This window comes from Rhinatrema bivittatum, chromosome 1 (genome assembly GCF_901001135.1).
Source record: "Rhinatrema bivittatum chromosome 1, aRhiBiv1.1, whole genome shotgun sequence".
In the NCBI taxonomy this organism is placed as follows: Eukaryota; Metazoa; Chordata; class Amphibia; order Gymnophiona; family Rhinatrematidae; genus Rhinatrema; species Rhinatrema bivittatum.
The window spans coordinates 299,352,624-300,347,894 of NC_042615.1; the positions used below are offsets into that span (position 1 = coordinate 299,352,624).

The 995,271-nt window shown below is 42.5% G+C and overlaps 4 protein-coding genes and 2 long non-coding RNA genes across 20 annotated transcripts; 2 read left to right on the forward strand and 4 right to left on the reverse strand.

Annotated features, from left to right (window-relative positions):
* Nucleotides 1–63,972: 63,972 nt before the first annotated feature.
* Nucleotides 63,973–83,665, forward strand: GIMD1 (GIMAP family P-loop NTPase domain containing 1). Its single transcript, XM_029584824.1, has 2 exons — nucleotides 63,973–64,359; nucleotides 83,405–83,665. The coding sequence occupies exons 1-2, from the start codon at nucleotides 63,973–63,975 to the stop codon at nucleotides 83,663–83,665; spliced, it is 648 nt and encodes a 215-aa protein (XP_029440684.1).
* Nucleotides 83,666–91,674: 8,009 nt separating this feature from the next.
* On the reverse strand, nucleotides 91,675–253,213 carry AIMP1 (aminoacyl tRNA synthetase complex interacting multifunctional protein 1). Of its 6 annotated transcripts, XM_029596860.1 has the most exons (8): nucleotides 252,814–252,931; nucleotides 222,711–222,816; nucleotides 173,061–173,194; nucleotides 169,339–169,452; nucleotides 168,059–168,223; nucleotides 148,054–148,262; nucleotides 121,636–121,804; nucleotides 91,675–91,936 (listed from the first exon to the last, which is right to left on the reverse strand). In XM_029596860.1, the coding sequence occupies exons 3-8, from the start codon at nucleotides 173,167–173,169 to the stop codon at nucleotides 91,770–91,772; spliced, it is 933 nt and encodes a 310-aa protein (XP_029452720.1). In that variant the 5' UTR covers nucleotides 173,170–173,194; nucleotides 222,711–222,816; nucleotides 252,814–252,931; the 3' UTR covers nucleotides 91,675–91,769. The 6 variants fall into 6 exon arrangements, with proteins under 6 accessions (XP_029452720.1, XP_029452718.1, XP_029452716.1 ...); XM_029596858.1 differs by lacking the exons at nucleotides 222,711–222,816; nucleotides 252,814–252,931 and adding an exon at nucleotides 253,089–253,213; XM_029596856.1 differs by lacking the exon at nucleotides 222,711–222,816 and having other exon boundaries at nucleotides 252,814–252,942.
* Nucleotides 252,821–732,215, forward strand: TBCK (TBC1 domain containing kinase). 5 transcript variants are annotated; one of them, XM_029596823.1, is made up of 26 exons: nucleotides 252,821–252,955; nucleotides 256,969–257,201; nucleotides 260,927–260,999; nucleotides 327,916–328,030; nucleotides 344,019–344,092; nucleotides 351,359–351,500; nucleotides 352,261–352,321; nucleotides 352,407–352,468; nucleotides 357,676–357,737; nucleotides 366,059–366,213; nucleotides 382,711–382,849; nucleotides 384,250–384,349; nucleotides 401,143–401,192; nucleotides 401,699–401,828; nucleotides 405,249–405,347; nucleotides 418,607–418,669; nucleotides 419,906–420,032; nucleotides 420,534–420,584; nucleotides 421,764–421,847; nucleotides 469,568–469,653; nucleotides 503,416–503,452; nucleotides 507,326–507,487; nucleotides 523,759–523,934; nucleotides 638,833–639,008; nucleotides 660,182–660,338; nucleotides 726,477–732,215. In XM_029596823.1, exons 2-26 carry the CDS (start codon nucleotides 257,009–257,011, stop codon nucleotides 726,585–726,587), a joined length of 2,685 nt encoding a protein of 894 aa, XP_029452683.1. In that variant the 5' UTR covers nucleotides 252,821–252,955; nucleotides 256,969–257,008; the 3' UTR covers nucleotides 726,588–732,215. The 5 variants fall into 5 exon arrangements, with proteins under 5 accessions (XP_029452683.1, XP_029452678.1, XP_029452687.1 ...); XM_029596818.1 differs by lacking the exon at nucleotides 252,821–252,955 and adding an exon at nucleotides 253,156–253,293; XM_029596827.1 differs by lacking the exons at nucleotides 252,821–252,955; nucleotides 660,182–660,338 and having other exon boundaries at nucleotides 257,009–257,201; nucleotides 638,833–638,911.
* Nucleotides 732,216–754,149: 21,934 nt separating this feature from the next.
* LOC115088610 lies at nucleotides 754,150–786,483 on the reverse strand. The gene is made up of 2 exons (XR_003855809.1): nucleotides 782,516–786,483; nucleotides 754,150–755,096 (listed from the first exon to the last, which is right to left on the reverse strand). It is a non-coding gene; the product is annotated as an uncharacterized LOC115088610 (long non-coding RNA).
* A 33,302-nt stretch (nucleotides 786,484–819,785) lies between these two features.
* On the reverse strand, nucleotides 819,786–984,525 carry NPNT (nephronectin). 6 transcript variants are annotated; one of them, XM_029596875.1, is made up of 14 exons: nucleotides 984,107–984,525; nucleotides 981,044–981,144; nucleotides 966,125–966,175; nucleotides 919,559–919,651; nucleotides 911,175–911,267; nucleotides 904,431–904,550; nucleotides 900,887–901,006; nucleotides 898,211–898,345; nucleotides 896,281–896,403; nucleotides 887,635–888,093; nucleotides 829,010–829,102; nucleotides 828,215–828,313; nucleotides 823,689–823,945; nucleotides 819,786–821,138 (listed from the first exon to the last, which is right to left on the reverse strand). In XM_029596875.1, the coding sequence occupies exons 1-14, from the start codon at nucleotides 984,175–984,177 to the stop codon at nucleotides 821,043–821,045; spliced, it is 1,911 nt and encodes a 636-aa protein (XP_029452735.1). In that variant the 5' UTR covers nucleotides 984,178–984,525; the 3' UTR covers nucleotides 819,786–821,042. The 6 variants fall into 6 exon arrangements, with proteins under 6 accessions (XP_029452735.1, XP_029452738.1, XP_029452741.1 ...); XM_029596878.1 differs by lacking the exon at nucleotides 966,125–966,175 and having other exon boundaries at nucleotides 984,107–984,523; XM_029596881.1 differs by lacking the exon at nucleotides 911,175–911,267 and having other exon boundaries at nucleotides 984,107–984,519.
* LOC115088643 lies at nucleotides 933,307–935,251 on the reverse strand. The gene is made up of 2 exons (XR_003855811.1): nucleotides 934,926–935,251; nucleotides 933,307–933,716 (listed from the first exon to the last, which is right to left on the reverse strand). It is a non-coding gene; the product is annotated as an uncharacterized LOC115088643 (long non-coding RNA).
* Nucleotides 984,526–995,271: the final 10,746 nt, after the last annotated feature.

Sequence of the window (995,271 nt, forward strand, 5' to 3'; positions counted from 1 at the left end):
GCAAATGACTAATAGCCTCATCAACATGCATTTGCATGTGATGAGCACTATTTGTTTCGGGATAGGGGGTTTGGACACGCATTATGGACACGCTAAACCCCTTTTTACATTTACATTTTTGTTAGATTTATGAATTGCCTAACTCAAAGAAGGTCTAGGCAATGAGCATAGTAAAACATACATAATAATAAGTAACTAAACTGATAACATATCTTTAAAAAGCTAATAATAAGGGGTTGTGGTCGCGCGTCCAAAATGTGCGTCCATCCCGGTTTAAACAATGTGCTCAACTGTATCGGCCTGTTGTCAGGAAACAGATGAAGCAGGGGGGTAACAGCAAGAGCACCAGAAGAAGCCCACCAACATTCATTTGCAGTTTAGAGTGAATGCAAGAACGAGGAGGTAAACCGCAAGCAGGGATAATCATGGGTGTGAATCCAGAAGAAAGGGGGAAGAAAAATCGAATGGGGCAGAAAACAGACAAGAGACCTGGGAAAACCAAGAAGTGAAAGGGAAAGGGAGGGGCAATTGGAGGAGAGGGGTTGTGGTGCCACAGAGAAAACAGGCAAGAAAATGGATGTGAAAGAGGGGACTCAAAGAAGAAGGACCAGACATGTGATATATATTTTATACAGGAACGTCGGTATAGAAAAGTTAAAAATAAATAAATAAATAAATAAACAAATAAAATGGCAGCCCATCAAGTCTCTTTTCTCTTCCTTCTTTGGAAGAGCCAGCACCACAAGTTCCTGATGTCCGAGTCTTATGTCCCAGGTCCTGAGTACCCATGCCTCTGGAGCTTTCTTGCTTTTACCTGATCCGAGATTCCGGTTCCAAGTTCTGTGGTTTTAAAGACTGTTTCCTGTTCCGACTACAGAGGATCCAAGGGGTAACTTATCCTGACCTGTGTCTATGTCCAGAGCTTGCCCGCTCCTCTCATGATCTGTGACCAGCCATCCGACTGTGTAGGGCTCACAGAGGACAGTGTGGCCCGCGACCAGCCTACAGGCTGTGTAGGGCGCCTGAGGGACCTTGCTCGCCATGTCTTGATTCCTGTGTTCCAAGCTCCATGTCTTGTCTTCAGAGTCCTGAGCTCCACGTCTTGTGTCTGGACTTCCAAGCTCCACTCCCAGACAAGGCTTCGTCTCGCCACAAAGGCACACATCTCTGTCCCGCACAGGGGAGCGCCGCCTTGCACTCCCTTCCATCGCAGCGCAACAGTTTGCCATGGCCTCCCAAACATCTACTTCATTGCTCATGCTGTATCTCCCAAGAATTTCAGTTTAGTCCTTTTAGTAAGGTTTCTTATATATATATATATATTTCCTACAATCAAATTAGTGCACCACGCAAACCTCAGAGACCGGTCTTTTTCTACCGCAGGCCCTTCCATGTGGAACGCCATGCCTCCGGACCTCAGACTGGAGACTTGTCTAACAACTTTTAAAAAGAAACTAAAGACATGGCTGTTCAGCCAAGCCTTCCCCACTACAAACTCCATTGCCTGATCTAGAATTGTACACCACACATCTCTGTAAACAAAACTCTCCAAATTTTTCATGCATAATATCCATTAAAGAGAGGTTGGCCCCTTGCCCCCTCTTCTGTATATAGTATTTATTCTATTTTATTTCATTTTATTTATATATTTATTGCTCCGTTCACCCCTTCTTTATTTTCCTACTCCAAGTTAAGGCTTCCTTGTTATAATGTAACTGTATGCTCCGTATCTCTTGTTGATTGGTTAATTGTATATTCTGCTTAGTTCATTGTAAACCGAATTGATTTGATTTGTATCAAGAAAGTCGGTATATAAAAGCCTTAATAAATAAAATAAATAAATATACATATATAATACAAATGTATAGTTATGTTTCGAAAATAATATCACAATGTTTGATAAAAGTATCATCTGGGATATTTGGGAATAGATTGCAATTAAAATTAAAAAATACATACATTTATATAAATCAAAAGAAATCCATTAGTTAAAGGTAATCTCTGAAATGGAATGTTTCCCCTCACTATTCAACACACACCGAAGTAGACCTTGCACTCTCAATATGACCAAACAAATACAAGTGCAAGGATAGAGTAAGTTCCTGGATAAATTTTCAAATCAATTATTTATTCATGTTTCATCACGGCAACTCCTTATTCAAAATGCATTCCTTAAATGAAATCCCCCAACACGGTCCCGTGTTTCGCCTCCCGGCTGCCTCGGGGGGGGAATACATTCAACAATATCTGAAAGCGCAAACATATAAGACCAGGAACTGAAATTAGTACCTTATGCTCTTGGACGCCAATTGTCTGTAAGGTACTAATTTCAGTTCCTGGTCTTATATGTTTGCGCTTTCAGATATTGTTGAATGTATTCCCCCCCGAGGCAGCCGGGAGGCGAAACACGGGACCGTGTTGGGGGATTTCATTTAAGGAATGCATTTTGAATCAGGAGTTGCCGTGATGAAACATGAATAAATAATTGATTTGAAAATTTATCCAGGAACTTACTCTATCCTTGCACTTGTATTTGTTTGGTCCCCTCACTATTCACCATATAAACATATTTCAAATTGTTGTGTCATCTCAGTACCAGTGACACAAATTCCTTCCATTACCAGCCACTTTGTGAAGCAACACAAAACCCTACAAAAAAGACTCAGAACCTTTATAACCAACCAGCAATATCAAAGTAGCATTATTGTTTTGCTATGAATACAGCTGTCCTTGGCGACTGCCTAGGTTGCCTTAATTGTTAGACTGGTCCTGGGGACTTGATAAGGACAGTGAATTTCTAACCCATTATCAGATCTAATTTCTTGCAGCTGTAATGTTTTACAGGCATGGGCCGCATAACTGGGCAGGGGTCCTGGAGCCAGCTGAAATGGGGGTGGGGTGGGGAAGGGGAGGGAGCAATAGGATGATAAAGGGAATTTCAAAGTAGCTTAAGGGAGAGGAAGGGCAGCAAGGCACCCAGTCAGGAAAGGTAGCAGCGGGGGTCTTAAGGGAAGAACGAAGGGGCATGAGTTCATTAACATACAGACTGTGAGCAAGCATCAGCACCAACTGGGAAAGTGTGTCTAGGAGCCCGCCTAGGAGGCGACATGTGCTATCACCAGAGCTAGGACCTGGACAGCAAGGCAGCAGGAAAGGGAGCTGAGAAGAGACGAGTAGCCCAACGTACAAAGAGGTCTAGCAAAGCATCCACCCTTGTTGGGCTTCACAAGATCTGAGTTACCTATCTTCCTCTCCTCCCTCCCCGCCCCGGTGTAAGTTACTGGTTCTTTCACCATTGTTTTGTGCTTCTATGTGTTTCTTTCAATGTTTGTTTGTTTGTTTGTGTGTTTGTTTAAAATGTATCAATCACCTCACACTGGAGGCCTAGGCAATGTACAAAAAAATACATAAAATAGGCATATACATACATAAAATAATATAATATATATTATAATCAGGAACTCGGATGCCAGGCCAGAACAAGGTGCAGTGAAGTCCATGGAGGAGAAGCTCCCAGGAGGACTGGCTCCATACGAAGGACAAGATGGACTAACTCCTTGCCAAGGCAAGGATGGAATGGCTGAGAAGTCCTTTCGTAGGGCTGGAGAGGCAACTCCCTGGGAGGAGTTCAAGGAGGACCATGCCTGTGCTGTCCCTTTAAGTCCAGAAGGAAGATGCAGGCCCGCCCCTAAGAGCAGCAGGAAGAGGCAGAGCAGGACTAAGGACAGTGGCGTCCTGCCACTGTGGAGAGCAGAGGGAGTGTTACGACTGTCGCTGCCCGACGTTTCCACTCTGACTCATGTGTTATCCACTATGACACCTAGATCTCTTTCTTGGGTTGTAGCACCTAATATGGAACCCAACATTGTGTAATTAATAGCATGGGTTATTTTTCCCTATATGCATCACCTTGCACTTATCCACATTAAATTTCATCTCCATTTGGATGCCCAATTTTCCAGTCTCACAAGGTCTTCCTGCAATTTATCACAATCTACTTGTGATTTAACTACTCTGAACAATTTTGTATCATCTGCAAATTTGATTATCTCACTCATCGTATTTCTTTCCAGATCATTTATAAATATATTGAACAGTAAGGGTCCCAATACAGATCCCTGAGGCACTCCACTGTCCACTCCCTTCCACTGAGAAAATTGCCCATTTAATCCTACTCTCTGTTTCCTGTCTTTTAGCCAGTTTGCAATCCACGAAAGGACATCGCCACCTATCCCATGACTTTTTACTTTTCCTAGAAGCCTCTCATGAGGAACTTTGTCAAATGCCTTCTGAAAATCCAAGTATACTATATCTACCGGTTCACCTTTATCCACATGTTTATTACCTCCTTCAAAAAAGTGAAGCAGATTTGTGAGGCAAGACTTGCCCTGGGTAAAGCCATGCTGACTTTGTTCCATTAAACCATGTCTTTCTATATGTTCTGTGATTTTGATGTTTAGAACACTTTCCACTATTTTTCCTGGCACTGAAGTCAGGCTAACCAGTCTGTAGTTTCCCGGATCGCCCCTGGAGCCCTTTTTAAATATTGGGGTTATATTTGCTATCCTCCAGTCTTCAGGTAAAATGGATGATTTTAATGATAAGTTACAAATTTTTACTAATAGGTCTGAAATTTCATTTTTTAGTTCCTTCAGAACTCTGGGGTGTATACCATCCGGTCCAGGTGATTTACTACACTTCAGTTTGTCAATCAGGCCTACCACATCTTCTAGGTTCACCGTGATTTGATTCAGTCCATCTGAATCATTACCCATGAAAACCTTCTCCATTATGGGTACCTCCACAACATCCTCTTCAGTAAACACCGAAGCAAAGAAATCATTTAATCTTTCCGCGATGGCCTTATCTTCTCTAAGTGCCCCTTTAACCCCTCGATCATCTAACGGTCCAACTGACTCCCTCACAGGCTTTCTGCTTCGGATATATTTAAAAACGTTTTTACTGTGAGTTTTTGCCTCTACAGCCAACTTCTTTTCAAATTCTCTCTTAGCCTGTCTTATCAATGTCTTACATTTAACTTGCCAATGTTTATGCTTTATCCTATTTTCTTCTGTTGGATCCTTCTTCCAATTTTTGAATGAAGATCTTTTGGCTAAAATAGCTTCTTTCACCTCCCCTTTTAACCATGCTGGTAATTGTTTTGCCTTCTTTCCACCTTTCTTAATGTGTGGAATACATCTGGACTGTGCTTCTAGAATGGTATTTTTTAACAATGACCACGCCTCTTTGACATTTTTTACTTTTGTAGCTGCTCCTTTCAGTTTTTTTTCTAACAATTTTTCTCATTTTATCAAAGTTTCCCTTTTGAAAGTTTAGCACGAGAGCCTTGGATTTGCACACTGTTCCTTTTCCAGTCATTAAATCAAATTTGATCATATTATGATCACTATTGCCAAGCGGCCCCACCACCGTTACCTCTCTCACCAAGTCCTGTGCTCCACTGAGAATTAGATCTAAAATTGCTCCCTCTCTCGTCGGTTCCTGAACCAATTGCTCCATAAAGCTATCATTTATTCCATCCAGGAACGTTATCTCTCTAGCGTGACCCAATGATACATTTACCCAGTTTATATTGGGGTAATTGAAGTCTAACCAACCAAGCAGAAAATATGAAGCAGAGACGTCTTGCACATCAATCAAATCACAAAATCCCAGCATGCAAGAAACAGGTAACCAAGTCCATCAACAAACTTATAGTCAATATTTTATTAAGATGATGTTTTTAAACAACAATCATTCCTGGCAACTCCATAAATCTTCAAACATGCAAGTAAACAGTCCCCCGACACGGTCCGTGTTTCGCGGTAGCTGCATCGGGAGGGACCCACGATTAATGTTATCTATGGTATAAAGAACAATAAATGATGGACCTTATAGAAAGGGCTATTAAACTTATACAGGTTTTCAAAGAAACAACAAAAACATACCTTATATATTCATTGTGGAGCGCACCGGCTCGTACACCAAGTGAACAATTTAAAGAGGCAGTTTTGGCGCCAAAGACAGAAAATACCGCGAGAGACTCGCAACTAAACTCCTCCCCCACAGAAGTGTCAACTAAACAAGAACCATTCAATGTCTTTGTTAAGACCTTTTGGATGGACAGTAGATAATTTAAAGATCCACTTTTGTTCACGTCTACCCAGGATTTCAGAGTAGTCCCCTCCCCGAAACGGGGGTACCACCACCTCTAAAATTGAAAATTGTAGATCAGCAATGGTGTGATGATGTTGAACCCAATGTGTAACTAGGGGTTCGTCCATCCTGAGTAGACGGATGTTCGAGCAATGTTCTATGATTCGGGTCTTAACCATCCTAGATGTCTTACCCACATACAGTAGAGGGCACGGGCATTGGATGACATAAACCACGCCCCTCGTGGTGCAATCCGACCTATATCGGAGTTGGTGAAAAAGTCCAGTGTCAGGATGAGTAAAGGAATTTGACAGGGTGGTGTGACTACATACTGTGCAATGCCCACAGGGACCATGCTGGCCAGCGCCACTCTCCCTCAGTTGTCTATTAAAATTTGCGTGTCTGGACAGGGACAGACATTCAATTTTTTGTTTTCTTTGACTGGTTAAATTCCCTCAACCCACACATACAATTTAACTTCTGCATTCACGCTTCACAAATCGCGTTTCTTGATGTCACTATCTCTGTAGAACAGGACCGATACATTACTACACTGTTTAGGAAGGAAACTGACAGGAACACGCTTTTGGCATACTCCAGCTGTCATCCGAAACCCCTGAGAGACAACATTCCTACGGGACAATTTTTAAGATTAAAACGTCTGTGCTCTTCTAGGAGTGATTTTTTGAATCAATCCCAGGTGTTGTCTCAGCGGTTTTTGGACAGGGGTTATCCCATACGGGTGGTCAAAAAAGCTTTTAAAAGGGCGTTATACACTGACCGTGACTGGCTGTTCCTCCCCTCATCAGACAATGCAGGCCAATGCTTTAATTGTATTTTGCCTTTTTCTATTGCTAGTAAAGCTATTGCGGCTATGATCCGGAGACATTGGGAGAATCTATCCCTTTCATTGCTTTTTCAGGGACCACTGCGGTTCACATTTCGGAGAGGCAGCAATCTCCGGGACCAGTTAGTTCACGCAAATTTTAATAGACAACTGAGGGAGAGTGGCGCTGGCCAGCATGGTCCCTGTGGGCATTGCACAGTATGTAGTCACACCACCCTGTCAAATTCCTTTACTCATCCTGACACTGGACTTTTTCACCAACTCCGATATAGGTCGATTGCACCACGAGGGGCGTGGTTTATGTCATCCAATGCCCGTGCCCTCTACTGTATGTGGGTAAGACATCTAGGATGGTTAAGACCCGAATCATTGAACATTGCTCGAACATCCGTCTACTCAGGATGGACGAACCCCTAGTTACACATTGGGTTCAACATCATCACACCATTGCTGATCTACAATTTTCAATTTTAGAGGTGGTGGTACCCCCGTTTCGGGGAGGGGACTACTCTGAAATCCTGGGTAGACGTGAACAAAAGTGGATCTTTAAATTATCTACTGTCCATCCAAAAGGTCTTAACAAAGACATTGAATGGTTCTTGTTTAGTTGACACTTCTGTGGGGGAGGAGTTTAGTTGCGAGTCTCTCGCGGTATTTTCTGTCTTTGGCGCCAAAACTGCCTCTTTAAATTGTTCACTTGGTGTACGAGCCGGTGCGCTCCACGATGAATATATAAGGTATGTTTTTGTTGTTTCTTTGAAAACCTGTATAAGTTTAATAGCCCTTTCTATAAGGTCCATCATTTATTGTTCTTTATACCACAGATAACATTAATCGTGGGTCCCTCCCGATGCAGCTACCGCGAAACACGGACCGTGTCGGGGGACTGTTTACTTGCATGTTTGAAGATTTATGGAGTTGCCAGGAATGATTGTTGTTTAAAAACATCATCTTAATAAAAAATTGACTATAAGTTTGTTGATGGACTTGGTTACCTGTTTCTTGCACGCTGGGATTTTGGTAATTGAAGTCTCCCATTATTACTGCACTACCAATTTGGTTAGCTTCCCTAATTTCTCTTAGCATTTCACTGTCCATCTCACCATCTTGACCAGGTGGACAGTAGTATACCCTTATCACTGTAGTCTTCCCTGACACACAAGGGATTTCTACCCATAAAGATTCAATTTTGTATTTAGTCTCATGCAGGATGTTTATCCTGTTGGACTCTATGCCATCCCGGACATAAAGCGCCACACCTCCTCCCGAGTGCTCCTCTCTGTCATTGCGATATAATTTGTACCCCAGTATAGCACTGTCCCATTGGTTATCCTCTTTCCACCATGTCTCTGAGATGCCAATTAAGTCTATGTCATCATTTACTGCTATACATTCTAATTCTCCCATCTTATTTCTTAGACTTCTGGCATTAGCATACAAACATTTCAAAGTTTGTTTTTTGTTTGTATTTTTATTCTGCTTTTTAATTGATAGGGATAAGTTAGAATTTTTTAGCTCAGGTGAGTTTTTAGTTACAGGATTGTTCTAGGAGAAGAGATACTGGGGCCAACATGAATGTTGAGTCTAATTATAATATATCTCTATCTCTGGGGGTCTGAAAGTTAATTGGGGTACGCAAAATTGAAGGTTTGTTTATGATGACTATTTGTCTTGCATCAGCCTGGCGCACGCATGTTATAAAATCCAGGCTGGTGCGGGCAGGGGGGGTAGATTTGCCCAGTTTATGCTCAGCGATGAGATCGGGCCTCCCCCAATTCCTTCCCAGTCCGCTCCAATCAAGGAGCGGACTGGGAGGGAACTTTCCTACCCCCCTACCTACCCTCCCTCCCTTTTCCCCTCTCTTTCCCAACCCTTTTGAGGGTCCTACGTTTTTGTTGTTTTCTTGTTTTCAAACACGCCAGCTCCTGAGCTGTCGTAAGTTGCGCGCACCAACAGGCTGCCAGCACTCAATCCCCCGGCACAGAGGCTTCCAGCTCTGCCCCGCTCCACAGACCACCCCTCCCCACCCTGGGACCGCTCCTTGGAGGCCTGGCTCTTGTGCACGTAATCGGGGTTACGCACACAGCTGGGCCTCTTCTAAAATGCGCACAGCGCGCACAAGGCCCAGCCATGCGCATAACCCCTGTTTTCCCGGGATTAAAAAATCAGGCCTTATGGCATTAAATTGCCCATGTCCTTCTTTTGCAAAAGAATATCAAATATTTTGGAAAACCAACTAGAAAATTTAAATTAATTCCATTTAAAGGATGATTGAGCACTGATATGTTGCAGGGGGGTTATCGCAAACTCCTTGTTAAAATTTCATGAGAAAAACAAATACCATCTCAGCGAGTGGAGTAGGGCTGGTGTGGTACAAGCCCCTTGTTAAGAGGTTGATGGCATATCACTAGGGTAGAATCCTAATTAGCTCCAATGAATACCTTTCTCTCTATGAAGCTTTTGAAATGCAGCCTTGTTTAGGGCAACACAAGAGATCAATGGAATTAGTGTAGGCACAAGAATGACTCCATTACAATGTGGTGATGCAAATATATAGACATTTTCGCTGATATCTACCTTATAAATAAGATTATTTCTAGATAGCAGGAAACCACATATTTTAAAGTAATATTTCTAAAAACTATGAAAAAAAATATTTCCAGCAAATCAGTCTCCTACCTCCAACGCTCTTCTCCCCAAAACAGTCAGTCAGTCATTTGATGCCAGCTATTTTGTTTCCAATTTTATGTTAAATCACTAGAAGCAAAGTTTCCTCACAACTTTGTGCCTTTATTTTGTTCTATTATTATAAAGACTGAGCCCAAACATTTTCCTGGTTAAATCTCCATTACAAAAAGCTAGCAAAGAAAGTGCAACAACATAACAAATAGAATTCCAGTTGTTTATGATTTTAAGGTTTTATGGATTGATTCATGTTACTTAAACTGTACATCCCAATAGCATTTCCTGAAAATAGAGACATCTGATTGTCTGATGTAGCAATTTCTGCTGACCTATGGCTGTACAAATATTATGAATAAAACCTTAGTGATTGATTCTTTAGCTTCATTTGCTTGGAGAAGGCTTTTTCTCATCTTGTCCCATTCGGTTACGATCAGAGCCAAGCATAACCCGTGACCCCAGAGAAAGGCCCTAAACTTCTTCCCTTTTGGTACTCCCACTGCTGCAGTTGGGACTGCTGAGAACAGTTTTTAGGAAGTTCCAAAGGTTCACACTAAATCAGGTACATGAGGCTTAAAAAACAGAAATTTATGAGCTGACCATGGTATTACCATAGGTATTCCATAAATTTGATTCACATGCAATTATGTATTCCATCTGGGACTGGCTTCTCAGCACGAACCCATGGAAATTTGCTCTACGTGTACCTCTGGAAATCCATCTTCATTTCTTTTCCACATTGTTCTAGGTCAGATTGCTTTAGAATGCATGCAAAGGCTCGTCTGCATTTTGTCATTTCACAGGCTTGTGCCTGGCAGCAAGCCAGCAGGAGACAAAGATTTTCACTTCTAAATGATACCAGCTGATCATCTGCCTCCTTTGTTCAATGTAATCTATAAACACAAAAAGGGGTCATACCTATATTTGAAGTCTTAATGTTTGGTCCTTTACTGTTGCTTGTGCGTATTTCAGCTAAACTACATTGCTATAGATTTACAGATCTCACTTAAAGTAGTAGCTCAACATCATATTTACCAACCTAACATCACAGAAGATTATAATCCAGTCCTGGTTCTCTAGTATCTCAGTGCAGCTCAGACTTGTTATATTTATTTCCCATAAAACACTCAGCTTGTTATACTTATTTTCCATAGAAAGGCAGGAATACAGTGACTACAAGAGCGCATTAGCACAGGAGTTATGACACAGAGCTGGACCCTAATCTATACTTCTCGATTCATCTCATTCAGTGGGTCTCAATTGATGACACTCATCATCTAACCAGAGCATTTACTTCCAGAAATATCAATGATGTGACACTCTTCAACATCAGAAAGTCACAAAACTGTCACTCTTGGGGTGGATTGGTAGGTTGAAAGGGCTGAAATTTTCCAGTGAAAGTTGGAGTTAACTGTATCAAAACTGCATAGAGGCAAATTTTCAAAGCTATTTAGGAGGGCAAATACCTGGGTAAATTAGCCACCTGAAATCTGCCCTCCTTGGAGCAGTTAAAAAGTATGAGCAGGGGAGATGATGGACAAGTGGCAATCTGTGCCGCATTGCTGGCCTTGCTCTCCATTTCTTTTCCTATTGCTCCTGCTAATTATTTGAAATGGTGAAGAGGAAGGGTTAGCACTTGTGTGTTTCCCACAGAGGCAGCAAAGGCCTCCACCGTAGGCCTTTCAACCATTTTGTTCAATGTAGTGCTGGTCAATCTCTTATCTCCAAATCTGAGCTGCCTCGAGGGTGGACAGGAGAAGATGCATCACCATCCTCCCTGGCCCTTCATGTCTCCTTAAGCCTGGAGATTTGGAGGATGCCAGCAGGGCCATCGTCAGACTTGAATGGCCGGAGCAGACCCTTCGTAATTATGCCATTGCGACTCAACCATGGCTGGGGAATTTGTGTGTTAGCTTTTCCTGAAGACGTGGGGACACCATTATCAGTGAAAACATTCGTGGAAGCTAGGGGATCGGCTGAGATTGAAAAGGATAATTTACCAGTGGGGATAAGCAGCTGATGGAGATTCACAGCTACTTGTTGCTTTGGAACAAACCTAAGTATTTGCCCTGGGAGTTATTTAGATGTCAATTGAGGGCTTAGGGAAGAATCTATCTGCACAAATATCATTAATTTCCTCTAACTATCAAACTATTAATGGGAGACCTGTAGTTTGTGAAGAGTTTGGAGAAACGTTTAATACGGAGGGAACGGAGGCAGGCTGCGCGGCTCGGCGCGCACAGGCTGCCGATTTTGCGCAGCCTTGTGCGCGCCGACCCCGGATTTTATAAGATACGCATGGCTACGCGCGTATCTTATAAAATCTGGTGTACTTTTGTTCGCGCTGGTGGCGCGAACAAAAGTACACGCGCGCGTATGTTTTGAAGATCTACCTTAGCGAGTACCAATAGGACATGAGTACTTCCAGAGATATCAATGATGTGACACTCTTCAACATCAGTAAGTCACAAAACTGTCACTCCTGGGGTGGATTGGTAGGTTGAAATGTCTGAAAGTTTCCAATGAAAGTTGGAGTTAACTGTATCAAAACTGCATAGCGGCAAATTTTCAAAGCTATTTAGGAGGGCAAATACCTGGGTAAATTAGCCACCTGAAATCTGCCCTCCTCAGAGCAGTTAAAAAGTATGAGCAGGGGAGATGGTGGACAAGTGGCAATCAGTGCCGCGTTGCTGGCCTTGGAACTCATGTCCAAACTAATAATTCTGTTTTGGATAAAGATAATCCTTTTATACATCGGAAATTGGAGAACATTTTTATAGATAGGAAAGAATTTGTGATTAATAAACTTTCCTATGGATTTGATGTCCATAAGTGAAATGTTAAAAAAAATATCTAGTAGAGATACTTAAGATTCTACCAGGAATGCTGCCTCCCTTATCAACAGCTTTCCATTTGCCACCACCAACGGTAGCCCTGGATAGGGAGGAACAATATGAATGTAACATTTTTTTAGAATCATCCAGCGAAATGCATGTAAAATCAGCAACACTAACTATGAATATGGTATTGGCAAACAAGCAATCTGGCAGCAATAGAAACCACCGCCCCCCCCCCCTCAAAAAAAAAAAAATTGGAGCCTTAGAAGTTGTTAGAATGTTGCCTAAAGTGGTTTAAGTTTGAGATAGGGATATTTATCCATCTCTGAAGCTCTGACATAGCAGCCTTTTTCAAGAAATGTTTTTTTTCGATGATGGTGGGTTACATGTAAGTGATGTATGCGTGGGATGGCTTAAGCCTTTATGTGACAGAGAATAAGGTATTGGAACATGACCGAGTTTATCATGAAATTGTTTTTTTTTGACATAGAGATGAGTTATTTTACAAGTACAGGATTCCAGTTTTCCTGGATGTGTCATGTGCAACCCAAAAGAAACAGGACCGACAGATTGGGGCAATGGTTTTCCTTAAATAGCCTTCAAAATGATTAAATATTAGAATGCTAAATATCATTTTTTTAACCCAGTCAGCCTGCACTCTTCCTTAGTAGAAAACAGGCCTTGGGAGATAGCCCTCTTCTGCGGGACCTTCAAGAGGGACAGCCCCAGGATGACTGCTAGAGCCATCGTTCAAAATTGTTGACATTCGTTCCTTATAATATATTTTATTTTTTGGAAAGTTATAGTATCGGCATGTGTTTTTTTGTACATACTATACAAGATGTAATTCTTGAAACTTCTTTAAAGTGCAGAACATAAAGAAAGAATAATAAGCATATGTGGGGGTTCATAAAATGGATTCTTTCAGATGCAAAAAAAGGGCCATTCCTTTGCATATGTTCAGGTTAGGGAAATAAAGCAGTGAGTGTACTTGGTATTTTCGAAAACATATGCGTTATTTACCTTCTCCCACCACTGTCACCTGCACAAACAATAGGTGTAAAATCCCTGAGTGCTCTCAGTCTGTATACTTTATGCTAACTAATTTTCAAAGGGAAGCCACCTTTGAAAATTAGCTACAACAAACCCATTGTAACAGTACCTGCGCACTTTGCAACTATGCGGACTACTCAAAATTGCCCCCTGGGCTGGCCTGGCAACTCATTGGCAATGCCATGTAAAAGGTACCTGGTTCAGTTTCTGGATTGGGCCTTCCGCACCGCAAGGTCAACTGCGGCTGAGGATATAGCAGGGGCAGCGTTCACAGCCCCTGGGTGGGGGAAGGAATCATGATCTTCATTAAAGTTGTCAGATTCAGAGCCTATGATGCAAGTTTTGGAAGGAGCCCTATTGCCTGGCTCCTTGCCTCAGGACCATTGCTGCAATGACCAAAGTAGATATGGATCTATTAAACAGAAGAAAAATCCCTGGGTAGTTGCAATGAAAGACACGTGGCACTGGGATCCCAGCGCTGGTTCCAACAGAGCTATGAGAAAAAGGAAAAAGGAGGAATTACTGACTTTCATCTCCCCCCCCAAAAAAAAAAATTAAAAAAAATGTGTCCCCACAGCTTCTCTGTGAGTCTCTCTGTGGGCAGAGAAAGAAGAGTGGTCATTATAGAAAATCCAGCTCCCTCTTGCTGCTCTTGCATAAACAGTATTCTGACCCTCAAAAGAAGGTCAGGTATCTCCCAAGTAAATGCATGGGGAGGTTTGCTGCTATCTATCATCAGAAGACAAACAGCGGCAGCCAAAACAGCTTTTCAGGCAAGCAAGTCACATTGTCCAATACAAAACATAGGAAGGATGCCATACTCTGTCAAGCTGCCGCTGTGATAATTAGTTACACAATCCAGAAAAAAATATATATCCATGTTATTTTCTCATCACAGCCCAAGGAAAATTCAGTTTCATGGTTTTGTAATTTTACATGTGGAATGTCACGTTATCTTTTTTTCAAATTAACACATACAATATCTCATTTTTAGACCTGGTATAAATGAAGCATTCTTCCTTCATCCAGTGATATGCTGACAGTTTGCTATCAGGGGGCTCTTTATTAGTCCAGTGACAAGATTTAGGATTTTGCTGCCTCCAGGCACTGTTCGTGTTGTAGTCCCCTGCAGCCCATGGAGATTGGACAACAGGGAGCAGAAGGTCTAAGACACAAACTCACAGTTTGCTGCTGCAGTTCAGGGATTGGTTCTGTGGCAAAAATTAGAAAATTCTGAAGCAAAGTGGCAAACATTTCCATCTTTTAGATGACATTATAAAAATAAACTAGTTTTCCAGTCCTGCTTGTTGTATCTCTCTAATTTCTTTTCTTTTTATTGGGAGGAGAAAAGAGATCTCAAGTAAAAGTGGAGGGAGGACATCTCAGGCATGGAGGGAGGAGAAAGAGGAGAGGATGAGAGGTTCAGGAATGGGGAGAGTGTGAGAGGATTGGGGATAGGGAGAAGAGTGTGAGAAAAAAAGAGGACAAGCGATGGGGAGGATGGGAGATTGGGAAGAACAGGATTCTGAGACCAGGCAAGGGGAGGGAGAGAGAGGGAGGTTCTAGGATTGAGAAAGGGGAGGACAGAGTAGCAAGGGTTGGGGAGAGAGGTAGGAAGGAAGGGAGGTTCCAGGATATGGGGGACAGAATCTGAGATCAAAGGGGAGAAGATCCAAGTTGCAGTGGGGAGGGGGAGGGGGGTAGTGGGGAGGAGGGAAGTGTCCCTACTATGCTTTGGTCCTACTTCTCCCTTGCATCCCCTCTCTGACCTCCCACACAATCTGACATGTACACAAACAAACACACATGCCCAACGCCAATCCCTTCTCTCTCTCTCACACCCAGACACGGATCCCCTACTATTGTTCCCTTCATTCTCGCAGACATCTGCTCCCCTCCTCCCCTCCTCCCATCCCCCAACTTCCCCCTCACCTGCCAATGATCTCCACTCAGCCCCTTTTTAAGCTCCCCAAAACAATCCTCCTTTGCTGTATTTATTTATTTATTCAAAAACATTTCTACACTGCTTTCTCCATGGATTGTTCAATGTGGATTACAAGTAAAGTAACATATAATTTTCTTATTAAATAATTAATAATAAGCATTAGACACAATAAAACATTAACTAAAGCAAAATAAACAGACTTAAAACTGCATCTGAAAATATGTATAGTAAATAAAAACTCCTGAATACTACTAGGTAAAAAGAACACCACGCTGGAGCTCGGTCAGCATTTCCACCAGTACAGATATGATGACTACATTCTAACTCTTTAATACTGAGAAAATAAGGAGAATTCACAACTAGTCATGTGCCTGTTTAAAAAGATGTTGTCAAAGTTTTTTTTTAATCTTTTAAATTAGTGATGTCTCTTAAGGCATCTGGGATTTCATTCCAAATTTTGGGCCCAGTAACTGAGAAAGCACGATGTCTTGCTATTTTAAAGGTTGGAATTTCAAGTGAACATTTTTTGGGGGAACAAAGTTGTCTGGTGGGTTTATAAATAAGAAGAGATATATTTTTATTTATTTACTTAGCATTTTTATATACCAACATTTGATCTGAAATATCATGTCAGTTTACATTCAGGTACCGTAGGTATTTCCCTATCCTGAGAGGATATACAATCTAAGTTTTGTACCCGAGGCAATGGAGGGTAAAGTAACTTGCCCAATGTCACAAGGAGTGACAGCAGAACTAGAACCCTGGTCTCCTGGTTTGTAGCCCACTGCTCTAACCACTAGGCTACTCCTCCTCCCTATTTAACCAAATGGAAGACTCTTTATGTAGTAAATTAAAATTTAAGGGAGTATTTTATATTGGATTCTGAATGAGATGGTAAGCAGTGTAAAGAATACAACACCCTCAGTTTTGATCCGGTTAAAACTCTAGCTGCGTTTTTTTTCAATAAATTGAAGAGGACGGATTGAATATGTAGGTAAACCCAAGTATAAAGAGTTACAATAATCCAAGTTGTTCAGAATCAGAGCTTGTAATACAATGTGAAAGTCATGTGCTTCAAGTAGGGGCTTTAGATGTTTTAACAGATGCAGCTTATAAAAGGAAGATTTGACTACTGTGGAAATTTGACTATGCAGTGATAGATTTGTGTCCAGGATTACCCTAGGTTTCGAACTTTTTGAGCAATTGGAATAATCTCACCTTGAAAATTTAGGGAAGTTGGTAAATCAGGTGGTATTGTTTTATAGCCAGATAAAAGGATTACTTCAGTTTAAGGTTATGGTGAGAAAGCCAGCTTTAACTGAGTTAATAGATGACAAAAGTTAAAGTGTCAAGCCAGGGTGAATCTAAACCAACCCGCTCCTTCCCTTCTGTTCACTGAACGCTGCCTGGGAGGGGATGGAGCAGGAATAAGAGAGCTGTTCCTTGCTGAGGAGTTTCAGCACACTGAATGGCAGCAAATCTTCAGCTCCCCCGCAGATATTTGCAGCCCTAGGCCAGGCCTAGTGCGCCTATTGACCAATACTGGCCTGCTCTTGTAAATTCTGCTCAACACCATAAGATACTTGTTGTTTTAAAAAACTAATCAAGTCACATTCATCAATGCCTTGGAGACTTCTAGGCGATTTCACTCTGGTTGCCTTTTAATTAAGGTAACTCCTAATATTTTTCACACATAAGGAATCTAGACAACTAGTTAAGGAGTTAACCATCTAGAATGTCATGGATGAAAATTTCCCCTTCTGAGTGGCTAATCTAGGCCAGCGTATTTCAGTCCTAAGGTAGCAAATCAGTACTGCGTTGTGGCATATCAGTACCCATTCTGTATTCTCCACCTTAATCACTTGCTGGAAAAGTGAACTATAAAAATCCATAAACATATTTTACCTGATTTGTGGTTTCATTCCAGGCCCCTGCACCACCACAAAGTGGGGAAAATAGTTGATCCGGTTTCTGCCCAGAGCCATGGCAGCAGTAGCTTTGAGCATCAATGATCAGGAAGACTCAGTCCTCACTCAGGTTTCGCAGGGCTGTGTTGGAGCACTGTGGTATCCACAATTCAGTTCATACCACAGGCATTTAACTAGCTTCCAAATCCCCCCTCCCCCTCTCCTCAATCAGCTTTTCTCCATGTATACTGAATGCCCGCTTTACCTTGTCTCTTGCCGCCGCCTCACACTACTTAAAATATTGATATATGACTTGTAATTAGTTTTGCACTGTTACGTTTCTCCCGCTTTATTTCTTTGTATTAGTTATAAATTCAACTTACTTCTTCCTCTATTCCTTTCCTTTATGCACATTACATTCGCATCTCCCAGTTTGCTGCTCCCTGTTTTTTGTAACTGATTTCTCTACGTTGTTCCCCCTTCTTCGATGTAAACCGGCATGATGTCCCTGACGGATGTCGGTAAAGAAAAGCCCTAAATAAATAAATAAATGCACTGCTCTCATGGTTCTGGGAGAAGCGTGGGAGCAGCATGCAGCTCTTTTGGCCATGCAGGAGAAAGTGAGAAAACACATGAATGGAGGGAGGGAGTAATGTAAGGAGAGGCTCCTGGGGTGGGTCAAAAAATGAACTGGATGAATAAGGGGAGGACCTGGGGGCCTGGGTGAGGGCCTAAAAATTGAACAAGGGGAAAGAGAGATAATGGGTAGAATCAGAGCAGGGCCTAAAAAGTTAACCAGAGGGAGAGAGTAAGGAGAGAGAGTGATGAGGGCAGGGTGGAGTGAAAGAACATGAAGGTGAGCCACCATGGCTTAATTGTATTAATAATCTGAATGGCAAAGCATCCAGAAAAATGGATCATTTTCCAAATAAAAAATGTTTAGAAAATAGTCATTCATTCTATCTAAAAATACAAATGTAAGTGTGTAGTCTACTACTACAGAAAGTTCCAATAAGCACCTACAGGCTGAAGTTCCTAACATGCAAGTCTTATGTGAACCACCTACTAAAAAAAAAAACCAAAAAACTGTGAATGAGTCAGTATAGTGACACTTTTCTGAAATATGGTTTCATCAATTGTGCTAATGAAAACCAAGATCCAAAGCCTCAGTGCGTTATCTGCAGCCAGGTGCTTGCAAGCCAGAGTTTAAAATCGTTAAAGTTAAAAATACACTTACAAGCAAAACATAGGGAACTTGTTCACGAGCATCTTCAGTGTTTTCAAAGGAAGAAAGCAATGGGGCTTAAAGATATCAGTGCAACTTCTTAGTCAGTCAGCACACTGTGTGGCAAAAGAGAGAATAGCCTCAAATGTTTCTGAATTGTATTCTTCCTGCATGTCAGGATACAATGCACATAATTTTAAAGAGAATTCTGCAGAAAATAATGAGGCGTGGTGGTTGCCCTTTGTAATTCTTAGATGCCTCGTGCTGTTCATGCCACTGTTGTTTGTTTATTCATTTCAAAGTACTTATTCTCCACTTATAACAGTTCCGCCATGCAATGCATTTTGCTCCTCTTCAGGTTCATGCCACTGTTTCTCCTGCTTTAACTTTCTGTAACCCCTGTGATGGTTGAACCCGGATTAACAGTTCCAGAGGTCATATCTCACCCTTCTCTTAAAGGTGGAACCCTGTTATTATGCCGTTAAATATATTTTATAGGGTTTCCTGTGTGGGGTAGGGGGGAAGAAGATACCTTTCAAGGCGTTTAGCATTCTTAGTTCCAGTCCCAAGTTTATGACTTATACAGCAGTGATAATCTCAGCACAGATGAGCAATAAAATCACAACTCAGTGAAACACTTGAGAGTTTTGGATGGTTTCCAACCTTTCTCTTTACTGATAAGAGGTAATTGATGAAATAAAGTTCTTTACAGCTGATGTATTCTCTTTTAAATGCTTTTTAGTAAGTTTGTGACTTCCATCAGTCTTTTAATAATTCAGATGGTAAAGCCAACTGATGTAGTTCATAGTCTTTCTTAAGTTCTTGATGTTAAAGCAATTTATTTTACTTTGCAAGTTGATTTATATCTCCCCTCCCACTGGATATAGAGCAAGTTAATGGCTTCCCTCCCAAATGAAGAAACAAACACACAATTTTAATTTATTTTACACAGTTATTTTTATCTCCTACCTCCTTCTTTAGTTTTCTCCTATGAACGCCTCAGTTTCCTCATGGTACCTGACATGCACAAGTCCTTCTTCTCTCCTGTTCAGCATCGTGAAGATACCTGTAGCTCCTCTTTTCTTCATCTTTTGTTACCCCTCTATTGTCTCACCTACAAACTTAGGGCTGGATTCTCTAAAATCGCAGGCCTTTGAGAATCAAGCGGTACCGGGGGGCGGGGGGAAGGGCGAAGCGGGGGGCGGGCCTGCGAAAGCCGGCAGCGATCGCACCACCACCACGGTGTTATCGCTGCCGGCTTTCGCAAACCAATAGCGTCACCGTGAAAGGTGGTGCTATTGGGCCCGTTACTGGCGGCGAAAAGGGTTCTTACCTTTTCACCACCAGCGATGTCTCCGCCGCGTCCGCCCCAGTGCCGCCCCAACTCCTCCCCTTCCGGTGATGTCGCCGCCCCGACTCCGACCCGATCTAGGTATCGCACTTGAAAAGGGACTTTTCGCACATGATCCCGTTAGAAAATGACCCCCTTAGATTGTAAGCCCCCTGGGGATAGGGAAATATCTATGGTACCTGAATGTAATCCGCTTTGAAGTGCTGCAAAAAGTGGAATATAAATCTAAAATTAATTAATTAATTAAATAAATAAATAGATGTTCATGGCCCATTTGGGGTCCACTCCATCTCCTTTCTTCCCTCTCTCCTTCTTCCTCTCCTTAGGATGACTGGAAGTCATCCTTTCCTTGGATCTTGGTGACCTCAGATCTATCTTGCATGAAGTTACTACTATCACCTGGAAGAGGTTAAATTTAAATTAGCCGGACTGAATCCCAAGTAACTGAAAACTCCAAACGTAAATAAATTAATTCAAGAAGATAGTGGATTGGGAAGGTAGAAAGAAACTCACATCCAAATCAAATGCTCCATGGAGACAAAAGTTAATTCATAGAAAAATGAGTGAATAGCACAGGACATGCTGCCTCTGTCAAAACAAAAAGGGAATCCACAAGGTAAAATGATGCCTTGGCTCTAAGTGCTAGAGGGACATACCATTCACCAGTGTCCACATGGGAGAGCTACAAACCCACATTGTTATCTCTAGCTGTCTCCTGGCACCAATTGGTATATTCTTTTACCTAATTCTAGTAGGGGACTAACATGATTCCTACATCTCTATTGTGCCTTGGGGTCTTCCTGACACTATGCTGCTTTGAGAATCTATCGGTGCCTTGGGATATTTCCTGCCACTTTTGGTGCTTCATCTCCCCCCCTCCCCCCCCCCCCCCCCCAAATAACTCCTTGGGATGTTTATGCCACATTTGGTATTGCATTATACCTCTTTTAGAGTATTTGGGGCTTCATGCCACTGCTGTTGGTGGCCTTTACCACTGTTTTGGAGTGTTGGGTGTTCTTGCCACTCTTGCTGCTGCTTTGCTCCTCTCATGATCCCTTGGGGTGTAGCTGCTTCTCTTTGGGCTACCTTGTCCTGTAATGATGCCTTTGGCTATTCATGCCACTTTTGACACAGTCTTGGTGTCTTGAAGGGTACTTCCCTCTTCAGATGATGCATTTGTTGCACCGAGAGGTGGATCCTTGGCCTAGTGCAGGGTTGGTAGGCTCCCTGGTCGGACCCAGAAAGTGCCTTCCACTAGGAGGTGGAGCACAGGAGGAGACAGAGGCTAGCTGGAGCTTCACCACTAGCAACCCGGGGTTCCCTCGGGTTGAGCCCTTGGTTACCTGGGCCACCTGGTTTCTCTCAAGGAGATCGCAGGATCTCCTTGAGAGAGAGTTCAGGGGGGGTCCCCACCATGATCAAGGGTGCACGGGCAATGTTCAGACTTGGAGTTCGGGGTGCCAGAGCAGACCAGAAAAGAGTCTCTGAAAGTATGGCAAGGCTCAAGGGCAGAGTCAAGATAGCGTAGCCAGCCAAAGCAGGGTTCAATACCAGTGGTCAGTCCATGGACAGTCAAACAGGCAGAGGTCAGGTTCCAGGCAGCATGCAGACGTGGTCAAAGAAACAGGCAAAGATCAAATCCAGGTGGCAGTCAAATTTAATCAGTAGTCAGGCAGGCGAAGGTCAGGCTTGGAGAAGACGGCCAGCATGGTCAGGTAGGCAGAGGTCAGGTTTGGAGAAGACAGTCAGTGTGGTCAAGCAGGCGGAGGTCAGGCTTGGAGAAGATGGTCAGTGTGGTCAGGCAAGCGGAGGTCAGGCTTGGAGAAGACGGTCAGGCAGGCGGAGGTCAGTTCCAAGTAAGAAACACATGAAGTCTGTAAGTAGACACTGGAGCTAGGAAGCCATGGAAGCAACAAGGACTGAGAGAAATTGTTGCAAAGGCAAGCTCTGATTGCCAGAGCTTGCCTTAAATAGTTTCTGGTCGCTGATGTCCTTAGGTGGGGCCGACTCTCCCTGTGCACCATGGCCCCTTTAAATTTAAACAGGAAGCGCGCGCGCTCACCTAGAGGCCCTGAGGAAGGACATAGCCAGCGGTGGGATGTCTGCCTCATGGCAGGGCCGCGGAGATGTCAACCGTGGCGCCTCCAGTGCGCCAAGACCGCCGAGATTGAAGCAGCGCAGAAGCTGCTCCCTCTACACCGCAGAGGACCCGGCTCACGCTCTGGCGATGGTGGGAGGAAGAGGTAAGGATGGTCGATTGCGGGTCCCGCAGCCGGCCACCGCAACTGCTTTCCCACACGTTTCATTAGAACTGACTAGAAAACCTCAATTTTAGAGTCCCAAATAGGCTGCATTGCTTCATCTATTGACTTTAATTAGAAACAAATGAATGCATGAATAAACAAAATGAAATGTTTTGTTTGAAACAAGCAAAATGAATTATGGCGGCATACGAAACGAATTAACGAGCTGAAATGACATTTTTTTCTGAGCACATCCCTCTGTGTTCATGCACTGACTTGTTTTCTGTTTCCCAGTTGGTCCAGTCCAGTTGGGAACCCAATCCTATTCATTCAGAGTATTTCAGCCCTTATCCTAGCTGTGCTCCTCATTAGTTCGAATTTAGCTGTATAGTTCTCTTCCTGAGCCTTACACCAGCCTCTATTTTGGAATGTGACCTTGCCCTATTCTGATATTGTTCCTGTGCAACCGGTCCTGGATTGTGCCTCATGTATTCCTGTACCCCATTATAATGACTTGGTTTTGGACCCTTTGCCTGCCCTGAATTTTGCTTTTCCCTCTTTGAACTATCTCATTTGTTAAAAGCATTGTGATAATTGTTTAGCAACAAACAGTTCCTGCTTGCAGCCCACATTCCAGCTAGGAACCTCCAACTTGAGCCCTCATTCCTTATTCACTCGGGTCCAACTAAGGAGCCCTGATAATATCCCAGGAATAGCACTCGATAAATTCTAATCTATAATGACATTTGTAATAATTTGCTCCGCTCTCCCCTTGTATTTGTAATAATTCATCATATTCATTTAACCAAACTGAAATTGTAACCATCAGATATTTACCTTTAAGCAAACAATCCTTCTTATTCAAGTAGTAGCAGATTTATTCCAAGATAAAAAAAACCACATCATATAATAATAGAGTACATGTCCCCCCAAAGAAAGCTACTGATCAGACTTCTTTATTTGCCCAGTAATATTGTCCTGCTGCTCTGCTGCTTTGGGCTTCCAGTCCAATCAGAATCACTTTCTATTGGGCCACATTGCCATGAGTCTTTGTTTGCAACTATCTGGGATTTTTCACCCTATTTTGAAACACCCCCCCCCCCCCCCCCCAAGCCCAGCCATCACAATGTCAGTCTTTGGTCAAACAGCAGTTATCATAAAACCAAATATTAGAGAGAAATTCTGTAAAAACAATGTACTCCAAACAACAAGAAAAAGATATTTGGAATGTGCAAAAAGAGAAACCATTTTCGACTCTCTGTTAATGCCCTCTGTACCACCTACAGACACTTATTTGCTCAAAAACAGGCATATTTTTTATTCACCTCCAGCAACCACAAATATATTACTGCTGCTTCTGACCAATGTAGGTCTGGTTGAATGAAGCACGACTGCACCCCATGCTGCTCCCATTTTAAACTAAAGATAGATATTTAATTCCTATAAATCTCTATTATCATTTTCTACAGTCAGGCCAATACAATACAGTGCGCTCAGCTGAGGACACTGTTTAACCCGCAGTTGGATGTGTGTTTTGGATGCAGAATGCACATAGATCACCCCTTTTTGCACAACTAATGTGTGTGTGAAAACCAAAATACACTAGTGTTGTCAATGTTTATAAAAGAGCATGTATGCAAATGCAGGCTATTTATGCGTAGATATGATCTTTTTCTGCATGTAACCCCTTTGAAAATCTACTCATATATTTTACGAAGTTCCCAAACACGTTTGAGAAATCCATAAGAAAATTCATGGTTGAACAAATTAGTTCATCTTAGTGGCAAGGGCAGTCCACCTTGGCTGTCAGCCAGGAGGGGGGTGCCTTTGAGAGACTCCAACCTGAGGCCACTGGCAGAACGGCGATATCCAACGGGCGGCGAGTGGATTCTCACAAATCAGCAGATCCACACCGAATCTGACAAAATCCCCCAGCAAATGTGAAGAAAATGCAAAAATTCTGACAAACTCGTTAGCATAGCTTCATGCACAGTTGCACATAGACATCACCTCCCTAAAATAAATGTGAGGCCCTGCACCACCAGTCAAAGTCTAGGCCAGGAGAACATTAGATGGAGAAGAGGAAGGCAGAGGACGGAAGGGGGAATTTGCCAGCTCTCAGAATCTACTGGTGCTGTTTTCCCAAAGCCAAGGCAGCAGAGGCTGATAGCTGTCCAGCTCCCTCTCCCTTCCCCTGCTGACCTGTGTCAGGATTCCTGGGAGAGGAAGGAGGTCTCTCTCTGGAGACACCTGGGAAATCTCCGGGTGCCGGCCTTCCCCTCTTGTTCTCTGCAGGCTGCCTGGGAAAGTGGGGAAAACAGGAGGGAAGGGGCAGGATTAGGGAGTAAAGGAGCACTTATTAGGTCTGCTCTTCCCTGTCCGCTGGAACCTCACCCCCCCTTACCTCTTCTTCATTACAGGACAAAAGGGCAGGAGCAGGCATAGGGAGCAGTGACTTTGCTCTTTCCTGGGGGAAACAGCAGGCCAGAAACTTTATCTGATCAGGGACAAAATGGACCAGCTCCAAAGCCTGGGAATTGTCTTTGCCATGAACCCCACTGTAATATTTATTTTACTGTTATTATCACCATTTGCGGGGGGGGGAGGGGGGAGGGGTCATCCTTGCTTTAGCCACTTTATATATCACTTTGGCAACAAATGTACAAATAGTTATCTGACTCTGTCTGCACAAGCCTCAGTCTCACTCCCTTGCCTCCCATTTCTTGCTTGCTGCCCAGGAGGGGAAGGGCAGGAGCAGGAAGCAGAGAGCTGTTCTCTGCTGAGTTGCCCAGCAAGGAGAAGAGCCCAGGGATTAGAGAAAGGAGATAGTGCTGGAGCTGTGTTTTGGGGCAAGGGGGAACAGCGCTGGCAGTGGGATCATCCTCGCAGGGGGTGAAAGAGAGGAAAAGTGTGTGTGTGTGTGTGTGTGTGTGAGAGAGAGAGAGAGAGAGAGCATGGGTGCTCCCCTCTCTCCTCCACTCCCCTCCACTCTGAATCTCAGGGTGACCACAACTTGAAAAACGTAGCCCACTGATGGCCTGATTCTAGATATGCTAAATGACACCAGATGTGTGCAGCGCTTTTCATGTGTTAAACCCATGTCCTGCAGTATTTAGCATTTTGTGGCCTGGAGGGTGTGTTGTGTTCATGCACTGTAATGTTTGCTTCTCTTCCCAATACTTCCCTCCCCATGTCACCTGAAATTCACAATCCAAACTTGGGCTGTCTGCAACAAGGCCACCCCTCCCTCAGAACTCCTCAGGACCTAGGCCTCTCTGAACTGCTTCTCTTCCGCACCCCACAACCGGCAGGAAGAAGGTATTTATCTTTTGCTGTCTTGCTCATCACAGTCAAAATGGCACAAAATCAGCATTGCTTTGCTGTTTGACCTGCACGTGGACAAAGTATGAGGTTGCACCACGTGAGGTGGCATGCAGCTGGCATGATTTGGGCAGTACTGGGCAAGTCAGTAGGAGGTAAGCATGTCTGCCTATGGAAGGGATGGGGGATAAGGAAGGTCTTGGTGGGGAGGGTAGCTCAGGTAGGATTCCAGGAGTTCTGGGCAGCTTTGTTGTGGTGGGGGAGCAGCAGAAGTGTTGGGGGTCTGTGTGGACTTGTTCTTGCGTTGTAGGGGCAGGGGAGCAATCAGCATCTAGATGGCCTTTATTGCAATGGAGGAGTTGCCAAAGAGGTTAACACAGTGGTCCTGTGATGCAGAATCAGCACACTAGCATTTTCCCTACCACTGCCTCACCCCAGTGTCATCTTTATGACAATTACATGGCTATGAGAAATGCAATGAACTTTAGTGCATAGGGGGATATGAACTTAGAAACTCATTATCCTTATTTAAATAATTAACATGCATTGAATTTATTCCTGAGTCACATGGGCAGCAGCACATTTTCTGGTACACCAGCAACTTAAGCAGATACCCCATGCCCCTAGACATGCTTAAACCAGGCTGAAATTCATCTGCTTTAGGTTCAACTTCAAGTTTTCTGCCCATCATTACTCTACAAATTCTGAAAAGAATAAAGAGGGTCATGTGTAATGTAATACCAATGATAACGTATTGCACAAATAATGGGGCTAGCTGAAACTTCTCTGAAATACATAGGGCTGCTTGAGTCAGGCTTCTGTAGCATAGGATGTGATGATCTCTCGTTGCCAAAGTCAGTGAATAATCTTCTGCCAGAAATGTATGTTAAGTCCTGATTTTGGATGAATTGAGCCCATAAAGAATGTATCTCATCCTGTCCAGTTTTTAGGAATTAAATTAATAGATAATCTTCTCTGTTGGCAGGGATGCACCAATAGGTAGATTTTTAAAAGTCCTATGTGTGCCAAAGCCAGGAGATATATGTTCCTTTCTTGGGCCGGCGCACACAGCACGGATTTTAAAAGGCACGTGAGCATGCGCATATCTCCTGCTACATGCAAAAATCAAGAAATCAAAAAGGGGGCGGGGCGTAGGCGTTCCGGACCTGTAACCTGAAGTATGTGCGTAAGTATTTGCGCACACAAGTCCGCGCCAGGGTCCTCTACTGCATAACTTTACTTCTACTAATTAAAAAATCAGGGCTAGTCAGTGGGGTTTAAAGGGTCGGGGTAACAGGGTAAAATGGAGGCTATCTAACTAGGGGGGTTAGGAAGTCAGGTGCCTTTATCTGGGTGAACTGGAAACGGACTGGAGAAACTGGTAATTGCAGCGGCGCACGCATCTAGTAAAATCCCTCCACTTACGCGGTAGAGCTGGCATTTGCACACACAAGCATAAAAAATTGCACGCACATGTATGCACATTCAGAAGATTTTATATCATACGCGCATATAGGTGCGTAATTTATTAAATGGACATATCTGTTTGTGTGAGCCCCATACACGCATACATGTACGACTGTGCGGCTGTACCGTCTAATTGTGCAAGTATTGATCTTGTGCCATTGTCCTAATCCTAAATTACTCATTCTTTACAAGACACCTGGATTTATACAGCAGGGCTTTCTAAGACAATCTTGTTGGGTATCCATTGTATGCAAATTTATCTCATGAATATTTATTGTAGATATCCTGAAAATCCAACTGGCTATGGGATCAACAGTAGAGGTTGAAGAAGTCCTGCTGCATAATATTAGGTTTCTTACATCCTAATGTATTGTGGTATTTGTAGCTTGTATTTCTACCTTTTGAAATCAATGCTACATTTCCATAATACATCAAGATGGGGTTTTTAGAAAAATAGAACTGGCCTAAAATCTCTTTCCTTGAACTGGGTAATTTGACATGTCTAGTTGAGTTCAAATGTGGGTATGGATGGGAATGAGGATGGGGATTGGGGATTGGGGTAGTGATCAGGGACTGGAAAGGGAGAGATCCAGGGATGGATGATGAAAGATACTTTTGTGTGTGTGTGTGTGTGTGTGTGTGTGTGTGAGCCAACACCAGGGAGACTCAGTGTATGCAAATTTCTCTCCTGAAAACCCAACCAGCTCTGGGTTCCAAAGGAAAGATTTTGGAAGTTTTATTATATAGAAATGTTGAAAATAAAAATCTCTTTCCCTATTCATCTGTTTAGGAAGCATATAAATAAATATATATTGACTATATAACAGCCCAAAAAATTCTACTGTGCTCATTCCTGTTGTCAGTGAGGAAAATTAATGTCTACTTTTGGAAAGTTACCCCATGTACAACTCTCATTTCCCTTTCTTTGTATCCATTTGACATCTGACCATTTTGAATGTATATCAGAATTATTGAAAGCAGGATTTTTTTGAAATTTAAAATAATTGGATATGAACATTAAATGAAGAATGTAATGTGGCATGCAAAATTAATTGCATACCATAGCTGACTGGATGTTAGTTTGAAAGCATAGGAATAGGCTCATGGAATACTACGTATTGTGCCAAGGTCCTAAGTTATTATCAACCTCTTTCTGTCCACTGGCCCCCACATGATACTCTATGCATAATTGTTTTCAATCTCCCAGCCTATAATACATTTTCTCAACCTATCACACATTGACTGTTTCTCTACTTATTACACATTGACTAGTATTTTGAGCCTCCTTGAAGAAGCTTTTTTAGTGAAGCATGGCCCGTGTCGGAGGAAGCTCTATCTTAGGGGTAGATTTTCAAAAACGGCGCGTTCGTGTACTTTTGTTGGCGCTCCAGGCGCAAACAAAAGTACGCGGGATTTTAGTAGATACGCGCGTAGCCGTGCGTATCTACTAAAATCCTGGATCGGCGCGCGCAAGGCTGCCTATTCCGTGTAGCCGGCGTGCGCCGAGCCGCGCAGCCTGCCGCCGTTCCCTCCAAAATCCGAAATCGGAGCGGCCTCGGAGGGAATTCGCTAACGCCCTCCCCTCACCTTCCCCTCCCTTCCTCTACCTAACCCACCCCCCCGGCCCTGTCTAAACCCCCCTACCTTTATTGGGGGATTTACGCCTCCCAGAGGGAGAAGTAAATCCCCGCACGCCAGTGGGCCGCTGGCACGCCTAGACGCGACCCGGGGGCGGTTCCGGAGGGCGCGGCCACGCCCCCGGACTGCCCCGTGCTGAAAGCACGCCCCCGGGCCCGCCCCCGAAATGCCGCGTCCCGCCCCAAAAACGGCACACCGCTTGGCCCCACCCCCGCCACGCCCCCCTCAGAAAACCCCGGGACTTACGCGAGTCCCGGGGCTCTGCGCGCGCCGGCAGGCCTATGTAAAATAGGCCTGCCGGCGCGCAAGCCCTGCTCGCGTAAATCCGGGCGGATTTACGCGAGCAGGGCTCTAAAAATCCGCCCCTCAGTGTTTTTCTAGAATAGATGGAGGAAAGTAACTTGTTTTGTTATTTTTGCTTAATGGAGGAGTTTGTATATTTAAAATTCTTTTGGAACCAATCATATGTTGTTTTGATACACAGTTTGTTATGAGTAATGGATTTTAGGATTCTGTACACATATAGTGAAATATTCATATGCACAAGTGTTTATTTGGGGCCCCATGAATACGATTGTTGATTTCCCCCAAGTATTTATGCTGTTGAAGGGCGAGGTGGTGGGTGCATGTATGAAGGCACCTTTTTCACTTGTAAAAAAATTCTTTTGGGGTTTTAATTTGATCAGTATTTATGAAAGGTTGAGTGGGTAAATGTACATATATAGGATTTTTGGTGGGGAGGCGGATCTTTGGATTTCTTTGTTTTTTAATTAGATCTACTGTAACACGTTGGGTGAGTGACTTGGTCCTAAGAAAGCCTAAAATAAACTGAATTAGATGTGAGGGACCTTTGGTTTCCCCTTACTGAAGGAGTGCACTATTAAGCTGGGGAGTTCACTGAGGAAACAAGTGAGAGAGGTTTGGGTTTTGCTCCCGCATGTGGAAACATGCAGATGGTGTGTCCTAGCTGTTTATCATCCGACAGCACCTGCTATCCTCATGGATTTTTAGCTTGGAACCTGCGTTAACAGGTTGTTCTCTGTCTCTTGCTTTAATTTTTCCTAATGTATGGGAAAGAAATAAGGACGTTTTCCTATTTAGGAGCCAGCCTCCGATGAATCGTCTATCCAGCCTTTAAGCTTGTTTTTGGACTCTCTTAAGCCAATTTTTGAGCATTACCTGTGAGAATCTTGGTAACCCTTCACAGTGAATTGCAGCATCTTGTGTAAGGTTAGATCATGTGTAAGGGAAGATTCTGGTAGTCTTTTGTCTCTCCTCCAGAGATTTAAGCTGTCTGATGACACGATGCAGAGGAATTATATTTTTGCATTAACTGTTTTCACCATCTCCTCTATTTGGAGGCAAGGAAGTTTTATTCCACCCTTCCTGCTTCTTGCTTGATTTTTTTTTCTTTTTTGGGTTCTGTTGCGGTGGCCGACTGCGGAGCCTCACGGCCGGCCACACTCACCCTCCAAGCCGGTCCGGGCCTCCCATGCTGTCACCTCTCTCCAGCTTGGCTGGGAGCCAATCCTGCTGCCGCCACGCTGCTGGCCTCTGCTGCTGTTAGGCATGCACGCGGCTCTCAAACAGATTTAAAGGGGCCGCTGCGGGAAAACCGCCCGCAGCCCCGGATGTTGACACTCGGGTTCTACTTAAGGCAGCTCCTGCTGCCCCATCTTTGCCTCAGCAACAGGTCCCGCTCTGCTCAAAACTGCTGGTTGCTCCTGCTCCTGCTCCATGTGGTCCTGCTCCTGCTCCTTGCGCTCCTGTCCCTGTTCCGGCTCTTCATCCCCTCAGCTTGATCTTCTGGTTCTTGACTCAGCTCGTCCCTGGATTCTGCATTGTCTGCTGCCTGCCCTGATCACTTGCCTGCTCATCATTTCTCCTGCTAGCTGCCTGCCCTGACCTCTGGCCCATCCCTGGATTCTCCTGCTCACCGCCAGCCCCGACCTCTGGTATACCCGATCTTGCTTCTGCCTTCTGGCTTGTCTTCATCCGGAGACCTGCTCCTAAGTCCTGCCGGCCCTTGCACCCAAGGGCTTAATCTGCGGGGAATGAGGGCTGGTATAGGTGAAGGTCCGGTTGGGTCTCCACCACCTGTGTCCGCCTCCCGATGACAAGGACCTGTAGGAAGCCCTTCTTTAGGTAGCACCAACCTCGTCTCGGCCCAGGGGTCCACCTCTCTGCGTAGCCTGATCCCCTTTTGACTTTTTGTGCAAGAGAAGCTCTTAATAATCACAACTAAGGAGAATGCATAAGACTGGGAGACCCCAATCGGATTTCCACCCATGTGACCAGGACCAGCTGGGTATCCAGGAACGATATGGATTCAGGAAGTACTGTGTTTATGCTGTGACTGAGGGAACCCCTTCAGTAGGATTCCCGGTTAGCCGCTGAGTGAGCTTTGCTCAATTAAAACTACCATGGGAGCTCTACCCAGTTGCCTGAAACAAAAGGGCACCTACCTACAGAAAAATACACGTGTACCAGCAGTCAGATGTAATTTCAACCTTATGGACAAATGGACATTTATTTAATCATTGCCAAATCGGGAAACTTTATTTTAATAACCAGAGCCTGATCCTGTCTTTTTTGTCCCAGCATCTCACCTCTTTGGATGCAGCTGCTAATAACACACACTGGAAACAAAACATCATTGTCTGGGCCATAAACCAGAGCTTCTCCCCATAAAAAGAATCCAACACGGGATAGAGAGTCAAGCATGGGAGTTAATTGCTAGCTGGAGCAGCCCCAAAGAAAACAAATATATTTAAATATATTTGTGTACCCATGGGACTTAACCCCCAGCCCCGCCCAGTAAGGATTACATAAAAATAAGTAGCCTCTATGAAAAGTACCGGTACTCATATTTTAAAAGATGATTGAAATAGTCATGTTAATCCCCTTCCATTTTGGCTCGTGAACTGTCACCATTGCTGTTGTGACGAGTACTTACCTTAGTCCTAGTCTGCTGGAAATGTTTCAGCTGCTGACTGAAATTGTGGTTGCAGCTGGTGCATTCAAAATTTCTCACTAGGTTCCTGCTTCTGCCCCACTGCCATCATTGCAAATTTTTATATTTAATCCTTGTCCTAGATCCTTTTATCCTTCTTTCTGTCCTCCCACCCCCATCCCATATCAGTCTCAACCAACAGGCCCTGGAATGCTAATTGCAAGTATCTGTTCTGTCCTGCTCCTTGGGAGCTCGTCCCACCCTGCATTGTCCCTTTCCTCAGAGCAACTAACCGCTGGGATCCATCCAAGAGAAAAAAATGAGATGGGGGCGATGGCTGTGTTATGCACGTTTGCCCACTGAGGGGTAGCCATGGTGACTTTTTACACTGGTAATACAGACTGCTATCCCATCCTAACTTTGGTTACAATCCCCTCCCCACCCCCCACCCCTCCACACACACACACTGAGAGGACAGGCTATGAAAAAGTAGCACAGTCAAGCAGGCTGAAATCTGTAATCTCCAAAAGGTCCAGAGTCAGTCAATGGAATCTCTGTGACTCGGCTACTTTTTTCTTGACAACATTGTACAAGATTTTGGTATACTGGATTATCAGAGCACAGAAAAAGCAAAGAGACCAGGGGAGAGGTCTAATTAATGCAGAACATATTTATGCTTTTTGGATTCCAAAGATCCTCTATCTTATCATATTTAACTTTAAAGCCATTGCTTTATTTACATGTTTTTATAATATGGGTAAAGTCTAAAGAGAAGTCCTGTGAACCAAGGTAATTTAAATGAAGTAAAACACAACATTTCTGAAGGGACCAGAGACGTCCTCTACAGTCAAAATCGAGTACCTCCATTAATGACAGGAAACATTATCTCTCTTTTCCTAAAAAACAGGGAACTTCCAAGAAGGCACCACTTTCATCCTTTCAATAAATACGTTTTTTTTAATTTGCCAAATCAGGCTATTAAAATAATAAGAGAAATCTAATACAGCTTTAAATGGAAATTTATATACTACATTCTTTACAACAGCTGCTTTTATTCCATTTTAAATTAGTGAGGTCTTTGTGTTCAGTCTTTAGGGCTGACCTGCGGAGGTTGCCATTAGCCTTCTAGCACATGTTTCCGATTATTGAGTATCTGAGGCAACATTTCTCATGAGAGTGGGGGGGGGGGGGGAAAGACAGCAAGTTGTGGAAAATCTGTATATCTTCCAAAGTGGAGTTCAAGTCAATGTGATCTGCTTGAAGAACTAGAGTGGAAGGTCTCTACATGCTATTCCTCAGAACCCAAGTATTTGTGTATCCCCAATGTGACCATAGGCATGCCTTTCAACCTGCTGTGTTACTAATAGGTGAGACTTTTGGTAGTCACTATAAGAGTAATTGCAATATTTTAAATGAATGACAGCTTTGAAGCTAACAAATATAAAGGGTATGGTTGAAAGGGTAACTGTCTGTCATGCACCAGGAATCAAGATATTGTTTACTGAGTTTCTAGCCTTCAACATTAAGATGGTAACTTTGATACTCTTGTGCGGATGCACATGTGCACACATATGCCAGCTCACGCCAAAGGATACAGTCATTTTACAACATATGTGCGTATTTGCATGCATGGTATAAAATAGGCTGAACGTGCGTACATATGCGCACAATTTTATATGTACACGTGCATGTGCGCCCAAATGCCGTCTCTACTGTCTAAGTGGGGGAATTGTATAAGGGACGCATGCTGATGCCATTACTAGTTTTCCCAGTTCGTTCCCAGTTTGCCCAGCTAAGAGATAGGACTTCCAACTCCCCCCCTCCCCTGCCCCAGGTAATTAGCCTCCCTTTCCCCCTGTTAGCTCCAACACTTAAAACCCTGCTGACTAGCCTAGTTTTTTCATTTTATTACTTGCATGCCATCCACAGCAATAGTAATAAGTTATGCGATGGGGACCCCAGTGCGTGCTGGTGCACATTTCATTTTAAAATTCCGGAACGCCCATGTCCCGCCCTTGCCCAGACCATGCTCACGCCCTGCCCCTTTTTGGGCTTTCTCATTTGTGTCCCTACTGTGAAATTCGTGTGTACCTGGGCACCTTTTAAAATCTGCACAGCACACGCCAGCCGGACATACTTGTATATCTCCTGGCTTTGGTGCGCACCGGGCTTTTAAAATTCACCTATAAGATTCTTGTTATCAGCCTTTCAGGCCAGTGAAGAGACACAATAGCAGGACCTTGACTGGAGACCGCATCAAGGAAGCAGGATTACAGGCAGAGTACAGAGGAGGGCATAACAAGTAAGCAACAGGACAACACAGGCAGAAAGTAGACCATCCCTATCAGCAAGCCGGTACAGGAACTCTGTAATCAAGACAGGTCCAGCAGGTGTCTTCCATCTAGCCAGCACAGGAACTCTGTACAGAGGACCGGCCTGGCTTGTTTGGACAAGTCATCTTTGAGTTTAATATCTTTTACCCTTTACAACTTGGGGCCTCATGGGCCTTTTCCTCGCCTGGGCTGTTGGCTGGTTGGGGTGGCTTATCTTTGCTGGGCCTATCCCTGGGCCATCCTAAAAGCCGGGGACTGCTGTGCAGAGTGGGCTCCTGGGAGGATGGAGATGGCATGGGTGCAGACTCTGGCTATCGTTGAATTAGTTGCTGATGGAGGTGGAGATGGTGGTTAGTCCCGGCGTAAGGGCTGCTTTCTGCGCCTGCACAGCATTGGTGCGGGCAACCTGAGCCCTCCTCAACTGCACCAGCTCTGCACATATATGGTGCAGGTGGATCCCATGCCTCCTCTCAATGCAGTTGAGTGTGTCGCGGACAGTCCACTCTGGTGCTGCTGGTGATACAGGAACTGTGGTTGGAGATGAGTGAGGTGCCGTCTGTGGCACCAAAGCTGGCATGTCTGGGCTGATCTGTCTGAGTGTGCTGGTGACATGGCGTGCGGGAGGCAGGTGGGTACTGGCCGGTTTTGTCCCATGGCATCAAGCTGGAGAGGTTTTGGCTGTTGTCAAGTTGTAGGGTTGAGCCAAGGTGTGGCAGTAGCTGGTACTGTTCTAGTGGTGGCTGCTGCTGCTCCTCCTCCTTGCTCCGCTGGCTCTGAGCATCTACTTGTCCCTGGGGATTCATAGCTAGGACCGGGGGTTTCCTGAGTGAGAGCTGTGGAAACAAAGAAGAAGTCGTAAGTATGAATGCTAAGAAATGCACATGTACTGTTTGGCATAGGATGTGCACTTTGCATCAGTCCTTCATTATGAACATCTAATGCCAAAATATGTGGACATCTGTAGCAGACTTGAGATTTACAGGTGACGTGAACTTACTGGCCCCAACTCGCCTGGTGTTCAGGGCCTCATTCATCCCCTCAAAGATGTCTGGTCCCAGTCCTTCCATGGGCATGAGGACTATCGGCCAAGATGATCCTCCTCCTGTCTGGCGCCGGTTAGAGATGTGAATCGGAACTGGAATTGGCTCGGATTCTGGTTCCGATTCACATCGTGGTTTTTTTTTTGTCTGGCCCGATCGCGGTTTTGTTTATCGGCTGCGCCCGAGCCGATAAACAAAAAACCCACCCCGACCCTTTAAAACTAACCCCTTAGCTTCCCCCACCCTCCCGACCCCCCAAAAAACATTTTACAAGTACCTGGTGGTCCAGTGGGGGTCCCGGGAGAAATCTCCTGCTCCCGGGCCGTCGGCTGCCACTAATTAAAATGGTGCGGATGGCCCTTTGCCCTTACCATGTGACAGGGTATCCGTGCCATTGGCTGGCCCCTGTCACATGGTAAGGGAGCCATTGGCCGGCCCCTGTCACATGGTAAAAGCACCATTTTTAAAGATCTTTAAAAATGGCGCAGGCCATCCAGTGCTCCTACCATGTGACAGGGGCCGGCCAATAGCACAGATACCCTGCCACATGGTAAGGGCAAAGGGCCATCAGCGGCATTTTGATTAGTGGCAGCCAACGGCCCAGGAGCAGGAGGACGGCCCGGGAGCGGGAGATCGTTCCCGGGACCCCCACTGGACCACCAGGTACCTGTAAAAAATTTTTGGGGGGATCGGGAGGGTGGGGGAAGCTAATAGGTTAGTTTTAAAGGATCAGTGTGGGTTTAGGGGTTATTTTTGTGTGCCGTTTTTCCTGCCCTTCCCCAAAATAAGAGAACCCCCCATGATCAATATTGGGGGGTTTTCCTATCGTTTTGGGGGAGCCCCCGATTTCTGATGATTTTAAAAATATCAACGATATTTTCAATCGTCCGAAGCCCGATTCACATCCCTAGCGCTGGTACCTATTGCAGCTTGCCACCTTGTTTTTCAGCTGGGCCTTTACATCATGGTAGCAGTGGTCCACCTGCTCTCCAGTCCTTTTGATTCTACTGCACCGGATATGGCCTGGGCGATGGTGCGCCATATCTGGCCCTTGGCTGCCCTGGACATCTTCGCTGCATGGTTCCCAAACAGCATGTTGTAATGCTGAAGGACTCCAGCGATGAGCATCTCATTGTCCTCGATGCTGAACTTGTATGCGCAAAGACAAATCCGACCTGCTGCCAGATGAGCAGGTTGCCACTTCCATTTCCAGAGAAGTGGTGTCACTCTCCTGACTTTCCTTCCCATTCCCCGCCCCCCTCCCTTTCTCCTCCTCCTGCACCTGCCCTGCCAACTCCCCCTCCCCGCCCTCTCTGTCTCTCCCTAACCTGCCATCTTCCTCCTGCCACACTTGCCAGCCTATGCCCTTCCCTCTCTCACCTCCTCCTATCTCTACTCCTGTCCCTACTCCTACCACTCTTGCCCTCCTCCTCCCCTCCTCTCTCTCCACACCATCCTCCCTACCATTCTGCACTTCTACACCACTGCTTACCACTCCTCCTCTGCCACCACAGAAATACAAACTGACAAATGACAAACAAGCAAAAACTTCCACACACAGATAAAGACAAGAGACAAAGGTAAAGGTAAACAGATGCTAACACTAAACAACAGGACAACTCACTGAGAAATTGGTATGAACCTCCACTAAGTTCCTGAAAGAACTCTCCTCTTCTCTCTCTCTCCCATGCCTATCCTCAAAGAGATAGCTACAGGAAGGCAGTATATATTAACAAAGAAAAAAATGTGCCAGACTTAAAATGACACACGATGCATAAAATGATGTGCGGTGTGATAGTGCATTGCAATAAAGTATTACAAGCAGCGAAACTTACCTAGGTGATGTGTTATATCAGAAATTTCACTAACCAGGCACTCTTTTTTTTTTTTTTATCATGGACACTAGCATACTATATTTTTGCTTTATGTATAGCATTTTGATGAATCTAGGCCTAAGTTTGTACCAGAGGCAATGGAGGATAAAGTGTCTTGCCCAAGGTCACAAGGAGCAGCAGTGTTATTTGAACTCTGGCTTCTCTGGTTCATAGCCTGCTGCTGTAACCACTAGGCAACTCCTCAGTCTTGCAAGGTCCTCCTGCAATTTATCACAATATGCTTATGACTTAACAAGTCTAAATAATTTTGTCTCATCTGCAAATTTGATCACCTCACTTGTCATTCCTCTTTCCAAATCATGTATAAATATAGTAAAAAGCACTGATCCAAATACAGATTCCTAGAGCACTCTACTGTTTACTTTTCGCTTCTGAGAAAATTGACCATTTAATCCTACTCTCTGATTCCGATCTTTTAGCAAGTTTGCAAACCACAAAAGGACATTGCCTCTTATCCCATGACTTTTTTTAAATTTTCTTAGGAGTCTCTCATGGGGGACTTTGTCAAATGCCTTCTGAAAATCCAAATATATTAACTCTATTGGTCACCTTTGTTCACATGTTTATTAAGGCAAGATGTCCCTTGGGTAAATCCATAATTCCTGTGTTCCATCAAACCATGTCTATCTATATGTTTTGCAATTTTGTTTTTTAGAATAGTTTCCACAGTGTTTCCTGGCACTGAAGTCAGGCTCACTGGCAGGGCTGGTGCAAGGGTATTAAGCAACCTAGGTGAACCTGCTTTGCACCTGCACCCCTCCCCCCCATTCCAGGCCCAGGCTCCAGCAGCAACCTCATTCACTCAGACAGGCCCCCTATTACACACACTTAGGTTCCTTGTCTCATTCACACACACACACCCTTACACAGGCTCCCTTCCCTCTCTCTCACTTACACCATTACTGTCTCGTACACACAATTCCTCTCACTCACACACACACACACACACACACAGAGGTGCTGTTCATGGCCCGCCAAGTTTCTACTCCTCTTGGCCATGGATAGGCTCCACTTGCAGCTTACCAAGTCTCTACTCCTCTCAGCCATGAGTGGGATAGGCTCTGCTTGCAGCCCCATATGATTGCTCTTTGCCACCCCCTAATGGCTGACGCTCTAGGTGACTGCCTAATTCACCTATTGGGACACGCCAACCATGCTCACCAGTCTATAGTTTCCTGGATCAACCCCTGGAGTCCTTTTTAAATATCAGGGTTACATTGACCACCCTCCAGTCTTCAGGTACAATGGACGATTTTAATAATTACTAGCAATAGATCTGAAATTTCATTTTTTAGTTCTTTCAGAACCCTAGGATGTATACTATCTGGTCCAGGTAATTTGCTACTCTTCAGTTTGTCAGTCTAGCTTACTACATCTTCCAGATTCACCAGTGATTTGGTTCAATTCACTGAATCTTCACCCTTATAAACCATTTCCAGAACAGATATCTCTCCAACATCTTTATTAGTAAATACCGAAGAAAAGAATTGTTTAGTCTTTCTGCAATGGCCTTATCTTCCCTAAGTGCCCCTTTAATCCTTCTGTCATCTAACGGTCCAACTGACTCCCTCACAGGCTTCCTGCTTCTAATATATTTAGAAAAGATTTTATTATGTGTTTTTGCCTCTGTGGCCCATTTCTTTTCAAATTCACTCTTAGCCTGTCTTATCTATGTATTATATTTATCTTGCTAATGCTTATGCTTTTTCCTATTTTCTTCAGATTGATCCTGCTTCCAGTTTTTTGAAAGAATTTCTTTTTGTTAAATAGCTGCTTTCTCCTTGCCTTTAAACCATGCAACAGTCCTTTGGCCTTCCTTCCATCTTTTTTAATGTAAGGAATGCATCTGGACTGTACTTCTAGAATGGTATTGTTAAACAATGTCCATATCTGTGGATCTATGTAGCTGCACCTTTCAGTTTTTTTCTATTTTCCTTCTTTTATCAAAGTCTCCTTTTTGAAAGTTTAGTACCAGAGCTGTAGATTTACTTATTGTCCCCCTTCCAGTCATTAAGTCAAATTTGACCATGTTTTAATTACTGTTGCCAAGTGGCCCCACCACGATTACCTTTCATACTAAATCCTGCATTCCACTAAGAATTAGATCTAAAATGGCGCCCTCTCATGTCAGTTCTTGAACCAATTGTTCGATGAAGCAGTCATTTATTCCATCCAGGAATTTTATCTCTCTAACATGTCCTGATGTTACATTTACCCAGTCAATATTAGGGTAATTGAAATCTCCCATTATTACTGTTCTGCCAAATTTGTAGCTTCCCTAATATCTCTGATTATTTTGGCCAGGTAGTTGGTAGCATACTCTTATTGCTATACTCTTCCTCAACACATATGGGATTTCTACACATAAAGATTCTACTGTGCATTTAGTCTCCTGCAAGATCTTTATCCTGTTGGACTCTATGCCATCCTGAAAATAAAGTGCCACCCCCTCCCCATCACCACCACCAAGCTGAGCCACCCTATCACTGTGATTAAGGGCCTTATTTTCCAGACGGATCGCATGCGAAAAGTCCTTTATTGCATGCGATACCAAGATGGGGGTGGAGTCGGCCCTGGAAGAGGAGGAGTCGGGGCGTCACCGGGGCCAACTCCGCGAAGATGCCGCGGACGACAAAAAGGTAAGGCCCTTTTCGCATCCTAGTTCGCACCCAATAGCTACACCTTCTATGGTGGCGCTATTGGGTATGAAACCGGCAGCGCAGGACCGCCCCCCATTTCGGCCCCCACCCCTCATTACCTAAAGTATCGCAGGCCTGCGATACTTTAGAAAATGAGGCCCTTAATTTGTATCCTGGTTTAGCACTGTCCCATCGGTTATCCTCCTTCCACCAAGTCTCTGAGTTGCCAATTATATTTAATTCTTCATTAAGTGCTATGCATTCTAACGCTCCCATCCTACTTCTTAAAATTTCTGGCATTGGCATATAGACATTGGCGGATAGACAATTCAAAGTATGTTGTTTTTTTTGTATTAAGAACCTGATTATCAGTTGACACTGATAATTTGGAATCTTTTAACTCAGGTGGTTCTTTACTTATTGGCACATGAATTACTTTTGCTTTTATTGGAACCTCTCTGTGGGATGTCCTAACACTCCTGTTTCATTAGTATCTTTCAAAGATACCTCCCTCCTAACCATGTGCTGTTGAGTGACTGTCGACTTTCCTCTTTGTTCTAGATTAAATCTGCTCTATCTCCTTTTTCAAGGCTAGTGTAAGCAGCCTGATTCTATTCTGGTTAAGGTGGAGCCTGTCCTTTCAGAAAAGATTCCCAGTCCCTAAAAGGTTGCCCACTTCCTTACAAAACTGAATCCCTGTTCCCTACACCATCATTTCATCCAAGCATTGAAATTCCAGAACTCTGCCTGCCTCTAGGAACCTGTGCATGGAACAGGGAGCATTTCAAATGCTACTCTGGATGTTCTGGAGTTCAACTTTCAACCTAAAAGCCTCAATTTGGCTTCCAGATCTCCCTCCCACCCTGTCCTATGTTGAAAATTAAAAAAAAAAAAAACCTGGTTAGGAGTGGAAATTTACTTAATTATATTTTGTTGAATCTGAAAATCCCTCTGCAGGAGTGGATGAGTTATAGCCTTGTTCCTCTATGAATATTGTTCAGAAGATTGGCTGAAGGAAAAAAGGCAGCTGTAAAATATAGCTTTATGTTCACTTTGTTGCTGGTGTCTCTCTTTTTTAACTTATAGTCTCACTTACCTCAGTATTAAATTTTCTGATATATACTCTTCTAAGAGGTGGGCCCTTATGTAACTTATTCTTAAATGGATGAATTAGTCTCTGTATTGAATTTATTTCAATTTATAAATCACTTTCTTAAAACAATTCAAAGCAATATAGAACAATTAAAATACATATAAAGAGCCCAACCAAGAACATCATAAATCTTCTTTGTATTATGAAGCTCAAAGACATATCTAACTGAATAAAAAGTTCAAATATTTTAATAAAAATGAATTACCAATATTTTTAAATATTATTAATTGTTTTTGCTGGGAAGCAGCTGATTGAATATTGATTTATAACTGGTGTACACCAACCAGGAAGGAGACTTCAGGGTAGCAAAACAACATGATAGCATCCCTCTGGCTCTAGCCAAGAGCTTAAGGTACATATGGAGAGATATCTATTAGAAAAAAGGATGATAATGCCTCTGTACAGGCTGTTGATACTCCTTACTTAAAATATTATGTCCAGATTTGCAAACCATACCACCAATAGAATATAGATATATTGGAGATGGTCCAGAGAAAGTCTATCAAAATAATAACAACTGGGCAGACTGGATGGGCTAATTGACTTTTTTTTCTGTCATCAACTATGTTACTATGTAAAATTGTGCAGGGTCTACTACACCAAAAGCCATATTAGATGAGACATAAGGACCTAAATGGATGTACCTTAGAGCGGATGAGATGGAGGGATTTAATAACATTTGAATATCTCAAAGGTATAAATAATACACAAGAAACAAATGTTTTTCAGAAAAAGGAATGCTCTAGAACATGAGGCTCCAAGAAGGTAGATTCAGGAGCAAAATCAGTAAATGTTAGAAAGAGCGAAGGAATAAAAGTGGTCAGATTAGATGGGCTGTACAGTGTTTATCTATTACATGTTCTCTGTTTTCTCTGGCTGAACTTATCACATTTTAGTGATAGATCTTTATCAGGGGTTAAAAAAGCAAATGCAGAACTCTGAAGTGCTTGCCGTACTTTTGCTCCCTTATATCTTTCTTGCTATATTTCTCAACTCCGACTAGCTTATTTTCTTTACCACCTCTCTGTCTGTCTTATCTCAGACACAAAAAATGTATTGAAATTTGTGAGCAGTAGGGCTAATCATCAAGGCTTCAACTACCCTGGCTACTGTCCATTCATGCTTCCTGCAAACTTGTTCTAATTCAGGCCTTTTGTGTTTTCTTTTCTTTTTATCATGCGTCCAAAATGTATGCATATAGTTTTCTGAGCCACATCTCGGTTGTAAAATATCTGCCCACTCACTTCTCTCATTTCCTCTTTCACTTATCTATCTCCCTCATCCATATATCATGTCTTCCATAGGTTAATAAAATGAAACCAAATCATTTTCAGTTTGTAACATGAGCACAGTGTGGGCAGCCATGCTCTTTCAGTTCACAGATAATAAAATATCAGAGAGGCCAATGTTAATTTAAATTAACTCCCAGTTCTCTACTGCAAACCAGCTGGCGTCTAACTTGTGCTCAGTGTGCACATAGATAATATAACAATTACTTTCTTGGTATAAATAATATATTGGTAAATAGTGAAAAAGTCAGATTTTTCTCATTCTAGAGGAAATATCTTTTTAGCTCAATTTCTCCTTTTTAGCTCCATATCTCCTTCTAGAGGAAATATCTTTTTAGCTCAATTTTTTTCCACAAATATATCTATGAATCCCTGGCTGGAACAATGATGATTATGGCATGACATGGGTAGCAATCCTCAAAGAACTACACTGCAATAACTGCATATTGCATTAACTGCATGTCATTTTAGAGTATTAAGCTCTTACATTTTACCAGATTTGTATAAGAATATGCCTTATTGGGTCAGACTGAGGGTTCATCAAGCCGAGTATCCTGTCTCCAGCAGTGGCCAATCCAAGTTTCAAGTACCTACCAAATACCCAAACATTAAATAGATCCCATGCTACTTATGCTGGCAATAAGCAGTGGCTATTCACTTATAATTCTAATAATCTCCATTGTAAAGGTACTTAATAACCCCTCTTAAGTGCCTCCCAGAGTATACATTGAAGCGCCTCATAATGGGAAAAAAAACAAAAACTAATACACTCAAATAGATGTAATAGAGTTGCCTTAAAGGAGGCTAAACTATTTTACATTAGCCTCTGATCAAAGAACAATTTTAATGATTGTTCACAAATTACTAATAATAGGTCTGAAATTTCATTTTTTAGTTCTTTCAGAACTCTGGGGTATATACCATCTGGTTCAGTTGATTTGCTACTCCTCAGTTTGTCACCCTGACCTACTACATCTTCCACGTTCACCATGATTTGGTTCAGTTCATCCGATTCATCACCTTTGAAAACCATCTCCAGAACAGATATCTGCCCAACATCCTCGGAGAAGGTTTTCAGGGCTGATGATTCGGATGAACTGAATCAATTAATGGTGCAATACCTATATAAGAAGATACAATCTATGAAACAGACCGATGTGGCCACCATGAGCCGATCCTTCCATTTCAATGGTCTGGTATGTGCTTTGGTCACATAAATGAGTTTGACACTCTATAGCCTTCATCTGCTACTTAACATCTGATGCTTTTACTCTGTCACAAAGCACCAGAGCATCATTGCAGTCCCAATGGTACCTATCTGAAAGAGACTGAGGAGAAAGCACATAATGCAGTAATTACTGTGGTTTTAATTATTAATTTCTGTCATGTTCAATCTTCTCTCTGTTCTAAATACTGGAAGGAAATTAATCTGCAATCATTCATTCACTGGTTTCAGAATCTGGTATTTTAAAATGCAACCATTTTAACTATTAGAGGGGTTTAAATAAATCTTTGGATTTTTTTTGTTATCCAAGTAAACACATAAACTGCCAAGAAAACAGGTTTGATACACAGCATAAAATTGCTGGTAGGCTGACACCTTTGTTTGACATATTTAGTATAGACTGTAAGCAATAATCTTATGAAGCTGCTGACACAGTGATAACTGGAACACTTATATTGCTAAAAAATCACACTCAAGAGCCCCAAAGAAATCAATAACCTTGGAAAATAGGGTCCAGTACAAAGAGAATTTTTCCCAGAAAACTTCAAAAGAATTATAAAAATATAAATGTGTAGGACTTTTGTAGAAGCAACCAAATAATAAATCAAAGTTGCATTATTTATTTAAGGTCCATTATTATTATTATTATTTTTTGTTGTTGTTTTTTTACAATCCAATGCATTTCAAAAAAGAAGAAAGCTTGAAGTATCTTAAGTAGAACTTAGACTTCCCATGAGATGATCTTTTTGGACTGTTGATGATTGTTTGGTGTGGTAGAACTATTGATAAAGTTGATTAGTACCCCCTGATGCAGTCTATGACAAAACACGGCTCTGTGTCAAGGGTGAAGTTCAAGGACTGAGCTAAGGACTTTTTCAGTTGATTTTGGGCGTCTCTAAGTTCTACTTAAGATGTGCCATGCTTTCTTCTTTTTTTAAATGCAATGTATTATAAAAAAAAATATGTATATTAATAATGGACCTTAAGTAAATAATGCAACCTTAATTTATTATTTGGTTGTTTCTACAATGGTCCTACAAATTATTGTCTTTGCACTTTTATTGCTACCATTATTGCTGGTGTTACAATTTTGCAATGGATGTCACATAGATGATGTTACACACTTTGCTATTTCCTTGTTTTCATTCCTTTATTATTTAACACTAGTGGAAGTCCCATCAAAAATGATGGGCAAAATTGGCCGGTGTGTGTATAGAAAATGCCACAGCCATTGCCCCGGCCCGGCACTGTCTCTCAGGCTCATGTGGCATATGTGTGTATTTTTCCCAATGACAAAGTAGACACATTTACAAAGTGTATTCATTATTCACAGTGAGTAAATACACAAGTGCTGTTACACAGAGCACAGACATTTATCTTCAGAGAGACCCTACTCTATTACAAAAACATGTTTTATATGCAAACTGAAATTTACACATGTGGGAAATGCATAAAAGATGAAACTGATTGTAATTGTATTTTCCTTTAGGAACTGATTTACTAAGGGGTAAATTTTAAAAGCTTGGCTTGAGCCAAAGCCGGAAGATACACGCATCTCTCAGGCCAGTCATGCTGCACAGATTTGTAAAAAAACGTGAGTAAATGTTTTGCGAAAAAAGGGGCATGGGCGTGATCTGAGTGGAGTGTGGACATTCCTGGATTTTAGCATTAAAACAGCGCATAACTATTTACGTGCATAAGTGTGCACCAGGGTCCCTATCTGCTATGGATGGCATGTATAATAAATTTTGCGTAGGAGGTGGACCCTTGGACTGAGGTGGGATTGATGCTACCCACAGGAGAAGCCCTATGGGTCCCCACCGTTGGCAGGTGGAGCTGGCTGATTTACAGAGGTCGGCTGGAGCTTCACCAATACCAGCCCTTGTTCCCCGCATGTTGAGCCCTTGGGTATCGGGGCTGGCTGTACTTAGGTGGGCCTCCATCTGAGGTCTTCTAGGGATGTCAAGGGAGTCAGCCAGGGGCCATCAGCGGTGGTTGAATTTGATGATCCGGTCTGGACGAGGCAGAGTCCCAGAGACCCAGGCGCCAATGAGAACAGGAAACAGACAGAGGGCGCCCAAGTAAGAGCAGGCTGAAGCCTGAGAGGCCAAGTCCAGAGTAGGTTCAACAGTAGCGTTGTAGAGCAAGCTGAAGTCAGGGCAGGCGGCAGGCAAGGAAGAGTGGCAAGACAAGCACGGATCAAACCAGGAGTCAGATAGAGAATAGTCAGGCAAGGCAAAGGTTTTGACTTTACAAGTGGAGATCGATGTTTGCGAACGATTCAAGACGGAACAAAATAAGAGATCATACATTGCCCTATATGATCATCTTTTATCCTTAGTTTGTACACAACCATTGAACTCAAGAAGATTGATGTAAGCCCCTGAGGCAGCCGTTTTGAAACGGCGAAACTCGGCCAGAGTCGGGCTACCCTTGTGTCTCCACTTCAATAAAGGATTTAATTTTAGACTACAGGCATCTATTTTCTTCTTTTCATCGTAGTGGAGATCAAGCCAGGCATCAATCAGTAGCGTGGTCAGACGAAGCAGCAATCAAGCCAGGTATCAATCAGTAGTGCGGTCTGATGAAGCAGAGGTCAAGCCAGGTATCAATCAGCAGCGTGGTCAGACGAAGCAGAAGTCAAGTCGGGTATCAGTCAGTAGAGCTGTGCATTGTTTTTAGCTATAGAGTCGGGCGCTTCTTGGAAAACTTGGCGAAACAAACTGGAAAAAAAAACCCCACCCCAACCCTTCAAATTTACTTAATGACAACCCCCCACCACCATCTCGATTCCCCCCCCCCCCAAGACTAAAAGCCCTGGAGGTCCAGCGGGGTCCCGGGAGCGATCTCTCCCTCTCGGGCCATCGGCTGCCACTAATCAAAATGGTGCCAGTGGCCCTTTGCCCTTACCATGTGACAGGGGCTACCGGTGCCATTGGTCGGTCCCTGTCACACGGAAGGAGCAATGAATGGCCCGCGCATACCTAGGGAGGGGCGTGGTGCGAGATGGCGGTGTCTCCCTGTGGGCCATGTAGGGAGGCCCGCCGCAGAGCTGAGATATCCACGGAGGAGCTGGGAGTATGGGGAGTGGCCCGGACACAGAAGCGGCTGCCCACGGCCGCAAGAGAGGCATAACCAGGCACTGGATCAGGCAAATGGGGCTAAGTAGGCCCAACCGCAGGCCTACCCTATGCCCCCCTCTTGGAGGTCTGGGTTTGCCCGGATGGGCACGATGAAAGTGTAGGAGGAGGCTTTTGTCCAGAATGTTGCGCGCTGGTTCCCAAGAATTTTCTTCTGGGCCAAAGCCCTCCCACGAGAGGAGGTACTCCCACCGACGGCCCCTATGGCGGACATCAAGAACTTCTCAAACCTTATAGGTAGTATCAGACTCAGCAACCAGATGAGATGGTTCAGGTGCCTTGTGGGAAGGCCAAGAGAGGATCACCAGTTTCAATAAGGACACATGGAACGTGTTATGGATGCCAAGCGTCAGTGGTAAGCGTAGCTGATAAGTGACTGGTCCAATAAGACTAGTGACCGGAAAAGGTCCAATGTATCTGGGTGCAAATCTTTGGGAAGGTACTTTGAGATGAATGATCGTGTACTCAGCCAGACCTTCTGTCCAGGTAGAAATTCAGGAGCAAAATGTCAATGAGCATCCGTGGACTTCTTAGCCCGAGCCGCTGCCTGACGCAAATGAAGGTTTGTCTGGTTCCATAGAGCTTTAAGGGCATTGGCAGTGGTCTGAGCAGCTGGTGAGGGCACAGTCAGCGGGATAGGTAGTGGAGGCTGTGACTGCCTGCCATAGACAATGGTGAAAGGCAATACCCCAGTAGAAGCAGCTATGGGGGAGTTGTGGGAAAACTCCGCCCATGGGAGAAGTTCTGCCCAGTTGTCCTGCTGATCATTGATGTAGGCACATAAGAAGGCTTTTAGGGAGTGGTTCATTCATTCAGCTTGACTGTTTGCCTGTAGGTGGTAAGCAGTAGTGAGGCTGATGTTGATACTGAACTTGCTGCACAAGGCATGCCAATATCGAGCGACGAACTGGGATCCTCTGTCCGAAGCTATATCCTTGGGTAGGCCATGTAGGCAGAACACATGAAGAAAAAAGAGACGTGATAGTTCTGGAGTTGAAGGTAGGCCAGGCAGTAGTACAAAATGGGCCATTTTGGAGAACCTATCTATAATGACCCAAATGACTGTGTTCCCTTTTGACGGAAGTAAAGCCACAACATAATTCATGGAGAGTGCATCCATGGCTCCTCTGGAGCAGGAAGTGGTTGGAGAAGGCCCCAAGGTCAACCCACCGGGGGCTTCTGCTGGGCACATGTGTTGCAAGATTCAACATAGGCTTTGGTGTCAGTGATTATGGTAGGCCACCAAAAGAATTGCTGGAGAAGAGAGAGCGTTTGCGCCCATCCTGGGTGACCGGCAAATTTCGAATCATGTGCGCAACGGAGAACTCTCTCACGAAACCAGCGAGGAACAACAGTTTTCCTAGCCAGAACTGAATAAGTAGTTGATAAGCAGATCCATTAGGGATCAATGATATGACTAGGTTCTTCGGGAACATCTTCAGGTTCAAAGGAGCAAGACAGGGCATCTGCTCGGAGGTTCTTCTCCGCAGGGCAATACCAGAGTTCGAAGTTGAACCTGGAAAAGAAAAATGCCCAGTGGGCCTGGTGAGCATTAAGACACTGGGCATGACTCAGGTGTTCAAGGTTTTTGTGGTCTGTAAAAATTGTGAACTTATGTTGGGCACCCTCTAGCCAAGGGTGCCACTCCTCCAGAGCAAGCTTGACTGCAAGCAACTCCCGATCACCGATACTATAATTCTGTTCTGCGGGGGAGAACTTGTGGGAGAAAAAGGAACATGGAGTTAAGGTTCTCTGCATCGAGTGTTGGCTCAAAACCGCCCCAGCTCCTATTGCAGAGGCATCCACCTCGATTAGGAAGGGGCGATTTGGGTCCGGGTGTCGCAAACAAGGTCCAGTGAGGAAGGCATCTTTAAGACTTTGGAAAGCAGTTAGGGCCTCAGGGGACCAGTTCCGGGTGTCACTGCCTTTGTGGGTCATAGCCGTGAGAGAAGCTGCCAGTGTCGAGTAGTTAATGATGAAATGGCAATAATAATTTGTGAATCCTAGGAATCGCTGTAGTGCCCAGAAAGGCCCACTGGCTGGAGCCATTCTTGTATTCCTTTAAGTTTATCTGGGTCCATGGAAAACCCTCGCCGGGAAATGATATATCCTAAGAAGGATAGACTGGATTGTTCAAAGAGACATTTGTCTAACTTGGCAAAGAGATGATTCTCACAAAGATGTTGGAAGGCTGTGCAAATATCAGCACGGTGGGTAGATAAGTCCTTGGAAAAGACAAGGATGTCGTCAAGGTACACAATGACTTTGACGTACAGGAGGTCTCGGAATATTTAGTTGATCATTCGCTGAAATACAGCAGGGGTATTATATAGGCCGAAAGGCATTACCAGGTATTCATAATGCCCATCCCTAGTATTAAAAGCTGTTTTCCAGATGTCCTCAGGGCATATGCACAACAGGTTATAGGCTCCTCGTAAGTCTAGCTTATTAAAGATGGAAGCTCCTTGAAGGCAATCGAACAACTCAGAGATGAGAGGTAGAGGATACTTGTCTTTGCAAGTTATGGCGTTCAGGCGTTCAAGACAAGGCCTTAAGGACCCGTCCTTCTTCATGACAAAGAAAAATTCCACTCCAGCGGGAGAAGTCGAAGGTCAAATGAACCCTTTTCCCAGGTTCTCTCAGATATACTCTGTCATGGCACGAGTCTCAGGCTGTGACAATGGGTAGGTCCAGCCTCAAGGGGGGTGTTGTACCTGGTAAGAGTTCGATAGGGCAATCGAACTTACGGAGAGGCAGAAGGATGTTGGCCTTCTGCTTCGAGAAGACATCCTCAAAGTCTGCATATGGAGCCGGGATACCAGAGATAGTAGTCGCAAGAGAAACTGTAGGAGGTGTACTACCTTTTTCAGATAGGTCTGATGACAAGCTGGGCTCCACTTGGTGAACTGACGAGTTCCCCAGTCAAACTAGGGGGAGTGACACTGGAGCCAAGGTAATCCTAGAACCACCGGATGAATAGGTTTTTCTAAGACGAGGAGTTCCACCTCTTCTTCATGGAGAGCACTGGTGAGAAGATGGACTGACTCGGTCACCAAGGAGATTTGGCCGGGCAATGGCTCACCATAAATGGAGGCAATACATAAGGAAGTTTCCAGGGAACGGGTAGAGATACCTAGAAGTTGCACTATGTCCTTGAGAATAAAGTTCCCCCCTGCTCCAGAGTCTATCAGAGCAAGGACAGGGAAGGAACGAGAGTCCCATGTTAAGGTGACTGGTAGAGACAACTGAGGAGCCGGTGAAGAAGCACCCAAGTTTAGGGCCCCTACTGAACTTAGGCCCAGAAGTTTCCTGGATGGACTGGACAATTCTGGAGACGGTGACCTGGAGCCCCACAATAAAGGCATAGGCTCGAGAGCCTCCGCTGGAGGCGCTCCTCTAGAGACAAATGCCCACAGCCCAACTGCATAGGTTCTTCCGCTTTAGAGATAGGTGGAGTTTCACCGGAGGCGGGAACCATTGTGGGTGGTGAGTGGGAGCACTACATGGTGGGACATCTGGGTGTCCGAGACTCACGGTGGTGCTCTTGGAGGCGATGGTCGATGTGGACTGCCAAGTTGATAAGGTCCTCAAGGGAGGACGGGACCTCGCAGGCCACTAGTTTGTCTTTGAGCAAGGAAGATACTCCGTCCAGGTAGATAGCTCGGAGGCAATCTTCTTGCCAGGATAAATCTATAGCAAGAGTTCGGAATTCAATAGTGTAATCATACAAGGCCCATTGACCTTGCCGCAGATGAAGAAGGTTGGTGCTTCCCACAGCCTGCCATCCTAGATCATCAAAAGTCCGATGGAAGATAGCCAGAAAGCGAGATAGCTCTTGTAGGAGCAAGTCCGAATGCTCCCACAGAGGAGAAGCCCATGCCAACGCCTTACCCTTTAGTCGAGACAGGATGAAGGTAACCTTCGTGAGTTCATCTTGGAAGATGGAGAGCTGCAGAGCAAATTGCATGTAGCATTGGTTGATAAACCCTCGGCAGAGCTTGGAGTCCCCATTGAAACGGGGCAGAGCTGATAGGGCCAGCAGAGGCCTAGAAGGAGAGGAGGATGGCTGTTGGCTGGCTGGAGCCGGAAATAGGTGACCCGATTGGGTATCAAGCCGGGCGTGGAAATGCTCGATGGAGGAGGCCAGTGCCTCAAGGAACCGGTTGCTCTTGTACCTTGGAAGCCAGTCCTGGGATGGCCTGGAGGGCAGACAGCTCTGCCGAGTCCATGGCCTTGGCAACCTGTTGTGCAGGAGATGGATCCTTGGGCCGAGGTGGTTTGATGCTACCCGCAGGGCAAGCCCTACGGTTCCCCACCAGATATCAATCTGTAGCATGGTGATACGCAGCAGAGGTCAAGCCAGGTATCAATCAGTAGCATGGTCAGACAAAGCAGAGGTCAAGCCAGGTATCAGTCAGAGGTAGACAAGCAGGGTAGACACGGAACACAGGAGTAGGAACGGATACCAGGATCAGGAACAGGAATACGGTTGAAGCAGGAACAAATCAGGAACACCAAGGAAACACAGGAATGAGCAACTAAGCACATGACAAGCATGGAGACCTGTTGCCAAGGCAAGGAAGGACTGGCTGGCCATGGGGTGGTTTCCCGCCATGGCCCCTTTAAAAGCAGAGCAGAGGGGCATGGCGCGAGATGGCAGCGTCTCCCCGTGGATCACGGGGAGAGGCTCACCGCAGAGCTGAGACATCCATGGAGGAGCTGTGAACATGGGGAGCAGCTTGGACATGGAGGCAGCTGCCCACGGCCACAAGAGAGGCAGAACCAGGTGCTGGAGCAGGCAAATGGGGATAAGTGGGCCCGACCGCGGGCCCACCGCGGCCGGCACACACAACAATAAAAAAAATGAGGCCAGTTAGTGAGAATTGAAGGTTTATGGCTAAAAGGGTAAAAGGGAGGCAGGTTAATTAGGGGGTTTAGGTAGTCCTAGCTTTTACCTGGGCGAACTGGGAATGGCCTAGGAAACTGGTAATTGCATCGGCATGGGTATGTAATAAAATCCTCCCACTTACACGGTAGAGGTGACATTTGCACGCACATGCATGCGCCCATATAAAATTTGCATACACGTATGTGCATACTGCCAATTTTATAACATATGCGCATAGACACACACGTTATAAAATGGACACATCTCTGGACACGAGCAGACATACATGTGTACATATACGCCTGCGCAGATTTTTGAAAGTTACCATTTAAGGCTTATTCCCTGTTCTTACGGCTTGATTTAAAAAGCATTTACCCACTTAAAATTGGGTTTTACATCTGTAAATGCCCTTTACCTGTGTAAGTGGCCTTTTAAAAATTTCTACAGTATATGCCATAGAATTGTCCATAGAATTTACCCATGTAAGTGCACTTTATAAACGTAAATAGCATTTGAAAATTTCTACAGTAGTATGTTTCATTTACATGCGTAACTCCTTTGAAAATTCTCCTGCGAGCCTACAAGAAAAAAGGTTAGTAAATGAGGCCCTAAATTATGATTCCCAAGATACAATTTTGAGTAGGGCAGCAAGAAAAGAGCCTAAAGAACCAGAATCAAGCATCAAGTGGCCGGAAAGTCAGCATGAATAGGCATGTTTGAGCTTGACAGATAGAGCAACCGTCACAGAGACGATGAAGATTATATATGGTAATGCATGTGCAAATTGCCCTGAGAGTAAAGATTCCTCAGTCAGATTGAATTGGTGCAACAGATGACAGGGTGGTTTGGTTGGTGGGGGGAGGGAGGGAGGGAGGAAACACATCCCAGACCCAATGGAGAGAGGTTTAAAAGCATAGTTATGTAGGAAGCTTGATAGTTTCTCACAGATCATGCAACAGTCTTTATCTACTTCCAGTATTTTGGGGCTTATTGATCTTTACTTCATATACACATTTAACAAAGTTTGGACTGTTGACTTTAGAAAGACCACAGTAAAAAATAAAAATTAAAAAATGGGCAGGGGGACGGAGCAAATGTTACAGCCTTCCCCCCCATCCAAAGTAAAGTGCCCAAAATAAAAGTATCTTTTACTGAATAGGGGAGTACCACATCTCTGCCATTGCACTTAAGGCTGGATTTACTATAGGTTTTTTTTTCCCATTCCGTGTGTCAGGAGAGTGGATCTTTGTGCCGTGGCATGGTTGACGCAGCCTAGAAGGTGAATCCACTAGGCCCATGTCAATAGCTAGTGAACGCGCCATGGGTAGGACTGAACCGGAGCTTCACCTGTACCAGCCTTGTTCCCAGTAGGTTGAGCCCTTGAGTTCTAGGTGCCGGAAGGGCTTAGGCGATAGTCCCACAGGGCAAACAGAAAGAGAGAGTCCGAGGGCAAGCTGAGGTCAGGGCAGGCAGCAATCAGGAAATTTCTGGGTTCAGGCCGAAGATCGCAGCAGGTGGCGAGCAAAGCATAGTCCAGCTCCATAGCAATGGTCATGGCAGCAGGCAAGAGAGTGGGTCAGATCCGTGGCAAAGGTCAGATCTGAGTAGGCAAGCAGAGGCAAGGTAGGGCTGACGGAGCAGGCCAAGGCTGGTGAGGGAAAGGTAGACTGAACAAGGCAGGGCAAGCTGGATGAGGCAAGGTAGGAAGCAGGAACATGATGAGGCAATATGTACTGCACTGTAAGGCAGGAAACCCCTTGCTGAAATGCTGGACAGAAGTGCAGATGGGGTTTAAATAACCAGCCGCACTGTCATCAGGGGAGCACCGGTCTGGGTTTCTCAGCATGGGGCCTAGAAAAGGGTTCAGAAAGCACACGTATAGGGAAGGCACGTGCGACGGGTCAGGAACACGCTGGCAGTGTCCCTGCCATGAGGAGTTCCCGAAGGCATCCTGGAGTCTCAATGCTATTGAGGGTAGGCACAGCCAGTTGCAGGGCCTACCTGCAGCCAGCCCGAACGTTGTACCATGTCTATGGGGAAAAAAAAGCTTAGTAAATCAGCGATTTTTTTAAAAAGGTATTTACACATTATATATCAAAAGTCACATCATTCATTATTTAAATTAATACATTTGTTTTATACTATAGTCTCTATTTCTTCATCACAGTGTTCTCCACCTTCCCTTTGATTTTAGTATATCTGTCTCCTGAGCTTTTTTACATATTCTCATCAACTTTCCTGTTATGTCTCTTCTCCATCTCACTATACCCCCATCTGCCTCACTGACTTCTATTATCTCTCTCCCCTCTCTTCCTTGCCTTTCACATCTTACCCTCTGTGATCATCTCAACAATGTCCTAACCCAGAGGATCCCAGCCTTTTGGCTGTGTGAACCCTTCATCAACCTCCAACAAGTTTGTAAACCCTCAGTTTTTTTTATTTAATTACAAATGCGTATCCCGCTCTATTGTTATACTCCCCCCCCCCCAAGCCCATCCCCACAAGCCCCTCTCTCTCCTCCTCCCCAGTCTATATCCACCAGTCTTTTTCTCCCCACAACCAATGCCCACCATTCTTCTCCCCAACAGTGTCTCTCTTCCCCCCAGTATGATCCACTAGTGTTTTTCTCTCTTCCCCCAGACTGTTCTCACCAGTTTCTCTCTCCCCCATTCTGCCCCCACCAGTTTCTCTCTGTCTCACAGTCTGTCCCCACCAGTCTCTTTCTCCCTACCCAACATTGTCTCTCTCTTCCCCTCAGCCTCATCTCTTCCTCCCCACCCTAGGCTCACCACTCTCACCTCCTCCCCAGCCCCAGCACCACCATTAGTCTCTTTGCTGCTGCTGCTTCAGCCCACACAGCCACTGCCAATCCTGCTCTCATAGCAGCTGAAGAGATTGTGGTTTTTCCCCTTTCCTGCATCCTGCAGACCCTCTGCGATGGCCTCATACACCACAACTTGGGAACCTCTGTCCTAGCCCTTCATTTCTCCCTCTTTCTCAACTGCCTCCCAGCTCTCCATATTTCCTCCTCTGTCTCTCAATCCCCTTCTCAGCTTCTGTCTGCCCTGCTGTCTCCTTTCTCTGCCCTCTCCGTCTCCTCTTCAGTTTCTTATCCAGTTTTCACTCTGTAATCTTTCCACCTATATCTTTTATCCTCCAAAGTCCACACTCTTCCTCTTTTCCTTCCCACTCTCTCACACAAGGATTTCCTCTCCTCCTTTCTTTGTCTCCTTGTTCCTTCCAGGCCATATGCCATGTCTTCCCCACCTTTATTTCTTTCACCTCCGTTTCCCTACATGCTGGCTTCCTTCACACTCCATCTTTCCCTATCTTCCTTCCGCACATTCACTCCAGGGAAAAGTTCACCAAGGTAAACGATTAGGCAGCCAGAGAATTCCATAAAGATAATGTTGTTAGAGAATGGTTGTCCTAGGCAGCAGAGCCAAAAGAGGCACACCCCTAGATGCAGGGAGCAACCACATGGAAAAAAGCATTTCTCATGCTTTCAAAAGCTGCCCTACTCTCTTCAATCAGTTCTTTGCTGTGGATGAATACAGACCATAGTTAAACATAGAAACATGATTGCAGAAAAGGACTATATAGCATATCTAGCCTGTCCATCCACATAACTGATTAGCTCTACAACCCCTACAACCTCAGAGATCCTCTATGCTTGTCGCATGCTTTCTTGAATTCAGATACAGAGCTTGTCTCCGCCACCTTCGTTTGGAGGCTGTTTCATGCATCCACTATCCTTTCTGTAAAGAAATACTTCCTTAGATTACTCCTCAGTCTATCCCTTTTCTCTCTCATCCCCATGACTCCTTGTTACAGAGTCTCCTTTGCATAGAAAGAGACCCATCTCCTGTGCATTGATGTCTCTGAGGTATTTACATGTCTTGATCATATCTCCCCTATATTTATGTATTTATTTATTTATTTTAAACTTTTCTATACCGACGTTCATGTGCAAAAGAACATATCAGATTGGTTTACAGCGAACGAGAAACAGCATTGAACGAATGCATTACATTGAACAAGGGATAATTAAACTGGTATCAAAGGGTTGCAATGAGAAATAAGCATACTTAAGGGGTATAAAACATACTTAAAGGGTATAAAACATACTTTAAGAGAACAGATAACAATAAATTTAAATAACAAAAGGCATGAGATGACAAGAAATAAAAACAATATAAATTACAGGAAATTGCAGATAAATTTAAGTTTATTTATATTGTCTTTCTTCTAGTGTATACATATTTAGATTTTTAAATCTATTTCCAAACCCATAGCTGATATTATCAACCGATCTATTACCCTTGGTACTGTTCCAAACTCACTTAAACAAGCCACAGTAAAACCAATACTGAAGAAATTTAAACTTAACCCTGCCGAACTTGCTATCGCCCCATATGCAACCTACCCTTTATAGCAAAACTCCTCGAAAAAACAGTCAATCTGCAACTTACTGACTACCTAGAAAAGAATCACATAGTTTCCCATCCCAATACGGATTTCGTAACTATCACAGTATGGAGACCCTCCTCATCTCCTTAACAAATCACCTCCTCAAAGGCCTGGACAAAGGTCATTCATACATCCTGGCTTTACTAGATAACTCCGCAGCCTTTGATACTAGTATCAGCCACAAGATTCTAATTGAAAGACTCACAGAAATTGGCATTACTGGAATTCCCCTATTCTGGTTCAAATCCTACCTACACAACAGACAATACAACGTCAAAATAGGCAACAGTGAATCCAAGGCCATTGACCTATCATGAGGTGTTTCCCAAGGCTCCTCCTTATCTTCAACTCTATTCAACATATACTTACTCCCAACTCTGCCACCTCCTTTCTGAGCTTGATCTTCCCCATTTCATATATGTGGATGACATACAAATCCTCATACCTGTTACAGATACCCTACTCAAAGCCATTAGTTCATGGGAATTGGCCCTTATAACAATCAACAACTTCCTCACTAACCATAACCTTGTCCTCAATGCAACCAAAACCGAACTCGTGTTAATATCACTGCAACACATTATTAACAACCCCTCCATCCTCCTCACGCCTCAGTCTAGCATATCCTTCTCACAATATGTAAGAGGCCTTGGCATCACTTTGGACAACCAAATTAACTTTAAAAAATTTATTAACACTACACTCAAAGAATGCTACTTAAAACTCCATACTCTAAAAAAACCTAAAACCCCTTCTACACCTCAACGACTTCCATACCATACTCCAGTCTACCATTTTTTCAAAAATAGACTACTGCAATACCATCCTCCTTGGCCTCCCCAAAAGCACAACCTACCCCCTCCAAATGCTTCAAAATGCTGCTGCCAGGATCCTCAAAAGCACCCGCAAAAGTGACCACATCACTCCAATTCTCAAAGAACTTCACTGGCTCCTTGTATCACATCAGATACAATATAAAGTCCTTACTCTCATACACAAATCCCTAATCAATCAAAACATGCAATGGCTGAACGACGCCTTCATATTTCGCACCAATATAAGACCCACCAGAATGCAATACCTGGCAACACTACGCATACAATCTCCCAAAACCACACACCTCACCACCACGAAGCAACGTGCATTATCTATTGCTGGGCCTGGCTCTGTAACACTATGCCAACAGACCTGCGACAAGAACTCTGCCCTAAAAAGTTTAAACAAAAACTTAAGACATGGCTTTTTAAACAGGCCTACACTGAAATCCTGTTATTGACTCACTTCTCTCACCCTCTTAACCCTTTACTGTCTCTCTATTTCACCCCTCCTCTTCTCCCTGGATCATAATCTTCAATTTACCTCTACCTATTTAATCTCCTTCTCATATATCTAATCTAATTATAATTTCATTCTACACATTGCACACCTTTCCTACCTCGTCACGTTAAACCTAGGCAACTTCTTCCTAATTGTATTTATCTAATATCTCTGATACATTGTTAATGTATAACCAGGACTATTGTAGTTAATTTTTCTGTAACAAGTTACTATATTGTTTATTATCTCTGTTTCAAGCTATTATATTGTTTTAAAACTCAGTTCCCTGTAAAGCCCTGCTACGCTACTGTTATGTTCCATGTAAACCGATGTGATGTTCCCAACGAATGTCGGTCTAGAAAAATGTTAAATAAATAAATAAAATAAATAAATAATGAAGATCACTGACCATTTCAGTAGCCATCCTCTGGACTGACACCACCTGTTTATATCCTTTTGAAGGTGTGGTCTCTAGAACTGTACACAGTATTCCAAAAGAGAGTTCTCACCAGGCTCTTATACAGGGGCAATATCACCTCCATATTTCTGCTGACCATTCCATTCCCTATGCACCCAAGCATCTTTCTGTCTTTGGCTGCCTTGAGATCATCAGATATGATCACCCCTAGATCTCAATCTTCTTTCGTGCATAAAAACAAATTTCACTGCCTACACTGTAGCACTCTGATGGGTGTTTGCAGCCCAAATGCATGACTGCATTTTTTAGTTTTAATTCTTAGCTGCTACCCTCAAGCTTCACTAGATGTCTCCTCTGTTTTCCACACCTTCCTAGTTTTTTATATCATCTGCAAAGAAACAAACTTTTCCCAGCAGTCCTTTCACAATTTCACTTATGAAAATGTCAAAAAGAACTGGTCCAAGAACTAATCACTGTAATACCCCTCTCCTCACAGTGAACTCGGTTTACCACTACCCTTTGTTGCTTCCCATTCTACCACTTTTTAACCCAATCAACCACTTTAGAGCCCACACCAAAGGAGTTGGGTTTATTTATAAGTTGCCTACATGGAATTGTGTCTAAGGCCTTACTGAAATCAAGGACACTAGGCAATCTGGCACCTATGGCCAAGCGAGAAAGTGTGTCCTCACCCTGTACACAATACATGATAAAATGAATTGGGAGGCTACATCAAATGTTTGGGGTTTTTTTTATTTAAAGCATAACTCTTACTATTTATAATCTATAGATAGACAAGAGTGTGACCCTGATCCCAAAATTGTGACCCTTAAGTTTGTATGGATGCAACTCTTAATCTTTACCCAACTGATTAGCAATCAAGGAGTGTCTGCCTTTAATCCATGATGGTGCCCTTTTTGCTTCTATTGAATTATAGGATATTTTATTTTATTAAACTAATTAGATTCTAGATCTCATTAACAGCAAAGTAAACTCTCTCTGATACCAGGATAAACTTAGAACTTTTATAATAAACCCGCTGTACCATAATATTACTATTACCTAGGGTTCTCACAGCAATAACCATACCTATGAAAGGGCAGCCCTGAAAATATTACTACAGGCCCTAGAACACCAATACATCTCCTATTTGAAAATCAGAACAAACCAGACTGCTATAAATCCCTACAGAGACTTTACATGCTAACAGAATCTCTCACCTCAGTTGCACAAGCAGAACACAGACTGACCTTTGCCTAATACAATATAAGGAAAAAATATTAGAAACTGAACCATAGAGAAACTGAAAGGAAACCACAAGAAGCCAATCTATTACCCTTGGTACTGTTCCAAACTCACTTAAACAAGCGATATTTAGTGCATTTTGATAAATCCAGGCCAAAGGGAGGAAGAGTGTTTCAGTACCATGATTCCTATGAAATCCGTGTTGCTGTTTATCTAAGATATCACATTCCTCTAAGAATTCTTCCAATCTTGGAGTCCCAGCGCTCCCAAGTTCTCATCTCCCATCCCTAAGTTGCTGCTCTCTCCAAATCCCCATCCCATCCCGGTTCTTCCTCTGCTTTTCCCCAATTCCCCAATTTCTCCTTGCTTCCTCCCCCCCCCCCCCCCCCCCCCCCAGTCTCCCCCGTCCTCGAACTCCCACCTAGTCCATAAGTCCTATTCCTTTCCTGCTCTCTCTGCCCATCCCCCAGGAGTTTCATTAGTTGGCATCTCAAATCCAGTCCAGCTGCTCTACTGCTGGCAAGGCACCTCTTCCCTTCTCTGGGTGTAGCTGAAACCTGAGCTGTTTGAGCTATGTACCCTGTGCAGGCTGACGTTCCAATCATAAGGAGCTCCATAGTTCAAATGGCTCAGGTTTCAATGAAATGGGTCTGCAGGAGGAAAGACTGAGGGTGGGAAAGGGGACATGCACAGTCCTCCTGCACTGACGATTCTCGCTGTGGATCAGTCAGTCCTACCGTGGACCTGCGGCACTCTTTAGGCAGTGGCACCCCTGGCCAAGGCCACATTGGCTGTAATTAGCTACAGATCTGAGTATCACTTTTCCTGGGTGAAGTTAAGCTGGACCATGAGTGTAGGTGGCATCCTGTCTAGGTCTGGACCTGTGCTCCTGTGCTGTCAATGGGGCACAGAGAGGGGGCTGTTACAGAGGCAGATGAGAACCTCACAGCTAGTTTTCTTGCGGCCCTGTTAGGCTCACACCCTGTGCATCTATGGGGGCTGGCAGGATTTTAGGAGGTACTGGCCTCCACCCCTTTCACTGGCATCAGGCCTGTTGTAAAAAAGACTCTCCTGATGTGTGCAAAATATCCCTAAGTGTGCTATTGTCACGCTCTTCATTTTTACTCATGAAACTTGCTACAGAACATATTTCCTAAACTGCAACACAGCTGTGCACCATTCCAAAATGAATGAGTATTAAAGGTAGGAAAAAAGGGTTAAATATGTTTACATTATGGCAATAAAGCTTCAGATAGTTTGGGATGACAAAACCTCCAGTATTCTAAGGTCCATTAACAGAGGTGTTGATTAACTGAGTAACTGAACAGCTGTCAGATGACTATTAGGAAGAAAATTAAAGGTGAACGTGGCATTCCGGGTTGTAAATGATACTTGTAACACATTAACCTGGCTAGCGCCTCAGTAGTACCAGTCTTTGTGTGGTACCAATCGACTCCAGGTGAGTCTCAAAGGTCACGCTTTACTGTCTCATCTCACAAGCCTGAGGAGAGAAAGCTGGAAAGGTAAGCAGGGGGAGGCTTAAACGTGAAATAAGCAGAAACCTTGCTGGATGGCAAAGATTATTCGTAATGCAAATGGCATTAAGAGCAGGATGCAAAAGCGCTGCACTGCATCCCAAATCATTTTAGTCTCTTTGTGAGGATGATTGAGAACCCGTGAGGGCTCATGGACTCAGGCGATGCCTCCTGTTAGAAAACAGGAATCTACACAAGAGACGGTAAGAGCTAGCATTTCAATGTAGGAAGAAACTGAACATTGCAAGCAGAACGGAATCTAGATGGATAATTTTTAAGATGCCTTCTGAAGGAGAAATAGAAGACTACCTCTTATTTTCATCTAATGAAGGGGCAACACTTTTATATTGGGATTCACAGATTCTATGTATGGAGTCATGATGTCAAGCGTAGTCTGTTGGTAAAAGGCACTCACATGTCAAGAGGTGAGCCACTATTTCAGTAAGACAAAAGAACATATCTGGGTGGACTGAGGGTCAAGCACCTGATAACATCGCACAAACTGAAGATGACTCCAACAGTATTGAAAAATAAATGTAGTAAACAAAAAAAAACCAACCCTGAGAATATAATAAAATTTGTAGTTAAGAGGTTAATTTGATTCAAAGAATTTAATGTATATGCTGTGTTGCCCTGTGCGAGACAGGATACCTTTTCCACCTTGTCCAGCACTCAGTAAATCTAAAAGCTATAAAGTGCATCTGGAAGGAGGAGTTTATATCGGCAAGCAAATTAATTGAAACCAATTTTCGAAACCCTCCCTGTTTTTCTTGGTTTGGCTAGATAGCCTATCAAATTTAACATTAGGCTAGTCCTAAAGTATGTTTCCATGTAATCTGTCATCAGAAAATGTGAGTTTTATTTCAATCAAGTTTAATGCGAAAGAAAAAACATTTTTGTGTTAACCTGGTTAATCATTTCCATCTGTAAAAATATTTGTCTTAGCTGCACTGACAAGACTAATATTAACAAACAGTTCCATACATATTGCAAGACTGGTTCCTAAATCCAGATCCCTGACAAACATGGATTTGTTTACTGCATACCTTGTACCATGTATTATGGTACATCCATTCACTATATGTGTATAATTGCTTTCAAGGCATCCCTTTACCATGTATTATAGTTTCTTGTACATTGTCTTGCTATTTCGTGCATGATACCCTGCATTATATCTCTCTTCAAATCTATATTTAATTTGGTTTTTCTTATAGATGTTTATATGATACTCCATTATTAAGACCCTGTTATATTTACATTCTTATCCCATGTATCCTTGTTTCATTGTTTGCTATTATTCTATGTAAGGGCCACTCCCAACAGTTCTTAGTTGTATGTAAACCGATACGATGTGCAAACGGCTATCGGTATAGAAGAAATTCCAAATAAATAAAAAATAAATAAATAAGGCCTGACTACATTTGATTAACTAACGCTTTAGTCTTCGAGGTCTGCACATATATCCTTGCAATGCTTTTCAAAGCTGTTTTAGTCCTTATATTTTGATTTATTTTCTCTTATTAGCTACCTTTTTAAAGTAACTGCTATGCTATTTTTGCTGCATTTTGATATGAGCTGATCAGGAGTGATCTTAGAACAGTAATGGCGAACTCCAGTCCTCGAGTGCCACAAACAGGCCAAGTTTTCAGGATATCCATAATGAATATGCATGAGAAAGATTTGCATGCACTGCCTCCATTGTATGCAACTCTATCTCATACATATTCATTGTGGATATTCTGAAAACCTGGCCTGTTTGTGGCACTCAAGGACTGGAGTTTGCCATCACTGTCCTAGAACATGATTTAAGCTGCCCAATGAATGGCTTGGGATTCATTTCATTTCATTTCCTCAATTTCTAGTCCTGTTGCAAAGCACGAAGAATTGTTTACAAATGATCAAATAAGATGCAGTAATTAAAATACATTATACACAACTTAACATGCAACCACCACACAATAACTTAAGAACTATTGACATCTATTTATTTTATTTATATTCTGCTTTATATGCACTTAAAATCAGGGTAACCATAATAAAGACAGGCAAATTAAAGAAAGAATACTATTAATATGCTACTAAAGGTACACAGCACTGTACAGATGCACATAAGAGAATTCCTGTTCCATGGAGCTTACAATCCAGTCAAAGCTAACATTCGTGACAAGAGTCTATGGGAAATGCATGTGCTATAGAAAAGAAGTTAAGATTTAAAAGTGCATCAAAAAGGTGGGTTTTGAGACTGGATTTGAATATATTCAGAGTTGGAGCATGATGAACCAACTCAGGCAAATCTATCGATGCTGAGCTGCTCCGGGCTTTCTGTTATTTTATTTAAATTGCCTTTACAAAGGCACCCCATGCGCACCAAAACTGGGAGATATGCACACAAATTGGGCCGGTGCATGCTGAGAGGATAAAAACCACCCACGTACGTGCTTACTTGCTGCTTTGCCCACAAATGAAAAGGTCCAAAAAAGGGGCTGGCATGGGCGTGGTTTGGGAGGGCCATGGGCGTTCCTGGATTTCACATTGAAATCTGCACATAAATACTTAATGCACAAAGATGTGCACAGGGTCCCCTGCCGTATAACTTTACTTTTCTATGGAGGACGTGCAAGTTATAAATAAAGACAAATAGATAGATCGGCAGGGTTTTAAGGGTCAGGGGATAACAGGGGAGAAGGGAGTCTATTAAACTAAGGGGATTTGGAAGTCCTCTTCCTTACCTAGGTGAACTGGGAATGGCATTGGCGCACATTTCTTTTACAATTCCCCTGCTTATGTAGCAGAAGTGGCATTTTTGAGCACAGGTGCGCGTCCATATAAAATTGCACGCACATGTGCGCACAGTCAGGCTTTTTTATAACATGCGCATATACGTGCGTATGTTATAAAATGGCCATGTCCCTGGGCATGGATCGAATACACGCACATGTGCACCCGCATACCTATTTAAAAGTTACCGTCTTAGGGGCACATTTTTTAAATGTTGCTCACATTAAAAGGCCTATTATACACAAGTAACAAGGCTGCGCGTGAGAAACGCGTATTTTAGATGCAAATTACATGCGTATATGCGCATGTGCAAGAAAAAGAAAAAGGGTCAGAGTTAGGTTGCGTCAGGGACGTTCTGGGGTGGGTCCAACAGTTACGTGCTTAAATCTGTATTTTAAATATGGCAGCAGCAGCAGCACACTGTGGACTGTTAACCACAGCTATTTACTGCTGCTCAGGATGAGGTGTAAGTCTAAGAAATCTCTTTTTAGGAATAAAACGACAGCGGGTAAACTGGATTGGAGTGAAGGCTGAAGAACCAGAGGGGTCTGAATGACCTCGAAATAGACTGGAACAAACTCGTGGAATAACTGGTAAAACTGGGAATGTCCTTCACGCGGGTATGATTTATAATCCGCAGTCCACGTACCTGCGTGCGTTAAGGCCAACAAAATCCTAAGGAAGATGCGCGAATTACGATTGCTTGAGTAAATGCTTAAGTTTAGGAGCACACGTGCATGCGATGGGTGCGTTTTAAATCATATGCGTGCAGCTGCGCGCACGATTTGAAATCCCTGCGTATGTATGCCCGGGTACTTATCTGAAAGTTGCCGACCCCGTGCAGCTAAACAGTTGGCAACAATTAAAATTGAGAATATAGGCAATAACATTGCTTTCAACTTGGGTTTTGCTCATTCCCCACCCCACTCATTTAACACGTCTTACGTTTAACATGCAGGATCTGAGAGAGTAAGAGACGGAGATGTCCAAGGATAATGAGGTCACCATCAACCTCCTCCTACTGGGAAAGACGCAGAGTGGGAAGAGTGCAGTGGGGAACAGCCTCCTGGGAAGCTTTGAATTTGACAGTCACCTCTCCGCAGGCTCCGTGACCAAGGCATGCCGTGCCTGCCGCTGCCACATACCAAACTTTGGGCGCCGACTGGGCAAGGAGCTGTGCCTGCGGGTGCATGTAGTGGACACGCCGGGCTCGCCGCACAGCAGCCTGGGCAGGAAGGAGGTGACGAGGGCTATCAAAGAGGCCCTGTTGCGACACTTCCCGGAGGGACTCCACATGGCGCTGCTTATCCTGAGAGCCGACTCGCCACTCTGTGAGGAGGACAACTGCCACACAGTGCGGCTGGCCGAGGTAATGAAATGAGTAACAGCACCTGATAGCACTGGAAACAAAACCCTCCATTTATCCACAGAACGGGTACCTCACAGACAGCGGGAGGGCAGGGCAGGGCAGGGCAGGGCAGGGCACCCCCCCCCCCCCCACACAAACACACACACTACCCACCCAAGGTCCTTCAACTGTTCTCTGGAGAGATTACCCCCAAGGGGGAGAAAGAAATGCTTTCTCCATGCCTGTGCAGCCTTTGACCTTTCTACTGAGACTGCCCATAGTGAGCCAAATAGTGAAGGTGATTTCAGTGATGTGAACACACGTCCATTGGTAACAGGACAGAGAACACCCACTCATTTTACATAGGCCACTGTTTTAAATCCCCCCCGAGCTGAAACATATTTGAACTAGCAAATAGGGATGTGAATCGTTTTTTGACAATTTAAAAAAATCGTCCGATATTTTTTAAATCGTCAAAAATCGTTAGAGTGCGCGATACAATAGAAATTCCCCCGATTTATCGTGAAAAATCATTAATGGGTTAGTGTCCACTAACGGGAGTTATTTGGGGGGAGGGCGGGAAAACCGGCACACCAATACAACCCCTAAACCCACCTCGACCCTTTAAAACTAAACCCTTACCTTCCCCCACCCTCCCGAACCCCCCAAAACTTTTTACGAGTACCTGGTGGTCCAGTGGAAGCCCCGGGACCAATCTCCTGCTCTTGGGCCATCGGCGCCATTTTGGCTGCCACTAATAAAAATGGCGCCGATGGCCCGATAAAAAAAAAACCCACCGACCCTTTAAAAATGACCCCTTTGCTTCCCCCACCCTCCCGAACCCCCCCCCCCCAAAACCCTTTTAAAATTACCTGGTGGTCCAGTGGGGGCGCGGAGAGCAATCTCCCGCTCTCGGGCCGTCGGCTGCCACTAATCAAAATGGCGCCAATGGCCCTTTGCCCTTACCATGTGACAGGGTATCCGTGCCATTGGCAGGATCCTGTCACATGGTAGGAGCACTGGATGGCCGGCGCCATCTTGTGCTCCTACCATGTGACAGGGGCTGACCAATGGCACCGATAGCCCCTGTGACATAGTAAGGGCAAAGGCTATCAGCGCCATTTTGAATACTGGCAGCCGACGGTCCAAGTGCAGGAGGTCACTCCCGGATCCCCGCTGGACTTTTGGCAAGTCTTGTGGGGGTCAGGAGGGTTCCCCAAGACTTACCAAAAGCACTGGTGGTCCAGCGGGGGTCCGGGAGCGATCTCCTGCACTCGGGCCATCGGCTGCCAGTAGTCAAAATGGCGCAGATAGGCTTTGCCCTTATTATGTCACAGGGGCTACCGGTGCCATTGGTCAGCCCCTGTCACATGGTAGGAGCACAAGATGGCACCAGCCATCCAGTGCTCCTACCATGTGACAGGATCCGGCCAATGGCACGGATACCCTGTCACTTAGTAAGGGCAAAGGGCCATAGGCGCCATTTTGATTAGTGGCAGCCGACGGCCCTGGAGCGGGAGGATGGCCCAGAGCGGGAGATCGTGGGAGATCACTCCCGGGACCCCCACTGGACCACCAGGTACCTGTAAAAAGTTTTTTGGGGGGTCTGGAGGGTGGGGGAAGTTAAGGGCTACTTTTAAAGGGTCGGGGTGGGTTTAGGGGTTAATTTTGTGTGACATTTTTCCCTCCCTCCCCCAAAACGATAAGGGAACCCCCACGATCAATATCGTGGGGTTTTCCTATCATTTTGGGGGAGCTCCCGATTTCTGACGATTTTGAAAATATCGACGATATTTTCAATCGTCCGAAGCCCGATTCACATCCCTAATTGTGCAAGCTCTGGAGCTGTGGGTAACTTAGGAAGAGGAATGAAGTGAGCCATCTTTGAAAATCTATCTACCACCACCCAAATCACTTGATTACCAACAGATGGAAGCAAATCTACAATAAAATCTGTTGCAGCAGCTCACTGACTTTCTTGAACATATTGAGATAGTAATTCCGCACCAGTTTGGTTTCCGCCATTCCATGAGCACAGAACTTCTCCTTATTTCACTTGTAGACACTCTCAAATGTGGTCTCGATAATGGCCAGCAATTTCTATTGGTATATCTTGATATGTCATCGGTTTTTGACACTGTTGACCACGATATACTTCTTTTTCGTCTTCGCGAATGTGGCATCACACGCTCTGTTCTCCTGTGGTTCACCAATTATTTAGAAGGCCGTTCTCAATCTATCAGCTATAATGATCAGCTAACAGCAGCCACTCCTCTGAAATCTGGAGTCCCACAGGGCTCCACGCTTTCAGTGATGCTTTTCAATGTATATTTAGCTCCCATCATCAAGCTGCTAGCTAGCATTATGGTCGGGTTTAAAATCTACGCGGACGACATACAATTTTTCATTAAAATTCGAACCTCCTGGCAAGAAACACTTGAACATCTTCATCTTTGCTCTACAAGGATAAAAAAGTGGCTACATCAAAACAAACTCGCTCTCAAGTCTAAAAAAAAAAAAAAGATTTCTTGCTCATACATCGTCCACATTCTGAGCCTCAAAAAGATATCATTATGCTTGACAATCTTACATTTCCACTCATCAAACCCATTAAAAGTCTTGGCATATTGTTAGATGTCACTTTATCTTTTAAACCCCAGATTAAAGTTCTCATCAAAACTAGGTTTTTCAAATTACGTCTGATTTCCGGTTTACATCATTTGTTGTTCAACTCTGATTTTCATACCATCATTCAAGCCTTTCCACACCTAAATTATGTAACAATTTGTTTCTAGGTTTACATAAATCTTCATTACTACCACCACAGTTACTACTCAATTCTGCTGCTTGGCTAAAACGACATGAACACATTACACCTGTCTTGTCTTACTTAAAATGGTTATCAATTCCCGAGTGTGTTCAATATAAAATTGCAATGACGATCTACAAACTTCTCAGTCCAGACTCTCCTCCTTGGACCTCCTTCGAATCTATCAACCAACTCAGCAATTAAGATCTTCACAGCAAGGCTTACTTGACATCCCTTCTGTGAGGCATGCCATTTGTCTTCAACTTGAGAAACAGCTTTTTCTGTAGCTGCCTCCTCCATCTGGAATTCCTTACCTTTTGAGATCCGGATGCAAGAAAACTTAAAGAAATTCAGGTCTGCTTTAAAAAACTTCCTCCTACAATGTGCCTAAGGTGTTTGCTAAATATCTGATGATTGTAGTGTTATGTTATGTTTTGATGATGTCTGTATTTTATATTTGTTTTTTAATTAGTTTTAAGTTTGTGTATGTTCCACTGTAAATTGCCCAGGCCAAAAATTTTGTGTTAGATGATTAATACATTTTAATAAATTAAATTAAATTAAATATGAGTCCAAGGTGCTTTTGGTACTGGCAAAGTTTGCAAAAGACCCCAAGGGCACTCCAGTAAAGGTTTTTGCTGTGCACAAATTGGACAAGAATCCACATAGGATCGTGTGTCTCTCTCTATTGTTGGCCACCAGTAGTATTGACTTAATAATTTAAGAGTGCGTAGTCTGTGTTATGGTTGTGGACCCTTGGACCGGCTGAGACTGCAGATGTTGCACTGTGGGGACCCACAATGAGTGTCACAGCCGGGAGGTGGCGCTGACGAGAGACTCCGGAGAAGACTTCACCACTGGAAGTCCGAGGTCCCCCCAGGAGGAGCCCATAGGGACCCGGACCTCTTGGACTTAGGTGGGACCCTCTGCGACCAAGGATCCAGGAAGTGGTCAAAGAGATGGTCGATGAGGACAGTAGGGCCCAGGATGCTGGAAGAGTCTTCACCCTCGGAAGCCCACAGCTCCCCTGGAAGGATCCTGTGAGAGCCTGAGCTGCTGGGACTTAGGAGAATCCCCTGGGCCAGCAGGAACCTGATACCTGAAGAGGCGGAGTGAACAGAAGTCAGAGTCCAGGAACGAAGCAGGGTCAGAAGCCAGAAGTCCAAGCCAAAACCAGGAGCAGGAGAGAAGACGAAGTCAATGGATGAAGCCGGGTCGGAAGCCAGAAGTAGAAGAGACAATCCAAGATCCAACGCAGCAATTTGGCCTGCCAGGGGAACTGAGTGAACCTCGTTGCAAGGCGAGGCATGTCAGTGACTGCCGGGTTTAAATAACCCAGCAGCATCTGACATCAGTGGGAGGCTGGCCCTGAGTTTCCTGTGCTGGCCCCTTTAAGACTGAAGCCCCGGCACGGGCGCGAGCGGGCGCCTAGGGGGCGGGGCCAGCCGCGGATCATCAGTGGCATCTCCCTCGCAGGGAGAGCGCCACGGTAGACTGTGTTTCGGGCCTTTGGGGCCAAAGTGGAGGGACTCCCGCAGCCAGCCCAGGCCAGGAGGTGAGCAGAGGTCCCAGGGCACAGCCCAGGACCGTAACAGTACCCCCCCCTCCTACGCCCCCTTCCTGTAGGCCTGGGTTTACCTGGATCAGCCACGTGAAACTGGTGGAGAAGGTCCTTGTCCAAGATGTTGATGGCAGGCTCCCAGGAATTTTCATTGGGGCCATAACCTTCCCACGAGAGGAGGTACTCCCAATGTCTTAGGCGGAACCACACGTCCAATACCTCCTTAACTGATAAACAGTATCTTCTTGTGCCTCAGGAGTGGCTGGTACAGGCGTCTTCCTATGGAAGGGAGAGAGAACCAATGGCTTCAACAGGGAAACGTGGAAGACGTTGTGTACCCGGAGCGTGGCCGGGAGACAGAGACAGTAGGAAATTGCCCTTATCCTTTCCTTGTTAGCGAACAGGCCAATGTACTTCAGAGCCAGACACATCAAAGGAAGCCGCAAGCGGCGGTGTCTGGTGCTTAGCCACTCCTTCTCCCTGGGCAGAAATACCGGGGCTGGCCATCGTAGGCGGTCCGCAAATCTTTTCGCAATGACTACAGTGCGGAGAAGTTTCTCCTGAGTGGATTTCCAGACCTGTCGCAATTGTTGGGCTGTGATCTGTACAGCTGGTGATGGCACTTCCAAAGGTAATGGCAAAGGAGGTCAAAGACGTTTCCCATATACCGTGTAGAAGGGAGACCTACAGGTGGCGGAATGCTTGTGGTGGTTGTAAGGGAACTCTGCCCACGGGAGTAAGGCCACCCAGTCATTTTGTAGGGCTCCAACGAAGGACCGGAGGAACATCTTCAAAGTCCGGTTCATGTGTCCCACTTGGCTGTTAGCTTGGGGATGGAATGTGGTAGTGAAGTCTAGCTGGACCCCAAACATTTTACAGAACGCCCTCCAATACTTCGCCATAAATTGGGAGCCCCTGTCCGAGGCGATGTGTAGAGGGAGTCCATGAAGGCAAAAGATATAATGAGTAAACAGGTTCGCCAGTTCGGGTGCTGAGGGCAATTTAGCGAGGGGCATAAAGTGAGCCATCTTAGAGAACCTGTCTATTGTGACCCAGATCACCGTTTTCCCTTCAGAGGCAGATAAATCTACGATAAAATCCGTGGTAAGTGGGTCCACAGTTCAGTGGGGACAGGCAGAGGCTGAAGAAGACCCCAGGGACAACTGGTGGAGTCTTCTGTCAGGCACAGGTTGGGCAGGACCTGACGTAGAGACGGACATCCCTTTTAAACTAAGGCCACCAGTAGAACTCAGAGAGTAGCTCCTGGGTCCTAGCTACTCCCAGATGACCAGTGGTCAGGGAGTCATGGGCCCAAGAGAGGACCTTTTTTCGAAGTCGGAGAGGCACCACTGTCTTCCCCATTGGGACCACGTCAGAGGCCGCGAGGAGCACTTTGGCCAGATCATGGATGTACTGTGGTGGATTAGGGGTATCTTCCATCTCTGCTGTATGGGAAAGGGCGTCCACCTGGATGTTCTTGTCTGCTGGCCAGTAGCAGAGAAGGAAGTCGAAGCGGCTAAAGAAGAGAGACCACCGGGCCTGCCAGGGGTTAAGATGCTGGGCGCAGCATGGATATTCCAAGTTTTTGTGGTCCGTACACACAACCACCGGGTGCTGGGCCCCTTCCAACCACTGGCACCATTCTTCGAATGCTAGTTTGATGGCCAGCAACTCTTTATCCCCTATGCCGTAGTTCCTCTCTGTGGGTGAGAATCTGCGTGAAAAATAGGAGCAGGGCAGGGATTTACCCCCACTGGATAATTGACTTAGGACAGCCCCTGATGACTGTGTCTGAGGCGTCGACCTCCACGATGAACTAGCATTGAGGGTCTGGGTGCCAGAGGCATGTGTCCTGGAGGAAAGCGTCCTTCAATTCCTGGAAGGCTTGTAGGTCTGTCGCCAGCCAGTTCTTAGCGTCGGCCCCCTTTCTGGTGAGGGCCGTCAGCGGGGCTACCATCTGGGAATAGTGTGGGATAAATTGCTGGTAGAAATTGGCAAAACCAAGGAACCGCTGAAGCGCTTTGACTCCCACAGGCTGAGGCCAATTCTTGATGGCGGCGACCTTCTCTGGGTCTATATGGAACCCCGTGGAGGATACGATGTACCCCAGAAAGGGTAGTGATTCCTGTTCAAATTGGCATTTCTCCAATTTGGCATAAAGCCGATTCTCGCAGTTTCTGCAGTACTTGACGGACATCTCGGGGGTGCACCTCCAAGTCCTTGGAATATATTAACACGTCATCGAGGTAAACAATCACTGAGGTGTGCAGCATTTCCCTGAGTACCTCGTTCATGAGGTTCTGAAACACAGCCGGGGCATTGCAGAGGCCGAAGGGCATGACGAGATATTCGTAATGACCATCTCTTGTGTTGAATGTGGTCTTCCACTCATCACCGGGCTGAATTCTCACCAGATTATATGCCCCCCCCCGGAGATCCAACTTCGTGATGACCTCGGCTACCTGTAGCCAATCCAATAGTTCTGGGATCAAGGGTAGCGGGTAGCAGTTACGCTGCGTAATGCTGTTCAGGCCGGGGTAATAGATACAGGGTCGAAGGGACCCGTGCTTCTTACCTACGAAGAAGAACTCTGCTTTGGCCGGGGAGTTGGATAGTCTGATGAACCCTCAGTCCAAGTTCTCTTTGATATAGGCAGATATGGCCTGAGTCTCAGGGAGTGATAGCGGGTAGACCCTTCCTCGAGGTGGCGTGGTGCCAGGGATCAGGTTGATCGCACAATCGAAGGGCCAATGTACGATCCTTCTCCTTCGAAAATATGTCTCGGAAGGCATGGTTCTGGGGAGGTAGCGCTAGTGGAGTTGACATGAGTGGAACCAGCGGTCAAGGCCGGGCAGACAGACACTCATTAAAACAGTTTGGACCCCAGGATGTAATCTGGAGGGAGTCCCAACTGATCACGGGAGAGGGCTTCCGAAGCCAAGGCAGTCCTAACACGACTGGGTGTATGAATTTCTCCAGGATGAGGAACGTGATCTCCTCAACGTGTAGGAGGCCGGTGCATAGCGTTAGTGACTGAGTATGTATGGAAATGGTTCCAGGAAGTGGGGTTCCCTGGATCGAAGACACTCGTATGGGGGGTTCCTAGGATTGGATCCCAAGCTGGAGTTGCTGCACAGGTTCCTGAGAATAAAGTTCCCCCCGGCTCCGGAGTCTACCAGGGCTAGGGTGTTGAAGTTTCCGTCCGGGGAATCAGGGTTACTGGAATGGTACATGGGGAGGCAGAGGTGGTGTTACCTAGAGTTAACTCCCCGACTGACTCTTGGTCCGAGTGTTTCCCGGACGCTCGTGACAGCGGGCAAGGAAATGTCCCTTGCCCCCACAATATAAACACAGGCCCTGGGACCGGCGCCTTCTCCTCTCTTCTTGGGAGAGAGGAGAAGGTGCCGGGGAGGTTCCGAAGGCAGTTCCGAAGGCAGTTCTCGGGCAGCAAGTTCATCTTTTATTCTTGATGATAATCCCTCTAAGAAAATGCTGCGTAAACTGTTATCATGCCAGCTGAGCTCAGAAGCCAAAGTATGAAATTCCACTGCATAATCCATTAAAGGTTGGGAACCCTATCGAAGATGCAAAAGATCCGAGGACGCTGTAGACTGTCGACCTGGTTCGTCGAAAACTTGTCTGAAATTTTGTATGAAGGAAGTCAGATCTGCAAGAAGAGAATCTCCACGTTCCCACCGGGGGGAAGCCCACGCAAGAGCCTTCTCATCTAACAAGGACAAAATGAAGGTGGTCTTAACCTGATCCATGGGACATTGAGCAGATTGTAATGAGAAGTGCATAAAGCAGTGGTTTAAAAACCTACGACACTGCTTAGGATCTCCGGCGTACCTTGGAGGTGCTGGCAGATGAATTGGAACACCTTGAGAAAGTGAAGCCACTGGAGGTGTTATTGGAGCCGTCGGCATGAGAATAGAGTCTAATCGGTTTGCCAAGCATTCTACGGTTGCAGCCAGGACTTCCAAACATATCTGTTGCTGCTGAAGGTGTTGGGCCAAATCAGGAATGGCCTGAATACCACTCAAATCCACCTAGTCCATGGTCCTGGCAAATTGTTGAGATCATGGACCCTTTCTCCGTGAATTATCAATTTGTCTCAAAGGTAGAGCCCCTGAGAATTTGTCATCGGAAAGGCAGAGTCAACACTGGATCTGGAACAGGCTGGTTCTGAATCTGACAGAAGCTGGATCTGGACAAAGCTGGATCAGGACAAAACTGGAACTGGATGAAGCTGGAAAAAGATGGACCAAGCTGAAGCTGAAGCAGGACCACGCTGAAGCAGGAACAAGCTGAACCAAGCTGACGCTGAAGCAGGAACTAGCTGGACCAAGCTGACACTGAAGCAGGAACTGGCTTAACTAAGCTGACGCTGAACTAGGAACAAGCTGGACCAAGCTGACGCTGAAGCAGGAACAAGCTGGACCAAGCTGACGCTGAATCGGGAACCGGCTGAACTAAGCTGACGCTGAAGCAGGAACAAGCTGGACCTAAGAAAATCTGTAGCTGGAGCAAACTGGCAGACTTCGCTCACCATCAACTGTTGCCAGGACAAAGGAACAGCTGACGGTTACACTTTAAATAGGCTCCAATACAAGTTCTATGCCTCGAGCCTAAATCTCCAGCTACCGCCCCTTTAAGACGTCCGATGATGTCACTCATCTGCGTGTGTGCGTCCTGAAGGGGGGCATGCACCAACATTCCCAAAATGACGATCAGAGCCTTGTGATTGGCCTGCCCTCAGCGAGCAGCATGATCGACTCCCGAAGCAAAAAACAGATCCTGCTGACCCGCTGGAGCAGGTAGGAAGGTCCAGCCACGGCGAATCGTAGCAGGTTTTTCTAACAGGCCTAAGTCACAAGTATCTGACAAGTACCCAAACATTAAATAGGTCCCATGCTACTAATGCCAGCAACAAGCAGTGGCTAGTCCCTATTAATTGATAGCAGTTTATAGATGTCTCTTCCAGGAACCTTTTTAAACCCAGCTGCACTAGCTGCTTAACCACATTGTCTGGCAATGAATTCCAGAGCTTAATTCTGCATTGAGTGAAAAAGAATTTTCTCCAATTTGTTTTAAATGTGCTACTTGCTAACTTCATGCAATCCTTATATTATCCAAAAGAGTAAATAACCATTTTACATTTACCCATTCAAGTCCTTTCATGATTTTATAGATCTTTATCATATCCAGCATCAATTACCCACAGATCTCACTCTTCCTTTGTGCTTAGAAGAATTTCACCTCCAATACTGTACCTTTCCCTTGGGTTTTTGCATCCTAAATGCATTGCTCTGCATTTTTCAGCATTTAATCTTAACTGTCAGACCTTAGACCATTCCTTTTCTCTAGATCCCTCCTCATGTTTTCCACACTTTTCTGGCTGTCCACACTGTTACAGATTTTAGTATCATCAACAAAAAGACAAACCTTTTCTGACAACCATTCAAACCATTCAAACAAATGTTGAAAAGAACCGGTGAAAGACTGATCCTTGAGGCACACCATTAGTAAACCAATTCTGAAAAAAACCTCCATTTACCACTACCCTTTGCTGCCTCCCACTTAGCCAGTTTCTAACCCAGTCAGTCACTGTAGGATCCATACCAAGGGCGCACAATTTATTTATAAATCTGTGCAGAACCATGTCAAAGGTCTTGCTGAAATCCATGTATACCTCTTCTAGCACTCTCCCTTGATCCATCTCTCTAGTCACCCAATCAAAGAAATTGATCAGATTCATCTGACAAGATTTACTCTGGTAAAACCATGCTGCCTCTGATCTTGCAATCCATTGGATTCCAAAAATTGTACTCTCTTTTGTTTTAGCAGTGATTCCTTTAGTTTGCTCACCATAGAGGTCAGACTAATTGGCCTGTAGTTCCCAGCCTCCTCCACTTTTAAAAATAGGAACCACATCTGCCCTTTTCCAATCCTCAGGAACTACTCCAGACTCTAAGGAAAATTTGAAAAGGTCAGCCAGCGGAGCTGCCAGGACATCTCTAAGTACCCTCAGATGTATTTTGTCTGGCCCCATTGCCTTACCTACTTTAAGTTTAGTTAGCTCCTCATGACCACACTGTTCTGAAAATTAAGGTTTACCTCACTTCCAATCTTATTTGTGTTTGTTTTACATGGTCCTCTCCGGGCTCTTCCACAGTGAACAACGAACAGAAATGTTTTTTAAACAATTTTCTTTTTCCTCATCAGCGTCTACATATTCCTCTCCACCTTTGAGTCTCACAATACCACTTCTGCACTTCCTTCTATAACTAACATATCTAAAAAATTAAAAAGCCTTGTCCCCCTGTTTTATCATATTTTCTGTTTTTCTCCTATTTGAATTTTTGCATTCCTGACAACTTTCCCAGCTTGTCTTAATTTTTCTAGATATTGTCGCCTGTCTTTCTCTTTCTGCAATCTCTTGTAGTTTATAAATGCTAACCTTTTCTGCCTTACCTTTTCAGCTACTCCTTTAGAAAACCATAATGGTCTCTTTTTCTCTTTCCCTTTATTTACATTCCTAACAAAAAAGATTATTTGCCCTTATGATATCTACTTTTAGTTTGCCCTTCTACTTCCCCTAGATTTTCCCATCCAGCTAAATTACTCCTTGAGGTTATCTGCCATTTTGTGAAAGTTATTTTTTCTGAAGGCTAGGACCTTTGCCTTAGAATGAACCTTCATTTCTTGCATCCTAATTTTCATCCACTCCATCAGGTGGTCACTGGTTCTGAGATGATCATCCACTACGACATCATAAACACCGTCCCCGTTGGTAAGCACCAGGTCCCGTATTGCCCCCTCCTATGTGGATTCTGTTAGCAGTTGACAGAACAGTTCTCCTTGCCAGAGAATCCAAAATGTCAGTGCTTCTAGAAAATACTGCAGTTGGGATGTCCCAAACAACATCTGGAAGATTAAAATCCCCTAGCAGTAGCACCTCCCTTTTCACTGCAATCCTGTAAATATACTTCATTAAATCTCTATCTGTGATGGAGGTCTATACATTACCCCAGTATAAATAGATGTCCCATTCCCTCTTTCCAGATTAACCCACAGTGCCTCCTCCTTACCTCATAATCCCAGCAGTGCTGTTGCTTTAATGTTGTTCTTTATATATAATGCCACACCTCCTCCTTTCCTTCCTACCCAGTCCTTCCTGAATAGATTTTAGCCCGGTAGAGCTATATCCCAGTCATGGTTTTCCATGTACCAGGTCTCTGTGACAGCTTCTATGTCTACATCTGCTTCTTCCATGACTCCCTCTAGATCTGGGACTTTAGTGCACATAGCTTACCAAATATTGCCTTTATTCCCATATTTCCTATTTCTATATGAGTATTTAACATTATATTTACCTGAAGAGTTTTCTTCATCCTCACTTATTCTAGTTTAAAGCCCTCCTCAGTAGGTTTTATCATTCTGAGTTTATTTATTTTATTTATTTATTTAAAATAATTTACTGCCCTCGCCCTCCAATGGGCAGGGCGGGTTACAAATAAAACCAGTAATATTCAAGTCAAGGTAAAAGAAAATAAGGTCGAAAGACGCTGCGCCCCCTTCTCTGACAAGTGGATTCTGTCTCTGTTCAGCAATCTTGAAATATCATCCCTTGATCCAGGAAGCCAAAATGCTCAAATCGACCCCATCTACACAGCCATTCATTTATCTCCAGGATGCAAGCTTCCCTGTCTGGGCCTTTATCCTTAACTGGGAGGATTGAGAAAATAAAAATACCACCTGTGTACCCTATCTACTTTACCTCTCTCCCAGAGCCATGAAGTCACTGTTAATATGATCTGTGTGGTACCTTGCAGTATCATTCATGCTAGCTAAAGTAGATAAAAGAGATTGGGCTGGATGGGATACATCCAAGAATATGAAGGGAAATTTGAGAAGTTCTGGAGGACTGAAGACAGTAAATAGGAGGCGGGGATCTACAGGCCAGTTAGTCTAACATATGTGATGAGCAAATTAATGTAATTGCTGCTAAAACAGAGAATAGAACAATTCCTTAAATGCAATGAATTACAAGATCCAAGGCAGCATGGTTTTACCAGAGGTAGGTCTTGTCAGACAAATCTGATCAATTTCATTGACTGGGTGAGCAGAGAGTTAAATCAGGGTAGACCGCTAGAATTAGAGTACGTGGATTTCAGTAAGGCCTTTGATATAGTTCCACATAGGTGACTTATAAATAAACTGAGTGCCCTTGCGATGGGACCTAGGGTGACTGACTGAGTTAGAAGCTGGTTGAGTGGGAGGTGACAAAAGGTAGTGGCAAACTGAGTTCACTCTGAGGAGAGGGATTTTACTAGTGATGTGTTCCTGAGATTGGTCCTTAGGTTCTTTTCAATATTTTCATAAGCGGCACTGCAGAAAGATTGTCGGGAAGGTTTTGCTGAGGATACCAAACACTGTAACAAGATAAACACCCAGAAAGGTATGGAAAACATGAGTAAGGACTTAAAGCTCAAGGAATGGTCAAGAGTGTGGCAGCTAAGATTTAAGGCTAAAAACTGCTGAGTTATGCGTTTGGGCCACCAAAACCCAAGGAAGCAGTAGAGTATAGAAGATGAAAATACTTCTACATATGAAAGAAGAGTAAGATCTAGGGGAGATCTTAACTGATGATCTTAAGGGTGCCAAAAGATTGATGAGGCAATGGTAAAAGCCAGACAGATGCTTGGGTGCATAGAGAGAGGCTGGGCAGCAGAAAAAAGGAGGTGATATTGTCCCTGGTGAGATTTCATTTGGGATACTGCATACAATTCTGGAGATGCACCTTCTAAAGGATATAAACTGGTTGGAATCAGTCTAGAGAGTGGTTATTAAAATGGGCAGCAGTATATGGGAACAGACAAAGATCTAAACATGTATACCCTAGTGGAAAGGCAATATAGGGGAGATGTGATGGAAACAATTCTGGTCACCACATCTCAAAAAGGATATAGCTACACTGGAGAAAGTGCAGAGAAGGGCGACCAAAATGATAAGGGGCATGGAATAATTACCCTATGAGGAAAGGCTAAAAAAGTTGGGGCTGTTTAGTTTGGAGAAGAGACAATCGAGAGGCGATATGATAGAAGTCTACAAAATCATGAAAGGACTTGAACAAGTTAATGTAAATCAGTTATATACTCTCTCAAATAACAGAAGGACCAGGGGGCACTCCATGAAGTTAGCAAGTAGCTCATTTAAAACAAATCAAAGAAAATTCTTTTTCACTCAGCTGGAATTCATTGCCACAACAGTTAGTGTAACTGAGTTTAAAAAGGCTTGGATAAGATCCTAGAGGAAAAATCCATAAACTGATATTACGATAACTAATAAGCAATAGTAGCTTGTGATTTATCTAATGTTTGGGTACTTGTCAGGTACTTGTGACTTGGATTGGTGTCACGTTTCTCTGTTTCATTTTATTACATGTTTTAAACTAGAGCTACTCTAATCCCTATTTCTTAATACTACTACATAAAATTGGTTGATCTGACAGATCAGGCTAAGAGAAATGCTTTGTTTTTACCTGAGTCCTAGGACTGTCCAGGGTCACCCCCAAATCAGTGTCAAAGAGCACTGTTAAACTCATGTCTCAAGACTGTCCTCAAATCAAAGTCTGCTGGAATATAAATAAAATACGTACCTGTGAAAGTCTTTTGTAGTATTAATATATTCTATTACAGCAAGCATACACTAGATAGTGGTGTTTGTATTAGCCAAAGTATTGAGGATGCATACTTTGAGGGTTGTGCAGTGCTGATCATTTCTTTTGGAGAAGTTTTTACCAGCTCTCTTCCATTTGATGACTGTGAAGTGCTTTGTTATTATGTAAAAATTGAACAAGGGGTCCGCCAGGAGACCCCCCCCCCCCCCACTCCAGCACACCAGTGTATATGTCCCTCAACTTTTCCAATATTTAGCAGTATATGAGAAATGTGCAGAATGTAAGTGTGATTGTGGGAGCTGTGATGAAGTTTAAGAGAGGATGATAGAGGGGGGATTAGATTAGGATAAGAGAGAAAGTGTGCTTGTTGTAGATGAGATTCCAGTTCAGGGGTTGGCAAACTTTCTTGGCCTGGTGCCAACTGCTCCCAACGATTGTGCTATTAATTGACTTTGGTTGCAAAACTCCTGCCGACGCACCCTGCCTAACACTGCTCGATGGAAAATTACAGTTCTGCAAGGTGAGCAGAGATAGCCTGCGAGTTCGAAAATGCTCATGGTGACAGCATTTTGCAGCAAGCAGCATGCTGACTGAGGGGGTTTTGCATGCCATATTGACCCTTGCTTTGTTGGAGTATGCCAAAGCAATTTTTCAAATGCAGGTATAGTAATCCCCTGCAGAGCAAGCAATACTAGCCTTTAGAAATAACTCACATGTGAAACATTTGTCTACTATTGTCAGGGGGAAAGGGGTAAAAAATATTTTAGGTAGCGATATATGTTAAAAGCAAAGGAAATGGATTTGCTACAGTTAGCTTTCCTATTTTTTTTCCCACAAATGTGAGAGTTTTAAAATTACTGAACTTTCTCTAATAAGAAGTAATGGAAATGTGTGACGGAGGCAGTATTTGTGCCTGCACTTACCCCAGCTTGGAGAAACAGGAGATATAACTGAGTGTGAGGGGTTCCAGAGGCAAACAGGGATTTGTGAACAGAGTGGAGGAGGATATTGATGGAGCACCTACGGTGGCTCTTCCTCCCAAGCACCCCAAATATCTATTTTCAGGTTGAACCAAATATATATATATATATATATATATTGAGTCAAATGTCTGAGGAATATCTCCTTTTATGATATCTGCTATTCGGCAAATCCCCAGCATTTTCTGCTAAAGTTCTGGAAGCCAAAAAGAACGCGGGTAAATTGAGTTCTAGGGGGTTTGCATCCATATTTAAGGACTTGGAAGATAAAAAGAAAAAAATGAGCATTAAAGCACTTCGCCAGCACTCCACAGACTTAAAGCGACTGAGGACTCTGAAGGTACTTTACTATTTTTCCCTTGCTCATCAGCGGCGCGTTAGGCTGGTCTGCCTTTCTCTTTCTGGATTAGATGGGAAAACATACAGGTAGCTAGGTATGATCTTCAAAAAATCTCCCTTGGTGCCTTGTGCTCACCTGTTCAAAATGCGACACTATTTCAGCTATTTTTAAACAATGAAAAAACAGAGGGGAGACAGCTAAATGAAAAACACTGGGGACAAGCTCTAGAAAAGCAAGGCTTGGCCACTTCATTTTATGATTATAAAGTGTTGCTCAGAGTTGAGGTAATGGTTGGCTCTTTTGAAATATATTTTTTTCCTAAGATCCCAGATGCTATGATTTCATTAACCACAAATAAATGGGGCAAAGCAGCTGGTGGGGGCCCTGAGATGACTGCAGATTCTGAACAATGTTTGTAGTGGAACCAATTGTACCAGGAGCGCTCCAACCCTGATGCACTCAAAATCGCATCAGCTCTTGGTCGTTTATGAACATGCATCCTCTCATTAACGAGTAGCTTTTTGACCACAATACAGACTACTAAAGCATCAATACTATAAAACTACAAAAACAAATGTTATAATAATAATTCAGTTGGCAACTGGAATAGAAATTACATTCCTTTTTTTCCTTTTTGATTTTTATCTTATTCCTGAGCAGAAACAAGGACCTGACCTCTTCCAAAATGCCTTCCTCATTGTGGTCATTATAAACCTAGGCTAGTGGCAGGCATTTCCCCTCTGGTTTTCAGACTAACCAAACTGTTAGAATAAATGTATGCAAAGAACCTCGTTAATTTAATTTATCAGATTGTGAGACCTCTGGGCACAGGGAAATACCTACAGTGCCTGAATGTAATCCACTTCGAAGTGGCTGAAAGATGGCAAATAAATAAATAAATATTTTGGTTGTCTTTAAAAACCAGGCAGGAGTTGCCTATGCAATGTAGGTTGGGATGCTTCTGTGCTGATTCACTGCCAAGCAACTGTGTCAGAACAGTGAAGCTGTGGATTTTCTGAGGAAATCCGTGACTGTAAACCAGCAGGAGATTTCTGCTGTACGTGAATCTGTAGCTTTCCAACAGCCTGCATCGTATGGTCTCATACATCTAAGTATTGTGTAAAAAAAAAAAAAGCAAGTATAGATGAATCTAACTTGGATGCACACTTCAGAATCCCAACAGACATACAAATACTGCTTTACAACTGTAATTAATTGCAATTAATCAAACAATAATAAACAAGAGAACAAAAGAATAATTATTTTAATAAAACAGGGCAAAATGATATTTCAAGGAACGCAGGTAATTTTGTTGGCTTAACAAAATGTAACTATTTCTGCACATTCTTTAATTTAATATATTCTTTAGTAACCCTTTAGGAGCTATATCACAAATGGTTTTATCAAAAAGTTAACACCTATTCTTTACAGACTGCATTATAATCATGTACCATTGAAAGTATCCTCTAAAGCATCACCTTGTGCTTTTCTTCTTTAAATTATAATACATACTAATTTGCAAGACATGCACTGATTCTAACTTTTAACTTAAAAAAAAATGTTAACAACACTGTTCTGGCTGAACAGAACATTAGAAATGGAGGTGCAGGTATTGGTTTACATCTTTGGCTGATGCAGCTTGAGTATATTGCAAATTCAGCTTCACAATTACGGGATCAAACATCTATGACAGTGTTTACCAACCCTTTCTTGGAGGCACATCAAACCCATCAGGTTTTCAGTATATCCATCATGAATATGCATGAGATAGATTTGTATACCATGGGTCTCCAGGGTATGCAAATCTATCTCATGCATATTCATTGTGGCAATCCTGAAAACCTAGCTGGTTTGGAAACATTGATCTATGAAAATGAAGACCCTGGAAATTTTTTCTTTTACCTCTAAATTGTTGGGTGCAGATCTGTTGTTATCATAAGATCTCTATGCAAACTCCCAAGCAGCTAAAGGTAGGGTCACAACCATATACCTACATACAGTCTCTCTTCCTCCATCAATTTACACATAGATCTGCTCTTCCCATGTATTCATTTAAACTGTAAAGTTTCCAATACCATTAGCCAATCAAATAGCTCAAAAGGAAACATCCTGTACCAGAGCATACTGTAGGAAGATTTTAAAATTCACACACACAAACAAACAGGGGTCAGAATAGGGTGAGTCACAGGGGCCATGACCCTACCAAAATCTGGCTATTCCCACAGAATCACTGCGAGAGATGCAGGACCAGGTCGAGCAGGCAGCAGCTTTCTGGTGGCAAGGGGAGGAAGAGAGCGGCAGTGCTTCAGTTGAGTCTTCCACCTCTGCAGCTCAGGACCTGATTGCTGCTTTGTACCGCATGGGGCTCTGCACAGCCATGGGGTTCAAAGCAGCAGCTGGACCGAGGCAAAGTAGGAGGATGTGGCCTGAGGCACCACCGTATCCCTCCTGATTAGCGGGGGAGGAGGGAGGAAGGAGGAAGAGAGAGCAAAATGGGGAGGGGGCTGGGGAGACAGAGAGGGGTGGAGGCAAGTGAAAAGGGAAGGGCAGAGCACAGAGAGAAAGAAAAGGGCTGGGGTATGCCAGCAAGGGAAGAGAGAGAGGATCAGACACCTGTAGGGGCAGAGTGACAGAGACAGAGGGGGCAAAACTTGGTTGGCTTGGCCCCCCTCAACTATAAAGGTACTTCACTACCTATATAACTATCAAAGCAAATCATTTTATGAATCTTCCTTTACCTTTGTGCCCATCCTAGTAAAGAATGGATATGATCACATCAAACTTTCTGGCTTTAACCACCCACCTTCACCCCACAACATAACAGACTGCAACATTTGCTCACTAATGGCAAATACATTGGCCCCCAGAATCATTAATATTAACCAGCTGTGGTTTGGGGCAATGGGATTCTGTTACCATTCATTCCCTCTGGCACTATTCTTTCCATAAGAAGATAGGAACATGCCGTACTGGGTCAGACCAAGGGTCCATCAAGCCCAGCATCCTGTTTCCAACAGTGGCCAATCCAGGCCATAAGAACCTGGCAAGTACCCAAAAACAAAGTCTATCCCATGCTACTGTTGTTAGTAATACCGGTAGCAGTGGCTAAGTCAACTTAATTAATAGCAGGTAATAGACTTCTCAGACGAGAACTTATCCAAATCTGTTTTAAACCCCGCTACACTAACTGCACTAACCACATCCCCTGGCAACAAATTCCAGAGTTTAATTGTGCTTTGAGTGAAAAAGAACATTCTCCAATTAGTTTTAAATGTGCTACATACTAACTTCATGGAGTGCCTCCTAGTCCTATTATCTGAAAGAGTAAAATAACCGATTCACATTTACCCATTCTAGATCTCTCATGATTTAAAAGACTTCTATCATATCCCCCCTCAGCCGTCTCTTCTCCAAGCTGAACAGCTCTAACCTCTTTAGTCTTTCCTCATAGGGGAGCTGTTCCATTCCCCTTATCATTTTGGTCACCCTTCTCTGTAGCTTCTCCATTGCAACTATATCTTTTTTGAGATGCGTCAACCAGAATTGTACACAGTATTCAAGGTGCTGTCTCACCATGGAGCGATACAGAGGCATTATGACATTTTTGACAATTAGGCTTGCTTAATTCATACTTGCCGTATACATGAAGCCGCTGGGCTAGCACAAAACATAACTAGGTTTTCTTTCACTGCAGGATATCCTTGGTCCCAGCTGGAAGAAGTTCACAGCCATCATCTTCAGCCATGGCGATAAGGTGAGAGAGGCTGGATTTAAAGAAGAAGAGTACTTGCAAACTGCCTCAGGGGCACTGCATGCTTTGCTTGACTCTGTGCACCATCGTTACTTTTTCAAAGACTTTCAGGAAAATTCACTCCAACAAGAGAGAACAATAATCATGAATAGGATTATGGACTTCATAAGACAAAATGGTTATCAGGTACTTCAGTTTCAATAAACTGACATGAATTTACAGAAAAAGAACCCCCTTTTTTTTTTATTTCTTAGGAATACTCATCAATCCTCTGTTATGCTTTATACAAGAAAAAATTCACAAATAACTCTTCAATGTCTCTGAAAGGGATGTTCATCTCAGATTAATTCATTTTATATCCTATGCTTTTTTAATAAAAGCATCAATGAAACAAACTTTTGTAAAATATTCAGTGCAGATGAAAATCTGAAGTCACAGCAGCCCTGGATTAACCATTAAGCAAATTAAGCACATGGATAAGGCACCAAGGGAAGAGCGACAGAGTGAAGAAAATTTGCATTTTTTTTTTGTTGTCCCCCTAGTTATAAGCTTATATTGCTTATATTGCTTACTGCTATTTAGTGTTAAATACATTTCTTTAAAAACGTTTAATATAGTAGGGTCTGGCCTGGAAGAAAACTGAATTTTTAATCAATTTCACCTTCAGCACTTATTGAGTCTTAATGTCTTGTCAGTTAAGCAATGGAAGGGCTGAGGGATCAGCATTGTTGGGTTGTGCTTAGGGCATCAGTTGGTCTTAATCCGGCCCTGAGTCACAGGCATCTACCAATCACCTTTTGAGAGTCATCCTATATCGAAAGCTATAATAAAACTCATGGGCCCGGCGATGCGCACAAAACCCCGGCACGTGCGTATGTCCCGGGGCTTTGTGAAGGGGGCGGGACCAAGGCTTCCGGCACAGCGGCCGTGCTGGGGGATCGGGCGCCGGCAGCCGGACGGCGCACGCAAGTTACGCCTGCCAGAGGCAGGCATAATTTACAAAATAAAGGTGGTGGGGAGGTTTAGGTAGGGCTGGGGGGCGGGCCGAAGGAAAGTTCCCTCCGAGGCCGCTCCGATTTCAGAGCGGCCTCGGAGGGTACGGGGAAAGCCATCGGGGCTCCCCTAGGGCTCGGCGCGCAAGGTGCACTAGTGTGCACCCCCTTGTGCGCGCCGACCCTGGATTTTATAACATGCGCGTGCGGCTGCACGCGCATGTTTTAAAATCGGGCGTACATTTGTGCGCGCCGGGTAGCACGCACAAATGTAGGCCACGCGCGTAGGTCTAAAAATCCGGCCCTATATTATTATATTTACATGCACTATTGTGGTGCCAATCAGAAAACCCTGCTAAAAAGGAAAAAAAAAAAAGAAGACATTTGGAACCCATAACCCATATGTTATTAGGCTTATGGTGTGTTGGGTGTGGACTTGGCCCTGAAAAAGCCATGAGCAAACTGAATTATAATTACAATATAGTAAACTCCCATACCAAAACAGCACTAATTGCCAGCACTCAAACCTATGAGAAGGCAACACTATATATATTACACCAGGCCCTAAAACACCAATACACTTCCTATTAGGAAAAGAGAACAAGATAGACTGCTCTAGATCCCTACACTGAAACTACACGCTAGCAGAATACCTCACCTCAATCACACATATAGAACAGAGACACACACTTACCAAATATAGAATAAAGAGACCATAAATATAAACATAAACATGCAGACAAAAGCAATTGGAAACCCCAATAAGCCAGTCTCTGTATGCAGTGCAACAAAGGAAAAACAGAAATATGGCCATTCCTCATAAAACAATAAAATCAAGAACTATAAATCATCAATCAGAATAGTAAAACTATATTGATACAAAGAATAAATATTTCAAAACAGCTGACAAATAGAACATCCAATAATTAAAAATTCATAAAACATTACCAACCGCCAATAAATCTGACCCTAAAAAATACTTTAAAAACAAAAGTTTTATGTTCTGTGGTAAATTAGTTCAAGTATTCCCCGATGTATCAAGGAACACACAGATGAGAAGGAAACAATTTCTTTCAATGAAACAGAGAGTGTTGGCCCTAGGGGCCACATTTTTTCTTAAATTTCCCTGCAAGTGTATCATTACACTACAAAAAAATAAGTTTGTTTTCTTAGAGCCTTCTCATCTAGAAACCTTTCTTATAGATAAAGGTAGTTGAAGGCATTGTAATTAGCCTGAAAATGGATAGACTGTAAACTGGTTAAAATGATGAATCTCCTGAATTTCATAAGATATTATGATTTATTGTTTTGTTTTCTTAAAGGTAAGCTCCCCATTATGTGGACTTAATAATGGGAATGTATATAGATTTTATTTTTCTTTTTTGGTTTTGTAAACTGAAGATATGGTAACCTAGAATTCTTACTTTCTTTTCACTGAATAATGTATGAGAAACTTAATAAAGTATAAATTGAAAAAAAAAAATTACCAACCGCCAATAAAATATTTCAAAAGAGCAGATACACCAAATGGTACCCAATAATTAAAATAAATAAGGATTTTTAAAAAATCACCGGCTTTCCATACCTGGGGAACTTCTGATTTCCAGATGCCCTGAGGCTATCATGGATTAGCAGGGGGAGAGAAGGGGATTGTTGCAACACACACTCATAAGCATACTCTCTCTTCTCACATATACACAATATCAGTTCTACACATTCACACACTCTCACATGCTCAGTTACACATTATTGCTCTCTCTCATATATGCTCAATCACAAACACATTTCCTTTCTCACATGCTTAGTCACACACATGCCTATGTCACACTCACACATGCTCGCTTTCTCACATGCTTAGTCACATACTCACACATGCTTGCTTTCTATTAGTCACACACAATCACTCGCCCACATGCTGTCATACACATGCTGTCTCACATTCACACATGCTTGCTTTCTCACATGCTTAGTCACACATGCTGTCTCACACTCACACATGCTCGCTTTCTCACATGCTTAGTCTCACACACACGCTTGCTATTAGTCACACACAATCACTCGCTCACATGCTCAGTCATACACATTCACGCATATGCTCAATCACACTCACATCCTTTCTTTCTCATGAGTCATACACTCACACATGCTCGCTTACAGGCTCAAACACACACATGCTTGTTGCTCACATGCTTAGACACATACATGCTGTCACACACACATGCTCACTTACTCAGTTACACACACACATGTTTACTCGCTAATATGCTGTCAAAAGCACATGCTCACTCGCTCACATGCTGTCACACAAGTTCATTCATATGATCACACATACATGCTCACTTTTTCACATTAGTCACACACACATGCTCGCTGACACACTCAAACACACACACACGCTCCTTCACATGCTGTCACACACACATGCTTTCTCACTGGTTTCTCCCCTCTGGAAGCAAAAGAAGCAGCAACAGAAGTCTCTTCTTTCAACCCATCAGATTTTCTTTTATCTTTTAGCCTCGGCCCTCGGGGGGAGGGGGAGGGGGAGGGGGGGTTAGGAGGAGGGAAGGCCCATGGTGCTTCTTCCTGCCAGCCAGTCATATTGCTTCTCCTGCTCCTGACTACTGGGGGAGGCTAATGATGCTTTTTATGGCACCTTGGGCCGCACAGTGCTCTTCCTACTCCTGGCTGCCAGAGGGGAAGGGGGAGCCGATGCTTTTGTTTGTGGTGCCACACAGCTTTTCCTGCTCTAACTGAAGGGGGAAAGGACAACGATTCTTGCAGCCCCCATGGACGACACTGCTTCTAACTGCAGGGCAGAGCAGGGTTAGGAAAAGTGCCTGTGCAGGCTGACTACGATGGCCTCCAAAGATGGGACACCAGGAGCAGGTGCAGCAGCTCTTCATACCCCAGAGGGCAGAGGTCTAAAGGGATGGAGGATTTTCAGCCACATCGGCCATAGGCTAGCTGCGGCTCTGCTTGGCAGTATCCTCCAATCAGTGGGTTAAGTGCAGATCTCTTTCATGAAAAGATTGAGATAGAAAACTAACCAGCTTTCAAGGACAAGCATACAGCTGCCAAAATGTGTTGGACTTGTGACAAACAGTGAAACCTAGTGAGAGACCAAGCAGTGAAAGCTATGTGTTTGATTTTTCAATAAAAAGGTTTCTACATAAAAAGTGAGCAAGCAAGCGGGTCGGTCAGATGGGTGGGAGAAGAGCCTATTGTGCAAGGGCTTTAGTTAACAGGAGCCACAGGCTCTGCGGTAAGTTTGTTTGTGCGAGTACTGGATATTTGTGATGTTATAATGTGGAAGGTTTGCCATAAAGATTTCGAGTGTTTTTGGCAGGGTTTTATCATTCATTAAAATGTGCCTGGTAGAGGAGTTTGTTTTGCTGATGGTGAGATCTAGAATCTACTTAATTTCATATAATCAAAGCAGATAATGCAACAGAAGCAAAAAAAAAAGGCATGGCATCATCATGGCTCAAAGACACATTCCCTTTTCAAACTCTACTGCTCAGCAGGTAGAGATTACTAATCAGGTAGAAATTAAGAGCTAGTTCTGATAAAGAATTATATCCATAGGCAACTAATGGTCATATTTTTGGGTCTAGGATCTCACTTCCATAAACTTATAGGCTAGAAATAACAATAGTGTTATTTTTTAAATTTAAGAAAGACAAAAGGAGGTGAGTGAACCACACAATCAGAATGAAAACAGCAGGAGTGATACACAAAAAGACAGACCTTTTTGTGTACCACTCCTGTTTTCATGTTTTATATTTAAACCTCCTAACTCCAGAAACATTTAACAGAGTCTCAGTTTCCCAGCTCATGGTGTAGTGTATTATGTATATGTACAGGGTGAGGGTGCTTTTTTTTTTTTTTTCCACTTGGCCATAGTTGTCAAATGGCCTAGTTATGGGGGAAGTGGTGTCGTGGAGAAGAGTTGACCAAGCAAATGTGGCTTATGAGTCTTAGCTCTCATGGTCTTAGCACGTTGATGCCGCTGCTCCTGCTATTGCACCCATTGATTGCCTGACCCAGGCGGGTGATTCGCTCACTGCTGCAGGGTTTAATGTGACAAAAATTTTCTCTAATAAGCCATTTGCTATTACATTTTCTGCTACTTTCTATGAACATCCCTCTCTTGGCGGCTTCTGCTTTTGGTGCAGCCTGCCACGTGGTACTTGGCTTGTTGGACCCTCGCTATGGAGTCATGTGCCACTAGAGCTCCCTGCTGGCTGTTACTGTCCAGTTTCTGCTGCTGCCTGAAAGATGTCACCACTATAGGCAAGTCTTCCCCCCAACGCCCGGTTTGCTTGCTGCCATGAAGAAGCTCCACTGCCTCCAATGATCTGCTGTCCTACGAAGCAAAAGAAGTAGAGGATAGCATGCTTGCCATTTTTGGCCCATCACCTAGGCTCTGTCTCTCCGACATCTAGCTTCCTGTGCTGTTTTTAAACCCCTGCCACTCTTCTTTGTTCTGCTGGCTAGTCAGACGTGCCATGTGGTCCCATTATGATCTTGGTTTATTGTTCGGAGGTTGCTGTTGCGGCACATTCTATAAAAACCACAACATATGCATGAAAAAAACCCCAAGCATTCACAGCACTCATCTCATGACAAAATTATAAATGATTATATATTTGTGATCTGACTAGCACATAGACTCCTTTAAAGAGATGTATACCTTCAAAATAACATTTTCTGCCCAGCAATTATTCATTTTGTGCTGCTGGAACACATCAAAGGAAAATTAAAAAAAAAACTGGAGGAAATATTTACTATGGCCTCTACTCCATTAAATTCTGAGCTGTGCAAAAAACTTATTCAGAGGGTTATATCTGTATGGAACAGTGTGAAATAGCCCAAGCTGGCACAAATCTTTTTTCGCAGCCTGAGAAAAAAAAACTGCCAGAAATCAAATATCTCATATTTGGTCTATATGTAGCTCAGAAATTTTGCAGAAGAGTTTATTAGGAAATTAATTTTAATATTAATAGGATTCAAATATTTCATTAGAAAAATGTTGGTAAGTCAAACGATTTAGAATTAGTATTAAAATTGTGGCCATTGTAATATAAACAAAAAAGCCATATTTCATGAATTTCTAAAGTAAGTACAGAAAGGCCATACTAGATCAGGTTAGAAGTCTCAAACTTCCTGTGAACTAGCCACGGTCAGCAACCTGTCTCTGACCGTGGCTAGTTCACAAGTACCTGGAAGGATCCCAAAGAATAGTTACTCCCATTGATAAACAGTCTTTCCCAAATCTACATAGTTCATAATAAGTTTACGGACTTTTCTTCCAGGATCTTGTCTAAACTATTTTAAATTCAGCTATGAACTGCTTTCACCATATCCTCTGGCAACAAATTCCACAGTTTAAATGTTTATCTGATATGTTTTAAATGTGCTGCCTATTAGCTTCAAGGTGTATTCCCTAGCCCTGGTTCTTTTGGAAAGGGTTAATAACCGTTCCCGTTTACTCATTCCATGCAACTTACGATTTTATAGACCTCTGTCATATCTCCCCCTCAGTTATCTCTTCTTTAAGCTGAAGAACCCTAATTTGTTTAATCTTTCCTAGAGCTGTTCCATTCTCTTTATCATTTTGGTCACTTTTCTCTTACCTCTTCTAGATCAGATGTTTTCTGAACATGAATACTTCAAAAGCCATCTATACTAATTAAAAGTATGTTGGAAAAGAAAACTTTTTTTTCCCAACATTCAAACATCAAATGTGTTTTAGGAGCCAAATTGTTTATTTGATCCGTTTTAGATTCCAGATTTGCAGTAAGAAGACATTGTGAACATCTTTATAAGCTGCTGTCTTGACTGACAAAACAGTAAAACTTTTGATATGACACTGGTTTCATCCAAAATAATGAAATTCACTCTGCTATACTCTGAATTATTCGCATATGTTACTACCAGAAGGGCATTTTATACAGGTTTTATAACAATGCTTTGGTTACTAGGGAGGATAATTTTATAACTGTGCACAATCTGTACTTTCAACACACAGACTTTACTCGAATTTTCAAAGCAAACGTTTGTGCATAAGTTTGCTTTTAAAATTTGCAGATAATTGGCCTGATAATGCACAGGATAACTGGCAAAACGTTACACCTGTTTTTTGCAGGACATAATTTGTGGTTAAATTCACACTAAACTCCTTAAAATCAAAAAGTATGCACATAGGTTCCAACTGCATCCCACAAAATGCCTATCCACAGCTCGCGTAAAAGTATGTGCGACATCAGGTTATGCACATCATTTTGTGTGCTAGGGTTCAAATCTTGCTGTCACCGCTTGTGACCTTGGGCAAGTCACTTCACCCGCCATTGCCTAAGGTACAAATTTAGATTGTAAGCTCACCAGGATAGGGAAATACCTACAGTGCCTGAATGTGATCTGCTTTGAAAGGCGGAATATAAATCAAATGAACAGCTATATATGTGCATAAAAGATATTTGTATGCATGTAAATGGCTTGGAAAAGTCAGCCCCAAATGTACTCATTTTAGTAGGTGTATGTTGCTATGTTTTGTAAGTATTCTGGCTATTTTAGTCAACTCAGTGTGAAGCTCACTGGTACAGTCACACAAATAAAAAAAAAAAGGCATGTGTCTCATTGTACACAAGGTTCAGATCTTCAGAGGGATAGCTGTGTTAGTTTGGTGTAGCAAAAATACTAAGAGTCAGGTGGCACAATGTGGACTAACCAATGTATTAAGGCATGAGCCTTTGAGGATAGAGTCCACGTCATCAGATGGTTGGTCTATAAGGTGCCACCCGACTCGTTGTCATTACAGTACACAAAGTTCAAGGCCCTGTGAGTTTAGCCAGGACTGTGGTTCCTTTGGGTCTGCTCCCCACAAGTATGTGTATGAGAGTTCCGATAAAACCTATGCTTTAGATTCTCTAATGCGCTGCTTGATTTTGGTTTCCTAGTTGCACAATGTAATGTTTCACTTGCTGCTGATGCTCTTCACCTCAGTCTTTCTCTGAAAGCCACAGCCCAGGCTATCCTGACTGAAGACAAGGGAGCCCAAACTAAGAACCAAATCCAGATCTTCCAAGAAAAGCACAGACCCATTAAACTAGCCAATCTGACAAGTTAAATGAAAGGGACCAATCAATGTCTGAGCCAGAGAAACATTACAGAGTGAAGTGGGAGAGGGGCTTAATAAGAATGAACCACAGAGACTGCGAGGAAGATATGTCTCTCTCTCTTTATTGTGCTTGTTTTTATTTTCAACATAATCGATCTAAGACAGTTCCCCGCAATTCATCGCAGAGCAAACGGCTTTATTTAATTCCACTTCTGGACATGGTCTGTGCCTTGCAGACCCCTTTCCCTTCCACCTCAAATGGCACTCCTTTGTAGGTGGCAACACATTCATCATTGGTGTGGAGGTCAGTTTGGATCTGTTCCCATATTTTCTTCTTGGGATTCAGTTCTTTCTCAGGTTCCCCTGCAGAAAAATCAACTTTCAATTAACGGACAAAAAACAAACCAAGCACAATAAAAAAATATGAAAATACAAAAGAATCTGGATAGTTAAAATAAATTCCAACCATCAATTATCAAATGTCAAATCTTAAGGATGAGCTTTCAAGTGATCTGATTTTTCAAATTCGAGCTTGTAAACACAAACACATTTCAACAGTTTCACACAAATCACCATTCCCACAGCATACCACAAATTCACACAAGTACATGGAATATTCAATCTACAAATCGGGAAATGTGTTGATCCTCATCCGGTGGAAGAAATGCTCCAAAAAGAAATATGTGGCTGAGACTGACTAGGTCCTACAAACCAGGAGAAATCAATATGGATACACACCTTAAGGACGGTGCTTCCCCAAACCAGAATACTCTGTGTTAGTCCTTAAAAGGCAATTTTACAAATAGGAAAGGACAACATGGGAACTGAAATATATTCATCTATTCGAGTAATAAACCAAGAGACTGGAGCAATAGCTCATTATAGTAACTAACATTGTCTGCTCTCAGCTCCTACGAGGTGTTACCTTAGTGACCTGTTCACAATATTTCTAACACCTCCAGTAATTAAGCTTCCAATGATTGATTCCAATCGAATCTCCGCATCACACCTCCCAGAGACCTCTACTGTGGGAATTCCAATTGCACTACATACTCTAGATATAAACACACTGAGGTCCATATTCAGCCGCTGTGCAGCTCGACTAGTTATCTGGCTAACTAGTGCTGTATATTCAGTGGCATGGATATACTTGGCTATCTTAAAGTTAGCTGCATAAGGGCCCAAATTTTCATTTAGCCAGATAACTTCTCAGTCACATTTGAAGAGGAGACCTGTGTGGTCTCAAATGATCATGTACTAGAACATTTTTTTTTTTTTTGCTGGTGCTATAAAAGGTATTACCCACTTACAAACATTCTAAATAATCAATATGCATTTTAAAAATATCAAAATTATTTAGAGGTAATTTTGCATCATCACACGTTACACCAATTTTCAAAGCAGACTTACACCCATAAATGCACTTTGAAAATTATTCCACCAAATCTAACCACACACAATTACACATGCTAAAATGTATGCAGACATTTTTTAGGAAAATGTGAATGTATACTTTTTAAAATATAAAGTATGTATGTAAGTGCAAATCTCTCCCCGATTCTTCCCCCCAAAACACCGCTGTTCAGTCTAGGTAATCTTATGCATAAGCATAAATTTATCCACATATCAGGCAGGCAATTTTTAGAAAGCTCATTTCTGCAGGGAAAACACTTTTTTACCCACAGAAATATTTCTGAAAATTACTCCCCCTACTAGCAAGCTGTGTTCCTAACTACAGGTTACCTGGAACATTCAGAGTCCACAAAGGCTTAGAAGGTGAATACATTGTTTGGTTTTATTTCAAAAATGTTGTTCTTTAGGTATTTCTCATAGATTCCCCAGTACTCAAAACCACCAAATCTTATTTAAAATACTACAAATGATTTTGCCTATGCACTTGAAAAACTAGTGAGGTCCATTCAGACACAACCAACTTTGTTTTTCCATAAGGAGTTAAATTGCATAACACCTAGTTTTCCAATCAAACTTATACTTCTGGCTCCAGAGATAACTCAGTTTCTTGTTTTGTGAGTGACCTATAGGCCAAGGTGTGTTCAAAGTTCACCCTAACCTCAGGTTTGTTATGCTGTGCTTAGAAGCAAATTGTCTTTTTGCAGGATCAAAACCTTGTGTTTTTGACTCTAATCTCATCTGACCCTGTGTTATCACTTCCCTCTCAAATTTACATTATCACATCTCCTTGAGTGTTTAAACACATTGGAAGATATCAACAAAAGCTTCAGGATCACCTTCCTGATTCTAGGAAACCAAGACATCATCTCTTTGACCACTCAAAAAAGGTGTCACAAGTATGGGTAGCTTTGCCCCATTAGTAGATGCAAGTAAGGAGAAACAAGAAAGATGAGGAATTTATATAGAAAGATTATGATTTTAGCCACAATGAACATCACCTCAATAATGAGTACTTCTGATTGCTTCTATGCCATGTGTTAAAAGGGGATAATGTAGTCTGTTTCTGCCTGCACTTTCCAGGGAATGGGTGGGAATCCGTTCCTATTTCTGGCTTGGCAAAGCTGTGCCATGCAGTTCTTACTCCAGGGGGAATTCTGTGCTACTGCGGAGCGCAGAATTTCCCTCTTGCGCAGAATTTCCATTTTCTGCACAAAAATTCTAGTTTCTGCGCAGAATTTGGAGCAGGCCCCAGTATGCCACAAGCGGATTACATCTCGCTGCGGCTAAGATTGAGAAGACCTCACTGTGGTGCGAGTGGAGCCCATCCAGCTCATGGCAGATAAAGAGCAGGCTCTGGCATGGCATGCTGCATTGCGGTGAAAAAGAGAATGTCCTGGCATGCTGCAACACGGTGAAGAGGAAGGCGGCCCCGGCATGCCATGAACGGAGCGCATCCTATTCATGGTGAAGATGGTGCAGGTCCCGGTGTGCTGCGAGTGGACCCCATCTCGCTTGCAGTGAAGATGGAGAGGCAAGTCACGGCGTGCCATGAGCAGAGTAGACCCTGGTGAGAGTGTGTGTAGAGGTTGTGTGAGAGACTGCGAGGCTGTGTGTAGGGTGTGTGCGTGTGTGTGTGTGTGTGTGCACCAGAGGGAGGGAGTCTTTGTGAGGAGATTGTGAAGGAATGTGTATATGTGTAAGAGATTGAGAGCTGGTGTGCGTGAAAAATGGGAATGTGTGTCTGTGAGGGTTGGAGGGTGCTTGTTTGTGCGAGAAGGAGCCTGTGTGAAAGGGTGCATGTGTATATGTGTGTGTGTGTATGTGTGAGGGGGAGCCTGTGTGTAGGGGTATGTGAGAGAGAGATAGGTAACCTGTGTGAGGGTATATGCATGAGAGAGAAAGACAGCCTGTGTGAGGGGCTGTGAGTGTGCAAGAGAGAGAGAGGATGACTATATGAAGGGGTGTGTATGTGCACGAGAGAGAGGGAAGCCTGCGTATGAGAGAGAGGGGCAGTACTAAGAAAGGATTCAAACTCTTGGAGTGGAGAAAGAGTTGAAGGGTTTGAGCCTAGTGGGGGAAGGGGAAATATAGTGGATGGAGAAGAAGTTGGGGGCCCTGAGAAGGCAAAGTGAAAGGAGACTGGCCAGGGGAGCAGGGAGAGAGGGTGGAAGGGACATTCTTACAATGGGGCCGATGCAATACAGTGCACTCAGCCAAGCGCACTGTTTAACCCACTGTCGGACGCGGGTTAAGTAGGCGCTAATCCACCCCCTAATGCAATAGGGGGATTAGCGCCTATTTAACCCGCCTCTGACGCGGAATGAATGGGTTAGCGCTCATCACATGCAAATGCACGTGAATGAGGCTATTACTCAATCACTCCAAATGCAAAAAAATAATAAATGTGCGTCTCAGACGGAGCAGGCGTTAATAGCTGAAGGCACTGAAAAAAGTACAGAAAAGCAAAAAAACTGCTTTTCTGTACTTTTTTTTAAAGTAAAAAAGAAAAAAAACCCTCTTCCAGCCGCTTTGAAGACAGACGCTGATATGCTTGGTGTCGGTTTTCATAACCGGCTGACTGCAGTTATGAAAACCGATGCCGAGTTTATTGGTGTCGGTGTTCATAACCGGCAGACTGCCGGTAACCGCGGGGTCACATTGGCAAGGAGGCGCTAAGGTCACGACAAGCGACCCTAGCGCCTCCTTGCTAGCGCGACCCCCTAATTTGCGTATTGCATGGCACCTCCCTTGTGGGCGCCATGCGTGCATTAAGAAAGCGGGCGCTGAAAAGTCAGCACCCGTTTTCCACGAATAATATTGCATCAGCCCCAATGTACTTCAGGGAAATTTCTGCTCAAAATATTTAAAACTCTGCATTTTTAAGTAAAAACTTTTTTCTGTATTACATTTTAAATTAATTACTTAAAGATTATCATGTATATTGTGTTATTTTCACCAATATAAAGTATGCAGAATTTTCAATTTGTTTTGCATGGAATTCTCCCAGAAGTAAGTTCTACATACAGGCAACTGTCACCCAACAGCTGTACCTCATTTTGAAGCTTGATAAGACATTCTTGAATAAAGCTACTATGCTTTTGCTCCGAGCAGTGGATATTTGAAGGTATTTTGTCATACCCTTCTTTAACGTATTGCTTATGTTTGGGTGTATTATTTGCTCCTATTTTTTTGCTGTTTGCATTTCATTATGCCATTAGATTTTTTTTTTAAAGTTCAGAGAATCAAGAAAGTGGTGCTGCATATCTGCAGAAAAGATCAGACTATTTTTCATAGACGATAGTAATGATTCATCATTTGAGGGATAATTGCTCTTAACCTGAAGTTCACATTTCCCATGAAAGTTCATCCAGTGATGATGGGGAGGAGTTGGTGGTGCCAGCAACCAAGATGCAAATCCTCCAGTGGTACAGGGAGGAGACGTATCCTGCACATGGTAGAGGTAGACCTAGAGCTTCACAGTTCAAGAAACCACAGCCATCAGCCTCTTGAGAACATCCCAATGCTACCATCATGAAAGGGAAAATGACAGATTGTAGCGAAAACTCCAGGGCAGGAGTATAGCAAAATGGCAACCAAAGACATTGTGCATGAATAAGATGGGTCAACACAAGCAAGCTAGAGACGCAATCTCTCAAACTTTTGCCCTATTTATGCCTTTCAATATTGTGTCAATAACAGAGAAACAGAGACAGAGCATAAGTTCAGAAAGCTGAAGGAAAGTCATTCTGATAACAAAAGCATGGAAGGAGCTGGATAATACTGTACTGAAGGCATACAAAGGCCTCATCATTTTGATTGTCATTTTCCATGGAAGCCATGAAACCCTGAAAGAGTTGTGGTCTCCATGAACAGTGCATTCTTGTTTTTGTACCACAATGAGTCTGGAAAGATTCTAACAAATAGCATTGCACAAGCATTTTGATAAAAATGTTAGGCACGGAGAAAGGAGACCTGTTAACAAGTTTGCTGTCTGGACACTGTGGAGAAACTTAAAAAATAGTATGTGCCAAGGATGCACCTGACTGTGGACAAGCAATTGGCAGCTTTCAGGAGCTAATGTCCTTTTACAAAATATATGCACAGCAAACCTCAAAATATGGCCTCAAGAATTGTACCCTTTGAATGGGGATATCTACTAGGGCATACAAGCTGGAGATGAATCGTACAGTTAGGTAGCCATGTTGCGTTGGCTCTGGTACAAATCAGGAATGAATGCTGTGGGTCATAACTTTTTAACCAGCACAGGTCTAGCAGAAAAATAGCTAAGTAAAAATCTGACCTTCTTGGGTACCATCAGGAGTAATAGATGACATTCCAAAAGAAATGCAGCCTGATCCCAAAAGAGAAATTCTCATCCATCTCTGCTTTTGCTGGGGATCTCACTTTAGTTTCTTATGTCCCAGGAAGTTGTAAAGCAGTAATGTTCCTATCAACAATGCACTATACCATGACAGTAGTTAGAGAGAAAAGAAGACCACTTATTTTGAATTACAACAAAACCAAAGGTGGGATAGACCATTCGGACCACTTAGTACGTTAAGACAACTTGGAAAGGCAAATCAAACAGGTGGCCAATGACAATGCTTTTCAATTTGATTGCTGTTTGGATGAGAAATCCCACTCCTTGGAACAGCAGATTACCTCGAGAAAAAGAGCACCGGTACCTTACTCAGCTGGAAGAGCACTTGAGAAATGTACTGGTCAAACTAAGACTACAAAATACCAATTATCTGACCAGACCAAGAAGAACTGTACTGATCGCAATGAACTCCAAAATCTCAGTATTCACCACTGCACTGCTGAAGAAAAAAAAGGCACGCTGAGTTGTCTGTCCCATGGCAACAGACTGCAAATCATGAAGATGTTATGAGGACTGGAAAAGGTTTGTGTGTTGAGAGCACAGGATCCGGGAAACTATAGATCTTGGAATCTATTCTAAAGAACAAAATCATGGAACATATAGACATGGTTTAATGGGACACAGCCAGCATGGATTTACCCAAGAGAAGTCTTGCCTCACAAATCTGCTACAGTTTTTTTGAAGGGGTTAATAAACATGTGGATAAATGTGAGCTGGTAGATGTGGTGTATTTGGATTTTCAGAAGGCATTTGAAAAAGTTCCCCATGAGAGGCTTCTAAGAAAATTAAAAAGTCATGGGATAGGAGGCGATGTACTTTTGTGGATTGGAAACTGGTTAAAACACAGCAAGGATGAAATGGTCAGTTTTTTTTAGTGGAGAGCGGTAAATAGTGGAGTGCCTCAGGGATCTGTATTTGGTCTGGTGCTTTTTAATATCTTTATAAATGATCTGGAAAAGGAAATGGCGAGTGAAGTGATCAAATTTGCAGATGACACAAAATTATTCAGAGTAGTTAAATCACAAGCGGATAGTGATATACTGAAGGAGGATCCTGCGAGATTGGAAGATTGGGCATCCAAATGGCAGATGAAATTTAATATGGACAAGTGCAAAGTGATACGTATAGGGAAAAATAACCCATGCTGTATTTACATGAAGTTAGGTTTCATGTTAGAGTTACCATCCAGGAAAAAGATCTAGGCATCATAGTGGACATTCATTGAAACTGTCGGCTCAATGTGCTGCAGAGGTCAAAAAAGCAAACAGAATGTTAGGCATTATTAGGAAGGGAATGGCGAATAAAATGGAGAATATCTTAATGCCTTGTATCGCTTCTTGGTGAGACCACACTTTGAGTACTGTGTTTAATTCTCAAAAAAGATAGAGATGCACTGGAGAAGGTACAGAGAAAGGCGACTAAATGATAAAAAGGATGGAATGGCTCCCCTATGCGGAAAGGCTAAAGAGGTTAGGACTGTTCAGCCTGAAAAAGACACAGCTGAGGGAGGATGTGATGGAGATCTACAAAATCATGAGGGGACTAGAATGGGTAAATGTAAACCAATTATTTACTCTTTCAGATAATAGAAGGACTAGGGGGCACCCCAAGAAGTTAGCAAGTAGCTCATTTAAAACAAATTGGACAAAATTATTTTTTCACTCAGCGCACAATTAAGTTCTGGAATTCATTGTCAGAGGATGTGATTAAGGCAGTTAGCTTAGCTGAGTTTATAAAAGGTTTGGACAAGCTCCTGGAGAGGAAGTCCATAAAACTTTATTAGTCAAGTGGACACAGAGGTAGATTTTAAAAGTCACATGATGCATCCATGTGTGCGCAGTCCCCAGTGCGCACACATGGACGCGCCGATTTTATAACATGCGCATGTTGCCTCGTGTGTGTTATAAAATACAATACCCGTGCGTACATGCACACCCGATTTTATATCGGCGTGCGCATGTGTGGGCGGGTTGCAACTCGTGCGCACGAGAGGGAGTGATTAAAAAAAAAAAAGTGCGCTGATGCGAACGGCCTTTTCCCAGTTCCCTCCCAGTCTGCTCCAATTAAGGAGAGGACTGGAAGGGAACTTCCCTAACCTCTTACCTACTCTTCCTCCCTTTTCCCTTCTCCTCCCCGACCCCTAAAACCCCTCTTCCTACCTTTTTTTTTTTTAATTTTGGAATTTGCTTCATCTTATGAGATGAAGTAAGTTCCATGTGTCAGATGACTGCCGGCTTGCACTTCCCTGGGACAGGGCCTAATGGCCGCTGTCCTGGCTGGACCCTGCCCATTATACTGAGCCCGGCACCTCTGCGCGTATTGGGAGATAAGTGCGTGGCTGGGCTATTTTTAAAATGCGCTCAGCATGCGCACGGCCACGCACGTAACCCCCAGTTTTTGTGTGCGCCAGGCTTTTAAAATTTGGCCTTTAGGGAATAGCCACTGCTTATTACCAGCATTAGTAGCATGGGATCTACTTAATGTTTGGGTACATGGCAAGTACAGTTCTTGTATCCTGGATTGTCCATTGTTGTAAACAAGAAGCTGGGCTTGATAAATCCTCAGTATGACCCAGTACGGCAACTCATAATTTTAATTACCTTGAAATTCTGTTCCAGTTGTGTTCAATGAAAAAATGAATATATGAATCAATGAAAAGTTTAATCCTGACAAAAAGTTTACTTCCCTATGTTTATAAAAATAAAAATGTGTTTTTATGGTGGATAACAATAAAAATAGGGATAGGTATTCAAAAGCTAGCCGGTCATTTAAGTTAGGTGGATAGAGATACCTGGCTAACTTAGATGGGATATTCTGTAGCACGGCCCTGCTGCATATCCCCATAGAAATCGCTACTTAGATGGGTCAGTCTTATCCGTCTAAGTTTAGACCTGTTATTGAGCTGGTCTAACTTAGCCAAATAAGTTATTTGTCTAAGGCTGAATATTGTTACTTAGCCGGATAACTTATCTGGCTAAGTGGCACCGTCCTGATTTGTCCATTGCCCGCCCATAACTTATCCAGCTAACCAGGTAACTGACTTATCCGGCAATCTAGCAGCTGCTGAATATAACTGGATATTTAGCGGCTGCTAGACATCCGGATAATTCCTACCTATCTGGCGTCTGAATATTGACCTCATGATTTTTTAGAACATTTCTTTTTAATACATACAAAGTTTAATGTTAACAAAAAAAACATGTTTTTCCACAGTTATTTTGTACTATTTATTAGGTGTTTGGGTTGGGGTCCAAAAAATCCTAGAATAGCACCAAAGTTGATTTATACTATTTATTAGGTATTTGGGTTGGGGCCCAAAGGATCCTAGAATAGCAGCGAATGTTCCCCAAACAGTATTAACAGCTTCCATGCAATTAGGGTTAAAAGAAATTGCAGACAATTATTGGTCAAGGGTTTTTAAAAGGGCATTAAGTATCAGGAATCGCAGGCCTCAAACTTTATTTTTTTTTATTGCTTGATAAGCAGATGCAAAAACTAAAACCATTAGTTCTCTCGTTTACAAAGCATAAGTTATCCAGGGATGCAAACACATACAGAAGAGCATGACTGAAATAGAATAAATTAGATTTCTAACACAGAACTGAAAAGACAGTGAAGAACAGAAACATGTAGGACTTCCTCAAAAGGGTTTTCAATTTAAACCTGGACCTGAATCCCTTGTTTTGCAGTTGTTCCTAAAATGAAGTGATAAGATGACTGATCTGCACCAGAGCAGGCTCTTGCTTAATATGTTCTGGACCACAATGGGCCACATGTAATAAACATCTTCCCCATGGACAGAAATTCTACACTATCTCTTGCTCTATACTCTGTGATCTAATTATTTGCAGGGGCAACAGATTCCCTACGCCACAAATATCCCTTTGCAATGGAAAAACATACAGTTCTATCTTTGAATTTAATAGGAATGCAGATTCCCCCAAAGTAAAATAAGAACCTTTCCCTAGCTGTCGTTTTGCCAGAAAGGTTTTGGTTGGACTACTTGATTTGGGAATTTTTATATGTGCATGTCCCAACATTTCTTGATAGTACTTATAAGAAAAAATAAATAAAAATGATCCTCAGCTGAAAACTGTAATGGAGCCCATTTCTACTGTGGTTCAAAGTTCTTAAGTTTAACTCTTGAGTTAACAACCTATTCCTTTGTTGACTCTGGAACAATTTGCCCTCCACTCAACCATGCTCAGCCAGGGTACAGTGGGAATACTGATGAATACTGGCAAATAAAGAGAATAGTCTGAAATTGTAACTCCCTGTTACCTCCAAAATATTATTGAAAGAGAAATTAATAAGAAAAAGGTGAAGTAAAAAAAATATATGCATACACCTTCTGGATCTTGTTAAGAAATGGGTTCTGTGCTTTAGATTACTACTGGAACCATTTTTAAAGCTTTGAAAGAGCTCTGTGCTATGCATTGCTTTGTAACTTTCGGGGCAGCAATTCCTCTCCAATTTCAATCAAACAGCTCATTTAGAAGATACCTAGGAAGACATTTTTAACAAGGCACCCAACTGCAAAGGTATGAGCGCTCCTGAAAGCCCACACACGGCACCGTGATTTACAAACATGAGGCACTTATACACACTGAGGGGGTTATTTTTCGCATGCAATAGCAAGCGGGGGGGGGGGGGGGGGGGTCGGAGCCGGGGCAGCGAGGGGAGGAGTCAGGGCGGCGAGGAGGCAGACCCAGCGCTATCTTCGCTGGCGGCGATAAGGTAAGCCACGTTATCGCCGCCAGTAGCGCGCCCAATAGCACCACTTTTCACGGTGGTGCTATTGGGTGCGAAAGCCGGCAGCGATAACACCTTGGTGGTGCAATAGCTGCCGGCTTTCCCAGGCCCGCCCCCCCTTCGCCCCCCCCCCCCCCCCGTTACCGCTGGATTCACCATTCTATGTGAGAATGGAGAATCCAGGCCTGAATTTGAAAATTGGGTTGTTATCTGAGCAAATGTAAGCAAAGTGAAATATGGGGGAAGGGGATGGGGTGAGTGTGCACTTTACTGGGCATGTCACCGACATGTGTACCTTTTGACAATGTGAGTAAGGTATGTACGGACATCTAATACATGCCCACTAATGCTGCCCTCCCCAAAATGCCACTTTTTTATGCAGACAAGTTTGCGCTCGCTATGAAATAATATGTGTGCTTTCGGCAGCTGAAAACCCACTTACCTGAACATGACCGACTTATGAGGGTTAACTCTATTCTGCCTCCAAAACAAGTGACTAAGCCATCAAAAACATAACTACTAATGCATGGGGTGACTGCAATGGAAGAAGAAGATTTGGCCCATAGACTACTGAATCCCATGGGAAATTACAAAATGAAAAAAAAAAAAACCCAAAACCCCACAGTGTGTGTACATGTCAGAGGGGAGTCAATGAAGATGGACAGTGATGAACAGGGGCATGATGGAAGAGGGGAAGGAGATTCTAGGAATAGCACACAGTAGGGAATTCAAATATACAGAAAACGAGAATAAATATAAAGGAAAATATGGAACAGAGAGAGATGTCTGAAAACACAGAGGGACATTAAATGACTTGCGTGGGGGGGGGGGGGGGGGGCACTAACATGAGTTAATCCTGATTGACTCCAGGTTTCACAAGGCTGTTGCCAAACTACTCTCCTACACTGCCAGCCCTAACAAGAGTATGAGATGAAGCTTGCAGTACGATTGCTCCTTTGTGCCTGCCAAAACACCGAGCACACATCTGAACCTTGGACGGCAAGAAGCTTGATCATAGTTTGAGAAGCAGGTGCTAGGACTTGCGAAAGCAGAGATGTTGCTTGCTGGGCAGACTGGAAGGACCATTTGGTCCTTTTCTGCCGTCGTTGCTGTGTTTCTAAGTTGGTGAGGAACTCTCGTGGCACAGAAAGATCAGCAAGAGCGTTTGGTTCAAAGAACAAAAGTACTGTTAAAAAAAAATTAGACAACCCTATCATCAGAAGAAATCCTAGTGATGGAAAAAAAAAAAAAAAGAAAACCGGGCTGAACCGTGGCAGGCCCTACTGCAATTTGCCAATACCAGCAGCGGGTGTGGGCAACATGGAAAGCTGTCTTTCTTTTTCTTGGCCCTGGAGAGAATGAGGAGAAGCATGAGACAGGAAAAGGAGATAAATGGACATGAAAATCTGATGAGCAGAAGAAAAAAAATAAAGCTGTTTGTCAGCTAGCCCAGCACTTCACACAGCACGCCTCGGTAGCTCTGAACTTCCTCTGCAACTGCTTAATCATCTGCTCGAGCTCTGGCAATTTTCAGCCCCTAAGTCAGTATTTCAATCATAAATCTTTCAAAATATATTTCTGGTGGTTATGGATCATTTCCATTCTACTGCAAGTTGAGAAAGTTTTCATGCTATGGTTGCTACATCAGAGAGGCTGAGAATTTACTGGAAACTGTCTGCTTATTACATAAGACTGTCTAGTATGAACTCCTGTTGAGTCTTAATTATTAATAAATGTAATGTCTTAATGCAGTAACATTTTTATCTTTGGGTGCTATTAATATCAGTCCTGTCTATTTTTTTTTTTTTGGGGGGGGGGAGGCCTTATGTCCCTAAAAGTGTTGGAGCACAGCAAAGGCATACAATTTATAAATAAATAACTTAAAATGGGTCCAAATAATAGTTTTTAGTGATTGTTCTGGTGTCCATTCATTTTTGTGAGCAAAATTAGCAAGTGCTGTGCAGACTGGAGGACAACCATGGATCAGTGTATGAAGTGCTATTTTTAGTTTACAATTGAAATGCACTTACGTTTAATCAGCCTATCATCCATGGGATCTTACAGCAGATGAGGCAAGCCACTCACACTGCCCTACCAACAAAACCTAGAGGAGAGCAGGCTTCCTCAAGGGAAAGACACAAATCCAGGATTTCAAGATTACTTAAAATACATCAGGGAGGAGGGACCCGGTGAGAGGACGTACCCACATCTCTGGGCTGGTCGTGCAGAGAAGAGACTTCGCCCCTGAGCTGATATCAGCAACACGATTCTGCTCAAATAACAGCGTGCCTATGGTGCGCTGTCGTTGGCGCACAGCCCAAGACTCACGTCAAAGAGGCACGCCCCTTGTGAGCCCCTTGGAGAGCCTTGTGGGAGCCGTGTAAGCTGAGGACAGCCTGGAATATCGTTGATATTGTGAACATCTTTACCAGCACTGAACAAATTGTAAGTCTCAACGAATATGGGGAAAGAATGGAAGGGGAAGAATATTCTCCTTCCTAGTGCAGCGGCAGTTGCTTCTCTTGGACCCATAAGATTCTTGGGTTGTTTCTCCTATAACTTCATCTGTCTGGTAAGCTCTAGGAGGGATTTTAATTGAAATCTCCTCACTGTCAGCTCCGAACAATGATTATGAGTTGAGCCCCGAAAACTGGATCCCCCCATACCAATTATTTTTGTCGATCCTGTGAACTCTCATTTGTTTCAATGTGGTGACTGTGATGCTACAGGTGCAAATATGAGTAGCCAAATTGATGGGGTTGTACTTCAGCAGGAGGTGCTGGACTCTCCTCAACTCCCAACAGTACTTTAGAGTACTTTAGTTGGTGAGATTAATTTAACAACTGAGGAGAATGTCTCAAATAGATCTTGTCTCCCTTTCTGATCTTATTCCTGTGACTTTTCTGAGTTTACAAGCCGATAGGACTACAGTTAGAAGGAAGGTGACATTATAACATTTAGGAGGTTCCTTATATTGTATGGCGGGTATCTTACAGGGCTATGTGACGCAATTATGTAAATTTTCGTCAGATGCCTCAGTTAAGATAGAGGCTCAAGCTTCTTGTTTGGTTAATCACACCACCAAGTTAGATCTCCTCTCTACACTGTTAGCTGAATTACAGACTTCCAATGGATTCCTGACTAAAAATAACACATCTCTGTGTTTTAACCCGGAACTGTTTGAAAATGTTAATCGTTATAAGAATTTATGTTTTTTAAATTTTCCCAGGAGTAGAAGTATTTCACCTTATGAGATGGTTAAAAAATATTTCATTGAAAATTTAAAAATTTCATCTCAGAGGAAGTGACGTCAGACTCAGCATGTGGCCACCTGACTCTTCAGCTCCATGTGGCTGAGGAATAAAAGTGGTGAATTATTTAAGCACACGACCCTCCCAAACTATAATTTCACGTATAAAATTCCCGGGATGACGATGGATACCCGCCAGCGAACGGTTGATTTGGCTGAATTTTCTTACAGCGGCACCACCGCGCACACTAAACTGGCAGCCTCCGGGGAAGAGGAAGAAATAGCACAGGGTACTCCTGTAAGTACCGAGGCCCTAGCGGAAACAGGAGCAGAGGCCGGTCCAACATGGCAAGAATTTCAAACCTGGTTCAAGGACATTAAAACAGAAATTACTGCAGCTCTTAAAGTGGAAATCCAGGAAGCGATTGGGGACCTGCGCAAGGAGGTGGAAGACCTAGGAGACCGGGTTCAAGAATTGGAACAGGTTACAGAGGACCAGGCCTCTGCGATGACGCAGCAGTCAAAAGATATACAAACTTTAAAACAAACGACGGAGAATTTGGTCTCTAAATTAGAGGACTTGGAAAACAGGAACAGACAAAATAACCTCAGAATCAGAGGAGTGCCGGAAGAAGAGGGAACGACGGATTATGTTTTATTGGTTCAGGACATTTGCAAAGCCATATTGAATTCTAACCCCACCAAACTGTTTGACAAGGGGATCATGATAGACCATGCTCATCGTTCGCTGCGGAAGCCTAATAATAATCAACCTAGAGACATCATTGCAGGTCTGCACAATTACCCTAAAAAGGAGGCAATCATGAATAAGGCGAGATCATTGGGGAACATTTTGTGGAAAGGTGCAAATATACAAATTTACAACGATTTATCAGCTACAACTCTGCAGCAACGCAAAGCCATGAAATATATTACAGTGACGCTGAGGGCAGAAACTGTCTATCTTTTAACATCAGTGGCCATTCCAGTACTGCGAGATCCACCAACATGGCAGAAAAATTTCTTTGGCAGAAGGGCATCGAACTCAAGACACAATCTGATGCGGGGTTACCCACAGCGAATAAGGAGACTGCGCGTTGGCAGAGGGCTGGCAAAGGCAGCAAGCAGCTAAGGAGGCACTCTGGAAGTAGCACTCAGGATGGGAACAATAACATCTGAATTCGATGGAAGAACTCTCGCTACTGGTTTGGACTCTGATTAACTGAACAGGTTGTAGAGCCCGCTGGAACATTACTTGATATGAAAATCACCATGTTGGGCTGGTGCTGTTACAGCCCTCTTTAATTGCGGGTTTAGTTAATGTTGGGAGCCTGGGGTAGTCATGCAATGCTGCCTGGGAGGGTAGCAAGGGGGAGAATTGTGGTTTATGGTCTGATATACCACTTTATAAGCTTAGCATCATCTAAGCCTCATGGGGCGACTTCATTCCTTCCTTCCAGATAGGGTGAAGATGGATACACCTCACTATTGGTTGTGTATGGGGGGCTGGGAAGTTTATAGGGAAATGGCACAGGGGAGCTGGGCTAATGAGCACACACTTTATGGTAATCATCAGGCTGTAGAACTGACCTCAGGGTTATTGCTATATAGTATAATATATAGTATAATCAAACCCCTCCAAATGCTGCAAAACGCAGCTGCTAGAATCCTCACAAACTCCCACAGAATAGATCATATTACACCAATCCTTAGAGACCTCCACTGGCTTCCTATCTCTGCCAGAATACACCACAAGACCCTCACTATTATCCATAAAACACTTCATAACCAAAATACTCATTGGTTTAAAGACTCCCTGCACTATCACATTTCAAACAAACCGACCAGAGCGGCCTACAAAGGAAACCTATCACTACCCTCTCACAAACTCACTCGCCATATCTCCACTAAAGATCGCGCTTTTTCCATAGGGGGACCTACACTATGGAACTCAATGCCAGCAGAACTATGCCAAGAACACTGCACTAAAACTTTAAAAAAAACCCTAAAAACCTAGTTATTTAAAAGGGCCTATGTTTAGCAATTACCTCCTACCACCATTGCCCAATCATCTTTCTCCCTTCCCCCGCCAATGAAATCCACGGACACTTAGCTGTTTTGCCTTGAGTTAACCCCCTGAACTAGAGCTGCAACTTCAGAAACCTTGTAAATTAGTTATATGATTTTTTGTTAACCTTTCTATCTACCTGCGTGACCCTTTATCCTTCCACTTATCTCCCATCTTGTTCCTTCGCCGCCCTGTTTCATGTAACTTACTTTTCATTTTCTAATTCTTTTGTTATAACCCTGTTACATGTAAACCAATGTGATATGCAAATGAATGTCAGTATAAAAATGTTTTTAAATACATAAATAAAATAAATAAATATAATCTGCATCCCCAGAAGAGGCAATTGTTGTTTGAGGAAGCTAAGACACTTATTGCTTCTATATTTTTTTTATATAAGAGACTCATTTAATTAGAAAAGATGAGCGTCTCTTACGGGACAGGGAATATCCGCAAATCTTCCTGGCCTCAAATTCTGAGGAAAAGAAGAAAGGTGGAGTGGGTATTATGTTTTCCAAGGATTTACGAGTTGAAATTATGGCCTGTAGGAGGGATAAGGGAGGGTGCTATTTGGCCCTGGTGGCTCAATTAGATACCGTTCTAGTGACACTAATCAATGTCTATGCTCCAAACGTTAATCAGGGAAAATTCTTCGCACAAGTTGAACAATCATTAAGTGATTTTACTCAAAGTCAGGTATTGGTGGGAGGGGACTTTAATACCATTTTGAATCCCAGAGTGGATCATAGCAACCCACCTAGGGGTGGCCTAAAATAGCATAGACAACACTTAAAGGCTCTCATGGAAACATGGGGAGTGCATGATATATGGCGCCTCCAAAATCCTTCTGAGAGGGACTTTACTTTTTACTCCAGGGTCCACGGATCATATTCTCGCATTAATATGTGGTTAGGCAGTAAGCAGTGGTATGCAGGGTGCAAGAGGGCGAAGATCGGTTCTATAACGTGGTCGGACCATGCTCCCATCCTGGGTTCCTTTTGTCTGCAATCAGATGAGCATGGGATCAAGTATTGGAGACTGAACAACACATTGCTTTCGGATAAGCAGTTCAGTGAGGCCATACGAGAAGATATTAAGGAATATTTTCTTATTAACAATAATGGAGAAATGTCACCAGGCATAGTTTGAGACTGCTTTAAAGCAGTTATACGTGGAAAATTGATCGCTAAAGCAGTAGGGCACAAAAAGCAGTCCCAACAGTCCCGCATGGATTTGCTGAGGGATATAGACCAATTGGAAAAGAGCCATAAAGCACATGGGGGGAGGGAAAATTTTACGGGAGCTAGATAAGAAAAGAAATGAACTTCGAGTCATTCTGGATGGAGATATTCACAGTAAGCTGGATAGTTCCAGGAGCACTTATTTTGTCGAGGGAAACAAACCAGGAAAATTGTTAGCAAGGCAATTGAAACAACAGATATCCCAGAGTCATGTTTTAAAGATTAAGGATATCAAGGGGAAATATGTGATGGATAATACTAGCATACGGGACAGATTTGTCCAATTCTATCAAGAACTTTATACTAATGACCATCCTATCTCGGATGGTGACATTAATAATTATTTGATGGAGATCAAGATGCCTGCATTGACTGAAGAACAATTGAGAGCGCTAGATGGGCTGGTGTCACAAGGGGAGATATTTAATGCTATATCATCCCTTAAGCCCCACAAAGCCCCGGGTTTGGATGGCTTCTCCGGATTCTTCTATAAGAAGTATGGTAACCTGCTTATTCCACATTTGCAAAAGGTCTATAATGATTTATTAAAACAACCAGTTTTACCACCTTCCATGGACTTGGCCGGCATTACTGTATTACCGAAGCAGGGGAAGGACAAATCCCTCTGTGGTTCCTATAGGCCTATATCTCTCTTAAATTTAGTCTTAAAAATCTTAGCAAAAATATTGGCCATTCGATTGAATAAAGTACTCCCCTTATTGATACATAGCGACCAATTGGGCTTTATACCAGGGCGGCAGGCAGGGGAAAATATCCACAAAATTGTCAATTTAATGTGGAAGGCTTGCAAGACCAAGACCCCATCTGTATTAATGGCGGTAGATGCGGAGAAAGCCTTTGACAGGGTACACTGGGGCTTCTTGTTTTAGGTATTGCAAAAAGTGGGATTAGGGGAGAATTTTCAGACCTGGTTGAAAGCCATGTATACATCACCCAGGGCATGTATTAAGGTCAATGGCTCGTAGTCCACTATTTTCGATTGGGAGAGGCACCCGCCAGGGGTTCCCCCTTTCCCCTCTCCTTTTTGCTTTGTTCATGGAACCTTTGGCATCTATAATAAGGCACAATGCTGACATTAAGGGGATCTCAGTCAGGGCTTCTCAATATAAAATATCGTTATTTGTGGATGATATTCTTTTCTCAATTGCCCATTCGCAACTAATGTTGCCCATACTGGTGCAGGAACTCGACCGCTTCAGTGCTATATCGGGCTTTAAAGTCAACATGACCAAATCAGAAATTTTAAATGTCTCACTTACTGATGATCAGGCCCATTTTCCTTTTAAGTGGGCCTCCCACAGTATCAGATATTTAGGGATACAATTAGGGGCGGATTGGACGCAATTGTTTAAATTGAACTATCTCCCGTTGATGGCAAAACTGCTAAGGATCTGGATATGTGGTGCCCCTACACACTTTCATGGTTAGGGAGGGTGGCAGTTATTAAGGTGAATGTGCTCCCGAAGTGGCTATATCTGTTTCAGACTCTCCCAAACAGAAGTCCCAGCCAAATTTTTGAAATCCTTGCATACAAAGGTTTTTCATTTCATATGGTGGAAACGGCCACCTAGAGTGGCCAAGAAGATACTTTACCTACCCAAGAGACTAGGGGGATTGGCCATGCCCAATTTCTCACATTATTATAATGCGGCTCAGTTGAGGGTGGTAGTAGAATGGTCCTCCTGTACTTCCCAGAAACAGTGGATAAAAATCGAGCAAACAGAAGCTAGAGTCGCACCCTTATATAATAGGCTGTGGGGACTACCATTGAAAGACGAAACTTATCCGGTTTATAATCCCTTCACTTTGCTGACATTAAAAATCTGGAACAGATGTAAGCTAATCTTGACTAGGCCCAAAGCTGTATCACCACTTCTCCCTAAAGGTATATATAAAGGGGGTTACCTAGTAACCAATTTGGGTAATACATTCCACAAATGGGCTCAAAAAGGTATTTGGTGTTGTGGGCAATTGATAGAAGCTGATTATTATTAGAAAGGGAATGGGGAATAAAACGGAAAATGTCATGGTGAGACCGCACCTTGAATACCGGTCACCGCATCTAAAAAAAGATATAATTGCGATGGAGAAGGTACAGAGAAGGGCTACCAAAATGATAAGGGGAATGTAACAGCTCCCCTATGAGGAAAGACTAAAGAGGTTAGGACTTTTCAGCTTGGAGAAGAGACGGCCCAGGGGGGATATGATAGAGATGTTTAAAATCATGAGAGGTCTAGAATGGGTAGATGTGAATCGGTTATTTACTCTTTCGGATAATAGAAAGACTAGGGGGCACTCCATGAAGTTAGCATGTGGCACATTTAAAACTAATCGGAGAAAGTTCTTTTTTACTCAACGCACAATTAAACTCTGGAATTTGTTGCCAGAGGATGTGGTTAGTGCAGTTAGTATAGGTGTGTTTGAAAAATGATTGGATAAGTTCTTGGAGGAGAAGTCCATTACCTGCTATTAATTAAGTTGACTTAGAAAATAGCTACTGCTATTACTAGCAACGGTAACATGGAATAGACTTAGTTTTTGGGTACTTGCCAGGTTCTTATGGCCTGGATTGGCCACTGTTGGAAACAGGATGCTGGGCTTGATGGACCCTTGGTCTGACCCAGTATGGCATGTTCTTATGTTCTTTCGCTGACCTTCAATTGCAATATAATTTGCCCAACAATGATATTTTCATTATTTTAGGTACAACATTTTTTTAAGGATAGCTTTCTAAGGGATCAGGTGGTTCGTGGGATGACAGAATTTGAAAACTTGTGTTTTAAACCTGCTGTAACTAAGGGGCTCATTTCCAAGACGAATAATTGGCTGTGGCCTCGATCTAGCTCACCTAGTCCTCATCAGACGAAGTGGAAGAAAGACTGGGGAAGTAAGTGGTCTGAACAACAATGGACCCGCTGCTATATGAATGTAGCCAAAAGCACTATCTCGGCTAGCATTATTGAGACCAAATATAAACTGGTATACCGCTGGTATCTCACGCCTTTGAGATTAAGCAGAATGTACCCATCTCGAGATAAAAATGCTGGAGGAACTGTACATTGGAGGGATCATTTTCTCATGTATGGTGGTCATGCCCTAGGTTATTACCATTTTGGAGATGGATTGATAGAATGCTCACACAGGTGACTGATCTAACTGTTCCCTTTCCCTCTGCAATTTATTTGCTCTCTGCCTATCCTTCGACATGGCCAAATATGAGGATATTAGTTAACCATATTTTATGTGCAGCTAGGCAAGAAATTGCGGCCCACTGGTGTAAGGAACTTCTGCCTACTGCGGAGGCAGTCATGAAAAGGATCTGGTCGGTGCAGTACTGGTACTATTTGTTGGCCAAACAGAAAGACACTGTCGCCTATCACATCCAAATTTGGGAACCTTTCCTACGCTGGTATAAGACATTTTGAGGTTTGGAAAACATGTGCTGGCAAATCATATGGCTCTATGGTTGAAATCTTAGGGTACCCTTGACATTGGGATTCTTTGGGTGTTCATTGGTTTGAGATCATGAGGATACATTTGAAAGCTAGTTCTACAGTATCAAGAAAGGATTTATCAATAGCCCTAGTGTGTTTTGGGGAGGGGGACGTGGGATATATGGGGATAAAAATTGTTTTGGCTGGGCATGTTTATTGATAGAACGTATACTGAATATTGATAACCACTGATGTACAATGATGTTCTTTTTTATCATGTTTTAGTTGCAAATGCTATTGCCAATAAAAATTTAAATTAAAAAAAAAAATTTAATTTCAGAATATTCCTCCAGTGCATAAGGTGTACTAAGTTTCATCTCAAAAGCATTTTCTAATTACTCCTGAGGGATCTGCTGATATATTAATTTCCTCTCAAAAGCTGGATGTAATTGCCTTGTTAGAAACATCTCAAGAAGACATATTGGTCAGGGAGACCTTGGCAGTTACTTTTGCCCGTGACATGGATAGAGATCTTATTCTGAAACTTTGTTTTTTCAAGAATAGGTTCCTTTCCTTCTTAGGAGGCAGACTGAGCATTTTTCCTGATCTCTGCAGGCAAACACATCTGCAGAGGGAAAATGTTCTTATGTACAACTTTTTTTCTTATGTTTCCATGCAAATGTGTAGTAGTATATCAGGGGAACAAATTCATTTTCTATGACACAATGCAGTTGAAGTGAAAATGACAAATCGGTTTTTCATTTGTTATAGAGGTTTAAGGATACAAAATTATTGCTCTTGATCATGATCGTCTTTCCATTTCTGATCTTGAGGTTAAGTGTTGTAGAATTTGTCATTTAAGATTTTTATGTATAGTTATATTTCATTTTTTTCTCATATGTTTCTTTTTCTACAGCTTAACATTAACTACTATATAATGTTCACTTGATTAGCTAAACATTCTAATAAATAAAAGTTAAAAAAATAAAATTCACCAGGGAAAGAAAGATGATAAATGCAGGTTAAAAGAAATGGATTTGTGTTTCTTGTCTTAGCTTCCTTATTTGATTACCCTGGCTTTTCAACTAAAGAAGGCTCTACGAACCTACCAATATAGGGGAGAAAAGAAAGTGGGATGGATTTCAAACCTATACAGCTCAACTCTCGCATTTCTGTAATGTTATGATCTCTTTTTTGACCAAGATGATCAGTCACTCTGAGTGCCCAGGACTGATGATTGATGCATGCTCAGTTAAACATATGATGGCAGGCTTTTCAACTACTACATGGGTTATGCACAAATGCGCAAAGGCTGCATCCTCCTGGCCATGCACATCCAGACGGTAAAAAAAGTGGAAAAAAGTATGTAAGGAAGACCACGTCGCTGGGAGACAACAATCGAAGCTCCGTCCATGACACTGCCTGAGCCCTAGTGGAAATGAGCCCTAACCTGCTTAGGTAGTGGCTGCTCAGCATCTACATACACAGCCGTGATAACTTCCTTAATCCAATGGGCTATTGTAGCCTGCGATGCCGGCACACTCTGTTTACTCCCACCATGGAGCACGAATAGTCAGTCAGTCTTCCTAAGAGGTCTAGAAACCTCCAAATATCTCAAGAGATGTAAAGGAATATCGTCTGTTGCGACATTCCTCTACATCTCTTTCCCTATCCAGCATCATCAGGGAAATTGATTGATTCAAGTGAAAGTCTGAAACCACTTTTGGCAAAAAAGACAGAACAGTTCACAGCTGGACCACCCGCGGAGTCACTCTCAGGAACGGGTCCTGGCAAGAAAGAGCCTGCAGTTTGGAAACTCTAAGCACAGAACAAAATTACCACCAGAAAAAACTTCTTCAACGTAGGAAACATAGAAACATAGAAATGATGGCAGAAAAGGACCAAACGATCTATCCAGTCTGTCCAGCAAGCTTATGGTAGTAACTACTGTGCCATACAAGTCACCTTTATAATTATCAGTTTCTCAGCCCGTCAGAGTCAGGGCCCTTGTTGGTTGCTGTTTGAGTCCAATTCCCTGTTACCGCTTGCCATTGAAGCAGAGAGCAATGTTGGAGTTGCATCAAAAATATCAGGCTTATTGGTTAAGTGTAGTAACCACCACATCAGCAAGTTACCCCCATGCTTGTTTCTCAAGGAGAGTGTACACAGTTGGATGACGATCTCCTCTGGTAACTGAAGCCATATGGAACAGTCCTAAGACTGTGGACTCCACTGGGCAATCAGAGAGAGAATGCAGTGGCTTGCCCTTCAGCCATCCTGCACTAAGGCATCGATGCCCAGAGACTTTGGATCTTTTCTGTGACATCGCATTGCATGATGTTGCAAGCAAGTCTAGATATGATAGGCCCCAGTGGCCCATTAAGAGCTAGAATGCTTCTTCTGACAATTCCCATTCTCCTAGATCCAGACTCTGTCTGCTGAGAAAATTGGCTCTCATATTGTCTTTTCCCGCAATATGGGAAGCAGAGATCTCCTGGAGATGTACCTCTGTCCATTCCATGAGCTGGTCTATTTCCTGCAACGCTTGTTGACTCTTGGTGCCTCCCTGGTGACTGATGTAAGCCACTGTTATCGCATTGTCTGACATCGCTTGGACTGCTTGACCCTGCAAGTGATTGGAAAACCGCAAGCATGTGCTTCCAGATGACTGTTGCTCCAGAGTGACTCCTCTGCACTCCAGCGCCCCTGTGCTGTCAGTTTCTGACAGTAAGCCCCCAACCTTGGAGATTTGCATCCATTGTGAGCAGCTGCCAGCTCAGAGCCTGCAAGGAAACTCCCTTCCTCAGATGGTCTGCCTGCAACCACCATTTCAGTTGGATCATGATCTCCACCGGTAACTGAAGCCATATGGAATAGTCCTGAGACTGTGGACTCCACCGGCAATCAGAGTGTGCTGAAGAGGACGCATATGCACCCTTGCCCATGGAACCACCTCTAGGGTGACTGCCATCAAACCGAGCATTGGGAGGTAAGACCATACCGTTGGGTGAACTGCATCTATCGATAGTCGCACCTCAGCTATCAGCTTCTGAATGTGGATCTCTAGCAGAAAAACCCTGCCTTGCTTCCTGTCAAAATGAAAACTGAGATATTCCACTGTCTGGGACGGCTGTAAATTGCTTTTGACCAAGTCCACCGCTCAACCTAGCTCCTGCAGCAAGGAAACTACCTTGTGTGAGGCCTGAAGACTCTCTTCCAAGCTTTTGGCCCGAATTAGCGAGTCATCCAGGTACAGGTGGACCAGAATGCCATCCTTTTTCAACACTGCTGCTACCACCACCATGACCTTTGAGAAGGTTGTGGGAGTGGTGGCCAAACCAAAGGGGAATACTCAAAACTGACAATGTCGCTCCAAACAGCGAACTGCAGAAATCATTGATGCTCCAAACACATGAGAATATGGAGGTACGCCTCTGACAAATCCAAAGATGTAAGGAACTCCCCCTGACTGTACTGTCATTATCACTAAGTGTCCTGTTTTCATGCGGAACCGAATCACTTGTAAATGATGATAGACTCCCTTGAAGTTCAGGATGGGCCGAAAAGAACCCTCCTTCTTGGACACAATGAAATAAATGAAATAATGGGCCATATTTTCTTGCGATTTGGGCACTGGAATCACGGCCCGCAAGCTCAGGAGCCTTGACAACAGTCTCCACTGCCTGCCTCTTTTGAGGGGAGCTGCAGGGAGACTCCATGAAGACATCCTGAGGAACACTGAAAAATTCCAGAGTATAGCCATCCCTTATCACCTCCGAAACTCAGTAGTCTGATGTGATCCTGAACCACCTCCAATAAAACAGAGATAAACGACCCCCCTATTCTCCTGCTCTGGGTGGTGGGTCAGTATACATTCATCGAGGGGTTGGCAGTCACTACTACCCGAGCATGCGCCCTGTCTGGGCTGAAAGGATTGAGATCTATCCAAAGGTCTAGCCCTCTGCGAAGCCGCTCCTCTGTAGGATCAAAAATGTCTGAAACACCTAGTACGGCCTCTCGTGCTGAATGGACATGGCATCTGCTTCTTATCTTCTGGCAACCAAGGAACTTGAGACTCGCCCCTTTTAACCCTTTTTTTCCAACTCACTCCCAAATCAGAGTGATCCTTTAAAAGTCAATTTCATAAGATTAGACTTTGAAATTGCATTGGCTGACCAATTTTGCAGCCACTGCTGACGTCTGGCCACTATCACCAAAGCCACCCTTCTGGCAGAAGTATGGACCAGGTCTCAGCCCGCATCCTCCAAAAAGGCGGCTGCCGGTTCAATCACTGCCCTGGAATTCAAACCAGTCTCATCGACCTCCTGAAATAGAAGCAAAGAGGCGCGAGCCACCAGGGAGCAGCAAGAAACTATTTGCATATTCACTGCCACTGCTTCAAAGGTCTGCTTAAGAATAGCCTCAATTCTCCTATCCTGAGCATCTTTCAATGCCGCTCCTCCTTCTCCCGGAATGGTCATCTGCTTGGTGACGGAACACATCATCGCATCCACTTTTGGAAAACACAACTGCTCTCTCACCACCAGATCCAGAAGGTGCAGACCTTCAAAGGCTCATCCCCCTTTAAAATTAGCTTCCGGAGCACCCCATTCAAGATCAATCAACTCTTGAATAGCATCTATAACAGGGAAGAAACAAGATGCTTTACGCAAAGTAATCAAAATAGGATTTTTCTTTGGCTCAGACATGGGATCAATACCCAGTACTCCTAGTATCTTCAATGTCTGAGAGATTAGTGCTGGCAAATCATCTCTATGAAAGAAGCACAACATTGCTCTATAAGTTACTAACCCTGGAGGAATTTCTCTATCTTCCAGGGTGTAAGGAACTCCTTTCCTCATCCATGCCATCTGGGTCCCCTTCAGTGTGACCCGCAACAGGCTGAGATGCCTTCAGACGTTTAACCTCAGCACCAGCTTTGTGGGATTCCGCAATCTGTGATCCTGAACCTTCAAGTTTGACTGGCTCTGCTGAACATGCCTGTAGAAAGGACTGCAGTCCCTGAAAAAAATTCCACCCAAGAGAAGGCGGAATGATCCATACCAAAGCTAGGGGTCGCTGGTCTGGCGCCCACTGAGTTGCTCTCCCCTGCTGACAAACCAGTTAGGGGAGTTTCAGAACCAGGCAAAACGTCTGACAGTTCCCCCTCCGGCTTCCTTCCTGCAACCTGCTGGGAAGAGCCAGGCTCAGCAAAATCAGTTGGCAACAACTCGCCTTGAACTTCCAAGCAGTGCTGCCAAAGATTAGAGGGAATCCTTGGCTGTGATGCCCAAATATGGCAAGCTGTGCAAATCACAAGGCAATTAGGCTTGTTTGCTACTGGCACCATGGCAAAAAGGAAGCCCAGAGGCAGCACTCTCAACAACACAAGTGCTGAACAACTGTGAGTCCTACAGTGCATCCATATCCAGCAAGCCTGGACAGGATGCCCAAAAACGGACACTCAATTACAGGAACGCTTGTAGAACGCACACCCAAAACTTGGATATCCAACCTTGCGCTTCCAGATGGACACACAATCTAGACGCGCAGGTGCGAACAGACGTCAGTCACTGCTTTCGTTGGCGACTTGTGCAGAAAAAGCATGTGAACTTCATTGCGGCCTACAACATGGCATCCTATTGAAGCCTGAGAGCGGGGCCTAGCCCAAAGGATTGCTCAACCTGCCAAACTACCATGACTCCCTAAGTTCCCCATGGAGATGAGAACGCATGTCAGATCAGTGCGCCGAGGCTCGGAGACCAGAAACAGAAGAGGAGTCCCTAAATCTCGCTCTTCTTACTCTTTTTTTTTTTTTATAAACTCATTACCTGAATTCAACCCATCCCGGCCGAGTACAGTCGGTCTCCAGCAGTGGGGAGAGAGGGCTAATGCTTTCATGCCGCATTCGGCTTCCTGCACCCGCTAGCCTCTCAGCTGAAACTCTCCTGGCAGCTAAGTCCACATCAGAAACCAGATACTGGACTGAAGCACTCGACTGAGGGAGGGATCATCAGATATCACCCTCAGGAGAACTCAACTGAGGGAAGGACCATAAGGTATCACCTTAGGAGAAGGGGTACGTTTTAATCCTCTCTTTCTTTTCTTTCTTTTTTTTTAAAACAAGAAATCCCCAGTAGGAAGATACACATCCACTATCTGCTGGAGATGGAGAATGCTGGTGGGCTGATGTTAGAGCAGAACTATATATACCGTGACATCAGCTTTGCTCCGTCTCCATCTGCTGGTAGAGGTTCATAACCCACTGGGTGTGGATTAACCTATCTGAATGCTGAGAAATTAACTTTTTTCAGCAAGAGGTCTATCCTTGCAGTCTAAGTACTGTACATTTTAAACAACAGACTGATACTGTTCATAAGAACATAAGAACATGCCATACTGGGTCAGACCAAGGGTCCATCAAGCCCAGTATCATGTCTCCCACAGTGGCCAATCCAAGTCACAAGCACCTGCCAAGTACCCAAACATTAAATAGATCCCATGCTACTAATGCCAGCAACAAGCAGTGGCTATTACCTATTGAATAATAGCAATTTATGGACTTCTCCTCCAGGAACTTATGCAAACCTTTTTAAACCCAGCTACACTAACTGCCACATGTGTATACCATCTTTCATGTCTTTGTTTATTTTAGAATCTCCAAACTCAGATTCAGTTGAAATCTAGCCTCATTACCTTAACTATAATATAACATGTAAAGGTAAAGGTTTTTTGTGAGGTGGAAGGGGGAGAAAAGCAGGGATAGGACTAGTCCCTCAGTAGCAATGCCATGCTTGCATACAGGAGACATGTACTGAAGATTCTAGCCTGCTCACTGGGTTGGGAATGCTAAACACAGTAGCAGTCACAAAGAGGGAAGGAGTCTTTTGCCTTGCTCTGTAGAAACCATCTGTCCCTCATTTTTATTTGTTTTTAGTGGAGTAGGTGCCTAGTAGTTAGAGCAGTGGACTCAGAACCAGGGAAACCAGGGTTCAAATCCTACTGCTGCTCCAAGTGACTTTGGACCTCATCCTCATTCTGCATTGCCTCAGATACAAACTTAGGAGGTCATTTATTAAGCTGTGTTAGACATTAAAATAGTAAATGCCTTGAGGTAGCCTTGAGGTATTTTAAATACCATGCATTATTTTGCCCCCAACAATAATAAGATGTTAATGAGTGCTCTGCATGCAAATGTTATGCAAATACATGCAAGACAACTCATTAGTAGGCAATTTCATGGAAATAATGTGGCTTGCCTGAAAAATCGCAAGCCATGTTATTTTCATCAGAATTAGTTACAGCTCTGGAATTGTAGTTAACTTCCCCCGGGAGCATTGGGACATTAATGTGGGTCCTGACCAGGGCCGGAGCTTTTGTTAGGCAAACTAGACGATCACCTAGAGCGCCAACATTTTTGTGGCAGCAAAATCCTGCCAGTGTGAGGCATAGAGGGTTGCTGTGCTAGATCTAATACTACTAAAGAAGGGAGCTCTGTGCTAGAGCCACTGTTGCCAGTAGGAGGAAACACTGTGCTGTAGCTACCACCAATAGGTAAGTTCGGGAAGGGAAGCGCACAACTGAAGGTTTGCATAGGTTGCCAAATATTCTTGATTCAGCCCTGCTTCTGATGTTCTCAGGGCTGTCAGTTAAAGGGCCAGAGCAGCCTGAAGCCCCCCCATCACCCCAAGTGTAAAAACAAAAACCCTGCAGTCTGGAGAGACCCCCCCCCCCCAATACCTCTAGAAGTGGGCCCAATACCTGAAAAGTAACAAAGTTTTAAATAGCACAGCACTGGCCCTTCCTCTCTCAACTCCATCCCTTTATCTAAATTGCCCCTTGGCCTCTGACTCAGCCTCTCAACTCTAGCTTACTCCCCCAGACCCCTCGCAGTCATACATTTCTATAAATGGTTGGCTAGTGTGATTCGGAGCACCTCATAGGCTCCAGACTCTGCACCATCTTAGTAAAAATGGCACCAGCCAGCCACTTTCCAACTTATGCCTTTCATTCATCTGCTATACTTTCCCCAAAGAAACCTAAGCTTGGAGAGCTTGTCTTCAGGTCATGGTGAAGTTAAATGTTCCTGCACATTGTGTGCTCTCTCCAGGTAAGAAATGGGCGTAAGGTGACTGTATAAGCTGGTGGGACACCAGAAAATTTGCTGTTCACATGCGACTAATTATTTGAACATGAGGGATATTAGGCTTCTAAACTCATACCCCTCCATGCACAAAAGTGCATTAACTTTCTCACAACTACATGGCCAAGATAAAGTTAATGACACAATCAGTGCACTAGCCTTTCAAGCAACCTTTCACCCAACACAAGCAATCCATCTCAAGTCCTCTCCCCGAAATGGCTGCCCAGATCCGAGCTTTCCCTACCCCCATGAAACAACTACAAGTCTGCTCAGATGCCAACTCATTGCCCCAGCACTGACACCCTGCAGTGCCTTTTCCAAGGTCTGCTGGATCTTCTCCTCCTCCACTTCCTCCTTAAAAATTGCTGGTGTCAACACCAACTAGGAAGCAGGATGAGTGGCCACATCCTCTTTGGAACAGAGAAGTGGGTTGGTGGCAGACACTAGGACCAGTGGAGACGTTCGTGAATACCTGGCATGTCTCCTCGCCACAGGACCACTTAGGGGGAGTTTCTAGCAGGTGCTGGACATCCCCACTCTCAGTATCATCATCTGTTTTGGTCCCTGAAACCAACTTTTGTTGCCTGCCTCACATGTACTCTTGTCCCGGTCAGTGGACAAAGCCAAACTCGCCTCCTGTCCCCCACTGACTTTGGTTCTCTTTTACTGCAGAAGCCCTCTGCAACAGAGCAAAAAATAAAAAAATTGCACCCAAGTGCCTAAACTCCTCACAGCACTGTGACATCACTATTAGCCAACTCTTGCAAGAGAAAATACACATAAACTAGGAATGGTAAATCAAAGGGAGAACAAGAAATGGCTCCTACAGCACTTTGGCTAGTGTGATACTAGTAAATCAAAACTATGCAGGTTAAGTAAAGTCAAATTCTAAGCAAGCCAACAAAAGGTATTTAAGTTGAAAATGCATTTCATGTCACTGTGCTAGATCATATTGAGTTAGAGAATACTGAATTGTTTTGAGCTGCTAGGGCTTCCGTACTGCTCTGTATGTGTACCTTTCTGATTCTACCTGAGTTGAGTTGCTAGCTGCTTATAGCTTTGTTTACCTTTTTCAATAAAAGCAGTGCTTTTATTGCAAAAATAAAACCTCCTTGGCTTGTTTGTTTTTCTTTAGAAAGCACTCTTACCTAAACTATCTAGATCCTGAAACCATTTTTTTTTGGCAGCTCTTCCCCTTTAAATGAAACTTCAAAATCTGTTATCATCATTGCTCTACAGTGCCGACCCTTTTTGCATCTCTAACCCATCACAGAAGAAAGAGATGGAGGTCTTTTACAAGACCGTGACTTTTTCAAAGTACTGCTTTTCGTACTTACACACACTAGTACTGGTACTTACCAGAAAAACCTTGAAAAGTGATTCTGTCTCCTGGAACAGTGCCAGCAGGGGGATCCAAAATTTCCACTTTCTCTGGCGAGCTTGCGCACATCACCATAGCTTCAGACACCACACCTCTCATTTTTGCAGGCTTCAGGTTGCAGAGCAGCACTGCCATACGGCTCTGCATCTGCAAAAAATATTGCACAGCTTTGTGTCAGAATGCAAAAGGAGTTAAGCTGCACATTTTATGATTTAACAAACCATGGAAAACAATGGATGCAGTAAAAAAAAAAAAAAGTGTGTATATTTTTCTCTGTGCACAATGGGGTCGATGTAATACAGCGCGCAATAAGGGGATTAGCACCTCCACATCTCTTGTCCATCGCGTGGGGAAACTAATAGCACTCATCACATGCAAATGCATACTGATGAAGCTATTAGCTAATCACCCGAAATGCAAAAAAAAAAAAAAAATAATAATGTGTGTCTAAAACGCAGAGTTTTGCGCTCAGAAATTAACGCCTGCCTAGAGCAGGCGTTAATTTCTGAGCACTCCCAAAAGTTGTACAGAAAAGCAGAAAAAACTGCTTTTCTGTACATCCTCCTACTGAATATCGTTGCGATATTCAGTAGGAGGAAGGAAAACTTTTAAAAAGTTAAAAAAGGAAAAAGTAAAAAAAAACTGTGCCGGCAGACAGGTTAGGGAAACGGACCTTCAGTTAACAGAGTCCGTTTCCCAAACCCGTGGCTATGCACTGATTAGGAAAACAGTTGCCGATAAATCCAGCTTCTGTTTTCCTAACCGGTGGACGGCTGCTGACAGCCAACCTCTCATGGGCTCCCCGCTGTCAAGGAGGTGCTAGTGGGGCACAATCCCTCCTAGTGCCTCCTTGTCAACGCGACCCCTAATTTAAATATTGCATGGCACCCCCAGGAGAGGTGCCTGGGGGCGCGCTAGGAAAGCGGGTGCTGAATTCTCAGCACCCGCTTTCACCGTTCTTTTTTTTTTTTTTTTGCATTGGTCTCAGTGAGGGGGGGCAGACCAGATGCTGAACTCAAGACATTTCTTCACAAGAAAGAATCTACCGTAATTTTACAAAACATTTCATTATAATTTTGACTGAGCTCCAATGTAACTACATTTGAGCTCCAATGTAACTACATTTCCACAGCTTGTGAATCCTGGCTCCCACATCCTCTCCAGCACAAAGAACTAGATAAAACACAAAATATAGAAAACAGGTGGGTATCGATATAGTGCAAAAACAAACCACACTTTCCCTTCTGCTTCATACTGACATCTTATAAGCTGAGATCCAGATATGATGCCACTCGTCAAAGGCAAGCTTTGTCTGCAACTCAGCATCTTTTTTTTTTTTTCCAGGCGCTTGATGGGAGCGCAATCCCATTCGATCTCTATAAGATAACTGGGATATGACATCGAGGCCACTTAAACATTACGATGTTCAGACAAATTAGTTTTCTAGGGCTCCACCTAGTGTGCATTAGCTGAGATGATGATGAAAGATTGTTTTGGGAATATCTGGGATTATCATCAATTCATTAAAGGCCTGACTGACTAATGCTTTTCTCCCATGCATTCTCCTTGGGGGGAAAAAAATCTCAGTAAATCAGTCCCTAAAAGACTTAGAGGTCCATATTCAGCCACTGTACGACTTGGTTAGTTAACCGGATAAATTTATCTGGCTACTTTAGCCTACATAGTCAGTGGCATGGCTGCACCATTTAATATATCTGGCTACCTTAAAGTTAGGACAAGTCTACAGTATGACCAGACTTAGCCGGATAACTTATTTGGCTAACTCAACTTCTCCCGGTTACACCCCCTGAATGCCCCTAACTTATATGGCTAAATTCTAGCTTTCGAACTTATATCCAGTTAGAATTCAGCTGGTTGAATGTCTAAATATTCTGAGTTATCCAGCTAAAAGCTTTTAATATGGGCTGCCCAATGTCTTTATCACACAGTAACTGCAAGACTTATCTATGACTACTACTATTCCATAGTGCCATGTCTGGGGCAAATGTTGATAAGGGTACAGAAGAGCAGATTTTTAAAGGATAGATAAGTAAGAGGGTGGGCATGAAGGGTATACTGTGGTCCGTATCTTTAAAGTAAGGGCTTGGGCATGCCAAGTGGCAGATGCTATGCCTTGCCGTAGAGGACCTGGGTTAGATTCCTGGATCAGGCTTCTGCTCCCTGGGTCATTTGGGGACAGGAACGCTGTGGAAACAGCATTCACAGCCCAGATGGGGAAGAAGTCTCATCCATCACTGAGGCCTGTTACTGCAATGGCTGAGTTGAGAAGAGGGATATGAAAAGGGAATAAATCCCTGGGTAGTTGAAAATGAAGGCTCATGCGTCATAGCCCAAAGTCAGCTGATTCCAAATGAGCTGGAAGCCCAAAGCAGCAGTAGAAAACTGCTGGGGATACATGCGTAAATCATTGACAATTATTGGATTATTTCTTCATATGCACCTGTAGGCCAACAATGAAGCTGGGAAGTCTAATATGCAAGCTGATTTAGTTTCTGGAACACCCTCGGTAAAGGTGGACCCTTGGTGCTGTGATGTGGCTGGCACAGTCTAGCGAGTGAACCCACTAGGCCCACACCGACAGCTGACTGACGTGCCCTGTGGCAGGATCACCTGGAGCTTCGTCTATACCAGCCACTTCCCCTGCAGGTTGAGCCCTTGGGCTCTGGCGGCCAGAAGGACTTAGATGGGTCCTTAGGGCGATTCAGAGAGCGAGAGTCCAAGGCCATGCGAAAGTCAGGGCGGGCAACAGACAAGCCAGAAGTTGGGGCAGGCAACAAACAGAGAATCTGAGAAGACAAGCCAGAGATTGGGACAGGCAGCAGACAAGAAAGGTCAAGGTCCAAGGCAGGGGTCAGAATCCAGGAAGTCAGGCCAAAGAGAGACATAGACAAGGGCAAGGTTGGGAGAGGACTAGACTTGGCAGGACGGAACAGCAGAACAAGGCAAGGGATCAGGAGAAGGCAGGAACATGGTAACACAGAAATGCAGGACAAGAACAGGAACAGAAGAACAGAGACAAAGGCAAGGCAACACGCACTGAAGACCAAGGTACCCCAAGAGACCTGTTGCTGAGCTGTCTGATGCTATTCAGGAGGAGCCTTAAATAATGCAGGGTCTGTGATGTCATCGAAAGGCACCATGGCTGTCTTCCCACCATGGGCCCTTGAAGGGCAATGACGTCGGGTGTGCACATGCCTTAGGAGGAGCCAGAGAGTTGGCAGCATGGTGGCAGACTCTGCTGTGCTCAGGGGCATTCCAGCTGTGTGGGAGTTGGAGTCTGCCAGCGGGGTTGGGGTGAGTGTGGTGGCTTGTGGGGCTGTCCTGCAAATCACCAATCATAACAGTTTTGGCTGTGATCACACTATTGGAGATTTCCTGCTCTGCCAAGACTAATTGTGCTACCATATAAACAACTATTTCCAGCCTGCAGTAAAGGTCTCTAGTGATTTTCACTGCTAGTGACGCTATAATTTTTACTATGCTCACAGCTTCTGGTGTTCTGAGAAATTGCATCTATTTCTCCGAGGTGACCTTAGCTGTAGGGCCTGGTCTACTTGATGGAGTCTTATAGACAGATCTTTTTGATTGAGCAGCCTGGTCTGCTCAGATTGCTGGGATAGAATGTTTTTCAGATTGCTTAGACAATACTTGCTGAAAACAGCTTGAGTTAAAAAAAAATAAAAATGATGGTGGCCCTGGGACTGTGGGACCACCATCACTTGTCCCACCCCTTATGCTGTCCCTGGAGATTACAAAAAATATTTCATGAAAATTTTAAAGTCAGCTCAAGCCCTGCCCCACCCCTAATCATGTGATGGGGCAAAAGCTTGGCAGCACCATTTTGAAACATGGCCTCTACTGGGTCCGGAGTCTAGGGGGCGCTCCAGTCCCCCACTGCACCACCAGGGACAGAATTGTGAATTGGGGAGGGGTCCTGAGGGTAGGCTGGGGGTCCTGGCCTCCAGGGACAGGATTTGTTTATTGAACGGGAGGGGGTGGAGTGGGGCTTGCACCAACAAAATTTGCATGAACATTTTTTTAATCTACGGCTGCCTCCAGGGACGGAGGGGGTGAGGACAGGGTGTCTTGTGCAGACCCCTATGGTTTTTTCATTCTTTTCGAGGGGAGGAAGGTTTGACTTAGGGGCTATCAACCCCTTTAAGCCATGTCCTTGGAAGCATTGGGATGTGAATTAACATCCTGAAGCTCCCAGGGGAAGTTAGCTAAACGCTTGAGTTGAAGCTAACTCCATGTCAAAGCCGCGTTATTTCATTTGCATGGCTTTGATCAGTAAAGAGTGGTTTAGCATGCATCTGCATGTTAATTATCTCATTTACATATGCATGGCGCCAGGACTGAAATAATGCAAGTTATTTGAAATACCTTGCCTTAGCCCTGCATTAGGCTTTTTACCGTATGATAAACAAGGTTTAATACAGCTTTGTGAATGAGCCCCTAAGTTTTTACCTGAGGCAATAGAAGGGGAAGGTCATATGCAGTGGCAGCAGGATTTGAGCCTTGGCTTCTCTGATTTGCAGCCTGCTGCTTTGACCACTAGGCTGCTACTCCACTCCATGTGGAGGTCAGACGTTACTCCATGATCTGTTCACATTGGGGAAAACACTCCTGGATTAGCCTCTTGCTCAAATTTAATACTAGAGAAAATCCCAAAACTCCATTCACACAAATTTAATCCGGTACTAGTCACTTCTGGAAAAACTAGCCCAGGAGTGAAACTACTTTGGGTTTAGTGACTCTGGGTTTAATAAAGCATTTGCTTTCTATTGCTAGCACAAGTAACAGTGAGTTTGATGTGAATACACATTCATCACTGCATTAGCAGCACCTGCAAAGACAGTATTAAGAGTCCTCTGGGAATCTGCTGTGTCTTTTTTTTTTCCTAGATAGGTACCCAAACCAATTTACATAATTTATCATAAAAAATGCAATACATCAGCATATAGATTCCGTACTGGGTCTCTACTAAGAAGACTGCACCAGTGGTTTCCAGCTCCCCCATGTAGGTTGCTAGGTTGGTTCCTTCCTGTTCCTATAAAGGGAGAAACATCTAGAGAGGGTGAGGAGTTTTAGTAAAGCTTTTGAGGAGGAGGCAGGACGCTGCTATACTTGCTCCTGTTTTCTTTCCTTTTATGTTTTTTTGGGAAAGAAGACCCTTGGACTTTATAGGTCAAGGTTTGGGTTTAGAAAGAGTAGTGAAGGGGTTGGTTCTTCCCGATTTGACTGAGAATTTGCTTGGGTTTAGAAAGAGTAGTGAAGGGGTTGGTTCTTCCCGATTTGACTGAGAATTTGCTTTGTTTATTTTTGTAAAGTTCTTTTGAAGGAAGTTCTATCCACCCTTCCTTCGTTTTGGATTTTTTTGGGCTTAGTTTTGTTGTTACCTAAATCCCCCTTGCCAGAGGAATTTAGATTCCATCAGCTACAGGAAGTTGAAGGAGTCTAGGCCAGCCAGCCCTGTCCCTGCAGAAGAAGGAAGGAAAGAGAACAATGTGGCAACCCTTTTGGTGCTGATCACGTGAAATATCATCCAGATATTTTGGAGAGTAATTGGAAAGTGCCATCCATTAGGGAAGTGAGGAGGGTGATGAAACAGAAGAAATCTGAATTAAGGTATGAGAAATGGAGCTTTGAATTATGCCATCTTGACCAATTCAAGGAAGCTGGAATGGAAATTGGGATGGGATATGGAAAGAAAGATTAGATAATGCCATCCTTACAGAGTCACAGATTAATTGGAAGAGGAATATGTACTGGACTATATTGATATGTACATTGTCATTCACTTCAACTTTAAATCAACTATCTATAAAGTTACTCTGTGGAACATCATCAAAAGTCCAGCTTGCTTATAAGTGTGAATATTAAAGATTGCCTTCAACAGTAATCTCCCCCTGTCCCCCCCAAAAGGGAATCCTGGAAAGATAGTGGGCTTATGGAAGGTAATGGAGGTGAAGAGATCTTAAGCATTTGAAAACGATTTCAGCCCAGAGGTTACAAGCATAATATACAGTAACAAATATAATAATTCAAAATCCCTGAGTCTGATCTACTTCATCTCCAACACGCTCAACAATACAATAAAATTCACCAAATAGTTCAATACACAATAATACAATCCGATATTATCCTTTACAATAATAATCCAATTCAGTCTCTACCTTGCTACCCTAAAAGAGTAGGAAGAAACTCATGTGATTCAATGCCCTGCTCTATGCAGTTGACTTTTAAGAATCCCCCAAACCCATGACCCCTTTTGATTTGCAGCTTTAGGCGCAACCCAACTGGGATCAGCCTGCTTCGAGGGTGGTCCTCTTCTTCAAGGCAGCCACTGATGATGTCACAGAAGGGGGCAGAACACCAGCAGCAATGGGACTGGCCCAGCAGCAAGCAGCAGCAGGGACAGGAATCAGCTCAGCAATACCATCGGCGGAGGAGAGGTCAGCGATGGATGGACTTCCCTCTACCCATGCCCTCTAGTTGTGATTGAAGGCTCGTGGCAACAGAATCGCAACACTGGGTCTAACTGAAGTCTAACAAGGACTTGTAAGGTCTTTCTAGATTTATTACATGCAGGTTTACATTTACTGTGTGTGGTCTTGGGCCTGATGAGAAAATTCTGTTGGTGCTTCTGTTCTGGCCTTTTACACCATTTATAGAGCAAACAAGAATAAGGACAACCACATAAGATATGGCAACTAGAACTAGGCAAAAGCATGGCAAAACATTTTCTTGGGATGCAAACATGGGATCAGAATCGCATGCAGGGAGCACGATAAAACGTAAAGCAGTGATAAAGCACGGAGAGTGCTCAGAGAGCAAACAGCAAGTGCAGACATAAAAATAATAATAAAAAAAGCAACTACCTTTCATTCTGAAGTTGCATAAAAAGATAAATACAATATACAGAGACAATAAAGGAAGAGAGATCTATGAATACTACAGAAAGAAGCAACTACAGTCAAAAAAATGGGCAAACTGATAAAGAATCTAGATAATAAGAACTACTGCTTTAAGGATCTCAGCAGCCTTGTCCTTAGCAAAAACAATATTGGTGCGGAACAGATATGCAATTACCAGCTGTTTTTTTTCTCTATTGATGTTTTAGGTTGAACTTTTTTTACATGCATAAAAAAAACTAACAAATAAATAAATAAATTTATGCATATAAAATGGCTTGCTATAGAATTCCCAAGGATTGAGCGTTGTACCTGTGGACCCTTGGGTTAGGGTCAGGGAGGGGCCCTGCAAATTCCCACCATCAGCAGGCAGACCCAGGCGAAGCAGAGACCTGTTGGGACCTTCACTTATACCGGCTCACGTTCCCCTCGGGTTGAGCCTTTGGGTGCTGGGGCTGGCAGGACTTAGGTGGGGTCTCTGTTGATGGCAGAACAGAAGATCTGTAGTAGCTAGGTTTGTAGGCAGGTGTCAGTAGGGCATATCCGAGTTCAGAGGCAGTCAGTGGTCAGGCATATCCGGGGTCCAGGCAGTGGTCAGAGGCAGGCAGCAGTTGGATGTAACTAGGGTCCAAGCTGAGGTCAAAACCAGGTAGGGACGGATAGGCAGGGCGAGAGGGCAGGGACAAACACAAGCGGGCAGCCTGGAATGAAGACAGAAGACAAGCTGGGCGAAGACAGAAGACTGCAATGCATAAAGTAACATGCTCTTCTAGGAAGTAGCTGGATCTGTTCTTGAGGTGAGTTGCTTCCGGGGAGCTGCCCTTATATAGGGCTGCACTGATGATGTCATCACCAGGGGCCGCAGGGAATTTCCCGCCGTGGTCCCTTAAAATGGCAGAAAGTGGTGTGCAAATCTAGAGGGAGGCGCAGCACGTGTTGTTGGCGGTGTTCTTCTGGCAGTGTCTCGCTGTGTTGAGGAGCAGTGTCTTGCCGCATAGCTGGCTGATGGCGTTTGCTGCACCGGGGAGCAGCAACTGGCCTGGCTAGGGGAGGTAAGTGCAGCGGTTCACAGGAGCAGTCAGCGGACTGCCAAATGCAACAGTGTGCATGTAAAAGTATGCACCTAACCCAATTATGCATATATTTTTATTTCCACAAAGACAAGGGTTCTGAGGGCGGAATTTGGATTTACACATAATTTTTTTATTTTTAAAAGTATGCGCGTAAATTAGCATGTACAAGCTATGCCCTGCAAAAAAGCAGGAGTAACTTTGTGTGGGTGAGTTTCTGCGTAATTTCACACAATTCTCAAAGCGAACTTATGTGCTTTGAAAACTAGTGTAACATGTGTACAGCTGCCGCACATGTTACCAGCAATTTTATAAATGTGCCCCCCTTATGGCCCCTGTTAATTACATTTATATGGACTTTTAGAAGTGGCGTACCTAAAGTATTTGGCACCCTCCAAGGTTCACTTCTCCATCCCCTCTCCCTCACACAGGCTCCCTCTCTCTTTTGCACACACTTTCACACACCCATGCACACAGGCTCCTTCTCTCACACTCAAATACACACACCCTCACACAGACTTTCTCTTGCACACATACACTCTCACATAGACTCTCTCTAATGCACACACCCCTCTCATAGGCTCCATATCTCTTGGGTAAACATGCACTCGCATGGGCTTCTTCACTCACGCACCTCATACACTCCTGAACATAGGCTCTCTCTCACTCACACATGCCCCTTCACATGGGCTCTCTCTCACAGACAAACACACACCCTCACAAAATCTCTAGCTCACAAACACCCACACTCAGGCACATAGGCTCCAAATTACACATCCTTCCTGTGCCTGTCATTCTGCGCTCACTCACACTCATGGGCCGTGTTGATGTCAGCTGTTCATGGCCTCTCGGCCGTGACCCGCTCATGGCCCACTGGTGCCTCCCTTGCAGCCCACTGAGGCCTCCATCTTCAATCATGAGCGGGATGGTCTCCGCTCATGGACCATCAAAACTCCTTCCACTTCGGCTGCGAACGGAATGGGCTCTACTCGCTGCCCATTGAGCCCTCCGATTAACTTCGGCCATGAATGGGATGCATTCTGGGCGCGGCCAACTGGCATCTCCTTCCTCTTTTGCCACGAGTGGAATGGGATCTGCTCACTGCTGCCGGCCTCCCTCTTCTTCAGCTGTGAGCGGGATGGGCTTCGCTCGTACCCGCTGACCTTTCTCCCTCCTGGCACACCCTCCTGGCTGTCACTCAGGGTGGACTGCACCCCAGCATCCCCCTCCCAGTACGCCACTGCTTTTAAATCACTCTTCATTTCCCAATGTCTTGCCATTTCCCTCTTTTGCAGCCTTGAATCACCAACAGTCATCTATCTCTATAATCTGTTTCCCAGTGGTAGTTGTAGGGGTACAGATGAGCTACACTTAATGCTTCTCAAAGTGAGAGCTAAAGGGGATCACACAAAATACATTTTCCTCATACAAAAGAATGAAGGAAACAATCTTAAAACCTTATTCAGGATTAAACCTTAAATCATTTTGTCCTTCCTGGCCTGGGGACCTGGAAAAGATTACCTTTAGAAATTGTAATGTCCTCCAATTTCCTGCATTTTAAGAGAAAATTGTGGGTTCACTGTGCAGGCTTGTGAAATCATACGTATTGCGATTAAATATTAGATAAACAGTTCATGGTGAATTACACGAGTACTATTTTTTTGGTTGGGGTGTGTCTGTATATTTGGGGGGGGGGGGGAAGCCAATCTAACTCCCCTTTAGCAGCCTTCTTTTGAGTGGCTGACAGTATAACAACATCTCCTAACTAAACTTGACATTTTTATACCAAACAGTCCCATTTCCTCTCCAGCAGTTCCAAAGGTTGCTCCCTCCTGGTTTTCTGCAGGTACTTATATAATTTGTCTGCCATCTGCCTTTGCACGATTACATCATACTGCTTAAAATGAATTGAAAAATTTTTTTAAAGCCCTCCTTTCTCTTCAGCCCTCCCCCCCGACTTAATTTTTTGGCCTGCTGTTCTTTCTGGAAGAAGTTAAATCCTTTTGATTAATCCCAGCTTGAAACGCGATGGGAGCGGTCGAGCCGAGAAATTGTCTGTAATGTCGTTTCTTGTCTGATTTCTCACCAAAGGGCCAGATGTGCACGGGGGGTTTCTCCCATTTTGTGTCTATGGGGAAAATGCTTAGCAAGTATAACTGTTTCTGAAACATGCTAAAAAAAAAATTATTTTAAACTCCGTGTTCTGCTACATTCACAACCACCAGTAAAATTCAGTTCACCTCCAGGTGAGTGGGACTGCAAGGTACAAGCCAATATCGCCCCCTCTCTTGCCAAGGCATGTGTCACCCTCAGGACCAAATTCATTTTTGTTGCAGGGAGGGGAAGGTTTAGAAAAAAATTTTCAAAGCACAATTTTTTTTTTTTATTATTATTATTTATTCATGTTTACCTAGGCAATTCATGCATAAATGCCTATTTCAGCACAAGTGGGGTATGCTCAAGAGTAACATAAAAAAATATTTCTGGAATGGCAAGAGACAAAAACAGCAATGGGAATTCAAGAAAGCCTGGTCTAAGAATGGAGAATCCTTAGTTGCGAAGATGTGAGTCGAAAGCCAGAGATAAACTGAGGTCTATGGCAATGCAATTGAAAGTACATTTGGTAGACTAAATGGGTCTTCGGTTCAAATCTCATGTGGCTACCAGGCCACATTTGCCCATGAAGAAAATCTGTAGAACTGAAGCAGATTTTCAGAAATAATGCTCCAAGTTAAGGGGATTGTACGGAACTTAACATTGCAAGGGAAGGTGTATTCATCTACTTCTGCAATGCTCGTATCTCCCCTGAGCAATAAGTGATCTTATATTCTCTCTAACTATGCGGCGTACGGATTTCAGAAAACAGATGGAACAGTTTTCTGCCTCGGAGTTCTCTTAGACACTCTTTAAAATGAAAGTAGGGAAGTACAGTCATTTCTAGTAATAACCCTCCAGTTCAAGGGGATTACGGAAAAAAATAAATAAATAAGAAGGAAAGACTTGCCATCCACTTCTGAAACGTTGTGCCTACTTTCAGGCAAAAGATTATCACCCCCGTGCTGATGGTAATAGACTGAACTGGCCGTGTGTTGATATTGATCCTCTCCCTCCATGGCCTTTATGGCTCAGTGGTGGCTGCTTTGGTCTCTGATTTAAAGTACTACCATGGCTGAGCTGCCAAAGAGGACCCACCATATATTATTTTGGCCGTACCGGACGTTACTGGTTATAATGCATGATACATGCTGGTTTGCAGCCTTTGGGGGTTATCCTAAATTTTGGGGTAGAAAACCCAGGAGTACCTGTCCACTGGCTGGTTACTCCCATCAGAGCAGGCAGAGAATGAGGCCCGAGGACAGGAGGAAGAGTGAACTACGCTGCACCCCGCTGACAATCATGAGTAAAACATTAACAAAGGACCACCGCAGATGAAAGGGAGCAGTGTTTGCTGTGACATGGCATTTTCGGGCAGGCAGATGTTGGCAGAACATTGTTGCGCAATAAGCAAAGCACAGAGGGAGGTGGAAGGGTCCGAGCTAGTGCAGCGACAGGAACATATGCACATCCCCACAGACTGCGGCACATAATCTGTAAGGTGCCTCATGCGTGTTGTGTTGAAGTGCAGTGCAGTCCTCTCATGACGACCATTCTGGGCATCAGAAGGAAGCATTTCAGAGATCTAGGCCCTCCCCCCCATGCTCACACACACATACACACACACATTTAGGAAGAAAGCAAGAGCAACCACTAAATGGCATGCTTTTCAGCAAAAGTGACAAATTTTAAAAGGACACCATCAGGATTTACATCATGGGACAAAGAATTATTTGAAAAGGTGCATGATATTTCTACATTATTTTAACAGTTTTAGCAATGCCTTCTAATGTTTTGCTATGTTTTTTGCTGTTTTCTTCCTCCCCTTCCATTGCTTCTGATATTCAAGGCATTATATGGACCTGTTTTTATGCATGATAGTGCAGCGGTTGGTAAACCTTTTTGTGCTGGGGCCCCTTGACACAGCATTCAAATTTCCACTACTTGCTGCAGGCATCTCAGTATCCAGCAGGTTTAAGCGCCATCGTTAGCACCCAAGGAGCCTCTTCAATCAAATATCCCCCAGCCTTTACCCAAATCAGAAAAACCTTTAACCCAACAGGTACAAGGTGTTTTCCCAGCTAGCAGACCACCTCAGCTCAGTCACATACGCAGGCCATAAAGTATAAATAGTAAGGAATAGACAAAAAAACTGGACTGGAAACCACTAAAAGCCAGACTCAAATGCAGTGCAATAAATCAAAAACAGAAATATCACCACCCCTCATAAAACAAAGTGAAGAAATGTAAATCAATCACAACAGTGAGGAAACCCTACTAATAAAAAGCATATTTCCAAACAGATGACAAATAAGAAGAAGAATAAATAAACTTTAAACATTTCCCCAAAATCAAACTAATATTTCAAAACAGCAGATATATCAAACATCCACTAATTAAAACTAATAAGGATAACAAACATTTCCCCCTTTCCATACCTGGAAACCTTTCATTTCCAGTCACCCTGAGATTGTAGACACTCTTTCACAGGCACACACACGAGCCTCTTTCTGAGGGCCTTCTTCTCCTGCCCTCCTCGCCCTTTCCCATGTACATTACCTTTTGCACTCCTTCCTCAATGCTGCCTTCTCTATGGCCCCTTCCCAAGTACCTTCCCCTGCTTCCCCCCTCACCCCCCCCCCCCCCCCACCACTCATTGCACCTTTCCAAGTGCTCTCCCCTCCTGCCATCTCCCCATGGCCCCTTCCTGAGTTATTTTCCTTTGGTCCTCTTTCCCGCTTCTCCTTGCAGTCCCTTCCCTGGTTCTCTCCTCCTGTGGCCTCTTTCCAAATGCTATTCCTCCTGCCCTCCTCACCCTCAAGGCCCCTTCCCAAGTATCTTCCTCCTATGTTTTTTCCTTCCCTCCTACCCTCCCCATACAACCCCTTCCTAAGTGCTCCCCCTCCTACCCCTCTACCCCCTTTTGGCCCCTTCTTGAGTGCCTGTTTTACCTCCCTGTCTCCAGGTGCTGACTCGTTAATGGCCCTTGCCCTCCACCCCTCTCCATGGCTCTACTACTTATTGCTGCCTTTCTCCCTGTCAGGCCAGCAGGACAGCCAGCGCCCATGCTGCAGTGCTCAGACATGCTGCTCAGGGTTAAAACTCTTGCTTGCCTCGTCCTCCTGTCATGTGGAGCAGTAGCTAATAAAGATGCTAGTTGCATCATTCCTCCCCTTTCGCCTCTTGGCGTGGCCTCAGGAACCTCATTGGTGCCAATCATCTCCGCTCTTCCCTGCATCCTCTCCATGTCAGTTTGGGCATTTCATGGCAATCATCATCCCCGCTCTTCCTCGCCTCCTCTCTATGCTGGTTTGGGCTCCTCATGGCGGTGATCAATTGCATTTTTCCCTTCACCTTCTCTGCACAGGTTATGGGGTCTTCGAGATGGAGATCTTCCTCTCCTCTCAGCAAGGGATTGAGCAGTGGGATTAGCATCAGCAGCCTCAGAGCAGAGTTCCTCAGAGGGAAGGTCAGCCCGATTGTTTTCAGCAGCTATATTTTGAATGCCTCCCTTTCAGCAGACCCTCTGTGATATTTCATGAACATAAGAACATAAGAAATTGCCATGCTGGGTCAGACCAAGGGTCTATCAAGCCCAGCATCCTGTTTCCAACAGAGGCCAAAACCAGGCCACAAGAACCTGGCAATTACCCAAACACTATTTATTTATTTATTTATTTATTTATAGATTCTTCTATACCGAGGTACGTATAGTTATACATCACTTCGGTTTACAGGGAAACAATAATTAAGCAACAGGCTTTACAGATAACAGATATTGTAGCATAACAAATATCAGAACAGGTTTTACATTTAACAGTAACAGGTTTTATAAATAAAGATAATGGAATTAACTGTATTTAAGAAGATCCCATGCTACTAATGCAATTAATAGCAGTGGCTATTCCCTAAGTCAACTTGATTAATAGCAGTTAATGGACTTCTCTTCCAAGAACTTATCCAAATCTTTTTTGAATCCAGCTACACTAAGGGCCTCATTTTCTAAAGTATCACAGGCCTCAATACTTTAGGTAATGAGGGGCGGGGGGCCGAAACGGGGGGCGGTCCTGCGCTTGCCGGCAGCGATTGCACTGCCTATTTTGCACCCAATAGCGCCACCATAGAAGGTGTAGCTATTGGGCGCGAAATAGGACGCGAAAAGGCCCTTACCTTTTCGTCGTCCGCGGCATTTTCACGGAGTCGGCCCCAGTGACGCCCTGACTCCTCCTCTTCCGGGGCCGACTCCGCCCCCATTTTGGTATCGCATGCGATCCGTCTGGTAAATGACCCCCTAAGTGCACTAACCACATCCTCTGGCAACAAATTCCAGAGCTTTATTGTGCGTTGAGTGAAAAAGAATTTTCTCCAATTAGTCTTAAATGTGCTACTTGCTAACTTCATGGAATGCCCCATAGTCCTTCTATTATTCGAAAGTGTAAATAACCGAGTCACATCTACTCGTTCAAGACCTCTCATGATCTTAAAGACCTCTATCATATCCCCCTCAGCCGTCTTCTCCAGGCTGAACAGCCCTAACCTCTTCAGCCTTTCCTTATAGGGGACTCCAGGTTGGGAACCACTGCATTAAACAACTGGATAAGAAAGCATTTCCCAAAGCTTGCGACCTCAAACAGGAAGGCAAAAATCAGCGGACGGACAATGATCATAAAAAAGGGCCACTGCCTCTCCTCTTTTGGACCTTCACGTTGACCTGCAATTGGCAGCAGCAGTCCATGCAGGGTGTGTGAGCATTCACTGGCCCTGCTCCCTCCTTCTGCACAGGCTTCCTGTTGGATGGGAAATCTGTGCAGATGGCTGGGGCCTGTAAACATAGAGCAAAGCACAGATCCTGTGTTGACTGCTGCTGCTATCCCACTTTGGGTGAGTGTGTGTGTGGTGGTGGTGGTGGGGGGGGGGGGGCAGTGGAGGTCTGCCATAGTGTTCTGTTTGTCATCTGGACTCATGTAAATTAATGTATTAGAATGAGAGCAGATAGGGGACACACTAAGCTAAGATATACAAATGGAAGCCATAGATTGTTCCGCTGCATTTTGACCTGTTACTTCAGTTAACATAACAATGTTAGAGAAGGCAGACAGTGCAGCATTTTGGCTCACTGTGTCTAGCTTGCTGACACTCTTACTACAATCTGTTTAATTGGTTTGGTGCTATAATACAAACATGATCTACTATTGACCTTGATGCTAATGTTGTCTTGTTTGAGATTGTCTGGTTTGTTTAGAGAATTTGCTTGGCTCCCTTTGGAGTCCTTACTTCCGTTTTACATAAATTTGCCTCAGCTGATAACATGTCTATCATTCTCATATATTTTGCCAGCCTGCTGTTTTTTAAGCATATGCTGCCATCAGAGTTGCAGAGATTCAAGAAGCAGATCTCTAGATGTACAGATTATCTCCATTTACTAATCAGGCTGTGCACTGGACACGAAGCCTATTGATAATCTGCATGCAGGGCAAGTCTAACATGGTTTTCACGCATGCAAAATTGTGCATGCAAGTTGAAGACGCGAGAGGTTAACTTGAACTTTTACTGGCTCAAGAGATTATTGGAGCTTTTCCCTGCCAAAGCTCCGAAATTAAACTGCCCAATTTTATTAAACCCTACTTGCATGTAGTTACAGTAGATGTGCAATATCTTGCAAAATGGTTAAACAGGACCATTATAAATGAAAATCATCCAAGAAACTGCTCAACTCTGACTTCCTCTGATTCTCTGAATTAGCTCAGGGAAACTGAAAACCAAACTAATCAAAGTTTGCATAGATATATATTTTCAGGAAAGAGGCAGGCACAGCCCAAAGGAGTAGACTTCTAATCAGGCTTCACGATACAAACATTTCAAACACATGAAACAACTAATAGTATTAATAAAATCTTATGGCTCTTGTTGTAAAAAAATTTATGGACAGGTTTTTTATTTAGAAATAAGTGAAAAAACCCCAAGGTAAGATCTGTACATGCTGGGCGAGACTTCTAAAAAAAAAAAAAAAGTGCTACAGAGGAAAGGTGAAGCATGTGCTATGGTGCTGTATAGTTAACAATGCATGTGTGCTCGACGTGTGGCATGGAAAAACTGCCTCTCCAGTGGGTGCTACATGTCATGTCCATCTTATCTATATGCCCCCTCCGTGTTTCCCTGTTTATTGTAATCTGTTGCTGTAATAGGAATTCGTGTTTCCCTATCTTCATTGTAACCTGTTAACACCGTTGCAGTAGGCATTTAACTTTAAATAGGATGGCAATCTGCTTTCAGACCAGTAAAGGCAGAATATCAAATGTTTACGGAGAAATAAAATGCTCCTCTACCCAGGAAGAAATAAATTCTTAGGTGGTTAACTTTTCCTACAAAAACATCTCTCCTATGTGAGTAGTTTGTCCTTTCTTGAGACAATATATCAATCTCTTGTTTTTCTTATCACTGCAATTTTTACTACAACCACTAATGCTCTTCTACCTTTGACTTTCCCTCCTTGGAAATTGATTAGTAACATTCCTTTTGCCACCCTCGGATTTATAGGATATGAACTTCATGCTCACCTGCTATTAAGTTCACCTAGAGAATAGCCACTGCCATTAGCAATGGTTACATGGAATAGACTTAGTGTTTGGGTACTTGCCAGGTTCTTATGGCCTGGATTGGCCACTGTTGGAAACAGGATGCTGGGCTTGATGGACCCTTGGTCTGACCCAGTGTGGCATTTTCTTATGTTCTTATGTTCTCCCTCTTGTAGGCATTCCTGGCTGATATCACTATCTACCAGATGCATATTTAGGATTTTCAGAAAAGAAACGCAGCCAACACAAGTTACATATGGTCTTCTACCTTGTACTGAAACCCCAATGCCAACTCTTGACGCTAGAGTGTGCCGTATTACACATTACAGTCCTCACCCTCAAGGAAAATACGTTACTATTAAGTAAATATCGTATTACTGCTTAAATGTGATACATATGGGGGGCATGGCTTACAAGCCTTTGACAATCCTGCATTCATATTTGTCACTTAGTTGACCGTTATTTTACTGGTAATGGTGGGCAACTATAAAACATTCAATCATGAAAACGAAGAAATTTAAATGCTAGAAGCAAGGCTAAAGCTTTAAAACCATACTTAAAAAAAACAACAAAAAAACCTGTACTAATAAGTTCAGAGTCCATAAAAAGGCAGCAGGCTTTCAGCATGGGAAATTAAAGCCCTATGTTTACAAAACAGCAACAGCATGACCAGTCGAAGCTAGGGATGTGCAAATCTCTTTAAATTAAAATTCACCACCTGCTTTGACAAAATCATGAAAAATCCACAAGTCAATTAAATGAATCTCTGTTTAAAAAAAAAAAAAAAGTAAGCATTTGTGGCTAAATTTGCATAGGATTAGCTTCCTAATTTCCCTAGATCCACTGGTTTCTCCAGCATATTTGAGGAAAATCTGAAATTTCTGTTAATCTCTGTCCAGTTTGAGTTTGGCTTTGAATGTCTGCAGGTCCTAATAACGTACCTCAACCTTCTGGGGAAATACCTGAAGAGAATGTGAGGACAGGTCAGTTTGCCTGTCCATTCTGTCCAGGCATCGAGTGCTACTTTATGCCAGCTGCTGTGGTGCTATTAGTAATTTGGTTACTCCCAGCTTTTTCTGCGCCCGGGGCAGATATACAGAATTATGCTCCTACTCCCGCCCCACCTTTCACTTACCCCTGTCTGCTCTGATACAGCGCCTTCTCCTTTAGTCACAAAGGCACCGCGGTCTTTATAGAGCTGGCAGCCTCAGCAAAGTACCCCCTCTCCTTCTCAACTCTCCTACCCAGCATCCCCTTCTATCTCTTCCCCACCCCACGCTCAGAAATCCCTTTCTCTGTATCCTCCTTTCCACCCTCTCTAATCTATGCCATGAATCCTATTTCTTTCCCACACCTTGCTCTGCATCTCCCAGTGCCTAAGTCCACCTTTTTCACTTCTATTCCTTGCCATGAATCCCCCCCCCCTACCACTTGCCCTAGGTCTTCCTCTTTCTCCCCTCCCCACCTTTTATCCTCCCCCACCCTATAACCATCAATGGGAGTCACCTCTGCCCAGTAGAGCAGCAGCTCCTTCTCTCTTCTAGCCCCCCTCCCCAAATCTATCGCACAGCTTCAGTCCCTTCTGGGGCTCCCATATTTACCCCTTGCCAAGCAGTCGCCCACCTTCCTTCTCTCCTGCCTGTTACGCCTGTCAGGCTGCAATGCTGTAGATCTCTCTGCAGAGGCAGAGCCGCAATAGCTGAAGAAATTTAAATGAACCCATGAGGCAGCCCTTACCTTTCTCCCACAAAAGCTTATTCATTGCAGTATCCAGAAAACATGAGTGGTTGGGTGTCCCCCCACTCCAGATTTGGGAACCACTTTCCCAGGTCCTTCAGCCTTGTGCACCTTCCTCAATTCATTTTCAGGCTCACAGGCTTTCCTTGAGGTTTTATAATTAATCTCAACTCTCATTATGTCCGCACCACAACCCTTTCCAGAATAATACTATAAAATCACATAACTGGTCATCAGATTTTTTTAAATAATAAAAACTTTTGTTTTGCAAAATATGTATTTTAGAAATCATGTCACAATGTCTGATGAATATATGCTCTGTGATTTTTGGAAATAAACTGCAAAAATATAAAGATCCCAAGAAATACGTACGTGTATCAAATAAGAGGTCCTTATTCGGCTGCTGTGCAGCTCTGCTAGTTGGCTGGATACGTTTATATATAGCTGAATATGCCCAGCTATCTTAAATTAGCTGGATAAGTTTATTTGCTAACTCTAGGACAATTATATGGGACGACCAGAGTTAGCTGGGTAACTTATCTGGCTAACTCAGCTCCTCCCTGGAATACCCCTCACTTATCCGGCTAAATTCTAACCAGAAAAAAATAGTTAACCAGCTAGAATTTAGCCAGATAAGTGGCCACATTTTCATTTAGCTGGTTAACTTCTTAGTTATCTTGCTAAATGTGTTTGAACATGAACCTCTAAAAGATATTCATACCACATTGGTTGAAGTTAATCTCTGAAATGGCTGGCTAAAGCAGAGCTGAAATTTTTTCCCTTTACCATAGGAAAAACATTCAAGTTAAATTGTCACTTCAGTTACAATGAAACAAAGTCCCTCGCTTACCATGCACTTTGTGAAGAAACACAAAATCCTGCAAAAGGTCACTGATAACCTGTATAAGCAAGCCTGCCATACCAACACAGCATTAACTCCCAGAACTCAAACAGCAACAACTCTGCATGAAAAGGCAACACTGTAAATATTCCACCTGGGCCTAAAACACCAATACACCTTCCAGTGGGAAAACAGAACAAGCTGGACTACTTCGTACAGATCCCTACACAGAACCTACATACTAACAGAATACTTCATCTCCATCATACATATAGAACACAGACCTTCACCAAATGTAAATAAGGGATCACAAATTAGAAATATTCAGATAAAAACCTTAATTCTTTGTCTGCTATCCTCTCAAGTCCCCGGGGCGGACAAGAGAGGAGAAGGGACTGGGTTAGGGAGGATTCTTCTTTGCTTTGCACTGTGCTCTGTCTACTTCAGGCTCATATCCACCCCCATCCAATTTCTTGCATGCTGCCTGGGGGGGGGGGGGCTGGATTAGGAAGCTGAGGGCTGATCTCTGCTGCCTGAGCCAATACAGTCATCAGGGCACAGCTTTGTGTTATGCCCATAGACAAAAGCAGCCTTGCTGACGACACCTCCTTGGTCTTCACACCTGGGGCAGCTGACCCCCACCCCCCAAGAACTTTTTTTTTTTGTACACAACATATTTTCTAGCCCAGCAGTTTCCTCCTGCTACTCTGGGCTTCCAACTCAATCAACACAGGCTTTTATAGCGCTCTGGCCCCAGAACCCTTAATTTGTTACTGCATGGGGGTTTTTTCTCCCCTGTTTTATAACCCTTCCCTCACTCACTCACTACTAGCCCAGCTATTGCAGCGGTGGTCCTTCGCCACAGTCTGAGGCTCCTTCCGGAGCCTGGTACTTATGCATCCTGAGTCTGGCCAGCAGGTGTCACCACTGAGCATAGGTTGAGCCTCCTTATCCCAGCCAGGCTGAAACTGCTACCTCCCTAGTATCCCCAGCTCTGGCTGATGCAGGGAGCAGAAGCACAGCCCGGGAATGGAACTCAGGTCTTCTTCATGGCAGTGCACAGCAGTGCCACTGAGCCACTCGGACTACTAAATCTGTTCTCATTTAGTAGGAAGTCGATACTAAAAGTTTTTATGTGAGTAATTTTTTAATTAACTGCACAAAATTTCCCCACCACCAACCATATAAATTTTGTGTGCTCAGAATTTATCCAGACAAGAAGGAATGTTTCCTTTTTTTTGTCTGGAAGCAATAGAGGCTTTTCAAGGGCAGGGCTAAACTTTAGCCGGTGAGCACCCATATTGAGTGTTCACAGGCTAAAGCTGTGCACACAAGCGTGGTCAGAAAAGTCGCTATCCCAACTTCCTCTGCTTATTTCCAGCAGCAGTCTAACCCAGGTAGGTCCTACTGAATTTCAGTGAAACGTTATACGTGTACCTTTGCCCAGATATATTTGCCACTTACTGGCTCTTTGAATATTGAATTTTATGTTTACACAGCACTTTTCTCCAAGGCTCTAGTAAAAATTAACAAATTAAAAATAACCTGTAAAAAATTATGGGGGTCAATATTCAAAGGTATTTAGTTGGATAATTTGCAAATTATCTGGCTAAATGCCAACTTTTTGAATATTTGGGCATTCATCTGGCTAGAATTCAGCAGGATAAAAAAAAAAAAGAGAAATGTTCTGCAGCGGCCCTAAATTATTCGACTAACATCTCATTTTAAGATGTTTCGATAACTTTAGGCCTGCCTCAGAACAGCCCTAATGTTATCTGGCCTCATGTGTCTGGAGAACCTTAGACTTAACCAGCTATATTGAAAAAGAATATAGCTAGTTAATTAGCCATAAAGTTCAAGCAAATAAATAAATAGATAAATAAATCCCACGGGCCTAGTGGCCCCCAAAGCATAGATGCCCACCCAATATGTCACATGTGTGCCCTGCTGGGCCGAACATCTCCCCTAACCCTAAACTCCTTTAATAGCATTTAAAAAATAACAGTGGTAGGAGTCTGGGGCTAGCCTCTCCCCCTCTCCCTCCCTGTTATTACATACATTTTCAGTAATAACCTCTCCTCTGCCTTCCTTACCCCTCCTAGTACATTTCATAAACTGTTTCGTCTGCCAGAATCACAGTATGCTCCTACCTCAATACCAGCCAGTACGTACTTCTGACAACAGCACAAAGCGTCGGCCTTCCAGATGAGACAATTTTTGAAAGGTACTGGGAGGGTGGCAGGGTCAGCAGGGGAGACGGAGGAGGGTTTATTGCTGAAAACTTATGCTGGCCCTGAATCCCTACCACCTATTTTTTTAAAATGCTGTCAGAAGGGTTTGGGGAAGAGGGGTGCTGGGGAGGCTCGGGTTGGCAAAGCCCATGTGCGACTGTGAGCTAGAGGCCCTAATGTTCCCCTATTTACCTGTGCAGAACCAGGCTAGGCGCCTGGTCCTCAGAGAGTATGCTCTGTGGGCGGGATCCTGCGGGGGCAGGTGGAGCTCAGAGGGCGTAACCAGAGGCTGGAGAATAAGAGCTGGGATCCAGGTGGATATAACCAGACCAGACCAGGCCTAGGGCTCCAGGAGAAAGGCAGCTCCTGTACACAACTGTCCAAACACTGAGCTGAGACGAAGCTGAACTGTAAGTACTGAGGGAAGCAGAGAAGTAGCGAGAGTACACTGTTCTGAAGGGAAGACAGTCTACTATTGTGTATGTGTGAAGCTGTAATAAAGATATACTGTTTTAAGCAAGGCTGGAATCAGGCTAGTTTGTCTCCAGGCCTGTGGGAATCACCACTCGGTCCCACAGTGACATATTAGTTGGGTGTCTGTGCATTGGGCCCTCCTGGCCCGAGGGACATTTTTATTTTTTTGCTTGAATAGAAACTTCCCCTGCCAAACCTTTCATCAATCTAACATCGGATTTAAGCTCGGCTTTACAATCTTTAGCATCTAAGAATGAAATAATTATTAAGCCAGCTGATTAAAGGTGGCAGTGTCCTTGTTCAAGATCGTTTACTATATTCAAGAATTAATGACTCAGGTCTCAGACACTAAATACTATTGAATTTTGGATGATGATCCTACTTCACAATTACAAACTACAACTGCTAATCTAATTATGGAAGATAAAGCTCCATTCCTCACTAATAAAGAATGACAATTTCTGTATGTCACTCATCCCAGAATTCCAGTATTATATGGCATTCCTAAGGTGCACAAAACTCTGATAAATCCTCCATTAAGACCAATTATTTCAAGTAATGGATCAGCATTTGAACCTTTGGCTATATTTTTAGATACATTTCTATAACCATGTTAAGGAAATGCAGTCATATGTGCAAGGGCAGGCATATATTACATTATAAATGAGATAAGTGTCTTCGGTTTTCTAAGCTATTTTATAGCTATATAAATATATTTTTTATCAATGCTTAAACGTTTATGAGACCTATGATTATAATATTTAAGTGGGAATGTACTCACTCTGGGTGGCTATCTAACTTTCTGACAAGCCACAAATAAGTGAATTCAAAAACTATCCACCCATCTTATTTATGAGGTCTCATTAGCAATCAAATGATTAAGTTTCCTAAATATATGGCTTTTGATTTAGAAGTCAGGCACAAATATTTAAAATAATTTATGGTCATTCCAAAATGGTTTTGCGCAAAATGACTAATACAGGATTGAAATATATCAGAATGTGACACTCTAAAGTGACCTGCAGAACCTGAATGAAATCCACTTTGAAGTGCCAAAAAGCAGAATATAAATCAAATAACTAACTAACTAAATAAATAAATAAATACATACATTGGCATTGGAAGCTTATAATGGGACAAAAGTCATTCATCTGTGGTTCCCAGGATCTCTCAAGCATGCTTTTGGACTGTAAAGGGACCTTTGGTGTCATGGCCAAAACATGAATTAATAGTTTGTGCATCATCAAATCCAACCATTTTTTTCAAGATTTTGGAAACTGGGTACTCAAAAATCTAACATCATTAATTTTGATAGCTGTTTAGATTACAGAGCTTGATGGTTAAGATGGGGAGGCAAAGGTGGATCTCTCCTTTCCAACCCTAGTAGTCACTCTGCTAATGCCAATCTTTCCCCACCACTATCAACACGTCATCTTTCCCTTTGCTACACAAACCATCACCCCCATAGATAACTGGCTTTACTCTTTTCCCCTCCATTCACGCAGGCACTGGCATCTCTCCCCTCCCCTCCCCCTCACTCTGTAGATATACGTCCTTTCTTCTCGCCAGCCCTCCACCTTGCAGACACCAGCCTCTCTACTTCCACAACTCCTCAGCCTCCATACATGCTCCCCCACCTCCTCATAGACATTGGCCTCTCTCTGTCTTACTCCATTCTGTAAACAACTATATTTGCTTATCTCTTCTCACTCTGCCTGTCCTCTCTGACCTCTATAGGCACAGGTGTCTCTCCTCCCTCTCTCTCTTCATTCCATCCTGCAGACACTGGCCTTTCTTCTCCCCCCTTACCTTTTACAAACACCAGGCCTTTTTCTTTCCCATCCCCCAACCACTACTCTCCCTTTCAATCAACAAAGACTTCTCTCCGCCCCCTCCATCCTGTCAACACTGGCCTTTCACCTAACCTAGAGACATGGTCTATCTCTCTCCCCCAACTTTGCAGACACCAGCCCTCCATCTTCCTCCACTCTCCACAGACATTAGCCTCTTTCCACCCCCTACCTTTCAGACACCAAACTACGGGGCCGATGCAATAAGATGCGTGTGGAAAACAGGCACTCGTATTGAGCACCCGTTTCCCTAATTTGCCCTGGGCGCCCGATGCAGTATTTAAATGAGGAGCTGCGTAAAAAAAAACCACAGTCCCTAGTGCTTAAATGCATCGGGCGCCCTCAATTTCAACAGGTGCTTCATACGAGCGTCTGTTTTTATCCCACTTCTTCTGATCGATTTTGCTGAAGATGCCCATAGCTAAGCATCCCTTGCTCTGGACATCTAAATTGTGCATCCAGAAGAATTCTTTTGTTTTTAAATCAAGCCAATATACATTTATTTTTCAACACTGCAAGCAGCAAATTTATGTGTCAAAATGATACTAAGTAGGAGGAATCTCCGAGGACCGTATTTTTTAAATTTTATTATTTATTTATATTTTTAAATTTTTTATGAGCCCTTGACCCTTACACTGATTTTACACCACCTCCAGAGTTGAAGTTAAATTTGCTGTGTTACAAAATGTGCCTTGGGTGCCCAGCGATTTTCTGAATTGGAAGGTAACAGCTAATAGCCTCATCTACATGATATTTACATGTGATGGGCACCATCAGCTATGCATTTGTTTGGGCATATGTTTTGATGCAATAATCTCCTTATTGCATTGGGTGCTAGTCTAGTGCGTCCAAAATGCGCATTCAACCACATGTAAACCTGTGTGCTAGCCTGGGTGCACTTTATTGCATTGGCCCCTTTCTCTTCTTTCCATCTCAAAGGATATACTGGCCTTTCACTCTTTGCCCTCTACGAACACCAATCATTAAATTATATACTTGTAAAAGGTATTTCTCAGTGCAGTGAAAAATGATAATTACAGCACTATGAAATAGCACTGAAAAGACATTTAAAACTATCCAAGGCTGCTGAAATGCTAAAAAGTATGTAAGGGTCAGCACTGAATTTTGTTTCTGCCTGCTTTGCTCAATTTACAAGCAATCACATGACTTAAAATAAATCCTATCTATTAGCATATATGAGATAAAATTATAATGTCAACCAATTAGGACAATGTTATGTTAGCTAAGAAGCTAACTCATTGGTGTGCAAATTTGTGACCTATTTAACCTATTGTATTAATAAGAATCTGAGTCTGTATTGTCCTTAAATGTTCAGGTGACCTGTACACACCTGGGAAATCTCATTTCCTTGAATAAAGATTTTTCTTTTTAAGCTGCTGGTATTATACATTTCTTTCCAGTCCACAACAAATCAGAGACATGCTGTTCCAGAAAAGAAATGGAGCTTCCCACTGCTACCACTAAGGGAGCTGGACTGGAAAGTGGAGAAGTAGTCAATGTCAGCAGTGTATGGGGGGCATGAGGATGCTGGTTCCTATGATGGGGGACAGCAGAGAGGTTGTGCCCCACAATTCTGTGTAAAAAGAGGAATTATTGAGCAATTGCTGAGGAGGGTCCTTGGATTATATGTTACTTCCCCCTCCTTCTATACACAAATGTTCAACACCACTTACCCCTAAGCTTTCTCTTTCCACACAAGGGGAAGATGGTAAATTACCCACACTATGTGGACAGGACGTCATTTCAAACTACCCAATCACGTTTCTTCCTTTCAATTAGCAATCTTAATGCCACAAGTTTACTTTTCTCTATTTTTCTTTCTTGGATGGTTTCTCATCACTGCAACTTTCGGCTAACAGGATTTGGATTCACATCCCAATAAAAAGGGTAGTGGGAAAAGAATCATTTCAGCAACTGGAATGATACCATTAACTTATTTTACTATAGGACAAAGAATAAGGTTCACGAGGTAGTGAATTTCGCTCACTGCTAATCTTAAGATAGTTCAAATCCGAGGTGACTAGCTCTCCAGGTTAATGCCAAAAGGTTTTTCAATCATTCTGAATCTCAAATTTACATGAGTATAAAAGCAGTAAACTAGCAGGACTAAGAGCAACTGGATGAGTATGTGTGCAATATAAGAAAGGAGGCTGGTTAAATGTCATTACTCCATGTGCTAATGAATGGAATCAGTTGCTTTTAATTTGAATTTCAATGGATTGTTTTGATGTCATTTCTGATCACAAATTAACAGACCCTCCTAGCCAATATTTTTGCTCCACCCTGATTAATTATGGGAGAGGAAGACAACAACCTCCAGCCCCCAATAATAAATCAAAATCCCAACTATTTATTTTTCATCACAAAAGGGGAATATGTTATGACGAAGAGGGTTTCAGAGGGGGGCCTAGATACAAGTACTGCATATTATCACAAGCAAAAGCAGACAGAATGGAATAAGATGCCTGAAAAAAACCCTCAAAACCTGCACAGGCCTGTACATGCTGCATTAACATAACTTCTTTGATAGGTGCCAAGCACAACAGATGGCAGGGCCGGCAGCCCTACCTGCTCCAGAGGGACGTGTTTCACCAAGCCGCTGACGACGGTCCTCGGGGTCACCTCTCCGACATCAACCTCTTCTACATACAGAGAATCCGCATCAGGGTGCTTTTTGGCAGAGACTATGCAGCCCACACGAAGATCCAGACAGGAGACATCTACAGGCGTGGAGGAGCCTTCAGCTACAGCAGGCTGCTTCTTCTTCTCCTTCTCTCCTGCAGAAAAGAGCACCAACTTAGAAGAAGCCAAAAGATAGAAGCAGAAGTTTACGCGTGTGAAACTTTTTTTTTTTTTTTAATTTAGGAAACAGGTTGGTATGGACCAAATACACCATTCTCTTAGGACGAGTTCTGTTTGAGACATTGCTCCTGTAGTTTATTGTTCTGCATTAAGATAACAGTAGGAAATGAAGCAGACCTTTGTCAAAGTGTTTTGTTTTAAAGTTTTCGTCAGATTGCTCCTATCAAGTATGTTCTCTTTTAAAATATACATGGCAGATGGATTTGTGAGGGCCAAGGTCCCTCAAATCACAGCAAGTTGTGTGCCTGCTCCATTGCACTTCCAGTATTGTCCTCCTAAAATCTTCAGCTAGGACCCGAGAGCCAGAATGTCAGTTTAATCCCCTTCATAATCAAAACGCAGTGTCAAAACACAATTTGCAGTGAGTTGAGGAAACTGGCGCCAGATCAATCAGACACTGGGCCTGTTCCAAGTGCAGGAAACAAAGCTTTCTGCCTAGAATAGAAGTTAACTAACCACCCTGGTTTTCCTACACTAAAGAGAATGAGTTGGCTCCAAAACTGTTTGCATCCAAAAAACAGATAAACTGTAACTTAGATTAAAAGATTCTTTTTTTTTTTTTATACCAAGAAGCCATTGCCTTGACGCTCTGATGTATTCCAAGCTGAAACTGATTAGGATATCCTGTTGAGAAAATGTGTATAAAATTGCTGTATGAATCATAGTATATGAAGTCATGTCAGAAGTTCAATCTTTTCTCCTGTGCCAAGGCAATAATGTTATTTTCTTAGCTCATTTCTAATTAAAATGTTGCCAAAAATGCGTTCAACTTTCTAATTAATAAAGGCGGTAAAGTCTTCAGAGAATATAGGGTTAAAATCCACATTACCATGCGTATTCAACCCCAAAACTTTAAAAGAAAATTATTACTTACCTGCTAATTTTCGTTCCTGTAGTACCATGGATCAGTCCAGACAGTGGGTTATGTCCCCAATCCAGCAGATGGAGTCAGCCCAAAACTTCGAGGGGGCGTCACCTTAAGTACTACTACCCCCTCTGCAGGAGTTCAGTATCGAGTATATCAAAGCCCGAGTAAACAGAAACCCCCGCTTGGATCAAGTTGAAACAAGACGGCAACAATAAGCCGCTGAATGTTAACGTAGAAAACTGAAACCGACCCACCAACGAGTGGGCGGGCACGAACATAGCGTGTCAAACTCCAAGAGAAACGGTGAAAAGAACAGTGACAAAACTGGAAATACGTGAAACACAAACAGCAGTAAGGACACTACTGTAACGGGAGACACAGTTGAACAGAATCAGCATCCACATACAGCCGAGCAGAAATAGGACCTAGAACCCAAATGCGGTGGGCGTCTGGACTGATCCATGGTACTACAGGAACGAAAATTAGCAGGTAAGTAATAATTTTCTTTTCCCTGTACGTACCTGGATCAGTCCAGACAGTGGGATGTACCCAAGCTTCCCTAACCCGGGTGGGATCCTGCGAGGCCTGCTCGTAGGACCTGTTCGCCAAAATGTCCCTGGACGGACGAGGCGAGGTGTAGTCTGTAGTGTCTCGAGAACGTGTGCAACGACTTCCAGGTGGCCGCTCTACAGATTTCTTGTGAAGATACCGAGCGGCTCTCAGCCCAGGAGGCCGCCTGGGAGCGTGTGGAATGTGCTACTATGCCGGGTGGGGGAGTCCGCCCCACCCCAATATAGGAGGCAGCAATGCCGGCCTTCAGCCATCTGGCAATGGTCGTCTTCGAGGCCTGAGATCCCTTCCGGGGACCGGACCAAAGGACGAAGAGATGGTCAGAAGTCCGGAAATCATTCGTAGCCTCCAGGTAGAGCCTCAGAGTGCGCTTGACGTCAAGGAGACGAAGAGACCGCGGCTCCGACGAAGAGAACGATGGAAGTTCCACCGTCTGATTCACATGGAAAGTGGACACCACCTTCGGAAGGAAGGAGGGAACAGTGCGAAGTGAGACTCCCGAATCGGAGAACCGAAGATAAGGTTCTCTACACGACAGGGCCTGCAGCTCCGAAATACGCCGTGCGGAGCAGATGGCCACCAGGAACACAGCCTTGAGGGTGAGATCCTTGATTGTCGCATTCCGCAGCGGTTCAAACGGAGGTCCTGACATGGAACGCAGTACCAGATTGAGACTCCAAGAGGGACAAGGATCCCGCAGTGGGGGCCGCAAGTGTTTGACCCCCTTGAGAAAACGGGCGATGTCCGGGTGTCGCCACAGAGATCCTCCGTCGCGCAGGAGGGAGCCAAGAGCGGCCACTTGAACCCGAAGTGAGTTGTAAGCGAGCCCCTTGTCCACCCCTTCTTGTAGAAACTGGAGGATCTGAGGGACAGACGCCTCCGAAGGACTTGTGTTCAGGCTGGTACACCACAGCTCGAACACCTTCCAGACCCGCACATAGGCCACCGACGTCGAGGTCTTTCGGGAGCGCAGCAGCGTGGACACTACCGCCTCCGGGTATCCCCGTCGGCGGAGGCGACGCCTCTCAAAAGCCAGGCCGCAAGACAGAAGAGTTCGGCCTGGTCGAAAAATACTGGGCCCTGGTGGAGGAGGCGGGGAAGATGTCCCAGCCGGAGGGGTCCGTCGATTACCAGGTGAAGGAGGTCCGCAAACCAAGGTCGTCTCGGCCACTCTGGCGCGACGAAGATGACGGTCCCCCGATGAGCCTCTATCCGGCGTAGTAGCCTTCCCACCAGTGGCCACGGGGGGAACGCGTAGAGAAGCAGATCGGCCGGCCACGGGAGCGCGAGAGCATCGACGCCCTCCGCCCCCCGTTCTCTCCGGCGACTGAAGAAACGAGGCGCCTTGGTGTTTTGAGCGGATGCCATGAGATCCAGGTGGGGGGGGCCCCACCGCCGAACGATCAGCTGCATGGCCGCATCGGAGAGGGCCCACTCTCCGGGATCCAGAAACTGGCGACTGAGGAAATCCGCCTGGACGTTGTCCACGCCCGCTATGTGCGAGGCCGCCAGACGGGCCAGGTGTCGTTCCGCCCACTGCATCAGCATCGCCGCCTCTAGCGCGACCTGCGGACTGCGGGTGCCGCCCTGTCGGTTGATGTAGGCCACCGTGGTCGCGTTGTCCGACAGGATTCTGACTTCCCGATTCCGAAGGAGCGGCAGGAAGTGAAGCAGCGCCAGCCTGACCGCTCTGGTCTCCAGACGATTGATGGACCACGTCGACTCCTCCGCGGACCACGTCCCCTGCGTGGCGCTGCGGTCGCAGACTGCTCCCCAGCCTACGAGACTGGCGTCGGTGGTAACCACTACCCAATTTGGTAGCTCGAGGGACACGCCGCGAGCCAGATTCTCCGGGACCATCCACCAGTCCAAGCTGCTCCGTGCAACCTGTGGCAGCGGGAGTATCACCTGGTAGTCCTGCGAAAGTGGTTTCCAGCGGGATAGGAGTGCTCTCTGTAGCGGCCGGAGGTGCGCAAATGCCCAAGGAACCATGTCGATGGTGGAGCCCATCACCCCCAGGAGCTGTAGATAGTCCCAGGAGGTGGGAGCTGGTAATGCAGAAAACCGCTGTATGTGCTCCCGCAGGGAGTGCGCCTTGTCCTGTCGTAGAAAAACCGCCCCCAGACGGGTGTCGAAGGTCGCCCCCAAGAAATCCAAGCGCTGCGAAGGCACGAGGGAGCTCTTGGAGAAGTTCACCACCCAACCCAGGGACTGCAGGAACTCTATCACCCTGGCCACTGCCGCCTGGCCATGCCGAAAAGACTTCGCCCGTATGAGCCAGTCGTCCAAATAAGGATGAACTAGAATACCCTCCTTCCGAAGGGCAGCCGCCACAACTACCATGATCTTGGTGAAGGTGCGTGGGGCCGTTGCCAGGCCGAACGGAAGCGCCACAAACTGGAAATGTTGATCCAGAATCTTGAACCGTAGGAGCCGATGATGCTCCTGGCGAATGGGGATATGAAGGTAGGCCTCCGTCAAGTCCAAGGAGGCCAAGAACTCCCCTTGGTGTACCGCCGCGATCACCGAACGTAGCGTTTCCATGCGGAACCGGATCACCCTGAGGGACTTGTTGACTTCCTTCAGGTCCAGAATGGGGCGGAAGGAGCCGTCTTTCTTTGGTACTACGAAGTAGATGGAATAATGGCCCGAGCCCACCTCTCCGGAGGGTACGGGCACAATGGCGCCTATTTCCCACAGTCTGTCCAGCGTCGACTGCACCGCCCTTCGCTTGATGGCCGAGCCGCAGGGCGAGAAGATGAACCGACCCTTCGGAGCGCGGGCAAGTTCCAAAGCGTAGCCGCGTCCTATGGTGTCCAAGACCCACTGATCCGAGGTGATCCGCGCCCACTCCTCGTAGAAGAACGCCAGCCGCCCTCCAATCTTGGGGACGGCGGAGTGGGCGAGCTGAACATCATTGAGAGGACTTGGGTGAGGGTTGTCCCGCCGTGGAAGCGGGGCGCGCGGGGCGGCGCCCGCGAAAGGAGCGAGACCAGGGCTGAGACCTGGAGGCAGGGGGCCGAGCCGCCGCCGGCCTATAACTCCTATAGCGCCTTTGCGCTCTGGCTCTGGTCCTGGAGGACGAAAAAGCCCTGGTGGAGCGATATCTGTCTTCCGGCAGGCGATGGACCGCGTTTTCCCCCAGGGACTTGATGATCTGGTCCAGATCCTCGCCGAACAGGAACTTACCCCTGAATGGCAGGGAACCCAGACTAGACTTGGAGGACGTGTCCGCTGCCCAGTTGCGTAGCCATAGGAGTCGGCGTGCCGCCACCACCGAGGCCATGGAGCGGGCAAGGACCCGAAACAGATCGTAGGAAGCGTCCGCCCCGTATGCCACCGCGGCTTCCAGTCTATCCGCCTGGGCGGCTTCTTCGGGTGGCAACGCCTGGGACGTGAGCAATAGCTGCACCCAGAGAAGACTGGCTCGCTGGGCAAGCGAGCTGCACATCGCAGCCCGCAGCCCCACTGCAGAGACCTCGAAGACCCGCTTGAGGAAGACTTCCAACTTGCGATCCTGCGTATCCCTTAGCGCTGCTCCACCTGTCACCGGTATAGTCGTCCTCTTCGTGACCGCCGACACCGCGGAGTCCACTCTGGGTACCTTGATGAGATCCAGAAAATCTTCCGGCAGCGGATACAGCCTCTCCATGGCCCGGCTGCCCTTCAGCGCGGATTCCGGGGCATCCCATTCCCTGGTGAGAAGCTGCAGGAACGACTCGTGAATGGGAAAAGCCCGAGCCCTCGGGCGAAGGGCTGCCAAGCACCGGGTCTCCCTTCTTTGAGGAGGTGACTACAGCGGGCGCGACGGGGAGCTGGTGGATCCGGCGGAGGATCAAGGTCCAACCCCTGAATGATCTGTGGGATCAGGTCATCCAGCTCTTCCCGCTGGAAGAGACGTAGCGTGCGCGGATCCTCACCTTCTGAAGTGGAGTCCCCTTGACCCGCCGCCGCAGGGTCCGATCCAGGGGAAGCTGGTGCCGACCCAAGTCCCCCCGAACCCACCGGGAGCCGTGGTTGGCTGGGGGGCTGTGGGGCCCCCACGCCCGCCGGAGCGGGGGGGGCCGGATAGGAGGGCGAAGGTCGCGGTAGCTTGGATGGTGGCGGATCCGAGAGCGCAGCCAGGTCCTGCAGGTAAGCCGTATGCATCAGACGGATAAACTCCGGGGAAAACCCCGGTCTAGTCGGGGGGACCTCCGCGGGTGGGGGCCCCGGGGGACCCTGCCCCAGCGGGCCTTCCTCCGGGTCTGTCTCAGGTATTAATCTCGGGGGTGAGCCCTCCGAAGCTTCCTCGTCCCCCCGCGCTGCCTGGGCCCCTTCAGGGCGCAGCGAATGCAAGATGGCCGCCGTTCCCGCCAGGAATGGGGGAGGGGCCGGCCCGCGCCGCCCGGGCAAGGCTGTCATGGAGGACCGAAGAGTGAGGGACCGCGAAGAGCCTTCCCCCCCGGGGAGGCACCGCGCACAAATTCCCTCCCTTGAGACGCGCGATCCAGGCTCGCCGCAGGCCGAGCAACGCGCTGGCCTCGGCATCCGGAGCGCAAGGTTCGAAACAGTGCCCGACAGCCCAGAACGCCTGGAAACCCGGGGGGGGGGCCGCGCGACGGATCGCCGCTGCGGGGGGGCCCTGGTGGCCTGCGCTACCCGCCGAAGCGAAAAACGGCGCCGCGGGGGGGCCCTCCTGGCCGCACAACCCGCTGGAGACGATCAGCCCTCTCCCCGCTGCAGCCCACGAGGAGCCGCAAGATGGCCGCGGGAGAGGGTGAAGACGCTGGCAGGCCGGAGCACCGGCAGCCGCGTGCGACCTAGCTGTGACGAGAAGAGAGAAAAACAGCTCAAAACAAAGTCTCACTTACCCCGGAGCAGCAACGACTAGCGCCGGTAGAGAGGAAAGGGAGAGACAGAGAAGCAGAAGAAAGCCACGCCTCTCCAATTACTCAATTAAGTTTTTTTTTTTTTTTTTTTTTTTTTTTAAATACAACTTGATCCAAACAGTCTAACCAAACCTACAGAAAATAGAGCCCCAAACAAGGGACGCAAAAGAAATAGGTGATAGGCAATCGGGAGCAAGCCCAGATTTCACTACTCGCATCTGCTGGAGTCAGAAGATACTGAACTCCTGCAGAGGGGGTAGTAGTACTTAAGGTGACGCCCCCTCGAAGTTTTGGGCTGACTCCATCTGCTGGATTGGGGACATAACCCACTGTCTGGACTGATCCAGGTACGTACAGGGAACTTTGTGTTAAAGGCAGCATTAATGCAGAAGTATGTGGTAACGAGATTGGTGCTACATATAAATAAGCTGCTTTGCAACAATTTGGATATTAGTAGCTCACTTGGATTTTTTCACGCACTAATGGAGAAATCTGGGAGTATAATGTTTGTGCAAATTAAGCACCTGAGTTCTTGTTAACACTCTATTGTAAACAGGCCCCTTGGTTTTGGGCTGAATGAGATCCAATTTAAAAAGACTTGGACTGCTGACCTCAGACACATGTTTGAAGTATTTAAAAGTAGTATGGAAGTTAAATTCAACATTGTGTGCTCTCTGGGCCCTGAAAAAAAAACACATACCTCTTTCCACTCTGGCTATTCTTGCATTTCACCTCACAGAGGCATTCTTGGCCTACTTTGAATCAGTTCCAGGATGTACAAATTCAGACCAAACAGTTTGTTATCCCTCAAGTGTTCCTGTATAGTATCAGCAAAGGAGAAATTACTACTTACCTGATAATTTTCTTTCCTTTAGTGAAGGGTAGGTCAATCCCAACAAGTGGGTTATGCACCTCTGCTGGGAGATGGAGCAAAAGCTGATGTCACGGCTATATAGTCTCGCCATGACATCAGCCTGCCAGTGTTCTCTGGAAAAGCTAAACTGTGGACAAAACTGATTACACTTGAACATTATTAGCAACAGGCAAACATTCATGTTTCTTAACCAACAGGAACACTAAACTCAGCCAAAAGAAGGAATATATCTAGCAAACAAAGGGCTAGAGAAGGCACCAGTTATCAACGAAGAGCAGGAATAATATTCTGCATAGCTTGCTAACCACAAATTCAACCACCGGCAGCTGAGAGCGGGCCTAGGACTGACCTACCCTTCACTAAAGGAAAGAAAATGATCAGGTAAGTAGTAATTTCTCCTTCCTTACCGTTCAGGTAGGACAATCCCAATGAGTGGGATGTACCAAAGCTAATCTCGAAAAAGGGGGGGGGGGGGGGGGGGGAGGCTGTCGGCGGTTCAGTCAATACCACCCATGCAAACATGGCATCCTCCCTAGCCCAAACATCCATGCAGTAATACTTGGAGAAGGTTTGCAAAAATGACCATGTCACTGCTCAGCAAATTTCAGCGGGCAACAACAAAGTTCTGTCCACGATACCGCCCTTGTGGAACGCGGTCTGTTTCAGTAAGGCAACCTCAGTGGCCACATAGGCTGAAGAAATGACTTTCTTAACCTAGCGGGCAATCATTGCCCGCGTCGGTGGTGCTCCCTGCTTACTTCCTCCATGGAGCACAAACAAGTGATCAGACTTCCGAACAGTCTTAGTCATGTCCAAGTACCGCAGCAAATGAAGCTTGATGCCCAAGGAACGCAAAAGGCAATTCTCAGCTTCATCTCTGTCCCTGTCCAAGGCAGGCAGAGAAATGGACTATTTCAAATGAAAGTTCAAAACCACTTTGGGCAAAAAGGAGGGCACAGTCCGAAGTTATACCGCACCTGGAGTCATAGTGAGAAAAGGCTCACAGCAGGAAAAGCCTGCAGCTCTGAAACCAGACATGCCAAACACATTGCTACCAAAAAAACTGTCTTCAAGGTAAACAATTTTGACCGCTGCAAGGAAAGATCATGCAGCGGTCGAAAGGTTGGACCTGCCAAAAACATGAGGACCAAGTTAAGGTCCCACAGAGGCAATGGAAGCCACAATGGGGGGCAAAGATGCCCAACTCCCTGCAGAAAACGGGACACATCTGGATGGGAAGATAAAGGCCATCCATTGACTCTTCCTCTATAACAAGCCAGGGCTGCAGCTTGGACCTTCAAGGTATTAATGGCCAAATCCTTAAGCAAGCCATCTAGTAAAAGTTCTAAAATCAACAGAATATCTACCTTGAGTAGTTGAGTACTTCGTTCAGAACGCCAAGCCTCAAAAGACCCTCCAAACTCTAACATAGGCTAGAAAAGTAGAACATTTCCGGGTTTGAAGAAGAATGGAAATTACCACAGGCGAAAAACCCTGCTTCAACAATTGAGCCCTTTCAATGGCCAAACTGTAAGACAGAATCAACCCGGATCCTCGTCTGAGATGGTGGCCCGAGGGGACTGCCCACCAGAAGTCTCTGGAGATTGGCATACCATGTCCTTCAAGCCCAATCTGGAGCCACTAAAAGGACAATATTGGCTTGACTTGCAATCTTCTGAACCAGCCTGCTGATCAGAGGCCAGGATGGAAATGCATACAGAAAGGCGCCATGTAGCCACTCCTGAAAAAGAGCATTGATACATATCGCATTTGGGTCCCGCCTGTGACTGAAGAAGCATGGAACCTTTCATTGTTGAAGGTCGCAAACAGGTGTAGATTCACAGGGCCCCAGTGGTTAACCAGGAGCTGAAAGGCCTCGTCCACCAGTTCCCATTCTCCTGGGTCCAAGTTTCTCCTGCTGAGGAAATCGGCTCTGATATTGTCCTTTCCGGCAATGTGAGAGGCGGATATGCTTAGAAGATGCTGCTCTGCCCACACCATCAGTGCATCTATCTCCTCCGACACATGTTGACTCTTGGTTCCACCCTGATAATTGATGTAAGCCACTGTTGTCACATTCTCAGATATTATCCAGATTGCCTGAGACTCTAACTGTTCGGTGAACTGCAGCCATGCCAACCGTATGGCTCATGCCTCCAGTCTGTTGATGCTCCACTGCCACTCTGCTGCATTCCAATGCTTTTGCACCACCAGCACCTGACAGTGAGCCCCCAAACCCGAAGGCTTGCATCTGTTGTTACATGAGCACCAACCAATCCGGCATCATCAGAGAAATACCTTCCTGAGATGGTCTGCATGTAATCACCAGTCCAACTGGGATGTCACCTCTAATGGGGAAAAGCAGCTTCACCGCATAGTTATATGACTGCGGACTACATCGGGAGAGCAAGGCGAACTGAAGAGGGTGCATATGTGCCCTTGCCCAGGGAACCACTTCTAATGCGGCAGCCATCAACCCCAGGACCTCTAGATAAGACCACATGGTCAGACGAACAGACTTCCTCAGGGAAAGAACTTGCAGCATCAACGTGTGGATCTGAGACTCTGCAGAAACACTCTGCCCTGCCTTGTATCAAATCACACCTCGAGAAACTCCAGGGTCTGAGACGGCTGCAAATTGCTCTTGGCCAGATTCACCACCCAGCCTAGTTCCTGTAGCAAGGAAACCATCCTGCGGGAAGCACGAAGACTCTCCTCCAAACTCTTGGCTCAAATCAACCAGTCGTCCAGATAGGGGTGAACTAGAATGCCCTCTTTGTGAAGGGCTGCAGTTGCCACCACCATGATTCTTGGAAAAGGTCCTAGGCGCCATGGGCAGAACGAAATTCAAGGCCTGAAATTGGTAATAATGATCCTAGATAGCAAATTGGAGGAATGAATGATGTTCCTGCCAGATGGGAATATGCAGATACGCCTCCATCAAATCCAGAGACGTGAGGTATTCCCCTGTATGGGCAGCCATTATGACATAGTGCACCGTTTCAATCCTGAAATGCGTAAATTGTAGATGATGGTTGACACCCGTGAGATCCAGTATGGGCCAAAATGACCCTTCCTTCTTGGGCACGACATAATAAATGGAATATCGGCCCATATTTCACTGCAATTCAGTAATGGGAATCACCGCTTTCAGATTTAACAACCACTATAATGTTGTTTTCATGTCTACCCTCTTCTGAGGGAATTGCATGGAGAGATCATGAAGGGCATCTGTAGGAATGGGAAGAAATTCTAGAGCATACCCATTCTAAATCACTTTGAGAACCCATTGATACTAAGTAATCTGGACCCACCTGTGATAAAACAGAGACAGGCAACCACCTATCGTCTGCGTGCGCCGCTGTGCGCACAGCCCAGATATGTGTGCAGTTACGTGTGTGTTTTTACGGGCGCACTCAAGTTAGGTGCCTCGGGCCTCCGGCCTGCCCCGCGAGTACCGTTGGTCGAAGGGGGAAAATGGCGCTGACGACTCCGACCCCCCCGGGGGTCTCCAGATGTGTGGACCCTTGCACCGAATCGGGGTCTAGCCAAAGGAGGGCTGCTCAACCTGATTTTAAACCTCGATGGGAGGAAGATCGGTACGGCTATTTGAGCCTTGGAGACCGGAGACTTAAAAGTAAAAAAGTATCTTATTTTTTTTTTCAGCCATCTCAGTTATCTCATTTTCTAAGTAATAAGATTCCTCAGGGAAAAATACCTTTGATTCTAAGAGCTGTCTAATTTCTAAATAGGCATAGTAAGTTCTGCGTTATTTAAAGAGTAGGTGAGACAACATCTACCTGTCTGTCTCACCTACAGCTCCTCATTGGAAACCTGCATCGGAGCTCCCTATACCACCATTGTGGGACGGGTCTCCTCAGCCCAGGACCCAAGACTGTTGCAGGAATCTACACACTACCGCCACCTCTGGTGAACTCTACAAGCTGTACAATAAAAACTCTCTGTGTTTGTACATCTGAGTCTAGCCCGGTACTGCAGTTCCCCGCGGGGCTCCTCCCCGTGGGAGTGGCCATCACTGCAGCACCTAAGAATCCACCAAACACCTCAAAACCATAACAATGCCTTGATTTCCTGAGGTGGAATAAGAGGAAGCTTATTGAAATTAACGAACCGAAGATTTCTTCCTTTCACTGAATTCTCTACATTTCCAATTTGTTAGGCATCAGTAGATTTTCTTTTATTAGAAACTCTTGCAATAGTTTAATGTGCTCAATTCCTTGCTTAAGCGTGTCCCAGGTTCACTAGAGAACTCCAAATTTTGACCTTGACTCTCAAGATTAGAGTATTTTCAAGCTAAAGGATTCAGCTAGTGCAGTAATAGCAGATCCCAAATCTTCTATGGCTTCCCAAGTTGATTCCGAGGTAAACTGGGCTGGTCATATCAATGAGAGGTGTTTTGAAGTGGGTAACATTTCAACAGAGGAGCCAGTAAACTGTTTACGTCCTTCTTCAATAGCCGCTGACTTCTTGTGGCAGCGATGTCCCCAACGATACCAGCAGCTGCATCCATATCACCGCATTCTCTGCCTGGACCATTGTAGCATTGGTGACATCAGCCTCTGTCAACCCCAGCTGCGGGGTCAGGTCTTGAGCTGCAGTGGGATTCACTGGGGAGAAGGGGGGGTGGGAGGAGTTCTGTTGACCGAGGATAAAGATATCAGCAAGTCTGGGGAAGAGGCGAGTATAGCTCCTTCTCACTCTCTCTCCCATAACTCCACGTCTGATTTACTGGTCCCCTCCCGAACAACTTGGACATGCATGGGGCAGGCCAAGGGACGAACTAGAAGGTCTGCAGAGAAATTCCTCTCCTTTGCCCTCTTCTTCTGACCAACATGAGGTACTGCAAAGGCAGGAAAAATCAGCTGTAAGGCAGAAAAGGACACTCACACGCTGTTGAGTGCTAGGTTGGATAAACTCCTCCCCTCCGAGGTAATTTTTGAAAAACCCATTTACATGCAGAAATGTTTTTGAGATGTTTTTGAAAAAAACAATTGGCAAAAATGTTTAAGGGTAAAGTGTTTCCGAGGTCCGTCTTTACACAGGATGCCTAAATGAAGAGTGTGAGAAGCCATAAATTCATTTGAAACTGCACACGGGGAAGACAGTGCTCAAAGCCATTTACCGGGTAAATTAAAATTGTCCTCTGCTGCTCAGCTAAAAGTATGTGCGAACTTCCAAGCATTTCTACTTTTAGTCGGGTTAAAAAGAGGAGTATCTTTGGTTGGGGGAGTAAAACAGTGCACATACTTGAGATTTTTCAAAAGGTAGGTATGCAATGTTACCCTCTCTTGGATGCCAACATAAAAAAGCATTCAGCCTGCATACTTTGTGGCTACCAATGTTGATAAGGAAACCAGTATAGTTTCCCTTTGAAAACTCACTGCAATGTAGGCAGCTTAAAAGTGCTTGGGCAGAATGCAAATGAAGCAGGCTTATTCAAATTTTTCCTCTTAGAGGACAATTTCATAAACCACTGCTTCCTAACCTCACACACACCCAAGTTCTCCCCAGTACTTTGGTCCGACCACTTCCTTATTGAAACGCTCCTAACAGTAAATGCACCTCTCCCCACCAATCCAGCACATAACTCAACTATCGCCTTCAGAAAACCCTGCCCCATCGAAGAACTAGCTACTGCAATCTCCAATGCAATTCCAGCGCTCGACTGCTCCAACCCTGAAGATGTGCTTGACTCTTGGAGTAACCTCACTCTAGAAATCGCCAATAAACTTTGTCCCATCTCCAGATGTGAACTGCATCCTTCCACAAAAAACTGCCAACCATGGTACACAACAGAGCTAAAAGCCCTAAAGAACAAACTCAGACAGCGCAAAAGAATTTGGCATAAAGACCCGACACCCAAACACGCCTCGAGCTATAAATCGGCACTTCACCATTACAGAACTTCAACCCTCAACACTAAGCGTGACTTCTATGCTACCAAAATTAATGAATACACGTACAACTCAAAGGCTCTTTTCTCTTATGTCTCCGACCTCACTAAGTCATCCCATCCCCCTATCCCAGACAATGAAGCCTCCTCCAGATGTGAAGAAATCGCACAATACTTCCATAATAAAATCGCCTACATTCTGCTTAGATTCCAACAACCGTCTCCCTCTACCCTCCCACACTCACTCATTCTGATCCCACACCCTCTACCCTCGAAACACTGGAGCTTACTTTGGCTAAAGAAGTCGAAACGATCCTCAAAAGAATCAAACCTGCCTGTCACCCCTCAGACACCATCCCCACAAAGACCCTACTCACTATTCCCAATATCATTGCTAAACCCATAGCAGATATCATTAACTCCTCCCTCTCCTCAGGCGCCGTCCCGGACATGCTCAAACAAGCAGTTATTAAACCCCTTCTTAAAAAACCCTCTCTTGACCCCAAAGACCCAGCTAACTTCCATCCCATTTCAAACCTTCCTTTTATTTCAAAGATAATGGAGAGGTTAGTTAATTTCCAACTCTCTCAATACCTTGAAAACCATAGGATCCTGCATCCAGCCCAGTTCGGTTTTCGTAAGCTCCTTACCACCGAAACCCTCCTACTCACCCTCTCTGACCACATTATCAGAGGCATGGATCAAGGCAACTGCTACCTTCTGGCTCTACTGGACATCTCTGCAGCCTTTGACACGATTAACCATTCCTTCCTCCTAAACCGACTGTCTCAAATAGGCATTTCCGGTCTAGCCCTCCTATGGTTCAAATCTTACTTATCCAACAGAAAATTCGCTGTCAAAATAGGCAATTCAGAATCCGCGCTCTACTCCCTGTCCCAAGGCGTTCCCACAAGGTTCCTCCCTATCCTCCACATTATTAAATATTTACCTTAACCCCCTCTGTCAATTCCTAACGAGCCTTGGCCTTAAGTTCTACCTCTATGCAGATGACGTTCAAATCATCATCCCTAGTCATGACTCCTTATCTGATGCACTGAAGCACTGGGAAAAATGCCTCGCCTCCATAAACAATTTCCTCACAAATCTCCATCTTGCTCTAAACACAACCAAAACTGAACTCCTCCTTATAACCCAACACCAAACCCCTAAAGCCTCGATCGCTAATGACCCTGCCTTCAATGCCTTATCCTCCCAGTTATATGTTAGAAATCTAGGGATCCTCCTGGACCAGCAGCTAAACCTAAAAAAATACATTAATTCTGTTCTCAAAGAGGGCTTCTACAAGCTTAATGTCCTAAAAAAACTTAGACCTCTCCTCCACTATCACGACTTCTGGACCATCATCCAGACTACTCTCTCCTCCAAGTTTGATTATTGTAACTCACTCTTACTTGGTCTCCGCCACTCCACTATAAAACCCTTACAAATGCTCCAGAATTCAGTAGCTAGGGTCATCACTAACACACGAATATCCACCCATATCACCCCCATCCTCAAAGACCTTCATTGGCTCCCCATCCTTTCACGCATTCTCTTTAAAACCCTATCTATAATTCACAAATCCATATACTGCCATAATTCCAACTGGCTTGATGAACCTCTCCACCTTACACGCTCGGGCCCCACCAGGGCCATCAACAAAGGCACCCTCCAAATACCCTCAATCAAAAAGGCCCATCTCACCACCACAAGAGATCGTGCCATCTCTATCGCTGGTCCTAAGCACTGGAATTCCCTCCCTTCAGTGCTCCGACTCGAACCCTGCTCCTCCAAATTTAGAAAGAAACTTAAGACTTGGCTCTTTAGACAAGCCTTCCCTACTAGTCACCGCACACTGCACCTTTTGCTACCCAAGACCCGCCCAGTTTCTCCTCCTTTTTAAGAACCCTTGTTGTATATTCCTGGTCACCACTGTTCCACTATCCATGTAACCCCTCTCTATTTCTTCACCCTAACCCCATTTCTCACAGCGCATATGTCAATACCAATTCTCATTATACCGTACTCCCATTGTATATATGTTACTACCAAGTCTACTGGTATTTGACTGCTTAAGTTTCAGAGTTGATCTATTTCTTCGCCGCTCTTGGTCTCTATTTGCATCATTATTGCTCCTGTTTCCCCCACCCCTGTTCATTGTACTTTCCATCTATCAGTTGCTAATGTAAACTGGTATGATGTTGTATACTAATGTTGGTATGTAAAAGTTTCAAATAAATAAATAACTTTGCAAAGCCATTTTCCTTGGGTACATTGGCCTGCCACCAAATTGCCCACCTCAGATGGCTACAAAGTATGCGTGAGGTTGACCAACAATCAGGTCGATACTGTAAGACCGCGGGAGAGTGGACGAACGCCCGCTCTCCCGGCGCGCGCACCGGCCCTTCGCCGGTGCGGGCGATTCAGTATTTAAATGAGGTGACGCGGGAAAACGGGGAAAAGGAGGCGCTAGGGACACTAGCGCGTCCCTAGCGCCTCCTTTTTGTCAGGAGCGGCGGCTGTCAGCGGGTTTGACAGCCGACGCTCAATTTTGCCGGCGTCGGTTCTCAAGCCCGCTGACAGCCACGGGCTCGGAAACCGGACGCCGGCAAAATTGAGCGTCCGGTTTTCGGCCCGACGGGCCCGACGGCCCGATGGGCCGAATTCAAATTTTTTTTTTATTTTTTTTATTTTTTTACTTTTTTTTTTACTTTTGGGGACCTCCGACTTAATATCGCCATGATATTAAGTCGGAGGGTGCACAGAAAAGCAGTTTTTACTGCTTTTCTGTGCACTTTCCTGGCGCCGGAAGAAATTAGCGCCGACCTTTGGGTCGGCGCTAATTTCTTAGAGTAAAATGTGCGGCTTGGCTGCACATTTTACTTACTGAATCGCGCGCGCATACCTAATAGGGCCATCAACATACATTTGCATGTTGAGGGCGCTATTAGGTGCCGCGGGTGGGCCGCGTGTTTTCCTCCCCTTACTGAATAAGGGGTAAGGGAAAACACGCGTCCAGAGCAGGCTGACAGTGCGCTCCGACGGAGCACACTTTACTGTATCGACCTGAATATATTTTTAGCTGCATTAAAAAGGCGATTTCCTGTGGATGTCCTTAGATGGGAAGAGAACAGTATGCATGTAAAACGGCATTGAGAAAATCTGTCAATGCACTTTTTCCCTCTTTCCTCCACGTGCAGAAACAGAATGTGCAAAGTTTGCAGGGACTTTTGTACCCACTAACCTGTGCAAGCAAATTCTGTAAGAAGAGCTACGAACACATTTTCCTTCAAAAATCGTCTACCAGATCCATGGCTGCAAAATTACCCATGGACTTGCATGTAGTCAGGTTAGTGAAAATTCCCCTCAACCCCACCCCCCAATAACTATGGCAACAGATATTTTGTGAAGCCTTACATGCGAAATTCAAATTCTTTTGCATCTGTCAGCAGGAATCCCTACTGTCCCCCCCCCCCCCCAACCATGAAAAAAGGGGCAGGACAGGAAAGGTTTTAAGGGCCAACAGAAATCTTTAGGAAAAAGTTTGATTTTAGTGCTCATGGTCCCCCACAGCTTGCTTCAGAGGCAGGAGGCCAGGGAGTGATGCTGGACTCTGTTGTTAAGGTCACAGGGAAATACCAGGTGCTCAGCCTGAGATCACAAGTTTCTCGATTATTTTTTGTTTGGCTCCCACCCTCACATCACAACTTTTTCCCCCCCTAAGAAACAGAACTTTACATGACTGAACTGGTTACACATGCTTTGCCCTCTTCAGGTGTCATTTTAGCAAACCCTGCTGCATGAGGCTGATCACACAATGTTCTGTACAAAACAAACATAGCAAAGAAGTTAAAGCACATTAGATTCAATTGGGATTCTGGGGCAGACTTCTAATACCTTTCAGCATAAGACTATTAGTATTCACCAAAATCACAGATACATGAGGTAATTTCATTATACTGTTTCTATAGTCAATATTACTGTATAATTTGTTATGCATCACCCTTCCCTTCTGTATTTACCACCTATGTTAAATAAATTCACCTTCAATAAATCTCCTTGAGAGAGAGAAATGAGTTTGTAGAAAAGAACAGAACGTGCCTGATTGTTTAAAGAAGAAGGGAAGCTCATAATTGGTTTAGTGGATTAAAATCAATAGTAGCCACATTTCAGTTAAGACATGTGTATCCCAGATGGCATTTCTTCTAATTCCAATAGGAAGACCAAGATTCTGCCGATGACATTTTAATTTATAATGCCTTCTCTTGAGCAATTTAGGTGCTCTTATAACTGCACATACTTATTTCCACACACTACTCTTTCAGAAACAGTATAAAAGTTATGCCTTTATGGCAAAATGTTGATTCTACCTAGGCAGCACCAGTGCAAACCTCAGAGAATGTATAGACTATAATGGAGGATATGGAAAATTATTGTTCTATGCTTTGATAAAAAAGGAATATAATGAAAGTATGTGCAGTCAACTTGGTCAAATTTAGACAAGATGGTGTATCTGCATATCTTTGTAACTTAACCAGGGAGTGCTCACGTTCCATAAAACAGACAGAGGGGATGGCAATTAATTACAGATTTGAAAAATCTGAGATATCTAATGGTGGCCACATTTAAACTGGAGCCACAAAAATTGTTATTAAAGCATTTTTCTGCTGTTTCTAAAAAACATGGGTTTGAAAGAACTGGATGGATAAACACACAAGACAATATAAATTAACTGCTATAAATATAAAGGTTAACAAATAAAAAAATATATGTAAGGTGATACCTTTTTATTGGACTAACTTAATACATTTCTTGACTAGCTTTCAAAGGCTAATGCTCTCTTCTTCAGGTCAGAATTCAGGAAATATAAAATAGCATGGTTGTAATAAGTACGTCTCATTCAAGAATGACCTGTTTTTGTTTAGCATGGAGTTGGAAAATTACAAAAATGAGGTGAAGGTGGCAAAAAAAAAAAAAAAAAAAAAAAGCAGTTATTCATAAAGCAATCCAGGCATCTGGCAATAGCCTCAGGGAGCTCTTTAATGCGGTTAAAAAGCTTACCTACTGTGACCCTACCGCCAGTCTTGCTCAATTAAAAGTAAGCAAAATCGTTCTCCCTGACAAATTTGCCACTGTCTTTGAAAAGGTGGTCACATAATGGTGTGCTGTCTTCCTTACAGATCTTGCTCCTTCTATATCTACTGCTGAACTAACCACTCTTTCAGAAGATTCTGACCTTCTGTCATTAGACAAAATTAAACAGTTTGTTCCAAGGTTACTTTTTGCTCACTGAATCTCTATAACAGTGTTTTAAAAGCATTGGTAGGTGATATTGCTCTATCGCTAAGAGATCTGGTGAATTGCTCATTGAAAGAGGGACTCATGCCTACCATGTTAAAAAAAAAAAAAAATCTGCTATGCACCCATTATTTAAAAAAAACCTCATTTAAATCTGCTTGATATTACTAACTATAGGCTGATATCAACTAAAACCGTTTTAGCTAAAGTAATTGAAAATGTTGTTTACAAGCAACTTCAATCTTTTTTGACTGATCATAATATTTTAGACCAATTCCAATTAGAATTTAGACCTAAACATTCTACTGAGATTCTTCTCAGATTCACCTTGGATACATTACACATTGTAGTTCTGACCAAGATAAGGATTTTATTTGGTTCTCCTCAATTTAACAGCAGCCTTTGAAACCATCCTTTAGCAGCTAAATGAGACTGGCATTTCAGGCACTGTTCTCATTTGATCCGTCATATCTTTCAAATCACTCCTGTTGTCAACTGGCGCCCCTGAAGGATCATCTTCCCTTACAGCTTCCCTATTTAACATATATATGTTCATCCCATTTCCAATTTGTTGTCTGGGCTTGATCTAACTATCCCCTATGGGCCGGATTTTTAAAAATGTACGCGCGGAACCGGGCTTATGTGTGCCGGGTCTATTTTCAAAAGGCCCGGCAAAACGCGTAAAGCCCCAGGACGCGTGTAAGTCCCAGGGCTTTACTAAAGGGACGGGAAGGGGGCGGGGTCAGAGGCTCCAGGCACAGCAGCCATTTGCCACTGTGCTTGGGATTGCACGCTGGCAATTGGCCGGCGCACGCAACTTACTTTAGCCCCAGGGCTGAATGCAGACAAATATTTAAAAACTCACATGAGGTAAATTTAAAAGTGTCGAGGAAACTTCTGGGAGGAACAAATTGAAAAAATATAGTAACTTTTTGATCACATAGGGAGTAATTTTTAAATCCCGCATGGGGCTGCCCTTTGAAAATACACTAGCTGCAGGAACGGAGCAAATACTGGCATGTACATCTGCATCTGCTTCAAAGCAAATACAACCATGTAAAACAACTGCAGCCTTTCAGTGAGTACTCTCCCTCCTCTGACCTCGTCAGACCCCTTCCCTGTCCCATTTTCATTTCAGGAAGAAGTACCCATTGTTTTGACCAGTTCAGGTACTTTTTACTGGGATTGAGAGGAAGGGAAATTTTCAGCAGGCTTTTTCGATGGGTAAACAGCAGTTTACCTGGGATGAAAGCTTTGAAAATTGCCTTAATAATTCACATTTTCCTGAAAAAGGTCAAATCCCACAGTGAAAGTACCTTTTTTGTCCACCTTGTCCTTCTTTTTTGCTTCATTTTCTTTAACCTGGTCTTTGGGAGCTGGGGTAAAGGCTGGAATAGATTCTGACTGCTGCACAGCTGTGGAAGCAGTAGCAGGAGAGCTGGCTTGTACTGAAGCACTGGTTGGAAGGGCAATCTGTTTCACTACAGGACAGGAAAATAAATACAGAGGATTTCCATCAACATCCAGATATCAACAACAACAACAACAAAGAAAATGCCTTCAGACTAAATGAGTTACTAGAAGTTCTTTTCATACATAGCTGCTCTCCTCCACCCCAGACATGGTGTCTTTCTATAGGTCGAAGGGAAGAATGTCAGGTTTCATTTGGTAAGGCTACAGTGTTCTTGGCCCAACCTAAAATGCTCTGGATTGAATTAAGCAATCAATGTGCTACAGTTTCTAACATGTTTACAGGTAAAAGGAAGTAGGCCACAGAGTAACCAGCTTGGAACCAGCAAGCTAGGCAGCTATTCAGAAAGCAACCAGATCAATGAAGGCGGGCGGGTGGTGGGCAGTAAGGTGACAGGAGAAAACGAGGACAGATAAAAGGAAGCATAACCTAGCCATGAACCAAGAAAGCTCAGTGATAAGGCTTGGGTGCATGAGGATCTGCTGGGTGTGGGATTAAATATGAGAACCTTTATACTCATTTATCCAGTATGGTAGAGAATATAGAGAAAGACAATGAAAACTGATTTTGATAAGGGGAGATATCCAACCAGTAATCAAGCTTCTACAGCTGGGATATAAAGAGACCAGAATAACTGGATTGACTGGATGGGCCAATTAGTCTTTATCTGACTATACAGCATACAAATTCAAGGAAAAGCAATACAGCCTTCATCCTTTTGAGGTATGCAACATGGCTACTAATTAAGCCCATCTTTCGCTCACATCAAATATTCTAGCGAGACAGTCCTTTGTAGAGGTCCACAGACCTTAGTTATGTTCAAAATGTTGCAAATGCATGCCATGAATCCCCACATGTAGGCATCACAATTGCATGATGGCTGGGATTCTCTCCTAACTCCCAGACGGTGCAAGGAGCAAAAGCTGGTATAGGAATTATACTTTGGTGTGCTGCATGGCAGCCCAGCACCAGGTATCCACTAGTCATAATATTTAAATATTAATTCCATTTTATTCTGCACTTTAATAAAAACAGAGCCATGTAGAGGACCCAGGGACATCATATGTGGCTCCTGAGGGTCAGTGGTGTACATGCCAGTAAAGAAATTCCTTCTCCATTAAATACCTCCATTCTTGATTTCGGCTTGCACCAGTTGCACTTTGAGCGCTTCAATTTCTTTCTTCAGCTTAGCATTTTCTACTCGAAGCTTCTTCTCTTCTCGCAGGGATGCCTGTAAAACTGCAGTTCAAGCACTCAGCTCAGTAGAAGCAGTCACCACCGGCATTTAATAAGCAGACACAAGAAAGGGGAAATTTGGCCCTGTTACCAAGTTGCTGCCATGACAGGCGGTAAATGCCATACAGTTTCTCTTTTTATGGAATGAAGCGTTTGTCTCACCACACAGTGAGGTGGCATGAGCAACCCAGATCCCTGCTGTATTAACTGCATTAAAATCAAGTCCCCAAATTTTACACCTTTAAAAATGCAAGAATGCGGGAGGAAAAACAGCTCTGCCATCTTTCAAGCATTTGGTGGGGGGAAAAGTTTATTCATCGTGACAGAGAATGAATTCTTACTTATTTACCACATACGCCACAGAATTGGATGACTGTGGAATGCCAGAACTTTATTTTAATGTGGCATAACTGGGCTTGCAGCCAAATCTGATAACTACTTGAACGTTATTTTTGTAAAGGGATACCAGAAATTCCATGCCTTATCAAGCCAGGAGAGGGTTTGTCAAAAGTAGGTTCCCTCCTCAGTTTAAAAGCTGCTTTCTTTTTAAGCAAACTCTAAATGAATGTTTACAGTACCTGCTCTGCAGACACATTTGATTCTAGTTAAGGGAAAACATTTTCTTATTTACTGAAACATTTTGAAAATAAGACGCTGGCTGCACCTGCATCTGTCATTGTACAGGTCTCTAATGATCAAAGTAGACTGTGCCGGAGCAGAGGAACCAGCATTATAAAAAAACCCCCAAAAAACAAAAAAACCCCTCACCAAATCAAACCACACAAACATCTGTAACCCACATACTGGTTGTGGAATCATTAAGAACTATAAATGGACCACACAGTTAATTTTCCTTTTCAAACAATTCTGTATTCCAACTTCAAGGCGATTAATTACCCTGTCAAGTGAAAGCAGATCCCTGGCTGCATGAGAAGGCCTAGGCTGGAGCTGAGTGTTACCTGGCTTATCTTAAGCAGAGCTCCCTGTGGCCAGGGCCGGGGAACATTGGGGGTGATTTTTAAACCTCATGGCTAGCTTTGGCCTGCAGGCCAATTTTCAAAGGGAAACCCCCCTCATGAAGCTTTCCTTTGAAATTTCTCAGCCAGCTGGTGCGTATCTTGCAGACTCTAGACCTGGTTTACAGGCGCAGAATCCGCACCGCAAATCACGCGGGGGGGGGGGGGATTTCTACATAAACCCCCCCTGTGTGCTGTTTGCCAGTGTGGCCCTCCCCACCACTTTATGGTCTGGGTACTTTTACTGCAAAGCGGGAGGGAAATTTTCAACAGGATTTTATCCAGGTTAACCGCTTACTTCATTGTGCCACCGGTGGCGGAGCGGTCGCTGATGTTAGCAGATTCTGCCCCAGTATGTAAACAAAAAAAAAAAAAGGAGAGGGCGGCCAAACATCATAGACTGCTCTGCTGCTGGCACGAACCAGATGCTACCAAGAAACTGCAGGGAACCTTTGCCACAGTAAAGTCTATAACTTGCCAACTACCAGGGAGGAGGGAGGTGCCTTTCACTTGTGGGGGGACAATACACCGCCTCGAGCTTTGGAGCCCACACGCTCTCTCATCCTCTAGCTGTTGAAACCCAACAAAATAATACCACCATCATGTCCATCACACCAGACATCACTTTTTAGGCTGCTGTAAATGAGGAAAAGAGTAAGAAACACTCTGTCCCATTTATTCTCACACCAAAACAGAAAATGAATATGTCTAGTGCAGTGGTTCTCAACCCTGTCCTGGGGACCCCCCCCCCCCCCCCCCAGCCAGTCAGGTTTTCATGATATCCACAATGAATATGCATGAGAGAAAATTTGCATACACTGCCTCCATAACATGCACATTTTCTCTCATGCATATTATTTTGGATATCATGAAAACCCGACTGGCTGGGGGGGCCCCCAGGACAGGGTTGAGAACCACTGCTCTAGTGTTTCAGTGAGCAGGCAGCCTATTTTTTTCCAACTTCAGGACAGACATTTACTACATGGTCACAGTAAACAGTAAACTAGAGAAAGGAAAGGGAGAGAAAATGTGCAGGACTTCTCTAGAGATTTAATTCATCTGAATTAATGGAAGTTAGTTCAATCCTTGCTCCTGATTTAGGCATTGGTAGGAACCTTTGGAGGGCACGGTATGTAAGTACTTTTAAATAAATAAATAAATAGGAGTTATTGCTTTAATGGCAATAACTGCAATAAAACAGCACTAGCTGAGATCTGAGTCCCATTTAAAGCTTATCAAGTGACGGCATCTGCATACCGTATTAGAAATAGGCTGAAAAATCATGCTTACTAACCCTGTCCATGGAGTGAATACGATATAAAATTTAAAAAAAAAAAAAAAAAAGGATAAACAAAAAAAGAACAGAAGAGTTTTTAATATTTTCTTCAAATGTTTTGTTTTTAAATGTTTTTAATTTCATTTTGTATTGTGACTGCCCAAACAGTAGTAATAGGCATAAACCCAGATTATGGGTTGGTTTGGTGATCCCGATCAAGAATTGGAGTTTGTCAGCTCATCTCTACTGAATACCTGTTGTTTATGAATCTCTATTTTTAAGGTCTGCTGGCTGAACTGGTGGCAGGGGGCAGTAAGGACGGAAGAGAGAAGGGCTCACATGAGTAGCTGGTTAGGCTTAGTTTTATACATAACAGTGGTACACCCTTTGGCAATCTCCATGCACCTCTCCTCTAACCTCATTTACAAAATCCAAATTATACAAAACCCTGCAGCAAAATTAATTTTTGGAATAAATAAGTGTGATCACATTACAACACTCTTGTTGGTTGACCTTTAAAGCACTTAGATGGGGGACTCCATATTTAGCCAGTTATTTTGGTCCCTTATCAGCTCACTAGGTCATTATGTTCACATCAGTTAGAATTACTTAGACTTCCCTCTATAAGAGAAATGTGTTTGAAACACATGAGAGAGAAGGGTTTTTATCCTTTTGTGCTCCAAAATTCTGGTATACTCTTCATTTGTCTTTATATATCGAAAAAGAATTCAACACTTTTAGAAAGGGTCTTAAAACCTGGCTCTATGCCAAAGTATATGAAACAATTGAATTCTGCTTATTTTTCTCTGTCTTTTTATATTTCAATTATTTTATAGTTTTAATTTGTTACCTTTTGTTAGTTTTGCAGATGTTATTTCTATGCTAGTTTGCTCCTGTGTAACTGTATTTTTTCTACTTCATTTTAATGCACATTGCTTATTTTCATTTATTATAGTTTTTATTTCATTGCACATAACCTTGATTGATTGTAAAGAAAGGCAAATCATCTAATCAAACAAACCAGGGGAGCCCTTCATGATAATTTTCTCCTCTGAATGAAGTTTGTCTCATTATCTTGCTTACAGAATGACAGAGGAACGTTCAGTTTCCCACCACATGCAAAGCAAATACTACCAACCCCTGGCAAAAACTAGGAGAAGGCCTGCCAAGTGTATAATTGAAAGTGTGTGTGCTGTCCTGTAGTACTCCTCCCAACACGAGAAAGCTGTTTTGTGTTGCTCGCTTTAAAATAATTTTGACTATCCCTACTTTATAGATGCATTCTGGCTGAAGTGGACAAATTGGCTCGACTCTCTTACTTGCTTTCTCCTTTAGAAGAGCCACCTGTTGCTTGAGGTATTCGATGACCTGATCCGCCTCCGTTGCTCTCTGCTCCAGCCTGTTGAGCACGGTGTTGTTGGCTGCCATCTTTATCAAAGAACGGGCTACAAGCCTTAACACACACACACACAAAAAAAAAGAAAGGCAAGGTGAAGAAAGCAAAAATTCCACTAAATTTGGCTGTTAAAACTACGGCACACAAGAATGTAAAAAGAAAAATAAATAAAAAAGCCAGATAATGGTGGACAGTAACATTTATGAAATGATCACTGTGCGAGAGTACTCTCGCCTAACTCAGAGCTCTCACCACCTGCCTTGAGAAAGAGAGAGATTTTGTCTTGTTGGACATATGGTTCAGGAACACTCCGCTCTATCTGTGGAGAAATATGCTCTGCTTTTGGGAAGTAGATTGAAAGGTTAGCAACTATGTGGGTTTATGTCTTTTTTTTTTTTTTCAGAGCATGATAGAGTGGTTAGATGGATAAATCAGAGGGGAACAGAAAAGCAAGGAAGAAAAAAGATGCATTACAATATTATGCTGTCTTTTCAACTAAAACTAAATAGAAACTGACCAGTATTTTGCCAATCTGGCTGGTTTTGACAAAAAGAGGCCGGAGGCCAGCAGGACCTATGAACTGGCCATGTCAGTTATTCAGTCAACTGCCACATTCCAATTGCTGCACCCCCTCCTCCCTATGAGCTTATTTTTTTTTCACAAACTAACTTCAGCACCCGTAACCTTTCTTCTTGAAGCAGGGGGATATTTGAGGCCCAACCTTGACAGTAGTGATACATAAAGGTATGCAGGCCAGGGACTGAGCCAGCCAGCGTGCGCTCTGCTCCAAGGTCCCGCCGTCCCCTCCTGGTTTCCGTACAGGAAGTAGGCCCTGGGAGTGACAGAATGTGCGCTGGCCCCTTCCCCAGCTTGGGTGCCTTCATGATGTTCAGTTTTTTTTTTTCTGCTGTATGTTATTCTTTTTGTTTTCATATTTCTTTGGTAAACCTTTTATGATGATCACACCAGATTTTAAAATCTCCTTTCCCTGAATACACTCCACACTTCTTTGTACCGCATGTATGCTTTTCCATGAATCAGTGTGATGTCTACCTATGCTTCTGATAAAGCTGAGCACAGCAGTGTCCTGAATCATGCAGATTTGAAATAATGCTGGGAGTGGAACAAACACCCATCCACAGACACCCCCCCCCCCAATCCCACTAACATGCACACACAAACCCCTCCTCCCAAGCCACAGCCCCGCACAGCCCTTATAAAACAGCACAAAAATTTAAAAGAAAAGTAACAAAATTACTGGAAGTTAATAACACAATAGATGATGCAAAGAACATCTTTGCAAATGCTTACACCTTTCCAAACTTGCTGCAAACACAGCTGCTTAATTAAGATTGTAGTGCTGTAGTTTTTTATATTTCGAGAGTGTAGTGTGCATTTTTTGTGTGTTAGGTTTTTTTTTCAATTTGAGAGGGGGCAGAGAGGGAACGTTGTACTTACCTCCTATTCTTTTATAATTTCAGCTCAAATTGAAACTGGGCCTGAGATCCAGCACCATGAGCCACCACTCGCAGCTACCTGAGGTATGTCACCTGTTTCATATTCTTGTCTCTCTCTTTAGGCCAGCCAACACAGCAATAGAGCTCAGTCAGGGGTCACACCAGCTATGCCCTTTTTGGAGATCCCCCCCTCTACTGGGATCTATGAAGACTGTCTCCACAGCATTTCCCAGGCGTATTCAGAACGGGGAGCAGAGTCTCACCTAAGCACGTAGCACAGGCTTTCCTGTGCTACGTGCTGCCACCGAGCCAACCCTGTAGTGTTCCTTTTTAAAACTTTCTTGATCGCGTATCACTTTATACACAGGACCTGACAGCAGACGAGGACTGTAAGGCTCATCTGGTCTGCCTAATCTCATTCCTGCTGGATGCCATAGATCCAAGCTTCCTCTTCACATCTCGGGATCCTCTCTGCTTATCCCAGCAGATTTTTGGGTCAAGTATAGAGCTAGTGCTGCTTTAAAAAGTCCTGGCATGGACCATTCCTGGTATGCTATCTTTAACTGATTTTAACAGCTAGGAGGCATATGGTTCAAGTGGGCACATGATGGGTTTCATTTTCAACAGGAAGGTATCAGCTTCATTCAAAGTGATTTCCTAAAAAAAAAAACTGGAGAACTGGGTAGCCCAGGAAAACCCAACCATATTTCCTGCTGTGAAAATCTTGCAGCATCTAACTTATTGTAGGGAGATACCTGAAATTTCATTACTATGCATCAAAATATGGATTCTGACTTCACAAAATGGATGCTTGACCTATATTTCAGCAGACATATACAGAGATGATGAACTGCGGCCAGAACAGCAATAAGTGACTGAGTTATCTGATCTGCCAGCACCCACTATTTAACTAAGAAAACACACACACACCTGGCCTATATTGTCTTAGGTCAATTCTGTTTGCATCATTTATACAAATATGGAATCATTGTTAAAACAGAGGATAATGCAATTGTTGGAATTCAGTGGATTGCAAGATCTGACGCAGCATGGTTTTGCCGGAGGTAAATCTTGTCAGTCGAATCTGATCAATTTCTTTGATTAGGTGACTTGGAATACAGTGTATGATTCTGGAAACCACACCTTCAAAAGTATCTATATAGGATGGCATTGGTCCAGAGTGTGGCTACTTAAATGGTCACTGGTCTTCATTCTAAAGCATATGGGGATAGACTTAAAGATCTAAACATGTATACCCTAGAGGAAAGGTGACATAGTGGAGATACTATAGAGACATTCAAATATCTCAAGGGTTTCCATGCACAGGAAGTGAGCCTTTTTCAGTGAAAAAGAGGCTCTTGAACGAGGGGTCATGAGATGAGGTTGAAAGGGGGTAGACTCAGGAGTAATCTTAGGAATTATTTCTTTACAGAAAGGGTGGTGAATGTGTGTAACAGCCTCCCAGTGGAAGTGGTGGAGACAAAAACAGTATCTGAATTCAAGAAAGCATGAGATAAAATACAAGCGATCTCTAAAGAAGTAATGAGAATTATAATGCTAAATTAATTGTATGGATGGGCAGACTGGATGGACCATATGGTCTTTTTCTGCCTTCATGTTTCTATGTTTCTAACAGATCTAAAACTTTCAGGAGAGCTCAGTTCTGCATAGAAATTGGAGTATCCAATCCAGAAAGGAGTCCTTATCAGCCAAGGTGCTGCACGAGAGAGTGTCTCTTGCCTGCTACTTAGAAGCCTGAGTCAAACCTGTCCTTTTCTTCTCCAGGGATCAGACAAGTCCTCTTGGCCAGCAAATGACCAGAGACACCGTGTGCTTCCTTCGGCAGCGACAGCCTCCGGAATTCCAGCTTCTTTCTTGGCTCAATAACAAAGGCATATTCCGGGGTGAGACTGAGGGCAATCTATGAATTATGAGGATATTTTGCTAAGTTTATTAAGCAAGTCAAGGTTACCCTAGTGTGTGCTGCTCTGAGTTCACCTATAATGTGGTAAGTTTTAATCATTACAAGTACATGCTGTATTAAGGATTGTAATATGTTTCTTACATAAGAGGCATAAGTTGTGTGTGTTATTATGAGTAGTAAGTCTGAAATGTCTGAGAACAAAGTTCTAATTCTCAGATACATGGTTGTCTATTCTGGGCTTCTCAGATCATATCTAAGATAATAAGTAATACGTTTCTGTAGCCCTGCCAGTATCCCAGAAACAGAAAGAGAGAGAGAGAGACGGGAAGGGGGAAGCGAGCAGTATCCTTCCAGCTACAGTATACTCTTAGAAATCCTTTCATTATTATGAATATGTATAATCTGGTGTGAGGAAAAGCCTGACAAAATTATCAAAATCAGGTTTTGAACATTCCATATTCAACTGTGAAGAAATAACTGCTCAAAATAATTCTCAAGAACGATTTTAAGAGGCAGAGAGAGAAAAATAGAAAAATAAAATTTATTGGCTGACAAAATTTCCAAAATTATAGGTCTTTAACTCTGTTTCACACAATGATTTCCACCAGGTTCTCTCTTGTTGATATTCTAACAGTTTCATTTTCCATAGCTCTACAACCAACAGAGGAGCGGATTTTGCAGCAGTTAAAGATTGTTAACTTCAGTGGAGCAACTTGATTAATTGTGGTCCCCCAGTTCTTGTTTCCATACCTCAACTAAGGAAACCACTGAGGCACCAACCAGTTTAAAAGAGAGGTTGACAAAGGCACATACAAAGGCACAAGTTAAAGCCTACTGTATTAAAGAGAGTACAGTCTACCGTACAGTCTCCATGTGACACTGCTCTGTTTTCAGGGTTTAAATAAGAGGAGAAAATGTTTTTCCTTTTGCCTTTCCTTTGTAGGGCATGCATTAGTCGTTCAGTTACTGTTCTTGCTGATCTTTCCCAGAGTAGATTCTACTCATCACGCCCTCTCAAGCTGTAACAAGAAGAAAAGCCCTATTTACTAAATGAAGTCGTTTCAGATTCCTGTTACATCTTGTGTGTAAGTTTTAGATTCAGTCTATTCTTTGCCCTAAAATTTCTAAAGACCTCTTTTCCCCCTATGACATAGAACAGTACAGCTTAGAAGGAAAGTAATCATAAAATGACTGGACTAAGATAAAGGAGTTCCTTGTAAGTCATTAAATGTTTAACTCTCTGCAGTAAAAGAAATCTAGTAACCCGAATTTGAGGTTTTATTTCCTCAAGAACTCTAGGTGCATATTCATTTCTAATTTTGAATATTGGGATATTACTATGTTTGATGTCCTAAGAACCGGGATAGGGAGGGAAGCATTTCAAGTGTTTTGACTTTCAAAGATTATAAATGTAACCAAACCCACAAGAAACATCATTCAGACTCTGCATACTCTACAGAGCCAACGACTTTTGCTTTATTTTTTTAAGTGCTTTCAGAGGCGTACCTAGAGTATTTGGCACCTCAGGCGGATACCTCTTTGGCACACCCCCCCCCCCCCCCAAGATATAATTTAAAAATTTCCTAAACCCAATAATTAAAAATAATAAAGATTTTAAAAATCTCTTGCTCTCCATATCAGTCATCCTAAGATTGTTGTAGACTGGGACACACACTCACACACACATAATATGCTCCATCTCTCTCATACACACACATACATGCTTGATGAGAGACAGAGGGAGCATGTGTGTGTGTGCACAAGACAGACACACACACACACACACTTTCTCTGTGCCTCTCACACACAGACATGCTTCTTCCATCTCTCTCACACACACACACACTTCCTCTCTCTCTCACACACATATGCAAACAAAAACTGAACTAGAAACCACAAGCCAGATTCTGTATGCAGTGTAACAATGGAAAAGCAGAAAATCACTATTCCTCAAAACAATACAATCAAGAAATATAAATCAATCAGAATAGTAAAACCATACCAAAAAATATACATTTCAAAACAGCTGATAAATAGAATATTCAATAATCGGAAGCTCCTGTACATATTTTTTAAAATTTCCAAAACATTGATAAAATATTTCAAAACAGCAGACACATCAAATAATACCCAATAATTAAAACTAATAAGGATTTAAAAAATCTCCTGCTCTCCATATCTGTCATCCTAAGGTTGCTGTAGACTGGGGGCACGAATGCATACACACCCTCCCACACACCCACATCCCACCCCCATACACTGGCACTTACTGTCACAGGGCCAGTCTCGCCCTTCTTTGGCTGGCAGCGGCACCGCAGGGCATACCTGGGAAATTCTGATTTCTGGTCACCCTGAGATTGTCATGGAGTAGCAAGGTGAGGGAGGGTATGCACACAAACTTTGTCTTACAAATACACTCTAATATAAACTCTTGTTCATTTGCTCCTTCAGTCACACACATACATGCCCATTCTCACTCACTTCACACATACACACACACACACACACACACACACACACACACACACGATCACAGCCTGATACACTCTCATTCATGCCTACCCCTGTTCTAGTCCTAGAAAAGCCTCTATCATGAGAATACCCCAGAGTATCGTGGAGACAAAGAAAAGGAAAATCCTGTGGGTGGAAGTGTGAATAGTTGTTTTAAAAGAGTAAATAAATAACAAAAATACATTTTACCTAGAGGTTTGCTAGATGCCCCTTGCAGTGGGTGATCAGGCTGGAAACTGGTGCTAGCCCCTGAGTGGCATGGCCCTGGTGATTGGGAGCTGGTAAAAGGCACACCAGTCCAAAAAAAAAAAAAAAAAAAGAAGAGGGTCGCCCTTGGATCCCATCCCACTGGTGGTGAAGGCAAGAAGAGGCCAGTGCATGATCTGACTGGGAGCAGGAAGAAGCCCGCTCAGTTGCTGCTCCTTCTCCTGTGCCAGAGCTGCTGTATTCAGAAATCGTGGGGCTAGCACTTCAGAAATCGCAAGATTAAAAGAAAGAAGAAAGGAAGTGCTAGCTCCACGATTTCTGAATACAGCAGCTCTGGCACAGGAGAAGGAGCAGCAGCTGAGCGGGCTCCCTCCTGTTGCTAGTTGAATCATGCATGGGCCTCTTCTTGCCTTTGCCACCGGTGGTATGGGGTCCACCGGCAGCACTCGAGGCCTGCTTTCTTCCTCTGCAGCCAGAGTTTTTGGATGTTGACCCGGAGACCCAGCAATTCATTCAGAATTCCGGGCCAAATCCAGAGAGTTTCCAGATATGCCGCAGGACCTCTTCTTCTGCTGCTGGCCTTGGGAACGCCGGCAGCAACGCTAGGCCTGTTCTTTGCCGCCATGCTGGCTCTAGGAAATGACGGTGGCGCTGCTGGCCTCTGCCATTGCAGGTCCTTGCTTTTGCTGGCGGGTTTTCCCTGCCACGTCACTGTTCCATACTGCTGCAGGACCTTCCTGCCGGCTTCAATGGCACCCCCTCTCCCTATTGCCACCTGAGCCGGACCGTCCCTCTCCCTTAGTACACCTCTAGGTGCTTTAAAATTGTTGGTATTTACACATGCTAAATGTATTCCAGAAACAGGCTTCCTTCTCTTCCCAGCCCTCCAAGAGTGCAGGGATATGATCTGCTGATCTGCCACAATATCAAGGCTCTACAGTTTTGTATTGGTTTAGAAACCACCGAATACACCATACCTATACAGCCATGCCAGAATGCTACTTGACCAATGCAATCTGTCACATATACAGAGTGCGAGAGGGAGTGCACACATCTCCAACTTCTTTTGCGTTCTGCCGCCCTCCAAGGAGCGAGGTCTGTTAAAGGAGAGATGGGGCTATTTAAATCTTCAGTGAGAACTGAGAAATAAAATGCAAACTAATACTTTTTTTTTTTCGGTTCTCCAGGGAACAGTATATTAACTGTGTAAGTCTGGGCAGGAAATAGGAAAAAAAAATCTTCAAAGCATGTTTAATTTGCACACGCTGCAATCTGTTTGCCATCCAAGATAGCTAACAAGCGGAGGCTCTGGCACTAAAGAGAGAGAGAGAGTGAGGTCTGCACTGGGTATAAGTTTTCAGCTGCCAGATACATTTCCACAGAAACTGTTCAACCGGAGAGCAATATAGATATTCAGGTTAATAACTCAAAACATGCAGAAGAAAGCTTTAAATGAACTGTGATAGGTGGGCTACTTTCTTTCATCATTGCACTACGCTTGAAGAAATTTTCATTATAGTCATAAAACTATAGGCAAAAACTTGCAATCAAGGAACAGTGCACTGCTCATTTTTAAGAAGTTTTGGGATAAATTAATGACCTGCCATCGGCTTAAAGTGGTACTGCGATCCGACTGACTCCATTATTCAGCTGGGTGTAAAGTGCTAAAATCAGTGCTAAATACCCATGAATGAAGAAACTAAAGTAAAAATGCCATTAATGCCTATAACTCTGCTTTATTATTACAGAAACTGCAGCATCTTTTACATAAGATGGCTTTCAATTAAAATAAGAGTAGCTCCTTTGGTTTAGCGCAGGTGTTAAATGGTTCTCGCTTAGATCTGGGGTCAGACCACAGTGAATAATTATCAACAACGAAGTCAAGAACGGTCATTCCAAAGAAAAGAGATTTACACAAGGGGGCAGCTACACAAGAAACCATTGAGAATAGGCAACAGTGATGTACAGTATTGTATAATTATGTTTTATGTTTCTGCGAAGTATTAAGTAGATATGGGCGAAGGCCGGGTATAGACTGTAAGTGGGTGTATCCACAGGGAAGTTATGTGAAAAATATTGTATTGAAACTTAATATGTAATACTGTATAGACCCTTTTGGGGTCTTATATGCTGACTACCATTGTGTATCTGGATGTTTTTAAGGTATGAATGAGTGTGTGTGTGTGGGTTTACATTTTAAGGACACATTTCCTAAACCTTCTTTGAAATTGACGATAATAAAGTTGGATGCTTTTCTCTTACAATTGGTGTGGTTATATATATATATATATATATATATATAGATATAGAGAGAGAGAGAGAGAGAGAGAGAGAGAGAGAGAGAGAGAGAGAGAGAGAGAGAAAGTGGTTCTTTTTCACCCATTGTGTATACCTTATACGGTTCTCGCTTAGATCTGCCACATTGCTGCACAGCATGTCTAGTTTACGGTCATTTCAAATATACATATAGATGTTTTAAAAAAATAAATAAATAAGTCTTTCCAAAGTCTTTTACTCTGGTCCTCTGTGGGAAATCCCTCCTACCAACAGCTCTGGTCTTGGAGAGTCTCTTGAGTGTGAGCGCATGTGGATGTTCAAGAAAAATGCGTGTTTATGGCCTAGACTGATTTGTCACACAATAACTGCATAACGTCTCACACCGCCATCTCTGTCTGGCGGTTCTTATTGTGACATATGTATTCTTTCCTTTTTGTCCTTGTTACCACTCAGTGGTGAGAGAAGAATGGATTTTTTTGTGTCTCGTCCGTTAGCTGCTCTGTAAAATAATGAACCAACCAAAGTAAATAGATCCTCAATTTAAATGAAATAAACAAAGCAAGTTTGCTTGCCTGTAGACAGAGATCTCAGCAGTCAGCAGAAATAATTTAGGCATCAGGGCCAGCGAAATGCCTTTATGGTTGGGGGAGGAGGACAATCAAGCTTTACCCCCCTCCTCTCAATTCCATCCTAGTTCCCACCACCAATTTTTTAACTTTACATTTATAGTAAATGTCATTCTTTCTTACATACTTGCTTTGTATAAATCGTAGAGTATAATTATTCATTCCCAGACAGACCAATAAAAAGCTTGATGCTAGAAAATCAGCCAGTGGTAAAGCAGGAATCAACAAAAACAGCATTCTTAATAGAAGGGTCAGTACTAAGTGACAATTCTGTCCTATGCATGGAGAGAGAGAGAGATCAAGTACTAAGAGATGTAATGAGAGACAAAGAAAATATAGACTAAAGATACAGAAACAGTTCTAATTGTTTGGGCCCCACTCATTTGATTAAACAGAAAGCAGAGGTGCTTACCTGTAACAGGTGTTCTCTGAGGACAGCAGGATGTTAGTCCTAACACATGTGTGACATCAACAGATGCAGCCCGATACGGAAAACTTATATCAAAGTTTCTAGAAACTTCGACAAGGCACACTGAACATGCCTAGCATGCACAATACCACGCGTCCACGCAGGGTCCCTCTTCAGTGTCATAACATAGAATTACAATAAAATAAAAAAAGAAGAAACCCAACTCTACGGGGTGGCGGGTGAGTATCATGAGGACTAACATCCTGCTGTCCTTGGAGAACATCTGTTACAGGTAAGCAACTGCTTTCTCCAAGGACAAGCAGGATGGTAGGCCTCACACATAGGTGAATCTGTAGCTACAGGCTGCTCCCCAACTAAAAGAGGACCAACAGACACCTAACCAGGTGCCACTGGTGATGTTAGTAACAGAGGGGGAGAAAGCCTGAACCCAAAAAACAGGCCCTAGGTTGGGAGAGCTGGGTTCTACACCTCAAGCAGGTTCCTGAGGACAGACTGGCCAAACCTACTGTCACGTCAGCCATCCCTATCCAGACAGCAATGTGATCTGAATGTGTGGAGAGAATTCCATGTTGCAGCCTTGCAAATCTCCTCCAAGGTAATTGCTTGCAAGTGGTCACTGATGCTTCCACTGTCAGTGCCTTGACATGACCCCCAAGATGCAGTCTTGCCTGGGCATAACAGAAGGAGATGCAATTTGCTAGCCAACTGGATATGGTCTGTTTGGTAATGGCAATGCCCAACCTATTCCTATCAAAAGAAATAAAGTTGGGTGGACTGTCTATGGGCTTCTGTCCACACCAAGTACAAGGCTAAGGCTCACTTGCAGTCCAAACTGTGCAGTGCTCGTTCGCGTCTTGGTGCGAATGGGGCCTGGGAAAGAAAACTGGCAGAACAATTGACTGGTTAAGATGGAAAACTGTAACTACCTTAGGCAGGAACTTAGGGTGTGTACGCAAGACCACCCTGTCATGATAGAACGTTGTATAAGGTGGATAAATCACTAGGGCCTGGAGCTTGCTGACCCTGCGTACTGAAGAGACCGGCACCAAAAATATGATCAGGTCATGTACTTCAGGTCACAGGTGCACAGCGGTTCAAAAGGAGCTTTCATCAGCTGAGTCAAAAACAATGTTTAGGTCCTAAGACACAGCAGGAGGTCTTAGGGAAGGCTTCAATTGAAGCAGGCCCCGCATGAAATGTACAATTATAGGCTGTACAGAGATGAGCATACCATCTACACTGTGGTGGTATGCACCAGTCCCACTAAGATGAACTCTGACAGAATTGGTTTTTAAGCCATCCTCGGATAATTGTAGAAGGTAGTTAAGACGTTTTTGTGTGAGGCAGAACAGATCTAGGACCTTCTGCTCACACCACATGGAAAACCTCCTCCACCTTCAGTCCGTAGAACTTTCTAGTGGAAGGCTTTCTGGAAGCCACCAGGACCCAAGACACATCCTCAAAAAGATCAAGCGGCTGCAGGATTAACCCCTTATCATCCAGGCTGTGAACAACAGAGCCTGGAGGTTGGGATGCCGCAGCCTATCTGATCTTGCGTGATGAGATCTGGCGAAGTCCTCACACTGATCATTCTGGATGACAACTTCTGCAGAGTCGAAACCAGACCTGTCTCGGCCAAAGAGGGGCTATGAGGATCATAGTCCAGACTCCACTACCAGACTCGTAAAACTAAATATATGAATCGGTCTCCTAGTGGAGGTGGTAGAAACAAAAATGGTATCTAAATTCAAGTATGTTTGAGATAAACACTCAGGATCTCTGAGGGAGTTATGTGAATTGTAAAGCTAAATTGGTTGAGCGGATGGGCAAACTAGATAGGCCATACAGTCTTTTTCTGCTTTTATGTTTCTATATTTACTGCAAAAAAAAAAAAAAAAAAATCAGCTCATATATAACAAACCTGCCATACACCATAGTGACAGTAACTCACAGGATTCCAACATTAACAACACTATCTATGAAAGGCAGCACTGCAAATATTTCAGCAGGCCCTAGAACACCAATACACCTCCTATTGGGAAAAACACAATGAACAACACTACTAAAGATTTGTATGCTAGCAAAACTCCTCATCTCGGTCACACTTTCAGAAAACAGACAGCCTTTCACCAAATACAGAATAGTTGACCACAAATTACAAATGTGCAGACAAAAACTGAAAATGCAAATCACAAGAAGCCTGGACTCTACTCCTGGGGAATTCTGCGCAAAATAATTTAAAATTCTGTGCACAAAAATTTTAACTTTTGCAAAATTCTGCATATTTTATACTGGTCAAAATAACACAATATACATGACAATCTTTAAGTAATTAATTTAAAATGTAATACAGAAAAAAGTTATTGCTTAAAGATGCAGATTTTTAAATATTTTGTGCATAATTTCTCTAGAAGTTCACTGTAAGAGTGTCTCTTCTACCCTCTCTCCCTACTTACCTGGCCAGTCTCCACTTTGCCCTCACAGGCCCTAACTTCTCCACCTGCCACTCTCCCCTCCCCCTCTAGGCTCAAATTCTACTCTATCTCCACCCCGAGTTTGACCCCTCTCTTAGTACTGCCCCTCACACAGGTTCCCTCTGTCCCTCTCTCTCACAAACACACTCACACGCGCTCCCTCTCTCTAGAGCACATACACACCCCCTCATACAGGCTCCCTCTCACTCACTCACACACACACACACTCCCTTTCTCTCTCACGCATATATCTTCACACAGGCTACCTATGTCCCTCTCTCATACACCCCAGCACACTGGCTCTCTCTCTCTTACACACACACACATATCCCTTCACACAGGCTCTCTTTCTTACACATACACACACTCTCACACAGGTTCCCTCTCACAAACAAACAAGCACACTCACACACAATCCCTTTTTCATACACATCAGCTCCCAATCTCTCATACATATACACATGCCTTCATAATCTCATCACATAGGCTCCCTCTTTCTGGCACCCACCTCTACACACCTTCACACATGCTCTCTCTCTCTCACCCCCAGGCTTACAGCCTTACATATATACACAGACTCACTCTCACCGGGGCCTGCTCCTTCTTCGCTGCAACAGGACAGCCTCCACTCGCAGCATGCCTGGGCCTGTTCTATTTTTGCTGTGAGCGGAGCCCGTCCCACTTGCAGGAAGATGAAGCAGGCCGAGGCATGCTGCAAGCAGAGGCCATCCTCGTAATTTATTGTACTTGTATTATATAATCCGCACTATACTTTATTCATTTTTACCTAGTTTATTTATAACAATGTGGACTTCTATATACAGTTCTCTCTGCTCCTCTTCCCCCCTCCCCGCCTTCACATCCTCTGCTCTCTCCTCCCCTCTCCCCTCTCCCCCACCCCCTCCCCTTCCCCTTAAGCATAGGCTAGGTAGCCTTGCATCTGTAATATATTTGCTGTTTATTATACATTGCCAGTTAGTGTTTGTAGTTCCCTGTTTGTAGTTCCCATTTTAATTTAGCTTTCTGTAAAGCAATTGCTGCTGTTCTTGTTTTATGGAAACCGATATGATGTTACCCTACGAATGTTGGTATAGAAAATATTTAAATAAATAAAGAAGGAGCAGGCCCCGTTGTGTAGCAGGCCTCCACTTGCACATACACACACTACTGGGACCTAGCAAATTCTGCGCAGAATCCGTGCAGCTGCGCAGGAGGGGAATTCTACGCTCCGCAGTAACGCAGCATTCCCCCAGGACTAATATGAGGGGCAAAACTACAAAACCGGAAAACTAGAAACAGAAATACAATTCCTCCCATGCTTAAGCTAAGCGAGGCCACAGTCACTGTTCTTGTGATGTGTAAGGGCTATAATGTTCCATAACATCCCACACAAGTATAATGCCAAGGGCTCAAGGGCCCCAACCTAACATCCCCCACCCCCCACAAAAACAATGAAGGCCCAGCAGCCCCAATACTAAAACGGCAAGGCCGCTCTTTTCTCCCTTCAGCCTCCTCCTTTCCTCCTCCACCTAGTCCCTTCTTTCCCCTTCCTCTCCCTCATTCAGTAACTCACATTTCTCCCTATCCCCTTTTCTCCCAATAGTCCCTCATTTGCCTCGATCCCACCCTCGATTACTCCCTGTCCTCTTTTCTCTCCTCAGCCCCCTCCTCCTCTCTCCCCCTTGCCCCCACCTCCTCCTGTCCCTTTGGCCTCCCTCCTCCTGCTTTCTCTCTCCCCCTCTTGCCCCTTTTCCCTCCTCATTCTCTGCCCTGCATTCAGCTCACCTCGGTTATCTACTCTCCGGAGCAGGAGGAGAGTGGAGAAGTATCATCGGTAGCAAGGCTAAGCAGGTCCTTCTGCAGCAAAACACCTGCACGGGGACCCATGGTGGTAAGAGCAAGGCTCGGTAAGACCTATGGTGGCAATGACAGCAAAACTGAAGAGGACTTGCACGTAGTGATCCTCCTCCTTTTGTGCGGCTTGCTCGCAGTGGACATTATACTTCCGTCGAGCAAGCTGTATGAAAGGGGGAGGACTTCAGGGAAGCACAGAGCATTGGTAGGCAGGAGGGGGCGGGGGGGGGGAGGAGTCATCTTCTTTTTACAAAGTTGGTGGGGCCATGGCTCCTATGGCCCACCCTTTTCCGACGACTATATCGGTCATGAGTCGTGGATAACACTGACCAATGGCACTGAATGGCCCCCTCCATCTTTCATAGATCAGTAAAAGTTTACTGAGCAGGCGCAGAAGCTCCTGCATGCACATTGCCTCATGAGCCCCTTATTCTTTTGCAAAACCTAAGCTTTAGGGAAATAGTTGACTCTCCAGGGAGGGAGGTAAGTGGGCAATAAGCATGACTAATTCATCCTGTTATCTACAGAGAACTCTGTTAACAAGTAAGCAAACTTGCTTTCTCTGTCAACATGACTGGTGGGGAGCCCTAAGCTGATGTATGCATAGTGGAGTAATTACTGACCAAACAATCCAGTCACACACCAGTGGAGAGTGGACGACTGGGATAACAGCCTGCTCAAAGCTGCTTGCCCAAAACTACTGTCTCTTCTCAATACACTGTCCAGACAGCAGTGGGATGTGAAGCATACAGACGACCAAGCCACAGCTTTGCAAATGGTCTTCAATAGAAGTGGTCCTGAAGCTGCCATGGTTCTCATCTGATGAGCTTTGACAGAGTCTGCCTTTACACCAGCCAGTGTGTAACAGTGCACAATATAGCCCACTAGCCATCAAAGGATGTGAACAGTTAAGAGGCTTGATGATGAGGTTGAATCCTTCTTAAATAATATACTAAAGCTCTCTTACAGTTCATAGAGTTTTCTCCTCTGTGTGCACGTGGTCTCAGAAAGAAGGCAGGCAGCACAATAGCTTGATAAATGTGAAATGTCAACACCACTTTTGGAAGAAATTTAGGGTGAATATGTAGAACTACCTTGTTGCGGAAAAGTTGAAGGTTTGGCGAGTGGGTTAATGGCGCTTGCAATAGACTGATGTGTTGAGATGAAGTGACAGCTACGAGGTACACAAAGCTTTCCAAGTGAAAAACTTCAAAGTTGCTGGCTCCAGAGATTCAAAAAAAGAGGGCTTCCTGAGTGGAGTTAGAACTATATCGAGGCCCCTAAGGCAGTGGAGGTTCACCGTCCAGATGTAATGGAATGCCCAAGCCATTTCCAAAAGGTGGACAGCGACTGGACCTCCTCTCACCTGCTGGCAGTAAAGCGAAAATAGCACAGAGGTCAGCTTTCACTCATGAGGTACTACGACCTGAAGGCAAAAGGCATAATAAATACTTGATCAAACCCCTCTAGCTTACGGAATAAGGGTCCAGAGAGCTGAAACGACACCAGGACCACAACCTCTTCCACATGAAACTGCAGAACTTTCCAGCTGAAGGCCTGCTGACCGATGTTAGGATATCTTCCACATGTTTTGGGAGGAACAAAGAAGCGATTACTGTGCACTCAACATGCATGTTGCGAGGGCCAGAGAGGACAGGTTTGGGTGGCAAAGCTTGCCTTGCTCTTTGCATGATGAAAGTCAGACAGAAGCTTCAAGTTGAACTGGAGACTGAACTGACAACAGATGATGTATAGCAACCATACTAGCCATGGCCAAGCTGGTGCAATAAGAATCATCCATGCCCTCTCCCAGAAGAGCTTTCGAACTGTCCTTGCAAATTAATGGGATTGGTAGATATGCATACAGTAGACAGATGTCCTTGCTTAGCAGAAAAGCACCCAGAGCTGAAGCGTACTGTCTTTGAAGCACACAGCAGAACTATTTGACTTTTCTGTTACCTTTCAAAGAAAATAGGTTTATCACTGGCTATCTCCAGAGACTGAACAGACTGACGGCTACTCCTTGATCCAAGGACCATTTATGCTGTAGTAGTAATCTGTTGAGATAGTGCGCTAGTGTATTCTCAATTCCTGGAACATTTCTGCCTTTAAAATGTCTTAAGATTTCTTTATTCATTTTCCATGTTTTTTTTTTTTAATATAAAGGGGAACATCTTGCTCATTTGCACCCCTTTTACCTAATTAGCACTGAAAATACCTCCAAAACAAAGAAGAGCCTACAAAGTGGAGGACCTAAAAAAAAACAAACCACAAGATCAAAAGATAGTGCTGCAAATGCCTGAAACAGCCTGCCTCTTATCACATTCAAATTCCACCTTTGTGGGGCTATATTTTAAAATGTAAAGTGGAGTCATAGGTAAGTAACAGGGATTCTCCAAGGACAGCAGGATGTCAATCCTCACACATTGGTTACATCATCAGATGGCAGCTGCTGTGGAACTCTGACATCCAAGTTTCTAGAAGCGCCGAGCACGCCCCACTGGGCATGTTCAGCTCTGGCCACTCCTGCGCATCCTACGCAAGGCCCCTTAGCTAAGCCATGGAGAAACAAACTCTAAGAGGAGATGGGAGGGTTTTGTGATGACTTACACCCTGCTGTCCTCAAAGTGAGATGTGAGCATGTGGAGCTTTACAGATGTCCTGAGGAAGATCTTAGGAGAGCTATCAGTGCTGCCATGGCTCTATCACCATAAGCCTCGACATGCCTCATCAGATCCAAGCCTGCTTGGGAGTAAAAAAAAAAAAAAAAAAGAGATGTAATCTGCTAGCCAAATAGACAATCATTTCTACTGCCTCCTCAGATGGCACAGCACTGGCTGTTGCCCCGTTGGAGCAGTTGCCTAGGCACTTCTCTCCTCTCTCTATTGGTAAATCCATCTCGCACGCAGATAGGAAGAGCAGAACGCTGTAGAAAGAGCTGGCAGGAGAAACAGCATCACAGAAAGAGACAGTTTCCGATATGAAAAAGAGAAAAGGAGGATGAGGGAAAAGGGGGTATGAAAGGGATGGGGTAGAAGATAAAAGAGGAAGGAGTGCAAGGGGAGGGGATAGAGGCCAAGGGGAGGGGACAGCGAGGTGAGGAGGACAGTGGGAGCAAGGTAATAGTACTTTGGGAAAAATTGTGAAAGTAGCCACCAGCAAGTTTGTGGCCTCTTACAGAGGCCACAAACATTTTGTTGTGAGAATCCCTATCTGCAAATCACTTATCACAACTGGCCACCCGCAAAGTTGTTTAATTGAAAGTCCAAAGCCAGTGAAAGCAAGTCTTTTTTTTTTTTTTTAAAGATGAGATTGCAGTAGCTATTTCCTTGCAATAGCTTTCAGGTTTTGAGCTGTATTCCAGGGTAAGAAAGAACAAATTAAATTGAAGAAATTCATTCAATGCAAAGGACGACAAAATGCTCTGGGTGATGATAATGCCTGGTAAATGCAGAAACAGCACTTGGCTTTTCAGATACTGCCAGTGTGGAAAGGTCTAAAAATAAATTGTTTTGGGCAGGCGAAAGTCTTGCAGCAAACGGCACGGATCTGCAGGGAGGTCTCTCTCCAAAATACAATTCACTGCACTAAAGATAATGAACTACTTAAAACTGTTATCTTACAAAGGAGAATATAGTCACTGCCATCACACAGCTGTTAAACAACAAACATCAATTTAAAAAATATATTTTTTTAAAGAAAGTATTACTGCAAGCCTCAGAGCTTAAAATAAACCTGGAACACATGTTCCCCTACTTCACTAAACTGAAACCAAACGTGAGACAGCCTATTTTCATGAATTTTAAAATTTAATGGGAAGAACAATGAAGACGATCACAGTTTGACGGCTACAGCGGGGAAAGGAAAAAGTTAGGTTACATTACCTAACGATAATGAAGAATGAATTACTTGGCTGTTCTTTCTTCCCAAGGACTTCTGCCCACTCAAAACCAGGCCATTTGCTAACACGGGCTGGCAGCAGCTGACCGGTGTCAGTCATTCACAGTCAACAGCTCGCCTTTCCCCGTGGTCCTAAATACATTCTTCTTTTTTAATCTATCTAGAATTCTTGAAGCCTGTTTTGTGACTTTTTTTTTTTTTTTTAAGCATATGCACTACTTATCAAATCTTACAAAAATTCTGAGCCCATCACATGCTTGCCGCTAACACACTCTACACGCCTGCAGCTAGCAAGTTAGCTGTTTGCAAATCTGTAAATGATTTTCCACTTCCTGTGTGTCAAGGACAGGCATCTCTGATTCTCCAGTACTGCAAGCGGGTCCAGTTTTCAGGATATTTATTTATTTATCAAGTTTTCTATACTAAGACGAGCCATCGCAATGGTTTACAAATCATAAAAGTGTAAAGGATAAAAGATACAATCATAAAATCACTTGTGCATAAAATAACAATAATTATGAATAGTGACTAAAATGAATAATAAGAAAATCAATAACAATCACTAAAAATATGCATTAATACTGAAATTAAAAAAGACTAAAAGGAACAGGAAGGTAAAAGAATAAAAATGATCTCAATTTCATTCTGTATATGCTTTGTCGAAAAGCCAGGTTTTTAAATCTTGCTTAAACTTTTTAAAATTAGTTTCTAGCCTCAGATTCGTCGGTAGTGTGTTCCATAGTTTAGGCCCTGCTAGTGACACAGCTCTCTCTCTGACTTGATTCAAATGTGTGGACTGAACAGAGGGCATTGTCAGTAGGCCCTTAGTGGCGGATCATAAATTTCTTTGAGGTACATGCAGCCTAATAGCTGCATTTAGCCAGTCCACTTGCTCACCATGTATTAGTTTGTGCAAAATGCAGAGTGTTTTGAATTTAATCCGCGATTCAATGGGTAGCCAATGTAGGGCTATCAGGATAGGGGTAATGTGGTCCCTTTTTCTGCTGCCTGTTAAAATTCTTGCCGCTGCATTTTGCAGGACCTGTAAAGGCCGGATGGAAGAGGCAGGGAGACCTAGAAGTAAGGAATTGCAAAAGTCGGTGCTTGCAAAGATTAATGCTTGCAGGATTGTTCGGAAATCATTTTGCGATAATAAGGGTTTCAGGCGTTTCAGTATCATTAGTTTAGCATAACCTTCCCTTACTTTAGTTGATATATGGTTTTTTAAGACATAGTTCTGGATCAATAATGACTCCTAGGTCCCTTATATATTCCGCTAACGTGTTACCAAATCTTGAATTCCTGGGGGAAATTTTTCTTTCTAAAAAAATGATTTCAGTTTTGTCAATGTTTAATACTAGCTTCATTTGTGTGAGTAATTGCTCGATCACCTTCAAATACATTGCCATAGTTTCATAAGCTTTTTCAATTGTGTCATGGATTGGTAATAAAATCTGGATGTCGTCAGCATAAAGGTAGTGGGTTAGACCGAGTCCGGTCAATAGGTGACATAAGGGTAACAGATAGATATTGAATAACGAGGCTGATAAAGCTGATCCCTGAGGAACCCCAGTATTAAGTTCAATTTTATCAGAAGTAGTATTATTAATTTGTACTTGATAGGACCGGTTATTCAGGTAAGATGCAAATAATGTTCATCAGCCATGCCGGCATACATTTGGCCTAAGAAATCAGCCAATCCGCATAGCTTCAAGAGCCTGAAAACCAAATCTGTTTGTGCCTCGAGGATCGGCACTGCTAACCCTCTGCCCTACGCTTTTTCTTTACCCCTTCGGGTGAGAGGTTTCTGGGTCCAGTCTTATGTTGTCCTCTGACGTGGCAGTTTGTTTACAAAGAATGACAAGCCACTGAGACTGGAGACCAAAACAAGACAAATTCAAAAAAGCAAAGTTAGGGTTGTCATTTCATGAAAGTGCAACCTCAGTTTATTGAGAGCTTTGATTTATCGAGTCTTCCCCTCCCCAACATAGGGGCCTATCACGTACTAAAGGATTTCTCCCTATTTTGTATCTATGGGAAAATGCTTTGGTCCTCTGGGAGAGTAATGGGGGAAAAGCCTTTGATAAATCAAACCTTGGATCTCTCTAGTTTCATTGAAGATACAATTATATAAAACTGATATGCCAGATCAAATTACCATGAGGTATTTTTAATCTGGGCTGTAGGGCAATTGCTGAAGCTGGTGGTGCACCAAAACATTTGCTGCCATGTGCCTGACAACACAGTACTACTTTCTTTGATGCACAAAGCCTTTAAAATGTATGCTCACAGCAACCCAATGCTTAGAAGGAACATAAGCTAATCCCTTAAAATAATTCCTAATCGACTAACAGCAATTACAATAGAATATGTGAATGAAAAAATATTTTCTGCAAGAACATTCAAAACCGCTTTCTGTCTGCAAGTGAAATTAATAAAGAACAAACTTCTGTTTAAAATAGAAATCAGAAAGAGACAATAATAATGTCGTAAAAGCCAGTGATAAGTGCCATCATTTTAACAGCAAGAATTAAAGTTACACAGAGCTGGAATTTAAAAATATAGACAGACCCTCACCAAATATAAAATAGAAATGTGCCAACAAAAATTGAACTGGAAACCACAAGGCCAACTGTGTAATGCAGTGCAACAATGGATAAACAGGAACATCATCATTCCTCTCAAAATATCAAACAATAAAATCGGAGCTATAAAACATCATTCATAATATTAAAACCATTCTAATAAAAAGAATAAATGTCAAAACAGCCAAACAGCCAATAATTTTAAAAAACTTGCATAAATTTGTTCTATTTCCCAAACACCAATACATTTTTCAAAACATCTGATGAATAAAACATCCAATAATGTTCTGATATTAAAATATATATATATTTAAAATAGAAACATCAAATTACACTCAGTAAATAAAACTAAGGATTAAAAAAATCTGCTCTCCATACTGGGGATCTTTTGATTTCTGGTCACACAGATTATGGTGCATTAGGGGAGGTAGATATGCACAAAATATCTTCTCTCTCTCTCTCTCCGTCTCCCACACATGCACACACACACACACACACACACACACACACACACACACATTCTTTCAGACATTCCCTCTCTGATATACATACCAATGTTTTCACATGCACTGGCTCTCTCTTCCTCACACACACATTGTGTGTGTGTGTGTGTGTGTGTGTGTGTGTATATGCACATGCCTGTGAGAGCTTGTGTGACAGTGAGGCTCTTACAGGAATGCACTAACACACACACATGCACAGAGGCTCTCACACAATCTAAAAAAAAAGAAATTTGAGTATATAAACTTTCAATAATATAAATATTCAAATATATAAATCTACCCTGGGAAGAAACCACATTAGAAATTTTAATGTTTATAGCTTTTAATCTGCAGGCTCTTGCCCGCAATGGGCTTCAAGCAGTATCATTAACCAACATTCGATTCATGTCATGTACTTTTTACCAAGTTAGGATCTTCTTTTTAATAGTTCACAAAAAACTTCCCTAATTTTTATTTTGTAAATAAAAGCCACTTAGCTTATAATCCCTCCAAGTGATTTTTATATATAAAATAAAAATTAGGGAAGTTTTTTGTGAACTTTTAAAAAGATGATCTAACTTGGGAAAAAGTACATGACATGAATTGAATGCTTAGTCAATGTTACTGGTTGAAGCTCATTGCGGGCAAGAGCCTGCAGATTAAACCCTACAAGCATTAAAATTTCTCATACCGTTTCTTCCCGAGGTAGATTTATATATTTGAATATTTATATTATTGAAAGTTTATATAAACACATTTTTTCTTTTTTTTTTTTTTTCTTTTGAGATTTTGCAATTTGAGTCGTTGCTCTGCATTTTGTATGGTCTCTTACAGACTGTTCACACACCTACAGGCTCTCACACAGACACACACACAAGATCTCACACAGACATACACACACAGATGCACACAGGTTCTAGTATAGATATATACAAGCTCTCTCATAGACATACACACCCACACAAACACAGCCTCCTCTTCACTTTGGGCCGTGGCAGGATGGGCTCCGCCATGGCCCCACTGACTTCCTTTTCACTTCGGTCTGTGGTGGGATGGTCTCCGCCACAGCCCCACCGGCCTCTTCATCACTTCAGGCTTTGGCTCCATCACAGCCCAGTCAGGCTTCTTGCACTGGGAAGGGGGCAAGCTGTGCGGGCTCGCAGGAAACGTTGTGCACAAGCGCACATGGTGCATCCCAGGGCTGCATGTGTGCAGGAGCGCAGAACTTTTCCTGCACATGCAGCTTAGAGGGAACATTAGTGGTGGGCAGCAGCACTTATTGTTATGGGGGAAAGCCAGAGAAACCTCAATAGCTTCCTAAGTTGGTGGTACATGGCACACCCCATTTTAAAGTTAGTGGTGCCTGTGCACCACTGAGCACTATGGATGCTACGCCCATGTTTTTAATAGAAAATTTGCTATAAAACTAATTAAAAAAAATTAATTGAATGCACTGAAACTGCGGTCCCTTTTGAAATATATGGAAGCTGGCATTCAGTGCTGCTTAGATGGATAAATAGCTATTTATTTAGGATAAGTGTCAGCTGCTGAATATCCAGCTATATTCAGCGGTTGCCACTTAGCCGGATAAGTACTTATCTGGCTAAGCAGACGGCCAGTTATCTAATGAGCGGGAATGGGTGGATCGAGGAAGAGCTACTTATCCGTCTATCATAGCCGGATAAGTGCCAATATTTGGACTTATCTGCCTATGGTAGATGGATAAGTTAGATCTGCTCAATAGCATGTCTACACTTAGCCAGATATAAGTACTCCGGCTAAGTGGCGATTTCTACAGGGATATTCAGCAGTATAGCCATGAAGCTGATTATCCCTTGTAACCTAGCCGGATAACTCATCAGCTTTGAATATTGAGGCCATAATTATCAGTTTTAAAACTTGAAATCAATCTCAAAGAGATAAAAGATTTTGATCTAAAATTGTTCAGCAAAAAGTTTATATATTTCTCAGTCTTCAATGAAAAAAAATATATAGGGATTCAAGGCCAGCCTGAGCAGGGCTTCTGCCTAATTTTTATTTGAACCACCCCTACAAACATCAATATGGAATAAATTGAAAACCACCTGAAAAAATCATCTCCCCATAACTTAACTGCTGAACAATGGAAATAGGTGGATGAGTGAATCAGCTTTCCCTGACGAATGTGGAGTTTAACAAGCAAGCAAGAATTATTTTCCTGTTCTCTAAGGAGGACCAAACGGTCACAGTCACGATTCTGAGTCTGAATTCATTTTCTTTAATAATCCAGGCTGATACTGCTGCCTGATGCAAATAATTGTCCAGGTGCTGGTAACTTAGGGGGGGGGGGGGGGGGAAATGTAGCCTTTCTTAAAATGTTTCCCCATTAAATGTTACAGATTTTTATAGGACATCTAAATTAAATGTCTTTACAGAACATTTTGTAAATTAAAATCAGTCTTTACAAATAACTAAACTGTGGCTTTTCCCTTCTGTTTCTGATTTTTGCAATCATGAACACATGCCCCATCAGAAAAATCAATGGAGAAGCTATCCTTTCTCCTTGTACAAAATGATGTGGTTAGTCTACTTGGATATGTTAAAAAAAAAAAAAAAAGTCAAGTATCGTAAGCGATACTTTTTTTTTTCACTAGACAAACAATATATTTATGACTAAATTTTGAGAGCTAGCTCCTTTCATCAATTTACTACAGAATAAGCTAAAAATGATGTCCAAATATACAGCAAGCCATAGGAAGGACTGCAATAGAGGCCGACGTGCACTGACCAAGAGAAAGATCTGGGGTAATAGTTGTCTGATGACCTGAAAGCAGTGGAACTGTGCAATAAAGGCAGCGGCCAGAGCTGAAGGAATGCTGGGATATAAGGGAGAAGCATAACCAGCAGGAGAAAAAGGAGGGGATAAAGCCCCTGCGCAGCTTTTGCTGAGATCTCACCTAGAACAGTATGTCCAATTCTGGAGACTGAAAGGATATAGATAGGCAGAAGGCAGTCCAGAGAAAGGCAACCCAAATGATGCAGGACATGAACCTAACTATGTATACCCTAGAGACAAGTGCTGACTGGAATGTGACAAAAACAAATACTTGAATTATATTCATTCACAAGTTGTACATTTTTTGTAGAACTAGAGGCCATGATGTGAAGCTCAAAAAGGGAGCAGACTCAGGAAAAATAGGAAATATTTTTTTCACAGAAAGGGTGACAGATGCATGGAATGCTTTCCTGGAGAAGGCGGTGGAGGCTAACATACTTGCAAAAACCTGAAGAGGTAGCAGAAGCAAGACCTGGGGGTAGCTGGGTGGATACAGCAGGCTACTACTTCCCAGTGAATGACTGGGTAAGTGAAATGGATTTGTTGGTTGCAGAGCTAAGTCAGAGCAGGATACAGTAGGCCAAAAAAAATGTTGGTTTGCATCTGTGGCCACTCCCATTTAGGATTAGAATAATAGGGTTAAATAACACTGGATTGGAATACATGCAATGAGACGGATGGCTAGCAACGTTAATGAAGAGGAGAGAACCAAATCCCTCTCTGCATCTTATTCTGATTAACCTAGGAGTTGAGCTTACAGTAAGACCTGTATAACAGCTTCATTCCCCTGAGCTAGGACTGTATGATTGGATATCATTCCAAGGTATAGAATTGGGGGAATTCTGCGCTACTGCAGGGTGCAGAATTTGTGCAGAATTCCCCTCTTGCGCAGAATTTTCTTTTTTCGTGCAGAATGTTAAGCTGCCCAGCAGGCCACGAACAAAGCCCACCCCCTTCGTGGCTGAAGTTGAAGAAGGCCCCGGTAAGCCGCGAGCAGAACTCATCCCGCTCTCGGCCAAAGTTGAGGAAGGCTCCGGTAAGCCATGTGCGGAGCTCATTCCCCTTGCAGCCAAAGTGGAAGGAAGCCTTGGCGGGACGAGAGTGGAGCCTATCCCACTCACGGCTGAAGACAAGGGGAGGCACTGGTGGACCATGGGTGGGTCGCGGCAAAGGAGTAGAATCGATGTGGCATGTGAGTGTTAGTGTGTGTGTACGCAGAATGACAGGCACAGGAGAGTGTGTGAGAGATTTGAAGCCTTTGTGTCTGAGTGAAGGTGTGTGTGTGAGAAGGAGCCTAAGTGAAGGGGTGAGTGAGAGACAGCCTATGTGCAGGAGTGTATGAGTGTGCAAGAGAGAGACAGAGCCTGTGTGAGTGCGTATTTGCCAAAGAGGGATTGATCCTATGTGAGGGGGAGGGGTGTGTGCCAAAGAGAAATGGAGTCTTTGTGAGGGTGTGGGTGTGTGTGCACAAGAGAGAGAGGGAGCTGGTGTGAGTGGGTGTGTGTATATGTGAGAGGGCACCTGTTTGAGGGTGCATGTGTGTGTGCAAGAGAGAGGGAGCCTGTGAGAGGGTGTGTGTTTGAGTGAAGGACAAAGGGAGTCTGTGTGAGGAGGGTGTGCAGGTAAGAGAGAGCCTGTATGAGAGAGAGGGGGACAGAGGGAACCTGAGGGTGTGTGTGTGTGAAAGTGAAAAAGGGAGGGCACCTGTGTAAGGGTGTGTGTGTGTATGTTGGAGAAAGAGTGTGGCAGAGGGAGCCTGTGTGAAAGGCTGTATGAGAGAGTGGTCAAATTCTAGGAGTAGAGGGCTGGAGGGTGTAGATAGTGGAAGGGGTTGAGCTTCAATGGCAGGGGAGAGATAGTGGAGAGCAGAGAAGTTAGAGCTTGAGAGGGCAGAGTGAAAGGGATCTGGCCAAGGGGGAAGGGAGAGAGGGAGGGAGGGAGGACGGAACATGTCTACAGTGTACTTCCAGGGGGATTCTGCTCAAAAAATTTAAAATTATGCATCTTTGAATAATAATTTTTCTGTATTACATTTTAAGTTGATTACTCAAAGACTGTGCTGTACATTGTGTTATTTCAGCCAATATAAAGCTTGCAAAATTTTGCAGAATTTTACAATTTTGTGCACAGAATTCCCCCAGGATTAAAAGTATAATGCAGAAACAAAACAAGCATGAAACAGATGGCGATGAGAAGAAAATGGGTAACTTAGAAAGTATCAACTTGTTTAAGGAGATGAGCACAGCACATGGGCTGCGATTATAGAATTAAACTGGCCGTCGCGTCTGTCTGGCAGGCTGCAACTACAGTAATAACCAGAAGTCCCAGTGGAACTGCAGGAGTTCACGTAGCTAGGTCTAACTGGCAGGCTATGAAGGGGACCTTGGCGGCCAAACTTTTGGCCAACAGCTTTGCGGTTTGGCATAGGAAGGGAGGGGTGCTGCATGTGAACTAAATAGAGGACCATGAATAATCATCTATCCAAGAAGATGGAATTCTACGGAGAAAGACAACAAAAACTATGCTGGCAGCTGAGATACATCCTTGGTAATCAGTCTTTTTCTGCCATCATCTGTTACTATGCACTCCTTTTACACCCCCCCCCCCCCTCCCCAGTACTATTGTCTAGGAGACTCCACTGGCTCTGCCATCAAATTATGCAGTTGTGAGCAAACCTTAAAAATACTGGTTAGGATTTCTATCAGTAAAGGCCAGCACCTATCAAAAAAACAGTCCTCCACTGAATTCTCTTTGAATAAAAATGGAAGGCCACAGACTACAACCTCAAACCTAACGAACCAGCATGTGGTATGTATGAGTAAACTCATTTTCAACCCTTACATCCTGGGTTCCAAACATGTACATGATATAAACCTGAGGGAAAATTCTTGGGCAAAAAAGGATTTTTGGTACATTAGCAATTACTAGCAGGGTTTTGCCCCTTGATGGGTTTTTTTTTTTTCTTTTTTAATTGGAATGGTTCTTATTAAAATCTGCTCTTTAAAAGTCGGACACAAATCCAAAGGTTATATCAGGCCTTCCCAACAGATCAGTATGAATAGATTCGGGTAAAATGGCAGACTACAAGTGCTGCAAATAAATAGATAAATAAATATTTTTGTACTATGTCAGCGTTTTGTGTGGCTTCTCCCACTGCCCCCCCCCCCCCCCCATCTATTTAGGGCCGAAATTGCTAAGCAAATTTTGTAAAACATGTAACAAATTGCTAAGCTAACCAAGGTAAACAAATCCATGTGTTCCTGGCAAAACACAAGGCCGCTGAAAAAGAAAAAGTCACACAGGAAGTATGCCAGGACTAGAGTTACTGAAATGAACACAGGCATCTCCTTCCCTTTCCATCAGAGACCTCTGATTGTTTTAATTTTCTCATCCTTATTCTATTAAAAGTAATGGGACATGGGATCATGATGTGAAGTATGGCTTAATCCTATCAGTCTGACTTATTGAAATTGCTGCCAGTACTCAATAAATACAAGAGTAATTTAAGATATTGCATTTGCCGGAAAATTTAGAGAGATGCTGACACGCGTCCTCTTCCGTTTCACAATCAGGTTTTTCCACATTCATTCTTCTCCTGGATGGAAAGTTTCCTGGTGTCTGGACAACACATATGTGACTGCTGGATGCCTGCTGCTGAGTCCCCAAAGCAGCCTTTGCAGTCAGGAAGAACAGATGACATTACTAATGCTTAAAGCAGCCCTACAACCAGGTCACACAGAGGAGATGCTATTGCTTCTGCCCAAGGTAGCCCTGTCCATAGGCTGTGAACAGGAGACACTGCTGCAGCTGAACTGTGCTGAAGCAGTCCCTTTCTAACTCTGACCTAGGATTTGGGCACAGAGCTAGAAGAATTTTCTCCTGATTCAGATGACCTTAGTAATAAAAGTTGATACTGTTATAAGCAACTCGTTATTAGGAAAGAATCAGAGGAAGGGAGAAATGGAGGACAAGATCTGCATTTCCCTGATCCTCCTGATTCAATAAATCGTCAACAGAAATAACATCTTAATAAATAGGTAATAAAGGAAAACGGAGTTCAGCTGCTCAAAAGGACACGACATAAGTGTCTTCAAAATCAAATTTAGCATCCAAGATGATAGAAGCTTCATTATTTCCTGTCTTGCCAACTTGGCTGCTTTTAGGAAATGAATTATTATTGTTTAGATTTGATTGATCTCCATTTCTTCCTACAGTAAATCAAGGCAATTTACAATAGTAAAACAACATAACAATAGTCAATAAAACAAACAAACAGCATGTCATAGATAATAAAACATGAATAAATCGCATGGCATAGACAATAAAACCATAAAATTAAATGGAGCATAAAAGTAAATAAATTTTAACATAAAATAAAGAAACTAAAACCAATATTAAAGAGACCCTTGAAATGTATGTGCAAATAAAAAGATTTTAAGGGATTTCCCCAATTTCAAATACTCAATTTCAAGCCAAAGGCTTAGGGGAAGAGAATTCTGTTTGCTCAGAGCAAGGTATGTAAAAGAACTTTCTCTCGTGGATTCCAGCTGGATCTCTTTGTGTGAAGGGATGGCGAGTGATTCTTGGTGAATAGAACATAGAATTCTGTTGGGATGATATGGTTTAATAAGAGTAGTCAAATAAGACTGTGTACCATGAAGATATGCCTTGAAGGTTAAACAGGCAATTTTAAATGTAATGCGGCAAAGATAGGTAAACAGTGGAGATCTATTAAGAGTAGTGTGACGTGGTCATATTTGTTTTTAATCAAAGATGACTTTCGCAGCAACGCTTTGGACAAGCTGTAGTCTGCACAGAGAAATTTTGATAAGACCATGAAAAAGTGTGTTACAATAATCAAGTTTACTGAGGATTAAGGCATGCACTATAGTTTTAAGATCATTGGAATAAAAAAAAGGACATATCTGAGGATGAGATGAAAATGATAATAAAAGGATTGAATCAAATGAGAAAAATGTGATTTGAATGATAAATCATTATCTAATCTAACACCTAGTTTTAGAAATATCACAGACTGAAATAGAGATACCATCCATAACTGGAGAAGGAAATGGATCAGAGCAACTTTTACCTGAAAACCACAGGGATTCTGACTTGCTATGATTGACCTTGAGTTTGACGCTTTTTAGCTAATGGGCTATCTCAGTGAGCCAAACATTAAAATCAGTTAAAGGGTTAAGGATATTCAAATCGATTGAAGCGAACACCTGTATATCGTCAGCATAAATATTTGATATAAAACCAAGACAATGCCAAAGAGGAATGTTCCTTTGTCAATTTTGGTGGAAGGCTGTTCGATGGGAAGGAAAAGAAAAGTCAACTGTCTGATGTCCTCTCCTGAGGTCCCTCAGATTAGAGGCCCTATGGACTTTCATCTATAAACACCAGTAGGATTGCCCATTGGGGCTGGGAATATGGAGATTTCTGTCTCATCGGGTGCCTTCTTGAGCCTGGGCTTAGGCCTTTCGCTACCTCGACCTACAGGTCAGTTTCATAGCTTGGCTAGGGTGATTTCACCCAGAGCAGGTAATTTTGGGACTGCTATCGCAACAGTTGAAGAAAGTTCTGCTGGCTCCCATACGGTTGTTTCAGCAGTATTGGCTGAAGGTGTGAGCTCCAGTGACGGTGCTCAATGCCCTGTGATTGAGTCTTCCTCTGTGGGTATTTTTGGGGAGGATAGTGATTCTACTAATATTACTCTTACTGATGTGTAGAAGATGATAGTGAAAATGGATAAGATCTTGACCCACACTATTTCTCAATTACATATATGGGAGAATGTAAGTCCAAGTTAGAAGACCATGCAGCACATCTGATTACTTTATAGTCATGCTGTCTAATCTGACCCCTTAGATGACCTTTGCAAATTCTGAGTGCCTCATTTATTGAGGACAGTTAGAAAGATTGGAAAATGTTCAGAGAAGGAAGAATTTGCGTCTTTTGAATTTTCCTGTCACCCCTGCAATAATTTAAGAAATACACTAAAGAGATCTTGAGTATATCTGAGGATAAAATAATTCCATTATTGAATATTCATATGTACCTGGATTTAAAAATATTGTGAGTATGAATGAGGGTGGGGTTGATACCTTGCTTCCAGTGAGCCCTAATTTATCTACCTTCATGGAAACATCAGTTGATGATATTCCAACTAAGGCTACAATACTGGTATCATTTAATGCTGAAACTGATAAAGACTTAATTCTTCAGAAAATATTTAAGAATAAATAATTTTTGTTTTGTGGTCAGAAAATTCAAATCTTTTCTGATATTTCATGAGCTTCTCAACTTCAGAGGATATATATTTATTTAAAGTTTTTTATATACCGCAAATAGGACAGTAGTCTGACTGTCCAGTTGAGGCAAAGGATGCTGGCCCTTGGGGGTCACTTTCTATCTCAAATTTCCCTACAAGTGTTTAATTAGTTATCGAAACAATAAGTTTCTTTTTTCTGACTCTTCACACTTGGAAACATTTCTTGTGGATATGACTCGTTAATTTGATTAGGTTTGGGTTTCTTTTATAGGCTGGGTGGGTAAGGCCTTTAATATTGGATTGATCTCCTTTGTTTGTTTATTATAGTAATACTTTATTTGATGCCCCTTTGATTTTGGGGACTTTCTTGTATAACATTTGCATTACTTTAAAATCACGTGGTTTATTATATGCAGTGATTTCAGAAATTGTTGTATATCATTGATGGTTATATTACTGATGTAAACGTTAATAAAAATAAAAGGTTTTAAATTAAAAATATGACTTTTTGCATAGTCAGAGGTGTGAATCTTTATGCAAATCTGCCACATAATTTCTCAGAATTTTAAAAAATCTGCCACAGAATTTGCTAACTCTTGCCGCAGAATGTTAAAAATCTGCCACAGGGGTTCTGGATCTGATCAGGTTAAAATCTTATATAAATAGGGAGCATCTGCAGCAGTGTAAAACCTGCTTGATGCCTAGAAGTGAGGGAAGGCTGCAGAAGCTCTTTAACCAGAGACAGACGCCATCCCTCAGGATAAACATACTGTTCTTTTGTGTTTATTCATTTAGCATGCGTGTAAATGACCAAGCCATGCTATAAGCATATCTGGGCACATGATTTCCCATTACCCTGAGATTGTCATGGATTAGCTCCTCTCTCTCTTACACACACTGTCACACTCTCTCATACACATGCTCAACCAGTCTCCGAGCAGCAGCAGCCGACGGGATTCCTTCACTTTAATCTGCTGCACGGGCTGATGCAGCTCCTGCTTCTTCTCAGGCCATGCTAGCAGACCTGGGAACTCCTCCTTCTGGTGTGCTTATAGAAGAGGTGATTGCTCCTCCTTTCTGCCTGTGCAGGCCCAGATGACAACTTCCTCTTCCTCTTCAACTGCACCACCTGGAATATCTAGTGAGAGACCTGGTGATTCCTTTAGAATTCCAAAGTCTCTGGGTCAAACCCAGAGAGTTCTCAGGTATGATAAGCACCTTCAGCTGCCATATGCAGTTCTGGTAACCCTGCACTGAATTCAATCAGTAGGTTATCATTGACAATTTAATTAAATTTATAGTCTGCCATTTGTGATTGGTCAGTAACTTTAAAGCTAAATACATTCAGGTACTGCAGGTATTTCCCTGTCCCCACAGGGCTTACAATTTACCTGACACAAAGAGAATGAAGTGACTTGCCCAAGGTCACAAAGAGCATCAGCGGGATATGAAACCTGGCTTCCCCAGATTGCAGCCTGCTACTCTAACTTTAGGATACTGCAACATGGATTGTTGTGAAGACCTCAGCGATGGAGGCTGGCTGTAACCAAACTCTGCCCTATCTAGAATCTATTCAACAAGGCCCACTGACAATATGAAGGACTGATAGCCAGTTGGACAGACTTTGGGATCTGTGATAAAGAACCTAGTTTGTGATAATAAAGGCTATATTCCCTATGCAAGTTCTCCTCATACAATTCTGGTGTGGTAGCCTGGATCACAGTGGGTGTCATGATGGGCACACTAGCAGGTAGATTTTAAAGATTATTGACAGCAGAAGGCTTGTAATAAATTAGATCTTCTCCAGTAACTTGCTAGTTGTGACTTTGTGTCAGATATGTAGGGAAACAGTGTTTGCTCAGAACTGGAACCTCTGGTACAAAGGTTGATTGGAGAGTTCCCAAGATGATGTGCATTGTTGAATATAGCTGCGTATTAATGAGTTTGGTGACTGATCAATCGTAGATTGATGGGCAATACTCTGTCACAGCAAGATGGCAAGAGCTGATATCCTTAAGGTTATGGCTCTTGCAACCTGTGATAACTGAGCTAGTTTATTAAGGAAGTAGTTGCATGTCTTGACTTTCATTGATGTCTTTTTCATGTGTTTTTGATAGCTCAGCATCTGGTTGTGCTTCAAGACTCAGTCTCTGACTATTTAAGAAGTTTAGCTTCCAAGCAGCATTGGTTCTGTATGGGTAGAAGATAATAGAAATGGACTTACTGATACTTGGCTAAAGATATCATGCTTTGCAATAGTCAGACAGTTTTTCAGCATCAATTTTCTCAGTATGTTCTAGCTCAGAGTGTGTCTGGGCCTTAAATCTGCAATAGATATTATTAACACTGATGAATTTTCATGATAGGGTCTGTGGCACTGGCTAAATACCTCCCTGAACCCCTCTCTAGCTCTCACCCCCCTCCCTCTCCTTCTCTACCCCCCCTGTACCCCCCCTTGTTCAACCTGATCTTTGCTTCATCTACCTACCCCTTACAAGTTGCTCTTTGTATAAATCCTCTGTAAATACTGTAATTCAAGCTCACGTTAATCGCTTTAAGCTAAGTTTCTGTGTTCGTATTTATTCTTTTGCAAGTTACATGTTTATATGACTAGTTCCCTGTAAAGCGCTACTATGCCAAGATCATGTTTTATGTAAACCGATGTGATACTCAGAGTGTATGTCGGTATATAAAAACCTTAAATAAATAAATATATAAATAAATAAATAATGTAGAGGCATACAAATCACATCGGTTTGTGTAAACCAATGTGATTTGATATTTTTTTCAAGAATGTCGGTATATAAAAATCCTAAATAAATAAATAAATAAGGTCAAAGAAAATAGAGAACCTTAAGTCTATTGGTCTGGTGTTTTTACTCGTAGGTGCCATAAATCTTTTGTGGGTGCAGTGGGCGGGACTGCTGCAAGGACTGTGACTGCGTGCTGGCTCACAGTCCTGAACAGTGTAATGTTCCTCCCAGTTCTCCTCAGCAACATCCTCATACTGTACATCTGCCGGGGGGGAGGAGAAAGTTGTGAGAGCAACAGCAACTTGGGAGAAGACAGTCACGATGGTGGCGACAGATGGAGGAGGAAGCAATGGCTAGGTTAGCACTGGTGGTGAAAGGGCAGGAGAAACTATGTTCATGGTATTGGTGGCATGAGCGCAAGTAGACCAGATAGCAGGCTATACACAAACCTATAAGGAATGTAACAGGACAAACTAGAAAGCTGCTAAAAATAAATTAATTGCTAGCCGGGTACTTTATAATCTAACCATCTGGGTAACGATAACGCTCTTGCACTGAGATAGTTAGAGGTATAATATGAGATAGTTAGAGGTAAAATAATAGAATGCCCAAGATGTCTTCTCATCACTGCAGCAAATCTTCATATTGTTCACAGTAAGTGGTACCCTTCTGAGACATCCACCTTCTGATGTGATACCTTGCTCACACACATAAGGGGGGGTAATCTGCAAGGAGCGGCAATTACTACCCTTAGCAGACACATGGGGGAAACCTGCTCGGAATGGCAGTTACTGCCCTTAGTGGACACTTGGAGGTAACCTGCATGGAGCAGCAGTTTCTGCCATGGGAAGCTTGCTGGACAGATGGGATGGACTATTTGGTCTTTTTCTGGCGACAATGCTATGTTACTATGTTAAATAACATACAATGCAGACACTCCCAACTATAAAATTTCCGGCACACATGGTGAACACTGACCACGTCTCTCTTTCAAGTTGCTGATGCTTTGTGCCAGATCTACTATTGTATATGCATGCCACGTATTCAACACCATGTATTCAGCACCACAAGCCTTTAGCTCCATGACTTTGCATTAATTCACACAAAGAGGTGATCTGGTTGGTGGTGATCTTAAAAAATAGTGACGGGAAATAATGACACACTGTCTTTCCAAATAAAGAAAACAGAAGATGCAGGACACTGCAGCTGCATGGCAATGCAAGACTTCAGAGACTTACTTGTCTTTGCAGCTTCGATAATCCTGAGTGAACGCACCCTGGGTCTGTGACCCCAAACCTCCTAGGCTGTTTTGACGCCCATTAGTGGCTTTAGCTATCAGTGTAAAGTGATAACACATGGAAAGATTGCATAGTTTACCTCGTAATCTGGTTAGGGGAACATGAAAATGTTTTCATGCTACATCTGGTACGCTGGTATGCCAAATGGCATAATGCCTTCCTTTGGTATGGTTCATTTTCAGAGAAGCCGTGCTGTATAAATATTTGAAAAATGGTAACAAAACAAAAACAAAACAAAGTGTGGAATATTCTATGTCCATCTCGACAGCAGAAAGCTTGGAAAATGCTCGACTAATGGTTTGGTGACTAGGGCTAACTTTTTCATGTATTATCAAATCCAGATCATCAGTTAATCTCAGCTGGAAGGACTTAAAAAGAATCTGTAAAAGCATAATAAGAACTCTAAAACAGGGCTTGTGCAAATATGGCTTTGGAAACTTTTAAACTACTTTAAAATCTAGACAAAGACAGGTTGATATTCAAATGCCAGATAGCTGGATAAGTTGTGGGTGGGCAGTGGGCAGATCGGGGTGGCACTAAGCTGGATAAGTTATCCGGCTAAGTTAGACATGTTCAATAGCAGACGAATAAGACTTCTTTGTCTTAAGTACCAATCTCTATGGGGATATTCAGCATAGCCTTGCTGCTGAATATTCCATCTAAATTAGCCGGATATATCTATCCGGCTAATTTTTCAATATTGACCCCCAGAGGTCCTGATTTATAAAAAATATTTTGCCTATAGGAAAAACCTGTCATAAAACAAACAAAAAAAAATAATAAAAAAAAAATTGTTCACCTCTTGATATCAATTTCCACACTACATATTTAAATTGTTACAAGTAATTCTCAGCTTATATAAAATGCATGGACAAATCTATAAGCTCTATTTATATTTGCACAGCACTGTGTATGTCTGGTAGCACTACAGAAATGATAAACAGTAGAAGTAATACATTACAACTTAAATTTGCATTTCCATCACTACAGAGATTGAAAAAATATAAAAAATGAAATATACATTTAAGCTAATAACCTAGAAATATAGAATATAATGGCAGATGAAGACTGAGGGTAGAAAACCTCGAAATGGATGGAACAGAAATCAGAATGGGCTGGATAATTCTTTTCTTTTTTTCTCGTTTGGAGAAGGAGGAAGGAGGTGGGTTTTGTTTGCCATGGAGCTAACATGATATTAAGAGGTCAATATTCAGACAAAGCCAGCTAAGTAAGTTAGCCAGATAAGACTTATCTGGCTAACTTACACGGGATATTCAGCAGCTCAGCTATGACTTTTCTGGCTAAATGTAGACCTGATGGGAGCAAGTCTCGCTTATTCAGTTAATTTAACCAGATAAGTCCGAATATTGATATTTATCTGGCCAAGTTAACTGGATAAGTAGCGCTGTCCAGTTTCACCCTCTGACTATCCGCTAACTACTTAACTGGATAAGTGACATATCCGGCTTAGTGGCGACATCTGAATGTAGCTGGATATTCAGCGGCTACCACTTAGCTAGATAAGTCTTCAGCTAGAGAAGCATTTGAATATCAACCTCTATAGGGATATCATGGCATCGACTGTGCCTTCTTTTAAGCTGGGTAATAAATTCTCAAACTAATATTTTATGTCACTATCATTTTTCTTTCTCCTTTGCTGTAGACATTATATTTGTTTTACATTTTAACTTGTGCTATGCTAATAGATGCCACGACAGTTGTTTTATCCTGTTTACATATGTCTCTATTACTTTATGAGGATAATTTTACAACAGCCTGCACAGCAGTAAAGTCTGCGTGCACAGTGTAGACACAGACTTCACTGTGTATTTTCAATGTAAACTTACGTGCATAATTGGCTTTGAAAATCTCAGTTAACTGGCCAAGTACATGCACAAATTACCACGCACAAAGTGGAGCCTGATCTAAAAGTGTGCATGTAAGTCATAACTCTGCCCCAACTCCACTGTTTCTCCCTCCCCAGAACATCTCTCCTCAGCATGCATAAAAATATATGAGAAACCTTTACTTGTACTAGACCTGGGTCACTTTTAGAACAGCCATTTAGGCAGATAAAAACAGGTTTTATGCACATAAATGGCTTTAACAATTACCCTCAATATGTTTATTAAATCTGATGTTGATACACATACACCACCCTGAACTGTACAAAAATACAACAAATAAATAAATTCACAGTACAGTAGCATCGACCTGACCTTAGGAATACCACAGAATATGACCACAGCAGATAAAGATCCAGAGTCTGCACAATTTACTTTTCTGTTACAATGCCGTAGACACCAGTTAATTCTGGCTTTCCTTTCACTTCTTTGCAACTAAGGATCCTCTGTGCCTACTTTTTTTGAATGCTATTTGCTGGTTTTGCAACTATTATGAGGCTCTTCCATGCACCTACCACCATTTCTGTGAAGACATATTTTCTAATATTACTTATGAGTCTAATTCCCTTTGAACCTCTTATCCAGAGAGGTAGGATGGAATTTTTTCCATTTTGTAAAATTCATTCGTAAACAATGAATGCATGCCAATGCAATGTTAGGCAAGTTTGGCAATTTCATATTTGTAGTTAATATTTTGGTCAGGTGATTATACCTAGAAAGTGTGTGAAAGCACATATGGGTCAAATAGGTTCTTACCTGCTAATTGCCTTTCCTTGAGTCAGGCAAGTGTGATTCATCCCTCCTACCAGCAGATGGAGGCAGAAAGAAAACTGTTTTCTACTGACGTTCCTCTCTATATAGCCTGGGGCAGCAGGGAAGGCATCAGTAATCTTTTCCCCAAGCTGAAGGGTAAGGTTCCCTTGAAACTCAGAAAGAAGATACTACTCCAATGCAATTCTAGTAACAAAGGAATGAAAACAGGGACGGAGGCTATATTTCCCTCCTGGGACAAAAGTTCATATATCTTGTATTAGAACAAAAGGAATGCTTTTTTTTTTGGGCTGATACTATTTATTAGTTCCTTATGACTGACCATTTAGCAGCTGCTGCTCCTTGCTATTGATCCATCTTTTTTTTTTTTTTAACTCAGATTTTATCTTGGGGTGGGCTCTGGACTGGCCTGTCGTGACTCAAGAAAAGACAATCAGCGGGTAAGAAAATAACTGACTCTCCCTAATTGCACTTCCAAACCACTCCAGACAAGTGGGACGTACCTAAGTGGGAAGTGCCTATCTCGGGTGGCAGTAACATAGAGCTACTTCCTTTAGACCTCCGTGGCAAAGGCTATGTCCCTCCGCTCCTGGACGTCATTCTTACAATGCTTTGGGAATGTATGCAGTGATGCCCATGTAGATGCCCTGAACATTTCTGCTGTGGCTAGTAGTCTGTGCTCTACCTGAGCCCTTGTGGAGTGGCCTTTTAAGCTCATCGGTACCAGCTTTATCTTTAGTATGCACAGTGCCGCAATAGCTTCCTCAATCATTCTTGCAGAAGTTTTTGGGGCTGCTTTACCTTTATGCGGTTTTGCAAACGGCACAAAAAGTGTCAGATTTTCTGAAGTAATCTATGGCTTCTAGACATCTCATCAGAATCCGCCTTACATCTAGGAATCCTTTTTCTTACCCATGACATTCTTTCATTCCAGAGAAAGGCAGGACAATCACTTGGACTCACATGAAAATCTGACTCTACCTTTGGCAAGAAAGACGGGACTGGTCTAATTGAGATCTTCTGTCTAGAAAAGGAAAGATAACAGTCCCAGAAGGACAGTGGCTGAGATCTTTTTAGCCGAGCAAATCACTATCAACAGTACCGGCTTTAAAGATTAAATCCTTTACAGAAGTCCTCTTAAGGGGTTTGAATGGTACCATGATAATGTTTTCAGGACCAAGTTCAAGTCTCATGGCAGGCCTATCGGTGTCAGTGATGGACAAATGCAATTTGCCCTTTTCAGGAAATGAACTATATCTGAGTGTGATGCTAAGGGGATCCCCTAAGCTGCCTCCTATAGCATGCTACAGCGGCTATTTGAACCCTTTGGGGTCAATTTTAAAAGAGTTGCTCGCATTAAAAGGCCCATATGCGAGAGTATCTGGGCCGAGCATGAGCAACTCGTATTTTAAAAGCTGCAAATTACGTGCGAATGTGCGCGTGCATGGGCGACCAAACATGTGGGAAAAAGGGCCAGAGTCAGGGCATTCCGGGGTGGGGACAACATTTATGCACATAAATCTGTACTTTTAATTTGGTGGCTGCAGCGTGCATCAGGTTATTAGCTGTGCATATTTACTTCTGCTCCTGATGAGGTATAAATATGCATAAATCTCTTTTTAGGCCCACAACAACTGGGTGAGAGGTTTGGATAGACTGGAGGGAGTGCAGGCTGAAGAACCAGAGGGTCTAGATGGGCAAACATGTGAACTAACTGGCAAAACTGGGAAAGTCCTTCACCTGAGTATGTTTTAAAATCTGCTTGCCTGCGTGCGTTAAAGCCAACAAAGTCCTAAGGAAGATATACAAACTACGTTTGCTCATTTAACCACTTAAAATTTGGAGCACATATATATGTGCAATGAGTGTATTTTATAGGGTATGTGTGCAATTGCAAGCATGATTTAAAATTTCTGTGCTCGTACACCCACGCACTTGTTTTAAAGTTACTACCCCTTTGAGTTCACTGCTCGGCATTTGTCTAAGTCATCCTAGAGGAACTGTAAGACAAACGCAATTTGCGCATTCCTCAGTCTCAGCTTTTAGTTCTTACACGATTCTTCGAAGATTTTCCAGATTCTGGTGTATGTTAGTGAGGGGTAAATCTTTCTTGCTTTCAGGGGGGTTAACACTACCTGGCTTGAATACTCCCTTCTATTAAGTTTCCTCCTTTCAAGAGCCATGCTGTAAGACAAAATTGTGCTAGGTCCCCCATGGGCACAGGTCCCTGGAGTAGTAGCCCCTTTTTCTGAGTGATTTTGAGAGGTTCTATTCTCATGAGTCTGACCAGATCCACAAGGCATGGACATCTCGCCCAATCTGGGGCTATTAGAATGATCAACCCTCAATGATCCACAATCCTCTTTCCCTACCATTGGCCAAGATGGGAACACACAGAGTAGTGCATTGGCTACATTTATGCAAGTGTATCTATACCGTTGGATCTCCATGCCTTTCTTTGGCTGAAAAACTGCTTTGCCTTGTTGTTCCTGTATGTTGCCATTTGGTACTACTGTACCAAATGGCAACATTTGGTACAGTAGTACGGCCAGTTCCCACTCTTCCGGATCCAGTAACTGGTAACTTAGGAAGTCTGCCTACTGATTGAATGTTCCTGCTGTGTGGGCTGCTGATACGTCTATCAGATATTCCTCTGCCCATCTTATGAGGCATTCTGCTTCCATTGCCACTTGCTGGATTCTTGTTCCTCCTTGTCTGTTGACACAGACTATTGCCGAAGCATTGTTTAAATATATATAATCTGCTTGCTCAGGTTTCCAGTTGTTTCATCAAGAAAGTCTCTTCCATGCTCGACCATCTACTTTGTGCTACTTCTTCTTTGCAATGTGCTCCCCATCCTATTCTGCTTGCACCTGTGTTCACCTTCTCTGCCTGAGGAGGTTCTAAATTGATTCCCCTTACCAGACTGACCATGAATAACCACCATTCTAGGCTCTCCCTGGAATACCTTGACAACAGTACCATCTTGAACAGTTCCTGACTCTGTGGTGACCATCTGGACAACATGTTCCTTTGTAGAGGGTGCAAGCAGACCCTTGCCCAGGGAACTACTTTGATCATTGCCATCGTTGAGCCTAGGAGTTGGAGATGGTTGTATGCTCGTGGGGAAGCTGAAGTCCATATGGTTCTTATCTGGGCTTGCAGTTTGCGGATTCTTTTGTCTGTTAAGAATACCCTCCCCTTCCTTGTATCGAATTGGACTCCAAAGGAGGTCAACAGCTGTGATGGTTCCTGCTGACGTTTGTCCTTGTTTACTATACATCCTAACCTATCCAGTGTTTGGATAACTCTGGCAGTTGCCTAGCACCCCCTCTTGTAAGAAGTCAGCTCTTATCAGCTAGTCGTCTAGATATGGATATATTCTTATTCCATCTCTGTACAGTGTAGCTGCTACTATTACTACTCTTATCTTCACAAATGTTCTGGGAGCCATGATTAGTCTAAAGGGTAGAGCTTGGAACTGGTAATGATTTCTCAATATTGTAAAGCGGAAGTAACGATGATGCAGATTCCTGATGGAGATAGGTTTCTGACAGATCTAGGACCATCAAAAAAACACTCTCCTTTTCTTACTGCCATGATCACTGTTCTTCATGACTCCATCCAAAAGTGGGATACCTGCAATGACTGGCTGAAATGTTCCTTCTTTCTTTGGGATGATAAATATATCGAGTACCTGCCTTTCCCTCTTTCCTTTGTTGGGATTGGTACTACCACATGGAGATAAACAATCTGTCGTTGATTGTACTGCCTCCTGTTTGTGAGATCTGCATGGGGATAGAATGAAAGTGTTCTTTACTGGGCTTTTAGTTCTAAGACATATCCCCATTGGATCACTTCTAAAACCCACTGGTCCCCGGTAATACAAATCCACTTCTCATAATAATGCTGTAACCTTCCTCCTACTAGTGGAACAGAAGAGTGGTCATATCCATCGTCACTGGGGGCCTTTGTTGCTGTATGTCTCTGTGTGTCCTCATCCACACTGCTGTGCCTGATCCCTTGAAAGGGCTGTATTCTGCCCACTGACCTGAATCTCTGAGAGCTGAAAGACCTGCTTGGCCTATATTGTCTATAATCTCTAGGATGAGATCTGCCAGTACCTCCTCTGGAACTCATCCTGGCTTTATCCTCTGCCAGCCTTTGGGGCTTAGACTCCCTTAGGTCTTTCACCATTTTCTCTAGCTCTTCTCCAAATAAGAGCCTATTTTTAAATGGAAGTTTGCTTAATATGGCCTTAGAGACTGAATCTGCTGCCCAGTTTCTTAGTCATTGCAGATGCTTAGCCATAACTGGTATTGTCATTTATCTGACTGCTGCCTTGACTAGACTGTATAGAGAATCTGCTATGAAGATTGCCGCTGACTCTAAATACAAGGTCTCAGCCCCATTGAATTGTGATGTTTCCGATTCTACATTCCAACAGGACCGCTGCATCCACCTAACTGGTGCCCGTGCTACATATCCCCCACAAATAGCTGCATAGAGTGAGAGGCCGGCTACTTCAAAGGATACTTTAAGTGCGGACTCTACCTTCCTGTTCCGTGGGTTCCTCAGCATCCCCCCCCCCCCCCTTCCACTGGGTTTGTGGTTCTCTTTGCTATGGCTGCTTCTGATGTATTTACTCTAGACAGTATGAACAGCTAATCCCACTGTTGCTGCTGTACTGGATACAGCCTTTCTATAGGCCTCCTGTACTTAAATGTTGCAGCAGGGTGCTCCCACTGTCTTTGAGCATGTCTAATATAGTACTTTGTACTGGGAAGGCCTTAGCTAGCTTCCTAATGCCTGTCAGGATTGGGTCCCCTTTTGGCCCTTCTTGCTTTGGCTGATCGTCCTCCAGCTTCAAACACTAGGACACCTTGGAGATCAATGGCTTCAGTTCTTTTTTACTAAACAGTCTGACAATTGCAACCGCTGCAGGTTCAATTAATTCCCCTTCTTTTTCATTCGGAGAATCCCCCAAGGATTTCTTCTCTTCCTTATCAGGCTGGGGACCTTCCTCCTGAGGCCACAGTCTGTCTAGTCCTAATCTAGGTCTCTTGTACATTTGGAGCCTTTCCTTTGGAAGCGTTTTGCCGCTGGTTTGATCCCATTTCTTTCTACTCATGTCTGTAAAATGCCTTATGCATTGCCATTACAAAGTTGGCTGTAAATTCCTGTTCCTCCTCCTCTAGGCCCCTTACTTCCTTTTCCTCCTGGGGATTTGCCAGGAAGGGCTCAGAAGCATTCTCCTGATCCAGCAGCACCTGGAACGCCATCTCCAAGAAGCCCTGCTGATCTGAAGGAGCTACTCTGTTTGCAGCTGTTTCCCCCACCCAGCACTGTGTTTAAATCTGCCGCATCATAGCTCCTGCAAAAGGAATGAACCTCGCTGCTGATACGGTGGGTCCTGCACCTCCCACACTTCTTCCTGCACTCCATATACCTGCGATCCAGGGGAGAGGGGAGGGTGTCCTAACAGGCTAGGTTGGCTGAGCCACTGCTGCGACCGTGGCCTGTTAGTTGCTGCCGTGGCTTCTTTTTCACCATTTTTTCCCTTAAGTTTCTTAAAGGGGGAGCTGTGAAGCCATATCACAGGAGGGACACACAAGGATCTGAAGTCCTGATTGCTCTTGGAGGGGGGAGAACGAGGAAGAAACAGTCCCCTTGTTTTGGCCATCATCCTAGGTAGCAGCCCCCAGCTCGGCCAAGGCTAGCAACAGGGAAAACAGTCTACCTGTGAGACAACTGTAGCAGAACCCCAGAAATCACTCTGCACCACTTTCTTGCAGGAGGCAGAGAACTACTGACACCTTCCCTGCTGCATCGGGCTGTATAGGGAGGGATGTCAGTATACAACTGTTTGCCTTCTGCTTCTATCTACTGGTAGGAGGGACGAATCCTATTCTCTGGGCTGGTCTGGCAGGATGAGGAAATGTTTTTTTTTTTAAACTGATTTGTAAACAGGAAGGTAAATTCACATGTATGATAATCCAAGGCAAAAATCAAGTTCAAAATTCACCTAGCTGATTAGGCAGATTGCATCAAAACTCAAACTAAAATTCTTATTTAATTCTTAAAACATCTCAAACCTTTGCTCGGCACCAATACTTTAGAAGTGTGCTTCAGGCTCTTCTGTTTGCATGTTTCGACCATTGCAATGCACTCTATTTAGGAATTACACTAATTACATTTCGACCATTACTGGTTGTCCAAAATACATTCTCTCGTCTATTGACATATACAAATAAAAGAGAACATATCACCCAAGTTTTACATAACCTTCAAAATTACTCATAGTATCACATATTCAATACAAAGCAATTAATACAATTCACAAGCTTAAAAGTCCCGAACAACCATGCGACAGTGCATTATTGAAAATGTATGTTCCAACCAGGCTGATTTGATTAATCACACGCTAGACTTTTCACCGTACCAGCCTTAAAATTGGTGCATCTTTCCGAGGCAAGAGAACGCGCCTTTTTGGTTGCCGCTCCTACTTTGTGGAACTCCTTGCCTTAATGCTCAGGAACATTGCCTGTCCTAAAACATTCAAGAAGATGTAAAAAAGCTATCGTTTTAAACTGACGTTTAATCTTAAATGTAACAAAGGCCGAAACTGACTGCCCTCCATCTTAAGCTACTGCTGGTCCTGTTGACTGATCTCATTCTTAGTGCTCTTAGTTTATTTTATGATGCTTATTTGTTTGTGTTTCAGTCATTTTATGATGTATTTTATGACTTATTTATTATTGTTGTATTCATTTTTACTGTGGCTGATTTGAATGTTTTGCTGTAAACCACCTTGAATTTACTGGCTAGGTGTCATACATTTTTTTAAAATAAATTAATAAATAGAAACTGTTCTGAAAGAGTACAAGTCATATACAGAAGGCTAGTATGAAAATGTGAGAGAACACTGTCTGAACAAGCTCTAGTTTAGGAGCCCTAATACATAAACAAATTAATATTTTTGTCACCACACATTATAGACACAAGCAACTATATAGTTTTAAAACTGTGGTTTTCAACATTTTTAGACCCAGGATCCACTTTTAGATTTTTATAATAGGGCCCACTCAAATATTTTAGTGCCCATGATTACTTCTGGGGGAATTCTGTGCTACTGTGGATTGCAGAATTTCCTTTTTCTGTGCAGGTTATGGAGCAGGTCCCTGTGAGCCATGAGTGGAGCCCATCCCGCTCACGGCGAAAATGGTGAAGGCCCTGGTGAGGGTGAGAGTCTATGTGTAGGGGTGTGTATGCATGTGAGAGAGAACATTCCTGAGGATGCCTGGATGTGTATGCCAGATGGAGGGAGCCTATGTGAAGAGATTGTGAAGGTTTGTGCATATCTGTGAGAGATTGGGAACTGGTGTGTGTGAAAAAGAGGTTGTGTGTATGTAAGGGAGTGAGCCTGTGTGAAGATGAGAGAGAGACACACACAGACAGTGTGCAGGGTTGAGAGAGAGAGAGAGAGAGAGAGAGAGATAAGTAGCCTATGTGAGGGTATATGCATGAGAAAGGGAGCCTGTGTGGGTGTGTGCACACAAGAGAGATAGAAAGCCTGTATGAGGGGGATGTGTGTGCGTGCGAGAGAGAGCCTGTATGAGGGGGATATGTGTGTGCGCGAGAAATAGAGATCCTGTATGAGGGGGGATGTGCGTGCGCGCGAGAGATAGAGAGCCTGTATGAGGGGATGTGTGAGTGCGAGAGAGATAGAGAGCCTGCATGAGGGGATGGGTGAGTGCGAGAGATAGAGAGCCTGCATGAGGGGATATGTGTTTACGAGAGAGACGGAGCCTGTGTGTGTGCATGTGTGTGTGAGAGGGATATATGGATAGAGGGAGCCAGTGTGAGGGGCAGTACTGAGAGAGGGGTAAAACTCTGTGAGTGGAGATAGAGTGGAAGGGATTGAGCCTAGATGGTGAGCGGAGAGATAGTGGAGGGTGGAGGATTTGGGGCCTGAGAGGGCAAAGTTAAAGAACACTGGCCAAAGGAGTAGGGAGCGAAGGTACTGCTAAGGAAATTCTGCTCAAAATATTTAACACACTGCATCTTTAAGTAATAACTTTTTTCTGTCATACCTTTTAAATTAATTACTTAAAGACTGTCATGTATATTGTGTTATTTTGACCAATATAAAAGTATGCAGAATTTTACGTTTTTGTGCACAGAATTTTACATTTTTGTGTGCCAAATTCCCCCAGGAGTACCCATGATATAACCCATGCTAGGTCAGACTGTGACCCAGATGTGGATCGCAACTCACCAGTTGAAAACAAATTTAAAAAAAAAATGTAATTTTAAAAGTTGTTAGTGCAATGCTGGACTATATTTATTTATTTAAAACATTGGTTTCCTGCATTTTCTTGCACTGGGTACTCAAAGCGGCTTGGGCTTAACAATTATTTATTTTTTAAGATTACATAATAGATAGTTAACTATTTCAGGAAGCTTAGTTCTCCGGCCGATGGCAGTGGCCGGACAACACTCCCCTTTGGCTCTGCAGTCCCAAAGCCTATGGGCAGCAGGTTGAGAAGCAGCAGTCTTCTTTCTTGCAGGGATAGGGGGAAGCAAGAGCCTACTCACTTCTCCTTCTATTGATGGATGAGGTCAGACTAGAATAGGCTACAATGAAAATACGTCTCCCACATTTGCTGAAGTAACTTCACTGCTCCAGTGGAAAAGCAGATTTGCAAAAAAAGGCGGGGAAATGAAAATGTGGAGCTGCCAGGTCTGGAGAGTGGACTAAAGAAATAGGATCCTTACTTTCAAGATCATCGTTACCACAATCCACTGTGCAAGACGGTCAAGGTTTTTAAATCTTTGTGAACAAAATGCGAAAAGATCTAGAAAAGGCATTACACCTTGGGTTATATCGGCAAGTGGGTGACACATCTTTCCAGGACCGACTCTAGGCCAAATGGCACCCTGGATGAAAACTGTCAACGGCATCCCCTCCCCCAGTCCCTGGCGTGGATTAGCAGGGGCAGAGATGCACACAAGCAGGACTGGTGCAAGAGTATTAAACCCCCTAGGCGAAGCTTACAACCTTGCTCCCTCCCTCCCATAGCCCTCTCCACATACAATTAAAAATTACGCATTTATAACAGATTTTACATGAAAAAAAAAGGACAGACATTCAAAGTAGAGACTTCTGAAACAAAAATACCACTTATAACATGTACAGGAGTATCCTAGTGGTAGGAGAAGCAGGCTGAGAACCAGGGAAGCCAGGATTCAAATCCTACTGCTTCTCTTTGTGTCCTTGTGGGCAAGCCACTTCACCTCCCTTTGCCTCATGCACAAACCTAGGGTCTCACTTACCGGCATGTTATAAAACCGGCACGTCCATGTTTGCGCGACGGGAACCGCACGCACATGGACGTGCACACACTTCTTTTAAAATGTACCCGATAACTTTGTCACAGTGGCTGACAGCACTGAGTGGGACAATTGATCCTTATCTGTCTTCTTTGTTACTCTGTGACTGTGTTCCTTAAAGTATATCCCCAGCTTCTGTTTTTGTTTCACTTAATTGTGGTGGTGTTATACAGAATTGTAACCTACTTTGATGCTTCAGGGAATAGCAGGATATCAAATTGTTATAAATGAGTAAACGGAATTACTGTTGCAATATAGTAAACCTCCCATAGTAGAACAGCACTAACTGCTAACACTCAAAATGCCTCATGGCAAATATTACATGGCAAATATTACATGGCAAATATTACACTTGGCCCTAAAACATCAATACAACTATTAGATAAAGAGAACAAGCCACTACACAGAAATTGCACACTGGTGGAATTGGTCACACATGCAAATCTCACTATTAAGCATAAATGCAAATACTGAACTGGAAACTGCAACAATCCAGTCCTGTATGCTGTGCAATAATGGAAAAACAGAAACATCACTTTCTCAAAAATCAACGAACAATAAAATCATAATAAAACCACATTCATAAAAATATTTAAAAACAGCTGACTCAAAAATTCTTTAAAATATCCCAATAAAATATTTTAAAACAGATATTTCTTCTCTCTCACACATGCTTGCACATATGCTCCACACACACAAACATACATGCATAGACATGCTCTCATATACACACTTGTAAAATCCCTTTATCTTATGGTGTCCTGGGTGACTGCCCAGCTTGCCCTATCTAAAGGCTGGCATTGCCTCTTTCCATAATGGAAAATACATACTAGAAGGAATATTACAAACTAATGCTGTTTGATTTTTTTTTTCTTATCTAAGGCAGTAATTCTCCCTGAATTATACAATGATTCATGCAAAAGTTGAGGTTCCAAGGTAACAGTGCACACTGTGTGCAAAAAAGGTTAGATTAAGCCACCTACAGGTAAAGGGTGACAATATAAAGGGGAAAAATAGAGTTAGTCTTGATTTTATCCTAATACATTCATGGAGATGTACTCCTGTTCTTCTTAGGGAAATCAAAACTACAATTCTATGCATACGCTGGGGCAAAATCAAGAATGGCTCAGTCTGTTTCCTCAGAATGGACTACAGGTAGTCATCCTACCTATAGTCCATTCTGAGGACACAAGAACTCTGAACTCTGTCAGATTTCAGCAATGTTTACCATTATTCAGAGGTGGTGCAAGGGTATGAGGTATCTTTGGCTGTTTGTCTGTCTTGCGTCCCTGCCCCATTACCTACTGACAGCAAGCCTTGGGCTTCTCATTTTCTTTGGCCACCAGCGAGATGGGCTCCACCAGATGTCCTGTACTCTTTCTTTTCTTCAGCCGCCAGCAGGATGGGTTCTGCTGGCAGCCCCACCAAGCCTCTCACTCTTTTTCCACTGTCAATGGGCTCTGCCAGTGGCTCCAGTCTCCATCCCTATTTTTCTTCTCTCTCTGGTGGGAAGGGCTCCTCCAGCGGCTTGCACTGACAGGATTTTACTGCCCTTAAGATTTGGTGCTCTAAGTGACTGCCTAGTGGAAGCACTGACGCAGCCATTATTTTATAGTCCTCTATCAATGCAAGCCACGTGGCTCATCTGTTTTTACGATTGTTTGAGCAGATATCTGTTTTAAAAATACATTTTAGGACCTGCTTTACATACAGCAAGGTATATTTAATGATGTACTAGAGGGGGCTCTTGGAAGCTCTTGGGAGCCCCTCGTTATTTTATGACAACAAAGTAGAGCTGAGCTGGCAAGAGCCCCTCAATAAGAAAATGCCAGCGCAATGCTGAGTATGCTGCTTCAGGTTTGTGAATGGAATAAAATATCCCATTGTGACTAAACAACAGAGGACAGAATGCATTGGCTGGTACATCCGTTTTTTAGGAGGAGGTATCTTATGTGGGTTTTTTAAATTATTTATGTCTGTTTTGTTTTATTATATCTTATGATGTGTGTATATCTGTTACCTGTCAAGTGCTTAGGATCGTGCGGGCCAGAAATTTTATAAATAAATGCAAAAAATATTAAATCATAGCATCTTTGATATAATACCTTAGTATGTCGATTTCTCTTCCAAATTTTTGGGTGGAGTTGGGGAGGGTGGCATTATGTGTTTATGAGTTTGAAAAAGACCCATATAGAAACATAGATATAACGGCAGAAAAAGACCAAATCGGCCCATCTAGTCTGCCCATTTGTTTTCCCATACTTATCTGTTTCATCAACCACCAAGTTCAGGGCCCTTGTTGGTAACTGTTTGATTCAAATTTCCTGCCATCCCCTGCCATTGATGCAGAGGGTAATGTTGGAGTTGCATCAAAGGTGAGCATAAGGCTTAATGGTTAAGGGTAGAAACCACCGCATCAAGCAAGTTACCCCGATGCTTGATTACCCAGACTGCACAGATCAATGCCTTGTTGGATGTTGTCTGAATGTAAACCCTGGGGCTCTATGAAAAATTAACCAGTTCCAGACTGAGTGCAGTCTGGTCAGCACCTGCAGAATCCACTTACAGCCTAGTTTCAAACCAATACATGTTTAGATTGTGAGTAATCAATGACTAACTGAAGCATCTATAAAAGATAAACGTAGAAAGCTAAGCACATTGCTTGTGTAGCATATACACATTTAAAATGTAGTGCATTTTTAAACTTACTTTATCATTAAAACACAGATATTCTAACGCACCTGTTATCAATCTGTGGAGCAATGGCATATGGCATATTGTGTGCAGCTTTAGTTACCCTGCCTCAAAACTAAGCAAAGGTGAGGTGAAGGGTGACAAAAAAAACAAAAAACCAACCAAGGCTAAACAGGTGAAGCTCTTCAGCTTGGAGAAGACAGGAAGTAATGGAGGTTTATAAAATCATGAGTGGTGTACAAGTTGACAGGGAATGCTTATTTACTCTTTCCAATAGTACTAAGACTAGGGAACACTCCATAAAACTAACTAGTAGCAAGTTTAAAACAAATTCCAGAAAGCATGTTTTCAGTCCATACATAATAAAACAATGTCAGAGAATCTGGTCAAGTCTAGCAATTTCACTGAGTTAAAAAATGTTTTTAAGATACATTTCTAGAGGACAGAAACTTATCTGCATAGCCTTAGGTGTCTCCACCTCCTGCTTCTGGACATGTGCAACATGCAATGGAATGGGATTTCCTATTTGGAATCCGACGGGTACTCCAAATGACCTGGACTGGGCTGCCGTTGGAAAGATTATGTGAGCCTCAATGGATCACTGGCCTGACCCCAGCTTGGCACTTTTATGTTTTTATGCAAACTACTTTCCCTCACTAATCCTGTGCCTCCCTCAGCGTTAACAGAACCACGAAGCAAGCAATACTGCACACACATTAACCTTAGAGGCATTGTTACCCCAGGCATTAACTGCTGTCTTAGCATCTTCCGTGGAATGCCTCTTAAAAGGGTTATTTAAATGTAGAAACACAGAAAGAGGGGACAACCTAATTCTTAACACACCAAATCTGTGTCAAGTGCTGATTGCCCTAACATCCCCATTCAGAATTGTACAAATATTTTTAAAAGCATGAAAACAAAAGCTGTGCTTCAGGACTGACCCTTATCTGGAAGGGTCCACAGGAACTGTGCTATCTGGTGAGGCGCATACAAGTATCCCAGCAGCTGACACCGAGCTCCCATTTTATGAAAGGTTTTTCACCACAGCTGCAGAATGGAGGGAAAATTTGAGATAAAAAAAAAAGACCTCAGAGAGTCTGCAGTGATCATTGTCCGTATCCTACAAAGTAGTACAGCAAGTTCTGTTAACGTAAGCAAGCCCAGGACTGAGCAATAGGCGAGAAATAATTCTGATATAAATGCATTCACGCTGCACATAGCACAAAGTGGCAGCCTTGGGAAACAGTAACAGAAAAATGTTGCTTCTTCAGAGATAAGAACAAACATAGATTGGATACCATGTTAGTCCACTTGAATAAATGGAAATTAAGGTTAAGAAAGAAAAAAATAACATAGGGCGATACCTTTTTATTGAACTAACAACACATTTCTTCAATAGCTTTCAGGAGTTTACACTCCTTACTTCACAATGTCATCTTTTGCTCATTCTGCTCGGATATCTGGAAGAGTGTATAAATACTCAAACACTAGTCAAGAAATGTAGTTAGCCCATAATCGCCTTATATTATTTTTTTTTGTTAACCTCGACTTCCGTGCATTGTGGAGACAAAAATATTGCTCATTAGGAGAAAGTCATATTTGGCTGCATGTGCAGACATAGTGCTTACAAGTGATCATCAGGCACCTTGTTGGCCAGTAAGGCACATGCTTGGCAAATTGTCTAGAAGTAGAGGTGCACAGTCGTATGTAGCCATGACTCTGCCTTCCTAGTGCACGAAGATCTTGGTATCAGCTTGTGCATCTGATAAACCCTTCTTATTGCTCCACTTACGGTCACCTAGATCTGAACCCAGCACCAAACACTGAATCCTTATTTCGCATGTGAGCCTAAGAAAACAACATATGAAGTAGAGAACTAAGGACTCCACATTATTGTTACTTTCCCAATCTAAATTCTTTTTATCTGCAATAAGTAATTTGGCTGGGCTTTGTATGAATTACTGCAGAAAGTGGACTTAGCACACTACAACCATACAAACAAGATGAACAGGTGCAACCGACAGGTGTAGTGTACAAGCCAAAGAACATCAACTGCAGCAACACCCATTCTCACAGAACTGTTTCCACAGGCATACACACTCACAGAGATCCAAGAACAGCCAGGCCAAGTTCCGTCCCACCCCTGGCATTCAACAGCAACTCCTCATTTGCGATAACACCAACTGTACCCTCTCGAAATCATAATTAAGACTCTCCACCTTTCTAATTATGTATTGTCAGACATGTCAGACAAACAGTAAAAAAAAAAAAAAAAAAAAAAATGTTCTTACCTCATAATTTTCTTTCCTTGAGTCCTGCTAGACCAGTCGATTACACTTGGGATTTCCCCATTTCCTCAGCTGCCACAGAAAGGAGGTCACAACCCCTTCATAACTTTACTCTTAGTCATAAAGGGGGAGTGGTCACAGGCCCTTGCCAGTAGCCTTCCACTAAAACAACTGGACAAGGGCATTCCTCTATAATTTTTTTGGTTTTGCCTCTCTCCCTTTTTTTTCTTCTTTTCTTGGCCCATGAGTCCAATCCCACACCCCTTAAGGAAGGGTGAAGAAAGACTCACTGTCTTGCTTAACTCAATTTATGGCACCTGAATTCCCAGGTGGGGTCTGGATTGGTCTAGAGGGACTCGAGGAAAGAAAATTATCAGGTAAGAACATTTTGCCTTCCTTTTCCTCCTGTTAGACCAGCCCATTACACTTGGGCGATATAAAAGCTACCCTCTAGTCTGGGTGGGAGGAAGGCAGGGCTGCCTTAAGAACCTCATACGTAAAGGCCGTTTCCTCCTTCATCTGTATGTCCAGCCTATAGTGCTTGGAAAATGAGTGCAGGGATGACCATGTAGCGAACCTACAGATTTCACCTGGGGAGACAGACAATGCTTCTGCCCAGGACGATGCCTGCACTCTCAGAGTGTGTATGAAGCACCACTGGGGCTTGATCACAGTTGAGTATATAAGCCGAAGAGATGGCTTCTTTGATCCATCTAGCTATCATGGCCTTAGAGGCTGATGCTCCTTTTCATGATCTGCCAAAAAGTATGAACAATCTATTCAATTTCCCGAAGGTACTCATCACCTTGAAGTATCTCAATATCTCACGATGCATATCCAGTAGGTTTAAGCTATCTTCCTTCCCTCTACATTCCTTACTCCTGAATGCTGCCAGAAACACCACCTGAATCAGGTGGCAGGGAGGCAACATCTTCAGAAGGAATGAGAGCACCTGCTTAAAGGTGACTAAGTGAGGTGAAATTACAAAGTAGACTTTTCTACATGAGAGCACCTGCAACTCCAAAATACATCTGGTGGAGCAGATTGCTACCAGGAAAGTAGTCAATACCAGATCCTTAAGAGAAGCTTGCTTTAAGGGCTCAAAGGGTGCTCTTACTAATGCTCTAAGGACCAGCTTAAGATCCCACTGGGGAAACATCGGTCTGAAGGGTGGCTGTATATGCTTCACCTCCTTTAAGAAGCATGCCATGTCTGGGTGTGAGGGTTACCTGGGTGCCTTTAATGCTCCCCCTGTAGCAGGGTATGGCTGCCACCTGCACCCTCAATGAATTGAGTCTAAGCCCTTGTGCAAGCACCTCTGCAGGAAGACTAGGACTCACAGAATGCCCAACCTCAGTGGAGAAGTCCTATTCTCCTGGCAGAAAAGCCTTCACAATCTAGCACAGGCTAGCGAGACTGAGGTTTTACGTGCCTTCAGAATGGTTGCCACTACCACCTGGGTGTATCCTCTGCTCTGCAGCCATGCCCATGCCACAGTAAACCCTGATTTCTAGGGAGATGCAGAGGGTCCCCACAAGAAGCCTTATCAGGTCTGTGTACCATGGTCTCCTTGACCAAACTGGGGTTATTATCATCATCTTTGAGGGGGTGATCCTTGATCTTTTTTTTTTATAATCGCTTTGCCTATTAGGGGCCAAGGTAGGAACGCATAAAGAATTCGAACCTTGGGTCAAGGTTGGATTAAGGCATCTATCCTATTTCTTTTCGCTGGCTGAAAAAGCTGCCTGCTTTGGCACTGGCTTGAGTCCACCACTGTTTGCCCTCATTGCTCCTCTATCCTCTAGAATGCCTCTCTGCCAAGTTTCCATGCTCCTGGGTCCAGGCTGCTCCTGCTGAGAAAGTCTGCTTGCATCTGATGAATGGGACGCTGTTCTTAAAAGCTCATGCCTCAATAAATTGGTTACTCTATAAGGTGCCACCTGCCTCATTTCTGCACATTTTTTTCTTCCCACAACGTGGTATGCTAACAACTGGGATAGGCTCTTCTCTGACCAATGGAATATTTCCATTCACATCTTCTGCAAGTTGGGGGTTGTGCGGGCACCCCTGCTTGTTCATGTATGCCACTACTGCGGCGCTGTGAGAGGACTCAGACTGCTTTCCCTTCTATTCTTGGCCAGAGGGCCTGATATGTCAATCTGATGCCCTCAACTCAATCTGCTTATTGGTCAAAGAGCTTGCTATTCTGTCCACCTACCTTTGGCTGGTTGGTACAGGCAATGTGCTTCCTACTACCTGAGCAAATTGGCATCTGTAGTTAGTACGACTCAGATAGGTCGTTCCAAGTCTACCCCCCCTTTAAGGCTGTGTGGTGCATGGATCCAGCCACCAATCTAGGAGCTGGACCACTATAGTTGAAGCCTACTAGCTGTTCTGGGTGGGTTTTGCTCTAATGATCCAATCATCTAGATAGGGATGAACCATTATCCTCTGTTTGGGCAGGTCTGCTGATACTACTGCTGCGGCAGTCAAAAAAGCAAATGGAATGTTAGGAATTATTAGGAAGGAATGGTGAATAAAACGGAAAATATCATAATGCCTCTATATCGCTCCATGAGTACTGTGTACAATTCTGGTCACCGCATCTCAAAAAAGATTTAGTTGTGCTGGAGAAGGTACAGAGAAGGGTGTGCAAAATGATAAAGGGGATGGAACAGCTCCCCTATGAGGAAAAGCTAGAGGGTAGAGCTGTTCAGCTTGGAGAAGAGATGGCTGAGGGGGGATATGATAGAGGTCTAGAACGGGTATATGTGAATCAATTACTTACTCTTTTGGATAATAAAAGGACTAGGGGGCACTCCATGAAGTTAGCACATAGCACATATAAAACTAATTGGAGAAAATTCTTTCACTCAACGCACAAGCAAGCTCTGGAATTTGTTACCAGAGGATGTGGTTAGTGCAATTATTGTAGCTGGGTTTAAAAAGTTTTGGATAAATTCTTGGAGAAGTCCATTAACTGCTATTAATCAAGTTGACTAAGGGAATAGTCATTGCTATTACTAGCATCAGTAGCATGAGATCTACTTAGTGTTTGGGTACTTGCCAGGTACTTGTAGCCTGGATTGGCCACTGTTGGAAACAGGATACTGGGCTGGATGGATCCTTGGTCTGACCCAGTATGGCAATATCTTATGTACTTATGTTCATGACCTTGGTAAAGGTCCTCAGGGATGTTGCAAGCCCAAAGGGCAGTGCCTGAAACTGAAAATGATGGCCTAGAACACAAAAACAAAGATGAACTTGACAGGCGGGTCTGAAAGGAATGTGGAGGTAGGCCTCTTCTAGATCCAATGATACCAGATATTCTCCTTTTCTGATTGCCAACGTGACCAAGCAGAGGGACTCCATCCTGAAATGGGGTACTCTCAAACACCTGCCGACCCCTTTCAGGTATAGGATGGACCAAAACCTTTGTAGAATCATCTTTTCTGTCTCTCTTTTGATTTGCAACACATAGGGGGAAATTATAAATAGATTTGGTATTTTGTGGAGTCACTCGTGTGCATACTCTCTCAAAATTATGTCCAGCACCCACTGGTCCGACCTAACCTTGGGCCACTCTGCATAATACAGCGACAGGCGTCTGCTTACTAGTATTACTGATGGAGGGGCCCACTGATATCATTGCAGTGAATGACTGCTCCCTGTGAAAGGGATTTACCTCACGATGCATATAAGACTACCAGCTCGGATGCTTTGCCTTTGCCCTAGCACTTGAAATGCTAAAGTCCCCACATGTTTGACCAGCTTCTGTCCTCTGGAAACCTTTGGGGCTTGACCATCCCCAAGTCCTTTACCAATTTTTTTTTTAAATCTCTAAACAATAGTCCCCTACCTGAAGGGGAGCTTACACAGGGTGTGCTTTGGTTGCCGAGTCTGCCACACAATTACAGAGCCAAAGTAGCCTCCTGGATGCTATCTCTGAGGCAACCGATCTAGAGGCTAGTCTAACCAGACCAAACATTGTTATCAGTTAAAAAGGAAACTGCCAACTTCAAGCATGCCATTCCCTGTCAGGCAGTTACCGAATCAGTGTAAAGCTGCTCAAGTAACATAAGCCCCCACAGATCGAGGCCTAGATCACCATGACTCCTGTGGAGAAGGCCTGCTTCCTGTTCTGGGGGTCCTTTAGGGCTGTACCTCCCTCTACAAGAATGTAAATTCTAGAGGCCACTGCTGACACCAGTACATCCACCTTTGGAATCCATAATAGCTTGTTCTTTTCTTCTACCTCCTCTAAAGAACCCGAAGGACTCCTATTCCACTAATACCATACACCTTAGGGCCTTAATGTAACGGAAAGGTCCTTGAGAGCTTCCTTATTTCCTGCAGGATGGGGTCACTTTCTGCTAGTCCATCCACCTTCATGCTTGAAATCTTCAAGGTTGCCTGCATGCTGGTAATTAGGGCTAAAAACTCCTCCTTTTGGAATAGCCGTACCACTGAGAAATTCTCCTCCTCTGAAGAGCACTGCCACTCCTCCTGGGAGCTCAGGGGCACACTAAGCCCTGAATCATCCACCGATCACTCCCACCTCTGGAGTCTGACATCACAGTCACTGCAGGTGAAGCTTTGATTCTAAGTATATCTCGCAAATGCTTAGAGGCCACGCTCATTCCTTCCAGGGATCTCTGATCCACTGATCTCGCAAAGGCCATGAAACCATGCTTCTGCATGGCACAGAAAGCCTTGTGCATAATCACACAAAATCTGGGAATTACCCCATAAGTTGATCTCCCGTCGGGCCTCTAGCAAAGTCAGTTGTGAAGCCCTATTCTGGGTCCATCACCCTCCTCACCGGGCTCTTCCTGGAGCCCTCTTCAACCAGCGCGGCTATTGGGTCTAGCTATCTTGGAGGCAGCCCTTCCTCTTCCCCTAAGGTCAGGGGAGCAGCTTCAGTTGCTGGCTCTTCCCCTACATGAGGGAGGTTCCAACTGGGCCCATTTGGGAAGGCTGTGTCTGGGCCTCCATCACAGACAGGGCAAAACAAGCCGGTTATATTAGGCACTATTTTATCACTGCAGGAACAGCACCCGTGGCCTCGCAGGATCTTCTTGCCTTTTTTTTGTGTGTGCAACCCTGCTCTATTGCTGTCCTGCGGGCTTGCCTCTCTCTTATTGATGCAGCATTCAGCTAACCGCAAGTTCCTTGTTCTCCCTACTTCTCACCACCTGTGGAAAATACTACTGTGGGAAGTCGGTCATAGTAGTGTTGCCTACAGCGACCTGCGAATGAATATCAGCTTCTGTTCTCTCTTGCCATTTTACTGTTTTTTTATTTTTTTTTAAAGTTTTTTCTCCACCCAGAGCTCACAGTCAATTTGCCTCACTATTTTAAGTCATAATATAAAATTGTCTTTTATTGGTATCTGTCTTCAGCTAGGTTACACAAAATATTTCCTATCTCTGAGTGGTAGAGGGGCTATGGATCTCTAGAGAATATGATCCATATTTGCTGATCTTGCCCTATTATTTCAGACTTTTGGACAAAAGTAATTCTAATCATTAAACATATTTCTAATATGCAATTACCATGTAGTAAAAAAGCAAAATTGTGGAACTAAAGAATAAACAAAGATCTCAAATTGTATTCATACATATATAAATATGTGAAGAAAGGCCATATCTATCATTCAATATAGATATACAGATAAGAACAAACAAAAATGTCAATTTTCCAAATAATGCAAATTTAAAATGTAAAGGGCCCAGTTCAGGAAGAAAACCAAAGTCCGCACATGGCCATGTTTTGGCATCAAAGCTGGCTTCAGAAGAATTTAAAAATATTAAAATAAAATGTTTAGTAGATAACTTGTCTTGGTGTTCTTAAAGAAAAATTCCAGAATGATGAAAGACTATTTCAGAATGATTATAAAGTCCTGTCTTGGATCCAGAAAATCCTTATCAAGGATCACTCACAATTCTAGCTATGGATTAAATAAACGTATGATGATGCACCTAAACAGAGTAAGTTCCATGAGCATCTAAATATCTAAAATTACATCCTCACCACTATAGGTTTGATATTTTTTAAATTTACTCCGAAGCAGGCATTTGAGACCAAAACATGGCCATGTCGAGATTTCAGTTTTATCCCTTTATATTTGGTTTTATAAATTTGTGTAATAGGGAAAGTGTTTATATTTTAGATTGTTCTTATTTATTGAACAGTTTACATTGTATGTGGGGTAATAGACAAAAGCACACACACAATAGTTTTATATCATACTAGTTCACACTTTAGCGTGTGTATGAATACAACGTGAGATCTCTTACTGTTTATTTATCCTTTAGTTCCATTGCTTTTCTAGTTTGTTTCTTTGTGTGGTGATCACAGGGCTATGAGCTGCCATACAGAGGAATCAGAGTGGAGCTAGGGATGCTGCAGAGGTGACGCGCACAGCACTTAGGGGGAAGGGAGCCCCAGTCATTGCTCAATACCAGCACCTAGTGGCTCAACTCAGAGTCCAGGTTAGCACGCTCCCTCCTCAAAAGAAACATTTCAGTAAGTACCAGTTTGTATTGTTTTGTTAGGCCTGCAGGGTTATTTTTGTAAGAATGATGAGCTGCACCCTGACTCTATGAGGCTTAGAAAGTCCATCTACCCTTGTCCACAGCTGCAGGAGACAGAGACTACTGGCAAGGGCCTGTGGTCACGCCTCCTTTTATGACCAAGAGTGAAGTCATGAAGTGGGTGTGACCTCTGTCTCTGGCAGCTGAGGCATAGGGAAAATCCCAACTATAATGGACTAACTAGCAAGAGGAAAAGGAAAAACATGTTAGACATTCTTTATCTAGAAGACTTCATTTTTGCCAAGTCTCAGGCCAGTAGTGACCTCGAGTCACTGTTATCTGAAAACTATTCAGTGAACTGAGTTTGTGATCTCAGTCCTCATACCAGTGGACGAATGCCCACCATAAAACACAGAAATATGAGCTTGCTCGCCAATGTTCCCCAAGAAAAAAAAAGATTTATTACCAACATTCTGGTCTGTACATGGACCTTTTTGAAGATTGCCCACTATCCTTTTATCAGTATTTATGTATAGCACCGTGGTTCAGAACAACACATATTAAGTCAAAAAAAGAAATCTTTACATGCTTATCAAGAGCCCAGATCTTTTCTCCTTAGCTCTGTTTCAAAAACAGTTTTTATTTTAAAACAGCAAGAGGTGGGCATGGAGAAGGTTTGGCTATTAAAGGAGCTTTGTGAAAGACCTTTAGGTTGTACATATAAAGCTGTATGATGATTTACAGGTCACATTTGTTCAGTTTGCTGATTTAATATAAAATCGCTTATACATTTTTTGTTACTGCACAGTAAAAGTGCATTATAATTTTAAAGAACATTTTCGACATTTGTCACCTCCAGGACAATCCTGTTGTATTGTCTGTCACTGTCAACACCTAAACCCAGCTGCCTGCACACTGCATTCCAACACAATTACTTCTTCCAACAGAGGGCTGATGCAAAGGCTCTGCATACCCCACCCATTACTGGAATTGCTAGTGAGAATGTAATACCATCTAATTGATATGCTGGCAGGCACTCCCTTACACAACTCCAGCAGTGCATCACAGAACCTATGATAGCAGCTTCCTTGCACAGTGCTTTTAAAGGTTGCTAATTTCAGTTCTACAAAAAAAAAAGGGCACGGTAGCTCAGTGAATCTGTGTGTCCATCCAAATAGCTTTTAAGCTATAAGACAAAAAGCAAACATCTTGTCACCTTACATCCAATGAGAACAAAAAAAATCCAAAAAACACCCCACAACCATTATTTCTTACACAGGCAAATGGATCAATCACAAACCATTGTTCTACACAGCAAAGATAGCCATTACAACATTGCTGACATCTGACATAGATGAGACCCCGTTTCCATCTCTCAGGTCCTGGCAATTGTGGCTGATCAACTTGCAGAGAATTACATCCCCTACTTGCTTTCCCTAGTGTTGGATTTCACCTGCTCCCGCCTCTTCCGGTGACATCACCAGCAGCGGGAGTGAAGAGCCGAGTGAACCCAAGTGGTGCAATACACCACGGCGCATGCATATTTGTCTTGCACACAAAGGAGTATGCTCCTTCATGCTCACACGAGTCCCACACGAATGACAAAACTAAACTTAGCATTTGAGGAAGTTCTGTAGGTATTCTGTCAGAGGCATATGTTAATTTATTTTTTAACTATTTAAAATTGTGATTTTAGGTTATTTGTTACTTTTAGATTTAATTTTTCTTTTCATGATTTAAAAAAAAAAGAAAAGTGGGGGATCCAAGATGACCACATGCTAAGGACAGTGCTCCATTGGCCTTCCCTTTGCCCTTATTTTTTCTCTATTCTTAATCAATCTTTTTACCCTTTGCAATAGGTAAGAGGAAGGGCAGGGCCAGAGCATTTCCCAATGTTTCAGCAGGTTCACCTTCACTTGGCCCAATGGACTAACATGTAACTGAGCCTAGAGTCCTTTATTGCTCCATTGAGGCATCCTTGGGCAACCAGTTGAGAAGTGTCCTTTCACTGGCAACCCCGGACCATGAGTCATCTTTCTCCTCAGCCTGGCTCCCCCGCAGGAGGTGCTGAATGGTCCAGCTCCTGTCGCACTCCGATGAACACATGCAGCCGGCAGGTCTCAGCATTGGGAGGAAATCAGCTGGGACTTCCTTTCTTCACACGACGTCTGGGACTGGTGAAACAGCTTCTACCAAGGTAATCATTGCTCCTTTGCCTAAACCCCCAAATGTCACTTTGGATATAATTTGGGAAGCTATCGCTAAATCTATCTTACCAGGTTTTACAATTTCTTTCTCAACAATGTGAACTTCCCAACACATTTTATGATGCTCAAGTCTCAATTATTAGAAATGAAATCTCAAGTGGAAACTTTGCAGGCCAAGAGGGTCACTTTGCAAAATTCAATCGATACTATTTCGGCTGGACATTTGTTTCTGCAAAATAAAATGGAAAATTTGGAAAATACTAACAGTCAATGCAATCTTAGGAATTTAAATTTTCCAAAAAACAAACAAACAAACAAAAAAACCCAAAACGCTTAATGGAAATTTTGTCCATTAAAGAAAATCTGCTTCCATCTATATCTAAAGCCTATTATCTTCCAAATGTGAAAACCTTTCCCCCAAATGATACTTTTGCAGTTGCTGGTCCCGTTGATTCTTCTCATCTCTCTTCTTTTCTTGAAAATTCAATGGAAGAAGCTGTAGTGTCTTCTACTTTACTTGTTACCTTTGCCCTGGACTCTGATCGGGACTTTATTTTGAAAATGTTTTTTTCGTAAGAGAGATATTTCTTTTCTAGGGTTAAAGATTCGTATGTTCCCAGATGTATCTTGTTGTACTTTGGACACTGAAGCGTGGGCCCTTGGTTGTTGCAAGAGATGGTACCTCCCACAGGGCTCTGCCCTGTGGGGACTTGCAGCGATAGACTAGCTCCAAGCAGAGATGGACACAGAGAAGTACAGTTTTTATTATACTGCAATGTAGATGATGACCTGAGGAACGGGTAGTGATCCCAGCCAGAAGAGGAGATGTCTGATGGCAATGCTCCGTTCTGAGGGCTGCAAGGTGGAAAAGGCAGTTCCACAGTCTCACAAGATCCCGTGAGGGAGATGGATCCAGTAGTGGTCCGCGAAGCAGGGTAGGCCGAGAACCTAGACCTAGATGGAGTGAGAGTAAATCCGCTAGTGGTCCACGTTGTGGGGTAGGCCGAGGATCTGAGAAGAGAAGTGAGACAATGCAGAGACAGAACTGGAGTGGTAGTACTCACTCTGATACTGGCAGTTGTAGAAGCAGAGATTCCCCGAGGAGCAGAGGTCCGGGATGAAAAAAGGCCCTCGAAGAGCGGGTAACTTAAGCATCCTTGCTGGTAGCAGATAATCCCGGAGGGTGTAGAGGAGCGAGGCAAGGCCCCCGAGGAGCGGGTACGTAAGTCGTCCTGGAGCACGAGTACCCAGAGCGGAGGCATCTGGTAGCGAGGAGAGATCAGCAAGGAGGTTTCCTTGCTAATCGTATCTGTATTCGTGAACCGAGGTTAAATACCAGAGCTTATGACATTATGCGGTGGGGACGCCCCCGAGGTTCCCGCCATGACGCATGTAAAGGATGGGGCTGCGCGCGCGTGCCCTAGGTGACTATGGGAGAAAGATGGCGAACACAATCGCCCGTGCCGGACTGGGAACGCCGAAGGGGTCGGCGTGGAGAAGCAGAGGCAGCCATCTTCCCAAGCTGAGCTGAATTAGGTAGAAAAAAGGTGAACAATAGAGGGCGCAGCCGTCTGCGACCGACGGGTGCAACATATCTAAAGTAACTCAGTCTAAAAGGAAGCGATTTTGGCTTATGCGCCTTACTGTTGTTAGTTCGAGAGCTTTTTTTAGGTTATATTTCCCCTGTAAATGTGTTGTTAAATATCAAGGGGTTAAATATGTTTTTTTTTATCCCTCCCAGCTAAATGTCTTTCTTAATGATAAATGATTAATGATACTGCAGCCCCTACATCCAGCCCATAATTTTTTTTTTTATATCGGCGCATTTATATTTGTAGACTCTAGCCCTTAGTATAGTTCAGCCTTTTTTTTCTTTTTTTATGATTTCTTATATTTCTTCTCATAACTACCATTGGAATTCCTCCTGTTTTGGTCTGACAGCATACTATAGGGATCATATATTTCTTATTATGCTAGTTTCCTTATTTTGTCTTATTGGATCTCTTATGTACCATTTCTTGTCAAGTTGTACTGACGAGACTTGATAAATGATTTAAAATGATAAAGTGTTAAAAAAAAAAAAAAAAAAGAAAAGAAAAGTATACTTTAACAAGTGACAATAAGATCTCAGTTATTACAGGCAGAAGTTTATATGGTACTTTATCCAGGAGAAATACTAGAGTAAAACCTTCATCTTATAGTAATACCCATTTTTAACTAGTATTCAAGAAAAGGTAGAAATTAACAGTCGTGGTATGATTCTTCTGTTGAATGCAAGGCTTGTAAATGGGAAAACTGCGGTTATTTTTTATTTCTGAAATATAATCATGATATTTTCTGTATCACAGAAACTTGGTTACTTAAATGGGATCACATTTGTCATAACATAAGAACATAAGAAAATGCCATACTGGGACAGACCGAGGGTCCATCAAGCCCAGCATCCTGCCTCCAACAGTGGCCAATCCAGGCCACAAGAACCTGGCAAGTACCCAAAAACTAAGTCTATTCCATGTTACCATTGCTAATGGCAGTGGCTATTCTCTAAGTGAACTTAATAGCAGGTAATGGACTTCTCCTCCAAGAACTTATCCAATCCTTTTTTAAACACAGCTATACTAAATGCACTAACCACATCCTCTGGCAACAAATTCCAGAGCTTAACTGTGCGCTGAGTAAAAAAGAACTTTCTCCGATTAGTTTTAAATGTGCCCCATGCTAACTTCATGGAGTGCCCCCTAGTCTTTCTACTATCCGAAAGAGTAAATAACCGATTCACATCTACCCGTTCTAGACCTCTCATGATTTTAAACACCTCTATCATATCCCCCCTCAGTCGTCTCTTCTCCAAGCTGAAAAGTCCTAACCTCTTTAGTCTTTCCTCATAGGGGAGTTGTTCCATTCCCCTTATCATTTTGGTAGCCCTTCTCTGTACCTTCTCCATCGCAATATATCTTTTTTGAGATGCGGTGACCAGAATTGTACACAGTATTCAAGGTGTGGTCTCACCATGGAGCGATACAGAGGCATTATGACATTTTCCGTTTTATTCACCATTCCCATTCTAATAATTCCCAACATTCTGTTTGCTTTTTTGACTGCCGCAGCACACTGTACCGACGATTTCAATGTGTTATCCACTATGACACCTAGATCTCTTTCTTGGGTTGTAGCACCTAATATGGAACCCAACATTGTGTAATTATACCGTGTTTCCCCGAAAGTAAGACAGCGTCTTACTTTCTTTTTACCCCAAAAAGTCCCACTATGTCTTACTTTCAGGGTATGTCTTATATTGGAAAAAACCTGTAAGACATCCCCCGAAAGTAAGACGTAGTGTTCAAAAAAAAATAAAATTTTTTAAATACCTGTCGGAGGGCCGCGTGGGTCCAGGCGGCCGGCGGCGGGAGCCGGGTGGTCGCGTGTTAAATCTAGGCCGCGGGCGGGTGGGCGCTTGTTCCCGGGGGGGGCGGGTGGACGCGCGTTAGTTCGAGACGGCCGGCGGGCGGCGGGTGGTCGCGTGTTACATCTAGGCCGGGTCGCACAGGCGCGCATTCATTCACTGCCGGTGGGGGCTGCCTCGGCAGCCCCCCCCGGCAGCCCCCACCGGCAGTGAATGAATGCGCGCACAGGCCCACAGCGCCTGTGCGACCCCTGCGATTCGGCGCTGGGGGCTGCCGGTGGGGGCTGCTTTCGGCGCTCGAGCCGAAAGCAGCCCCCACCGGCATCGGCATCGGGGGATGTCTTACATTAGCCGACCCCCCTAAAATTCCCACTACGTCTTACTATCAGGGGTGTCTTACTATCGGGGAAACACGGTAGCATGGGTTATTTTTCCCTATATGCATCACCTTGCACTTATCCACATTAAATTTCATCTGCCATTTGGATGCCCAATTTTCCAGTCTCACAAGGTCTTCCTGCAATTTATCACAATCTGCTTGTGATTTAACTACTCTGAACAATTTTGTGTCATCTGCAAATTTGATTATCTCACTCGTATTTCTTTCCAGATCATTTATAAATATACAAGCCGTAAAGCCCGTTAAAACGGGCTACATCCCTCTGTCTCTCACCTCCCCCTCATTCTCTCTCCCCTCACTCTTCACCACCCCCTCCCCCACCCACTCCTCTCCACCCTCCCTCTCCTCTCACTCAGTCCCCCCTCTCCCTCACTCCCTCCCACTCACTCAGTCCCCCTCTCCCTCCCTCCCTTCCACTCACTCAGTCCCCCTCTCCCTCCCTCCCTCCCTTCACCCACCTCCATTTCCTCCCGGCGCCGTAAGCACGACTTCCCGCAACCCTCACCCGGCTCCACTAACTCCTCCCGCTCCTGCCAGCAGATCTCGGGGGGGGGGGGGCGCGGGAGTGACACCCCCCCCCCCCCCGAGATCTGCCGGCAGATCTCGGTGGGGGGGGCGCGGGAGTGACACCCCCCCCCCCGAGATCTGCCGGCAGATCTGGGGAGGAGAAGCAGCGGCACCGCGCGCGGCGCGCGGCGCCGCTGCTTCTCCTCCCGCTCCTGCGGCCCCACCGCCATTTTTTTTTTCTGATCGACATCCTTGCCCGCACATGCGCAGTAGAGCTGTGCTCTACTGCGCATTTGCGGGCCGTCGGTCACAGGCCATTTATAAGGTAGATTGAAAAGTAAGGGTCCCAATACAGATCCCTGAGACACTAAACTGTCCACTCCCTTCCACTGGGAAAATTGCCCATTTAATCCTACTCTCTGTTTCCTGTCTTTTAGCCAGTTTGCAATCCACGAGAGGACATCGCCACCTATCCCATGACTTTTTACTTTTCCTAGAAGCCTCTCATGAGGAACTTTGTCAAACGCTTTCTGAAAATCCAAGTATACTATATCTACCGGCTCACCTTTATCCACATGTTTATTAACTCCTTCAAAAAAGTGAAGCAGATTTGTGAGGCAAGACTTGCCCTGGGTAAAGCCATGCTGACTTTGTTCCAATAAACCATGTCTTTCTATGTGTTCTGTGATTTTGATGTTTAGAACACTTTCCACTATTTTTCCTGGCACTGAAGTCAGGCTAACCGGTCTGTAGTTTCCCGGATCGCCCCTGGAGCCCTTTTTAAATATTGGGGTTACATTTGCTATCCTCCAGTCTTCAGGTACAATGGATGATTTTAATGATAAGTTACAAATTTTTACTAATAGGTCTGAAATTTCATTTTTTAGTTCCTTCAGAACTCTGGGGTGTATACCATCCGGTCCAGGTGATTTACTACTCTTCAGTTTGTCAATCAGGCCTACCACATCTTCTAGGTTCACCGTGATTTGATTCAGTCCATCTGAATCATTACCCATGAAAACCTTCTCCATTACGGGTACCTCCCCAACATCCTCTTCAGTAAACACCGAAGCAAAGAAATCATTTAATCTTTCCACGATGGCCTTATCTTCTCTAAGTGCCCCTTTAACCCTCGATCATCTAACGGTCCAACTGACTCCCTCACAGGCTTTCTGCTTTGGATATATTTTAAAAAGTTTTTACTGTGAGTTTTTGCCTCTACAGCCAACTTCTTTTCAAATTCTCTCTTAGCCTGTCTTATCAATGTCTTACATTTAACTTGCCAATGTTTATGCTTTATCCTATTTTCTTCTGTTGGATCCTTCTTCCAATTTTTGAATGAAGATCTTTTGGCTAAAATAGCTTCTTTCACCTCCCCTTTTAACCATGCCGGTAATCGTTTTGCCTTCTTTCCACCTTTCTTAATGTGTGGAATACATCTGGACTGTGCTTCTAGAATGGTATTTTTTAACAATGACCACGCCTCTTGTACATTTTTTACTTTTGTAGCTGCTCCTTTCAGTTTTTTACTAACAATTTTTCTCATTTTATCAAAGTTTCCCTTTTGAAAGTTTAGCACAAGAGCCTTGGATTTGCACACTGTTCCTTTCCCAGTCATTAAATCAAATTTGATGATATTATGATCACTATTGCCAAGCGGCCCCACCACCGTCACCTCTCTCACCAAGTCCTGTGCTCCACTGAGAATTAGATCTAAAATTGCTCCCTCTCTCGTCGGTTCCTGAACCAATTGCTCCATAAAGCTATCATTTATTCCATCCAGGAACGTTATCTCTCTAGCGTGACCCGATGATACATTTACCCAGTCTATATTGGGGTAATTGAAGTCTCCCATTATTACTGCACTACCAATTTGGTTAGCTTCCCTAATTTCTCTTAGCATTTCACTGTCCGTCTCATCATGTTGACCAGGTGGACGGTAGTATACCCCTATCATTATAGTCTTCCCCGACACACAAGGGATTTCTACCCATAAAGATTCAATTTTGTATTTAGTCTCATGCAGGATGTTTATCCTGTTGGACTCTATGCCATCCCGGACATAAAGCACCACACCTCCTCCCGAGTATTCCTCTCTGTCATTGCGATATAATTTGTACCCCGGTATAGCACTGTCCCATTGGTTTTCCTCTTTCCACCATGTCTCTGAGATGCCAATTAAGTCCATGTCATCATTTACTGCTATACATTCTAATTCTCCCATCTTACTTCTTAGACTTCTGGCATTAGCATACAAACATTTCAAAGTTTGTTTTTTGTTTGTATTTTCATTCTGCTTTTTAATTGATAAGGATAAGTTAGAATTTTTTAGCTCAGGTGAGATTTTAGTTACAGGCACTTGGACTACTTTTCTAATTATTGGAACCTCACTTTTGGGGTGCCCTAATTCTAATGCATCATTAGTATCCTTTAAAGATACCTCTCTCCGAACCATGCACTGCTGAGCGACTGTCGGCTTTCCCCTTTGTTCTAGTTTAAGAGCTGCTCTCTCTCCTTTTTAAAGGTTAGCGCCAGCAGTCTGGCTCCACCCTGGTTAAGGTGGAGCCCATCCCTTCGGAAGAGACTCCCCTTTCCCCAAAAGGTTCCCCAGTTCCTAACAAAACTGAATCCCTCTTCCTTGCACCATCATCTCATCCACGCATTGAGACTCCGGAGCTCTGCCTGCCTCTGGTGACCTGCGCGTGGAACAGGGAGCATTTCAGAGAATGCTACCCTAGAGGTTCTGGATTTAAGCTTTCTACCTAAGAGCCTAAATTTGGTTATGAATCATGGTTATGAATCATTCCCTCAAACGTTACTGGCTACCTTTTATTGTTGGAGCATTTGTTTATGTTATATTCTGCCAGGTCTACTGGCCTGTAATTTTTCCCCTATTTTAGAAGTTTTAATTTCAGCTAAGATAAACTTAAATTTTGCACTTATTTTAGGGGATCTTAATATCCATGTAGATAACAGACATCTTTCCATAACTTATGAAGATTTTTTGTCTTCCATGTCAGCTTTTGAACAAATTATTATTGATCCCACACATGACAAAGGAGAAATTACTACTTACCTGATAATTTCCTTTTCTTTAGTACAGATGGGTGAATCCAGAACCAGTGGGTTATGGACCTCTACTAGCAGATGGAGATGGAGCAAAACTGACGACATGGTATATATATCCCTGTAGTGACATCAGCTCACCAGCTCACCAGTATTCTCTGCAAAACCCAACTGTGGACAAACTAACAAAACGTGATTATTAACAGATAACCATTCCAGCACTCAACCAATAGGAATACACTGAGCTCAGACAAAGAATGTAATAACACTAGTCTAGGGACTGGATTGACACTACCAGTACTCCTTGGAACACACAGCCACTCAGGAGGACCTTAGCACAACCATTCGGCAGACAAGGGTGGGAAGATGGATTCACCTGTCTGTACTAAAGAAAGGAAATTATCAGGTAAGGAGTAATTTCTCCTTTCTTAGTGTTCAGACAGGTGAATCCAGAACTAGTGGGATGTACCAAAGTTACTCCCAAACAGGGCGGGAGGCTGCCCGCAGTCCAATCAAAACTGCACGTGCAAAGGTTGTGTCCTCCCAGGCCTGCACATCTAGGCGGTAATACCTGGAAAAGGTGTGTAAAGAGGACCACCTCGCAGTTTGGCAAATGTCGACAGGAGACAACAAACTAACCTCCACCTATGACACTGCCTGAGCCCTAGTGGAATGAGCCCTAACCTAAGTAAAAGCTGCTCAGCATCCATATACGTGGCTGTAACTACTTCCTTAATCCAGCGGGCTATTGTGGACCTCGACATTGGCTTGTCCTGTCTACTTCCACCATGGAGAACAAACAGGTGATCCATCTTCCTGAGAGGTTTAGAAACCTCCAAATACCTCAAGTTATGCCTCGACATCCAAGGTCCATAACAGGTGATATTCCTCCGCATTTCTTTCCCTGTCCACAGACGGCAGGGAAATTGACAGATTCAAGTGAAAATCCAAGAGCACTTTTGGCAAAAATGAAGGAACAGTATGCAATTGTATCGCCTCAAAGTCACCCACAGAAAGGGCTCCCGGCAAGACAAGACATGCAGTTTGGAAACCCTACGTGCTGAACAAATTGCCACAAGAAACGCTGTTTTTGAGGCTAGTAACCTCAAGGAAAGGCTACACATTGGATGAAAAGTAGGGCCCGCAAAAAACCCAAAACTAGATTAAGACTGATTAAGACTCCACAAAGGCACCAGCAACTTGCAAGGGGGGGACACGAAGATACTTCAGTCCTTTTAAAAAACGGGACACATTTGGATAAGCCGACAAAGGTCCACCAATCACTTGACCTCGAAAACAGGCAAGAGCTGCCATTTGTACCTTCAATGAATTAAGGGCCAACCCTTTACTCAATCCATTCTGCAAAAATTCCAAAATGAGCAGTATCTTAGCCGAATGAGGCGGAACCCCACATAAGAGCACACACCAAGTCTCAAATACTCGCCAAGCCATAGGCTTAGCCATAGGCTAAGGAAGTGGATAACTTTCTCACTCAGAGCAAGGTGGCAATCACCGCAGCAGAATATCCACGCTTCAGCAACTGAGCACTATCAAGGGCCATACCGTAAGACAAATTTGAGTTGGATCTTCATGAAGAACCGGTCCCTGCCGAAGCAGATTCCTGTGAACCGGAAACTGGAGAGGACAGTCCACCAGGAGCCTTCACAAATCTGCAAACCACAGTCTTCTGCGCCAATCCAGTGCCACCAGAAGCACCATCTCTGTGTGACTATCGATCCTCCGAATCATTCTGTCCAACACGGGCCACGGGACAAAGGCATACAGTAGCTTGACCTCCAGCCATTCCTGCATGACAGCATTGATGCCCAAGGACTTTTGGTCTCTCCTGCAACTGAAGAAGCAAGAAACCAATTGCAGGAAGTTGCCAACAGATCCAGAAACGGAAGGCCCCAGCCATCCACTATGAGCTGGAATGCCTCATTTGACACTTCCCATTCTCCTAGATCCAGACTCTGTCTGCTGAGAAAGTTGCCTTTTCCTGCAATATGCAAGGCTGAGATCTCCTAAAGATGCATTTCTGCCCATTCCGTGGGTTGGGTTATTTCCTGTGACACTTGCTGGATCTTGTTTCCTTCCTACCGATTGATGTAAGCCACTGTCGTTGCATTTTCCGATATTATCTGGACTGCTCGACCCTGCAATTGGTTATTGAATCGCAAGCATGCCAACTAGACAGCATGGGCTTCTAGCTGATTGATGCTCCAGAGAGAAACTTCAGTGCCCTTGAGCTGTCAGCAAACTGACAGTAAGCTCCCCAACCCTGGAGGCTCACACCTGTTGTAATAGCCAGTCCAGTGAACTGAGGGAAACCCCCTTTCTCAGATGATCTACTTGCAACCACCACTGCAGGAAACAGAGTAGGATTAAATGGTCAATTTTCTCAGTGGAAGGGTAAACAGTGGAGTGCCTCAGGGATCTGTACTTGGACCAGTGTTTTTCAATATATTTATAAATGATCTGGAAAGAAATATGATGAGTGAGGTTATCAATTTTGCAGATACAAAATTATTCAGAGTAGTTAAATCACAAGCGGAGAGAACCTTGCGAGACTGAAAGATTGGGCATCCAAATGGCAGATGAAATTTAATGTGGACAAGTGCAAAGTGTTGCATATAGGGAAAAATAACCCTTGCTGGAGTTACACAATGTTAGCTCCTAATATGGAACCTACTACCCAAGAAAAAGATCTAGGCATCATAGTGGATAATAATTTGAAATTGTCAGCTCAGTGAACTGCAGCAGTAAAAAAAGCAAACAGAATGTTAGGAATTATTAAGAAGGGAATGGTTAACAAAATGGAAAATGTCATAATGCCTCTATATCGCTCCATGGTGAGACTACAGCTTGAATACCGTGTACAATTCTGATCGCTGCATCTCAAAAAAGATATAGTTGCGATGGAGAAGGTACAGAGAAGGGTGACCAAAATGCTAAAGGGGATGGAACAGCTCCCCTATGAGGAAAGGCTGAAGCGGTTAGGGCAGTTCAGCTTGGAGAAGAGACGACTGAGGGGGATATGATAGAGGTGTTTAAAATCATGAGAGGTCCTTGAACGAGTAGATGTGAATTGATTATTTACACTTTCAGATAATAAAAGGACTAGGGGGCACTTCATGAAGTTAGCAAGAAGCAGATTTAAGACTAATTGAAGAAAATTCTTTTTTCACTCAACACATAATTAAGTTCTGGAATTTGTTGCCAGTTGGTTAGTGCAGTTAGTGTAGCTGGGTTTAAAAAAGGTTTGGAGAAGTACTTGGAGAAGTCCATTAACTGCTATTAATCAAGCTGACTTAGGGAATGGCCTCTGCTATTACTGGCATCAGTAGCATGGGATCTTCTTAGTGTTTGGGTACTTGCCAGGTTCTTGTGGCCTTGTTTGGCCTCTGTTGGAAACAGGATGCTGAGCTTGATGGACCCTTGATCTGTCCCAGCATGGCAATTTCTTATGTTCTCAGATGTATGCAGATCTCTATTGGCAGGTGGAGCCGAATCAAATAGTCTTTAGACTGTGGGTTTCAACGAGACAGCGGGTTCCAACGAGACAGCAGAAAGCACTGAATAGGACGCATATGCACCCTCACCCACAGCACCACCTCCAGGGTTGCCAACATCAATCCAAGTACATGTAGATAAGACCATGCTGTGGGACGTATCGTGTTCGTCAATAGACACACCTGCTCTATCAGCTTCTGATGTGGCCCTCTGGCAGGAAAACCCTGCCCTATTTCATGTCAAACTGAACACCAAGATACTCCAGTGAGTGTGATGATTGAAGACTGCTCTTGACCAGGTTCACCACCCAACCTAGCTCCTGCAACAAAGAAATCACCTTGCACGAGACCCGAAGGCTCTCTACCAGACTCTTGGCCCGAATCAGGCAACTGGGTACGGGTGTACCAGAATCCAATCCTCTTTCAGCTCTGCCGCCACCACCACCACCATAACCTTGGAAAATGTTCTGGGTGCCATGGCCAACCCAAACGATAGCGCTCAAAATCGATAATGACTCCCCAAAACTACAAAATGCAGAAAGCATTGGTGCTCTAGCCAGATGGAAATATGAAGGTATGCCTCGGACAAGTCCAGAAACATCAGAAACTCCTCCAACTGTACTGCCATTATCACTGAGTGCAAGGTTTCCATGCAAAATGATGACTGACTCCTTTGAGATCTAGGATAGAGCGAAAGGAGCCCTCCTTCTTGGGCACAACAAAATAAATGGAATATTGGCCCGTACTTTCTTGAGACATGGGCACCTGAACTACAGCCCACAGGCTGAGTTTTGACAACATACCCTGCACTGCCTGTCTCTTCTGCGGACAGCTGCAGGGAAACATCATGGAAATGTCTTGATGAACACTGTGAAACTCCAGCGCATAGCCATCTCTTATCACCTCCAGTACCCACTGGTCTGATGTGATCTCGATTCACCTCCAATAAAAAAAAAAAAAGAGAGGCAACCTCCTATCTTCTGATCCTGGAAGTCAGCACACCTTCATTGGGGTGCTCCACTATCCAAGCCTGCACACCATCTGGGCTGCCTGGGACAAAAGGACTGAGACTTACCCAAAGGCTGAGTCCTCTAAAAAGTTGCTCCTCTGTAGGATCAAAAATGTCTGAACCCCCTGTTATGACCTCTTGTGCTGGAGGAGCATGACACCTGTTTCTTATCCTCTAGTAACTGAGGAACCTGGGACTCACCCCATTTATTGGCCATTTCCTCCAGCTCACTCCCAAACAAGAGTGAGCCTTTAAAGGGCAACTTCGTAAGGATAGATTCGAGGATGCTGATATGGTTGAGCAGTGTTTGGGTGGATCCTTGGTACTGAGGCAGATGACCACGCCCACGGGAAGGAGCCCCGTGAGGAGCCACAGTACTAGGCTAGACTCAGAATGCACAAACACAGTTAGTTCTTTATTATACAGCTTGAAGAGGACCACCAGAGGTGGCAGTAGTGAGGCAGTCTGGTAGTTGCAGTCTCAGGGACCTCAGCAGAGGGAGCCCTTCTCACCCCTTTGGTATCGGAAGGTTCCGAAGCAGGTTTCCAGCAAGGAAGTACTGTGGATGAGATTGACTGAGAGTTAGAGTACTCACTAGGTGTCTGCTGTAGGTATGCGATTCCACCAGGTTTGTAGAAGTAAGTGCAGGCACCGAGGCAGGGAGAGCAGGCACCTACTTGTTCCCTGTAAGGCACCTGAAATAAAGCAGAGAGCCCCCGAGGAGCAGGTACCCAGGTTAGTAGTTACCCTGAAGGACAGAGAGAGAGCTTCCAGCAGCAGCACGGAAGCGAGAGTAGCATAGACAGGAACGGATTCAAGTCCTTGCTAACTCAACGAGCTAGCATATTAGGGTAGGTTATATACCCAGATGGCATGACGTCAGCAAGGGGGAACGCCCTCGAGGTTCGCGCCAAGGTTGGAATAAAGACGTGGGCAGCACGCGCGCGCACACCCTAGTAGGTACCTGGGAGGAGCATGGCAAGAGGCTGCACCATAGCCGTTCTGGGGACGCCGGAGAGGTCGGCTTGTAGATGCGGCGGTAGCCATCTTTCCTAGTAAGCGGGAGGAGCCATGAATAAGGTGAAGCCGTCTAGCACCGATAGATGCAACAGTTGCATTGGCCGACCAATTTCTCAGTCTTAGCTGACGCCTAGCCACTATAACTGAAGCACGGACCAAATCACAGCCCGCATCTGTCAAAAAGGCTGGTTCCATCACTGCCCTGGAATTCACACCAGATTCGTCGACCTCCTGAGAGAGAAGTACAAGAGCAAGCCACCAGGGGACAACAGGAAGCTATCTGTAAATTCACTGCTTCAAAAGCCTGCTTAAGGATAGCCTCAATTCTCCTATCCTGTGCATCCTTCAAGGCAAACTCCCCCTTCCAACGGGGGGTAGTCATCCACTTGGTAACGGCACACACAAGAGCATCCACCTTCATAAAGCAGCTGGCTCTAGGGGGTACAGTCCTTCCAAGACTTGTCCCCCTTTAAAATTAGCTTCTAGGATGCCCCATTCAAGATCAATCAATTCTTTAATGGCTTCCATAATAGGGAAGAAACAAGAGGCTTTACACAAAGAAATCAAAATGGATCTTTCTTTGGCTCAGACATGGATTCTACCCTTGGAACTCCCAGCATCATTAATGTCTGGGAAATCAGAGCCGGTAACTCATCGCTATGAAGGAGATGTAACAGTTCTATACGGCTCCAATCCCAGAGGAATTTCCCCATCTTCCAGGGAGGAAGAATCGGCTTATCATCTGTGCTATCTGGGTCCCTATCAGGGAGATCTGCAGCAGATCTACGCTTACTCTGACGCTTACCTGCAACATCAGGCATGCAGGGAACCACAGCCTGCGATTCTGAGGGGATTATGGAAAATATCTCATGAAGTTTTTAACAAATATATTTACTCTGTTTTACAAAATATAGAAAAATTAAAGACAGCAAAGAAAAATTATTCTAAAAAAATTCAAGCAGCAAGTAATTCTATTAGTCCAGTTATTTAAAACTGTAAAATATTTTTCTCAGGAACATCAGGCAATGGAAGATTGTAATTACACAACACAATGCGATTATTTGTGAGGTATTTACTAAAACATTCACCAAAAAGATTTAAACAATCTGGGAAGTATTTGTTGAGAGCCCGCCAGTTAATACCTAATTTGCACCCAATGATAATCTGCTGGGAACATTTCAACGAGTCTTACAATCTGAAATAGTACAAATTGTTCAAAACTAAACAATGTATCTAGTCATTCAGAACAATATCATATTTCGACACTAAAGATTCTCCGTAATGAACTGGCGTCTTATTTAGCAAGGGTGATCAGTACATCCCTAGATAATGGCATTTTTCCTGACCAACTTAAACTAGCAATGGTTACTCCGATAGAAAAGAAAAAAAACAAAACAAAAAACGTCATTAGACTTAAATGACCCACTGAATTATCAACCCATTTCATCTCTTTTGTTTCCAGCAAAAAATAATAGGGAAAGTGGTGCTGACTCAACTACAGGACTTCCCAGATGACAATGAGATTCTAAACAGCAATGAGTTTGGTTTTTGACCGGGCCACACCGAAATGCTGTTCATGTCTATATCAGACGTATTTAGTCATGGCTTTGAGTTGAGAAGTACTTTTTTTTTTTTAATGCTCCTCGACATTTTGGTGGCCTTTGACAAGATAAATCTTCAAGTACTATTACAGCACTTAAAGAATATTGGTATAACAGGCAAGATGTTTCAGTAGTTTCCTTTGTATCTAAGTAACTGAAAATTTCAAATACAGTTACATAATGAATCTTCAAACTAGTATGATTGTTTCACAGGGGTACCAGAAGGCTATGCCTTGTCGGTGTTACTGTTTAATGTTTATCTGCGTCCCATCTGTAGCCTGCGATCAAACTTAGGGATAAGGCTATAGAATACACACAGATGATATTCAATTATATTTTTCCATTAACTATAACTATATCTAATGCTCTGATTCAATTAAATCATTGTTTATATTCCATGAAAGAATGGATGAGTGACAAACTTGCCCTTAACATTGGGAAAACTAATCATCATCTTGAGTAGATTCCCCTCTCATAATTTTCCCAAGAGTTGAAAGTTGGTGCTTAGTCCATAAAAATGTCATCTGTCAGAAATGTAGGAGTCATGCTTGAACTGGACCAATTTATGGTGGTGTAAATAAGGCAGGTTGCTAACAATGCTTTTATTAAACTCAGAGCATTACAAGCGTTAAAACTGTTTCTGATGATTTTCATACAGTTCTATATTAATTAGTGATCTCAAGATTTAACTACTACAATGCCTTACATATTGGTGCTCCTGCTTACATGCTGAAATGCCTACAAACTGTTAAGAATCCAGATTGACAGATACCAAACTGTACGACCATATTACACCTGTGTTGTATAAATGACACTGGTTACCTATAAAGTGGAGGATACAATTTAAACTTGTAACCATGGTCCATCAGGCACTTAATGGTAATACTCCAATTTGTGTCAGTTCTGCTTTAAAACTGTATTACCCAACTCGTAATTTAAGATCAGCTAGTCAATTTCTACTAGAGATTCCAATAAAATATCAAGTCTGTCTTGAAGAAACAAAAAAGAGAAAGAGAGACAGCCTTTTATGTCACCAGTTTGCAATTATGGAATAGCTTGCCTAAAGAGGTTTGGAAAATTGTTTGTCATGCCATCTTTAGAAAGGTCAACATTTTTTATTTTAAGCAAGTTTGACAGATATACATAATTTTTATCTTCTTTGAATAAGATCAAATGATGTTTGTTTTGTATTTTTTGATGATTTAAATATTTGAAAATTTGGTTACCATCTGGTTTTTGTTTTGATTATAACTGATTGTGAATGTTCCTTCTGTAATCCACTAAGATGCAGGTGATTTGAATGAAGGTTCATTGTAGCCCAGAAGAGACCAGTTTTGATTGAGCTGGAAGTCAAATGGAATAGGAGGAAACTACTAGGGTCAAATAAAAGGGTAGGAGAGGCAAGGTGATCTAGGGAGAGGAGACAGAATTGAGGAATGAAGATACTGGAAAAGATAGGGAGAAGGGGGGGGGATGAGGGGTTTTGCTGTCACTGAGATATCATCCCAGTTTAAAATTTTGTGATCTGAACACAGAAACCAAAACTGTGACATGAAAACTAAAAACAAAACCAAGCTGGTACGGGAGGCTATACTTTAACCACAGTTTATTTTATTTGCATATTTATAGCCCACATAATCCACAGATTTTGATTGCTCATTTCTTTTTAATCCTGTTCCCTTATCCTCATCTGGCTTAGTTGTCAGAGTCACAGTCCTCAGCCACTGCCTACAGGCTGTGGCTCCCGCTGGAACCTGATAAGCACCCACCATGAGTCTGGCCCAACCCCTCCCGGCTGTGAATCTGCCTCTACCACACTACAGAATTCTCAAGGAGGAGGAGTCCGGCTAAGAATGAGAACCCACATCTCCCACGTGGCAGTAAGCTGCAGGGCCACTGAGCCATCAGGCCAGTGTTCTCTTACTTTTCTATGAATATTACTGAAAAGGAATTTTTTTCCCCATTCTGCTCCTAAGGTAAACACTTTCATTCAATAAGATTCTACATCTCTAAAAGCCTCCTTGCTTCCCAGCTCTCTACAAATATGTCCTCCAGTTTTTCCTCTATTTCCGCGCTCCCTCACTATCCCCCTCTGTGCTCTCCTGATAAAAAACTTTGCTTTTTGACAGATGGCTGCAGGATGCAACACCCACTTTTCAGCAGTAAGATGTTCTCATGCTCATGCCCCACCTCCATGCCACATTCTCTTCCTTTATGTGAATGGTACAGAAGGAGGGGCAACTGCAGAAGATGCCAATTCTCCCTGAACTTGAGAGCTGCAGCTCACCCTAAAAGCAGCGCTATTCACAGCACAAAATATATTCAGAAACATCTGTGTATACCTGGTCTACGAAAAAGGTTATTAAACATATTTGGTTACTCTGAAACCAGAGCTGACTGTAACCCCAAAAGAATTCTAGAGAACACACCTGTGAAACCTAAAGTTGTATGATATTTATGCATTAGCAAAGACCTTTTCAAAAAGTAAAAGGAAATGCATAGCTTCAGTCTTCAAACTTTTTGGTTAAGAGCAGTGTGCCTTCAGACTTGATCAGGGGTGCTATGGAAAAGTTACCACAGCCTGATGTTCAGATCCAGACCAGCACCTCAAAGCAACAAGTAACACCAGTGATGGATCTTAAACATGTAGAAGCTTTCTTAGAATAAGTGTAATCATGTATACCTCTTTTTTCTAGCCACAGCATGAACCCTGGAGTGTAGTAACATATAGTAACATAGTAATGAGGGCAGAAAAAGACCAAAATGGTCCATCTAGTCTGTCCAGCAAGCTTCCCAAGGTAGTAACTGCCACTCCGTGAAGTTTATCCCCATGTTACTGTTAAGGGTAGTAACTGACGCTTCGTGCAGGTTACCCCTAAGCTTTTTTATTTATTCCCATCCTCTAGCCTTTAGGGATCCACAGTGTTTATCCCATGCCCCTTTGAAATCCTTCAGTTTTAGTCTTCACCACTTCCTCTGGAAGGGCATTCCAGGCATCCACCATCCTCTCTGTGAAGAAATATTTCCTGACATTGGTTCTAAGTCTTCCTCCCTGGAATTTCAAATCCTGACCCCGAGTTCTACTAAATTGTTTCCAATGGAAAAGGTTTGTTGACGACCATGGATCATTAAAACCTTTCAAATATCTGAAGGTCTGTATCATATTACTCCTGCTCCTCCTCTCCTCCAGGGTATACATATTCAGGTTCTTCAACCTCTCCTCATAAGTCATTCGATGGAGACCACCCACCATTTTGGTCGCTCTTTTCTCTGGACCGCCTCCATCCTGTCTCTGTCTCCTTTGAGATACGGTTTCCAGAACTGAACACAGTACTCCAGGTGAGGCCTCACCAAGGACCTGTTCAATGGGATTATCACTTCCTTTTTCTTACTAGATATTCCTCTCTCTATGCAGCCTAGCATTCTTCTGGCTTTGGCTATCGCCGTGTCACACTGATTCATCGACTTCAGGTCTTTAGACACTATCACCTCAAGGTCTATCTCCTGCTCTGTGCACATCAGCCCTTCACTCCCCAACACATACATTTCTTTTAGAATTACCACATGATTCTGCACTTCTTGGCATTGAATCCCAGATGCCATATCTTCAACCACTCTTAATGGGTAGCATGCAAGACATGGATAATCACACCAGCTTTCTGTGGCACATAAAGTGCACACAGCATCTCCTATTTTTCCCCTCCTTTTGAGTCATTCCAGCTTCTGTCTTATATCCAGGCTGAGTGAAACAGGGAGAATTTGCACTGAGCACATTTGCACTAACTCGCAGTATTGGGAGCAGCACTGGCAGTCTAATGCAGCAGCCAAGGTAACTAACTGAGCTGGCCACCTGCATCCCATGGCTTCTTCCTTCTCTGCACTTCTATATAGAGGGAGATGGTACACTGTGTGTCTCTACCCCCTTTCCCACTTTATTTTAAATTTAGAAGTGACTGGTGAGGCTTTCAGTTCTTCTTTTGGCCATATGAGTTCTCTCCATATCCACACTGCCTGCTCTTTGGTGGCCAGTTTGCTACACATTTTTGTTAATGTAGGTTTGCCTTTGGCTTGAAAAGGGTGGAAAACACTGGTTCAGAAGTGCATATCTACAGATTAATTTGTTTACTATGAAAACCAGACTTGTTTGTAACCCTAAAGAACTGCAGTTGTGCACCTCTGTTGCAAAGTATCCTATCTACAGCCAACTTTTAATCATTTTTCTTTATAGTTTATTTTTACAAAATGTAAACGTTTTCAACAAGGTTAAACACACAACTCTGCTGGATTTTGTGAAGGACTGTTACCACCAGAAACTCCTGATGCTTGACAGGCTCTATGAAGTTCAGTAAGTACAAAACAGATTTATGTCTTTTTCAGTTTAATATAGGTGCAATTTGCCTACTGTCAACGGAAAATTATCAACATATAATGTTTTAACTTTTGGAACATGTGCATCTGAGGAAATTATGCTGAGCTAGGCATTTTCCTGCAATGCCATATGAGATGAGACTGAAGGACCTGAATACATATACTCTGGAGGAGAGAAGGTGCAGGGGAGATATGATAGACTTTAAAATACAGAAAAAGGTATTAGTGATACACAAACAAGCTTTTTCTGCTGGAAAGAAAACTGCAGAACTAGTAACATGATATGAAACTCCCGGGGGCCCTTAGAACCAACATCAGGAAATATTTCTTTACAGAGAGGGTGATGGCTGCATGGTATGCCCTCCAGAAGAGGTGTGAAGAAAAGAATGGTGATGAATTCAAAAGGGCATGGGATAAACACTGCAGATCCCTATAGGCTAGACTAGGATGGAAATGAAAAAAAAAACCTATGTTAACTTTAGGTATAACAATTCTGCATGATGGCAACCTGCACTGAACGACAATTGCTACCCTTAACAGTAGGCATGGGAATAACCTGCATGGAGCAGCAGTTACTACCAAAGGCAACTTGCTGAGCAAAATGGATGAACCTTTGGTCTTTATTTGCTGTCATTTATTATGTTACTAGGATTATTTTCTTCAAAGAATATGCAATAGCTTGAAAACCATTAAAACTCCAAATTGTGTAGTATAAGAAATATTTCCCCAAATGAGTAAAATGTTTGTTCTAAGGGACTGTGGAAAATATCTATCTAAAGTGGATAGGGGAAAACGAAGATGAATAAGCAATACAATCCTCCTCCCCCCAACAAAAAAAGTTTTCATTTCAAATTCCTTCTTCATGCCTCTGCTTTACTTCGCAGTTTCCCATTTTTGCTTGCCAAAATTATAGCCATACGTCAGGACTAGCACAGAGTCCTGACACAGAAGTGTCAGTGCTGGTTTTGCTTTTTCAGCACCAGAAAGACGTGGACGCACGCGCTGCCCTGGTTCCAGGCACTGTGGGCGCGAGCGCCAGCGTAATGCTCCCGGGGAACGCTTAAAGAGCTGCACGAGGGGCAGACTCCACGGCGCGCGGCCACAAGAAAAGACGACTGAGCACTCACATGAATTCACAACTCCAGCGCTTCCTCTGCAGGCGACTGAAGAGAAGAGAGAGAGTGCACGGGAAGGGAGGGGACCTTCCTCAAACAGCGACGTCGGGAGAAAGGAAGCTAAATGCACACACATGGGCTCTCCTGAATAAGCGTAAGCTGCCTGCAGCAGTGACTGCACGATCACAAATAAATTCTACAGTTTGTGCAAAGTATATATATGTATGTTCACATTTCAGTTTCACAAGCTGTGTTGGAAAAAAAAAAAATACCCCCGCAATGCTTACCTGCCAACCAACCCCCACTTCTCCCTAAACGCTTTGGGGCCTCCCTTGCTGCTTGGTCGCAGGCGGATGAGGTCAGAAGCGACAATCACGTGACGCTGGAGCTTGCCGGCGTCCTCCAGCGGACCCTGGGCTGGAAGGGGAGACGCCGGCAGGGCTCTGAGCTGGGAGTCTCAGTGGGGACCGGAAGAGACTCCCCAGACAGGCAGTAGGTGCAACTCTGGGTCTTGTCGGCATGCCTGGAAAGCCAATAAGGGGTTTTGGTTGGGTTTTTTTTTGTCAGATCATGCCACCGGCCGGGAATATTTCTGAAGTGAAAGAGAAATTGTATACGTTCCTTCCTTCTCCTGCCTCCCAGACTTGCATGTGCAGTACAGTATATTTTCCCCTTCTTTTCTACCTTTTTTATGTTTTAATCATTCTGTATAAGTTTGGCAATACATGTAAAATTGCCATGCCAAAGAAGTTATGAGACTCTGAATCTGCATCAGTTGTGTTAGAGGCGGCAATAAAAAAAGAAAGAAGGCTCGTGTGCTCAAATGGAATCATGTAGTGTCCCTACCTGAATTTATTTTTTGCAATTAACATTTTTCAGATAATCTTGACTTTTTGGGGGGATATTCTTTAATTAGTAAATTCTTCCCAAAACATCTAAGTTAAAACGGCAGAAAATATCAGATTTAGAAGTATTTCATCATGTTCGTTTCCCTCTTTCAAGAGCATTTCCATGAACTGCTTGTGTTCCCTGCTTGGTAGAAAGTGACTCTGGGTTTGGCCCGGCCTCCTCGGTTTTTCTGTGGCGAAACATGAAAAGATTTTGTCAGTTTTTATTTTCAAAGTGTTTAGCCTGCGATACAAAGTTGTTCACATGTGAAATTAAATATGTGACACATTTTCACGTAATTCACTGTTGAACCAAAAAGAGGGTTAGGTGGTTATGGCAAGTTTTACAAAATACTAATGATTGGCATGGGCCAACTTACAAGTCAATACAGTAAAGTGTGGCTGCGGTTATCCTGCTTCTAACCCGCTTTCTACTCACTTTTTGGCCGCGTTAGTCCAACCCGCGATACACTATCCCCTTTAACCCATTCTTACCGCCTCTTTAAATCACCGGGTAACCCCTTCCACCCGCGGCACGTATATTAGATGTAAACAATCGAATTAGCTATTCCCCCCCCCCCCATTCAGTAACACGCGCCCCGACTATCGCCTTTTTAATCTGCCGTTTAGCTGCGCATTTAACCTGCTAACTTACCACCTACCCTTACCCCTGCGTTAGAGGCAGGGGTAAGGGTAGGCAGCAAACTTTCCCCCAGCCTTCGCTCACCTGCCCATGGGTGCCGGTCTCCGGGGCAGCCCAGTCCTCTCTACCCTCCTCCAGAAGCAACGAAAGCGGAAAAAGCGAAAAAAAAAAAAAAAGTAGCAACGAAGCGACTTACTTTTCTTGCAGCCCTCCTCCGGAGACGGACCGCAGCTCCCCTGCCTCCCGGAGGCAGCTGCCGGCGAAGATGGATGCCTGCACGGGTGAAAGCGGCCCCTGTGCGTGCAATTTGGCCGCTTTCGCCCATGCAGGCATCCATCTTCTGAGCCATTTATACCCCCCAGACTGCATTAGGATTCTTAAATCTGTGCCCAGATTCTGATCTACAACAACAAAGCTGGGAGAGAATCATAACCGGCATGCAATGAGCTAGAGAAAAGGTTTGCAGCAGATCCAATAGGCCCCACTCGAAACCCAGAACATGATATCCCTATTTGTAGACCCAGGTGGCACTTACGGGTGCAAGGGAAGGAAGGTGGGTCTTCTGGGTCCTGGAAATAGCCGCCTTTGCAGGGGCACAGGGCTGAGCCTTCCGACGAGGGCCGGGTGTGCAGGGGGGCACTCCAAGCAGGCGCTGCCAGAGATGTCCGACTTGAAGGAGCCAGCGGGGTCCGTCTCCGCCGCGGTCAGTCTCCCGGAGGCAGCTGCCGGCGAAGATGGATGCCTGCACGGGCGAAAGCGGCCTATGTGCGTGCAATTGGGCCGCTCAAGGCGTGACGTCACGATGTTTGGCGGCACGGCATGTGACGTCACGTCTTGAGCGGCCAAATTGCACGCACAGGGGCCGCTTTCGCCCGTGCAGGCATCTATCTTCGCCGGCGGGGCCACTTTCGCCCCCAGCTGCCCCCCCGGGAGGCAGGGGAGCGGCGGTCCGTCTCCGCCGATGTCCGTCTCCGGAGGAGAGCTGCAAGAAGAGTAAGTTGCTTCGTTGCTTTACACTTTACATGTCGTTTCACCAGTCCTCTCTCCCCCCCCCCCCCATCCCTGCGCCTTGCTTCGGGAGGAGGGGAGAGAGGACTGGCAATCCCGCGCATAGGAGAACCGTCCACTTCCTGGTACCTGTCATTTCAAATGTCATTTGCACGGGCCTAACGCACGGGCCTAACGCTTCACGGATGCTTCTTGGACGCGGTTTGCATTTGCAAGCTATTTAAATACAGTATTGAGCGGTAGGTGAGCCGGACTGTGCGTGCGGCAACTGCGGGTGCGCTCAGCACTAACGCAGCTCTTCCTACCGCTCCTTACTGTATCAGCCTGTCAGAAAGTTCTTGGCTGTTCTTTTTACCATCTGGATTCTGTTGGATGTTTCTGATGCTGAAGGTTTACTACTGATAATTGTGAAACTTATAGTTTAGAGGAGACACTGTGTAATGAAAACACATTACATTACTAATGCATAACTCCCTATTTGCCAGTATTTAAAGGTTATCAATTTAGTTTGTTTATTTATTTATTTGTTTGTTTGCTTTTATATACCGACATTCGTTGGGGTACATCACATCGGTTCACATTGTAACAGGATAATAGCATGACGGAAGTCGTACCATTTTTACATTGTAACATTAAAACATGCGTAGGAACAGTTTAACAGTGAAACACAGGTTAACAATTTAACAGTGAAACATGGTGGAACGCAGGGACAGTAATTGTACATAGTAACAATTGAGGAGAACTTTATACATGGAAGTTTTTTTTTTTATGTCTTACTTATTAAGTACCGTTATACAAAATAGTGAAATACCTGTGCTGATGAAACTATTGTAGGAACTGGAATGTGCCAAAGCAGAGTGTAAGGATGTATGTCAGTTGGTATAGGCAATTATTTTGGTGGCCCTAGAAAGGGAATATTCATTTAAGCAATCTTACTTTTTAAGAATAAAGATCTAATTACAACTATTTTCTTTATACTTATGCATGTCATAGTCGTCTTGCAATGTAATGACATAACACTACTCTTTTGAATTATAAGGACTATCCCCATATAACAAATTGAATAGTATTTTTTTTTCTTGTTGCATTAATTTAGTGTCATGCATGGCATGACAGGGAAAGGGTGACATGACTTATTTACTACACTCTTCTAAGGCAGAAACATTATGAGTCAAGTAACATTCATGAAAAGGGCATATCGCATGCATGTGCAGATTGGAACAGGATTTTATAAGCACCATTTTAGGAGGGCCAGGCAGATCATGGTGAGGGTTAGAATAGCAGGAGGCACCTTTGCAGGTTGCAGCAGACAGTGGTGCAAAGAGTGCAGTCAGAGTTAGGGTGTCAACACTCAGGACCCTTGGTATAACACATACTATTGCTCACTTCCCTTTTATAGGGTTTACTCAGAGATACCATTATATCCACTTCACCTGTCAATTTTTATTCTTAACATAGAGTAGGTGTTACTCTTTGCTTGTACATATTAAGAAGTGAATGATCTAGGTGAATTCTGGTATTTGTGAGGTCATTCCAGCTCCATAGTAATGTTCTTGAGAGTGATTTTCATTCTCTGTAGTGTTTATAAAATCTCTTCTCCAAAAGTAGTGGGTTTTTTTGTCTTTTCAGTAATACATTGCTTGGTGTTTGAAAGGAAAGAAGCAGTAAAATGTTTCCTCTGAAGGATGCGGAGATGGGTGCCTTCACATTCTTTGCTTCAGCACTTCCTCATGATGTTTGTGGAAGCAATGGTCTTCCTCTGACACCAAACTCCATCAAAATTTTAGGGCGATTTCAAATCCTGAAGACCATGACCCACCCCAGACTTTGTCAGTATGTGGATATTTCCAGGGGAAAACATGGTAAGTTTATTTATTTTTTTTGTTATAAGTATGGAAAATGCATATGTGCTTACTGTAATAACATGTGATGTTCATGGGCTGAAAATGGAATGCTTCAGTAAAATGGTGCTCCTGTGGTTCACAGCTGAGAAATTTGTCTTTCTCATTTCTTTGGTTCATTGTCTACAGACTATAGAGCATCAGCAACTTTCGTATTTTGTTTCTGTAGTTTCTGCACACTTGGTAATAGTGTCCACAGATTTTCTGAAATGCTTAGCTCTCAGATAATTAGACCTTTTCAATTTAATACTGGTTCATTAGAGTTTTATTGTGGCTGGAAGTAGCTCACACCAGTTACAGATTACATTAGAAATTGCTCTTAAACTCATTGTCTGAGATATAGAAATAGTTTTATATCCAAAAGTCTTAAAACACCTTGTGCCAACTTAATTTTAGCTTGCACTTTACAGGTACATTGCTATTTGAATATGCAACATAAAAGATTGTTAGCCCAGTCTTACGGTTGTCATACAGGAGTATGTAAATAGCTGAGCAGTCTCTCTCAGTTACCTTGGAACCATAAAATGAAGGCAATTCATCAGCACCAATGACTTTGACAGGTGGCAAGATTCAAGCATCCATATAGTCCAGAGATGTCTCATAACAGTCCAGAAACAATATGCTAAGAGAAGTTGCAATTAGGCTCCAAGAGAATTTTACAGGCTCCATATTCTTTGTCTTAGGATCCTTTTTAAGACTTTTATGAGCCTTATCGGCTCCTCCTTATAAATGCCTAGGATCCAAAGTAGACAATGTGATTGGGTATACCATGAGCCACTGGTATAGGATTAGTGAAATAGAAGTTGTTTTCTTATTAACAGACAAAGCCACATCATAGCTGATGTGGCTAGTGATGTGTGGTGGCAGACACACCTTGTTGCCAAGAATATACTATTTGGTTGGATACTACGTCTTTCAAGGCCATAGAAGCTACAATGACTTTGTCTCTGTCTGCGTCAGTTAATTTTAGCTGTAAAAAAAAAAACAATCTCCTGTTTTATTGAGCAATAGCAGTTTGTGTTTTAATAAAGCTTGGCAGTATCCTTTCTGAGTATGCATGCCAAAAACTGAATCTCACTTTCCAAATGCCCAGTGTTGGCGGAGGCTGTTCAGTTTGATGCACTCATTTGCGACCATTATCCATTAAACCAGGTCTTTATCTTGCTCGGGCTAGGGCGTGTTGCACCTTCCTCTTCTTATATCCTCATATCCTTACCCTACACTTTTGTTCATATTAAATCTCACCAGATACTTTTCTGTCCATTTGCCTCACATATCAATACTGTCTGTGATATCAGTGTAGCACAATTTGGTATCATATCCAAAAATGGAAATACTGTTGAAATCTTTAATAAATATACTGAACATAAAAATAATGGAAATATTTTTATGCTGCCCTCTTGTCTGCTTATAAAATACTTACTAACTATGCTCCAAGTATGGATGACTGTGGGACCCTACTTACCACTATGTTCTAATTGAAAAAGATGTCATTAGCTATGTTATTTGTGCCTCTCTTTCACTCTTACACTTTCACACTTTCCTTCTACACTTGCAAATGTTATCCTTAAACTCCATCTTCCTTAATTTGAAAATCAGTCCTCCATAGATATCAAAAGCTATTTGTCAATCAGATAAACTATACCAATTCTGACCACCATTGGGACTGCCTCAAGGGGTGGAGGCAGGGGGTGGGTTTTTCTTCACTGGGGGGTGAGGGCACTGTGTGGGCCAATCAGCCCGTTTAACAAGATGGCAGCCCTGGGCTGTGAGGCCGCCATTGGATGATCTCTCCTGGGGCCAGCTAAGCTGTGGGATTTTTCCCTGTGGTATTTTATTGCAGAGTTAAATATTGTGGTTTAATACATAGAACCCTAAATCTAGAGAGATGTGAAATGCTGTTTTTGCTGACTCTGATCCTCACACCACCTTATTTCCCTATGTCCTTTGCCCACAGACTTGTTTGTGCCTTTTATGCGTTATCCATTTTTATCCCATAATTTTCAGACTCTCTTCTACTGAATCTGTAACTGGTCCATTCCTTCTCCCCTAGTTCTGCCATCAGCGGATGCCTTTGTTTTCTCGATACGAGCACTGTAATGGTCTTCTGTAGCAAACATTCCTCAGTTTTACTTATCCGCTTCAGTATCTCTTCAACTCCCACAGTATGTTCTATTTACTCTTTCAGATTTGCTCATGCTTTATCTCAGCACTCAAGACAGTGTGCTGATTTGTGGACTTGGTGTAAGATCCACTCCAGTATATATCTACAGTCGTCATTGTCTCCCCCCTCTAGATCACGTAGATCTGCTTCGTAGCTGCTTCATACCATGTCTGTTCTAACCTGTGTCAAATCTAAACTTGCATTATTTTTTTGAAAGAATTTCCCATACTAAATTTTCTGTCCTCTTTCTCCTTTCTTTACCTCTGATTTTCACACCCATCTTTTTAAAGTACCTCTCCTACTCGAGGCCTGTTTCACTAAGTATTTTCCATGATAAGCACAGAATGGAGAGAAAATTTATTTATTTAACAGCTTTTATATACCGGGGTTCGTAGATACATCATATCGGTTTACATAGAACATAGTGAATCAGGTCTGTAATCTTACAGTTTCTCCCAGTATCATGATACTTTTCCATCTATGACTTGGACTCCACTTTGTGGCTGCACTTTGGTTTCTTTTGTTTTTGTGCTTTTCAGTTTGTTGGGGGGCAGGGGGGCTCTACTACATAAATTGCAAATAAAATAATACATTTCAAATATAAGTCTGTCTGGCAGTGTGGTTTTTGGAATCCTTTACAGGAAATGCTGGAGAATGCTATATATTGACGCCAGTTTCCATCCATGCCCTTTTTTCAACTTTTGCGCGTAACTTTCCATTGCCAGGAAAATTCTGCATGTATGTTGCATGGCACAGGAAAAATAGTGTGGGGCTTATGTAGTAAAGCTTAGCATGCATGGTAAGGACCTTTTTTACACGCTAAAAGTAGCATGCTGTGTAGTGAGACCTTATCATGCATGTTTAGATGGTCTGAAAAGTGGGAGCGTGCTGAATTTAGTGTCTTCATGCATTTAAATGAAGGAACATCAGTTGCAAATGAGGTTTTAATGTGTGCATGGTAAATCACATGGTATACTCTTCTCCACACATTATTTAGTGGCCTAAAATGGAACTGCTGATTTGCATTGCACAACTTTCCCCCTCCCCTCCCCTCCCCTCTTCCACCCCTGTGGAATGAAGTCTTACCATTCTGTCAGTTATGGCTGTTCATGGACGGGGGGAGCCCTTCTGCCTGCCCTGCTCCAGCCAGTTGAATAACACCATGAGACTGTGCTTCACCACATGATAGGCAGAGCACCTTCTGCTGGCAACATTCTGGGGCTGTGCTGGCAGGTGGGGCCTCTGATGTCCCTTTGGAATGTTAGGGCCTTACTCCAGATGGGTGCTGGGTGGGTTTGGGGGAGGGGGAGGCGCTTCATGGAATTTTGGTTTCTTCTTTCTAGTTTGCACGGATGTTCCTGACTTGGATTTAATTTTAGGACTGTAAAATGTTTTTTTTATTTTTCCTCCTTAGAAAAGTTCTCCTAACAATATCTATAGCTTTCAGCTTTTTTAAAAATTTATACCAGCCAATGCTATACTGACCAGATTTTAACAACTTTATTTTTGTACAATGAAACAGAAAGATTGGTGGTGGTGGCTGAGCACTATGAGAAGAATCTGGAAGCCTTTCTTCGGGAACGGAAACCTGTCAGGTATTGTGTCAAGAGCAACTCAAATGTGGCTGTGTGAGGTTTTCTTGTTTTTGTTGTGTTTAGATTGCGCACATCTTCCTCTGGGAGTGTCAAAGAGCCAAAGCAATAACAATAGTGGCTACTCTTATGAGTAACTTGTAAACTCAGGAGCAAGACTGAAGAGCTAAGTGTATGAATTAAAAAATGGAAGTTATGTAATAGAGGAAATAAATGTCTTGTCAAGCAGCCTTTAAGGTGGCCAAGCTCCTTGCCGAGATCTTGTTCCTTCTTAGTTAGCGTTTCAGAGGTGAGAGTTCTCCTTTGTCGTGTGTCTGCTGTCTACCCACACAGACCGACCACTTAGGATGGGCAGCCGCACCTCTTCAAAACATTGCTGCAAATGAATGTGTGAAAGGTAAGTGAATGCATGAATGCAGTTGCTAGGGGAGTGAATATGCAACTACAAGTGGCAGGTTCAAATTTATACTGATAAAATGACTTTTTTTTAAATAATGAACCCAATAGGGAAATGAACCAAAAGAAATGAATGAACAGAGTGTCTTGAGAGGTCGTGAAGAGATGGGGCTGATATTCAAAAAAAGCTGAGCCTCTAAATTAGGCCCCTAAGTTTTCAGCTGAAAATTCACATAAATTTAGAAAACTAAATTAGGGCCTGTTATTTATTTGTCTGGATTTAGGGTCCTAAATTAAGTGCCCTGTTCTGAAAATCAGTGCTAAGCTTCTAACTTTCAGGCCAATTCAGTAAAGTCCGCGGGAGAGCGGACGAACGCCCGCTCTCCCGGCGCGCGCACTGGCCCCTCGCCGGTGCGCGCAATTCAGTATTCAAATGAGATGGTGCGGTAGATACGGGGAAAAGGAGGCGCTAGGGACACTAGCGTGTCCATAGCACCTCCTTTTAGCCCGGAGCGGCGGCTGTCAGCGGGTTTGACAGCCGATGCTCAATTTTGCCGGCGTCAGTTCTCAAGCCCGCTGACAGCCACGGGCTCGGAAACCGGACGCCAGCAAAATTGAGTGTCCGGTTTTCGGCCTGACAGCCGCGGGCCGAATTCAAATTTTTTTTTTTTTTACTTTTTTTACTCTTCGGGACCTCCGACTTAATATCGCCATGATATTAAGTCAGAGGGTGCACAGAAAAGCAGTTTTTACTGCTTTTCTGTGCACTTTCCCGGTGCCGGAAGAAATTAGCGTCGACCTTTGGGTCGGCGCTAATTTCTGAAAGTAAAATGTGCGGCTTGGCTGCACATTTTACTTTCTGTATCCCGCGCGCATACCTAATAGGGCCATTAACATGGATTTACATGTTGAGGGCGCTATTAGGTGCCGCGGGTTGGACGCGCGTTTTCCTCCCCTTACTGAATAAGGGAAAACGCGCATCCAATAGCAGGCTAACAGTGCGCTCCGTCGGAGCGCACTGTACTGTATCGGCCTGTTTGTTTCCCCACAGCTACCCACTTTATAGGCTCATGAAACCAGGAGTCTAAATTTAGGAACTTGGCCCTTGTAAATTTTCAAAAGGGCCAATTTAGGAACCTAACTCCAAAGGTTAGGAACCTAAACTCTTTGAAAATTAGCCCAAAAGATACAAAGCAGAAAGTGCATCTGTTCATTAGAGGAATACCCTGTGGGCCAGGCTTCCATCTGAACACCTGTTTGACCCAGTTCCTCATACTTGTCACATTTCTAAAATTTCATGATATCTGTGCTTTTTTTTGCTGGTAACCTCACACGGAGGCATAGTCCTCAGTAATAAGTGGAAGTTAATATTTTGTGTCTAATTCTTTTTTTTTAATGACTTATTTATTGAGGAAATGGAACCAATACATAAATAACTTACTGGTTTGAAAGAGAAGATATACAGTATAAGAAAAGAACATCAAATGGAGTCAGCAGCCTATAAGAATAAAGATTTGTAATGCAATCAAATGGTTTGTGTGTGGGGGGGGGGGTTAATGGGGTAATCAATGTTCAGAGCTCATCATCCTTACAAAAACAACACTGCAGTCCTTTTAGATTTATGCCAATCATAACAAAACAATACAAAGGAGTCTTGCACTTACTGAAATGTTTCTTTTGAGGAGGGAGCGTGCTAACCTGGACTCTGAGTTGAGCCACTAGGTGCTGGTATTGATCAATGACTGGGGCTCCCTTCCCCCTAAGTGCTGTGTGCATCACCTCTGCAGCATCCCTAGCTCCTCTCTGATTCCTCTGTATGGCAGCTCATAGCCCTGTGATCACCACACAAAGAAACAAACTAGAAAAGCAATGGAACTAAAGGATAAATAAACTGTAAGAGATCTCACGTTGTATTCATACACACGCTAAAGTGTGAACTAGTATGATATAAAACTATTGTGTGTGTGCTTTTGTCTATTACCCCACATACAATGTAAACTGTTCAATAAGAACAATGCAAAATGTAAACACTTTCCCTATTGCACACATTTATAAAACCAAATACAAAGAGATAAAACTGAAATCTCGACATGGCCATGTTTCAGTCTCAAATGCCTGCTTCAGAGGAAATTTAAAAAATATCAAACCTATAGTGGTGAGGATGTAATTTTAGATATATTAGAAGCTCATGGAACTTACTCTGTTTAGGTGCATCATCATCCGTTTATCTCATCCATAGCTAGAATTGTGAGTGATCTTTGAGGAGAATTTGCTGGATCCAAGACAGGACTTTATAATCATTCTGAAATAAAATTCCAAAATGATGAGACTTCTTTAAGAAACACCAAGACAAGTTATTTACTAAACATTTTATTTTAATATTTTTAAATTCACCTGAAGCAGGCATTTGGTGTCAAAACATGACCATGTGGGGACTTCTGTTTTATTCTTGAACTGGGTCCTTTACATTTGGTTTTATAAATTTGTGTACGGTAATTTGGAAAATTGTCGACATTGTGGTTTGTTCTTATCTCTATATCTACATTGAATGATAGGCTAATGTGACATATCATAAAACCATTTCTTCACATGTTTATGTTTGAATTCAATTTGAGATCTTACTTTAATTCTTTAGTTCCACCATTTTGCTTTTTTATTATATGGTAATTACATATTAGAAATATACATTTAATGACTAGAATTACTTTTATCCAAAAGTCTGAAATAATAGGACAAGACCAGCAAATATGGATCTCATTCTCTAGAGATCCATAGCCCCTCTACCACTCAGAGATAGAAATATTTTGTGTAACCTAGCTGGAGACAGATACCAATGAAAGACAATTTTATATTGGGACTTAAAATAGTGGGGCAAATAGAGGTTCTCAGCTTTCTCCTTTGTATCACCCTAGTACTGTTTGATAGTTTAATTTGGAGCTCATTTTCCAATTGGGTAACATAGTTAAAGCTGTTCACACTTTTTTATTTATTTATTTAAAATCTTTTCTATACCGTCGTTAAGTTATATACCATCACAACGGTTTACATGTAGGCACATAAGTTAAAGTTGGTAAATGTGTCGGGTAGTACATTCTAACAAGTGCCATTAAGGTTTGGTTACATCATTTCATAATAAACATTATTTGATGAGTGTGATAAGTCTTGTCCTTTTATACATGTATCATACTTTATTTACAAGTATAATTCTCATGCTCTGTGTATTTCTATTATGTTAAGCCGTGAGTTAAAATAATAAACTAATAAAAAAAATGCATGTGTTGGGGAAAAAAGTGCTGTGTGCTGATGTTCTTCTGCCGGTTTTTTATACTTTCAATTCGCCGTTCTCTTTGTAAAAGGCTTGTTTAAAAAGCCAGGTTTTTAAACTTTTTAAAAAAAGCTTTGAGGTCTCTTTGTAGTCTGATCTCTAGTGGCATGGTGTCCTGCTAAGGATAAAGCCCTTTCTCTCACTTGGGTTAGTCTAGCTGTCCTGACTGAAGGGACGGTTAGGAGTGCTTTGTTGGCTGATCTCAGGTTTCTATGTGGGACATGTAAGCGTAGTGCTGTGTTCAGCCATTCTGCTTGATCGTCATGTATTAGTTTATGTATTGTACATAGGGTTTTGTATTGTATTCTGTATTCTATGGGTAACCAGTGTAATTTGGCTAGAGTTTCTGTGATATGGTCCCTCCTTCTTTACCAGTCTGTATTCTTGCTGCGGTGTTTTGTAGTATTTGAAGTGGTCTGTTCAATATGAAAAATGTGTTTTCAGAGGTATAAGTTTTCTTTGAAGTAAAGACTTAAAATAACTACTGTGCATGAAATGAGAAACCTTATTAAGTATGGGATCCTTCCATTCTTGTGACCCGGACTGGCCATTGTCAGAGACGGGCTGCTGGGCTCGATGGACCTTGGTCTCACCCAGCATGGAACATCTTATGTTCCTAATCCTTCATAGTAGTTTTGTAAGTACCATATACATTATTAAAGGCTGTAGGTTTATTAGTGTGAACTAAATTGGCAATTACCTTTTTGTCCGCTAGACCAGTCCATTACACTTGAGATTTCCCCAGTCCTCGGCTGTCTGAGACTGAGGGCACACTCTCATGATGACTTAATTCTTGGGTATAAAGGGAGCGTGACTGCGGGGCCTTTGCCAATACTCTCTCCTGCAGTTGCAGAGAAGTGTAGATGGACTTCTCAAGAGCCTCCCAGAGCCAGGGAGCGGCCTCAGCCTGGTTGAACCCTGAGCTCCTGGATCAACAGTCCCTGGGGTCTGATTACCCCAGTCGAGCTGCCTCCCAGAAAGGAGGCACCCAGGAGTGGTTCCCTGCTTTCCTAGGGAGCTGCTGATCTCTGCTATTGAGAGCCCCAATCCTTTTGGGAGTAGTAGGGGATCCAAGAGGACCCGGACCTCTAAAAGAAGCCCCTGGTGCACGGTTTTTAGGTACTGCCTTTGTCCTCGGAGCTGCCTCCTAGGTGTGGAGTCCTGGTCGGAGGCTCCTGTGTGAGGAGTTTTGATTCCTTAGGGACTGAGGATCCCCTTAGGAGCTCCCTCACTCTGTAGGGAGTAGGGTGTCCCAGAAAACCTGGCCCTATCATAGCATTCAGTTATGGGAACGTAAGGTCTTTCTATCTCCCTCCCTCCCTCCCCTTCGGTGCCTTCTCTCGCTGATCTAGCCACTGCTCCTCCTGGGCTCTGTGTGGGAGGGGTAAGAGAGAATCGTATGTGCAGATTTCTCCACATTCAGTCACCTTTCAGCAGGGGCCCTCATTCCTTCTGAAGGCAGTGTCCATCTTCCACCCGAACCAGCCGTTCAACGGAAGGAATATAAAGATAAAGAAGAAGGATTGCACCTCTTGGTTCCGCCTCATACCTTTATTAAGCTCTGTCTTGGTGTTTCTAGATATTTCAGTGGCATTTGACACCATCGGTCATGAGTTTTCATTCCATCGCTTGAGGGAGTGTGGTATTGGTGGCACAGTCCTTGGTCTGGTTTTCCTCCTGTTTATATGAGAGATTTTAGAAGATTACTTTGTTTCTTAGCCATTTCTCTTGGCAGCCACTGGAGACTGGCAGGGCTTGGCTTTATCTGCTGCCATGTTAAGATCTCTATGGCTCCTTTATGCAAGCTTTCAGCCGTTCTGTGTACGGGATGCCGTCTCCATGCTGATTATTTTTTTTTGCCAGTGGCTTCTACGTGAGCTGAGATGTTTGGCTTGAATTTTACAGAAATCATGATTTTGAAGGGGGTAGACAAATTGAGTGCATCTCTGTCTTTTTTTTTACTTTTGAGAATCAGGCTGTCCTGATTTGTATCATGTACCAAGAGCCTTGGTGTGATGATGTGTATGAATTTGCTTATGGCTATTGTAAGATCCGGTTGTTATAAATTACATTTGCTGAAGCCTCTAAAACTGCCGTTGAATGTTGATGAATTCAGGTTGTTGAAAGAGCTCCATTGGCTTCCATTTGAGCAGAGAATACAATGTAAAATTGCTTCACTCTTTTTTTCCATGGATCAGTCGGATGTTACACATTTATTGGTAATCCCACATGTTCCTCACAGTCACGGCAGAGAGGTCTTCTCGATTGTATCATCCATTTGTTGGAGATATGGGGGAGGATTTTTTCAGTTGCTGGCCCTGTTCTTTGGGAGTGGTTACCGTCCAGAGAACATGAAGCAAGTGAATCATGGAATACACAAAGACTTTTAAGAAGTCGTTAAAGCTTGCTGGAATAAAAAGGTTTTTTAATGACTGATTCTGTGTGCCTTGCAGTTTTCCTGTCCAGATTCTAGAAATAACTGAATATGTTTTGATTGGCATCATCATCTGTTTTATATTTGTTTTAATTTATGAATGGTTTTTTTTTGTGTAAGCCACTTAGAGCTGTGTATTTTGCAGCATATACATTTCTTAATAAATAAATACTGCAAGGTGACAAACCCCTTCAGGAAATCTAATAAGCTGTTTGGGTTGTTCTGGGGACCATGAAAGGGAGAAGTGACAACATTAGTGAACTGGACTGCGGGGTTAATCCATCTCAGTCTGCAGGTGCAATGATATTCAAGTGCCTGAAGAGGTTTCAGAGGGGCAGGTTTTCCTTACCCTAGGCCTCCCCAAGGCAGGATCCCTGTGCCCTGCACCCAGGGGTCTCGCAAGGCTTCCTACCACAAAAAAAGCATAAAAGCCTGGCAAAATGACCTGCCAGTAAGTGGACTGGTAGTGCAGCCTCCCAACGTTGCTCAGGATCCCTAGGCAGGGTTTGCCTGGATCCTCCAAGTAGGCCTAAATTTCAACTTAGGAAACATGCCTGACTGCCGAGTTAACTCCAACTCTAAGCACTGCCTCCAGACTCTTAGCAGAGAGCTGCTTAAATAACCTCAGGGGACTGACCATCCCAGCACCCTCAAAGGGGAGGGGCTGTGCACGAATGGTGTCTCCCCCTCATCACCAACCTATTCTGCTCTAGCTAAAAGGAGTTAACTAGGGCCTTTTTTAGTAATGAACCCAGTGGGTCATTACATGTAAACTGGGATGATATGATTTTTGATACATTCAGGCTTACAGAGACACCATGGATGGCTGTGGACTTGGAGCAGTGCTGCTCAAAAGTCTTCAGGTTACCTTTATGGTAGTTTTAATGGTATTAATCTTTGGGACCCAAAAAAGAACATCTCTTTGCACGTACTGACTGTATATGGGTTGCACATCTGTCTTTAACTGTTGCAGAATTTCCTATTGCCTGGTAGTTATTTGCAGTTCATTTACTGACATAATGCATTATATTGTGAGATGTAAGAAATACTGTTTATTTGCACACATCTTTCTTCAGCTTTTCTGTTATAAAAAATGGTTCAGCTGCATCGCAGTGTTGTCTTCCTAGCTATGTGCTATCACAGCATTGTGGTCCTGTTCTGTCCTGGTTTTCTAATTTTATTTCATGCATGGATATTAAAAATATGTGCTTTCTTCATTTTGCTAATCATTGTACTTGGCAACTAATTTTTTATAGCATTCCCAAACACAACATCAAGTCCCAGCAATCCCCTGTAGACATATTCACAGTGCTCACCAATTCCAGACCTAGTATATTTTTTGTTGCTGTATTTGTCTGCTTTGCTTTAGCCAATTGGGGTGAAGTGTTCCCAAAACTGTGCAACTTCTGGCCCCAGATCTAATCTCCCTACTCTGATTGCTGTTCACTTCACCTTGCATGTTCTGCACTCTTGCCTGTGTGGCCTGCCCTCAGGTCATGTCTGATGGATGGTATTTAGCATAAATATACTGAATCTCCTTCCTTTGTGGCTGCACTTGACAATCTCAGGTTGTAGCTGTTTCTGTATTAGTGATTGATTTTGGGGTGTTTCTTCTAGTGCTCCAGTACGAATACCCACTCCCAGCAGAACTTGCAGCCTGTTGAATCTGACTTGTGGCTTTTCTCTGCTTTGAGCAGTAGGGCGTGCTAGCAGTGCAGTGGCTGTTCCAAGACCAGGTCCAAACAATTTTCCCCTTATAGCCTTTCTTTTCTTCCAACCAAATATTTGCTCAGAACACTCTTCAGAGCCCTTTTCTTAGATATAATACCCCAGCAAGGGCTTACATGTATAGTGAATTAGGATGTATTCGATGGCCGTGGTATGGGATGGAACTTCATAAAAACCTCAAAGCTAATAACAAAGGTTAATTGTTTGATCCTGAATTTTAGTGGACCTATAAACCCACCTCAAGAAATATAAGAACATGTACATATGATATGCCATCTGGGTAAGATCAAATGTCCATCAAGCCCAGCATCCTGTTTCCAACAGTTACCAATCCAGGTCACAAGCACCTGGCAAGTACCCATTAGAGATGTGTATTATTATTAATTTTTTTTTTTTTTCGTTTCGTGGTTCGGTTTGGGTCCCTCGCATGTAATTTAGTTTTTTCTACTGTTCAGGATTTTCAGTGGTTCCCGAATTTTGTGTTAGTACGCGCTAACTCCCGTTTGTGCGCACTAACATTTTGGAGTTAGCACTCACTAACACAAAATACGAATTTTTCTGAAATTTCAGAAAAATTCCTTTCGTTTTTGAACGCTCCCGAACCATAACGAATTAGATAATTTTGTTGAAATTGTGTAATTCATTTAAAACAAATGCACATCTCTAGTACCCAAACATTTTCTGAGCTCAGCCTCTGTCTCCCCCTAGACTGGTGTATGGAGAATAATACATATCAATACCCTATACCAACCCTAAAGAATCCTGTGGAAGGAACACCAGGAGTCAAATTTTTCACATATTACATGCTCATTCTCACACACACTCAACTCTCATTCCTTTCATTCACTCCCCAGACTCACGCACATGCACACTCGCTCAATTCTCCTCTACTTCGAAACACACTCATATCAGTAACTGCAAATCCTTCACTGCAAACATTTTGAGAAGTAACAGAAACCCCTGCAAAGAAAAAAAAGGCACCTAGAAATTTGATCTGCTATACCCACACTATCTCAGGACTCAAACAGCTGCAGCCTTATCTATGACATGGCAGAAATGCAAATATTATACCATGCCTTAGAACACTAACACGCCACCTACTGGGATTAACAGAACAAGCCATATTGCTACAAAGCCTTACAGAAAAACTACCTGCCAGCAGAAATACGCCTCCTCAGTTACACATGCAGAACACAGACAGACTGTCACCTAATACAGAATAAGGAACTACAAATTAGAAAAAGAAACATACAGATAAAAATAAACTGGAAAGCCTGAAGAGTGAAATACTGAAGAAAGAAGAAAATACAAATATGTAATGCACATTCCCAAAGATAACAAATGCCAATCACTAAAATTTCAAAATTTTTTTTTTTTTTTTAACTTTTGTTGTCTGATCTTTATTTTTCTAATCGGTTGGTCCCAGGCCCCTTTTTTTTTTTTTTTCCATGTTCCCTTTTGGTCTTTTTCCAATTCCTTTTAGAAGGGTCTTTTTTTTTTTTTTCTGTTTCTTCTCTCTCCACCTGTCATCTTCCCTTCCTCCCTCCCTCAAACACACACAGGCTCTCATTCTAACATGCTGTCTCTCTCACACATATGCTCCCACTCTCACATGCTGTCTCACTCACAGGCTCTTACATGCGCTCTATCTCTCTATCAACACACACTCACTGGTTCCCACTCCCACGTGCTGTCTCTCTCATATACATATACGGCTCTCACATTCACATGCTATCTCTCTTACATACACACCAACCCTCTCTCATATGCTGGTTGTTTCTCTCACACACACACACACACACACACACACTCTCACTTTCACATGTTTCTCTCTCATACATACACTTCAGCTCTCTCTCACATGCTGTCAGACTCACAGTCTCTCTCTCTCTATATATATATATATATATATCTATATCTATCTATCTATATATATATCTATCTATCTATATATATATATGTCAAAGAATAAGGCAACGTATTGTATTTTATTTGTGCTTACAATTTAATATACCAAAAATCCCCCCAAAAACCAATATATTTGGGGAGAAAAGCACTATTACTTCTAATTTAATGAATCTCAAAAGACTACGTAATTCAATTAAAATAATTATACTTTATTGAAAGTGTAACATAATATCAATTTTACTTTTTTTTGTAAAACATACCAACATCTAATAAAAATATTCTTTATATTTAATTTCAGCCTTAATAACAGTATCCTCAAACATACAGTCTTAGACCCAACTAATATTTACCCTCAACTCTGTCCTACCTCTAATCTCAATCTGTCCCTCGATTACCCGAGTAACACCAAAAATTGGATTTTTTCAATGCTACTATTGGTCTTCTTGAGTGGGAAACACCACTTTATGTTCAAACTTATGTATTGTATATCCTTATTAATACGTTAGGATATTGTAATACATTAGAGACTAAGTCATTAAGCTTAGTCTCAAATGACTCTTTTTTTAAATATTCAAATAGATGATTCTGAAATCCTCTTGACGGTGTGTCCCACTTATCTCCTGGGATATAAGAAAACAGTGTCCCACTTATCTCCTGGGATATAAGAAAACAGGAGATAAGTGGGACACACCGTCAAGAGGATTTCAGAATCATCTATTTGAATATTTAAAAAAAGAGTCATTTGAGACTAAGCTTAATGACTTAGTCTCTAATGTATTACAATATCCTAAAGTATTAATAAGGATATACAATACATAAGTTTGAACATAAAGTGGTGTTTCCCACTCAAGAAGACCAATAGTAGCATTGAAAAAATCCAGTTTTTGGTGTTATTCGGGTAATCGAGGGACAGATTGAGATTAGAGGTAGGACAGAGTTGAGGGTAAATATTAGTTGGGTCTAAGAGGATACAGTTATTAAGGCTGAAATTAAATATAAAGAATATTTTTATTAGATGTTGGTATGTTTTACAAAAAAAAGTAAAATTGATATTATATTACACTTTCAATAAAGTACAATTATTTTAATTGAATTACGTAGTCTTTTGAGATTCATTAAATTAGAAGTAATAGTGCTTTTCTCCCCAAATATATTGGTTTTTGGGGGGCTTTTTGATATATAGATATAGATAGCTATAGATATATATATATATATATATATATATATATATATATAGATAGATAGATAGATATATTATAGGGCCTCAGTCTCCCTCTCCCCTCTGTGACTCCTCTTCTTGGGCCTCCGTGAGATGGAATCCGCTGTGGCCTTGCCACAGACACTGCTCCTTTTCTGCATGTGGGCCAAAGCTCCTCCTCATTGCTTGTGCAGCTCGGGCAACTTTTTTTCTTCTGGGCCATGTGGGCAGGAAGGAGGAGGAGCCCCCAGAGTTTTGAGGCCTCTTCTTTTCTTCATGCCATGATGGGATGGGCTCTGCCATGGCTCGCCGGTCTTCTCACTTCAGGTCATGGTGGGATGGGCTTCACCACGGCCCCGTTGGTCTTTCTGCGCGGGGAGGTGGTAATAAAAGCTGTCGTAGCCACACGAAAAAGTGTGTGCGACCACACACAGCTTAGCGAGAACTGTGACATCAGCTTCTTGGCCAAGTAGTGGAGTTGGTGAAGGATTTCTTTACTTTTCTAATGGCTAAGGATAAGGAGGATACCTTCCTACCTCTCCTTTCCAGGATATCAGATTTACTCCACAAAAGGAGTCCCAGTATCCCCAGTTTGTACGGATATTCCATCACAACCACTGCATGGTGGTTGTAGCCCAAGGCAATTGCTCGCAGCATACTCCAGCCAGCACAGAGGAGGTGCACCAGGCGTATACCCCTCTGAGGTGACCAAGGACCCTCCTCAGTCGTCATCTTCATCATTGGGATTCTGAATTCATGTTCTCTTACCTCTAGACTCTGAATAGGGTTTGATGGAAATCACCCCCAATCTCTTCCCGGAGCCACCAGAACACTTATCTTCCCCAGATTTCTGGACAAGTTGTAAAAAGCGCTTGGAGTTAATGTGAGTAAGGACAAAGATCCTCGTGCAAAGATTTTAAGCCTCCTCCAAATTCTGGAAACACCGGCGGAGCCATCAGCTATACAAATTCATGATATCCTGTAATAATTGCAAACCAGCATATGGAAAAATCCTATTTCCTGTGTCTCAGTTGTAAGAAAATAGTCCTCAAATATAGAATGCAGAAATCCTCAGGGTTTGGAATAGTGCAATTACCCCATCTATCAGTTGTAATAGTCAGCTCTTAAAAGAGCAAAGAAAACAAAAATGTACTTGAATACTCCACCAGATTACTGGACAATTTCAGAAACCTGGAACAGCCTCCCAGTAGAGGTGGTAGAGAGAAAACAGTATCTGAATTCATGAAAGCATGGGATAAGTACAGGGGATCTCTGAGGGAGTGATGGGAATTGTAATGCTGGATTGATTGGGTGAATGGGCAGAATGGATGAGCCATACAATCTTGTTCTGCCATCATGTTTCTATGTAAAAAGGTATTCCAAAGCTCCATGCTTAATGCAAGGATTTCCACTCACCAATTCTACATGGTTGAATACTTACATGATTGTATACAAAAACTGAAGTCTTTCTGTCTCCCAGTGAAGGTGGATTTTCAGTCCCTCTGCCTCTCTTGGATGCTGAAGAATGTATATGCCATCTCATTCAATCTATTTGAGGCATAGTACTACAGCGTACTCCTCATAAGCTTCCATAAGAGCATGTCACATGGCTTTGGTGAGAGCCAATAGCTCACACAATGATGTCCCTGACAAGTTGGTGGAAATCCTTTGCTTGGTTAATCATTTTTTCAGAGAAAATCTCTGAGAAGCTAGCTCAAATAAAGGAACATATGGTGGTCTAGTCTGTCTCTTCAGGACTGGAACAATCATCTTTTGCAAGGGGCTGTTACTATTTTAAAAGACCATAGTTCCAGAAATACCCGTTCTGGTAATTCCAGTGATATCTGATGCCGCCTCTACTTCCACAGCAGCAACTTCCAGCTTGTACTTGACAGTGAGAGTGCTGTCAACCAAAAGCAATGCAGCAAGCCCAGCCCAAGCCTGGACCAAGTTTTTAACTACTTTTCCAACTCTGCGACCATCCTGTCCAGTTGGGAGGAGAATCCAGCACTACCTGGAGGAGTGGTGCAAGATCACCAAAGACCACGGAGTTGTCATGATTGTGAAGCCTGGATACCGCTTACATTTCTCTGATCTTCCTCATTGCTCAGCCTTCATTCCAGATCCGTTTCACTTGACCCAACTCTGCTTGGAGGTGAAGTAACTTCTCAAACAGCAGGCATTAAAATCAGTTCCTCCCCATTGCCATGGCCAGGGGTTCTACGCCTGTTACTTATCCCCAAGAAATCTGAATTTTAGAAGTCTGAACAAGCATATATTCTGGAAGAAATTTAAAATGAATTCCCTCCCTTTCATCCAAAGGGGAGAGTGGATGTGTACTCAGGATCTAAAGGCTGCTTAGGCTCATATTCCTCTGTAATAATAAATAAGACACTCATGGCCCTCACTGTAATAATAAATAAGACATTAAAAAAAAACAAAAAAAAACCCACCTGTATAAAGTTCTCCCCAATTGTTACTATGTCCAAATACTGTCCTTGCACTCCACTATGTTTCACTGTTAAATTGTTAACCTGTGTTTCACTGTTATACTGTTCCTACGCTTGTTTTAATGTTACAATGTAAAAATGGTACGACTCCTGTCATGCTATTATCCTTATAATGTGAACCGATGTGATGTACCCCAACGAATGTCGGTATATAAAAGCAAACAAATAATAATAATAATAATAATCCCATCCATCCCTCCCACTGGCTTTACCTGTGCTTCCCTTTGGCCTGTCAGCAGCAGCAGGAGTCTTCACCAAGTGCCTAGCTGTAGTAGCTTCGCATCTGCAGTGACAGGATATCAGAGTCTTCCCTTACCTGGATGACTGTCTTGTGGTGATGAATTCCCAGGAAGATGTTCTAACCTCCCTGAAAAAAATATCAATACAACTCCTACAGTTAGGGTTCCTGGTGAGTTTTGAGAAATTGACTCTAATTTCCTCCCAGAAAATCAAATTTAATTGGAGCTTGGATAGATTTCCTGCAAGAGAGAGCTTTCCCTCCTTCAGACTGGGTGAACACTCTCAGGTCCCTTGTATGGACTGTAGAATACAGATCAGTCAATGGTCAGGTAGGTGCTGGTTGTTCTGGGCTACATGGCAAGTCACATGATTTCATTATCTCATCTTCACATAGGCTTCTGCAGTGGGGCCTATGTTCCAAAATGGAACCAGCTTACTCATCCCTTAACAACCAAAGTGGAGGTTTCGAAAGAAATGAAGCAGGAATTGCGCTGGTGGCTAGGCCTCTTTAATCTTAAGGAAGGAGCACTATTTTCCCCAGTGTGTCACCAAGTTGTGGTGCTCAAACAAGTCCCTTTCAAACTCAAGGGACTTGGTCATTCATAGACAATTTCAGGACAGCCTCCTAGAATTGAGCATGATCAGATATGCTCTAATAACTTTCACTAACCTCCTCCAAGGGAGAGCATTCTCATTCACACTGACAACCAAGTAACCATATTCTGTGTGAACAAGCAGGGGGCACAGGTCATGGTCTCCTTGCAAAGAATCAATAAAAATATGGGATGGGCATACAAACATCAAGCTGTTCTGCAAGCAACTTACCTTCCAGGGATCTCCAACACATTAGCAGATTGCCTCATCAGAGTTTCTTGATCTTACTAGCCTTGGCTTACTATACAAGAAGAAATCAGCCACATCATCGGGTTTCTCTTACAATCCTAACAGACTGGGCATAGCAGTAGCCAAATGTACACTGAACAATTGGCTAGCAGGCCTTCAAATTATAGACACCATCAAGGCTCACCAAGTTAGCCATGTCCATAACGGTGAAGTCTGTGAGCCATATTTTTCCAAGACATCTGAAAAGCTGCAACATGGTTGTCAGTACACACCTTTGCATCCCATTACTGTCTGAACAATCGTTCAGAAAGTGTCAATAAATATGGACAAACAGTTTTGCATAGCCTGTTCACCCAGTACTCTACCCTCCATGCTGGGGTCCAGGTTGCTTATTCAGTAAATGTTCTGCTGCAACCCTCCGTATAGGCCTCCCCACATATTATGACTAATTCAGCCCTGCTTATCAATGGAGAAACTAAGTTTGCTTACCGTAAATGGTGTTTTCCATAGACAGCAGGATGAATTAGCCATGCTTAATATATATCTGCCTCCCTGGAGAACCAACTACTTAGGTAGCATTAGCTCTAAATTGGACTGAGGGAACTCACAAGGTAATATCCGTGTAGGAACTCCCGCACATGCTTAGCAGAGCAAAAGATCTATGAGTTAAGAAAGAGGGGTTCCTTCGGTACTGCCGGATGATTTTACCCACATGTTATGGTTAATTCATCCTGCTGTCTATGAATGCCATTGTAGGCGAACTTGCTTTACATTTTATGATATTTTACTTAGTTTGTCTTATTATGTATATTTATTTAAATGCTTTTATATACTGATAACCGTTAACACATTGTATTGGTTTACATAGAACAGGATGAGTAAAGAGTATAGGAGAACATTTACATGGAACAAATGGTAACATAATAAAATTAAATTAAGGTAAAAGATTGAAATTAAGGTAAAAATTGGTAACATAAAAAGAAATTAAGGTAAAAATATAACTAAATACATAAAATATGGCAGGAATGATATCAGAAATTTCACTTGAGGAAACAATTTATAAGTAGGGAACTCAAATGAGGTTTAGGGTTAAAGGAGGAATAAGCTTGGAGGGGGTGTATGAGGGCATGGAGAGGGAGGTACTTCAATGTGTAGATGGGAGGGTGGGGGAGAGGGAAGGATTATGTGAGGGGGTGAGGAGCAACGATGTTTATGGGATGAGGCATGAGATGGAAATGGGGTATTAGGTGAAAGCCTGTTTAAAAAGCCAAGTTTTTAATTTTTTTTGAACTTCTGTATGCAAGGTTCCATGCGTAGGTCAGGAGGCATTGAATTCCAGTTAGAGGGTCCTGCTATCGATAAAACACGATTCCTCATGGAGGAGAGGTGTGAGTTTAGGAGAGGGTAAGTAGAGGGTTCCTTTATAGGCAGCTCTGGTAGGTCTATTGGATGAATGGAAGCGGAAGGAGTTGTTTAGCCATAGTATATTTTGGTTGTGTAGGGTCTCATGTATAAGGGCGAGGCTCGTGTGGAGGATTCTGAAGGAGAAAGGGAGCCAGTAGAGTCTCTTAGGATAGGAGTAATGTGATCATTCTTGCGTGTATTTGTGAGGATTCTGGCTGCAGCATTCTGTAACATTTGGAGGGGTTTGATGGTAGAGGTGGGAAGGCCAAGGAGGAGAGAGTTACAATAGTCAATTTTGGAGAATATTATAGCCTGAAGGACAGTGCAAAAGTCATTGAAATGTAGGAGAGGTCTTAATTTCTTTAAGACATGAAGTTTGCAACAGCATTCTTTCATAGTGGATTTTATGAAAGTTTTTAAATTCAATTGGTTGTCGGTGACACCAATTGAATTGGTGTTGGGGGGCGAGGTGTTGGAGCATGTGGAGGTGATGGTGGGAGGATTGTATATATGTATATACTTTTGTAACCGCATACTAAGAAACTTTAAATAAATAATAAATGGTGGCTGAAAAGAATGGATAGCCATTCCATGCAATGTGTCAACTCAGCATAACATTAGATATCAATTTGGGGGAAGTATGTTTATGATAAGAGGTAGGAGTAATCAAAAACACTTCCATATAAATTATTTAGAATTTCTAATAGGGTTTTCTACTGTTTGGAGAATAATGAAGAGCATAATAACATTCTAAGGAGGTAATTTTCAAAAGGATTTATGTGCTTAAAACTGGGTTTTGCAGGCATAATGAGCATTTGAAAATTGCTATGATATATGCTGCTTTTACACACACACAGAAATCCTTTTGAAAATTACTCTCTATACATACAACATTTTAGTGACTGGGTATTTCTGCTTTGGGGGATGGGAGCTCGACTAATAATCTTAAAATACTCTGCTAGATAATACTGCTTGAATCATAAAACTCTTGTCTAGATAGAACACTTCTTGGGGGGACAACAAATGTATCAGACTGGGTTTTTTTTTTCGGGCATCTGAAAGCTTCCTTCTACAACTGACTCAGGTGTGACTGCCTCCTCTCGCCTACCTAAAATTAAGCCCCCCATCCCAAATTTCCTATTGTATTTATAAGAGACAACTCTGTCATGCTGTTATTTGAAAAGAAGATCTTTATTGGATGGATAGGACTACAGCATTGGCAACTGCATACAACAATTCAATTACTAAACATCATAGGATTATACTACAGCAGTGTAGCACTGTTGGTGATGCAAGGCCATTGAAGGCTCACTCCAATTCACAAATGCTACAGCAGTGTCGTGCCATTGGGGGATGCAGGGCTGTGAAAGTCTCGCCCCTCAAGTAACCCTACATTGTAATACTGAAGTTCTCTGTGATGCAATGAGGCCTGCTCCATAGAAGAGCAGGTGTTGCTCATTAAGCATGCCAACAGAATTTTGAGTGGTGCACAGGCCAGTTCTAGCTGTCAAAGCTGAAGACTTGCCAAGCAATTTGTCTCGGTGACACTCACCTATGCAATGTAGGAGCAGGAATACCATGCTACTTGGTATTCTCTGACCGGCCAGCTTTCAAGCATTGCACATGCCATATCAGGATGTGGTCAATCCCTGGCACAAGCCCATGGTGCCTACAGCAAACTGGGTGTCTCCCTTCCTGTGGGCTCGCCACCAAGCTAGATTCAGTCATACCTAACAGCCAGTAATGCTGCCTAGAGGTGTAATGACTGTTGAGGCTCTTGTTCAGTGATTTGGTAAGTCATGATGATGTTGAAAACATAACTGTATATTGCTCCAGAGATAGCATGGCCCCTCCAAAACCACAGGAGGATATTGCAGATTGGTACCAACATATGCTATTGCTTCCATTCTGGAACATGCTGTATACTGTCACTCGTGTGTCAACACCCCATCCCGAAACCTGTGAAGTTTATTATTCTGGATGTGCTGTAAGCAGTAATAATCGAAGGAGAATATGGTATCCCTAAATTACCCAAACTACAAAGTCTCCACAAAGCACATTTCTCAAGTGTAGATGAATAGCACCCAACACCAAGGGGGCTGAAGTGAACTCATGTAGAAATACATGCACTATGGAGACTTCAAAGAAAACGGATGAAAGCAGGCCCCCATCAGCAGTGCAAGTTCTGAGAAGAGGATAACATAGCACATGTGCGATGCAAGACTAGAACTCCAGTAAAGAAAAGTGATGGGTACATAGATAATGTGGTAGCACAGCCACATCCCCGAGTGCGAGGTTGCAAAAGCCACAGAAGACCAGCTTTGATATCCCTAGAATATCAAGGCCAGGAATGCATGGAGGAAGGCCTGAGATATGATGACATAGCCGCTATGCTCCTGCATTGCTTCTCCAGGATATCCAATGCTTTCCCATCTACCCTAAGGTATCCGAGCAGGAGCACAGATTAATAATACCACCTGCAGGAATGAATATGGGTGAGAATTATACTTGAGATTGGCATCCCGAGATACTTGGTTGCATCAAGGCTTGAGTGATATGGGTTGGGAGGAGAACAAGCCTTGCTATAGGGTAGCAACAACTGGATGTTATAGACGTCCTGCTAAAGAATGAAAAGGCTGGTTTGCTGGCCCACTCCTCAGCCTCTGTGTACTTCCCCCCCCCCCCCTTTAACCAGGTGAGTCAGCTCCTGTATTTTTTGGATGCTACTGGAAAAGTTCTGTCCCTTCTATATGGACATGTTCACCTCCTATTTGAATTGCTAATATGGTGCAATTTTGCATCTGAAGGTTGCCTCAGTGGATGATATTATTGATCTCCCCAATCTGGCCAGCTCAAATATTGTTCCCTCTGATAATGGAACTTCTATCAGATCTTTTGGAACAACTCTGCTGTGGTTCTCCTCCTCCTCAACAACTAATTGGAGTGCAAACCTGAAATCAAGGAATTATTTCAAAATCAAATGTTCAAATGATTTACTGATGTGCTGCATTTGCTTTTTTTGTCAGCGAACCTATGCTGAAATCTGTAATAGAAATCAGTGGATGCATAATTCTGTTCTTGAAGCATCAGCCACATAGAATGTGTGCCTCAAAAATGGTTACTTGTGGATACTATTTATGAACCATAATGAATATACCTGTGAGAGCTGCTTGTATAAAGTATGTAAAGCATGAAGAAGAAAGTGCATTTAGAGAGAATGTAAATGTTTTGTGCTTGTCTGGAATGCACAGTAGAAAGGAGAAAATGTGTATTTCAGCCTCCATCATATAATCCATGTCTTCTCAAATCTATGCTGGGGACCTCATGGCCAGTCCGGTTTCCAGGATATCCACCATGAATATGTGTGAGATAAATTTGCATTCACTTGGAGACTCGGTATTTGCACATTTTCTCTCCTGTATATTCATGGTGGATATCCTGAAAATCCAACTGGCAGTGGGGTCCACAAGGCAGCTTTGGAAAGCTATGATATAAAAGTTGGTTTTCATGTTTGTTTGTTTTTAGTCTGTTTTGCTCAGCAGTAAAGGTTTGCTTTGAATTTGTTTTAGATTCAATATTAAAATAACCTCACCTAGTTTTAACCGCCCCTTGGACAGTTTCCCATTGTGTGGGTGGGGTGCAGAGCAGTTATAACAGCCTCTTTGGTGGTTACTTGCTTCTCTCTGTTCAGGCATTTCGAAGCCTCAGTCACAGGAAGAAGCCCATCGATTGGCCAGCAGTCTCTTACCTACGGTGAGCTCAGAGGTGTGGTGTACATCTCAGGTGTACATCAGTGAAAGACTGATGCCTCTGAACCTCAGCAATACCAGCCTGCCAACAACAGCTACTGAGAGATGCACTGCCAGCCACAAAAATGGAAATTAAAAAAAACCAAACAAAAAACATACAAATCGAAGTTTTAATAATCAAATTGCAATTTGGCTTTTTTTTTTTGCTGGGTGTTTAAGCTAGTATCTCTCATAAAATCCTAACTTTACTGCCAGCAGAACTCTGTTTATCTTTGTGAACTCTGATTCTATAACAGACGAGGTCATCTCTCGGGACTGGACAACTGGAAATCTGTCTTCAGAATTGGAGTGACCTTACAGCATCACTGTGGTTGTAATTAGAATTAGCAAAGTGTTGGTTTTTTTTTTTTTTTTTTTTTTATTATTATTATGCTGCTACTTTGTGTAGTATGTTTGAGAAAGTTGTTGCTATCATCAAGAAAGAACCCTTAAACCATCATACTGTAGTTTCCAGTCAGTTTTACAGCTCTCATCTTGACACACTCCAGAGCTGGTCTGCTATTATTGGTCTGCGCTGCAGCATAATAATCTTTGACATATCCACGGAAGACAAGCCAAGCTTCTGCTAAAGAGACAATTGCTTCCATTCCTTTCCTTCTCTTGATATTTTTTTTCCCTGCTCCCCTCCACACCCCACACACATTCAAAATGACTTAAGAAAGAAAAGGGAGACAGATGGTTAAAGATCAGTGTGGTTATTGAATTTACTGATCCTGATGTGTTTTCAAGTCTTTAAAGTTATTTATTTATTTTTTGATTTAGATCCCAAGAAGTCATGGTGGCTGCTTCATTAGAGTGAGATAAACACCTTTGTTGTTTGATCCCCTGGCTGGAAGCCCCAAACATTATAGGATAAGAAAAGTCTTTACAACCAGGGTGCCCTATCCATTTCAGTAGGCATGGCAAGTAAATCAATGAAAGCCCAGCACATTTCTGGAAATATATGGAAACCTCAAATATTCACAACATCTGATAAGGGAATTCATTTTCTATTTTTATAAGAATTTTCATTTAAAAAAAGAAATTACATATGAAGGAAATATAAATTAAACAAATATCTTCCAGAAAGGAGATCCAACTTGGAATTAAAAAAAAAAGAAGCAAAATACTGAGAGAGGTTTTTCTTTTCTCTATTTAAAAAAGAAAAAAAAAATCAAGCTGAGTGATAGCCTTTTACATAATTCATCAGGTGTCAACAAATTGTTTCTTCTGACTACTACTAGTAACTCCTAGAAGGTAGAACTAGAAAAAAATTCAGGTGGCCAAAATGTTCCTTATCTCTACATTAGGAGAAACGCCAGCATTTAAGAAAAGGCATTTTTGTTTCTGATCATAGAAAATGGATCTGTTACCAGCATATTTAACTAAACATTTACATGGAAAATGAAGCAAAACTTCCATGCCCAGAGAGACGACCTTGGGACGCCTCAACAAAAAGTTTCCTGTTTGTATTCATTTACATCAGGATAAACCCAAATTCTATGCTTAAAGAAACATATTCCTCTGATGAGAAAACAGTTCCAAAACAAAGGAAACCAGCAATGTGACCCTTTATTTCTTCCTCTAGAGACCCTGCCAAAACCCATGTGAGGCTTACACAGCCCATAGAGAATTGGCTCTTCAGAGATTTGTCTCATGACCTTTTAAGATTTCTTCGACTGAAGACAAATCCTAGTTGTAGGCGGAAACACTTCAGCTGATATTTTTATGATCTTTAATATTTCTATAAGTGAAACAGAGAGATTAAAGAAAATGTAGAAATCTCAGATTGAGACACCTAACTTGATTTTCCAATGCTTTCAGCTTATTGCGTATAGCCAAACTGTCCTTGGCCAGTACAGAGGTGGAAGGTTGCAATGCATTAACCTGATAGTCCAAGGTAGCATATTTTCTTAAATATTCCTCTAGGGGCCAGCTCTTGGTTCTGGACCCTGTTTTCAGCTCGGGGGGAAAACACTATCACATATTTCACCCATTCTGAAACTGACATCTCCAGTTTAGTAATGGCAGTCCAAATAACCTGTAATGTTACTGATTCAGGATTTCAAAAGGATACTGCCCTACTGGGTGAATGTACTAGCAGAACGAGCTGTGAGCGAAGTCTTTACTTGCCCAGCTAACTTACTTTGGCACGCCTGTTCAGCTTTTACAAGGAAATTCCAAGTTCAGGGCGGATGACAGGCAATCCAACAGTCCATCCACCCACTCACACAAAATACAATATACAATTGGGTGTTGAAAAGCAGGGCTGAATTAGCCATGACACGAGAGTGACATCATCGAAGGCACTAAACAGACCCTTCGCTCCTAGCTTATAGTGCTTTTGCTGTACTGGCCACTGAGGCAAAGAAGACTTTATGTCTAACAGAATGTGACATTCTTGTAACAGTTCAAGAGAAGTGTTTAAAATGGTTCAGCATTTGACTCGTCATCCATCTTAGGTAGCTGGTAAGCCAAAACCATCTATATCTTGTGATGACTATACCATTTTTTTTTTTCAAAAGAAAATTGAGTTGATATGCAGTCAATTTTCCTCCACTTAAGTAGCAACTATGATCAATCATAAGGTAATGGAGGTAAAATGAGACCAGTTCTCTCTCTGTTTCCTGTATTGAAATTATTCATATCAACAAAATGAATAATCATCTTGTCATTTAAATCCTTGTGCCCTGGCTTTATTAAAAATCATCAGGGATGATATAAGTCCCTTTCTCTCAACTATTGTTAACTGTTCTCTGCCTGAGGGAATTTTACCATCTTCCTTAAAATGTGCTTCAGGCCATCCAATATTAAAGAAGCCATCAGAGTATCCAAATGTATTGTTAAATTACCATCCAATTTCATCACTTCCGTTTCTCTCCAAAATAATTGACATTGCTGTTCTGAGCCAATTTAGTTAACTTCATAGAGGAAACTTCAGTCTTGATCAGCAGCAGTTTGGATTCAGGAAGTATTTTAGTACTGAGGCATGTCTGCTGTCAAGTGTGGACGCTATTAAATGCGGCTTTGATGGTGGGACAGGTTATATATTGTCATTATTAGATGTCTCAGCAGCTTTTGATACTTTAAATCAGATACTGCTGCCCAGCGATATTGGGATTTCATGGTTCATCTCATACCTGACAGGACACATGCAGCAGATAAGGGTTTCATCAGAAACCTCGGCTTGGTATTCAGTTTCCACTGGGCTCCCTCAGGGCTCTGCTGTATCTGCTATGCTACTTAATGTCTAGCTTGCCCCTTGGTGTAAAACTCTTGCTGGACTGGGAGTAAATTTTAAGATTTATGCTAATGACATACGGAGAGGGGCGGGGGGGGGTGTCATATTCAGTAGGCTGTAGTGGACAAATTATGTAGCTAAAGTTAGCTGGATAACATGTCCTGTATATTCAGTGGAATAAACGTCCTGCTGAATATATTTGCTTAAAGTTATCAAGCTATGTTTTAATATAGCCGGTTAGGTTTTTAAGTTATCCGACCTGCTGGATAACTTCCTACTTTACCGGATATCTTCAAAAGGCAGCCAGTTAAATAGTGCTTTTAACAAAAAAAAAAAAAAAAAAAGTCAAGGGCCTTCCTCTACCGAATTTGAAAAATGCCTCTTGGGCCATCCATCCAATATCCCCTAATCCCCTCCTAAATGAAAAAAAAGAAAAGTGCTCTGGGAGTCCGCTGCCGCCTCTCCTCCCCACCCCCAACCCCTGTTCAATCTATTGTAAAATCGCTGCTGCTGCCAGACTTTCTCACCCAGTTTAAAGTGCGGGGATCGTCTTCAGGTAGGTTTCATCTTTAAATTTCGGGTTTTGTTCTTTAATTTTGGTCTAACGCTGTGAGAGCGTGCAGATAGTCCCTAACTGCTATGGAGACGGAAAATACTGAAGCACTGCACTTCCTGCAGGGGTATATGTACTAGGGGCTGACGTCAGATTGAAATCTGATCCGTCTCCAACTGCTAACAGGAGTACACTATACCCATTGGGCCTGAGTCCATCTGCTACACGCTAGGAAATGAATATTATAGCAGAGGATCTGCTGATGATTAATTCTTGGATGTGCCAGAATCATCTGGCATTAAATAATGAGAAAACAAAACTTATTTGCTTTTCAAGAGATAATGACTTCTTAGTTAAGCAAAATGTAAACTCTGTTTTACTATTGGGGGCGACTATCCAGTTTAAGGATTCCATCCAGAACCAGGATTTTATTTCTGATTCCAGGCTACCTTTTAAACCACATATCCAGCAGACTCTCCTGTCCGGTTATTTTAAGTTACTTTTTTATGCCACCTGAAATGTATCTTAGATCAAACGGTCTTTTCAGACTGTGGTTCAAGCCTTTGTGCTTACTGTTACAGACTACTGCAATTCTCTATACATCGGATTTCTGTCTACCTCCCTTAGCGCTTTACGGATCTTTCAAAACTCAGCAGCTCATTTAATATCAGGGAGTTGCCAATGGGATAATATTTCTCTGGTATTAAGGGAATTACATTGGCTACCCATAACACAAGGTGTTGAATTTAAGATGCTGATTTTGATATTTCAAGTTATGAAATAGGATGGTCTATCCTAACTTTCCAGTTTGTTTAAATTTTACACATTCTCTCATACTTTAAATTCACAAGGAAAATTATTATTTGAAGTTCCCACTATTGGGGTTGCCCAGCATGTCCTGATGTTACATTTACCCATTTACATTTATCATAGCTTGGCAGTGCGGTACTAATGGGAGATTTCAATTACCCTAATATTGACTGGGTAAATGTATCATCGGGACATGCTAGAGAGATAAAGTTCCTGAGTGGAATAAATGATAGCTTTATGGAGCAATTGGTTATGGAACCGACGAGAGAAGGAGCAATTTTAGATCTAATTCTTAGTGGAGCACAGGATTTGGTAAGAGAGGTAACAGTGGTGAGGCCGCTTGGCGATAGTGATTATAATATTATCAAATTTGAATTAATGACTGGAAGGGGGACAGTAAGTAAATCTACAGCTCTAGTGCTAAAATTTCAAAAGGGAAACTTTGATAAAATGAGAAAAATAGTTAGAAAAAAACTGAAAGGAGCAGCTACAAAGGTAAAAAGTGTGCAAGAGACATGGACATTGTTAAAAAATACCATCTTAGAAGCACAGTCCAGATGTATTTCACACATTAAGAAAGGTGGAAGGAAGGCAAAACGATTACCGGCATGGTTAAAAGGGGAGGTGAAAGATGCTATTTCAGCCAAAAGATCTTCATTCAAAAATTGGAAGAAGGATCCAACAGAAGAAAATAGGATAAAGCATAAGCACTGGCAAGTTAAATGTAAGACATTGATAAGACAGGCTAAGAGAATTTGAAAAGAAGTTGGTAGTAGAGGCAAAAACTCAAAGTAAAAACTTTTAAAAATATATCCGAAGCAGAAAGCCTGTGAGGGAGTCAGTTGGGCCGTTAGATGACTGAAGGGTAAAGGGGCACTTAGAGAAAATAAGGTCATCGCGGAAAGAGATAACAATTTCTTTGCTTCAGTGCTTCTTTGCATCCAACTCCATCCCCTGGACTCTAAAAATCTCCACCAGGAACAGGGTAGGACTTAACTGCTTCTGGTATGCTCCAGCGCAGTTTCTGTGATAAGCTGCACTGGAACGTAAACCACATACAGTTTTTGCTTCCAGCTCTAGAATGGTAACTTTACCATAACTTTACCGTTCTAGTGCTGAGGGGACGGTAACTTTCAAGCCAGCGTGTGGGTGCAAATTTGTGTGCATACGTCGACCTGCACCCAGGGACACATGACTATTTTTCAGCTTGCATGATGTTATAAAAATAGCCTGAAAAAAACAAAATGGAAACTGATCCAATATTGCAAGTAGTGACCAAACAAAAGAGGAGATCGGTAAACACCAAGGAGTTTATTAATGTATTCCGTTATAAAAAGCCCGACTCAGGCCGAGTTTCGCTCTATTACGAGCTGCTTCAGGGGCTACATAGAAACAAATATACACATGTATAAACATATAAACACATAAAAAACCATGCATGATATACTAAATAATTTAATCTCTTTGTTTGTGAGGATGCTAGAGGAGCTAGCTATTGACAATAGATTGTCAATAGTTTTTTTGACATTGACTGTCTGATCAGAGGTGGATTTCCTATAGAAATTAACATCGGCTAGTTGTCTTTCTATCTCTTGGATATACTTTTGCCTATCCATAACAACTACTGCTCCTCCTTTATCTGCCAGTTTAATAATACCGTTTGCGGATATTATCTAATATTTTTAAATGGGAGGATATTGCTTGACACAATGTTGAACTGTGGGAGTTCATTTTTTAACGTTAATTAAGAAACATACCACCCCTGTGTTAATGCTCAAAGATATACAGTAAGCAGTTTCCTAAATATAAGACTACCGATTGACCATGTTATTTCCTATTATAAGTAAAGTTAGAATTGATTCTGTACCACTCTTCATACCAAAATTGCTAATTAGATTGTTTAAGAAATACCAACCCCTGTTTTGTTACATAACCGCTCTCTTATAATATGACCACTAGTTGACCATTGTACACTTTGACCTTTAATCATAGGCAGAGTTTGAACTAATTCTATACTCTTTGTCTGACCACAACTATCAATTTGATGGGTGCATTTATCAGCATATATGAAAGTAACCTTTTGGGTCTAAAGATAAATGCTCATAAAGCTGAAAAATCAACATTAAGGGCTACGCAGCACCATATAATGCAGCTCCTTTTCCACTAATGTTGTATCTCAGATGGTTTTATTGGACACCATCTCACATCTGTGTGGAATATAAAGGATTACAATTTTTTAAGATGGGTGGATTTTTTTTTATCAAATATCGGATCAGATTTTCTAAATGTGTAACATTTTATTTATTCTAAAATAGTTGTATTCTTCCTGTAACGAAACATCGTGATAGGCAGATTACGTTATAAAACAAAATGTAAAGCATATCACAACATAAAAGTAGAACAGATAAAATGTTATTACATTAAACATGAATAAAAATAAGTATTAGCAAACCCCACACACCAAGACATTGCTAGCAAGCTACGATGCATCCAGTTGCACAACTGCACTATTCATGGCACAGCATACGTTGTCTGAAACAGAAGGGCTTTCAACTGCTTACAAAAAACTTTGTCTTCAACAGCCTGCAATGAAACTGGCAAAGTGTTCCATAAAGAAGGGCCTATTGCAAAAAAAAAAAAAAAAAGGCTCACTGACGAGTTAAGAACATAAGAAATTGCCATACTGGGTCAGACCAAGGGTCCATAAAGCCCAGGATCCTTTTTCCAACAGTGGCCAATCCAGGCCATAAGAACCTGGCAAGTACCCAAAAACTAAGTCTATTCCATGTTACTGTTGCTAGTAATAGCAGTGGCTATTTTCTAAGTCAACTTGATTAATAGCAGGTAATGGACTTCTCCTTCAAGAACTTATCCAGACCTTTTTTTTAAACCCATCTACTCTAACTGCATTAACCACATCCCCTGGCAACAAATTCAAGAGTTTAATTGTGTGTTGAGTGAAAAAGACTTTTGTCCGATTAGTTTGAAGTGTGCTACATGCTAACTTCATGGAGTGCCCCCTAGACCTTCTATTATCCGAAAGAGTAAATAACTGATTCACATTTGCCCGTTCTAGACCTCGCATGATTTTAAAGACTTCTATCATATCCCTCCTCAGCTGTCTCTTCTCGAAGCTGAACAGCCCTAACCTCTTTAGTCTTTTCTCATAGGAGACCAGTTCCATCCATCATTTAGGTAGCCCTTCTCTGCACCTTCGCCATCGCAACTATATTTTTCTTGAGATGCGGTGAACAGAATTGTACACAGTATTCAAGGTGCGGTCTCACCATGGAGCGATTCAGAGGCATTATGACATCTTCTGTTTTATTCACCATTCCCTTCCTTATAATTCTTAACATTATTTGCTTTTTTGACTGCCACAGCACACTGAGCTAATGATTTCAAAGTATTATCCACTATGACGCCTAGATCTCTTTTCTGGGCAGTAGCTCCTAATATGGAACCTGACATTGTGTAACTGCAGCATGATTTATTTTTCCCTATATGCATCACCTTGCACTTATCCGCATTAAATTTCATCTGCCATTTGGATGCCCAATTTTCCAGTCTCTCAAGGCCCTCCTGCAATTTATTACAATCCGCTTGTGATTTAACTACTCTGAATAATTTTGTATCATCTGCAACTTTGATTATCTCACTTGTTGTAATCCTTTCCAGATCATTTATAAATATATTGAAAGGCACCGGTCATACTACAGATCAATGAGGTACTCCACTGTATACCCTTTTCCACTGAGAAAATTGTCCATTTAATCCTACTCTGTTTCCTGTCTTTTAACCAGTTTGTAATCCACGAAAGGACAACACCATGACTTTTTACTTTTCTTAGAAGCCTCTCATGAGGAACTTTATCAAATGCCTTCTGAAAATCCAAATACATTATATCTACCGGTTCACCTTTATCTACATGTTTATTTACCCCTTCAGATTTGTGAGGCAAGACTTGTCTTGGGTAAAGCCATGCTGACTTTGTTCCATTAAACCATGTCTTTCTATATATTCTATGACTTTGAGCTTTAGAACACTTTACACTATTTTTCCTGGCACTGAAGTCAGGCTAACTGGTCTGTAGTTTCCCGGATTGCCCCTGGAACCCTTTTTAAATATTGGGTTACATTAGCCACCCTCCAGTTTTCAGGTACAATGGATGATTTTAATGATAGATTTCAAATTTTAACTAATAGATCTGAAATTTCATTTTTGAGTTCCTTCAGAACCCTGGGGTATATACCATCTGGTCCAGGTGATTTACTATTCTTCAGTTTGTCAATCAGGCCTACCACATCGTCTAGGTTCACTGTGATTTGGTTCAGTTCATCTGAATCATTATCCATGAAAACCTTCTCCGGAACGGGTATCTCCCTGACATCCTCTTCAGTCAACACTGAAGCAAAGAAATCGTTTACTCTTTCCGCGATGACCTTATTTTCTGTAAGTGCCCCTTTACCCTTCAGTCATCTAACGGTCCAACTGACTCCCTCACAGGCTTTCTGCTTCGGATATATTTTTTAAAGTTTTTACTGTGAGTTTTTGCCTCTACTACCAACTTCTTTTCAAATTCTCTTAGCCTGTCTTATCAATGTCTTACATTTAACTTGCCAGTGCTTATGCTTTATCCTATTTTCTTCTGTTGGATCCTTCTTCCAATTTTTGAATGAAAATCTTTTGGCTGAAATAGCATCTTTCACCTCACCTTTTAACCATGCCGGTAATCGTTTTGCCTTCCTTCCACCTTTCTTAATGTGTGGAATACATCTGGACTGTGCTTCTAAGATGGTATTTTTTAACAATGTCCATGTCTCTTGCACACTTTTTACCTTTGTAGCTGCTCCTTTCAGTTTTTTCTAACTATTTTTCTCATTTTATCAAAGTTTCCCTTTTGAAATTTTAGCGCTAGAGTCGTAGATTTACTTACTGTCCCCCTTCCAGTCATTTACTTACTGTCCCCCTTCCAGTCATTAATTCAACTCTCCATAGCAGGTCCAACTTATTGGAACACACTGCCGCCTGACCTACACCTCGAACCATGTATGAACAACTTCAAAAAGAAATTGAAAACATGGTTGTTCAAGCAAGCCTACCCAGAATAAAAGGCCACCACTCCGTCTCCAAAAATAGACCACTTTGCGTCTACTCTTCTCTCCTCATATTGAGGAACCATATTTTGTTATCCTCTCTATTCTCACATTGAGGAACCATGTTATTGTTATCATTTCTATTCTCTTCTACTTCTTGTTACCCCCCTCCCAGTTTTGATCGCCCTGTTAAAATGTAATTTCCAAGCTTAACCCGTTTGCTGTAAACCGGCATGATGTCCACAACTAATGCCGGTATATAAAAATGTTTAAATAAATAAATAAATAAATCACTATTGCCAAGCGGCCTCACCACTGTTACCTGTCTTACCAAATCCTGTGCTCCACTAAGAATTAGATGTAAAATTGCTCCCTCGCTCGTCGGTTCCATAACCAATTGCTCCATAAAACTGTCATTTATTCCACTCAGGAACTTTATCTCTCTAACATGTCCCGATGATACATTTACCCAGTCAATATTAGGGTAATTGAAATCTCCCATTAGTACCGCACTGCCAAGCTATGGTAAATGCTGGGCAACCCTAATAGTGGGAACTTCAAATAATAATTTTCCTTGTGAATTTAAAGTATGAGAGAATGTGTAAAATTTAAACAAACTGGAAAGGTAGGATAGACCATCCTATTTCATAACTTGAAATAGCAAAACCAGCATCTTAAATTCAACACCTTGTGTTATGGGTAGCCAATGTAATGCCCTTAATACCAGAGAAATATTATCCCATCGGCAACCCCCTGATATTAAATGAGCTGCTGAGTTTTGAAAGATCCGTAAAGCGCTAAGGGAGGTAGACAGAAATCCAATGTATAGAGAATTGCAGTAGTCTGTAACAGTAAGCACAAAGGCTTGAACCACAGTCTGAAAGACCGTTTGATCTAAGATATATTTCAAGTGGCATAAAAAAGTAACTTAAAATAACCGGACAGGAGAGTCTGCTGGATATGTGGTTTAAAAGGTAGCCTGGAATCAGAAATAAAATCCTGGTTCTGGATGGAATCCTTAAACTGGATAGTCGCCCCCAATAGTAAAACAGAGTTTACATTTTGCTTAACTAAAAAGTCATTATCTCTTGAAAAGCAAATAAGTTTTGTTTTCTCATTATTTAATGCCAAATGATTCTGGCACATCCAAGAATTAATCATCAGCAGATCCTCTGCTATAATATTCATTGTTGAGAATAGAACACTATGCAAGGGGGAAAGCAGCTACATATTGTCAGTATAAATTTGAAACCTGTTAAATTGTTATCCAAAATAGAACATAAAGGATGCAAATACATATTCAAAAGGTCAGTGGACAATATGGATCCCTCTGGTACTCTAGTGTTTTCTTTGTCTATGCATCATTGCCTATACAGACACACAATGAAAGAGGGAGTCAGCAAATCCTTGCAGATATCTGTATTCAAGAGATAGCTGGTCTAGATGATAGCTTGGAAGGGGGCAAGAGAAGGGGATTTGTTCTTGGATATGATAAAATCTATTCTAGCGTCTTCAAGCCAAGTGGGAGTCCTAATGACTTCTGCCGTGATTGGCTATTGAAAGAATGTGTTGAGGCAGTAGTTAAGATATTGAGTTATATTATTTGCACCTCCTTTCAGATTGGTATTTTCCTAGTCTCTCTTAAGGATGTTGTGGTTCGTGCCTTTTTAAAGAAGTTTAAATTTGGGTACTTCTATGACAACAGATTTCAGACCTATTTCCAATCTGCCCTTCCTGGAAGCTGATTGAGAGGGCTTGATGACTTGATGGTGGAAAAATCTTTCTTGGATCTCTGTCAGATAGGCTTTCACCCATCTCATTGGACAGAGAGTACCTTACTCATTCTGATTGGTACCTTGAGTTGCAGCTTGGATAGAGGAGTTCATTCATTAGTAGTTCATTGAGACCTCTCTGCCGCATTTGATACCATGGCCCATGAGACTTTGTTAAAGCGGCTCATGGCCCTCAGTGTCAATGGCATTATGCATAGCTGATATAGTTCTTTTTTTTACAACACCTTTCCAAAGTAGTAATGATAAATTCTGAGGTTTCTTTTCCTAAGCAAGTGAAGTGCTGCAAGGTTTGGCAGTCTTCCATTCAAATATTTACACTTGGAGAATATTATCAGAGATTTCAGATTCATATGTCTGTTAGGTTGATGATGTCCAAATTATTTTAGAATTGGGTGTGGATTGAAAAGCTCAATTGGATAGGTAGGCTGCTTGTTTGAGATGAATTGAAGTTTGGCTAAATCAAAACCAATTATACCTCACAAGTCTGAGTTCTTGTGGGTTAAGAAAGCCACTTTCTCCTTCCTATAACTTTCCTTTGTATTTAAGGTTCTATCTTTACCCATTCAGTCCGAAAAAAAAATTCTTGGGGTAATCCTTGAATTGGAACTTTAGCATGCAGACTCATATTAATAAAACTGTTAAGGTTTCATTCTTCCAGTTGAAAATTATTTGAAACTTGAGATCATACTGCAAGGATTTGACAAAAATGAATCCTATATCCTGGTTTTAATTGATCTAACAGCTTTTGACACAGTTGACCATACCCTGCTATGTCATCAACTGAAAAAAATTGGAATAGATGGAAATGTTAACAAATGGTTCTCTTCCTTTCTAGATGATAGGACTTTCCAAGTCAAACTGGGAAATCAACTTTGAGACACCTTCACAATTAATACAGGTGTACCCCAGGGTTCAGCACTCTCGGCTACACTATTCAATATTTATTTACTGCCTGTATGTACTTTACTAGCAAATCTAGGAATCAACTTCTTCTAATATGCAGATGACATACAATTCTATACCCCTTTCGACAAAACATTTGAAAAAAAACTACGTTAACTCTGACAACATACATGAAGGCAATACAACAAAAATTCTCTAAATTGAAATTAACACTAAATCCAAAAAAGAAACTAAATCATGTGGTTATGGAGAAATGCCTTGGTAATTAAACCGCCAACCCTAGACCTCTGGGAACTTTTGACATTACTTCCTCTGATCAAGTACGAGACCTGAGAATTCAGATTGATGAGAACATCACAATGAAAAAACATATAAGTAAACTAATTAAAACAGGATACACCAAACTGAGAATATTATAGCGACTGAAACCATTACTAACAATACAAGACTTCTGCACTGTCTTACAAACACTAATGTTCTCAGACTACTGTAACTCTCTACTATTTGGCTTCTACCCTCAGGTCCACTAAAACCATTACAGTTACTTCAAAATGCCTCTGCTAGACTCTTACTAGGGACAAGGAAATTTGACCACATCACTGCCTCATTGATAGCACTGTACTGGCTTCCTATAAAATCCAGAATTCACTATAAATTATTAATTCTAATGTTCAGTATAATCAACAATATTAACCCATGCTTAATAGGAGTGACACTTCAACTGTACGCTCCGCAGAGAACCCTAAGATCACAAAACAAAGGACTTCTAAAAGTACCTTCAACACGGCACACACACCTAACACAAATAAGAGACCGAATGTACTCCATAGTGGGTTCCAAGTTATGGGACTCCTTCCCAGAGTCACTGCGTCAGATAATAGAAAGCAAGAGCTTCAAGTGTGAACTGAAAACATGGCTCTTTATAAATGCATATGACTTACAATAAAATACCTATACGACGATAACTCCACTGTCAATACCAAATATATTGTCAGCGAAGCAATAAATAAGAACTGAATGATGTAACGTGTACCTCTAGGAGGTTTAGAATTTGTAGCTGCTGTTGTGCTGACCTAGAAATGTATGAATATGAACTTGGGTGCATATTTGCTGTTGTGCTGAATCAGAATATGAATGTTGTCCCAGTATGTGAATGTTGACCATGAAAATGCAAACAGATTTTGTAAACCTTTGTGATCTTCCTTTGGAACGATGGTATATAAAATGCCTAAATAAATAACGAGAGTATTTATCCCAGGTTATACCTGCCTTATTACTTGGATGCTTGGACTATTACAAGTCCCAGTATGTGGATCTTCATAAAACCTCAGTTACATTGTGTCTCCAAGTTTTCCAGAGCACTGCTGCTTGGCTATTACTGAAGCTGAAGCTTGCAGTTCATCTAATCCTTTGGAGAGTTTACTTTGGCTGCCAGTTATTTCCAGAGATAACTTTAAAGTAATGGTTCTAGTGTATAAAGTTCTACTTTGTCACTTCTCTGGATTTAAAAGTTATGTTATCATGGTATGAACTGAAAAGAACTGTACATTACTCTCAGGAGGCTCTTTCAGTTGTGCCTTCTTATTCTGACATTAATTATGTGGAGACACAAGGAAGCCTTCTCATGTTCTGGACTGGCCTTCTGGAATACGTCACCGAGTTCCAAGGCTAATGAGAGACTATTTGCTTTTTGGAAAGTAGTGTAAATCCTAGTTCTTTTCCAGAGATCTATGATCTCAGCTTGTTTTTATTAAGTTGTTGCTTATATTTTATTCTATTAGGCTATGTTTTATAGTTTGAATTTAATTATTATTGTGTTAATTTTTGGTTTTGCTTATTTCGTAATGACATTTTTATCTTTGCATGTTGCTTAGAGCCATTTTCTCGAATTAGGCGACTAATAAATCTTTACAAATAAATTGTGTTGTTGCAAAGAGTGAGTGAGGGGGTAGAAGAGAAGCTTTTATAAGCACAGGTCTTTTCATGTTGATTGCAGTGACAGAGTTGGAGAGCGAGGCCTTGCAACATGCAGGCAGATATGAAGAGATGCTGTGCACTCATCTAGAAAACAGTTGACTGCTACCTGTCTTCTGGAGCCGGTATCCATGTGCTAGACTGATTTTATAATTAGTGGTTTTGTTGCTCTGTGAACAAGGCTTTAATTTTTTTTTTATCTCGGGCCAGAGATGATGGTGCTTCTGGTACTTCACCAAATTGTGCATCCTTCCTACCTCACGGATATTCTCGTGCAGAAAAAAAAAATCAGATGGCTCAGCCTTGGGCCACTAATGTGTTCTCCAGCTACATGATGTATTCCATAGAAACATAGAAATGACAGCAGAAGAAGACCAAATGGCCCATCTAGTCTGCCCAGCAAGCTACGCACTTTATCTATTTTTTTCCCCTTTTATTCTCTCCCACCTGTTACTATTGGCTTCCAGTACCCTCCAGCCCACCACCAATTTAGAGAGCAGCGCCGTATCTGCATCCAAGTGAACGTCCAGCTCAATTAGGGGTAGCAACTGCTGTAACAAGCAGGCCACACCCTTACTCCATACTCTTACCCACCCCTGTTTTTATTTATTTATTTTTTTTGGAGATAGCAGCCCTCCATCCTTCCGCTCCGTGAAGGTGGAACACCAACTACTGGCCACTGGCATCCCGCTCCGTGAATGCCTCTGTGGCTACTGCCGCTCCTTGCAGTGTTTGAATGCCTCTGTGGCTACTGCCGCTCCGTGCAGTGTTTTGCTGCCTTCTCTTTATTCACGCCCTCTAGACTTGATGGATCCACAGTGTTTATCCCACGCCCCTTTGAAGTCGTTCACAGTTTTAGACTTCACCACTTCCTCCGGAAGGGCATTCCAGGCATCCTCCACTCTTTCCGTGAAGAAATACTTCCTGACATTGGTTCTTAGTCTTCCTCCCTGGAGCCTCAACTCGTGACCTCTGGTTCTGCTGATTTTTTTCTGACGGAAAAGGTTTGTCGTTGTCTTTGGATCATTAAAGTTTTTCAAGTATCTGAAAGTCTGAATCATATCACCCCTGCTCCTCCTTTCCTCCAGGGAGTTCATATTTAGATTGTTCAATCTCTCCTCGTATGTCATCCGATGAAGACCCTCCACCTTCCTGGTCGCCCTTCTCTGTACCGCTTCCATCTTGTCCTTGTCTCTTTGTAGATCAGCAATATTAAAAATCTGAGAGACCCTGGTCATCTTATTTTCTAGCTGGCAAACTTTTGGTGCAGGACCAGCAAAATTCTTTTCTTACAGGGCATCACATTGTGCTATGTGTTTGCCAGCAGGAGTTGGGAGTCTGAGCTCTCTCTCTGTCCAAGGCACTTGTGATGGAGCAGTTCTTGAGTGGTTCATTGGATTATTTAGCACACGTTATTTGATAATTCTTGCCAAACCTTTTCTGTGGGTATAAGCAAAGTGATTGGCACAGTTGTTATCAAATGCAGAAGCTTTCAAAGAAAAGAAAGTAAATAGGACATAGTCTTTGAGGCTTTGGGCTACTAAAGTAATTAGATAGGGCACCCAGAGTAATGAGCAGGACTCCATTACTGGCACAGAAAAGGCTGACTTGGAACAGAGCCTTTGGTTCATGTATGGTAACTTCAAACATGCATAGTCTGTATAGTCCTACTTTTTCAGCTAGCCAGTTTTAATGCTTCTCACCTGCATCCTTCCACACAGTACTGGACTTAAATCTAATAAGAGTACAGGATTTGTACTGGTCACTTGCAGTTGAACCCCTGGCTTTGTGCACCTTAACATAAGGTGTATATCAGATTGCCATTTTCCTGTTAAGAAACTGGCAGGCACCATTCCCAAGAATAGTCAGAGTGCAGATGTGTCTGGGGGTTTATTTTGTCTTAGTATCATATTATCTTAATTGTTCCACTACTCTTGCACAATAAAAATAATCCTCGTCCATGTTTGAAATTGTAGTTTTCTTTCAGCCACAACCATATTAGTTTTCCCCATCTCCTACCAGATTTTTTTTTACTCTTTTTGTTTTGGCTTTTCCTGCCCTGCAGTGACCTGCCTCTTCTCCTCCCTCTTTAAGCTCAGCCGGTATTCCTCATACCCCTTCTTCCTGAATCTGCTCCCACCTTTCTTGTTCCTGGTCCTCTTCTTGATTCTGTTTGTTTATTATTTCGCCCCATAACCAAAATCACTTTCCAATCCATGTCCGTGCAGTAGCCCCTAGATACTTAAAATATGCCTCAAGGCACATTTATTCTTCACTGTATTTTGCTGAGTACTGCTGCCTCCCATCATATGACTTGAGGTTGCACAGCACTATTATACTTCTGAAAGAAGTACTAGATAAATCAATTTGCAATGGAATATCTCATGTTAGTATATCTATATGTTTGCATATGTGTGTGTTTCTTTTAACTAAGAAGAAATCATTCAATTTTATGCCATGATTATTGAGTTAAAATAAAAGACAAAAGCTTGCAGATAATAAAATAAAAGCTGCAGCTCATTTTGTGGTGAACAGGAAGCTGGGAATGCATTTCTCCTTGGTAAATTGGAGCTCCAGTTAAGCAGCTCACTGGATGCTGAGCAGCTGTAGGGCGATGGGGCCCAGCTTCTGCACCTTGCTCTCAGTCCTTCCCTGGCAGAGGTGAAGCCATTGACTGGGTGCTGCTTCCAGGGGGTGCATCCCTTGCTGACAAGCCATTGAGAGGGAATTTTAAGTGATAGCTTGGTGATGGTATAGTTCACTGCCGGCATTTTCTCAAGAGCGCAGCTAATCACTTGGAGAGGATCTGGCTTTAACTTTACCAGTCTATTATTGCTTTTTAAAAAAACAAGCATGGCTAAACCCCTTCATTTCCCATTTCCTTCTTTGCCGCCTCCTTGCTGCAACACATAGGATGTGTCTCAAAGTTGGCATGATCAGTTTCATCCTGACATAAGTATTTTATAAAGTTCATGAAGGTTACAGTGCTGCTTCATGCTGTTAGCGAAAAGAGTTGTCTCTTGTTTTAGAAATCATCTTTCTAAAAATTGGCGTGTTCCCTTTTCTCTTCTGCACTCAGCTCTGCTTTTTACCTATTGTGCAGGGTCCAGTAAGAAAGCGGGGCCTGTGCTATTGTAGTCCCACTCTTTATTTACAACGTGCATGATACCAGCCGTTGCTCAGTGTCAAAATCATATTTTCTCACTGCTTGAAAAAATGACTTTTCTAACTTCTAGCATCTGCTGTTGTACCAAACTGGGCTTTTCTTACTTGGAATTTACTACCTTGCATTAGAGAGTTAGACAGGGCTTCCCAAACCTGTCCTGGGATCCTCACAGCCAGAAAGGTTTTCAGGCTGTCACATGAGATGTGCTGGTCTCCAATGCATGCAGATTTTTTTCCTGCATATTCATTGTGGGGACTCCAGGACAGGTTCGGGAAGCCTTGCCTTAGTACACCTAAATATTCTTGTTAGGCTAGATTTCACACTGAGAATTATTCCAGTCGATAATTGATTATCTGTACTTCACCAATCTTCAGCCCCAACGGAGGCAGGCCCAGCTTTTCCATTATTATCTCACGTGTAGTAGTATTTTTGCAAATGCATCTTATGCAGGGTTGCCAGCTGGCTCCGGAATTGCCTAACAGGGTTGATCCAGTACAAGGTTTACCCTGTTGCATGCAGGGACTTTGTTGTCTTCTTTTTCATAGGGACTGCAGTAGGAATCAGACTTACAAGTTTCTGCATGCAATGGGGTAAATACAGGATTGGATCAACTGTGTCAGGCAATTCTTGAGCCAGTTGGCAGCCCTATTTTTGTGCATAATCAGTGTGGCTTTCCTGAGAACCCCACCAGGACTGGAGAACCTACCTCTGAATTAAGCAGTCTTTTGGCCAAATCACTCAAGCTATTTTCTATAGCTGCAGCACCCTGCTTGGTTAATGGTGGACAAATGGAGCCAGGAGGTGGATATTACTGACTCGCCACATAACTCTGCAGCATGGTTTTCACAATTCTTTAGTGATTCCGTATGGCATTTACATAAATTTGTGTATAATCTCATATGTAAGAAGGAAGCAAAATTTAATGGAAAATCTGTTGGGGTTGAAAATCTTTTTTTTTTTTTTTTAATGTTTTGGCTAACTGACTGAATCTCTTTTATTTTTTTCATTTATTTCACTTTAATTTTTTAATTCCTGTTTACTTCCTCTTTCTCTCTTCCCTCTTATCCACTCTCTCCCTATGAACTGTTTGGTTTTTTTTTTTTTACCCTCTCAAAAGTATCACTTTTCATATTAACTGCCTTTATGCTCTGACACCTTTTCTCTTTCTCTCTTTTCTAAGCTTTCATTTCCCACTTCTCCTTCATCCCTAACTTCTTACTCCCATCCCTCTCCAGCCTCTCCTTTTCTTCCCCTGCTAAAATCTTTTACCCTTCACTCCTCTTTCCTCCCATTTTCTCACATCCTCTTCCCTCTTCCCATCTGTCCCTTCTCTTTTCTTCTACCTCCTGTCCAGGCTTTCACACTTCAATTTGTATCCTCTTATATCCAATCCCTGCCCTTGATTTATTCTTCCCCTGAACTTTCTCTCATCCCTTCCAGCTCTCCCCTTCCCCTTCTCATACCTTCATTCTTTTCCCTCTTTTACCCATTCATCTGGCCCACTTCCCTTTTTTACCCCTTCTCCTGGTCCTCTGTAGACTCATACCTGACACTTTCCTCCCCGGCCCCCTGTGGTGCCAGCTTTTTTCACACGTTGACAATGAGAATACTTACTATTAATTATACCTAGTGAGGTTTGGGAGGAAGGGAAGAAACGTGGAAACATGACGGCAGGAAAGGATTGTATGGCCCATCCAGTCTGCCCATCCGTCCAGTTAATTTAGCATTATAATTCTCATCCCTTCCTTAGAGGTCCCCTGTATTTATCCCATGCTTTCCCAAATTCAGTTACTGTTTTTGTCTCCACCGTTTCCACATTCACGAGTATAGGACCATTTTGTTTAACCAGTGACAGTTAAACAATTTGTTCATAGATGTTTGAGTAAATAATGTTCTATATGAAGTTCTTCTGCTGCTATTTTCACGAAAGACCCTTTTGGAAGGGAAAAGGTTCCACTTTTTTTTTTACATTATTTGGATTACATTAGGGGAAAGCAAATGGTCAAGTAAAGATTCAATGAGTGGGCCTGCATCATGATGTGCCGTAGCGCCGCAGGAGAGACTCCCATAGCATTCTGTGGTCTGGCCGGGCTCAGGTGCCCTGTCGAGATGCGGTAGAGCACACCCACCACTACAGGGGTGACCTCTGCTGCTAAAGAGCAGCGCCAAAGAAGTCACCTCCTCCAGCCCTCGGCCTGTGTGGGCATGCCATTTGACAAGGCATCTGACACTTTTAATTCTGTTCAGTCACTTTCGAGGGCCTCTGCACAAACGTCCTCCACGTGGTGGTGCAGGCTTTCGTTCTTTACAAAAAAAAAACCCCCAACATAAATTTAATGAATGATTTTAAAAGTAGTATGGCAGCTTTTTTTGTTTCCATACAAGACCAAGCATAAACTTGGTGGGTAACTATGACAGCAGTTTTTAATTTACTCAATCAAAGGCAATGTTTAAAGTAAATAAATACCTTCTGGACCATTGTAAGGACAAAAGCTGGGCTGAGTTAACAATGGGCACGGGAAAGATAGATTTTGATGATTTTGAGAGGTCTGTATTATAAAAAGCTGTGCTGGGTTAACCAAACGTAATGCTATCTGTCAAGAAATAAAAGAGGGAAAAATTAAAATAGTGATGAAATTAATCAGTGCTTTCCTGCCGGGAAATCTTTGAAAAGTAATAAGGTTGAACAGATCATGCGAGTAATACCCAGGCTCATGGCTGTAAAAGACTAGCAGCTGAACAAGCATGAGCACGTCCCTGGGTGGCATCTCTAGGCTTTTAATGAAAAAATACAAATATCACTTACATCTTTGCTTGGCTTTCACTTCCTCCTCCAGCAAAATAGCTACAGGAATCCAGCTTTTGCTTTTTAAGCTTCGGGTTACTGTTAGTTGACCACCTGGGGTCAGGCTGAAATGATCAATGCCAAGCATGGCATACTATCAAATTGTATTTTTGGTGCCTCTGATGCTGTCAGATCTTAGACACAATTTTAAACCGACTTTTTGTTTTGGTCCAGGTATGTTGGGATTCAGTTCATCCATGCTGGCGATTTGGGAAAAATGTATTCCCTGTACGTACCCGGATCAGTCCAGGACAGCTGGGTTTTGCCTCCCCACCAGCAGATGAAGACAGAAGAAGACTTTGCGGACTCTGTCCTATACCCCTGAGGTGCCACCTAGTGTCTGCCAGTATTCTTCTGTCTCCAGCAGATAGCGTGTTTCAGGAGCTGAGCTGTGGTGGTTGATATATATTATGACAGCTTGTGTGTATGGCTGCAAGTTTGCTTTCATTTGCTGTCCTTGTCTGTCATGATGAAGTGACAGATGATTACCAATATTTTTAATGCATGTGTGCTTTCCAGCCCGGTCTCTTGTATAGTGCATGCCCAGTGCTGCTCACTCTTTCCGATAGTATGGGCTCCATTTTAACCAGAGTAGAATCAGGCTGCTGGCGCTAACCTTTAAAAGGAGATAGAGCAGCTTTTAAACTAGAACAAAAGAGGAAAGCCGAGAGTCACTCAGCAGGCATGGTTTGGAGGGAAGTATATTTGAAGAATGCTAATGACACCAGGAGAGTTAGGGCATCCCAACAGAGAGGTGCCAATAAAAGCAAAAGTAGTTCATGTGCCTTTAAGTAAAGAATCACTTTAGCTAAAAGATTCAAAATTATCCCTGTCAACTGAAAAGCAGTCTGTTAATACAAACAAAAAACACACTTTGAAATGTTAAAGGGGCTCTTAGGGAAGATAAGGTCATCACGGATAGACTAAATTATTTTTTTTGCTTTGGTGTTTACAGAGGAGGATGTTGGGGAGATTCCCGTTCCATAGCTGGTTTTCAAGGGTCACGATTCAGATGAACTGAACCAAATCACTGTGATCCTAGAAGATGTAATAGGCCACATTGACAATCTGAAGAGTAGCAAATCACCTGGACTGGATGGTATACATCGCAGGGTTCTGAAAGAACTCAAAAATTAAATTTTAGACCTATTTACAAATAATTTGTAACCTATCATTAAAATCATCTGTTTTACCTGAAGACTGTAAGGTGGCCAATGTAACCCCAATATATAAAAAGGGCTCCAGAGGTGATCCGGTAAACTATAGGACGGTGAGCCTGACTTCAGTGCTGGGAAAAATCATGGAAATTATTATAAAGAATAAAACCACAGAACATTTCGATAGACATGATTTATTGGGACACAGCCAACATGGATTTACCCAAGGGACGTCTTGCCTCACAAATCTGCAACATTTTTTTGAAGGGGTGAAAACCAGGTGGAAAAAGGTGAACTGATAGAATTGATATATTTGGATTTTCAGAAGGCATTTGATAAAAGTCCCTCATGAGAGGCTTCTAAGAAAAGTAAAAAGTCATGGGGTAGGAGTCTATGTCCATTTGTGGATTGCAAGCTGGTTAAAAGACAGGAAACAGAGTAGGATTAAATGGTCTGTTTTCTCAGTGGAAAAGTAAACAGTGGAGTGCCTCAGGGATCTGTACTTGGACCGGTGCTTTTAAATATATTTATAAATGATCTGGAAAGTGGTACGACGATTCACGTGACTCCATTTCCCCTGCCTCCACACAGGGACCTGCTGCGGCAAGGTCCCATCCTCCACGAGGATCCAGCTCAATTCTCTCTTACGGTCTGGCCATTGAGAGGGCGAGACTGAAGAAAAGAGGATACTCGGGGCCGGTAATCGATATACTCCGAGCACGCAAGTTCTCCACATCACTAACATATATAAGGATCTGGAGAGTATTTGAAGCCTGGTGTGACACTCACAGCACCAATCCACATGCCGCTAAGATCCCTATCATTTTAGATTTCCTACAAGATAGACTTCAGAAGGGTCTGTCCCTCAATTCCATCAAGGTCCAAGTAGCAGCGCTATCCTGCTACGGTCCCCGGAGTGACTGCAACAGCATCGCCACACACCCAGACGTTTCACGTTTCCTGAAAGGAGTCAAACACATTCGCCCACCACTGAAGTGGCCAGTACCCCTGTGGAACCTCAACCTAGTTTTGGAATTTCTAGCGGGACACGCCTTCAGACCACTTCGAGGCCTGTCCCTCCATTTGCTAACCTTGAAGATGGTGTTCCTGCTGGCTGTCTGCTCAGCACGCCGCATCTCAGAGCTACAAGCACTGTCCTGCCGTGATCCGTTTCTCAGAATCACTCCAGAGGCTATCCATCTTCGCACGGTTCCTTCCTTCTTACCCAAAGTAGTCTCACAATTTCACCTCAACCAAACCATATCCTTGCCAACCACGGAAGGTTTGAAGAAGTCGGAAGAAGGTCGAATGCTACGCTATCTCGACATCGGCAGACTGCTATCCAGATACCTGGAAATGTCAGAAGCAGTACGAAAGACGGACCACCTGTTCGTCCTTTACAGCGGGAAGAAGCAAGGGGAAGCGGCCTCATGGGCAACCATCGCCCGCTGGATCAAAGAAGTAATCAAGGCAGCCTACATAGAAGCAGGGAAACCACCGCCTCTACGGGTCAAGGCTCACTCTACCAGAGCGCAAGCAGCCTCTTGGGCAGAAACTAGAATGCTGTCGCCTGCAGAGATATGTAAAGCGGCGACGTGGTCCTCCCTCCATACCTTCTCCAGATTCTACCATCTGGACGTCCAGGCCAGGGAGGACACAGCATTTGCGAGGGCAATCCTGAACGGACCTCGGGCAGCCTCCCGCCCAGTCCGGGAGTAGCTTTTGTACATCCCACTTGTTTTGAGTCCATCTGCTACACGCTAGGAAATGTAGAGATTACTTACCTGATAATCTCCTTTTCCTTAGTGTACGCAGATGAACTCACCATCCCGCCTGGCTGCCGGCATACATGGGGATTCACCGACTCATGGTAAGCCATGTTTTTTCTTATAATAGGGCATCCACTCTGCCGGGTGTCGAAGCCTTCTGGTTGAGAACACTGGCGGACTCCAGCTACTATCAATCGGTCAGGGTAATCCTGTTCATTTAATCGATCGGTCAGTTACACATATATCCATAAAGCTTTTGCAAGGAAGATTACTGAATTGCTGCACTTCCTGCGGGGGTATATGTACCCGTACTGACGTCAGATCCGTCTCCAACTGCTAGCACGAGCACACTATACCCACTTGTTTTGAGTCCATCTGCATACACTAAGGCAGAGCTTTCCAAACTTTTCATGTTGGTGACACACTTTTTAGACAAACATAATTTCACGACACGGTAATTCAGTCTACTAGTAAACCAGAGGTTAAAGGTTAAACGAACAAAACATATTTCGACAATTTATGTATGTTTCCTTAAATATATACATAAATAAAATGTTTCACGACACAACCTATCTCATGAAAACCTTAAATTTATATTAAAAATATATATTCCAAGATTCATGTTATTGTTATAATTTATGAGAAACAATAATAAAACAAATTGTCTGTCCCCCACACCCTCATCTCTCTCCTCCCCCCAGCACATGTCTGGCCCCCACACACTCATATCTCTCCCCCTCAAGCACGTCTGTCCCCCCAGCACGTTTGCCCCCCACTCACTCATCTCTCTCTCCCCAGCACATGTCTGGCCCCCACACTCATGTACCTCGTCTTTTTGATTGTTGCCAGTTAAGTGCTTCACTCCCTTCCATGATCACCAGACACTGCTGCTTGCAGTCAGCACTCCTCATGGCCAGGCCTCATCGGCAGCAACAGCCATTGCAAGGATGGCTGGGCTCGTTCCACCCACCAAGCCCCCCCAAAAAACGCGATTGACAGCAAAAATCACCCAATAATAAGCAACCCATAAACTGAAAAAAAAAAGTGAATCTCTAGAAAAAAAAAAGCCCAAACTCGCATCAGAGTTGACCGGGCTTGCGCGACACACCTGCACACTGCAGGCGACACACTAATGTGTCCCGACACACAGTTTGGAAAGCTCTGCACTAAGGAAAAGGAGATTCAGGTAAGTAATCTCTACATTCTTGCAGAACATTGAGGGTCTTGTCGTATACTATTCCTTATTACTTTATTCTTATATACCATCCTTTATAGTTATAACAAGGAATCCAAACTGGTTTACATCTTAGTAGCAATAGAATATAATAGTACATCATAATTAGATGCCTTCATTTTCAGTTTTTATTTTATTTTTAATGAGAATTTCAGTGGTAAAACAAAAGAAAATCAGTGGAAACATCTTTTCCACTGATTTTTCTCCTGTCTGTTATAATATTTTTCCACTGATTTGCTTTGGTTATAACATTTGAAATTCCCAGGGGACATAAAATCACTGAAAAAGAAGGATCCTAATCATAATATAACATCATACAGTAATAAAACATCCCTAATATGGATCTACCACCCGCCACCTCTCCAAAGGGACATGGCAGATCATATCACACGCCTAAAAGAAAAACATTCCCACCCAAGTTAAATTACATTGCAAATCAAATACAGAGCATAACATAAAAACAAAAGGCTGGATTTTATAAAATTGCGCGAGCGCGTACTTTTGTTCGTGCACCAGGCGCGAACAAAAGTACGCTGGATTTTATAAGATACGCGCATCTTATAAAATCCGGGGTCGGCGCGCGCAAGGGGGTGCATATTTGTGCAACCTGCGTGCGCTGAGCCCAGCGCGCACTGCCTGTTCCCTCAGAGGCCACTCCGATTTCGGAGCGGCCTCGGAGGGAACTTTTCTTCGCCCTCCCCCCACCTTCCCCCTCCCTTCCCCTACCTAACCCACCCCCCCGGCCCTATCTAAACCCCCCCCCTTACCTTTGTTGCATGATTTACGCCTGCTAAAAGCAGACGTAAATCTGCACGCGCCAGCGGGCTGCTGGCGCGCCATCACCCGACCCAGGGGCTGATCCGGAGGCCTTGACCACGCCCCCGGGCCCGCCCCTGCAACGCTGCGTCACGCCCCTGGGCCCGCCCCCGCAACGCCGCGTCACGCCCCCGAAACACCGCATCATATAGGACACACCCCCGACACTCCCCTTTTACAAAGCCCCGGGATTTACGCATGTCCCGGGGCTCTGCGTGCGCCGGCGGCCTATGCAAAATAGGCGCGTGAGGGCCTTGTGCGCGTAAATCCGGCCGGATTTACGCGCGCAGGGCATTTAAAATCCGGCCCAAAGTTTTCAGTATTACAACCTGATAAATCAAAGTATCTTAAAACACCCATCCTACAGTGTGGCTTTGCAAAGCCATACCTACTGTACATACATCTTTCATGCAATCATTCTTCCAAGCATAAATTATCTGGATTGTATTTATTTATTATTTCAACTTATGTACCGGTATTCCAGTGTAATCATACTGGATCTACCCTATACACAGGCAACTCATCCTCCTGTACTCAAACCCATCCTTCATGCACACATGACCACTGCCCACCCAAGGACATTTCATGTACAAAAATTATTTTGTATTTTTTTTTTTTTTTAAATGTTTGTCCACAATTTTATCACTTGCAGGGGAGAAAGAGATAGTGGTTCTCTACCCTCTGGAGGCTTCCTGCTGCTCCTGGGAGTAGAGCAGCAAGAGAAAAAAAGCACAGTCAAATTGGATGCCTCACAGACAGCATGGAATGAAGCAGGAGCGAGGAAAGACAGAAACAGCAGCTCGTATAGTTGTGTGTGTAATCTGTTACCACATTATCTGTTCAGATCATCCTGATTTTATCCAAGGCGGGTAGGCTTTGAGTGTACACTCCAGCCTGGTCCCTTCACACTCCATGATTCCCATGGACCTCTGAAATAAAACTACGAGATCCACGCCATTTGAGACCAGCCATTTTGTTTATTTCCTGACACAAACGCAATACAGAGAATGCAGGTTCCAGGCATGACGAAGAATGTTGCATTTCATAAGAATTCCAACTGCAAGAGTATCGGTAGATGTTAACGCTGACTGATGTGAATTAATAGTCCTGCATCTGCCTGTGCTGCTCAGTGGGACTGATCTAACCCCATGGTACTTGCGCACAGATAACTTGCCCCATGCCTAACAAGAGGAATCCCAGAAAATAGTTAGCGTTATCCTTTCTGGAGCCCCCCCAGTTGTTGGTTCCTCAAAGGCAGCATGCTGAAAAGAGCAGATGTTGCTTGTTCCGGTGCCTCCATGGAGATGACCACTCTCTGAACTGGAGCACGTCTATATGTGTAGAGGTAAAAATATAAAATTCCACTAGGGGCCGCCCGAGCATCTTGCAGCTGGTAACCATTGGCTTCATGTGCAAAAATGTAGGTACCTCTGGTCAAATTGTATGTTTCAGTGAATCTCTAAATGAACAAAACCTGACACAACCTCTACATGGCACAAAGTTAAAAGTTATAAAATTGAATAAATAGACCCAAAGATGATGATGTGGAATTCAAGAGACAATACAAAGCATTTATACATTAGATGCTAGTGAATCACTGTGTTCTTGGAAATTTCTTAAAATGTATTGGAAGGTTGCAGCTAGGAGTTGCCTGCTCTTCTCTATCATTCACCTTATACCAGAGGTTTTCACTATTACTATAATGTCTTTAGTCAAGATGTGAACAAGCCCCCAAAAAACTATCAGTCTTTTTATATTCAAGTGCAAATACCCACCTTCCACACACACCAGTCGGTGTTTCGTGGCAAACTTCATCAGGGGGATAACATATAAAGAAATGCTTATCTCTCCTGGACCCAAAGTGTAGTAAAAATCCTCTGGAGTGAACACGCGATCAGATGAATAAAATTTGCATGTTTTTACATGTTATCCTCTTGAAGTATGCCATGAAATACCAGCTGGTATGGTGGGTTTTTTATTTGCACTTGGGGGGCTTTTTCACATCTTGCTTAAAGACACAGAAGCTGAAATTCAAAGTGAATTTAGCACTAGATAAGTTAACCGGCTAAGCAGCGATATTCAAGGTTAGGCAGATAACTTATCTGGGTAAGTTAGTCCTGCTCAATAGCAGGTCTAAACTTAGACAGATAAGTCTTATCTGCCTAAGCAGCAATTTTTCTGGCGATATTCAGCAGCATAGCTGTTGAATATCCTAAGCTAGTCTGGTTTATGCTTAATGATATGTAATAAGAATCCCATGTTAGCATTTTTTTGAGGCATCAAGCTACTGTAAGTGTTTATTGTTAGGAAGGTAATACTGTTTTAAGAACTGTTGTACACTGCGTTGGATGATTCATATGAATCAGGAAAGCAGTTTATAAATTGTTTTAAATAAATAAAATAAATGTCTACCTGGCTAACTTAGATAAACGACTAACTTTTGAACATTTACCCCATAGTAATAAACTGTGAAAGTCTCTGGTACAAGGTGGGTGATAAGAGAAGGCTTGGGTGAGTCACCATCTCACTTGATGACACCTTTCAATATTTTTGATTTGTATACTGCAGTCTCTGCTAGCTGCATTGTACAAATAAACTCCTTTTCATCATTTACAAGGTCAAAAATTCTTTAATGAGGTCAATTTTACAATGGATACTTCCGAATGTGTCTGTAACACCACCCCCTAACCGCACCTCCCGAAAACTCACCCTGAATCAAAGTGCGTCCTATAAAGAGGTGCTCTCTCTCTCTCTCATGCTTGTGCAGAGTATTTTATAACCTACACGGGTAGGTTATAAAATACTGCATATTTTTGTGCACGGTGAGATATGTGCATTTATGGGTGCGCGCATGGTGCTTTTAAAATCTACCTTTTTTTGATAGTAAGGGAAAAACAGCAGTGGGAAGAAAGTCAGATACCAGGGAGTAACATGTAAACGTGATTACTTTTTTTTTTTTTTTTTAATTAATTTGCACAAATCTCTATAAACCTGATTTCACTTTGTCATTATGTGGTATAGTGTGTAGACTGAGGAAGGAAAAAATGCATATTATCTTTTTTAGTATAAGACTGCAACGTAACAAAATGTAGAAAAAGTGAAGGGGTCTGAATGATTTCTGAATGCACTGTAAGCATAAGAAAAAATATGGAAAGGCAGAATTCACAGAAGGAAGAGAACAGGTAGGGTAACCAAGAGACAAAAATAAGCAACATAGCAGATACTACTCAGGGAATACAAGAAACAGAAGAAAAGCAGGTGCCTTTTTTACTGCATACAACTGAGGCTCAATCCTAATGCATAGAAAGGAAACAATACCATAGCGCAGATGTAGTCCTGATTTTCACATTGATTTCATAAGAAAATCCCCCTTTCCAGCCTCAAATTGGGTGTATTGACTCATAAGTCAGTAATAATAGTGGAGTGGAGAGGGACTTGGCAAGGGCATTTAGAGAATAAATGTTGATCTTCTTGTCTAATCTTCCTATAGAGTCCATGATAGCGCATAGGCAGCAGGGTTTTCTCCATCACAGGGCACCCTCTTACAGCATACTTATGTATTTGGCGCACAGACTCTTTTCATGGTTTCTTTTTTGACTTTTGACCTGGTATTTTACTTCTTTTTAATTCCAACTCATTTGGAGGTGGACTCTGGCACTGTGAGCCTTCATTCCCAACTCTGTAGGTATTTTTTCTCCTATTTTATAGCAGTCATTGCAGTGATGGTCCTCAGCGGGAGGCCATGCACAAGGGCTTCTTCCAGGATCCTGTGTTCATAAGCCCTAAATCTGGCTGCTAGGTGTCACCATTGCTCACTGACTGTAATTCCCTTTTCCCACCCTCCTCCCTGACTCCCCAGGGGCTGTGAACGCTGCCTGTACAGCAATCCCCCCCCCCAGTGTTGGCCGACCTTGGGATCAGACCCAGGTCCCTCTATTTGTCAGTGCACAGCCGTCCCGTTTTCACCTTTACTAAATGTTACTTTTTGCAGTCAGCTTATTAAAAAAAAACAAAAAAAAAACAACAAAAAAACCCCCAAAAGGACATTTCAGTTGTTTGAGAGCAGAGTTCAGAAAACAGATTTGCAAAAGTAGAGGAGAGAGCTCCTCTGGCAATGAGGTGAATTCATCAGCGTACGTGTGTTGGAAGGATGTCCAGACAGACCTAGAAAAAGGGTGATCAAGGGCATGTAATATATCAGGAGAAGATCCTGCCTATGATTGTTTTGCAAGGCAAACAATCTCACACAGGAAAGACTTTGCCAGTGAAGACTGCCATGGAGTCAACACTAATAAAAAAAAAAACCAAAAAAAAAACCCTTTAAAAAAACCACAAACAAGCCTAACGAAATCTTGGAAGAAAGTGTGAATAATAAGCATGTTGATTTCGATTTTTAGGGAAAGTGCTGGCTCTGGGCCATATGTAGATCACCATATTTGGGGCCAGAAGAGATTTGCTTCCCTGCTATAGAGTTAACTGCAGATCTATGGTGCCTTTATTTTGGGGGAGGGGAGGGCATGGGGAGGTAGCAGGAGTGCATTTCCTTCTGGGTTTTTTTTTTTTTTTTAATGTACATAGAACTTTTAGGATAATTAGAAAAAGTTTGGATTCTATGCTCCAGGTCATTTTTTTTTTTAACCCAATCACATATAAGCGTGAAAATCCATGGTAAGGTCTCCAAATAGGGGGAGCACTGGAAGCTGGGTAAAGGCAAACAAATAAATAAGCAATTCCCTACCCATGCTATGCTGTTTTTATTTAAATCAGTAAAAGCGACATACAAAATCATGAAATATGCCATATTTTCCATCTGTTGTGTGAACTGTTCATTCTCCTTTCCAGCAACCACACACTGCATTTTTTTTATTCCGATTTGCTTTTCTTGATACTTAATAGCACATGTCCTCTTGTCTTTCCATCTTCCTGCCTTTACTACCCTGCCCATCATTTTGTTTTGTTTTCTACTCATACATTACTTTTGGGGCAAAGTATTTTCTGAATGCTACATATGTAGCAAGAAAAAAATGAGGGATTTTTTTTGTTTCATAAACATTTAACAATGATAAATGAGGCTCCTATCAGTAGGACAGTATGAACAAACTGCTCTGTGTGTTAATCATTTGATCAGATGTTTTACTGAAGAAAGCGCTGACCAGTGCTTTGTCCCCCAGTCTTTAAGGTCAGTGCTTTTTTTTTTTTCAGGTTGTCTGCTCAGAAGTGTGGCTTTGCAGTCAAGGTCCTCCAGCGTCCCAGTTTAGAAGAGCTTTCCAAATTCTTAACTGTTATCTTGTTCCGGTAGGGGGCAAGCTGTTTTCAGTAGGGCTTTTATGGCAGTCACAGAATAGAAGAAACCTCAGAAACATCAGTCATTAGAAACAGGGCCATGCAAGGATATCATTTTTTTTGATCCTTGCCAGCTCAGTGCACTGAGGCCAGATTTCTATATTTGGTTTTATTTTCCTCCTTGATGCAACTGGATGTAATTTGCCCTTGTGTGAGTGTTTCCCCCTCTGAAACTTAGACTGCTTATGCATTATTTTTCTTTCCAGTTGAAGAATTTATCAGGGTGAAATGTTTTGACTTAATTTGAAATAATGTATTTTTCCCAAAATAAAATGGTCCTATTCATTAAGGAGGAGTTAATTTTTTACCCAAAGAGCCAAAAAGGGAAGAGTTTTCTTACGCCTTGTTCAGAAAGGCCTTACACTTCGTCTTGCTGAAGAAATGGTGGATGCTCTGCTCCACACGCTGGCAGCTTGAATGAACAGCCAAACAAATATCTACCACAGTACATTGTTTTTGAAGAGTGCTGAGGTTTGGATTGGCTCATTTCAGGAACCTTCAGTGCAGGCGCATTGAAAAGATGGCATATTTTTGAAGCCTACTCTGCCTAGTAGGTCCCTTCTACAGGGACACACTCCTTAGTAAGGATCCAATGGAATTCTTACAAAAGAAAAAGTGTTCATAATAACCTATGTGATGGAGTGGCCTTAGTAACCTTTTTTTAACCTGTGTGAGATCCACCTTAAATCCTCTGTGGGCAGGACCCAGCTGGGCAGGTTAAGAGGCCTCCTGCTGGGATCAGGTGGCCCCCAGGAGAAGGCAGCTTCTGTAACATCTCTGACCTAAGTGAGTACACTGTTGAAGGTAAGCATTCTGCATTGGATCTGTACTGTGTGAACTAGTGTGTGGCATTTGTATTCGATTCACTTTTGCTGGCAGATCTACCCAGCTTCAATTTCAAGAGCTAAGAGGTATTTCATTTTGTTTTTCTTAGGTGAACAGCACGGATGCCCAATCCCTGGATGTCCAGATGAGGAGCAGGATCATGGCTCCCGTACCAGGCCTATACCCGGGCACCCAAGTCCTGGACCTCTAGGCAAGGAACAGGAACTGGACGCCTGAATCTTGGATGTCCATGTGAGCACAGGCCTGTACCCGGTCACCCAATTCCTGGACGTCCATGCAAGGAGCAGGACCTGGCCGTTACAGGCCTATACCCAGTGCCTGAATCCTGGGCGTCCAGGCGAGGAGCCAGGACCTGGGCACCTTTAAGAGGCCTGTACCTGGCACCTGAGTCCCGGACGTCCAGGAGAGGAGTAGGATCCTGGATGTCCAGGCAAAGGGCAGGACCAGGGCCAGAACCCGGGTGTCCCTTTCCTAGACCTCCAGGCAAGAAACAGGAACCAGATGTCCGAATCCTGGACGTCCATGCAAGGATGGGCCTGTACCTGGGTGCACAAGTCCTGGACATTCAGTTGAGGAGCAGGGCTTGTGTGCCCGTTATGGGCTTGTACCAGAGTGCCCAAGTCCTGAACGTCCATGTGAGGAGCAGGAACCGGGCGTCCAAGTCCAGGACATCGAGGCGATGAGCAGGACACAAGCAGTTCCTGCTGTACATGTGGCCTTCTTTATTTTCCTATCATATTAACTGCATGTTTTGCTATCTGTTAATGCCCTCCATTTGTCCTGCTCCTTTTGTCCTTCCATTAAATGCATGTTCTTCTATCTGTTCATGCTCCCTCATGTGCCCTGCTCATGTTGTCCTTGCATTAACTGTTGAACATTTCAGTCCATGTGGCTGGTTTGTTGGATTCATTAGGGAAAAGTTATATTGACATTGCTTTGTGGCAGTAGATATTCCTACATGTTATCTTGAATTGCAAGTAATTTTGAATTGACAATGTTCTGACACATGCGATGATTTTTTTCCGTTCACCATTCTGACGGGCAGAGAGTTAGATTGTCATGGCTGAAAAGTGACCCTTTGCGCAGATGGAGAGAGATGCTGGCAGTCAGGAAGAGCAGGCAGATCCCAGCGGTTGCCAAGCGCCCAGGAAGCGATCATGTGATGCTTGCTTCTTGAGTGCTGAGAAGGAACTGCTTTGCAGCGTCGTATGTGAAAATTACAAAATGCTCTTTCAATAGAAGGCTTCCTCTTCAACCAAGAAAAGGATTTGGGAGAGGATAGCTGTGGGTGTGACCTTGTTGGTCAAAAACAGATATGTCAAACAAATCCAGCACTGTTGGTGAAACGCACGAAGGGAGATAAAAGAAAATGCCACAAAAATTGAGGTGTCGGCAAGCAGGACTGGTGGTGGGCCACCATGAGATAGCGTTTTGATTCCCATCGAGAAGCTAATCCTGAGCACTCTTCGCCCGGGGTTATGGATGGTGTGGGTGCATCGTATGGGTGCGACACAGGGCCGAGTGAAGGTATGATTTTTTTAATGTGCTACTGTGTTTGCATATGATGTTTTTTTTTCTTTTGGGAGCCTGGGTGTTCAGCAGCTGAGAACTATATAAAGAACTTCAACTTACGTTTATCTATCTTTCTCCACAGATCAAGGAGTGAACAAGTGTGGCTGATGACATTGAAGGAGAAACACAGTCTCCCCTGACACCAGATTTCACTTTTCCAAATTCAACATGTGTCGTCCCCCCCGCCAACCAAGCCCGCTTGTCAAGGAGATCCAGCCCGAGGAACTGATCACACTAAACCCTGTCACAGATTATCTCTGAAACTCTAGGAGATGAGACAACAATGGTTCCGGACGCCCTGGGAGAGGCAGTCTTTGTCATTGAGGGGCTGGGCACTGATTTCTTGCCGGCATGATTACAAGAGTTAAGCATCATGACGAGTCTACCACCCAGAGTTGGAAGTCTGTAGACTTGGAACTCTAGAAAATTCATAAGCTACAAATAATTATAAACTGGTGGGGGGGCGAGGATGGGGTCCCTTTGGGCAAGGAGGAGCATCACCGATGGGGAGATGGTGGATGGCTTGGTGGGGCCTGGGTCATGGCCACGAGCGATTGAGCTCCAGCAGTTACTTGGAGCAGTTCAATCACTTGCTCTTGGCCATGCCTCAGGTCTACCAAGATGGCCCTGATGGCCCTTCCATGGAATCCAGACTCCGACTAAAATGGATTTGCAGAGCCAGCTCAGCATCCAAGCGTGCTATGATGGGAGAAGGCATGCTTTCCTCCCGTGGCCCTTCCTCAGGTGCTGTGTCTGCCTCCCAGAACAGTTGAGCAACAAATGCTGGTTCTCCAGAGAGCCCTTCGTTGTCAATGATGATGACCTCCTTGGCCTCCAAGGACATGGGATTGGGATAAAATGGACCACATGGGTGTGGCAGTGCCTCACCTTTGGCTCCCTGAGGGTGGTGTTGGAGGTGGTGGTGCTTCCTCCAGTGGCCGTAGTGGTAGAGTCTGTGTTCTTGGTGGAATGGGAGGAGGTAGTGGTGGTGGAGCCACTGGCCATCCACTCTCCTCTTCCTCCTCTGATGTACTGCTGGTATCTAAAATGATAAATATCAAAGTGTCACAAACATTACACGGAGGGGCAGTGGTAGTAAAGGTAGGTCATTGGGAAATTAGTGGTCAAGATTTATCAATTGTACACTATGGATTGTACAAACTCAATTTATAGCTAACTGATAATTGCCAGGAGTGACTATTTATTAATATTTACCTTATATAACTTAGACTGCAGGCTTCCAACAATTTATATTGGTATTCACTACATTTTACATTAAAAACTTAAGTAAAAGGAGTCATTGCATGTAACATGATCAACAATCACAATTTTGCCCTATACCTTACTGGCATCCCTGTATAACTTGCTGCACGTGTTCATTTTTCCGAGATACCTACACTTGCAATCAACTGACACTTTTTGATGTACACATCAATGTGTCTGATATTTGGGAAAGAAGTACTGTTCAATACATATACATTGGTATTTATTATTTCAATGGCCTAAGCTTTTTTTTTTTTTCATTTAACACTGTTTTTGCTTTCCATAATCGGCTTTGAATCCAAATACACTCACCATCTGGTTGGCCATGCTGGCCATTTGTGGTCCTCTTGCCTGAACTTCCGGGCCCTCCTCTTCAATGTCTCCACCTGGCGAGTACAATTAGATTAAAAAAAAAAAAACCTGAATTCTCCACTTTTGCAGCCAGGGTGCTGCATTGCCACAGTATAGGATTTTGTATGTTTTTATGCCAGGGAATGCCATCAAGCACTATTGTAAAACTACTTTTTGAATATTTTCTATGTTTTCTTTTCAGCCATAGTCATGTAGCTTTTACTAGACATGCTCCATCAATAAATGTTTTGCTGTGTTGTATATAGTACATAGAAAACTTTCTATACACAAAATAAAATATTTATTACTTTTTACATGGATACCCAGGTTGAATTGAGGAGCTACCAAAAATAGTCATTGATGTTCATCTGCCAGGACATGGTTACAAAACAATTTATAGGCACTTCAGGTTCCGTCTATTGCACTCTGATACAGTCCACAATTTGAAAAATGTGAACATAATATCCTGTCAAGATCATCCCAAGAGCTAACCAGAAAATAATCTATAGAGTTACAAAGAACCTCAGACCAACATCTAAAAATCTGCAGGCCTCCCTCACAGTAGCTTATCTGAGGGTTCATGCATGAAACATCAGGAAAAAAAGTGAAAGGGAATGGACCCTATAATATTACAACACCCTGCCCAACTTAACTCCTTTGGGAAGGAGGCCTGAGCATTAAATCTCACACTGAGCGCCAGACAGGCCTCATTGGCCCGCTCCTGGTCTCCCCAGTGCCCAGGGCGAAAATAAAGATGCAGCTCATCCTCAATGATCAGTTGGGCCAGGAGACTGATGTCAGCCTCACTAAAATTAGGGAGCCTCCCTAAAGGTATGTTTCTGTAATGGAATGCCCCACACAAAATGGATGTCTGAGTGTGGCCATGGAGGATGGACGTCCTCGATTATGTGCAGAAAAACATGCCCACTTGGAAGCCCCTCCCTCTGGAACACTATGCCACTTGAGCTCCGACTAGAACCATGCATTTGGAAATTCAAAACAGGGGTTGAAATATGGCTCTTTAAAATGGCCTTCCCTGATCTGGATCCCACGTAGACCCCCTGCTCCCTCTACTCCTTCAGAGAGAGAGCACTTGTCATTAACGTATTCATAGCCTTCTCCTTTACTCCTTTTAATTATCCTCTGTTTTGTCTCCCATTTGCTGCACCTCCTTATATACCTTATTTCCCCTTTACCCCTTTCCCCTGTCCTCAAATCCTTCTTTTTCCCTATAGCAACCATTTATACACCTTTTTATTTACCCCCTTCCGCTTTCCTTTAACCCTTACTTTTCCCTATAGCAATCCTGCTAGCCTATACATAGTTGCCTTCTGAACGTATAATTTGTAATGTCATATATAGCGTCTCCTGTATGTAGTTAAAGATATATATTGTATATAATACTTTTTGTTGTTATTGTATATAATACTGTTTGGAGTGTATAATTTATTTAAGGTTATCCACAGTGGATAAGTTTACACATTGTCCCTAATTGAGTATATAATTTGCAATGCTACTTATTATGTTTCCTCTGTTTTCTATTAGGTACTGTTCCTTTTCTCTTCTTCCTGTTTTTCCCTCTCTTCTCTTGCCTTATCTGCTCCCTCTTCCCCCCCCCCCCACCCTGGTTTTTTGTAATTTCCTCCTTCAGTTATATTGTAAACCGGCATGATGTACCCACGAATGTCGATTATATAAAAGCTAATAAATAAATAAAATAAGTCCATTATTTCAGTCATGTGTCTAAACAGACGCCCAGAAATTAAGAATCCATTACAAGGGCAATAAAAGGACCCCCAAGACCTAGCTATTGCTGCAAGGTGTTTACAGGCGCCATGCTCTCACGACTTGCAGACATCCAGGACTTGGGTGTTCATCAAGAGCCTTTGTCCGTGCATGCCCAAATGTTGTACGTCTATGCAAGGCGCAGGAATTGGGCGCATCATGCCCGGGATTTAAGCATCAGTCACAAGGGCCCTAAATGGACGCCTAAGTCCTGGACGTTGCTGTGAGACCTGTTTGCGGATGCCCAATCCCCACACCTTGCTAGCGTCTAGGGCTTGGGTATCCATTAAGGGGGGCCTTTGTCCATACACTCCCAAATCTTGGACGTCCTGGAAAGGTGCTTGACTTGTGTGCCTTTATTATTATTATTTTTTTTTTTTTAAATTAACATTGCATTGTTTATATCCCAAGTTGTTTTTTGGGTAAAAAAGTTGATAGTTTTAAATTTAATTTTATTTGGAACTACGGCATGGGTGACATGTTTCATCAAGTGTCCCACCACACACACACACAACTGATTCTCATGCATGGTGAGAGGCTGCAAGGAGAGGGATGCCAATGGTGGGGACAAGTGAGAGAGGGTTTGGGAATGGACATACGGATCACAGGTACATTAATCCTGAGAACATAGTCCATTATAGAAATTCAAATGAATTTTTGTTCAGTTAGAAAAAAAATGGGCAAAAACACATCAAAGAAATGTTGGGTTCCTGGTCCGTCCATCCATCGGCCTCCGATTACAGCTCCTGAAATAAAACACATAATAGGATTTAAATTTTCGTATGCCAGTGATGTGAGTTGGCACAGGGCAAGGGGACGCATGCTAGTGATGGGATTTGCTGTTAGCTTGTGCAAGAGATGCTCCACACTTGCGAGGATGTTAAGGACATAGGGATCACAAATACATAAATCCATAGGACTGACTCCATTAAAGATATTCAATTAATCGCTAAAACTGGATCTATTTTTTTTTACAGCTATTACTGGATCAATATATTCAAAAGTGGAAAGGGGTTATTGGTATCATAACTAACAATTTACATGAGAAATAATCAGCGATGATTCTTCGGCAAACCTCGGAGCCTCTCACTGTGTTGTCCACCTCAGCTGCCGGTTCTGCAGGTGGATCTGGCGGCAAATGTTCTGCAACCTCCGCTTCCATCCTGAAGCACAAAGCAATGTTGTGGAGCATGCAGCAGGCCATAACAATGCTTGCAACCTTTTCCGCACTGTACTGCAGGGCACCACCAGACTGGTCCAAACATCTGAATCAGCTTTTCAGCCTGCCAAATGAATGCTCAATGACATTTCTTTTGCTGGTATGTACATCATTATAACTCCTTTCGGCCGCTGTGAGTGGGGACAGGAGCGGAGTTAGCAACCACGACTTACAGCCATAGGCGCCATCACTATAAAAGGGGAAATAAGTATTGTATTAACAATCAGACTTGAATCCATACGGCATATACTCATTTGACACCTACCCCACCTCCTTAAAATTCAGGGGCCCAGAAATACTTTCATAAATACAGTACACAGTAAACATCTTTTTTAACAATGGGCAAATGTTCTTGTGCTGGGCCCCGCATGCCTCCAGCCCACCTATTTGTCTGTAATCCCAGCCCAAAGCAAATGTTACTTATCAAGCAGCCAGCCATCACCATGTCTTCCCCGTGGGAAATGAGTTCCAAGCAACAAATAGGCAAGGATGTAGGAATCATAGCAGCTCCCAGAAAATCTTGATGCTACATTCAGGATTCGAAGGCGTGCATCACATACGACCTGCACATTCATGGAATGGAATTGGTTGTGGAATGAACTCTCCTGTTCCCACGTCGGGATCAATGCTATATGAGTGCAGTTTAATCGCACCCAACACATTGGGCATCCCAGCTATTTTGAAGAAACTACGCCGGATCTCCTGAAATTGTGCTGGGTTCTCAGGATAGTAGATGTACCACTTCATCATCACCTTCAAGACTTGTCCTAAGTGATGGGAGACTGATTAATCCCGGAAGCGATACCAAGAATATTTTGGAAACTTCCAGTGGAGAAAAGCTGTAAAGCACACACAAGTTTCACTAACCCAGACACGGCATGGTTGCACTAGGCGACGGGGGTCAAGGTCACTGCGCAGGTTCTCATAAAGGGTAAAAATTGCCTGAGAGCTGAGCCGGTATCTTCACACCACATCTGTCTCAGGCAATCCAAGGAAGGTTATCCTAGGCCAAATGATATGATACTGGCCGGGTCTACAGATGACTCCGGGCTGTACCTACGAACAAAGGAACATAAGACATGCCATACTTGGTCAGACCAAGGGCCCATCAAGCCCAGCATCCAGTGTTCAACAGTGGCCAATCCAAGTCACCATTACTTCTCAATTCAAGATAACATGGAATCGCAACTGTCCACTAATCGATGTAAATATTACTTTCCCCAAATGACTCCTACAAACCTGGCACAAATATATAGAAATGAACACACAGAGGGAATGGAAGGACAAAGGAATAGGCCACATGTGGATAGTATAAACAGGAAAACAAACATTTAATCGAAGGACGTGCATTATTTGTGTGTCCATGTACAAACCACGGGCTCTCCTTTCCTGGGCATCTGGGTATTTATTTGTTGGTTTTCTATACTATCAATCTGTAAATATATACAATCTTAACGGTTTACAATACAATAAATTCAAAATAAAAACAATTAAAATACAAATTAAAAAAAGTAAAAATAAGATATATTCAATTAAATATCTAAAATAATGTTGATCAAATTAAAATAACATTTAAAAACTTATATTGTCCATTTGTGAAGCTGTTCTCTATCCATAATTGCCATTTAATCCTCAATTATAAGTTCTTTTAAAAAGCCTGGTTTTAAGATCTTTTTTTTAAAGTTTATATATTCTTTTTGTTATCTCAGTTCTGCCGGGAACATATTCCATAGTTTTAGCCCCATTATTGATAAAGCTCTTTTCCTTACCTCAGATAAGTGTGCAGTTTGAATCGACATGACATTAAGAAGGTCTTTGTTTGCTGATCTTAGATTCCTTTCTGGTACATGTAAGTGAAGAGCAGCATTTAACCATTCTATTTTATCATAGTTTAATGATTTATGAACTAAGCATAATACCTTGTATTTGATTCTATATTTAATCGGAAGCCAATGCAGAGATGCAAAAGCGGGAGTAATAAGATCACACTTCCGTCCTCCCATTATTGCAAAACGCAACTGCCAGAGTATTAATTGCAGTGATCTAATAGTAGAGGCAGGCAACCTGAGATAAAGAGCATTACAGTAATCTGGAGTAAAAAAAAAACAAAACCCAAAGTCTGAAGAACTGTTTGAAAATCATTGAATTCTAGGAGTGTCTTTAAACGTCTAAGAACTTGTAATTTAAAATAACCCTCTTTGATCTTTCTATTAATATCTAATTTAAAAAAGGGGAATTCTTGATCAATAATAAAACCTAAGTCATGAACATGAGGAGCGGATTTAATTTGCATAAATTCGGTTTTAAAATCAATGATATTGTCAAGGAATGATTTTCTGCTTAGTAGAATCATTTCAGTTTTATGGATGTTTAAGATTAGTTTCATTTGTGAGAGAAGCTGTCTAATTGGGGACATTAAAACTTCAACTAATTTCAGGGCATTGTCTATGGATTTATTTAGTGGAATAAATAGCTGAATGTCATCAGCATAAATGAAATGAATAATATTAAGACCAGATAGAAGCTTAAATAAGGGTAAAAAATAAATGTTAAAAAGAGTAGTTGACAGCAATGAACCTTGTAGGACTCTGGAGTAAATTCTAATTTTTTTGGAGAAACAATTGTTAAACTAACCAGGACAGGCTTGTAACAGATGCCCAGATCCTATTCCTCGCTTGGACTTCCAGGACTTGGGTGTCTGTTCGCCAACATACAGCAATCCCAAGTTTAACAGAGCTATTTGCTTATCTGTGCTTGTGCTACTACCTGCTCCTGTTGTCTTACGTTCTCCAGATTGTTTTTCTGAATAATCGCTCTCCCTTGCCTGACATTCCTTATTGTCGCTACACTCGCAAGAGAAAAATCAGCAGGACAATAAAATGAATATAAGCTATTATTGAAATGGTAGAAATTGCATGGAAATCTTTCAGAAATGTCTACTACTGATAGCACCACCACAGTTATGCCAGGAGTTAGGTATGGCACTAAATTTCATTTGTAAAAAAAACTCATGATGGATGCACTACTTTTGGGTGTGCATTACTGCATGGGGAGTAATAGCTAATTGGCTCTTTTACATGCAATTTAAATGCGATGGGCCCTATTTGCTTCACATTGATTTGCGTTATGGACACGCTAATCCTGGTATTGCACTGGGCACACGTTTAGCGCCTGCAAAACGTGTGCCCAGACTCTCCAGAGTAATCATTTCATGAGCAGTATCAGCAGCTTCTTGTCTTTCTGTGCCTTTAAATCATTCCTGCTGCATTACAGCTCGTCAAGATGGTCTGCCTGTAAGTTAGCATGATAGTTGACTGGCAAGCATTGATGACTTTCAGGCCTGAACCACATATGTCTTGGCATCAGTGTCAGAATCGCTCAAAAGAGGTGAAGAGGAAAGCAAAATGACTCTGAGATGCTGGGTGCTTGTTGACTTGAACCTTCCAAATCAATATTTTATTTGTTTGTTTGTTTATCGCTTACAAAAGCCTAAGCAATTTACCTTGGGAACATACATAAGAAAATGATAAAAGATAAGATACAATATAAAGAAAATGCAGAGGCATTATGACATTTTCCGTTTTATTCACCATTCCCTTTCTAATAATTCCCAACATTCTGTTTGCTTTTTTGTCTGCTGCAGCACACTGAACTGACAATTTCAATGTTTTATCCACTATGACGTCTAGATCTTTCTTGGGTGGTAGCTCCAAATATGGAACCTAATATTATGTAACTATAGCATGGGCTATTTTTTCCCTATATGCATCACCTTGCACTTATCCATATTAAATTTCATCTGCCATTTGGATGCCCAATTTTCCAGTCTCAGAAGTCTTCCTGCAATTTATCACAATCTGCTTATGATTTAACTATTCTGAACAATTTTGTATCATCTGCAAATTTGATTACCTCACTCATCGTATTTCTTTCCAGATCATTTATAAATTTATTAAAACGTACGGGTCCCAATACAGATCCCTGAGGCACTCCACTGCCCACTCCCTTCCACTGAGAAAATTGTCCATTTAATCCTACTCTCTGTTTCCTGTCTTTTAGCTAGTTTGTAATCCACGAAAGGACATCACCACCTATCCCATGACTTTTTACTTTTCCTAGAAGCCTCTCATGAGGAACTTTGTCAAACGCCTTCTGAAAATCCAAACATACTACATCTACCGGTTGACCTTTATCTACATGTTTATTAACTCCTTAAAAAAAGTGAAGTAGATTTGTGAGGCAAGACTTGCTTTGGGTAAAGCCATGCTGACTTTGTTCCATTAAACCATGTCTTTCTATATGTTCTGTGATTTTGATATTTAGAACACTTTCCACTATTTTTCCTGGCACTGAAGTCAGGCTAACCGGACTGTAATTCCCCAGATCGCCCCTGGAGCCCTTTTTAAATATTGGGGTTACATTAGCCACCCTCCAGTCTTCAGGTACAATGGATGATTTTAATGATAGGTTACCAAATTTTACTAATAGGTCTGAAATTTCATTTTTTAGTTCCTTCAGAACCCTGGGGTGTGTACCATCCGGTCCAGGTGATTTACTACTCTTCAGTTTGTCAATCAGGCCTACCACATCTTCTAGGTTCACCGTGCTTTGGTTCAGTCCATCTGAATCATTACCCATAAAAACCCTCTCCAATACGGGTATCTCCCTAACATCCTCTTCCGTTAACACTGAATCCAAAAAATAATTTAATCTTTCCGCGATGGTCTTATCTTCTCTAATTGCCCCTTTAACCCCTCGATCATCTAACGGTCCAATTGACTCCCTCACAGGCTTTCTGCTTCGGATATATTTTAAAAAGCTTTTACTGTGAGTTTTTGCCTCTACGGCCAACTTCTTTTCAAATTCTCTCTTAGCCTGTCTTATCAATGTCTTACATTTAACTTGCCAACGCTTATGCATTATGCTATTTTCTTCTGTTGGATCCTTCTTCCAATTTTTGATTGAAGATCTTTTGGCTAAAATAGCTTCTTTTCCCTCCCCTTTTAACCATGCCGGTTATCGTTTTGCTTTCTTTCCACCTTTCTTAATGTGTGGAATACATCTGGACTGTGCTTCTAGGATAGTATTTTTTAATAATGACCACATCTCTTGCACACTTTTTACCTTTGTAGCTGCTCCTTTCAGTTTTTTCCTATTTTTCTCATTTTATCAATATTTCCCTTTTGAAAGTTTAGCACGAGAGCCGTTGATTTGCTTACTGTCCCGCTTCCAGTCATTAATTCAAATTTGATCATATTATGATCACTTTTGCCAAGTGGCCCCACCACCGTTACCTCTCTCACCAAATCCTGTGCTCCACTGAGAATTAGATCTAAAATTGCTCCCTCCCTTGTCGGTTCCTGAACCAATTGATCCATAAAGCTGTCATTTATTCCATCCAGAAACTTTATCTCTCTAGCATGTCCCGATGATACATTTACCCAGTCAATATTGGGGTAATTGAAATCTGAATAAGCCAAATAAGACAACAGAAGCAGAACCTTGCACTAAGCAAGTATCAAGACAAAACGTGCAAGGAAAAGATTTAAAGTTCCACCAAACTGTCAAGTGTATAAATTCTAGATTTTATTCTCACAGTCAGTAAGGTAAGGCAACTCCACATGTATTTTTGAATGAACAGGTATCAGTCCCCCGACACGGTCCCGTGTTTCGCTGGTGGCTGCATCGGGAGGGACCACAGTAACTATAACATCTTTTAAAGGGACCATTATTACCGCACAACAAATTTGGTTAGCTTCTCTAATTTCTCTTAGCATTTCTACCCATTAGATTTCTACCCATAAAGATTTGATTGTGCATTTAGTCTCATGCAGGATGTTTATCCTGTTGGGCTCTATGCCATCCCGGACATAAAGCGCCACACCACCTCCCGGGTGCTCCTCTCTGTCATTGCGATATAATTTGTACCCCCAATATATCACTGTCTTATTGATTATTCTCCTTCCACCATGTCTCTGAGATGCAAGCTTGCTTGAATAAATGTTTTAAGCATTGACTTGAAAGTCTTTATGCACTCCATCAAGCGCAACACCTTAGGAAGTGATTTCCAAATATTAGGCGCTGCCACTGAGAAAGCAGTCTCTCTAGTTTTGGACAGCCGGGCATGCCTAACAGTCGGGACATCTTGGAGGCCTCTCTGAGAGGACCTAAGTGATCACATTGGGATATAAACCCTCAGCAATGCACTGAGTCCAACCTCAAGAGTTTGTGAACTGGAATGGTAATTTTGAATATCACATGAAAGTGAACAGTCAGTCAATGTAATTCCAACAGGACTTGGGCTGTCTTCTTCTTCCAGGAACATGGTAGAAGGCCACTGACTGTGCCATGCTGGCTGAGGAGCACAGTTGTACATTAGCAAGACAGCTTGCAGTTTTCTGGGAGTCTGACCTGTCTGGAACATTTCATGGCAACATCATATTTGAGCAGGTCCATTTTTTGCTGAGTGGCTAGCTCCTTCCTCTTCATTTTCACTCTTGGCCTTTTCTCTAAACAAGGCTGCTTGATAGTGGACTCACTCCTAGCCTTGATTTTCCAAATTTGGTGCTTAAGGATCTTATTGGGCTCCCTCACCCCACATCTGCCAGGCTCAGCACTGCCAGAAATACTGCTAATAGGAGAACACCAGTGCTTCTTATCTGCTATAGCTGTGCCTGCCTGGGGTTGAGAGCAAGGCAGGATGGGGCTAAGATGATGGGTGCTGACATCTGCGGTGGTGTACAAAATCTGGAAAATAGAAGTTTTTCCTGATAACAGAACACAGCTTAGGACTGCAGTTTTTTTTCTATTGGGAGTTTTCAGATAATGCGTCTTTGGGTAAAAAGTATTCTACTCTACTGTATATAAAATATTAGCATTAGCAATATTACCTCTGTTTTTATTATCCTTTTGGCTACACTTAGCACATCTTCATCCCTACCACCGACCTTGCTTTTGATTTTACCAAAATGTGTGCTATCTCTTTTTTCTTAAATTTACTGAATGCATGGTGTTGTGTATGTTGAGATGGAGTCATATAGTACAGATCTGTTGATCAAATTATCAGACTTCAATAAACAATACAGTTGGTTCAGATTTGTTATGATATACAAAATATTTTCAGTTGGAGACTTATTCTAGCCTAGTGGCCAGTCGGTGCACCGGGTATCAGGTAACTCTGTATGTTTTTGTATATGTCTTGCTTTTGGCAACCAAGATGCAAAAATAAAAAAAATGCTGGAAATGCGATTTAAGATTTTTAATGTGTCAAAAATATTCTAAGGTTGTTTTTTTTTTTTTAACTCTGTTTTCTTTTTAAAGAGCAATTTTTCTGGGAAAAAAAATACAAAAAATAATTGGGAAAAATGTCATTGTGTAATGTGGCCTCAATGAGTAGTGTGAGATCCTTAGTGCTGGCACTATATATAATTCTTTGTTTAAAAAGAGTTACTGATGTTATAATAAAAACAAGAAGAAACAGATCAGTGCTTCAGTTATGTCAGGGAGGCTGTGAGATTCTTCCCTACGTGGCTATGCACACCTCCATCATTACCACCTTCAGACAGTGGTGTCTCCTTGGGATTTATTATGAAGGCCCCTCCCCCCTCTTGTTTCTTCCTCTCACAGACATGTAGGCTTACATATGTTTTAGGAACATACTGTGCAATAATACTTTAAACCACTAACAGCTGGGCTAGGCTATAGTCTTTCCATGAGCTTCTAGACTCAAATTCTCATCCTGAAGTGCTTTTTATTTAATAGAGAGGGTATTGCTGCCATCACCAGGTCAACTCTGGAACTGTTGAGATTTTGTTTTCCATTTTAGTGAAGAAATCAGTCAACAAACAAGTTGTTGGTGCTGCCTTTTTAGTTACATAGAAAATGATGGCAGATGAAGACCTAAATGGGTCATCCAGTCTGCCCGGCAAGTTGTTTAGGATAGTGACTGTTACTCCAAGGGATTACCCCTATGCCTTCTGTTAAGGGTATTAACTATTGTTCTGTCTAGGTTACCCCCATGTAGAAATATTACACCTAAAGTTAGCATAGGATACCCTGTTTCTTCATTTTCATTTTTTAGTAATATGGGATCCTCTGTGTTTATGCCATGCTCTTTTGAATTCTATTACCGTTCTTGTATTCACCATTTCTGTTAGAAGAGTATTCCATGCATCCACCAATTTTTCCGTGAATAAATATTTTCTGCTGTTATTCTTGAATTTACCTCTTTGGAATTCCATGTCATAATCCGTATTTCAGTAGCTTTCTTTTCTATAACTTGTTTGACCTTTATTTCCTCCTATTCAATTGTACTAACATGGCAACCACAATTCTTCACTTTAGTGATTATAGCCACATTTTTATAAACCGAAAGTCTCGTGATAAGCACAAACAAACTTATATGCTCCATATGACATACTTGACATCTTTTCTGATGACTTGTTTGACTTTGCTGTGACTCATGTTTGTCATTTGTTGATTATTATGTTTTTCTGTTGGTCTTACATTTTTATTGAAGAAGTTACCAGTGATAAAAGACAATTACAGATATACAGGTTTGCAGGGCAAAAATGAATAATAAAAAAAAATATATATATAAACAAACAAAAGACTTAAAGATATAAAATCTTAATTAGACAATCAGTATTAACATACTAAAACATACGACATTGCTGCCTGGGTCAGGGGCCAAGAATGACCAATGCATACATTTAAAAAAAAAAATACATTCGTTTAGAAAAACAACATAAAGGTACCCCAATCCAGAAAAGAGCCAGGTGTTATGGTGAGAATGGACACACAACTGGTAGAGGTAAGTAATAGTTCTCAAAATTAAACAGTCTATGAATGCATGAATTGTAGGAACAATTCAATTCATAGACCTTTGTCCATATATGTCTTCAATTGAGTGTTTAATCCATGTTGTGCTATCATAGGGCAGAATTGCCTTTATTAGTACCGTGCTCATGTATATAAATCTTTACTGTAGCTTGTCAGAAATTACAGGAACAAAACTGTGCAGTCTGTCATCCTGAACCACACATTCAACAATGATGTTTTTCAAATGTGTGTATATTTTTATTTGTAATTATTTATTATTCTGTATTATTATTCATTTGATAAATTCATTTTTTGTGCAGCATAGCTGTCTATTTGTAATTGTCCTTTATCACTGGCATCTTCCCCCATATTTCTTTATGGTTTGTGCCTCTCTCTGTGTGCCTCTTGCTTTTTTTATTGCCTTCAAATTTTTTTGTTTTATTGTAAGTCACTATGAGAGCCTCTGTGATAGTTCGACTAATTAAATTAAAATAAAGAAATAAAGAAATGTAATATTTTCAGAGTTGTACACTCGAGTTCTTACTATGTGAGCCCTATTAAATTTACATTTTTATTTTTCCTGATGTAGTGGTTTGAAGATCCTGCAGATTGCTTTTGAGGTGTTGCAGGGTTTGGAATACATGAACAAGCATGGAATGGTGCACAGAGCACTGGCTCCTCACAATATCTGCATGGATCGAGAGGTGGGTGCCAGGGAAACCTTACATTGTTAAGTTTTCAAGAAACAGCTCTGTAAAACAGGAAGGAAATATTTGCTTTTGTATCTTCATTGAATGACTTTCCTGGGGAGTAGGGTACATAAGAACATAAGAAATTGCCATGCTGGGTCAGACCAAGGGTCCATCAAGCCCAGCATCTTGTTTCCAACAGAGTCCAAACCAGGCCACAAGAACCTGGCAATTATCCAAACACTAAGAAGATCCCATGCTACTGATGCAATTAATAGCAGTGGCTATTAGCTAAGTAAACTTGATTAATAGCCGTTAATGGACTTCTCCTCCAAGAACTTATCCAAACCTTTTTTGAACCCAGCTACACTAACTGCACTTTGGCAACACATTCCAGAGCTTTATTGTGCGTTGAGTGAAAAAGAATTTTCTCCGATTAGTCTTAAATGTGCTACTTGATAACTTCATGGAATGCCCCCTATTCCTTCTATTATTCAAAAGTGTAAATAACCGAGTCACATCTACTCATTCAAGACCTCCCAAGTTATATCCCCCTTGTTATATGTAACTTTCACCTCTTGTTAAATGGTTGTTTAAGTTATACCCCTTGTTACATGTAAACCGATCTGATATGAATCTTTTTCATGAAGGTCGGTATAGAAAAATGTTAAATAAATAAAATAAATAAAAAAGATATAGTTGCGATGGAGAAGGTACAGAGAAGGGCAACGAAAATGATAAAGGGGATGGAACAGCTCCTCCTATGAGGAAAGGCTGAAGAGGTTAGGGCTGTTTAGCTTGGAGAAGAGACGGCTGAGGGGGGATATGATAGAGGTCTTTAAGATCATGAGAGGTCTTGAATGAGTAGATGTGACTCGGTTATTTACACTTTCGAATAATAGAAGGAATAGGGGGCATTCCATGAAGTTAGCAAGTAGCACATTTAAGACTAATCGGAGAAAATTCTTTTTCACTCAACGCACAATAAAGCTCTGGAATTTGTTGCCAAAGTGCAGTTAGTGTAGCTGGGTTCAAAAAAGGTTTGGATAAGTTCTTGGAGGAGAAGTCCATTAACGGCTATTAATCAAGTTAACTTAGGGAATAGCCACTGCTATTAATTTCATCAATAGCATAGGATCTTCTTAGTGTTTGGATAATTGTCAGGTTCTTGTGGCCTGGTTTGGACTCTGTTGGAAACAAGATGCTGGGCTTGATGGACCCTTGGTCTGACCCAGCATGGCAATTTCTTATGTTCTTATGAGTAAAGGTAAAACCTCTTTGGGTCTATAAGATCCACAAAGGTGCCAACGCCCTGCTGTTGCATGTTTTGAAAAACTTGGCCTCCTGGATCCGGAGGAAATGTAGGAGTCCCACACAAAGGTAACAATAACGAGGTCTGGCATGGTAACATCATGTGGGATCTCATAGCATGCCAGCCGTATCTACCATAAATTACCAGGGTATTGTCTCGTATTGTAACTGGGAGGTTTTTGGGTGTTGCATGAAGTATAATTGTAAGTCTAAAGGGTGTACCAGGCGACTGTCCAAGACCGTGTCAGAGAAGCAAACTGTCCCATAAAGCCAGTCCCCAACTGAACGGTTGGCACATGCCAAGTTATAGAGATTAATATTAGGGAAACCCCAACTGCCTTGTGCAAAGCTATCCGCGCTTTCTGGTTGTGCCATAAGAAGGCGACACAGATACGATGAAGACTCCTCAAGTCTGTGGAGGACAACACTAGTGGCATAGTTTGTAGTAAGTATAGTAATTTTGGGGAGTAGTGCCATCTTAAACAGCGCAATCCAGCCAAGGAGAGAGCGGTAGCTCCATCCAGCCCACCTTCGATTTTCTTATCTTCTCTAACACTGGAGGAATATTCATGGCATACTAGTGAGCAGAGTCCCCAGTTATATAAGTTCCCAAATACTTAAGCGAGTTGTCCACCCAACGTAGAGGGATATCGGGCCATGTGGAACAGAGATGACCCATGATATCCAGCACTTCAGATTTGTCCAGGTTCAATTTAAGGCTTGAAAAGGATCCAAAGTCTGAAAACGTCTGTAAAATGACCTGGAGCATAGTGGGCTCTTGCGGGACAAAGAGCAGAATATTGTCTGCAAATAAGAAAGTGTTGGGTAATATCAGTCCGGCCTGGGTGGTGATGACATCTAGGAGTTGCTGCAACCTATGAACAAGTGGTTCCAACGATAATATAAACAATAATGGGGTCATTGGGCATCCCTGACGAGTTCCCTTGGTTAGTGAGAACAGCTGGGACAAACAACCTTTGCCATTACTCGTGCCCCTGGATTGGAATATAAAACTTGTATCGCCTGTAAATAGAACCCCTCAAATCCCAGAAAAGACCACCACACCCTGTGAAAGGCCTTTTCAGCATCAAATCCTACCAACACAGAGTCTGTAAACTCTTTATGTTGGCATAGATGAAGCAGTTGAGCTAGCCATCGGATATTAATGATAGATCTCCTGCCTTTTACGAAGCCTGCTTGCCCAGGCATAACCAGTGTTGGTAGGATGTCCACTAGTCTATTGGCTAAGAACTTGGCATAAATTTTTATATCGACATTGAGCAGAGAAATTGGTTGGTAAGCTGTGGGGGAGTCTGGTGGCCTGCCCGGTTTGGGTAGAACTATAATTGTGGCCATGCGTAATGATTCCGGCATCATACCGTTGTCTACCATGGCATTAAAAACGTCTGCTAGGTTCCCGCAAATGTCTTGCTTAAACGATTTGTAGAAAAATGGAGAGAGCCCATCCAGTCCCGGGGATTTAAGACTCTGTAAGCTCTGGACAACCACCTGAATCTCCTCTGCTCAGATTGGGCAGTTCAAGCGTGATACCTGCTCACTGGTAAGGCCAGGCAGAGTAATACACTGCATAAATTCGTCTCGCTTCACTAAGTCCTCTCTAACTGCGCTATATAGCTCCCAATAATAGTAATGAAAAAGGGTAGCTATGTCATCTGATTTTGTGGCTAGGTTACCTGCGGGGTCTGTAAGATGGGTAATATGTGTAGCTTTCCGCTCCCCTCAGATAAGGTTAGATAGCATCCTCCCTACTTTGTTACCATAAAGGAACAGACAATGTTTTAGAGAAAACAATGAAAAAGTAGCCCTTTTATGTAGTAAGTCATTAAGTTCAGATCAGAGTAGGTTAAATTCTGTCTGTGACTCAGCAGTAGCATTGGCTATTAAAGCTTGTTTGGAGTGTTTCATTTTCGCCATCAATTCTACTATGTGATTGTTTATTTCTTTCTTGCGTCGGATTGAGTATTCAATGATGTTACCACGGAGCACCGCTTTGGCGGCTTCCCAAAATAGGATGGGGTTATTTTGGTGAGTGGTGTTAAAGAATAGATATTCTTTCCATTTTCCTGATAGAAATTCTCTAAAATTTTTATCTTGGATCAACCATACTGACATTTTCCAAGTCGCTGGATCTCTATATCCCCCCTCTTACGCATAGTACAAGATACCGGACAGTGGTCAGAGATAACTAGGGGTTCAATACAAGAGCTCTGGAGTTGCGAAAACAGGGAGTCAGAAATTAGAATATAATCAATCCGCGATCTAGCATTTGAGGCTCGGGTCTGATGGGTAAAATCCTTGGTACCTGGATTTAATATTCACCAAGAATCCAGTAATTGTAAGGAGTCACCTTAAAAGGGAATACCTTTCTTGGGTCCAAGTAGTCTGCCTTGGGAGCCAGATGAGTGGTCTACTGTGGGGTCTGCTACACAGTTGAAGTCACCCCCCAACACTATCGGAACTCGCTGTAGAGACATAAGTTTGGTCACGATGTCTGAGAAAAAATGTTGATCGTATTGATTTGGTCCATATATCGAAGCTAAAATGATAGCCTTACCAAACAAGAGCCCTTCTATGATAATAAATCTCCCAGTGGGGTCTGCAATAGTCTTTTGATGTTGAAAGGAGATGGATTTGTGAATCAGAATTGCTACGCCTCTGCTGTAGGAAGTCCCATGGGCGACAAAAATCTGATTAAACCCTTTCTTTTTAAGAGTTAAATGAGCATTGATTTTCATGTAGGTCTCTTGTTGAAAAATGACCGTCCCATTGATCCTATTAATATTGGACAAAACTTTCTCCCTCTTTATCAGTGTATCCAGCCCTGCTACATTCCATGAGATATTTCACTCCCTCGGTCATTTCTATTTTGGGTTAAGAGAGGAAGACAGATATATGAGGAATATATGCCACCCTGCTGCGTGTGTATGCACTTTAATAGCAATAACATCCCAGAAACATTAGGGTAGTGGTAATAATACTCCAGCATGGATATCTTTTCTTGCCTTTTACTGGGATTTAATGCCAGGTGCATGTATGTCTCAGTCCTATTTTGTAAAGCTTCCAAACAGTTTAGACAGGTTAACTTTCCCTTTCCCCACCCCGTCATTCCCCAATATAACCAGATAACAAAGGGATCCATGCCATTTACCAGAGATTGCATATGGGTGCGTGGGTGCCTCTTCCCGTTTACTAAGAACAGTTTCCCACCGGGGTATAAACAGCTATCCAGGTAACCAAGGGTTCAGTCACTAAATACATTTTGGTGTTCACATACCCCCATAACCTTGAGATCTCGAAAGGCTAACTGCATAAACAGAATAAAAACATTCATTAATTGATGACTAAACAGTGAAAATACAGCAAACTTATCCCAAGTCTACTGGGGGTGCATCGCAAGGTCTCATGTCCGAGTGAAGTAGTTTTCAGAACCTGTTATTCGACATGAGCCCGGGAGTCAAAAATGATCTTGTAATATAGCCTTGCCGAGACTTTCATGTCTTGCTGCTTGCCGGGACACCTTGTAAGAATTGTTCTGCTGCTTTAGGAGTGCCAAAACCTTGATCCCGGACTCCGTCCACACTTTAAGCCTTGCTGGGTAGAGGATGGCGAAGCGGATTTGCCGGTTGACCATAGCTGTACAGACCGGCGCGAACACCCGCTGCAGCTGCGCCACATTGTTGGAAAAGTCCTGGAAGATGAGAAGTCATTTCCCCTTGTAGGTTAATTCCTTCTTCTTTTTGTGGTATGCTTGCAAAATCTGTACTTTATGGGGAGTAGTTTAGGATTTTTGCCACAACTACTCTGGGTGATTTTCTTTCCTGCTGTTTTATCCCAATCCGATGCGCTCGTTCCACTTTTATCTGGCTCATGAGGTCAGGTAGGCCCAGTTCAGACGGCAGCCATGATTCCAGGAGCTGAGGCAAGCTAGAGTCCTGTATGTGCTCCTCGAAGCCTACGAAATGTAAATTCGCTCGACGCAAACGATTTTCCAAATCGTCGATTTTGGCGTCTTGTGCAGCTGTTAGTTTTTCCAAGTTAATAACTTTCCCCTGTAGTGCGATCATGTCGTTTTCTGCGACGTGGATGCGGCCCTCCACTACGTCCATACGTGTATTATAGTCCGCCAGTGAGTTTCTAACCTCCGCTATTTGTGACAACAATTCATCAAATCGGGGAGTCAATGCTGCCACCACTGCCGTGGTAATAAATGTCTTATTCGCTTCATTTCATGCGTTTTCAGGGCTAGCTGGTATGGCGGCAGCCATTTTGGCATCAGGTTTGGTGGCTTTATCCCTTGTCTTTTCACGGTGGGCGGGTAGACATGCCGTTTCGATCTAACTTCTGTTAGTGTATTTGGCGCGTTTGATAAGCTTTAAATCAAGATCACTCTCAGCTAGTTGCGCCGAAAACTGCCGTGGTGAGATCCGCATCACGTGATCTCCTGCATCGCTTTTTTATATTTCCTCCCATCCTCTTTGCGCTTTCTCACTCTTGCACTCTCTTCCTCTCCATTGCAATTTCTTTGTCTGCTCTCCTTTGTTTTTTCTCCCCCTCTTTACTTGGTCGCTGTCTGCCCATCCCTTTTTTTTTCCTCTGTCCCCTCCTCTCTCTCTATCTCTGTTCACTAACTTCTCTCTGCCAATTTTCTCCTTACTCTTACTCCTCTTTCCTAATATGCTGTAGTGCTGGAGCAATGCACTAAGTGGATTACAGTTGTGGGGGCATAGTAGGAAGGGAAGGAAGAACTTCTCTCAAGCACTGCTGCTCTTCCACCTCCTGTAGTCTGTTGGTCAAGTCTGTGGGTGCTTGGGCACCTCCCATATTGAATAAACTCCTTCATTGTGTCCAGGGAGGGGTAATTTTTGTTAGACTCAACATCCCCACTCATTTTGAAAAGTTGACTTCTTTGCTGTTGGTTCAAGAAAGACTATGGGAGAAGGGGGGAGCACCAGTGCCTGAGAGAGGCACTTCCTGCTTGTTTGTGCCATACTGGTGAGCTACTCTCTATCTTTTATATCCTGGTTACCATTAGCAAGCTGGCGTCTGGGCATTTTGCAGCCTGTTGTTTCTAAATGATGCCTTTGTCCACTATGTAATATAATGATTATCACACATTTCTGTTAATAGGATTGTGTAAAAAAACAACTGTTTCGGAAGTCCCCCAGATCCTGTCATATGAGACAAAATGGTTTACACTACCGACTCCTAAGTCACGTCTTGATCAGTACCTTGCATAAAACCTTTCTTACCTCTCATCTTTATTAGTGCTGATTTATGAAGTATTTTTCATTCAAACAGGATTTCAATACATCAGTAACTTACATGTACTGACTTCCAATGGGTGCTGCCTAGCAGCAGGTTTCTGGCAAAGGCTTTTCAGTGCAAGATGGAAAATATTTCTTAGCGTCCAGTCAGATGAATCTAGAACAAGTGTGATATGAACCTTTACCAGCAGATGGAGATGGAGGAAACTGACATCACAGTATTCATACCCCTGCAGTGATATCAGCCTGCCAGTATTCTCCGTCTCTATCAGATGGCAGATGTGTATCTCCCCACTGGGGATTCTTCATTTTAAAGAAAAGAAGAATTAAGAAAATAAATTTACCCCGCTCTCCTGCACTGATACCAAATGGTCCCTCCCACAGTTGAGAATTCCTTAAGTGATTTCCATGGTCTCTCAGACGAGTGCCTTGGTCCATTAGCTGATATTCAGCCAACGTAGACTTAGCTGCTTGAGCAACTGAAAGGCAGCGGGTACAGGAAGCCGAGCGTGGCGGTGACAGTACATGCCCTCTCTCCCCACAGCTGGAAACCATTTCTGTACTCAGCTAGGCAAGGATGAGCTCTGGTAAGTTTAAATTAAAAAAAAAAAAAATTATATAGAGACTTAAACGGAGGTCTTTTCTGTGCAGGGCTTCCTCCTCTCCAGGTCTCCATGCTTGGTGTGCCGGTCCGACATTCGTCCTGCTCTGTGGGAGGTCGATGGATGTGGCCAGCCTGGCGGGTTGAGCAGCTTCCTTAGGCTAAGCCCCACTCTGCGGCTTTTTGCTGTGCGCTGCATGATAGGCCGCAACGGCATTTCGCACGCTTTCGGCGGCTGCCCTGTTTAGGATTGTTGGCTCGGCATGTGCATCTAGCTGTGCATCCAGGTTGTTCGCCCAGTTAAGCAACGACATAGTGGCCGCACACTTACCTCTGTACACAAGTGGTACCGTGTGTTTAAGTTTTTTGTGTGTTGTGTTTTTTGGGCATATTTTTAGGTTCCTAGGTGTGTGTTCTCCTAAGTTTTGGATGCATAATTTTTGTTCAACTAAGTTGAGCTCGTGTTAAAAAAAAAAAAAAAAGTTAGATGTACTCCTCAGTTCAGTGCTCTTTTGGCCATAATGGCGCCTATACCTTAGAACCTAAGCGTCTTTCTCTTTGCACTGCTTGTTATATTTGGGCGTCTAAGGCAGAAGTGCCCACTAATTTGTGCCAGTGCTGTTTGGAGGCTCAGGGAGAATTGTCTTCCTCTGATTTCACTAAGCCTGGTTCTTCCCAGCTGGAGATGGGACTGGGTAAAGACGGCTCAGGTAAGGTGCCTGATTTTGGAACTCCCCTAACTGGTTCCTCAGCAGGGGACAGTAGCTCAGTGAGTACTCTTCGGGTACCTCCTAGTCTGGATACTTCAACTTTTTCCTGGGTTGAATTTTTCCAGGGGTTGCAATCATTTCTTCAGGCGCAGTCATCAGTCCTATCCAATGCTCTTAGAGCAGAGGCGCAAGTAGGAACCTTGCCTGGACCTTCTGTTAAGCGCTGGAGTACTCCTAGAGTGGCAGTGTGGCCTCTGGATAGAGATCCAGATGGCATGGATGATGATGCCGATCCTGCCTCTCTTGAGGATGGTGAAATTCCCCCCAGATTGGAACTGTATAGAACTGTTACGGTTCTTTCATAGAGATGAACTACTAGCTCTGGTTTCCCAGACCTTGACAATGCTTGGAGTTTCTGGGGCAGATTCAGTGTCTTAGCCAAAGAGAAATCCCATTTTGGTTTCCTTGCGTAAAGCTTCTTGTTTTTTCCCCATGAAGAAGGCCATTCAAGAATAGATTGATCTTGAGTAGGGCACCCTAGAGGCTAATTTCAAGGGAGGTCGGGTTTTGGTAGGCCTCTGGTTCCAGTGGAAAGTGAGCGCCGAAGGTAGATGCACTTGTGTGTTCAGTCTCCAAGTGGTCTTCCCACAGACGAAGCAGGAAGTGGAGGGTACATTGATAAGGTTCCTCGGTCTGAGGGCTGTGGTCCCAGTGTGCACGTCTCAAGAAAATACAAGGCAAAATTCCATTTATTTCATTGTGCCAAAGAAGGAGGGCTCTTTTCGTCCCATTCTGGACATCAAGGGTGTCTACCATCATCTGAGAGTTAAGCATTTTCGCATGGAAACATTGCGCTCAGTGATAATGGCCATGCAGTCAGACCTCTGGATCTGTCCTCTGTCCAAGGCATATTTTCACATTCCCATCCAACTCGAACATCAACACTTCCTGCGGTTCAAAGTTCTGGGATGCCACGTTCACTTTCGGGCGCAGCCCTTTGGTCTGGCCACTGCTCCCAGAACCTTTTCCAAGGTAATGATAGTAGTTGCGGCAGAGTTGAAAAAGGATGGAATCCTAGTACACCCGTATTTGGACGACTGACTGATTCACACCAAGTCGCTGGAAAAGAGCCGCCTGGTGACACACAAGGTGATTTCCCTGTTGTGGGAGCTCGGTTGGGTGGTGCACCTTGCCAAGAGCAGTCTTCAGCCTACTCATTGCTGGAATACCTGGATGATCGATTTGATATGAAGCAGGGCAAGGTGTTTCTGCCGGAAGCTCAAATTCAGAAGTTGCTGATTCAACTCTGTCTGTATTGAGCACTCTGTGCCTGACTATACGGTCTTACCTGTAGGTCCTTGGCTTCATGGCAGTGACTCTGGAGGTGGTGCCATGGGCGAGGGAGCATATGCTTCCTCTTCAGTGCTCCCTGCTTTCTCAGTGGAATCTGTAATCTCAGGACTATTCGATTCAGCTCCACCTGCCGATGGAGGTCTCCTCCCAACTGCAGTGGTGGCTGTAGGCAGATCATCTACACAAGGGACCTTCCCTATCCCCACCAGACTGGCTAGTACTGACGACAGATGCAACTCTTTGGTTGGGGAGCTTATTGTCAGGAACTGACAGCACAAGGGCGCTGGACTGCGTAAGAGTCTCTGGAATATCAATCAGCTGGATGCCAGGGCGGTCCAGTTGGCATGTTTACAGTTTGGCTGCAGGGTCAATTGGTCTGAACAATGTCTGACAATGCTCAACGACTGTGGCTTGCATCAGTCGACAGGGAGGTACCAAGAGCCAACAAGTGTCGCAGGAAATAGATCAACTTATAGAAAGGGCAGAGGAGCATCTCCAGATATCAGCCTTGCACATTGCAGGCAAAGACAACATAAGAGCAGACTTTCTCAGCAGGGAGAGTCTGGACCCAGAAGAGTGGGCATTGTTAGACTAGATGTTTCAGCTGATTCGGGATTGCTGGGGTCTCCTGTTCCTAGACCTGTCGGTGACTTTGCACAATGCAAAGGTCCTGCGATTCTTCAGCTGCAGAAGATGCCCTAGTTCAGGAGTGGTCAGAAGATAAGTTGCTATATGCCTTTCCTCCATGTCCCGTGTTGGGCAGATTAATTCAAAGGATTGAATACCAAAGATGGATGGTGCTCTTGGTCACTCCAGATTGGCCCAGGAGACCGTGGTATGTAGATCTGCGAAGGCTCCTGGTGGATTTTCCTCATCGACTTTCTGTGCACAGGAACCTGTTGCAGCAGGGACCTGTTCTTCACGAAGATCCAATTCTGTTTTGTCTTATGGTATGGCCCTTGAACGGGCTCGCCTGCTGAAACAGGGATAGTTTACGGCTGTGATTACCACCTTGCTAAGAACTAGAAAGTTCTTCACATCCTTGGCCTATGTGTGGGTTTGGAGAGTGTTTGAGGCCTAGTGTGAAGATTAGGTACTCTTCCTTTCTTGGTCAAGATTCCGCTCATTTTGGAATTTTTGCAGGATGGCTTGAATAAAGGCTTGGCTCTTAATTCCTTAATGATACATATAGTGGCTTTTGCCTGTTTCAGGGGTCAGGTAAATGGTGGATCCTTGTCAGTTCATCCTGATGTGGCTCATTTTCTGAAAGGAGTGAAACATCTTCGGCCTCCCTTGTGCTTTCTGGTGCCCCTATGGAATCTTAATTTGGTTTTGGAGTTTTTGGCAGGCCCTACATTTAGACCAGTATGTACTCTATCCTTGATGTTGCCCACCTTGAAAATGGTTTTCCTTGTGGCAATTTGTTCTGCGCTTTGGATTTCTGAACTGCAGGTCTTGTCATGCATTTCTCCAGGTGACTCCTGGGGCGTTACAGCTGTGTACTGTTCTGTCCATTTTACTGAAGGTGGTTACTGAGTTTCACTTGAAAAAGTCCATCTCCCTGCCTTCTCTGGACAGAGGGAGAGAGATGTAGAGGAGTATTGTCTGTTGTGACCCTTGGATTTTAAGAGGCATATTGTCAGGTATCTGGATGTTACTGAGCCTTTGTGAAAGTTGGATCACCTGTTTGTCCTCCATGGTGGTACTAGACAGGGAGAATCAGTCTTGTGGGCTACAATAGCTCGCTGGATTAAGGAGATAGTCACAGCTGCATACATAGATGCTGGGAAGCCGTTACCTAGTCAGGTTAGGGCTCATTCCACTAGGGGCTCAAGCAGTGTCATGGGCAGAAGTTAGATTGTTGTTTCCCGTTGACATTTGCCGAGCTGTGACTTGGTCCTCCTTACACACCTTTTCCAGGTATTATTGTCTGGATGTTCAGGCCCAGGGGGACTCGGCCTTTGCGCATGTGGTTTAGACTGGATCGCGGGCAGCCTCCTGCCCTATTCGGGAGTAGCTTGGGTACATTCCACTTGTTCTGAATTCATCTGACTGGACGCTAAGAAATGAGAAATTACTACTTACCTGATACTTTCCTTTTCTTTAGGACAGTCAGATGAATCCAGCTTCCCTCCCTCGGCTGCTGAATGATTGCATATTGATCCTTACGTTTTATAGGAATTACTGGTAAATGTTACTCCAGTCGACTAGTGTTATTACATTCTTGTCTGAGCTCAGTGTTGCCTGTTGGCTGAGTATTGAAATGGTTATCTGTTTTCAATCAAGTATTTTGCTAGTCTGTCCACAGTTGCTTTTGAAGAGAATACTGGCAGCTGATGTCACTGTAGGAGTATATATACTGTGACGTCAGTTTGCTCCGTCTCCATCTGCTGGTAGAGGTGAATAACCCTCTTGTTCTGGATTCATCTGACTGTCCTAAAGAAAGGAAATTATCAGGTAAGTAGTAATTTCTTATTCTACTACAGTTGGGAAAACTGAGGCCCAGGGAAGTCAATTGACTTGATTGCAGACACACATTTATTTATTTAATTGCAAACATTCTGGAACAACCTGCCAACTGGTATGGCCCTTGAACAACCTGCCAACTGATCTAAGACTGGAACTCTGCCTGATTACCTTCAGAAAAAAACTCAAGACTTGGCTTTTCATCCAAGCCTTCCCTTAAGCCTAACATTGTAACAGTTCTATCATTTAGCCCAATAGACTAAATGACCAACCCAGCCACTGTATATCCATATGTTCTCATTCTCCAGTAGTTTCTGTCCTTTATTTCCTGGCTACTCTAGCCCCCAAGTTCTCTCTCCCTGTTATTTGTATCTGCGCTTCGGCCTTCCTGTTATATGGTTATGTTCAGTTAACCCCTAAGTTTGATGTAAACCGGCCTGATATGAAGCTTGTCATGAAGTTCGGTATAGAAAAATATTAAATAAATAAATAAATAAATTTGATATTTTACCTTTTCCTGTTAGTCGTAAGGTGGATTACACTGGACACCAACAACATAGGAAGGTGAGGGAGGGAGGTTCTGGAAGCCAAATTTAGGCTATTAAATATAAAGTTAAAATGCAGAAACTCCAGGTTATCATTCTCTGAAATGCTCCCCATTCCATGCATAAATACAAGAGGCAGGCAGAGCTCCAGAGTCTCAATGCATGGATGAGATGATAGTGCAGGGAAGAGGACTTTAGTTTTGTTAGAAACGGGGCAACATTTTAGGGAAGGGGGAACCTATTCCAAAAGGATGGGTTCCATCTTAACCAAGGTGGTGTAACATTTGACTACTTGCAGGATGGTCCCACTCGCAGCCTCATTCACCCCGATTCTGGCACGCTGATCAGGCCCCTCCCGTGACATAGACACTGCCAGTCTCTGCTCATTTATGCTGTCTCCTTTAGCCAGACACCAACTCAAGACCACACAGCAGGAAACCACAAGCCGGCACGCCCTGATGACATCAGCGTGGCTAGGTATTTAAACCCCAGCTGTGCCCCAGGTCAGTGCCTCAGCAACGGGTTTCCTGCCTTGCCATGCAATACATGGTGCTTCCTTGTGTTCCTGCTTTCTGTCTTGCCTCATCCAAACTGCCTTGCCTTGTCCAGTCCACCTTGCCCCCCCATCCAGCTTCACCCTGCCCTGTCTGCCCTACCTTGCCTTTCTACCCACCGTGCCTTAGCTGGTCTACTCAGATCTGACCTTTGCTTCAGACATGGATCACTCTTTCGCTTATCACTTGCCACTGACATTTTTGCTGAGGACCAGGACTTCACCTTACTTTCCATTTGCCCAGATCCTCAGCCTGAACCCGGAGATTGCCTTATTGCTGCCTGCCTTTACCCCAGCTTGCCCAATGACTGTCTCCTTCTGTTTACTCTGTGGGATTATTGCCTAAGCCCTGCCAGCCCCTGGAACCCAAGGGCTCAACCTGCGGAGAACAGGTCTGGTACAGGTGGAGCTCTAGTTCTGTCCTGGCCCAAGATGCGTTCACCAACTGTCAAGATGGTCCTAGTGGGTTTGTCTACTGGGCTGCACCAACCACGCAACAGCACAAGGGTCCACTGTCCTGACAGATGGAACCAGACTGCTGGCGCTAACCTTCAAAAAGGAGAACAACTTTTAAACTAGAATTTGAGGGAAACACCAACACTCATTCAGCAGCAGATGGTTCATAGGGAATATCTTTGAAGGATATTAAAATAACAGGAGTTAGGACATCCCGATAGAGAGGTTTCACTAAAGGACAAAAGTAGTCCATTTGCCTATAAGCAAAGAACCACTTGAATTAAGATTCCAAATTATCCTGCAAACTGATAAGCAGATTAATACAAACAAAAACCATACTTTAAAATGCCAAAAATTTAAAAGATAAGATAGAAGAGTTAGAATGCATAGCACTGAATGAAGAAATAGACATAATTGGCATCTCAGAGACCTGGTGGAAGGAGAGTAACCAATGGAAGAGTGCTATACCAGGATACAATTTATATTGCAATGATAGGGTGGATCAAGCTGGTGCAGAAAGGGGTAGTACTTTAAGTTAGGGATGAAGATTCTGCAGGAGACTAAATGCACAGTAGAATCTATATGGGTAAAAATTACATGTGTGTTGGGTAAATGCATAGCAGTGGGGGTATACTACTGTTTACCTTGCAGAAATGAATAGATGGATTATGAAATGCTAACAGAGATCAGGGAAGATAAGAAATTTGTTAGCACATTAATAATGGGAGATTTTAGTTACTCACATTTACTGGATAAATGTAACAATAGGACATGCCAGGGATATAAAGTTTCTTGATGAAATAAATGACTGCTTTTTGGAGCAGTTGGTCCAGGAACTGACACGGGGAGCCAATTTAAACCTTATTCTTATTGGAACGTAGGATTTGGTGTGAGAGGTAGCTATAATGAAGCTGCTTGGCAACAGTGATCATAATGTGATCAAATTATATTTAATAACTAGACAGCCCCTTTGAAAAGAGAGACTTTGATAAAATGAGGAAAAGGGAAAAACACTGAAAGGTGCAAATACAAAGGTTAAGAGTTCACATTATGTGTGGACATTGTTTAAAAATACCATCTTAGAAGCCCAGTCCAGATGTATTCTATGTATTTAAAAAAGTGGAAAGAAGGCTAAACAACTGCTAGCATGGTTAAAAGGTGAGGTGAAAGAGGCTGTTTTAGCCAAAAGAACTTCTTTCAAAAATTGGAAAAATGATCCATCTGAAGAAAATAGGAAACAGCATAAGCATTGGCAACTTAGATGTAAAACATTGATAAGGTGGGCTAAAAGAGAATTTCAATAGAACCTGGCTGTAGAGGAGAGGCAAAAAACACATAATAAAAACTTTAAAAAATATATTTGAAGCAGTAAGTCAGTGAAGGGAGTTGATTGGACTGTTAGTTAAACAAGCACTTAGGAAAGATAAGGCCATCTCAGAAAGACAAAATTATTTGCTTTGTTTACTGAAAAGGATATTGGGGAGATATCCATGCAAAAGAAGGTGACTGCCCACAAGTAAAATAAACAATAAATAGTAGGGCAGGAAAAATCTATATTTAGAGACGCAAAACTTCTTTATTTGTAATTTTCAGATGTATCATCAAATATTTCCGAACTTCAGAATGGGTTACACGGTCCCTCGACATGGGCTGTGTTTTGTACAAAGAACTGCATCGGGACGGACCCAAAATCACAATTTTGCAATTATATAACTGCTGAGAGACAATGTGATTCCAGGGTGCACTCAGTAGGAACAGTTCCTCAGTAGGAACAGTAGTCTGGCGAACATTGAGAGAGAGAGACTATAGGGCTCAGCCTGACACTCAATATATGCACCACTGTAAGGGGGGCACTTTGATTTGGGGTGGGGTTTTGGAGGGTGGTGTTAAGAAACATTCAGAGAGATTCATTGTAAAATTGACATCATTAAAAGAATTTTAATCCTTTAATGATGCCCCTTCTCTCTTCTCCCTTGCCCCCCCCCCCCCAATCCTCCCCCTCAACAATCCAGCCATCCTGCCCCGACTCTCCTGTACTTTACTGTCCAATGACGAGCTTTCCTGTGCTGAAGTGGCACTTGCAACATGGACTCTTTTCTAATTGGTGCCCCAATGCCAGGAGCTAAATTGGAGTCCCATCTTGCACCTTTTTTTTTTTTTTTTTCCACCACCTCCATGATATTAAAAGGCTTCTCATTAGTAAATGCAGCCTGAGACTTCCACATACATTTCTGCTTTCCACCTGCAAGGAATTGTAACAGTTTGGTTTATAGTTCAACTGAGGCATATAAATCTTGGAAATCTGCCGACAGCTGGTCTCCTTGCACCATTACTTAATATTTTATTGAACACAGTACATACAGAACTTTGTCTTTCACTGCTTAGGGATCTTCTTCACTTGTGTGCTGTGAACCACAGTTGCAAGGGTAAATATGAACCTTACAAAGTGAGGGCATGTGTAGATTAAGTATGGTAATAAAGTCCAGTATTTCTAAAAGCTAAAGGGCTTTGACCCTAATACGTAAAGTTGGTTGACATCTTAATACACTGCTGTTGAGACTAGGGTAATCTGTAATCAATTTTGACTATTTTCAACAGAGGACCTTTATATGTCTCTTATGATACCTTGGGCATAGTCGCATTTCACAAGTGTTACGTAAATTATTTTGCTATTTTGCTGAATCCGGAGTTTCATAGTTAATGTTTTTTTCTGTTGGCTACAGGGACACATTAAACTGGCTAAGTTTGGCCTTTACCACATGACAGCTCACGGCTTGGATGTTGATTTCCCTATTGGGTAAGAAAGCTGCATATGCATATATTGGTCACATGATAATACAGGCTAACAAACGGTTGAATTAATGCAAGTTTTAGACTTGTGAGCAGTAGCACCAAATCATCAAGATCTTAGCTACAGTCAGTTTGCATGTTTCTCATAAATATTCATAGTTCAGCAATTTAAAACATTTAAAAAAAATCACTATATTCAGTTACTTTATGTATATAACAGGGCAAGGACACAGTCACATATTCTTACATTTACCATCAGGAGGAGAAGGGGGCAGATAGATGATTGCATTTTATTTGAAATATGCACAGGAATTAAGATTACCAAACAAACATACAAAAATATAAGGTACCATTTTATTGGACTAATTTAAAATATTTCAAGGGTAATTATAAAAGCTAGATCAGGGCTTTACCTGTGAAAAGGGCTTTTTAGAAAATTGCCCACTCTATATGCGCTAATGTTTATCTGCGGTAGGGGGAGGCATTTTAAGGGGTGGTAGTGAGGATAGGGTTGCACTTGAATGCATACTTTTGAATTTTTTTTTTTTTTTTTAATTTCTCAGAAAAACTACCAACACGAATTAGCCTGTAACAATATGTGCAGGTAGTTTTTCCTGGCATAATTTTCAAAGTGAAAGTATACACATACGTTCACTTTGAAAATTAGTACAAAGACTGCAGTAAAAAGTTCCCACAGAATTTGCAATTATGCAGCCCCTTTTTAACTTGTTTTTGGGAGCTGATGCACTCTTCCTCAGGTCTGTATAGAATGAGCTAGAATAACATTGCTGGAAAATATAAAATGTATTCTAATGGTAGTAGGAAGGGGTGAGATTGATGCATGATCTCTATCATAATCTGTGGGGGAATTTGTTGCAGGTAGGTAGCTAGTGAAGTTGTCGCCATTGGACACAGGTTTAAGGAATTAAAGGAGTCTGTGCTTTTCGCCCTCATTTTGACTTGTTGCATCAATCTCAATCCTCCCAAGTAAATTCTCTCTGGTCATAAATTCAGCGCTGTGTTTCCCTGAACTGAGGAGAGGCAGGGAAGGAATTTCTGATGATCATGACTTGGAATTTTTTCTCAAATAATTCATTTTTTTTTCTTAAAGGGGGATATGTGTTAAAACTTTTGTCCTTATCAGATACAGCAAAACAGTATCTCCTGAAATTGTTATAAATTCAGTTGTACACCTGCAAAAAATAAGACTTTCTCCATCGACAAGCAGGCATGAATCAGCCATAGCGTGTAAGTGATTTCATACCATGGCACCAATGTGGATCCATCTCAAAGTTCTACATGTGCACGTTGCCTAGTTATTCCCTCAATCTTTCTTCTTCCAAGCTATCAAATGGACGTGCTCCCAGTCTCTCTTCCATTTTGTTTTTGACCTTGTTAGCTGGCCTAATTGTGAATCTGCTTCTTTCCATCTTTGTTTGTGTCACTGTCACGACAGCCCCTCAACAGAACCTGCATTTTTGAAGAAAAAAAAAACAGGGGGGTGGGGGGGGGGGAGGAGAGGGCACATGGAAAAGCCCAAAAGCCAAGGAAAGCATAGTCTTTTAAAAAAGTATTGGGGTAAAGTTAACTATCTGGAAATATTATTTAGTGTGTTTGTGCCTTTAATAGTCAGAAAGGCAGTGAATAAACAAGTTAGACTGTTTGTATTTTTAAATAGTTAGTCAATAAGGTAGCTAGTAAGCAGTAGGTAGTGTGTTTATTTTTAAAAGTCTGCAGAACTGAGTGTTCTGCAGACTTTTAAAGAACTGAGTGTTTGTATTGAAAAAAAAAACCCCCACAAAAAAACCAAAAAGTAGCCAGAAGCTAGAAATAAGCTAGGAGCAGTGTATACCTAAGTAAAAAAGTTGAATAGTTCAGCTCAGTTACTCACCTTGGAAAGGTGTTAAGGTAGTGTGATTGGGTTTGAATAGGGACCAACATTTGTTAATCAAGAGAGCAGTGAGTCACTCTGGCTGACTAACTGAAGTTAGACTGTTTGTATTTCCCAACCCTCCCACCCCTCGCCCACCCACCCCTAGCTCATCCCTTAATTTATAGGCAGGTGCCACTTTCAAAAAAAAATAAATTAAAAAAAAACTTTATTGAGAATTCGATCAGACCCCGGTAGGCCCCTACCAGACACATAGGGAATTCACTAATACATTTAAAGGATGTTAGAAACATTCCTACTCCCATAGCAACCTAAAACTTAACTAGGAACTGATCAAAATTGAGATGAAGGCAGCAGTCCAGCAGCAAGAGGGGGGCTTCCCAGTCTTTTGCATAGAGTGTCATATGTATGATTTTTTACCCACCGGTGAGAAGTTGTACATGTGCATGCAATGCAAAGAGCTCCTGGCTGTCAGAGAACGAGTCCGATCTCTGGAGGCTAGAGTAGCAGACCTGGAGGAGCTGAGGCAGACAGAGAGGTATATAGATGAGACCTTCAGGGACATAGTAGTCAAGTCCCAATTTCAGACTGGCAGCCCTGGTGCTGCCTTGGAGGAAGAAGGTCTCATGATGGGAGAGCACCAACTAGGTGCAGCAGGAAAGGATCCTGTAGCAAGGACCTGCTCTCCAGGTGATGCAATGTCCTTTCGCACTGAGGATATCTCCCCAAGGCCTACTGCCCAGGAGGGAAGGGTTAGGTTGGCCGTCATAGTTGATGATTCGATTATTAGGAATGTAGATAGCTGGGTGGCTGGTGGGCGTGAGGATCGCCTGGTAACATGCCTACCTGGTGCGAAGGTGGCGGACCTCACGTGCCACCTAGATAGGATTTTAGACAGTGCTGGGGAGGAGCCGGCTGTCGTGGTTCCTGTGGGCACCAACCACATAGGAAAATGTGGGAGGGAGGTTCTGGAAGCCAAATTTAGGTTCTTAGGTAGAAAGCTTAAATCCAGAACCTCAAGGGTAGCATTCTCTGAAATGCTTCCTGTTCCACGCGCAGGTCACCAGAGGCAGGCAGAGCTCCGGAGTCTCAATGCATGGATGAGATGATGGTGCAAGGAAGAGGGATTCAGTTTTGTTAGGAACTGGGGAACCTTTTGGGGAAGGGGGGAGTCTCTTCCGAAGGGATGGGCTCCACCTTAACCAGGGTGGAACCAGACTGCTGGTGCTAACCTTCAAAAAGGAGATACAGCAGCTTTTAAACTAGAACAAAGGGGAAAGCCGACAGTCGCTCAGAAGCGCATGGTTCGGAGAGAGGTATCTTCAAAGGATACTAATGATGCATTAGAATTAGGGCATCCCGACAGTGAGGTTCCAATAATTAGAAAAGTAGTCCAAGTGCCTGTAACTACAAACTCACCTGAGCTAAAAAATTCTAACTTATCCCTATCAATTAAAAAGCAGAATGAAAATACAAACAAAAAACAAACTTTGAAATGTTTGTATGCTAATGCCAGAAGTCTAAGAAGTAAGATGGGAGAATTAGAATGTATAGCAGTGAATGATGACATAGACTTAATTGGCATCTCAGAGACATGGTGGAAAGAGGATAACCAATGGGACAGTGCTATACCGGGATACAAATTATATCGCAATGACAGAGAGGAGCACTCGGGAGGAGGTGTGGCGCTTTATGTCTGGGATGGCATAGAGTCCAATAGGATAAACATCCTGCATGAGACTAAATACAAAATTGAATCGTTATGGGTATAAATCCCTTGTGTGTCGGGGAAGACTATAGTAATAGGGGTATACTACGGTCCACCTGGTCAAGATGGTGAGACGGACAGTGAAATGCTAAGAGAAATTAGGGAAGCTAACCAGATTGGTAGTGCAGTAATAATGGGAGACTTCAATTACCGAGAGCACTGCTGCAGGCAGAAACCTATCACCACCAAAGCTTGTCAGTAAATCTTGTTTTAATGTTATAATGTTCCAAACACTTTCATTTAGAATGGCAACTCTGTAAAACATCAAATTTCAGCAGTCCCCCAACACAGTCCCATGTTTCGCTAGGCTGCATCGGGAGGGACCAGAGACATGATTATATCTGTGATAGCGCTCCGTATAACGCTAATCACAGATATAATCATGTCTCTGGTCCCTCCCGATGCAGCCTAGCGAAACACGGGACTGTGTCGGGGGACTGCTGAAATTTGATGTTTTACGGAGTTGCCATTCTAAATGAAAGTGTTTGGAACATTATAACATTAAAACAAGATTTACTGACAAGCTTTGGTGGTGATAAGTTTCTGCCTGCACCAGTGCTCTCGGTTACTTGCGGATGTGCAAGGAATTGCTTCTTCTTTGTTTAGACTTCAATTACCCCAATATTGACTGGGTAAATGTATCATCGGGTCACGCTAGAGAGATAACGTTCCTGGATGGAATAAATGATAGCTTTATGGAGCAATTGGTTCAGGAACAGACGAGAGAGGGAGCAATTTTAGATCTAATTCGCAGTGGAGCACAGGACTTGGTGAGAGAGGTAATGGTGGTGGGGCCACTTGGCAATAGTGATGAAAATATGATCAAATTTGATTTAATGACTGGAAGAGGAACAGTGTGCAAATCCAAGGCTCTCGTGCTAAACTTTCAAAAGGGAAACTTTGATAAAATGAGAAAAATTGTTAGAAAAAAACTGAAAGGAGCAGCTACAAAAGTAAAAAATGTCCAAGAGGCGTTGGTCATTGTTAAAAAAATACCATTCTAGAAGCACAGTCCTGCTGTATTCCACACATTAAGAAAGGTGGAAAAAAGGCAAAAAGATTACCGGCATGGTTAAAAGGGGAGGTGAAAGAAGCTATTTTAGCCAAAAGATCTTCATTCAAAAATTGGAAGAAGGATCCAACAGAAGAAAATAGGATAAAGCATAAACGTTGGCAAGTTAAATGTAAGACATTGATAAAACAGGCTAAGAGAGAATTTGAAAAGAAGTTGGTTGTAGAGGCAAAAACTCACAGTAAAAACTTTTTAAAATATATCCGAAGCAGAAAGCCTGTGAGGGAGTCAGTTGGACCGTTAGATGATCGAGGGGTTAAAGGGGCACTTAGAGAAGATAAGGCTATCGTGGAAAGATTAAATGATTTCTTTGCTTCGGTGTTTACTGACAAGGATGTTGGGGAGGTAACCGTATTGGAGAAGGTTTTCATGGGTAATGATTCAGATGGACTGAATCAAATCACAGTGAACCTAGAAGATGTGGTAGGCCTGATTGACAAGCTGAAGAGTAATAAATCAACTGGACCAGATGGTATACACCCCAGAGTTCTGAAGGAACTAAAAAATGAAATTTCAGACCTATTAGTAAAAATTTGTAACTTATCATTTAAATCATCCATTGTACCTGAAGACTGGAGGATAGCAAATGTAACCCCAATATTTAAAAAGGGCTCCAGGGGCGATCCGGGAAACTACAGACCGGTTAGCCTGACTTCAGTGCCAGGAAAAATAGTGGAAAGTGTTCTAAACATCAAAATCACAGAACATATAGAAAGACATGGTTTAATGGAACAAAGTCAGCATGGCTTTACCCAGGGCAAGTCTTGCCTCACAAATCTGCTTCAGTTTTTTGAAGGAGTTAATAAACATGTGGATAAAGGTGAACCGGTAGATATAGTATACTTGCATTTTCAGAAGGCGTTTGACAAAGTTCCTCATGAGAGGCTTCTAGGAAAAGTAAAAAGTCATGGGATAGGTGGCGATGTCCTTTCGTGGATTGCAAACTGGCTAAAATACAGGAAACAGAGAGTAGGATTAAATGGACAATTTTCTCAGTGGAAGGGAGTGGAAAGTGGAGTGCCTCAAGGATCTGTATTGGGACCCTTACTTTTCAATATATTTATAAATGATCTGGAAAGAAATATGTCGAGTGAGATAATCAAATTTGCAGATGACACAAAATTGTTCAGAGCAGTTAAATCACAAGCAGATTGTGATAAATTGCAGGAAGACCTTGTGAGACTGGAAAATTGGGCATCCAAATGGCAGATGAAATTTAATGTGGATAAGTGCAAGGTGATGCATATAGGGAAAAATAACCCATGCTATAATTACATAATGTTGGCTTCCATATTAGGTGCTACAACCCAAGAAAGAGATCTAGGTGTCATAGTGGATAACACATTGAAATTGTCGGTTCAGTGTGCTGCGGCAGTCAAAAAAGCAAACAGAATGTTGGGTATTATTAGAAAGGGAATGGTGAATAAAACGGAAAATGTCATAATGCCTCTGTATCGCTCCATGGTGAGACCGCACCTTGAATACTGTGTACAATTCTGGTCGCCGCATCTCAAAAAACATATAATTGCAATGGAGATGGTACAGAGAAGGGCTACCAAAATGATAAGGGGAATGGAACAACTCCCCTATGAGGAAAGACTAAAGAGGTTAGGACTTTTCAGCTTGGAGAAGTGACGGCTGAGGGGGGATATGATAGAGATGTTTAAAATCATGAGAGGTCTAGAACGGGTAGATGTGAATCGGTTATTTACTCTTTCGGATAGTAGAAAGACTAGGAGGCACTCCATGAAGTTAGTATGGGGCACATTTAAAACTAATCGGAGAAAGTTCTTTTTTACTCAATGCACAATTAAACTCTGGAATTTGTTGCCAGAGGATGTGGTTAGTGCAGTTAGTATAGCTGTGTTTAAAAAAGGATTGGATAAGTTCTTGGAGGAGAAGTCCATTACCTGCTATTAAGTTCACTTAGAGAATAGCCACTGCCATTAGCAATGGTAACATGGAATAGACTTAGTTTTTGGGTACTTGCCAGGTTCTTATGGCCTGGATTGGCCATTGTTGGAAACAGGATGCTGGGCTTGATGGACCCTTGGTCTGACCTAGTATGGCATTTTCTTATGTTCTTATGGATCTACATTAAAGAGCATAGCTGCACTACATGGAATAATACCAATATTACCAGTAAGGTATTGACTATATTTTAACTTGGATATGCACTTTGATCTTTGATAACATAACTATAGAAGCAAGTTTTTCCATTAGGTCAAAGTACAATTTTATTTTATTTTCTCTGTGCAGTCACTACTTAGGAACATCTGAAACCAACTTCCACTGACAGATTTCAAGCATGTCTGGGATAGTTATGGAAAGGCCTCAGTGGCAGGGCAAGTTAGGAGCCAAAGATGGCATGGGTTCTGTGTAGTACAATAAGCCAGTGCAAATGGGGAGACTGGGTGGCTCCATGTGGCCCTTGTCTGCTGACATTTATGTTCCTGTATTGGTTAAGAAAAAAGCACATACCTTGCAGAGACACTGCAGCATTGGTTTAGGTTGATGAAGTTATTTTACTATGCTCTTGCAGATACCCATCATATTTGGCACCTGAGGTCATTGCACAAGGCATCGACAAACCCAGTGACCACACTCAAAGCGAGAAGCCTTTCCCTTCTGGTCCTAAATCGGATGTATGGTCTCTTGGTATCGTACTGTTTGAGCTTTGTATGGTATGTAGACTCACAGCAGCTTCTGCACAGTTGTCTAATATCATAGCAGTAAGTCATACAAGAGTTCTATAGAGATGTATTACCTGAGCTTGAAGTCAGAAAACTGCTTTCTTTTCCAGCAGCTGGTCTCATAGGCAGTTCAGTTAAGGCAGTCAGTCCTGGTTCTTTATAAAAAAAAAAAAAAAAAAAAACCTGTCACAGACACACAGTAAAAGAAACCTTTGTGAAAGCAGGTCCTGCTTTATCCAATGTAAAGAAGAGAAGATGAAGTTCACTCATTCACCTTCAGCCGCGATATCTGTCGTAGATATGCCCAAGACATTTTTAGTGCTCAGGGAGAGCATTAAGTAGTTAGCGAAAATATAAAAAAAATTAATAGTTAAATAAATTAAAGACAAGACCCTGGTCATGTGTGATGAAGACACAGTGGCCCCTGTGTTTGTTTAAAAGTTGCAGCTAAGATGGTTCTTATCAAAGAGGGTCCCATACAACAGTATTAAACTTGAACGCTATTATAAACATCAAAATGGAACCAAAAACTACCTAAAATATCTGAATCCTGCTGATTTTAAAAAGGTTCATATTTTATTAGTTGTCTGTTTTTAATATAATAAAAAAATAATTCTCCACTGCAAAACATCAAGGTTGGTTGGGATATGAAAAGAAAAGACCTCTAATGACATCAGCCAGTCAGTGCTTTTATTTTGATAATGTGATACTTTGTCTTTTGACTGATACAATTTCATACTGTTTTATTTAGGGAAGAAAACTATTTCAGAGCCTGGATATATCAGAAAGACTAAAACTCATACTGACCTTAGGTGGGTAGCAAAGGTGAAATCTGTTAACATGGCACATGTCTCTGTTCATTGGTGATCTTCCTTACCCTCAGCTATGTTTTTCTAGGGTACGTTGATGACATTATGACGGTGTTGGCAGAAGAGCATGGCTGCCTGGACATCATCAAGGTTTGTGACTGATCCCATTGTCTTAATGCCAGGCTCCCTGTGGCCCTCTGCTTGGAACAGGGATCATTTCCTTCTCCTTATTTGTGCTGAAGTAACTTCACACTCAGCTGTCACATCTCTTAACACTTGATTGTTCCATGGTATTATGATCAGGGTTACTTTGAACTTACAAGGCTGTCTTTTTGCTTTTTAGAAAACAGCATTTCATCATACTTAACTTTAAATTGATTTTCCCCTTTAGAAAAAGCCTTTTAAGAAAAAGAAATGTGTATAAGACTTCAGAAATGCTACTAAGGTCCATGAGGAGAGTGTAACAGAGAAACATGCATATAACTCTAGTTGCTGCCAAAAATATTTACTACCCTTAAACTAGCAGAAAACCCAAATGGTAGATCAGTATTAATACATCAACAAACCTTCAAGGATATAGACAAAAAAAACCCAGAAGACATTATAATACTCATATCTTTATCTTATTTTTGGTTGGCCTGGCAGTTTGACGCTTGGTGTGTTGCATCACTTCTGCATTCATTAAAGCACCTAAGAGACTTGTCACTCTATGGGCACACAACCCTCATCTGTTCTACCCATTCTGCATTCCTTCCTGGGACTTAATTTAGCCTTAGTTCCTTACAAATATTCTCTACTTTTATCTAGGTTCTGGACTTGTACTTATTTGAAAATGGAGTGGCTGTGGCACTCTGTTTACTTATCTCCTTTCTGACAAGCACAAAATTAAACAATTAAGTCTGATGTGTTGTGCTTTCCCCTCAGATCTTAGGAGCACATTTCTGCCATCTCTGCAGATTTCTTACAAATGTAATCTAACCTTTACTATACAAGAGTTCTCCTCACTGCCTGGTTACTCTCTGTCCTCTGCAGTCTGTATACTACCTTCTAATTAAGTGAGGCAGGAAGAAATGCTGATGTAATTATATTTTTTCTATCTGCTTTAATACTTTTTTTCTCTTTATATGGTGTCTAATCTAAGCTACAAAATTAATCATGGCTGAAAAACTCATCTTTTCAATTTTGTTTACTCATCTGCTTCCACTCACTGATTTTTTTAAACTGCCTACCCTTATGCAGTTGGATACCAGTCTTTTCAGCAAAATTCAGAAAGTATATGTATTCACACATTCAATTAAGGAAAGAAATATATACTCCCAAAGTAACCGCAAAAGCAGAGCATACCCTAAAAGTGAATATTTCAGGCTTTGTGGTCCTGGTCCCAGTCTGTCCAAGCATGTTTATTATGGCTTGCCCTCTTTATGGGGCTAAAGAGTATCACATGATTCCAGTTCATATCCCAGATTAGTTCAGACAAATGAGTTTGCATCCCTACCAGTAGATGGAGGCAGAGAATACAAACTTTTCAGGCACTGCTACATAACCGAGAGTGCCACCTGCAGTCCCTCAGTATTTCTCTGTCTCCAGCAGATAGTAGAGGTGCAAACCTGCAGTCTGGAGTTCTGAAAAAAAATTAGAAAAGGGAAGAAACAGAACAAGAAGAAGAAAAGAGTAGCATGAGGATTCGTGGAAACTCCCTGAGGTGCTAGGTTCCTTCGTGTGCAGCTTGTGTCTCTGGAGGTGAGCGAACCTCCGCGAAGACTGCAGGTAGCAAACTCTGCACCTGCTCAGTAGGACCTGTTCTGGAGGCCTCAGGGGGGCTGGAGGGGCAATGGCCGTATTTTCTGCACATGGTGGAAGGCAAGCAGTGACTAGGGAGCCCAAGGATTCCCCACTACCTCTCTCTCGGGTGTGTCAGGATGCAGTAGAGAACCGAGAGGGGCAAGGGGAGTCACACAAGGAGGCTGTGGATAGGGAGTCTAATGACTCTGAAGATTTTTCCACAGATTTTGTCCTGTTGCTTCATGAGGCCTAACTGGCAAAACGGAGAGCAGGACATAAGTGCTCGTCAACTCAGAAGTCTCAGCACCCAGTGAAGAAGCCTAGATCTTTTACGCAGAATAGGCCAGGGAGTCTGTGTCATCTCTTGCACTTGGGACGTCCGTCGGGTAGAGATGAGTCCTCTGAGGATTCGGAGGATGTGGATAATCTTCAGAAAGATCCTGGAGATGACCCTGAAGAAGATCTGGCGGTTGATCTTGGAGATACGCCTGTGGGTGCTGTGCCTGCTGCGGATAAGGATGCAAAGGAGCTTCCTTTCATGGAAGGAGATGACCCTAAAGTAGTTAGATTGTTCAATAAGGTGGAGCTGCGTCCTATTATCCCCTATGTGCTAGAGGTACTGGGAATCAAGGTCACTCAGGAAGAGTTCGACTCTGAAGAGTCTGAGGGGGTGGATCTGGTCCTAGATGGGCTGCATGGGCCTGTGAAGATTTTTCCATTACCAAAAGGGTAAAGAAGTTGGTGGTCCAGGAGTGGGATACTCTTGAAGCGGGTCTTAAGGGGTAGCCAGGGCTATGGCGAAGCCGGAGATCTCTGCCCGCCTTTTGCTTCATCTTCTCGGCCACATGGCTGCATCTGTCCATGTTACCCCCCTGGAATGCCTGTGCATGCACAAGGCACAATGGACACTGCGATCACAGTGGGGGCAGGCCACCGAGGACCTCAGTGCACGCATCTGCATTACACAGTCTCTTCAGATCTCCCTATCTTGGTAGGAAGATCTTTCCAATCTGAAACATTGGATTTCTTTCCAGGCTCTTCCATCTCAGGTTGCACTTACTACAGATGCATCGACTCTGGGTTGTTTGCACATGTTGACAACCTCCGTACACAAGGTCGGTGGATGGCTCAGGAATCTCTGTTCCAGATCAACTTCCTGGAGCTGCAAGTGATCTGCTACATTCTTTGGGCGTTCCAGGATCACTTAGCCAACTGTCCGGTTCTCATCCAAATGGACAAGCAGGTGGGAATGTGGTACATCAACAAACAGAGAGGTACTGGGTCGTTCATCCTCTGTCAGGAGGCAGCACAAATTTGGTCCTGGGCTCTGTCACGAGGGATGCTCCTACAAGCAATGTACCTAGCCAGGACAGAGAATGCGGTAGCAGGCCACCTGAGTCAGGCGTTCCGACCACACAAGTGATCCCTGAATCCAGTAGTGATGGATCACATCTTCCACCTGTGGGGATCCCAGATGTGGACCTCTTTGCCTCCCCTTGCAACAGCAAAGTGAGCCACTTCTGCTCCCTGTTCAGGTCAGACGGAACACCAGTGTCAAGGGCCTTCTGTACATGTATCCTCCGCTTCCACTGGTGGTGGTGACTCTCTTGAAGCTCCAGCAGGACAAGGGAACCATGATTCTCGTGGCCCTTTGTTGGCCAAGGCAAATCTGGTTCTCGCTCCTGTCAGAGAACAGATAAGTCTGGGGACCTCCCCCCGACCTGACCATACAGGACCAGGGCAGGCTGTGCCATCTGAACCTCAGTGTGTTAGTCTTGATGGCCTGGATGTAGAGAGCCTAGTTCTGTGGCCCCTGGGCCTCTCTGACAACGTTTCTCGGGTGCTGGTAGCTTCCACCAGAAAGTCTCGGGTGCTGGAAGGTTTCCACCAGAAAGTCTTATAGATTGAAGTGGAAGAGGTTTTCCATCTGGTGTGCAGGGCACGGTTTGGATCAGTTTGCTTGCTCCACTCCAAAATTGCTCAACTATTTGTGGCACCTTTCGGAGTCTAGCTTACCGCCAGCGAGTGAGCAGTACCCAGTCTTTGTGCAGCCCATAATGGGGCGATTTATGCGGGGTTTGCTTCAACTGAAGCCTTCCCTGTGGCCTCCCATTGTGTCGTGGGACCTCAACGTTGTATTGGCTCAGCTCATGCATGATCCTTTCGAGCCTCTGTGCTCCTTCAATCTGAGGTACCTGACTTGGAAAGTTCTTTTCCTGGTTGCCGTCACTTTGACGCGCAGGATTTGTGAGCTTCAGGCGTTGGTGATGCATCCACCCTACACAAAATTCTTTTGTGATAGGTTGGTTCTGTGTACTCACCTCAAGTTCCTGCCTATGGTGGTGACTGATTTTCATTCAGTCAATCATTCTACCTATCTTCTTTCTGAGGCCTCATTCACACCAGGATGAATGAGCTCTGCACAGTTTGGATTGCAAGAGGGCCTTAGCTATCTGTCTCGAGCACACAGCGGCCCACCGACAGTCCAAGCAGCTCTTCATATCTTTCGATAATAGATTGGAAGTTGTGGTGACCAAGCAAACTCTGTCAAATGGGCTGGCAAATTGTATTTCCTTTTGCTATGCGCAGGCTAGCCTTCAGCTTGGAGGCCGTGTCAAAGCTCACTCTATCAGAGCCATGGCGGCTTCGGTAGCTCACTTGCAAGCGGTTCCCATTGCCAAAATCTGCGAGGCTATGACGTGGAGGTCTCTCCATACGTTCACTGCTCACTACTGTTTGGACAAGGGTGGCCCACATGACAGTAGCTTCGGCCAATCTGTCCTTCGAAATCTCTTTCAGCTGTAAACCCAATTCTCCCTGCCTAGGGCCCATTGTTTGAGGTCAGGCTGTCCCCCTCTATTACCAACAGCACCGTGGCTTTTTGTGCCCTTTAGCACCCAATTAGATGTCTGTTGGTTATTGTTGTTGCTGGGAGCAGCCTGTAGCTTGGTATTCACCCACATGGGAGGACTACCATCCTGCTTGTCCTAGGAGAAAGCAGAATTGCTTACCTGTAACAGGTCTTCTCCTAGGACAGCAGGATGTTAGTCCTCAGGAAACCTGCCCGCCACCCCGTGGTGTTGGGTTTCTCTTATGCTTGTTGTTTTATTTTTTTGTACTTCTGTGTTACGAGACTGAAGAGGGACCGCATGTGGACGCGTGGATAGTGGCATACTGGACATGCTCAGTGTGCCAGTTAGTTTTTAGACTGGCACACTGAGCTTTGACAAGTTTTCTGTGCTAGGCTCCATCTGATGATGTCACCCACAAGTGAGAACTAACATCCTGCTGTCCTAGGAGAACACCTGTTACAGGTAAGCAACTCTGCTTTCTTTGCCTCCCATCTGCTAGTAGGGATGGAAACCCACTTCTCTGGACTGATCTGTGGTATTCCAGGAATGAAAATTAGCAGGTAAGAACCAGTTTTCCTGTCCATGAAGTTCATTTTTGTAGATATTAACACAACTGAGTTGTCTGATAGAGGTAAAAGTTTTGGACAATTTAGGTGAGTATGTGGTGTTGACAACATTTTAAAATTATTCTTTTGACAAATTTCTGTCCTTTTTCTATGACAGGATCTCCCTGGAAACACATTAGATTTGTTGAAGAAGTGTCTTACATTCCAACCTTCCAAGAGGTAAAGGACACTGTACCCAAGCTTGACTGGAATGAGAAGAGTATTGCTGTGAGCTAGCACTGAATTGTGCATACATGTCTGCTGGCATGGACACGAACTGGGAGGGAGAGTCCAGATGAAATGAATAAGTACTGTCATTGCTTTACACTACTTAGCAGTAGTGAAAGGGGACTTACAAGTCATGTTCAAGAACCACTTATACACACTCATCCTCACTCACACTGTTCATCCCAACTCACTCAGGGTTGCAAGGTGTATGGCAGTCAGGAGTACTCTCATTAAAAGAACTGCTTCATCCTCCAGAGCAAAATTATATGAATCAATTGCTCACAATCATGGGAAGGAGAGTCCACAATCCATAGTTCATACATAAAATAGTTTTGTTTTGACTTTTTAAAACTAAAATAAGTTTCTGCAGATGTTATCATTCACCTCAGCATATGTTTTATATTTTTGTGCCCTAAGCTAAGGGTTAGCTGGGGCAATCGCATTGCTGTGAGGCAGTGGTTTGTGAAGTTAGAAGTTTTGCTATATCTATCCCAGTACCTGGCACATTCTCAGCCTCTTCCAAGAGACCAACAGGAGGTGAAATTTCATCCTATTTACAGATATATCACAAATATTTTCCAATGTATTAGCATTCAGCAATATAATTTGGCAGAAGCTGACAATTTAATGAGTTATGCAAGGTATCACCACTTGGCCTTTTTGGCTAAGATCAAATGTAAGGTCAGAGGCATGTTCTGAGGGTGGTCCTTTTTAGGCTTTTGGCTGAGATTGAGTACTTATAGGTAGGAAGAGGTAGCTAAATGCCCTAGGGACACAATATCATTTTGATCTTTGCTAAACTGGGAGAATTAAAGCTCCTGTTTAAAAAAAAAAAAAGTCATGAAATTATAGCTTCATCCAGTCTTTTCATGTCATAGCATGAGATGTATGCATTAACCTGTGTTCCCTGTACATATCCAGATCAGTCCAGAATCCTGGGTTTTGCCTCCCTGCCAGAAGATGGAGATAGATAAAGTTTCACTGACACTTTACATAACCCAATGTGCCACCTGCAATCCCTCAATATTTCTCTGTCTCCAACAGATAGTAGATAGTGTAAATCCTGCAGTCTAGAGAGAGAGAGACTAAAAAAAAAAAAAGTTAAATCCTGGGGAATGGGAGCTGTCGGAGGCAACGTTGTGTCTCATTCATGGAAGATAGCAGTATCCTGACCATAAAGAACACCAAGGCATCGTGGTTTTACAGCCACTGAACAGAATATGGTACAGGAGGAATCGGAGCTCTGGTGTTGCCATGGAATCGAGGGTTCCCTGTATGTATCGGATCAGTCCAGACTCCTGGGTTTTGCCTCCGCACCAGCAGGTGGAGACAGAGCCAAACTTTTCAGGCTCCAAATATATGCCAGGGTGCCACCCACAGCCTGTCAGTATAGCTCTGTCTCCAGCAGGTGCAGGGTGCTCAATCCACAGTCTAGGCTGATCCAAATTGGGGTTGTTTTAAGGGGAGTAAGGGTCTGAGTTAGGGCTGATTGTCCTTTTTCCTTGCTCCTTTTTTAGTAAAGTTAAAAAAAAAAATTAAAAAAGTTTTATTTTCTTCACAGCTAGGTCAGCGAGGGAAGGATCGGGCCTGTGCCTCCCAGGGGGTTGTTAGGTCCCGAGGGGGCCATCTCCCCTGGTGGTGAGGCTGCTGTGGCCTAGGGTCGAGGACCCTGTGGTGAGAACCGGCCCAGCCGGGGTGATACCGGCGAGCCCGGCTCACTCACCCCAACCAGGCCGCTTCAGCATTCGCCGGTGGACAGCGTCTTGTAAAAAAAAAAAAAAAAAAGAAACAGAAGGTAAGTGTTCTCGCGGTGGTGACCCGACAGACTTTTTTTTCTTTGTGATTTCGGCTCCTGCCGCGGCAATCCGTAGGGCGTGTTTCCCGGGCGAATTCGACTTGCGGTCCCGTTGTTCCTCGTCCTTGGGGGGCTGAATTTCAGGTTTTCTTCAGCAGCCGGCAGCGTGGCCTGACCAGCCATGCCACGTGGCATGGCCTGCGTGGCCTGCGGGTCGGGTGGTAGAGGGAGAGGGAGAGGGGGCCCCGTCGTCGGGGGCGAAGAGGCAGAGTCAGACTTCGGAGGGCGATGATCCCAAGGTCATCCGTCTATTGTGGAGAGACGAACTTGGACCCCTCATTCCCGCGATCCTGGAAGAATTGGGGATCACCACCCTCCCTGATGAGTCTAGGCTCGGGTCCATGGATAAGCTTTACCCGATGCCAGAAGATACCTTGGAAGGTCTCCGGGTCCCTAAAGTGGATGCCGCCATTTCAGCGGTCACGAAGTGAACCACCATCCCGGTTACAGGTACCACGGCTCTGAAGGATCTTCAGGATTGGAAGTTGGAGGTCCAGTTGAAGAAGATCTTGGAGATCTCGGCACTTGGGGCCCGAGCGGCCATTTGTGGTAATTTCGCGCTCCGAGCAGGACTACGCTGGGTGCAGCAGCTCCTCGCCAATGAGGGCCTGTCGGAGGTGGAAGCTCGACAGGCATCTCTCTTGGAGGCGGTGGTGGCATAAAGCGCAGATGCTCTTGATGACCTTCTTAGAACCTCGGCGCACTCTATGGTTTTCGCCGTCTCGGCGAGGCGGTTGCCGCGGTGCGGGACTGGGCTGCGGATGGTGCATTCAAGTTTAGGCTGAGTTCCTTACCGTTTAAGGGGCAAACTGTTGTTTGGGAAGGAGTTGGACAATATGATTCAGTGTCTGGGGGAGAATAAAGGATATCGTCTTCCGGAGGACAGAACGCGCCCCAGGTCATCTTTTTCCTCTAGGTCTCGTTTCAGGGGAAATCGTAGAAGCCGCACCTCTCGTCCGGGTGCTCCCTTCTCCTCCTCCTCCTCCTCCCTTTGCTCAGGAGGGGGCCGGCAACAGTCTCAGTCCCTTCGAAGCAGGCATTTTGGCAGGGCTGGTTCCTCCTAAGCTCCTGCCGGTGTTAAGTCCGCACAATGGGTTCGGCCGGGCCATTCCTCTGTACCCAGGGTAGGGAGCAGGTTGTCTCTCTTCTACAAGGAATGGAACAAGATCACGTCGGATCAATGGGTACTCTTGGTGCTAAAACACGGCTATGCCTTAGATTTTGCATGGCAGCCCCGACCGCGGTATTTCCCGTCGCCCTGCGGAAATGCGGACAAGCGCCGAGTGATCCAGCAGACCTTGGAGAGGCTATTGGCCCTGGGAGCGATCGGGCCGGTCCCAAAGGGGGAGCAACGAAGAGGTCATTACTCCATTTACTTCGTCGTTCCAAAGAAGGATGGGACTTTTCGGAGTGTTCTAGATCTCAAGGGCGTCAACAGGTGTCTGTAGATTCCGCGGTTTCGCATGGAAATGTTGCATGCCGTCATCGCATCTGTGCGACCGGGGGAGTTTCTGGCTTCTCCGGATCTCACGGAAGCATATCTTCACATTGGAATCAGAGAGGATCACCAGAGCTATCTCCGGTTCTACGTGTTGGGGAGACACTTTCAGTTTCAAGCCTTCCCATTTGGGACTGGCTACAGCCCCCAGATCCTTCACCAAGATCATGGCTGTCGTGGCGGCGCAGCTTCGGAGGGAAGGATTGTTGGTTCATCCGTATCTGGACGATTGGTTGATTCGGGTGAAGTCGGAGGACCTCTGCCGGTCGGCAATCTCCCAAGTGCTCCACCTATTGCGTTCTCTAGGCTGGGTAGTGAACACCGCCAAGAGTCATCTCTTTCCATCTCAGTCTCTTGAGTTTTGGGAGCGTTGTTTGACACGCGTCAAGGGGCGGTCTTCCTTTCGTTGGAGCGTTGTCACAAATTGCAGGGCCAGGGTCGGGCTTTGCTCCTGAAGAAGCCGCCAGCGGTCTGGGTTTACCTACAGATGATAGGTTCAATGGCATCCGCCCTGGATCTAGTTCCCTGGTCCTTCGCGCTCATGCGACCCTTACAGTCCGCATTGCTCTCCCGCTGGAGCCCCGTGTCCGAACAATTTTACCTTCCGTTGTCTTTGACACAGCCAGCTTGGCTCAGTCTCGGATGGTGGCTGTGCTCGACCAATCTACTACGGGGAGTGCCACTGGAGACGCCGGAATGGACGGTGGTCACCACGGATGCGAGGCTCCTCGGTTGGACGGAAGTCGGTTCAGGGGTGCTGGTCCGTGACCGAGTCTCACTGGTCGATCAATCGCCTGGAGACCAGGGTGGTGCACCTAGTGTTGCAGGCCTTTCTCCTGTTAGTTCAGGGAAAGTCGGTCAGGGTCCTCTCTGACAATGCGACGGCAGTGGCCTACATCAATCGTTAAGGGGGGACCAGGAGCCAACAGGTGGCCCTCGAAGCTAGTCTTCTAATGCAGTGGGTGGAGTGCCATCTGGTCAGCATAGCGGCGTCTCATATCGCGGGGGTCGACAACATGCAGGCGGACTTCCTGAGTCGGCATCAACTCGCCCCAGGACAGTGGGAACTGGCGGACAGGGCGTTTCGCATCATCTGCGACAGTCGAAGTGGTTCGTTGAGGGTACAGGTAGCAGCTCTTGGGTGTTCCAGGGGTTGCTCGACGGGAGATCCCTGGCGGGGCATCCGGATGTGGCCTGGTTCTTGAAGGGGGCGAAGCAGTTGCGTCCACCCTTGCAGGTCCCATGTCCTTCCTGGAACTTGAATGTAGTTCTCAGGGCCCTATGCGCTCCTCCTTTTGAGCCCTTAAAGAGGGCGACCCTCAAGGATCTTATGTTGAAGGCGGTATTCTTGGTGGTGATCACGTCTGCTAGAAGGGTGTCAGAGTTCCAGGCTTGTCCTGCAGGGAGCATTTCTCGCGGTTTTATGAGGCCGGGGTCACTCTGCGGACGGTCCCCTCATTCCTTCCCAAGGTGGTTTCTTCGTTTCATTTGAATCAGTCAGTGGGTCTCCCTCCTTTGCCGATCTCACGGGGACGGATCCTGTCTTGAGGGACCTCAGGCAGTTGGACGTGCATAGAACTCTGTTACGTTACTTGGAAGTCACTGATGAATTTAGATTATCGCATCACCTTTTTGTCCTTTGTCAGGGTACAAGAAGGGGCCATATGGCCTCCAAGGCCACCATTTCTCGATGGCTGAATCCATATGTTCCTCATATCTTCTTGGTGGAAGGCCTCTGCTTCAGGGGCTTAAGGCCCACTCGATGCGTTCCCAGGCGGCTTCCTGGGCGGAGTGTATGCAGATTTCCCCGCACGAGATCTGCCGGGCTGCAACTTGGAAATCTTTGCATACTTTTGCACGTCATTATCGCCTGGATGTCCAGGGCACCCGGGAGGGCAATTTTGGGGCAGGCGTGTTGAGAGCGGGCCTCTCCGGTTCCCATCCCAAGTAGTCTCAGCTCTGGTACATCCCAGGAGTCTGGACTGATCCGGTATGTACAGGGAAAAGAAAATTAGGTCTTACCTTCGATAATTTTCGATCCTGTAGTACCAAGGATCAGTCCAGAGTCCCGCCCTAAGTGCTTTCTCAGTTTCGGAGAGTCCGCTTTGTTCTCGGGGAATTGGGAGATTTCCTCATGCAGTTGTTCTCTGTTTGTTTTTCTATTTCCTGAAGCAGGTCTCTCGTTGGGGACGGTGAGCTCAGGGTTCCCGGAGGTTGTTTCTGGTGTTTAGTTTTTCAGGTTTTCCTGCTTTGACATTACGTTATACTGGCAGGCTGTGGGTGGCACCCTGGCATATATACGGAGCCTGACAAGTTTGGCTCTGTCTCCACCTGCTGGTGCGGAGGCAAAACCTAGGAGTCTGGATTGATCCTTGGTACTACAGGAACGAAAATTATCTGAGGTAAGACCTAATTTTCTTATTCTTTGTCTTCCCTTCCATGGCTTCTGGTGGACAAGGGATTACAGTGGATAGAGAAACATCTGGGCAACATGATCCTGTTAGCTCAAGTGGTCATGTATCCCAGATCTGATCAACATGGCCATAGATGGGCCCCTAAGATTCGGACATCAGTCGACTCTTTCACCTGGGCCCAATATTTTTGGGTCAGGCGGCTCATTTCTGTCTTGCGGCTTTGCTTCTGAAAGGAGACAACTGAGATGGAGGGGATATTTCGAAGTGGTTATTTCTACCTTATTGCAGGCTAGGCGACCTGCTACATCCTTTAACGTATGTGTGAATTTGGAGGATCTTCAAGTCCTGGTCTGCTGTTGATGGAGTGCAGCCTCAGTCTGTTCAGGCTATGGTGTTGCATATTTTGGCTTTTCTACAGGAAGGTTCTGGTCAAGGGACTGGCGTTTAACTTTCTGAGAGTCCATGAGGCAACATTGGGTTGTCTCCGGGGTAAGGTGCAAGGCTATCCTCTGTCCACACATTCGGATGTTCTATGGCTCCTTCAGGGAGCTAAGAACTTGCATCCTCAGTTGCAGAACATTTATCCATCTCGGAATCTGAATTTAGTCCTTAGAGGATTGTGCGAGGCTCAGTTTGAACCACTAAAGACTGCTACGGTTAAGGACTTTACTCTTAAAGTGGTTTTCTTGGTGGCTATTTGTTCACCAGGAGAATTTTGGAGCTCCAGGCACTGTCATGTTGAGATCCCTTCATATAGATTTGGGAGTATCTTTATGCATGGTGCCTTCTTTTCTGCCTGAGGAAGTCTTGGTGTTCTATCTTTGTTAGACAGTGGAGCTTCCAGCTTTTACAGATTTGGATTCCTCTATGCCTCATGCGGGGGAGCTTAGGCCCTTAGATGGGAGGCATGCATTATTGAGGTATCGAAAGGTTACTTATTTCCGTAGATCGCATCACCTCTTTGTACTGTGGAGTGATCCAAAGAAGGGAAACAAGTCATCTACTTGTTTCCGAATTCTACACAAGTCACTCACAATTATCCACAAAACCATCCACAATCAAGCACTTCTTAACCTTCAACTCCCACTCAGACTACACACCTCTTCAAGACCGATCAGAGAGGCCTACAGAGGATCCCTACACGCCCCTCCAACCAAAGTGACTCACCACATAACCACAAGAGAATGGGCCTTCTCTATAGCGGGTCCAACCATTTGGAATACCATTCCCACTGAACTTAGACAAGAACCCTGCCTAATGACTTTTAGAAAAAGGCTTAAGACTTGGTTATTTCAACAAGTCTTTACATAAATTTACTGATTACCAGAACTAAGGCCCCGGTGCACCACAATGAATATTTCTAGTCGTAGAACTCTCCAAATAACTGGCGTTATGTTTCAAGTTACCTATGCTCTGTCGTCTTCTTCCCCCAGTTTGCTCACCCCCGTTTTATTGTAAATTTTTTTACTTCTTTACTATGTTAACGTATTTAAGGTTATTGTTCCCCCAGTTTTCTGTAAACTGACATGATATGACTCGGTCATGAATGCCGGTATAAAAAAAAGCATCAAATAAATAAATAAATCTAGGGCTACAATTATGCAGTGGCTGAAAGAAATTGAGTCGACTTAAATTTCTAAAGGGTGCCCGCTGCCGGGGGGGGGGGGAGGGGCGGGTGTTAGGGGCATATTGAACTCGTTCTCAGGCAACTTCCTGGGCTGAGTCACAACAGGTGTCTCCGCATGAAATTTGCTAGACAGCTACTGGGAAGTCGTAGCACACTTTTGCTAGGCATTATCCCTTGGATGTCGGAGCTCTGGCTTCCATGTGCTTTAGTGAAAGTGTTCTACAAGCGGAACTCTCCAGGTCCCACCTGAGTTATCGGGAGCTTAGGTACATCCCAGGAGACTGGATTGATCTGGGCTCGTACAGGGAAAGGAAAATTGGTTCTTACCTGCTAATTTTTGTTCCTGTAGTACCACAGCTCAGTCCAGAGACCCACCCATTTACTGGGGGAAGAGTCCGCCGCTTGAACTGTTGCTTTGTATATAGTGCAAAGTTGTTAGAGGTTTTCAATGCTAATTGCTTATGTTAAATTTGGAAAATTAGTTTTTCATTGTCTTTTAGGGCAACTTCACCTTTTTCCAGCTCATTGGAGGGAAGAGAGTTTGCTTAGAAATTTATGCTTGTTGCTGTCATCTTGGTTTGGGTACAGGTCAATACTGAGAGACAGCAGGTGGCACATTGGGTTATGTACAGCGACGGTGAAATTTTCTCTGTCTCCATCTGCTGGCAGGGAGGGAAAACCCAGGAGTCTGGACTGATCTGTGGTACTACAGGAACGAAAATTAGCAGATAAGAACCAATTTACCTTTTATTGTATGTTATAATATAAAAGTTTGAAATTTTTCCATAATAATCTCTTCACAATTTTGATTTCCTTTTCTGCTCCTGTGCTTTTTTTGTGATTTCTCTGTTTCTTTTGAATATGTCATCCTTACTCAAGGCCTACAGCGGCAGAGCTCTTGTGCGCCAGCCTGTTCAGCGAAGTGTCGTCTATGTACTCTCCCTTCCACAAGCCTCTCAGTCTCTTCTCATCCTCCCTGAGATGTGCTGACTTAACTCTGCCTGAGGACATCAGTCTGCTCTGTAAAAGTGAAGGTGGGAAAGGAATTATTACATCTTTGTCTGATTTCTGATATGTTAAATCAGAAGCAGAAATGCTGGTCCACAATAAGCTTGCCTTCTATAATGACTACTGAAAGAACATGCAAGTAGGTTCAAAGGTCATGCTTTCTGAAATAGCACAGTACTTATACGTAAATGCCTAGATATGGCATTCGCCAGCTACAGCCCATGTTTTCATTTGAGATCCAGATGTTACTGTAAAATACCTATTAAGTAGAGCAGATCTGTGACTGGTAACTGCTTTGCTTGATGGGGACTGGTTAATAATGCCTGAATCTCAGTCAGAAAAGATCCTGCAAGACAAGGAAGCTTCAGCTAGGTAGAAAGAAAGGAATGGAAAGTAAGAATATAAATGGAGGTAATGAGTATGAAAAGGCAGGAATTTAGTGAGGGAAAAAAGAGGCAGAGAATTAGAGGTAAAATAAAGAGTTGAAAAGCAGAATTAGACTGGATAAAAGTATATGGAAGAAAGAAGGACGTCAAGACGTAAAAAAAAACAAAAAACCTCAAATGGGCCAGAGTGCCTTGCTTAGACCAGATTTGGGTTGGCTAAATCATTTTCAGCCGAATCTAGATGGCATTTTTGCAGCTGAAAATGACCTTAAACCTAGGTGACAAAAATATGGCTACTTAGATTTAGAACAGGCAGTCTTAGGCACCTAAACTTAGGTGGATAATGGTGAAAATTAGCACTAGCCTGCTGTCCTCTCAAATAAATCTTCCTTCCCCTCCCCACACACAGGTCAGCGATTCCTCCTCCCACCCACCATATTTTCAATAAAAAAAAAAATGAGACTGCCTTGACAGCCTCCCTGATTTTCCTTCCCACCCACAGTCTTTAATAAAATGTCTACCTGGTCATTCTCCCTCCCCTATTTGCCCAATATAGAAAAAAACAAAAACCATCTGATCCCACCTAGAGCCAGAGAAACTTTGGAGGCTGGGCTAGTAGGAGGTAAGTCTGAGCCCTCCTGCCAACAAGATTACAGATGGCTCTGGTAGAATTGAACCTCTGATGCAGAGACACACACTGTATCAAGTGCAACAAGTACAAAAAGCCTTCTCTGTATTAGATACTGAAGAAGCTCTTCAGAAAAAGATTGAAGTGTTATCTGAAAAGAGAGAAGAAACCCAATGCATACAGGAATTCCAGATCAGTAACCAAAGGAAAAAGCTAATTGTGCTGGATGAATCTGTCATCAAAGGCACTAATCTTTCCCCTTGCACAAATGCAAAAGGAAAGGGAAAAGTGGATAACAAAACTCAAGTAAAGTCACAAAAGGAGTCCAGGAACAGCAGTAACCTGAACGTGGAAAGCTGGAAAGCTATGAGCACAAATGCTCATAGTTTGGGCAATAAAATCCCAGATCTGCAAGCCCTAATGGTGGAGGCGGACCTGGACATTGTTGCTGTCACGGAGACGTGGTTCACAGAATCTCACGATTGGGATATGGCAATACCGGGCTATAACTTGTTAAGGAAGGACAGAGCGGATAGGAAAGGGGGAGGTGTGGCTCTTTACATCAGAAACAATATCCAAGCATCTGAGTTGCAAGGAAGATGGGGCAATGAAGAAGCACTATGGGCCAACCTAAAAAAAAAGATGGGACATCCATTTTTATTGGAGTGGTTTACAGGCCTCCAAACCAAAAGGAAGAGCTGGACAGAGATCTAATTGAAGACATCCAAAAGATGGGAAAGAAGGAAGAAGTGGTGATTGTTGGAGACTTTAATTTGCCGAATGTAGACTGGAGAATCCCATCTGCAGAATCTAACAATAGTAGAGAAATGGTGGATGCTCTGCAAGGAGCTTTGTTCAAACAAATGGTAATAGAACCCACAAGAGAGGGAACTATATTCGATTTAGTGCTCACTAATGCAGATAATGTCTCTGATGTGCAGGTGGGCACCAGTGACATCAACCGGTATGGTTTAATATCACAAAAAGGATATGGAAAAGAAGCACATGAACCTGAGTTTTGCAGTTCAAAAACACAGACTTTGATGAAATGGGGAAGTACCTGGAGGAAGAACTTGTAGGCTGGGAGAACGAGAGAGATGTGGAACAACAGTGGACCAAACTAAAAGGAGCAATTACCAAGGCAACTAATCTATATGTTAGAAAAGTAAAGAAAAGCAAAAGAAAAATGAAACCTATCTGGTTCTCCAAGGAGGTGGCTGACAAAATAAAGGCTAAAAGAACAGCGTTCAAGAAATATAAAGGATCCCAAAAGGAGGAGCACAAAGAAGAATATCTGGTAGCACTGAGGGAGACAAAGAAAGTAATCAAGACGGCAAAAAGTCAAGCGGAAGAAATGTTTGCCAAAGAGGTAAAGCGAGGTGACAAAACATTTTCAGATACATCAGTGAAAGGAGAAAAGTTCAAAGTGGTATAGTGAAATTGAAAGGTGAAAATGATCAATGTGTGGAGAGAGACGAAGAAATAGCAGAAATATTAAACAAATACTTCAGTTCTGTTTTCACTAAAGAAGACCCTGGAGAAGGACCATTGCTAGTTAACAAACTAGAGGGGAATGGAGTAGATGTAACTCCATTTACAGTAGAGAATGTATGAGAAGAGCTGAGGAAACAAAGTGGACAAAGTCATGGGACCTGATGAGGTTCATCCCAGGATACTGAGGGAGCTCAGAGATGTGCTGGCGGGTCCGCTGTGTGACCTGTTCAATAGATCCCTAGAAATGGGAGTGGTGCCGAGTGACTGGAGAAGAGCGGTGGTGATCCCGCTTCACAAGAGTGGAAACAGAGAAGAGGCTGGTAATTACAGACCAGTTAGCCTCACCTCGGTGGTGGGAAAAGTAATGGAGTCGCTGTTAAAAGAAGGAATAGTGAGCTATCTACAGTCGGAAGAATTGCTGGACCAGAGGCAGCATGGATTCACCAGGGGAAGATCCTGTCGGACAAATCTGATAGAGTTTTTTGACTGGGTAGCCAAGGAATTGGATCAAGGAGAGCGGTTGATGTCATCTACTTGGATTTCAGCAAAGCTTTTGATACGGTTCCGCACAGGAGACTGGTGAATAAAATAAGAAGCTTAGGAGTGAGTGCCAAGGTGGTGACCTGGATTGCAAACTGGTTGACGGACAGAAGTCAATGTGTGATGGTAAATGGAACTTACTCTGAAGAGAGAGCGGTGTTGAGCGGAGTGCCACAAGGGCACTCCGCTTTACATTCTTTACATTAGAATGTAAAGCTAGTTGCTGAATTATTGTTTTTTGTAAACCGAGGTGATGTTTATAATGTGCCGCGGTATATAAAACATTTCTAAATAAATAAATAAGGGTCGGTGTTGGGACTGATCCTGTTCAATATCTTTGTGAGCGACATTGTTGACGGGATAGAAGGTAAGGTTTGTCTTTTTGCGGATGACACCAAGATCTGCAACAGAGTGGACATGCCAGAAGGAGTGGAGAGAATGAAACGGGATTTAAGGAAACTGGAAGAGTGGTCAAAGATATGGCAGCTGAGATTCAATGCCAAGAAGTGCAGAGTCATGCATATGGGGTGTGGAAATCCGGAAGAATTGTATTCGATGGGGGGAGAAGGGCTGATGTGCACGGGGCAGGAGAGAGACCTTGGGGTGATAGTGTCTAATGATCTGAAGTCGGTGAAACAATGTGACAAGGTGATAGCTAAAGCCAAAATGCTGGGCTGCATAGAGAGAGGAATATCGAGTAAGAAAAGGGAAGTGATTATCCCCTTGTACAGGTCCTTGGTGAGGCCTCACCTGGAGTACTGTGTTCAGTTCTGGAGACCGTATCTCCGAAGGGACAGAGATAGGATGGAGGCGGTCTAGAGAAGGGCGACCAAAAAGGTGGAGGGTCTTCATCAAATGACTTATGAGGAGAGATTGAAGAAGCTAAAAATGTACACCCTGGAGAAAAGGAGTAGGGGTGATATGATACAGACTTTCAGATACTTGAAAGGTTTTAATGATCCAAAGACAACGACAAACCTTTTCAGTTGCAAAAAAATCAGCAGAACCAGGGGTCACGATTTAAAACTCCAGGGAGGAAGACTCAGAACCAATGTCAGGAAGTATTTCTTCACGGAGAGGGTGATGGATGCCTGGAACGCCCTTCCGGAGGAAGTGGTGAAGACCAAAACTGTGAAGGATTTCAAAGGGGTGTGGGATAAATACTGTGGATCCATAAAGTCTAGAGGATGTGAATGAAGACAAGAGGCATGGGGGTGGCTTGAGGGAATGTTGGCTACTACCTGGAGATGAATATCCTTATTCAATAATGCGACTCCAACATTGTTCTATGCTTCAACGGCAAGAAGAAATGTGGAAAAAAGGATTTGCAACCACATAAAAGCAGGGGAGTAGCTTGCTTGTTACGGCGGGTACTACCCCAAACCAAAAAAATACCTGATACTTCACTTTCAACGCAAATCCAGCATAGCTCTCTGCTTCAACGGCAGGGGAGGAAATTTTTGACAATTCACGCATATCCAGCATAGCCCTCTGCTTCAACGGCAGGGGAGAAAATTTTGTCAATTCACGCATATCCAGCATAGCCCTCTGCTTCAACGGCAGGGGAGGAAATTGTTGTCATTTCACGCATATCCAGCATAGCCCTCTGCTTCAACGGCAGGGGAGGAAATTTTGTCAATTCACGCATATCCAGCATAGCCCTCTGCTTCAACGGCAGGGGAGCAAGTCTGATATTTCACTTTCAAAGCAAAGCCAGCATAGCTCTCTGCTTCAACGGCAGGGGAGGAAGTTTTGACAATTCACGCATATCCAGCATAGCCCTCTGCTTCATCGGCAGGGGAGCAAGACTGATACTTCACTTTCAATGCATAGCCAGCATGGCTCTCTGCTTCAACGGCAGGAGGGAATGAAGAAAGGTGGATCTATATTCAGGCAACAATCAACAAGGACTGAATTACATAGTCTGAATAAACAGATAAGCATGGGTGTAGCTTGCTTATAGCGGTGGTTAATACCCCTAACTAAATTAAGCTATTTCACTTAGATGCAGGTCCAACACTGCTCTCTACATTAATGGTGGGGGTGGAAGGGAAATAGAATAAAAAAAAAAGGTTACTAAGAACCAAGAGAAACAGATAAGTATGTGAAAGAAAAAAAGTGCAAAAGCTTGTTGGGCAGACTGGATGGGCCGTTTGGTCGTCTTCTGCCGTCATTTCTATGTTTCTAACTTGGAATAAGAGCTTTTGGGAGAGATGGAAATTTGGGAATTGGAAGGTTAGGGAGGCAAATTTTTATTTTATTTATTTATTTTTAACATTGAGTGGCTGGGAGGGGAATTTGGGTGGCAAGTTTTGTTTTATATTTAGCAGGTGGGAAAGGGGATCTGCCAGGGGAGACTTTTTTTTTTTTTATTGAAGATTGAGGAAGTGGGAGATGGATCAGGGGATTTTTGCACTGGGAGGACTTGAAACAGATTGAGCAGGGCTTCAGGAACAGGGATAGACAGCTAGATTTAAGCCAGCCATCCCTATGCCAAGGTTGCCAGCGCTTAGTAAATCTCGGCAGCTTAATGTAGCTGCTTGGCCCTGGTAAATTTTCAAAGGGGCGAATTTAGCTGCCTCATTCTGAAAGTTAACATACAATGCAAAAAGCTCTGATTGGGAGGCATGGATGTAAGCTTAGGAGGCACTGCTGCTCGGTGCAGTTAGCTGAGATATTTAAACTACAATGCATGATACAATATGTGTAGGCAGCTACTTGTTACAGATGCTGATCCAATGAACTTGCAGGACATCCTCTGCATATTATACTGTATAGCAGTGCTTCTCAACCTTTTTTTTGTCGGGACACAGCTGACAGATGGTTCTCACATGCATGACGTCATGGGGCTAAATGTAAATATATACTCCGTATCTACAGGATCCACCCTGATCCACCAACAATGACTACAGAACAGAACTAGGACATTCCCCATTCAATTTACCATACAAAAAAGGTATTTCTCGTGTCATGTCAGTAACAGCAACATAAACACTCTCTCCTACCAGGTGCAATAGCCCTCCTTATGAAAAAACAATTATTTATCACCAATGCATGTTCTATTGAGAAAACACAACAAATAATATTGATACAAATGCCTACATGCTAGTAAAATACTTCACCTCGGTCACACACATAGAATCGACCTTCACCAAGTACAGAAAGACCACAAATTACAAATATGGAAACAGAAACTGTAATGGAAACCCAAAAAAGCCACTCTGCATTCTGTGCAAAACAGAAATATAGCACCTAACAGACTTCCAGGATCTGCAATAATGTACACAAACTAATGCGCACAAAGTTACACCTGCATTATGGAACTTAAACAGTAATAACCCTACCTATGAAAAGGCAGCACTGCAAAAATTACACCAGGCCCTAAACACCAATACACCTCCTATTAGAAAAACAGAACAAGCCAAGCTGCTATAGATCCCTACCAAGAAACTACAAGCTTACAGAATACCCTTAGCTGGATCACACACGCAGAACACAGACAGACCTTCACCAAATACAGAATAAAGTGACCATAAAGCTAATGTTTTGTTTTTGCGTTGTTGCACTGCATACAGAGTTTGGCTTCTTGCTGTTTCCAGTTCAGTTTTTGTCTCCAAATTTCTATTTACCGTATTTTCCGGCATATAAGACGACTTTTTAACCCCTGAAAATCTTCTCAGAAGTCGGGGGTCGTCTTATACGACGGGTATCGTCTTATAGGGCAGCGCTTCTCAGCGGTGTGTCGCCAAGCACCGGCAGGTGTGTCGCGTGCTCCCGGTCTCTCCCGCTGCTCTTCCTTCCCTGCTGCCATTGCCGCTGGGCTATCAGCACATTCAAGCCCAGCGGGAACGGCAGCGGTGCAAAAAAAAAAAAAACTGTGGCATCCGCGGCTGGCCTTTTCTTCTTCCCGCCCCCCCCCCCCCCCCGACCCGTAACAGGAAGTGAAACGCGGTGCGCGGGAAGGAGAAAGAGCCGTGCCACATGAAAAAATAGCAGTGGCGACAGCAGCATCGGCCCCCGAGCAATCGAAGCAGCTGATAATAGGGAAAGGAGACAGCAGCGTGAGCCTCCCGCGGCCGATGGGATTCTTCTTTCTTGGCCTGCGGGGGCTGGAGGAGGAGGCTGCAGCAGCTACCATTTGTGCTCGGGGGGCGGGGGAGGGGAGAGGAAGTGAGTGAGAGAGAGAGAGAGAGAGAGAGAGAGAAGCAGCCAGCCAGCCTGTGTGTAAGTGAGAGAATGCATTTGATTGAGAGCATGTGTGTGATTGAGAGAAACTGGTCAGAGAGCTCATGTGTGTGTGTATATGTGAGAGACAATGAAAGTGACTGCTCAGAGAGATGACTGATGTGTATGTGAGTGTGAGAGAGAGAAAAAGCATGGAAGTGAGAAATCTGGGTATGTGAGAAAGCATGGGAGTAAGAAGCCTGATTATGTGAGAGAGAGCATGGGAGTGGGAGGGCTGTGTGTGTGTGCGTGCATGAGAGAGAGACTGGTTGATAAGGTGATGGTGTGTGTGAGAGAAAGACTGGTGTGTGTGAATGTGAGAGAAAGAATGTGATTCAGGGAATGAGAAGCCTGTGCACGTGGAGAGCGAGCATGGAAATGAGAGAGAGACTGGTGTGTGTGTGTGAGACAGAGAAAGTGAATATGAGAGTGAGAAGCCCGTATATGTACGGTAAGCAGAACACGGGAGTGGGAAGCCTGTGTGTGTGTGTGTACGGCATGAGAGAAACTGTTCAGGAAGGTGTCTGGTGTGTGTGTCAAAGACTGTTTGGGAAATGATTGGTGTGTGAGAGACAGAAACTGATCATGGGGACATGACTGGTATGGGTGTGTGTGAGAGACATGGGACTAAGGAAGAGGAATAGGAGAGCTGCTGGAGGGGGTAAGTAAAGGTGGCTTTTTAAGTTTATTTTTCTTGATTGACTTCCATTTTAATTATTTAATATTATATGATGTGTCTGCTTTTCTGAAATATTTTATTGGTGTTTGGAGAATGTTTAATAGTTTTTACGAGTTTTTAATTGTTGGATGTTATTCTGTTCATAGCTGTTTTGAAACATTTATTCTGCTTATTAGTATAGTTTTACAATTATTTCTGTGTGGGGATCTCTAGCTGCTTGCTAGTTCTGTTTTCCTAATAAGAGGTGTATTGGTTTTTAGGGCCTGATATATGGTATTTGTAGTGTTGCCCTTCCATAGATAGGGTTGCTCCTGTTTGAGTGTAAAATTATTTTTTTTTCTTAAAAATGTGTATAAAAAGGGGGGGGTCGTCTTATACGCCCAGTCGTCTTATACGCCGGAAAATACAGTATACATTCCTCGAGAAATATAAAATAATTCTAAAACTAGACTATAATAAATGTTTCAAAACAACTGATAAATGGAATAACCTCTAATCATTAAAAATTTTCAAAATTATTAAAAATTCTCCAAACACCAATAAAATATTTCTAACAGCAGACACATCACATAATACCCAATAAATAAAATGGCAGTCAATCAAGAAAGCTAAACTTAAAAAGCCACCTTTACTTACCCTCTCCAGTAACTCTCCTACTCCTTTCCCTTGTAGGCCAATAGCACATACCAGAAGCAGCAAGGGCTGCTGAAGCTCTGTCCTCACATTCTTCTTCTTTAGGGCCCATGTCCTAGTCTATTTCACATACACACACACACACACACACTCTCTTTCTCTCTCTTTCACACACCAGTCATCTCCCTGACCAATCTCTCTTTCTCTCTCTCTCACACAACAGTCACTTCCCTGACCAATCTCTCTCTCTCTCACACACACACCCACACACCAGTCACCTCCCTGACCTCTCTCTCTCTCTCTCACACACACACACACCCACACACCAGTCACCTCCCTGACCAATCTTTGTCTCTCACACACACACATCACCTCCCTGACCAATGTCTTTCTCACACACCAGTCACCTCCCTGCCCAATCTCTTTCTCTCTCTCACACACACACCCCCCTTCCTGACCAACGTCTTTCTCTTTCTCTCTCTCACACACACACCAGTCACCTCCCTGACCAATGTCTTTCTCTTTCTCTCACACACACACACCAGTCACCTCCCTGACCAATGTCTTTCTCTCACACCAGTCACCTCCCTGACCAGTGTCTTTCTCTCACACCAGTCACCTCCCTGACCAATGTCTTTCTCTCACACCAGTCACCTCCCTGAACAATGTCTTTCTCTCTCACACACACGTCACCTCCTTGACCAATCTCTTTCTCACACACACACACACCTCTCCCTGACCAATGTCTTTCTCTTTCTCTCTCACACACACACCAGTCACCTCCCTGACCAATGTCTTTCTCTCTCTCTCTCTCACACACACCAGTCACCTCCTGACCAATTTCTCTCTCTCTCTCTCTCTCTCTCACACACACGTCACGTCACGTCCCATCCCTGACCAGTCTCTTTCTCTCACACACACCAGTGATTTTCCTGAGCAGTATCTTGCTCTCCCACGTTTTCTCTCTTAATCACACACACACACACACACACACACACACACACACACACTCACTCACTCACTCCCTCCCTCATACACTTGCAAACATGCTGGCTCACTCTCTCTGTCTCACTCACTCACCCCCACCCACAGCACACATGGCAGCTATAGCACAAGCTAGCCAGTATGCTGCCATTAAAAGCAGAGTCCTGACAGGCTAGAAACTGCAGCAGGAATGACCTCCCCGCCCCGCAGTGGTAAGGAGGCACTCAGCTGATTGCTTGTGCTGCTATCATGGCACAGAGCAGTCAGCCTAGAATGTAATTCTATGCTTTTTCTTCTCCCCACCCCAGCCTTTTATTTTTTTTTTATTATTATTATTTTTATGTTTTCTTGCTGGTGTCGCGCTGGCGAGAGAAGGGGAGGTCAGAGCCAGGCTGGGGGGCAGCGGCACCGTACTCCTTTAGCCCCTGGCAAAGTGGCCAGCCAGCACTGATCTTCAGGTCCTGGCAGCTGATGGACAGCTTTCCCCAACAGCCATGCGATAGGAAATCCCGGCGGCCACATTCTCAGCTGACTGCTCTGTGCTGCGATGATTGCAGCATAGGCAAACTGCTGAGTGTAGCGGAGCCGGGGAGAGCCTTGGGATGCAATTTCTGCAGCAGCATGCATGCATGGCCTTTTCTTCTTCCCGCATGCCAGTAAACATCACTTCCTCTTCCGGGCCACAGGGGCGGAAGAAGAAAAGGTCATGTTCCTGTTGCCGGCTTCCACAAACACTGCTGCTGTTCCCATCGAGTCTTGAATGTGCTGATAGCCCGGGTAGGAATGGCAGCAGTGTTTGTCTCGCTTAGGTGAAAGGGGGGGGGGGGGGGGAAGAACAGTGGGTGCTCAACGCACTGGTTGAGAACCGCTGCTCTATAGAGTAAATTTTCAAAGGGGATACAGACGGAAAAATTGGCATATACACGTGTAAACTTGTATATGCTATTTTATATTCAACAAAAGTACATACATATTTTCAGTTTCACACGCATATTTACCTGTGCGAAAAAGGGACAACCTACGGAGTTTAGGGTAAAGTATTAGGAGGGTTTTAGTAAAGTGGAAACAGACTGGGTGAACTGGTGGAGGTATCAGCAAACTGGTGATTTCAGGTTTGCACATATTTTAAAATATACCTACTTCCTTGTGTAAATCAAGGTTTTACGCATACAGGTTATATTTTTTTTATCAATGTTATTTTATTTTTAAATTTTCCAAGCACATAGTAAATATCTAAAGAGTTTGTATTACAAAACTCGTATTACAATGCACCGAGAGAGAAATGCAGGGAATAACATTCTCTGAACAAATTTTCCACAGTCGATGTGCATTTCACTGTATGCCTCCACAAACTGTTTTCCAATGAAAGAAAGGAAAGAACACCTGCCAAAAAAGGACAATCGCTGAAAACATGCATCACTATGAGACATAAGTATGCTCTCCCCACTACCCTGACAACATCCACTTCATTCACCCAAACATGTTCACATCTATGCATGTCCTGTCTAGTACCTGTGCTGTTTAGCACATCTTTTTATCCTCACGGTTTGCCATTCTACTGAATACCCTAATTCGAGCAGACATTTCTTCTTGTCTTTTTGTAGAAGTCCATAGAAATCTTTCCATACAGTTATATAATCTAACTCCACCTGTACTTTTAATCTCTCCAGTTGCATTAATTTGACCATTTTGTCTTTCCGGACTGTGAAGCTTGGCAAGTCTTCCTCTATCCATTTAGATAAAATACTCTAATAGGAAGCTTGGAGAGTCAAGTACACAAATGTCTTTTGCTTTTCCTTAACCCTGTTATACATGTCATATTGCCTAACAGCTGAATTTCACCTTTAAAAGGTATGGCCTCCCTTACATATTCTTGAAGGTTTTCAAAACGTTTTCTCTAAAGATCCCCTAGTTAAGAAAAATAATTGATGCACTAAACTCCCCTGCTGAATCTTGCATTTGTTATAATATGCAGTGTCATCCAGAACCATGGGTTGTCTTTTAACTTTATCAATATAAGAGTGATGAAGTATTTTAAATTTCATCTCTCACATTGCGATATCCATGTTTGTTATGCAGATCCTGAAAAGGCTTTGCATATCTTTCTCATTGATTACTATGTCCAGTGGCCTACCCCCAGTATCTACAAAGATCCACTAAGAATATTTTGTCTGTATATAGAATACCAATGAGAAATAGAGTTCTTACCCTCACTCACTACTTGTAATTTGGCTGAGATTCCCTGTCTTTACCTTAGTCTCACCCAGTTAAAATAATTCAGGTAGTCTTGTACTTGCAAAAAGGCAAAAACATGCTTATGTGGGATTTCATACATAGCTTGGAGATGTGTAAAGCTTTGCATAACACTTTTCCCTTCTATAAAGAAATCCCTCATAACTTTTAATCCTTTGTTGTGCCAGATCTGGAAGACCTCATGGTCCAAACCTGGTAAGAAATTTTCATTCCTTACAATGGATAAAAGGAAAGAAAAACATTGCTCCAGTGACTTCCACACACAGAGCCATTTCACACCAGTATAGCAGGGGTGACCAATATGTTCTTGCGTGCAGTTGTTGAAATATGAGCGTCATTCACGTGAATGTCAGCCATTGGGGACCAAGGTTTAAGCCTGTCGTCCAGCAATCCCTCTGATCGAAAGGCAACCTTGTCTGAAATCTATTCCCAAATAAACCTCATCTGACATGCAAATCTATCCCCGCCCCATTTCATTCCCCACACAGCCTACTTCTCTCTCTATATAACGTCAATAAAAGCTAATCTAACTGTCATAAAATCAGCTTTTGCCAGCCAACAAGGCAGCATTTGGATCTTTTATAAAGCAGCTTGAGCACTAAAACCGTCTTCAAAAGTGTGCATCCTTCTGTAGCTAAAGTTGCATTTTATGTTTCAAATCTCTTTTATTGAATTAAGAACAATTCACATAGATATAACACAGAAATGAAGTAGAGCCTAGGTGTGCTCTTCCTCAGGTCTCTACAATGCAACGAAAGTAATCCCCAATGACCACCCCCCCCCCCCCAACACACACACACATACCTGTGAGCATGTCAACCAACTAGAACATCTTGAGGAGGAACATTATAATCATTAAGCTCTAAACTTCTAGCATAAGGGGATAGGGATTATAAATAAGGATCCCACACTAACAAAAAGGTTCGTCTGCATTTCAGCAAGTCTAATTTTTCCATATATTTCTCATTAATACACAATAAATGTCTTTGATTCCTTAATTGTGTCAGATTGGGGGAATCCTCCCCAACCAGCATTGTAATATATCACGCTTGGCCAGTAATAACACTTTATGAATCCAAAGTCTTATGTATTTGCAGCCTATCGCAATCCCAGTTAAGCTATCAAAAAGGAGCACTGTGGCTTGCAGAGGTAAGGTAATCCCTCTAGCATTCTGTACACAAGAACGAGGGAGCGCCAAAAAATCTGAATCTGAGGACAAGACCAAAATTGATGTCCCAAAGAGCCTAGTTCTATTTTACATTTCACGCATAGTGCGGATGGGGAAAGCCCCATCTGTTGTGCTATTCGTTGGAAACAATAATAGTGCATTAAAATGTAAAATAAACTTTTCTAAGAACAATATTAGTAATTAAAAAATTAATTTTCCCAAAACATTTTTCATACTAAGATATCTCAGATTGCCATTTTTCCAGTATGAGTCCCAGATTTAATTTTGGCTTTGATTTACTTAAGAGGGCAAAAAGGGAGGAGATTGAAGAGTGGGAAGGATCTTCCACATTAAAAATGTCAGAAAGAAGCAGTCTCTGCTCTGCCCCCTAGTCCGACACCCCCAAGGATTGAATGTAGTGCTTTACTTGTAAATATGCCAAAAATTGAGTGTTATTCAACCTATATTCATCCCGCAGATCTTGAAAAGATGAGAGCTCCCCCTCGTCTGTTAAGAAATTCGCAATCCAATTAACCCCTTTTGCTGACGAGAGAGTAAAAACTTGCTGAGATAATCCTGGCAAAAAAGCCCTATTCCCCATCAAGGACAGGAATTGAGAAACTCGCCAATCCAAGCGCATAAGGCAGCATAAAGATTGCCATGTTTGGACTTCGGAAAGTACCAGCGGACTATGTCTACATTGGGCAGGCAACACAGAAAGTTTAGAGTGTAAAATGTGGCTGAACTTCAAGGGTGTCACTAAGATTCGAAAAATGTAGGAGTGTAAAATTGTGTGTCTAGCAGTCAATCGACCACATTATGCAGGTTGCAGGCCACATTATAGAATCGCAGGTCCACCAATCCTAAATTTCTCAATTTCCATGGACACATTAATTTACTTACAGGCCGATACAGTAAAATCGCAGGAGAGCCCAGGCCACTTTCCTGTGCACGTGATTCAGTAAATAAAATTATTCAAATTAGGGCCCGTGGTAAAAAGAGGAGCTAGGGATACTAGCGCGTCCCTAGCACCTCTTTTTGGACAGGAGCAGCGGCTGTCAGCGGTTTGACAGCCGATGCTCAATTTTGCCGGCGTCGGTTCTCAAACCCACTGACAGCCATGGGTTTGGAAACCGTACGCCGGCAAAATTGAGCGTCCGGTTTTCAAGCCACGAGCCGATTTTAAATATTTTTATTTTTTATTTTTGATTATTTTTAACTTTTGGGACCTCCGACTTCATATCGCCATGATATGAAGTCGGAGGGTGTACAAAAAAGCAGTTTTGTACATTTTCCCGGTGCCGAGAGAAATTAATGCCTACCTTTGGGTAGACGCTAATTTCTGAAAGTAAAATGTGCGGCTTGGCTGCACATTTTACTTTCTGTATCGCACGGGAATAACTAATAGGGCCATCAACATGCATTTGCATGTTGCAGGCGCTATTGGTTTCGGGGGGGTTGGACACGCGTTCGACGCGCTATTACCCCTTACTGAATAAGGGGTAAAGCTAGCGCGTCAAAAACGCTCGTCCAAACGCATGTTAACAGTGCGCTTCACCGGAACACACTGTACGTTTCGGCCTGTTAGAGCAATATATGGTCTACCATTTTTCCATAGATAAGCTTGAACTAATTTTTCCAATTGATGTATATCCCGTTTAGTTAATGACAGGGAATAGTTTGAAACATGTATAACCATTTAGGTAAAATAATCATTTGAAATAAGTTCACTCTCCCCACCAGAGATAAAGGGAAATCTCGCCAACTACAGAGCAGCATTTCCATATCCTCAAACAATTTGTGGAAATTAACTCAAATGAAAATGCAGACGACTGAGTCCCATTGAGCCTCACATATGCCTGAGGGCCCTGATAAAGCACATGGAGCACTTGGACAAAATAACCCTCTGTCCCAAAAGCCCGTAAAGCCTGAAACATAACCCCCCAATCAAGGTAATCAAATGCCTTTTCCACATCTAAACTTAATAAAAGAGAAGGCATCTGAAGCCACTAGCACCACTCTATAGAAGCAAGAATTTTACGAATATTATGCACTGCATATTGGCTGCCCACAAAACCCACCTACTCTTCCCAATCAGCCCGGGCAAAACCTTGACCAGACGATTAGCCATAATTTTAGCCAGCAAGTTCACATCAAAATCTAATAAGGAAATTGGGTGATATGAAAATGGGAGGGAAGAATCTTTTCCCAGGCTTGGGGTGACAACTATAGCCTCACAATTGGGGGGAAAGAGTAAAACGACCCAATGTAATTAGAGTGGCATAAACATCATCAGGACACCCACCTTAAATAATAATTTATAAAATTCAGAGGGCAGTCCATCCGGTCCAGGAGGTTTTAGTAGCTGGGCCTCCTTTATCCCCTGCATAATTTCCTGTATTTGGATAGGATGATTTAACATATTCAGTTGGTATGTTGTAATTTGAGGTAAGCCGGATGTCTGCAAGTAATCGCCAATATTCTGTGAGGGGTCAGTGGATGCTATATATAAAGTCTGGTAACATTCTCTAAACACCTCACAGATATTCTTCCCAGTATTTACCCCCCCCCCCCCCCCCGACCCATAAAAGCTTTCACAACTTGTAAAGATTCAAGTAGATCCAGAGTATTCAAATCTGCTGGTGTGGCACCAGGTGATTCCTTGCACACTGTTCTATTCCCCAGACCACCATGAAAATGACAAGTATCCAACAGAAATGTCCCTTCTGCCAAGAACAAAAATCCCACAGGTGACAGCTGGAAAGGCAGTTGTATGGGTGCCCCGTTTTTTAAAAAAAAGGAAAAGAAAGGCAGGAGTAAAGAATCCTCAATCCTCTTGTGAAACATAGAGTAAACCATTCCATTGGAAACATTTCATGATGAAAGTTTTATGTAATGGTCTACATATATAAATGTAGTTATCTATTTATCTATTATGTGTATGTACGTATATGTAGTATGAGATATATATGCAATATATATATACACACACACACATATATATACACACACACATACATACAGTATGTGTATATATATATATATATATATATATTTGTAAATATGGTATATTAGCTTTATATTAGGAAGATAATAGTAAAATTGTACATTTCACGTTATGCCTTCTCAGTTTTTTGTGCTAGAAAAATAAAACAGCTGTTTAAGTGAAGAAGAAAAATGACTGGAAGCGCATTTTATGCTGCCATTAGCTGCTGTTTACTCTCATTTCCTTGGAGCTGAGAGGAGGCCTTGACATTATCGCAGTCTTTTTTTTTTTTTGTTTACTTTTGTCAAATGAAAGACAGCCTCAGACTCCTGGCTCCTCTGTATTTTCACTCATTTGCACTTCCCATAAAATATTCTGGACAATATATATATATATATATATATATATATATATATATATATATATATATATATATGTAACCTCACTTTGTTAGAAAGAACAGATGGAAGCAAATGGAAAAGAGAAATGTTCTCATCAAAGTTTAGTTTTGTGGTTTTTGTTTTTTTTTTCCCTTCTGCCATGAATAGATGAAGACAGCGATTACCTTGCAGAAAGATCGATCGAAGAGGTTTATTACCTCTGGTGCTTAGCAGGGGGAGATCTGGAGAAAGAACTTGTCAACAAGGAAATCATCCGATCCAAGCCACCTGTCTGCACGCTGCCCAAGTAAGAACAGAACACCAATGCATCTAGGGGCTGGGGAGGCAAGGAAGGTCTCCCCGAAGAGTCACGAAAAGCAACGTTACAAGTCAAAACCCATATTTTCCAGGGCCCTCTCAGGGCTTTACTTTTTAGATCTGAGCTGTGTCTCAGCAGATGTCACCATCATTTGTTGTTCTACACTGGTTTTCATACAGTAGAATACACAGTGTTGACACGGGCACACTTTGTTCCATTGTTTTAGTTAAACTTGGGATTCCTTGATCCAGGATTATTACCTGTTTCCTATGTTGGCATATGAATGTATACAGGGCAAGTAGTCAGACACGTATGTAGAAGAAACAAGCATGCGAGCTCTCTTTGTGCCTCAGGTTCTACCAGGCATGTCCTCAATACTTTGGGATAAATAAATGCTAACAAGGTAGCAGTGTGTAAGAAGAGGGTAAGATATGCAAAATCTATTGGCACATTTATTTTAACGTAGACTAAGTTGTGTCTTGAGGCCTGTTTGTAATGAAACATAAAATGCAGAGCTGCCTGTTGCCATGTGGGAGACCAGGATTCAGTTCTGCTCCTTGGGCCAGCCAGAGCTGGGCACACTTTGGCAGCAGCGTTCGCGGCCCCTGGGAAAGAGAGCGGGAGGTAGTCCTAGCCAGCACACTTTGTCCTAAAGCATACACAGAGCTGTGATCCATGCCTGTCAGCTGAGGATGTGCTGCAATGACCAGGCTGGGTAGAGAGGAATAAAAGACCCCCATAAACTGAGAATGGGGGCTTTTGTAGCCTTTATCTTAGGTGGGTATGGGTTCCTAGAAGTGAGAAATGACAAAATTGGTCTTGAAACAATGCCACTGGACTATAAAAAAAATATATATATATCAGTCAAGATGGTAAAATTAACTGTGCTTGCCTCTTGAATACAGATAACATACACTGCACAATTCATACCACCAGCATTTCAGTTTTATTAAATACACCCTGGGGAAGGTTTAATAAAATCAAAAAGTTGGTAGCTCAATACAAGTGTCTGGAGTTTTTATTCAATATTTTTGGTATTAAGGAAGGTAGAACCCACCTACCTCCTTCAGAATAAATTGCCTAAATAAGTGAAGATTTTAGAAATCCTGTATTCTTAGGAGTCGCACAATCAACTTGGTAAAACTCTGTTTTTAAACATTCATGACAAAAAGGGAAGACTGCTTGTTTCACGAGACTGCTTGTGGTTTCAGTAACTTCAAAGTTATGCTTTTAAATTTTAAATATTTGAGAATTCCATAGCATTCTGGTTTCATACAATGCTGTAAAAAGTTCAGCATTGTTTGGCATTTGTTCACTGCTGCGGGGTTTTTTTTCCAAGTATTTTCATATTCTATAACTTAAGCATATTTTTTTATATCTCTCCAAAGCTTTTTGTTTGAAGATGGTGAAAGCTTTGGGCAAAGGCGAGACAGAAGCTCCCTCTTCGATGATACCACTGTGACACTGTCTTTGTGTCAGCTCAGAAATGTAAGGAAGTATAAAACCTCAGTAATTGTTTCCTTATCTCTGTGGACTTATTAGGATATTTCCCCCACAGTACATGGTACATATTTACTTGGTCTTTTGCTGAAAAAATCCATCAGCTCCACTTGCCTTCTACTCCTTAGGCCAGCCAGGGCTGGAAAATGCTGTGGAAGCAACATTTACAATCCCCATGTATAGGCGAGGAAGTCTCAGCCATTGTGCTACAGTAGCACCCTCAGGGTACACACATATCAGTTCCAGAGGGAGTCACTATCCATGGGCCCTAACCGAGGCCTGTTGTTGTAATGATTAGGCTAAAAATAAAGTGGGAGGATGGGAGAGGAGATCAAACTTGGGAGAGGAAACCCCCCTGGTAGTTGCAAATGAAGTCTCATGGTTTGATTAAACTGGAAATTTTAAAGGAATAGGAAAAGTTGCTAAGCTAAAATATAATAAGCATGCAAATGTATGCTTACAGGTAAATGTAACATACTATTGTAGCAATTTTCAAAATCAATTTACCTGCATTAAGTGCACGCAGCACCGGTAAAACCTATGGACAATTCAATGGCATATATTGTAGCAATTTTCAAAAGCCCACTGTTACAGATCTGATAGTGAATCCCTTAGAAGATCAACAATCTTACCTTAGGCTGAAGCTGACAAGCTTAGAGATGACACCAGGTCGCCCCAGGGCTGGTAACCGGCGATAGGGTTCAATCAAGCCAATATAAAGGCAGGCAGAGGAGGACAATATCCAAGTACAGTCCAGAGTCAGGGCAGGCAGTAGGCAAGAGAGAACCAAATCCAATCCGAGTCGAGGGTAGGTAGCAAGAAGGCAATATCCAGGCACTGTCCAGAGTCAGGGCAGGCAGTAGGCAAGAGAGAACCAAATCCAATCCGAGTCGAGGGTAGGCAGCAAGAAGGCAATATCCAGGCACAGTCCAGAGTCAGGAACGCAAGAAACACGGGAATCCAACGAGAGCACCAACACAAGGAAGCCTGTAGCCGAGGCAGTGCTGTGCTGGAATTGGGACTTTAAATATCAGAATTTCCCACGTAAACGCGGAGACTTCCGGGAGGGGTGATGATGCGCTGTGGTGGGCAGAGCCAGGATGCGACAGCTGGGAAATGCCACTGAGCAGCGGCACTTCAGGGAGCCCCCAGCGTCGAGGATCATCGAGTGGTAACACTCACTTACACGGTTAAAGTGCATTTATACATGTAAAACCCAATTCAAATTGTGTAAATCATTGTCACCTTGTAGATGGATGGACAATTGGACAGACTTATGGGACTGAGCATCAACAGTAGGCATTCTTGAACTAATGCAGGGAAACATACCTAAGAAACAACAATAACAACAACAAAAAAAGAAGCATGCCTACTGTGTTAACTGGTGCAGTCCCAAACCACCCCAAAATTTCATGATTGATAATTCTTTTCCCTTAAGAGCTGAGATCTACTTGATTTTCATTTTTAGGCGCTTTTCATCAGTGGAAAACACCTTTTGCTATGCCTGTCTCTCTGTGCAAATATGTCAGGGGCCTTCTCCATGAATGTATTTTGGCTGAAATTTGGAGGGAGAGTTTCTTATTCAGGTTCCAGCTATCTTTCTGAATTTTGTTCAGATGTGTCCATGGTGAAGGCTACCCATTAGATATGCTGGGAGATCGGAGCAGGGCCGGGCCTGAATTCACAGGAGCAGAAACATGTCTTTGTGTCATGCTTCATGTGCACACTTCCAACTTGAGTACTGTAGTTACTGTTTTAGCTTCTCTAGGTGGAATTAATTGTCCTAGAAAAATCGCCTTACATTTATCTAGCCCACGTTTAGCTGCTGTATCACAGGCTCCATTTGTGTGTTCACTGTCACTTTCTAACTTTTATTCATTCTCTTTGATGCAGAAGGGTATATTCCTGCTTTGTTCTTCAGCACAGTGAAATCTTTAACTACTTTTGTTGTGCTTATATCAAATCTTGCCCATTTTTCAAGAACGTCGGGAAGCTTTTCTGATATTTTTTTTCAGCAGGAAGAAATCCAGTCATGCTCAGGCTCCTTGGTGCTGCCCCTTTTAGCCTCGATTTGCTGAGCAAACCTTAGTGTTGTAGCTAGAAATGCAGATCATCGTGAGGATGGTCTAGAATTTTGGTAGACCTTTGAATACATGCAGTAAAGTGGCAAATCTTCTTCCCTGCAAATAAAAACAATTAACAGTGAGTCGGAGGCCATGCATAGGTGGGGCGAAGAGGGTAGAAGCTTTGAAAATGATTTCCAGGAAGCTGAAAAGCACCAGGAGCAAGCATGGACTTGTCAATAGGCATACCAGGGCCTGTGCCCAGGGCTGCAGAAATCATGGGGGTAGCAGGCTTGCTGAAGATTTGCTGCCGCCTTCACCCAGTAAGAATAAAATAAATTATAACAGCCACAAGCAAGGTGGGAACATTACTTTTTTTATAATGCAAAATAATAATGTTTGCCTTATTTGGGGGAGGAGGGAGGTGAGAAGGCAACTCAGCACCAGCAGTGCCTAGGGGTGGCAAAATCTTAATGCGTCACTGACCAGGAAAGGCAGATTGCAGCATAGTTTGGACTCTTACTCCTAAAGAACAATCATCATGAGTCGTGTCGCCAGTTGGGTGCTGCCCTCAAAATTTGGTTGTTTGTTGATTATTATTATTATTATTATTGTAGAGTTTTATATACTGTCGTTCGGTACAACAGTTTACAATTCCAATATTTTGTTAACATGGTTATCAATTTTTCGTAGAACGTACATTGTAATGCTAAATTTTTAAAAGGTAACAAAGGTCTAATTGTAGTACAACAAATAGTAGGAAATAGTAGGAAATACAGTATTACGTTAAATAGTTAAGGTTTGCCAAGTTATCAGTATATAGCAAGGTTTTGCTTATGGGTTTAGACAAGTATCATGGGTGTTTGTGATCTTTCGGAGTGGTGTGGGGTAGGTTAGTGGCAGTGTGCGTTTTGGTAGGCTTTGGTGAACAGCCATGTTTTCAGTCCTTTTTGAATGTTTTTTGGCTAGGTTGTAGTCTTAGTTCAGTCGGTATTATGATTTAGAGAGGAAAGGAGTCACGAGTGTCTAAGCATTGCTGCAGCCTGCCCCCCAGTGTTCTCGCTGATCCTTTTGAAAGTGATTCCTCTTGCAAAGCATTTCTGTTTAAAGCTCACCCACCAAATCTTTTTTCCCCCTACTTTACTTCCCTCTATTTCCTGTTCACTGTAAATTTCATTTTTGCAGCCAATAGTAGGCACTGATAGGTCAAACAGACTCTCAAGTGCAGACTAGGTTTCTGCTGAATTCAGGGACTGGAACTACGACAGACAGATATGCTGTAGTCCGTTCTCCTGTTGCTAATGAAAGGGTCACAGCTCGCTGTGATTTGATTCATAGTGCAATCCAATAAATTTAAGATAAGTTCACTTGTCATTTTCTGCCTTAAATTTTGATAGAATTTTGCATAATATTTATGAACACTAGGGGGTGCCAAACTAAAAGGTTTGTAAACGAAAAGAAAACTGCTTGTACTTTCCAGTGCCCTCCTGAAATTAGATCTACTTTGGGTTTTTTGATGTTAAGTCAGCTATCTTGCTTATCACTTTGCCCCATCTACTCCAGCAGTTACTGTTTTCCCCTTTCTGTACTACTGGGAGATCACCATTCAGGCTGTGACATGCAGTATATTTAATCTTCTCCTGTTTAATACCTCACAACACTGTTCTGTAACTGAACAGAAAAATAATAATCTCAGCAATGTTTGGAGTAACTGAATCTACACAGAACGCCAGAGACTGAGGGGATCAAGGGAAGGACAGGAGTATTAAGCATCAGAGTTTAATGTAGCAGGAAAAGTCAAATCTTCAAAGTCAGAAAGAAAAAAATGGGGATATTTAAATATAGAAAAACTTTTCCAGGTGCTTTTAAAATGAATGTTCTATGAGTAAATTCCAAAACATATGCACTCTAAAATCCAAAGGATTTTGCAAAGATTCATGCTGGAGAAAATGTTTGCTAAGCAATGCAGTGGAGTCAGTGGTCCTGGCGCAGCAAAGCCATTCGTATTTACACAACTCCAATCCCAAAGTGTTCTTCACTTTGTGCTTTGTACATGCCATACCTGATGTCTGTGCCTGTCGTGCTATGTCCGTGCATCTGTAATTTTACAGCTCGAGAATGAAGACAGGAAATGGGAGTGGGCAGATACCTGTGCAAAGCTGCAACCTGGTGGAAGACCCATGTCAGGGACTGGTGGGCTTCGTGGTCCCAGTAGAGTTGAATGGAGTCCCTACCCAAGCTTTGATAGATTCATAGTGCGGCAAGACACTTGTGAGAAAGGAATTAAATAGAAGAATAGGGGTTAGTCATAACAGAGAGAGAGGAAACCCTTGCACATGTACGCAGAGATCAACAATAGTACCCCACTGGTCAGGTGGTACTGACAACATGGAGGTCAGAATACTGCCTCAGCTCCTATATACAGTGGTAATGGGATGGGACTACCCACTATTTGTGGCACTTTGGGACCACTTCAGGTCTAGCTCGAACAGAACAGACCATAAAAGGATACCTCAAACAAAATAAGGTGGTTGGATCATGGAAGAACCAAGAAAGGAGGAGCCCCAACCTTGACCAGGGTTCAAGGACTGTGGGGGAATAGGACTTCCAGGGGAAAGGGACAAAGAGCCTCACTTGGTTAGGATGGGGGTCAGTAGCGGTTAAACTAACCTCTAGAAAAAACAGGTGGGGAAAGAGGCCTTTCTTTCCCCAGGGAGGTAACCCTGGCACAAGCAGTCACTCAACCCCCATAAGATTGAACTAGGGGGAAAGTATGTGACAGGGTATATACCCAAGGACCCCAGATTACCTTAAGAACAGGGCTTAGTTATCTGGCCCCGGTCAACCTTAAGCTAGGCAATTCTAGGTACAGGCCATCTCTTCTGGCCTGGAGATATAATGTAGGCTGCGAAGAGAGTAAAAAGAGGCTCATGAGTACGAAGGGACAGGCAGCCCCTTGAGAACAGCTGATCTGTTTGTTATATAAAATAGGAGAAGGCAGTTCTTTACAAATTGGAGGATAGCTATCAAGGAGGAATGGAGAAAATGCCAATAACAGTAGATAACCCACAGCATTTATATAATTTTAATCAAAATGAAAGCGTATTCCAGCTGTTTAGAGCCATGTTCAGCACGTGTTATGAAATTGTTACTGGAGATAGTTCTGGAACAGGTGTGGGGATTAATGACTTTATAGCAAAGGAGGGTTACAGACTATGCAAAACAATCTGTAATGAGACCTACTTGGAAACAAAAACACTTTAGGTGGTCTAAAAAATTGCTGCCAAAATAGTTTTGGGCCAGCCCAGACAATCCTCATCCCTCCCCTTACTCCAGTCTCTTCACTGGCCTCCAGTGAAGATACAGGTTCAGTTTAGCATACTATCTTTGGTTTTGCGGGTGTTGCATAGTAACAGGTCTGCCTACCTGAGAGCAAAGCTATCCTGATATGTACCCCACAGGCACTGCAATCCAACCAGGAAGCTTTGTTGGTGGTTCCTACCCTTAAAACATGAGGAAAGCTAGATTCAGATCCAGATCTTTTTTTTGGTCATAGCCCTACCCTCTCAAATATGACCATGGCTTTTTCCATGTCTTGGGTGATCTGTGCTAGTTCTGAATGGACTCAAGTGTGTCTCCTGCCCTATCTTGCTGGTCAGTTGTAGGTGGGAGATGGCTTTGCTTGGGTATGGTCTTTTTGATAGAGAAGTGGGGGGTTTTTGTGTTGGTTTTTTTTTTTTTTTTTAGTTTTGCTTGTTTACATTGTTTCTTTTAGGATGATACATTTTGTTTTAACTTCTTAGTGTTTAACATATTTATGTGTTGAAATGTTTATATTTTTATTGTATAGTGCATTTGACAATCTTTTGGGGTTTGGAAAGCAGTTAAGAAATGTTGTAAATAAATAAATATGGACTCTTGGATATTTGTAAGCTATAGACCTATGGCAAATTTACCATTTTTTACATTAATGGAAAAGGCATTTTTTACACAACTGACCACTTTATTTGAAAGAGTCTGAGACATTGGATGTTTACCAGTTCAGACTCCGAGCTTGCCACAGCATGGAATCGATACTGGCATAATTTATGAATAGGGTGCAATATTGCTGTGATAGGATGGTAGTAGTGATAATGGCCATGCTTGACCTGACATGCCTTTGATCTAGTGGGTGATGAAAGCTTTCTGTGTGGATATACTGAACTGGAGATTGGAGGGACATGTCATTTGATTCAGTTCATTTTGGAAGAAAGGGCCCAATCAGTAATGGAAAAAGGGCAGGTGTCCTTAGCTTGACAGCTTCTATGTGGTGTGCCGTGTCTCTCCTTTTTATATGTTTCCTTTGACTTTAAGGTTAGTTGTCAGGAAGCATGGAATTGTGGCATATTTGTACGCAGATAATGTACAGCTTTTAGTGGTGGTTCGAGGAGGTGAATGTTGAACCTCTGTCTGCAGGAAGTAGCAGATTGGTCGAATGGCAACAAATTGAAGCTTAATAACATTAAGACAGAAATACTCAAGATAGGATACTCTGATCCTTTTGATCACTCACTTTTCAATTTTGATAGTGGACATTTCTGTTTTCCAGGAGATGAATACGATTGGATTGATTTGTTTCATTAGATTAGAACCACATATTTGTTTGACATAGAAACAGAAACGTAATGGAAGAAAAAGAACATATGGCCTATCTAGTCTGCTCATCCGCATCAACTATTCAGCTTTACAATCCCTACCACTTCCTTAGAGGTCCTGTGTTTATCCTCTGCTTTCTTGAATTCATATACTGTTCTTGTCTCCATCTCGTCTATTGAGAAGGCAGTTCCATGCATCCACCACCCTCTCTATAAGGACATATTTCCTTGGATTACTCTTGAATGTACCCCTTCACCCACATTCCATGCCCCCTCATTCTAGACCCTCTATTGAAAGAGGCATGGAAACTATAGAATATTTAAATGTCTCTATCATATCTCCCCTATCCTACCTTTCTTCTAGGATACTTATTTTTAGATCTTTACATCTGTCCCAATATGCTTTAGAATAAAGACCACTGATCATTTTAGTAGCCGCCTCCTGGATTGTCAAACCGATTTATATCCGATTGATATACAATCACCCTCAGATCCCACTCATCTCTCATGTTTAAGAGTTTCACCCTCTATGCTAGTCCTCTCCCTTGGGTTTTTGCATCCTAAATCAGTAACTTTAAAATGAGCAAGCAGGCGCTCATGTTAAAAGTATTTTAAAATGTATGCACACAATTGTGCGGATGATTTAAAATGTGCAAGTGCACATACACTACAATTTTAAATCACCCGCACAATTGTGTGTATACCTTTTAAAATACTCCAGGCATATGTAGGTGTGCTCCTAATTTTAAACAGCTACACGAGCAAACGTAAATCACATATCTTCCTTAAGAATTTGTTGGCTTTAACGTGCACGGGTAAGTAGATGTTAAAACATGCATGTGTGAAGGATATAGTCAGTTTGAACAATGAGTGCATCTGTTTGCCTGTCCTATCTCTGTTATCCAGACCCCTCTAGTTCTTCATCCTGCATGCCCCCCTGTTTATCCAGACCCCTCACCCAGTGGTTTTTTACCTAAAACAAGTTTTCTTCAGATTTAAACCTCATCAAAAGCAGAAGTAAGTATGCGTGCAACAACCCACCATGCATTGCAGCTGCCAGATTTAAAGTACAGATTTATGCATGTAAATGTTAGCCCTGCTCCAACATACTCTGCCCTTTTTTCCCATGCGTTTGGTTGTGCATGCGCATATACACATGTAATTAGGCCATTTTAAAATACGAGTCACTCTCGCTCAGCCCAGATACTCGTGTATATATAGCCTTTTTAACACAAGCAACGCTTTTAAAATTTGCACCTTAAATGCATAACTCTACATTCCCTGTACGTACCCGGATCAGTCCAGACCATGGGTTAAGCCCCCGTTCCAGCAGTTGGAGACAGACCAGAGTTCTGAGGCATGCCCATATAAGGACGGAACCCACCCAAGAACACTCAGTATTCGTCTGTCTCCAGCAGTTGGAACAGCTCACCCTTTGGTTCCCTGTTAGCTTGCCCTCTGGCTTTTTCTTCTTTCTTAGGGGCAAGCTCACACAAGTACCTACAGGGCCCGTGGATCCTTCCCCAGGGGAGGGATATCCAGGTCACAGTCTTAGTCCCATTCCTTTCGTGGCCGTCGAGATTTCCGAGATGGCCATCAGCAGTCCACCACCTCTAAGTCAGCTCCCCAATGAGATTCGGCCAGTCCCTTCCTCCGCACGAAACTTAGGTGGGCGTCTTTCTCTGTTTCTCGAGGAGTGGGCCAAAATCACTTCTGACCTCTGGGTCCTCGATGTGATAGAACACGGCTGCGCATTAGAATTTGCCAGACACCTACCAGATCTCTACATTGTTTCCCCTTGCGGCATTTCCAAGCGGCCTGCTGTTTGTCACACCTTGTTGAATCTTCAGGAATTGGAGGCAATCCTTCCGGTTCCGGTACATGAAAGGGGCGCCGGCCAATATTCAATTTACTTCATTGTTCCCAAAAAGGACGATTCGTTCCGTCCCATTCTGGATCTCAAAAGGGTCAATCAGGCCCTCAAGGTTCCCCGTTTCAAAATAGAAACCCTGTGAGCGGTAATTGCAGTGGTTCGTCCTGGGGAATTTCTCGCTTCCCTAGATCTGAAGGAAGCTTATTTTCACATCCCCATTCGACAGGAACATCAGAAGTTCCTTTGTTTTCAGATCCTAGGTCAGCACTTCCAGTTTCGGGCTCTCCCGTTCGGTCTCGCCACTGTTCCCCGCACTTTTACCAAGATCATGGTAGTCGTTGCAGCAGCTCTTCGCCGAGAAGGGATTTTAGTCCATCCTTACCTGGACGGTTGATTGATAAGGGCCAAGTCCGCCTCTCTCTGCACGCTCGCGGTAGACAGAGTCTTAGCCCTTCTCACATCTCTCGATTAGATAATCAATTACTCCAAAAGCACTCTTCAGCCCTCGCAAGAGCTGGAATTTTTGGGTGCATTTTTCAACACTCGGATCGGGAAAGTTTTTCTTTCAGACTCGCGGACAATCAATCTGATAAATCAGTTGAACATTTTTGTTTCTCTCCCTCTTCCCACGGCGTGGGATTACCTTCAGGTTCTAGGGACCATGGCTTCCACGATCGATCTCGCCCCTGGGCGTTTGCTCATATGCGTCCTTTACATAGAGCATTGTTGTCCCATTGGAAGCCGATATCTGAGCAGTATCAGGAGATCCTCCCTCTCTCCGACTCAACCATCGCCAGCATACAATGGTGGTTTTCCCCGGCTCACCTTCTCAAGGGAATGCCTCTTTTGACTCCCTCTTGGGTCATAGTAACGACAGATGCCAGCCTCTCCAGTTGGGGAGCTGTCTGCCAATCTCAAACGACTCAAGGGTTCTGGTCCCTGTCCCAGTCTTGGTGGCACATCAATCGCCTAGAAGCCCGAGTGGTTCGCCTGGCCCTCAAGTTTTTTCTTCCTCTGATTCATCATAGAGCTGACCGGGTGCTATCAGACAATTCCACCACAGTAGCTTACATAAATCGACAAGGGGGAACTCGAAGTCGTCTAATGGCGTTAGAAGCCAGCAAACTTTTTCTCTGGGCTGAAAGGCACTTGGATCGCCTGGCAGCTTCCCACATAGCGGGAAAGGAGAATGTTCAAGCTGACTTCCTCAGTCGTCAATATCTCGATCCCAGAGAGTGGGAGTTATCAGACGTAGCGATAGATCTAATCGTGCACAGGTGGGGTCCTCCTCACCTAGACCTCATGGCGATGCTAGCCAACGCCAAGTCTCCTCGGTTCTTCAGCCCGTGGAGGGAGCATTGTTCAGAAGGGGCGGACGCGTTGGTTCTCCCCTGGCCCTCCGACGTTCTTCTCTACGTGTTCCCACCATGGCCGTTAGTGGGGAAGGTTCTTTGGAGAATAGAACTCCATCGCAGTCCGGTCATTCTCGTGGCTCCTGAGTGGCCCCGACGGCCGTGGTTCGCGGACCTGGTGAATCTCTCGGTGGACGGTCCTCTTCATCTCGGTCATCTGCCCATCTTCTGCGGCAGGGTCCCGTATTTTCCGACCAGGCGGATCGCTTCTGTCTAGCGGCATGGCTTTTGAACAGAGACGTTTAAGACGCAGAGGATATAAAGATGACGTTATTGCCACCCTTCTCAGGGCTCGCAAACAATCAACTTCCCTTACTTATGTGAGGGTCTGGAAGGTTTTTGAAAATGTCTGTGAAGAGTTGGGTGTTTCGGCTCGTTCGCTTTCTGTTGCGGTTTTACTTTCTTTTTTTCAGCGTGGTCTCTCCAAAGGTCTTTCGATCAGCTCTCTGCGTGTTCAAGTTTTGGCTCTTGGTTCTCTCCTGGGCACCATTGAAGGTCGGCTGGTCACCTCTCATCCGGATGTCATTCGTTTTCTCAGAGGCGCTAAGCATTTAAAGCCGCCTGTCCGGTCTATTTGTCCTTCGTGGAATTTGAATTTGGTGCTTCGAGCTCTTTGTACGGCTCCGTTTGAGCCTCTTCGTCATGCCTCTCTCAAGGACTTGACTCTCAAGACTGTTTTCCTGGTTGCTATCTGTTCAGCCAGGAGAGTGTCTGAGCTTCAAGCTCTATCTTGTAGAGACCCTTTCTTACGTTTTTCGGACTCTGGCGTTTCTCTAAAGACCGTACCTTCTTTCTTACCTAAGGTTGTTTCGTCTTTTCATATTAACCAGTCTGTTGAACTCCCCGCTTTTTCACCAGAGGATCTCGTGGCGTCTGGTAATAGTGATCTTCATCGTCTCAACGTCATACGAGTCTTATTGCATTATCTTGAGGTCACTAATGATTTTCGGGTTTCCGATCATCTTTTTATCCTGTGGAGTGGACCCAACAGGGGGAAGCAAGCTTCTAAGGCTATGATCGCTCGCTGGTTGAAGGAGGCGATTTCTTCAGCCTACATTTGCAAGGGCCGACCAGTTCCTGAAGGGCCTAAAAGCTCAGTCTTTACGTTCTCAAGCGACTACTTGGGCAGATTCTCAATCAGTGTCGCCGCAAGAAATATGTAGGGCGGCTACATGGAAATCTCTTCATACTTTTGCTCGTCACTACCGACTCGATGTTCAGGCTCCAGCCTTTGGTTCCTTTGGTTGGCAGGTGCTTTGAGTGGGACTGTCTGGGTCCCACCCTCTATAGGGAAGCTTTGGGACATCCCATGGTCTGGACTGATCCGGGTATGTACAGGGAAAGGAAAATTAGTTCTTACCTGATAATTTTCGTTCCTGTAGTACTACGGATCAGTCCAGACACCCTCCCGTTCTTATTCTTCCGCTCAAATTTGTTCCTGTTCTTGTTTTTTGATTTTTTTCCTTCTTACAGGTTTTTTTCTCTATTTTTGTCTCCTGCATCATTTTTCTGGGATTTACTATTGGGCACCGGAAGCATCTTTGTGATGATCAGGGGTAGTTATACAAGAGCGTTTAGTCACACAGTTCATTCAATTGTTATGTTATTTGGTTGTTTTAAATTAAATTTACTATTTATCCTGGTACTTGCTTGATCTTATACTTTTTTCTGCTTTGACAGCAGTTATACTGCGGGTTCCTGGGTGGGTTCCGTCCTTATATGGGCTAGCCTCAGAACTCTGGTCTGTCTCCAACTGCTGGAACGGGGGCTTAACCCATGGTCTGGACTGATCCGTGGTACTACAGGAATGAAAATTATCAGGTAAGAACTAATTTTCCTTTTTTTAGCATTAAATCTTAACTGCCAGATTCTAGCTTTGCTAGATCTCTTTTCATGTTTCTATACCTTCCTGGGAGTGAGTCTTGTTGCATATTTTGGTATGATCAGCAAAAGGACAAACATTTCTCAATGCCGCTCACAAAAAATGATGAACAAGTCTATGAAAGCGATCCCTTCAGCACACTGCTAGTAGTACCCCCCCTCTCTCTCTCCGGAGTGAACACCATTTATCACTACCCTTTGTTGCATCTCAGTAATTCACTTTGGGATCATGCTGAGGGCGCTCAATTTATTTAGAAGTTTTCTATGTGGAACCATGTCAAAGCCTTATTGAAATCCAAGTATACTACATCTAGTTCTCTCCCCTGATCCAACTATCTGGGCACCCAATCAAAGAAATTGATCAGATTTGTTACAAAGCCTACTTCTGGTAAAACATGCTGCCTCAGATCTTGTAATCCATTGGATTCAAGAAACTGCACTATCCTCTCTTTTAGCAGAGTACTTGGCAGGCTCCAGTTAGTTTATCAGTGGTGGCCTTATTTGAGCTGGGAGGTATTTTAAAAAGTGCTGGCTTCCTTAGTACTTTTAACCTTGGACTATTATAATGCCTGTGTATATTGGGCTGCCTGCCAATCAAATTTATAAGTTGCAGTTTGTTCAGAATCTGGCTGCCAGAATCATTGTATGCAAATAGCACAGAGTAAGAGCATTTCCTTTGCTGAGAATATTGCATTGGTTTTCCAGTGGGTGTAAGGATACGATTCCAGATCTTGGCCTTAACCTTTTGGTTGTTGAGATGAAATGGTCCAAAATATTTACAGCAGGCCTTGACTTGGAATTGCCCTAAACATTATCTCTGTCTGCGCAGTATTGTCTGTTGAAAGTAATCCAGTGTGCAGCGAATAGGAATGGAGCCTTTTCAGTAGCAGCTCCTATACTATGAATCAATCTGAGTAAGGAAAATAGAAGTGAACTAAACTTTCTAATGTTTAGGAAATAAGTAAAAATGTTTTTGTTTCTGCTAGGTTGACACCATGTAAAGGGTAGGATAATTTCATTGTGGGATAACCAGGTTGGGAATGAAGTGGTTAATAGCTGTCAGGGAATGGGAACCTAGATGTCTGAGGATTAGGGGCAAGGGAGCAGTGGTGTATTATTCTTATTATTGGGATTTATTACCTTCCTTTTTGAATAGCAAATTCACACAAGGTATGTATAACAAATAAAACAAAAACAAACAGTTTAAACAGACATGTAGAGTAGCAGCATGCCAACATTCTGATGACCAGGATGATCCATACAGTAGAAATAACATAACAAGATCTAAATCTAATATAGATAGGTAAATCTAAACTTGAATAAATAGACTACAGCTTACTAAATAAAAATTCATAGTAACAAATTTAAGGTACTCATACAGTACCAGGAAGGGGTTTGAAGTTAGCCATTCATTTATGACAACCACTAAAAGAGGTGATCATGAGTTCCACTTATGCGTTAAGCAACCTTGACACTTTCAGATAATTAGGTATTCCTAAAGGCTGGAACCAATCCCCTAAGTATAATATTGTTTCATATGGGAAAACTGGTTTTAATGTAAGTCGATTCAACTTCAGACACTATTTTCTGGACCCAATTGTGACTTAAGTCTGAGGTCTTTCTAGAGTTGGTAATTGAGTTGGTAATTATACTTTTCTTAAACAAACCAGAACTTAGAAGAAAACCAGGTCTCTCTCTAAGCCTGTCCCTGCTCATTTAAAGCCATCTGGTAAAGTCAGTCTTTGCGCAGAAACAGTTTTCTGTATGATAATCAAAGACCCCAATTACAGACGTCTCAAGCCATTTCATTGTATGAGTAGTCAATAGCTCTTGCAAAGCTGTGATTGAGGTTATGATATAAGAGCAGAATTAAAAACCCCAAGAGCCCAGAAGTACACCCATATATTTGAAGGCCCCCCAGTTCTTGAACTGAATATCTAGAGCAACTCAGGCCAAATGAAAATGTCATAGCTGTCCAGTTCCCGTTTTCTCCTAGATATAGGATAGTGAATCACTGAAAAACTGTTTTGAACTGTTTAGATCTCAGCAGGTGTACACACATCTTTTATTTTCAAGAGAATGCTCATGGGATTATTTCTTTCCTTTTGCTAAAATTTTTAATGGTGCATTAAAGATTTTTCTGCCGTTCTTTTTGCTGGCTCTTCACATATGATAAATGCTTTTTGGGCAACTTTACACTTTTTAACAGGTTAATCAAAAGAGGATCAACCATGGCTAAATTCAGAGCCTGGATTTGTTGCAATTCCCAGTAGGTTTGAATCTTCAAGCTAGGGACTGAGCTGCCTGGCAGCCTTATGCTTAGTCACACAGCACGGAAGCAGGAGTAAACAGTCTGAGTCTTTGGTCCCATTACTATGCACACCTCACCATATAGGAGATCTCAGAGAGACATAGAGATAGGAAGGCAGCAAAGCAGGAGTCATTCTTTCTTTTGATATCTACCAGCACAAAAACAATTAAAAGCAATAAAATCCCTTTGCAAAACTATTTGTTGGATTTCTTCACCAGGTGCCTACAAGAAATAAATGAGAAATATTGTAGAATTTTAATTACAAGGTCACTGTTTTCCATTTGTTCTAAAAGCCCTCTCTTTAAAATCCCTCATCTTTATACGGAGAATGGATAGCTCGAGGAAATTGGCACAGATTTACGGAGCACACTAGTGATTGATTTTAAAACTCTCTCAGGACAGCAATGACCAAAATTCACTCTCTTTTGAAAGCTTTGTGTGAAATGAGTAGGTGGTCTCAGTTGCTAGTGGATAAGTTGTCCACACTACAGTTTTGCAGTACCTGGCACTATGGTCAATATTATCAGCAAAGGCCACAGATTGCCTAGAGACCCAGATCTTTAGAGCTGTTCCTCCAGAGCAGGGTTGGGACACAGAGGCAATGCAGGGCATTGTATGTATGGAGGAAGCTTGTACTACTGCTGTCCATGCTGCACCTGTTCTGTGGCTTAATGAAGGACTTTAGTGTTCATTACTGCCCTTGTCTTTAAACCTAGAGCCTTTCTTTTCCCCTTCAGTGCACAGAGCACTCGAGAGCTGTGGGAGACAGGTTATAAAGAACTAGGGGCAGTCAGTCTGTTACTTTGGCGTCTGTGCATGCAGAGCTGTGCCTGTTAAGTTGATGTGCAGCCTATAGTGGAAAAGTCTTTCTCCATGATGCTTTTTTAAAACGAAAAATAAAGCTAATTTATTATCAAATGCAAATGTAGAATTTCTAGGTACCGTATTTTATAACAGAATAATAGGCAGGGCTGCATAGATCCTGGATTCCAGTTTACCATCACATTTGAAAATCATCTTATGGCACCCAAAATTTGCCACCTCCCCGGCTGACAGGAGAAGAATAGAGTGAGCTACCTCCCTTCTGCTGGCTGCTATCTACTGCTGCTGTTCAGAAGTCCTCGTGGTTTGTGCAGTACATGGCCTCATAAATTAGCAGTAGTTGCAGGTCACACACTGAACCATAATTGAGCAGTAGCTCAAGGCATTCAGTGACAGGAGGGAGAGGTTGTTGAAGTCTCCTGCCAGCCTGGGAGGAAAGTGCAGTGAATGCATTAGGTCTGTGGAGGGGCAGTGAAGGGAAGGGTAAGACAGCATGGGGAGAGGGTGAGGAAATTAGGAGCAGGTGGCAGTGAATGCATCAGTGTAGGTTGGGAAGATCAGGAGAGGTGAGTGAGTACACTGGATGGGGTGGTTTGGGGTCAGGGTAGGTGAGTGCTTCGGCAGTATCGGGGAATGAGCAGGTGCATTGAGGTTGGAGGATGGGAAATTTATCCAAGTGTTGATTCAAGTGTCTAAATTCTAAGGTGGTCTCTAGATTTGGACTAGATTTGTCCAGTCCTGGTATTATTTATTTATTTATTTATTTATTAAACATTTTTCTGTACCGAACTTCATGACAAGCTTCATATCAGGCCGGTTTACATCAAACTTGGGGGTTAACTTAAAAAACCATATAACGAGAAGGCCGAGGCACAGATACAAATAACAGGGGGAATGAACTTGAAGGCTAGAGTAGCCAGGAAATAAAGGACAGAATAAACTGGAGAATGAACATGAATGGATATACAATTACTGGGTTGGACATTTAGTCTATTGGGCTAAATGAAAGCACTAAAGTATTAGGTGTTGCTGCTGTCATGTTGTACAGTTTAAGATGACAACTGCTACTACTACTTAGCATTTCTACTAGATGTGTACAAATAGGTTTGACTTGGTAGAATGTTTTGCTTTGCTCCTCTTGTCTCATGGTTCTCACAGGTAAACATGAACACCGTGACAATCTTAAACAGTAAAACAGTGCCAATAGCAATATTTGTTAACTTATGCTATAGCAGGCTCATTGGAAATAGTGTGATCTGCTCTAGGTAGCAATGATTTCTCTTTTTTTTTCTTTATTAAAGATTTATAAATGTAGTATAAGCTAACTGAAATAACAGGCGTTACTTATGGCCTTATAAAGAAGGGATGTTGGAAGGGGGACATTTATAAGGCGTTTAGAGGGGTATTGTCCCTTTAAGAGTCCATAGGCCTTATTTTCTAAGATGCATCTCCCATTTTGTGTTTGAGGAAAAAAACTTTAATAAATGTCAACCCATTTTTTTTTCAACTTGTGTACTGTGCAGAACAAATTGTTGTGCTATTTATCTAGCTCTTAATCCTGTGATCTTACTTAGCTCCAGGACCCATGTAATAGCTTGGAAGGGCAAGGAAGGACACGTCTATTTTTAGAAGGGTTTTGCCAATGGCATTAGCTATTGAAAATAGGATCTTTTGTGTTCTGCTTATAACCACGCCATAAAAATGTACACTTAAAATTATTTTTCATATGATTCTATTAATACACAGAAAAGCGGCTAACTTTAAAGTATTTGTATAAATCCACAGAGGCTGAAGGATGTTGCAGGGGAAGCATTCTACCCATTGCTAGAAGATGAGTGAGTATGTTTTAATCTCACATTGATAACTCGTTTCCCTGTCTTTTCATTTTACAGTGAAAGAATAAAAAGGTGGTCTTAAAAAGTTGTCCATCTATCGTCCTTATTTCCGATAGATAATTAAAAAAAAAATATGAAATTGTGCCTTTGCAATTTAGTTTTCATAATCCTCAGTTTCAAAAGAACATTTCCACTTACCTGACTTTAATGTCATTTACATAACTCTTAATTTATTTCCAATAACTCTGTGGTCCCTTTTCCATTTCATTACTTTGTATACAGATTTCCATTAATCTTACTGGTTAGAAGTTGTCCCAACCTCTCCTCTGGATGCAGTGTTATGGAGCAGGCACCAAAACTGGCAGCCGGATTTGGCCTCTTGGGGGGCGGGGGAGGGAGAGGGCAGGGGAGCTGCATTCATACTTCTGAACTATGGGATTTCTAAAGCCCTTGTGTTTGCTTGAAAACGTGTATAGGTATACATAATACATTGTTTTCTTTTACAGTCAGTCCAGCTTACCCCATTCAGGCAGTGCCAATGAGCTGTCTGCAGCTGCCACTCTGCCTTTGATCATACGGGAGCGGGATACGGAGTACCAGCTCAACAGGGTTATTCTGTTCGACAGGCTGCTGAAGGTGAGGGGGGGTGGGGGGGCCTCTCGCTGTCCCTGTCAGACACACTCTTACTCGTTTTAAAGTCTGTCTTCATGGTTAGCACGTTGCCTTCTCAGAAGTGGCAATCCCATTTACCTAGTATGCGGGCTTATTAGGAGCTGTTCCAAATAACTGGTTGCTTTTCATATAAAATAATACTACTGACATTTAGATTAGTTCAATGCCAATAAGCTAAAAGGCTCATGGGGCTTAAACAGATATGAGTAATTAGGAAAATTTCCCAGAATCCTGTTGGTACTTTCAAGAGATGTTTGCTCTCTGCATAGTTTTTTTTTTTTTTTTAAAGGTAGCCAGGCATGTCAGGTCTCTACTCTCTGCATGGGAGCAGGGGAAGGTGCTTGACTGTATGCAGTGAAGCTGTTAATAAAAGGGGGAACGATAACCAACATTAACATAGGATACTTTTGCCTCCTGCAAAGCCTCTCAATTTCTTTTTTTTTTCCCCCCTCAAAGGAATGCTCTGTTGCAATCCATTACTAGGAAAAGTGATTGTAACTTGTATTTAGCAACCTCGCCACATATTTTTGGGGGTGCAGTATTTGTATTACTTGTATTTTTTATGTATATGTTTTGTAAACCATTTAGAATTGTAGATAATATGGTATAGAAATGTTTTAATAAAGTTATGCTGAGGTAGATTACCTGCAGAGGCTTTGGGAAATCTGTAGCTTCCATCTGCTGAGTATTTCATCCCCCTGGATGACTCTGTGGCAGCCTTTCCAATCTGTGTTTTCTTTCCTTCCTCCTGGAAAATTGTATTTTAAGAGAAAACAAACATTTTCCAAGCCAGCTACATTTGGGCATCCTAAAAATGAAAACCGTTCCCATCAATCTGCACATGGGCTCTTCATTTACTTAAATGTTGGTTTGTTGTTTCTGTGTCATGTTTTTATTGCTTCTGCTTTAAGTCTGTATCTTTTATTAATAAATACACTTTCATGCTGAAGAAAAGGAATTAGGGAATCTGCCTTGGTTTATTGTGTAGTACTGAACATTCAATAAACAGTTAAAACCGAAAAAAAGGGAAAATATGATACCATGGGAAGGAAAGATACAAAAAGTCTGGAATGTTGAGGAATGTAATTGCTGATAGAGGACTAGCAGAGGGTAGAAGTGTTATGTATTTAGTAGTTTTATGGTGGTTAAAAGATACAAAGTTCATCCTTCTCTATCATATTTGAGTCACTGAGGGGTCTAAACTGCATTATTATTATTATTATTATTATTATTATTATTAATAAATAAAATAAGTACATAAAGTGCTGGACTCTGCACATAATATTTTTCTAGCTTGTGTTTCCTTCTAAATTAATCCTATAGTGAAGCTGCAGTGAAGGTCTTTAATGGTCCTCATAGTTGTGCCTCTGAAAGAGAACCCGTGCCAAACATTTTTTTTTGGCAAACACAATAGTGTTGCTGCAAGTAACTTCCTTCCATGTTTTCATGAGCATGTGACATCCAGTCCCTGTTTTGTGGCATCCATCCTAATGCATTTTGCTGAACAAATCAAACCAGAGTGCATTGGGGTGAAAATTAGAAAACCAAGACTAGAACAATATTACCTGCTGACCTAGCATTTGGCTGGCAAACATAAGAGAGGTTGATATTCAAAGGCTTTATCCAGATAACATTTGTAGTTACCTGGACAAAAACTGAGGTGTGAACATTTTCCCCCACTCTGCAGCTAAATTTTATCTAGGTAACTTGTGACCTGCACAAAAATTACCCAGATACAAGGAGGCAGCACTTGGGGCATTCCCGGAGCACAGTTCCACTTTTATTTGGGCAATGCTGATAGTCAGTACTACTTGGACAAAATTAGCCGGAAATGTCTGGTCAGAAAAATGCCTGTCCTAAAGCTACCCAGCTAACTTTAGCCAGACAATTTTAACTGGATATATTCTGCTCACTGAACTGCTGACTATTGAGCTCAAAGTGTTAAGATCACAAGATCTATCATGCCAGGCCTCCTTCACTGGCCAGTCACATGTACTTCAACTGGAAGGCAAAATACACTGGTCACTACAGGCAATTTGTTACGCAAGTATACATGCCGCCTCTTAGTTTTCTCTATATCCTATATCTCCTATTTCTCTTGTCAACACATATTCATCTTTACTTTGCTTAAATGTGTTCATCGATGAGGCCCTAGTTCTTTCTCGATTACATCAACTGTAGATAATATAGTAATAATAAATGTTTAGTTCTTGCCAACAAATTAGTCTTATTGTGCATCTTAGACTATATAATTTGTCCTCCTCAGAGGTAGAATCATATCCTTGTTTGCCTGCCAAAGGAGCTCTCTACTATTATAGTTCATCCATTTGGATGGCCATAGCTAAGCAGCAGTTGATGATGACATGATGTCAATTTATCAGTCCCTAGCACCTCATATAATGGCACCTGTTCACCTGGCAGTGACTTACTGCAACAAGCTGGGCACAGAAAAGTTTGCAAGAACTTTAATATTTAATATTTAAAATTAAAATTTAATATTAAAAGTCACAGACCCTGTAAAGAAAATATTCATCTATTTTTTATGACAGATCTTTTATAATTATGTATAACGACAGTACTGTTTTGGATTTAATTATTATAAAATATTTAAGAGAGAATGATTTGTTTTTAGTATGAGTCTACCCTGTCCGAGAGTTGTAGCTTTTTAGATGTGGTCAATATAAAACCATGAAAAAGACCAGTCTAAGTAACTGAACTTTTTTCAGGAGGTCTCTTTCTTCTGTGTAGATGATGTTTTGACAAAGGAGTTAACATTGACCCCATAGGGATTTTTTACATACTTTTTTTTTATGTTGGGAACTGAAGTAGCTATAGTTGTTTATTTATTGAGATTGAAGTCTGTAGCTAAGTGAACAATTGAGAAATTTGAATTTAAATGTGAGTAATTCTTAGTTAATAATTTACCTGGATCACTTAATTTGTTCTAGTCAGTTAATTGCATGACTGACATTGTAATATATGGCATTGAATGACTGACATGTGAGACTGCTAAAGTAATGCATAAAGTAGTTTGACTGCCATGTTAGCCTACTTGAATGCACAAAAATAAAAGCTAATAAAGCAAAAAAATTATATATATATATATATATATATAGTGATACCTTTTTATCGGACTAACTTAATACATTTCTTGACTAGCCTTTGAGAGTTAGTCATCAAGTCATGCACGTGAGGGACTATTAATGCCATTTAATAAAAGACAGTCCTTCCCCTGAAGATGGCATACTTTCCCTAGACATTTTTGCAGGTTTTAGAGTGCTTACCTCACCAGAGAGTTAGTTTATGTGCAATGTACTTCTAAAACTTTCCCCCAAAGAATATCCATCTCCTCAACAGTTTCTTTGCTGTGGTAATTTTTTTCAGGCGTATCCATACAAAAAAAATCAGATTTGGAAAGAAGCCAGGGTAGATGTTCCTCCACTCATGAGGGGTCTGGCTTGGGCTGCTCTGCTTGGAGTGGAGGTAAGATATAAAAGTATTAGAAGCACTGGCGATCTTTGAAATTTTTTAAAATCTAGATGGTGGAATCTGACCTTTTGTCTGTTTTTTTTTCATCTCCAGTCTGGAAAAACCCATATATTTTCCTTTAAGAGAAGAGAGATACAATTTCTTGCCTTTTTCCAGGGTATCTAGAAGTAAGAAGAAAATGATCTTCTGAGAAAAGATGGGGAGGTGGAGTGGAGTTGTAAAATACTAGCTGACTAAAGACATTGCAGCTAGGATTTAGTACAGAGTGAAAATTTCACAATATATTTGGTAGAATTATTGCTGCAATTTGTGAAGAATTATAGGAAAGTATAATATATATAATCTGTGTGTATTTTATTACATTCCTCAATGGTCACTTCTGATAGGTACCAGGGGCGTAGAATGACTGCTGAAGTCGATGGTGCATCAGAAAATTTGCTGCTGCCATGTGATTAGCTCTTTGAGCTGCTTCCCCAGCCTGACATCATCAATAAAAGGCCAGGCTCAAAATGATTCCTTTGACATGCTAACATATGCGACATTGAGCCGGCCTTTGATGATGATATTAGGCTGTGGGAGGTAGTTCAGAGTGTTGGCAGCTCAGAGCAGGAGCAGAGCTTTACTTTATTGGTAACTGATGCCGGCAGTTAGGAACAGCTCATGGCAATCTGCTGCCTGAGGCGAGGGATAGGATAGGATGAGATGCCCCCCCCCCCCCTTCCGTTGCCGCCCCTGCTAAGGTACCCAAAAAAGATACACTCTCCAAGACACAGCCTGCACAACTCACCATAAAAAGAAAATTCAAATTCTGGATTCACCTCTTTAACAGCCACAAACACCTTTCACTGCCAACAACTTTTTGTAGCAATACTTGGGAACTTTAGATTTTCAGTCACCCTGAGATTGCCGTGGATTAGTGGAGAAGAGATGGAGGGGAGCAGTTAGCAAGTAGCACATTTAAGACTAATCGGAGAAAATTCTTTTTCACTCAATGCACATTAAAGCTCTGGAATTTGTTGTCAGAGGATGTGGTTAGTGCAGTTAGTGTAGCTGGGTTCAAAAAAGGTTTGGATAAGTTCTTGGAGGAGAAGTCCATTAACGGCTATTAATCAATTATACTTAGGGAATAGCCACTGCTATTAATTGCATCAGTAGCATGGGATCTTCTTAGTGTTTGGATAATTGCCAGGTTCTTGTGGCCTGGTTTGGCCTCTGTTGGAAACAGGATGCTGGGCTTGATGGACCCTTGGTCTGACCCAGCATGGCAATTTCTTATGTTCTTAGCAGTGCACAAACGTTCTCCTCTCTCACAAAACCCTTCCACCCTCTCCTCTTCTTATTCTCCTCTTCCACTTTCTCATTCCTCCTTCCCCCTCACTCACCCCTTTCCCTCTGTCAGTCACCCCCTCCCTTCCACTCAACCCTTCCCTCTCTGTCACTCACCCCTCCCTCCCACTCCTTCCCTCTATCTCAGGTACTCACACTCTGGCTCCTTCCCTTCCCTCTCAGTCATTCATCCCCTCCTTCCCACTCACCCCTTCCCTTCTCTCTCAACACTCAACCCTTCCTGCCACTCACTACCACGCAGGGTCTCTTCTCACTGGGGAAGGGTTGGAAACCTCTCCAGCACATCTGCACAGGGCCAGTGCTAGGTTTTTTGCTGCCCTATGCAAACAATTATCATGCTGTCCCCTCCTCATCCTGTTTTGTTTAATGCTTAATTTGTATTCTTTTTCTAATCAGGGCCAGTGCAAGGGTATTAGGCATCCTAAGTAAATCTTATAACTTTGTGCCCAGGCTTCCCCCCGACTCAGCCCTCTCCACACACAATTTAAAATTACATTATAATACAAGATTTTACATGAAAAAGGACACTCAAAGTATAGACTTTTGAAGTGTAAATATCACAACAATATGTATTTTATATGTACATGCACTGTTGTGGTGTCAACCAGAAAACCCTGTATAAAAGCCAAAAAGACACTTGGAACATATGATATTAGGACTATTATAACGCATATTGGGTGTGGGCTTGGTTTTCAGAAAGCCATGAGCAATCTAAAATACAATTACAATATAATAAACCTCCCATTCCAAAACAGCACTAACTGCCAGCATTCCAACAGTAATAACCCTACCTATGAAACGTCAGCACTGCAAATATTACACCAGACCTTAAAACACAAATATACCACTTAACATGAAAATTGGGGCTTACCTGCTAATTTTTGTTCCTGTAGTACCACAGATCAGTCCAGACTCCTGGGTTTTGCATTCCTGCCAGCAGATGGAGACAAAGTTTCACTGATGATGTACTTAACATCCAAGGTCATTCATCAAAATGCGTTAGGGCCCTAATGCCCGTGATAACGCCTATGATAAAAAATATATCGCAAGTTTATGAAAATGAGGGTTGTTTAACATTACGTGCGATAGCGTAAGGCACATTATCGCATGTTTTAACTACACTTGTTTTTCCTGGCATTTGGCTGTGTGATATGCCTGAAACGGAATTTGTAGTAATTTATCTCAAATTCTGTTTCGGGAGAGGGAAAGCGAGAGAGCCTCTGGGGTAGCACAAATATTAGTCTACTATAGATCCCTATACAGAAACTATATGCCAGCAGAACAGTTTACCTTTGTCACATATGCAAAACACAGATGGACCCTCACCCAATACAGAATACAAACACTGTAAAGTAAAAATAGAAATGTGCAGAGAAAAACTGAACTGGAAACCACAAGAAGCCAGATAGTACGCAATGTAACAATGGAAAAACAAAACCACTATCTAACTATATAAAACACCAATACAATCAAGAAATTTAACATACCAATCATTACTTTTTATTTATTTAAAAATCTTTTGTTAATCGCCTAACTGATAAAAATGTTTCTAAGCGATGTACAACATATTTTTTAAAAAATCAACAAAAATCCTGTTTAGTAAAACTATAAAAAGTATATATTTTAAAAACAGCTGATAAGCAGATCATCATCCACAAATTAAACTAAAAAAAAAAAAAGTTTTAGAAAGTTTTCAAAAACCCAATAAAATATTTCAAAACAGCAATATCAAATAACATCCAACAATTAAAACTATAAGAACAAAATTCCCTTCTCCATACCTAGGATCTTTTGATTTCCAGTCACCCTAAGATTTCTGTGGATTGGAGGAGAAGGTGCACAAAGTTTATCCTCTTTCTCTTTCACACGCACATACACATAAGCTCCCTCACACACATAACAGGTGCTCTTGCACACAAGAAATCTCTCTTGCTCTCTCTCTCCCTCTCTATCTCCTTCTCACACACACATAAGCATGTTGCCACTCCTTCCCCACACAAGCAAGCTATCTTTCTCCATCATCAGATGGAGCCCCATTGCAGTAAACGTATGTCAGAGTTTATAGAACCTTGACTAGGCACGTTGAGCATGCCCTATACCATGCGTCCGTTTCTTGGTTCCTCTCCAGTCTTTCTCTTTCTGCAGAGCTGTAAGCCTCGAGTTGTGAGGGAACTCACAGGCTGGTTTTTTGGCCTTGTGGAAAACTTTAACTTCCCATGTTTTTTGCTTTTTTTTTCTGTGCTATTCCATCATCGGGTCCCTCTCGGAGCCTTCCCATAGTGCTCCTAGTCAGGGTTTATGGAGATTCGGATAAGTTTCCTTTCGCAGTCGATTCCCTATGGCTATGGTGCATCAGTGCCTGCTGGCCATCGTTGTTTTCAATTCATGCCTCTTATATTTTGTCCAACGTGGCCATGTCTGGTTTTTGGCGATGCACCCAGTGCCTGAGGACCATGTTCATCACTGATCCGCATGAGATTGTGTCCTCTGCCTGGGAGCATTGCATGATGTCTGGGGTTGCCGTTCATGTACCTAGATGACCCCAAAGAAACATCTGCTTCGACTCAACAAAATAGAGCAGCTCTTCAGGTCTAAGAAATTGGAGCTGTCGGCATCGGTGGCATCGGCATCAAAGGATCAAGGGGTTGCGCTGATGGAACTGAGCCAGTGACATTGGTGGGACCATTGGTTTCACAAATGCCATAGGCAGATAGATGGCAGTCAGTCTCTGTTGCCCCTAGCTCTTCCAGGCAGAGGACATTGGGTTCCTTGTCAACGGCCTTGGTATTAGAGAAGGACCAGGCCAAGCATCAAGGGAAGCTGAAGAAGCATCGGCACCGGTCCCTGTCCATGCACAGTGCTGGGTACTTGGATGCACCGGTTAATGCCTCGATGCCCCTGAAGCGACCCTGCAGTGAGGAGAGCCAGTCCTCCAATGGTGCCAGAAGTCCACGATGGTATCCACTGGTCCTGATGCCAGTCACTGATCCACCTCATGGGTCCAAAGAGGATCTGACCATGCCTCTTTTCCCCCAGTCGGTGTTGGCATCGACAACGTTTGAGCTGGAGCGCCGAGTCCAACTATTGAAGGAACAGGCACTGCAGAGCTTCTATCATGTGTCACTGATGGTACCAGTCCCAGTGCCGCCCATCTTTGTACCACTTCTGGAGAAGCTCAACATGCTCATCAGTGCACTACCGACCCAACTGGTATTGGTTCCTAGGACAGCTTCAGTGCCCGGTAGGGCACCGTGGCATCGCCCTAACGATACAGTGGTTGTCGCCGGTTCCTCCGAGGAGTCAGCTCCACTGAGACCAGCAGACACGCCGAGGCCTGCCGTCCCCCATCCAGTTTTACCAGTGCCTGCACCTCTGGATGAAGGCCAAGGACCTAGGGACCCATCTCTGTTGCTTACAGTGAGGAAGAGGCAACCTGTAACCCCTGTGGGGATAATGCTTCGGAGTCCTGCTCCAAGGGTTGCCCATCAGATCTTTCTCCTCCAGAGGGGCAAGGGAAGACTCCATCTTAGGACTTGACCTTTGCAGGGTTTGTGAGAGTGATGCAGCAAGTTATCCCATTTCATTTGTTAATGGAGGAAGATGCCAGGCACAAAATGCTTGAGATCATGGCAATACCAGTGTATGAAATCCTTAAGGAGCTGCTGCTGAGGATATGGGAACACCCCTCACGGTGTCTCCTATTAATAAGGCAGGCGGTGTCTACCAAGTCCAGAAGGCTGCCGGATTCTATAAGAGTCAGCTGCCCCACCAGTCAATGGTTGAATCTGCCCTTAAGAGGGCCAAGCGCTCTCGGACTCATTCCTCAGCACCCCTCAGGAAAGGATCATAAAGAGATGGACACTTTGGGAGGAAGGTGTTTCACGGTGTGATGCTCATTGCCCGCATTGCTGCCAACAAGCTCTACATGAGCCAATACTCTCGGGACATCTGGAAGCAGGTGCAGGAGGTGGCCAAGCAGCTGCCTCAACAGCAGCAGGATACCCTCATGTTGCTAGTGCATAAGGGCCTCTTCTAGGAGATTGGCAAGACAGGAGATCAGGCAGTCTTTCTTTCGCCAAAGGAAGTACTATCCTCTGCCCCCTTGCTCCCATCCACACCATCAGGGCTCTTCAGTCAACTCCAGGTATGGGGTTTTGACTGGGTCATAGGCAGTGTACGCCAGTCGCCCGTACCCGGGCTGTGGGACTCTCCAGTCAGGGGCAGGATGAGGTTCTTGCGAACAAGTGGAGCAATATACCTTCAGACCAATGGGTTGTTTCCATCGTCTATCAAGGGTACCAATTGAACCTCTGTGCCGTTTTGGGGGCTGATAGCACATCATGAGGTTCTAATAGTGGCGCTGTCCTCCCTCTTAACTGCCAGGGTGGTTGAGTGTACCAATAGGGCAAAGAGGATGGGGATTCTACTCCAGGTACTTCCTGATTCCAAAGAGAGCAGGAAGACTCCGTCCCATCCTAGACCTGAGAGCCTTGAATAAGTTTCTAAGAAAATAAAAGTTCAAGATAGTTTCTCTGGGGAACTTGATCCCCCTTTTACAAAAATGGGACTGGCTATGTTCCCTCAACCTAAAGGATGCATACACTCACATCGAGAGCTTCCCCGGTCACAGGAAATATCTCTGATTTGTGGTGGGAAAACAGCACTTCCAGTACCGGGTATTGCTGTTCGGGCTAGCGTCAGCTCCACGGGTCTTCATAAAATGCCTGGCCATGATGGTGGCGCACCTCCGCAGGCTGGGAATGCATGTTTTCCCTTATCTGGATGATTGGCTGGTCAAGAGGGCAGGGGCCATCCAGTCATTGTGCTTAACCATCCCGGTGTTGGAGTCACTAGGGTTCGTTCTCAACTACTCAAAGTCCCACCTCAGCCCATCACTTCAATTGGACTTCATAGGAGCCCTGCTAGACATGGCTCAGGCCAAGGCCTTTCTGCCTCGCCAAAGGGCCGTCACCTTGATGAGCATCGTGGCAGAGATTCAACAGAGCCAGCAAATGTCAGCTTGGCCACAACCATCCATGTCACTACCTTGGAATGCTTATACATGCACAGAGCCCATTGGACCTTGAGGTTGCAATGGTTCCATGCCACTTAGCCTCCAGGACTGCATCCGAGTTATCCCATCCCTCCATTGTCCTAGCGGCAGGTACTTTCAAATCTGGAACAGGGAATCTCATTTTGAAGTCTCCCTACCCAAATTGTCCTAACCAAAAATGTGTCCGTGCTGGGATGGGGAGCTAATGTAGATGGGCTCAACACCCAGGGTCTCTGGTCCGTTTAGAAATGCTCTTGACAAATCAACTTCCTGGAGCTACAGGTGATCAGGTACGAGTTATGGGCTTTTAGAGATAAGCTGTCCAACAAAGTTGTCCTGATCCAGACCGAAAACTAGGTAGCCATGTGGTATGTCAACAAGCAGGGAGGCACGGGATCTCACCTCCTGTTTCAGGAAGTGGTTCAGATCTGGTCGTGGCCCCTGTCCCATGGGATGTGCTCAGGACTCATGTACCTGGCTAGGACAGAGAACGTGGTAGCAAACAGGCTGAGTTGAGCCTTCATAAGAACATAAGAAATTGCCATGCTGTGTCAGACCAAGGGTTCATCAAGCCCAGCATCCAGTTTCCAACAGAGACCAAACCAGGCCACAAGAACCTGGCAAGTACCCAAACACCAAGAAGATCCCATGCTACTGATGCAATTAATAGCAGTGGCTATTCCCTAAGTAAACTTCATTAATAGCAGTCAATTGATTTCTCCTCCAAGAAATTATCCAAACCTCTTTTGAACCCAGCTACACTAACTGCACTAACCACATCCTCTGGCAACAAATTCCAGAGCTTAATTGTGCGTTGAGTGAAAAATAAATTTATTTATTTATTTATTTTAAAGACTTTTATATACCGAAGATCATGTACTAGTACATATCACTTCGGTTTACAGATAACCAGAATTGGAACTATCATGGACATGGTGTACATAGAACAATAGACAATAAACAATAAACCCTGAACAATCAATAATAATAAATAGTAAACAGTAGACAATAAAAATAAATAATTTTCTCCTATTAGTCTTAAATGTGCTACTCGCTAACTTCATGGAATGCCCACTAGTCCTTCTATTATCCGAAAGTGTAAATAACCGATTCACATCTATTCGTTCAAGACCTCTCATGATCTTAAAGACCTCTATCATATCCCCCCTCAGCCATCCTTTCTCCAAGCTGAACAGCCCTAACCTCTTCAGTCTTTCCTCATAGGGGAGCTGTTCCATCCCCTTTATCATTTTGGTTGCCCTTCTCTGTACCTTCTCCATCGCAACTATATCTTTTTTGAGGTGCAGCGACCAGAATTGTACACAGTATTCAAGGTGCGGTCTCACCATGGAGCGATACAGAGGCATTATGACATTTTCCGTTTTATTAACCATTCCCTTCCTAATAATTCCTAACATTCTGTTTGCTTTTTTGACTGCTGCAGCACATTAAGCCGACGATTTCAAAGTATTATCCACTATAATGCCTAGATATTTTTCCTGGATGGTAGCTCCTAATATGGAACCTAACATCGTGTAACTACAGCAAGGGTTATTTTTCCCTATATGAAACACCTTGCACTTGTCCACATTAAATTTCATCTGCCATTTGGATGCCCAGTCTTCCAGTCTTGCAAGGTCCTCCTGTAATGTATCACAGTCCACTTGTGATTTATCTACTCTGAATAATTTTGTATCATCTGCAAATTTGATAACCTCATTCGTCGTATTCCTTTCCAGATCATTTATAAATATATTGAAAAGCACTGGTCCAAGTACAGATCCCTGAGGCACTCCACTGTTTACCCTTTTCCACTGAGAAAATTGTCCATTTAATCCTACTCTGTTTCCTGTCTTTTAACCAGTTTGTAATACACGAAAAGACATCGCCTCCTATCCCATGACTTTTTAGTTTTCTTAGTAGCCTCTCATTAGGGACTTTGTCAAAAGCCTTCTGAAAATCCAAATACACTACATCTACCGGTTCACCTTTAACCACATGTTTATTAACCCCTTCAAAAAAATGAAGCAGATTTGTTAAGCAAGACTTCCCTTGGGTAAATCCATGTTGACTGTGTTCCATTAAACCATGTCTTTCTATATGCTCTATGATTTAGATCTTTAGAATAGTTTCCACTATTTTTCCCGGCACTGAAGTCAGGCTCGCTGGTCTATAGTTTCCCGGCTCTCCCCTTGGAGCCCTTTTTAAATATTGGGGTTACATTGGCCACCCTCCAGTCTTCAGGTGCAATGGATGATTTTAATGATAGGTTACAAATTTTAACTAATAGATCAGAAATTTCAGATTCTATGAGTGGTCCCTGGATCAAGGGGTAGCGAATTGGCTATTTTGCTTCTGGGTGAGCCCAGATGTAGATCTGTTTGTGTCCTCTTGCGACAGGAGGGTGCTTCAGTTCTGCTCCCTGTATAGGTCAGACGGCAAACCAGCCTCAGATGCCTTTGCCTGTCAATGGGGCAAGGTCTTCTGTATGCGTGTCCTCCAATTCCCTTAGAGGCGAGGACTATCTTGAAGCTTCACTTGGACAAGGGGACTATGATCCCACTGGCTCATCACTGGCTGAGACAAGTCTGGTTTCCACTCCTATGGGAGCTGTCCATCCAGAGACCAATCAGTTTGGGATCTTCCCCAGATCTCATTACGCAAGATTAAGGCAGCCTATGGCATCCCAATCTCCAGGCCCTGTTGCTAACAGCCTGGATGTTGCGGGGTTAATCCTGCCTTGCTCGATCTTTTAGAGCATGTATCTTGGGTCCTGGTGGCTTCTAGAAAGCATTCCACTAGAAAGTCCTATGAACTGGAGGAGGTTTTCCGTGTGCTGTGAACTAGAAGGCTGTAGATCCATTCTCCTGTCTCACACAAAAACTTTTCGATTACCTTCTACACCTATCGGAGTCTGGCATAAAGACCATTAGAATTCATCTCAGTGAATTGGTGCATACCACCAAGGATTATGCGCCCATTTCTGTACAGCTTACAGTTGTACGATTCATGCAAGGCCTGCTTCGATTGAAGCCTCCCCTAAGGCCTCCTGCTGTGTCTTGGGACCTCAACATGGTGTTAGCTCAGCTGATGAAAAGCTCCTTTTGAGCTGCTGTGCACCTGTGACTTGAAGTTCCTGTCGTCTTTCCCAGCCCCCATTTGCATCAAGGCAAATGAGCCCTGCACAGTTTGGACTGCAAATGATCATTAGCCTTCTGCCAGGAGCGGACAGAAGCCCATAGACAGTCCACCCAATTTTTCATTTCTTTTGATTGGAATAGGTAGGGCATTGCTGTTGCCAAACAAACACTATCCAGTTGGCTAGCAGATAGCATCTCCTTCTGTTATACCCAGGTGGGACTGCATCTTGTGGGTCATGTTGAGACTCATTGTATCAGTCATGGCAGCGTCAGTGGCACACTTGGGAGCAATTCTCGTGGAGGAGATCTGCAAAGCTGTGACACAGGGAGTTCTCTCCACACATTCACATCTCACTACTGTCTGGCTAGGGATGGCCAACATAACAGGTTTGGCCAGTCTGTCCTTCAGAGCCTGTTTGTGGTATAAAACCCAATGATCTCCACCTAATACCCGTTGTTTCGGTTCTCCCCCTCTGTTGCCAACAGCACCATTGTTGTTCCTGTTGGCACCTGGTTAGGTGTCTGTTGGTTCCCTTTTGTGTTGGGAAGCAGCCTGTAGCTAGGGATTTACCCATGTGTAAGGTCTACCATCCTACTTGTCCTCTGAGAAAGCAGAGTTGCTTACTGTAATAGGAATTCTCTGAGGCGATAGCAAGGTGTTAGTCCTCACGAAACTCGCCCGCCTCCCCGTGGAGTTGGGTTTATCCTATTCTTTACAAGACTGGAGAGGGGAACCCCCTGTGGATGTATGATATAGGGCATGTTGGGCATGCTCCGTGAGCCTAGTCAAAGTTCTAGAAACTTTAACATAAGTTTTCCACATCGGGGCTCCATCTGATGATGCCACCCATGTGTGAGGACTAACATCCTGCTATCCTTGGAGAACACCTATTGCAGGTAAGCAACTCTGCTTTCTCCCATTTTATTTTTCAGACTTTTAGCATTTGTATACAGACATTTCAAAATATTTTTTGTTTGTATTAACAATCTGCGTATCAGTTGACATGGGTAATTTGGGATTTTTTGCTCTGTCTGCTGTTTAATTAAAGGGTTACTTTAGCATTTATTGCAACCTGTCTATCAGGATGCCCTATTTTTTCCTGTTTTGTTTGTATCCTTTAAAGATACAGTGGCTTGCAAAATATTTGACCCTGTAAAATCTCAGCAGATTTGTGTGGATTACAAATGACACTTGCACAGATTGTTCCAGACACTGAGTTTTGAGGGACAGCCTTGTCTAGGCAGTGTCTAGGTAATATGATGCAGCTTCCATTGCCTCATAATTGATTCATCAGTGCTCACTGGGATATCCAGGCACTTGGATATTACTTTGTAGCCTGTTCCTATTTTGTGCATGTCTATAACTTTAATTTCCTTAGAATGCTCATTGGTCTTCATTTTTACAGCTTTTCTTCAGATTCACAGTCTGACCAATGGTATTGGAATTAGGGGGTGTTTTATCCAGAAAAGTTGACCTTTTTAATGATTCACAGGTAGAGGCCAGTTGTAAGCCAATTGATAGGGCAATATCTTTCATCTGTATAAACTTGGAGCTTCTACAGCATAGGAGTTGAATACTTAGGCAAGCAACATTTTTTCAGGTTTTAATTTTATTTCTCAAAAAATGCAGAGAAATAATGAATTGTGACTTTGAACATTTACTTTAAGAGCATACTGATTTGCATTAAACATACTGTCTAGAACAATCTCTGTGTCATTTGTTATACACAAATCTGACTTTTAAGGGGGGGGGCCGAATACTTTTGCAAGCTACTGTGTGTTTGTGTGTGTATGTACACACACACATATATATGTGTGTACACACATTTATTTATTTATGCCTTTGATTTTTCCCAGGACAAGCAGGATGCTAGTCCTCACAAATGGGTGACATCATTGATGGAGCCCTATTGCGGAAAACTTTCTGTCAAAATTTCTAGAAACATTTGACTGGCACTCTAAGCCCACTGAGCATGCCTAGCATGCCATGATATTCTCTGCCACAGGGGTCTCCCTTCAGTCTTCGTTTTTCTGCACTGTTGTTGGCATCGCGGAGCAGGAGCCTGTGTGAGTTTTCTCACATACTGTCTGACTAAAAACAAACCGGGAAAAGCAGTGGGTAAACATACTCTCTTCAACTGGCTAGCAGATTGCATAATTTTGCTATGAAAAAGCAGGCCTTCCTCTCCAAGGGCGAGTAAAGGCGCATTCAGTAAGAGCAATGTCAACCTCAGTAGCACACTTTCGTTCAGTGCCAATCCTTGACATATGTAAAGCAGCAACATAGAGTTCTCTTCACACCTTTGCAGCTCATTACTGTTTGGACAAAGAAGGACGACAAAATAACCAAAACATAAATTTATAGATTACCTGTAGCCAATGCAGTATAGATTTCATCTAGTCTCTGAAATGGCTGGCTGGGTTGAACTAGGCTATTTCTCATTACTACACACCATAGAAAAGAATTTTCAAATTTTTTTATCACCTTATTAACAGTGACACAAATGCCATCTGTTTACCTGATGCATTACGAAGTAATACAAAAGCCTGCAAGAAGGTGACTTGGTAACTATATAGAAAAACTGCCATAAGAAAAATGCACTAACTCTCAGAACTCAAATAGCAACAATCTTATATTAAAAGGCAACACTTTGAATATTCCATTGGACCCTAGAACACCAGTACCCCTCTTCTTGGAAAAACAGAATATGATGGACTTCTACTGACACCTACATAGAGAACATCTCACTTTGGGCACACACACAGATCACAGATGCTCACTAAATATGGAATAAGGTATCTGAAGTTCTGTATCATATCTCCCCTGCACTGCCTTTCTTCCAGGGTATACATATTCAGATCCTTCAGCCTCTCCTCATAGGTCTTCTCATACTGACCCAACACCAATTTGGTCGCTCTTCTCTGGGCCACCTCCATCCTGTCTTTATCCTCCTTCGAATATGGACTCCAGAACTGAACACAGTACTCTAAATGAGACCTTACCAAGGGACCTATACAAGGTCATGATAATCTCCTTTTTCTTACTGGTTATTCCTTGCTCTATGCAGCCCAGCATTTTTCTGGCTTTAGCTATCGCCTTGTCACATTGTTTTGCCATCTTCAGATCTCCAGATGGTCCGTGCACATCAGTTTTACATCCCCCATCACATATGGCTCTGCAGTTCTTGGTATTGAACCCCAGCTGCCAAATCTTCGACCACTCTTCCAGCTTTCTTAAATCACTTTTCATTCTCTCCTTCAGGCATATCCACTCTATTGCAGATCTTATTATCATCCACAAACAGGCAGATTTTACCTTCTATCCTTTTCGCATTGTCACTGACAAAGATGTTGACAGAACCGGTCCCAATACCGATCCCTGTGGCATTCCACAATGGGTAGAAAGTGCCGATCAGCTCTGACTGTTGTAGGAGTTAATAGAAAGGAAACTGAGGGTAAGAAAATTCCTACTCTTGTATACAAGTGAAAACAGCAAATATATGAAAGCCAATAGTCATCTTCACATATGATAAAAACATTTTGATTGTGAAGAAAACTCTATCAGATATGTGTAAGTGGTGGATATGAGCACTGACTATGTAAACACCTGGTTGCTGTCTTACACTTCCTAGCTAGTATTTTGTGCCAAGGCAATCTGCTAATCTGAGTCACTGAGGACTTCAGTTTCTGATGTTCTGTATGTTTCATTGTAGGGTGCCATTCAAGACAAGTATGATGCCATTGATAAGGATACGCCAATTCCTACAGATAGACAGGTAGGCATGTGATGTATTCATTTATTTATGTGATCTGGGAAACTCTAGTACTACTGCTGCTTTGGATTAGTCTTGTTGGCTCATTTGGTTATCCCAGCCTATATAGAATTCACTTCTTTCCAGGGCCAATATGATTACTGGAACTTGACAGTTCATTTATCTGTATATTTAAAGTATTAATATCAAACTTGTTACAGGAGTTTGTCCTTATTTGGGACTAATTATTTATTATAGCACATCATTCCTTTTAAGTACTTTTTCACAATATATCTATATTCTTTTTTGCAAAATATATTTTTCTGTCGACAAACAGGCATGAATCAGCTACAATGCAAGGGTGACTTCATCCAATGGTGCCAACATGGACCTGTCTATCTGAGCTCAGTAAAAGTCTACTGAGCTTGTTAGGGAGTTCCCGCATACATGTGCTGCCTCTTGAGCCCCTCAGCCTTTGTCCGAGCTACAGCACGGACATGTTCCCAGTCTCTCAATAAAGTTTCATTGGATTTTTATTTGGCTTAATTATTTCTGCCTCATTGCAGTTACCAACAGTTAAAATTGTGGTTGGATATCTCAGAGGATGCAGCAGTACTGCATCGAAAGATGGAAGCCTTGCAGAAGGCACCATCACGTAAGAGCCTGAAGCTTCAGAATAAAGTTGGCCAGTGTAATCTCTTATCTTCTCTGAGTGAGGCATTGTCATATTCCCGGTACCACATAAAGTCAAGGTTAGAGGCTTTCCCCCCTTTTTCTTGCAAGCGAGGGAAAACTCTAGAATCAACACGCTCAGTAAATCTGTGCTGAGAGATGGGTTCGTTCGGTACTGTAGAATGATGTCACCTATGCATTATGGATTATTCATACCACTGTCTAGATACTCCTGTTTAAAAGTAAGCTAAACTTGTTTTCCAAACTCATTACCAATAGATATGAAAACTGATTCAGCACTGATATTTTATACAAAAAAATTGTCTCCAGGAAAAGACTTAGCAAGTAAGGGAAAAGCCTGTTCTAACTGTATATGAAATTATTATAGATATTCTTTTATCCTGTTTATACAGCATGTGAGAAAAATGAGTGAAGTAAAAAAAATGTTTATAAAGATGGCCTGGCCTGATTACATTAACTGTATGGTGTTTATTGCAATTGCTTAGCAGTTATTTGACACAGCAATAATGGTGATCTGCCTTTTCTCTGTTTTCTTCCCTTGTTTGAAAATGGTTGACTATGTTGCAGATTGAAGTTGATATTCCTCGCTGCCACCAGTATGACGAGTTGTTGTCATCGCCTGAGGGTCATGCAAAGTTCAGACGGGTGCTGAAAGCTTGGGTGGTTTCCCACCCTGACCTTGTATACTGGCAAGGTGAGCTGAGCTCTCTTCGGCACCTCGCTCACTTGTCTGAGAAAGCCCATGGAGAATAAATGTTTGCTTCATTGAAATGAAGCAAACAAAACAAAAATGTTTGCTTCATTGAAATCATTAGATTTGCATTTTGAGTGTTCAGTGGAGGGATGTGAAGATTAAAACTAGAATCTTCATGTTCATCTTGCACCAGTTTTGCCATGACCCAGAGGTGTTTTCAGAGATCTAGTCAGACACTGAGCCCTGACGCAAGTAAAGTGAGCATTGGTGGAGCTAATGCAGTAAGAGCTTTATCTGGTCTGGAGGCCCCAGTGAAACACTTCCCTTTGCCTTCTTCCCATCTTTCAAATTTCTCTGTTCTACAGATATTTTTTGGCCTACTGTTTTAGGTGCAAAGATACTGTAATGATGTCAAAAATAATCACCTGTTTCCTTTTATGTAGGACTTGATAGATTGCCTTGGATGATCTAAAGTTTGCATGTGATCTCTTCTTTCAATAGGTCTTGATTCTCTGTGTGCACCATTCCTGTACTTGAATTTTAACAATGAAGGTAGGCATGCTCTCTGCAACATTTCTATGGTTTTACAGTAAATGAGAGATTTACAACAGGACCTGCTGCAATATGACAAAATAAAACAGAAGCACCAAGAACTCATAGGACGGTCATAGTAAACAAAATCATTCTGTCCACCTTTTTGTGACCTTTATTTCAGAAGAGCAATGTGTGTGAATTTTTTGAAAGTTCCTCTTGTTTAGCTGTCTGTGACATCATGATCAGAGTAAATCAAGTCACTTTTGTAATGTTTGGTATCACAAAGTTACACTATGCTGCAGAGGTGACATGTTCAGGCTGCAAGGGAAGGAAGGGCAATTGCCACTGCAGGGGCAACCCCTGCAGATATTAATGGCATTGAAGGATTCAGTCTCTAATGAGATGTCCCATCTCTCAGCCAGCAAGCGATTGGAACTTGCCTGAACAGTTGTTAAGACAATAGAGGGAAAGCAGAATCCAATAGAGGGAAGCAGAATCCTCCCACAATTTCTAGGAGCTGTCTCTGTGGCATGTGTCATTTCCACGGGTGGTAGAAACACAGATTGTGGCAACATATACAACAAAAATAGTAGGGTTTAAAGATTGTTTGAACATTGCAGTGCTCCTAGTTCCAACTCTTTTCCTTGAAAAGGGAACCAGAAGCAGGAAATGCTTTAAAATTGTGTGTGTATGTATCTATATATATACTTAAATTAAACAGTAAGTTTGCTTCCATTGTGCTATGCCTACTTCAAATGTATGCATGTAGGGAGGACAATCTTAAAGTAATTTGCACAATTAAAAAAACATTTTACCTGCATTAATCAGCTGTCTGAATATTGCCTTCCCTCAGTGTGGCTAAAACTACATGCATTTAGCTAATTGAGAAGAAGGGTTCCAGGGGAGCATTTAAGTCATGGAGGAAAAGCATGTAATCGGCATTTTCAAACTTTCATGTGTATTTTTCCAGCAAAAATCTACCTGTGAAAAAGCAGTTGCAAGTGACCTCTCATACATTGTACACCTGGCAAGTTTTAAAGCAACAGTACATGGGCACTTGTACTTAAAAAAACTAATACAAGGTTGTGGGTCTTTGTCCAATGCAGGAAATTGGAAAATTGCCCTGCCCTGAGTGTTTATGTAGTTTGTAGAAGAGGAGACTGTTGTTTATAACTTAATTTGCCTTTTCTGTTTTAGCTCTGGCTTATGCCTGCATGTCTGCCTTCATTCCCAAATACCTGTATAACTTCTTTTTGAAGGACAACTCGCATGTTATTCAAGGTAGGATAATATTTATCTCTTTTCTTTTGCTCTAGTGCTTGGTAAAATGAGTTGCTTGTGGAGTTGGCGTCAGTAGTGCTTTTCCAGTCTTTATGTTGGGGACTAGATGACTCAGGGGAATGGTCGCAGTATCATAGAGCCTTTCTCCTCTAGCCTTGAGATTCCAGCAAAGGAGGTTATATGAAATGAGATGGGTATCTCACTCCAGTTCCAAGGTCCATAGCAGAACGGCACCTGTTAGATTCCTGGTACTGTGTAAATTCTGTTGCAAACTTCTTCAAAAACCTTTGTGAAAAGCACATGATGAAACTGAAGGAAACCTCAATCTTATAAATACTTAAAATAAAATAAAATTACATAACAACTTAAAATGCTCAAATATAAAAACAAAAGTTATTAACATAACATAAAAGAAAAATACAGGGGGGCGCTAGAGAGCAGCGCTGCAAGATGGCTGCCTAACCCGTGTGCTCCGCTCCCTAACTAGCAATCAGAGGCTTAAAAGCATAGAAACTCCTTGCATTCTATCGGTTATTAGGGTTCTGTGTGCAGGAGAATCCTTCAGGATGGCAGCGCGATGGCGCCCCGTTGATTTAAAGCAGTTTTCATTCTCTAAATGTGCGGGGGAACTGCTGGAAGCCGAAGAGGCCCAGGCCGCAAATCTAACTGAGGGCGGTGATACAGCTGACAGCGTGGAAACGGAGAGCAGTGCGCCTCGTCCGGAGACGCCTGTATCTATGGTGTCTACTATGGACTTTCCTACGAGGTCCGAACTTAGATCCTGGTTTGTGGAGCTGCGTGCTGACCTCAAGGCTCACAAAGCGGAGCTGTTAGCATCCATGGCCGACATGAGGGAGGATCTAAACGCACTAGGCCGCAGAGTGGATGATATCGATGTGCGGGGAGACGCCCATAGCATAGCTATCGAGACGCTTACCTCTCAAAATAAGGAGATTACCAACGAACTGGAAATGGTCCAAGACAAACTTGAGGACCTTGAAAATCGCTCGCGGAGGGCGAATCTTCGCCTGCGGGGAATCCTGGAGGTGGATCAGTTTCAGGACTGTATGCAAACTGCGGAGGCCCTCTGTAAATTCATCCTAGCGCAGGGGTCATCCGGAGCTGACAATCCATCAGCGGATCAAGAGGTGGATTTGGACCGTGCCCACAGAGCTTTGGGCCCGCGACGGGACAACCAGCCGCGGGATATAATAATCAAATTTCACAAGTTCCGGGTTAAGGAGGCAGTTCTCCAAGGGGCTCGGGCCAAACAGCAGTGGAGTTGGCAGGGCCACTCCATATCTATCTACAACGATTTAGCTCCTGTTACTCTTCAAAAAAGATTTCAGCTTCGAGAGGTGGCGCTGGCGCTGCGCAACGAGGAAATTCGCTACCGATGGGGATTCCCCTTTGCCCTCATTTTTCAACGGCGGGGCATCACTTACCGCGTAAGGTCCCTTGCAGAAGCGGCTGAAAGCTTCCAAAAAGCGGGACTGGAGGTCCCATTTCAGCATGATCCTCCTACACGGCGTGCGCGCCCGGCGGATCCGACACCGTGGTGGCAGCGACCAGGCCCGGGACGCGGCCGTTTACGGAGGCAGCAGTCCTGGAAGGGAGAGCTTCCGGCGGAGAAAGGCTGACTTTATTCCATTCCGCATCTTTAATTTGTTTGCCTGGCTGTAAAGCTGCAGTGCGTTTGGGCTAGTTCGCCTATTTGGGAGGGCCTGAGTTCTGTTTCTATACCTATGCTTATATGTTTTTCTGGTGAGACTGTTTACTCATAGTTACATGTTGAAATACGTATATCTGTTGCAAGTGTATACCACTAAGGCTGCCATCTCAGAATCAGCCTCATGTGGCTCATGTTATACTTTCAGGGAGGGGTTGTGGGACGGGGGGACATTTAGCGCTGCTACACATGTGTTCCCCACGAGGGATTCGCCGAGGTTTCGCGAATCAAAGAGGTAGGGGGGGAGGGGGGGTGGGTATCAGCGTCAGCTAAGTATGTATTCTGGGGTGGAGTTCATCGTATGGGGGGGCACTACCATACTATGGAGAGTTTCTCTTTTACAAGTAGCATGGGGGAGTCTTTTTGTTATACCTGCTCTCAGGCTAGGTTGGGTATCTCAGGGGGGAAACCTCATTGACTGTTGGTTCTTATGGTTGGTATAATCTCTCTGAACGTGAAGGGTTTAAACTCTTTTCGTAAACGTTATTTACTCAAACAGGAATTACAGCTCTACAAACCTGATATAGCCTTTATCTAGGAGACCCATTTAAAGAGGCGTCATGACCATTTAGCAACGTTCCGGGGTTACCCTCATGTATTGGCGTCCTGCAACCCCCAAGCCAAATATACGGGCACTGGTATATTGCTCTCTGCACAGATGGTGTTTGAATATGTCCTTCACGTGGCTGATATCGGTGGGAGGTATGTGCTTTTAAAAATACGGCTGGGCTCTGTGATTTACACTTTATTAACTATCTATGCCCCCAATAAGGACCAGGGTGCTTTCTGGCGGTCCATTCAGCAGCTGTTGCTCGCCCACGCTGAAGGTGATATTATCATTGGCGGAGATTTTAATGTCACCTTATGTCCGGAGCGGGATAATTCCGCGACTGCTCTTCCAGCCAGAGCCTCCGATAGATCAGGTCTGCGGGGCATTTTACATGACTGGCAGCTAGTGGATATCTGGCGGAACCGCAATCCCAGGTCCCGGGTGTATTCCTATTTCTCGGCCCCCCATCAGAGCTATTCTCGTATAGATTATTTCCTTGTGGGTAGGGGGTTGAGCAATCGGGTGCACGCAGTGGACCTGGAGGCTATCTCTTGGTCTGATCACGCTACTATTAGGCTCACAGTTGATATGGGACGTGGCGATGCTGGGGACAGATACTGGAAATTAAATGAATCCTTATTACAGGATACTGATTTTGTCACTGACCTTAATAAGTCTCTCCAAGACTATTTTCAATTAAATGGTCACTCCTCTCTTAGCGAGAGTACGATATGGGAATGCTCTAAAGCGGTCGCTAGAGGGCTATTGATTTCTAGAGCCGTGGCCTGTAAAAGGACGAGGGCCCAAGCGAGACAGGATTTGCAATTACAGCTCACGGCTCTGACGCGGGAACATATGAGAACTCAGTCCTCCCGCTGCTATCGCAAATTATTAGTCATTAAGGATAAATTAGCCCAACTAAACAACTCTAGTATCCTTCACGCCCTAGAGCTTACCAAGCAAGTTTATTATGAAGGAGGTGATAAAGCGGGCCGCCTTTTGGCCCGGCAATTACGCTCTAGACTGGTTCAGAATAATATAACCAAAATTAAAACGGGGTCTGGGGACGTTGTGACATCCTCTACTGACCTGCGGAAGGCCTTTTCGGACTTCTATGGTGTACTGTACACGGCTCAGACAGCTATACTCCAGTCGGACATTGTAGACTATCTTGGCAGCGTGTCCTTACCGATCCTTACTTCGGAACAAAGCCAAGCTTTAGACGCACCTATCACTGAGGGAGAAGTGTCCTCTGTGATTCATTCCCTAAAGTTAGGGAAAGCACCTGGATTAGATGGCTTTTCCGGTGCATACTATAAAAAATGTGCGGATACTTTGGTGGGCCCTTTGACCGAATATTTTAATAGCCTTCGAGAGGAGGGGTGTATTGAATCACAAGCTAATACAGCCGGGGTCACTATCTTGGCTAAGCCGGGGCGGGATCCTTTGTTGTGCAGCTCGTACCGCCCAATATCACTTATTAATGTGGACTTAAAAATCCTAGCCCGCATTCTGGCAGTCAGACTCAATCAATATCTGCCGGGCCTGGTGCATACCGATCAGGTGGGATTTGTCCCTCAGCGAATGGCGGCGGATAATATCCGTAAAGTTATTGACCTTGTGTGGTGGGTGCGGAGAGAGCGAATACCGGCAGTGCTACTATCATTGGATGCTGAAAAAGCGTTTGATCTAGTACACTGTCCCTTTCTATTCCTCACATTACAGAAATTTGCATTTGGACCCTTTTATATTAACTGGATCCAAAAGCTATATGACAGACCCCAGGCTAGGGTGAAGGTTAACAATGGTTATGGTTCAGCGTTCAACATTGGTAGAGGTACTAGGCAGGGGTGCCCGATGTCCCCGTTATTGTTCGCCTTATATATGGAGCCCCTGACCGCTAAAATCCGAGCCTCCCTGGCTATCCAGGGGATACAGCTAGGCCCACTCCAATACACCCTGTCCCTGTTTGCAGACGATGTATTACTGACACTCACTGACCCAGAAAGGTCCTTACAGGGTGTGGTGCAGGAACTCTCGGCGTTCAGCAGAGTCTCAGGGTTAAAGGTGAATGTAGACAAGTCTGAGCTGCTGAATGTTAATCTTGATCCCGCTCAGGTACAGCTCTTGCGGGATAAGTTCCCTTTCCGATGGGCCAAGTCCTCTATAAAGTATTTGGGGGTGCAGATCACACCCAACTTACCTGATTTGTATACTTTGAATTACACTCCACTGGTTAGTAAAATTACACTTGATATGAGTAGATTGAACAAGGGCAGTTTTTCCTGGCTGGGCAGGATTGCTATTGTCAAAATGTCTGTTCTGCCCAAGCTCCTATACCTTTTTTCATCTCTGCCGGTTTATATTCCTTCACCCATTCTCCGGTCCTGGCAGAAAAAAGTCTTTGATTTCATTTGGAGACGGAGACCCCCGCGCTTGGCCAGACAGGTGCTATATCTGCCAAAATCACAAGGGGGTTTGGGGGTTCCCAACCTTGCGAGATATTTTTGTGCCGCTCAATTGAGGGCGATGTGAAGCAATGGGTTTTGGTGGAGCAAGCTTTGGTGGGCCCGATGGCCCTCTCCGCCATGCCTTGGCAACCTCGATACACATGGAGGCCACTTAAAACTATACCCTGGGCGCTACAGGTCACACTCACTATTTGGTCCCATAATCGGCGGGGCCTTCTTGGGGATTTTAAGTTTTTCTATCAGACCTCTTTAATGCACAATACCCTTTTTCCGAGTGGTTTCCAATCGTTAAGGTTCCTCCACTGGCGAGCGTGTGGGCTCACCACTATTGGGCATTTATTGTCACAGGGGGCTCTATCCTCCAGGGACTTAGTATTCGGGACCTATCACCTTGATCATCATGATTTCCTAGCCCATGCACAAGCTACCCATTACATCCAAAGCTTGCAGAGGGCTGGGTCTCTGCGGGCCGGAAGGACTCTTTTGGAAACCTATTGTCGGTACAGCGACAAGCTCAAGGGAATGATATCTAAATTGTATTTGCTGTTATCCCCCACTATGCAGGGACAATGCTCCTTTATGATACACTGGGAGACTGACCTGGGAAGGCACCTAGGGAAACAGGCATGGGACACAATATTTAATAATGCTCGGCGTTGCTCTATATCTGCCCGCATGCAGGAAAATTGTTACAAAATTATCTATAGGTGGTATCTTACCCCAGAGCGCCTGCATCGCTTTTCTCCCTCTGTGTCTGCTTTATGTTGGAGAGATTGTGGGCACAGGGGTACATTCCTGCATATTTGGTGGGGTTGCCCTCTTCTCACTCCCTTATGGAAGGAGGTCTTTTCCTGGTTGTCTAAGGTACTGGGGATTGAATTTCGGGCTAATGTTGAATCTGCTTTGTTACACCTTTTCCCTGATGATATTGATAAACCAATGCAAAGATTTTGTATGCAAATGTTTATTGCCACGCGGAGTAAGATTGCTCTCCATTGGAAGTCTCCCCAGATACCGGGATTTCTTTCTATTGTGGAACTATTGCACCTATACCAGCAGATGGCATCATTGACTGCTGCAAAGCACAACAAAGTGGCGTCTTATCGTAAGACTTGGCAACCCTTTCTCGAGTTTGTTTCTCGGTGAAGGCTACCATGCTTTGGACGCCCGTGTGAAGGTGATGTGTCCTACGGAGGGCCTTCCGCGGATGGTGGGCTCTCCAGCTTCTTTTCAGCGGTGGGGCTTCTGGAAGACTCCTCTTGGTCTGCTGTGTTACCCAACCCCATTGCGATCTTTCTCCCAGATTTCGGTAGACAGTTTGGACCTTGTTGGACTCTTCTTTATTCTTGGGTTAAGCTGATACTTCACCTTGGGGGGGGAGGGGGCGGGGGGAAGGGAGGGGCTTATTGCCTGGTCTGACCATGGTTCATATACTTTGTATGTGTTCTTACGAATGCTCTGTTGTTGTGTTACCTGGTTGGTGAAAACTGAATAAAACTTAAATTACAAAAAAAAAAAAAAGAAAAATACAACAGATTACTAACTGGCTTCTACTTGTCAGCAAGTAGCCTCACCCCTTCACCCCCACTCCCTGCAGTGGCTCCTGCAATATGCTCTACAAAGCAACAGAGGCCAACAGGGTGCACAGCACTGGGAAGCAGTGCCTAAGTTTATGAGGAAAATGTTTAATTCTGAAGCTTTTTTCACTTTGTAAAAGTGGTCTGTTTTGTGTTGTGCTTCTATACCCATAGGCAGCTTTTCAACTCAGTTGACACTTTGAGTTCCTGTTCATATCCCAGATCAGTTCAGAAAAGTGGGTTTTGCATCCCTACCAAGATGGAGGAAGAGAATAAAAACTTTTCAGGTACTGCTACTTAACCGAGAGTGCCACCTGCAATCCCTCAGTATTTCTCTGACTCCAGCAGATGGTAGAGGTGCAAACCTGCAGTCTGATTGTAGTTTTAAAATAATAGCTTAGATTTAGAGAGAAGACAGAAGAACTGAAGACGGTGCACCCAGAGGTGTTAGGTTCTTTCGTGGGCCATCGTGGTTGAGCGGGGAGTTGGAAATCCCTGGCCAGGCTCGACCCTTGATTCCAGGGGGAGGGAAAGCCAGGGGTCCTGGTTCCCTTGCTTCCTTTTAGGTCCTCTCACCCAGTCCAGCTGTCTGAAGCATCCAGGAGCACCCAGAAACAGGAAAGTATAACTTTCTTTTTGGTTTTCTTTTTGGGGGGGGTTGCTCGGGAGTCTGTCTCATTAAGATAAGTTAAAAACAAAAAATAGAAAAAGTAGTGTTGGGTAGGCCTGATCTCCATCGACTTGGCGTCAGGGTGAGCAGGGAACTGCATGGCTCGTGCTGTGTTTCAGCATCCAGAGCCAGGACAGCAGCGGCTGCGGTGGCAGCTTTTCTTCACTCCCGCTCAAGCTTATTTTTGGCCACGTTACTGACTATGCTTGAGAGGAGAGGTGATACCACCTCAATATGGCCCTTCTCTGCCCTAGCTATGCCTCTGGAGGTGAGGGAGCCTCGGCACAGAGATCAGTAGGCAGGCGCTGCACGTGTGCAGCAGGCCCTGTGCAGGAGGCCCTAGGGGGGTTGAAAGATGGTGGTCATTTTAACTCCACCTGGCAGATGTCCTGCCATAGATGGGGAATGCAGAGACTGCCCTCCCCCGCTTTCTCTAGTACACCAAGATTCTGGAGAAAGTGGAGAAGTGCCAGCAGGCCCAAGGGGAGGACCTGGCAGCTGCAGAGCAGGGGGACCACGATAGAATTTCCGCAGATTTTGTTTGTTACTGCATGAGGCCTACCTCGCTAAGATTGAGCTGGCAGGTAGCGGCCAGCCACACAGAAATCCCGAGGCGAGGCTAAGAAGTCTCGGGCTGAGGTGCCTTCGAAGTTGGGGGGCATTTTGCACTTGCTAGGCCTGGATTGATCGCGAGCAGAGGAAGACTCCTCTGAGGATTCTGATGGCGATAATCCGCAGGGAAATCTGCATGTTGACCAGGGTGCTGATCTGGACATGGATCCTGCGACCAGTATGGTGGGTGGTGACCCAGATGTCGATGACTTCCCTCTGGTGGAAGGGGATGACCCAAGGGCGGTCAGGTTATTCTGTAGGGAGGAGTTGCAGCCTCTCATTCCTCAGGTTCAGGAGGAGCTCGGGATTAAGGTTGCACAGGAGGATTCCAACAACAAGGGGTAAAAATGGTGTTGGAAGGGCTGCGTGGATCACTGAAGGCATTCCCTTTACTGAAGAAGATGAAGCTTCCAAAGGTGGATGCAGTGGTGTCTGCAGTAACAAAGAAAAGAACCATTCCTGTGGCAGGGTCGGTGGCCTTGAAAGATGTCCAAAACCGGAAGCTAGAGATCCTGTTAAAAAGGCTGTTTGAGGTCTCGGCTCTGAGCCTTAGAGCTGCGGTCTGCGCTACTCTAATGCAGAGGGCTTGTTTGTGCTGGGTTCAGAAGCGCAGGAGAAGTCCGCTGGGACCTAGTCAGGCTGCTTGGTTGGAAGCAGGGGTGGCCTAGGTGGCGGATGCCCTCTATGATATGCTTTGCACTTTAGTTAGGAATATGTTGTCTGCGGTAGCTGCTCAAAAACTCCTATGGTTATGTAATTGGTCAGTGGATGTTTGGTCAAAAGCACAGTTTTATAATCTCCCCTTCAAAGGAAAGTTGTTGTTCAAGGAGGACCTGGAGAAGCTGAAGAAGTATTTTGCAGATTCTAAAGGGAATAGATTACCTGAGGATAAGAAGGGAAATAAGATCTTCCTGCCTCGCGCGCTCTTCTGTGAGATGAGATTTTGATCCAACAGAGGTTCTGCCGGATCCACGCAGAAGCAGGGTTCGGGAGGACAGCAGTCCTTTCAAGGAACCAATAGGCTGATTAGAGATAGTGCAGGACAGGGTTCTGGAGGTGCGAAGCCCAACCATTGAAAGCAGGCTGGTCGACTCCTCCCTGGTGACTGTCGGAGGAAGGTTTTTACGAGGAATGGACCAGAATCACTTCGACCAGTGAGTTCTGGAAGTAATAAGGGACAGCTGCGCCTTAGAATTTTTACAACCTCTCAAAGAGGTCTTTGTGGTGTCCCATTGCACTTCGCCTGTCACGCAGACAGCAGTGCAGGACACTCTTCTTCAGCTGCAGCGATTGGAAGCCATAATCCCAGTGCAGCAAGGGGAGCAGGGACGAGAAAGGTATTCCATGTTCTTCATGGTCCCCAAGAAGGAGGGCTCATTTCAGCCCATTCTAGATCTGCAAAGAGTTAATGTGGCCTTACGTGTGCCACGTTTTCAGATGGCAACGTTGCAGGTGGACATTGCAGCAGTGTGCAAGGGGGGAGTTTCTGGCCTCCTTGGATCTAACAGAGGCATATCTCCACATTCCCATCAGAGCAGCTCATCAGAGTTTTGAGCTCTTCTCTTCGGGCTGGCTACTGCACCAAGAACATTCATGAAGGTGATGGAGGTGGTGGCGACGGCCCTCAGAAGAAAAGTGATAGTAGTGCATCTGTACCTGGACGATTGGCTCATTCAGGCAAAATCAGAGGTAGAGTGTCACTATTCCATTCAGCGAGCGACAGAGTGCCTAAGGTCCCTAGGCTGGGTGATAATACTGGCGAAAAGCCATCTGGAACCATCCCAGTCCTTGGATTATCTGGGAGCACGATTCGACACCCAGTTAAGCAGGGTGCTTTTTACCCCAGAAAGGGTGATCAAGTTACAGTCGCAAGTGGTGAGTCTATGGGACCTGCCGGTCTCCAAGGTCTGGGATTATCTACAGGTGTTAGTCCATGGCTTCTAAGCTGGATTTGGTGCCATGGGCTTTTGCGCACATGTATCCTCTTCAAAAGGCACTCCTGTCCAGTTGGAATCTGCTGTCGGAGGAGTTTCAGCTGCCGTTGCCATTCCAGCTGGAATCGTGGTAGCTGTCGCAGCCCAATTTGGAGAAGGGAGTGGATTTGGAAGTTCCAGACTGGCTGGTAGCGACCACGGATGCCAGTCTCAGCAGTTGGGGAGCAATATGTCAAGGATCTGCAGCCCAAGGGCAGTCGTTTCCGATGGAAGCGTCTTGGTCAATCAACTGTCTGGAAACAAGGACGGTCCGGAGGGTGCTGCTGTTCTTTCTTCCTTGGATTCAGGGACGGGCAATACGTGTGTTCTCAGACAATGCGACAACTGTGGTCTATATCAATCGGCAGGGCGGAACAAAGAGTTGCTTGGTGGCTCAGGAAGTTCACAAACTCTTTGCCTGGGCAGAATTTCATATAGCAGTGGCACTTGCAGCCTATTGTGGCAGGTGTGGACAATGTGCAGGCAGATTATCTCAGCAGACAACAGCTTGACCTGGGAGAATGGGAGCTGTCAGCGGAGCCCTTTCTGCTCATTCGGCGCAGGTAGGGCAAACCCCAGTTCGATCTCATGGCAATGAGGAAGAATGCCAAGGCGGCCAAGTTTTTCAGCTGCTGGAGGGAGTTCAGCTTCACAGGGATCAACGCCCTAATTCAACCGTGGCCAGGGAGGCTCCTGTTATGTCTTCCCCCTGTGGCCGCTTGTAGGTCGGGTGTTGCAACACATCGAGCAGCTTTAGGGAAGAGTGATTCTGGTAGCGCCAGAGTGGCCACGCTGTACATGGTTTGTGGATCTAGTTCAGCTACCGGTAGACGGGCTTGTCCAGTTAAGCCACCTGAGGGAAGTGCTTCGTCAAGTACCTATCCTTTCGGAACAAGTGGATGGCTTCTATCTAGCGGCCTGGCTTTTGAGAGGCAGCGTTTCTGCTTGAAGAGGTATTCAGAGCTGGTGATTACTACTACTCTTCAGGATAGAAGATTCTATGTCTTTCACATATGTCAGAGTTTGGAGAATGTTTGAGTTCTGGTGTGGGGTCTATGGCACTGATCCTTTGCAGCCGAACGTTGCCCAAGTCTTGGGTTTTTAGCAAGAGGGCTTGTCAAAGGGTTTAGCCAATAATTCTCTCCGAGATCAGGTGGCAACCTTGGGTTGTTTCAGGGGGAGGGTTGCAGGGACAATCCTTAGTGTCTCATCTGAATGTAGATGTTTCTTTAAGGAAGCGACGCATTTGCAGCCTCCAGTCTGTAGGATTTGTCCATCCTGGAATCTTAATTTGGTTTTTCAGATGCTGTGTGGACCTCCCTTTGAGCCTTTGAGAAGGGCTTCCTTGAAGGCCCTTACCCTGAAGACGGTGTTCCTGGTGGTAATTTGTTCGGTGAAATGAATTTCAGAGGTCCTGGCCTTATTTTGCAGGGAGCCCTTTTTGCGAATTTCTGATGATGTGTTTCATTGCGTGCTGTTCCTTCCTTTTTGCCCAAGGCCATGACAGCCTTTCATCTTATCCAGATAGTGGAGTTGCCGGGGTTTTCACATTTGGTGTCTGATTCTCCCCATGCATGGGAACTTCATTTTTTGGATGTGTGTCATGTTCTCCTAAGATATCTTGTTGACTAATACAATTCGGAGATTGGACCATCTCTTTGTGTTTTTCAGTGGACCAAAGAAGGGTTGCAAAGCGACTAAGAGTACAATTGCTTGTTGTTTAAAGGAGGCAATAGTTTTGGCCTATATTTGTAAAGCGTGGTTGATCCCTGAGTGATTGTGGGTGTATTCCACTAGGGCACAAGCAGCCTCCTGGGTGGAGTGTCAGTTGGTGTCTCTGCAGGAGATTTGTTGAGCAGCAACTTGGTCCTCTTTGCACACTTTTACTAGACATTACCGTTTGGATGTCAGGGCCCCAGAGGAGGCCTCCTTTGGTGAAAGTGTGCTGTGTGCAGGTCTTTCGAGATCCCACCCAGTGTAGAGGGGCTTGGGTATATCCCACTTGTCTGGACTGATCTGGGGTACCTGAAATACCACAGATCAGCCCAGGCTCCTGTCCTGTTTTGATTATTTTTTTTCGAAAGACCTCTCCTGATTCTAGATGCTGCTGGTGATGCAGAATTTAAGTTTTGTGCTACAGAATTATGAATGAGATTGTACATACTTCTCAGTTATTTGAGACTCAAAATTTCCTTTTCTTTGCCCTAGTTCAGGAGTCAGTTTAGTTGGGAGGTCCAACTTATTCCTCAGCTCACTTTAGAGAGGGAGAGATCCTTGGAGTTTGAGGTTAGACATCTTGGCATGTGTACAGGTCAATACTGAGGGACTGCAGGTGGCACTCTCGGTTATGTAGCAGTGCCTGAAAAGCTTTTATTCTCTGCCTCCATCTGCTGGTAGGGATGCAAAACCCACTTGTCTGAATTGATCTGTGGTATTCCAGGAATGAAAATTAGCAGGTAAGAACCAATTTTCCTTTAACGATGCTGAAATTTCTCTTTGATCGAAATTACATTTTGGGGAGAAAAGAATAGAAAATAGCATTTTTTGTAATGTAATTAAATTAATGAAAAAAATTTGGCATAGAAAATACTGTATTATTAAAAAGGCTGCTGTTTTACAAAGTTGCTTGTGTCTTTTGTCATCTTGAATTAACATCAAAATACAAGCAAATATTAACATAATAGTTAACAGCTCTTTAGCTGGTTCTTCTTTTATTATAATCTAATCTCAGGTGGTGTCTTGGATTTGGCCAGGTTTTTTTGTTTTTTGTAAATTAGTAACAAGCAAATTGGGACATATTCTGGGTAATGATCCCCAATCAAAGGTATATATATAGGAAACGAACATTTTTCAGTGGAAAGGAACTTCTGAAGAAACTGTGATATAAAGCTCAAAAGAGGGTGGAAAGATAGATTCAGGAATATCAGTAAGATGTGCAGTAGTAAACGAAAAGTAAAGACATTCATGGAGTGTGTGTGGTCATACATCTAGTTCATTATTATCTTTGGCTGCAAGGATCCATTGCCTTTGCTGCATTCCATTTGCATATCAGTGACGTAGAGGAGAAGAGCGCACCATGGGCTATCAGATGATATTTAATGTGTAAAATGTGAAAAATGATGCACATGGAGAAAAATAATCCCAACTAATGATATGCAAATGCTGGGTTCCACATTAGAAATCACCACTCGAAAAATGACCTTGGAATTCTTGGGGATAAACGTTGAAATCCTCGGCTCTGTGTGTAGCAATGGTCATAAAAGCAAACAGGATATTAGGAATGATCTGAAAAGGAATGGAGAATAAAACAGAAAATATCATATTGTCTCTGTATCGCTCCATGGTGCAAGCAACCTTTATTTATTTATTTGATGGTTTTATATACTGACCTTCATCAATGATATCACATCGGTTAACAGTAAACAATAAACTACGCTTAAGTTGCATTTGACAAGAAACAGGAAAACAAATATATGCAATGCCATGAACAATGTATATGACATAATGATTAACTATATAAGGATATGTATTTAAAAATGTATATTCCATCTCATTCAGCCACTTGCTGTTTTAAGCAGATCAGAATTGAGCATAAACAATATAAATCAGAACATGTAAACAAATAAAAACATATGAGACAGAAGAAAATCAGGACAAGTCCAACTCCTTCAGTATTATGTGCAGTTCAAGTCACCCCCATCTCAAAAAAGAAAAAGCGAAATTAGAAAAGGTATAAAGAAGGGCAACAAAATAATAAAGGGGATGGAGCCGCTCCTCTGTGATGAGAGGTTACACAGGTTAGGGCTCTTCATGCTGGAAAAGAGCCAGCTGAGTGGAGACATGGCAGAAATTTACAATATCGTGAGCAGGGTGGAATGAGTAACTAAAGAACAGTTATTTGTCCTTTCAAATAATAGTGAAGCAAGAGAGCACTCCTTAAATCCAACAATCAGCAGATGTAAAACAAATCATAGAAAGATTTTTTTTCCACTCAGCGCACAATCAAGCTGTAAAATTTGTTGCCAGAACATCGTTGAGGTGACCTACAGAGCAGGGTTTAAAAGAGGTTTGGACAAGTTCTGGAGGAAAAGTCCATAAAACATTATTAATCAGATAATAAAGCCCTCACTATGCCTGGGAGTGACTAACAAAAGAAATAGTTATACTTTTTTTTTTTTTTTAGATCTTCCATGTACGGTAATTGTGATCCAGTCTGTCCACTGACACAGACAAGACGCTAGGCCAAATGGAATTTGGTCTTGGTCTAAGATGGCATTTCTTATTTATTTAAAAATATGTATTACATGCTTATTTTTACAAACGCTAAGGGGGTCATTTTCAATAGCTTTCGCACACGAAAAGGCACTTTTCTCACACGATAGGGTGCGATAGGGTGATTGGGGCAGAGTCGGCCCTGGAAGAGGATGAGTCGGGGCTGCATCGGGGGCCGACGCTGCGGAGACATCGCTGGCGGCGAAAGGTAAGGACCCTTATCGCTGCCAGTTTCGCGCCGAATAACTACACCTTTTATGGTGCAGTTTTTCGGTGTGAAAGCCGGCAGTCAGCGCACTGCAGTGGTGTGATGGCTGCCTGCTTTCGCAGGCCCGCCCCCCAGTACCGCGCGATTCAGTATTCTCTGCGAGAATAGTGAATCCAGGCCTAAGTGAGTTACAACAATATACAAATGACAGAGCAAGTATATGCCCACATTACAGTTAACAAACCAATGCATGTTATGTTCTATGTAGATTTCACCCCTGATCATCGAGACAGCTGAGACTTTGTGTCTTTGTGACACTTTCTCCCTCTTGTCCCCTTTTGCTGTTTCTCTGATTTGAGAGCTGCTAAGGTGGACAGTGCACAATAGTGACATGCTGCGTTACTCTCACACATGCTGTATTGGCCCCAGCCAGCCCAAGCAGTAGGAGATGGAAGGTTTCTTTGCCTGGCAGTGAATGGTGCTACTGTTCCACGATTAGACCAGCCCTGATCATTTCCCCTTTCACTCCTATGTTCCCTATTCTCTCTAAACTCTTAAAACCAAATTGTATGTCATGTTAGTACCCCCAAATCCTCTTACGACATCACTGAATACAATAGACCAATGTTGGATCTCCCAACGATATCAAAGGTCAGGAAACTGTCAATTGACACTGCATCTTAAACAAAAAGTAACAGAGAAATATTATCCAATACTTCCCCATCCATAGATTGGACTCTCTTGTGTTTCTTAAAGGCAGCCTCAGGAATATGGCTGGATGCCATCATGCCTTCCCATTTATGTGTGTGAGTGCAGCGTTATCACACTTGTCCCAAGTACTGCAAACAGCATGTGCTGTGCTTCCATTTTTCAAAGCCTGCTTTTAGAAGGAGGAAGTAAATCTTCTTGTCTCTCTGTCAGGCTTATCAGTTACACTTCCACCTGTGGTGTAAGGTGCAAGGCCAATTAAAGGTTTAGAGAGGGAGAATATCAAATGTTACCAGGCAGAACCTAGAGCCTATAATTCTAGCCAACACAGCATAAACAGCATGTGTTCACGAGGGATAATGGGTCCTGCACTCTAAATTAACCACCTTAGCCCACAATGCAATTATACAGTATTTTATGAGTCTTGCTATTTAAAAACAGATGATATTTAATAAGCTGTAATATATGCATGCTGAGCTGCCAAGGGCATGAATATTTTGTCAGAAAGAAACTCGCTTTGAAGAACTTAATTAACATCCTGCTTGTGGCAGCGCACAGCTGAATGTTTGTGATTACTGCATTTGAGGTTCAGAGATGTTTTGTAAATACGAACATGGGTGCTTTGTCCTCCTGTGATAGGAGTAAAAGAGAAATGTTATCTCTTTTTGATAACTAGGGTCCTGTTCATTAAGGGTATTTGTTCCCTATTATATATCTATGGAAACATTCCTTATTGAATTGCACAGCCAAGGCCTTGTTTGTTAATGGTGTAGACAAAGGATGAGAATTTTTTTTTTTTTTTTAACCAAGCTCCTGAAGCTTTTTATAAACGAAGGCAGGGATGGTAACTTTAAAACAAGCAATTGGGCACCCATAGACGTGCATTTGTGTGTGTGAGCTCACATGCACAGAAATGTTTTAAATTGTGTGCGCAATTGCGCACATACGATTTTAAATACACCAATCGCACATATGTGTGCTCCTAATTTTGAGCGGTTACACGAGCAAACATAGTGCCTCATTTTCTAAAGTATCGCAGACCTGCGATACTTTAGGAAACAGGGGGGCGGGCCTGCGCTAGCCGGCAGCGATCGCACCGTCGTGGTGCGATCGCTGCCGGTTTCGCACCCAATAGCGCCACCATAGAAGGTGTAGCTATTGGGCGCAAACTCGGACGCAAAAAGGGCCTTACCTTTTCGTCGTCCGCGGCGCCTTCGCGGAGTCGGCACCGGTGACGCCCCGACTCCTCCTCTTCCGGGGCCGACTCCGCCCCCATTTTGGTATCGCGTGCAATCCGTTTAGAAAATAAGGCCCATAGTTTGCCTATCTTCCTTGGGACTTGTTGGCTTTAACGCATAAATGTAAGCAGATTTTAAAACATGCACGTGAAGGATAATCCCAGTTTTACCAATTAGTCCACCAGTTTGCCCAGCCTAACTCTATGTCATCCAGACCCCTCTGGCTCTTCAGCCTGCACTCCCCCCAGCCAGCTTACCCTGACCCTCACCCTATGGTTTTAGGCCTCAAAAGAGATTTCTGCAGACTTACACAGCATCAAGAGCAAAAGTAAATATACACAGCTAACAGCCCACCATGCACTGTGGCCGCCAGATTAAAATACAGATTTACACGTGTAACTGTTGGGCCTGCCCCAAAATGCCCTAACTCTGCCCCTTTCCCCCACACATTTGGTTGCTCGCCCACAAGCATGTTTGCACGAAACTGGGCCATTTTAAAATATGAGGCACTCACGCTCAGCCTAGATACTCGTATATATGGGCCTCTTAACGCGAGCAACTCTTTTAAAATTCACCTCTGTGGGGGCAGATTTCCAAAGGGGTACACGCATAAGATACGAGCGAACCCCCCCGAAAAGCTGCCCCTTCCACCCCCTGCACACGCAAGTCCCGGGGCTTTCCTGGGGGGCATGTCGGGGGCATGTCGTGGGGGCGTGTCGCGGTGGCACGTCATCCGGGGGCGGGGCTGCCGGCGTGGTTCCGGCCCAGGGGGCGTTTCGGGGCATGGCTGAGACCTCCGAAACTGCTCCCGGGCCGGGGAATCGCTCGCCGGCCTCAGGTTGGCGTAACTTTTATAATAAAGGTAGAGGGGGGTTTAGATAGGGCTGGGGGGTGGGTTAGGTAGGGGAAGGTGGGGGGAGGCTGAGGGAACGGGCAGCGTGCGCAGGTCTCGGCGCGCGCAAGGTGCACATATGTTCGCCCCCTTGCGCGTGCCGACCCCGGATTTTAAAAGATACGCGTGGCTACACGCGAATCTATTAAAATCCAGCGTACTCTTGTTTGCGCCGGGTGCGCAAACAAAAATACGCACTCGCGTATTTTTTAAAAATCTGCCCCTTAGTGTATGGCAGGTGAATATTAGCATCTCAGTCCTTATGAATTAGTGTGGATGGTATTAGAAGTGAATGTTTATAGTACATCCTTTGTATACAGAAAATGTCTATATTGTTTTACTGTTATATCCTTTGGTGTACGTTGCCCTGAGCTATATAGAATGTAAATAAATAAAATAAATATCAGTCCAAGTTTTACTATGATTGTTTTTCTAGTAATTAGTAGGCATGATTCAGGAGAATATAAAACATGTGTTAACATTGCACATGCCACATTGCTGTAACCAAAATGCTCATGTTTGAGCACATAATGTAATAAGAGGTGTAGCAGAATTTGATATTGCACATCCAGTCCCACTATATTTAGTGAAAAGTTCGCTATCATGTTTGGTTAAGGTTGCTTTGCTGCAATGAAGGCGGAGATCCAAACATATTTATTTACTTCACATGATGAGCGAACACATGATTCAGAGTGTGTGTGTATTTATATCTTTGTAGTTTTAGCATATTACTTGCCTCTGTATAGAATGTTTATATAGAAACCCAGAATATGATGGTAGATAAATCCAAAAAGACCATTTTCCCTTCCCATTGTGTACTGCAGACAGTATCCTCCTTAGGGACTCAACAGATTGGGGTGAATGCCCGGAATGCTCCCTGCAGCACATTTCACCCTGTGTCAGCTACAGCGCAGTGGCATAGCCAGAACTGATTTTTTTGGCAGAACCCAAGGTTAATATGGGTGGGTATGAGGTATACATGCGTGAGTGTGCTAGTTATACTCTCTCTCCCCCCCTCCTCCCAGCATTGCCTCTTTCTCTCTCAATGACTTTCCTCCCTATAATCAGAGAGAAAGAGATACTCATGAGGAGGAGGGATGTAGAAAGAGAGAGAGACTGCTGGAACGGTGGTCGACAGATGGGAAAAGGATAAGCAACAAAGGATAAGAGACTCATCACACAAGCCACACACTTTCACCAGGAGTCTCTCTCAACCCCAACGCCCCATTCTGTTCCCAACAGTCTTTCTCTTAAATTCCCTCCCTTCCTGCCTCTTTCTTTTAATCACACACACCGTCAGATCATTACAGAGGCATTGCTAGATACTTTATATGAAACAACCCATGTGGTGAATAATCAAACAATAGTATACCCAGACTCAAATTCACCTAAATGACAGTAGGCACAATAATAATACACAAAGTGTATATTTGACTTTCATATAAAAGGCATAGTAATCCACTTGTTTTTGGAATCAATGTTCAGGTCTATCCTAGACCACGTTTTAGATTATAATCATTGCTCATGTATATATATATTTTTTTCAGAAATTATTTTTTAAATTGCAAGTAAAAACTTAGCTTCAGATGACAGTCATAGACTTCAGATGAAGTTACAATAATCCAAAATTTCTCTTTCAAAACGTCGCCCATCACTCAGTACTGTGTTTCTGCATCAGGGGCAAAAAATCGCAAAAGCAAATGTTGAGTGTCTATTACAAGGCAATGAACCAAGCATAAATTCATCAGAATGAGGGTGAGGGTAACTATATATAATCTTATTCAGTTATTAAAAGTCCATTTCAAAATGAGTGGTGCAGGAGAAGAGAGAAAAAATGTGTGTAAGTACTTACAAAATAAATGCAGGTATTCTGTTTAAATGTCAGCGATCTTGCCTGACTAGAATGACAGCATTTCTGACTGGTTTGATCCGGCTAGAAGCCTGATCATACTGACTTAAAAACCGGAAGTGATGGGAAACGCAAGTGGTGTTGTCAATACATCACATCTGGTTCACTAGAGAATACTGAAAAGTGCCTAATTCAAAACAGTCAAAAAGAATTATCCTAAACTTAAACAATTGATCTGTTAATTCAAACCATTAGGTATCATACAATCTAGGTAAAAAATAAATTTGTGTTCATGATAATTAAAAAAAAGTTTGGATATTACCCCCTCTAGGTGGGAATCAAAGGACGGACCATCTGAGCTGTTCAGAATTATGTTGATGTGTATTAGTGTTATACAATTGGGGCAGTGAGTGTTTGATATTTAATTTTCTCCAAGGACAAGCAGGATGGTAGTCCTCACACATGGGTGACATCATCAGATAGAACCCGGCACAGAAAATGTCTGTCAAAGTTTTCTAGAACTTTGACTAGGCACACTGAGCATGCTCAGCATGCTGCTGTCCACGCGGGGTCCCTCTTTAGTCTCTCTTTTTCTATGAAGCTGAAGCATCATGGTTGTGGAGCTCGTGCTTTTTTCTTGAGAAATCTTTTTCTTCCTTCCTGAATCCCCTCGGGTCCCTCTGCGTGCTTTTGGGGTTTTTCTCTCTATCGGTAAGTTTTGTGGTTCTTTGTGGTCAGTTACCGATGGTGTAGCCTACCGGTGGCCACTAGCCATCAACCATGCACCACGTTCTTTTTGACATGGCTTCCGGCTTTCACTGCTGCCCCCAGACCATGTCCATCACAGAACCACACAAGGTCTGTGTCCTGTGCCTGGGGGGCATCGCCTGAAATCCGTGTCTGTGATCTTTGTAACTAATTGACCCCCAAGGATTGCTGGGTGCGCCTGGACAAAATGGAAAAGCTGTTCGGTGCAAAACAATTGGAACCTTCATCGGCATCCGGGACTTCTACACCTTAAGGAAAGAGAGTCGCGGCCTTGACCCCCACTCAGTATCCCATCCACTACCGATCCTCGATCCTGAGGTAAGGGCAGGGTACCGAGCGAGGTCATTGTCCTCGCGGTCCAGATCAGGTTCCTCTCTGTCTCCGTCGACCCCAAGGAATGACCGAGGTGAGCACCGAGAAAAGTCCAGGAAACACCGACACCAGTCTTCCTTCTCGATACCGTGGAAGGTTCAGTTCCGTCCCTGCAACTCCGGGGTCGATCCAATTCCACTGCCGCCGCCACCGCCTCCTCCAGCTTTCCTGTCCTCAGTGGCCTTTGAGGAGGAGTTAGAGACGCATGTGGTTGGCGGTCGGCTGGGCCCTGCATCAAGCCTCTGGTTCCACCGGGACCGCCACCACCGCAAGAGCTGACGCCATTGGTGCTTGCGCCTATGTTGAAGCGGCTGGACCTGCTGCTTGGTGTCTTACCGACGCAGCCAGCTCAGATGCCCTGAACCCTTCACTGTTGAAGGGAGCATTGCTGCTGCCTCCACCGGACCCCATTCCGGTGAGTGACTCCTCAGAGGAGGAGAGTCCATCAGGGTCAATGGCGCCCAGACCACGCACAACGCCCCGGCAGGCTCTCGCACTCCCGGCGCCATCAGGACTAGTGTCTTAGGTATCGTCTTTGGTTCCACCGATGCCCCCATGGCCTTCCAGGTCAAGGCCTAGATCTCCGGTGGGGGCTTCACATCCTGCGTTTCTGGGCATTCAAAGTGAAGGGGAAGCCCTGTACAATCCTTGGGAGAGTGAGGTATCCTTTTCCTCCACAAAGGAATCTGAGGATTTGACTTCCGAACCTTCTCTGCCAGAGGAGAGGTAGAAATCCCCTCCAGAGGATCTGTCTTTTGCTGGATTTGTCAAGGCCATGGCAGAGTCTGTCTTTCCATCTCTTAAAAGAACAGGATTGTCTACACAAGATGTTAGAGATCCTGCAGTTTCTTGATGCTCCTAAAGAAATGATGGCTGTACCAGTACATGACATTTTTAAGGAGCTAGTCGTCTGGCTCTGGGAGCATCCCATCTCCATCCCTCCAGTAAACTGCAAGATGGATGCAGTCTGACTAATCCAGCCAACCACCGGTTTTGAACGTCAATAGCTTCCATACCAGTCGTGGTGATGGAATCGGCCCTAAAAAAGGCAAAGAGGCACCAGACTAATGCTTCAGCCACACCCCAAGCCGGGAGCACAGAGCTCTGGACGCTCTTGGACGGCGGGTATTCCAGGGCTCAATGTTGGCATTCAGGATTGCCTGCTATCAACTTTGTATGGGCAAATACTCCAGAAACCTCTGGAAACAAGTCCCAAGAATTGGCGGAACACCTCCCGCAACAATTTCAGGATGAGTTTGAGGATAGTTCAACAGGGCCTGGACTGTGATAAACACGAGGTCTACTCTGTATATGACGTGTTTGAGACAGCTATAAGGGTTGCGGCAGCGGACATTGGGGCTCATCGCATGGCTTGGCTGTGCACTTCCGACCTCCATCCCGAAGTGCAGGACCATCTGGCAGATCTTCCCTGTACAGGGGAGAACCTGTTCGAGGAAAATGTTAAAGAGGCGGTAGGACTATCATGAAACCCTTTGGACATTTAGCCCTCAGACAAGAAGCCTACCAGGCAATACATAAGATGGACATTTTACCAGCCACGCAAGTATCTTCCGCAAGCATCCAGAGGAAGACCCCCAGCAAGTGCCAGCTAGGCCAAGGGCACGGCAACCCTGTCCGACCCCTTCCCAACTTCAGTACTCCGTCGCAGGATTTTGACTGGCGGTCAGGTTGTGTGAGCCAGCAAATCCTACCCCAGGACACCGCAGATACTTGGAGCAGAGCTCTCCACCCTCTTAATGTCTCAAGCAGTCAAACCAGTCCCGCCATGCCAACAGGAAGACTAATTCTACTCCAGGTATTACCTGATTCCCAAGAAAACTGGTGGCCTTCGCCCCATACTGGATCTGAGGGCAATGAACTGTTTTCTTGTCATCGCGGAAAGATTAAATGATTAAATGATTTCTTTGCTTCGGTGTTTACTGAAGAGGATGTTGGGGAGGTACCCGTAATGGAGAAGGTTTTCATGGGTAATGATTCAGATGGACTGAAACAAATCACGGTGAACCTAGAAGATGTGGTAGGCCTGATTGACAAACTGAAGAGTAGTAAATCACCTGGACCGGATGGTATACACCCCAGAGTTCTGAAGGAACTAAAAAATGAAATTTCAGACCTATTAGTAAAAATTTGTAACTTATCATTAAAATCATCCATTGTACCTGAAGACTGGAGGATAGCAAATGTAACCCCAATATTTAAAAAGGGCTCCAGGGGCGATCCAGGAAACTACAGACCGGTTAGCCTGACTTCAGTGCCAGGAAAAATAGTGGAAAGTGTTCTAAACATCAAAATCACAGAACATATAGAAAGACATGGTTTAATGGAACAAAGTCAGCATGGCTTTACCCAGGGCAAGTCTTGCCTCACAAATCTGCTTCACTTTTTTGAAGGAGTTAATAAACATGTGGATAAAGGTGAACCGGTAGATATAGTATACTTGGATTTTCAGAAGGCGTTTGACAAAGTTCCTCATGAGAGGCTTCTAGGAAAAGTAAAAAGTCATGGGATAGGTGGCGATGTCCTTTCGTGGATTGCAAACTGGCTAAAAGACAGGAAACAGAGAGTAGGATTAAATGGGCAATTTTCTCAGTGGAAGGGAGTGGACAGTGGAGTGCCTCAGGGATCTGTATTGGGACCCTTACTGTTCAATATATTTATAAATGATCTGGAAAGAAATACGACGAATGAGATAATCAAATTTGCAGATGACACAAAATTGTTCAGAGTAGTTAAATCACAAGCAGATTGTGATAAATTGCAGGAAGACCTTGTGAGACTGGAAAATTGGGCATCCAAATGGCAGATGAAATTTAATGTGGATAAGTGCAAGGTGATGCATATAGGGAAAAACAACCCATGCTATAATTACACAATGTTGGGTTCCATATTAGGTGCTACAACCCAAGAAAGAGATCTAGGTGTCATAGTGGACAACACATTGAAATCGTCGGTGCAGTGTGCTGCGGCAGTCAAAAAAGCAAACAGAATGTTGGGAATTATTAGAAAAGGAATGATGAATAAAACGGAAAATGTCATAATGCCTCTGTATCGCTCCATGGTGAGACCGCACCTTGAATACTGTGTACAATTCTGGTCGCCGCATCTCAAAAAAGATATAATTGCGATGGAGAAGGTACAGAGAAGGGCTACCAAAATGATAAAGGGAATGGAACAACCCCCCTATGAGGAAAGACTAAAGAGGTTAGGACTTTTCAGCTTGGAGAAGAGACGACTGAGGTGGGATATGATAGAGATGTTTAAAATCATGAGAGGTCTAGAACGGGTAGATGTGAATCGGTTATTTACTCTTTCGGATAGTAGAAAGACTAGGGGGCACTCCATGAAGTTAGCATGGGGCACATTTAAAACTAATCGGAGAAAGTTCTTTTTTACTCAACGCACAATTAAATTCTGGAATTTGTTGCCAGAGAATGTGGTTCGTGCAGTTAGTATAGCTGTGTTTAAAAAAGGATTGGATAAGTTCTTGGAGGAGAAGTCCATTACCTGCTATTAAGTTCACTTAGAGAATAGCCATTTCCATTAGCAATGGTTACATGGAATAGACTTAGTTTTTGGGTACTTGCCAGGTTCTTGTGGCCTGGATTGGCCACTGTTAGAAACAGGATGCTGGGCTTGATGGACCCTTGGTCTGACCCAGTATGGCATTTTCTTATGTTCTTAAGATGGTCTCTTTGGGAACTCTGATCCCTATCCTCCGTGCTGGGGGCTGACTCTGCTCCCTCGATCTCAAAGACACATATGCCCATATCCCCATTTCTCCTGCAGATCAGAGGTATCTGTAGTTCCTGGTAGAGGAAGAGCACTACCAGTATCGCCTGTACTGCCTTTCAGTCTTCACAAAATGTCTGGCGGTAGTGGGGGCCTATCTCCAGAGGCGAGGAATACATGTCTTCCCTTACTTCGACAATTAGCTAATCAAGCGTGATTCCAGGTTGGGGGGGGGGGGGGGGGGCACTGCGTTCCTTACAGTCACCATACATGCCCTGGAGGAGGAACTAGCATTTCTAATCAACTACCCAAAATTCCATCTCCAGCCATCACTGCAATTGGACTTCATCAGGGCCAGGTTGGACACTATCTAGAAGAAGGCCTTCTTGCCCCGAGGCCGAGCAATGACCCTTGCTTCCCTGGCACGGGTAGTCTCCTGTTACCCTCATGTGTCAGCGCACCAGTTTCTGCACCTTTTGGGGCACATGGCAGCGAGGGTTCACGTCAATCTGTTCGCTCGACTGCACATGCGCAGGGTGCAGTAGACGTTGCGTTCCCAGTGGTGCCGGGCTACTCAGGACCTTTGGGCTCATGCCCTGATCACCACTCCCCTTCAGCTATCCTTCATGTGGTGAGAAACCCTATCCAATCTGGAGAAGGGGATGACCTTCTGGATCCCTCAGCCCCAGATTGTCCTTACCACAGACACAACATGGGCTCTCCATCTGTTGCGTCTGTGGTAAGGACAATCTGGGGCTGAGGGATCCAGAAGGTCATCCCCTTCTCCAGATTGGATAGGGTTTCTCACCACATGAAGGATAGCTGAAGGGGAGTGGTGATCAGGGCATGAGCCCAAAAGTCCTGAGTAGCCTGGCACCACTGGGAACGCAACGTCCACTGCACCCTGTGCATGTGCAGTCGAGCGAACAGATTGACGTGAACCCTCGCTGCCATGTGCCCCGAAAGGTGCGGAAACTGGTGCGCTGACACATGAGGGTAACAGGAGACTACCCGTGCCAGGGAAGCAAGGGTCATTGCTCGGCCTCGGGGCAAGAAGGCCTTCTTCTAGATAGTGTCCATCCTGGCCCTGATGAAGTCCAATTGCAGTGATGGCTGGAGATGGAATTTTGGGTAGTTGATTAGAAATCCTTCTGACCCCACGAATGGTCCCTGAACCAAGAGGTTGTGAACCGCATCTTCTGCCTATGGGGGACCTCAGACATAGATCTCTTTGCTTTCCCAGAGAACAAGAAAGTGGATTGGCTTTACTCCCTGGGACAAGTGGGTAGGGGATCGATGTCGGATGCCTTTTCACGCCACTGGGGCACTGGTTACTAGGGATGTGAATCATTTTAGGACGATTAAAATTATCGTCCGATAATTTTAATATCGTCTTAAACCGTTATGGAACACAATACAATAGAGATTCTAACGATTTATCATTATAAATCGTTAGAATCGTGAGCCGGCACACTAAAACCCGCTAAAACCCACCCCCGACCCTTTAAATTAAATCCCCCACCCTCCCGAACCCCCCCCAATAACTTAAACATTTCCTTGCCAAATCCTACCTCCTTCAATCCCCCACCCTCCCGAACCCCCCCCCCAAATGACTTAAATTACCTGGGGGTCCGGAACGGGCTCCTGCTACTGAATCTTGTTGTCTTCGGCCGGCGCCATTTTCCAAAATGGCGCCGAAAAATGGCGGCGGCCATAGACCAACAGGATTCGACGGCAGGAGGTCCTTCCGGACCCCCGCTGGACTTTTGGCAAGTCTTGTGGGGGTCAGGAGGCCCCCCCCAAGCTGGCCAAAAGTTCCTGGAGGTCCAGCGGGGGTCAGGGAGCGATTTCCCGCCGCGAATCGTTTTCCGTACGGAAAATGGCGCCGGCAGGAGATCGACTGCAGGAGGTCGTTCAGCGAGGGTTCCGGCGCCTCGCTGAACGACCTCCTGCAGTCGATCTCCTGCCGGCGCCATTTTCCGTACGGAAAACAATTCGCGGCGGGAAATCGCTCCCTGACCCCCGCTGGACCTCCAGGAACTTTTGGCCAGCTTGGGGGGGGCCTCCTGACCCCCACAAGACTTGCCAAAAGTCCAGCGGGGGTCCGGAAGGACCTCCTGCCGTCGAATCCTGTTGGTCTATGGCCGCCGCCATTTTTCGGCGCCATTTTGGAAAATGGCGCCGGCCGAAGACAACAAGATTCAGTAGCAGGAGCCCGTTCCGGACCGCTGCCGTTCCGGACCGCCGCTGGACCACCAGGTAATTTAAGTCATTTGGGGGGGTTCGGGAGGGTGGGGGATTTAATTTAAAGGGTCGGGGGTGGGTTTTAGCGGGTTTTAACGATTTTAACGATATATCACGATATTTTACCCCCCCAAACGGCAACAATACGATTCCCTCCCCCTCCCAGCCGAAATCAATCGTTAAGACGATCGAGGACACGATTCACATCTCTACTGGTTACCTGTATGCTTATCCTCCCCTTCCGTTAATCTCGAAGACACTTCAAAAGCTCCAGCAGGACTGAGGCACCATTATCCTGGTTGTGCCCTTTTATCCACGCCAGATCTGCTTCCCTTTTCTACAAGAGCTGGCCTCATGCCCTCTGATATGGCTGGGAACTGCTCCCTACATGATTACTCAGGATCAGGGCAGACTACACCACCCCAGCCTCCAAGCCTTGTCCCTCACAGCTTGGATGTTAACTGGGTGTCCGTACAGGCCCTGGGCCTTTTGGAAGGCGTGTCTTGGATTCTCTTGGAGTCCATGAAACCTTTCATGAGGAGATTTTACAATCTCAAGTGGCAGAGGTTCTCAATTTGGTGTGACAGGCTCTATCTAGACCCATTCTCATGTTCCCCACCAAGACGTTTAGACTACCTGTTGCATCTCTCTGAGTCTGGCTTGAAAACAACTTTGGTGAAAGTTCACCTTTGCACTATTGGGGCATACCATCAAGGGATGGATAGCACTTCCATTTCTACCCATCCACTCATAGGGTAGTTCATGTGAGGCTTGTTGCAGCTTAAGCTTCCGACGTGGCCCCCAGCGGTCTCTTGGGACCCCAGCGTGGACCTGACTCATCTCATGAAACTTCTGTTTGAGCCCTTGCAGTCTTGCGATCTGAAGTACGCATCCTGGAAGGTCATCTTCTTGGTGGCGGTTACTTCAGCGTGCAGGGTCAGTGAGTTTTAGGCTTTGGTGTTGTACTCCCCTTATATGAAATTTTGTCATAAGTTGGTCTTGCGTACACACCAAAGTTCCTTCCCAAGATGGTCATGGAGTTCCATCTCAATCAATGCATTGTATTGTCTACCATTTTTCCAAGACCGCACGCTCACCAGAGTGAGCATGCCTTGCATACCCTTGATTGTAAAAGGGCCATGGCCTTTTAACTGGAATGGACAGCAACTCACTGCCTGTTCACTCAACTCTGTCTCCTTCAACAAAAACAGGTTGGGAGTAGCGGTGTCCAAGCAGACATTGTTCCATTGGCTAGCAGACTGTATTTCCTTCTGCTATGCTCAAGTGGGCCTGTGACTTGAAGGTCACATCAAGGCTCATTCGGTTTGGGCCATGTTGGTTTCGGTGGCTCACTTGCGTGCAGTGCCCATTCATGAGATATGCAGGGCGGGCGACATGGAGTTCCCTCCACACTTTCGCCTCTCATTATTGTCTGGACAAAGATGGATGACGTGACAGTCATTTCAGCCAGTCGGTCCTCCGTAATCTATTTCAGCCATGAAAATCCAACTCTTCCTACCTTGGGCCCTTCTTTGGGTGCAGGCTGGTGCCCCATGTTCTAGCAGCTCGAATTGTTGTATATGTTTGCACCTGTTAAATGCTGCCTATGCTGGGAGCCACCTGTAGCTACATATTCACCCATGTGTGAGGACTACTATCCTGCTTGACCTTAGAGAAAGCAGTTGCTTTCCTGTAACAGGTGTTCTCCAAGGACAGCAGGATGTTAGTCCTCACAAAACCCACCCACCACCCCACGGAGTTGGGTTTCCTTCAGTTTGTTGTTTTATTTTTTGTGAATTCTATGTTAAAAGACTGAAGAGGGGACCCCATGTGGTTAGCGGCGTGCTGGGCATGCTCAGTGTGCCTAGTCAAAGTTCTAGAAACTTTGACATAAGTTTTCCGTGCCAGGCTGCATATGATGATATCACCCATGTGTGAGGACTAACATCCTGCTGTCCTTGGAGAACACCTGTTACAGGTATGCAATGCTGCTTTACTGTAATGTTCTCTGTCTTACATAATGCTGCGGCTAGTTCTGCCTATGTAAATGAGCAGGCAGGGGTACTGGATGACATAAATCACATTCTTAGTGGTACAGTCTGAATAAAAGTGCCTTGAAATCTCCATTTTTTATGTCTGATGAGTCCAAATGGTACCTGTAATTGTCAATGGGCACATGTCACACTGTCCACACTGAAAATGTCCAGTCTGCTCCCCAGATATTGCAGATTCTGATGGTATTGCTGCTTTAACCATATGTTCTTTCAGGTTGCGTCCTCTGCCAAATGCAAACCTAGGTGGATGTTGTAGAGCAAGATGAAGGGGCAACACGTGTGTGATGCTGTTAGAGAGTTGCAATAGTCAATTCAGTTGGTGATTAATGTGTGTGTCATTGTTGCAAGGCTGTTTTTATCTCAGTAGTTGCACAGATGCATAAAGGAGGTCATTACGACCTTAGGGATATGAGTTTCCATTGTGAGGGTTTGATCAAGTTGAACCCCTAGACTGTACATGGTAGATCATAGGGAGTGACCTTGATGGCTAAGCCAGAGGAATTATAATTTGGATTTGTGGTTGCTAATCTGTTGGGTTACTGCTGTGAAACAATCATTGAGATTGGCAATGGAAGTGCTTTGGTCCGATACCTTTTTAATGCAGAATTGAATGTCATCTGCAAATAAGTGGCATTCAATGCTGAAGGACTGAATGAGGTCGCAGATTGGCTTATTGTAAATGTCAAAAGGATCGGGGAAAGGACCAAGCCCTGAGGTACTCTAAAGGTGAGATCTCTGGGATTGGATAGTTTGTTGGCCCATGTGACAGACTGTGTTTTAGTAGATAGAAATGAATTAAACCATTTGAGGGCAGTGCCTTCAATACTATTATACCCTAAACATTGAATCAATAATTGGTAGCTGAAAGTGTCAAAGGGGGCAGAAACATCTAGGAAGACTAGGAGGGAGTTGCCACCTTGATCTGAATGAAGATGGATAGTGTTGGTGATGGCCAACAGGATGGATTCTTTTCTTGACCTTTCCTGCAAGATATGGCCCTCTTCTAGGAAGTTTAGCATTGGAGATAAACCACTTTTTCACTAACTTGGATAAGAAGGGAAGGCTGGAGACTTGGATGATAGTTGTTACTTATTTTCAGATCAGAGTCTGGTTTCTTCAAGATAGGATTGATAACTGTCTTTCTAAATGAGGGGGGGTAGGAAGTCTTGGGTCAGTATGGCATTTGTTATGGTGGTTAGCCAGGGGGCTACATCATGTTTGAGGTTACAAATGAATAGTGGGGATAGGGTCTAAAAGGGCTCCTGGATTGGCTGATTCTTTGAAAGATTTTCTCCACCTCCTGTGGGGAGAGATTGCCCTGAAGTTTAGACAATGTGATAGTCTAGAGGAAATTGTGTTGTTTATCCAGCTCGGGTTGGAGGGAGGTAACTGTAATACTGAGGCAGTTTGGGTCTAAGGTGAATGATGTAGAGGTGGAGGCATCAAAGGAGGAATAAATAGCCCAGATGTTTTCCATGCAGAATTGCTCAAAGTCTTCTGGTGTGTGTTCCTTTGTGGTGGTAGAAGGTGTTTAGGATTCAGGCTTGGGGAGTTTCATACCAGTTTGAAAAGTTTACCTGTATGATTCATGGATAATTCTAGTTTGGAGATGTAATCTTTTTTCACTTGAATAACTGCTTTATGTTTTTGGCATGCTCTTTGCAGAAATAAAGGTTAGTCTCTGTTTTGTGTTTTTTTGCCATGTCCATTCGAATTATAGAAATTTACTGTTTTTGGGTAGTGCTAATATTATCTGTATATTTTTCTAGTTATATTTTTCTAGTTATATGTTATTGCTGTTTTAAAATGCTGTTTGTCTAATCAAAAAAGAAAACTACAAAGAAAGGGGAGTGGTTAACAGCTATTGGCAACAGACTTCGTGCATAGCAGGAGGAAATTAACTCCTCTTCAGTCTGCTTGGACATTGAAGGAGACAGACAGAAGTCCATCTTCTTAGGGATAACCAGAGGAAAAGCTTACATTAGCTAGCCTTACCTGAGGGAAGGTCTGTTCAAAAGCAGCAGATGCAGTGTCCAGGGAACAGCCCTGGCCAAGGGTTAACTGTTTAAAAGAAAGAAGAAACCCAATGCATAAAGAAATTCCAGATCCGTAACCAAAGGAAAAAGGTCATTGTGCTGGATGAATCTGTCATCAAAGGCACTAATCCTTTCCTTTGCACAAATGCAAAGGGGAAGGGTGAAGAGGACAACAAAACTCAACTAAATTCACAAAAGGAGACCAAGAACAGCAGTAACCTGAACAAGGAAAGCTATGTGCACAAATGCTCGTAGTTTGGGCAATAAAATCCCAGATCTGCAAGCCCTAATGATAGAGGCAGACTTAGACATTGATGCTGTCACGGAGACATGGTTCACGGAATCTCACGATTGGGATACGGCAAGACCAGGCTATAACTTGTTAAGGAAGGACAGAGAGGATAAGAAAGGGGGGGGGGGGGAGTGGCTCTTTATATCAGAAACAATATCCAAGCAACTGAGCTGCAAGGAAGATGGGGCAATGAAGAAGCACTATCGGCTAACCTAAAAAAAGATGGGACATTCATTTTTATCGGAGTGGTTTACAGGCCTCCAAATCAAAAGGAAGAGCTGGACAGAGATCTGGTTGAAGACATCCAAAAGATAGGAAAGAAGGGAGAAGTGGTGATCGTTGGAGACTTTAATATGCCAGATGTAGACTGGAGAATCCCATCTGCAGAATCTAATAATAGTAGAGAAATAGTGGATGCCCTGCAAGTAGCTTTGTTCAAACAAATGGTAATGGAACCCACAAGAGAAGGAGCTATACTCGACTTAGTGCTCACTAATGGAGATAATGTCTCTGATGTCCAGGTGGGAGCCCACCTCAGCACCAGTGATCATCAAACGGTATGGTTTAATATCACAAAAAGGATACGGAAAAGAAGCACAAAGACCCGAGTTTTGCAGTTCAAAAACACGGACTTTGATGAAATGGGGAAGTACCTGGAGGAATAATTAAAAGGCTGGGAGAACGAGAGAGATGTGGATCAACAATGGACCAATCTAAAAGCAATAGTTACCAAGGCAACTAATCTATATGTTAGAAAAGTAAAGAAAAGCAAAATAAAAATAAAACCTATCTAGTTCTCAAAGGAGGTGGCTGACAAAATAAAGGCTAAAAGAACAGCGTTCAAGAAATATAAAAGATCCCAAAGGGAGGAGCATAAAGAAGAATATCTGGTAGAACTGAGGGAGACGAAGAGATTAATCAAGATGGCAAAAAGTCAAGCGGAAGAGAGGATTGCCAAGGAGGTAAAGAGAGGTGACAAAACATTTTTCAGAAATATCAGTGAAAAGAGAAAAGTTCAAAGTAGTATAGCGAAATTGAAAGATGGAAAGGATCAATGTGTGGAGAGAGACGAAGAAATGGCAGAAATATTAAACGAATACTTCAGTTCTGTGTTCACTAAAGAGGACCCTGGAGAAGGACCGTCGCTAGTTAACAAGAAACTGGAGGGGAGTGGAGTAGATGTAACTCCATTTACAGTAGAAAATGTATGGGAAGAGCTGGAGAAACTGAAAGTGGACAAAGCCATGGGGCCTGATGAAGTTCATCCCAGGATACTGAGGGAGCTCAGAGATATGCTGGCGGGTCCGCTGTGTGACCTGTTCAATAGATCATTAGAAACAGGAGTGGTGCCGATGTGATTGGAGAAGAGCGTTGGTGGTCCCGCTTCACAAGAGTGGGAACAGAGAAGAGGCTGGTAACTACAGACCAGTTAGCCTCACTTCAGTGGTGGGAAAAGTAATGGAGTCAATGTTGAAAGAGAGAATAGTGAACTATCTACAGTTGGGAGAATTGATGGACCAGAGGCAGCATGGATTCACCAAGGGAAGATCCTGTCAGACAAATCTGATAGACTTTTTTGACTGGGTAACCAAAGAATTGGATCAAGGAAGAGCACTTGATGTCATCTATTTGGATTTCAGCAAAGCTTTTGATACGGTCCCGCACAGGAGACTGGTGAATAAAATGAGAAGCTTAGGAATGAGTGCCGAGGTGGTGGCCTGGATTGCAAACTGGTTGACGGACAGAAGACAATGTGTGATGGTAAATGGAACTCTCTCTGAAGAGAGAGCGGTTTTAAGCAGTGTACCGCAAGGATCCATGTTGGGACCGGTCCTGTTCAATATCTTTGTGAGCGACATTATGGACGGGATAGAAGGTAAGGTTTGTCTTTTTGCGGATGACACTAAGATCTGCAACAGAGTGGACACGCTGGAAGGAGTGGAGAGAATGAGACAGGATTTAAGGAAGCTGGAAGAGTGGTTGAAGATATGGCAGCTGAGATTCAATGCCAAGAAGTGCAGAGTCATGCATATGGGGAGTGGAAATCTGAATGAACTGTATTCGATGGGGGGAGAAAGGCTGATGTGCACGGAGCAGGAGAGAGACCTTGGGGTGATGGTGTCTAATGATCTGAAGTCGGCGAAACAATGTGACAAGGTGATAGTTAAAGCCAGAAGAATGCTGGGCTGCATAGAGAGAGGGATATCGAGTAGGAAAAGGGAAGTGATTATCCCCTTGTACAGGTCCTTGGTGAGGCCTCACCTGGAGTACTGTGTTCAGTTCTGGAGACCGTATCTCCGAAGAGACAGAGACAAGATGGAGGCGGTCCAGAGAAGGGCGACCAAAAGGGTGAATGGTCTTCATCAAATGACTTATGAGGAGAGATTGAAGAATCTAAATATGTACACCCTGGAGGAAAGGAGGAGCAGAGGTGACATGATACAGACTTTCAGATACTTGAAAGGTTTTAATGATCCAAAGACAATGACAAACCTTTTCCGTCAGAAAAAAATCAGCAGAACCAGAGGTCACAATTTGAAGCTCCAGGGAGGAAGACTCAGAACCAATGTCAGGAAGTATTTCTTCACGGAGAGGGTGGTGGATGCCTGGAATGCCCTTCCGGAAGAAGTGGTGAAGACCAGATCTGTGAAGGATTCAAAGGGGCGTGGGATAAACACTGTGGATCCATAAAGTCTAGAGGACGTGAATGAAGAGTGGGTGGCTCACGGGAATGACGGCTACTGCCTGGAGATAATACCCTTATTCAATAAACATACACACGGTTAATGCAAAGCCAACATTGCTCTAAGCTTCAACGGCAAGAGGAAACGTGGAAAAAGATTTGCATTCACAAAAAAGCGGGGAGTAGCTGGCTTGTTACGGCGGTTACTACCCCAAACCAAATAAGCCTGGTACTTCACTTTCAATGCATATCCAACCTAGCTCTCTGACACATCACGCATATCCAGCATAGCTCTCTGATTCAATGGCAGGGGAGAAAGTCTCATAGTTCACTTTCAATGCATATCCAGCATAACTCTCTGCTTCTACGGCAGGGGAGAAAGTCAGATACTTCACTTTCAATGCATATTCAGCATAACTCTCTGCTTCAACGGCAGGGGAAAAAGTCAGATACTTCACTTTCAATGCTTATCCAGCATAACTCTCTGCTTCAACGGCAGAGGAAATGAAGAAAAGTAGATCTATATACAGACAACAGCCAACAAGGTCTGAATTATTTAGTCTGGGTAAACAAATAAGCTTGGGTATAGCTTGCTTATTGCGGCGGTTACTACCCCTAACTAATTAAGCTAGATATTTCACTTAGAGGCAGGTCCAACACTGCTCTCTACATTAATGGTGGGGGTGGAAGGGAAATAGATTCAAAAGGTTACTAAGAGCCAAGAGTAACAGATAAGAATGAGAAAAAAAAAGTGCAAAACTTGCTGGGCAGACTGGATGGGCCGTTTGGTCTTCTTCTGCCGTCATATCTATGTTTCTATGTAATTGACAGGATTGCTGTTTGAGGTGAAGATGATCTTCATCAACCAAGGCGAGAGGTTTTAGGGTGTTTGAGAGGGGCTAGTCTCAATAGCAGTGGTGAATTAATCGTTCCATTACTGGACAAAGTTCTGTTGGGAGTGTGGTAGTAGTAGGTGCTGGTAGGTTGACGAGCTTGCTTATATTTTCAATGTTAACAGAGAATACATTTCTGTTGAGAATTTTGGGTGTTGGGGACGAGAAGTTTATTTTGCAATTGGCATGGTGGCCTGGACTAGTTTATGGTCTGACCAGGAGATGGGGATTACTGATATTATGTTAGGATCTAGACTAAAGCATAAGGAATGGAAAATTTGTCAAGTTGTTACACATGCTACTGTGAATTAGATCAATATTTTAGCACATGTCTCGGCTGTGCTTTTTTTGTTGTAGGGATTGAGGACTAGAAGTGTTTGTTTTTGTTTTATTTTGTTTTGAGAAATTTACTGAATTTTATTTGTACTCTGAGCATATCACATCTGATGGTGAAGCTGGGTTAATGAGCAACAAATGAATTAGATTAGCAGGTCTGCTGATTATTCAATGAAAATAACAGAAAGCAACTGCACCACTAGCAGCTGCTTAGTGGTGTTAATTGGAGGTTACAAGCCATAAATTAGTAGATTTTGTGCAGGCAACTGTCAAAAATACTTGTACAAGTTAACACTAGAAAAATTATCTAATGATATAGAAAAAAAAGTTTGGATTAAATTTAAAAGGTTAAGATAGTGGTTTTCTGGTTTATTGACTGCTAGTTTGGTAATTCTTACTCTGAGTGGGTGTTTAGGCTTTGCTGTGGCTGCCTTTTGATTTACGAAACTGCATTTCAAATTTCTTCAGTCTTTCCTGGGATATTTTACTTAATATTAAGGTAATGTTTTTCTGGCTGATCTGCATACTAACTCTTGTTCTGTTCAGGTGCTGGGCTTTATTCTGGCCGGTGGTAGAACTTCTTTCGCTCCTACCCAACATGTCCACATCCTAAGTCCTATTTATTTATTTATTTATTGACATTGCATTGTTCCTGGACAAGGTGCTATATCTTCCTCAGTGTTTGCTGAATATGGAAAAACACGCCCTGTTTGCAAAACTGATGTCTTAAAATTGCTGTTTTCTGTCATTTCTAAAGAAACAATTAGAGAGTGGTTAAAAAAAGGGTTATTCCTTTTTCAAGTTGAAGTAAATGTAATAAACATATGTACTATGTTTCTCTATTTGTATCCACCTCCCTGGACTTAGGATGAAGGTTTCTTAGTTTTTTGGCAGGGTTGGCTAGAATTCAGGGGCCCTCACACCATACCCAAAGTCCAATAAATCTTATACATTGCTAAGAACAAGAAGAGATTATAGTGGTTTCAGGTTGGGTAAAAAAAGTAGTCAGAGACACATCACTCAAACAATTCCAATTCACAGCTTTTTTATAGACAGAGGGAATGCCTCACAGAGACATTTGTAGTGGATACTGTTGATGGTAGAGATCCACTGTGAAGGGGAACACACATGAAAAGGGATAAAGATCCCAGAAGAGAGGGGACATGGCTTCTGATGGGGGAATTCTATCATCAGAGGAATAGATTTGGGTACAAGAATGAAAGCAAGGCAGGATGGTTAAGTGCATACCATAATTCATGTCTGGGAGGAATAAAAAATACATCTTTAGAACTGCTGGAACAGAGAAAGGGAGGGAGCATTTGATGTCATTTTCTACTTGGTAACATCACAATTTCCACTGAAAATCACCTCATAAGAAATACATTTAATTACTAATACTTCAATCTCTCAATTAAGTCTCCGATGAGTTGACCTATAACTTGATTAATGTATCAAACTTCATTAACAGCAATTTTTATCGAAAAAAAATTTTAAAGCGGGAGAGGAAGGTTTCATACTATGTTCTTTTTACCCCCCATAATCGGGTAATTTTATTTTGTAATCATGAACGAACCTCCACCAGCCAGAATATTTTTTGTGTATAGTGTGAATCTAAAAATCTAGACCAAAATGCCGTATCAGTGTAGCTGATCTCTAAAGTCTGCTTCAACGAAGCTATGATGTAACTCAACTACTGTATTGTTTATACTTCACTGAAACAATTCAAACTGACTTATCTGTATATAGCTGTGTCTGCTCCCAATGTGACCGCGTTTCAGATCCCAACGGATCTTTCCTCAGGGGATATAAACTCCTTTAATCAGTCGGTGTCTTCATTGTACAGCAGATTATTCATAGGTTGCATAGCTCCCTTATGGCAACGATTTCATATTACGATTGTATTCTTCACTGCAGCTCAGCCATCTGTTTCCGCTAATATTCTGGCTGGTGGAGGTTCGTTCATGATTACAAAATAAAATTACCCGATTGTGGGGGTAAAAAAGAACATAGTATGAAACCTTCCTCTCCAGCTATAAAAAAATGTTTCGATAAAAATTGGCGTTGATGAAGTTTGATACATTAATCAAGTTATAGGTCAATTCATCGGAGACTTAATTGCGAGATTGAAGTATTAGTAATTAAATGTATTTCTTATGAGGTGATTTTCAGTGGAAATTGTGATGTTAACATATAAATCCCTCTGTATAACATAGAAATTTTAGTGTGTTTGATTTTCTACATGGTGACATCTGAATCTCAGTATATAGTTACTTGGGGTTCAGTTGTTACTGGACTGTGTGGTTTTACGTAAGAGCAAAGAACAGCGAGAAATCACACAAAAGTGATAGTCCTGTTCTGGGAATACTAAATTTGTTAAAAAGGGTGTATGTAGTATCTTAATGACAAACTGGCAGAGTAGGGATACAAGAAAGAATAGAAAAATAATGGATTAACCTAAAAATGAGTCATTGTAAGGACAACAAACCTTCATTAGAAAGGTAAACATAAGGAAAATAGTATGGTTTTGTAAAAAAAAATGTAACTGAAAAGGTAAGGGGAAAAAATTAGCATTTGAGATCTATAAGGGATCCCAGCAGAAGGAAAATGGGGATATATGCCTGAGAAGACAGAGTGAAGCAGAAAGTGAAGAGAGTAAAGATGTAAACAGAGGAAATAATAGTTAAGGGGCCGATGCAAGAAGGTGCACATGTTACAGTACACAGTTTAACCCTCATTTGTGTCCCATAGTTTTGCTCCCAACACTATGCATTTAAGTTTGTGCCCTTGCATGGAAATTGCATGCTAATGATGGCATTAGCTATTAGCCTTCCCCCCCCCCACCCCCCCACCCCCAATGCAGAGAGATGAGCTGGCTTTCTGAGTGCCAGAAACTTAACTCCTAGTCTGAGGTGGAGTAAAGGTTTCAAGGGCTAATGCTAGTCTATGGGTGGAAGCTGGAGTTCCAGTGCTGTATGAAGCAGTACCTTCTAGAAAGCATACACTCTTCCCATCAGGAGCATGGGAGGAATTCCTGAACATACCAAATGCAGCTGCAGGAATCACTCTGTATTGGCCTGGATCCATGTCCCTCAGCATTAACAGTAATTACAGTGAAAGGGAGCATCAGGGACAGTCATCGGCCTTCTCTATGCTCAGTCCTATGAACTGCAGTCCCTTGATCGGGATCTCCTTTTCCTTTATGGCCTTCTGCACGCAGAGCGGGTATTTCTAGAAGAGCTTGCCGCATGCACGCAGGTTTCCCGAGCCCTCTCTTTTCAGGAACTTATCAGCAAACCAGCGGTTCAAATGCTGGTAAAACCTGTGCTTCATCTCCATGTACTCCTTGCCTAGGCTGTTCAACCTGGTGGTCTGCTTGGCTGCCTTCTGCTGCTCAGGAAGCAAGGATAGGAGCAGAAGCAGTGTTTTCCCCCACCGCGGTGCTACTGGAAGAGGAGAAGGGCATCTGAATACAGTGGAGAAAGTCCTAAAAGAGGAGAGGGAGCAGCAACATTGCAAGGGGTTGCTATTTACCATGGCAATGATGAAAAGGGCATATTCACAGAACAACAGATAAGCAAGAGAGCCTCCTGCCCTGTCCCAACAGCCGATAGCCCTACCGTGCTGAAAGAAAGTGCAGCACTTCAGAGTTGGACACACTCAATAAACGATCCATAGCCTGCTCGCTGTTCTGCTTTTGGAAAGCAGCCAACCGATCAGCACTTGGCAAACTGTGAGGTGCTGCTTTCATAGCAATATCTGATTGGCTGTCTCGGCTGAGCTGCTCAGGTGGATTCATCATTGGGATTAAAGGAGATTAGGAACAGCTGTGCTCCCTTTAAACCTGGTGCCCAAGAGCATTGGCCCCTCCACCTTCCTATGACACTGGCAACAAGACCCAGAGAAGTGTTAGGGTGTGTAGGGAGAGGTATAGTCAGCAGAGAAAGGAGTTAATGATTCTATATAAGTGAGATGTCTGGAGTAGTGTGACCAGTTCTAGAAACTGCATCTCCAAAGGATTATTACGCAAAGCATGGACAATTTAGAGTAGAGCCACCAAAATAGTGCAAATTCTCCACTAAAGCCCTGTAACGTGAGGCTTACAGGGCTCACATTACAGGGCTCAAGGAGAGGAAGAGATATGATAGATGCAGTCAAATACTTCAGAGATATAAATATTGGAAATAAATTTCTTGTAACTGTGCTGGACAGTATTTAGTTAGCTAATTCTAAACTGTTTTGAGCTACTAGGGCTTCCATACTGCTTAGAATGTATACTAACTTGCTTCCTTTTTTGTGTTGGTTGAGTTGCTGCTGCTTACAGTTCCATGTTACTATTGTTTATAGAAGCAGTGCTGTTTTACTGCTCTTGCAAAGAAGAAATGTCCCTGGCTTATTTGGTTTTCTTTTGGAGACATTCTGCTGCATTGTGCTACAAATTTCTAAAAAATAGCACAGAAGAGGCAAACATTTATCAATCAAAGAGATGTTCTGGGGTGGAGTTGAGGCTGAAAGGGGTTAGACTTAAGTGCAACATAAAATATTTCTTAATGGAAAGAGTGATGGATGTTTTGAACAGTCTCGAATGAAAGTGATAGAGGGAAAAAATAGGAGCAAAATTTTGGAAAGTATGGGATAAGTTCATAGAATCCTTAGTTGCTGGGAGCTGAGGGATGTCCAGAGATCGAATACAATCTGTTGTATAGCAGCAGGAAAGAAAAATAAATTGGCAAGATGGGCCTCACATTCATGATCTGCCATCATGTTCTATGGAGGCAATTATCAAACATTTTTATATGAATTAATGTGTTTATGTAAAAGCATAATTTGAATATTTTCACCTCCCCTCAGTGTGGATAATCCTGTGTCCACTGTGCATAGCACATGTACTTTTACCTTTTAGGAGGAAAAGGGCTGGGACAGGTCAAGGAATGAAAGTCTGTACAAAGATTTCATTTTAAAATCTCCATGTGTAATCTCCTCGTGATCCTTCCGAAGAGGTGCCGGCGACTCCTCATCTCCCTCCATCAGACTTAACCACTCAGGACTTTCAGGAGGAGTTGGACCGCAGGGTGCAATCGGCGGTGCTCAAAGCGCTAAAGAGCGTTGAGCTGCCGGTGCGACCGGCCCCCATACCGGAGCCCCAGCCTCCGCCATTGATGCTTACACTCCTGCTGCAGCATCTGGATGTCCTTCTTGGTGCCCTACCGACACAACTGGTGCCTGAGAGGCCTCCGATGCCTCCTCAGCCACCAACGCCCTCCACCAGAGCGATCCAGATTCCCGGGTCCGAGGAGGAGGATGAGGCCTTGGGGACTGGGCGCCCTTGCCCGCGGTTCCTCGGGCCACCGCCGGTTCCACCCGGCGTACCGCAGCTGATGCCCCTTCGATGCCCGGGATTCCATCGATGCTGCCGATGCCCTTGGGTCCCAGTCCTACTGCCCCTCCCGGCCCTCAGCGTCCAGGCCCTAGTGAGGAGGAGGGTCCCTATGACCGGTGGGGCGATGACTTCTCGGACTTGTCCTCAGAGTTCTCAGACAACACCTTCTTGGAACCTTCCCCTCCAGAAGAACGGCATCGATCTCCACCCAAAGACCTGTCATTTGCCAGCTTTGCAAGGGCCATGGCAGAATCCATCCCCTTCCAACTCCTGTCAGAGGAGGATGCCCATCACAAGATGCTGGAGGTCCTCCAGTTCATCGATGCTCTAAAAGAGATTGTGGCTGTGTCAGTCCACGACATCTTTAAGGAGTAGCTCTTCTGTATGTGGGAACACCCGGTGTTGGTGTCCCCGGTTAACAGGAAGGCTGATGTGACTTATCTGGTACAACAAGCCGTGGGCTTTGTATAGCGGCACCTACCCTACCAGTCAGCAGTGGTGGAGTACGTGCTTAAAAAGGCCAGACATTCCTGGACACACAGGCGTTTGAAGAGGGCCTTCCCCAGCAACAGCAGGAGTCTCTTGCAACCATTGCCACACTGGGGCTTGAGGTGGGTATACACGAAGTCAGGTCTACCTATGACGTGTTTGAGACCGCAGTCCGCCTAGCCGCCAGAGGCGTCAGAGCCAGATGGCTGACTTGGCTCCAGGCCTCAGGTCTCTGACCAGAGATTCAGGACAGGCTTGTGGATTCTCCTGTACAGGTGAAAACCTGTTTAGGGATAAGGTGAAAGAGGTCATGGCACAGCTGAAAGATCAGCATGATACTCTTCAGCAACTCTCCGCCAGCCCCTCTAAAGGCTCTTCCTCTGCCAGGAAGTCCTCCAGGCCAGGCTCTCACAAGCCCTTCTACCAGCTGAGGAAGTACTTTCCTCCAGCTACCCGTGCCCGCCTGCCTTGGTCCAGGCCTAGATGTTGTGGCCGACAACAGCGGGTTCCAAGGTCCCAAATGCCAGCTGCCGTGGTGGTTGATCCTCCAGTTAGTGGCAGGTTGGGTGGAGGACCATTGAGTCCTCTCTGTTGTCTGCCAGGGCTATTGCATGAACTTCAGCAGGCTCCCAGAGACCGTTCGCCCGTCCATCAGGTCGTCCTTCAATCTGAATTTTCCTCCCTTCTAGCAGCAGGTGCGGGAGAACTGGTCCCCCGCAAGGAACAGGGCCACAGCTTCTACTCGAGGTACTTCCTCATTCCAAAGAGGAATGGCGGCTTGTGCCCCATCCTCGACCTCAGGGTGTTAAACCAATTTCTTGTAAGAGAGAAATTCAAAATGGTCTCTCTGGGCACGCTGATCCCACGCCGGCGAAGAGGAGACTGGCTTTGCTCCCTTGACTTGAAGGAGGCTTATGCCTATATTGCAATTGTCCCCAACCACAGGAAGTACCTCCGCGTTCTAGTGGGGACAGCACATTTTCAGTACAAAGTACTGCCCTTTGGGCTGGCATCAGCCCCATGCGTCTTCACGAAATGCTTGGCAGTGGTGGCTGCCTACCTCAGGTGTCGCTCGGTCCATATCTTTCCATACCTGGACGATTGGCTGATCTGGAGCAACTCCCACTCCGGGGCCCTGAATATACTGGCCTTGACGGTTCAGACCTTGTAGACATTGGGATTCGTCATCAATTTCCCCAAATCGCATCTCAGTCCTTCTCCACAGCTAGACTTTATCGGAGCCCAATTGGATACGGCACAAGTGAAGGCTTTTCTGCCCAAGGATCAAATGGTTGCCCTCTCGCTGGCCACCTTCATTCGCAACAGAAAGAGGATGCCAGCCTGTTTGCTGCTCCGCCTGCTGGGCCACATGGCGGCCTCGGTCCACGTGGCCCCCTTGGCCCGCCTCCGCATGAAGAACCCTTAGTGGGCCTTGTGGCAGCAGGCATCCCAGAATCTAGAGGCACCAGTGATGGTCATGGACCCTCTCCGCCTCTTCCTGACCTGGTGGTGGAAAGCCCTGCCCAATCTGGAAATCGAGCTCCCATTTCAGCCCCCACCACCCCAGATGACCCTCACCACCGATGCCTCGCCTCAGGGGTGGGGGCCCACACAGACGGCCTGCATACCCAGGGCCTTTGGACTTCTGCCAAAGCCCGTTGCCAGATAAACTTCCTGGAGCTTTGGGTGATCCGGTACGCCTTGTGGGCCTTCCAGGACAGCTGTCCTCCAAGGTCGTCCTCATCAGAACGGACAACCAGGTGGTGATGGTGGTACATCAACAAAGAGGGCGGCATGGGCTCCTTCCTCCTCTGCCAGGAAGCGATACAGGGCTGGGATTGGGCCCTTTCCAGAGGGATGTATCTATGGGCCACCTACTTGCTGGGTCACTTGAACACACTGGTGGACCATCTCAGCCGGTCCTTCCAGCCACATGAGTGATCCCTGAACCCGGTGGTGACAGCCGACTTATTCCGTCGCTGGGGCACCCACGCCATGGACTTGTTCGCCTCTTCCCAAAATCACATGGTGAGCATGTTCTGCTCCCCGATTCCAGGGAAGGGCCATACAGCCTGCGATGCATTCTTCCTTCACTGGGGACAGGGTCTCATGTAGTGTACCCCCCTATCCCGCTCCTCTCAAGGACTGATGAAACTGCAAGAGGACGGGGGGGGGCCATGGCTAAGGCAGGTGTGGTTTCCTCTGTTCCAGGAACTGTCCGTGAGCGCACCGGACCCACTGGGGACGGCTCCCAATCTCATATCGCAGAACCAGGGCACCCTGTGCCACCCGAAAATCCGGGCCTTGGCCCTCATGGCGTGGATGTTGAGCGCATGATCCTCCAGCCCTTGCAGCTCTTGGATGTTGTCTCCAGGGTCTTGATTGAATCCCAGGAACCTTCCACCCAGAAATCTTACAGCTCGAAGTGGAAGCGTTTCTCCACCTAGTGCAGCGGCCACGGACTGGACCCTTTCTCTTGTCCACTCCCCCACCTGCTGGATTATCTTTGGCTCCTGTTCGAGTCTGGCCTCCAAACCAGCTTGGTCTGAGTACACCTCAGCGCCTTCAGCACCTACCACCAGGGTGTCGCCGGTGCGCCCATTTCAGTACAGCCGCTGGTTGGGCGCTTCAAGTGGGGCTTTGTTCAGCTGAAGCCCCCGCTTTAACCGCCAGCAGCCCCGTGGGATCTCAACATTGTCCTGGCGAGGCTCATGCGGCATCTGTTCGAGCCTCTCAAATCCTGTGACCTGAAGTTCCTCACCTGGAAAGTTATGTTCCTGGTGGCAATCATTTTCGCTCGCAGGGTTAGTGAGATCCAAGCCCTGGTCATAAGAACATAAGAACTTGCCATGCTGGGTCAGACCAAGGGTCCATCAAGCCCAGCATCCTCTTTCTAACAGAGACCAAACCAGGCCACAAGAACCTGGAAATTACCCAAACACTAAGAAGATCCCATGCTACCGATGCAATTAATAGCAATGGCTATTCCCTAATTAAACTTGATTATTAGCCGTTAATGGACTTCTCCTCCAAGAACTTATCCAAACCTTTTTTTAACCCAGCTACACTAACTGCACTAACCACATCCCCTGGCAACAAATTCCAGAGCTTTATTGTGCGTTGAGTGAAAAAGAATTTTCTCCGATTAGTCTTAAATGTGCTACTTGCTTACTTCATGGAATGCCCCCTAGTCCTTCTATTATTCATGTACGCTCTCTACACAAAATTCTTCCATGATCATGTTGTGTTGCGCACACATCCAAAATTTTCTGCCGAAGATGGTGACTGCTTTCCACATCAACCAGTCAATCATCCTTCCCACGTTCTTCCCATGGCCTCATTCCCCCCCGGGGGTGGCTGGGTGAAGGTTCACTCTGTGCGGGCTATGGCGGTGTCAGTGGCCCATCTGCATGTGGTCCCTGTTGCCAAAATCTGCAAGTCCATGACCTGGAGTTCTCTCCACACATTCGTGGCTCACTACTGCCTCAAATGGATAGTAGCCAGGACACCACTTTTGACCAGTCTGTCCTACGCAATCTGTTCCAGTCCTGAACCCAACTGTTTTTCATCGTGCTCTCTGTGGGACCTGACCGCTCCTGTTTTTCCCCCACAGCGCCGTAGTTGTGTTGTGCCTGTTGGCACCTTGTACGGCTACTGTGGGTCTCTCTAGTCAAATGGGGCAGTCTGGAGCTCTGTAATCACCCTCATGTGAGGACTCCCATCCTGCTTGTCCTAGGAGAAAGCACAGTTACTTACCTGTAACAGGTGTTCTCCTAGGACAGCAGGATATTAGTCCTCAGGAATCCCGCCCACCTCTCCACATGTTGGGTTCACCTTTGGTTTATGTTATTTTTCTTGCTCGTATTTTTTGCTATGTTACGAGACTGAAGGGGACCTCACGTGGATGCGTGGGTAGCAGCTGGCTGGGCAAAAGATTTCTGTGCCAGGCTCCATCGGATGATGTCACCCACATGTGAGGACTAACATCCTGCTGTCCTAGGAGAACACCTGTTATAGGTAAGCAACTGTGCTTTCAAATGTAATCGAAAAGAAAATGCAGGTATAATATGGTGGTAGATTTATTTGTTAAATAATCCAGCCTATCCCATTTTAAGTTTCATCTGTGTTCATTTCTCTTTAATTTTAATAAGGGGAAAAATATGAGCCTTGAAGCTGTACCTGGTGTTTCATTTCTGACATTATTACTTAGATTACAGCCTTTAATTTCATAGCTCTTTTGTAAATACCCTGGTGCCATCCTTCTGTGTATCTTGGATTTCTGATGTTTAAGCACTACAGACAGCTGACATTTTACTTTTTCTGCTTGCACAATGCTTCTAGCAGGAAGAGCTCATAGGATATTCTCAGACCAAAAGCACCTGAAAAGCTATAAGAAGCTCTAGCGCGGCATTCTTTTTTATCGTTATGCTTATTTTAGTTTTAATTATTTTTCAGTTTTACAAAAACAAGAAATGGATAGCACTGATTAACACTAGTTCTGTGGGGTGACACACTGCAGATGTTCAAGCAGAACACAGTGAACTGTACCAATGTTATCCCTAATACTTCAGTCGTACCAAATTATAATTTGTTCATGTGCCAGTCAATGGTAAGGTTCAAACCACTAAACTGATTTGACTTATGACCTTCACTTGGTTTGAACTAAGTACTACCATACTTTGAAGGTGAATGGCTGTATTTGCACGTATTGATGTGCCATCCATCTGCTCCACGCCTTTTCCTGCGATGACCTTTAGAAAAGAGCTTGTTTTAAGATGTTTAGTATATAAGCTCAACGTGAGCAGCAACAATACAGTTATCCCTCTATTGAATTCCAAAAAATAATAAATCAAAAAAACGGGATACAAACATTTTTTTTATTTAGACAAAATACCAAAAGTACCACCATGGATGTACACCTATTAACATCCTAAAACTCTGATGCTGTGTTCTTTATGAATTTATTTTTTCTTTTACTTTTGATAAAAAAAAAATGTTTGTATCCCGTCTTTTTTATTTATTATTTTCTAGTATATAAGCTCACACATGAATTAGATATCTTTTCCACAGTAGAACTGTAATCCCAGTTTTGTTCTTTTAATTCGTTTAAACTGTCTTTCCATTTAAAGTGAGTATTTCACTTAACCTTGTGATGTAAATTGAATGAGCTATCTATGGAAATAAATATTTTTATTTATAAATTTTCCAACCGGCTGATATAAAAATAGTAGTAAAAAAGTGAACACTATTTACATAGGTTATTGTTTCCTGGTCGTCCCCCCCCCCCCCCCCCCCCCTCAATGCCAATTGATATTGAACTACCCCCCTAGGCCCTGACCAAGCAGCCACATACTTGAATAACTGCTTTAAGAGGACTGCAAGCTGATTATACCTCAACAAGCTAAAGCTTAAATCCTCAAAAGATGAAAGGGATGTGGATTGGTAAAAGAAACCACTCCCAGATACACTCTAGAGTAACCCTAGAAGGATCTACTGTATCTTATAGCCACCAAGTCTGAAGCCTTGGCTTCACTTTAGACTCCAAACTCACCACTGAGGCTCAAATACTCTGTTAAAATTCAGCCTTTTCTTCACCTACACCAGCATTGCTATCTTTATCCCCTCTTTGATGGCCCAGTCATCCAGGTCTTTGTAATCTCCTACCTAGACTGTTTCAATTCCCTCTACATAAGCCTGCCCCACAAAAAAAAGCTAAATCGCCACTCGCAGTCCATATAAAATGCTGTAGCGCACAGCCTACTCAACACCAGCAAATTTGATTGCATTATCCCACTCCTAAAGTCACTACATTGGCTTCCAATCTCCTATTGCACCACTGTCGAAGTCCTGGTCCTAGCTTTTAAAGCATTCAAGCGTCTAGCACCATCCTACCTAATCAACTGACACTTCCTATATTCTCCCTCCCACCTTCTGCACATGCTACCACTCACCTGGTAGCACTTGTCCTCAAGGAAATGTGGCTCTCCAGCACGAGAGAGAGAATCTTTGCCGGATCAGTCCCTACACTCTGGAAAACCTTACTACTGGATATCAGGCTTACGCCTGACCTTTAGGGGGAAAAAAAGCTGAAGTCCTGGCTGTTTGTGGAAGCTTTTGCCTCTCTAGGCTTGGACTATTTGACTCACCATGCCAGTGACCTACAACCTTAACCTTCCTCTCTTTTTTTTTTTTTCCCTATTGATTGTATTTCTATGAGATCCAGAGTTGTGGGCAAATGTTAGTGAACAGAAACTGACACAACCTTCACATAGCACAAAGTTAAACACAGTATTTTTCTGCATCTTTCAATGCAAAATTACTATTTATTTGCTGAATTAACAAATTGCAAATAATAAAAAAGTGAATACAGCATGTACATAAGTTTGGAACCCTTCCAGTTGATTCATTATCTCATTAAAAAAAAAAAAAATTAAGACCCAAAGAGTTGATTGACTCGTTAGGCCTTCAGTTAGATGAAGACTGTTCCATGGTTGAACCAAGTACTCTTTTACCCTCTCAGATCGCGATTGTTGTTCTGGACCACTTTTAACAACTATGGGCTCCCTGAAGCAGCTGTCAGAGCATTTGGAAAGGAAAATAATTCAAGGCTATAAAAAACAAATCTTCAAATGCTTCTAGCTAGCAATTTTAACTGTCAAAAACATTGTTAAGAAATGGAAATTACATGGCACTATTAAAGTCAAGGCAAGATCTGGAAGACCAAGAAAAATCTCTGGTGGAACTGCTCAAAAACTGGTCAGATCTGCAAAACAGAACCCAGATCACCACAAACAACCTGCTGAAAAATGTAGCTGACACTGGAGTAGTTGTCCAGAAGTCCCACAGTACAGTGTTATTTATTATTTATTTATTTGCAGTTTTTATATACCAACATTCGTTTAGTAACATCACATCTGTTTACAATTAACAATTACACAACAGTGTTCTGCATGAGAGAATTGTCAGCAAGAAACCTTTTCTATGACCTTGTCACAAAAGTCCTCATCTAAAGTATGCAAAACACAAAACCTTTGATAAGCCTGAAATGTTTTAGAGCATATCCTAAAACCTTATGCCATGCAGCCTGTGAAGAAATTGAAGCTGAAAAGAAGGATATTTCAGCAACACGATGATTCAAAACAAACCTCAAATAAGGAAAGACGAAGGCTTTGGAATAGCCTTCACAGACCCCAGACTTGAATGTTATTGAAAATCTGTGGGTAGTACATGCAAGGAGCTCCTAGGAATGTCTAATCTAGAAGAGTTCGGAAAGAGAGAATGGGAAAAAATTTCCAAAAGGCAGACTATAAAGACTTAGCTGGCTACAGGAAATGCTTGAAAGCTGTTATTTCTGCCAAAGGAGGTATTACAAAGTACTGGCTCAAAAAGTTTCCAACCTTTTGCACATGCCATATTAACTATTTTTTTTATTTCCAATCTGTTAATCAACAAATAAATAGTAATTCTGCATTTAACTTTGTCCCATGTAGAAGTTGTAGCAGCATTTTGTTCACTTAATTTATTGAAACGTTAAGTGCAAGCATGCCTAGCCAAACTGTTGCGTACAGCTGTAGGCAGGCAAGAGTGTATGCTTGTTAATTTTTATTAAGTGTGTTTTATGCGATTGTGTTTTTCCTCTTTCACCGACACCTGTCTCTAATACTACTGTCATTTCAGAGTACCTGACTGTGTTCTCACAGATGATTGCATTCCATGACCCGGAGCTGAGTAACCATCTGAACGAGATTGGCTTTATTCCAGATGTAAGTAGGAAATCTCTTTCGGAATTGCTCCTTTATGGTGTTTTAAAATAAAGGATTGCTTGAGCAAGGTGCATGTTCCTGATATGGGACTCTTCAAACTTAAGCTGAATAGTCCAATAGCAGTACCCAGGGCTTTTCAAAGAAGTTTTGAAACATTTGCCAGTATCTTTTTTTTAAACTGAAGCATATGAAGTTAACTTTTCTTGGCATATATGCAGGAAACAGGCATAAAATAACTCTCAGTGACTAAGCAGGTCGATTGATTATGCATCATATCAGGAGGAAAGATGGCAGTGAATATATTCTTTAAAAATAAAAGCCCTACTACTTTTAGGGGCCAATTCAAACTGTTTGACCAGTCAATGTGTACTTTTATGTGCCAGAAAAGGCCAAGTACCAATGAGGTGAGCCAATTTGGCCTTTGCAGGGAAACGGTGTCAGAGTAGTTTCAATTGGTCCATTAAGATGTTTATTAATTTGTGCTTATCCTGGTTTCTTATAGATAAACTGACATTGTAAGATCATTGTGTCTGCGTGTCTGTCCTCCCTAAAAACTTGAACCATATCTAACGTCACATTAAGGGCAAGATCTGGTTGAGAACTCTACACACACTGTGGTCACTCAGACCAGATGAAGCCACTAATGTCATTTTTGTAAGGGGCAGAATTGAACACCCTATCATAAACAATTCAACCATTAGAACATAAGAACATAAGAAAATGCCATACTGGGTCAGACCAAGGGTCCATCAAGCCCAGCATCCTGTTTCCAACACTGGCCAATTCAGGCCATAAGAACCTGGCAAGTACCCAAAAACTAAGTCTATTCCATGTAACCATTGCTAATGGCAGTGGCTATTCTCTAAGTGAACTTAATAGCAGGTAATGGACTTCTCCTCCAAGAACTTATCCAATCCTTTTTTAAACACAGCTATACTAACTGCACTAACCACATCCTCTGGCAACAAATTCCAGAGTTTAATTGTGCGTTGAGTAAAAAAGAACTTTCTCCGATTAGTTTTAAATGTGCCCCCTGCTAACTTCATGGAGTTCCCCCTAGTCTTTCTACTATCCGAAAGAGTAAATAACCGATTCACATCTACCCGTTCTAGACCTCTCATGATTTTAAACACCTCTATCATATCCCCCCTCAGTCGTCTCTTCTCCAAGCTGAAAAGTCCTAACCTCTTTAGTCTTTCCTCATAGGGGAGTTGTTCCATTCCCCTTATCATTTTGGTAGCCCTTCTCTGTACCTTCTCCATCGCAATTATATCTTTTTTGAGATGCGGCGACCAGAATTGTACACAATATTCAAGGTGCGGTCTCACCATGGAGCGATACAGAGGCATTATGACATTTTCCGTTTTATTCACCATTCCCTTTCTAATAATTCCCAACATTCTGTTTGCTTTTTTAACTGCCGCAGCACACTGTACCGACGAGTTCAATGTGTTATCCACTATGACACCTAGATCTCTTTCTTGGGTTGTAGCACCTAATATGGAACCCAACCTTGTGTAATTATAACATGGGTTATTTTTCCCTATATGCATCACCTTGCACTTATCCACATTAAATTTCATCTGCCATTTGGATGCCCAATTTTCCAGCCTCACAAGGTCTTCCTGCAATTTATCACAATCTGCTTGTGATTTAACTACTCTGAACAATTTTGTGTCATCTGCAAATTTGATTATCTCACTCGTCGTATTTCTTTCCAGATCATTTATAAATATATTTAAAAGTAAGGGTCCCAATACAGATCCCTGAGGCACTCCACTGTCCACTCCCTTCCACTGAGAAAATTGCCCATTTAATCCTACTCTCTGTTTCCTGTCTTTTAGCCAGTTTGCAATCCACGAAAGGACATCGCCACCTATCCCATGACTTTTTACTTTTCCTAGAAGCCTCTCATGAGGAACTTTGTCAAATGCCTTCTGAAAATCCAAGTATACTATATCTATAAGCACATTTACTTCCTTCTAATATATGCCTCTTTACTTACACCATCAAACAGAAATAGTTTCAAAGCTTCTGCAAATAGGACAGCATTCACTTATTTCAAACCAAGACCATCTTAATTTAAGAAATGGGAGAAGAGAAATACAGGTAAGGGAATGAAATAAAGAAAGGGAACTATTTTGCTGCTGGGATATAAAAAAAAAGTTGGAGGGAATCAACATTCAGAATTTAGGATTAATCATACCAGCTGAAAATCCCAGAGTTTGTAATCCACTTTCCCACTAATCTCCAATTCTGGTCGCCGCATCTCAAAAAGATATAATTGCAATGGAGAAGGTACAGAGAAGGGCTACCAAAATGATAAGGGGAATGGAACAGCTCCCCTATGAGGAAAGACTAAAGAGGTTAGGACTTTTCAGCTTGGAGAAGAGACGGCTGAGGGGGGATATGATAGAGATGTTTAAAATCATGAGAGGTCTAGATCAGGTAAAAGTGAATCGGTTATTTACTCTTTCGGATAATAGAAAGACTAGGGGGCACTCCATGAAGTTAGCATGGGGCACATTTAAAACTAATCGGAGAAAGTTCTTTTTTACTCAGCGCACAATTAAACTCTGGAATTTGTTGCCAGAGGATGTGGTTAGTGCAGTTAGTAAAGCTGTGTTTAAAAAAGGATTGGATAAGTTCTTGGACGAGAAGTCCATTACCTGCTATTAATTAAGTTGACTTAGAAAATAGCCACTGCTATTACTAGCAACGGTAACATGGAATAGACTTAGTTTTTGGGTACTTGCCAGCTTCTTATGGCCTGGTTTGGCCTCTGTTGGAAACAGGATGCTGGGCTTGATGGACCCTTGGTCTGACCCAGTATGGCTTGTTCTTATGTTCTTATAGTCTTTGCTGTGCCTGAGAGCACAACGTGTGTGTGTGTGTGTGTGTGCGTGCGTGCCTGCCTCCTTTTGGTTCCCTTTGTACCTCGCAGAGTTCCCAGTGCGAGGTAGGAAGGCAAGTTAAACAGTGCTAGAAAAGCTTCATGAGCAAGTTGATGGATGCGGTTTGTTAATATTTGGCATTTCTGTTTTCATGTAAATGCGCTATGTGCACAGCTTAATTTTTGAGATCATGGATAAGATTAGGAATGTAAGGTACAGAATGCATTAAAGCTACAATGATTCGTTTAAAGATTGGTATTTTGAGAAGTGACTTACACACAGCTATAGTTTTCATAAAATAACGACACTTTGCATGATAGAAATTCTCCCTGAGGAAGCCGATAGGCGAAACAAGTGTCCTTCAAGGGAATATATGCTACAGGAAGAAAGCATTGTTCCCGGCTAAGACATGCTTTGTAAATTTGTATAAAGGGATATATATCTCCCCAACATCCTCATTAGTAAACACAGAAGCAAAGAATTCATTTAGTCTTTCTGCAATGGCCTTATCTTCCCTAAGAACCCCTTTAACCCCTTTAATTCCATAGGAGTCCCTAGTGTCTTTTTTGGCAGAGTTTTTTCTGGTTGGCAAAAATTCAAAAAAGGGCTAAAGACTTGGCTCTTTAAACAAGCATTCGCGGACCTGGACCCTGCTTAGCCCCTTCTTGTTCACTTCGTTTCTCCCCCCCCCCCCCCCCCCCCTTCTTCTCCTTTTCGCACTATACCCTCCCATTTTTTGCCATGATTTACATTGCTTCACTTGTATTTCACATTTTACCCTACTTGCCCCTCCCTTTCCCATTTCCGCCTTGTTTCATTGCTTCATTTGTATTCCTTGATATATCTCTCATGTCTGCCCTCCCTTTTCCTCCCCGTCTCCCCCCCCCCCTTGTTATTATTGCATCCTCTGCGAGTTTGTAATTAGTGCTACCTATATATAGTATTGTTTAGCACCTTTATTGTAACTTTGTATATTATGCGCATTACTATATCACTTCCTCTGCTCTGTATGTTCTGTCTAATTGTTAGTTACCGTCTGTCCTTTTTTCACCCCCCTTCCACAGAGCATCTTTGTTTCTCCCTGCTCCCCTTCCTCCCCCCCCCTTGTTATATTGTATTTTCCTTCAGTTTTATGTAAACCGATATGATGTACCCTCGAATATCAGCATAGAAAAGCTAATAAATATATTGTAAGGAGGAAAGCAGTGTGTTGGATTGCAATATAATATATATTGAAATCGATTTTGAATATTACAATGTTTACAGGATGTGTGTAATATGAAATATTTTCATGTATTGTATTAGAGTTAGGTGATAGTGTAACATTTAACTTTTTATGTATGACTTTCATAAGGGGATTGAATTTGTAAGGAATTTGCAGTTGTTGACACAGGGTGTTTTCCAGTTGTATGTATATTTAAAAGCTTTGTATAATGAGGTATATGTGTAAAATAGTATACTGTGTATTTATTATTGTTTAATGATAATAAACATTATGGGCCAGATATTCGTACCTACGCGCGGACGTACATTTGTGCACGCAACCCTATCTAACCCGCCCCCCAGCCCTACCTAAATCCCCCCACTTTATTTTTTTTATTTATGCCTGCCGGCCCCAGCAGCAGTGGAGAGGCCTCTGACCATGCCCCGTCCCCAGACTGCCCCGCCCACACCCCGCCCTATTTTTCAAGCCCGGGACTTACACACATCACGGGGTTTGCACGCATCTCCGGGCCTATGAAAATTAGGCTCGTCACACGCAGGAGCAGGTTTTCGGGGTTATGCGCGTAACCCTTTAAAAATCTGCCCCTGTGTGAATAAGTAAGCAAATTTGTTGGTTGTATATTAATTAAACTTTAAGTAAATATTGTTTGCAAGAACATTTCATGAGTGCTTATTCCCTAGGGTAAAATCTATCTTTCAGTGATACATATATAACATGACTTGGGAGGTTTCTCATTGACTTTTATTTTCTAATATGATGATGATATGGACACCAATAACTGTCTAAGAACAGTTAGAGATCTGCTTAACAAGAATTTTGATCTATGACTGAATTGGGGACTTAATGTTCAATATGACCATAAGAGCCTTGTTTAATGAGAAGCTTCGGAGTTGTGATTGATGAGGACTAATCATATTTTTAAATGTCTTAAAGAAGATATTTGATAGATTGCATCAACATGAGTTTTTAAGTGCAACAAATAAGAAACTTAAAAAGAATGTATCAAGATATGAAAACAATTTGAGTCCTGAAGTGGCAGAAATAGATTTAAAGGACTTATATCTATTTGGCAATTTATTATTTTGTGTGGTTATTGCATGCATTTTACAATTTAGATGATAGATCTTTGTTACGATGCCATCACAGTTCTTATTTGAAGAAGGTTAGAAATTTATTAAGTTAGGTTGAAGTGAATGTTATGAGTTTTGAATGTTTTGAAAATGAGCTCTTCCATTTTGTTTTTGATAGTCTAATTTGGTGTCATAAGATTGTATTTTGTGCTGTATGCTATCCGTTGTGGGCAAGGTTTTAGAATTGACAGACTAGGAACTTCCATAAATAAATAAACTCTTGAGTGTCGTTTATGAATGTTGCTGACTGCCAGCTATGGAGTAAATGCATTTTGACGATATTTGTCATTAATCAGTGAAATCAGGTTGGCCAGTTCAGCTGCTTTCTGTAAACGTGCTGCTGCAAAATGATATCATCCGACCTGTTTTGCCCTTCTGTAGTCTGAAATGGAACAGATCAATGAGAATTTTTTTCTCTTGTATTAAATCAGATATAGAAAGTCTACAAGAGGTGTCAGAAGCGTGCAGCTGCCCACCTTGATCCTGAAAAGAAAATTGGAAAAAGATTTTTTTTTTCCTGAGGGCCTGTTTACGAAATGTTCACTCCTATTTTGTGTCAATGGAAAAAATGCTTAGTAAACAAGACTCTGAATTTTCAGATACCCAGCTCTGAAAAATTGAGGCAGAAACCCTTTTTTTCTGAACATAAATAGGTATGTGAGGAATTAATGGGTGAGAATCAGTGCATGCTAGTTTTGCTGATTGCTGTAGTCTTTTTAGCCATGGCTCGGGAGATTTTCTCTAGTGGATATGTGACAGCTGATGCAAGTGTGCAAATATAAAAAAAAATGCAAGTTACCACTTGTTACCATGTAAAATATTATTTCTAATTTGTTTATATTTTTAGTTTTGCAAGATTTGTGCCTTTTATTTAAAAAAAAAACCAAAAAAACCCCACAGACAAGAAAGGTGTTTGAAAGATGTTTTTCTGGTCTTATATCAAGACAGCCTAGGACCCATCCAAGGTAAAAGATACGCACTTTAGTAATGGGATGTGAACCTGAGTTTCGTGCTGGAGCACTAATCCTGCAGAGGGTGAAGCCTGATTAATCTTTCATCACTGAGACGGCAGCCTCTCTCTGCTGGAAGGATTGGGTTTCCAGGGCAACCTTCCATTTTCTCTGGGTCATGGAGTTCTCAGAATATTGAACACTGCTGAAGTCTGAAGCTTTGTGAACATTGCTGGCTGCCCTGCTGGATGTATTAGCAAATATTAGGGTGGTCTTTCTTTTTATGTATAAAGAGGTGGGGGTGTTGATGAGGTAGAGGTTTTGCCATGCTTTTTCATTTTGGGTATGTAGAACAGGTTTATGGGAGTAATTAAATTTTTACTATATTTTCTGTCCTCTGTCCTCAAATATATTAACACTGCATTTATGAATATGGGTTTTAGGTATAAAGTGACCAGAGACATGAATTACTTTATTTTTTAGCTCAAAGTTTTTTTTTAGAACTATCAACAAAATCATATATCATGAAAGAGAAGAAAATTCAGTGAATTCAGAAAAACAGAATTGAAAAGCATGGGCGTGTTTACAGAATGATATGAATATAACCCATCCCATCTTCCTCTCACAAGTTTTCCCCCACTAAGCCATCGATGAAGTTAATAGCTAATGTGAAGAAGCAGAGGAATATATTCCAACAGTCCAAAAATAAATTTTCTGGGGATGTATATCACACTAACGGGCCAATACAGTAAAAGTCGCGGGAGAGCCGGCGAGCGCCCGCTCTCCCAACGCGCGCACAGGCCAGTGTCCTGGGCGCACGATTCAGTATTGGCCCGTATGCAAATTAGGGCCCAAGGTAAAAGGAGGCGCTAGGGACACTAGCGCGTCCCTAGCGCCTCCTTTTTGACAGAAGCGGCGGCTGTCAGCGAGTTTGACAGCCGAAGCTCAATTTTACTGGCGTTGGTTCTCAAGCCTGCTGACAGCCACGGGTTCGGAAAACGGATGCAGGCAAAATTGAGCGTCCGTCTTCCAACCAGCGGGCAGATTTAATTTTTTTTAATTTTTAATTTTTTTTAATTTTTGGGGCCTCCGACTTAATATCGCTATGAGGTGGAGAGATATGCAATAGTTCTGTTTTATCCGCATTGAGTACCAAAAAGTTGCTTGTCAGGAGTGTGTTGATCGCTGATAATGTGGAGTTCAAGGTCTCAATAGCTTTTTGAAGAGTGTCTTTTATGGGTATGAGCAGTTGCACGTCATCAGCGTAGATGAAGTACGGGAGACCTACTTGGACGACGAATATTCCAGGAAACTTGCTCTTGGACGACGACTATTCCAGGACTCAATGTTGGCAGCCAGGATTGCCTGCTACCAACTTTATTTGGGCCAATACTCCAGAAACCTCTGGAAACGCATCCAAGTTTTGGTGGAACACCGTTCACAACAGTTTCAGGATACTTCTAGAAAGTAGTTCAACAGGGCCTGGAGTGTGACAAACACAGGAGGGGTACATTTTCAAAAACAGCGAGTGTGCGTACTTTTATTCGCGCACCACGCGCGAACAAAAGTACACTGGATTTTATAAGATACTCGCGTAGCCGCGCGTATCTTATAAAATCCGGGGTCAGCGCATGCAAGGGGGTGCACATTTGTGCAACCTGCGCAAGCCAAGCCCGGCGCGCAGCCTGTTCCCTCTGAGGCCGCTCCGAAATCTGCCTCCCCTCACCTTCCCCTCCCTTCCCCTACCTAACCCACCCCCCCAGCCCTATCTAAATCCCCCCCCTACCTTTGTCGGCAGATTTACGCCTACCCGAGGCAGGTGTAAATCTGCGTGCGCCAGCGGGCTGCTGGCACGCCATCACCCAACCCGGGGGCTGGTCCGGAGGCCTCAGCCACGCCCACGGGCCGGCGCCACGCCCCCGGACCCACCCCCTCCCGCCCCTTTTATGAAGCCCCGGGACTTACGCACGTCCCGGGGCTATGCACGCGCCGGCGGCCTATGCAAAACAGGAGCGCCGGCGCGCGAGTGCCCTGAGCGTGTAAATCCGGCCCAGAGTCTGCTCCTCATACATTATTTATTTATTGTTTTTGTTATACCGAGTTTCATGATAGGCATCACATCAACCCGGTTTACAAATAACAAGGAGTGTAAAGTATAACGTAACGTAAAAAACAATATTTTCAATAAGAACCTTGAACTTTAAATACAGTGAATCAGAAAAAGGGAGAGGGAAAGTTACAAAAAACAAGGAAAATAAACTTGGGATGGAAGGGGAGAAATTGAACAGCACAATATTTACATTTCAGCCTATTGATACATTAGAATAGCAAGTGAAAAAATAAGACTATGAAACGGTACATAGGTAATCAAATGAATAAATATGACACAGTTGTGAATGGTAATAGTATGATAAATATTCAGATAAATATGATGTGTTTGAAACCGCAATGAGGGTTGCGGTGGCGGGCATGATCTGGCTTCGTGCTTCTGACCTCCGTCCCAAAGTTCAGGATCATCTAGCGGACCTCCCCTGTACAGGCGAGAGCCTCTATGGGGACAAGATGGGCAAAGCTGAAGGATTATCACAAAACCCTACAGTGGTTGTCAGCTAGCACCTCAAACACCCAGCTCTCAGGCAAGAAGCCTCCCAGGCAATTCAAAAGGTGCCTTTTCTACCATCCACAAAAGTATTATCCACCAGCATCCCGAGCAAGACTCTAGCAGGCACCAACTAGATCAAAAGCATGGCAGCCACATGCCCCTCAACTGACCTCTATCCCACCTGAGAACCCCGCCTTGGGATTTTGACTGGTGGTGAGAGAATTTGAGCCCACACACACTACCCCCAGCACACTGACCCCCTAGTGGAGGGCTGCCTGCAGCTCTTCGCCGACCGGTGGATTTCAGTCACCTCAGACCAATGGGTCCTCTCCATCATACGGCAGGGGTACAGGTTGCATTTCCAACGTACGATTCCTCATTCTCCTCCGTGTTCTCAGTAGAGATGTTCAGAGAACCCGCAACTACTTCAAGTAGAGCACTCTGCCCTCTTAATCGCTCGAGCAGTCAAATCAGTACCACCAGGCCAGCAGGGCAATGGGTTGTACTCCAGGTATTTCCTGATTCCCAAGAAAACCAGAGGACTTTGCCCAATTCTAGATCTGAAGACCTTTAACCGTTTTCATGTGAGAGAAAAATTCAAGATGGTCTCATTGGGAACTCTGATCCCTCTCCTCAGAGCTGGGGTCTGGCTCTGCTCCCTCAATCTCAAAGATGCATATGCCCATATTCTCATTTCTTCTGCAGATCGCAGGTATCTTCGATTCATGGTAGATGGGGAGCACTATCAGTATCGGGTGCTGCCTTTCGACCTGGCATCAGTGCCCCACATCATCACAAAATGTGGGGGCTTACTTCAGAAGGCATGGGGTACATGTCTTCCTCTACCTCGATGACTGGCTCATCAAGAGTGACTCTAGGCAGGGGGATCTGCATTCCTTACATGCCACCATACGTGTTCTGGAGGACCTGGGATTTCTAATCAGAAATCCCATCTCCAGCTGTCCCTACAGTTGGACTTCATCAGGGCCCGTTTCAATACGGTCCAAAGGAAGACCTTCCTGCCCTGGGACCGAGTGATAATCCTCACTTCCCCGGCAAGAGTAATTTCTTCCTGCCCTCTCATTTCAGTGCACCACTTTCTGCACTTTTTGGGACACATGGCAGTGATAGTTCAAGTCATACCATTCGCGCAACTACACGTGCACAGCGGACATTGCGCACACAGTGGCACCAAGCCACCAGGATCTTCGGCTTGCATCTTAGTCACTACTCTGCTTCTGCAATCTCTCATGTGGTGGGAGACCTTACCCAACCTAGAGAAGGGGATGCCTTTCTGGGTACCTCAGCCCCAGATCGTTCTCACCACAGATGTGTTTCACATGGGTTGGGGAGCCCATGTTGCAGACCTTAGTACCCAAGGCCATTGGTCCGTGCAGGAGCAGCATTTCCAGATAAACTTCCTGTGGGCAATCCATTACGCCATATGGGCATTCCAGGAACACTTAACCAACAAAGTAGTCCTAGTTCAAACAGACAATTGAGTGGCTATGTGGTATTTGAACAAGCAAGGGGGGACAGGGATTGTACCTCCTCTGCCAAGAGGCAGTCCAGATTTGGTCCTGGGCCCTCGCAAGAGGCATCTTTCTTCGAGCCGTGTATCACCAGGGGATGGACAACATCCTGGCAGACTCGTTGAATCAGGCCTTCCAACCCCACGAATGGTCTTTGGATCAGGCGGTCGCGAACTGCGTCTTCTGCTTGTGGGGAACACCGGACATAGATCTGTTCATCTCCCTGGAGCACAGGAAAGTGGATCGTTTCTGCTTCCAGGTCGAGTGGGCAGGGGATCGGTATGGGATGCCTTTTCACAGCACTGAGGCACCAGCTTCCTGTACGCTTATCCTCCTCTGCCACTGGTCTTGAGGTCACTTCAAAAACTCAAACAGGACTGAGGCATCATGATCCTGATTGCTCCTTTTTGGCAGCGACTTGGAGTTCACTCCACACATTCGCACTTCATTATTGTCTGGACAAGATGGACAACGTGACAGTCATTTCAGTCAGTTGGTCCTCTGTAATCTATTAGCCTTAAAAACCCAACTCTTCCTACCTTGGGCCCTTTCTTTGTGTGCAGGCTTGATCCCCAGGTTTTGGCAGCTCTATTTGTTGTGCACATTTACACCTGTTAAATGCTGCATATGTTGGGAGCAGCCTGCAGCTATATATTCACCCATGTGCGAGGGCTACCATTCTGCTTGTCCTTGGAGAAAGCAGAGTTGCTTACCTGTAAAAGGTGTTCTCCAAGGACATCAGGATGTTAGTCCTCACGAAACCCGCCCACCATCCCTTGGGGTTGAGTTTCTTTCGGTTTGATATTTTATTTTTGCGAACTCTGTTATAAGACTGAAGAGGGACCCCGTGTGGACATGTGGATAGTGGCATGCTAGGCATGCTCAGTATATCAGTCAATGTTTCTAGAAACTTTGACAAACGTTTTCCGTGCCGGGCTCCATCTGATGATGTCACCCACATGTGAGACTAACATCCTGCTGTCCTAGGAGAACACCTGTTTATTGAAAGAAGGAATGAGGATCTTTTGCTAAACTTAGATGATGATGATTGGAAGCACATATGGGACTCTACCCTTAAATTATCTCTTTGCAATAAGGTTCAAGAACTAATGTTCCGACTATAACTCAGAACCTTTCGATACCCCCTATTCTTCTCTAAATTTAGCAGATCTAGCCCTTTTTGCTGGAGAGGATGTGGTATGCCTGCATCCCACATGTGGTGGGACTGTCCTGTTCATAATTTCTGGCAACAAGTTGGATCCTTGATTGGAGAAATTTTGAATCACTGGTTGCCGCTTACAGCACCCTTATGTTTGTTGGGAAGATGGGGAGATGTTGTATTGTCCAAATCTGAGAAACTTTTGTCAATTCAGTTTTTACATGCTGCACGTATTTCTGTTGCTTATTATTGGAAGTTCTAACCTCCGATTGATCACTGGAAGACCGTGGTTGCAGATATTGCTATAATGGAAAAAACATCTCCTCCTTATTATTAAAGAAATGTGGGACTTACAACACCATTTGGAAGCCTTACTGGCAATGGAGGCACAGCATTGACTGATTGCTATATTATATATCCTAGCTGTTTGATTCAATTGCTAACTTGTTTTGTTCGTTTGTGTGCTACATTATAATTTCTGTATTGTTATAATCCTATAAATAAAAAGGTTAAAAAAAAATGATGCAAGTTCAGCCAGTGCACCTCTCTGCAATGGGTTGCAGTACCTAATGCCCTCCTTGGTATGGAGCTAAACTGCCCACATATTTTTGAACGCACATTTTGTGAGCATAAAACCCTTCCTGCATCAGCAGCAAGGTTTACCAGTTCAAAATGTATGTTCAAGTGCAGGTAAAACTTTATTGCATTGGTCTTAGACTGGAAAGATAATCTTCTTAGAAAATACTAAATTTCTTAGCGTTCAGACAGGTGAATCCAGGAGCAGTGGATTATGCACCTCTACCAGCAGATGGAGATAGAGCAAAACTGACATCACAGTATATATACCCCTGCAGTGACATCAGCTTGTCAGTATTCTCCGTCTCCAGCAAATGGTGGACATGCATCTCCCTAGTGGGGATTGCTTTAAGTTTTAGAAGGAGAAAAGAAGGAAATTTAATTTGCCCCACTCTCCTGTGGTGTGATACCTTATGGGTCCCTCTGTCAGTCGAGAATTCTTGAGGTGATATCCTTGGATCCCTCCCTCAGATGCGTGCCTTGGTCCAGTAGCTAGTTTTCAGCTGGCATGGACTTAGCTGTAAAAAAAAAAAATGTAATCATAGAAGGAAGGGATTTTTTTGCAGGGATTCCTCTCTCCTCCAGACTTCATGCTCGGCGTGCCGATCCGAAGTTTGTTCCTGCCTCTGGGGGAGCTTGGGGACATGAGCAGCCTGGTAGGTTGAGCAGGCTTTTGGCTAGGCCCCGCTCTCAGGCTTATCTGGTTCGCTACATGGAAGGCCACAGCAGCGTTTCGCACAATTATTCCTGCGCATTAGGCTGCCCTCTTCAGTTCAGTTGGTTCGTGCGAGTGCATATGGCTGGGCGTCCAGTTTGTGCGCCTAGTTGGGCATCTAGTTGGATGCTTGGTTGGACACCTGGTTGGGTATCCAATTAGTTATGGGTGTCTATCTGAGTGTTAGTTCGCACACTTATCTGTGCGCACAATCTGAGCGGCCTCGTGGGAGCCCGGTTTTTAGACGTTCATTGAAGCACAGTGTTGAGCGCCTAAATTTTGGACACCTAAGTTTTGGGCGCCTAGTTTATTGCAAAACAAATACAGCTCACTCCTCATGCTTATTACAGCATACTGATAAACTGATGGCACCTATAAAGAAGAAAACTGTGTCTTACCCTCTATGCTGCTTCTCATGTTCAGGCATCTCAGCCTGGCGTTCCCTCTAACTTATGTCAGCGTTGTTTGGAGGCTTGGGGGAATTTCTTTAGTCTGATTTTACTAAGCCCAGTTCTTCCCAGCCTGATGTGGAACTAGGAAAAGAGTTGACAGAAGGGTCACCTGATTTGGGGCTCCCTTAACTGGTTTGTCAGCAGGGGAATGTACTTAAGTGGGCACAGGACAGGTGCCCCCTGCTTTTGTCATGGATCCCTCTGCCTTTTCTTGGGTAGAATTTTTTTTCATGGACTGCAGTCTTTTCTTCAGACTCAAACCTTGACCCTGGTCAATCTTAACAGGTCAGGGTCACAGAATGTGAAATCCCACATGCCTGGTGCTGTGGGTAAGCATCAGAGTATGCCTAGATTGGCCTCTGGTCTTCCCAATAGGGACCCAGATGGTATGAATGATGAACATAAGAACATAAGAAAATGCCATACTGGGTCAGACCAAGGGTCCATCAAGCCCAGCATCCTGTTTCCAACAGTGGCCAATCCAGGCCATAAGAACCTGGCAAGTACCCAAAAACTAAGTCTATTCCATGTAACTATTGCTAATGGCAGTGGCTATTCTCTAAGTGAACTTAATAGCAGGTAATGGACTTCTCCTCCAAGAACTTATCCAATCCTTTTTTAAACACAGCTATACTAACTGCACGAACCACATTCTCTGGCAACAAATTCCAGAGTTTAATTGTGCGTTGAGTAAAAAAGAACTTTCTCCGATTAGTTTTAAATGTGCCCCATGCTAACTTCATGGAGTGTCCCCTAGTCTTTCTACTATCCGAAAGAGTAAATAACCGATTCACATCTACCCGTTCTAGACCTCTCATGATTTTAAACACCTCTATCATATCCCCCCTCAGTCGTCTTTTCTCCAAGCTGAAAAGTCCTAACCTCTTTAGTCTTTCCTCATAGGGGAGTTGTTCCATTCCCCTTATCATTTTGGTAGCCCTTCTCTGTACCTTCTCCATCGCAATTATATCTTTTTTGAGATGCGGCGACCAGAATTGTACACAGTATTCAAGGTGCGGTCTCACCATGGAGCGATACAGAGGCATTATGACATTTTCCGTTTTATTCATCATTCCTTTTTTAATAATTCCCAACATTCTGTTTGCTTTTTTGACTGCCGCAGCACACTGAACCGACGATTTCAATGTGTTATCCACTATGACACCTAGATCTCTTTCTTGGGTTGTAGCACCTAATATGGAACCCAACATCGTGTAATTATAGCATGGGTTATTTTTCCCTATATGCATCACCTTGCACTTATCCACATTAAATTTCATCTGCCATTTGGATGCCCAATTTTCTAGTCTCACAAGGTCTTCCTGGAATTTATCACAATCTGCTTGTGATTTAACTACTCTGAACAATTTTGTGTCATCTGCAAATTTGATTATCTCACTCGTATTTCTTTTCAGATCATTTATAAATATATTGAACAGTAAGGGTCCCAATACAGATCCCTGAGGCACTCCACTGTCCACTCCCTTCCACTGAGAAAATTGCCCATTTAATCCTACTCTCTGTTTCCTGTCTTTTAGCCAGTTTGCAATCCACGAAAGGACCTCGCCACCTATCCCATGACTTTTTACTTTTCCTAGAAGCCTCTCATGAAGAACTTTGTCAAACGCCTTCTGAAAATCCAAGTATACTATATCTACCGGTTCACCTTTATCCACATGTTTATTAACTCCTTCAAAAAAGTGAAGCAGATTTGTGAGGCAAGACTTGCCCTGGGTAAAGCCATGCTGACTTTGTTCCATTAAACCATGTCTTTCTATATGTTCTGTGATTTTGATGTTTAGAACACTTTCCACTATTTTTCCTGGCACTGAAGTCAGGCTAACCGGTCTGTAGTTTCCCGGATCGCCCCTGGAGCCCTTTTTAAATATTGGGGTTACATTTGCTATCCTCCAGTCTTCAGGTACAATGGATGATTTTAATGATAAGTTACAAATTTTTACTAATAGGTCTGAAATTTCATTTTTTAGTTCCTTCAGAACTCTGGGGTGTATACCATCCGGTCCAGGTGATTTACTACTCTTCAGTTTGTCAATCAGGCCTACCACATCTTCTAGGTTCACCGTGATTTGATTCAGTCCATCTGAATCATTACCCATGAAGTAGATCCTTACTCCTTGGAGGATGGGGAAATTCTTCTGGGATTGGAGCTGTATAGAACTATGTTGCGGTTCTTTCATAAAGATGAGTTACCAACTCTGATTTCCCAGACATTGAACATGCTGGGAGTACCTGGAGCTGAATCTATGTCTGAGCCAAAGAAAGATCACATTTTGATTTCTTTGCATAAAGCTTCATGTTTCTTCCGTATTATGGAGGCCATTCAAGAATTAATTGATCTTGATTGGGGCGCCCCAGAAGCTAATTTCAAAGGGGGATGAGACTTGGAAGGACTGTACCCCCTAGATCCAGCTGCACAAGAGCAATTGCACTTTCCGAAAGTGGATGCGCTTGTGTGTGCTGTTACCAAGCGGATGACTATTCCCATAGAAGGGGGAGGGCCTTGAAGGATGCACAGTTTAGGAGAATTGAGGCCATCCTTAAGCAGGCCTTTGAAGCAATGGCAATGAATTTGCAGATAGCTTCTTGTTGTTCCCTGGTGGCTAGCCCTTATTTGCTTCTCTCTCAGGAGGTCAATAAATCTGTTGTGAATTCCAAGTCAATGATAGAACCTAGTAGCCACCTTTTTGGCAGATGCAGGCTATGCTATGGTCTGCATTTCAACCAGAGGAATGGCTTTGGTAATAATGGCCAGGTTTCATTTATGGTTGAGAAATTGGACAGCTGATGCAAACTCCGTCTAACCTTAAGAAGCTGCCCTTTAAAGGCTCGCTCTTGTTTGGGAATAAGCTGGAGAAAATGGCCAATAAGTGGAGCAAGTCCCTGGTTCCTCAGTTGCCAGAGGATAAGTAACAGACGCTGCACTCCTTCAGCACGAGAGGTCATACTAGGGGATACAAACATTTTTGACCCTACAGAGAAGTGACCTTTCAGAGGGCTCAACCTTTGAGTAGGTCTCTGTCCTTTCATCCCAGGCAGCCGAGATGGGGCACAGGCTCAAGTAGTAGAGCCCCCCAAGCCTCCAAATGAAGGTGTGCTGACCCATCCCTGGGATCAGGAGATAGGGGGTCGCTTCTCGCTTTTTTGGAGGTAGGTTGAAATCACATGAGACCAGTGAGTTCTGGAGGTGATATGAGATGGCTATCGGCTGGAGTTTCACAATGTTCCTCGGGACGCATTCATGGTGTCTCCCTGAAACTCCACAGAAGAAACAGGCAGTGGAATGTGCATTGTCAAGACTGCTCTGTCTGCGGGCTGTGGTTCCAGTGCCCATAAATCAAGAAAATGCAGGCCTATATTTTATTTATTTTGTTGTGCCCAAGGAGGAGGGCTCTTTGTGCCCCATCCTGGATCTCAAAGGGGTCAACCATCATTTGCGTGTGACTTGTTTTCACATGGAAACCTTGCGCTCAGTGATAATGGCAGTACAGTTGGGGGAGTTTCTGAAGTCTCTGAATTTGTCAGTGGCATATCTGCATATTACCATCTGGCATTTTGTGGTTTTGGGACCCATTATCAGTTGTTTTTTTTTAATTCTTTATTTTCAAGTTTTTAAAACTTTTACCAAGAAAAACTCCTTACAGAAAATTCAGTGTCATTACAGGAAAACAAAATCCATCAAAATATACACTTTTCATCATATATATATCCTGACATTTAAATTATAAGAAAAAAAATTAGCAATTAGGAGGCAGAAGGAGCAAAGTTTGTCAAAGTAATCAAAATTTCCAACAATATGAATAACACGTTTTAGCTACTACATCTTTTATTTCCTTTTTTACACCGGTCCTGCTGGAGCTTCAATGAAGGTTCTTCCAGCTAGGAATGTTTTCAGTTCTGGTTCCAGAAAAATATAATTCATATTTTGATACCTGATGCAAGCTTTGCAGGGGTATTTCAAAGTAAATCTAGCCCCTATTTTAAGGACCTCAGGCCGCATCAAGAGGAATTCCTTCCTGCGTGTTTGTGTAGTTTGATCATGTCTGGGAATATCCAAATAAGAGACCCATAAAAGGGAATTTGACGATTTCTGAAAAATAATCGCATAACGTGGTTTCGCTCCGTGAGAAATGCAAATGACACCAGTAAAGGTTTCCTCTGATTGACCTCCCGTTCAGAGGACATTTCCAATATATCAGTAAGATTCAAAGCTGAAGTTTGTTCTTCCATCTGAGTAGATTGTTGTAAATAAAATGCTTTAACTATCACAGGTAAAGCTGACTCAGGAATTTTTACATTTTTCTTCAGGTAAACTTTAAATAATTCCAACGGTGAAATAGATTTAATCACAGGAAAATTAAGTATTCGCAAATTGTGAGCTCTTAAAGTGTTTTCAACAGCTTCTAATCTTTTGGATATTATAGAGTCGGAAACAATTAACTTTTCTTGTTTAATTTGCACTGTGTGAATTCTTTTTTCCAATTCTTCAGATTTACTTGTAAAGTTGGTGATTAAATTATTATTTATAACAGTTTGGTTTTGAATTTCTACTGTTGTTTCAGACAAAGTTTTTATTGAGCTTTCAATCGCACTTAACACATACCAAATACCCTCCAAAGATATAACTTCAGGTCTTACTGTTAAAGGGTTTTCTGAAATCACTCGAAGCTGTCTTATTCCCTCATCTCCAGCAGTTCCCCCGCTCAACCCAGTACCTCGAGCTGATATTAAACAGGCTGCTTCTTGTTCCCGCGGTGTAGAAGCCCTCAAGGGATCCTCCAGTCCAACAAGATGTTCCTCACTCCCCTCTCCTAGGGTCTCTCTCGTCGGGATTCAAAGTCTCCGTCTCTGGCCATCATCATGGCCGCGCCAGCTTCCACCGAAGCTGGGCAGGAGATCACGATGTTTTGGGGATGAGTGGGTTTTCGGGTGATCCGGGGCTAAGGGTTGTATCTAGGGTCAAGGGGGACGGTGCTTGCTCCTGAGCCGTTCCCCCAGCGACCAAGCTCTCCGGATTCAAAGATGTAGTCCCCGCGAAATAGCTGGGGATAGTGGGCTGTCGGGGGTCCGCTATAGGTGAGTTAATATTCTCACCCCTTAGCCGCCCCTTTCGCTTGGTATGTGGCATAATTTTGTAGAAATAGGAAAAAAATCCAAAGTTAAGCAGCCCTTTCCTCCTGCGATTCAAACGGGGTCACGCTGCAGCGGCCATCTTGCCTCAGGCCATTATCAGTTTTGAGCGCTACCTTTTGGTTTGGCCACCGCGCCCTGAACTTTTTTCAAGGTTATGTTCATAGTGGCAGGGGAATTGAGAAAAGATGGGATTCTAGGACACCCATACTTGGACGATTGGTTGATGCAGGCCAAAAGTCTAGAAGAGAGCCTCTGGGTGTCACACAAGCTGATCTCCTTGTTGCAGGAGCTATGTTGGATGGTGAACTTGGCCAAGAGCAATATTCAGTTATCTCAAACACCTAGAGTATTTCAGTGTTCAATTCGACACAAAACAAGGCACGGTGCTTCTGCCGCAGGGTCGTATTCACAGGCTGATGGTGCAGGTGTGGTTTTTGTTGAACACAATATGCCCAACAGTGTGGTTCTATCTTCAGGTGCTCGGATTGATGGCGGTGCCCCTGGAGGTGATGCCATGTGTGAGGGAGCTTATGCATCCTCTTCAGTGCTCTCTGCTGTCTCTTCGGAACCCACAGTCTCTGGACTATTCGATTCGGCTTCACGTACCAATGGCGGTCTGCACTCACCTGCAATGGTGGTTGCAAGCGGATCATCTAAGAAAGGGGGTTTCCCTAAGTTAACTGGACTGGCTAGTACTCACAACAGATGCAAGCCTCCTGGGTTGGGGAGCTCACTGTCAGGAGCTGACAGCGCAAGGGCACTGGAGTTCAGAAGAGTCTCTCTGGAGCATCGATCGCCTGGAAACCCATGCTGTCCGGTTGGCATGCTTGCAGTTCGGCAACCAGTTTCAGGATTGAGTGGTCCAGATAATGTCGGACAATGCAACAACAGTGGTTTACATCAATCAGCAGGGAGGAACCAAGAGCCAGCAAGTGTCACAGGAAATAGCCCAACTTATGGAAAGGGTGGAAGTGCATCTTCAGGAGATCTCAGCCTCTCACATTGCATCAAAAGACAATATAAGCGCAGATCCAGGAGAATGTGACTTGTCAAATGAGGCGTTTCAGCTGATAGTGGATTGCTGGGGCCTTCCATTTCTGGACCTACTGATGACTTCGTGCAATGCGAAGGTTCCTTGATTTTTCAGTCGCAGGAGAGATCCAAAGTCCTTGGGCATTGTTTCCCTCATGCAGGACTGGCTGGAAGGCAAGCTGCTATATACTTTTCGCTCGTGGCCCATGTTGGGCAGAATGATTTGAAAGTTCGAGAGTCACGGGGATGGTGATTCTGGTGGCACCAGATTGGCCCAGGAGACCATGGTTTGCAGATCTGTGAAGGCTTCTGGTGGATTCTTCCCTCCAGTTTTCAGCACAGATTTATCTGCTATGGCAGGGACCTGTTCACAAAGATCCAACTCTATTTTGTCTTACTGTATGGCCCTTGAGAAGCCTCGGCTGCTGAAGCATGGATATTCTACTGTGGTGTTTGCCACCTTGTTGCGAGCAAGCAAGTTCTCCACTTCCTTAGCTTATGTCCAGGTTTGGTGAGTGTTTGAACCTTGGTGTGAAGCTCAAGGGGTTCTTCCTTGTTAAATTAAGGCCCTGCTCATTTTGGAATTTTTGCAGGATGGATTGAGTAAAGCCCTTAATTCTTTAAAGTTATAGGTGGCGGCTCTTGCTTATTTAAGAGGTCAGGTGAATGGTAGACCCTTGTTGGCTCATCCAGATGTGGCTCATTTTTTGAAAGGAATGAAACATCTTTGTCCTCCCTTGCGGGTACTTGTACCCTTGTGGAGTCTTAATCTAGTTTTGGATTTTATAGCGGGCCCTACTTTTTGACCGATGCGTAACCTTTCCTTGAGGTTACTGACCTTGAAAACAGTATTTCTTGTGGCAATTTGTTCAGCACATAGAATCTCTGAACTGCAGGCCTTGTCTTGCTGGGAGCAGTTTCTACAAGTGACTCCAGGGGTGATACAGCTGCGTACTGTTCCTTCCTTTTTGCCACAGGTGTCTCAGATTTTCACTTGAATCAGTCCATTTCCCTGCCAACTCTGGACAGGGAATGAGATGCAGAGGAATATCGATTGTTACAGCTCTTGGATGTCAGAAGGCATATCTTGAGGTAATTGGAGGTTTCTAAACCTCTCAGGAAGATGGATCACCTGTTTGTTCTACATGGTGGAAGTAAACAGGGTGAACTGGCGTCGGGGACTACGGTAGCCCTCTGGATTAATGAGGTAGTTATGGGCTGCAATGTGGATTCTGAACAGCCGTTAGCTAGTCGGGTTAACGCTCATTCCACTAGGGCTCAGGCAGTGTCATGAGCAGAGGTTAGATTGTTGTCTCCCATCAACATTTGCCGAGCTGCGACGTGGTCCTTCTTACATTCCTTTGCCAGGCATTATTGCCTGGATGTGCAGGCCCAGGAGGACATAGTCTTTGCACGTGCAGTTTTGACTGCAGGCAGCCTCCCACCCTGTTCAGGAGTAGCTTTGGTACATCCCACTGATTCTGGATTCATCTGTCTGAACGCTAAGAAAGGAAAAATTACTACTTACCTGATAATTTCCTTTTCTTTAGTACAGACAGGTGAATCCACCTTCCTGCCCTTGGCTGCCGGATGGTTTTGCTATTGTCCTCCTGCGTGGCTGTGTGTTCCAGGAGTTACCGGTAAGTGTTGCTCCAGTCTCTAAACTAGTGTTAATACATTCTTTGTCTGAGCTCAGTGTTTTTGGGTTGACTGTGTGCTGAAATGGTTATCTGTTAATAATCAAGTTTTGTTAATTTGTCGACAGTTGGCTTTTGCAGAGAATACTGCCAGGCTGATGTCACTGCAGGGATATATATATATCATGATGTCAGCTTTGCTCAGTCTCCATCTGCTGGTAGAAGTACATAACCCACTGGTTCTGGATTCACCTGTCTTATTTAAAAAAAAAAAAAACAACATATTATCAGGTAAGTAGTAATTTCTCCTTTCCAAAGGTTTTTTTTTTAATATTGTGTGTATCTGCTCAATCTACCAGTCTTGTCCTTTCTTCTTTTCCCCTGGATCCACCCTTCCTTCCTTCAGTGCTCCTTCCACCAAGCTTCCATTCACCACATCAGCCTCTGTAACCCACGATAATTTTGGATCCACCCCAGTCTGTCTCCCTCCCTTAGCAGCTCATTCCCTTCTCTCAGCAGATTGACTTAACAATTCTCCCAAAAAATACTTCAATTTCCTGCCTCAGCAGCACCCCAAGGCTCAGTATTCCCCCTAGGTTGCTCCTTTCCCCCACTCTCAATTCCTTCCCTCACCTTCAGCAGCCTGCAACTCTGCAGACTCTGTGTCTGTGCTTTGATGGTTATGGTTTTGTGTGTGTTTTTATTTGGTGTATATAATTTTGTGGTTCACCAAAGTTAGACCAGATGATTTTAGAGAGCAAAGGAAGGAAACTTTATTCAGCATCTTGAAAACAAACAAACAAGTTTAGGTCCATGCCACAAGCATTGCACACAGGCACATTTTCCAGCAAATTGGGTCTAAAATGGCCCCCTCAATTGCGAATTTATATGTAGCCAAGTTTGAGAGAGACAATTTGGGGTCTCTTGAATTCACAGGAAATATATTGCTTTGGAGAAGGTTTATTGATATTTTTTTACTATGGAAAGGTGATTTACAGACATTGGGCATTTTTTACGAATATGTCTAGGCTTCTATCCTTTTGTGAAAGATCAAGGCATCTATCCTTTTGTGTTCACCTGACAGCAAATTAGGGGGACATCAATTACTGCCACATCTCCAATGCTCTGGATGACAGTGCCATGGGAAGCGACAGGAAAACCCATTTCTCCTTCCTTCTCTGGCAGCAGTGGCTAGAGCAGCAGCACAGTCTCTTCCTGCTTTCTCCCACTGTTAACGGATCCTCCTGGGTCTTACCTGTAACAGGTATAGTCGCTTTTGCAAAGCGGCTGAGCATGCACACAGCCTTCAATGGGCCAACAGACAGACAGCCAGTAGGCGCTGTTGCTAAAGTGAAATGTGCATAAAGACTGGGGCTTTGAGTTGAGCTGCTGGCTGGCAGCATTTTTGCTTAGCAATTAGGACAAAGGCTGATTGGTAGGCAAGAGACTTTATGATCTCAGACTCTTTTGTGGAAGGGAGCATGACCTCTTCACGACTTAAATGGTACATAAGGCTTCCATGAGAGAGCCACTGCGTTGATCTGTGTTCTGCATAATGACGATAGATTGATATAGATATATAGATAGATACTGTATAACAGTATATGTCATTGCAGGAGGCTTTAACAATCTGTTCCACCTTTACATGCCACCCCTCTGACCCCCCAAAAAAATAACCAAAGTTTACCATTTTTTAAATAATATTCCTGTTAAATATTAGAGAGGAAAATGTGGAGTCCATTGAAAAATTTCATTAACGAAAACAGGTTATGCTCAGGCTTGTGAACCCTTGGCCAACAGGAGGATGGTATACCTTTCGGACGATCCGTAGGTTCTCTCGTCGGGTGGCGAGGCAGAGCAGGAGACGGGACCGGCTGACCCTGGGCACTAGAGATTGATGCGACTGCGGAGGCGGATGAAGAGACGGGAAGAGGAGCTGCGTCTTCACCCCTGGAAGTCTGTGGTCCCCCCAGGAGGAGCCCGTAGGGACCCAGACCGCTGGGACTTAGGCGGACCTTTGAGAGGTCAGGGTGACGGTGTAAGGGCTGACTGGAGCTTCGCCCTGGAAGCCTGCGGTCCCCCCGGGAGGAGCCTGTAGAGACCCGGGCCACTGGGATTTAGGCGGGCCCTTGGAGACTGTAGTCTGGAAGGAGTCCTAGGTCGAGTGCCAGAGGGTCGTCGCTCACCAGTCCGAGGTCGCACACCGAAGGATCACCACTTGCCAGTCCGAAGTCACGTATCAGAGAATCACCGCTTGCCAATCCGAAGTCGTACACCAGAGAATCACCGTAGGCCAATCCGAAGTCAGGAACCGGGATGTCAAGACGAAGCAGGAACAAGATCCAAGGCTCAAGGAACTCACCGAAGCAAGCAGACTAGGCAGCGCTGAAGGACGTTGCCAAGTCACTGGATGAGCAGAGGAAGCTGCCTTTTATATTTCTTCTGCTCTAGCTGATAGAAAACAGCTGAAGCCATTTAAAGGGATTAGGTCCCTTTAAATTTGTAGAGGAGGCGCGGCCTCGCGCCTAAGGATGGCAGCAGCCATCTTGGATTTTGCCCCACGGAGAAGAGACGCCGCTGGACACCGCGAGGGGGGAGCAGGACAGCTCCCCCTGCAGTGAGCATCACCGGGGGCCGCGCGGGAGCGACGGCCCAAATCGGAGCCCTCCCCTGGGGCTCCCGCGGCAAAGGAACGCCGCAGCCAAGGTAGGGGGCCGCGGTCGTGGGGCGCCATGGCCGCGTAACACAACAAACATTTCCACAAAGCTATCTACATCCATTAGTTCTCTCACTTATAACATCATCTTTCAGAGAGTAGAAAGGCAGAATATAAATCAAATAAATAAATATTAATAACCCAAAAGTTCACTTTATTTAAAGAAAGACAAAAAAAAAAAGCAGCAAGGCACAGATGTTACTTTTCTAAAGCTAAAAATAAAGTTTGAAAATGCAAGTTTTCAGGACTACTAAGATCCCATCCTCAAGCAAAATGTGCACTATTTCCTCATAATAAGAATAGTGATAATAGAATGGTGTTGAGGAAGAAGAGGAGGTCTCCAAGCAGTTGTGAGTGTTTGCAAGGCACATGTTCCCTTATGAACGTTATTACCCATTCAAATGTAGCTCTACAAAAATTGATCTCGCAACTCAAAGGCTGCCTGTCTATCAGACTGGCCTGTAAAACAGACCACTGAGACATTTTCTCCTAAACATTGGCAGGGGGCAGTGTTTACTAAGTTTATCTTTTGTTTTACTGTGGGAGAGTTAAGGTAGATAAGCCAAGCATGGATTTTCATTGTAAGGGTGTTTTATGTATATATATATTTTTTTTTTCCAGGCAAACTTTGTTTCACTTTTAATTTTAGAAAAATTTATCAAATTAAAAATAAAATACAACAAAGGAAACAAAAAATGCAAACTGTCAATATTCAACAATGTTAGAGCAGACAAAGTTAACGGGTTATCTTTCTCTGGAGGGTGGAGAAGGTGGTGGTGAAGGCTGTTCTGGATGTGGGAAATACGCACGGAGGATATGTACAATTCTGAACAAAAAAGGTGAGGAAGTAACCTGCACAGAGCAGCTTTTACCAACCTGAATACCTTGCTGGGCAGATTGGATAGCCCATTTGGTCTTTTTTTTCTGCTGTCATTTACTATGTTACTGTTCAGCTGCATATAACTGGTTACGTGTGTGGCTGAATATCCGGGTAAATCTAACCGCACAAACTTGTGCAGTTAGATATAGGACAACCATTTGTGCGGGTAGTAATTATCCATACAGATTTATCCAGTTAGCTCTGAAGTTCATGTTAACTGGCTACATTTAAAAAGCATACTCTGACCTGGCCGCTGTTTTTCAGTCTATCTAAATCTATGCACTCAAAGATTTTTTGCACACAATATTAAGCAGGACAGTGGTGGGAGTTCAAAGGGGGAAATATTTAACCAGTTAGATTTCTGCAATTAAAAGCTGATATTCAGCATATGATTTGAATATTGAACCTCACCTCCACGTCTGTGCTATTAGAAAAACCTATGCAACACAAAAATACTAAAGAAAACTGGGGCTTTTTGCTAGCAAAAATCAACATTTGTAATCGACAAAACAATTGCCTATTGATCTTGCCAGCCTTTTTGGACTGTGATAACATAGGTCTTCTTTCACCTTGCAAATGGGCCAGGAAAGATATTTAGTTAATAATTAGCTAACCAGTGAAGAGAAGAAAAGCCATCAGAAACCCCTGGAGGTACATTTGAGCTTGTAGTGGCAGCTAAATTTATCCCCTGTGGCCCTTGGAACACTATAATACCTGTTTATTTTTTTCTATTATCCAAAGAAAAATAAAGCTTATGAGATCACACTGTATGTGTGTGAGACTGTTTTTGTTTTAGGTGTTCTCTCCATGCCAAATTTTCAGGACATGTCAGGAGGGGACATGAAGATCCTGAGAGGACTACTTTGGGGGAATACATGAATATGCATGTGCAGTTATGCCACCTCCTAAATATTTTGTTGTGCGTTTGAGTCATATTTTTCTGGAGATGTCAAAGGGTCCACAAAGATCATAAGTGAGTTTTTTTGGGGGAGGAATTGCCATATTCTATGAATACATGCTCACAGTTGTTCTCCCCTAATAACGTTTTTTCTTTTCCATCCAAACCACATCAAATTTTCTGATGATGACTGGAGGTCCTTGAAGAACTTGACAGAGCTATTCATTTTGTTGAGCCATATATTCCTCAAATATGCGTGTGCCATTGTTAACACCCCTGCCCTCAAATACTTTTTTGGTTTTGCGTCAGATCCACAACAGATTTTCAGGAGATGTCGGGGATCTAAGGTGATTTTGAGGGGTGTATTTTTTTTTTCGGGGGTGGGGGGCGGAACACACATATTTCATCAATTCAAATGCACAATGGTTACCCTCTAATAACTTTTAGGCTTTTCATCTGATGTGCATGAAATGTTCATGATATATCAAGGAGTCCAAGATGATCCTGAAAGAGAGAGGTATTTGTAGCCTACTGTTTAGAGTGGAACAAGGCTTATAAGATCACTTTGTCTCCGCATTTGTGTGTTTTGGGTTTTTTTGTGTTTCCTCCTCTACTAACTTATATGTTTGGTATCATGTTCACTAATCCAAGTACAAATGACATCTACGATGCCCAAATACAATAAATGAACAAAAGAAAAGGGGGTGTCGCAAAAAATGTCAAAATGTATTTCAAACTGAATTAACACTAAACAATTGTTTTGAGGGGTATTGGACACTCCTTAGGGTATTGATCATTTACTCCTGTTCGTGAGTTGCATTTTGTCTTTAAAGAGCATGTAAATTTCAAAATGTATGCAGTTTTCAAACTAGTGTAAATAAAAGTTCAAGATTAAATCCAAGAATGTTAGTATTTCTGCATGGTGAGGTGCTCATTCAGTTGCGTATAAGCCATATTAATATGTGCTTGGAATTAATCTTGAACATGCCTGAATAGTTTTTGTTTATACTAATTTGAAAACTGCACATGTTTTACAATTTACCTGGTCTTTAAAAAATATAAAAAATAACATGCACATGGGTAAATAATTGATACCTAAGGACACAGCCTGGAATAGCAAGACCAGAGTATCCAGTACCCTTCATAACAACTATTTAGTGTAATTTAGTTTGAATGATCTATTTTTTATAACTTTTTATTTATATTAATTTTATAAAAACTTAAAAATGTGTTTGAGAAACAGAGACAACATACTGAAATAAAATAATTATCAGCTATAACATAAGGAAAAGCAATTCACATTCGAATCATAAGTCCACAATTACAGAGGAATTTTGAGTCTTAACCCCTAAGGTAATAAATCCAACAAAAGAAAGAAAACAGAAAAAAGGGTGCACAGGGGAAACTTACTATATTAGGACACAATAGCAGAATCCCTGGTCAATTTAAGTGGAACAATCAATCTTCCTGAGCAACTTTATCATTAGGAAATGAATGCCGAGACATCTAAAAAAAAAAAAAAATTAGATTCCTAATATTTTATCAAATATTTATATAGAAATTTGAGAACGTAAGAAGTGCTTTAATGTACTGCTTTTACTCTCAATGATAGGATCTTCATTTTCCTTTGAGTTGTGTGAGATATATCTGGAAATGCACACATTTTTATATTATAAAACATGGCATCACAATGTCTAAAATGAAGACTCAGCACCCAATCTCAGTCTGAGTCCAATGTAAAAGTCACAGGCAAGGTTGCAGCCATTGCCATGTTCTCATCCAAGCTCTGTAGAAGTGCAGTCAGTTCCAGACTATCTTGTGACACTTGAGATACCTCCATTTGCCCTCCTTCACCACCACCTTTTTTGTGAAAGGAGGAAGATAGTATGCTCTAGCAACAGGAAGAAAGGATTGTGATGGAGCTTTTAAATTTATATTCTGCTTCTTGGCACTTCAGAGTGGATTGCATTCAGGTAGATAATGAAGTAACTCAGTAAGATATCTTAAACATATCTGGTGTTGACGCTAAGGGCAAGCAAGTACATTAATCAAGCGCAAATTGCGATGCATGACATTTTCCAAATTCTTTGTATTATTTCTCAGAAATAAATTATCCTTAGTTAAGGCACCCTCCATCTCCGTTGTTTCTCAGCTTCGGCTTCCAATATTGTAAAATGTTCTTTTCAGTCAATAATTGGCATGATCACATTTCAAAATTTTCCTGTCTACCTTCTTAAGCCCCCAGACATGGAGCAATGTGCTCAAAAAACTGTTTTACACAAATTCAAAATAGCAAGCTAAATTTCCTCAAGTACATTTTTTTGGTCTTTCTAGCTGGAAACCTTCAGTACCCACAATTGTTAGTGGAGCTTTGGATTGACCACTGTTGGAAACAGGATGCTAGACTTGATGGACCCTTGGTCTGACCCAATATGGCATGTTCTTATGTTCTTAACCCCAGTACACCCTATGCCAGACAGATTCCCCGTTGAGAGCTGATTCTGAACAGAGAGTACGCCAAATCTTGCAATGATAAGGGATCTCACATTATTGACCTGTCTCCAACCAAGAACATGCTTAGCTGACTCACTATTTGGGAGGGCTAGGTGACAGCTTCCACTAGACTTTTGTAAATAATTACTCCCTATTAGTTGGGGAAATTACTCTTGCTTATTGTGCTCACATACTGTATATATTCGGTTTTGTTATTTGATTCAAGTGTTCTCATAAGCACCTGCTTTGTGCATATATTATACAGAAAATATATCGTTTCATTGTTTCACATAAGACATGTTGAGTGTTATTCTCTTAGTTTGTTTTGTGAGATACAGACTGCCAGGCAAATACCTCATTCCTGTTACAGTTTAGTACCTCTCCAAATGGTGCTTGTTCTTTAAAAAAAAAAAAAAGTAGTGGAAGCTAGCCCAATGGTCTACTCTAAGTACTGTGCACTGTAGAAAGGAAGTCTGGGTATGATATCTTGACCCAGCTACTTCTCATAGGTCTAGCTGGTGAGGCTGTAGAGACAGTGTCCACAGATCCTGGGAGTGAAGGAATTATAATCATAGCACAACAGAGATGCATGCGATTGGATTCGGGGTGTATGCATATAGGTTTCCAAAACATCCACAATATGCGACTCCTAACAAGGATTGTCACTGTGATTAGCTGAATTATGGGAGGAGGAGGAGGGAGAAAGTTCTAGATTAACGGCAAAAATCTCCAGTAGCTGCCCTAGTTGGGTCCAGTTCCAATAGAACTGAAGCCCAACTAAGCAGGATGAATTTCAGAGAGCCAATTTTCAAAGGGTTTAGGCTCCTAACTTTGGAGTAATACTTATAAATTGGCACTTTTGAAAATGTGCTAAGGCTGAGTCCCTAAATTTAGGATCTTAGTTTCACTGGGCTTCTATATTAGATGCATCAAAAGTGGGTGGTTTCAGGGGTAGAGTTAGAGTGGGTAATAAAAGTTAGGATCTTAGCACAGTTTTTCAACACTAGGCATGGTAACTAGTACTGATCACTAACGGTTTTTTCCCATAGATACAAAATGGCAGAAAAGCTTAATGAATCTGGCCCTTAGATGCTAAATCTAGGGAATAATTTGCCAGGCTTAATTCAGACTCTTAATTTTTAGGGGTGTACATGAAATGGATAGTCAGCTGGAAAACTAGGGACCCTAAGTTTGATTAAAAATAGGTGTCTAGATTTTTTTTTGAGTATCAACCTCATAGTCTTTTGTTAATTACCTCATATAATTTTACACTTAGGAAGGAGAAGGCAAAGGATATATAGTTAAAAATAAAAAAACATTGCTCCTCTTAAGGTGCAGTTCAAACTGTTTGACCAACGTGCACCCTTGGATGTCAGAAAAACACCAAACTGACCAATGAGATGGACCACTTTGGCCTTTTCAGGGAAACAGAATCAAGATTAGTTTAAATTGGATCCTTAGAGTTTTTCTTTGTGTTTAGTTTGGTTTACTAAAGAGAAACTGACCTAAGACCATAATAATAATAATATTAGAATTGTTCATCTATTACATTTCTATCACAGGTAGTACTTTTCATGTACTCCTGGGGGGAATTCTGTGCAAAAAATTAAAAATTCTGCAACAAAAAATTGAAATTCTGCACTCACATTTTCTAAATGCAAAATTCTGCACATTTATTTTTCAAAATAACACAATATTTTTGGAAATCAGACACATGCTTTCTCTCACATGCCACCTGTCACACACATTTTCTGTCTCCCCACATACAACTCTCTCACACACACACACTCCCCCCCCCCCCCCCACCACCACCATCAGCATACAGACTGCTCCCAGGTAGACCCCTACTCACCCACTCTGGCACTCTGGCTCACACATACACTCTCAGGGCCTGGGCCTGGGTCTCTTCTTTAGCCGTCAGCAGGATGAGGTCTGCTGGCAGCCCCTGGGTCCTCTCTCTCTTCACTACAGTGTGGGTGGCATGAAGAGAGGTAAATAGGAACAGAAGCAGAAGTCAAAGGATTCACATATCCACCTGTTCTAGTCTAGGGGGCAGCAACCCACGGCACTGGAAAGCTGAGCAGACAATGCTGTTTGCCAGCTACCTGAATCAGAAAGCTAGCTCCAAGCCTCACATGCAGCAGCAGGAGTCGCGTTTATACCAAACATCTCCCACTTCTGTGGGGTCTGTCCTCGCGCAACAGGAGAATGGGGTTAAATGCATCCTCTGCGGGGGAAGGCAGAGTCCGCTCAGCTGTCCGGGCCAGGGCAAACATGTCAAAGGCTGCAGACCTTTGGCCCTGAACGAATGGAAATATGAATCCCCCTTGGCATTTGCTCCTGTCCCCATTCACCTGCTTTCCCCTCATACTTCGAGCCCCCACTAGAAACACTCCCCCTCCCCCTCCCCTCTCTTTCCCCTTCCCCCCCTCCCCTCCCTCCTCTTCCCCTCCCTCTCTGTTCTCCCTCCCTTTCCTCTCTCTCCCTCTTTCCCTCCTTTCTTTTTCCTCCTCTTTCCCTCTCTTTTTCCCCTTCCCCCTCCTTCTTTCTCTCTTCTCTCCCCCCTCCCCTCTTTCTCTCTTTCTCTCTTCCCCTCCTCTCTTTTTTCGATTATTGGATCCTGGTCTATCACGGTGCAGCTTGCTAACTTTCGAGGTTGCCCATGCCGTGCTGCAATGCCCCCACTCTCCGTGTGTCACCTGTGCCGCGATAACTTCGCTGTCCCATGATGGCCGCTGTCCGTGCGCAGCATGCTTCCAGTTTTGAATCCTCTTCCGGCAAGGGAGGAAATCTGCGCGGCAACGGTGCGAGGCGACTGATGGAGATCTGCGGGGAAGGGCAGCTAGGGAGGAAATCTGTGCGGCGACGGTGGAAATCTGCAGGAAGGATGAAGAGGGAAGAAATCTGCGGGAAGGGGGGAATTCTGCGCAAATTCTGCATTCCGCAGTAGCGCAGAATTCCCCCAGGACTATTTTCATGTGCCCTCAAAAATCGATATTCAGACCTGCTGTGCAGGAAAGACAACCAGCTCTTTTAGCCAGCTATATTTAAAAGAAAATTAATATGAAGCCAGTGCTATCTTTCTGGAAAATAAAGGTGGCAATAATTTACAAGCAGGATGCATGTTTTGTTTGAAGGACTACAGGGCAAATCTAGCAGGTGGAGGAAAAAGGTGCTGGTAGTCAGTACTAGCAAGTACCCCCATAAAAAAAAAAAGCCCTGGCTGAACCTAACATGCTAGATTTTCAGCTAAATATTCTGGCTCTAGCCAGTCAGACTGTGACGGGCTAGATATATAGTGTGACTGGGTTCCCCACTAAGCTTAGCTGGTTAGTGTAGAAAATCAAGCATTAACCGGCTGAGTCAGTGGTTTTCACTTCCAGTCCTCCAGGGCTACAAATGTGTTGGGTTTTCAGGATAACCCTAATGAAATATGTGTTAGGGATATGGGCAAAATCCTTAAAAAAAAAAAAAATAAAAAGTAACATTGAAAAACAAGCAGAGGGATCCCCTCTTGTCACCAGTAATTAAAAAAAAAAAAATTTACCAAACATGAATCCCCTCCCTCCTGACACTTACATTTTGAATGAAAAGAAAACAAAACAAACAACCCGATCCCCCCCCACCCCGAGGGGACGGGGTGGTGATCTCTCTCTCTCGCTCGCTCTTTGTCCCCCATCCTTCCTTTTGCTCCCCTCCCAACTTTCATCTGCACTCTTTTATCTTTCCTAACTCATCCCAGGCTGAAACAGGCAGGAGGAATCACTCTTCACACCTCCTGGCTCAGCTGCAGTTTTGCTTTGACAGCTGCTGGAACTTAATATGCATTTATTCACCTGCACTCAGTGACTAGATCAATCCCTATTTCGAACTTCTGTTTTCATATTGGGGCGATGACAAGTTGCATTTCCTACTGCTCCTGGATTATTTGTATGGAATAAAACTGACTTTTCAGAGGTTGCTTATAGCTTATTTTGCATTTCTACAAGATAGTGTATTTTGATTGGGACCCCGCATTGATCAGGATGTTTGCATTTTTCCCTTGCCAATAACTATTAGATCCATCCTAATATGTTTTCCCTTAGTGTGTTACCAGTCCAGGCAAGTTCCCCGTTAGTCATAAGGTCAGAATTAATATGCTTTTAAGAATGCTAATGGCCATCTAGAAAGGAAAGAAAACAGCTGGATAAGTATACCTGGAAAAATCCAAGAAAAGCTATTAAATTAAGCTTTAGCTCTACTTCTGCTGAAATGGAAGCTGAGGAATTTATTGTAATTTACAAACAAGGAGAGTTCAGGAAACCAAATTAACGTAAACTTGAGAGTATGAATATTTTAACGCATTACTGTCGTTTGCTGTTGAGCATTGTAATAATTGTTTGTTTTCCCCCACAACTCTTGTGTTCTGAACTCCTAGCCCATCCAAACTCACCTCATGCCTTTTAAGGGTCTAACTCTAAACTCATAAGCACAAAGTAATTTAAAGTCTGAGAGAACCAAAGGGGCCTGTGCAAACCTGTATCTGTCCTTGACTTCCTGTTCCAAATCTGAGAGTTATCAAGTTCAGTTCTATTCTTGTTTTATGCTGACTGGTAATGGCAAACAATGCTAATGCTGCTGTATAATTTTCTGGGGTATCACAGATATATGTCCTTGCAACGGCAACATTTCTTAAAAAGAGAAGACTTGATGAACAATTTTGCCCTATTATCTTCTTGCTTGGTACAGTGATACAATGAGTGAATGTGTACCAGTTGTCTTCTCATGAAATCAAGGTGTCGTGTCTTTTGGGACTATCCTTCTCAGCAAAACTTCACTATGTAAACCGTTATGATGGCTTTACCGAATAACGGTATATAAAACTCTTCAAATAAATAAATACAGTACATGAGAATTTCAGGGATCATCTCTGCCAATCGCATCAGAGACCTAAGGACATCAGCTATTGACATAACATATATCCATAAAACCCACCAGAAACCAATACTTGGCAACCCTACACACCCCATCACCTAAACTTACCAACCTCTCCTCCACCAAAGGTCATGCTCTCTCCATTGCAGGCCCTACAATATGGAGCACCATGCCCACCAACTTACGCCAAGAGCTCTGTCCAAAGAAATTTAAGCAAAACCTAAAAACCTGGCTTTTCAAGCAGGCTTATACTTGAACTGCCCCTCTCTCACAAAGCACCTTGAGCTACCCTACCCCACCCCATCTCCCATTTCTTCCCTCGCAGTACTTTCCACTGATGCTGTTTGTTAGACAGCCCCTGACCAGTAATACACTATTCCTCTACGCTTGCCCCCAGATGATATGTATTGGCCTTCACAGCTATTTGACTGTAATGATTATGCTACACTGTACTAGTCTACACTGTATAAATATTTAGACCCTGGTTTGCGATAGTTATCCCTCACTAATATATATACAAGATGTAAAGCCTATGTTCTTACTCCCTGTTCCTCTATTCTATCTATTTTTAACCTGTTGCTATATTTTAGCTGTTCATAATACAGATCATATTTCTAAGCTGTTCTTAATATAGTTATGAGTTCTCTGTAAAGCCTGTTTGCTATATTTTAGTTTTATGTAAACCGATGTGATGTTCCCCTACTAATATCGATATATAAAAATTTTCAAATAAATATCATTTACAGTTAATATGAAAACTCCTTTGTTGAGATTGTAACATCTTTGTTTATTTTTTGTTTTCATAGCTCTACGCCATCCCTTGGTTTCTTACCATGTTTACACGTGAGTTCAACTTGATGTTTTCTCCTTACCTGGTATAACCATCTCAATGTCTTGATATCTTTTAATCTAATAATATTTCTGTGTATTTTGTAATTTGAAGAAAGCTTAGGATCAAACTGAAAAAGAAAATTAAAAAAAAAAACAACTTTATTCTGTAACCCATATCCACAGACAAGAAAATCTCAGAGCCAGTTGCCAGAGATTACAGAGATTAATTTATAAAAGGAAAGGGCCATGTTTGGAACCGGCTAGGAGGTTATAGTTACATATAGTCCTACATATAGGGTATTTATTCATGTATTGCCTAGGTTGTTAGTAATTTAAAGTAATTACTCACTTGAGAGTTATATGAGTTAATCTCAACCAGCACTAACTTCATCCTAGTCAGGAACATTGGTAGAGAGGTTAAGGACTGCGTGGCATAGACAATGATTTATTCTACCTTCTCACACCTAAAGGTTGTTCTACCAGGACAGATTGGTGATACGTTAAGAGGACAGAATCTGCAAGCTTTTGTTGTTGCTCCTGGTGACATGGAGTAACTATAGTCCCGATGTGAGATTTCTGTTGTCATTTTTGCAAGTATATATTATTCACTGCCCTACTGGAGTTATCATTTACAACATAATAATGAAGACAATTTAACTTAGGAATAGCATAAATAAATAACATACCATACTTAGTACATGATAGAAAAGAATAATAAATACCATACCAAAGCTTAAACAGATGACACACTATACGTAGATTAGAATGATACACACCAAAATAAATGGTTAAAGACAGTGGAGGGAGATCAGAGATGTGAGGTAGTGTGTAGCCTGCTGAAACAACTATGGAGCATTGGTAACTAAGAGGGTTGAGCTTGGCGGAAGAGCCAGGCCTTAGGTATATAGTGGAATGTCAGTATATCGGGGGCTAGTCTGACCTCTGTTGGGAGTGGGATTCTAGAGTCTGAGGATGAAAGAGGAGAAGGCACACTTAAGAGTTCAGGCCAGTCTGGAGTCCTTAGGAGTAGGGAGCTGTAAGAGTGCTTCTTTTTTGGATCTTAGTCTGCAGGAAAGTTTGTAGGGAGATAGTCCTTCAGATAAATTGGCCCCTGACAAGGCATTGCAGAGGGTTTTGAGCCTGTTAGGGGATTGGTAGCCAGTGTAGGTTCCAAAAGATTGGGCTAATATGGTCAATGTAGCAGCAGTCAGATAACTTCCATGCTGCAGCTTTCTAAACTAACTAAATGCTTAGGGCCTTTCAATTTCAGTTTTTGTTACTTTTCTTGAGAATTTATAAGTGTATATTGTAAGAAAAATGGGAGAAAATCAGTGGAAAAAAATGAGTCTTTCCATTGATATTTCTCCCACTTTTGTTTGTTACAATACACAGTTATAAATAAAAACTGAAAATGGCGGTCCCCATAAATGCTTTAGGTAAACCTATGTAAAGAGAATTACAATAGTCGGGATAGGACAAATTCATATCGAAGTGGCTGGGTTGCCTCTGTCCCCTTCTGGTTTTATATGTTTTAATTGCTGAAGGTGATATAAGTCATTCCTTGCTTCTGTCTGTGGTGGTAGTTTGAGTTTCCATGTTTAGGTTGGGGGGGTCCAGGCTTTGGATCTCAGATTTTGTTGAGAGAAGAATGCCATGCAGAACCAGTTCTAACTCTTCAGAGGGCATTGTGGATGTATCTTGAGTTAATATTTCTGTTTTTCCGGAGTTCTGCGTGAATTTATTTGGAGGTGGCCCATTTCTACATCTCTGAAAGACACTGTTCTATCCATTTATAAACAACCATTAATGGAAATGGCAAGCCAGTACACTGATGTGACATTTTTTATTATTTAATTATTTTTTAATATATAAAAGATGCCATTTCTGGGTTTCCCTTTGCTTTCTCTTATATATCCTCTTTATTATTTTCTGAATTCTGCAGAGTCTTAAATTATATTTTTGGGGGACCAGAAGAAGTGAGCTGAGATGTCCATTGAAATACAAGGGAGCCAGCTTTACTTAGATGTCAGGGCATATGCAAAGAGTTTAGAACTGTAGCCTTTTAAAGTGTGTTTTAATTATTGAAGTAAAAATACAGTTTATAAAATATGCTCAGATCATCTTGCTGCACATTGTTATGAATGTTCCCAAAGATGTTAGAATAGGGTTGGTACTGAACATTTATAACAAGCTTCAAGTGTGTGCTGCCTAACCGAAGAAACTTGGACATTAGTTTTAGTGTCTCTTTTTGTAGACAGGGGGAAGGAGAGGGCGTGGGGTTTAAAAATTCATGGGAGCATGTATTTGGTTTGAAGATGGGTTATTGTACTAAGGAGATAAGCTAGAGTTTAATGAAAAAACCATCTTGTCACTGTGATCTCGCATGAAAAAGGTTTTTATTTTTTTAATTTTTTATGTTAAATGTAATTGCATTATCCATCTGAACACCTTTATTTCTCTTTGTCCTTAGAACCCTTGATATCTGTCTTTCACACAAATGCATCATATTTAGAAAGCACAAAATAAAATGAAAATAATCCCTAAACGTTAGATCTGAAAGAAGGTAACATTAATATGTTCTTCTTTGAGACTTGGTTTGCTCATGGTTAAAGACTAATGCAGCATTAATGCACATTAAAACGTGCATTAAAAATGTTAATACGTATTAACATTCCATTTGCCTTAACTCACATTTGCAATAGTCCACTTTAATGGGCTCTCACCATAAAACTCTTTAGGGTTGCATTATATGAAAATGCATGCAAAGCAGCTCATTAGTATTCAAGTGCATTAATACTAATGTTAAGGGACACTAGTTATGTTAACCTACAGGTAATGTAAAAACGTAACCACACCCAAGGTGCAGATAAGCTTTTTCATTGCTTCTCTGTGGTGTCCTCCTCCCCCTACCCGTTGCCAGTGAAGCCAGAACCTCCCCTCCCACACCCACTAGGGAGCAAAGGACCACATGTGAGTGGCTGGAGGGGCAGGAGCAGACGTGCCTTCTTGAACATCAGTACTGCTACTGATGGGTAAGGTGGGAGATCCAACCTTGGTCAGGGAAGGAGGGTGGTGGAAATTTCATGCAGCTCAGGTGGAGTGGGTCTGGCTTTACTGCTGGGGAAAAATCAGGAGTGGGGGTTTTTTATGTTTGGTTTTTTTGGTTTGTTTTTTTTACTCATGAGGGTCTTACACTGTCTTGGAGGGGAATCAGGGGAACCAGGAGAAGGAACAGGCAGCCCAGGGAAGCTTGGCTTCATTGTTGGGGTAGGGATGGGGGGGGGGGGGGGGGGGAATCTGGAGGGAATCTGGCTTCACTTTCTGGGTGGGTGATGGACCAGGGGAGTGGGCACCTGGTTTCATTGCCAGGGGAGGAGGGTCCAGGAAGAGATGGGCGAGTACCGAAAGAAAGGTCAAGCAGCCCCGGGGAGCCTGCCTTCACTGTTGGGGATGGGGTAACTAGGAGGGTGGGTGGTTAGTGTTGGGGAGAGGGGTTGGCCTCGCTCTCCAGGAGGAGCATTGGCAGCCATGGGGAGCCCCCTTGCTTCACTGTCAGGTGAGGGGTAACCCTTGGAAGGCCTGACTTTACTGTCTGAGGAGGGGACATCACAGCCAGAAGAGGGCTGTACATTAGGCATTTAATGCAGTGTTTTACAAGTAAAAGCAGAGTGTCAAAACCAGCTGTTAACACACATTAATGCTGGTTTTAGCACAACTTAGTACATTTCCCCCCTCAGTGAGAAAAACTAAAGGATCCCTGGCTTAAAGCAGGACTGCAGTGAATGGTAAATGGATTTTGTCTTCGATGAATTAGACTTGCTTACCAATACCACGCTTTGCATTGTTTACTGACATTACAGTTTCATTTACCCTGTTCTCTTACAGATGTCTTCCCATTGCACAAGATTTTTCACCTCTGGGACACTTTACTGCTGGGCAACTCTTCCTTCCCATTCTGCATTGGAGTGGCCATTCTGCAGCAGTTAAGAGATAGGCTCTTGGCTAATGGCTTTAACGAATGCATTCTGCTGTTTTCGGATTTACCAGGTAATACTTTTTTTTAAATAACCCACAGTTCCTTTATAAAGAATTTGCTAAACTGTTTTCATTACATTATTGTCTCAAAGTTATGACCACTTAACAGTCTGATGTGCAACAGCCTTGTTGTTTAGAAAAGGTTGTATCTGGGGGTTTTCACACACAATTTGGGTCAGGATTTCTCCTGCAGGTCATAATTTAAGATTTATGGTATTCAATTTTAATATACATACAAAATCCCAGTCCAAAAGACAGAATAAAAAAATTTACCCAAATAAATATCACCTTTCCTCTATTAAATTCAGTGTTGTTTACTTTTCATATATAGGACATTCATAAATATATGTATTTTGGTCCACACAGGCTCTTAGCAGTACAACGCTATTTATCTCAAGCCTTCAGTATAATCATCAGTCCCAATTTTTTTCTTTTGATTATGCGCTTAAGCATCATAAGAACACAGGTCACAGGCACTTATGTTTTTGTTTTTTTAACAATGTTCCATATTTAAACTTCAACTCTCAAGATGCCAACACTTCTCTTTTTTCTCTTAGGTTTGTATCCAACACCATCAGCCCTGATGGACTGTGTTTCGGAATCTTTAACTAATACCTGCATCAGGAAGATAATTCTTCACTCCTGGAGCGCCTCATGTTGAAAATGTTTTTCTTCCCATTTCAGTGGACCAGTTGTATATGAGCTGCGCCATTCTCCTGTAAGGATGCAACATGAGGCGCTGCAGGAGTGAAGAATTATCTCCCTGATGCAGGAATTAGAAGCATGGGTCCATGTCGGGGCTGATAATGGTGGATACAGACAAAAAAGAAGAAAGATGTGTCAGCATCTTGAGAGCTGATGTTTAAATATGGAAAATTGTTTAAAAAAAAACCATAAGTGCCTGCGACCTGTGTTCTTATGATTCTTAAGCGCATAATCTAAAGATAAAAATTGGGACTGATGATTATACTGAAGGCTTGAGATAGTGTTGTATCGCTAAGAGCCTGTGTGGTCCAAAATACATATATTTATGAAGGTCTTATATATGAAAAGTAAACGACACTGAATTTAATAGAGAGAAGGTGATATTTATTTGGATGCAATTTAATATATACATGCCCAGGAGATCAGGATAGATTTTCAGCACCCTCGTACTATTCATAATCCACATACCTGATTTGAACTTTTCTGTGACGGAAATCCCCGATACATACACAATGTTCACATGAAACAGAGATATGAAATGGGCCCAAATTCATCAAAACTCATATAAGCCAGAATTAAACTCAATTCCATCAGAGTAGGAAATGTGTAATATCAGCTTGGCAGTGAGCTGCTGTAGAGGCCATTTCATTTTGGAAATGATTATGGCTTCCTTCTGTTCCTGGATTAATATATATTATATATTGTCTGTTGTTCATTTAGGGTCCTGTTCCTCACTGTGACCTGTACTTTTATGTTTTTTTTGTATACTGCATGGCCTGTTGCATGTTATGCATTCACCCAAAGCCCAGGGGTGGTTTTATAAATTAAAGTAATAATGACTTCCATTGTGGTCATTGGGAAGTGGGGTTAAGGAGGAGGCACTCACTGGGAAATGTATGCATTAAAAGCTTTGAGAATTCTGTGTCATAGCTATAAAATGATCACATTTCACTTCAAGTCCTTGGGAATATCCTGAAGATCGTTAGCCAGTGTGCTAAAAATGAGGATTCAATAGCCTTATTTCTTTTTATTAAATTTGAGAATGTTAATTTTTTTATATTATGTATGTTTGTATTTTATTGTAAACTGCTTTGAACTACATCTAAGTGGTATATAAATGAGATAAATAAATAACCAGGTATGAAATAGTGGCTTCTAGCTAGCACAGGTGGGTGTGAGAGATTTTTGCTGGGAAGAAAAATCTGGTGACTACTACATTTTATATCTTTATTTTAAAACAGACAGGATCTTCGTGACTTTTTTAATTTTTGTGTTTGCTTTTTTAATATAACAGTACTCGGTTATTGATCAGGGCTCTTTTAATTAAAAAAAAATAATAATTAGCATCTCTGAATCTCCTAAAGAAAATAACTGGCAAGAGTTCAAAAAGCAGGCTGAACAGAATAAAAAAAAAATTCCTCAGGGTTTCATTTTATTTCTAGAATTATAATTCTTGGAAGCTATATAGAAAGAAAAGTCACCTTGATAACTGCATAAGCTCTATTTAATAGTCATGGGTTTACCAGACAGGGTACGTGTTAGGAATTAACTGTTAAAGTGTATACATTTGGATTTTGCCATTGATCTATAGATTCACATTTATCTGGAGGTCAGTAACAGATTGTCTTGCAAATTCACAGGAGGAAACTTAATATTAGTGGGACTGGCTGTTTTAGCTGTAGGAGTTATTCAGAAAGTAGAAATTAAAAAGTAACCAATTGTACATTTTTATTTAGTTGAAATTTGGTCTAGTGTTGACCGAAATGTATATGTGCCAGGTTGTTTGTAAGTGTGAATATCTATATGAACTTAAGAATTCCTCTTATTTTGGCTATGCATGAGAAGGGTACAGTGCTGATTTAGCCTCGTTTCATGCTGTGGTGCCACTAATGAGCATGCTATATTGCTGCAATCACCTACAGCGATCCATGCAACTTTGTCATCTATTGTCATTGCTTTCTTTTGGCTGAATAAGTAAAAAAAAAAAAAAAAAAAAGGATTAGTAACAAGGATATAAACTAATATCAGAGAAAAGAAAAGAGAGAATGAAATATCAAGAATACATGTAGACACTGAATTAAAAAAGAATTATAGTGATGGGCTGGAGGTATTAGACTTCATTGCATTTATTTGTTGCTCTAAGTGCTCTTCTTTCTGCGTTATGAAATAATAAAGTGTTATCCAGCTTAGGGTTGCCAACTGGCTCCACATTTTCAGGGTAAATCATTCAGAGAGTTTGTCATATTCCCCTACAGATCGTAATATACAGCATATACATATAGGGGCAGCAATAATATAATTAAACTAATATCTATAACAAGATTTAATAGATTCAAACCACCATATTTTTATTTATAATCTCTTACTAAACCACATTAGATATCTATACACATATTATATCAAACTATCGCATACATTCAAAATTGACGCATATGAACATGTTTTCAATACACTCCACAATTTTTACATCATAATCTTCAAAACATATAATCCCATGTGAACAAATAAACCCGTGTGAACAAGTAAACCCATGGAAGAACTGGCACTGTTCTTCCACAACAAGATCATCAATCTCTTATACAAGCTGCCCAACTCCACCTCTCAGTACTCGAGTTCACTCCAACTAACAAACAACAAATCCATATTTATGGATGTGTTCGATCTAATCTCAGCCAAAGAGATCCAGTCACTCTTACAGAAAATGAAGCCCTCCTCTCATACCGCAGACTACATTCCTACCAAACTTCTCCTGACAATCCCGGAATCCATATCATAAATCCGGATATCATAAATTGCTCTTTATCTCAAGGCTTCTACCCAGACGATCTCAAACTGGCTTCCCTCAAACCACTTCTAAAGAAGCCAAACTCAGACCCTAACGACCCGAACAACTACCAACCGATCGCAAACCTACCACTTATAGCTAAGATCATGGAAAAACCTAGTTAACAGCAAATCACAGACTACATCTTTATGTATTTATTTCGGAGCTTTTATATACCAAGGTTTAGCAATTAGCCTTCACCCCGGTTTACAGTAGAACAAATTGTTACATCGAACAGGACACGGAACATAGAGTGGCAGAGAATACATCGAACTGTTAGCAGAAAATCATAGAACAAAAAAACGCTTGAACAGGGTCGCAATGTGTAACTTAAACTTTACACGGCAACAAAAGAACTGGGAAATGGGTTTCTCAAAAAAAAAAAAAAAAGATTCTAGAGTATCTTAGTGTGTTCATCTTGTATGGGAGGTGCTGGTGGAGGGGTTATGACGTTTAGCCCACGCCATCTCTGAATGTTTGGCTAAATAACCAGGTTTTCAGTTCTTTTTTGAAGGATTTGCTGTCGATTATCGATCTTAGGTATTGAGGTAAGGTGTTCCATATATTTGGACCTGCAATTGAGAAGGCTCTGTTTCTCATGCTCATGAGCTTTGCCGATGGAAGTGAGGGTATGTCCAGAAGTAATTTACTGGTAGTTCTGGTGTATCGTTGAGGTTTGTGTTGATAGATCATGTTGCTGAGTGTGTTGTTCTCCGTTTTGTATAAGGCGTTGTGCACTATAGTAAGGGTCTTGAATTCGATTCTTTGTTTGATTGGGAGCCAGTGAAGACTTCTTAAAACAGGGGTGATGTGTTCCAATTTTTTTTTGCCTGTTAGGACTCTGGCTGTGGCATTTTGCAGTAGCTGGAGTGGGTAGATTTGGGAAGACCTAACAAGAGTGAGTTGCAGTAGTCAATGCTGTTGAATATCAGTGATTGAAGTACTGATTGTGTACTTCCACATCGAAGACAACAACCTGCTCTTCCCCTCCCAATACGGGTTTCGCAAAAATTCCAGCACAGAATCTCTCCTTGTATCGCTGACAGACCACCTTATTTTGGGTCTAGACAAAGGACAATCTTTCCTTCTGATTCTATTAGACCTTTCGGCAGCTTTCGATACCGTTAACCATGCCATCCTCATAAACCAACTCTCAACCATTGGAATAATAGGCACGGCTCTAGCCTGGTTCAAAACTTTCCTCAACAATAGAGGCTACAAAATGAAAATTCACAACAAAGAATCTTCCCGACATGACGCTCTGTAGGAGTCCCACAGGGGTCCTCCTTATCACCCACCCTGTTCAATATTTACCTTCTTCCACTGTGCCAGCTTCTAACTGACTTAAAACTCAAACACTTTGTCTATGCAGATGATGTCCAGATAGTGATCCCTCTTAAAGAAACACTTGGCAAAACTCTCGAATATTGGGAATCCTGCCTCGTCAAAATTAATGACCTGCTCGTCAGTCTAAACCTTGTCCTAAACACCACCAAAACAGAACTCATGCTAATCTCTCCAGAAATGAACCACAACACCAACACCCCTCCAAGTAACTCACTCTCCTCCCAAGTCAGAGACCTAGGAGCTTTAATTGATAACAAGATGAACATGAAAGCATTTGTCAACCATTCTATCAAGGACTGCTTCCACAAACTCCAAGTGCTGAAAAGGATAAAACCGCTTTTCCATTTCCACGACTTTAGAACAATTCTTCAAGCAATTATCTTTGCAAAATTAGATTACTGTAACGCTATCCTAATAGGTCTCCCTTCGTCGTACACTAAACCGCTACAGATGGTCCAAAATGCGGCGGCATTACCAACACCAGAAGAAGAGACCACATCTCCCCCATACTAAAAAAAATCTTCATTGGCTCCCCATCCATTTCAGAATCATATATAAGTCCATCACCATCATATACAAAACCATCCACCACCTTACATCACTCGACCTTCAACACCCTCTCAGCCAACATAACTCTAAAAGACCGACCAGAGAAGCATACAGAGGAACCCTCCAGGTACCCAATACGAAATTCACGCAGCATATAACCCTGAGAGAATGGGCCTTTTCGACAGCTGGACCTTCTCTCTGGAACTCCATCCCCTCGAATCTTCACCATGAACCTTGCCGCCTCATATTCCGAAAAAGACTTAATAGAATGCTTTGGCTGTAGGAGGGGCAGACTTTTATTTAACTGCAGCCAAAAGGTATGCAAAGTATACTGTCTTTCTGCATCTGAACATAGAGAGAAATACATTTTAAGTGTAGCCACTGTTTAGTTCCCAGCCACCCCTGAGTCTACTTTTCATATATATTCTCCCCAGCACTCCTGGATAATTAGATTCAATTAATTCATCTCCCATTACATAGTAGTTCCATGCACCTCACATAATTGTAACTTAAACTGTCACATTGCTTGTGAACAGTTGGATTGCATAATCTACCTATTAATCTTTACTGGCTAACAATTATACCTTAGTTCTATTTCAAATATCTATTAAAACTGTTTGCTAGAGCCCAAATTTTACCTTACCTTATCTACAAAACTTTAAGGGATTGGTGAGTATTTTACAAAATGTCTGTCATTCAATGCAACAGATGTGGTGCTTATGTCCCAAGGCCTATCATTTGGAGAACAAAAGGGTGCCCCTTTTGCCTTCAGCTGAATACAATTAAAATGGAGCTGATTCATCTAAGGGAGAAATGGTCCACTTTTCAATTAACTTCCCAGTCCTTGAACTATCCAAAATCTCTCACACATCTCCCACGGAGGGTACAGAAACACAGCAAAAAATTGTTTACAGTGGGCTCTGGTAGAACAAGAAATGTGACAGACTCCCACCTTCCCCAACTTTACAGCACCCTGAGCATTAACCCCACTCACACAGAGAAGTCAGGCTTCCAGAATTCTAAAACCCAGGAAGAATTGAATAACAGTAGACTCTGCAGAATAAGGCCTGTGAAGAAGAGGCACCCACTCTCCCCACTGGTACCCCTACAAAATGCATTTTCTACAGCAACAGATTTTGATGGTATTTCTAAAAGTGAAGTCGCCCAATGTACCCAGAAGCCCTTCAACAGAATCAAATGTCAGAAAAGAAAACTGCTTCTGCTGGGAGATTCAATTATCAGAGGAACCAATTTGAGAGTACATTTTAATGGGGACATAAGTTAAATGCCTTCCAGGATCATCAGCTAGAAGAAATACTAACCAGACAGTCAAACTCATTGAAGAAGAAAGTAGAAACTTTGATATTGGTGTTGTCATCCATCTGGGGATCAGTGACCTCAATAGAAATGGTATCCATAAAGTACAAAAAGATTACCAAAATCTAGGAAAGATAAGATACACTGCAAAGACTATTGCCTTTTCGGAAGTAATACCTGTTCAAGGAAAGGGTAATGAGATGCTATTGGTAATTTCAATTCCTGGCTCAATGCTAGTGTACAGAAAGTGGTTGTGGATACATTGAAGGATGGGGTCGAGTATGGAGCAGTAAAAGGCTATATGGAAAGGATGGCCTACATTTGTCAGTAGCAGGAAAAAGGATACTATCTGAGAAATTCAGAACATATATTATCAGGCATTTAAACTAAAGAGCGGAGGCGGCAGGAGATGGTCAATGAAAGTGACATGTCACCCCCAAGCAATAAAAACTATAAAAGATGTGGGAGGAGATAACAAAATCAATCTGCTCAAAAAAACGAAACTGGTGTCTAAGAAGCAAAACAAATCAAGGGAAAGAAAGTGGAAAGCTATGACTACAAATGCTTATAGTTTGGGCCACAAAATCCCAGACCTGCAGGCCCTATTGGTGGAGGCGGACTTGGACATTGTTGCTGTCACAGAAACATGGTTCATGGAGGCTACCAATTGGGATAAGGCCATCCCAGGCTATAACTTGTTAAGGAATGACAGAGAGGACAGAAAAGGGGGAGGAGTAGTTCTTTATATCAAAAACAATATCCAAGCAACTGAACTGCAAGGAATGAGGAGTAGAGGAGAAGCATTATGGGCCATCCTATAAAAAGATTATGGTGCATCTTTTTTAACTGGAGTGGTATACAGACCTCCAACTTAATCGGAAGAACTGACAGAGATCTGGTCGAAGACATCCAGAAGGTGGGAAAGAAGGGAGAAGTGTTGATGGTTGACGATTTTAATCTGCCAGACGTAGACTGGAGAATCCCTTCTGTGGAATCTACCAGTAGAGAGATGATGGATGCCCTCAAGGGGCTCTGTTGAAACAAATGGTAATAGAACTCACAAGGGAAAATGCAATAATCGACTTGGTGCTCATTAACGGGGAAAATGTCTCTAATGTCCAGGTAGGAGCCCACCTCAGCACTAATGATCATGAAATGGTATGGTTTGATATCGCAAATAGGATGTAAAGAAGTCATATGAAGACCTGGGTTTTGATTTTCAAAAATATGGACTTTGTCAAAATGGGGAAGTACCTGGATATGGAATTCAGACTAGGAGAAAATGGTTGAGGTGGAACAACAGTGGGCAAACTAAACGGAGCAATAAAAAAGGCAACAAATCTTTGTTAGAAGAGTAAACAAAAGTAAGAGAAATAAGAAACCGATCTGGTTCTCAAAAGAGGTGGCTGATAAAATAAAAACAAAAAGAACAACGTTCAAGAAATATAAAGGATCCCAAAATAAGGAACACAGGGAAGAATATCGCTTGAAACTGAGGGAGGCAAAGAAGAAAATTAAGAAAGCTAAAATTCAGGCAGAAGAAAGGATTGCCAAAGAGGTAAAGAGAGGAGATAAAACATTTTTCAAGTATTTCAGAGAAAGGAGAAAATTCCAAAGTGGTATAGTGAAATTGAAAGGTGACAATGATCAAGGTGTGGAGAGAGATGAAGAAAAGGCAGAACTATTAAACAAATACTTCAGTTCGGTGTTCACTAAGAAAACCCTGGAGAAGGACCTTTGCTGGTTGACAGAACCATTGGTGGAGATGGGCTGGATGAAACTCCATTTAAGAAGAGAATATTTGGGAAGAGCTAAGAAAACTGAAAGTGGACAAGGACATGGGGCCGGATGAGGTAGATCCCAGGATATTGAGGGAGCTCAGAGATTGCTGGCAGGTCTGCTATGCGACCTGTTCAATAGATCCCTGGAAATGGGAGTGATGCTGAGTGATTGGAGAAGAGCAGTGGTGGTCCCGCTCCACAAGAGAGGGAGCAAAGAGGAGGCAGGAAACTACAGGCCTTGGTGGTGGGTAAATTAATGGAGACTCTGCTGAAGGAAAGATAGTGAACTATCTACTGTCAGGAGGATTGGTGGATCCCAGGCAGCATGGATTTACTAGGGGAAGGTCCTGTCAGACAAATCTGATTACATTTTTTTTTTTAATTTGATGACTAAAGAACTGGATCAAGAAAGAGCACGCAATGTGATCTTCTTGGATTTCAGAAAAGCTTTTGATACAGTCCTGCATAGGAGGCTTGTGAATAAAACGAGAAACTTGGGAATGAGCGCCAATGTGGTGGCCTGGACTACAAACTGGTTATCGGACAGAAGACAGCGTGTGATGGTGAATGGAACCTACTCTGAGGAGAGACCAGTGTTAAGTTAAGTGGAGAGCCACAAGGATCGGTGTTGGGACCGGTTCTGTTCAATATTTTTGTGAGCGACATTGCGGAAGAGATAGAAGGTAAAGTTTGTCTATTTGCGGATGATATTAAGATCTGCAACAGAGTGGACATACTGGAAGGAGTAGAGAGAATGAGAAGTGATTTAAGGAAGCTTGAAAAGTGATCGAAGATATTGCAGCTGGGATTCAATGCCAAAAAGTGCAGAGTCATGCATCTGGGGCAGTAATACAAAAGAGCTGTATGTGAGGGAGGTGAAGGGCTGTTGTGCACGGAGCATGAAAGGGTCCTTGGAGTGATAATGTCTAGCGATCTGAAGACAGCAAAACAGTGTGACAAGGCGATAGCTAAAGCCAAAAGAATGCAGGGCTGCATAGAGAGGAATAACTAGTAAAAGAAAAAAGGAGATAATCCCCTTGTACAGGTCCTTGGTGAGGCCTCACCTAGAGTACTGAGTTCAGTTCTGGAGACCTTATCTCAAAAGGGACAGGGACAGGATAAAGGCGGTCCAGAAAAGGGCAACCAAAATGCTAGGGGCTCTCCATCAAATGACTTATGAGGAGAGGTTGAAGGACCTAAATATGTATACCCTGGAGGAGAGGAGGTGCAGGGGAGCTTTGATACAGACTTTCAGATACCTGAAAGGTTTTAATAATGCACAATCGACAAACATTTTCCGTTGGAAAGAAATCAGTAGAACTAGGGGTCACGAAATTAAACTCCATGGAGGATGACTCAGAACCTATGTCAGTAAATACTTCTTCATTGAGAGGGTAGTGGATGCCTGGAATGCCCTTCCAGAGGAGATGGTGAAGACAAAAATTGTGAAAGATTTCAAAGGGCATGGGATAAGCACTGTAGATCCCTAAAGGCTAGAGGATAGAAATGAAAAAATGAGTATATGGGGGTTAACTTGCTGATGTGGCAGTTACTATCCTTAACAAATAAGCCGCAACTTTAAAGGCTAGAAGATGGAAATGATAAAATGAGTACATGGGGGTAACTTGCTGGTGAAGTGGTTACTACCCTTAACAAATAAATCACAACTTCATCATTGCTCTCTGCTTCAACAGCAGGGAGAAAGGATGAAAAGGGAATTAAATATAGACAGCAAATAACTAGGACATTGAATTTTGCGATCTGGGAAAAATAAACATAGAGGTAACTTGCTGATGCAGCTGTTACTTCCCTTAACCAATAAACCTGAAACTCCTGATGCAACTCCAACATTATTTTCAACTCCATCATTACTCTCTGCTTCTACGGTAGAAGGTAACAGGGAATTGGACTCTTAACAGCATCCAACAAGAGCCCTGACTTTGACAGCCTGGGAAACTGATAAGAATGGGAGACTTTTTGAGGCTCAACAAAAATGACCATAAACAGACTGGATGGACCATTGGTTCTTTTCTGCTGTGATTTCTATGTTTCTGTAATGAAACACCAGTGTTAAAACCAGTAGATAGCAGGCATTACCATGTCAGTTTTAACGTGGCTTATTACATAGACCTCCAAAGAGATTTTAGGCCACGTTTGGTAGTCCTATGAAAATAAGTAGCACTGTGATCTCTATTTCGAAGACAACTGTTTTATGAAGTAGGAACTTTGTCAAAATCTGAATAAAACCTATGACACTGCACATAGGAATACAAAACAAATATTTACACATAAAAAACTATTCACTTAAGCACCATCCAATCTGTTTGCATGATATATGTCATTTATGCTGGCCATAAGTCTAGGACTCCTTTGTCATAGTTACTGTTGCTAAAAGAAACCACTTTGTGAAGTGAAAGAATTGTGCACAGGGAAGATACTGAACTCTGTTTGGCCTGTAATTTTTGACAAAGCTGTGCACTGTATGCCTGCAGGAAAACAGGAAATCTCAACATTATCTAGTGCCTGATGGCATTCAAAATTGATCTGTTTCAGAGTGTTCCCTTGACAGCAATCCAAGCTGGCTGATACTCAATAAGGAGACAACAGCCGTGATAGAAAAGCTACTGCAGTGCCTGACAAGGTACTGTGGAACATAAAAAGTACAGCTGGCACCCATTAAAGGAATCAGTTGACAATGCAAAATAAGCCATGTTCTATGTCACATCAGCTACATTATAAATTACAGCAGTGGAATTAAACGTGCCACAAGTAATCCCACAAAATGCCTAGAAGCTCAGGATTGCACTTTTTTGGAATGAAAATCTCTCTTTCTGAATATTTTTCTTGAGAGCATAGAAATGATACAGCTGGAAATCATGGGAAGATATGGTAGGTACTGTATACTGTTAGTCATTATTAATTGAGCAATTAACACACTGGCCAACAAAACCTGCACCTCCTAGACTTAAGTACTTATAAACTGTAATGAACCAATTACATCTAAGATGAATGAACTACATTGCTTATCTATTTTATAAAGAATGCAATTTAAAGTATTATATAGTGCATAAAACATTGGATTGGCTCTCATCACGTTTCTCAGTAGCATATTATATTCCTAAATGTGCTGTACATTCAGCTGAGCAAAACCTTCTCCAAGTTCCTTCGTTTCAGAATTACAAATTATAGGAGACAAGACTATGGACTTTTCTGCTGCTGCCTCTGCTTTGTGGAACGAGGAACGAGATTATTTGCGATTTAGAAATAAACATTGAAAGCATTATTTGTACAAGCATATACTTGAGTTTTATATTAGCGATTTGTGCATGCCATTAGGATATAATATAAGTTTTTATTTTGCTTTGTTTGTATTTGACAATTCTGTATGTCTGTTGTAATCCATGTTGAACAATTCATGTTGGAAATGTATTTATTTAAAAATGTATATAACCATAAACAAAAACTATCAGAGCAGTTTACAATAAAAACATGTATAAAAAAATATAAAAACAAACAAAAACAATCACCCTCTTCACTGCTAAACCTTCACCTGCAACCCCACCCAGCTCAAGCACTAGGAAACAAAAAGTCTTAACATGTTTCTGGAATTTTTGATAGGTCAGTTCCAACCACACTGCAATCGGTAACATATTCCATAGTGGTTGAGCTATACTAGTAAAAGATCATTTAAGAAAGTACTGCAACTGAAATCCATACCCCACTGAAGTTGACAATTGGAAATCCTGTGAAGACCGCAAGACCCTACCTGGAACATACCATTTCAACTTTGTCCATTACTCCGCAAACAGTGAAAAACCACTATTAGTAATTTAAAAGTGTATTCTCTCCATCACCGGTAACCAATGGAGGTAACTAACAATAGAGCAGCACTCTCATTTCTACTCTTACCACAAATTAACCTAGCTACACTATTTTCAATAAGTAGGAGTTTCTCTATCACACCAATTAGCATCCCTAGTAACAAAATATTGCAATAATCTAATGCCCTGAAGCAGCCCCTTGTAAGTGGGTGAAACTCAGGCCAGAGTCGGGCAAATACTAGACTATTTGTCTTCATAATAAAACATTTTTTAAGGACTTCTTGATCTATATCTTTTTTGTTACCCTAACGGCTTTGATAGACCACCTTCTTTGTTACTCTTAAGTAAGCATGCTGAGCCACCTAAGAAACATATGGCACCAAAGAGTACCTGAATCTAAAATAATGCTCAAACGTTTAACGCTATACAAAATCTCTATAATGCAGGCATCCAATACAGGCTGTACCATCTGTCTCTCCAAGCCATCAAATAAATTCCCTATTCCAAGAATTTGGGGTTTAGCCTTATTCAAAACCAGTTCACTAGCATTCATCCAACAAAAGATCATTGTCAAATAGTTAATAATCAGATCAACAGTTGCAGCTATGCTTAAATCAACAGGTACCAGAAACTGGATGTCATCTACATAAAAATATGCAATGACATCCAGCTCCCAAAAATATCAGCTGTAGGTTGCATAAAAATATTAAGAGGGTAAAAGGCAGGATCTCTGAGGAACCTGTCTGTAAGATCATTGGTTATGAGAATGCCCCCAACACCGGCACTACCTGTGTCCTTCCTTCCAAAAATGAAGCAATCCAGGCTAACACCTACTCACTTACACCCACCTGCTCTCATTTCTCCAAGAGTAACTAGTGGTCTACTAGATCAAACATGCTGGAAAAATCCAGCAAGGTCAAAAATACTCACCGACCAGCATCAAAGTAGCAAAAGACATCATCTGCTAAGAACATCATTACCAATTATGTACCATGTTCAGGTCTAAAACCTAACAGTAGTAAATATTAAACCCAAACCTTCAGTGGTAAACAATCATAAAGTATATCCAAGAAATCCACAAAACTTACCTTATGAGACCATCATAGAAATAATGAGCTTTCCAAAACTTATTTAGCAGTGGTGAAACTGTGTTAAAATCTTATACCAACCACTCAAATGTCTTGTCATTCAAATATTTAATTATAGGTCTTTTAGGCAATATAATTTTTTTATTAAAACTTTGTATTTAACAAGTCAGATACAGTCATATCTGCTTTTATATAAAGTATCAGTTCATACATGACACAAAATTCCAAGACAGTAGAGAGAAAATAATGCTTCTCTTGCCAAAAGATACAAAAATAGTCAACAGCATTCCCTGTTTTTATATAATACATCGTTACAGAAGGTATGCTATAACATTTCCCAAACACTCCTAAATAGCACCATATTTGCTCTTATGATCCATCAAACAGTAACCTTTTGATGTCAACTATAGTTCTTGTTTGAGTTCTTCAATTATCCTGCTTGTCCTAGGAGAAATTATCCAATTTCTCCTAGGACAAGCAGGATGGTAGTCCTCACATATGGGTGACATCATCAGGATGGAGCCCAATCATGGAACACTTGTCAAAGTTTCTAGAACTTTGACTGGCACACTGAGCATGCCCAGCATGCCATCAACCGTGCATCCAGTAGGGGTTTCCCCTCAGTCTCTTTTTTTCTGCACAGCAGTTGCCTCGTGGTTATCAAGAGCCCTGTGAGATTTTCCTCACAATTTTCCTCACAGAACTTTTCAAAACTTTTTCTAAAAAATTACCCTATCAGGGGTTCCCCCTCGTCAAACATCGACAGTCGTTAGTGTCAGTAAGTTTTACCTGCTTGTTTGCGATCGGTATCCGACTGCACTCTCACCGGTGCCCGAAGTCCACCGACCGCACGCCCGGTTTATTTTTCAGAATAAAATGGCATCTGGTTTCATGAAGTGCCCCGAATATCCAAGGACTATGTCCATTACGGACCCGCATGATGTATGCGTTTTATGTTTGGGGCCTTCCCATGACGCTCAAATGTGTACAGTTGCGCCCAAATGACACCGAAGGTATTAGTTGTGGACATCATATTGGTTTACATTAAACAATTTAAGCTTGGAAATTACATGATAACAGGGAAAAAGATGAACTGGGAGGGGGTAACAAGGAGCACTTATTAAGAAAAGATTAATAAAACAACTGGTACCTCAATATGAGGAAAGCATAAAACGCCATGTGGTAAACACCATGTGATAAAGTCTATTCTGGATAGGCTTGTTTGAATAGTAAAGTTTTAATTTCTTTTTGAATTTGCTTATATAAGGTTCGAGGCGCAGGTTGGGTGGCAGGGTGTTCCATAGAGCGGGACCAGCAATCGAGAGGGAATGATCATGTGCAAATGAGAGGTGGGCTATTTTCAGTGAGGACACAAAAAGGGTACCTTTGTTGGCAGTTCTGGTCGGGCGGTTGGACTGGGAAGAATAGAAGGGAAGGTCTAACCATTTGGAGTTGTGGGCATGAATGGCTTTATGCACTATGGTCAAGGTTTTGTAGTGAATGCGGGAGGGGATGGGGAGCCAGTGTAGGTCTCTGAGGATGGGAGTGATGTGATCGTGTTTGCGGGAATTTGCGATGAGTCTTGCTGTGGTGTTTTGTAACATTTGCAGTGGTTTTATCACGGAGTATGGGAGCCCTAGGAGGAGAGCATTACAGTAATCAAGTTTGGAAGAGATGGTGGCTTGAATTACTGTACGGAAGTCTTGGGTGTGTAAGAGAGGCCTAAGTTTTTTGAGTACGTTGAGTTTGAAGAAGCCCGTTTTGAGTAAAGAGTTAACATAGTTCTTCATGCTTAATTAGTGATCGAGGAGAACTCCGAGATCCTTCACAAATGGTTGCGCTGAGAGGGGGTTAGGTTTGGGAGTGTTAGACAGTAGGGGTGAGGGGGAAGAGTGGGGGGAGATAAGCAGGAGTTCCGTTTTGTTAGTATTGAGGGCAAGATGGAGGTTGGTGAGCAGAGAGTTGATGGTTGCGAGGCAGTTTTCCCAGTGCTCTAGGGCGTCAGAAATGGAGTTGTGTATAGGGATGATGATCTGGACATCATCAGCGTAGAGAAAGAACTTATGTTTGAGGTCAGAGAGGAGTTGGCAGAGGGGGGTGAGGTAGACGTTGAAGAGGGTGGAGGAGAGTGATGAACCTTGGGGGACTCCTTGTTGTAAGGGCTGTGGGGCGGATCTGGAATTACCAATTGGAACGGAGAATTTTCTGTTTGAGAGGTAGGATTTGAACCAGGCCAGAGCAAGGCCTGAGATGCCGATGCTTTCTAGGCATGTCAGTAGGTGCTGGTGGCTAATAGTGTCAAACGCTGCCAAAATATCGAGGAGGGCAAGGAGGTAGCTGTGGCCTTGGCCCATACCTCTGAGGGGGTGGTCGGATAGGGAGAGGAGTAGCGATTCAGTATTGAAGTGTTTCCGGAAACCAAATTGAGATGCATGGAGGATTGCATGATTTTCAAGATAGTCCATGAGTTGTGAGTTAACAACTCTTTCCATTAGCTTGGCAATTTATTGTATCTCTGTTCTAGCATATCTTTCCTTGACAGCAATGGGTACATTGTGAACACTATATAACAAAATACTTTTTCTTGGACACAATTTAAATATATATATATATATAGATAGATAAATAGATAGATAGATATTGAATAGGGCTTTAATTTGTATTTTGTATAACAAAATAAATGTATAATTTCTGTCTTCGATTGTTTTATTTTTATGCATCTTTTTATTGTGAGCTGCTTAGCACAATTGGTTGGTGGCATATAAATGCTTGAAATAAATAAATAAATAAATAAAAAAATAGAAGTAATCTGTGAAATAATCTTGATTTAGTTTTCATATTTTTTGCCCAGAGATTGACATTGAGCGATGTGTCCATGAATCTATCAACCTGTTCTGTTGGACCCCAAAGAGTGCTACATATAGGCAGCATGCTCAGCCACCAAAGCAAGGTCCTGACAGTAATGGCGGGAGCAGGGCATCTTCTCTTATTTCATCTGATTATCGGGATACATCCAAGACTGACCTGGTAAGTACATTTCTGTAGTGTTTCTCGTGCTATCTCCACATTATAACCTACTGTAGCTTTTACATGAATTCCTGCCTCTACCATTTTGCCATATTTTCTCTTCTTTTTAGGTAGCTTTTAAAATCCTGTAGCCATTACATGTTTTTTTCCTTGCGTGAAACATTTATTATACAGCCATTTAGCTTTGTGTTATCTTAGTATGAGAGCATCATTAATGTTTTTTTTCCAGTAATAAGAATTCCTTATTGTAGGTAATAAGTGGCAGAGTGCAGGAACTCCCATGAATACTGAGCTAGCTAGATGGATCTGTTCAGCACTGTCTGATAACGGTTGGAAGCCTTATATTCAAAGCACATTTGGCGCTCAATAGCTGGATAAGTAGGGCTATCCAGTTATCTAGCAGGCCCCTGAATATCAGGTTATATTCCGTGGCTATTAACCAGATAAATCACTTATCTGGCTATTTTTTAGCGGTAAATTTGTGGGCAGGCAGTAGGCAGATCAGGGTGATGCTACTTATCCAGTTAATTTAACCGGATAAGTAGCTATATTCACTCTCATCCGATTAAGTGAATCGGATAAGGTAGATCAGCCTTAGAGCTGGCCTAACTTAGCCGGATATAATTTATCCAGCTAAGTAACGAGATATACACTGATATTCAGCAGCTTAGCTGTGCTGCTGCTTATCCCTTGTAATTTAGCTGGATAAGGTGTATTCAGCTATGTTACTTATCTGGGCAACAATGAATACTGGGTCCTAAATTTAAAACTGAATATAAAAAGAAGGGGGAAATATTTATATAATACATATATTACTTCTAAGCTTGTCATGATGTCTTGCGACTGGTTTATCATAGTGAAAAGAGATTTTTACATATCCAGAGGCCAGTGCTCCATGTGGAAATAATAACTTTCAATTAATTTAATGTGATAGGTCATAGAATAGTGTGCAGCATATATCACTTCTTTTTATTGGTAACCTTTTTTAATCCATAAATCATTCCTTCTGTAAAATTAAAAAGCATTCCTGCATGATACTTTTCTAAACTAAGTAGGTCATAAAAATGTATACTATTTATAGGTATTTTACTGCCTAAGTGAATTTTGAACACAAAAATATGGTCTGTATTTTATAACCAGTAATCTTTTTTTTTTGAAGGGGGGGCATCTGTCATTCACTCAGGTACACACAGTGTGTTTTCCACCTCATTCCTTTATGACAGACACCAGATGAAATGGATAAATATCATATTTACAAAAAGCTCTGCTGTCACTGACTGTACACGTACTTACAGTAACTTGTTTTTTATGCATTCAGAAACATCTAAATTGCTGTAGGGTGGTTCTTGCTGTCATCTCCTTTAGATTTGTCTGGGTTTAGGATTTCCATCTAGGAGCATTCATAAGCTACAGGTCTCACAGAATAAAGCAGGCTCCTCACTAAGTTTTGTCGTAGAAAGTGAACTACATTAATTACTAACTAGGTAGTTGGTGGGTAAACTTCATTGTTTTACATTTAAAATATAAACAGGCCTGGCTGCAGCCTGAACTCTATAGGAAGACATCCAGTTAGGCATGACCATGTTCTTTGGTTCTCTCCTACTGGCTCCGGTTCCCAGTCTACTGTCCCTCCCCTCCTCCCAAACACAGTTCAGTCCCCAGACCAAACCTGTCAGTTTTCTACCTCACAATCCCTACCAAGTCTATCGCCAGTCCTCTTTTCTTCTTTCTATCTTGATCTCCATACAGGTCCTCATTCCCCTTCCTATCTACATTCTGCTTCTGTCCTTTTATTAGCCTCCTGTATTGCACATCTGTGTGGTTCCACTCTCACATGCAGCATGAGCCATGCAGTGCCAGCAGGACCCACAAGAATAGCATGATATCTTCGGGGCACCACACAGGTCATACCGAGACCAAAACAGTGTGTATGCACGATAGCGGAGGCCACATAAAGCTGCGAAATACAGCAAGCACTGCTGCTCCCCTGCCAGCCAGAGTGGAGGGTAGGGAAGAGATAAAGTGATAAATTGCAGGAAGACCTTATGAGACTGGAAAATTGGGCATCAAAATGGCAGATGAAATTTATTGTGGATAAGTGCAAGGTGATGCATATAGGGAAAAATAACCCATGCTATAGTTACACAATGTTAGGTTCCATATTAGGTGCTACAACCCAAGAAAGAGATCTAGGTGTCATAGTGGATAACACATTGAAATTGTCGGTTCAGTGTGCTGCGGCAGTCAAAAACGCAAACAGAATGTTGGGAATTATTAGAAAGGGAATAGTGAATAAAATGGAAAATGTCATAATGCCTCTGTATCGCTCCATGGTGAGACCGCACCTTGAATACTGTGTACAATTCTGATCGCCGCATCTCAAAAAAGATATAATTGCGATGGAGAAGGTACAGAGAAGGGCTACCAAAATGATAAGGGGAATGGAACAGCTCCCCTATGAGGAAAGACTAAAGAGGTTAGGACTTTTCAGCTTGGAGAAGAGACGGCTGAGGGGGGATATGATAGAGGTCTTTAAAATCATGAGAGGTCTAGAACGGGTAGATGTGAATCGGTTATTTATGCTTTTGGATAATAGAAAGACTAGGGGGCACTCCATGAAGTTAGCATGTGGCACATTTAAAACTAATCAGAGAAAGTTCTTTTTTACTCAACGCACAATTAAACTCTGGAATTAGTTGCCAGAGGATGTGGTTAGTGCAGTTAGTATAGCTGTGTTTAAAAAAGGATTGGATAAGTTCTTGGAGGAGAAGTCCATTACCTGTTATCAATTAAGTTGACTTAGAAAATAGCCACTGCTATTACTAGCAATGGTAACATGGAATAGACAAAGTTTTGGGGTACTTTCCAGGTTCTTATGGCCTGGATTGGCCACTGTTGGAAACAGGATGCTGGGCTTGATGGACCCTTGGTCTGACCCAGTATGGCATGTTCTTATGTTCAAATAAGATCTAAGTATAAATGTGGGATAGTTGAAGGGGACTGGAAATCATTAGGTGGGGTGAGGGATAATAGGATTAAGAATCTGGAATCGGCAGAAGACCTGGTCCTTCCCTCTCTTCTTCTGGCCAGCTGGCCCAGTTCTTGCTCACCTTTTCTCCCCACAGTTCTTTCTGCCTATATAAATATATATATTTAGAATCTGAAAAGGTGGAGTGGGCAGTGCCCACTAATTCTCAGCCATAACACCTGGCCTGATTATATAAACCTATCAAATTGTCCTGTGCGCCTGGGTGACTGTTTGTAACTTGTTTAAAGTCTTTCAGAGAGAACCTGATGTTTTTTGCATTTTTTTTGTAGTCTTGCAATTCCCTTCTGCTCCTTTTGGCTTCCAGCTCAATTAAAACCAAGCTCTATTGGGCTACGGTGCCATGCACCCTTCATTTGCAACTACCTGGGAGTTTTCCCAATTTGTTTATGTGTTTAATTTCTATTGTATTTTAAAGAAACAAGCATAGACTTTTGCACAATAAACATGAATATACACCAAATAAAAATTAAGATGAATAGACAAAAATGTCACCTAATAATGTATAGAACTTCAGCTGTCACTAATAGTTCTCTAGAAGGTTTATGTGGTTTGAACAATCCTTCCACTCCCTATTCCTGAGTTACAATTTGTCATTGAAAGATGTGAATTGAAGTATCCCTGCTGCGGAATCTTTAAGGAGTAGGGAGGTTATGGATGCCTTTCAAGGGGTTCTGCTTAGACAAATGATGATGGAACCCATGAGGGGAGAAGTGATATTGGACTTGTGCTCACAAATGGAGATAGTGTCCAGTTAGATGCTCATCTGAGTGCCAGTGATCATCAAACAATATGGTTTGATATAGAGGCTAAGATGGAGAGAAGTCACATGAAGATCAAAGTCATGGATTTCAGAAATAAAGACTTTGTTAAAATGGGGAAGTAACTTGAGAAGGAGCTAGAAGACTGGAGGAGATGGGAGAATTGATACAAAAGTGGGCTAAATTAAAATGAACTAAAACAAAGGCAACAAATCTTTATGTAAGAAAAGTGAATAAAAGGAAGAGGAAAGGGAAACCAATATGATTCTCTAAAGAGATGGTTGAAAAAATAAAGGCAAAAAGATTAGCATTCAAGAACATAAGAAATTGCCATGCTGGGTCAGCCCAAGGATCCATCAAGCCCAGCATCCTGTTTTCAGCAGAGGCCAAACCCGGCCACAAGAACCTGGCAATTATCCAAACACTAAGAAGAGCCCATGCTACTGATGCAATTTATAGCAGTACAAAGGAACACAAAAAGAGGCTCACAGATAAGAATATCTGGTGAAGCTGAAAGAGATGAGATAAGTAATGAGGATGGCAAAAGCTTGAGCGGAAGAAAGGTGACAAAAACATTTTTCAGATATATCATAGAAAAGAGGAAGACCAGAGGTAGTGGTGTAAGAATGAAAGGAGACAAGTTCATTGTGTGGAGAAAGATGAAGAAAAAGCAAAAATATTAAGCAAACACTTCACTCTGTGTTCACTGATGAAGACCTTGGGGAAGGGTCCATTGCTTATTGGTAAAAGCATGGATGGGAGTGGGATTTTCGGAAGAGAGTGTTTGATTAGAATTAGCAAAACATGAGGTGGACAAGGCCATGAGGCAGAATGAGATATACATCCCAGGATAGTGAAGGCGCTCAGAGAAGTACTGGTGGGTCTGTTGAAAGAATGGAACACAAGATTGAAGAAGGGCAGTTGTGATCCCTTGTCACAAAACGTGGTAGCAGGGAGGACCCTGGAAACTACAGGCTGGTTAGCCTTACCTTGATGTTGGGAAAACTAATGGAGACTCTTCTGAAAGAAAAGATGGTGAACTATCTGCAATGCAATGGGTTGCATTATCTGAGACATGGTTTTCCCAGAGCAACATCCTTTCAAATCCTACTTGACATTTGGGTAACTAGAGAATTAGATCAAGGAAGAGAATTTGATATGATTAATTTGGATTTCAGCAAAACTTTTGATACTGTCCTGCATAGAAGGCTATGAATAAAATGAGAAGCCTGAGAGTGAGTCCCAAGGTGGTGGAATGGATCAGAAAATGATTATTAAATAGATGACAGCGAGAAGTCTTAAATGGAACCTACTCTGAGGAGGGAAGAGAGATAAATGGAAAACTTACTAGCAGAGAGCACAGATTCATGTTCTTTGATGCTTTAACCTTATAATTGCCCTATGGATATTAACAACTTACCTATCCTTGACAAAGAATGCCTGTTCTTCAGAAACCAACAGGGCAATATTTTGCTTTAAATTTCTCAGATAGTTTCACATCTGGATTAAGTAGGGAAACAGCAGTAAATGTTCACACTTGGAACAGACTGACCAGTCACAAAAGGTGGAATAGAAATAAAAAAAAAAAAAAATTAAATCAAATGGGCCAGTAAGAGCTAGATAGTTCAAAGACTTTATCTGCTTTGGGAGTGATGGTTATACACACCATGTTAGAGGTATGACATTAGAAATGGTCATTCGGAAAAGTTCAAGGATCTTATAATCTCTACTTGTGGGGTATGGTGCTGAGTTTTATTAAGGAGCTTTGGTTTATTTATTGAAGGGAGTTATGAGGTAGACCCCCAAGAGGAAGTTTCCTTAGGGACAATATATAGTGGTGTTCAGAGTGAGAAACAGGTTTTTCTTTGGTTCCTGCTGCAGAATTCTGAGAGTTGAATAGAGAGCTTCACATTTCCTTGGAGGGCAACTGGTATATTCAGTTCAGCCAGGCCAAGCAGTGGGAGGCCAGTGAATCTTTGCTGGGCTCCTAATTGGAATTTGGTGTCAATCTAGGAGAAATATGGACCCCCAATAGCCTTGTGGAAATCCTAAGAAGTAGGTGAACTATACTTATGGCCTATGAGAAGAAATCTGTGAATAGATGTGAATACTGAATCTCTTCTGAATTGAGAAAGAATGGAAGGTATTTTTTGTGCTGTGCTAGTCAAGTGAAAATTTGAAGGAAGAGTGTTTTATTGATGATGTTGATACAGTATCATGCTGTGAACCTTGATATAATCAGTGAATTTTAATTTTGCTCAACTCTGACTGTCGACACTCCAGAAATAAAAGTTTTGTTTGTCAAAAACACCTTTTGAGTGAGACATTCCTTTATCCCAAGAAATGAGTTTGTGAGAGGCAATTTTCAGTGTGAGAAAAGGGGGGGTTGAAGATTTGGAATTTGCAGTGTGAAGTCAGAGGGGAGACGGGGAACTAAATGTTCTGTTCTCTGTCCAGCTTCAAGAATGCAACTCTTGTTTCTGGGTCTGGTCCACTACATCATCTGCTCAACCATTTTTATTTGTGTGAACCCACAAAGACTGGTGCTTCCCTTCCAAACAGTCATCAGACATTCTATCATTTTATTTGCCTCAAAAGGGAGTTATGGAGGATTTGCGAAGGTTTCTGGTTTGTACATATGCACGCTTCATATTTATTAAGGAAGAAGGGAATATACTTCTTGAGTATTTTATGAGGGCATTTTTCAGTTGTGTGCATAGTTCAACAAAAACACATATGAGCAGGTGCGCCTAAAGCTATATCTGTATTTTATAAACACTGCAACGGGAGCCTAATAGTTCATAAAAGATCTTGCATCAACATCCTGAAAGTGCATGCACTTTTTTTTAATAGAGGGATCTGCATAGTTTATACACCTGTTCCCTGTACGTACCAGGATCAGTCCAGGACACCTGGGTTGTGACTCCGCACCAGTAGATGGAGACAGACTAAAACTTGTGGGCGGAGCATATATGCCCCTGTGCCAGTCACAGCCCCTCAGTCTTACTCTGTCTCCAGTAGGTGGTGCAGGTCCGGTCACAGCCCTGTCGGGCCTGATTCTGGTTGTTAGTCAGGTTCGCTTTTTGGGTTTTATTTTCTATTAGGCCTATTTGGTTTTTTTCTGTAAATTGGGTTTTTTGTTTAATTTGGTTAATTTTAGTCCCGGTTGCCCTGCCTCCCTGGGGAGTTGAGAGGTCCTGAGGGGACTACCCTCCCCAGGTGGAGGCCGCTGCTAGGGTTGAGGACCCGGCTGGACTAGTAGCAGCGTCAGGGGTGACACCGGGGAGCCCGGTTCACTCACCCCTGCAGGACAGAGGGCTTTTTCAGTACCAGGGACAGCGTTTTCTGTAAAAAAAAAAAAAAAAAAAAGTGTTTGACTTTTGTTTCTGTCTGCTCTCCGTTGCCTGGCGTTGCGCTCCGTCCCGTCCCGCTCGGGGGGGGGCGTCGTCGGCAGGGGGGAGGTCGCCGATTTCGCCGCGGTGATTTTTTTCTTTTTCTTCAGCGCCCCTCAGTGTTTTTCGGCGCGTCCTTTGTTTTCCCGCGATTTTCTCGATGCCGCGCGGCTCGCAGTGCAGGGCCTGCGGCTCGGCGCGCGCGCGTCTCTCCCGGGACGGCCTTTGCTCGGCCTGTGTCCCGGGAGACGAGGGATCATCGGGGGCACCTCGGGGGACCCGTTCCCGGGTGGCACGATCGCCGTCGCAGGGGGGAGGGGCCCCTGACAGGCCTCCTGGTTCTTTCCCGGTTTCCGCGGGAGTGGCGGCCATTTTGTCCACCGGCCGGGTAGTCTCACGCGAAACGGTGGAGGCCTCGGTTTTGCCCCCTGAGCTCTCCCCGCAGTGGGGTGCGGCGGGGGAGGCCCCCTCGGAGGGGCCCCGGTCCCAGGGGACTTCGGAAATCGATTCTTCGGATTCGGGCGAGCTCTCAGAGGATTTAGCGCTTTGCTGCGCAAGGTGCTCCGATATAGGCGAAGCAAGCGCAGTCGGGGGGACGCCTCGCGCGCTCGGGTCCACCGGTCCCCGCCGAAGAAAAAGCCGGCCAGGAGGACGGCGAAGGTCGCCCAGGCCGCGGGCCGGAGCAAGCGGATTCCGCGAGGGGTGCCGCAGGGCTCGGAGTCCGAAGAATCTGCCGAGGCGGACACGGAGGCCTCTGAGGAACCCCTGCCGGGAGCCGGGAAGGCAGCGTCCGATGGCTCCGCGCAGCTCGCTACGGGGAAAAGAGCACAGGCCGTCGATGGGGATGACCCCAAGGTGGTGCGTTTGTTCCTTAGGGAGGAGCTGTCGCCGCTTATCCCGGCCATTCTCCAGGAGCTGCGGATTGATGCCCCTCCGGTGGTGGTCCGCCAGGAGGCAAATATGGATCCTGTCCTGCTCGGGCTCACAGGGCCGGCGGTTGCTTTTCCTTTTCATTTTTTCGTCCACGGATATCCTCTTCAAGGAATGGGATACTCCGGAGTTGGATTTGAAGGTCAGCAAGGCCATGGACAAGCCTTACCCTTTGCCGGAGGACGCGCTGGAGCTCCTCCGGCTCCCAAAAGTGGATTCGGCGGTGTCCGCTGTCACGAAGAGGTCTAACATCCCGGTCACGGGAGCGACAGCCCTCCGGGATATTCAAGACCGGAAGTTGGAGGTTCAACTCAAAAAGATTTTCGAGGTCTCTGTCCTAGGAGTGCGGGCCGCCATGTGCACGAATTTTGCTATGCGGGCTAGTCTGCGCTGGGCTCAAGTCCTTCAGGCGAATGCAGGTCTCTCTGCAGAGGAAGCTTCTCAAGCAGACAGGTTGGAGGCAGCCATTGCCTATGGGGCCGATGCGCTCCATGATCTGTAGCGCACCTCAGCTCACTCCATGGTGGCAGCGGTGTCGGCGCGTCGTCTTCTTTGGCTGCGCAACTGGGCAGCGGATGGCTCTTCCAAGGCTCACCTCGGGGCATTGCCATTTAAAGGGAAATTGCTATTTGGCAAGGAGTTAGATGATTTGTTGGTTTCCCTGGGTGAGAATCGAGCGTTTAAGCTGCCGGAGGATAGGGCCCGTCTGCGATCTTCCTTCTCAGGCAGAGCCCGGTTCCGGGGGCCCAGGAAGTCCAGACCGCAAAGATCCTCTGGATCCTCATATAGGTCGTCCTCCTCGCGGAACGCTCAGTGGCAGCAGTCCTTTCGGGGCAAGCGTTTTGGCCGGCAAGGAGGGGCTCCGTCGGGTGCGGGGGCCAAGCCTTCACAATGAAGTCCGGCCGGCCCATCCCTCCTCGTGGCCTCGGCACGTTGTCCCAAACGTGGGGGCGCGTCTCTCCTTCTTTCTCGAGGAATGGGCCAGCATGACGTCGGATCAGTGGGTCCTCGACGTGATAAGACACGGCTACGAGTTAGACCAAGAAAGACGGCTCTTTCCGCCCCATTCTGGATCTGAAGGGAGTCATCAGATGCCTTCGGGTTCCTCATTTCAAGATGGAAACCATTCGTTCCGTGATCGTGTCAGTGCGCCCCGGCGAATTCCTGGCGTCCCTAGACCTCACAGAAGCATACCTTCATGTAGGCATTAATCTAGCTTTTCAGCGGTTCCTGCGGTTTTGCATTCTGCGCAGGCACTTCCAGTTCCGGGCGCTCCCGTTCGGCCTAGCGACAGCGCCTCGGACATTCACGAAAGTGATGGTGGTCGTGGCGGCGCAGTTGCGGCGGGAAGGCCTGCTGGTTCACCCTTACCTCGACGATTGGCTAATCCGAGCGAAGTCTCAGAGTCTGTGTCGGCAGGCGGTGACCAGGGGGTTACAGCTCTTGCAGTCCCTGGGCTGGGTGGTCAACTACAACAGAGTCATCTCGAACCTTCTCAGTCCTTGGAGTATCTTGGAGCCCTTTTCGACACGAAGCGAGGCAAGGTGATTCTCTCTCAGGAACGGATATGCAATCTGCAGTCTCAGGTGCTACGTCTTCTGTCGCTACACCGGCCACGAGTCTGCGATTACCTGACGGTTCTGGGGTCTATGGCATCCACTCTGGCGTTAGCCCCTTGGGCGTTCGCTCATCTACGACCGCTGCAGTCCTCATTGCTTTCCCGCTGGAAACCGGTTTCCAAGGATTTTTATCTACCTCTCCCTCTCGAGGGTCAGGCGCGAGCCAGCCTGAGCTGGTGGCGGGATTCCAAGCATCTCTCCTGTGGAGTGTCCATTCTGCTGCCCGACTGGACGGTGGTGACCACGGATGCCAGTCTTTCCGGCTGGGGGGCAGTGTGCCAAGGGAAGTCGGTTCAGGGTCTGTGGTCAGAGTCGCAGACCCGGTGGTCTATCAACCGGCTGGAGACCAGAACGGTCCGTCTGGCGCTGCATGCTTTTCTACCCCTAGTATGCGGACAGGCGGTCCGGGTATTGTCGGACAACGCTACCACCGTGGCTTACATCAATCGCCAGGGCGGGGCAAGAAGTCCTCTAGTGGCGGAGGAGGCGTGGCTCTTGATGCTCTGGGCAGAGCGGCATCTCAGCCATCTCGCTGCGTCCCACATTGCAGGAGTCGACAACGTCCAGGCGGATTTTCTCAGCCGTCACCGTCTGGATCCCGGAGAGTGGGAGCTGGCGGAAGAGGCGTTTCTCTTCATCTGCAAGACTTGGGGAACGCCCCACATGGATCTGATGGCCACGTGGCACAGCGCAAAGGCTCCGAGATTTTACAGTCGACGTCGCGAAAGGGGCGCAGAGGGAGTCGACGCGTTGGTGCTTCCCTGGCCGGCGGATGTGCTTCTGTATGTGTTCCCACCGTGGCCCATGATCGGCAAGATTCTGCGGCGCATAGACTTGCACCCGTCCAACGTGATCATGGTGGCGCCGGAGTGGCCGCGCCGTCCCTGGTTTGCGGACTTAGTCCAGTTGTCGGTGGCCGCCCCCCTTCGCCTTCAGGGGTTCGCGGGGCTTTCTTCGGCAGGGCCCCATCTGTTTGGAGGATGCGGATCACTTCTGTCTCGCGGCATGGCTTTGAGAGGTACCGGTTGAAAAGAAAAGGCTACTCGGATGCGGTCGTTACTACGTTGCTGAGATCCCGAAAACAGTCTACTTCCCTGGCTTATGTTCGGGTCTGGGTAGTGTTTGAGGAATGGTGCGTGGAGCGGGGTCTGAATCCCACTTCCGCTTCTATTTCTGATATTTTGGCGTTTCTCCAGGCGGGGCTCGCCAAAGGTTTAGCGTGCAATTCCCTTCGGGTCCAAGTGGCGGCGCTTGGGTGCTTGCGAGGTGAGGTCCGGGGAGTCTCTCTGGCTCTCCACCCAGATATCTCCCGCTTTCTTAGGGGGGCTAAGCACCTCCGTCCTCCGTTGCGGCCCCTTGCCCGTCTTGGAACCTCAACTGGGTACTCTCAGCCTTATGCTCAGCGCCGTTTGAGCCCCTGAAACGTTATACGCTCAAGGATCTCACGTTGAAGACCGTATTCCTGGTGGCGATTGCATCAGCCAGTCGTGTTTCAGAATTACAGGCGTTGTTCTGTAGGGAGCCCTTCTTGCGCATCTCCGATTCGGGGGTTTCCTTGCGGACGGTTCCCTCCTTCCTTCCTAAGGTCGTGTCGTCGTTCCATTTGAATCAGTCGATTGAACTTCCCGCTTTCATGTTTGGGGAGTCTTCGGACCCGAAAACGAAAGACTTGGGAAAACTAGATGTGCGGAGGTCCCTTCTTCGCTATCTAGAGGTTACTAATCAGTATCGGGTGACGGATCATCTGTTTGTGTTGACTTCGGGTCCAAAGAAAGGTGCTGCGGTGTCCCGCACGACAATTGCCCGTTGGCTCAAGGAAGCCATTGGTTCTGCGTATCTTCTGCATGGAAAATCGCCGCCAGTGGGTCTTCGGGCTCATTCGACGCGGTCTCACGCTGCGTCTTGGGCGGAATCTTCTCAGGTGTCGCCTCAAGAGATTTGCAGGGCGGCTACCTGGAAGTCGTTGCATACCTTCTTTAAACATTACCGGTTGGATGTTCAGGCTACTGAAGCTGGGGGTTTTGGAGAGAGGGTACTCCAAGCGGGACTCTCTGCTTCCCACCCTCGGTAAGTTGGCTCTGGTACATCCCAGGTGTCCTGGACTGATCCTGGTACGTACAGGGAAAGGAAAATTAGTTTCTTACCTGATAATTTTCGTTCCTGTAGTACCAAGGATCAGTCCAGGATCCCGCCCACAGTGCTGCGCTATAGTAATGGAGAGTCCGCTCTTTATTGTTTCTTTCACTACGCTGACCCTTCTTGAGTTGCTCTCCCGGTTTGGGAGTCTACGCTGACCCTTCTTGAGTTGCTCTCCCGGTTTGGGAGTCTGGTTTCGGTAGGGGTGTTGGATTTCTTTCGTTTCCCTACCAAGTTTGTATGGTTAGTTATGGTTGCCTTTTTGGCTTTTGTCTACTTTGACATTACGTATGACTGAGGGGCTGTGACTGGCACAGGGGCATATATGCTCCGCCCACAAGTTTTAGTCTGTCTCCATCTACTGGTGCGGAGTCACAACCCAGGTGTCCTGGACTGATCCTTGGTACTACAGGAACGAAAATTATCAGGTAAGAAACTAATTTTCCTTTTTATAAAATGCATGTATTTTATGTGTACATTAACAACCCTCAGTTTATGTGTAGAAGGAGGTATTTGGATATTTGCATATATCTGACTTATGAAAATACTTACATGTGTGTGTACTTCCAAGAACCAGTTCGCTGAGAGCTTCATTCATTAATCCAGACTTTCACCAGTTCATCTACATCCTCCACCCAAAAACCACACAAAAAAAACCCACTGGATTTAATTTCCATGATTTGATTAGCAAATTTAAAAGCATGCGCATGTGTTTGATGACACATGTACATACTTCAGTTTATAAAATACATATAAATATGTGGCTGGACTCTTCTTTCTTTAAAAAAAAAAAAAAAAAGTGCTTTGGTGCAGGTAAGAGGGGAATATTCTAAGGAGTATGGGTTTGATTGTGGGATTCCAGTGGGCTGAGCTTTATCTCCACTTCTGTTTAATCTTTTTATGCAGCTGTCGGGGGCCTGAGACATTGATTCCATTGCAACCCCAAGAGTTAAACGGCCATCAGAGTCCATGCTTTAACTTGCCACTTCCTACCCATTATATTCAAAGGATGCTAATTTTAGGAAAGCAAAAGTAACAGACTCAGGAGCTGAAACATAGCATCCTTTTGGGTGGATACCATCTTGGTTCTGGGAATCCTCATTTAATCAAATTAAGAACAGAAAAAAAAACAATCTTAGTGTGCATGTTGCTTATAAATTTCTGTAACTTCGAGACAATTATAAAAAAATATATATATATAAAATCATAAAACTTTTGAGCCATATGCATACAGATCATACTATAATAATACATCTTAGTTTTATTTCGGTTATTAATTACGATATCTCAGGTAATGAAAAACTATAGCGCAGTATTGACAGTGACACCTCTGCTATTTATCATGAGAAAAGTGAATTGATTGCAAAAATATACTGGCGAAGAGATTAAACTAAAGGGATAAATAAGAGACAGTGCCTTTTTGCTACTAGTTCTGCTCAGTCTGCATTAGAATAAGGTTCTTTCATTGGAATTTTTTGTGCAGTAGTCGAAGATTCTAGGAGTTCGCAATTTTCAAAAGACGTAAAGAAGTTTCTTTCGTCCATTAAATTAAAACTTGGGGAGAAGTGGAACCCTCACCTGTACTGAACTCTTTCTTTCTAAAGCAGATTAATTATGAATGGGCGCTGCTTTACCTTGTCTGTGCCCATTGCCAGATGTCTGGGAGAAACAACATCATATGGCCTTCTTTTCCTCTGATTTGGCTATGAGGTTCTGCTTTTTTGAGAACTCATGAAAGCAACTTACAATCACTCATGGCTGTTCTTACTGCCTGCCTCTTCCCCACCCACCCACCCTATGCTCTTTGTCAAATTTCAACTCTAATCTATGGTTCCCAGCCGCCTCCTTACTTCCACTTTTCTGAATAGGAACCACATCCGTTCTTTTCCACTCCTCTGGAACTACTCCAGACTCTAAAGGCAAATTGAAAATGTCAGCCAGTGGAGCTGCCAGGACATTTCTAAGTTCCCTTAGTATCCTTGGATGTATCCCATCCAGCCCCATTGCCTTATCAACTTTGTTTAGTTAGCTCCTCACGAATACATTGTTCTGAAAATTGATTGAGGTTTACCTCATTTCCAATCTTATTTGTATTTGTTTTATGTGGTCCTGCTCCAGGCCCTTTCATAGTGAACACTGAACAGAAATATTTAAGTAATTTTGCTTTTCCTCAGCCTCTAGATATTGCTTCCCTTCACCTTTGAGACTCACTATGCCACTTTTGCACTTCCTTCAATCACTAACATATCTAAAAAAAAAAAGTCTTGTCCCTCTGTTTTACTGTATTTGCTCATCTCATGACTGCTTGTTCTAGAGCCTCCTTTCCTTTGAAAAAGGCCTGCCTCATATGCATGTAAACCTTGGAGGTATTTAAATGTTTATTTCATATCTTTCCTATCCTGCCTTTCCTCTAGGGTATACATTTTTAAGTTCTTCCCCATATACTTTATTTATTTATATAACGTTTTTATAGACCGACATTCATTGGGAACATCACATCGGTTTACGTGGAACAAAAATGCAGCGAAAAGGGCTTTACAAAAAACCGAGTTAAACCAGAATAAGAGCAGAAGCTATAGAAAACAGTAACCATATGGTACAGTAATATAGGTGTTGCAATAGGAACAAGGAACAAAAATGCAGCATAAAGGGCTTTACAATAAACTGAGTTTAAACCAGAATAAGAGCAGAAACTATATAAAACAGTATCCATATAGTACAGAAATAAAGGTATTGCAATAGAATTAGTATTGCACTGTTAATACAAAAATAATGATTTGTGTATTAAAATGAATAATATAGTATAGAGGAAATTTCTTGGGTGAGGAGGGGGAAAAAGGAGAAAATGGATAATATAGTATGGACAAGGAATTTCTAGAAAAAAGACCACTGACTATTTTAGTAGCCACCCTCTGACCTGACTCCAGTCAGTTTACATCATTTTGAAGTTGTATTCTCCACAACTATACACAGTAATCCAAATGAGGTCTCACCACAGGCTCACCCATGGGCAATGTCACCTCCTTTTTTCTGCTGACCATTCCTCTCCCTATGCAGCCAAACATTTTTCTGGCTTTTGCCAATACTTTATCTACCTGCTTAAGATCATCCAATACAGTCATTCCCAGATCCTGCTCTTCTTTCCTGTTTAGAATTTCACCCCCCATACTGTACCGTTCCTTTGGGTTTTTGCAGCCCAAATGTATGACTACATTTTTTTTAGCATTAAATCTTAGCTGCCAGGCTTTAGAACATTCCTTGTGCTTTCCCAGATTCCTCCTCATGTTTTCCACACCACCTTGGGTCTCTGCTCTTTTGCAGATTTTTATATCATGCACAGAAAGACAAACTTTTCCCAACAATTCTTCCGCAGTATCAATCACGAAAAGTTTGAAAAGAACCGGGCCAAGGACCAATCCCTGTGGCATATAGCTAGTAATGCCCCTATCCTCGGAATGAACTTAGTTTACCACGACCCTTTTTTGCCTCCCACTCAACCAGTTTCTAACCCAGTCAATCACCCATACCAAGAGTTCTCAGTTTATTTATAAGGCATCTGTGCAGAACTGTGTCAAAAGGCCTTACAAAAATCCAAGTACATTATATCTAGTGCTCTCCTCTGATTCAATTCTCTGGTCACCCACTCAGTGAAATTAGATTCATCTGACAAGACCTACCTGTTTTCAGCCCTACAAACATATTTTGTACGTGTAAATCATATTTTCTGTGTTGACAAGGCCATGAGACATTGGTGTTCTCATCTGAGAGTGCCAAACAGCCTCATATCTCAAGAAAAGTTTACTGAGCATGTGCATTGGTTCCCAAGCATACCCTGCCCTAATCCTCTTATTTATTTTATTTTGGAATTATTAATCACCTTCTGCCGTGGCGCAAGGCAATTTGCAATAAAACATACATAAAATCAAATAAAATAACATCTAAAGATACCAAAATAAATAAAACAACAAAAATTATTAAAACTGAGTGGCATCACTAAAATAATATAAACATGCAAAACTAATTATAAGCTGCCCTATTTGATACCAATTCAATAAAAAGTCTGTTTGAATAGAACAGTTTCCAAAGAGTTCTTAAAAATGTTTGAACATTCTAACATTGAACATTAGTCTGATTTTTACCTGAGATTCCATATGGATGTGTGTCCCTCTCTCTTAGAAATGTTTCTATATTTTGTCTTCTGCTTTGTTGCAGTTATCTTTTCTTACTGCCTTAGCAGCCCCTCAGCAGTACTTTTTAGTGTTACCCTGAAAAAAAAATAATAACAGACTGTAATTGGAGGTCAGTTGCTTCTTCCAGGATGTTCGGGGAGAAGCTCAAGAAAAAGCCATTCATCAGCGGCTTCGAGTCTTGCATCTGTAGGCACCAGATATCAGTCTCCACTGCCCAGGTTTGTGTTATATAAAATATATTTTTTATATTCAGCCTTTCAGCACTTCAAAGCAGATTACATTCAGGTACTATAGGTGATAAGTGTTTAGGCCCGAACCATGACATGACAAATTGCTGCAGTTGTGGACAAATATCTCCTAAGGCCTGGAAAATGGAGGATGTCCAGAAGGTAGTTAGGGAAAACGCCATGAATTTGGTCGTAAAATTTACTCCTTGCGCTCTCACCGCATGGAGTCAAGCACGGGTTCTTCCATCCCTCTGTTCCACAGTAAAAGCTTCTCCTCCTGCAACATCAGACTCCAGGCATAAGAACTTAAGAACATAAGAAATTGCCATGCTGGTTCAGACCAAGTGTCCATCAAGCCCAGCATCCTGTTTCCAACAGAGGCCAAACCAGGCCACAAGAACCTGGCAATTACCCAAACACTAAGAAGATCCCATGCTACTGATGAATTAATAGAAGTGGCTATTCCCTAAATAAACTTGATTAATAGCCATTAATGGACTTCTCCTCCAAGAACTTATCCAAACCTTTTTTGGACCCAGCTACACTAACTGCACTAACCACATCCTCTGGCAACAAATTCCAGAGCTTTATTGTGCGTTGAGTGAAAAAGAATTTTCTCAGATTAGTCTTAAATATGTTACTTGCTAACTTCATGGAATTCCCCCCTAGTCCTTCTATTATTCAAAAGTGTAACTAACCGATTCACATCTACTTGTTCAAGACCTCTCATGAGCTTTAAGACCTCTATCATATCCCCCCCTCAGCCGTCTCTTCTCCAAGCTGAATAGCCCTAACCTCTTCAGCCTTTCCTCACTGCAAGAGGGAAAGGTACAGGGTAGCGAAAGTTGCAGAAGCCCTTGGCACTAGAAGAGGCATGGACTTGGTGCCTAAGTGAGGCTCACGCTTGAGGCAGAGCTCTTCAGATCCAAAGGGAAGGAAGCAGCATGGTACCATAGTTGGGGGGCATTTTGTTTGCTCTGACCCCTGTTGACACTGTACCACAACGTCTCTTCATCTCTTATGGCATAGATGGTCCCCATGGCATAGGATCCCTACATGTCCAGGGCACTGTTGGTAGCTGTGGTGTGTGTATTCCATGGTGCCCTTGGTGTGGAGGTGTGAAACACTTGCACTAATTCTATCCATTACATCTGTGGTGTCGATGAAGAAGAATCTGGATGTTATACTGCCAGTACAGATACCCGAGTGTTAACAGAGGAGCCTGTCTCAATCAGCATAGATCACTTCTGCCCCTCCCTTTCTTTGGAGCCAAGTACGTCAGCTCTCCTATAGAAAACTGAAGAGTATCCTATTTGGTTCTCAGAAGAAGATCTCTCTTCTCCAACTCTGGCCCAAAGATCACAATAGCCAATGAACTACTCACTGAATCAGTGAAGAATTTATTTGCCTCTCTGGCTTTTGAAGACTGGAGAGGTGCTCTGGAGCCTTTCCTATCTAAAATTGGTGACATATTCCCTCAAACAGACGTCCCCACCAGTTGCACAGCAAAGCATAGCCCCACACAAGATTTGCCTGCAATAGGGGTTTCTCTCAGCAGTTGGTAAAATCTTCACCTGTGATTGGGGAGTTTTTCCCAGAGTCGGAGGACGATGAGGGAGCTTTGGCTAGGTCAACATTCCACCAGGACAAGTGCCCTCCAAGATGACAGTGGTCTCAACCTCAGTTTCCCACTTCATCATTAGGGTCGTAGATCAGTGTTTCCCCATTACCTGGATCAGGGGAAGGTTCAGTGGGAATTCTGTCAGATCCCTCGCTGGAAATACCACAGGACTCTCCACCACCTAAGGACTTCTGCTATTCTAAGTTCTTAGACAAGTTGGCAAAGGCATTAAACAATTTTAGGAAAGAAGCAGATCTCAGAATGAAGGTTTTCTACCTTCTGCAGCTCCTAGAACCCTCAGCATGATCTCTGTAAACAGACTGATCCTGGATCTTCAATCCAGAATATGACAGAATCCCACCACATGCCTGCAAATGTCCAGGAAACTTTATCTAAAATATAGGGTGCAGCCAACCCATAGGTTTGGCATGGTGCAGTTCCTGTACCATTCAGTAGTAGCTGAGTCAGCTCTAAAGAGAGTCCATGAAACCAGGGTGAATTCTAATATCCCACCAAGTAAAGCCCCAAAGCTACTTAACACCAACTATATGTGGTGCAGTACTTGCATGAATATATTAAGATGAAGCTCCTCATGGAGTCCCTAGATACTGAGTATGTTGCAGTGCATAAGGCAATTGAAGAGGAATGTGAGTGGCATCTGATCCATTTAGTAAGTGAAATTTCCAGCACCATGGTAAGGATTTCAGTGGCCACCTTTGGGGCTTATGGGTTGGCTTGATATTGAGTCAGCAGTCTGAAAGACGACATACATGATTGAATTACAGATGTCTCTTGTTTAGGGGACAGTTTTATTCAGGGACAAAGTCAAGGTGACTAGATCACTTATTAAGGAGCACCAAGCTGCTATCCAATCTCTCAATGGGAGAAGTGACCAACTTCTGGTTTCTAGGTGCCAATATTTCTCTTATAGGCCAGTGTTCATCAAGAGATACTCCTTCTAGTCTTATTAGTGACCTTGATCCACCCATCCTTTACAAGAAAAGGTTCCCACTAGAGGGTGTCAGAGGGAAAGGCACCTTAAAACCCCACATGTGAAACCTGGACCCAATTTTTGACCTGTCAAGCCCTGTGGAGGGGGAGAGGAGAATCCGGTCTTTTCTCTAAAAATAGAACAAGATCACCAAGGACCACTAGGCAAATAAAAACTGTGGAGATAGTTACCACTTGCCATTCTCTTGTCTACCCATGACCTAGTATTTTTCAGTCTTTAATTAAGACCCATTTCAGTAGGCTCATCTGCATCTAGAGGTGGAATTGCTGCTTCAGCACAGATCAATAGAGTCTGTTCCCCCTCAGAAGCAAGGCCAAAGATTTTACTCCCATTACTTCCTTATTCCCAAAAAAACAGGGGACTGAAACCTATTCTAGGTTTTCAAAAAGTTAACTGAAGTGGGAGAAGTTCAAGATGAATTCCCTTCACACGATCCTTCTGTTTAGTCATCTGGACAATTTGATGTGTACCCTGAATCTCATGGATGCCTATTTCATATCCCGATTCATCATTTGCATTGGAGATACCTGAGGTTTGTAGTGGAAAGGCCTCTTTACCTCTACAAAGTCCTTTCTTTTGTCCTATCTGCAACTTCAAGGGTATTCACCAAGTGCCTAGTGGGAGTAGTGGTATTAACTACACCAGATGGGGGTCTGCATCTTCCCCTACCTGGATGATTGGTTGGTAGTAGGTGCCTTCCAGTCAAGGATTCTGTACTCTCTGGAGAACACTATCCAACTCCTTCAGTCCCTGAATTTTCTGATCAACTTTGCCAAATCAAGCCTCACTTCTGTCCAAAGGATTTAGTTCTCAACTAAGCATTCCTCCCATATGAAGGGCCCTAGTGCTAAGGAGGCTAATAAAGGCCCTCCTACAGCAGAATCAAACTCCAGCAAGATCAGTCCTAATAATCCTGGAACACAAGGCAGCAGCAGTTCATTTCATTTTGTTGGCTCGGTTGCATAGAAGAGATAAAGAATGGGGTCTTTGGTATCAGTGGGATCAGCCTCAAAAATCATTAGCCCACCACATCAGGGCATTAGCCAAATGAAGACAGTCCTTTGGTTGTCTCTGAAGCTATTGGTTCTAAATGTGGGGCTCCCCCTGCGAGCACCATCTCATCAAGTGATTCTGTCCATTGATGCCTCCAACAAGGGTTGGGGAGCTCGCACAGTTATGACTCAAACCCAAGGGACATGGTACTTAGGTGAGAGTAGTCTTCAGATCAGCCTCCTGGAGCAACTTACCATCCATTACATATTTGAAAGCTTTCTCTCACATTCTAGCAGGAAGAAGAATCTTGATTCAGACAAACAAACAGGTTGCCATGTCTACAAGTGACATACATTCAATGGTCCCAAAACACTCTAGTGGACTTCCTAAATTGACATCTTCTTCCTCATGCATGGTCCTGGATCAACAAATGAAGGACACTTTGTTTGTCCTCTGGGGCTGGCCAACAATCAATTTGTTTGCTACAGAGAGAAACAAAGGTCAGAACATTCTGCTCCATGCTTCCAACTAGGTTGAGCTCAGCTCCCAATGCTTTCTGCTATGCTGGGATGCAGATCTTCTATATGCCTATCCTCTGATCCTGTTAATTGCAAAGCCAGTCTAGAAAGTGCTTCAGGATCTTGTGAGAATGATTCTCATTATTCTTGCATAGCCAAAACAAGTGTGGTTTCCCTGTCTTTTGCAGTGGTCTAAACAGCCTTCAGTTTCATTGGGCATGATGCCCTCCCTCGTTATTCAAGGGAACAGACATCTCTGCTGTCCAAATCTTCTAGCCCTCCTGCTCCTTCCTAAAAGAGATTTTCAACCTAGTGTCAGTTTGGTTATCTGGACCCATTCACTTGTAACCCAAGGGACCTGCTCCACTAGTTTTTTGTTTTTTTTTCTTTCATCTGTATTCAGCACATCCTCAGTGAATGTGCACCTTAGTGCCATGGCAGCATATTAGCAACAAGTGAAAGGTGGTCCAGTTTCTACTCATCCACTGATATCCAAATTTATGAGAGGACTGAGGCACTGTAAACATCCATTGCCTTGGGATCTTAACATTGTTTTGACCCAACTTATAACGCCTCCATTTGAACTTTTGGAGTTAGCTCCTTTAATGTTCCTCATGTGGAAAGTGTTTCTAGTGACTGTTATGACTGCTTGACAAATCATTGAGTTACAGGCTTTGGTGTATTACTCACCTCATCTTCAGTTTTTTCATATTGAGATGGTCCTTCGCACTCACTCTTAAGTTTCTTCCTAAAGTGGTGTCGACTTTCCATATAAATTAAACAATTGTTCTTGCTACTTTTTCCCAAAACCTCATGCTCAAGAAGGCTCTTTATTCATTGGACTATAAGAGATCCTATTATTTAAAAAGGACTCAAATTCATCAAAAGGTTTTTCAGTTGTTTGTTTCCTTTGATCCTAATAGACAGTTGTCAAATTAACTAGCGAACAGTGGCAGTTGTCAAATTGGTTAGCAAACCGTATCACCCACTGTTATGCGCTAGCTAATCTACAAACCATAGACTCTATCAAGGCATATAAGATGACAGCCATGGTGACTTCACTTGTGCTTCTAAGGGCTGCTTTGATTGAAGACATCTGCAAAGCTGCAACTTGGTGATCTGTGCACACTTTCTCATCCCACTACTGTTTGGACAGCATGTCAAGAGACTACAGCAGTTTTGGACAAGTAGTTTTGTGCAACTTGTTCATCCAGTAGTCCATACTTCACTGGTGGGCTTGGTTGCTCGTTCAGTACATGCTTCACTGTGCAATCCTCAGCTTGGGATTCCCCATGTGTCATGGCTAATTCAGCCCTGCTTATCAATGGAGAAAGCAAGTTTGCTCAGCTGTAACCAAAGATCTCCATAGACAGCAAGATGAATTAGCCATGATTCATACATGCCCACCTCCCTGGAGAATCGACTACCTTGCTAAAGTTTGCTAAGCTCTGAAATTGACTAAGAGGCTCACAATACAGTGTGTTTGTGGGAGCCACAAGCTCAGTAAGCTTGGAGAGATGGTTCTGTTCTGAGCCATCAGATGGCATCACCACATGTGATGGCCAATTCATCCTACTGTCTACAAAGAGCCCTGTTTACAAGTAAGCAAATTTGCTTTATGCACACAAAACATGTTTTCTTTAAACAAGATCCCAACTATAAGTACTGGCATCTGAACTCCAATTTTTACCCATAGACTAACTTTAGCTTTGGAAACTTTACTCCACCTTTGGCTAGGAGTTAAGTTTCCAACACTAAGAAAAAAGCGCACTTCTTTGCATTGGGGATAGTAGCTAATGCCATCATTAACAGGGAATTTGCATGAGGGTACTAACCCTGTATGCACATTGTTGTGTGTAAAACTCCTTGCTGCATCCGCAGTAAAGTTTGTGCAAAAAAATACAGATTAAACTGTACAAGTTATCGCATGCACTTCCATACATCAGCCCCAGATTGCAATAAATACCCCCTCTAGCCACCTCCAGCAGGTAGAATTATCATGCAATCCTACAGCTGCAATCCTACAGCTGCAAAAAAATAAATAAATAAAAAAATCAGCCAAATGCATCCAGATACAGCATGAGCAAAAGGAAAACAAAAACCTTCAAAAAAAAAAAAACTGTCCAAAAGAAAAGCAAAGAGAAACCAATAATAGAGAAACTGCTGCACACCGCTCTGAGTATGAAGAACATACTGCAGCCAAATGAAGACAGGAAGGCCCCAATGAGCAGTCAAATCATTTCCATGCGTTCTTTCTCTATCAAAAGAAAAGCTGCAGGTTCATCATAGGATTTGGTGGAATCGTTGAATGTCACTCTTATCTGAGCAGGGTAGAGAAGGCCTTATTTAGCTTCCAATTTCATTTCAAGCTTCATTTTATTTATTAAAACTTAACCCACTTGTAAAGCATGTTACCCAAGTGGCAACACAATAAAAATACACTCATAAGTTTAAAAGAAATAAAATAAAATACCCAATAAAGCAAACAAAGTGGCAATCAAATAATATCCCCCTCAACAAAACAGCGTCCTCAGTTGTGGGCGTAATGCTAAAAACCACTTTGCCGCTGTGCAGTAGTGTTGGCGAGGTCCAAGACAAAAAAGATTTTTCACTCTTCATGGAGTACTGGCTCCTTAAGTTTAGCAACCGCAAAAATGGCTAGAACTTGAGGGTAGTGAAGCACCTTTATCATAATTGGCCTTGGAAATTTTATTTTAGGGAGGGAGTGGGTCTGTTATACCTCAAAAGGCCTCTCGAACTGCAGATGCAAAAGACGAAGCACCAGGTCCTCAACATATTTCACCATGTTAGACCCTTCGGAATGTCCAGGATCCCCAGTATATGTATTTTATTCCGTCAGTTAAAATTGGACAAGTTCTTCATTGCTTTCAGGACTCGGCAGTCGAATGACGACACACTTTAGCCAATATGAAATAAAGTATCATAGATACACTTTAGCCGGCATTTCTTCAGGTCATCTCTCTTTTCCTCGCACTTACCCACACTAGCCAGACTCTCCAGTTCTGCTTTGAAATCTCAAGTGGTATTGAAATGTTTTTCTATCAGCTCGCAAATACTCTGTAGTTCTGCCAAAACCGAGTCTCCCAGAGCAGATCTCTCCTTTCCCAGCTTACATTTCTCAGGAGTTGGAGGATCCTGTTTAGGCCGTTTGACTCCTGGAGCAGCATTAAAGTTGAGTCCCACCTTAGTTCCTTTACCAGATGACATGACGACAGTACAGATCAGAGAGCTCCTCAACTGTAAAGTCAGCAGGGAGGTATTAGGTGCTGAATTTAGAGATGGTTGTGCAGGAGAGAATATTCAGGCATCCATCTTGTGTGAGCTCTCTAGTGCCACCAGAATGTACGTTTTCAATTTTTTTAAATCCCACCTCCATATTCCAGCTATTACCGTGACAGTCTCAACTCTCAACCAGAGTCACAGATCACAGCTTCCTCTGGCCACTTAGCATTGCTATTCTGTAATGAGTAAGACCTGGAGGCCATGAATACCACTTTTGCAGCATCCCCACCCAACCCCAGCTAGTCCAATGAATAGAAGCTAGGCTCAAGAATCAAACTGAAGTCTCCTACTTGAGATCTTATGCTTGAGCATAAAGTATTACCACTAAGTCAGAAGGTCGGCAATGAGAGCAAACAAAAAGTTTAATTTTCTTTTTTTGTCCATGTCTTTAGAATTTTCATTCCAAAGATTTGTTTATATGTACATATTTGATGCCATGCTTCTAATCCAAAAATAAAGTATTTTACAATAAAAAGTGCCATACATTCAACATAACAAAACAAATTTTAAAAAGTCCCATTAAATGTCTGTTCCATGTCCTCTTAAGCTAAAACAGCCTCTCCTCAAATCTCATGCCACTTCAAAAAGCTATGCTTTGATTCATTTTTGAAAAGTCAAATAGCTAACTTTCATTCTGCAATCCTGCAATTAAGGATTATAGCCAACTTTGTAACTTTCAGAGCTGATGACCTGTATTTTTGTTATTTATTGGTGCATATATATTTGTACAATGTAAGTACATTTACTATATGATTCAATGATCTACTAGTTGATGAACTGATTGTTTTATTATGTCCACCATCTTGACAATAATATAGTAAACGTAGACAATATAAACATAGTAACATATAGAAATATTTTTTTTAAAATGTATACATTTTCTTTCAACAACCAGAATAAGCAATTTAAAACAACATGGTCCCATTATTAATACTTGTAAATATTGTATAGAGTGTGATGCATTGCTTATGTGCTGCCAATTGTGCCTCACTTGATGGAATTGACTGTGAAGGAATTAATGGTAATAGTAATGATCAGTCACTGTTCTTGACAGAAGTACCTTCCCTGTCTTCTTTGCCCAGACAAGCTGATACAGCCTTGAAGAACCTGTGCATAGTTTGCTCCCAGTTTGGCCTTGGTGGTTTCTTTATTTTGGTACCACTGATACTACAACTGCTTTAAGAAATGTTCAGTTGTTTCATCTTCTGCCAAGACCTCCTCGATCAGACTCCTCCTGTGCTGGATTGCCTTTTGTTATTAATAGAATACTATCAAAGGCTGTCTTTTTACCAACAAGATTTATCTATTGAATAAGAAATAAAAAGGTGATTTAATATTCTATTGACTTGGGGAAATGGTGGGTAATCAGATGGTGGAACGTTGTATTGATGTAAAGCGTGTTTTATGTGACAGAATCTCTGAAGACAAGCTTAGCACTGGAGTCCCCAGCCTGTGAGCACTTTGCTTATCCATGTGCCAGCAATAGCTTTTGAGTATCAGTACATTGATACAAAATAAGCATGTGTTGTTTTTAAAGACTAAATCTTCTGTACTCCGAAACAATGTTGCTTGGCAGACACACATGGCAATCGTCCATCCCCCTGTTTTCCCATCCTGTCTTTCAAACCCACACTTACATATAAAACTGCCCTTGGATCGGGAAACTTTAACCTTTATTTTTTTTTAATGTCATGTAACCCTACCTCTTCCCGCCCATCCACACGCATACACTTTCTGACACAAGGAATCTAGCACCTATTTGTATCTGTGTGATTTGTATTAATCCTTTGTTTCATTTATTTTATGTGTATTTAGAGAACATTTTTTAACCAAAAGTGTTTTGTTAGCATGCAGTAAAAAAAAGAAAAAGCAATATACAGTTAAGCAGCATACCTCAGCTTTTGCCTCACTCTGTCTCAGTAGGGGATTCTTAAAGTAGAAATACTGACAAAAATATTTCCATTAAATCAATGGTGATTACAACGAACAAAAACATTTTAGACTCCTCTTTTTCATTACTAGTATTTAAAATCTTTGAAAGCTTCTCCCGCCTAACTTCTCATACCTTATGAGAACCCCGTAAATCGTGGTTTCCTGTGATGATCCTTATCAGGATCCCATGCAAGAATCACAACTATGCATGTAAAATAAGAGCACGGCATGAACTGGCACAGTACGGCATGGCATAGCCAAAAAGGAGACTCAGCAGGATATTTTTATCATTTTTCAACACATGGTCAAAAAGCACTGATTCAGCAATCTTTTCAGAGGCATAATTTTCCTCTGATTGGAACAATCAGGGTCAAATTGGGGTGAAGCTCAACCATTTTCTTGGAATTTAACCTATTGAAAATGTCCTCAACCTAGTGAGGTTGGTTTGGGATGAATTTTGAGATTAAGTTCATTAAGCGGTGTTTGCAAGATTTCTGCATGTTTCCTAGCACTTTCATTGGCTCGTGTAATTCAAGAATAGTGATTTTTTTTTTGAGAAACCACCCAGGACAACCTCTGTGATCATGAAAGTCTTGTAAATGAGTAGATTTTTTTTAAGGAGTCTATGGGGAATGGATTAATGTCCCCAATTCCCCTTCCCCTGGTAAATTTGGCCGTATAGGAAATTTGGTATGTTCTTGTGTCTCAGTGATTTATTTGCTTGCTTTACTTCATTATTTTTCTTCATTCCCTTCTTCAATTCATTTCTTTCTTCTTTTCTCCTTGTACCATATTTTTTTTCTCTTCCTTATTTTTTGATCTCCCTTCAGTGTTTTTCTCCTTCCATACCCTGTGTACATCGCTCTCTTTTTTCCTCATCTCCTATCACACTCCCTCATTCCCGTTTCTTTCACTTTTTCCTCTTCCATTCCTCATTTCGCCCTTTGTCTCCCTCAATTTAACTCTTCTCTCCCCTTTACCATGGGAGTTTTTACATAATTCATTTGGTTATGTACACACACACATATATATATATATATATATACGGTATATATATATATGTAGATTTTGAAGTTTGCTAACAAACGAAACCTTATATGGAGAGATGTGAAGGATTAAATAATTTTATAAAAACAAAGAGTGACTCATATGTGACAAACGATAGGTTCTCCACCTATCCTCATCAGTCAGCACTCCAGGAAAGGGTAGGAGAGGATACTGGTGGCAACAGTAATGCTGTGCCAACTGCAGATGTTACTCCCAGATGCAGGGGGAAATGAAAGGTTCTTTCCCTGGCTTACTATTGTGCACAGACAGCACATGAGCACAAGTCACTGAGTAACTTTCCTGAATCAGGAGTATGAAGAACAATAGGCATGTTATTGAGATATTGTAAAGGTAGCACGAGCAAGTTTCATTTGTGTTGGAAATGTTACACAGGAAGAAAGTGTTTCAGTCAAATATTATTCTCAAATATAGCCTGCAATCCAAGGGAAGTTCAGCAGATGGGCACCTAAAATTACTGCCTTTTTGCACTTGCTGCAGCCTTAAGAAGATCATCATTATCATAATCTCTGTTTATGACATGCTTTTCCAACCAGAGAGGTCAAAGTGTGTTACATATAGTACTATTTTGTACGGTGCAGTGCAATTCACATTGGCTAATACAACACGATGAATGTAGCGTAGGCTGTTGAGTACTATATAGGTATGTGTTTCAGATAGAACAATTATATACAGTGCTGTACAGTAGTTGCAGCTAGCTAGAACAGTGGGGGTAGTACAACATAATTAGTTGAGAACCATACAAATGCTAGTTATAAATTGCTGTAACACAGTGCAGTGGTTAAATATAAAGATTCTACTACATCGAGGAGGTAGATAGTTCCAGTATGTTAATATTGGGCAGGGGGATATGGGAAATTATGTACATGGTTTTAGCAAGGTTTGTGTTATTGGTTGGCACCAAAATCCAGGTTTTCACTAGTTTACTGAAGAAGAGTAGGTCCGGGGCAAGTCTCGTGTGGTGGTACAGAGTTCCAAATAGTTGAAACCAATCCTGCACAGGGTTTCTTACTTTTGTTGTTGAGGCGCATTCTTCTGAGAGATGGCACTACTAGGCAAGTCTGTATGGGGTCAGAGATCTGTTAAGGTAAGTAGGCACTAGGCCTTTGAGAGTTTTGTAGTCTAGGATTAGGAGTTTGAATTTGGTGCAGTAGAGTGATAAGAGCCAAGATAGAGTTTTTATGACAAGTTTATGGGTTCAAATTTGTTTTCATTTATTGTCAATGGGCTGCAGCATTTTGTATGAGTTATAGGTGGTGGTTAAGAGTGTTAGGGATTCCAGCATAGATCAAGTTGCAGTAGTCTAGGTGGGAAATTACAGCAGTTCAAACAGCAGTTAAGAAGGCAGTGTCATCAAGGAGTGGGTGGAGATGGTGGAGCAACCACAGATAGAAGAAGGTCATTCTGATCACTGGTTGGAGCTAGGGTTTATTTAAATTGGGAGTCCAAAATGAAACCCAAACTCTGGGCTTGGGAGCTAAATATTAGTATTGTTTCATCAAGAGTCACTTTTGGGTAAGGGTGGCTGGGTTTGTGTTTCCTGATCCATAAGATCTCTGTCTTTGGGGTTTAGGCTTAATTTATTTTGGCATAGCCAGTTTGCAGTTTTGCCAAGGCACTTGTTGAGGTTAGTAATAGCAGTGTTTTGGTTTGTGTTGAGTAGGATCAGAAGTTGGATGTCATCGGCATAGGAGCAGTATGTGATGTGGCAGTCTCTGATACGTTTTCCCCGGGGAGGGGGGCGCATTTACATGTTGAATAGGGTGGATGATAGGATGGAGCCTTGTGGGACATCACAGGCGAGTGGGGTGAGGTTTTGAGGGAGCTGTTCCCAGTTATACAGCATGGGTGCGATCATGGAGAAGGAGGTAAACCAGGCAAGTGCAGGGCCAGCTAATCTTAGATCGTTTAGTCATTTGATAAGGAGATTGTGGTCTACTGTGTTGAAGTATGCTGAGTGGTCTAGGAATATTAGTAAGGCTGCCTGCTAATAGTCGACTGAATTGAGGTTTGTCGACCAGACTTATTAATGTTCCTTATGTGCTGTGAGATGAGAAGAGGGAAATAGGTGAGAAGAAGGTGGAGGAGAAGCAGTGGTGAGCAATAGAGGAGGTGGAGTTAGTAATGGAGAGAGCAGATGGAGTGAACAGTGTAGAAGAGATGTAGGGCTGAGCAACGGAAAAGTGAGCTTTATGACAAAAAGGAGTGAAATTGAAGAATGGAAAAATTAGTCAAAAATGTATTGTTAGTCCAATAAAAAGATACCATCTTATATAATAATTTTGCTTATTGACCATTATTTCCACACATTCAAGATGCATGGAAATTCAAGAACTTTTATATCCTGAGATGACTAAATTTTGCCTCCCAGTTCATTATACTCCACAGGAAATAAAAAAGGATTCAGTCAACAAAAGCAGCCCCATACTAAATCCTCCTTTGCGTTTGATGTTTTAGAATTTATTGCATCTGAGGCACCAAGTGTTATGATTCCCCTTTCCTTTTGATCTAAAAATATCTTCAGTCTGTAGCTAGCTAGCAGCTCTCCTTCAAAGCCACTTCTCAAATACCATGAACATCACTACAGAAGCCTTGGCCAAGTTTTATCTTGTGGGATGACCATATGTTGCTAACCATTTTTTTATAAAGTGGTAAAGAAATCAGCATCTTTATTTTTATCACTTTAACAGGGGAATGATGTTATTGTAACCAGATAATTTGTATTAATAGGCTCAGACAGCATGCTACATGCCACAGTAATTATTAGTACCCTGGTCTTACTAATAAGCTACAATTGCACTTATTGCTACCTAACTAAAGTCTGAGAACTTTACATAGAGCTATTTATATCTGCAGTTTTCTCTACTTGGATTGTATTAGAAGTACATACTGTAGTTCAATAAAAATTCAGAAACATGGAGCACAATCTGATTTTTCACAGGCTAATCATGATCACACATGTGAACCACTAAATAACATAGTGATCTTTGCTATTTTATAAACGGGAGCCACTTTGGGAACAGGTGGGGCTGGAGGGGAGCTGGATGGTAAATTCCCCCTCCAATGTTGTGGCTGACTGGGAAGGGGTGCCATTGCCACATTCCACAAGTATTGTAAGGTTGCCCCAGAAACAAGCAGCCTAGTATCAGAATAGTCAAAGCCAAGTAGAAGGTTTTCTGCCTATGCCATCCACCTTCCCTTCAGGTTGAACCCTCAGGTGTTGGTGGCCAGTGAGGAATGAGAATCAGGGGTAACCCCCCCCCAAACAAACAAGGAGTGAGAGGCCTGGAACGAAGCAAGGAGCTAGAACAAACTAGGAATCCAAGAACAGGAAGAAGATCAGGCAGGAACACTGAAAGTAGAACCTGGAGATAAAGCCTTCTAGATACAGGAATGGAGCCAGAGTATGAGGACTGGAAGGTAGACTAAGCTCTGGCAATTGACTGATGAGATGGCCTCAGTATAAATACAACACTCTACAGGAAACAAGATGGCTGCTGGGGTGAAACGAGGGGCACAGGGCTGAGGACTGGAAAGATAGTCCAAGCAACTCACAGCACCATCCACAGGCTGGAGAAGAATTCGGCATTGATCCTTTCAACTATGTGTCTCTTTGTCAACCTATCCTCTCCCACCATTTTACCATGTAATTAAAATAAATTCAAAATTAAAATGTTTCCTAGCGTGTAGCCAGATGACTCCGGACCAATGGGATTATCTGTTCCCCTGCTAGCAGATGGAGACTGAGTCAGATTTCAATGCTGATGTCACCCTAGATATACCCCTACATTGACCTCAGCCATCCAATATCTCTCTGTCTCCTAGCAGATGTAGACGCTATCCCCACACCAGCAGCGGTGTCTTGCGGGATTGCAACACTAATCCAAAGGAGAAAATTGTACTTTCAAATTGAAAAGAAGATCGAGCACTGCTCTCCTGCGGTGATACCTAAGGCTCCCTCCCCCAGTTGAGAATTCCTGAGACGATTTCAGAGATCCCTCAGAGGTGTGCCTTGGTCCAGTATCTGGCTCCCGGCATGGACTTTGCTGCTGAAGCAGCTAAAAGGCAGCGGGTGCAGAAGCCGAGCATGGCGGTGAAGGCCTTAGCCCTCTCCCCCGCAGCCAGAGACCGTCTCTGTACTCGGCCGGTAAGTGCTGAGACCAGGTAAGTAGAGAAGAACTCCTCTGAACCAAAGATGTGGAAGGGCTTTGGTAAATCTTTCCTCCAGTCTCCTTGCTCGGCACGCCATACCGATATCGTTCCCAATCCCGTGCGGGTGAGGGAAGGGTGTTTCAGAGCGGGTTGAGCATCGTCCCTGGTAGGCTAGGCCCCACTTTAGGCTCAGTGGACTCTCCACGTGGTGATCCAGGGCGCAGCCATCTTGCACGCGGTTTGGTGCAGCGCCATTTTCCCTCTTTAGCCATCGGTATGTGCGGTGCTGGCCATCCTGTGCGCCTAACGTGTGCACACAAAAACAACGGTGCGCATGAACAACCAGCCACTTAGTTCCACGCGTACAGAGGTGAGTCCTGTGTGCACTTGGGAAGCCTTAACTGGCTAAACGCATAAGCTACAGAGGTTATGGCCCCAGCAAGAAAGAAGCTCAGATGGCACTCCCTTTGCACTGCCTGCCATATTAGGGCTGCACAGTCTGATCTGGAATCCTGCCTGTGTCAACACTGTGAGGAAGCCCAGGGAGGAATGGACTCCCAGAACTTTTCCAAGTCCGGTCCATCCCAGTCGAAGGGCAGGTCAGCCTCGACCTTATCTGACAGCACCCCGGACCTGAGCAATCCCGGGAGAAGGCAGTTCAACGGTCCCTGCCCTGGTTCTCCCAGGGCCAAGTATGAACCTGGCATCCTTCTCTTGGTTGTAATTTTTTTTAGGCCCTTCAAGCCTTTGTTCAGGCGCAGTCTGCCCTTGCCCTGGACCAGGCAGTGCCCCAGCTGGGAAGGCCTCGCCCTCGCAGTCCTGACAGCAGGCCTCAGGATATGCCTCGCCTCCGCAAGGGAATCCCTGATAGGGACCCAGACACCACGGATGACAATGGGGATTCCTTAGAGGACAGGGAAATTCTCCCAGGCCTGGAGCCATACCGGACCATGCTTCGATTTTTCCACAGAGAGGAATTACCGGCTGTAGTCTCCCAGACCCTGAAGATTCTGGGAGTTCTGGGCACGGACCCTATGTCTGAACCAAAGAAGAACCCCATCCTGGTGTCTCTACGGAAAGCCTCTTGCTATTTCTTGATGATGGAAGCCATCCAGGAGTTGATTGACCTGAAATGGGATGCCCCGGAGGCAATTTTTAAAGGAGGTTGGTACTTGGAGGCCTTGAATCCTCTGGACCCAGCAGTCAAGGAACGCTTGCGTTTTCTGAAAGTGGACACCATGATCTGCGCCATCTCGAAGCGAACAACTATCCCTGTTGAGGGAGGGGCGGCCTTGAAGGATGCTCACGATAGGCTGTTAGAATCCATCCTTAAGCAAGCCTTTGACATGACAGCAATGACACTGCAGATCACTTCCTGCTGTGTCCTGGTGGCTTGCTCCTGTCTGCTCCTCTCGAAAGAGGCAGAAAGCTCTGGGGCCCACATCGGAAAGGTGATTGAACCTGCCACAGCTTACCTCGACCAGAAGAGTAGTCTCAGTGGTCGCGGCCAAAAGACAGCTATGGTTGCGAAACTGCTCAGCAGACGCAACTTCTAAGGTTCTAAGGTGAACCTTACAAAGATGCCCTTTAAGGGATCCCTCCTATTCGGAAGCAAATTGGAGAAGCTAGCCAGTAAGTGGGGCGAATCTCCAGTGCCCAGGCTACCGGATGATAGGAAAAAGAGGTCACAGCGCCCCTCACCCATGAGGGGTCGGGCCCTCCCAGCGCTTCCAGCCCTACAGAAACTTGTCATTTCAGTCCACTTGGCCCTAAGGAAGGTCTCAGTCCTTTTGGAACCGACAACCAAACAGAGGAACAGGTTCGGGTTCAGGATCAACCTGAACTCCCCAATGAAATTGGGCTGAACCATCCTCAGGAAGAGGAGTTGGGGACCAACTTTTCCTTTTCTATTAACAGTGGGTCGAGATCACGTCGTACAAATGGGTACTGGACATCATATGAGAAGGGTATGCTCTCGAATTCAACAACATCCCTCGGGACAGGCTCATGGTGTCACCTTGCCACTCCCAGCACAATAAACCGGTAGTGGAATCTACAGTAATAAGGCTCCTCAATCTGAGGGCTATAACTCCAGTACCTACACCCCAAGTAAATATGGGGCGCTATTCCATCTATTTCATTGTGCCAAGAGGGCTCATATCATCTCAAGAGTGTCAACCGTCATCTGCGGAAAATTCTCCTCTCCTCAAAGAAAAATGAACTATACAGGGAATTGCCCAACTTAGCATATATGAAAGAACATTCAGTGTTGCTGGGAGGGAATACCACCACAATAAAGAGGCCATTGCACCCCAAAAACAAAATAGCAAGGACAACCAGGAGAGTTTCTTACCTCCCTGGACCTCTCTGAGGCCTACCTTCGTGTTCCATTCCGTCAAGACCACTAGTGTTTTCTATGCTGTGCGGTAATGGGCCAATATTAACTGTTCCGGGCATTATCCTTTGGCCTGGGAACCCCCCAAGGACATTCTCCAAAATGATGGTGGTTGTGGCAACGGCACTGAGGAAAGAAGGGATCCTGGTGCACCCTTACTTGACCGACTGGCTGATCCGGGCAAAGTCGTTGAAAGAGAGCCTCCAGATGACCAGAAGGGTTAGGTCCCTCCTGCAGGAGATTGGTTGGGTCATGAATATGGACAAGAGCAGCCTCAAGCCCTCCCAGTCCTTAGAGTACCTGGGGGCCCAATTTGACACCAAGCAGGACAAGGTCTTTCTCCCTCCCTCAAGCAGGAGGAAACTGATGGACCAAAGATGTTGGTTGACAAACACAGTTCGCCCCAAGGTGTGGGACATTCTCTAATTCCTCGGCCTCATGACATGAAACCTGGAAGTAGTACCGTGGGTGAGGGCACGCTGGAACCCACTTTCTGTCACGCTGGAACCCAGTTTCTCAAGACTACTCAATTTGCCTCCGTCTGCCGATGGAAGTATGCTCTCAGCTACTGAGGTGGCTACAGGAAATTCACCTAAGCAAAGGTGTAAGCCTCTCCCCACTAAGCTGGATCGTCCTCAGGACAGATGCGAGCCTCCGGGAGTGGGGAGCTCACTGTCCGGAACTGACAACCGGGAGATGATGGACCGAGGAAGAGGTGAACTGGAGCATAAACTGCCTGGAAGCACGGGCGGTCAGACTAACATGCCTGCAGTTCAGCCACAGTCTTCAGGGGCAAGCAATCTGCGTGATGTTGGACAATGCAACAACGGTGGCCTCATCAACCACCAGGAAGGAACAAAGAGCCACCAAGTGTCTCTGGAAATAGACCCCCTTATGGAATGGGTGGAGCTAAACCTACAAGGGATCTCTGCCTCCCACATCGCAGGAAAAGACAACGTCAAAGCAGACTTTCTCAGTAGGGAAAGCCTGGACCCGGGGGAATGGATGCTGTCGACCAGAGCCTTCCAGCTCCTAGTAGATTGCTGGGGCCTTCCATCATTCGAACTACTGGCTACATCTCACAATGTGAAGTTCCCCGGGTCTTCAGTCACAGGCGAGATGAGCGCTCCCAAATGATCGACGCCCTTGTCAGACTGGCCAGAGGAGGACTTACTATACGCCTTCCCCCCATGGCCTCTACTGGGCAAGATCATCCACAAAATTGAACACCATAGAGGGTTAGTCCTTCTGGTGACCCCGTACTGGCCCAGGCGCCCGTGGTTTGCAGATATGCAGAGGCTTCTCATGGAGAGTTCCCTTTGCCTCCCCCCACACAGGGATCTTCTCCAGCAAGGCCTGGTTCTTCACGAAGACCTAGCTCGATTCTCTTATGGTCTGGCCCTTGAGAGGGCTCACCTGATGAAGCGTGGGTATTCGGCAGAAGTAATTGCCACATTTTCTGCACATGGTAGTTTTCTTTGTCCCTGACATACATACAGATCTGGAGAATATTTGAGGCCTGGTGCGAGGAGCATTGGGTGCCCCCATGAACGGCCAAGGTTACCATGATCCTAGAATTTTTAGGGGACTATCTGAACAAAGGACTGTCTCTCAACTCCCTGAAGGTCCAGGTGGCAGCCCTCTCCTGCTTCAGGGCCGAGGTGGGCGGAACCCATCTGGCAGCACATCCGGACTTGGCCCTTTCCTAAAAGGGGTTAAACATATTCGACCACCCTTAAAGTTGCCGGTCCCCCTATGGACCTTCAACTTGGGATTGGACTTTCTGGCAGGGCCTTCCTTCAGACCATTGCACAGTCTGTCACTATGCTTATTAACACTAAAGACTGTATTCTTGGGGGCGATATGCTCAGCTCGTCGCATCCCTGAGCTATAGGCGCTATCCTGTCGTGAACTGTTCCTTCGATTAACTCCAGGAACAGTAGAGCTTCGCACCATTTCCTCCTCCTTACCAAAGGTAATCTCGGAGTTTCACCTAAACCAATCCATTTCCTTACTGTCCCCGGATAGACTTAAGGACTCGGAGGACTACCACCTTCTTCGCCACCTAAACATCGGTACACTTTTAGTATGGTACCTGGAACGTTCGGCACTGGTGCGCAAGACTGATCACTTGTTTATTCTTCATGGGAGGAAGAAACAGGATAAAGCGACTTCACGAGCTACCATAGCTCGCTGGATCAAGGAAGAAATCAGGGCAGCTTACATAGTGGCAGGGAAGCCTTTACCTCTACAGGTCAAAGCTCATTCTACCAGGGCCAGGCAGTATCCTGGCGGAAGCTAAACTATTGTTGCCCGCCGACATCTGTCAGTCAGCGACGTGGTCCTCCTTACACACCTTCTCCAGATTCTACCTCCTGGATGTCCAGGCCCGGGAGGACACAGCCTTTGCGAGGGCGGTGCTATCAGGACCATGGGCAGCCTCATGCCCTGTTAGGGAGCAGCTTTTGTACATCCCATTGGTCCTGAGTCCATCTGGCTACACGTTAGGAAACGGAGAAATTACTTCCCTGATAATTTTGTTTTCCTTAGTGTAGACAGATGGCCTCAGCATCCCGCCCACAGATGCCCAGGAGAGGCACCAAGGAATCGCCCATGAGTCTGACCTCTATTCCATAGGATTATGGGTAAGTCATTGCCCTACCCATAGCTCAGGGCATCTATAGTACTGGAATTCAGCGCTTATGTTGGTTGAGTACAGTTGCGGTCTCCAGTTTTTGATCAAGTTTTTTAATCACGTTTTTAACCTAGTCGTATCCAAATTCTAATCAAGTTCTTCAACAATATGTCCAAATAGGCTTTTTGAAGAGAATACTGAATGGCTGAGGTTACTGCAGGGGTATATCTTGGGTGTTGTTAGCTTTGAAATCTGACTCCGTCTCCATCTGCTAGCAGGGGAACACATAATCCCATTGGTCCTGAGTCCATCTGTCTACACTAAGGAAAATTAAATTATCAGGTAAGTAATTTCCCCAATATTTTTTAATAAAGTATCTCAATGTGGTTCCCTTCCCCTAAACTCAGGACCCAGCTATTCTACTCACAAACGCTTCAAAGATTAAAAAAAAAATAAAAAACATACATCACCATTGCTCCTGCTCTTGCTCAAAGATCAAAGGCTCTCCATATGGTCTGCTGTGTAGCTCCTGCTGGGGGATGCTATAATTGTTACAGCTGAGGAGCCACATTGATTGGAGGATCCAAATACGCACTTGGTGGCTCCCTCCCCTCTCACCAACCTCAGGATCCAGCCAAGCTGTGCTGCAGTTTTTACATCTGTGGAACCACTAGGAGAGGAAGGCAGGTGACAGGGACCACCACCATTGTCTGCTGCTCTGCTTCCCACAGCCAGCTCTTAATACTGACAGCAAGGTGAGGCAAGAGAGTTTTTGAGGGCTGGAAAGGACAAAAGTTAGCTGGCAGTTCTGGGAGCATGCAGATTGGAGTCTGCGTCTCTGCTATGTGGAGAGGGAGCTTACTTCTGCATTCTACTGCCTGGCCAGCCTGTTGCTCTGCTTCCCATGTCCCACTTTCTTCCAGGCATGTGAAGAGGATTTACCATGATTCACTACAAGATCCAGAAAGTGAACCAGTCTTGTGAATTACCTGTGTCCCTAGGACATCTCTTGAAGAACACTGAAATAATAGATTATGTGCTGCTTGTGACATCACTGCTCAAATCACTGAATATGTAGGTTAAAGTAAGTTGCTCCATTATTCTTCTCAAAGTTACCTCCCAATGTAAATTCACCATAAAGTTGGAAAAAAAACTACAATAGGGATTTGTTCTGCTCCTATTCAGTCATTTGGCTCAATTATCTCTTTCTGTATGTCCTCTTGGAAAAATAGCAGGAAGCTCTTTTTAGTAGTAGACTCAATCATCAAAAGCATTGGCTTTGCAGGCACAATTAAAGAGAAACAAAAGGTCAGATGCCTGTTGGGATCCTCTACTGGCAGGAATGCTGCCAATATGCTTGGTTTTGCAGAAACAATAAGAAGGGAATATGAAGTTGATGTCATTGTCCACTTGGGGGCCAAAGACCTGGCTAGAAATTTAAGTCAGTGCAGTATAAGAGGAGTTGAAAAGACTGTGGGAGGAACTTAGACAAAAAGCAAGGACCATAATATTTTCAGTTTGTCGTAGGGGTAAAGACAGGCTATGTTATATCAACAGCTTCAATAACTAGCTCAGGAACTGGTGGTATAGAAGAGGATTTTGGATATATTGGGGTCTGCAGTTGTTCATGGAACTGCATTTGTTGTGATGGTCTGCATCTGTCTTTCATGGGAACCAAGATCCTAGGCGTGAGATTCAAAACCCACATAGGAGTTTAAACTAGATGACTGGGGTGGCTGATGGAAGCCAATTGCATTGAGTTGTCACCCCAGAGAAACAAATTAACTTAGAGAAGAACACAAAAGTATTTTTTTCACAACTAATAGGGAATGCAAAGTAAGCAGTTATGAGTCTATACAGAGGAAGATATCTGGAAGACTTTGGGCACAAATCATAGTTTACCTAGCTAATAAAATTCCAGACTTCAGGCTCTGATGGTTGAAGTGGATCTAGATATTGTTGCTATCATAGAGACCTAGTTCAATGAGTCTCATGACTGGGTGATGACAATACAGGCTATATTCAGGAAGATAGACAAGACAGAAAAGGGTAAGGAGTAGCACTTTATTTATAAAATAGTATTAACACTTATATGATCTACTTAAGGACAGAACACTAAAGTCAGAATTGACAAAATTCCATTCAAGTACATTTTTCAAAATTATTACTGCAAACACCACCAAAAATAACTATAACCCTATTAAAGGATCATCATATTTAGGAACCAACTGGAACTTCTCATTAATTGCCTTATTTCAGTTCTAAACTACAAAACAAAAAGGGTCTCACAATATGCCAAGATATAACAACAAGTAAAAAAAAAAATCTTAATTTTTTTCTTTGGAAGGTTTCAGCAAACCTGTCAGTATCCCTCTACAAAACTAGGTCACCTGGTCTTTTCATTCATTCACCTTGTACATCTACATTTTTTATGTTGCATATGAAAAAGTGTCTTTGAAAACTTTAAAGCACTACAATTGATAAAGAAAAAATCTTTGAACACTTGCAATAGTGAACACAAAACCATTTTAAGTAATCATGTTATGCAATCCAAGACCAACTATGGCCAATGTTTTGCATACGTGTTTCATCAGGAGAATAGAACGAAAGGTTGTACTTCACATTACTGCTGTATCAAAGCCATAAAAAAGTTGAATGTAACTTATCTTGAAATTGTGAATACTTCATACAAATATAACATCTCACAAATTTTCACCATGGAGAACCTCAGGAGAGAACGCCATCTTCTGCATAATGAGCCTTAAAGGAATGACAGCTGGATAATGTTATTACATCAAAATATTTGTTGATAGGTCTAAGGCAAAAACATATATAAATAAATAAAAATAGCAAAACATTTTTTTGCAGAAAGCATCCACATATAGAATGTTGTTCACAGGAAAAATTTAATATCAAGTTCAGTATTAAGTCCTCAGGTATTAATGTGTGAAGTTTATAGATCCAGCACTGTTCTAGACATTACAGTTTGCCATCTAAGACCTGGATTTTTTTAAATCGCAGACCTTAGTGAATCGCGCGGTACCTGGGGGGCGGGCCTGCGAAAGCCGACAGCGATCACACCACCACGGTGTGATTGCTGCCGGCTTTCGCAAACAATAGCAGCACCATGTAAGGTGGTGCTATTGGGTGCATTACTGGTGGTGATAAGGGGCCTTAACTTTTCACCGTCAGTGATGTCTTCGCTACGTCCGCCCCGACTCCTCCCCTTCCGGTGCCGACTCCACCCCGATCTAGCTATCGCACGCGAAAGCTATAGAAAATGTCCCCCTAATTCTCCTCCTCACCAGTCCAGAAACAGCTGGTCTATGACACAGAACCGAAGGTCATCGAATGCATGACTTAACTCATCACAATGTGCCACTATAGGCACTACAGAGTGATGAAAATGCAGATTTGAATGATGATGTGCAGTCATCCTAGTTTTTGTAGCCTGCTTGGTTTTACCAACATAGAATTTCATGCATGGACACTATATCACATATATTCATCTATCTAGCTGATTTTTATATAACCCCAGTGGATAAACGAGTGGTTGAATGTTTCAAGTAAATCATGAAATTAGCAGATGGTACAAATAAAGATGAAGTATTCATGGAGGTGTGATATAGAGAACAATTTCCACAAGGACTGTGTGCTTCTGAGATCTTTGTTCTCTTGAGTTGTATCTTAGAAAATCATAATCATAGGTCCCCAGTGTCTCTATTTCATTATTGGGTTTGTATCTGTTTTATCCATTTTTCATTTTTAACAATTTTTCAAGCTTGTTTATAAAACTTATTCACATATGCACCATATTATTTACAATCATGCCAGTGTAGTACTTATTAAATTATTAAATTCATATTAAAAAGACATAAAGCTGACCTGTTATCAACATGAATCTGTGTTTTGACATTATCCGCATCAAGGGTCAGCGACGTTTTAACCATATCTCTGCTCACAAAGGAAAAGAAATACAGTTAAAACACCAATGCCACCTGATGCAGAAACATATAGAAACACGGATCCATGTTGGGATGACAGATAATACCAACATCTTTTAAAAAGTAGATAGAACTGAATGCTTTATATAAGTTGAAAGACTATACTCTCCCCAATCTGATATCTCCTAATAGTTAAAACTGGCTGGCTCACTAACTATACATCATGAATACAACTTTCTGAATAGCCAGGTTTTTGTATCTTTTTTAAATTGTAGCTAGTCATTTTGTGCATGAACTTGTGCAAGCTATTCCATAGTGTTGATGCACTTACAGTAGTCAACTGCATTGTGGCCAAATTTGCCAAGGTTTTTCTTGGATAATCCTTTTGGAACAACCTGACTTTACAATCTGGGACATATAAGGAAAGTTTCACACTTACCTTTTTGCAAACAACCACTTTTCTCATGTCAAACACAAAGCATTATAATAATCTAAATAGCCAGCAAAATACTAGTGTGGTCATTACCCAAGCTTTTGGCCAAATTCCCTGAATAACCTGCCAGATAGTCCTGACTAACTGAATGCTTGTGCTTCCACTAGATCTTCTAACTATTACTTTAATTGCAGCGTGCCAAACACCCAGCTGCTGATTTGATTGTGTCAAGTTTGGGACAATGCAAATATTTTTTGTGCGTAATGCACTTAAATTGAGTTAGGCTTGTAACTTTGAAAGCTACACAAGTAACTTGAAAAAAGCACATGGACACACAAAAAAATACACAAAAACATTTTGGAATTTAGTTCTTGAGCACCTTGAGAAATTTTGAGGTCAGTATTCAGCCACAGTGTGGCTTAGCTGGTTAACTGGATAAACCTATCCGCCTAACTTAGCCTGTATATTCAGTGGCAATGTTATCTGGCTAAGTTTAGGCAGCCCTATGGCCCAACCAGCCTTAGCTGGCTAAGTTATTCGTCTACCTCTGAATATCTAAATTAGCTGCATAAATTATCTAGCTAAGTTGGCTACTCCCCAGAACTCCCTTGACCCGCCCGCCACTCAGCCAGCTATTTAGCCAGATAACTAGTTATCTGGCTAAGTGGTGGCCATTCAGCAGGGCCGGATATTCAGCTGCCACCATGTAGCCGGGTAAGTGAGGACTAATCCAGCTACGCGACGCTGAATATCACCCTCTTTGCGTACTCCTTAGGTTAGACCTTTCCATTCTTGCTTCTCTTTAGAGCAGTGGTTCTCAACCCTGTCCTGGGGACCCCCCCAGCCAGTCGGGTTTTTAGGATATCCACAATGAATATGCATGAGAGAAAATGTGCATGTTATGGAGGTAGTGTATGCAAATTTTCTCTCATGCATATTCATTGTGGATATCCTGAAAACCCGACTGGCTGGGGGGGTCCCCAGGACAGGATTGAGAACCACTGCTTTAGAGAAAGGTGATTTGTGTGACATGTTTACTATATTTTAAACTATATAGTCGGGGACCTCTAACCCAACTACAACCCGATGATACTGCAATATACTTTGACCTCTCTGAGATTACAGCTGAACTGATCTGATCTGTTTCTGTATAAACAACTAAGGTAAAAAAAAACAAACGGATGCTAAATGTAAAAACAAGTGATCTAAAGGCCCTACTATGTGACAGAAATGTGAATTAATTTTGATGAATAATGGAGGGCACACTTATAGGGAAACAGATAAATACAGGTACATTTTCAAAGTAGTCACATGTACATGTAACATGCTATCGCAGCAATTTTCAAAACCCATTTATGCATGTAAGTGCACTTACGTGGGTAAATCCTATGGACAATTCTATTTATGCATGTAAGTGCACTTACGTGGGTAAATCCTATGGACAATTCAATGATATATATTGTAGCAATTTTCAAAAGCCCACTTACATGGGTAAAGTGTATTTACATGTGTAAAACACATTTTTGAGCATGTAAATGCTTTTGAAAATCAGGCCCAATGAGTTTATAAGACTAATTTCCCTATAGGAAACTAGGCTAATAAAATATTTGAGACCTACTATATCAAAGGTTTTTCCCACAAACAGAGGATGGGAAAAGACTCTTGAGGAATCAGAGTTTTTTCATCTTTTATTGTTAAACATTCTATAAATCTTCCAACTCTCATCTCTCACTGTCATCTTTCTCTAGTCCCTACTTAAATCATTTGCCTTTCTTTCTTCCTTCCTTCCTGCCGCTTGTCGTCTTTGTCTTTTTTTTCCCCTACGTACTGTTCCCTTCCTTTATGTCCAGACCTTCTTCTTAGTCTGTCCCATGCTTGTCAAACCTTGGCCTGAGTAAATATCTTGATGCCAGCAGTTCCTGTAAAGACACAATAGCACAGCTCTTAGGGTGTTGGAAAGACTCCTTGAATTTGTGAGATCAGCTCTGTCTCTGCATTTTCTTGGTTTGAAAACACAAAGCACAGTCTTCCATGAGGGAGGAGAAGCAGAAAGTGTAATCCAGTTTTGTTCCCTCCTCCAGGTCATGTCTGCCAACTTTCTTGACTAGCCAGAAAATAAAAAAAAAAACAAGCAAAGTCAGCAAGTGGTTCTCTGAAAGTAATGTAAGCAAACAACAAAAATCAATTCTCTTTCAGCCTTTTATCACCCTCCTACGGACGCTCCAACTCTTGCTTGCATGCCTTTTATTGTTTGTCTGTAGTAAAACCCCTCCTCCGTTATGAATTTAGAGTACTATTCAGCCTCTCATTATTGTCCGACTCCCATATACGTATCCTGATCTCTCAGCCAGCCATGTAAGTTATCACTAAACTGGGTCAGGACCACCTGACATCCTACCAGTTAGTCTGCATACTAGAGAGGGATTATACAAAAATTGAAAGACAACTTGCGGTCCAGCCGGATGAGATTGCCCAGATAGCTGCACAATAAGTTTTAGTCCCAAGTGGGCAGGTTCTGCACCAGTGCTGCCTTAAAAAAAAAAAAAAAAAAGTACCTTGATGATGCTGGGGATGTCTATTTTGTGATGCAGCAGTAGGACAGCGATGTCAGTCATTCTGCTTCATTGTGGGAAATGGAAGACATGCTGATGTCACAGACCTTTTTTTTTTTGCTGCACTCGCAAAATGACTATTGGCTAGCTAGAACAGAGATGACTTACTCCAGTCCTCAAGAGCCACAAACAGGCCAGGTTTTCAGGATATCCACAATGAGATATGCAGGCAAGAGATATGCATGCACTGGCTCTGTAGTATCCAAATGTATCTCATGCATACCCATTGTAGATTTCCTAAAAACCAGGCTTGTTTGTGGATCTTGAGGACCACAGTGTGTGTAAGTTTGCTTTGAAAATTATCCAGGCAAATTTCCTCACACAAATGATATATAATGGCTTTGAAAATTACCCCCATTTGAGTATCAGAGCTTACTTTTTTTCCTTCTCTTTATGGGTTGTTTAAGAAGATAGTACCTACCAGAATCGAGTGCTTCATTATAAAGCCACAACATAAGACTTTTTCCTGACAATGAAAAGAAAGACAGACTTACGTTGCATTCACTGTACCATGAAAAACTATTGTAAAATTCTTTTCTTGACAGGCAGTAGGTATTATGTTCCATTTTAAAGGAATAGTCAAAAATGTGTTATTTGTCAAATAAAAAAAATGTGAGCATGGGTCCCTTTTTTTTTTTTTTTTTTTTGAGACAAACATCCAATGATTCTTAACGTTACTAGCCCTCTGTGCGTTTCTCTGTTTCTTTTTCAACTTGTATTTATTGTCTTTCTCAGCTCATCTGATTGCTTTATGTTTTCTTTTCATTCCAGTTATGGTTTTCTTTTCCTCTGTTCACTCGTTATTTTGCGTTGCCTGCATCCCCTCCTCTTTCCTCTTCCTGAGTTACTTTGGCAGGTCTTGCTGCACTCCTCGTGGCTGACCGTACATCTCATGTGCGTATTTTGCTGGCTCTTTTCTCTGACAAAGTTTTTCACCCTCCAGGTCAAGTCCATGCTGACAGAAATCCAGTCAATGAAGGAAGGATTTCTCTCCATCATCTGTATCACACTTTGCAGCCAGCATTGTCACTCTCTCCCCCCTGACCAGGCCAAACAAAATATTAGGGAGTTTCCGTGCTCTTGTAACTCCTTGAAAAAAGCCAGGATTCTGAAACTGATCTAGTCTGGGCAATACTAGATAGGGTGGCTGCCTATCACTCAAAACTAGCGCTCAAGTCATAATATCATAGCTGTTGTGATTGTGTGGCATTAGCCTCATCATGCAAAGGCAAGATGTGCTTGCTTGTCTTATGAACAGAGCAAAGAATTAATTAATATAAAGTTACTTTGTCTTTGCAGATATCTTAGCCCATTAAATACATTTTTTCTAAGCTTTCAAAAAGGATCTTTTCCCCACATGTTTTTGCTGTTCCCTTCTTCATTCTGTATAAAACTTGAAAACCTATTTTTCATGTACAGCCGTCATACCCACTGAAAATGCCTTGTACTGCCACAAGGGAGTAAACCGGGGTGTCCGACTTATATACAAATCTCTCATGCGTTTTCATTAGGGATATCCTGAAAACCAGGCCAATTTGTGGTCCTTGAGGACTTATTTGGACAACTCTGGAGTAAGCGTTTTAAAACTGTTGCCCCAGATAAGTGCCTCATCACAGTTCCTCTTTAGGTATATGCAGTGTGTGTATGCAAACTATAAAGTCAGTTTTGCTGCTTTCATTTTGTCACATTCTCACAACAACTTCCAGCATCTCAATTTGATGCCTTTTAACATACGCAGTAAAATCCTTCTAGTATGTGAACTTCGTGCCCATGGCTCTTGAGGAATGGAGCAGAGGTGGACTCTACTCCTCAAGAGCCACAAACTGGCCTGGTTTTCAGGATATCCGCAATGAATCTGTATGAGGTAGATTTGTATGCACTACCTCCATTGTATGCAAAGATATTGCACGTGATGTTCATTGCGGATATCCTGAAAACCTGGCCTGGGTGTGGCTCTTGAGGACCAGAGTTGGCTATCTCTGCCTTAGTTTCACAGAGGATCCAGCCGCACACCTATCTTATGCTTCCACTTTACTGTTTAAGCAGTTCATAGAAATGCTCAAGACTGCCTTCTATGCAAATGGTTTTTGGCCTACTTTCTGAAGAGAAGAAAGCTTATGAGAAATCACTTTGTGTGTGTCCATGCACCCCCTCCCCCCAATAACTTTTGTGTTTAATGTCCTGCCACACCAGATTTCTACATATATCAAGTGATCCAATAGGATCTTGATAGGGTGTGTTTAAAAAGGGGAGAGGAAGAAGATGTAATCCACATATATGCTCAGATGAGCAGGTGTCCCAGAAAGTAGGCTCCTTTAGTTCTGCATGGAACTACTTTTTACCTTGCCTGGTGATTTCATGTTTTTTCAGCACACGCTGGTTTAAAAATCTTGTACTCCCCACTTCACTGCTTTTCCAAATAGCATTTCAGGCAAATCCATTTGCCCTATTAAAGAAACATTTATTCCAAAATTATGGCCACGCACATGTTTCTCACTACACCCTGCTGGAAATTTCATCAGGATGACAAAAGATTACAAAGAAATGAAATAATGCTCTAGTAAGTACATTTGCATGGCCATGATTCTGAAATAAATATCTCTTTATTGGAGTGTCTCGAGACAGCTTGACATTGTGATTTTGAATATTTTTTTCTTGTGGCTATTAGGGAGTTTACCACTCTTACCATGAAATTTGAGATGTGTTATTTTTGTAACTGTTTGGTAGTCTTCAATAAAGCATGCTATGTATTGAAGATTTTTTTGTCTTGTTAAGCACAGCAAGGCATCCAGTCTGTCAATATCAGCAATAAGTGTGTTTTTGAAAAAGCAAAATTAAATTTATAATTCTCTTTTATATATACATGAGCTAAATATACTTTTTTGAGGGCAATTTTCAAAGCCATATACTCAGATTGATGGACCTGGCTTAAAATTGCCTTCATGCCTGGCTAAAAATATATGCAAGCTTCCATGGCACCCATACTTTTAGCTTTCCCAGGGTGAGATGGGGGGTGCATTTGGGAAGTAGGTGTAAAACTGATCATAGGGATGTGATTTTAAAATGTATGCTTGCTGTTTTACCTCCACTCAGCCACCCACGCAACTAGCAGATGTAGAGTCACATGCCCAGGTAGTCTTCCTTGGATAATTAGCTACAAAGCGCACACATTAAAAGTGCATGCAATTGTGGCAGAGCGTGCCAGAGAAATCCTCAGAACACCTTAAATGACTGGTCCCGGTCCACCTTAAAGCAAAACATTCTGGATGCAGGGTGGCTCACCTGAGCAGGAATAGAGCTTAGACTCAGAGAAGAGCAAGATGAGGAGAAGGCAGCTCCAGTTAAATACTGTTTTGTTGATGTTGTTTTGTGAAGTACTGCAAGGTAAGCAGTTTCAGATTTATGATAAAAGCTGTGAAGCATAAAGATTTGTGGAAAGAAAAGGCAGAATCCTGCATGTATTTGGCCTCCTGCAGGCTGTAAACTGCTAGTGCTATACCACAGCAACCAATCGGCTTACTGAAAATTGCCTCTTTTATGTTTGGAATAATTTTATTTATTTATTTTGATTTTATAGGTTTTGATAAATGTTATTTTATTATTTTATGCTGGATATGAATGTTTTACTATGTACACCGATATGATACTTTTTTTTGAATACCGGTATATAAAAGTGAACAAATAAATAAATTGACACTTTATATACTGTCATTCCATATGAAGATCACAATGATTTAAAAAAGTAACATTCATACTGTAAATCAACAAATAATGTCAGTTAATGGATATAGTATTCATAAACAGGAATTCATATAAAACTAAGATGTTCTAATACATATTAACTAAAGATCTAAGACAGGCGAGTTGTACAAGAATTATAACAATTTTCACAAAATAGTACGTCATCTTAAGATTCTTACATTCTCTCTAATTTATTCCTCATGCTTCACTTATTATCTCTTGTCCTTCTTGTCTCTGCATTCTGAAGTTTTAAGTTAGGTTATGCAGTTTTGATTAGCCATATTTTTAGTTTAAATCTCTTTCTATCTTGTATCAAACGTAACATCTCAGGTAGCAAATTCCAAAGCTTTGGACCCACTATGGAAAACACACAATCTCTTACTTGCATCAGATGTGTACACCATATTGTTGGAACAGTCAATACTCCTTTATTTTGAGATCTTAGTGTACACTGAGGTGTGTACGGTTGTAATGTCATGCCTATCAGACCGGTGTTACTGGAGTGAATGATTTTGAACATTAAAGTTAATACTTTATAATAGATTCAGGATTGTACTGTCAGTCAATGCAGTGAAATCAGCGATGGTGTGATGTGATCAAATTTCCTAGTTCCTAGTAAAAACCTTGCTGAGGCATTTTGAATAATTGTAAAGGTTTTAAGAGACATGCAGGAAGCCCAAGTAATAGTGAGTTACAGTAGTCTAGGTTTGAGAAAATTAGAATTTGCAATACAGTACGGAAGTCCTCGAAAGTTAATAAACTGATGTAATAATTCTCAGTTAATAATAATCAGTTAATAAACTGATGTAATAATTCTCCTCGCTCTCATCCATGTTCCCTTGCTAGACCTGGCTTTCCTCTAAAATATACCCTAAACTTCCCCTCATTCACTACTGTTACCCTAACCCCTTTCCTATCCCTCTTCCCCCTCCCTCCCCTCCCTCCCTTTTCTACACAAATGATACATTATATGTTATCCCCTTTTACTGTATATATTGTATATAATTGCAATCCTAGCTTACAATAATTTAAGGATTAACTTAATTCTTAATTCTCCTTCTCATTCCCCCCCCCCAGTCATTTATTCTCTTGTTAATATGATATTTTATTTATGTTCACCTTTATAGTTCCCCCTCCTTTCAATTATCCTCTTGTTTAATATGTTATACTTGTTTTTTGTTAAACCTGTTCGATGTAAAGCGCTTTCCAAGCACTAGTTTTATGTTACGCTGTGAACCGATGTGATATCACTGATGAATGTCGGTATATAAAATCTTTAAATAAATAAATAAATAAATAAATAATATCCACAACTTGGCGTAGCCTGCATTAATTAATTTATTGATGTGCTTTTTCATAGTAAGGTTTTTATATACCTGGATACCTAAATACCATACTTGATATGAGGGAGTAATTTGAAAATTACCCAGGTCTAGTGGCGGAGGTTTAACTATAGGAGAATTTCTGCTTAACCAAATGATTTCAGTTTTCTTAGGTTTTAATATTAGTTTAAGTTAAGATACTGCTGTATTGCTTTCATATAATTTGGAGGTGTCGGTGCAGTATTTTCAAATGATTTTGAGAATAGGATGTAAAACTGTATGTTGTCAGCGTACAAGAAGAAAGTAATTCCTATATCCGCCAGTAATTTAGACAGTGGGAGCATATAAATATTGAATAGTGTTGCCAAGAGTGCTGAACCTTGTGGTACACCTGTATTAATATGGAAGGTATCAGATATGTGGTTGCCTAATGTAACTTGGAATGTCCTATTAGATAGAAAGGAAGAGAATCATCTGAGAACATTACCGTCAGTCCCAGTATTGCTCAGCTGATGGCATAACAGGGTATGGTCCACAGTGTCAAAGGCGACTGTTAAATCGATTAGCACAAGAAAATAAGATTTATCAGCATCAAACCCTCATAGAACAGAGTCCATTAATGAGAGGAGTAAAGTCTCAGTTGAATGATGTTTCCTAAATCCATATTGGTTTGGGAAGAGAATATCTTGGTCTTCCAAATGATTTTCAAGTTGAGATAACCCTGCTTTTTCAAGTACTTTTGAGAGAAAAGACAAATTGGATATTAGACGATAGTTGTCCCATTCGTCGATTGGACCAGTTTTATTTATTTATTTATTTTTTTATGTTATGCCCCCTTGACCACTTAACTCGCGAGGCATTCCTGGGTCTGGGCAGACTCCATCGGTCCTCACGTTCTTGGCACCTGCTGTTTCCACCTGGGGAATAAGGTGTTAGTCAGTGGGATTTCCCTCCCTTCACCCCAGGAAAACAAATGGGACTATGAACAAAGCTGGTAGTATGTACAAATATATACAGGTTTCTTTAGACTATATCAGTATATTTCTCCATGAATATGTACATTGCTAATAGGATGTCAAACAGCACACTTATCTACTTGTGATTAATATTCTCAGGCCATACAACTATATACATTTTTACAATGTAGCAAGAACATTTAATATTTGGAAATTTGGTGGTGTTGGCCCCCACAGTATACCACAGTATAGAATAGAAGTAACCTCTTGAGTTCCCACTTAATCAATAGTTATCTCCCCCTTTTTTTCCCAAGTCCCACTTATGTTAAACTATGCAACTGGGCTGATGGGCAGTGATGGCCAGGGGGTTCTGTTGTATCTAAACTGCTGCCATCTCCTCAGTGCCGCTTACACTCTGCTGAAAGATCTGTGCCAACGCCGGGTTACACTCCATCCTGGGGACCTGATTCCACTTCCCAGTCTGTCGCTGGAGTCCACATCCCCCTCAGGAACCCAACTCTGCCTCCAAAATGCTGCTGGGGGATGCTCAAACTGCCTCTAGGGTCCATGCCCTCCTAGGGAATTCGAATCCACCTCCTGGAATACCACTGGGGTTCACACCCTACTGGGGGACCACCCAACCTGCCACTGGGCTCCTTGCCCTCCTGTGGGGACTGCTCGATCTGCTGCTGGGGTCCCCTTCCTCCTCGGGGACTGCTCCACCTTTGGATCCGCTGCTGTCCGGTGCATCTCCCTTGGTAGGAGAGCTTGGTAGGAGCTGGCTTGGGTTTACAGCTTGGTAGGAGCTGGCTTGGGTTTACAGCTCCATTAGGCACATGCAGGAGGTCATACCACTAGCATTTCCACTTTCTTTCATTCTGTAGCATCCATTGTTGAATACCCTACCCTCTTCTTGATAACCCAGAGAGGCTGCTCTTTCCAGATCACTCCTTCTGAAGGCCTAGTGCATATGTACATGTTGTAGTTACCAGAGAAGATCATAACAGTCTTGTTTTTGAAAATCATTTCTCCCACTCTGTGCCTGCATCAAAATTATTTTGAAAATAAGCACCTAATGTATCCCTCCTAATGTCTTTCCATGCACCTATATCTGCCTTGTTTAGAGTGTGGTTTCCAGTAAGGGATGGCATGAACCCGAATAATGAAAATAAACAGAAAACGATCTCAAATTCTTACTCTTGAAGGTGTCTCTTAACTTACGATAGAAAAGATTTTCTTTCCTCTCTTGTGGTTGAATGTGAAGCAGCATTTACTTAGTTTGAATGTTTAATATTTTTTTAAATTTTCTTTATATGTATGTATATATTCTTCTAAATGCTGATTTTGGCAATACCTAAACAGAATTATTTTTTTTTTAAATCAATAATTCATCTTCAGCAATGTACTTTTTTTTTCAGTGGAGGGGGGGGGGCCATTCAGGACATCTCCATGATTTTCCCTAACCACAAATGACTGAGATGATAAAGAAAAAACAAACTAAACATTGTTTCTGAAACACCTGCCTAAGAGTCAGGCACAGGATGGGAAAATAATATAAGAACATAAGAACTTGCCGTGCTGGGTCAGACCAAGGATCCATCAAGCCAGCATCCTGTTTCCAACAGAGGCCAAACCAGGCCACAAGATCCTGGCAAGTTTACCTTTAAATTCAGTACAGCCTCACCGGTTTCATGGCCATGTGCATCAAAAGCAGACCATGGAAGGAAACTCCTTGCTGCAATCCAAGTAATCAGATTATAATCGGTAAGATTGTAATGAGCCCCACACTCCTGGTATCTGTTGTAAACCAGAAAGACGCAGACAAGCTCCAAAGATACCAGCTCCCTCCCTACCCTTTGGCAGCCTCATATATTTTCCAGACAAAAACATTTTTGGTTGGTTTTTTTTATCCCTTTAAATAAAAACTTTGCTGCCAGAACTCTGCAGCATAAGATTTTAATGTGGAAATTAGAAACCATTGACTCATCAGTGAAATTCATTACAGAATCTGTCTTTCTGCTGCATATTGAATCAGCCCTGTTTGTGCCCTCTTTTTTTTTTTTTGGTTATGCTTTGTTTTATATTGCTACACCAGAATGCACAGCTCTGTCATATCCTTTACCTTGCTGCTGACCTGTCCATCCCAAAGGACACTGGAAAACTGTGGGCATGGTAAAAGTTGCAAGTTCTGCAGTTTTCAGCTATTTCAACAATTTTCTGTCTTTTCTATATTTTCTTGAACTTATCCTATTCCTTCTTGAAATTTCCTGTCTATTTTCTTTATCCCCTTATCCTGGAAGCCTCAGATTTACATGTGCATTGACTGGAGTCCATCAGTCTATCTTTGCTAAATGGAGCTGGATAGAAATTAGAGAGCCTGAGATTCATACCCCTACCCTGCCACCTTCTCCACCCTTCATCCCCAGCTGTGAATTGACATATGCCAAAGTTCAAACCTTGAAGCAAAGACAATCTCAGTGATATTCCTCAATAAAAACACCAGCTGACCTATTCAACTCATTGCAACATGAAGTAGGTTGAATAATTAGAATTTTTGAACCTGGAATTTCAAACAACTAGAGCATGCAAGAATAATCTGGAGACATCAACTTGAAATTTTAGTATTTTCTTGTTCAAGGTCACTGGACTTCGCAGAGCTGACCAGGGAGAGCCTGCGATTGGAGTAAGAGTGGTAGGTAGAATTATATTTAATTAGAAATAGATTCTAGTGGTGTGCATACTTTTTTTTTTTTTTTTTTTTTTTTTTTGCTGTTTCGGTTTTGGGTCCGGGGTAGGCCATTTCAGTCCACTTCCCAAATCGGAAAACTTTTTTCATGCCAATTTAGTGTAAAAAAAAAAAAAAAATACCCCGCCCCAACCCTTTAAATTTAATTAAATACAACCCCCCTCCCGACCCCACCAAGACTTGCCAAAAGTCCCTGGTGATCCAGCAGGGGTCCCGGGAGCGATCTCCCGCTCTCGGGCCGTTGGATGCCAGGAATCAAAATGGGGCTAGACCCTGTCACATGGTAAGGGCAATGGGCCACTGGCGCCATTTTGATTCCTGGCAGCCGACGGCCCGAGAACGGGAGATTGCTCCTGGGACCCTCGCTGGACCACCAGGGACTTTCGGCAAGTCATGGGGGGTTATATTTAATTAAATTTGAAGGGTTGAGGAGGGTTTGGGGTTTTTGTTTTTAGTAATGTGCCCTTCCTCCCCACTCTCAAAAAAATGATAGGGAAACCTCATGAAATTTCGTGGGTTTTCCTTTTGGTTTTTTTGCTTCCCGAAATGCAACGAAATAGGAAATATAATCTCTATTTCCTATTTCATTGCAAACAACTGCACACCACTAATTGATTCTAGCTGTTGTATTTGGGGATACTACTGGCTATTATTTTTTTTTACATTTGAGGTTTAGGAAACACGATTAATACTAACTCCTCCTGAGAAAGCCACTGGCATGGCAAAACAGAGGTGCTTTTGTCGAGGGAAAAACTTGGTTGATGACGTGCTGCAAGGGAGATACTGGGTTGATGATCCACTGTTCTGAGAAGGTGAAAGAAATTTTGAGGGAGTCATTGAGTTGATGATTTAATGTTCATCGGAAAGAAAAAGCATATTGGGTTAATGATTTCTCTTCAGTTTGCCATCAGTTAGCCCACTAAGCTTTTGGAATGTTTTCGCTTATTTAAGTGACTGTGAACCTTATTGGATTTGCTGCCTGCTTGCTTCATTATTAAAACAGACACGGGATAGTATCTATGAACTGTTTTACCATGATTTAGCTGTGAGCTATTATAAGTGTTGAGGATATGATGCCATAGGCTGTTTAATATTTAGCTATTAGTATTATGGTAATGTTAAGTTTTAGAAAATAATAAAAAATATTGGAAAAAACATAAAATATAGCCAATAGCAATAATAAATTAATAAAGATTGTGTGTTAAAGATACATTTACGGTTCTTATATATTAATAACATTAGTGTTCGCATTATGTTCCTATATTTACAGTGTGTATGACTTAATTTAATGTGGTAATTTTTGCTCACTCAATTGCTTGTAACTATATATAGAGAGAGGGAGCCAGAGAGAGAGAGAGGTGGGTAGATTTTAATAGAAGCTCGCGGGCGTACATGTGTGCGCGCTACCCGGCGCGCACACATGTACGCCCAATTTTATAACATGCATGCACAAGGGACTGCACAATTGTGCACCTTGCGCGTGCTGAGCCCTGCTGCCTTCCCCCATTCTCTCCCAGGCCACTCCAAAATCGGAGCAGCCTTGGAGGGAACTTCCCTACCCCCCACCTCACCTTCCATTCCCTTCCCCTACCTCCCCTGCCCTTTCCCCCCTTCCTTTTTCTTCTTTTTTTTTTTTTTCAAAACTTACTTCAGCCCTGGGGCCCTCGGCCGGTGCACATAACTTACTTCAGCCCTGGGGCTGAAGTAAGTTATGTGCACCGGCCGAGCAGCAAATGGCCACTGTGCCGGGAGCCTCTGGACCCCACCCTAGACTGCCCTGCCCCCTCCCCGCCCCTTTTTGAAAGTCCCGGTATGTAGACGCGTCCCGGGGTTTACGTGCATCGCTGGGCCTTTTTAAAATAGGCCCAGCGCATGCAGGTCCGGTTATGCGCGTAACTTTTGAAAATCCGGCCCTCACTGTGTGTATGTATATATGTATGTATATATGTGTGTTTATATATATATATATATATATATATATATATATATATATATATATATAGTGGGCAATATTAAATAGGCAGGGAACAGCCTTAGGGAGCTATTCATGGTGACTACACATTTAACATGTCTGCCCAAAAATGTTAACAGTAACCCTTGCTGTAGTTACATAATGTTAGGTTCCAAATTAGGAGCTACCACCCAGAAAAGAGATCTAAGCATCATAGTGGATAACATTGAAATCGTTGGCTCAGTGTGCTGTGGCAGTCAAAAAAGCAAACAGAATGTTAGGAATTAGCAAGGGAATGGTGAATAAAATGGAAAATGTCATAATGCCTCTGTATCACTCCATGGTGAGACCGCACCTTGAGTACTGTGTACAATTCTGGTCCACGCATCTCAAAAAAGATATAGTTGCGATGGAGAAGGTACAGAGAATGGCGACTAAAATGATAAAGGGGATGGAACAGCTCCCCTATGAGGAAAGGCTAAAGAGGTTAGGGCTCTTCAGCTTGGAGAAGAGACGACTGAGGGGGGATATGATAGAGGTCTTTAAAATTATAAGAGGTCTAGAATGGGTAAATGTGAATCGGTTATTTACTTTTTCGGATAAAAGGACTAGGAGGCATTCCATGAAGTTAGAAAGTAACATTTAAAACTAATAGGAAAAAATTCTTTTTCACTCAACGCTCAATTAATCTCTGGAATTTGATGTCAGAGGATGTGGTTAGTGCAGTTAGTGTAGCTGGGTTTAAAAATGGTTTAGATAAGTTCTTGGAGGAGAAGATCATTAACTGCTATTAATCAAGTTGTCTTAGAGAATAGACTCTACTATTAGTTGCATCAGTAACATGGGATCTGCTTAGTGTTTGGGTACTTGCCAGGTACTTGTAACCTGGATTGGCCACTGTTGGAAACCGGATGCTGGGCTTGATGGACCCTTGGTCTGACCCAGTATGGCAATTTCTTATGTTCTGTTTTACAGTAGTGCCAGTGCATCCGTGCAAATTGGGGGTGCATGTGTTTCATTTCCTGAACGATTAGCTGATGAAGAGTACATCTCAAGCAGTGATGCAGAATTAAGGAGCTATACCATCCAAATAATGGAGATGCTAGGCTTTGTCGCAAACTACCCCAACTATTTGAGTCCATTGTCTCAATTGAAATTTATACAAACACTGCTTGACATGACTTGGGCAAGAGCCTTCCTCCCACAGGCGAAGATTATCACATTGATATCTGCATTGGACAGCAAAAGAACGGCTTACCATGTTAATGTTGTTGAGCCTCATTTTATCAAAAGTCCATTTTACTCCCTTGGCACGTCTTCATATGAAAAAACCCCAATGGACACTCAGATCACAATCAAATCAAGTCGAGATTCATCCCCACAAGTTCTGCAGTATGGCTGGGAGGGGCTCTATTTTAGGTTTATTTGTCAGCAGCTGAATTCCTTTTTATTATGAGCAGGGTTTTTTTTCCCCAGAAGATGCATGTGAACCCCCAGCTTTATTTTTTTTTAATAATAGGTTTGTGGAGGACAATTTTCAAAGCCATTACATGCTAAATCAGCTATCTGAAAATTGTTCTTCCTCAGTGCTGCTAAAGTGCATGCATTGTTCCACAACGTGCGTGTTTTTAGCTGCATTAAGAGAAAGTGTTCCCAAGGAGGGTGACGGAGCAGGCTTTGTTTGCTGTGAAGAGCCATATTTTCTTACATGAGTGAAATTGTTTAATTTATTATTAGTGTATGTCTGTAATTCTTTTTCCCAGAGCTCTGAGTGGCAAAGAAAAAAAAGCCCACTGAAAAAGGTTCTCATTTAGCCAGATTTTTTTTCCTGTATTTTATTTATTTAAAATACTTATATTCTGCAAACTTCCAAATACAAATTTGTCCAGTGCAGATTACATAAGTACATACATAATAAATTAGAACAAATTAAAACCATGCTCATCACAAAAAACAATACTCATCACAAAAAAGACAATTTTTTCTTCAGTTCACAAGCATCTTCCTTAAATAATAATTTATGTATTGTTACCAGTACTCAGAATCTAGCCCAGCTTCTGACTGGGAGCCAGTACAATTGCTGAAGCACGGAAGACAGATGATCAGACCTTGATAAATCTAACAAATCCACGCTGCAGCAGTATAGTGCAACTCGTATACATAGAGTATGAAAGTAAATCTCTTGTTTTCAGTTGGGTCTTGTAGTAATAGTATGCAGAAGTACAGTATAAGATCTGTTTCTCACATGCAAATTGCATGCGCTTATGCAGATGTTCCTTCTGAGACGCCTTTGGCGATATCATGAGCTAAAAACGAATCAGATATTTACTCTTTCAGATAATGCAAGGACTAGGGGGCATGCCATGAAGTTAGCAAGTTAAAACAAACTGGAGAAAATTCTTTTCTGCTTAGTGCACAATTAAGCTCTGGAATTTGTTGCTAGAAGATGTGGTAAAGTTAGTAGTAGTATTAATCAAGTTGACTTAGAGAATAGCTACTGGTTATTACTGGCATGTGATTCATTTAATGTTTGGGTCCTTGCCCCAGGTTATTGTATCCTGAATTGGTCACTGTTGGAAACAGGATACCAGACTGGGTCAGTATGGCAACTTCTTAATATTCTTACTTCACTTTTACATCATCTTCTTACCTGAACTTCGCTTGAGCTAAGATAAAGAGTAAAAGCCTTGCAGAATATTAATTCTCACTGTGGAATTTAGGTTTAATTACTCACATCTTTGCCACATCTGAGCTCAAGGTGAGTTACCATTTAGGTACTATAGTAGTTATTTCCCTGCCAAATAGAACTTATAATCTAAGTTGTACCTGAGCCAACGGAGGATAAAGTGTCTTGCTCAAGTTCACAAGGAATATATGTGGAAATAAGCCTGGCTTTCCTGGTTCTCAGTTTGCTGCTCTAACCTCTAAGCTACTCCTTCACATATGTACCTTCTCTGTTACTTCAAGGTGTTATCTACTGAGTATTATAGTTAGCAATATCTTTTTATTCTCTGAGAAAATGCATTATTTGACATAGGTGCTCTTCTCTCTGCTTGTGATATCATATAGGGCTTGTTGGGCTCTGGAGAATAAATATGTGGGAATATTTAGATTTTATCAAATGGAAGCTGTCATAAAAAGAGATATGTGGGAGATATTGATGCAGGTTATAAAGACATTATTGGTGGTCTGACAAAAGATATTTGGGGCATGCAGGAGGTGGAGAAACTATGGGCACTCTGTTATCACCACTCCACCGTCAGAATTGGCCATAGATACCTGTTCAACAACTGACAGGCAGAGCTTTTATTCCCTTCTAGTGTTTTCAGACCAAACTTGATATAATCATACCTAGGGCTTGAATATCCCTAGGCTGAATTACTACCACAGCCACCTAACGCTCATTATATTTGGTGGGAATAATTTTGACACTTGAAAAATGTAGGAAATATATTTGAAACAGCTAGTGCCCTTTCACTCTATTACATGCTGTCTAAACAAAATCAGAAAAAAATCTTCATCTATCACAAAACAATCACTAACTTGTCCCCTGCCGAAGCTGCTTTTAAAGGGACAGCTCCACTTCTCTTTGAGGATCATAGCACTTATGTCTTAAAAATAGTTTGGTCCTGACATAATACCTTTAATCTTCAGTCAAGCGTACTTTCATTACCCTTTATTTTTTAACTCTCACATTTTCTCTCTCTGACATACACACATGTATTTGCAATTCTTCACTCAAATTTTATCTTCTATACATAGCAATATGCAAACCATCCTATTCCTGAAATAATAGGCAGAACAAATGAAATCTATCCATTGAGCACCATTGAGCACCTGACTGAGTTAGAAACTGGTTGAGTGGGAGGTGACAAAGAGTATTAGTAAATGGAGTTCACTCTGAGGAGGGGGGCATTACTAGCAGCATGCCTGCAGAATTGGTCCTTGGACTGGTTCTTTTCAACATTTTCATCAGTGACATTGTGGAAGGATTATCAGAAAAGGGTTGTCTTTTTGCTGATGATACCAAAATCTGGTAACAGAATAGACAGCCAGGAAGATGTGGAAAATAGGAGGGAGCTAACAAAGCTGAAGGAATGGTCTAGGGTCTGGCAGTTAAAATTGTATGCTAAAAAATACAGTGATGCATTTAGGGTGCAAAATCCCAAGAGAGAGAGAAATATTGGGGGTGAAATTATTCTAAGCACAACAAAGCGGGATCTGGGTGTGATTTTATCTGATGATCTTAAGTGGCCAAATAGGTGGATAATGCAAAGGTAAAAACCAAGAAGATGCTTGGTTGCATAAGGAGAGGATTGGTCAGCAAAAAAAAGGGGAGGTGATACCGCCCCTGTATAGGTCCCTGGTGAGACCCCATTTGAATACTGTATAGAACCCTGGAGACCTTATCTTCAAAATGCTGTAAACCAGTTGGAGTCAGTGCCAAGGATGGCTACTAAAATGGTCAGTGGCCTTTGTTCTAAAGCATATGGAGGCAAACTTAAAGATCTAAACATATATAACTTAGAGGCAGGGGGGGAGATGATAGAGACATTTAACTAACTCCTTGGATTCCACGCATAGGAGGCATGCCTCTTTCATTACTGTACTCCAGGAGCTATCAACCAAATTTTCAGTTTTTCCTCTCAACTCTATAGCAGAAAAAGCCTGATTTTGTAATCTAACATGACTATATACTCTTGCAATGGAAGCAGTATTGTAAATTAGGCCTTAAATTCTGGCCAGAGCACTGCCAATTCATCTGGTTCCTGACAGATCCCCCTCAAAATCTTAAATGCCAAAACCAGGTATTTAAACTTACAAGGTTTCCTTATTGGCAACCAATGAAATTTCATTAGTAACAGAGCTGTTGAAACCTGTCTAGAACTAGAACTTGTGATAATTTGGGCTGCAGTATATTGTATTATCTGTAACTTTCAATAATGCTGCCTGAAAACTCTAAATAGACAGCACTGCAATAATCTACCTGTGTTAACACCATTGCATATACCATAGATTTTAGAACCCAAAATTCCAACTTTAAATAAGCATTCTATACTTTTTTAGAAATCTGCCATACTTAACTTCCAATCCAATTTAATTCCCAATGATTTTACTTCCTCCACTGCAGCTAAAGATACCCCTTCAATATTTTGACAGCATTGTTCAATACCTGACCCTGCCTACAACACCTGCATTTTATTTGGATTTAAAATCATTCTACTCTCATTTAACAAGCCCTACTGCTCGCATATAGCCATTTAATTGCAGAATGGCCTCATCCTTGTCATGACTCAAAGGGGCCGCACGTATATGTCATCTCCATATATAAATAGGATAAAACCAAACAAATCAATTTCCCTAAAGAAGCTTAGATACACATTAAAATTATAACAAAGAAATGGTGAATAGTGTAGTTCTTAACTACAGAGTGTGAACATTGGTCTGTAACCAACATGAAAATCAAACTTTGTAGCGCATTGATAATTATGTACAGTAATACAACACTGACCTGCTGAATGAAATATTTACTCCTTACAACCAAAGCACACGTAAAACATTATTATTCCACCCCAAATTACCTTTGCACATATCTAGAATGTATGGCATGATGATGGACATTCACTTATAACTTGATATAAATCAACTACTCTAATATGCAAAAGCCTGGAGGCAGCACAGTAGCCTTGATGCAGAGTACTCCACTCTCTTTCCTGCACTGGAAAGAGAAGAAAGTCCTACCCTCTCCAATCCCAGGCTGCAACATATAAGCATAAAATAAAATAGTGCATTTAAATGCATGCTATAGTATATTCCAGTGTAACCAGTAATTTTTCACTATATATCATTGTGCATTTAGGACATATCATCTATGCATATGCACCATTCAGTTGAATTCTAAGCTTATTTTCAAACACAGAGAAATGTAATTCACAGGAGGCCCTCCACAGAACCTCCTGCAAGTCTCAGTGTTTGGTGTCGAGCACCTGTTGTAGAGAAAGAGGCAGTCCTGGCTTGTAACTTTGGGCAAGTCCATTTCCTCAGATTCAATTTAGAGTGTAAATCCTCTTGGGTAGGGAAATAACTATAGTACCTAGATTATAATTAACCTTAAGCTCAAATTTGGATAAGTGAGCAATTAAATATCAAATCCAATAAATCAGGCTGGTTCTACTGATCCCATGTTCAGGTTCAGTCAAATAGTGAGAACCACAACTGTTACCATCAGGGCATCAGCACAGAAAAATGGCTTATAGGGTCTGTTGAACACTGCTGAAACACATGGTGGAATATAGGATTTGAAAATTCAGCTGGTATGATCTGAAGGGAGGGATGTGTAATCTGACTAACTAGCCATTTGATCAGTGATAGATGGATGTGGTTAATATAACTGTGTGTATGACCGAGCTTGTGAGCCATCTCTTCCATAATTGGTATAGTATATCTGTAGTGCATACCACGTTCAACAAAGCTCTTTAGTTTTTACCACCTTCCAAGAAATAGCTTGACAAACCTATGATTAGAACCACTTGTGTGCCCTGTGTAGGCTGATATCTATCTATATATGTGTGTGTGTGCGACAGACAAGCATGTTTGTCTATGTTCAGTTGTTAATGAACAAAAGTAGAGTACAAACTGCTTGTATGATAAAAGACCTAAGCACAGTGTGACCTGTTTTCCCATTCTTGTTCCCCTCCCTCTCCTCTTTTTAGAATACATATGTATTACTTAGTGCCCAGATATAACTGCATGCTAATGACGGGGAAGTGTCCTACAGATTGTTGATGGGATGGTATTGCAGAAGAAGCATGTGTGGTTTCCAAAGGCCTTGTCCCACTTCCTTGATGTGATGGGCAGATGCTATGGTGATGAGGACAAGGGGATGAGTGGAAATAGAGATCATCCATTTGGTAAATGACTAAAACCTTTCATATTCTTGATCCCAAACCACCCACTAGGAATATATCCCTTGTCTCAGGTGACAACGTATCAAAAATAACCATGTCAAAGCTGACACAATACTTTATCCAACAGTGGAATGAAGAATTAACTACAATCATCAACACCCTAGCACCCCTCAAAGCCAATTTAACCAGACTTCCCAGGAACTCCTGATGGTTCAGCAATTTCCTACAACTCATCAAGCTATAATCCCACCAATTTAAGCAGAAATGGTGTAAAAAAAATTTCCAAAACAGATACTAACTTATGCATATGCAAGAAACATGCCAAAAAATTATAAGATAGCCATTCAGCTGGCAAAAAGAAACTGTATCTCCAAACAACAACTAGCAAAGAATCATCAAGGGAAGCTATTACAACTAGTGAAGAAATATTCTAAACTAGATTCCATGGCATGTAATACCAACAAGGAGGACCTCTGAGCATATGACTTCACAAAACTCTTCAATTCATAAATTCAAGCTATTTTCTCTTCCTTTGTCACCACACCTCCCCCCTCACCTCCCTCAGACCAATGCAATAAAAGCACCCCAAACACTGCTCTTCCAACCTCGGCTGCACCTATTCAGCTTCTCCCCAAGACTACATCCCACTATCTGAGTTCAGGATGCTCTCTCCCAAAGAGATAGAGAAGATCCTCCAGAGGATTAATTAGTCCCCTTGCCCTTTGGACCCCCATACTATCCAAATGCATCTGGATAGATTTAATTTGTTCTGTCTGTTATTTCAGGAATAAGATGATTTGCATATTGCTATGTATAAAAGATAAAATTTGAGTGAAGAATTGCAAATACATGTGTGTATGTCAGAGAGAGAAAGTGTGAGAGAGTTAAAAAATAAAGGGTAATGAAAGTACACTTAGTTGAAGGATATTAAAGGTATTATGGTCAGGACCAAACTATTTTTTCCAGATGCATCTGTGATCTGAGATAAGATCTAGCCCAAGGCTACCTATTTGCCCCACTTAAAAAGTGCATGGTCAAACCCATGTTGAAGAAACCAGGTACTGACCCCAGAATAATCAGTCACTATTGCCCAGTCTCTAGCCTTCTCTTCCTATCCAAGCCAGTGGAGAAAGTGGTCTGATTTCAACTCTTAGGAAATCAACATCCAACAGCCTTGCCAGTCCAGCTTCAGGAAAGGCCACAGAATGGAATCTGTCATGTTTACCTTAACAGTATCCACCTAGTTGCTGACCAAGGTGGTGGCTCTATCTTGGTCATACTAGACTTTCCACTACATTTGACACTGTTGAACCACCTACTTCTGCTGCAGCGCTGGAGAGACATCAGTATCAAGGGCTTTGCTCTTGAGTGGTTCAAATCATTCCTGTCCAATTGATTACAGTTAATCTCATGAGCCAACAAAACATCCACATCTATGGATCTCACCTGTGGAATGCTCCAGGGTTCAGTGCTTTCCCCAGTCTTCTTCAGCATCTACATCTGAACAATCTGCAACCTCATAAGAACATAAGAAATTGCCATGCTGGGTTAGACCAAGGTTTCATCAAGCCCAGCATCCTGTTTCCAACAGAGGCCAAACCAGGTCACAAGAACCTGGCAATTACCCAAACAGTCTTACAACATGAATCTCTCATATTTGCTGATGACATTCAGCTTTGCATCAAAACAGAAATTGACCAAACTGAAGCCATCTCTCTAATCTTATTGACTATCTTTCAGCAGTGGCCTTGTGGCTTAAAAAACACAAACTCAAGTTAAACATCTCCAAATCCAACTCCTTTATTTAAACGGACAAGAGCATTATCTATTAGATTTACCCTCTTTGTCAGAAACTGCTTTACAACTTAAAGATTAGGTATGCAGTCTGGAGATACAACTCGACCAGTATCTTACAATGGAAACCCACATCTCGGTGGTAGCAAAGACCTTTTTAATGTATATACGCCAGAATTGTCAACTGCGTAACTACTTCGAGAAATGCAACCTAGCTATTGTCATATACTCATTGATCCCCAACTGCATTGACTACTGGAACTCTCTATTCCATGGCATCACACGATACAATCTCAAATGCCTACAGCTTTTTCAGAGCATGGTAGCTACATTTTTTTATATCTAATAATTTTTATTAAGTGAGAGTGAAAGTTAAAACATAAGTCCGTTTAACAATAACATAGTTATTTCCAACAGATAAACACATCTGTACTTTCACTGTACAATAAGTATAATGTCTCACCATTTTATGAACATTCCCTGGCACACCCATACTCCAGCCATACCATACATACCATTACTCATACAAGGACACATGCATAATACATAAGGCAACAATTCTTCCACTATTTAGTTATATATTATATTATCTCATATTTAAGTGAATACTGTTAAGCAAATGTCTCTCAACACCTCATTAGCTCTACAATCTGATTGTAACTGTACTTATCGTCAACTGTATATAGTTGCATCTATTTGTGTTTTTTTCACTCCTTCAGTCCAGCCTTGCCCTCCCCTCTAGCTCCCCCTCTCCCACCCTTCCGGTATCCTCGCTTCCCACTCCCCTCCCCTGTATTATTGCTCTATTGTGCTATTGTTTTATTATCTATTTATCTGTTTTACTGTTTTATTGTTATATTGTAACTTTCCTCCGTTTGAGTTTTTTGTAAACCGGCATGATGTGTTTCACGAATGTCGGTAAATAAAAGTTAATAAATAAATAAATAAATAAATAAATATACCCAATTACACAGCAATTCTTAGGTCATCTTTAACATTTTTTTTCCCATAGCCTAAAATATCCCAGTTGAAATAATGTCTTTTTCCCCATATAATTCCTCCTTTCTTGGCATTTCCAAAGCTGTGTGCCATCGACTTCCAGGCAATAGCAGAGGGCCCTTCATCATTATTCCAGAAGGACAAGATTGTGTTTTTTGCATATGTAAGTGAAACAGCAATGAACTTTTTCCCACCATTAGGCAAACCAATACCCCTCTCAAATAGATACAAATAAAATATTTTACCATCCCATTGGACAGATCTTTCCAGCACCTGGTCTAAGAGCTCACATACCTGTCTCCAGAAAATTTGAAACTTACAACATTTCATGAACATGTGACATAGATCTCCACCAAGAAAGTTGCATTCTAAACACACAGGGGATTCCCGCAAATGTTTCTCATGGTACAATATTTTAAATTGGACTTCTCTTAAATTAACTGGTAGCAGGTATTGGTAGACAGTAGTAAATGCATGTATCATATTTATTTCCTCCATCTCCAGCCCTAAATCTTCATTCCAATGAATAAGCAATTTTGTTAGATGATGCACAGTTAGCTGTTTTTTCAAATGCCTCACCCACACACCCACCTTATTAAACCTGGATGTAGTCTCAAATAATGTTTCCTCATCATCAGTGAATGCTATAGTGTCAACATGCCCCTGGGGCAATCTGAAAGCTATAATGGCGGGCTTGTAAGTAATCAAAAAAATTACTTACCGGAATGTCCCACTGCTCTTGCAACTGCTGTAAAGAAAATAGATTTCCTAGCTCGGTATCCACCAATTGACCAATGCAATGTAACCCCTTCTTTTCCCACTGATGAAAGATGGAAAGATCTAGACCCATTGGAAAATCCCTGTTTCCCATGAAAAACATAAATGGGGGAGACCTGACAAAGTCTTCATTCTTTACACCTCCACCATTCCCAGCTTTCCTTAGAGCAGTCACCCAGAATACAGAAAAATTAAAAAAAAAAAAACGAATTGTCACACTAGTATAATGCAATGTATTAATGGGCTTATATGGTCTGATCCATTCCTCCTGTAACCTTTCATCATCATACTTATTATGAAGAGAAACCTAGTCTTGAATACAACGCATCAAACAAGCTATATTATACAAACGTAAATCTCCCATTAATACATCCAACTTAATCCTAGCCCGTTTGTTTCTCCAAATGAAGTCAGAAATCATGGATCAGTAGGCTTGAATTTCTGAATTCTGTACCCACAAGGGAAATATTTGTAAATTATACAGTATTTTGGGAAGAGTGATCATTTTCCTACTGCACAATGACCCATGATAATCAGCAGGAAGGACATCCATTTGTGCAAGAGAGATCTCATCTTATACAAAACATGTACAATATTCTGAGAATACATATTGAATGTGTAAGCCAAATACCTAGATATTTCATGGTTTTCAAATTGCATTTCATCAAAAAGGGTTCACACCAGGTTTCTACTAATTCAGGGTGCAAAGGGAATGCCTCAGATTTACTATAATTTATTTTTAAACCTACAGAGGTGAAGTTAGGGCAGGGAAACAGTTAGGAGTATTATTCAGATTCTTAGAACTAGGGACCTAGTGGGTAAATTTTCAGAACCCGGTGCACAAATACCAGGAGGATATGTATGTGGCCGGGCCGTGCGCACGCCAAGCACATTTCCAGAACAACCCGACCATGTGCGTATCTCCTGGTATGTGGGAAATGCCGGGTTCTGTGAAAGGGGCCAGCCGGGGGCAGGGTCTGGGCAGGGGTGGGATGGGGGGGCCAGCTGGGACAACAGCCATTAGGTCCTGTCCCAAGGAAGCGCTCGCCAGCAGCCAGTCTGCGCACGGAACTTACTTCACCAGCGAAGATGAAATAAGCTTTTAAAAAAAAATGCTAATTGTTGGGGGTGTTGGGGGTCAGGGGGGAGAGGGGGAAAAGGGAAGTTATTTCCCAATTCACTGCTTAATTGGAGTGGACTGGGAGGGAACTGGGAATGGCCCGATCGTGTCACTGCACGGGGTTTTTTTTGGGGGGGGGCGGGGTTTAAATCACTCCCCTGTGCGTGCGCGCGCACAAGTCACAATTCAATATAAAATCGGGTGCGCATATGTGCATGAGTATTGTATTTTATAACATGCGTGCACCGGGAACCGCCCACATCTTTTAAAATCTACCCCAGTGTTAGCACCTAAATCTAGGAAATGAATAAAAACCCTAAATTTAGGACCTAGTTTTTAAGCCCCTAAATTTATGTGAATTTTCAGCTGAAAACTTTAGGCTCCTAAATTTGAAATTAGGGCCACATTTAAGCACCTAACTTAAGAGCTAACATTTTAGGAGCTCAGCTTTTATGTTTAAATTTATTTTATTGCTTTTTTTTTTTTATTGGTAAACACATTTTCATACAACCTCCTGAGTGGTGAATTCTAATCCATTGCTGAGGCCATCACAAACTATATAGCAAATTCCTCTGAACACTTCTAATCCCACTCCTCCAATCCCACCAACACATCTGCTGTCAGCTTTTTAAAATATCGGCCTTAAAATGTTCAGATTTACATCCATAAAACACTAGTGCTCTTTTGCCCTTTCATTTATTGCCTCACCAAAGTGTTTCAACTCTGCTCTGTATAGATCCTTCCAGGAGTGAGATTTTAGTCTCCATGCCTATGTAATCATTGGCCTCTCTATAAGACTGCCAACAATGCTGTCATTTAGTACCAAACTGTGATGGATTTTATTTTTTTATTTTTTTTAAGTGATATTACACCAGTCTACTGAAAATTGAACCGAGCACCAGTGTATTCACAAAGGCCATTTGTAATAGGAATGACTTTTGATCACAACTGACCTTATCTGGAGTCGAATCAATAATCTAGAGATGAAAGTTGCTATAATCCTTTGGTAGTCCAGCTCCATCATCTGTGCTCACTGTTACATCTCTGAAGTTTATAGAACTGTGAGTAAATATGAATGAATATGCAGTTCACCAAAACAGGTTTGGGATTTTTTTAGATTTATGGGAAGGAACTCCTTACTTGCATCTTGAGACGTGTAAAATTGTGCTCTTACCAATTGCCTGTTGAGCACTCCTCATAGAAAACAGCATGGACAAGTATTGGTGCTGTTTGAATCCAACTATAAAGAAATTACTGAGGCTCTTTCATGGGAAGGGTTTACCACACCAAAAGGCTTTAAATTATTATGTGTTTACCTTTAACACTCCCAGCTTAGAAGGAGATTAAATGCATGAAGGCGTTTGCTAATTCTCTCAACGCTTTTTTTTTTTTTAACTCATGTCCAAACATTAAGACTTTGACATATTGAGCAAAGGAATTTAGCATCTCTTTGGAACAGTTAAAACCCATAATTTAAACTTACACATGTGGCTTATAGATGGTATTTAGGGTTTGCCACAGACTTGTGAAAAATTAATTGTGGTATGTTAAGAATTAAAATAAAAATGATTTCATAGATGTATTTTTGCCAGTGTGAAGAAGTGCTAGTAAGGCAATAATAAATTGTAAACATTCACCATTGTAACTGTGGTTTAATGATGTACTGGCTATTAAGTGTCCTTGAAAATTGTTTAAGGACAAAGATTAGCGATAGAAGATTTTTTTTAAGTGCTACGTATTTGCACGTTTGGCACAATGAGATGGAGCAAAATGTTATAAGTGTGCCCTAGGATGCATATGATCATGTACCATGAGCAGAGATGGAAAGAGGGGGGGAAAAATACAATTTTGGGAGAAAATAAACGGGAAGTTTGATGCATGAGTTTAAAATTGTTGCTCTTAAATAGTAATATAATAAATGATGACACATAAAGACCAAAATGGCTCATCCTGTCTGACAAGCAGTGATTGTATGTACAGTACATCTACCCAAAGCAGATAAAATGCCAACATGGAGCACAACTCCCAGTCCCACTGTGCATCCTTTAGGGTTTCAACTGCTGCTCTGTGCAGGTTACCCCATCCCCTTCAGGAATGCAGCTATAATTATTGCTTTCCTGGGATCCAAGTATTGCTCAGTGAAGGTTGTCCAGTTCTTCATTATGATTCTCTTGCCATTGAGGATCCTCTGTGTGTACCCCAGTGGTGTAGCTACAAGTGGGCCTGGGTGGGCTCAGGCTCAACCAATCAGGGCTGCCTGACACCTCAGCAGTGCGGTGATGACATGCCCATGGGCACGAGCAGACCCACAGCGGCACAGTAAAGATCCCCCCACTAGGATCCCACCCCCTGCAGGCTGAAGAATACTGCGGCGATGCCGAAGTATATACCCAACAGGCCACAGGAACTAAGAGAGGCAAGCAGTGAAAGGGAAAGGAGGAGGAGTGAGGATTTCTCCCTCTCTCACCTCCTCTCCCCCATCCCTTCCCATCTGCCTCACTTGCTCAGTTCCCTTTCCTCCCTTCCTCTTCCTTCTTACTGAGAAGGGAGGGGAGGAAAGTGGACCTGAGTTTTAATAAGTGAAAAGGAAAGGGAGGGGGTTATAATGAGAGGGGAGGGAAAGGAATTTGTGAGAGGAGAAGGAAATGAAGAGGGGAGTAGGGGGAAGAGAAGGGAGATGAGTGGGAGGGGAGAAAATGTAAGGAAAGGGAATAGAGGAGGGATGGGAGGGGGAAGCTAAGGGGAGTGAGTGAGAGAGAAGGAGCAGGAACAACACTGGCGGTGAGAGGATGACTGTGAGATATCTGGAGATGGGACGGTAAGGATTAGTGTAAAACTGGTGGGGGCAGGGGCAGTAAAGGGTGAGTGTGAGATTGTGTGTATATGTGATCCTTTGAGACCCTGTGTATGTGTATGAGGAAGCTTGTGAGGGAAAGTATATGAGAGTGAAAGCTTGGGAGTGTGTATGTCAGAAAGAAGGTATGTGAGAATGAAAGCTTGTGTGTGTATGGGAGCCTGAGAGAGCGCATATGAGAGTACGAGCATGTGTGTGTGTGTGTGTATGTGTGTGTGAGGGAGCCTGTGAGAAAGCATGCTATAGGATAAGAGAGACCCTGAAAAATAATTAAGGAAAGACCAACAAGGGGAAAGTGGAAAAAAGAGACTGGACCAACTGATTAGAAAAGTAAAAACATCAGACAACAAAGGTAAAAAAATAAATACATTTGTTTTTAATGACTGTAATATGCCATCTTTAGGAACGTGCATTTCTTATATATTTGTCTGTTGCTCTTTCTGTCAAGTTCCACTATTCAGAGTCTGGTTTCTTGGGCTTTCTATTTTAGTTTTGTCTGCAAGTTTCTGTTTCTAATTTGTAGTCTCTTATTTCTGTATTATGTAAGGGTTGGTCTGTGTTCTGCCTGTATGGTGCTGTATTTCTGCTACCATGTATTTTCTCTGTAGGGATTTGTAGCAGTCCAGCTTGTTATCTTTGCCCAGTAGGTGGTGTATTAGTGTTCTAGGGCCTGGTGTAATATTAGTATTGCTGTTTTTTCATAAATAAGGGTGCTGTTATTTCATTCTTTAGTGCTACGATTGTATGAAATAACAAGGATATAGTTGAATTTTATTTATTTTTTGCAGAAATTTTTGTTACTTCACAAAGTGCTTAGCAGTGGAAGGATTTTGTTTTGCTGAGGTGACACCAGAATTTGAATATACAGTTGTGCTCATAAGTTTACATACCAGAATTTGTAAGATGTGTAGCAATTTAAGAAAACATGAGTAATCAGACAAAGCACCTCTGTTATTTTTAATGTTTCAAATTAAACTATTTTGCATCACAATCATTAAATAAACGATAGCAATAAGGGAAATAATAAACTGATCCTGTTCAAAAGTTTGCATATCCTTGAATGTTTGGGCTGATAGTGTGCACTCAAGTTGACAAACACAGGTTGAGATAACAATGAAGGGTAGGTATTCACACCTTTACCTTGTTTGATTGTAATTAGTGTCTATGTATAAATAGCCAATGAGTTTCTTAGCTCTTGAGAAAGCTTTGTGCATTTCATCCAGGGCTGCACTGACCTTGGAGGTTACTGAAACATAGAGAAAGCAAAAGAACTGTCAAAGAATCTGCGAGCAAAAGCAGCTCAACTTTATAAATTAGGAAAATGATATAAAAAGATATCCAAGGATTTGAAAATGGCAATCAGTACTGTTCAAACTCCGATCAAGAAGTGTAAAATTATGGGTTCTGTTAATACCAAGGTAGACCAAGAAAGATTTCAGATACAGCTGCCATGAAAATTTGTCGAGATGCAAAGAAAAACCCACAAGTAACTTCTACTGAAATACAGGCTTCTCTGAAACAAAGTGGTATGAATGTTTCAGCATGCACTATATGGAGATACTTGAACAAAAATGGGATGCATGGTACAGTTGCTAGAAAAAATCCATTGCTGCACCAATGACAAAATACAGCCTATTTACAATATGCCAAACAGCTCCTAAAGAAGCCTCAAAAATCCTAAAACAAAATAATTTGGAGTGATGAGACCAAAATTTAACTTTATGGTCACAACCATAAATGCTTTGTTTAGAGAGGAGTCAACAAGGCCTATGAAGAGGAGCACACCATCCCTCCTGTGAAGCATGGAATGGTTCTCTTCTGTTTTGGGGGGAGGGAGGAGCTACTTCAGCACAGGGAATTTAGTCAAAATTGATGGCAAGATGAATGCAGCATCTTATCAGAAAATATTGGAACAGAATTTGCATTTGTCAGCCAGGAAACTGTGCAAGGGACACACTTAGATTTTCCAACATGACAATGATCTGAAACATAAGGCCAAGTCGACCCTTCAGAGGCTTGAGCAGAAGAAAGTGAAGGTTCTGGAGTGGTCATCACAGTCTCCTGACCTCAACATCATTGAGCCACTTTGGGGAGAACTCAAACATGCAGCTCATGCTAGACAACCAAAGAATGTACAGGATCTGGAGGGTATTTGCCAAGAGGAATGGGCAGCTTTACCACATGAGAAAAGAAAGGGCCTTATTCACAACTATCACAGAAGGCTGCAAGCTATCATCGATGCAAAAGGGGGCAATATACGATATTAAGAACTAAGGTTATGCAAAATTTTGAACAAGACCATTTTATTATTTCTCTTATTGTTAAGGTTTGTTTAATGATTCTGCTATTCTGTGATCCATAATAGTTTAATTTGCAGCACATTAAAAATAGCAGACGTGTTTTGTCTGATCACTCGTGTTTTCTTAAAATGCTACACATCTTACAAATTCTGCCAGGGATATGTAAACTTATGAGCACAACTGTGTATATTTTTTACATGTTGGGTTTTTACTGTCCTAGTTCTGCTCTGTACCCATTCTTATGATTATTGCCATTTTATTGTAGTTATATCATCTGCCATTCTGGAAAGAGAATTCATGAAAGAATACATTTATATTTGTTTTACTACATGATTGATTGGATCTGTGTTCTTTGTTTGCATTTTACATGATATTCTTGAGTATTTATAAACTGCAATATAAAATTAATGCAGATTACTAAGGAATTTTTAATGTTGGCAAGTGCTTTAAATTGAGTTAAAGTGTTTTAAAGTTTCACTCATGATGCATAACAGCTGTTGGAGACTACTTAGAAATTCATTGTCAGGTGCACTGTAAGGCACTAGTTATACATGAGTAGAGCGCAGACCTGTGTGCCTACTGCCTACCCATGTTAACCTTGGTCCCCCACCTCCCAAAAAAAAGCAATTCTGGCTACACCACTGGTATTTCCCATTCTTTTTTTAAATCTATTATTTTTGTCTTCACCACATCCAGGAGGTCAATCCAGATATCCACCTCCTCTCTGTGAAAAAATAACTCCTGACATTGTTCCTGAATCTACCCCCTTGGGGGATTTATATCATAATCCCTAGTTTTACAGCTTCCTTTCCATTGAAAAAGCTTGCCTTGTGCATGAATACCATTCTATATCATATCATCCGTCTTACCTCGCTTCTAGCATATACATATTAAAGTCCTTCAGTCTCATCTTACAGGGGTTTTGGTACAAACCCTGCACTATTTTGGTTGCCTTTCTCTGGACCTCTCTGTAGCCTTTCTGAGGTATGGCCTCCAGAACTTATTTATTTAATGGCTTTTATATACCGATAACCATTTACACATCGTATCGGTTTACAATAAACAGTAACATTTACATAGAACAATTATTGCGATATATTGTTAACAGGAGAGAAATTAAATATGTTCCAGACAATCACTAGTTGTCCTTCACTCTTACCCGGTCTGGCATTTATACACACGAACAATGGACTCTGACACTTCCAGGTTAAAGCACCTTTTAGGCTTTTAACCCGTACGCTCTATGGTAACACTTTAAATTTATTCCTGCCTTTATCTTCTTTCCAGCTTGTTGCAAGCTTCCAAGTTCTCTTTCCCTGTTGATTGTAACTTTGACTTATTCCTACCTATTGTTATTTATCGTTTACTTGATTTGTTTCTCCAGTTATACCCTTGTTAAATGTAAACCGATCCGATATGGTTATTTACTATGAAGGTCGGTATAAAAAACTGTAAAATAAATAAATAAAATATAGTGGTCAGGTGGTAAGAAAGGGTTAAATGGATAGCATTAATATATTAAGGTTGGATTATGTACAAATGATAGCATATATATGTTGTTAGGTGGGAAATGAATAAATGAGGCATTCAGAAAATAACACAACTATGTATAAAAGTTAATGAAGCACTCCATGTGAGGCCTCACAATGTCCTGTATAAAGAAATTATTACCTCTCTTTTTCTACTGCTATGCCTCTCCCTATAAAACCAAGCATTCTCCAGGCTCAGGCCCTGACCCACTGCTTTACCACACTGTTTTGCTATCTTGAGATCATCTGGCTCTTATCACACCATGGTCCCCTCTCCTGGTCACTGCACATTAATGCTTCTCTACTTCCTGCTTACCACTCCCATTGATTTCTGCAGCCTAAGTGCATGTCTCTGTACTTTTTGGCATTGAATTTTAACTGGCTTATAGACAGTATTTAGGGTTTGCCATGGACTTGTGAAAAATTAATTGTGGTATGTTAACAATTAAAACAAAAATGATTTCATAGATATATGGCTGAAAGACTTTCATTTGATATACCACTAGAATATTGTTAAGACACAACAGCTGGTCAAAATTGAAATAGAAGCCAGCATTCCAATAAGACCATATATAGTGGAGGTGAAATAATCATTTATTGACTTATTCTAAACAGTATCAGATTTCTGTTGAACTTTCCCCTGATAAAGCCAGTTCATGGCAAAACAAGGGTTCTTTGTCTGGGTCTGCAAGATTGAAAGTTAGGATTTATAAGATTAATAATTAGTATGATTTGTTTGGAATGTTATAGCTAATGATGAAAATGTTTACAATCTGAGCTAAGATTCGTCTACGTAATTAAAAATCACTGTAGAAACCAGCTTATGTTTGTATATTGTTATGGGTATAGACCCTTGGACTGAGATGAGGTTGATGCTTCCTGCAGGGAGGGGCCCTGCAGGTCCTCGTCATTGGCAGATGGAACTGACCGGTGTGGAGACCTAACAGGAGGTTCACCAATACCAGCCCTTGTTCCCTGCAGGTTGAGCCCTTAAGTGCTGGGGCCGGCTGGACATAGGTGCAGGTCTCCGATGACTAGGACTCCTATGGAGGACGGCAGGCAGAAAGCAGAGTCAAAACGTTCCAGGAGTTAGGACAGGCAGCAACCAGCGAAGTCCAGAAGACGTACCAGGGGTCAAGACGGATGGCGATCAAGCAAAGTCCAGAAGATGTTCCAGGAGTCAAGGCCAAAGAAGCAGTCCAGGAGGAAGACAATCAGGAACATGGAGTTAGGAACATGCAACCAGCTACTCCTAGGAGTTCAACCTGTTGCTGAGGTGTCTACTGCAGGTCTAGCCAGGCCTTAAATAGGCAGGCCTAGATGACATCATCAGAGGGCACCGTGGAGCGTTTCCCACCATGGTCCCTTTAAATTGGTGAGAGACGTGCGCGCCTAGGAGTGCTTACACCACTGAGCAGCATTGCAGGCATGGTGCGGACCTTTGTGCACAGCGGGCTGACATGTCTGATGCTGGGAGGGCATCACAGCATCCGTGGTCTCCCCACTGCCTAGTTTCCCAGGTAAGAGCGGCTGACCGCAGAATAAACCCACGGCCGGTCGAGCACAAGATATATACAATGTTGTGATTTTAAAGGTATGTAGATACATTTCTTTGAATATGTAGAATATATATATTTATATTTCCATGCTGATGTGATATAAGGTATTGATGTCTACTGTATTTATTTTTTATGATAAGTTTTTTATGTAATAAATTTAGGATGAAATGATTAGGTGGAATTATTTGTTGTTTCCTATGAGATAGCACAAATGGTCTATAACTCCCCAGAGGACAGACACTCACTGAACTCTGACTTTTCTTATCCACATTCAGCATTTGTCTTCAGTATTCACATTTCAGCATTTTTCTTCAATATTCACTATTCCCTTCTCAGCAGTTACTTTCAGTATTCACATTCATTCTTTACCTTCACTGTTCACCTTCTTACAGGTACTGCCTTCTCCAGGAGATCTGGGGCCTATCTGTTCCCAGCTGACCCCAAACTCTTATTCCTTTTCTTTGGGGATCTGCCCACCGAACTACCTGTGTCTCTAGGCTTTAAGGTGGACCATGTTAGATTATTGGTCCAGAACTGATTAAGGAAGGTTTCCAAGGACATTCCTTCACAGTTTCCCTATTTCTTTATTATTATTATTATTATTATTATTACTATTGTTTTTTAGCTTCCAAGTATTAGACCAGTCCTCAAGCTTTCTTAGATTATTTTTCATGCTGTCTATTCCTTCAGGGATGTCTACTCTGTTGCAGATCTTGATGTAATTTGCAAAAACAAAAGAACATAAGATTTACCATACTGGGTCAGACCAAGGGTCCATCAAGCTCAGTATCCTGTTTCCAATAGTGGTCAACCCAAGTCACAAGTACCTGGCAAGTACTCAAACATTAAATAGCTCCCATGCTACTAATGCCAGCAACAAGCAGTGGCTATTCCCTATTGATTAATAGCAGTTTATGGACTACTTCTCCTGGAACTTATCCAAACCTTTTTTAAACTACACTAAGTGCCTTAACCAAATCCTCTGGAAATGAATTCCAGAGCTTAATTGTGTACTGAGTGATATGTTTTAAATGTGCTACTTGCTAACTTCATGGTTGCCCCCTTGTATTATCCGAAAGCGTCAATAACTGATTCACATTTACCATTCAAGTCCTTTCATGATTTTGTAGACCTCTATCATATCCCTCCTCAGCCTTCTCTTCTTCAAGCTGAACAGCCCTAACCTCTTTTGCCTTTCTCCATAGGTTGCCCAACTATCTTTTTTGAGATGATGTGACCAGAATTGCAGACAGTATTCAAGGATTCATGGTGTGGTTTCAACATGGAGTGATACAGATGCATTATGACATCCTCCATTTTATTTGCAATTCCCTTCCTAATACTTCCTAATATTCTGTTTGTTTGGTTTTTGTTTTTTGTTTTTTTTTAATAAAACAGCACACAGATATTTTTCCTGGGTGGTAACTCCTAATATGGAATCTAACATTGTGTAATTACAGTATGGATTATTTTTCCCTATATGCATCACCTTGAACTTGTCCAAATAATATTTCATCTGCCATATGGATGCCCAGTCTTATAGTTTCGCAAGGTCCTCCTGCTTTTTATAACAGTCCACTTATGGATTTAACTACTCTGAATAATTTTGTGTCATCTGCAAATTTGATCACCTCACTCATCAAACCTCTTTTCAGATCATTTATAAATATATTGAAAAGCACTGATCCAAGTACAGATCCCTGAGGCACTCCACTGTTTACCTTTTTCCACTGTGAAAACAAACCATTTAGTCCTACTCTCTGTTTCTTATCTTTTAAACAGTTTGCAGTCCCCAAAGGACATTGCATCATATCCCATGACTTTTTTAGTTTTCTTAGAAGCCTCTCAGGGATTTTGTCAAATGCCTTCTGAAAATCAAAATACACCACATCTATCGTCCATCTTTATCCACATTTATTCACCCCTTTCAAAAAAATGTAGCAGATTTGTGAAGCAAGACTTCCTTTAGATAAATCCATGCTGGTTGTGTCCCATTAAGCCATGTCTTTCTATATGTTCTGTGATTTTATTCTTTATAATAGTTTCCAATTTTTCTCAGCACTGAAGTCAGGTTCACTGGTCTATAGTTTCCCAGATCACCTGTGTAGCCCTTTTTAAATATCAGGGTTACATTGGCCACCTTCCAAGCTTCAGGTACAACAGATGATTTTAATGGTAGGTTTCAAATTACTTGTAATAGGTCTGAAATTTCATTTCTTAGTTCTTTAAGAATCCTGGGGTGTATTCCATCTGGTCCAGGTGATTTGCTACCCTTCATTTTGTCAGTCTGGCCTACTACATCTTCTAGATTCATTATGATTTGGTTCAGTTCATATGAATCGTCACCCTTGAAAACTGACTCCGAAACGGGTATCTCTCCAACATTCTCAATAGTAAACACCGAAGCAAAGAATTCATGTAGTCTTTCTGCGATGGCCTTATCTTCCCTAAGTGCCTCTTTGATCATCTAATGGTCCAACTGACTCCTTCGCAGGCTTTCTGCTTCGAAAATATTTTTTTAAAAGTTTTTGTTATGAGTTGTTGCCTCTATTCTTTTCAAATTCTCTCTTAGCCAGTCTTATCAATGTTTTACATTGAATTTGCAGTGCTTATGGTTTTTCCTATTTTTTTCAGATGTATCCTTCTATTTTTGAAGGAAGATCTTTTGGTTAAAATAGCCTCTTTCACCTCACCTATTAACCATGCCAGCAATTGTTTGGCCTTCTTTCCACCTTTCTTAATGCGTGGAATACTTCTGGACTGCTCTTCTAAGATGGTATTTTTTTAACAATGTCCATGCCTGTTGTATACTCCTAACCTTTGTAGCTGCACCTTTCCATTTTTTCCTAACGAAGCTGTCATTTATTCCGTTCAAGAACTTTATCTCTCTAGCATGTCCTGACGTTAGATTTACCCAGTCAATATTGGAGTAATTGAAATCTCTCATTATTACTGCACTACCAATTTGATTAGCTAATTTATTTTAGCATTTCATAGTCTGTCTTATCATTTTGGCCAGATGGACAGTAGGATACTACTATTGCTATAGTCTTCCCTCACACACACAGGATTTCTACCCATAAAGATTCTATTGTGCATTTAGTCTCTTGCAGGATCTTTATCCAGTTGGACTCTATGCTATCCCAGACATAAAGCACCCCCAAGTTGCTCTTCCTATCATTGTGATATAATTTGTCCCTTGGTATAGCACAGTCCCATTGGTTATCCTCCTTCCACCATGTCTCTGAAATGCCAATTAAGTCTATCTCATCATTCACTCTAACTCTCTCATCTTACTACTTAGACTTCTGATTTTGGCATATAGACATTTCAAAGTGTGTTTTTTCTTTGTTTTAACAACCTGCTTTTCAGTTGACCGGGATAATTTGGAATATTTTAGCTCAGGTGATTCTTTTCTTATAGGCAAATGGACTACTTTTGCTATTATTGGGATGCCCTAACTTCTACTTCATTAGTATCCTTCGAAGATACCTCCCTCCGAACCATGCGCTACTGAGCAACTGTCTGTTTTCCCCTTTGTTCTAGTTTAAAAGTTGCTTCTCTAGTTTAATTCATCCACAATATTGTGGACAAAGATATTGAACAGAACCAGCCCTAGGGACCGATCCCTGAGGCACTTCATTAATCACTTTTCTCTCCTCAAAATGAATTCCATTTACCATGATCCTCCTGTCATCTATCACTCAACTAGATTCTAATCTAAGCCTCTACCTTACAACCCATATTCAATATGTTGATGAGCCTCCTAGGTGGGACAGTATAAAAGCTTTGTACATCCACATCCAACACAGCTTTGCACATCCACATCCAACACAGGTCCTTGATCTAATTCTTTAGTCACCAAATCAAAGAAATCAATGAGATTAATTTGACATGATCTGTCTGAGTAAAACCATGCTGCTTCAGATCCTGCAATTCATTGGACTGTAGATTGTCCACTATCCTTTACTTCAGAAGAGTTTCCAATAATTTTACCACCAAGGTAAGGCTAACTGGCCTGTAGTTTCCAACCTCCTCTCTGCTACCACTTTTGTGAAAGGGGACCACATCTCTCCTTCCCCAGTCCTGTGGGACCACGCCCGTCTCCAAAGATCTGTTGAATAGGTCCTTCAGCAGACCTGCCAGCATATCTCTGAGCTCCCTTACTATTCTAGAGTGCCTCCCACCCAGCTCCATGGCTTTGTCCACTTTGTTTTGCTAGTTGTGCATAGACACTCTCCTCTGTAAATGGTTGAATCTTCCCCGCTTTTGTATGAACCCATGGCAACTATCAGTAGTCCTTCTCCAACCCCTTCTTTAGTGAAAACTAAAATATTTATTTAGCATTTCTACTTTTTCCTCATTTCTCTCCACACATTGCTCCTCATCTTCTCTGACTTACAATGCCATCTCCGCCTTCCTGCTTTCACTGACTAACTGAAGAATACTTTCTTGCCTCGCTTTGCTATCTTATATTTATTCACGCTTTAGCTGTTGTGATTTCTTTTCCTGCTTTTCAGTTTTTCTAGAAACCTGTATTCTTTTTGTGATCCTTTGTACTTTTTGAATGCTAATCTTTTCGCCCTTACTTTTTCAGCCACTTCTTTAGAAAACCATATCATATCAAAATAGTGTAGATTTCTCCAGTTTCTTAAAAGCAGTAATCTAGCTTCAAAAAAGCTACAGTATTTCTGAATGTTCTTAAAAGGTTGCATATGTTTTGGCACAGATTATGAAACAATGGTGAGATAGTCCTTTTGCTTCAATCACTTGCTGCCACCAAATTTTACTTTTATCACTGATGCCACCAGACCTCCTGAGCTCTAACTTCTCTTTTCTCTCTCATTCTCTCCATCTTTCTCTTATCAGCTTATTTTTCCTCCTTTCATTGGAATCTCTTATCTCTTTTCCAGAGCTTTCACATATTTGCACTCATGCCTATTTCTCCTCCTCATTTTCCTCTTTTCTATGCTTCCACTGTTTTTCCTTGCCTCCCATCTCCTCCTTCTATTCCTCCATCTCTACCTCTTTTCTATTCTCACCCCTTGTCTCCACCAACTTTCCATCTCTCTCCTCCCCAGCATCTGCCCCCTGCCTCTTCCCCCTTAAGCAGCCTCAACTCCATGCCTCTTACCTCCCTTCCCCAGGGTCTATCTCTATCTCCACCTCATAAATACATAAGGTTTTCTGTATTGGGTTAGATCAAAGGTCCATCAAGCTCAGTATCTTGTTTCTAACAGTGGCCAATCCTAGTAACAGATACCTGGCAGGATCCCAAGGGGTAGATAGATTCCAACTGCTTATCCCAAGAATAAGCAGTGGATATCTGCAACTCCATCTTAATAATGGTTTATGGACTTTTCCTCCAGAAATTTGTCCAAACCATTTTTAAATGCAGCTACACTAATAGCTTTCACTACTTTCACCACATTCAACAAATTCCACAGCTAAATTATGCGTAGAGTACAAAGATATTTTCTCTTTTTAGTTTTAAATGTATCATCTAGTAATTTCATTGTGTGCCCTTGTAATCTTTGAAAGAGTAAATCCATTCCACTCCACTAATTTTGTAGACCTGTATCATATCTCCCTTCAACCATCTCATCTCCAGGCTGAAGAATCCTAACCTCTTTAGCCTTTCCTCATAGGGGAAATCACTTCATCCCCTTTATCATTTTGGTTGCCCTTCCCTGTACCTTTTCTAATTCTGCTATATCTTTTTTGAGCTGTGGTAACTGGAGAAATACAGATTATAGTATTCTCTGTTTTATTCTCCATTCCTTTCCTAATAATCCATAGCATTCTATGAATATTTGTTTTCTTGGCTGCTGCTGCATACTGAGCAGAAAATTTCAACGTATTATCAACGATGATGCCTAGATCCTTTTCCTGAATGGTGACTCCTAATGTGGAGCTTGCACTATGCAGCAATTTGGGTTACTCTTCCCTAAGTGCATCATTTTGCACTTGTCAATATTAGATTTCATTTGCCATTTACATGCCCAGTCTCCCAGTGTTGCAAGATTCTCTTGTGATTTAACAATTTTGAATAAGTGTGTCATCTGCAAATTTGATCACCTCACTCATTGATCCCATTTCCAGATTGTTTATAAATATGTTATAAAGCAGTAGTCCCAGAATAGGTCTCTGAAACACTCCACTGTTCACCTTTCTCCACTGGGAAAATTTACCATTTAACCCTAATCTCTGTTTTCTATTTTTTAGCCAATTCACAGTCCACAATAGGACACTGTCCCTTATTTCATGACTTTTTAATTTCCTAAGAGGTGTCTTATGAGGGATTTTCTCAAATGCTTTCTAGAAATCCAAATACACTATATCAACTAGTTCACCTTTATCCACATATTTATATATGCCCTCAAAAAAATGTAGCAGACTGGTGAGGCAAGAATCCCTTGGCTAAATCCATGTTGGCTTTGACCCATTAAACTATACGTTCAGCAATTTTGATCTTTATGATAGTTTCTACCATTTTGCATTGCACAGATGTCAGACTCGCTGGTCTTTAGTTTCCTGGATCACTCTTCGATCCCTTTTTAAAAATTGGCATTTCATTGACAATCCTCCAAGCTTCAGTAACCATAGACTATTTTAATGATAGTTTACAAATTTCAACACTCTGGGATATATACTATCTAGTCTAGGTGATTTTGCTACTCTTTAGCTAATAATTTGCCCTATTACATCTTTCAGCTACACTTGAGATTTATTTCAGTTCTGCTGAATCATCAACTTTGAATATCATTTCTGGCATGGATATTTCTCTACCGCAACAAAGAATAAATAAGCAGAACAGTTTAATACTAAAAGTACATATAAAAGAGAGTTTCAGGCAATTTAAAGATATTGCACAGTTTCCAGTCATTTACCAGATCAATTTTCTGTAATTTTGGTAATGCAAAAAAGTGAAGGAATAAATCTGTAAGTATATTGAACTTAACTTGCAAGTTGTAATGTCAGATAACTGATCAAGTGTTAGCAAAAGCTCTACCACTCTCTCAGACACTCAAAAATTCTGTTTTTGATGGATCCAACATGGACCATATTTCAACAGATTAACTGTCTCCTTCAAGGGTTCTCAAAAAAATTAGGGTGAAATAAATAATTAAAACTCCTTAAAATACTACAGAAAATAGTAACCAGTATGACAGCCTACCAATATTTACTTGTAAGATGCATCTTAATGACTTCAAAAATGGTAGTGTCTAAATCTGATAAGCCATTTCAGAGCTTTAAATAGAATAGCATTAGGTCGTGACAGATGCTGAAGAGCCAATCATTTGTACTACAGTGTGAATATTGAACCAATCAAAAATGACCCAGGGGTATGCCGTCGCACACTACTGTTGTGTAGAAAAACCAGAATCCAATCAGTAAGGTCAAACCTGTTGCATGAAAAAGATGAAAAATTGTGTAAAAATATATGAAATCATACGAAGACCCACCACTTTTCTCTGTTGAACCCCCCAGAATGTACTGTCTTGAGATTATATATCCATTTCTGTTCAGCCCACAATAAAAATGCATCAATGTCACTTAGATACAAAACAGTGGAGGGTAGAGAATCTCAACTCTTCAAAAGTGTGGGACATACATCCATAGTGTTGTACCAATGGAGCATCAATTTTATAGCACTGCGATGTTCAATGATTCAAGTATGTAACTTTCTTTTGGTTTTGCTTATTTATTTTATTTATTTATTTAACTTCTTTTACTATACCAATATTCAAGACCAGGTCTTATCGTACCGGTTTACAATAGAACAGGGGGAAACCAATTAACATCTAGGTAGAAAAGAAAAGTTACATTAAAACAGGGAGCGTAAACATGGATGATGGAAGATAGGGCAGAATTAAACTATAACAATAAGGAGTGATAAATATAATCAACAAAAAACAATAAATTAGTAATACATAAACAGAGATTTATCCTCAGCGGTTATTAACATGGTATGTCCGGTGGGAGGCGTGGAGGGGAGGTGAGTAGGGGGGAGGGATAAGGGAGAGGTTGAAGGGTGAGAGACAGTGTTGGTCGAAAGGGGTTCCTTCAACGGTAGGCTTGTGCGAACAGCCAGGTTTTAAGTTTTTTTCTGAATGTTAGATGGCATTGTTCCTGGCGTAAGTCTTGAGGAAGCGAATTCCAATGGCAAACGGTCAAGCCCCTGATCTACTGAGTTCTCCACTGTGATTGTGCTTCAGAAGTAAAACTGGGCTAGATAACTATCTGCAGAAACGTGATCAGCACTGTCTGGTTGTATTCCTAAGAGCCTTTAAATAGAATAATCTGGTATGGCAGTCACTCAAGAATGTGCATTATGAGAATTATATAAATTATATATATTATATATAAATATATTTTATATATATATAAATTAAATAAATTATATAAATTATATAAATTTATATAAATTTGTATACAGTGGTCAGCATAAGTTATAATGCCCTCATTTACTAATGCCCTCATTCAAACTGACCCTCCCTCCCAAACACCCATCCCTTGGTCAGATCATCACCTTATCAATGCTTCTCTCTCCATCAAGATACCCACACGCCTCGATAACACAAATAAAACTATCCACTACAGAAAAAATTGTACTAGAGATGACCTTATTTCAGCAGTCTCAAACAATCTTGATCACTTAGACCTCTCCAACGCTGACACAGCACTGGCTTCATGGCATGACATTACAAATAATATAGCCAATTCCACGTGCCCCCTACAAGCCAAACTCATCTCCTCACAAAACAACAACAAAAAGAAACCTTGGTACTCCCACGAACTAAAAAACCTCAAACAACAACTTCGAAAATCCGAAAAGATTTGGCGCCATGACCCATCTCATAAACATTTGGCACAATTCAAATCCTCCCTACACCTGTATAAAGAAAAACTTAACAATACAAAACGAGATTTCTTCGCTAACAAAATACACCAATTCCAATACAATCCTAAAGTGCTATATGAGTACGTTAACTCTCTTACCAAGTCAGCAGCTTCTGACGTCCCAGATGACGTAGCCAAATCTAAATGTAAAGAACTTGCCACATTTTTCCAAACCAAAATAGACAAGTTGATATCCAGGTTCACCAATGCATCATCCACTCCCACCCAACAATCTGAACCCATCTGCAACCAAATTAAGACTAGAAATAACACTAATATTCTATCTTCTCTATCATGCACTTCTACACTAGAAATAGAAATTCTCATTAAAAAAGCCAAACCCTCCACCCATCCAACTGACACAATACCCACCAAACATCTCCTCGCAATACCTAACCTCATTGCTAAACCCTTAACTAACATCATCAACCTGTCCATTAACTCAGGAAAGGTACCTGTCCCCCTTAAACAAGCAATCGTCAAACCTATTCTAAAAAAGCCTAAACTAGACCCCTCTGATCTAGCCAATTACCGCCCCATTTCCAATCTCCCTTTCATATCCAAACTCCTTGAAAAAACCGTTAACAAACAACTTACCGACTATCTCGATGACAACCACATCCTTGCACCTTCTCAGTACGGTTTTCGAAAATCTCATAGCACCGAGACTCTTTTACTCTCTCTGTCAGATCATATACTCAAAGGCTTTGAGAAAGGACAATCTTATATCCTTGCCTTTCTTGATATCTCCTCTGCATTTGATACCATCAGCCATTCCATTCTCCTACAGCGATTAACTGAAATTGGCATCACAGGTGTTGCTCTCAATTGGTTCAACTCCTACCTTAGTAACAGAGATTTCAAAATTCAGTTAGGAAATCATATCTCCAAGGCCATACCCCTCAAGCAAGGTGTCCCACAAGGTTCATCCCTCTCCTCAACCCTTTTCAATATCTACATCTTACCCCTCTGTTACCTCCTTTCTAGCCTCAACCTCCCTCACTATATATACGCTGACGACGTACAGTTGCTCATCCCCATTACCGACTCTCTCTCAAAAACCATGGATATCTGGAAAGATACCCTTCAATCCATAAACAATCTCCTATCTTCCATCCACTTAGCCCTCAATACCACTAAAACCGAAATTATGCTTATCTCACCCCAAAACCAACTGAACCCCTCTCTTCTTTCACACATCCCATTTGCTCAACAAGTCCGAGATCTGGGTATCATTCTCGATGGCCACCTCACACTGAAGAAATTCATCAGTAGTATAATAAAAGATGGATTTTTTAAACTTCACACCCTTAAAAAACTTAAACCTCTACTTCATCCCCCTGACTTCCGTACGGTTCTACAAACCATTATCTTTGCCAAAATCGACTATTGTAATTCCCTTCTCCTCGGACTCCCCAACAATGCCATCCACCCCCTTCAAATACTACAAAATACAACAGCCCGGATTTTGACCAACACTCACAGACACGACCACATCACACCGGTCCTAAAAGATCTACATTGGCTTCCCATAGCCTCCCGTATACAATATAAGGCTCTCTCACTCGTTCACAAGGCCTTGTTCAATCCTGAAATGAATTGGTTCAATGACACCCTCCGATTTCACCAAGCCAATAAACCCACTAGACACATTCATCTCGCCACCATGCCCACCACCTCACCCAAACTTTACAAATTAACCTCCACGAGAGCCCGTGCATTATCTATCGCCGGGCCTATTCTCTGGAACACAATGCCAGTTGAACTTCGCCAAGAAGAATGCTCAAAAACCTTCAAGCGCAAGCTCAAGACCTGGCTCTTCACCAAAGCATATACTTAAAGTCCCCGTGCTCTCATCTACACCCTCCCTTCTCTGTCCCCCTTGACTTGGTTTTTCACTATAAGCAGGTGAGCCCCCGCTTGAACCGGCTTCTACCTAAGCTTACACCATTCCTCTTCTCCCTCCCTCCTGTGTTACCCTTCCCCCCTCCACTCCCTACCTCTCCCCCTCCCCTTCTCACCTCACCTCTCCCCTTCCCTGAACTATTGTTATTTTATATTATTCCCTATAATTGTACATTTTGTATATACCTGCAATCTTCGCTTACAATAATTTACTAATCTAATTTTATTCTTCTGTCACTTCTTCCCCCCTTTTCTCTGCTTTTACTATCTTGTAATCATGTTATTCTAATTTTAGTTTAATGTTTTATTTCCCCTTCCTTTCCTCTTGCTCTAGTTATTATGTTCCAATATTTTTTTTAATTGTATTATGTTAAACCTGTTCGATGTAAAGCGCCGTCACTGGCACTAGTTTCTTGTTACGCTGTGAACCGATGTGATATCTTTGATGAATGTCGGTATATAAAACCGTTAAATAAATAAATAAATAAATAAATAATTATATATATAATTATATAATTATAATATATATATCTAATTTATATAATTTTATATAATTTTATAAATTACATTTATATAAATTACATTTATATAAATTATATAAATTTATATAAATTAAATTGCAAGATTACTAAATCAAATAGATAAAAGTGGTGGTATCACAAGTAGTGCTGTGTCTCATTTTAAAGTAGCGCAATTCCTCTCATGGGAGCATATCCCCCGCTTTAGCCTGGTTACAAACAGAGCAACTACCACAATTGCAATGTCCCACTGCTGTATCCCGATCTTGCAGATGTTGACCAATCTCTCAATATTCCAAATGAACAGTGAAGTCACAGATATTTTTCCCCATCATAATGTGAAACTTGGAGATTGAGAAAAGATAGGATGCAATATTAGAATGCATAAACTAAGGAGGTAATTTAAAAAGGAATTGCACGTGTAAATGTAACATACTATCATTGCAATTTTAAAAAGCCAATTACATGCATAAAGTGCACTTACACGTGTAACTTATGGACAATTCAATGGCATATATTGTAACAATTTGCAAAAGTCCATTTACATGGGTAAAGTGCATTTATACTTGTAAAAAAAAAAAAAGGTTTTAAGCGTGTAAATACTTTTTAAAATCAAGCCCAATCTGAGCAGCAGGAGCCCTTAGCTCAGCTGCTGACCACTGTATACAAACGGTGCCAACAGAAAAAGCAGTTTTAAAACTTGCAGGCTGACACTTCCTGGCTGTTGATCTCGTGAGATCAGTGTAGTGTTTCAGAAATCAGGACAGAGGCTTGAGATGGAACTAAACACATGTATTAACACATGCTATGCAGCTTACAGTCAGGGTAGTTGCTGTCATGCTTTCTGCCTGTATGTGCAGTCTGAACCTTTGACCTCTGGCAGCTTGATGGTGCTGTAACCAAAACCTAGGGTGGAGTATGAGCAGAACTGAGTTTTTAGGAAACACAAAAATCCTGCTTAGGATTTCTGTTATATAGCTCTCAAGATTTCAATCAGCAGCTAGGAAAAACTGGCCCATGGGTTTTGAAAATGCATGTGGTGACTGAAACAGATGGTATTCAGTGGTCAACAACTATGGGACAGACTCCCATCACTCCTGCCAGATCTTGAATGGAAACAGCCCAGTATCCTGCACAGCCAATGCAACGTGCACAACTGCTGGAGATCTTTTGTGAGGCTGCACAATCTTAGAGGGAACATTGCCTGGGAGTCCAGCACAAGAAAGGGTTGAGTACTAGGTGCTGGGCTCCTGTTGGACCAATCCTGAAGCATAAGGCAGTCTAGAAACAAGCACAGAACACTGAACCAATCAGGAAACGGAATGTAAGTGAAGAGTTGTACAAATCAGAATGAAAAGACAGTGAATAAAACTGTTTTCAGAACAAATTCTCAGAATTTCCGAATGTCCAGAACTCCAGAAGCTTCTTAAGATGGTGAGCAAGTGATGACATTTTTGTTTTGTTCTATTTTTCCTCGTGCCATCTTGAAATTTTGATAAGAAATTTAAGTAAATTTTTTGTATAAAATTAAAATTCATCAAAGCACAAATTATATAGTGTGATTTCTTTGCCTCCCAGAAAGAGCTTTGGTCAAGTTCATGTCGCAATATATGGCTCTCCATGTGTTTAACAGATAACCACAATATATAGCCTATGACCCATTTTACATACAGTAAGTGTATCCTATGTTTGTTCATTTTTATAAAAAATTTATTTTGAAGTAAATAATTTTGTGCATCAGATTTCTTCATAATTCTCAAGAAAAAATATTTAATAGGCCTATGTATACTCCATGCACTGTACTGCTACTTAAGTACAATTATTTTTTCCTATGTCTTCCCTTGGTTCAAAATTTCAGGAATTTTACATCTCTGACAATGAGACATGAAGGAGAAGAAACAGTTTTAGAAAAGTTAGGCACCAGCCAAAATTCTTAAAAGAAGAAGAAAATTTCTTATAGAATATTTCAAGTAGATTATTTTATTTTTCTTTTGACATTTTTTCCTCCTCCTGTTCTGCTGCCCACAAGAGTTCCTGGGTTGGGCTCAACCCCAGCAGTGACTGATCAGTCCGGGCCTGACTCCAGCTCTAGCTCCTCCACCTGAGCACAATTCCGACTCCTTGCTCAAGCCCCTCTAGTTAGGCCCGTTCGTGATGGTTCCTCCACCTGGCCATGGCTCTGTGCCCAACCTCAGCAGCAAGCGTCGAATTTCAAGCACCCGGGCAACCCAGCAACCAGGTTTTTGCTAGCCTTGAACATATACGGTGCACTTAAAGCTTGTGAAAGATGTGGGATAGGCATCACTAGAAACCGTCACCAAGATGTATTTTTTCTGTTCCCCAGTTACATCCCCATCACCACCAGAAATTGAATGCCTCAGTTTCATTGATCAGACACAGCATAAAAAGAAGCACAGCTTTGTTCTTCTCCAGCATTGCCCATCCCACCCCTACCAGAAGCCCACAGCAATCTCATCCTTCAAATATTTCTTATAGTGAGAGTAATTCAGGTGTCCTGTCTGTTCAGTCAGGTTATTAAAGCTGCTGCACTGTATACCATGCAAGTCAAATTTGTAAACCAATCTCCCTTACCCATCAGAATGTTCCCAGTATTGCACAAGTTGTCCTGTGTGCAAGTATAACACATTTTGTTAAACTTCTGCACTTCTAGACTTCTTTGCTTTTTAAGGTTATCTCCCAGTTACTTATACAACCATTTACATTTAGGTACTATTATATAGCATCTTGTCTGCAGGCAGCAGCACCCAATAGTTTCTCTGCTTGATAGGTCTTAAATGTTTCAGCAGTTAGAAATGTTTTTTCATGCCAGTCTTCCCTTGCTGAACTATTATCTCAGTTTCTTCTTGCAACCCAGCTGCTGGAGGTGTCTAAGGTTACCTTCTCCAGCTTTCTCATAAAAGCTGTATTTTAGGGGTAAAACTCGTCTAAGTCGGGATAACTAACTAACATTGAATATATTAGATGTGTATTATTTGTTTCATGCACAATATACAATAATTTGTGCCAGTTGTCAATTCAGATATCACTGAACAGCGCTTAGTTGGAAGCATTTTTGGTCAGTGCCAACATGATCCAAATGCAGGCTGTCATCATAGAGGCAAACGATCAAGCCCCTGATCTACTGAGTTCTCCACTGTGATTGTGCTTCAGAAGTAAAACTGGGCTAGATAACTATCTGCAGAAACGTGATCAGCACTGTCTGGTTGTGTTCCTAAGAGCCTTTAAATAGAATCATCTGGTATGGCAGTCACTCAAGAATGTGCATTATGAGAATCCAAGCCTCCATGCAGAGGGAGAATTGTTCCTCCTTAATGTGGACTTATACTTTCTAGCAAAATCAATGTCCACAATACAAAACATTTTTACAGCAAAGGATAAAGTACAAGTATGGGTGTCCTTGGAAACAGAGGCTCACAAGTATATACCTTTCCCTAAAAGGATGGCAGTAGGCACTGATCCCATTTAAAAATATAGGAAAAATCTTGGATGATCATACATAAACTAACAGGGTTGACCACAAATAAATTAAACAATAATAATTTGGAAATTGAGATAGGAATAATTATGTACTGGGAAGAAGCTGGCATCAAATGCCTAGACTAGCTGGTGGTAGGCAAGGGTACCTTTCTCTCACTCACTGATTTCAAGAGAAATACAGCCTGGCAAACTCCCCCAAAATGATAATGGATTACAAGGAGAATTCTACCAATGCTTTAAGGTAGAGCTCATTTCCATGCTGCTTTGCATACTGTATATAACAAAACCAGATAATTCCTGAGGCACAGCAGTTGAGTGCTGATCCAAGTCATCCCTGAGAAGGCAGAACTACTACTAACTAATAACATTAATCAGCACAAATATAGAAATTTATGCTAATAATCTTGTCTGAAGAGTATTAATCCTATGTTCGTAAGGAAACCACAAGTTGACTTTTTAAAAGCAAAATCATCAATGATACATCAGATCCTCCTTCATTTAATGTGAGAAGTAAGAGACTCCCAGGAACCAGCAAGTGCCATGTTCCTATATGCTGAAAAGGTATTTTATAGGGTTGAATTAGTGCATGTGTTCAAAAAACAAATATAAAAAAAAAAGAAAATACAGAGTAGAGTTTGTAATGTGGACCAAGTTTTAGTTATAAACAGGACTGGAAAAATGTTTGAAAATCCTAGTTGCCAGGAGGATATTTTGGGAGCCAGGCAAGATTAGCATAGTCTGGTCTTTGATTGCCAAAAATGGGTCTAATTTTCAGGCCAACCAAATCATGTGTATCTCCTTCTCAGGACACTCCCTAAAACCGACAAAGGGTCACTTTCAATTGTTGCAGAGTTGAGAAAAACCAGGCTGCAGCTCCAAATTTGGATTCTTTCAAAGGAGACAGCAAAGCTGTTAGGCCCAGGAGATCATTCACACAATCTCTTAATAAAAATTGTCCATACCCTGAGTTGAGTTCCAAAACCAAAAAACATGATACTGAAGCTGAAACATGAAGTAAAGCAGTACAGAATGGTCAGAAAAGTTATACATTTGGACAGCCCAGAATCTACAAAAATACCATTTCTCATACAGCTTAAGAAAATTGGGTGAGAAACTGAGATTGCTTCTTTTCTCAAGGGAGGGGGGAAGGAGATTCCTTTGAACACCTCTGAATCTAGGAAATCCTTTTCTCTTACATAGAAAAACATAGTTTCAAAAATACTTGCAAAGTAGACCCTGAGGACAGTTCTCCTTGTTCCTGTTCCCTTGGAAAGCAGATGTCTAGATTCCTTGCAGGCCTCCGCCTGGGATCTCATTCAAGTGGATTAGGCAGCAAACACCCTCCTCCCGTGTGGGGCAAGAAAGGCAGCGGCCCCTTCCTTCCCTGCAGCCTCAGAGAGCAGGGTGCTTTGCTGCCGCTCTCTAGCTCTTTTCCTATGCTGTCCACAACATCCCATCTCTCCATCATTCTCTCTCTTTCCCACATGTTCTGCTTTTCATCGCTCTCTCTCCCCTTCCTACCCTATCGCCCTCTGATGCCACAGGAAGGAGGTCAGGAGGCCAGCAAGAGCAACTGCATTTCTGCAGACGTTTTGCTATTCCCCCCCCCCCCCCCAAGCCTGAAGTGGGGCAGCAAAATGTAAGCACAGAGCATTGGACTGCTCTGGGTACGAGCACAGAAATATTAAGCATTTGTGCAACCAGACACCTGGAAAATTTCCATCTCCCACCAATAGGGTGTTTGAGAAAGCCTAGGAAATGTGTTCCACACAAGTCTTCAAGTAAACTCTCCCTGCCCTTTTAATCCATACAATAAACCGTGCTGTACTTTAAACACTGGTGACTGCTTGGAATCACATTAGTGTGCATCATCAGCAGAAAGCTCTAAAGAATAGTTATTTTCCCTTATATGTACTAGGGTTGTACATGCATTTCAGATGCAGATTTGCAATGTCCCAGTTTCTACCTATGTCAACCAGCACAATTAATTTGGATTTTTAGGTATAAGATCTGCAGCATCCAATTAATCCCACACAACAGCTGTCCCATATGAAACAAGTTTAAAGATTAACTGCATGCATTTTATTACCTGTGAACCCCAAATGCCATCCAGGCATACTTTGTTCATGATCAAAGTGAAAGTGAAATAAATAATTAAGTGCAGGTATGGCATTGTCTTTCTTAATGCCATACTTTCTTGCAGCCAATCATCGGGAAATACATTGTGGCTATATTAACTTCATTGCAGTGCAGCCCCACTAAGTGGCTAGTTGTAGTGGGCCTATAGCTTGCCAAGAAAAACTGCAGTATCTGCAAGGACAGCACTGAATGTATATAATTTCAAATAAATATGTGAACTTTCAATGCCTTATGGGTGAATTCATCAAAGAAATCTTCTGTCATTTACATTTTGGCATCAACTTTCATTTCTGTTTTGGAAATTGATATATAACCTTGATTTGCTTTGGTCTGGCAGCACATGGAAATGGAACTTTTTTTCATCCAAGTGAAAATATTTTTCCATATTTCTTCTAACTAGTGTGTATGGAGATGTTGTGCTTGGTCTTCAAAGAAAGATTTTGAATGTGCATAGCAAAGACCTAGCACTCTGAGCTGAGACCACAATTTACTTGGTGCAGTGCCCACTGCTGAAGTCTGAGTGCTCTTGCGGAGATCCGGCAGAGTGCAATAATCTAGTGCCCAGCTGTGCAAGGAAGTGGGAAGACACAACAAGGTGAAACTCGGAGCTTTGCATAGTCTGCATGCAACTGTAAGGGTACCATGTAGTTCTATAAGCATTGTGCGGGGGAAAAAAAACTATTCTTGTGAGCCAGGACTTAAGTGAATTGTAGAAGACTTACAAGCTCTGTAAAGAAAGGGAGAAGCAAAAAAATGAAACTTGCCGCCTGCTGATACTTTCTAAAGAAGGAGTAGCCTAGTAATTAGATCAATGGGCTAAAGATCAATGATACCAGATTTCAAATCCCACTCCCCCCACTGATGCTTCTTGTGACAAGGGGCAAATCACTTTATCTCACATTGCCTCCAGTACCTACTTAAGACTTCCAGTTCTTTGGGAAAGGGTCTTACATTGTACCTGAATTCTAAAAACATTGTAAACTGCCTTGATGGAAAGGCATACTAAAAATCCACAAAGTTATAAAGCTAAAAAAAAAAAAAATTGACAGTTCCAGTTGTGGTGTCAGAATATCCGGGCAGCATTAAATAATTTTTCAAAATTTCCAGTGTAAAACTGGAAACTATGTTAAAAATTCTACTCTGGAAAGAATTGGATTTTGTGGTGAGTCCTGCAAGTTAATCTTGGACGAAAAGGTTTGGAAAGCAGAGAAATAAAGCTTTCATGCGTTCCATCTCCATCGTGTGAATTGATAGAACGTCCAGTTGAAGAGCATCTCTATCAAAGGCTTGTTTATATTTGGTCACTATTTTCAGTTCCAGCACAGCAGGAAACAGAATAGGTGCCCTTTTTAAAGCATACTTTCAAAAACTCGTTTTAATAGTAAATTTAGTGCTCATGAAAGGGGCCGGGTTGACAGAATAGGAAACCAAAATCCTCTGTTTATCCACAGAACAGGTATCAGCAATGCGGGCTTTGCCTTGCTGCCCTGCCAATGTATATCAGTCCTGCTCTGGCAGAATTATTTTTAATGATGAAAAGTGTTAACTTTCCATACCCATCCAATAATTAGCATTGGCTGAGATTACCAAAAAGGATGCGGATTGTGATTGCCTGTCTTCTGGAAATGGACTGAGACAACTTATTTTGCATAGGTATCTAAACACCCTTTAGATGGTGGTGATTTTCATCCACTACCAACCTGCCCCAGGATTGAGCCTAGGAGTAGAGGTTGAAAGGCTGTGCATAACCCTTTGCCAATTCCCCAGAGTCTTATAGTTGCCCAGATTTCTTTTGGTGTCGTTCTTGATTTTTTAAAATCTTTTTATGGGGTGAAATGGCATGTGTATTATTTGCTGTCCTGCGGACTACCCAACTTTGCTTAAAGTTCTGAGTTTTTTATTTTAGACTGTTGGCATTTTTCTTTTTATTTATTTCTGTGTTGACAGCTGTTCTCTTCTTCTAGTCTGGGCTTTGCTCCAGTCATCAAGGGGTCAGAGAGAGAGAGGAGTTTCCTGGTTATGTTGAATAGCCTGACTTGGCGAAAAGCAGCCTAACTTACAGAGAGAATAAAAGAGAACAGCCTAGAATGTGGAGACAGCAGAGAGGAGCAGCCCAGCATGTGGAGGTACATCTTGGCCCACAAACGGGCCGACGTAATACAGTGCGCTCAGCCAAGCGCATTGTTTAACCCATGGTTGGATGCGCATTTTGGATGCGCATCCACAACCCCTTATGCTAGAAGGGGATTAGCCCATCCGAAACGCGTTACCCATCCCCCCCCCCCCCCCCCGTGAAGCTAATAGCGCTTATCACATGTAAATTCATGTTGGTGAGGCTATTAGCTATTCTCCCCCAATGCAAAAAAATAAATGTGCGCCTAAAGCATACATTTTACCCTCAGAAATTAACGTCTGCCCAGAGGAGGCATTGATTATTGAGCAGCCCAAAAAGTGTACAGAAAAGCAGAAAATAGTGTTTTTCTTTACTTCCTCTGTCTTAACATCGTGACGATATTAAGTTGGAGGAACAAAAAGGAGGAGAACGTTTAAAATATATATATTATTTTTAAGTGTGCCGGCAGTTAGGTGAGGAAAAGGGATACTCAAGTAACAAGCATCCATGGTCCTAAGCTGTGGTTGTGCACAGGTTAGGAAAATGGACATTTGTAAAACTGAACATCCGTTTTCCTGACCCGCTGATAGCTCACCTCTCTTGGGTGCCCACTGCCATAAAAGGCACTAGGAGCGCACAATTTCCCCTAGCACCTCCTTTTTACCACTGCAGCCAATTTAAATATTAAATCGGGCGCCCTGGACAGGTTGATCGGCGCACATTAGGAGAGCGGGCACTCAATCATGGGCTGCCGTTTTCTCTGCGCCGATATTGCATCGGCCTGAAAGAGAACAGGGAACAACAGCCTGTCCTGTGAAAAGAGCAAAGAGGAACAGCCTGGGGAGATTGGGGAGGAGCAGCTTGGTTTGCATGCAGAAACAGCTTGGCTTGTGGTGAATGCAAGCAGGAGCAGCCTGGCCTACGGGAAAAGGTGAATTTTAAAAGCCCGCTGCACAAATCAGGGGATGTGCAAATATTTTGGGCTGGCACACACCAAGTGGATTTTAAAAGCCTCCTGGAAACGCATGTACTTGCCGCTATGTGCACAAATTAAAAGTTCAAAAAAGACGTGGGGCATGGGCGTTATTAGATTTTAACTTGAAACTAGCATGCAAATACTTACACGCACAGGTGCGCATAACTTTACTTCTGCTATGGATGGTGTGCAAGTTAAAGAATAAAGATAAATAGATCGATAGGTTTTTAAGGGTTGGAGCTAACGGGGGAGAAGGGCGGCTGGTAAACTACAGGAGTTTGGAAGTCCTATTCCTTAACTGGGTGAACTGGGAAAGAACTGGTAAAACTGGTAATGGCATCGGCTCGCGTGTCTTTTAAAATCCCCTGACTTATGCAGTAGACGCAGCATTTGTGCACATAGGTGTGTATCCACTTAAAATTGTGCGCACATTTTATAAAATGGCCACATCCCTGGGCGCAGGCCGACAAACGCGCACGTGTGCACCTGTTTAAAATGTACCGTCTAAGAGTGGAGAGGAACAGCTTAACTTAAAGAGAAAGCAGGGAAGAGCCGCTTGGCCCAGAAAATGAGTGCGGGAAGAAACATCTTGACCCACAAAAAAATGTATGGAGGAGCAACCCAGTTTGTGGAACATGCGGTGAAATGCAGTTTACCCTGTGGAGAAAGCATGATTTGTTATGGTGCTGTTCGTGTTTATTAAAGCAGGGTTTTCATCTTTGGACATACCACATTCTGAAAAGAAGCACTTGAAAAATGCAGTGCCTATACATATAAGTAGTTCTCCAGCTTTACCTCGTATTCCAGGTCAGCTTTTGGAAAATGACTTGTCTGGGTACACAGTTGACTCATTGAATACATATATCACAAGGCAGACTCTGGCAAATATTCAAGGCTTTGTCATGAAGCAGCTGGGTACCTCCATAGAATTTGGCACCACAACTATCTCTCTTGACCAGTTCATGTGTCCCTGTATCATAGAAAAGGTGCCTGAACCAACTGTTGATATGTTTCATATTTCAGAGGAAGATTCTGAGCTGCCCCCATTGGATAAAGCCTTTGAATATGAATCTCTGTATTACTTCTACTTCTGCTACTTATAACCAGAGCCCCTGGTTTCCTGCAGCAGAGTTTTCAAGATTCTGTGATTGAGTTAGCAAATTCCGTGTCAGTTTTCAAAATTCTGCGGTTAATATGTGGCAAATTATCATAATTTTACATAAATATTTACATTGAATATTCAAGAAATGCAATTCAATTTTTTATTGGAAACCATTCATATTTGTTTGATCTAAACAATATTTAAACTATATACAAATTAAAAATGTTCCAAGTACAAAAATCAAACATCAGGTTCAGACATTGAAGTAATTTTAAAAAAAGATACACATGTAAATATAATATACTGTTGTAACAATTTAAAAAAACAATTTATGCACGTAAAGTGTACTTACATATAAATTCAATGGCATATATTGTGGCAATTTTCACAAGCCCACTTCCACAGGTAAAGTGCATTTACACATGTAAAACCCAACTTTAACCATGTAAATGCTTTTTAAAATCAAGCTCCTAAATTACAGACTTTTAATTGTGAAATTAAACTTTTGTTTTGAATTGAAATAGAACAACAATCTTTCTTATATTTTTTTTTAGAAAGTCTTTGTTGTCTTTCCAAGTATATGAGCATGTGTGTTGAAGATGTCCTCAGCATCAACAGTTTATCATGCTTTTAATTACACAGAAAGCTAGGTGCACATATATTGGACACATGGTAACAGATACAAAAAGGAGTTGGATTAGGACAAGTTTGAAACTTGTCAGCAGTATTTTCAGTCATCAAGGCATCTATGAAGTGAAATTAATGTTTTTTCTGCCAGGTATGGAACACTAGCTGCAGACTTTCCAAAACACATCCAGGTCTTTGTAATTGGTGATGGACAAATATGTAGGTTCAATAACCTTTGTATAAAGATGACATTTTTCTAAAGGGACATCTCTTCATCCAGGAATTATATCACAATGCTCTTTATTTTGATTTAAGAGAACTTTAAGGGATCACATATTCTGACTACTTTCTCTGTCTACTACAATTTCATCTCTCCCCTCCTGTTCCCTTGAGGATGGTGGTGGGAGTGGAGAGACCAACAGAAGGAAAGGGATGGTTTAGGGAGTAGGGTACCTATTCTTTCATCTGCTACAGCCTCAGCCTCATCCTCTTCTGTTCCCTGCAGGATGCTTATAAGGGGAGGAGCTGAGACTGAAGGCAAGCACCAGGTAGCTTTCTTCAAAAGATTGAATTAAAAGATGTGAAAGCTTCAGGAATGTTGATTCTTTGGCAGGTTGTCAATTATGCGGCAACAAGCTAATTATGCAATTTCTTAGGAAGCTAGGGACACTGCTTATAGCAGGCTGCCCCTTTATCTGTGGATAAGTATTATAGACTTTCCTCTAAGAAAACTCCTGTGCTGGTATCAATAATTTTTAATTCAAACTCTGAGCTATTAACTAACTCTGTCCATTACAAAACTGACATTTATGCTGGTCTTCCTCAAACATCTCTTCACGCACTTCAGATAATCTAGAACACTGCTGCATACCTACTTACTGGCATTCCAGTCTCTCATTACATCACACCTCTTCTAAAACAATTGCACTGGCTATCAGTCACCGCAGGCATTAAGTATAAAGCTGCCGTTTCTATTCACAATCTATTACACAATCTTAACTCCCCTTGGATCCTCAAGCAGTTCCTGTTAGATTTCCCCTCTCCCAAAGCTGTTCGTTTGGCCCCCACACGCGAGCGTTCATTTTCTATTCAAGGTCCCATTTTAGGGAATTCTCTCCCTGCACTGTTGGGGCTCATGCAGGACTCAAAGCTACTTTAAAAATTGCTAAAAATCCATCAGTTTAAAAAAGCATACCAATGATATTCCTTCTCCCCTCTCCAGCTAGTATTTTTTCTCCTCACAGCTAAACTGTACATGCCATTTGCTTCGATAGGTACAGCTTTATCACATAGATAATTGTTTTTGTTTGTTACTTTTATGAATGTTTTTACTGTACCCCACCCAAAACTTTGGAGGGGTGAGTAACAAAAGCTTTTAAATAAATAAATTTTTATTCAAATTTATATTTCACATCTCCATAACAAAATGTCCAAGCGGAGTACAACTAAAATATTCACAATTAAATGAAAGCATTACAAAACAAACTTGTATAAAAATGCAATCAATTAATACTAAAATATTAATCAAAATGACTATATTTTCTTTGGAGTGTGATAATTTTTAAGCTTACTATCTAGCTGAATTAATAAATAAATACTCAGGAATGCTGATTGCATTCAGAAGAAAAAAATTTACTATTAGTTTAAACAACTGCATTTACAGGTGTACATTAGAAAACTGTTCTTTGTAGCAGGTCCTGTTGTAACGAACTTTCTTCCAAATTACATGAAGGTAATCCATAATTATAACGATTTTAGAAAACAGGCTAAGGCCTTTTATTTCGCTCAAGCTTTGACATGCTGTTAAGACAGATTCATTTTAAGTGACGCTAATTAGACATAATTAGACCAATTATCCCTAAGGGACTTTATACCAAGAAAAAATGTTTGCATTTTTTTGTTTTATTATGTAAGTTGTTTGTGAAGTCTCTGTTTTTAAACTATGTGTATATAGCTTTACCCACTTAGAACAAGTTTTATTGTATAATTTGCAAGTTATAAAAAATTTGTAAAAAGTGATTTTTGGTTTGGCTTACTTGAGCTAAATAGATTAATAGAAAATTTTCTACGTTACATGAAGATTTTTACTGCTTAAAATGCAAGCTGTTACTTTTATGTCCAGCAAAAGTTCAGGTCTCGTTGGATTCATCTAGATCTTTTTTTATTATGACCGGGCTATCTCTTTTTTTTTTGGAGAGTGAATTGGTAAAGGCTTAAAGGTGAATTTTCAAAAGTTACATCTGTGTAAAATAGCATATATACAATATATGGTATTTAAAAAACATCACAATTCAACAGGTGTGTTGCAAAATTAATTGCAACGGTCCATGTCATTTAAACAGGAAAAGTTCAATAATTCCAAAGTGCCAAATCTGTATTGAAATGTCAGTCCCCCGACACAGACCATGTTTCGCAAAGGCTGCATCGGGTGGGACCACTTACATTGGTAAAATAAAGCGGCATTACATTCTTGAGAAATGTGTCCCATTAGATATATCAAGGGGAATTTCCAGAGGGTAATTTGGGGGGGTTGACAAATTACAATTGGAAGAACACTGTTCTAATGTGTGTGAAGAAGGATGTTAAATCAAAGAAAACAATGGCAGTAAGAAGCAGGTTGATAAAATCACTGCATCTCATGGATGTGAATGAATTGCCTTTCAAATGTGCACTGATGAGGTGTTAACATATGAAAAGTCACTCGGGGTTATTTAGTCTGCGACATTTTGCCAAGATTCAGAAACGATCCCTCAATATAAGGAGAACTTTTATTTAAACAATCAAGGTGCAGCCGAAGCTGGTACAAAGTTGAGCAAGAACTGTCCAGGCTTAAAGGGTCCATCGAGCCAAGTATCCTGTCTCCAAAAATGGCCAGTCTAAGTCACAAGTACCTGGTAAGTATCCAAACATTAAATAGATACCATTCTAATAATGCCGGCAACCAGCAGTGGCTGTTCTCCATTGATTAATAGCAGTTTATAGACTTCTCCTCCAGGAACTTATCCAAATCTTTTTTAAATCAAGCTACACTAGCTGCCTTAACCACATCTTCTGGCAACAAATTCTAGAGCTTAGTTGTGCATTGTGTGAAAGAATTTTCTTTGATTCATTTTAAATGTGCTACTTGCTAACTTCATGGAGTGCCCCCTAGTCCTTGTATTATACAAAAGAGTAAATAACCATTTTACATTTACCCATTCAGGTCCTTTCATGATTTTGTAGACCTCTATCATATCCCCCCTCAGCTGTCTCTTCTCCAAGCTGAACAGACCTAACCTCTTTAGCCTTTGCTCATAGGGGAGCCATTCCATGCCCTTTATCATTTTGGTCACCCTTTATGATTTTGGTTGCCCTTCATCATGTTGGTTGCCCTTCTCTGTACTTTCTCCAGTGCAACTATATCTTTTTGAGATGCGGCAACCAGAATTGCACACTCTGTTCAAGGTGCGGTCTAACCATTGAGTAATACAGAGGCATTATGACATCCTCCATTTTATTTGCCATTCTCTTTCTAATAATTCCTAACATTCTGTTTGCTTTTTTGACCACCACAGCACACTGATCCATTGAGCAATTGTGCCCTTGGAGACCATTTCTCCTTTTCATAGCCCCCACAAAGAGCACGAACAATCGATCAGTCCTCCTGAACAAGTTAGAAACCTCAAGGTACCAGACTAGAAACTGGTGCATGTCCAAAAACTGCAAAGACCAATTTTCACCCTAATACTCCAACCATGAGAAAACTGAAAGGGTAATATACTGATTCAAATAAAATAATGAGAAAACCTTGTGTAAGAAGGAAGGCACCAGCCAAAAGGAAACAAAATTGGAGCCAATAATCAGGAAAGGATCACTACAAGATAAGGTTTGGATCTCAGAAATGCGCCTTGCTGAGCAAATAGCCATCAAGAAAATTGCCTATAGAGTTAGATCCCGTAATGTGATCTGCTTCAGTGGCTCAAAGGGGGGAAAAACAAGGGCCTTGAGCATCAGATTTAGATCACATTGAGGAGCCAGAGGCTGAAACAAAAGTCGTAGCTTCTTGTCGCCTCTCAAAAAACAAACTTCTTCCAGCTAAGCTGCTATTAACACTCCACAAATCTTCCCACATAACAGGAGAGAGCCACAACCTGAACCTTAAGGGAACCCAAGGCCAACCCTTGCTGAGGGAAATCAAAAATGCTAGGAATATCATCTAGCACCCTACAGAATTCTTTTGTAAGCCAAAGAAGTAGAACTCTTCTGAACCCTCAAATGAATGGGAATAACAGAGGGTGAATAGTCCTTCCTCCTTAAGCACACCCTTTCAAGAGCAAAGTCATAAAAGAACAGAGAAGGGTCATCTATGAATCAATGTGCCCCTGGTTCCTGGGAGATGTAAAGGAAGGTCATCCTGGAGCCTCAACAAATCTGTGTACCAAGGCCTTCAAGGCCAATCCTGAGCCAAGAGAATCCACTCATTGCTTTTTACCTCTTTCCGCCATAGAATACTGCTCACTAGAGGCAAAGAGGAAACATACAGAAGTGTTCCTTGCAACAACAGTTGCACCACAGCATCTATTCCTTGGGAATCAAACTTACAGTGACTGAGGAGAAGAAGAGAAATCTTGGTATTGTTGCAAATTGCCATCAGATCCATGAGAGGTACTCCCAATTTGGACACAATAAGATGAAAAACCTTCTAATTGAGCACCCACTCTCTGGGATTGAGGCAATTTCTACTTAGAAAGTCTACCTGTACGTTGTCCTATCAGCAATGTGTGCCACCAACAAGAGCTGCAGATTTTCCAGAGAAAAATAAGATATATCTCCTTTGACACCCCTAGATTCTTGGTGCTGCTCTCTGTTCACATATTCCACTGCTGTTATATTGTTTGAAGGGACCTGGACTACTTGCCCTTGAATCAATGGTAGAAAATGCAGCAAGGCCAACTTGATTGGCCCTGGTTTCTAACCGTTTAATGGACCAGTTCGATTTCTTGAGAGATCAAACACACCCTGAAGGACCATCCACCACTGGAGGCCCTGATTCACTGTTGACTGGAATAGGAAGATTAAAGTGGTAATTCTGGGCCTGGGGCAATCAGCAAGACAAAAAGAACCACCCAAGGAATCAGATCCAGAGCCACTGCCATGGAGCCCAAGAGCTGCAGGTAATCACACACCCCTAGCACCAGAAGAGCCAGAAAGCTGCAAGCTTGTGAATAAGCTTGTTTACTCTCTCTGCATCAGGGAGATTTGGCCTGCCTTGATATTGAATCGAATGCCCAGATACTCTGAGAGGGAACCATATTGTTCTTTGCAAAACTGACCACCCAGCCCAAGCTTTCTAAAACTTAGACCATTCTGCAGGATGCCTGAAAGCCTTCTTGATAATACTTGCTTTTGATCAGCCAATCATCCAGTTAAGGATGACCCCTGATCCCCTGGTAATCCAAAAGAGCTTTATGTAATGGGGGGTGAAAGACTAACGTGCGAGGAATGGGAGAGGGACCTTGAGATGATAATGTATGGTAATCTGAAGGCAGTGAATCAATGTGACAAAGCGATAGCTAAAGCCAGAAGAATGCTGGGCTGCATAGAAAAAGGAATAACCAGTAAGAAAAAGGAAATGATAATGCCCTTGTACAGTTCCTTCGTGAAGCCTTGCCTGGAGTACTGTGTTCAGTTCTGGAGCCTGTATCTAAAAAAGGATAGAGACAGGACAGAGGCGGTCCAGAGAAGGGTGATCAAAATGGTGTGGGGTCTGAATATGTATACCCTGGAAGAGAGGAGGTGCAGGGGAGATAAGATACAGACCTTCAGATATCTGAAAGGTTTTAATGATGCATGAACTGCAATCCTTTTCCATTGGAAAGGAAACAGTAGAATTAGGGGTCACAAAATAAAACTCCAGGGGGGATGACTAAGATTCAGTGTCAGAAATATTCTCTTCACAGAGAGTGGTGGATGCCTGGAAAACTCTTCTGTAGGATGTGGTGAGTATGAAAACAGTCAATGAATTCAAGAGGGCATGGAATAAAACACTGTGGATTCCTAAAGGTTAGGGGTTGGAAATGAAGAAAAGGGTGCATGTGGGTAATCTGCATGGAGCGGCAGTTACTACCCTTAATCAGAAGGCATGGGATTACTGCCATTAACTGAATAGCCTTGATGTTTTTGGTGTAACTGCAATATCGCTCTCTGCTTCAACAGCAAGGATAGGGAGGAAGGGGGAATTGGATTCAGTCGACAGACAACCCTGGGCCCCAACTTTTGCAGTCCAGGATATCGATGCACAGGACTGCATCTGCAACCAAGACCAAAAGCGAAGGATGTTCAAGCAGCATGTCTGATTGTAAATATTTCTACCCTTAACATAAGGCTTGGGGGTAACTAGTACAAGAGCGGCTGTGACTACCCTAAACAGAGACATAAGAGTAGCCTGCATGGAGATGCAGTTACTACCTTAGGAAACTTTCTGGGCAGGCTGGATGGACCGTTTTGTCTTTTTCTGCCGTTCTTACTATGTTACTATGTATGTTACTTTTTTAGAAGGGCCTTAACAACCATGAGACCTGACTCAAGAACTTCCCTCCCATCAACACCATCTCCTTTACCTCCGAGTGCAAGGGAAAGGCCTTAGTAGACTTACGCACTTCCTTAATAATGAGGTCCCACTCAAGTTCCTCCGGAACCAAGGCTTCCACTATCCAGAGACAGGAGACAACTGATCAATCAAGGCCGTAATCTCCTCATCATGAAATATCCAGTCAACCTCCTTAGACACAACTTCACCTTCCTCCATAGAGACACTGCTTGTGGAATCAACATGATCCTCCAAGTCTACCTGATTCACATCTGTTCCAGGAAGGAGCCACTTCAGCAGACTCTGAGAGTGCTTGCATGGGAGTTGGGCCGTACTATTAGTCCTGACTGATTCTAATGAAAAGGTAGGATTTTCATCAGGCCTTTGAATAGAGTGAAAGGCTTGGTGTAAAAATCTTGAAAATTCAGGAGAAAACTCTACAGCTCTACTATCCTGACCCAGAGTGGACAAAAATAAAGAGCAACACGCTGGGACTAAGGCAAGATGAGCATCATCCTCCATTACAGAGACACCCCCCCCCCCCCTGCTCGAGCTGAGAGTTTGAAATGCGGCCGCCCTGATTCAGCAACAGTGGAAGAAAGCTGCATCAAGTGCAGGAGGACATAAAAGGCCCCCGGAGGCTATCAAGCATTCACTGGGAAGTTTCTCCGCCACAATGCAGGATGAGCAGAGTAGCCCTGCAGCTGAAATGGCCCGCAGCATCGATCCTTCCTGGGCTTGTCCATAATACTGCCAGACAACTTCCCGGCTCAGTGAATCAAGAATGCCCCAGAGCCCCCTCTGAAAAAAAAAACACTTATCCTGGAGGCAGTCAGCAAAGAACTCCTCTGCCCACAGAAACTGCTTAAGCAGAGTCTGATGCTCTCGTGAATTAAAGAGCCCGTTTTTGGGTTTTTTTCACTCAAACCCTGAGCTCAAAATAGGAAGATGGCAGGGAGAGGAGAAACCCAGAGGATTCTATTAGGAAGCCAAAAAGAATGTTATCTCTCCTTTACTACTATTTTCTTCTATTTTTTTTTTATGAGAAAACCCCCCCCCCCCACACCCCCCACTCCTCTCCTTGAGTTCTACCAAGTCCCCTCTAGGCCTGGGATGCCCTGTTCCCGATTTTGCAACTACTGGCGCACCAACAGCCTGGCCCAAAAAAGCTTTCCAAAAATTCTGCTGCACCACCAGTTTGTCCTACCATTTGCTGGTGGCAGAGAATACTGGATTTTTCCTGTGCTGAACCCCCCCTACATAGTGGTGTGATGTTACTGGAGAAATCAGTGGGCACTGCCCCTGATGTACCACCTTGTGGGTCTTGCCAACAATATGCGTAGTTCCTGTGTCCTTAATATACCATCTTGGGGGTCTTGCTGCAACTCTGCCTAGCTTCCATGCCCCTGATGCTACAACTTGGTGGGGTCTTGCTACCTCTCAGCCTGACTGCCATACCCCAGACTGTACACCTAGGGGTGTCTTGCCACTGTGTGTGGGAGGGGTGAATGATTTGCACCTGTCATGGTGTCTTGGAGTCCTCATGCCCCTCTGAATGTGGGGGCTCGTCCGGGGGCCCGAGAAATCAGCAGGACCTCTTTGTGCTGCTTTTTCTTTCTGTCTGTGCTTGGGGTTTGTTTCTGCCACCATTGATGCTTTGTTCCTCCTTTATATAGTGCCTTAGGGTGTTCATGCCATTCTTGGTGCTCTTTGCCCCTTTTGTGCAGCCTTTGAGGTTTGAGGTTTTTTCACTCAACACACAATAAAGCTCTGGAATTTGTTGCCAGAGGATGTGGTTAGTGCAGTTAGTGTAGCTGGGTTCAAAAAAGGTTTGGATAAGTACTTGGAGGAGAAGTCCATTAACTGCAATTAATCAAGTTTACGTAGGGAATAGCCACTGCTATTAATTGCATCAGTAGCATGAGATCTTCTTGGTGTTTGGTAATTGCCAGGTTCTTGTGGCCTGGTTTTGGCCTCTGTTGGAAACAGGATGCTGGGCTTGATGGACCCTTGGTCTGACCCAGCATGGCAATTTCTTATGTTCTTATGATGCCACTGGTTATTGGTCCCCCCTTTTGAAGCCTTGGAGCATTCTTGACATTCTTGTTGCTGCTTTGCTCCTATGATGGTGCTTCCTGTACTGCTGGTACCCTTTTGCCCCTTTTCAGTATCTTAGGCTATTTGTGCCAATTTTGGTGACACTTTGCCACAATCTTGGTGCCTTGGAGTTTTCTTCCACCTTCTGATGTTGCCTACACACAAGTTTCACTAGAACTGACGAAAAACCCCAATTTTGAAGCTCAAAATAGAATATATTGCTTTCCCCTTTGACTTTAATGGGAAATGAATCAAATGAATAAATGAAAATCTTTTTTCTTTTGAAACTAATTAAATGATTGAAGAGACCTAAGAAACAAATGAATGAAACAAAATGAAAAATTTGCCTCTGCACATCCCTAGCAGTATGCATCAGTCATCATTTAAAAAGTGTACTAATTCTTTATATGTATATGTGTATATATTTACTTGAACACACACACACACACACATTATATATATATATCAGTGTTTATTACTTCCTGGAACTGGAAATATGTGTAATAACTGTTCAGTAAATATAGAATTGATAGTAAGCCTACATATATAGAAACATAGAAATGACAGCAGAAGAAGACCAAACGGCCCATCCAGTCTGCCCAGCAAGCTTTCACACCTATTTGTTTTCATACTTATCTGTTACTCTGACCGCTGAGGTCAGGGCCCTTATTAGTAACTTTTTGGTTCCAATTCCCTTCCACCCCCACCTACAAATATAGTTTGAGTAAAACAAATTAATGCTGTAGTTACTATCTTTTACAGGGGCATTTTTCATACTACCCACATAGCTGCAAAGTTTGCAAGTACATTTTACCTAGAGTCTTTACACCAAATTTCAAAGGGGACAGTATGTGCATACTTTCCCTTTGAAAATTAGCCCAAGGAAAAAGTACCCACAGAGATTTGCACCTGCTTTTTCTGCAGATACTTTTTCCATCCACAACTATGCACAGAGAGCCTAAGTTTTAAAATGTTTGCGGTACAGCATTTGTGCGCATAAGCGGATGTGTGGAGATTTATCCTAATATTTTATAAACTGCAGTGTGAGCTGCATAATTTATAAAATACTGCATAGTTCTGCCCTGAATGTATGTGCAAATATTTCTTATGCAAAAAACTTTACTTTCTCTACCTTTTTTTTTTATAAACATACACAAGGTCCATATTCAGACACAGTCCTGATAGAAAAGTTAGCCACGCTGTTTAATAGAACTAGCTATCTTAAAGATAGCTGGCTAAGTTTAGGACAGTTCTTTGGCTCGACCAGACTTAGTTAAGTCATCCAGCTAACTCTGACTATCAAAGTTAGTCATTTAATATGGCCAGCTAACTCAACTCCTCCCAGTTACACCCCTAAAACGTTCTTAATTTTCCTATTTTTTAGCCAGTTAAATTCTAGACCCTACTAGTACTTCATCCTGAAATTCCCCCAGTTCACCCAAAATGTGTGGATAATAGACAAGTCTGATTTCACTTGTGCCAGTCAATTAGCAGATGATTACATGAGCCCTACTCCGCCCCTTTTTTTCATTGGTAAAGTGTACTTGCAAAATGGAAAATTTGTGCATACTCTTGTCATGTCTATAATAGCATATATGCTATTTTTCATGCACAAAACTCCTTTGAATATTTACTCTATAGTTTTTCAAATTCAAAGCTAGGCATGTAGTTTTTTTTTCTCCCCGATCCAGCTCCACCCCAGCTGTACTTCTGCTACAGTGTGGGTAAAAGTATACATGTTGGGGAACTATATACCTACTTTTACCTTCATACCAGATGGGCAGTTTTCAGACTTATGATTTACACAGGTTAAATGTTTTTTTTACCATGTTTTGAAAATTATCCTCCTCATGTATGTTATTTATACATTGATGGGATAGGAATATACATATTTCAAATAAATATTGTACATTGTGTACTAAAATGAGGTTATTCGGCATTCAAAACATTTTGGTAGCAATTAGAGCTACGCACCAGCAGGGTGCTCGCCCCAGCCAACCCAATGAGTCATCTCTGAGTTGGACCCAGAGTAGAAACCACAGATTTATGTTATAGGTTTCCAGTCCATAGTGATATCCCACTAAACCACACTGCTTTTGCTCTCCAACTTCCGAGAATTTTCCAGTATTGAGGAACAGAATACAGTTGAAATAAAATACAGCAGCTTTTTCTTTCAGTGGTACAATAGTTGCAGTCTAGTAAGCGGTGTATGCATCTTGAAATATCATTTAGCACAACTGAATATATAATCTGGCATAACTACCCCCATACAGTGGAAAGAATGTTATAATGAACCATAAATCCTATATTATACTACACTTTATACCAATCAGTAGTTAAACATTTCAGTGATGGAGGAGTGGCATCAAACCAGGAGAGGCTGAGTGAGACATGTAATTGGTAGTGCCAGATTATTCATTTGCAGTTCATTTTAAATTGATATGCCTTTGTCTTTTGTTCATAACACATATAGCTTTGGAAAATGTGCTCTTGGTACATGATAAATTGTTCTTTAGCTTATTGTCAGGAGAACGGAGCATCTTCTCACTATGGGTCTGATTTTACATGCTTAAAACTGGGTTTTACATTTGTAAATGCGTTTTACCCATGTAAGTGGGTTTAATATCTGCCATTGAATTGTCAATAGGTTTTACCTCCATTAAGTGCACTTAACATGGGTAAAAAGCTTTTGAAAATTGCTACAGTAGTATGTTACATTTATATGCACAACTCTTTTCGAAATTCACCTGTAAATGTCTTATGTTCGTGTACTAGTAGGCACTGGTTCCTACATTTCTACATTTATAATCTATGCTGTTCCAATACTGCTATCAAGAGCAATGAAAGTAGAACATTTGTAGAAATAAAAGAGGTGATGTGAGGATAGTAGTTGTAAATAGCTAAATTATTCTATTAATTATGTCTACTTTTGCTTATTTTTAATGGAGTCAAAGTGAAGGAGTCTATACAAATTAGAAGACTGTTTCTGAATCCCAACCCCTATAAAAAGGAGAGCCTGATGGGGAAGTATGGGGGAATTGTGTGTGAGCATTCCTGGTGCGTGCCATATAAAGAAACTGTAATAAATCCCATACACTTGGCATGTACTTATGCTCATCTGTGACTGAAGTAAAGATTTAACCAAATATTAGTTTTGCAGATATTCCTGCATAATTACTCGTGTTTGCAGCAGCCAGAAGATAGAATCTGTCCCAGTAAAACATTGATTTTAGAACATGCATTCTTTCATATGAAAAGAAAGCAAACTATTTAAAGGAAACCAAGCTTAAATTTAAGAACTTGAGCATTTTCACTGTAAGAGGTCTCTTCTCGATCCAATCTTGATAACCAAGCACATACTTTCTGTGCAACAGTATTATTTAAAAAATATAGTTATTTCACATAAAATCATTTGAATCAAAAAGCCTGTGAGAGAGTCAGTTGAACCATTAAATAACTGAGGGGCAAAAGTGGGAAGAACAAGGCCATAGTGAAAGATTAAGGGGTAGATTTTAAAAATTTACGTGTGCGCATCCATGTGCATACGCTACCCGACGCACACACACAGATGCACAATTTTATAATGTGCATGCGCTGATGCGCGCATGTTATAAAATGCCGGGTTGGCACGTGCAAGGGGGGTAGAGATGTGCAATTTCATGCGGCAACACATCAGGGCCTTCCCCAGTTCCCAACTCCCTAGCCTAACCTCCCTTTCCTTCCCCCTATCCTGCCCTCCCCCTATCTCTATCCTAAATACCCCCAAATTCCATATCCTACCTTTTGCTCCTGCTTCCGAGCAGGAACAAGTTGTGCATGCCAGCACAACAGCAAATGGCCACTGTGCCGGCACCTCTAGCCCTGCCCCCCCCCCCTCCGGCCTGCCCCTTTGGTTAGCCCCGGGGGGGGGGGGGGGTTACGCGCGTGGCTGGGCCCTTTGAAAATTGGCCCGGCACGCGGAAGGCCCAGCCACACACGTAATCCCCCAGGTTTTGCGTGCATAAGTGTTTTAAAATCCAGCCAAAAATGAATTCTCTGCTGCTGTCTCTATTGAGGAAGATGCAAGACAAGATACCTGTGCCAGAATTAAAATTTAAAGGTGATGATTCAGAGGAACTGAAACAAATCTCAGTGAATCTGAAAGAGATACTAGGGTAAATTAACAAACTAAAAGAGACGCAAATCACCTGTAACAGATGGTATACATCCCAGATTGCTGAAAGAACTGAAAATGAAATTGCAGACCTACTGTTACTAATCCATAAAATATCATTAAAATCAGCTACAGTACGTGAAGATTGAAGGGTAGCCAATGTAGTACTCATTTTTTTTTAAAAGTTCCAGGGGTGACCTGAGAAAATACAGACTGGTGAGCCTGATGTCAGTGCCAGGAAAAATTGTTGAAACTACTCTAAAGAGCTAAATTATTGAACATATAGATAGACATAGTTTAATGAGACAAAGCCAACATGGATTTAGCCAAAGGAAGTCTTGTCTTACCAATTTACTACATTTGGGCTTGATTTACTAAGGCTTTTCTCCCAGTCTGTGTCTGTGGGAAAAGACTTTGATGAATCAGGCACTTTGTTTAAAGGCGTGAATAAAGGTAAGCCATTTGATATAGTGTATCTGGATTTTCAGAAAGCATTTGACAAAGTACCTCAGAGACACTCTTGAGGAAATTAGAAAGTCATGGGATAGGAGACTAAGGGCCTTATTTTCCAATATCGCATTGGTAACGCATTAGGGGGCGTTACCAATGCAAATGAGTCTTCTTTCGTGCAGTGGGGAAAAATCGCGTGCGGCGATGTTTTCGCCATTCACGAAAACATTAGCACCGCACGCGATGTTTCCCCACTGCACGATGATTCTTTCAGTCTTTTATCGCAGTGCACGATATTTGCCGGTTTCTTTTATCGCAGTGCACGATAGTCCCAGACAGCCTGTTGCAGGCTCCGGGGGGGGGGGGGGGGGGAGAGAGAGAGAGAGAGAGAGAGAGAGAGAGAGAGAGAGAGAGAGAGAGAGAGAGAGAGAGAGAGAGAGAGAGCGAGCCTTACTATAGTGCCTATGCCCTACATAGGTATTTTAACCCCTATGGGAGGGCCACCTACTAACTCGGGGTGGGGATTAGGTATGAGCGTCGGGGGTTGGGGGCCACTTTCGCATTCCACATGAGACCTACGGACAGAACAGTGGTCTCTAGTGCAGATTTGCTGGCTGTCGGAGTGAGGACGCTCACTCCAAGAAGTGGTTTGGGCAACGTTCTCTCTACCTAGCTTGATGGACACTCTACCTGGGCAACAACATGCTAGGTGGAGAGAATGTTGGCCAAATCTCCGCTTGGAGTGAGCGTCCTCACTCCGACGGCCAGCAAATCTGCACTAGAGACCACTGTTCAGTCCGTAGGTCTCATGTGGAATGCGAAAGTGGCCCCCAACCCCTGACGCTCATACCTAATCCCCACCCCGAGTTAGTAGGTGGCCCTCCCATAGGGGTTAAAATACCTATGTAGGGCATAGGCACTATAGTAAGTCAGTCTCTCTCTCTCTCTCTCTCTCTCTCTCTCTCTCTCTCTCTCTCTCTCTCTCTCTCTCTCTCTCTCTCTCTCTCTCTCTCTCTCCCTGAGCCTGCAACAGGCTGTCTGGGACTATCGTGGATTGCGGTAATCCTTTTCAGGCCTGTAACGCAGTCCATAACGCCCGACTCCGCCCCCTGAATACCAAATGACTAATTTGCATTCGCAAATCTCGTTAACAGCTGTTAACGCGATTTGCGAATTTATCGCACGCGGTAAAGTGCTTGGAAAATGAGGCCCTAAGTGAGGATAAGAGAACTGGTTAAATTAAAAGATAGAAAACAGAGAATAAATCTAAATGATCAGTTTTCTCAATGGAGAAAGATGAATAGTGGAGTGCCCCAGGGATCTGTACAGGGATCAGTGCTTTTTCGCATATTTATAAATGACCTAGAGATGGGAACGAGGAGTGAGGTGATCACATTTGTTGATGATTCAAAATTATTCAATGTTGTTAAATCACAAGAGGAGTGTGAGAAATTTTAAGAGGATCTTGTAAGACTGGGAGATTAGGCATCCAAATGGCAGATAACATTTAATGTAGACAAGTGCAAAGTAATGCATGCGGAGAAGAGCAACTCAAATTATAGCTACACAAAGCAAGGCTCCACATTGGGAGTCACCACCCAAGAAAAAGATTTAGGCATCATCATGGATAATATTTTGAAATCCTCTGCTTAGTGTGTGGCAGTGGTGGTCAAGAAAGCAAATAGAATTCTAGGAATTATTAGGAAATGAATGGAGAATAAAGCAGAGAATATTATAATTCCTATGTATCGCTGCATGTTGCAGCCACACCTTGAGTATTAACTGCAGTTCTAGTTACTGCATCTCAAAAAAGATATAGCAGAATTAGAAAAGTACAGAAAAGGGCGACAAGAATGGTAAATGGATGGAATGATTTCACTATGAGGAAAGACTAAAGAGATTAGGGTTCTTCAGCATGGAGAAAAGAGAGCTGAGAGAAAGTATAATAGAGGTCTATAAAATAATGAGTGGAGTGGAACAGGTAAATGTGAATCAGTTGTTTACACTTTCAAAAAGTAGAAAATGTAGGTGAAATTCAGTTGAAGTTACTAGTTGATACATAATTAAACTCTGGAATTCGTTGCCAGAGGATGTGGTGGAAGCTGTTAGTGTAGCTGGGTTTAAAAAAGGTTTGGACACGTTCCTGGAAGAAAAGTCTATTGACCTTTTGGAATCCAGCCAGATCTTTGTGACCTTGGTTAGCCATTGTTGGAAACAGGGTACTGGGCTTGATGGACCTTTGGTCTGACTTAGTTTAGCAAAACTGGGGAGATACCAGTTCCAAGATGGTTTTCAAGGGTGATGAGTCAGACGAACTGAACCAAATCACTGTGATCCAGGAAACTATAGACCAGTGAGCCTGACTTCAGTGCTGGGAAAAATAGTGGAAACTATTCTAAAAATCAAAATCGTAGAGCATATAGAAAGACATGGTTTAATGGAACACAGTCAACATGGATTTAGCCAAGGGAAGTCTTGCCTAACAAATCTGCTTCATTTTTTTGAAGGGGTTAATACACATGTGGATAAAGGTAATTTCCCGCATTTTCTGTAATACGACTTGGGACTTCTTGGCACTCAACATTTAGTTGGGGGTGGTGGAAGGGGAATCAGACTCTGCAACATCCAACAAGGACACTAAATTTTAAGGTTTGGGTAAACAAATAAGAATGGGGGTAACTTGCTGATGCAACTGTTACTACCCTTAAGCAATAAGCCTGATACTTTTGATGCTACCACAAGCTTGCTGGGCAAACTGGATGGACTGTTCGGTCCTTTTCTGCCATCATTTGTTTGTTTTTATGTTAAGTTATCTGGCTCCTTCCCTATCTAAGATTTTGGAAAGGTGTAAAGACTTGGCTCTTTAGGCAATCCTTTGATAATCAGGGCTTAGTTTTTTTGTGTTTTTAAGTTTAGATTATAATGTTTAGTAACTGATTATTTTTATGTTGTTTTTACTTGGTGACTTCTATGAACTGTTATATTTATTTGTAAATTGCTGATATTTTATTATATTGTGTTATGAATTATGTATATTTAGTTGTGTAAACTGCTTTTTTCCTTGAAAGGCAATAAAGTTTATTAAACTAAGCTATGGGAAGCAGTTAGAGGCTGTGGAATGTTGTCAAGTGCCCCATTTCAAAAGACACCGCCCACCCCCATCTCCACCTTTCCCCCAGCAGCTTGAAATGGAACAAAATTAAAGCAGTATTCTCATTTGCTCAGTTACTACAAAACATTCTGGTGCAAATTTAGATTTTAACAAGCAAGCAAGCTACATACACAGATATACACAGACACACATGCTACATGTGCAGTGATAAATCCGTGTGTGCGTGTAGTAGGGTGTTGGGAGGTTTGTGTGTGGGTGTGTTTGGAGGGTGTGTTTGTGGGGGGATTGTTTGGATAATGTGGGAGGGTGGGCATATGGGAGTGTATTTTGAGAGGGGTGCTAATTTTGGTGGGGGTATGTGTGTCATGGAGTTGTGTGTGTGTGTGTGTGGGGGGGGGGGTTATAAGAGGGATGCCATTTGCTGTGTGTGGGTTGTGAGAGATTGGTGGGCCATCCTTCATTAGCTGCTTCATTTTTTCTCTGCCTGCCTTTGTCTTTGTCTGCCTTTTCTGCTCTGGGCCTAGCTGCTGAAGGAAAGGGGGTACTTTTGTAATGGAGCATCTGCCAACATTACTCAAACTCTAATTGCCTCCCATAGTAAACCAAATGGGATTTTTCAGGGGGGTTTACTGACCTGATCGTTTATTTTTTTATTATTTTATTTTTGACCATGTCCCATCTTTTTTATCCTGTGTGCCAAACTAAGTGACTGTCACTTCTTTGGACAGTTATTTTGCCCATAGACAAATCCCTTTTACGTAATTGTTTGCAAAATTTCATATGTTGGAAAACAAAAAAAAAAAAACAAAGTTAAGGCAAAACAATTTCCTTGGCTCCTAAAAAAAAATAACTGGTTCCCAAATTTTCTAAATATTTTTCCACCGCTGCTTTCACTATACATAAAATGACAACCAGATTGAAAGGCGGTTCTACTTCAATGAGATAGAGTTGTGAATAGGTAGATGAAATGGATGTGGTGATTTATTAGTCTAATAAATGGTAGCTCATAAAGCTCTGAATATACAAATACAACCAGTAATAATTTTTCTCAGGGAAGGATTGATTCCCAGAGAGCTGAGCAGAACAAACGTTGGGGCCTATTTACTAAAGGTTTTCTTCCATTCTGTGTCTATGGAAAATGCTTAATAAATGACCCCCTTTATTTTGCCAGATGATGAAATTATTTAACCCTGCCTAACCATGCAGTAGGGAAAGCTGCATTAATATAGGATAGTCTGTTGTTCCTTCTTCCATAAGAATTAAATAGGAATTAGGATATGGGCTTTTGAACAGTGTCAAGAAATTGCACATTTGGAAATTTTTAGAATATATTTTTATTTTCACTTTTGTTGGTTCATGTAAATAGATACAATTTGAAAATAATATCAAAAAGTATTTTCATTTTACTTTACACTTTTTAATCATTACCTTCTTTTTGTACTTTTCATTGGCAGTAGTTTTTCGTTTTCTTTTTTCCCATGCTTCAGGAATCATGACACCTCTAACTTTATTTTTAGCCCACCTTCAAAGCCATGGATTTAAGAAGAGGGCTCGTAGAAAAAGGAAAATCCCCACTCCCACAGCCACATAATTTTCTTTTTTTTTTTTTCACAACAGTTCATGCAACGAGTTTCTTTATTCCAGTGCATTTCATAAAGAAATTAAGATGTTCTTCGTTTCTGAATCATGAAAGCTTTAATAAATTGGTATCTCTAACGAATACATGCTTGTAAGAAAACAGTGGAATGCTATATGGCATTCTGGTTTTATATTAGAGCAGGAGTTTTCAGCCATAGCCAGATACAGTGAGAGAAACTCCTCATTCTTTTCATGTACGGGCACAAAAGTGCAGCATATACTATACTTGCAAGACATGGAAATTGACGTCAAGGCAATAGTCAAGGACAGTAGATCAAGAACACTCACGTCACTGAGAGCTGTAGCCTTAAGTGTTTTGTTTTTTAATAATCCAAATATTTTAAAGCAAAAGTGATGGTAACTGATTTAAACAAAATAGTTAGACCTTCTTTGCTTGCCTTCCTCTGTCTGTTCCATTGACAATGCTTATTACTAGTTCCATATTCACATTTTCATGTAGTTGAAGCGATGATAGGCACGTTCAATACATTTACAGCCAGAATAATAAAGAAGTTGCAATTTTTCAAATTAAGTATGGGAAATGCCACCTGACAATTGAAAGGGGGGGGCAATTTTCAAATTATCCAAATTAGGCAAACTGCCTGGGAATCTTTTACCCACGGACTTTACATGAATTTTCAGCATGTAAATACATGCATACATTTGTTTTGAAACTTGCCACAGATACACAATAGTTCTGAACATTTGCATCTGCTTTTTGTGTGAGTACTTTGTTTTCATGGAAAATAACATATGTAGATTTGAAGATGCTATTTTTCTCCCCATCCTAAACATACATCCATCCCCTCTACCCAGGAATGCCTCCTTGAAATACAGCTTAAAAGTATGCACGTTGAAGAACAGCATGCAGTCTTTAGTTTCATCGAGGAAAGGCAGTTATCAGATGGCCGATTTACACATATAAGTCACTTTTTAACCACGTAAACAACTTTGAAAATTGCCCTCTCTGAACCTTTGTGGAAGGTGATCACTCTTACCAGGGCTCTGTGCTGTGCACGGATACTCAAGTGAAACCTGAAAAATATCTTGCACCTCTTAAACAAGAAAGATATAATAACAGGAATAAAGTGTTAATTTTAAAAAGTTGAAATGACACCTAAGAGCTTGTGGGCATATGCCCGGTTAATATTATAACTCTGAAATGGTGTGACTAAAGTGTCCTTGTGTTTGTGCAATTTAAAAGGAAAGTCCCACAAATTGCAAATTAAATTCCATTTAGGACACTCCTACACAACACTGTAAAGATATATAAAATAGAGATAGTCCTTGCTCAATGGAGCTAACAATCTAGCTGATATGCCAGACAAAACATAATATCTCTTAATCATCCCCTCAGCATGTACATGTTTTCTCCTTCTCCTTTTCCCGATACCTCAATGCATCATATCTATGACTTGTCAGTACACTGTGACTGTGATATACCAGGAGACTCAAGATAGTGTCTCCTTCAAGGTAGTGCCCAACACTCTCACCAAGCCACAGGTCCTGCCTCATTACATGGGATCTGTTAACATCATTTCATTTTTTAGGTATTTTCAAGTTGTACATAAAATTGTTTTATTTATTTTCCTTCACTCTCCTCTGTCTTCTCTACCTTGTTCTCAGACTCGAGAACCCATCAGATTGAGTGAATTGAAGTCTGAGATGTCGCCTAGGATTTCAGCAGAAGATCTCATTGACTTGTGTGAGTTGACAGGTCTTGGCCATTACAAGACCCCTACAAAGAAAACCAAATCCAGCAAGCCTAAACTTCTCGTAGTCGACATTCGAAACAGCGAAGAGTATCCTTTTTATGGCCATTCGCTTTTAATATTGTTTATTTAGATAACCATGATGCCTGACTTTGGTATTATAATTATTTTGTCATTTTCAAATTTCATTGATAGCATCAATTGGTCTGTAAGTTTCTGAACATTATGTAATGATTTGTATTTAAGTCATTATTCCACTACCTTAAAAAAACAAAACAGATTTTGCAGATAAGGTTTAAAAATCATACATATCATCTTCAGGCTAATGGTTTTTGAATCTTCACAGCTTCCTATAGCTTTTTTTTTTTTAACCAATATTAACATAGTAGTGTCAGTAAAACCCAGTGTTTTATTTTTATAAACAGAGGAAAGTTGCTGCATTTCTATAGGAATGGCTTCATAAGCCTATTAGCAAAGCCATAAACATACTGAAATCCAGTACTTTGTTTCCAGCAGTAAATGCTTTTTTCATGATGTTTAATCATTTGTTTTTATGCATTAAGAATGACAAAATGGATTCTGAAATTCTCCGTTCACAAAGAAACTTCCTTTATTATAGGGAACCTTAGGCTGCCTATTAATATAGAACATAGATATAAGACAAATGAAATAATTCTCCCACTTTGCTCAAAACCATTAAGGCCTTTGAGTGTTGTGTCCCACACTTCAAAAAGGATATGGAGATTTTTTTAGAACATCCAGAAAATAGCAGAAACTATTAAAAGTCACTGTAATGTAACCTGTGGAAAAAGGTTGAAAGGTTTTATTTAGAGAGAGACAACTGAAGGCTGACTTGATAATAGTATGCAAATACATAAAAGAGGGTAATAAAATGCATGAAATTGATGGTCCTCTGCCTTTTCTGGGGATAGGACAAAAAACGATTGGCTTAAATAGCAAGAAGGTTAGGTTAGATTATACAGCCTTTGAAACTCCCAATTTGCTCATATTTATAGCATATTTAAAACTGTGATCTGGTTTCATATGTGAATCCTTTAATGTGTTTACACGTATGGTTGCTTTTCCCCCTTGAGACAGCCCTGTGGCAAAACACGTCTCGAATCTGAGTTCGTGATTTGTTGTCTCCGCTTATACAAATTGGTAACCTTTAAATTTATCTCTATGATCAATGAGACACCTATTGTACATTTTTGAGCAATAAAAACTTATTCTCCAAGGACAAGCAGGATGTAGTCCTCACACACAGATGACATCATCAAATAGAGCCCTGTCTTGCCACACTGAGCATGCCCAGCATACCCTATACTGTGCATCATGCGGAGTCCTTCTTCAGCCTCTCTTTTTCCGTGGAGCTGCAGATGCACAATATCCTTAAAGAGTTACTGCTGAGGATGTAGGAACACCCCCTCATAGTGCCTCCCGTGAATAAGAAGGCTGCCGGAGTTTACCTCATCCAAAAGGTTCCCAGATTCGATAAGCGACAGCTTCCCCACCAGTTGGTGGTAGTCGAATCTGCTCCCAAGAGAGCCATGTGGTCTCAGGCCTATTCCTCGGTGCCCCTGGGAAAAGAACATAAGAACATAAGAAAATGCCATACTGGGTCAGACCAAGGGTCCATCAAGCCCAGCATCCTGTTTCCAACAGTGGCCAATCCAGGCCATAAGAACCTGGCAAGTACCCAAAAACTAAGTCAAAAAGATCACAGAGCGATGGATGTTCTTAGGGGAGAGTTTTTTTCAGTGAGCAATGCTCATTGCCCACAGAGCTTCCTACCAGCTTTATATGAGCCAGTACTTATGAGACATCTGGAAGCAGGTGCAGGAGATGAATGAGCAGTTGCCTCAGCAGCAGTAGACACCCTCATGTCGCTGGTGCATAAGGGCCTGGAGTGCAGAAAACATGAGGTCAGACCACCTACGATGTTTTCAAAACAGCATTGAGGGTCTCTGCAGCAGGAATCAGCGCCCACAGAATGGCATGGTTGCAGGCCTCGAATCTCTGACCAGAGGTACAGGAAAGACTCACTGATGTGCCGTGTACCAGGGAGAACCTCTTCGGAGATTGGGTGAGGGATGCAGTGTCCCAGCTCTGGAACTATAATGAAACCCACCCACAACTCTCCACCAGCTCTCTGGACCCATCCTCCTCTATTAGAAGGTCGGCAAGATCGGGGCAGAAGATCTCCACCCCCTCACTCCCATCAGCAGCATCAGGGCTTCCGCAGCATCCCAGGCAGCAGAGAGCTCTCAAGGCCCAGCCATCACATCACTCAACTCCAGGGACAGAGTTTTGACTTGGTCGTAGGTCGCATAGTCCAGTTACCCATAGCTGAAGTGGTGGATCCGCCAGTCGGAGGCAGGTTGTGGTTCTTTGTGAACCAGTGACCCAGTATAACCTCAGACCAGTGGGTTCTTTCCATTGTCCATCAAGGGTACCGAATGAACCTATTGGGTGCCTTTCAAATTGCCCCGATCCCATTTTGGGGCCAGTAGTGCTTCAGGAGGTATTACTAATGGAGGTCTCCACCCACTTAAGAGCCAGAGCAATTGAGCCTGTTCCACCAGAGAAAAGAGGATGGGGATTTTACTCCAGGTACTTCCTGATTCCAAATAAAACAGGAGGACTCCGTCCCATCCTAGACCGAAGGGCCTTGAACAGATTTATCAGAAAACAAAAGTTCAAGATGATTTCCCTGGGCACCTTGATACTCATTTTACAAAAAGGGGGCTGGCTATGCTCCCTCAATCTGAAGGAAATGTACGCTCATATTGAGATCTTCTCAAGTCACTGGAAGTATCTCTGATTCATGGTGGGAAAACAGCACTTCCAGTATCTGGTATTGCCGTTTGGGCTCATATCAGCCCCATGGGTCTTTACAAAATGCCTGGCCATGATGACAGTATACCTCTGCAGGCTAGAGGTGCATGTTTTCCCTTATATGGCTGTCAAGAGCACATCTCAGGCAGGGGCCGTAAAGTCCATGCACTTGACCATCCGGGTGTTGGAGTCACTAGGGTTTGTCATCAACTACCCGAAGTCTCATCTCAGCCTGTCATTTCAATTGGACTTCATAGGAGCCTTGTTAGACACGGCTCAGACCAAGGCCTTCCTACTTCTTCAAAGGGCCATCACCTTGATTCAGCAGAGCCAGCAGGTGTCAACCTAGCACCAGAGGTTATTGGGCCATATGGCCGCAACTGTACACCTCACTCCCTTGGCAGGATTGTACATGCACAAAGCCCAATGGACCCAGAGTTCACAATGGCATCAGGCCATGAAGAACCTCCAGGATCGCATCCAAGTCACCTCGCCCCTCCAGAACATCTTGGCTTGGTGGCGAGTACTTTGAAATCTGGAACGGGAGATCTCTTTCCAAGATCCTCCTACTCAAATTGTCCTAACCACAGATGCTTCCATCCTGGGCTAGAGAGCTCATATAGATGGGCTCAGCACTCAGGGTCTCTGGTCTTCCTAGGAACACTGTTCCCAAATCAATTTCCTGGAGCTCCGGGTAATCATTTATGTGCTATGGACTTTCAGAGATCGGCTGTCCAGCAAAGTTGTCCTGATTCAAACTGACAACCAAATGGCGATGTTGATTGTCAACAAGCAGGAAGGTACGGGAGCATACCTCCTGTGTCAGGAAGAGGTTCAGATATGGTCATGGACCCTGTCCCATAGGATGGTGTTCAAGACTATGTACCTGGCCGGAATGGAGAACGTATTAGCGGACAGACTGAGTCATGCCTTCAGACCAGGGGGTGGCGGATCACATGTTCAGCCTCCAGGGGAGCCCAGTCGTGGATCTCTTTATGTCCCCTTGCAACAAAAAGGTACCTCAGTTCTGTTGCCTGTACAGAACAGACGGCAAATCAGCCAGAGACACCCTCGCCTGGTATTGGAGTGAAGGTGTTCTGTACGCATATCCTCTAATTCCCTTAGTAGTGAAGATTCTCTTGAAGCTTTGCAAGGACAAGGGGGTCTATGATCCTCATAGCCCCTATTTGGCTGAGACAGGTCTGGTTTCCACTCCTGCAGGAGTTGTCCATTCGGAGGTTGATCAGTCTGTGCACTTCCCTAGATCTCATCACGCAAGAGTGAGGCAGGTTGAAACATCCCAACCTCCAGGCCCTGTCTCTCACAGCCTGGATATTGAGAAGTTAGTTTTGCAACCACTTGATCTTTCAGAAGATGTATCTCGAGTCCTGGTGGCTTCTAGAAAGCCTTTCATTAGAAAGTCCTATAGACTAAAGTGGAGGAGATTTTCCATGTGTTGTGAGCAAAAGGTCCTAGAGTCGTTCTCCTGCCCCACACAAAAACCGATTGATTACCTTCTACACCTATTGGTAGCTGGCTTAAAATCAACTCCATTAGAGTTCATCTGAGTGCAACTGGCACATACCACAATGGTGTAGATGGTATACTATCTCTGTACAGCCTATAGTTGTACATTTTACGCTGAGCCTGCTTCAATTGAAACCTCCCCTAAGGCCCCCAGCTGTGTCTTGGGACCTCAATGTGGTGTTAGCTCAGTTGATGAAAGCTCCTTTTGAGCCACTGTGCACCTGGAAGGTCATATTTTTTTATGGTGGTCACCAGCACCCAGAGTCAACGAGCTCTAGGCCTTAGTAACTTATCCACCTTACACTAAGTTTTATCATGACATGGTGTTCTTGCATATGCACCTTAAGTTCCTGCCTAAGGTGGTGACTGACTTCCATTTTAACCATTCCATTGTCCTGCCAACATTCTTTCCCAGGCCCCATTTGTACCAAGGTAAACGAGCCCTGCACAGTTTGGACTGCAAGCAAGCTTTAGCCTTCTAGCAGACAGAAGCCCATAGACAGTGCACCCAATTTTTTGTTTCTTTTGATAGAAATAGGTTTGGCATTGTCGACGCCAAACAGACACTATCGAATTGGCTAGCAGATTGCATCTCCTTCTGTTATGGCCAGGCGGGACTGCATCTTGGGGGTCATGTCAAGGCCAATTTTGAGCCATGCCAGCGTCAGTGGTCCACTTGAGAGCAGTTCCTGTAGAGGAAATCTGCAAGGCTGCGATGTGGAGTTCTCTCCACACATTCACATCTCACTATTGCTTGGATAGGGATGGCCGACACGACAGTAGGTTTGGCCAGTCTGTCCTTTGGAATCTGTTTAAAGTGAGGAACTCAATTGTTTGGATTCAGGCTGTCTCCCCCTCTTGTTGCCAACAATACCATTGCTGTTATTGTGCCCATTGGCACCTGATTGGGTGTTTATTGGTCCCCTTTTATGTTGAGGGACAATCTGTAGCTAGGAATTCACCCATGTGTGAGGACTACCATCCTGCTTGTCCTAGGAGACACCAGAGATGCTTACCTGTAACAGGTGTTCAATGTTAGTCCTCATAAAACCCGCCTACCATCCCATGAAGTTGGGTTTCTCCTATCAGGGCTCCTTCTGAAGATGTCGCCCATTGTGAGGACTGTCCTTGGAGAACACCTGTTACAGCTTAAGCAACTCTGGTTTTAATTTGGACCATTCTGCAGTGGATCTGCATTTACTGTGAGGCTCCTTCATCCCATTTATTGTTTACTTGTAATGTCATCAATGGCATACTTTCTGTCTCCAGTATAAAACCAGTGAAACTGTAGCATTTTATTCAATATTTTCTTACTGTGCCTTTGTGCAATATATTTACAATTTAAAGGAAACCCTGTGAGTAAGAATAAAAAGTAAAATGCTATGATTTCAGGGGGCTTGTGCTTAAGCGGAATGTGATACAAAGCCACTGTTAGAATGTTTCTCTGGGTTAGGTGACCTCTATATTTCATTATTGCCTAAACAATGAAAAATGTTTGATTTTGTAATGAGGTTTCTATTATTTCTCCCCCCCCCCCCTTCCCGTAGTCTTGAGTTGATGCCATTTCTTCTTTACATCTGTGTACCAGGGCATTTCTAGGAAATTAATATCCTTGGATTGCTTGGATTTTAAGATGAGCCTTCTGTTTGTCTGATACTTTTACTTGAAAATGCAGACTATTAAGGATTCCATGGCCCACTAAGTTGAAAGAAAGGTGGCCTGCCTTCTTAAATTTCTACCTTTCCCCAGCTACTGCTGTATAGTCTTCTGGCTCATTATGCTGTGTCCCACTCTTCAGGTAACCTTTTGGAAGTGGTGGTAAAGCATTTGAAGGGGGGGGCAGGGTACTGTGTAGGTAGGATGGGCTATGTTGATGGAAAATTATTAAACTATCCTTGATTTTTCATAACTGGTTTCCTACAATCTCTAGTGAGACCCTGAACTTCATTCAGGCTTTGCATAGTCACATTGACTATTTTGGATCATGCTCACACTCAGAAAGCTAAACTAATCTTAATCTAAATATAATACTTGGTACTGAAATATTACAAAGCCCAGGATGACAGATTTGGGACTTAATGGTAAACGCAGATTATTCGAGAACAGAAGTAACCTTTTTTGGAAACGTGCCAAACTTGAACTCTCAGCGTGTTCCCCACCTGGAATAAAGCAAAGATGATCAAAGCAGTATGAAAGTGCAATTTTTATTCCTTGCATTTATTATTTTTGTGCCTGGTTTCCAAGCTGCCGTAGGCTCAAGTGTTTGACTTGCTCAGCTCTTTGTTGCCCAGCTTCTACTGGCTTTTTTTCCTGGCATGAAGGTTAATTTTTAAGCTAAATGCTTGTGTCTAGGAGTCACAGTGCTAAGCACTTCATGTGATGTTAATTTTTCCTCTTACTGTTATCTAGAGGACCAGCAGAAATTTGAGCTATTTAAGTACAGGGAATAAAAACATCACTAAAATATTGCTTTTGTTGAGGATTATAAAGTGGCACTTAGGTTACACTGTAAATATCAAAAAGAAAACATTAAGAGACCTATGTATTAAGCATTTTCCCCATAAAGGGGCATGCCCCTTTGTCTCGCCCCTTCGTCGCAGCCCCGAGGAAGCCCCGAGGCTACATCCTGGTCTTTTGTCCGATACTATAATTACATACCATCTTTGTTCTGCCCACCGTCCAGCTCATACAACATAACATCAGCACCAACAAATCAAAGCACAAACATCACTTAATAACAGCTTTAATCTTCATGCCCCAGCTACTTCCAAAAGATCTGACTAACTAAACCACATACAGACAGTGGCACCCGAGACTCCAAGCCTCAGATCTGCACAATCCAAACCAATTGCACAACGATAGCTCGTGGACTTTACCAGACTTGCCAGCAGACTCATCAGAGGAACCTTAAACATCTCATTACTCGTCCACCCAATACCACCAGGTCTGCTTCCGCTTAACATTCGCCCATCATTCTCCAGACAGCACTCGCCCATCACTCTCCGGACTGCACTCGCCCAACATACGTCCTTCATACATACAGCACTCTTCTAACATTATCCATCTAGCACTCTTCAAACCACATTCGTCCAGCACTCTTCAGACAGCATTCACCTAGCACTCCTTTCTGACCATAACGATTCCTACACTTCCACTTCAGCCTCTTACATCCCAACATGCACCCCCTCTCAATTCCCATCATCCTCAATTCCAAATGGAGAACACCAAAGCCCCCTTCCCCCCCACATCACAATCGTCAACAGAGGCTCAGGCCCATTTTGCTGACACCAGCCACTCAATTCCTTGGACTAACTCTATTCTCACTCACATTGATTAATGCGCAATCAATCGCTAAGAAAAGTCATATATTCAACGACTACCTATTCGATACAAAACCTGACATTTGTGCTATCACAGAAACCTGGTTAAAACCTTCCGACACAGCGCTAATCAATCAACTACCCATACAGGATTACGATGTTCTCTCTATTCCCAGACCCAAAAAAAGAGGAGGTGGACTTCTCCTCGCAGCCAAAAAAACACTGGGTCTGACTTTGCAGACTTCCAATAACATATCAAAGATTGAATTTGCCCTATTCAACTCAAAACATCTGACGATCGGCCTAATCTATGCTCCCCCCGGAATACTGGAAGCTGACCCATCCCCCATCATAGAACTTACAGCAAAACACCTAAATTCCAGAAAACCTACCATCCTCATGGGAGATTTTAATCTGCACGTAGATATTCAACCTCATTTCTACCAACTGTAAAACTCTTCTCTCCTCTCTCAACAATATGGGTTTCAGACAAATAGTGACTGAACCAACACACAAAGCAGGCCATACACTGGACCTTATCTTCATAAATGAAGGTATCACAACCCACACCACTCCAACTTGCACTCCAATACCTTGGTCAGACCATAGAATTATATCATCAGTTTTAAAAATTAAAGATCTTCCACCACAATCCATACTACCAATAACTATATCACTTAGGAAACAGTGCTCTGGAGACCAACTCAGTGAACACTTGGCCAAGGAACTTGAGCACCTTGACCTATCCGACATAAACTCAGCAACTTCATCATGGACCAACATCACTAAAAAGGTTGCAGATCAAATTTGCCCCATGACAATTAAATCTATAAATCCAAATAAAGACAACAGGAGACCCTGGTTCACACAGGAGCTAAAAAATCTTAAACACGAACTGAGATGCAAGGAACAAAATTGGCGAAAAAAACCCATCTTCAACCACCCTCCTCACCTACAAATCATGCCTTAACTCTTACAGAAACAACATCAACACAACAAAGAGACTATTCTTCTCCAAAAAAATCCACCACCTCATTTTTGATTCAAGAGCTCTTTTCTCCTATGTATCAACCCTCACAAAACCCCCGGCACCCATCATTCCAGACGATCAAGCACTCAATAAAGCAAACGAACTGGCAGACTTCTTCGACAACAAAATCACCTCACTCCTAGCCCCCCTCAAGGGACCATCTACACATCCAAAACACGTAATCAACCTCACCCCTCAATCTTCGAGTTCACCCGCTCAACAAACACCACTCTCAACCACTCAACAACCTCCACTCCCAACAGATCAACAACCATCGCACCCAAATGTCAATCATCACAACACTTCACTAACAGTGCTCAACACTTTTGAGCTCACATCCACTCTAGAAATAGAGAACATTCTCAAGAAGATAAAACCATCCTCCCATCCATCAGACCATATTCCATCCAACAAACTTAGTCTTATCACCAACACCATAGCCAAACCTTTAGCAGACATTATTAACTGCTCTTTCAACCAAGGACATGTCCCGAACCAACTCAAGTTAGCCATGCTCAAGCCGCTCCTCAAAAAACCCAACTTACCCACCTCAGACCCAGCTAACTTTAGACCCATAGCAAACCTCCCTTTGATTGCCAAAGTTATGGAGAAAGTTGTTAACAAACAACTTACAGAATATCTTGACGAAAACAATATCCTCACCTCAAACCAATTTGGCTTTCGTAAGACTATGAATACCGAATCATTATTAACATCATTATCAGACACTATTATTTTCAACCTAGAAAAGGGCCAACCTTGCCTTCTCGCTCTCCTGGATCTCTCATCAGCGTTTGATACTGTTAACCACTCATGCCTCTTGCAACGCCTAATAGACATCGGTATTACAGGAGTAGCTTTTAACTGGTTCAAATCATTTTTGGAGAACAGATCATACAAGGTCAAGATAAATAACAAAGAGTCCCACACCATCGAATCCAAAAGGGGGGTACCACAAGGATCATCCCTCTCCCCGACCCTTTTCAATATTTATCTGCTCCCACTCTGTCAACTTCTTACTAACCTTAAGCTAAGACATTACCTATACGCGGATGATATTCAAATCCTCATCCCTATAGAAGATTCCCTACACAAAGCCATATCATTCTGGAATAAATGTCTGTTAGCTATCAACAATCTACTCACCAGCATCAACTTGGTTCTAAACAAAAACAAAACTGAAATCCTCATCATTTCACCGGAAAACTATACCCTCTCCCCACTTTCTACCACTAACCAACATCCGGACACCGCAGGGCTCTCCACCTCGCAACAAGTTAGAGACCTGGGAGTCATCTTAGACAGCAAACTCTGCCTCAATAAATTCGTCAACAACACAACAAAAGAATGTTTCTTTAAACTTCAAACATTAAAGAAACTCAAACCTCTCCTCCTTTACAGAGACTTCCGCATGGTCTTACAAGCCATCATTCTCCCAAAGCTGGATTACTGTAACTCCCTCCTCCTAGGCCTTCCAGCATGTACCATCAAACCACTTCAGATGGTCCTGAATGCCTCTGCAAGAATTCTTTCAAATGCTAAAAAAAGAGATCATATCACCCCTATTCTCCACCATCTCCACTGGCTTCCGATTAAATACAGGATCCAGTTCAAATCTTTAATGATGATTCATAAGGCCTTACACAACATCGCACCTCTCAACCTAACATTTCAAATTCGATTACACACATCCGTGAAACCAACCAGAAGCGCCTATCAAAACAGACTAATCACACAACCGGCGAAATCCATTTTGAGGAAACGTGCATTATCCACAGCTGGCCCATCACTTTGGAACTCGCTCCCTCCAGACCTTCGTTTGGAAACATGCCACCCTACATTTAAAAAGAAACTTAAGACTTGGCTGTTCAAACAAGCTTTCCCCTAGAGCCAAGAACACGAAGAAAAGTATTTTCAAGCCCACAACGTTTTTTATTCAGATCTATTATTTTATTCAATCAGAAATTTACACATGCTGAATTCATACATACTACATACATATACTCATATTGACTTCATATTTTTCCATGTTATTCATTGATTTATTAACTGCTTGTTTATTAACGGTTAAATATCATACACTATTTGCTTCAATTAATTTATTCAATGTAAAAACTTTACTTACTTAGATTTGTTCAATGTAAAACTTCTTTTATTATGTTCTATGTTCTATGTAAACCGCTATATTTTTTTTTTAGCGATAGTTACTGTTCTTTGTAAACCGGGATGATATGTATACTATACAGGAACCTCCGGTATATAAATCATTTAAATAAAATAAATAAATACAGAATAGGGAAAAGCCTTAGTAAATCAGGCCCTAAATGCTGAAATTTATTTGGGCAAAGTGATTTTCAAACAGCTTGCATAGCAATAGTCTGTGTTGTCACAAAGTCTGTTTCAAAAAGCTTTGGACTATAAAACACAGTGGGGTAGATTTTTAAAGTTATGCGTGGGCTTAGATTTGTTCGCGCAACCTGGCGCGAACAAATCTACGCCCAATTTTATAACATGCGCGCGCGCTGCCGCGCACATGTTATAAAATCCAGGGTCGGCACGCGCAAAGGGGTGCACAATTGCGCAACCTGCGCATGCCAAGCCGAGCAGCCTGCCTCCGTTCCCTCCGAGGCCACTCTGATTGCTAAGGGTGACAACGCGTGTTCCTTTTCTTGTCCCTGGGAGGGGGATATTTCTATGTCCCAGTGTGTGGTGTATGCGCCAAATAAAGTCCCTGGTAATTTCCAAATAAAATCTTTACTGTTGAAAAGGTGTGAAGAATGGCACAAGCAGTTTAATCTACAGCACCACATTATCTGCTTGTTTAAAATGTCCTCCTCAATTTGTGCAGAAATGTCTAGCGCAAGAGCCAGGAGAATTTCTACCCTCCAGAGCTTGGAGAAAAAGAGTCCCAGGTGGACAGGGTGTGCTTTGGATGGATAGGACACCCCTTCCCACTGGCCAGGATACACAGTTACTGTCTCTGCACAGAGAGGTAAACACTCTCTCTCCCCGGGGTTAGCAGCACCAGATGAATGTCTTCCAGGATGGTAGGCTTGGCCTGTACTCACAGTTAGCTGATTTTTGTTTTATTTGTTTCTGATGCAGTCCCTTTTTCTGTCTTTGTTCTGATGTGATCCCCTGAAGCAGGGCTCTCATGCTTCAGTCAGGAAGGGAAGGGTAATCAGAACGTCCTCCTGGATCTTGAAACCAAATCTTCCCAAAAAGTGAAGAGAAAACTGGAGTGTGTATCCTTACAGCAGGTCACTGGCACCCCCCTTCCTCTTGGAGGGCAGATCTGCTCTAACCTGCCTAGCCCCAGACCCAGGGTTCCCCCATTCCCTGGGCCCGGGAGGTGTTCAGGCTCCAGTAAGGCTCCTACCACGTAAAAGCTTAAATCCAAAAAATGTACCCAGATGGCAAACTCCAGACCAGCTAGTGAGTAGACTGGAAAAGGGAAAAAAAAAAAAAATCCTCCTGTCCCTGGTCAGGATCACCAAACAGGGCTTGCTTGGCTCCTCTGACTAGACCTGTACAACAACAAAGGGTAGTAGGCTTCTGTCTACCTCCTTAACTTGTGCAACCAAAAGGGACTGCATCCCAGGCTCTAACCAGAACAAAGGCTCACCTGGGGGACGGCCATTCCAGTCCCTGCAGAGGGAGGGTCTGCATGTGAATGGAACCTCCCCCACAAAACATCCTGTACTAAGCTAGCTGACACCTAGCCCCCAGGACTTACCGGTGGTGTGTCAGGTGGGGTCTGCTGCACTACCATGGGACATGAGTTGGGTTTTGAAAGCACTTATGAGACCTCTCATAAGAGTTTTTCTGATGGTCATTTGTTTGCCCAGCAGGATCAGTGAGCTGTAGGCTGTGTCTTTATTTCCCCCTTCCAGCAGTTTTTTTTTTCCAGATAAGGTGGTGCTCAGGACAGCCATTCAATCCATTACAAAAGCCGATTCATTTTTATAATCTGTTATCAGGAACTAGTTCATTCATCTCTGACCAAATCAGGTTAGAGTTAGAAAGGGACACTCTCTCATCTCTCAGGTAAAGAATTGTTTAAACTTCTAGATGCATAGAAATCTCCCAGTTTCAAAATTCAGAAGAGTTTTGTTCTCTGTTGCTCATAGTTTTAGGGCCCCACTGTTATCCTGGTAAAGGTGTGTGGCCTTATAGAAAGGTTTTGGATACAAAGGAGGAGAGGAATGCATCATATCTGCTACAGCGCACCCTTGTGAAGCTGCTGCCATGGGCTCAGGTGCTCTAGTGGTCTGTGAGGATCTTGAATTCACTTTTGGGAAGGAAGGAGCTTTTCTATTTAGTTCCTGTTAATTTGTAAAAAGTAAGGCCCTGAACCTTAGAAGAAGTAAGGGTTGTGTTGTTTTTTTTTAATCTTAAACTCATAACCAATGGGTAATGGATTTTGCTCCTAAGGGATTTTATAATATCTTTTTAGTTGGAGTAAGAGAAGTGCTGTTTGTTTAGCAGTGATTCCTCTAGACCGCCGCTCAACCAGCAAGTGAAGGAGAAGTGAATACCCAACCCGTCCCAAATTCTGTGAGGAAGGAGAAGCCGAGTCACCCACCAGGTGCTTGTCGTCAGCTACTTGTGGTACTAAAGGAAAGGGGAGAATACCAGGATGAGCTGTGGATCCCAGATATTTTTAGTGGTGTCTTAAAGGGAAAGGGATACTGATAGCTGAGGTTGCTCAAGGAAGCTTCATATTCTGCTCAAGGATAAGGAAGGTACCGTAAAGGATGGACCAGAGGTCACAGTTTAACCTAGACAGAGTCACATATTTACAGATTTCAATACCTGGATGTATATGCTCAGAGATACTGGTAGAAAGTGCCATTTTTCCTGTCCGAACAATTTCCTCCAGAATGTTATGTTGGAACACTAGCGCTGTGTCTGGTGCCATCATTGGCGTTTATTAAGGGGCGGCTAACTGATGCCTAGGGCCAAGGAGGTGAATTGCTCACCCTGTGTCCCCCACCTCAAGGGAAGAACCTACACCAGGGAAGAGAGATGAAAGATGACATGGGACCATAGATTTAGCCCCAATATTTAGAGAGTGCCCTGTGTCTTATTGAGGAGGTCCCTAGCGCAGGGAGGGCTGCAAACTGTTTGGGTTTTCAGGATAACCCTAATGAATCATGAAATAGATTTGTATACAGCTGAGGCAGAATGCATACAAATCTCTCTCATGCATATTCCTTGGAGATATCCTGAAAACCTGACTGATTTGCGGCCCTTGAGGACTGGAATTGCCCGTCCCTGCTGTAGCACAGTAGCTACCTACAAGATGTCATATCTGTCTTTACAACTTCCATCTCGAGCTGGGTAAATTACTGTATCTTTGAAGACTACAAAGCAGGCAATTTTCAGATGCCTGACTAAATGAAAGCTCACCCTACTGAGTTTATGGCTACCTCTTGGGCACAGAGAATAGAGGCGCCACTGATAAATATCTGCATGACAGCTCCCTGGAAAACAGTACATATCTTTGCTACATATAATTGTATTGATACCTGGTATCTACCAATGTGACTTTGGGATGCAGGGTTCTCCAGGCTATAATCAACCATCCCTAGATGGAGACTACTGTGGTAGGCTCCATCTGGTCCAATCTGGGCTGAGAAACAGCAGAACAGAGGGTTACTCATCTGATTAGTCCATTTTTTTCAGTCTCACACCAACCCATCCTGTATCCTTGATCACAGTGTGTGGCTAGTACATTTTGAGTATGTAATTGATTCTAAAAAACTACTGTACAAGTCTACTTGGACTGGCACGGAAGAGACAATGACAGGAGGAGCCAAAAAGTGCTTCTGAAATGCTAGCCTCACCCAGCAGGTGGCACTGTACTCATGTGGTCCAGTCAGGTGTGAGGCTGACAAAAAGTTAGCAGGGAAGTAGGTCTATTTTACAGTACTGTACAAAGGAAGTTGATCATATGTACCATCTGGTATTGTTATCTATAGAAACTTCCCATGGGTACTAAATAGTTTAAACTGTTGAAATATATGCCATTATTGATTTGGCTGTTATTGTCCAATTATTTGGACAAACCAGCATTACAGCCTGTTGAGCTTTCGTCAAAGTAGAGGGAGGTAGAAGAATTAGAATAAAACCACTCCAACTTTTTTTTAATTTTAATAATTTTAATTCCTTTGCTAAAGCTCTTCTCTACCAGTCATTGTGATGAGAGTCAGATAAGTTGAAAGGGCAGTTTTCTTCTGCATTGTGCAAGTAAGGAAAAACATATAACATGACAATTAATGATAATCAACTCCACTTGAAATTTAATTTTCAAGTAAGCACCTTAGATATGGAAAAGACAAGAAATGTTTGGTCTACCGCAAGTTTTAATCCTTAAGTGTCGGACCATTTCAGGTTCACCAAGGAAAGAAAATAGTAGCATAACAGATGACAGAAAAAGACCAGTTAAGTCTGTCCAGCCTGCCCACCCATTGCATGAAATACTACACCTAAAAGCAGCTAAATTGGCACGCCTTTAATGGTAGCGCAGGTTTTACGTTTGTGAATAGTAACACCATGTTTTACTTACCACGAAGTAAAAAGACTGTAACAAGGGTTTCAGCTTTGATGTACTGTTACTGCTCACAAGTTTCAGGTTTCTGCACCTTAATAAAAGCTTGTATGTATTACTATTCATCTCATGGGAATTCGGTTTAGATGTGGTAGAGATGTGGCTGGTTTGCAGCATCTGTGAACCACAGCTGCTAACTCTTGGCCCTTGATGACAGATGTAGCTAAAATTATAAAGGTTTCACTTCAGTTTCCAAAGATGTGTTTGTTGTGTCATTTCAAACACCTTGCCAGAAGAAGTAGTTCCAAAACCAGGAACTATTCAGATGTACTCTGAATGTAAATATCACTGCTTTTGGTAGTCTTACACAAACAGCTGAGTGTTTTCATGGTACTTCAAATGGCCACACCTATCCCAATATGTGTGCTAGCATGTGCTGAAGTGCTGGCAATAGAATCGGTGCATTCTGTAGATGGTTGTAAAATATAGCATTTTCATCTGTCCAGTGGGGACAGGCCAAATGCAAAGTGACTCAAACAGTGCTGGTACCTAAAAGAACCACCCAGAAAACTGATATATGGACCCAGACTTATGAAGGGCTTTCTTCATCCTGTGCATCTTAGACAAACAAGCGTCCCGCCTCCCAACAGCGATGTACCAAACCCCTCCTTTCGAAAGATAAGGTGGCAAGTGTACACCACATCTTTTCTCTAAAACCCTTGAGAGGAAAGATGCCTTTTCAATTTGGAAACAGTTTGGCAGATCATTTGCCAGAAAACATATGCAGTGTCAGGCCAATACAGTAAAACCCGAGGGAGAGCCGGCGCTCCGAGGCGAGCGCCCGCTCTCCCGACACGCGCACAGGGCACTCTCCTGTGCACGCGATTTAGTATGCAAATGAGGGCCCAGGGTAAAAAGAGGCGCTAGGGACACTAGCGCGTCCCTAATGCCTCATTTTTCACAGGAGCAGCAGCTGTCAGCAGGTTTGACAGCCGACGCTCAATTTTGCCGGCATCGGTTCTCAAACCCACTGACAGCCACGGATTCGGAAAACGGAAGCCAGCATAATTGAGCGTCCGTCTTGTGGGCTGTGGGCCGATTTTAAATTTTTTTTTGGGGGGGGGCCTCCAACTTAATATCGCTGATATTAAGTCGAAGGGTGTACAGAAAAGCAGTTTTTTCTGCTTTTCTGTACACTTCCCCAGCGCCGGCAGAAATTAACGCCAGCCTTTGGGCAGGGGTTAATTTTTGAAAGTAAAATGTGTGGCTTGGCTGCACATTTTGCTTTCTGGATCGCACGGGAATAGCTAATAGGGCCATCAACATGCATTTGCATGTTGCGGGTGCTATTAGCTTCGGGGGGGGGGGGGGGGTTGGACGCGCATTTTCGATGCGCTATTACCCCTTACTGGAAGGACTTTCTAATTAAAATGAACAAGAGCACAACCAGCACCTGTTTAAATTACCCTTAGCTAACAAACAGGCTGATACAGTACAGTGCGCTCTGTTAGCCCGAGTTTGGATGCGCGTTTTCGACGTGCTATTACCCCTTACTGGAGCGCACTGTACTGTATAGGCCTGTTTGTTAGCTGAGGGTAATTTAAACAGGTGCTGGTTGTGCTCTTGTTCATTTTAATTAGAAAGTCCCTCCTCTTCCTGACTATTGAGTTGGGGGATGAGTCTTCTTTTGGGTGTAATTTTCATGCTTGAAGAGTAAACTTACTTGGCAGAAGAACAATTTCCTAGCCCGTGGCACGTTGGTCAGTTTCCCAGAATATCCACCTGGGAACAATGGAGGTGCAAATAAACCTACAAAGGTTAACTGTTTTCTCCCAGATTCAATTTCTCTGTACAGTTTTCACCCAGTGTTGCACACTTCTTCAGCACCTGTACCACCAAAACTTCACAGTAACATATATCCTAGTCTTTACCCCTTTAAAAAAAAAAATCCCTTTTGTGAATCAGTTATTCAGCTCTTTGGGGCCGATGTAATAAGGTGCGCTGAAGCTGCCGCGGGATTGTGCGTGCATTTTCCTGCGCAAAGACCTATACGGGTATGTAATAAGGGTTTTGTGTAAGAGGGGGAAAAAAGCACATACAAACACGCCAACAGACCTGCATTTTTTCTGCATGCTAATGGCATGCAAAGGAGGCAAATATCTAATCATGGGCAATGCAGGAAGCCACAGTAGCAGGGAGATCGGGTTAGTGCGGGTTTTTTTAATGTGAGTTTTAGCGCTTAGGGCAGGAGTTAACTGAAAGCGCCAGTGTGGAGACCGGTTTTTTGATACTTTTGTGGGTCAGCCAAGCGGTGGACAGAGCTGGTAGAGAGAAGGCAGCTTCTCAATGAAGCAGAATCGCTGATCTGCATTTCACGCTCTCGCTTGGAGTCTGATCTTGAAGGGATTAGATATTGCTCTACCCACCTTCACATCAACTTCTGGACCTCAAATGTATTCATTTTTTTGGAAAAGAAAGGGTTTTGCCTCGAGAATCAATCGCAGGCAGTGCCAATGGGTGTCCGCACAGATTTCTGCACAAATGTTTGTGCATTTTACCACAAAGGGCCATTTAGCATGCATTACTGCGCTTATTATGTCGTTTGTGTTTGGTGTGTGTGGCTTTTATGTGTGTATATAATTAGCATATGCGACCCTTTATTACATCCCATGCTTCTGTTGGTTTTTGCCATGTGTGCCGAAAAAATCCGTGCAGAAAAATGTGCTGTTAATATTCCTGTTTAAAATCCTGATAACCCCTATAGATACAAATAACTTGTTGAAAAGAAAAATTAATTTTATATGGGATTGAGGAGCTAAAACGAAATGCTTATTGTATAGAACGTTGCTAGAGCAAGGAGCCAAAACACATTACAGCAACACTGCGCTGTGGGTTTGCAGAAAGCCTCGTAATGGAGAGCCTTGTTATTAAAGTAACCATACTTGGCTAGTTTGTGGTACAAAGACAGCGGTTCTCTGGTTAAGCCTCCTTTCATTAAACATGTTGGCAGAAGCTCCCACAGATTTACATTTTTTTAATGAAGTTTCCCACAAACAAATTTATCGTTTGTAATCTGTTGTAGCAAAAAAAAAATACTAATGCATGCATACAATATATACATACATATCCCCCATCTTTGTAAATATCTTAACGTTAAAATTTTTGAAGTGGTCATCAACAGGAAATGAAAAAATAAAACTCATAGACTGTTGCATTTACCCTAAATGAAAGTAAAAGACTTCAATCTGCTGCAGGATTAAGTTAATCACATTGAGCAGTTTGGCGTGCCTTTGAACATTTGTCAAAGATTACTATCCTTTTTAAGAGGCTGTAGGCCTCATTTAAAAAGTTTTTTTTGTTGGGGGTTTTTTTTTGCTATGGGAACAAGTGGGAGAAAGCTGATGGCAAATCAGACCTCTTGATACTTTCATCTGTTTTCCCCCTAGAAAACCATCGCTTTGCTCCACAGATAACATATGCAATGTTTTTTCTTTTCTTTTTTTTTTCTTTTTTTTTTATAGTAGAGTAGGAGGAGATTTTCTTTGACTCGTTTAACCTACTTCTTTGCTGAATGCCTCTTTATTATACATTTGTGCCAAGACCAGGTTTATACAGATTGCTGAGATTATTTGACTTTTAAATCATGTTTTTCACTGAAATAATATCAATCTCTCATGCAGTGTACACAAAGCCAAGCACTCTTTCATTACTTTGTTGAACTAGGTCGATATAGAGCATCTTAGGCACAGGTTAGTACACTTGTTATTGTGTACCATGCTGTAACCCTGCTGAAAAATCCCTTTGGAATTGAGACGTTGGTCTAGTATGCGTCCTTAAATGCACTTAATATTATTTTTCCCTCTTGGAGTTCTTTGCTTTCTTAATGTTGTGACCTGTGGTCAGCTGCTCCCAGTTTAGTAGTGGTGACATACTTATATTTTCCTTCTTTGGACAATCTTTAAGTCTGTCATTTCTTTTTTAAAAGCTCTGCTGCAGTCTCAAAATTGGGTTTGAGGGGTTGGAAATACCCCAGAAATTAAGCAAGAAAGGAATTGCACTGTCGAAGTGAGGAGGAACCTCAAAGCAAAGTGAACATTAAAACCAATTTGATAATAACCTGATGCTGTCACACTATGCCATATGTTTGAAGTAATACAAGTGGCTGTATTGATCCTGAAGAAAACTGGACATTTTGCAGGTTGGGATATTTTTATAGCACCAGCCTTATGAATAATATAAAAATGCTGTTGTTTGAACTTTCTAAACAACCTAGGTCCCTGTCACCTGAAGAAGGGACTTGTGTGGTCTCAGCATCTTTGGATAGTTCTCATATTGGTACAATAAAAGGTTGTGTTGGGCTTTTTCTTTCTTTTTGAAAGAGGTTATACCCTCCTGCTTTGTTACAACATTGTGTCCACAGTGAGAGTGGATGGCAAGGCGGTAACACCCCCCCCCCCCCCCCACACACACACACACACACACACACCCACCCACCCCTTATTCATCAGCATTCAGGATCTGCCAAAAGGCCAAGAAGAGACTATCCTCAGCCTATTGCTCAAAGCCTGTGTTTCATTCGATATTTGGGCTTTTCCTAAAGGCTGAGATTGATGGCACTATAAAAAGGTACAATCTGCAAAGAACCCCTGTCTTGGAAGTAAAGATTTTTGTCAGGCTTTCATAAATTAAGTGTTTCTGATAGTATTTTTCCCTTGTGCTACTAATCACTGTCAAACTGACATGTTTCAGCTAAATCATATTGACAGTGTGTGTGGTAGTATTAATCTTGGCTGATTAACTCCCAGCCCTTAGTAAGGCAAGGCGCTGTAATTTAATTAAGGGATTTGCCGTCCTTCTCCAGGCGGTACCATGAAGAGTGACTAATTTGAGTACTTGGCGTTGTAGGGGTGGTCTTGAAGCTACTTTCCCAGCAATGGGCTCTTTTTTTAATACAAGGAAAAAAACACACAAGATTCAGTCATGCTTTTAGAACTGTCATGCTTTTTTTCTCTCTCTATCTAAAGCTATTTCTACCTATCTCTTTCCTTTGCCTTTGCACTTTTACCGTAAACATGATTATGAAAATAATAAAAAAAAACACACAGCAGCCACCAGCAGATATATATTATCCAATATTTAGCGACAATAGAAATTTCGGAGGTTTAAAGCTGGCATAGTAAATGCTAAAAAAATGTGCTTTAATGAAAAGACAGGCATCTTGGCAGACAGGCATTAGAATTCTCTTTTAATAGGGGCTGCTTGCGAAAAAGAAAAGGCTGTCACAAAGAGACCACAAATGCTGTACTGTCAGTCCAAGTGTATTCAGCATGTTGCTTTTATTTCATGAGCTCATTACCTAATTTTTACATATAACACGCTTCATTTTAAGCAAAGAGATTTCAAGCTGGCCAAATGGCATGGTGACAACGTTCTTAAGAATTCTGTCATCTATCACTACAGCCATCATTTCTATTCAACTCTCAGGCTCCAGATTGTCCCCAGCCCAAATGAATAAGTCCACAAATTCTAAAGCTGATATTCAAGCTCAGTGTCAGCAAACCGTCCGGCCTGAAAATTCTTTTTGTTAAGATGAGGCATAAGATATATGAAAACTAGGTGATATTTATATGGGGCTGTTATTAAAGGAAAGTACAGGTTCCCAAGGAGGATTTCACTGGCACCAAAAGATTCCCTCCTGTAATCTGTATATCTTATTCCTGTGACAATGGCACTTTGATTACAGTTATTCCTAATCTCCACACTGTAGCATTTGAAGTATTTCAGAAGCCTGTCATCATAAACAGATTTGTTATACCTATACTGTCCTTTTTGCCAAAACTTTGGTTTCAGTAGCCTAAAGTTGATCCTTGACATTCTGATTTACATTTAACAGGCTACCTGGAAACAGCATGTACATATGTGTGTGTGCGTGTAAGAGCAGTAACATACTAGCATCGTCTGCTCAATTGATATCTCCTTGACTGCTCATTCTCAGCTTTAATCGGGGACACATTCCAGGGAGTATCAATATTCCCTTCGGATCTGCATTCACCCTTGAAGGCGATTTAGTCCAGGGCACCTCCAGTGCAACACTCCAGAGCTTCAAAGGGAGAGTTATTGTGATAGTGGGACACGTGCACCATCTGTCAGAGGTATGGTATTCCAAACCAAATCTAGGATTGGTGTCAAATTTTATTTCTCCGAGGACAAGCAGGATGGCAATCCTTGCATATGGGTGACATCATCAGAAGGAGCAGGCATGGAGTTTTGAAATAAAAGATTCTAGAAGGTTTTAGCATGTTCTATTCAGCATGTGCAGCTGCAGTCACTTCCCTGCCTCCCAGGCAGGGCCCCTCAGTCTCTTGTCTTCCACAGAATCTGTAAGATACGGTTCTTTGCTCTCTCTCTCATTGCTACTATAGTGAAAGTTTCTGGAGCTACAGAAGCTGTTCTTTTTTAGCAGAGCCCTGCAGAGTTTTTGTTTTCTATCTCTCTTTGGTAATTTTCTTTATTTTAGTCTGTTCTTGGGTTGTTTTCTTTTGTTTGTTACTTTCTTCAGCGCAGTCTGGTCAGAGTTGTTCTAGTTTTAATATTTTCATTAAAAAAGTTATGAATTCATTCTTTTACCTCTGTCTTTTGCCTTATGGGACTAGCACTTCACAAGTTCCCTGTGTGATCGAAATAGGCCTCTAGTGTTTGTATTTATCAGATATTTATTGACCACCAATACTGAAGCCCAAACATACATACATACATAATTAAAATACAATGCAGTGACATAAAAATTTGACATAAATGAACCATTCTAACCTAAATCACATCTTAATCAGCATTAACCTGGTTCTCTTAGTTGAAAGCCATCCTAAACCAATGCACTTTAAGAAAATCTTCAAAGGTCTTGGAGCTATTCAGCATCCATAGCTCATAAGGTAATGAGTTCCAAAGACCCGGAGCTACCACCGAGAATGCCCACTCCTTTGTTTCCATAAAGCGTGCTTGTCACACGGAGGGATATCTAATAATCCTCTCTGAAAGGACCATAGGACCCAAGCTGAATCTATCAAAAGCAGCTTATGGCCCAACATAAGTACTTTATAAGTCACTCGTGACTGGACTGGTAGTCATCAGTGAAAGTCTTTCAGCACTGGAGAAATATGCTCCCACATAGACTGCCAAAAAATAAGTCTTTCTACAGCATCTATAATGCCTTTAGAGCTACATCTGGAAGACCAGTGTAAAGCATTAACTGAGTTTCTCATCAAGGCAGGAGCTCTATGCAATTCGGTCCAACGTTGTGCATCAACTTAGTCCAGACAGTGAAGGATACAAGATGAAGGAGCATTCCTGTGGTGGGGAGAGATCATCCTCCCCACATTTTTGGGAACTGCATTAGTTTCCATGAGCCAAAATTTATTATCACCTGTGGTGCCCTGTATGATACAGCCTCCCTTCCTGCCCTGCCAGCATGTCCAAAGATGAGTGGAAAAACCTAAGCACGGGCAATTAGCACTGCTGATGCACTATTAGTGCCAGTATCCGTTGTCGGATGCCGTACACATCTACATGCCAGAGCACCAATGAGATTCATCACTGGGCCATGCTATTGAGTGACACGAAGTCCAGGGGCACTGGATACAGTTAGGTATGGGTGCCATGCACCATCCACCATGAGTACCATCAGCGCCATCCAGGGCTGGCAGCATTTAGCACTGTTGCACTGTGGACTCTGTCAAGTTTATGAATGCCAGGGACATCATAGAGTTTCATTGACACACTATTGGTGGTATTAGAAATCATGCTCTGCTGTTGTCACCACTATAAACCACCATTTATTTATTTATTTATTTAAATTTCTTATATACCGGCATTCGCGATGGGAGTCGCATCATGCCGGTTTACAAATAACAAGGTGTGACAACAGAATAAATACTTAATAACTTAAAAACATTAACATGTGATAGAAGAATAAGGTAGCAGTTACAATAAAACAGGGATAAAATGCAACTTGGAATGAAGAGAAGGCAAAAGAGAGATTAACACTGAGATAACAAAAGAATGACCAAGGTAAATAAAACCAAGGTAAATAAGTGGCAATAGAACCATGGGTTCTATTGCCACTTCTGCTGAGTACCACAGGTGTTGTCCGCACCATAGAGTGCCATGGGCTCCATCAGTGCTGTTGAACACCATGAGCATTGTTGAATGCCATTGGGTGCCGTGTGCACCTTTGGTACATGCCACTGACACTGTTGAGTGCTGAGAGTGCCATCAGTGCCTTTGAGTACCATGATGCCACCATCTTTGCTGTAAGGCCTGTCAATGCTGTTGAGTGTGCCATTACTGCTGGTGAGTGCAATGAGCACCTTGGGTGCCATTAATGCCAGTGAACACCAGGTGCATCATCTACACTATAGATGCTATTGAGCATCGTTGACGCCATCGAGTGCCTTGGGTGCTGGCCATGCCATTGTGCACTATTAGTGTGGCATGAGTGCCTCGGGTGCCGTCGAATGCCATCAGTGGGGCACTGTACAGTGCCATTGAGCACCATGTGTTGCTGGCCAAGTGCCGCTAATGCTGGGTGACATAGAGAAGGTGTCAGAAGTCACTGACCCTATTGACTGTGGGCACTACCGTGCACCATCTGGAAGCTTCAGGCATTGGGTACCGAAGGGCACCAGTGCTGATGGACTTGGTGCTGTTAAAGTGCACCTGGCTCCTGCCATGGCAGTGACAGTGGGCCATGCTGGCTGACACTGTGTCAGTGTAGGGCACTGCAGTGTCGGACACCCTGTGCCGATGACTGCAAGCATGTGTTCCACCCTGAAAAGCAGTACAGACACCATGTGGCTGTTAAGTGCTGCTGTGCCACTAACCATTCATATATCGTTTTCAGGTGCCGTATCCTGCTTAGTGTCAAGAATAGGGATGTGGCTGGGGTGGAGTGGGAGACCTCAGGAGAGCATCCTGCAAACACAAGTGAGTTTCCTGGTCCCTCCTGGTTGCATTAGCCAGTTGGGATGGGAACCAAGAGAGGGGAGACAGGGATTACTACCCTAATTTTCCACCCACAGGAGAAGGTAAAAGGCCTCCACAGGATCTCTCCTTTGGCAGCTTGTGACCTGAATCCCCTGTGCTGGGGAGCTTCCAGAGCTTGCACTATCGCAAGCCCTCTGTTCCCTTGCGGGGGCTATGCCTAGTCATGGCATGGCCTTTGATCAATCACAGGATCTGAACAACTCCTTATACTGTTAGAATCACCAAATGCTCGCTCTCTTGCACATAGTGAGGGAGCACCCCTTCCCCCCCCCCCCCCCATTTTTCCTTTTCTCTTTCTGTCAGCAGCTTTCCTCTCCCTTGTACAGGGAGTACAGGGCTCACTGAATCAGAGGATCCTTGCCCAGATTCCTATATCACTGACATGTTACAACCCCGGTATTCAGGGGTTATGCGAGTTTGTTCACTGAATTCAGCAGATTATCCTTATTCTATACTCTTTCCATTCGCTTGCTGAGAAATGATTTATAAGCGTCTTGGTGTCGCCTGCCATATCAGCCACACTTACCTCACAGGAAGAGGAATGTGGTCTGGTTGAAGTTCTATTGCTGACTCACATGGAGTTCTGCACTTGATCCTCTCCTAGAAGTAAGTGTGTTATTAAAGGCCTGCTAAGGGGAATCTTATTTTCTTCTCAGGAAAGCGGTACTGCGTCACTGTCACCATACGTTCCGTGCCTGATTGACAGATCCCATGACAGCATGGCTAATTCAGCCCTGCTATCGACAGAAAAAATTGCAAATCAAAAAGAAAAAGTAAACAAAAGTATATTTTGAGAACATATTGAGGGAATATAATATGATAAATTGACACTAGTGGGTTTTTGTTTGTGTATTCCATTTGTCACTGGTTACTCAGTTAGATTATTAGTAGATTGTATAGTACATAAGTTGTAATAACAGTCTGTTGTTTCTCTTCGGATACAGGTAATCTGCATCCTTTCATTGGGAGACTTACAGTTCCTCAAAGTCTACCCAGTTTTCTTCTTGTCATGAAGAAATTTGTTTTATCCATAGCCAAGAGATCTATTTTCTCTTGGTTAGTGAATTGTGCTTTTCTGTTACCTAGGCCAACCTGACGGGCCGATACAGTAAAAATCGCGGGAGAGCGCCTGCTCTCCTGTGCGCGCGATAGAGTAAATTAATTTATTTAAATTAGGGTTCGCGGCAAAAAGAGGCGCTAGGGACACTAGCACGTCCCTAGCGCCTCTTTTTGGACAGGAGCGGCAGCTGTCAGCGGGTTTGACAGCCGACGCTCAATTTCGCCGGCATCTGTTCTCGAGCCCGCTGACAGCCACGGGTTCAGAAACCAGACGCCAGCAAAATTGAGCGTCCGGTTTTCAAGCCGCGGGCCCATTTTCAATTTTTTTTTCAATTATTTTTTACTTATTTTAACTTTTGGGACCTCCGACTTAATATCGCCATGATATTAAGTCAGAGGGTGCACAGAAAAGCAGTTTTTACTGCTTTTCTGTGCACTTCCCCGGTGCCGGCAGAAATTAACGCCTACCTTTGGGTAGGCGCTAATTTCTGAAAGTAAAATGTGCGGCTTGGCTGCGCATTTTACTTACTGAATTGCACGGGAATGGGTGCGGGGGGGGGGTGTTGGACGCGCGTTTTCGACGCGCTATTACCCCTTACTGAATAAGGGGTAAAACTGGCACGTCGTAAACGCGCATCCAATCGCGGGTTAACAGTGCGCTCCACTGTGCTAGAACTCTGATTGCATCACTTTCAAACTCATGAAGAAGGATTTTCACCACACTTCCTTGGTGTACCCTTGCTTTCACAGTGGCTCCTGATGCAAACCTGAATTTTAAACATCCTGTCCTACAGAGAGACTTCAATGAGTGGAACCCAACTCCATTCCCTCCAATAATCTGTTACTGGTCAGGCTGCCTCAAAAAAGAAAAAAAAAGAAAAATACTGATTATATAAGGTTGGACTGTTGCCAATCACAATGGCAATGCCTTTGGCACTGTTTAGTTTTTTCCCTTTTTGTCTGAGGCAGCCTGTAGTTTGGTAATCGCCCATATGTGAGGTCTGCTATCCTGCTTGTCCTTGGAGAAAATAAGGTTACTTACTTGTAACAGGTGCTTTCCGATGAACAACAAGATGTCAGTCCTCACGACTCCCTCCTACCTCCCCTTGGAGTTGGTTTCTCCAAATCTTAATGTAATGTCGGCACAGGAGTAGATGCTGATGAGCACTTGCTGCTGAGGAGTGACAGGCATAGCCTTGTGGGCAAACCCATTAGGCCCATCCTGTCAGCTGGCAGACGCACCCTGTAGTGGGACAGGCTGGAGTTTCGCCTACACCAGCCATCTTCCCCCGCAGGTTGAGCCCTTGGGTTCTGGTGGCCAGCATGTCTTAGGTGGGTCCCTAGGACAGTGGCTTGAACAAGAGTCCAAAAGCCGGGCAGAGATAAGGGTAGGTAGCAGACAAGGAGAATCAGTAGACAAGGCCGGAGGTCAGGGCAGGCAGCAGACAAAGATGGTCCGAGTCCAGAGCCAAGGTCAGAATCTAGGAAGTCAAACCGAGAGATGGTGGGACAAGATGAGACAGAACAATACAAGACTGGAGAAAGGCACAGATGGGAACAGGACCAGGCAAGGTTAAGGACTCAGGAACAAGGAAAGAGACAGAGGCAGGACTGGAATGCAGGAATACGGAATGGACAGGAGCAATGCAACAATCACTGAGAAGAAAGGCACATTAGGAGACCTGTTGATGAGACGAGAAACAACTGCGGGGCCTGGGCTAAAGTAGTGCAGGGGGGTGACATCATCAGAAGGCACCGTTCAGGTTCTTCCCACCACTGCATGCATGTTAAGTGTGTGCAATCGTGAACGTCTGCAGAGAGGCCAGCGCTTTCCTGCCACATGAGAGCGGGTAAGTGCTGCGGATCTTAACACTTAGCTGTATCATAGACTAAAGGGGCGCTGCCTAGAAGACAGGGAGGTGACTGCAGCTGCACATGCTCAATAGAGCATGCTAAAAGCTTCTAGAGTCTTTGAAATCAGAGTTCCATGCCGGACATCTAATAATGTCACCCATTTGTGAGGACTGACATCCTGCTGTCCATTGTAGAACTCCTGTTACAGGTAAGTAACCTCATGTTATAAATATAGCTAGACATCCTGTAATTCCAAAATGTGTGTTTTCTTGCCTCTTGTTTACTGCAGTACTCTTAAAAACACCTCACACAGTAACAGCTGTAAGTGAACTTTTCTGACTGAATTCCTGGTTCTAAGACATATGCATATTATTATGACCACACCTTTACCTGTGTGCTCAGTTAATGATCAGCGGAACTTTCCTTCAGGCAAATTAAAACACTTGCATGTGCAGCTTAAACTGAGTTTCCAAAAAATGGACTTGCTTTTTATTTATTTATTTATTTATTTAGTAAATGGAACAAGGCTAGTGAGCACATATTTATGACCACACACCATGTTATTTGCATATTGTATTATCTGCAAATTGTTTGTTGACCCTTAATTCTACAAATCCAAGTGGACTAACATGGCAAGCACAATTCTTTGCTCATTACGTTAGGATGCAACTTGTAATTGACTCACTACAGTGCATTCATCTGTGTTAATGTGGCCTAACTGAAAATAATAAAATGAGCTGTGTAGAATACAAATATATGCTAAGCAGCTCATTAATTGTTCATACAAGTTATTACAAATTGCGGTAAGTAAGCAATGCAATTTCTACTAACCCACTAGGACCATTGGAAGATAACTGCAATTCCTAAATTGTAGTTAACATTTTGCTGATGCCTTGAAGAGACTAATACATCTGCCAGATTGGATATCTTACCCTCTAATCCCCTACATGTAAGGCCAATGTAAAGGGCTTCTGTGCCAGGGCATACTTCAGCCTAAGGCCAGCCACACCATTTTCTATTTGGTGCCAGCAGGAGGGAATAAAGTCTCCTGTGCTTCATTCATTATCCAAGCAACATAGGACAGGGTAAGCCTTGGGAGGAAGGGGTTATGAGTTCTCCAGGCGGGTGCCAAGTAATGCCAGGGGATGGGGGTTCTAATGGGGGAGCAATTGGGTGATGCTGCTGGGAAACTGGAAGTAAGATCAGGCTATTGGAAACTCCTTACATAAGAACATAAGACTTGCCATACTGCGGCAGACCAAGGGACCATAAAACCCAGTATCCTGTTTCCAACAGTGGTCAATCCAAGTCACATGTACCTGGCAAGTACCCAAACAGATAAATCACAAGCTAATTAATTACCATATTAGTAGTTTATGGATTTAACCTCTAGGAACTTATCCAAACCTTTTTTAAACCCAGAATACTAACTGTTGAAACCACATCCCCTGGCAGTGAATTCCAGAGTTTAACTCTGCACTGAGTGAAAAAAAATTTTCTTTGATTTCTTTTACATGAGCTATTTGCTAACTTCATGGAGTGCCCCCTGGTCCTTCTGTTATCTGAGAGTAAATAACCGATTTACAGTAACTTGTTAAAGTCCTTTCATGATTTTGTAGACTTCTATCACCTCCCCCTTCTCACTTCTCCAAACTGAACAGCCCTAACTTCTTTCGCCTTTCCTCACAGGGCAGCCACTCCATGCCCCATATCATTTTGGTCGCCCTTCTCTGCACTTTCTCCAGTGCAGCTATATCCTTTTTGAGATGCAGTGACCAGAACTGCACACAGTATTCAAGGTGCGGTCTCACCATGGAGCGATACAGATGCATTATGACATCCTCCGTTTTATTTTCCATTCCTTTACTAATAACTTGTCCAAACTGTTTTTAAATGCAGCTACACTAATAGCTTTCACTACATCCTCTGGCAAAGAACTCCAGAGCGTAATTATGCTTTGAGTAAAAGCATAGTTTCTCTTATTACTTTTAAATGTATTACCTAGTAACTTCATTGTGTGTACCAAGTCTTTTTACTTTTTGAAGGAGTAAACAAATGATTAACATTTACTCGTTCTATTCAAGTCATTATTTTATAAATCTCTATCATATCTCCCCTCAACCGTCTGTCCTCCTAGCTAAAGTGTCCTAACCTCTTTAGCCTTTCCTCATAGAGGAATTGTTCCATTCCCTTTATCGTTTTGGTCATTGTTCTTTTTCCTTTTCTACATCTATATCTTTTTAGAGATGTGGTGACCAGAATTACACACAGTACTCAAGATGAGGTAGCATCATGTAATGATACAGATGCATTATAATGTTTTCTGTTTTATTCTCCATTCCTTTCATAATAACCCCTAGCATTCTATTTGCTTTCTTGGCTGCTGCTGCATACTGAGCAGAACATTTTAACATATTATCAACGATGATGCCTAGATCCTTTTCCTGAATTTTGAATCCTATCGTGGAACCTTGCTTTGTGTAGCTATAGTTAGGGTTATTCTTCCCTAAGTGCATCACTTTGCACTTGTCCACATTAAATTTCATTTTCCATTTGCGTGCCCAGTCTCCCTGTTTTGCAAGGTCCTCTTGCAATTTCTCACAATCCTCTTGTGATTTAACAACTTTCAGTAATTTTGTGTCATCAGCAAATTTGATCATTTCACTTGTTCCCATCTCCAGGTCATTTATAAATATATTAAAAGCAGTGGTCCCAGAAAAGAACCCTGGAGCAGTCCACTATTCATCTTTCTCCATTGTGAAAATGTACCATTTAGCCCTACTCTCTGTTTCTAACTTTTAACCAGTTGGCAATCCATAATAGGTCACTGCCCTCATCCCATGACATTTTAATTTCTTAAGAAGACTCTCATAGGGGACTTCATCAAATGCTTTCTGGAAATCCAGATACACTATATCAACTGGCTCACCTTTATCCACATGTATGTTTATGCTCTCAAAAAAAGTAGCAAACTGGTGAGGCAAAATTTCCCTTGGTTAAATCCATGTTGGCTTTGTCCCATTAAACTATGCCTATCTATATATTCAGCAATTGTGTATTTTATGAAAGTTTCTACAATTTTGCCTGGCATGGAGATCAGATTTATCATATCATGGAGATATGATATGATGGAGATATGATTTGCTGAATCGCCCCTTGATCCAGTCTTCAGATACCATAGACAATGTTAGTTAGTTTGCAAATTTCCAATAGCAGGTGTGCAATTTCATTTCTCAGTTCTTTCAGCACTCTGGGATGTATTCATCTGGTCCAGGTGATTTGCTACTCTTTAGTTTGTCAATTTGCCCTAGTACATCTTTGAGGTTCACTGATATTTCCTTGGAATCATCACCTTTATTTATTTATTTATTTAAAAAGTTTTATATACCGCACAAATGGATATAATATATCCGTCTAGGCGGTTAACAATATTCAAGACACATGCATAATTTTAAAACAAATACAGACATTTATATACAACACATGAAAATTATGTAGGGTTCATTTATAGGTAAATTATAGAAATATTATTGTAACTGAAAAGCTTGAGTGAAGAGATGAGTTTTTAATAATTTTTTGAATTCTCTACGATTAGAGGTTAAATGGATACAGTCTGGTAAAGAGTTCCATAATATTGGACCAGCAACTGAAAATGATTTTTTGAATGGGTATCTCTCTTACAATGAATTCCAAAGCAAAGAATACATTTAATCTCTCTGTCATCCCTAAGTGCCCCTTTTACCCTTTGATTATCTAATGGTTCAGCTGACTCCCTTGCAGGCTTTTTACCTTGAATGTACCTGAAAATGTTTTTATTATGAGTTTTTGCTTCCATGGTAAACTTCTTTCCAAATTATCTCTCTTCCTTTCTTATCAATGCTTTGCATCTAACATGCCAATACTTTATACTGTATCCTGCTTTCTTCATTTGGATCTCTTTTCCATTTCTTGAAAGATGTTCTTTTAGCTATTATACCCTCTCTCACCTCACCTTCTAACCATGCCGGTAGTCATTTAGACTTCCTGCTACCTTTTCTAATGCGTGGAATACATCTGGTCTGAACTTCCAAGATGGCATTTTTAAACATTGTCCATGCCCGATATATACTTTTAACCTTTGCAGTTGCTCCTTTCAGTTTTTTCCTAACCATTTTCCTCATTTTTCATAGTCACCTTTTTGAAAGTTGATTGCTATTGTAGTAATTTTTTTAGTGCTCTCCCTTCAGTTAAGTCAAATTTGATCATGTTGTGATCACTATTGCCAAGTGGCTCCAACATTTACCTCTTGCACCAAATCCTGTGTTCCACTAAGGACTAGGTATAAAACAGTTTCTCCTCTTCTTGGTTCTTGTGCCAGTTGCTCCATGAATCAGTCATTTATTTCATCTAGGAACTTTACCTCTCTATCATGTCCTGATGTAACATTCACCCAGTCAATACTGGGGTAATTGAAATCAGCCATTATTACTGTGCTGCTGATTTTGTTAGCTTCCCTAATTTCTTTTAGCATTTCATTGTCTGTCTGTTCATTCTGGCCAGGTGGACAGTAATATATCCCACTGCTATTTTATTCCCCTGTTCACCTGGAATTTCTAGCCAAAAAGATTCAACATTGCATTTTGTTTCCTGCAGAATTTTTATCCTATTTGACTCATTACTCACTTTCACATTCTGCATAGTGCCATCCTATAATTTCGTACCCTTGTATCACAGTGTCCCATTGGTTATCCTCCTTCCACCAGGTCTCTGAGATGCCAATTACATCAACTGTACCTCTTCATGCAGTGTTGTATGCTCTAACTCTCCCATCTTATTTTTAGACTTCTAGCATTTGTATGCAGGCATTTCAAATTGCTTTTGATTTGTATTAGCAACCTGCTTATCAGTTGAGAAGGGTAATTCCAAATCTTTCTGCTCTTTACTTAAAGACACACTTTAGCATTTATTGCATCCTCTCTAATGGGGTGCCCTAATTTCCCTCTTCTCTTAGTATCCTTCAAAGATATATCATTCCGAACCATGAGCTTCTGAGCGACTGTTTGCTTTCCCCTATCATCTAGTTTAAAAGCTGCACTATCTCCTTTTTAAAGATTAGTGCCAGTAGCCTGGTTCCACTCTGGTTAAGGTGGAGCCCATCCTTTTGGAAACCCCCTTTCCCCAAAATAATGCCCAATTCCTAACAAACCTAAAACCCTCTTCCCTGCACCATTATTTCATCCACACATTGAGACTTGGACCTCTGCCTGCCTCTGGGGTCCTGCATGTGGAACAGGGAGCATTTCTGAGAATGGAGGTTCTATATTTCAACTTTCTACCTAAAATCCTAAATTTGTCTTCCAGAACCTCCCTCTTGCACTTTCCTGTGTCATTGTTACTCACATTTACCAAGACAGCTGGCTCCTCCACAGCACTATCTAGAAACCTATCCATGTGCTGTGTGAGGTCCACCACCATCACACCAGGCGGGCAAGTAATCAATCGATCCTCATGTCCACCAGCCATTTAGCCCTGTAACCTTCCTAATAATCGAATCACTGACTGTAATGGCCATTCTAACCCTTCCCTCCTGGGCACGTGCTCTTGGAGACCCGTGTGAGAGGATACTAGATCACTTGAGGGCAGACCCTAGCTACACGATTGCTTCTTGCCTCATCAAGGTGATGCTATCCTTCCAAGTGATATTTCTCCTCCAAGACAGCACTGGGGCTGCCAGATTGGAGGTGGGACTTCTCTACTATGACCTTGAATATCTCATCTATATAGCTCTATGTCTCCCTTAGCTCCTCCAGGTCTGCCACTCGTTCTCTGAGGGCTAGGAGCTTTTGCACCTAGTACTCACATACAACTTCTTGCCACCTGGGAGATAATCATACATGTGGCACTCAGTGTAAAAGACTGGAAAGCCTCCCTCTTGCTGCTGAACTACTTTCTGCATCTCTAAGGCAATAGGGATGTTAAGCTAATCTATAGTACTTTGTCTATTTATTTATTTAATATTTGTGTGACAGTGACCCTCAAAACACTACAATTAATCAAGACAATTATCCACCGTATTAACTCTCGTTTGAATTACATTCCTTCTGTGTAAAATCTATAGTAAATTTATAGTAAAGAATCTAAAGATAGGCGCCTTGCAGCAGAAGAGGACCGAAAGGCTCATTTGCATATCCAAGCAGCCCTCGGGAGCGAGGACTCCATAGGTCATCACAAGTGAATCCAGGCTTCAGGCTCCACAAACCCAGTTCCCAGAGGCCCTGTACCCCTTGCAGCAGAAGAGGTCTGGAAGTGCACACCTAATGGCACGCGCTCCTTAAGTTTCCTTACTATAAATGTACTACAGATATCATACAGAAGGAATTTAGTTCAATAGAATTGGGTATGGCACACTGGGGGCCCATTGCAAGTTGTCTTTGGAACAGGCTTGCAGTAGATACTATAACTCACAATAGCTATCCTCAAAATTTCTTTTGACACCTATTCTACAAAATGCTTTATGCCCTTTAGTACATCAGGTATGTCAAAATAGGCATGTTAATATCAGCATGTTAGCAGCTGATTTTAAAACATCTTAGATCATAGACCCTTTAGTGTCTGTAGTCTGACTTGCAGTAAGTGATGTTAAGAGGTGTTTTTATTACATTCAAAGCCATGTCTACTGCATTTTAGCAAGGACTGACAATGGCACAAGCTCTCAGATACATTCAGTGTAGCCAGCGGTGGACTCACGATGTCGAACCAGCCTGGGTATTTGCCGCCCAGGCCGGCCCAGGACACGTCACGTGGTCTGCTGAGCGCAGCTCTGTCACGGCCGCGCAAGGCAAATCACGTGACTGGAGCGATCGGCCCACCGGGGGATGCCCGATCCCCCGATAGGCCAATCCGCCCCTGAGTGTAGCTGACAACCATAGATACCATATTTTCTCGGTCCACTATCTCGGACATTCATTTCCCATGTCCCTTTTGCCCACTGTGTTTCTGACAGCTATGTACTGTGCTGCAACACTGACACAAGACGGAACAGAGCTGAACTGAACTGACTCCCTTAATTAAAGTGGGAGCACTGCAACATTACAAAACTGAATTAGAGCAATAGACAAGCATTGAATCCATTATTTACTAAAGCAATAATTTACTTTTTTCTTCCTATCTCTCTCGCCCTCCCTCCCTGAAAAAAAAAGAAAAATGAATGTTTCCAAGGTCAGCAGCACTGGGAGAGGTCAGGAAGGAAAGATAGTTAGAACCTTTAAAGGTCAATGCTGTTTTTCTTAAGTTGTTGATTGTTAGGTAGAAGTAACTCAAAGTTGTTAATGTATGCATGGGTACGGTGAGAGACCCTATAATGTCTGTAACAGTGATTTTACTTTGCCCTTCTCAGATTGAAAGAACATGAAAGAGTGATTTCAGCCAGTCTGTCTTGTAGGGCCATCACTATGCTACACATGCCAGGCTTTTCCTTTCTGTCTGCCTTGTATCATCCAAGCAGGCGTGCCTTGCTTGTAGAAGGCATGTGTCTCAATGAGTTTTATGGTAGCCTTGCTCTGCATAATTTAATTATATCTCTACTTTCACTAAAACTTCAGCTATGTAATATGCAAGTAGACCTTTGGTGTTGACAGCTCTGTTGTTTATCTCTGCCTGTTCCCAACAGGGAAGTATAATCATGAGATTATAAGTACATTAAGAATGCAAAATGCCATATATATATATATACAGTGGGAACCGCTTGTAATGAACTGTTTTTCACAGAAGCAATTAACATTATGAGAAGAGCGTAATTGGTGTCAGAATCTTGAGAGGAGTTTAACAGATTAGCACCGAATGAAACAAAAAGCATGCACTTGCATTTGTATCACCTCAGACTATGGTGGCATTGTGAATTATGCTAGCTTCTGCATTTACAGAGCAATTATACCGTGAAACTGCTGGAAAGATGGTAAAAGTACGGCATCTATTAAAATAATCTGTGCCACCTCCTGGAGTAGTTTTCACTACCGCAGGATTTTCTTTCTTTCAAAAGACTAAAACAGCAGTTTTAGCCCTTTGAAAGGATGCGTTCGCTTTATCGGGGAATTTACTGCAAGAACCTTCTCTTTAACAGAGCTGCGCTGTACTAGGTACTGAACAAATGTCAGGTAACCCTGGATCAGACTTCATTCCCAGCATGCTAATTACCAATTCAAATGTTGTAAGCCTCTGAAGGCTTTTTATTTTTTATTGAACAGAAGTGTTCCAATATGCAAGGTGATCAAAACGTCTCTGTGCACCTAGAGTTAGATCCATGATGTTACTATTAACTGACTCACTTCCAAACAAGCACTGGCAAATTTAAAACAGTAGGAAGAGAGGGGATAAACTCTGACAGTCACTGTGGATGTCAAAGGTCAAGCAAGACATTTCCACCAAGAATGGCGCTGCATCACCTGCAACAAAACATTGGTCAGTCATGCTTTTGCAGTGAGTAACTATTTTTTTATAGGCACTTTCCTTGCTTACAGTCTACAGAAGCTCAAACACTGGGGGAGGAAACACAAAGGGGCTACTTGGCATCAAGTTATCCAAATAGAAAAATAAACAGTGTAGAATATTATACTTGCTTAGGCACAGAAACAAGTCAATTTTTCAGTATAGCAATCAGTCAAGGAATCATAAGATATGAATATTTTTTATCATCTCCCTAGCCTAGAATAGCCTTCCAGCAGAGGTAATAGTAAGCAAAAGTACAGTATGACAGAATTTAAGCACACTTGAGATAGATACAGAGGGCTGTATACAGGGGTGGCTCAAGGCAATCTGCTGCCTGAGGCGAAGGGTGAGATGGCTCCCCACCTCTGCCCCCCCCCAAAGGCTCCCTCTCTCTGGCAGCCAAACTAAAGCACCCTCACACATGCTCTCCCCCCCCCCAAGCACTCTCATACATGCTCTCCCCCCCCCCCAGCACTCTCACACATGCTCTCCCCCCCAAGCACTCTCACACATGTTCTCTCACACACCCCTAATCACCCTCACACATGCGCTCTCGCACCCCCCACCAGGCTCGCAGTCTCTTACACACACACAAGCTGCCACATAAGCAAGTTGCCTCGCACACCCACACATACAACAAGCTGCCTCTCAAACTCACACACACATACACAAGCTGCCTCTCAAACTCACACACACACAAGCTGCCTCTCACAAGTGCACACACACACACAAGCAAGCTGCCTCTCTCTCACGTGGGGCCTCTCTCTGTACTTCAGCTGCTGCTGGCCTGAGATCCAGCAGCGGCCCCAGGCTCTCTCTGTTCTTCAGCCACCACCACCAGCCTGAGCTCCAGCGGCAGCCCCAGCCTCTCTCCGTTCTTCTTCAGCCTGCCCTTGGCCTGAGCTTCGGCAGCGGGCCTAGCTTCTCTCCATTCTTTAGCCGCTGCCAGCCTGAGCTGAAGAAGCCGCGGCAGGGGTAGGCAGGTGAGGCAGATGCAACAGTGACGTTCTGAGAGGGGCTTTTTTTGCAGACTCAAAATTCTGCCACCTGATGCGGCCGCCTCACCTTGCCTCATTATAGAACTGCCCCTGGCTGTATAAGAATAGGGGTGGGGGAGCAATAAGAGAAAAGAAATAGGGAGCCTTGGTGTTGTACTTTGTATGGAAATGTATAGACCTATTATCTACCCAGAATAATAGAGGGCTTAAAAGAGCAGAATGAGAAAGTTTACTTGCACAGAATGGTGATAATACTGTATCAAGCTCCCAAGAAGATGAATCAAGATCAACCAACATGAAACTACAGCAAGGCTTTGATACATTCTTAGATATAATGGATGAAGAGGTAACAAGTTCCTAGCATGCTACGAGCTGATCTCCCAGGTAGAGATAAGGAGCAATATACTACAGGTCATCAAACTTGTACAGCTGCTCAGGTAGAGTAGTGTAGATAAGGGCAACCAAATAGACTAAATGGGCCAAATGATCCTTATTTTCTAGCATTTACTAAGTAATAGTTGTTCAAAAATCTGAATGCTAAATTCATCCTTGAGAACAGTAAGTTACTGTTCCTTTGTTATACAATCAAAGTCCATAAAGAGCCAGATATCTGCCTAGAGGTTCTCATCTGTATCCCTTTTATACATTTAACAGTGTAACATAGCATTTAACCATAGAAGCATAGATTTATGCCAACCCAACCAAGACCTTTGGCATGTGGTCTTTTTATCTCTGGGGATATTAGCTTTTGAATGACATTTACATTTTCTTAAATCAACCCATTCTTCTTATGGTTTGGCATTTTTCTTGGTTGTTCATCAGATTTCACATCCCCTGCATGACAAATCTTGAAAGATTCAGTTCTTGTTTATTCCAAATATTGTCCTTGAGTTCTAGTTTAATCAGAAACAAACATCTATGTGTTATTAAGCAATGCAATGCCACGCAGATTAATGCAGACCCTGGAACAGATAACAGAAATGCTGGAGTTCAAGGAAAATACTATGGAACAAAATATTTTACTTAGCAATGGTTTTTCTAAACTAGATGCACCAGCAATGAAGATGTACAGTGAATTAATTTTACAACTTTGATAATTTTCCCTAGACAGATTTCTAGCAGCTAAGAATTATCAGCAAAATTCATTATTGTCTTAGAGATCTGTTGCATTAATGTTTGTGTGGTGTGTACACTCATATTTTATCACTCATGAATTGAATCCAGTCTTGCCTTTATTCCCCTTGCTAATAGCCATAAGGAGCTCCTTTTGTTTCTGTGCTGCTTGACTCTGTAAAAGTTTGGGTTTCTACTTTTATGTCAAATTATTGGTATTGTTGTTTTGGTGTCCTCGTTGCTGTCATTCACCTATTCCTTTGTGTGCTCTGGTGTTGCCCCATATCTAAATATAAATACAAACATATATTATCCTCAGTTTCCCTTTTTTGTAATCAACTATTACAGAAAACATTTTTTGTTTTCTTTTGTGATTATATATAAATATTTTTTTCTTTGAAACATCCTGCATCTATCAGGAGATTCCTAAAAAAAACTTGATATTTAATGCCACATTTGCTAAAGATCTTTGTAAGAGGTTCCAAGAAAATGTTAAACTATAGAGGCGACAGTAATGCACCTGGAGGGACTCTGCAGTCAACCTGGTACGTATCTGAGGTAGAAGAACCTAGAACAACAAATTGATTTCAACATAATGAAAAAGAAATAAACCAATTAAGGACGGTTCCAGATAACCGTATAGATCAGGCAGGCCAGAAGCAGCCTATCACCCTGTTTAATGCAGCCTTTCTACCTCATGCTGGTACAGCATTTTATCCGGCTTGCTGACATCAGGAACTGATTTCATCCATCCTCACATGCCCATCATCAGGTCTCTATTGATGATATTGGCCAAAGAGAAAGGGAAGTGCCAGGGCTCATTATTTCAGGGAACTGGGGGTCTCAGTGGATTCATGCAGAGATACAGAGCTTATAGTGATTTTGTATGTAGCTTTCATATTTATTGCATATCTATTTTCAGCCTTCAGTATAGACCTTTTCTAGGCTGAAAGGAGGAGAAGGCTAGGCAGAGCAGCATTGGCCACTTGGCAGAAGAAAAGAGCACGAGCAGAAGACAGAGCAGTATCAGCCCCTCTGGCCCAAAGGAGCCATGGGGCTGAAGGAAGAGGTAGCTGCTCCTGCTTTTGCTTGCAGAGGGGAAATATATATGAGAAGGTGTGTGAGTAAGAATGTATGTTTGAGTGAGCATGTATGTGTGTGAGTGGTATGTGAGTGTGTATGTGTATGAGAGAGTATATGTGAGTGTGAGTATGTGTATGAAAGAGAGAGGAGAAAGATCGTGCACAATGCATAAACTCCCCCCAACCCTCACCTCCACATGCACAGGCACACATCCATGACAAGCTCTGAGCACACAGAAATCAAAAGTTCCCAGGTATGGAGAATAGAAATTATGTTTTAATTCTTATTAGTTTTAATTATTGGGTGTTATTTAATGTATCTGCTGTTTTGAAATATTTTATTGGTGTTAGAAAAATGTTTTAGAAATTTGAGTTTTTAATTACTAGATGTTACTCTATTTGTCAGGTGTTTTAAAATATATATTCTTTTTATTTTTATGGTTTTACTATTATAATTGATGTATATCCATTTTATTGTTTGATATTTTATGAAATATAGTTATGTTTCTCTTTTTTTTTTCATTGTTGCACTGCATACAGGATGTAGCTTGTGTAGTTTCCAGTTTAATTTTGGTCTGCATATTTCTGTTGCAATGAATATTATATTCCCCCAGTCAATAAAAGAAAGCAAGCTATAAGGAAAAACTGGGAAAGAGATCCATTAAGTAAAAGAAGCCAGGATAGAAGTCAGACTCCAATTCCCAGAATACATTGGAGTTCTGGTGGGGGAGAAACCACCCAGGCTTTACCTCATCAAGAGGAGGAGAGAGTCCAGGTGTGATAGGGGAAGGAACCAGGAGAAGAGTCAGAGGAGATTGAAGTGGAAGTGTTGAAGACAAGTCTAAGCCGATGGACCTAGGGGACGAGGGTTGGAGATCTCCTCTAGAAGAGGATACTTTCAAGGAATCTGCAGGTCAGGAGCTCTAAGTAAATACTGCCTTGGGTGGATGTATTTGCAGCCATAATTAAAGGGGAAGTACAAACCCCAGCTGCATACTACAATGGGAGGTGACAGTAGAGCCTGGTTCCCCTAGAACCAGGCACATAGTGCGCAAGCCAGTCCTAAGCTGTGGAGGAAGCAAATGTGAGCATCAGGTATGATATTAAGGAAAGAGTTGCTTTATTACTATATGACTTTGGGACTGTCATTCAATAAAGTAAGGTAATAGAGATTTTAAACTAACAATCAACTAACAGATTATCTGGAAAAACATAGTACCTTGTCCCCAGCACAACACGGATTTAGAAATCATTTTAGTACAGAGACCCTTTTAACTTCACTACAAGATCATCCTAAGAGGAACCGATAACAGCCGATCTTACTTCCTGATCTTACTGGACATCTCAGCAGCCTTTGATACAGTTAACCATAATATCCTCCTTGATAGACTAAACGAAATAGGCATTAAAGACTTAGCGCTCAAATGGTTTAGCTCTTACCTAACAAATAGAACCTTCAAAGTAAAATTTCTTGATAAAGAGTTACATCCTATCGATCTCAACTTCGGAGTGTCCCAAGGATCCTCTCTATCCTCTATATGCTTCCTTTGGGGTAGACTTTAAAAGGTGCGAGCGGAGTAGATTTGTTCACGCAACCCGGCGCGAACAAATCTACTCCCGATTTTATAAGATGCATGTGCTGCTGCGCGCATGTTATAAAATACAGGGTCGGCGAGCGCAAGGCTACGCAAAATCGGCAGCCTACGCGCCGAGCCACGCAGCCATCCTCCGAGGCCACTCCGAAATCGGAGCGGCCTCAGAGGGAACTTTCCTTCCACCCCCCCCCCCACCTTCCCCTCCCTTCCCCTATCTAACCCACCCCCCAGCCCTAACTAATTCTCCCTCACCTTTATTTTACAAGTTACGCCTGCTGGCCAGCTGCCAACGCACTATGTTCCGGTCCGGGGGCTGGTCCGGAGGCCGCGGCCACGTCCCTGGAACGTCCCTGGGCTGGAACCACGCCTGCAGCCCCGCCCCCGGAACGCCCCCGATGAGTCCAGACTCCTGCCCGGGCTGTGGTTTCTTTTTAATTCGTCTGCTCGGAGGTTCCTTCCTTTTTTGTTTGGTTCTTAACAGCAATTTTGGATCCAGTTACTTCCTATCAGAACTTCAATGCACCGGAAGTCTTTCCCAACTGTATATCTATGTAAGAGCGGTTCTTTCATGTGTTGATAGTGCAAATTACATGTTGGGTGTTACTTGCTTGATCTTCTTCTGGTTCACTTTACCTTTTCTTGCTTTGATAACGTTTATACTAAAGGGATGCAGGGTGAGCACTGTCCTGATATAGGATACCCTTTTAGTTTTTTCTCTATCTCCATCTGCTGGACAGGAGGTTCAACCCACTGTCTGGACTGTTCCATGGTACTACAGCAATGAAAATTAGCAGGTAAGAATCAATTTTCCTTTATCCGGTTCAAGTGCTAGAGTCACTATCAATGTTGCTGGAACCGCTAATTCCGTATCTGAAGTTTCCAAAAACATCGAAATATTCAAAGATGTTTTAGGAGCTGGCACTAAAGGTGTTATTTCTTCATTTTGTTCTGCTGATTTCTTAACTTTGGAAGATAGAAAATCTTTGATACTGGTGGAATTGCACTTTATGCAACTTGCAATATTTCCATGAGATATCTTTTAAAATTTTCTCTAGGAGGATTTAAGGGAATTTGTGGAAAGCTTATGAATCTCAGATTTCTATTTTTTATCATTTTCCAAATTCTCCATTTTCATAGATATATTTTTCCTTTCTCTTATCATTGCAGACTGAACTTGTTGGATTCCCTTTAGTTGGTCTCTATTTATTGATATTTGTTGATCCAGTCCAATGTTAGTATTAGCCAACACTTTGACTTTATCCTCCAGCTCTTTAACTTTAGCATTTATAGGGAGCATTTGTTGAAGTATAGAAAGTTTCATTTCCATTATATTCTCCCAGATTGTTTCAAGTGAGAAAACTGCAGGTCTTACCACTGTTGAAATTCTCACTTCAGGTAACTCTCCTGCGGCACCAGCAGGCTCTCCCAGCAGTGTATCTCCTCCAACACCAGTCTGCCTTGATGGAACTCCTGGGCTCAATGCCATGGTCGCTACCCTGCAGGGCTCTGCCCCTCGACTCCTCGGTCTGGCGGCGTCTCCCTCGACTCAAGGGTGCTTCTCACTATGGCAGGATTATCCGGTGGCATTCCTTCAATGGGACTGAATGGAGATAACGAGCCAGAGAGAGAGGGGAGCTCCATTTTCCCTCCTCCACTCTCCAATGGCTGTAGTCCCCGCATCTCTGTGCACGACATGGTCATCCATTGGGTCAGAGACGGACGTCTTCGGGGGGGGGAGGGTCGCAGGGTAAGGTTCCCCCCTCGGCTTACGTTTCCTCCCCATCAAAGGAAAATTGAAGCAAGAAAATTGCGGGAGCCCAACGTCGAGCTGAACTACCGAGCAGCCAATTTGGATCCCTGCAGCATCGCCTTTAAGTAGGTAGAGTAGTACTGTTTGATTATTGGCAGTTAATGCTGTTTTGGTATGAGAGTTTTACTATATTGTAATTGTAATTTTGTTTACTTATGGCTATCTGAAGTCTAAGGGTGTAATTTCTAGTTGGTACTACAGCAGTGCATATAAATATAATATACAACTTGTAAGTGATATTTTTACCTCAGAAGACTCTACTTTGAGTATCCTTTTTCAGGTAAAATCTGTTAATATTAATGCAGCATTTTTTTATTGTGTGTGGAGAGGGTAAAGCTGGGGGGGTCACACAAGGCTTTTAAATTTACCTAGGGCATCAAAACCCCTTGCGCCAACCCTGAAACCAAATCCAGTGCATGCCCTTCATTTTATTCTCTAGTCACTCAGTCTAAGAGATTTCATATTTGTTTCACACTATCTCCCTCTGTAAAACCATGCTGTCTCAGATCTGGATTCCAGATACCTCATTCTCCATTCCTTTAGTGAAGTCTCAATTAAGTTTCCTATCATGGAGGTGAAACTAATCTGCCTATACCTTCCCTGTTACCTCTTTTAAGAAGGCGGAACAATATCTGCCCTTCTCTGGTTCCGCAAGTCCACTCCTGTCTCCAAAGAATTGTTTCTTTTTTTTGTGTGTTGTTTTTTTATTTTCAAATTTCACATTATTACATGGAATAATGTCAATAGAACACGTTACATATGCCCAAAAAAATAAAATATTTCACATAAATAAATCAAACAATATACTTTAAATACACTGAGTTTATGTATCTAAATATAAGAAATTGGGGGCAATAGTAACTTAGAGCGATCTATAACAGAATATCTATAATAAGTAACCAATAGGTTTCTAACAACTTACAACATTCATGTCGATCCCTCTCTGGGGGTACTATATGAGTGACCAATCAGAAAGTCCCTGAGCTGGTTAGGTTCAAAAAACACATTATTATTCATATATTTAACGCAACATTTACTAGGGTACTTCAAGACATATTGGGCACCTAAACTTAGGACCCTCTCTCTCATTTCCAGAAATTCTTTTTTGCGAATTTGCGTTAATTTCACAACATCCGGGTAAATCCAAATTTGTGCTCCATGAAACAAGGCTAACCTGTTCCTTAGGAATAATTTTAATACATTATTTCGATCTGTAATAAAAGTGAACAAAACTAACATGGACTTCCTTTCTTTGATTTCTACATCTATAGTCAACTCTAACAACTCAGATATATCCAAAGTATCACTCCCCTGATCTTCTCTTTGATCTTCTCTTTGGGGTAAATAGTGTACCTTAGTACAAACAGGTAAATGAGTTCCAAGTATTTATAAAACCTGTTTCATATATATTTTAAATAGTTCAACCGGAGAGATCTTTCTAATCACAGGAAAATGTATTACTCTCTTAGATTCAATATTCTCAGAGTGTTCTCCATTCTCTCCATTCTTTTTTCTAAGGCAAGGTCCATCTTGATATTTTGTTGTGTATTTTCAGTTTTGGATATTCTTTGTTCATGTTCTTCAATCTTTTGATTAAATGTTCCAGTCAAGGAATTATTAATCATCGTTTGATTCTTAGCTTCCACTGTAGTATTTGCAAGGGATTTCAGTGTAGTTTCAATAGCCTTCAGTGCAGACCAAACGTTCCCCAAAGTAATCTTTTCAGGCTGGCCAAGATTAATACTCACAGTCAGTGACTCTGTATGGCCTTTTCTCACCTCCCCCGAGGTACTCAGCTGCAACATGCCTTCTGTTGTTCTCATAGGCTTTGTCTGATGCCCTTGTCCTAGGGAGCCAGACCTCTGCACAGCTTGAGTGTCTGCGCTTTCTGGAGCTCTCACGCCTTCTGCTCCAGCTTAGTTTTCAAACTGATCCGCCTCCTCGAGCTCTCGATGGTGTCCACTCGGGGCTCCTGCTGTTCCTGTAGACTCCTCGCTCTGTGCAGGGTGTGCCAGCCTGATCAGCTCGCCAGGGCTCAGCAGGAAGTCCAGGGTCAGGGGGGAGTGTGCTCGCTCCTCTGCATTCCCCCCAGCAACCAGCCGTTCTGGCGTTTTGAGCTGCTTTGTCGAAGAAGCCCTCTATGCATCTTTGAAAGGGGTCTATGTCAGGTAGGCTTGACAAAGCTACCCCAACTCTCCCCTTCCTCTTTGTATGGGGCATTATCTCCGAAGAAAAACAAATTTTTAGGTAGACGCGAAAAGCCTGCTTCTTCCACGTCCTATCAGGTGGCCATCTTGCCCCAAAGATTTGTTGAATATGTCCTTAAGCAGACATGCCAGAACCTTTCTGAGCTCCCTTAGTGTCCTCAAATGTTTCTCATCTGGTCCCATAGCTTTGTCTGCTTACAGTTTGTTGGTTCTACACAGACACACTTCTATAATCCACACCAATTCCACATGCATCCTTGCCCGTGATCAATGGTCCTTCTCCAATCCTTTCTTCCATGAATACTGAACAGAAGTATTTCTTTGGTATTTCTGCTTTTTTTCCTTATTCCCCCTCCCCACATTTCTCATCATTTCTTCTCACTCTTATTCCACCTCTGGCCTTCCAACATTCATTGATATACCTGAAAAATGTTTTATCAATTCACTTTACCTCTTTAGCTATCCTTTGTTTCACTCACATTTTTGCCATCCTAACTTCTTATCTGCCTCTTTCAGTTTAACTACATGAAGTCAGAGGTTAAAATATGAAAATAAGGGAGTAAAGAATTTTTTTTACTGACCAGAGTTCTGGGGCTGTAAGAAAGGATTGCTGGGATATGGCATGCTTTTTCCATTTCTCTCATTGACTGGCCCATTCAGTAAAGTCCGCCCGCTCTCCTGGCGCGCGCACAGGCCACTCCACTCACCTGTGCACGCGATACAGTATTTAAATGAGGCCCGGCAGTAGAAACGGGCAAAAGGAGGCGCTAGGGACACTAACGTATCCCTAGCGCCTCCTTTTGGACCGGAGTGGCGGCTGTCAGCGGGTTTGACAGCCGACGCTCAATTTTGCCGGCGTCGGTTCTCGAGCCTGCTGACAGCCACGGGCTCGGAAACCGGACGCCGGCAAAATTGAGCGTCCAGTTTTCGACCCAACAGCCACCGGCCAACTTCAAATTTTTTATTTTTTTTTACTCTTCGGGACCTCCGACTTAATATCGCCATGATATTAAGTCGGAGGGTGCACAGAAAAGCAGTTTTTACAGCTTTTCTGTGCACTTTCCTGGTGCCCGAAGAAATTAGCGCCAAATTAGCGCCAATCCTCTCTGCAACTAACCATACCCCTCAAATTACACTCCTCATCAAGGCCAACCAGATCTGCATACAGAGACTCCCTCCAGATTCCCCCTAGCAATTGTGCTATACACAACTCCATTGAAAAACGAGCGCTATCAACCGCTGGACCACATCACTGGAACTCTCTCCCGCCAGACATACGCCAGGAACATTGTCATCTCACCTTCAGAAAAAAATTGAAAACATGGCTTTTGGCCCAAGCTTATCGCTGAAGAAACCTATGGTATCCTGCACAGACCACCACCCCTTGGTTGCATCCTCCTTTCAGCCTCTCTTAGGAACTGCTATACTAGAACTGCTGTCTCATATAACATTTCAAATCGACTACACGATGTAAATTGTATTTAAGTTTACCATATAAGCTACTGCTCTCTGCTTACCTGTTCTTCTCCACAGTTAGAATAGTTATTGTTAATCTATCCCTTATCTTCAAACGGCCTTGTTTTACTTCCCTGTTTTAATGTAACTTTAGCTATCCATGTTAACTGGTTTCCCCCCTTGTTCATTGTAAACCGGTACGATAAGACCTGGTCTTGAGCATCGGTATATTAAAAGAATTTAAATAAATAAATAAACAAACTGAGACACAATCCTGGAGACTATAAACGGGACAGCTAGTAGTGTTCTCCCTCTCATGATCTAAAGGATGCTGTTCATTGCAATTAACTTTATGCTTTCATTTTCTGGCTCTAGTCCAGATGTTGCAAATATAGTTGGTCTTATTTTGAACTCACAACTTCAACAGATTTATGCCTTAATTGTGGTTTCTGCCAGCAGAAGACATCTTGATACTGAATGAGTTACCAACAGTTCAGGCACTGGTCCTTAAGAGTAGTCAGCAGATGTTTCATATTCCTAGTTCAATTGGACACTTACTAGCAGACTTAAGAAAGAGCATATGAAACTGCAATAATTATTATTATTGATTGATGATTGATTTGTCCCATTATTATTATTCCCAGCTGCCATGTAATGTAGTTCTTTATGTAATCTAAAAATAACTCCTTATCATTTCGGACAATGAGCTATAGTGGTACCCTAGTCCATAACCATTATTTGGGACTAAAGAGAGAGTCCTGAGAGAACGGATTAGAGCCGGGTTTACGTGCTTGCACTGGACCGTGACATGAGAAAGAAGACTAGAGGGACCAAGGTGGAATTAGAAAAATGATCAGACAACAAAGGTAAAAAAAAAAAAAGATTTTGAACTTTTAGTGATTGGCATATTTTATCTTTAGGAATGTGCATTACATATTTGTTCTTTCTTCAGTATTCCACTGTTCAGAGTTTGGTTTCTCAGCTTTTCTGTTTTATTTTTGTCTGCATGTTTCTAATTTGTAGTCTCTTATTCTGTATTAGCTAAGGGTCTGTGTTCTGCATGTGTAACTGAGATGCAGTACTTCTGCTGGCATGTAGCTTTTCTGTAGGGCTTTGTAGCTGCCTAGCTTGTTCTGTTAATCCTCCAGTAAGTGGAGTATTAATGTTCTAGTATAATGGGGCCGATGCAATATTATTTGCGGAAAGCGGGCACTGAATTTCTTAATGCATGCATGGCGCCCGCAAGGGGGCGCCGTGCAATACACAAATTAGGGGGTCATGCTAGCAAGGAGGCGTTAGGGTCGCTAGAGTGACCTTAGCGCCTTCTTGCTAACGCGACCCCGCTGTTACCGGCGGTCTGCCGGTTATGAACACCGAAGCCAATAAACTCGGCGTCAGTTTTCATTACTGCAGCTGGCCAGTTATGAAAACCGATGCCAAGCATATTGGCGTTGGTCTTCAAAGCAGCCGGCAGAGATTTTTTTTTCTTTTAAAAAAAAAAGTACAGAAAAGCATTTTTTTCTGCTTTTTTGTACTTTTTTTCAGTGCACTCAGCTATTAATGCCTGAGACGCACATTTACTTTTTTGCATTTGGAGTGAAGGAGTAATAGCCTCATTCACATGCATTTGCATTTGATGAGCGCTATCTCATTCACTCTGTGTTGGATGCGCGTTAAATAGGCGCTAATCCCCCTGTTGCATTAGGGGTGGATTAGCGCCTATTTAACCCACATCTGACAGCGGGTTAAACAGTGCGCTCAGCTGAGCGCACTGTATTGCATCGGCCGCAATATTTGCAATGCTGCCATGTCATGGATAAGGCTGCTGCTCTTTGAGTCCGTAGATAGTGCTGAGATGGTATGGCAAGGTTCTAGGTGTGTTTTGGTTGTTTTTTTTTTTTGGGGGGGGGGTTTGCAGGGGTGTTACTTCTCAAAGTATTTGGCAGTGAAGGGTTTGCAGTTACTGAGATGTGTGTGTGGAAGAGGAGGAGACGTGAGTGTGCGTGAGAGTCTGGGGAGTGAATGAAAGGGGAATGAAAGTGAGTATGTGTGTGTGTGTTTGTGAGAATGATTATGTATATGTGAGAGTATGAAAGTGACAATGTAAGTGTATTAGTACGTGTATGTGATAAAGTTTGTGTGCATGCTGCTACCAATGTTCCCTCTAAGGACTGGGTTGCTTGAGCATAAAATTGATAGGCTTTTTTCCTCAAAGAAAGTAGTGCTCACAGGGTAATGAAATTCAACATTTTTGCTCACATCAACCCAGTCTTTAGGCGATCCTTGGAGAATAAAAAAAAAAAAAAAAGTTATGTGGAAACACAGAGGGAGTGTCATTGTTTCACTGACCATGCATTCATGCATTCCATTTTCTCCCCTGAGAAAGCAGTCTCCTGCAGCTCTTGCAACATCACACTTAAGGGTTTTTTTTCTACACCACTGAGTCTCAGGACCCATTTCTTTCTTGCACAGGAGCTCTATGCATTCTCATTTCAGAACTTGAGCAACTGGGGAGGCTAGCAGCAGCTAGTTATGGCCACAAGCCAGGTGGTATGACTTGAGGGCAACCTTACAGCAATAGACGTTGGGTGGGAATGCCCAGCACTAGGGCATCAATATACCTTGTGTTACTGTTAATAATTGTGGTCTTTGGCACTGATTGCTGGGCTTGGCCTGCTTACCACCAAAATTGTGTTGGCATTGCTTAATGAGCGAATCCTTCTCTTTGACAGACCAGGACATTGTTGCACCACAAACAACTAGTCAGTAATGAAGGATCAAATTGCAGGCTAACCAGAGTGGTGGTGAGACTTTGTTGGCCCTGCATGCCCAACCTTCTTGAGCAAGCTTAGAATCAGAGAGAAGGCAACACTGAAGAAAGTAAGGGAGTTTGAGATCATCCCTGGGTCTCAGAAAGGATGGATATATATATATATATATATATATATATATTTATTTGTTTATTTAATTTTTTTTTTTTACAAGAATTGGAGTTTTGAAGATTTTTGGAAGTTTGGAGTTTTTGAACCAGTTATCTGAGAGAAGGGCAAACCACCGACATCTCAAAGGGCTGAGTTCTGGATCTCTTACCTTTGAGGCCAGTTAACAACAGAGGTTGTAGATTGCTGAGGTTTTGTAGTATTTGTATTTTGAGACTTTTGGAAGAGACTGTTGGAGTTGTCTGTTTGGAAGATAGATTTTTGAACCAGGGATTTTTTCATCTGTCCAGCCCTTGTTTCAAGCTGGAAATTGGAGAGGATTACTCTACCCTTCAGAGGAGAAAACTATTTGAATGGATACTGGTTCAGATGGGAGAAGTACCATGGGGAATGTACCATAGATAAAGAGACGGTTATTTTTCTTCTTATGATTTTCCTTATGCCATTTCTAATTTTTGCCATATTGGATTGGATCCTTTTTTTCAAACTTTAAGTAAATTGTGTTTGGGGAGATCTTCACAAAGATGATGTTCAATGTTACCACTGACCAGTGAGAATAAAGTTGAGAGTGAGTGAGAAGCAGAAGAATTCCCCCCACGACTGCATTAGGAGCCCAGGAGGTTATATCATCCCTTCACCACCACCCCTACCAGGTGAACCCCAGCATTGTAGCTCCCCAGTTTCAGCCAGAAGCCAGCTGGGGGTCCCACTACAGGAAGAACAGCTGGTGCTTTTACAATACATGGGCAAGAACTTGTCAGTTAATATGCTTCAGTTGCCCAGTTTAATTCATAAGCCATTATTGTAGAATAGCATGAAAATCTAACTGTAGTGAAAGGATCAATATGTGAAATTGTAAATTGCGAAGGCCTTCCCATTTATTTATTTAGATGTCAAACAATAGTGATTAGAAGACAGAAGAACAAATGTTAATTGTTTAATCACCTTTTTGTAACAAACAAGCACTAAAATATTTGACTCTTCTGAATAGATTTGCTATGTTTTTTTCATCTTATTCATGAACTAGGCTTGAATTTAGCAGTGGCAAGTGACAAGTATCAAATTTTAAAGTTCCTACAAACTTCAGAGACTGGAAGGTATCAGCCAATTGAAAATTTTTGACTGATTGAACAAGAGTTCATTTAGTCACTCTGAAATTAGGTTCGTGTTCTCTCAACCCATCAATGATCAACATTTTATAGGTAGAATCTGTCATCAGAATGCCAGCACACATATATAACAAGGCTCGAATACCAACCTTTCTCATTCTACAGAAAATGTGTGGAGACAATGCAGTGGCAGAGGAAATTGGCAGCAATGACTTGCCATCTGTTATCGCAGTCACAGTTGTGTGCTGGTAACCTACCAGAGGTTTTCGCAGCAAGTTTTCTGGTGCCTTAAGGTGCAGCCATCATCAATACTTGATGATGACTGTATTGATAATTTTACCTAAAATGTTTAACATTAGCCAATGCCTTTATTCACGTGGATATACAAAAAGTCTGTTGATGGCTCCATTAGAGAAATGCCAGGCCCCTACATCAACCCCGTGTCTGATCAGCAACCTTCCTATTGCTACTGCCCATGGGTGAACTTGTATGTATTGAGGAGAGAAGTGGGTACATTTCATGTAAAAGGAGAGTATATGGGATTAAGTATGATATGAGGAAGGGTGCACATAAATGAATGTTATATGAGGATGGTGTGTGAGTGTGATATGAAATGAGAGTACCTGGGAGCAAGTGTGATGGTAGAAGGGTGCACAGAACTGCGTTTACAAGGGTGAGCATGTGATCTTAGGAGAGCAAATGAATGAGAGTGTGGGTGAGAATGGAGGATACATAGAGGGGGAGGGTTATTTTTCCTCTTGAAAATAGCAGCTTACCATATCACCTTAGCTTAAATAGCAACAAGTTACAACTGTGATTTTATTTTTCCTACATTGGAGCCCTGTTTGTGAATTTTTTTTCCCATTAGTTTTAACTTCCTCACTGACATGCCTTTCAAAATTGCTTTCTTCTATCTAACTAAAACAGTCTTTGGCTGGAGGGGGAAATGGGTCAGCAATAATTCCAGTTCAATATGAGCCTCTTTCAAACACCTCCCTAGGCCAGGATTAAGACAAGCTAAATCTTTATTGTATTATAAACCCCGTAATTTTCCACAGCATAAAGGTGAAAGGTATACGTTTGCTAAGGGGTAAGGTAATTTATTTGTGCCATAAGCAAGTGTATCAGCATCAAGTGGAACTTGAGAGCATCAAAACTAAGCTCTATTCATCATGAAGTGTATGCAGTTCAGTTATGTTTATGTGGAATGTTTATTACCACCCTGAGGATAGCCTAACATTTTCTTTAACACTAAGCTTTTCAATGCAAATTGAAGTTTGCATTTTTTTCCCTACTGAACAGATGTGCATTCAGTAATAATAAGAACCTTCTAAGTAAGAGTGTTTACCATTGACACCCAGTCTTGTCAACTAGAAGAAGTTCTGCTGCTCATAAATTTAGAAATAACACACCCGCACTCACATTCATTCTTTAAAAACTCAGCACCCTACTGACACATCAAAATGTATACAAAATGTATACAGTGAAGTTATAAGTTGTCCCTGAGGAAGCCCTTTTGAAAAGGGTGAAACAAGGATCCGTTGTCGGACTGGAGATGAACAAGGAAATATACAGCAAACAATCTTTCATATTACACAATATTGAAGGACGTTTATGAGATTAAAATACATGAAGTATATGGAGTAACATACTCCGTTAGAAGTTTGGAAACTATATGAAGAAAAGTTTTCTATTACATCAATAATAAGCTGTTTTTTAATGCTTATTTGCACAATTGTGAAATATTGTATACATTTTGATGTGTCAGTAGGGTGCTGAGTTTTTAAAGAATGAATGTGAGTGCGGATGTGTTGTTTTAAGTATGTTATTGGTTATATATTTGTGAATAAAGTTTTTGCACAATTAATTATCAAAATTTAGATTTCTCCATGTGTAGATTAAATATGATGTTCTGAGAAAATCAATTATTTATAGACATCCCTCTGTGTTGATTTAGCTCATAAATTTAGAGGCATACCTAGAGTATTTGGCATATGGGATGGATACTTCTTTACACCCACACCCCCCAATATATAATTTTAAAATTTCCTAAGCATCAATAAAATATTTCAAAACAGCAGACACATCAAATAACACCCAATAATTAAAACTAATAAGGATTTTAAAAATCTTCCGCTCTCCATATCTGTCATCCTATGATTGTTGTACGTATACACACAACACACAATGGGGTCGATTTTAAAAGCAGTGTGCACGCCGATTTTATAATATGCACGCGAGGGGGGATTTTTCGCAAATTACGCGCAGCGACGCAATCAGGCCTCTCCCAGTTCCCTCCAATTAAGGAGTGGACTGCTGCCAGCTCACGTTTCCCTGGGACAGCATTGAATGGTGCTGTCCCATCAGGCTCCTGACCCACCCCTTTGGAGAGGCCCAGCACTTCTGCGCATACTGAGGTTTACACACATGGCCGGGCCTGTTGTAAAATGAATACAAACCCCGAAATTTACATGTGTAGCCAATTTAAAATTTTCTTGAATATGCTCCTTCTCTCTCATACACACACATACATGCTTGGTGAGAGACAGGTGGAGCATGTGTGTATCTCGCACACATTCTCTGTACCTCTCTCACACACACACGCACTTCCTCTGTGTCTCTCTCACACGCAGACATGCTTCCTTCATCTCTCTCTCTCACACGCACACATGCAGACAAAAACTGACCTGGAAGCCACAAGCCAGATTCTGTATGCAGTGCAACAATGGAAAAAGCAGAGAATCACTATTCCTCAAAATAATACAATCAAGAAATATAAATCAATCAGAATAGTAAAACCATACTAAAAATATACATTTCTAAACAGCTGATGAATAGAATAATAATAATTAGAAGCTCCTGTACAAATTTTTAAAAATTTCCTAAACATCGGTAAAATATTTCAAAACAGCAGACATCAAATAACACCAGTAATTAAAGCTAATAAGGATTTTAAAAATTCAGCACTCTACACCTGTCACCCTGAGATTGTCATGAACTGAGGGTACACACACAGACACACAAACAAAATATGCTCCCTCTGTCTCTCACACACATACATGCTGGAGACAGAGGGAGCTTGAGTGTGCGTGTGTGAAAGAGATAGATGCACGGGTTTCCTCCATTTCTCTCTCACACATACACACTTCCTCTTTATCACACAATTCCTCTCACCCCCGCACACAAACACCCTCATATACTGGCACTTACTCTCATAGGACTAGTCTCTCCCTTCTTTGGCCGGCAGCGGCAATGCTGGGCCTGTTCTTCTGCTGCCGGCTCCCAGTGCACCGCCACGTCATCTCCAGGAAATGCTGGCAGCGCCGCTGGCCTCTGCTACTGCAACTCTTGCTTTTGCTGGCAGGGTTTCCCCCGCCTCGTAACTGTTCCACTGCTGGCAGCAGTGGCACCCTTCCCCCTGTTGCTACCCAGGATGGACTGCCCCCCTCAACACCCCCCCTCTTAGCACGCCTCTCATAAATTATGCTTTTTTAGCCCAAATCCTAATTAACTTGTCTGTTTTCTTCTTTGTTTTCCCTAATTAATGTTCTTATATTTCTTAATTTTAATGTTGATAGACTTTGGTTTATATATGGAAATGCATGTGTCTAATACCCAGAATGGTAGAGATACAAAAAGGGGAATAGACAAAGAATTATTTCCCTGAGTAGTAGTAAATCAGTCTCGATCCCTGAAAAAGATGGGCAGGTTTGGACAGCATGGAGTTGCAGTAAGGTTTGGTTTTTTTAGAAACAACTGGGTGGCAGAATGGCTTGTCTGCATTCCTCATTTAATGGTAAAAAGGATAATAAGCAACATTTTAGAAGTTGTCAAGTTATACGGCTGATAGCTGAGAGATCTCCTTAGCACAGAGGATGTAAGAGCAGGGATGGGTTATAGCAGGAGTAAGCAACTCTGATCCTGATTTGCAGAACATCCACAATAAATACACATGAGATATATTTGCATACAGTGATGCAGATATATCTTATGCATGTTCATTGCGGATATCCTGAAAACCAGGTCTGTTTGTGACAGTTCAAGATTACAGTTGCCTATCCCTTGCTTATAATTAGAGCTAGAGTAGACAGAAAGCAATAATGGTGCCAAGGCAATAGCACCTTTAAGTTCTAAGCTGCCTTTGGCAGTTTTCCTTTGCTGCTTTGATGATTAAATGGAAAGGACATTTGAGTGCTTACCCCTCAGATCCCTCACCTTCTCAACAAGCATATATGTACCAATTTGTTGTTTGGGGTGCTAGAGATGACATGCCATTGTCAGCAAACCCTTGACTGGGCCATGAGATTTTGGAGAGTCCCAAGTGTCAGGCGCTGCCTTCAGTTCGGGACTGAAGCGCAAGTGGTAAATTGTTGGATATTTTGCTATGACAGCAGGATCATCTGCCAGCCTGCTGTCTGAAGGGGATGCTTAGCCTGTTTCAGCTTGTGGCACTCAAGTGGTCAGTGGCATGGTTACAGCCAGAGAAAAACACACAGAAACTCTGGCTGTGCTTAAAGTGCTCTTTATTTACAGTGATCTTAAAGACACACAAGTGGTAGCAGACAATAGAATGGACTCCTTGAACTCAGGCATTCTCTATGCTTTAAGTTCAAGCAGTTTACCAACATTACAGATAAGTCTTCAGCCGATATGCTGGGTCTCTGTCAGCTCCCTGGGGCCCGTTTAATCTTTCTAGGCCCTCACGTTTTATGCTCAGGGGTTGGACTCCTTCTAGGATACCTTGGGGAGCCCAAGCTTAAAGGGGACCGAGCAGGATACCTGAGCCCGGTCCTTTAAGGTAGATTGAGGAAGACACCTATACTCTCCCTCATATACCCCCCCTTCAGCTCACCTTGCCAGGATGAGCATCCCTTTGTACAAGGAAGACCACCTTTGACAGAGAATCAACTGTGGAGTACAGTCTCTTGCGTGGTCTTAGCTTCTGGCTAATGTAGGCTCATGGACAACTTTGTCCCACTTTTTTCTGTGCTAATATGGCCTTTTTAACTTCTTCCAACCTCGAATCTTCTCTGGCACGCTCTTCAGCCATCACCTTGTAAGCGGTTCTATCTCCCTTTGTGGGAGCAGCACCCTCCAGGCCTGTGGACGGACCTTCCCTTTCTCAGGCTGTAGTTGTCCTGATGGTGTTGCCACCGAGGCTTATGAGGTTTAGCATCTTTATGAATGGGAACTGAGTTTTCCCATGGAAAGGGCATTGTATGCTGATCCAAAAAGGCCTTGAAACTCAGGCAGTCCTGCCCAATATTCACAGAGTAGGGCAACTAGAGAAGTACTCCAACCTCTGTCATCCCTTGACTGGCCAGGGTCTTCAAGTGTACCCAGCTGATGGGATTTTGTTGATGGTCCCTGGGAATACATGCCAATGTCACTATTTTTCCAGCTTCAAAATGAATCCGTTTCAGCAAATCGCTCCACGCCAGAGTTTTGATACTACCAGAATCCATTAACGCTTGGGTGAGAACCTCTTTCAGCTCCACTGGTATCATACATTTAGAGACTCCCTGGCTGGAGACATCTACTAAGTTGCAACAATAAGAAGTTACCGCATTAGTGTCCATTACTTCCAGTTCCCTGCAGGAACAGTCTCTCGCGAAGTGTCCTCGCGCCCCACAACAATCATGTCAAGCTGACTGAAGGTTGCCATTGGGTTGCCCAGTTCAGTCAGTCCTGTCCCAGAGTCTCTGAGCTGCGGCGTTCCCTTTCTATGTTGAGGCATTTCTCTCGACAGGATGGCGGTGTGGGTATGGTCTGTGCCTGATAGTATGCCTCTGCTACTTCCAGGGCTTTTTCCATCAACAAGTCTGGATGTCAGAGAACTCACTGCCACATGGGCGGACTGAGACTGTTCTGGAACTGCTCCAGCACAATGGCTTTGGCCAACTTTTCCCTGTGTTTCCCATCCAGACACAGCCACTTCCAGGCGACGTCTTTGAGGTGGTGGTGCAAGTTCCTAGGGTTCTCTCCAGCCTGTAAATCTCCTCCTCAAAACCCCTGCTGGTACGCTTCTGTGGTGATTCCTACTCTTCATAGGATCATTGCTTTGTCCTTTGGATATGTGGCCGTCCCCTCTGGATTGGCTGTTTGATAAGCCTCTTGACACGGTTTGGTAAGTACATTCCCCAGGTGGATAGCCCACCTGTCTTCAGGCCAGCCTGCCAGCCTTACAGTATGCTCAAAGTTCTTCAAGAACCCCTCCAGATTCTCTCACAGGGACACCTTGAGGAGGGTTGGCAACACTGGTGGTGAACAGGCCACAGCAGTTTGCACTGCATAAGCGCGGTATGTTGCTGTGTCACCTGTGCTTGTAATGCTTCCTGCTGCGAAATTTGTACTCGCAGGACACTCTGCAGCTGCTGATGGCCAGTGGCAAAAATTGGAATTACTTGCTCCATTTCAAATGATTCTCCAAGTGTAGGAGAGCAAACAAAACAAAAAAAAAAAAAAACCAAAAACTGCTGGCATCTCCAACCCTTACTTACTGCTTGATGCCTCTCTAACCAGGCAGGGATAGCCCCCTTGGCCTACACACAAGCTGGGTTGGAGCAGGGAGGGGCCCAGGAAACAAGAGAGAAAAAAAAACTCTGCAAGTTGTTTTTTTCCCCTTAGTACTCAGCAGAATCACACCCTTTCTTCAGCTGCTACAAGGCAGCACAACAAACAAACTGTTCCACTTCACAGTCCACCCTAGAGACTGTTTTTTCCCTCTCTGCCTTGCTTAGAGGGATCCCATGTAGGACACCATGAGGTAGATTTGAAAAGGATTTACGCGCGTAACCTTTTTAAAATCCAGCCCCATATTTATTTATTTATTTATTTAAGGGTTTATATACCGGAGGTTCCTGTATAATATACATATCACCCCGGTTTACAATGAACAGTAACTATCGCTTCAAGTTAGCGGTTTACAATGAACATGGTTAATCCAAATAACAGGAAAATATATATAATAATGTTAACAATTAAGAAGTAATAATAAATAGATAAAATAACAATTAATAAATAAATAAAAATAAATAAATAAATAACAGTAATATGTGGCACTCGAGCAAATGGCTGCTCCTCCCCGCTCCTTTTTGCAAGCCCCGGGACTTACATGCATAACCTTTGTAAATCCGGCCCTGTATGTGGCACTCGAGCGGTCAGTGGCGTGATTACAGCCAGAGGAAAGCACACAGAAACTCTGGCTTTGCTTAAAGTGCTCTTTATTTACAGTGATCTTAAAGACACACAAGTGGTAGCAGACAATAGAACGGACTCCTTGAACTCAGGCAGTCTCTAAGCATTAAGTACAAACAGTTTACCATCTTTACAGATAAGTCCTCAGTCGATACGCTGGGACTCCGGCAGCTCCCCAGGGCCCGTCTAACCTGTCTAGGCCCTCAGGTTTTATGCTCAGGGGTTAGACTCTTCCCTCCTCCCAGGATATCTTGGGGACCCCAAGCTTAAGAAGAACCGGGCAGAATATATCAGCCTGGTGCTTTAAGGCAGATTGAGGGAGATGCCTATACACTCCTTCACACATTTCATCTTGTTATATTTGGCTTTTTTTTTAAATTTTAGTCCACCTTTCCAAATAATGCCCAAGGCGGCTTACAGCATTCAAAAGTACCCATGACATTAGAATAATGCTGAGTATGTATCCAAATCAGGGAAGTGAAGGAAGTGTTGGAACTATGTGTTTCATGGCTGAGATGTTAGGATCGTATCCACCTGTCACTCAAATGCAGTTAGTGCATGGCATAGTTGCTTTAAAAAAAAACTACAGATCATAACCTCACAAGCAATCTGAATAAACCATTGTCACCATAGAATATTCCATTTTGGTTTGGAGGGTTTTTCATCTGCCCTGCAAGATAGATTTTCAAACCAAGCAAAGGCCCTATTCGATCTCTCAAGGAAAACAGATGCAGTGCAAGCCTCTAATATAGTTTATACCCAACACAACATGGCCATCTATTCCAAGTTAAAGGTTCTGGAAAATCATGTAAAATTCCTTAATTTTAGGCTCCTGAACTTCCCTAGTTCACCATATGTGACTCCAGTTGACATGTTTAAGAAAATATCTAATAGAGGTTATAAAAGTTCCAACAGAAGCTATCCTCCCACCATAAAACATGTACTATCTGTCCTATGAAGAATATAGTGGGGCCTTAAGCAGAGCACTCTGTTGAAGAGCAGGTTTTCATGGATAGCTTGGACAATATGGTGAATTTGTAAAGACCTTAGAAGAGGAGGATAATAGGGCTACACCTTTGGTTTCCTTTCTAAAAGAACTAGATTTGGAAATTCTTTTTTTCCTATAAAGATTCTTTATTTCTAGGTCATAGGATATTTCTGGATGTTATGTAAGATGCCACAGAAGAAGCAGATACACTAGGGTTATTGTCCTCGGTAGTAAATTTTACTTCAATAACCCCGGTAAATTTGAAGTCAATTTTACTTCAAATATACCAGAGTTATTGCGCTCGGCAATAAATTTTACTTCATTTCCTTGTATATTTCTTATAACATGTAAATGACAAATATATTTTGTATGATTCTTGAGAAATGTCCTGATTTCTAAAACTTCTAATGTGGTGGCTGGAGGCGGAAGGGAACAGTGTTGTTTCTTGAGATTATGGTTTAGAGTACAATTGAGTAAGGGAAGTCTGTTCTATTAACAGCTGCTACATATTTTACATATTGTTAATGCCTCAGATATTTCCTTATTTCATCATATATTTTTTTTTAATTCTTTTGTCATCTTTATTTTAAACTTTCATCCAACAATAAAACATGAAATTCTTGACATACCAGTTAACGTACCCATTGACATACCCCCTTCTTTATCACCATTCCTCTACCCCCCCCCCCCCCCACTGAGTCTCATTTCCATCCCCCCCCCCTAGTGACATCATGGGACAGTTCAGGCTGAAATAACTCATTCCACACATAGAGCTATCATATTTCATTAGGATATACATAAATAAACTTTTGTACAAACGAGTACTCTATGCTCTTACTCCAATCCAAATAGAGCACTCAGTGCTCTTACTTATAACACTCACCACATTATATTTTTATGAAACTATGTTACAGTAAATTAACGGCACCTGTTTAAGAGTTTAGAATTCCAGATACTGGATCTAACACATAGTTTTTGTGCCATATTGTAAACCATTGTGATGGCACCGCTTAACGACGGTATAGAAAAGATTGTAAATAAATAAATAAAATAAATAAATACTTGTAAAGACTGAATGTAGTCCCGCCACATGTCCATGAGCATGTCATACTTCTTTGATGTAGAATTCCTGGCCGAGAGGTATTCGTTAACCATCAATTTATGCATCCGAAGTTTCCAATTTATTAGCGTTGGACGATCTGATGTTATCCACTTCTCCAATATCGCCTTTTTGGTTATCCACTTCTCCAATATCGCCTTTTGCCAATGAGAAATGACTTCTGAAGGAACAAGCTTTGGCTCTTTGTAACTGTAAAGTTTAGTTCTTCCATAACCTCAAAAAGACACATCTTCAAAGATAATGGCTTCTCTTAGTGACGGTATATAAAACTTAATAAATAAATAAAGGAAGTGTAAAATGAAAGAGTTTCCCAAAGTAACTCAACATCTCTTTACAAAATATTTGGATCTGAGAGTACTCCCAGAAACAATGAAATAAGGATCCTCTCATCCGTTCACATTTGAAGCACAAGTCAGAGGAGTATGTGTTTGCTTTAAATAACCAATATCGGGAAACATACGTACGGTACAGGAGCTTGAATTGTGTTTCTCTTAGCAGAATGTTTTCTGAAGTCCAAGAGAGATTGTCAAAACATCTCTGTATGTCCTGAAAAGATATGGGTATATTCAGTTCTTGATTCCATTTTATAACTAGATTCTGCAGAAATCCCGGAGTTTTGATTGCAGTTATAGCTTTTACCAATGAAGCATGGGACGTTTTTTCCCAGATTTCCTCAAGAACATTTTATCGTAAGGCTTCAGATCCATAGTGCCAAGTTTAGATGCTAAGCCCACCTCCACAAAGTGCCTGGTTTGCAAGTAGGCATAGAAGTCCTTGTTTGTTAAATCAAACTTGTCTCGCAACTCCTCAGATGAACTGAAAGTACTATTGTAGGTTTGATAAAAGTGGTACAATCTGCATAAACCTTTGTCCTCAGTATCATTTGAATACTGGATCTCCCAGTCCCGCGGGAAGTGAGGATGTCCAAAAATCAAAAGCAGTGGAGATACCTCTTGGCTCACCTTGATCTTATCACACAGTACGTTCCCTGCCTGTCTACACGCTTAAACAACCATATTTCACTTTATGTGATCAGGTAAGTCATGGCTCTGTAAGAGTAGTAGATTACCTAGATGTAAAAGGTCAACACCAGGACTGCAAAAATTCAATAAGTGAACATACACCTGTGTCATAAAGCCAGTCCTTAACATGCCAAATTATAATTTTGCATATTAGATATCCCATATCCCCCTTTGGTACCAGAAGTTTCATCTTCCTTAGAGCTAGTCATGCCCTTCATTTTCCCCCCAAAAATTGCTTTGAAGCTCACTGTATCTTTATTTGGTCTTTCTTTAGTGGCAATTCTAAATATACAAATATAGCGTTTTAGGCGATTCCATCATCTTGAACAGCTGTATTTTGCCATACAGTGATATTGGTAGTGTTCACCACTCCGTTATTTCCCATTTCATCTTAGCCAATAGGGGCGAGACATTACTAGTATAGATGTTCCATAAATCCACTGAAATTTTAACCCCAAGATATTTCAGCTCAGATTCCACCCATTTAAGGGGGAACAGCTCTGGCCAACTGTGCTTCAAAGATCCCAGAATATCTAAAGCCTCTGCCTTGCTCAGATTTATTTTTAAGCCAGAAAACCTGCCAAAATGTTTCTGCAACTCCATTAATTTTTGCAATGAGTGCTCCGGGTCTGTTAGAAAGACCAAAACGTTGTTAGCAAGGCCAGCTATTTAAAACATTCCTTTCCCACAGTGAACCCTGATATTTTGATTAATATTTCTTACTAAAGAGTCCATTGTTAGGATATATAACAGGGGCGAAAGCAGGCACCCTTGTCTTGTGTAGTCCTGGTGGAATTCTGCACTACTGCGGAGTGCAGAATTCCCCAATCATAAGAACATAAGAAATTGCCATGCTGGGTCAGACCAAGGGTCCATCAAGCCCAGCATCCTGTTTCCAACAGAGGCCAAACCAGGCCACAAGAACCTGGCAATTATCCAAACACTAAGAAGATCCCATGCTACTGATGCAATTAATAGCAGTGGCTACTCCCTAAGTAAACTTGATTAATAGCCGTTAATGGACTTCTCCTCCAAGAACTTATCCAAACCTTTTTTGAACCCAGCTACACTAACTGCACTAACCACATCCTCTGGCAACAAATTCCAGAGCTTTATTGTGCATTGAGTGAAAAAGAATTTTCTCCGATTAGTCTTAAATGTGCTACTTGCTAACTTCATGGAATGCCCCCTAGTCCTTCTATTATTCGAAAGTGTAAATAACCGAGTCACATCTACTCGTTCAAGACCTCTCATGATCTTAAACACCTCTATCATATCCCCCCCTCAGCCGTCTCTTCTCCAAGCTGAACAGCCCTAACCTCTTCAGCCTTTCCTCATAGGGGAGCTGTTCCATCCCCTTTATCATTTTGGTTGCCCTTCTCTGTACCTTCTCCATCTCAACTATATCTTTTTTGAGATGCGGCGACCAGAATTGTACACAGTATTCAAGGTGTGGTCTCACCATGGAGCGATATAGAGGCATTATGACATTTTCCGTTTTATTAACCATACCCTTCCTAATAGTTCCTAACATTCTGTTTGCTTTTTTGACTGCTGCAGCACACTGAGCCGACGATTTTAAAGTATTATCCACTATGATGCCTAGATCTTTTTCCTGGGTGGTAGCTCCTAATATGGAACCTAAATGCATCTAAATGGGCTTCCTGTAACCATATAATTTTCACTTTGTCTACACAGCAGTTGGAGCTTTTTTGTTCTTTTTACTGGCGATCCTAATCCAGCCACATTCTACAATATAACTCTCATGTTCTCACCAATATTTAATCCAGAACAAAAAGACTATTTTATGCCCAATACCCCTTAGTCTTTCTGCTCACTGGTTCTCCCCCAGCCTAGAGCACCAGCATACAACTTCAGCCATATAAGCCATAACTTTTGATGCATGCTGCCATAAGGATTCTGTTTTCACCCCTGTACACTTTAAAGACCCCATCCCTTCCCTTGCCCCATCCACCCTTAATTTTGATCCACCACACTTATCCCCCAAAGGGGTAGAGATCATTCAGGAATCCGTACAGGTGTCACACAACCCCCCCCCCTCCCCGCACCACTAAATGATTTCAGGTAATGTACCCTCCCTCAGCCAACTAAGTACTCAAGTATTCATTGCAACGTTTGGCCCATTGTACCTGAACAATTCATAGAAGAATGGCATTTGAAACAGCAGTATCATCCCACTATATGCTGTGATCATAAGTTCTCCTTCGTAGGCTTACTTAAATGGAATGAGCATTATAGCTCCCCTTCACAAGGGTGTCTAGAAATTGTTTTGCTTCCAGTACTAAGTCCAGCGCCCACCAATTGCTATTTACTACTACTCAGAGCCTCACGGAGTATTGTAACAAAAACTTTATTTGTCGCTTGAACAACTCCGCACAAATTGGAGAAAACTCTTTACATGTCTGTATTGCTGCATTTGCATAACGTTGAAAAATTAGATTCTTTTGTCTCTCATAGGTTAAAGATCCTTTTTTGCGATAGGCTTGTAATATTTCCCACTTATCCGCAAAATTCAACAGTCGCACAATAACCACTCTGAATCTAGCAAAACCTGCTGAACTAGGTCCCAGTCTGTGAGCGCTCTCCACCAGACATCTAAATATCGCACAAACATCATGATCTGATAAGGATTCGGGGAAGCCCATAAATCTTAAATTGTTTCTCCGGGACCTATTTTCCGGATCATCAACTGTAGATTCCAGCAGCAGTACTTGCTTTTCAAATGCCTCTTGCGTCTGCATCAGTGACAGTGTGTCATATTCCACCTCCACTACACTACTCTCCACTGAGTTTCCTCCACTTGTAATTTTATTTCATTTAGGGTTTCATTGCCTGTCGCTACTTAAGAAACATAAGAACATAAGAAAATGCCATACTGGGTCAGACCAAGGGTCCATCAAGCCCAGCATCCTGTTTCCAACAGAGGCCAAACCAGGCCACAAGAACCTGGCAAGTACCCAAAAACTAAGTCTATTCCATGTAACCATCGCTAATGGCAGTGGCTATTCTCTAAGTGAACTTAATAGCAGGTAATGGACTTCTCCTCCAAGAACTTATCCAATCCTTTTTTAAACACAGCTATACTAACTGCACTAACCACATCCTCTGGCAACTAATTCCAGAGTTTAATTGTGCGTTGAGTAAAAAAGAACTTTCTCCGATTAGTTTTAAATGTGCCCCATGTTAACTTCATGGAGTGCCCCCTAGTCTTTCTACTATCCGAAAGAGTAAATAACCGATTCACATCTACCCGTTCTAGACCTCTCATGATTTTAAACACCTCTATCATATCCCCCCTCAGTCGTCTCTTCTCCAAGCTGAAAAGTCCTAACCTCTTTAGTCTTTCCTCATAGGGGAGTTGTTCCATTCCCCTTATCATTTTGGTAGCCCTTCTCTGTACCTTTTCCATCGCAATTATATCTTTTTTGAGATGCGGCGACCAGAATTGTACACAGTATTCAAGGTGCGGTCTCACCATGGAGCGATACAGAGGCATTATGACATTTTCCGTTTTATTCACCATTCCTTTTCTAATAATTCCCACATTCTGTTTGCTTTTTTGACTGCCGCAGCACACTGTACCGACGATTTCAATGTGTTATCCACTATGACACCTAGATCTCTTTCTTGGGTTGTAGCACCTAATATGGAACCCAACATTGTGTAATTATAGCATGGGTTATTTTTCCCTATATGCATCACCTTGCACTTATCCACATTAAATTTCATCTGCCATTTGGATGCCCAATTTTCCAGTCTCACAAGGTCTTCCTGCAATTTATCACAATCTGCTTGTGATTTAACTACTCTGAACAATTTTGTGTCATCTGCAAATTTGATTATCTCACTCGTATTTCTTTCCAGATCATTTATAAATATATTGAACAGTAAGGGTCCCAATACAGATCCCTGAGGCACTCCACTGTCCACTCCCTTCCACTGAGAAAATTGTCCATTTAATCCTACTCTGTTTCCTGTCTTTTAGCCAGTTTGCAATCCACGAAAGGACATCGCCTCCTATCCCATGACTTTTTACTTTTCCTAGAAGCCTCTCATGAGGAACTTTATCAAATGCCTTCTGAAAATCCAAGTATACTACATCTACTGGTTCACCTTTATCCACATGTTTATTAACTCCTTCAAAAAAGTGAAGCAGATTTGTGAGGCAAGACTTGCCCTGGGTGAAGCCATGCTGACTTTATTCCATTAAACCATGTCTTTCTACTTGTTGAGAAAGTGCTGCAAACTTTACATCCAAGGCCTTCTCCACCACATTTGTAACTTTCATCTATCAGTGCATCGTTGGAGGAAATTGGGCGTGGGCTCGAAGGGCTGTCTGCCATCTTTGCTTCTGCCTGCTTACTCAGGACCTTATCCTTTCTCTGTGTCGTTGCAGACATTGCAGCATCCCGCCAGATCACAAACTTGTCCATAAACGAGTACAGCAGTTTGCGCTATAAAATCTGCTGTGGTAAGTCAAGAGTTTACCGGTTTTTCTGCTGGTATGTGGGGAGACACCCGGAGCGAGCCCCCACACTACGTCCTACCTGCTCACCAGATCACATGGTCTCCCATCTTATATATATTTTGGTTTTTAAGCTTCACAAAAGATTTCTGTTTTGGTTCTCCCTTCTAATGGGCTATATAGAAAGTAACCAGTTTCCCTGGGGGTTGTCTTTTCCTCTTCTTGCTTGTTTATCTCTTATTGAGATATTACATTTTCTGTAAGTTTACATCATTTTATTACTTATTCAAAAATAGATAGGCCTGGTTGTTTTATATCTTTTTATCTAACTGGACAGACTTGGGGTCCAATATACTAAGCATTTTTGCCATAGACATGAAATGAGAAAAAAGTTAGGACCCTGGTTGAGCCAAGCGTTCTTGTACTAATGTGTATTAAAATTGTGTACATTTTATGATGATTAGAGTACTCTCTTTTTTTCCCCTAAAATCTCCTCCCATGAAAGCATTTTTCAACCTTCAGTCCTTGTCTGCCAACACCAACTACGTTACTAAGGTTTATGCCAAATTGCTAATGTAGATCTGTCAGTGATGCTTGCATAGACTTTAGATGGTGAGTAACAGGGTAGTGCCCCTATTTGTCTAGATCCCTAATGGCTAAGGCCTGGTGTTTGACATATTACGGATTGCATGAAAGCCTGCAACTATTGTAATCTTGTTGATATATTTAACTCTGAAGTTACAACTCTAAGTGGGGACTGTGGAAAGTTATGCAGACTTGGCAATAGAACTGGTACATATATAACTAGTCTGTGAGATCTGCCCACTTTTAACCTACCGAATTGCCTTATCCTAATCTGCAGTAAGTGTGGGCTAAATAGGAAAAACATGACAAAACCTATATTTTTCTTTGAAAATGGAAGAGAAACAAAAAACATTGTTTTCTAAGCAGTGGCCTGTGCTTTTAGAGTAGTGACATGCCATTTTTTAAGGCTTATATTTATGGAATAAATGTTTCTGTACCTATCTGCATATGTTGGCGTGGGAAAATTCCTCTCAAGTTACAGGATTCATAATGGATAACTGAGATGAAAAGGACAGCATTTATGGTATCTGGTAAATATGCATCCAGGCAGCCCTTGTTTGGTGTTCAGTCAATGGAACATTTGGTAAGGCATGAATCATTAAGTCCATGTCAGGCATGGGTGACTGAGTAGATAAACAGGCCTCTGTTGAACTTTGAATAACTGTACACTGCATCTAGACTCTGACTGGAAATTTTATTATTTGGGCAGGAGATGTCAGGATGCCTACCACTCTTGATTCCCCTAACAGTATTTGGGTGCTGAATATTGAGTTGCCACTATATGTGACAATGCAATGCGGTTTTTCTGTTTAGAAGTAATAGGAAATAACCCATTTTGTTTCATGGATTACACCTCATGTGGATCTTTGTAAGATTCTGCAGTCAACAGAGAATGTTGTAGTATCTTCTAAGAAAGAGGATATGCAATAGGCCTTTTCTAGGTTTACCTCAGAGGCAGTATAAAGTTAAGTAATTTGGTTAAGTTCACAGAGACCATTGGCTAAGGTCAATATTATGTTTTGTTACATTGCAATATATTACATTTCTTTTCCACCATCCTTGGACAACAGTCCAACCCAAAACAGTTTATAAGATATGAAGCCCCCATATCCATAACAACATGGTTGCCAACTGTCCAGATTTTCTCCGGACTGTTCTTATATAGGATTTTGTGTCCAGAAGGCAAAAGCAACACTGAAACAAATGGAAATTGTCCAGAATTTCATCAAGAGTAGTCCCGTACTGACTGCAGCCTGCAGGTTGCACTTTAACCAATCCCCATGTCTTTTTCTTCCGTCCTGGAACCGCGCAGCCAATCACTTATTGCTACCGCAGCTGCTGCTATGTGGGAAATGCCGATAGGTGGGCTGTAGCGCTGTGCACACTACACATGGAAGCCAACCTAACATCTTCAGTGACTCCCCCCTAGGAATTTAGCCTTAAACAAAATACCTAATATTTTCTAATTTTAGTTTTAAATGATAGTACCATTACGCATGGTTTTAATACATTTTTTTGTATTTTATTATTTTGTAATTTATAGTATAGAACGTTATTATGAAATAAATTTTTAAAGGCTCTACATGGGGTTTTAATTTGTTTTTATCATTTTAACTCCATTTCAATTATATTTTATATACAACGAATTTTATGTTTTTCGGGACGAAGTATTAAGAGCTTGTCCCTGATTTTTTTATGTAAACCAATGTGAAGTGTACATGATATGCTCGGTGTATAAAAAATGCCTAAATCAATAAATGTGTGCTTTCAGTGCTCTGTGTGCTGCAGTTTGCACGGTTAAGCATAAGCCCTCCTCTCGGTCCCCACCGATCCAGCCTTGAGCCTTGCCCTTGTATCCCCCAACAGTCAGGACGTCTTTTTTTTCTCTGTCCTCTGCTACTTACCACTCAGCGCCTGGTTCTGTACAGCAGTCTGTGCTCAGTTGCTCACAACAAGACACAAGTTCAATTAGCTCCCATCGCCCCAGTGGGCCGTTAAAATGTCATCTAGTCTCAACTGCCCCCCCCCCCGAGCAAAGCAGCTTCTGGACACATACATGGTGGGAAGCCTTGTCTGCACAGCAGTCTGTGCTCAGTTGCTCACATGATGCACAAATTAACCCCCGCCACTCCTCCTCACCCCTTCCCAGCCCTGCTGCCTGTCCATCCGTGACCGCCTCAACGAGCCTCAACTGTCTCCCGAGCAAAGCAGCTTCTGCTGGAGGTTCCTGCAGCTGGCCTAGCCTGCCACTTCCCTGCCTGCCTGCAACCATCCACATCCTCGACAAGCAAAGCAACACAGCTCCTGTTCTGTCTTGCTTTCAGGCTTGCTCCTGCTCTGCTCTTCTGAATTTGACCTGCACATATTGCACTGCCACCAATACCCAGGCCGGCCAGGGATGCGCGATTGCATCACTGAGGAATAGACAGTATTACTGCACAAAAAGGTAAATAAATAAAAAACAGTGGTATAATGAGGGGGAGGGGCGGCGGGCCATGGGGGCTTTTATTTTTGTTTTTTATATAGTTCAGTGCATATCTGGGAACTGAAATGTCACCTGGGCCCCCATGTGGCAGGGAAATGGAAGTGTGGTGTTGCATCAGATAGTGTGCGTAAGAAGGCAGAGCAGGGGCATCCTTAGCCTCTGTCCGTGGGACCTCTGGTGACTCCTGTGCTGTGAAGAAAGCGTGGTCCATCAAGGTCACCCTGGACCCCATCTTGCAGCCACCGAAGAAGAGATCTGTTGGGCTGCCGGCACACCACAACCCGCAGGTGGCTGAAATCAAGAGAAGGCCGCAGTACTCCCCCTTCCCCCTTATATTACAATTCAGAGAGGGGCCCGGGTGAGAAAAAAAGCGAGTGTATGTATGAGAGAGAGAGAGGGAGCTTGAGTATATCTGCGTGAGAGAGGGGGAGCGTTTCTGTGAGCATATGTGTAAGAGATAGAGGGAGCATGTGTGTGTATGAGAGCCCATGCGTATGAAAGAGAGAGCGTGTGCCTGTGTGTGTGTGAGCCTCTGCATATGAGAGAGGAGGAGTCTGCGTGTGTCTGAGAGCCTGTGTTTGTGGGAGCATGCGTACATGAGGGGGCGCTAAGCACTAGATGCCTAGTAGCAGGACATATGAGGACTTGCTGCCTGCCGGCAGGCTTTCCACAACTGGCCAACAGGAGGAAGAAGAAGTCGAGGTCCACCATAAGTGGGGCAGGGTGGAGGAGGGTGAGTGATGTGGTGGGTTGTGACAGAAGGAAGAGAAATGAGAGAAGTAAAAGGAAGAAAAGGGGATAAGAGTGAGGGATGGGAATGGAGGAGAAGGATGAGGTGAGGGTGGTGAGTCACTGAGGGGGCAGGGGAGGGAGGGAGGGAGGGGGTGAATGACTGAAGTGGAGCTGAGGCACATAGGATTCCTGTGCTGGAACACTACCCTTTGTGCACAGTGAATGCTTGCATCATCAGTCCAGTGACCTATGAAACTTAGTTAACCTGTTTTTCTTTTTTATTCAAACACTAAACACAGAAAAAGAAGAAAATGTATGTTTGGATGAAATGTAACTTTATTTGTCCTGTTGGATAAATGCAAATGAGGCACATTTATGCCAGTCACAGACTGTTCTCAGAAATCAGAATCATTTCCTAGCAACATTAATGACTATTTTGGTGCAACATCATGCTTTATCTCTTGCTTGCAGTAATTATTGGCTGAATCAACCTGCCATGGGGTGAAAATATGTTTACATTTGGATAAAGCATGAGGAATTGAGGATGTTGGGCCTAGGCTAAAACTTTGGCCTGAACATGTAGTAACCTTAGCTTGATGTTTATGCTACTGAGCAGTGACTCCATGGTCACTGACTGGAGATTTTGATTGTGTCATTACTTATCCCTGATTATTTTGGACTCCCTCCTAGAAGTTAATGTACCAGAACAATCTTGTTTGTAGGCACATCTGTACCACAAACATACTTTAAGCAGCAGTAAATCCATATTTTTATGAAAAGTGTGGTTGGTGTAAAAACAATGTCAATAGCATCACACTTTCGTTTAGAATTTTATTTAATTTTCTTGAGGTATTTAATATATTTCAAATTTTAAATCCCCCTCCTTCTTGGTCGTGCCTTCCCTTATAAATCTAAGAAAATTGTGTAGGAATTGCTGTGCTGATCCCTATCAGAAATCTGTTCAGGTATAACCGGAATTTATTTAAAAGTAAGAATACATCATGAACAACTAAATAATCAACTTTAGGGAAAGCAATTTAAAAAAATACAGGTGGTCACCATAATTAATGTTAAAAGAAAAAAAAACATTTTGACATGATAAACTATAAAAATATAAAATATATTATCCTAACAATTAAGACATAGGAATAATACTTAAAAATGGAACTAGAACCAACAAACAGGCAAATTGATAATCTGTGTCATCTATCATTGCTTTAAGTTAAGATATCTGATACAGTATATAATGGAGATTCATCTGAGTCATATCTAAAGAAAGTCCTGCATGATCTTGAAAGCTCATTTACAGCACTATTGTGGGATAATCTTATTATCCCAACCTATAACGTACGGTAACTATGCATTATATTATCCAATAGAAGAAATAGCATTTTATCATAGTAACCAAAGTAAATGACAGCAGAGAAAGGCCAATTGAGCCATCTAGTCAGCCTAGTTATTTTGGTGTATACTGTTAAGGATAATTCCTAGCTGCCAACAGAATATTCACTGCTTCTAGGACATCACTCCTTATCCAAGCCAGTGACTGTTGTCTTCCTCATTTGATTCTCTACCTTCCTGGGCAATTGCACATGCAAGTTCCCTTACTTAATCCAAAGTCTTGCCCTCCATAATAAACAGTGGCACATAAAGACCAGTTAGCCTATCTAGTTTACCCAGATTGAGACTCAATCTCTCTGGTTTTCTACTAGTTAGGTTGATGAGTACATACATTCTCATCGCCTAAAGCAACACTAGCTCCCTTCTCCAGTTCCCTACCTGATTTCTCAACCCTGCTCCTACCACCTCCTTCCATAACTATCTTTCTACCAAGCTCTGTAATAATATAAACAACTACCAAAACTAATAAGGTTGTTGTCTTAATTACTAGCCTTCTTGGTCCCGTGGCCTTCCTGGACAGTCCAGCCAGCATCAATACACTTGGTTTTTGGGAAGGTGTTCGTTAACACAAACCCAGCTCTCCATGGCCTTCAGTGCTTCCTTTCTCCACCCCTTGTTTTCTCTGTATCACTTTGCTGGACAATCCCTGGCCACCATCAACCTGTCAGCATTGATCCTCTGCACAGCATTCATTATAAGTTATACTTGTCCCACCCACAAACTTTTTCTGGACAGACACTTTCCTCTGAGAAAGCACTTCAGTGTGAAACCTGTGATAGTCTATGAGCCTGCATCTCCTCACCAACGCAACAGGCTGTCAAACTCTGCCATTTATTTGAAATACTATAATAAAAGGTACTCGTCACTACCAAAATGGGTGAGCATAAGTGTTTTCTGTATTGATGAGTGACCTTGTACAGATAAGATCAGTAAGTTGTATGTGACGTTTGTATGACATCCAGCTTATATTTTGTAGGTTTTCCTGTGAGAAACCAAAGAGCCAATTTTCAAAGAGTTTAGGTTCTTAATTTTGCATTTAGGTTGCTGAATTGATCCTTTTGAAAATGTACTAGGACTGGGTCCCTAAATGTAGGCTTCTAGTTTCATTAACCCCTAAATTTAGAAGTATAAAAAGTGAGTGGCTATGAGGGCAGCGTTAGGGCATGGAAACAAAGTTAGGAGCTTAGCACTGATTTTCAGAACTAGGCACCTTAAGAGTCTATATCTAGGTAAATGAATTGCAGGACTGAATTTAGGGGCCTAACTTTTAGGCTGCTAAATTTATGTGAATTATTAGCTGAAAACTTGGGATTCAAAGTTTGGTTGATAGGTGTCTAATTTAGGAGCTCAGCTTTGTCTGAATATCGTAACCTAAGTGTTTTCATCCTCTTAATTACTGCAGTCCCCTGCTTAATGGAAACGTTTAGTAGGAATGCAATATCCAACATGATAGAAGTGATTTGCCCTTGCTTTGAAACCTGGTTAGTAATATTCATTTACATTGGATAAGTTAATATGCCTAGTTTGAAGTACCTCTTACTGGATGTTACCACACATATTTGGTGAGAAGATGTTAAGGCCAGCAAGATATTAATAGTCTTGCACAGAATCCTTTACAGAGCATGTTAACTTGTTCTACAGCACCAACAAAGTTCACATTCATAAGGGTTCACAGATGTGAGGGGGAGGGTTATTAAAGAAATATACTGCAGGGGAAAAGATCAACTACTATTCCTTTACATGTTCTGAAGAACGAGGCAGAGTTTTTCTGCTGGATTCTTCTTCTTGCTTCCCTCAGACATGTTTAGGTTATAGATATTGGGCTGCCATCCTATATGATGATGTAATGCAGTTTTGTATTCAGTAGTATTTTGTTTCATTAATTCCACCTCATGTGGATCTTTACAAGTTTCTACAGTCACCAGAAAATGTGTCTGTATCTTCTAAAAAGAGTGAGTGCCGTAGGACTTTTCTAGACTCATCACATCTTTCGACAAGCAATAGAAAATCCCTTCCCTCGGAAAATATACGTTTTTAATGTATAACAGAGTGCTTCCAGTGCTCAGACATATAGGGTTCAGTGTTACAGGATATTGCATAGTGGTCTACATTTGATGAAGGTAAAAATAATTTTACACAAATATGGAGGAATACATTTTTAATAAAAGTCATATCCCCAGGTGAGTACTGCCCCAAACCCTGAAGAAAATGGAATATGAAATATTAATAAAATGGGACATAGTTTAATGATCTTTTTTTTTTTATTTCTATGTGTATTAATTTTGATGTCGCCTCTCCAATACAAAATTTCTGAATTCAACATGGATTTATCTCTTGAAAATACTTTCACAGTTGTACATTTTAACATGATCAACTTATAACTGACTATGTTGAAATGCTGTTTCTGGTATTCAGTTCTCTTGGATTATTATACTCTCCTTACATAAATTGCTCTATCCCCATTCTGAAATTTTATGACTTTTTAAGTGTTCTTTATTATTGAAAGGTTTGACAGCCTTTATGTATTTCAGTTTGAAGCGCTCACAATAACTCATGACATAGTATGATTATAGTCACCCATTTCTATCTCCCAAAGCAATCATCACTTGCAGCTATGTGAGTAGTGAATCTCATGCAGGTACTTGCTGATTGAAGAGTCAAAGTAAATTATCTGTACTTTACAAAGGCAAATGTAGGGATGAATTTAATCTTGCTCTCCCTCCCATCATCCCCTCTTCTCTTAGTTCTCATAAATGATCACTTGGGTTTTTATGTTCTTTGGTAAAACACTCAGAACCCAGTTCTGTAGGAATTAACTTTTTGCTGATCTTGAGAGATACTCGAGTCATTTATCTGTGTGTGTTATCCTTATAATAAGCTTATCAAAATCCAAATGACATCAAATTTAAGATTAAGCAGATAATTGCAAACCTCTCCATTCCTAATCCTCCAGCTATCAATTGGCTGTCTTCCTTTCTCACTGATTGTTGTGCATATTATCATGGGTTAAAAAATGTGCTACCTCCATTATGGAGTATTCAAGGAAACAGATTCCGACTTGGGTTATTTAGAGGGAGGATAACTTTGAAATAGCTGGATGTGCACACCTATATAATGCTTGTATATGTTTCCATGAAAATATCCTGCATTTTATAACCTACACATGATGAAATATGCAGGCTATAAAATGCTTATAAATGCACCCTGTAACATGCCACGCAAATACATATTGCACTTATCCAGATAAATTCTGACTTATCTGGCTAAGCAGCGGCATTTATCCAGATAAGTTCCGATTTATCCGACGAACAGGGAGATGCATCAAGCCACAATAGGGTTCTAATGCACATGTATACTGCTTATCATGGCAATATCGCGTAATATACGGGATATTTTACATAGCCTTGCCCAAATTCCCACCCCTATTACCATGACTTGATTTGCATGGGATTTGCATGCATGAATTGTGCAAATTCATGCAAAGCATCCCATTAATCGTCTAATGTAAATAAATTAACACGTCTGATTAGAAAGATGTCAGCCATGTTAATTTAACAACATCTGTTTGAAAAATGTTAATCTAACATGGGAGAATTGAGACTCTAAGGCGAGTACTAATGCTTCTGCATTAGATTTAAAGAGCCTTGTAAAAAAAAAAATGGTAAAAATAGAAAAAACGTGCAGGGTCAAAACTGATCCCCTCCTTATCTCAGGGCCACCACTCGAGGCAACTCCAACATCCCAAGTAATAAATAGATATCAGGTGTTTGCACGACACCCCTCCCCCCACAAACCCTGTCAGAATACGATGTCTCCTCCACCCCCTTTTTCAATACTATTGTATTCAGGCAGGTTCCCCCCAATCCTTCCACCCCTGGATTCCCCAAGTCCTGGAAACCTTCATTGGGTTCAAGTGGAGAACCCCCCTTCCGCACCCTCTAACCTCAAAAGCCATCATAGGATCCATCAGATCCTGTGGTACAGTCAGCACCATTTTTCAAATTGACACCAACCTAACTTTGCCCCAGTCACATGACTGGGGCAAGGTCTTGGTTACGGACCATACCCCAGTAATGTAACAAGGGCAAGGTCAACGGTGCCATTTTGAAAAATGGCACTGACTGGGCCCAGGGCTTAGGGATGCCCCAGGCTCCACCAATGGATCCTATGATGTTTTTTTAGGGTAAGGTGTGCAGGGAGGGAGATGGGGGGTTCTCCACTACAACCCAACAAGTTTTCCAGGTCTCAGAGGATGCTGGGAGGTGGACGGTTCGGAGGACCCTATATCACAATGATTCTTTTATCATATGGGGTGGGGGAGTAGGAGGAAGGGGGGGGGGAACCTGCTCAGGCAGAATAATATTGAAAGAGGAGGTGGAGGGGAGACTCTTATTATATTTTGATAGGCTTGGGGGGAGCGATAATCATTCAAACCCTTAATTTCCATGTTTTACTTTGGGATATTGGGGTCACCTCGAGTGGTGGCCCTGGGGTGAAGAAGGGGTCAGCTTTGACCCCCGCACACCTTTTTTTCTATTTTTACAGCTGTTTTCTTTTAAATGGCCCATTAAGGCTTTTACAATTCTGTGAGGTTGGGGCCACCATCGTGCATAAAGGGCCAATGCCGCATTGTTTTGCCCTATAGTGTTTTTCTCTGAGACAAAACAATATGGTAAAATAGCTGTGATTTTTTTCATGGGTGTGGCCCACTATCTCGGCAACAACCCCCCACGATAGTGGAACCCTCCCATGAAAAATCCTTGTGGCTTAGTGCATTTAAGTGTATCAGATAGCTAGATAAATAGTGCTTTATAGACGTCTTCAGCTATCTGACTTAGCTGAATAAGTAGCAACTTTGCAGCTACTTAGCTGGATAAGTTAGAATTAGAAGAATTCCACGTGGGTTACGTGTGTATAAAGAACCGCATTTGTTTTCTGAAGATAAAGATTTTGTAGCGAAGTGGAATTCTATACTTAATAAGTGTTCGATGGATCTGATGATCCTTATAGTGGAAACAACACAGAAATTATTAATAGATACTCAGAAAGAAACACTTTGAGCACTACCTTAAAGGACAATCTGTCTTCAGAAAAGTTTGAAGAGAAACTTAGCGAATTAAACCAAGACATTGATAGTATGCGTGATAAATTGAAGGAAGCAAAATTGAGGAAGTTTCAAAGAGATGAAAACGATTACACTCATGGATATGTGTATCCATGGTGTAATAAGAATCACATCAAAGAAATCATCTAATTTTGATTCATCATCAAGTGATTCATCGGGTGAAGAGGGAGGACATGTCACTTTTTTAGATCAGGGCATGAAGTCGCGACAGGGAACAGAAAGACGGTGGGGGGCGAGGAGGTCGGGCCTCCAGAAATCGCAGTCCGGTTTGTTTAAGGGATCGTAATCCACAATGAATAGTGATTTGGTTATAAATTTGTCATCTTATTCATTGTCATCTTTGGAGTTAAAGGTACTGAATCGGGGTTTATCTTTTTCACCGACTCCTCGATATGATCCCTTTGGGACTAGGTTAGCATTACAAAACCTTTTTCGACTGATGAAACTTAAGATTTTTTTCCAGGGTAATGAGGGAATTTTTTCCGATGGTTCAGTGGTAAAAAATCCTTCATGTTGGATGCCACCAGGTCCAATACATCCTTTAATGGTGGCATTTGAAGAAGTTGTTGAACGAGATTTGAGAGTAAAAGAAGTAGAACAACGTTATCCCTTTTGGAATTTAACAAAGGAGGAACACCAGGCATTAGTTAATTTGAGTAAGAAACAAGATCTCGTGTATAAACCCGCAGATAAAGGGGGCTCCCTGGTGATTTTGAATAGGGAGCAATATGAACAAGCGGTGTATTGCCAATTGGGGAATGGGAGGTTTTATCAACGGTTGACTGAAGATCCCACTAAACAGCTATCTGTACGGATCTCTGGGTTTATAACAGAAGCCTTGAGCATAGGATGGGTAACTGTTAAAGAGGCAGCTTTTCTAGTGAATCAGAATCCACAAATTCCTGTGTTTTACATCTTACCAAAGGTGCATAAATCTTTAGAATCGCCACCTGGGAGACCAATTGTGGCAGGCATCGGCTCGATTTTAGAGCCTTTGTAAATATATGTGGATCACTTTCTATGTCCCTTTGTCCCCTTAGCAAGATCGTACATTAGGGATTCTTCACATTTGATATCAGTACTACAATCTCTCCCTATAATGCTTGAATCAACTTTACTTATATCTATGGATACTGAATCTTTGTATTCAAGTATTCCCCAGGGGGCCACCATTAATCTGATACAGGAAGTTTTGGATAGAAGATTGGATAAGAAAGTTCCAACACATTTTCTGGTAGAATTGGCAGCGATTGCGCTTACACAGAATTATTTTCTGTTTAAGGATGAATTTTACCAACAGGTTCATGGAACCACGATGGGGGCCACTATGGCCCCCGATCTCGCATGCTTGTACGTAACAGCATTCGAAGAGAAATTTGTGTATTCCTCAGTTTGGTACAAGCATGTGAGATTGTGGTGTCGTTATATTGACGACATCTTTATAATTTGGTCAGGTTCCAAAAGAGAATTTGAAGAATTTTTCCACCATTTGAATGTGCTAATCTTAAATTTACATGTGATATCCAGACACAATGGGTTTCTTTTTTGGACATGAAGGTAGGTAAGAAAGATGGGTGGTTTATCACTGAATTGTATCGGAAGGCAACGGATAGGAATGGATTATTGCATTACACCAGCTATCATCCTAGACAAGTTAGGGAGAATATCCCGTTGGGACAGTTTTTTACGGTCAGAAGGATTTGTTCAGAAATGTCATCATTTAAAAAATACGCAAAGGATCTACGTGAAAGATTTAATGAGAGGGGGTACCCAGAACGAGTGATAAAACAGGTGTATACAAGAGCCCGGTATATCAATAGAGATCTTTTATTGGCCCCTAAAAAGACTGTAGATTCACGTTCTCTAGTGTGTGTTTTGCCCTACTCGAATAGAGTAGGGGATTTGATTCAGGTCATTAAAAGCCATTGGCATTTAGTCAGTAGATTTGAGGGTTTGAAGGATCCCCCAATGTTTACGTTTATGTTGGCCTATGGTAGCAGCTCGGTTAATCACAGGTAGTAGCCTCCCACTCATTTTCTGCTTAGGTAAACTTTCTGGCATCCCTTCTGGAGAGGACCCCCTGGGATGGTCTTGCAGACCCCTGAGGATCCAGGGACTCCAGGTTTGGGAACTACTGAGCTAGGGAATAAGAACTAGCCTGTCTTATGATTTTTTTTTATATATGTCTGTTGTAACTGTATTTTATTAATGTATTACTTTGAAAGCCACCAAGAGCTTTGCATTGTGCAGCATACAGATGTTTAAAAATATAAAATAAATAAGTTCAAATTTGACCATCTAAGTAGCGGCAAAATGGTGCTACTTAGCCGAATAAATTGGAACTTAGCCAGATAAGAGTGTTCATATGATATATCTATGTATTTATGCTTTGAATTTTAAAGGTATATGCGAATAGATTTTACTTGTGTTATTTAGACTCTCTCATAAGTCGTCTTTTACATGCATAAGTCAAGGGGTTTTATAATATGCACATGGCAGCGAAATAACCAGTTTTACCAATTAGTTTACCAGTTCACCCAGTCCATCCGCAGCTCATGAAGACTGACTTGGCTCTTCAGCCTGAAGTCTCTCCAACCAGTCATTCTTTCACTTTTGAGATGTTTACGATCACTTACACCAGGAGTAAATTTATGCAAGTAAAAGACTTACGTGCGTCACTTTGGCAGATTATAAAATGGCAAGTTATGCTTCTAAATGCTGGCACCTCCCTTGAACACTCCTGGCCTGCCCCTTTTTTTACATGTGCTAGTTTACGTGCAGTCCTTGATTTACGTGTGTATTTTGCAGTTTTTAAAATAGCATATACTCGTGTATAAGTTGTTTTATGGACGTGTGCTATTTTTTACACATGCATCTTTTGAAAATTCACCTTTTAATCATCAAGTTAAGTTTTAACTTTCTGGGTGTTTTAAAACCCATCTGAAAACTCCAGTCAAGAAAATTCTGGGGGGTTTTTTGTTTTTTTGTATCATTTTAAACTAGCAGGCATCATCTAGGACTAGCTTGTGAAAGGCCATGATAGTGATTAGTCAGGTACAAAACATTTCTTATCATTAGAGCACATTAGATCACATAGAGGCTGATATTCAAAGCAGGCTGAGCATCTGACCTAGGTGCCTACGGTTATGTGGATTTTCAGCCAGAGACTACGTTTTAGGTGGAAAATTTCCCTAATTAGGTGCCCAAAACTGAGGGTCCTAAATTTAGGTCTGCTATTTATTAGTCTAAGTAAAATTCCTAGTGCTAAAAATCAGCGCTTGATACCTAACTAACTTCCTCTGCCCTAAACTAGCCCTGGCCCCCAACTACTTGTTAGATCCCTAAACTAGTGAAAATAGATGCCTAAATTTAAGACCTCAGCTCTAGTAAATTTTCAGAGGTGTCAATTTAGGATTCTAACACTTTTAAATAAGAACCCTAAATCCTTTGATAATTGACCCCCATCGTTATTGCCTCTCTGGAGCCAGGTACACTTCAACTAATATAAAATAGATCCTCTGCAGCAAATACTTCTGACATTAGATATAGTACTAATATTTTCAGCTGTGCTACATTGCATGGAGTACTACTGGATGGAACCACTGTTTCTGAATAAATACTGAGGCTCTAATTTGTATTTGCAATATTCAGAATAAACTGTGGAATTGATTTATTTTGATCTCTTATCTTTTCTTATATAAATGATCAGCTGGTTATTTACTTTCTTGTGTGTTTTTCACTTTCTAATAAGTAAGTAGTCACTAAGGCCTTGCTATCATGCAGAGTTTAGAAGTGACTGAGAACAAGTATGAAATTAAACATTACTCCCACAGAAGCACAGCCTATAGTAGAATACAAAGCTGGCTTTAGTCCATTGTAAAGATCAGGCTGGTTTTTATTACTGAGATTTGTATTGTATACATTGTCTACTTTGCTTCTTATGTAATACAGAAAGCAGTATGGTTTAGCAGTGGACAGCAATCTAATGTAAGCACAACTTGATGTATGACCCCCATGAATTCCAAGGTCCTGCACTTCACAATTAAAGTGAAAATAAACTGTGAAGCTCATTGCAGCTCCTGATATACAGTGGCACCAAGTGAAGGTACTCAGAGATAAGAAAGATCAGATTTGCCATGCATGTTTTCCTACTATTTTGAATTTAGAGGGGACCTTCTTTCCTTTCCTTTCAGAAGAAACATTGGCAAATGACTTTCTCTTCTTGTATAACACCTCAGCTTAACAAAAATCCCACTTCCCAAATGGAACAAGAATCTAACTTACTGGTTATATTATAATAAACTCGTAATACTCTTTGTTATAATCACAAACTCACCACCTCCACCCTATTTTTTAAAAGGTTTTAGTTATAATGGTGTCTCCAACAATAACATTTGTTTGTTTGTACTGTGTCCTGAATCACCCATGGAGCCTTTTAAAAAAATTAGCATTATATTTTCTACCCTCCAATCTTCAGGCAAGATGCCAGAGTTTAGTGATAAATTACAGATTACCAGTAGAATGTCAACAAATTCATATTTGGATTCTTTCAGGACTGGGAATTAATACCATCTGGTCCTGATGATTTGCATTTAATAAACTTGTCAGTTTGCTCTAATGCGTCTTCCTGTTTCAGACAGTCGAGAAAAGATTGAAAGTCTTGTGCTGAAATAAAAAAACATCCGATGACAAAGCTAGAAAAACATTTCTTGATAGCTATTGTAATATGTGTCACTTTGCCATACTAATCTGTGACATTTTCTGTACAACTTTTAGTTATTTTAAATTATATGTGCAATAAATGACGAGTGCCCCGCTCTGCAACTTAAATGAGATATTTTTGATGCCCTATTTCAGCTGGCAATTAGAAAATCTTGCTGGCTACCAAATTTTTGAAAATGTTTAAATGCATTCTGCTATGTTTATCATCCCCACTCCAAATAGAAAACAAAGGAGACAGAAGAGGTACAGTGGGGCAGGATCAGAAAAAAGTGGGAGATGTGTGCCAGAGTCACCATGGGGCAAAATAAGGAAGCCTTAAACAGCAGGGCTTGAATGTCCCTGCCAAGAAGGAGCCAGGAAGCCTTGAGCCTGAGAGTCACCATCAAGAAGAAGTAAGGAGATATTGACAGAGAAGGAAGTTGCAGGCCAGAATGTCACTGGCACAGATAAAGGAAGATGGGGAGCTGAAGCCTACTAGGAAAGGGGATGAAAAAGGGGGCAGGGGGAATGCTGGGAGACTATTCAAATTTCCATCTAGCCATCTCAGTGATTTGAAATGTTCTATGTGGCCCTTCTGATGAAAAGCTTAGAGACCTCTTTCTTTTTTTAAAACGGTGTACTAGAATGACAGAAATTCCTCAGGGAGGCGTGCATGTGCTATAATCCAGGGATGAGCAAATTGAGGGGCAGCCTGCTCAGGTGGCCTGATTGGTCTTGCATGCTGCTTGCCCAATCAGGGAAGAGAAAAATGACCACACTGGATTCCACAGTTTTCAGATGAAAGCTTGCAGCCTAGCGGAGTGAACTTTACTTCTTTTCAAGGTAAAAGTATGTCCATTCAAGGTAGAGATGTACATTGCAAAGAAATGCTAAATTTTATAAAGAGGAGGCATGGTCTAATGCAGTGATTCCCAAACTGATCCTCAAAGCTCACTTAGCCAGTCTTGCTTTCAGGGTATCTGCAATGATTATGCATGAAATATATTTGCTTACATTGGATGGCCGTGTGGAACTCAAGGACCAGTTTGCAAATCACCAGCTCTTCAGCTTTTGGGGGTTTCATTTTACCTGTTATTGAGTGGTATAAAATAATGAGCAGATAACAACAGCACTAGATTTGCTTCCAGTAGTAATGATTACCCTAGAATTTCATTGTGTATGATCCAAGTCTAAGCACAGTTCAGTCTCTGAAACCCATGCATTTCCCTAAAAATCTGTGATTCTCAAATTGTGAGGCCAGCTAAACTAGGGAGTCACAACCCATGGTCAAGAGGAGGTACAAATTGACAATATGTTGGCTATGATTTATTGCAAGGAAATTTAGATGGTAAATTACTAGAAAAATTATCACCACTGGTGTAACACTTCAGCTTCTAGAGACCACGTGCTTAGGCAAATTAAACTGTGATCTCTGTTAATACTTGTTTTTATTTCGCATCATGGTATCCTTTGAGACCCCTTCCATACTAGATTTATACTGCACACTCAAATTTTCAGCAGCCTGGAAAGAGAAAATAATATTGGAAATGGACAATTTTGTAACAAAGGGAGAAAAATGTATCCCCCAGCAAGATGCAGCTTTCCCAGTACAGAAGAAAGTAAAAAATATAATGAAGCAACAATATAAATTACTTTGTAGAACTGAGCATGTCTTTGTGATTTCCATGCAAGGCTTGTCTTCATGTTATAATCTCCCGATAAACAACTTTGAAACCAAAATATATAAGATGACGTTTATTTATAAGGAGTAGATGCAGCAGTGCACCACAAGCCTCAGTGTCTGATATATGCGGTGAAGTTCTAGTAGAAGACAGTGTGTGGCCTTGTAAGTTATGCCCGAAGGCAGAAACAGAGTACCTTGTATTTAGCATCTAAACTTGTTGAATATTTTTCATAGAATGTGAATGATCTTACAGGCCAAAGAAATATAACACAGCAGGGAGGTATAGGGAGTTGGGGAGGAATGGAGAGACTTAGAGTCTAGTGCTGGGGGCTTCCCCGGGATCAAAACACTGTTCATTTCTGCTATAAACCATTCTTCTCTTCCAAGCCCAGTCTTGTTTAGCTGCACTTGAAAAGGAAAGAATTACTGTTTTTAGGAATTCAGATGTATGATGATATTTAAGACAAATGTCTTTCAGCACATCAGTAACAATCAACAGCCCTTACGAAAAATATGAATACCATATTTGGAAGCTGATGAATAATCTGATGCTGTCAGCTGTTGGGCTTTGTGTTAGCACTGCTGACATACAAGGTCAACCCATTTGTTGAAGGAGAAAACATAAGTTTAGCTTACATAAGTTTAGCTTACATACCAAAGCTACCAATGAGGTTTGCCAACACAAAGAGTTTAACCCTTGACTTCCTCTTTACAGAATTTTCTATCAATTCTCCAGTGTAGGGATGCTCAGATGTTGATAGGTATTATTGAGATATGCTAGACCAGCACTAGCAGAATGTTTTTTTTCTTGTGGACTAAGAAACCATGAAATAATTGCATGGTAGTAACATTTAACATTTAACCACAGACACACTCCAGCAAGCTTCACTCAGACCTCTCTCAACCACAGACACACTCCAGCAAGCTTCACTCGGACCTCTCTCAACCACAGACACACTCCAGCAAGCTTCACTCAGACCTCTCTCAACCACAGACACACTCCAGCAAGCTTCACTTTGACCCAAATCCCTAACCTACTGACTAACTTCAGGACTACTATTTTTTCTTCTCCTCCTTTCTCCAGTGGCTTTCCTTATCTGACCACGCTGCTATCAAAGACTTCCTGCTCGTCTAAAGTCTTTCAATTTCTGGACCTACTGCAATAAAAGAGCTTGCCCCTACTTCTCGCCTATTCACTCAGTACCATTAAATAATGCACCAATCAGAAATGTTATCTCGCCACATTCCCACTATCAAACACTTCAACGTGAATTATAAACCGGCTAGATTTCTCCAACATTCCTCATTAACCAGAACATTAACACCTATTATGGTAGCACCTATCACTCAAATGTTAGGTCTAATAACTTTCTCCATCCTTCTATTAAATACACAATCTCTTCTAAAAAAGATCACCCTACTAAACGATATCCTCACAGATGAAAAGCCAGATATATGTGCGATCACTGAATCATGGCTAAAAGACACTGACACAGCCATAATAAATCAACTTCCCACTGACACTTACAATGTTTTCTCCATTCCAAGGATCAAAAAGAAAGGTGGAGGTATTCTCCTGGCTGCCAAAAAGAAATTTAACCTTACAGTTCAAACTACTTCCCCTTCCTCCAAAATGGAGACTGGCCTTTTCAAATCTAAGGATCTTCAAATCTGCCTGATCTACTCCCCCCCCCCCCCCCAGCATACTTGAGAATAACCCATCTCTACTAACTGAATTTATTATCAAAAACCTTGATATTCACCTCCCAACAATTATTCTGGGGGATTTGAACCTACACTTTGATCGCATCCCTCTAACCCCAGCCTGTGAAACTTTACTGACCTCTCTTAATGCTCTAGGCTTTCAACAAGCTGTGACTAACCCGACTCATAAAGCTGGTCATACCCTTGATGTCATGTTTACTAACTCCCATATTGATACAAAACCTCCCCTCTGCACTCCCATTCCTTGGTCGGACCACTTTCGGATAGACATCTGCTGTACAATAAAACAATTACCATCTAATGTTCACAGCAAAAAAACCATCTACTTCCGAAAACAAGGTCAAACAGATGAAATTAATAATGTGATATCAGAAGATCTCAAAAATTTAGATCTCACAGATGCTGAAACAGCTACCTCTTCTTGGTTTAAAATTACTAGTAACATAGCAGAGAAACTCTGTCCTATTCAATCCAAGGAAATCAATTCCGAAAAAATAATAAGGAAAAAACCTTGGTATACTCCCGAACTTAAAGCTATGAAAACGGAGCTACGTAAGACAGAAAAAGAATGGCGCAGAAACCAAAATTCCACGACTTTATTAAAATTCAAATCATTACTACACAAATATCGCCAAGCCACCGACAAAACAAAAAAAGATTTTTATGCTTCCAGAATTCATCAATATCAATTCAACCCTCAAGCACTTTTCCAATATGTCAAAAGCCTTGTTACTGCTCCAACTCACAACAATCTAAACAACAATGATGATTCAAAATGTGAGGAACTAGCTACATTCTTTTATAACAAAATACATTCTATTTTAACGCGATTTAATTCATTTCCTGCTCCTTTACACACCAACCAAGCTACATCAGCCACTCAAGATAAATTTGAAACAAAGCTATCTAATCTTGAGATTACTACTGGTATTGAAGTTGAGTCAATTCTAAAGAAAATGAAACCAGCTTTCCACCCCACCAACATATTACCTACTAAGACTCTTCTCACAATACGTTCTACAATAGCAAAACCTATTGCAAAGATTCTTAACAAATCCATCACCACAGGCATAGTTCCTTCTATACTTAAACATGCTATCATTACTCCAATGATAAAAAAATCTAACCTAGATTCATCTGATCCAGCAAACTTTCGTCCAGTATCAAACCTTCCCTTCCTCTCAAAGATTATGGAAAGAGTCATCAACAAACAACTATCTGATTATTTAGATGATCATCAAATACTCTTTCCATCTCAATATGGGTTCAGAAAGTACCACAGCACGGAAACACTTTTGATATCTCTTTCTGAGGTGCTACTAAAAGCTTTAGATGCTGGCAAATCATACCTCATCGCCCTTCTTGATATATCAGCGGCTTTCGACACGGTAAACCACAACACTCTTATTACCCGTCTTTCTGAAATAGGTATCTCGGGATCGGCTTTACTATGGTTTCAGTCATTCCTGAGCAATAGAACATATAGCGTTAGATGTGGACGAAGTGAATCCAAGCCAAGAAACCTCTCTCAAGGAGTCCCCCAAGGATCTTCTCTCTCCTCCACATTGTTCAATGTTTACCTTACACCGCTATGCCAGCTACTCTCTAAATTGGGTCTTCAACACTTCATCTACGCAGATGATGTTCAAATACTCATACCTATAACCAGCACAATCACAAATGCACTGAATACCTGGAAGGTAGCTTTATTAGAAATTAAAACTATCCTCACAGACAACCAATTGGCTATAAATACCAATAAAACTGAACTTATCATAATTTCACCTCCAAAAAATACAATTCTGATCAACTCTGATATTGCTCAAAACAACTCCACTATTTCACAACAAGTACGCAGCCTTGGTATCATCATTGACAGCAATTTCACGTTTAAAAAATTCATCGCGGATACGGTAAAAAATGGTTTCTTTAAGCTATTTACGCTTAAACGGATTAAATCTCTATTATACCAATATGATTTCCGCACAGTTTTACAAGCAACTATTTTATCAAAGATTGATTACTGCAATGCTCTGTTACTGGGTCTACCCAAAGCCACCATTCAACCTTTGCAAATGCTGCAAAATGCAGCTGCCCGCATTATCACCGACACAAGCCGCCATGATCACATCACTCCAGCTCTTCAGTCTTTGCACTGGCTACCTGTGGCTTACAGGATAATTTATAAATCTATGTCGCTGATACACAAAGCCATTCAAAACAGAGAAATGCTCTGGTTTACAGATGAACTACAATTCAAAACGTCTTCCCGCCCAACGAGATTCCAGAATTTAGCCAAACTAAATATCCCAGCACCCAATCTGACTAAACTCTCTAGCACAAAAGATCGATCTTTCATCATTGCTGGATCAACAATATGGAACACCATGCCCTCTGAATTACGCCAGGAACTCTGTTACAAAAAATTTAAACAAAACCTTAAAACCTGGCTATTTAAAAAAGCCTACTATCAATGATCTGAATCCTCAACTACTCTTCCTAACTGCCACAATCTCTCATATATTGCTGATATTCTATTAATATAAAGTTATATACTGTATTGTTTTTCGTTTAGTTTCCTTGTTATATTGTAAAGCGCAATGCTGAATTACTGTTTGAATGTAAACCAAGGTGATGTTATTTACGTACCCCGGTATAGAAAAATCTATAAATAAATAAATAAATAAATTTATTAACCTGAATTCCAGATTTTCGGCATAGCAGCTTTATGATTTTGTAGCTAAGTGTGAAGGATAGCAGGTGTGTGAGCTCTTTGTGCTGTGGCATAGTTGACTCAGCCTCAAGGGTGAATCTGCAAGGCCTACGCCAGCAGCTGGCGACCGCATCCTGTCTGGAGCTTCTCCTTTACCAGACACCTCCCCTGTACACTGGGGTCAGGACAGGCAGCAGACTAATGGGGTCAGAGACACAGTCAGCTAGCAGGAGTATTCAGATCCAGGAGACAAGCAATCATGTTCAGGTCTGAGCAAGCGGTCTGGTCCAGATGTCAGGCAATCATGGTCAGGTCCAAGCAAAAGGTCAGGATCCGGAGAGTCAAGCCAAGGATGGATGGGACAAGACAAGGCTGAATAGGGAAGGCTGGAGAAATCAGGAACCGGGAATGCTAGGCAACATGCACTGCAAGGCAGGAGACTTGTTGCTGAGGTGTCCGTGACTCCTACAAGGAACCTTAAGTACAGAGAGGCCAGTGATGTCTGCACAGGGCACCAAGGCTGAGTTTCCGCCACAAGCCCTTTAAAGGTCAGGCTGTCGGGCGCATGCACGCCTGAGGAGAGATTGGGAAGTGGATGTGTCAGATGTGTGCACACCCCTATTTACCATCAAGCTTGTTGCCTGAACATCCAGCTGCCCCATACTTGATCTTAGAGTTGTGACCATGATCATTTTCTGTAAGTTACCCCAGCCTTCTTGGAAATCCAGGTTAGCCATTCCTCCACCCTGTGCACCTTGGCTTGTATTCTCCTCTCCTTGGCCCTCTAAACACTCAAGCCCACTCCCTCATATCTTCTGTTATCCCAACTTGCCATAATCACCGCACTCTGTATCTGTCACAAGCATGTTTAAATTCTCTCATGGTTTTGTTTGCTACCACGTTTGCAGTTAGGCCATTCCCACCATCTGCCATCCTCTTACTAAAGAAGTATTTAATTATGTGTCTTCTGCACCTTCTTGCCTGCAACTTCATATCATGATCCTTTATCTTTGAATTCCCTTTTCTGTGAAAAAATTTCATTTTCCTGTACTTCAAAACCTGCCAAATATTTGAATGTTCTACCATATTCCCCCTTTTCCTTTTTTTCCTCCAGTGAGTACATTGTAGGTGTCCTAAGCCTCTCTTTGTAGGGTTGTGGGTTCCAGGTTTTGTATCATTTTTGATAGCTCTAGTATGAACCACTTCCATCCTCAGTATACTGTATGTGTTTTGTATGCTTTGTAATTTGTAAGACCTTTTCTTTAAGAAAATTGTTTCTAAGGGCAGAAAAGGCGAATCATATCAAATCGGAATCACCTTATCTGAAGACTGTAACAGGGGGGCAGAGTTTTGAAATCACAGCTGTTTAAGCCATTTGATAAGGCAGTATGGAATATCAATCTGTGCATGCCGATGATGTACAACTAACTCTTCCCCTCTTAGTTGTTGCTTCAAATACAACTGTGTTGTATTGGCAGATAGTCTGGGTAAGTTCCTTACTGTACCAACTCTCTGAGTAAATGGAAGATTGTATTGTTCTGCGCCATCAGTATGGCAGAAAAGAAAAAAAAATATGATAAAGCTCATTACTGTTCTGCTTCAGTTCGCAGCTCATCTGGTGAAGGTCGGGTATCCAAGAGTATGTATTTTGGATGGGGGCATCAACAAAATGAAGCCAACTGGACTGCTGACGGTTCCATCTCCACAGATATGAGCTATAGATATTTGCAAAATCAAGAGAGGATCAGCTTGAAGTGGCAAAGCATGTTCATCCCACCAGGAATCAAGGGCATGGTATAAAATCTCATTAAATGGGTGAAAATGGGATTCATCATGGATTCTGGTGCCTAACCCCATTTCTCCTGGACCAGTATGGTTACTAGAACTCTTTAACTGGATGGCAAAGATCCCTGAACTCTATTGCATCTTTCTGCCGTGATGTTTGACAAAGCCATAGGGATGGCAGGCATAAATCATCCAGGAAGATCGCAAAATCCTCCAGCACTTAAATCCATATATGATTGATGAATGTCAGTTCCAGTTCAAATCTACTGGGACTTGTCTCATAGTATATTGGTTGACAAAATATTTAATTGAAAGTGAGACACCAGTGCACTCCAAATATTAAACCCAAACTGAAAATGCAGTATATGTTTCACTTGAGGGCTTTGTATATTTTTTTTTGTGTATATAATTCAGTTTGCCAAGATGTATCTTGGCATACCATCCATCTCATCTTGTGCAATATTTGGGAGTGGTGCGTATCTGAGCCATAATGATGTCTTTTTATTAGCCAAAGGACTGTCCTATGTATTTGGCAATGTTATACCAAATTAAATTTGTGCTAGCCAATCAGATTGGTATTTTATGAACCCTTACTTCCAAAGTAAAAACAAGGCAGTAGGAAATCAGGCTCATAAAGCATTGTCTTTTTATGGAAAGCATGGTTTAAACTGCTATTATGTTCTGAGCTGTGCGGTGAAGACATTAACATATGAACTTTTCCTACAGCAGTGAAATCTTTCTAATTTGCCATATATAGAGCATCACATTCTTTGCCCAGTTTTGATACAGTACTTAAATTGAAATGAAATGACATTAAGAAGTGAAGCAAAAGCTCCATTTTCTGGTGCTTTACCATCCAGAATGCTCTCTTAATTGGCATCTCACCCGGGCAGCCCTTTCAGTGAGAGAGGAATGACAGGAAAGGAGAGGTTTTATTAGGAAGCAGAGTAACTTTGCTCCTTTGTAATCTGCCCTGTTCATTCCAGCCTCACCCGTACCCTTGCAAGGGACAGGATGAGAGGAAAAGACAGGAAGGGAGGGAAAAGAGTAGCTCTTTTTTGCTATGCACTGTGCTTTGTCCATTCCAGCCTCATCTCTCCCCTCCTGTTTCCTGTATGGTCCTGCCTGAGAGGTAAGGTTCTGAAGCAGTATGAAGAGGGCTTTCAGATGACCGGAATATTTATTAACCAGCACTCCCTATACCTCATAAATGCTGGATAATAGAGCTTTTACTGTACTACTATTAAAATTTTCTGATCTTCATTATGGAAGCATTCTTCATTAAGGTTAACATTACTTTTAGTAACCAAGTTACACGATATGAACCAACACATCCCTTCAGTTGAACCCTATTATTTTCCTTTGATAGGCAAGGCTAAATTAGCCATAACATGTGGGTGACGTCATCCAGTGGCACCAAATAGACCTCTCTCTCATAGCTAATAGAGCTTTTGCTCTACTGGGCATGTGTGGGAATTCCCATTTGGGTATTGCCTCATTAGCCCCTTCAATCTTTTTGTGTCCAAACACTAGCATGGACGTGTACCTCTATCCATGTTTTTCTGAAAAATTTCAAAATGTTCCTCTTTAAAGCTGCCTTAGCGGTCCCCAAACAGCATTTTCAGTGCTATCTTTGAAGAAGAAAAAAAAAAAAATTTTTTCCATCAGATTGTCTATTAAGAAACAAGCTGCCATAAGTTAAGACTGTATTTGTGGATGGAAAATGTCCATTACAGATGGATTTAAACTCTGCTACCATTGTCTTGATCCAGACCATGATCGAGTCAATTGTTATAATTGTGGATAAATGTCCCTACGAACACTGAGATCCAGGGCCTGGAAAATGGAAGAATTGCTTAAGGTTTGGAGAAGCCTCAGTTAGTCCTTTTCCCTGAAGTGCAGCCTCATCTTCTTCACCAGGAATAGAGTTGAGCTCTAGCTCCTTTAAAATATTTCCCCCATCAGCAAAACATGCCAAATCCCCTGGGTCAAATAAACATAGCCACAAACACGTAACCACCAGAACAGCGAGCACTTGAAGATGCACAGAAGCTCAAGTGCGCCAGCGCTGTCGACACATAGAATCCTTTCAGCACCATCAACGTATTCAGCACCATTTGCATGGTTGATGCATTTGTCACTGCTGGTATCATTGATGCATTCCGCATCATCAGTGCATTCCACACCATTGGCACCGTTGACACACATGATTTCATCGGCACCATCCAAACACATGAATGGTCACTTCAGCAATCAACAGCTGACGGATTTTTCAGTCTCTAGGGACTTCCAGTAATCAATGTTTTTTCATTACAAAAAAACAGAAAACTCAAAGTTTTGCTCCATTCTTTCCAGAAAACTCAGATCCATTCAGGATGCTTTTCAGTTCAGCTGGAATGCTGATTGCATGTATACTTTTCTACTGATTCTGTTAATAGCCAGAACAGTGCAAAAAAATGCTGACGGACCATGCCCTTCTAATCCTTATAATTCCAGCATGACCTAGACAAGTCTGTTTTGCATATCTAGTTCAGCTCTCCAGCCATCCTCAGATTCCTCTCCTCTGATCCATACTTAATAACTCGAGAGATATCTGTTTCATTAGAACCTTCCCTCCCTCATCTTGACAGCTTGGATGTTGGAACACTCAATGATGAATAAAAGTGTTTCTTACCCAAAGAAGTGGAGGGCATAATAGTATCTTCCAAAAAAAAAAATCCATTAGCAATCTTACGGTTTTAAATGAAAAGGTTCTCCACATGCTGTCAACACAACAGTTTAAATCCATTCACATGCAAACCCAAATCCTTACTAAATTATTTGCTTTTTCTATCTGAGTCAGATCTAGCCACCTCATCAGTATGAGCACATCTCAGTACCAAAGCAGCTTGCCATGTTCAGATTGAGGGAAAACGTATCTCCAATTATCTATTAGTATCCAAATTTATGAAAGGCTTGTTGCATACTAGATCTCCATTTATAAAACCACCCATTCCATGGGTTCTGAACATTGTTCTGACACAACTGATAAAGCCACTGTTTGTACATTTGGAGTCAGTCTCTCTCAAGTTTCTGATATGGAAAGTAGTTTTCCTTGTAGCAGTAACTTCAGCCAGAAGAATTAGTGAACTTCAAGTTCTAGTTCATTATCCTCCTTATATGCAATTCTTCCACAATAAAGTGGTGCTCCACACCCACCCGGTTTCTACCAAAAGTTGTCAGCTTTCTATATTATTTAAGCCATTATGCTTGCCGAGGCCACATGCACATGACTATGAGAAAGTCCTTCATACCTTGGACAGTAAAAGAGCTTTGGCATACTACAAAAGAAGAACTTAGCTTCATTGTCAGACTTCACAGTTATTCGTCATATAATCCAATAGCCAAACAAACATTGTCCAATTAGCTAGCAGACAGCATCGCGCACTGGACTTCATTAAGGCAAAGCCATAGCTACATCAATAGCTCATCTGCGAGCTGCAGCGTAGTTGTCAATTCACACCTTTACATCCCATTACTGTCTGGACATTGTCTCCAAGATTGACAGTAATTTTGGACAAGCAGTTTTGTGCAGCCTGTTCACCCAGTAGTCTGCTCACCATGGTGGGGACTGGGTTGCTTATGCAGTAAACACTGCACTGCAACCCTCAACTTGGGACTCCCCACATGGCTAATTCAGTGCTGCTTATTGATGAAGAAAGCAAGTTTACTTATCGTAAATGGTGTTTTCTATAAATAGCAGGATGAATTAGCCATGATAAATATTTGCTTGCCTCCCTGGAGAGTTAACTACCTAGCTAAACTTAATTCTGAAATCAACTGAGGGACTCATGAGGCAGTGCCCAAGTGGGAATTCCGCACATGCTCAAAAGATCAAAAGCAATACTAGCTATGAGGGAGAGATCCTTTTGGTGCCACTGGATGATGTCATCTACATGTTATGTCTAATTCCTCCTGCTATCTTTGGGAAACATCATTTATAGTAAGCAAACTTGCTTTCCCAAAGACAGAAATTTCCAGCTGTCAAAATGCATTAAAACTTAAGGTTAAAGCTCTAGACCAGTGGGTTTCAAAGAGTTAAAGTTGTTCACCATGTAGTAACAGCTCTGTACTGCTCCTTCTTACTCTGTCGTCTAATGTTCATATGCAAAACTCCTTCTATCCATAGCATCACCTCAGATTCTATTCCAGAACACTTCTTGACAGCTAAGTAGATAGTAGCACCTTATCTATTTATCTCGGCATTGTGTACCTTCATGCATACACCACACATTGTAGTATCTTTTCCACATGGGCAAAGTGGCACCAATGTTTATTTTATGGACATTTAAGAGAACCACGTAACTAGAAAAAGTAAAACTGGCATGGTAGAGAATATACCAACAAATTGTGGAAACTGGTATTTTCTTCAGATTTAAGAGCCTTCTTTTGGGAGAGTATTAGATTTTGTGATTGTAAATTGCGATAATGCCATTAACCAATTGGACACATTCACTAATTTAATTATTAAAAATCATTTTTGTATAAGAACATCTCATATATGAGTACAAGATGTCATGCAGAATTTTGTCTCTTCTAATCTTTAAAACTAAATATGAGCAAATATTTATGCCTAGAGAGATTAAAAAATATCTAGTTTCTCAATAACTCCTAAATCTGGTTGACAGAGAGTGCTCATCAGAAGCAAGTCATCATTTCAGTGACAGACTGCAGAATAGTATGGATAGTGTGATATGAGACTCTGCCATGTTGATAAGATTAGCCTTGCCTTGTGCCCTTTGAGTCTCAGACTAGCTCAGCTTTGCTTTGCAAGTTGTTTCTGTTTTTTATTTTTTAAAGAGGGCACAAGACTTTTTGTAACTGTGAAAAGATCTCAAGCATTGCCACTAGAATGAAGAAAAGTAACACAAGCAGAATGGATATCAAAAACTGTAAATGCAAGGTTCTTGCTAATGGGATTTTCTGCAACACAATTATGACAGAATTATAGTCCTACTCTGGAAGGTTAGGTGTGGCTATATTCTGAAGAGCGTCACACTGGGAATATTTAACCTTCCTGCATTTTTATTTTACTGATGAAAACATTTTCAAAGTAATAGTATTTTTGCGAGACTATTTGCTGAATATGTGGCTTTATCCATTTCTGACCAGAGACTGTTGCCAAGAACCCGAAGACCTAAATGACTTTTGTACCAGTTCAGGGGTTGATGGTTAAAATGTCGTTATAAGTGCTCAAGAGGTTAAGTTTAAATCAATGCAACAGCCCAAAGAATTTCATGGCCGCTATTCTGTTTATCCAGCTAGCTCAACTAATATTGTTATTGGCATTAAAATGTTAACTGTGAAAGTCTGCATTACTTTGCTGTTATGCTCATGTAAGTAATGTTTTGAACTCTGTGCCATTTTTGGTCGTTTGAACAAAATCAGAATAATTCTGAATAGGGCAAAAAGCAAAAGCCAAAGCTACAGTTGTATGAGCATAGCTCACAGATCGTGCTTTGAGACCATGTTTGGTTATTGTACAATATATGCGGCCTTGGATATGCTGCAAACCTGTCATATATGTACACATGATATCATTTTCACACCCACACGTGACAAAGGCACTTCAGTTACTCACACATATATGTTCTTGATCATCGGTGCTGACTCCTATATATATTCATATACACACATACATGCAGTCTGTATTTATTGATGTCACTCCCAAGGATCTATTATTGTTTTCAAGTTAAAAGATCCTCATGGTTAGTCCATCTCACCTACATGACATAAAGTAAATCAGGCATTGCTCTTCTGATCCTTACCAGATCCTCATGCAGATATCATACCAGGACTTTTCTTTTCCAGATGGTGGTACATGCCGGTGCTGAGTATCCGTACCTTTTCTGCCACCGTCTCACATTGCTCTACCAGTCCCAAATGTAAACATACTGCTGGCATTCATTAAATGATGTCGAGATGCAGTTTCCACAGCAGCAGAGGATGTGGATCTGGACCCATCATCCCAATTGGCATGATTCAGATTTGCACAGAAAAATGCTATCAGCATGGCTGCAGGGTCTCTCACCAGGCACAGTACTGACTATCTCTGCAGCCCAAGCCCTCCCTCTAGCCCCGTGTTTTCATGGGCCACAGGGACAGGCAGCACTACTCCTGTTCAGACACCCCCCCATGGCCTGCACTGCTGCCACTGCTCAGGAGAGCCTGGGTGGGACAGGAAGGGTTGAGGAGAAAGGGGAAAAAGGATGGGGAAAAAAAAGGTAGAGATGGAGGAAAGGGAAGGGTTGGGGAAAAGATAAGGGAGAGAGATGATGGAGTGGTGGAAGATAGAGATAACGGAGGGAAAAGTGGGAGAATTAAAGAAAAGAGGGCTAGAGAAGAATGGATGAGAAGAGGGAAGAAAGAGGAGTATGCTTAAAGGAGGAGCAGGTGAGCAATGTGCGAGAGTGGAAAGGGGAGTAAGGTATTAGAGTGTTGTGGAGGGATGTGTGTGTTTGTGAGAGAGAGCTGTGGAGGGATGTGTGTGTTAGCTATAGAGGAGTGAGGGATGTGAGAGAAGGGAAGAACATATAAATATCATGGGTTAGGATAAAAAGAAACAAAAATGAAAGAAATGGCAGAAAAGCCATAGAACGTGAGAACAAGTCAGCAAGACATCCAGAAGAAGCTCTGAGAGAATAGAATGGGACTAGGAGAAGAAGATGCAAGGAGATCAGAGGAGCAGTGACATGTATGAATAAGAAAAAAAGATTAAAAAAATATGAAGTATAAATAAAAATAAAACATGCAAAAACTGGTGGAATCAGGAGAAAGGAACAAGAAAAAACAAAGAATGAAGATAAGGAGAATAAAAGACCAAGAAACGTAAAGGTTTGAATATATTTTATTGAAAAATGTTACGTTACAGGGTAAATTGACAGACCAGGCGTACCAGACTTTGATGGCCTTAGGGTTGTTCCAGCCTTTTAGAGCAGAAGTTTCTCACCAATGTGTCATGGAGGAACTTCAAATGTGCCATGAAATTTTAGCCCAATGCAGACAAAAAATGAGGGTGGGTCACTGCTGCCGCCGCTGGCAGGAAGTCTTCCTCTCTTTCCCCTTGTATCCACTGCACAATGCCCTCCCACCGGCAGTAGGAGTTAGCAATCAACATTGCTGCTGCTGCCACCTCTCTTGGCTTCCTTCTGAAGTTGGAACTGTGAAGAACATCTGGGTCTTGTGCAGTTCCAACGTCAATGGGAAACTGACAGAGGAGGCAGTAGATGCAGGTAAGGCCTGCTGCCTGTCTTATTATTCTTGCCAAACGGAGATGATACCAAGTGAGGAAGGGAAGATGATAATACCAGGGAGGTGGGAGTGGAAGGAGATGGTGCTGCTAGGGGGATGGGGAGGAGTGGGAAGAATAATATGGTGGTGATGCCAGAAGGTACAGAGAAAGGATGGAGGTGATGCCAAGATGAGGAGGGAAAGAGTAATGCCAGGGGATGGGATGGGAAGGTACAGACTGGCTTATAAACCATCTAAGGAAAGGAAAATACCCTCCATACCTGAATGTAATCCCTTTGAATTGCCAAAAAGCAGAATATAAATTAAATAAATAAGGGATGGAGATGTTGCTGGTGGCGGGGGAAGGGAAGGAAAAGTGATAATCATGAGGAGAGAAAAGAGAAGGGATGATGGAGATGCCATTGGGGAAAGAGGAGGGAGGGAAATTGGTATTGCCAGGGATTGGGGAAAAGGAAGCAGATGGTGGTGATGCCCACTTTGTTTATTAGGAATTTATTAGTCACCAATACCAGAACCCAAGGTGATGTACAATATATAACAGTCATAAAATATCCATATTAAACAGAATTAAACACACAAAATCACACAATAATAACAATTTTTAAAAAGCAGTACCAAGGATTAAATAAAATATGAAGCCTCAGGATACTTAACAGTCGTGAGCCAGCTGGAATAAAAAGATCTTGCGCATTGCCTTAAATATCTTAGCACAAGTTGTTATCAAAGGCCTTAGGGCAACAAGTTCTATAGCACTGGAGCCACAACTGACAAACTTCCTTTCTCAACTCTGCCAAGCACACCTGCCACATTGATGGGACATCTAAAAGACCCTGCTGAGAAGAGCAGAGGGCATGGGTAGGATTATACATTTTCAATATAGCATTCGACCAAGAAAGAGATTCAAATTGCAACAGCTTAAAATCTAAGATGGTAACTCTTAAATAGGCATGTGCATGCATTCGACACCCTGCACTCTGAGATGTGGCCATTTTATAACATACATGTGCATATCTTTGTATGTTATAGAACAGCCTGACCACATGCAATTTTAAGTGGATGCATGCTATGCACACAAATGCTGCTTCTAGCCACTTTTCCCAGTTCGCCCAGATAAGGGATAGGACTTCCAAACTCCCCTAGTTTAATAACCTCCCTTCTCTTTTGTTAGCTCCGACCTTTAAAAACCCACTGATCAATCTAGAATTTTTTGTTTTACAGCTTACACGACATCTGTAGCAGAAATAAGGTTATACAGCAGAGAACCCAGGCTCCGAAAGATCAAAATCCCAGCCTACTAGATAATTGAAAAACAATTGTAATAATAATGAAATTGACATGCAAACTCACTGGCATAGCATTATTGCTATATTATAAAACAATAATCTTAGTCTTTGACAAATTCAGCACAGTTTGGGGTGGATTTTAAAAGGGTTACGCGCGTAACCCTTTTAAACCCCTCCTGCGTGTGCCGAGCCTATTTTGCATAGGCTCGGCGACGTACGCAAGCTCTGGGATGTGCGTATGTCCCAGGGCTTGAAAAAAAGGGGCGGGGACGAGGCCTCCGGCACAGTGCCCATGCCGGGGGATCACCTGCCAGCACTTGGCCAGCACGCGCAACCTGCGCCTGCCCAGAGGCAGGTGTAAATTAAAAAATAAAGGTAGGGGGAGATTTAGGTAGGGCTGGGGGGCGGGTTAGATAGGGGAAGGGAGGGGAAGGTGGGGGGGGCGGAAGGAAAGTTCCCTCCGAGGCCGCTCCGATTCGGAGCGGCCTATGGGAGGGAATGGGGAAAGCCATCGGGGCTCCCCTAGGGCTCGGCGTGCACGAGTGTGGACCCCCTTGCGCGCACTGACCCAGGATTTTATAATATGCGCGCGCATGTTATAAAATCGGGCTTAGATTTGTGCGCGCAGATATGAAAATCTGGCCCTAAATGTTTTAGCCATTGTCTGACTGCACATAAATAAATCAATAATATTTCTGCAGTTTCAGACCAAGAAGGGTGTAAGGGAATAAAAAACTGGATATCATTAGCAAATAGTGGGGGGGGAAGGGAAATACTACAACATATCAGACACAATAAAGACTTTGTTCACTTTGGGTGGAGCAAAGGGAAGGAAAGGGCAAATCCAGCTTTTCAGCAGACCAAAAATGCACTCTTAATTGTCCTGGTGGAGTAATGAGCACAGTTATGCTATATTTCTGAGGCAGAGGAGGGATGGAAACAGGGAATTAGCTACAAAAAATCAAAATAAACACCATCCCAAAATTTTAACTAGGATATACAAATTCAAAAAGATTTTGTATTTTAAGCTTTTTTGACTGGTGCATGCACAAACCAAAATAATCACACCACAGAAATACACCCAAAAGGGGTGAAAGATCTAGCTCATATCAAAAGCTTGATATCAACAATAGAAAGCAGTTACATGTTTTTTAATCATAGCTAGTAAAAAGCACTCCAAAGATACCAAACAATTTTGAAGCTCATAAATTCTAATTGCCATAAAAAAAAACTGCTACTATAAAGTTCCCTTTTTTTTTGCCCGATTAGGGCTTTTTCAGAAAGCTGCCAGGCCAACAGGGGTGAACCATTATCACTGAAAGCACAGAAAAGCACCTACGCCACACCATTAAACGTTAGGATCTATGAAGCACTTATCCAGTAGGACTTTGTCCATGGCTCCAATCACATATCTATTCATATAAGGGGCTTCACCTTTAGATATGAACATCACAACTGGACCCAGGAAATTTATTCACCACATCTGTCACCAGCAAGCCATGGTAACAAGATACCTGAATGTTCAGGCTACGATAATGCTTACAGTTCCAGTAATGCTGGAGCTGGGTTGGAGTCTAAGAACTTATTGGGATTTTTGAGAATTGTTTTGACTTTAAAAGATATTTTTGTTCTTGAGGATTTTTCCATCCTTTTACCCAGTTTATGCTGGAGCTACATTCAAGCTCCCTATCTTCCATGGGGAAGAACCCTTGAGTATGAATGGTGGTGCAGAGGTGTGAATACCAACCAGGAGGAATAAAATGGACAAAGAACCAATATATTTCTGCTCCTTATATTTTTTATGCCATTTCTTGTTTTCAACATACTAGGCTCGATTTGTATTTTTAAAGTGCTGTAAATATTTTTATTTTTAACGCTATTTGGACTCCCCTTGTGTTATTTATACCTCTTGGTGTTTGGTTTTAAAGTGGTGAATGGACAGTGACTGCAACTAGCAAGTGTTCATTTTCTTTTACTGGGTTTTCTTGTGGTTCCTCCTGCAAGCCCCGTGAAACCCCCCGTCACCATCCTGAGGGGTTTTACTATTGGACTTACTGACCACACCAAGGGCCCAGAAGGCTAATCGTTTCACGCACACACCCCAGAATTGAACCCCAGGCCCGTAGCATCCCTAGATGAAACCAAACAGGGACCTGCCACATTTTATCTGGAATTTTAATTTACGTAAGCTTCCCCGTACATTGCCTAGCACCTGGCAGTAAGCGATTCATAAATCCTTAATAAAAGTTAAAGATAAAGAGGTCAGGGATCACTTGTGTTATCCCAGTCCCAGAGATGAAAAATGAGAGCTCTGGTCAATTGGCATCTATTTAGGCACTGGACCTTAGTGCCTCTGAATCTGGTCTGGTTCAAAAGATTCTACTGAGAAAAGCTCAACATTCCATACAACGCGCCTAAGAGTAGATGCACGCTCAGAGCAACTGAAGTGCAGCTCAAATGGATTCCCCATCTTAGCTAGGCCAAAATAACAAGAAAAGTAAGTAGATCCCTTTTCCTGCCGCTTTTATAAAGACAATTGTGAGAAACTAGCACAGGATGGCTTTCAGGTTTGCAACGTGAGAGCAAACAGACCTAGTCCATTTAAATAATCCTGGTGGTCGTGATGTATATTCTAAAACTGCAGAAACCATGCAATGCTGCTCGCTGTCTGACTGAGAGCGCCTTTGATAGCAAATGTTACTGCTGCCGAAAAGGGCAGCCACTATTCCTCCAACTATGTGCGAGTGGGGATAATGAATGTGAATGCTTGCCTGGTTACAGACAGACTAAATACAGTATGTGAGCAGAATGTGAAGGAAAGGTGTGTAAGCAAGAGTGTTAGGTGGGTTGTGTTGGCGCTCGACTCTGGCGAGGGGCTTTTAATCAGGCAAGTACCATTATGTGCTGCATAGGCACTGGCGCTGGACTTAAAAGGGATTGTCATCATAAGAGAGCGCAGCCAGTGGCTTTTAGAGAGCTAAAGATTTTGTCTCCCTGCCAGGGCTTGTGTTAGAGTAAAACTGCACAGCTTGTTTAAACTATATTTCCTCTTTTGACACGAGAGGAAAAGAAAAGCAATAGAATTCTTCCCATGGAGTAAAATGGGAGAATCCAGCCTACGGCAGGGCCCTTCCAAAGCTACTCCTGCCCAGAATTGAGGGCTCTGGGAGATAAAAACATCATAAGTGTATGGGTAATTAACCCCTTGTGGGTAGGTCAGAGCATAGGGTGCCAAAGAAATGGGTCTAGACTGCACAATCCTTTTTTTTTTTTTTTCTTTCTTTTAACAATACCACATTTCTTGCCCATTCCACATAGCTGAATTTTCACAGCTATTTGCTCTCTTGATCTCAGTAACACTGGGGGATGAATCAGCTTCTATTTTAATTCTTATATATGTGCTTACCACACAGTCTGGTGAGAATCTTGGTGCACAAAACCGAAAAGTATAATAAAGATCTTTAAAAAAAAAAAAAAAAAAAGTTCAAAGTAAAGTATTAAGGAAACAATCCATGATAAAATGAAGAACTGTTTTAAGGTCTGTTTAAACAATAATTGGCTATGCCAAATACTAAAGTGGCTTAGGTGCTCCTTTGCTTCTCTGCTAACAGGGATCTCGAGTCACCGCCCACCCCCAGTATTCTTTTGGTCATTCCAAATGTCAATGGCTGTAAGAAAGGAGATGATTTTCAAAAAGATATTTGTTGCGGCTTGAAAAAAAGATATTTGGGGTTTGCAGGGGGAGGAGCCATACTAGATACTAACCTCCAGACAGCACCTACACCCTTACACTGCCTTTATTTACCTTCTGGAGCCCTTAAACCCAAATATATTTGCTCTTGCCTAGAGCTGGAATGCTATTGCGCAGGTGTAGCTGCTCATAAGAACATAAAAAGAACATAAGAACATAAGAAATTGCCATGCTGGGTCAGACCAAGGGTCCATCAAGCCCAGTATCCTGTTTCCAACAGAGGCCAAACCAGACCACAAGAACCTGGCAAGTACCCAAACACTAAGAAGATCCCATTCCACTGATGCAATTCATAGCAGTGGCTATTCCCTAAGTAAACTTGATTAATAGCCGTTAATGGACTTCTCCTCCAAGAACTTATCCAAACCTTTTTTAAACCCAGCTACACTAACTGCACTAATCACATCCTCTGGCAACAAATTCCAGAGCTTTATTGTGCGTTGAGTGAAAAAGAATTTTCTCCGATTAGTCTTAAATGTGCTACTTGCTAACTTCATGGAATGCCCCCTAGTCCTTCTATTATTTGAATGTGTAAATAACCGATTCACATCTACTCGTTCAAGACCTCTCATGATCTTAAAGACCTCTATCATATCCCCCCTCAGCCGTCTCTTCTCCAAGCTGAACAGCCCTAACCTCTTCAGCCTTTCCTCATAGGGGAGCTGTTCCATCCCCTTTATCATTTTGGTTGCCCTTCTTTGTACCTTCTCCATCACAAATATATATATTTTTGAGATGCGGCGACCAGCATTGTACACAGTATTCCAGGTGCAGTCTGACCATGGAGCGATATAGAGGCATTATGACATTTTCCGTTTTATTAACCATGCCCTTCCTAATAATTCCTAACATTCTGTTTGCTTTTTTGACTGCTGCAGCACACTGAGCCGATGATTTTAAAGTATTATCCGCTATGATGCCTAGATCTTTTTCCTGGGTGGTAGCTCCTAATATGGAACTTAACATCATGTAACTACAGCAAGGGTTATTCTTCCCTATATGCAACACCTTGCACTTGTCCACATTAAATTTCATCTGCCATTTGGATGCCCAATCTTCCAGTCTTGCAAGGTCTTCCTGTAATGTATCACAATCCGCTTGTGATTTAACTACTCTGAATAATTTTGTATCATCCGCAAGTTTGATAACCTCACTCATCGTATTCCTTTCCAGATCATTTATATATATATATATATATATATTGAAAAGCACCGGTCCAAGTACAGATCCTTGAGGCACTCCACTCTTTACACTTTTCCATGGAGAAAATTGACCATTTAATCCTACTCTCTGTTTCCTGTCTTTTAACCAGTTTGTAATCTACGAAAGGACCTCGCCTCCTATCCCATGATTTTTTAGTTTTCTTAGAAGCCTCTCATGAGGGACTTTGTCAAACGCCTTCTGAAAATCCAAATACACTATATCTACCAGTTCACCTTTACACGTGTTTATTAACCCCTTCAAAAAAAAAGAAGCAGAATTGTTAGGCAAGACTTCTCTTGGGTAAATCCATGTTGACTGTGTTCCATTAAATCATGTCTTTCTATATGCTCTACGATTTTGATCTTGAGAATAGTTTCCACTATTTTTCCTGGCACTGAAGTCAGGCTCACTGGTCTATAGTTACCCGGATCGCCCCTGGAGCCTTTTTTAAATATTGGGGTGAATTGTAAAAGCCCGGCGCACGCATCAGGAGATCTGTGAATATATTGTGCCGGCAGGCGCTGTGTGGATTTTAAAATCTGCCCGGATATGCGCATATCTCCCGCTGCGTGCACAAAATGTTTTCCCCAAAAAAGGGGTGGGGTCCCTTGCCGTGTAACTTGTGCTATGGATGGTATGTAAGTCATGAAACAAAAAAAACTGAACAGATCAGCGGGGTTTAAAGGGTGGAAAGAAGTGGTATTAAACTATGGGGAGTTGGACATCCTATCCCTTAACTGGGCAAACTGGAAAGGAACTAGTGAAATAGGCAATGACAGCGCCCATCTACTAAAATCCCCCCACTTATGCACCAGAAGCGGCATTTGCACTCATATGCACGTGACTACTTAAAATTGAGTGCACATGTGCGCGCGGTCAGCCTATTTTATAACATAAAGCATATATGCACGTATGTTATAAAATAGCCGCATCCCTGGAAGTGAGCTGGCAAACGCACCAGTTTAAAAGTTACCGTGCCTCTTTCGCTACCCATTTACACATATAATAACAAACTAATCCTGACTGATATGCAGAGGTAAATATAAAGAACATGCATACTCCACATATGAAAATACTTCTGTACATATTTACAATCACCAGTTTGTTGATATCTCCACCAGTTAACCCAGACCCTCCAGCACTTCACCCAGATACCCCCGCCAGTTAACCCAGACCTCCCACCCAAAACCTGCAGACAAAAGACAAATACAATTGCACTTCCGCAACTTAATTAGCAGGTGTCAAAGCGTACGGACAAGTCCAGTAACAAATGTCTACATACCACTTACAAATTACTAACTTGTGCGTGAACTTCCCAACCTCTCCCCGGAGTGACCCTAAACTGCCCCTTTTCTTTCAATTTATGCCCAATATTGCAAGTATGCACGTACATGCTACTTACACACTGGATTTCCTCATGAGCAGACACTATACTCGTGTGCTTGTCATAAAGGAGAAGGCATTAGTCTATCAGACTTTGAAACATGTGATGCTGTGGGTCAGGTGGCTGATAGAATGAGATAGAGTGAATGCCCATGAGAGAGACCATGTTTGGACCACCTCTCGTTAGTGTGTATACTAACCCGGGAAATAGACTTTCGGGCTTTCAAAAATGGCTTGTTAGGGCTGGTGCTTTATTCCTGGGAAGAGGCGGACACAAATTTGGATTACACCAGTCTGTGTCTACCTTCCTCCCCCCGCAGGGGAATCCTGATTTTCAACTTGATTTAGTTGCCAGAGTATTTACGTTGTGGTATGCAAATGGTATCAAAACAATTTCGCTTTGCCAGAGCCAGCAAGTGAAGAAAACATACTTTCTTTTTGAAGTTCTGAAAAGAAAATATGAACTACCCCAACAAGGAATTCTTTTGTCTAGTTGCAGGTCAGGTATTATATATCAGAACTAGGATTGAGATATGTTAAAAAAAAAATTTTTTTAAAGATATTTCAAAACATCTATTGATTCCTTGATCAAAATTACCAATACTGTTAAATAATCATCTATTTTATAATTTCATATAAAAATGAAAGCAATAGTAATATGTGTGATAAATTCATCAAGCGCAAGCTTGGATGAAGAGAGCTCTACTGAAAGTATGCAAAAATGCTGTAATTTGAAGCAGCTTCTGAACTCATCCTGTATACATTAGACTGGAGAATCACAATTTAAACTTTCACTAAGCCTTTGTTACTGAAAAAGGAGGATGTAAAATGGGCAGCACAGAAACCAACTTCTCCATCAAATGGGAAAGTGGTTGGAACTTTCAGTCGCTGTTTTTGTAGATTGAAAGATCATCAAAATATTATAGGAAGAATTTTTTTTTCTGTAAAATTTAAAATTCAACTTTTATTCTCATCTATTTCAGGCTTCTATATCACCTTCCACCTCAAAAAGGGACCCCAAAGTGATTTACAATTTAGAAAAAAAGTGCATCAATAAACACAATACATAATAATAAAACATAATAAAGCAGTATAATGAATCAAAAAATACCAATACCAAACTATACATAAGCGTGTGTAAATACTACCAATCTCAACCCCCATTTTCACTGGGGTGTGAAAAGCAGTAATCATTATCTTTAAGTTCCCCACAAAAAAAAAGCATTCTTTCCTCTTATAAAGAACAAATCAGAATTTTCAAAACGTATTTCTTTGGATGGGTAGGGGTACTTCAGAATCACTCTAAATGACATTAGGAACTTACTGCTATTGCCCTTTCCAAGGGCATAGCCACTTTAAACTCAAGCTTGCCCAACCGCACTGGCTGGAAGGAGGGCAAAGCATTGGCCTACGTGTCAGAAGGAGATGGCTGAAGTGGCTGCATGGGCCTGAAGAAGGTGCGACCCCACACAGTGATATAAGGCAGAAGCCATGCAGGGGGAAAGGGAAGCTCCAAAAGAAAAAAGAAGTCAGCAGAAGGAGATGGAAGCCGAGTCTGTGCGGCAGGACTGGAAGGCTGTAGCTGCGTGGGCAGGAAGAACCTTAAGGACACCTGTGCAGATTCAAAGGTAGGTCTCCTTGGAAGGATGAACGGGTGAGAGTTCTGGGAAAGGGGAGAGAGAGAGTTTGTGTGTGTTTGTGAGAAAGCTCATCTCCTCCCCCCCCCTCCCCCACTCCACTTAGTGCCCATCAATGTTAACCTTAGGCCCTGCCAAAAAATTGATCCTGACTATGCCACTGGCCTTTTAATTGGCAAGGAAAAGCATCTAAAATACAGAACCTTCCAACTTGCACCTATAAAAAATAATTGTGGGAAACAATGGAATTGGACAAGTTGACAGCACAAATAAATGAATACATCTTTTAACATCTAAAATAAAGGTGAAGAATTTGACACACACAGAGCAATGGCCATTGCTTAATACCACATTAAGTGAAACAATCTTGGATTCTCATCCAGCAAGAATAGATGGTTTCCATTTGTTGTTTACCCATTTATGACTTCCAAACTTTAGATGCTTGGTTGCCATGCAGTGCTCTCAGTGAATGGATTTTATTTTGTTTATTCGGTGGTTGGAAATAGTTCAAAAGGTTACAGCTGTTGACATCTGTTAATAATATAAAGTGGGGCCGATGCAATAAAGTGCGCCCAGCCTAGCGCACAGGTTTACGTGCGGTTGGACGTTTTGGACGCACTAGACTAGTGCCTGATACGATAAGGAGATTAGCGGGGCCAAAACGCACGCCCAAACAAAGATGTTCCCGATAGCTCTCATCACATGTCAATTCCATGTAGATGAGGTTAATAGCTATTAACACCCCACCCCCCATCCCCCGATGCAGAAAATCGCTGGGCACCCATCACGCACTTTTTAATGCATCAAATTTAACTCTAGTCCTGGAGCTGGCATTAAGTCAATCCGTGAGTTAGGGGCACAGGAGAAATTTTTAAAACACTGTCCTCCATGGTTCCTCCTAATTGTATCATTGCGATATTCAAATCTACTGCTTGCCTTCTTTAAGAATAATGATATAATGTAATTGCTTGTTGAAAAAAAAAATTCTGGACATACAATATACACACACAATAGACTCACTCTAGGGTGATTTCACCGCTTGCTCTCGTGCGTGTATTTTGGGCGAAATCGATCTGAAGCCGGATAAAACGGATGCTCGTATTGAGCGCCCATTGCAATTGTGGGCGTCCAATGCATTTGAACACTAGGGATGCATAATTCTCCCCTAGCGCATCCTTTTTATCACAGCAGCTCATTTAAATATTGCATCGGGCACCCAGGAGCTGTGGCTCTGCGCGCATTAGGGAATCAGGCGTTCACTACGTGCGCCCATTTTACCGCGTGTCTTATTGCATCAGCCTGAGTATGTGTGGCCAAGAGTAGGCAACTTCAGTCTATGTGAGCATCAATCCACTGGGGTTTTCAGGATATCCCTAATGAATATGCACGAGATAAATTTGCATGCATGCTGCTTCAATTGTATGTAAATCTATCCCATGCAAATTCATTAGGGATGTCTTGAAAACCAGAGCGAAGTGGTGTCCATGGGGACTTAGGGGTGCCAACTGGCTCCAGATTTTCAGGGCAGGTCAATCCAGTCCAGGTTTTACCCCATTCCATGCAGGGACTTGTAGTTCTGATTTCCCTATTTTATTCTCCAAGAAATGTAAGACTACAAATCCATTCATGCAGTGAACTTAAATTAGGACTGGTTCATTCTGTTATGAAGATTTGAAGGCAGTTGGCAATCATGTGGGTTCTGGAGGTTGCCTACCCCCGTGTGTGGTATAGTGTATCTATCTTATAATGGTCATGAAGAAGGAGCCTAAAGAATCTTAGGGCCAAAATGTAATTTACTTGGTTAAATATCATTGTAAGAGTGCTACCCAAGTGTTTCTTTACTCTGCACATCAAAGCAGGGGTAGGCAACTCTGGTTCTCAAATGCTGCAAGCCAGTCAGGTTATGAGGATATCCACAATTAATATGCATGAAATGCATTTGCATGTAATAGAGGCACTGTATGCAAATGTATCTCATGAATATTCACTGTGGATATCCTCTGAACCTGACCAACTTATGGCACTTGAGAACTAGAATTGCCCACCCCTGCATCAGAATCTTCACAGATGCTGAATATATGAGGTCAGAGTGAGTAGGAATGTATAGGGTCCCCTGACATTTCCCAGTGCAAGGTGTCATGTAAAGAAGTGTGTTTAACAAAACTCATGAGCCCACATCATGAGAAGGGAGATTTCTTGGAGTCCAAGAAGGTTTGAGAGATTGAAAGCTCCAAAAGAGAGGAAGAATAATGAAAGGGGAGTTAGTCTCCTACTCCTTGCAATTCATTGAAGAAGTGAAGATTTTGCCCTGAACGTTTGCAGAGTGGATTTCTGGTTGGAGTCAGAGTAAGGTCTGCCAAATCTAGGAAGTCTACAGCACTTTCAGAGTTATTACTTAGGAAGAATTAGCAGATGCTCATCTGTTCAAGAGAGTTTCTAGTGTAGTTTCTGAACTATAGAGTTCTGCACACCAGAAGGCAGGTACCATTAAGGGAAAGCCCAGGGGAGGGGCCTGTTCTCCTAAGAGTATCTCGGAGCTAGTGTGCAGTGAGGAAGAAAACCCTTAGGGCCAGATTTTCAAAGGGTTACAAGTGCCGGGCCTATTTTCAAAAGGCCTGGCGACGTGCGTAAAATCCCGGGATGCGGGTAAGTCCCGGGGCTTTACTAAAGGGGCGGGGTGGTCTGGGGGCGGGGTCAGAGGCTCCAGGCACAGCCTGGCAGTCGGCAGTCGGCCAGCGTGCATAACTTACTTCAGCCCCAGGGCTGAAATAAGTTTTGTAATAAAAGAAAGGAAAAAAAAAAGGTAGGGGGGAAAGGGCAGGGGAAGGTGGGGTAGGGAATGGGGGAAGGCAGCATGGGCTCGGCGTGTGCAAAGTGCACAATTGTGAACCCCCTTGCGCACGCTGACCCTCGATTTTATAACATGTGCGCGCACATGAATGCCGCACGTGCTCCTTTTAAAATCTACCCTTTAGTGTGTGAAAATTTGCAGCGACTGTAACTGTCTACATTGTATACTGCCTTTTGTTTTGTTTTAAGGGTTGGGGCTAACTGGGGGGCGTGAAGGCTATCAGACCAGGGGAGGTTGGAGGACCTATCTCTTAAATGGGTGAACTGGGGCTGAACTGGTAAAAGTGGGAATGGTGTCGGCACGTGCCCCTTTAAAAATTCCCCAATTTACGCGGTAGAAGCAGGATTTGCGCGCACATGTGCACACCCACTTAAAATTTGGCACACGGTGCGCATGGCCAAGCTATTTTATAATATGCACCCATATGTTACAAAATGGCCGTGCGACTGCATGCAGGCCGATGAATGCGTGCAGATGCGCACTAAAACAGTACATACTAATTTGAAATGGTGCACATTAAATTGGATTTAGTATACACTAAATGGAATTTAAGAATATAAGATGTGCCATGCTGAGTCAGACCAAAGTTCATCGAGCTCAGCATCCAAATTGATGAACCTTGGTCGGTCCAGGTTATAAGTAGAGATGTGCATCGTTTTTTGTGTTCGTGTCGTTCTTCGTTTTTCGGCCGCCATGGAAAATGTCGTTTTTTTTCGGTTCGGGTCTTTTTTTTCGCGAAAAATCGATTTTTAGTTAGTGCGCGCTAACTCCCAGTTAGTGCGCGCTAACTCCTGTTAGCACGCACTAACAAAAACCGTTAGATTTTGTTAGTTTTTGTTAGTTTTTGTTAGTGCGCACTAACAGGACTTAGTGCGCACTAACGGGGAGTTAGCGCGCACTGACTCCCGTTAGTGCGCACTAATCGGAAAGACGAATTTTTGCGAAAAAACAGGAAAATCCTGATTTTTTTCGGGCTCCCTGAAACATGCCGAATTGGACAATTTCGTTGCAATTTTCCAATTCGGCAAAAACGAATGCACATCTCTAGTTATAAGTACCCAAAAGATCCCCAATAGATAGTTGATCTATTTTTTGTATCTCACTTCCAGGGATAGGCGCTGATTATCCCAAGTCTATCTAGCTAATAACTATTTATGGGATTTTTTTCCTTCAGGAACTTGATCAACCCTGTTTTGGATCCCACTATGTTAGCTGTCTTGATCACATCATCTAGCAACAAATTCCATAGTTTTATTGTGCTCTGAGAGAAAAAATACTTCCTAAGATTTGTTTTATATCTACCAGTTGCTAGTTTCATGGAATATCCCTTAGTCCTAATGCTATTTGAAAGGGTAAATAACTATTGCCTATTTACCTGTTCCACCCCACTCATCATTTTACGAATCTCAGTTATATCCTCTCCCATTTGTTTCTTTTTCAAGCTAAAGAGCCCTAATCATTTTAGCCTTTCTCCATAAGGGAGCTTTTCCATCCCATTTATCATTTTTGTCACCCTTCTCTGTACCTCTTCTATGTTCGTTATGTCTTTTTTGAGTTGAAGCGACCAGAATAGCACACAGTTCTCGAGGTGTGATTGCACCATGTATCTATACAAAGACATTATTTTAGTCTCAGTTTTGATCTCTATTCCTTTCCAAATAATTCTTAACATTCTGTTTGCCATTTTGACCACTGCTGCACTCTGAGCCAAAGATGTTCAAGGTATTGTCCACAAGGACTTTGAGGTCCTTTTCCTGGCTGGTGATTCCTAACACAGAACCCAGCATCTTGTCCCTGTAGTTGGGATTATTTTTCCTTATGTGCAGTACTTTGCACTTAGCCACATTAAACTGCAGCTGCCATTTAGATGCCCAGTCTACTAGTCTCACAAGGTCCTTTTCAGTTCCTCACAATATGTGGCTGCTTTAACAACTCAAAACAATTTTGTGTCATCTGCAAATTTGAGGTACACAATGGTACGCAATGCTGGCTTCTGTATGGGGAGTTACCTAGAAAAAAAAGACCTTGTGGCTAGTACATTGAAATTCTCAACTCAGTGTGTGGCAGTGGTCAAAACAGCAAATAGAATATTAGGAATGATCCAAAAAAGAATGTAGAATAAAACAGAACATATAGTGCCTCTGCATCGGTCCATGGTGTTATCGCACCTTGAGTATTGTATGCAATTCTGGTTGCCTTATCTCAAAAAAAGACATAGTGGAATTAGAAAAACATAGTGTTGCAGAGGACAACAAAAATGATAAAGGGGATGGAACGGCACCCCTAAGATAGACTACACAGTTTAGGGCTCTTCCTAGAAACATAGTAAATGATAGCAGAATAAGCTTGGAAAAGAGAGGGCTGAGATGAGACATGATAGAAGTTTATAAAATCATGATTAAGTAGAACAGGTAAAGAAATAATATGAAAACAGGTGAACACTCCAGGAACCAATCAACAGATATAAAACAAACTGTAGAAAGTACTTTTTCACTGAGAGGACAATCAAGCCATGGAAATCTGTCACTAGAGGTCATGGTCAAGGCAACTAACATAGCAGGATTTAAAAGAAATGTGGGCTAGTTCCTGAAGGAAAAGTCCATAAACACTATTAGCCAGTAGATTAAAGAAATGTATTGCTATCCCTGGAGTGAGTATCAAGGTAATAATCTATTTTTTTTAGATCTGCTGGGTACTTATGACCCAGACTGGCCAATGTCAGAGGCAGGATACTGGGATTGATGAACCTCAGCATGAGATTTCATATGCTCATTCTATTTTCCTTCTCTAATCTAGACACACCTCCAGGAATACCTCCTTGCAGAGCAGCTAAAAGTATATGTGTTATGGAAATCTTGGAAGACTATGTATATTTTTACCTAGAAACATAGTAAATGACAGCAGATAAAGACCACAAATGGCAATGCAGTCTTCCCAGTGCTGTTTTAGCATTATAATGTAAATGCTGATCCATGCAATTTACCTGAGTGCATTCCTGGAAGCACTTAGAAGGCATATCACTTTTGGTCAGAGAAGAGCTATTTTAGACAAGACATTTTACCCAGGTAAACTATTTACCTAGGTAAATGGCTTTAAAAATTGTACTCTTTTTGTGGTAGAGTCTACAAACCTCAGAGAGAAAATAGGCTAGGACACCAAACAATCTGAATGGAACAAAGCAGCAAACAATGATGCAGTAACAATACCGAAAAAGTTGCAAATAAATGTATAAAGGAAATCTAAGTCGAATGAAGGGTGCTTCTAGGGCAGAAGCCTGGGAAGGGGAACTTCAGGGTTATATATATTTTATTTTTAAATTTTGAATAAAATGTTTCTTTTATATTTTTTTTGTCTCTTTTTCTCTTATTTTTGCTTTAAGACAGTGATTATAATACAGTCATTTTTTGTCCTAGTTTATATGAAAGCTCATTCTCTCACAGACGTTTTCTTGTAAATTTTGTTTTGCATCTATTTTCCACCACCAGATCTGAATACTTTGGCTAAGGATGTAATCAGAAGCTAGGTCTTCATAAATTCAGGGTTCTCACACTGACAAACATCATGTGACTGTATTGGCAAGAAAGAGATAAACACCAGATGAGCAGAATCACAAGAAAGCCAATTGTTTTTGGAAACTGTGTTTCTCAAAACACAATTTTAGATAGGCAGATGGAAAAGGGAGGTAACTGAGGGAGAGAATAATTTTGCAATACTGAACATCTAGAAGCGATAAAGCCTTACTGTTCTTCTGAACTCTTTTGACAAGTGAGAGAGGGAAGTATGGCATTGCTTTATTATTGTAACTATTGCCTTTGCTCTGTATGTGTGCAATAACATTGCCTTATTACTTTCTGCTGGGCATATAATAAAACACTTTTATTCTGGAAGCTACTGTTGCTGACTCAGTGTGTGGTAATTATGTGTGACGCTTTGAGTATAACAAGAGGCGCCTGCAGGATGCAGGTTTGGGTTTTGTGTTAATGGCAGCGGGTCTCACCAGAGAGGAAGTGCTTGGGGGATGCCAGCCCTGTTTGTGTTTGAGTAGAGAATCTTTCCAGGAAAGGGGCTGGGGGTTCTGAACTTGTGTTTTCCTTTACACACACAATGAACTGTAACACCTGCTTGCAGGGAGATGTGGGATGACCCAGGATACCAGATAAAGAACATCTTAAAATATGTCCTGGTAAGGTAACAGAATTTACAAGTCTCCCAATTTTCAGAAGAAAACCTAAAGAAAGCACAGGGAAATTAGGAAGGCACACTTTCATGAATATCAACCTGGAGAAAATGTACTGGTTTTATTGTGCACTTGTGCCAGCAAACTAGTAGCTAAGTGGAAGGGGCCTTATAAGATCTTTCAGAAGATGAGACATGCATACTACTAAGTATGATAGATTGGACATAGACAGGAGAAACAAAGACACCAATCTAATCTAATACTTGAAATATTAGGAACTACTTATCATTTTAAAGGCAAACAAGACAGCTAGGCCTGAGAGCTCAGAACCTGGTAAAGAAAAACCCCTTTAGGACTGGAGGAGGGGATCAGATCAAAGCAAGAAATACTAACATGGGTGACCTCATTGATCACCCACTAGATATAGACATCCCCAGGGTAGAAGGAGTGGCAATGATCCTAATAAGTAATTGAAAGCCTATGAAGGATCATGAAAGAAGAAATTCAATTCATGCTTATTTAGTGGTAATTAAGGAATCTCAGCTTAAGTGGTCTAGCTACCTGATGCTAGTTCCCAAAAACAGATGGCATGACACAATTCTGCACCAACTTCCAGAAGATCAAAAGCATTTTGAAGTTTGATGCCTACACTATACCTTGAGTCAATGAGTTGCTAGATCAGATAGGGCAAGCTAGATATTTCCACACTCAGTATGACAAAGGGATACTGTCAGAAACTTCTGTCACAAGGATTCTATGAAAAGATGGTCCTTGCCACCAATTCAGGCTTATACCAGTTTAGGGTACTGCCATTTGGCTCCCTATGAAGCTGCAGCAACTTTTCAACACCTTATGAACTTGATACGGAGACCTCTCCAGTACTATGCAGTGGCCTTCTTTGATGATATGATCATATAGAGCAAACTGACCATGCCAGCTATCAGCACTGACAAGTCCTACACGTCTTAAGAAGGGAAAACCATGTAAAGTTCAAACTATCAGGGCAGGAAGCTAAATATTTCTGCTGTGTAGTGAGGCACAACCAAATACGGCCAATGTTAAGATGTGCACAGTGGCACCCTGTCCTTATACAAATGCAAGTGTGAGTCTTCCTGGGCCTCACTGTATATTACAAAAAGTTTATTCTCATGTTTGCAGATCTTGCCTCACTCCTGATGAATCTGCTGAAAAGATTAAGTCCAAACCAAGTATTTGGAGCACAGATTGCAAAGAATCTTTCTAAACTTTAAAAATCCATTTGTGTAGAGGCCCAGTATTACACTTGATTGAATTGAAATGGGATTTTATGCTATGGGTGGATGCATCAGAAGATGATCTAGGGTCCATATTGTCGCACTGAAAGATGGAATGGAATACCTAGTAGCATATTCTCTAGAGAATATGCAACTACTTGGAAATAGAAAAAGAATGACTGGCAATAAAATAGACAATATACTCTGTCCTTTATTACCACCAGGGGAGGGAATTCACCATGGTGATATATCACAAACGTTTCATACGGCTGCAGGTCATGAAAGACATTACGCACAGGTTGTGTGGTAGTACCTGCTACTACGACTTTCAAAATTTAAGATACAGTACAGACCAGGGACAGACCATGTAAGCATTTCCAATTCAGCTCAGGGGAGGGGGAGAGAAAATTAACACCAAATGGGCCATCATAAGGGGATATGTGTGTGTGTATGTAGTGTAGCCTACATAACCTTAAATTCAAAATAGGTCAGGACACCGAACAAAGCCATAAACAAGGCCTCAGGAACAATAGACAAACAGTTACTAATAATGTTGCAAAAGGAAAAAAATGAAAAGAAAGAGTGTTCCTATGGCAGAGATCTGGAAGGGTAATAGAGCTCTAGACAGATCTAGACAAGATAATAACCAGGTACAAGGAGGAGAAGGTGTGTAGCAGTGGAGAGTTGTGGCTAGTCAGATGAGGTATTGGCCCAGCATGATCTGAGGAGTACAGAAGAGGGGCGCTCTATAGTAGGGATGTGAATCGTTTTTTGACGATTTAAAATATCGTCCGATATATTTTAAATCGTCAAAAATCGTTAGGGCCACGATACAATACCAATTCCCCCGATTTATCGTCAAAAAATCGTAAATCGGGGGAAGGGGGAGGGCAGGAAAACCGGCACACTAAAACACCCTAAAACCCACCCCCGACCCTTTAAATTAAATCCCCCACCCCCAAACCCCCCCCCAAATGCCTTAAATTACCTGGGGGTCCAGCGGCACACTAAAACACAGCACACTAAAACCCCCTAAAACCCACCCCGACCCTTTAAATTAAATCCTGGGGGTCCAGCGGGGGTCTGGGAGCGATCTCCTGCCGCGAATCGTTTTCCGTACGGAAAATGGCGCCGGCAGGAGATCGACTGCAGGAGGTTGTTCAGCGAGGGTTCCGGACCCCCGCTGAACGACCTCCTGCAGTCGATCTCCTGCCGGCGCCATTTTCCGTACGGAAAACGATTCGCGGCAGGAGATCGCTCCCGGACCCCCGCTGGACCCCCAGGAACTTTTGGCCAGCTTGGGGGGGCCTCCTGACCCCCACAAGACTTGCCAAAAGTCCAGCGGGGGTCCAGAACGACCTCCTGCGTCGAATCGTTTTGGTCTATGGCCGCCGCCATTTTGCGGCAGCCATTTTGCAAAATGGCGCCGGCTGAAGACTACACGATTTAGTGTGCCACTTTTCCTGCTCTCCCTCTTCCCCCGATTTAGCTACGGACCGCCGCTACGGAGGTAATTTAAGGCTACGGACCCCCAGGTAATTTAAGGCATTTGGGGGGGTTCGGGAGGGTGGGGGATTTAATTTAAAGGGTCGGGGTGGGTTTTAGGGGGTTTTGGTGGGCCGTGTTTTAGTGTGCCGCTGGACCCCCAGGTAATTTAAGGCATTTGGGGGGGGGGTTCGGGAGGGTGGGGGATTTAATTTAAAGGGTCGGGGTGGGTTTTAGGGGGTTTTAGTGTGCCAGCTCACGATTTTAACGATTTTCACGATACTTTACACACCCAAACGGCAACAATACGATTCCCTCCCCCTCCCAGCCGAAATCGATCGTTAAGACGATCGAGGACACGATTCACATCTCTACTCTATAGGCTAGTATTTGTCAAGCCAAAACAGGTGGGACTCAGAGGATTAGCCCTGTATTAATAAGACATATTCTAATTGAAGTCTTGAATTTCTGGCACCAGAATAGAAAGGACATATTTTTCTTTATGGCGAAAAAAATCCCAGTTAGTCTGGGATTAAATCCAGTGTGGTTAAATCCAGCAGCATGGCGCTATCTGGCCACCACCCCAAGAGACAGGAATGTATATTCCTTTCCCATAGAAAATGATCAAAGATGCCAGGCATTAAGTGCGGTCTATTCACAGATCCCATGGAAGTGTGGTCCAGGATATTAGTAAGCTTAATCCACTAGAAGGCAGAAAGCTTCTTCAGTTGCCAACCCTGTAATTTAGAGTAGCAAATTGTGAAACGGTATTGCCTAGAAAAGGAAAGATAAGGGATCATTTTGAATGCCCAAAGTATCTCCAGATTCTTCAGGCATCCTTCTACCAGGACAGTACTATAACTCCTCTCACTCCCACTCTCCTGGAGATGTCTCTAGATTTCTCTTAGGGTCCTGATACACTTCCTGCTGGAAAAGCACACATGCAGAGAATCCAGATAAATTGCACTGGACTGTTCCATTTCCTGTATGAAGATGTGAATTTAGATTAAGTTAGGCAATAGGACCTTATTTGAATAATAAATGATAGAATAATTTAAAAAAAAAAAAAAAAAGAAATCTCTATCTTTGCTTTATTGACTATGCCAAAGCATTTGATAGAGCAAATTACAGCAAACTGGTAGCAATAATTTGTAGAGCAAGAATACCAAAACATAAAATCAGTTAAATCATAAATTTATATTGGATTCAAACAACTACAGTTAGAATGACAATAGAAAATACAAAGAACATGGAAGTAAAAAAAGAAATAATACAAGGATATATATATACTTTCCCACATATTCAATTTCTATAGTAAATATTTCATTTTTGGAAGCTCTGGAAGAATGAGAAGGCGTAAAAATGAACAGCATAAACTTGAAGAGCTTGCAATATGATCCAGTATTTTTGGTACCTAAGAGAGAAAACCCACAAGAGATAAATTATGCATGACTATAAGGTTTATGGAATGAGCTTGAATACCAAGAAAATGCTAGCTTCTACTTCTGACGGTTTACTCTTTAATATGTTATTCACATGGAACATGAATAAAACGTGACAATACCACTTTTTCTACTAAAGGCATAGCACAAGCCTTTTTAACAGGACTACAAAACAATTTTATTAATCTCCTTCACTGCACTTGTTACTCCCTTTCATTAAGACTTCATCTGCACATCCTCTACATGCAGATACTACCTGTAACCACACTGCACAAGTGCAATCATACTCATACTTCATATCCAATCAATCATTGTTAAACCTATCAATTTTTTTGTATGTCATAATTGATTACATGTCTTTCAACTTTCATAAGTCCTGTACTGTGCCAAAATATCAGCAGATGAGCAAAAGTTCTTCTCATATAAGTTGTTTTCTCAATGTGGGTAATAGATGTTCTGGGCAAGGTCCTTGAACAAGGTTGGACTACCTTCTCCAACCAGCCGGAGACACTCATCTAACAGTCACCATCAGGCCCTCGCCTTCCCCAACTCTTGCAATGTTTTTTACTTTTCTGGGCCTCTGTTCCTCTCCTCTCCTCTCCCTCCACATACAACACTCTTTGTTTTCCTTCTCCTGTGGCAGCTCCTGGTCCTCAAAGTTTGGACTATAGACCATGGGGACACTAGATGGAGGATGAAGAGAGACAAAACCAAAAGTGAGAGTGAAAAAAAAAAACCCTGCTTCCTCTCAAAAAAAATGTCAAAGATGGAAACAGCATATGTTAAATAAATATTGGAGGACATACAACAGACAAGAGTAAAACACTACTACCGTTCAACTGTCAGTTATTACTCCAGGAATGTTAGTCTTAGTCATCTGTGAGACCTTTCAAATGACGAACAAAAAAAGCTTGCGTAGTACATAAACTTTGCCAAGTTCACATGACCCCTTCCTCAATTGTTAGATGACCGGAAAGTTCATATGCTACATAATCTTTTTATTAGTCCTTTAAAAGGTATCGCAACTTCAGTTTTCTCTGGGAGAATTTTTGGACTATCCTGAAAATACAATGATGTCATTCTTAACTATATGAGCTCACAGCCTGCTGATGTCAAAATGGAAGCCCCCACCCACTCAGCTAAAGCTCCTATCCACATCACATACTGTAGTAGTTGAGCTTACTAAAGAATCAATATGAAACATATACTTCTGGAACTGGTATATGCTTGGACCTGCAGTGATGTCGCTCTCAAAATTGACTCCATTTATGGCCCAGCAGTGATCTCATGCTTGGAATGAGGCTCCATATATGAATCTAGAGTGATGTCACTATCTGAATGCAGCTCCACACATGGACAATTCTGCTATGAAATTTGAATCCTAAATGAATACTTTGTAATAGAACAAGACTGAAAGTTAATAAGCTGTTTTCTTTGATGAGAGATGCTGAATTTATAACATGCAGATTTCAAGAGAATAGGATGTTTATTTCTTGAATAACAGTGAGCTCACAAAATGTAAACTTGCTTTTTCAATTCAGAAGAAAACCGCTCTCAATTAGACTTTCATATATACTGAATATAAACAAGGCACAAAGCCAGATTTTTGATAAAATCTATATTTATATTGCTAAGCTTGTTTTTACACATGGGCAGCTTTATGTAGCTTATTGATTCTGTACAAATATTTGGTGAAAGAATAACTAGAAATCCTGCATTTATTAAAGCACTGTTTCAATAAAGATACTAATTTGACTGCAAATGTTTTACAGATCTCAGTTAGTATAAAATTATTTACAAATTTCAAGAACTGTAAAATTAATCTTTAATTAGAAAGTCAATCTATTCACCTTTGTCTCTTTATATCATTTTGCTCTCTTTCATCTGTTTTCAATATTAGTTTTAGTAACGCGCTTCCTTTCTCCATCCTCCATCCAACATTGCTCTTTTATGTCAATTTTCTCATTTTTTTTCTAGGCCTCTTTTCCCTCTATTCCCAATTCTGCATTCCCTCTCCCTCATTTGCACTAATCATTTAACTCTCACCCATCTATCCTCAGTCTTGATCCATTATCTGCCACATCTCTATTTCAGACCTACTGCCTCTTTCAGCCTCTTTCCTTCCCCTGCTCCCAGCCTTCCATCCATGTCCTGAGTTCTGCCCTGCCCTGTCTCACCCCACCTAGCCTCTCTCTCACCCTACTTCCCAGCCTCTGCTCTTCCTCTCACCTCTTCCCAGTGCTATGCACTCCTGCTCTGTATGCAGCATAGGCTGCTCATGTATGAAATGCTCAGGTTCCATGCTAGATACACTTTTTGTACTAGTTCCTTCTTTTATCTCATTTAACTGTGCAGCTCCCAGTTAGGTAGCTGCTGGTGTACAACATAAAAGTTGGTTAATATCTGCTGGCTCCACCTAATATTCTACATCCATTTTATGGCAACGAGGGTGGGATCCTGCTGCTGTTGATGCGCATGGGCATGAGTGTGCAGTTTTTGACTGGCGAGTCTCTGGTCTGTCCCTGTTAACAGCATTAACATCTGAAACTGGAGTAGGGAAAACACACTGAGCATGTTCATGCAAAGTTATCATCATGGAGAAAGGTCAGGAGTGAATGCCCACGTATCAATGACACACACACACACACACCCCCACATACACACACACACACGTACACTCCTCTTGTTACTATTTGAGAATTCATTTTGTGGCTGTCTATCTGTAACCTGTGATATGTTCTGGTCAGCCCTTTTCTCACTTTTTATTTGATAGGGCCTGGGTGGTCAGAGCATGCTCTGAGCTGAATCATAATGGGGGAGAGAGAAGTGTGATTTGGAGAGGAAGCAAAAGCAGCTGGACAGAGTTGGGGGTCCTGGCTGTTGGCCAAGTCTCAACAGCTGTTGAGATTTTACTCAAGTACATGAAAATGTTGCTGCTTATGTCTCACCTGCGTCAGCTTCTTACGTGAGCACTGCAAAGGAGTAACCGGTCACTGCAGCTCCATTGTTGGAGGAGGCTCCACTATATGTGCTGATGTGTGATTACTGTGGCTTTACTCTGATTTATGCTGTTATGAAAGGAAGTTGTGAGTAGTAAGTAAACAATGAAGGAATTAAGCGCTGTTGTAGAGAGATATTTAAATGTCAGAAGAATGAAGTCAAGATGCCTTCACCCTCCAGCTGGCTGTGAAGTTCTTTCTGTTAAAACAATAAAGAAAAGAGTTCTGGACCTTATTCCAGAGCATGCTGTGTAGAATATTAGGTAGAGCCAGTAGATATAAATCAGCTTTTAGTATGTACACCAGCACCCACCTAGATGGGAGCTGCCCAGCTAGAAAACTTAAAAGACAGGAGCAAGAACCAATAGAGCGCCTGGCACAGAACCTGAACCTTCCACGCAGCTAGAGCGCCCCCTGCTGCATACATAGCAGGCATCATACGATTTCTAATGAGGCAGATAATGCATCCCATGGAGAGAGGCCTGTAGAAAATCCCTCAGTATACACTCTTCATTGGTCTATTTGCCTCTCCTCAGGCTCCCAATGAGCTGCTTTTCAAATTCAGGGTAGCGAATAGTCACTTGACCTTCTGACTTGGCTATTTGCCTCAACTTCTATATGGGTAACTTGTTCCCTTAAAATCTAGTAATACAGTTTGGAAAAGCTGGTTAGATTTTAAACCCAATTAATAGCTCATGCCATTAAGTCAATGTACAGATAAAAGGACTGCAGGTCGCAGAGAAATCAGATTCTACCTCTCCTCGCAGAGCACAATTGAACTCAGATCACAAAGATGAAGCAGATAATAGGGATTGCTTTTGTGTGAACTGAAATGGGAAATCTCCACAAAATTTCTATTGAATTTTATTTTGCTTTCAAAACAAAATTATTATTTTTTTTTTCATTTTGTTTCATTTAAAAAAAAAAAAAATAGCACTAGCAGTCAGCCCTCAGAGACCTGGCCACCCCTCCCACTGAAGAAACCTGCACTGCCAAAACTTTGAAAATCGTCCCCCTTCCAGCCCTGGGCTTGGTGCCAGCTGTCCCGGTCAGACACGTGGTTCCCCCTACCCCCACATCTTCAAGGGCAGGAGACATCCCCCGTTGCTCCTGCCCCACCAGTGCTGTAATTTCAAAATGGCACTAACTGACCGAAGCCCCAGTCTCACTATTTTTTGAATATAGCACCAGTGGAGCAGCATCAACTGGGGATTACTCCTGCCCCTGAAGACCCACGGGTGGGGTAAGATGTTGGGGAGTGCCAGGGAGGACCCGGGCTAGAGGCTGGAGAGTGTGTGAACAAGCAGGCGCAAGGCCCAGACCTACCTTTTTTTTTTTTTTTTTTTCCATTTTACCTTCTTTTCTTATTTCTTCTTTTTTCTTCTATTTGTTTTAAATTTCAATGTCAATAAACAAAAGAAAACAAACAGCAAATGAAAAAGGATGATAAAAATAAGGACTTATAAAGAGTTTCAGTGCACAGCCCTAGCAGATAATCCCAGATCAAAAATGAATTCATATGATGATGAAGAAGTAACGGCAATTTGGTCACAAATTGGCACACACGGGCCCAAAAATGCAGGTAGGGATGAAACCGATAAAACCCATGAAAATAAGGCGCAAAAGGATTTTTCACGTATTCTCATATCCACACATCCAAGGCTTTATTAGGATCTGCATCAAGAAATAGGAAAGCCCATTATGCAAAGCATTACAATAAAATGGCCATTTTACAGCCTGTGCTGGGAATTAATACGGTACTTGAGGTATTCAAACAACTGAAACATTAGTTTATCTAAACAAGCTGCAATTGCAAAAACCAAAACAAAAAAAGAAAAATATTCCCAGTCTAATCGATTTCCTACTTGGATCCTTAAATACTTGGTGCAAAATTAGAAACGGGGAAGGTAATATTCAAAGCTTTGTCTAAGGGTTAAAAAAAGAAAGCATTTTAGCCCCAGAAATCAGTGATTTGAGTATTGTCCAAACTGTCCATGGATAAAATCACAGGCAGTGTTTTTCAACCACCTGCATCCTTTTACCCAGGGACTGAACAGCCAATCCCAGGGGTGGGGACTGGAACAACACATTTCGTTTTGATTCTTCAAAACAATGCACGGTTTCCAATGAAAACATTACGTGCAGACACAAATCTCTGCAGATAGAATTTGTTATTAGCAATAATGGAAGCAAAGCTACCTGGCTGGTTTTCCTTTCATCATTGTTGCCAGCCCCCATGGGTTAAAATTACCTTTGAGGTTTGCAGTGGCCCACTAAAACTGATTATCGCCTCTCTTTAAAAATTGCCCGCACAAATGGAATTGCAGTCAGCTGTCCAATATTTTAGAAAATTACATCTGAACAGCTAAATAAAACAAAAACTTCTGTCTGCCCACTTAGACACAATTGGGGATGTATGAAAATGTGCAAAAGTCTAATTAATGTCAATAGTTTGTGTTGATTTCAGGCATCTAGCCTCTCGTTAACCTTTTTAAAATTCAAACTTGTGTTTATGTTTAAAGGAAATAAAAGCCTGAAGTGGCCTTTGAAGCTTTCTTTAAAAAATCACACTTAAACCAATGTGAAAGAGCAGTATCTACGGTGAAACTGTGTTTTGTCTTCAGAAAAGTAAGCTGGAAGATTTCATGGTTAGTATTCCTTTGCCTCTTCATAAACATGCATGAACTTGAGATTAATCACTGCCTTGGCTTGGTATTTGAAATATATTTTTAGCTGTGCTTGCCGAAAATAGAACAAAGTCCATCAGAGAAGATGAATTTTCTATATTTGAAGGTGGTAATATATAGAAGAGCAGCTGGCATTATAAAACCACAAGTAATATTTTCCTATAACAAATCAGAACTGCAATCTGGTTCTTTCTCTACACAGCAAGTCTGAGAGTGTCAGTGTGGTGGTCTGTCTTAGGTTCAGTTGCATTCGCTATTCAGTCTCCTTTCAATCCCACCAGCTCTTCTTTCCTTAAGAAATCCAAATTCATATCTTAAAAAGGGTTATTGTCGGCATGTAAGTTATTCCCAGTTTGGCGGATGATCCTCTCCAAAGCCATATGACTAACCTAGGTTACAAAACAACTTGTCAACCCATCCTTAGTGGCAAAACAAGAAAATCCAGTCCAGCACCTATAATGGGGCTGACAAAGTTCAGGTATTTTAAAAAGGCAATTCCCTGAAGGTCCAGGGATGGAATGGCAGGTGACCATATGATTCTGTTTATCACTGTTCATATATGACAGAGATTAAAAGATTTAAGCTTCCCTTCCATTCTTGGGTTATCTGTCAATATTATTATTATTACTATTGTAACTCGATTTAGGATACATAAAATATAACCAGTAGCTAGGAGTCCAAACCTTTCATTGCTAACTGGGTTTCCTGAAAAAGGTGGGTGAGCAGTTGGCATAGTGGAGCAGGCTCAAGATGGCTTCCTTTACTGGGCTAGGAAACTTTTCCTTTTGGTGGCTGAACAGAAAACCCACCTAACGGCCGGATTTTCAAAGTTTCCGTGCGCAAAACCCGGGAGTTTACACGCGCTGGGCCAATTTTCATTCTGGTAAAACTACGCTCGAGCATGTATGTGCGTATATTTTATTTATTTATTTATTTATTTATTTAAGATTTTTATATACCAGCATTCATGATACAATCACATCATGCCGGTTTACATATAACAGTTGTTTGAAAGTTATCCTCTAAGCATTTATCTGGAATCCCTGGCCTAGAGTACAGAAGGCAGAGAAGAAGCATCCTGCATGGAGAAAAAAGCTTAAAAAAATGATGTGAGGAATGGTGGCTGGTTCCCGAAGGAATGACTGTGGAAAACAGAAATAATTTCTAAAGAAGGGAACCAGCAAAGCAAATCATAAAGAGCAAAGTGGAGTTATAGGGAGTAGTAATTTCGGCTAGGTGGATTTTACTATATTTATTGAGTCTGTGAAAAGGGAGAAAAATATTCACAAGAACATGAGACACTGAAGTGACATTCAGGCTTGTGTGTCACTTTTTGTTTTACTTTCCTTCTCAGTGCACTCTTAGTTTTTGGGTACTTGCCAGGTTCTTGTGGCCTGGTTTGGCCTCTGTTGGAAACAGGATGCTGGGCTTGATGGACCCTTGGTCTGACTCAGCTTGGCAATTTCTTATGTTCTTATGTTCTTACTCAAAACATGGGTTGTGTCAGGGATTTTCACTTCTAGCAATTTTTCACTTCAAATATTTATCTTGGTAACACAGAGCTGGGTTTGGGATATTGATTACATGGCTAAGAGGACACTGAGGGCTGCCGCATATGCTTCACAAATCGTATCTAAGTACCTTTGCTAAATATGGTCCCTTGATCTATGGATATTTGAGTAAACTTAGGACTCTTGCTGGTTTATAGCTAGCATGGTTTTGTTTCAGCTGTTGAATAGTTTGCTGTTGAGTTGCTTTTATTGCCCTATCCTGACATAAATATAGCCCCAATAACATCATTTAAATGAAATGTCTCTTGCCATGGTAACGGGGCAAAACTTTAAAATGAAACTATTTTTAATCTGATTGCATAGATATATTGCTGTTACCTTTATACAACACAAACAATTATAGCCTCCCAGTGGAGGTGATGGAGACAAAAACAGTAGCTGAATTCAAGAAAGCATGGGATAAACACAGGGGATCTCTGAAAGAGTGAGGGGGATTGCAAAGCTAAGTTGGTTGAGCAGATGGGCAGACTGGATAGGCCATGCAGTCTTTTGCTGCCGGCACGTTTCTGTTCCTTGTCCGAGTTGGCAGCAGCTCTCCTTGAAGTTGACCCAAGCAAGAGAATTCTAGTACAGTGCAAAAGGTCATTGAAATGGATCCATTGCATGCATCATTGACTTTGGGGTGGTGGCTTTCATTCTGAAGAGAACGTGTAATGTAAACTGTCCCGGAAACAATATCCAACCGCCGAAAGTTTTCAAATGGCCCAGGTGAGAATGAGTGATGCTTCCTTTTACATCTTTCACCACCCCCAAATGTTTATATCCATTAGAAGGGCCACATGAAAGAATAACAGATGTTTGCAGAGCCCTCCAGTAGTGGTGTGCAGATATCTGCTGTTCTTTCATGTGATCCTTCTAATGCATATGAACATTTTGTGTGGAAGAAAGATGCAAAAAAAGAAGCATGACACATCCTCACATGATAGGTGAGAGGTGGCTGGGCAGGACGCTTACCTTCAGCAGCTATTTCATTTAACTCTTTCACCTTTCACTTGGCTTTTCACATAACGAGTAGGAGTGTGGATCCAGACACATTTCTGGTTTGGGTCATTTTGTTTTAGCATATGCTAATTTTTTTTTTTTTTTTAGTGTGCATTAAAACCCATTTAGTGCAGATTAAGGTGATTTTTAATTCACTTGATTTAGTGGGCAATAATTTGATTTAGTGCACGTTAATCATTTCAGTGCATGTGAAAAACATTTCGCATGCAGTAAATGAAACAAGATAAAAGACCGTTCATCCCTAATGATGAATATGCAAGCAGAAAGCCGATGGGGGCTTTAAACAGGTCAGAGCACCGGGTGAGTGGTGAGGAGGGGAGAAGACAAAGCAGGTGGGGGGCGGGGGAGGGAGGTGAGGATGTGTGCTTGTGTTAGGGGGCCCAAGCATTCGTTGCTCTGCGCTGACAAAGGTGAAGTCCCCTGGAAGTCTGCTGTCAACCTAACACTTTAGCTACAATAGGCCAAATTTGCACCATCCAGATAAAAATAAATATAGTTTTATAAGAGTCTGTTTGTACAAAATAGCCATACTGCACACATACAAACATCTGCAAAGTAACTTATAAACCTTTTGTGTGTATAATAAACTGACTGCATGAGACTCTGTAATCCACTATTTTACATGCACTCAGACATTTGGTCTGTGGATAAATCATGGTATTCTAAGGAGTTAGATCCTTATATATATATATATATATATATATATATATATATATATGCATACACACACCCCTGTCTGTGTGCCAAGGTCAATCTTATTTTCTGAAATTAAATGATCAGCTTAGATCGCCAAAAGAGACCTGGCAAGTTGATTGTAGCCCGTGATATTTCCTGTCTCCCCCATTAAATGTAATTGCCAGTTTTTTCTCTTTTGTTTTGGTGGTAGATAGGCTAGTGCTTTTGAACCTGCCCGGTACAAGCTCCTACCCACAGGTCTTATGCGTTCTGCCAATCTGAAAATTTTGAGCGGGGTCACATTTATGGTTAAAATTTTTGAGTACATTTTAGATAACCTGCTACCAAAATGGCATTAGGGTTACAACACTGACTTCATGCCAATAATGTCCCTCCTCCTCCTCTCGGAATCCTATGTCCTCAATTATCAGACCTGAACAAAAGGAGAGTTGGACATTATTGCTGTCATTTAAATAAATATTTCCAGCCTAGACCAGTGGCTGTCAAGCCAGTCTGGTTTACAAGGATATCCACAATCAATAGGTATGAAAGAGATTTGAATGCACTGCCTCCACTGTATGCAGATCTATCTCATACCTATTCATTGTGGATATCCTGAAAAACCTGACTGGCTGGGTATGTCCCGAGCACTGACCTAGACTCCTTCCTTACAGAGTTCAATTAGTGGGGGCTGGGGAGCGGGTTTGCTAAAGGAAGGTTGAAAAACAGGAAAAGATAAAAAAATAAATAGTTGGACTGCAAGAAAGCTATGGATAATCTTCCATTATTCCTAAACGAGTGTCCAGGAAACATGGACATGTAGGGGGGGGGGGGGCCGGCCTGTATGTTTTTGAGCTGGGCATAACAATTCCAATGCGTTCTTCCATTTTCTGCTCTTCCTCTGTAAACTTCCTTTTTATTGTCCACCAAGCCAGCTCCCGTTTCCCCCAGCGCACAAAGACTTTCACATTTGTGTAGGAAAATATGCTCAGAATAGGCAAATTATTACATAAGCCTATGTACTAGTACACAGATGCACAACCCTGACGATCAGGGCAACAAACAGGTTCATTAGGAGTCAGGGAGGGGGGATTTGGAGGAAATGTATTCAGATTCTCAGTGTAAATATGACAAATAAGTCTGGTGAATATTCTTGATGGGTATCCAGAAAACCCAGGCATGTTAGTGGTTGAGGATCAGGGTGTTCATTCTCTCTTAAACTATGATATTAAGGACCAAGTGTGAAAGAGGAGTTGGACAATAATGCACACGGTCTGCTCTTTCAGCTAGTTTTTATTTCCTTTTTTTCAAATAGAAAAAAAGATTCCATAATTCCACATGGAAATGCTTTCCTGTGTTTGGAAGCTAAAACATTTTGATGAATGTTTTTCTCTGTTCCATTTTATAGAGTTTACATCATTTTATATTTTCAGGGGAAGCAAAAAGATGTTTTTCAGCACAGAGATGACGCAGTCTGGGAATTCTGCTGCATACTTCATCACCGACTGGTGACAAGGGCACGATGAGAGAGGGTAGAAGAGTAAAATACCGGAGGACTAGAAGGCTCACGTAAATTTATCACAAGTTTATTGATGATCTCTAGGCCATCAATGCACGTTTAGATCAGGTCAGGGACTACAGGCCATTGTCATTAGTGATGTAGTACCAAATTGTGGCAGGTTCCCTAAAGCGAGCCATTTATTTCCCAAAAGTTAAGAGAAACATTATCGTCCAGAATTCCCAAATTTGAAAAGGTATCACACCGGTGGGAGGGGGTGGGTAGGGAACTCCTGACGTCATTTGGAAGTGGGGGGGGGGGGGGGGGGGGGAGGAAAGCAGCTTGGTTTCTGTAGAGGTTTTCCTAATTGAAACCAAAAGTTTGTAGCGGATCCAGATTGGAATTGGAGCCATTTAACTAGCTGGCAGAGAACATCTCTTGCTTTTTCTCAAGCTAGCAATCAAGCTAACAATTTTGTAACAATCTTTCTGGAAGAGTCAAGTGTAAGAACTCTGGAAGCTGAGCCCTGTGTTGTTACCATCCTGTACAGCTACCCTCTGATGGGCTCAGTACGTAGAATCCAATTATGGGATGAGGCTGAACCCTCTGTAACTATGTTTGACTGGGATGAAGAGGACATTTGCAGAACGTTGTGTGGTTGGAGCAGCTGCCAAGTTATGAAGATAACAGGGTGGTTAGGCACAATGCCGGGAAATCTTCCTGGAGCCATGAAACTGTTTTGATGTAGAAGCACAGACAAACACCATGCTGCTTTTTACCTCTAATTTGAGCTGGATGCAAGTTGTATGCATGCTAGCTTTTTATCTATTCAATTAAAAAAAATGCCATCCCATTGTAATCCCTAAACTACAGAGACTGAGCTATGTAGAAGAACCTGGATTTTCAGTTTTTAATGTTATTTTAGCCTGGGAATTTCAATGTTATTCAAACAAATCAATGGAAAATAGATTTTGTTATAACACACAGGAGAAAAATCAGTGGAAAAGGGTTTTTTTCACATTTTTTTTGTGTTATAACATCGACATTCTCAGGAAAAATAAAATAAAAACTGAAAACATGAAGTATGCACTGAATCCATGTCCACCAGAGGTACTGGTGAACAATTCTTTGCTGTTCAATGAGGGATCCTCGTGCCATATTGCCATTAAAGGATGTAAGAAAGGTATCCCAAATGGCAAGAATTCCCTTTACAGGGCTGGAAAGTCATATGGTACTTCTTGACTATACCCGTGGTGGCCATCATCAATGCCCAAGGAAGACCATCCCCATGGGTATGATCTTACAAGCAAAATTAAGGTGGCCGAGTGGAGATTGTCTGCTGGAGGGTGAACCTTTCTGGGACTGAAACTGCTTTAGTGTTTCTTTAAGCTTGTGCACCTTGTCAGTGGGGAACCCAGACACCCTATTCGGTGTATCCATCTCAGTTCTGAGAAAGGGGAGCTTGAGGGCAGGGCCCTGTGTTTCCTCCTTCATTACGGGATACAAAACCCTCTCTGCCAAAGCCTTGAAATCGCTCAGGAGGGTCCCATATTCCTGGGCACAGGGGACTGCAAGCAGGAATTCATCTAAGCAATGCATGGTATGTGGGACGCCCACCCACTGCTCTGCAATCCGATTTACAAACCAGCTGAACTTCTCAAAATAAACCTGCAGGAAGGTGCTTTTCAAACTAGAATTTCCCCATAAATGTGAAATCTAAAAGCCACACAGGACAGGTGCACCAGCAAGAGCCTGAAATTGGATTCAGTGTCAGCTTTAACCAACATTACATCTGGGCTCATTACCTTTGCCAGCTTAAGAGCCCAGTCAAAGGATTTGCACTGCACCAAACACAGGTCAGGAGAAGTGAAATCATTGTCCGAGGCCCCTTTAGGGTCTGATAAATTGTGGATGAGCCAAAACTTGCCTTTATGGGGACAATTCCCGGGGGGGGGAAATGGTTATGATATGAAAAGACTGCTCCTGGAAAGGCCTTTGTATATCTTTTTTTTTTGTGACCTCCCTGTGTTCTTCAATGAATTTTGAATTATTGGCAAACTAGGAAACCTGTAGGCCATGGCACAGAATAATAAAATCCTCCTTAAAGCTTGCATAAATAGTCTCCAGTGTCTGCTCGGCCATCATTAAGCACAATCATGGGACTATAGCCACAACTTTCATGGTCATGGGTGCCAGAGCCATCTCTGGATCCGGACGGGGGAAGGGGAGGGAGCTGGGATCATCTTTAAGCTGCCAGCTTTGTGCAGGCAGCGAGTGGGTGCTGGGCACTGCATCCTAAGCAGGAATGCCAGGATCTACATTTTGCATTATAAAATCTTCAAATCCGCCTCTCTGCTGCATTTGGGAAGGGACTATGAGTCCCTGAGCCAAAGGAACATGAGAAAATAAGTAGTACAGAGGTCTCATTAAAGTCATCTCCTCAAGCCACAGTGCAATATCCAAGCGGTCCCAAGAAATTGTTTTATCCTCTGTCATTGGTTGTTTGACTTTAATGTTGTAGTTCAGCTAAGCCCTGGTGTTTTTTCATATGATGTGCCGGGTTGATCATTTTGACAAAGAGTAGGAATATCCTGGCAGTGAGGAGTAAAGAAAGAGGCCAGGTCTGCGACCCCAGCCCTCTTCCAACTTGCCATCATCTCTGCTCCAGCCCACCACGCCTCCCTGGTGACCATAGGTCGCCCTTGATAGCCCGGCCTCACATCCCAAGCCAATGCTGATCATATTAGGCTGGGGCCAGAGGCCTGGTCCTTCTCCCTGCTCTCAGTTGCCACCACTCCCACCCCTCCGACTAGGCAGCCAGAAGCCATGCTATACCCTTGGCCACATAGCAGGGGCAGCAACCTTGGGAGCTTTGTTGGAAGTCTCAGCAAACAGATCAAAGCTTACACAGGCATGAATAGAAAATATAATCCTTTATTATCCCTAGAGATAGTCTTTGCAGAGCAGGGTTGAGATACATTGGCTGGGCAGTGTGAGGAAATTTGTACTGCCAATGTCAATACTGAACCTTGTGCTGTGGATAAATAAGAGGACTTTGGTTTCCAGTACTGTTAGTTTGGCATCTTTTGTGATCACTAAATTCACTAGAAAAATGATATTCAGCAACCATATCTATAAAAAATATAAATCACATATTAGAAAGAAAAGAAGTGGAGTAAGCTACTATAAACCAGGTTCCTCCCCCACAAGCTTAACATGTGTTTGAGCCTTACAATGTGGACCAATCTGAGTGTTATGTTTTGGACCTGCCAAAAAGGTTTTTTTTTTAACCCTGCAGTGACTGCAAGCCACCACCTGCAGTGACTACAAGCCACCACAGTGTTAACAAGTTGGGAAAAGGGCTGTATTGTTTAGCCTGCCCAGAGAATAGCACTATAAAGCCAGCAGAAGAGGAAGCCAAAGGAATGCCAGGAGACCATTTAAGGTAGAGTGCAATTTGAATGTCTCTGTGTGTGTATGTGAGGTAGGTATAGCCAGGCATTACAGCCAGGAGCCAAGAAGAGCTGAGTGCATCTGGTAGCCTTGCAATCAGTCCTTCTCCTAAAGAGCTAATTATCAAGAGGCAGAGACAGAAGTCTGCGCTCTGAGGACATAAAGAGACAGATAGCTATTCTTGCTTCATAACCAAGCTACATGTAAAATTCCAACAAGGGACAGAAGAGCCAGGAGCTGAGAGACTTCCTTTCCAATATTCAGGCCCAGGAGCACATGGTTGGATCACCCTCCTAAGAAACTGACCGGGTCATTTATCAAAATGCATTGGGACCTGAACATGGATTAAATATCGCAATACAAGGTAAATGGAAATTTTAAATTTGTTATGCAAGTGTGAGGAATTAATACAAACTGGATTCTTCTACTGCGGAATGTGGTAGATTAACGCACAGTAATGTGGGATTGAACATCAGAAAGAACTATACCTTTTTTTGTGGTAGATTTTTATCACACAGCAGAGAGAGAAAGAGAGAAAGTGAGGAAGAGAGCACACACTATAATAGGGAGAATAGGACTATCTATATATAACTAGCATTGTAGATGGGTTTTGGAGGGTGGTGTTACACATACAGAGGAATTAACTGCAAAATTGAAATCACTGAATAATTTCTATCATTTGAATCAATGAAAGGTACAAGAGGAGTTGATTTGTACAATGCAGTCTCTAGCTGTCTTCAACGTTTGAAGGTCCCCTGGAGAAAAATGGTAAAAGTCATCACACGAGCTGGAGCTGGTAAGTTCACCTCACCTGTAAATGCTGCTACAGTTGTCTACATCATTTGGCATAAAATGCTCACATGGATTGAGGTGCAAAATGTGCATCTGATGCCAAACGGTACATGTGTACTTCTTGTCATTGGTACTTATGTCTTCTTTGTTTCCACAGCTCTTGCACAGGACTCTGCTAGTCTCAGCCATCAAGCCCCAGTGTCCAGCAGTACTTTTTCTAGGTTTAGCCAGTAGACATTGCTATGATAAAGCAAATCCTGATGTTCAGCATCTGTGTCATCAAAAAGGGAGATGAACTGAAGATAAGTGAATCCCTTTGACCTAACGTAGTTCACTACATGCACTAGCATGTGACCAAAATGCTCCATGTCCAGGATATTGTTGCATAGTGCCTCCTGATGTATAATACAGTGTAGAAATATTAGTTGTTGTGTTGGGTCCTCTTCTTTTACTTTGTCCTCTATTCTTTTGAGTCTAAGCTTTTTACCAGTTAAATTTGCTGATCCATCTGTGGTAAAATTTACGATTTTTCTTCAGGGGAGCTTCAAATGAAAGACAGCTAGAGACTGCATCGTACAAGTCAACTCCTCTTGTTGTACCTTTCATCGATTCAAATGTTAGAAATTCTTTAGTGATTTCAAATAGGCAGTTAATTCCTCTACGTATATAACACCAACCCCCCAAACTCACCCTGAGTTGAATGTGTCTGTCTATCTACTGTGCTAGATAGATATAGAGAGTCTTATTCTCCCTATTAAAGTATGCTCTCTCTCTCTCTCTTTCTTTCTTGAGGCAGCTGGTATACACATAAAGCAAATAGCATAGCATAACCACGCATTAATCAACACATGCTGTGTAAAATGATGTGCTATGTGATACCATATCGCACTTTGCAGACATTGGCTAGGTGATGTGAACAATAGGAAATTAACCTAACCACGTCCATTTGTTTTTATTGCAGACACTATTTCTGCTATATTTCTTGCTATTTGATGAATCTAGGCCTGAGAAGTAATCTAAACTTTGCACAGAGAGTATCTCAGCAGAAGAGGGAGAAAGCTTTCCTTGCCCTATGTCACAAATTCAGTATATCATCTTAACTACTTCAGTCTTTCAGTGAAATCAAGCATAAACCCTTGCTAGCAAGTACTGGGAAAAGAAAATTGGTGGACTGTGGTCTTTCTGTAAGAGACTGAAACCAAGCCTGCTTTCTGTTTAGTACCAAGTAAACCATTTGGGGAAGCTCCCCAAGAGAGAGAGAGACCTTTCACACACTGCAGTGCTCATCTGTTCAGTTTGACATCTAGCCAGCTCCACCATCAAGAGGAACTTCATCATTTTCTTGATTGTTTTTTTTACCACACAATTTTGTGTTTGGGACAGGGTGCACCCTTTACAACTGGTGACATTGGGATGGATCTTCCCCCCCCCCCTCCCCCTTCTTTTTAAGTACTCAGCAGTAAAGACAATTTTTGAAAGCTGTGTACTTCACTGCTTCCCCTCCCCCTTTCTCTATTAGCTTTCCTTTTTTTTTTTTTAATACCCACATGAGTATGTTGGTTGCTGACGCTAACAGGCCTACCGACTGTTATTTTTGCATTGCTTGATTTAAAATAAAAAAACTGCAAATTTATATTATACTTCACTACTATACTTTTCCCATTTAATGTTCTGGTTGATTTACTGTCTACTTACTGTACATAATACTAGTAAAAAGATTAATTACTCTTTTATTCTGATATGATGATTTTATTTGGTCTATGATGCCACAAGTGAGGGGTTGTTTGAGAAGGGCACAGGACACTGTCATCCCCCACTCAGGCTATGAACCCAAAGATAAATAGAATTTCTCATGTTGTACTCCCCACCCCAAGCATAGGGGTAATTCATAGTCTGGATCGGGGGGTGGGGGAGGCACAGAAGAAAAGTGAAATACCTTGCTTTATAAATAACAGCACTATCAAAGTTTACAATGAAGTCAATTGAGAAAGCAGTTAACTGTTAGATATAGATTCTGGAACGATAGCAAAGCACCTGAGGTGACTCTGACAATTCAAGGCCTTGTGTAACAGACACTGAATCAACGTAATGATAGAGAAGGTCAATGTGCTGATACTTTTTCAAGCGATGCCAAAAGTTATATTTAGGGAAAAAAAAACAACTGGAAAGAATTTGCTTTTAGTATTCTGCTAATCCTAACAGACCAGTATCAATAGGCTACGGTCCTCTGTTGAGATGCATAATGCGTCATCACACGCTATCAGATCCGTGTTTTCTCAGGCTTCAGCCATTAATAAAAGCCTGCCACGTTTATTCGCCATCACCTGGGTTACATATTGAAAGCATTAGGTATGGCAATGGTTTCACACAGCAACACTATTGGTCCCTGAGAAATTGGATCAAAGGTATCAAGTGAACACTTCCTGCCAGACAAGTACAGTTCAAAGCACTGCTGCCCAAAAATAACCTGGATGCCGACCAGTTTGACAGCAACAGAAAATCCTTACCGGGAAGTGTTTTGTGTTCACACACCTCCTTGTCTCACTCTTCATTTTGTTGCAACTTTGACACAGATATCATTAAGTAGCCACCTTTCATTTTTTTGTTTTGTTAAAGTCAAATAATTAAATGCTGCCACATACTAGGGCTATTTTTGAGCAGCCAAATTATTTTAATGTTAAATGTACAAATATTATACAAATTATTCTAATAATATTCTGTTTTTTTACAGCATGCCATGCATCAGTAATCTCAGGATTTAGTAGCAATCCTGTACACAGAACAGTGTGTTAAGTCTGTGTATATAAAAAGTGCACACCCCTCCCAACTACACAGACACACAGTCAAATGCTACCCACTCTCTCCCATCTACTTCTTTTTATGTGGGGAAATACTGTTTTGTGTCTATTGCTGCTATATTTATTGGTTTATTGGGCCTGTTTTTGTGTTGTTTAATTATTTTGTATACTTGATGTATACCTTTTCTCTGGTTTTCTCAACCAGAGAAAAGGTATAAAAATGAATACATAATTCCAAAAGAAGATGGTTCTGTCTGATTGGTGGATGGGAGCCAGCTTGTTATTCTTTCAGCCAATCTGATTGGTAGATGGGAGCTTACTTTATGTTATTTCACTTTGGATTGTTCCACATTTCCTGGAAATCAGTAAATGAGCAGCATAGCAGCTTCAGGATTCTTTTTCCCAACACCTTCTTCCAAGTCTGAAGGCAGGGTTTGTTTGTTGTTAAGGGTTTTTTTTCTTTATCTTTTTTTACTCCACTCAGCACTTACATGGCAACATCTGAGGTACAAGTCATGACAACACTTCTCAGAAAGCTGGGGGGGTGTTATCTTCTTGCTTCAGGTAAGTTTAGAAATCTGACACCAGTAAGGAAAGAAGGAAGGAAGGAAGGAAAGAAAAAAAAAGAACTGTGATAAATCTTCCTTCTGCTGCGGATTTGTTGCTCTTAGTAACGGTTTAGTTATTTTAACTATCTGTAGACTTCAGAGGAGAAAGGTGGTAGTGAGCTGGCTTTGTTTTCACAGCGTGATGCTCTGCTGCATTCATAGACCCTTCTGTAGCAGAACAGAGTCAAAGATTCATATTTCTCAGTCAGAAGAAAAGCACGAGTCTTTCCCAAACTCTGTCTATGATTTGAACATGTATTTGTTTAAGTTTACCTCAAGGTTGCTCTTACTGGTTTAGTAGCTGAATGTAATAGGAGTTTTAAGGCCTAAGTTGTAAAACTTCTAAAATGTGATAAATTGTTTGAATCCGGTTTCTATAGCACTACAGTGTGACGAGCCTTCGCTTGGGCCTACCCAGCGGGCTTTCCCTATTTTTATAACCTTTCCTTCCCATCTATCCTAGCTATTGCATCCAGTGTCTTTGGTCAGGGGCCACAGATTGTGGCTCCTACCAGACCATAACTGAATCTGACTACCAAGTCTCACCATTGTGCAATAGATAAGACTCCCCTGAGAAGAAGCCAGTTCTCTTGAACAGCATTGCCACTGGACCAGTCTTAAAGTAAATCTTTACAGTTAGTTAGTAACAACAAAAAGTATTTCTGAACCAGAGCTGAATGGAAAGCAAGTGAGTAAGTTAGGTGTTAAATGTGAGAATGTATGGAAGCAAATATGAATTAATTCTGCAACATAGCATCTCTAGCCAGCCCTGCTCACTTAATTCTATCTATCTATCTATTTATCTATCTATCTATATGTTGAGATCACCAAGTCTCCACTAGCCATTTCTTCCTTAGCTGAGCTTAGGTTAGGATTTTGTAGGGAGAGAGTAGTTTGCAGACCATCCCTTGTGGGCTCCTGCCTAAGGAGGATGGTTATCCCTGCATTGGGAAGTCAGGATAAGATGCTGTGATTCCTTCCACCCAGCTAAGGAAGTTTTGTTCAAATTATTTTGGGAGGAATGTTTTGCCACCAGTTCCTGTTCACTGAGAAGGAACCAAAAATCCAGCTTTAACCACTGGAGAAAGAGCTAGGAGATCCCAGCCCCATTATGAGCCCACTCTCTATCACTCAGGAGGGTTGAGTCTTTACTTAGTGCCTAAAGGACACCGACTCATCTAATTATTGTTGTTTTGCGCTTATACAATTTTGTATATAACCTGTGTACATATCAATTGTTCCTCGAATCCCTGTACATATCTTTTCCTTATGTATCCTTTCTCACCCTCCCCCCGCCCCCTCCTTTGTCTCGTCTACCCCTACCCCTCCCTCCCCAATTTATCTAGTTATTTGCCTTGTTACTGCGTTTATGTTACACACTGTTCCTTGTAAAGGCTTTGCCTATATATCCTTTGGTTGTAAGTTATCTGTAAACCGGCACGATGTGCAAACGGTTGTCGGTATATAAAATTAAATAAATAAATAATAAACCTGAGTAAAGAGGCACCTCTGGACTCTGTTTTTTTTGTGTGAAGATAAATTGTAGAATTTTTGTTATGATTTGGACTTCAAGTATTTTTGCTTGCAGTACATTTTTATTGAACAACCTATCAGAGCGCCCAGCAACTTTTTTCAGTCATGGGTGCCCTAAAGCAAGGCTATCAGAATAGTGAGGGCTACGTGAGCGACCAATGATCTTAGAGCCCCCAGAGGTTTATCCTCCTCTCCGCCAGAATAAACTTCAGCACTCCAGAACAAGTGAACTGTGTCGGTGTGAGAAAAGAAAGAGTTGGGAGAAGAGTGGTCCTATTCCAGGAGATCCCCAAAGTGGGGTTTACACAAGCTGGCACCTGAACAGGGACCTGAAGCATCCACAGGTGGATTCAGATGAGTGTGAAGGAAAGAGAAGTACTTTTCAACGGTTGTACGGTTTGGGAGTTTTTGGTGAAAAACCTCAAAGGTATGCGAGATGGTCACTGCTCCTCCCTTGGAACAGCTCAGTGGGAGAAATCAAGCCAACAGAGATAGAAAATAGTTGTGCATATGAGCATGATATCAATCAGCTCATCATCAGTGTTCAACCATTCAGGAGTTATGCAGCAGCAAGAGCAAAGAACGCAGCTAAATCAGCACGAGAAGAGCAGGAGTCTGAGTATGCGCCATATGAACATGAAATGGGAGACAGTGAAATGCATCAGTGCTTGCATGTAGAGGCCTGTGCTGTTACAGTGAGCTCTGCAGATACTTTGAGTAGTTTGAGAACAGCCAGCCCATTCCAGACTGGTGTGGGAGACAGCCAGGGCTGGCGCGACCGATTAGATGAACTAGGTGGTTGCCTATGGCACCAACCATTAGGGGGTGCTGAAGAGCAGTCGTGTTTTGCTGTAAGCGGAGCCTATCCTGCTCACGGCAAAGGGGAGCAGAGATTCGGCAACCACGAATGAGATAGGAGACCGGGGGAAGGTGCGACCAGGGGGGCAAGGCAGAAGGCGCCTAGATCACCTAATTCCTTTGCTCTGGCCCTGGAGACAGCAGCCCACTGTCGCGCCCTGAGAAGGTTTGGCCACCAGCAGCCAGGGAATCTTTAGCCAGTTTGACCAGTGTGGCTACCAGACTAGTCCATCTTTTTGCATCAGTGGGGATAGGAATCATATTTGGATCTCTGGAGACCTCCAGGTGTTTCTATCCGCGAGGATGGTTACATCTTTCCCTATTGAGATGCACCATAATGGAGGCTGTCGAGTGCATAGATTGTCATGCATTTCAGCAATTACAGCCCATGACTCTGCAGTGTTTCCAGTATAGCTTCAATCTACTCTTGGAAGTGTATTCGGGTACTGTCCTGGCCCTGCCAGCCCATATTGATCAGCATTTGGTCAGCACATTGGAGAGAACAAACTTGGGAATGTAACAGGAACTTTCCTCTCTGGTGGAGTCAGATGAGTTGAGGGAGCAGTGGCAGCCACAGCCAGGGACGGGACAGGACCACTGCCCCAAGAGTGCTGTCAAGTCCCCAGTTGAGCCTCCTGGCCATGAGTGAAAAGACGTTTGCATTGCAACCAGTACAGTCGCTCTGTCCAGTTGAGGGGCTGGATGTTATAGTGGAAGAGGTGATTGAAGAGGCCTCCCCGGTTCCCACCAGCAGAGTGGGAGAGCCTTCATGGGCTGAACACCACAGCATGCACAGTGAGGGAGAGTGAAAGAAAGTCAGTAAGAGGGAGGTCAACCCTCTAAAGCAGGGCTTCCCAAACGTGTCCTGGGGTCCCTACAGCCAGTCGGCTTTTCAGGATATCCACAATGAATATGCATGAATACATTTGCATATACTGAGTCTCCATGGTATGCAAATGTTTCTCATGCATATTCATTGTGGATATTCTGAAAACCTGACTGCTTGTGGGGACCCCAGGACAGGTTTGGGAAGCCCTGCTCTAGAGGCCCTTATAAACTGCTAGACCTTGGGTTGCATATTGGAGTTATTCACCCACCCTCCACATCAGTGAAGAGGAGAAAGGATCCTGCTCCTCTAACAAGAGATAGTCAAACTCTTGGCCCCATGGAGGGGTAGGAACACAGTAGTAGGCTGGAATAAAGATTCCAGGGAATGGAATATCGCTGTTAGCTCCAAGTATGCTAAGGAACAATTCTCTGTAGTTACCCCTAGATGCAGCCTACTGGTAAAAGGACCCACCACCATGAGGGAGTTTTGCCAGATAGTGATGGAGACTCTGGTTCAATGTTCTAGTTTGAGATTCTCATCTGGAGAAGAGTCAGTTTGAATCAGCAAGTCCACTACTCCATCGCTCAGTGTGCCTGGGAAAGAAAAGTCACTAACCATCAGTGCATTCTTAGAAACATAGAAACATAGAAATGACGGCAGAAGAAGACCAAACGGCCCATCCAGTCTGCCCAGCAAGCTTCACATTTTTTTCTCATACTTATCTGTTTCTCTTAGCTCTTTGGTTCTATTTCCCTTCCACCCCCACCATTAATGTAGAGAGCAGTGATGGAGCTGCAACCAAGTGAAATATCAAGCTTGATTAGTTATGGGTAGTAGGGGAAGTAACCGCCGCAATAAGCAAGCTACACCCATGCTTATTTGTTTTACCCAGACTGTGTTGTTCAGCCCTTATTGGTTGTTTTTCTTCTCCCCTGCTGTTGAAGCAGGGAGCTATGCTGGATATGCTTGTAGTATCAGTTTTTCTTCTCCCCTGCCGTTGAAGCAGAGAGCTATGCTGGATATGCGTGAAGTATCAGTTTTTCTTCTCCCCTGCCGTTGAAGCAGGATATGCATTGAAAGTGAAGTATCAGGCTTATTTGGTTTGGGGTAGTAACCGCCGTAACAAGCCAGCTACTCCCCGCTTTGTGAGTGCGAATCCTTTTTTCTTCTCCCCTGCTGTTGAAGCAGAGAGCTATGCTGGATATGCGTGAAGTATCAGTTTTCTTCTCCCCTGCCGTTGAAGCAGAGAGCTATGCTGGATATGCGTGAAGTATCAGTTTTTCTTCTCCCCTGCCGTTGAAGCAGAGAGCTATGCTGGATATGCGTGAAGTATCAGTTTTTCTTCTCCCCTGCCGTTGAAGCAGGATATGCATTGAAAGTGAAGTATCAGGCTTATTTGGTTTGGGGTAGTAGTAACCGCCGTAACAAGCCAGCTACTCCCCGCTTTGTGAGTGCGAATCCTTTTTTCTTCTCCCCTGCTGTTGAAGCAGAGAGCTATGCTGGATATGCGTGAAGTATCAGTTTTTCTTCTCCCCTGCCGTTGAAGCAGAGAGCTATGCTGGATATGCGTGAAGTATCAGTTTTTCTTCTCCCCTGCCGTTGAAGCAGAGAGCTATGCTGGATATGCGTGAAGTATCAGTTTTTCTTCTCCCCTGCCGTTGAAGCAGAGAGCTATGCTGGATATGCGTGAAGTATCAGGTTTTCTTCTCCCCTGCCGTTGAAGCAGGGAGCTATGCTGGATATGCGTGAAGTATCAGTTTTTCTTCTCCCCTGCTGTTGAAGCAGAGAGCTATGCTGGATATGCATTGAAAGTGAAGTATCAGGCTTATTTTGTTTGGGGTAGTAACCGCCGTAACAAGCCAGCTACTCCCCATTTTGTGAGTGCAAATCCTTTTTTCCACATTTCCTCTTGCTGTTGTAGCTTAGAGCGATGTTGGAGTCACAGTAACCATGTGTATGTTATTGAATAAGGGTATTGTCTCCAGGCAGTAGCCGTCATTCTGGCTAGCCACCCACTCTTTATTGACGGCCTCTTGATTTTATGGATCCACAGTGTTATCCCACGCCCCTTTGAAGTCCTTCACAGTTCTGGTCTTCACCACTTCCTCTGGAAGGGCATTCCAGGCATCCACCACCCTCTCCGTGAAGAAATACTTCCTGACATTGGTTCTGAATCTTCCTCCCTGGAGCTTCAAATCGTGACCCCTGGTTCTGCTGATTTTTTTTCCTATGGAAAAGGTTTGTCGTTGTCTTTGGATCATTAAAACCTTTCAAGTATCTGAAAGTCTGTATCATATCACCTCTGCTCCTCCTTTCCTCCAGGGTGTACATATTTAGATTCTTCAATCTCTCCTCATAAGTCATTTGATGAAGACCTTCCACCTTTTTGGTCACCCTTCTCTGGACCGCCTCCATCTTGTCTCTGTCTCTTCGGAGATACGGTCTCCAGAACTGAACACAATACTCCAGGTGAGGTCTCACCAAGGACCTGTACAAGGGGATAATCACTTCCCTTTTCTTACTCGATATTCCTCTCTCTATGCAGCCCAGCATTCTTCTGGCTTTAGCTATCGCCTTGTCACATTGTTTCGCCGACTTCAGATCATTAGACACCATCACCCCAAGGTCTCTCTCCTGCTCCGTGCACATCAGCCTTTCTCCCCCCATTGAATACAGTTCATTCGGATTTCCATTCCCCATATGCATGACTTTGCACTTCTTGGCATTGAATGTCAGCTGCCATGTCTTCAACCACTCTTCCATCTTCCTTAAATCCCGTCTCATTCTCTCCACTCCTTCCGGCGAGTCCACTCTGTTGCAGATCTTAGTGTCATCCGCAAAAAGACATACCTTACCTTCTATCCCTTCCGCAATGTCGCTCACAAAGATATTGAAAAGGACCGGTCCCAACACCGATCCCTGCGGTACACCGCTTAAAACCGCTCTCTCTTCAGAGAGAGTTCCATTTACCATCACACATTGTCTTCTGTCCGTCAACCAGTTTGCAATCCAGGCCACCACCTCGGCACTCACTCCTAAGCTTTTCATTTTATTCACCAGTCTCCTGTGCGGGACAGTGTCAAAAGCTTTGCTGAAATCCAAGTAGATGACATCGAGTGCTCTTCCTCGATCCAATTCCTTGGTTACCCAGTCAAAAAAGTCAATCAGATTTGTCTGACAGGATCTTCCAATGGTGAATCCATGCTGCCTCTGGTCCAGCAATTCTCCCGACTGTAGATAGTTCACTATTCTCTCTTTCAACAGTGACTCCATTACTTTTCCCACCACCGAAGTGAGGCTAACCGGTCTGTAGTTACCAGCCTCTTCTCTGTTCCCACTCTTGTGAAGCGGGACCACCACCGCTCTCCTCCAATCATTCGGCACCACTCCCGTTTCTAGGGATCTATTGAATAGGTCACACAGCGGACCCGCCAGCACATCTCTGAGCTCCCTCAGTATTCTGGGATGAACTTCATCAGGCCCCATGGCTTTGTCCACTTTCAGTTTCACCAGCTCTTCCCATACATTTTCTACTGTGAATGGAGTTACATCTACTCCATTCCCCTCCAGTTTCTTGTTAACTAGTGTTGGTCCTTCTCCAGGGTCCTCTTTAGTGAACACAGAACTGAAGTATTCATTTAATATTTCTGCCATTTCTTCGTCTCTCTCCACACATTGATCCTTTCCACCTTTCAATTTCACTATACCACTTTGAACTTTTCTCTTTTCCACTGATGTATCTGAAAAATGTTTTGTTACCACTCTTTACCTCTTTGGCAATCCTCTCTTCCGCTTGACTTTTTGCCATCTTGATTAATTTCTTCGTCTCCCTCAGTTTCTACCAGATATTCTTCTTTGTGTTCCTCCTTTTGGGATCTTTTATATTTCTTGAACGCTGTTCTTTTAGCCTTTATTTTGTCAGCCACCTCCTTTGAGAACCAGATAGGTTTCATTTTTCTTTTGCTTTTCTTTACTTTTCTAACATATAGATTAGTTGCCTTGGTGATTGCTCCTTTTAGATTGGTCCACTGTTGATCCACATCTCTCTCGTTTTCCCAGCCTTTTAGTTCTTCCTCCAGGTACTTCCCCATTTCATCAAAGTCTGTGTTTTTGAACATCAAAACTTGGGTTTTTGTGCTTCTTTTCCGTGTCCTTTTTGTGATATTAAACCATACCGTTTGATGATCACTGGTGCTGAGGTGGGCACCCACCTGGACGTCTGAGACATTATCTCCATTAGTGAGCACTAAGTCTAGTATAGCTCCTTCTCTCGTGGGTTCCATTACCATTTGTTTGAACAAAGCTAATTGCAGGGCATCTACTATTTCTCTACTATTATTAGATTCTGCAGATGGGATTCTCCAGTCTACATCTGGCATATTAAAGTCTCCAACGATCACCACTTCTCCTTTCTTTGCTATCCTGTGGATGTCTTCAATCAGATCTCTGTCCAGCTCTTCCTTTTGGTTTGGAGGCCTGTAAACCACTCCAATAAAAATGGATGCCCCATCTTTTTTTTACCCAACAGCAGGCCAATAACTGGTAGAGGAAGGATTAATGGACCATCCCCCCCCCCACAAGATCAGTGCAGGTCTGCAGGACCAGTTGTGGATGGCTCCTAATACATAGGAGCCTGCACAGAAAGCTGTCCTTGCCTATCAGGCCAAGTGCATGGTGTAGCATAAATTAAGAGCATTGTTTGCCCTGTCTACATCATGTATTTTGTGAAGCAGCACCGGGAGGCATGATCTGGGAGCCTGCATACCAGTACATTATTAAAGATTCTCATGACCCCTGTTTTGTCCATTCACATCCAGACTATCCCAGAGAGCTAGACAAAAGGATGTAGGAAATGAGGACAAGCCAGAACATTTATAAACAAGTGCCAGCTGAGGGATGATGCTGTCAACAAGTACCAGTTAGCGTGCCTATTGTCCAGTCGCACCATCATTAAACCTCATCCTGATCACTAAAACCCAGCCCTGCCAGAGAATGAAGAAGAGGAAGGGTTGGAATAGTGAACCTGTGTTGCACTCCTTAAGTGGATAGAAATGACCTGTGTTGTTTTGCTGTTTGTTGACTACTGAACTGTGAGAAGTAACAATAATTGTGACTTTATTGTTTCACCCTCGGGTGGGAGGGTGGTTTTCTACCTCAATTAACTGTTTCTGCAAACAAGTAGCCTGGCCATGAAGAGGCCACGAAGATCAAAAGGCCCAGCATGGACTTTGTGATGTGGAAACCTAAATGAACTGTTTTTCCCATTTGGAGGGTAGGAAAGGGATATTGTTTCTGTCATGCAGATGTGTGAAATGTTTTTGAGAAAAAAACAAAACTCCTTCTATAAAAATTAATAAAATGCTTAAAAAATGCCCTACATGACGTTCTTTGCATTCTTTTTCAGGTGGGATTCTCATCCTTTAGGCTCCTCCCTACAATCTAGCAAATTCTGTGCCAGTAATGTCCTGGATCTCCTATCTGGTGTCAGTGAAGTAATACGGTTAATTATGTTTTAGGTGTGAGGAGCACTGGAGCTCCACCATGTGGTCAAGAAGTGGAATTGTTTTTTCTGTATTCCTGGCTTTTGGTTTGCAAAAGGTTTAATACTGTAAAAATCTATCAGTATCCTGTCTTCAGATTATTTTTTTGTTGGGGGGGTGGGGAGTGTAGAGTCCTCTAAATCTTCAATAGCCATTTTTTCCTAGCTGAGCTTAGGTTAGGATTTTGTAGAAGAGAGTAGTTTATAGAACATCCCTCCTGTGAGGAAGTCTGCATTGGTCAGCATTTTTCCTTAACGCAGACTGTGAGGAAGAGAAGTGAGGCTTTTGGCATTTTAAGTTGCAGTTTTGAGTAGCAGGAGAATTTGTTGAGCTATTCTCCCTCTGTCGAGCTCCACAGCATGATACAGAGGAAGTGGCACTTTTTGTTAGCCTTTTGGAAGGGAAGGAGAGTAGCTGGAGATGTTTCCCATACTGCCTCTCACCCTAGAATTTGGGGAAGACATTTTGCCCTGGCCAGTACTCCATGATCTGGAAGGGATTGTCTTGGAGAAAAGGAAGAAGGGGTTTTTCAGAGAGCAGTTTGTTTTCTTCAGAGTTTTGTTTTTTTTTCTTTGAGCTATGCCTACCTAAAGAGGAGGGTCACTCCAGCATTGAAAGGACAGGATAAGATGCTGTGAGTCCTTCCACCCAGTTAAGGAGGGACAATAGTGATCTGACAGAGAAGATGAAAGGCACATTTTGCACAGAGCTTTGGGAGAAATCTTTTGCTACCAGTTCCTGCCCACTGAGAAGGAGGGGAGATTTTGGATTTTTAACACTTGGGATTTTCTACCACCAGAAGTTCAGCTTTTATCATTGGAGAAAGAGATAGGAGATCCAAGCCCTACTAAGAGCCCACTGTCTGTCACTTAGGAGGGTTGCATCTTTACCTACTGCTTGCCATCCTAAAGGACAGTGACTGGTTTAATAAAACTGAAGAATGAGGTACCTTTGGACTGTTTAATTAATTAATTACTTTACAATATTTGTATTCCACCCCTAGCAGATCACTGTACTGAGCAGATTAAAATAAGAATAGTCTTAACAATCATAACATACAATTAAAACAAACACAAAATACATCACAAAATAACATATCCAAATAAAATATTATAAATTTTGACTTCCGGTGATGTGCATTTGCTGAGTTGTCATGTGAAGTGGAGTTCCATATGGACCTACTTGATTCTTCCTGATATCCCTGTTCTTTTTTTCAATGCTTTTTAGTTAGTAAGTTTCTGGAAGATCGATAGACTTACCTGAGGCAGAGAAAATGCTGCTGCATATGAAGAATGACTAGGTAAGGGAAATTTCAAAAACCTTAACCACAATACCAGATGATTAACTATGTAAGCTCCAGAGTTCAATGCATGAGATAAAAGAAGGCTTCGAACAGCACACTCTCTGGTTTTCAGACCTAGATAGTTAGATGGCATCTCAAGAAACATCTGCGCATCAATTTGCAAATCAGCTGGAGGAGCTGAGGAAGAAGAATGCAGCGTTACATGAATACATTGAAGATCAAGAAAACCAGTCTCTCAGAAACAATATGTGACTGATCGGGCTGTCTAAAAATATAAAAGACTCTGATCTCCTACAAATTGTTCAGGCATGGCTCTCAGAAGTTCTAGAAATCGCCTTAGAGAAAGAGCCAATTGTAATGGAATGACCACACCACCTGGGGCCTCTCCAAGAACGAGTTGCTCAGCCTCAACCAATCATAGCAAGAATTTTTAATTTTGCTGACAAATGAAACTGATGAGAGCTTATAGGAAAATCAGCTCTCTGCAATATAAAGATCAAAAACTCCTTCTGTGTAATGATTACTCTACTAAAATCTTGGAGGATTCACAGGCAGCTTGCTCCATTTTGTTGTGACCTTTACCAAACTGGGATAAAGTTTTCCCTGCTATTTCCTGCCAAACCTCAAGTCTTCTCTAATGCTAAGGTGGATATGACGGTAGAGTGAAGAGGAGACAGAACGTTTATTAGGCAAATTGTCGTGTCCGGCGTTATACATTTAAATTTTGAAAACTACAATTCTGACAGCTTAGATGGACATGTTTTTTGTTGTCAATATGGTACCTGTGGTTCTGATCTCAAACACCTTACTGCAAGGTTACTTCATGGTTAAGATGACTTCTGGATATGCAGCTTCTATAACTAGTGTTTAATGGTATTAATTTTGTGGATTGTTTTTATTATTACGCATGGACATTTTTTCAGCTCTACATCATGCCACTCTAAAGATTATAATGCTGACCTGCTCATTGGGTGGGATATAATTACCCTTGTTACAAGAGAAGTGATTATTTGTTCTATGAGTTTTTTAAAATGAACTCCCGCTGATACATTGATGCTTTAGCTAATTTTTGTGAGTAGATATTTTCTTGTTGCCGTGATGAATCTTACAATGGGAATCATAATATTATAAGCGTCATTTTTAGTTATCCTGTCGAGAGGTAGGAGCTCTTTTGGGTTTCCTTTTTTAAGTTGGGCCCTCTGCCCAATTGAAGGGTTTTTTTTCACAGGAAGTTCCCCTGAGTACCCTCCCTATCTGAGAGGTCCTGCATACATTTGGAAGAAAGAGTTTTTTGCTGGATTCCTTGCTGGATTTTCATTCTGGAAAAAACCTTGGTCTCCTTTCATGGGACAAGGGGCTGAAGACCTGTAAGCTATCCCGATATTCCTTAGGGGAAGCAAGCGTCAGTGACAGCGCTACCCATCGTGGGATTTTTGATGGTTAAAACTTATTCTATTTTTGAGATTGGGGCTGTTTAAAGTTTGGACTCTTTTGGAGAAGGCAACCTCCCCGGACTCAAAGGACAAGGGATGGAGACCTGCGAGCCTTTTTTATTTGCCCTAGAAGAGGCAAGCACCAGTGACAGCGTAACATCAGCCACAGAGAGATTTTTGAAAATTTAAAGATTTTTAAACCTGCGCGCACAAATCTACGCCCGAAATCGGAGCGGCCTTGGAGGGAACTTTCCATCGGCCCCATCTAACCCCCTCCCCCCGACCTTTGTTGGTGAAGTTGCGTCTGCCTCCGGGCAGGCATAGGTTGCGTGCGCCGGCCAAGTGCCGGCACGCGAGCCCCCAGGCGCAACCACTGTGCCGGAGGTCTCGGTCCCTGCCCTCGCTCCACCCACTCCCTGCCCATTTTTTCAAGCCCCGGGGCTCGCACGCATCGCTGGGCCTATGCAAAATAGGCTCGGTGCACCCAAGAGCGGGTTTTCAGGGGTTACACGCGTAATACACGCGCATAACCCTTTGAGAATCCACCCCATTGTGTTCATGCGGAGGTTTTTCTGATCCACCTCTCCTCACTGGGAAACAGGGCGTGCTCAGCCAGATTCCCATCCACCATAGACTTTTTCTTCTAAGAAGTCACAGACCACTGAAACCAGGAAGAAAGACCGAGATAATGGAGACCCTTCACAGAATCTCCACCCAAAGAAACCAGGACACAGGCTGGGCGATCGTGTTTAACTGGACTCATGTAAGATTTTTCCGGGTATCGGAGGAATCCCTGCATGTAGGTTCTCCCTGGCTCCCTGGGGTAGTTTATGCACATCGAACAGCAGTGTAACCTTAACCCCAGGACCCTGAGAGAAAGAACACATACCCAAAGGAAGATTAACAACTGTAAACCAGACATAGGTAATATCAACTGGATACATTGGACTTTGATTTAACTTTAAAGAATTAGTAAACTTATTTTGAACACTCAGTACCTTGGTCCTGCCTTTTTGTCCAAGGAACAGCATTAAAGTTATTAAGGAAGAAGGAGCTAGAAACACACCAGCACCTGGACCATAGGTTTATCCTTTCCCCCACCAAAAGAGCCCACCTCTTGGGGCAGAGAGAGAGAAGGGAAAAGTGCTAGCCAGAGCTGCCCCAGAGAAAACTTAGTTTGTGTGCCCTCAGGAAGTATTACTTCCCAATAAAGGGTTACAATTAAATCTGGCAAGATTATGAATGAGTTTAAAATCTCTCTCCACTCAGTATACCCGAAATCAGAAGAGAAGGCGGCGTCCCAGTCTAAGACTGAAGAAATGGACTGGACCTCTTGATTCTGACGCACTGTGATACTGAGCAAGCGGTTTCATTTCTCTGTGTTTCAATCTGCTCAGTTTATTTGGATATTAATCCTGTAACCATTATAAGGCTAATTTTTAAAGGCATGTCCGGGGGTAAAAAAAAAAGTTTTACCTGCTGAAATGGCCTTTTACAATATTGACCTCCTGAGATGCAGGTAAGCCTACACCTGTATGTCCTATCTATGTTTAAGCTTTCTAAAAGTGACCCGAGTGCAGATTTCCTGTGGGTGGAGTTCCAGAGGGGTTTGAACCTACTTGAATGTATATGGATTGTTATTGTTAAAACCTCAAGTGACACATATTGATGCAATGTTCTATTTAAAATAGCCAGCCAAATAACGAAATGTTAATTATGGGTTTTTCTGAGGCTGCTCATTTGTCTGCTTTTCTTGCAGGTAAGGCCCCCTCCGAAAATATTTGCATTTTCCTTAATATTCTTGGGCCCCCTTGGGTAAATAGCCTCGATATGTTTAAGGGCTGCTGAACGTTTGAGCTTCCCCTTTATTTCTTGCTTTCCTTTTTCATTTGAATTGTGAGCCCTTCCCCTTTGGTATTTGTGGACTTTTGTGTATTTCTTATTTTTTTGTGTGTGTGTGTGATACAATACGATGCATTTATTTATTTACACTATTCTTAACAATTGTTTTCTTGGATAAAAGTAAAGGAAAAATAAAAGTTGACGTAACTTACACCCATTTTTGCTGCCTAATCTAGGGGGGCTGTTATAAAATTGTCCCCCCCCACCCCCAAGTCCCCCGCTATTCCTCTCAGTCTCTGGAGGGGCCCAGCAGAAGAATACTAGTAAGGGTAGAAGGAGAAGTAGAGGTAAAGAGAAAGTGGTGGGGACTGGGATAGGGAAGAGAAACTAATGGGAGGAGGGCGATGTTACGCGCCCCACCCATCCCGCGCACAGGCCTGCTCACCTTCATGGTTCCACAGTGGGTCCCGGGACGACCTCCCTTGCGGTAGTTGCCAGCCCTGCCAGGCCCTTGCGTCCTGCGGCGGCAGTCGCTGGGTCTTCCACTGCGCGCTAGGCCTCACGCCGAGGCTCTGTGTCCTCTGCCATGTTAGCCATGCCCTTACGCGCGCGGACCGCCCAGACTCATGTAGGGCCAAGGACGGGTCTTAGCTCCGCGGCGCGCCCTCATTGAATCCTCGATATAAGGAAGTTCCTGTCTATGCTTCCTTGCCTTGGCAATCGGGTCCGTTTGTTCTAAGATTGTCTCTGTGTTTGTTCCTGCTCTTGCCTGTTCCTAATCTCGTTCCAGGATCCTTCTGTTCCAGTTCTGTTCCTGACTTGTTCCTGCATCCTAGTTCCTGCATTCATCTGTCTGTCTACCCAGGTAGTACTCTCGGACTGTCTTGCTGGTACTGACCTCAGCTTGCTCCTGACCTTCCTGCTGCCTGCCTCAAAGACCTCAGCTTGCTCCTGACCTGCCTGCCACCTGCCTCAAGACCTCGGCCTGCCTTTGACCTCATCTGACCTCTGGTACTTGACCCCTGCTTTTCTGACCATTCCTCAGACTGACCTCTGGATCTTGACCTTTGCCTGCCTGACCTTGTCTCCAGATTCTGGCTCTGTTCCTCACCTTGTCATCACCAACTCTGTTCTGGTTCTCCTTGTTCCAACCAGTCTCCAACTTCGAACCTGATCGCACCCCCCCCCCCCCCTGTGTCCATGGGCACGCCAGACTTTCATTCTCTCAGGAGACCCTGCGAGGCCCACCTAAGTCCAAGCGGCCCGGGTCCCTACGGGCTCCTCCTGGGGGGACCTCAGGCTTCCAGTGGTGAAGCTCTTCACAGCCTCTGCCTCCTGCAGTGCTCCGCCCCCTGGGGGCAGTTACCTCCTGTTCCCTGTCAGGAGAGGTTCCTTCACTGTCCCAGGACAAGGGTCCACCCCCAAGCACAACAGGAGAAGAGAGAAACTGTGGGGCTGGCCATGGTCAGCCCCAGTGCAAAGTGTGGGAGGAGGAAGAACCTTGGAGGGGAGGTAAGGAGGGATGAGAAAGGGAAAGAGCCTGAGAGAAATGAGGTGAAAAGTTGAGGAAGAGCATAGGTGAAAGCCTTTAGAAGGATGGAGGAGGAGTGGGAAGGGGAGAAGAGCCAAAGGGGTTGTGAAGGAGGGAAAACAACTGGAGAAAAGGAAGGCTGAGCCTCTGGATGGATAGAAATGGGTGAGTGCATCTAGGAGAAGGGAGTGAAAAGGCTGGAAGAGCTCAGGAGTGAGAGAATGAGAAGGAAAGAAGATCATCTGGAAGGAGGGAAGTAGAGAGTGATTGAGAAGGGGGAAGAATGACTGGAGGGAAGGCGTGAGCATGGGGAAAAGTCTGGAAGGAGGGAGAGAGAAATGTTGTGAAGAACATGAGAGGTGAAATGTACAGAGACAAAACTGTGGAGTTGGGTGAGAAAGAAAGAAATAGCTCTGTAAAGGGAGTGAGAGAGAAAGGAAAAGGGACTGGTAAAAGATGAAAGAGCGAGAGCTGGGAGGTTGGATAGGGAGTAAGAGAAAAAAGTGGCTGAATGCTAGGAGGGAAGGAGCTGGGGCTGGTGAAGGGTTGAGAATCAGAAAAGTAGACGAGAGCTAGGGAGGGGGGAGTAAAGAGGGAGGAAATAGGAGTTTAGAGTAGGTAAAAGACAGAAAGGGAGAAGAGGAGGGAGATGAAAATCTGGTGGAGACTATGGACTGGAGGGTGCGAGAAGGGGAGAATAAGGAATAAAATATAGTTTTGAATGAACAGACATAAGGAAGAGACAAGTGGAGAAAAAGATGAAAGGGAAAGATCAATGTCAGAGACAGATGTAGGGAAGAAGCTAGGAATAGAAAGAAGAAATGAAAAAATGGATCTGAAATCCTGGAAAAGAAATTAGAAGATAAAAATAGTTCTGGGTCAGACTGTCTCAGAGAAGGAGAAAAATTATTTTAGCCTGTCACAGGAGAGCAATTTTCAACCAGAGCAATTAACCTTGATCAATGGCTTTGAAAATTGCCCTCTATATGCTCCATAGCATAGATGTTAGAAATGCCCTTGCTTCGAAGCTCTCTGTAACGCTCAGTAGATGCTGAATCACAATTCCACTGTATCGAGTAGAAGTGAGTGCTGAGTAGCTCAACCATGACAGGAGGAGACGCCCATGGGAATTGGTGAAAAATTATCTTTTTTTTTTTTTTGCAGAACAAATCACCCAAATTGTGTCAAATTTGTGTCCGTGATAAGTTATAGACATTGTGGCAGTTCACTTAAAACTGGGTTGACTTTGCCATTCTGCAAAAAAGTACACTATTTACAATCTCTCTCTCCCAGCACGACTCTTAAAATGCATGGAAGGTCCTGGTTTCAATCAAATGAAAAGTTAAAGAATCTGTTCAAAAGAACACTGTGGATTTCCTAGCTGAAATATCCATGCTAAAAAGCAAGATGAACTTTGGGACAAAACCAATAAAATAATATGCAAATGAGAGGGATCACCACAAAGGACAGAAGTGGTTCTATAACAATATTATTCTCTCTCCCCTTTTTCATTTCAGAAGTAGTCAAAGAGCTCCGGTGGGATTTCATCCAGTGGATGGCACATCGGAAGTGCATTGATTGCAGTGTTAGGATCCAGTGACATTCTCCAGCTTTAACATCTCAGCCTGGCACATATTCCTAATCCTAAACCGAAAAGGACAATTCCAAATCAAATCCTGCCTTGACAATGCAAATTAGGGATTCTATTCTTGGGTGTTTATACATTGTAAATTTAAGTTTTTTATTTCCCATTAATTGGAGGTTCTTTGGGAGTACATATTTGGTATTTGTGTAGCAAAAAGGTACTGATATTGGGCCCTTTTCCAGTTCAATTAAAGACAGCTGAGGCTTTGTCAGCATGGAAAAGGCACAAACACAGAACGGAGGACCAAGGCAGGCAAGGGGAAGGGCAAGAGAGTGCTAGGGGAAGTAGGGTTTTCCGATGTTTATCTAAGACACCTGGTTTGTTTTTTTTATGGGAGTTTTTATCAGTGTTTATCAATTAAAACCCAACAGCAGAAACCCTAAGTATAAATATTGCACTCTCCTTCTCAGATTGTCTCTCCCTCCCTCTTCTTCTTGCTTAAAAAAAATAACAATAACTGCAGATCAGCTGTGTGTTTTGAAGTGTTATTATCACAAGTCTAAAGCAGCTGACAGAGCTCCAGACTGCCCACGATGAAAGCTTCACTCCTGAGTCCTGGATGGTGATGGAGTGGGGGAGGTAGAACATTCCAGTGTCTTTCCCCTAGAAAGGAGTAATTTATGTAATGAGTCACCACAAGGACTCTTCCTAATTGGTAAAGGGGATTATTCCAGATCTCACTTGTGAATAACTCTCTGACAGGTTAAAATGCCTGACACTGGCTTCTGCTGGATGCGCAGCACATTCATGAGGCTGGGGCTCTCTCTGGTGAACGGGGGAGAAGGGTGGAGCCGATTTGTCAAAAACTGACAAATAGCGGAGGGATCTGTGTATTCTCTCATCTCTTGATTTCCTGTTTCATTGGGGATTCTTTGTCTCTAGCGTGAAAATAACCCATTGAGCCTGCTGAATTATACGTTGTTTGGCTTGAGGCTCTGATGTTCTCTAATCACGCATGAGTCAGTGCTGTCAGGCTGATAAACCTGGGCTCTAACAGGTGGAAATATGCACATAGGGGTAGATTTTCAGACCGCGCGAATAGGCGTACTTTTGCTGGCGCATCAGGCGCAAGCAAAAGTACGCGGGATTTTAGTAGATATGCGCGTAGCCGCTAAAATCCTGGATCGGTGCGCGCAAGGCTATCGATTCTGTATAGCCGGCGCGCGCCGAGCCGCGCAGCCTACCCCCCGTTCCCTCCGAGGCCGCTCCGAAATCGGAGCGGCCTCGGAGGGAACTTTCTTTTGCCCTCCCCTCACCTTCCCCTCCCTTCCTCTACCTAACCCACCCGCCTGGCCCTGTCTAAACCCCCTCCTTACCTTTGTCGGGGGATTTACGCCTCCCAGAGGGAGGCGTAAATCTGTTAGATTCAGACCTGGGCTCTGTTAGAGCCCAGGTCTGAAAATCTACCCCTACGTGCATATTTCCACCAGGTCGCGTCCCCCCCGACACTAGCGGCACGCCAGCGGGCCGCTAGTGCGCCGGGACGCGACCTGGGGGCGCCCCCGGACCTCCCCGGGCCGTAACCACGCCCCCGGGCCCGCCCCCAAAACGCCACGCGGCTCGGGCCCGCCCCCCGACATGCCTCCGACACGCCCCCCTCGGAAAACCCCGGGACTTACGCGAGTCCCGGGGTCTGCGCGCGCCGGTAGGCCTATTGAACATAGGCGCACCGGCGCGCAGGGCTCTGCTCGCCTAAATCCGGGCGGATTTAGGCGGATTTAGGCGAGCAGGGCTCTGAAAATCCGCCCCATAGCATGTAGGACGAGTCTCTGCTCTTAACTAAGGTTTGGTCAGGAACAGCAAGGTAAAAAGCAAAACATGCACCTCAAGTGGCATCCCCCCCCCCAAAACGCCGCCGAGTCAGTGACTTGGCACACCCCTGCCTCTGTCAGTACTTTAAGTACAGGTAGCCACCTATTTCCTGCAGCTGCCTAGGAATCACACACAAAGGCCCATGGAACGCTAAGCCGCTGGACATTTGTCATGATTCAGTCTGGTGCTCAGGTAACTTGTTTAGGTTTCTAACAAGATTTAAAAGGCAAAGCATCCATTTTGCTGTCTAAAACCAGTTTGAAACTTGTTCTCCAAACTCACTGGGCAAAGACAGTTAAATGAGGATCATATTGCAGTACATATTGTATCATTTTGTATGAAAATCTCACTATGCAGCAAAAAAAAAAAAGGTTGAAATACTAAAAGGGTATAATTTTACACTTGCCACTATTTTCATTAAGTAAAAACATAGGAAACTTCTATTATCTTCACAATGCCCCTTACCTAATTGCCCCCCCCCCCCCCTTATCCTATTGAATAATTTGGATTATTGAGGAATTTTGCTAATTTTTGTTTCGCAAACAGTATCATTTTATGTTTGTGCTTCTTCAAAGCCTTTAAAACAGGAATTGGCAAGCTCTAGCATGCAGCCCTCCTAGCCAGTGCACTACTACTTATCATGGTGGGATTTGAAAGTCCCCACTGTCTGACCTCCTCTGACTTATCCAGCCGGGTAGATAAAACGTGGCTGGTTAACGTGGAGGTGTTGCAAGGGCATTTCTGGGTGGAGTTAAGCGGCTAACTCTGGTCCTGCTGTAGTGCAGCCCTAAAGTTAGTCAGATAAACTTACCCAGCTAACTTTAAGAAAGCCGGATGTATTCAGCAGCACAGCCCTACTGCTGCTCAATATCCCACCAAAGTTAGGCAGATGAGCTTATTTGGAAATTTTGCCAGCTGCCTAGCGGCTGAATATGGACCTTTTAATGGGCAAACTCCATATTTCCTCTTTCGATCACTTAGGTCCTTGCAAGAGGATTTACTTTTAGCTCCTGGTTTAATCCAGGCATGATAAACTAAAATGATAAACTAGAATGCAGGAAAGAGCTTTTTCTGTTGTTGCCTCCTGGACTTTTTGGAATACTCTCCCAAAAGACCTCAAAAAGAACATGATTTAATACAATTTCACTGTGGTCTGAAGACACAGTTTTTTTGACAGGTTTATACTAGCTGAGAACATAAGTTGCCTGATTACATTCTATTTTTGTACTCTCTTATGCACTTTGATTTTTTTAATGTTAATTGCTTTGTTATGTCTTATTTACTTTGTCTAATGTCTGTCATTATTGCAATTATCTTAATATATTATTTGTATATTGCTTCAGATTTTTATTTTGTTTATGTAATGCCGGCCTATGTTGTGGTCATTTTCATGATTTTATTGAACTGTTGTAGATCACTTTATATTTTAAGGAAAAGAAGGGAATACACCAGGAGCCCACATGAGCCGCACCTTGAAGAATATTGAATTTTGTACGGAAAAGGAGAAAAAAAAGAGTAAAATCTGGAAAGCTATGGGTCAGATTTTAAAAGGGTTACGCACTTAAGTTAAGCGCATAACCCTTAAAAAACCCCCCTGTGCGCGCCAAGCCTATTTTGCATAGGCTCGGCGGCGCGCACAGGTCCCGGGGCTTTGCTAGGGGGGCATGTCGGGGGTGGCGCGACGTTCGGGGCGTTCCGGGGGGCGTGGTGCTGGCCCGGGGGCGTTCCGGGGGGCGTGACCGAGGCCTCCGGACCAGCCCCTGGGTCGGGTGATGGCGCGGCAGCGGGCAATCGGCGCAGGCGTAACTTGTGCGATAAAGGTAAGGGGGGTTTAGATAGGGCCGGGGGGGTGGGTTAGGTAGGAGAAGGGAGGGGAAGGTGCGTGGGGAGGGGGGGGGTGGAAGGAAAGTTCCCTCTGAGGCCGCTCCGATTTCGGAGCGGCCTCAGAGGGAACGGGCAGTGCACACAGGGCTCGGCACACACAAGTTGCACAAATGTGCACCCCCTTGCACACGCCGACCCCGGATTTTATAAGATACGCGCGGCTACGCGCGTATCTTATAAAATCCAGCGTACTTTTGTTTGCACCTGGTGTGCAAACAAAAGTACGCGCACACGCTGTTTTTTAAAATGTACCCCAAAGTATACTAATGCCCACAGTAAGGGAAATAATGTCCTAGAGGCAGTCATGGAAAAGGCTGACTTAGATGTAGGGGCAGTCACAGAGACATACACAGAGAACCATAACTGGGATTATAGTTATACCAGACCATAATTTTTTCAGGAAGGACAGGGTAAGAAGAAAGGGAGGAGTAGTGCTATATTAAAAATTAATATTAAAACAATCGAACAGCAGAGCTTACATAAATAGGAAGAGACACTTTAGCTTAATCTGGAACAAGGGAATGGAACATCTGTTTATATCATTGTAATACACAGACCTCTATTGCAGGCAGAAAAAATGGATATCTATTTAATGGAGAATATTGCTAGGTGATTTCAATTTGCCAGATGTTGATCAGGACATCTAAGCTACTGTCTCTTCTAAAAGCAGAGAAATCCTGGATTGTCAACAGCGAGAACTGCTCCATGAATTGGTAACAGAACCCACATGGGAGGGGATGATACTGGACCTGGTGCTTAGCAATGGGGAAAGTGTTTCTGATGTTGTAGTGAATGAGTGTCTGCGATCCAGTGATCGTCAGCTAGTGTGATTCAATACCAGAGTGCAGGCAGTGATGATTCATGCAAAGGCAAAGGGCTTAGAGTTTAGGAAAACTAACTTTGTTAAAATAGGAAAGTACGTCAAAGAGTCATTAATTGGATGGGAAAATCTAGGGAACATAGAAAAGCAGTGGGCAAACTAAAAGGCAATTAACCTTTTTGCTAGGAAAGTAAATAAAGGTAAGAGGAAAAAGAGGCTGCTATTGTTATACTAAAAAGTAATTGAAAAAGTACAGAAAAAAAGGTTTGTGTTCATAAACTACAAGAGATTGAATAAGAGGAAGACAGGCAACAATATCTGGAAAAGTTAAGAGAAGCTGAGAAAGTAGTCAGGAAAGTAAAAATGCAAATAGAAGAAAAATAAAGCTAATATGAAAAACAGGGGATGATAGTGATAGAAAGAAGTGCAAAAGTGTCATGGTGAGATTCAAAGGTAAAGGGAAAGAATATGCAGAGGCTGATGAGGAAAAAGCAGAATTGCTGAACAGATATTTCTGTTGAGTGTTCACTGAGGAAAGGCCAAGAGCAGAACCACAGAAAATGGAGACAATTAGGATTAGAAGTGAGGTAAACCTAAAACAATTTTCAAAAAACAGTATTTGTGAGAAGCTAGCAAAACTAAAAGTAGATAAAGTGATTGGGCTGGACAGGATACATTTGAAAGCATTAAGAGATCCCAGACAAGTTCAAGCTGAATGACCTTTTCAAAGCTTCTTTAGAGTCAGGAGTAGTTCCTGAGGACTGGAGACAGGCAGATATGGTTCCTCTTAACAAAAATTACAGAACGGAAAGGGCTGGGAACTACAGGTCGGTTAGTCTGACCTCTGTGGTGAGTAAACTGCTAAAAAAAACTGAGTAAACTGCTAAAACTGAGTAAACTGCTAAAAAAAACTGCTCTTATGGTTACATGTAAGGGCCCCCGCCCGAAAGTTATTTATATTCTGCTGTTATATGTAAGGGCTCTGCCCAAAAGCTTTTGTTCTTTGTGAACCGATGTGATGTGCATACGAACATCGGTATATAAGAGACTTTAAATAAATAAATAAATAAATAAAACAGAGGAAAGTGCATTTTCTGGAATCCAATAGATCACTAGATCTGAGGCGGCATGGTTTTACCAGTGGTAGATCTTGTCAGACAAATCTGATACCTCTGTGATTGGGTGACCAGACAGCAGCATTAGAGGAGAGTGCTAGCTGTGATGTGCTTAGATTTCAGTAAATTCTTTGACATGGTCCCGCATAGGCTACTTATAAATAAACTAAGTGCACTTGGTATGGGCCCTGAAGTGACTTGAAACCTGAGAATATTCTAGAGTGTTGCAGCTAAGATTTAATGTTCCAAAAATGCAGTCATGCATTTGGGCTGCAAAACCCAAGGGAGCAATACAATGTAGGGTGAAATTCTTCTCTGCATAAAACAAGAGCAGGATCTGAAGGTGATCATATCTGATGATCTCAATGTGGCTCAACAGGTGAGTGAGGCAATGGCAAAAGCCAGAAAAATGCAGGGGTGTTTAGGGAGCAGGGTGGTCAGCAGAAAAAAAAAAAAAAAAAAAAAGAGGTGATTATGCCCCTGTATAAATCCCTGATGAGACTTCATTTGAAATACTGTTTCCTACTCTGGAGACTGCACCTTTAAAAGGAAATAAACTAAATGGAGTTGGCAACTACAATGGTCATTGTTCTTACTTATACAATATATGGGCATAGACTTAAAGATCTAAACTTGTATCCTAGAGGAAAAGCAAGATAAGGGAGATATGATAAAGGCATTTAAATACCTTCAAGTTATCAATGCACAGGACACTCTGGAACGAGAGGTCATGGGATGAGGGTGAAAGGGGGTAAACTCAGGAATTATCTAAGGAAGTATTTCTTTACAGAAATGGTGGCTGAGCATGGAAGACCCTCCCAGTGGAGGTGGTGGAGACAAGGACTCTATCAAAATTCAAGAAAGCATGGGATGCGTATAGGGGATCTCTGAGAGAGTGTCAGGTATTGAGGGTGGGTTCTTGTCTATTGGGGAGAAGGATCACCTTTCTAGGCCCAGGCACGTAAAAGGAATCACATTTCAGTTCTATGTTACTCTGGCTCTTTGGGACAGCTACCTGGACAAAACAGCTGGACTCACTGGATGGGTGATCAAAACATTTTTTTACTGTGATTGACTGCAAAAGTTGATGTTGATGGGCAGACTAGAAAGCCAGTATGGTCCCTCTCTGCTGCCATATTCTAATGTTTCTAAGTCAAAATAAAAACAGATGCTCCTAAAGAAACAATGGCTGTTAAAAAAAAAAAAAAGAAGTGTTTATTGACAAACAATGGGTTGACTTGCACATATCTGTACAATCCTTAAACATCATGGCATACATTAAAAATGGAATGAAACTATTTTATGGTATGAAATATGGTCAACTGATGAGAGAAGCATTATTTTTAATTCTCCCCCCCCCCCCAAAAAAAAAAAAAAAGAACTGTATGCAAATGTTACCAACAAAATCTGAGAAAAAAATGCATTACTACACCTTTTGGTTAGGATCTCCACCCAAATTCCCCTCCCAGTAATGTTATCCAGAGACCAGCAATAAGAGCTGGCCCACTGCAAGAGGGAGAACCACCAGGCAAGATGTGAGCTGGGATTCACCATAGGGATGAGAGACTTTCTGTCACCAAACTTCATACGTGTTTGCTGGAAGCCTTTGCTGCTATCCTGCTTGGCTTTTGATCATGACCCCTCCTGCTATCATCATCAATGAGTTGTCCATAAGAGCTAGCCCACTACATGGAGTAGGTTGCTCCTGGGCAGGTTGCTTTTAAAGTGGTGTTCCCAAAGGGCACCACCCCCCGTAGGAAGAGTAAGAAAGTCAGGTTGTATTTTTTGTGTCGGTTTGGGGTGGTATGGTATTAGTTGTCCCAACTTCCTGTGAAGGGGTGGAGTGAGGAAGGGATAGTCATTTATGTCTGTCTTTCTCTAATTTATATACTGCCCAGTTCACTGAGATTCTGGAGAGAATTACAATAGCAGATGTAAAAATACAATATGAAAATGCAAAATATATACAAAAATCATAACCTAAATAACAGAATAAAATATAAACATTAAAATATCTAAATTAACAAAGCAAATATAAAATACAAATGAAAACAAAGTGTAGAGACTCTTTGGGTCTCCACTAGATGGCCGCAGATCCCTAGAAGGGAGACCCCCCCATCCCTACAGCCCCTCCCCCTGATAATGGTTGAGGTGGTAGAATCCCAATCCAGAAGCACGGGGGGGAGGAAGAGTTAGCTTAGGGTAGTGTGTGTGGCAGTGTAGGTTTGATTTTGGATGAGAAAGAAGTGGGTTTGGTGTACTCTCTGTTTAGGCCCTCTGCCTAGATAAGGAAGGGGGATAAACTGCCCTGCCAAGTCTTGGGTAGAGAATAGAGGGAAAAGACACAGAGAGATTTTTGGTTCTTCTTGCTAAGTTTTTGGGACGTTTGTGTTCTGAGACCTGTGCCTTCTGGGAGGTTGAAACCCCCTTCTCCAGGAGTGGAGGAGGGAGCTGTTTATCTCTTTATTCAGTCCAAGAGGAGACTGCAGTAACCATCAGAGGAAATAGAGAAGATCGTTTTGGTCCCAAGCCTATTTTTGTTTGCTTGAATTGGGAAGGAAGATTTTCTTTTCTGCTCCCTTCCTTTCCCAGGGCTGGAAGCTTTAAGAACTGTTTCTAGCTAGAGGCCTTTCCTCCTGGAGGGCGGAATCTGTTTAAACTGAAGAGGAATTCAGGGCAGAGAAGATGAGGAGGAGGACAGCTGGAATCCCCCAACAGAGTTTCCGCCCCCAGAGATGCAGTAAATGGCCAGGTTGGAGCTTGGGAGAACCATTTGCACCTCAGGTACTGTGGGGATGTCCATCACAATGAGGATACCAGGCCACCCCACCCCATGGATGATAAACAAGTTCCAAGCCCCGTAACTAAGGGACACCTCCATAGAAGGGGAGAGAGAATTTACATCTGGCTGAAGAACCTGGATGTAACTGGACACTCCCTTATTTATGCATCTTAATTCTTTTGCAGTCAATCACAGTAAAAAAATGTTTTGATCACCCATCCAGTGAGTCCAGCTGTTTTGTCCAGGTAGCTGTCCCAAAGAGCCAGAGTAACATAGAACTGAAATGTGATTCCTTTTACATGCCTGGGCCTAGAAAGGTGATCCTTCTCCCCAATAGACAAGAACCCACCCTCTTGGGACAATAATATGAAAGTACAAGGTAATGCAGATGAGAATGAATTTACTCAATCCTACATTTAAGAAGTAATATTTCAAAGCGATAGTAACTCAATAATATACCTGGACTTGACCAACATTACTCAAATAATGATTTTATTTATGAAATTGTAACCAAACTTTATTGGCACCTGTTAGAATGTAAGATATCCTACATTTACTAACCTTAGTCTATGTGCCTACATGTAAACTGTTGCGATGGTATATAACTTAGCGACGGTATAGAAAAGTTTTTAAATAAATAAATAAATAAATATGGAGAAAGGCCCAATTGGAGACGGCTCCAAAATATAAATACTTTTATGGACCCTTAGTGGTCGATTTTAAAAAGTACGCGCATCCACATGCACGCAGTTCCTGGCACGCGCACACAGATGTGCCGATTTTATAACGTGCGCCAGTTATAAAATACGATATCCGCAAGCATATGCAGGCAGGTGCCCCATTCGCGTGTGCAAGGGGGGGTGGATTTTTCAATTATGCGCAGCGGCGTGATCTGCATTTTTCCAAGTTCCCTCCTAGTCTGCTCCAATTAAGGAGCGGACTGGGAGGGAATTTCCCTAACCCTATCCTTCCCTCTCTCTTCCCCTCTCCTCCCTGACCCCTAAACTAAACCTATCTGTCCCTAAATTTTTTTTTTTAAATACTTACTACTCCTTCAGAGCAGAAGTAATCTCTACGCACCAGCTGGCTGCCAAGTGTGCGCTTCCCTGGGACAGCGTCTAATGGCGCTGTCCCAGCCTGCCCCCCGCCCATCTTTAGGCCTGGCATTTGTGCGAATATTGGGGGTTACTCGTGTGGCTGGACCCTTTCGAAAATGCGCATGGCCCGGCCACACTCATAACCCCCGAATTTTATGCACGCCGGGCTTTTAAAATTTGGGCTTTAGGATATAGCCCATCCATGAAAAAGGGGTTCCAAAAGAATAAGTCTCACAAAATCTACAGCTTCACTTTATTATTCATAAGCTAAAACAAAAATCCATGTCTTAGAATGTTTGCAAAAATGTAAATACTCCGTGATTATGTGAATTTGTATTTATCATCGAAATTGACATTTATGTTATACAAAAATAAAAGCATCAAAGCAATGTGTTATTATATATCTGATATATGCTTTATTTTGGTGCTTATATTTGATGAATGTATTATTAGATTGATTTGCAAGCTTTTTTAAATGATTGCTACGTTGTTAGCTGCACTGGGGGAGGATGACCGGGGGCAGATTGGCCTATTGGGGGATTGGGTCGAATTAGTCATATGCTAAAAGAAAGTAGCGTGACCTCTATTGTGTCCCTGCAGTCTGGTGAATGGCCCAGAAGAGCCACAGCTGGCATCTCGCCAGTGGGGCCCAAACTGGAGAAGAGAGGCTGCAGGCTACTGCCGGAGCTGAGGCTGGCGGTGGCCAAAAAAGAAAAAGAAGCTGCAGGCTGCCATTGGCGCTCAGACTGGCAGTGGCCAAAGAATAAACTGAGAGGCTAGTGGGACTGGAGAAAAAATGAGGCTGTGTGTGTATGCGAGAAGGATTCTGCTTTTGTGTGTGTGTGTGTGTGTGTGTGTGTGAGAGAGAGAGAGTGAGAATGAACCTCCTTGCATGTGTATGAGAGAAGGAACCTACATGTGTGTATGGGAGTGAGAAGGAACTTGCACATGTATGTGATGTGAGAGAATGAGAGGGAACCTGCTTGTGTTTGTGTGGCCGCGAGAAGAAACCTAATTTGTGTGCATGTGTGTGTGTGAGTGAGAGAAAGAAACTTGCTTGTGTGAGAGAGAAGCCTATTTGTGAGTGTGAGAAGAAACCTGCATGTGTGTGTGTGTGTGTGTGTATGTGGGCAAGAGAGAAGGAGCTTGCTTATGTGTGAGATAGTGAGAAGGAACCTCTGTGAGAGAGAGAGAGAGAGAAGGAGCCTGCATGTGGCTGTGTGTGTGAGAGAGAGAAGGAGCCTGCATGTGGCTATGTGTGCATGTGTGTATGAGAGAGAGAAGGAGCCTGCTTGTGTGTCTGAGTGAGAGTGGGAGTGAGAAGAAACTTGCTTGAGTGGGAGAGAGGGAGCTTGTTTATATAGGTCAGGTTAGTGTTCGGCCTCCCCACCCGGGGGACCCCGACGCCAGCCGCGATCGCCGAGGCCGATTCCGGCGAGCGAACGAAAAACTAAAAAGAAACGCGCCTAGGCCCGCCCTCAACTAGAAGGCAGCCAACCAGAGAGAGCCCGGCAGGGCTTTAAATCCTACCCTGCTAGGCGCCATCTCTCTCTTCCTCCTCCACGCGGCGACCGAAGACCTGCGCGACCGGCGCCGGAGCCCCACCGGGGGAAGGTCAGGTTAGTGTTCGGCCTCCCCACCCGGGGGACCCCGACGCCAGCCGCGATCGCCGAGGCCGATTCCGGCGAGCGAACGAAAAACTAAAAAGAAACGCGCCTAGGCCCGCCCTCAACTAGAAGGCAGCCAACCAGAGAGAGCCCGGCAGGGCTTTAAATCAGACCCTGCTAGGCGCCACGCGCCGAGCGTCGCGCGCCGAAGGAGCGCGACAAAGGGGCCTGCCCCTTTGTTTCGCCCCTTCGTTTTCGATCCTCACTTCCCCTAGCAGCATCGCACCAATGCTGCACTAGTACTCAGCCAGCATCCATCTTGCTTCACGTTCTTCCAGCTCTCTCCCAGCAAGCACCATACTGCACCCAGCCAGTGTCATCTCAGCAAGCTCTCAACAAGCATCCATCCTGCAAGCATTCAACAAGTGCTCAGCTAACAACCAACCTGCAAGCATTCAGCTAACAACCACCCTGCAAACAGTCAGCTAACAACCATCCTGAGCAAACAACCATACTACAAGCATTCAGCAAACAACCATCCTGCAAGCATTCAGCAAGCAACCATCCTGAACAAGCAACCATCCTGAGCAAACAGCACTCAAGCAACAGCAAAACAACTACCTCTCAGCAAACAGCAAACAGCACTCAAGCAACAGCAAAACAACTACCTCTCAGCAAACAGCAAACAGCACTCAAGCAACAGCAAAACAACTACCTCTCAGCACTCTACATTAAAGCAAAAGACTCACAAAGACTGCCTTCTCCCCCCGGTCCATCAACAGCACAAACGCAGCACCACTACAACACAAGCGCTACACACTAAAATGTTCCCCACCTTCCCAATAGCTATTTTACAACACAGCCTGTCAGCAATAGGAAAACCTAACAGATCATTCATACTACAACACAAACGACAGGCGCTACACCGAAACCTTAAATCATTCACCCCAATTTTGATAACACCCATCACCCAACTCTTAGGCCTCACTGTATTCTCACTTTCACTATTCAATGCACAATCTCTGTCCAAGAAATCTCTAATCCTCAACGACTATCTCCTTGATACCAAACCAGATATATGTGCTATTACAGAAACATGGCTCAAACCCACGGACACAGCAATTATAAACCAACTTCCCACATCAAACTACGACATCTTCTCCATCCCCCGACTGAAAAAAAGAGGAGGAGGACTCCTATTTGCATCAAAAAAAGACCTCGGGTTCATCCAGCACCCATACAACTCAGACTCTAAGCTAGAAATGGGTCTCTTCACCTCGGAACAACTACAAATCCTACTCGTCTACGCCCCTCCGGGCCTCCTTGAGACAGACCCCTCCCCCTTAGTAGAGGAAATCACAACCCTCATCAAACTGGACGCTCCAGCAATTATCCTAGGAGATTTTAATCTGCATGTGGACAACCCCACCCCATCATCCAGCTGTGAATCCTTTCTCTCAGCCCTCTCAGCCCTGGGTTTCAAACAATTAGTTACCAAACCCACACACAAAGCAGGCCACACGCTGGATCTCATCTTTATTAACCCAGGCATCAAACATTCTTCACGCCTCAAAAATAAGAAGGTCCCTTGGTCTGATCACTCACTTATCTCAACCGCATTCTCATTGAATAAACCCTCCACCTCCAAAGGGCCCTCACCATCTTTCCCATACAGAAGATCCTGCTCTACAGAAGACCTCAGCTCCCACCTAGCCTCTCAACTTCCATCCATTGATCTCTCAAACCCGAACACAGCTCTCCGCTCTTGGAAAGCCATCACAGATTCCATAGCCGACAAGCTATGTCCGCTAGCAACCAAAAAATCACTCCCAAACGCCTCCAAAAGACAACCATGGTTCACGGAAGAACTAAGAAAGCTAAAACAAAATCTAAGACAGAAAGAGAGCGACTGGCGCAAATCCCCAAGCACCAATACACGATCCATCTACAAAGCCACCCTCCATCAATACAAGTCAACTACCTCTAAATCCAAAAGGGACTACTATGCATCCAAGATTCACCACTTAATCTTCGACGCAAAAGCCCTCTTCGCCTATGTCTCCAATCTCACCCATATCATCCCACAGGAGATTCCCAACGACCTAGCACAACCCAAAGCTGAAGAACTTGCTCTTCATTTTCACAACAAAGTCAACAGCCTTCTAACTCATCTGCCTTCTAATCCCACCGACCCTGCTCTTTACCAGTCTCTTCAACAATCATCCCTCAACAACAATGGTCTGGAAACACTTGAACCCATCTCTATCTTAGAGACACAAACTCTTATAAGAAGAATGAAACCTTCCTCCCATCCTTTGGATACTATCCCCACCAAACTGCTCCTGGCCATCCCTGACTCCATCGCTAAAACATTGTCGGACATCATAAACTGCTCACTCTCCCAAGGACTATATCCTGACGACCTCAAATTGGCCTCCATCAAACCTCTACTCAAGAAACCCAACTTGGATCCTAAAGACCCCAACAACTTCCGTCCTATCGCCAATCTCCCATTCATAGCCAAGATTCTAGAAAAAGTTGTCAATACTCAACTCTCCGAATACTTAGAAGAAAACAAAATCCTATTCCAATCACAATACGGATTTCGCAAATCACTGAACACAGAATCCCTCCTCATCTCCATGTCTGACTTCATATTAATGGGCCTTGACAAAGGCCAATCCTTCCTCTTAATTCTACTGGACCTATCAGCCGCCTTTGATACGGTCAATCATTCCATTCTCACTTCCATTCTGGCCTCTATAGGTATCTCAGGCACCGCTCTCTCATGGTTTAAATCTTTTCTCTCCAACAGAGGCTTCAAGGTTAAGATACAGAACAAAGAATCTTCACGAATGGACGCATCCATAGGAGTCCCTCAGGGCTCCTCACTGTCACCTACACTCTTTAACATTTATCTTTTACCTATCTGCCAACTCCTCTCCAACCTTAACCTCAAACATTTCCTCTACGCCGACGACATCCAGATCGTGATACCCATTAAAGAATCTTACACAAAAACATTGGTTCACTGGGAAAACTGTCTCTTTGAAATTAAACATCTCCTGGCTAACCTAAACCTAGTTTTAAACTCCTCTAAAACAGAGCTGCTTCTCATCTCCCCAGATAACAATGCCATCTCTAATCCTCCAACTATCCCAACTACCACACAGGTGAGAGATCTAGGAGTATTAATTGATAACCGGATGAACCTTAAAGCTTACATCAACAGAACCACCAAGGACTGTTTCCACAAACTCCAAGTTCTGAAAAGAATTAGACCACTCTTCCACACTCAGGACTTCAGAACCATTCTACAAGCTATCATTTTTTCTAAGATCGATTACTGTAACTCTATCCTTCTGGGCCTACCTTCATCCTATACTAGACCCCTCCAGATGTTACAAAACGCTGCGGCAAGATTACTGACAAACTCCAGGAGGAGGGACCATATATCTCCAATCCTAAAAGATCTCCACTGGTTGCCTGTTCACTTTAGAATCCTCTACAAATCTCTTTCCATAATATACAAAACCATCCATCAACACACCCCACTCGACTTACAATTCCCATTCCAAATTTATAACTCCTCCAGACCAACAAGAGACACACTCAGAGGATCTCTTCAAGTGCCCCCAGCCAGAACTACCAAACACATTACCTTGAGAGATCGGGCCTTTTCAACAGCCGGCCCCCTTCTATGGAACTCCATCCCACCGGACCTTAGACAGGAGCCCAGCCTCCCAACCTTCAGGAAGAGACTTAAGACCTGGCTGTTTAAAAAAGCTTTCCCGGACACCGATTAATTCTATTCAGCCAGATTCTACCACTTCCACATGTAAAAATGTTATTACTAATGTAAATACCTATACCTAATGTTATTCTCTCCCTTTTCTTCTCTCCTCCCAGTTCTTTTACCTTGTTATTTGTAACTGCTTCCTTCTACACAAATAGGTTATTGAATTGTTCACTGTACACCCCTGTTATATGTAAACCGGCATGATGTGTTTGCAACATGAATGCCGGTATATAAAAATTTTAAATAAATAAAATAAATAAATAAATATATGTCTGAGGAAGGCAAAAGTTTGTATATTTCCTTTCTCCTGCTAATCCATGACAATCTTAGGATGACTGGAAATCAAACATTCCCAGGTATGGAGAGCATGGGATTTTTTTTATCCTTACTAATTTTAATTATTGGATGTTATTTGAAGTGTTTCCCAAATACCAAAAAAAAAATTTCAAAACATTAAAAATAAAAAAGTGAGATTTTATTAAATATTTGATTCATCAGCTGTTTTTAAATATTTGTTCTTTTTTAAAGTATGTTTTTACTATTTTTTATATTTCTTGGTTTTATTGTCTGATGTTTTATGAGGAATAGTAATATTTCTGTTTTTTGTAGCTTGTTGCTGTTTCCAGTTCAGTTTTTGTCTGAATATTTCTGTTTATAATTTATGATCTCTTCTTATTCTGTATTAGCCGAGGGTCTGTCTGTGTTCTTCCTGTCTTGTCTCAGACTGAGGTGAAGTATTCTGTTATGGTGTTGCTGGGTAGGGATCTATAGCTGCTTGACTTGTTCTGTTTTCTTAGTAGGAAGTGTATTGATGTTTAAGAATTTACAATGTTGCCTTTTCATAAGTAATGTTTTTACTGTTTGACTGCTGGCAGTTAGTGCTGTTTTTGCATGGGATGTTTACTATATTGTAATTGTAATTTAGTTTACCCATGGCTTTCTGATGGCCAAGCCCATACTCACTGCACATTAAAATAGGCCTTATACCATAAGAGTTCCAAGTGCCTTTTTAAAAAATGTTTTGCAAGGCTTTCTGGTTGCCACTACAGCAATGCATGCAAATATAGTATACATGTTATGATATTTTTACTTCAGAAGCCTAAACATTGCCCTTTTTTCATATAAAGTTGTTACAAATGCATACTTTTTTAATTCTGTGCATATGTATGTATAGTGGGGTTGGGTCACAAGGCTGTAAGCTTTGCCTAGGGTGGTTAATACTCTGGCACTAGTGCTGGCCACCCTGGCTCCATGTTGTGGGAAAGCAGAATCTGATTTGAAGCTATTTTGTCATGGGCCAGGCTCTCCTCATGGCTGCATCAATGCCACTTATAGTGTTGGCCATGGCTTAATTTTCTGTTTCTTAAGTCCTGGAGGAAGCAGGAAGAACGGATCACTTCTGGTCCTCACGTCCTCAGTAGGTAGGCAGAGCAGAGCCTAGGGAACCAGTAAACCTGCAGTCCTTGGTGGTACGCAGTCAATGAGAATGTGTTGGAGTGGAGGGAGGCCCTGAGAAGTGGGAGCAAGCTACTGTCAGAAAGGGAGAGGATGAGCAATGTTAGTGAGATTTCTTTTTGTCTCAGTTCTGTACTCTTCAGCGATTAGCTTGGGGTGCTTTTGGGAGCTGTTGAAGCACATGCTGCACAGAAAGTGCACGAGTGAGTCACAGATACTCTGTGAGCCAGCTTTGAAAAAAAAAAAAAATACCCCAGGCTTTTATTTACTGGCAAATTGCCCCTGAGGGTGACAGAGAAATGTTTTGGAGAAGGGAGACATAGAAAGTGGAAATGACATAGTGCTGTGATCTCCTGCCCAATTCAGGGCTTGGAATCCTGGGGCAACTATGAAATAGGGACCATGCTTCAGTTCCAGTGAGACTCAGTTTATCAGTAGCAGCAAAGAGCTTTGTATACAAATGTAGTAGTCAGAATCGGGTTAGTTCAGACAAGTTCTGAACACTGACAAGATTTACAGTACTTATATATAGTTGAGAGCAAAGGTGAAACCTTGCCAAACCCACAAGCCATGTAGTCCTCGGGAGCCTGCAAGTGCACAAGCCACATACTAGGCGAGTAGCCAGAGGTGCGAAGCGCCTGCTAAGCTGCAGAGCTAAAAACTAAAGATGAGACCACAGCAGGTCTCCTGAAGCACTGGGACATTCCCCCACCCCACCCTGTATAGATGAAGGAAGGTCACCAGCCCACAGGCTATGTGAGGGTCCCCTATCACATAATTAAACTCTGGAATTCATTGCCAGAGGATGTGATAAAAGCTGTTAGTGTAGCTGGGTTTAAAAAATGTTTAGACAAGTTTCTGGAAGAAAAGTCCATAAACCATTATTAAGGTGGACTTGGGGAAATCCACTGCTGATCCCTGGGATAAGCAGCATGGAATCTATTGATCTTTTGGGATCCTACCAGGTAGCTGTGACCTGGATTCGCCACTGTTGGAAACACGATACTGGGCTTGATGGACTTTTGTCTGACCCAGTATGGCAAATCTTAAGTTCTTATGTCACAAAAGGTGGAATATAAATAAATAAATGAATTACAAATTCATCAGACCTCTAGATCAATGATTCCCAACTTAGTCCTTGAGGTTCACCTGGTCAGTCTGGGTGTTAAGGTATTCACAATGAACATGCATGAGATATGTACCTATGCAAATATCTCTCAAGTATTTTCATTGTGGATATCCTGAAAATGTGACTGGATGATAACTGAGGAGCAGGTTAAGAACTGCTACTCTGGATCGCAATCTCCTTGACCAGCAATCACCACGAATCAGTGGTTTCAGCAGAGATTTAAGAATTGAGGGTCACAGGCATGGCAGACTCCTAGCTTATTGGCCAAACATTATTGTTTACACCTCTCCTTCATTCCTCCCCCCCCCCCCCCCAATCACCTCACCTCATTGATCACTGGTCAGTCTTTCTACTTTAATATAATTTTTGTTTCTCCTCCAGACAGAATTATGTTTTGCATTCACCAGTGGTGTGAAGACCTATAGAAGTTTTCATGCTGAACTATTTCCTTGTGGCTCATTATCAAGGGTTGCCATGCTGAGTGTATATCTTCGGGGAATTTGCATGCTTTTCACCGACTCAGTAATCATGTGTGGAGTGAGATATTCAGATACAGAAGGTACATATTGCTCAGCACTGGGGCTTTGTGAGAGACTCAAACCCGGAATCTATACCTACAACTGGACCAAGGTTGGCAGAGGCAATGTTCACAAACCGTGGTGATAGGGAATCTCAGCTGTTGCACAGCAATGACAACTGGCAGACTCAGACGGTGCAGAGGGAGCCACAGTCTGTGGTCCGTGGCTGAGGATTGTTGCTGTAATGACTAGGTGGTGAAAAAAAAAAGCCCCAGGCACAGGCTGGTTCCGACTGAACTGGAAGCTCAAGAGGAACCTGGGCCAAAAGAAAAAAAAAAAAGTGAGACTTCAGTTTTGTGCACAGAAAGAAACCGCACACATTGCACTATTATACCAAATCAGAATGAAAACGCAAAAGCTTAACATAATCGCACCCAGAAAGGAATGGGCGTTTGCGGTTGTAGCCCTTGGAGATAGGGTTATTCCTCCTGGAAGCAAAAGTAAACACAGGTGGACTTGGGAAGGCCAGTAGGTAAAGCCATTGGTGAACATTTTCTTTTAGAACAATGAATATTTGGCAGATTCCAGCTATTGCTACTGCAGAGGCCAACAGCAATACGAGTGAATCAAGTGTAGCGTAAATGAGGTGCTGCCTGGGCTTAAAGAAATACTCTCTCAAATAATCCTTATCCATATTCCCAGTGCAGTCTCCACCTGCATCTATACAGGGAAGATGCTGCACAGGGCTCCCGTTATTTATTACTGATATGGTGGCAGATGGTGGATGGCAATTTTCAGATAACCCGTAATCAGAAACTGATACACACAGTTCATATCAGATGTCAAACAGCACTGTAGTTTAAAGACTTGGTCCCACTTTTACATGTGAAACGAGAGTGCAATGAACAATACAGTTTATAGTTACCTGTCTTTTCTAAGTTTCTTTAGCTCTAGAGAGTGCAATATAAAGGTAAATAAAATCTACTGAAAAAGTTGGAGAAATGAACGAATTATGACAAATGGCAAGTCATAAAATTAAAAAGTGACAAAATACATTATACGCAGTACACTGTAATAATAAGCACCACCAGCATTATATTAATCTCCTTGCATACAATTGACTAATGAATAGATTTCTGGGGTAAAACACATGAATAATTGGCCATTATGATCTTTTCAGCTCATGATAATTTACACATTTAAGCCAGGTTTGTTGTTTATTTGTTGAAATAATATACATTAGACTTATGGCTAGTAAACAAACATAGCAATCAAATATGCCTTTGTTGTAACAGCAACATTTGATATACAAGTTGTTGTCAAGCATACAGGAAATGGTATCAGTAGTAAACAAACAGAAACGAAAACATTTTGGGAGTATAAATCCTAGGCTGGTTACACACACTAACCTGCCAACAATTTTAGGGTGTCCTACTGGTGTGTTTGCTCTGACTTCATTAAAAATGAAGTTGGACGGCATCTCGATCCATTGAGTATATACACATCTACTAACTGAGGCTAGATCTGCTCTCTCCTGGAGTGTTCAGAATCTTGGAACCACAAAAGCACAAAGATTCTGCAACCCTCAAAGGGCACCATTCTGGACCACGAGAAAGGCCACGCTGACTGACATGGTGAAAACAAATAGACTGACTTGTCAGAGCGCAGATGTTCTCAATTTCATTATAACTTTAATGTCTGGGTTTTTTTTTTTTTTTTAAATGTAACTCATCCTGAAGAGCACTATATCTTATTGGTCTTCGTATCCCACTACTAGAGTCTCACAACTCATAAAGCATGGAAGTAAAACCCGTAAGTCCAATATGACCGAGTCGGATACTGGTACCTCATAGGAATGTGGCAATAAGTGCCTATCACTAATATCTCAGTTTCTTGTGTTAAAAATTTTTTCTGGAAGCTAAGTCAGCTGCTGTCTGGGAAGTGAGAGATCAGTGTCAAAAACAGGTAGCTTACAAATGCTAAAGTAAAGGTAGGGAAATACTGAGTGGAATTGTTGGTCATTCACAAAGTTTTTTCTTGTACATACTAAAATATACATTCTGCATACAAAATAATAAATACATGAATTCAATAAATGACTTTATGTATTTATATTATCTACCATACACTGCCGTACTGGAATATGATAGTTTGAAACACTTCACATCATTAAAAAATTCTGTAAAAATATACAGTGAGCATTTTATGCCATTCGTTATAGAAGAATAAAATATGATCATACTTACATATCTGAAATTCCTATTTCCAAAAAACAAACAATATACACAAACATACAGTATGCATGATAGCTGCAGATATATAATCATTATCATGCACTGCTGGGTTAAATAATTACTCAATATCTTTAAAACATGCATTTTTTTTTATATATTTAAAAATACTTTTATGAGATACTATGTATTTTAGATGCAATTTTGCATCTCAGGTTTAAAATGCTAACTAGAAAGGCAATGCAGCCACAGTTTTGGTGAAGTTCATAATTTCAAGCATATGCTATTATAATAGTTATTTAACCACAAACAAAAGGGGGAGGGGTGCTTCATTCTAGGATTAAAACATATGTACTTTCTTTTCCCAAGAAAAAAAAAACAGCAAGACTTCAAAATGTTATGTACACACCACAACAAAATGCAAAATCAAGATCTACAGCGCTAACAACCTTGAAATGAGGCAGCTGAAGGCAGGCACATCTCTTCGTAGTTCTAAATGTGCCACATTTATTCCCATAGAAAGTAATGGGAACTGCATGGCTGTGGCAGCTTTCCAACAGCAGTAACAATATATAGGTCTGAGGGCTCCATAGGTGTTTTTGAGAGAACTTGAAGGTGCTGATTGACCATTTGTTAAAATGCCTCCTCCTGCATTCCTCAAATATCTTTTTTTTTTTTCCTGGCAATGACATTTTCTCTCTTGTCAAATATCTTATGAATATCTCATTTTTCAAGAGCTGCTACTTAGCAAAATCCAGATATTTCCCACTACTTGCCATTCCTGGGTAAAAGAATTTGGGTGAATCAAGCCCAATATGTTTCTATGGCTGGACTATTAATCTCTGCTGACCAGGGAAAGGTTTATAGCCATCACATGTCTAGATATGGCAGGTTCCTCTCCAAATTCTTATGGAGAGGTGTCCCCCTCCGGACTTTCAGAAGCACAGAGTATGTGTGTGTAGTGGGGAGGGGGGGGGGGGGGGAGGTTCCCTTAAAAATTATAGCACTTCTTCCGCAGTGGACTGTGGCATAGCTTCCAGTTGCTAGAGATTGGAGTCTGCTAGGAATGTACTTGCCTTGCCTAATTAGAAATCAGGGCTTGGTGTTGACTAAGTCTAATGTTTAAGTCTCTCCAACTGCTTTAAGCTTTTAGAACATTACCTATAATTTTATTTGTATAACTGTATTTCAGTTGCTTAATGAGGCTTTAAATTAAACGGCGCTCAAGAGTGCAATGCTTTCCATTTAATTAACAGTAGGAAACAGTAGGTCATTTTGCAATCACATAGCACTATGCAGTAGAAATATTATGCACCTTTTCTGTGCACAAAAGGTTTGCCTACTATGTTCTATGCCCTAACATTCATCAGTATATTAGAGAACAAAATGAATTTTCCTTCCAATGTATCATAAAAGGAATTAGTATACAGCATGAGGACAATTTTCAAAGCTTTCCCCAGAGAGCAAATAGCTGTTTATCTAAGGGAAAAACCCTGCTGAAAAGTGCCCTGTGTGGGTAAAAGTATCTGCACTGGTCACAGCGTATATACTCACTCATGTTAGAAAAGAGGCAGGATTAGGGCAGAGGAGGGAAAGCATGCATAGACTTTTCATGTGCACATCTGTACATGCTTCAAAGCAGGGCAAAAAATGCCTTAAGAATGGTACCCCTTCCCCCAATGCCAGCTCAATTTTAAAAAGGAAACCCTGCACGGTATTTAAAAAAACCTCCCTCCCTGTGCACTATAGGACCAATTTAAATCCTAGCTAAGTATATAAACATTTATAGCCATCAGTTAAAAAGTATATTCTCTGAGCACTGTAATTAAGAAAAACAAATTTGCATACCATAAATGGGATTCTCCATAAACAGCAAGGTGAATTAGTCATCATCCGACTGTGCCAAGCAGACCCATCTCTCTAACTCAGTAAAGTTTTACTGCTGAGCATGCATGGGAATTCCCTCGTGCACCTCCTTCTAAGCCCCTCAGCTGATTTAAGAGATTAGCTTTAGCAAGGTAGTTGACTCTCCAGAGAAGCAGGCAGGTATCAAGTATGGCTAATTCATCCACTTGTCTTTGCTGACAAGCAAGGCTGAATAGACCATGACTTTTGGGAAGTCCCAAGCTGAGTGTTGCATAGCGGAGCCCTTACTGAATAAGCAACCTGGAGTGTAGACTAGTGAGTGAGCAGGCTGTGCGGAATTGCTTACCAAACGTTACTGGTGCTTCTTGATAGATTGTCCAGACAATGATGGGACATGTAAGTGTGAACAGACAACAAAGTTGCAGCTTTGCAGATGTCTTAATAGATGCTTAGATGAGCAACTGAAGTAGCCATAGCTCTTACTTGATGAGTATTGACAAAGTCTTTGATCTGAAGACCAGCTCATGCATACCAATGTATGATACAGTCTGTTAGCCAGTTGGACTAAGTATGCTTGGAAACAGCCATGCCCAGTCCATTAGGATCATAGGATATGAACAGTTGAGAGGCCTAACGACGTGCTTAAGTTCTCCTTGGTAAAAGGCCAAGGTCCATTTACAGTTCAGTGAATGGAGGGCCTCGTGCACATGTGGCTTTGGAAGGAACATGGGCAAAATAATGGCTCAATTCAAATGAAATAGAGACCACTTTAATTAGAAAGGAGGCAGAGCACCATCCTATTGTGTAAAAACAGCAGGTACAGAGAATATGAAACTAATGCTTGTAGCTCACTGATTCTTACAGCTGAACTGACAGCAACTAAGATCATCATCTTCCATGTAAGGAATTTCAAGGAAGTCCACTCCAGCGGCTCGGAGGGAAGCTTCATCAGCTGTGCTAAGATGACATTGAGATCCCATGCCACAGATTCTTCATGAATTTTGATGTGAGAGGATGAAGGGAGATCGGTTTTCCATCCACTTGAAGATGATAAGCCGCGACGGCACTCAGATGCATTTTGACTGATGGATGTACTGACACCTCATGAGGAAAGGGAGAATAAGTGCTGAAGCAAATCTTTTGGAGTACAGGCAAAATGATTCAGAGAGCCTGCATAATATCACAATGAGAAATGCTTCCGTTTTAAGTTGTATGGCTTCCTAGCTGAAATCACAATATTCCCAACCTCCTTGGAAAGTGACAGTGAAGGAGTAACATGTGCTTAACATCCATGTCATCAGATTAAGGGAGGGGAGGCTTAGATGACAGATGACCCATCTCCTGTGTTAGTAAGGCTGGATTAGTTCCCAGGTGGCTCAGCAAACAACTTGATAACTTGATGCAGTAGAAGAACCACACTTGTCTGGGCCAATCTGAGGCAATGAGGATAAGGTGTACTTGGCCTTAGAGTACCTTCTCCACTTCCTAACCACCAACCGAAGTGGTAGACATGCATACAACAGATCAGGAGCCCAAATGATCAGGATCCCAACCGAGCATCAGAAAACTTAAATTGGCCATTATTGGTCAATTAATGGCCAATTCCACATGTTGAATAACTTATTTGACACACTTTGGACTCCAGAAGCCACTCTTGGTATCAAACATTTCTGCTGAGGCAATCCACTAACAGGTTGGAGACTTCTAGAAGGTGAGTTGCTTGAAGAAAAGCCCACTCTCATATTCTCTGAAATTTCTGGCAGAGGGTCTGGGACCTTATGCCCCCTTGCTTGTTCACATAGAACATTGTCACATGTCTGCTTGGAACAGAATTCTCTTTCCCTGAAGATGAAAGAATACTCTCAACTCATGCTGAGAGGAACAGATGATCCACTGTCTACCAAATCCCTGAGCTTAGAAGGAGCTTGTACAAGTGCCCCACACTCTTGTGGATGCACCTGTCACCAGAATCACTTCATGAAATAAAGTTTGGAGAGGGGAAGCCTATTTCCAGGACCACCTTCATCTCTGGGTTTACTCTTATGGAATGTGACAAGGGCTGACACAGCTGATCCCACTGGGAGCAGAGACCCCACTGAAAAGATCTCATCTTTGGGAGACTCAAGGGTACCACGTGCACAGCTGCCACCATATGCCTGAGGACAACTAGAATTATACAGACCAGGACTTGATCTTGCCACGATAAATTTTGGATCAGTGCTTATAGACAAATTGCTCTTTCTGATGAGAGGAATGCCTATCCATACCCCGATGAACTTAATTATCTGAATGGGGACAAGATTTGAATTGGTGAAATTGACTATGAAACAGAATGACTGAAGAAACTAGATCATCTATTGTAAGGAATCTAGCATCCTCCCCCCGCCCGCTTAAGAAGGTTCCATTACCAGCCATTCATCCAGGATGCGGGACACACAAATCCCGGACCAATGATGAGCTGCCACTACTGCCAGACATTTTGTAAAGACACTTGAGGCTGCCGAGAGGCCAAAGGGAGAACCTTGTATTGGTAGTGAATTCTTTCCACCACAAATTTGAGGTGTTTTCAGTGAGATAGATGGATGGATGGAGATATAAACATATGCGTCCTTCAGATCCAGGGTGCACATCCAGTCTCCTGCTTGGATGAAGGGTAGTTGGTGAATCGCTGGAGACTGGGAGAAGCACAAACTGTAACCAAACTCCACATTTTTGAGCACCCAATGGGTCCTTGATGATCTTCCTCTACTTATCCACAAACAGCAGAATCCTCCCCCATCCCAGAGGGATCAAGGCCTGAGGATCGAGGCTTTTCAAAAACTAGACCCCCAGTTTGGGCTAAGACTACTGTGCCATTTTAGGTTATTTCTCACACGGATATCCAGAGTTGTAAGTTGCTGCTGCTGCAGCACAGGCATAGGGCGGTATTACTGAAATTGATGGAAGGGGCATCTCTGAAAGGAGGACTACTTAAAAGCAAAGTAAGGCCACCTGGAGATGGGAAGTTGGTTGGTCCCTGCTGACAGGGACTGGATAGCCATTTGCTGCTCCTTAATCTGGGTGACAGTTTCTCTGACTTTGTCCCCAAAGAGATTGTCCCCAGAACACATGATATCAGCCAGATTCATGGACATCTTCCCATAGACTGCTTGCTGTTAACCAGGCCATCAGGCATGTCCCAATAGCTCCCACCGAGGATCTTGTCATCATGACGAAGGACATTGATCAGATGAGATGTCGCTTGCACTCTTTGGAGTCTGCGAGAGTCTGGCAATATCCTTTTTGTTCTCCATCCAAGGACCCCACAAGAGGATTCAGTTTATTGATACAGTCATGTAAGTACTGGACCATATAAAGTTAGTGGGATTCAGTGTGGGCATTCAGCATTGAGCTATGGAAGACTTTCTTTCTGAAGCTGTCCAACAACCCAGGATTTGCTGGAAAATATCCAGGTGGTCTCAGCATGTTTCAAAGCTGACTCCACCACCACTGACTAGTGGGGAGTTGGACTATGCCAAAACCAGGGGTATGCTGCATTCTGTACTTATGATCCAGCTTTCTAGCTACTGGAGGAGGGGGGGGGGGAGGCAGGTGACCAGATTATCCCACATTCTCATTTGCAGGTCTTGTAGAATCTGTTGATCCAGAATCACTGCTGATTCAGAGGGAGTCTCCAGTATCTTAAGTAGGCCAAAGACTTCCATACAGGGGTCCTTATCCCTCCAGACATTGACTCCCAATGGCTTTACCATATTTATCCAGGAATCTGGAGTATGAGAGGCTTTCTAGTGAGAAGAAATATTTTGGAAAGTCAGGTAAGGGATCAGAGGAAATCCCCATAGACTCCTCCATTGAACAAAATGATGGCAGTATACTAATCCATGACCTTGATGAAGATGGCAGTGATCGGGTCTGACATCTCTGTCATTTTGGAGAGGAAAGCTCCCAGGGAAGTTCCCAGTTGGCCATGCTCTGCTCTTCAACCTCTGAATGCTGGCTGGATCTTGCTGAGAAGGATGGCCTGCCTGATAGAGGTGGGCTAACTTCTTCCTCTGGGATTTCTGATGGGAGATCCCATGGCATGGAACCAGGAGAGATTCCTCCTTGAGGGAACAAATCTGACATCCTGGACAAGAGAGACTGAAGGGTATCCTCCATGTTGTTAGCTGCTAAAGAGATAAAGAAATCTTCACCAGTTCTGGGATGAGGTTCATGTACTGAAGCGTCCTTTGGGCTGGAGATGGAGAAGAGACCTCCTCGGATAGCAGTATAGGGTTATCACCTTGAGAAGCATGCACCAAACTCCAGGGAGAGACCCTCTCCTGGGTAACCTGTGTCAGAAGACATATGGAGACCATAGAACACATGGGATATGGGGTTTCCAGACACAATCTGGACAGACTGTTTCAGGAAGACAATGCCAATGGAGCCCTGGAGGGTCCAGGATCCAGAAACAAAAGTTGAGACAGCAATGACAATGCCAAAAACAAGGAGGGTACCTGAAAAGGATTCCTATTGGAGCCAGGGCTACACTGGGATCAATGGCATTGATCCTTCTGCAGATTTCTGCACCATTGGCACAGTGTGTCAATGACTTCAAGGACTGGTATGTTGACAGCTCTGAGAGCCAATGTGATGATGGCTCTAAGGATGGGTGTATTGACAGCACTGATTTCTGTACCACTGGCACTGATTGGGCTGAATGGCACTTTTTTGGCACAGACACACCTCAAGAGGGGAATGAGGCTTCGTAGTGTGCCTCACAGCAAGCCAGCACCTGTGATCGATGCTTCCATGCCTTGCTCAACCCCATGGGCTGTGGTGGATCCATAATCTGAATGTTTAAGTTGGGGAGACCTGCCAAAGAAAACCTTTGCTCTACTTGGCCAGAGGAGGGCCTGCTCTGTGAAAAGGAACAGCTCTGTCTTGAAACCAACCTGTGGAGCTCCTCCATCTACCATGCCTGGTTCTTCTGGGATCTAGGGGACATCTGCTGACCATTGTTACAATTGGAAAAGTCATGATCAGATCTCAGACATTTGTAGCAGATATCGTGGCAATCAGTGATGGACATCTTATGGCCACAGATGCTATCTTTGAAACCACTTGGTTCAGCCTTTTTAGAACCGGAATCTCAGCTTTCCCTCTCCTTTCTGTCTTTCTTTCTTTATGGTAGCACTGAAACGTGCTCTTCAATGGCCGCTGAGGCAGCAAGACAAAAGGAAAACAGAAATAATTTGTATAAACAAACAAGAGAGAAATATTGAGAGAGGAGGGTCCATGCAGAAGCTCAGACAAAACAAGACTGAGGGGATCATACACTCATGCTCAGTTGTAAAACTTTACTGAACCAGAGAGACTGGTTTACTCGGTACCGTCAGATGACATTACCCACTTGTCATGGCTAATTCAGCTTTTTTTGGTGATGGAGAAATTCAATGAATGTTCTACAAATCTTTGCCACTCTTTTGCAGCTCTATGCCACTTGGGAGGGATTCTGAACATTTGGCTATAATAAGTTGCTTTATTATTTATAGAAGGGTATATGGAAGAAAATAATAGCAGGCCATGCAGGATGATTGGTTGATTGAAGCTAGTTAGGAAAGGATAAGGAGTAAGACCTTTTATGATAGAGTGAACAAATCATAAGAAGCCTATTTCATCCTGTTATGTTCAACTGGTAGCAAGAGAGCAATGCCAGGCTACTTTCTAAGGGCTCTCTTCCAAGTGTGGGAGTTAACTAAGCATGCTCAACTGATTCAGTTTCACATCACTAGATTGCCACAGTACTTATCTGAGCTTTGTGGAAATAGGACTGGTTGACTACTGGCTCTCAAATCAGGATAAGGATCTGTAGAGATTAAGCTCTGAAAACTTCATGAGGACTCATAACCAGGAAAACTTTTAAACATTTTGGTCCAAATAGAAAGCATATATGAGATCTCCTTGTATAGACTATTCTTTAGTAGGGGTGTGCAATTATTTTAAACAAAATTGGCAAATGCAACAAAATTGTCTATTTTGTCTTGTTTCAGGAGCACTGCAAAACTAAATTCAAAATGCCAAAATTTCATAAAATTTGTAATTTTTTGTTGGTGCACACTAATGGGGCTTAGTGCGCACTAACTCTATATTAATGCTCTCTAACTATAGTTAGTGCATACTAAATGTTACCAATAAGTTAAAAAGTGTCAACTGGAGGAGCAGTTCGTTACCTAGAGGCATGATTCTGCATTCCCACTGTCTGTCTCCTTAGTTACTTGTTTGTGTTACCAAGGTTGCAAGGTGGTGTTTGTGGGGGAATAGCCAATGCCCGGTAATAAGTTTAAACAAACAAGTGATGTAATAATAGCATGAAGTTCTAGTCAGCAAAAGCATGAAATGTAAATGCATATTTTGAATTCGCCAGTCCCTTTATGTTTTTGGAAAGGTGACTTGGCATTTTGGGATATGCATACTTTGGATCCCATGGTATGTGTTTTTTTTGGGGGGGTGAATGGTGAGAGGGTGAGTGAATGGGGTGACTGTATGGGATGGCAGGTGGGAGACAGACTGGTTGTGGTGGTGACTAGTGTAAGAGAGGCAGACTGGTGTGTGTGGGTTGACAGGTCACATCCCATAAACACCAGGCTGCCTTTCCCTCACTAATCACTATCCCAACCAGTCTCTCTACCATCTGTCACCCCATATAGTCACCCCAATCACTCCCCCTCTCACCAGTCACCCTCACACACACCAGGCTCTCTCTCTCTCTCACCAGTCACCATCCCAACCAGTCTCTCTACCATCTGTCACCCCACACAGTCAGCTCAGTCACTTACCTTCTCACCAGTCAACACCCCATACACTAGGCAAATTCAAAGTATGCATATCCCAAAATGTCAGGGCCCCTTTCGTGAAATACAAAGGATTGGCAAATTCAAAATATACATTTGTATTACATGTTTTTGCTGACTAGAACTGGATGCTATTATTAAATCACTTGTTTGTTTACACTTTTTACCAGGCACTGGCCATCGCCCCACAAACACCTCCTTGCAACCTTGGCAACACAAGCAAATAACTAAGGAGACAGCCAATGAACTGCAGAACCATACCTCTAGCTAACAAACTGCTCCCCCAATTGACACTTTTAAACTTATTTGTAACACTTTCAATTAGTGCATACTAAGTCCTATTAGTGCGCACTAATTCCGATATAAGGAAAACCTGAAATAAACACACCCAAACCATTTTAAAAACAAAATCAAACAGATGATGACACAAAATGAAAACACAAAAAAGACCCAAAACATATACACCTATTCATAAGCAGGGATGGAAATCAGATGCCCATGCTGCACGTTAATCAGTGTCTATTTAAAACATAGTATTTATTTTAACCGTTCTGGAAAAAAAGCAGTTACATTTTTTTTAGCAACAAAAAAAATAAAATTAAATTAAAGTGATTTAAAAATAAAGTAAAAAAGTTAGAACAAAAGAATGAAGTTGTCACTAAATTCAGTAATTCTGATAACTGTTTCTATTGTAGTTTGTAGTGCAATACGTTTTGATGGGCAACTATAAAGTTGGGTGCTTTTCTATACAATTTTAGCAAACTCTGCAGTTAGAATGAGAAAACTCGGGGGGAAAATATTTGAGCTGTTTGCACAGTACTACAAGAGGATACAACTCCCCATAGTCAATAACAGGAGATGCTCAGCCCATTCTTGCGATAGTACTGGGGAAGATCAGAAACTATTCTGTTTTTCATTTTGTTTGCTTTTTATGTTAAATACATAACAATATAGTTAGATGTATGTTTTTCACTAACTATAAAAGGGATACATGGTTTGCTAATCATTTATTCCTCTTGTTTAGAGCTTAAAAGCAAGTCTGGAGACTAGGTACTTCAGAAGTACGCTGGACAAAGAGCAACACCCTCTATCAAACATTTTGCTAAGATGTTACCTTTAAGATTATTTAACAAGCTCTTCCACAAACTCCTCTGAAAGTGTTTGAGCAACTGTGTTAGTCCACACTGGCTATAAGGTGACAAATGATACTATATGTTGCACCAATCATTCAGTTCTCCTTTCCTGTGAGGGCTTTTTTGGGACACTACTTTTCATGGAGCTACATCGAGCAGTTCAGGAAGAATTGCAAAGGGGCAGTACACAGAGGATACAAACTCTCTTCTGAGATTGTGACACTGTTCTATCGTCATGTTTTATATTTCGGCTTCATTATAAAACCATGTATCAACTGGAATGGTGGTATTAACTTATCTGTTGTCAATGCTGATAGCCTGCTACAATGGGATAATTAAGTGCTAATTTTGTATTTCAACAAATTGCTACAGGATTCTGTAGTGTGCTGTCAGGGCAGCGCTTCCATTAGGCAAACTAGGTGGGTGCATAGATTGCCAGGGGGGGGGGGGAGCAGCAAAACCCTACCAGCATGAGGCCAGGGAGGTGCTGTGCCGGATCTACTACCCCCCCAAAAAAAGTAGGACTGTTTTGGAGCTATTGCCCTCAGTAAGAGGGAATGCTGTGCCCTAGACGTAAGTTGGGAGGGTGGTGGTGCATGACTGAAAGTTCACCTAGGGCACCAACCACTCTTGCACTGGCCCTGCGAGCAGTTCTGATATAATGCTGCCTGTAGCTTTTGTACATGGTCTCTGGCAACGAGGGAACATCAGAGCCACACATGACATGTCAACCCTTTTTTTTTTTTTTTTTTATTACTAGCAAAACAATTTTTTCAAAATGCTGAATGTTTATAATCCCATGGCTAGTTTGGCCAAAACACTATTAAACAAAAAGCAAGTACATATTTTGACAAATTATACATGAGCTTTGTTTCCTTCCTTTTTATAAAAAACTAAAACGTCTTTTTTTTTTTTTTCATGAAATGTCTGGTAACCATGGCTAGACGTGTTTCATCCGCCTCTTATGAACTCATAAAAATAATGCATTGGTTTATCATATTCTTGCCCTTTCTAGGGAAATGTAACCAGCTCTCATTATCAGCACAATTTTTTTTTTCAACCCAAAATTTTATAAGTTAAAGCTACCAAAGACCATGGACTCTGACTAAAAGGCAACAGAGTTTTGTCTACGTCTTGGGAGCCCTGACCATTGTTGATTTGTCTGTGGCCACCAACAGAGGGCCACGCAGGATAATTTCACATATTGTATTCATGCTCAAGTGATGACAGCTGCCTTCTCCCTTGGCACTGGAGTTCACAAAACATTAGATGTGTATAAATATATCAGTAACCATACATATTTACACAAAACACTATCGGTATGGAGGGGATATAGCACCTTTTCTATGTAAGGGTCTTGCATGCGTTTACCGGTGTTTGCTGGCAGAATGCAAGGAAAAATGCTTTTGCTAATGCAACACATCCTTATGTAACGTCAGTGGCAGTAAATAGTGATGGTTCAGGTGATCTTATAATGTGCTTTAAATTAGGAACATAAACCATAACTCCACAGTACATAGTATACAATATAACTTAGAAGCTAGAAGACTACGCGTGTCAAAAAAAAAAAATGAGAATAGTAATTTCATACTGCCGGTTGGATTTTCCTTTCAGGACATTCAGGCACAATTCGCTTTCCTTCACACAGGGATTTTTGCACAAGTGCTCCACAACTGAAACTGGGGATCCTGTGGCCTTGTGCACAGCATAAGCAGGGATGAAGTTTAACTACTTAATATCACCTGGAAGTTTCATGCCCTTACAGGAAGATTCTTCTTTAGTTTTGTTTTTGACAGCGAGAGGCACTCACGCTTTACAGGCATTGCATGAAGCAGTCAATCGAGCAGTGAGCCACAAAAACGTTCTGCCCCAGTAGGGGTTTTCCCCCCCTCCCACCTTTGAAACACAGGGCTACAGGTGGACAGAAAGGACCAGACGGTTTGTTTTGTTAATGATCTTCAGAACAGCGGCCTTTCCTCAAGCTCACGTCATCCAGTCCAATCTCTCCAGCTCCTCCTGCTCCTCTTTCACCTCTGAAGATCACCTGGGAAAGGAATGGAAACCCAAAAGGCAATGAAACAGGAAATAAGTGCATATTATGGCCATACCTGAACCACTGTATCCCTTGGAGGTAGGGGAGGTATTCCGTAATTGCCTTAAGGAAATGCTTTCATCTTATTAGACTCCATTAAAAAAAAAAAAAAAGAATCTCTAGACTTCTAAATCTTGCTAACCTGAAATGTAATTTTCAGTAACACACACATACGATTCAGGGCCAATTAAATGTTTGTGATCCACAGAAAGTGAGAACCTCTCCTCCCCCCAAAGTCTGTACAGCTTCGGTTAATTATGTTCCATAGATACAGAACCAAATTCCTTTCTGTCCCTGGAAAAATAATTGGAATAAATCCCTGACTAAGCAATCGTCAACTAGAAGCTTCTGCTGGGTTTGCTCTCGCTGCTGAGTGAATTATTTACAGATTGTTTTGGCAAGGCGGCTGCTTTAAAACACCCCTCACCAGATTTCACTGGCTTGAGCAGGAAGCTTGTCAGGTTGTGCTGTCAAGGGGGAGGAGTGCCAGAGCACAGAGCTCTCTGATATAACTGCCCCGCTTCCTCTATATTAGATACTGCAGAGGAGTCCAGGTGGGGAGGGAGGAAGCTTAAGCTGCTGTCAGCCTCTTTTCATTCTGTTCATCTCCTCTGTGGGACCTGCTGGCCTGCACCTGTTCCCCCCCCCCCCCCAGCAGCACGACTGGAGTAAGTCAGAATTCTCTGAGGCAATGTGACACCGCTTCAGAATTACTGCAAAATGGATCCCGGGCACAAAAGAATTCATAGCATGCAAAGTATGCCGAGACTGCCCTCGCCTATAATTAAGTGCATCTCACTGGGATAAAATACAATAGGTTTGTGTGAAAATTGTTTTAAATGCCAGCATTTACCGACTGCTTGTTGTGGCAGTGTGAATGCTTGTGCAAACATAAAAAAACCCCAAAAAGCAGTACAATCAAGATGGAAACTCTTTGTCTGTGTCCCGAGAAAGACGTCTAGCGTTACGGATTACTGAACACCCTCACGACAAACGCACAAAACAGGAAAAGATAGAAAAGATAAATTTTTCTTTGCTGCTGCATTTTCCCTACCAACAGCTGTCCTTGGGATTTGTGTTGGGGTTTATGGGGGCGTTCTAAACCCAGTGTGATACAGGCATGGACTGGTAAAGAGTGGCTAGGAAAGAAAAGTCGCAGGCCTGTAGTACACATGAAAGAAGCCTGGAGAAACTTGTGCCTTCACCTGGACAAAACCCAAGATTTGAAAATTCCCTCTTACTCCCCCCCAGCTCCACTTAGTCCTAACACATTACTTGGACAAACTTTAGCTGGCTAAAGAGAGGTGGTGATGTAGGCATTTCGGGGCATGGTTAAGGTTTAGCCGATGAGTGCTGACATTGAGTGCTAACTAGCTATCATAAGCAGGATAAACCTAGTTGGAAAAATACCTGTCCTGCAGTTACCCACATAGCATTCTCTGCGTAACTTTAGCCAGGTATATTCAGCTACAGACTTATCTGGATAACTACCTCTGAATATCCGGGTTAAATTGGCCATGTAACCTTCCCGCTCATGGCCCCACTGAGTAATCTATCTCACAGTGTTATCTATATCTAGGATGACATGCAACAGAAGAATTTAACGTAGTCAACAATTTAAATTTTGTTGAATTGCTGGTTAAACTTGGGGAACAGCACACACAAAAGTAAAAACTAACATTTCATTTGGAACTCTTCTTTGCATTCTAAAATTGGTTGCAGAAGTACAATGGCACGCTATTTGACTCTTTAAAATTTCCTCTCACACTTACACAGAATAAATAAATCGTCACAGGTGTGAGCATTAACCCTGTTGTCAAGGCTTTGGTTTCTACCACTGTCCATTCATTTACCTCTTAAAGGCATTTGTTCAGCAGATCTCTGCATCTCATGCTCACAAATGGACGTTAAGTAGGAAGAAGTTCCAGGATACCTGGAGTGTATGCTAGATGTGGACACAGAGGTCGATATTCAAAGGGTTTGTGCTGGGTAACCTTTCAAATTATCCAGACAAAATGTGATACTGAATATTTCCCACCGCTGGCTGGCTAAAGTTTGTCCAGGTAACTCATTACTCAAAAAAATGTAGCTGGATAAGAGAGACAATGACAGAGGGGTTCTGGGGGTGTGGTAACATTTTAGCCATGAACACCAATATTCAGTGCTACCTGACTATAGTTGGCTGGGCAAATTGGGATGCAAAAGTACCTGTCCAAAAGTTATCTGGATTACTTCATGCAGGTATTTTCAGCTGAACACTTATCTTGTAATCTTCTGCTGAATAGCTGAGTAAATGTATCTGGTATTGGCCTGCTAAATGGATCGGAATAGAGGCTGCGTAGAACTACAGAAATGATGAGCAGTAGGAAGCTGAAGGCTTGACAATGGTATCATCAGGGCTCATGGGTTTCAAAATTGTGCTCTGTCAGTCAGCTTTCTGTGCGAGATTGTGTGCCCATCACATGCTATCTGCTTCACTACAGAAACTGCAGCTGTACTTACACTTTTGATGCCTGCCCCTTGTAGAGATAGTCGTGTTTGCCTCCAACCATGGCCACCATTTCTTCCCCACACTGCTGGCCCATGAGCACCATTTTTTCGTACAAACAACTGGAGTGTGCCTGAATGTAGTCCAGGAACCTTGTGCCTAAAGGAGAGACACAGCTCCCCAGAATATCCAAAGGGGCTAAGAGGAAGGACCAAGCGTGCTGTTTTTCCCCTTTTCCCTTCAGCTTCAGGGATCGTCAAGTACTGGCCACCTGAAAAATAACCCCCAAACAATCCTTTTATAATTCTTTAAAATGTATAATTCTTTCAAATACATATTTCTTCTTTCAAAAAAGAGAATTATATCTAGAAAAAACTAATTCAGTTACCTTGTAAGTCATGTACAAAAAAATGTAAGAATACAGCCTTCAAACATAAGATACAATTCAAATTATTTGTACTACGTTACTGAAAATGGTGACTTTTAATGCTTTGGCAAAGTGCTTCCCACAAGCTAGACCATGCATTTGTTATATTGCTCAGTTGTTATAATACGCCGTATAGATAACCAACAGGTCATGAGCTCATCATTAGGGACCTGGATTCCAAAGCCAAACCCAGCCACTGTACCCTTGACTTTGGCCTCCTAACACATTTTCTAAATACACCGTTAGAAACCAGCATCCTAACTTCAAAGATGAGAGAAGACCATCATCAGACCCAAACTAAACAAACCAAGCCTAGATGGAGCCATAGGTGACAACTACAGGCCTTGTTCCAACTTACCCTACTTAGGGAAACTTATCAAAGAAGCTGTTGCTTGCCAACTAATCAAGCTAGTAGAAGACAGACAACTCCTCAACCCATACCAACCATGCTTCTGGGCAGTTATAGCACAGAGACCACATTGAAAGATCTGATAGATGACCTAAGAAGGGGTTTAGACAAGGGCACCAACTAGCTCATAGTCCTCCTAGACTTCTCAGCAACCTTTGACATTGTGGACCATGACATTCTAATCTCTTGCCTAGAGATCCTCGACATCAAAGGCACCATTTTAAAATGGTACCAGTTGTTCCCCAAAGACAGATCACAAAGAGCAGAGGTAAATACTGACTTCTCCATCTCCTAGGACAGTGATGGCGAACTCCAGTCCTCGAGTGCCACAAACAGGCCAGATTTTCAGGATATCCACAATGAATATGCATGAAAAAGGTTTGCATGTACTGCCTCCATCGTATGCAAATCTATCTCATGCATATTTATTGTGGATATCCTAAAAACCTGGCCTATTTGTGGCACTCGAGGACTGGAGATCACCATCACTGTCCTAGGATCTAAAATATAGAGTAGAGATGTGAATCGGAACCGGAATTGATTCCGGTTCCGATTCACATCGTGAATTTTTTTTCGTGCGGCCCGATCGGGTTTTTTTTTTTTTTTTTAATTGGCTGCGCCCGAGCCGATAAACAAAAAACCCACCCTGACACTTCAAAAGAGCTCCCTTAAGCTTCCCCCACCCTCCCGACCCTCCCCAAAACATTTTAAATTACCTGGTGGTCCAGTGGTGCTCGCAGGAGCGATCTCCCACTCTCGGGTCATCGGCTGCCACTAATAAAAATGGCACCGATGGCCCTTTGCCCTTACCATGTGACAGGGTATCGGTGCCATTGGCCGGCCCCTGTCACATGGTAGGAGCACTGGATGGCCGGCGCCATCTTTAAAAATGCGCGGCCATCCAGTGCTCCTACCATGTGACAGGGGCCGGCCAATGGCACAGATACCCTGTCACATGGTAAGGGCAAAGGGCCATCGGTGCCATTTTTATTAATGGCAGCCGATGGCCCGAGAGATCACTCCCGGGAGCGCCACTGGACCACCAGGTAATTTAAAACGTTTTGGGGAGGGGGGGGGAAGCTAAGGGAGATGTTTTGAAGGGTCGGGTGGGTTTAGGGATTCCCGCCCTCCCCCAAAATGATAAGAGAACCGCACGAACAATTTCATGGGGTTTTCCTATCGGTTTTTGGGAGCCCCCGATTTCTGACGACTTTGAAAATATCATACGATATTTTCAATTGTCAGAAATACAATTCACATCCCTAGGGATTTGTGCTGTCAGTATTACTATTCAACATCTACATACAGTCTCTAAGCCTCATCACCAGATAGACAGGTCTAACGTGCCATTTCTACACAGAAGGCTTATGAATCCCACTGCAGACTAGGGCAAACCTGTATAGAAATTCAAGGCAAATAGGTGCTTGCAAGAGTTTCATAGGTAGATGACAAAAAAATAAAAAATCCAAAATTGAAACAAAACAGAACTAGATTCCCAGATAACCAAACAACTCTCAAACTCCACCCCCCCCCTCCCCACGAACCTACAATTGACAGAAAGACCTTATCCATCAGCAAATTAGCTAAAATTCTAGGAGTGACCAACTCGCAACTGATCATGCATATACAAACCTCCTTCATGGTAAAGCTACTTTCCTGACACCATGTAACGTTCAAAATCTGAGACAGTATTTATAGTACCTAACAATAGATGATACGACAACAGTGATACAGGCCCTGATCACCTCAGGACTGGACTATTGCACTCCCTATACACGGCTTACAAAAATCACAATTTGGCTGTCTGCAGCTGGGCTAAAGCATAACAAGATGCAAACTGTCCAACCACATTATAAACAGCCTGCACAAACGTCACTGGCTGTCTGTTGCCAGCAGGATTGAATTCAAAATTCTGCTCCTGATCTACAAGACACTTAACAAGCCAAAAGATCTCAGAGACTGGCTGATTCTTTACACCACAGAAAAATCTCTGTTCAGCATAAGAGATTCACCTGTGCATCCCAACTAAACAGGGCTTTCTCCTGCTTGGGCCAATAAGAACAAAAGATTTGCCATACTGGTTCAGACGAAAGGTCCTTCAAGTCCTGTTTCCAACAGTGGCCAATCCAGATCACAAATACCTGGCAGAATCCCAAGGGAGTAGATAGATTCCAAGCTGCTTATCCCAGGGATCAGCAGTGGATTTCCCCAAGTCCAGCTTAATAATGATTTATGGACTTTTCTTCCAGGAACTTGCCTAAACCTTTTTTAAACCCAGTTACACGAACAGCTTTCACCACATCCATTGAATTCCAGAGTTTAATTATGAATTGAGTAAAAAAACATTTTCTCCTATTTGTCTTAAATGTATCACCGAGCAACTTTATTGAATGCCTCCTAGTGTTTGTACTTTTTGAAAGAGTAAATAACCAATTCACATTTACCCATTCCACTCCACTCATTTGATAGACCTCTATCATATCTCTCCTCAGCCGTCTTTACTCCAAACTGAGGAGTCCTAACCTCTTTAGCCTTTCCTCATAGGTCGCCCTTCTCTGTACCTAAACTGTGGAACACCATCCCAAAGGACATACGTGCCATCAAGAACTGCCTAGGTTTTTATTTATTTTTTTATTTAACACTTTTTTTCTATACCGACCTTCATAGTAGAGACCATATCAGGTCGGTTCACATCGAATAGGGGAACTGAACCAAGAACAGTAACCAAAAACAAAAGGTTGAACATGAAAAAGCAAAGTTACATTTAACAGGGAAATTAAACTTGGAAGCATAGACTGCTGGAAGGAAGGAAAGGCTAGAGATAGCGGAGAAATTATTAGTATAAACAGAGGAAACACTGCAAGGCCTGGCTATTCTTCCTTCCCAGTCAATGCTTTGAGATTCTCCTCCCCCACACAAACTTCTACTTACACTTTGACCTCCTATCCCCACACAAGACGGCACACCTGCTTCATATACCTAGTCATTTATTTTTGTGTTCATCTTTTCTGCCTTTTGCCCCCTTTTTATTTATCCGCTACATTTATTTGTTCCTTGCTATACACCAGAAAAGTCGTATACACTCTGTGTCAACCTAATAGGGTCATTCATCAAAATGGGTTATGGCGTTCACGCATACGATAACGCGTCAACGCATGCATTAACACCATAACGCATGCGATAACTGCACTAATGCAAGGCACGAATGCAAATTCTGGGAAGGGTCGGGATTAGGGAGAAGTTTGGGCAGGATTTATGAAAATGAGGGGCAATATCGCAATAATGCTGGAAATAACTACACCTTGGGATTTTGCATCTGAGGAGGGAGATTCAAAACAGGAAAATAGTGGGAGAGGTGGGAGAGATAATATCAAACTACCTAACTCCCTGCAACGCTATGTTTCATATATAATTCCCCTTCCTTTACTGTTGGTTCTTCTCTTAAGAGAGATAAAATCAAGGTACCAAATATTCCTAACATATTTTACATTATGGGATACACTAACATTTAAGAGCCTTTTCATAATATTTGCAGTATGCTGAATTTCAGCAGCACGTGATAGAATTAGTGGTGTCAATCAGGATGATTGACCAATTCAGTCACTTTTGGTGAAAGTTACCAAGATGCGCAGTTGGTATACAACAGTAAAAACAGTAGGAATCGCCACATAGGTACAGAACAAAAAGTGACAAAATAATTTTACCTGAAGGGTCTCTAACAGGTTCCCAGTGCAAGTCATCCTCTGTGTCCCTGATCCAGCCACAGAAACCACTGTCAAAATTGCAGCTGTGAAACAGGGGATCTGTGAACAACAGAGCAGGACAAAAAAAGCAACAACCGCAATCACTGATCTTTGTCTCTTTTTGCCTACTGTCAAAGAGCAGTATCCAACTTCTCCCCAGATTTCTGATTACTTTGCAATACTTCATTTTAAAAAGCAGGAATCAGTTTGCCCTCTGACAGTGCCATGCAATTATTAAGTCCAAGTTCTGCTTTTGCCCTTCTGGTCAGCTGGAGCTGCGGGTGCTATGGAGGAAGTCCTGGCTATGTACCAGGTTCCCTAGCTAGCCGTCATCCATAGTCCCTGACAAATGATTGCTCCAGTATTGGCAGGGCTAGACAGGAGATGGTGGGGGGGAGGGGGGAGGGAGTTTAAAACACGAATGAAGGCTTGATCGGCAGAGACTGATTCCAGTTGAGCTAGAAGCCCAGAGGAGAAGGAAGAAACTGTGGAATCAAGAAAAATACTAGATAACAAATCAAATGCAATGATTTTTCATCACTCATAAGGTCAAAAAAATCAGTTTGGCTGGGCATATACTCAATTTACCAACAGAGCCAAAAGCAAAGAAAAGATATAGACTACACAGAAGCGAGAGGAAGTGTTGGAAACAATCTCACATATATTATAATAAAGATTATTTTTCATTTTTAGGTAGAAGCTAAATGAAATAGCATTAAAAATCTAAATGTCCTAAAGGAGTTGCTCCCACTCTACCTGGATCATCCTTTGCTTCAGATTCATCTGCGCTGATGCCCTTTTCTATTTCAAACTCAAACAGGTCATTGTTCACTCCAGGCTGGCGAGGAACTGAAACGAAAAGTAATTTGCTCTTTGAAAAAAAAAATGAGAAAGGAAAAAAGAAAAAAAAAAAGCCACACAAAAAAAGAAAAAAATCTAGAAACAGCAGTATGCTACGGACTGTTATTATTTCTAATGAGGGGGCAGAGTCAAGGAGGCCTCAGGCTTCATAACCCGATAGATTTCAACCCATTTAATTACAATTCACATGAAGAGTCAGGCAGTGACCTCGGATGCAAAATCCTTTGTGCGACCTGCACAAAGGACTGACCTAGAGCACAAAGCTCAAGAGACGGCGAAACTGATGAAATCTAAGTGAGAGGAAATTTAAAAAAACATGAATACATATTTTAATAGCGCGCACATCCAAGTCCCAACTCTGCCACGATGTGTAAATGGTAAATAGCAGAAGGTATTCGGGGTTGGGATTTATTCATTTATGTGAAGAAAAAGACATGCAATGTTGAGACTCGTTGGTCCCAATATTCATTTACCATCAAAGAGAAATATTTGGGACAAACAGTGTGAGTGGCTTCCATTTAAGCCCCTGACCCAACTACGATTTATTATGTTTCGGGGTTTGGGGTTTTTTTTAGTATTCAATCAAATTCTTTGTAGGCTTTTGCATGCTGTATGGTAGCCTCTCCAGCAATTAGATTTGCACCTGAACTGAGGCAGGGGCTGCCCAGTTCCATTTTAGTCTATGGTAGATGCAGCTGACCCTTTCCTCCAATCTCTCTTCTCCCCTTAACACATTTCATTCCCTTCATATTCCTGTCCACCCTCATTCTTTTGCTCTCTTGATTTCCCTCCCCTTCACTTTCTGAAACAACTTACCCAGACATAGCCATGTCCCCTCTATTTTCACCGCCCTTCTGGCCTTGCTCTCTATCATTTTGTCTCCCCTTTAACTGGGTTTGTTTGTTTTTTTTTGTTCTTTCCCCCTGATTTTATAATGCCATCCCCTAGATGAGTACTCTTTCCTCGTATGGTCCTCAACGTTGCATCCTCTTCTTCCTCTCTCTCTCTTCATGCCCTTCCATCCTTCTTTTATCCTCTGTTTTCCTCCATTCCCTTCCCAATCAACCTCACCCAGACTGGGGGCCTCTCCCCATACCCCTCCCCGCTTCCCTTCCTTATACAGCCACCCCCCATCCCAGTCACAAGGGAAGAAGGTGAGTGAGCCCTATTTAAGGGATCATGTAGATATTGAAATAGACCTTTGATGGCAGGGAGCACAAAGTTATACAAGAAGACAGTCCACACATTGAGCTAATATTCCCAAAGGCTTGGATTTAATTTTGAGGTAGAAAAGTGTAGATGTGTACATCAACAGGAATATAGGGATCTTAACTTTCAAATCTATCTAATTCAGCATTTACATGGAGGTTAATACTGGTGTTTTACAAACTACACAGTTTATAAAATAACACAGATTTCTGCTCCAAATATGCGTGAATAGTTCCAATGCACGGAAATGCATTCTTCCTCTGTCCATTTTATAGACATACATGCATAAAAAAGTATAAAATGTATACCTGGCTGTTCATGTAGACCTGGCTGTTCATGCAGGCTTTTCCTAACTCCAATATTATTTAACGCCTAACAATCAACACACATCACCATCAATATCACTATTAGCTACCTCTTACAATGTAATTATATGTAATTAGCTGGTTTTCCTTTCCTTTTTCCTTCTCACTCCAAGTTCTATTTTTCCTTGTTACATGTAACTGCTTTTCCGCACTATTGTTCAAGTTTAAGTTTATTTTGCACTCCTGTTTCATGTGAACCAGCATGATGGGACTTTTGTCTTGAATGTTGGTATATAAAAAACTTAAATAAATAAATAAATAAAAACCCTGATTTATACCCAGAGGCGGGTGTTTTATAAAGCATGCATGTATACCATTTTGAAAATACTTGTGCACACACTAGGAAGTACAAAATTGCCGACACCTCTGCCAGTTCACCCAGACCCTCTAGCACTTCACCCTTAACCTAGTCCCCTCTTCATCCAGACCTTCCATCCAAAAACTGCAGACAACAGAAGTCCAGTTTCACCGGCGTGAATCAATTAGCAGATGTAAAAATGTACAAATATGTTGGGTATACTTACAGTTCCTGAATGTAACCTGCTTTGAAATGTCTGAAAACGCGGAATAGAACTATAATAAATAAATAGAAATAAAATCTCTCTTACGAAATAGAACAGACTGTGTGTATTTCTGATTGCTGCATCCCACCCTCCTATTATCCACGGTAAAATGTACGCTCAAGACGAAAATTTCGCGCCTACCCTCGATGTTTATAAAATAGCATGTGTGCTATTTTTATGCACGAAACCCCCTTATGAAATTTACTCCATAGTCTCTTCACTTCCTATTTGAGTTGAACAGGTTCATTCACTCCACCCCTTGCCTGCTTACTTCCCTCCACAGCAAGGGAGCCTCCTTTCTTCCTGCTACTTCTTTCTCCTTCAGTACCGAAGCACTGGCCTCTTAGCGAGAGATTTGGAGTGCGGCCTCCATGGGCATCCTGGGCCCTCGTCCGAAGTCATCACTGGAAGCCTCTCTGTGAGCCCAGCATACTCCCTTAATGGAGAAGATCCCGACTGATCCCATCAAATGACCTCACCTTTTCTCTGAGCTAGAGTAATAGATTTACTTAAATTAAGGCACTAAGTCCCACCACGCATGTGCCCCCTGGCTGACCTCCCAATCGCTTGGCCACATAACTCTTTAGATCCTGTAGTCTCCCTCCGTACAGCCACTGCCCATATTTGCCCCCTGTAGATAGCATTCTATCACCCATCGCTTACATAAAAAAAAAAGATTTTAATTACAAAGAAATGCTATTCCTGTATTAACAGTTTAAAAGAAGAAAGCTGTCCCTTTGAAATCAAAGGCCAAATTGATTCACCTCCAACAAAGTCATTTGCAGCTTTCATGTGTTAAATAACAGACTGCTTCAGTGAAAACAGATATAAACCACATGTACTTCTTTCCTCTGACTTGATTACAGCCTCTTCTGTGCAAAGTTCAGAGTGTTGCAGAAATATTATGCACAGGATTAAATCTCTGTAGAACAGTGTCAAATCTTTATATCTTTCCTGCCCACCTGAGCTGACCCAAAATGTCATCTGCTGAACATCTCTAGATTCTGGGACATTCGTGCTGCGGAAGAATTTTGCATAACTGAGTTCTGTGTAACTCACTGTATACCACTGAATCTGTTTAATACTTTTTTGAAAAACCCTAAAGAAGAACATGAATGCCAGCACTATCTAAACTAAGGACTTACATTTCCTCTATGTTGCCCCACAAAATGCAATGGTTTTCCTCCCGCATTCTAAAATGATGAATTTATCGGTAAAATGTGTTTACATGGTTCTGAGAATGGGAAGATCCCAAATTCATGAAATTTGCATTGATGCAGAATCACAGAAAGCTATTTTACCATATCAGAAAGGGGGGCTAACCAATAGCTTCATCTTGCTTTTTGTGTGCTTCTGAAATTAACCTGAAGTTCAGAGCAGCTCCAAAAAGACCCTTCTGTTTATGGGGCCGATGTAATAAAACCCGCGCTACAATCGGCGTTAGATTTTAGTACGTGTTATATTTAACACAGGCATTAAACCATGGTCCCCGCAGGATGAGGTAAGCTGATAGTATCTAAACAGATTAGGAGCATAAAAAGCATTCCAAACTGAAAAAGCATAATTTTAAAAGTTCCCCAACCTCCCCAGCATGCTGAACCATCACTCTCTCTCACATAAATAGTCTGTCCCAGCATACTAGGCAGTCCAGACCCGGGGGTTCTCCCAGGCCCCCTCCCCCTCTTTTTTCTGAGGATCACTTTAAATGAAGTCATAGGGCAGGTCTGGCTCACTTTCTAAAATGCAGTCGGCTGGTGGGTCCAGGAGTCAGTCCTCTCCCAGCCCCCTCCCGCTCCTCTTAGAAAATCATATTAAGCCATACAACTCCCTAGCCCCCTTAATCCTCCTTCCCTACTCGGGAACCCCTGCGGAGAAGACCTTACCTCCTCCAGCGGGGCTGATCTTTCACTGTCAGCCGATTGGTCCTTTCACTGACATGTGATTGTGGAGTGACCAATCGGCAGCCAGTAAAGGAGTGAATAAGTTAATATTGTGTCAGGCACATGTCAGTGAAGAGTCCAATTCTCTTTCAGAAGGCTGTCCTTACAAAGTGAAATCCATTTGTGCGGTTACATGCCTGTGGAATTCATTATTATATGTGCTGGTTTGATTAGGATTATGTCTGGGATTATACTGGCTGACTTCACTTTTCAACCTGTCAGGGACATTAAAGTTTTGTTCGTTCTTTTAATAGCTTCCATCCCAGGATCGGACATCACTGTTTCCTATGGGGTCAATTTTAAGACCCACGCGTGTCCAAGTGCACGTGGTTCCCGGCGCACACACATGGTTGTGCTGATTTTATAACAGGCCTGTTATAAAGTCCAATGGCCGTGCACTCACACATGCAGGGAGGGGGAATTTTATAACGTATGTGCGGTGACACGATTGACCGGTCCCCAGTTCCTTCCCAGTCCAATTATGGAGTGGACTGGGAGGGAACGTCCTAGTTCTAACCTTCCTACCTTTTCCCCTCTCCTCTCTGACCCTTTACCTAACCCTACCTAGCTCCTAATTTTTTATTTTAATACTTACTGCTCCTCTGGAGCAGAAGTATCTTCCATGTGCCGGCTCGTTGCCGGTGCATGCTTCCCCAGGTCGGTGGCTAAAGGCGATGTCCTGGCCCGCCCCCCCCCCCCAGACCACACCCCCCCAAGCAGGCCAGGTACTTTGGCACCTAACGGGGATTACACACGTGACCGGGCCATGTGCGCAAACCCCCGAAATTTACGTGCGTAGCCCTTTTAAAATCCAGGCCTATGGTTTCAAGTTGGTGTTTGTTTGGACTGTTTTCAGAAGAGTCTCCCTTCAACATGATGAGACTGTGTCTGGTTTTGAGCAACTCGTTTATTGGGTTTATTCCCCCTGAAGCAGAGCTTGTCCAAAACACCTGCTGATGTCAGGGTTGTTCTTTGCTATTCAAAATTGTGATTATTTGACATCTATGGACTCTGGGCTGTTTTTGCCATTTGATATTGTGATTTCCTGGTGTCATAATGACCTTATCTGCAACCAAGAAATTTCTAAAAATGTATTTTTGTCTTTGATTGAACTTTAGGGTGAATGATAGAGAAGGCTGGGTTGCCTGTTGAACCTTTTGGGTTCTATTGAGCTATAATATTGTTTCCGGCTTGCTGACACCCTTCTGTTATCTTTTCATCAATGGGAACAGTGTCTGTTTAATTTTAATGTTTCTGCTATTTCTGGTTCTGTGTGCATTGTGATTTTTGAGATGGTGTAATTAGTTCTCCTTTTTGGTTTCATCAAGAAGTTCAGCCATCTTGTACTGGAATATTTCAGGCTGCTGAAATGGACATTTTTGGAAGCAGTAACATCTCCATGGTGTTAAGAATCTAGTCAGCTTGGCACTTTTCTCATCTAACCGGATTTGCAAAAATCCACTGGCTGCTTCAAATATGGAGAATATGGCTCGTCCTGCTAGTTTGGATGTTTCTCTTGTAGGCCAGAAAGGATTAATTTATCCTTGACATTTTTATTGAGTTTTATCAGATCCATACTTGGGCGTATGCTCCCACTTCATTTGGTCATTGGAACCATAGGTGCATACCACCCTGTTGGTTTATACTTACCACTTTAATCATGCCAGCCATTTCCCGCGTTAGTCGTTCTTAAGCAGTTGCAGTTAGGATAGAGGAGTTTGCTCTAGAATCCAATTGTTGTTTTTTTTTAAACTAGAGTATCTTAAATTTGCAGTCTTGTACCATTTTAGGTCCTGATTTTTTTAAATTTTATTTATGCAATTTTAAGTTAACAAAGCATTACAGATCTTTGTTAAAGCAACATGAGGATAATAATAAAAAAGAAAAAGAGAAACAATTATCACTTGAATTAGATTTGCAATTACGACCAATAATATATTGTTGGGAATTTACCTTTGATCAGGTTGGGATTGGGGCAGTGAGGTCGCCGAGTTGATTTCTTGGCGCGTCAGTCGGGGAGTCGCTGAGGCTCGTTTGCTGCGGCGCGCCTGATGTCGGGGTGCATGCGAGCTTGAGATCATGTACTCTGTCTCAACGCGTGCGTGACGGCGAAGGTAGGAAGAGTCTTCGCACGGATAACAGGGGGCTCAAGCTGATTTAAACTGTAAAAGGTACGTCATGAATTTGTTGCTTATATGTACTGAAGAGAAGCGTTCAGGTTGCCTTGGCAACTGATAGCTACGGTGAACGCTTCTCTTCTGCTTAGTCTCTGTATTTTTGCCTTGTATTTACATTTTTTTTGAGATTCTCTGTTGGATTGAATTTACATTTTTGGAAGGTCTCTGTTGGATTTCATTCATGGTTCTATGTTGTCTTTTGTAAAAGAAAATAAATAACTTTGAGAGTTAATCACCAGCTTGTTTGCTTCAGCTTCTCATCTTTGGATTCACTGATCTTGAAAAGACTTTAGGTATTTGTTTCATTTAAGACTGTATGCTATTTCAATCCGCCTGTTGACTTATATTAATCACATAAGTCAGTCTAAGAGTCCACGATCCTAACAACAATAACATATATACTGGAAACTAAATACTCATTATCCCCTAATAAAAGAAAAACAAAGGGAAAAAGAAAGGGGGAGTAAATTTCAGGAGTAACAAATAAGCAACTCAAAGGAAAGCCCAGTAGTGAGTAAAGACCCCCATACATTAACCAATAATCGCTCAGAACTGGAGAAGAAGCAATTTTCCAGGCATCAAGGAAGGATTGCAGCTGCTCAGGTGCAAAAAATACAAAGGTATCTGAATGTAACTTTACAAAGCATTTGCAAGAGTAACATAATACAAAAAAACCCCCTAGGTCAAGAATATCTTTCCTGAGAGCTAGAAAGCCTTTTCTCCTTTGCTGGGTAAGCCTAGAAATATCAGGAAAAATCCTCAGATTTTGGCCATAAAAAGACTTTAAATTACAAAAATTCAAAGACATCACTTTAGAAAGATCTGAATTGGCAACAGAAGACACAAGCAAAGTGGCCCGATCTATAATTTCCAGACTAGATGACTCTAGGAATTCTGTAAGATTCAGAGGAGAAAAATGATTCCCAGCTGGAGTACTCACAGAAGCTTAAGGAGATGACGCAAAAAGGTTAGATAGAAGGAAATTCTTCAGGTGCAATACCGAAAACTTGGAGGAAATTTTTTTTTTAAGGTAACCATCAGAAGTTCACCCAAAATCTTGGGAAAATTCTAAATTCTGAGATTAGGCCAATGAGAAGAATTCTCCAGCAATTCAAGCCTGTGAGATATAACTCCATTATCCTGAATAGAATTTTAACAATGTCTTGCCTTGAATGCTCATAGATAGAACTTCCATGCTGAGCAACCATAGGATCCAATTTAGTAATAACAGAGTCCTTTTTTAATATTGAAAAGGAGAAAATGTTGGCAAAATTCTCCATCAGTTCCCAAAGTGATTCCAAAGTTTTAACCGCCAGCTTTGGGGGCATGTGAAAGGACTCCTGCGACGTTGGATCCGCAGAGAAGGAAACAGCTCCAGGAGGAAAAATGTAACCTGTCCTCTTACCAGACCAATGCCTTCTGAGGGCAGAGAAGAAAATGCAGTTCTAGCCACTACCAGACGTGTAATAGTAGATATGGTGATGTCCTTGGCTCTCACCCGCTCAGATGCCGGCATTGGTGTATACTTGCCAGCAGTTCAGCGGCGTCATCAGAAGAGATGCGTCAATCAGCCGGCAGAAGAGCCTGTTCTCAGAGGCTGAGTGAAACCTCATCCCCAGGAAGCACAGACGCTCTCTCTCTTGCCAAGTGCTACAATGGGGACCTCACCGCTGAGACATGAAGCGTCAACAGAAGACAAAAAGGAGACAATCAACTGCTGGCTAGGTAGCAATGAGAGTTCGGAGTGGAAAACCCTGATTTTGCCCTTCCTCTTCAGTGCCATAGCAGATTAGAGCATGAAACTGTGCTGGAAAAAGAGAGCTCAACAGCCTGGCATCTACTGACTTGCGGCCATCTTGCCCCTTACTCTTTAGATCCTGATTTGATCCTAACTTCTTCAGTCAGTTTGTCATTGGCTATTTCTTATGTTATAGAGCCTAGAAACCAATGTTGCTCACTTTCTTTGTGATTACTTCTTGCATCTACTTGGTGTGGCACACTGCTACAAAGTGGTGAAATTTCTGGCAATTACCGTACTGCATTTTTTGCCTAAGGCTGAGCATGCATTGGTGAGTAGCATTTTCACCACACCTTCCATTCACCTACCTATTGAGGAGGGTGGTGGGCTTTAAATTAGGTTTACAGGGGAAATGGTAAACCCCCTCCCAAAATAAACAAACAAACAGTTAAGCAGGACACTAACTGTGAAGAAATCCTGAGTCAAGGAAAATATACAAAGAATCCTGTATTAAAAAAGGAATATATAAATTATATTAACTTCAGACAGTTACAATACCAAATGGAAATTCAAAGACTGAACTGGGGGGAAGAAAAGAGGCCGATCAAATAGCTGTGGGAAATTCTTTGGGAACAAATGAGATATAACCAGAGAGAGAAAGAAAACTATCTTGGAAAGGCATTTATTTATTTAATTAGTTTATTTAAAATATTTAGAACCCGAATCCTCCTAGGTTCAGGGTGAGGTAGAAAATAATATACCCAATAAAATAAAACAAGAACACACAATACATAGCAACATATTAAAACTAAATACCTATCAAATGTACTCTACCAGACTGAATAATTTACAATAATTCTACATGATAGGGAGGAAAAATCAAAGTTAACAAGTCTGATAGGATGTCCAATGCATTTTGAACTAGCACACTTTTTAGTGCTTTTTTATTTTTAAATGTGAATATCTGACATGATATGCAAAGAAAGAGGCAACGAATTCCACAACAATGGGCCAACTATTGAGAATGCCTGTTTGGGAGTTTCTGTTAAATAAGCAAAAAGTGGAGCAGGGACTTCAAGATGACTTTAGCTAGGCACTATCTAATCTCACTGAAATGGACACAAGATACCATTAAAAGAGAAAGGAACATTTTGGAAGATATGTCCTGGGTAGGGGATTGGAAGAATTAAATCTCACAGTGGTTTTTTCTATGTAAACAGAAAACATCCATAGAGGCATTGGAAGAGGTCAGTAAGTTCTGGAATGTAGTGCTGAGAATTGAAATTAAGGTGGAGGACATTCAAAAATGCTTCCACAACATGTACAAGGAGTGCATAGATGCAAATTTAAGGGAAATTAAATTTAAATTACTACTTCATTGCTATATTAATAATATCAAAAGATTTCACATGGATCTTGATGATTCCTCTAGCTTTCCTAAATGTACAATAGCAGACAGAGATCTCCTACATAAATTTCTATCTCCCAGAATATCACTTTTTTGGGAAAAGGTTATGAGGGAAATTTGGAATTGTACAGAGGTTCTCCTTCCAATTCAAAGGAAGGTACTTCTTTTGGGATATGGTTGACATCTCTGGAATGGATAAGGGCACATGGCTATTCATAATATTGGCGTTCTATATAGCATACAAATCTTTTTTGACAGAGTGGACAGGAGATACGCCTCCCAGCTTGCAATTGTGGAAAAATAAGAAAACAAATTTCATGCAAGTTGAAAGAATGGATAAAAAATTTTACTAATAAGCATAAGTATGTGGAATATGTGAAGGTGTGGGAGAAGTTCTTTCATAGTTTCAATGTTGATGAACAAAAACACGAAGGAATTGGTATATTCTGTGGCTTGGTAAATTGAGAGTATGTGGATGGTACATTTCTTTGGACTCTGTATGAGACGGGAGGGGGGGGGGAGTATGAATGTATGGGAAGATAGGGTGTGAGATGAATGTGTAGTAAGGGGTGAGAGTTGGGAAGGTGTTAGGATGGATTATTTTAATTTAGTTCCTTTCTTTATTTTATCTCATTTTTCTTTATTTTATTCTATTTTATAAAATTAAATTCACTCTAACATGTGCATGCAGGTTATTCAATGGTTATTCTTTGATTTGCAAGTTGTAAGACTAAGCTAAATTACTGTATACAGTTTATAAATGTTTGAAATTCTTTTAACAGTGTGACATGTGCTATTGCAGAACATACATATTAAAAAAAGAAGACTTTAATTGGTAGATCTTAAATTACAGGTCAGAGTATAAATTTGTAGGACTGAACCAATCCAAGGAGAGGTAATATGATGTAATAATTTAAGAACAAACACTGTCACCTTGTACATCACACTCCACTGGATCAGAAGTCAGTGTAATGAGAACAGAACTGGGGTAATATAATCTCTTATCTTAGACCCTGCAAGTATGCAACGCCCTCAACAAATTTGTAGGCAGTCCAATAAGCAACAAGCTGCAGTAATCTGTGAAAACCAAGGATTGCAGAACTGTATGAAAAACCGCCTGGTATACAAATGCTTGTTGTCTACTTAACAAAATCATTGTCCTAGCAGCCACCATAGTAAAAGAGGACATTGTTTTAGTTGCAATAACTAAATCATGGTTCAGTAATAATCAGGACTGCGATAGGATAGGTAAAAGAGGGGGAGGAGTAGGAAGTTTATACATTAGGGACAACATAAAAGCAAAGCAAATGCCAAGGACCAATGAGAAGATGAGTTACTGTGGATTGTCTTGAAGGGGTTTAATATCTATGTAGATATAATCCATAGCAGTGGTGATCAAACCAGTCATCAGCTCGCCTACTCCATCCAGTTGAGATTTCAGGATATCCTTAATGAACATGCATGAGATATATCTGGATACCTTGGAGGCAGTATACATGCCAAATATTGTATATCTTGTGCATATTTATTAGGGATATCCTGACAACACAACTGGCTAAGAAGGTGCACGATGACCAGTTTGAGCACCACTGATATATAGGTTGCCACTACAAGGTGAAGAGGTAGATAAAGGAATGATGAGACCATCCAATGAAGGGCATGCAAAGCTGAGGTGCTGTTCATGGGGGGACATAAATCTACTAGATGTAGACTGGAGAGTGATGGCTGCTAGATCAACTGAAATTTGATACTAGTCTCTCTCAGGCAACTAGTAGAGCAAACTATTTATAGAGAAGTAACACTGGAAGTGGCATTGATAAATGGAGACTGTATCAGAGGACAACCTGGAGTCCAGTGATCACTGTACTATATGCATCAGAACCAAACTATAGGAGAACACGTGTCCCTCATTTTAGAAAGGCAAACTAAGCAAATAATTGGGTATATTAAAAAAAGGCTGGTCAGGAATAGGGAATTTAAAAGTTACAGAGGAACTATGAAGCCCAATAAAAAGGGACATTGAAATAGCAATAAATTGTTGCATCAGGCAAGTTAGCAAGTGGAAGAGAATAAAAAAAATATATCTTATTTCACCAAAGATGCAGCAGAAAAAGAGGAAGAATAATAGTATTCAGGAAATGAAAACAGAAATAGGAGGAGGACAGGCAGAGTTACTAGCAGAAACAAAAGGAAAAAGGAAGGGCAACTGAAATATAGAAACATAATGGTAAAAAAAAGACCATACGGCAGATTTTGTTTGCCCTTCCACACAACTCAAATAGAGGATTAAATTGGCCAATCAGTAAAGGCTGGCTCAGAATGGTCGGGACCAAGGCCATTCCGGATAATGGATTAATTATTTATTTTTTTATTTCAGTATTTATTAGTCACTTAGCCAAGGTTCCAAACGGTGTACAATTGGAACACACTCATAAAAAAGTACATAAAATATCAAACAAACATATATCCAAAAACAAAAATATTCTAGCAGATTGAAACATACATATATTATACACACACACACTGAGCAATAACAGCATATCAAAATACGCAGTTACAACAGCTCAGAAAATGCCTGTTGAAATAGAAAGGTTTTCAACATTACCATGAAAGTCTTAGTATACAAGACCAAATGCATATTTTCTGGCAATGAGTTCCACAAGTTGGGAGCAGCTACAGAGAATGTTCAATCTCTGGTTTTGGAGAGACAAGCTTGGTAGACAGATAGAATATCATGCAACCCATGCTAGGATGACTGAAGGGTACAAAAGTTGTGTATCCATAGTATTGCATTAGCCCAAGGAAGTGAATTAAGACATCAAATTGTGCATCTACAGGGTGATTTTATATTTTATTCACCACTCAATTGGCAATCAGTATAGCTCAAACAAAGCCAAAGTGATGTGGTCTCTCAGTCTCCTTTCTGTGATTAAATGGGCAGAGGAATTCTGAGAATTTGCAGAGGCCATAAGGCACAGGCCGGCAATCCAATATAGACAGAGTTACAGCAGTCTAAAAGGGGCAAAATCATGGCCTGGACCACATAACAAAACTCATAATTATCTAATAAAGTCTTTAGTTCCTAGAGTAATCAAAGTCTGAAGAATCCAGATCTCACTACTGACTTAATATGCTGGGAAAGCCTCAGACTTAGCATTCCACTAGAATATTTGGGCTTTTCACACAGGATTGACTTGGCAAAGCAATATCTTTAAAATGAAGGATGGAACAAACAGTGTGAAAACCTCTGCAGGACCAGATTCAACACTAATTTATTGTGGGCAAGCCACTGCAATATAGCAGACAAACTATACCATACTACTGGTCTCTGCCCAGGATGATTGGATGGGGGGGATATAGAGCTGTATGTCATCGGCATACAGTCTATCCACACAGAAACCTGAAAATAATTTGCATATTGGTGCTAAATAAATTTTAAATAAAAGGGCAGACAATGCTGACCCTTGAGGTACCTGTGTGGGTATACATTACCACGCTGAGAATTACTTCCAGTCTCATCTGTTGAGATCTCTCAAGAAGTATGACTCAAACCAGTTTAAGACAGTATCAACAATCCCCAGGTCTCGTAAGCATTACAGAAGGATCATATGACTGACAATATCTAAAGTGGCCGTGATATTAATTATAATAAGAATATATCCCTGTCATACATCAAAGTCATGTCTAACCACATCAGTTATAGAGGGTAATAGGGTCTCAGTATTGAGTGATTTTCTGATACTTTCTTATTCTCAACAAAATCATTCAACTTTTTAAAGACCAAGGACTCCAGAATTTTTGTGTGGAAAGATAGTAATGAGATCAGGCAACAGTTAGTGATGGCAACACAATCAAGACCGTTAGACAGTCTAACAGAATCCTGTTTCAATAAGCCCATAATAAATCCTTCTGCTAGTGATAAATTAACAATGATCACCAATGAAGGCATGAATCTCCTTCAAAAATTTCAATATAGCTACATTACAGGGATTGAGAAGCTCAGATATCAGCTCATAACAGGACCATTTCACTTTACTAACTGATAAACCAGTAGCTTGTAGTTGAAAATGATGCTGAAATCTTGGAAATTTTAGTGACAAAAAAATTCATAAAATCATCATAGCTGAGTTGTTTGGTCGCTATGGCTTTTTCTAGGGAAGAACTCTCAGCAGATCGGGCTAGATTTTGTATAAGGCAAATTTCAAATACTAAGGAATTTAAAAAATCATTAAAAACATACTTCTTTAGAGAAGCATTTAGAATTACTGAATAAAAGATTAAATAGATCCATTTTCTTTTATTATGTTGTGTTATTATGATGTTATTTTAATTTTCCATCTTTATGTTTTGTTACATTTAAAGTTAATTTAATTTTATTTTAATATCTTTTAGGATAAAGATATTTAGTAATATTGATAGTGATAAGTTACTATGTAATTTTTATTCATACTTTTTATTATTTTTATTTTTACTTTCACTTTATGAAAGAATAAAAAGGGGCGTGGGATAAACACTGTGGATCCATAAAGTCTAGAGGATGTGAAATGAAGAGTGGGTGGCTCACGGGAACGACGGCTACTACCTGGTGATAATACCCTTATTCAATAAACATACGCATGGTTAATGCGATTCCAACATTGCTCTAAGCTTCAGTGGCAATGAGGAAACGTGGAAAAAAGGATTTGCATTCACAAAAAAGCAGGGAGTAGCTTGCTTGTTACGGCGGTTATTACCCCAAACCAAATAAGCCTGATACTTCACTTTCAATGCATAGAAAGCATAGCTCTTTGCTTCAACGGCAGGGGAGAAAGTCTGACACTTCACGCATATCCAGCATAGCTCTCTGCTTCAACGGCAGGGGAGCAAGACTGATACTTCACTTTCAATGCAAAGCCAGCATAGCTCTCTGCTTCAACGGCAGGGGGGAATGAAGAAATGTGGATCTATATTCAGGCAACAACCAACAAGGACTGAATTACATAGTCTGGATAAACAGATAAGCATGGGTGTAGCTTGCTTATTGCGGTGGTTAATACCCCTAACTAATTAAGCTATTTCACTTAGATGCAGTTCCAACACTGCTTTCTACATTAATGGCAGGGGTGGAAGGGAAATAGAATAAAAAAGGTTACTAAGAGCCAAGAGTAACAGATAAGTATGAGAGAAAAAAAAAGTGCGAAAGTTTGCTGGGCAGATTGGATGGGCCATTTGGTCTTCTTCTGCCGTCATTTCTATGATTCTATGAATAGTATTTATTATTTTGCTCATTGTTGTAAACCGTTTTTGTTCAAATCTAATTTGCTAAAGACAGTATATAAAAGGTCTTAAGTAAATAAGTAAATAAATACATAAATTCTCTAGGACTATTCCCAACAGCCTGAAGTTATGCAGCAAAAAAGGCTTTCTTAGATCCATCAATCAGAACCTTATATTGAGATACCTGGAGGACAGTAGGGGACTCGGCTTGATGCCAACGGACATTCAAGCTTACATAATTTATGGCATACAGCATGAGCCTCTGCATTGCATCAGCCCCTGTAGCCTACACAGTTTTGGATACACAATTTCAATGGGTCAATTTTTTCAAAAGCATCATTCACAAAAGAATTCCAGCTAGAAATCACCTCTTCACATTCAATGGTTGAAATACTTCTAGCATAGATGTTAACTGATTGCCAAGTAACCAAGGATCTATCAAAGCACTTTTAGAAACATGGCTAAGGGAAGGCCTCAGGTGACATATTGCTACTGGAATGTGGATAATTAAAAGTAATAAGTGGGTGGCCAGACCTAGGGACAATCTTGTAAGTAGGTAGGATCTACAGAATGTAGTTCAATTTGTGGGTAAAGGCAGCAAACAATTTGTTCCAAACGTAAGTCAAGCATATTCTCCACAAAAGTGCTCACAGGCAGTAGAGAGCGAATGATTGTCAACATGGGGATTAAATTCTCCTACAACAAACATGTTATTACATTTAGTCTCAGAGCACATAATTGTTCAAAAATAGGAGACTTATTTGACTTGAAGCAATCCTAGAGGACAATAAACAAGGCAGATGTTGATATCCTTTGCAAATACAGCAAGCATTTCATAAGGTGACCCCTTCTCCCATTGAAAACAGTCCCTAAAAACTATTTAAAAACCCCATCTTGATCCTTTGTCCAAGGCTGAGATATGATTGAATGGCCTGGAGGGCAAATCAGATTCAAAAGTCAAGTGTCAGATTTCATAAGTCAGGACTCTGACACATAGAAAGTTGGGGTGATTAATAGAGATTAAATCATAAACAGGAATTTTCCATTTAATGAATTTAGCATTTATTATCATCATCTTGCAATCTCTAGTTGCAGTGGCAGCATCTAGAGGGTTGTACTTTACTGCCATCAGAAACGATGGATTATGCTTTGAGCTTTTATAAAAAAGTGACATTAAATCGCCATACTTGCCTTTCTCGATGATGACAGGGATAGTCGCTGGTGACGTACAAGAAGAATCCAAGAAAGAAGGCAGATACTTGGCTTTCCTTGGCATGCATGAAGGAGCACATAAAGGAACTCCTTTGTCATGCTCCTTTATGTGCACAGAACCTCCAGTGTCCCACGTTGGCTCTCGACTCCCCCATGCAGATCACATCAAGGAGGGAGGGGGAGCATGGAGATAAGCCCAGGGGATGGTTCAGGAGCTGTTAGGAAACACAGCATTGGTTCCTCTGCAGTAGGAATGTAATGGTAGGCAGTCCAGGTATCCCGGTAGAGCAGCTCATCACATAGGTTAGGCAGGTCTCCAGCATTGGTTCTTATCTCTTCCCCCCATACAATGACATCAGCAGGGCCAGAGCTAAATTCCAAGGATGGTCCAGGAGCTGTCAAGAAATGCAGTAGTGGTTCCTCTGCAGTAGCAGGCAGTGATGGTAGGCAGTCCAGATGAACCATCAAAGGAGCTCATCACACAGGTCAGGCAAGCAGGATTTTCAGATAATGGGAATTATTCCCATATGTTGAGACAAGAAATGACGATTCTTCAAAGAAAAAGTGGTTGAGTACAAAATAATAAAAATGGTGCACATATAAAATGGCAAATATATTGCTAACACACAAAAAAAAAAGGACCACGGATAAACAGCTCTTGGAGCCTTCGCATTATCAAGCTTCTTCTGGAAGTAGACTCTGACTGCTGGCAGACTTCAATATCTTTCAAGGGAAGTAGCTTATTCATTTAATTTATGTGACAGACAATTACATATGTCAAATGTCATTCAAATTGAGAACTTTTTGTCTGCAGAGATGCTTTGGAAATGTCTTTCAGCAGTTGTCTGGAGCATGTTTACATTTGTTTCTCCATTTAAATGCGTTTTTGCATCAACTGGGAGATCATGATGAGCTTCCGATTTTGACTGCTGTGCCAAAATACCATGCAACTAATTTTTGATGGTTGTGTTGGAAGCATGACTGCTTACAATTTCTATTGTTTTTCCGACAGTTGATCGAGGGTCTTTATTTCTTATGTAGGTTGGTGTTTTGAGTCCTGGTGCCCATGGTATTTTCCACATTGGTGCTTTTTTGTGTGGTTTACTTAAGCTGCCTGCTTTATATTTGCAAAATCCTTTTATGATTTTTAGACAAATAGCAAAACTATGCAGTATTGCCAATTAATATTCCCTCCTGCCTCTAAATACTGATCATATAGCTGAAGACCCAACAGTCTGTTTATAATTATAAAAACAAATTTCAATGAGATTTATATTTATAAATTGAAAAAGTGGGAGAACATCAGTATAAACACAAGTAATCACAACATAAAAACATAAAAATACAATATTCATGACATAAAATCCAAAACCAGCTTATACCACCATGAAAAGTATACTCAGAAAAAGAATCAATCATTCTCAAAAGCTGCTTGAAATAAAGGTTTCACCAACTTCAGGCAAATTAAATAATCCTGCTTCTTCTAAATAGTCTTGGGAATAGGGATATGTATTCATTTTAAACAAATTCATTTTTTGGAACAAAAAATATTTTTGGTTCGTTTCAAAATTTTTTTAAAAAATTAGGAAAAAAAGAAGAGTGTCCTTGCCCTCCCCCTCCTCAGGTCCCAGGGTCTACCCAGACCCCTCAACTCCTCTCCTAACTACATGGGCCTTCCCCCTAGCTAGGATGAGACAGGCCCAGCCGGAACCTCCCTGGTCTCTCAGCCAGGGCCTTTCACAGCTCCCACGAATGTCATCACCCTAGAAAGCCCCAATAGCTTCCCTTTAAAATGGTGCTGGCCAGATCAAAGATAGGCACCAGGCTTGATGTCAACAAATTGGCATCTATCTCAGGCCTGAGGGACCTGGGAAGGACCCCATCTGGGCTGGATTCAGCCCAGCCCAGGAAAGTGCCAGGACTTGAGGAAGCAGTAGGGAAGGAGTGTAGGATAGAAGCCAGGCACCCTAAACAAAGATGTGCACAGCCATGCATGTATACTGAACCATAATGCAGGCCTGAGCAATACAAAAATTGAGTCTTCAGCCACGGGATGATCTTGGGAACCTCATATGAGACTGAGAATCACACAGAGGAGAAAAGAAACTGCAATTGTTGTTCCCTATTAGATCTCTGTCTACACCTCCACATGTGCTAGCACACCTCGGACACAAGAATTGCTGAACATGTCTTTGGTGGAAACTTTGTATTTAGCCATGAAACCAGCTATGAAGCAGGTATTATTCAGCAAATGTCCCCTGATGAACATCATTATCTATTTATTTATTTGTAACTATTTGCATACCACCACTCCAAAACATAACATCCACATAATTAAAAACATACATAATATAAAGATTAAATACAAACATATATACAACACATATATCAAAAATACACAGATACAAATATTGGAATCCATATTTAGGGATACTGTTAATGGTATAAGCTTCACTAATGAGATGGCTATTATCCCACTTCAAATGCTGTATTGAAAAGCCATATTTTTAAGGCTTTTTTGTTTTTAAAGATCTTAACATTATATATTACTTTCAAGTTCTCTGGTGAGTTCCATAGTCTCGGACTTGCGACAGATTTAGCTCTGTCCCTGACCTCACTGAAGTGGGCACAATGTAATCAGGGAACTTCCAGGAGACCTTTGTTGAATGATCTAAGAGCTTTTTGTGGAGAGTACATGTATAGGGTTTCTCCAAGCCAAACTGTGTCCTGATTGGTAAGTATTTTATGAGTGTTAATACTTTGTAGTAGATCCGGAATTGTAACTGGAAGCCAGTGTAGTGCTTACAAAGTAAGCTTGCTGGGCAGACTGGATGGGCCGTTTGGCCTTCTTCTGCCGTCATTTCTCTCTCTCTCTCTCTCTCTATATATATATGTAATGTCATTCCAGCAGTGAGACTATTCACATACGGTACACTGGACTCAGAAGACATCAGCAGCAGCCCACCATCCCTGTGTCTATAGATGGTGGTGTCATCCAATCAAAATCAGCATTGAATCCTATGGAACTGAATATGCAATGAAATTACAAACAAGAGAAAAAAAAAAGACTCTGAACTATACAGACTGGGAACTTTTTCTTGGGGACCTTTTTCCAAGGATGTCCTCCTTCCCCAGAACTGTTAATTGTTGCAGCTTACTCTACGATGTGGGAATTATAAGCTTTGCCAGCAAGCCATTTCAGGGTTTTACACTATCTTCCCTTCTCCCTGGCCTTGCCTGAAGCATCACTTGTGCTTAAGCCTCTCTGCCTAGGAAAGGATACCTGACTGCCCTGAATTCCTGGGGGAGGGGCTGGGTGTTCCCTAGTCAGAGGCAGGACAAAGTCAGGAGGTATAGATTTCAGCAGCCAATGAGATGATCCGTGCACACCCCCTGAGCCAAAGCCAATAGTGTAGGGACTCGTCTGTTGCTATGGGGAAAGTAGCCAATCATGTAATGACACATCATCTGCCTTTGAATGAATGTACAATAAAAGAGAGCGCTGAATTGTGCTCAAGTCCTTTTTACCTGCCTGCCATGAAAGCTGCCTGAAGTGTCTTCCTTGCCTCCATATTCAACATCTGGTGACCCCGACGTGATGATATATTCCCTGCTCATTTCGGCTGGACATAGCTTTAGGTACGTACCGTTCAACAGATTTGCAATCGTAAGTATTTTTTAAAAAGTACTTTTTAGTAATTTTTAAAGTATTTCTCAGTAAATTTGTTCCCCACACTCGTGAGCATGGGAAGTGATTTATCTGTACAGCAAAGGCTACATGCCAAGGAGCTGCAGAAAATCATCAATAATCATTATTTCATCACCAGAAGAAAAGAAATAGCGCAAATCAGCCTGGGGGACTTAGAAAAATTAATAAGTGAAATAGCTTGCCGTTGCCCTTGGTATTCAATGGAGGCTGGAACTCTGAATATCCAGGACTGGATTTTAATAGGCAATTGTCTTCATACGGCTCCAAGGTCCCCAATCAGGCAGTTATTGTTATGGCAAAAATGTACAGAGGCCATAGAACACATAGGAAAAAAAAGTTCCAAGACAGCATTTTCAAACCATGTGCTTTTAGAAGCAGGCAGACTCAGTCAGAATACCCTTCCCCCATTTTATGCTCAGTCTCCCTCAGAGACAGCAAATTCTTTGTATCAGCTCTCCATACCCACACCCAAGCCCATTCACACCTTCCCCACTTCTTTAGAAAAGCAGTCCTTGAGAACAATTGAGCCACAACCTGGCCTGGGTGGGGTGATTAGCATTGAATTTCAGCAGAAACAGCAGAAAGAAAACCTTACAGAAAAAGAATTATTAGGACTTCAAGCTGTGGCTTCCTCTGCGTCCATCTCAGAGAAAAGGCCCCAGGAAACTGAAAACACTGAGGTCAGAAAAACTAGCCTTCCTCCATCTTGCCTGCAACCCCCTTCCCCCACCAACCACTCCCTGTACCCTCATTTGCCATTGCCTGAGACAGTCATTGATTCTGCATCATCAATTTGTCCAGGTAAATTACCATCTCAAACCACTGCTCCCGGTAACAATTTATGTGCTGCGGTCAGCATGGGATTTCACCTAGAACATGGAAATCTCACAAGAGAGGAATTATTGAAAGGGATTCAAGCCTCTCCTATTACAAAAGGAATTAAAGAGCTGGGTGTGGCAGCAATAGAGTTGAGTGCCGCCCGGAATGCCATGAGCAGTGGCTATGCCCCCAGGTCTTCAAAGAAATCAGCGTATAAGACCTTGGGCCAAGCAGCTGCACTCCTGCGTTACAAGCAAAGAAAATATCAATATGAAAAAAATGATTTAATTAGACTCCTGCGTTACAAGCAAAGAAAAAATCACTATGAAAAAAATGATTTAATTATACACTTCAATGACCTATTGCAGTCCAGATTAAACAGAGTAATTGCATAGACAGTACAGATTTGGAAAAAATGGTTTCTATTAGTCTTTGAATTCAGTTACAAAAAATCTGCATACTTTGAGAGTATTTTCCTCCACAAAGTGAATGCAAAACCTTATGTTAAAACTGTACTGAAATTTGAACAATTGCTGTGTGAATTTCATGTGAAATGTTCACTTCTTGCAAAATTAATTTGGCTCACATTTAAAATGACTCCATTTCTCTGAGATTTAAGTTTATAAGCAATTGTTTGAATTGCCAGCACACAGAACTTGTATTTTTACTGTGATTCTCCCTAAAGTAAATTAAAATAGAATCTGTCTGCAAGAAATCAGCAAGTCTGCAAGAAATCAGCAAGTCCTTGCCAAGCCATTGTTTCTGGTTGATGCAATCTAAATTGTTAAACAATGCTATCTTTAAGTTCCTATTGACTGAAGGATTAATTCCTTGGGTGCAGTTCTTTTCTTTTGAGAAACACTGCTCCTCCCCCCCCTTTACTGTCTTTCTGTTAACTCTTGTTTGCCACTCATGGGGGAGGGAGGGAGAACTTTTGAAAAAAAAAACAAAACAAAAAAAACTGGACTTAGTCCTGCAGTTTCTCTCTCTAGTTTCTATATGTTATAACTCAGCATTCCTGTACTAGCCCTTCCTCGTCTCACTCTCTTTCTGTTAATATTTTAATACTTTCAAACTTTAGCGTGCAGCAGACAGAGCTGCGCGAACAGCGTGTTTAATTTCCTATTCTAATAATTATAAGAAGAAATTCTATTCTGATATTCCACATTGAAAGTAAGCTCAGAGTATTATTGATTGCAACCTGGAACAATAGTTGCAATCTATAAAGTAATGATGGGGTCTCCACTAGGAGGCGCTATGCTATTCTACAAGTTATATTATATTATTGTTTTAATAATTCTGTTGTATAATAGTTTTTATTTTTCAGGCCTACAGACCTTCTGTATTAAGGACACTTCAGTTTTATTTTCTTTTTCACAAAATTTATACAGAATTCTGAACCTTAAAATTTTTTACTGATAGAGGTTGCTACATCTAAAGCAATCCCTCCCAAGCCTTTTCTTGCAAATCCAAATTGATTTTATTAAATTGAATAATAGAATTGATTTCTTCAAGATTAAAAAAGTAAGAATTTCACTTTAATCCTTACCTTAGTAAATTTTTGCTGTATGCCAGTTTTTAATATTTTCCAGATTTACAGCCTTCCTGCCATGAGGAGATGTAAAGATGAACACTTTGCAGCTTATGTTAACATTTTCAAACATTTTTCTAACACCTTTTGACTTTTGATCCTTGATCTAATTTTGTTTTTGATAACTTTTTGATAAGATTTTTAGCTCAAATTATGTGTTATCTGTTGTCTGTCTTGATGCCAAGAAGACTATGAATGAATATTTGCAGAATGAATATGAATATGTGTCAGTTTTGTGTAAATGAATATTTGCAGGATGAATGAATATATGTCAGTCTTGTGTAACATATGTTTAATGTAATGTCTAATATACTTGTCATTTGATTCAGCTTACTACAAATGACTTTTCCTTTAAACGATTAATTTACATGTATGCTATTTTACTGAATGAAAATTGATCACTGCATAAAAACTTTCTTGATAATGGGGTTACCCTCTGTTCTGAAAACTGATAATGGCTCTATTTACTGCAGCCATTCCTTTGCATGAATTTTGTCAATAATTGAACATTAAATACGTATTTAGCATCCCCTACAACACCACAGGGCAAGCCATTGTGGAGAGAGCCAATCATACCCTTAAGAGCTCTTGAAAACAAAAACAAAAAGGAGGGATTGCCCCTGGACTTCCCCCTAAGAAGGACTGGCTGAACAAGAACAAAGTATTGTTTTAAATCACTTTAAATCATCCAAACATATCAAATTTAAGACCACAGCCAAGAGTAATCATTATGGGACTAGGGTTAGTCACCCACAGCCATCAGTTTTGTATAGAATATTTAATGTCTGGTACGGTCCCGTTCCCTTATCATAGGGACGAGGATATGTTTCTGTGCTTGTTTCCACAGGTCCACTTTGGGGTTCCAAGCCGGTATATCAAGCCGTGGAGAGATGGAAAGGTGTCCAGGTCTACAGGACCCGATCCCAAACTTCTCCATGAGCCTCCACAGCCCTCAGAAGGACAGAGACCGGACTCCTTGCAAAAAGCAGCACCACATGACCTGGGGACAGATCAAGGCCCTATCCAACCAATCTGCACAACTCTTAGAACAGCAAGGCCTTGAGAAAACTCCAGAGAACTTATTAGCCGCCTTTTCTTGCCTGAATGCCAACTCATTAACAATTGTGTTCTGCACCCTCATCCTTTGCCTTATTTCTCCAGCTATGGCGATTTCAGAACAAGGACTCTGACAGAACAACATGTACATCCTCGATGCACAGAACTTTTCACACCTGCTGAATCGAACAGACTGTTGGATCTGCACACACATGCCAACCCAAGCCTGCGGAGAACGACTGATGCATGCTGTACCATTTAACCTTACAGTATGGACTAATTATCCTTTACAGAGAGGTGTTTTCATTAACTCTCCAGTTAATAATACCATACTACACATTGGTAGCCATATTCAAGAGACTGCCGCTCTTTGTTGGGACTATGATACAGGGGATGGAAAGGGAATGCAGGTGGGAAATATCCATATTGTAACCGAACTTTTGTATTAATCACTGAACACTTACATAATTATACCACATATATGTGCAATTGGCAGATTTCAGGATGTGCAGTGGGAGACCCAAGCAGGTGCAGAAAGTATAGCGGGGACGAGGAATTTACCCTTTGTAGTTATATAACCCAAATGATATGAATTACAGAGACTTACACGTCCTAGCTAACTGGACGACTGCCCTATTTAATCAGACAGTCCATGCATTAAAACTACTCACAACAGAAGTCTCTCAGATTAGAGAAGTAGCATTACAGAACAGCTATACCTTAGAAACCATTTTAGCCTTAAAGGGTGGTGTTTGTGCATTAATTGGATCTCATTGCTGTGTGTACATATCAGACTATAAAGCAAACCTCACACATACCATAGAGCAGATAGAAACCATGGTTGCTGATGCACCATTTTCAGGCAGAATACCTACTTCTCCATGGGACTGGCTATGGTCCTGGCTCCCTGATATTTCTGGTCTCAAAAGGGTGATTTCTATTATAATGACCATAATTGTCTTAATTATCTGCCTGTGATGCTGTATTCAGTGCATACCCAACCCTCATATCCATATTGAAACCTTGCTCTCAGCCCGGATACAAAGATGTCTTGTAAGATGCCTAATAGGGAATCCTGAGCCCTGCAGCGTTGGCACACCACGCTGCACCAGCTCTGGGTGATATGGAGATTCAGGAGCTCATCGGCAGCTGGCACACCACGCCGAATCAGCTTTCTTCTCTCCATAATCCCCCTTCCCCTATTTCCAGCCCATACCAAGACATAACAGATTTCAGTAAGGGTCTAAAGCTTTATCGAGCTGCCTAAACAAAAACAGAAAGGGTGTGATGTGGGAATTATAAGCTTTGCCAGCAAGCCATTTCAGGGTTTTACACTATCTTCCCTTCTCCCTGGCCTTGCCTGAAGCATCACTTGTGCTTAAGCCTCTCTGCCTAGGAAAGGATACCTGACTGCCCTGAATTCCTGGGGGAGGGGCTGGGTGTTCCCTAGTCAGAGGCAGGACAAAGTCAGGAGGTATAGATTTCAGCAGCCAATGAGATGATCCGTGCACACTCCCTGAGCCAAAGCCAATAGTGTAGGGACTCGTCTGTTGCTATGGGGAAAGTAGCCAATCATGTAATGACACATCATCTGCCTTTGTATGAATGTACAATAAAAGAGAGCGCTGAATTGTGCTCAAGTCCTTTTTACCTGCCTGCCATGAAAGCTGCCTGAAGTGTCTTCCTTGCCTCCATATTCAACAATGTCCTCCTTCCCCAGAACTGTTAATTGTTGCAGCTTACTCTACCTGTCAACTAGCAAGCTTAAGACTGAGTTTCTTGCTCAACATAGCCTGCTCCATTAAACTTGGAGCAGCTGCCTTGTTATTCTTGCCAACTTTATTCCCACCAGAACTTTGGCAAGCCAAGTCCTTCTTTACTCTATTTCTGCCGACACACCTCACAGAGACATCTGTGATATCTCTGGGTTCTCTTGTTCTTGAGACTTGGTACAATCAGTCATTTGCCTGCTGGGGTGTTGCTGGATTCCCCCATGCCGTGCTTTGAGACAAGTCCTGGATCTCTGCAGGAGTGTGTCCTGCCAACAGGGAAGAGTGAAATAAAACTGTCTTAATTAATCTTTCAGCTGGGTAATTAGTCTGGCATTGTGTTTTTGTCAAGTGCAGGTTGACTTGGAGATAATGCATGAGTTTATGCTTATTTTACATAACTGCTTTACTCTGTAAAACAAACTTTAAAACAAAACTATATTTACCATATTAAGTCTTGTATACTTATACTGCTAAAATAAAGCTGACTACTTCATAAAAGGTGTAAGCTACTGCTCCTTTAACAACTACTGAATTTGTATCAAAGATTATCTTTTAAAAAAAAGTTAATCACCTATAGTAATTCACCCTATAGGAGGGGGCCAGGAAGGTCCCATTTGTTTGTTTGTGTTTTTCTTAAATGTAATGTTTATTTCAATTCAGCAAATGAATTGTACTAAAATAAAACACTGAAGAAACAAAAAAATAAATTACACTGCCCTCCCCCCCCTCAAAAAAAAAAAGAACTAAAAAGAAAATTTTGTGTGTTCACATCCCTATTGGGGGAAAGCTGTTCCACAACTGTGGGCCTACACAATTGGAACACATGTTCCCTGATGCATTTTAAAACAAGCTACTTTAAGTAGTAGTAGTACAGCTAATAGATCACTCTGAGATAAGCACAATATTCATCTAGCAAAATATGGAGATTGATTTTTAAGATAACTGGCACCTGTGTTGAACAACTTTTGTTTGTATGTGATGCTTTTTCTGCAAGTTTGATAAATTGTTATAAGATCTTATGCTGGTTCATTATGTTTATGTCAGTGTTATGTTTGATATTTTTGTTTTAAGTATTAATTTTATGTTTTTATTATGTTTACATTGTCATTCAGCTAGAAAGGGTGATAGGGCAGAATACAAATTCTGTAAATATATAGATAAAGCCAGCGAAGCTGCCTTAAATTCAGAATCTAATATCTCTGCAACCGAATTGTAGTTCTTTTGGAAATAAAAAGAATCAAAACCATTCTGGATCCAGATTTGGGTTTTTCAAATGGCAAAAATGGTTGCTGCAGCGAACATTCATTTAATGCTTCCCATGAAAAGGTTAAGCATACCCTCCCTTCTCTCATTTCCATCTAGCCCCCCTCCCTTCCCAACTAAGCTGTCATTCTCACTGTACTTGTATCAGAAAAGGATTACACTTGGAGCCAAAACTCTACCACTTTCATCAGATTAAGTGATTTACAGAAAGATACTAGGAATTCCATAGAACAAAAGCACAAATTATTGCCTTTGTTCTGTTACTTAACAATGTGGAACCTGAGAAAATCCTCTCTTAACGATACTACAGTAAATTCTTGTACGGCGCGTTAAGGTATCCCAGTAATTTATAATCTTAAAAATAAAAATCACGGTGCTGCCTGACATTACTCCGGCTCACAGCAGTCACATGGAAAATGAAATGAGGACAATGTTCAAAGCCACTCACACGCATAAATAGACTGTGGGTGAAACTGTCCTCCCTCGATACAGCTAAAGGCGTGCATGCTATTCCATGCTTTTAGCAGCATTCGGAGGAGGCATTACCAAATGTGTGCAGCCCCCAAAACGTTCATTTTGGGGTTTGGGGGTTGAATTTTCGTTTTTGGAAGTTTTTTTTTTATTTCTAAATTAAAGTACTGTTTTGTTCAATGCTTATTTCAATTTTGTTCCTCTTCCAAAACAAAACCAAACATTTTAAATAAAAACCCCAAAAGAGAATAAAAACAAAACCAGAGGAGGCCTCCAGGACCCCGCCCCCCCCCATCTTCAGCTCCAAAAATAGTGCCGGGGTTGGGAACTGCCCTGGCCCCCACTTACCTCTCTGGTGGGGGTAGGAGAGATGCCTGCTTGCCTCCTGCCCCCTCGGTTGTGCCTTTAAAATGGCACCGGTTAGTCCTGAGAGCAGTGCCACAGTGATGTCAAAATAGGAATGGCCTCAGGGCCAGCAGTGGCCATTTTTTTTTATATGGTCATACAAACATGTGACAATATGTGAAAATGATACCAGCAGCCTCAGACTGGCACCATTTTAAAATCACTCTGGCACCAGTCTCAGAGCCAACCAGTGCCAACTTAGAGACCGCCGAGAGGGCAGGACTTGGACTGGACACCACAGGAGGGGTAAGTAGGGTCTGGGATAGGTGCCAGCCACAGTAGCTTTCTGGCGGGGGCAGGGTGGGGCTGAAAGCACCTAAAGGTAGACATTGGGGCAGGCCTCGGAGGATAATGCTTCTTTCTCCCCCACCCTGAGCGTTTTTTGTTTTCAACATGGAAGGAAAATAAAACCAACAGAATTTTAGTTTTTCTTTTTCCATTCTGAAAACATAATGAAATGAATATTTTGTTTCAAACGAGTGCACATTCCTAGTGTTCACAACAGGTTGGGGAGAGGAAAAGAACATGCAGAGAGTACATTTTCAGTCCCATGTGCGCTGCTTTCCATGGATGAAAGAACCCCATAGGAACAGCAGGTGCAAACCTCTGCAGACAATTTGTACCCCGTGCAAATTTGAAAGCATGGGTGCATTTTCTCTTTTAAAACTGTCCACAAGTAGAAAGTACCCACAGATTTTATCCCAAACGCAGACAGCTTGAAAACTGCACCCCCCCCAGATGGCTCTTACTACACAAACGAGAAACAAAACCTTTAAAGCATTTGCATGGCCTGCCACAGATGCAGCAGATCCAACAAGCAGTTCTGAATCTGATATTCTGGGAGCTTAGCTGACGTACAGGGAGGCTCTGTTAATTAGCAATGTCTTTCAGTCACCTGCAGGTGCAAATCCGCAAGGTGCTTCATGACTCGACTCAAAGATTTCTTATGCACATGCACATACCTCTCTCTACAAGCCTATGAAGAGCTCCGGTGGCCTCCAGGTTTTTTCCTCACCGCAAAGATTTTGTGGGATAAGCACGGGCTGAAGGCCTGATAATGGCCCTGCCTCTCACAAGTTTCATTCTGTGTGTTAATTAGTCCTCTGCGTGTTGCCAATCTTTGCTGTGTACATCTCTGGACAAACATCCCACTTTCCCTCTTTTATTTGTTACAGAGATTTGAGTCAAAGCAAACTGAAGTATTTATTGAACCTTTAAGGGAGAAAAGGGCCCATGAGCTAGCCAAATGGTATGATTAAATGGGGATGAATCCAATCCAATCTAATTATGTTCTGCCCTTCTAGAAACTCAAAGTGGAAAACATTTGGATAAAACGAAGCGTTAGGAGCAATTAAAAGGGAAATATGGACCTTCACACGTCACTGCTCTCTCTCAGCTACAGCCTGGAAGCAGCAATACAGAATTACAGCAAGAATGTATTACACTCCAACTGGTTAGTGTGTTATGGAATACACTTTAGATTCACAAAAAAACATTTACGAGAATGTAGTCAGAGAGGCTTCCAGTTACATATGCTGTTTAAAAGCAAAAAAAAAAAAAAAAAAAAACGCAACATCACAAACTACTGGAAAATGATTTAAAGAAAAAAAAATATATCCCACAACACTCTCTCGAGGACATAACAAAGATCCCTGTTTCAAACAGTGCCAAAAGGCAAAAACCACTAAAACTGTTTCAAGTACACTGAATTCAGGAAGCTTGCAAGGGAGTTAACAGGACCACCAGATGACTGGGAGTGAAAAAAGGTGCTCAGGGAAGATAAGGCCATCGCAGGAAAAAAAAAATGAATTCTTTGCTTTGGTCTTCACTGCAGAAGATGCTGGAGAGATATCTATACAAGAACCATTCTTTGTGGATGATTACTTGGAGGGACTGACGTGAATCAAGGCGAAACTGGAAGATAGGCTGGAACAAACCGACAAACTAAAACGGTAGCAAATCACTCAGACATTCATCCAACAGTTCTGAAGGAACTCCAATAGGAAATGGCAAACTTGCTGTAGCTAATCTGAAACCTAGTATTAAAATCTGCCACTGAACCTGAGAATGGGAAATCCAAGCCTGATTTTGGAGCCAGGGAAAATGGTGGAAAAGACTGTAAACAGAATTAGTGCTAGTAGTGAATTAATGAATAAATATGGCTTAAAGAGAAAGAGCCAGCATAGATTTGGCAAAAGGAAGTTGTATTTTCCTGATTTATTAGAATTCTTTGAAGTTATAAATGAGCATGCAGTTAATAGTTAGCCAGTTGGTGTAGCTGAATTATTAGAAAGCATTTGATAAAGTTTTTTTATGAGGAAATTAAAAAGCTTTGACATAGAAGACAATATCCTATTATGAATTGGTAACTAATTAAATGGTATGAAAGGACTGGATGAAGGGGACCTATACAATAAAACTTGTATAGGTCCCCTTTCGCTATGCATATGCTAAAGATTTTTAAAGGCGCATACCACCACACAAGTTAACGTGGCATGCACTAAAGATTTTTAGTCTGCCTGCTAAAATACAGCCTCTTTAGTAGGCATACAAAAATAGCATGTATGCTAACCCAAAAGCTATAGTATGCACAAGCTGCATCATGAAATTCCTCATGCTAGCCAGTGCAAAATCACAGAGTTAGTCATCACAGGAGATCCCATCCCCCCCCCCTCCCCCAGTCAAGACCATTCCTCACTCCTCCCTCTGAACAAGTTCTGAACTTCCTGGCAGCCTCCAACTGAAGTCTCAATCCCCTGATCAATCATAAGTCATCATAACCAATATGGATCAACTGGTTTTATTGAGCGTGATGAAGTTTGTGAACATTATGCTAACATGATGGCTCACAGAAATTTAGGAAAATTGCCGTGAATCTGCTTAAATCATTTTTAAAATTGACGAATGCCATTCTTAATCAAATATCTGAATGTCTTTCCTAATCAAAACATGCCTATCTACTTACCAATACAGTAAATGGTATCCACTGCAGACAATTCTCTACACATTTACAAAAAAAATAAAAATACACATCTGAGGAAGCATACCTGAAAGACGATTATCATGCCATGATTAAGTACCACACCAAAACCTATGCTAAATCTGTACGCCATGTACTGGGCATAAATGATCTGGAAAAGGGAATGATGAGAGAGGCGATCACATGTGCAGATGACACACTATCACTCAAATCTGTTAAAACAGCAGTGGATTGCAAGGTACTGCAGATGGACACTGGGAGACTAGGAGACAGGACAACTGAATGGCAGATGAAATTTAATTTAGAAAAATCCAAAGTGATGCACAACAGGGAAAAATAATCCCAAATACAGGTGCACACTGCTGGGTTCTAAATTGTGAGTCTCACCCAGGAAAAGGATCTTGGAGTCCTTGCAGACAGCACATTGACATCCTAGGCTAAGGGCCAGATTTTAAAATGTATGTGTGGGCATAGATTTGTGTGCGCAAAATGGCGCGCACAAATCTACGCCCGATTTTATAACATGCGTGCGCAGCCACGCGCATTTTATAAAATCTGGGGTCAGCGGGCGCAAGGAGGTGCACACTTGTGCACCTTGCGCGTGCCGAATCCGAGGGGAGCCCCGATGGCTTTCCCTGTTCCCTCCGAGGCCGCTCAGAAATCGGAGTGGCCTCGGAGGGAACTTTTTTTCACCTCCCCCCCCCACCTTTCCCTCACTTCCCCTATTTAACCTACCCCCCAGCCCTACCTAAATCCCCCCCTACCTTATTTCTGCGAGTTACGCCTGCCCGAGGTAGGTGTAACTTGCGTGCTCCGGCCAGTTGCCAGCACGCGAACCTCCGGCACAGCCGCTGTGCTGGAGGACTCAGGAACGCACCTGGCCCTGCCCCCGGACTGCCGCCACACCCTCGGACCGCCCATTTTTTTAAAGCCCCGGGAAATACGCGTGTCCCGGGGCTTGTGCGCGCCACCGAGCCTATGCAAAATAAGCTCGGCACGAGCAGGGGTAGGTTTTCGGGGGTTACGCGCGTAACCCTTTGAAAATCTACCCCTAAATGCTTTTTTCACTGCTGCTGTGCAAACAGAATGTTAGGAAAGATCCAAAAAGGAATGGAGAATAACATGGAAAACATCACATTGCCTCTGTATTGAGTCAGGGTAAGTCCACACCTTTTGTATTGTGTGTATTTCTAGTCACCCCATCTCAAGAAAGACACAGTGGAACTAGAAAAGGTGCAAAAAGGAGCAATAAAAATGGTAACGGGGATGGAACATCTTTCCTATGATGAGAGGCTACGCAGGCTAGGGCTTTTCACCGTGAAAAACAAACGGCCGAGAGGGAACATGATAGAAGTTTATAAAATTTTGTTTCAAATAATACTAAAAATAAAGGACACTTCATGAAACCAAAAAGAAGCAGATATAAAACAAATTCTGGAAAATACTTTTTCACTCAGTGCACTATCAAGTTGTGGAATCTTACCAGAGGACAATAACAAGGCGACTAGCACAGCTGGATTTAAAAGACATTTGAAGGAAAAGTCCATAAAACATTATTATCTAAGCAGACTAATAACAGTTATTGCTATCCCTAGGAGTGAGCAACAGAAGTTAGATCTACTTTATGGGACCGGCCAGGTACTTGCGAACTGGACTGGCCACTTTCAGAAAAAGGATGCTGGGCTCGGTGGACCTTGGTCTGACCCAGCAGAGAATCACTGGTAGTATTCAGAAATATCTAAAACGTATCTAATGGCTATGCCACATAATCCATGCACTGCTATGGTCTCTTCTAAAATATCTAGAATTACAGAGCTATTAAAAAAATAAATAAATAAAAAATACAAGCTGAGAAATTTTCCATCTCAGCCCACAACTGAGTTGCTGTGGGTTGTCTGGAAAAAAAATATAGGAGGGCTAATATCTATGTAAGAAACTCCTTTGTGTTTCTCAAGATACTGTAACTCAAAGCAACTCAGTTGTGGGTTGACTTGGAAAATTTCTCAGCTTGTATTTTTTTTTTTAATAACTATAGAAGTCATGTAGGTTGCCATACCAAGGGGAAGAGATAGTACAGAGACATGATAAAGACCATTCAAAGACAGAATGCCAAGGAGAGGTGCTGTTACTGTTGGTCATATCTACTAAATGCAGATTAGAAAGGGCAGTTGAGGGATCAACTAAAAGTAGGGGGATTCTAGAAGCATTTGTCAACCAATTCCTTAAGGAATTCGCTCACGGAGTGACAACACTAGACCCAGTACTGACAGACAGCCACATTGTTGTTGAGGTTATGGAAGGGCCAATCTGGGGTCCCACTGATCACTGCACAGCGTGGTTTGATGTAAACACTGACCAGAACCAAACACTATTAAAGTCATAGGCTTCATAAAGGCTAATTTCAAGGAAATGAGAAAGGAGTTTAGGATGCACAGAAGAACTCTGCACAGAAATAATAAGTATTGAAAGGATAATCTTTGCATCAGATATTAACAAGGAGGAGAGAATAACGAGAACAGGATAGTGCACCAATGCAGTAGAAGGAAAGTAAGAGTAAACAAAATTAGCGCTGAGAAAATATAAACAGGCACATAACTGGAGGGAAAACAAAATTACCAAGAGAAATAAAGGAGACAGGAAAGGCAGCTAGACTGGCAAAGATGCAAACAGAAGAGTAACAACATACATGGTAAGAATTACAAAGGGGGGATGGGGTTAGTGAAGAGAAGGATCAGAAGAATGCAGATAACTTGAAAGAATAGTTTGGCTCAGTATTTATACTAGAACAGAGGTGCTCAAACTGGTCCTTGGGAAAATCTTCCCCCCCTCCCCCAACACCCCAGTTGGGTTTTCAGGATACCCCTGATGAACATGCATGCAAAATATCGGCATACGTTGGAGATAGTTCATGCAAATAAATCTCATTCATATTCATTAGCGATATCCTGAAAACCTGAATGGCTGAGGGGATTGGGGCGGGCGGCCACCAGGACCTGCTTGAGCATCCCTGCACTAGAAGATGAGTAGGAAAGAGCAAAGGCAGAAGGCTCATTCAGAGTATTGGCACAACTAAAAGTTCAGAAAGGCACACGATGGGGGTGCACCACAGAATAGTGAAAGAGCTGACCGCGCCTCTCACACCTCTGTTCAGCTTATCACGTCAAACGGTTTCCAAGAGGCTGGCGAAGAGCAGATAGAGTATAGAGCACAAAATACAATCGGAACATAATCCCAGCAGTACCAAAATATACAGCACAGAACAAATTCATGTCTCCAAGCCCTTACATTGGCCCATGGCATGGGGGAAAAAGTGAGTGTGGAAAACTACAAAACTGTTAGTCATGCATTACTAGAAGGCTAAGTAATGGAAGCATTACGAAATAAAAGAATAGCCTGATACCTTGAAACCAGTGGATTACAGGATATTCTAGGCAATAAGGTTTCACAAAGAAACTTGATTGGATTTTTTGATGAGGTAACCAGAATAGTAGATTAGGGCTCTAGTGAATGTGGCCATTGATACTGTTCTCCTTAAAAAAAACAACCAAAAAATAAAAACTAGTGAGCAAGCTAATGGGAGCAAACATTATAAACTGGGTGAGAAGTTGATTAAGCAACAGGATTCAGAGAATGAGTGTCAATGTTGTTTATTCTGGTGATGGGAAGAATACCAGTGAGGTACTATAAAGGTAAGTAATAGGCCTGGACCTCTTTGATGTCTTTATAGGAGGCACTGCAGACAGGCTAGAAGGAAAACTGTGCCTGTTTATGGAAGATATGTAACTCTGCAACAGAGCAGATATGCCAAGGAGATAGATACAATGAAAAATGACTTTAAAATTAGAATGTAAGTGTTTTGCAATATAGGTGTGATATCTTGTGCCTCAGAACACAGCTTGCACTTGCACTCAGAACACAGCTTGCACTTGGCCGGTAATTCCCCACTGCAGGATTCCGATTCTTGCATTGTGCAGAACTCTCCGACAATTAGCACAATTCACTTGGGATGCTCCCAGTATCTTCATTTGCAGCACTACCCCTTGCTGTTCGGCAATTCTCTCTTTCTCTGTTAATTTTCTCACCTCAAAGTCCCATGAGGGCAGAGGATAACTAATCACTGGATGCTCATGCCTACCTCATGCCCATTAAAGTTTATGCAAAATAATATCCAAACCACTCCTGGGTTAAGCCTTGGATCTGTCAGCATGATGCGAGTTTATCTGGCTCTGAGTCCAATCCCTATCCAGGTGTGTGTGAAAGCCAGTCACCCCTGGCCGTCACGAAACTCTCCCAATATTTTATCTGTCCACACTGCAACCACCCCAGAGGAGAAAACAAGTTCAAGGCCCTTGCAAAGCTTTAACCCTCCGTAGGTTGTGCCGCCAACCTCCCATGCGGCAGCTGTACACAGTCTCAAACACCGAAGTTGCTTAAATGCTGCAGTTATCTCTCCTGCTCCAGCAACCCTGCAGTGTCCCCCTTGCAAGACTGCAGTTAAAGAAAAATAAAGCTGGAAAACTTCGGTTAACTACTCGCTGGCATTCCTTCTCCCACCGCTTTGTGCATCTTACCTCCTTTGCAGCTCTGCTTGGGCTGGTCGCTCTGGCCACTCTTGCTTTGGAGCTTCCATCCTCCTGCTGCTTCTTGGTGGTTGTTCTGAAGGGGAGAATCACACTTCCTTCCTGTCTTTATCTACTCCACCTGCAGTAAGGTGGGAGGGATCTTGGCCCACCCATCTCCACCCCCAGAACTCACTCCTGACACCCAGTCCCTGTCCATATCAGGTTTTGCAGTTCTCCTAACTCTTGCTTTGCTTTGCTCTGGGGCTTTCTTTCATCATCAGATACTTCTGCCTTCTGCTCTGATGCCCTTAGGGTCTGCTCCGTGATGTCTCCGTCACACAATAGGTTAAATCCAAAACTAGGCAAAATCAGGAACCACAAGCCATTTGAGAGGAGAAGAACTACCAGTCAACCAGACAGACATCCAATCAATGTGACAAAGCAGCCGGAAAGGTTAACAATATGCTTGGGTACATGAAGAGGGGACACTAGTAGGAAGAAGGAAGTAATATTGGTATAGATCTTTGATGAGAAACCACCTTGAATGGTAGATTGAGCTCCAGAGACTACATCTATGAATCAACATCAATAAGGTGAAAGCAATTCAAGGAGGGGCTGTCAGGATGGTACATGGCCTGTACTTTATGCCTTACTTGAAGAGGCTTAACAATGCGCTCTCTCAAAGAAAGGAGGAATATGATAAAACATTTCAATACTCAACAGGCTAGAATAAGCTTCCAGAAGGTAACATTTTCAAAAAAAAAAAAAAAAAAAAAAATGAGAAGCTCAGGAACTGGGGATGGGGTGGGGAGGCATTCATCACATCAAGCTGGAGGGAGGCTCAAAAGAAATGAGAAAGTGCTTCTTCAGTGAGAAGGTGGTAGCTAGGGGTGTGCATTCGGATTGACCGCATTAGTAAAACGCAACTCATATTTTTTTTTTACTTAAAAAATTGATTCGACATAAACGATCGGATTTCCCACATATCGAACATAGATATGTTCGATATGTGGGAAATCGCGATTGTTGAGCCAAAATAAAAATATAAACCCCCTCACCCTCCTTAATCCCCCCCCCGACTTACCACAACTCCCTGGTGATGGAGCGAGGAGTGAGGACGCCATTTCTGCAATCCTTGGCGAGAAGCATGTGACGTCGGCGGCACGTCGAGTGACGCCAGCGTCACGTGATTCCCGGCTCGTTCGGCCCAAAAAGAACTTTTGGCCAGCTTGAGGGGGTCAGGAGGCCCCCCCAAGCTGGCCAAAAGTTCTTTTTGGGCCGAACGAGCCGTCCGGCGCGAACTTGCCATGAATCACGTGACGTCGCGTCTGAGTGACGCGGCGCCACGTGATTCCCGGCGAGTTCGCGCCGGACGGCTCGTTCGGCCCAAAAATAACTTTTGGCCAGCTTGGGGGGGTCAGGAGGCCCCCCCAAGCTGGCCAAAAGTTCTTTTTGGGCCGAACGAGCCGTCCGGCGCGAACTCGCCGGGAATCATGTGACGTCGCGTCTGAGTGACGCGGCGCCACGTGATTCCCGGCGAGTTCGCGCCGGACGGCTCGTTCGGCCCAAAAATAACTTTTGGCCAGCTTGGGGGGGTCAGGAGGCCCCCCCAAGCTGGCCAAAAGTTCTTTTTGGGCCGAACGAGCCGTCCGGCGCGAACGAGCCGGGAATCACGTGACGCCGCGTCACTCGACGTGCCACCGACGTCACATGCTTCTCGCCAAGGATTGCAGAAATGACGTCCTCACTCCTCGCTCGATCACCAGGGAGTTGTGGTAAGTCTGGGGGGGGGATTAAGGAGGGTGAGGGGGTTTAAATTTTTTTTTTGCACATATGTACATATACCCAACTCATTGGATTTTTTTTATGTCCATATTGGCCGCAAGTGGGACCCCCTTTCGGACATAAAAAATATGAACATAAAATTTTGCTCTGCACATCCCTAGTGGTAGCCACCTGGAACAGATGTCCAGCAGAGTTGCTAAGAGTCAAAATAATGGCAGAGTCCAAGTGTGCCTGGGACAGACACAAAGGGCCTTTAGGGATAGGGGAAGGGCAGAATCTGCAGGAGCAGAGCAGGCTGCAACAAATGGACAGACTAAGTGGATCAAATGGTTCTTACCTGCCCAATACTTTGAGCACATATTTTAAATTTTGTTTACCTGGGTAAATTTTCCTTTCTGAAAATCGCCCTCCTCTACCCAGCTAGGAGCATGCACAGGCTTCCATAGTGCCCGTATTTTTAGGTGAGTTAAAAGGAGGCATTCCTTGGTCAGGGGAGTAAAGCACCATGAGTGCATTCCATTTTCAAATATACATGCGCTATTTTGCTCCGACTTGCATCTCTAATATGCAACCACGGAAAGCGGCAGGGAGGGAATTCCACACAGTTACTTTTTGGGTCTACCAAGTTAAAAATTATTTTAAAATTCTTTAAATGTCTTCTTTTTCTCTGTGCTGTACTACCGTGTTTTTAGGAAATTTTGACCTGACATGCCCCTTCCACCTCTGAAGAAATGAGAGATGAAAAATAAAGAGGTTCAACAAAAGGTGATTTAAAAATCTGGAAAAAACACCTCCTCCATGAAACCCCCCCACAACCTCTGAATATCATTATTGTTACTGCACAAGATTTTGCTGTCATCCTCACATAGCACATTGTGGTACAATTCTGAAACACCAAACAAGTCACAGGGTTCCACAAGGTCCGTGACATACGTTTCAGAGACGCAGCCCTATCGATCATGAATAGCAGACTGGGCTAGGGTGAAACGGGCGGTGGGGTATTTTAGGAAGCATGCGTGTACGCTCATGCACACAGACAATGGCCTCTTCGGCATGCATGCTGGTAAAGAGCTGGTGCAGTATCTCTCAAATGATCATTCCACATTCTTCAAACATCTTCAGCACTAGGAGCTTGTCATGAGCCTCCTCCCCTGTGAGCGCATTCCAATGATAAGCCTCAGCGTTATTTTTACATGGCTGTCTGTTGATATTTGGCACTCTCCATTCAAGGGTCCCTTATGTAACCCTTTCCAAGTCAGTTCTAAGGATAGGAGGCTCACGCTCAGTATTGGTGTTGAGTCCTTGATTCACTCTTCCAACACTATGGTATAGATATTCTGCTTATTTATTTTTTTTTTTTTTGGGGGGGGGAGATTTATCTTCAGGACCTAAGATGCTGACTGATTCTTTAACCTCTGTGTGCTAATAATCAGGACTCCATGATCAGTTTTCCACCATAAAAGTTAACCATAGCACTTCAACAAAAATAAAATAGCGCATTGTACATTTTTTTCTTGTAGCATCCACAATAAGAAATTGAAAAATTCAATACGTAAATTTGAGTTCTCTTGATCTCTCCCCGAGTCCTCTTCTGTTCTCGCTTGGATCTTTATGGCTGACCTTGAGCAACATTTTTAAGATTCCTCCTGTCTGACCAGGGTTTCCCTCTGTATCTGGGATTCACTATTTGATCCCTGCCAATTTCTCTCACACTTCAAATGTACCATGTATGGGCACCTCCTCTGCTGGGACGGATTGCATAGTCTTCCTCTCCTCGCAAATGGTACCAACTGGGCGCACAAGATTTCCTCCTCCACAAGATTTCCTCAGTGTTGTTCAGTGACACAAGTTTGCCAGGCCTCCCAAAAATCACAGGGCAACCTCTATATGCGAAAACTAAACATCTTGCTTCCAAAAATACAATCAAAAGTTTTCTGGCAAGGGCCAACAACTCAGAGGACCTGAGATTTTCATCCAGGTTTTGGGCAATCTCTTTCCCGGGTAGGAATGGCTGAGCAGATAATTCCTTTCAAAACAGAAATATCAAAGAGAGACCTAGCTCGCTAATCCTTTATCGTGGACTAGCAGCTATTCTCTGAAGGAACCCCAATGATCAAATTCCAAAGTATTCTGCCTCCAGATTACAATTGTAGGGATAAAGGAGGTAATAAGCTCCTGGTCTCTCTAACTCCAGCTCAAATCTCCACAAAACTACTAGGGATCACTCGCTGATATGAATAATGGATTAGATCATTGCAACAACCTCCAATGGGGGTGCTGTGAACAGATTGGCCTACACTAAACAGTATGCCCCCTTCTACAGGGACACACTACTCCATACTCCATACAGCTCCCAGTGGGGTTCTACACTTAGAAGCATTTTAAAATATATGGGTCATAAAATCTCACAGGAGACAATGTCAAAGCTGGATGGTTAATTAAGTAATAACATTTGATTTATTTATTTATTTACTCTGAAGTTCCTATGTTTTTGCTTGCTACAGGATCATAAGATAAGCAGCTTCTGATATAGCCCAAATTAAATGGGTTTTATGTAAAGCTTGTATGTCTTTTGAAGTACTTTTGGTTGAAGTAATTGCCTTGGAAGCAAAGATATAAAGGAAAGCAAAAACTGAGTAAACCTCAAAGCAGAGGGAATGCCAACTATAGAACCTTCATCTGCTGCTGGTAAGTTGGATTTGCTTGAAAAGAAAAGCAATTCTTAAAGGGTAAACTATTACTGGCTGTATTTATTTTGCATTGTTTTCAAGACTGGTATTTGTTTTTAAGTGTTAAGGAATGTGTATGTTAGAAATAGGAATGAGTTAATTTTATGAGCTTGTATAAGTTAGTATTTGTTTGCCACTGTTAAGAATTGTGAGAATCTAGAGAAAATAGACCAAGCTAATTTTGTGAGCTAATATAAGTTAGTGTTTGTCTGTAAGTATTAGAATTGTGAGTATGCAAAGGTTTTTCACATATTTATAAATGACCTTAAGAAACTAGGCATCCAAATGCCATATGACATTTAATGTGGACAAGTGCAAAGTGGTGAACATAGGGAAGAGCAACCCAAATTATAGCTACACAATCCAAGGTTCCACTTTGGGAGTCACTACCTAGGAAAAGGATCTAGGCATCATTGTGGATTTTGGGCCTGATTTTGAAAAGCATTTACTTGAGTAAGTGGGCTTTTAAAAATTGCTACAATATATGTCTTTGAATTGTCCATAGGATTTAGTCGAGTAAGTGTACTTTCCTCAAGTAAATGGCTTTTAAAAATTGCTATGATAGTATGTTTCATTTACGTGCGTAAAAATTACCCCAATATGTTGAAATCAGTGTGCGGAGGCGACCAAGAAAGTAAATAGAATGCTAGAAATAATTAGAATAATGCTTCTGTATTGCTCCATGGTAAGACTGCACTTTGAGTACTGTGTGCAATCTGGTCACTGTATCTCAAGAAAGATATAGTGGAATTAGAAAAAGGTAGAGAGAAGGGTGACCAAAATTATTTATTTATTTAAAATTTATTTATTTACTTTTATATACCGGTGTTCGATTTTAAATATCACATTGGTTTACATTTAAACAAAATTTGATAAAGGAGATAGAACAATTCCCCTATGAGGAAAGGCTAAAGAGGTCAGGGCTTTTCAGTTTGGAGAAGAGATAGCCGAGAGGAGTGTTAGAGTTCTGGACCCTTGTATTGGAGTGAGATTGACGCCACCTACTGGGGAGGCCCAGTAGGTCCTCACTGCCAACGGGCGAAAGACAATGCAGACTAAACTGGAGCTTTGCCTACACCAGCCCCTTTTCCCATGGATTGAGCTTTTGAGTTCTGGGGCTGGCAGGTCTTAGGTGAGTGTCCCTGGTGAGGGTGAAGAGAAAGTTTCGTAGTCAAGCTGTGGACAAGGCAGGTAGCAGACAAGGTTATTTGGGTCCCAGGCTATGGTCAAGGCAGGCAGCAGACAAGAATGGTCAGGTCACAGGCTATGGTCAATTTTGTGGGTCAGTCCAAGGAGGACAAGGCAAGGCTGAAGCTGCGGAAGGCAGAGTAAAGCTCGAGTCAGAGGCAAGGCAAGGCTGGGCAAAGCTGAAGATGAAGGGACAAGGCTGACGAAGGGATGAGGCTGAAGATGAAGAGGCATGGCACTAAAGCAGCAACTCACACTATCTGGATGGTAGTCGACCTGTTGCTGAGGCAGTGAGGGAGAGGCAGAGAGAGCCCGTTATAGAGATAGGCATGTGATGTCACTTGAGGGTGCTCCAGTCCTTTTCCCACTGTGGGCCCTTTAAATCTTCTTGAGTTTTGTGTGCATGCCTAGGAGCATGTCAGAAGGCTGCAGGAGTGGTGGCATCCTGCCGCACTTCAAGGAGGCTGGCATTGGGGTAAGTGAGCTGGCTTGCTGGACAGCCCGCAAACTGGCAAAAGTAATGGGGAGATATGAGAGAGGTCCCTATAATCATGAGTGGGGTGAAATAGGTAAACATGAATCGGTTGATTACTCTTTCAAAATGTACACAGACTAAGAGACATTCAATGAAGTTATTAGGTAATCATTTAAGATAAGTAGGAGAAAATATTTACCCAACACATAATTAAACTCTGGATATGGTCAAAGATGTTAGAATAGCTGGGTTTAATAAAGGTTGGACAAGCTCCTGGAAGAAAAGTCTATAAACCATTATTAAGGTAGACTTGGAGAAATCCACTGCTTATCCCTGGCATATACAGCATGGAATCTAATCGACTGGCATCCTGCCAGGTGCTTGTGACCTGGATTGACAATTGCTGGAGAAAGTATGCTGGGCTTGATGGATCTCTAGTCTGACCCAGTATGGCAAATCTTATGTTCTTTCATTTTATCATGAACTTAAAAAAATGTAATAGCATCACAATTCCCTTATTTACTCTTTGTAGTGTTCTAGTAGTTGAGGTGGTCCTGCAGGAAACTGAATTCTCTCTAGGTTGTGATACTTTTTCTTTGACTGGCATAAGAATTATCCCAGAGATATTCGGGTTGTCTCACCCCCAGAGGCTCAAGCCTCCTTCTGACATATAGCAGTCAAAACAAAGATTTTTCTGAATATCTCCTATAATAAAAACAGATATTTGGCTGCTGTTTGGCAAGTTTTGGAACTTGCAAAAAGATATTTGGAGCACCCTGAAATAAAAGATATTTAAGGACATAAGAACATAAGAAATTGCCATGCTGGGTCAGACCAAGGGTCCATCAAGCCCATCATTCTGTTTCCAACAGAGGCCAAACCAGAGCACAAGAACCTGGCAATTACCCAAACACTAAGAAGATCCCATGCTACTGATGCAATTAATAGCAGTGGCTATTCCCTAAGTAAACTTGATTAATAGCAGTTAATGGACTCCTCCTCAAAGAACTTATCCAAACCTTTTTTGAACCCAACTACACTAACTGCACTAACCACATCCTCTGGCAACAAATTCCAGAGCTTTACTGTGCGTTGAGTAAAAAAGAATTTTCTCCGATTAGTCTTAAATGTGCTACTTGCTAACTTCATGGAATGCCCCCTAGTCCTTCTATTATTCGAAAGTGTAAATAATCGATTCACATCTACTCGTTCAAGACCTCTCATGATCTTAAAGACCTCTATGTAGAAGGCAGAGAACTAAGAACAGAAGATATGCCATGCTGAGTTAGCCAAAAGTCCACCGAATCTAGCATACCATCTCTGATAATGGCCATTATGGTTCACAAGTTATCTGGAAGATCTGAAAAAGTACATCCATATCTTGTTGCTCATTCTCTGGGATAAGTCATGGTTTTCAAAAACGTGGCTAGTAATGCTCTATGTACATTTCCTTCAGCAACTTGTCCACACCCCTTTTAAACCCAGCTATGCTAGATGCCTTGACTATGTCCTGCAGCAACAAATCCCACAGCATTGATTGTGCGTTGAGTGAAAACATTTTTTGATTTGTTTTAAATCTTGTGGCGTGTACTATTTGAAAGAGTTAAACATAAGAATATAGGAAGCGCCATGCTGATTCAGACCAGTGGTCCTTAAGTTCAGTATCCTGTCTCAGATTCCAAAAAGTAGATCCATTTCTTTTTGCCAACTCCCAGGGCTAAAAGGTGGCTTTCCACAACCCTATCTGGCTAATAGTTTATGGACTTTTCTTCCAGAAAATAGTCCAAATCTGCTTTAAACTCGGCTATGCTAGACACCTTGACCATATCCCCCAGCAACAAATTCAATGCTTAACCATATGTTAGGTGAAAAAAATACTTTCTCCAGTTTGTCTGGCATCAGCTACTCCGTTTTGTGGAGTGTCTCCCAATCCTTGCACAAATAACCACTGCCTATTTATCTGTTTCACCCTACTCAAGATTGATAAACCTCTGTCACCTCTTCTCCAAACTGAAGAGCCCTAACCTGTTTAGTCGTTCTTCATAAGCGAGCCGCTTCATCCCCTTCATAATTTTGCTACTCTTCTTTGCACCTCTTCTAGTTCTACCATATTGTTTTTTTGCGATAGGACAATCAGAACTAAACACAATACAAAGATCTATCCAGAGGCATTAGGATACTCTGGTTTGTTCTCGATTCCTTTCTGAATGGTTCCTAACATTCGATTTGCTTTTATAACCACTGTCGCACACTCAGATGAAGATGTCAACATATTATCCGCAGCACCTAGATGCTTTTTCTGGGTAATGGCTCCTAATTAGAGAAAAATTATCCTATGTGCATCACTTTGCACTTGGCCTACATTGGATTTAATCTGCCATTAAAATGTCCATTTTGAGTCTGACAAAATCCTTCTGCAGTTACCTACTGAGAGCAAGACCTTGCCTCCTAGATCAGGACTTTTTAGTTTCCTGATCACTCTTTCATGAAGAACTTTATCAAATGCCTTCTGAAAATCTAAATACGTTATATTAGGGATAAGCATTAATGTGAAATGACAGACAATGTCAACAACACTAAATCATGTGTCATTTTCTAATTGAAATGATAGAAGAAAAACCACATTTTGTGGGGGGGTTTCTATTGCTTTTAGTATGCACTATGCAGAAATAGTGCAAACTGTGCAGAAATAGTGAGCACACTTTCCGAAACGTTAAACAAAATGGGAAAACTAACCAAAATGAAAATTGATCCCTAAATGACACAAAACATTTTTGGCTTGCACACCCCTGCATTATATCGACTGGCTTATTACCTTTGTCCACACACTTATTCACATCTTCAAAGAATGCTAATAAATCCATGCTGGCTCTTCCCCCATTAAATCATACGTATCCATGTTTAGTAATTTTGTTAGCAACAGCTTTTACCATTTTATCCAACACTGACATCCAGCTCACCTGTCCGTAAATACTCAGGTCTTCCCTGGAGGCTGTTTTAAAAACTGGCATTACAGTAACTACCCTTCAGTCCTTGTAATCCGCTTGCGCGGGCAGCGCGCACAAGGGGGGGGTAGACTTTTAGAAAATTTCGCACGGTGACACATCCCTGCCTTCCCCAGTTCCCTCCCAGTCTGCTCCAATTAAGGAGCGGACTGGGAGGGAACTTCCCTACCCCCTACCCTAACCTCCCTTCCCCAACCCATAAATCCTCTCTATTCCTTTTTTTGGCGTTATTTCAATACGTAATTCAGGGCCCAGCCTAAAGTAAGTTGGCGGCCGGCGCACGAGGCTCCGGAACAGCGATGAATGGCGCTGTCCCGACCCGCCATTCCCCGCCCTCAGGCCCACCCCTTCAAAGAGGCCCGGCAGCTGCGCGTGGCCCTGTTTTCCACACGCAAAACTTTTTAAAAATCTACCCTTAAGTTACCATCTGCCTTTTAAATACCCAGTCCTCAGTTTCACAAGGTCCTTCTGATGTTTTTCACAATCTGCTTGTGTTTTAATAAATTTTTTGTAATTTTGTTTCACCTCTCTCACTGCTCTTTCTTCCAGATCATTTACAAATGATATACAACACGGATCCCAGTACAAACCCCTTGGGCATTCCACTATTTACCTTTATATGTTTAAATAGCTCTTCATTTAGCCCTACTCCCTGTTTTCTGTCTTTTAACCAGTTACTAATCCATAATAGCCCATTACCTCCTATGCCATGACCTTTTACTCTCCCGAGGAGTCTCTCATGGGGGACTTTGTCAAATGCCTTTAGAAAATCTAGACTTTCTACATTGATCAGCTCACCCTTATCCACATGTTTAGTAACACCTTTAAAATCATTGTGTAGATTGGTCAGGCAAGACTTCCCGTTGCTAAATCTATGTAGGCTCTGCCCCATTAGGCCATGTCTATCCATTTGTCATGCAATTTGTTTTTAAAGAAATGTTTCTACTATTTTGCCCATCATCCACGTCATCAGTCTACAGTTTCTTGGATCATCCTTGGAGGCCTTTTTAAAATTGGCATTACATTGGTCAACCTCTAATCTTCATGTACTGTGAATACCATCCAGTCCTGCTAAGTCATTACTCTTTATTTTGTCAGTTTGAACAATAACATCCCCAAGTTTCACAGTGATTTACTCATGGTCTCTGAATAATCACTGTCCAATAACATTTTCTGGTGTGGGTATCTCGATATCTCTCCAACATCCTGCTCAATAAAGACAGAGGCAAAGAATTAATTTCATTCTTCTGCTATGGCTTGGTCATCCCAGAGTGGCCCCTGTTACACCGTGGCCATTTAGCAGTTCAACTATACCTTCACAGCTTGCCTATACTTGCCTATTCAATTAGACTTCATTCTTGTTACCCCTTTGAATGGCAAATCATGTTTTTGTTTTGTTTTTTTAAATTAGCATTCCTGAACTCTCCTACCCCAAATAAATTCACTTCTATACAGGGCTGGAGTAACACCAGGCAGCCTTCCTCCAGTCTATTTTTTCAATGTGAGGAAAAATGAAATTCTTATTAATTTTTCCTTCCACAGGAAACTCCAGTAGAGGACCATTCACACACATTTTTCTTTTATTCTACCCCATGGCACCAGTATTGGCTCCAGAGAATGTTTAAAAAGGTCCCATCTCAATACTGTTTTCTCAATTGCTACAGCACATTGTGCCATTTATCTCTTTCAACATGGCAGTCATTCATCCCAAGGCCATTAGAAGGGGTGGGCAAAGTGGGTGATCACCTAGCCCTTGAGATGCCAATGTGCCTGATCAAAAGGTAGAGCATCAGTATAGGGGCGGATTTAAGATTTTGGTGCTTATAGGCAGAGTGTCATGGTGGCACCCCTTTGAATCTTTTGTCGGCACATGACGCAAAGGCAAACAGAAGCAGAATCCTATTCGGCCTGGATATTTGATGCCTTCAAAATTTGGCACCGTAAGCATTTGCCTATGTTGCCTATGTCTAACTCGGGCTTGCACTAGTCCTCATGGTGCTCTACCAGCAGAACTCTAGAACTTTACATGACCACAGTTTTGGAGGGGGACTCTGGTGAGCTGGAGGAGTACCCATCTCCCCACCCTCAGCTGATTCTGATCCCTGGGCCGCTTGGGGCATTAGTTGGCCCAGTGATGAGCTTGATTTTCCCTACCTCCTGTACAATACATTTCTACACAACAGCTGCACATTTGCCTCTTCCACCCCTGCTTCCCTCCCTCATTCATTGCTCTTGCTCACACTCACACGTGCCCATGACTGGTATCTATCCTGCACATAGACTCTCCAACTTAGCATGCACACACACACACACACACACACAACATGTAACACAACCTTTGTAGTGAAGTTCTGGATTTCAGGCTTGAAATTCCAGTTAGGTTATGTTAACTGCCATCTTAAGGTGAGACTGCACTTTTAGGCCTAGCTAGTAATAGCTACAAGGCAGAAGTACTTAAGATGACATAGCCACTGCATGCTAGGAATTACATATTTATATAATCTTTAGTAGCAAAAGCTTAACTATATATGTAGGCAGATAAAGCTGTAGGGAGATAGCCCATGTTTTACCACTGAAAGCATCAAATATGAATCATAATAACCAGCGGCGGATTACCGTTGAAGACCAGCCCGGGGATTCGCTGCCCAGGCTGGCCCAGGAGATACCACGTGGTCTGCCGAGCGCGGCTCTGTCACGGCCGCGCTCGGCAGACCACGTGACTAGCGCGACCGGCCCACCGGGGGATGCCCGATCCCTCGATAGGCCAATCTGCCCCTGATAATAACCAAGAAATATGCAGTCAAATACTGACAGGCCCCAAAAGACACTGTCTCAGTGGAAAAAGAAGAAGCCTTGCCCTGATGAGAACTTTACAGTAAAGGATGTGTTATCTAGATCTGCCTTTTTGTAAGTTCCTGTTTAAATAAAAAAGAAGACAGAGAAATAAAGCAACAACTTAAGTTCATAAGCAGGAGTTAGGGACCGGCCAAGCAAGTCCAGAAGTCAAAAAGACCTCCACCCTTGGAAGAGAGGGAGGGCAGTCTGAGACAGATAAAAACACTCTGGCATAACAGCTTGGCATACAGATGTGGAAGTTCTCCCTCCAAAGAAATGGGGATGGGGAAAAAGACCTGCAATGTGGCAAATACCCTTCACCCACCACGTGATTATGCATGAGCTTATGCATATTTATCAGCTGAAAAGTATAAGACAGGGGGGCAAATAATGCAAAAGGAGGAAAAGTGGACCCTGGGTAGCAACCCTGGGAGTGAGACCCAGAAAGAGCAAACCCTGAGAGCGACTCTGAAACCAGAGAAAGGTCCTCTAAAAGAAAAGAAAGGGGAGCCTGAAGCAGACCAGCATCCCCTGCTATCGAGGAGGGAGAAGAGACTGGGGCAGGAGACTGGAGACACCCTGCTCAAGTGCAGAGAGTGACATGGAGTCTGAGATGGTGAGGGACGAGAGTAAGCCCCAGACAGTCCAGCAAGTACCAGAGCTAGAAGCCAGACTCCTTCCCGGATCACAGCCAGTTCTACCAGTACCAAACCCAGGAAGCAAGTCCTTCCCTGCACACATTCTCCAGACCTCCAGCCAGTGTCTGCTTCAGAGATGAACAGAGAGATATCACCTGAAGTGGGACCAGGAATAAGTTTGCCATAAATATCAATATATTAAGCAGACTAAGGTTTGTGGCATGTTTGTTACTACCCATGACACCAAGATTTCTTTAGGGGAAACTGGTGCTTAGTAGCCAGGATGTTAGAGACAGGAATTGTTATTTTCTAAATGCTACATCCTGACCAAACTGATAAATAAAAGTCTGGTTCTGAGGACAACATGTAGCTTTTTTTTTTCCTGATTTAGGATTGTGAAGTAAGGTGGGAGGGCAATTGGAATTGTCCTATAGCAGACAGGTCCCTGCATCCCTAAACTTGCTTACAAAGTTGTTTACTCCAAAAAGTAACAGTTAGCTCTTAAGAAAAATATAAGCTTATGTATAGGTATTAGTTACACAGAAATAGTGTGAAAACTATTAATATTCATGTACAGTATGATAAACTGACCTCAAATTTGTCCAAAGCCTGTTATCACTGTCAATGATCATATATAAATTGTGAAATATTACTGCACCAGCACAACTCATTTTTGTAGCTACTGGTGACCTACTATCTGTGCATACAAAATCAGATAATAAAATAAGGTCATTAGAAATTGGTAGAAACAGAGGCACACAAGGCCAGGCCAGGTCTCTCGGGTAAGTCCTAAAAGGGGATTTTCCACACCTATAAAGGATAACAAAATTACTCCTCTTCCAAACCTTTAAAAAATTAATCCAACATTAAAACATTTCGTGACTTCCTGTTCATGCCCAGATGCAGTTTTCCTGAGGTTTGTCTCTGCCTCTAAGGGATCTCTCTCTCTTCCTGCTCACAATACCAGGGTGAGTAAACCCGCCGCTACTGTACGCTCAGTCAGGTAATGAGCATGATCACGATACCTGGCTTTTTTTTTTGGTGTATCCAGCAGTGCTGTTAGGTTGGTGCCTTTCCAGCTCTTAAAAGATCTATATTCACACTAACTAGGCATAGTTGAGAAGCATGCTGAGGTCTTTGGCTTTCTGAAAAGCAGGCTTGCAAGAAAAGGCAAGATGTAGGACTGCTATAAGTCCCTGTTTGAGATGCACACATGGCCCTTGGTTGGTGTATGGCATGTTTGCCTCTTGGATTAGTTACCTGCATCCCTGTTAACAGCATTGACAGCAGAAGGTTTGTAGTGTGTCCTGAACTTGATGGTACTTTGCCTGCTATTATAGGGATAATTTAGTTATATCCATTTTCAAACTGAACTTACACACAAGTCCATTTGAAAATGATCCCAGCCAAACTATGTGCACTCACTTGCACCTGCTATTCGGTGCACATAGTTTTACACACTTTTTAAATTAAAAAAAATATGTGCACAAGATGCAACCATGCCCTGCAATATTTTTCCCACTATGTGCACAAAAGTAAGCTCAAACAGCATTATTTTATGCACATATCAGTTATGCAATTTTCTAAAAGTAAAGCACTACTTTATTGCATCGTGCGTTAGCCTGAGCGCACGATGCAATATCTTGCACTCAACCTAGCGCAGAGCTTAACCAGTGATTGGACACGCTAGGCTAACACGCGATGCAATAAGGGGATCAGCATGTCTAAAATGCATCCAAACTCACATGCAGCGAATAGCTCTCACCACATGTAAATGCCATGTTGATGAGGCTATTAGCTGTTACCCCCGATGCAAAAAATTGCAGTGCTCCCGACGCACACTTTTTAACATGGCAAATTTAATGCCAGCCCCAGAGCTTTGCCAAACGTCAAGTACTCATTAAAAAAACAAAAAAAAATCCTGCTTTCTGTGGTTCCTCCTACATTTGGTATCATTGCGATACTAAGTAGGAGGAACCACAGAAAGCAGCAACATGAAAATAAAACGTCTTGACGGCAGCCATCTTGGGAAAACGGATGCTCAGTTTACCAGCATCCATTTTCCTAACCCTTGGCTGGGTGCACAGTCGTGTCTCCTGGGTGCCCGATGCCAAGGATGCTCTAGGGACACACAACTGATCCCTAGCACTTCCTTTTTAGCATGGCACCTCATTTCCATTTTGCATTGGGCGACCAAGAAATCTGGCTCTGCTCGTGCTTGCCTGTGTTTTTCAATGTGTAAAGGTGTTTGCAGGAGTGGGAGGAATGAAAGCAGCTTCCCAGGTATACAAAGCATCCTCCTTATCCTGATATTCTTGTCAAAAACAAGTGACCCGGTATGCAGCAGAATTCAGAGGTTCATTAGGAATGTGAGTGCTGGATACAGGTAAGATGATGCAGTGATGGGAGGATGCAGAATGAAGCTTCTATAGAAGGAAAGGAGTGTGCTGGTTGGCTTTTTCTCACATGCCAGCCATACCAGTCAGCATTAGCTGATGCCCTGCTGCTCCCTACAGCATTTGTGATTTCGCAACTGTAATAAGCAATTTTGAAAAGAATACGAATAGTATGCCAAACAATTTATCATTTCCAATGTGCTACTAGCATATGCAGTGTTGTACAGATATGCATAAGAGACAGTCCCTGCTCCATGGAGCTTACAGTCTACTCAAGATAAACATATAGGACAAACAAGAGTCTATGGGAATGTCATTTAAAGCAGCTTCAGAATGGTGAATTTTTAAATTGGATTTGAAAAAGACCAGAGAAGAAGCATGATGCACAGTCTCAAGAAGTCTACTCAGGCATACAGCAAGCAAGGTGGATAGTACAGAGTTGGCAGTGGAGCAGAAAGGCAGAGAAGAATGGCTTGGAATTCATGAGGAAGAGTGAGAAGAGAAGATATGTAATGAGTTGCTGCAGAGTGAATGCTTTTATAGGTTAGAAGAAGATGCTCGAACAGTATGCAGAAATGGATGGGTATCCAATGTAGTGACTTCTGAAGAGCTGCTATTTTCGCCATCATCCCTATGGGAGTGGAGGGAATAAGTGAATCAAAGAGTATGCAAATGAGACTGTGTGAGGATTGAGGTATATGCAGGCATTCTCTGCTTCTTGCTCTTTGTTTGCATGGACATTCCAGCCTCCACATGCTTGGTACAATTTCTCACCCAATTCCAGATGTTGCTGACATCAGATGAGCCACTTTGCATCTCAGAAAGGATGTTCATGCATAGAAAAATGAAGTAATTAATGTAATCTATAGCACTGAGGGCAGTGAGGGTACAACCTGCTTTCATTATATGATTATTTGCATGTAATTCTTCTCTGTTAGGGCACCCAAACAGGCTTTGCTCCATGGATGAATCTCAAAAATATTTATTCGCCAGCCAGCCAAAATAACTATTCACCCCAGCCTCCTTTATAACCTCCCCATGGGTTAATAGACACCTCTGTGATTAGTTTTGCTATTCAGATCTGAAGGGAAAGGCTATGTGATGACTCACATGCTACATCATCTTTGGATAATTTTTATGTTGGTCCAATAAAATGGTATCTCAGCCTACAAAGATTCCTAATTTACTGTTATAAGGAAAAAACCCACTGCCATGATCTTGGCAAACTTGTCTTTTCAGTTCAAAGAAAGGGACATAGGAATAGTTAATCCAGAAAGCAAGCTGCTGCTTTACACAGTAATCCAATAAAAAAAAACTGCAGGTGTGCATGCAAATCTTCTTCATATAAAGCAAGGAAATCATCGACAGATTGACTACAGGCATCTGCAGATTTTCAGTGCTCTGCATTGTGCCTGCTTTATTGTGCATATCAAAACAGGACACATTACAGAACATACACAGCAAGGGGAGCTGGAGGGAGTGGAAGATGTGAGAGAGGAATAGGGTGAATGAGAGAGGGGAGGGACCAGATGAGGGATGAGAGAAAGGGGACAAGGGGAGAAAGTGGAAAGCCCACAGCAGAGTCCACAGGAAGGACTGGGAAGCAGGGACGCAGCTGCTGGTATTAATATTTTTCTTGTTTTGACATAGTACAACACTATCAATAGAGCTCACTGCAAATCAGCTGATTTTCTTTAGTCAGCTAGACAGGAGCACTTCCTTAAGATATCTTTTTTTTTTAGGCTGAAAAAAAAAAATCATTCATCATGATCAGCTGGACTTCCAGTTATGGCACGGAGCTAAACGGAGGTTGGGTGTGAGAGCTCTGGGACTCCCCCTCCTACATATCGCTGAGAAGTGCCGTAAACAAGCCCGGAATAGCTTTCTTTTCACACACACCGCATTGCACAGGGGGTTAAGCTTCGATCGTGGCGAGCTGAGAGGAGCGGTGGCCAGGTTATGATGAGCATCATGATCAGCCTTCTCCTGAATGCTGTAGACTGCCATGACTATTATTCATACATGCTTATATCATTTACTGTATGTTATTTGCAGCCAGAAAGACAATGGGCCAGATTTTAAATCACCTACGCGCGCCGGGCCTATTTTCAAAGGCTCCGTCATACGTGTAAGTCCTGGGGTTGCTGAAAGGGGCGGTCCGGGGGGGGGGGGGGGAGTGGGGCTAGAGATGCCCGGCACAGTGACCATTTGGCGCTGTGCCGGCAGGGTGCCGGCGCGTGCAACTTGTTCCTGCTCGAAGCAGGTATCAAGGCATTTGGGGGGGTTTAGGAGGTCAGGCTAGGGGGTTGAAAAGTTCTCTCCCAGTCCGCTCGCATGTTATAAAATCACGTGTCCACGTGTGCGCGCCGGGTAGCGAGCGCACATGGACGCGCGCAATTTTTAAAATCTACCCCAATATGTTCAATTCATTCTTTCAAAGTTGGTATGGTAAACATGAAGGGAGATTACTCCAAAGACATATTTATGAAATTGTTAAAAAAAAAAGTTCCCTTAGATTCATAAACAGTTTTAAACCAGCCAGTTTCACTTACCCTCCTCAAATAAATCTTTCTATGCCTTTCTAAAGTGCTCTAATGATAATATCCCATTATCTTCCATTATTCCAAAGTAAACATTCCTCGTCTTTTCCAGTCTCTCCAGACATGATAAATGCTCTAATCACGTAATAAATTTAGTTGCTTGCCCTTGAACTCTCAGTCTCTTCAGCGTTATCTTCGGTAATGAGTTATTAAACTTGTTGATCAGACTCAAGTTGACAACCATATTCTCGGCTTTTATACATACCCAGGAGATCCCTAAGAATTTATCAAGCTGTGCTCTGTGCTCCCAGAGTCTCGAATGTGATCAAATGATTGCATGAAATACAAAATCCCCAGACAGCCAGGGAACACAGTTGCTGTAAGAAAAAAATGCTACACACATCTCCTGCACCTCGGTGTAGCCACTTCTATCTAATGCAATATATTCTCAAAAACGAATCACGAGCTTCAATCAAACTACGAGCAATTTCTTGTTACAAACTGATCTTTACGATTTTGATATGCGCTAAGCACTAGAATTTAAAATCAAACTACCAAGATGATTTTTTTTTTTTTTTTAAATCGGACAACAAACACTGCAGTTTAGGGAAGTTCATTTCTGGTTGCATTCACAACTTCTGAACACACACAGCAATTTCTTCTGAGTGAGCAGCCTGCGCCCAAATATTTGCCCTGTATATATTTACTATATGCAAAACCAATATGATAAGAGAACATTGTACGAGGAACAATAAGCATTTTCTAGTTAACTGGCAGCTATGCGTGCCCACCTGATACGCACATGTAACCCTTAAGTAGGTAATTTTCAGCTAATGTGACGTTTGCGTGTACTTGCACCTGCTATTCTGGGCAGATAGTCAAGAAAGGTAAAATAGCATTCAGTGTGGTTTGTTTCGTTTGCCATTTTAATCTATTTTGTTCACTTTGGTTCACCATTTATTTCAGAATGTTCTTTAGTTAGTTTCCTTTAAGTCAATGGAGGAAGTAATGCATCCTATTTTGGACTTTAACATTAGGTAGTTGTGTTTTTTTTTTAATCCATGTTAATGAAATTCGGATGTGACAGGATACTGCTCACATCCTGGGACCTCTGCCAGATCTCTGGAAATAACTGCATAGCCAGGGTCTTGCAGTAAAATGCTGCCTTTTAGCTTATCGGTTAGCCAGTTACTCCCCAGGAAGCAGTGCAGGTCCGTTTCCCTTCAACACCACGGTCTTCCCGACAGTATAACAGCTGTCTCATACACAGGTTGACTTAAGCTTTACATGGCAATCGAACACCCTTTCCTATTGTACCCTTTTGCTGGCTGCTAAATGCGGCAGCAGACTCACCCAGCCTGCTTACAGATATTTCCACTTGGGAGTGGGTAGCCCTCAGTTTATCCAGGCCCCCTGCAATCAAGCTACTGCCTTTCTTCATAGCTTCCACATCTGCCTCTTGCAGTCTCTCCAGGACACTTTTCTCCTCTTCCAAAATCACAACTTGATTAACCTCATGGCTCCTTATATTCTGTCCCTTTGGGACTGCACTACCCAGCAGCCTTTCCCTTAAAGGGCATTACCGGATTCCTTTGGTGAACCACAACTTTCTGAAGCTATGATTCCCAACTACCTTGTCCTTGAAGCAGGATTACCTCTTTTCTCTCTTCCCCGTTCTGCTCTGAAGTGCTCGTCATCTCTCTAACCGCACTTATTGCTGGAATAGACTGACTGCGTGAAGTCCCTAGTCCATCACACTGGGATATATGGCAACCCTGTGCCTGTTTCTAAATAGGAGACATTTTCAAATATATTTTGCTAGGTAATGAAGAAGTCAATAAATTAGATCCCTCTGGGCCATTTACCATGGCTATAAATATGTGTATATACTTTCCAAGTAGTACAGAGAGATTTCCCGTTTGCAGTCGACACAGATTAGTCATATGGTGACAGCCATTACCTTTTCAGAAGTGTTACGTGTTCATGGAAAGGGGAAGGAAAGGCTAAGCCATATTGATATGTATGGCTCAAATCCTGATGTAAAGAAAAATGTGTTGAATATATTGGGGGCTGGGGCCGTGTATGGAACAGAAAAAAAGCTCTTTGTCAAAGATGGAGTACATCTGTCTGTGGAGGGAAAAAGAGATAAATTCAAATCCTATGTCATAAGGCATTTAAACTAGATGACTGGGGTGACAGTAGGACATTAGAATGTCACCCCCCAAATACAAATACAATGAAAAAGGGCAAAGTGGACAACAAAAGTCAGCTAAATACGTCACAGAGAGTCCAAGAAAAGCATTAACCTGTACCAGAATAGCTGGAAAGCTATGAGCAGAAATGCTCGTAGTTTGGGCAATAACATCCCAGACCTGCAAGCCCTAATGATGGAGGCAGACTTGGACATTGTTGCTGTCACGGAGATGTGGTTCACGGAGTCACATGATTGGGATACTATCATACTGGGATATAACTTATTAAAGAAGGACAAAGAGGAAAGAAAAGGGGGAGGAATGGCTCCAAGCATCCGAGCTGCAAGGAAGATGGGCAAAGAAGAAGCTTTATGGGCCATCCTAAAGAAAGATGATGGGGCATCCATTTTTATTGGCATGGTTTACAGGCCTCCAAATCAAATGGAAGTACCCAAAGATGGGTAAGAAGGAAGAAGTAGTGATTGTCGGAGATTTTAATCTGCCGGATGTAAACTGGAGAATCCCTTCTGCGGAATCAAACAGCAGTAGACAGATAGTGGATGCCCTGCAAGAGGCTCTGTTCAAACAAATGGTAATGGAGCCTATGAGGGAGGGAACTATACTAGATTTAGTGCTCACTAATGGAGATAATGTCCGGGTGGGTGCCCACCTCAGCACCAGTGATCATCAAATGGTTTCATATCACTAATATGATGCGGAGAAGTAGCACAAAGACCTGGGTTTTGAGTTTCAAAAACACGACTTTGTTGAAATGGGGAAGTACCTGGAGGAAGAACTAGAAGGCTGGGAGAAAGCGAGAGATGGGGAACAACAGTGGGCCAAATTAAAAGGAGCAATTACTGAGGCGACTAATATATATGTTAGAAAAGTTAAGAAATGCAAGAAAAGAATGAAACCTATCTGGTTCACAAAGGAGATGGCTGATAAAATAAAAGATAAAAGAACAGCATTTAAGAAATATAAAAGATCCCAAAGGGAAGATCACAAGGAAGAATATATGGTAAAATTGAGGGAGACAAAGAAAGAAATCAAGAAAGCCAAAAGTCTAGCGGAAGAAAGGATTGCCAAAGGGGTAAAGCGAGGTGACAAAACATTTTTCAGATTCATCAGTGAAAGGAGAAAAGTCCAAAGTGGTATAGTGAAATTGAAAGGTGAAAAGGAACAATGGGTGGAAACCGATGAAGAAATGGCAGAAATATTAAATGAATACTTCAGTTCGGTGTTCTCTAAAGAAGACCCCAGAGAAGGACAGTTGCTAGTTAAGAAGAAAATGGAGGGGAGTGGAATGGATGAAACTCCGTTTACGGAAGAGAATGTATGGGAAGACCTAGGAAAACTGAAAGTGGATAAAGCCATGGGGCTTGATGAGATTCATCCCAGGATACTGAAGGAGCTCAGAGATGTGCTGGCGGCTCCGCTGTGTGTCCTGTTCACTAGATCCCTGGAAATGGGAGTGGTGCCAAGTGATTGGAGAAGAGCAGTGGTGGTCCCTCTTCACAAGAGTGGGAGCAGCGAGGAGGCTGGAAACTATAGGCCGGTTAGCCTCACCTCGATGGTGGGAAAAGTATTGGAGTCGCTACTGAAGGAAAGAATAGTGAACTATCTACAAGCAGCTGAATTACTGGACCAGAGGCAGCATGGTTTCACCAAGGGAAGGTCCTGTCAGACAAATCTGATTGACTTTTTTGATTGGGTGACTAAGGAATTGGATCAAGGAAGAGCGCTCGATGTCATCTACTTGGATTTCAGCAAGGCTTTTGATACGGTCCCGCACAGGAGGCTTGTGAATAAAATGAGAAGCTTGGGAGTGAGTGCCAAGGTGGTGGCCTGGATAGCAAACTGGTTGAAGGACAGAAGACAATGTGTGATGGTAAATGGAACTTACTTGGAAGAGAGAGCGGTGATGAGCGGAGTGCCACAAGGGTCGGTGTTGGGACCGATCCTGTTCAATATCTATGTGAGCAGCATCACAGACAGGATAGAAGATAAGGTTTGTCTATTTGCGGATGATACTAAGATCTGCAACACAGTGGACACGCCGGAAGGAGTGGAGAGAATGAGACGGGATTTAAGGAAGCTGGAAGAGTGGTTGAAGATATGGCAGCTGAGATTCAATGCCAAGAAGTGCAGAGTCATGCATATGGGGTGTGGAAATACGAAAGAAATGTATTCAATGGGGGGTGAAGGGCTGATGTGCACGGAGCAGGAGAAAGACCTTGGGGTGATAGTGTCTAACGATCTGAAGTTGGCGAAACAATGTGACAAGGCGATAGCTAATGCCAGAAGAATGCTGGGCTGCATAGAGAGAGGAATATAGAGTAAGAAAAGGGAAGTGATTATCCCCTTGTACAGATCCCTGGTGAGGCCTCACCTAGAGTACTGTGCTCAGTTCTGGAGACCGTACCTCTGAAGGGACAGAGACAGGATGGAGACGGTCCAGAGAAGGGCGACCAAAAAGGTGGATGGTCTTCAGCGAATGACTTATGAGGAGAGATTGAAGAATCTAAATATGTATAACCTGAAGGAAAAGAGGAACTGGGGTGATATGATACAGACTTTCAGATACCTGAAAGGTTTTAATGATCTAAAGTCAATGACAAACCTTTTCCGTTGGAACAAAATCAGCAGAACCAGGGGTCACGATTTGACTCCAGGGAAGAAGACTCAGAACCAATGTCAGGAAGTATTTCTTCACAGAGAGGGTGGTGAATGCCTGGAATGCCCTTCCGGAGGAAGTGGTGAAGACTAAAACTGTGAAGGATTTCAAAGGGGTGAGGGATAAACACTGCGGATCCATAATGTCTAGAGGATGTGAATGAAGTGAAGAGGCATGGGGGTGGCTTGCAGGAATGACAAATACTACCTGGTGATTAATACCCTTATTCAACAAACACACACGGTTAATGCGACTCCAACATTTCTCTATGCTTCAACGGCAAGAGGAAATGTGGAAAAAGGATTTGCCATTCACAAATAAGTGGGGGAGTAGCTCTTGCTTGTTGCGGCGGTTACTACCCCAAACCAAATAAGCCTGATACTTCACTTTCAATGCATATCCAGTGTAGCTCACTGCTTTAACGGTAAGGGAGAATAAAGAGAAGAGGATTTATATTCAGACAACAACCAACAAGGACTGAATTGCACAGGCTGGGTAAACAAATAAGCATGGGAGTAGCTTGCTTATTGCAGCGGTAACTACTCCTAACCAATTAAACTTATACTTCACTTTGATGCAGATCCAGCACTGCTCTCTACATCAATGGCAAGGGTGGAAGGAAATTAGAACCATAAAGCTACCAATAAGGGCCCTGACCTCAGCGGTCAGAGTAACAGATAAGAATGAGAAAAATAAGTGTGAAAGTTTGCTGGGCAAGCTGGATGGGCCATTTGGTCTTCTTCTGCTGTCATTTCTATGTTTCTATGTTTCACAAACCATGTACTTTTTAGCCATAATAGACAGAGTGTTCCGGTTGGGGAAGAGAAATTACACGCATTCAAATCTACGTACAGTATTTTGCCTCCATTCCACCACCCACAGAAATAGCAGATGCAAGGCATGTGGTTACTTTTGTTCCCACAGTCCTTCTAGGCACCAGCAGTTTTCCTTTGAACATTAGCTATGAGGTCCATGGGTACCAAAACACTTACTACATATGTTGCAACAAAGACTTCCACCCATTGTTGTGTAACTAGGCTTAAAATAAAGGCAATCCAGCAAGGACTATAGTTCTCTCTTCTGAGTCAGTAAATCCCAAAGCTGCTTGCTATATCTTACTAAGACCTCTGAAGGGCTACAAATTCACCCAAAAGTGTCACAGAATATTTACAAATCACTGGTTTCTTGGGGGGGGGGGGGAGCAGAGGTGTGAACGATCTTAATGATCATCAAATGAAGAGATTCATCATGACTAACTATATTAACTCTTTCCTTTACAATTGATGCTCCCAAAACCCATTCTCCTCTAGAAAAGGAACCCCTACAGTCATAAGTATTCAGCCTGCAACTCTTCAACCAACAATGTATCAGCAGTTTGTAATACATGCTGAGTGACGTAATACACAATCGAGTTACTAATTTAAAAATCCTTTATTAATGGCTGACCTCAGTTCCTGCCCTGGTCTTTCAAGTTTCTTTTGTAAGAACAATTTTCTACTTATATTACACACAGCTATCAACTTATATAGACCAGATAATAAAGAGAAGAAAACAGGTTACTTACTGAACACATCGCCTCTTGGTTTCTGAGGTTCTTTTTGAATCCTGTTATCCACTGAAACTCCTTTAGCATTTGTATATTTTTCAACAGGGGCTTCAGTAGTTACAATGGCAGGTCTTCTAGTTATTGACTTTGTTGTTGTTGCTATTGTTGTTGTCTGTTTTGGTGCTGGCCTGGTCACTGGTTTTGGTGCTGGCCTGGTCACTGGTTTCGGTGCTGGCCTTGTGGTGGGTTTCGGTGTGGGCCTTGTGGTGGTCCTTGGTTCAGGCCTTGGTGTAATGATAGCTGGTATACGTGGTGGTGCAGGGGGCCATCTTGTTCCCTTCTCTTCAATGTCTGGAATTCTATTGTTATAGCCTCCACTGCCTTTTGAGAACGTGCCATTGCCCTTCACTACATGCCTTGTAGGATCCTTGCTAAAGTCAAAATGCTCTGGAGGTTCAATCATAACTTTAGGAATAGCTGAAAAAAAAATTCAGAATGGAGATTATATTAGACTAACTTTTAAAACTATGGTTTGGGAACTTGTTATGATATTATTATTGACATACTCCAAATGGTTGAGAAAAATTAAGCGCTGTAATTTCAAATAGGTAAGATATGAATCTCATTAATACATATATAGTCAGCACTAAACATTGGTATAGATTTTAGTATTGCTTGTTGATATTACAATTTACTCTGGTTTCATTGTGATTTCAACTGAGAAGTTTGAAGGTATAAAACAAGATTAAAAATTACATTTCTTTTAATTTTATATAGAACCTTGTTTTCCATCAGTTTAACAAGGGCAATAACACACTTGCAGATGTATTGACATACTGCCTTCATCTATATACATTCTTACTATGTAATCTGTTTACCATGAAATTCCTTAATGCAAACCATTTTGTATATTATCACCGTGTAATGCATAGTTGAGTACTATAAATACTCTAAAATACTGAAAACAATGGGATTGATTTAAAGTTGGTTTGCTGGGATATAAAATATGGCAGTACAAACAGTGGGTTGTTTTCTACCCCTGCAAAATAAGAATCAGCACTAACAGTTGGCCTTCATTTATAATACCACAATGATCATGTGGAATGAAAATTTGCCCAACAGTTTCCTAGTTCAGAGGTGGCCAACATTTCACAGATCAAGAGCCAAGAAAACAAAATGCACAGTACTGAAGAGCTTTACTTTTTTCCTCCAGTCCTCTCTCACTCTTAATTCCCACACCTTGTCCTGCTCAGTCTCTCTCAATCTTCCCAACCTGTTCCTACTAGTCTCTCTTTCTTTGTCCATCTCGCCTCAATCCCCCACCCTATCCCTATCAGTCTTATTTTTTCTCAGTTTCCTCAACCTGCACCAATCAGTTACACTCAATCCTCATACCCTGTCCCCACCAGTTTCAATTCTCCCCCTCATCTCTCTCTGACCCCAAACTCTTTCCCCACCTATTTGTGTATCTATCCTGTCCCTATTGATCCCTCTCAATCCTCACATCCTGTCCCCGAGTCTCCATCAGTCTCTCTGTCTTAATCCTCCCACCACTCTCTCAATCTCACAGTTCCCACCAGTCTCTCTCTCAATCCCCCACCCTGAGCCCCACCAATTTCAGTTCATCCACTATTCTCTCTCAATCCTTCCATCCTGTGCCCACCAGCCTCTCTGTCTCCCTTTCTCTCTCTATCTCAAGCTGTCCTTACCAGTTAGTAGTTTGTGTCCCTCAGGGATCTACACTATCAGCCACATTATCTCTGTCCTTTTCTCTGATCTTAAAACAGTATTCTCCTTTTTTTTTTTTTTTTTTTTAAATATACACTGATATCATCCAATTATTTTTTCCTGTACATTCTGACTTAGTTTCAACCATAGCACAAATTCAGTAAGGTTTAGCTTATATTAAAAGGTTGGATATCTTCAAATCAATTGGTTTTGAATTTTAATAAAACTGAAGCCATGTGGATTTCTCGTAGCACACATCTGGATGATTGTTCTCGTGTTAATGATTGATGGCCCTCTAATACCTTTCTCTGATACTGTAAGAAATCAGGGGGTTCCAGTTCAACTCCTCTATGTCTTGTGTAATCCATATTAGGTAACTTTTATGTAATGGTGTTTACAAGCTGAGATTTTTGTGTCATCTGTGCCATCACAGAAACGGGGTTGAAAAACACAGATATAGCTCTAATGAATCAGCTGCCACTACATCTATATGACATCTTCTCACTACCCAGACTCAAAAAAAAGGGGGGGGGGGGGGGGGCGGACTACTGTTAGCAGCAAAGAAAGAACTTAGATTATCTCCTCAAATCTTAAATTCGGCTACTAAGCTAGAAATTGGACTCTTCAAATCTAACCAATTACAAATCTACCTAATCTATGCGCCCCCCCCAGGGCTTATAGAGTCTAATCCTTCTCCTCTCATTGAAATCATAGCCAAACACATTAACACTGATTCCCCTGCTATTATATTAGGAGATTTTAACATCCATGTGGACTCTCCCACTCTAACACCTAACTGCGAAGCCCTCCTATCTTCCTTCATTGCTATGGGTTTCAAGCAAATCATAAATAAACCCACTCACAAAACAGGCCACACTCTGGACCTCATTTTCACAAATGAATCCATCTTGCCTACTGCCCCCGCCCCCCCCTGTACCCCCATCCCCCCTGTACCCCCATCCTTTGGTCAGACCATTCACTGATCTCTACTGAATTATCACTAAAAAATAAAAAATGGACTCCCCACATCTCCAAAACAACAATCCACTTCAGAAAACCATGCTCCAGAGATGACCTCGACTCCCGCCTTTCCACAGACCTACCTAACTTGAATCTCTCCCATGCTGACACTGCTATGACCTCATGGTTCAACATCACGAACTCCATAGCAAATAAAATTTGTCCCATGACATCCAAGGAAATCAACTCGGCCCGACTCAACAAAAAACCCTGGTTCTCAGCAGAACCCAAGAAGCTCAAACAAGCCCTAAGACACAAGGAACTACATTGGTGCAAGGATCCCACACCCACCTCACAGGCCACCTACAAAGCCTCCATGAACCACTACAGAATCACAATTTTACGCACCAAGAAAGACTTCTTCGCCAAAAAAATCCATAGCTTTCTCTATGACCCAAAGGCTTTATTTTCTTATGTCTCAGTTCTCACTAAACCGGTCCCACCAACCATCCCAGAAGAAGCCCAAAATAAATCCACGGAATTGGCCACATTCTTCGAGAAGAAAATCAATAACTTACTAGCACCACTGATCACGTCAGCCAACCAACCTCCTCCTGTATACAACCTACCCCTATCCACCCAGAAACCCTCACTTAATTCCTTCGAACTCACATCTTCTCTTGAAATCGAATCCATACTCAAAACATGAAGCCTTCGTCCCATCCTTCCGACCACATACCCACTAAACTCTTACTCACCATCCCCAACACCATAGTCATTCCCATTCCCAAGGATCTGTTCCCGACTCCTTGAAACTTGCGTCACTCAAACCTCTACTCAAGAAACCTAACTTGGACCCAGCCAACTCCGCTAACTTCCGTCCCATCGCCAATCTACCATTTATCGCCAAACTAATGGAAAAATTAGTTAACAATCAACTCTCCAATTACCTCGACGTCCACATCATTCTCTACCCTTCCCAGTTCGGATTCCGGAAATGCCTAAACACGGAATCCCTTCTAATCTCCCTTACAGACAACATCCTAATGGGCCTAGATAAAGGCCAATCCTATCTACTGGCTCTTCTCGACATCTCAGCAGCGTTTGACACTGTGAACCATTCAATCCTCATCAACCGACTTTCAGACATCGGCATCTCTCCTCATCAACCGACTTTCAGACATCGGCATCTCTGGCACCGCCCTCAGCTGGTTTAAATCCTCTCTGATGATTCTGCTGTTTATGTAACACTGTATACCACTTAGAAAAGATTCTGTAATTTGCGGTTAATAACAGGATTTACAAGGTCAGAATAAATAATAAAGAATCTCACCCCGGTTAATAAATGTTTTAAATAAATAAATAAATAAATAAATAAATATCCTCCCACCCTGTCTACGACTCCCCTTCAGTTTCTCTCAATACCATACTGTCCCTACCAATCTCTGTCTTCCCACCAGTCTCTCTCTCGATCCCAATTTGTTCTCACCAGTCCTCTCTCAATTTCCCTCCCCTTTTCCCACATTCCTCTCTCTCTCAGCAGCTCAATCATAACATCCTCCACCCCACAAAAGAACAATGACAGAGGCTCAGCAGCCCCAACATAACATCTTCCACCTCACTCCTTGCGCTAATTTACCCCCATATCCTGTACTTTGCTCTGACCATTTTCTTTTCCCTGCCTCGATTCCTGCTGTTTCCACCCTGCCCCCACATCGTCTCTCCCCTCCCCATCCCCTGCCCAGCATCAATATCCCCAAAGTCCACCTCTTTCTCTCCTGCCTCACCCTCCCTCCCTCTCTTTGCTTGCCCCCACCCTTCTCTCTCTTTTTCCTTCTGTCCCCACCCACTCTTTCCATCTCTCCTGACCCCAATCCTCCTCTTTCTTCCCCTACCCCAGTACTCTCTCTGGATCTCCACCCTCACCTCTCTCTGTGGGTTTCCTTCCAAATCCTTCCCCTTCCCAAACACCATGTTTGGATCTCTCGCAACCCTCCACCTCCATCACACCTCTTTCTTCCCCCTCCACCTCCATCACACCTCTTTCATCCCCCTCCACCTCCATCACACCTCTGACTCTCATCCTTTCTTCCCCCTTCACCACCTCTGGCTTTGTCACCCATCCCCCGGTACACACTTTGCCATCAATGGCTTTTTTTTCACACACATCCTCATCTCCTCCTCTGTCCCACGCCCATTCTAACACCATTCCTGGCTTTTTCACCAAACCCCATCATCAGTTCTGGCGTACGTACACTCACACACTCCCCATCTGGCTTTCTTTCACCCCTCTGCTGCCTTTTCCCCAGATCTTCTTGTGCCCCTTCCACTCCCCCCACACTATTTCACATACAACCCCTCCCTCCCAACATCCCTCTCATGCAACTCCTATCCCAATGCCTTTCACTCCCTCTGTTCCATCCACCCTAGCCCTGGTTCCCTCCTGCCTGCTGCAGAGCACATGGCAGCACAGGCCTTGGGGTGGAATAAGATGCAAGACAGCCCAATTTCCATTGCTGACGTCAGGGAGATGGGAAGAAAATGACATCAATTATCCTGTTCCTCAACTCTCCCAATATTCACCCCTTTTTGCATCATTCCCCACAGAATTATTCACCTCCCTTGCATTTCTCCTCTCCTCCAAATAGTCACATCTATCACATTCCCAAATATGTACTACTTCTCACACTGTCCACCATACATTTACCTCCATTCACCCCCATATCAATATTCACTCCCTTTTCCTTAGCAGAAATAATTTTGGCCTGACTGGAGCTCCAGGTGACTTCATTCTCCCCTCTATTATCAGCTGAATTCCAAGTGCTGGGAGCACAGTGATCTTCTGGGCCTGGGACAGTGTCTATTTCTGCTTCGCCCCTCTATACAGCAGAACAGAGGAAAACCCTCTACTCCAGGCAGCAGGTAAGGTGGAGGGCGGACAGTATGGCTAGGGCAGGGATCTAAATGGCTCTTCTCTGCTCTGTTATGTTGTAGTCTCTGCTCCAGCCCTCCTCTCCTGTCATCCGCAGTGCTGCCCAGCTGCCTTGGGGACAGGAGGGCAAGAGCTGCATTTTGCACCTGAGCTATTGGTTGACCACCCTTGCTCTAGATGAACGGGAGCATTTTTTCCCATAAGAACATAAGAAGTTGCCATACTGGGTCAGACCAAGGGTCTATCAAGCCCAGCATCCTGTTTCCAACAGTGGCCAATCCAGGCTACAAGTACCTGGCAAGTACCCAAACACTGATGCCAGTAAAAGCTGTGGCTATTTTCTAAGTCAACTTGATTAATAGAAGTTAATGGATTTGTCCTCCATGAACTTACCCAAACCTTTTTTAAACCCAGCTACATTAACAGCTCTAACCATATCCTCTGGCAATGAATTCCAGAGCTTATTTCTAACAGGACACCCAATTAATACAGAGCTTAGCAGGATAGCCAGGAACTCTGAAATATTTCTACTACATGAAGCAAGCATCTGCTGCTAAAACAGGACTCACTGAAGAATTGCATTGGTGGGGGGAAGGGGTTGTCGCAATTTTTCTTTTAAATTAAATCTCTCTGGAATCTAGTGAAAGATGCTGCAATCTATAATTAGGACCAGCTTGCTCTAATTCATTTTTCAGAATCCTCTTGCTGCTCTGAGGCCTGGATAAGACAGATTCTTCCTGTTGGAAGAGCTGCCAGATTCAGTACCTTGGAGGCTGACTTGTAATTTTGTGTTGCAACAGGATTTCATATTTGGTTGGCAGCAACAAAACTACATTCAGGTGGGAATTTTCAAAAGGGTTCATGCATGTAAATGCACTTATACAGGTGAATTTTCAAAGGAGTTGCATATGTAAATGTAACATGCTATCATAGCAATTTTCAAAAGCCATTTACCTGCGTTAAGTGCACTTAACACGGGTAAAACCTATTGACAATTCAATGGCATATATTGCAGGAATTTTCAAAAGTCCACTTACACGGGTAAAGTGCATTTACTCGTGTAAATGCTTTTGAAAATCAGTCCTTAGGTGTGTAAGTGGCCTTTTGGAAATTGTAATAATATAGACTACTGAATTGTCAATAGGTTTTATGCACATAAATGGGCTTTTGAAAATTGCTATGATAGCATGTTACATTTACATATGCAACTCCATGATACTCTGTTATGTGCCACGGAGCTTTACATTGGCCAAGCAAATTCTTTGTTTAAAACAATGAACAAAATATTTCAGTAGGCCAGAAAATTAATTTCATTCCTATGCGACCTTATACAGCCCTTTCATTCCTGGTCTAGATTCTCCAGTTGAGGAGCTTTTGAATCTTTTCATTTTGAACTGTTCCTAGTTTCCTGATATTTCTAAGACCTGGTCCATGGGACAACATAGCAGATAAATTTAAACCACAGTCTGCAGCTGTAGGAATCGGGTGCATTCATATTTTGTGTTCCTTTTCATATAGCAATATTCATACCTGGTCTTCCATGACAAATACATTTGTTTCATTATTTTGTTATATTAACAGTTTGAACACAAAATGTTACTGATTACTGACTAAAGATGGCAAAGTGAAAAGAAACTTCTGTTTAAAGAAGAATATTTGCATTCTAAGACAAAACTGCCAAACTTTTAATTATCAAGCACAAAAGAGTGAGATATATTTCTACCTCTTTGTATTCTAATCGAGGCTTTACTCTCCGAATTACTCTAGAAAATTGGCCAAGTGAAGTGTACTATAATTCATTAATAGAGAAGCTGTGTTAATACTAGAGATGTGCATTTGTTTTTGCCGAATTGGAAAATTGCAACGAAATTGTCCAATTCGGCATGTTTCAGGGAGCCCGAAAAAAATCAGGATTTCCCGTTTTTTCGCAAAAATTCGTTTTTTCCGATTAGTGCGCGCTAACTCCCGTTAGCGCGCACTAACAAAAAGTAACAAAAAGTAACAAATTTAACGGTTTTTGTTAGTGCGCGCTAACGGGAGTTAGCGCGCACTAACAAAAAGTAACAAAAAGTAACAAATTTAACGGGTTTTGTTAGTGCGCGCTAACAGGAGTTAGCGTGCACTAATGGGGAGTTAGCGCGCACTAACTAAAAATCGATTTTTCATGAAAAAAAAGACCCGAACCGAAAAAAAACCAACATTTTCCATGGCGGCCGAAAAACGAAGAATGACACGAACACAAAAAACGATGCACATCTCTAGTTAATACAACATAGCATTTTATTTATTGCCTGCTTTTCTGGAATACCTTTCTCAGTTAAATGTGAACCGACATGATGTGTCCTACGAATGCCGGTATATAAAAATTGTTAAATAAATAAATAATTAAATAATAGGGCCATTCATCAAATCGCAATAATGGCATAACGGATCGTGAGATGCATATGCAAATTTTGAAAATTTAGTCAAAGGGGAGGGGTTTATGAAAATGAGGAGTGTTTAATGTTATGTGCGATAGCGTAACACACATTCTAACACCGGAAACAACTACATCTTTTTTCCTGGTGTTATTCCCGAACCAGGATTTGTGATATTTATCGCAAATCTCCTTTCGGGCAGGAGAGGAGTAGAAGGAAGAGAGAGCGAGAGAGAGAGAGAGAGAGACAGACAGACAGACTCTGGGGTGGCACACATACTCGAAGTGAGGTTTTGGTGGTGGTCTAGGATTTGGGGGCAGTTTTGCTTGCATAGTCTGAGGTACGAACACATAGTACACATCAGTGAAGCTTTGATATGATTTGGAGTGAGGAAAGGGACACAAAGATGAGATTTTTATAATGTACTCTCGCCTTAGCTTGATAGCAATTAGGTAGAGAGTGCATCAAGCTAGGACGTTAGCATCCAGCTCTGAGTCTATAATCATGCCTGTTCTTTGATAGGAAGCGTTAACTCCATCTGAAAAAATTAATGGTGTTTGCGCCTCATTGTTTAGGCATAGTCTTACTCTCTTTAGAAGACAAGATAAGGAAAAAGGTATTACGTACGTGTGCAGTCTACTCCGTTGCCCCTGTAGCCTTCTTTACATTTACACTTGTATGACCCTTGGGTGTTGTAACATCGAGCAAAGCTGTTGCATTGATACCTGCCAACAGAGCATTCGTCTATATCTGTAACGAAAAATCAGCAACACCTAATCCATAGCAAGAATGAGAAATGTTTTTATGCAGTGAATGCATTGTTTTTTCATGCTGGGTTTCAGTTTGCTAAACTGAATAAAGGTGCTAAACTCTCCAACTTAGTACTATTATCATTGGCTTGGTTGAAATCCTGCTAGAACATCCATAAAAAGAAAAATATAATGGTTTTGTGACATTCATGTTGTTTACTTAGTTAAAGCAAAGAGTGCATTATCATAGAACTAAAAAGCAAAAGTACTCAGTAAAGTAGTAAAAGTCATCGACAGCTAGGTATATAACATTTAGACCATAATGTCTGATTTAAAAAAAGATTTCTGTTTGTCTTTTTACTACAGAGCTTAATATGCTTCCTAGTTTCCAACACTGATACATACTTCTTCATGCATAGTTGAGAAAGGTGTCCAGGCATTTGGACACCATGTTAAAACTCAAGGGTTGAGTTTGTACCATTTTCTGGACATGAAATCCATCATTAACCTCCTCCATAACCCTGTATTCCTCAGTGCGCTCTGGTCCTTTTCAATTTATACACCAATTAATCATCCATTATCTTTTATTTCCAGGTGGTTATCACTTGTAGGAGAGACACAATCCATTCATAAATTGTATCCTAACAAATAAATGTTTCTGTAAGTATTTAACAGTTATTTAAAAAAAACAAAAAAACCAACCCAGCTAAGGCTGGCCCAGTGGCTGTGTAGAAGTGCTGTGCACTGCTATGCGGAGGGCCTGGGCTCCATCCCTAAGTCAGTTATTCTAGTCCCTGGGTTTGCCAGCTGTGGAGGGAACGGGCACAACTACTGGGGGAGGGGTGTGGAGAAATCCCAGCCGATGAGCAACAAACGGCCAGAATTAGGGCCCTCGACCGAAGTGCTCCCTAAAAGAGCCTCAGTACATGGCTCCCTCCCCGCCACCCCGCGTCCCGGACGAGGACCGAGCTGGGCAGTTGTGAATGAAAGCTCATTTGCACTGTAGCCCAGTTCCAGCTGAGCTGGAAGTTTTCAGGGGCAGGTGGAAGCTGCCAGGCTTGAAGATTAAAAAAAAACAAACAAAAACCATTGCTCTTTTCAACCATTTTCATTTAATAGAAATAGTAGATGAGCAAGGTCATGATTACTGCAAAATGACCACGTTGTAGATTAGAAGAGGCTGCAAGGGCTATCTTTACAAAGGAATGAAGGGAAGGGATTAGATAGGAAGGGGAGAAAAGCATGAAGGAGTGATTTCTCTCTCTCTCTCTCTCGCAACTATATTAGGTAAACAGCTCCGTACCATCTTTTTTTCACTGCAATATCAATTTATCCTGAAAAAAATACCCAACAGATGCTGCAAATTGGGATAGAATTCCAAATAAATTGAAAATATCTATGAAGAGAATGGAATTACGGAAAACAGCAAGAACTTGAGGATCACATCACACTAGAGAGGGACTGAAAAAAACACGAGGATCATGGATTGCGATCTAAATGCCTGGATCAGAGGCAGGCTCTTGGATCACGATCAACGAGCAAAATATTTTGTCTCACCTCGGCAACACACCGCCTATAAAATCACAAGGGTTCTATCACAGATCGTGCTCTCCGTTCAGTCTGTATAGCGTACATAACAGCTACTGTAATCGGTTTAACACTAGCACAGAGGAAAATATTTGCTTTCAGTCTTACGGGCACTACCTGGCGAGCGGTAAAACTTCATTCATGTAATCTTCAAATTGGTGGCGCTGCCCACATTTGTTTTCAGAATCTAATTGCCAATAAAATGTTTTAAATGTACGTACCATAGCATTGGTATTTGCCTCCAATGTACATCAGATCAAAGCCCTTATGGCACTTGCAAATGTAGCTTCCAAAAGTATTGACACATTTCCTAAATCTGGGACACACCACTCTCCCAGTGGCGCATTCATCAACATCTGTGGGGGGGAAAAAAGCAATTGCATGCGTCTATAAAAAGCTGTAACATCATTTCCTTCTTCTAATTAATCTAAATGCAGAGAATAAAACCCTCCACGAACTGAACATCAAAATGATTATACAGCTTCTCCTATGGAACCTAAATCCTTTATTTTCCAAGTTAATTGTAAAAAGTGCTTTTAACTTAACTAGACAAACAAACACATGGACTTAGTTTGGCCAATTACAAAATACTCATAAGTAATACTGGATGGATATTCATCATTTTTACCCGGTGCTCACATTTACACAGCATGTCGTCTTTCCATTTCTAGCATTGCCTGCTCTTCGCAAGTACCTAACACAAATATTCATGATTTGCTCAGGTCTACGCTCTAATATTTTGAAAACTCTCCTCTTTAGTCTTCATGCACTCCTTTCCTTAGACCACGAATGCGCTGGCAAAATAGAAGAGAGGCATCAAAAGAAATGATGTCTCTGCTGTTTGCAGCTTTATCTGGTTTTTTGATTCTTGACGCCTTAGCCATTAACTATCATCAAGCCATGTGTTGCACTCATAATCCTCCAGTTGAGGGACCCAGACCACTGCTCTCTTCAAAACTGCATTAGTTGATTGGTAGGAGTCACTTTTAAACTCCTCCAGGATGTGGCAGAGGTAGGGGGAAGGGGAGGGGGGTTGGCCAATTGGCAATTCTTTGCTATGTGGGAGATCTGGGTTCTGTTCCGGAGACTTAAATTCCAATTCTTGGGCCACATGGGCCTAGGGATCCTGCAAGGGCAGCAGGGGGAGGGAGCCCACGCAACGGTGAGACTGTGAAGCTGTCCTGGGCTCCTAAAGGAAGCTGTGATCTGGGATCCCTGGCCACTGCAATGAAGGCTTTAAAATGAAGGGGGATGGGGGTGGGGAGGAAGAATCCTAGGTAGAGGCTGGTTCCAGTTGAGCTGGAAGCCCAAAACGGAGGAGCAGCCAACTGCCAGGCCAAAAATAATACAACAATTAATTCCACACTGGAAGCACCATGACACCAGCTGGAGGAAGCAGCAGGAGCTGGTCCCGGGAATCAAACCCAAATGTCTCTGCTGGGCTACCTGACTAGCACTGCCCATGAATGGTTTTCTGCTTGGATGAATACCTAACGTAGGCAAATCCTTCCACTGGTAGCAGCACTTTTAAAAACTAGCATGTGAAGAAGAAAAGCCTATGATTTCGTTACTTGTTTGTTGGTCTACCGAATCATACTGTGTTTTGTTTTCATAGTCCTAATGCTCACTGGCTTTTCGAATGCAGTAAACACAATAAAAACATCCTTTTAAATTTGAAAATCTATTTATATTTCAGTGGTGTTTGTTGATCTGAGGAGGGGGGGGAAATGCAGGAAATAAATCTTCTTCCAACTTTGGCCCTTAAAGGCTACAGCCCCTGTTCTTGCCAGAAGCACTAAGCACAGTAGAACCTGCCACCCATTTTTCCCCCGCACCCTCTCATGATTTGGCAATGGATTTCCTTCTGAACTTTAAAGACACTGGAGGCAAGAACTGCATGACGAGCTGGAAACGTGCATCTGCCTCGTCATACGGTTCAGCTCAAATGCCTCTGAAAAACTCAGCTGGAAATGCACTTCAGCCGCATCAGGAGGGCTGTTAGATGAGGTCTGTTGTGTAATAAATACGGCCAGATAAGTCATCACCTGGGAACAAAAGCTCGGATCAGTTTTTCTTTCCTGCGAAGGGTATCCAAGTCGGCGATGTCCCCGTGTTTAGTTACGTTTCAGTTTATGAAACAAGTGCTCTATATCCATCAGGGTGGTTTACACACTTCACAAAATGTGGCACCATCCAACTCTCAGTATGTATGTATATTTATTTATTTATTTATTTATTTATTTATTTAAAAACTCTTCTATACCGTCGTTAAGTCAGATAACCATCACAACAGTTTACAGCAAGGCACGATAAAAAAAATGAGTGGTATAGATTACAAATTAATCATGTGCCATCATAGTACGGTAACAATATAATATAATAATCTATATGAGCAGGTTAAGTCTGTTTGTGGGGAGTATATTAGGCGGCTTGATTTTAACATTAATATGCATTTGTAGGTTAAAATAACTTCTGTCTTGGTGCGTCCTTTTAGATCAACTGTTTTTCTCCTTCGCTTTCTCTTTATAAAAAACTTGTTTAAAGAGCCAGGTTTTCAGGTTAGATTTGAATATTTTCAAATTTCTCTGCAGCCTTATGTCAAGTGGTATGGTGTTTCATAGCACAGGGCCAGCCAGCGACAGTGCTCTTTCCCTCAGTTGCGTGAGGCGTGCTGATGTGACAGAGGGGAGCAAAGAGCCAGGAGAATAGTTTTGGGAGGGGATGGGAACCACCATAATCTATAACTGTGACAATCTTGTCTATAACAACAAGCAGCTAAATAAGTCACTCACAAAAAGAAACAAAATGTGTAATTTTCAAAACCAGGAACAGAAAAAGAAAAAAAAACAACAGTAGGATAATAAGTTAAATCTTCCAGACGGCGCCTTCTAACTTACCTACACAGGTTCTGCTGTCAGGTCCCAGCTGCAAACCTGGAGAAGGACAGCGACAGTGCACCTCCCCCTTTACCACATCACAGCCATACTGGCAGTTTGCCATGGAACAGGTACGAGCATCTGAGAGGAGGTTAAACACAGTTACACAGCACACCAGGCAAAACGGCACGACTTGCAGCACGGATATCGGGAGGAGGCCCCATCCACCACGCACAGCACATGCCCAAAAAAAACAAAAACCAGGGGCTTGAAAACAGCCAGATTTTATGCATTTCAGACAGACTAGGCCTGCTCTTAATTTTCGAGGCTCTTCCCTCAGCGGTCTGCCACAAAAGAAAAAAAAAAATAGCTTCAAACCGTTTACCATTCTGCTCCATAATGTTAACACAAATGGATTCAGTGCCATTCCCATAATATTATGGACAGGGCCAAATGCCCAGGTGCACAAATACCCCCAAAAAATTAAAGGAGGCGGCTACTAAGTGAGAACCTCTCTAACCTTCTGGCCAGTTTTTGATTTAACTACAGAATCCATGAATGCTTGATCCATCACATCGGTCGACTGGACACAACGTCATATCAGCACCTGGTAAAGCTAAAAATTAAGAACAGCGCAATGTCTACCAGAAGGCTTCTGCAACATTGGACTGAAATTGAAGGTGGGAAAATGTTTTGAAAGATCTAAAAACTTTGAAGCACTGCTTCCTTTTATTTTTTTTTTTTAAATCAGAATTTATTTTCTTTGCACAGTGGCTAGGAAGCTTCACCTCCCAATTCTTAATCATTCCTAAACCGCTCGCAACCCAAATCTAAAAAAAAAAAAAAGAAGAAGAAAAGAAAGAAAAAATAAATAGACATGCTTCAAAGATCCCTTTAACAATGGACCAAAAATGCATGAGTCCTCAAGAAAAGTAGAGAAGCAACATAAAAGCAGCAGGGATGGTTGCAAAGCATGCGATCAGCAGCATAAAAGCAGGTTAGTATGTCCTGTGTTACGCAGCATACGGGAACAGCCGCCCAAGTAAAATATCAGTACACGGCTCATAAAATTAAACCAGGGGTCTGTGTTTGCACACACCTGCTAACACATCAAACCTGACCATTTAGAGGTCTATAGTCAGACACAGCCAGCTTAGTAAATTAGTCAGATAAGAGTTAACTTAGCCTGGATTATTCAGTGGTGCAGGCACGCAGCTGAACATACCCAGATAAGCTTACAGTTATCTGGATAACTTAGGCCTGATTAAGAACAGGTCTAAAGTTAGCCAGAGAATCAAACTTATCCGGCTAAGGGCTGGATTCATCATTCTTCGCAGAATGATGAATCCCGTGAAAAAGGGGGCGGGCCTGCGAAAGACTGCAGCCGTTCGCACCGCGGCTGCAGCCTTTCGCACAAATAGCGCCACCGTAAAAGGTGGTGCTATTTGCCGTGCTACCGCGGATGAGAATGTTCCTCACATTATCGTCGGCAGCGGTGCCGCGGCCGACTCCTCCCCTCCCCATCATTTACATCCTATCGCAAGTGAAAAGGCCCTTTTCGCGTGTGATAGGGGTTTATCGCTTGCATTAGGATCTTATCGCGCCTTAACGCACGCAATAAAACTTTTGAAAATAACCCCTAAGTTATCACTACTTATCTGACTAATTTAGTCGGTTAAGTAATTCCTCCCAATTATGCCCCCTCAGAGCGCCTCTTTTTTATCTGGTTAGATTTTAGCCTGATGACTTATCTGGCTGAATATACCGAAATGTGCCCTTTATCTGTCTTGGGCCTGGATTCACTAAGGTCGCAGACCTTAGAGAATCCGGTGGTAACGGGGGGGGGGGGGGGGGCAGTCCTGCGATAGCGATAAGGAATCTTACCTTTCGCCCCCAGCGATGTGTCCGCAGCGTCGGCCCCGGTGCCGCCACGTCTCCTCCTCTTCCGGGGCCGACTCCGCCCCGAGCTAGCTATTGCACGCGAAAAGTCCCTTTTCACGTGCGATAGCGTTAAAGAATGACCCCCTAAGTGACTTATGACTACTGAGCTCTTAGATTTCCCTCCCAAAGCAAGAACTGATTTATTACTTACAAGTGAAGTCCTTGACCGAGGCACAGCTACTTCCCCGCTCCCCTGCGAAAGTGCATTCTCCTCTCTGCTCAGCTAGTTGGGAATATGAATACTGTCTCAAGTCCCTGTTACTGTCATTAAAACCGTTTCAGGGAACAATACTCAGCATCTGCGACTCATTTCACCGCTTTAATAGTGAGCTGAGTCGTTCTCTTCTTTTGACCTTAGCATGTTATCAGTTCCATTTTGGTCTCAGCTGGTTTAAAAGGTCAATGGAGTTTAAAAAGTAATAAAAGAAAAAAAGATGAAAGAAAAAAAAAGAAAATACAGATACTGAAGACTCCAAAGAGCCAGGTTCTGCCTCCAAGCCAGAGGCCTGAAAGAATTAGTGTGAGGAAAGCAGTGACAACCAGGAATGTAAAGCTTGTTAAAACTTCTATTGTTTTCTCTCTACCGCGGTCTCCAAATACTGTTACTAGATTGGGAGAAAACCATAAGACACTACAACCTGTATAATGCAATTCAGTAAGAAGAGCACCCATTTACAAAATCCTAAAAGCACGCTAAACATTGGTATAATGGGAAAGACTATTTTAGGGAAAAAATTACTTTTGAGAGGTTTTTAATATGAAAATGTTATTGGTCATTTGCATTCCTTTGCTTTCAGTCATGTACGTATTAGTTTAAAACAAAACGCTGGCATCAAAGTCTTGGTGTGCACCACACAGCAGTGGTTGCTATCTATTTACCTTTTTTTTTTTTTTTTGAATGCTGATAGAACGCAGCAAAGTGAACCAATCCTGTGCAGCAAATCTGCCAAAGCGATTCAATCACTGGAAAACCTTCTGCTTGCCTACAGACTCAATTACATTTCTGTGCAAACAGAACAGATTTTAACTTCCATGCAGGGGATAAGCAACCTCCAATCCCCACGGACACCAAACTGCTCAGGTCAGCCCTAATGAATATGCATGAAAATGATTTGCAAGGAATTGAAGCAGTGTGCATGCTAATCTCTCTCGTGCATATTCATTAGGGCTATCCTGAAAATCCGAGTGGATCTGGTGTCTACAGGGATCAGACGTTGCACCTCCAGTTCTAATGCAGTTGTGTGTGTTGGGGGGACAACTTACTATTTTATATATCTCCATAATTTTCCTCAGTGATAAAGCAACAAATCCGGCCCATCCTGCTTAGCCAGTTCCTGACATGCTGCAATATAATTTATACCAATTTCATTTGCAAATATTTACTGCTACACCACAGCTGTAAATAAAGATCAAACATTCCCTTTTTACCAACCCTTGTGGTGCCTTTGCACACTAAAATGTTGCTTTTCAACAGAGATGAAAACCTCTCTTTTTCCAGAGAGCACGCACGAGGGAGTTTACTGTTTGGTTTAGTACAGCATCAGCAAAGCAACACATGCAAACAGATAAAAAAAACAAAACAAAATAGAACAAGACAAAGGAGAGCTGAAGGGCCTAAACGTACTTGAGCAGGATCCGTCAGGCATAAGCATGTATCCATTCAGGCAATAGCACTTGTAGCTGCCGTAAGTATTCATACACCGGTGCTTGCACGGCCGGGGTTTCAGCCCGCATTCATTTAGATCTAGAAAGAATATGATTGAGGGATAGGGGAAAAAACAGAGAGAGAGAGAGAGGAGAGTAAGCAAAGTGGCCCCTGCTGTAAGCATGAAAACTATTGTTCACCTTCAGATCATTAAACTTGGCTGGGTAGGGGGAGGTCTGAAGTTTAACTTATCTGTCAGCTGAAAAAGGTGCGCAAGACGATAAGCGAGTGGCTGTGCAATCAGCACTGCTGGATGGAGCCCGGCTTGGTACAGCGTAGCACTTCCTTCTGAATTTCACGTACACGGACAAGGGGGGTCTTGCTGAAAATAACCGCAAGGAAATCCCACAGCCTAGGAAGTTCACCCCCCTCCCCCATGGCTGCCCAAAAGACTTAGAATAAAAATCAGTCATGAGAAGCAAACTCTGACGTCCTGGTATCAGCCAAAGCCCTCTCCCTGCCCCCAGTAATGAACAGTGAGTGTGGGTTATCTTTATGCGGTGCCACAACACATTTTATTAAGTATCGCACCTTTAATTCCATCAGCAGATTATTAATAGCACTGAAGTTACCAATAACAGGAGAGTGAATTCCATTTGCTTTTAAGACAACTATTGTTTCTTTTTTAGGCCTCAACGTGCTGCTTCCTGTGGAAATAAACCTCCTTAGAACATTCTGCTCCATGTCAGAGCTCTTAAAGGAGAAATGCAAACCTCTACCATCGAGGAGGCCAGAAATAAATATTTACAGAAACGCAATTCGAATAAATTATGACCTGACAAGGTGGCCTGTTCACGCGCTATTCACTGTCAGAGACGATCGGTTGGGCAATGTGCGATGTCTTTAGAAGTTGGGGGTTGTGAAATCACTTCATACGTCGTTAATTTACTTCATGCTTTTCTAAACATAGTAAGGTCAACTTTCAAACCGGCGGCATGTGGGTTCACATAGGCACACATTCTTCTGCCCACGCCCAGGGATGCGGCGATTTTATAACTTGCGCATGTTATAAAATAGCCTGGCTGCATGCATGTGCAACTCCGTGCAAATGCCACTTCTACCACGCAAATCGGGTGATTCTGAAAGGGGCATGCATCGATGTCATTTCCAGCTTTACCAGTCCTCCCTGGTTTAATAGCCTTCACTCCCCCCAGTTATCCCTGACCCTTAAAACCCAGCCAATCAGCCCATTTATATTGTATAACTCACACGGCATCCATAGCAGAAGTGAAGTTAGGCGGCAGGGAGGGGCAGTGCACCCTGGAGCGTGTAAGAGTTTACACGCACATCTCAGCTTCACGCCCCTTTTTGAAAATTTCTGAGATGCGCTCGCTGCGGCATTTACTCGTGCATCTGGAGGACTTTTAAAATCCGCTCGGTGCGTACGAGTCCAACATATTCGCGCGTCCCCTAACTGATGCGCGCATTGGGCTTTTAAAATTCACCTTCATGCGAGTAGCCAAATAATTACACATTAGGTATAGCTAAGCCTTCAAGTGCTAAGTTTTGCCACCCCAGGTAAGAATGCAAACTTTTTAATCTAACCTACCGTGTTTCTCCAAAAATAAGACAGGTCTTGTATTCTTTTTTAGCTCCGAAAAAACGGTTAGGGCTTATTTTCAGGGGATGTCTTATTTTTTTTCCATGATTGGTGAATGCGGACAAGGCTAAGCCCGCCTCCTCTTTCATTCACCATCAGATTCAATTTTTGGCCGAAGCTTTTGGTTTGGCCTTCGTTATCGGCCCGCCACGGGAAATTTTGTTTTCCCACAGTTCGGGTCGATTTTATTTCGTCTGCCCCCCCGAAACAAAGCCCAAAACCTGGGGGGGCAGACGAGGGGGGGTTGTAAAAACAAACAACCCCACCCCACCCCTTCAAATTTAATTCATTGCAAACCCCCACCATCCCCCCCCAAAAAAAACTTGCCGAAATTCCCTGGTGGTCCAGCAGGAGTCCCAGGAGCGATCCCTCACTCTCGGGCCGTCAGCTGCCAGTAATCAAAATGGTGCCAATGGCTCTTTGCCCTTACCATGTGACAGGGCTATCAATGCCATTGGCCGGCCCCTCTGTCACATGGTAGGAGCAATGGATGGCTGGCGTGGGTTTGGGGTTTTTTTTTTGTTTTTTTACAATCCCCCTGTCTGCCCCCCCCAGTAAGTCTTGGGGGCGGGGGGGGTCAGGCAAGTCTTGGGGTGCAACCGCGTGTCCCCCTATAACTAGGGCTTATTTTTGGAGGAGGGCTTATCGAGGAAACATGGTATATAAATGAAGTTACTACAGCTCCATGATTCACTTGCAGTGGAGACCAATGTCATACAGCAAAGGTAGGAAACAAGGGACAGAAACCAATCCAGCTTTAAGGGTAACCAAAAAACATGCAAACTAACCCCGGTCTTCAACACAAAGCATGCAAATACATTTGACAAAATATTTGTTGGGGATCTCCTGAAAAGCAGACTGGTTTTGTGGCCCCTGAAGCCTGGAATTGCTCCCTCCCTCCCCCCTCAAGTCTATTTAAAGTACCCAATAGCAACATGTGCTCTACGTACTAAACCATAATATCTACACTACGTCACTTCACCAGTACCAATACAGGGAAATAAACGATGTTAAGGGCACATCGGAAAGCAGCTGCAAGTTTTTGGACCCGAAGTTAAGGAGCAGGTTTCCGTGGTGCTTGTGGCACCGTGGTGGAAAGAAAGAAAGAAAGAAAGAAAGAAAGAAAGAGAAAGAAAGAAAGAAAAAGAACGAGTTGTTTACAAGCATCAAACCCGGTTTTTTGGACCTAAAACAGCTGTTCTGGAAACTGACCCAGGCTCAGTGTGTGTGGAAGCGTTAGCGTAACCCGGTTTTGTGCAAATTTTTACAAACGCCGAAGAGAGGGATGTTTCTGGTTGTGGGGGGAAGGGGCACGGCCTTGCACATTTAAGCGGGTGCATAAGTGAGCCCACACAATCTTGGGGCGGGAATAACGCGGAGAAGTAATTTGTGTGCACGAACGCAGCCCGTTACCCAAGGATTTTCAAAAAGTGTCCTTGTGCGCTGAAGCTCACGTTGAAAACACTGGTTAAAGTCTGCCTGCGCAGTACACAGGAACCATGGAGATTTTTTTTTTTTTACTACCGTGAGGGGCTGTGATGCAATTGCCTTCTAATTGTACATAAGGTGTGTCAGATGACTCCCGACAAGGGGAGTATCACGAAGTTCTGAACAGGAATAAGGCACTACTGGACATCAAGTTAGTGCTCGCTGCCTTAAATAAACTTCATAATCTGAGGATTAGAAGATAGTTCTTAAGTGGATCTTTCCATCAGGCTGGTAATATGATACTACAAAGTTTTAAATGTTCATGGGATTGACCATGCTGTTGGAGAAAGGGCAATGAAGAGCAACCCATCAGTCTATGAATAACACAGCTCCACTAGCTAGACGGTGGGGAAGCATGCAGATAGCATTTCAGATGAACGCCATGTGTCTGATGCTTAAGTGATCTCTGCAGATCCCTCTGGTCCACACTGGCTCGCCATCGACAGTAGTGAGTGACACAGACGCTTACTGAATTCTTGAGATTAGGGAGTATCCTAGAGCATACTTCAAGTACGCCCAGTCTTAAAACAAATGAGTTGATCCCGTTCAGTGCCAGCGACATGGCTATTATGCTCAGTGGCAACCCGGCTGGCATGTTAATAGACCTACAGTGTACAGTTCCAGGGGTTAGGAATTAGGTCACGGAAGCAGCTCCATTACATTTAAAAATAAGGTGCCAAGGAGAGGGGTTTTTTTTTCTGTCCCTGAGCTATGTTACTGCGAAAGAGTTTTGTTTTTTGCTTTTTTTTAATCTTAGTACACTCTGAAGCAGAGATTCCGTAAGAATTTGAGGGTAGGAGTTATTAAACTGTAATCCCCGTAAATCCTGCACTGCATAGCTGCTACGGCACCGCTTTCAACAGAAAAGTTCCTGCACTGTCTGCTTCAATTGTGGACAAGCAGGCAGCTCAGCCACTCATGTCTGTTTTATGAATATCTTCTATTTGACGCCTCGTACTTGCCGACAAAAGCATTATTTCCTGGGCCTGCCTGCAACTCCTGCTTTCAAACCCATTTTTTTATTTCTCTTCTTTCTTTTTTTTTTTTTAATTCTGGATAATACCATACTAACACGTGACAGGTTGAAAGGGCCAGCAAGGTTCTGAATTTATTTGCAAGATCCATTGAGCTATATAAAGCAAAGGTTAAGTAACTTGCAGTCAGCATCATCGGTCTGGAAATCCACAAGAAGAAATCGGCAGTGGTGTTCCCAGTTGCTGTAAACAATCCTAAACTGGAAGAAGAGTGAAAGAAGAGAGGAAGGAGGAAAAATGCAGTAACGCACATAACAGCTTTCTCTGGAAACCTGAAGACCGCATCATGGTATTGTGCATAAACAAGTAAGACTTTCCATTGCGCCTTTATGTAATATCAGTAGCATTAAGCATTGCATGAGAACTCCACCTTGGCATCGAGGTGGTCGTTTCACCATGAGGGATGCCACCATCCAGTCTCCTGAAACCAAAAATGCTGCAGTTACTGAGTGCGGGCAAGAGAGAAGCAGCGCAAGGAGGAGCAACGTCAGGGGGAGACTGCTGAATGATGCGCCAAAGCTGGCCAGGCAGCCCAGGAGCCTGGGAAAGAACACAAGCGCAGGCGGTCGCGGAAAGGGAAAGCTTGCATTACAAAACAAAGAGAGGCAGCAGCGGAGATCAGAACTTTGAGCGCAAGTACAGGGAGGAATGGCAACCGTTTCCGGGTATGCCCTGCTTGAAAGAGTTGCACAGATACTATTCGGACATAACTTGCATCATGGGGGAGGAATGATCAATATTATAATCGGCATATGTACATTTTATATACATACCCAAATAGTATGAAGCTGTCAAACGTTTGCAGATTGCATATCAGAGCAACATGTCACAACTGATTAAGCCCTAGATTGTTTTCCAGTTCTTTTGCAATGCATTCAAGTGGACTTTTTTCATAATTTCTACGTTAGGTCAGCCACACTATGAAATACTGACTAATCTAGACAGGATGCCTCTGGCAATTTTTGACAAGCATGTGCTAGACAGTGTAAATTGTAAGTCTCTCCGGTCTAGCACCTCCCTTGGGTGGTTGATCAGTCCTGCTGGTGCATGTGTTTATTATTTTTGCACTAAGCCCAAGGCCTAGAGCAATGTTTTCTGTGGCTCATTATGCTGTAATATTAGCAGGCGTCCTGCCTGTAGAAACCATGAACATTTATCTAAGGGGTTCTCAGGTATCTTTCATGAAAAGAGAAAGGCCTTAATTTTTTACAATTTTATTTGTCATATTTCTAAACCTCTGTTTCTAAAAACGGCTACAAAGTGGTCTACAACAATTTTAAACAAAAAAGCTACCCAACAAAACACCATAACAACATTAAATTTAAAACAAACATAATAAAATCTATGAAAATAAGAACCTCTGATAGATAAGATAAAATCAGATCAGCATCTAACTGCAGAGGGACTAAAAATATTTGATAGATATATCCTAATCTCTTTATAAGGGGGGCAATTTTCAAAAGCCGTTTACCCTGGTAAGTGAGTTGTTTGGAAACCCCCCCATCCTGTATGCAGGTAAAAGCAGAGCTATTTATTTTATTTATTTAAACAGATTTATACCTGCCTTATCCATTATCCAAGGCAAGGAAGAATAATAATGTACATAATATCAACACTCGAACAAACAAGTCACTGAGAAAACCGGCAATAAAAATCCCCAAAATAAAACATGCAGGAACAAATAAGGGAGCAACACAATCACACCTACGCCTCCAATGCTTGTGTAAAGAAAACCGCTTTCATCTGCTTCCTGAACCTCTGCACAGCATGCATACTTTTACCCACATTTTTCTGGGGGCGTTCCTGGGGCAGGGTTAGGCCATTGTTTTGCAGGGGGGAAAAAAAAGAGTCCACAGAATAAGCAGGTGCAGATCTCCGTGGGCACTTTTTCCTTAGGCGGTTTTCAAATGGAAAGTACATGTGGACTCTCTTTTGAAAACCGATGTGGAGTCCGGGGGTTAAGGCAACCGGCAGACTTTCCAACAACCCGCATAGCTTTGAAAATCGTCCCCGGTGAGTTCTGTGCAGGAAAATTGTGGCTGAGGTATCTACAGCCGAGCGTGCAGCCTGGGAAGATGCCTTGATTATGTGTACCAAACTGAATACCAGCAATAGTGAAGCAGAGATCAATAGTGATTTCTAAACCCTTCCTGTAAGGCTCTGGCCGCGCTTTCACTGATGCTTTTCAGAAGCTGAAACGAACGAGGTCTCGCTGCTCTGTTCCTCCAAAAGGCGTTTAGGGAAAGCTATGGTCTTGAAAGGAAAAGTGTGACAAAAAGGGAAAAGCAAATTCAAAGATTTGTTGCAAGTAAGCCTTTCCAGAGCTACAGACAGCGGCCAGCAGACAGGAAGAGTCAATGCGGATGTATTTTGCATGCCTCGGATGTGCTGCAGGCCTGGATTTCACGGGACAGCCACGCATTCGTCTCCAGAATGTCCCAGAGCACTGGCGATAGGTTTTATTGCCAAAGCTGTGCAGGTGGATGGAGAGCACCACCGTAAAAATAATATTTAAAAAAAAAAAAAAAAGGACATTCTCACCCCTCGAAGGTAAACCTGTGGCGGGACGATCCCAGGGGTGGAAAAGAGGCAGGTCAACGTGCAGGTCTGGTGAGGCTGTGTGCAGGTGCTCATCTTTACAGAGAGAGAAAAGGCACAGTAACAAGTCAAACAGACCAAATCCCTCCCCGAGCTACTGATCACTTTACCGCTGCATTTCTTTAAAAAAAAAAAAAAAAGACAACTGTCGCTCTAGGCTTTAAAATTTGTACTTGAAGAGAGGAAAAGTAGATTGTGTGTGCAGGGCTGTCCCAGAGCAGCAATGTTCCTATAACATAACAAGAAATAACCTGCCGTTTCCTTCTACTTCCTGACAAGGCAATTTTCTTTTAATGACAGGAGCGTTCACTTTCACAGGAAAAAAACAAACAAACAGTAGAGCATGTTGCCTCATGTATCACATGCTAGTAAGTGTCTCAATCACTCCAACTCCATTTTATAGGAAGAAAAGGAATCCATCTGGGGAACAGCAGAATTATCAGAACGGATCCCATTCAAGCTATGCACTGAAGAATAACATAACATTAAAATAAACAAGGAAAGTTCAGTTCCACTGCAGACAGGGTGAGGAAAAAACAGACCCTGTTGTGTGCAAAACAGTAACATGTGGGAAGAAAAGCAACAGAGAATTGTTGAGGAGTAAGTGAAAAAGAAAATCCTAATCCATCCCTTCTGTATCATTTATTCCCCTCCCCCCTCCCCATACAAGGTTAGTGCAGTCCAGTCCTTCTACCAAGGGACAAGCAATTCCCTGATCCTATGCAATACCCAGAGAAATATGTTACCGTCATATTTGGTGGACGCATCATTGTACACATTGGGGTAGATTTTACAAATTTGCGCACACGCGTACTTTTGTTCGCGCACCAGGCGCAAACAAGGGTACGCGGGATTTTAATAGATTTGAGCATAGCCATGCATATCTGTTAAAATCTGGGATCGGCGCGCGCAAGGCTGTGCAAAACTGGCAGCCTGCACGCGCCGAGCCGCGCAGCCTGCCTCCATTCCCTCTGTGGCCGCGCCGAAATCGGAGCGGCCTCTGAGGGAACTTTCCTTCCACCCCCTCCCCCCCGCACCTTCCCCTCCCAGCCCTACCTAACCCCCCCCTCCCTACCTTTGTTGCACAAGTTACGCCTGCCCGAGGCAGGCGTAACTTGCGCATGCTGGGCCAGCCACCGGTGCGCGATTCCCAGACCCGGGAGCCGTTTCGGAGGCCTCGGCCATGCCCCCGAAATGCCTCCGGGCCGGAACCACACCCGCGGCCCACCCCCAAATGACGCGTCACCATGACACGCCCCCGACACGCTCCCCAGGAAAGCCCCGGGACTTGCGCGCGCCACCGAGCCTACTCAACATAGGCTCGGCGCGCGCAGGGGGAACTTCGGGCAGGTTTTCGGGGGGGGGGGGGGGGGATACGCGTGTATCTTAAGCGCATACCCCTTTGAAAATCTGGCCCATTGTTGAATAAAGCGTTTTACCCACGTAAATCGGCCATCTGTACACTGCCGACTCTGAATGTCAGCAGTACCGCAACCAGTGCATTTTTACCTGCACTATAGTGGAGGCATTTTTGGGGCATGGTTAGGTTAAAGGAGAAAACCAGAAACACTGTTCTGAATTTTAAAAACTATGAGGATAATATTCAAAAGGATTTATGCACTTAAAGCTAGACTTTATAAGCTAGTTTTTAAAACGCCCATGCACGCAACCATGTGTGCGCGGCTATTTTATGACATGCACGCATCGGTGTGCGCATGTTATAAAATGTGATTCCAGCATGCACATGCGCACCTGATTTTAGCATCCACGCACGCATGTGCAGGCAAATAGCCTCCTCCACACTTGGGGGGAGGGGGGGAATTTGATTTTAAAAGAATCGCGCGGCGACGCAATTGGGCCTTTATTGGAGCAGACTGGGAGGGAACTTCCCTAACCCTATCCTCCCTTCCCCTCTCCTCCCCCTAAAGCTACCCTATCTAGCATTTTCTTTTGTTGAAGAACCTGTTCCTCTGAGCAGGAGTACGGTAAATTTTGTGCGCCGGCATGCACATCCCCAGGGCAAGGCCTAATGACCGCTGTCCCGTCCAGCCTCCGCCCAGACCCCGCCAATCCCTTTCTTCAGGCCCGGCACAACTGCGCATATCGGGAGATACACACGTGGCTGGGCCTTTTTTAAAATGTGCTTGGCACACGCTAATCCCAGCCATGCACATATCTCCCTGATTTTACGTGCACGGGCCTTTTAAAATCTACTTGTTTGTGCACAAGTGGGTTTTTGAAAATTGCTATGATATATGTTCCTTTTATGCATGCAAATCCTTTTGAATATTACCCCCCTGTGTGTGTAGTTTTGGTAGGAAAAAGCGTCTGATGAGTGAGTGGGTGCAAACCTCTATGGATACTTTCTCTTGGGGCAATTTTCGGAGGAAAAGGATGTGCATACATTCTCTTTGAAAATTCGGAAAAAAAAATGATTGGTACCATGGCTGCAATCTCCAGTGGGTAAAATGCAACCATGGACTCCGCAGCCATGCGGGCAGTTGGAAAAAAAAATCTCTCAAACAAAAACAACAAAATATGTATGCCATGTATCCAATCCATTGACTCGACTCGCAAAAACTCACTCATGAGATGTGGACTGGACACATCTCCACATAAGATGAGGGAGCGGGACCTTGCCCCTCCACAACCCTTAAGAACAGAAAGCTGCTGCTGCTTAGGTCACAGTTCAGCCTCTTAAGCCGAGGCGCTGTACAGCCCATGATTCTGGTCTTGCGCCGAGCATTTCAAGAAGCGCTCGTAAGGAAGACCTCACGCCACCGGGGGAAGGCATGCAGCGATGGCAGAGTTTGCGTGTGGGGTGCTCGGTGGATTTTTGTTGCTACGTGCTTACTCCAGAGATGGTCACCAATAGAATGAAAAGTGGTGGTGATGGTGGAGGGGATTAGAAAACAAATTAAAACAATTAAAACAAAACAAAAAAAAAAACCCAACCTGTCAGAACAAGGATTTTAAAAAAATAGCACCGTAGAATGCATCTGGACGAAACAAGAGGCCTCTGTGTTTGAAAGCAAACTGACAGACTCGGGATTAGGGAGCACTGAAGAACTGTCACACAAATAAATGTCACTATTTTTTTTTTCCATGGCCCCGCCCTTCTTCTTTTTCAGCGAGACCTAGCATGAGGAGCCTGCAAGAATTGTTAGGAATACAGCCTGGTCTTCAGGAGGGAATTAAAGTCCTGCATCACCAGTGCTATCAACACCATTCAGCGCTCCTGAACGTGAGCTGTGCTAATGCAATCATCAAAACAGTACATCCGTCATAGCTGACAGGATCCTGCCTTTAGTGCCTTGCTTGAATTCTGACACTTTCTGGGTGAGAATTTATTGGAAGCAGGGCTAGCTGGCGGTTATCTTCTGGAAACTGTAAGCTGACAGTTGAGTAAAAACAAGAGAGCTATAATGGGCTTACATTGATAATTTAATGTACACTGTCTTGTATATTCAATTTCTTTACATTTTTATTTTCTTCATATTATACATATTTGTCTTTTTATGACAAATATGGAAGCCTTCCTGCCTGTGGACGTTGTGCTGTTTCATCTGTATCTAATTTGGCTGTGCAGCACAGTCTCACTCTCAGTCTAGAAATAGTAGGCCTTCAGCCACGTGCTATATCCAGACCGAGCATATCTACTGCCCTTAATAAGCTGGTGGGCAGCATGACGAGGTAATGACGATAATAATATTGATTTAATTAGCAAACATTTTTCATTCAAACATGATCCTACTATGCTTTACAATTTAGTGCTTCTAACATATTCATGCAATCACTTCTAAGGCAAGGCTGTAGCTAGAGTTGGGTGAGAGAGAGACCTGGGGTTTGGGGGTTCAGATGGGTGGGTAGGAAGTGAAAATACAGAAAGTGCTGATCTTTGCCTAGCGTCTGGGTTGAGGGGCGAGGGAAAGAACTGTGAATCAGTGGAAGGGGTAGAAGCGTGTGTGTGTGTTGGGGGTGGTAAGATGTGCAAATAAACCTGCCTGCCCTGGATGCTAAAATGTCTGTTTGCAGCTCTGCTCTGGGGTGGAGTGACCTGGAAATAGATTTCACTGGTATACAAATTTTTAGAAGTCATCTGCTTCAGCAATAAAATGTGCCATTCATTATTGATGTTGATGTGCTGAATTCAAATGTGACAAACCAGCTGTTTGGCTACTGTTTCCATGATATTCAAGTTTTACATCTATGCCTATTGCACAAATAGTGCATATATAGTACAGTCTTAATCATACATTGTAAACTTAGGTCTTTTGACATATTTATGGTTGCATAATATTTCATCTGTCCTGTTTATGTAACACTTTAAAAATTAAATCAGCAAAAGGAGTATAGAAATTAAATTTACTATGAAACAAAAGGCCAAAAATAAGGCCAAAAACTATGTACATATTGTATATACACATACACACATATATATACACACATATATACACACACACATATATATATATATACACACACATATATACACACACACATACACACATATACATACACATATATATACACACACATATATATACACACATATATACACACACACACATATATATATATATATACACACATATATACACACACACATACACACATATACATACACATATTATACACACACATATATATACACAGTATGTACATAGTTTAGTCCTTATTCAGTGGCTCCTCTGCTCTTCTTGGCTTGTCTCTTGTATTGATTAAATGGACATCTCTTGTCACTGTCCAGCAATAGGCTGCAAGCATTGATGGGCTCAAGTTGCCCCAATACCATTTTTCTATGGCTGAAATATCCTGGTGAAATCATTTGCCATGCTCAATGCTCACTTCTCTGCAGTTTGGTGGAAAAAAAAAATCTAGATGAGAATACAAAAACTATATCTTTAGTGACATACTGCAGCCAGGGCTTTTGTATGCTTTGAGGATGTTTTCCACCAACTACTTGTAGTGTGTTGCCTTATTTCTGAGAAATAAGGAAAGCTTTCCATGCAATCTTTTCCTTGCCACACAATGCACGGTTAAATGCATCGTCTCAAAGAAGTTTATGAATCTGAGGGTCAACAAAAATGCTTTCCTTTATCTTAACTTCACTTAATCTTGGAAATTTACCACCGAGGTACTTGAAGGCTGCTTTACTTTTGTCTATAGCCTTGACAAAGACCTTTATCAGACCCAGCTTTATGTGTAAGGCTGGTAACAAAATCTTGCTTGATGCAACAAGTGCTGGATGCTGAACACTTTTCCTCCCAGGCTCCAATGACTGTTGGGGTGGTCAGCCTCTCTTGATGTAGAGGGAATCTCTCACATGACTATCCCATTTGCAGAGGAAACAGCAGTACTTTGTGTACCCAGTCATAGATTTATTCATAGATTCGGTCAAAGATGTATATTAGCCATTTCTGGTTTAATTTGAGATCCTTTCCCTTCTTAACTCGCATATCATCTGCAATTCCCAAGTCAAAAGTTGTATATACTGACCCAGCAGCATATCTTGAAAACTAAAGCAAATCAACAACATTAAGCATAATTTTCATTCTCAGGGACTCAGATTTAGTAAAAGTTTGACTATATTTATTTCAGAAGCATTTTTGCTGTTGATTAGTGTTTCTGGCAGTTGACCAGCATCAACATTTCCAGAGGTGAGGGAAGATCAAGGCATGATATTATTACTATTACAAATTTATAGTCCCGCCAGAAACGAGAATTTGCCTAAGGAGCTCTCCTGACAGTTCAGTGCTCTGATCAATACAGCACATCTCACCCTGTTTTCTTTTTAGTAAAGCATCCTTAAAAAAGGTTGTTTGGATAGTAAGGAAGAGGAGGAGGAGGTATAACAAAGGATGAAAGCGGAGGTTCTTTCATGAATTTCTTCAAAGAACTTTAAAAGTGACAGAAGCTCTGGAAATCTATGAACACGGAATGACAAACCCCCCCCCCCCCCAAAAAAAAAAACCAAAAACCTTATATGAATACTTCTCAACTCCCTCTAACATCAGAAGAAATGAAAGATAAAACATGCTATGATCATTCAGCTCAGGGGAAACAGAGGAACATGTTGGAGAAAGGAAGACCATCAGCAAAATTCTACATGATCTTTACCCAAACATAGGGCCAGATGTACTAAGGGTTTTTCCCATTTTGTGCCTACAGGAAAATTGCTTAATACATAGGCCCCCTATTTCTAACGGGCCAGATGGGCTACATCCGGGACTAACTAAAGAGTTGCCAGCAGAACTGGTAAATCCCGATATGTATTAGTCAGTGAATCATTATGCATAGGCAGAGTACCAAAATCTAGAAACTAGCAAATGTTCCAGCAGCGCACACAAAACACGATGCTTTAGGATCAAGTGGGAACTACAGATTAATCGTCTCACCAGTACAGTAAGCAAGACACTGGAAAATATCTAAGATATGATACCAGCTCAGTTATAGCAACTGGACCAAAACTTCAGGGAAGGATGGCCATGGCCAACTCATGTAATATTTATTTATTTTATAATTTTCTTTTAAAAAAAACCCCAAAAAACTGAAGAAGGTCAAAATCATTGGACAGCAGGAACGGATATAATCTACCTAGACTTCAGTGGAACATTTAACAGAGACCAATCACAGGAGGCTGCAGAAGAAAATGGAACAAAACACAAAATGAGAGTAGAAAATCCATAAATAGGCAGAATTACAGGGAGCAAAGGATCATGGTCCCAGTAGAAAGATGGGTTCTTCCGTGTTTGTTGCTGATCCCAGCAGAGTTTAACCTGCAAATCAGTGATCTAGAGGAGGTTACAGAACATTGGGTTGCAGCTTTTATAGGCGACATGAAAACAGCAAAGAGCAGGTTAGCCATTCAAAAGGCCTTCAATTAAATGGATTGAAAGTTAACAGATTAATTTCAATATAAAGGACTACATTTAACATTTGTGCAAGAGCAGGAAAACATTGTGGAAAAAGGTTGCACAGTTTAGAAAAGGCACATCTTTTGCCGAAAGATTTAAGGGTCTTATCTACTAAACTCCCCTCCCCCCCATAGACACAAAAAAGGAGAAAGCCTTTGGTATAAGCGTTGGCATACTTTTTGGATTGAGGGCCACATTGTTATCCCTGCCTCCATTTGCAAGCCACTCTGTCGGGCAAGGGGGAACAGTCCCCTCAAAGTTCTAGTCACATTGAAGGGAGCGTTCCTGGATACAGTGGCGACATCACTTCTGATGGCATGTGGGAGGAAGTTACATCTAACAGGCCAGCGGAAGTGATGTCACTGCGGCAGACAGGAAAAAGGGTGACCATGGGCTGTAGTTTAGACACAGCCCATGGGGAAAAAAATTCCACAAAAAAAAAAAAGAAAAAGAAAGAAACAAAAGCACTGCCCATTTCTTACATTTTCTAATTTCAGAACTCTAGCTTCACGGAGGGTTGTTTTGTAATTCTTGCTCTGCACAATTCTTTTTCTTTTTTTTTTTTTTGTGGGGGGGAGGGGGGGAAATCTGTTCCCTTTCTGAAATTCCAGGGAATTAAATCTTTTGGGCAAAAGATGTACAGTTTCAAAACTGTGCAGACAAAATAACTTGCTGCCTTTTTTTTTGTCTTAGTCTTGTACCAGAAGTTTAAATCTGACTCTAATTGTAGTGGGAAAAAACAATTCTGGTGCACATTACACTTTAAACTGTTTATGAATTCTATTTTATGAAATGTACTTTTAATATTTTGCAAGCCAATTTGGGTAATCCTTCAGGATTGACAAAGCGGGGTATGAACATAAAATATAGAACTTCTCGGTGTGATTTTAAAGATGAAGGGGTGAATCTGAAGTTCATATACTGCTGACAGTTGAAGTCATGATGTTCTTACAGTGAGGCTGATGTACTATTGCGAGAACAAGTTCATAAATGGTGGTGCGAGTAAAAACACGAAATAGTGCACAATCGCATTTACCAATTTTAGCATGCGTTATTTTGATGGTTTTGTGCATGCTATTTTTCAGTTGCAAACTGTATGCAAAATCAGCTATTTGGCAATTTCACAATAATAAATCCATGCATACAAACATATGCACTAATGGCCCTTTTCCTACAAAACTCTATCTCAGGGAGGTGTGGTTAAGGTTTTCTGCTGAAAAAGCATGGCACATTTAATTATGCATGCAAATGAGCTAAGTTCACACCATGAGACAAACTACTCGCAATGTGGCTGACTGCTGCAAGGGAGCTCCAGTGTGTGCTATATGCAGTGTTGCTTACTTTTACTTACATTGCAACTAAAGGAACAAAAATTAACTTTTGCAGTCATTTTAAATGGCGGTTTCCTACCTTGGTTACATGTTTTTCCAGTGTATCCCGGATTACATTTGCATTTGTTGGCTCCAACACACTCCCCATGCTTGCATGCAGGTTGACACACCGCTGTAAAGAAAAAACAAAAAACGAATACACTATTATAACCAGTCTATACTTCAAATTGGAATGGTAAAATCCTGATCAGAGAATGCCATTTGAACAATGATCTAATCTCATGAGAAGACTAAATTACAGAACATTTTTTAAAATTCTACATCTTTGCTTCAAATGTCCTACATCGTTTGGAAGGAAACAAATTCCCCAAAAAGGAATTGTGCAAAAGTAAGAATTACCAGAAAGCACAACGGAACTTCTGCCCAAAAATGCTACGTTGTCAAATCCGGGCACATGTTTTTCTGCAGTGCTTTTCTGGAATTCTGTGATGACAGAATTAACTAGCAGCTGGGTCTGTCTGGCAGGCTGCTTAGGGAACCTGAGAGGTTATGTATGGGCAACAGCCACATTAATATTGATAGCTATTTGGATGAGACTGCAATGATACAATTAAACTAGCAGTACAGTAATAAACTAGAAGTCCTAGTGGAAATGCAGGCACTCGTGTAGCTGGGTCTGTCTCGCAGGCTGCACTGGAGACCTGCCAGGCCATGCACTGGGGCAACACTCGCACTGGTATAGGGGGCTATTTGGATTATTGCAGACTGTGTGGTTAGACATGGGAAGGGAAGGGTGATGGGTATGAACTGGGTGGGGTGGGGGTGGTGGAATCTTGCATGCTTGTTCTCTGCGCGCATAAAAAAAAATAAATCGGGGATTACGCGTGTGGCCGGGCTTTGCGCACCCGCACGCATTTTCGAAGGGAGCCCAGCCAAGCGAGCAACCCCCAATATGCGCCGAAGTGCCGGGCCAACTAAAAGGGGCGGGCTGGGGCTGGCTGGGACAGTGCCCATTAGGCCCTGTCCCGGGGAAGCGCACCTGTGAGGAAACTGGGCAAAGGCCCAATCGCGTCACTGTGCGTACTTTAGAAAATTCCCCCCTGCACACACACGAGTCGCAGGCCGCCTGCACATGCATGTTATAAAATGATCGTGTCCATGTGTGCACGCCTTTAATTGTCTCAGACAAAGAATTATATCCTACATTCTATTTACTGAAAAATATTTCTTGTCCACCTTCCCAGCTCCAAAGGATGCCCAAAACAATGTACAATATTAGATAAAATACACCAACATAATATAAAACCATAAAAGCAAAAGGATATATCCTTGCAGGATGAATAGGAATAATTGGGCAGGCTGGATGGGCCCAACTGGTCTTTTTCTGCCATCATCTACTATGCTACTGTGCCTAATATTGCACTCTTAGTATGAGTTATTATAAGGCAATACTACACCTAATCATGCAGAACCCTGTTAGGTCACTGTGATGCCTATTATTGGATCAAAGAGGATACGGGTTTTTGTTTTTTTTTTAATTACACTTCAAATTTGGCTATTCAAAGAGCTAAGATAAAATGCTCCCTATAGGTTGATGGAATTAAAATATATTGCCATATACTCTCCGGAGAAAATACTTTTCTACCAAATGAAATTAATAAAAAGAAATTGCTCCATAACTCAGAGCTTAGTGGCCTATGCCAAGAGAATTTCTTCCCAGAAGCTAATTTTTCAGATGCCTGGGTCTGCAACAGTGGGCATTGGGCAACGGGAGAGGTTGCATCCCTTTCGCTTAATGATAGCCATCATCCTAAAGCCAGATCTCTCATCTTTTCATTGCAAAAAAAAAGCAAACATATCTGCTCTAAGAAGATGCCACCTTGCAGGAAGGGCCCTTTCAAAGCTTAAAACCAAAGATGTCAGATCTAATGAATGATATTGTGTAACATATTTTGTTTTCCAATCTGGCTGGCACCTTTCCAAGACCGGCAATACTCATTGCCCTGCGGATGAACAAGGACCGTGTTCTGTCAGTGCACGGGACGCAGTGGATATGTGCCGACAGGCTTGCATGGCCCCACTCATGCAGGAAGCGAACAGGATCTTAACACCACCTGAGGCTGAAACGACCAGAAATTCCAGGAAGGAAGGGACTCTCATTAGAAAGTTTATAATGTTTGACTATCATCTGTAAATTACAGTCTTCATCAAACAAATATCCCTGGAGTGCAAATAAAGTCCTTTCAGAAGAAAGTTTAGGGTCCAAGCCAAGGTCTTTCATGGGAGGAATAATGCAGTCAGTTTGCTGTAGCGGAAATCCTCAGCACATAATAAATCATTTACTGTCTTATATGCTATGAAAACTAGAATATCCACTCTGAAAAATTAGCATAAAGAGCTGGAAGAACAAATTCCGTTAACATATCTTGAGTTAGGTTAAACACCTCGAGTGCATAGAAGAATTCCCGCTTCTCCCTTCTAATTTAGTTGCTGATCTGAGAAAGCTCTCACTGCGTTGGCCGATTGTACTTCCATTAAATTCAGTAAAGAAAAAGACAACTGAAAATCTGCTGCAGATTTCTAATTTTTTTTTTTTTTACTCTAGATAAAAAGTTACAAAAGTTGCTGGCCAACAGCTCAGCGATGCTACTGTGCACTGCCGCTGCGACCTGCGAGACCCTGGGGTCCATCCCCAGGCCGGGCTGAAGATGTTGCCGAGACCGAAGTCAAAGCTTCTGGCGGCATTTGTGTGTTCTCTCCCCAGGCCCCTGCTTTCCCTGTGGGGGGAAAAAAGAAAATCTCCCTTCACATCTTGGAAAGGAAGGGGGGGGTGTCCCACTGGCTGATCATTTGTCCTTAACAGGCCCCCCCCACCTCCCACCCCCAGAACATGGTGCCCTGCTTTTGTGAGTAGCCAAAAAATGGGGCTGCACTCCCCCCCCCCCCACCAAACTCTGCTGTTCGAGACGAACACCCGTGGTGCTCAGTGGCCAGACTATCCCCAGTAACAGTCGAGCCGAGATCCCAAGCCCGTCCTTCTCCCAGGACAAGCAGGATGGTAGTCCTCACATGTAGGTGATGTCACTGGACGGAGCCCTATCACGGAAAACTTTTCTGTCAAAGTTTCTAGAACTTTTGACTGGCACACTGAGCATGCCCAGCATGCCATAATCCCTGTAGCCACAGGGGTCTCCCTTCAGTCTCTTTTTTTCCGCGCTGCAGTTTGCCTCACGGTTAGGAGCTCTGTGAGAATTCTCTCACAATATTTCCTCACGGAAAAAATTTGAAGATTACTTCATTAAAAAGGTTCCCTCATAGGGGTCTCCCATCGCGATATTGTTTTTCATCGTTTGGTGAGTAAAAATCCACTGTCTCCGGTTGGTTCCTGCTCCCCTTTCCTCGGTGTTCGCAGGCCATTGACCGTTTTTGCAGCTCCCTGTTTTTCTCCATCATGGCAACGGGTTTTCGAAAATGTCCAGAGTGTCCCCGTACCATGTTGATTATCGACCCGCATGATGTTTGTGTGCTGTGCCTTGGCTCATCACACGATGTTCATCGCTGCCCAAGTTGTGCCCAAATGACCCCGAAGGGCAGGCGGGCCAGCCTGGACAAGGTGGAGTCCCTGTTTAAAATCAAGATAACTCCATCGACATCCACCCAATCGTCACCGGCAGGAACATCAAAAAAGTCCATTGACAAACCTCGCCAGGGTAGCAGTGACCATCTGTCACCGACACCATCTAAGGCATCAGCATAGCCTTCCTCGGTGCCGGAGAAAGAGCGGACCGAGTACAGAGGGAAACAACGTCACCGGCACAGATGCGATTCCACTCCTGGTGCCGGCATCAACACCGCATTGGCCTCTATGGCTATTGAGCCGATTGCAAAGAGGACATGGGTAGAGGAGCCTCAAACTTCCTCCCTACCCGAGACACCGAGGCGATCCCCACCGATATTGTTGCCAGGTACTGAGCCCCCACAGACACCTGTGGACGTGCCAGTTGCGCCTAGCCTGCCTCCCACTGCAGCTATTACCAATACCAGCCTCCAGGTAGGAGTTGGACATACTGGTCCAGCAGGCGGTCCTGGATGCCCTCTGGAACCTACAACAGCCATCGATGCCGGCCCCCATACTGGCACCGACACCGGAGCCATCGATATTTACACCACTGCTCGACCACCTCGACACATTCATCGGTGCCCTTCCGACCCAGCCTGGGCCATCGATGCCACAACAACCTATTGAGTCTCTGAAATCCCCAATACCCATTCCGGGGTCCTCGGAAGACGAAGGCACGGACTCTAGTCCTCTTACAGCACCACATCCACCGATGCCGGAACTGATTACTGGTTCATCGGGGCTCTCGGGACTGAGACACCCACGATTCCCCTCGATACCATCGATGCCGCCAAAGCCTTCTCATTGGTGCCATCACTTCCTCCATCGAAGCCATCGAGGGATCTGTTGAGAACACATCCTATGGTACCAGCTTTTTTCCCTCCCTCGGGATCTCAACCAGAGACCCCGTATGCCCCATGGGAGGATGTTGACACCGACACTTCTACGGAGGACATACTATCATAGCCATCTCCTCTGGAGGAAAGGAAACAGTCTCCCCAGAAGACCTCTCCTTTGCAAATTTTATAAAGGAAATGTCAGAGACAATCCCCTTTGATCTGGTCACAGAAGAGGACACACGTCATAAAACGTTGGAGATCCTTCAATTTGTGGGTGCTCCCAAAGAAATTATGGCTATTCCCGTCCATGAGGTACTCTTGGACCTCCAACATCATCTATGGGAGCAACAATGCAGTGAATAGGAAGACAGATGAAATTATCTTGTTCAACATACTCCAGGATTCCAAAAACCTCAACTACCCCATCAATCAGCGGTAGTTGAATCCACACAGAAAAAGTCCAGGAGACTGTGCCCTCACTCCTCATCTCCCCCTGGAAAAGACCAAAACTTCCTGGACATCTTAGGCCAGAAAATCTTTCAGGGGTCTATGCTAGTGTCTCGTATAGCTGCATATCAACTCTACATGACACAATATCAGAGGAATCTCTGGAAGCAAGTTCAGGGAATAGCTGATACTCTTCCCGAACGGCATCAAGATAACCTCAATGCCATATTACAGAAAGGCCTTGAGGTGGGAAAGCATGAAGTAAGGGCTGCTTACGATTCCTTTGAGACTGCTTCTCGCTTATCCGCGATGGGAATCAGCGCCAGAAGGTGGGCTTGGCTTAAAGCATCAGATTTATGAACTGAAGTCCAAGACAAACTTGCTGATCTGCCTTGTACCAGAGAAAATCTATTCGGTGACAAGATACAGGATGCAGTGGCTCAACTGAAAGACCATCACAAGATCCTGCGTCAGCTGTCCATGGTTACTACAAAGGCACCCTCCTTGATAAGAAGAACCACGAGAAGGGATCCCAGGAGACCGTTTTATCGTTCACGCAGGTACTATCCAACTACATCTCACGGGAGGCCAACCAAACCACCTCAGAGAGGACATCCACGCCAGCCTAAGCCATCCAAACCTCAGCCAGCTCCACAAGCAGGTCCATCCTCTGGATTTTGAAATCTATCCAGAGAACTGCAGCCACTCCACAAATCCAAAACCAGACTTTCCAGTAGGAGGTTGACTTCACCACTTCATAACCAACTGGCTCAGCATCACCACAGACCAATGGGTTATATCCATCATAACCCAGGGATACCATCTAAACTTCCTCATGGTACCCCCGGATTCTCCACCCAATCTACTGTGGATGCAAAAACATCACACAACCCTGCTAGAGTGAGAACATCCAACCTTCTGAGCACCAGGGCTGTGGAAGCCATTCCCCGGGCACAACAGGGCAGAGGGTTCTACTCCTGCTACTTTCTTATTCCAAAGAAATCAGGTGGCATCCGCCCCATCCTACACCTCCGCAATCTCAACAAATTTCTACAAAAAGAAAAGTTCAGGATGGTGTCCCTGGGCAGAATGCTTCCACTTCTGCAAAAAGGAGATTGGCTCTGTTCTCTGGATCTTCAGGAAGTGTATGCTCACATTCCAATATCCCCACATCACCACAAAATTTTATAGTGGGACATCAACATTTTCAGTACCGGGTTCTACCTTTCGGACTTGCCTCGGCACTCCGTGTGTTTACAAAGTGCCTAGCAGTGGCTGCGGCCCATCTATGCAAGAAAAGCATACACGTTTCCTTACCTAGATGACTGGCTCATCAAAAGCCAATCCAAGCAAGGAGCTCTCAATGATCTCGAGCTCACTATCAATCTTCTACACTCATTGGAATTTCTTATCAACTACCAAAAATCCCACCTGACTCCATCTCACCTCCTTACTTTCATCGGAGCAGATCTGGACACCACAGTCGCAAATGCCTTCCTACCCAACGACTGCGCAGACACACTCTCCAAGCTATGTATGTCTCTGCGTACAAAGAAAACAGCCTCAGCCCATCAATTCCTAACATTGCTGGGCCACATGGCTTCCACGGTCCACTTCACTCCTATGGCCAGACTGGCCATGAGAATAACTCAATGGACTTTGAAATCTCAGTGGCTCCAAGCCACTCAACCGCTTTCATCCCAGATTCATGTAACCTACCAACTGCGTCTATCACTTCTCTGATGGATAATCAAAGCCAACTTGCTAACAGGTCTATACCTCCAGCAACCAGTTCCACAAGTAATTTTAACCACAGATGCATCCAACTTGGGTTGGGGAGCTCATGTGAACAATCTTCAAACTCAAGGTACTTGGACACAGCTCGAAGTAACGTTTCAGATCAACTTCCTAGAGCTTTGAGCTATATGTTATGCTCTCTATGCGTTCAAGGACTGCTTTTCACACAAGACTGTTCTCATACAATCAGACAACACAGTTGCAATGTGGTACTTGAACAAACAGGGCGACACAGGCTCTTATCTTCTCTGCCAAGAGGCTGAGCAGATCTGGGCCTGGGCCTGGGCCCCGGCACACTCCATGCATCTACGGGCCACTTATCTAGCAGACATACAGAATGTACTAGCAGATCACCTCAGTCAACAGTTCCATCCTCACAAGTGGTCTCTGGATCCTATGGTAATGAGAATAATCTTCCAGTGTTGGGGTCAACCAACAATCGACCTCTTTGCATCCGAACTGAATCACAAAGTGGAGAAATTCTGCTCCCTGCAAAGGCAACAAAACACGTTAGCCATGGATGCCTTCGCTCGCCCCTGGAACACAGGCCTCCTATACGCGTATCCCCCGATACCACTAATAGCCAAAACTCTCGTGAAACTACAACAGGCAAAAGGTCGATGATACTCATAGCCCCGTATTGGCCTCGAGAAGTATGGTTTCCCATGCTTCTCAACCTCTCAATCAGAGAACCAATTCACCTGGGCACAGCGCCCACTCTCATAACTCAGAACCAAGGCATGTTATGCCATCCGAACCTTCAGACCCTATCCCTCACAGCCTGGATGTTGAAAGCTCGATCCTGCAACCGCTCAACCTTTCAACTGATGTTTCTCAAGTGCTTGTAGCTTCACGAAAGCCTTCCACATGAAAATCCTATCGCTCTAAGTGGAATAGATTTATCATATGGTGCATATTTCCTATCCCCAGTTTTTGCGCCCCTGTTACAATGTAACTTTTTGCTTCTTCAATCTGTGTCTCCTGTTATTTGGTTACGGTTAACCATTTTGTTCGATGTAAACAGAGTTGATTTGATTTGTATCAAGAAAGTCGGTATATAAAAGCCTTAAATAAATAAATAATTTTCTCATGATATACCTTTCATCACATGAGCCGACAGGCAAATTTTCACATGTTCATGCTAATGTCTTTCCAGACTCTTAACATGCACGGTAAGGCCTTTCCGTATGGCTAGCTGTTTTTAAGAGGACCTTAGCATGCAGACTAAAGTTTAGGGCCTCTGTAACAGGCAAAAACCATAGCGCACACACACACAATAAAAAAAAATACATGTTTTTCCTGATCATGCAGGTTTTCTCCTTCTGTGAGATCTTCCCCACTCTGGCTCTTGGATGAATTTCCCTTTTCAGTAAAGCGGGTTTGCAATCAGTTTATTTTATTTGCTCTACGTGCAAATGAGATAATCCATCAAATTCAAAGTAAATACAATCACTTTCACTTGAAAATAAGCCCCTTGTTACAAAAATATTTCTGCTTAACTTGAATTAGCATAGGGCACGAGTACGACTCGCACTCGGAACGGAACTTGTGCGTGTTTTGAGACAAGGCGTACTTGGCCTTCCTGCTTCCCACAAGCCATGCAGCGAGTGCTCCTTTCAGCTCGGCCTCACCACCAGCAGGCTTCCGGTCTCTCCACTTCTTCTCTACTTACTTTATGCAAACAGTTTTACAACGTTTTAACGAGCAGGTTGACCAAGGTTGCCATTGTTGCTGCTGGATACTGGCGAGATATCTGGCAGCATATCAAATGTGGAAGCAGTATGGATCTGTTTATGTGTGTTCTGTATACCTAAACTGCTCAAAATGGAACTTCCGCTGGAGGAAAGCTGCCAACAAAATCCACAGAACTGAAACTGCTTCACACATTTGAACATGCCAGCAGTTAACTTCTTTCCAGTAATGAAAGAGAAACAAAAAAAAACAAAACATCTTTACAAAGCCCTAGCACTGTTCTTTATTACGGAAGTAACTCCAGTTATGGAAACATATGAGGCTCTGTCGTGTAAACGGCTCTGCCTATATCAAAATTCTGTTTACAGTGGGCCCTCTATTTACATGGGCATGTATATAATTTTTTCTTGCCAGGGAAAATGCACTGTAATGATAGAAAATAAATATTGGGTCTTACACCCTTCTAATAATAAAAAAAAAGCTTTAAAAATGCATTCGTTTTTATGAAAAGTAACCTTCATTTGGATCAGCAAATATCTGCTTGATGCAAGCTCCACTGGATGCTGCAAGCTGAACCGAGTCTTATAAATAGCCTCAATACAAATACTCTAAAATGGTCGCGTGTTCCCAGAGCTCAGCTTCACAGACCTCCCGGGCTTTCCCCCAAGGCGTGCACTGCTCTGGTGGGTCAGCAAGTTAACGCTGAAAAATACCAGTACCTCCCAAGGGCTCTCGCGGCAACTTAGCCCACAGCATGAAGTGAAAGAAATTTGTATACATTTTAGCTTGTTTTTTTTTTTTTTAACTAGAAAAAAAATAGACATTTCAAGAAGGGAGAAACATTTTATTAGCTTTCTTTGATGTGGGTACTTGGAGGAGAGAGACAGAAGGTGTATAATTCATGGGCTAACATGTTAGCACAGAATGGTTAGTATAATTACCGTGAGCTGCTTCTTCCATCCCAAGAGCACTGCCCATGATAGCAAACAGAGCTCAGCCAGGATGCCATTAACACACGTAATATCCGTCACGTGCCTTAATGCGCCTTCTGCTCTGTTTGGTGGCATTCGTGGTATCACTACCACAACTGCTTGGCTGCCTACTGTAATAGGGAAACAGGTGGGAGCAGGCGCATGTGGCATAGCCCACGGACATTAAAGCAGAAGTACTAGGGGGGGAGGGAAGGGGGAACTTACAAAGGACTCAGATGGCACTCGGATTAGATCCCCTTTTTTGCTCTGATCTGCGTTTCCTTTCTGAGGTTATCAGCACAGGGAGGGTAATTTGCAAAAAGACATATCTGGAGTGAAACTGCGTTTTTACCTGCAGAAGAAACCTTTTACAAAACTGCCTGCTCGATATGCAGGGTAAACTCGCATGCCCTCTGCTTCTTCGTACCTACGTTTGCTGCAACTGAGCTGAGGCCTTCCCTGGGGCAGGGTTGGGTAGGGGGTTTGGACTCGCACACCTGCTTCTGGACTTTCAAAGATATGCGGATCAATTTTCTCAGTATTTTCCTGTGCACATCATAGCAGGGGTAACTGTGTGGGGGCAAATCTGGTGGGATCATTTTCAAAACAGGCTAATGGTGAAAGTCCGCTTTGAAAGCTGGTGTGAAACTGGCGAGCGTAAGCTCGGCAGGCTTGTCACAAAGTTACCCCCTTAAAAGTTTTTAAAAGCTCCTCCCACTTGCCCACTCCCAGCACTGCGAGTCTAAGTCTGCTCTGCTGTGCTGATCCTCCTCAGAGCACCATGCAGGCATCAGTGATGCACTTAGGGCTAAAATAATCAAAACTGGACATGCAGGTGCAAACTCCACAGTTTTGCTTTGGTTATGGACACCTCAAAAATGTTCACACAAATTTCTTTTTTGACTGGTGGTTTTCTCCTGCTCCCTTGTAATTCCAGCTACACTGGAACCAGAGCTGGGATCTGGCACTATCAGCTCCCCCCCCCCCCCCGCCTCCATTTAATACCCCTTATAAACTTAACATTTACTTTTGCCATTGCAGTTGATAGCCCTAGGCTGCAAGCCATGTACCGGGGCTCCTTATGGAACCATGCGATCATGGGGGTCATAACACCATCCTTACACAAGGGCCACCACCCTCTCTCTCTGCAGCATCCCCAGCCTTAGCCGAACCAGGGACTGAACTGGGAGCCCTCTGCACGTATGGGAGCCACCGGGCTGGCCTTGAATATCCAAAGCGACATGCACTGCTGCCTCCCCTTCCTGCTGGAATGCCTATGACGTGCTGTATGCAGCTAAAAGTACATATGTTGACATACAGACTTCTACCCACATAGAGAAGGCAATAGTGAAACAGCATTTCACCTGCAGAAATGCCTTTGACAGTCTACTATTTACACTTTATGAAGGCAATAAACAATTGGAGAATGGCCTCGTGGAAAGAAATATTTAAAAGAAGGTGTGCAACAGTGAAAGATGCATGCATTGAATTGCAAATGGTGTAAAAATACATAAGAAAGAAAATATAGTAAGACAAAGCAAGAAAGGAGACGGGAATATGACCAAAGGAGGATGCAACAGAGGTAAGAAACAGCCAACATGATACTCTGATGAACCTAATTAGGACTGATATTTTAATTCGGCAGTCTGAAGGGCACAAATCAGGCTATGCATTAATAAAATCTCAGTAGGACTTTCAAGAGACACATTAGCCAATATTTTTAAGTGATCAACTCTCAATCTATCCCATACATGCCTCCTCACTGATGTGTTAGTATCTCTGATTTTAGCAATTTGGGTATAATGACCCTTGGTTGTTTGCACAGAATGCCATTTTACATGCCGATTTCATCCCAGAGTGACCAGTATTCCCTCATGGTTCTGGCTAAACATTCACGGCCACAGACTTCAATGCTAGCAAGGTCTTATTCCCGCAGTGTGCTGTATGATCTGTTGCGGTCTCTGGGTCCGTGACATTTAGATAACTTGCCTGATTGGTCTGTGCAATGTCTGTTTTTTTCTTGTGAGTGTACCTTCATACGATGCTGTAAAAAAATACGGCTATCGTGACTGTGAAGCCTATGTGTAGGCTTTAAAAATCATTAGGTACCCCAGTGTTGGAATGCAAACTTTTGTAGTGCTCACTGTCCACTGTGCAATTGTTGCTGAAATGATCACGTGGATACTGTTGCAATATTCACTTATCTCAAAATTGTAGTCGGTCTTGCCTCAGCCGACATCCTGATGTTTCGGAGGCTGGCTCCTTCTTCAAGGGCTGGATATGCGCAAGAGAGACCGGTATTCCAGTGAAACATTAGATGTTGTGACAGTGAATTTGATTACTGTGCCAGCAATGTTCAACTTGTTAAGTTTGTTTAGCGGTCTGTGAAGCTCCGTGAAAAACAAGCGGCTGCTCCCACGACTCTGTGCTGGCGCTTGTTTTTCACGGAGCTTCACAGACCGCTAAACAAACTTAACAAGTTGAACATTGCTGGCACAGTAATCAAATTCACTGTCACAACATCTAATGTTTCACTGGAATACCGCTTGTTTTTCACGGAGCTTCACAGACCGCTAAACAAACTTAACAAGTTGAACATTGCTGGCACAGTAATCAAATTCACTGTCACAACATCTAATGTTTCACTGGAATACCGGTCTCTCTTGCGCATATCCAGCCCTTGAAGAAGGAGCCAGCCTCCGAAACATCAGGATGTCGGCTGAGGCAAGACCGACTACAATTTTGAGATAAGTGAATATTGCAACAGTATCCACGTGATCATTTCAGCAACAATTGCACAGTGGACAGTGAGCACTACAAAAGTTTGCATTCCAACACTGGGGTACCTAATGATTTTTAAAGCCTACACATAGGCTTCACAGTCACGATAGCCGTATTTTTTTACAGCATCGTATGAAGGTACACTCAGATTATTGACATCCATATAACAGGTCTCTTTTTGAATTCATAATTTTTTCATGTTATATTGTTTGGGTTTATAAATTTAGTGTTTTTTTCTTGTGGCATCCAAAAAACCCTGACATGGTCAAGCCCTGAACTGGACTGCTGATCCTGTTCTGATGTAATTATATCGTGGCCGTAGAGGTAAAGATAAAAAACGCTCAAACATTCCTTTTTGATTTGTGCATAATTCTACTCAGCACGGGTAAGTGCCTTAGAAGCAAAGACCACAGGCTGACCCTCTTGCATTCAACAACTTTCAGCCCATTATTACTAGCATCATCCTGTACCACAACAAGTTTGATGTATGCATACTAATACCGGTATATAAAAGTTTTTAAATAAATAATGCATACTAATACCGGTATATAAATATGCATACTAATACCGGTATATAAATATGCATACTAATGCATACTAATACCGGTATATAAATATGCATACTAATGCATACTAATACCGGTATATAAAAGTTTTTAAATAAATAAATAAATCGTAGTATTTCAACACAGGTGCATCTTGGACCACGCACTTTATTTCCTGCACTCTCTGGTCATGCTTTGGCTGCTAAACAGCATCCTTATCCAAAAGCCTTCTCAAGGGTTCACATGTCTCTGACAGGTGTGGTGTGAATTTTACTAGGTAAGTCACAAACCCAATGAAACACTGCACAGATTTTATATCCATAGGCTGTGGCATATCCACTACGGCTCTAACTATCTGGGCCTGTTTTCAGTCCCTGTAGGGACAGGATGTGCCCATGGAAATGGACTTCCTTCACCTTGAATTGCAATTTCTTCAAACTAAGCCTTAACTTCACCTGTCTGCATTGATCCATTAGGACCAAAAGCATGTCATCAGAGTCACTGCAGCCCATGATAAGGATATCATCCACTATTGGCTCAATAGCGCTGAGCCCTGCTACAGTTCGTGCTGCTTCTGCTCATACACTTCTGGTGCTACCAAGACTCCAGATGGTAGTTTGACCCATCTTTTTCTGCCCCAGAAGGTCCAGAATGTTTTCATGAGACTGCTTTTTTTCATCTAATTCACAGTGCAGAAATGCATCCTGTGCATCAACAAGTGTAAGCACTTGAGCCTTAAACAGCTTGTATAAAGCATCCTCAAGCATTGGCCCGATATAGTGAGATCACCTTGAGACTACATTTAGAAACTTTAGATCAATACAAATTCTCAGGTTCTCTAGCATCCATTCTACACCCCTGTTATAATCCAGTCAGTTGGTTCGGTCACCAGGTGCAATGTGAGCATCAGCTTCATGGCCATTCAAGCTGCGCTTTTACCTCTGGCTTTATGGCTACCGGTACACTGGGTGGTGCACACTGGATTGGTGAAATACTGGGATCAAGATCAAAATGGTCTTCTCCCAGAACAAATTCCACTGGCCCATGAAACACATCATATGTATTGATCAGCTGTTTTGACAATAGTCTGGCATAGTGATGTTCTACGGAAATGGAAAAACAAAAAACCAGACCAATGCCTTGGAAAGGATTTTATTCAATTATTATTGAACATGCCCGACTCTGGCCAAAGTTTCGCTTTATGGCTGCATCAGGGGCTCTTCAATTTATGTAAGATCTAGAGTATGTACTCTGGTGCAATATATATTCTCTGGGAGTATCCACTGATTTAATATGTCAATTTGACTTTTAAAGCATATCTTGTTCAGTAATCCTCAAGGAGTGTTGGAATCATTGTTACGGCACTTGTCGATGAGAAGAACTCTGTAGCCAAATCAAACTGTCTTTATATCCACAATTAAGAGCGTTGTATTGTGCTGCATGCGATGGCGCTTTTCAGCGACAGGACATCTGTAACATCTGGCGCGAAATATTCTAGTTAAAACGAATCCAACCACTTAGGACAGCAATCGTTCCTTCAGATTTCCTTTAAAGATAAAGACCATCTCGTGATGTTCTATGCAGTTTAGCTCAACGGAAAGAATGTGCATGCCAATTATATCTTGCAACATTTGACTGTAGCTTCCACAGACATGTATAGTAGCAAATCAATTTCTCAGAAGTCTAAATAGTGAACAACTATCAACACAAACTCTTTCCCAGCAGAGGTGAAAAAAATCCATGCTGACCATCTGCCAAAGCCATGTAGCATTAGTTTCCTTCCGCTAGCATAACGAACTGGATCAGCCCACGGTGCTCACATATTCAACCAGACAGCAGTGGATTCTGATGGGCTCTCACTATCTCAAACTCATGAAAAGGTCCCAGGGAAACCACGAACACTTCTGAGTATAGCTTCGAAAGTGCTGCTCCATGGTAGTTGTGCCCCCTGTGCCAACCTCATCTCATCTTTTAGATACATGACATCACATGTCGCCACAGAGTCCCAGCTGACAGGATTGTAGTATATTTTTTAATCCAAGATTCAAAACATATTTGTGAACTGTTGTAATAGCTAAGGGCCTGATTTTAAAAAGCATTTACATGCTTAAAATTGGGTTTTACACATGTAAATGCATTTTACTGTATAAGTGGGCTTTTGAAAATTGCTACAATATATTCCATTGAATTGTCAATTGGATATTCATGTGTAAGTGCACATTATGCACGTAAATGGCTTTTTAAAATTGCTAAGATAGTATGTTACATTTTAAAATTACCTCCATAGTGCTTAAGCATTCCTTTGAAAAGATTACATCAGTACTGAACAGTCTGCATCATCTGACTCCTGTATCTAACATATTTTACACAATAGTCACACTCTCGTAAAATGATTTGATCTACCACATGACCTGCATGTTTTTACATATGCTGGTTATTGTTGTCTCTCTTGCTTATGTACATTACCACAATACCTACATGCTGCAGATCCAGTTTGAAAGTGGGTTACCCTACTGTTGCTTAGTATGGTAGCGATCTATGCTTCACTGATATTTATCTGTTGCATGATTGCTATCATGTTACCAGTCCCCTTTCATAGTTCTCATTTGCAAGTCAGAAAGCTATGCAGTGAGACCTATATAGCTGTATTCAAATTTACGTCTCATTCTCTCAGAAGATGGCGACGTGCACTCATTGGCTATGTCAGGAACTAGTTTATCCCAAATCAGTTTGTCATTCAGTCAGCCACACTCACATGTTGCTGCTTTGTCTCTCAAACATGTGATAAAGTTGTCAGTGGATTCACCCTCCTTCTGTTTTCACCAGCTAAATACGTGTCTTTCATATATTTCACTTTTCTCAGGCCGGAAATAGATTTCCAGGGCATCATGGATGGCTTTTGTATCCTCTCTGTTCCTCTGCAAGGCTCAAATTGTGTTTAAAAATATGGCGGCATTCAGTACTTATCACCCTCCTCAATGCAGCTACCTGCAGTTCAGCTGGCTTCTCATTTAAGCCTGTGGCTAGAGAATAATCTTCAAATTCTGCCCTGAAATTTTCCCAGTTGCTGTTTGTGTCACCACTAACCTTCATGTCTTCTGGGGGTCGAAATGCTGTAAGCAGCTGCCATGACGCAGAAGGGCTCTCATGTTTCAGCATCTATAGAAGAGCACATGCAATCCTAAGCCAATCGCTATCACTGCAAGTCTTGCCTTTTCTCAGAGAAGTCCGGAAACTTTCTATTTCAGATGTAGGGAAGCAATGCAGCTTCAGATATTTCTGACACCCATGTGTCATATGTAGAAATAAGGACAACTGATAGCTGCTAGTGAATGTGTGCCTTGTTGTACTATCCAAAAAGCAACACAAGTTAAACAACAACAGACAGGAAGAAGAAAAAACAGTTAAATATAACAATGAGCCACAAGCTGGTATTGACCTATAAGTTAATGTATGTAATAGAAAAAAAGACTGCTATGGTTTCCCAGGCCCCCACCAACTGAAGCGGAAAAAGGTGTAATAGTAAAGTTTCTCAGGCCCCACGCAGGAAGATGAGGCCTGAGCTGGAAGGAGTTGCGTGAGAGGGAAGGGAAAGGGATGATTAAAACAAGACAAGAGTTGGGGGTAGGAGAGGAGCTGAATGAGAGGTAAGCGACAGATGGTGAGGGGAATGAGTAGGAGAGTGAGTGAAAGGAGAGAGAAGACAAGGGTGAGTGAAGGGGGCAGGGTTAGAGAGGGGGATAAAATGCTGAGTAAGGTGGGTGAGGTGTCGGGATGAGGTGAGGAGGGGGACAGAGAAGAGAGTGCAAGGGTGAAGGAGTATACCAGTCCCCTGCCCACAAGTCTATAGCAGAGAATGAAGCAAGCAGGAGTGCATCCCCTAGGTAAGAACTAAAATTATCAGTTGTAGTCACCTGGGGAAGCATCAAATATCTCACACAACAAAAAGGGACCAATGTTTGGATGTCTTAAGAGTCCTGGGAATTTGGGCACTATGCTCAGCAAACCAAACCACAGAATGTTATTTGTTGCAAAATCCATACCTGAGCAGGGCTCAAATTCCCATCAAGTACAATAAGCACATTCCTAGAGATAGCGCGTTCCTCTCCCCTCCCCTTCCTTCCTTCCTCCCCTGGAACAATCCTTTCCCCACTCCCTCTCACCTGAAGATCCTGCATCGATAACAGCATGTTTTATATAAATCCAACCCTGAACATAACCTCCCCCCCCCCCCCCCCCCACACACACACAAACTCTAATAATATAGTTTGGAAACTGCTATCCATTTTACAAAAAAAAATATTCTTCTCATGCTATTAAGTCAATGTACAAAGAAATCGTCCAGAGCCTTCAAGGACTATAGGCCACAGGAACACCACATCCTACTTCTCCCCACGTACAACAAATGAACCCAAAGATGTAATATTACAGATAATCCTGAATTGGAACTGAATCCAAATAATAGTGAAAAAGTAATGCTAGTGCAAATGCACAAACATCAGGGGAAGATAAGCAAATAGCATAAGGTGAATCACACTCAAAATGGGCCTTTTAAGAGAGCAAAACGATTTTCCACGGCCAAAGAGTGCATTAAGAAATCTGGAACCAAAATACTACAAATTCATTAGGATGTGAATCAAGAAATATAAAAAAAATGAGATGATGATGAAAAGAAAGCACATTATGCAAAACTAATAATAGCAAAAGGCTAAAGCAAATTCTGGAAGGGAAATTAAACGCACGCATTTGAACCATTCAAAAACTTGTACAGCCAAGCTTCAATTTCTTCTTTTTTTTTTTTTTTAATCTGATGTGGATGCAAACTGTTGCTACAAAAAGTTTTAACACGCCATAAAAATGCTGCTAGCAAAAACTTCTTCCTACATAGACACTAATACTTGGTGCAAGGTTCGACACTTAAATGGCATTACATTTGGATGTCTGATAGTTTGAAAATCAGATCTGGACATCTAAAGTGAAACCATACTTGTGGACCAACAACTTAGACAGCTGTCAGATGTTTGAGATATTTAGACAGGATCGGGGGGGGGAGAGGGGGTCATTACCAGCTTTGTAAAACGTAGCTCAGTGTCAGTTGTCTGACTTGAAACACATATGATAAGTCGGGTAAAACAAAACGTTTTGGCTTTCTTTGCAAATTATCTCCATGATTTACTTGCTGAAAAAAGTGTTACTGTAAAATGGTACTCTAACCTGTTTGTGTCTCAGTCTCCAAGCAGATTTTATATTATACATAAATATGCACCCTCAACTTGGGGAATATTTTAGGATTCACAAGGTCAGTCACAAAAGCTAGCAGGGCTAAGTCACAATCCACGCTTCAAGCCCCCTTCAGCGGATTCTTCACTTTAAAAGGATGACGGAGGAGAAACCTTCAGAGCCCATGGCATTAAATGTGTGAACACTAACTGCATTTGAAAACCCCAGGGGGCCACTTAATTGGTATTCCAAAATAAAATCTTTACTGAAGCACTCCTGCAATAAAAGGGATTTGACACAAAATACATTTTTCCTTGGTAAACCCACAATCTGGAAATAAATAAATAATTCTCGAGACGGCAACTGTGGTCTCTCTTTTCTGTTACTGGGGTTCCCCTTATTCCTTTCTGAAATTCAGGGGCCTCCATTCCAACTGGGATTCCATAGCGCTTTCCGTCAAGAAATATTCTCCGAGATATTGCTCTCCTGAGCCACACAGCGTGCCCTCTTCTTTCGAGAGCATTTTTTTTTCTGATAAAGGTTTGCTTCCTGTGCATTATTTATACCTTTTGAGGCATAATGTCTGTCCTATCCCTCCTTTCTCTTTCTTCTGGGGTACACATAATTGGCTAGGTCCATAAGTCTCATCTCATAGGTCTTCTGCACCATCTGGGTTTCCTTTCTCTGGACCTCTTCCACCCTTTAAGACTATCACCCATCCCTTAAAACTCTCCAAATAAAAAGAAAATAATACTAAGTCAACAGGAGGAGCAGACATTTCAGGGGAGCAACACCAGAACTATGGAACACGCTGGCCTTCTCACCCCCCCCCCCCCCCCCCCCCCCCCTTTCGCAAGGCAACGACGACTCGTGGACGTCCAAGACCAAGTTAAAATGTGGCTATTCGCCCAGCAGACTAGCATCCTGCAAGATAGCACGTCGCCCTCATCTTCCTGTCAACTCACAAAAACATACATTTTCAAAAGGAAAATATAAATGTAAAATACTATCCTAGCAATTTTCAAAAGCCCATTTACCCGCATTAACTGCGCTTAATGTGGGGAAAAGCTTATTGACAATTTAATGGCACATTTTGCAGCAATTTCCATATACCTTTTAAAATCGCTACAACATAGGCTATTGGACTGTCTATAGGCTTTTGGGCTTTTGAAAATTGCTATGATAGTATGTTGCATTTTCCTTTGAAAATTACCTCCTATATGTAACACTACAGTGCAGATAAACTAGCAATACTCCAAGCACACGCTGGATTTAAATATTCGCTGAATTAATCAAATAAGCTATTCTTTGTAAATAACTGCAGAATTAACTGAATAAGTCATTCTTTTACACAGCATAACTGATAAACTATTGCTCCATGTAAATCCTGTCACGTTCGGTATGAACACACCACAATGCATGCTAGTAATGACCTCCTAGTGCTCCCTGACCTATTACAGAATGATTCCATTTGACTAGCCATCCACTGTTATGTGCTTTGAAGTGGCTTTACCAGTTGCAAGACAGGGAATAAAACTAGGAAATCAAATTAAATTCTGGCACTATCAGGTCTCTGCACAATGGGACACTTCCTGCTATTTAGAGTTCCTTGTAAACGGTACCTGGATAATGCTTTAGCTCTGGCTGGATCCTTTTCTTTACTTCCATCCTCGGTTTCTCTTTTGTACCGGTCAGCTCTCTCCTTTGTCTCTCTGGTGCCCTCTGGATTGGTAGGAACTCCTAAGGAAGCACCTACTAGGTGGTGCCACCTCTCCTCTCTCCTGCTTCCTCTGAATACTGGAAGGAAAACCATCTTGAAAACTTTTCCCATGTGGGCACTGATGGAGTTGAATAAACCAGATGGGAAAAAAATATTAAAAACCCAAACTAAAACAAGTCCCCCAAAAAATAGATGGGGAAAAAAAAACACTCTTCCAAGAGTAAAAAGATCCAATACGCTGTGGCATATGTACTGTCCGACAAGTCATTTGCGTTCTTCAGAAAGGGGACTCCTGGATGTAGCTTCTTTGCACCAATGCCAGATTGTGCACTACTAGGGACTGTGCCTTTTCTGTTGTGGCTCCCATTCCCTGCAACTCCTCTCCAGAGGCTTTGCGCTTGGCTGATGGGAGTCAAAACTTTTAAACCTTGCTGAAACCTGGTTATTTAAAAAGGCATATTACTAGCTTTTGGGACTCTGAATTAAGTATTAACCTCTACCGGCGCTCCTGTCTGCGATGGTCCCTTTTGACTTTTCTGTTATTGCATTTATCTGTTTCTGTGACTGTTTGTCATTTATATTTTATGCTTGTTTTATTTGTACATCGCCTAGTGTACCTTTTTTAGGCGATTTATAAATTCAAATAAAGATAAAGACAAAATAAAAAAGTTTCTCCAACTTCCAAAGGTAAAATGAGAATGTCCCTTAAACCTCCGCAAATTCTTGTCCTACTGAATTGGATCTAGGATTTCTTCAGAAAAAAGGGAAATGAAAAAACAAAAAAAAAAAAAAACCAACCCCACCCCTCGCTCAAACTTTCAACTCAAAAATCCACAAGTCCTCTAGGGCAGGGGTGGGCAAAGCTTTTTGTGCTGAGGCCACATTACAAGTTATCGAGCGCAAGAAGGGCCAGAGGGCGGAGCAGGGCGTGTCCACGACACATCAATCAAATCCTCACCACTTGCTGCAGGCATTTCAGTATCCAGCAGGCTTAAGCTCCAACATTTTCAGCACTCAAGGAGCCCCTTCAATCATGGATCCCAGCCTCTACCAAAATCAGAAAAACCTTCAACCCAACAGGTACAAGGCGTTTTCCCAGCCAGCAGACCTCCTAACCTCGGTCACATACGCAGGCCATAAAGTATAAATAGTAAGGGATAGACAAAAAAACTGGACTGGAAACCACTAAAAGCCAGACTCAAATGCAGTGCAATAAATCAAAAACAGAAATATCACCACCCCTCATAAAACAAAGTGAAGAAATGTAAATCAAACATAACAGTGAGGAAACCCTCTAATAAAAAGCATATTTCCAAACAGATGACAAATAGACCATTACCTAATAATTAAGAAGAATAAGGATTAAATAATCTTTAAACATTTCCCCAAGATCAATCAAATATTTCAAAACAGTAGACATAAGCACTCAATAATTAAAACTAATAATGATACCCCCTCCCCACCCTCCATATCTAGCAACTTCATTTCCAGTCACCCTGAGACTGTAGAGGATTAGTAGGGGAAGGAGAGGAGGGTACACACAAACTTCCTCCTTTCTCTCTCTCTCTCTCTCACACACTCATATTTTAATTTCTCCCTTCCTTTTTCCCTCTCACTCACCTTCAGTCATTCACCCCTCCCCTCTCACTCACCTTCCTTCCTTCTCAGTCACTCAACTCCCTCACCCCTTCATTTAAACTCACACTTTTCACTTGCTTCATTCTGATCCTTACCTTTGTCACACTTCCCTCATTCCCACTCACCCCCCAGTCACTCCCTCCCTTCATTTCCCTCCCCTCCCATTTCTCCCCTTCCCTATGTCAATCACTCTTACTCCCATTCACTCCCCTACTCATTCACCCCTCTCACCCACTTCCTAAAGTCATCTGCCCCTTTCTCCCATTCACTCACTCATTCCATAAGAACATGCCATACTGGGTCAGACCAAGGGTCCATCAAGCCCAACATCCTGTTTCCAACAGTGGCAAATCCAGGCCATAAGAACCTGGCAAGTACCCAAAAACTAAGTCTATTTCATGTTACTGTTGCTAGTAATAGCAGTGGCTATTTTCTAAGTCAACTTAATTAATAGCAGGTAATGGACTTCTCCTCCAAGAACTTATCCAATCCTTTTTTAAACACAGCTATACTAACTGAACTAACCATGTCCTCTGGCAACAAATTCCAGAGTTTAATTGTGCGTTGAATGAAGAAGAACTTTCTATGATTAGTTTTAAATGTGCCACATGCTAACTTCATGGAGTGCCCCCTAGTCTTTCTATTATCAGAAAGAGTAAATAACCGATTCACATCTACCCGTTCTAGTCCTCTCATGAATTTAAATACCTCTATCATATCTCCCTCAGCCGTCTCTTCTCCAAGCTCAAAAGTCCTAACCTCTTTAGTCTTTCCTCATAGGGGAGCTGTTCCATTCCCCTTATCATTCTGGTTGCCCTTCTCTGTACCTTCTCCATCGCAATTATATCTTTTTTGAGATGCGGCGACCAGAATTGTACACAGTATTCAAGGTGGGGTCTCACCATGGAGCGATACAGAGGCATTATGACATTTTCCGTTTTAGTCACCATTCCCTTTCCAATAATTCCCAACATTCTGTTTGCTTTTTTGACTGCCACAGCACACTGAACCGACGATTTCAATGAGTTAGCCACTATGACACCTAGATCTCTTTCTTGGTTGGTAGCACCTAATATGGAACCTAACATTGTGTAACTACAGCATGGGTTATTTTTCCCTATATGCATTACCTTGCACTTATCCACATTAAATTTCATGTGCCAGTTCGATGCCCAATTTTCCAGTCTCACAAGGTCTTCCTGCAAATTATCATAATCTGCTTGTGATTTAACTACTCTACCCTTCCTGACACTCACTGCCTCCCTTCTCAGTCACTTACCCTCTCCTTCCCACTCAGTCATGCCCCTTCCATTTCAGTCACTCCAATTCTCACCACTTTCCCTTACTCCCATATTACTCACCACTCCTCCTCCTCACAGCAGCATGCTGGCAAGGGATGGGCACTCCGCTGGCATACTGACAATGGGGTCTCTCTTCACTGGTGGGGGGTGGGAACCCTTGCTGCACACTAGATGCATGGGGCTTCTCCTCACTGGCCGGGGGGTGGGGACCCTGCCAGCACAGACTGTAGTTTGCCCACCAGTGCTTTAGGGATATCTGTTTTACATAAACCACAGGAAACAATCACTGTAGCAGCCAAAGATGGTATGTTCCTCTCTAAATGCATAACCTTTCTACAAGGTCACACAAAAGACAGACATAGCCGCTTTGCTTTACTTAAGAAAAAAATCCAGTCTGAAGAAGAGGTATCTGTGTTAAAAGAAAAGTGTGGTCTGGAAGTATGGGAGAGCACAGGGATCCCTGCAGGAATACAGAGAGTTCTATATAAGGAAAGAGAAGAGAGTTCTTTTCTGGGATAGAAGAGAGAAGAACTGAATAGTATGTTTTTCCAGAATAGAGAGATCAAGAGGAGTAGCTGAACTTCCCTTGTGATAGTCTCCAAATGAAGTCTGGAGGCATGGGACTTTGGCATTGTGATTTACGCTCACTAACATCCTAGATCTAAAAGACATGAGGTTTTCAAGTCATCTCTATATTGTAGCTAGCTATCCTTATAAACCTTTACATGCTGCTCTGGGAGCAGGTCTCAAGTATTTGGACAACAGTTGTATTAATTAAAGCCCACCGCTTATACTGGATGGATGTAAACAGGTTGAAATTATTTACATAAGTATAAACTACCTCTTAAGTAAGAGAGAAAGCAGTGTGGCCTTTTATTTGTGGGGAAACAAGAACTTGAAAGAATATTTTTCTCACTACCACAGTCTTGAAAATAATTCTTTCCCCTATGGAAAAGAACCCCTGTGCCTGCCTCAGGTCTACACATATTTGCAACAAATTACTCTCTCTCTTTCTCTCTGTTTCTGGTTCTACAAAACCTGTTTTTAATCCTGCACCATTTTGGTCTCTCTCCTCTATGAAATATCAGCTACACATGTAGACTGTGGAGTTACAAAAGCCTCAACCAATTAAAATATTAAAGGGAATATTATACCGCATGATTTATTTATTTATTTATTTAACATTTTTATATACCGACCTTCATGAAAGAAATTCATATCAGATCGGTTTACAAATAACATGAGGGGAATAACAAAGTCAACCATATAACAAGAAATGAAAGTTACATATAACAAGGGGTATTAACCTGGAGGGCTAGGATAGCCGGAGCGATAGAAGGCATAACTGAACAAATTAGATAATACAATAATATGATGAGAAGAGGCATAAGTGTATAGGCTACACTTGTCAGAGAGTTTAGGTAGGAGTCAGTGTCTGAATTAGTGAGGAATTGCTGGAACTGTAGGTTAAGTGAAGGCCTGGATGAAGAGCCATGTCTTAAGTTTTTTGCGGAAATCTATTATAGCCATCTTGGGTAATCTGATGTTCCAATCTGGTCTGGAAAATCAAGTATTTGTTTTTCTTTTGAAGATATCCGGTTAAGTGACAGGTTACCTGGCCACACAAGGGCCAGATAACCTGTACAGGGTCTGTGCAGAGAGCCATATGAGACGAGACTGAAGGACCTTTATATGTATAGCCTGGAGGAGAGAAGAGGCAGCGGAGACAGGATACGGACTTTGAAATACCTTTGTCGGGGGATTTACGCCTCCCGGAGGGAGACGTAAATCCCCGCGCGCCAGCGGGCCTCCTGCGCGCCGGGCCGCATGATTACTGTTCTATGAGGCAACTTAATCCCTATGAGACCAATATTCAAAAGAAAGATAAAACGTCCTATTAAATATCCACAATTTAAGATATCCGGCTACCTTTAGTCAGATTAGCTTTAAAGCTAACCGGTTGTCTTTTGAATACTGTTATTAGGACTAAAATTATTTGACTTCTTGTGGCCGGATAACTTTAGCCTCAACTGACTATATTCAAAAGAGTGCAGCTGGTTAAGCAGCATCGCCGCTTCAAAACTAAATAAATAAATAAATAAAAGTACCTTAAGACGATAAATTTCAAAAGGTTGTGCGGGCGTACATTATAAAATAGCTTGTGCTCACGCACATATGCACCCAATTTTAAGTCTCTGGTTGCCCAGCCATGCATATCGAGTTTCTGCCATGTAAGCTGGGGGATTTTATGACGGGCATGCGTCACGCCACGACCAGTTTCACCAGTTCGTCTACCATTTCAGAGTTAGCTCCTCCAAACCCCTGGTTTAATAGCTTGTACTCTTCCCAGTTGCCCCATGCCCTTTAAACCCCTCTAGGATGGCTTTTTAAAAAATTTTTTTTAACTTATACCTCCTCCATAGCAGAAGCAAAGTTACATGGCAGTGGACCTGGGCAGGCACCTAGTCCTGTAAGTATCTCTTGGCCACGCCCTGCCCAGACCATGCCCCTTTTTTAATCTGCTTGAGATGTGCCCGCAGCACAGGCCCAGTGCTACCGGGGGTGCAAATCGTTCAATTGCAAAGTGGCAGACTGCTTTTCTGTACACCTCCGACTTAATATCATAGCAATATTAAGTCGGAGGTCCCAAAAATTTAAAAAAAAAAAAAATGTAAATAAATAAATAAATAATCTGCCCGCGGGTTGGAAGACGGACGCTCAATTTTGCCGGCATCTGTTTTCCGAACCCGCTGACAGCCACCGCTTCTGTCAAAAAGGAGGCGCTAGGGATGCGCTAGTGTCCCTAGCGCTTTCCTTTTACCACTGGCCCTCATTTACATATTTTTTTTTTCTGAATCGCGCACCCAGGAGAGTGGCCTGGGCGTGCATTGGGAGAGCGGGCACTCGCTGGCTCTCCCGTGAGTTTTTCTGTACCGGCCCATATGTGTATGTGTGTGTTGTGAATTGGAGCCTGCCTGGGGGGGATGGGTATGTGTGTGAATGGGAGCCTACTTTGGGGGCAGGGGATATGAAAAAGTATATGCAACTCCCATCAATCCATGATATGCTCAGGGTGACTGGAAATCAAAAGATTTCAGGTATGAGAAGCAGAGGATTTTTCCCTTGTTTTAAATAATGGGTGTTTGATATTTCTGCTATTATGTAATATTTTATTGATGTTTGGAAATTTTTAAAACTTTTTATATTAGTTCTTAATTATTGGATGTTATTCTATTTGTCATTTGTTTGGCACTATTCTTTTTATTAGTATGGTTTATTATGATTGATTTATATTTCCTGATTTTATTATTTGATTTATGAGGACCCCTCCCTTTCTTCTTACTCATTCTCCCCTTCCCCACCGTGCCTCGATCTTCCATTGGCAGGGCCTGGTCTCCCTGCCAGCAACTCCTTCAAATGCCACAGTCCGGGGGCTCTTCCACCATTGGCAGGGCCTGGTCTCCCCACCAAAGGCTCTTTCGAATGCCACAGGCCCATGATGAAAAGGCACACACACATGTGCAGGTTACTTCCAGATGCTTTTAAAAAGGAGACACTGTACACGGAACTGTGGAGAAGCTAATAACAGGTAATATATTACTGCTTAAACCTTATTTTGAAGGGGATATTTTTTCTTAATTGCTTTTGTTTTTTGTTTCACTTTTTGCAAAAGGGATATTATGCACCGCTTTTTTGTTTCTTGGGTATTTTTACTGCTTAGGTTTAGAAAGACAGAGTAGAAGGGAAGGTGTTGCCTTGCTCTAGTGGGGGGGTTTTTTTGTCTATATATTTAGTAGTTCAAAAGGGAAAGCTTTTCTTTGAAGCCTTGGTAGTTAAAAAGAGCACATTATCTGTGTTAATTATATCAAGCCCTGAGCTCTTGCCAGAAGAATACTGGACTGCACAGAGAGAGGAATAACCAGCAGGAAAAAGAAAGTTATAATGCCTTTGTACAGATCGTTGATGAGGCCTCACCTGGAGTACTGTGTTCAGTTCGGGAGCCCATAACTCAAAAAGGATAGAGACAGGGCAGAGGCGGTCCAGAGAAGAGTGACGAAAATGGTGTGGAGTCTGTATCGGAAGACTTATGAGGAGAGGCTGAAGGATCTGAATATGTATAACCTGGAAGAGAGAAGGTGCAGGGGAGATATGATACAGACCTTCAGATACCTGAAAGGCTTTAATGATGCATGTTCTTTGAACCTTTTCCGAAGAAAAGCAAACACTAGAACTAGGGGATCACGATATGAAACTTCAGGGGGGACGACTCAAAACTGTCAGGAAATATTTCTTCACTAAGAGGGTGGTGGATGCTTGGAATGCCCTTCTGGAGGTGAAGACAAAAAAAAAACAATTTCAAAAAGGCATGGGATAAACATGGTGGATCCCTAAAGGCTAGAATTGGAAATTAAGAAAAGGGTGCATGGGGGGGGGGGGGGGGGGTAATCAGCATAAAGTGGCAGCTCTTACCCCTAACAGAAGGCAAGGGGGATTACTTACCCTTAACCAATTAGCTTACATGGTTTTGATGCAACTGCAGCATCGCTCTCTATTTAGATGGGGTGTGTGTGGGGGGGGGGGGGGGGGGGGGGGGGAGGGGAATTGGATTCAAGAAACAACCAATGCTGGGTTCTGACTTTTACAGATCAGGGTTCCGATGCATAAACATTAGGGAAAAAGTGCTGGATTGCTTCTATGGCCAAGTCCAAAAGCAAAGCACGTTCAAGCAGCAGCATTGTATGAATTATCAGGAAGGCTGCTCACCCTGTAAAAATGTTGCAAGTAGTAATTTTGTTATGGGTTTGACAGTTGCTCGGTTTTGATTGTTAATAACACTACCCTTAACATAAGGCTTGGGGGAAAGCTGGATTGAGCTGCAGTTACTACCCTTAACATAAACATGGGAGTGTAAGATAAGAAAAGTCTGCAAAAAGGGCGGAGTTAAGAGCACACACATCTAGGTAAATCACAGCAGAATAATGTGCGGCAATAAGTTAAACTGGACAATATAAACGAAGCATAAATGGTTTAATGAGTGCACACAACAATAGTGCACAAAATTTAAATCAAAAGAGACGTAAACACGTAGTGATACAAAGCCCCGACACGGCCGTGTTTCGCGTCAGGTTGCATCAGGGGGATGAGTTCCAAAATTTCTTAAGGGGGCTAGAGATGAAGTTTTGGTTGCGGCAGAATCGCAGATATCAAGTACTGAAACTTCAAGACACGGACTCCCGAGCTGACTCATTAATTTGCAAACGTGTGGAAAAAGATTTCAGCCGTCCGGGGACATCGCAATGAACTCTGAGACGCTTCAAAAAAGTCTGAGACGCTTCAAAAAAGTGGACCCGAAGGTCTCAATCACATGTAATTGCGGGATAATGGCAAGCGATCAAGAGACTCTTACTGCGCTTAAGCCCAACATATTGAAAGGTTGGAAGGTTTATAGGTCGTATACGTGTTTACGTCTCTTTTGATTTAAATTTTGTGCACTATTGTTGTGTGCACTCATTAAACCATTTATGCTTCGTTTATAGTGCTATTGTCCAGTTTAACTTATTGCCGCACATTATTCTGCTGTGAGATAAGAAAAGTCTGCCATTCTTGGAGTAGGTGAGTTACATACAGATATCAGACGTTCCCAATAGCTGAAGAATGGTCGGGAAACATTGTATGGCCAAAGCTGCCACCACTCTTTTCTACTGCTGTCAAGACAGATGTCCTGAACCACAATTTTCAGTATGAAAGATGTCTTCAGATAGACTCCCTCAGGAAACAGTTGGCAAGAAGTAGCAAGACTGAGAAGCATTCGGTAGAATGAGGACTATATTGAATCCAATGGACTGCATGATCCAAGGCAGCATGGTTTTACCAGTGGTAAATCTTGTCATTGAGTGATCAGAGAGTTGTATCAAGGGAGAGTGCTAGATGTAGTGTACTTGAAATCCAGTAAGGCCTTTGGCACGGTTCCGCACAGGAGACTTATAAATAAATTGTGCGCCCTCAGAATGGATCTAGCATGATTGACTGCGTTAGAAACTGGCAGAGTAGAAGGCAACAAAGGGTAATGGTAAATGGAGTTTACTCTGAGGAGGGAGGAGTTACTAGTGTTTTGCCTCAGGTATCAGTCCTGGGACCAATTCTTTTCAACATTTTCAACATTTCATGAGCAACATAGCGGAAGGATTGTAAGGAAAGGTTTGCTTTTTGCCGATGATATGAAATCTGCAACAAGATAGTCAGCCAGGCAGGTGTGGAAAACATGAGGAGGGATCTAGCAAAGTTCAAAGAGTGGTCTAGGGTCTAGCAGTTAAGATTTAATGCTAAAAAATGGCAAGGAATGCATTTAGGCTGTAAAAACCAAAGGGAGAGGTACAATACTGGAGGCAAAATTCTTCTAAGCATGAAAGAACAGATCTGGAGGGGGGGGGGGAGGTCATCATATCTGATGATTTTAAGATGACTAAACAGGTGGATAAAGTGATGGCAAAATCCAGAAAGATGCTTGGCTGCATAGAGAGAGGAATGGTCAGCAGAAAATGGGAGGATATATTGCCCTAGTACAGGTCCCTGGTGAGACCTCATTTGGAATACTGTGTACTGTTCTGGAGGCCGCACCTTCAAGAGGATATAAAGCTGTTGGAGTAGGTCCAGAGGGTGGCTACTAAAATGGTCAGTGGTCTTTGTTCTAACTCATATGGGGATAGACATGTATACCCTAGAGGAAAGGCTATATAGGGGAGATATGATAGAGACGTTCAAATGTCTCAAAGGTTTCCATGCACAGAAGGCGAGCCTTTTTCAATGGGAAGGTTCTAGAATGAGGAAATATTTCTTTATAGAGAGGGTAGTAGATACATGGAACTGCCTCCCATTGGTGGTGGTGGGATAAATACAGGGGATCTCTGAAGGAGTGATGGGAATTGCTAAATTAGTTGGGTGAAAGGGCAGACTAGATAGGCCATATGGTCTTCTTCTGCCACCTTATTTCTATGGCTCCCAAAGAATTCTAATTAACTTGAAATGATTGACAGAAGAATATTTATAGGCAGAAAGAAACAGTCTATTTACAGTCTAGCTAGAGAAAAATGATTCCATTTCAACAACTAAAATAAAGTCCTTCCTTTCTTCCAATACAGGTCACCAAGTATTGAGCACCTATTGGGACATTTCCATGAGAGTAAAATCTTTCATCCACCACTAGAATAGTCTGAGCTAGTGACTTTCTTCCTATAGTAGTATGAGAACTGGCTGCTATGGAACATGACCTCCTACCTGCTGGTGGATGACAGAGCAAGATGCTCTTTAACTCCATCCATAACTTCCTGCTGTAGCATCTAAACATGCTTTTGGCAAAAATACTTTTTTCAAAGTATATTTGAAAATAGTTATAAGACTGTCAAATCCAGGCTTCTTTCTCCTTTCAGTCTGATGTTACTTTAAGCAAAATATCTTTCTCTCCCCTCACAATGGACAGATCACCGATTCACATCTGAAGAAGGATCAAACATTTCTAAAATTCAACTTCTTCTACTTCCCTAGTCCAGAAAAAAAAGATAAAACTGCTTGCAAGGGAAGGATCCAACAGCTTCCCACATTTTACTATGAAATTTTTCCCTGAATCCCTGAGGCCTAGAACAGATCCTTCCTCTTCAAAGACAGGATCCAAAATTTTACTCACTCTATGCCTGCAGGGATCTCAGTATTCCTCTCCTGGCACACACCAAAATATTTCACACACATAGAAGTGGTCAAAACAGGGCTACACCAGTCTTTGGGCTAAGGATTTTATTCTACCTTGGTTACTATGGCAACAGGGCCTTACATAGTTATTTAGCAATTATCAAAAAGTGGGCATTCACATCAGAGTCCCATATTTTTCCTGCATCAAAGACCAGTTTTTCAACTATTAGACTACAGCTCTTTCTTGACACACCCAATTGTTGAGTAAGCTGTGTCATATAGTTTTAAAATCATGTGGCTGCACATGGTTAACTATCACCATCTCTGCAATAAACCTGAAATGTTAGTCAACCTCCTGGTTCCAGGCCATAAAGAACCAGTGAGTCAGAACAGGAGTTCAAAAAACAAGGACTAATTCCTTCTTGTAAAGCTCAAGCTAGGTACACAAACTTTGGGAGATGTTCTTCAGAACTATTTCCATATTTGCCAGGTTTTGTGTATAAAAATAAATTGCATTCTATTTTACATAGTATGACTGAGAGGTCCTACATCTCTCTGAAGAGACACGTAAGCTCTTATGCAGTTTAGACTTCATCCAAGTCAGTATAGTGTAATACACTTAACATCACTTCACTATGCATGAACCTTATTGTCCTTTTCCTGTTATGCAGAGCAACTCCTGTGATAATCACCAACCTCTGGAACTGGGTGAAGGAAGAGCACTTAGCATCTAATTCGAGGTCTTTTCAATAGGGGACAGACTAGCAAAAAGCCATAGTGACTCAGGCTCCAAGTCTACTCACACAGTTATATCAACTAAAATAGAAGAAAGCAGCTAAAAGTGCTTGACAACATTTCATTCATCACATTGCCTCATTTAAACATGCTCAGAACTCTTACACAGCTCGACTCCATAGGAGTCTCTTACATCTACAAACCTGAAGAGCAATAGAAACCAAATAAGAGAAAATCAAAACAACTGGGAAAGTAACATTTGACAAGTGCACCCAGAGCTATGGAAACTCTTCTTCTTCTTTCAAAACCTAATTAATAAGGGCTCAGCAATTAAGAAGTAGGCATGAAACAACTTCAGCAAGGGCTTAATTTAGAAATCAGCTGGCTTTTATTAATGAATTAATGCCTTCATTTACTAAACACATCCCACTACTTTAACTGCTATAGAACAGATGCACCAGAAGACAGAGAGCATGTCAACCAACACCCCCATGATGGAGAACATGCCAATCAAGACCTCACTATAGAGAGCATGTTAACAAAGATCCTACTACCAAGAAGAAAGGGTAGCCTGTGGGGGAGTTTGAGTACTGAAGTATGTCCCATATCAGCCGGTAGCCAGGACCTCAACAAGAGGTCCTGGCTACCGGCTTACCAGTCGTAATCAGTAGACCAAATACAGAAAGTATAGGAAGCCTATCAAGGTCAACTTTCATCCCAGGAAATCATACAATTGGTGGGAACACACCTGAACCAATGAAAATGCTAGTAAGTAGCAGAACTGACAATAAAGAAATACTTCTGTCAAAAGCACTGGAGTTGAACACAAGGAGCACAAACAAGCGGAGAGAAGTGAGATGACATGTGGTCCTAATGCCAGAAATGTCAGATGGGGGTCATCCCCTCTGAAAAAACTAAACATTGGCTTCACCCATTACAGAAGAGACTATCTAAGGGCTATAAAAAAAAGAAGATTTTACTCTCTTTTCCTTAAGAGACAAATCTTACAAGAATAATGAATAGGCAGGGCCCTGTCTCCTGTGAATCTATGGCTGTGGAAGGGGCCACAAAATGTGCATCTTCCAACAGAATCACTTTGGAAGACCAGGAAGCTGGGTTCAGTTCAGTCATCCAATTGGGTTAACGAAGGGCTACTGTCCCATGAGGGCACTTTCAGCCGACGCTGCCAAACCCTTTCCTGGTTCCTTCCTCCATCCCGCATACATTCATCATGTGGTAAGGAGGAGGGCGACTGCAAATTGGGACACATTCTCCTCCTCTTCTGGCTGACCTGATTACTTCTTTCAAATGCGAGAGTGTGTATAGTTTTATTGTAAACATTTTTAAGAGACACATGAAGACTACACACAAACCTGCAAGGTAGAGTCAACAAGAATAATTATAAAATAGCCATTACTCTGCCCTATGGACAGAATATGACAGGAGAGAACTATGTTATAAAAACATATATTATAAAGTTGCCATAATCAACACTAACATAATGATAATATAATTTACCCTTTTCCAATGCAGGGGCCCAAGCCAGCCTTCATTTCCTCCCCTACACAACCCACCTCACTCTCCAAAGAGCAACAGCAATTCTAGACGTAAGAGAGAAAGAGACACGTTATAAATCAAAGAGGGGAAGCTGGATGAAGGCGGAATAAACCACGTCTAACTCTGATGCCTCAGGGTCACAGAAAGAAGAAGGACTGTGCCTCTCAAACCCCTCTTGAGTCATGACAGAAGTACTCCAGACATTAACCTAAGCTTGTCCTCCTTTAACCTTCTGGTTTCACCTCTGCCTTGCAGGTCTCATGGTCCTTTTCAGTCTGCTCGACGAATCAGATTCTGGCAGAGTTCAAAATTTGGGACCGGGAGGCCCTCTTTTCCATATACCAATCCAGTTCTTTTTGTTCACTCACCTCCTGAGTCCTTCTTGCTCTCTTTTGATTTTTCATTTGAGGTTCTTTCTTCCTTACTGCGTGCCTTCCTGACCCTAATTTGTTTGAATCCTTTGTGAGTAGTTGTGCATCAATAAGGAGAATCTGTGAGTGAAGTGAAGCAAAGACCTACACAGTGCCTTATGCTAAAGTATTTTGGGGGATGCACTGGTGCCTGTGGGTTCTGTCCATGCAGTTTGACTGAAAATTCTTGTTTTGCCTTCAGAGCTCGTGGATTGCAGGTAGATAGAATAAAAGGCTGTTTGCAGTTGCGAGTTGAATTAATATGTAAAGATACAGGCCAGTTAGATGTGCCATGCCAAATCCCTGTTTGAGAGTTTCCTGGATTATGTGATTTATCAGGTTGTTTCACAAGTTCATCTCTTGTGCAATGGGCAGAATGCTTTTTAATAGCTGCCTGATGGTAATTCTTTCTTTTATTAAAGAGGAAAATTGATCATGAGATGCTATCCTGGCAGGTTGAATGCACCAAGCAATAAAAATCACTATAGACAAGAGGATGCATGACATTGAAGGGAGAAAAAATAAACCCTGGAAAGCAAAAAAAAAGAGTGCTCTGTTTTGCACACAGTAGGAAAGTATTGAAACAGAGCACTTACAGCTACTGCTTGTGGAAAAAATGGGGATGGATATATACATGTGTTAGCTGCATGCATGGCAGTATTATGCTAGTCTCATGTAAGTGGAAATCAAGTTTGACAGCTGCCAGAGGTTAATAACAAGGTATACATATATTTGAGCGAGTAGATAGTTTTGGGTAGTGTGGAGGGCATCAATGATGCATCCATGCTGGCTGCTCCTCCTGCATATTCCAAGTATCTTTTTGTATGACATAACAAAGTTTCCTGTTTCGCTGAACATCTCGTTTACGACCATTTTTATTCAGGATTTGGCCGAAATTCAGCCCTAACCATTTTTTCATGATCTCAATTTCCTCCTTAAGTAGGACAGCATGCTCTTCTCATTCTCAATAGACGGGGTCATCTAGAGAAATCCTATAGTGAATAAAAGATCTTAAAACCTGTGAATGCCCAAGAACAGGAAGATGCTTTCCGTACCTCGCACTGCTCTTTCCTTGTACATTTTATTTATTTATTTATTTATTTAAAAAGTATTTATATACCGTTTTTTAAAAAAGAAATTTTATCAAAAACGGTTCACAGATTTAAAACCAAAAATAAAATAATCAAAATAAAATGGAATTTTTAAACTTTACATAAAAATTGGTAATAACTAGACAGAATGAGTGAAATGAGGCAGACTGCAGCACTGGAAACTGAAGTTAAAAGTTTGTCCCCAGAACAGATGCAATACAAGCTCTCCTCCCCACCAATCCAGCCTGCCAATGCACCTCAACCCTGTTTGACAGGATAAGCATGTAATTCAGTCTTTGGCCTCTGCTACCAGCCATGGTGCCAAATTTAATGCCGTATAGCAATTTCATTTGTATGTCATTCATTATTGCTATTGCAGCAATAACCTGTAGGTATTATTTTCAGGAATGAAAAAGAAGTGAATGCACCATACAGTAACCATTTACATCTGCAATACCTTGTAGGTCGGCCAGCGAGTGTGGTTTGAGATAACCCAGTCCACCAGGTCTCAGATTTTGAACGTCAGCAGGTTCTTGTGGTGATGTAGTAATACCACCTCCTGAAAGAGGAATTCCCATGATTTTCCAGAGTGGAACAAGTGCCCTCTCACTTGTACAGAATTAGCTTGTTTTATGCTGGCTTGGTAGGTGGGTGCAAAGAAACAAATGAGCAGAAGATTATTCGGGTTGAGCGACCCAAGTGTTCTTTATTCCTCAACTTGCATGTGTGGAATTTGGGACAGCCCATCTGCACTCTTCATCTGCAGCTGCCAAATTGCTCAATAATCGAAGATTACAGCAAGGAAGAAAACACAGAGTACTGAAAAAAAAATCTGGCACCACCTCTTTCATCTTCAATGAACGTTGTTTAGAAAGTTGAAACTAAAAAGCAGCTGTGGTGCTGGATTTCTTATTCAGATGAAGATGGGATCTGTGTGGTCCTGAATGCTCAAGTTACTATACTTTGACATCTTTGTCTTTTAAGACCATTAAATAATCCTTTGAAAAGTATTGAGCACTACTGAGATTCCAGTTTTTACCATATGACTACCAGAATTACATTTATGAATGACCCCAAAGTGACAGCAGCACTAACATACCATGCTGGGTAGGTTTTTTATTTAAACACTTACTATCAAATGTGCTGAGCAAGTTGTTAGAGAACATAAAATGGTAGAATAAAACTCTCTCTTGGATACTGCACAACTCCCAAAAACAGGATACAATGTAGCTTTTTCATGTAAAATCACAAAGTAGGGATATTCTCACGAAGCTTTCATGACCATAACATGACTATTGTCACATGAATGAATTGCTCTTGAGCAAATCAATCAGAGGGTGAAGCACAGGAGGACTCTCCTACGTCGTCGTTTTCATGCCTTTTTTCTTCACATCTGGTTATTCAACAAATATTTATTTTGGTCATTTCTTGGAAAATTATACTGTCCAATGTCAGATGGGCCTAGTATTGCCCATTTTAGAACATGTCAGAGTAGCAACAGACTACAGGATCCATACTCATGTTATCTTGTTGCAGAACGTGCAGGGAATGATGCTTTTTCTACACAACTGTTGAAGGATTGCAAAGTTTTAAAACTAGCTATCTCTATATTTAAAGATCAGGGGTCATTTACTTATCCCATTACCCATTAGACATGCTTAATGGGACACAGCCAACAAGAATTTACAAAGTCTTGCTTCACCAATCTGCTACATTTTTTGAAGGGGTTAATAAACATATGGATAATGGCGAGCAAGTAGATTAGGAGGTCCATATTCAGAAACATTTAGCTGGATAACTCAGAAGTCATCCAGCTAAATTCCAGCTGGATAACTTTTTATCCAGATAAGTCAGGGGCATTCCAGGAGCATAACTGGAAGGAGTTGAGCTAGCTGGATAGCTTATTTGGCTAACTCTGGTTGGCCCATACATTTGTCCTAAAGTTAGCTGAATAAACCTTTCCAGCTAACTTTAAGATAGCCAGATATATTCAGTGGCATGGCCTTGCCACTGAAAATGTTTAATTATTTATTAAACTATTTACATTCCACCAATATTAACATATGTTGCACTAAGTGGATTACAAAAGTTAAAAATCATAACAATAATCCATAAAAAAACAAACAACTCAAATAAATCACCTCAAACTAAACAACTTAAACTGCCATATGCTGAAAAGCTTCCTTAATCAACATAGTTTTTAAAGTCTTCCAAATATATAGGCTAAGTTATCCAGATAAGTTTATCCGGCTAACTAGCTGAGCATCACAGCAGCTGAATACAGTCATTATAGTATATCTGGATTTTCAGATGATGTTTGACAAAAGTCCCTCATGAGACTCCTCAGGAAATTAAAGTTATGGGATAACAGGCAATGTGCAATGGTGGACTGCGAAATGGTTTTATAATAGGAAGTAGAGAACAGAACTAAATAGTTAGTTTTCTCTATGGATAAAGGTAAATAGCGGAGTGTCTAGAGATCTGTACTGGGACTGGTGCTTTAACATATTTATAAATGATCCAGAAAAGGGAACAATGAGTGAGATAATCAAATCTGCAGAAGGAAAATGACTTCAAGTTGTTAAACACAAGTGAATTATAAGAAATTGTAGGGCAACCTTATGAGACTGCATCTAGTTAACAGATGAAATTTAATATGGACAATGCAAAGTGATGCACATAGGGAAAAATACGCCAAACTGTAGTTACATTATGTTAGGTTCAATATTAGGAGTCACCACCAATGCTCCCTCTAAGCAGTAACTAGATGAGGGCAAATTTTTCATGTGATCAACAATTTTTTTTAAACCAACAATCTTTGAGTGCCAGTATTAGCGTTGCATTTCTGCATATAATACAAAGAAAATTGTATGTGAGCAACCATGTAAAACCTGTGAGCGATGCTCCAAAGTGTATGAGCAATCGCTCACACGCTCAGCTTAGAGGGAACTATTGTCACTACGCAGGAAAAGAACCTAGGCATCAATGTGTGGCAGTAATGGTCAAAAAAGCAAATGAATTATTAGGAAAGAAATGGATAATAAAAAAAACAGAGAATATCATAAAACTTCTATATCATTCCATGGTGCAACTTTGGTCACCCCCCATTTAAAAAAAAAGATATAGCGTAACTAGTAAAAGTAAAGAGTAAGGCAACCAAAATAATAAAGGGGATAAAACAGCTCACCTATGAGGAAAGGATAAAGAGGTTAGGGCACTTCAGCTTGGAAAAAGACACAGTTGGGGGGGAGAGATATGATAGAAGTCTATAAAACCATGAACGGGTAAATGCAAATCAGTTGTTTACTCTTTCAAAAAATACAAAGGCTAGGGAAACACCATGAAGTTACTAAATAGCACATTTATACAATGTTGGAGAAAATATTTTTTCACTCAATGCACAATTCAGCTCTGGAATTTATTGCTAGAGGATGTGGTAAAGGCAGTTAATGAAGCTGGGTTTAAAAACGTTTTAGACAAGTTCTTGGAGGAAAAGGCCATAAATCATTAATAACCAGGTAGACTTGGGGAAAGCCACTGCTTATCCCTGGGCTTAAGCAACACAGAATCTATCTGCGACTTGGGATGCTGCCAGGTACTTGTGGCCTGGATTAGCCCCTGTTGGAAAGAGGATACTGGGCTTGGTGACCCTTGGTCTGACCCAGTATGGCAATTCTTATGCTCTTACGATATATTTTGGCACTAGCTGCAGCGTATGAAAGGGTGAGAGCCAGATAAACATGAGCATCAGCATGAGCAAAGTGTTATTTTTGTTTTTCAGATAATTTTGCTAACCTCCAGTACAGCAGTAGTGCAAACTCTTAGACTGTGCAATGTGTAAAAATGTGCAAAGCATGTTGAGCATAATGCTGTTCTTTACTTCTTGTAGGAAATGGAGTGTCCCTAGGCAGGCATCTGAAATGTTGACTTCTGCACGTGTCTGCCATCCTTCCTCCCAGGCTGGAAGAACTGGATGGCGATAATCCCATACCACATTTTGAAATATGATTGTGCCTCTGCCTCAGAGCGAAGACCCATCTATTATCCTATTTACATTTTTTAAATTCCATTTTTCAGATTGGACCCTTTATAAATGGTAGGTCTCAGGAATTAAGCTACTGGATGTTTATGAAGTTTTTTGTTGTTTTTATGATGAGAGAAATAATAAGGGTTCAAAAAAGCTGTGATCCATCATTGTGTTTACAAGATGCATTTTCTTGTTTATAAGCCCGACATGAAGGTATGCCATGTATATGCTCACTAGCTTAAATGATGGGCAATTATTCTGAGAACAATTTACAAAAAAGGGAGCTAGCTGGCTAACCCAGAAGTACACAAGCTAGCTCCCTTGTTGGAAACTTGCTGGGCCGTTAAGCACCTAACTACGGCTACTTTTATTTATTTTTAAATGTGGACGTTCTCAGGGGTGTGGTTAAACTACATGCATATAATTTGATTTTCAAATTAAACACGAAGAGTTCCCCCCCCTCCCCCCTAACCCAGCTGCTTAAATACCCCCGTAGTACTAAAGCTCCCGCATACTTTGCCACTAGGTGGTTTCCTCAGAGTTGCCCCTTTCAACATCAATTCTTCTGATTTTACAAAGATCTGCTCTTTTTTTTTTTTTTTTGTCCTTTTGGGTAGAGAAAGGGAAGGGTATTGCTTAAGAAAAAAAAATAAAAGACTGACAAGAGAGAGAGGTTAAAGAGTGATGTGGTGTAAGCGACAACAGAGTCAAGGGACACTTTTATTCTCTGCTACTCCTAAGCAGTTAAACTCCAATTAGACATGTTAGATTCATTTTTTTCTATTTCTATAGCTTCTTCCTTCTCCTCAGTCACAATCAAGGTCAGCATCTAGCACCAAAAGCCTTCATTTGCATTGACCAGTTCATTTTTTTCACTGCCTTATATCCTCCTCCTATCTTTAATCAGGTTTTTGCAGTGAGTCTATGGCTCATGGCTCTTTCCATAACCTTGCAATCACGGGCCCTAAATCTGGCCACTAGGTGGCACTGTTGCGTATCGACTGGGATGTCATCTCCCCCATGAATGCTCTGAATGCTGCCTCCACAACATTCCCAGCCATTACAAGCCAGAAATTTAACCCACATCTTCTAGCATGACAGTGCAGACCGTCAGGCTGGCCCCTTGTTTGATTTCTGGCACATTAGCAAATTGGATCTGTACTTTTTTTTTTTTTTTAAGTACTTTTTGGTTTTCACTGGAGTTTTACTTTTTTTTTTTAAATCTACATCTGCTCTTCTTTTGAAATGTTTGGTGATAGTAAAATATTAATTTTTTTATTTTCTCTTTACATATATATATATATATATATATATATATATATATATATATATATATATATTACACATACATACTCTCTTTCACACACATGCATATATAATCAAATGTCAACAAGAAAAAAAAAAGTTTTAAAATATTTTGCAACAAAACAGAGTAATAATGGAGAAAAATGAGTAAAGTTATAGGGACCTCCAACGAGTTCCAGAGTAGCTGCGCAAGTAGCTCAGAAGCAATACCCTCAGCATAGAACTGGGAAAGAACAAATCTGAAACCCAAAATTAATAGCTGGGAAAAAAAAACAAAGACAGACTGCAATGTTGCAGAAAGTATGGCACATTCATGTACCCATACCCTAAAGAGTACAAAGCATTAGCTACAAAAATATATAGTGTGGACACTTTTAGTACCATTATTTTTTCCTGTACATTACAGTGCATGTGCCTAGGTGCTAACACTACATTCTGCTAATACCTCCTGTAAAGACAAATGCATACTTTTATGAACATTTTGCTTCTGGAGTATGTTACATTTTTATACGTTTCACCTCTGTGAAAGTGAGAAAAGTATTTCAGGAAGAATATTTGCTATTAAGAAAGAGATGCCATATTCTTCTATTCAAAGGAAGGCAGTAAATGTGCCAGTTTTACTGGAATATGCCCTCCAGAATTCGTTTTACTCCACTAAGGAGGTAGGAAAAATGCCTTACAAGCTCCCTCTTCTGTGCTCTCTGACAACATTAACTACATTAAGCACATTTGTACAATTTACATGGGTTCCAATTGCGTATTTTTTGTAGACCAGACCTACCCAGCTTCAGTGTTCTGAAACTTGTGCTCCATCTCGAAACAAAAACACATGTGAAATCATTCATGCCCATAACAGCTCTTTAGATGGATTTAAAATGTATGCTTTCTGAAACTGCTACATTCAGCCAGCAAGTGCTAAATCTGCAGACCTACAGGATTCCAAGGGTTGTGTAGGTGTCTATAGCCGGCTACAGGAAACCACAGAATAACTGTGCCCAAGGCAAGGTTTCCTTTCTAGATCTTTCTATTGGACAAACTTAATATATCTATGACTAACTTTCAAGAGCTGTGCTCTCTTTGTTGGGTCAGTAAATATATAAGCAGTGCCTTGTTAAAAAAATAAAATAAAATATATATTCACACCCTTGAACATTTTTCACATTCTGTTGTCTAAAAATACAAATTAAAATGCATTAAAGGTAAGAGTTTCATTGATTTACACAACATTCTCTACTCTTTCATTGTGAAATAACCCAAAAACAATTAAGAAAAAAAGAAAAGTCTTGATTTCACAACAAACCCAATTTAGCAGTGGATCAGAAAAATTACCTTAACAATAAACATAAAGTTAAATAGTGCCCACCTGTGTCCAATCACAGTAATCAAGCCAATTCGTATACTCCTCCTACAGGAAGACTCAAGCTATTTCGGTTGTATGAAGTGAATCTGAAGCAAAGGTCAAAACATGCCAAAAAGAGAGTTGACGAAAGAACTCCAGGATAAGACTAATCAAAAGGCACAGATTGGGGGAATGTTCTAGAAAATTTCAGTGTGTTTGACTAACCCTTGAGGCACTGCCACGTTCATCATCATTATAAAGTAAAAACTGTTTGGTAGCACCAACACATTGCTGCGATCAAGCAGCAGTGGGTTATGGAAATACTGCAGGTGGTCACTGTGAGGCTGAAATTTACTTTTGTATGGAAGGCTTTGCTCCTTACTAGATCTTTTTGCCTTTTTCCATCTGCTGGGAGAAATTTGCATTTTTGGATCCTCCCCAGTTGGTTGGCCGTTCCCCCTTATTGTGGGATTGGCCGAGCTCCTCTTTACAAGTTGGGTTGAGCACGAGGAAGGTTTGGTTGGATGGAGCCTTTTGTTGTGAGGTGGAAGGTTCTATCCTTGATAGATCCCGGTAGAGCCCCTGCCTGCACCAATGAGACAAACGAAAGTTTTGAGGACTGGACTATTTTTTTTTTTTTTTAATTTTGAGAGAGCTGTTTTGTTTTTGACCTGCTTTCTGTTCAGGAGGGACACCCCCTGCCTGAGGGTAAAAGGATTAGGTCCCGTTTGCCCTGTTGCCTGTCCAGGAGAGCTCTGCAGTTGCCCGGGGTGCTACTTTGCCCTGCATCTAGTAAAAGTGGGACTGTAGAGACCTAGACAGAGAAGAAGTAAGAGCTCAGTCTTTTCAGAAGTTTGTGTGTCATCTTTTTAAGGAGGGAGTTTGTTTTCCCACCACCTTCTCCCTGCTTCTGATTTTCAGAAGAGGGTTTTCTTTCCCATCATTGGAAAGATCTTGGGAGAGAGTTAGACACAGATTTAGAGGCTGAGCCTGGAGGGAGAGACTTTGGTGCTTGGAGCTACCCTCCTGGATTCCCCCCCCCCCCCCCCCCCCCCCCCCCCCCCCCCCCGTTTGATTTCCCCTTCTTGCCTGGATTCCATTTTCATAAGCTGCAGTAAACTATTTTTTGTTGAACACCATTCCAAGTCTCTGCCTGCTTTTTCCTACCCCAAGAACCAGCAGCCTGCTGAACTGAAGAGCTCTGCCCATGTGAGTAACAAATAGGAGAGAACGGTTGTGAGAGACTGTACAAGGTACCTACCCCCACGAGCTCAGGGCCCCGGAGGCTTGTTCTCCTCCCCACCGGTTGAATCCCGGGCTCCTTGGTGGCTTACTGTAGTGTTAGGGATGGTGCGAGGAAGAGAGAAGCATAATCCAGGAGCCAATAGCCCCAGGGACCTCTGCTGTGACTCTTGTATTAGGAACCTCTAAATCAAGACAGGGTTACATTTTAAAAGAACTACAGTGGTCTCTGGCTGAGATTGGGGAAAATGTTGGCTGTTCAACAAATTTCAAGATTGCTCCAAAAACATGGCCGGTAAGGGAGGGTGGTTAGAAAGAAGCCACTGCTGAAAGAAAGCCATATGATGTGCTGCATAGCTTTTGCAATGAAACAATTACGGGACACTATCCTCATGTGGGAGAAGGTGATCCGGTCTGTTGAGACCAAAGTAGAACGCCCTGGTTTCAATGCTAAACCATTACGAGTGGCATAAGACAAACAGAGTACATCACCCTGCCAACACCATCCCTACAGTAAAGCATGGTAGCGGCAGCCTAGTGTTGTGGAGGTGCTTTGCAGCATTGGGGACAGAAAGACTTGTGGAGATGGAGGGGGAAGATGGATAGAGGAAAGTATGGGCAGATTCTGTTGCAGTCTGTCCAGGGGCGGATTGAGGGAAAATAGTGGCCCGGGGGATTTTTCTCCATACTGGCCCATGGGTACCCAATTACATATACAATATAATTTACATATATAATTTACATATATATGTACACACCCCTATATTTTAGCATGCTACTCCCGTATCAACACAGTACTATCTGCCAACACTCAAAGAATAACAACCCCACCTATGAAAAAGAATACCACAAATATTACACCAGAATCTAAAATATCAATACACCTCCTATCAGGAAAACAGAGCAGGCCAAGCTACTACAGATCCCTACAGAGAAACCACATGCTTCATCTCAGTCTTTGCATGCAGAACACAAACTCTCACCAAATACAGAATAAAGCCACATAAAGTATAAATAGAAATGTGCAGACAAAAACTAAACTGTAAAACATATCATGCCAGACTCTATACAGTGCAACAATGGAAAAACAAAAATTTCACCATTCCTCATGAAACAATCAATAAAATCAAGATATATAAATCATGACTCATAATTATAAAATCATACTAATAAAATAATTTCAAAACAGCTGATGAATAGAATATCCAATAATTAAAGACTCAAGGAAATTTTGAAACCTTTACCAAACACCAATAAAATATTTCAAATAGCAGACACATCACATACTACCCAATAATTAAAATGGTAATCAAGAAAAATGAACTTAAAAAGCCACCTTTACTTACCCTCTCCAGCAGTTCTCCTACTCCTTTCCCTTGCAGGCGACGCCAGAAGCAGCAGTAGCTGCTGAAGCTGTCCTCATGGTCCTCTTCCTTAGGGACCACAACCAATCTCTTCTCTCTCTCACTCACACACACACCAGTCATACCCTCAAGACCAGTTTCTGTCTCTCACACACCAATCATCTCCCCAACCAGTCTCTCTCTCTCTCACGAGCACACGAGCACACACCTACCAGTCATCTCCCTGATCAGTCTCACACATACACATGTCACCTCTCGGGCCAGTCTCTCTCAATCACACAATGCTCTCACTCTCTCTTACTTACACAAAGGCTTTCAATCATACACATGCTCTCTCTATTTCACTTACACACAAGCTCTCAATTACACACATGTTCTATCTCACAGCCACAAGCCAGCCAAAAACATGCTCCATATCTCTTGCACACACACACTGGACACACAGAAGCACCCTCCCTGTCTCACATACACATTACACTCACAGAAGCACCTTGCTTTCAGACTTGCATTTTTCACTTTTACTAAAAGTGAAAGTGATGATCCCAACCATTAAATAAGAAAACCACATTCCTATCAGAAGGCGAAATGACACCCTTCCTTCAGGTTCTGTCCTCCCAAGGGACAGCCACCCACACTGTACAGCTTCTCTTGTTTTGCGCTTTCAGGCAATAAAGCAAGTGTCTTTCTTCAAACTATCAGTCATATGATTATTCATGTGGGAGATATGGAACCGAAAGACATCCTTAGTCAACTTCCCTTTTTAAATGGGGAAGATTCCAGTCTTAGTCATTTAAAAATATACATTTTCTAAAGGCTTAAAAAAAATAGCAAAACCATTTCAGATTGGAACTATTCTAGTCTTCATGCTTTAATTATGCTAAAAAAAAGAAAAACAACCCACCTGGCATCAGTATCTTAAATTTGTGATTTTGCTGAGATGAACATCTAAATAGTTTAATTTTTTTTTTTTTGCTTTAGTATTTGTCTCTACCCACTTTGCTACATTTTATTTTCTAGAAGAGGGATGCTTAACATTCAGTAATTTAATCTTTCATCCAACTTTTCAAAAGTTGCACTATTCTCATGTATACACACACACACACACACACACACACACACACACAAAAGCACCATTCCTTTCTCACATACACACAGAAGCACCCTTCCAATCCAAGGCTTAACAGCTGGTCTCCAGCGGCAGTTCACTTCTTTGGCCCCCGCCGGCCTCGATTTTAATTTCTTCGGCCCTCTTGGTCTCCGGCAGGGGCCGAATAAATTAAAATTGAGGCCGGTGGGGACGGAAGAAATTAAAGTCGAGGCCGGTGGAGGCCGAAGAAAAGAAGATAGGCGCTGCCCAGCCAGCCCCCGCTTGAGGCTGGCTGGGAGGCGCCCATCTTCTTTGCTTCGGCCTCCGCCGCTGCCGGCCTCGATTTTAATTTATTTGGCCCCAGCCGGCCTTCGGGGGCCAGCTGTCTCCGGCGGGGGCCGAAGAAGTTAAAATCGAGGCCGGGGGAGGCCGAAGAAAAGAAGATGGGCGCCGCCCCAGCCAGCCCCCGCTTGAGGCTGGTTGGGAGGCGCCCATCTTCTTTTCTTCGGCCGCCACCGGCCTCGATTTTAATTTTTCCGGCGGGGGCTGGCTGGGAGGTTCCCATCTTCATTTCTTCGGCCCGCGCTGGCTGATCTTCTTTTCTTCGGCCCCCGCCGGCCTCGATTTGTATTTCTTCGGCCCCTGCCGGCTTGGTCTCCGGCAGGGGCTGAGTGGAAGGCGCTGAGGCTGGGCTGAGGAAGAGCCACGCGGTCGAGACCACGTGACAAGGTAGACCGGCCCACCAGGGGATGCCTGATCCCCCGATAGGTCAATCCGCCCCTGAGTCTGTCAAGGCCTGGAGAGAAGATTCACCTTTCAGCGGGACAATGATCCTGTGCACAAAGCAAAGCAACAGTAGAGCAACTCAGCAAAAAAGTACGTGCCCTTGAAAGGCCCAATCAAAGCTTACACCTAATTCCAACAGGAAATCTTTGGCAAGACTCCACGACTGCAGTCCACAGACATTCCCCAGTCAACCTGAAAGAGCCCCAGGTCTTCTGCCAAGAAAAAAAGGGTATCCAATAGCCCACATCCCATTGTGCAAAGTTGTAGACACTTCTCCTAAACAACTTGTGGTAGTTATTGCTGCAAAAAATGGCTTCCACCAAGTATTGAGTCAAGAGGTGTGAAAACTTATGCAATCAAATTTTTCTTTCATGATGAAAGGGTAGCGTTTGTTGTGCAGAACAGTGAAACAAACTCCCATTTTAATGCATTATGATTTGTATTCTTTAGGCAGCAGAATATGAATATACGAGGACGTGAAGATTTTTTAAGGCACTGTAAACACATGACTGAGCTGGCGAAGGGAGCACAGCTTTCAAAAGCAAGCCATGGATGCATTCCGTTAGTCCAGTAAAAAAAAAAAAAAGCAATCGCTTAAAAATCTTGTTTGCTGACTCTCATTTCTACACATTCTAGTGGACTAACACGGCAACCACAATACTTCCCAGCTACGATCCAGCTGCACACCAGGAAGACTGGGAGAAAATAGAAGGAAAAATGCTAAAACAGAACGATAAATAAATTAAGCTGATCCTTTCGCTGCCATGAAGATATGTTCAGGGGGCTACTCAACTGTACAGAACCACCACAGCTATGGTATGGATATGCCAATGGGAGCGCTGGGTTTCCATTCAATCAGAGCTGTCATACAGGTGATGGGCACATAGCAGCCAGGGAAAATCCCCCCTGGTTCAGCACGAGATTGCGATGCCTTTTGAGGTTTGGAATCTCTTGTGGGAAAGCAGTAGCATTTACGCAGTTTTTGCATCCTGCATAGACTTAAGGAACATTTACTCCGACCGATGTCACGGTTAGCATTCTAGACAAATATAATAATGGTAATCACTGGTACTTCTAATCGGATGATGGCGGCTGTACACTGGACAAGCGCTCCTCAAATTAAGAGGCAGGAGGAATGCTGTTGAACCTTCCCACACCTGTTTCCTTCACAGTAATTAAGAGATTAATTAAATGCAGCATGCACATGTCACAATGTAAAATAACGCAGCAGTCATGTTTAGAAAAAAAACCTAAAGAAAAAAAAAGACAGAAAATGAAGGAAAGATGAAAAAAAGAAAGAAAGCAAGTGATGTTACACGACTAATCAGATTTTTGGAGAAAAGGAGTGTAAAGTTTTATTAACAGCTCTGTAAATTCATAATTGAGGACATGCCTTGAAAGACATCTGCTGCCAATACAATTTGAAGGAAAAAAAAAGTTTTAGCTAACCTTTGGGCAGGCACCTTATGCCGGCTAGTCTCTGCCTTAAGACGTAGAACGCTGCAAAACAAATGTTAAAAAAAGAAATTCCAGATTTTGTTTTTTTGGTCTTTGAAGAGGCTGGATTTGGATTTTTATCAACATGTTACATTCCAAGAGGCTTACACACGGTTCAGCTTTCAGGGCTTTTTTTTTTTTTTTTTTTTTTTTAAATCTGGAATGAAAAAATAAAATCTGGAACATATTTAAAAATAGTAACACCCTAGTCATTATTTGTTTGAGATTCTATGTAATACATTCTACAATGCAAAAACTGACCTTGTAGCATTGTGAGGCAACACTTCTATTCTTAGGCAGTGCATCAGAGCATTATAAAACAGGTCACTTTCCACACTTTTGAAAAACCGTACTAGTATAAAAAGGTCAGAGCCATTTTTGGAACTCTTTTTTTTAATGCAATTACTGAATTGTAAACTTTTTAAAGAGACAGTATCCTTTTATATCACTTCCCATGAAGTTACAGAAAGCAAAGATTTGTATCTAATTGACCTGCATAGCCAATCATATTGGGGAAGCAGAGGGCAGGGGGAAGGGATATGTTTTTATATTTCTTGGATTCTGTCACTAAATTTGTATAAAAACTAAGAATTGTGTTCAACATTTCAATACGACTGTTCTGTAGTTTGCATGTCTCTTTTGAAAACAAAACAAAAAAACCCCCAAGATTCAGAGACATCCTGACATATTTTGTAGTCTGTCTATACTGAGCTGCAGAGCAAAAAAAAAGTCCCTTATGCTAAAGCCACGAGCAGGATGCCACATTTTATACTATGTACATCTTGATCTGAGTCCTAAACTTCCTCTTTCCCAAAAAATATATATTTTTTACATTGGTTTTATTAATATGACCACCTGCCTAATTTAAATCCCCTTCCTGCCTTGAGGTTAATTTCAGCTGTTTCTCCTGAATACGTACGTTAGATATATCGGGGTGATTATTATCAGCATTCACGGTGCTCCACTCTGCGAGGATGGCTTAAGAGGGAAGCAGCTATCGGAAACTACCTTAATTCTGTTTCTTCTAATTAGGCATGGAGCACCTTTTGAAACTAAAATATGGTACTTGTACGCTCATGGCAAAGGACAGAAAGCCCCCGGGGCTTCAGTTCTGCAATGTTCCATTGTCGCATGTGGTGCCAAACATCTAGAGGCAATCAGCCAGCCCGTGGCATTTTCCTTTTAAGCTAGGAGGTGACAGGGGGAGATTATTTGGGTCAGATTGATGGATACTGGATTCTATCCCACTGGAAAGGTCATCCCAGGCAATCATTTTCTCTGGACGTTTGGAATTTTGCAGAACAGAAAAGTCCAGATGGTTCTTTCAGGAGATGACATCATCAGACAGTAGGAAGGCATCGCCCACTGACACCAACCCTCAGCAGAACCACCGAAGACCCAATGCAGGTTTAGTTTACTGTATATCATCTGCATGTTTGCAAGGAAACAGATTCTTTAATCAATGAGCTGTGTCACTATGACTTGCAAGTCACAGAGTGGCCTGAAGGTCTCATTATTCCAAAACACATTATATTCCTGGAGATCTGCTTTAGAGCATTTCAGCCTACTTTATTTAATTTGAAATATTACTTGCTTATAATCAGCAGGGGGCAATAGATGTACTGCCTTTAATGACGAGATCTGTGTAAAACAGATGCAACAGCACAGTCAAGCCTGTCCTTAATAAACAGGCACTCTTAATACACTACAGCACAAGGGGGTAATTTTCAAAAGGATTTACTCACCGGGTTTCACATGTGTAAGTGCACTTTACCCATTTAAGTGGGCTTTTCAAAATTGCTACAATATATGCCATTATATTGTCAATGGGTTTACACTTATAAATGCACTTTAAGCGGGTAAACGGGCTTTAGAAAATTGCTCAGATAGTATTTAAACGTGTAAATCCTTTGAAAGTTAACCCCTAATTCTATGTTACAACATGAGTAACTCTGGTGGTTGTTTTAAATTCAAGTTGTTTTTTTGTTTGTTTTTTTTACCTCCCAAGGGCACTTCATATTAAATACATCTGCGTTTGACCCTTTTTAACAAACATGAGTTTTATTTGCTGGTATTAGAATGCTGCTTTCATACGGTGGTCCATATTTATAATGAACTGGCAGTGGAACACACTTTTGCATTTATGACGAGCTGGGAAGGGGTGATAAAAGTTGTTATGGCAGAAAAAGCTGAAGCAAATATTCAGTAAGACAAGGCTCCAGTTGGTTTCAAGTAGTTTGTTATAAAAACAGAAGTTCTCCTCTCAGAAGCCAAACTTATAATGTAAAATCTCCTGAAAGCTGTCAGTTGCAGTGCCACTGGAGAAGGGCTTAAGAACGCCAGAGCAATGAACAATCATTTTACTAAGAGGGAGAAATAAAAGGATACTGTTTCCTTAACATCATTCCGCTCGTCTCATAAAAGCATTTGATGCTAACATCAAGAAAAACATTTCTTGATGTTACCATAGCAAACTTTCTATGGAATCAGATTTTAATATAACAAAGCAAATGCAATGGAACAAGATTTTTTTTTTTCTTTTTGGCATGGCAACCTTGAAGTACATAACGTCTGAACAGTTTAAAGATGCACAAAAACTTTTTGTCCTACAGTAGGCAGAATACCATTATTACGTGAAGCAAAGGCAATGCCCTGTCTTAAAATATCACAGCTGAACAGGAAAAATGAAAATGTTGCTGCTATTTGACAAATTGCAAAACATAATTTGAATTTATTAAAGTGCATCTTACATTTAATTACACACAAAACTGCCTCTAAAATAAAAGCAGTGTTGCGCTCATTAGTCTTGTCGTAATGTAATGATAATCTTCCCCATCATCATAGGAAACAATTTAATATGCATTGGTCAGCACTTTAAAAAGTTCCCACCACGAGATGCTGTACCCTTGGCACTTAAATATCACAGTGCAGTTAATTTTTTTCAATTCACTACGTAGCTCTCCTGCAACTTCCCAAACCCAAAGGAGCAGCCACTTTTGTAAGAGAGTGTTACGATTTAGGCTGGCAAAAGACTAGTATTACCAGTGTGACATAACATTCGTCTCATACACAAACGTGCAAGGAACAATCCAATATCAGTGTGTTTTCAATGTCATTTCTGGCACTGTGGTTAACATGACTGCTCGCAAGGGAGCTGTGGACTGCCGAGAAGTTGTTTAAAGAATTTGAAACAAGCACACCACCTTAAAGATGGGCTTTTACGGTTGCTTGCCAAGAATACATATCTTCACATTGCAATATTGCATTGGACACTGGTGGACAGACTTTTCTTTTAAGACATAATCATGAGCAATGGATGCTTGTGGAGGGGGAAAAAAAATGGCATAATGAATGTGCTCATTAATGCAGGATCCAAAACAGAAGCACAAGCATTCATTAGCTCTGCAGTTTACTTAGCAGTTGTTGAGAGAAGCCAGAAGCAGCAGCATGCAACGTTTCCAGCAAAGCCACGCTGTTAATACGTCCGCCTCCAGCGCCCCGCTACTTACGCTTTGCGCAAGCCCCACTCTGTTATGGTTCATCTAGCAGCTTGTATCTTGTGATTGCATGCATCTTAGCTAACCCCAGCTAAATCAGATGTTAGATTTTATGAAGCTGTGATCTATCTGTCCTACAGAAGCAGTGACCTTTTGTTGATTCTGGCTGTGCAACTAACAACATGTTTCTAAACAGAAAATATCCCATGGAATTTTACACCTAGGGCTGTGAATTCCTGTGTAATATTTATACTTACAGTCCCCCATATGGTGTACCCTAAACAAAGTGGCATTAGGCTCCATGATGCACCCTTTTACTTAATTTGAAGTTAACCCAGTAATTGCAAATCATTTTGGGCTCATATGTCACAAGGCACCAAAACACTTAGAACAGAGATGGCTAACTCCAGTCTTCAAGAGCCACAAACAGGCCAGGTTTTCAGGATCGCCACAATGAATATGCATGAGTTAGATTTGCATGCACTGCCTCCATTGTATGCAGATCTATCTCATGCATACTCATTGTGGCGATCCTGAAAACCTGGCCTGTTTGTGGCTCCTGAGGACCAGAGATGGCCACCCCAATCTGGAATTCCCAGGTTGGTATGTACCAGTGACAGTGGGGCTTCAGTGGTTCCAACAGGAGGCTGTGATTGCCGAGTGCAAATAGGATTGTGCATAGCTGCCACAGATCACTGGATTCATCTCTACCTTGCAGCCATCTGCTATCTCAGACACTATGCATCTTAATGTCATGACTACTCAGTCATTCAGAGGGCTTACTGACATTAGTCAACCTGAATGGACTTGGCTTGCTTGAGTGCTACTTCTAATGCTTGTATGTAGGCCATCTGGCTTTAGGATTAAACTCAATAAAATCTGAAAAACTATATATCATGCAGAAAAATATTTCAAATTAGTGCTCAAACCCAACTAAACCCCCAAATTATTTTCAAGGCAAATCAAATTGTAGAATGTTACAAGAACAATATATACCCTGGATCCTCATTCTCTGTAAAGCATAAATTTATATTTTTCTGCATATAAACATTTTTATGAAAGCTTGACCCCAACATGCCTAGATTTGCTTGTATTTTTTTCCTCTAATTTTAAAATTAGGATCGGAAAATATGTATTAAAAAAATAAGATAGTTTCCTTTAAATGGTATGGAGGTAAATGCTGCCAACATCTATAGCAAGCCATTCTCATCTCTCATGCATGTCTCCCAGTCTTCCCAATAAGACTGTAAGCACTTCAGGATAGGGACTTCCCTTGCTTATTATAAATGCATTAATCATTCATTATATTCCCATACTGACTTATCTACTCCATGCCTGAATAATGCTGCATATGCTACTGGTATTATATGCAAATTAAAGTAATAATAGAAACTGGCCATGTGTTTTTCAGGGAAGAAAGTGTAAAGTGTGACATCAAGCCTAAAGTCTGTCACTCTCAACCTGAAAATTCCCATAAAGGAAACCCTAAACACCTTAAAAAGGACCGCGACAAGAGTCTCCTGTCCTCATGACAGCTTTGAGAGAAGTTCAAAAACCAAACGCATCAGATCAATATTTCCAAAGAACCAGGACTCCAAAAACAAAAAACGTCCTACTGCTTTCTATGGGAAACTATTAGAATGCTGACCAGCGCTTCATTCCAAATGCCCCCTCCCTCCACTTTGCCAGAGAGCTACACGGGCGGAGAGAGATAAACAGGGAAAATAACAGACGCATCTGCTGAAGGATGGCAAAAAGGGGTGTCCCAAAGTGTGCAGCCCCCAAAACTTTTGTTTTTTAGGAGGGGGGGTTGTATTTTTTTCCCCAGGTGTTTAGTTTAATTTTTATTTTGGTTCGATTCTTTTGCTGAACTGAAACATAAAAACACACACACACACACACACACACACACACAAAACTGGCCTTCCCAGGGCCCTTCAGATTCCCTTCCAGCCCTCCAAAAAAGATGCAAGGCCAGGAACCATCCCGGCCCCCACTTGCCCTTCCATAGGGTCCTGGTCAGTCAAAAGAGCAGGAGAAATTACCATTCACCCATTGCCCCTCCAAAGTCCTTTACTTATGGCACTAGTTGGCCCTTGGATTGGCACCATAGCAATAGCAAAATGGCACTGGTCTTAGGGCCAGCAGGTGCCATTTTTTTGTATTGCTATATAAATATATAGTCAAAGAATAAAATGGCACCCGCTGGCCATAAGACCAATGCCATTTTGACCTATGGTGCCAGTCTGAGGGCTGACCAGCACCTTTCGTAAGAGACATCATAGAAGCAGGAGATGCACGGGAAGCTCTGGGTTGCAACAGAGGGGGTTTTTTCTCTTTTTTTTTTACAGCTTGCTAGCTTGCTTTTCAAAACACACTAAAAGTAAAACCAACAAAATATTTTGGTTTTTCTTTTGTTCTATTTTGAAAATGTAATGAAACGAAATAGGAAATGTCAATGAGCTTGTTTGAAACAAATTCAGATCCCTAATGCACCCCCCCCCCAATCCTTCAAAACACATACACATCCCACCACTCCGACAAACTTTCTGGCCCCTCCCACACATGCAACTGCTCCCAGCATGCCCACACCCATCCACGGAGACAGAGAAAATGAGTGATGCAGCTTATCAATTCACTTCTCTCCACTTGCCCCAGCCATAAACACACACAGCCATAACCCTCAAAAACCCAGTCTAACTTACATTATATGCAGCCCTGCTACACATTACCTCCCCACAAAACCCCATGCACAAATCTACCTAAACACACACATCCATTCCCCAATGCCTATGCACACCCAACTTATTGGATACCCCCCACCTTTACGTGCAACCAGAAACCCTCCCACACATCCAGCTTACATACAATCCCCACACACAAACAACCATAACTCCCAAACACCCTCAAAACCCCCATATACACATCCCTCCACAAACCTCTCCCATCTACCCCTCCCACCCACACATCCATCTCCTCAGATTCCTTCCCCACAGAACCACATTAGACATAGTCCTATACCCAACATATACTCACACGCCAGCACCCACCCAGCCATCCCCGTGTGCAATCCCACAACCCAATACACCCACACCCTCTCCCTCACTTCAAAACCTCACCACCACAATCACAACTCTTCTACAAATCTATGTTGGAAAGCATTCCTAAAGACATGCCTTTGTAGGCTTTCCTTAGTTGTTTATTTATTTAAACAAAGTTACAAAATGGAAGAAAATCTATCTCCCTTTTTGGGGGAAAATTCTACCTCATTTTATAGGGAACAGCATAACACCGGAAAGGAAGAACTTTGAACCAACTTAGAATTAATGTCATGCATGCTTGCTTAGGCTCATTTCTTGAGGAAAATTCTGGATGAATGTGTGCAGAGGAAACAGACTGCAGTCTGTTCTCCATTTTCTGCATTTGTTTACGTGGCGTCTGCTGGGTGTGCTTTTGGAATATTGTATGGCATAGTGAAGGTTTGGCTTTCTTTTATCACATGTATCATCAATCTGATTCACCCAATGAGCCATGTTAAAAACAAGTGAAATATCAGAGAGCTACACTCTGCTAGTATCTTCTTTTATCTTAAACTTTTAGATATTAATGTTCCTATAATTGTGTGGTCTTAAAACTGCAGTTGCACGAAAGAGTCACACTGAAGGACTCTAGAGACCCATGGGATGAGTGCTGATGTTTCAAAATCTAGTCCTCAAGGGTAAAACTACCAATCTTAATGAAAACATTTTCTGAAGGAGGCTTTAACTGGCCTAATCTACTTCTATACATTTTGGTCTGTATCTTATGATATGTAAGGGACTGGGCATTTTATGGTAACATTTTTTTCCCTGTTAGAAATGGGCTCTTGCTTTAGATTTAAAGGTACATAGTTCATGCTGAGAGAATTTCATGTCCTCCTTTAAAGGATAATTGTGTTACTGCCATTAAACAAGCTTGGTAGCAATTCTGTATTTGAATTTAAAAAAAAAACAAATACTCTCTCCATTTTTGCCATTTTGTGGTCATCTGACTTTTCTTCAGGGTGGAGTCTTCAAAATTTGAAGACACAACGGTTTGATTCTTGTCTTGCATTAATTGTTGAGTAGGAGTGGGGAACAGAAACAATTTTAAAGAACTGAAAAGAAAATTTGGTCTACGGTATATATAAAAATTGTGTGCATACCTTTATGCTCAGCCCTATGTTGAATGTTTAAGGAATATAAATAAAACATTTTTTTATGCTCAGGATCTGGACAACATAATCTGGGATGGTTCTGACAGAAGGAACCTTTTTTTTATTTTAAGCACTGATAAGGCTTAAAAAGATGATAGTAGGATGAGATCTTTATTTGATAAGTGAAGACAGGATATTCAGATGGGATTGGCATCTGAGAAATTACAAAAATTGCTTTATTCATAGGAAAGACGTTACAGAAACTATTGTGTTAATGGCAGCTCAAACTTTTTTTTAATACACACCCATGCATTTCATAAAGTCATGCTTTCAAAGCAAAAACTGCAGTCTGATATTTGTATCTAAATCAGGGGTGGGCAATTCCAGTCCTCGAGGGCCACAAACCTGTCGAGGTTTTAGGATATCCTAATGAATATGCATGACATAGATTTGCATACAACTGAGGCAGAGTGCATGCAAATCTCTCTCATGCATATTCATTAGGGATATCCTGAAAACCAGACTGGTTTGTGGCCCTTGAGGACCGGAACTGCCCACCCCTGATCTAAATAGTATCCTCTCAGCCCAGGGGTAGGCAACTGCAGTTCTGGAGTCCCACACACAGGTCAGGTTTTCACGACATCCCCAATGAATATACATGAGATATATTTGCACACAGTGGAGGCGGCGCATGCAGATGTACTTCATGCACATTCATTTTGGATATCCTGAAAAGTAGGCCTGTTTGCGGCACTCCAGAATTGGCGCTGCCTACCCCATCTTGGTCTGGGATTATTTCCATCAAGATCGTTTCATCGGATCTTTTCCATTCTTATAAAAGACACATTTTACAAGATGACGCTTTGAACTCTTAACTAGGTTCATATGAATAACTCATAAGCTGGTATATGCCTGTTGTTTATATAGATATATTTTGGAAGGGGAGAAATGGGTGGTGGGGGAGGTTAATGTGTCAATCTGTTGAAAAGATTTGTAAATGCACAGATAGAAAAGATGCAGTTTAAAACTATATGAATTAAAGCAGTCCTGAAATACAGAAGGCAATGGTTTCTTCCTTATACCAACATCCCAGGAATTAATGCACAAAAATTAGTAAAAAAAAAATAATAATAATAACTATGTCTAAATGTGCAAGCAGAAAAAGGTCCCCATCACTGGACTCGCCACCCTACCCACATTACAAGGCTCTGTGGCAAGAATGCCATTCTTCAGCTAAAAACCAGGTTCATCCCATTATCCTCATATCGAGCCATTGCTTATTTATAGCATGCTTTTCCAGCAAGTGTTCAAAGCCTGTTACAGGAAGTAACAAATATATCAGAAAAACCGCATGTAGCTATGACAAACTAAGGCAAATATTACACATACTGCCGTCATAATATGGAAAAAGGCAAATATAGCACCATGTTTTCGGTTACCCTCCCAAGCCTGGTCTAGAATTTCTTAATTTAGTACTCAAGATCTTTTTACATATAGGGGGCCTTTTTTATCTCCTATTTTGGGAAGTAACCTTTTTTTTTTTTTTTTTTTTTTTAAACAGCTATAGTGACAGTGTAACCACAAAGCACGTGATACTCGTACATAAAAACATAAGAAATTGCCATGCTGGGTCAGACCAAGGGTCCATCAAGCCCAGTATCCTGTTTCCAACAGACACCAAACCAGGCCACAAGAACCTGGCAATTACCCAAACACTAAGAAGATCCCATGCTACTGATGCAATTAATAGCAGTGGCTATTCCCTAAGTAAACTTGATTAATAGCAGTTAATGGACTTCTTCTCCAAGAACTTATCCAAACCTTTTTTGAACCCAGCTACACTAACTGCACTAACCACATCCTCTGGCAACAAATTCCAGAGCTTTATTGTGCGTTGAGTGAAAAACAATTTTCTCCGATTAGTCTTAAATGTGCTACTTGCTAACTTCATGGAATGCCCCCTGGTCCTTCTATTATCCGAAAGTGTAAATAACCGAGTCACATCTACTCGTTCAAGACCTCTCATGATCTTAAAGACCTCTATCATATCCCCCCTCAGCCGTCTCTTCTCCAAGCTGAACAGCCCTAACCTCTTCAGCCTTTCCTCATAGGGGAGCTGTTCCATCCCCTTTATCATTTTGGTTGCCCGTAGTCAGGGTTTAATTTGTAGACTAAAAGGAAGTGGCAGTGTGGAGGGGCGAGATGGGCAGGGCCCTAACTCAAAGCAACGTGGTTGCCCTCGGGTCAGAGTAAGCAGCTCCAACACTCTCTCTCTCTCTTCTCTGCTTCCTCCAAGAGCTGGGGGCGAGGGGGCCATAAATAATTCATGAAACTGCTGGCTCCTCTCGGTTTCCTCAGGGGAGGAGATCGGTCCCCGTGCCCCCACTGGACCACCAGGTACTCGTAAAAAGTTTTGGGGGGATTCGGGAGGGTGGGGGAAGGTAAGGGGTCAATTTTAAAGGGTTGGGCCTCACTAAAAAAAAATTAATGATGTGAATCGGAACCGATTCCGATTCACATCTCCACCGATCAGATTTTTTTCTCCCTCCAGCCGAACCCGATCGTTAAGATGATCGGGCACACGATTCACATCCCTACTACTCTGCATAATTTTGCATCATCCACAGATTTGATCATCTCACTCATCGTACCCCTTTCTAGATCATTTATAAATATATTAAAAAGCACTGATCCAAGTACAGATCCCTAAGGCACACTACTGTTTACTTTTTTCCACTGTGAAAACAGACCATTTAATCCTACTCTGTTTCCTTTCTTTTAACCAGTTTGCAATCCACAAAAGGACATCGTCTCCTATCGCATGACTTTTTAGTTTTCTTAGAAGCCTCTCATGAAGGACTCTGACAAATGCCTTCTGAAAATCTAAATATATTTATTTATTTTAACATTTTTCTATACCGTCGTTCTGTGGGTACAATCACAACGGTTTACATTAAGGCACATAAAAATAATGCTAAAGTATATTAAGTTACACAGGTACCATTAAGGATCGGTAACATAGTTTGTAAACAATATTAATTGGTAAGTGTAATGAATCATGTCCATTTTTCACTGTATCAGTTTATCATTGTACTTTTATCCTTTATTGATGAACTACAAATGAAACTAATAAAATTATACACATATTGATTTTGGTTATGTGTTTGTTGTTCAATTGTTTGTTTGTACATGCATTCCCCTGGGTACTATTCTCCTTTCTCTTTTTGATAAGCTTGTTTAAAGAGCCAGGTTTTCACCTTTATCCACATGTTTATTCACCCTTCAAAAAAGTAGCAGATTTGTGAGGCAAGACTTGCCTTGGGTAAATCTATGTTGGCTGTGTCTCATTAATCCATATCTATCTACATGTTCTCTGATTTTATTTTTTATAATAGTTTCCACGATTTTCCCTGTCTCTGAAGCCAGGCTCATCGGTCTATAGTTTCCCAGATCATCTCTAGAGCCATTTTTAATATCGGGGTTACATTGACCACCTTCCAGTCTTCAGGTACAATGGATGATTTTAATGACAGGTTACAAATTACTTGAAATAGGGCTGAAATTTCAATTTTGACTTCTTTTAGCACCCTGGGGTGAAAATAACTTTGCTTCTGAAGCTGATGCAGGGAAAACACCACATCTTCAAAGACAGATCCAACAGGTTCGAGAAATTCAGATATGCAATACATTTAGATTATTGAATGGATTTATTAAATGGAATTATCTTGCAGGGGGTGTTATTAATTATTACTTATAGGTACTATTTTGTGAATTATTTGTCCTCTGCAATCAATTATAAGCAGAGTACAATATATCTATAGATTTACCTTTAGAAGCAGTAAATTGATAACAATTGGTATTTAAAATGATGCCACATGGGGATAAGAGCAGCTTTGCTACTCAATGGTAATTAAGGGATAGTAATTATATACTACAGGTTGGCAGATTTTGTATTCCATGCTCTCTGCACTGAATGCCATTAAATCCAGCAGCATTTCATCTTGATGCTTTAATATACTGATTACTAATCCATAGTGACGAGGGAGATAACCGTAATGAATAATAAAGTAGCATTGCCTGTTTTGCTGCATCCATTTAAAACATTTAAAACTAATCGGAGAAAGTTCTTTTTCACTCAACGCACAATTAAACTCTGGAATTTGTTGCCAGAGGATGTGGTTAGTGCAGTTAGTATAGCTTTGTTTAAAAAAGGATTGGATAAGTTCTTGGAGGAGAAGTCCATTATCTATTATTAAGTTCACTTAGAGAATAGCCACTGCCATTAGCAATGGTAACATGGAATAGACTTAGTTTTTGGGTACTTGCCAGGTTCTTATGGCCTGGATTGGCCACTGTTGGAAACAGGATGCTGGGCTTGGTCTGACCCAGTATGGCATGTTCTTATGTTTCCTTTTTTTTTTTTTAGGACAAATCAGATTTCTCCAATAATACCGACCTGCTGCCACAACAGGAAAGCCCACTGTTCCCCTCCTCCTCTTCATATCTGGGAGGTAAGGTGACAGGAGACTTCAGCAGGAGCCTTGATGAACAGCCTGAAGGCTGCAATGTGCTGGAAAGGGCTCCCGAAAGCCTCTTATTTCCAGTAAATAATTTAAAGCACATCTCAATGAGCGGAGCAAAGCCGGCGAGATCCTCTCAGAAATTAAGTGGCAGAGCACCGCTGCCTGGGAGTCGTCCTGATGTGGGCCTGGAGATCCACAAGGGTGTTGGGTCGCCTAAGATTTCCTGCTACAGCAACGTCTTTAACAAATATTAAAACGTGCCCATGCTTGACTGCCGCTTAGGTTTTAGGCATTATTCCTGGGTATCGTCTTTTTTCCCCTTATATATTTTATGATTTCTATATATATTTGAGGCCAATATTCAAAAAGAGCTGTGGACCTAAATTGAGTGCCTATTTAAAATGCAAGTCTTCCCCTAAATTCATTAAGTAAGGTGCTCAGCAGCATTAGGCCCCTAACTTTTTTTTCTCCCGCCCAAACTTCACCTTCCGTCCCCCCCCGTAGCCATTCATTTTTTTTAGTCTCCTAAATTTAGAACCTCAGCCCTAGTCAGTTTTCAAGGGGCCAAAGCTAGGCTCCTAAACCCTTGAGAAATGGCTTCCTTTAAGTTTTGGGTGGGTGTTTAGTTTTTAAATAAAAGTCCGCAAACAAGTTGCATGAGGTAACTCTTTCATTGCCTCCTAACCCAACACAATTTAAAGAAGCCACAACAAAAAAAAAAGAGGAAATGGAATAATTTTGGTTTTAACTACTAATTGAACTGCCCAAATATGTTTTCTAGGTGCTTCTGTAGGACAGCAAAGATTATTCTTCTATGGCTATACCACTGCTCCGTGTCCTGAAGCTGCTCCTACAGCTAATTTAGGTAAAAGATGCCGACGTCATTTTCAATGACGTCGGCATCTTTTACCTAAATTAGCCATAGCAATGTAAGTTAGTTATCAGAAAGTACGCGTATGCGTTGGGTCACAGGGAAGAGTTTTGGGGGCACAGTTGGAATCTACACATGTATGTTTCAATTTTTAAAATATAATACATACAGAGTAGCTGTGCCACCTACATGTCTGCTTTACACCATTGCTTAACACCATAGACAAGGGTACGTGAGTACATTTAGCCACACAATGTACACGGGGAGGGTGGTCCTTAGCCTATCCACGGCTTCTTTCCTGTGGTTTTTGCACTTGGAATTTGCCATTTTTCGGGTTTGTGGGTGTGGGGGTCTTCTTTACCCCCCCACCCCGCCCATGGTCCACCAAGCCTGGCAATGACATAGGGCTTCAGTTGGAAGAGGCTTCTATCACGCATGGCCATGACAAGAACACATTCCAAATACTCTGTGTTTTGCAGAGTTTTACCAAACTCCTCTCCATCATATTCAATATTTGTAAATGCTTTTTAGTTGATGATCAGGAATGTGGAATGCCAGGAGTATCTAGTTTTGCTTCTCCATCTTTTTCCCCTCTCACTAAAACATTTCCCACCACTTTAATTGGTCACAGCACATTACCACCTACTGGCACACTGTAGTGTTTACAGATATACACACACACACACACACACACACACACACACCTATAACAAAAAAGTACCAGCTAAATCCCACGTGCCTGGTATTTCTGACTATTTAGTTTCAAATATTTTAGGTAAAGAAATAATGACAACACCAGCATTACGCCTAACTGCTCATAAAAGAAGCAAACTGTTGCATCACTGATTGTTTTTCCAAATTTCTTCCATGCATGCAGATGCAAAACTATGTCGTCACCAGAGATACAACACTTTGCACCATTATTATTACTGCTTAGCTTTAAGGCCTTTGGTTTCAGTTCATGCTTTTCAATGTAAGTTACATTAGATAATTCATTTCTTTTTAAATATGTCCTAAATTCAAATGTATAAAATTTTGTGGTGGCGAGAAAAGAGCATCCCTTTTAAAAGGGTGACATTCCAAATCCATGAGAGGGAAAGATAAAGATGTTTCAACAACTGCTTTATAGCAACTGTTAGTGGCCACGGATCAGCAGCCAAGGGCAAGTTCATGTAGGGGGGTCTACTTCATGCTACACACGGGCTGGAGCTCCATTAGGAGCTCTGATGTGTGGCCATCTGAACCTGTCGCTTTGAAACCCAGAGTTAGTTTTTGAAGGGGATGGGGACGACAGGGAGCAAGTATGTAGCAATCCTCCAGCTCCTTGCTACAACCTCACGTGTATCTTAAAAGGGAAAATGGGCGACAGTAGGAAGGCAGGAGGGGGGGGGGGGGGGCTCAGGTTAAGCTGAACATTTGCCTTTAAGAAATATTCAGATCTGTTTCTGAACCCAGAAATTAATTCCTCTCTCAATCACTCTATTCTCCTATCTGTTTTTCTCTCGGTTATTCTCTGCCTCTGAGTTTTGCTGGCTGGCTAGCAACTACAGATACTCAAATATGATCTTTCCTATGATGTGTTGTGTGTGTGTGGGTGTGAGTGTGATTGCTTATTCAAAGACTGTGCTATGGACGCCGGTGATCCTTCACGCATGAACATCTGATTGAGTTGAACCAGCACGTGCAAAAGCCCCATCTGTTTACTACTAAGAAGCCCTGCTGTGTGTTGGTGTGTGTGGACGCTATTAATGGTTGTGTGGAAGCCCCTTCTAAATGGCTAAAAGCCCCAGCAGTTTTCATACTCACGCTGACACTGGCCCCAGGATTGGCGAGCCCAGCCCCAGCAGCAATCAATTCTACTTCCATATCGACACAGTCCTGCCGAAGAGGCAATCTGTCTGGGCCACCTGCATGAGATCATAAAAACACGACAATTTTTTTTAAAGTACTTTTTCCAGATTTTGTGCATCTTGGAATGTTGTTGTTCACCTTTCTTATATTATTTACATAGAAAATCTTTCATTAAGCAGCAAAGGTATTTTATGGCCAACATTACAGTTACGTTGAAGTCTCATCTGTCACGTGCGTCATAATCCACCACTTAAGAGCTCGGAGCTCAATTGCTGAGAAAACCTATCTACACTAAGCATCAGATGTACTATAGGGTTTGTCTCCCTCTTCCCTCCCCTCCTCATAGGGGCTGATTCAATACGTACGCTAACTGCAGCGCATGTGTATTTTGGACGCACGTCCATAACTCCCGATCCAAAATGGGGATTAGCACGTTCAAAATGCACGTCCAAATCTCTGCATAGCTAATAGCGCTCATCACATGGAAATCCACGTAGATGAGGCTATTAGCTAACCCCCGCGATCCAATACATTTTCCATGCAGCCAATGCGGCTTTACAATGCTGCAAATTTTATGCCATGCTCAATGGCACACTGGAAAAAAAAATCCCGTTTTCTGAGATGTCTCCTAATAGTTTCATAGCGATAGGAATCAAATAAAGTAGTTATTTTAAAAGTCTATGAAAAAACAAATTTTGGACGTCCAATACACACACACACGGTCCGGGCCATGTATCCTGTGCGTGTATATGCATTTGTTTTCCCAAAATGCTTGACAGCCACCTTTCCTGTGCGCCCGATCTTCGAAGGCGCAAGGGATGCACATTTGTCCCTAGTACCTCCTTTTTAGCACCACCTCTTATTTTAATATTGGATCTGGAGTCCAGGAGAGGTAGCTGGGCACGCATCAGGAAAACGGGAGCTCAACACTGAGTGCCCGTTTTCTGCGCACACTTATCGCATTGGCCCCTTTGTGTCCATGGGGAAGATGCCTAAGTTCATCAGGCCCTTAAAGTGTTGAAAAGGGCAGTTTGACTTACAAATCAACTTTCCATAATAATGAACTAGCCCCAATGGATGTTTGTCTGCCCATATCAGAAAACCACTAAGCAATCTGGCACAACTCAACATGAGTGGCAATGGCACCCTTTTTTTTTTTTATTTCCCGTTGGAAACCAATGACTGGAACAAACAGGAGACTAAAGGTGACGAGCATTTACAGAACTACACAGGGAATCTTGCGCAGCACTTGTTGGCAAAATGCCAACCAAGTTGTTCGTTTGTGTTACTCTTTCTTTCAGGAGTATAAAATCTCAGCAAATGTATTTAATAAAACTAAAAAATAGAAAAAAAAAAGTTCTCCCCTAGGATTCTGCAAGGTATTGCAGAATCTCAAGATCTCTAGGCTACTGCATGCTGCAAGGGATATTACAACACAGGAGAAAACACAGCTGAAAAGTATGAGGGCTTGCCCCACAACCTGTCCTAGGGAACCCACAATGAATATGCATAAGATGGGTCATCAACATGCACTGGGCTATTCTGTGCATATTCACAGCGGATTATCCTGAACACCCAGCAGGCTGTGGGGTCCCCAGGGCAGGTGTGGGAAGCCCTGCTCCAGATCAAAAATAGCAACAACTATGTGCTCACTGCTGCCACTTCCCAGGGACACCTATTAATATGTTACACTTCCCTCTGTATAATTTACATCCCATGCCATCTTTTTATGTCTGCCTAAACAAATTAAATAAATATGCACAAGACCAACCCTGGATGTTAATATTCCGGCCACAGCACTAAACCGATCGCTTAAACTTAGCACATGCAGAGAGAGGCTGAACTGAAATAAAGTACATAAAGAAATTACCACATGAAACACACAAACAACAACACACACACACACACCGGACAGATGGGAAGGTGAAATAAAATGGGAAGAAAAAAAGAACTCTCACACAAAGGTCCAAAATCAGTGGGTTTCAACAAGTTCCCTTATTTGATGAAGCACAACTACAGTCTTTTATCTTTCCATTGCACTCCTTCAGTCTTCCTGAGCGTTTTCTCCTACTCGTTGCCTGGCTCACTCCAGGCAAAGTATTTCACTCCACTTTGACAGCGCTCTCAGCCGCACGCGCATACATTACACCCACATTCCTGCACCTTGGCACTTTTTCTTAACTTTCCCTTTCCTAGGTCATGTCTGAACTTGATCCGCAGTTCTTATACCACGGAATCGCGAGGACTCTCGAGTTAAGCTCCTTACGTTTGATATTTACAGTACACTATAGTCGTTTCATGTTTAACATCCACGTCTCGGTTAGATCAGCTCCATGAGAATTAAAATATCAATGCAGATAAATATTTTTTTTTTCTGTCTCTCTCTCTCATGTGCTTTTCCAGGATTATATCTTCCATGAGGGGAAACGGGCCCCCAACCACATCTCCGGTGCCCCCCCACCGGGGGAAGACGTACAAGTGTAAGCAAACACTGCCCGCAGCTCACCGACCCGACACTGCTCAGTCACCCGCAGCCCACGCGTTGGAAGAAAGGGACGAAAAAAAATCAATCGTGAACATTTTCGTTTGCACTCTATGATCACGACCGGGGGGAAGCTCGCACTTTATTTTATTTTCAAGCCCCTTACGATGCAGAGAGCCCCCTACTTCTAAACAAGGGGAGCCGCCCCCAAAGTCCTCCATCAGCACCACGCGTTTCTCGCAAATAATAATAATCATCCTAATAAAAAGACGCCCCGACCCCCGGAGCTCGCCAGTGCAGACGGCCGAGTCCCGGCTCGTGCTCTCCGAAATTAATGACACGTGCCCTGAAGCGAGGGGCAGCTGCTCCTCCGCCGCTGCTGAAACCGCTTGAAATAACCCGCGCGAGGGCTGAAGCTGGCGAGAAAGCTCCCCCCCCCCCCTTTGCACCGAAGGGCTGAAGGCACGGGGATTCCCCCCCACGTGCCGGGCTGGACCCGCGGGGGGGGGGCGGCTCTCCGAGTCAAGCGCCTTTACCTGCCGTCGAAATCCCCGGCAGCCTGCAGGCACAGCGAGCAGACGGCGATCAAGCCCAGAAGTAACTCCATTTGAGAGGGAAGAAATCCTGCCGCGGCCGCGGAGCAGCACCTTAAACTCTGGGGAAAAGAATGCGAGGAAGGGAAAAAGGGAGGAGGGAGGGAGGGAGGCAGCGCTGCCGCCCCCTCCTGTCACTCGGCTGCTCGCTCTCTCTCTCTTCCTCTACTGGCCGCAGGAGGGGGGAGAGCTCTGCGTCGCGGCGTCCAAGCAGAAACTTTGTGGCTCCTCTGCCTGCCCCAAGCATTCGGACTGCTACACTGACAGCCTCGCTTTTCTTTCTTCCATTCACTGTATCCCCCTTCTAACGCTTTCTTTCACATTTTGTCTCCTCTGCACTGCAGGGCTTCATAGCTGGAGTGGGAGGCACAACCTCCCAGGAAGGTCCTGCAGGCTGGTTTAACATCTGCCCGGAAAGGTAACGTTTTGGGGGAGTTGGCATTCAGAAGCTAACGTGTGTGAAACCCCCCCCCCCCCCCCCCCCCCCCCCAGCCTTGACACTGTGGCTTCCTGCCCATCCTTTCCTTTAGGTCTGCATTTTTTTAGTTTTTGGACTGTTGCTGTAATCCAACCTGCAACTGGTTTATTTTTCTATGTCCCTGCACTGTTTTAGCATTTTTTTATTCGGAGCACATTAAACAAAGAAACAGGTGGCAGTCCTGTTAAGGAGCTTGTACTTCCCAGGAGCAAGCAATCAAGGTGCTGTTTATCAGATTTTGGTTTCCTCTCTCTCTCTCCCCTGCTGTGCCTGAAAGAGCAGGGAGAAGAAGTGTGGGTTTTTTTTGTTTTGTTTTTTTAAAGATGTGTAGCCCTCTGGAAGAAGAGAGGACATCACAGGACATGAGTGCTAGTAACCCCACTGCCTTCCTTATCTCTCCATTTCAATTTTAAATGGAGAGGTGTCTTCATCCAGTTTGGTTACTCTGTTGCCTGTGTACTTCCCCCCTTCCCCCCTTTTTAAGCTTAATTTCTCCCCGTATAGTTTACCCCTCCTCACTCTCTCTTCAGCATGGCAGAGCAGACTACATCCAGGAAGAAGCCTTGGGTGCCCTCACAGCCACTGCAGGAGCTCTAGATTCTCAGCCACCCTCTGAACGAGTGGGGGGAACAAGAAGCAATAACTTGCCTGCTGTCTGCAGACGGTTCCTCCTTCACCGAGCTGGGGAGAAGTCTGGCAAAATCTGGGACTTCTATGTGGCTCTGTTCTTGCTGGACCCAGTGCACCCGAACACCTGCGAAGACCCTGTGGGAGGGGCTTCTGGTGGTGATGGAACTGCCCTTAGGCCCAGGAGACCTCGCTGAGGCTCTTGGGCGGATGCCAAAAGGGAAGTCCCTGGGCATCGATGGGCTCACCACAAGAGTTTAGCAAATTAAGAAGTAAGAGCACTTCTCTTGTCACCACAGTTTGCTAGTTTCTTTTTTGACACTCTAGGACCCGATCTCCTCCATATTCCTAATACATAGAATGAGCGGCAGAAAAAAGACCAATCAGCCCATCTAGTCTGCCCAGCAAGCTTCCACACTTATCTTCCCATACTTATCTGTTTCACAACCACCAATGTCAGGGCTCTTGTTGGTAACTGTTTTGATTCAAATGTCCTGCCATCCCCTGTCCACTGATGCAGAGAGTAATGTTGGAGTTGTATTAAAGGTGAGCATAAGGGTTGTGAACTGCCGCATCAAGCAAGTTACCACGATGCTTGTTTACCCAGATTGCACAGATCGATGCCTTGTTGGATGATGTCTGAATGTAAATCCTGTTTTCTCACATCCCCCTAACCGTTAAGAGCAGATAGCAACGCTGTATATGCTTCAAAGTGATGTATCAGCTTAATTGGTTTAGGGTCTTAACCGCCGTAATAAGCAGCTACCCCCACAATTATTTGTTTACCCTCAGATTGTGAATTTCAGTCCTTGTTAGTTGTTGCCTGAATGTAAATCCTGTTTTCCACTTTTCCCCCTGCCCATAGAAGCAGAGAACAGCACTGATATGTATTCAAAGAAAAAAAATCAAGAATATAACACATCACATCATAAGAATGAAGGTATACTAATAATAGAATAAATATTTCAAAACACCTGATAAACAGAACATCATTCAATAATTAAAACATCTTTAAAAGTTTCTCAAAATATTTCAAACAAACATCAAATACACACCCGAGCTATTAAAACTAATAATAACTTCCTCACTTTCCATATCAGGGATCTTTCAGAGTTCCAGTCACCCTGTGGATTGGGGGAGGTTGCACAAACTTCTCTCTCTCTCTCCTCCCAAATACAAACATGCATATGAGCGCTCTTGTTGTCACTCTCTCTTACACACATACCTTAGAGGGCCTCTACTTCTCTTCTTTGGCTGCCATGTGATGGGGGTCCATGGTGGCCTACAGGGTCTCTCTTCGAACCATGGTAGGATGGAGTCAACTGTAGCCCTTCCAGGCTTCTCTTTGGGACACGCCCAAGATGGGCTTCTTATGGCTGTGCCAGGACTATCTTCGGAATCCTGCTTGCATTTTGGTAATCAGTCTGCCCAGGAAGTTTTATGGTAGCAAGTGCCACTCCAAGCAGGTTACCTCCATGTTTCTGTTAAGGGTAGTAACTCCTGCAGGTTACCCCCAAGCCTTATGTTAAGAGTAGTAATAGTTACAGTCAAAACAGCCTTCTTGATAATTCAGACAATGCTGCTTGAATGTTATGCTTTTGGACGTGGCTGTAGAAGCAGTCCTATGCTTCTTGCCTATTGTTTGTATATCTATACCCCAGCCCATAAAAGTTGGGGCCCAGCATTGGCTGACTCTGAATCCATTTCCCCTTCTTGCTTTTTTGCCTCTGCTGTTGAAGCAGAGAACAATGTTGCAGTTGCATCAAAAGTATCAAGGCTAATTGATTGAGGGTAATAATACCCATGCCTTCTGCTAAGGGTAGTATATCTTACCTCTCCGTGCAGGTTACCACCATGTATCCTTTTTCTTCATTTCTAGCCTTTAGGGATCCGCAGTTGTCATCCCGTGCCCTTTTGAATTCGTTTACTGTTTTCGTCCTTACCACTCTTTAGGGCAGGGCCTTCCAGCATCCACAACCCTCTTCTGTGAAGAAATATTTCCTGATGTTGGTTCTGATGGTCTCCCCCCCCCCCCCCGCCCACGGAGTTTTGTTTTGTGACCTCCTTAGTTCTACACTTTTCCTTTCTAACAGAAAAGGTTTGAAGTTCATGCATCATTAAAACCCTTCAGATAGCTTGGGGCCTGTATCTTATCTCCCCTGCACCTCCTCTCTTCCAGGGTATACATGTTGAGATCCTTCAGCCTCTCTTCATAAGTCTTCCGCTACAGACCTGACCCTATTTTGGTCGCCTCTCATCCTGACCATATCCTTTTTGAGAGATGGACTCCAGATGAGGCCTCAGCAAGGACCTGTACAAACAAGGAGATTATCACTAGGGATGTGCATTCGTTTTTGCCGAATTGACAAATTTCAAAGAAATTGTCCAATTCGGCAGGGTCGGAGGACCCGAATCCCGAGACGGATTTTCCCTGAACTTCGGGGAAAATTTGTTGTTCGGGTTAGCATGGGGGAGGGAGGGGCACATTTATTTTAAAAAAAACAAACCCACCCCAACCCTTCAAATTTAGTTAATTACAACCCTCCCCAAAACTTGTCTAAAGTCCCTGGTGGTCCAGCGGGGTTCCCGGGAGCGATCTCCCGCTCTCGGGCCATCGGCTGCCAATAAACAAAATGGCACAGGTGGCCATTTACCCTTACCATGTGACAGGGGCTTCCGGTGCTATTGGTCAGCCCCTGTCACATGGTAGGAGCAATGGATGGCGCCAGAGGCAAAAACTCACAGTAAAAACTTTTTCAAATATATCCAAAGCAGAAAGCCTGTGAGGGAGTCAGTTGGACCGTTAGATGATCGAGGGGTTAAAGGGGCACTTAGAGAAGATTAAATGATTTCTTTGCTTCGGTGTTTACTGAAGAGGATGTTGGGGAGGTACCCGAACTGGAGATGGTTTTCATGGGTAATGATTCAGATGGACTGCACCAAATCATGGTAAACCTAGAAGATGTGGTAGGCCTGATTGACAAACTGAAGAGCAGTAAATCACCTGGACCGGATGGTATACACCCCAGTGTTCTGAAGGAACTAAAAAATGAAATTTCAGACCTATTAGTAAAAATTTCTAACCTATCATTAAATCATCCATTGTACCTGAAGACTGGAGGGTGGCTAATGTAACCCCAATATTTAAAAAGGGCTCCAGGGGCAATCCGGTAAACTACAGACCGGTTAGCCTGACTTCAGTGCCAGGAAAACTAGTGGAAAGTGTTCTAAATATCAAAATCACAGAACATATAGAAAGACATGGTTTAATGAAACAACATCAGCATTGCTTTACCCAAGGCAAGTCTTGCCTCACAAATCTGCTTCACTTTTTTGAAGGAGTTAATAAACATGTAGATAAAGGTGAACTGGTAGATGTAGTATATTTGGATTTTCAGAAGGCGTTTGACAAAGTTCCTCATGAGAGACTTCTAGGAAAAGTAAAAAGTCATGGGGCAGGTGGCGATATCCTTTTGTGGATTACAAACTGGCTAAAAGACAGGAAACAGAGAGTAGGATTAAATGGACAATTTTCTCAGTGGAAGGGAGTGGGCAGTTCAGTGCCTCAGGGATCTGTATTGGGACCCGTACTTTTCAATATATTTATAAATGATCTGGAAAGAAATACAACAGGTAGTCAAATTTGCAGATGATACAAAATTGTTTGGAGTAGTGAAATCACAAACAGATTGTGATACATTACAGGAAGACCTTGTGAGACCTGAAAATTGGGCATCGAAATGGCAGATGAAATTTAATGTGAATAAGTGCAAGGTGATGCATATAGGGAAAAATAACCCATGCTATAGTTACACAATGTTAGGTTCCATATTAGGAGCTACCTTCCAAGAAAGAGATCTAGGCGTCATAGTGGATAACACATTGAAATCATCGGTTCAGTGTGCTGCAGCAGTCAAAAAATCAAACAATGTTGAATTATTAGAAAGGGAATGGTGAATAAAATGGAAAATGTCGTCATGCCTCTGTATCGCTCCATGGTGAGACTGCACCTTGAATACTATGTACAATTCTGGTCACCACATCTCAAAAAAGATATGGTTGTGATGGAAAAGGTACAGAGAAGGGAGACCAAAATGATAAAGGAAATGGAACAGCTATCCTATGAGGAAAGACTAAAGAGGTTAGGACTTTTCAGCTTGGAGAAGAGACGGCTGAGGGGGGACATGATAGAGGTGTTTAAAATCATGAGAGGTCTAGAACGGTAAATGTGAATCGGTTATTTACTCTTTCGGATAATAGAAAGACTAGGGAGCACTCCATGAAGTTAGCATGTGGCACATTTAAAACTAATCGGAGAAAGTTCTTTTTTCACTCAACGCACAATTAAACTCTGGAATTTGTTGCCAGAGGATGTGATTAGTGCAGTTAGTGTAGCTGTGTTTAAAAAAGGATTGGAGACATTCTTGGAGAAGTCCATTACCTGCTATTAATTAAGTTGACTTAGAAAATACTGTTGCTAGTAATAACAGTGGCTAACATGGAATAGACTTAGTTTTTGGATACTTGCCAAGTTCTTATGGCCTGGATTGGCCACTGTTGGAAACAGGATGCTGGGCTTGATGGACCCTTGGTCTGACCCAGTATGGCATGTTCTTATGTTCTTAGGATGCTTTTGGGTGGATGGTGGTAACTATCACGTATATTAGTTGTCTTTTGAAGAAAGTCAGGTGCTTCCAGTGCTGCAAGCTGGAGCACTCATGCAAACTGTACCCCAGTCTGGTAAAGCCCAGGAGCTACTCCTTGGGGCCACTTGGGTTCTCCTCTGAACAACTAAGGGGCAGGAGATCTGAGGCCATTAGGAGGGGGGCAGCAGGGAGAGCCAGCTTATCATGATTTGCCACAGCATGAGAGTGCACCCTTTTTGCAAGGAAACTATGTTCCCATCAGATGCACTCTTTGACTTAGAGAAGGGTAAGATCCATCACTGCCCCTTTCTGATAGCAGCACTGTGGAAAGTGCCACCATACCTGCTTCTTCCCTCGTCACTGCTCCAACTCCTGCCCCCACTTCCATTCTCCCCCTTTCCCACTTCTCCATTGCATTTGTGGCTCAATATGGCAGCTGAGCCACTGCCCCTTGGGGAAAGGGTGGGCAAAGGCCATCATGACAAAGACAAGGAAAGGTCTTATTTATTTATTTAGTTATTTATTTAACTTTATTTAAAAGCTTTTCTATACCTTCGCTCAGTGGTGTACCATCACCGCGGTTTACATATAGGCACGAAATAGGTTTGGTCGGTTTCTAAGTTATCCATAGGGTGCCAATATTATACGGTTACATAGATCAATAATATAATCTAAATGATAAGTGGATTGGGGTTACTATTCGTCTGATTAATGAGATAATCATATGTGAATACTGTTTTAATTTAATATTTAATAATGACTAAAATAATAAAATCAGTTCAGTTTTTTACAGGTGACATTCGGCTGAATATTTTGATGTTATTCAGCATCCTCCCTGTGAAATGCTTTTTTGTAGAGCCAGGTTTTTAGGCTTTTTTTGAAAAGTTTCAGTTCTTTCATTAGTCTTAGCTCAAGTGGTAATGTGTTCCATAGCAATGGCCCTGCTAAGGATAGTGCTCTCTCTCTAACCTGTGTCAACTTTGCCGTTTTGACTGAGGGTATGGTTAGTAGTGCTTTATTGGCAGACCTGAGATTTCTTCGAGGGACATGCAGACGTAATGCAGTGTTTAGCCAGTTAGCTTTTTCGTCATTTATCAGTTTATGAATTGTGCATAGTGTTTTGTATTGCACTCTTTGTTCTATTGGGAGCCAGTGTAAATCCGCAAGTGTTTGGGTGATATGATCTCTCCTGCCTTTACCAGTAAGTATTCTGGCAGCTGAGTTTTGTAGTATTTGTAGTGGCCTGATTGTGGTATACGGTAATCCTAGGAAAAGTGTGTTACAGTAGTCCGTGCCAGCAAATATTAGTGCTTGTAGTACTGTACGAAAGTGTTTTTGAGTTAGTAAGGGTTTCAAGTCTTCTAAGGACTGGATTCTGGATGAAGGGAGCTGGTGGGACCTCCTGGTATATTCATATGGAATATCTTTGCCTGATAATTGTACATAACACAAGGAACAATCCAGAAATGGGGCCTTATACACCCATTCCTTTTGTGCCCTTTATGCGGAGAATAGGCATGAAGAAGACCACTGTCCATATAGGCAGCCGGTAATGGAAGAATATTTAAGTGAACCTGGTAAGGCAGTGCATGCAAATCTCTCTCATGCATATTCATTATGGATATCCTAAAAACCAGGCCTGTTTGTGGCTGTTGAAGATCAGAATTGGCTACCTCTGCTACAGATTATGTATAATTAAGGGTCAAGAAACATATACTTTACCGAAGATTAGAAGGTCAATTATGAAATCTTACCTTCCAAATATAGCGGATCATTTTTAAAAGGTGTTATGCACATAAGTGGGCTTTTTGAACCCAGGGGTTGTATGCATAGAAGTACTCATGGAAGCTATTTTATGCATCCCTGAAATAGGCATTGCCAGAGGTGGCGTTTGGGGAGGGGGGAATTGGTTTACGCAATGAACTACTTTCAATTGTCAAAAGTATGCACGTAAATGTTCACATGAACATTCTTGCTCCCTAGCAAAGGTAAGTGCAGCCCTGCTAATTTTCAAAGTCGAGTGTACTTTCTTTTTGACACATGCACTTTCAACTCACTCTTGAAAGTGTGTTTTATAAAGTACACACAGACTTCAGCCCTAAGCGTGCCGTTATAAAATTGGGCTCTGTATGCCAGGATTTAGATGGGATGTATCATGTTAACCTATCAAAGATATAATTAGTTAAAAGAAAAGCCAGAAAGCTTTCTGGATCACTAAATTCCCTTCCATTGCGTAAGGACTTTAGCTGTTTCAAAAGCTTGCACATATAAATCATAACTTTGTACTGAATAATCCTTAATAAATAAATCTTAGCTATATGAGGAAGGCCGAGCCTGAAACATTATAACCAGATTTCAACAACAGAGAAAGTCAATTTTATAAATTACTTTCCAGAACCAACGAAAGTTTGCATTTTGATGTGGTGTATTAGTGCGAGGATGAAGTTTGTGGGCACTGCCCCATCGCACTAATTTAAAACATATCAGGGTGACTGGAAATCAAAGGTTCCCGGTTATGGAGAGCAGAGAATTCTTATGAGTTTTAATTATTAGGTGGGTTTCATATGTCTGCTGTTTTTGAAATATTTTTGTATTTTAACTATTGGATGATATTCTATTTGTCAGATGTTTTGATATATTTATTCTTTTTGTTAGTATAATTTTACTATTATGATTTTTATATTTCTTCATTTAATTTTTATGTTTAATGAGAAATGGTGGTGATTCTATTGTTGCACTCCATACATTTTGGCTTCTTGTGGTATCCAGTTCAGTTTTTTTGTTTTTCTGCTTTATGGTCTCTTTTTATTCTGTATTTGACGAGGGTCGGTCTGTGTTCTGTATGTGTGACTGAGGTGAAGTACTCTGCTATCTTATAATTTGTATAGGGATCAATAGAAGCCTGACTTGATCTGTTTTCCTAATAGGAGATATATTGGCATTTTAGGGCCTATTGTAATTACAGTGTTATCTTTTCATAGGTAGGGTTTCATAGGCAGTTAGTGTGATACGGTATGACAGGTTTCCTATAGGTTCTGAGTATATTTTTTGCTGGATTTTGTACTATACAAAGTCATTGGTAAAAGAGGAAGTTTTTGTGGTGATGTTACTTGATATCAGAATTTGAATATGTTTCTATGGTGAATGATAAAGGGAAGTGTTCTTCTGCTCTGCACCCTTTGTTGGAGAAGTTTCTATGAGGTATTGTAGAACTTGAGATGAAGGCTTTATACTGGGATTCTGTCCTGTCCTATATAGACACTAGAATTCACTCTCATACAGAAGTTATTTATTTATTTTAAAATATTTATATTTTGCTTATAATGGTAACTAATGGTGAGTGGATTACAACCATTGACAACATTTAACACAAAATACAAATAAAAATAAAACATTCAATTATGAAAAATGCTGTCTGAAATAATGCCTTTAGCTGCTTACAAAAATTTTTTTATATCATCTAAAATCTTTTGACTGACACCCTTGAATAATTTAAGTGGTAGTTTTACTAGATGATTGAAACTGGCCAGGAGTTTCTCTGTTACTTATGTTATCCTAGTTCATCAGGGTCCATAAAATGAGAGGTGCTGACTCGGGCCAGCACAACCCACTGTGCAAGCCATGAACTTGCACGGGGCAGTGGCCTGAAGGGGACGGCAACCTGGGGGACATAGTCAACCCCAAGATGAAGACAATGTGGCTGATACCTCCACCACCAGACACCAGCAGGAGGCCAAAAACAGGAAGAGGCCGTGTGGTGGTTCCCAACCTGCTGTGCGGCTGAGTAGAAGGAGGTCAGGGGCCGTTTGGAGCTCCCAACTTGCCAAGCAACCAGAAGAAAAAAAGCCACGAAGCAATTCCCAACCTGTCCCACGGCAGAAGTGAAGAAGAGGACGGACCATGGCTGCTGAAAGAACCTTTGGTAGGTGTGTGAGAGTGAGCCTATATGTGTATGAGCAGGAGGGAACCTGTGTGTGTGTGTGAACAAGTATGTGTGTGTGAAAGGGAGCATTAAACTAGGTGACGAGACCAAGCTCTAGGGACAATGGAGTAAGAGCAATGGAGTAAGAGCAATAAATTATGCAGATTATATCAAGAAAGGTTGTGGTATCCAAGCATAGGATGTTCTCTGAATGGATGGGAGTCCAGGCCATCCAATTCTCTTCGTGTGTGTCTGAGCATGTAGGTGTGAGAGAGATCTTGTGTGTGTTTATATGTAAGATGGAGCATATATGTATGTGAAAGGGTGCGTGTGCATGAGAGAGGATGTATGTTTGTGTGGGTGTGTGTATGAATTGATATATATCTATAACTATTAGGGATGTGAATCGTTTTTTGACGATTTAAAATATCGTCTGATATATTTTAAATCATCAAAAATCGTTAGGGCCACGATACAATACCAATTCCCCCGATTTATCGTCAAAAAATCGTAAATCGGGGGAAGGGGGAGGGCAGGAAAACCGGCACACTAAAACACCCTAAAACCCACCCCCGACCCTTTAAATTAAATCCCCCACCCTCCCAAACCCCCCCCAAATGCCTTAAATTACCTGGGGGTCCAGCGGCGGTCCGGAACGGCCTCCTGCAATTGAATCGTGTTGTCTTCAGCTGGCGCCATTCTGCGCCGCCATTTTGCAAAATGGCGGCGCAAAATGGCGGCGGCCATAGACCAACACGATTCGACTGCAGGAGGTCGTTCCGGACCCCCGCTGGACTTTTGGCAAGTCTTGTGGGGGTCAGGAGGCCCCCCCAAGCTGGCCAAAAGTCCCTGGGGGTCCAGCGGGGGTCCGGGAGCGATCTCCTGCCGCGAATCGTTTTCCATACGGAAAATGGCGCCGGCAGGAGATCGACTGCAGGAGGTCTTTCAGCCGGTGTTTTAGTGTGCCGGTTTTCCTGCCCTCCCCCTTCCCCCGATTTAGCTACGGACCGCCGCTGGACCCCCAGGTAATTTAAGGTCCTGCTGGGGTCCTCCCATTGGTGGAGAAGTCCAGCCATATTTTGGCCTCAGAGCCGTATGCTTTTAAGGCTGGCTCTGCAGGGGCTCCTGCTGCTCTAGCAGAGCTCCGCGCTCTCATGGAGCTGTAGCTGCAGCTCTAGAGCTGGCTGTACCAGAATGTGGCCTCCATGCAGGGTGACCTCAGGGGGGGCTGGTGGCAAAGGTATGCTGCATAGCTACCAGTCTGGAGCAGCTAATAGCTACTCCTCAGCTGTTAGCCGTGCAGTTCGCACTTTGACACCCTACCATGACCGTTTCTTCTCATCCTTTTGCTTCCTAATTATTCCTCCCTCCAAGTTTGAGTTATTTATATTTTTATAAGTTTATAGTTAAATTCAATTTTTTTTTTTCAGGAGGG

Coding starts and splice junctions, on each gene's coding strand:
- GIMD1 (XM_029584824.1), top strand. CDS start 63,973: ATGTCCAAGGATAATGAGGTCACCATCAACCTCCTCCTACTGGGAAAG. Junction 64,360..83,404: donor ACACAGTGCGGCTGGCCGAG/GTAATGAAATGA, acceptor CTTTCACTGCAG/GATATCCTTGGTCCCAGCTG.
- AIMP1 (XM_029596848.1), bottom strand. CDS start 190,897: ATGACTGACACCGGTCAGCTGCTGCCAGCCCGTGTTAGCAAATGGCCT. Junction 173,195..190,781: donor TCATTCTTCATTATCGTTAG/GTAATGTAACCT, acceptor GTGTGTGTTAAG/GCTTGTAGCCCGTTCTTTGA. Junction 169,453..173,060: donor TCTTCTAAAGGAGAAAGCAA/GTAAGAGAGTCG, acceptor CTTGAACTGCAG/TTTTACAGGCATCCCTGCGA.
- TBCK (XM_029596823.1), top strand. CDS start 257,009: ATGTTTCCTCTGAAGGATGCGGAGATGGGTGCCTTCACATTCTTTGCT. Junction 328,031..344,018: donor ATATCTGCATGGATCGAGAG/GTGGGTGCCAGG, acceptor TGTTGGCTACAG/GGACACATTAAACTGGCTAA. Junction 352,469..357,675: donor GCTGCCTGGACATCATCAAG/GTTTGTGACTGA, acceptor TTTCTATGACAG/GATCTCCCTGGAAACACATT.
- NPNT (XM_029596875.1), bottom strand. CDS start 984,177: ATGGAGTTACTTCTGGGCTTGATCGCCGTCTGCTCGCTGTGCCTGCAG. Junction 898,346..900,886: donor TGACAGCAGAACCTGTGTAG/GTAAGTTAGAAG, acceptor TCCCCCCCACAG/ATGTTGATGAATGCGCCACT. Junction 829,103..887,634: donor ACCAAGAGGCGATGTGTTCA/GTAAGTAACCTG, acceptor TTTTCGTTTCAG/TTCCTCGCCAGCCTGGAGTG.